General features: G+C 43.9%; 3 protein-coding genes and 2 long non-coding RNA genes across 6 annotated transcripts; 2 read left to right on the top strand and 3 right to left on the bottom strand.

The window, feature by feature from the left end:
* Nucleotides 1-255,154: 255,154 nt before the first annotated feature.
* Nucleotides 255,155-309,150, bottom strand: HAO1 (hydroxyacid oxidase 1). Its single transcript, XM_084825215.1, has 8 exons — nucleotides 309,009-309,150; nucleotides 291,688-291,839; nucleotides 276,398-276,653; nucleotides 270,826-271,001; nucleotides 262,372-262,463; nucleotides 258,021-258,179; nucleotides 256,566-256,635; nucleotides 255,155-255,446 (listed from the first exon to the last, which is right to left on the bottom strand). Exons 1-8 carry the CDS (start codon nucleotides 309,143-309,145, stop codon nucleotides 255,376-255,378), a joined length of 1,113 nt encoding a protein of 370 aa, XP_084681341.1. The 5' UTR covers nucleotides 309,146-309,150; the 3' UTR covers nucleotides 255,155-255,375.
* A 2,309-nt stretch (nucleotides 309,151-311,459) lies between these two features.
* Nucleotides 311,460-330,784, bottom strand: TMX4 (thioredoxin related transmembrane protein 4). The gene is made up of 8 exons (XM_084825227.1): nucleotides 330,523-330,784; nucleotides 325,894-326,009; nucleotides 324,933-324,978; nucleotides 323,665-323,793; nucleotides 322,650-322,695; nucleotides 319,036-319,137; nucleotides 316,066-316,123; nucleotides 311,460-314,699 (listed from the first exon to the last, which is right to left on the bottom strand). The coding sequence occupies exons 1-8, from the start codon at nucleotides 330,771-330,773 to the stop codon at nucleotides 314,446-314,448; spliced, it is 1,002 nt and encodes a 333-aa protein (XP_084681353.1). The 5' UTR covers nucleotides 330,774-330,784; the 3' UTR covers nucleotides 311,460-314,445.
* Nucleotides 330,785-375,862: 45,078 nt separating this feature from the next.
* PLCB1 (phospholipase C beta 1) lies at nucleotides 375,863-1,079,765 on the top strand. Of its 2 annotated transcripts, XM_084825194.1 has the most exons (33): nucleotides 375,863-376,285; nucleotides 411,648-411,725; nucleotides 561,018-561,092; nucleotides 768,408-768,548; nucleotides 791,145-791,224; nucleotides 799,554-799,607; nucleotides 801,083-801,158; nucleotides 831,869-831,969; nucleotides 835,643-835,809; nucleotides 865,501-865,647; nucleotides 888,397-888,554; nucleotides 903,232-903,314; nucleotides 905,224-905,308; nucleotides 916,183-916,360; nucleotides 921,915-921,985; nucleotides 926,489-926,585; nucleotides 933,392-933,476; nucleotides 936,232-936,356; nucleotides 938,385-938,539; nucleotides 944,359-944,523; nucleotides 946,316-946,415; nucleotides 948,942-949,046; nucleotides 950,118-950,227; nucleotides 956,859-956,991; nucleotides 959,604-959,657; nucleotides 965,708-965,927; nucleotides 973,790-973,970; nucleotides 983,682-983,758; nucleotides 984,926-985,015; nucleotides 985,513-985,570; nucleotides 987,260-987,346; nucleotides 1,033,362-1,033,427; nucleotides 1,076,988-1,079,765. In XM_084825194.1, the coding sequence occupies exons 1-32, from the start codon at nucleotides 376,187-376,189 to the stop codon at nucleotides 1,033,401-1,033,403; spliced, it is 3,477 nt and encodes a 1,158-aa protein (XP_084681320.1). In that variant the 5' UTR covers nucleotides 375,863-376,186; the 3' UTR covers nucleotides 1,033,404-1,033,427; nucleotides 1,076,988-1,079,765. The 2 variants fall into 2 exon arrangements, with proteins under 2 accessions (XP_084681320.1, XP_084681311.1); XM_084825185.1 differs by lacking the exon at nucleotides 1,033,362-1,033,427.
* On the bottom strand, nucleotides 585,241-589,324 carry LOC146358986 (uncharacterized). The gene is made up of 3 exons (XR_014786428.1): nucleotides 588,948-589,324; nucleotides 586,042-586,127; nucleotides 585,241-585,620 (listed from the first exon to the last, which is right to left on the bottom strand). It is a non-coding gene; the product is annotated as an uncharacterized LOC146358986 (long non-coding RNA).
* Nucleotides 1,079,766-1,084,236: 4,471 nt separating the features above from the next.
* On the top strand, nucleotides 1,084,237-1,141,672 carry LOC146358984 (uncharacterized). Its single transcript, XR_014786425.1, has 4 exons — nucleotides 1,084,237-1,084,286; nucleotides 1,131,410-1,131,522; nucleotides 1,134,946-1,135,069; nucleotides 1,138,625-1,141,672. It is a non-coding gene; the product is annotated as an uncharacterized LOC146358984 (long non-coding RNA).
* Nucleotides 1,141,673-1,151,876: the final 10,204 nt, after the last annotated feature.

Below are 1,151,876 nucleotides of genomic sequence, written 5' to 3'. Positions count from 1 at the left end.
CCATTTTGTCTGGAAAGATAGTCTTTGCTTAGTCTACCAGGACAAGGAACCAAAATCTCAGCATAGATTGACTGTCCTCCATTAAAATAGATCACAGAAGTGACTAACTCCATGCAAAGGGCGTGAGACCTCATGAAAATGCACAGGCCTTACTCCCTGCCAGGTTCCTAATGCAATCAAGCCATCCAAGGAACACCCATTGAACTGGCTGCCCAGAACCCTGACAAGGGAAAGCTCCATGCCTAAGGCACTGCCACCAATGGCACACCCCCAATATGCATAGAACCCTCCTCTTGCACACTTCACTTTTGCATCAAACCCCATTGCATTAAATGCTTGTTTGCTTTAGCAAGCTAGATTTGCTTTGGGATGGAATGAAAAAGAACTGTGAAGACAGGATCTTTTAGCTATCTCAGTGATTAACTATCCCCACAGGATTAAACAGCATAACATACACCAATTTCATATGGGTGGCCTGGGGTGACCTGGGGTGAGCTCTCTTACCTTCAGGTACTTTCGGCCACAATCCTGTATACACTTACCTTAGAATAAGCCCATATAGGCTCATTGCACTCATTAAACCAGCCTTTCCCAACCCAGTGCCCTCCAGATGTTTTGGACTACAACTCCCAACATTCCTGGCCATTGGCCATGCTGGCTGTTACTGATGGGAATTGCAGTCCAAAACACTTAGAGGGCACCCAGTTGGGGAAGACTGCACCAAACCTTGTTGTTCTTGACTAAATTCCATTTGGATATCCATAGAAGTTCCTCTTTTTCCTTGCATTTATTTAGAGTACAGGCAACGTGCTCTCTTGCATTTTTCTCAGTGCCCAGAGATCAGCGTGGTTCAAAAGAGATTATCGGGGGGTGGGAAAATCAAAGCTGGCCCTGTACACATTTTCATTACCCTTTGAGAAAATAAAATGCTTCTCCATGAAAGCATTTTCATCTCAATATTGAAAGGAACCTGCAAAAAAACAGGTGGCAGCATGCACTGACAGAAGCCAAATTGGATGTAAAAATAGAGCTGAATTACTTTAGAAAGCCCGGAAAAATATATTTTTCCCATCTCCAAAACAATCTTTGGTAGTGAGCAGATTTCCAGGCCTTCACTAGCAAGCACCACAAATTAAGCATGGGTAACAATTTACATGACAACAACAGGTTGGGATTTTCTTGTATCGTTCAGTCAAAAGCTGTCCATACTTTATATTTCATCTCTGCACAAAATGCCTTTTCACCCCACCACCCCATTGTTCAGTGTGATTTGCATTAATGAACAGTCACTCGGTGCTCAGTACCACTTACATGGATTGATCCCTCTAAGGCCGCACACGGCCTATATTGTGAAGACCCTCCTAGTATGGTGTGTACATTACTGACTCTCTGCTATGATTTACACATTAGAAAAAGAGGGAATGATCTGGATAATTTCAGAAGGCAAAGTGATGGCTCCAACATTCTGAAGAGATCCCTATTTGTCTGAAGGTCAAAGCTAATATGGCAGGAGTTCAAGGCATCTGGGAGCTGGTGTAGCATAGTAGTCAAGAAGTCACATCCCCATCCTCTGCCACCCCAGCTTCAACGTTTGTTTGTTTGTTTATTTATTTCATTTCTATACCACCCAATAGCCGAAGCTCTCTGGGCAGTTCACAAAAATTAAAACCAAGGAGCACACAATAAAATATAAAATATATAAAACCTTAAAACCACAGTATAATAATACAACCAGACTAAAACCAGAACCTAGCAGCAGTGCCATAATTTAAAATACAGATTTAAAACAGCAAAGCTAAAAGTCTAGAAAGCTAAAATGTTAAAATGCCTGGGAAAATAAAAAGGCCTTCACCTGGCGCCGGAGAAAATACAATTTAGGTGCCAGGCAAACCTCACTAGGGAGCTCATTCCACATTTCTGGAAATTTTACATCTCTAGTGTTAGTCTGCATGAAATTTGCCCCACGGGCAGAGCAAGGCTTATGGAGGTGTCGTGGAGTATTGCAAAAGAGTCTTCCCAAACCTGATGCTCTCCAGACATTTTGGGCTACAACGCCTACCATCTCTGACTATTGCCCATGCTGGCTGTGACTGATGGGAGATGTAGTCCAAAACATCTAGAAGGTACCACATTGGGTAAGGCTGCTGTTGAACATCAGCTGGAGTCATTCAGCCTAGCGAAGGTGGTGTGGTCCTTCTAAGCTCTGGCACGGTTTGGCCCCTGCTTACCTGGTCCTTCCTCCCCCTTCCCCAAAGTAAGGCTAATTTCCTCTTGAGCAGCTGAGAAAGTGGATGCTCACATATTTGTACCCACATGTGTCTATTTCATCATGCATCAGGAATCCCCTGATAGGTAGCGGGTTCCTGCCACATGTACACAAGCCAAAATAGATTGAGTTTTCTACACACCTGCTTCGGTACACAAAAGCCACTCTGAATAGTACCGTATCTACACATCTCTTTATCAAGGAGCAAACACTTTGGGATGACATATATTTTAAAATCAGAGCAGGAAATTGCCGCAGAAACACTTGAAGCAAATGCCCAGAGCCAACACAGATAGCATGAAATCCAGTTACATCCGTTCTTCCTACGAAGGGAGACATTAACAGTGCAATCCTAAGTATGTCTACTCAGAAGTAAATCTCACTGATTTCAATGGAACTTACTCCCAGGTAAGTGCATACAGGTTTGCAGCCTCAGCAGACTAGCTGCAGTCAAACAAATGCTTCGACATGCCCTTAGTTATATCTGCCACACGTCAGTGCATAAATATCAGCCTAGCTCTGCTTAGGTACTGATATACATCCTGTTTTTTCCTCCCCATGTACTTTAGACTTGCTTAAATTACAGAAGCTGCATAGCTAAACAGCTGTGGCCTGTCACAGGGCAAGCATCCAGTGAGGTCTTTATGAAGAACAGCAGGTAGAGGAATAGCTGGAAAAGTTTTTAAAGCTTCCATAAATAGCAAAGGGCAGGGAGATGTCTAACTTTTGCATCTATGTTTTGGAAATATACTCTGGTCATACAGCCACTGTCTTCTCCAGCATATGGATTATACATTATCTTAATGACACCTTTTTTCACTGCTGATTGACTGAAGTTGCCACACTTCCCCAAGAAATGCACGGATTTGCATGAAGAGGCTTCCGATATAATGGACACGCGTACACAAACACAGACACACGCATGTGTAAAGTGATTATTCCCTCAAAGTCAGAGATACATTTAATTAGCTCATTCTAAACAATCACATTCCATTGTTTAGAGATCAAGTGTGTATATAGTTCACTAGACGAAAAAGTAGCCAAAGTCCATTGGATATAATGCTGGACAAATCACACTTGTGGCATTGACAGATTCCATCCTGGAAAGTTTCCTTCAATGCAGGGGGGGGGGGGGAAGGAAAAAAATGATTAAGCAGCCTGAAGGAAAAATGGGGCAGGGGAGAGAAAAATGGGGAAAAAATGGTTAAGCAGCCTAATTTGGTTGAGAGAAGCTGTATCAACTGAGCAGCTCCTGTCTCACAGGGAAACAGGAACCTTGTCCAATATGAGGTTTGGCAGCACTTTGCAATTAAGGCTGCAGTGCACCCAGATGGCGGCTTCCCCTACTGCTGATTTAATGCTGAAGTGCTAAACTAGAAGTGGGAGGAAAATGTACTACAAGGAGGTAGTAAGCAGCACAAACATTTTGTCCTATAATTACTTTTTTGAACTGGGCCTCCCACATTAATCTTGCTAAGCCTCCCAGTTTGCAGATAGGCTAGCACAGTTCAGGCTTCAGCATGGGGCTCCATGCAACCCCCGGCCAGTACAGCATAACATCCAAAAATCCTGTCTGGAAGTGCCTTTACAACATTCAACAGGCATGGACTGCTGAGCTACAGTGAATTTCAGCAACACTGAATGTTTATTAGATTGGATCATAAAGGAAGAGCAAGGCTTACCTGAATGCTGCTCACATCTTTTTAAAAAAACAACAACAACCCATCATTCCCCTTGCTAAATATCTTATCAGATAGTTGTTAATTATATGTAAACATGTCATTCTACTGCTTTTGTGTTGTTCCACTTCTGCTAAGAGTGCGACAATTCTTTAGGGCTGCCACTGGTATTGCTAGGTATACTTGCTCTTTCCCCACCCCAGTGTGGCTCTTGCTCTACTTCCAGTCCCCTTCCTACTGAAAACGCTTACAAAGCCCGTTTCAATTAATCTTAGTAAAAATTGTTATGTTGCCTAAAACATATTGGTTAGTATTCTTACCTCACAGAAGACCTGTTGCTGGAAGAGCCTAGGAAGTTCAATATATTCCCACATAAAGGAACACGGAGAGATGAATTAATCTTATGAAATACAACTATAGTTTTAGAATTGAAGGGTTAATCACGTACCTTTCAACTTTAGCCTCCAAGCTCACTTTGAGGGGTTTACCTCAGTACAAGCAAAACCTAAGGGAACAAGAGAAGAGCAAGATGAGAAAAAAATGTTATGTAAAAATAACTTCTGCAGTAGCTGTGCAAGCAGTCATCCAAAATGCAAACATACCACAGTTGACACATTGGCAATTCACCTTCCTCTAGTCCCTCATGCTCAGAATTACACAAGAGCTGATGGGAAAAAACAGAATTAAGTTCAGAAACCATGACCATCTGTTGCAAAGAGAACAAATGAGCATGCACTTGTTAAAAAAACAATAACACCAAAACAACCCATGAAAGTGCAGTCAACAGTCTGAAAAGGCACAAAAATATTTTTTTAAGTATTTAACTCGCATTTTAAACACATTGTCCAAGATAGTAAGGTGTTCTTTCAAAATAAACTTTCATTACGTTCAGCGAGACTGATTTCCACATGTCTGCACATCAGTGTTGGAGCACATGGCTTACAAAAACAAAAACAAACCACTGGGTGAAGTTAACAAGACTCCCCCTAATTTACAACTCTTGTCAGTTTCACCAAGCTACTCTGGACTTGCTGCTGATGGGTGGGAGAAATTTGTCAGTTTTTCCATTACATTTTCTAATCACAATGGCCATGGCAGGGGACAGATATAAAGTAACATGCCTTCTGTTGTCCCCTGTTGTCCCCAGTGCTCTTCATTGCTTTTATTCACTGTCCATCAAACCAGAAATTTCAATGGTCAGAACAGAAAAAGGGGGGTTGAAGGGCAGTCCTTTTTCAGAATATCAGGTTATCCATAAGAACGAGAACTTACATTTAGCTTTTAAAAAGCAGACATTTAGAACACCAGTACTGCAGTACTTAGGACAGACATGATGGAACCTGTGGCTGTCCAGATGTTGATAGACTTCAATGGTGAGAGAGAGTTGTCAACCAACAACATGCAGAGAGCTACTGGCTCCCCCCCCCCCAATTTAGGGAATATTGTGAGTCCACTAATGCCCCTACTTACAAGCCATATGGCAATGCTATCACCACCCTCACCCTCAGAGTCGCTTCTGCCCCATACAGAAGGAAATACACTGTCTTCCAAAGTGTAATGGACTCTGCAGACTAATCCTAAGTATCTCTGCTCAGAAGTACAGTACTGTGCAAAAGTCTTAGGCCACCACCAGCTTTGTTGTTTTAGCAAAGTTTTAATGACCAAACATGATTATTTTTCGATCTCTGTATTAAGTTACAAACAGAAAATACAGGAAATATGTACAGGCAAAAGTCAGTATTCAGTGTGACCTCCCTTGGCTCTAAGCTAGGGATGTCAGAGAATTCCGCCATGGATCTTGGTGAGGCCGAATGCCAGTGCATTTGGCCCCCCGAAATCCGTGGCGGAATGAAGCCCCCTCCACAAAAGGTGTGCGAAACAGAGCACTTAGCTGCTGCAGTCCACGCTGACTTGCGAATGGTGGCCGTGTCTGCGGCCGCCATTCGCTTCCTCATTATAGCCGTGATAGGCTACGTAAATAATTACGTAGCCTATCACGGCTAATGCAGGGATGCCATTTGCGTCCCTGTGGAGGCCGTGATAGGCTATGTAAGTATTTACATAGCCTATCACGGAAAAAAGGAACAGCGGACGCAAATGGCGGCGGCTACGGCGGCCGCTATTTGCATTCCCTTTTTTTGGGCCGTTTTAGCCTACGTAAATATTTACGTAGGCTATTACGGCGGGAAAAAAAGGGAATGCAAATGGCGGCCGCCGTAGACACTGCCATTTGCGTCTGCTGTTTTTTGTGGGGGTTTTGCCGTGATAGGCTACATAAATATTTAAATAGCTTATCACGGCAAAATACAGGGACGCAAATGGTGGTGGCTACAGCAGCCGCCATTTGCATCTCTGCAGGCTGCCCAGCAGTCGGATGTCTGGCTGCGGGTGGCCCCAGCTGGTGGCTTCACGGAATCTCCGCAGAGCGGAGCCGGCTGGAGACAATTTGGGGGGGAGGGACGGAGTGCCTCCCCCCCACTGTGAATGTCACCCTTTGAAAAGGTAAGTGACTTTCGTACATTCCTACTCTAAGCGCATCTTGAACTCTTTTGGGGAGACTATCCTGAAGTTTTCTGAAGTAATCTTCTGGTATATTATACCAGGCTTCTTTCAGCACTTCGCAGAGTTCTTCTTTAGATGTAGGTTGTCTTTTATTTCTTTCTCTGTCCAGGTGATCCCATACTGCCTCTATAATATTCAGGTCTGGACTCTGTGGAGGCCAGTCCATGACTGTCAGCGTTTTATCAGCTGTTTTCCTCGCTAAATATGATTTCACTGCATTAGCAGTGTGCTTGGGATTGTTATCATGCTGAAAAATGAAACCATTCCCAATCTGGCGCTTTCCAGAAGGAATGGCATGATGAATTAAAACCTGTTTGTACTTTTCAGCATTCATGATCCCATCAATACGGACAAGATCGCCAACAGCACTGGCAGAAACGCAGCCCCAAACCAGGACAGACCCTCCACTATGTTTCACTGAAGGCTGCAAGCACTCATTCGTCCATCTCTCTCCAACTCTTCTTCTCACATATTGTCGACGATTGGACCCCAAAATTTCAAACTTGGATTCATCACTCGCTCCATAATACTCTTTTCCACTGATCCTCATTCCAATCTTTGTGAGCTTTAGCATATCTTAGCCTTTTCACCCTGTTCTCCTTCCGCAAAAGTGGTTTCTTGGCCGCTACCCTTCCACGAAGACCATTCCTGGCCAGACCCCTGCAGTTACTCTAGTGTAAGGGGAGGTCACACTAAATAGTTGCCACTTTAGCCTATGGAAGCTGTTTTTTCTGATTTTTTTTCTATTGTTGAACACTGCATACAAATTTCCTGTATTTTCTGGTTGTATTCTAATGAAGAGACTGAGAAATGATTATATATAGTCATTATACCATTGCTAAAACAACAAATCTAATGGTGGCCTAAGACTTTTGCACAGTACTGTATGTCACTTCCTCTATGTATGTTTAAGACCCTGGCTAAAGATTACATTTATCCCATCAAAAATAGATACACATAAGTAGGGATCTCAGAGAAATCCATAACAGAATCAAATGAGTTCAGATTTCTATGAATCTGACCCGCAGATGCTGCAGCGGTCTGGCTTTTCTGAATCACACAGATTCCACAGACTTGAGGACCAGATTTTTACTTTCCAAAATTTTATGCAAATCTATTCATAGAACAATATGTAAAATAAAAAAACACTGTCTGAGAATGCACATTTTCCCCATAGGCTAAAGCATGAAAATGCATGGGGGGGATTTGTGCATTTTTGCAAGTGCAAAGTTGCATAAATGTGAACTTGTGCAAATGCGAATTTGCGCAAATTCGGAAAAATGAAAAAAGTTGAATTCCGCCAATGAGCAGACAATGGAATGAAGGGTACCTGACAAACTGCAAAACACAGATGGAATGGATTTTACAAAATCCATACATCCCTACACATAAGCTAATGCTGGAGGGGATTGTGGAAGACTGGAGAGAATCATAGGCAAACAGAAAGGGAAACAGAAGCCACTGGTTACTTTTATCTCTGTCCTGCTGTGGCTTGTTCAGGCTCAGTGCTGAGATAGTCTATGGGGCAAATCCATCCCAAAGGTCAAAAGGCAGGCAGAGGTCAGACGCAGAGGCAAACAGATCAATCCAACTGCAATCCAAGATACAGAGTTTTATGAGGAATCCGGGGTCAGCAGCACAAAAGATCACTCCAAGGTGAAGGAGGGTCAAGGTTCTGGGAGCTGAAATAAGGTGCTGTTCCAACAAGTAGCAGAGCCCTACCCTTAGCAGCTGCTGGAAGAAGTCTTCCTCATGAGTAGGGCCCTCCTCACAAGTAGTCCTTTACTCATGAAGAGCCTTTCTTCTCCTTACAGGGGTTGTTCTGGCCTGCCTCTTGATACGCCAGTGCTCTTGGAGGCTATGAGGTTGCTCAGCCTCTGTCTCAGAGGCAGAGTTCCCACTTACTTACTTACTTAGTTACATTTGTATATTATCTAAACCAATTCCAGAGCAGTGAACAAGAGATAAAATAAACAAAAGATAAAAAGAATGAAACAAGATATTAAAATCATTCTTTAAAAAACAGTGCCAATAAAACCGAGGCTGGTTAACCAAGGAAGACTTCCTGGAAACAACCCACGGTTGGCACCTGCCTGACCTCCAGGGGCAGGGAGTTCCAAAGAAAGGGGCCCACCACACTGAAGGCTCTTCTCCGGGTGGGCTCCAGTCAGGCCACAGGTCCATGTGGAACTGCCAGGAGCATGTCCTCAGTGACCGGGCAGGTTGGTAAGGAAGAAGGCGCTCTCTTAGGTATCCTGGTCCCAAGTTGTTTAGGGCTTTGTACACTAGTACTAAAACCTTAAGCCTGGCCCAGTAGCAAATAGGCAGCCAGTGCAGCTCCCTCAGCAAAGGAGTTGCATGCTGAAAATGGGCAGCTCCTGACAACAGCTAAGCTGCTGCGTTCTGCACTAGCTCCAGCTTCGGGAGCAGCTTTAAGGGCAGCCCCACACAGAGTGCATTGCAGTAATCCAGTCTCTTGCAGGGAGGGACCTGTGGGCATCTCCCCAAAGACCCAGGCTTCTCTTGGTCTTCTGGCACGGGCTGCTGTTTGAGAGCTGATTGAGAGAGACAATCTCTGCTTGTATTGTCCCACTTTTACTGGTTAATTGAACCAAAGAGTTGTGTTAGTGGAGCAGGGCCATTCCTGTGTGTCGGCTACAATCCCTTCCAGCTTTCTTTTCCTGTCTCAGGACTCAGGAGGAGCTGCCGAATTCTTAGCAGTCAGAGCCTGGCTTGCACATGGCTCATGTTGATGTCAGGGATGTATTGTACAGCCAGACTTTAAAACTGCAGCTCATTATGAATGAGTAAGGATGACTCTATAGAGTGCATGAAGTGTATAAACAGCTGCTGTAGCTCAAATGTGTATTTCTGTTAGAGCAGAACAACAAAAAATGCATGGAATTGATCCAGGAATTGGAGGGGAAATGGTTTTGTGAAATGGCCCCTCCTTCAATTTCTCCTAATCATTCTGCTGATTCTTCACCATATTTACTTTGGTCTTAGTCCCACTGAACTCAGTAAGGCTTACATCTGATTATACATAGGATTACACTGTTGATCTGTGACTCCTGCCTCATCCCCCACCCCCACCCCCCATGGCTTGGGATACCTTTAAAACCTTTGGGTCTGCTTTTGAATAAAAGCATTGTTGGTTGTTGTTTAAGAAAAAGTTCTCATAAAAATAAATGCAAAAGTAAATCATATTTTCCCTAGAAACTTGGTTTGAAAGTAGCATTGCATAGAATAGCACACCATGACTTCATGTTTTTAACCAACTGCTTCAATCACTGCCTTTTCTTTGGAGGGGAATTTAATGCTACTGCACCTCTTGGGCAGTATCCAATGCTGTTCGTGCACTAGTGGGACCTACTGGTAGTGCAACAGGAACTTAGAGGTTTCTGAAGCAACTGGAAACGAGCTGAATACCTTTTTCTGGAATGGGGCAGGTCAGTGGAGCTCGCAGAAGGGAAACATTTGTTCCAGAAATGAGTGTTTTTTTTCTCATTTCCAGGGTTGCTTTAGGAAGTGTTAGTTCCTGTTGCACCAGCAGTAGGTCCTGCAGGTGCAACACAATAACCAGAAGCACAGCAGCGGTATTGGATACCGCCCATTGAATCACATCCGCTACCGGAGGAACTATCCCCTCACTTTGTAAAATGGTGTGTTTCTCTGTCAATATTGATCTGCTATCCACTGTAATGGCAGCCCTCCATGACAGTGAGTGGCAAAGGAGGCAGCCATTTTTTTAATGGCAGAAACCATTTTCAGTTTTCTGAAAGTCAAGTGCCACCCCAGAACAGGGCTTTCTGGGGAAAAACAAAATGGTGGCTGCTCTAATTCTCTTGTGCAGAAAATAATTTCTTCTCACTCCCAAAATACAACAAAACCATCAATTTTGGGCTGGGTGAAACAGCTGAGAAATGGTCTTTGTCAATCTGGCACATCCTTATGCAACTGTTTAAAGATATGGAAATCCTGTTCAATCTTGAATCTATCAGCCCAAGCAAAACCATCTTAAAATAAGTGTTCTCAATTATGTGTCATTTACTGATCTTTTACGATTGCAAAAATAATTTCTCTATCCAGAAATCATATGCATACTTCTCATTTCAGTAATACAGACATTTTTATATTTGGTTATTACAGGTTCCTGTTCATGCCTCCATATAAAATGTAGTCCATAATTTCATATTAACTGCATTTAGCAAACCTCAAGTATTTTCCTCCATTTGCAACCTGGCTAGGCTTCAGCCCTGAAGCAAAATTTCAGGTGGCTGTGGTCTAACCATTAACTCTGGCCTGGAATGACTTGAGTTACAAATCAAACAGACTGTAAATGAAATCTCTCTTTTAAAAAAGTGCAGTTAGTGTACAGCATGGGAATCTGGCTTTGTTCTCTGAACTGAGCCTCCAGACAAACTCTTGAACCATTCTTTGAGCATTCCAAAAACGAATCATTATTCACAGACAGGAAATGCAGGTGCTACATTAAAGAACAGTAAAAAGAGCCAATTAAACTGAACAATATAGATTTATCGTTTACATATTTTTAAAAAAAGTATTATGTTTTCTGATTTAAAATACTTCATACTTTCACTTCCTAACTGCCTCCTGCATGATGCTTCCAGAAATTTGACAGCTAGTTAATTATGAAGTTTGACCACATAGGGTTTTTCTGTACTTAACCTATGAAAAAGCCATCAATACAACCATATTTCAAAAAGCTGATATCTGGAGCTATGATGTGCACTTTAACCAGTACGCCTTGTTATAATGCTGAAATCTCATCTGTAAGCACCGAAACTATCAGTGCCTCACATCATGCTAAAAAAATCCATGGCAAATTTTAGCACTATGCGTGCATGTTCACCCATGTTAGAAAAACTACAAATGTATAATTTATGAAAGTATAATAGCCAAAGTTAATTTGTGCACAGAAAAGGTAACATTTTGGATCAGGATACCTGATGCAATTTTTCACCCTATATTTATGGTGGGGACCGTTGCTCTGTAGTAGAGCACATGTTTTGCATGCAGAAGTAGGGATGTATGGGAGCTTTGTTCCTGTTTGCAAATCATGCAAACATAAGCAAAAGCATAATTCTTGGAAATCTTTGCAATTTCCTGAGCTTGCATTTGTATTTGAAAGTGCACACTTCCAAAAATGTGCACCCCCCCCCCCACAAACACACAGCCTCATTTTCACACTTTAGCCTATGGGGGGAAATGTGCGTTTTGGATGTTTGCTTGGCAAAGCATGCATTTTTCATGTTTGAAAATGCACAGTTTTCCTCTTTAAAGAAACAATGCTCACATTTGAGAGTGAGAACAAGGCGAGAAGAGGATCGAGGTGGAAAATGGAGAGCCTCGTCACTCGTTCTCCCATCCAGAAGGTTCCAGGTTTGATCCTTGGCCTCTCCAGGTTGCAATGGCCAGGTTCTCTCCTTCAGGCAGACAGCATTAGCATGAAGTTACCGTGGCCAGTCTCTCCCTCTCTCTCTCTCTCTTTTAGGGATGGTGCAGGTGCCTGACTGGGCCCGGGGGTCTGTCAGACTCCCCCCTGCTCACCACCCCCGAATCCAGCTCGGTGAATTGCCACCCCTGCCTGCTGAGCCGTGCAAGTAGCCGGGACTTATTGGACCCTTCCACTCATGCCCAGCAGCCACCTGTCCTCCTTTCAAGCTGTGCACAACGGCAGCCATAAAGGGCCATTTCCACAACATTTGAGGTCTCTAATGTTGTGGAAATGGCCTGCTATGGGCACCATTGTGCGTAACAGTAAATATATGAAAATATGGAGCCCCCTCTTGTGTAAAAGATGACAGCTTGCATGGAGAAGCAGGCAGCTGTGGCGTGCTCCCAGACAGCTCTCCAAGCCCTCCAGCCTGGCTTGCATGGGTGAGTCGCAGCAGTGACTGCTCGAGAACTGCTGAGCACGTGCTCTGCTGAGTCCGTCCATCCTTACTCTCTCTCCTTCAGGCAGGCGGCATCAGCATGAGGTTACCATGGCCAGTCTCTCTCTCACTCTCCTTCAGGCAGGCAGCATCAGCATGAGGTCACAAACAAGTTAAATACGTTATGGATTATATTAGTCTGGGGATAGCTAGAATTCAGGGCTAAACATTTTCAGATTTTGCAAACAAGAAAAACCCATACTGTAACTGGCACAAATGATACATATTTATATCAGTTACCATGCTTTATTTAAAAACAAAACCCTGCAAGGAACAATAAAGAACAAATTGTATAAAGGTTAAAAAGTGAGGACCACATTAATGCATGAAATGTTACTCTAACACTGCAACCCCACACATGTCTACTCAGAAGTAAGTCCTACTGAGTTCAATGGAACTTACTCCCAGGTAAGTCTGCATAGGATTGCAGTCTAAGCGATTAAGGTTGCAATCCTGTGTGGATTGCCAGCAGCCTCCGAACTCAGAGGCTGCCCATATCCAGCACAGGGCGGGAAGGCAGTGCAGGCGATCTTCGCCTCTGCCACTGCGCTCCAGCTGCCCTGCATTTCTGCTAGACGGGCAATTTCCCATTGTATGGCTGCTGTCCCAGTCTCCTCCCCTCCCCACCCTGGGAATGCCCCCTTTCCCCCTTCTCTGCACTCCATTTTCCGAGTGCGGAGAAGTAGCTGGCATGGCTCTCTCCACGCCAGGTACAAGGGGGAAGGGAGCCAGGAAACCAAACTGTCCTACGCCCCCCCCCGATGCTTGCTGGGGGGCATAGGATTTCTCCCTAAAGTAACCTAACAATCCTCATTGAGTTTTTAGTCTTTAGCCGAACTAGGGTTTTTCTCTACAGTTTAGGCAACTAGAAATCTGGTCTTTTTTTGTTTTTAAATGGAAGCTCTGCCATTCAGTACTTTGCAGGAACTACCAGATTTCCCCGGAAGCTATGGTTTCCCACTTGCCACCTGTTTTGCTGCTATACCAGTTCTTATAGCCCCACATTATGGGCAAAATTATACATAATAGAGGTAGATTGGTGAGTTTCAACAAGGCTCTATTCTGATAACACAGAAAGAAAGGTTGGAGCAAAAAGGGCACGTGTCTGAGGGGAGCTGCCAGCTCTTATCACCCCCATCATCCCTTGTTCCAAACCTGAGACAACTGAATAGCCTGGGACCAGGTTACTTGGCAGATCACCTTCCCCAATACAGACCAGTGTGGTAATTACGAACATCGGAGGAGGCCTTGCTGGTTGTTCCATGACATGCAGATTGCCATCTTGCGGCAATCAGGAAGTGGGCTTTCTGTGTGGAGGCACCCACCTTGTGCCTGGGATCCGGGAGGCACCAAGTATAATTTGTTTCAGGCACCAGTTAAAGGCCCTCTTCTTTACTGAGACCTTCCCTGAGTGAGTGTGCTACCAAGTTTGTTTGTTTTGTAATTATGGTATTGTGTTGCTTTAAATTTTTAATTCATGTTTTATATAAATGTTTTGGCATTTATGTATTTTAATGCATATCATAATGTATTCAATGTATTTAATGTAAACTGCTTGGAGATATTGTTCAATATGGTCAGCGGTGTATAAATATTAATTAAATAAACAAACTGCAACCATCCCCTCTTACAGGTACCTGTGAAGAGGGTCCAAGTCTTGTGTAAAGTCTGGGGACAGCATTTTTGTCTTAGAAATTTATTTTAATTTACAGATCATTTATGAGTAACTTAAAAAGTACTGGTCTGAATAGAGAACCTTGGGGAACTCTACTTCTTACATCCCTCCATTGTCAGAACTCTCAATGTATTCCAACTTTTTGCTTTCTGTTCTTTAACCCTTATTGATCCATAAGAAGAATTCTCCTCTTATCCCATTACTATGTTTGCTCAGGAAGTCTTTGGTGAGGTACTTTGTTAAAGGCATTTTGAAAGTCCAAGTAAACAATTTCTACCAGATCACCCCAATCCATATGCATGTTAATATTCTCAAAGAACTCTAAAAAGTTAGTGAGACAGGAATTACCTTGATTCTTCTTCACAAGGACTTGTTCTTTTATAATATAGAATCTATATGATTGAAAGTTTTATCTTTAATAATGCTTCCTACCAGTTTACAGACTTAGGCTAACCAGCCTGCACTTTCCTGGATCCTCCCAGGAATGCTTTTTAAAAAATATATAATACATGGTATTATATTGGCTATGTTCCAGTCCTCTGGTACAGAAAGTGATCTTCTAACAAAAGTATGCTACGTATTTTTGTTAGAAGATCAGCAATTTCACATCTGAATTCTGTAAGAACTCTTAGATGGATACCATCTGGATCCAGTGATTTATCTGTTTTCAGTTTGTCCATAAGATCTAGAACTTCATCTCTTGTCACCACTATTTACCTCACTCCCTCAGATTCCCTTCCTGAAAGTCTCAGTTCAGGCACTGTTTTGTTTTTTTCCAGGCACTGGTATCTGTTCCACATCTTCTGCAGTGAAGACAGATACAAAGAATTCATTCAGCTTATCTGCAGTCTCTATATTCTAATTTAGTACTCCTTTAACTCCATTGCCATTTAACAGTCCAACTGCCTCCCTAGCTGGTTTCCTGCTTCTGATATATTTAAAGATTTTAAAAAATTTTGATCTCATGTTCCTCAAAATCCTGTTTTGCATGCCTTATTGTCTGCTTGTATTTCTTTCTTTTTTTGTTCTCCTTGTTTGGGTCATGTTTTCTGAAGAAAGCCTTCTTTTCTGTAATAGCTTCCTTGACACTGCTGGTGATCTCTTGGACTTTATGCTATCTTTCCTGATCTGTTGTGTACATTTTAGCTGGGCTTCTATTATTGTGATTTTGAGTAACCTCCAAGCATTCTGGGGATATTTGACCCTCTTTACCTTTCCTTTCAATTTCCTTCTTACCTATACCATCATTTTTTTTAGAAATTCAAATTTCCTCTTTTGAAGTCAAATGTGACTGTGTTACTTCCTTGACAAATTTCCACTTACATATAAATTCAATCTGATAGCATTGTGGTCATTGTTTCTAGTCAGTTCATCAACACTCACATCTTGCACTAAGTTCTGGCCATCATTTAGGATTAAGGCCAAGATTGCCTCCCTTCTGGTCAGTTCCATGTCTAGTGTCAAATGACAGAGTCATTTATGGATCTAGAAATTTTGATGTGACCAGCGCATGCATTTATCCAGTCTATGTGAGGGTAATTGAAGTCACCCATTACTAAAATCTTTTCTCCTTTGGATATGCCCCCAATTTCATTTTGGTCAGGGGGGTGCCCCCAATATTAAATTACTTTGGGGGCTTTGTATTGTCACCCATGGTGATTCTGCAGCAGGGTCTATCTCTCCACAGTGAAAGAGGGAAATAGAGGGGAAAGGGGTCTTTGAAAGAGGGGAAATAAGAAAAGATAGCAAGAACTCAAAATGTCTTTACACCAGACTACAGTGTCACTCAAAATGATGCTCTCTTCATAGAAAGGTCAAATAAGTGGATGAGGACAGGCTTACGCCATCATGGGTTTCATTCAACTGAAAGTCTAAATTAATTTCAGGTAACCCAAACCTCAGAGGCTGCGCATTTTATGTCAATTAGTTGATGTTCATTTTCATTAGTTGGTGTTTAAGATCCTTTCGGAAACATTATGGAAGGGAATGACTATTTGGCTAAAAATCCCATCCCGTCTCTCAGAAGCAGGGAGATAATACTGCTTGCCCAGATATGCTCTTGCAAGAAGGGTTAACATTATGGTGGTGAGCTTCCTATGCTCTGGTCATCCTGTTGATTAATTTTTATTTCACAAAAATTACATAAATACAAAATAATCCTCTAATACATAGTACAGCCAATTCAACAACAAGTGGTTGTTAGACAAGGGCCTGCAATTTATTCTTACTGTTTTGACATAAGGAAAAAATTACATTGCCCTACAATGGACATTGTGAAACATCCAGGATGGAAAAGGAACAAAAGTGGAGATTTATGGAATCTACCAGACACCACAAAATAGACACATTTACTGAGAATTTGGAGTGGCCAAGTGAAAACTTTTTCTCAACTATTGGATTAGACTTCTCAGGCTTCGACTGAGTTATTTGCCTTTCCACAGCAGAACACAACAGAACAGTTATCCCCAGCACCATCTTCCCTTTATCTTTATTATCGTGTTTACTTGTATCTGCATTGCATTGTCCTGCACTGTATTGCTGTATGATGTTTCAGAGTGTACTGCACCCCACAGACTCTGCCTTCCAAAGGAACTTAACAAGTTTTATTCAGCCAAAGCTTTTCCACTGAGCTCCCTCAAGCCATGGCCTCTCTCTCCTCAGGCCAGGAGCGATGGATGTTGCTCCTTAATTACTTCATGGTTCCTTCCAAGAAGCACAACCCACTCAGGTTGAATCCAGCAGTTCTTTCATATTTTTACATATGACGGACAGGATTTAAATGTGCTAAACGATATGGCTGGAGGGTGGTAGGCTTACCATCATCATGGGGATGTTGATTCATGTGGCCCGAACAATATCGTACACCATTAATTCATTCTCATATAACTGCTCCATCTCTTCCCCTGAAGTTCAAGATGGGAACAGGCTTAAGATAAAGGATATTTGTTTTTGCTAAGATGGCCATTTAAAACAAAGCCAACTGCACAACACTATTTCAGACACCATTGATGTGAGATTCAGTTTGGTCCCACAATACATTTGTGAACAAAAAACAGACGTCGTATGGAGTCTAGCAATGTGCGAACCCACCCCCATCCGGGTTCTCTGGGCACCTGCCCAGTTCCTGCCCCTGTTCGCCAATCCCTAGTCTGTGCTTGAGCCCCTGCCCCCACACTTGGCAAGCAGCCTGCACTCACCCCAGTGGTCCCGTCAAGCTCTGCAGTCACCATTTTTTGAAAAATAAAATGGCAATCCCCAAAATGTGCATAGTTGCATATGTGTGAAAATATGCATTTTGCGAATGCACCTATCTGTGTATGCGCAAAATGAGCATTTTTGCAAAATGCACATTTCGCACATATGCAAATACGTGCATTTGCAAAAATGTGCATTTTTGCATACACAAATATGTGCATTCACAAAAGCGTGCATTTTTGTGCATATGCAAATGTACGCATTTTTGCGGTGGCCATTTTATTTTCCAAAAAATGTCGACCACAGAGCTCAACTAGCCTGCTGGGGTGAGTGCAGGCTGCTTGCCAAGCATGGGCAGGGGGCGAGCGGGGCTTGGTGGTGTGGGCAGGGGGGGTTCTGCCAGATTCACAGATGGAAAAAGGCTCCTGCGCCATCCCTAATGGTGTTTCCGTGTAAAAGCTACTTGTGGATATGTTCTTCCACCAATGTTAAATTACCAGTTTGCTAAACATTGTCACAGCTCTACCTGCCCCCCAATAAAATTTATTCTATTGTTCGTTTCATTTATTGTATTTAGGACATTTATAACCCACTTTTCACATTATAAAAAAAATGCTAAAGTGGGTAACACTAAAAGCAACATAACAACAATATTTAAAACAAAATCATAAAAGTACGCAGCAGCAGCAGCAACAGAGTGAATACAACAGCAATCTAGAAAGAGACTGCATAAATAAAAACCAATATCAGGAAAAACCGTGGATTAAACCAAGCCTAACATCAATTGATGTCACTGTTCAATAAAAAAAAAAATCCTTACTAAAACACCTAGGCAAATAAAATGTCTGGCTCTGAAAACTTAGTAATGAAGGTGTCAGGTAGGTGAGCATTTCATACACAGGACACCACCAGTATAAAGGCCTTCTCTCCTGTTGCCATCCACATTGAGGCTGTTCACACAACATGCTAACTCACACTCGGAGGTCGAGTGTGGGTTGTTTGTTGAATGGTGGGTTAGCGTGTTGTCCCAACCCAGGACATTTTCCGCAGGGTGGCTTGTTAACCATGCATTGTGGCTTGTTAACCACCCTGAACAACCCAGCAACAAACCATGTGTTCTCAAGATGGCTTGTTTGAGAAAAATAAGCCATACTGCATGGTTAACAAGCCACCCTGCAGAAAATGTCCTGGGCTCAAACAACACGCTAACTCACGGTTGAACAAACAACCCATGGTTGTTGCCAGCACTGTTTTTGTGGGTTTTTTAGGGTTTTTTTTTTTTTTTTTAACTAGGCTTTTGAGATTGTTCCTGTTTGCTCATCACACAACAGTAGGGACCAATCTAGTACCAGCAGATGACCATTTTCCTTACAGTGTGGATCTGACTCACATTTCTATAAACTTTGGTGCAGATAAATGTAAAAGTCCTGTAAAGAAGAGGTCTGCTATCGCATACCCCATCTGAACCCCTTATGTGCTGACTTGGCAAGTTTTAGGATTGAAGCATATTTAATATTAAGCATATGGATGTTCCCATTGATTTTAGGCCCAGTAATGCCCACTTTAATTAATGAATCAGACTTTTGGCTGGTTAACAGGAATGCAATAGAAATTCTTGCTCTGTTATTGTTTCTTTTTATATCAGGCTACATTTTTCTGTCTTTTATCATCCAGGTGTGCAGGACTTTATAATAATATAACTCGTGTTTTCATCCCCCAGAGAATCTGTGTTATAATTAACCTAATTTTCAGTGATTAGGCAAGAAAACACTCTCCATGAACATTGGCAATATTCAGCAAGTATGTTGGTTTTTAGATGCTGATGCTTTTCTTGCTTTGATTTGAATCCAGGAGCTAAGAATAGGCTGCAACTCAGGCTGAACACCAAGGGGAGGCATATTTTCAAACCATGGAAAGAGTACATGGCAATAAGGATTTCATTCTATTTTGTTCCAGCTGTTAGATCTTGGCATCACAGCTAATCTCCCAACGCATGCTGGTTTTCAGGGAAACAAACAGAACATTTTATAACTGTTTCATTGTTTATGCTCCAGATGCAGTCATTTTTAGCTGTCGCTGTTTCTCTAATTAGGTTCTAGTCGTAGCTACAATTGGTTACAACCAAAAAAACCCCAAGGCTAGATGTTGGAGACACTGTTCAGGGCACATCTGGTTACAACCCCCTGCCACACACACAGGGGTGCGCGCACACGCGCGCACGCGTGCATGCACACACACACACACACGAGAACAGGTTCAAGGTGGCAGTTCCAGCCCTCAGCCTATGCACATACAAACTGAAAAGGTCAGTAAGGAGTTGAGCCTATATGACTAGGTGAGCTTTGTGAGCTCACCAAAATAAGTTGTGAAGAAAGATTAAGCTTTGCCCCCCAAAAGGGGGAGCTGGCTCAAACTCCTTTGAATATGTGAAGAAGGCCAGTGGATCAGGCACAATTAGGTAGGAGACACCACCAGATCAAGATCCAAGATCCAATGGGCTATGTTAATGTTCCATATATGGTACCAAAATCTGGCCTTATCCAAGTTTTTTAAAATATATTTTATAGTAACAATGGAGGAGTGTAACACGACTAGTACCCCATCCATTAACCGTATAGCAGACCACCAGTAGCTCAACAAAAACCTCCAGTTTCTGCTGCCTGCTTGGGGTTGCAAAAACACAGGTGTTGTCAAATATCTAGAAGGCTGCAATATGTGCTGCTTAGTGGGCTGCGTTTGGTTTGGCAGGTTATAAAATTGTGCAGACCAGGGCCAGATCCACACCTCATGTCATAGCGATACTATCCCATCGAGGTGATGTCATATCCCTCTTGCACATTTGTACCTAGCACACACAATGACATCCATTGCGGTATTTTTGGATAATACAGAATAAAAAGCAGGAAATAACCTTAGAAAAGCAGTACACGGAATACGTAATGTGCCCCAACAGTAATAGGGGCACTTCAGTACTGATAAAAGGTACTACTGTAGATCTAGCCCTGTTTTCATTAGCCCAGAAAAAGCTTATCTGTAGAATCTATGTTTTGTTTGCTTTGATATGATGTACACTTCCTATAGAAAAATCCACAGAACGACTGAAAAAAATACCTCTATGTGGCATATGCAAAGAAAACAAAGGCGAAGATGATTGATACTTATTATTATTACGTTTATATCCCACCTTTTTTTCCTCTTGCAAGGAACCCAAGGCAGCTCACATGGTCCTTGTCTTCTCCATTTTATCCTCACAACTAACCCCATGATGTAGGTTAAGTTGAGAGTAGGGATGTACGGATTGTGTAAAATTCATTCCACCTGTGTTTTGCAGATTGTCAAGTGCTGTTCGTTCCATCATCTGCCTATCGATGGAACTGGATTTTTTTTGTTTCCAAATTTGCAGAAATGTGCATTTGTGAAAATGCGCATTTGTGCAATCTTGCATGTGTGGAAATGCAGAAATTCCCCCCAAATGTGCATTTTTACACTTTAACCTATGGGGGAAATGCACATTTTTGGCCAGGGTATATTATTTTTATTTTGTGTGCATCTCTACAATGAAATTCATGCAAAATTTGGGACAGTTAGAAAAATGGTCCACAAGTCCACGGAATCCACCCAACTGGGGAAAAGCTGGTCCACTGCAGAAACCTCAGGTCGGATTCATGAAAATCCAAACTCCTTTGTTTCCATTGCGGATTTCTCAGACATCCGCAAGAGTCAGCGACTGGCCCATAGTGAGTTTCATGGCCAAGTGGGGATTAGAACCTGGGTCTTCCGTGTCCTGGTCCAATACCCTAACCACTACACTACCATGGCTCTCCAATGTGCTGAAGTGCATCCAATAGGCATCTTACACCTCTCCAGTGGTTTTGGACTACAACTCCTATCAGCCTCAGCCAGCATGGCCAATGTCAGGGAGGATGGGAATTGTAGACCAAAACATCTGCAGCCTGTTGTACAGGCTGAATTGTGAAAGTGAAAGCAATCAGCAGAAGCAGTGTGGCAAAGGAGAGAAAGATGAGATCTACAAACCTGCGACACTTACTTGGAAGCGAGTCCGAATTAATTTAGTCAGAGTTACCGGATTGGTCTGCATCAAAGAAACAAATATTCCATTTTAGGTTGTACCGTGCAAACCTGGACAGTTCCCCAAACACTAGAATTCAAGCCTTATTTAGACAACAATCACACACAGCCAATGTGTGGAGTGGAGAGTGGGATTACACTCACTATCCAGTTCCCAGTCTTTGTGTGTTCAGCTGAGGGTCTGAACAAAGCTCATGTGCATACAGCTGTACTCATACAGGCTCCGTAAGCACAAACAGCGGCCCTGTGTTCGCAGGGTTCCTGATCATGCCTAAATGAATCATGGCCTAAATATTCCTAAATGAAGGAATAGATCCTTCATTCATAGGATCTATTCGCACCTTGCACTGAACACATGGAGGTTGGAAATGGGGGCTGTGGGTGCAATCCCACTACCCCCCACCCCCAAACATGTTCCAGCTGAAAGTGTGGGAAAAAATTCAGGATCATCCAATGAAATTGATGAGCAGTAGATTCAGGATGACCAAAACAGACAATTATGTGCTCTTAATTCATTGCCATAGGATGTAGTGATACCTGATGACCACTAGTTTAGTTTAGATAGCGTTCAAAAAGCAACAAATTTATGGAGGTAGTGCTATTAAGTAGAAAGACTCTTGGTCTGATCCAGTGCACTAGTTTTAGTATTTCACAAATGTCAAGATGATTTTCAGTGTTCATTTTCTGTACCGCTGAACTGAATTCCTCTTGTTTTTAAGCAAGCTGATTGCTCGATAGTCATTTTGATAAATTGTGATGTGTGGACTGTTGAATAGGTAGGAGGAAGCACAAGAATTCCCCATCCCCTGTTGACTATCAAGACACATACAATGACCCAGTTCGCATGTAACAACCATCATCATGGTGATCACTCATGACCAAGTAAGATTGTCTTCCAAAGATAGAGTCTTTATAGATAACTCTTTAAAAGGATTAGACAGATTCATAGAAGATAGGTCAATCAACACATTAATGTCTAGCAGAGGGTCTGCAGGTGGCTGTAAAGGCCGATTGCCCAATTCTGGATCTACACAGCCTCCCACAGTGAGGACATAGGTTTCCAGGTGGAAGGAGGTCACGGTGAGGGTTTGCTTGATGTGCCTTCCGCTGAGCTCGTTTCTCCCTTTCGCTCTGTGCTTGTGCTTCTTCAAAGTCCATAGTGCCTTTAATATAGGCTGACCTCCAGTTGGAATGCTCATGAGTTAGAGCTTCCCAGTTCTCAATCCTTATGTTACATTTTTTTAGATTAACTTAAAGAACATCTTTAAATCTCTTTTGCTGTCCACCAATATTCTGTTTTCCATTCGTAAGTTGGGAATAGAGTAACCACTTTGGAAGACGATAATCAGGCATTTGAATAACATGGCCAATCCAGCGAAGTTGATGTTGGAGAATCATTGTTTCAATGCTGGTGGTCTTTGCTTCTTCCAGTACACTCACATTAGTCCATCTGTCTTCCCAAGTAATTTGCAGAATTTTTCGGAGGCAGCGTTGGTGGAATTTTTCGAGAAGTTGGGAGTGGCATTTATAGATGATCCATGTTTCACAGACGTACAGTAAGGTTGGTAGTACAATGGCTTTGTAAACAAGCATTTTGGTCTCCCTGCAAATGTCCCGATCCTTGAACACTCTACACTTCATTTGGGAGAATGCTACAGTCGCAGAGCTCAGGCGATGCCGAATTTCAGCATCGATGTCGGCTTTTGTGGAGAGATGGCTGCCAAGATAAGAAAAGTGATCGACATTTTCCAGTATCACACTGTTAAGCTGGATTGATGGCGCTACAGAGGGGTTGGTTTGTGCTTGCTGGTAAAGCACTTTGGTTTTTTTGATGTTAAGCTAGAGGCTGAGCTTTTCACATGCTTCTGCGAAGATGTGTATGATAGTTTGGAGATTTTTCTCTGAATGTACGCAGATTACGTTATCATCAGCATATTGAAGTTCTATGACAGAGGATGTAATTACCTTACTTTCTGCTTTCAGCCTACTGAGATTAAAAAGTTTTCCATCTGTTCGATATATGATTTCTACACCAGTGGGTAGTTTCCCTTCAACAAGGTATAGAATCATAGCAATAAAGATAGTGAATAAGGTTGAAGCAATGATGCATCCCTGTTTAATGCCTGATCCCACTTTGAATGGATCACTTTGAGAGCCATTGTTATCCAAGATTGTTGCCGTCATGTCATCATGGAGGAGCTGCAAGAGGTTCACAAATTTATTAGGGCATCCGGTTTTCAGAAGGATGGTCCAGAGAGCAGTATGATTTACAGTGTTGAAGGCCTTAGTCAGATCAATAAACGCCATGTACAGGGGTTGGTTTTGCTCCCTGCATTTTTCTTGGAGCTGTCATGTGGTGCAGATCATATCCACTGTCCCCCTGGAAGGGCGGAAGCCATTTTGGGATTCAGGGAGGATGTCTTCTGAGATAGGTAAAAGGCGGTTTGCGAGGATCCTTGTCAGGATTTTGCCTGCCGTAGCTAGAAGGGAGATGCCTCGATAGTTTCCACAATCTGTTCTATCACCCTTTTTAAGGAGAGTGATAATTATGGCATCCCTGAAGTCTGCTGGGATCTCCTCCCTCATCCAGATGTTTTCGATGAGCTTGTGAAGCTGTTGTGTAGCTTCAGGCCCACCTTCTTTAAAGACTTCAACAGGGATCCCATCGGGTCCACTAGCTTTATTATTTTTCATTTGGTTAATGGCTTTACTGACTTCCTCCAAACTAGGGGATACTGCAAGCTCATCTCTGGTTTGTTTTTGTGGGATTTGCAAGAAAACCTCATCAGCCACAATAGAGCAACGGTTAAGGAGGTTGTGGTAATGCTGTGTCCAACGCAGTGCAGTATACTCTTTGTCCTTTAGAAGTTCAGCACCATCTCTTAAGCGTAAGAGGTTTATACCATGGTTTGTTGGTCTGTAGATGGCCTTTGTGGCATTAAAAAAGCCCCGTGCATCATGGGCATCCGCAAAATGCTGGATTTCTTGAGCTTTCATTATCCATCAGGTGTTCTTAAGTTCTCTAGTTCTTCTTTGGACCTCAGCCTTTGCACTGGCGTAGATTTTTTTCTTAGCGGCACAGTTGATGTCTTTTTGCCATATTTGGAAAGCTTTCCTTTTCTTATCAGTAATATGACCAATCTCCCTATCATTCTCATCAAACCAGTCCTGATGTTTCTTAGTTTGGTATCCGATAGTTTGTTCACAGGCTGCAATAATGGAAGTTTTCAGTTTATTCCAGTGTTCCTCGACATTTTCAGGGGTTTCCGTAGGTAGATGTTCCTTGAGGGTTGTTTGAAAGCAGGCTTAATAGGGTCTTGAAGGGCTTGGGTGTTCATTTTACGCCTTGGTTTTCTTCCTTGGAGCCTATGTTGAGGGACAATCTTAATGGCCATTGTGGAACTAATTAATTGGTGGTCTGTCCAGCAGTCGTCAGCACTCGTCATGGCTCTAGTGAGGAGTACATCGCAGCGATCCCTGGCACGGACAATTACATAATCGAGAAGATGCCAGTGCTTCGACTGAGGGTGCTTCCATGATGTTTTAAATTTATTTTTCTAACGAAAAAGTGTGTTGGTAATGACAAGATTATGCTCTGCACATTTAGTCAGAAGTAGAATTCCATTCTGGTTGCTATTGCCAACTCTTTCTTTCCCAATGGTCCCTGGCCACAAATCAAAATCATGCGCAACTCTTGCATTGAAATTGCCCAGGAGGATGATTTTATCCTCCTTAGGTATCTCTGATAAGATGGTGTCCAGCTGGGAGTAAAAATTGTATTTGATGTCTTCATCAGCATCTAATGTTGGTGCATAGGCACTTAGAATAGTTGCCTGCTGGTTTTTGGCAAATTTTATTTGAAGGGTTGAGAGTCGTTCATTAATGCCAATAGGAACTTCTGACAAGAGCTTCATAAGATCATTTTTAATAGCAAAGCCTACTCCATGTATTCGTCGTTCTTGTTCAGGCAGTCCTTTCCAGAAGAAGGTGTAACCTCCTTTTTCTTCCTTCAGTTGTCCCTCTCCTGCTCTTCAAGTTTCTTGGAGCGCTGCTACGTCAATGTTAAAACGTTTCAGCTCCCTTGCAATGATGGCAGTCCTGCGTTCAGGGCATTCACTATCTGTATTGTCCAGCAGTGTCTGTATATTCCATGTTCCAAAGTTCATTTGTCTTTTGCGACCGCTAAATGGTAGGGATGTATGAAAATCACTTACCTTTCGGGGATTATGCTAATGGTTGGGGGGGAGGCGCTCCGTTCCTCCCCCCCCCCCCCGGAATCCTGGCTGGCTGGCTCCACAGGGATTCTGTGGAGCCGCCAGCCGGCTCCGCCAGCAGCTGCACATCCGTCGGCTGGCTAGCAGGGACGCAAATGGTGGTGGCCGTAGCTGCCGCCGTTTGCGTCCCTGCAGTCAGCCGTGATAGGCTACGTAAATGTTTACGTAGCCTATCACGGCTGATTTAAAAGAAAAAAAACGCGCGTACGCAAATGGCAGTGCCCATGGGCACTGCCATTTGCGTTCCTTATTTTGGCATGTCTTAGTCTACGTAAACATTTACATAGACTAAGATGGCGAAAATAAGGGGAACGCAAATAGCATAGCGTTTTTTTGTTTTTTGTTTAAATCAGCCGTGATAGGCTACATAAACATTTACGTAGCCTATCACGGTGTTTTTTAAAAATCTAGCCGTGATAGGCTACGTAAATCTTTATGCAGCCTATCATGAAATGGCGGTGGCGGCAGCTGCTCAGAAGACTGGCCGTCACAGCCGCCGCCGAACCGCCGCCGGAGCTGCCGCCGCCAGGAAGATCCGCCCAAGGTAAGTCCCGTCCCAGGGGTGTGTGGCAGACCGTTCTGCCACCGATTTCGGGGGGCCAAATGCGCTGGCATTCGGCCTCCTCGAGATCCGTGGCGGAATTCTCTGACATCCCTACTAAATGGTGACCCCACTGGATGCGGTAATTAGGGATGGTGGAGAATTCCACCACGGATTTCAGTGAGGCCGAATGCACTGGCATTCAGCCCCCTGAAACCCGTGGCGGAATGGCCTCCCACCCCCCGCCACCCCGTGGAATCCCCCCGGGATGAAGCTTACCTGGGGCAGATGCGGAGGTGGCTCTGGCGGCAGCGGCTGGTCTCTCGGCCGGCTGCTGCGTCTGCAAATGGCGGCCATCGTAGCAGCTGCCATTTGCATCCTTCCAGGCTGCCCTGATAGGCTACGTAAATATTTACGTAGCCTATCACGGCAAAGAGCAGGGGCGCAAATGGCGGCCGCTATGCCATTTGTGCCCCTGCTCTTTGCTGTGATAGGCTACATAAGTATTTACGTAGCCTATCATGGTAAAGGTAGCCACACAAATGGTGTAGTGGCTGCCGTTTGCGTAGCTGCCTTTACTGTGATAGGCTATGTAAATACTTACGTAGCCTACCATGGCAAAGAGCAGGGGTGCAAATGTCATAGCGACCGCCGTTTGCACCCCTGCTCTTTGCCGTGATAGGCTACATAAATACTTACATAGCCTATCACGGCAGCCTGGAAGGACGCAGATGGAGGCTGCTACGAAAGCTGCCATTTGCGGCCGCAGCAGCCCAGCCACGGCCGGAAGTCCAGCTGTGGCTGGCCCCAGCCAGCGGCTCTGCGGACCTGCCGCAGAGTGGAGCCAGCCTGGGAGGATTCTGGGGGGAGGGACGGAGTGCCTCTCCCCCACCGCAGATGTCCCAGCGTGGAACCAGGTAGGTGTTTCGTACATCCCTAGCGGTAATCCAGTCAGGGAGAAGATGAGGCAGACTATGTTTAGGGCACCTTTTCTAGCCCCATCCCCATACGGGGTGAGCAGAGTGGATCCTGAATAGGACTGCTCAGTCATGGATACAGCTGCTGAACTACTCAACTGCCTCGGTCGGTCGTTGAGTTAGGATGACTGAACCTGTATCCATCGCCCATGTGCCGGTCCATGACTAGGGGCTTCCAGATTTCACAGTCCTGCCCCTGTGCCATTCACCGATCGCCATGGGACTTTTGGTTGGTTGGGTTTAGATTGGAAGACGCCTGTGCGTGAATTTGTTTTATGTGTGGAGATCAGTGCACAGTGATCAACACACAGTCTTCACAGAAAACACTCTAATCCAATGGCATGAATATCATGACAATTGGTGGTCCTTAATCTGCTGCAGCCTTCGTCCACCTTCTCAGCCGTTGTAACATACACCTTGTTATCTTCCGCCTGTTCTGCCGTTGAGGACTTTCTTGGATCGTTCTTTGTCTGGTTCCTCCCCCTTGACCTTGCTGCCATGGGTGACCCTGTTGGGAGTACATAACTCCCAACAGCTTCACTCACAGGGTTCATTGGAACACACAAGCCCACTCACCACAGCAAGGTGACAATCCAGCGAGTGAGATGTAGCAACCAATCATGGGTTAATTAATTAACGACATGTGAGTGTGATGTCCCCCACCCCCTGCTCACCACTTCTGCTTTACATCCAGTTTAGAAAACAACCAAGGAATGTCCTTGTTCCTGAGTTGTTCAGCATGATGTGTGAACCCAGAACTCTGGGTTGTTGAGCGGGAAACAACCCAGAATTTTAATCCAACAACAAACCATGGGTTAAAACTCTGGGTTGTTTCCCCCTCAACAACCCAGAGTTCCGGGTTCCCATATCATGCTAAACAGCCCAGGAAAGGGGTGTTCCTGGGTTGTTTTCTAAAGGGGGATGTAAAGCAGAAGCAGCAAGCAGGTGGGAGGCAGTGTGCTTGGGCATGTGTGGCCCTGACAACCCATGAGTTGTCGCTGCATGTGAACCAGCTCAATGCTATAGACTATTAGCAGTAAACAAATCTGCTCAAACAGAAGGTGACTAATGCTTCTTGCTATTATAAATCTTCTATTTACTACTGCTATTAATATTTAAATCATTAGTTTAACAGAGAGTAGGAAACAAAACAAGAACACCTTCTAATTCACATATTGTTTGTAGGGAAAGGAATTCTAGCATGACACTAGTAGCACGCTCCATTCAATCAGGGGCAAATTTATCTAATATTGATGATTTAAAGAAACAACTGCTTGTATCAGAAAAGAGGACAGCAATAATTAAGCAGTAATTAAGATACGCTGAATTGTTTCTTTTTACTCCTGCTTTCTCTTCCAGTCATACCATCTGGCAATAAGTATTTTACAAATCCAGATGCTGAGTTAGACGCACACCCCAATCCAGCTATAGCCACAATTCCCAAGAAATTCAGATTTTCTTACTCAAAAATACTGGTTTCAGTCCTTACAAAAAAGAGGCGGTGGGCGGGGGGGGGGGACACAAGCAGAAGCACTCAAAAAAATACCTCACTTCCCACTTGCAGGGAAATACCATCCTACAGTTTACAACCAACTATCAAGTGAAAACACCTAGAACATTTAACAGAGTAGAAATAGGAGCAACAGAAACACATTTCTGAGGGGCCTTAGCTGTCTTGAGAAGAGTCTCCCAGACTATTTCTGTAAACATTTGCATGTAAATCCCTGGACTAAGGCTATCTTCTGCAAGCAGGCACACTTTTTGTGAGTGTTAGATTCTGAACTCTAAGGGCTCATTTTATGAAGTGCAACCATTTCCTAAGAAAAAATGCACTAGAATGCCACAGAACTAAGCCATAACTAATGTGTTAAGGGAATGTCTGAAATAGCATAGACACAAACAAAACACAAATTACTTTGGAGCTGGGGGGCGGGGGGCATTTTTAAGGTCTGTGACAAATTTATAAAACTTGCTTTATTATCTGTATTACCAAGGAAACACTGATTTATTTGGGTTCTTCCTTGTGACCTTTCAAAAAGATAACCTCGGCTATAAGAGACAATAAGACCTCTGTAAATAAGTAATTTGTGGTGCGGGGAGGGAAGAAGGGTTGCCATTGAGTGTGCACTTGTCTTTTAAAGAAGGCTAGAGGCAATCAAACAGTCTAATCCAGAGAAGGAATCTTAATCCATTCTATACTGGACACATAAAATAGAATGGAATGAGCACTGTGACCCATCAATGAAAAAAGCCATATGAGTCTAGGTGGAAGTTTATAGAATAAAATGTGAAAGCTACAACTCAAGAACTCATAAAATGGGTTTAAGAGGCCACCCTGCTCTTTCCCAAAATATCAAGGAGAACAAACAGTTTTAATATCCAGGTCAAGAAAAGGATTTGGGGAAACAAACCAAGTACCCCAAATAGCTAAATGCGAGCCAATTCACCCTTTGTTACTTGTGCAAGTCTCAACATTTCTCCTCTTCACCGAGATTTTCCTCTGTTTAAGGAAATAACATTACAAAGTGTGCTGCTACCACCATGACTGTGAAGTATCTGGATCACTACATGTTGTTGTTGTTGCTCAGTCGTTCACTCGTGTCCGACTCTTTGTGACCCCATGGACCATAGCACTCCAGGCCTTCCTGTCCTGCGCTCTCTCCCGGAGCGTGCTCAAGTCCATATTCATTGCATCAGTGATGCTATCTAGCCATCTCATCCTCTGCCGTCCCCGTCTCCTTTTGCCTTCAGTCTTTCCCAGCATCAGGGTCTTTTCCAGGGAGTTTTCTCTTTGCATTAGGTGGCCAAAATATTTGAGCTTCAGCTTCAGTATCTGTCCTTCCAATGAGCACTCAGGGTTGATTTCCTTTAGGATTGACTGATTTGACCTCCTTGCAGTCCAGGGGACTCGTAAGAGTCTTCTCCAGCACCACAGTTTGAAAGCATCAATTCCTCGGCGCTCAGCCTTCCTTATAGTCCAGCTCTCACAGCCATACGTTGCTACTGGGAAAACCTTAGCTTTGATTATATGGACCTTTGTCGGCAAGGTGATGTCTCTGCTTCTTACTATGCTGTCTAGGTTTGCCATAGCTTTCCTCCCAAGGAGCAAGCGTCTTTTAATTTCATGGCTACAGTCACCGTCTGCAGTGATCTTGGAGCCCAAGAAAGTAAAATCTGTCACTGCTTCCATTTCTTCCCCTTCTATATGCCAGGACGTGATGGGGCCAGATGCTTTGTTTTTGTAATGTTGAGTTTCAGACCAGCTTTTGCACTCTCCACTTTCACCCTCAATAACAGGCTCTTTAGATCTTCTTCGCTTTCTCTCATTAGGGTGGTATCGTCTGCGAATCTGAGGTTGTTGATAATTCTCCTGGCAATCTTAATTCATGATTCATCCAACCCGGCGTTCCTCATGATGTACTCTGCATATAAGTTAAATAAGCAGGGTGACAATATGCAGCCTTGTCGTACTCCTTTCCCAATTTTGAACTAATCGGTTGTTCCATGTCTGGTCCTTACTGTTGCTTCTTGTCCCTCGTACAGGTTTCTCAGCAGACAGGTAAGGTGGTCTGGTACTCCCATCTCTTTCAGAATTTGCCACAGTTTGTTGTGATCCACACAATCAAAGGCTTTAGCTTAGTCAATGAAGCAGAAATAGATGTTTTTCTGGAATTCTCTTGCTTTCTCCATGATCCAGCGAACGTTGGCGATTTGATCTCTAGTTCCTCTGCCTCTTCGAAACCCAGCTTGTACTTCCGGTAGTTCTTGGTTCGCATACTGCTGAAGCCTAGCTTGTAGGATTTTGAGCATAACCTTGCTGGCATGTGAAATGAGCGCAATTGTACGGTAGTTTGAACACTCTTTGGCGTTGCCCTTCTTTGGAACTGGAATGTAAACTGGCGTTTTCCAGTCCTGTGGCCACTGTTGAGTGTTCCAAATTTGTTGGCATATTGAGTGCACCACTTTAACAGCATCATCTTTTAGGATTTTAAATAGCTCAGCTGGAATACTGTCATCTCTGCTAGCTTTGTTGTTACTAATGCTTCCTACGGCCCACTTGACTTCACTTTCTAGGATGTCCGGCTCAAGTTCAGTGACTCCACTATCATGGCTGTTGGGGACATTAAGATCTTTCCTGTATAGTTCTTCTGTGTATTCTTTCCACCTCTTCTTAATCTCATCTGCTTCTGTTAGGTCCCTGCCTTCTTTGTGCTTTATCATGCCCGTCTTTGCACAAAATGTTCCCTTGAGAGCTCCAATTTTCTTGAAGAGATCTCTAGTCTTTCCCATTCTGTTGTTTTCCTCGATTTCTTTGCATTGTTCATTTAAGAAGACCTTCTTGTCTCTCCTTGCTATTCTCTGGAACTCTGCATTCAGTTGGATATATCTTCCCCTTTCTCCCTTATTTTTCACTTCCCTTCTTTCCTCAGCTACTTGTAAGGCCTCATCAGACAGCCACTTTGCTTTCTTGCATTTCTTTTTCTTTGGGATGGATTGAGTTGCTGCCTCCTGAACAACGTTACTGACCTCCGTCCATAGTTCCTCAGGCACTCTGTCTATCAGGTCTAATCCCTTAAATCTATTCCTCACCTCCACTGTATATTCATCAGGGATATGATTGAGGTCATACCTGAATGGTTTAGTGGTTTTCCCGACGTTCTTCAATTTAAGCCGAAATTTTGCAATAAGAAGCTCATGATCTGAGCCACAGTCAGCTCCAGGTCTTGTTTTTACTGACTGTATAGAGCTTCTCCATCTTTGGCTTCAAAGTACATAATCTGATTTCGATATTGACCATCTGGTGATTTCCATGTGTAGAGTTGCCTCTTGTGCTGTTGGAAAAGCATGTTTGCTATGATCAGCGTGATCTCTTGGCAAAACTCTATTAGCCTTTGTCCTGCTTCAATTTGTACACCAAGGCCATGCTTGCCTTTTATCCCAGTGATTTCTTGACTTCCTACTTTAGCATTCCAATCCCCTATGATGAAAAGGACATCTTGTTTTGGTGTTAGTTCTAGAAAGTGTTGTAGGTCTTCATAGAACCGATCAACCTCAGCTTCTTCGGCCTCAGTGGTTGGGGCATAGACTTGAATTACTGTGATGTTGAATGGTTTGCCTTGGATTCATACTGAGATCATTCTATCATTTTTGAGATTGTACCCCAGTACTGCTTTTCCCACCCTTTTATTGACTATGAGTGCTACTGCATTTCTTCTAAGGGATTCTTGCCCACAGTAGTAGATATCGTGGTCACCTGAATTAAATTCACCTATGCCTGTCCATTTTAGCTCACTGATTCCCAAGATGTCAATGTTCAATCTTGCCATCTCATGTTTGACCACCTCCAGCTTACCTTGATTCATTGACCTTACATTCCAGGTTCCTAAACAATGTTGTTCTTTACAGCATTGGATTTTCTTTTCACCACCAGACACATCCACAGCTGAGTGTCCTTTCGGCTTTGGCCCAGCCGCTTCACTCTTTCTGGCACTACTTGGAAATACCCTCTGCTCTTCCCCAGTAGTATATTGGACACCTTCTGACCTGAGGGGCTCATCTTCTGGCATCATCTCTTTTAGCCTTGTGATAAGTTCCATGGGGTTTTCTTGGCAAGAATACTGGAGTGGGTTGCCATTTCCTACTCCAGTGGACCACATTTTTGTCAGAACTCTCCGCCATGACGTGTCCGTCTTGGGTGGCCCTGCACGGCATAGCTTATGGATTCACTGAGTTATGCAAGCCCCTTCGCCACAACGAGGCAGTGATCCATGAAGGGGAGCACTACATTAGTGATAGCTAATTATGATCTTTCTCTACAACACTCCTAAAGCTGAATAATGTAAACACACACAGACACACAAGGACCGTACCGTTATCATTGATCTTATTTATTTATATTACAACACCCCTCACATTCTTCATGAAAGCAAAAGCCCTAATGGTTATACACACATGCATACGTGCATATCTATATCTATATATATCAGATAAGATCTTCTCTCAAATGAGTGCTCCTCTCTCCCCATGCTTTGAAATCTGATAGAGAGGAGTTCCATCTTTTAGTGATGCAATACTGGGGATCTACTGGGAATAGGGCCATCTCTTGCCCCCCAAATGTGGAATGCCCTTCCCCTGAAGGTTCGCTCAGCCCTGTCATTAGCTGCTTTTCCAAACTTTTGATGGATTTGGGCACAGAAGTAATTTGACTTAAGCTAATGGTGACTTGGCGTGCTCAACATCTCACTTATAGGGATGTTGTTTATCCACAGATAAATTTAACAATATATTTTCGTCAATTAAATGCTAGGCCACTATTATCTTCCCTCTGACACATGAGACATTGAGGTGGGCAGTAAATGTTCATAAAGCTGCTTCTACAGTGAGCTGACGGTCAGGATGGGCTTTGAGAATGCTTAGCTCACAGGATCAGTGTCTCATACCGTAACCCACTGGGCAACAAAAGAGATCTTTCAATCAGGGGAAACACATCTGCTTAAAAAGAAAGTGGAAACAGCAGCCAGAATGAAATAGAAACATCTTGTGGCAAAGTAAATAATCAAACCCATGCTATAAAATTTCTCTCCCAGGAGAAATTGAATATTCAAATGCTCCAACAATGTTTGCACTGCAGGACAGAGATGCTAGAACATTGAGCTCAAGGAATAAAATAAACACCACCTTGGCTTCTAGTGCCCACAAAGCTGACTCCGAACAGCCCTCATTATTATAAACAGACATGAGCCATAGTTCGGGGTATGTAATTTTAGTTCCTGTACCCATACATGAAACATTATGTGAACCTGTGGACACTATTTCTTTGAATCTCTATAAATAAAACATGCTGGCAAGAAGTTTGATTTAATCTTCGGCAGGCATTTTTCCCCCCCCCTTCAAGCTTTGATTGCAACTTTTAACCAGTTTCTTTTGAGCTGCTCTTATGCCTTATTTGTAGTTTGCTGTTTTGCTGTTGTTTTTAGCATGTTTTAATCTTGTAAGCTGCCCTGAAGATTCAGAGTAAGATGTGTGACAGGATATAACTGTTAAAAGTAAATACAAATAAATAATAATTCACTGGAAAGGTCTGATCCTCCTCTACCAAATCAACCCAATTTTCTTTGGACCACTGTTGAACTCTTGCTATCAGTTACATTAAACTGGAGCAAGTAAATTACAAGGAAAAGTGAAAGGGGATGGGGCTCTTCACTTCAGGGCCCCCCCCCCCCATGACTATAGGGATGCGTTCTGGAACACCCTGATCGAGCTCTTATTACACTTTAAAAAGGTGTTATATGCAAGGTGCACATTCAAATCCACATTCCATTGGAAGTAATACTGTGGAGACTGACAGCATGCACACTTGGATCTGATTTCCACCTGAGAGCCCCGATAAAGCAAGCAATGTGTGTGTGTATCCCCCTATGATGGATCAGTACAAACATGTGTTGAATTATGAGCAGAGACGGGAGAATGGATATCCACAGTGCTGGCTTCAGGTTCTTGAAGGCCCTTCGGCAAGGAACCCTCAATGGGTCTCCTCCCTCAGTGAGTCTACCTTCTTATCACCACTGTCATCAGCCCCTATTGCTCCTCTTCCTCTTTCCCATCACTGATACCACCTGCTTGCTTGACAGTCAGATGGCCAGTGAGCAAGTAGGCAGGGGCATCTCCTGCTCCTCCTTCCCACCATCACCAGTGCCTGGGCCAGAGCAAGAGGCAGGTGAACAAGCAGGTTACAACAGAGAAGAGGAGAAGCAATTCCTGGGGGGTCTTGTCACTGAGCCCCTACTGGGGCGTGGGCCTTTGGCAGGTGCCTATTCATGCCTACCCTTGATGCCAACCCTGGATATTCATCTCTCTCTCCCCAGCCCTCATAATACAAAACCAACCAGCAGGAAATTCAGGCAGAAAAGAAAGTACACTGCATAATGAACTTAGGGAATTCACTACCGCAGAGTAAGGGAACAGTGGGTTTAGCTATGCCAGCCACCATAGCTAAAAAAATCTCCTACATTCTGTGGCAGAATACCTCCGAGTACTTGGTCCTGGGGACTAACAGCAGGGATCGCGCATCCTAGTCCCATCCCTTCTTGTGAGTTTTAAGGCATCAAGCTGGCTGATGTTGAGGATACTGGACTATATGGTTCTTGGGCAGGATCCAGTAAAGTCATGATTCCCTCAAGTCTTCTGGTTTTTCCCTCTCAGTGCTAATACAGTCAAAATGGTGTGCCAAGAAAAAACAATTTCTATTACCAGTATTAATCATGCAAGTAAAGCAAATCCACAATAGAATTTGCCCCTTTGCATAATTCATTCTGAGTCTGCTAGTCACAAGGAGGGGCAAAGCCATGCGGAGCTTGGGACATACACATGCACACACCTCCAAGATTCTGATTTTTCACTTGGTAATATTGTCCGTGTGGCATATGGTAAGTATATCTGAATTCTCAGCACACTATCACAAGGGCAGCACACCGTGGCCTCTGCCAGTGATGTCATCCATCAGGGGACCAAGGACCACTGGAAGGCTGCACCCTCAGCCTCCCAGGAAAAGTGTCATGGCAAAAGGAAGACTAGGCTGGTCCCATCCATTGCCCAGAAGAGGAGTTGCATTTTTGCAGAGTGAGGAAATGCAGAGAAATAGCATGCAACTCCTGGTATTCAGGTAGCAGTGCTCCAACGAATCAGATAACATCACTCAGAGCAAACAAGGCTAGTTCAGATTGAGGGACAAGGCTACTTCAGAGTGAGGGCAATACATGTTCAGGAAGCACCATTCTATGAACTAGGTTTTTTGCCCTCAGTGACATTGTCACATAGCCAAATCTGATTGCCTGTATGAAGATGTCACTGTTACTAGGAAAAAGAAGGGCTAATTTCAAACCAAAAACCTCCAAAGGTATAGCTGATCAGAGCTGTGGACAGAAGCAAATCAGTACAAGAAAGGTACATTTTTTGATGTCTAGTGGGAAATATTTGGGGGGCTCTGAAAATCCCGTTCTAAAGTAAAAATATTTACTGGAGAGAACGTTCACCTCAGTCCTAGGTACTACTGGAGAGCAAGCTAAAAGGATGGATTTGGGAAACCTGTAATCTTTAATCAGAGAGAGCTCCCTTCCTGAGTTCTCCTTCTTCCTATGAACTGAACAGAGGAAAACCACTTCAAAGCCATCTTCAGTGCCTCTGTGACATCACCAGAAATTCTTGGTAAAATGTTAAATGTTCTTTATGGGAAGGCCTTGTTTCTTCTTCTTAAACCTTCTCTACTTCTGAAGGCCTTGTTGGATCTTTACTTTAGAATCCCTTTCAGTCAAATGAAGGATTTCAAGTGAGTTATTATTTACTTCTGTTTATTTTATTTTAATAATTTGTATCCTGCTTTCTCTTCAAGAACCATAACTCAAAACAGCTTACAAAGTGAAAAATTAAAACAAAGGTCACCATAAACACAATACAAACAATTAAGTGGCAGCAAGAACAATAAAAATCTTTCTCAGCAGGAAAAGAACAACAGGTGGCTGTATCCAATGGGACTTAAGTTAGACTAACATTGGATACAACCCCAAAGCCACAATTAACAGTAAACAACAGCACCAGCAGTGAGTATAGTCTAAATATAGTAGGCTTGGCTTATTATTTATTTATGTAGCGCTGTCAGTGTTCATGTACAGAAGGAAGGTCCTTGCTCTGACGAGCTTACAAGCTAAAATTCAACACAGGGGAAACAAACATGGATGGCAGAAAAGTGGAGCCAGGTGTAAACAGGAGAATTAATTCAGCTCCATGTACTTAAGCTTAGTTTCGATAGGGCATGGGAAGTAGGGAGTGGAGCCAAAGGCTTAGCAGAAAAGGTGGGTTTCGAGGAGGGATCTGAAGGAAGAGAAAAGCCAGGTTTTGGTCTGATGCCTGAAGGAGTAGAGTGTTGGGGCCTGGTAGACCACTCTGGTATTGGCATTTGACAAACTTGATACCAATGGTAAGAAGGCCCTGCTCCAAGTGAACATTCACAGAACTTCATTATCATCCACAATACATTGTGTGCACCTGTGTAGCACAAACACTCTTAACTTCAACCCTGCGCATACAGTCAGTATTCCAACATACAAAAATGGCAGACAGATTTGGAATGTCCAAACTGCCCCTGGTTCTGAACTGCTTGGTTTTTAAATCAGAGAGAGTTACCCAGAAGGAAAATACACTTCCCAATGAGTTCTGACTAATAGAGACAGACGTATTAAGCACCTCCAAACAATCGATTATCCAACAAACAAATCCAAATTGGTTCTCCGGCTCTTGGAATATGCAGTCAGGAAAACATTTCCAGTCACCTGCTGTGGTTTGGAGGACGGCTGTGCAACCAATTTTTCTGTTGGCAGCCACAGTGAAAGAGGAAGGGCAGGAAGAGCCAAACCAAAAAGACATCCTACTTTTGGTTTATGCCACAGATTTCCTGAAGGATATCCTCCGGCTTCAAGGATACGCATACCGCCTTCCGTGGGATGCTGCTACATATGTCTGGTGTAACACACCATCTGCAGTGGAGCAGGCAAGTATGGTTAGGAATCTTCTAGAACATTCTCACTTTCTGCTACATTTCAGATTACTCCAGCCAATAGTGGCTGCCGTTATTGAATGACTCTTATGAACCCTTGACACATTCACCTACCACTGCGGGGGACGGGGGAGAACCCCATATCTAAACAGTGCTTCAAAAACTACCTACGCTAACATTAAGAATGGTACTATTCAGGTCACAATAAATATCCTGGTAATTATTTCCTCTCCTGGCTGCTGAAAAAACTAACCAAGAGTCTAAAGCTCGGGGAGATATTTCTCCTTTTTTGAAGAATTAATTTGTGCAGGTTTTTTAAACTACAGTTGCTCTTTTCTCTCTTTCTTTTTTTAATAGCAACACAGCTAAAATGTAAACACTGGCTACCTGTAGCTGAAAATAGTCCATGAGCACAAAAACCCAATGTTTTAAACTTCTGCCCTAACCAGGAAAATTAGTATGTGCCGCTATTGCTGATTTTAGCAAGAAACCCAAGTGAAAGTTCTAAAAATACCTTTGCATTTTAATTCCAAAATAGGCTGTTTGTTGAATACATACAATTTAGGTCTTCCAGCCAGTATATTATAATAGTGGTCCACACACATCCAGCTGCATACTGTGGAGGGCGGGTGGGGGGAACCTGCCATGAAACACTTCAGAAACTGTGGGTGGTTCCCCAAACATGAGGCACATACATAAGTACACATAAGTGGGGAAATACTTGTCTACTCAAGCATGGGAACTTTTTTTCTTGAAGGGTAGGAAGGCCTTTGGTTTATTACTAGTTGAATTCTGTTCTTCCCTTATTTGTTAACAGATTGATTTTAAAAAGTAAAAAAAAAGCTTTCCTCAAACCAGAGAGTCTTAAAAACCAAAAGATTATATTTTATTTATTTCTACTATATAAAACAGTTTAAATTGTTTCTCACAACTTTGCCTGAATGATCATCCTTCTTGGAGGAAAGCCTGGTGCTCTCTTATACTGACATGCAAGTAATAAGTATCTCATGTTTAGTACAGAATCACAGACAGGACTAAATAGCTGGAAGGTACTTTGAAGGTTATTGAGTCCAGTTCTCCAGACTGAAACATGTTTCCTCCTGGGGAATGAAACAGGGCTGCCCCCTGTCACCTCTGCTCTTTACCCTCTCCCTGGAACCACTGGCTATTATCATACATCAACATCCAGGTGTTACTGGATACAGAGAGAGGGTGAAGAACATGTGATTAACATGTATGCATATGACATGATAATCATGCTGGGGGATCCATGCCAATCAGTCTCTAATCTAAAGAAAGAATTAGAAATTTTTAGGCAAGTGCCTTTTAATTATTAAAAAACTTTAAAAGTTGATTTTAAAGGTAATTATGAAAAATCCACTATCATGGCATACAATATTCACTCCAACCATCAACATGTTATTAGCCACACTTTGGGAATACCACTTTGCAGAACCCCCTTCAGATACCTGGGAATTCATATTCCCAGGAAGATTAGCAAATTATTTAAAATCAGTTATGGCTCTCTTATAAATACTATGACCAGGGATCTAAAGAAATGGAGCAAACGGAACCTGTCAACTTTAAGTCGAATTGCTGCAATACAAACGTCCTTGATGTTTTCATTTTTATTTCAGTTCCTCCCCATCCTCCTCCAGCCAAAGACTTTAACACCTTGGCAAAGTAAGCTTAATTCATTTGTTTCTCAGGCCAAAGCACATTAAAAATGTACTACACAAAAACAGGCAGAAGAGTTTGGGGACTCCCACACCTTATATCATACTACGAAGGTTTCCAGTTGTGGCAGCTCCACATTATCATTATGAAGGCAAACAAAACCTGGCTATGTCTGGAAGAAGAAAAGCTGAACAAGGGCCACTCATGGGCTTTGCCTTTTCAATCCTAAAAATGAAGGTGTTAAATAGTATTTAAAGCCCATCGATCAAAGCTATCTCCATGATCTGGAAAAAGTGGCAAGCTAGGTTGTCCCTGGTGTGGTCTCCCCTCACCCTATTTCAAACGTACCCAGGTAACTTGGACACAGCTGTCATAACTAGGATTCCTGCATGGGAAAAGAAGGGGCTTCCATTGTTGTTGTCTTTGGGGGGGGGGTTGTTCCCTTCTTTTTGTTTTCTAGATATATAATAAAAATATATTTTAAAATGTTTCCACCTCAGTCCCTGCGCTTGGTTGGCTGTTTTCTTTATTTGCTCTCCAATAGAAAAGCTCAGAGAGGCAGGCATTTATTTCCTGCTCCACCACAACACAGACAGCATAGACTTTCTGTAGCCGCCCTCCACATGCCCACACACACACTGAAAGGGCCCACCATACACATCTGTTAAATCTACCCCATCTTTGGATGGTAGACTGATACGATCAGCACCAGTGCGTAGGCATGGCTGGGCGCCTGCTGGGGGCCCACATCCAGCAGGGACCCACTGACAAGAGACTCCTGGACTCACCCCTGCTCTTACCCTTACAACCTGTGTGTTCACCTGCCTCTCGTTCTGGCCCAGGCACTAGTGGTGGTGGTAAGGAGGAGCAGGAGATGCTACTGTCTACTTTATCCGTGGCTCTCTGCCAGCCAAGGAAGCAAGTGGTAGCAATGACGGGGTAGAGGAGGAGGAGCGACAGCAGGCGGTGACAAGGATGGTGAAAAGGTAGACTCACTGAGAGAGGGGCCCGCTGAGGGTGTTTTGCCCAAGGGCCCTGAACAACCTGGAGAGGCACTGGAGATATGCTACCTTCACTATCAGAAGCAGTGTGGCTCTCTGGTGTGGCTCTCATGTCCTACTTGTGGACTTCCACAGCTGGGAGGCCACGGTGTGAACAGAACCCTGGGTAGATGGACCCTCAGTCTGATTCACCATGGATCTTCATATGTTCTGAAACGGAGTAAAGAAAAGAGGTCATGGACCATACAAAATGAGCCCAGGCTGGATGCAATTATAGGGGCAGAAAAGCTATCTTTTACCAATAATATTACTAATAGATAGACTAGGCGACCACCAAATATTGAATCAATCAGAGGTGGAGGAAAGGTTTCTAGATGATTACATAGGCTCAAAGTTGAACAAGCGCATGCATCTTGCACATGCGCACAAGTGCACAATAATTCCAGGGCATTACACTTCGCACTTGTATTTTTACCGTGTGTGTGTGTGTGTGTGTGTGTGTTTAAAAAGGCTTCCAGGAGGTTGGCAGGAGCATGATTGCACTGACTCTGGCAGCCTTCACAAAGCCTTCAATCAGCTGAGAGGCCCACAACTCTCCCACTAAAGCCCATGAGATGACGCGCACATTGCTGCAGGGCTGCGTTACCCAGCATCTGTATGAAATGTTTAGTGCAGCAGATCATTATCAATCTGAGACCTCTGCACAGGCCCTATGTATAAAAACATCCCCACTGCCAATTAACTATACTGATCAATAGGCAAATTCTCAGTTGAAAGTATAAGAAAAACCTCCTTCAGCCTATACGCAATGAGGTGTATAGGAACCAGATGAATCACTTGCATTTCCATATTTGGAAAGCATATACATGCCTCAGCTGAGCTCATACACAACTCTTTAGTGGAATACATATCTTGGCTTACGCTAGCAGTGCTTGCCATCTGTTGAACTATGGTTCATAAGGAATTCCACATTTAACTAGAGTCATTAAACTTAAGGTGACATTTGAGAATAATGTAATTGGTTGTGAAGGAATCACCATGCAGGGTGGAAATGCCAAAAGGTAGAATAATAAGTCCCTATGGGGTTGGCTTTGAGAATGGACTGAGTCAGCAATTCTCCAATACTACTGAAGACTTCCTCTCCATTCAGGCACTAATTTGTCTGAAGTCTATTTAAAGACCGTTGGTAAAGAGAGCGAGAGATCTTAGGAACATGTGACCTAGTAATGTATTCCATCTGTTTGCTCTGATTCAACACCTCAGTCTCATTCACGAGTCTTTTTTTTCCAGAATTACATACAGTTCTAGAACCATGACTATTCATATCTCCATTGAAGTCTTCTCTTCCAGGGTGCAGGGCTGTATTCAGTTAGCTTCTCCCACTGACAGAACAGCTTCAGTCAGCAAAATAGGGAGGGGGCGATTATCCCCTCCCTCCCTGTACCCCCTGTGTACCCTCAATATCTGCTCCAGTGGGTTGGGGGATTCTCTGGAGCAGATTTTGGGGGCTGCTTGTCGGGGAAGGAGAGGAAGGGAAAGTCCCATTGCACAAGGAGACATCTGCTCACATGACATTGGATTTCGCCCATAGTCAGTTACTTTCCACTGCCATTCATCTCATTCACTGTATTTTCAATACTAATTTAGGTAGGGAAACTACAGTCAGGGCCAGAAATATTGGAACAAGGATAACTGTTTTGGCAGTTGGCCTCTGTACATCACCACATTGAAGCTGAAAGCAAACACACCAGTCCCAGATGAGAGCGAAGTCAGGACTTTCAGCTGTAATTCAAGGGGTTTGACAAAAGTGGGGCACTAACCATTCAGGAAAGACAGCCAGTGGCATACACACACACCCATCGTTGGTGACTCATAAGTAATGGAACAAACCAACATAATTTCAAACTTAAGGATCACCTTTAATACCTGGATGAAAATCCTTTGCAGTCAATGACTGCCTGAAGTCTGGAACCCATGGACTTGACCAAATGCTGAGTTTCCTCCCTCAAGATGCTTTGCCAGGCCTTTAGTGCAGCTGCCTTCAGCTGCTGCTTGTTTGTGGGTCTTTCTGCCTTCAGTCTTGTCTTTGGTAAGTGAAAAGCATGCTCTATTGGGTGGAGATCAGGTGACTGACTTGGCCATTGAAGAACATCCCACTTCTTTGCCTGGAGAAACTCTTGGGTAGCTTTTGCTGTATGTTTTGGGTCATTATCCATCTGCAATATGAAGCGGCGTCCTATCAGTTTGGCAGCAGTCCGCTGAATCTGAGCAGAAAGTATAGCCCTATACACTTCAGAACTCATCCTGCTGCTTTTATCAGCAGTCAGGTCATCAATAAACACCAGAGACCCGGTTCCATTGGCAGCCATACATGCCCATGCCATAACACTGCCTCCACCATGTTTGACAGATGATGTGGTCTGCTTTGGATCATGAGCTCTTCCTTTCCTTCTCCTTACTTTTCTCTTCCCATCATTCTGGTACAAGTTAATCTTGGTTTCATCAGTCCAAAGAATCTTATTCCAGAACTGGGCGGGCTGTTTAGGTGTTTGCTGGCAAAGGCTAATCTGGCCTGTCTGTTCTTGAGCGTCACCAGTGGTTTGCACCTTGTTGTGAAGGCTCTGTATTTACATTCATAAAGCCGTCTCTTGACTGTAGATGTTGACAATGACATGCCTACCTCCTCAAGAGCGTTCTTGACCTGGCTAGATGTTGTGAAAGGGTTCCTCTTCACCATGAGCAGAATTCTGCAGTCATCCACTTTAGTTGTCTTCCGTGGTCTTCCAGGCCTTTTGCTGTTGCTGAGCTTGCCAGTTAATTCCTTCTTTTTCAGGATGTTCCAAACTGTTGTATTGGCCACTCACACTGTTTTTGCTATTTCTATGATGGGTTTATGTTGCTTCCTCTGCCTAACGATGGCCTACTTCACTCACATGGACAACTCTTTGGACCTCATGTTGGGAGTTCCAGTGAACAGCTACCAAATGCAAATGTAACACTCAGAACCACCTCCAGGCCTTTTATCTGCTTGATTGGTCATGGGGCACCCAGGAAACAGGCCACACCTGGTCATGCAGCTGCTTGTCAGCCGTTCATTTAATTACTTATGAGCCACCAATGATGGGTGTGTGTGTGTATGCCACTGGCTGTACTTCCTGAATGGTTAGTGCCCCACTTTTGTCAACCCCCTTGAATTACAGCTGAAAGTCCTGACTTCACTCCCATCTGGGTGTGTTTCCTTTCAACTTCAATGTGGTGGTGTACAGAGGCCAACTGTCAAAACAGTTATCCTTGTTCCAATATTTCTGGCCCTGACTGTAAACATCAATCGTGATAAATAGAACACTGTGAACAATTGCTGGGGCATAAACATTCTTTTCTCTCTCTCCATGCTTTTTTTTAGTAACACCCTAGCACTACAATTATTAATGGAAAGTATCATGGAAGTCAGGCATCTCTTATGTAGATATCATTTGTTTAGGACTGAGATATAAGATTGTATTAGGCATTCTGAGCAAGACCAGCCTTGTGGACATAAGCCAATTTGTGCAGAGATGTTGACATACATCTCTGCAGAATCCTGAACATTTCAACTTTCAGTAAAAGTTTCATTTTTAACATGTATGACTGAAACAGGAAGCTTAAAAAACAACAACACCTGGGGGCTGTATTTGTTGAATTGCACAACTAGAGGCAGATCTACACCTCGTGTCATATCAATATGATCCCCTCATGGTGACACTATATCCCCCTTGCAGAGTTATATCTCAGAGCACATATAATGATCTGTTGTGGTATTTTGGATAATGCAGAATCAAAAGCAGGAATTAATTAACACTAGAAAACTGGTATACGGAATACGTAATGTGCCCCAACAGTTATCAGTGCACTTCAATACCGATAAAAAGCTCTAGAGCATTTCTACACCAGCCTAAAATCGTGCAACTTTACTGGGGCTTTTTGCTTCCATTTGAAATGCAGGATCATGACAGGCTTCCTTTGCATGCGCTTCCCTCCCCCCTTTCCCCCCTTATCTGTGTGTTCTATATGTTTCATTATATAGCCACTAGATGGTGCCATGATCTAGCTCCTCTTATTGCAGGATTTCCTCTTTTCATGAGGGAACTCAACATGCTGTAATTTGATAGTTCGTTGTTTCTGATCTTTTTAAAATGGGATAAAGGTCATTTAGCACAGGAGATACCCTGGAACATAACGACGTCATGTAAAGGACCTGCAAACATCCTTGAGTAACCAGTCTCAATAGCAGGGTAAAAGCCCCACATGGAGAAGCCCTAAGTGTAGATCTAGCCTCAGCCTACATTTGTCTGACTTGCCTGATGACATACGCTACATCATGGGAAGTAGGACTAGCATAAACCAAAGGCCAAATGACATGACCTTGAAAAGTGGGATGAAATATGGATCGCATGAATGTGAGCTGAGACTGGATGCAGACCTCCTTGTTTTTTTCCATGTGGGCTGACACTTGCTGTGCCTTTTGAGAATTCATGTGCTATGTAAAGGCATCTGTTTGCACTGAAAAATTAGGACTTGGGTGTGAAGCAAAGCAACCACCTGCTTCATCACTCTCACAAATTCAGGACTCATTCACTCCAACCACATTTTAGAAGAGCCATCTGAATGATGCCTTGTTAAAAAAATAAAAAAATAAAAATCCGCATATGGCAATGACCTGTCAATGCTAAGCCTTCTTGTAACTGGCACATAAGGATAGGAGATATGCAGGTTTCTACAATCGCAATAAATTCCCCCAGGCTTGAAAAGCAGTTTGGGCATTTAGTGCAAGAGCTGCTGGAAAGGAAACTGTGCCACTCATGCACAGTATTTGTTGCAGTGAGTGAAGGAAGGGGCCATAAACTTAGTGCTCAGTGTGGCATTTCCAGGTTAAAAGATCACCGGTTTCAGGTCTGGCAGATATCTTTTCCTGAGACCTTATAGGAAGTCATCCCCCCCACACACACAAATTTGCTCACAGCGGTAGCAGTGGTGGGAAGCTGGGTATTTAAACCTCTCCCCCCCCATGCCTTTTGCCCAGTTAAAATCCACTACCTTCAGCTGCTGTTGGCCCTGTGGAAGGAGGGGAATGCACCATAGAGTGAGGGGAATAGGAAATACGAATTATTTGTACTTCCTATTCCACCTGCATCTCTGAACATCTAAAGCAAGCCTTACTTTATCTCGAGGTGATTAGTACTTACGGGGAGAGAGTTTTGGTACGCAGAAGTTGAACATGTTCTTGATTCTGCCGAGTGAGCAGGGAAAATGGGGTTGCACTAATTGCATTTGCTTTTGCTTTACCACCAGAAGCACAGGACAATTATGTAGACTACGGCGAAAATAAGGGCAACGCTATTTGCGTTGCCCTTATTTTCGCCGTAGTCTACGTAAAGATTTACGTAGACTACAGCGACCAAATAAGGAACGCGAATGGCGGCTCCCTATGGGGGCCGCCATTATCCGTACGCGTTTTTTTTTTTTTAAAGTCACCCGTGATAGGCTACGTGACGATTTACGTAGCCTATCACTGCTGACTTTGCAGATCTAGCCGTGATAGGCTACGTTAATCGTCACGTAGCCTATCATGGGGGCGTTTTTGTTTTTTTAAAAAAACTTTTTATTTCGCAGCCGGGCGAGGCGGGAAGCCTCCCCCCCGGCCTGAATTTCGGCCGGGTGAGGCGGGAAGCCTCCCCCCCGGCCTGAATTTTGGCCAGGCGAGGCAGGAAGCCTCCCCCCCCGGCCTGAATGTCGTGGGGGGAGCAGCGAAGCGCCTCCCCCCCACCGCGAAAAGCTGTGAGACCAGGTAAGTGACTTTCGTGCACCCCTACAAGGAACCCCAACCCAACCCATGAGAATTTCTCTGAAAGTTCTTCACCATTGAATTACTTTTAAAAAGCAATTTCTCTTCTATCAACTTGAATGAGAATGGTTGAAAAAAATGTGGGAGAAATTTTCAGCACAGCTCTATATTGAACTGCTCCAATGAGAGCTCAATTATAAAAAGAAGCCAAATATTATGAGCTTGACTGTCCTGATTAGTTTTCACTGAGCAACTAAAACACAGCTGGAGTCAACAGAATAACAATAATGTTCTTTGATGGCTGGCAGTGCTGGCATCATGGGTAGGCATAGTTGGGCACATGCTGAGGGCCCAGATCCCAGCAGGGGCCCACCAACAAGCGCTCCCTAGACCTGTTCTGCCTCCTCACCATTGCAACCTGCTTGTTCACCTGCCTCTTGCTCTGGTCCAGACAACAACAGTGGTGGTGAGAAAACAACAGTGGTGGTGGGGAAATCACAGAGCCACACAAAACCATTCCTCTGGACCCACATTCTCCTTTTCTAACAATAAATCCTATTCCAAAGAGAATCAAGTGACTCTTAAGATGATGAGTGGGAAGGGAGAATCCACACAGCCATAATATCACTGTTAATGATATTAAAATAATACATGATATTCTCAGAGCAACACAGAAAAGCAGCCTTTGGAACACAGAAACAAGTTCTGAAAGCATCCAAAAATCCATGCCTTTGTACATGGTTGATGTACAGAGTACTTTGTACTCTGATTGATTTACAAGCATCAACCAGAGCAGGCCTGCTCAGAAGGAGCACAGTACAAAAGTCCAGATTTTGCATATCTCGTAAGGAGGAGGACTGGATTACCCAGGAGAAAACATGGCAAGTTCTGTGTACATCAACAGTCTATCCCCTTGAATCTTCTTCTTCTTCTTCTTCTTCTTCTTCTTCTTCTTCTTCTTCTTCTTCTTCTTCTTCTTCTTCTTGTTTCCCTTGGGAAGCCAACAGGAACCCATTGCAAAACACATAAACAACCCTATTACATACACAGATACACTTACACACACACAGGCACCCCCCTCATTCACCCCCCCAAGCATACACACACACAAACCCCAAGGCATGCACATGCATACCCCAGACCACACACAAAGCCCAGACCACACACAGATAATCACCAAGCATGTGCCCATGCACACGCGCACCCCCTGCCAAAGCATGTACACACAGAGCAACACAGAAAAACAGTCTTTGGAACCTAGGAGCAATCTATTGCCAAAGGAAACACAAAGGTGACAACAACAACAACAACAACAGCAACAACAATGTCCAAAGAGCAACAGAGAATTCAAAATGCTGGTAATAATGGCACCAAGTTCTGAGCATCCAATATCTTTACATGAGCATCCACCCGCCCCACACCCAACTGCCTCTCCATGCCTCTCAGAAATCAAACTATACATGGAATAAGCAAGGTCTGAGCATCCAAAATCCACCCCTTTCCATATCTACAGAGCATCCCCCAAAGGGGAAAAAATGCTTGAGAAACCACAACTAAGAAATTGGGGGGAGGCAGAAAGGAGATCAAGGCTGCAGCTCCACACACACTTACCTGGGAGTAAGTCCCATCAAACTCAATGGGGCTTACTTCTGAGCAGACATGTATAGGCTTGCACTGTAAGGTGGACAAAAAGAAAACAAAAGGGAAAATAGCCCAAAGGCAGAGGGAACCATTATCTACCTTTTAGATCTAGAAAAATCCTAGAAGGTTATGGTGGCAGCAGTAGCAGCATGCACACACACACACACACACACACACACGTGACCTTTTTTTTTTTTTTTACTTTAAATCCACACACTACTCACTCACTCAGACCCTCCTGCTTTTTAGTCCACACAGACTCCGAAATAATAAAAAGAACCAGCTCTTGCTCACTTGCTTCTTCCTCCACCTCCTCCTCCAAAGAAAAAAATCAATGTTTGTTGCTATAAAAATGGGCTGTTCTCTACCACTCCTGCACTCCAGCTGTCCTGTGCAGCCACGTGTTTCATTGTTGGAAGAACGATTTGCTCAGCGGCAGTGCCCTTCCTTGCCAGATGCTTCTGCCAGTTGGGACCGCCTCCGCTTCCACCTGGCGTGGAGCCTGTGTATTACTCACACAGCGGCAACATGGCGCTGTGGGGAGGATCACTACCCAGGGCACCCTTCCAGCCTGAGCCTCTCTTCCCCATGATGCACCTAGGCTAGAGAGCTACAGGAAACTACTGAGCGTGCATTAGCCCTGAGGCCACGGAGCTTTCTGGGCAGGGAAATAAGGCAGGAGTCCTCACGAACAGGAAGAACAGGTTCACTGGGCTTGCCTTAAAAAAAAAAAAGTTGGTGAATCGTGGTCAACGGAGGGAGGAGGAAAGGAGAAGGGAAGAAAGGAAGGGTCTCGGATTTACTGCGGGGATCACCTCCCTGCTCGCCCTATATTAGGAGCCACCTCTGCTCTCCAACCATTAGGTAATACTACACAATGGGACTTCAATCCCCTTTTTTAACCTAGTGCACCAGCTAAAATTAATCTCTGTCTTTGCTCATATGAAAACTGTTGTGTTTCTCTTTATTTCTGCTCTCTTTCTGGTTGGGGACCTGTGTGTCTCGGCCAGGGCAAGAGATGGATCTGAACTGCAGCCAGCCTTTATGTTTTCAGAAATGGGTCTACCATTGCTTCTCTCTCCCAGAATGCTAGGTGTTACCTGATAGCTGCAACACCTACCAGTGAGTCATTCAGTCTGCAATTACCATTTTGAAACTGGCTCTATACTACAGACCTCATGGCCACAAGATCTGGCCTAAGTTCTGAATCTGTCTGCTTCTTCCTCCATCCCCTGCCTCTTATACCACCTAGCCCGATGAAGAGTTCTGGAGAACTTGAAAGCTTGCACAATTTTTGGTGGCATTTTGGTTGGTCCTAATAAAGGTATTGCCTAAGTGTAGATTTTGGAACCTTTTTGGAGTTTGGATTGTTTACTACAGACCAGCACAGCTATTATATATACATTTATGTATATATACATTTATATATACACACACACACACATTTTTTGTGTACACCTAAGATGTTTTAGGTGTAAACCTATCCATCATGAGTATACTAGTATAAAGCCCATGTTGCCACAGGCACTAGTAGCTAGGGATGTTGGAGAATTCCGCCACAGACCCCAATGAGGATGGATTCTAAAGAACCTGGTCCCCGGAGTCGGTGGTGGAACGGCACCACTCATCTCCGCCTCCCTGAGGGCCCATCCAGAGCTGGGTCCTCCTCGCAGCGATCCTGCAGAACCGCCGGCTGGCTCCAGAGCTCCAGTGATACGGCTGCCATTGCCTTATCACTGGTTGAGGGGGACAGTCTGTAGACGCAAATGACATCCAGTATGCCATTTGCAGCTGTAAAGGACTTAGTTTAAGCTAAATGCAGCCATTTATGGCTGCATTTACCTTAAACTAAGACCTTTAGTAGAGCTGCAAATGGCATACTGGATGCCATTTGCGTCCACAGTCAATCAGCCCAGCCAGCGATATGGCAATGGCTGCCGTATCTCTGGCACTTCGGAGCCGGCCGGCAGCTCTGTGGAATCGCCGCACAGCGGAGCCAGCCATCCAGGATTCGCGGGCGGGGGGACCCCCCCGCAGACCCCCCCCCCAGAACGGCAGGTAAGCCGTCCGCCCATTCCTACTAGTAGCCTTAGAATATGTGGATAAAAATATGTTTGGCTGATTCCCTTGCAAATGGAACAACTTTCAGGGAGAAGCATTTCCTTCTTTCCCTACCTCTTCCTCTCTCAACTTTCCAGTTATGTCCCACATTAGCTTCCCTTCAGTAAGCACCCCAATAATATGACCTCCTCCCACTACATTAAGGCAGGCCTCCCCCCACCATAGCAAACAGGGTCTTCCAACCCACCTCCCTTCCTCTCAGCCACCCACACAATTAGCCTCCCTCCTTCTAATAGGAACCCCCTCCCATTACATGAAACCATAGACAGACCCACCCCTCCTCTGTTGCAGGGAAAAGGGGTGTTCCAAGCCCCCACCAAAGAAGCCATTGCTTCTTTCTCCCAGAATGCTAGGTGTTACCCGATAGCTGCAACACCTTCAACTGGGCCTGGAAAAACAAAAGGTGAGATTGGGGGGCAGGGAGAGAAAGAAGAAAAAATGCCACCTTTCTCTCACCTGCCCTGAGCCAGAGCCATCCAATATGGCACTGGTCTTGCCCCCCCCCACTCCTGCTGCATTGCCCCACACACTACCCCCCTCTTTTTTACACACACATAGACACACAGAAATACACAAACCCCACCCGCACACAGAGCATCATCACAGAGCACACAGAGCACCTCCTCACTCTGTGATTCCTCCCATTCAAACAAATACAATCCCAGGGAGGGGGGGAGAGCCTGGCCATTGCCCCTAGCAATCTCCCTAAGGCCTAGCAGCACCCTGTGAAGCCTGCCTGTGAAGCAAAGCAAATAAAAACAACCCCAAAAAGAAACAGAAAAAGGAAAATGGGAGGATGCAGATAATGGAGGTTGAAAAGACATCATGTCAGATTAGGCAGTGTTTTGTGTTCTTTTTAAAAAGGTCATTTAACAATTCTTTAAGTTTCAGGTTGAAAACACATGATGCCAGATCAGGCGCTGTTTGGCGCAGAGCAAATAAACAGGCACCGAACACAGAGCAATAAGAGACTGTTTGGTGTGGAGCAAATAAACATTCTGTTTTGCTATTAAATGTCAGACTTTGAACTTTTTTAAAGTTTCAAAATTTTCTTCGTGTCTACACTGCTCAGGCTTCAGTTTTTTTTAAAAAATGAGCAAAATTGGTCTGGTAGATCTTTAGTAATAAGCGTTATACTAACATATTCTTATATAGATATGCAACCAATATCTGTATTGTACATAGAGATGCAAAATTCTAGGTGCCCAGTCAGCACTGAAGAGATGGAGCTCTACACGAGGCTGTTAATCGGATGTTAATTTGCTGCATCTACTTTTGGTTTCATTGCAGAAGCGAGATCCAAGCACTACACAAGCAGCATTTCCTTTTCTGCTACATAACCACTACATGGCACTGTGGCATAGTGGAATAGCACAAATACTTAAGAGGAAATCACATTTTCTTTTGCTTTTGCAATTAAATGCCACATTTTCCCTACTCTAAAAAAACTCTCCAAAAGTGCTGGTTAGACACAGAAGTGGAACTGGAGGGTCGCAGTGTCATCTAAAGAACCCATAAGCAACTGTGAGTAGGGAATGTTGAGCACACAGTAAATGACTCATGTTCGAAAGCTCATAAAAATTGGGCCTGGCACATGGGTTGCTAAAGAGGGAAGTAAGCAGATTTCTTCTCCCATCCATGGTGTGTAGGGTTGTCAGAGAATTTCTCCATGAACCTCTGGGAGGCCGAATGCCAACGCATTTGGCCCCCCGAAATTGGTGGAGAAACGGTCCGCCCCCCCCCCCGGGATGGGACTTACCTTCGGCGAATGTCCCTGGTGGCAGGGGCTCCCGGCGGCGGTTTGGTGGCGGTTCAGCGGCAGCGGCAGCGGCTGGTCTTCCGACCGGCTGCCACCACCGCCATTTCCAAGTAAAAAAAAACAACAACAAACGTGACAGGCTACGTAAAGATTTACGTAGCCTATCACGGCTAGATTTTCAAAAAACACCGTGATAGGCTACGTACATCTTTACGTAGCCTATCACGGCTGACTTGGAAAAAAAAAAAAGCGTATGCAAATGGCGGCGCCCATGGGCGCCGCCATTTGCGTTCCTTATTTTGGCACGGGTAGTCGACGTAAATATTTACGTAGACTACGGCGAAAATAAGGGCAACGCAAATAGCGTTGCCCTTATTTTTGCCGTAGTCTACGTAAATATTTACGTAGACTACCCGTGCCAAAATAAGGAACGCAAATGGCAGCGCCCATGGGCGCCACCATTTGCGTACGTGCTTTTTTTTTTTTTCTTCAAAGTCAGCTGTGATAGGCTATGTAAAGATTTACGTAGCCTATCATGGCTGACTGCAGGCCAGGGACGCAAACGGCGGCGGCTATGGCCGCCGCCATTTGCATCCCGGCAGAAGAACGTTCGTGGCTGGAGAGGCGGGGCGCTCCCCTCCGGCCAGAATTTTGGCGGGGAGGGATGGGGCACCTTCCCCCCGCCCAGAATTTTGGGGGGAGGGACGGAGCGCCTCCCCCCCACCACGAAGCAAGCTTCGGGATCAGGTAAGTGACTTTCATCCATCCCTAAATTGGTGTGATATGTATGACATGGCTGTCACCTCTTCTTATATCTTTCTTACACTGTTTTCTCCCTTGTCATCCTGACCTCTACCATTTTCCCATTTAATTTTCTCTACAGCCTTTTGAGTTCTTTTTACACATCCTCCTTCTGTCTTGCTTTGATTCCTTTTTTCCATGCTATATTTTCTTCCCAATTCTCCCATTCATTTTTTACCCATTCTACTTTGCTTTTCTCGCCTCTTTCCTCCCTTAAAAAAGCATCCTTTTCTCCAAAAGAAAAGAGTATCCTTGCTTGGAAGCAGGAATTAATCTGAGCCAGGGCATCTGTCTGTCTGTCTGTCTGTCTGTCTAAAACAGGGATATGAGTGTAAAATCTGTTCCTTCTGCATTTGGACTGTTGGGTGCCTTTTGTTCCATCATTCTCTCATTGACCAAATCAGGTGTGGGTGTGTTTTTAGTTTTTGAATTTACGCAAATTTGCCCTTATGCAATTTTGCCCTTGTGAAAATTTGTGTTTGCAAAAATGTGCAAATCCCCCCAAAATGCGCATTTTCATGCCTTAGCATATGGGGGAAATGTGCATTTTCAGCTGTTTTTTACATTCTGTATATTTTTCTATTACTAAATTTGCACAAAATTCTAGAAAGTTAGGAAAACAGTCCGCAAGTCTGCAGAATCCACCCAACTGTGGGAAAGCCAGTCCGCTTCAGAATCCACAGGTCAGATCCATAAAAATCTGAACTCATTTGATTCCATTGTGGATTTCTCTGACACCCCTAATCTAAAATTATTTCAAGACTGCCTAGGGTACCACTCCAAAACCTGTGTTAACGCTAGAGCTAAGCACTGGGATTAATAGCACTTGTAGCAATAAATAATTGGCTGTGAAGACTGCCTTTCCCTTGCCACTAAGCAATTGCAACTAGCAGCCATTCATTGAAGGCAGCCTCTGCCCTCCAAACGTGTTGGACTACAATTCCCATAATCAGCCAATGGCCATGCTGGAGGGAGATGACTGGAGTTTCTGTCCAAGACATTTGAAGAGCACCAAGTTCGGAAAGGCTGATTTAAGAAATGTCTTCCTGGTAAAAGGTCCTTCTCAATCTCTCAGTTAAGTGTTGCCTGGATGGAAGTGTGTGTGTGTGTGGGGGGGGGGGACTGAGAGAGAAAGAGAGGGAGAGAGATCAAAGTGTACCAGTAAGAACAGGGTCCTTCCACTCACAGACTCATTCCAGTCTCCATCTCCATCCCTCTAAGCTGGCTCAAAGAAAATCTGGCACCTAGGCTTTGTAAATAGCTTTGCACGCACCCACCCACCCCTTCAGGAAAGCTATGCTTGACTGCGGGTTCTTTTTGGAGTATATGCTCAGTGGCAAGCCGGAGAATGCATCTGCAATGTGTTAAATGAGGCTGTGAGAATTCACTGTCATTCAGGCATGGGGGGGGGGGTCGGCAGGTGACAGGGATATAACAGAGATGTGGTGGGCTTTGAGGCACACAAAGGATGGGCTGCCAGAGAAGGGAAGCGGGAAAGAAAAACAGGCCAATGCGCCACTGATCTACAACAACAATATCAAGCAACACCAACAACAGCCAATTCATATGTTGCTGTTCCAGTGTGGTTAACACTTCCATACCACACCATTAAAAGCTATACACAGGAACACTTGTGGATTGTGCAAACGATGCAGTCACCACCTACTGCAGCACCATCCCTCCCTGGGGGTCAGCTGTACTGGCTTGAGAAGCAATCACATCATCCACCAGTCTCAGGTGGTTCCTGTATACAGACTTCACCAATGCAGTGGGGGACTAGTGATGAGAAAAGGACTGCTTGCTCTGTTGAAAAGGCTTCACAGTGCGACAGTATCCCTTCCATGCTACATGGCCCCTGAGTATTATTTTTGTGACTGTATTCATAGGCTTAGGTTTTGTGATTCATTGTTTTATGGATTTTATGATTGTGAACGATGTTATAGGCTGTTAAGTGAAAAAAGTGGTACATAAATATTTAGATAAAATAAATAACTCCAGTCAATGTCAGACCACGCCAACCGATCTCAAGGGATGCCATAGAAGGTAGCATAATGCTTTTCAAATGCTTTGAGCTCCTAGGAACATAGGAAGCTGCCTTATACTGTGACAGACCATTGATCCATCTAGCCCAGTATTGCTGACACTGACTGGCAGCAATGGCCCTCAGTGTTTCAGGAAGGCTAGAATTTCAAAAGCTCTGTCTATAGGATCGGATACACAGGCATAAGGACCTTAGTCTAACATCTCTCTGAATTTCACGGGTCTGTCATGGCTGAAATATGCATCACCATTTTGCATATTACGTCTTCCCATATATGTAGACATGGGATCCACTCCTATATAGGCCAAAACCTGGCTGGGGAGTCAGCCCTAAGACAGCTACGTAAGTCACAGTCTATGTGGCTTATACAAGGTTGTCACTTGAGGAATTTCACCCATACAAAGCCTGACGCATCAAGATGTTTAACAATACTTGGTAACAGAACATATTTACAATACTGAATAAATATTAATATCAATAGTGTTTTATTGTTCTTTGTCCTCATTCATTTCATGGAGGAGGTCAGTAAACCTTTCCATTTTACAAGTGGGGAATTTGGCCCAAGGAATATCAATATACTCTCGATCAGCACGGTTCATTGCTCAGTTTCTTTGAACCTAGGACATTTCCAGGCCTAAGTCCAGCATGCAGTCTATTCAACCATGTTAGCTGACTGCTATTAAACACCACTTCTATGTACTTCTAAAAATTACTTTGCAACATCCCCAATCTATGGGAAGCAAAAGAAGGTCTGTGCAGAATCTCTTGTTTTTAGCATCCTGGAAATGTCTGGTGTCTTTACATATAAAACCCTGTTCATTAAAAAATTTACAGGGTGAGGAGAAGCAGTAAGGAAATGATAGCCAGAAAGGGCTAGACCAAGTCATTTTGCTGCCTGAGGCTAGCAGCAAATGGCACCTTCTTGAGGAACAAGGCCAGCCAAATTATTTTGACACCTGAGACAGAAAATCCCACAAATACCTCTCCCCTGGCCTGGCACGATGGAAAATATCCTATTCAACACTACCGCTATGGTAAATTACGTTGTGCTAACGAAAGCGACCTCTGCTGCAACCTCAGTATTGTTTGCTGGCACAACAGGTTTTCTGGGGAAATCTTACACTAGTACAACATGATTTATGTTAGCAGTCGTGTTGAGTAGGATACTGCTCAATAATAATAAATTATTCAACCTTTCATGACACCCAAAATCAGTTGCAGAGGCAGCCGCTTCACTCTGCCTGTTGCTAGGGCCAGCCAGCACAGGTTATAGCAACTCCAAGGCAGAATCAGGAGAGATCTACAGTCCAATAAATGCAAGCCTTTACTTCCACACTATCACAAAAGATGGTATTAACTTTCTTTTCATTTGGTACACAGCTACAGTTCCTCGGCTTGATTCACACGAACTCTTAAACATTCCATATGAGCTAGCAAGTCAATGAAGAATTCCTCACTTTGTTGAACTGGCAGGTTAACCTCCCGTTCATCAGTGGCTCCCACTTTGACTTGCCAGACCTACAGGTAAAGTTTGCTTTTTTCAAGAAAATGTATTGTGCTTCCACATACTTGCATGGAATTTGGGGGCCTGGCAGCCCCTATGGAGATGACGGAGCCTGCCAAAGTTCAGACAGGTATAGTGGTTTTTCTGCTAGCCACAGGTAAAATTTGCTTTTTCCAAGAAAATCTGTCAAAGTAAAGAGCTATATGGGGGGGGGGGACCCTTCCACATACGTGCATGGAATTTGGGGACCTGGCAGCCCCTAAAGAGATGACTGAGCCTGCCAAAGTTCAGACAGTTAGGCCTAGTGGCTTTTGTGCTAGCCACAGGTAAAATTTACTTTTTCCAAGAAAATCTGTCAAAGTAAAGAGCTGTAATTTTTTTGTGCTTCCACATAAATTTATGGAATTTGGAGACCTAGCAGGCCCTATGGAGCTGACTGAACCTGCCAAATTTCAGACAGTTAGGTCCAGTGGCTTTTGCACTAGCCATGCATAAATTTCCTTTTCTCAAAGTCTAAAACAAAAAGTAAAAACTGTCAAGTTACCCAGGGGATTAGAGTTCCTAATCAGAAGGTGTTTAAGGTGACCATTAGGAGGTCACTATCCCTAATCTCTCGTGTAGGATTTTTTTGAGGTGCAAAAAACCTCTCTCCCCCTACTTTTCTTTTTTGCTCTTACACACCCACTGTTGGGAGCATGCCTGCAAAGAAATTTTGAAGAGGGAGTAGGAAGGGAAGAAATAGCTCCATGTGAAATACTGGGATTTCAGACAGCATCTGATCTTACTGCCCCGAACTGGAACCTTTGGCTTCTGCAGAAATTTAGTAGCTTCAGTACAGCAAAGGATCCAATCAGCCTCCACAGACTTCTTTCTCCCCCTCCACTTTAATTTCTCCTAAATAGCTGTAGGACTCAAATAATCCCAAAGGGAGGGTTAGGACTATGTGATGTCATAATCAAGAAACTGCTGGGGCTTTTAAATAGGTTCTACAGTTTTAAAAAAACTAGAAAAAGCGCTCAGCCACCTCACCTCATAAAGTTAATTTAGGTACGTGCAATCCTTGCAAACCCTGCACAGCCTCCTAAATTCCTCTGAAGTACTACCTCTCTGAAAGGAGCCACTTGGCTTAGGGAATTCTCTTTGTCCCCCACCCACACACACATTTCCAATCACCATTCTTCTTTTCTTCTTCCCTCCCCTATCCTGTTCTTTCTTCCTTTCTCTTCTTTATTCCACCCACAGCATATCTTGGGGAATTCTTAACGAAAATTCTCTTCGGTGGGCAAGAGAAGTTCTGAACTGTATTTGACTTTACACAAACAGACAAGAGGGTTGGTTTTCTCCCTCTCACTCAAGTCTTTGAGAAAAGTGGGTTCACATGGGTGCAGAGAAACAAATCTGGGGCTGTTTTGTTTGTCGGTTGCCATTATCCAGCAATAGGAAGGGCTGTAGCTCAGTGGTAGAGCACACACTTGGCATGCAGAAGGTCCCGGGTTCAATCCCCGGCATCTCCAGGTAGGGCTCAGAAAGAATCCTGCCTGAAACCCTGGAGAGCCATTGCCTGTCAGTCAGTGTCAACAATTCTGGGCTAGATGGACCCAGGGCCTGACTCGGTACAAGGCAGCTTCCTATGTTCCTATGAACAGAAAGCTTTAATAAAAAGAATAGGAGTTTGGGGTTTGTTTTTTTAAGTGGAGGGGAGATAAATATTGCTAATTTATGCAACCCTATGTATGCCTACTCAGAAACCCCGTTATGTTTAATGAGGCTTACCTTCAGGAAAGTGTGCATAGGATTCCAGCACAAGTTACTTTTGCAGGGAGGTTTGCACCTTGATGGTCTGCATGTTTACTCAGAAATAAGTCCTGAGTTGTGAGCATGGCACTGCAGGCTTAATACAGTGCCCACCCAATTTCGTCTAATGAATTGACTACCTTTTCAGCTCAGTCCTATGCATGTTTTGTCATTTGTGTGTGTTTTTCATTTTGCATGAACTATAGCTTCAGTGGTGAGGGAAAGGCACTTAGTACATGCTCAGAGTTTCTCGATAACTTAGCCCTAGTTTTGAAAACAGATTCATTGGCTGAATCCTGGTGAAGTCTTGGCACAAATGAAGTTATGGGGAGGAAGGTACAGTGCAAGCTTGTGCATAACAAGGAGGAGGTAGAGAGGAGTTGACAAAACAAGACATCTGTTTTTATGAAGAGTTGCTGGAGGATGGTAGGATGAGGAGGGATGGTTGCATGGAGGGGAACAGAATTGGTAGCGGGAGAATGTAAGTGCTCAGTAGTGAAAGAAAAACATTCTGCACATGCTCAGAGGCACTCTGTATTTAAGAACATAGGAAGAGCTGTGCTGCATCAGACCAAGGTCCATCTAGTCCAGCATTCTGTTCACACAGTGGCCAACCAGATGCCCATAGGAAACCCACAAGTAGGACATGAGTGCAATAGCATCTTCCCACCTCCTGCTAACATTAGTGAAATGTAAATAAATTCTAGTAATTCTAAATTTGCATGCATGTATATCCTTCAGAAACTTTGCAGGTTTCTTGCCTGGGGAACACCTCTAATGACCTGTGCATTTTCATACAAATTTATCCAAAAACTATTGGTGAAGGGGTGAATGGAAAGGAAAGCAAATCCCTCCCCCAAATTGGAGAACTCCCCTTCCACATGAACTGCTGCACCTATCCTTCTGAAACTTTGCTGGTTTCTTACTTAGGGACAACTGTAGGCTGTCTGTAATTTTCAGAACAATGGTCCACAAGGAACATAGGGAGATAAGTATGTCCTCTTTTGGAGACCTCAAAATGTCAAGGCCAACCTTGCACAAAAACTCTTGTGCCTATCATTCTGAAATTTGGCAGACATGATCTTCTCTGATGGGGCAATGAATCCTGAAATTTTTATCCAATTCTTCCTAGGAATAAAAATGCTATTGGCAGCTCCCTTTAAAAGAAAATCAAAATATAAACCCTGCACCTATTATTCTGTCATTGGGCTGGTGTAATCCCCTTCTAGGGGGCTACTATGCCTGAAACTGTCATACAGTTCTGACCAAGAGAAAAAAGTTAAGAGGTGTTTTTTTTTCTAATTTCCCATGGTAGTCAACAGGAAGCATAAAGACTCATTTTTCCAAACATTGACTCAGGTTTTGTGCTGAGCTGAAGTGGTCCAACTACAAATTGGCCAGAGCAGAAGCGGGGTGTTTTCCAAAATGCTGAATCGGGGTCTGAGTTGAAGTGGGGTGGGGGGGGTCAGTGCACACCTCTTATGTAAGTATATATGTAATCTATACAACCCCCCTCACACACACACACACACACACACATATATATATATATTAGATGTGCATTTAGACGTGTGTGTGTGTGTGTGTGTGTGCGCGCGTGTGTGTATATATATATACAAATTTGTGTTATGGGCTTGTGCCCCGGATCTTTTAGGAACCTAGCAATGCCCCTGACGTACTGGAGCCAGGGCTCACAGAGATGCAATGCTGGCATTTATATATATATATATATATATATATATATATATATATATGTGTGTGTGTGTGTGTGTGTGTGTATATATATAGGGATGCTGACAACAAATGCCACACCCTTCACACCCCCAGAATTCCCTGTTCCCTCTGAGCTTAGCAGCAATCCTCACAGTAGCCTGGGAGGAAATGAATTTTCCCAACAATAATATATTGTTTTCTGTTGTAATGGAAAGTATTTGCGGTGCCCTCGTCTTGAATGGGCAATTCAGACCCATTAGTTTTACAAAAGATCTGCTCCTGGTAGAGACCAAAACTGCTAGAACTGAACTGTTGATATGGATCAATGCAGCTGCCTGAATATTTGGACTCTCCTGGGGAGGGCAGCATGGCTAAGGGGTACTCCTTCACTTCATGAGGTACTCCTTCACTTCGAAATTTACCACTACACCACTGTCTAAAAGAGAGGAAACTTGTCAGGAAGTAGTTGCAGAGGCACTCCTCAAGCATGTCTGACATCATGAAATGTGGTTCAAGTGAAATGTCTTTATAGACCCATGTAAGACACTGCACAGCACAATAAAGATCCTGGATCTGGAATGCAAATTTCAGTGTGCTGCCATTGCTCATGAAATTGGACTAACATGTATTTTTAAACCCGTAAACACTGTGGAGGACAGGCCTACCACCTACCGGCTCATCCACTAGGCATTAAAAAAATGACTGCAGCTATTTTTGGCACTCGTTAGGGTCCAGGTGGCCCATTTGGCCTGATTCACTTGGCCAGTTTTCCTTTGCATCTGGGAATTCTGACCCTCCTGCTTCTCAACTAATTGTATCACATTATCTTCTTTTTGTTTGCAATTTTCCTCTCTGGAAAAGGTTGCAAAAATCTCATGCGCTGTGTTAGAAAGTCTCAATTAACCTCTAACCTTGCTTTAATGCATGCAGCTTGGGTTATTTCTCACACCCAACCGTGGGCTCATTAACACGTTGTCATAAAACAAAAACTGTTTTGACGGACTGTAATTGCCGCTAAGCGATGCTGAACAATGGGGCTCTTGTACCACCACTGAAGGGGCGGTGTAAGCAGCGAGGCCCATTGTCACAGAACCGGCCAGGGTGAGAGGGTTCTGTTGGAGGCGACTTTCAGCCCATGGCTTGTATCTCTTTAAGCTTTTAAGCAACCCAGCTTTCTAGAGCTGAGAGCTGATGAAGGCACCACATTTTCAATGACACGATGCTCACCTGACAATGCTGCACAAAGCATGAGTGACAACTCCCAGGGAGAACTGCAGAAAGATTTCCCCTCCACGCTGCAAATATAATTAGTTTATGTTAGCTGGAAAAGGCCAGAGGTTAGAGGTGGCCAGGGCCCTTTTTGTTTTTAGGCAAGATAGTGAAATAATTGCTTGACGCTCAGATCTGCAGGTGCTTTATGAAACTCATTTGGACTTGGCAGCCTGCAGTGAAAGCTGATTTCCTCTCAAACATTGCTGGATTCCTTGTGACAGAGCCGATTTGCTCGGACAAGGGTGATGGCTCATTCATGCCATTCATAAGTAAAGTACCTGTTACAGTCAACACTTGCTTTGGTAACTTTGTTCAAATGGTCAGAAAGAGTGCTGTCCTTCTAACACTCACCTTTCAAATGGTGAGCCTTAAAACTGAGAGAGCAGGGACTGGAGAGCGGGAAACCCCATGCAGGTACCAACCCAGAATGTGGAGAAGAGAGGGCCAAATTGTCTTTTTCTCTAAAGATCTCTAAAGAAAACCAGCACATCAGCTCAGCCTATTTTTTTCCAAGACATATTACCTCACCTATTGAGACGTTCAAGGAATTATTGATTGGACAGACTTCCTTGTTGGTATTGACCACCTTCTCTGGGTATGCACCTGTACATATGATACCTTGAGTATGAACAGAAGGACAGCTTTAGAGAATGGATAACTTGAGTGGAGGGACAGCCCTCTATGAACTACAAGATTCATTGCCTTTCTCCCAGGAGATTTCTCCTTCTCATCTAACAGCAGCCTGCTATCCTGAGGGAAGAAAGGAATTTCCTAATTTGTTCATTGTCCCATAAGTCTCATTAAAAACTGTCCCTTAATCTTAAAAATACAGGGATCATCTAATTCTCTGGCTTTAATTCTCTCTCATCCTAAAAGCTCAAGGCAACCCTTCCAAAAGGCAATCCAAACTTTCATCCCAGGTATGTTAGAAAATGTCTCTTTCCACACAAACGCTAGATGCTTAGATAATCTGGGAGGGCCCTGCTCTTAGGATGGACAGTTATGAATTGCCATAAAAGAAGAAATGCTAATTTATATGTATAGATGCAAATGTAGAAGATTATTATAATTTAAATATAAATTCAGTACATCTCACCACAATATGGAAGACTGTGACCAGGTGACCTGTGTGCCTTGCTCAGCTTGCTGTCTAAGCGCTGTTGATGGGCAACTTCAAGGCCCCTGATCTCTCTTCCTGTGGTTATTTATAATGGATTTGGACCAGACAGCCCTTCAAATAGAGGACATCTTAAAACAGACAATGTCTTCAAATACAGGATGGTCCTCTGGCAGCCCTTAAAACAGATGACATGGCCACCCTACCTGCTCCAGATGCTCTCTCTACAAGGCTAGCATCCACAATGCACAGGGCCTTTTCAGTCATGGCATCCCTGTTACGGAAGGCTGGAGACCTCATTGCTGGCTTCCCTTTGGTCTTTAAAAAAAAGCAAATGATGAAGACCTTGCTGATTCAATATTTGGCAAATATATAGCCTGGCTTTCAGCATATGTACTGAAAGAGGACTGCAATTAAAGAAAATGTGCAGTCCCAATAAAATTACAGCAATAGCAATAAAACATTATTACAGGGCCGATCTACACTTATGGATTTTTCGCTTCCAATGAGGTTTCACCGCCCGTCTTTCACACTACGCAGTGCCTGCCTTGAATTGGAACCGGAATTTCCTGCTTCTGTGCTCTTGCTTTCAATACCCTGATATCCCGGTATTTCCCCTTAATGTGCTCTGATTTTCCACCTTTGCTACCATATCTGGTTGTAGTCCCCTCCCCTGCCTGTCCATATATGGCAGTGCTTGTATTTCCCTCCTGTCCAATCACAGCTCTCAAAGGCCCCATGTCATCTTCTGGCTACTGATCGCATAGCTTCCTCAGCACTCAATGTTTCCTCAGCAACAAGCAAAGGGCTGGATGTGCATGCGCTTGTCTGATCTCGGAAGCTAAGCAGGGCCGGCCCCAGTCAGTAGTTGGATGGGCGACCACCTAGGAATCAGGCTTCCTGCATTGAGCAGGGGGTTGTTCTATCCTGTAAATGAGACTAGGTTTTACCCCCTCCTATCCCGCGCTTCGGATTTTTTTTTAAAAAAGAAGGCGTTATCTTCGAAGAATCATGGCTTCTCCACAATTTTTTTTTTCTAATTCAGGCATGATCTTCGAAGATTCAAAAATTTGAAGATTTGAAGTTTCAAATCTTCAAATTTTCAAATCTTCGAAGATCATGTCTGAATTAGGAAAAAAAAATTGTGGAGAAGCCATGATTCTTCGAAGATAACGCCTTAATTATTTTTTTAAAAAATCTGAAGCAGGGGATAGGAGGGGGTAAAACTTAGTCTCATTTGAAGGGATAGAACAACCCCCTGCTCAATGCAGGAAGCCTGATTCCTAGGTGGTCGCCCATCACACTACTGACTGGGGCCGACCCTGCTTAGCTTCCGAGATCAGACAAGTGCATGCACATCCAGCCCTTTGCTTGTTGCTGAGAAAACACTGAGTGCTGAGGAAGCTATGCAATCAGTAGCCAGAAGACGACATGGGGCCATCGAGAGCTGTGAGTGTGGTGGGTATGGAATCAGCAGAAACAGGAAGAGTTTCTGAGCCTCCAACGAGAGCCTCCATCTTTAAGAGCAGGAAAACAGCACAGTGCTCGAGTGTGAAGCAGGCTCGCGCATTCAATGAAGCACCGCAATGGGGAAAATGGGTGAGTGTGGATAATCATGTTTTAATGCAAGAGCATTTAACCCGACAGGACACCGAATTCATTGCTATGGCAGGCGCAATGTAGATCAGCCCACAGTTGCAGATTAAAAACAGAGGTGGCATTAAACAGCACCTTAGTTGTAAAAGTCTTGCTGGAATAGAAAGATCTTGACAGCTGAGATTTTAAAAGAGCCAGTCTCCTAGATCTCCCACACTGAATTTGGCAACCGAACCCAGAGCCATCACCGAAAACAAGTGGTCACAAGTGTGATAGATGGTGGGACTGCCCAGCGGCTTTGGTCTCTAGATCTCAAAGAGCAGGAAGAAACATAAGGAAGATGGTGCTCCTTCAAATAACCTGAACCCAAACCATAAAGGGATTTAAAACTAAGAACCAACACCTTGAATTAGGCCCAGAATCAAATTGACAATTGTTGGAACTCATAGGGTAAAATCCAACGCAAGTCCTACTTAGAGTAGACTCACTGAAATGAATGGGACTTAAGTTGGTCATGACTAACTAAATCCCACTCATTTCAATGGGTCTACTCTAAGTAGGACTTATGTTGCATTTTACCCATTGTGAACAGGTGATGTTTTGATTTTCTGCTGTGTGGGGCTGGGTGTATGTATGTAGATTTTATAACGTCTTTTATTATGATACATATTTTGACTTAGTGTGACATTTTATGGCAGATGGCTTCTTTGTGGGCCCAGAAGTGGGTGGAAAATTGAGTTATAAATGCATTAAATAAGAGAAGTAAAGAAACTCTTCCCTCCCGCCCGCCCTCCCTCCCGCCCTCTCTCTTTCTGCTTTTCTTTGTTAACTTAGGGAATTTGCACCAGGCTAATGTTTGTGTGTGCTTTAATCCCCCCAAATACTACCAGGAGTAGACTGTGTAGTCTGCACCTCAACACAGCAGGTACCGAAGACGTGTTTACATCTGTGCTCCTTGTCACATTTCATGTTTGCCCCCCTACATAATTTTGGCACATTTTTCCACACATACCCAGTTCCTCCTGTTTCATTGTGGCCTCGGCTTTTACCATTTTTGTGTCTAAAATAATCATATTAATCACAGGACTTCTTTAATGAGGTACTAATTTTTGCAGGGGGAAAAACCACTAGAAAGCACAGTGTTAAAAGGTGACAATCAGTGACCAATCATGGGAGGAAGTGTGGACCATACTAATTTCTTACTTGTACTGGCACATCACATGGAATATGTTGGCATGATGTGTCACAGCATCTCTCATGCTTGTATGGAAAACTGTTCTGCAATTTACCTCATTATCGCCATGGTTCTTCCTGCCTCCCCCCCGCCCCATTTTGTTCATTTATTTTCCCTAGAATTGTTTCAGACCCTGCACAATCCCTGCATACCACACATTTCCCATAGTCATTGTTCCCCCCAACTTGCCTTCTCCTTCCTACAGTTTCATCATAAACCTTAGAAAAGGATGTGTGTATCTGCAGGAAATGAGGTAAGAACACTCCAGGGATCTCAAGGGTTGAAATGTGTAAAATAAAAGGGAACAAATAACCCAAATAGCAAAAAAAAAAAAAAAAAGTGTTGGAAGGAATGCTACTTTAATATGTGAACTCCTGGAAAGCCAAAAAACATACAGAAATTCCAGGCTGAAAATACATCAGAAATACTGGACCTGACACCTGCAAATACTGCCACCGCCACCACCTTCCCCTTCTCATGTTCCCCAAGGGCCCAGTGACTTACCTGGGGCAGGGAAGGTGGCAGTAGTACTAGTTGCTCCCCACCCCCCAAGGGAGTTTTTTTTTCCTTTTCTTGCAGGGGATGGGACTGGGACTACCAGTCCTAGAATCCCCGCTGGGAAACTAACAATATTCTGCCAAGGAGAAGGCCCTCTAAAGGCATCAAAGATATTTTAGGTCAGGGGTGAGCAACCTCTGGGAGTCAAACCCCCCACCATAAATCTACACGGGCTATACCCTGCCTCTGTACTACTGCCAAATTTGCTGCCAAAATTTGGTGGCATGACTGGGGAGAAAACAATCCCCTCCCCTCTTTAACACAAGGTGTACAGGGAGCCTTGTGTTTGAGGGAAAGTGTCCACGAAGTGTGACTTTGCTTTAAAACAAGGTGTGTGCTCCATCATGCCGCAGTGCCAAATTTTGTCGGTTAATTCCACAGTGGGGCAGTAGGGCCCACAAAATCAGCCAGGGTGGGGTGCATGCGGACAACAGGCCACGTGTTGCCCAACCTCTGCTTCAGGTATAGAATGTCATGCCTCAGGAGATTAGACCACATAAACTACATTATGCCCTGTATTATACATTCTAAAATGCAAAGCTGCCCCATGACCGCAACCATATGGAAGAAGGAATGCTTGAGCTGGGCTGTCCATGCTTACATCTAATCCCCAGGAGTCCCTGTTCCCCCATCCATTTATCCGTTCATTTATTTAGAGGAAGAAAATTAATGAGCAGGGCATTTGGAGAGTCAGCTGTTTGCGTGAATGCCCGGCCCACATTTTACTTCCTCCATGCAGCTATATTAATGGGGTATGAACTGGGGCTGTGATTCTATGAGCATGCTACTTTCTCAACAGGAAGCTGTGCGTGTGTGCGGGGGGGGGGGGAGGCAATCCCTGATTATTGTTGAATATTCTCCAAGAAAAGGGAGGCCTCCTTCTCTTTAGTGTATTGGCATAAAGCTGGACTCTCCTGGAGTGTGCAAATAACTCTGTACACACACTGGGCAGGCAATGAAATCCCAGCTCCATGCTAAACACTGCGAGGAGATTCTGTTTGTTTGCTTTCCTGGTCACAGCAATGGAGCGTGGCCTAGAAAAACATGGAACACCAATCTGCTCCATTGCAGTCTCAACAGAAAGGGAATCCCATCTCGAGGAGGCGATATCAGTGTCTAGTTGTAAACAGAAACCCGATTTAATTAACCCTGTATGCCACTTGTTTTCTGCTGCAACATAAATAATTACAAATCAAGCAGCAATTCAACCTTGGCCCTCTCTGCTGACCGCTTAGCAAAAATAGGATGAAAGCAATTGTTACAGCTGGAGGGCAAATCAGGGAGTGTGAGTTTAATGTTACTTTGCATTGTGACAACACAAAATAGTAAGATTAAACAAAGTCAGGTTTGTTCCCCTTGTCACCTATTATTCATGTTGCTGACGTTGGTTCTATCCACAGCCATCCACATCTTTTCACCAACACCGCAGCAGCACGGGTACTATCAACAGACTTAATGTTTGGTCACCATATCTGTACCTCTGGCCGTGTACACAAGAGTTCAGATTACACATTGCTCACTTTTGTTGTCAGTTAAAGTGGGCCACTCATAAGGCATGCTTAAGCTCCATCACCTTTTAAAGCTGTTATGTATCGGGCGGGGGTACTGTGGCCTGTGGCTTAGTTATTGTTTTGAACCTTGGCAGCTCCTGTAGAGCTGGTAGTAGCAACAGTGGGTGGAGCTTCTGCTAAGTGGCCCATTCTGTGTGTGCCAAATTAAAGAACAGTTGTATTTGAGGCCTGCTGGTTCTGCAGTCATTTCTTCTACCTGTACAACAAAAGCTAAGGTCTGAGAAGGTTCCAGTTTTAGATATATTTAAACCCCATGTCCTGAATTGCTAAAGGAGTATCATTGAATTCCTGAACTCCTTAACGAACTTCTTCATTATTTTCCACTATACCGCTGATAACAAAAGTAGTTCCCTTTTAATCTAAACTAACCAGTGCAACCAGTGCAGAACCATTTTGCCATGTTCTCCCTCCCCTCTCCACTCATTCCACTTGGCAGGGCAGGAGGGAAAAAGGACTAAGAGGGAATGAATTGTAGGCAAAAGTCCCATGCACACTGGGGTTTATGATTCAGAATCTGATGCATCCATTTGTCAGCCACTTCCAACTCCTACCTCTTCGTCACAGTGAGGCTCCCCCCCCCCCGCCTTTCCCTGCTCGTATCATTCCCTCCAATACGAAATTTGGATGATTTTTGCTTACGAGTTTGGAAGCAAAAACAGGACCATCCAAAAATAAGGAAGCAATGTCTGCATATGGGGCGGACTCCCTAGATATTGTACATTAACAGAAAAAGAAACTTGAAAAACGCACCCACAGACAACCAAAATGGCCCAACAAGAACCCGTGATCCTCCAGATGATTCCTACAGAATGTTCAGGGCAGCTGAGCTACAGAGTGTTGAGGGTGTCCATTGAAAAGGAACATGGACGGGGTGAAGGGATTCCTCACTGCACAATACATGGAGATTTCCGAAGAGGTGAAAGGAAAAAGGACACCTTTTTTCCCACTCCCCAAAACCTACTCACTGTCTAAATAGCAATAAAGTACTCCCAAAAGCAGCCAGCCCCAAGCCTGAGCCCTTCAGTGCTACATAGCACAGCAGGGGATGTTTATAGAAAATAAGTGAGGGGCAACAGGGAAGCTGTCCCTTCCTGAAAGCTTTCCCACACATACAGCATCTGTAAGCACTGAAAAGCAGTATAAGGCTTGCTGGAGCCCGGAACAGTAGTACTCATGCTGGGACCTGCAACAAAATGTTGCAGTGTATCAACAGCTCCTATTTTGAACCTATGTTAAAAGGCTTTTCACAGTGATGACTTCAAATTAGGATGATTTTCCTGTTGTCCTTAGAGTTTCTTCTTTCTCTTTAAGTGAAATCATCAATTCTTTAATTTCAAGGCCATTCCCTCTTGTCTTATTCAGTGGCATTAGAGAAGAATCTGTTGCCATCTTGTGGATTGCACTGATAACGGGTTTGAAATCTGCTATACTGTAATCTGCCCCCATTGATCTCTTCAAAGCTAAATGTCCTCTGTTCCTTCAACTTGTCATCACAAATCTATAGCAATTGCTTTCTGTTCCATTTGTACAACACCTACTTAAGCCACAAAGCATTTGCCATACATTTGAAGCAAGGGCTGGTGAACTTCACATCTGGACAGAATTTATGATAAACACAGAGCTTCTTAATGCTCAAATTTAACTGGTTTACTCTAGCAACACAATTTTCCTAAGCTACATATACTGGTCTCTCTGTGGACAATATTACCAGTCTTTTTTCTTCCTGCTTTTAAAAAAATCAATATTCTACTCAACACAACATAATGCCTGTGATTATAGTATTGGTTTCAAAAGAATTTTTTTTATTGATGAACAGATGCACTACACATCAAAGGGCTCCTCATTCTACTGAACAGCAGTATGTTCTAACTCAACTCCCCCTCATACTTTTGTGTCTGAAAAACTCAGATGTCAGTCTCAGATACGCCCCCATTGCTTACTTAAACAGACATCTGGAAACAGACAGTATCCCACTGTGAAATGGAACAAATATATTAACTATGAGAGCAACGAGATTTCACAGGAGCAATAAAGTTGTACAGAAGTGGCTCATAGACCTAAGGCATCAGTACTGGAGGCAGGAGGACTTCAGTGCGGAAAAGGATGTGGGGAGTTTAGGCTCACTAATAACTGTGGGAAGACGAAATAGAGATGCTTTAATTGTTTGACAATTAATTCTCCATTTTCCCCCTGCAGTCATGACTGCCAGTGACTTGGCATGAACACTAAAGGTTGATCATGACAGTGCAGCCACATGTATGAGTGGATTGTTTACTCAGCAAGAGCCACAACACAATAAACGTATACGTCGTCACTGAAAATGCAGACGTCTACGCAGCCAGAACCCTCTCCCAGGTACAACTTGCCAATATCCAGGAAAGAACTTGGAAAGAGATTCAGTTTATTCCATGTCCATTGTTCGCAGATGCTTTTCAGAAATCCCACACATTCATCATTAAAAAGTAGTTATTAAGTTAGGCTGTTTATAGGCTTGGGGGTGATACTGTAGAACAGAGATAGGCAACCTGGTGCACTCCAGATGTTTTGGACTACAACCCCCACAATCCCTGGCCATGTAGCTGGAGCACATGGGAACTATAGTCCAAAACTTCTAGAGAGCACCAGGTTGTTTCCCTTTCTGTAGAGCCTGCAATACATTTTTATGGTCTCTAGTCAAATTTGTTTTTAGTATGAAATACTGAAAATAGCTGCCAACAGCATAGTCCATATTGTTTCAACAGATGTGTATGGATGTTGTAGGCACCAATTAGACAGTACCTGTGATGTTACTGTTGAGAAATAACAGTTTCCCTTATCCCAATGCCTGGAGCACTTCTTAAAACCTTTTAGAATGCAATCCTATCGACTGCGACCTCAATGATTATAAGCCCCCAAACTCAGAGGCATATGATCATCCTATGCAGGGTGGGAGGAGCAACAGAGGTGATCTTCACCTCCCTGTCCTCCTACCCTGCATTTTTCGCTAGGCAGGGTTTTTTTGCCCAGCTAGTGATGGTGCTTCGGAGAGAGGGGGAAGGAGGCTGGAAGAGGCTCAGGATAGCTTATATCCCCACTCACTGAAAAGCCCCCTTTTCCCCCTCTCCAAGGTCGAGTTCCTGACCTCGGAAGACAGCTGGTGCAGTTCTTTCCGTGCCAGCTGCGATCTCCAGTTCCCCCTTTCGAGGTTGGAGTGCTGTCTCCGATATCAGAGAGGGGACTCTGAATAATCCTGTGGCCCCTCAGACACTCTCTAGGGACTATAGGATTGTTCCCTCCATTTATTTATTTTAGTATAGCACACTATATATATATATATATATATATATATATATATATATAAAATATAGTAAATAAATGAAATAATAAATAGAAATAAATAAATATATCGTATAAATAAATAGTATAGCACAGTGTGTAAATCCACTATCATGGCCTGATTTACACATAACAACAACCCATTGGTTTAAGAACCGATGGACTGTCATGCATGAGTGAGCGTTTAACGGCTAACCCTAGTAGTTAGCCCAAGGTTTGTTGTTTAACCCCTAAACAACCCAAGGGTCCAGGTTCACATGTCACGCTGCGCAACCTACAAAGGAGCCAATTGTGAGTTGTTTGGTAGATTGAAAGGAGGAGGTGTGCTGCAGGTGGTGTGCCCGTTCATGCACGGCAGTCTCCATCAGTTTTTAACCCAAAAGGTTGTTGTGATCAGGGCCATTGTGTCGCACCCTTTAAACAGAGAAGCACTTAAAGGAGTCAGCACAGGAGTGAAACTGACTAGAGCAGAAGGTACTTACAATCCAGTCTAGTCAATTACACAGTAACCTTGATTTGTGTAAAACAGGGGAAGTGGCTGCAATTAAGAGTTGAGGGGAAGGCTTTTCTCCTCTGTAGCAAGGCTTCTCTGCTGTACACTGTTTGTACACTTATTACACTACTCTTTCCTGGGTCAGACAGTACCACAACTAAGGAAGACCTTGTTGGTCTACAGAAATGATCTAATTTATTTTATTCTTATCCTGCCCTTCCTCCAAGAAGCTCAAGGTGGTGCACATGGTTTGCCTCTCCCCGTTTTTATCGTCACAACAACCCTGTGAGGCAGATTAGGCTGAGAGGTAATGACTGGCCCACTGAGCTTTATGGCTAAGTGAGGACTCAAACCCAGGACTCCCCAGCCCCAGTCTGATATTCTAATCACACTAGCTCTGCACATAGCCCTAGGAAGACTATGAACACTGAAAGTGGCTGTGTAAACAAATCGCTTTTCACGAAAGATACCAAGCGTAAGCATAGTTCCTTCAGATTTCCTTTCAACGTTGAGTTCCCACAAGATAAAAAAAAATACTTGAAGTCAAGTATGGCTAGATAGTGTTAGTATCTCGGTATATTAAAAAAAGAAATGAATGGCTCTACTAGCAATTTTGGCAGCAGGAGAGACTTGGCAGGTGCTGTATAATCCATATTCTCATGCTAAATTAACTCTGGAGAATCCAGTCTTGAACATAGAGAGGTGGCCTTTTATGTGGAGGAATTGGCCTGATGGCGGGATGTATTCTTACTATCAGTTAATAGGATTGGACAATGAGTTTTTATCATTTTCAGTATTGTAGTTAGCTATCACTTATCATCTAGTGCTAGTTGGCAGTATATTCAGCTACAGCATTTGTTGGAGTCTAGATATAGGCCATGAGCGATGAGTACTTCAGTTCTTCCTACACTGTTGGAGGAATTGATTGATTCTTTACAGGAAGCTAAGCCTACAATAGGTGCTTATAAATGTCCTTTGGAATGTAGTAATGTAGATGTTCAGAATGTCAGAGGGAAATGGGAGTTGGAATGCTCTATACAGCCTAATCAATGGACAGTTGTCCTGGTTTCCATAGGTATTATTTCTGTAGATTTAAAACTGAGGCTGATCTAATAATATTGATGTTTCGCATATACTGGATACAACAGAGGCTTGATAAGAAGCTGACTAGCTCTGCTAGAAGCTGGTGATGTAATGTGGACAATGCCTCATTGAGGCATATGATGTGGGCATGTCCTGTAGTGGCTTCTTTTTGGTTGGGAGTCATTGCTCATAGAAATTTTGTTCTTGAAAAGTTTGTGATAATTGCAGATGTTCATGTGCTTTTGGATTACATTCCTGTGATGTGGGGATTAACAGATGGTCAGGAAAAGTGGATACTGAGAGCCCTTACAGTTTGCAAAGAGATGTATACTTCAAGCGTGGAAAGATAAACACCCACCACCTATCATTCAAAGGTCTGAAGATCTTACTGCTCTTGCTACATTTAAATGTATCTTCTACAGCTGTCAATTTCATATAGATATATGGACTGCTTATAGTAATGTATATATTTGAAACAGAAGTGTTAAATACTCCCCCCACTTTCTTTCTTTCTCTTTCTTTCTTTCTTTCTTTCTTTCTTTCATTAAGGGTGGTGTATTGTGTAGGGATATGTTTTATGATATGTTCTTCCTTTGTTGTTGTAGTCTTCTTTTTTCTTTCTTTTGTGGCTCCCCACTTTCTTTTCTTTTGTTATTGTTTTATTTGCAGATATAGAGACAGAGACACAGGCTGAATCTACACATAGCAGTTTTACCATTATCATACTTCAGTGATAACTATTGGTGACCATTGTCATGTGCACCAACAGATATCATTGCAGTATGATAACGGTAAAACTGCTATGTGTAGATTCAGCCATAGACAGAGAGAGAGAGAGAGAGAGATTGATGTAAAGCGGCACAACAACAAAGCACCAAGAAGGCTCTGGATCCACTGTGGATGCAGTCAGGCTTAAGGTAAAATTTATAAGAAAGATGGGGATACCCATTTAACAGCACAGCTACTAATGAGGGTGGAAGTCGAAACGTTTAGCTTAAAATATATATTTCTAATACTCTGTTAGTCTTTCTATCTTTCTGTGTGTGTGTGTGTGTCTGTGTGTGTGTGTGTCTGTGTGTGTGTGTGTGTGTGTCTGTGCGCATGTGCGTGCGCTTTTTTGAACACAGTGCTGCAGGGCAGCTATACCAATCTGCACTAGGGACATAGGAGGCTGCTTTATACTAAGTCAGACTGCTGAGCCATCTGGCCCGGTACTGTCGACATTGACTGGCAGCAGCTCTCTAGAGTTTCAGGCAGGAATTTTTCCTTCCCTACCTGGAGATGCTGGGGATCAAACCCGGAACCTTATGCATGCAAAGGAGGTGCTCCACCACTGAGCCATGGCCCTTCCCTGTTAGATTCATGTTCAGGGGTGGGGGGATGGGAACTTTAGCTGAAATATCCCAACCCACATTTACATCAGTTACTGAATAAGGGCCTGCTTATTCTCAGTGGTACTCCTGATCAGGTTCCTTTTGAATCTTCCTGTCAATTCTATGGTATTCCTTAATATATTGAGTAGGCTGCTTGAGGATTTTGCTCAAGCCACATTTTTAAGCAAACTGACTTAGGGAGCAATCCGATGGCCGCTAGACAGCGGCTAGACAGCCATAGGATATCTGGTTTTCCGGGAACCGACCTCGGAGCCTGCGCTCTGAGGTCAGTTCCCAGAGAACCGACCTCCTCGCGCTTCTGCGCTGCCTCGGAAGCAGTGCGGAACAGCCCCATCCTCCGTGCTCGCAAGAGGAGCGCAGAACGGTTGAAAAGGGGCGTTCCGGGTGGGGTTCCAGGGTGGGGAGGGCGGAAATGCCTGTGCGACACATCCAATGTGTTGTACAGCAGCCTCCTCCCCTGCTCTGCCCTCCCGCAGCTAGGCAGCCACAATCGGCTGTCTAGCTGAAAATGCAGGGCAGGAGAAGTGCAGAGGGAACGATCCCATCTGTGCTTCTCCTGCCCTGCTTTGGATAGGCAGTCGCCTCCTAGTTCGGAGGCAGCCACCTATCTGAATAGGATTGCGCCCTTAATTTGCACTTCCTCGACTAGTACATGGATTGGAACATCTTTATCCTTCAGTTTTCACGTCTCTAATTTTTGTGACACAGTTCTCAGCTCAACGAATATACCCAAATGTGTACAAAATGCACGTTTTAGGTTAAAATTTATACAAAAATTAGTCCTTTGGGGTAAAATTCATACAAAAATGCATAGTTTGCACACACACACAATTTAAAAAAATGTGAATTTTCATGTGGCTGATGGTTGTCGGGTTTTTTTTTAAGGAAACATGCGGATTGATATGGAAATGGGATAGACCTGACTTATGAATTAATACATGCAAAACTGACACAGCCCAGGAACAGACTGATTCATCTAACCCTAATATTGAGTACTTGGTAGAAAATAGGTTGTCCTTTCTCATTACAGCTGTGGGAGGTAGGTCATTAACATTCAGATTTTACACATGGGGAACAGTGATCAAAATGACAACCTGGCCAATACCTCGTAAAAAGTACACGACTGAACAGGAATTGACTTTTGGTGACACACAGACATTGGGACAATTCAGACATTCAACAGCTAGCTGAGTCAGTGCTTTGAGTGAGCAATTGATCAGAAACAACCCAGCATAATGCACAATAACAACATGCTTCTGTTCATACACTGGGGTGCTGATTAGCAATAACCTTACCCATCTCAAGACAAAATATCTAGTCAGGTGTTAAACAGGGAACAATTAGGAGTAGAAAAAAATGTCCATAAAAACTGATGTCCATTTAAAAAAATGCACTGCTGGCATTGGAGAAGGCAGAAATGTTTCAAATCTCCCTAACATAATCTAACTTAAAAATAAATAAAAATTAATCTCTATTTGTCACAAAATGAAAGTGTGTTTGGTTAACACAATTCTTCAGATTCATTAGCTCTGGTACATTTTGTGCACCTTTGTTTTTTTAAAAGTTGTTTTACATATTCCCCACAGTATGCATGGCCTCAAATGGCAAAATAATAATAATAAATAATGTTTCAATGATCACAGATTTAATAGTAGCCTGTAAAGTGATTTGCCTTTAACTACATCCGTTACTTTTAAAAGTCTTTAGCCAAACATATCTGGCTTTGGTGGCCGCTGAATGAATTGGATTAGTTATCTAGGGTAATATGTACAGGCTAGCAAATTATGTCCCACCAGGGCCAATGTAGAAATGAATTGTGGGATTCTTGTCAAATTCACATTGTTTCCTGGCACTGTTGCAAGTCACTCAATTAGACACCTTCCAAGACCTTTCCTGGCCTAAATGTAGCTAATTGCTCCTGTTCTGTGGACCATGATTCATCGCACAGATGTCTAAGAACTTCCAACTACTACACAGTAATAAAATCAATACATGTGCTGCTCAGACAGAATATACTTTCCAACAGAATATCATTTACTCATTCCCCACCCCTACCCCTTTTATATGATTAATCCAAAGTAAGGAAGAGCTCCTTATTGACTCGTGACATGGCAGCCACTGTTACTTGGCTTCCCAAACAAGAGCAAGTTTGTATGAATGCAGCCTTTTATCCTTCATCTCTAGGTGGAGTCACGTTCACACTTGAACCCAATAGCAAAAGACCTTGCTGTTTAATTTTCCAGTCTTTGGAGTATTGTAATCTGTTCTCCAGCTTTTGATTTTGTCTATGTACTGGTGGCAAGCAAGACTAGAAATCAAAGATAGAGAAGCAGAAGCCAATTTCTATACGGAACGCCTGGGAATACTGTAAAATTTTTATACTGTATATGGGAATACAGTATAAAATGTTGCCTCTGTGCCCCTCCCCAAATGCAGGGAGAGGGAGCACAGTGTGCCTAAGGGTAAGATTGGTATTGATGAGAAATGGAGCATTAAGAATGTCGCTAGTAGTTGTCGATGCTTAGGTTAAAGCTCTATAGCAAGGGTGGGCAACTTGTGGCCCTCCAGATAATTTGGCCTACAACTCCAATCAGTTATGAGCCCTTGATTAAATGAACTGAATTTTATCGTTCTGGTAGTTACTTAACCTCAAAATGTGTAGATAAAACATCCTGCATCTGCATGCAGTTCTAACTAAGTGAATCCAGAAGAGCAAAATGAATAGGTGGCTACACATATTTTGTACAATTTTTACAGAATCACTGATACCTTGGTGTAAGGTAATCCATACAAGCATAGCTGCCTATATTAGCAAAATTGTCAAAGGGGCAGCGATTCCCTTCGTAGAATCACCTGGGAGAACATCCTCCTACTGTGTTGTGGATAGGAGTGAATATAAAAGGAGTATGAAAGAGGCTTACTGGATCAAGGACCAGGGGTCCATCTAGTCCAGCATTCTGTTCCCCACAATGAGCAACCACATGCTTCAAGGAAGCCCATTAGCAGGGCATGAAGGCAACTATCGCTCCCCATTGTTTGCTCCCCAGAGGTACTCTGCCCCTGAACATAGGTGTCCCATTTAATTACAATAGCTTCTGAGTAAACATGTGCAGGATCATGCTATATGGCTGTAATTCTGATTACACTCAGATGTCCCATTAATTTAAGTGGGAACTGCAAGTGCATAATCATGTGCAGAAGAGTTGCAGCCTTAGGAAATGTAGCCAAATTTCTTAATATGGCTCCCATTAGCAAAGCATCTAGCCAGAACAAAGAGTATGCAAACGTGATCCTACAGACTAATGCTTATTCCAACAGCAAAGATTTGGGGAACTTTTAACAGTAGCTTTGGCCTGGAAGTTACAGCTTTTCTAAGAGATTTCTCTTGTTTCAGTCAGGTAACTGATTGCCTTTCCCAAGTGAACTACTCTTCAAGTTACCACCAGCAGCATCTTCTAGATTTACTATACCTCTGTACTACAGGTGCAGGAGCAAAAAGAGAGAGACAAAAAAAGTGGGATTTAGTTATACGGCTAATACTTACATTCTCTTCATGTCTGCTATAACACTACTGGAGAATGGGATTGACAGAACTGAGAGAGAGAGATTAACCTGGTCCTCAATAAAACAGGCTATGGGTTGTGTGAGGGTTGTTTAACCCTTGCAAAACACACCCTTGTCAGGTTTGGGTGACACAACAAGCTGCGGTTGTGGCTTGAATATTCAAAATGGCCACACACACACACACACACACACACACACCTCAGCCCACTATGGCTTTTAAAAGCCACAGTGAACTGTTTGATCATGCAAACCGGCAACTTGTCTCAGTTTGTGTAGTACTGTGTTATGGAAAATTAACTCTGAATCCACATTGATTGCTGATCATGCTTAATAACTGAACAAGAGGACCTAATACATACAATCAAACAACTAATTAGTAAACTGCTGAAACCACTGTTATAGAGAAGTCTTATGTTAGAGACCCTAAATTAGGGCACAATCCTAGATTGATAGTTGGCAGTCTCCAAAGTCGGACGCTGCCAAGTATCCTAATGCAGGGCGGCCAATCCTCGCCTCCGTGCTCTAGCCACCCTGCATTTTTGCTAGATGGCAATTTCACCTGTCTAGCCACAGGGAAGGAGGCTGGGGTGAGCATAGGAAGCTCTGTATGGCAGCTTCCCCAATCTCCTCCCCTCCCTGTCCCCCAGGACCACCCCCTTTTCCCCATCTCCATGCTCAGGTTTCTGAATGTGGAGAGGTAGCCAGCACGGTTCTCTCCATACTGGCTATGAGGGGGAGGGGAGCACAGTTTACTGGCTCTGAGCTCGCAGCCCTGTCTCCGTCCTCAGAGCCAGTGAACCAAACAATCCTACGGTCCCCCAGACACTGCTAGGGGCCATAGGATTGCTCTCTTAGACTGGAGAAATCTAAGCATGAACTCTATATATTTGTAAACCACGCAGAGAGCTTTGGCTATTGGGTGGTATGGAAATGTAATAAATAATAATAATAATAATAATAATAATAATAATAAATGATTTCCTTAAAAACAAAAAAGCTTCTCCAATTTTAAAGGCATCTCAAAAGTCCCTTTTGAAATGTGTAAGAACTAAACCACAGGCTAAATAACTTTAAGGCACACTTAAGGCACACTTAAATAACTTTAAGGTTAACTTCAATAACTTCAATAACTTAAATAACTTTAAGGCACACTTTCCAGGTAGCTCTTCAAGTGTTCTATTACATTCACAATAACTTACCCATGAACTATGCGTTTACTTTTGTTGAATATGACATTTTCCATCCACATCTCAAAAACTGAGGCCCATGGGAAAACAATACAGCATCCTCTCAGGATTGTTCCATCTAGATTCACAAACTATCTAGGGATGGCGGAGAAATCCACCACAGACTCCAATGAGTCCGCCTGGAGTCCGTGGTGGAACGGACTACTCCCCCTGCCACCCCGTGAAATTCTCCCCGGACAGACCCTACCTGCCGCCGGCCAGTCCAGGTCCGTGCGCTGCCGTCCGCTGCCCCGGTCTGCGGATGGAAATGGTGTCCGGCGTAGTGGACGCGATTTGCGTCCCTGCTTTAGCCGTGATAGGCTATGTAAGTATTTACATAGCCTATCACGGCAAAGAGCAGGGACGCAAATCGCGTCTGCTACGCCATTTGCGTCGCTACTCTTTTCGTGATAGGCTACATAAATATTTACATAGCCTATCACGAAAAGAGCAGGGACACAAATGGCGCAGCAGATGCCATTTGCGTCCCTGCTCTTTGCCGTGATAGGCTACGTAAATACTTACACAGCCTATCATGGCTAAAGCAGGGATGCAAATGGCGTCCACTATGCTGGATGCCATTTGTATCCACAGCCCAGCAGTGGACAGAAGTCCGACTGCAGACAGGCCCGGCTGGCAGCTCCGTGGACTCATCGCAGAGCAGAGCTGGCCGGGGAGGATTCCAGGGGGAGGGATGGATCGCCTCCCCCCCCCAGCGGACACTCTGAACCGGACGGGTGAGTGGGGTTCATACACCCCTAAAACTATCATGACTTCAGCAGCAGCATGCCATGATTTTAACATCGTCATCATGACTTCAGCATGGGCAACGTTTTCCCCCTCTTATCCCCTGCCTGCTATTTTTTGTAACATCTTGCCGGATAAAGCAATCTCAAAAAGTTTGCGCATTTTTTGTAAACGTTGAGCTGACCTAATAAAGGTATTACGCTAATGGATGTTGGAATTTTGCTTATGGCCAACACAGATCCCTTTGCTTTTTGTGTGACTTGGAGAATACAGTATTTAGCTGTTAAAAAGTGAGACCCTAGACTGGAGGAGGAGGATTTTATACAACCTGAAGCTAGGACTATCTTTCTCTGAAGGTTCATCCCCTCCAACTGTTAGGTAAAGCTATGCAACATGACCTCTATTCACTTCTTTTTTTAACCTAGTAGAGCACCTAAAATAATCTCCAGCTGTGTTAATATAAAGACTGCCTAGTTTTTCTTGTCTTCTGTTTTCCATTTATCAAGAAACCAAAGTGGTATGCCCAGGATGGGAAACAGTTCTGGGTAAATTTTGATTTTATATTTCCAAAAATGAGGGATCAACCATTGCTTGCTTCTTTCTTGTTCCCAGCATTCCTAGGGCTGGATCTGGGTGAAATCTGAAAATATCACATCATTTGGTAGAGCCCAGACTGAATGTTGGCAAACACACCTGCTTTTTGTAACATCTTCTCTGATGAAGAAATCTAGAGTTCTCAACACCTTGCACGTTTTTTGTGACCGTTGAGTTGGCCTAATAAAGATATTACACTAAAATGGATTTTGGAATGAAACCATGCTCTCAGTGATTTAAAGACAATATTAACAATTCAATTAACAAAAAAACTTTCGGTTTAACGTGTTGTGTTAAAGGTTCCCATGTTCACTCAAGCTCCAAAATGCTGGGAAATGACAGCTGTTAAGGGTCAGCAGACGCATTATTAGGCAATATGGATGTGATATGGTATCCTATGCTATGGCTAGTTCCACTTTCACCACAACCATAGAGCTAGATGGCTGTCAGTGGCCAAGTGGTGGAGCTGAGACCCAGATGTGTCTGCTCACTGGAGTAGACACATGGGGTGTAGGCAGCCGAAGTTACCATTCCACATTACAAGTCCCCAGCTGAAAACCCTTACCATCCACATGGAATGATAGGAGTTGAAAGGGAGCAAACTGTTGTAACCATGTCAGATCATGCATATTACCAACGACCTATCATGGATCAAATTGATTTTTCATCTTCCAATATGATTCACAATCTTAGCCCCTCTACCTAGATGACCAATCTTGGAAGAATCTCAGTATGTTAATTCTCCAGTTAAATGAACATTTAGAGATATAACTGGGGCAAGGTTATTTCTGTCCAAGACTGACTAGATTATTTACCTAGATACAACAAGAGTAAGCCTTGCAATTTATACCAATATGGTAGACACAGAAACATAATATACCAAGTGAAGATGGGCTCATCTGAATACCACTCTCACTGGAGAGCAGAAAATGTTGTTCCCCTCACACTACTTCCCTGATACAGAATAGCTTTAATTTATATCCTAGGGCCAAAACAGACTTTTGAATAAGCACTGTGCCGAAACCCCACCTGTCCTTTCGCAACCTCGGTTTCCCTGCGAAAGAGGCAGTCGTTTTTCTGCCTCTTTCTTTGGAATGTTGAGAATTTATCCAAAATTTCTCAGGCTGCAGGGCTTGAGTGCTTACCTTAGTGGAAGGAGGTGGTAGAGGGGCTCCTGCATGCTCTACCTTTCCCCATTTCCTCCTGCTCTGTCCTTGCAGCTTCTCTAGCTGCTTGAGCTTCTTGGAAAGCCCCCTGGAGAACAGCTGGGCCTTCCTCCCATGGGGCTTTCTCATGCTGCTGAGTGCCTGAAAGCTAAGTGGGGCACTTTTTATTTTGCTTTATTGTTAGTAAAAGTCCTTTCAAGAGGAGGAAGAAGAAGAAGAAGAAGAAGAAGAAGAACAACAACAACAACAACAAATCCTCGCTGCAAAGCCCAATGGGAGGAAGTCTGGCTAAGTCCTCCAGGGGGCTTTCCGCGAAGCTCAGACAGCCAGAGAGGCACCTCTTTACAGTAAGGTAAGCACTCCAGCCCTGCACCCTGAGAAATTTCAGAGAAATTCTCACCCCTTCCCACAGTTTTCGGGTGCAGTTTCTTTTCGCCCCTCCCCGCAATGAATGGTCGAAAATAAGTAAGTTGAAAAACTCGGCGCCGTGCTACTTTGAATCCACATTTAGCAGCTACATCTATAGGAGGCAGAGTAGACCTAATCCAGATCACGACCATAGTGTGGGAGGTAGGGGAGCTTTTAAGATCCAGATCAGGGCCTTATACCTATTCAAGAATAAAAATGAAAAAAAAGACGTAACTGCTAGATACAGATTTAAAGTAAAGCCTGTTTTTGGAGAAAGCTATAATCACACCGTCAGACTGGCATGAGTGACAGAAGGAAGTCATCAGCGATGGTATTAAACCTGAGTAAATAGATTTAACTACATTCCAATTTGGCTCAGTCTACTATCCCCAAATCTGCTTTAAAAAGCAAGCAAAATAAAAATAAAATAAATGAGCCATATGAAGACCAAGATGTTGACATCACCAAATGCAGCAAGAGAGAAAAAAAAGATGTGAAGGCAAAGTTTCTTATATCTTAGCATGAAACACTTCTGAGATTTTAAGGTGGGGAGTGATGTTGGCTAATATTTTCATATTTAAATCACATTTTCTTCCTTATTTTAATTACTTTTCCACAAACGTCATGTCTGCAGAAAGACCTTGCCAGAACACTAATAGAGTATTTCATGTCTTCTCATGCCAGATGCAATAGGTAAAAAGTTTCTAAACATCTCTCCTGTCTCAGCCCAGTATCCCCCTGGCCTAAACAAAGGTAAATGCACTCAAACTCACACACAGCTCTGCTGCTGAACAGGATGGTTGGGAAAGACCCACCTTGATTGCTAGTCAACATTATGTATCTTTGTAATACTAAACATTTTTTCCAAAGCAGAACACAGTTGTACAGTAGGCTTCATAAAACCTAAGCTACCTAAATTGTATCCTATGGAATAAAGATTATTTCCAGCCCTGAATTCCTCTATAACGAATTTGGCAGTCTGCTTTAATTTTCATAGTGCCATGTTTGTACTGTCTTTAACCACCTGCTGTACCAAGCAAGCCAACAGAAGTCAAAGTGTTAGGGTGGTCTGTCATAAAGTAAATGTTATTCTTCAAAATGTTCTAAAAATTCATCGTTATAAATCAGAAATTGTGTCTGCTAATGAGCCTTGGAGTGTTCATTAGCCTAATAAAAGTTTTCCCCTCTTGTCAACTTGCGCAAATAAAAAAATCTAAATCATTTGTGCAACAGAGTGTAACACTGCACATTTCAGAGGCAACTGAAAGCTCATCTCATTACATTCAGTTAAATGTCAAGCAAACATTAATGTATCTAACCTTAAACCACCAATATTCACATATATACAATATGTTTAGCATGCACACACACACAAAAAAGTGTACTGCATTGCTTTCAAAAAAGTTTTTGCTCTTCTCAGGGTTGAACAGATACAGAAGATAGTCTTTGGTGTCCCAAAAATGACTGATACAAACTTTGTTCTCATGCTGATTTTTATACTTCTCATCAAACACTTCTGTGCTGGTGGACTGAAACCCAAACTATATCTTATGCGAATTGCGTAGTGTGTTGAGGAAGCTTATCCTATGCTTTACTCTCATGTAAGTATGCATGGCCCTAATTTGGATCAGGACCATGGTGCTCTGGGAAGGGAGGGTTAAACCTTCCCCCCGCACCTGTTTTTTCCCCTGAAATCTACCCCTTCATGTTATTTTTTGACCTGGGGGGGGGGGATTTAGTGTGTGCATGGGGGGAAGGTTTAGCCCTCCCCTTCTGGACTGCCATGGTCCTGATCCAAATTGGGGCCATTGCACATTTACATAAGAGTAAAAAGTAAGACAAGCCTCAGATCGCTGCTATGAGATTAATGTAATGTGTAGTTTGGCCCTGAAACACTGAACACATGAAGCTGCCTGTGCTGTGTGTTCTGGCAGGTGGCAGCTTTCTAGGATCTCAGGCAGGGATCTTTTCTAGATACTGCTTTGCCAATCATTTTAACTGGAAATGCTGGGGGGATTCAACCTGAGTTGAGTCTGCTCTGCATGCGGAGCATCTACCCTCCCACTGATCTATCCCCAACAGCCTAGAATGAAGACACTAGGAATGGAAACGAACACCTTATACACAACACACAGAACTATGGCCTTTCCCCATTTGCTTAGGATTTCATGGCAAACTACTGAAGTCATTGCTTAGTTTGCATATAGTATAGTATGCATTATCATATAGCATTGATATGTAGCTCTGTAAAAGACAGCATGCTTGCTTCAATATGCTTGTTCCTCAGAAAATAGCTTGGTACTTTGGAATGTCAAAAAGAGAAGTTTAAAAATCAGTTGAAGACAAATAATTAATACACAATCAAGATGTGGGCATGCACTTAACACACTCGAATCTGCCTGGCTTTACATATTTGTCAAAATTATGTACATGGTTGTTAACCTACTTTATGAGTGTCCCTTGCCCTTAAGGTACCGTGTACTAACTAATGGTTATCAAATGACCGACTTTTTATTTTAAAAGGGGAATGCCTCCTGTGGCAGTTACATTATTTAAAACAACACACACACACACACTATATGCATCCTCATTCACTTACTACAGCTTTTATTAAAGTATTCAAGCAGGGGTAAAATAGAAGAATATTGCAAATATCCATCAGCATCTAATCTCAAGTTGCCCACACCCTCTTGTTCAAATTTTACACTGCATGCCAAATATTAGGAAAAAATTGTCTGCCGGGAAAATTAAAATAAACCAAAACATTTACAGCAGGTTTTTTTTACAATACATGATAATATTTGAAGTACCATTTGTTGCAGCTCTCAAGTTCTTCCTGCTCTGCCTAAATAAAGTCCACTCAGTCTTGGTTCAGGATTAAAAGGCCTTGACATGTAGTGAAAACAAATGCCTGCCCTCTTACAGGCCCTGTTGTACGGACTTAGCACCCATTTACTGAGAAGCTTCATTGATGCTGTGAATTGTTCCATGAAATATCCCTTTGGAGCAGTGGAAGCCACCCTGAAAGATAACAACTACTGTGAAAGACACAGAACGTTCTTTGTGCTGCAAGAGCTGGGCTTCCTCATCAACCCTCCCTTTTAAATGGAGGTCTCTCAGCCCAGAACAAAGCATGACCAAAAGCTGCTGCCACGGCTTTTCTGTATAGAGTGTTAGCAGGCATTGTGATGATTCGCACAAATCTCTTGATTTGTGCTAGCAGAGAACATCAACACTTGCCAAGTAAGCCAGCTCCCTGCCACGCCACACCACCGCCACCACCAAATCAAACATAGCTTTCAGTACACCATGGGTTTCTAGTTCTCATACCTGGGGATGAGGCCACAGTGGCAGGCATCCACAAAGAAATCCTGAACTTTATTAGGGATGGGAAGACCAGAGAATCATCGTAATTCTCTGTCATCATTCCCTATGAGGAAAGGCAAAAGCTTCTTCAGTTTAGAGAACAGACACTAAGTGCGCCTGTTTAGAAAGAAAAAAAGGCCTACAACTCCCAGCCGCCCCACCAAGCCATGCTGGCTGAGGGATACTGGGAGTTGTAGCCTAGGGCCTTTTTCTATCTAAACATGCATAGGATTGTGCCCTAAGTGGGGACGTGGTAAAGATTTATAAAATCATTATTGTGATGCAGGGTTGGGGAACATGTGGCACTCCAGAAATGGTTGGACTGTAACTCCCATCATCCCTTACCACTGGCTATGCTGGCTAAGGCTGATGGGAGTTGCAGTCCAACAACATCTGGAGGGCCACCCCTGCTGTAATGTGTTATAACTAGAGTTGCCTTTGAAGATGGTTTGAAAACTGCCATTAAGTTCACAGCATAGCTGTGAGTCTGTTTACTAGGTATCATGATCACATTATGCTCTGCCAACTGCACTGGCTCTCAGTTCATTTCTAGGCACAACTCAAAATGCCATTTTGAGTTCTTCATGGCTTAGGACTGGAATACCTGAAGGCTGCTTGCCTCCACATGTGCTAGCCCATAAACTGACATCTTCAACCAAGACCCTTCTTTGGATACCCCTGCCATCTGAGGTATGGCAGGTTTTACCCAGGAAAAGGGCCTACTTAGTGGTGGCAACTCAACTGTGGAGTGCTCTCCCCCGGGAAGGCTCACCTGATGCCAGGAGGCACATGGGTTCTTCCCCCTCCTTGGTCTCTCTTCTGAGGTGAAAATCAAGAATAGCAGCAAATATCACCATGTGGGCTCTTGCTGGGTTTGAGCTTCTTTTACCTACAACCTTATTCCAGGACGTTTAGCAGATTCTGTTGCAATGTTTTTCAAAGAAATTGCTGAAAAATGAAGGTTACAAAGTTTTTTTTAAAGCGCCAGCTGGCTTGCTTTAGACCATAGGTTAAATGATCTGATATTGAGACTTATCTCACCAAAGGCTGCAAAGGCCATAGTCTTTGTAAAATGGCCATCAAAACATCAGAAATACTTATTCAGATATTGGCCATATGCTGAAGTCTAAAGTAAGAATTCTAGAGTGGGGGGGGGGGGCTTCAGTGGGAGCTTATCTAAGACCTCCTTTTACTGGCTCCAACATCAGAGGTTACTTGGATATAAAGAAAGCACGGTGTGGCGAAGCTTTTGAAAACAGAGAGTTATTCACCTTACCTTGAGCACAGCAATATTGCTGAACTTTCTAGTAAAAAGGTTTCACTATAAACTGCTGCTTCCAAAAAAAAAGTGTGGTCTCAAATGGAATTAAACTGGCAAAATAAAAGAGGTAATGTCAGAACTGCTTAAAACAGCTACTGGGCTTTACCCGCTAAGTTGCCCGTATGACATCATCAAGAGCCAATGAGAAGTCTCTGCTGGTCTCCTGCATTCCACAGCCATTTCATAATCCAAGCACACCACACAGTTCCCCAAAGCAAACATTGACCTTAGGTAGAGTTGCTTGAAAGTGTGTTAGAAAAACATTTGAAGTTCGTGACTGTCCATCAGGATCTGAACCTGGCATTTATGCCAGAAATTTTCATTTGGAAAAGCTTGACTTGGATTAACATGGCAATGCTTTGAGACATCTGAAATGACCCATCCAAATGCAATTTTGACCATTCATTATGGCTGCTAAAGGGGCGCAGATTCCTTTATGTTTCTGCTGCAGTGTGGAATACTGCCACAAAAAGAAAGCAAAGCAGGGTGCTCTGATTAGGAGATGAGAAAATAAAATGCTTCCTGTCTCCATATTAAAGAACAGAACAAGTGTCATTGGATAACCCTTCATACGTTGATGAGCAATTTGTATTCATTGCCAACAGTGTGTCCATGGAGTTGAAGATTTTTACAAGCCTCATTGCAAAATAGCATCGCTGTGTGTTTTCTCTTGCCATGAAAATGTTCCTTTTTGCTTGCTTCTCCCTTTGCATTGCCCCTTTGAGTTCTGTGCCAAAATGTTGTCTGGTCCATCCTGATTTATCAGGAATTGACAGCCAGTCAACTTCACAAGTTAGCAGGTTAATTAGGCAGTGAAATTAAGGCTTGTGTGAAGAGATCGTCATATATACGTGGACAACAGACATGACTGGACTGCCAGTCTCACCTACAGTAGAAAGAATATATATTCATGAAGGAACCTCTAAGCCAAGCCTTGCCCATTGTCTTGTTGGCCCTTGGACCATTTCATTGATCATGCTCGAGCAGTCTCTAACACACACATTTCAACTTATGCTCAAACAGACCATTTATAAGAAATATTACATTATAGAAAGGAAAGGGTATTACTCTTCAGTACTCTACATTAGTATATAATCTTATGCCAGCAGGGGGCTCTGCTTTAGTGCAAAACACTAAGAGGTTCCACAACACACTTACTATGCTGTATGTATATAGTATACTAAGAGTAACACACAACCTATTAACTAATAATGCTTAAACTCCAGCAGGGACAAAGTTTAGGGGCTATTCATATAGCCTGGGCATGCCCCTGCGGTCCACACTTATTCCCACTGCTTGGTGTTACGCCAGAGCGAACAACTATTGATGCAGCATGAGAAAACACCTTTGCATACATGCCCATGAGGACAATATAATAATTGGCACCATGATCAGCATCCAACAGTCCGGTCATAGCAACGTCTTTGGAAAGTAATATATGTGACATTTATATGGGTATATTTATATGTTTACTGTTTTCTATTTTCTGGGTAATATTTGTATTATTATAAAATCAGATAATATGATGCCTTGAACTAGTAGAAGAGCTTACTCAGCATGTACTCTGTAAAGGTCCTGGCACACTGATGGCTGTGCATGTGTGTTGTTGTTGTTTCTTTAAGGTTTATTCTTACAAAATAGCTGCTGTAGCAGAAAGCCCTTCGATGCCTACCATTAGAGACACAGAGGAAAGCCACCTATGGATCCAGAGTGCCAGTTCATGTGGACATGCAACATCTCTTTTGTGAGAGATAAAACAGAGTGCATACGATGAAAGATCAATGGTAAGTGGCACATAATGGACTGCTTCAATATTTGCATGCTCTCTCTCTCTCTCTCTCTCTCTCTCTCCCCCCCCCCTCACACACACACACATACACACACTCCAGACAAAATTAAACTTAAAAGTCCCAACAACTACATTTCTTTGGACTGGAGCTAGGGTGACCAGGTGACCTCTTGGTGAAGCCATCCTCACTTCGAAGGGCTGCCAGAGGACCGTCCTCTACTTAAAGCCATCCTCTCTTTGAAGGGCTGCCCTGTCCAAATCCAGTTTAAAGATAAAGAGCCAGAAGCGCTGTTGCCCATCCACAGTTAGCACCTGAACAGCAGACTGAACAGGCAGGCACACAGGTCACCTGGCTTCAGTGCAATGAGATTTACTGTATTTCTACTTACGCTAGAACCGCTATTTCTAAATTCGCATCTACACGTATAAATTAGCATGTGCAAATGTGACATAAATCAAGGTCCCCTTTGACCTCTTTTTGTGGTGATTCATACGTGGTCATCCCAACTCAAACAATTGTTTGTGTGTGTGTGTGTGTGTGTGTGTGTATAGGCAAGAGAATTCAGTATTCGAGGAGCTCAAAATACAAACCGTCAGTTCGAAAAGCCTCAGCTCATTTGGCAGGTGTTCCGATTGAGGACCAGCTTGAAATAAGTTTGCTTTTGGCCCCCACCCCTAGTTAGCTGTCCGTGCCTGTCCCTCCCACCCTCTTCACAAGAAAAAACATTGACCTTGGAGAAAAGGGAGGAGGTAGCCACTAGTGGTGGGGGGTTCCTTAGGGACAGGAGAGGCCTACAAGATCTTTTGCATCCACACGGGTGCACACACACAGCAGCCTCCAAGGCTAATGTAAGTCATGGCATGGCCTCAACAGTAAACACTGGGAGGAAGCTGCTGTGGCCTGAAGACAGAACAGACAATGCTGTCATCTCTGCAAACAGACCCTTCTTGACCCAGAACCTTCCAGGCAATATAAAAACGTTGCCAAAATTAACAGCAGCAGTTGTTTCACGCGAAGTCCTCTTCGCCTCACAGAGGACTGCCTCACAGAATGGATGCATGTGTATCAGCCTTTAGAAGCTAGAGACATCTGGTCACATTGTGATGGGCAGAAAGAAGACTTAGTGAGAGCGTGGTAAAATGATTAAGCTTAATGGACAGCCTCGTATCAAGAGAGAGTTGCCATGAGGGGAACTCTGGCACAATCGCAGCCTGGATCTAGGTCTAACAGAAGCTATTAAGACCGTTCTCCCAAATAGCTCTTCATCAGATCATGATAAAATACGGCCACGGTGTCAGAAAATCCACAGTATTCTTTAGCCAGCCAGCTCATCAATAAGGACACGATGTCAGAGTTTGAAGCCAGTGAGTGCATCATCTTTGGAGAATGGAAGGCCATTAGGAATCTGGAGCACAATGTCAGTTCCCAGTAGCAACAACGCTGCTTCAGTAACATATGAATTTTTCCTGAGAAGGCACAAGCTACATTTATTTATTTATTAAAATAAATTTATTTATTTATTCTAAATTTAGACATACTGAAAATGCATAGATGTTGACCCAGGTCTCAAAGGTGACTCTGTACCTTGACGCTACCGCTGGGAGGCCTTTCTGGCAGGTGGCTTTGATGTACATCAGCGTTCCACAAATGGGTGCCCTCCAGATCAGTTGCTGTTGCTAAACTTGCTGCCCTATTTTGGACAAGCTGGAGTTTCCAGACTGTTTTCAAAGGCAGCCCCACACATAAGGTATTGCAGTAATCCAGATGAGCGGTTACCAGAGCACACCTAACTGTAGCTAGGTTATTTCTCTCCAGATAAGGATATAGTTGATGTATCAGCCTAAGCTGATAAAATCTGCTCTGTGCCACCAAGACCACCTGTGTCTGCAGTGACAATGCTGTATCCAAGACCATGCCCAAAGTACAAACCTGATCCTTTAGGGGGAGTGCAACACCCTCTAGAATAGGTTGAACATCACTTAGCCAGGCACACAAACCACCTACTAATGTTACCTCCATCTTGTCTGGATTGAGTCTCAGTTTATTGGCCCTCATCCAGTCCATGACTGTGCCCAGCCACTGTTTCAGAACTGCCTCAGTTCACTGCCTCAGCTGCATTTGATGAAAAGGAGGGATAGAGCTGGGTCTCATCCACATATTGGTGACACTTCAGCCCACACCTCTGGATAACCTCCGCCAGGGGTTTCATGTCGATGTTAAAAAGCATGAGGGATATGATAGAGCTCTGAGGAACCCATAGCATAGCTGCCAAGGCAAGAAGCAATAATGCCCCAGCACCACCTTCTGGAATCCAAGTAGGAGCAGAACCACTACAATGCAGTACCTTCAACTCCCAGCCTAGACAGCCTATCCAGAAGGATTCCATGGCCAATGGTATCAAAAGCTACTGACAGGTCCAAGAGAATCAACAGGGTCACACTCCCCCTGGCTCTTTCTCAGCAAAGGTCATCCCACAGGGCAACCAAGCCAGTTTCTCTTCCAAAACCAGGCCTGGAGCCTGATCGAAATGGATGCAGATAATCAGTTTCATTCAAGGGTGTCTGAAACTGACCGGCAAGCACCTCTTTGAGCACTTTGTCCAGGAAGTAGGGATGTCAGAGAATTTCGCCACGAATCTCGGGGAGGCCGAATGCCAGCGCATTCGGCCCCCCGAAATTGGTGGCGAAACAGTCTGCCCCCCCCCCGAGACAGGACTTACCTTGGGCAAATCCTCCTGGTGGCGGCAGTTTCGGCAGCGGTTTGGCGACGGCGGCTGCGGCGGCCGGTCTTCCGACCAGCTGCCGCCACCGCCATTTCCAATTTTTTTTTAAAAAAAGTGATAGGCTACGTAAAGATTTACGTAGCCTATCACGGCTAAATTTTAAAAAACACCGTGATAGGCTACGTAAATGTTTACGTAGCCTATCACGGCTGAGTAAAAAAAAACCATGCGTACGCAAATGGCGGTGCCCGTAGGCGCCGCCATTTGCCTTCCTTATTTTGGCATGTCTTAGTCTACGTAAACATTTACGTAGACTATGGCAAAAATAAGGGGAACGCAAATAGCATAGACGCTATGCTATTTGCGTTCCCCTTATTTTCGCCGTCTTAGTCTACGTAAATGTTTACATAGACTAAGACGTGCCAAAATAAGGAACGCAAATGGCGGTGCCCATGGGCGCCGCCATTTGCGTACACGCTTTTGTTTTTTTTTTACTCAGCTGTGATAGGCTACGTAAACATTTATGTAGCCTATCACAGCTGACTGCAGGGACGCAAACGGCGGCGGCTACGGCCACCGCCATTTGCAGGCCCGGCCGGCCAGGATTCGGGGGGGGAGGGACGGAGCACCTCCCCCCCGGCCAGAATTTTTGGGGGGAGGGACGGAGCGCCTCCCCCCCGGCCAGAATTTGGGGGGGGATGGAGCACCTCCCCCCCGGCCAGAATTTCGGGGGGAGAGACGGAGCGCCTCCCCCCCACCGCGAATCAATTTCGTCAAAAGGTAAGTGACTTTCGTACATCCCTATCAGGAAGACTGCATTTTTAGTGGCAGTACGCCAGCCAACATCCAGAAAGTGCTTCAGAAAATGAATTACTGGCATCAGCATGATAAAAGTAGGCATCCATCTGTGATCAATTGTACGTAGGGTGACAAAGAAGGTGAAAGTGGATTACACCCTCCAAAATCACTCTAAGCATCATTTTTGACCCCTTCATGGATCACTGCCTTGTGGCGAAGGAGCTTGCGTAACTCAGTGAAGCGATAAGCTATGCTGTGCAGGGCCACCCAAGACGGACACGTCATGGCGGAGAGTGGTCCACTGGACAAAATGTGGTCCACTGGACCACATTTTGACACAATTCTGACAAAATGTGGTCCACTGGAGAAGGAAATGGCAACCCACTCCAGTATTGTTGCCAAGGAAACTCCTTGGAACGTATCACAAGGCTTAAAGATATGATGCCGGAAGATGAGCCCCTCAGGTCGGAAGGTGTCTAATATACTACTGGGGAAGAGCAGAGGGAATTTCCAAGTAGTGCCAGAAAGAGTGAAGCGGCTGGGCCAAAGCCGAAAGGACACTCAGCTGTGGATGTGTCTGGCGGTGAAAAGGAAGTCCAATGCTGTTAAGAACAATATTGTTTAGGAACCTGGAATGTAAGATCAATGAATCAAAGTAAGCTGGAGGTGGTCAAACATGAGATGGCAAGACTGAACATGGACATCTTGGGAATCAGCGAACTCAAATGAACAATTTAATTCAGGTGACCATTATATCTACTACTGTGGGCATGAATCCCTTAGAAGAACTGGAGTAGCACTCATAGTCAACAAAAGGGTGGGAAAAGCAGTACTGGGGTACAATCTCAAAAACGATAGAATGATCTCAGTACAATTCCAAAGCAAACCATTCAACATCACAGTAATTCAAGTCTATGCCCCAACCACTGAGGCCGAAGAAGCTGAGGTTGATCGGTTCTATGAAGACCTACAACACCTTCTAGAACTAACACCAAAAAAAGATGTCCTTTTCATCATAGGGGATTGGAAAGCTAAAGTGGGAAGTCAAGAAATAACCGGGATAACTGGCAAGCATGGCCTTGGTGTACAATATGAAACAGGACAAAGGCTAATACAGTTTTGCCAAGAGAACACACTGATCAATGCAAACACTCTTTTCCAACAGCACAAGAGGCGACTCTACACATGGACATCACCAGATGGTCAATATCGAAATCAGATTGATTATGTCCTTTGCAGCCAAAGATGGAGAAGCCCTATACAGTCAGTAAAAACAAGACCTGGAGCTGACTGTGGCTCAGATCATGAGCTTCTTGTTGCAAAATTTCATCTTAAATTGAAGAACGTAGGGAAAACCACTAAACCATTCAGGTATGACCTAAATCATATCCCTTATGAATATACAGTGGAGGTGATGAAAGGTCAGTTTAAACTCCAATTCCAAAGAAGGGCAATGCCAAAGGGTGTTCAAACTACCGTACAATTGCGCTCATTTCACATGCCAGCAAGGTTATGCTCAAAATCCTACAAGCTAGGCTTCAGCAGTATGAGAACCGAGAACTACCGAAAGTACAAGCTGGTTTCCGAAGAGGCAGAGGAACTAGAGATCAAATCGTCAACATTCGCTGGATCATGGAGAAAGCAAGAGAATTCCAGAAAAACATCTATTTCTGCTTCATTGACTACGCTAAAGCCTTTGATTGTGTGGATCAGAACAAACTGTGGCAAATTCTTAAAGAGATGGGAGTACCAGGCCACCTTACCTGTCTGCTGAGAAACCTGTACGAGGGTCAAGAAGCAACAGTAAGAACCGGACATGGAACAAATGATTGGTTCAAAATTGGGAAAGAAGTACAACAAGGCTGTATATTGTTGCCCTGCTTATTTAACTTATATGCACAATACATCATGAGAAACGTCGGGTTGGATGAATCACAGGTCGGAATTAAGATTGCCGGGAGAATTATCAACAACCTCAGATATGCAGATGATGCCACCTTAATGGCAGAAAGCGAAGAGGATCTAAAGAGCCTGTTGTTGAGGGTGAAAGTGGAGAGTGCAAAAGCTGGTTTGAAACTCAACATTAAAAAAACAAACATCATGGCATCTGGCCCCATCACTTCCTGGCATATAGAAGGGGAAGAAATGGCAGCAGTGACAGATTTTACTTTCTTGGGCTCCAAGATCACCACAGACAGTGACTATAGCCACAAAATTAAAAGATGCTTGCTCCTTGGGAGGAAAGCTATGGCAAACCTAGACAGCATAGTAAGAAGCAGAGACATCACCTTGCTGACAAAGGTCCGCATAATCGAAGCTATGGTTTTCCCAGTAGCAACGTATGGCTGTGAGAGCTGGACTATAAGGAAGGCTGAGCGCTGAAGAATCAATGCTTTCAAACTGTGGTGCTGGAGAAGACTCGTACGAGTCCCCTGGACTGCAAGAAGGTCAAATCAGTCAATCCTAAAGGAAATCAACCCTGAGTGCTCATTGGAAGGACAGATACTGAAGCTGAAGCTCAAATATTTTGGCCACCTAATACGAAGAGAAAACCCCCTGGAAAAGACCCTGATTCTGGGAAAGATTGAAGGCAAAAGGAGAAGGGGACAGCAGAGGATGAGATGGCTAGATAGCATCACCGATGCAATGAATATGAACTTGAGCACGCTCCGGGAGAGAGCAGAGGACAGGAAGGCCTAGCGTGCTATGGTCCATGGGGTCACGAAGAGTCGGACACGACTTAACAACTGAACAACAATAACAATCATTTTTGAGGTCACTTTTTGGCATTGCATGGCTTAGGTTACTTTCAGGACAATTGTTGCCGGTCTGAAAGTAACGAACTGATTTAGACATGGTATGCACCAAAATGAAAGTAAGGCGCTGCACTGCCAAACATATAATAGCAGCACTGGAAGTCTGTCACTGACAGGGCTTGAGCTATAAAAACACTGGACGTTATGGCAAAACATGGCTTTGGACTGCTGTACCATTTTAACCAATTAAACCACTTTATAAGCCCAGACACATCAAAAATGCTGCTTCAAAGACCTATGGACAAAATCGGGTGCACATGCATCGAACGATACGCACAATATGATGGAGGACAAAGCATGTTACTGTGCCATGGATGCACATGAAGCACTGTGGCTTAGGGATGGATGGACCACCCTACACTGCGCTCGCCAAACCCCCAGCACTTACCTGGCCCAGGTGAGCGGCATGGGGCAAGCTGCTGCGCGGTTCGTGGGGTGCTCAGCAGCAGCACACAGGCATCCGCTCCCTTGCTGAGCGCCATTTCCCACTCAAATGGCTGCTCGTTCTTTTCAGTAAGTGTCCTATATTCCCAAATGGGGGCCTTAAAGGGGCAATGCCCACAACATTACAGGCATCTATGCCCTTTTATTACCCTTTTAAGGCCTCCATTTGCATAGATAGGAATCTTATGGAAAAGAACGAGCAGCCATTTGAGTGGGAAATGGTGCTCGATGAGGGAGTGGACACATGTGCGCAGAGCTGGGCAAGTGCTGGGGCTCGTGGACTGGCACCTGGGGTGGGGTGGGCTGAGCTGGCAATTTCTTGCAGGTCTTCGAGCCCCAACCAGGCAACCGCACCATGCCTACCAGGTTGGGGTCATGGTTGGCAATCTATTATCATAGCTCAACATCTTGTTTATCACCCTATGTACAATTAGGGATGGCCATCGCGGGGAAATCTAGCCCTTTGAGGGCATAATGGAGATCCCCAAAGTCCCGGGCTTCGCTTGCATTTGTGAGCCGAACTGTGGGCTTCCCCCCAGAATCTGGGAAATTTCTCAGGTTGTTTCCCCCTCCCCTAAAATCACAATTTACTTAAATTGCAACCACAATTTGTGTAATTTGTACAAATTGTGGCCATAAATTTCTTAATTTGCACAAATTACAGGCCAGCTGACGGGTTAGCTCGCAGGAGGGATGGATTCTCTGACAACCCTGTGTACAATTGATCTGGCATGGGTGCCTCCTTTTGACACACCAGTACAAGTGAAAAACAACATTGTAACCTCCTATGGTGGCAGGGCATGAAACAGAGAGACTTCCAAGGCCATATATTTATTTATTTAAAATGATTTTAGTCTGCATGTAAGGGTAAAAAAATGTTAAGGGGTTTAAGGCTTAAATCATATTCTTGGTCACATAGTACACATTTAAAAGAGTAAACACACAGTCTCCTATTTACTTAGATAGCCCCTTTTTCATTCAAGTCTCGAGCCCACACAACCTCATCCCCACCAGATGTGTTGGACCAACACATCTGGAGGGTACCAGGGTGGGGGAGACTGCCATACATCCTATCTACATTTTATTTGTGAAGAAAACAATGAATGCCCAAACCTGCCTTGGGCACCTTGTCTTAAGACACAGATTTTCAAACCTCTACTTCCTATTCTCTGCCTTTCTCCCAGCTTTGGAACTGGGGAGGAGACAGGGATCACCGTGCAATTATTTGTCAAACAATCGTGCTTATCTCTGCAACTTCAATGCTGGGAGAGATACTGGCCACTCATCACAGTCCCCAGAAGACCGTGCCACACATGGTGAGTGTACTCGTTGAAGCCTACCTATGAGTAGGGATGTATGACAATTTTGTTTCAGTTTGCAAATCACTTGAAAGTGCCTTGTTTGCAACCCCAAACACAAATGGGAGCAGATGTTCTCTGAAAATGTTTACAAATTCCTGAACTTGCCTTAATGAGTACCTGAAAAATGCACCACTTTCTCAAAATACACCACTTTCTCAAAATGCAAAACTTTGTTAAAATACAAAACATTCTCAAAATACGCAAATCTCTCAAAATGCACAACTTCCTCAAAATGGACAAATTTCTTAAAACACGCACATTTTAAAACACCTACGCTTTAGTCTAGGCGGAAATTTGTGCAATACTGGAAATTTGTGGAAATTTGGGAATTGCTTGCACAACTTTCACAATAGCTGTTCGTTTTGTTTAATTTTCCTGTTCATGCAAAACGAACAGTGAGCGCAAATGCGAGCGCAAATCAAGGCGAGACGAGCTGCAAGCTGATGTCTGGAGAATCTTGCTGAGCTTGAACATCACTCGTTCTACCATCCTTACCTATGGACCAGGAGTCCAGAACTGAGGGCTGAATTCCATTTTGGAGAAGCTTTGGGGGACCACATTTCTGTGGTGAGTGGGGCCAAAGGCAAAAGGGGTAGGGCCAAAAATACAAAACAAATCGGCATATTTTAGCTTAAAGCTCTTACTGCCAGCAAGTAAGCCTTAGGAGAGGCATCTCAACCTTCAGAATGGGGTGGGGGTGGGGGTGGGACTAGGGATGGCGGAGAATTCCGCCGCAGACCCAAATGAGGCTGGATTCTTTAGAATCCGGCCTCTGGAATCCATGGTGAAATGGCTTACTTACTTCCGCCTCCCAAGGATTTCCAGTGGAATGGCATGCCAGCTCCCTATCACTGGTGATACAGTAATGGCAACTGCCATTACCGTATCGCTGGGAGGAATACAGCTGCAAATGGCATAGTGGATGCCACTTGCAGCTATAAAGCACTGTTATTACCTAAATGGAACCATAAATGGCAGCAATTAGGTTAAACTGAGGGCTTTGCGGCCGCAAGTGGCATCCACTACGCCTGTGTTTTTTGCGTCTGTGTTTTTTCCCCACGATACAGAGCCAGTGTGCGGCTCTGCGGAATCCTCCTGACATGGAGCCGCTCCGGAAGATTCTGGTGGGGAGCAACAGATCACCTCCCCCCAGCCGATTCCCCCATGGACTGGAAGGTAGGGAATCTGCCCATCCCTAGGTGGGACTGCATAAAAGCCAGGAAACAACCAAATGATTGGTGGTTTGGGGAAAGGGGACATGGCTGTCTAGGGACACCAGCAGTGGACGTGTGAAACCCTGGATAGCTCATTGAGAGTTCTGACTGAAACCCAGAATGGATTCACGGCCCCACTGTCACTGGAGCCACCAACCTCCAGTGGACCCCAGGAGTGCTGGTCATGGCCCACAGGCCTGAGGTTCCACACCCCTGGTACAGGGTTTTCTTGTGCATCCACCTGTGAGGATCTGAGCACAGTTGTGCCTAGGGATGTTGTGGGCGCCCGTTTTGGTCCGCAAATTTGATGGACCACTGGCACCTGCGCCCACCGAGCTGTGCCCACCAAGCTCCCCCCTGCTTGCTGGCCCTCTGGGCACATAGACTTATACGCAAAAAGCACTGTGAATCGCCTATAGACTCTAGTTTACAGAGCTATTTTGTGTATAGCTCTATGGGCAAGTGCTGCCGATCGCCTTTTTTTTAAAAAAAAAAAACATGGCGATCGGCATGGAGACGAACAGGCCCGGGCAAGTTGCAGGCTGCTCATCGAGCACAAGGGGGTGCTCGACTGCAGCCCGGAGGGCCAGCGAGTGGGGGGAAAGCTCAGGGACGTCCGGAGAACCCAAACTGGGATGTGTTCTCACATCCCTAGTTGTGCCAGCTAGCCTAATTCTGTGAGCAGCGTCTCCAAAGCTGTTCTCATCTTCCCTGTGGCCTCTCACAAGAAATGGTCTTCCATGACATTTTGACCCATAATGAGAATATGAGCATCTCAAGCCATGTCTGAAATGACACATTCCACACCCATGGTACCTTTGTAGTAAAAGTAGAAGAATAAACATCGCCACCTAAACAGCTATTTTAAAAAAAGAAAAATCCAGGGCACCATGCAGTATAACCTCCCCATCCCTGCAGACATAAACTCTGTGCACTAGATTGGCTTGCTTTTAAGCCTGCATATCTAAGAGGCATGTTCTCCCTTTAAAATCAGAATGCCGAGACACATCAAAAATAACAGTTCATCCATCAGGGAAGCATGGCTGACAAGAAAACATTTACTTTGCTCTGGTTTTCTGACCACTTATATCAAAAAGCCAAAGACAGCTTCTCTCATCTTGGTGCAGTACAGAAACATTTACTGGACAGATGGTCTAAATTTGAGAGTTTTATAAACTTAATGAGAATGGAAAAAAATGTGCATATGGGTGCAATATCTTCTGGGGTTCTTTCCACCAAGTGAAAAGTAGCTCTCTGAAAGAAAAGCAACATTCACCTTGGGAGATCTTTGGAGGAAGAGTGACAATTCAATTGGAAAGCTAAAGTAAAAGCTACAAATGTGTGTCCAAAAGAAGCGGGGGGAAGGCTTGCTTCACTTTCACAAGGATGATCTTATTAAGACAAATGTGCTAATACTTCTAACAAAGAATAGTTGTTTCAGTGGAGACAACTTTAGTATAACTGTCCCTCTTGCCAAGGAAGCTCTTCAGGAAGCCATAAAATGTTGCTCTTGTATTCAGAGAACGACCATGAAAACTAAGTTCAGACTTCTTTGGCTCTTTTGCTAAAAAATTATTGTCACTTACAATTACAACTAAAGCATTTCTACCCCATGAAGAAAACAGTATCTTCTGTAATATCATCCCACACCTCTGCAAATGACTTTGCCAACTTGCCTTCCCCTCTTGAACTGCTTTATAGCGCAGATGGAAGAGCCATCTTTGGAAAGCGGAGATGGAGGAGAAGGTAATATTTTGTGTACATGGACCTCTATCCTTTTAACTGGGAGAAGGTTGTCAAATGCATCTTGCCCTTGAGAACTGCACAAAGGAATTGATCTGTTTTCCTATGCTTTAAGGATCCAACAATGTCTGTGACCTCAGCATCACTTCTTCCATCTCCTCCTTCCTCAACTCAGATCTGCTCCTGTGCCTACCAACCAGTGCACCTCACAGTAAGGCAGGCAGCCTTCTCCAACTTGGTGCCTTACTGCTCCAGATGTGTTGAACTGCAATGTCAATCATTCCCAGCCAGGGGAGTTGCAGTCCAACACATCTGGAGGACACCCTGTTGGAGAAGGCCGCAGTAAGGAAAGGGGTAGAGGCACTTAACAAGCATGGAAGCAGAAGGTTAAGAATTAATGTGGGCATGCAGAGGTGAGAGACAGCCGGCACAGCTGCCGCCTAGATACAGAAGTGAATGACAGCGCAGGACTTGGGGAAGGAAAGACATAATATCCAAAGTTTAGGGGCAAACCAAAACCCCTCATCTCATGCAATGGCTTGTCAGCATCTAGGCCATGCATCTGTACAGATTCTCACCACTGGGTGAGCATCTTGCTAACACAACCACAAGAAAGCTTCAAAAAGCTAGTCCACTAAATGTCTGCATATTGTTCTAGGACAAGACTGTGTGCTGAACTACTCGGGAGGCGGTTATCCACATGGAGCTCCATCATAAGATGGCTGTGAAAATCACATTGTGGAACTGTGAATGCCACACTTAGTTAGACACAGGAGTATATACAATCCAGTATCATTGTTCGGCATGGAGAAAGTCAACATGTTGTACCTGGAAAAAGAGAAATACAACTGAGATAAGGCTACTTTTTAATGGGCCAGCTTCTGTTGGTCAGCATGATTGGATTAGAAAGCCTTTAGTTGTAGAAAAAGTGGGATCTGCAACAAAAAATTGCATTGTGGTCTGTGGTGTGCTCCTGTTCAGGATTCCAGCAACTCCCTTCCATTCCACACCCTCCCCCAACCATCAACCAGCATTTTATGGCCACTGAACACCCTCAGTCTTCACTGGGCCATTTTTGGGGTATCCCCCTCTTAGGGGCCAGGGTTCTAAAGATTTGAATACTTCTGAAAACCCTGGGGTTCTCCCAAGCCTGTGAATACTTCCCTCTTGTACTTTGGTCACGCCATTTTAGCTACGTAAGCAATGGCACTCACAACCTGAATATCAGAAAATAAAGGGGATGATATGATGGCTACTCTAATGACCCCAAAGAAAATTCTTGTATGACTAGGGCATGTAGCTTTAGTTAATACAATAACTAAATACAATAATAAAAATGCAGTTGGTCTATTTTGTTTTGGTTCTTGTCTTAACTAAAACAAAGATAGAAAGCAGACAGCATTTCTTTATAGTTGTAAAATTGCCTCAGAGCTGCTTGTCATGAGGCTTGTAAGCAGCCATTTACATCTGATAAGGAGATGGAACATGTAACTTGGAATGAGTATTTCTTCTCCTAACCCACATCTGTTCTCCAGTGGAGGCTGGTGGCTCTAATTTCAGTGGGGTTGTGAATCCATTCTGGCTTTCAGTCAGAACTGGCCAGAATGCTAAAGGAGCTATCCAAGGTGCTGAACCTATTTGGGGGGTAGGAGTCAGCACCTTGAATAGCTTCTTCAGAGTTCTGACTGGTTCTGGCTGAAACCCAGAATGAATGCACAGCCCCACCGAAATTGGAACCACCAGCCTCCGCTGATGTTCTCTCTCTGCTCTCAGCTCCTCCTGCACAAACGTTGGCTGAGCCCTGCCAGTTTCCCTCTCTTCCTTCTCCTCCTCACTCTTCTGCTCCTATGCCTACCAGCCACTATCTGAGCTCTCTTGCTCATGTACTGCAACCTAAAGCCCCAACTGTGTCTGGGGTGCAAGACAATCCCTGCCTATGCCCACTGCTGCCACTTCAGCCATTGCCTGCCACCATCGGGTCTCTCCCCCTTTCTCTTAATCTGCTCCCTCTGGGGCACATAACACAAGCTGAAGCCTTGCTGCATTTGGGTTTGGGGTCCCCAATGTGGTGTCCATGGGCACCTCCCTTGGACCAAGGTCACCAGATTTTCTCCTGATTTTAGGGATAATCTAGAGGAAGAAGTGTGTGTGGGTTGTGGGGGGGGGGGTCCTGAAAGAGAGTGTGTGTGGTTCTTGTATATTTCCAGTGTGGGCTGTATGCTTCTTGTATGTGATTTGGGGGGTGGTCTGCCTATTTATTTGGGAATAGGATGTATTTGGGGAGTGGTCTGCCTATTTATTTGGGAATAGGATGTATGAGAATTTCATTTCAGTTCACAAATCACTTGAAATGCTTCAATCGCAACCTCGAACACAAATGGGCACTCATGTACTCCAAATACGTTTACAAAATCCTGAACTTGCATTCGCAAAATGAGCAATTTAAAATTTAAAAAAATGCACAGTTTTTGAAAAATGCACAACTTTTGAAACACACACACTTTTCCAGTTTGAACAAACCAAAAAACAGATCACAAACGAGAACAGGAGTGTTCCAAACCGAGTTTTGACATGAAGTTCAGAGAATATCGACGAACTCGAGCATCCCTGGTCCTCCCATCCCTATGTGGGAAATTAATTTGGTGGAATAAATTAACTGAGGTGACTTGGAAAAATTAATCAGCTTGCCTTTCTGTGGAACAGAAAACTGTGGTTCAATGGCATGATTTTGTGTTCTGGGGCTCAGACCTAACCTCTGACTTATACTCAGGTTCTTGGGCAAGTTTCTTGTCATTTAGCCTCACCAGTTTGGCTTCCTGTGAAACTGATGTTTTATGACTTACTATGCCCACTACAGCAGCCATCTTGTAAACGGGCACCCTCCCCAGCAGCCATTTTGTAATCGTGTCCATGACACTTTCTTAAAATTCCAAATGTCCTCACCAGCCCAAAAAGGTTGGGGACCTCTGATTTAGGTTGTCATGCCAATGTGTGCTATTCTTTTGCCTGCCTGCAGCCTGCCGGTTTGTCTCTCAAACTGTGCCCGGCTCTGGTAGACTCTGGGACCTGGGAAACCTGCTGCCACTCAGAGTAGACCATACAGAGTAGGCTAAATGGAGAAATAGTCTGACCTGGTGTAAGGTGGCTCCCCATCCTTCTGTTCTGCATGCCATCACTGTGTTATTTCTGGGGTCCTGCTAACACTCCTCAGCCTGTCTCCCATTGTCTTTGCCTCTTTGGGTTCCAGGCCAATAAGGTATGTACCATAAGCAGAAGCAGTGTAATCGCTGGACAGCCTGCCTGCCAGCTCTCCTCCTGTTCTTACCCGCTGCTTCTCTGCCCACACAGTGATGCCCATTTCCATGAGATAGATATTGGTGATCATTGTGCCCATACCCTGCTGCTGCCCACCTCAATCAGAGATGAACTGTGCCCAACTGCTGCTGTTGTCTGCTTGAATGGGCTGGCCATTGTGATGTCATACCTATGTTGTCCACCTGAAGGCCCAATGAGATGTCCCAAAGTTGCTGACCACCTTAAGGAGAAAGAGAAAAACCGGTCCATGTTGTCAAGTACTTTAATGAGAAAGGTGCCCTTTGCACCCTGAGCCAGACAGGAGTTTCATATCTATCTTTCTTATAGTCCTATTCTCTCTCCTCTCCTCACACAGATCCCACTGTTCACTAACTGTAGCGCATGGGATGGCTGTCTTCTTACTTCTCTTGGTTGCCAGTGAGAGCTTCATTCGGTGTTGTGTCCACTACCTGTCAGTCATTTCTATAAGGAATGGGAGCTACTGAAAGAATTAGAAAGACAACTTGAGAAAGTTTGTAGTTATTCTTATAGAGAGTAATGGAAAAGTAAAACTACACCTAAATTATACAAAACTGAAACTAATAAACACCAAACCTAAAACTAAATTAAAACTAAAACATTACTTTAAATTAAAAGGAAAACATTCCTTTTGGACATCTGCTTCTGAAATTTTTAGGGCACAATCCTATGCAGATAGGTGGCTGCCTCCAAACTCAGGATTGTTCCCTCTATACCTCGCCTGCCCTGCATTTTCGGCTAGACAGCCGATTGCAGCTGTCTAGCCGCAGGGCAGAGTGGGGGAGGAGGCTGCTGTATGACGCATTGGATGTGTCATACAGGCATTTCTGCCCTTCCTGCCCCGGAATGCCCCCCCAGGAACACCCCATTTTGGCTGCTCTGCACTCCTCTTGTGAGTGTGGAGCATGGAGCTTTTCCGCAATGCCTGCGAGGCAGAGCGGAAGTGGGGGAAGGTCAGTTCTCCGGGAACCGACCTCAGATCAGGGGCTCTGAGGTCAGTTCATGGAAAACCAGATATCCAATGGCCATCTAGCCTCTGACTAGCAGCCATAGGGTTGCTCCCTCCAGCACTTCATTGCATAAAATAGTACAAGGAAATGGGGCAAATAGATGCTTGGTTTTCATGCAATCCACTGATTTGGGGGCAAGTTCTAACACAAGGATAGAGGAATTTCATTCATGCCAAGAGTTAGTCTGTTCCAAATAATTCTTATTCACCAGTTCTGTAATTTGTGTGCCAAATTCTTTTTCTCTGATCATTTAAAGCCTTTATCTTTGATAAAGGAACTTTAAAAGTTATTAAACTGCAGCTGAAATTCAGCTGAATGAATCGGATTCGCAATAAGAAACTCTGTTTCAATGGACTTAGGATTTCAGTGTACACACTACAAAGTATGAAGAATCTGTTACTGATCTGTAACTCAGGATACGCCATCTAATATGTGCTAAGTCATAAAGGATGTTTGGATTTTATCCTATGTTATCCCAATATATAAAGTTGGTTGACGATACAACATGCTCTGAATGTTCAGCCTAATGTTAGTCACAATTATTCACACTTGGGGTGGGCAACATCCCTAATACTGTCTCCAGCTTGCCAAGTCTGTAACCACCAACCAGTCTTTTCCTGCGCTGCCACTGTGTGTCATCATGACTCATGTCACGTTGGCCAGAGAAAGGTTGGGGAGCCTTGTTGAGGTTCATATAGCCCACAGATCTTATACTGCCTGCCCTGGTTTAAGCTGCTAAGCCAAAATGTAGAACAAAGTGGGCACTAAGAGCCAGATGGGCACAAAATAGTAGCATTTCATTATGTCTTCATACTACTGGCACTGAAGCTTTCCTTCCTTTGTGTTATGATAATAACTGCAAATAAGTGGTTCAGAAGAAGGTCTTCAACGGAAGATACCGGCAGTGCATTAGCTGTGCTCCACAAAAGTTTGACAACTGTTTATGCTAGCAGCAAATGACCCCAATCTAAAATGTCAAATGATTATAATTAGATCTTATGAGTATATTTCCTAAACCCTTTGTTAGTTGCCCTTGTTTTAAAAGGAAGGTAATAAAATCCACAGATGTGGACTATTGCAAACTTTGCGATGAGCCTCTTTCCCTTGATCTCAGATGGTAAACTCCACTAATAAATGTGTACAGATGGAAGGTCTATTTGTTGTCCTGTCAAGTCAGGCCATGTGGAACAAAAAAAAAAACAAAACAAAAAACCAAAAGCAACCAGGAAAGGAGCTAATGATGTGAGCTTGCCTCTGCCAAGATGCACTTACTGAAATTACTGTGACATTTAAGGAACATAATGATGCGACATTTCTTTTTAAGTTTATTGTTTTGTCCACATTGGATTTTACAAGTGAAGATCGAGTTCCCAAGATAGCACTTGATTTATGCAGATTTATGCACTTGCTGTGACACTTCTTCATGAAGCATCTCTGATTGCAAGAACTCACCATTCACATTTTCCCATAAAGATGGAGCTAGTATCAATATTTTCCACATGGAGCCAGTCTTTTTATGTTCTCTAAGCAAGAGCATTCTGTAATCTCTGCAACACAGTGGTAGGGATGTCAGAGAATTCCGTGACGGATCTCGGTGAGGCCAAATGCCAGTGCATTCGACCCCCCGAAATCCATTGCAGAATGAAGCCCCCGCCCCCCCAACCCACGAAAGGCGCACGGGACAAAGTCCCCGCCGCCCCCACCCCACGAAAGGCGCACGAAATGGAGCACTTACCTGCTCCCGTCCGCGCTGCTTTGCGAATGGTGGCCGTCCTGCGGCCACCATTCGCTTCCTCCTCTTCATAGCCATGATAGGCTATGTAAATACTTACGTAGCCTATAATGGCTAATGCAGGGACAACATTTGCGTCCCTGTGGAGGCCGTGATAGGCTACGTAAGTATTTACGTAGCCTATCACGGTGTGTAGGGGGGACCCAGCGTATGCAAATGGCGGCGGCTACCACCATTTGCGTACGCTGGGGTTTTTCCCCCTGCCGTGATAGGCTATGTAAATATTTACATAGCCTATCACGGCTCAATACAGGGACGCAAATGGCGGCGGCTACGACAGCTGCCATTTGTGTCCCTGCAGGGCTGCCCAGTGGCTGGATGTCTGGCTGTGGGCGGCCGGGCAGGATTCCGGGGGGAGGGACGGAGCGCCTCCCCCCCCCCACGGATTGCCCGGCGTGGAGCCAGGTAGGTGTTTCGTACTTCCCTACACAGTGGCATTATCTCTCTTAGGCTTATTGTTCCCCATCACTGCTGATTTTCAGCAGAATGGTTAATGAACTAGCAGAATGGCTAGTTTTGAAGCATTTGAAGGGGGGTGGGGGGACACAATTCCTTGTAATGAATAAACACCTTATTCTCATAGTAGAGAAATGAAACTTCAGTTACTGTTCTTGCACTTCTTTACTGGGATCTGGGATCAAGGTCTCAGTCTACAGCCAAACAAAGAGGCTACATACGTATTATGTAGAGAACACAATCTTGGTTGTAATCTGTACTCCATGTAATGTACTGTGTTCCATTGATTTCAATGATTTAAATACATTAAGCATCCCATACAGAATTGCAACTACAATCAGAGGAAAAGCAGAATCATGCTTATAAATTAGGCCTGTGATGGTAGTGTAGAAAAGAGTCTCCTGGGAGCCCAAATTCAGTGCTGGCCAAGTTAGTACATACACACTATCATTGACAATCATTTCATTGCAATGTAATTATTGCATGGATTTGTATAAAGTTAGGGAGGCATCTGTGGATTTTAAGATGAGAAATCTATGGCTTGGATCCTAAGGTAACTTTTAAGAAACTTTAACTTTAAGAAAGAAAAATGTAGGGGAAGTTTCCCATCATTTCCTCCTCCCTGCAGACCCCTGTGCCCCCCTGAAAAGTCTCTCCAGAGGGTTAGTGGCCCTCCTGAATGACACAGGGTGGGGCATTGGGAGCTGCAGGGGAACGAAGGCAATCGGAAACTTCCTTAAGTTCGTTTATCTCATTACTTTACAACTGTGTTGGTATTTCACAGTATCAAACATGAATGAGGATAATCTAGTTTACTTTGACTTCCAGAACGCTTTTGACAAAGCCTTCTCTGCTCAACATTTTATCTACTCAGCACAGTACATAATCATGGTCCCTGCAAAGGCATCTTACAAAATATTGACTCAGGATGTTATATTTGATACAGCCCTTAACAATGTTGTCCATTTTATGACTTATACAACTGCTGTGGTGGGGAAGAAAGGGCAGTGCACAATGCCACACAAGGCACTTCTCCACTCCAAGACACTGTTCACCAAATATGCACATCATTGCTTATCCTCCCTCAAGTGTCACCACCAGCAGCCATTCCAGCAGGCTGAGCTGATGGTGAAGAGAGGGAAGAGCAGGGCCACTCCACCAGCTGTGCCAAAGGAATTATTATTTTCCCCCTCTTCCCTCCCCATTCCTTTTTCCTTGTGTGTCATGTCTTTTTAGATTGTAAGCCTGCAGGCAGGGACTGTCTTGTTTAATTGATTATGTGTAAGCCATTCTGTGAGCCTTTTTGGCAGAGGAGCGGCATAAAAACACTTCAAATAAATGAATAAATTCTCTGTGGAATCCAGAGAGAGGCCCAAAACATATATGCAGAATACTCCCCCCCCCTTTACTTATTTTCTTGTTGTCTTGCTCCTAAGGATGCTTCCTTGTGCCTTTAATAACTGCAAGAGTGGCAGAAATAGAAGAGGTGCAGTTCCCCTCATCACTACATCCTGGGGGAAAGCTGCAGCTGTTACAGTTCTGCCAGCCATGCAGCACAGGTGTCCTACCAGGAAAAAAAGAAAGTTGGCAATCCTACTTTACCTTGCCCTTACGTGAAGGCTCAGCAGGGGTTAAACCCCAATAGATTGAAAGCTTTAAGCAACTTAGGCCTGAGTTAACAGCCCTCCCTTCTTCATCTGTAGGAAAATCACCTGCAAATGTTATCAGGCGCTTCAGATATTGCTGTAGTGGCCAGACTCCTGCCAGAAACACCACTGGATGGGAGGTCATTTGCATGAATTGGCTCCTTATGCAGTTCAGGGACTTTCAAAGATGTCAAGTTTGAGCTTTTCAGCCCAGTTCCTGCCACTCACCCTTCTCTCACTGCAGGGTTGGCACCTTTTGTAACTGTACCTGCTCCTGTACCTTTAATAGCAGCCCAACACCCAGACATTTAGCTGGTTACACTACACACACACACACACCCTGCCCCAACTTCCCTGCAAGGAAAAGCCACTACTAAAAGCAGGCTTTATATATTTTATTATTTATTATGATAGCCAGGCTATATTAAAGGCAACTGAGCAGGTCCAGTAAAAGAGGTAAAGACAATGACTCTGTGGATGCAATGACCAGTTTTATTACGTATTAGAGACTGAACCTGGCTTCGCATAGATGGGAGCAGCCCTCACACTGATACAGCAAAGGCTACAAGCAAACTTGCACAGCTCTCAGACTTGGACACACTGTGCCTACCCCATCTGAGTGAAGCCATGCCTGCTGGCACCCTTTGGCATGGCCCCTGGTGCATCCCTATAGTCCCCTGAGAAGGTTTGTAGTCTGCAGAATGGGTCTGTCCACTCCACTGAGGGCGGGGCTGCCCCACAGCAGGGGAGAGGGGCAGGCCTATAATTCTGCCCGTTGGCCTACTAATCTTCCCTGGCTTCAAACTGTATGGACTGTAAAACTACGTGCTGGTTAGGGAAGTCTGCCTCTAGTGGCTGAAGTTTTTACAGCAGGCTTCAAAAACACATGGACATATTAATATTAATTAAAATTAATGTGTTTTAAAAATAAAATAAATTGGAGGTTCACACCCCTACGGTCCCCTTAGTATGCATGATAAGTTTCAAGTATCTAGGTTTCACAGTCTTGATGCTATGGCTGTGATGACTGGATGGACAGAGACACAGCCTCCCTTATTATTATAGACAAGACAACTAAAGTAGCCCAAACACATTTCGAGTGCCAAGAGCTGTGTTAGAGTTAATTCAGAGAATCATAGAATAGTAGGGTTGGAAGGGGCCTACAAGGCCATCGAGTCCAACCCCCTGCTCAGTGCAGCAATACAAGTCAGAGCATCCCTGACAGATGGCTGTCCAGCCTCATCTGGAATGCCTCCAGTGTGCGAGAGCCCACCACCTCCCTGGGTAATTGGTTCCATTGTCGTATTGCTCTAACAGTCAGGAAGTTTCTCCTGATGTTCAGCCGGAATCTGGCTTCCTGTAACTTGAGCCCATTATTCCGTGTCCTGCACTCTGGGATGATCAAGAAGAGATCCTGGCCTTCTTCTCTGTGACAGCCTTTCAAGTACTTGAACAGTGCTATCATATCTCCCCTCAGTCTTCTCTTCTCAAGGTTAAACATGCCCAGTGCTTTCAGTCTCTCTTCATAGGGTTTTGTTTCCAGTCCCCTGATCATCTTTGTTGCCCTCCTCTGAACCCTCTCCAGCTTGTCTGCATCCTTCTTAAAGTGCGGTGCCCAGAACGGGACACAGCACTCCAGATGAGGCCTAACCAGTGCTGAGTAGAGGGGAACTAGTACTTCCCAGGACTTGGAAGCTATGCTTCTATTAATGCAGCCCAAAATAGCATTTGCCTTTTTTGCAGCCACATCACATTTCAGCTTGTGATCTACAACAATTCCAAGATTCTTAAAAGAATTACTGTTAAAATAACACTTTGCAAAGTTCATATTACAGTTCCCACCATAAAAGAAAACCTTACCTCTAATAGATAAACACACTACATGTATATGTGTACACTCACACACACAATCAACTACTAATTATCAGCCTATAAAATGTGGGCTAACTAGGCAACAATGTATTAAATGAATCTTTTGTAGTTTTATTTTTAAAAGATGTCAGACTTATTTATAGTACACAATCTTTTCTTAGCCCAGTGGCTCAAATATAGCAAATACTAAATAAATGATCTCTCTTTTAAATGATCTTTATTCATTTGGACTGTCTTCCACTTGGGTTATTCTCCTTTGGTACATATTAGTATATTTACTAGGTTTGAGTCACTGGGCTAAGAAAAAATTGTGTTTACTATAAATAAGTTTGGCATTTTAAAATAAAACTACAAAAGCCCAGTTTAATATATTGTTGCCCAGTAAGCTCACATTTGACAGGTTGGAATTTTCCCATCATAGTTCTGGAAAGATAGGAAAACACACATCTGGTACAATTTTCCTTTCTGCACAACAATTAAAGGGAACAAGGGCACCTCAAGGTGTGGACCCAGCAAACCCATGTCCACAATACTTCAGCTTCCCTTTGCTTGCCCTTTTCTGCCATCACCACATGGCCTCCTTTTCTAGATGGTGCCTCAGGCCTACGTTTTCCTCTGGCACTCCTTCCTTAGCTTCCAGGCCTTAACCACTTAACTGTTCTTTCAGGTTCTGGGTTGCATCCAATATTAGTCTAACTTAAGTCGCGTTCATTTCAGGGGGCCTACTCTAAATAGGACTCACATTGAATACAACCCTCTGCTTTTTGTGGGCAATCTACTTTCACTTCCTTCCTCTAGCTACCCCATTTCAACAAGCCCTCCCTGTTTGCTCAACACTACTATCTGTCCCCTTCATGTCACCACTATATACCCTCCTGTCCCAAGACCCCGTGAAGCTTTTCCACAGCCAGCCCTTTTCATTAGCCCCTCCCTCTTCTCAATTCATTATCTTTTTCCTTACGCCTCTGCCACATACACCTCCCTCAGAACATTGCTACTGTGACCCCCTTCATTTGGACTCTCTGCCCTTTCTCTTCCCCCCTTCCCTCCTGACCTTTTCCCACTGAGGTTTCAAGTTCTCAGTCTTCCTGCCTTGCCCATATGGCAGGGCTGGCCCTACCATTAGGCAGAGTGAGACAGCTGCCTCAGGTGGCAGATGCTGGTGGGTGGGGAGTAGTGGCAAACTGTTAGAGGACAGTTCTGCCCTATGCCCCCTAAGCTAGGCTGCTGCCCTCAGGAGGATGTTGTCCCACTGCTAGTGTTGAAACATGATCAAACTGCCTGTCAGATCAGCTTTGATACCTCAAAAGGTGATGCACCATGCCACCATCTTGTCTTTTACCTCAGGTGGAAAAATGTCTTGGGCCAGCCCTTCATGTCCCTATGGCTGTGTGAGGGCTTTTCTTCAGCAAATTACGGTTCACTTCAGCTCAAATAACTTGGAATGTCACCAAAATATTAAGAATGGCATCTGCCTTCAGCAGATTGAAAATTCATGACAATTCCCTGACATCAAATTGGCTCATCCACTTCAAGCCAGAGGGTTCATTGCCACTGGTGGGGACCACTACAAACAACTTACTGTCTAGTTAACTGTCTAAGCTGACTTGCATATCAATAGGGGTGAAAGGGTTTTTCCTGTTTCCATTCCAATATTATTCCACTGTTTTGTTCTGTTTAATATTCCAGTCTTCATGAATTCTGCTTTAATGAGAATTTCTAAAATTAATTCCAGAACTAGAGTATGTGTTGTGAGCTGCAGCAATCTTCCTTCAGCTCTTTTTCATCTCCCCCTTTCCCTCATGTTACCAGTGTGCATTGATAAAACGCTGCAAAAAAGCAAATCTTGCTGTGATCATACATTCAGTTACATGGAGACTCTTGTTGTGCAGTGTTTTACTGAAACTGTACATGCACTCCTTCACGCTGATAAACACCCTACAAAAAAGGATACTGGTACAACTGCATGTATAATCACCACATGTTTGCTTTTTTAATGTTGTTTGTCAACACACACAAGTTATGTGCATCAGTAAAATGCCACACAGAAATAATATTGATACAATCATGCATAGGATCACCTGAAGGCTGCTTTTCTTTTTGCAGCATTCTACCAGGATACCTTCTCATTTGTTGATTTCCATATAATTCATCAGTTTACTGAAGACTTGAGCAGGACAAATATTTACAGCTAAGGGGCCATTTTTCAAATTTTATACAGAGGGAAAAGAAAATCTGGAAAGATGTTGCCCTTTGTCCTGCTTCATCCATAATAAATAATAAAGTGGATAAGTGGAGCAAAGGACCATACTTCCCCCAACCCACCCTGATATTTTAAGCTGTGTCTGCCTCCTCTACAGCTTAATTAGTCCTTAATTAATGTTAGTTGAAGGAATCACTTTTCCCTCCTAATTAACCATTCCCCAAAAGGACACTTTAAACCTTAAAGTAGGACAGATCTCGTACCAGCCCAAAGCATCCTGGAGGGGGAAACTGGGGTCAGGATGCATAGCCCATAGCACTCATGGTGCTGTGTCCTTCTCTCCATTGGGCAGGTTTGGTACTTCTTTTTAGCCTCATGGTCATCTCATACATTAAGGACTAAATTTTCATGTATGGGTTGAGTTGTCACCTCATGCTGTGTTGTGTAACATATTCTATTCCCAGCCTGCACTCCCAACACAGAGGGTTTTTAAAGATGTTAACCTGTTCTTTACTGACATTACTGCATCCTTCATCAATAGTGGTAATGGAAGAGCATGGGTAGCCTTGTTGCTGTGGAAGCTAAGTCAATATTCTAGCCACATTTGTTTTTTTGTCCTTCTTAAAAGAGAGTGGCAACCTGCACACAAAATCTGGAGATGCAGAATGTACACTGTGTTTATTCTCTCTGTTTAAGCAGCCTTGGTGATGAGGGAGAGAGCCTTCTCCGTGGTAGCCCCCCTATGCTGTCCCCGGTGAAGTCCGCTTGGCACCAACATTATCATCTTTTCAGCTCCAGGATAAGACTTGCCTCTACTCCCTGGCATTTGACGGTTCCCTCAGCAAAGGAGTTGCATGCTGAAAACGGGCATGACCTGACAACAGCCGAGCTGCTGCATTCTGGAGCTAGTGCAGAATGCAGAAGCTCAGCTGTTATCAGGAGCTGCCCCTTTTCAGCATGCAACTCCTTTGCTGAAGCAACTGCACTGGCTGTCTATTCGCTAGCAGGCCAGGTTTAAGATTTTGGTACTAGTGTACAAAGCCCTAGGCAACTTGGGACCAAGATACCTGAGAGAGCGCCTTCTTCTTTACCAACCTGCCTGGTCCTGGAAGTAATCAGATGGCATGCTCCTGGTGGTTCCGCATGGACTTATGGCCTGACTGGAATCCACCCGGAGAAGAGCCTTCAGTGTGGTGGCCCCCTCTCTATGGAACTCCTTGCCTCTGGAGGTCAGGCAGGTGCCAACATGGTGTTGTTTTCAGCATCTTCTGAAAACATCTTTATTTCAGGAAGCTTTCCTTGACTGACCAGCTATGGTTTTTACTGTGTTTTTTTTATTTTTTAATAATGGTATTTTATTCTTTTTATCTTTTATTGTTCACGGATCCAGAATCTGTCTAGATGTGGAATGGTATAAACAAATAAATTTAAAAAAATATGATGGGGCTTTTTCATGTTAGTTTTTTATTGGGTCCTAGTAGTTTTATTGTTAATTTTTTTAACTGTTTCAAACTGTTTTAAATTTTTTTGTGTTAAAGAGTTTATATTATGTTTTATCATGTTGTGAACTGCTCACAGAACTTTGGCCATTGGGTGGTATAGAAATGTAATAGATGAATGAATCTATATAGTTGTAAAGAATACTAATTAAAGAACACACACCATGCCCAGTAAAGCCAATTTCACAATGGCTGTGGTTGTGGCAGATAGGCAAATTAGCCTATATTCAGTCTTGCCTTGTCAGTTTCCTTGCATGTTACCTACTCCACTTTGGTGCTCTGGTTGACATCTGAAACATAAAAGGAAGTTGACTAGGAAAGATTACACATATCATACAGCTGAATCTGCACTCTTGCACACTTGTGAAAGACCAGAGAAATTAAAACAACAACAACCCCATTTGCACAAATTTCAATATCCACAAAACAAATTCCAATTTGCACAAATTTCCGCCATTAAATGGAATCCATGTATTGGATCAATTCGCTACAGATCATGTTGACACCAGCGGAGGGAGAGGGGAATGGAATGAAATCTGCCAGGGCCAAACTGGAAAAATCTGTCAAGTTTTCACCTCTCAGATGGAATTTTCATATGTCCCTATACTATGATGCTGATTAGCAGAGAGGGCAGTCTATTCGAGCTCAGGGCCTTTTCAGAAGAACTGGGTTTGGACTAGGATTCAGTAGGGATTACTAAACAGTCGCACAAGATCCAGAAGCTTCTCCAACACGTGCATCTGATAGTGGAAAGATAGCTTATTTCACCAGCCCTCAAACTAGTAAGAAATTTTGCCCACTTATCCCCTACAAGGTCAACTATTGGAGTACTACTAACTGCGCAAATTTAGAAGCTGGGGAGTGAATGGAGGGGAAATTTGGACAAATGTAAAGGCTGTGTCTATCACAGCATGAACTGTACTTTTACCTTCCTACATGAACCAGAGATCAAGCAGTTGATCAAGTGACGCAGTGCCCTGAACCAGCTATTGAACCTTTATCGGCCTGTGCTGAAACCAAATTAGAACTTTCAATACAGCTGAACCAGAACCAGACCAAAATGTGTAACAGTTTGACTTCCTGTCTGTGCCAGATGTTCATAGAAAATATTTTAGTGAGTTTTCATACCCCTGCAATACTCATTCAGTATCCTCATGATATTACAGTTTTTTGAGAAAACCTTGCTCACGCCAAACCATTGCATCTAATTCTGTCTGCTTTGCTCATGATAGCACTACCTGTGCCAAGACCCTCTTGAATATCAATTGCTGGCCACCCACCATTTCCCCCATCAGAAGAGAAAGCACTCAAATAAAAGTCCATACTGCACTGGAGCCTACACCAATGTACGTACACAATGGTTCAGATTTATACTGTTAAAATACTACAAACCCCCTGTTGTCTGTACAGCATATAATATCCACCTCTGTATGCTACCTCTGATAACAAAGCCCTATGAAGAGAGACTGAAAGAACTGGGCACGTTTAGCCTTGAGAAGAGAAAACTGAGGGGAGATATGATAGCACTCTTCAAGTACTTGAAAGGTTGTCACAGAGAGGAAGGCCAGGATCTCTTCTCGATGATCCCAGAGTGCAGGACACGGAATAATGGGCTCAAGTGACAGGAAGCCAGATTCCGGCTGAACATCAGGAAAAACTTCCTGACCATTAGAGCAATACGACAATGAAACCAATTACCTGGGGAGGTGGTGGGCTCTCCCACACTGGAGGCGTTCAAGACGAGGCTGGACAGCCATCTGTCAGGGATGCTCTGACTTGGATTCCTGCATTGAGCAGGGGGTTGGACTCGATGGCCTTGTAGGCCCCTTCCAACCCTACTATTCTATGAGTCTATCATACTTGAGGTTATATATGGCCATAATGACTAGTAGCCACTGATGGTTTTGTACTCCCTGACAGATCTTCCCAGCATGTGAAGTATCCCTTGCTGTATTCTGGTGCATCCATTTCAGCAAGGTTGCCCACCATACTGGGAGTTCAGTTGCTTGTCATAAGATGTACAGGAGGGGATCTCTGCTTCATGTGCATAGCTGCATTCGTGGGTCTGCAGATCTTGGTGGCATACTCTCTTGGACTTGCAGGGCAACTGTGGCTCACAGTGGGATGACAGGGCTGTGGACTTTAAGCTCGGGGGTTTGCCTTCAAGTGGACAAGCTGGGAGCCTAGGGCACTGTGCTGAGATTTTCCAGGGTTTTGAGCCAGGCGCACTCAAACCTAGCTAACTTCTCTCCCTTACCTCTACTTCCTGGCTCTATTGTCTCTATCTGTGTTTGTTATTTTCATTGAGCACAGTCAGGGCCCCAAGAGAAGTTTTGCTTCACAGACCTCCATTCCAAATTCTATTTTTCAATTCATTTTGCACCATGTGCTCAGGGGGCTTTGATAATGGCTTAGCCTGCTTGTCGAACCCCCCGTCTTTGTTCATTTGGGAACAAAACCCAATGTGCACATGGCAGTTTTGAGACTGAGGTGATCAATCCATTGTAAATTTGTAACCGGAAGCTAATAGACCAGGGGCTGGTCTGTGCCTGCTGCGAGTTTCCAAGTAAACAGGAAGTGTGGCCAACCAGGAAGTGAAATTCTTTGCTTTCCCCTTCCTCTGAAACCAGTAAATAATATCCCCACTCTGATGCAGTGTGTCTGCTTCTATGCATGAAGGGTGTGGTATGAGAAAAGGAGGAAGAGTGAGTGTGTATTTCTATCCACTACCAGCCCCCGCCCCCACCTGTGCAGCCTTTCAAGGATTACCCAGGCACCAGTGTGGGCCTTCACTCAAAAAGATTTTGAAATCACCCCTGAAATAGTAGGTTATTACAAAAGACCCCTCTGCTTGAGACCTGGACAGCTGCTGCCAGTCAGAGTAGAGTAGACAATACTGGGCTTGGTGGAGAAATTGTTGGACCTAGAATAAGGCAGCCGTGTTCAAAAGGTTGTCTGTTGGTGATCTAGTTTCAGAAATTTACAGCAATCAACCATTTTTGCTGTAGAAGCCATAGAGCTCTTAGGAATGACATCCTGGATTTCAGCAGAAGTCTCTACCCTCTTCAGTTCAGCAAAAATAAGAGCATTCCACCTGCATTGCTGGCAGATGGCTTATAGCTGTCATACAACTTCAGACCAACCACTCGATCATTCAAGTAGTATAAAATAAAGGGCTGAACATCTGCTGGTAAACATGCAGCAAACAAAAATGCAACTCTGAGCCAAACATCTGCTGAATGGGGGCTACTTTGCTGCTCATAACCTAAGCAAAGTATTCTGTTAATCATTAGCAGAGTTATTGATATTAGATGTGTATCACAGCGCTATAATTTTGTCAGGGAGTAGACCACATAAGTTGTTCTTTTTCTGGTTGTTTCATTTTGTCTTATTCCAAAAGTCCGTAAATTGATGACCGGGACAAAAAGTATAATTGACATCATCTGTGGGAAATATTTCATAAAACAACAGGCCCAGATGTAGGATTAAAGCCATGTGGTAGTAAAATACCACACTGAAAAAAAAGTCCAGGTTCCATGGTTTTGTATTTTGGGGAGTGTGTGTGTGTGTGTGTTTTACAAAAACAGATGTGCTATTCCACCAGTCTGCTTGTTTTTCAGTACTCAAAAAAAAAAAAAATCAAAATAATGCCTTTTCCCCCACAATTGCACTGGAAGAGATCATAAATTGGTTGCAGGTGGTGACTTCTACTTCATGATTTTAACTTGCACAGTCTTTGAAATGAAAATAAATGAAAGATTTGGGGAAAGTATATGGAACTTTTAAAAAAAAGTAGTGAAGATTATACAAACATGTCTGCTTGTTATTTATATAGCACCTTCAGGCACATTACCACATCTATAGAGCGCTGCTTCCCCTTCCTGGGAAGCTTTTATTCTCTCTGAATGGGGGCTGGAATGGGTTACTAACCATGCTTCTTCACACACACACACACACACACACACACACACACACACGGCCGCCTCCCCTTCACTCCACGAGAGTGCTCAAGCCTTTGAATGTTCTAAGGCAGAAAATGATGCACAGAAGCACTTGGGTTTTGAGCTGATCTTCTCCCACACCAAGCTTACGATGACAGCAAGCCTGTCTTGTCATCATGTTGAATCCCTGTAGCTTACGCTTAGGAAATCAACAACAGGCAACTCCATCCTGGAAAGGTGCTTGGTCTGCCATGCCAGGAACAGCACCCAACGCAGCTGTAGCGGCACTCTCTATTCAAGCAAGCGGGGCAGATTAATCTGTCAAGGAAAAAAAATAGGCTGGAGAAGTTGCCCGAAATGCTTGATGTCATGACTCCAGGTTCTGACTTCCCCATCTTCGAGGGATGAGGCCAGATTCAGAAAGGGCAGAGAATGTGAGGGGCTGCCCTCAGACTGCCCCCCTTCCCTAGAAACTGCAACACAAAGAGGAGTGCTGTTGGCCTGCACCTCTCCTGCCTGAGGAGGCTGTGTTGCTGTCCTTTGAAGACTCCAGCCCGGAAGTCCCAGAGGAACCACACTCTCTTCTGCACCACTGGAATCAGTAATTGTTAAAGCAGGCTAAGCCCCTTTAAATGAAGGGGTTTTGCTCACTGGACCACTGCTCCTCTCATGCATCAGTGTTTTCTTCACACAGAGGATACTACCTGCTTTGCCTGACTTTGCCTCATTGGAACTTGACCTCTGCTTTGCCTGACCTTGCCTCATTGGAACTTGACCTCTGCTTTGCCTGGCTGACTTTGCCTCATTGGCACTTGACCTCTGCTTTGCCTGACTTTGCCTCATTGGAATCTGACCTCTGCCTTGCCTGATGCTACCTCATCGGAACCTGAACCTTACCTTGCTTGACATTGCCTTGCCAGAACCCAAACCCATGCCCAGCACCCCTCTGTCCAGCTGAGACTACCACCTGGGACAGAACACTTGGACAAGCAGATTCCCTTGTGGCTGGCTTCATGCTAAACTGAGGGTGAAGGAGAAATTAGTAAATGAAAGTACCACCAGCCACCAGAAGCTGTGCATAAAAACTGCTCTCTGTGTCACTACCACTGTTCCTGGTGCTCTCTGGTCCACAGTTTGGCCTAACTGAGATCAGATTAGCAGAGGTTCTTTGCATCCTGTGTATGCCAAGGACATTAAATTGGACTGTCTACCTGGAAATGCCTTTAGGGCACAATCCTATCAAGTTAGGCAGCCGCCTCTGAACCCGGAGGCAACCGCCTATCCAAAGCAAGGCAGGAGAAGCACAGGGGGGATCGTTCCCTCCATGCCTCTCCTGCCCTTCTATTTTCTGCTAGACAGTTGTTTTCGGCTGGCTAGCCGTGGGGGGGCTGACTGGGAGAGGAGGCTGCTGTATGACATATGGGATATGTTGTACATGCAGCTCTGCTCTCCCCACCCTGGAACACCCCGAGCCCTGCCCCTTTTCAGTCGCTTCGCGCTCCTCTTCCGAGAGCGGAGGATGGGAAAACTCCATGCTGCCTCTGAGGCAGAGCGGACGTAGGGGGAGGTCAGTTTCCCATGAACCAACCTCAGAGCACAGGCTCTGAGATCGGTTCCCGGAAAACAGCATATCCTATGGCCCTCTAGACCGTGTCTAGCGGCCACAGGGTTGCTCCCTTAATGCCTAATGCTACCAGCCAGCAGCTGCAGCACAGCTGTCCTGCAGCTCAGGACCTAACTACACATTATGATAATGACATGATTGGCAATCATATTATGGGCTTTTAAAAATTAAATACCAGGTATGGGGGGGGGAGTGATTGAGGTTGGCACCACAGCATTTGGGGAAGGAGCAATGATGTCCGTAAAGATCTCCGCACCACTGCCAGTGTGGCTATCAGCATTAAGAAAAAAAACACACACCTCCCATTGGCTCCATCTGCTGATGGCATGCATGCGGAGTAGATGGTGCAGCAAAGCAGTGGACACCCCTGGTTGCCAACTTTGAAGACATCTATGTGCACAAATTAAGCCTACTGCATTCAAAACAGGAAACAGCCACACACATTTTCAGTACAAATATTCAGGGAACATATACCAAGTAGTTAAATGGGCTCTGGTGGTGACACAAGAAGAATGGGTATATAGTACAGGCTTGAGTCCATTTTGCCCTTTGTCCTGTCTAACAGAGGCCAGCATAAAAACAACAACAGGGCAGCACTACCCAGCACCATAATTATCAAATGCTCATTTCAAGCCTTCTACATACAGCTTCCTGTAAAGTAGTCCTAAGATTAACTGACACACCAGATACGAGGATGCTCTGACTATATTGGTTCATAGCTCTTGATATCCTCATTTCTATGACATTGTATGAACAAACTACTGATGGGTTCATGAGATCAATACCCGCGAACAGGAATCCCCTGGATTTGCATCCAAGCAGGAATCATGTATAGAAAAGTTTTGTCCCCCTGAGTCATCATACCTTTTTGTTTTAATTGCCACAACAAAAGTGATCAGGACTTAAGACACATAATATATGGAAACTAAAATATTAAACCTATCTTTAAAAATGCCTTGCACTGTTCACAGATTATAGGGTTTAGGAATCTTGGGCCTTTGGGGGGCCAGAATTCCAAAGTTGGGAGGCAGGTTCTGACTAGGCCTGTCTATCTGCCCTCACCGCTTGAAAGTATGTGTGAAAGGCACCACCAACAGGAGAGTGGAGAGCAATGGGACCAAGGAAAGAAGGTGGCCTTGAAGAACTGGCAGGGACTACGCCACTGGGGATTCTATGACCTGAAACGAAACCAACTCTTCCAATATGTCCTGAGCATGGTTCAAACCAATGCATATGCTAGGACACTTTTCTTGTGTTATTGGTGACCCACAACTTCTCAAATGCATTATTAGGGGGCAGCGATCAGGGTACTAAGGCATTTGGCAAAATTAACAGAAATGGCCAGGTAGAATGAAGAGGCTCATTTCAAGCCATAACATTCACCAACAAATAAATTATACTGCAATTCTATCTAGACGTACCAGCAAATGAGCCCTACTGAATACAGTAGGACCTACTTCTGAATAAATATGCATAAGATTGAGCTTTAAGTTATTTAATGCCTTCAATTTCTCTCTCATTTTGGTTTCATTCACTGGAAATGTAAATGGTTTTTAGATAATGGCACAATAATTATAATATCCAAACCCCTACATATGCATGCTGTCCAATTAATCATTTTAAAATATTTGTAACCATGTGTAATTTTTTTAAGCCTTCATAAATGGTAATTTGCACTGCAGAAGTACAGAGTGGCTGCATCAGTGAAGAGTAAACATTTGCTGTGGTACAGTACAAATACTTCTGAGTGGCGCATATTCTAAATTTAGGAAGTACCACACTAAAGTCAATACCACAATATAGTGTCTGTTTGCTTTTTCATGGGGCCCACTATATTAAATGCCAAATGGGCAATGTGATACAACACAGGATGCATACATTTTTGTTGTACGCATGCTTTCAGAAGTCAAGCCCCCCCACCCACAATAGTTGAAAGTTACATTCATTTCAAAGAAGTTTCCACTCTCCAGGGCAGAAAACAACTTGGACTATCACAAAGCAAGCCCCTAATACTATAATAATAAATTTTAGAATGTAAGCCAGGTCTACACTATATATTACATGACCTATTTGTGTTTCCAAACCCCAGGCATTGGGGCTATGCTCCAAAATGGAGTTAAGAGGGGGTGATTTGCAGGGGGAAGGTGGCAACAAGGAAAGGGGTACTTAGCCTGAGCCTGACCTGCCATGGTTCCCCAGCAACTCCCCAGCTGGTGTTCCATATGCACATCAACAACCCTGCCTGGGGACAAAGTGGTGGTGGTAGGAGTGAAAAGCTGCAGATTAGGGAAGAGTTAAGAGCCTCTCCTTGCACCTGCCCCTTCATCATGGCAACCACAACCAGATGTGGACTACAACTTAAAGCTACAAGCCCATTCAGGAGAGCTACCATGGCAACTTGGAGATACAACAACTTATTGAGCTTCAAGCCATAAGGAGACCAGATCAGCTGTGTTATATGGTTATGCATCTGCAGGCCTATTTTGAAATATATGTCCTTTTGCACTATATTATAATATCAGCTTATCATTGTTAATTGATAGCTTTCTTTTTTATGCTACTTGCACTTTGCTCCAAGGAACTACCTTTTTATTTGGCACTGAGCAAATGGCTGATCTTCAGTAAACACCAGCATTTCACACAATCCACTTCATGGTGAGAATGGAGTGAATACAGACAACCAGCTTGCCAAGTGGTGATCTAAGGGAAGTTTGCCCACTTCATAAATGTGTGCTAACATACAGCAATACAAAGGACTTCCTGATATTCTGTGGTTCCTGTGGTTCCACCCCTAGTTATAGACTAGTTCTGTTACTGTGGAGTGAAGACCTATTCCTCCATGCATTGCTGTAGGCAGGGTTTTGTTACTACTTTTGATTCCTTTTTAGAGAAGTAGGTGGTTCATAGAATAGTAGAATCATAGAATAGTAGGGTTGGAAGGGGCCTATAAGACCATCGAGTCCAACCTCCTCATCATAATCTCATCATAGACTCAGTGTCTAGACTGATACACCAGAGCCTGTCTTCCAGTTCTTTCCCTACTCCCCCCAGAAGAAGCAAGACCTGTCAACAGAAATCAGTAGAAAAACTCAGCAGTTTAGCATAGCTGTGACTGGGCAACAGTGTATTCAACCAGGAGCAAAAGGTAGCAACAAAGACAGGAGTTCGTGTTCCAATGCAGACCTTGTTTTGTGTGCAAATGTTCCTCTCTTTTTAAAAAGTTTTTGAACATTTAAAAGCACAATGCATCAATGGAACACACGAGTTCACATGAAGTAAGGCACACAAAATAAACCTGAGTTAGAAGGTTCCCAATGTAAACCCAGAAATTCTATATTCAGGCAATGATAGGTTGTTCTACATTTTCTTATTTCTGTGGTTCTGAGTCTTTAAAGTTTGTTCATACTGGTGATGTTTGCTTCTTTTCTTTTATGAAGTGAATGAAACATTTCCCCCTGTCTTTGGAGTTGTTCTGTTTCTCTCAAACCAATGAATTCCACCAACACAGAACCAATACCCCATTAAAATGTTTTTTCACGGATGCTTTATATGCTGCTCTTAAGACTGAAAGTATCTTCTATATGTGTGGCAAAATCTTGTGCGGCAAAATCACCTTATGATTCGGCCAGGTGAATTTGTGTTTTGCTGATCTACTGAAGAAGAAGATTTAAAGGTTACAGAAAGACTACTGTTCATGGAAAACAAATTAGCACTAGACTTTTCTGGACTAAATCACTCTATTAGTTTTATCCTCATTCCTTGCACATTTCAATCTATCTACATGATGGCTCTTCTGGGATTAAGTGGTCATGTTTCATTTTTCACTGACCCTGAACAATTTATCATTTCCACACTTAAATGATGCTGTCATTTTTCCAAGCATATTCTCCTGCTAGACTACTTGAATATATTTGAAAACGTAAATGCTGAGTTGTATACAAACATCATCTTTTAAAGCCACTATTAGGCAGAAAAGTGTTGCCTCTTCTGGATTGTGTGATTTGCTTATTTATAGAGAAAAATGAGGATAATGTCAGCCACATTAACAGTTTTCAGAGGAGTAGGCATATTAGTGTGTTGCAGCAAAAACAACAAAGGCCATTCTGATTTGTGAATGGTCGCTCTAATTATTTTACATGTATTTAAGCTTTCACATAATTACCACTGTCTGTATTTCCTGTGTTTTATTTCCTTCTCTCTGACCTCACTGCTAACATTTTGTCTTTCTCCCAATACCTATGTGTACATGTAGCTGCCAACTCCGGATAACATTCTATGCATCAGATGAAGTGGACTCTTGTCCTCAAAAGCTTATGCCATCATAAATATGTTAATCTTAGAGGTGCCACCAGACATTTCATTGTATCTGCCAAAATTTCACAACATTTCCCCCTCCTTTCAATTCCCACATCGACTAGAGGTACACAGTGAGCTAGCCAGAACTATTTAGCCTTTGGCCATTTTAACCCCACCTATCACATAACAAGAATTTTAAAACGATGTTAAGTGCCTGACCTCTCTTCTTGTGGGTTAAAAAGTCTGACTGGGTTACTGCACTAAGACTAATTAATTGCATGTCGACTTGACAGAAGACAAGAAAAATCTGGCATGAACAATCACTGGTGCTTGTTAAAATAGGATGTAAATAAGATCACATTCTTCCCTGAAGCCATTTTCTTAGGGCACATTCAGGGGCATTATTAAGTAAACTCTTCTGAAGTATTTGCAGCCTCAGCATTATCCTCAGTAGAGGGTATTCTGCTAGGTTTGCTACCAAGTACCACAAAACTATGTCCATAGATACCCCTTAGAAAGTGTCTCCATAGATGCTTGACAGGACATTTGTTTTATCACAGAATCAGCAAAAGTTCATCTTTAAGCTGTGACAGAGCTTAAAGATTAGTTACTCTGCTCTAATTGCAAAACAAGGATGACAAATATAGGGATGTATGAGAAATCCAGTTCAGTTCCTTTTTTGATCAGGATTCACCCAGTTTTCACCTTCCAGACTCACCTTCCAGACTGAACATGGATTCAGATGCAGTCTGCAGTCAAACTTCATACATTTCCGAGCTTACAGTGTGATTTACAGACACCCCCCCAAAGGTTTTCGGCAGCATGTATTCATTTGAAAAATATGCATAAAAAAATGTGTACTTTTGAAAAATGTGCACAAAAATGTTTTAATCAATGAAAGAATGCATACATCTGGAATCTTCCCCCCCCAAAAAAAATCCATTTCACTTTCTCCCACATTCAGTTTTTTTTTTAAAAAAAATCACATTCTTACCCTCCCAAATATGAACAAAAATGTGAATTTTGATAAATTCTTATCAAAAACAAACTGAAATGAAATTATCATTCATCTGCACTGGCCAAATTCAATAGGTACAGCTATTCCCAGCACAGAGAGGCCATCCCTGTACCGGGCATGCTGGGAGAAAGTGGTGGACCGTCTGTGCCAGGCAGAGTCACAGATGGGGCACTTCACCTTTGATATTTGTCGGCCAGTCATATAGCTGTTAAAGATGAACAGCCTGCCAGGCAACTCTTAATTCAGCGCTAACATGGCTGAATACGCCAGCTTTCAAACCCAGATTTATAAGACCCTAAAGCCCTGGCCTGGATGCAACAAATCTGTCAGGTTCAGTTTCTCCCACATGCAGTTTTTAAAATCTCAAGTTCTTTCTGTCCTAAATATGAAGAAATTTACATATTTTGGTAAAAACTTATAAAAAATGAACCAAAATTTAATTCTCAACCATCCCAGTGCAGGATTCTAGTAAAAGGTAAAGTAGATCCTACAAGCCTGGAATCCATCCATCCCTGCCATAGACAATCAAGTAACATCACTGGTAAGAGAACTACAATATTTTCTCTTTTTTAAAGCCTAATAAATGCATCAAAATACTTCCTTCTTATTCTGTGGGTGTCAGTTACTCTGAAACAACATGTAGAGATGTCCTAGTGACTATTACACCCTTTGGTCATTTGGCTTGCCTATAGTGGTATGAAGGCGATGAGACTGAAAATATTCCCAGGTAGGGACACTTGAAGAATTCAATTTTTGCAAATGCCAGTATGAGCTGACCTGATCTGCACTCTTGCAAGGAGCCCAAGGCAGCTTACATAATCCTCCTCCTCTCCATTTTATCCTCGCAACAACCCTGTGAGGTAGGTTAGGCTGAGGGTCAGTGACTGGCCCAAAGTCACCCAGTGAGCTTCATGGTTAAATGAGGACCTGAATCCGGCTCTTCCAAGTCCCAGTCCAACACTCTAAGCCAGCAGTCCCCAACCTTTTTGGCACCAGGGACTGGTCTCATGGAAGACAATTTTTCCACAGATCGGGGGGGATGGTTTCGCTGGTGGACTTCCGGCCACTGGGATGCAAATGGGGTCCGCATAGCGGACGCCATTTGCGTCCCTGTTCTTTGCAGTAATAGGCTACATAAAGATTTACGTAGCCTATTACTTGAAGAACAGAGACGCAAATGGCGTCCCAGTGGCCGGAAGTCTGCCAGCGGCCGGAGCCAGCTGGCAGCTCCGCGGACCCGCCCAGGGCTGGTGAGGATTCCGGGGGGGGGGGGGACGGATTACTTCCCCCCCCCCACGGACCCAAGGTAAGGGGGTTTTGCACATCCCTACTGCAGCCTGGTTCCTAACAGGCCACGGACCGGTACCGGTCCGCAGGCCGAGGATTGGGGACCCCTGCTCTAAGCAATACACCACACTGGCTCTCAGTGTGCACTTCGCTGAATACTGCTCAAAATAGTATCAAATAGTTCTCAGCTCAAAATAGTATCAAAATGTGTTTTGAAATATCTATTTTGAGATCAAATATGTTTAGAAATGCATATCTTGAGAAAACATACTCTTAGAAATGCATATTTTCGTAGAAACATGTCCAATGGGAACTAAATGCGAATGTTTGCACTGATTTTTTTTTTTTAATTGACAGCTTAAAGAAGAATACAACAGAATGGATGGGTGAATGCCGCATGCAAAACTGACACCAACTGGAATAGACTTATTCATCCATGTTTACTCTTAGATGTTTCACAGCAGTTCTCATCACAGCTGTTAGCAATGCTCTTGTGTACTCTGTGGACAGGAATTAAGGTGGCCATTAATGTTGTGACTACTGTCACAATCACAAACTGAATTATATTTGATGGCCCACTATTTCTAACTTCTTCAGTTATACATACTCTAACCATGGTGCTGAACACTATGAAGGAAAGGAGGAAAGTAGATTTGCAATTAGCCAGTATATTTAAGGGCAGACCAGTTTGATAGGAAGAAGGAATACCCTTCCCACTTGGTCCATTCCTACATACTACTTCTCCCTTTACCCTAAACACTGAAATACCCAGTGACAACAACCCACAAACAATTTTCACCCAAACTTGCTTTGTTCCCAACTCTGCTTTGTTTCTCCCCTTGTGCTGGCAGAGGCCTGGGCCAACATTTCTTCTCTTGTAACATGCGTGGCACTTTCTTCTCTCTGTTAAATGTGTGCAGGAGTACCTCTAGGCCTATCATGTCTCTAATGTGTTGCCTCTCCTGATTTTAATTTTATTTCTTAAGATTTGTTTAATTTGTTTTTGTTTTCTTTTTAACTGGGAGGCTGGCATGCTGCAAAGCAAAGCACTGCCCTCCAGTGCCATCTTGATTTGGTTCAAAAGAGTGGTTTTGTGTTTTGGCACTCAGGCCCCAACTCTGCTGCCTTGTCCTTAGGTTCTTGAGCAGTGACTTGTCTTTTCGTCTTACCAGTTGTCTTCTGGGGAATGAGTGTATTGTGACTGGCCATGCCCACCATGGCAGCCATTTCATGAATGAGCATGCCCCCCCAATGACAGCCATTTTGTGAGAGCACTCATAGCATGCTCTCAAAATTCCAAATGACTCACATTCCACTGACCCAAAGATACTGGGGACTCCTGCTCTAAGATCTTGATCTGTTCAGACATGGTTAAAGAAACCCCATAAATTATCTCTAGCCCATTCTGAAATTTGGTCCCCGGTACACTCCTGATGCAGTCATGCACTCTCTCAAACATGTTGTAACAGCAATTAGCATCCAACAGAAGCCTTTCCACAAGCCCTCCCTGCTGCTGGGCAACCTTGGGTCAGGAAAGAAATGAGGGCAGAGCCCACTGACATAGGCTCATCAAACATTTCCAGTTACAATATGTTGGTATTTTGAGGAGCTCCCCCTTTCCCCTTCAGCCCCATCCACCACTGAAATGCGGCCCCTAAGAGCTTCTCTGAAATGGAATTTGGCCTTCAGGCTGAAAAGGTTCTGCACCGGGGGTGGGCGACCTTAGAGACTAGCAAATGTACGTGGCATAACCTTTCGTGGTCCAGGGCCCTGATGGCCAGATGCATGAATGTGTGGAAGGAGAAGAAAATGCATATTTTGGACTCATCTGTTACCATCAGCCTGATCTGTTACCCATCGCAAGAAGTCTGTTTCAAACATGAGCCACACATAATATAGAGCCACACCCACTTGGGTCAGGGGTTTTGACTGTCTTCTACTTGGGTTTGGCTTTCTTTACACTACAACTACCAAGCCCAGAAAAATGCATGTGCCTTGTTGCCATCTTGTCCAGATGAGATTAGTTTCATTGATCTTGCATTTCCATAGGATTTTGATCCACTTTCACAGCAATATTTAGCTATAAACCTTTACTGAAATGTGAATTCAAGTAACAACCCAGAACAAATTGTTGAGCGACTTGCAGCAGCACAACCCTATGTCCCAACCACTGCTGGCTCCAGGTTTTGGAGGAACCTTGGGCAAGAAACCCACAGTGGGACCGCTCCCTCAGTGGGTCTACCTTCTTATCACCATTGTCACCAGCTGCTATGGCTCCTCCTCCTCTTTCCCATCATGGCTACCACTCGCTTGCTTGACAGGCAGAGGGACAGTGTGCAAGTCGGCAGGGGCATCGCCTAGGTCAGAGTGAGAGGCAGGTGAGCAAGCAGGTTGCAATGGAGAAGAGGAGGAGAAACTCCAGGGGGCTCTCATCAGTGGGCATTGTTGGGATGTGGGGCCTTCGCAGGTGCCCAACCATGCCTACTCTTGATGCCTGCCCTACTGCTGACTACACTGGTTGGAGTACTATAGGATTTGGTCTAAGTCTCATGCTCCTTGGACACATGCCACCACCATGGTGTCAAGATATACCAGAGTATACCCACCACAGCAGCCTTCCCCAACCTAGTGCCCTTCAGATGCTTTGGACTATAATGCCTTTGAACCATAATTCCTGATGACTGGGCCATGCTGGCTAGGGCTGATGAGAGCTGAAGTCCAGATAATCTGGGAGGCACCACATTGGGGAAAGCTGCACCACAACACTGGGAGTCTGTCAGGGGAGGAGCCAGACTTGTTATCCAAAGTTTCCTCAGACACCACTTCTGCCCTTCACCAGCATAACATTATGCTGGTGGAAGAAGTGATGTAAAGTGAAGTGAAAACACTCCTACCGAAGTCAAGGAGAGCCAAAACATACTGCCCACACCACCACCTCTCACTCTGCCGACACAGCCACAATGGAGCACAGGATTCAACCTAACTCTGTAGCCAATCCCAGCATGGACCCTGAGAAATCATGTGGTATATGGTGCAGGAGGGGGATACAGATGGAGGGGAGAGCTGGCAGAAATCACACACAGACAGAGACCCCTCGTGTGAACTTCAGATCCAAGTCAATACCTTCATGTCACTACCTTTTCAGCAGAAAACCAACAGCCCAGAAGGATGCTTGCATCTAGGACTGACATAATACTGTAAGCCAGGGCTGGGCAACGTGCAGCCGTCCAGATGTTTCCTACAGCTCTCATGATCCATTACCATTGGCTTGCTGAGTGGCCTGATGGGAGCTGTAGGCCAAAATATCAAGTTGCCCACCCTTGCTATGCCATTCACCCCCACAAGTTGCCCACCCTTGCTAAGCCATTCACCCCCACCTCCTAACAGCTCCCCAGAGTACCCTCCTTGTTTTATACTTGAATGTCCAGCAGTACCCAAGCCCCCATGTTTCAGAGGACTTTTAATAAGACAGCAGGAGTTGAAAGGAACACTATTTTCTGCCCCTTTAGGAAAAGAGATTTATTTTACTACACTGGCAAAGAGCTTGATGAGAAAGTAACAGCCTGTGGCCCCAAATTAATACCTAATTGTTTATTTTCCATTCCCTTCAGTGCAGTCATGCTTCATTAGCAGGAAAATTTTGCTTTTATCACTCTCCCTCAAATTATACACTTAGCAAAGCACCAGTAAGGAATGCTTGCCACCCGCCTCTATATTAGGTAATGTGCTTGAAGTTTTCTACCTCTGAATATCACGATTGTCTAATCCACAAATTTAAATATCACGCCAGCTCCTTCAAATAATATTTGCTATGAGAAATAGTGACGGAAGGTAGGATAAAATAGATTTCAATTACCTTCATGCATTCAGCCTCGGAGGATGACATATAGACTTCAAGGAGGTAGCTGGCCTTCTTCCCTCCTTGGAAGGGTGACATTCATCGTTATTATGATTGATGGAGTCCCTGCATATGTATCCAATTTGCCAAGTGACATTAAAAAAAAAGGGGGGGGGGAAGCTGAAGCTGGAAAAAAATACCTGTCTGCCAAGAGGGTATGCTGACATTTATTCCACCGCCAGCAAACCTTTTCAGTTTTTGGTGGTGGCCAACATATTACAAGCAGAACCAGGGTCATCTATTCTCACTTAAGATCTTGGATGCCACACATTTTCTTCTGCCTCCTGTCCCATTCAGTTTGTTTTTCTACTACAATGATTATCCCAACTCAGCATTTCAGCAAGTATGACGTCCGGCAAAATGGGAACCATCAATTCCTTATGAGTTCAGGAAATGTTACGATGCAAAGCCTTGAATTTTTAAAAAAGTGGTGGTGGAGGGGAGGCATTTCATTTCCAGCCTAAAATGTGCACACCAGACAAGCAACATCTACATTTGAATGTGCAAGGATACAGAGGCCATAGTGCAGGAGGTCCCAGATTCAATCCCTGGTTTAAAAAATGAAAAAGATCTTGGAGAGCAGAGCTGGGAAAGATCCCTGCTTGAGACCTTGGAACCACTGCCAGTCAATCAGAACAGACAATCCCAGATGGACCAATAATCTGACTCAGTCCGTACAAGGCAGTGTCATACATTTAGATGGAGAATCCAGCCTAGTCAAGCATATTGGGTAAAATCCAACATAAATCCTACTTAGAGTGGACCCAGTGAAATGAATAAAAGTTAAGTTAGTCATGGCTAACTTAAGTCTCATTAATTTCAATGGGTCTACTGTAAGTGGAACTTACATTGAATTTTCCTCCATTGTTCTTAAATTATGTGCTAGCTGTTTTTGTATTCAAAACAAAAGCTCACTTACAGCTAGGGATGGGCAGATTCCCTACCTGCTGGTCTGGGTGGGAATCCACCCGTGGGGGGAGGTGATCCGTCCCTCCCCCCAGAATCTGTCTGAGCTGGCTCCAGTCCGTGGCGATCCCATGGAGCCAGCCGCTGGCTCCGCATCGCTAGCGATACGGCCGGCCGCCATTGTCATGCCGTATTGCTGGCTGAGTGAGGGCTAACTCTGGATGCAAATGGCGTAGTGGGCGCCATTTGCGGCCCTAAAGCTGCTAGATTAACCTAAATGCAGCCATGCGTTTAATGCGGAGGGAGGTGGAGATAAGTGCTCTGTTCCGCCATGGAGGCCGGATTCTTTGGAATCCGGCCTCATTGGGGTCCGTGGTGGAATTCTCCGCCATCCCTACTTACAATGCAGTCCTATGCAGGTCTACTTGGAAGTGGGTCCCATGGAATTGCATGGGACTTATTCCCAGGTAAGTGTGGCCAGATCTACGCTAGCACTTTTTATCAGTATTGAAGTGCATTGATAATTGCTGGGTCATATTACACATTCTGTATACTGCTTTTCTAGCATTATTTGCCACTTTTTATTCCATATTATCCAAAATGCCACAACAGATGTTATTGCATGTATTATGAGGTATAAACGCGCAAGAGGGATATAGCATCACCATGATGGGATTGTACTGATATGACATGAGGTGTAGATCTGGCCTGTGTATAGGATTGCAGCCTTACAGTGCAATCCTATGCATGTCTACTCAGAAGTAAGTCTCACTGAGTTCGATGGTAAGTGAGTATAGGATTGCAGCTTTAGGAACTCAAATCTGGACATAGAGAGTCAGTATTCACACACTGCATTTTTACTAGTGTGATGCCCCAAACAATGTATTGTATTTATTTGTTTTATTTCATAGAATCGTAGAATCATAGAATAGCAGGTTTGGAAAGGGCCTATAAGATCATCAAGTCCAATCCCCTGCTCAATGCAGGAATTCAAGTCAGAGCAGCCCTGACAGGTGGCTGTCCAGCTTCATCTTGAATGCCTCCAGTGTGGGAGAGCCCACTACCTCCCTAGGTAATTGGTTCCCTTGTTGTATTGCTTCAACAGTCAGGAAGTTTCTCCTGATGTTCAGCCGGAATCTGGCTTCCTGTAACTTGAGCCCATTCTTCCCTGTCCTGCACTCTGGGAGGATCAAGAAGAGACCCTGGCCTTCCTCTCTGTGACAACCTTTCAAGGACTTGAAGAGCGCTATCCTATCTCCCCTCAGTCTTCTCTTCTCAGGGCTAAACATGCCCAGTTCTTTCAGTCTATCCTCATAGGGCTTTGAGGGCTTTCTATCCCACCTTTTAATGCAGAAGGATCCCCAAAGAGGCTTAGATAAAATAATCAAATTCAATTGCACTGGGGCTGTTTCTGTCCCCTCCAACACATAGCATTACCCCATAGTAGCATATTTTCTCCCTTAAAGCCAGTTTTCATTATGCTGTTGTGGCTATTCTCATAGCCTGTCATCACATTTAACTCCCCTGACTGCCAGCAGTTGGATGTCCTGTTGCCTTGCTATACAATCCTTCCTCCGTTCCCCCCAGGCCTGCAAGTCTTTTCACTGTTTAAGGACAGGATGGACAAGCTGGGTGCAACAACTCTGATGGAGAAATGTGACCACAGAGATGACCCGTAGCCAAGTCAAGCATCATCGCCAACTTCTCTTCCAAGCTGGCTTTATTTCACCTTGCTTTCCCTTGACCCCTGCTTTTCCCCTCTCTCCATCTCTTGGAACCAAAGAAAATGAACTTTAAAGGCCCTCGTCACAATCACTGCTCATTGTAGGCCTGATTTTCCACGGTACCTTGTGATGTATCCAGTAGTGCCTCTCAACTGATGGAAGGCTCTTTAATCCAGCAGAGGCTTCCATCACCAGAATGGGGAGGGAGACGATTCTCACTGAGAGCCTTTCTACACAAAGCCTTTATTGTGTGCTCGTGATTCCTCACTCGTTTGCAGGTCCTTTACACAATGTTGTTATCCTCCCATGCTTTGCAACCATTTTAGCAAGGGGGTTTCTAAAGAGGAAAGTCTGGTATTATTTGTGAATGGTGGGGTAAAGCCTAGTGTAATTGCACAATTCCATTATTCCACAGCACCACCTTGTTTAATGGAACATAAGGAAAGGAAGAGAAAGAACATTTCAGAGGAAAAACATGGGTAAAGGAGCCAATCTTAATCCAGAAACAGAAGCCTTGGTACAGTGGTGGGTTAAAAGCCCCATGTAGGAAAGCCCTGATTTCCCCCTCTCCCCTGCAGCCCCTCATGCTATCTCCCGCACTGTACCAAAGGGTCCCCCAACTCCGCAGAAGGGAGGGAGAATCAGCAAAAATCACCCCCTCCCAATTCCACTGATGAAAGCCTCCATTGGGTCAAAGAACCTTCACTCAGCAGAGGAACACCATTTGATGCAACCCTGCCCCCTCCCCCTTTTAGTAATACATCAGTGCATTTTGACACCAGAATTTAATGATCCTACATATTTTGTCTTAAGTCTGAAGACATCTGCAGCCATCATTTAGCCACTCACAAACATCCTATCCACTTTAAGTTAAATAATGCCAAAGACAAATACTCTGAGCATCTGCAGTTTTGCATTTTAAGCTCACTTAAACCAGAGCGCCATCATGACGACAGGAATAAAATGCAGTTTGCTTCTGCTGCCCTGGGGCGAAATACATTGACTTGGGAATAAGCACCACTTTGCTGTACAAACAGATAATATATATTTTAAAGTAAAAATAATAAAATGAGCATCTGTAACCATGTACATGCCTGTCTGGCCATGGCCTGACTAGAATTAAAAAAGAAGAAAATAAGCAGGACGTGAGTGCCACAGCACCCTCCTGCCCATGTTCCCCAGCAACTGGGGTACATAAGCATACTGCCTCTGATACTGGAGGTAGCATATAGCCATCAGGAGTAGTAGCCGTTGATAGCCTCTTCCTCCAGGAATTTGAGAAACCTCCTTTTAAAACCATCCAAATTGGTGGCCATCACCACATCTTGTGGTAGTGAATTCCACAGTTTGACTACAGACTGTGTGAAGTATTGTTGATTAAACTGTATGTTATTTCACACCTCTTTCAATGTGCGTTTATATTGAGATTAGAGCAATATGTAATTTAAAGAAATCAGAATGACAGATTAATCCATTGTGCAGATGACTAAGCATTTGGTAGCCTTTATATTATTCACAGACAAAATTGACAATCAAGATAAGAAAAACCATGCAGAGGTCAGAAGCCACGAGATCAGACCTAATACTCACATCAGGTAGGAATTTTCACCCAAGTCCAGAACCAAACACATGAAAGAGCACACAAAATTATTCCGTGGCTTCTTCCAAGGATTGAGTTTTTCATATAGCTCCAGGCCATTGATGGCAAACCAAACTGTGCTAGACAATCAAGCCTAGGGGCGGGGGTGTAGCATAATTGTTGTGGACCCATGAGCTCATCACATCCATGCTTTTGGTCTGGAGCTACCTGTTAGTCTGTGGAATTTGGAATACACTAACCATTTCCCCCAAAATGTGTCCAGCTCTATCCCACTGGCCTTTCATGTCTGTTTACCCTCCATGCCCCACTTTTTAGAACTGTGCATCAGTGCTAACAAATGACTTTGCTCCCGTGGCCCTTAGACAACTCTACCTGGGCCCACTGCACCACACATTTCTACCTTAGAAAAACCTCTCATTGGTTCTCTTGTCCCATACAGTTACTTTCTCCCCCCCCCCCCGCCACCCCCAGACCAGTGCTGGAGTGACAGTGGGACTACAACTCCCTGCTGCTTCCCAGAGCAGGAGCATAGGGAAGGGAGGCCCATTGCTCTGAAAATGAGACCTCTGTGCCCGATCCTATGCTTTACTGCCACTGTGTGGCAAAAGAGGAGACTGGGCTCTTAATGTCATGATAGTTTCAATGATCATCTGATGCAGGACTATCTCAAGAATGAGGCCACAGTTAAATCGCGTGAAGCTGATGGTGCAAAAAGCATTTTGTGCTTTTCTACAGGGCCTCCTACGTTGTGTTCTGTATGGCCAATGTCCAGTTTGAATCAGCCACACTCCAGCCTCTACCTATGCAGTTTTTCCAAGCCAGTGCATCCATCCATCCATGCATCCATCCATCCATCCATCCATGCATCCATCCATCCAGGAAGCTGGCAGTATGGAATGCCACACTGGTATGTGCTTTTCATGCAACCAACTAAATGTTGAAATCAAATCTTATTAAACTGATTGTTTGATTGTACATGTCTGCATTTGAGGGATGGTAAACCAATTAGTAGACAGAAAATAATCATTTATCCTAAAGAAGATGGGCATTTTATAACTAGCTCTAGTGGTGTAGTGGAGCTGGGGCTTGCAGGGTTAAAGTGCCGGGACCTTTCGACTGGCATGGACAATGATGTCTTCTGCCAGTCTGGTTTCTCTTGAGATCGTATAAATCTTTCGCCACTCCTTCAGGCTTCCCTGTTCCCTCTGAGCATAGGAGCAATCCCCACGGTAGCTGGCAGAAGGGGGAGGGGGGAGGAATTGTCCCAGCAACAATATATTGTTCCTAGTTGTAATGTGAAGTATTTTTGGAATCTCCTTTGGGGTATGACAATGGGGGCCACCATGATGAGAGCCTGCACATCAAACTTTAGCACTGGCTAGCCCAAAAAGAGGAAGAGAGAATGCATTTAATTTTCTATCTGGCATCCTATTCTTAGTTTGGCATTTTCAATGAATGGTTGAAGCAGTAAACTAGCTTATGTATTCAAATCCTCTGCAGTGTCATGCCATGGAGCTACATCCAATGTCACATGAGTGGACTTCTGCTCATGCAACAGACCGTTCCCATCCTCTTCACTCCTCTGCAGCCCCCTGTGCCCCCACAATTGCTCTGGAGGGTCCCCCACTCTCCAGGGCAGATTTAGGGAGTGCAAGCAGTTGCAGGGGGAAGGGAAATTCTGTCTGGTGCCAGATGCCTTTCTGTCAGTGGAAGGACATTGGATTCCATCCATAGATAGCCATGTGCACTGTCACATTAAAAAATGACAGTGGCACTGGACACTTTGTGCCTCTCTGTGTGCCTGAAGCTTTTCAGGTTTCGGCGTTTCGCTAGCTGTGGACAAATACAGATACTAATTTTGAATCACTGATGTTGTCATCACAGACCTTGATTTCATGGATTAAATCAATTAACAGCTGCTAAGCAACAGTCCTTGAGGAAATAGGACATAATAATCACTATGCACCAAATCATGACCTAATTTTTAAAAAATGCATGTAAGATAATAGAAAGACTTCCATGATCATGGTCACAGAAGCTTTCAATTCCATTTGCCCAACAGCCTCTTCCCAGATGGTGTGGCTATTTTGGTTTCCCATGCTCTAGCATCTCTATTTTTGATCTTCTGCCTCAAATCTCTTGTGGTTCAACCACATTTTCCTTCTCACTTGGTTTTTTTTTTGGGGGGGGAATTAACTTCCTCTGATCAACACAACACATGAGCATCACTTGGCCCAAGGAATGGGACCTCTGCATGACACATCCCAACAACAAATGCACATGGAGAAGAAGATGTGGTTTAACTAGTCAGGAAGAAGCTTGGAGTTAGAATATTTAACAGATGGAAAGGATACAGCCCAACCCAGGAATGAACAAAGTTTACTCAGGCAACACAAACTGATGTAGGAGTCACAGGGAGCCTGGTTATTTTCATCATTAAAGTTAAAGTGATGGAATGTAACTGATGGAGTGTAATTTAATAAAGGATTGCTAATAATGCATTAATGAGATTTATGTTAATGCACCCACCATATCCCACTGAGCTTCCACTTGTTCACATACAGGCTGCCTTAGGATTCCATCATGTCCTTCCCTTATGGTGTTTAACATCTGTATCAGGGGTGTTGAACTTCTTTCAACCCAAGGGCCCAATTCAATTTCAGAGAAGCTCTTGGGGGCTGCATTCCAGTGGTGGGCTGGGCTATTTGAAGGACTGCCTAGCCCTGTATGAATGAACTTTCCCATGCCCTACAATCGGCATCAGAAGCCCTGCTCACACATCCACCACTGAGATCAGTGTGATTGGTGGGTACTAGAGACAAGGCCCTTTCAGAGGTGGCCCATGGCTCATAGAACTCACTTCCAAGACAGATGTGGCTGGCCCCATCAATTATGGCTTTTAAAGAGGTTCTTAAGGACCCATTTATCTTGTATTGCATTGGATTGAACTGTTTTATTAAAAAAGTCCCTGGCTTTTAGATTTCTAGCTCAGATTTTGAGGGTTATATATTATGCTAGGTCAACGTGTGTTGTAAAGGGAATTTAAGTGGGAATGATTGTTTGGCGGTACATTGTGCTGGGCTGAAGTGTTTTAAAGGGCACTCGATGGGAATGATTGCTTGCTGGTATTTTTATTCTTGTGATAGGTTTTTAATTTTTATGATATGTTTTAATTTCTACTATTCTATGGTCATTTGTGATTCACTGTATTGTGCTTCTGTAAGCAAACCATGCACAGATGCATTGAGGTCAGTTGCAGCAAAGGACCTGGACCAGCAGGCATAAACTTGATCTGCCCACCGCATATATTGATCTGCACACTTGCACATGCAAAGACCATTTGCACTTGTGTCTCCCCGTTGTGTATGAAGAATCTGCAAGTAACTCAATATTCCTATCAGTCTCAAGCCATCCCTGGCATGAGCAGCTTTGTACTGCATTTGAGATTTCTAACTGTTGCCCAGTGCTAAAAGCCCTGATCCAGAGATACCAAAATTTTTCACCATTGGGTACAACCCCAGAGAAGAAATTACGTGGTAATGCCACAGAAGCCTGAAACCTCTTTTGGAATTCAACCACAGAGATAAGTCTTTTAAAAATCCATGTGGTAAAGCAACCTTCCCCAACTGGGCACCCTCCAGATGTTTGGGACTACAACTCCCATCAGCCCCAGCCAGCATGGGCAAAGGTCTGGAATGCTGGGACTACAACTCCCAAACATCTGGTGGGCGCCAGGTTGGTGAAGGCTGTGCTGAAGTTGCTGCTATCAACCATTCTGTTTATACTGTTCAAGCCGATATCAAGAACTGACATGTTCCCTGTTATCCTGAATTGGACATGACCCATGAAGAGCAGTAGACCTGGGTTCAGCTACTGTTCCGCTCTGAAAGTGGGTAGCCGGCTATTCTCAGCATCATTTGGGCCCTGCTTGTAAAAACAAGTTGGACTCACCTTCACTAACCCAACCTGTGCCCCATCACAGATTCTGACTAACTCTTCCCCAGTTTGTCACAGCTGAGATCAGAAGCACACAGATGGATATTTGGGTTGTCTGGGAGGAAAGCGGAGTCAGCCGAAGGAGGTGGGGTTTGGGGGTGTCAGGCTCAGCAGACCCAGAGAGGCAAAAGGCCTGGTCCAAACAGGCCTGTAGTCAGGTTCTGAGGCAGGCAGATGGGGATCCAACAGGCCAGAGGCAGAAGATATGATCAGGCATGGGGCAGGAGGCCAGATACCAGGGGACAATGGCAGGGTACACAGTTGAGGATGGGCTGACAATCAGAGACCAGGCCAGACAGGAATCTGTTCAGCACCTTCTCCCATGGACAAGCTGCTCAGACTGAGGAGTCAAGACAAGGACAAGCCAAGAACATAGGTGGGAGGGTGTGTTGCACTCATGTCCTGCTTGTGGGTTCCTGGTCGACAGCTGGTAGGCTACTGTGTGAACAGAATGCTGGACTAGATGGACCCTTGGTTTGATACAGCATGGCTCTTCTTATATTCTTACATATGGCCAAGCAGGATCCGTACTGGCTCCACAGATCACCTGACTCTTCTTGGGCTGACTGACTGTGGAATAGCACAATTACACAAGAGGAAAAATAATTTTCTTTCACTTTCACAAATAATACCAGATTTTCCCTGATCCATGAAGAGCTTTTCTACATGAGGCATTCATTGTGCACTCATTATTCCCTACTCAGTGTTGTTATTTAGATGATGACATGACCCTCAAATTTCACTTCTGTTTTTAAACAGCAGTTTCAGCGAGCATTTTTAGAGCAGGGAAAATGTATTATTTGCAAAAGTGAAAGAAAATGTTTTTTCCACTTGTGTAATTGTGCTATTCCATTATACCACAGTACCACCTAGAGGATATGTAGCAGAAAAGCAGGAAAGGAAACACTCTTCATATAGCGCTCAGATCTCAGTTCTGCAATGAAACCAAAAGTAGACACGGAGGATTAACAGACTTATGCAGAAAAGCTCAAAAACTCACTGAAAATGCTGTTTAAATATGGAAGCAAAACTGGAGGGTCACGATGGGGGGATGACCAGCACACAATAAATGCCTCATGTAGAAAAGCTCTGTACGTGGGACAGAGAGAGAGACACAGAGAGAAACAGGCAGACATTTAAGTCAGGAATACAGAGTGGGGGCAAAACATTAACACACATATACACCATGATCTTGGTCCAGATTCCCCTCTGCCCAGGGCTTAGGGTAGCCATGTGTCTTACTTTATAGAGGACAGTCCTCCATTTGAAGGGCTGTTCAGTCCAAAGCCTGTTTAAAGATAAGGAACTATAAGAAGGGAGGTTGAGCAAGGGTCTTGAAGTTGACCACTAGCAGTTAGCACCTGGACAACAGCTGACTGAGTAGGCAACACAGCCCAACCGGTCACAGTCTCCCCCACTATGGCCAGATTACAGCCATGACTTCTAAATGTGCACCTATACATATACATTAGCACCTGAAACTGTTAGGCATCACCCCCCAAAAAAGAGGACAAAAGCAGTCACAGATTTGCAAGAGTGGCCACCTACTGTGGCTACCAATTGGAAATGAAAAAAAAAACCCTAGAGAGAGATGCATTATTCACTGTCTCCATATGAATATGTAGCCCAACCTGAAGAGTTACATGGGAGTCAGCCTTACTGAACTTAGTGGGGCCTTACTTCTCAGTAAACATGCGTAAGGCATTGGGCTTCAACAGCGCCTCTGTCTCTGCATACCTCTTGTGGCATGTGTGTGTGAGACAGAAAGATGTGGGGAGGGCAAAAAGAAAGAGAAGGAGCTCCATAAAGAGCTCCATAAAGAGCATGGGTGGGAATAGACACAAGATAGAGTCTCCCCCAAGTCTGCTGGTTGGGTAGTCTGAGCAAAAAGGGTGGGGGAGGGACACATTGGAATTTAGCAGACAAAACATTGGCAGCAGGCCTCTAGCATCATTTCAATGGCTTTTGTGAGCCTGAAAACCTCAGAGGACGAGTGAAAGCAAACATCTAATTGACATCATATGCCATAGGTAAACATGACACTTAGAAAACCTTGCCGCCACTTTACATTGTGGTATTCACAAATATCCCCCATGTCCTGGATGTGTTTGTCGTATCCCCTTTCCAATTCCACCATGAAACCTTGAAGAGAGCCTGCCAAACTGTGAGAGACATTTGCATTAGGCCTTGGAAACCCACGATCCTGGGCAACAGCAACGTCAGCACAAAAGTGATATTCAAGCCAGGAAGGCTGGCCAAGCACAAATCTGTTCCAGTTCCACAATGGACCACAGAAAGTGCTATTTACACAATGTGTACCATGCCAACAAGTACATTCAGAGATATCACATCCAGGAATCCTTTCTGTGGGCAGAGATGATCTAGCAGCAAGCCACTGGGAATCTTACAATCATGTCATCAGCTAACACAAATATATGGGTGGACACATCAAACACCAGCTTCCTTGCCACCATTGTCCATACTCTAAATGCAATATGTCAAAGAGAATTCTCCTGTTGCAACTGACTTCATTTGAAGGGTTACAGAAAATAGTTCCTGTCTGAGTAGCTGCTGATGTGATGGGGAATAGCCATAACAACTACATTTGCAAGTTAATCCAGGACAAAAACTGGGAATAAAAATGGTTGCACACTTAATACAAAATGCACGTACCAAAGCGTTTCAGTTGATTTATCATGCTGAAGATAGAATGCGATCATAGCCTCCTTCCTTCTTTAATAGGGTGGCCACTCACACTTCACCCAAAAAGAGCCAATACATCACCCCACTCCTGAGAGAGGACACTAATCTGCATGAAATTTGCACGAAATCTGCACTAGCTACTTTTTATGTATAAGATGCAAATTGAGAACTACTATAATTTAAATAGAAATACAATACATCTCACTATAGAGGGGAAGACTGCAACCAGGTGACCTGTTGTTAACACCTGGGCAACATCTTGGCAAAGTTAATGGGCAACTTTGAGGTCCCTGTTCACTCCCTTTTTATGATTTTTTTTCTTTAAACCAGACTTGGACTGGACAGCCCTTCAAATAAAGGGTGCCTTCAAATAGAGGACTGTCCTCTGTAAAGTAGGATACATGACCACCCTGGTTCTGAATTATTTAAAATGTTATTCTTTCATTTTCATATAATTTAATAGGGTTTTATCTTATGTCCAAAAGCTGTACTTATGTGATAGTAAAAGTCAAAATCAATGTGAAATATTTTATGAAGTTATCACTTCATAAAATGCTTCAAAGATGCTCTTATTCAAAAAGCCTGTGTACCTTAATATATACCCCTTGAATAGGAGCCACTTCTTACACAGTAATTTATTGCATGGACATATACATTCCTAGTCCTATTCAGTAGTGCATTAGCAGTATGTTATGCAGGTCTACTCAGAAGCACATCCCATTGAGTTCAGTGGACCTTACTCCCAGGTGATGTAAGCAGGAGCGTACAAATGAAGAACAGACCACTTCAGCACAGGAGGAGGAAAGCACAATTCCCAATTCTCTGTCACTTACAGGTATTACAACAACTGTAACTTGCCTCTCTCTTTTTTTTTTTAATGCCTAAAGCCATAAATCATTTTATCTGGAGTGGTAAGAACCATGCCTGAAACAAGATGCACACTGGAGTAAAAAGGAAGAAAGACAGAGTGTCCAACCAGAATGTATACCACGAGCCTATCCAGCCATAACAACCTGGGATACCAATGGTGAGCAGTGAAAGGAATTCAAGAAGTGCAAGTAAAATCCGCATGGTCCCAAAGCAGATAGCTATGCAGAGGTGACTGTGGGTTGTGGAAAACTGATGATGAACAAGTTAGTACCACCCCTTTCTCTTTTTTCTGGACCAGCCTTCCCCAATCTGGTGCTCTCCAAATGTGTTGGACTGCCATTCCCATCATTCCCACCAGCATGGTCATTGGTCATGCTGGCGAAGAATGATGGGAATAGCAGTCCAACACATGGAGAAGACATCAGGTTGGGGAAGGCTGTTCAAGAGCATCCTCTTTTCCAGAATTAGGACAGAACATATGTGATCCCCCTTCATGGATCACTGCCTTGTTGTGGCGAAGGGGCTTGCGTAACTCAGTGAAGCCATAAGCTATGCCGTGCAGGGCCACCCAAGACGGACAGGTCATGGCAGAGAGTTCTGACAAAATGTGGTCCACTGGAGAAGGAAATGGCAACCCACTCCAGTATTCTTACCAAGAAAACCCCATGGAACGTATCACAAGGCTAAAAGATATGACGCCGGAAGATGAGCCCCTCAGGTCGGAAGGTGTCCAATATGCTACTGGGGAAGAGCAGAGGGTATTTCCAAGTAGTGCCAGAAAGAGTGAAGCGGCTGGGCCAAACCCGAAAGGACACTCAGCTGTGGATGTGTCTGGTGGTGAAAAGAAACTCCGATGCTGTAAAGAACAATATTGTTTAGGAACCTGGAATGTCAGATCAATGAATCAAGGTAAGCTGGAGGTGGTCAAACATGAGATGGCAAGATTGAACATCGACATCTTGGGATTCAGCGAACTAAAATGGACAGGCATGGGTGAATTTAATTCAGGTGACCATCATATCTACTATTGTGGGCAAGAATCCCTTAGAAGAAATGGAGTAGCACTCATAGTCAACAAAAGGGTGGGAAAAGCAGTACTGGGGTACAATCTTAAAAATGATAGAATGATCTCAGTACGAATCCAAGGCAAACCATTCAACATCACAGTAATTCAAGTCTATGCCCCAACCACTGAGGCCGAAGAAGCTGAGGTTGATCGGTTCTAAGAAGACCTACAACACCTTCTAGAACTAACACCAAAAAAAGATGTCCTCTTCATCATAGGGGATTGGAATGCTAAAGTAGGAAATCAAGAAATCACCGGGATAACAGGCAGGCATGGCCTTGGTGTACAAAATGAAGCAGGACAAAAGCTAATAGAGTTTTGCCAAGAGAACATGCTGATCATAGCAAACACTCTTTTCCAACAGCACAAGAGGCGACTCTACACATGGACGTCACCAGATGGTCAATATCGAAATCAGATTGATTATGTCCTTTGCAGCCAAAGATGGAGAAGCTCCATACAGTCAGTAAAAACAAGACCTGGAGCTGACTGTGGCTCAGATCATGAGCTGCTTCTTGCAAAATTTCGGCTTAAATTGAAGAACGTCGGGAAAACCACTAAACCGTTCAGGTATGACCTAAATCATATCCCTGATGAATATACAGTGGAGGTGAGGAATAGATTTCAGGGATTAGACCTGATAGATAGAGTGCCTGAGGAACTATGGACGGAGGTCCGTAACATTGTTCAGGAGGCAGCAACGAAATCCATCCCAAAGAAAAAGAAATGCAAGAAAGCAAAGTGGCTGTCTGATGAGGCTTTACAAGTAGCTCACGAAAGAAGGGAAGCGAAAAGCAAGGGAGAAAGGGGAAGATATACCCAACTGAATGCAGAGTTCCAGAGAATAGCAAGGAGAGACAAGAAGGCCTTCTTAAATGAACAATGCAAAGAAATCGAGGAAAACAACAGAATGGGAAAGACTAGAGATCTCTTCAAGAAAATTGGAGATCTCAAGGGAACATTTTGTGTAAAGATGGGCATGATAAAGGACAAAGAAGGCAGGGACTTAACAGAAGCAGATGAGATTAAGAAGAGGTGGCAAGAATACACAGAAGAACTATACAGGAAAGATCTGAATGTCCCTGATAGCCATGATAGTGCGGTCACTGAACTTGAGCCAGACATCCTCGAGAGTGAAGTCAAGTGGGCCTTAGGAAGCATTAGTAACAACAAAGCTAGCGGAGATGACAGTATTCCAGCCGAGCTATTTAAAATCCTAAAAGATTATGCTGTTAAAGTGCTGCATTCAATATGCCAACAAATCTGGAACACTCAACAGTGGCCACAAGACTGGAAAAGGTCAGTTTACATTCCAATTCCAAAGAAGGGCAACGCCAAAGAGTGTTCAAACTACCGCACCATTGCGCTCATTTCACATGCCAGCAAGGTGATGCTCAAAATCCTACAAGCTAGGCTTCAGCAGTATGCGAACCGAGAACTACCGGAAGTACAAGCTGGGTTTAGAAGAGGCAGAGGAACTAGAGATCAAATCGCCAACATTCGCTGCATCATGGAGAAAGCAAGAGAATTCCAGAAAAATGTCTATTTCTGCTTCATTGACTACGCTAAAGCCTTTGATTGTGTGGATCACAACAAACTGTGGCAAATTCTGAAAGTGATGGGAGTACCAGACCACCTTACCTGTCTCCTGAGAAACCTGTACGAGGGTCAAGAAGCAACAGTAAAAACCAGAGATGGAACAACCGATTGGTTCAAAATTGGGAAAGGCGTACGACAAGGCTGCATATTGTCACCCTGCTTATTTAACTTATATGCAGAGTACATCATGAGAAATGCCGGGTTGGATGAATCAGAGGTCGGAATTAAGATTGCTGGGAGAATTATCAACAACCTCCGATATGCAGACGATACCACCCTAATGGCAGAAAGCGAAGAGGATCTAAAGAGCCTCTTGTTGAGGGTGAAAGAGGAGAGTGCAAAAGCTGGTTTGAAACTCAACATTAAAAAAACTAAGATCATGGCATCTGGCCCCATCACTTCCTGGCATATAGAAGGGGAAGAAATGGCAGCAGTGACAGATTTTACTTTCTTGGGCTCCAAGATCACCGCAGACGGTGACTGTAGCCATGAAATTAAAAGACGCTTGCTCCTGGGGAGGAAAGCTATGGCCAACCTAGACAGCATAGTAAGAAGCAGAGACATCACCTTGCCGACAAAGGTCCGTCTAATCAAAGCTATGGTTTTCCCAGTAGTAATGTATGGCTGTGAGAGCTGGACTATAAGGAAGGCTGAGTGCCGAAGAATTGATGCTTTCGAACTGTGGTGCTGGAGAAGACTCTTACGAGTCCCCTGGACTGCAAGGAGGTCAAATCAGTCCATCCTAAAGGAAATCAACCCTGAGTGCTCATTGGAAGGACAGATAATGAAGCTGAAGCTCCAATATTTTGGCCACCTAATGCGAAGAGAAAACTCCCTGGAAAAGACCCTGATGCTGGGAAAGACTGAAGGCAAAAGGAGAAGGGGACGGCAGAGGATGAGATGGCTAGATAGCATCACGGATGCAATGAATATGAACTTGAGCACGCTCCGGGAGAGAGCACAGGACAGGAAGGCCTGGCGTGCTATGGTCCATGGGGTCACGAAGAGTCGGACACGACTGAACGACTGAACAACAAATATGTGATCCACCAAGGAGCTTCCAAACAGGTGCAGCACTTTTAACAGACCATCTTACATCAAATGAGAAGACAACCCATGCAGCTTTAATACCTAGATGTCAATTACCTCCTCAGAGCACAGAGTAGGCAAAAACTCTTCCCCGTAACTCCCCCAGGCCCATCAGGAGGCTCAAGGAAAAACAACAACAACAATTATTCAGCCTGTTGGCAACCAGCAATGCTTCTACCGCAGCTACTCAAGGGAGGGCAGATGCCAACAAAATAGCTTCAGTGGATGGGGGTGAAACTGACTTATATAGCCTCCTAAGCCCCACCCGCACAGCATCAGCATGACGATGTGACATGGATCCATATGCTAATTGCATCCCTCGCATGCATGCCTCCTTCTGGGATGGCCACAAACATTGATTCCGCACACCCACACCCCACCACCACCACCGCAGATCACTCTATGCCTGGATGTGTGTGCGTGTGTGTGTGCATGTGTAAATATTGGACTCGCGCCTCGGTAGCACTCTGAAAAGAAAAGGAAATCTATTTGCTATTTACAGTTAAATTCAACCTGCTCAGATACTGAGGGGAATGTCCATTAACCAACTACAAACACTTTAGAAGCCAGCCACACAAGCACTCCAGGAAAATGACCCGTTTCAGAACTGATGTGGATGTGGCAGTTATGAAACAAAGCAGAGGCAAAGAACATCTTGTTTCCGCTTCTCTTCTTTTTATCTCCACCTTTTTTATATTGTCCGCATTAAATGACCTGAATCATCAGGAGATTCTTGTGGTTATGCAACAGCTGGAGCAACCACTGGATTTCCTTACAGGCATCTGGCTGGGGAAGTAGATTTCTGGAAAAAGACCTCCGGGTACAGGACCACCTAAATTTTGCAATACAAGAACTCCCACTGAAGGACATGGGCCACCTGTATTTTTCTTTGTGACCTAAAAAATAGAAGGATTCTACTCAAGAGATGTAAAGTTAGCACCCTTCTGTTTATCAGGAAGGATGAAAGATGGTCAGCTCAGTCAACAAGACACAAACAAAGCAGTGGCCTTCAGCCTTTGCAGATCCAGGATCCAACTTTAACCTCAAACTACATCAGGAGACGTGTACTTAATTTTAACTTTGTATATTGATCACTGGACAGCCGGTCTGGTGAAATAGAGAGCCAATGTGGTGTAGTGGTTAGAGTATTGGACTGGAGCTAGGGAGACCCAGGTTCAAGCCCCCACTTGGTCATGAAGCTCACTGGGTGACTTTGCCAGTCACTGAGTCTCAGTCTAACCTACCTCACAGGGTTGTTGTGAGGATAAAAGGGACAGGAGGAGGACCATGTATGCTACCTTAGGCTCCTTGGAAGAAAAGGTGAGATGTAAATGTAACAACTAAATAAATATTCTTCATCTAGATTTGTCCTCTTTCTCTGTCAGCACGCCTCTCTCCTTCTCACTTTCCGAAGGATGGCTGTGGCACTGCTGGTGCAGTTCAGTTTAAGTAAAGGTATAGCTCAGCAGTTAAAATCCAAGAACCCTAAGGTGGCACTTTTATTCAGCCAGGTCCTATCCTATGTTTATTTGGAAGTCAGTCCCACTAAGCTCAAATGGGAATTACTCCAAAGATACATTCAACTTGAACTAGGGTGGCCATATTACGCATCGCTGAGAAAGAGGACAGACTTGCATAAAATGTGTATGTGCTTATTTACAGGTCTAGATGCACATTTAGAAATAATTAAATAATAATTTAAATAGAAAATACGACACATCTCACCATAGTGTGGAAGACTGCGACCAGGTGCTCAGTCTCATTCTAGGTGCTAACTGTTGATGGGCAACTTCCAGATCCCTGCTGACTTGCTCTCCTTATGGTTGTTTATCTTTAACCAGAATTGGACTGGACAGTCCTTTAAACAGAGGACTGTTCTCTGTAAAACAGGACACCCTAGCTTGAATAGTAGCAAGATATCTATAAGACCAGTTCTCAAGGCAAAATACACCAGATGGGTTTATTTTACCATAGCTTCTCTTATACTTTTATGCTGGTTTATGCACCATGGGAAAGTTACAAGTGGAAGACAGTGTCATCTGGACACACACACAGGGCTTTTCTACACAAGGCTGTTAATCCGCTCCATCTACTCCTGCTTTTCCTCTACATAACCTCTAGGTGGCACTGTGTTATAATGGAATAGCAGAAAAACACAATGGAAAAAATATTTGCTTTTACTTTACTACTTTTTCCCTGCTCTAAAAAACCTCACCTTTTAGACACAGAAGATAAACTGGAGGGTCACGACGTAGTCTAAAGAACCCATAAAGAACCATGAGTAGGGATTGACAAGCACACAATAAATGCCTCAAGTCAGGTAGAAAAGCTTGCGCTGCGCATATCCCAGTAAGCTTCTGTGAATGAGGTGGGGCAATGGCATCATAAAAGCCATGTCTGGAAGCACCCTGAGTTTTCCTTTGGCTGAGAAAGCACCAAAGGCTGTGGCCGAAATATTTGTTTTATTTACAAGCAGAGCATAGCGGACCCAACGGTGCACTCCTTCCCCAGGCACCAAATCCCTATAAGAACATAGGAAGCTGCCTCACACTGCATCAGATCCCTAGGCCATCTAATTCGGTATTGTCTACGCTGACTGGCCACAATGGCTCTCCAAGGTTCCAGGCAGAGTTCTTTCCCAGCCCTACCTGGAGGTGCCGGGAGATTGAACCTGGCACCTTCTGCATCCAAAGCAGCTTGTGCAGTTTCACCCCTCCCCCAGAATGCAACCCCACTTTCAGTTCACTCCAACAAGACTTCATTCCACCCCACTGCAGAACACTGATCTGAGACCTCATCCCTGCAGGTGAATCGCCCATTCAGGGAACCATCCCACACTGTCATTAAGAAACGTTTGCATTATTTGTCAAAGCCCCAACTACTCATTTCTAGTAATCAAGCTACCAAAGCTCTCAAAACTATACAGAATAGCAAAGATAGTAATAGTATAAACATGTTAACTATTCTTATTGTATACAGTATTAGAAAACACAACATTGGGTTCTGTTCTATGTGGTTAATTACTAATCAAAGAAATAACAAGGGGTACTTCTTTCATTCTATCTAGATAAGTTAATTTAATCAGTTCCACATTTATTCAAGATCTGATAACCAGGTCTCAACTAAAGGAGGATATTTTCATATCCATCTGAAAGTGATTTCTAACTTAAGAAATGTTAACAAATTAGTAATAACATTCAAGTCTTTGATTTTTGGAATAATGTTTAACTGTCTTAGTAACACCTTTAATGGGTAATGCAAGATGTGACATGCTATAGTCTTCAATATTACATCTATCCTGTGTGATAATTAAATACTGATAATTAAGAGGGAAGCTGCTTGTGTTTAATGTACCTGATCACTTGTCTGCATAACTAAATGCAAACATTTAGTCATGAAACATTTAGTTTCATTTCACACAAATGAAAGGGATGGGTAGTGTGTACTGTTCATACATGTCAACCCAGTGTGTGGCTGCTGTAAAAAAGCCAAACTCCATGTTAGGCATAATTAGAAAAGGAACTGAGAATAAAACTGCCAATATCATAAAGCCCCTATACAAATCTATGGTGCAACCACACTTGGAGTACTGTGTACAGTTTTAGTCACCACATCTAAAAAAAGATATTGTAGAGCTGGAAAAGGTGCAGAAAAGGGCAACTAAAATGATCAAGGAGCTGGAGCATCTCCCCTATGAGAGAAGGTTACAACAGCTGGGATTGTTTAGCTTGGAAAAAAGGAGGGTAAGGGGAGACATGACAGTGGTCTACAAAATGATGCATGGTGTGGAGAATGTGGAATGGGAAGACATTTTTCTCCCTCTTTCAAAATACTAGAACCCGGGGTCATCCTATGAAGCTGATTGGTGAGAGATTCAGGACATATAAATGGAAGCACTTCTTCACACAGCGCATAGTTAAACTATGGAATTCGCTACCACAGGATGTAGTGATGGCCACCAGTTTGGATGGCTTTAAAAGGCTGGAGAAATTCCTGGAGGAAAAGGCTATTGATGGCTACTAGTCCTGATGGCTATGTGCTACGTCCAGTACCAGAGGCAGTGAGCCTATGTACACCAGTTGCTGGGGAACATGGGTGGGAGGGTGCTGTTGTGCTCGTGCCCTGCTTGTAGGTTCCTGGTCAACAGCTGGTTGGCCCCTGTGTGAACAGAATGCTGCACTAGATGGACCCTTGGTATGATCCAGCAGGGCTCTTCTCATGTTTTTACATCCATGGAAGTCTTAGAGGATGCAGCAGTCAGGGAGCTAGATAAGAATGTGATTGTCTGTTAAATTACAACATAGCAGCAACAGGAAAGTCCTGACTTTACCCAAATACAACTAAGTCTAAACTATAATGACACTATCATTATAGTGTCATTGGGCAGTTAAGAGGAAATACTTCTTCTTCACACAGTGCATGGTTAAATTATGGAATTCACTACTGCAAGATGTAGTGATGGTCACCAGCCTGGGTCCCATCTACATGAGCCATTTACTCCAGAGCTGCTGCGATCTGAGGACCTTCGGGACATATGACGCAGTCACCACTTCACAGCCTAACCGTGGTTTTCACAGGGAAAATGCAGATTTCCGCAGAGGCGTTTTGCTGTGATTTTTTTTAGCTTGCTGCAGGTTTACCGCGGTTGCTGAGCTGTCTGTCCCTTCCCTGAACTGACTTCACAGTTTGCGGTGGGCATGGGGTAGGCGTGCTTAGTGAACATATCACTCTGTGATACCTTTTCACTCCTCCCCATTCCTTCCTGTTCCTTTGCAGCTGCGCAGGAACAGAGAGGTATCCATTTTGGAATGATGGGTAGGCACATACCTCATGTGGGCACACCCCTTCACATGTACAAACCATCATGGAAGTTACCATGCCGAACAGCTGGAATGGTAACGCAGGAGCAAACCACCCACATCTTACCAAAGAGGAATGGACAAACACAAAAGAACCCCTAAAATACAAAACAGCCTCTAAAACCCAAAGTGTCGCACCCCCACCCTCACGTAGCTGCGCAGCTGCGCATTTAAATATAATGGTAAAAAAGAGCAGCATGACTGCCGCAGTTTGCTTCGCTTTAACAGCCGTGTGTCAGGGCACAGCGGATTTTTCCGTTCGAGAAGTCTGCAGTAAATCGTGCATGTACTGCAGCAGAAGCTAATTTGCAGCTACAATGCTGCGCAGTTACGATGGAGTGAATGTTGAAAGCGGTGCCATGTAGATGGCCCCCAGGATGGTTTTAAAAGGGGATTAGACAAATTCATGGAGGATAAGGCTGTCCATGGCTACTAGTCATGATAGCTATATATTACCTCCAATATTGGAGGCATCATACCTATGTATACCAGTTGCTGGGGAATATGGGTGGGAAGGTGCTATTCTACTCATGTCCTACTTGTGGGTTTCCCATGGTCATCTGGTTGGCCACTGTGTGAACAGAATGTTGGATTAGACAGGCCTTTGGTCTGATTCAGCATGGGTCTTCTTAAGTTCTTATCCACATATACACGATTTCCAATATTTATTATAGGAAAATAAGGAAGAGCTATGTTGGATCAGACCAAAGGCCTATGTAGTCTGGCATTCTGTTTACACAGTGGCTAGAAAATCTCCATGTAAATATCAGAAAACAAGCAGAGCACATTGTGAGGCACAGCCAATCACTGGAAGAATTATGAAACGGGACAGGAGAAATCCATTCATCCCTACTAAAACTTACTGGAAGAATGTCACTTCCTTTTTATTACATAATAAGTGAAGCCCTCTGCTTGAACATCTCCTGTCTCCAGTGCAGCTTTTGTGTTTACTCAAAGAGCACAGGCATTACTTCCTGTTTAAGGCCTGGACCTGTCCATGGTAAAGGAAGAAAGTCACCCTTCAGCACGTGGGAGAGATGACTAAACATAGCACATGATGAACATTAAGCAAGAAAACAAACTAACACATGGAAAAAATCTTGGGGTAATAAGCAATGATTCCACAGCTCTCTTAAGCCTGCAGGTACAACTATGATGGAAAACAGAACAATAGCCAACTGTGGGAGGTAGAACGATCTGGAAGCAAAGCAATGTGTCGCCTTGTTAATGCAGATTTCATAAGGATTACATAGGTTTATGATGCATCCAAGGGGTATCTATAACAACGGGACCATGTCAAAGCTGTTTCCATTTCAGTGACCTTTCCCCATGAAAGGAGTTGATCATCCCTTTTTGCACGTAAAACATCTTCCCCAAAGACAAACATCTTAATTTATCTGACCCATAACAATCTGACTTGAAGAAACCGCCTGTAGCAGAGAAGTGTTTACAAGTGACCTCTCATAACACATTACATTTGTACCAAGAGAAGCTACACCACTTGATATTGCCAAGACTCATCTTTGCACAATTGTCTTCAGTGGTGGCAACTGGCTGAACATATCCATGGAGAGAAAACCTCTTGCATTATAAACTTATTGAGAGGGACTCTGCCACAAATAGGAGAACATGGCTAAAGCTTCCAGTCTTAGAGGAAAGAGGCTGGCATCAGCAAACTATACTGCCCCAAAGATTTTAAGTCATATAGGATTACACAGGAAGCAGTCTCCTCTGAACAGCACATAACTTACTAGATCTGCTTGCTATTACCTCTTGCTATATTTTGCCCATTATTGTAACACCCATCTAAGGCCCTGTTCTGTGTACCCTGCCAACTGATGGGGCATCCAAACTGGGTGTCCACTAGGAGCAGAGCTTTTTCAGCTGTGGCACCACCAACTTGATAGAATGCCCTCACTAGTGACGACCACCGGGCCCCAACACATACATAGGTCTTCAGACAACAATTTAAAACCTGGCTGTTCAAGAAGGCCTTTCAGATTAGACTGCTCCTATTCTTTGTGCAATTTATTTTCTGTTCTGCTGACGTTGTTTTATGAGTTCCAGCTGCAATACAATACATTTGTCTTTATAGCGGTGCAAATGTTCTTGTTGATCTTGTTTGGATTTTGATATTTTACTGCTTCTTGTTCTTGACGTAAGCTGTTTTGGGATTTGTTTGTTTTTAAAGAAAAGCAGGGTATACATTTTTTTAAAAATAGATACATAAAAATCCAGTTTACTTTAGGTCCACAATTTTTTTCCCATTGATGATTCAATAACACCCCCTTCCCAATGCTGTATCAACACTTTCTTTCTCAGCAGCCCACATTTTCAAAACAGATTTGCCATGTGGTATACAGGGGGTTGCTGTTTGATAAAAACAAATGCTGGGTGAGAAACTACAATTCCCATGTAACCCTGCAGAAATGGATGTTCCTGAGCATATTCAAGAGGGTTGCAGGGGGCTTTTCACAGGGGAGGTGGACTGTGGCTTGGCGAGGGGAGGCATAAGCCATGCACAACAATCTCCCCTTCCAAAAATGCTCCCTTTAAGAAAAAGAAGAGACATAACTGTATGCTACCAAGTAAATGTAATGTGTAGCTTGATTGTGAGAGTTCTCCAGGAAAGCTCAGAAAAACAAAACTAATTTCAAGGTGAGCTTGCAGGAGCCAACATTAGTCATTTTTTCTTTTTTTGCTCTGGGGCAAAGTTAGAATAGGAGAAGCAGTCACTTATTCGCCAACATTTACACAAGCTTGCCAAGTAATCAATATTCAAATCATGTACTCAATAGTTTTGCCTGGGAAGGTTCTGGAAATATTTAGCTCCAGGTGATTTCACCACACAGAAGCATAAACTTGCTTGGACTGTACAAATAGTGATGTACCAACTCTGGTAACTAGTTGTGAACATCCAATCTAAACTTACACCGGGAAAATAGAAGTATTATGTGGCCTGTGGCATGCCATTCCCATGAACTTCAGAATGACTACTAATTATTCATTTTCATTTACCTTTCAAGTTGCACCACTGATGCCAAAAATTAGACTTAGATCACCACCACCTAGTTTTCAAACGTCACGATAATCTCTTCTTGCATAGCAGTGTTGGTCTTCTCACTATACACAGACATATGCTGCTGCTGGATGCATTGTTTTCTCAGCTGGCGTGAATTAACAGTTGCTTTTGATCGTTTCAGTGGATCAGCATGAAATACTAGTGGAGAATCTAGGCAGAGGCATTTAGCACTAGGTCAACATGAGCAGACCAAATTTAAACACACATAACTCTGATGACCCAAGACTACCCATAGTAAGCACACTAAAAGCAATAATATATAACCAATTGTTGTATTGGCAACCAGCATAGTTTGGGCTTATAAGTCACAACCATACAGAAATGCCTCATCATCCCCCTGCCCCTGCCCTTCAGCTCTGGTTTTCCTGGGAGTGGGGTGAGACCCACTGGAAAACATAAGTGTATCAGTTATCACTAATATGATGATTATAATTAGCTTGCCAGGAAGATGGAATACTTGGCATGGTGGGAGGAAGAGAGAATATGAATTTCCATTGCATCCACCCTCGATTAACCACAGTGACTCCACTCCATTTCTTCATCAACATACCACCCTCACACCCTTCTACTCCCACCTGGAAGAGGTTACACATTTTGAGAGTCACTCTGGAAAGTTCCAGGCCACAAACTGTCATACAACCTGCACAGTCTGGCTACTAAATGAAACCACAGCGGTAAGAGTGGGTGGGCTATCAGCTGACAAACAAAGGCCACTTAGACAATTTAATAGCAGGTACACCATGTCTGCTCTATTTTATTGTATCATGTCAATGTTATCTTAAAATGAAGATGCTAGGCAAGCCCACAACTGTCAACAAGTTGTAGGTATTTTGTGATGACGCTGTAGTATTTTTAAAAAACCAAATGTGCATTGTAGAAAATCAATCAACAACATCAAACATGATCAAAGCTTGCGCCAATTTCAAACACGATGGTTCCTGAACATCCTGCCCCTGCCAAAGGAAGTGAGGTGGGTGGCTACCAGGAGGAGGGTCTTTTCTGCTGTGGAACCCCAGCTGTGGAAGGAGCTCCCTAGAGAGGTTCACCTGGCACCTACATTGTATTCCTTCCAGCACCAGGTAAAGACCTTTTTATTCTCCCAGTATTTTAGCATTTTAGCTTCCTAGTCTTTTAGCTTTGGTGTTTTAATTCTGTATTGAAAATCTCTGCATTGCTGCTAGGTTTTATTCTGTTTGTATTATTATATTGTGGTTTTAATTATTTCATATTTTACATTGTTTTATCCTGCACTTTTTGGTTTTAATTTTTGTGAACTGCCCAGAGAGCTTCAGCTATTGGGAGGTACAGAAATGAAATAAAAATAAATAAATAAATCTGTTTATTATTAATATTTTTTAATGGCACTGTAACCATGAGAATGTATCCCGCCCTATATCATTAAGATCTCAGGGTGGCATACAGATAAAATCAATTTAAACAGTATAAAACAATAAATAATTTCAACAGCTAAAAGCAGATTAAACCATTAAACAAGCTAATACCAATTAAAATCCAAAACAATACAACGGTTAAAACAGCGTGCAACTTTAGGGAATGCATTTAGCCCTCAAAGACTTTGGTAAAAAGTAGGGAATTTCGCCACGAATCTCGGGGAGGCCGAATGCCAGCGCATTCAGCCCCCCGAAATTGGTGGTGAAACGGTCTGCCCCCCCGCCCCCCCGGGAGGGGACTTACCTTGGGCAAATCCTCCTGGTGGTGGCGGCTCCGGCAGCGGTTCGGCGGCGGTTCAGTGGCGGTGGCGGCTGGTCTTCCGACTGGCGGCTACCGCCGCCACCATTTCCAGTAAAAAAAACAACACCACCAAAAAAAGTTATAGGCTACGTAAAGATTTACGTAGCCTATCACGGCTAGATTTTAAAAAAATACCATGATAGGCTACGTAAATGTTTACGTAGCCTATCACGGCTGAGTAAAAAAAAACCCTGCGCGTACGCAAATGGTGGTGCCCATGGGCGCCGCCATTTGCGTTTCTTATTTTGGCACGTCTAGTCTACGTAAACATTTACGTAGACTATGGCGAAAATAAGGGGAACGCAAATAGCGTAGCGTCTACGCTATTTGCGTTCCCCTTATTTTCGCCGTAGTCTACGTAAATGTTTATTTAGCCTAGACGTGCCAAAATAAGGAACGCAAATGGCGGCGCCCATGGGCACCACCATTTGCGTACGCGCGGTTTTTTGTTGTTTTTTTTACTCAGCTGTGATAGGCTACATAAATATTTACATAGCCTATCACGGCTGACTGCAGGGACGCAAATGGCGGCAGCTACGGCCTCCGCCATTTGCGTCCCGGCTGGCCAGGATTCGCGGCGGGAGGGACGGGGCGCCTCCCCCCCAGCCAGAATTTCAGGGGGGAGGGACAGGGCACCTCCCCCCCCGGCCAGAATTTCGGGGGGGAGAGACGGGACGCCTCCCTCCCTGGCCAGAATTTTGGGGGGAGGGACGGAGCACCTCCCCCCCACTGCGAATCAAATTTCGTTACAGGTAAGTGACTTTCGTACATCCCTAGTAAAAAGCCATGCTTTAACTTGGCGCCAAAATGAAACCAATGTACATGCCAATTGGGCCTCCAAGTGGAGGGCATTCCACAACATTCTTAATACATGGGGAGGCAGCTCTTTAAGTACCAAGGTTCTAAACCACCAGGGCCTTTAAAAGTTGAACCCAGGGTAGTGTCTCCACAACGGAAGAAGAAGCCAATGGTGGCTTACCCAGATTTTTCAAGGAGCTGGCTTTGGTCCACACAGGGTTCCACAAAAAAGTGCACTGCACCATTCTAAGTCCCTTCACAGGAACATACTTCCTGGTGGTGGTGGGGGGATTGAAGTGAATGTCATCAGACTGGCAGGGGCTGATCAACCAATGAGAGAGGCTTCCCCTGTCCTTCATTACAGCTGACAAAGCTGTGACTGATGGAAGCTTTGCATTAATTACACCAAAGCAAACATTAAAGAAACACAGGTGCAGCCTTCTTTCTACCCCAAAGCTCCCAATGCTGCGAACGATGGAAGTTTTACATCAATTACTCCCTTACAGCTCAGAAAGCAGCTTTGACATAGTGCTTCACAGCCCTTAGGAAAGTTAACCCTCTGAATACTTGAAGCACCTTGGCTCCAACCAGCCCCCTTTCTAATCCCCTTTCTCTTTTCCGCTGAAGCTCCTGACGCTGAAAAGGACTGAAGCTGCAAATTAATTACTTACAAAATGCAAGGAAGCAAACATCAAAGGCACCCAGCTTTGACATTAAGGCTCCTAAATGCGTTATTTCGATGCATGGGAATCTTGGTAACTTCTGGAGTCCACATTTCCGGAACAAGCCTCATTGACCACAATGGGAATCACTTCTGAGTAGTCGCACATATGTTTGTGCTGGGAAAGACAGCACAAACGGGAAAGTGATGGGAAAGACAGGGACAGGAAATCAGCCTAACCCAATGCAGCACAGGGTGGAAGGTGCAAATTAGTTACTTCTGAACAGCAATAAACCAAACAATGGAGAATCACAGCTTTGAGATAGCATTTTACAGCCTTTAGGGAATTAGTGCTTTAAAATGTGCTATTTTGATTGAGGGGGATCTCTGTAAATTCTGAAGTGTGCATTCAGGGGACAAGCCTCATTGACCACAGTGGGAGTTACTTCTGAGCAGACACTAATTGGTTTGTGCTGGGAAACACATGGACAGGAAGCACTCCTTGACCAGGGTCACGGTGAAAGGCACACCCCTGGGCAGGGCTAGCATACCCGAGGTAAATGCGGGGGCTTGGGCACACAGCACCTATACCACAGAGAACCCGACTTAAGGAAAAGGATTGGACTTAAAGTAGTCTCAGGAAATCCATGTTTTCTGCAAAAAGCTCCAGGGTGGCTGTGGGATGGGCACGATGTTATGTTCCCTGAATGACCTCAAAACAGAGCCAGCTCGCAGCAAATCGACCATGTAGACACCCCCCAGCTTTTTGAACTGAGCCTAGAAATGGATAGGAAGACAGTGAAGCTGTTTTAAAATAGATGAGATGTATTCTAACTTAACAATTCCAGTCAGTATTTTACTCTTACATTTTGCACCAATTGTAGTTACCAAGTGTAACACGTTAGAAACACATATAACACATTAATCTAATCAGGGTATTTATTTATTTTATTAATTAAATTTATTAATTGCCCATCTGGCTGGTCACCCAGCCACTCTGGGCGATTTACGGAGTATATAATTGAACAGTTTAAAACAAAAAAATTCTACATTAAAAACATCACATTTCTAAAAATACCCTAACCCACCCCAAATGCCTGCCTGAACAACCATGTTTTCAGTGTGTGGCAGAAGCTCATTAAAGAGGGGGCATGGCGGAGTTCCCTGGGGAGGGAGTTCCACAGAGTGGGGGCCACCACGGAGAAGGCCTTGTCCCTCGTCCTTACCAGCCTAGTTGTCCTGGCTGATGGGACAGAGAGAAGGCCATCCGAGGCTGCTCTTGTTGAGCGACCTGTCTGGTGTTGCTGGAGGTGCTCCTTGAGGTAGGCTGGGCCAGAGCAGCATAGGGTTTTAAAGGTCAAAGCCAGCACCTTGAATTTGGCCCGGAAAACGACTGGTAGCCAGTGCACCTCCTTCAGCACTGGAGATACCCACTGATTGTCTTGGCCAGGGTATCTTGTTCTAGAAGGGGCCAGTACTGGTGCATCGTGCCACATGTGGCTACTGGCTAGCTGCCCATCAGCCATTCAATGAGTTTGGTCTCAACTGAATTTGGTGGCCTATCAGATCTATTTGGCTTTTTGGCAGGGAATTAAATGAACCAGGGGTTGTCGTTTGAACAATTTGTCACTGAAATGCAGTGGGGTTTCTAAATATATTTTTAAGCAAACCAGTGTATTAGGTCCTTGTACATTACAGAAAACTGGTGTTCTGATTTTGAATCTTCCTTAGGTTACTAATTTCATTGGTTGGGATCCAGAATCAGCCTTCACAGGCAGATGGGCTCCTTCTGTCCACAGCAGGCTTCTGATCCAGCAGAGTATTTCTGCTGGGAGGACTGGGGAGGAGAAAGCATTCTCCAGTTCCCTCCTTCCCCTGCAGCCCCCTATCCCCCTCCTGAAAATCTGCTGTGGGGGGTTGGGAGGCCCTCCAGAACAGTGTAAAAAGGTAGCACTGGGGATAGCAGGGGGGAGAGGGGAAGATCAGTTCTGCCCACTCCAGCTGGCCACAAAACTTTGCTCAGGGAGTGGTCCCTCTGTCATGAAGAAAGGCCGAATCCAAGTTTTGGGCTGATGTCTCTGGGGATTTTCACTTTCTGGGTTACAGCTTTAACAACCAGAAGATGGGTATTCACCTTATTTCGGCCTAAGGACCAAATTACATTTTGAAGAAGCTCTCAGGAGCTGCATCCCAGTGGTAGGTGGGGCTGAACACAAAGGGTTAAAATGGCATGTTTTAGCTGAAAGCTCTAACTGCCAGTAACTAAGCCTCAGGAGAAGCACTGCAACCTTTTAGAACAGTTACTAGACCATTCTTCTCCATACCAAAACTAATAAGACCCGGAACACGTGATAATTTTTTCTCCATAAGATGCCCAAACTACACCCTTAGTACGGTTTTCCTGACAGCCAAATCAACTTTGAATTAGCCCAGAGCATGGCCTTGGCAGTCAATTCCTTGCTCTGAGAATCTAAACAAGATAGCATTTGAGTGGTGGAGCAGTGCATGTAAAGTCTTCTGACGTTGCTGTGTTGCTGCGTGCACTAGCCTTGAAACGCTTGAAGATGCACCTGTAGTACAAAGAGTTAAAACCACAAAGGGACAGCTACTTTGCAAAGGTCCTGTTTTAATTATCGGTTCTATGGGAGACATATGTTTGAGAAGAAACTGTTGGGAATCTCCCAGAAACCCATCAGATGGTTATTTGGCTTTTTGGTTACAGTTAACCAATTCCAGATTAAGAAGAACCAAACAACAGACAAAGGCTACAGATCACATGACTTATCTCCAGAATGATTTTGGTAAAACACTGATTATATCATCCAGTTTGAGCTGAAATTTGCAACAAGACTAACCTCTAGAGTTTGGAGGCCGTAAACCAGATAGAAACTCGAATAGCTCCAGAGAAATAGCTCAAAGAACACATATGAAAAATGATGGTTTCCTCCTCTTCCTGCCTGGGTAAGGGCCATAGCTCAGCTGTGAGCCTGTGATTGAAGTGATTCTGGTTTGGTTCTACCTAGGCTGATCAATGTTGGCTAACCTGCTTAGCATGCTGTACTGATGGATTCAGATTGCTTCATGTGAGAAACGTACGTGGTTCATCACTTTGTGTTACGTGACAAGATATTCTTTGTGTATGTGATACGGTGGTTAATGATATTATATGAGTAAACATACTAATCAAAAGCCTACAGGAAACTGGAATGGATGGGGGTGGGTGGAGAGTAGGGGTGTACGAAACATACCAGTCTGCTGGGGCGGGGCCGCGGGGGGGAGGAGATCCGTCCCTCCCCCCGGAATCCTCCCCGGCTGGCTCCACTCCATGGCGAGTCCGCAGAGACACTGGCCGGGCCCCTCCGCAGCCGGACTTCCAGCCGCTGCCATGCAAATGGCATCCAGCGTAGCGGACACCATTTGCGTCCCTGCCTTTTGCTGTGATAGGCTACGTAAATCTTTATGTAGCCTATCATGGCAAAGAGCTGGGACGCAAATGGCGTAGCGGACGCTATTTGCATCCCTGCTCTTTGCCGTGATAGGCTACATAAAGATTTACGTAGTCTATCATGGCAAAAGGTAGGGACGCAAATGGCGTCCGCTGCACTGGACACCGTTTGCGTCTGAAGACAGGCAGCACTGGCCAGCAGTGGAGGGAAGCAGACAGACGGCGGAAGGTAGGATCCGGCTGGCGCAGATTCCCCTGGGTGGCGGAGGTGAGTCTTTCATTCCGCTGAGGACTCCGGGGGGGCGGATTCTTAGAATCTGGCCTCATTGGAGTCCGTGGCGGAATTCTCCGCCATCCCTAGTGGAGAGAAAGTAAGGCAAAGGGCATTTTGACTCTGGATCATTTCATGATATTGAAAGGTCATCTAACTCTGATGGAACATTTAAACTATTGCCAATTACAACTTTCAATTTGCCATTATTATACAGGTCTTAAGAATATAATCACTTTCATCAGGTAACCAGAACCTTGCTTCTAATTACTTGCTGGAAGTGATTATATTCTTAAGACCGGTATTAATAATAATAATAATAATAATAATACTTTATATTAATAATATATTATTAATATTAATAGAATAATATATTATATAACAACAACAATAATTTATCTACCACTGTATTTGCTCAAATGCCATCAGGGTGGTGCACAGCAATTTAAAACAATACAAACTTAAAACAATACAAAACAATAAGAACATTAGAACAGTAAAACATTAGAACACGAAAACAGCAACATAATTGAAAAGGCATCAGAGCTGGCTGGGTTCATCCCCTGGCCCTGCCAGGCTTTACTCTGGCTCTAGTATTTTTGAAAGCAAATGTCCGCAACATGAAGTGGGGGAGGTGGCAGGGGTGTGTGTGGCGTGGCGTGTGTGTGGCGGGGGGTGGGATTCCTTATCTTTTGGATGTTGACATCATCTAATTGCACATTACTAGAAGCCATCTCAAATCTCTTGGCAATCTTCTCAAAAGTCCAGAAGCCAACTGTATGGCCTGGGGCAAAGGAAGCCTAACCATCACACCTTCAGGCTGCAATGTTAAGTGCACTTACATGAGAGTAAGTCCCATTGAACTCAGTGGGGTGGACATCTGTGTAGACATGTGCTGGATTGTGCTATCGGCCCAGTCATCGGGCATGTAAGGCACTTTAGTATGTAGCTGTCTTTAGGATTAAAAATTATCAATAAATGTTCACAGTTACATAGATTACTTGAACAATACAATATGGGCAAAGCACTCTGTCATACATAGATGGTGCCTCAGAAGTCTGCTTAGGGCACAGTCCAGTTGGATCCACCCTCAATACTTGCAAGCCTTTGAATTTGGAGGCTTACAAGTATCCAAACCTCTGCAATTTAGCTAGATGGGCATCTAGCTGAGGTGTCAGGGAGAGGCGGGGAGGAGGCTGAGGAGGGCTGGGGATATGGTGTAAGCTTCACCCTCCCTTTGCCCCCTTCTCCTCCTCTCCAAGCTCGCGTTTGAGAGCTCATAGAGGCAGCCAGTGCAGTTCTCTCTGCATCAGCTGTGAGGGGGTGGGGGCAGGGCAGGGAGCTTGGACTCCTGGATCTAAGGTCAGAGCACTGTCTCTGGCCTCAGATCCAGGAATCTGAAAAATCCTATCCCCCCACACCCAAAGCTGTCTAGGGGCCATAGGATTGCCCTCTTACCCACCACCAAGCTGCTTTCTTCTACCTACTATGGGGCATAGCAGTATTAAAGTAATAATTATCAAGCCACCAACACTGAACAGCGCTTTGAGAGAGCAGAGTACACAAGTCAGAACAAACGTCAAATGTACAAAACACTCCCACATCTTGTTTTTTTAAATTAACTTGTGATTCATTCTGGTTGGGCCAATGAGCATACCACCAATGACTGTACCAACCACATCACTTTTAGCTGAACCCTTCACTCAACCCATAATCAAAGTTTCTTTTCTTCCAGGATCTGTTCAAGTTGAGGTCCAGAGACTTACCAGTCAAGATTCAGACTGTTCCTGCAAGGGGAAATTAAACTTGGTTTTCAGTTCAGGTGCAGTTCAACTCTTTTCTTCAAAGCAGATGGCTGTATTGAACCTTGTGATCTTACTGAAGATTTTAAATGTAAAAATAAGAAGAAGAGTGTGTCACTTCAGCATAACAATGGATCTTGAGTATGAAGCGTATATCTTGACACTTACTCTTGCCATACAGTATTTCACATTACAGCATTGTTGTGATCTGAAGCGTTTCAAGACAGCTACAGTATAATAAGTATTGCCATGGAAGTCAGTACTGAAATCATACTAACTTTCATCATGCAGTTATTCACATCTCTCTGTAAGAAAGCATTTCCTAAAGAAAGCTTTACAATGGCCTGTTCTACGATTCTAATATTAGGGATGTCGGAGAATTTCTCCACGAATCTCCGGGAGGCCGAATGCCAATGCATTTGGCCCCCCGAAATTGGTGGAGAAACGGTCCGCCACCCCCCCGCCACCCCCTGGGATGGGACTTACCTTTGTCGAATGTCCATGGTGCTGGCGGCTCCCGGCAGCAGTGCGGCGGCGGCGGCCGGTCTTCCGACCGGCTGCTGCCGCCGCCGCCAATTCCCAGTAAAAAAACAAACAAACAAACATTATAGGCTACGTAAAGATTTATGTAGCCTATCACGGCTAGATTTTCAAAAAACACCGTGATAGGCTACGTAAATCCTTACGTAGCCTATCACGGCTGACTTTGGGGGGGGGGGGAAGCGCGTACGCAAATGGCGGTGCCCATGGGCGCCACCATTTGCGTTCCTTATTTGGGCACGTGTAGTCTACGTAAACATTTACGTAGACTACAGCGAAAATAAGGGCAACGCATATAGGAAATAGCGGTGCCCTTATTTTCGTCGTAGTCTACGTAAATCTTTATGTAGACTACACGTGCCCAAATAAGGAACGCAAATGGCGGCGCCCATGGGCACCACCATTTGTGTACGCACTTCCCCCCCCCCCAAGTCAGCTGTGATAGGCTACGTAAGGATTTACGTAGCCTATCACAGCTGACTGCAGGGATGCAAACGGCGGTGGCGGCTACGGCCGCCGCCATTTGCATCCCAGCTGGAGACGAGATTTGCGGCCGGAGGGACGGGGCATCTCCCCCCGGCCAGAATTTCAGCGGGGAGGGATGGGGCGCCTCCCACCCCACCCAGAATTTTGGGGGGAGGGACGGAGCGCCTTCCCCCCCACCGCGAAGCAAGCTGCGGGATAAGGTAAGGGACTTGCGTCCATCCCTAGATTCTATGATTCTAGATGGCAGAAAGAGGAGAGGAGGTGAGTCAGCCTGTGTCTCCACTATTCCCAGTGCTTGAATTGCTCTGACAGAGGGCCACTGGGAGGCTGCACCCCCTGCTTGCCCAGAATAACATTAAGCCAAGGGAGAGACCAACTCGGGCCATCCATCGCCCATAGAAGGAGAAGTTGCAAGGAGCTCGCTTCCCCCACCCCCCACGCCAGAAAGAACACTTGGCCCCAATTGACAGTAGCCCTGGGACTGCAGAAGATAAGGGGAAAGAATGCTCTGGCCCCATCCATCGGCCAAAAGAACAAGAGCCACCAATTGCTATTCAAGCAAGAACACCAGCAAGGGAAGTCCAGCCTGGCCCAAAGAGCATTTAAATGCCCACTTACAGCTCACCACCTTGTTCTGGCCTTGAAAAACTGGTCTCCCTCGTCTTACTTTACCTTCTGCTCCCCTTACCTTCTCTGTGTTATTTTTTTTTAGTTTGTAAGTCTGATGGAAGGACCTGTCTCTCTTTTTTTTTTATTGATGTGAGCCACTTTGGAGACAATAATCGTCTGAAAAGCAGGATAAAAATACAGATAACAAAAACAACAATGGCGGGGTGCGTGTGTGTGTGTGTGGAATCTTCATGACAACAGAATGAGAAGTGTGTTGGAGTATTATCCAGATTTTCATGGAATTGGCTTTGGTCCGTCGGGGCAATGGAAGCAAGAAAAGCCAAGTGTAGCATACCCTAAAAATCTGCTTTTCACTGGTCACACAGTGCTTGAAAGCAACATACTTCCAGGTTGGGTGTGGGGAGTAGAACTGAACGTCATCAATCCAGCAGGTGCTGCTCAACCTATGAAAGAGGCTTGTTTCCTGCCCCTATCCAGGCTCCCCATAGCTACTACATCATTATCCCCAACAGCATCTGAAGGCTCCCCATGAAAGCACCCTACCAGCACAATTTCACCCGATTCCAGCCAACAGTCAGGGAGTTAGAGCTCCCACCCACCCCTTTTCCCTGTTTCAGGGAGTAAATACAGGGAACTAGCTGCCTCACCCATTCTCAGTCTGCAGCCTCTGTTAGGGATGTTGTGGGTGTCTGCAAAAACTTCCTTTTTGTGCTCACAACAAAGGTGGGGAAATGGTGGGCACTCACCAGACGGGATCGCGCTGAGTCCAGGAAACTCACCAAGCTCATGGGTGGCCTGAACACAAGTCCGGGGGGGGGGGGTGAGCGGGGTCTGCACTTCTGCGGGCGCCTGGAGAACCCGAGCTGGGATGGGTTCTCACATTCCTAGCCTCTGTTGCCTGCTTTCACCCCACTGAGAATCCGTAGCATCTTTTTCCCATTGAGAAAATCAGAGCTGCCCTGTTTCAAATACTAGCTAGAGGACATGGCCAGAGGAGCAGGAGCCTGCAGCCCTGGTTTTTGCTGTATTGATACAGTGAAAACTAAAGAATGCAGGAGAGGAGGAGGCCAGCAGAGGCAGCAGCGCTATTAGAGGGAGGCAACTCCAGCCAGCCCTTTCCCTCCAAGCAGAGAAGCAGCAAAGTAACAACAGCATCAGAGAAGTGCATAACCATGGCTCTCAATGAGGCTGGGCTAGGGAATGGAGGCTAGTTACTCCCACTGGCAAAAAGGAAGGCCAGCACAATTTTGAAGGTACAGAAGAGCACTCTAGAGCTTTGATGAGATGGAAAGGCAGGTGAATTACTGTAGGTTACTGAAGTCACAGCCAGGTGAAAGACACATCCCTAAGAACACCTGATCATACCAAATTTAAAGCAGAGGGTTAGGCACACCGCAGCTGAACCACAGGGGAGCCAAATTAAAGGGGGGAAATGGAGTAAAAGTACTCTGCAAAAATGCAGCTTCCCCACAGGAAAACTCCTGGGTGGCTGCAGATTGGCCACAATGTCATATGCCTCAAAGGAACTCCAAACAGTCCCAATCAACAGCAAATCACCAGTGAAGACAGGCCCCGGAGGTTAGAGGAGGTCCAGCCCAGTTGCCTTTTCTGTTGGTCCCCTTCATTATTGCTGGACAGGCATGAACTGGCTGAAGCTGGGAGGATTCAGGATGTGGGGCTTCTCAGTTTCGTTCAGGGCCCTCTACTGTTCCTCCTATAATTTAGCCACTGATTATGCCACATCAGACTTCAGGAGGGGGCTGACACACAGTGGACTTGTCCATATAAACATGCCTTATACATCAAAATGAGATATCAGGGAGAAGGATCCTAGCTAACGTGGCCACGGCTCCTACCTTACAGAGCACAGTCCTCTACTGGAAGGTCTGGCCAGTCAAAATCCATTGTAAAGATAAAGAACCATCAGCAGGGAGAGCAGGGAGGGGCATTGAAGTTGCCTGTCAGCAGTGAGCACCTGGACACCAGATTCAGCAGGCACACAGGGGACGTTTTTACACAAGGCGTTTATTGTGCGTTCATGATTGTTCACTTGAGGAAGTTCACGGGTCCTTTTCATGATGGCGTCAACCTCTGGTGCCCTCGTCGTTTTCTAGGTTTCTTCTGCTATTGTAAAAACTGCCGAAAATGCAGTAACAAAAACAAAACCTGCCCCCAAAAAACAACATCAAAGAGGTGGTGTACTTCAAGAATTGTGCAATATTTTAGACATCTTGCAGCACCATCTACTGGCTATATAAATGAAACATATAGAATGTGCTCACAAAGGGGCTGGGAAAAACAAGGGTGGGGGGAGGGGCATGTATTGCGCCCATTACAAACCTGCAAAGACTCTGGAAGATGAAGCCCCGTTAAGATTGCAGGATTTTTTCTTATTGTAGAGAGGCTCAGGAGGTCACCCACTCCCAGTCTTCCCCACTACGGTGAGATGTATCGTATTTCCACTTAAATCACAGCAATTGTTTTTTTAAATCTGCATCTATGCAGATTCATCGGCATATGTACCACACCTTTAGGTCACCACACCTAAAAAAAAGGATATTGTAGAGCTGGAAAAAGTGCAGAAAAGGGCAACTAAAATGATCAGGGGGCTGGAGCATCTCCCCTGTGAGGGAAGGTTACAACAGCTGGGATTGGTTAGCTTGGAAAAAAGGCGAGTAAGGGGTGACATGTTGGAGGCGTACAAAATTATGCATGGTGTGGAGAACGTGGAGAGGGAGACATTTTTCTCCCTCCCTCAAAATACTAGAACCAGGGTCATCCCATGAAGCTGATTGGTGGGAGATTCAGGACAGAAAGGAAGGACTTCTTCACACAGCGCATAAACTATGGAATTTGCTATCACAGCATGTGGTGATGGCCACTGATTTGGATGGCTTTAAAAGGGGGTTGGACAAATTCCCAGAGGAAAAGGCTATCAATGGCTACTAGGCTTGATGGCTGTGTACCAGAGGTGATATGCCTATGTACACCAGTTGCTGGGGAACATGGGCGGGAGGGTGCTGTTGCACTCACGTCCTGCTTGTGTTTTCCTGGTTGACAGCTGGTTGGCTGCTGTGCGAACAGAATGCTGGACTAGATGGACCCTTGGTCTGATCCAGCATGGCTCTCCTTATTTTCTTGTTATGTAAATTTTACATAACATCTGTGTCCCTTTTTCTGGTGATGCGTAAGTGGCCACCCAGATTTCAGCCTAGCCTTCACCCAAACACACGCATTTACCATATGTCTGGATATCTCCCCCCCCCCGCCGCCCCCCACCCTAGGTTCCAATATTGCATTAACTAAAACTAAATAGAAACTGAGAGCAAATGAAAGTTATTTTTCATTTTAGTATTTTCTTGCAGCTGCCTGTCAAGAGGATGAGATGTAAAACTAGGGAGCAATTTAAACCAGAGGGGAGGAGGAGGAGGAGGAGGGGAGGTGGGAGAACAAGAAGCATGATGATGAACATCCCTGCTGGCCAAATGGCATCGCAAACATATGAGGCAGTGCTGTAAAGAAGCACAGAGAAACTTTGCAAGAGGCCTTTCTTTGATTCCCTCGTCTTCAGAATTATCATTGCATTGTTTTGACTATGTTTTCTGTCTCTTAGTGCAGGCCTTGGAGCTGAAGCAGTCTGCTATGTTAATCTTCTCTTGTGTGTAGAATAATAAAGAGCGCTATTGCAAAAGGTTCCTGGGTCTGAAATGTGTTGCCTGGAGAGCAGACCCTAGGGGTGGATGGCAAGTTGAGCAGGTAAGCTCACTCCCACATTAACCACACCCAAGGGCCATTACACCCTTTGCATCTCAGAACAGACAGGGTTTTTCTTGACTTTCATATTCTTCCATCCTCTCAAATGCAAGGGTTCACCTCTCCTCAGGCAGGCAGGCTCCACTGTTCACCAGTGTCTTTTAGGACATAATGACTGCCCTCTGAGTCTTGCTGGCTGCCAGTGAGGATGTCTGTCTGTGCTATGTATGCCTGCTGTCTTCCAGTCACTTCTGTAATGAATGGGAGACACTGAAGAATTAGCATCCATCATTTGGAGCCGAGTGTTCTGTTCTGCCTATGCCATCATGAGGATTAAGCATCATTAGGTGCTGATGAGGCCTGGGTTAGGGGGGTTGGGGCAAGTTAAGTTTCCCAGGAAGGCGGGAATGGGAATAGGACAGGACCACGGAGATCTCCGAATGGGGCTGGAAGCCAGACAAGCTTGTCTGTATGTTGCTCCAACAAGAAGCAGATTGTGGCTGAGCCTTAAGAAGGGTGTTGGCTTACTTTAGGCTGGTTAGCCCTGCCTCCACACTGACTAAGAACTTTTCTTTAAGGGGGCCTGGGCTGTTGATGCAAGGCTGGCTGTGGCATGCTCGTGTCTTCAGGGCTGGAGTTCTCAGAGTGTGAAGACGGTAGCGCAACCTCCTCTGGACATGGGGGTGGAGGAAGGTCCATGGGGTCTTTCTGGAAAACTGGATCCTGAGGAGGTGGAAGCCTCATGACACCTTTCTGTGAGTCCTCTGCTTCAGAGGATGAGGGTCGATGACAACGACAAAGCATCACAGAGCCAACTAGGGAAGATATATGGTTATTCCCATAGACAGCAATGGAAAGCTGAAGCTAATTTTTTTAAAAAAAAACACTCCCCCCCCCAAAGTAAAACCATACAATAGCTCAACTAAAATTTTACCATCTGCATATGTAGTTCATGCAGATTGGCTTCTCTAGTTCAAAGGATCTCAGATAGCAAGGCTGAAAAAGCCCACTCTCTGCCTTGGATCTTGGACAGATGCTGCTAGTTAGACCAGACTTTAATGGGCTAGAAGGGCCAATCATCTGACTTCAAATATGGGGTTTGAATATGTTCCTAGCAAGGCATTTTTGGAGTGATGTTTCTAGTGTGACTACTGGACACTTGCCATTATTCATTATTTCAGGACCTAAATACTTAGGATCCATATCCATATCCATATTCTTTATCCATATGGATCCATATTCTTTATCCCTCTTAATGAACCAGACAGTAGTATGAGTACAAGACATTTTGAAAAGGTCAAAAAAAGAATATTACTTTCCACAAAGCTTCCTGTTTCTCTGCCCCACCCCACCCCACCCCAATTCATCTGAACTTGTATTGCTATCGGATCGTGACTCTGAAAGAAAGGACACTAAAAACTACCATCCAAGTGCACAAGGCCCAGTGCCAGCACAGCTCCAAGACATTCTATATGGGATATTTTGCTTCTACACATATATGCAGTGTCAGTGTGCAAGGTTATGCTGAGATATGCACAAGCACAGCATTTTACTGACAACCACTTGAATCGACAAAAGTAAGAATACCAAAAATATTTGAAACCACAGTAATTCCAGGAATTTAGAGAAGTTAGCATTACACAGACTATTAACTTCTTTGGCATCTGTAGACATAGTTTGAGTTGTCATCTTTGCTCGACCCTGAGACAACTTAAACAACTTTCTACATCACTGTTGCCAAAATGTCAGCATTTGAACAATGCCATGTCTGGCTTTTTCTTTCAGGGATGAGGGGCTGTCTTTCAGTATTGACTAGCAATCAGCAAGATGCAAAAGCTTAGAGAATTTTAGGAGAAGCAAGCCCTTGAAAAGAAATCATTCCTCACTATATATAGGTGTGTGTGTGTGTGTGTGTGTGTGTATATGTGTGTGTGTGTGTATATGTGTGTGTGTGTGTGTGTGTGTGTGTGTGTATATATATATATATATATATATATATATATATATATATTCTCCTTACTTCTACTTTTGCAAAGAGTGTTGTACCCAGATATTTTCAAGTAGCAGGCTGGTTAGTAATTGATTAGGGATGCTTTAGCCATACGGTACCTTACGACAGAGACATTGCTTTGATAGATGACTCATAGGGTACCTCCCAGCTTTAAAATATTCTTAGGGCTGTACCAAAACGACAAGGACCATTTCTCAGCCTTTTCAGTCCCCTCGAAATCAGATGTTTTGTTTTGATTCTATTTTGGATGTGAGTTGAAATTCGGGGCGGGGGGAGAGAATCAGAGTAGCTGCCATTTTGTTTTTCCAGAAATTCCTAGTCTGAGGTGCTTCTTGAGAAATCATAAGACCCCTAGACAGTGTGTGAGAGGCTATAGAACATTGCAGATTTCCTCCTGCACAGCTGGAGACAGAGCTCCAACCACAGTGAAGGAGATCTGATCACAGATCTTCCCTATCCACAATGGAAAGCTCAGCGGTGGCTTCCTCTTCCGAGGTTGGTGTTGTGACCTGAGAAGAGGAGAGGGAGGGAAGAGAGGGGGAAAGCCAGCGGGCAGGGTGGGGAAGGGAAAGAAGCGGCCATGGATCTGCCAGATCCACAAGCCTCTCGACTCCTGTCTGCGCCCTCCAGCAGGGTAGGTGAGCTCGATGGGCTCAGAGACCTGCCTACCTTGAAATGTTTATCAGAGCAAGAGGAGATGAAAACTCCTGCCATTTCTCCTGCCCTGCCTGGTTCTTGCTGTCAGGGCTTTGGATGAATGGAAGGCTCCATGGAATCCCCCCAGGACGGCACTTACCTGGGGCGGATGTGGCGGCGATTCCGGCGACAGCGGCAGCTCCGGCGGCTGGTCTCCTTGCTGGCCGCAGCGGGGCTGCCGCCACCGCCATTGCTATCCTTGCAGCCGTGATAGGCTACATAAGAATTTACGCAGCCTATCACGGCTAACCCCCCCAAAAAAACCCAGCGTACGCAAATGGCGGCGGCTACAGCAGCCGCCATTTGCGTTCCCTATTTTTCGCCGATTTATCTTACATAAATATTTATGTAAGATAAAAAGCAAAAAAAGGGGAATGCAAACAGTGTAGTGGGCGCTATTTGCATTCCTTTATTTTTCGCCGTTCTAGACTACATAAATATTTATGTAGGCTAGAACAGCGAAAAATAAAGGAATGCAAATAGCGCCCACTACGCTATTTGCGTTCCCCTTTTTTTCGCCGTTTTATCTTAACGTAAATATCTACGTAAGATAAATCGGCGAAAAATAGGGAACGCAAATGGCGGCTGCCGTAGCATTTGTGTACGCTGGGTTGTGGGTGGTTTTTTTTTGGAGGGGTTAGCTGTGATAGGCTACGTAAATTCTTACACAGCCTATCATGGCTGCCGGGCTGGATGCAAATGGCGGCCACTACGGCAGCTGCCATTTGCGTCCGCAGCAGCCCATCCGCAGCTGGAAATCCGGCTGTGGGCGGCCCGGAGCCAGCTGTCGAGGATTCCAGGGGGGAGGACCAGATCGCCTCCCCCATCGAGGATTCCAGGGGGAGGAACAGAGCGCCTCCCCCCCCACTGCGAAAGATTCCGCAAAAAGGTAAGTGACTTTCGTACATCCCTAATTCTGCTCACACAACCCTAGCAAGTATTTGATGTTCTCCAATGAAGCACAGCTTCATCAGGATTGGCATAGGTGAACACAGCTAGATCTACACTAGTGCTTTTTATCAGTATTGAAGTGCACTGATAATGGTTGGGACACATTATGCATTCCGTATACCACTACTCTAGCATTATTTCCCATTTTTTATTGCGTATTATCCAAAATAAAACAACAGATGTCATTGTGTGTGCTACAAGGTGTAAATGCACAAGAGCGGTATCGCATCACCATGATGGGATCAGATCGATATGACATGAGGAGCAGATCTGGCCCAGCTTATTAACTCTTCAGTCTCCGCAATATTGTGAGGAATAAGCTTTGCTGGATTTACACCGAGTCTGTTTCAGAAGGCCTGTATAGAAAAATTATTCTGCCCGAGCAAAGCAAGTTGTGAGCATCTGTTCTGAGGAGACTTTGCTGACTAGGCAGACTGTTTGGTGGGGATGTGGTTCACCGGAACCTTCCACAATGTTGCTCGTAAATTGCCATCAGCTGATAATTGTTATCCATGAAAATATACAACTAATTTTTGCTTTAGAAAAAAATGGGGAAGAAATGAGAAAAATGCTTTCAAGCTCAAACACTGAAATAACATACTCACGTATGTTTCTACAAAAGAAGAAATTCTTCAGCATGCTTCATTTACTCTTTGCAACCAGTTGCGAACCACAAAGCATTTTCATTGTGTTTTCAGATTTGAATAGCACATATGGCTTACTGCTGGCGTCTCTCAGTGGGAAGGTTTTCAAATGGTTTGTGAATTTTAAAGTCTGCATAACCACTTTGTGCGTATGATTTGTGTGTGTCCTACAAATACCTACACCATCCCAAGCACACCTCCTAACCTCCCCCCTCCCCACCCACACACAAAAGCTTTGAAAAATAACAGGAGAGCTCTCATTAGAAAGTCATACAAACTTTCAAGTAAGGCTCAACATACATTCATTCTGAGAAAATAGCATGAAGCGGCAGGCCTGTTTGGTATTTGTTAACCGCTTTGACCAAACCCATCAAAACCTTGTTTGTTCACGTCAAATAAAATAGCTCATTTCAGTGGTTAACCCAACTGCCTCATCCTCCACAATTCTTTGGGATGGGAGGGGGAAATGTCTGATGCATAAAGGTTTTAGGAATGTCTCAAATTTTGTCTATTATAGCTTTCTTTAACCATTTGCTGGTTGTCACAGAAACAGCGATTGGAGTTTGGGCTTTTGCTTGATCCTGTAGTAACGAGACACTCAAGCTACTGCTGTCCTAAAAGGGTGTATAAAAATCAACAATTAAAAAAATTAAAATAAACATGAATTTTTAAAATTTAAATCAATTGTTTTATTTTTTAAATAACATCATAAATAAAATACTAAATTTCTCCCTCACTTTAAAAAAAATGACAGACTTACAGTTAAATCTCATCATAAACATGCTAAACATACAGTCTCATAAAAATGAAGTTATCTGCCAATTAACTATAGGCATTAATTTCAGTTTTTCATCTCATGAAAATGGCATTAATTTCAGTTTTTCATCTCTGTCCAGCCTAACTACCAGCTTCTTGCTTCTTGAAAGTTCTGGGCTTTCAGTTTCACTGACAGGATTGTTGTTCTGTGCTTATGTGGTGGTAGAGTTGGGCCAAGCAAGGCAGAGAAGTTAAGACAGAAAGACAATATAATAGGGTGGATAAAAATTGATGCTTTAAAAAAATCCCAAAAAATCAGATTTAAATTTTTAAATAGGATTTTCTCCACCCAGTAACTATCAAACCTTGCTTTGATCTATCCGTCATAGACATTTTGGTTTTGGTTGGCATTTGGTTTTTTGTGAGGGCAAGGCTTGGCCAAGACAGAGTGAAGCAGAAAGGAGCAACACCAGAAAGAGAAACAATACGACAAAATTGTCCAGTGTGTATCTTCTTGCATTCCCATACTAAGGCTGCAATTCTATACCCAGTTACCTGGGAGTAAGCGCCATTGAACTCAATATAGGATTGTGCTGTTAACCTCAAACCGTCATAGGTGGTGGTCCTAGGAAATATCCAATATGGGAATATTTTAAAGACATTCCCTCTATAGGTAAAAAAGGAAAGCATGCAAACTATGTACAGCAAAACAAAGAGATGCAAAGGTTGCTTATAAGAATGAAACACTTTAAGTAATACTTGTAAATTAACATGGGTTAGTTGTTCGATTTGTACAATTGTTCAGGAAATACATGAAAACATTTCAATGGGAAACTTGATTTAAATCAGTGACTTAAATCAACCTTCTTTTCTTGCTGATTTAAATCAATCCACCCTGTGTCATAATAATGCATAACCCCCAGTAGCCTTCATTAAAGGAGGCTGCTGTTACCACCTCTCAGTAGCTTTGGAATAGCAACACCAGCAGACCTAGCAACACCTACTCCTAGCAATTGGGACACTTCAGGAATTTGATCTTTGAATTCCACTGTGAACTAACCTGATCATACATTAATGTGCAGCTCAGAAGTTAATTATCCTTTGTAATTCTCTGAATTTTGCAATGCAGTTCTTGGCTCAAAAGAGAGGCTGAAATGTATTTTAAAATGCATAGATCTTACAATAAAATAACTTTAGAATTAGGTACATTTTGATAAAATATGTATACAAATGTGTGTTTTGTGAGAAAATACATTCAAAGGCCCTTCTCCAGGAGCCCCTGCCAACTGAAGCGATGCAGGTGGCTACCAGGTACAGGGCCTTTTCTGCTGTGGCACCCCAGTTGTGGAATGAGCTCCCTAGAGAGGCTAGCCTGGCACCTACACTGTACTCCTTTCAGCGCCAGGTGAAGACTTTTTTATTTTCCCAGCATCTTAGCACTCTAGTCTTTTAGCTCTGCTGTTTTAAATCTGTATTTTAAATCACTGCATTGCTGCTAAGTTTTATTCTGGTTGTATTTTATATTGTAGTTTTAAGCTTTCATATTTTATATTGTTTTATGTTGTACTTTGTGTTTTAAATTTTTGTGAACCGCCCCAGAGAGCTTCGGCTATTGGGTGCAGTAGAAATAAATCAATCAATAAACATTTCAATAGTATTTATACATGAATTATCATGTAGATTTTTAAATGCACATTGTTGTGGAAACAAGAGGAAACAGACATATGAAACTGACATGGAGTGGAAATAGAAAGATCCACCCATCCTTAACTAACACTACAATAAGAGAATACTGGTCCTACTTCTCTCATACCAAATGAATTACAGACAACATCGCCAGCAACTTCAGTAGGGATGGCAGAGAATTCCGCCACAGAGCCCAATGAGGTCGGATTCTAAAGAATCTGGCCCCCCAGAGTCCGTGGCGGAATGGCACCACTCACCTCCACCTCCCCGAGGAGCCATCCGGAGCCGGATCCTCCTTGTGGCGATCCTGCAGAGCCGATGGCCGACTCTGGAGTATCAGCAATACGGCCGCCATTGCCATATCACTGGCTGAGGGGGCTGTCTCCAGACACAAATGGCATCCAGTACGCCATTTGCGGCCGTAAAGGTCTTAGATTAAGGTAAATGCAACCGTGAATGGCTGCATTTAGCTTAAACTAAGACCTTTATGGCTGCAAATGCATACTGGACACCATTTGCATCTGGAGACAGTCCCCCTCAGCCAGCAATATGGCAATGGCGGCCATATCACTGGTGCTCCAGAGCTGGCCGGCGAATCCGCGGAATTGCCGCTGAGCGGAGTCAGCCAAGTAGGATTCCGGGGGGAGGGACGGATCACCTCCCCCCCCTGCAGACCCCCCCCCCGGAACTGGAGGTAAGTATTTCATACATCCCTAAACTTCAGTACCTTCCCCAGCATGCTCTGAATGGGAAGATTGATTGCACCGAGTAAGCACAGCAAGAGGACCATTCCAAGCTCCCACCAAGCCTTACAGTTGCTTGGCCTGCACAGTTGTGTTGCAGTTCTACGTCTGCTCTGACTGACTACTTACTCCCAACTCCTGCAGAGAGTCAGTTTTCCTTACAATTCCATTCGTGTTGCAATGTGCTGAAAGCACTGAAATACTTATTCCCCCCACAACTTGAAATAAGCGATGACAACCCTCCCCGCCAGTCCTAAATGGTCAAGTAAGAAGTGGGGAAATGACTGCACCAGGACTGAATCTGCAGAAGAGTAAAGCAAAGACATGAAATCCAGATGTCCAATTCAAGCCACTTATTGACTATCAGCATTCACTGTTGCCCGTATTGATGGAGAGGTGGGGAAGAGCACCCCTCCTTCCAGATTCCTCCATGGCCACTAACTGTTACATGTTACTTGACCGTTTGAATGGAGGAAGCCACCTTATACAGAGCCAAACCAACAGCTCAGCATTACTGGCATGATCATTTTGTATAAATGTGATCCAAATTTTCTCACAGCACACACATTTAGAAATGTATTTTATCTCAAGGGACCCATTTCTAAATGTGTTCTCCACACGCGTAAGCTCCATGCCTGAAGGAGAGTGGGGATGATCACACTAGCTCCACCCCTCCGCCCACCATGGTTTTCATCTCCCTCTGCATGTGAAGAAGAACTGTCTGCAGAAGAGAGTCTCCTGTATCTGTGGGGCTCTCACTGAGAAGTTGAAAGCCTCCATTTCCAGGGTTCTAAAATCTCATGCTCCTCCATGCTCCCCTTCCTTGCATTTAGAGCCGGCATGGAAGGAGAACGCCTGACTAGGGCTTCTGCTAAACTGGGGATCCAAACAGAGTTCAAATGGGCACCTTTGCAATCCAGTGTGTCACGGGAAAAGCATAACCCAGGTCAAAGACCACAGGCTGAAAATGTTCACTGAAATGAATCAATTGGTATATTGATACACAGCACTTGACACAATACTGTAATTAATGAATGGATACCAACAGCAGTCATTCCAGCAGCCGGAAGCAGAGGGAGATGTGAAGGGAAGAAAGGGGCATTCCACCAACCCCGCTGGAAGATCACTTGCTTGCTTTCAACACCCCTCGCCTTCATTTTTTCCTTTAGTGTTGTGCCTTTTTAGATTGTAAGCCTGCAAGCAGGGACTGTCCTGTCTTTTATTAATGGTTTGGAAGCCACTCAGGGAGCCTTTTGGCTGAGGAACAGGATAAAAAGCTTTACATAAATGAATAAATAAATAAATATCCTCATACATAACATAGTAATAATAATACAGTATTATTATTATTATTATTATTATTTGTATATCCTGCCTTTTTTTCCCCTCTTGCAAGGAATCCAAGGCAGCTTACAAGCTTCTCTTCCTCTTCATTTTATCCTCACAACAACCCTGTGAGGGAGGTTAGGCTGAGAGTCAAGTGACTGACCCAAAATCACCCAATGAACTTCATGGATGAGCGGGGACTAGATCCCAGATCTCCTGAGTCCCAGTCTAGCACTGTAATCGCCACACTGGTTTCATGAACCTGAAGACAGACATAGCAACATTTGTAATTAGACAATATAAATGATTTAAGAATAGTATTAGAATTGCTTTGATAAAGCAATCAAAGCAATTTTAATAGGAATCCTAGGCTTATATTTTCCTCCTAAAACTTCCTCTAGGCTATATCATGTGTTTCCAGGCTATTTTTGAGAGAGAGAGAGAGAGAGAGAGAGAGAGAGAGAGAGAGAGACTTCTACCCACAAGTGACCCTTCTCATAGTGATCAGAGCATGATTTTGCTTCCAAACGTGATGCATGCTCCCTACATGCATTATTTTAAAGAAAAATAGCTGCTTTGGGGGGCAAACTGCTCTTTTTTTGCCGTCGCAACAAATTCGGCAGTGGTGGGAGAGCAGGGAGGGCCGCAAAAAAGGCCAGAGAGTCCTGGATGCATCCTGGGGGGCATGTGTTGCTCACTCATGGTCTAGGGGAAAACGGAGCTGGGGAGACACTGCTTTTTGGCAGATCTTTACACAGGTCACACTGACATGTTCCAGCATGTTCTTCAAAACAATCCGATAACGTTGTGATTCCAGATCTGCCATGTTGTCTGTAGTTGTTCTTTTAGCATGTTAGGTATAAGGTTTCATTTATCCTTATCATCAGGTGCTTACCATCAACCAAGACGCCACATTGATTCTCCCTAGGACGCAGCAAAGTCCAAGCGTCTTGCACAGATCTAAGTTTTCCCTTTGCTGTCACCCATTTTGGTCCATCACGGTTATTGACATTGGTGGTTCCTCGGGCTTAGGAGAGCTCAGACTCACAAGTCTCTGAGATAGTTAAGACATCTATGGCTTTCTATGTCAAAGCCGGTATTCTGAGCTGTGACCTGATCCAGGTTACTACAAATACCCCATGGAGAGTGGAGCAACAATAGACTCCTGGAACCCTCCCTCTCATGTGAAAACCTGCCTTCAGTTATGCATGACGTAGAAGCGGTGTTGCTTCTTGTCTAGTAAAGCCTTTTAAAGGGGAGTGAAGCCCATGGTATTTTACAGAGAGGGTGCAAACGCCTTTGGCATCCAGATGGGCCTTAACAGGCATAAACTGTGGGGAGGTGTGTCGGGGAGGGGGTGTCACTGTTTATTAAGCAGAGCTATTTATGGTTTTCAGAATTTGGCCTCTTCATACTTTCTTTTGGGGAGGGGGAAGGGGGAGGTGAAGGAAGCACATGGGACAGTGGGAGACTCTCCCAGTAGTTTATATCTACTACAATCAAGCTGTTCACCTGCTCTGGCAGCAGAAAGGAAGATTTAGGGCTAAGATGGAACTTAGAAGGGGGAAAAAACCCCACTCAGATGTGATCTACTACCCACCTGAGCATGGGGCTCCTCAGAAGAAGAGAGCAATGGGGGGGGGGCACCTGCCTTCCCTGCAGGACCTGCAGAAGGTCAGGCTAGAGTCCATTTCATTCTTAATCTGATCAGGATATTGAGAAACATCAGCCCACATCTTTGATGAACTTCCACCGGGCTTTAAAAAGCTGGCTGTTCAGGCAGACATTTGGGGTGGGTTAGGGTTTTTTAGAGCAGTGTTGTTTTGTTACGTTGTTTTGTTCAGTTGATAATGTAAATTTGTTATTAGTATTGTATGCCGCCTAGAGTGGCTAGTAGCCAGCCAGATGGGTGGCTAATAAATCTAATAAACAAACAAACAAACAAACAAATGCCTTCCTGGATGATAACCCTTGTGTTTTGCAACAGGTACACCCTCTTTGAAAAAGAAGTCAAGATTAGAGCATATTGCAGTTCTCAGATTTAAGCAATACAAGTATTCAGCTGTCTGGATGATGCCCTTATCTGAGCAGCAAAAAGGACACCCGGAAACACTTGGTAAGATTCCAGAAACCAAGCCATCCCAGAGAATTATATATGTATATCATCTCAGATCATGCTATTTTATGGGTTCCATTAAGCGCTCTGTGAAGGTCAGCATTGTTTTAATACCCACACCCAAGTCTCTCTCATTGTAATGAATATGGATAGCTCATGGAAACTCATAACACTGTGAAAACAGAAATGAGTACCCAATTTACAGAGAACATGGTTGGTTTGGAAAAACTAGGACTATTATATTTGTTTTACGCACAGGTTTGCAAAATGGAAATCTTAATAAGTTTCACAAAAGTAAACTTTGGTGAATTACCGCAAACCACAAAATCAGGGTTCAGGGAATTGCTTGTCTTTTGAGGCTTTGTTGAAGAATTTGGGCCAGACAATAAATCAGCCAAAATGGTTTAAACAAAATACCAATAGACTAGCTCTCCCCTACTGTCCTAGGCTAGCTCTGTGGGTACCACATTTGGAAGTGATCAACAAAAGCTCTAAAATATGTCCTAAATGTAAAATGTAAAAAGAGCAGTTTTCTTGCAAACCTGTCCTCAACATTTCAAATGTTCTGGGTGCCTAAAAATTCACCACATCCAGCGAGTTAACTGCTAAACCAACAGAAAGACCTGAGCCCTACCTCCATTATTAGATGACCATAATGAGCCGTACATGATGCGCTGCCTTTGAAAAATGTCTGAGAGCACAATCCTATGCACATTTAGACAGAAAAAAGTCCAACAACTTCCAGCATTCCCCAGCCAGCATCGCTGGTTGGGAAAAGTTGGGAGTTGTAGGGCTGTGTTCTGTCTAAACATGCATAGGATTGTGCCCTAAACATTTCAACTGGTTCCAGATGCAACTGTTAGGGGGTGCTGATTAGTACAGCTTACTTAGAACATACAGCAGCGAGAAAAGATTTGTGAACCCCTTAGGATTGTCACATATTTCCAACCTAAAATGTTATTAGATCTTAATCTAACCCCATAATCCTAAAGAACCTGATTAAACAAATGCCACACACACAATGCTTTTTCAACATTTATTTATCCACAACTGAGTCAACATTCAATATCCATGTGTGAAAAAGTATGTGAACCTTTAGATTCAGTACCTGGTAGACCCCCTTAAGCGGCAGTGACTTCAAGTAAGCATTTCCTGTAACTGTTGGTCAGTCTCTCATGTCGGTTTTGAGGAATTTTGGCCCATTCCTCCTTACAGAACTGCTTCAACTCAGAGACATTTGAGGGCTTCCTTGCATGAACAGCTCACTTCAGGTCCTGCCACAACATTTCAATAGGGTTTAGGTCCGGACTTTGACTAGGCTATTCTAAAACACAGAATTTCTTTGTCCGCAGCCATTCTTATGTAGAACATGCTTGTATGTTTAGGATCATTGTCATGTTGCATGACCCACTTTCAGTTCAGCTTAAGCTCATGGACAGATGGCCTGACATTCTCCTCTAGAATATTCTGATACACTGCAGAATTCATGGTTATGTCAATGATGGCAAGCCGCCCAGTCCTGAGACAGCAAAGCAGGCCCAAACCATCACATGCCCATCACCATGCTTGATGGTTGGGATGAGGTTCTTCTATTCAAACTCGGTGTTTGTTTTTTTGCCAAATGTAACATTTCTCATAGAGACCAACGATTCTACCTTTGACTTGTCTGTCCAGAGAACATTGTTCCAGAAGTCTTGGGGATCATCTGTGCAATCTTTAGCAAACTTCAGATGGGCAGCAATGTTATTTTTAGAGAACAGTGGTTTCCTCCTGGCTATCCTCCCATGAACACTATTCTTGTTCAGTCTTTTTTTTTTTATCATTGAGTCATGAACACTCACATTAGCCAAGGTGAAAGTGGCCTGCAGATCTCTGGACATTACTCTGGGGTTCTTTTTGACTTCCTGGATGATGCACCGCTTTGTTCTTGGAGAGATTTTTGTAGGACGATTGATCCTGGGTAGAGTGACAGAGATCTTGAACCTTCTCCATTTGTAGACTATCTGTCTGACAGTGGACTGGTAGAGCCCCAGTTCCTTAGAAAAGCAATAACTACTTTTCTGAGGTCCTCAGAGATGTCTTTTGATCATGGCATGACATGTTTCCACACAGCCATATGGTGAAGACCAAACTCACAAAGTTTCTGATCCTCTTAGGATCAGAAACTCACCCCTGAAACTCATCTCCCAAACTCACCCCTGAAGATCTACCTAATTACTTAAACACCTGTTTCTAATTATTCCCTTTAATTGAGTTGATGCAACCAGGGGTTCACTTACTTTTGCACAAAACCTGACTTTTAAGTACTCATTGTTTGCCTCATTTATACAACATTTTATTTCACAAGACACGGAACTGGTTAATATAAACCCTATTGGATATTTAGAAAAGGATTGGTTTTGATTCACGAAGGCTATCATGGTAAAATGATGGCATTTCCATAATCATCATTAGGGTTCATAAACTTTATCTCACCACTGTATTGTTACACCCCAACAAGTGAGAACTCCAGGGGTGCGAGAGTTACCCAAGGGTTTTGGTTTCCTTGGAATGAGGTACTGGAGGCTTATGACACTTTTGTGATATATGATAGATTTGCACATACATACAGGTTGAGTGTAGAGTGGGACCCACAGCATTAACATTCCATCAGACACTGCTCTTCCATGAGGTTTTGCAGGGTCTTGCACCCTAACAGTGCTTGTGGAGCTCCAACTAAGCTGTCACATCTCCAGCCTGATCTTGTCAGTTTTTCCCTGGCTGCAACTACAAAAACTGCAAGTCACTCAGTTACCACACTCCTTTGCAATGGGGAGATGGGAATCTAGCTACATTATCTTCCTGCTCCCCCCACCCATTCACAAAGGCAGCAGCTAACTGTCCAAAATATGGCCAGGCAAGACCTGGCTGAATGAACCTTGGATGGGGGCGGGGCAGGGGAGGCCTCTCATTCAAATATCTATTTCACTATAGAGGTGGGCCAGGCCAGACCTGTCCAGCAGGAGGTTTGACCCACTCTAATCAGTTCATGTTTTCCTTGTTATCATCGCAGAAACAGGGTGGGGAGGGAATTCCAGGAGATAACCCAGATCAGCCCCCAAATCCAATTACAATATAATGCCAATGTTACAATGCAATTTAAAGCACTGGTAAGGTGGCTACCTAGGCATTGCCAAAAAAGAGGAAATGCATCATGAAAAAAGGAGACAAAAGAGGACACTAATTTACATAATATTTGCATATGCTAATGTACGTGCACATTTTGAAATAATAACTATAATTTAAATAAAAGTACAATGCATCTCACTGACCTGATGACCTGTGTGTGCTTGCTCAACCTGCAGGCCAGGTGCTAACTCATAATGGGCAACTTCAAGGTCTCTCCTTTGCTCTCCCTTCTTATGGTTCTTCAGCTTGGACTGGGCAGCCCATCAAATAGACAACAGACATCTTCAAACAGAGGACTGTTCTTTATAAAGTAGAACACCTGGCCACCCTAAGTGCTGGTCTTGGTCTTTAAAGCCATAAATGATCAGGTTAAGGACTGTCTGCCCCCATATGAACTTACCCCAGCACCAGTGCACATGCCCTCGCTGCCTGAGGTAGAAGAGCACACATGTGCTATGGCCCACTATTGTCACCACATCTACCTCCCTCCACCCCTCCCAACCCTTTCTGCCATGTCTCCCTCCCTCTCTTCCCGTGATCTCCAGGGACCCCCCCAAGACCAAGGCATTTGGGCCTTGCTGGCTTTCTGAAGAGCCACGCTGGCCGCTTTTCTGGCTGAGGCAGCTTTTCAGAGAGAGAGACAGAAGGCTGGAGGCTACACTGGCGAGCCCCATTGGTGCTCTCCCACTGCAGCTGGCATTCGCCACAGCGGGGAAGTGGGACTGGTTGGGCTCTCTGGAGCACCCATTATATTGCTACCAGGTGGGTGGCAGCTCCCCAGAGAGCCCCTCCAGCTCTGCTCTCCCACTGTGGGAAATGCCACAGCAAGAAAGCAGCCAGCAGGGCTCTCTTGAGCACCCACTGTAGTGCCACTTTGCTGCAGTAAAGCAGCAGTAGGTTCTCCTGATGGGGCAGAGCACACAATTCACTGCTCCTCACACTCCACCACCTGAAGCAATGAATTAATCCCACCACATGTGAGGGCAGGGGCGGTCCTGCCCTAACCAGATGTTAAGATCTCCTTCAGAGGCCCTAGACCATGTGCCCCAATGTCTGATGTATGGTGGGAGATGACATGGAATAGGGTCTTATCCATGGTGGCACCAAAGTTATTGAACTCCCTCCATAGGGATATCCAAATCATTCCTTCCCTAAATGCCTTTAGACAGCAAACCAATGCAACCATTTGGGATATTCCAACTTCTCTTTTACAACAACTGAATGCTGCTTTTTATTGTTCTGGGATTTTATGGCTTTTATGTGCTATTTTAATTTTGCCTTGCTATTTATTTAACAGCTTTCTAAACCACCCTTCATCCAGTGGATTCCAGGGTGGTGTACAATAGACATTAAAAAAATTAAAGGAAAAAATACAATAAAACAATATCCCTCATAACAATTACAGACCAAAAGGCAGCAAAAGACTTTATACAACCAGGCTGAGATAACAGCCTTTAAAATGCAGGGCAAATAGAACATTCTTAAAATGGTGCTGGAAAGATTGTAATGTTGCTGCCAGTCATAAGTCGTGTGTGTGTGTGTGTGTATTCCAGAATTGGGGCACCACCACAGAAAAGGCCTTCTCCTTAGTGCATGTATAACATGCCTCTGCTAAGAAAGGGCTTTTCTACATGAGACTTTTAACACATACCTTTACCGAGGCTTCTGCTTCCAGATTCTTTGCGGGATTGAGATTTGCTCCTTTATATGTGTTTTTTCCTGGGGGGTTTCTTTCTATTTCTATATTTGATTACACAACCACTAGGTGGAGCTGTGGTATAGCAGAATTGTGCAAATAGACAAGAGTCTCATTCCACCATTTCTAAATAATAGCACACTTTCCTCGATCTAAAAAATGCCCAGGGAAATGGTTGCAAAGAACGGGAGAGGCCCTGGAGGAGGAGGATGTCATGCAAAGGACCCACAAATGACCATGAGTGAGCAATCACAAGTGCACAATAAAAGCCTCAAGTAGAAAGGCTCAAAGGCACTTGGAGAAGGGACTCAACTAAAGCAGGGGAGGTTGTCCTGCAGAGGTTCCCCATCTGGCCCATGGTGCATTCAGGGATTCCTCCAGGGGGCAACAGTTGGCCCCATGCCCTGGAGAAATCAATGCTCTGCTGTGGGGATTCTCTTGCAAACACTGCACAGAGAAATCCCCACTGGTATCTCCAATCACAGATCGGAGGTAGCAGCATGGGATGCAGGCAGTTGGGAACCTAGCCAGCATAGGGAGGAGCCGTTCCTGCCACTGCCGTGAGCAAAGCATCTCTAGCTGAGCCGGTGGTTGATGTGCTTCACTGCACACTGGCCTCCCCCAATAGGGGGAGCTGGCACACCCTGAAAGTGTTCCCCGGCAGACACGTCGGGTGGCACATCTTGTGATGCTCGGCTCATCCACTCGTATTTGCAGTTCCAAAGGCCAATAGCACCGCAGGGCCTGTTTCTTCATTCTCAGTGAGAACATGGCAGGAAGAAAGAGAAAAGGGTGCAGCCATCTTCAAGTTAAGGAAAGCAGAGAAATGACATGAAGGCAGGAGAGGACTGTCAGCCTCGGAAAGGGAGGATGTAACAGCTGGCCCTATTAATCACAATTTCTGTGATTATAGTTCAGAATGCAGCTGCTCATGTGTTTATTCATTAAGTCGTCATTAAAAGGCCACAATCGCATCTTGAGAAGAATGCGTGGAGGGGAGGAGGGGGATCGTGCTGGCTGACCCTGCCCCCCTAGACCCCGAAGTCAGGAACTGATGCCTGAGTGGTACAGCAAGATTTTTTTTTTAAGAGTTGGTCCTAGCATTTGGGCTCTGCTTTGGGCAGCCGAATGCCTGTGGCAGCAGTGCAGCAAATGCCCTCCCATTTACCTTCCCAGGGAGAACCGCCTGGCGTCTTCACTGTATATGTTTAGATGCCAAGTTAAGACCTTCCTCTTACAGAGGAACATAGGAAGCTGCCTTATGCTGAAACAGGCCATTGGTCCATCTAGCCCAGTATTGTCTACACATTGACTGGCAGCAGCTTTCCATGGTTTCAGCAGGCAGGCATTTTTCCTAGCCCTACTTGGAGATGCTGGGGATTGAACCTGGGACTTTCTGCATGTAAGGCAGGGGCTCTACCATGGAGCCACAGCCTCTCCCAGAAGGAACTCTTTAATCTGTTGCTCTGATTGTTAACATTACTGCTGGCTCTTTAATATTTTTAATGTTTTAATAGTCTAATATTTTGACATTGTAATTGTTATATTTATTGTTTGGGTTATTTTATTGTTGCTTGGGGGTTTATTTATGATTGTAAACCACCCTGAAGGTATCTGGCGGTTGGGCGTTACAGACATTTAATGAAAAAAATAACAAACAAACCAATTAATTTCAGGTATTGCCAAAATCACAATCCCTTATTCTACTTCAAAAAGAATATGCTATATTGGTGGCAATCCTGGCAGAAATGTGAAGAGCTGAACAGGAGGTGGTCAGAAAGCAAAAACCAAGGGGAAGGCAGAGGAATGCCTGGACATCTGTTTGAGGCTTCCATAACTAGCATTTAAGCCCAGTTAATATGAAACATTAGATTGTCATGAGCGTTTATACCACCTCAGATTGCTTTACTCTTTACACTGCTTGAGGATGTGAAAGGCACCATGAGATGATCCAGATGCCTGCTGTTTAACATGTTTATATGAACTTCATTTAAGGGAATTGTGTGCATGTGTGTGCGCGCGCGCATGCGTACACTTCTTTGTGCAGGCTGCTGCAGCTGGATCCTGGCAGCTCCAGAAACTGTAGGCAAGATGGCTCAACCAAAGAGGCTTCTAAGCTATTTTAGGCACCTATTCCACTTCCATATGCCAGAAGTGAATGGAATTTGCTCTGGTTATTTTGACAACCATTTTATAAATATTTAGCATTTGTACAGTGCTTTTGACTGTACTAAACCAAGGCTGGGCAGAAGGGAGATCTCCAGATGCTTTGGACTTCAACTCCCAGAAGCCCCTGCCAGTATGCCCATGTTCAGGAATGCTGAGAGTTGAAGTCCACAACAACTGGAGATCTCCTTTGTACCCACACCATTCTAAGTTACTCACATGTATTCCCTTGTTATAATACTTACACTGACCGTGTAAAGTAGGTTAGTATTATTATCAATATTGCAGATGGAAGGCTGAGGGCTACACTAGATGCTACGTTTAATACAGCTGGCACCAATGGAGGTTGCATAGGGTTTTTGGCCTCTATGGGAGGGGGGGGGGAATTTAAGGGGAAAGTGGCTGGGTGGAAAGGTTTAAATCTCCCTTACTTGAATGTGGTGGACCTGATCTGGATAAGGGCCTTACACGCTTACTTCAAGGTTAAAAAAAAATTGTGAGGATCAGCTGCACAGTATGTATTTAACCTAGCATCTAGTTTAGTCCTGAGGCTGAGAGGCCGGGGGGGTGGGGGAGAGGAACGGAGGGACGGAGGGAGAGCTGTTTTTTCATAACGGCACAAATACCTTCCTAAGCTGGTAGCCATCACATCTGGAATGTGTGGTTCCTCTAGTAAAGGGGTAGCTCAGGGAGACAGGTCATCCCAAACAGTCCTTCTATAAAAAGAATAGGCAGCTCCCCACTCTCCCCTGCTGCCCCTTGGAAGGCCCATGGAATATAAAACCTGGTTTTAAGAAGCACACATTTGTTGTCATAAGTACCATTAGGTTCATGTCACTATCAGACAGACTCCACTCTCTTTAAGTGAAGGAACATTTAACAGAAGACGATGCAGCAGCTTCTTGTGCCTAATCTTTTACTGCTGCCAACAAGTGCTAATCCTTTGCCAAAGGGCTTCCATAATACTTCACAAATGTTCTTGATCAGGACCACCCAACTGCTTTTAAGACTAAAGAAATTTGCATGTTCAGGCTTCAAGCAGGGTTTTTTTAAATTTCCCATTACGCCCTGAAAGCATAAACCCTGTACTATGTGTTTACATACTGATACCTTTCTTGAAGTTCGTTAGGTCTATTTGATCTTCCTAAAGGGGTCATCAACTTCCAAAAGGCATGATTAGAATGAAGATGGGAAGTGTGCTCTCTCTCCATATATATAGAAATAGATATATTCATTCTTCCAACAGTGTCTTAATTTATTTCATTTGTTAAAATATTTATATACTGCTTCAGGTGCCAACCCTCCTTCAAAGTGGCTAACAATTTTACAATGAGATGCAGCCATTAAGACCAGCAAATTAAAACAATCAATAGTCAAGAAAGCAATTTTTTTTAAACAACAACAACAACAAAAAGGAGAAGCTCAGCACAACATCTCAGGAAGATAAATTCCTTCTTCACTCAAGTGGCTTCAAAATGCCCATCAAAACAGGGCCGACCACTTACACATCACCAAAAAATGACAAAAGAGGACAATAGACTTGCATAAAATGTGCATAATGCTTATACAGATAAACATACACACACGTTTAGAAAATATTACATTAATTGAAATAGAAATACAGTACATCTCACCATAGTGGGGAAGATTTTGAACAGGCGACCTGTGTGCCTGCTCAGTCTGCTGTCCAGGTGCTTTCTGTGGATGAGCAACGTCAAGGCTCTGCTCTTCCTTCTAAGGGTTCTTTATCATTAAAATGGACTTAGAGGATAGTCCTTTATCCTTAGAGGATAGTCCTTAGAGGATAGTCCTTCTATCCATTCTAACAGCCCTTCAAATAGGGGACAGCCCTGTGTAAAATAGGACACACGGCCACCTTAACACTGCCTTTGCCTGTCAATAGAAGGCCAACAGCAATGGAGCTGAACGAACATCCTCTGGGAGGGAGAAAATGTGCCACCGATTTGTGATGGCCACCAATTTGGATGTCTTTAAAAGGGGATTGGTCAAATTCATGGAGGGTAAGGCTTTCAATGGCTGCTAGTCCTGATGGCTGTATGTTACCTCCAGTATCAGAGGTAGGATGCCTATGCACACCAGTTGCTGGGGAACATTGGTGGGAAGGCGCTGTTGCACTCATGTCCTCCTTGTGGGTTTCCCGTGGGCAGCTGGTTGGCCACTGTGTGAACAGAACGCTGGACTAGATGGACCCTTGGTCTGATCTAGCAGGGCTCTTCTTATGTTCTTAAAAGTTGCAATGCCAGGCGATTGAAGAAGCCAGAGGAGGGCCTCTGAAGACAGTGGTGATGCTGGACACCAGTTCTGGAATCAACATTCATGTTCTAGATTCAACATTATTAGAGCTGGAACTTAGAAACACCTCAAAAGCAATCCCTCTGACCTCATACATGACATATCCATTCTTAAACCAGTCCGACAAAATTAGAATGTCCCAAGAATTTTCATATTTTATGTTTGCTGAGAGAAGAGGGATGGTCCTCATAAACATTGCTTGGTAGTGTTCATGGTGGCCAGAGAGATGTCAACATGTGCAGGCAGCCTCAAAGTGTTTGTCTACCAGTTATGTGCTCTGTACAGCTCATGATCACTCTTTGACCACCCTCTCTCCATTCCTTATATCTTAAGCCACTGTTTCCCTACCTAAAATATTCTCCATTGTTGTATCGGAAATTTTACACAATCGATTCTGCTAAGCAATAGAGATTATTTACACTGTAAAGCAAAGCAAAGCATATGACTCATACAAGCCAAGGGATCATGTTATGGGTTCATCATGGCTTGATTTTAAAGTTCCTTCCAAGTATTCAGAAAAATGCTCCCAGAGTTTACCCTAAGTGCTAAATCTGCAGCAGCATTATTACAGTAACATGACATCACACCCTTAAATAATGAAGGAGATGGTGCATAACATTTCTAGAGAGAGAAAGAGGCTGTGTGTTCATATACCTGTCTGTTGCTTAAAACAAAAGGTAAGGAAAAGGTATATTCCAGTGCACATTCAGAGAACACATAGCCTCCAAATGACTGCACTGTTTTAAAAGCCAATTCAAATTTGAAGGGAGTTTCAGATTGTGGGCATGTAAACATGCTTTAAGGAGAAGGGGATGGCAAAGGATGAGATGGCTAGAAGATAGCATCACCAATGCAATGAATATGAACTTGAGCACACTCCAGGAGAGAGCGGAGGACAGGAAGGCCTGGCGTGCTATGGTCCATGGGGTCACGAAGAGTCGGACACAACTGAACAACAACAACAACAACAACAAACATGCTTTAACTGAAATTCCAGGAATAGGATCAAATGTCATTTAATTAGAAAGTTTTAAAATGCACGTACACTCCAACATCATTCCCATATATATTATATATCTTTGCTTTTTTTAGTTTGCAACCTGGAAAGATAACACTGGTTTGCACACAATACTAACCCACAGTTTGGCGGTACATATATGAGCCTCTGCAAGCCAGAGTGAAACCTCAGACTCATGTCCTATAGTCAACTGCTAAACAAGCCAACTACAAACCATGGATTGTTTTGCTGGTTTGTTGAACTAAGCATGGGCGGATAGTTGGGGGGGGGACACACCTCATATGTGTCCCTTGTGTCAGTTCCCAGCTGCCCAAATAAACTGGGTTTTTTACCAATGTGTTGCACCCATGCACACAATCTCTGGGCTGAGCCACAAGAAGGACTCTCTCCATGTTGTTGTCTGTTCTGGAGCAGAGCTGCGTTGCTCCTTCTACTCCCCTCCAAAGCATCAGGCATCCAGGCTGGTTGTTGGCAGGACCGCACTCTCTGGATGCCAAATATGGGTGTACCTGGTCCCCTGAGCCAATCAGGGGGCCACAGTATTGTGCGAGGAGATGGGTGTCAAGTAGGACAGCCACAACCAGAAAGATTTTTTTGAAACTAATTTTGGATGTTTGCTGCACATACACAGAGGGAAGAAACAGGTGGTTGTGGCTACTACTGCGTTGTTTGTTTTCTCACCCCTTGATCTCTTCTTTCATTATTGCTACCTACACAATTGCTTACAGCAGCAGCAGAGCAGAGACAGTGGGAATGTGTGAGATGGCGTGTGAGAGAATCATAACTTTAAGTTATTGACTCTGTGTGTGTGTGTGTGCGCGCGCGTGCACACGTGAGAGACAGACAGACAGACAGAGAGAAATTGATTGGGGGGGACAGAGAGATAGAGGGGCGCCAGCCCATTGAATCCACATGAGACACCAGAGGAAGGTAGGTTTCTGAATATTTTGGGGTGATATCTTCTGATTATTGTAATCTCTTTGTAAACTCCTTTTGGGTTTTTTTGTTTTGTTTTGCCTGTCTTAAAAAACCCCCACTCTTTTGGATTTTGCATTTTGTTAAACCCACCTCAAAGTCTTTATTATAATGCATGGGAAACTAACACTGGTGGTGATCAGTGATGTTTCAAAGTTGGTGGACTCCACTCCACAGACCCACACCAACTCTGCCTTCCAAACAAACCTAAGTTTTTATTTCAACAAAGCCTTTTCTGCAGAGCTCTCTCAGGCTGTGGTCTCTCTCTCTCTCCTCAAGCCAGAAGCAGTGGGTGTTGCCTTCAACCACTTCCTGGTTCCTCCCAGAAAGCACAACCCACTCAGGCCGAATCCAGCAGTTCTTTCACATTGTTACAAGTGGGTAGGAATCCCCTCCGTACCCACCAATTCACATCTGCAAACCACTCCCAGAAAGGACAATTCTTCCCCACCCATCAGCCAGGTTCACTTCTCCAAACCCTGGGTAGGGGGAAATATTTCAGAGCCTAGTGGAGGTGAATCAGGAGGAAAGGGGGAGGATTAAGTACCCCATCCTATCAGTTGATTCTTCCTCAGCCTCCACATGAACATTATAAGGGAAACATGGGGGCTGCATCTACCTCGTTTCCCCCTAAGTAGCCTGCCTTTCTCATCAAAGGAAGGACACTTTACAAAGCCAGATAATTCCAAAGCCCTGCCAGGCATGGGAAATAGCTGGGAAGTTCTTTAGATTGTGGCTTATGATTCATAATATCATGTTAGTTCTAGATGTATGTCTTCAGGGAGGGAAAACCCTGCACTTTTTTGGTTAACTTGTTTCCTTAATAAACATGTTAATGTGGGGCAGATGAGACCTTTATTTTTATTTTTTAACACAACCCCATTGTTTACTTTTTAAAAGAGATCTTTTTTAACAAGGACAGCTGTTCTGAGTACAATCTATCCCATAATTTGACTAAACTAATGGAAGTCCTGAAGGCCCTGCCAAAGCTCAAACCTTAATTGCTGGAGCTGCTTCCCGACACCCCCCCTCTTTTGCACTTAAACGAACAAGTAATTAAAGCCAATGCATCTGGACCGAAATCTCATTCCTTTGGCACAAGGCAAAAACTCCATAACTATTTCACCATTAATTGACTTCAGCTACAGACAGGAGTTGTTTGCACAGTTGTTAATCCTTGCTATTTTAACACTCACGCACGGAAAATTTTAAAGATTTCTGCAGGCTTTACAATACCACCATTTGCAATAGGTAACAGGCGACACTCCAGCCTGTAAATATAGTTTCATAAGAAACCATCAATGTGCATGTTACCTTGCAAACTCCCATAAATAAAAGAGATGGCTGCTGAAAGAAGCCCTACGAAAGCCTAGTAAAGGCTTGTTTGCATAATCAAAAAGACTAAAGCAAGAGAAATGTGAATAATCAGAGGTCATGTCCAGCCCCACGAATCGTCAAAAAAAGAGGAAATGCATCATCCAAAAAGAGGACAGCAGATTATACCAATTTGCATAAAATCTGCATATGATGATTTATATGTATAGATGCAAATTTAGAAGTAGTGGTTATAATTTAAGTAGATATAGTACATCTCATAGTGCAGAAGCCAGGTGACCTGTGTGTTCAGTCTGCTGTTCAGAACTCCCATTGCACAGAAAAAAGGCAAACTGAAGTGAGGAAAATGGGGTGGGGGGAGAAAAATGTGAAAATTTGAACACATAGACAGACACACTCAGTTTCTTTCTCTCTCTCTCTCTCTCTCTCTCTCTCCCTTGTTCATTCTCCTTCCTTCCAGCTCCAGGATTTTGAGGGCACTTGGGCAAGGGACTCCTAGTGGGGCCCCTTGCTCAGTGGGTCTACCTTCTTACCACCATTGTCACCTGCTGCTATTGCTCCTCCTCTCTCTCTCTCTCTCTCTTCTTTGCTCCCACTTGCTTGCTTGACAGTCAGAGAGCCAGTGAGCAACTAGGCAGGGGCATCTGCTTGCTCCCCTTCTCACCACCACCATTGCCTGGGCCAGAGCAAGAGGCAGGCTAGTTAACAAGCAGGTGCAATGATGACCAGGTGGAGCAACTACAGGGGGCTCTTGTCAGTGGCTCCCTGCTGAGATATGGGCCTTTGGCAGGAGCCCGACCATGCCTACCCTTGATGCCAACCCTGTCACTCTCTGCTGTATCTGCTGTTGCCCACTAAAGAAGGCCAAGGGTTCAGTCCACCCATCACACTGCTCAGTGCTCTCCCAGCCCTGCCCTCACCTCAGTGGGACAAGTAAGGGGAAAAGAGCTCCATTGCCCTGGCCTGCACAAGCGTGAGAAGAAATGTTCCCATGCACAAAGACTGCTATTGGCTTATGGGCATCCTCCACAGATGTCCATTTGCATATTAATTGTTGAGTCCTGATTGGTTCGAGAGAACTGGATCAGGACCATATTTGGTCCTAGCCTCCAGGATTCTCTGCTTGCCCTGTCCCCCAGCAGTAATGCCTGCCTCAGGTGACATTAGGAGCTCTTTCTTAATGTGTGTGCACAGAGGGCAAGCAGCCACAACCGCCCAGGAGGAGATGCACGCTCCAGAGCAGGAGGAGATGTCAGTGCAGCAGCAGCTGCTGCCAGCAAGCAGCTGCTGCCAGCAAGCAGCACACAATACACAGTGGAGACTCAGATATCAGCAATCACATTTGCAAGTGAATCACATGGAGGGAGCTGGGAGACAGGAGACAGAGTGTGGGCTGTAGCTGGCAGGCAGGAGGGAGGTGGGGAAGAGAGATTGCTGCCATGGCTGTGATCGATAATGACTGGCAGTGACTCCCCAGGGTTTCACACAGGAGTAGGGATGTCTATCGCAGGGAAATCTGGCTCTTTTGGGGCTCGGCGGAGTTCTGCAGCGTACCTGACTTGGCTTGCATTTGTCAGCTGAGCCACAGTTTCCCCTGAATTCCAGGGTCTTTTTGTATTTTATTTATCATCCATAATTTGTGCAAATTTGCACAATTTTCACAAATTACAGCCAATAGTGGCATGATTTGCACAAATTGCAGCCATCATTTGCACACATTATGCAGATTTGCACAAACTGCGCCTGTAATTTGCGCAAATTAAAGAACTCTGAAAATCCACTAGCTGGGCCCAGTCTCTACAGGTCAAATCAGGCCAGCTAGTAGAAGACAAACTGAAGACCAAGGGGTCAAGCTGATGAAAGCTCATCAAGCTCCATCCCCCAACTGGATTCCTCTGACATCCCTAGACTGGAGTCTTTCCCAGACCTAACTGGAGTGGAGATGTTCGGGATGTCAGGAACTGAATCTGGGACCTTTTGCATGCAAAAGCTTGTGCTCTACTCCTAAGGCCATTCCATAGAAGGGGACAGCCGGTATACCAACAAATACAATTAAATACCACTTCCTGCTCTACAACCTGCTGTTCAATGAGCTAAGGCTTCCCCAGCACAGGGCAAAAAGCTTACTGAGTGTGAAACGGAGTCTAAAAAATACATCAGTGCACAATAAAGAAGAAACATGGCTCATTTCACTTTCTCCATCAAAGCTGGAACATGTACACAAAAAAGGACATAGTCTTACTTGAAAAGCTGAATCGATACTCTGACACAGCTGAAAACGAACCATAGAGAACAGTAGCAATTTTCTGCTCATTTCACTGGTCTCTACTACCCAATAAGGCTCAAGCAAATTTAACAGAAACAACGATGAGGTTCTTCAGCCGGAATGTCAGCAGCATCAAATTCCAGTGACCGTCAGCAAACCTGATCAACTGTTTAGAAGATAGGCAGGAGTTTCTTCCTTGGACTGAGAATGTCAGCTTTGGTGTAAGAAGGTCATCTTCCCTACCAGAATGAGAAAGTATTTGGGTTTGTCTGTGTTGAGCGGCCAAGCCTCACTGAAAAGTCAAGGATGTCATTACACACAAGGGAGATTGTTCAGGCCATGGCAGAGGTCCCCTTTACCAGCTCGGGTAGCTCAAATACTGCACGACGTGGCACAATGATGTAAGTTTAACAATTTCTGAAACCTCAGCGAAGTTTTTCTTCCTCTCTCATAAGACTAGGACCTGGGGTTAGGGATGATGCGAGTGCCTGACTGGGTCCAGGAACCCACCAAATCCCTGCCCACACCCTTGAACCCAGCTCAGTGAAACCCCACACCCCACCCCATGTACGAGGCCAGGACTCACTGCAGCCACCCAGCGTCCATGCAAGTGTCCATTTTTGTACAAGATGAGGCTCTGCATATTCACAGTTCTACTGTTTGCACAGTAGATCTACAGAACAGTATCCATACAGGTGCAATGTTTCTGAGCACACTCCGGGAGAGAGCGGAGGACAGGAAGGCCTGGTGTGCTATGGTCCATGAGGTCACGAAGAGTCGGACATGACTTAACAATTGAACAACAACAATCCATATAGGTTCATTTCAGCCATAGAAATGAACCTTTATGACCACTGTTGTGTAGATCTACTGTGGAAACAGTGTATCTATGAAAATACAAAGCTCTATCTTGCACAAAAATGGTGGCTCATCAAAAAAACGAGCGCTGCCAAAAGCCCCCTGGATGGCCCAGCAGCTCACCCCACACTGGTCACCAGGTTGGATAAGTGTTCAGCGAACAGCATTCAGCATGGGTAGGGGAGGTTTGTCCATCCCTGCCTTGAGTCATCCAATGAAGCTGAATGGGGGAGATTCAGGACAGATCAAAGGAGGTATTTCTTCACCATTGTCCCTGTTAAGTTTCAGAATGGTCACCATCATTTGCTGGATGTCTTTTAAGCTAAAACAAACAATAACCTTAATATTTCAGTCTATTGAACTTGTGCAAACTTTGGTGTATCGGGGATCCACTGTTGCACAAAATGTGATTGCATTTCCTGCTTGAACAAGGAAAAGGAAGTACTTCTTCAACCAACACACTACTACAAGATGTAGTGATGGCCACCAACCTGGATGACTGTAAAAGAGGGTTAGACAAATTCATGGAGGACAGGGCTACCAATGGCTGCTAGTGATGGCTGTATGCTTCCTCCACTAATGTAGGCAGTATGCCTCTGTACGCCAGTTCCAGGATGTTGCCCTCATGGCCTGTTGTGGGTTTCCCATAGGCATTTGGTTGGCCACTGTGGGAAAGAGGATGCTGAACTAGATAGGCCTTTGGTCTGATCCAGCGGGGCTGTTATGATTTATGACATGAAGAACTCAGGAAGAAGTAAGTAGATGGGGAAGCAACACCACAGGTTTGGTTGAACTCAAGAGTTTTCTTTCCATGCCAGGATAAAGTCGTCATGATGGGACAATGTTACAGACACCAGTGTCTCACTTAGTCTCTCAAGCTGACTCATTGGTTAGATGCGCACACTTCATCCTCAGTAATTTGCCTGCACAGAAAGTGTTCCATAACATGCAAAGCTCCATCTTGTCCCAGTATTGTACATGAAAGCAACAGCTCTGAGAACTCCAACATCTGTGTCTCCCAGAAGTAAAGGGCTTGTGCTTCTGTCTGGCTGCCTCCTCCTAATCATTTTTGATTTAGTCTTCACTTTGAGCTTTGAGAGGTAGCTTGGAAAATGCCTGAGGAGGGGGACAAAGCATCAGGGAGGAAAAGAAAGATGTGGAAATCTTCCCATTTCCAATCTCAGGTTTAGGGCCAGGGAAACATTGGGAAGCAGATGTTTGGCCTGTTTTTCAGAGGGAGAACTGAACAAGGGATATATAAAGCTGTCATCTTAGAGATCGTTCCCAGCCTTGCTACCTGGGATCCTTTAACTGGAGGTGCTGGGAGCTGAAGCTGGGAGCTTCTGTGTAAAGTATATGCTCTACCACTAAGCTATGGCTCTTCTCCGAAAGAGGACTGGATGTTGTGAGACATTTAAGATTCTCTCCATCCTGCCCAATGTTACTTGGAGCAAACATGATTAGAATAGAGGAGGAGCACTTCAAACAGCAACCAAAAGCCAATATTACATGTATACATTGAAGTTCTATCTTGAACTTTTAAAAACAGTTTTCCAAATATGCTAGGGGCTTAGTATTCATTGTTATTCATTACTTGGCTCCCTGGCTGAGTGGGGATTTGAACCCTGGTTCCCTAATATCTTAACAAACTAGTAGCAGTTTGAACCAGTGAGCCACAGGAAACAGAATTAGGCCACAACGTCTTTTTAGTAAAGGCTTGTCAAATTCAGCTAATTGTTGGAGGTGTAATGCAACCAATGCTTCTTTTATTTATATGTTTTGGAAATGCCCAATGGCCACTTCCTTTTGGGAGGAAGTCATTGTGCAGATAAATTTCATACTGGACAGCTCTTTAATATTTACTGATGTAACTGTTCTCTTAAATTATTTACCTGCTTCTTGGAACGTAACGCATGATCAGCATAAATAGATTTTTCGCGTCCTTTTGGTTGCTAAAAGACTGATACTACGATATGGGAAAGATAAAGCTCACCGCCTATAATGCAATGGACTGAAGACCTAACAACACGAGCAACATTTGAAAAAGTGGTATATAGGCGTAACTTGCAAATGGACTTATATGCGGATATTTGGTCTGCTTTTACTGAGGTTTATGTGTAACCTTTTTTTCTTTTCTTCTTCCCTTCCCACCGCCCCCGAATATTGTAATGTTAGAAACTGAGGATGTTGAATATGTTGTTGGTATTTTTTATTTCACTTTTTTTTTTCTTTTCTCTTTTTAGGTTTTGTAATGTTTTCAGTAGGTTTTGTTTTGTAAAAAATTCTCAATAAAACTTATCACACATACCAAAACAAGGGAAACAGAATTAGACTCTAGAACTGGAAGGTTCACCTGGCACCAACAATATCATCTTTATGGCACCAGGTTAAGACTTTCCTCTACTCCCAGGCATTTGATGGTATACGATGAGGCTTTTTAATGTTTTTTTTTTTTTAAATCAGGTCCTGGTAGTTTTTATCTTTCATTGTTCTTAACTGTTTCAAACAGTTCTACATTTTTTGTATGTTAAAGGTTTTATATCATGTTTTAACATGTTTTTAGTAGGGATGTCAGTGAAATCCACAACGCACCCGGGTGAGTTTGGATTTTCATGAATCCGACCTGCAGATTCCACAGTGAACTGGCTTATCGCCTGTTGCAGACAGGGGAAATTCTGCGGACTGTTTTTCTAACTTTCCTGAATTTTGTGCAAATTTCATCATAGAAAAATATGCAAAATACAATAAACCCAGGCAAAAATGCTCATTTTCCCCATACCGTGAAAATGTGCATTTGGGGGGAAATTGTGCATTTTCGCATATGTGAATTTGCACAAATGCGAATTTGTGCCAACTCAGAAACAAACAAAAAATCAAATTCCCATGATGGGCAGATGACAGAACAAAAGGCACCTGACTATCCACAAACACGGATGGAGCAGGTTTTATACAATCCATACATCCCTACTTGTGAGCCGCCCAGAGTATTTTGGCTATTAGGTGGTAAAGAAATGTAAATGAATGAATGAATGAATGAATGAATGAAGGCATCTACAGGTTTCCATAAGGCCCCTCCACCTCTATGATTCTAGTAAATCTACAGAAGACAAAGAGAACAGGAGAAGATCTAATGAGCTTAAGTAACAGAGGGTAGGCTTTGATTGAACACTGGGAGAAACTGATGGTAAGAGCAGTCAGGGGTCCCCAATGTTTGTGGACCCGTGGGCACATTTGGGAATTGGGGAAACTGCTGTTGGCACCACACCAAATTTCTAATCAGTAGATCCCTACTTTGGCATCTAGTAGTTGCATCTATGGATCTTAGGCTGCAAAAAAATGTTTCATGTCTATTGGACACTGTAACGTCTAATTAATATGGGATTGGCTAATTGCTGGAGGTGCAATACAGCTAATGCTTCTTTTAAACATATGTTTTGGCAATGTCCAGTAGTTGCTTCTTTTGGGGAGGAGGTTATTACACAGATCAATTTTTGTACTGGTCTGGAACACTCTTTAATATTCACTGATGTACAAGCTCTTTTAAATGATTTACCTGCTTCATGGAAATTAACAAATGGTCAGCATAAATGGATTCTCTGCACCCTTCTGACAGCTAAAAGCCTGATATTACAACAATGGAAAGATAAACACTCACCTCCTGGACATGAGAACTTTACAAAGCTTTGAACGAATGCTGTTTAGATGCCACCTGCAAATGGATACTCTTTTGGATATTTGCTCTACTATTGTTGGAGCCTATGTATAATTGCTAGAAAGTTGTACGCATTTCATATGTATTTATTGTTAAGGATGTATACAAATCCATATAGGTATACTTAAAAAATGGTGAATTTTTTTAAAAAAAAGTTTTTCAGGTGCCCACGGGCGCCACGTTGGAGACCCTTGAATTAGAGTCTAACCCAGGGGTGGGCAACTTGTGGCCCTCCAGCCTTCACCACTGGCTATGCTGGTTATGGCTGATGGGAATTGTAGGCCAACACATCTGAAGGGCCACAAGTTGCACCATCCTCTGGTCCAACCAATTACCTATGGGGGTGATGGGATTTCCCTCACTGGAGGTCTTCCAGCCGAGGTTGGAGAGCCATGTGTTGAAGATGTTCCAGCTCTGGATTTCCTAGATAGCCTAAAAGTGCCCTTCTAATTCTGTGATTCTCAGAAGTGTATGAGTAGCAGCTCAAGCTATCACAACCATGAGGACACTGCTTATGTTCTGCCACCTGATTGGAACCCATTATGCCCCTTCTTCCAGTGCTTATGAAACAAGGAAGTGTTTTGTCTGCACCTACAGGCTCAAACATTTCTTCTACCAGCACTGCAGCTAAAACAAAACACTGTGAACTAGAGGTGCCCTATTTAAACTTGCTGTGAACTCAGTAGGTGGCCTCCTGCAACCTCCCCACTCTCAGCCCAAACCCACCATCTGGTGATGCTGCCATTGTCCTACCATACAAGGCTCTTGACAGGATATCTGTGAAGCTCTTTGGATGCTTCCCTACACTTCATCAAGGGTGGGGAACATGTGGCCCTCCAGATGTTGGTGGACTGCAATGGACCTCAGCCCTAGCCAACATAGCCAATGGTGAGGGATGATGGGAGTTGCAGTTCCCCACCCCCGCACTATGTAAATGCTGTCACCACCACCTTTTGTTCTTCCTTTTAAGAAAAGAGCAATGCCTTCATGCTCCTATCCTTTAAACTTAATACAACATGCTCCTACTGTACACAGACTTCATCCTACATTCCATAGTACATGCATCCCTGAACACTGGAGACATAAAATAACCCTACACAGCAGCTTCCATCTAAAACAAATCTCTCGGGTTGGAAATGGAATTAAGTGAACAGGAATCCTAATTCTGCAGATTTTGCTACCTTCCTGTACTGATCACCTTTCTTCCTATAGTGTTTCCCTTGCAAAATTCCAATCTCCTCTAGAAACAAGAAAGCAAACAATAAGGACACTTGAATGGAATTTTGGTCAGTTCATTTTCAATTTGGAGTAATGCATAGTTGAATTTGTTTGCACTGTAAACATTTGACTAGTAAAAAGAGCTTTGTTTTGCATACCCACTGGCCTCCTGACAGCCAAAAATCACAGTGGGCTTCACAAAGAGAACTCTTTGAGTGGGATACGCACTCTGCAGTATGTTTCAACAATTACGTGCCACTGTAAATTGAACTGTGAATGTTAATCCCACTCTCAAGTGAGCCTTGCTGCCCTGCTGATACATTGGATACCACATACTATGCTGACCAAGACCTGTTGCCTGTCGCGAGTTCTTAAAAGTTTTAAAACAAATGAAACCGTAGAAACACAGGAAGCTGCCTTCTACTGAGTCAGACCCTGGGTCCGTGTAGCCCACTGTGGTCAATACTAGCCAGCACCAATGGCTCTCGAGGCTTTCAGACAAGATTCTTTCCTTGCCCTACCTGGAGATGCTGGGGATTGAACCAGGGACCTTCTGCATGCAAAGCAGGGGCTCTACCCCTGAGCCATGGTCCTCCCTACAAGTTTTTATATTCCCTGCCAGCATTTCAAAGGGGAAAAGACGGGGCACAACAGAGCTCCTATGAACATAAAAAGCTACCTTCTCCTTCTACTAGGTCAGACTTTTGGTCCATCTGGCCCAGTAGACCAGCCTTCCCCAACCTGGTGTGGTCCAGATGTTTTGAACTACAGCTCCTCACATTCCTGATCACTGGCCATGCTGGCTGGGGCTGATGGGAGTTGAAGCCCAAAACATCTGGAGGGTACCAGGTTGGGGAAGGCTGCAGTAGAGTATCTATTCTAATTGGCTGAGGTGGCAGGTAGGGGTCTTTTGCAGGCCCAATAACTCCCATCCTTTGCTGTTGGAAATGCTGGCAATTGAACCCAGGGCCTTATGCGTGTTCTCTACCACTGAGCTATCACAGAATCATAAAGTGGGGGGCGGGGTGTCTTGTAGGCCATCCAGGCCAGAGTGCCTTCTTGATGCAGGAAAGCTGAAGCTAGAGTGTCCCCAACAGATAGCTGTCCAGCCTCTCCTTGAAGACCTCCAGGGTGGGTGAGCCCGCCACCCTTCTAGGTAATTGGTTCCATTGTGAAACTGCTCTTACTTCCAAGAGGTTTCTCCTAGTGTTCTTTCCTAGAAATCTACCCTCCTGTAACCTAAGCCTGTATCATCTAATCTTGCCCTTGCAGCAGCAGCAGCAGAGAATATAGCCCACTCTGTCTTTGTATACTGACACTGCCTTCACAAAAAAATCACCAATCATCTCACTGCCAAATCCAAAGGCTTCTTCTCGGGCCTCATTCTCCACAATCTTTCTGCTGCCTTTTGAGCACTTGCTTCCCTTTGGAACCACAGTGATTCTGTCCTCTCTTCCTACCTGGCTAATCGTTCTTACAACATCTCTATAGGGGGACACTCTTCCTCTGCTTTCCCCTCTCTGCATTGGGGCCGCTTGGGGCTCTGTACTTGGCTTTCTACTGTTCTCTCTATAGAATTGGCCCTGAGCAGCCTCATCACTTCCCATGGCTTTCAGTACCAACTATATGCTGATAACCACCCGCTCTCCTTCTGTAGCCCAGATCTCTCTACCTTCCAACAACCTTGCATCTCCAGCTGCTTCTCTGATGTTTCTGCTTGAATGCTTCATTGTAATCTCAAGCTCAATATCTCTGAGACCAAACTTTTCATTTTTCCTTCTTCTCAAGCCCTCTATTCCTTGTTCACTCTCCTTCTCCACTGACAACATCACTATCAACACTGCTGATCAGTCACAAAGCCTTGGTTTTCTCTTTGACTTTCCTCTCTCCTTTGCCCTCCAAATTTAGTCGCCAAATCATGTCACTTCTCCCTTTGCAACATTTTAAAAATGCCGCCCTTCCCGTCTGTCCTTATTATTTCTCCTCACCTTTCTAAATATTATGTTTTCAACTTTGGAAAACACATTTTGCTATGAATCATTTTGGAAATACTGAATGGCAGATGTTTTTATACAACTAGATACCAAACATATCAGTGCTGAATTGTAACTATGTTGTACTCCTTTATTTAAAAGCAAGTATCAGTTGTTAATCTCATCAGGCATGAACTGAGATAATTCAAAACTCCACCTTTCTCACCATGTTTAATGAAGGTGCTGAAGATTTGGTGGCTCACAGATACATTAGATCAGCCTGTAGCTTGTTACACTACAAGAAATTATATTTCCTTGATTTTATTTTACTTAATTTTCTTTGCCATTCTGCCTAGCAGCACATGGTCAAGTCAGGCATTGTTGTGCATGTTATTATGCTTTTGGAAGGGGGGGGGAAACCCCCTATGGCTTCTTTTGTGCAATATATTTTTTAAAAGGTAAGTTCAAATTGCACCTGGTGAAAAATGCTTTTTCCTGATTTAAAGGCTGCGCATCTCCAAACATAGCTGAAAAGGGACCAATAAGGGGAACTGTAGCTGATGCTGCTTTTCAAATCAAAAGGACAGTCAGAATGACCTTCACAGGATGTGGCTCTTAGCCAGGCATTTGTGATGCTTTTGAAGCAATGTTACATTGAATGTATGCAGCAGCTAAATTGGCCGATTATGGTGGTTACCTACTCAGCTTCACTTCACACCCCCCCATGATCTAGTTGTCTCCAGCACAAAGAAACCACCTTTATTCTAAGGCCCACATTATATTTGATGTTCTATTACATGTAATTCTCCCCCTTCTCTTTAAACCAAAAGAAGCTGGAGAGGCTGCAACCTTGAGTAGAGAACCAGATTTTTGCGGCGGGGGGATGGGACTACATAATGCTTTCACCTCCTGCCAGTTTTTGAATCAAACCAGCCTTCCCAGTATCATTTTCCCTGGAGGTAAAACACAGTTTCAGGATGGTGGTGATGTTGAATAGGGAAAAATGGTGGCAGGGGACAGGATTTAGCAGCCCATCATCCCACACACTGGCCCTCCACCCATGATTGTAGCTGTTGCCTTCATGCTCTACTTCCCAGAAGCATTTAGCTGACAACTGATGGAAACTGGATGCTGGGCTAGATGAACCCTTGGTCTGAACTAGCACTGCTCTCCTTTTGTTCTCCTCAGCTTCTTTTAGTATTTTTTTTTTATATAAGTTGGGGGTAGGAGGAACAAACATGTGGCAGAGGATTACATGTAGATTATGCCGAAAAGGTCCATAATGTGCCCTATATCCTCTGAAAGATAGAAGTAGAAACCAGCCTGGGTTACTAAAAGCCTGAGCGGAGAACCACATTTTGCTAAGTCTTAAGTAGATCGAGGCTTGAAGGCCAGGAGAAGCTGCTCATTTTCCTTAATTTTCCTTCTGCCAACACAGTTCTAAAGCTGTCATCATTAAATTATTTTGTGAGCTTACAAACTTATAAAGTTTCTTCAGACCACAACGTTTGGGGCACCAGACATCAATGGATGAGAAGACATCATGCCGCAAGGTAATCAAGGTGTCTCACTTATTTATAAATCTCCCAAAGCCATGGTAGAAACTGGGGCAATTCAGATGCTCACAAAATATGTGGTCTTACTGCTCTGGAAGTCTTAGCATGGCTTACCAGATCAGAATTCATGTAAGACTGATTTGTTAGAAATCAAAATGCCATCCTGTCCAGCCACTGACCACAAGCTAAGGTTATCCACCACTTTACCTCTGGGTGAGAACAGCAAGCAGAGAGCAGGTGCACCACATTAAAAATGCCTGTAGAACAGCAGTCAAAGCCATACCCTACAAAAGACAGACAGATAGATATCAAATGCCATGGTCATTAGCCAATTTGGGTACGTCCTTCCACAACTCAAATACTGTGAGATTGAACTGTAAGATCCATCCATAAACTCTTCCCAACCAAATGGGGGAAGAGGAGCTCCAGGCTTCCTTCCCAATATCCTTTTTCGAGTTGCTAGAGATGGGTGAACTCTCCCACGCCCACCTCACATGCCATTTGCCAGACACCCACCGCTTGCCCAACCCGTGCAGGCATGCAAGGTGAGCCACTGGACAACTCATGAGTGCCTGGTGCACAGCATGCAGTGTCCCGCTTTCCTGCAAGCTGCCATTTTACACAAAATTGCAGGTACGCCTTTTATAGAAATCACCATTTCGCATAAAGTGACGGCCATAAATAGTGCGATTTATGCAATTTTGCAGGCACAAATGGTCTAATTGGACTGTTTACTCCTGCAATATTGCATAAATCACACTATTTACGGCTGCCATTATGCACAAAATGGATTCAGCGTGCACCGAGTCAGGCAATCTTGGGCCTCCATGAGCTGATGTCCAGGGGGGCAAGCTGGCAACAACTCACCAAATTTGAGCCCCAAACTTGATTCCTCCAAAATCTCTACTCGTTGCTGCAGCAAGCAGCAGTCCTAATGCCTCACAGAGAGATATAGCTATATCCTATAAAAGACAACAATTCCCTAATAATGTTATCCAGACATTGCTGGAGTGTGCATGAGAAAAGTGTGTTACTCTTCTCCAGTGATGCTTCAGATACTATCTAACAGGTGCTTGTGACACCCATCTTGTACTAGTGATGGTTGTACTGCAAGGAGTTCATCTCCATTTTTTTCCTAGCTACCATAAAACATGATAGATAGATAGATAGATAGATAGATAGACAGACAGACAGACAGACAGACAGACAGACAGACAGACAGAAAAGAACAACTAGTTTAACCAACAAACATCACAAGACAGAAACGTTAGTGTGTCCACCATAGGCCCAAGGTAGGCAACCCAGTGCCACAAAGCAGCCTACCCCTGTAATAGGCAATGATGGCCCTGTAATACCTCTTCCATATTTTTACCTACTGTGTGAGATATGAAGGGTGTATGCTTGTATAAACCTTGGTTGTTCAAAATACCTTAAAGCAGCAGGCAGGAATTATCAGGCCCCCACTTTCCTGTGTTTTTCAAGGGCAAACCTGGAATTCGTCCACCCAGGAGTGCTTCATGGCTGGTGAGATACAGATATATATGTACCAAAACATGCCTAAGTACTAAACATCTTGTGAAAAGTTACCTTTAATCACCTCTAAAAATGCTTTCAACACAGTAGTCTTTTCATGAAAATTCCTGCATGACATTTGCTACAAGCACCATTTTTGTAAGGAAACAGTGGCAACCAAGAAGTAAACTGAGAAAACTGGGATGACAGGGAGCTGTAAAAAGTTATGTTTAAACATATGCTACTGGCTACAGAAGAATAGATGGCTCAAGAGACAGAGAACAGGATCCAGCGTGTCTGTCCAAAGCCTTGTTTTAACTCAGACAAACTTTGACCTGCTTGCTTGATGATCTGCCCATTCACATCATTGCTACAGTACTTGAGAGTCACATCTTTAACAATGGGGATTCTGTACAAAGGCCAGATCTGAAGTTAGGTCCCATTTACTTCTGGCAGAAAAATTACCTGAGCTCTGGAAATACCAATGCCCTTGAAAGAACTGGAGGATTCTTGCTCCTCTTAAGTGTTTGTTTCTTTCCTCTTGTGTCACTGAGAAATATAACTCCTGCCACAGAGGGGGAAAAATGACTGCATACATCATTTTGAAGATCTGCCGTTCGTTCCATTAATACTGAACGAGCCTATATTCCATTTTCTCATAGGGCATCACGGAAAATTAAAGGAAGCCCAGGACATGAAATAGAACTAGACTGAATATAGAACACTATTTGTTTTCCTCAAGACAACTGAAAACAATTTATGTCTTAAGCTAGGCCAGCATGCATACAATATGCCTAGCACAGACTTGAACTCCAAATTCAATTATCAGAACAGTAGCCTTCAGAAAGAGAAATGCTGGTGCAGCCCATAGGTAAGGTTCACTCCAATTCAGATTCATGTATTTATTCATCCATTTTACCCCCAGATAACCTTTATCTTATTGATGCACCAACTCACACAGGCTGCATTATCCACTCACTGTAAGCGTTCAGTCAAAAAGACAGGGCTTTTCTTGAGTGAACCAGGATGCTTTGATGGTAACATTTGTTCTCTGGCTGAGGCTGTAAGAAGCAGAGCAGAGAAGGAAAAGAATATGAAGAGAACTGGTATAGCCTTTAGACTCGTTTGGCCAGGGGTCTAGAATATCTAGCAGACAAGGGATCAAGTGAGCAAGGGAAAGATCCAACAGTATCTGTGCATTAGCACTATTGATGTTGCACTAGCATAAACCAATGCTTGTACAGCATCAATAATGCCAACTCTTCACTGGCTGCTTCTAACTCTTCACTGGCATCCCTTTCACTATAAAACACCTGGCAGGCAGCCGAAACGCTCTCACAAATAGGTGGAGCCAGCACAGAGAGGTGACCTCATCGAAAGGCAGTGTCAGAAGGTAGATATCCTCTGACCTAAAAAACCATTAGTTGACAGTGGGGCCTACTTAACTACCTGAGGTCCAGAGGGGATGAGAGAGTAAGAAAGAAAGTTCAAAAAGATATCTCATGGCAGTGGTTATCAACCTGTGGACATGGGGGCCAGTGTCTCACTTTCCTTTAGGCAAGTAACATCAGCATGAAGTCACAATGGCCAGTCTCTCTCCTTCAGGTAGGCAGCATCAGCATGAAGTCACAATGGCCAGTCTCTCTCCTTCAGGTAGGCAGCATCAGCACAAGGTCACAATGGCCAGTCTGTCTGTGCTTTGAGGCAAGCATCAATGTGAGGTCACAATGTCCAGTTGCTCTCATTCATTGAGGCAGGCAACAGCATATGGGCAGAAAGAAGCAGGAACTTGTGGGTACCAGGTCTCTCTCACTGCAGTAGGAAGGAGAGGAAGATGCCTTCTAAAATCTGTGCCAGAAAAGCACTAAATGGGCCACAATGCTCATCTTGAATTAAAAGGTAAGCATTATAAGTCACCAATATTCATATTCCAAACCAAGGAATTATGATGTTCAATGGCTATCCCTGTTCTCAATTAAAGGGGCTCGGGAGAAATGGAAGAAAATCACAGTAAGATAGTTTCATATTTAAATATGCCACTAGTGGCAAGAACTACCTTATCTACTAAAACTTATTTAATTGCTTTTTTTAAAAAAAAAGTGTTATACTGCATCTCCATTGACTGCCAGTTAGATTTCAGGCCCAATTCAAGTTCTGGGTTTGACCATTAAAGGCTTGCATACTTTAGACCACCTCTCTCTATATGTCTGTGCCCTGTTGCCATTCAGCCCTTCTTATCATCTTCATGGGAAAGTCAGACTGGTCATAACAAGAAGAGATTCTCATTGGTCTCCTTCCCCCCCCCCCCCCCGCAGCTCCCAGAAAGACTCCAACCCATTCTATTGTTTTAATCTGGGGGGTGGGGGGAGTGTGGATGTGATTATTGTTTTCTCACATTTATTTTATGTGAATACAATGGGTTGGATCCAGACCTGGTCATGCTTAGAGTAGGCCCATTGAAATCGAATTATTCATGACTAAATTAAATCACATAGATTTCAATGGTTCTACTCTAAGCCTGGATCCATCCCTTTCTATTCTATTTCCTATGCCACTGCAGGAGCTCATCGGGCTAGTTGGCAGGGAATTACATTTTAGAAATGAAATTAATATTGTTGAGAGCTGCCTTGAGCATAGGAAAAGTAGGGCATGAATATTTTAAAATAAAATAAAAACGAATCCATTCATGTTACTATTCTTGGTGATGCCTGGACTATCCGTTGTTGTGACTGGTAGATGGATCTTTGTTGCGGTCCAAAAAGGCAATTCACATAACAAGTGTCCATACAGTGCACTTGTGTACTTGTTCTGAAAGTAAGGGGAATTACGTTTCTCACCCCATTCCTTTGAAAAGGCCTAAGGAGGTACAATTCCTGGTTTGTGATGTCTCGGTGTATCTGTCTGTCCCAGGGATGGGGAACTTGTGGCCCTCGAGATCTTGTTGGACTGCCACTCCCATGATCCCTCACCTCTGGCTATGCCCAACAGTCCAACAACATCTGGAGAACTACAAATTTCCCACCCCTGCTCTATCCCATCCATCTGGACACTGGGTTGTACATAAATAACTATTGGTCAGGGGTGAGGAATCTTCTTCCACCCGAGGACCAAACTGCAAAATGCGAAAGGTCTCGGGGGCACATTCCATCTGTGGGCAGAGCCAAAGGCAGAGTGGGGCAGGGGCAAATGTGAATATTAGCATTTTAAGCCTACTCAGAAGTAAGCAGGTCCCATGCCTGCAAAATGCACAGCTCAAGATCTTTGCAATAGCTTGATTCTTTGCAGGATATTTAAAGGTTAATTGCCTTTAAATACCCTCTTGTCTCCAAATAGTGATGAGATAACAGCAAAAGAAGCTTGGGGCCACCACCAGGAGACACATCCAGCCTGCCGGTTGGAAGTTCCCCATCCCTGCTATAAGAAAAAGGAAAATACCCTCTAGTGTTGTTCATACAGTGCTCTCATAGGTGGGTTCTAGAGCAGTTCTGATGCTTCTGCTTGGACAAGAGGTTGTCCGAGCCCTTTCACAAGCAGAATCACAGTGTTTGGTTTAGTTTCACTTTTCTGGTGCAACACTGTAGCACAAGGTGTAAAACAGCCTTTCTGTGGGTACCTTTTGATCCAACTCACTGAATGGATTTTGAATGGCTGCTCAGGGCTACATAACAGTTTTTGCTTGCTGAGAATGGAAGGACTGGGCTCCGATTAGTAGGGATGTACGAAAATTCCGCCACGGATCTCGGGGAGGCTGAATGCCAGCGCTTTCGGCCCCCCGAAATCGGTGGCGGAACGGCCCGCCCCCCCCGGGACAAGACTTACCTTGGGCGGATCTTCCTGGCGGCAGCGGCTCCAGCGGCAGTACGGCAGCGGCGGCGGCCGGTCTTCCAACCAGCTGCCGCCGCCGCCGCCATTTCCAGTTTTAAAAAAGAACAAAACAAAAAAAGTGATAGGCTACGTAAAGATTTACGTAGCCTATCACAGCTAGGTTTTTTTAAAAAAAAAACATGATAGGCTACGTAAATCTTTACATAGCCTATCACGGCTGACTATTTTTTTTTTTTTAAAGCGCGTATGCAAATGGCGGTGGCCATGGCCGCTGCCATTTGTGTTCCTTATTTTGGCATGTCTTAGTCTACGTAAACATTTACGTAGACTAAGACGGCAAAAATAAGGGGAACGCAAATAGCGTAGCATCTACGTGTACGTGCGTTTTTTTGTTTGTTTTTTGTTTAAAGTCAGCTGTGATAGGCTACGTAAACATTTACGTAGCCTATCACGGCTGACTGCAGGGACACAAACGGTGGCGGCTACGGCCGCCACCATTTGCATCCCTGCTAGCCAGCGGCCGGATGTCCAGCTGCTGGCGGAGCCAGCCAGCGGCTCCGCAGAATCCCTGCGGAGCACAGCCGGCTGGCCAGGATTCCGGGGGGGGAGGAACGGAGCGCCTCCCCCCCAGCGAGGATTCCGGGGGGAGGGATGGAACACCTCCCCCCAACCATAAACATAATCTGCGAAAGGTAAGTGCCTTTTGTATGTTCCTACCGATTAGAAAGCTCAATTCATTTTCCATAATAGCCAACTGAATGCAAATAGTCTCAGCCAAATATTAATCTCAATTTATTGCATTTGGGCAGTCCATCTGTGTGATGGAAATGGCGGACCCAAAGGAGAAAGCAGCATATAGAAAAGTAGAAAGCTCATCTATGCCTTGAGAGAAAGCAAGTCATGATATTATACAAGGTGCATTTCTTTATCAGTGGGGCTTAAGGATGGAGTAACAGCCCTCAGTTATTTGTTTATACCTCTGTCAATGCACCTCTAATGGTCTGCATCTGGAAACTTAGTTTGAACAGACCAATACTCTCAGCTGAATAAGGCCAAATAATGTAGGAAAATGGTCAAGGTAGCCAGAAATAATACAAAAGAGCATTATTCAAAGCAGACAGAGAATTTCTCTGAAGGAGAGTGGTTTCAATAATGGGACTTCACAGACCTCCACTTTGTCAACTAAAAAGCAACTTAAGTTTTGGCAAACCAAAATATGTGTCCATTATTATGATTAGGGATAATTGTCAGGTAGACGAAATATTGTATACATATTTCTTGTCTTTTAAGGATCAGAATACTTTAGAATACAAATATATTTTAGACTAGAGAGAGATACATATTTGTCCACAAAAGCTTTTGGGGAAAGCATTTTTGCTCTTTGATAGATAAGCTGTGCAAACTCTGCTATCATTGAACATATCAGTTAAAACTTTTGCATCAAAAGATTTGAGTACTTTGGGAAAAGCTCAACAATCCTTGCAAAGAACTGCAAGAACAGTACTGAAGATGTCCCAAAAGACCATCTATGGTAAGCAAGCAAGCAAGCAAATGTACAGCTAATAATTGTATTCATACTTATCCTCACAAACCATATTTGAGGACTAATTTCTTTCAGGCATACTTAAGGGCTCATTTTTATGCATGTTTAGACATAAAAGGTTCTACAACTCCTCACAAATTGATTTTATAAGTCCTCTCCATTCCAAAAGTGGTTTACCATGCCGTGTAGTTTTTGTTACTGTTGCCTTATTATATTACAATGAGAAGAATAAACCATGGTTTAACTTTGGGTTGTTTAACCCACAAGTGTCTGGGTTCAGACATTGTGCTGACAACCTATGAATGGGGTATTCATAGGCTGTTGCTGCAAATTGGAAGCAGCTCGCATGCGATGGACAGTCCTGCAAATCACAGGGTAACTAGCTGCCATTGCATGCAAAGAGTTAATGTGTGTCTGTCCATCCATCAAAACCATAATGCCAAGACCATAAAACCTAAACACCTGAAACTTGGCATTCATACTGAGGGGACCCTAGAGGTATGCACCTCAGAATTATTTTGGTTTTAAAATGGGTTAATTTATTTTATTTAAATGTGTCCATGTGGTTGAAGCCTGCAGTAACATCATCAGCCACACTTCCTTAAATAGTACATAGGTTTGCAGGCCGGTTTGAAGACAGGAGAGAGTAAGTAGGCCAAGGGACAGAGGCTGTGGGGCTGCCTCCTTCAGGAGAATGGAGTGGACAGATCCTTCCCCCAGGGGGCTGTAGGGGTGCACCATAGCAGGGGCCATGCCTAGGGTTGCCAGTGGGCATGGCTTCACTCAGTCAGGGCAGTGAACCAATGTGTCCAGCTCTTAACAGCTGTGTAAGTTTGCTTGAAGGCTTCACTGTATCAAACCAAGGGTTATTCCAAGCCATGCAAAGCCAGGTCTGTTTGCACTATTTTTATGAAAAAACAACTAACCAGTTCTGGGAGCAACTCACCTGAGAATGAAATTCCCCCCCCCCATCTTCCTGGCACCCAGCAGTTTTGGTGCCAAGTAAAAATGTTTTTGCTTCCCCAGGCATGTTAAATTCAGTACATGTTGTGTTATTGCTTTTGCTTTTATTCTTGGAGTTTTTAGTAGGGTTTTTTTCTCTGTTCTTGCACTGCTATTTGTTTTTTTTGGGGGGGGTGTTTTTGATTTATTGTTTGTGTTATGGTTTTTATGGTTATGGGCCTTTATTGTTATAAGCTGTGTCACAAAAGGTTTTGGGTGGGATGGGGTGGGGGGACAGATGAGATAGAATTTTATTAAATAAAAAATTGAAAATATATATAGCCATGTACTAAAATCCCCTTCATGGATCACTGCCTTGTTGTGGCAAAGCGGCTTGCATAACTCAGTGAAGCCATAAGCTATGCCATGCAGGGCCGCCCAAGACAGACAGGTCATGGCAGAGAGTTCTGACAAAATGTGGTCCACTGGAGAAGGAAATGGCAACCCATTCCAGTATTCTTGCCAAGAAAACCCCATGGAACGTAACACAAGGCTAAAAGATATGATGCCAGAAGATGAGCCCCTCAGGTTGGAAGGTGTCCAATATACTACTGGGGAAGAGCAGAGGGAATTTCCAAGTAGCGCCAGAAAGAGTGAAGCAGCTGGGCCAAAGCCGAAAGGACACTCACCTGTGGATGTGTCTGGTGGTGAAAAAAAAACCTGATGCTGTAAAGAACAATATTGCTTAGGAACCTGGAATGTAAGAACAATGAATCAAGGTAAGCTGGAGGTGGTCAAACATGAGATTGCAAGATTGAACATCGACATCTTGGGAATCAGCGAACTAAAATGGACAAGCATGGGCGAATCTAATTCAGGAGACCATGATATCTACTACTGTGGGCAAGAATCCCTTAGAAGAAATGCAGTAGCACTCATAGTCAACAAAAGGGTGTGAAAAGCAGTACTGGGGTACGATCTCAAAAATGATAGAATGATCTCAGTACAGGGATGTACGAAACTCCCCTTACCTGGCTCCGCTGGGTTCCACTGGGGGGGGAGGTACTCCATCCCTCCCCCCAGAATCCTCACTGGGGGGGGGAGGCGCAGAGCACCTCCCCCCCAGAATCCTGGCCAGCCGGCTCCGCTCCGTGGGGATTCCGCAGAGCCGCCGGCCGGCTCCACCAGCAGCCGGACATCTGGCCGCTGGCTAGCAGGGACACAAATGGCGGCGGCCATAGCCACCACCGTTTGCGTCCCTGTATTCAGCCGTGATAGGCTACATAAAGACTTACGTAGCCTATCACGTCTGGGTTAAAAAAAAAAAAATGCGTATGCAAATGGCAGCGGCTACGGCCACCGCCATTTGCGTTCCCTATTTTTGGTTGTCTTAGTCTACGTAAATATTTACGTAGACTAAGATGGCTTAGTCTTCAATTTAAGCCAAAATTTTGCAACAAGAAGCTCATGATCTGAGCCACGGTCAGCTCCAGGTCTTGTTTTTACTGACTGTATAGAGCTTCTCCATCTTTGGCTGCAAAGTACCTAATCACCTTACGTAGACTAAGGGGGAACGCAAATAGCGTAGCGGATGCTATTTGCGTTCCCCTTTATTTTCACCGTCTTAGTCTATTTATTTATTTATTTATTTCATTTCTATACCGCCCAATAGCCGAAGCTCTCTTTATTTACGTATTTAAATATTTATGTAGACTAAGACAACCAAAAATAGGGAACTCAAATGGCGGCAGCCGTAGCTGCTGCCATTTGCGTACGTGTTTTGTTTTTGTTTTTTAACCCAGATGTGATAGGGTATGTAAGTCTTTACATAGCCTATCACAAATGGGAGGGGGGGGGAAGACTGCAAATGGCAGCGGCTGGAGCCCCTGCTGTCCGGAACATCCAACCCAGGTAAGTCTTGTCCCGGGGGGGATCCGCGGGGGGTGGGGGGGGTGGCAGGCCGTTCCACCACGGAGTTTGGGGGGTTGAATGCTCTGGCATTCGGCCTCACTGAGATCCGTGGCGGAATTCTCTGACATCCCTATCTCAGTACGAATCCAAGGCAAACCATTCAACATCACAGTAATTCAAGTCTATGGACCAACCACTGAGGCCGAAGAAGCTGAGGTTGATCGGTTCTATGAAGACCTACAACACCTTCTAGAACTAACACCAAAAAAAGATGTCCTTTTCATCATAGGGGATTGGAATGCTAAAGTAGGAAGTCAAGAAATCACCAGGATAACAGGCAAGCATGGCCTTGGTGTACAAAATGAAGCAGGACAAAGGCTAATAGAGTTTTGCCAGAGAACACGCTGATCATAGCGAACACTTTTCCAACAGCACAGGAGGCGTCTCTACACATGCACATCACCAGATGGTCCATATCGAAATCAGATTGATTAGGTACTTTGCAGCCAAAGATGGAGAAGCTCTATACAGTCAGTAAAAACAAGACCTGGAGCTGACCGTGGCTCAGATCATGAGCTTCTTGTTGCAAAATTTCAGGTTAAATTGAAGAATGTAGGGGAAACCACTAAACGATTCAGGTATGACCTAAATCCTATTCCTTATGAATATACAGTGGAGGTGAGGAATAGATTTCAGGGATTAGACCTGATAGACAGAGTGCCTGAGGAACTATGGACGGAGGTCTGTAACATTGTTCAGGAGGCAGCAACTCAATCCATCCCAAAGAAAAAGGAATGCAAGAAAGCAAAGCGGCGGGTGCGGCAGTGGCGAAGAATGCGGCGGCGGGGTGGCAGCGGCAGTGGGGGCGGCGGTGGGGGCGGCGGGGGCAGGTGTGGCGGCGTGGCGGCGGCAGCGGGTGTAACGGCGAGGCGGCGGCAGCGGGTGTAACGGCGACAGGTGCGGCAGGGTGGCGGTGGGGCGGCGGCAGCAGTGGGTGCGGCGGGGCGGGTGCGGCGGCTGGTCTCCTGCCTAGCTGCGGCCAGGCGCAGCGTACACAAATGGCGGTGGCTACAGCAGCCGCCATTTGCGTTCACTATTTTTCACCCTTCTAGCCTACGTAAATATTTACGTAGGCTAGAACGGCAAAAAATGGCGAATGCAAATGGCGGCCGCTGTAGCTGCCACCATTTGCGTATGCATTTTTTTTTACTTTGCCGTGATAGGCTACATAAATATTTACATAGCCTATCACAGTTAAGTACAGGGACGCAAAGGGGGGCAGCTATGGCAGCTGCCATTTGCGTCCCTGCTGCCCAGTGGCCGGATGTCTGGCTGCGGGCAGAGCTGGCCGGCAGTTCCACGGAATCCCCGCGGAGTGGAGCCAGCCGGGCAGGACTCCGGGGGGAGGGACGGAGCGCCCTCCCCACCGCGAAGCATATCCGCAAAGGGAAAGTGACATTCATACATCCCTAATCACAGGTCAGAATTAAGATTGCCGGGAGAATTATCAACAACCTCAGATACGCAGACGATACTACCCTAATGGCAGAAAGCAAAGAGGATCTAAAGATCCTCTTGTTGAGAGTGAAAGTGGAGAGTGCAAAAGCTGGTCTTAAATGCAACATTAAAAAAACTAAGATCATGGCATCTGGCCCCATCACTTCCTGGCATATAGGGGGAAGAAATGGAAGCAGTGACAGATTTTATTTTCTTGGCCTCCAAGATCACCACAGACAGTGACTGTAGCCATGAAATTAAAAGACGCTTGCTCCTTGGGAGGAAAGCTATGGCAAACCTAGACAGCATAGCAAGAAGCAGAGACATCACCTTGCCGACAAAGGTCTGTCTAATCAAAGCTATGGTTTTCCCAGTAGCAACGTATGACTGTGAGAGCTGGACTATAAGGAAGGCTGAGCGCCGAAGAATTGATGCTTTCAAACTGTGGTGCTGGAGAAGACTCTTACGAGTGCCCTGGACTGCAAGGAGGTCAAATCAGTCCATCCTAAAGGAAATCAACCCTGACTGCTCATTGGAAGGACAGATACTGAAGCTGAAGCTCAAATATTTTGGCCACCTAATGCGAAGAGAAAACTCACTGGAAAAGACCCTGATGCTGGGAAAGATTGAAGGCAAAAGGAGAAGGGGACGGCAGAAGATGAGGTGGCTAGATAGCATCACTGATGCAATGAATATGAACTTGAGCACACTCCGGGAGAGAGCGCAGGATAGGAAGGCCTGGCGTGCTATGGTCCATGTGGTCAGGAAGAGTCGGACACGACTGAACGACAACAACAACTAAAATTTTGGATCAGATAAACTAAAAAGACTAACAGGCTTCTCTAGCAAGAAATTTTGATGAAATTACAAGTTTAGAAAGGGCCCAACTTACCCATTACAAGTAGTCAGTCCAACTGCATTGCAGGTGCAATGCCTGCAAATGGGAAGAATCCCCATAACAAAGCCCTGTTTCACCCCTAGGCACGTGCATACGGACACTCAGCAAACCAGGCCATTAGGGGGAATGGGAAGCTTAGGGTTCCCCACCCCCACCCACCTACCCCCATCCAGCTCTCTCCCCTCTACCTAGTTAAGGAATGCAAGCCAGACCAAACCAAGGCTAGGGCTGGACAGTAATGTAGGAAACATTATGTGACAAACCCCCTACTCCTACTGTAGATCCACAGCGCCCCCTAGAGCTTCTGGTCAGTTGGCACCCTGCTGGGTAACCTTAATAGTTTTATCTACCCATATCTCACTTCTTTGTCCTCCAAAATGCAAATAAAACCTTTATCCCTTTTCTTGAATAGGCTGACTGGTTCCAACCATCTTGGGCTTTTGAGATACAAGTTACAGTCATGAAAAAGTTGGGTATAACTACTAGGCAATTTTCTAATTTGCTGGCTAAACCACTGACATCAGAAATGGAGGCTATCACATTATTGGACAGACCAGCCATCAGTCTCTGCTAAGGGGCTGGCATTTACAGAACTGAGATCCCCATTAATATATATATATATATATATATATATATATTTCCTCAGTCCTGATAGAGTTTTCCCATATACCATCGAACTGGAAGCCAGATGTGTTCTCTTCTCTCTCTCTCTTTCTCTCTCTCTCTCTCTCTCTCTTTCTCTCAGACCATCCTCTCTGCAATAAATTCAGCATAGGATTTGGCACCCAAAGGTGTACTCAAGTAGGTAATGTGGCTAGGTAAGTTAGCCTGACTTTTTGATTTTTATTTGGAATTCTGTGTATGTATGTGATTGTTGTCTTCCCTGTCCCCCCCCCCCGTTCTCTTTTTTCCCTAAATAAACTCCTTTTTTATATTTGGATATTTAACTGTGTTGTTCTAAAAGGGCTTTCTTACTGAACTTTTCCCCACATGAAAGACTGTATGGTTACAAATCTACTGCTTCTGTTTTAAGATTTTTAAGGGGTTTGGATTAAGTTCTCTGTTTCTGGGCTTTGGAAAGGAAAGTCCAAGCACTTTTCTTTTTCTTTTTTTCCTACATCTGGGCTGAAGGGAGGGGACCTTGGCATTAGGGCTCAGAAAGTCCCAAAGCAGCTGGGCAGACTACATGTGCCTGGAACTTCATCCTGACCACTGGCAGCCTATCAGAAATTCCTTTCCTGGGGAACCAGGAAGGGGTCTTCCAGGAGGAAAAGTTATCCCCTCTCCTGGCCCCATATACATGCGTAGGTCTAGATTTCTCTCTACTGGTTTATTGTGATGATTGGACACATTGGGGAATACATCTCTGGTATGCACTATGGGGATCCTATGCAGCCACTGCATGCACTACAGCAGGGATGGGAAACCTCTGTCCTGCAGGTCTAATTTAGCCTAAAGAGGTTCCCCATCTGGTCCATGGAGGCCCCCCTTCTTCAGGCCTGGGGTAGAGGAATCCCAGCTGTTAGCTCCGGTCAATGATAGGAAATAACAGTGGGGATTCCTCTTAGCTCCATGGGGAATCACTCATCAGAGATAAAAGCAGGGATTCAGCTTCACGAGCCACTTGCTGTCCCAAGTTCCTGCAAGTGCCAGCTGAGTCCATTCGCATGCCACTCGCTGTCCCAATTAGAATGACGAGTGGCATGCAGAGTCAATCACTCGTCTGGCACTTGGAGAAGCCGCTCTTCCAAGTTCCATCCATGCAGAGAGAAGCACAGAGAAAAGTAAAATGGGTGGCCAATCAGAGTAGGCTGGGGTGGGCAGGGAGCGAATTCAAATTTGGAGATCAAACCAAGTTCAACACCCCTGTAGTACAGGCTGGATCAAGCCTGAACTGAAGTCAATCACATCTGGATTGCCTTAATACATCCTCCATAAGGCTGCGTAGGAAGAGTGTTCTTGAACTACAATTCGTTCAAGCAGGAAGCAGCTATGCTGCTAACGGGAGCTGCGTTTAGGAAGCATGTGACTCCCCTCTTGAAACAAGTGCACTGGCTTTCAGTTTGTTTCTGGGTCCAGTTGAAAGTGCGGGTGATGGCCTTTAAGCCTTCCCTAACTTGGGACTAGGATACCTGAAGGGCAACCTTCTTCCATTTGAAACTGCCCCGCTGCGGAGATCTTCATGAGAAGCCCTCTTGGGTGCCCCAACATCCCCAGAAGTTTGCTTAGTTGGGACCAAAGAGGGTCTTCTCCATGGCTGTGACCTGGCTCTAGAACGCCCTCTGAGGTAGGCTCACCTTGAGAGCCAGTGTGGTGTAGTGGCTAGAGTGGTGGACCGGGAGCTGGGAGATCTGGGTCCTAGTCCCCACTCACCATGGAAGCTAACTGGGTGACTTTGGGCCCATCACAGACTCTCAGCCCAAACTACCTCACAGGGTGGTTGTTGTGAGGATAAAATGGATAGGAAGATAATGTAAGCTGCCTTGGGTTCCTTGCAAGAGGAAAAAAGCAGGCTATAAATGCAATACATAAATAAATAAATAAAATAATCTTGCCCCTTCTTTAATGGCCTTCCAGTGGACCAGCTAAAACTAGGGATTTTGTAAAATCCATTCTATCTGCATTTCACAGATTGTCATGTGCCTTTTGTTCTGTTATCCACTCACAGACAGAATCGGATTTTTTTCCAGTTCCCCAAATTTGCACAAATTCACACTTGTGCAAATCCCCCCAAATGCAGAAATCCCCCCACCAAAAGTGCATTTTTATGCTTTACTCTATGGGGAAATGCACATTTTTGTCTAGTGTTTTTTATTTTATGTATTTTTCTAGGACTAAATTTGTGTACAATTCTAGAAAGTTAAAAAAAATGGTCTGCAAATCTGCGAAAACCATGTGACTTGGGAAAATTGTGTAAATACGTTTGGTTGTGATCTGTTTGCTTTAATTTACAAGTAAACTGTGGTTACGCCCTGTGTCTAGAGTGTCAGTCACCCCATGCCTACAGCCTAAGTCCCTCATTATTGTGAAGGGGAAGTTTGAAAGAAGGTGGGACTCCTAAGGAGGCAAGATATCCTTAAGGAGTTGCTCAGGAGGACCAGGTTATAAGGGGAACCCTGACAATTGCAAAAAGCTCCCCTGCTACCCAAAATCCCAGACATATATTAAAAAATAAAATAATGTCAGTTCATAATATTTGGCCTACCTGAATAAGCCAATTACAGTGCAAGAGATTTCAGATGTTAAGATGAGCCATAGGCAATATGTAACCCAATGCAAATGGACAAAATTTATAATTCTATGAGGCCATTGCAGTTGAGTAGACCTATTTATTTAAATATTAAATGCTTTCAAATCATAGTGTCCTCAAAACCTGAATCAAAGCATAAGTCGTCCCCCCGCCCCAAAGAAAGGAAAAGGCCCATCTTTTAGGACCAAATTAAAAACCACACCCAAAGCAAAGTAATACTTTTCACATTAGTTTACCAAAAAGAGTGGTTCCCATGACCAACTCCTCTCCCTTGCTTACTTTTCCTACAACCCACTTCTGACCACATTCAGCTTTAAGTCTTATTTTCAGTGGGTTTTACTGCCAAATATGCATACTTACGATTGCAGCCTTAAGGCGCAATCCTATGCATGTTTGGACAGAAAAAAGTCCTACAATTCCCAGCATCCCCCAGCAAGCATGGCTGGCTGGGGAATGCTGGGAATTGTAGGATGTTTTTCTCTCTAAATATGCATAGGATTGTACCCTAAGTCAGTCAATGTATCCCCAGATGTCTTCTGATATACCTCAGTATGTGGCCAGAAGCTCTGACATAAGCGCATAGTCTGTGTGTCACATTACACAAAATCTCATATGTATTATCAAGGATTGCTTGAGTTTGTGGGAAGTAAATTGCTCATAACAGCAATACACTGGTAAATATATTACATGGTTTGATTTAGAATCTTGGAACATTCTGTAAAACATTTATGAATTCACCATACCAGAAATCTTATTCCTTACAAGTTAATCTGTTGTTGCTCAAACGCACATAGTTCATCTAGCAATACTGACATGCAGCAAAAGCACCCCTTTGATAGGATGATTTTATTGGACAATCAAATTTCATTCAGTGGCTGCCTTGACTTTTAAAAGGTTTGCCTGAGGGATGCCATGAGGCCTAGACAACCCCCACAGCATGCAAGTCAAGTGGAGGGGCCACTTACGAATCACCAAAAAAGAGGAAATGCATCACCCAAAAAGAGGATAAAAGAGGACATGAATTTGCATAATTTACATTTGCTAATTTATGCGTATAGATGCAAATGTAGAAATAATTATTGCAATTCAAATAGAAATACAGTACATCTCACCATAACTGAGAAGGACTGTGACCAGGTGACCAGTGTGCCTGCCTGCCCAGGTGCTAAATTTTCATAGGCAACTAGGGATGTACGAAAATTCCGCCACGGATCTCGGGGAGGCCGAATGCCAGCGCATTCAGCCCCCCGAAATTGGTGGCAGAACGGCCTGCCACCCCCCGCCCCCCTGCGGATCCCCCCGGGATGAGACTTACCTTGGGCAGATTTCCCTGGCAGCAGCGGCTCCAGCGGCGACTCTGGCAGCGGTTTGGTGGCTTATTTTCACCGTCTTAGTCTACGTAAATCTTGACATAGACTAAGACGTGCCAAAATAAGGAACGCAAATGGCGGCCGCCATGGCCGCCGCCATTTGTGTATGCACATTATTGTTGCTGTTGTTTTTAAGTCAGCTGTGATAGGCTACGTAAACATTTACGTAGCCTATCACGGCTGACTGCAGGGACGCAAACGGTGGTGGCTATGGCCGCCGCCATTTGTGTCCCTGCTAGCCAGCGGCCAGATGTCCGGCTGCTGGCGGAGCCGGCCGGCGGCTCTGCAGAATCCCTGCGGAGCACAGCCAGCTGGCCAGGATTCCGGGGGTAGGGAACGGAGTGCCTCCCCCCCCAGCGAGGATTCCGGGGGGAGGGACGGAACGCCTCCCCCCCAACCATAAGCATAATCCACAGAAGGTAAGTGATTTTCGTACATCCCTATAGGCAGCAATTCTGACAGCTTGTTAGCTTTAAACTGGAATTGGACTAGACAGACTTTCAAATAGAGGATATCTTCGAATAGAGGACAGTTCTCTGGCAGCCCTTCAAATGGACTGTACTCTGTCAAAGAGGACACCTAGCCACCCTAAAGTCAAGGCATAAACTACGCATGGCCCCAAGACAGCAATGGGATGTGCCTGTCCGGTTACAGAAGTTCCCTCTAGGAAAAATAGGGAGGCATCTCCTTTCTTACCCCTGTGTTCAATTGCTTATGACTACTCTGACCCATGTGTCTTCCTGCCTATGCATTTTGGGTACCACAGAGTTTTGTCCCCAGTTTACCTAGTGACCATCCCAAAGGCTGTATCTGATGCTATTACCTGGTGCTGGATTCCCTCCGCCCCAACTGGGTCATTTTAGAGCAGGAAACCAGCCTCTTGCTTCCTAGGCGTTTATTGGATAAGCTATCCCTCCCTTTTGGCCCTGATTTCCATGAACCAGCAGATTGAAAAAGCATGTTTCCTTGATCAATTTGTCTGCTGTTTTTCTCTACAAGGAATGTTGTCCCTCTGATATGTGACCCATCAGCTAGAAAGCCTGATTTGAATATGAGCAACCTTTTCCCAAACTCACTATCACCAGGAATTACTGTGTCCAACTCACACACAAATAGATGTTTTAAGCACCACAAAAAGTTAATGAAAGAATTATTAGATGCTCCTAAGCAGGGACGAATAGAAGTCCCTACAGTCAGACAGCTCAGAGTGGGATAAGAAAGGCCCTCTCTGGCCATTTCTACATGAGGAATTTATTGTGTGCTTGTGATTGACCACTCACGGAAGTTTGTGGGTCCTTTACATGACATCGTCAACCTCTAAGATGTCTCCCAGTGGGTTTCCCAGTTATCCTTAAAAAGACTGGAGATAAGCTGAAATATCAAAAAATCCTGCAATTTCCACAGTGTGTAGTGTCGGCGTACTGCCATAATTCTGCCACTAGATGGCCCTGTTTCATTAAAAAATAAAGCAAGCCCTAGGCTGCTGAGAAAGGGCATGTTCAGTTCCACATCAGGTTTGTCATCTAAAGGAGCCAATTTCAATTGCACCAGGGAAACGGAAGCAACATGCTCCAGTAGGGCTGCAGAATTTTCCGTTAATGTAGAGACACCCTCTGTCAGTGAGACTGATGGGTGTGGAGTCAAGATGCTAGGAGGGTTCTTTTCTGTTATCCCCAGCACATCTTACAGTTTCTGCACTCTCTCTCTCTCTCTCTCTCTCTCTCTCTCTCTCACACACACACAAACACACACAGACACTGAATGACACAATGCACATTCTGACATTCTCTCTGTGTGTACACATGCACACACATCTGTGGGAGTGTGTGTGCAACACTGAGTGCACATCAGTGTTTGTCTGCATGAGCATCAGGGAGAATGCACAAACACACAGAAAGAAAGATACATGAAAAACTCACACACACATGCACTGCCTCTTTGTGCCAATGAATGTGTGTGTAATGTCAGTGACTGAGTGTGCAGGCAGGCACCTAAGCAACATGCTAGAGAATGCATCCGTGTCAGTCTGTGTCCATCCCTGACTGTGGGGCCCCACATATGAGCATGTGCATCAGTGGGTTCATGTGTGTCAGTGAAGGTGTCTATGTGTGGGCAACTCTATGTATGTTTCAGTGTAAATGTGTTGGTCTGTGTGTATGTGAGTGTGTGGGGGAATTAACATGTTTTTTTTATTTTTTTTTATTTATAAATAAATACTTCACTCTGGGCGAAGTACAGTGGTACAATTCAAAACAGTAAAATGATACATTAAAACATTATTTAAAAATACCCTAACCCACCCCAAATGCCTGCCTGAATAACCAAGTTTTCAGTGTGTGGCGGAAGCTCATTAAAGAGGGGGCATGGCGGAGTTCTCTAGGGAGGGAGTTCCACAGAGTGGGGGCCACCACAGAGAAGGCCCTCTCCCTCGTCCTCACCAGCCTAGCTGTCCTGGCTGATGGGACAGAGAGAAGGCCAGCCGAGGCTGATCTTGTAGAGCGGCCTGTCTGGTGTTGCTGGAGGTGCTCCTTGAGATAGGCTGGGCTGGAACTGCATAGGGTTTTAAAGGTCAAAACCAATACCTTGAATTTGGCCCAGAAAACAGCTGGTAACCAGTGCAACTCCTTCAGCACTGGAGTGATGTGATCACACCGGCGGCTTCTTTTAATCAGGCAAGCTGCCGTGTTCTGCACCAGCTGCGACTTCTAAACCGTATTCAAGGGTAACCCCACGTACAGCGCATTGCAGTAGTCTAGACGAGAGGAGACCAGAGCATATACTACCGATGGGAGCAGATGGTCAGGAAGATAGGGGCACAGCTGCTGTATCAGATGGAGCTGGTACAACACTGTCCAGCTCATGGCTGACACCTGAGCCTCCATGGACAGCTGGGAGTCTAAGATGACCCCCAGGCTATGGACCTGGTCTTTCAAGGGTAGCCGTACCCCATTCAACACCAGGTCAACATCCCCCAACCTACTCTTGTCTCCCCCCAGAAGTACTTTGGTCTTGTCAGGGTTCAGCTTCAGCCTATTCCTCCCCATCCAGCCATTCACCATCTCCAGACATTTAGACAGGGATTCTATGGCCAACCCTGGTGAAGATTTGAATGACAGGTAGAGCTGTGTGTCATCCGCATATTGATGACACCGCACCCCAAACCTCCTGATGATAGCCCCCAGTGGATTCACATAGATGTTAAATAGCATCGGGGAGAGGATGGAACCCTGTGGCACCCCACACGTGAGCGGCCACAGGTCCGAAACCTCCTCTCCCAGTGCTACCCTCTGGTACCTGCTGGAGGGGAAGGACTGGAACCACCGCAATACGGTGTCTCCAATGCCCAACCCCTCCAGGCGGTCCAGGAGGATACCATGGTCAATGGTATCAAAAGCCGCTGAGAGGTCGAGGAGAACAAGGAAGGAGCATTCACCCCTATCCAGAGCCCTCCTCATATCATCCACCAAAGTGACCAAGGCCGTTTCTGTCCCATGCCCAAGCCTGAAGCCCGACTGAAATGGATCTAGATAGTGTCAGTCTGTCACTGAGTGTGTCTGTGAATATATTTGCAAATGCATACCTAGGGTGCTAAGTCAATGTGTCTGAGAGTCTGTATGTGAGTATGAGTATTGGTGGATGTGTCAGCAACTCTTGATGAGTGTATGTGTCCGTGAGTGCACACACAAAGAGAACACACACACACAAAGGATCTTTTGTTTGCTGATGCTGGTTGTATCTGACCCTTCCTGGGTGGCCTCATTGGCTCTGATACCAACATTTAAGCAAGTATAATGTCTTATCAGTGTGTGCGTGCCTGCCTGTCCAATTTCTCGTTATCCCTCATTAATTAAGTTCTGGGTTTTAAACCAGCCATGTTTTATGTAGTAGTCTTCCTTCCGTCTCCATCCACAAATATTGCACAGCACCCAAATCACATGCTCCAATATGGTCTGTGAGTGGGATGCATGCCTGTAGGTCAGAGGAATTTCATGACAATTCGGAAACAGGATGTACGCCTTTTCACAATTTGTCTGGAGAACAGCCACAAACTCTGATGCTACCTTTGATTCTGGTCACCATGTTCCTTTTCTAACGTTATCTGCCAAATTCATCCACTGGAGGCATTAAATCAGGGGAAAGAGGTAAAAAGGGGCTGCCTTGCTTCATGGCAGCAATGTACAATCCCTCAGCCTCTTTCACAACAGCAGGCAGGGTGAAATCCAGAATCATCAGAAATCTCTTAAAGCTATTTTGAACACCTTCCAGTGCCTTGGTGTAGACTTTGAGATCAAACCCGCATGCAGCTGATGTTGGACATTTTTTGATGCACCTTTTCATCCGGAGTGTCACTTTTCTTTGTGGAGCAGTCTTGGTCTCTTCATCTGGGACTATTGGAGTCAGCTGCTACAGTGACGTTGTGGGCTGTGTGTATATGTCTGTGTTGTGTAAAACTTAATCCTTCAACATCATGGTTCATTGCAACAAAATATCTGAAGGTCAACACAGACTAGAACTTGGAGGAGACATCTGTCATGGCCATCAGCTTGCATCACTGCAGGTTCAGATGTGCTTTTCTTAAGATGGAGGAGATCTCTTGCCACTGTTGGCATGGAGTTCATGAGGTCACCCTGGATGCTTTTGGAGCTGACCCTGAATATTGGCATGGACACTGATGCCGATACTGGAACAAGAATGCTGACATTAACATTGGTTTCAGAATCCAACAGTCCTGGACAACAGCAAAAAAAGAGACCACAGTGTTTGTTATTCTTGCTCTGCTCTCTAATTAGCAACAGCCGGCTAGAGCCATGGGTTGTGTACCTTCAGTGGAGAACCATTCAAGCTGTAACACTAGGAATATTTCAGAATGTGCATATATATATATATATATATATATATATATATATATATATATATATATGCAAGTTCCATTCTGCTGCCCTTACTAGTTGAGGAAGGAGAGCCTAATGATCCAGAATGGGTGGCCACCTCTAAGAAGTCCCATTCCAAGTGCTAGTAATGTAGCAACCCACCACTTCCAATGCCGAACTCATGCTGCTGTGATAGTACATCTGCTGCTGGCATTAAGGAGCTCAGCGCCATCCAAGTCCTGAAAAGCCAGGTATCCATAGAGCAGGGATGCTGAACCTCCTTCAACCTGAGGGCCAAATTCCACTTCAGAGATGCTCTTAGGATACATTCCAGTGGTCAGCAGGGCTGAAAGCAGAAGAGACGGGGGCAAAAATAACAGCAAATTCTATCTACTGCCAGTAACTGAGTCTTAGGAGAGGCATTTCAACCTTTTAGGATAAGGGAAAAAACGCACAAAATCCAGGAAACCACTAAATGATTGGTGGCTGCAGAAAGGGGGTGGAGCCAGGGGAAGGAGGCACGGCCCTCTGGGGAACCTTGGAGAGCTGGGTTGGGGCCACAGGTGGGGCAGATTTGCCCGCTGGGCCTTAGGTTCCAGACCCATAACACAGAGCACACCTACACGTCTAGAGGATTCTTGGTCATGCACATTTTTATATTAACCATGGAGGGCACAGCATAAAGAAATTACTAGCGGAGATGAAAACAGACCACTAACATGATAGTCAGTGATCACTTCAAAGGAAAAAAACACCCATTCCTCTAAGTTCTTTCCAATGTACGCTAATATCCTTTCACTGAAATGACCACAGCTGTTCCAGTATGTCCCTGGTTTCTGAAGTTAGCAATACTTCCATTTACCAGCTCACAATAGTGACTGTTTTGTGGCTAAAAGTCAGCATGTGGCAATTCATGTTTGTAATATTTACTTTTGGTCAACTCAGTTGTGCCTCCGGTGCACCCAAAGAGAAAGGGATGGAAGCAAAGGAACATTATGACCCCAGCCTCCTGTCTTAAGTAGCCTTCAGTACCAGACTGCTTATTCAGTGTAACCCAGAAGGATGCATCCCACCACTCACTGAATCATCCACACCACTTCCTGCACAACCTGGATTTCTCCTACTTCAGTAGCTATTCAGTTCCCAGTGTGGCCTTACAAAGGTTGGCAGCTGAAGGCCTACAAAATGAATGAATGAATGAATGAATGAATGAATAAATAAATAAATAAATGGAACCCAAAGCCTCATTGTCAGTCAATTCCAATTCCAGCCATTTTCACCAGTTTTCACCCCCACACAACTTTGGTGAAGTTCATGAACTTTTTGAGCATGTTTAGTTTTGAGAGGCTCAGGAGAATGTCAATTACAAAGCCAAGAGCAACTCAAATCCATTTCCGGCTCAGAGGGAAGAATGGAACTTGTTTGGACTTCTGTCTCAAAATAAAAATCCAAAATATGTGCACACCAACAGCTGTGTCACACAGGCTTAGTCATAAACTGACCTTGTTAGTTGTAGTGCTCTGCTACTAAACAGGCAAACATTTCAAAGTGTGTCATGTTTCAATAAAATCCTTCCGATTAAACGTTTCTTTGTTTAGTATGCTTCCTGTGGTCAAAATTCAAAGCAGCCGTTGCCACGGCGAGGCAACATGGTGTAACACATCTAAGAAGATGAGTTCCTTAAACAGGAACATGCTTTTGCTCATGGGGCCAACGGAGGCTGTAGTCCAGCAATATTTGTCAGACTGAGAAGTAAACTATTACACTTTGCATATGAGCCTTCCTTCCTGTGCCCAAGGGTAGCATAGAAATAGTCAGAAACCATAACAAATGGATACAGAGATAAACGAGGGTTCCTCCTAACCAAGAACATACAGATTCCATAGGGCACTCTGGTCTTGTCTAGACAGTGGACTGGAAATGAATGTTTCCGACAACTTACTTGTCCATGCCCCCAATGTGGTTGGCCCCTACAACCTATGGGGAAGGGGGCACTGTACATAATCCCCTTTCCCAAAGATGCAGTGTTACAGCATGGAATTTCAGGTCTGGCCAGGGAAACAGAACACGATGCCACCCAGGGCAAAGCTCTAGTCTGACCTGTATGTTCGTAGAAACCCCCAGTCTTACCAGTCAGATATCAGCCAGGTGAGTAGGTGCTCTATAATATATATTCTGCCTTTCCACAAAACAATGGCAGCTAACAATAAAATACAAATTAAAGACAACATCTTAATTAAAACATAAAAACAAATTAAAAACACAATGATAAAAAATACACAGTACTAACCAATTAAAGACCACTTCAGCAACAAACCAATGTATATGTCAAAGGCCTACCTGAATAAGACATCATTGCTTGCTTGCAGAAAGACAACAGAGAGGGGGCCAATCTAGCCTCCAGGTCCATAGCCTAGGGGCAGCCACCAATAAGGCCCTCTCTCACAGTTCCACCAGATGTGCCTCTGATGGCAGTGCTATCGAGAGAAGGGCCTGCCCCAAAGAAAGATCTCAAAACCCAGGCAGGTTCATATGGGAGAATGCAGTTCTTTAGGTAGTCTGGTCCCAGGTCATATGGCTTTTATATTGCAGCCTTCCCCAACCTGGTGTCCCCAAATGTTTTGGACTTCCAACTCCCATCAGCCCCAGCCAGCCAGCATGACCAACTGTCAGGCATGCTGGGAGCTGTAGTCCAAAACATTTGGAGGTCCCCAAGTTGGGGAAGGCTGTTACATTGTATTCTGGTTTAAAATTGTTATGACCCACTCTGAGTAGTGCAGGGTGCTAGAAGGGTGGGATATGCATTTCTATTGTAAATAAACAAACTGAACCCAACCCTATAGGCTGGAAATCAAGCACATAAAGCACTCTGAAGTATTACGTCTGTTTGTTTCACCAGTTTGCTTATTACATGAAAATGTGAAATGAATGCAATAATATGCAGCCAGACACAGTTACCTCCATTGCTGGCTCCCACGTTTGAGGGCCCTTGGACAAGGCACCCTCCATGGGCCCCCTCACTCAGTGGTTCTACCTTCTCACCGCCATTATCGCCAGCTGCGACTGCTCCTCATCTTCTTTTTCACCATCGCTACCACTCGCTGGCTTGACAGGCAGAGAGCCGGGCAGCAAGGCGGCAGGGCATCTGCTGCCCCTCCTGCTCACCACCACCATTGCCTGGGCTGGAGAGAGAGGCAAGTGAACAAGCAGTTTGCCATGGTGACGAGAGGGAGCAACTCCAGGGGGCTCTTGTCAGTGGGCCTCAGCAGGTGCCCAACTACCAGGCCAGAGGCCACCTCCCAGTATTAAGGAGATTTAGAGACAGAGGACAGCATGAAGCGCGCTCTCTCTCTCTGCCCCTCAACATGACCAATGCTGGAAAAAAAATGAACTGTCAGTCACTTTTGTACAGCAAGATGGCCACATCACCCTTCTTCCTCATATGCAAAGCTCCATAGTAAAGATCCATGGAAGTGGCTACTTTAAATGTAAGAATCTAATTGCCTTGCTGAACCATACTAAGGTCCACCTAATCCAGACTTCTAAACCCCAACATCAGCCAGACACCCCTGGGAAGCTCACAAAAAGGGCTGGAGGGCAACGCTCATCCTTTATTTGTCCCTAGCACCTGAACAGGGTGCTGTTATCAGAGTGGCTGGGTGACCAGCCAGATGGGCAATTAATAAATTTAATAATAAATAAAATAAATAAACAGGGAATTTCCATTTAGTGATCATGCCTAATAGCAGTTAATAAAACTATTCTCTATCAATCCATCTAATAAATGGAAGGAGAAGTAAAACCCAGTTTGTACATCCAGCTGAAATTCTGTACAGTTTCTGAATTTGAACTGCTGAAGTCCAAAAAAATATTTGTGAGCTGCACTGGACTTCAACTCTGAAAATGTTAACAAAGACTTCCTTGGTGCCAATGGAGCCTTCCTTCCTTTATCCCTGCACATGGGGGGGGGGGAGCAGGTGAGTGGGAAGGTTTAGCCCCACTACCCGTGCACAGTGGTCCTGATCCAGATCCAGGCTCTGCAGACTTACACTAAAATAAAACAATTTAGGATCAGCTACACACTACACATTTAACATAATGTTTAATGTAGCCCAAAGGATAAAGGGTAACTCACAAAATGAATTCAGACAATGTTCAGAGTAAACCCACCAAATTAATCTTTTTAATCCTTTTAGCACATATCCCTCATATAAACACACAGCAAAATGCATGTGTGTGCATCAAAATGTGTGTGCAGCCAAAATGGCTGGTATTCAGTTTGTATACCTTTCGTTACACTGAAATTCAGGGTAGCAAAAACAAACAGAAATTTGTAGCAGCATACTACACCATCAGGAAAGAACCCTAACTTCAAACCCTTTTGATTCTTTTTCCTTCTCCTGAGTTCATGCACTGCACATAAAAAGGAGTGAAGTGTATCCCGGCCACCCGGCCAGTGCCATGCTGAGAGCAGGACAGTTAGCTTCACTCATTACTCACATTTACAACTTTGCAATATAACAAAAACATCTGTGCAGCTGAGCTTTTACCTCTTGAGGATGACAGGAAATAAATGTAATCCTTTTGGATACCAAGGGTACTAGGCTTGTAGCCACACATCTCACAACTTCAGCAGATGTGTTACGATAGCTTCCTAGCACACTGCTTTTGATGAGTAGCAGCAGCACCTGTAATTTACTAAGTAGGCAAGCTGCCAAGTTATGCATTTTTCATTGTTTGAGTTAAAAGCTGGCAATCAAGTTGCATTTTGGACCCCCTCCCCCAAGCTTTTTTAGACAGGACTGTTAATCAGTGTATCTATTTTCAGTTTCGTCACAGAACTGAAATTTGAGCTTTACAAAAGGAGCTTTTCCTTTCCTGCTACACAGCCTCTAGGTGGCATTGTGCTATAGCAGAAAATCGCCATTACACAAGTAGGAAAACACCTTTTATTTCACTTTCAGAAATAATACCCCATCTTCCCCACTCTAAAAAAAACATGTGAAAAGTGCTCTGAAAAAACAGAAGCGAAACTGGAGGATCATGACAATGTCTAAAGAACGTGTAAATAGCAGTGAGTAAAGAATCATGAATGCACATTAAATGCCTCATGTAGAAAATCTCAAAGTCTCCAACAGAGGGCAAACCATTAGCCACCCCCTAAAACAGGAGTGGAGGACCTGTGGCCCTCCAGATGTTGTTGGGCTCTTATAATCCCTGACAACTGGCCATGCTGGCTGGGGTTGATGGGAGTTGTAGTCTGGCAACATCTGGAGGTCTACAGGCTTCCCACCCCTGCCCTTAAGGATGCAAAAACAAGGTTGAAAGACAGGCTTTTCAAAATTCACCTTAACAAAATTCCTCAGAAAGAGCACATGGATTCACACGTTTGAGATTCTGAAAGAAAAATGGGATGAAAATCAAGTGCCATTCTTTTCCGTGGCCAAAAACAGCAGCCTCATTCTCCTATCTCCTCTTCAGGAAATACCATTCTTCCTTGGTTCCATAAATTTGGATTAAAGCAGCTCAGAATTTTGCATGTGTATTTTCCTACAAAATGGTAGGAAACAGAGGGGCCCTGCACTTCAGAAGGGCAATGCTTAAACTACCATACTGTAGCCATTCTTCTTAGGATGATCCTGAAATTTGGTCACATTGTTTCCCTTACAAGGTGGATTCTCTGTACCAAATTCCATACTAATAGCCCCAATTGCATTGTTTTTTTATAATCCATAGAATTTTCCAGCTAGAATGCTGAAAAAGCTATCTAGCCACTCTTGCAGCTGTCTAATTCTTCAGTGTTATATATGTCAGACCAGTTGGATGCTCCAGGGAAGCTTCTCACGTACTGTAAACATGCATATGATTGCACTAAGTCGCACTGTGTTTATTGGGGCTTACAGCTAGGTAAGCGTGCATAGGATGATTGCAGATGTCAATTTTCTTTTGACTGAGCATGTACTGGAATGTTCAGTGGAAACTTGGAGGTTTCTCATAAGGCAAAAATATCTGACGAATTGCAAGAGAAGCCAAAATGGTTTGGTAAGGTTAGTTAATTTTTTCTGAGGGGAATTGTGTACATCCCTAATTTGAAGCTCATTGTGTTTATTAAGAAGGCTGATTTAGGGTAGATAGAAGCAAACAAAGCAGAAAGTATCAGAGCCACAGCATTATCACTCTGAAAACTGTTTTAATGTTTATGTATCTTAAAAGCTTTATATTATCATGCTGGATTTTAGGGTTTGATTTTTGTGAGCCACCCAGAGGGCTTTAGCTATTGAAATAAATGAAAATAAATACATAAATAAAAATAAATGAAAACAGCAGCAGTCCTGCAGCTTTTGCCATTAGAGCTGCTCTCTACTTCTGTGGCCAAATTTAAACTGCCTGTTTTGTGGGCCTCTTGCACTCCACCCCACACTCAGGATGGGCAATCCAAAGCTGCGCAAGGCTGTTAATCAGCTGTTAATCCACTGTATCTACTTCAGGTTTTGTCACAAAACTGAGATCTGAGCACTACACAAGAGTGTTTCCTTTCCTGCTCTTCCGCTACGTAACCTCTAGGTGGCCCTGTGGTATAGCAGAATAGCACAATTACACAAGAGGAAATCACGCTTTCTTGCCCCATCAGAAATAATATCCCATTTTCCCTTCTCTAAAAAAACTTGCAGAAAGTGCTGTTTACTAACAGAAGTGAAACTGGAGGGTCACAACATCATCTAAAGAACCCATAAAAAGTCATGAGTAGGGAATGACAGGCAAAGAACAAATGCCTCATGTAGAAAAGTTCAACAGCCTTAGGGCGGAACCACATATTCTTGCTGTGGTTTGAGCCTACAAGCACATACAAGAGTTGGGAAGCAAATACGTTAGTATGGTGTAGCAGTTAGAGTGTTGGACTGGGACTTGGGAGATCTAGATTCTAGGCCCTGTTTCAAAGTTGATAGACTGCATCCCATAGATTCAAACAGACTCAGCTTCACAGAATCATAGAACAGTAGAACAGTAGGGTTGGAAGGGGCCTATAAGACCCCTTCTAAACAAACTTCCAAGTTTTATTTAAACAAAGGCTCCTATACGGAGCTCTCTCAGGCAACTCACCCTCATCTGGCCAGAAGTAGTGGGTGTTGCCCTTAACTACCTCCTGGTTACTCCCAGCAAGCAAACCCATCCAGGCGGAATCCAGCAGTTCTTTCATATTGTTAGTTTCCACTCAGCCATGAAGCTCACTGGGTGACTTTGGGACAGTCACTGACTGTCAGCCCAACCTACCTCACAGAGTTATTGTGAGGATAAAATGGAGAGAAGGAGAAGAATCATGTAAGAGAGAAAGAGGAGGATTGCCTTGGGTAGCTTGGAGGAAAAAAGGCTGCAACTATATGGCTGCAACTCTTTGGGGACTGCCCTCTTTGGGAGAGCTGGACCTGGGCAGTGGTAGCTTGTCATCATGCCTTTGCTTTAATATGGGGAACAGAAATAAGGGGAACAGAAATGGAAGAATGGGGTGAGCCCTTATACCAGGCTCTTATCACACTGCCCTCCTCACTTACAGTGGCTTTCCCATGTTTTTTGGCCAGGTGGGGGAGGCATTATCCCGGAGTGCCTTCCTACCTACTCCCTGCTATCTTCCTCTAAATTAGGGTTGGGCAACTTTTGGCCCTCCAGCTGCTCTGGCCTACAACTCCCATCAGCCCTAGCCAGCATAGCCAATGGTGAGGGATGACAGGAGTTGTAGGCCAAAACATCTGGAGGGCCAAAAGTTGCCCAACCCTGCTCTAAATTCTGGGGATGTGTGCAGGCCTTGCTATGATGGGCTTTAGACTCAGTTTCTTCTCTTGCTACTTCCAACACCCTGCCAAGAAAGGGAAGGCTTCTTAGGTCACACTCACTTTGCCCCTGCTTTTGATTAACAAGAGGTGCACGGGTCTGTCTGTGGTGAGCCAAGTTGGCTTTTCTGCTTAGAGCTCAGGACGGGAACTGCGTGCGCACACACCCACACACACACAATCAATTACAGCTTTGGTGAGTGCAGAGGCCTTTGCAGACAGCATCCTGCAGAATGCGGACAGAGAGCTGGCAGGGATGCAGTCGGTGGCATGCCATTGCACACGTAACCCTTATCAAACAGGATTCCCAAACCTCTGGTTGCTGAGATAACATAAAGGCCACAGAGGCAGAGAGAGGAAATTTCTGCAGAAAAATCAATCGGGTGTGAGGATACCAAGCTGAAGCTACCCTGCAAATAGCCCCTTTCCTACATTAGCATTACAAAGCAAATGTGTTTGGGGATGGGGGGGGTTACCTTGCAACATGCAGCTCAGCCCTTAGAGAATGAAATTTTGAACCACACAGCCTTAGAGCTTAATCACATGGAAGCACATTACAAGGCTGTAGCTGTTCTTCTTTTTTTACATATCTTTTGAAGAGCCGCTTCTGTCTCTCCCTCCGCTCCCGTTTTTCCTTACTGGGTTAGTTTTTGCCAGAACTGTTTTTAAAAGCAATGTTGATGCACTTCACTAAAAGTTGCTTTTTGCGGCTGATTTATGGTCTCCAAGGCTATGAGGGAAGAGTTGCAATCCCAGCTCTCTTGTGGTTCTGCTCTAGGAGTGCCCTAGAGAGGTAAGGGGCCCTGAAGAGGGAGCAATTGAAGCAAACTGGGGAAATGAGTCAGAAACTCAGAAAGGAACATGATGGAGCCATCACAGCACACGCACACAAATACAGGACCTCCAGGGGTAATAAGTGTACTTTTAAGATGATGATGATGATATTCACAAGCCAGAAAAAGGAACAAGAATTTGATACCTTTTTCATACCTTTTCATTCGTTTTGTTATGCATTTCCTTGTCTCATCTCCTCCTTTCCTCTGCCCCAGTTATCCCAGTGGGCCACTTTTGTCTGAAATAGCCCATATAAGAAGAAAACGTCACTGTAATTTCTCATCTTTGAAAGTGGGAGCTGAGAAGCCGCCCGAACTCCCACCAAGTAAAAGGGGGAAAGCCAACGAGTTCACATTACAAGTACTGATGCATAGAAAGGAAATATATGTCCCCTGCTTTTAACTCTTGATGTCAGCACCTCCCATGGCAGTTTCAATGAATAGGCTAATTATATGATTAGGGAATATCCTGAATGAACACAAATTAAGGTGTGACAGAACTTCATAAGCCAGGGGTGTTCTCATGCACTGTCTTTTCCAAACCTCCTTAAACAAAAAGAAAAAGAATTTAGGAACAAAGAATACAAGCATTTTAACAAGCACGCTTGTCCTCGGTCAAAGTACCAACCGATCAAAGAAGCATTGGCTCACTTCAGACATTAGACCTTCCATCCCATTACAATTGAGGTACATGATCCTGAGCAACCAAGTAATAACCATTTCTGTAGGGCCTATAGGATGGCAGAGGATGAGATGGCTAGATAGCATCACCGATGCAATGAATATGAACTTGAGCACGCTTCGGGAGAGAGCGGAGGACAGGAAGGCCTGGCGTGCTATGGTCCATGGGGTCACAAAGAGTCGGACACGACTTAATGACTGAACAACAACAAGGGCATATTCTTTCATGCTCCCTTTGTGGGTGGCTTGTAAATGGGGAACATAAAAGGTACACAAAATGCACATTCCCCTCACAACATGTGCACACATATTCCTCCCTGCCTAGTTCTTCAAAATGGGCAATAATTTGTCTGTTTTATACCTAAGAAACATCTATAGAACAGAATGCTGGACTAGATGGACCCTTGGTCTGATCCAGCATGGCTCTTCTTACATTCTTATGTTATATGACATCCTTTCCCCCAGGGACCTAGGCTAGAGCAACATATCACTCTAGCCCCTACAAGACACAAAAATCTCAGGTGTGGATGGGGTCACCATCAGGTTTGCAGCTAGCCTGTACTCGTGTGGAGCTCCTTGTGAGAACCACATCCACTAATTTGGATTTGTCAGCCAAAGAGGACTACAGAAACACCCACGGATCCAAGGATAATTACTTCTTCCGACAGGATACCACTTAAATAATTCATCTTGATGGAAGCAAGTAATATATAGTAACTGATGTCATTAGTCCATGTTGGAGAAAGGCCTCTGCTTTTTATTTAACAGGGTGTTAGGCATGTGTAGCTGTGGTTCTCCAAAGCATACCGAAGACCTAAAATGGGACTCAGTCTTCAGGAATTCTGTGTCCAGTGTTTGGCCATAAAGCTGCATGTTGTTGGAAGGGTATCATGATGCGAAGCACTTCCCACCCTTTCTAGGTTTTAATGTGATTTGACGATGTATCTACCTTCAGGCTTATTTTTGAGAGGAGGGGTGGGAAGATCAGATTCCATTTGACAGGACATACAGCAGCCAATCAGAATTCCCATTTCAAGCCAGTGGGACAAGAACTAGTCCACAAGTGGAAGGATTCTCTAGAAGATGCTTGTCAAAGATGCCTGCAGTCCTTCTAGCCTAGCTCTGTTCAAGAACTTTTGATTCTGACTCCAGCATCTACTCCTCTTCGGGGAATTCAGGTGGTTGAGCATCTTGTCAGTTTTGAAGTGAAATGGAACCACCCAAAATGATGGCAATGATTTCTACATACCTGGGGAACTCCTTAGATATGCAGAAGTATACGTTTGTAAACTAACTAAAAAAAAAAGAGTTAAATATTAAAAATACCAAAAACAGTCCAACAAGGATCTTTGTGCTTCCAGGATGTATTGAATGTTCAGGTGTCAGATGGGAGAGAAGGAAACTGGAGCGGCGGGGCATTGGCATACTCAAGCTCCTAAGAGCTTATAGCACATATCCTGGAGGGGAACATTGGGGTTGGTGGGGAGGGGAGGGAATGTGTGCTGTGAAGTTTTAAAAAAAGGTCCTCTCCCTGCATTATACAGGGATGTTTGAGGAGGTACCAAAGTAGGAAATGGAGGAAAGGGAAACCTTTCCCCTTTACCACTCTCCAGATCACCTTCCCACTACCTGCCCTGCTACGTAGCAATAAAATGCTCTGAGGATGAGAAGGAAAAAAAGGTGCCCTTTTCCCTTCCCTCCTTGATTCTCCCCACCCGCCAAAGTCTTAAAACAGCTCTCTACACAGCTCCTGTTCCAGACTGGCTGGAGCCCTGAACAAGACCACTCCAGGCAGGGCCTGGGTGGGGATACACAGGGATGTTTTGTTGAGAATCTGCACTTGTTTTAGTTTATTTGAAGGTTCAAATTGGTAGGCTGAGTATAAAATGGTAGCTCTGGGCTCAGGCGGGTGTACTTGATCCACCAATGCTTGTATAAGCTGAATGCTTATACCAGACAGGAGAAAAGGCAAAGGCGCTGGCGGGATAAGAGTTTCCTCCATATTCTTGGCTATCAGTGTAGACGGTGAGTTTATGGGAGGCAGGGAAGCTGGGACATCAAACTGCTGTATTATTTTTCAAAAGTGTCTTACCAAGAGCCCAACAGCTTTGCTTTTTTCTTTTGTGCCTCTTCCTTATTAAGCTGTGGTTATTGTTGAGAATTTTCTGCCCTTACGAGGACTGTGATTGGGTTTATCACTGTAGTTTTGCTTAAAGCAGCCTTCCCCAACCTGGTGCCCTCCAGATGTTTAGGATGACAATTCCCACCATTCCTGACCATTGGCCACACTGGCTGGGGCTGGTGGGACCTGAAGTCCAAAATATCAGGAGGGAACGAGGTTGAAGAAGGCTGACCTAAAGTCACACCTGACAAGAATGAGGCCCATTTAGAAAACAACGTTGTTGTTCATTAATGACTGCGGATGTTTGCAAGCATGGACTCAGAGGGGCACCGGGCAGATTGAAAACACAGTTTTTGAGAGAGAGACAGCGAGCATAAGTGCAATGTGACTTGGTGAAGCCCTTACTCTCTCCCTGGAGGAAAGTGGCAATCTGTCCACTTTACAGAGGACCGTCCTCTATTTCAAGGTGTCCCCTATCTGAAGGGTTGTCCAGTCCAAAGCCTGTTTTAAGATACCATAAGAAGGGAGGGAGTACAGGGGTTTCGAAGCTGCCCATCAACAGTTAGCACCTGGACAACAGCTGAATGAGCAGGCACACAGGAGATCGCCTGGTCACAAGGCTGTTAATCCTCTGCATCTACTTTCAGTTTCATCACAGAATTGAGATCTGAGCACTACATGAGGAGAATTTCCTTTCCTGCTTTTCTGCTACATAAACTCTAGGTGGCACTGTGGTATAGCAGAATAGCGTAAATACACAACAGGAAATTGCATTTCCTTACAGCTTCAGAAATAATACCCCATTTTTCCTGCTATTAAAAAGACTCACAGAAAGTGCTGTTTACAAACAGAAGCAAAACTAGAAGTCCATGACATCATCTGAAAAACTGGCAAACAACCTGACAATGGCAAGCTCACAACAAATGCCTCATGCAGAAAAGCTCACAGTCTTCCCCACTATTTTCAGATGCATTGTATTCCTATTGAAATTATAGCAGTTATTTCTAAATTTGCATCTGTACATATAAATCAGCATATGCAAATATTATGCAAATCTGTGTCCTCTTTTTTTGGTGATGCCCAAGTGGCCATCCTACCAGGGGTGTGATAGCAGAAGAGCTCCTGCCTTGTCAGAGCCCCACCCCCACCCCTGCTAGTGCTCTGCTTGCCTCATGTATTTATACATAAAATAAATATTACAAAGGTCTCATAAGTCTCCATTCCTCTCTCTTTCAAAGGAAATTAAAGCCTGCAGCAATGCCCCAGGAACTTCTCACTGCTTGGGGAAGCAAGGAGCATGTAACAGTATGCCCTTCATCACATAATAAAACATTACCTTCATATACAGTGCACCTGATTGAGCGAGGTGGGGGGGTGCTTCCCTTTTGGAGCCCTCTAAGTGTTCAGGGTTCAAATGAAGTCCAAGGTGCTAATGATCAGAGCTGTGAAAAAGTTTGTTTTCCTGTGCAGGGGTCTCCACACAATGCCTCTGTTCAGCAGCTACTGTTCACGCTTGGCAAGGTTTGGTAAAGAAATCCCACAGAGTTCAAAACCCATAGCCCAACTTGAGCTGCCCCCCTCCCCTCGCTTGCCTTCCAGCCAGGCTTTTGCCAGAGATAACAAAATAGTCACCCGTTGATCTTTGCAGTAGCGGAGAAGCTATGAATGGAGGCCAGGCAGCCGTCCCTCATGCCCCGCCGGCAGAATGGCAGCTCCTGGAGTCTGCTCACAGCCAAATGGCACTTTTCAAAATCCCCTAAGTGCATTTGCAAGCTTTTCAAATTTAGTCAGGTTTTTAATGCACAAAGCAGAGGTGCTGTCTGCCTAACATTTGCCTTGGGATTAAGAGAGTGGGGAAAACACAGGACTTTTGACTAAGCTTTAAACTCTGTGATCCCTTGACGTAATAGGAAGAAATGTTGGCAGCTCAAAAGCTTGGTTTCTTACTGGGGATGTGAAAGCTTCAAGGCTTCCCCTCCTTGAATCAAAAACCAGACATTTACATGGTCTTATTATACAGAAGAGCAACTGCTTCGTGTCCCTTAATGCTGCTTTCTTAACCACCTGGTGCTGTCAGAAGGAACCGCATTGCATCGGGAAAACACATGAATCACACTTCCTTGAAGCTTGCCTTAAAGTCTTTGAAACATGAAATTTGTTTTTGTTTTTTAAGTACTCCATCTGAGACCATAAAATTCCAGGTGAAATTATGTTGATACACAAAAAACTACCAGCCCTGATTGGAATGAAGAATGAGATTAACCAATCCAATTGCCAGTTTGGCCTCTTCTGTCACAAGATAGAAGCACATACCTGAGCTACTCAGATCAAACCACACCTAAGTCCATCACAAATGGAAGGGCGGGTGCCTTGAAAAAAGGAAGTCATCACTTATGACTTAAACAGGGGAGTCAAGCTACATGCTAGGAAGGTCACTACCAACCAATTTTACCTGGCTGAAATCCCAAACCAAGCCTAAATATTATCTCTTGATTTATTAAATTCATAGCTCATCTTTTCACTACAAACTTGTAAATCAAAGATAAAAACAAATCAATTAGGAACACAGTAATAAAGCAGTAAATGGCACCCATTAGTTGAAACCTACATCAGCAAATACGTCAGCTTAAAAGCCCAAAGCCTGTCTAAATAAAAACGCCTTTTCCCACTGGCAGAAGGACAAAGATGGAGTTAGCCTGGCCTCTCTTGGCAGGAGGTCCAGAGCCTGGGAGGAGCCATGGAGAAGGCAGCCAGACTGAGCAAAGCTCATCCTCTCTGTCTTCTGAAAACCACACCATGGTGACCTTGTTGGTCATTGTGTCAGCCTCAGGGCAGAAAGGAAAACCCCTCCCGATCCAAGCAGGTAATAGCTGCAATGCCAGTTAAGAACCCCAGGCTGCTAAAAAAGCAAATGAGTATTCCAACTATTTTACGGCTTCATTATCTTCAAGGCAGCCGAAGGGAAACTGAGAACTGTGTTTGGCAACTATCTCCATTCAAAAGCAGAGGACAGTTTAAGACACCTTCTCGCTCACCTATGACGTCAAGCCAACGAACACTTCACAGATGACTAACACACGACACCACGGCTGGATCTACACTTACCACCTTTTTTCGCTTCCAATGAGGTTTCACCGCCTGCCTTTCACACTATGCAGTAGCTGCCTCGAAATGGAACCAGAATTTCCCACTTCCGTGCTCCCGCTTTCAATACCCTAATATCCCGGCATTTCCCCTTAACGTGCTCTGATTTTCCGCCTTTGCTACCATATCCAGTCATAGTCCCCTCCCCTGCCTGTCCATATGTGGCGGTGTTTGTATTTCCCTCCTGTCCAGTCACAGCTCTCGACAGCACCATGTCTTCTTCCAGTTACCGATCGCATAGCTTCCTCAGCAGCCCCTGTTTCCTTGGCAAAAAGCAAAGGGCTGGATGTGTGCATGCTTGTCTGATCTCAGAAGCTAAGGGGGGTTGGTCCCGGTCAGTGCTTGGATGGGAGACCACCTGGGAATCAGGCTTCCTACACTGAGCAGGGGGTTGTTGTATCCCTTCAAATGAGATTAAGTTTTGCCCCCTCCTATCCCCCGCTCTGGATGTTTTTTTTTTAAATTAAGGTGATGTTTTTTTTTAAATTAAGGTGACTTTTTTTTCTAATTCAGGCATGATCTTCGAAGCTTCAAAGTTGTGAAGCTTCACAACTTTGAAGCTTCAAATATCATGCCTGAATTAGAAAAAAAAAAAATTGCGGAGAAGCCCCGATTCTGCGAGGATAATGCCTCAATTTTAAAAAAAACCTCCGGGGCGGGGGATAGGAGGGGGTAAAACTTAGTCTCATTTGAAAGGATAGAACAACCCCCTGCTCAGTGCAGGAAGCCTGATTCCCAGGTGGTCGCCCATCCAACTACTGACCAGGGCCGACCCCTCTTAGCATCCGAGATCAGACAAGCACGCGCAGGAAAACAGCACAGCACTCGAGTGTGAGCTGAGCTCACGCATTCGATGAAGCACTGCAACGGAGAAAATGGGTGAGTGTGAATAATCACATTTTAATGTGAGAGCATTTAACCCGACAGGACACTTAATTCATTGCAATGGCGGGCGCAATGTAGATCGGCCCCACCTCAAAAGTGAACAACGTAGGGCAGTTGGCAACACAGTGCCAGGACCTCCTTGGGATTTCTTCTTCCTCTTCCCCCAATGTGCTTACTTCCTCCTTCCTGAAATTTCATCCTGCTCCCACTCCGCTGCCATGCATCATTTCCTCCTCTCCGCCATGACACTCACCTTCAACCAGTGAAATATGCCTGTCGTGCCAAGAAGGTTGCCTAGTCCTGATGCAGGGTATAGTCCCTTTCCCTCTCCTTGCCAAGAGAAGGAGGGATTGGGCTGCACATGACCTTTAAACTGGCAAGTGCCACTTTAAAGGAACTGAACATTTTCAGCCCTGTTAGCCAGAGGCACCATTAATACTGGACTGCGGGGCAAATGTCCAGGGGCCCACAGCCTGGAGGGCCCCCAGGCAACACTGAGAAGGCATGCAGCTGCAAGCAAAATTTCTGCACTGGCTGGGAAAATTTCTGAATACTTCACAAATTTTAACGTGAAGTATTCTCCCAGACTGGGAGAGTGGCAGTGAGCTGAGCCAATCCGACACTACCTTTTGAGGGGTGCAGCCAAAGAGGGCAGGTTTCCCCTGTTTTGTCTTCATGCTAGTGTAAATTAGTGATGAGTGAGGAAACCCAACCCATGATAGATTCATAATTAGGTGCAACCAGCTGAGCTATTTTTGAGCACTGCCTCCCCCAAAAGAGAAATCGCTCTGTTATTTCCAATTCAGACAGCACATTGCTTCTGATTTATCATTAAGAGTAACACAGGTTTGAATCCTGACCCCCCCACACTTACCTGTTGGCATTCACAACTGCTGCTTCAAACAGTGGCAGGAAGGAAGGTATCTTTCTCTGTCTCCTTCCTTCTCTCTGTCTCTGACTTTTCTACATGAGGATTTTCATCTGCAATGGCTACTTTTGGTTTCGTTGCAGAATTGAGATTTCAGCACTATATGATGAGTGTTTCCTTTCCTGCTTTTCTATTACATAACGTCTAGGTGGCACTGTGGTATAGCAGAATAGCACAAATGCACAAGAGGAAATCACATATCCTTTCACCATCAGAAGTAATACCCTATTTTCTCTGGTCTAAAAAAAATGCAAAAAGTGCTGTTTACAAACAGAAGTGAAACTGGAGGGTCACAATGTCATCTAAAAAACTTGTAAACGACTATGAGTAGGGAATGATGAGTGCACAATCAATGTCTTGTGTAGAAAAGCTCTGAATTGGAGCAGAATGTGGGGAGCACAATTCAGAATTCTGGTGCACTTCACGAATGTGCCAAATTCATATTCCAAAGCAGGTTATTTTGAAGGTTAGAAAACATCACTAGTGCTTATTTTATTTTATTATTTATTATATTTATATTGCATCTTTTTTCCTGCAAGGACGCCAAGGCAGCTTACATAATCCTGCCTCTCCATTTTATCTTCACAACAAGCCTGTGAGGTAGGTTAGTCTGAGAATTGGGCCAGATCTACACCTTGTGTCAAATCATTACGACCCCATCATTATAATGCCATATCCCTCTTGCACGTTTATACCTCGTACAACACACAATGACATTTGTTGTGGTATTTTGGATAATGTGGAATAAAAAGCAGGAAATAATACTATGAAAGTGGTATATCGAATGTGCAATGTGCCCCAACAGTTATCAGTGCACTTCAATATGGCTACAAAGCAGTAGTGTAGATCTAGCCTCAGTGACTGGCCCAAAGTCACTGAGTGAGCTTCACGGCCAAGTGGAGACTAGAACTTGGATCGTCTGAGTCCCAGTCCAACACTTTAACCACTATGCCACACTGGCTCTCCATTTTATCCTCACAACAACCCTAGTAGTGTTGATATATTCTACAAATTTATTAACTTTCAACAATCAGAACCTGTATTTTGTGTTGATAAGAGTTCCGTTAACACGGTATATAATTGCTTGGACCGGCATGAGACATGGAAGGCTATTTCTTAGCCACCTGCATTTGTGTATCTAGTAGTTCTTCTACTTTAAGAAGGATGTAGACAAACTGGTTCAGTTCAGAGGAGGACAACAAAGATGATCAGAGGACTGGAAACAAAGCCCTATGAAGAGAGACTGAAAGAACTGGGCATGTTTAGCCTTGAGAAGAGAAGACTGAGGGGAGACATGATAGCACTCTTCAAGTACTTGAAAGGTTGTCACAGAGAGGATGGCCAGGATCTTTTCTGGATCATCCCAGAGTGCAGGACACGGAATAACGGGCTCAAGTGACAGGAAGCCAGATTCCGGCTGAACATCAGGAAAAACATCCTGACTGTTAGAGCAATACGACAATGGAACCAATTGCCTGGGGAGGTGGTGGGCTCTCCCACACTGGAGGCGTTCAAGACGAGGCTGGACAGCCATCTGTCAGGGATGCTCTGACTTGGATTCCTGCACTGAGCAGGGGGTTGGACTCGATGGCCTTGTAGGCCCCTTCCAACCCTACTATTCTATGATTCTATGATTCTAGTGTCTGAGATGAAAAGCCAAGCTGCAACCTTGCATTTTAAGAACATTACATGCTGGAAAGCAACTATGCATCTGCAGCTTGCTTATCAGAGGACTATCAGTGTTGCATGTCAGGGTCATTGTTCTCCCTTTGTTTGCCAAGAAATAAGGGTGGGAGTACAGGCAATACACAGGCCTAAACAGTAAAAATGATCTTCTGACCATTCAGAACGTTGACAGCTAAGCTGAAATGGGGGACCCCTTCCATGAAAACATTAATCAGGACTGAAGTGGGACCCCTTTTCAAGACATTTTCATGATCTCATCTCACTACAAAAAGGGCTGAGAAACTGCTCTTAGAAACATTTCCAATTGGCTTGAATCACCCATGTAATCCTCACAGGAAGCATTGTCCTCTCTCTAATGGGCTTCATTTGCCCATAGTAATGTCAGCAAATAGATAAATCTGATTAGCTAGAATTTCTGATGTCATCTTGTTCAGTATGTGATCCCTGATTAACTGGAATCACTGAGCAGGAATGAAGTGGAGGGGGAACTGGCCACTGAAGCTGTAGCAGAAAGGGGAAATGGGAGGTGTGTGTTGGCAGAGTGCCTGAGAATAGTTGCAAGCAATCACAAAAAAGTGTGTGCATGTGTGTATGTGTGTTTAAATCACTTAACCCTCCCCCCAATCAAAACTAGAGAACATACGACTCTGAAGAGGAAACATTCACAACTGATGCATCAACATCAGGCTGTGTAAACTGGATGACACCATGAGGAAGTGCCCCAATACTGCTCAACTAACTTTCTAAGCGTACTCTAGGAAGCCAATTTCTGTGTGCCCAATGATGAAGAGAGTGTTTACAAATGGGCTTCCATGTTGCCCAAAGCCAAGTTTTCACATGAAAAGGATCTCTATGAAGAAGTGAGAGCCTTAGGACGAGGTTCAGAGCACAATCATGACTTCAGAAGCCAGCATTCCCCATGTGCCCGGTATTTGATTTCAGGCTGAAAGCCATTCAAGGAAGCCAAAACAAGCAGAGCCATTCCTGCCTACTTCCACAGGTCTGCTTCATCGTGGAGTATCTTGCATATCCAAAAGGACCAAAGGGGGGAGGGGGGAGAAAAGGGGGGGAAGCCACACTGCTTCATTTATCAAAAGGAAATTACTCAAGGCCCAGTTTATAAATGTTCAGAAGTTCTCAGTCAGACAAACAAGCTGCACACGTAAGTGGCATTTTTGTTTTTCGGACCCCCTCCCCCAACCCTTTTCTGATATTGTGGGAAAGGTAACATTAAAGAATACTTTGAAACACAGCTCTTATTTTTAGTTTGGCTTCACGTGACCCCCCCAAAAAAGAGCTCAGTGCCAAGGGGTAAGATTAAGGTCACTGTGGGACCAATGGATGGGTTCTTCATTGTGTGGAGACCGTGGCGCAGCTAGGACTGGACTTTGGGGCAGAGGCCCAGGGCCCCATAGCACAACCCCCCCCCCAAATGGCCATCTGGAAAGCAGCAGTGATGGGGCGGGGGGAAACAGGCTTGGCATCAGCCCTGAGCCAGCATGGGCAAGTCGGGGCCCACTGGGGCTGACACTATTCAAAACAGCAGCCTTTGTTTTTCTGTAGTCACATGATGGTGTTGTGATTTAAGTGAGCTTAAAATGTAAAACTGAACATGCTCAGAGTATTTCTCTCTTTTTCTCATCAGAGGTGGCAAAACATTTGTTGTTGTTTTTCTGTAACAGATCAGGAATGTAGGAGCCATTATAAAGCATCGAAGGATGGTGGGCCGGGGTTGGGGGGAGAAGAGAAGTGCTAGTTATGTACATGAAGTGGTTGTGTACATCAGTTAGTTGTGTATATCACAACACATGCCCACCCAAAGAGGGGCCCCAGAAGACCATGAAGTCCAGGATCTAACATTGCCTAGCTGTACCACTGTGTGGAGAAAAAAACCTTCATCTAAAGACTCCTGATGGTCTGTGTCCCATACCTCTCACTCACTCTCTCTCACATACATACACACACACACACACACACACACACACACACACAGGAAATGGCAGCAGAAGACTGAAGACCTTGCCCAGGAGTTTCCTGCAAAAGAGTAGGGATGGCAGAGAATTCCACCACGGATCTCGGGGAGGCCGAATGCCAGTGCATTTGGCCCCCCGAAATCTGTGGTGGAACGGCCTGCCACCCCCCCGCGGATCCCCCCGGGACAAGACTTACCTGGGGCCGATCTTCTGGGCAGCGGCAGCTCCGGTGGCGGCGGCTGCAGCGGCTGGTCTTCCGACCGGCTGTCCCCGCTGCCATTTGCAGGGGGGGTGTGTGTGTTTTTTTACACTGACGTGATAGGCTACGTAAGTACGCGGTTTTGTTTTGTTTTTTCCCCAGAGCCCCCCGCAGCCGGAAATCCGGCTGTGGACGGTTCTGGCCTGGCTGGGGCTGGCCGGCTGCTCCGCGGAGCCGCCACGGAGCACAGCTAGCCAAGGAGGAGGGGGGGAGGATTCCGGGAGGGGGGGAGGAACAGAGCGCCTCCCCCCCATCCAGGATTCCGGGGGGAGGGACGGAGCGCCTCTCACCCGTCCAGGATCCCGGGGGGAGGGACGGAGCGCCTCCCCCCACCACCATCAGCATAATCCGCGAACAGGTAAGTAATTTTCGTACATCCCTACAAAAAAGTCATGTGACTAAACAGGCAGAGCCCTCCCTTTCTCAGGGGATAGGTTAGCTCCAGAAGCTGCTGTCACTAGGTGAGAGTTACTTCCACCCAAGTGCTGCAATCAGTGTGCTAACCAAGCTTACCCTTCCCCACATGGTGCCTCCAGATGTGTGGGACTACAACTCCCACCATCCCCAGCTAGCATGCTTTTAAAGCTTGACTGTATTCTATCTTGTCTAGGCTGAAGTCCTCTCATTCTCCTCATTTGGCATCCAGAGCCTGTCATTATCCTGTCACTCTTATTTGTAGCATTTTCATTCCAAAAGCCAGTGTCCTGAGTGTGGTCATTACAGGCTGAGTAGAGAAGCACTAAGCCTTGGAACAATATGTCTCTGTTGGCCCTTTTCACTACAGCATAACACTGTAAGCTCAAAATTGACTTGGCATTCACAAGCGCTGCCACAAGCCCTTTTCAGTACTGCTGGTGCCACTTAACCAGCGATTCTCCCATCTTGTTCCTTTTCTTGGTCCTTATTATAAATGGGGAAAATGCATTTGGAGTCTGAGTTGGTGGTGACTGACCAGGAAAGGGATCTCAGAATTGTGGTGCATAGCTCAATGAAATAGTCAACCCAGCCCATGGTGGCTGTGAAAAAGGCAAATTCCATGTTGAGGATAGAAATTCTGTGTTGAACAGGAATCAGTAATAAAACTGCCAATATCATAATTGTTGTTGTTGTTGTTCAGTCGTTCAGTCGTGTCCGACTCTTCGTGACCCCATGGACCATAGCACGCCAGGCCTTCCTGTCCTGCGCTCTCTCCCGGAGCGTGCTCAAGTTCATATTCATTGCATCCGTGATGCTATCTAGCCATCTCATCCTCTGCCGTCCCCTTCTCCTTTTGCCTTCAGTCTTTCCCAGCATCAGGGACTTTTCCAGGGAGTTTTCTCTTCGCATTAGGTGGCCAAAATATTGGAGCTTCAGCTTCATTATCTGTCCTTCCAAAGAGCAGTCAGGGTTGATTTCCTTTAGGATGGACTGATTTGACCTCCTTGCAGTCCAGGGGACTCGTAAGAGTCTTCTCCAGCACCACAGTTCGAAAGCATCAATTCTTCGGCGCTCAGCCTTCCTTATAGTCCAGCTCTCACAGCCATACATTACTACTGGGAAAACCATAGCTTTGATTAGACGGACCTTTGTCGGCAAGGTGATGTCTCTGCTTCTTACTATGCTGTCTAGGTTGGCCATAGCTTTCCTCCCAAGGAGCAAGCGTCTTTTAATTTCATGGCTACAGTCACCGTCTGCGGTGATCTTGGAGCCCAAGAAAGTAAAATCTGTCACTGCTTCCATTTCTTCCCCTTCTATATGCCAGGAAGTGATAGGGCCAGATGCCATGATCTTCGTTTTTTTAATGTTGAGTTTCAAACCAGCTTTTGCACTCTCCTCTTTCACCCTCAACAAGAGGCTCTTGAGATCCTCTTCGCTTTCTGCCATTAGGGTGGTATCGTCTGCATATCGGAGGTTGTTGATAATTCTCCCAGCAATCTTAATTCCGATCTCTGATTCATCCAACCCGGCATTTCTCATGATGTACTCTGCATATAAGTTAAATAAGCAGGGTGACAATATGCAGCCTTGTCGTACTCCTTTCCCAATTTTGAACCAATCGGTTGTTCCATGTCTGGTTCTTACTGTTGCTTCTTGACCCTCGTACAGGTTTCTCAGGAGACAGGTAAGGTGGTCTGGTACTCCCATCACTTTAAGAATTTGCCACAGTTTGTTGTGATCCACACAATCAAAGGCTTTAGCGTAGTCAATGAAGCAGAAATAGACGTTTTTCTGGAATTCTCTTGCTTTCTCCATGATGCAGCGAATGTTGGCGATTTGATCTCTAGTTCCTCTGCCTCTTCTAAACCCAGCTTGTACTTCCGGTAGTTCTCGGTTCGCATACTGCTGAAGCCTAGCTTGTAGGATTTTGAGCATCACCTTGCTGGCATGTGAAATGAGCGCAATTGTACGGTAGTTTGAACACTCTTTGGCGTTGCCCTTCTTTGGAATTGGAATGTAAACTGACCTTTTCCAGTCTTGTGGCCACTGTTGAGTGTTCCAGATTTGTTGGCATATTGAATGCAGCACTTTAACAGCATCATCTTTTAGGATTTTAAATAGCTCGGCTGGAATACTGTCATCTCCGCTAGCTTTGTTGTTACTAATGCTTCCTAAGGCCCACTTGACTTCACTCTCTAGGATGTCCGGCTCAAGTTCAGTGACCGCACTATCATGGCTATCAGGGACATTCAAATCTTTCCTGTATAGTTCTTCTGTGTATTCTTGCCACCTCTTCTTAATCTCATCTGCTTCTGTTAGGTCCCTGCCTTCTTTGTCCTTTATCATGCCCGTCTTTGCACAAAACGTTCCCTTGAGATCTCCAATTTTCTTGAAGAGATCTCTAGTCTTTCCCATTCTGTTGTTTTCCTCGATTTCTTTGCATTGTTCATTTAAGAAGGCCTTCTTGTCTCTCCTTGCTATTCTCTGGAACTCTGCATTCAGTTGGGTATATCTTCCCCTTTCTCCCTTGCTTTTCACTTCCCTTCTTTCGTGAGCTACTTGTAAAGCCTCATCAGACAGCCACTTGGCTTTCTTGCATTTCTTTTTCTTTGGGACGGATTTCGTTGCTGCCTCCTGAACAATGTTACGGACCTCCGTCCATAGTTCCTCAGGCACTCTGTCTATCAGGTCTAATCCCTGAAATCTATTCCTCACCTCCACTGTATATTCATCAGGGATATGATTTAGGTCATACCTGAAAGTTTTAGTGGCTTTCCCTACGTTCTTCAATTTAAGCCGAAATTTTGCAAGAAGCAGCTCATGATCTGAGCCACAGTCAGCTCCAGGTCTTGTTTTTACTGACTGTATGGAGCTTCTCCATCTTTGGCTGCAAAGGACATAATCAATCTGATTTCGATATTGACCATCTGGTGACGTCCATGTGTAGAGTCGCCTCTTGTGCTGTTGGAAAAGAGTGTTTGCTATGATCAGCATGTTCTCTTGGCAAAACTCTATTAGCTTTTGTCCTGCTTCATTTTGTACACCAAGGCCATGCCTGCCTGTTATCCCGGTGATTTCTTGACTTCCTACTTTAGCATTCCAATCCCCTATGATGAAGAGGACATCTTTTTTTGGTGTTAGTTCTAGAAGGTGTTGTAGGTCTTCATAGAACCGATCAACCTCAGCTTCTTCGGCCTCAGTGGTTGGGGCATAGACTTGAATTACTGTGATGTTGAATGGTTTGCCTTGGATTCGTACTGAGATCATTCTATCATTTTTAAGATTGTACCCCAGTACTGCTTTTCCCACCCTTTTGTTGACTATGAGTGCTACTCCATTTCTTCTAAGGGATTCTTGCCCACAATAGTAGATATGATGGTCACCTGAATTAAATTCGCCCATGCCTGTCCATTTGAGTTCGCTGACTCCCAAGATGTCGATGTTCAATCTTGCCATCTCATGTTTGACCACCTCCAGCTTACCTTGATTCATTGATCTGACATTCCAGGTTCCTAAACAATATTGTTCTTTACAGCATCGGATTTTCTTTTCACCGCCAGACACATCCACAGCTGAGTGTCCTTTCGGGTTTGGCCCAGCCACTTCACTCTTTCTGGCGCTACTTGGAAATACCCTCTGCTCTTCCCCAGTAGCATATTGGACACCTTCCGACCTGAGGGGCTCATCTTCCGGCGTCATCTCTTTTAGCCTTGTGATACGTTCCATGGGGTTTTCTTGGCAAGAATACTGGAGTGGGTTGCCATTTCCTTCTCCAGTGGACCACATTTTGTCAGAACTCTCTGCCATGACCTGTCCGTCTTGGGTGGCCCTGCACGGCATAGCTTATGGCTTCACTGAGTTACGCAAGCCCCTTCGCCACAACAAGGCAGTGATCCATGAAGGGGAATATCATAATACCTTTAGATAAATCTATGGTGTGACCACAGGTGAAATATTGTGCACAGCCCTGGTCAAAAATGATATTGTAGAGCTGGAGAAGGTGGAGAAAAGAGCAACCAGTGGCTAGAACAACTTCCCTATGAGGAAAGGTTAGGACATTTGATGCTGTTAAGCTTAGAAAAAAGGGAAATAAGGAGAGACATGATAGAGGTGTATAAAATTATGCATGCAGAGTGAAAGTGGATAATTTCACTCATAATACTAGAACCAGCGTCATGCAATGAAGCTGAATGGGAGGAGATTCAGGGCACATTAAAAGAAACTACTTCACACAGCACATAGTAAAACTATGGAATTTGCTACCACAAGATGTAGTCATGGCCACCAACCTAGATGGCTTTAAAAGGGGATTAGACATATTCATGGAGGATAAAGCTATCAATGGCTACTAGTCATGAGGGCTAAATATTACCTCCAGGATTGGAGGCAATATGCCTCTGTATGCCATTTGCTAGGAACACAAGCAGGAAGGTGCTATTGCCCTTTTATCCTACTTATAGGCTTCCCATATGCAACTGGTTGGCCGCTGTGTGAACAGAATGATGGACCTTTCTTAATGGTTTCTTAAGCCCATAAAAATGAGACTCCTATGGTAGTTATGTGGGGACTTGGGGCTTAACCCCCCTTTGAAGAAACTCTGATCCCAAGCTCAGCTCACTAGGACAAAGCAATGGGAATGCCTCCTCAGAGCCCATATTCACTCCAAAACACAATCAGAGCCAAATCATTAGCCTGCTTGTCCTCCAGAGTAGAAGTCAGAGGAGCCCCAAACATCTGGGATTTTCCTCCTGACAATGATGCTCTATAAGCTGTTGCAAAACTTTGTAGTTTCCTCTTAATTATCAGAGTGTTGAACTGACTGAAGTTAGTAAACACATTTTATCTTCATTAACCTTCACCTTGATATCAATTGTAAAAGCCATTCTTCATACATATGGGCTCATCAGCATCATAGAAAGGCAATCAACCCTGGGTTTAAAAGAACATGGGACAACAAACCTATCAGCTCACTCTGGCAATAACCCTCAAATTGTTCATTAGACACAGGCCAACCCTCTCTGTCTGTGTTTACTACTCAGCCAGAACATAAGGGAACTTTCCCCAAGCTGAATTGGGCTAAGCAATGGAAATCCCTTTGGCTCAATTTTGGAATGAGACCCCAAGCACATGGACACATGATATTGCAATCCAATCTCTGAATTTATATTATCTAAAATAAACACTTTCTGATGTTTTCTGTAGTTGACATGCAACCAAGTCCACATTGCAACAAATCCTGATAAGTGCAGTAAACAATAGCAATGACACTTCATTACACACTGAGAAACATTTGCTTAGCCTTCATACACACAGCTTTCAGTTGCCATGCAACTCCCCACAAGTCACAGTAAATAAAGCGGAGAATTTTTACAAACCAAGACAAGCATTTGGTTGCATCCGCCTTTCCAGATCACGCCCCAGCTTGACTTCCTCCTACATTCCATCAATGTTTAGCATCAAGAGCTTCTCGAAATTGTCAGCAAAAGATATTGAACTACTGCAACACCCTCTGGTGGGAAGGAGATGTCAGGAATTAATCTCAAACAGTATTTTAATTGTGAGGACTAAACAATAATTAGGCAACTGCAGCAAAGGGATCACAAATGCCATTTCTCATGCGCTCAAACGTTAACTGATTCTATGGCTTCACCCCCACCCCCTGGAGAGGGGAAACCTGTGTCTAGGCTTTACCACTTCATATGAGATGGAAGCTGTCACATTCCCAGACTCTGAGCCTAGCAGTTGTAGGTTCCAAGGCCCAAGAGTTCCAAGGCACAAACAGGAATCAGGCAAAAGGCAAGGTCTCAGCAGTCCAGGCAACAGGCAGCAAGGTTCCAATGCAACACAGCAGACCAGAAGTAGGCAGAAAGAGAGTCAGAGTTCAGTTCAGAAGTTATCATGACAGGAAGCACTCTGGAATCAAGGTAAGCTGGATTCAGGAAGGTCTGGTCAACATTATATCCAGCAATTCTCTCAGCCTTACACTGCTGTTTTTATGCAGAGGCTGTCAAAGCCACAACCAAGCCTCAGCTGTGAGCTGTTAGTGACCACAGCTCAAAAGGTCCTCCTTGTGAGCAAGCCCCATACATGCAAGTAGACCTTTTCTCACCAGGAGACGTCTGGCTCAGTCTAACGCTACTTCTGAGTTCCTGAAAAGGCACTGTCTTTCCCAAGAGCTTGGGGGTTTCTTTGCTTCCACCTCTGAGGCAGAGTCCTTGTCCTCCACAGGGGATGCCCTCATGGTATTCACCCCTGAGGGTCTGGGGTCCTCCTGGTCTACTGGCAGATCCTGGGCATTGCTGGTGGCAGATGGTTCCAGGTCCTCCAGCTCTTCCTCCAAGGAGGAGTCTTCCAGTGGAGCATAACAGGAGCTCACACAACTGAAAGGTCCTCCATAGAAATTATTCTCACAACATTAAAAACAACAACAAAAACTACTACACCCAGAAGAGCTCTACTGTGCCTTCTCTCCAACATACCAGTATTCTATGTGCGGGGAATTATTTTTTGTATGGAGAACCATTCCATTATGTAAGCATCCACCTGCAATCTTAAGTAGTACAACTCAGTGACAGTTTTACCAGCCACCTGAGAATGGAAACCTCTTATCAGATGCCGAGTGTGTTACTGTAACCTTGTCCATTCATTCATTCCCTCCAAACAGTAATGTAAGGCAAATCAATGCTTGTTTGGTTTTCATTTTTTGCTGGTGGTGATATGATCCTCCTATTGAATACGGACAGGAGAGCTTTCCCAGTACGAACACTTTTGCCCGCATTCTAGCGTTCCCCAAAACTCAGCTCTCTGTTACTGTCCCTCTGTGCTGCATTCAGAAATTGCAGTCTGTCCCCTGTGTTGTGTTTCTTTTTACAGGAACCCAGCTTACATCATCCTTACCTGGAGGAGCCAGCGGAGAGCGGGAGGTCTGCTTTTGCTCCATTTGGTAGACTTAAGGAAGATCCAATGATCAAAAGGGGCTAGCTTGGCCATGGTGGTGCAGGGATGAGTAACCTCAAGACTGGATTACTGCAACATGCTTCATGGGGGGCTGCTGAGGCTAGTCTAGAAGCTACAGCTAGTGCAGAATGTGGCGCCTGGCTGTTGTCAGGCGCCACTCCATATCAGCATGTAACACCTCTGCTGAAGGCTCTGCACTGGCTGCCCAGCTGCTACTGGGCCAAGTTTAAGGTTTGAGTACTAGTCTATAAAGCCCTGAACAACCTGAGGCCAGAACATTTAAAGACATGCCTTCTCCCGTATCATCCTGCCTGTTCACTGAGGTATTCTGAAGAGGCACTCCTGGTGAACCCACATGGGTTAGAGATCTGCTTGGAAACCACCAGAGGTAAGGTCTTTAGTGTGGTGGCTCCTACCACCACACTAAAGTGGTGGAAAACAGGAAAACAGCAGGAAAACAGCACAGCGCTTGAGTGTGAACTGAGCTTGCGCATTCGATGAAGCACTGCAACGGGGAAAATGGGTGAGTGTGAATGGTCACATTTTAATGCAAGAGCATTTAACCCGACGGGACACCAAATTCATTGCGATGGTGGGCACAATGTAGATTGGCCCTCCTAAAAAGCATTGATGGCTGCTACAGTGAGGTTTGCTGAGGAATCCAAATCCTCCTTTTAAAGGTCATTCCTGACCTTGGGTTGGACAAGAGCCTGATATTCAGGCAGTGCCAGGGCTGAGTCATGGGCATTGGTCAGGAGAGAGTCAGGAGCTGGGAACTGGGAACCTGGAATGAAAGCAATCAAGATCAGAGGGCAAACCAGAAGGCAAACCTGAGAACAAATCAAGAGACCAAGTGCAAGACCAGAAATGCAAGACCCTCTAGAGCTCAGGTAGACCTTATTGCTCAAAGAAGGCTCAGTTGGAAAACAAAGTCCTTAATACTCTTTCCTGCCCAGGAGGAACCAATGACCAACCTGTCTGGGTAGAGCCAGGCCAGATCTGGAAGGTTCTTCCCCAGGAGGCTGCAGTTACATGGTTCACCAAATGGGGCAGTATTCAGCAGTTCCCAACAGGCAGGCAGCATCAGCACGAGGTCACAATGGCCATCTGGGCAGAGAAACGGCGGCAAGGTGAAAGGGACTGTTGGCAAACAAGCTTACAGGGCTTCTATTTACAGCTAGGGTGGTCCAATACCAAAATAAGTTGAGATCATGATGGTGGATACAGTAATATTGGCAGCTCCCCAGATATGAGGACAACAGCTTGCAGAATGTGCCATTGATGGGCACAGTTTGAGACACAAACAGGAGACTGGAGGGTGGAAGAACAGCAGGCACTTCATGACCCCCCCAGATACAGCAGGGCTTCAAATTTCAAGGATGTGCCCTGGGGTGGCAGAGTAGGAGAGAGAGATGCTAGGAGGCAGCTGATGGGCAAAGGAGCCATAGAATGTAAGTGAAAAGAAAGAAGGTGCCTGGCAGGGGGGGCAGAGAAAGAGTATATTGGAAGGAGTAGCAATGCTCAGCCTGGACTTCACCCCCAGGTCAGAGGGCAGCCCAGGGAACCCCAGCACTGGAAGGTTAACTTTCAGGAATACCAGCTAATAAGATAGTGAAAGGATTACTAAGAACAAAGCATAGGAGAATATATACATGACAAACAAATGAAACAGGGAGAAGATTAAAATGAAAACCAAAAACAAAACACCATCTCGGTCAAACTGAAGAAGATACAAAAGGTACCTTTACAAATCTTTACAATGGGCTTGAATGGGGTATAATTTGGGAAGCAAACAACAGAAAGAGAAAGTCTGCCAGGTCCTTGGCAAAGAGAAGCTGAAAGCCATCATCCCTGCAGTAACAGCTTTCATGGTGACCACAGTTTGGTGTAGCCAGGTTGTGGCAAGCAAAGCCCTATGGAAGGATTTCTCTGCGCATGTGTTTCCAGTCCCAAGCGGCCTGCATGTGCATGGATGCTAGTCATCATGATTCTTGCTCTCCTCATCTCTTCCCCTCTGCCTTAAATGGCTACCTTGCTATGCAACTTATTTGTGGCATGCCGTTGAGAAGTAATACTGAGACTAAAACCAAATTTAATTCACTTTCTATTCTAAGTTTAAGGTAATGAAACAAAAGAATAAGAAATGTTATTATTCTATTAGCTAAGACTAAACGCACATCCCTAATCCATTCTCTTCTTCTTTCCTACCTTCTCTTTCACTTTTTAGGGATCCTCATTTTGTTTTGTCTGCCATCAAATTTCAAACTTATATAGGACCACTCATATAGTTCTAGATCTGAATCTAAGCCCATGGGAACCTGGCCGGTATCTGACTGACATTACTCATTTTCTAATAATTTGGCCTTTTAAATTATATAATGATTTTAATAGCTTGTGTTTTACGGTTTTATTGTTTTAAAGTGTTGTTACACTGCCTTGATGCCTTCCTAGCAAAATAAAAGTGGTATATAAATAGTAATATTAATAACAACAAAAGCACGACACTGCTTAGAAGCCTTGTAGAGGAATGGCCGTGACTGGAGCCTCATAGAGGAATGGCAATGATTTCTGAAGACTTAATTCTGGACAATGTCTGTAATCGATGACAGAAAAAGGAAATATGGGTAATCACAATGGTTACGTTTCCCCAGTCCAAAAGCTTCCACTCTCTAAAGCTTCCATGGACATAGCACTAAAGATATTAAGACATCCTGTAGAATTTTTCTCTTTTCTTGTTACTATGCAAAGCAGTGATGGTTGTGCTGCTGTTGGTGTTTTATGTCTTCTCACCTACAGACAGTAATCATGTAAATAGGTTCACAATTGCCAAAATGTTTAAGGAGTTAAAGATGCTCCACATTCTTCCTGTCCCTCCAGTTTCTGTGCATCTTACGTATTGGCTATTGCTGTTGTTATTTTTAATCTACTTTTCAGGGTGCACTGCCCTTACACTACAAAAATATGGACATGCAATTACAATTAAACACACACACACACACACACACACACACCAGTAGCCACAGCTAATTATTTTTAAGCACCAAATGCAGACTGGAACAAATGAATCTTCAAGGTTTATTTTTATTTATTGTTTTTGTTGTATGATCACTGTTGTTGTTTAAATGTAAGGGCCTGGTCTAAAACAGGTAAGGGTTTGGAGGAGTCTGCGGCCTGTCTCAGAAAGCAGGCAAGAACAGAGGCTGTTCAGAATTCAAAGTGCAATGATGACTCCATCAGTTGTTATAACTGTGTTTCAGTGTAGCTCTGTGCACACACATTTAGGGCGCAATCCTATGCATGTTTAGACAGAGAAAAGCCGCTGGCTGGGGAATGCTGGGAGTTGTAGGTCTTTTCTCTGTCTAAACATGCATAGGATTGCACCCTTAAAGAGGCATTTTGCACACCTCCATTTCTCTACAGCCTCAGCTTCCCAACCGCTATAAACCTATTTTGCTTTCCCGCACTACAGTTGCCAAGGGGAGATGAGGCCAGGCTGCTAAATTCAGAAACCAGAGTTCAGGTATGATTGAATATTTAAAGCAATCACGAAGAGGCATCCTTTTGACTTCAGACTTCAGCAGTTCATTTAACATCTTGCCACCCACACATCTGCTTCACTGCTGTTTCAGCAGCTCAGCTACTCCGCTGAGCCAACAGCTTCAGAGCAGCATTGCTAATATTTGCACACTCACAGTTCAGTCAACCTCATTCCATCAGAAAACATGCAACTTTGGTAATTAATGACATATAATGCCCTCTCAAGGAGCAATACGGGCTCTTACTTGGGAAGCATTTTCCCTTAGCGCTCACACCTTATTTAGAACAGCCAAGTGGTGGAGCGGTAAGTTTTGAAGCGCAGGCGCTAATCAGGACAGTCCTCATAGCCACGCCCCCAAGGAGAGGCTGAGAATGCAGGCCGCTGTGTTGATACGTAGCAACAAATCACTTCTAGCAGTTCTCATCTCCTCCAGGAACGGATCTTTTGAAAAGCTAATGGGTCTTAATTGAGTATTCGAGACCAAGCCACCCCAAAATACTTTACGTTATAACAGGGAATATACAGACAGGGCCAGAAATATTGGAACAAGGATAACTGTTTTGGCAGTTGGCCTCCATACACCACCACATTGAAGTTGAAAGGAAACACACCCAGATGGGAGCGAAGTCAGGACTTTCAGCTGTAGTTCAAGGGGTTTGACAAAAGGGGGGCACTAACCATTCAGGAAGGACAGCCAGTGGCACACACGCACCCCCATCCTGTCCTGATTTCGCTCCCATCTGGGTGTGTTTCCTTTCAACTTCAATGTGGTGGTGTACAGAGGCCAACTGCCAAAACAGTTATCCTTGTTCCAATATTTCTGGCCCTGACTGCATTGTTGCTAAGAAAATTCATTTCCCACCAGCTACTGTGAGCATTACAACTAAGCTCAGAAGGAAGAGAAAATTCTGAAGGGGGTGGCAAATCCCTGCAAATCGAAAAGTACCTCCACGGCATTCCTGTGAGCCCTGGCTCAGCTACGCCACTGCTAAGCACTAACTAAAAATGGTCATGAATTCACCTGTCACGGTATTTCTAATTTTTTTCAATAATGTCTACTCTAGGCATTAAAATGATACCTTGACGTATCTGATACTTTTGCAAAAGAATCTTGCGTTCTGAAGCTTAGGCAAGAAGGACATTTCATTTTGATCCAACTGAAACCTGCATTGGAAGGTTAAATTCAATCAGCAATTCCTGTTTCTTCACAGGAAAAGATAAATAAATGGCAACCAGTTTGACAGTTTTAGTGCAGGCAGCGACACAGCTAGATCTTGGAGGCAGTCCGTTGGTCCCTCTGTACCAATGTTCTGTCTATTGCTTCCACGTTTTGACAGCCTGAAAATGACAAAAAATAAAAGCAACATAGTTCAAAATGATCATCTGTCCCAAATGGGCACTCCAATAATTTTATCTGAAGGACTGTTGTCTCTGTTTATTCAGGTCAGCATTAGACACACAGACTCTGCTGCAAGTGTCCCCACCTTCAGAGGTTACGTGGATATAACAACAACAGGGCCTTCTCAGAGGTGGTACCCAGTCTATGGAATGTCCTTCTCAAAGAGGTTAAGTTGGCGTCGCTTATTTATCTTTCAAGTGGCAATTAAAAATAATACTTTTTGTGCTTTTTCTCCAATGACATAAGCATCAGTGAGGGATTCCACCCTCCCTCCCCCCGCTGCAAACAAATATCACCTTCTGAGGAGGAATTTTCCTCAGGACCACAGCAGCAGAGGATGGGGTTAAATTTCCCTTCATACCTGCTCTGATCCCAATAATTATCAGCCCCCTCCCCCAGCTGATGCTACTTGTATTTTTAGAAAACTTGCACGTTAAATACAAAGACATGTTTCACATCATGTCTACTTTGACCCTTCATTTGTGATGTTCTGTGATTTTACTGAAGATTTTTTTTAAAATAACCTTATTGTAAATGCCTTGAAGACCTGTTATAATGGAAACAGTGAAGGCTGGTGGCTCCAATTCTGGTGGGGCCGTTAATCCATTCTGGGTTTTAGTCAGAACCAATCAGAACTCTAAAGCAGCTATCCAAGGTTCTGATCCTATTTGGGGGATATGGTTCAGCACCTTGGAGAGCTCCTTTAGAGTTCTGACTGGTTCTGATAAAACTCAGAATGGATTCACAGCCCCACTGAAATTGAAGCCACCAGCCTCCACTGAATGGAAAGGGAGTTATAAAGGGGGAGGACCATCAGTCAGTAGCAAAGTGTAGGCTTTCCTTGCAAAAGGTCCTGGGTTCAATCTCTGACATTTCCAGTCAAAAGGATCAGATGATGAGAAAGAATTTTGCATGAGACACAAATCACTAAATAGTGTGGCAGTTTATGTAACATTCCACAGTGTAAGACTCTTATTTCTATGTTATGGACTGTCTCTGCTTATCCGAAATGGCATACAAAAGAATAAATAACAATCCCAGTATATTCTGTAACTTACCAGAGAGTGCCATTGCTAACTGGAACTCTTCTTTCAATATCTGAAGGACTTCCTTCACACCTTCTTCACCCTAATTAAGTTAAAACGTTTTACATAAACATAGATTGTGTGGTTCCAATTTTAAGCCAAGCAACACCGCCAATATGGTAATGGATGTTCAAATACAGCTTACTGACAACTTCAGCTGCAACTATTGCTGGTTTTGAAGGAGCAGCCGGAACTGATCCTTCCTAGGTTCAATGTTCAATTCCACAGGGGGTTCCCCCTTGGGTCACTGGAGAATGTGTCAGGTTGCCCAGAAGTAAGTTAATGGACCTTGTTGTTCAAGGTATAATTACTTCTCCCAGGCATATACGAAGCATCAGTTACCCTACATTATTTTGATGCATACAGATTAAGATGGCTAGAATGGCACCATACCTATACAAAAGCATATGAATACTGTAAGACATATTGACCTGGTTCACACACAATGAACAACCCACAGTCTGTTGCCCATGGATTGTCCAAGAGCACATGAAAGTGAGCAAGCATACTGGCTCCCAACCACTGCTTTGCTAAGCAACCCAGGGATGCCCTATCCCTGGGTTGTTGTCCATGATTTATGAACCTGGTACTCTGGGGTGTTGATGGAGAAACAACCTAGAATTGTAACCCAAGAACAGAAGTCTGGCAAAACTGTTTTCCCCTGCCCACCCTGCAGTCCCCCGTGAGCCCCCTTGATCTGCTCTGGAAGGCTGAGGCACCCTCTACACATTTGGGAGATGTGAGGGGGGGCTGCAGGGAGGAAGGGAGCAAGGGAAGTCTGCTCGCATGATGTTGGATTTAAGCCATATAGATGTAACCTATATGATATACATGTCTCAAAAATCCAATCAATAAAATAGATAATAGGGATGATTCTAGAGTGATGAACGAGGTCATTTCTCACACTTCTTCAATTTATGTCTCAAACAGGAAGTCAAACATGAGTCAGAAGTTGGATGCAGCTTTGACTGAACGCTAGTGTAGAATGCTCACTGCCCCCACCATACCGCATGAGCACATAAGGAAAATATTGGGGGGGAGAGTATTTTTTATACGTTTGGGGCTCTGTCGAGATTTTGCTATTGTACCTACACTTGCTCAAGGTTTCAGTTGAAAGGACAGTGACAATTGCTACTTTAAAAGGTTGTGAACGTCTTTGCTTTTCTCCAGTAGCACTGTGAAGACCACCAAAATGGGGGGGGGGATTGCAAAGGGCAAACCGTTTAATAAAATAGTGACTTTTGTTTCACAAAATGGTGATGGCCTCTGTTTCCACTCAGCCTTAGTATAATATGATAAAATTGAATCAATATGCATAGTATGCAACAACAGATCTGTCACTGTAGCTTCAAGAAAGGCCCCTGGCTGAAAAATGAATGCACAGATCTGCTCTTCTTCCAGTAACCACTGCAGTACGTATTCAGTTACCTGATAAGCAAGTCCCCAGATTACAGGTCTTCCTACAAACACTGCTCTGGCTCCGAGGGCAAGGGCTTTGAGGACATCTGTGCCTTTTCTTATTCCACCATCTAGGAACACCTCCACCTTTCCTTCTACAGCTTCTATTATTTCAGGCAGGACCTCAATCTGTAAATGGGGGTGGGGGAGAGAATACCTTGAAAACATTTTCTAAACACTAGGCCCAAAGTTGAATGATTGAACAAGCTGGGAGTATAAGTGTCATTTTTTTTTCACATGCTGTATGCGAGCATTTAAGCCAGCCTTCACCAATACTCTGGTGTCTTCCAGATGTTTTGGATGACAACTCCCACCATTCCTAACCATTGGCCATGCTTGCTGGGGCTGATGGAAGTTGGTCCAAAACATCTGGAGGGCACCAGATTGAGGAACGCTGATTTAAGTTTAAAGTTAATTCAAAAGCTACACATCTTAAAGCTCCAGTTCCTAACAACTGGACAAACTCTGGGTGATCACCGATTTCCCTAGCTGCATTCTGACAGCATGTGACAGCAGCACTGACTCCCACTGTGGTCCCTTAATTCTCAACATCTCTGATTATTACAGTGCTCCTCCCGCCCTGTTGCTACCAGTCAGTTGCCGCACCCTGTTGGCTCTTCCCCCCTGTACATGCTAGCATCGACTAAGGACTGAGACTTGCAGTTCTTGAGAAAGAATATTGCATAGGGTACCCTCCAGATGTTTCCAATGACAAGTCCCATCAGCCTCAGCCAGCATGGCCAATGGTAAGAGATGATGGGAGTTGTAGTCTGAATCATATGGAGGGCATCAGGTTGAGAAAGGCTGAACTACGCTATAGCTCAAAGATTATGCATACAAAGCTATGCCATGTATCAACTGTACAAATGGAAAACACCTCTGATTCTAAACTCCTCAGATTAGACATTTCTACATTTCTTGGACAAGGCAAAATAATCACTTCTAGGAGAAAGGGCATTGTTGAATCATTCCAGTAGGCCAATGAAATCACCTTTTTTTGCACACTAAAATCTAACAATGCCAAACAATTCAGCTACTTGCTCAAGATCATAATTGGTCATGACACAAAACAATGACAGATGAGTTACAAGTCTTAAATCGGATGGCCACAATTTTTCCAAAGCCGAATGTGTTGATGCGTAAGACAGCAAACTTAGGAACATGCGTGTACACAAAGTGACGTTCTATACACAGAAAGTGATGTTGTAAGAGACAAGCAGGGGCATGACTCATTTCTTTGAAGGTAAAATCAAAACGTGCAAATTCAAGTCACTTGTATATTCCGACTGAGGTTTGCTAGTCATCTGGCACACAATAAAAGGGATTATTTTTCCTCTTTGGGTTTTGCTTGGCTGCCAGAAATACTTTGGTTCCACTTCCGCATATGTAAGCTCACTTTCCCATCCAGGCCTATTGTGCCAAGTGCCGTTACTTGAGTATAACAACAAGCCATAATTAAGGCACACATTTCATCAATCTGTAACTAGACACTAGGAAACAGTCACCAGTTTGGACTCAATTTGTTCTCAAAACCAAAATAAGCTAAGCCATTTAGCCAGGTTTCAAGAACTGAAGGGTTTCACTCAGAATCCAAATAGCTACTTTTATTATAAAACTTGGGGAAAGGCCTTAGCTCACTGATAGAGCACATGCCTAAGGTCCCAGGTTTAAAATCTATCTTTTAAAGGGCAACCTCAGTTAGCAGTTGATGAGAAAGACCCCTGCCCTGAAGCTCTGGAGAGCTGCTGTTAGCCAGGGCAGACAATTCTGGGCTAAGATGGACTCACTATAAGGAAGAGTCATTTAACAGCTTGCCATATGTAGGGATGTATGAGAAATTCATTTCAATTAGCTTATGACCAGAATTTACCCATTTAAAACCTCCTGGAAGTGAATACAGACACAAATGCAATCTGCACTCAAAGTCCATACACTTCTCAGCCTGTGATGTGATTCGCAGAACCAAAAAATAATGCGCTTGAAAAAGGCACATGAAAAAATGCACACCTTTGAAAAATGTGCACAAAAACACTTTAATCAATGGCAGAAGAATGGGGACATTTCAAAGGAGTGCAGAAATGAGGGGTACCTTTGGGGAAAGAGGCATGAAAACACACAAAAACATGCGTGAATTTTCGTGCAAAAGGGGAAAAAATGAATTTTGCAATCTGATATGAATCAGAATGGGCTTCCAGGTAGAATTTGGAGACTCTAAACAGCGTTGGGTTTTGCTGATTTGTACATCTCTAGCCACATGGAGAAGTTATGAGGCTTGACATTTATGGCGATGCCTTATTCTTGAAAAATTGTATTTATGGCCTATTGTATCCTTTTGGTTCAGAGCAGGTTTCAATAATTTTACCTGAAAATGTAGAGGGATAGTATCCAAAGGCCTCATGGTTTAAGTAACAAACATACTGGGCTTGAGGAACCTAAGGCTACAACCCTGTGCACCTTTACTCAGGAGTAAGTCCCCTTGAACATAGTGGGACTGACTATCCAAGTAAACATGCTGAAGATTGTGCTGCATGATTGGCAAACCTCAAACTGTCTACAGTGTTTTACTTTATGGCTTTTATAAAGCCATAAAAATATTTTCTATTTCATAACCTCAGTCTCAGGCATATCTGCACTTGCTTCTCATGTCAAGATTTTCCCTACAAAGGAGCCAGAAAGGGACCACTGACCTGCAGCAACACCTGTGAGGAAGAGGAGAAATGTCCTCCTCCTCCAGGGAGGAGAAAGTTACACTATTCAGTAGCCTCACCAAGGTCATGGCCCTCACAATCCTTGGGGGTTGGGAAATCTCAGGACAACTGGGATTTCCAGCATGTATTATGAGAGAAAATAAGTTTAGAAGTGTGTCATTTCGGGGCAGGGGGGAACCATTCAGAAATACGTATTTCAATACGATTTTTTGTGGAAATGTTTAAAAATGTAGATTAATGCAGAAACAGGATGGAGCGGACTTGTGGAAGAACACATGCAAAATTTACATGGATCAGAAATAAGACTGATCTCTACCCTCACGCAGGCCTACATAGTTGTATACAATCTATCAATTTGACACTCCAGACATGTAGTGTATCTCTCTCCATCCTTGCCTAAGATATTCAGAAAGAGACTAAATTTTCCTTCCCCATCCAGCCTCTCAGCAGGGCAATGCAGAAACTTCCCTTGCATGAGGAGCTTCCACCTCTCCCCGTCAAGCAGGATACAAAAGCTCCTCTTTAGGCACAACAGACACATGGGCAACAGAAAGACCATTGTCCATTGCGCTGTTTCCTCTTGTGGATTACATTAGAAATAGTTATGGATTACAGGATAAATTAAGACATACAAATATGCTCAAGCCAGCAGGTGGAGGTGGTGTGTGTGTGTGTGTGTTTTAAAAAGAACCATCTATTGGGTGTCCATTTTAATCATATATATTATAGTTTTTAAATTGCCTTTGTAATTCCATTTTTTAAAGGACTGTGCTTGAAAGCATTTTATAGGAACTAAAATAATCAGATCTCAATTTTTCTAAAACAAAGCAGTATAAATATTAAAGAATCATCTGGAAGCAGGTTAGAGATTGTGGACAGGTTTAGTGTGTTTATCTTTTACATTTGCATCTTTTCTACACAACCTACTTGAAATAGCCCTGCTATCTTTAGCCATCTTGAACCAAATCCAGCCACACTGGGACTTCCATGGTGCCTGCTTTATCCCTTGCGGCTGTCATATAGTAAGACAGACTTGATTAGTGTATCATTAAAAAAAGATAATTCAGACTAACCCTGCTAGAAAAAAATATCCAAATTCTAGTAGCATTTCCCTTTATTAGCTAGTAGCCTAATGCGAAGAGAAAACTCTCTGGAAAAGACCCTGATGCTGGGAAAGACTGAAGGCAAAAGGAGAAGGGGACGGCAGAGGATGAGATGGCTAGATAGCATCACCGATGCAATGAATATGGACTTGAGCATGCTCCGGGAGAGAGCACAGGACAGGAAGGCCTGGCGTGCTGTGGTCCATGGGGTCACGAAGAGTCGGACACGACTGAACGACTGAACAACAACAACAACAAATCAGGAAGCAATCCTTTTATGTATATAAAAAAGAAATGTCTGCAGCTACAAGTAAAATACCCTAAGATCAAATGTTTCTGCTTTCAATTGGTTTTCCAAAAACCATAGGCTACTTACACATCCCTATAATGTGAGCACTGAAGCACCCGTGAAATCTTAGAAGAATAAAAAAAAGCTTTAATTGCTGTAGCTGTATTTAAATAATTTGTTGGTCTCCAAGACCACATCTAAATCATTCCCCCAATACTTACAGTGGCTGGAACCCCATCCAACTGGCGTGCACCATGATTAGACACCAGGATCCCATTTACACCATGCTTCATGGCTTCTCTAGCATCATCAGCTGGAGGAGAAAAACAAGCATTGGGCCTTTACAAGTTGCAGCTGTCATAGTGGAAACTGCAACATCTGTAAAACTCTTCAACTGACACACAGAACCGAGACCAGCATTTCAGAAGGAGGTTGCCTAAGGAATGCAATTCAGCAACTATGTTAAATGCTGACACCTAGAACCAAGCTTAAGTTAACAGTTTGATTGTCTCCCAAGTCAAGGACATAATTTATTGCTATAAAAAGACCCTCGGTACCCTCTTCTGAAGAACTGATAACCAAGCATCAATCCCATGGTTCACATCTCCATCAAAACCAGCCCTTTTGCTGAGAGATTTATTGCAGGCAGAAATTAATGGTTACTATAATCATCCACACACTTAATATAATCACTTCATGATGTTTGAATGGCTTTTGATTAATTACGGCGAGCAGAGAATGAAAGAGGCTGCGCAATTCCACATATCATATGCAGTCCCAAAGAGAATGTGTGGGCCTGTACATACAGTGCATCAAGCGAGTTCAAACATACCCATTTTTCATCACACCTGCTCTGAAATTTAGTCACAAGCCAATGTCAGTTCTTACATCTGCTTAAAAGAGAACGAAATTTCATATATATTTATTATAGGGGTCTGGACCAAACCTTAAGTATTAAGTTAATCTTATATTTCATTTCAGTACTATAGCCTCAGACACACACACGCACGCACACACACACACGCACACACAGCCACCCCATTCTCAAAAACCAATCCAGCACCCTTTAGAAAAAGCAATATCATGCTATAAATGGGAGTGTCCCTTTCAGTGCATTAAAGCAGTCTTCCCCAACTTGGTGCCTTCCAGTTGTTTTGAACTTCAACTCCCATCAGCCACCATGGCCACTGGTCAGGAATTCTGGGAATTGTAGCCCAAAATGTCTGGAGGGCAGCAGGTTGGGGAAGGCTGCCTTAAAGCATTAAATTACTGAAGACAATGTTATTCAAGTTTGTTCATTTTTAGAAAGGGACAGCAGAGAACATCTTTGGCATGCGTGTGTATTGTTATTGTCTGAATACGCTCTATCTGTGTGTGTGTGTGTGTGTGTGTGTGTGTGTGTGTTTAATAATGCACACACCCAGCGGTGTAGTGGTCAATTCTGAAGGACAGGTGCTCATCGTGACAGCCCCCATCACCACTCCCCAAAGGAGAGTGCAAAGTTGCAGGCAGCTGCATTGATTCATATCAACAAACCAGTTCTAGCAGTTTTCATTTGCTAGGAGCAGGACTTTTGCAAGGACAATGGGTCTTAACTGCACATTCAAGACCAAGCCATCCCAGAATACTCTGCATTACTATTTATTCATTTTTTATTATTTTTTATTTCATTTCTATACCGCCCAATAGCCAAAGCTCTCTGGGCAGTTCACAAAATTGTACAACAAGGAAGACTATGTTGTTGCTGGGAAATCTATTTTCCCCAAGCTACTGTGAGGACTGCAGCTAAGGTCAGAGGGAACAGAGAAGCCTGAGCAGGGAGGTTAGGGGGGCAGGGGGGACCAGCTACTAAGAAAAGTGCAGGTGCTGCATCCCTGAAAGCCCCAGCTCTGCTACATCACTGCACACACCTGGAGTGGTTCCAGATGAGGCTTTTTATAATGCCATCACCCTGCCTCATTCACAGAATTTTACAGGGGGTCCAGGTGATGACATCTTCAACTTGTACCCCTGCCATGGTTTCCCACAGCTTCTGCCTTTTTCTTACCACAGAAAATCTGTTAGGGGGTCAAGAGAGAGCCCTAACTGCTGCCCAATGCTTCTGCCTATAAAGGCTGAACACTTCTTTCAACATACATATGCCAAACGTTCCTCTTCCGAGGGGCACTGAAACTTACTGAATAGACCTATATAAGCTTGACTGTTTTTTACACTATCCAACACTGAGAGGGACAGTGAGGCTGGTAAATGTTCATACGCTACTCAGTTCGTATCTTCAAAGCCAAGGAGGCCATTTACTGCCATTTATATCAATATTTTGCTCCCTCTCCAGCCTTTACCACCTCTTTAACAGATTGGCATTTCGCAGGTGGCTGCCTGCAAAAAGCACTGTCCTTTTGATGTTGTTTTGGGCTGGTTGTTTATGGTGTAGCCTGGGTGTTCAGGATTTTTTTTTTAAAGAATGTTTTATGTTTACAATGCCATTTTTATTCCATTTGGCCTCTTTTATCCACCAAACCATTTGATTTCATTACACTGCAAGCCCCTTAGGAATGTCTCTATCCATATGTGCAAACTACTCTCTGTGTTCAGGGCCACAAAGCGCTTCTGAATAGAAATGTCAGATCAATCCACAACAGAAATGAGTTCAGATTTCATGAATCTGACCTGCAGGTTCCTCAGCAGACTGGCTTTCTCAGAGTCACAGAGATTCCATGGATTTGTGGACTGCTTTTTCACTTTTAGAGGGGATTTGCGCTAATGCGCATTAGTGCTAATTCACATTAACTGATGCACATGTGTGCATTAGCACAAGTAGAACAAAATTCTGGTAAAAAAATCTGATTCCATCAATGGGCAGATGATGGAACAAAAGACACCTGACAAGCTGCAACCCTAAGACAGAACAGATTTAACAATATCTGTACATCCCTACTTCTGAGGCACAAATAACTGGGCACAATCTAGGTCATGTGCTAGGGGATCTCTTCCCGCTGTGGCCCTAGATCTATTCTGCCAGGGGAAAAGCTGCTGTCTGCTCAGTAGAACTGGCTCAGAAGCTAGCCCATTCCCCCAAACAGACAGGAGAACAGTGTGTGTAACTGTGGGACAGAATCCAGATAGCAGAGGGCCCTTGTAAGGCAGATGGGAGAGAGCAACATAGACACAATCACAGCTTTTCTGGGAAAGGGGCTTTATTAAGGAAGTCAAACAAATGGCAGTTTAATAGTTAACAGCGAAGGCTGTCCCAGAGACAGGCAGGGGAGTGAGAAGTGACCCAGCAGCAAGCCAGAGAGTCTGCAAAGTGAAGCTTCGGCATTTGGTAGGGATGGACGGAACACTTACCTTCCATTCCGTTCTGTTTCCGCTGGGAGGGGGGAGGTGCTCTGTCCCTCCCCCCAGAATCCTCGATGGGGGTGGAGGTGATCCGGTCCTCCCCCCTGGAATCCTGCCCGGCCGCCGACAGCCGGACATCCGGCCGCTGGGCAGCCCTGCAGGGACGCAAATGGCGGCTGTCATAGCCACCACCATTTGCGTCCTTGTATTTAGCTGTGATAGGCTACGTAAATATTTACGTAGCCTATCACGGTAGGGGGAAAAAAACCCAGGGTATGCAAATGGCAGTAGCTGCCGCCATTTGCATACGCTGGGCTTTTTTCCCCCCTGCCGTGATAGGCTACGTAAATACGTACGTAGCCTATCATGGCCTCCGCAGGGACGCAAATGGCGTCCCTGCGTTAGCCATGATAGGCTACATAAATACTTACGTAGCCTATGAAGAGGAAGCGAATGGCGGCCACCGGACAGCTGCCATTCACAAAGCAGCGCAGACAGGAGCAGGTAAGTGCTCCATTTCGTGTGCCTTTTGTGGGGTGGGGGGGCAGGGGCTTTGTTCCGCAACGGATTTCGGAGGGCCGAATGCACTGACATTCGGCCTCACCGAGATCCGTTGTGGAATTCTCTGACCTCCCTAGCATTTGGTGAAGAAACTGAGGTGGTTGAAGAAGTGACAATGAAAGGCCGGCAGGAGAGAGACTTATGCTGTTCCATCTTTATGCTTCATCCAAAACACCAGAAGGGGACTCCTTCACATAAATCCAAAAAGCACGGCAGCAAGTAAGGATTTTCCTTGGCCGTGGTAAGGCTTTACTGGGTGGAGTCCACTGGAAGTGGGGGGGTAGAAAAAGGACACTCAAGCCAAGATTCCCAACTCAGAGCATCTCTGGCCCAGCCTAAAATCCCACATTTGAAACAAGGCTTTCTGTTTCCATTTTAAATGCAGGATCACGACAGCCTGCTTTTACACACGCTTCTTTTCACCCTTCCCCCTTATCTGAGTCTTATGTTTCCTTATACAGTCGCTAGATAGCTCTGTGGTCTAACTCCTCTTATTCCATGTTTTCCTCTTTTCACAAGGGAACTCAAGCTGGGTAACTTGATAGCTCATTATCTCTGATCTTTTAAAAAATGGAATAAAGGAGATTTCGTGCAGGAGACACCTTGGAGATTAACAACGTCACCTAAAGGACCCGCAAACTTCTGTGAGTAACTAATTTCAATAGCAGGATAAAAGCTCCGTGTGAATAGGGATGTACGAAATGTACTTACCTTTCCTATCCAGGGCATCTGCGGTGGGGGGGAGTTGCTCCGTCCCTCCCCCTGGAATCCTCCCCAGTCGGCTCCGCTCTGTGGCGACTCTGCAGAGCTGCCGGCCAGGGCTGCCAGCAGCCGGACTTCTGTCCACTGCTGGGCTGCACCACCCACAAATGGCGGCCGCCATAGTGGCCGCCATTTGCATCCCTGCAGAGGCCGTGATAGGCTACGTATATATTTACATAGCCTATCACAGCAAAAGGCAGGGACGCAACTGGCGGCTGCTATGCCATTTGCGTCCCTGCCTTTTGCTGTGATAGGTTATGTAAATAGATACGTAGGCTTCCGTAGGGATGCAAATGGTGGCTGCTATGCCATTTGCATCCCTGCTAAGCCGTGATAGGCTACGTAAGTATCTAAGTAGCCTATCACGGCAAAAGGCAGGGACACAAATGGCGTAGCAGCCGCCATTTGCGGCTGCAGCCCGGCAGCGGCCGGAAGACGACCTGGAGCCGCTGCCGCCGCCAGAGCCACCACCGCCTCCAGGTAGGCTCCATCCCAGGGGGATTCTGCAGGGTGGCAGGGGGGGTTGCTCTGTTCCACCACGGAGTCTGGGGGGCCAGATTCTAAAGAATGTTTAGAATTCTCCAACATCCCTACGTGTGAAGAAGCACTCAGTCAGGCTATGTTTATTCCAGCAAGACCTCTTCTGGAATCACCTAGTATTCAGGGGTGTAGAGGTGCAAAAACAGACATCCAAGTGGGAACTCTGGAAGCTGAATCAGCCAGACCATCTGCTAGCAAACCATGGAGGACATATGGGAAAATTCTGGAAGACTCACTCAATCCAGGGACTCTAAAACAGTTACAGGGCAACCCCATACATGTCTACTCAGAAGGAGGTCCCATTGAGTTCCCAGGTATGTGGGTATACAATTGCAGCCTTAACATGTTATAATCAGTAGAGTAGTCTGGTTCTAGAATATTGATTTTCAGGCGAACAAAAGAATGACTATAATATTTTCCTGCTTAACAAAGGAGGTGGGTCTGGGCTTTCAGTCACGTTTGAAGTACTTCTTGTAGAGATCACTCAAAGTCTCAGGGCTCTGAGACATAGGTGATCAAATGTTGCTTTGATTAGACTAGGAATTGGAAGAAGATGGGGGCATTAATGATTCAGGAATTCCCAGACCAGCATATACAGTGTGGAGACACTCCCTTATCCATTTTAGTAGAGCAGTCTTCCCCAACCTGCTGCCCGCCAGGTGTTTTGGATTTCAACTGCTGAGAGATATTCTTAAATATGGTCAGCAGTACGTAAATCTACAAGTTGGTTCATGGAGAAACCAACACAGTTTGTGGAGAAAAATCAAATCTAACAAAAGGTGTAACTTCACTAACTGCATTTATTGAAACATTCGAAGTGTTGCATCTTTTACCTTTACCAAACTTCGTTAAATACAGTGTTCTTGGTGTAAACTCCAGGGTGGCCACTGTCATGTCCTTGTTCTGGTCCATCAATGACTTGAATCTTAAGGTTTGCCAATGAGTGCACACCACTCATGGCAATGTGGAGTTGTCCATGGAAGAAGACAGGTATAGGCAGATAGATGCAACTTGGTTTGCCTGGCTGCAAGATGCACCATGCCAGGACCCCATCCAGCCTCACCGTGAAAGTGCAGTAAAGGGTACACCAAAGAGTCACCATGACTCTCCATGAAGGAGATCTCATGGCACTGTCCTTCTTTAGGGCATACTATGAGACAACAGTCAGCTGGAGGAAAGCCGTCCAAGGTAACAAGCACAGCAGCAATTTCAGAGACACAGGGAATGTTATAGCATCCAGAGTGAGCCATAGTGTTCATCATTCTGTGGTGATGTTGGAAGCAGAGTGATACATCCATTGGTACACGTCCAGCAGCAAGTGTGGTGATGTTCTTGTGTTAAGGATTTCACTGACATATTGATACTCATTAGCGTATGGGTTAAAATTAAGTAGCAGGTTAGTGAGTGATTCCAGCTAGGTCCCAGGGCGTAGTCTGAAGGCACATGAAGCAGCCACCTTGTTGAAGCTAAGCAGGTTTGGGTCTGGTCAGTGCTTGGAGGGGAGACTACCTGGGAACTACATGTAGCTACCTTCAATTCCATGATGGAAGAAAGGTGGGATATAAATGTAATAAAATAATAATAATAATAATAATAATAATGTGCAGTCCAGTGTGCTGTACGCTACTCACTTGAGACAAGCCGCAGTGGCCTCATCGGTGTCAAGAATGTACAGCTGGCCGTAGCTTGGAGTCTCATCTGACTGCAGAGTGCCCATCAGATGGTAAACCGAGCCTTGCACCTTGAACACAAATGGATCAGGACCTTGCAACTGTGCCATCTTGAGTGGTGTGTAAAAGGAAGCAAAGCCTAGGGCACTGCTGTACTTGCGAATGTCCTTCAGGGCATTCGCCAAGGGCAGAACCATTGTTGACAAAGTTGCGGATGAAGCCCAGAACTGTGAGTGGTGGTAGTGAAACCTTTCCTCCATGGCAGCAAGGAGTTGACGATTCACCATTGAAAAGCAAGGTGTCACAGTATTGACATGGTGCCCGATAAAAAAAACCCATTGATATACTGGTTGCAGGACACATGCCGACAGGTACAGTCTGCCTCCTACACCTGGGCTGGTTTGAGATACTGTCTAATGCAAGGCTGGCCAGAGCTTCCCTGTTGTCAAAAGGCCGGTGGGTCGGCTGCATAAGGAGGTTTGCCAAGGCGGGCACAGTAGCATCTAGGTGGTGGCGCAAAGCTTCTTTTCTAGGGGCTGGAGGGGTAGAATTAGTGCAGTGACGTGTGGTGTGCTACACTCATGGTTTGCCTGCCAGTTACTACTACCAGTAAGCGTTTGACCTCTAGGCATGTTAGTAATGTGTAGAATATATAAATGTTATTTTATTAAATTTAACAGCTAGAGACTTCCTTTCTGAGCAACAACTCAACTTTGTCTGGGTTCCTTTTAGCTGTAGATGTCTCTTAATCACTTCATGGTTTGTTTACAGGCTGTATGTTACTGGCATATCATTGTATTTTGGCCTGCACCTGTGTTTACAAAGCTGTACAGAGACTTTTTGTGTGTTCACATTTCATTTTGCTCCAATTTGCAGTTGATTATGTTTAATTATACTTGACATATATTTTGATATAATAAAACTTTATAGTACATTGTTATAGGAAATAGCCTAATTATTTAAAAAACACTTTATGGACATGAATAAACTTTCAACTTTGAACAGTGAAAACTGCTGTTATTCGTGGACTCTGTGTGTCAAGAACTTTCCAATGAAATGTGTTTCATGAGAATCGGTCAGCAGGAAGGCTGTCAAAAAGGGATGAAACACTGAGGGATGGCTACAATAGAGGGTTTCAGCAGGAAACTTAAGTGCATTTTGTCCTGGCTTGCTCGATCTTTGCTAACTACTCTTTCCAGATAAAATGGAGACATTTTGAGCCAAGCATTGTGGGGATCGCAAGCTGGAGGTACATGATGCCCTTTGGCAACAGAGCCCATGGGAAAGATATATACCAAATAGATGGAAACAAATATTATGCAAATACACACCCGCTTCTGTTTGCCATTCAAAATCACCTCTGCATTCTGTTGTGACCTTCTGTAGCAGGAGTGTGGAACCTCTTTCAACCTGAGGGTCAAATTGCATTTTGGAGAAGCTCTTGGGGGCCACATTCCAATGGTGGGCAGTGCAAACAGCAAAAGGGGTGGGCCAAAATACAAAAAATACCAGCTTATTTTAGTTTTAAGGTCTTGCTGCCAGTAACTAAGCCTTGAGAGAGGCATTTTAACCTTTTAGAATAGGGGTGGGGGACTGCACAAAAGCTGGTAAATGGCAACATGATCAGTGGTCGGGGAAATGGGAATGGGTGGAGAAAGGGGTGTTACCTTCTGAGGAGCCCTAGAGGACCAGATTGGGACCCCAGGAGGGCCAGATTTGGTTCCCAGGCTTGAGGTTCTGCACCCCTGTTCTACAGCATAGGCCTTCTCCCTCAGCAGTTACATCTCTAACTCCAGTTGAACAAACCTCTGAGGATGCCTTTCGCAACAATAGGCAGTGATGTCAGTCCTCTGAGCCACTTCATATCCTCCCAGTTGATCGATGGATCGATTGCCTCCGCTACGTAAACAGATAGGCCACTGTTTTCACCATAGCCCTTCTCGGATGAAAATGCCAGATCATTTGTTTCAAAATTTTTCATTCTGAAGTTGGGGGGGGGGGAAACCTTTAAGACAACTCAGCTGGACAAGGCAATATCAATTTTAAACTCAATGTAGCTTCAATTCCCACCCCCACCCCCGCAAAAAACCCCACAACACTCATGAATGCCTAAAAAAGTCCGCTTTTATATATAATGTGTGACAAACTGCTGTGTGCAGCTCCAACCCTGCAAGGTAGTAGAGGATGCAAGACACCTTTTTGTGTATATTCCTCAGAGGTAGCACTGCATCTGTCAGGGCCTTGTAGGTTACAGCCAGAATTTCATTAGAAGTAGCCTGGCTTGGGCCTATTCAGCCTCTGGAATGACAGAATCTGTGTGAGATCTCTGTCAGTATTCTCGGAGCAGAGTCAGGGGGAGTCACCCAACTCCCTGGCCACCTGCTGGTTTGTCCTTGGCAGGCAGGGAGGCTGGAAGCTGTCTGTGAGAACGCGACAGAGGTGGGGTGGGGTTTGCAGAAGGGTCACCCAGGTTGAAGCATCAAGGCTGGGGGGCTGAGCAGTGATGCTCTGTTTAGACAGGGGCCTTGCTGAAAGGCTAACGGCCCCTGTCTGTCAAGTGATCTGGATAGGGTGTCTTACAGTCAGGCCTTCCCTTTTAAGCTGATGCAAAGGCTTCATTGCCTCAAGCCTTCTCTGGATCATTGCCTGGGCTTTGGGGGGCACTCTGCACTAGACTGTTATGGACTTGCCATGAAAAGTACTATGAGGCTTTTCATAGGCTTCAACTGTTGTTGCTGTGGATTGTGTGTGTCTGTTTGTCATCAGCTCAGCATACTGGCAGACTGGGTTTGATCTACAACTTTTGGACTTTTTGCTGCCTAGATGTAAGCAGTGCGGAGTTACCAATATGAAAGCGGTGGCACAGAACTCCCTGGGTGTCTGGGTTTACCCTTCCCTTGATAGGCCTTGACCATGTAGCCTGGAGTTATCAACAAAAGATTCAAAGTTGGACATGGTTTGTTTAGGCCCTTCACGTAGTTATCCCTTGATTGCGTGATGATTCCTTGATTCCAGAAACTCCATGTCTGGGGTTGGAACCCCGTGAAAGGATTGCCTGGGTTAGGTTCCCAGAAATCCAGAGTCCCTTCCCTTGTGTTCAGAACCATGGAGAACGACAACGGGGAAACCACGCTTATGAGGATCTCAGTCACAGTAGTAGTGTTTAGCTTTGGACTGTTCTGGAATTATGTAGAGCCTATAGCTACTGACCATCAGCTATATGATTTCTGAAGAGTGTAAACATTAAGCTTTTGCTGTGGGATTTCCTGCAATAAAGAAATCTCACTGATTTGGGTGTCCGGTGTCAGATTGCCTGAGCATGTGCGCTGGGGGAATCGGGAAACCTGACAGCATCATCAGCTTATTATTATTATTATTATTATTATTATTATTATTATTATTGAATATTAATATGCAATAGCTCATACCTTGGATACATGGGTGTCCAGGCTCATGGCTTTTATATATGGAGAAGAATAGGACCCTTTCTCAGAGCCTCCTTTAAACTCTTTAACAACCAGGAGGTCACGTTTGCCAAGCAGTCCAGCCCATGAGTAAGGCCACCCTTCAGACTAGGCAAGAGAATCACATCAGCTCCAGTTCTCAATTCAACATATTGAAGAACCAAGTAGGGAGAAGTTCAGAAAGAGTCGGTTGCTTTAAAATGGAATGAAACATCAAACTAGCTTACAAAACTTTCCTTATCTGGATCCAAGAGTAACTCATCAGAGCAGCTTTTAGGAGGTGGAAGGGATGAGGTCCACCTGGGCTCTGGGGCTGGCCTGGTCTTGCCTTCACTCTTTGCCAGCCAGCCAGACACAAGAGAAAAAGTTTCTTTTACAACCAAAGGTATTCCTGGGTTGGGTGGGGAAGGTCCAGGGGAGGGAATTCAAACTGACCAATCAATAGCCTGGGAGGACCTGATGATGCATCCTCCAGGTGATTTCTGCAGTACCTACTTAGCATAATGCTGAGTCAGCCTGGGATATACAGAGATACAAATGTTTGGGTCTATCACACTCTGGTCATGGACTTTGTTCAGAGACACTTCCAAAAAGAAAGCAGGGGGTGGGGGGAGGTTTGGTTCATCACATAATGTATAATTTAAAATAAAACAAGACACAGATATGGAGCCATTTTAGATTAACACTTACTGATTGCTCTACCGTGGTGGGGAGACATGTGCCCTACGTAGCTGAGGTTGTCTTGTGGTTGTCATCAACAGAGGCTACATACTCAGAAAAGGATCGTGCTCTTATCAGAGGAAAGTACTTCTTCACATAATGCATAACTAACTGATGGAAATATGGCCAGACAATGTGGTAACAGCCACTGGTTTAGATGGCTTTAAAGGATATAAGACAAATTCATGGAGGAGGACAGGACCATCACTGGCTATTAGCCATGAGAGCAAAATAGATCCTCCATGTTTAGAGGCAGTACCCTGTAAATACTAGATACTGAGGGTGGGAGCTTGAGATAAGGAAGGAGAGCTGCTGCATTCAAGCCCTCATTGGAAAGACAGTGTGGTGTAATGGTTACAGTGTTGCACTGGGACTCAGGAAACCTGGGTTCTAGTCCCCGTGTGGCCATGAAGCTCACTGGGTGACTTTGGGCCTGTCACTGACTCCCAGCCTAACCTCCCTCATAAAGTTGTTGTGAGGATAAAATGGAGAGGAGGAAGATCATGTATGCTGCCTTGGGCTCCTTGGAGGAAAAGGTGTTTTATATAAATGTAATGAATAAATAAATGGTGGGCTTTCTGGAGGATTTTGGCTGCTCACTGTTGAGGACAGGATGCTGGACTAGAGGAACTCTTGGTCCAATCCAGCAGAGTTTGTCTTGTGTTCAGGATTTAAGTGTATGCCCAGCATTGCACATTTAAACCCTGGCATATGCGATCTATTCTACTTGTCTCAAGTGAAGTAGGACGACTGTATGAACCAATGCTGGGAGGGAGAGAAACTGCTGTGTTCTGTAGGGCATGGTCTCTCACAAAAGACATTCAGGAAGGGGACAGGAGAAACATGGAAGTCTTTGCCAGAGAATATCAGCTTCCCCAGCACCACCAATAAATTCAGAAATATAATACAAAAACTTATCTAGGAGATGATGATTTCAACTAATGGCTTCATTCTCAGATCTGATGGATTATCCACACCCCTTAGAGAAGGTGTGCAGAACCTCAGGTCCAGGCTTCCCCAAATTGCCACACCCCCTTTCCCCCAAACACCAATCATTTGGTGGTTTCATAGCTTTTGCACATCCCCTCCCCCATTCTAAAAGGTTGAAATGCCTCTCCTAAGGCTTACTTCCTGGCAGTAAGAGGTTTAGGGCACAATCCTATGCATATTTGGACAGAAAATAGTCCTACAACTATCAGCACTCCCCAGAGAACATGGCTGCCTGGAGAATGCTGGGAGTTGTAGGACTTCTTTCTGTATAAACATCTATAGGATGGCACTCTTAAGCTCAAATGTACTGCATTTTTGTATTTTGTCCTGCCCCTTTTGCCTTTGACCGCTTGGGCTGAAAGCAGTTCAACACCTCAGCACTAGAGCCATCTCTCATGGTTATCTATTCAAACGTACATGACTGGGAGGCATAAATGTATGCAGGCACTCTTGGAGGATGCTGATTATCTAGACCCATTTCAATCTGGGTTTATCCTGGTTACAGGACTGAATCAGCCTTGGTCGCCCTGATGGAGGACCTTTATCAAGAGAGGGACGGGGTGTGTGTGTGCAACCCTGTTAATTCTGCTCAATCTCTCATTGGCTTTTGATAGCATCGGCCATGGTATCCTCCTGGATCGACTCCATGGGATGGGTATTGGAGGCCCTGTGTTATAGTGGTTCTGGTTCTACCTACGGGGCGATTTCAGAGAGTAACATTGGGTGACTATTGCTTGGCCCCTTAGCAATTGAGCTATGGGGTGCCGCAGGGTACCATCTTGTACCCAGTGTTGTTTAACATCTATATGAAGCTGCTGGGAGCAGTCATTAGGAGATTTGGAGCTAAATGCCATCAGTACGCTGATGACATGCAGTATTATCTCCCTGCGATATCTGAATCAGGAGAGGCTATGCAAATCCTGAATCAGTGCCTAAACTCAGTAATGGGCTGGATGAGGGCCAATAAACTGAAGCTGAATCCTGGCAAGACAGAAGCCCTGTGGGTGAGTTGTTCCCAGGTCCAGGAGATAGGCTCATTGCCTGTTCTGGATGGGGTTGCCCTGCCCCTGAAAGATCAGGTCCATAGTCCAGGGGTACTCCTAGGTCCATCATTGTCACTGGAGGCCCAAGTGGTCACGGCGGCTCAGAGTGCCTTTTACCAGCTTCGGCTGGTTCGCCAGCTACGGCCTCTCCTGGAAAGGGATAGTTTGACCATGGCATTAGTAACCTCAAGGCTGGATTACTGCAATGCACTCTATGTAGGGCTCCGTTAAGGCTGGTCCAGAAGCTGGAGCTAGAGCAGAATGCAACACCTCGGCTGTTGTCGGGAGCAGCCCTTTTCAGCGTGTAACTCCTCTGCTGAGGGAAATGGCGGCCTGTTTGCTACCAGGCCAGGTTTAAGGTATTACTACTAGTGTACAAAGTCCTAAACAACTTGGGACCAGGATACCTGAGAGAGTACCTCCTTCTTTACCAACCTGCCTGGTCACTGAGGTCATCAAAGGGCATGTTCCTGGTGGTTCCACATGGACCCATGGCCCGGTTGGAGTCCACCAGGAAAAGAGCCTTCAGTGTGATGGCCCCCTTCCTGTGGAATTCCCTGCCTTTAGAGGTCAGGCAGGCACCAACATTGTGATCCTTCCGGTGCCTCCTGAAGACATTATTTCAAGAGGCCTTCCTTGCATGACCAGCCGTGGTTTGTTAAATTCCACTTTGTTGGGGTGTGTCTTTTTAAAAAATGTTATAACTCTTTTAAGCTGCTGTTTTATTCTTTTACCATGTTGTTTACCACTCCGAAATCTTCTGATGTGGAGCGGTATATAAATATTGTAAAAAAAAGAGAGAAGAATAAATAATTTAGAAGGAGAGGGAAGCCAAGGTCCATCATTCTTATAGGAATCACCTCAAAGCCACAGTGGAGGCAGTTTTAAGGACTTTGGGAAAGTAAGGCTAGTTTGTAGGATTGCCATGACACTACCTATTGGACATGGTTTAATGTAAAATGATCCTTATCTGAATGATTTTTGTTGTCACCTACTTTTAGCAGAGTAGATTGGTTGCAGGGGGGCGGTTCTAAATCTGGAAGTAAATAAAACCATGCTGAGTGGCCTACTATTACTGCATCAGCATGGTGTTTAGGTGCGGGATTAGAGCAGAACTATAGAAAAATTCTGGAAATTGACCAATGCCCATAGATAAGGTACCTGAGATGCGAAGGGAGCTGAAACTTGTTGCGTACATCATCTAGGCGTTTCCCAAGAAATGGTGTGTCCACAGTCACAAAAATGCCTTTGTATCCAGTTTTCTCTGCACGCTGCACTAAGGACCTGGTGACCTCACGGTCCTTATAGATATACAGCTGCAACCAGCGAATTGCCTTTGGAGCTGCCTGAGCGACTTCTTCGATAGACGATGTGGACCATGAACTCAGCATCATCCCTGTCCCCATTGATCTGCAAGCTGAAGTGCAGGGAGTAAGTTAGCACCTGCCCACTAAACAGAGGACCCCAGGGACATAGAGACTGCTACATAGAGAATCAGCAGAGAACTTGGGGAAGGGCTGTAGTTCAATGGTAGAGCCCCTGCTTTGCAGGCAGAAGGTCCCAGGTTCAATCCCTGGCATCTCCAGGTAGGGCTGGAAAAACTCCTGCCTGAAACCCTGGAGAGTCTGGTTTGTTTAAGTCAACGTTAATCTTTTGTGCAAGGTTGACTAGCAATGGAGCTACAAACCGAACTCCTCCACTTCTTCATGGAATGTATGCCTAACAACGAGACCAGCGTTGCCAAGCCCTGATGCTATTCTAGGCCTGCCCTGGCCCAGTCTTTGCCTTGCCTGCAAATATGTATGAGCTGAAGACTGACAAGGATGGGTCCTATTGCACCCATGTTAAAACACATTCAAAGCCTTGGCAAATTCTAATTCTCCATTATACACAGAAGTAAGTTTGTCAACTCTGCCCATGTCACAAGAAATCTATTACCCAAACACAGAAAATCCCATGTCTAGGAGCAGACATGTTTCCTGAACTCATGATAGCAATGTTCTGTCATACTAACTAGCTTCCACCCACCCACCCCGCCGTCTTCCAGGAACAATTTAGGGCAAGGGTGGGCAGATTTCAGGCAGGTGCATGAGGGATCTACTTTGTTTTTGACTAGAACCTGGAGGCCACCAGCTGGAGCCAAGTACAAAACAGTGGCTCAGGTAGGCGGACATAATACAAAGAATTAAGGAACAGGGGTTTTTTAATCAGTACCAGAACCAAGCTCACAAGTCCTTTCACACAGAACTCCACTCTTGGTTTTTACCCAAGCATTCTTTTTCAGCAACCACATTGGTGGGGTGGGGTGGTGGAAGCTATTTAACCATTGTTATCGAGAAACCATTGGGAGTCAGAAACCCTTGCTGATCTACTGCAAATCACCCAGAGATCTACCAGTAGATCCCAATCTACCTTCTGCCCATCCCTGGTTTAGGAAAATGGGCACAATTTAGTGATATGCACAGGCCACACTGGTCAAGTTTTCCCTTATAAAGTCACCCCAAGAAAATCCAAAACTCTACTTCAAGTCCCTCAAGTTTAAGTGGGGAACTAATAGCAAAATGATCATTTGAGAAAGTATTTCTGATACATCCACCCTTTTTTTTTTTAAGGGATTCAACCTTGCAGGTAATGCCAAACCACTCTTAAAATTCAAGTGAGTTTAAAAGGCAGTTATGGGGAGATACATCCTTATAGAGTGTAGATGTAATTGTTGTGACATCCAGTCAACACATCCCTGTATGTGTGGCCACATTTAGCTTACTGCATAAAGTTCTAATCATTTCATCTCCAAAAGGATACCAGAGCTGGAGAAGGCATAGAGAGGGGCAATTAAAACTCAAGAGGAAGGTGCACCTTCCTTACAAGGAAAGGCCATAGCATGTCACCTGAATGGTGACACAATAAAGGTTTACAACAGTATGGAAAGAAGGATCTTTCTCTCTCATATGCTGTTAGCAAATGGACGTGGCTTCACATGGCTTGGAATAGCCCATAGTTTGATCCAACAAAGCCTTCAAGCAAATTTGCATGGCTGTCAGAGCTGGACACACTGTGCCTGCCCTTGGCCCCTGCCATGGTGTACTCCTAAAGCCCCTGGGCTTCCCCACAGGAGTGGGGAAGATGATGATGATGATGATGATTAAATTTATTAATCGCCCATCTAGCTGGTCACCCAGCCACTCTGGGCGATGTACAGCATACAATAGAACAATTCAAAACAATAAAATTATACAATAAAAACATTTTCTAAAATACCCTAACCCACCCCAAATGCCTGCCTGAACAACCACGTTTTTAATGCATGACAGAAGCTCATTAAAGAGGGGGCATGACGGAGTTCCCTAGGGAGGGAGTTCCACAGAGTGGGGGCCACCACAGAAAAGGCCCTCTCCCTCGTCCCCACCAGTCTAGCTGTCCTGGCTGATGGGACAGAGAGAAGGCCATCCGAGGCTGATCTTGTTAAGCGGCATGTCTGGTGCTGCTGGAGGCGCTCCTTAAGATAGGCTGGGCTGGAACCATATAGGGTTTTAAAGGTCAAAACCAACACCTTGAATTTGGCCCAGAAAACAACTTGTAACCAGTGCAACTCCTTCAGCACTGGAGTGATGTGATCTCGCTGGTGGCTGCCTTTAATTAGGCGAGCCACTGCGTTCTGTACCAGCTGCAGTTTCCGAACCGTCTTCAAGGGTAACCCCACATAGAGTGCATTACAGTAGTCTAAATGAGAGGAGACCAGGGCATGTACTACCGATGGGAGCAGATGGTCGGGAAGGAAGGGGTGCAGCCGCCGTATCAGATGGAGTTGATACAGCGCTGTCCGGCTCACAGCTGACACCTGAGCCTCCATGGACAGCTGAGAGTCCACAATGACTCCCAGGCTGAGGACCTGGTCTTTCAAGGGTAGCCGTACCCCATTCAACACCAGGTCAACATCCCCTAGCCTCCTCTTGTCTCCCACCAAAAGTACCTCGGTCTTGTCAGGGTTCAGCTTCAGCTTAATTCCCCATCCAGCCACTCACCGTCTCCAGACATTTGGACAGGGATTCTACGGCCAACCTTGGTGAAGATTTGAATGAGAGGTAGAGCTGTGTGTCATCCGCATATTGATGACACCGCACCCCAAACCTCCTGATGATAGCCCCCAGCGGCTTCACATAGATGTTAAATAGCATCGGGGAGAGGATGGAACCCTGTGGCACCCCACAAGTAAGTGGCCACGGGTCCGAAACCTCCTCTCCCAGTGCTACCCTCTGGAACCTGCCGGAGAGGAAGGGCTGGAACCACCGCAATACGGTGTCTCCAATGCCCAACCCCTCCAGGCGGTCCAGGAGGATACCGTGATCAACAGTATCAAAAACCGCTGAAAGGTCAAGGAGAACAAGGAAGGAGCATTCACCCCTATCCAGAGCCCTCCTCATATCATCTACCAAGGCGCCCAAGGCTGTTTCTGTCCCATGCCCAAGCCTAAAGCCCAACTGAAATGGGTCTAGATAATCAGTTTCTTCCAAGTGTGCCTTCAACTGCACCGCCACCACCCACTCAATCACCTTGCCCAAAAATGGCAGATTTGAGACTGGGCGAAAGTTGTTCAGAACTTGAGGATCCAAGGAGGGCTTCTTTAAGAGCGGTCTTATCACTGTCTCCTTGAGGGCTGATGGCATCACTCCCTTCTCAAGAGAGGCATTCACCACCGCCCTGATCCCCTCACCCGGTCTCTCTCTGCAGCCTATAATGAGCCAAGATGGGCAAGGATCAAGTAAGCAGGTGGTCGGTCTTACAGATGAAAACACCTTGTCCACTTCATCAGGAGGAAGAAGCTGGAACCGATCCCACAAAACCGGTTTGCCACAGGCCGCCTCTTGCTCACTAACTGTATCCACAGCATGCAGAGTAACACACCTAATCTGATCAATTTTATCTGCAAAGTGCCTTGCCAAGGCCTCACAGGAGGCCTTAGAATGCTCCAGTGGTTCTGGAGCCACAGGACCGACCAGGCTCTGGACCACTTGGAACAGCCTCCTGGGACAGCACTCTGCAGACGCGATGGAGGCAGCATAATATTCCTTTTTTGCTGCCTACACCGCCACATGATAGGCTGAAGATACAGCTCTAGCCCATGTCTGATCGTCTTTGAAGCGAGACTTCCGCCACCGGCACTCTAGCCGTCTCACCTCCTGTTTCAGAGCTTGTAACCATGGATTGAACCATGGTACAGTCCGAGCCCTGTTCAGGGGGAGAGAGCGTTTCGGAGCCACCTGATCTAATGCCCCAGTGATTGTGACATTCCTGCCACGTAGGGATGTACGAAAGTCACTAACCTTTAACGAAATTTGATTCGCGGTGGGGGGGAGGCGCTCCGTCCCTCCCCCCCGAAAGTCTGGCTGGGGGGAGGTGCTCCGTCCCTCCCCCCCAAAATTCTGGCAGGGGGGGAGGTGCTCCGTCCCTCCACCCCCGAATCCTGGCCGGCCGGGCCACAAATGGCGGCAGCCGTAGCTGCCGCCGTTTGCGTCCCTGCAGTCAGCCATGATAGGCTACGTAAATATTTACATAGCCTATCATGGCTGAGTAAAAAAAAAAAATGCATACGCAAATGGCGGCGCCCATGGGCGCCGCCATTTGCGTTCCTTATTTTGGCACATCTAGTCTACGTAAACATTTACATAGACTATGGCGAAAATAAGGGGAACGCAAATAGACGCTACGCTATTTGCGTTCCCCTTATTTTTGCCGTAGTCTACGTAGATGTTTACGTAGACTAGATGTGCCAAAATAAGGAATGCAAATGGCGGCGCCCATGGGCGCCGCCATTTCCGTACGCGCGGTTTTTTGTTGTTTTTTTTTACTCAGCTGTGATAGGCTATGTAAAGATTTATGTAGCCTATCATGGTATTTTTTAAAAATCTAGCCATGATGGACTACTTAAATCTTTACATAGCCTATCACGTTTTGTTTTGTTTTTTTACTGGAAATGGCGGTGGTGGCAGCCGGTCGGAAGACCGGCTGCCGCAGCCGCCACCGCCGAACCGGCGCCACAGCCGCTGCCGCCAGGAGGATTTGCCCAAGGTAAGTCCCATCCGGGGGGGGGGGCAGACCATTTTGCCACCAATTTCAGGGGGCTGAATGCACTGGCATTCGGCCTCGAGATTCGTGGCAAAATTCTCTGACATCCCTACCCACCAGGGTCTCGACCGAGTGGTCGTTGGCGTTCCCCAGAGAATCCCCAAGCATGTTCAGGAATCCATTTGGATCCATAAGATGCCTGGGGCGGACCATTTTAATGGGTCCTCCACCCCTAGGGAGGGGTTGTGGAACCGAGAAGTCCAACATCACCAGATAGTGATCTGACCATGACAAGGGGGTGGTGGATATACCCCCGACTTCCAGATCACTCCCTGCTTCTCCAGAAACAAACACAAGGTCTAGTGCATGACCAGCTACATGGGTGGGCCCAGTTAGAATATGGTGCAGCTCCCAGGAGGCCATGGTCCATGATTATAACTCTGTCTCTCAGCCTACTAATCTCCCCTGATTCAAAATGTTTTGACTGCAAAGTTATGTACTGGTTAGGGAAGTCTGGCCTTAGGACTAAAGATGTTACTGCAGGCTTCAACCACACTGAACACACTTAAATTTAATTTAATTAACACTTAAAAAAAAACAAAATCATCCCCAGGTGTACACCCTTAAGGTCCCCTTAGTTTGCTTGGCAAGTTTCAGGTGTGTAGGTTTTATGGTCTTGGTGCTATGGCAGACGAATAGACAGACACATACACTTATAAATTAGAATTTTTGGTCATCCCATGAAATTCATCAGCAGTAAGGCCAAGAACAGACTAAACATAATACTATTTCTTCCCACCATGCATAATTAACTTGAGAAAGTCATTGTCACAAGATGTGGCAATGCCCACTAGCTTAGATGGCTTTACAAGGCAATTAGAAAAAAAATCATATCATCGTCTTATCTCCCAATAGCAAACTTAATTCCCCTAGTGCCAAACCTTATGAAAAACCAGCACCCTCCATACACAAGACGATGATATCAGCAGGGTCAGGGGAACCCCAAGTTTTGCAGAAGTTCAAAAGCCCTTTAGGGGGGAAATCCTAAGGGGTGGAAGATGACCCAAACCAGCCCAATGAGGACTGTGTGAGCATGTTCGGTGGGTACTGAATGCTTCCTGACTATTGGAGGGGAGGGGAGGGGAGGGGAGGGGAGTAGAAAACCAGGGTGAGGGGGAATGGAGTATCCTGGAAAAGGCTATGGCAGGCTGATGGGAATCCTGAACAGAAGCATTTCACACTGCAACACCTTATTGCGGAGCTAACTTGTCAATGTCTACTCTACTGACTATGATAGCTAAATGGAATGTTTACAACACTATACCTCCAATGAACAGATACCAGAGACAAAGCCTTCCCATACTCTGTTGGTTGTGAATATCCCCAGAAACATCTGGGTGGTAGCTGTTGAAAACAAAATGCTGGACTAGATAGCCTTTTCAAATCAGACTGAGGTCCATTTGATGGGGTTATTCTTATTTCAACTCTGCCCTACTTATTTTCCTCTCAAGATCTGCCCCCTGCTCCACAAACAACATGTTTGCAATGCATAATAAGCAGCCCATAGAATGTCTATTCAAAATTCTACTCTATTCAATCGAATTTTTGAATTCTATGCAAAAATGTGAAAGATGCTCCAGTGTCCAGTCAAAACCTAATGTCTGATTTAGCTTATATTTACAGATAAAACAAAATAAGCCATGCTGGTCCATAACTTAAAAAATCCACAGTCAGGCAATACCTTTAATAGGACCAATTAAATATGCACAACACTGTGGGCAAACTTTGGGGATCTCCAGATGATCAGGCACGAGGTTAGAAAAAGCAGGGGTGGGGGAGGAAGAGGGATAGAAAATGTGGGGCTGACTTGATCTTGAAGTCATGAAGTCTGAATGGCCAAAGAGTCTTAAGATGGAATGGAGGAAGAGTCACAGTCTTAAATGGATTAGGCCCTACCAGGTGTTGTGTTGATTTTAGGTTATACCTAGGACAGTTGGAACAAACACATAATGGCCAATTCCCCCATTTTTAAAGTTATACAATCAAGTAGTGACTCCGATTTGTCTCCAGATCTTGAAAGCTTGCCCACCAAAGCAGCTAGGAGTTGCCAGGTAGCAAAGCAAAGTTTCACTGCAGAATTCTATAATCCCTGAGCCAGGATTAGTTGGGATCCCTGTTGGGTACAATGGACAATATGCTCAGACATCCATCCAGATCCTGTGGATGCCCATCATGCTGCTGATAGACAACTGCTTTACACTCTTGCTCCCAGAGCATCTTCTGTGTGGAGGGAGAAAGTTTGCACTTTCATTAACCAACATGATCCAAAGAGTACACACCTTCAAAGGAATCTGCCTCATCATTGCAACCATTCACACGGTAAGCACATTTCCAGCGTCGCAGTCCCTGCACAGACTGCCGAGCACAGTGGCCTCCATGTGGCAAAGTGACACTTGGGATTAGAACACTGAGGAAGGACTTCCCTACATTTATTCCCACCTCCTTGTTATCCCAGTCATTCATCTATCCCACTTACATACTCACAGTTCTTTATGCATCATTTATCTCCCTTCTGGGCAGAAATCATACAAATGTGCCACTTAACCAGGACTATGTATCCCAAGTGATTGTCATTATAATAACCCTTGAGTTGATGAGATTATTTATTACAGCTTTCTATTAAAGGTATTAGAGCTCCACCATGTGGAACATCTGCTTAATGATAGTAACTGTCTTATAGCTAATTCACTTTCTAAATAATCATGGGGTTCCCCAGACACACCACCACGACTTACTTTCCTTGGGGAGAAATTTATATACAACATACATTCCTATTCCAGTACTCCCATAGACAGCTTCTGGAAATACCTCTACATGGCAGTGGCTCCAAGGAGGGACCATAGCATTTGAAATCCTCTCACCACATGAAACAATCCTCACAACTGCAAGGAGGACAACCTCCCAAAACACATTCCTGAGGGCTGCCTGGGGCAAAGACTCTGAGCAATCAACCAGAGATATCCATATGGTGAGTGGAACCCCTGCCACAGGGTCATTTCTAACAGCTTCCTGTGTGTGAGGCATATGTGTGTGCATGCATGCACATGCACATCTGTGCAAACTACAAATGGCCTTCAGAACAAGAAAATAGGGCACCTGCCATAGGAAAGAAAAAAATGAACTGAGGCATTGCTGCACCGTGATCTAGGGTGCTTCCAGACAGAGGCCTCCTATTACTACCAATTAGAAGGCAAGAAAAACGTCTATTTCTGCTTCATTGACTACGCTAAAGCCTTTGATTGTGTGGATCACAACAAACTGGCAAATTCTTAAAGTGATGGGAGTACCAGACCACCTTACCTGTCTCCTGAGAAACCTGTACGAGGGTCAAGAAGCAACAGTAAGAACCAGACATGGAACAACCGATTGGTTCAAAATTGGGAAAGGAGTACGACAAGGCTGCATACTGTCACCCTGCTTATTTAACTTATATGCAGAGTACATCATGAGAAATGCCGGGTTGGATGAATCAGAGGTCGGAATTAAGATTGCCGGGAGAATTATCAACAACCTCCGATATGCAGACGATACCACCCTAATGGCAGAAAGCGAAGAGGATCTCAAGAGCCTCTTGTTGAGGGTGAAAGAGGAGAGTGCAAAAGCTGGTTTGAAACTCAACATTAAAAAAACTAAGATCATGTCATCTGGCCCTATCACTTCCTGGCATATAGAAGGGGAAGAAACGGAAGCAGTGACAGATTTTACTTTCTTGGGCTCCAAGATCACTATGGCAAACCTAGACAGCATAGTAAGAAGCAGAGACATCACCTTGCCGACAAAGGTCCGTCTAATCAAAGCTATGGTTTTCCCAGTAGTAATGTATGGCTGTGAGAGCTGGACTATAAGGAAGGCTGAGTGCCGAAGAATTGATGCTTTCGAACTGTGGTGCTGGAGAAGACTCTTACGAGTGCCCTGGACTGCAAGGAGGTCAAATCAGTCCATCCTAAAGGAAATCAACCCTGACTGCTCATTGGAAGGACAGATAATGAAGCTGAAGCTCCAATATTTTGGCCACCTAATGCGAAGAGAAAACTCCCTGGAAAAGACCTTGATGCTGGGAAAGACTGAAGGCAAAAGGAGAAGGGGACGGCAGAGGATGAGATGGCTAGATAGCATCACGGATGCAATGAATATGAACTTGAGCACGCTCCGGGAGAGAACGCAGGACAGGAAGGCCTGGCGTGCTATGGTCCATGGGGTCATGAAGAGTCGGACACGACTGAACGACTGAACAACAACAACAACAGAAGGCATTGTGCAGCTGTTTTTCTCAGCGGATTTTCTGTGGTAAGAACAATCAATCAACAAAGATGGAAGTAGTGGTGAGAAAACACTGGAGGGTTATGAGCAGAAGCTGGCATTGTCTAGACCTCCTGTAAAATTCCATGAATGAGGCAGGGCGATGTGCAATAAAAGTCTTGCTTGGAAGCACCTCTAGAATCTATTCTTAGTGTTACTTCCCTCAGAACGGAGGTCAGACATCCCCAGCTGGGATGGGAACAGTTTCATATTAGGTAAAGCTGGGCTGAACTCCCCTCACCCACTTTCAAGCAACCATTAGACCCCTGTGAAGGGGGGGGATATTCAGTTGCTTTCAGAGGGTTTACCTTACTTTAGATGAAATGGCTGAGGATTTGAGGTGTCCCCCCTCCCCATTTTCTAACTTTTAGAAAAGCCTCACCATCATTTGTAGTGGTGGCAAGGCTCTTCAATGCAGCCTGTTGGCTTCTGGCTACAGCGCGTCCTGGGCCAGAACACCAACGGAAATGATGTCAAGTAGCTTCGGCCCATGGATATTGCAGCCCAGCACAAGCCAGTAAGCTGCACAGAGTTCAAATGTTTTGGCCCAGCTCTAATGTTAGGAATGTCTCTGCCCCTGCCTATGACCACTGTGGCATTTCACCAGGCCTCAGATTAAATTGGCTCACAGAAGCACTTTTGTGTCTGCAGTAATAATTTCTAATGTGGGTTAAGCATTACTTGACCCTCAGTTGTTTGTCATAGATCATACATATCACTCCTTCCACACTAGCTAAGCAACTATTCAGAATGAGGGCAATCATATCACAAGTGCTTGAAAACATGTGTATGCACACACCATCTAAGGAGCTCATCAATGGAGAAAGGCTAAGTACCGTTGTAGACCCTATCTATTCTTGACTGAGACCCAAAGGGGTTAGATGGGGAGGAACACACACTACACTTTGCAAGAGTTCTCGTCTAGCCCACTGTACACTGTACACAGAAGTTGCAATTCACACACTGGCAGGCAGGCATGGAATTATGATGATTATCAGAAGGACTTGGATTTCATAAGCAGCCCCTGCCCTCACTTCCTTCCCAAATAATAGCCAGATTGGACCTGAAGTGCTGACTAGGAGTGTGCCGGTGGTAATATTTTAACAGTTATTTTTATTTGGGTTTTGTTTTTATTATTTAGTTTTAGTTTTCCACTTCTTTTTACAGGAATAACTAACTCCAAACCTTTTCAACTTGGCCCTCTTATGTTTTCTCATCTCCAGCGGGGGGCTGATGACACTTCAGTGGCTCCCGTTCAGTAGAGAAATGACTGGTAGATTGCAAACAGGCATAGCACATAAAGATGCTCACACTGGCGGCCAGCAGGAGTTGGAGGGCAATCATCCCACATCCTAAAAAATGCATTAGTGGACAATTATTTCTTTTTCCCTGAAGAGATGTGACACTTGCATTTGAGAGGATAGATAAGAAGAAAAGTTAAGAAAACCCCTGTCTGGTCCAGGTACCAAAGAGCACATTCTCATGAAAGTAACTGGCAACCTGTGGGTGTAGGGCTACACACACTCAAGAAGTCACAATGGCCAATTTCTCAGCGTCAGCATGAGGTCACAATGGCTAATCTCTGTCTCACTGAAGCAGGCAGCATGTACTGCAGATAGAGAAGTGCCCCTGAAGGGTCAAATTAGGAGAGAGACCAGATGATGGGTGGTGGACACAAGATGAGCAGGAGCAGTAGAAACTGAGAGTGTGTACAAGGAAGAAGAGGGGAAGATTGGAAGTTTCACCAGTTGGCAGCCTCAATGTACTGCACACTGGTCCTGGCTGGGATAGTTGGCTTGTTTGGTTGTCTTTTTAAATTTATGCCTTTACAAATTAGTATTATTTTTCATAACTAAGGATTCCCCTGAGTAAACAGAAAGGACTACCTTACTGTGGGGTGGTCCCGTTTTGCTTCCAAACTGATTGGCACAAGAATGTCCAAGTTCACTATTAGAGGGTAGGATGAAGATGAAGATGATGATGATGCCTGTATTGCTGCCCACCTCTCAGTTACTGTCAAAGGAAGATACTGAGACTGGAAGAATATCCTGGGGAAAGGGAGTTGTGTGAACTTTAGAATGACAGAGGAGGCTGGGTATGGACTGTACGGAGAATAGGCTGCTCATTCCTTCCACCCCTTTACCCTGAGATTTTACTCCTTCCCTTAGAGAAGGAGGCCAACACCTTGAAACGCAGCATTGCAGAGACCCTGACAATGCTATCAGCAGGGCCATGGAAGGCACATTCAACTGGCATTTATACAACAATGTGCACACACAAGAAAATGGTGTGGGGCAGATGAGTGCATGAGAGAGAAACAGCGCTTTGGAGTTTGAAATTTAAGAAAGATCATGTGGACTTGCTTGTTCGCCTGCCTCTTGCTCTGGCCCAGACAACAGTGGCAGTGAGAAGGATAAGCAGTACACGCCACTGCCTATCTGTTCACAAGCAATCTGCCTGGCAAGTGAACAGCAATGATGGGAAAGAGGATGAGGGGCGAGAAACAGCTGGTGATAATGATGGTGGGAAGGCAGACTTAATGAGGGAGGGGGCCCACTGAGGATGTCTTACCCAAGGGCCCTCAGAAACATGGAACCGGCACTGAACATAATGTTCATGCTGGCTTACTGAAAGATGTGTTCACCTCCTGCAAGTTTCAGCTTCTGCTAAAATATCAGTTATTACAATGGAAATTTTTTAAGCAAGATGTGAAATCATGGTACTACTGTGATTTCAGCTGACCACCAGAGGGAACTAGCTTGTTAGGCCTCAACTCCTGTCAATCCATCAAAGGGGTACAAAAAGGGTTGGAGGTTTTGAAATGGATTCCTGTGGTTGAAGTAGCCAAGGGAAGAGGGCAAGCTAAGTGAACATTACCTCCAAGTAACCTTGGAATTGTGTAAGGCCGGGGTTGGCAGCATCCTATTCAGAGTCATTTTGGCTTCTAGGTGGGTGGGAGTCAAAGAAATGGACAGGGGAAAGCTACTGATTTCCTCATTAGCAACACATTTCTATAACCCGGTCACCGATCCCAGAGCTCTGTCTGTTTTAACTGTTAGTGATAGCATCAGAATGAAACGTATGTTGAATGGGAACTGTTTTTATATTCAGAAGCTTTTGCCTGCTTAAAATAATCACTGTCCTGAAGTGAGAATTTCTCAGATTACCCCCTTTGAAGCACTCTGCCATGCTCACAGTGGGATCATTAGCTTGAAAAATCCATCCTGAGCCACAGGGAGTAAGCTGAGCTAGACAGTCCAGATGCAGAGATTTTAGAGCACTAGTGCTTTGGGGGAGCACCAGCTGTATGTGTGTGTGTGAGGGCGGGTGGGCGTGCACACGCACACATATATATACACACACACACATATACACACACACTCCTATTTTACAAACAAACCCCGATTCCTTTTCTAAATATTTATATAATTACAAAGAATCCAATACAAATACAATCAAAGCTATTATGGAAAATGAGCCAGAACTGACATTCTCTTCTAATTATGTCTAAAACAACATTCTATCCAGTCTTATATGATCACAATTATTATTCCAATGCAGAATTAAACTATTCCATTTATCTGCAATATTAATTATATGTGCAATCCCCACACTTCTATGTACAGACTCCACCAACTTATCAATTTGCGCTCTGCCCGAACACTTAATTGGCCATTCGTGTATTGAAGGAAGCCCAGCAATCTTCCTATAATCAATTATGCTAGTTCCCATAGCCCACCCCAATCTAGAGTCTTGAACAGCCTTTCCAAACTTTGGCTCTCCAGGTGATGATGGTCTACAGCACCTACCATCCCCACTCAACATGGCTAATGGTCAGGGATGGCGGGAGTGGTAGTCCAACAAGGTTGGGAAAGGCTCAGGCTGTTGTACTGCTTACAGGCGGCATTGAACAATGACATTCTGTGGGAGGTGGCTTCTTCTCCCTTTCCGACATGGCAACATGAAGGGAGCAATGAGGGCCCAAGAACAGGGGTGGAAGGAATGACTGAATTTCACATTGATTTGAACTAACCAGCATACAGGGCTAGGCATGGCTAAGCATGGCTGGATACCTGCTGAGCGCCCACACCCAGCAGATGCCCACTGACAAGAGCCCCCTGGAGTTGCTTCTCCCCTTAATCATTGCAACCTGCTCGTTCACCTGCCTCTTGCTCTGGCCCAGGCAATGGTGGTGGTGAGAAGGAGGAACAGCAGGTACTACTGCCTACCTGCTCCATGGCTCTATGTCAAGCAAACAAGTGGTAGCATCATCGAGAAAGAGGGTGAGGAGAAATAGCAGCTAGTGACAATGGCGGTCAGGAGGTAGACTCACTGAGGGAGAGGGCCGATTGAAGGTGCCTGGCCCAAGGGCCCTCCAAAACCTGGAGCCATCACTGCTTAATGGTCTTACTGGGGTGCTTTCTCTTACAGTGCAATCCTATGCGTGTTTACTCAGAAATATGCCTTTCTTCGTTCAATAGAGCTTACTCCCTTGTACCTGCATTTACCATTGCAGCCATACTTTTACTTACATAAATATTTGTGGTAATACAAAAAAGTGTATTCGTCACACTTAATCTTTGTCTGTGTTCTTGAGCTAATTTCCCCATTGCATTTAGCACAGTGTACGATCTACCCTGTACAATATACCTCTGCCCAAGTTCTTGGTATTTCTACATCTGTCAGGTACACGTGTAAGGATATGAGTTTTACACACAGGTCTGGCCAAAGATACATAGTAGCATGATTCTAGGTGATGATGTATAAATAAAGGCATGAACTTACTTCTCCTGTACTCAAAGCACAGTTGGCAAACACCTGGAAATGAGCTGAGATACCAGTGCTGAGTCTATCCAAGAAATACACACTTGCTTGGGAGTAAGTCCCCTTGAATGTCCAAGTAAAGCTGTATAGGATCGGGCTGCAGGTCCCCCCACTTTTAATGACTTCAATACAGATAGATATAAGACTTTTTCTTTGATATGAATCATTCTTGTATACATATGTATTATGTAGTTTAAGTCTACATGAGCATATGTTTAATAAGAATGAGAATACTAAGAAAAAATAAGAACTACCGTTTCAGAGAGAAAAACAGACTTGGTCCCAACATGTTACTTTTTCTTTACACAGGGTAATGTGAACCTCCAAGCCCCACAGTTTGAAGTAATACAATCCAAATTCTGGTGTAATATTTAGTGCTGCAGCTTTATAACATAATGTCACAGGAGACTGAAGTGTGGAACACTTGCCCCTCGGCATCGTACACAGTCATCTCAGAATGTCTGCTACTGCAGGTTACAATTCTCTGCTGGCATTTCCCAGGACTGCTTCCCACCATATACAGAAGCCCTACTCAAGCATTCTACATCTTGGTACAATAAAGGCATGAGAAGAGGGTGTGCATTAACTCCACCCCCTCCTTGAGTGTTTCCCTCACCCTCTATTCATGGAGGGCAACTTTCTGAAGATGTGAGCCTCCTGTATCTGTGGAGGCTCACCACACATTTCATAACACTGGAAAATCAGCATTCTGAATCATGTGGAGATTCGTGTTTACTGTACCGACATGTGAAATGCCTGAATAGGTCTTCTGCCACAGAATAATTCAATTCCTATTACTAGTACAGCAACTTCACTACCTTAGAAACAGTTAGGCCTTAGTTCTGGTCAAACATTGTTTAGCTAATTAATACCATTTGTTCCAAGGATACATTGCTAGCTTGTTCATGCACTTGGTCATCCGTAAGGCCTGAATTTAAAATTCCTGTATTTTTACTTGGCATGTTACATAGCACTTCACTTGGAAAGAAACTAAAGGATATTATTCAATAGCAATTAAGCTCCAGTGACTAATTTCCCCGTACCCTCTTCTACTCTTTGGTGTTTCATATGGATGATGAAGACAAGGTTTCCAGGCGAATAAATCTGCAGAAAATAAGATGTTCTTAACCAGGAAGAGCACATTTCTGAGTTCTTCACTGCACAGTCATTTTTTTCTGAGAAGGCTTTCTCTTGTCACGACTCACCTCTGGCAGTAGCAGTTTCTCCATCTGCATGAGCCATGCGCTGCATTGCAGTCGCTGCAACACATATTGGCATGCTGACTCTCTGCCCCAACACAGAGGTTGACAGGTCCAGGGCAGACACATTCCTCAGCATCCGGGGGTACAGTCTCAACCTGGCATGAACAGAAAGTGAGAGCTCAACGACTGGACCACCATCGTCACATTAAGAATTTTCTCAGCATGCAAACCGTGCAAAGCTGGTGGCCCCCATTTTGAGGTCAACCAATGTTCAGGTCATGTAAAGTTATCCAAAGCACATGACATTTAGAAAACCTGGATGGGAAGTGCATCAATCTGGAAATGTTAAGAAGCGTGGTCAATGCACGATTCCCAGCTTTTGCCAGGTGCTTCAGAAGGTCTAGAGGGAAAGCAAGTTATATTGTACAATGTGAAAAGCTGTTAGATGCCAGGGACCTTCAACAGGAATTTCCAGTGGCCAGGTTCTAGTGCAGGGGTGCAGAAACCCAGGTCCATGGGCCTAATACATCCCTCCAGGACCTGCCAAATAGCCCCACCCATCTTCCCCAGCCGCCAATCATTTGGCAGTTTCCTGACTTCTGCATGTTTTTTTCCCCCATTCTAAAAGGTTGGAATGCCTCTCCTAAGGCTGAGTTCCTGGCAGCAAAGGCTTTCAGTTAAAATATGCTGCTGTTTTTGGTCCCACTCCTTTTGCTTTTGGCCCCACCCCATTTTGCCTTCAGACCCACCCACCACTGGAATGTGACCCCTGAGAGCGTCTCTAAAATTGAATTTGGGCCTTGGGCTGAAAGGGGTTCAACACCCCTGTTCTAATGCTTCCCTTCCTGCACCATAGAGGCAGCACCTCTGCTGAAGGGCTCACAGACTGAATTGTGCTACCTCAAGGTGCTCTCTAGGCACCATGATGATCTCCAGCAGCGGACTTGGGGAACCAAAGGAGCTCCAACTTTCCAGCTCCAAACAACATATTGCACTGCTTGGAACTGGACAGTCATATTAGAAAGCATTTTGCTGAGACTGCTGGACTAGGCCCCAAGAAACCCTATTTCATATATGGCCTCATTCATACTTTTGGGCTACTCTGCCCAAGCTTCAAGGTGACATTCTAAGTAGTGGAACCATTAACAACCTATGTCAAAACATACAGAATGGCTAAGTAATTGAACCATGCTATGCTGCTGTTAATAAAGCATCCATCATCAACATCTCTTTGTTCCCCCAGAAGTATTCATTTTGGTTAACAGCTGAACCCAACCATGCCTTCTTGATGAAACCATTGTTCATAATATGCTTTTAGGAACTTTAACATTCTCCCCTCACCCCAAAAGCTGGGCAAGTCTAATTTCAATGTCCTTGTTGGCACCCAGCTGCAGGGAAGCAATGAAATGCTTTGCTTGATCAACTTTGGTAAACAAGCTGTCATTGGTCCTGCGTTGCGTCAGTGAAGGGCAGTTTATTTTCCAACATTTTTTGGAAAGTCTGGGATTCAATGTGTCAGAACTGGTTATCAGAGGTTTGATTATTTTCTCTCTCCAATTTAAAATGCTGAAAGAAGAGATTTTAAATTGATTTCCTGGAGCGTCGTCAGGCCACAGGCACCATGACCTCGTCATGAAATCTATTTTCTAATAAGGGATCTGGCTGAATGCAACTTTGGAAAAGAATTCTACCTGCCAAGAACAGAAATATTGGAGGGCAGTCTTTTTTTAGTTTCCTCCATACTAACTTGGAGACAATGCAGCAAACTGATAGTCTCTTGTTTTGGGGGTTTCAAAACCACATGTTAACTAATTGTTGCCCCTAAAATGGCACCATCTACACCTCTAGGATTCTTTTTCAGCAGCCAAGTGGGAAGTCATATCATTATATCCCACCATCCTAGATAATTATTGGCCACTCTCCACACACCACCACTCTCCACACACCACCACCACCACCACCACTCTCCACACACCACCACCACCACCACCACTCTCCACTCTCCTCCACCCTCCTCCACCACCACCACCACCACCTCCTCCTCCTCCTCCTCCTCCTCCTCCTCCTCCTCCTCCTCCTCCTCCTCCTTCTTCCTAAGGTCCTATAGTGGGTGGTTGCAAGTCAACCCTAAGTTTTCTTGAATGGAGTGGATTATTTTTATCCTTTCTAATTTGGGTTCAAGACCTTTCTTTGCTTTCTGGGGTACATTTTGTAGGCTATATTACACAGGCCTTATATCAATTGCACTGGCTTCCATTTTGTTTCTGGGCCCAACTCAAGGGGCTGATTCTTACTGATTAAGCCCTAAACCAGGGATGGGGGACCTTTTTTCCTTTTGGCTTGAAAGTAATATTCTCTTCTTGAGAACTTCCTGGGGGTCACATACCAGAGGTGGGCAGGGCCCAAACAAAAAGTAGGCAGGGCCATCCTACACATAAACACATTCACCAAAACGCCCCCCTCCAGGCAATTAGGTTGTTTAAAAGTCTTCATTTGTACCAATGGAAACTTTAAAAAGCCTAATAGAGCACCTTAAGGAGCGCCTCCAGCAGCACCAGACAGGCCGCTTAACAAGATCAGCCTCGGATGGCCTTCTCTCTGTCCCATCAGCCAGGACAGCTAGGCTGGTGGGGACGAGGGAGAGGGCCTTTTCTGTGGTGGCCCCCACTCTGTGGAACTCCCTCCCTAGGGAACTCAGTCATGCCCCCTCTTTAATGAGCTTCCATCGTGCATTAAAAACGTGGTTATTCAGGCAGGCATTTGGGGTGTGTTAGAGTATTTTAGAAAATGTTTTTATTGTAGAATTTTATTGTTTTGAATTGTTTTATTGTATGTTGTACATCGCACAGAGTGGCTGGGTGACCAGCAGATGGGCGATTAATAAATTTAATAATAATAAATAAATAAAATAATAGTTATGTTCAGGGGAGGGGAGCAGAGGAGAGGCTATGGGCTGGATTAGGAGGCATCACAGGTTCCCTACCCTAAATGGTTGGGGCCAGAATATCTAAAAGACTGCTTCCTCCCATATGAATCTGCCCATCATTTACATCTGCTTCAGAAGCCCTGCTGTACACTGCACCACCAAGAGACAACAGTTTGGTGGAGACATGGGACAGGGCCTTTTCTGGGGTAGCGCCCCAAATGCAGGAATTCTCCCCCCAGGGAGGTTATATGAACCTGATCTTTGTAATGTTTCAGATGGGCAATGAAAACATTTTTGTGCCTTTCAGTATTTAATGCTTTCTAAGATTTATTCTGCTCTGTGGGTGGGGTATTTTAAATTTAGCTCTGTTATAATCCGTTTTGAGGGATGAGTAGTTTAACCTGACTGTGATGTTAAGTATATGGAAACAACATAATATGCTTAATTTTACAGAGGTAATGACAGCAGAAAGATGGCTCACTGAGAAATGCTAGGAGTTGTAGGACTTCTTTCTAAATATGCGTAGGATTGTACCCTAAATAGCTCAGAAATAGGAGGTAAATTAGGAAATTATCTTCTTTCATGCTATCAGTATCTTCTGTTAAGTAGTTATATAGTTAGAAATAGGACTATGGGAAATGCAATTGCAGGGTTAACTGATTCTATATGAAGTAGGAAGATGGAAACGGTTATTATCCAAAAGGCTGCATACTGCTAAATATGAAATTGACCATAGATGATAAATTCAAAAGCAAATGGAAAGCTCTAGCAGGCTTCTCAAGTTCTGAACAATCACTGACATTTATCATCACAACAGGACTAGCCTTGTCTCCCTACTACAGTATTAAAAGTGAATCATTGTGAAGCAAGGGTAGGCAATCTGGTGCCCTCCATGTGTTTTGGACTACAATTCCCATAAGCCCGAGCCCAGGGACTCTGGGACTTGTAGTCCAAAACATCTGGTGGGCACTAGATTGTCTCTTATAAAGTAATGTGCCAGTATAATCCGACTGGATCCAGACTTATAAATTTTGTTCAAACAGGAACTACTCAGTGTCGACAATGTGCATAATCAGGGGCAGATTTTCAACATGTCTGGTGGCAATGTCCAAAAACAATTTTTGGGGGAGAAAAATGAACAAAGCAATTGGTATAATATGATGCCACTTTGTTGCTGTTGTTCAGTTGTTCAGTCGTGTCCGACTCTTCGTGACCCCATGGACCATAGCACGCCAGGCCTTCCTGTCCTCCGCTCTCTCCCGGAGCGTGCTCAAGTTCATATTCATTGCATTGGTGATTCTATCTAGCCATCTCATCCTCTGCCGTCCCCTTCTTCTTTTGCCTTCAGTCTTTCCCAGCATCAGGGTCTTTCCCAGTGACTTTTCTCTTCACATTTGGTGGCCAAAATATTGGAGCTTCAGCGTCAGTATCTGTCCTTCCAATGAGCAGCCAGGGTTGATTTCCTTTAGGAATGATTGATTTGACCTCCTTGCAGTCCAGGGGACTCGTAAGAATCTTCTCCAGCACCACAGTTCGAAAGCATCGATTCTTCGGTGCTCAGCCTTCCTTATAGTCCAGCTCTCACAGCCATACGTTGCTACTGGGAAAACCATAGCTTTGATTATATGAATCTTTGTCGGCAAGGTGATGTCTCTGCTTCTTACTATGCTGTCTAGGTTTGCCATAGCTTTCCTCCCAAGGAGTAAGCGTCTTTTAATTTCATGGCTACAGTCACCATCTGCGGTCATCTTGGAGCCCAAGAAAATAAAATCTGTCACTGCTTCCATTTCTTCCCCTTCTATATGCCAGGAAGTGATGGGGCCAGATGCCATGATCTTAGTTCTTTTTAATGTTGAGTTTCAAACCACCTTTTGCACTCTCCTCTTTCACCCTCAACAAGAGGCTCTTTAGATCCTCTTCACTTTCTGCCATTAGGGTGATATCATCTGCGTATCTGAGGTTGTTGATAATTCTCCCGGCAATCTTAATTCCAACCTGTGATTCATCCAACCCGGCGTTTCTCATGATGTACTCTGCATATAAGTTAAATGATGCCACTAGGATACATTAAAAAGTTTGTACATCAAAGACACCAGGATTTGGTATGGAATTTATTGATTGCTGTGGAAATACTTACAGCTACCAAATGGAGAGATGAAGAGGTCCCCTCATTTAGAATGTGAATAGCAAAAATTTGGCAGATTGCACAGATGGTGAAATTGACTGAATAATATATCAAACTAAGAGGTGGAGAAAATTATTTTTAATGAAAGTTGGGCCCCTTGTGTAAAGCAGATGATTAAGTACAACTTGAAAGTTAATCAGTTTAATTCATTTAACATTGTGTAATACTTGGCGGAGGTGGTAGATATCTTTCAGCAGTGGACAAACTTCAGGCGTGTGGGATCTACTTTATTTTTGTCTAGAACTCAGAAGCCACCACTCAGAGCCAGGTCCAAAACAGGGGCTCAAGCAGGCAGACATAACACTAAGAATTAAGGAAAAGGGGGGGGGTGATCAGTGCCAGAACCAAGCTCACGAGTCTGTTCACACAAAAATCCCCTCCTGATTTCCCCTCAAGCATTCTTTTTCTGCAACCTAATTTTTTTTTGGGGGGGGGGACTTTTTAACGATTGCTATAGTTAGGCAACTGGGAGTCAGAAACCATCAATCTACTGCAAATCACCCAGAGATCTACCAGTGGACCCCAACCTATCTTCTGCCTATCACTGTCTTACAGGAATTATGAATGCAAAATAGACGTATTTAATGTAGAATGTGTGGTACAGAGAGTGTGCATTTGATATTTTTAGTTGATTTATTTATTTTGCCTTTGTGTGTTATATTGATTTAAATAATGTTTTCTTTAGTGGGGGTTTAAATAATATTGTCTTTAGTGGGAATAGTGCATTCAAGATGAGGCTGGACAGCTATCTGTCAGGGATGCTCTGACTTAGATTCCTGCACTGAGCAGGGGGTTGGACTCGATGGTCTTGTAGGCCCCTTCCAACCCTACTATTCTATGAGTTGTAGGACTTTTTCCTGTCTAAACATGCATTGGCTTGTGCCCTTAGTTGTTTTGCTGGTATTTAGTATGTTATATAAAGATATACAGTGGCCCAAAAGTAGGTATACAGTTGTTTAGATTGTTGATGGGAGGGGGAGAGAATGTGTGAGTAGAAGATGTGTGGGTGGAGTCAGAATGACAGTTGGGAAGAGTGAGTGACAGGGAGTGACAGTTAAAACAATTAAGTGTAGAGAGTGAGGGGAGTGAGGCCCTTAAGTAGGTATACAGTTGTTTAGTTGTTTAATTTTTTTTTTACTGATATTGTGAATGATGGCAGTGAACTTGAGTTAAGAACAAAGAAAGCAGATTCTAAATCAGTACTGGAAGACTAAAAATTCTCTCCCCCTCCCATCAACATTCTAAACAACTGTATACCTACTTTTGGGCCATTCTGTATAGGTTTTTGTACCTATAGTGTAAGAACATAACAGCCCTGCTGGATCAGGCCAAAGGCCTATCTAGTTCAGCCTTTTGTTCAAATAGTGGCCAACCAGATGCCTATGAGACACCCACAAGAAGGACATGAACACAGCAGCAGCCTCCCACCTGTGGTTCCCAGCCACTGGTTTTCAGACGCAGTACTGCTGCCAATACTGGAGGTAATGTATATATAGCTATGTCGAGTAGCCACTGATATCACCTTGTCCTCCATGAATTTCTCCAGTCCCCTTTTAATGCCACCTAATTTGGTGGCCAACACAATCTCTGCTATTTATGTTGCATATAGTTCACATAAAAAGAAAAAGTATTATTAACAAAGAAAAGAAAAGAAAAGCTTAGAAAATGCTGCATCCAGCTCATTTCAGTCAAGGCAAATCATCAACAGTGCAAAGAAGTATTTCTTAATTGCATGCATAAACCAGAGACCTGACCCTCCCAATTCATATTAAATGTAATTGCCAATCAGTATGTGTGGGTGGGCTATGAAAGAGTACAGAAGCAACAGTAATCAATCATACCCCAAAACAGGTCATTTAGTACCTCTTTCATGCCATTTTGTGGGCTTGCCAATAATGAAATCCATGGTGGAAGAAATAGGCAGTGAACATTATGATTCATCATTAACTCAGCCCCATGCATCCTTTATCTTTGTAAATGTATTTGAAGCTTTTAACTGAAATAACAGACTGAGCTTTTTGGGAAATGCTACCACAGTACTGCCATGGCAAGTTATCTGACTCTGCCAGAGAGTGCTTAAAGGATGGGCAGTGAACTATCATCAGCTAAGCTGTTGAACATTTTTCTTGATCCAGCATTTTATAGCTCTCCCAGCTCAACCTGATCATTTAAATCAGGTGAGCGATGTTATCAGCCCCTGAAGGGCACACCTGTGGACACTTTCTTGGACCCCCCCCCACCTCAGTGTGGAGGGATGGGGAAGTTCAAATCACCCCTCCATGCCCACCAAGATCGCAGGAGGGATGGGGGCAGGATGAGCTGAACGTCTCTCCTATCCGACAGTGATGATCACCAAGATGTTCCTCTGCACCTAGCAGCAGAAAACAGCAATTGCAGAAGCCAGGGCTACAGGGAGAAGTGGGTGGGGTTCTGCCAGCTTTGACGGCCACATGTGGCCACAGAGCTGCAGGTTGTGCAGACCCAGTTTAAAGGCTAACAAAGAAAGAAGTAATGCTTTAATTTTGTGTTGGTTCTTCCTACCTCTTTTATAAACTGAGAAGGGACTATGGGCTTTGCTACACAAAGCTTTTAACTCACACCTTTATCGAGGTTTCTGCTTCCAGAGTCTTTGCAGGATTAAGATCGGTTCCTTTACACATTTTTTCCGTGTTTTTCTTTCTTTGCCTTTCTATATGTTCCATTATACAACCACTAAGTGGTGGTGTGATATAGTGGAATTTCACAAATACATGAGATTTCTATGGTGTTAAAGAGGCCATTCAGGAAAAATACTACTTTCCTCATTAGGAAAAAAAAACTGCGATAATAGTCACAAAGCACAGGAGCAGCCCTGGAGGATGACAACATTGTGTGAAGGAGCCACAAACTACTATGAATGAGCAAAAACGAGTGCACAATAAAAGCCTTGTGTAGACAGGATCTATGTCATAAAATATTTTGCTGCAAGGTTTTTCACCAGAAATTGAAACTGGTATATGTGTTGCATTTTCAAGAGCGTGACCTTTCTCTCTTGGTGAATGTGGACATGGGAAGTACAGCACCATAGTTAAAAAAATTAAAAATAATTCACAATCATGGCCTTTTGATTAATTAAACATTTCAGTTGAAACTAAAGTTATGTCTATTTACAGACTTCTTAGTTTTCTTGTTTGAGGGTTGGATCCAATTGGGGCCTTCCACACATGTGCACCCGGCTCCACTGGCCCTGGTCTGTGCATAGCCACAATGTAGCGCTTCTGTGGGGAAGCCCCAAAATGAATGCAAATGCTCATTTCTGGAAGGGGCACAACTTGTTTTCATTGGTGTTGGGGCTTGCACTCGGAAGCACTACATTGTGGCCGCGCATGGACTGGGGCCAGTGGGGCTGGCTGCATGCAGACTGGGGCCAGCCATGCATGCAAGGCCCCAATTGGATCTGATCCATAGCTTTGCACACCTCTGTTAATGGGCTTCTCACACACTTCCTGCGAGTCCAGTCCTTCAGTGGACAAAATTATTAATTTATTCACATGACCAGGCAGAAGAGGATTTGTTCCAGAACATAACATTTTATTGAGTGATGAAAAACAACAACAAGACTGAACTGTAATTGTTGTGACTTAAAGTAGCCAGGGATGAATCCTTGCTTCATTCATTCCGGGAAATATGGCACCAAGATAGGGTTAAAAATTATTTCTTTTTTTTCCAGCTAGAAAATGACAACACTGCCTCTGACAAATTGATCTCAGGGGGTGGGGACGGTGAGTTCAGAAAATTTTGAAGGGTGTAAAGCAACCCCTCTCCAACCGTGGCGCCCTCCAGATTTGTTTGGATACAATTCTCATCATCCCCAGCCAGCATGGGATGGCTATTTTAAAGGATTCCATGTTTGCTAGCAGAAGTCCTTTGGGGGTTTACAATAGGGAAGTCAGAGAAAATGGAGTCAGATGACTTCAGATTTCTACAAATCTGATTTACGGATTACAAGATGTGCAGATCCTGTGGATCTGTGGGCCATTTTTTAAACTTGCTGGAATTACACACAAATTTAGCTGCCTCAAAATATGAAAGTTTCTGGGAATTATGCTAATATATGTGCCATTTTCTTTAGCAAACTAACGAACACATTTTATATATCGCTGATCTCTCTTCAGCCTCCAGCGCGCTCTTCTGTGTGTGCACTCTGCTTACTGATTGTACGCTGACTTAAGAAAAATACACAAAATGCTACGTGCCAGCAAAAGTTACATAAATTGCAGCAGATTCTTTTGCCTACTTTTTAGAAGGGGGGGAATTCTGATTCCATCAATGAACAGATGACAGAACGAAAGGCATCTGACAATCCACAAAACACAAATGGAACACATCAAACAAAATCTATAGAACCCTAGTTCGCAATCACCTATGTGGCTGAGATTGGCCTGTTCAACTTCATATATTAGAAGAGAAATTGGGGTGGGGGGACAGAAGCATGTGATTTTCTCCTCACTTTTCATATTTGCAACATTCCAGCTCTTAAGGCAATTAACTTTGCCAGACACACAATAAGCAAACTGGGCCTTGATTGTAGGAGACACCCTTTCCATCATTTCTCACAGGAGGTGACAGAACTTAAGAGTACAAGCAGTTTGCTAGCAGAAGAACAAGGAATGCATCAGCAGCAGACATTGTAGCTTCCAGTCTCCTGTAATGCTGGGGCACTGGAGAAACCATGGAGCCTCAGGCAACATTAGTCCTCCATGTGGATTGGATACCATTATTACCAAGTACCCAAGTCCATGGCCTACTAAAACAAGCCATCTCAGGCAAGCAACAATTAATTATTGGTTGGCCTGAGCCCTCCAAAAATGTGCACTTAGTTGGGGTTAACACACCAAAGTGCAACAGTTTATATAAAGGTATTTGCAGAAATGCAAGACTGGACAGACATGGCATGTCAGGATTTCATCCTTGTATGTCCATCTGTGTTGGCTATGCACTTGTTAAAGTCAGCATCTTCTCACAATCTCCCTTGTAGTGGGCTACATGGAAGCAATACGAGAACCTACAGATCTGCATATCTATGGTTCTCTTTACCAGAATAAGGAAGGAGAAGAAGAGGGGAAAGGAGAATTGGGGAAAAGGTAATTGGAAGTAACAGAAACTGTAGCTACATTAAGGAGAAGAGGAGTGTTATGAGAAAAATATCTATCAGTGTTACACCTTCTGCTGCAAACCTTGTTGTTGTTCAGTTGTGTCCGACTCTTCATGACCCCATGGACCATAGCACGCCAGGTCTTCCTGTCCTCCGACCTCTGCTCTCTCCCGGAGTGTGCTCAAGTTCATATTCATTGCATCGGTGATGCTCTCTAGCCATCTCATCCTCTGCCGTCCTCTTCTCCTTTTGCCTTCAGTCTTTCCCAGCATCAGGGTCTTTTCCAGTGAGTTTTCTCTTCGCATTAGGTGGCCAAAATATTGGAGCTTCAGCTTCAGTATCTGTTCTTCCAATGAGCAGCCAGGGTTGATTTCCTTTAGGATTGATTGATTTGACCTCCTTGCAGTCCAGGGAACTCATAAGAGTCTTCTCCAGCACCACAGTTCAAAAGCATCAATTCTTCGGCACTGAGCCTTCCATATAGTCCAGCTCTCACAGCCATACGTTACTACTGGGAAAACCATAGCTTCGGTTTTACGGACCTTTGTCGGCAAGGTGATGTCTCTGCTTCTTACTATGCTGTCTAGGTTTGCCATAGCTTTCCTCCCCAGGAGCAAGCGTCTTTTAATTTCATGGCTACCGTCACCGTCTGTGGTGATCTTGGAGCCCAAGAAAATAAAATCTGTCACTGCTTCCATTTCTTCTCCTTCTATATGCCAGGAAGTGATGGGGCCAGATGCCATGACCATAGCTTTTGTAATGTTGAGTTTCAAACCAGTTTTTGCACTCTCCTCTTTCACCCTCAACAAGAGGCTCTTTAGATCCTCTTCGCTTTCTGCCATTAGGGTGGTATTGTCTGCGTATCTAAAGTTGTTGATAATTCTTCCAGCAATCTTAATTCTGACCTGTGATTCATCCAACCTGGCATTTCTCATGATGTACTCTGCATATAAGTTAAATAAGCAGGGCGACAATATACAGCCTTGTCGTACTCCTTTCCCAATTTTGCACCACTCAGTTGTTCCATGTCCAGTTCTTACTGTTGCTTCTTGATCCTTGTACAGGTTTCTCAGGAGACAGGTAAGGTGATCTGGTACTCCCAACTCTTTCAGAATTTGCCACAGTTTGTTGTGCTCCACACAATCAAAGGCTTTAGCATAGTCAATGAAGCAGAAATAGACACTTTTCTGGAATTCTCTTGCTTTCTCCATGATCCAGCGGATGTTGGCGATTTGATCCCTAGTTCCTCTGCCTCTTCGAAACCCAGCTTGTACTTCTGGTAGTTCTCGGTTCACATACTGCTGAAGCCTAGCTTGTAGGATTTTGAGCATAATCTTGCTGGCATGTGAAATGAGCACAATTGTACGGTAGTTTGAACACTCTTTGACATTGCCCTTCTTTGGAATTGGAATGTAAACTGACCTTTTCCAGTCTTGTGGCCACTATTGAGTGTTCCATTGTTGGCATATTGAGTGCAGCCCTTTAACAGCATCATCTTTTAGGATTTTAAATAGCTTAGTTGGAATAATGTCATCTCTGCTAGCTTTGTTGTTAGTAATGCTTCCTAAGGCCCACTTGACTTCACTCTCTAGGATGTCTGGCTCAAGTTCAGTGACCGCACTATCATGGCTACCACGGACGTTAAGATCTTTCCTGTATAGTTCTTCTGTGTATTCTTTCCACCTCTTCTTAATCTCATCTGCTTCTGTTAGGTCCCTGCCTTCTTTGACCTTTATCATGCCCGTCTTTGCACAAAATGTTCCCTTGAGATCTCTGATTTTCTTGAAAAGATCTCTAGTCTTTCCCATTCTATTGTTTTCCTCAATTTCTTTGCATTGTTCATTTAAGAAGGCCTTCTTGTCTCTCCTTGCTATTCTCTGGAAATCTGCATTCAGTTGGGTATATCTTTCGGTTTCTCCCTTGCTTTTCGCTTCCCTTCTTTCCTCAGCTACTTGTAAAGCCTCCTCAGACAGCCACTTGGCTTTCTTGCATTTCTTTTTCTTTGGGATGGATTGAGTTGCTGCCTCCTGAACAATGTTACGGACCTCCATCCATAGTTCCTCAGGCACTCTGTCTATCAGGTCTAATCCCTTAGATCTATTCCTCAACTCCACTGTATATTCATAAGGGATATGATTTAGGTCATACCTGAATGGTTTAGTGGTTTTCCCTACATTCTTCAATTTCAGCCAAAATTTTGCAATAAGCAGCTCATGATCTGAGCCACAGTCTTGTTTTTACTGACTGTATAGAGCTTCTCCATCTTTGGCTGCAAAGTACATAATCAATCTGATTTTGATATTGACCATCTGGTGATGTCCATGTGTAGAGTCGCCTCTTGTGCTGTTGGAAAGGAGTGTTTGCTATGATCAGCGTGTTCTCTTGGCAAAACTCTATTAGCCTTTGTCCTGCTTCATTTTGTACACCAAAGCCATGCTTGCCTGTTATCCCGGTGATTTCTTGACTTCCTACTTTAGCATTCCAATCCCCTATGATGAAAAGGACATTTTTTTTGGTGTTAGTTCTAGAAGGTGTTGTAGGTCTTCATATAACCGATCAACCTCAGCTTCTTCGGCCTCAGTGGTTGGGGTTCAAGTCTATGGACTTGAATTGCTGTGATGTTGAATGGTTTGCCTTGGATTCGTACTGAGATCATTCTATCGTTTTTGAGATTGTACCCCAGTACTGCTTTTCCCACCCTTTTATTGACTATGAGTGCTACTCCATTTCTTCTAAGGGATTCTTGCCCACAGTAGTAGATATGATGGTCACCTGAATTAAATTTGCCCATGCTTGTCCATTTTAGTTCGCTGATTCCCAAGATGTCCATGTTCAATCTTGCCATATCATGTTTGACCACCTCCAGCTTACCTTGATTCATTGTTCTTACATTCCCAGTTCCTAAACAATATTGGTCTTTACAGCATCGGATTTTCTTTTCACCACCAGTCACATCCACAGCTGAGTGTCCTTTTGGCTTTGGCCCAACTGCTTCACTCTTTCTGGCACTACTTGGAAATTCCCTCTGCTCTTCCCCAGTAGTATATTGGACACCTTCCGACCTGAGGGGCTCATCTTCTGGCGTCATATCTTTTAGCCTTGTGATACGTTCCATGGGGTTTTCTTGGCAAGAATACTGGAGTGGGTTGCCATTTCCTTCTCCAGTGGACCACATTTTGTCAGAATTCTCTGCCATAACCTGTCCGTCTTGGGTGGCCCTGCATGGCATAGCTTATGGCTTCACTGAGTTACGCAAGTCCCTTCACCACAACAAGGCAGTGATCCATGAAGGGGGCTGCAAACCTATCTGCATCCAAAAAATGCTAGCAGACAAAAATGGGTTAACTTAAAGGAGGGTTTATTCGGTGTTCCGGTTAATTTCAGTGGCCTGTTCCCTTCACATAAAGAAATGGACAGTGTCCTTTTAAGCCTTAAGGTAAGGACTGTCTTGAGCTATTAGAACCCTTTCACAGCAGGCTGGATGTATTGCAGGGCTCTGGTACAGGCTGGCAGGGCAACCTTGGGAAGGTGCTGTGGCTCAGTGGTAGAGCATGAGCATCTGCTTTGCATGCAGATGGTCCCAGGTTTGATCCTCAGCATCTCTAGATAGGGCTGGAAAAACTCCCTGCCAGTTACCCTGGAGAGCCACTGCCAGTCAGCATTGACAATACTGGGCTAGATGGACCAAGGGTCTAACTCATTATAAGGCAACTTCCTGTGTTCCTGCACACAGTCTGGAGCCTTCTCCACCCTTAGCACCTGAAGACCAAGAGCCAGCAACCCTTTCCTCCACTCAGCTTGTATGCTTGCCTTTAACTTTTCTTCCCTAACCAAACAATCACTTTTCACCACCTCCTCTCCACTCTCTTCCATGTCCTGCTCCAACTAGGTTCAGCTTCTTTGCTAAGCAGACACTAAGTTAATTGCAACAGAGGGATCGCAAGCCAAAAAGCCAAGCCCAGTTTTCCATGCAAACATGGGTTTTCTTGAGAGAGGTCAGAAGTGTAGCCAAGGTCAAACACACAGGAATCAGAGTCCAATAGGCAGCATTAGGCAGATGTCCAAAGGGCATCTAAATGTGAGTCAAGGTCAGGGTACAAGATAGTGGAGCTGAAGAAAAGCATTATTTTCAGCAAAGGCTAGACCAATAATGCAGGCTTATATTGCCAGAGATTCCTGATCCTCACCAATGGCTCAGCTGCAATACATTACAAGCCTTGCTTCTGAATAGTTCCCTCCTCTTGAGGAGTCTTTCTTTGGAACTGGGTACTTCTTCTTAAAGGGGTGCTACTGATCTGCTGTTTAAGGTGATGATGCTCTCTGAGACTGGGTGGGCACTCAGCCTCTAAATCAGAACTCCCCTCTTCTAGTAAGGACCCATGGTCCTCTCTCCCATGAGGGCCCAGACTCCCCCAAGTCTCCTGACAGAAGTGGCTCCATCTGTTTCAGGGAGTTCTAGCTCCCTGAAGGAGGAGGAGGAGCCCTCCAGTGGGGGTATGAGACTCCATTTGATCAGTACCAACTCCCTTTGTCCACAGGTTAACCTCCAAGGCTTTTCCCCAGACTTGATTTCTATTCCTTTCTCCTCCTTTCCAGACTCTCCTCCACCTAACTCGCTCTCAGCAGCTATGAGTGGGCGTTGCAAACGAGCTGCTCCACCACACTCCTCCAGTCCCTGCTGCAGCTGTAGCTCATTCTGAGGCTTTACCTGAGTGCCAGGCACCTGGTTTTGGCCATAGGAGTTGGCTACTGTGGCTGCTGGTGCCTTCATTTAGCTTGCTCTCAACTCTGCTGAAGAGGGTGGAGGAAGGCATGGTGCTGGATCTTGAAGATGGATGACTATCAAGTTAAGGGTTGGCCAGTCACCCCCACTGCACCCTCAAAGAAGGAAGAACCAATAGCAGATCAGGAAGCTATTTTATTTTTACATTTAAATGTAAAATGTTTGCGGGGTGTTTTTTTAACCATTTACTGATCCATAAAAGAACCTCTCCCCTTACCTCATGACTGTTAAGTTTGGTCAGGAGTTTTCACTGAGGGACTTCCATACATCTTTTGAAGTCCAGCGAAACAATATCTGCTGGATCACCCATGTCCACATGTTTATTGACACTCTCAAAGAACTCTAAAAGGTTAGCAAGACAGGATCTACTTTTTCAGAAGCCATGTTGATTCTTCAACAAGACTCATCCTTCCATATGCTTGATAATCTTCACTAATGCTTTCCACCAATTTACCCAGAACAGTTGTTAAGCTAAATGACCTGCAATTTCCTAGTTTCCCCCTGGATCCCTTTTTAAAAATTGCCATTACACTGCCCACTTTCGAGTCCTCTAGTATACTGATCTTTGAAAGATGTTACATATTTTTGTTAGAAGAACAGCAATTTCACATTTGCGTTAAGAACTCTCAAATGAATACCATCTGGGCTCAATAATTTGATCCCCCCAGCCCAAATTTGCTAAGTACAACGTATTTTTATTATTTGCTGTACAAGCCTTAAACCAGGCCTTCACTTGTTTTGTTAGATGGATGCAAGAGAAACAGGTGTGTCCAAAAAACAAATTGCTTTTTGGACACAGCACAGATGTCAGAACTTTGTGCTCCACAATCGCAGTCATGTGCAAGTGTAGTATGTTTAGTATGTTCAGTTTCACACAAACCTCTGAAGTTCCATGGCTGAGCATCACTCCTATAGGTCTCCAAACCTTTTTGATCGCACACCCCATTCATTAGTAAAAGATTTTTGAGCGCACACCCCAATATATGTATATTATGTATAAATGACATGTACCACTGTACTAATATATTATGTACATTATAAAACAATACACAAAAATAGAAATTAAAAAACGATGAGATAAAGATGAAATAAAGCAATGTTTTAAAAATAATTAATGGTACAAAACCCCTTTTTGCTCTCACAAAAAAAAATATTAATACTGTTTTTTAGTGAGAACAATGTGATTGAATATGCTTCGTTATTTTTGAAAATCTTGGTTTAACACTTTGTGGTACAGCAATTCAAAGATCTGGTTCTAAGTTCAGTTTATTTCGATACTTGGTTTATCATAGCTGAGAAAGACCCCTCACAAAGATATGTAGATCCAAATGGAAGAAGTGCATCATTGGTTGCACTTACTAAATCACGATACTCATTTTTCAATCCCATCCACCAATGATGCCAAGGTCTTTGCTGAAATTCAGCTAGTAAATTTCCATCTTCCCTGATGTCCATTAGATGTTCTTGAAAACTAATTGGAAGGTGTTGCATTTTTATATTTTTAACAAATGGGTTCAAAACCCACTGAAACTCTTTGGAAGATTTTTAAACAGGTTAGAAATTCCGTTTCCAAGTTTTTAAAGTGTGCAGATATGAGAGTTTTTATAGGTGACACCCTTACATCATTTCAGCAATAAAATCACATACCGATGGAACCATTTCCAAACACCCATTTTCAAAATGCGCTCTCCATGGCATGCATTTCTTTTGAAAAGCAATTCCTTTCCCACTCATTGTTAAAGCATCACCTTTACCTTGAAGGGACAAATTGTATTTTGTCAAAACTATCTCCTAGGTAGCATACTACTGACAGCCACGTCATCACAGAAAAGGTCAGCAAATGTGGAACAAATCTGCTCTCCTTCAGCAGGCTGGCAGCTACCCCAATGCCACAGCTGAGCGAGCAACTGCGCCTTCCTCTGCTGTGCCTGGCAGAGACTGGCAAAGTTGCTCTCGGTAGCCACAGCAGAGGCAGGACAGGACTGGAGCCGAGAGAGAAATGCCCTGGCGCTTCCCTCTCGGCTCTCGTCCCATCCTACTGCCTCTGCCGCAGTCATCATTGCACACAATGGCAGCTCGTCGGGGCTGCTCAATTATCAGGTGGCTCATGCACCCCAATGGATCATCTTGTGCACCCCACTTTGGAGACCACTGCTATAGACAGTCAAGTTCCCCACAGGCAATTTACTTTCACTGCAACATCACAGATGCACTTGAGTGCTTGATATTTCTTGTTTCCATTTTAATTAAATTGTAACACAGTTGTTAAATGGCTAACTTTTGTACCATTACATACCTTGAAAATGCAGCTACATTTTCAGCCAGTGTCTGCTGATCATCAGCCCCAGACCTGTAGTAATCATACACAGATTTTCGAAGAAGTTTCTTCGCATATTGTTCAAAGTCATCAATGCATATTGGTCTTTCAGACATGATGCAAGTTTTTCAGTTTTGTTTCACTTCTTCTATCATTTAGACTTGCTAGTTTTCTGCCAGTTAATCATTAAATAAAAGCAAAGTTCAGATGCCTCTTTTTCTTTTAACAAAAAGTAACCCAAGTAATATATAAGGCCCTTGTTGACATTTCAGGACGATTGTTTCAGACTTTGACATCTATTTCTCATTCTCCAAAATAGGACATGTGTCTAGTGCAGATCATCAACCAGAGAAACAAAGAGCAAAGTAAAACAAAAACAAAAAATTGGAGATCCCATATTTCCCAATAACCCCAACACATCTGAAATTTGGGTGACATGAGCCTAAGCAACCCACCAGGCAGCTGGACTGATCTGAGCATGGGTCTACACATGGAGCAGAATACAGAAGCAACAGAATGGATTGCACCATTTCAGTCTTGGGGGGACGGATACAGTTTTGATACTGCCCCGCCTGTTTTGTACTCCAGATCCCATCAGCCCCAGCCAGCATGGTCAATTATCAGGGATTATGCTAGTTGTAGACTAAAACATCTGGAGAGCACCAACCTGGTTGTACAGCTGTAGCCCAATCTTCTCTGTGTTGTACCACTTTATTCAGCAAGCCCCTACTTTGGGCAAGATCATGACAGAGAGCCTACCAACTTGGATTCAGTGCCTTAAGGCCCTGCCAACCTTTTCCAAGGGAAAACATTTCTTTAAAAAGCCGAGCTACTCTAGAAACGTGTTTAGACCCCTCACAAAGATATGTAGATCCAAATGGAAGAAGTGCATCATTTGGATCTACAAAGATATGTAGATCCAAACGGAAGAAGTGCATACTCTAGAAACGTGTTTAGACCCCTCACAAAGATGGCAGGGAAGGAAGGGGGCAAAGTTCAAGCTTTTTTGGTCAGCTGCCATCACTCTACCTCAAACCAGCGCCAAGTGGCTCCCTCGCCTTGCATGTTGAAAACATGCAAAGGTAAAAACACACTTGAAATTCTGCAGGGGGAGGGGAAAAGCTGGAGGGAGGGGAGGGATTTGGAACAGGGAAATTATTTAGTAACCACACCACTTCAATTCTAAAATGCCATCCTCTGGAAGAAGCTTTTCTGAAAAATAAAGTAAGAGGGATATCAGGCACTGCTATATGCTAGGGGCTATCTACACATTACAGAGAGACTTGAGTAAAATGGCAACATTGAGCTAAGGGGCATAGCCACATTAAGGCTACAATCTATCCAATACACACTTAACTGGGAGCAAGTCCCATTGAACTCAATGTGGCTTTTCTCTTTGAGTAGATATGGTTGCCCTGGTGGTATAAGCACCCGGAGTAGCATGCAGAGTGTGGGTTAATAGTACATGCCATCTGCTATCACAGGCCTGAACAACTGTAGGCCCTGCAGCAACTTTGACCAACGCTGGAAGTAAAACACTGTCACACACCTGCTTGTTTTAAGCACAAAGCTACCACATGGCCCCAAGTGACAAGAATCACAGCAAGGCATCAATACAGCCTAAAGGCATAACTCAAGAAACTAGCTAGTTGTGTAAGGCCAAGAACTCAGCAACAACAAAATCAAGTGTGACCCTTTTTGTTGCCTTATGTGCCATATCTTGAGGGAAACTGAACCCAGCTTATATTCAAACAATCCAGTACACATGGAACTTTAAATTCAAGATCCCCTACTTGGTGACAAAAAGCCATTTTCCGGCACAGGCAATCTCAGCCTTCTTGATACAGCCACCTTCATCAGGAGTTTTTGCTGAATATTCCTGACTTAGAATCTTTTGTGCCAAGCGTCACTGTATGTGCAGCAACTTGTTATGCAACCTTTGGATCTGAGGAACTACACCCTAAATGTCCTTCAAACCTTTTTGGTTTCACACAAAGGCTGAAACAGAACCCTTTCCATTTGCCTTCAAAGCTAAAGAGAAACTGGATAGTTTCTGTGTATTCAACAGTTGCATCCAATGTAAAAGTTTGTTGCTACATCTGTCTGCACTGTGGATGCACTGGGGTCTCCGTCTCCCATCTTGAACCTTCAGAGCACAAGCACACAAACTCATTACAAGAGCTGAGAGCGTGGTGGACTCTACTGGAGTCAAGGAGAGTTGCTATCCGTGAAAGAACAAAATATACTGCTATAATTGTGTTCATGTTATCAACAGTAGTCATAAATAGAACCAAAAGTTACCTACATTAAACATTTTTGTTCAAGATAAACAGGATTTGTTGAGGGACAGAATGTAAATCCCTCAACTAAATAAAATAAAGTGATATGAAGTATGCTTTTAACCTCATTAAATTAAATGGACACATGACGTAATAAATAATTTTTATAGTTAACAAGGAAATAGACAGAAGCATTTTTAGTATAAACTGTTTTGCATAAAAACCATGTAACAAACTAAACTGGTTCAACTAAACATTCAAAAGCACAACTGATAATATTGCATTTTTCCAGAATTTGTTTCAAAACAGAGTTTGAGCAAACAACTTTGATTGCCTGATGCCAACTCTTTTAAACCATTTCTAAATGAATTAGTCCCCTCTACTTGTTGAAAACTTGGCACCTTTAGAAGTTGGTCATTCATACAAGTTAAACCTGCGAAGCGACCTTGTGGACCACAGTGCGTTTCTGCATAGTGGTTAATACGACCATAATTTCAACAGCACTTCACCTTGTGTATGCATGTGCACACACATGCTGAACACTGCTACTTTAATAGCTTCCTTTGGGATACTCAAGTGTCATCTTTGTCCTAAACCAACTTAAGCAGTACTATAAATCCCCCTCTGTATCCTGACAGCAAACTTTCTAGCAAAAACCCCCAAAACACACACACACACACACCAGAGTTGAAGACCTGTTGAAGTGAGTCTTCTGTTGCTGTAATGGAAATAGTCCTGAGGATAGTGCTACAATTACAAGTCTAATACTGCATGTTGCAACAAACATGGGAATGCATTCATGAGGATGGCAGTAACAAATGTACAACATTAAGGATCACCATATTGAGATCATGGCAGTTTAATCCTGGACTGGTTCACTTGGAATTTAGCTTCACTGAATTCAATGGGACTTACAAAAATACCTGCTGAGGATTACAACCTTAGTGTACCTTTCTCTTGCAGCATCTAGCAAACAATTTTAGTATTGCCTTGTGCTTTTAGGTAACTTTTTCCCCAAGTGGTTTTAGTAATTATTTATACATTGTGACTGGTCTTGCAAGACATGAACATTCTGTCATTTTATTATTTATCAGATAAGACCGCAGTTAAGACAGACTCAGAGCAACAGCATTTGATTAGCTATGTTCTATCTTTCCTTCTTGGGAACATAGGAACTTCCAGTGCTCAAATCTTTCATCATGTACCTGGAAAATAAGCTTGGTCACACTACTAAGGCATTGTGTTAGGATGGTTGGAGGATCAACTCAAGAAGAGTAACCGTGTTATTTCACTGGCACGTTAAGTGCACTTTTCAATTATTAAATGTACAACAGAAGCATTCATAACACATGGAAGCTTCAGTGCATTCTTTAACTATGTTCTGTTTCGAAGAAACAACAGAAGTTATTAGTATATTTGCAGTAGGTTAAGCATGTACATAAACACATTGTAACAGTTTAAGAATGCATCTTCTGACAGTTATTTGAGCAATATTGTTAAAGATGCAGCTAGCATGTTTGCTTCAACTTATTTTAAAGCCACCTTCTACTGAGCTAAGTCTATACTGCAGATAAAGCACAAGGTTTATGAAGTTGCCATAGTTTAGTGCAATGAAGTTACAAAATACTTTAAATTAGGGTCCTCGACTGGCGAGAGCCACAAAAGGATCTTTATGACACTATGCAGAATACTGCAAGTATACTGTTTTACTATTACTATTTATTTTTAAGCCTATCATTTGTTTAGCTTTAAACAATCTCTTACCATGCAAGCTGACCATCAACAATGAGCTGCCATTCCATTTTAGGTCTGAATTCCTTACCCTCCTAGGTATTCAATTCTGCTACCACTGAATATTTGGGGATGTTAACATTGTTTTGAGATATTGTTTCACACTGTAAACTTAATTCACCCCAATGCATTGAAGACAGCATTTACATGGGGTGACAAGACACAATGCTACATTCAAAATGTACTTTCACAAAACTATACTACACTGATCAATATATGGGATGTATGAAGTTAGTAAACATTCTTAACCATTAACAAATAGCCATCTTTTAAATAAGTCAAACAAACAAACAAACAAACCTAAACATCATATTTAGGTAGTTGCAACAGCTTTTAAAGCCTTTGGGATCAATTGAGTAATTTGGTCATCAGGAATAAGTGATCTAGAAGTCACTTCAGGAATCAGCAATTCTTTTAATTAAGGAATATGTAACCAAATGTGGCGTTTCCTTTCTCTGCATACTGGTGATCCACCTTGCACTGGAATGCATGTTGAGCATCAGCATGATCAAGGCTGCCTTGACTAACCTGAACAGCCTCGTGCATGGTTAGCAAATGAGGGAATGAGAAACTCACCTTTCAGAGAAGTGTTTGGGCAATCCATTTGGAAGCCAATTATACACTAACACAGCAAGACACAGATATGCATATTTTAGAAATTCTTAAGTACAAATCAGCATACCAAAAGTGAAATCCAAAAGTGTCTTCTACTATTTGTCACACTATGAACTGGGCTGGAATACAGATTACAGATTATAAACCTACACTGCATGTGAACTAGGCAACTGCAGCTAAACACCTATGAGATGTACATGCAACTGATGCACCTAGCCATTTCAAATATGATGCTACACTGCATGTACATGCATGTACAATCAAGAGTGAAGCTTTAACTCTACTGAGGAACTACTATGGATTTTTAACAGAAAGCTTCCGCTTTCTATCTGATTAGCCTGTGCCAATAAAGAGTAATGTATGTATTAGATTAACTAAGATTTGTCAGCACTTAATACTGAAACACAGAAAATTTGCATTTGTGTAGAATGCACATTTTACCTTGCTTATGGCATTGCTTAAAGATAAAGCCTCTCATCAACCCCTAACCCATTATAAAATAAAAATGTGTGTTTGATTGTCATGTCTATAAATCTGACATTAAAATGTTATCTTCCAGAATGAACTTTAGAAAATACCAGCCTTAAAAACAAAGACAGTCGCCTTCTGGCACAAAGCATAGGTTTAGCTGTGTTTACAGTTTACAGGTCAAACATTTGGCTTCAGCTGAGATCAAGGAGGGTCCCCAAAGCTTCTTTGGTCCAGATAAAGTACATACATAGCTAATTGCACTATAGTCCATCAGGCTCCACCTGGTTTTTACGCTGCCTTAGAGAGCTCTTTTCTACTTCATCAGATTCTTGATGCTCCAAATCATCTTCTGTCTCAGTTCCTTCAACTGCAGAGTCATTTGAAGAGTTGTCTCGAGACTCATTTTCTTCATCTTCCTCCTCTTCTCCATCAGACAAACTCTTTTCTGTAGTAGGCTCTTCTGCTATATGTTCTAGTGTTCCCTGTTGCTCTTCTATCTTATCATCACTAGGGTCTAGTGGTAGAAGAATTGAGAATAATCAACACAGTAATACTGTATGTCAAATTAAAATTTTAGTAACCTACTGTATAACCTCTATCAGATTTTAAACCCAGCCTATTCCTTCAACAGCCTACATTGTACTGTAGCTGGTCGCTCTCTTGTTTTTCTAAGTCTTCTTTATTTTGCTGCACAGAAGCAAATTGTATGTTTTCTGTATTTGCTAATGGATTATAGGTTAACAGCATTACTTTGCAGCTTTCCTAACTTCCTAGAAGCCCCACACTGTCTCCCCTCTCATACATAACTTTTAAGTAGGAATTATCACACTAAAGAATCTAAAAAAGAATCATTTTTTTAGTGTGGAAATGTTTAGGTTCCTGAAATGTTGCTTGTTCCTCTTCAGACAACCACCGAGCTCTCTTAGTTAAAAATAAGGCCACGATTTTCAGCATACTTATTTGGCAATAAATTCCAGTGGTATCATATTAAGTTACTTATGGATCCAAGAGGACATTATTGTAATGCCCTGGTAGAGGAGTACCAATCTGCCACAAATTTTAAATATCCCAATTGTCTAAGCAAATTCTTTACCTTCAACTCATCTCAAACATAAGAAAACCCACACCGCTTCATACTTTGTAGGATGTTTTATACATTTCCAGTGATGTATTTGCCATCAGCTCCATGACTACTCCCATGATACTTAAGTTATCTTTAAAATATCTTCTGCCCATCCAGTTCCTCTATAGGCTTGGTTGCCATAGTGAAGTGATACTTCTCCAAGGGCCCGACATCACTTGTGTAGTATGATGAGCTGGTATCCAGCTTATCATGTCATATGACAGCATTTATTTTTTTAAAAAAAACTGTGCCTAACTTTACAGAATCAGCTGAATACATTATTATTTGGAGGGCGCAATCCTATCGGGACCAACGGCCACCTCTGAGCTCGGAGGCAACCACCTATTCAGTGCAGGGCGGGTGGAGCGTGGCAGGGATCTTCTCTGCTCCAGCCACCCGGCATTACCAGCTAGATGGCCAATTTCAGCTCTCTAGCAGGAGCAGTTCAGAGCAGTGGGGGAGCAGCCAGAGTTGTAATGTCTTACAAGAGCGGAGCCCAGACGATCCGCACCGCCTATGAGGCGGCAGGGGCGGGGGGTCTGGGAACCAACCTCAGAGTGCGGGCTCCGAGGTCAGTTCCTGAAAACCAAAAAATCCTATGGCCATAGGATTGCACCTTAGGCTGCCTGTCCTAATAAGGACAGGCAGCCTAAGCCTAATAATTATTATGAACAGGGTCATTAATAAATGACCCTGTTCATAATGACATACTTCCCAAAATTGTAAACTGAGCTTCAGCACTTGATCATACACTTACCAAAAGCTTCTTCATTGGACTTGGAAGGATAAATGCAGTCTGTAAGTAAAACTAGTATCTGAAAGAAAGAAAGAAAGAAAGAAAGAAAGAAAGAAAGAAAGAAAGAAAGAAAGAATTACAAAGGCAACCCACAAGCACCATAATTAGTCAAATCTCTTCAAGCCTTCATGCTATTCTTTAAAGTGTTATGGTTTTAACATTCTTCTGTACCTCAGTGCTACATATCCATAATTTTCACTAGAGTTAGGAAGGTCGTATCTTTGAGCACAGTTGTAGTTTAATCTTAAATAAGTCAAACCTACTCTGCGTGAAAGAAACTTATATAACAATAGCCAATTATGAACGTTATCCTGTACTGTTGCTAGCCCCTGTGAACACAAATGGTTCGAATCGTACACAGTGGTGTGCTCTGCTTGGCCAAGCTTTATTCAAACTTCCCTCAAGTTACCTATACTCATTTACTTGGGTCATAGGAAGTAGACATGCATAGGATTGCAATGTTAAGTTCCCAACAGAGCCCTGTGTGTGTGTACACACACGCGTGCACACACACACACTAATTCAGTTTAACAAGTTCAACTCTTACCCTGGCTCTTCAGATGAAAAGGTGAACTGCTACAAAAGGCACAAGGAGCTTCTTGTCTACGTTTATGGTCAATTTCAGCAGTAGTTATTAACCAATAACAGGCGTTACAAGCCCAAAGATTAACATGTTCTGCAGGTAATGATACTGACCTTCAAAGTTTAAGCTACCATGTAGCATTTTAACCTCTTTAACTCTTCAGTTATGTGCAGTTAGTTCCCTTGAACATTCACATTAGTTATGTCTCAATTATATCCAACCAATATATTAGATTTGCAGTAATCTTATGCTGAAACAAAAACTGCTATGTATTATTGCATCAATCCTTATTCTTTTGAGAAGTTTAACATAAGGAACTCTGATGGAATTGTTCTGAAGTCAAGCCCTTGGCATGTTCCAGTTCTGAATAATAAGACTTTGAATCCAACTTTTATTTGCCATCCATTAGCAAAGAAAAGCATTACGTGAACAAGAGCTGATGCAGCACAGTGGATAACGTATGAATTAGGATATCTAGTCTGCAGTTCAAATGTAGATTACGTCAGAAAATGAACTTACTAGGTGGCCTGAGGCAAGCAACTCTTTCTCTGCTTCAGCCCCCCACCTAAAATATAGGGAGAATACTCCTGGCCTATCTTACAGGGCTGTTGTATTACCTTGTTATAATCCTTACCAACTTTGAATATGCTAATGTACTAAATAAATACTGTGGCTGTATTCAGATGCAACACTAACCCATGGTTTAGTGTTACAAGAACATTACCATGTACCATGGAAAGCCCCAGGCTCACATACCCCTGCCCGTTGCATTCAAGGAAAGGTGATTTAAAATTTCTGGTCACTTCCCCTTCCCCAGAATTGTTCACTTTTTTGCTAGGCTTTCAGATCTCTACATGTTGCTACGTAACAGCAAAAATGAGATGCAAGTTGAGCTTACTCTCCTCCTAAATTAAGCACAAGTGACAGAAAAATCCAAATACAATTGAGCAACTAATTTTAGCCTTCAAGCAACTCACTGAATTAGACATCCCAACTTCTGCAGCAGTAATGAAACATTAACACTTGCAAAAAGCATTTTAGAGTATCTTAGACAGAAAAATGGGACAGATGAAGGAACTCAACATTAAATCTCGCATACATTCATATGGCACAGACCACAGGAAATAAAGTGATGACAAATTACTTACGGGAAAAGAAGTGCCGCAGGAAACCAATGAGATGTTTATTTGTAGTGCAAGAACTAGGTTTTAGTCAAACTAAACAAGGTTTTAATTGGATCAGACATTAGGATTTGAGATTAACCAAAGCAAGTTTAGTGTATATAGAATGAACTGAACCCACAAAAAGAGTCTGGGAATTGGAGAAGGGGGACAAAGCCAGTCAGCAGTTTCTCACAGCCCTAGTTAAATTGCTAGCACATGCCCAACCCCTCCGGGGGGGGGGGGGGGCTAAAGAGGAGAGGGTAGATTGTTCCTTTAAGAATTTATAAAGCTCCTGTGTAGCAGTGCATGACAGAGTACCAAGCAGTTTCCTGGATTCTTCTCTCTCTTTCTCTCTCTCTATATATATATCCCTTAAACTATCTCTTGAAGGACTACTTAAATGGGTTTGCAATCCACAAGTTAATTAGGCTGCAATATTATGTTTACTTGCAAGTAAGTCCAACTATACTCAGTGGGACTTCTGAGAACATGTATAGGATCAGACTGCTATGATGCTGAAAGGTATTCTAGCCTGGAATTGTCCATTCTGTTCTGATGACCGTGGATGGACAAATGCCTCACTCAGGCTGGTGCCCAGCCAGCATATACACTTGCTGTTATGGCATTTCCTGTGTCATAATGGGCTGGGTGCACAGAAAGAAGCCACATCCCCCAGCAGGCTTGAGGATCTTCTATTCCCACCGTCCCCAAGGGCTATTCTTCCTCTACCCCTTCTCCCTCCCCACTCAAATGTCAGCATTATACCTCTTATGCATCTTCCACACAACATATTTGCTGTGATGAATGACTGGATGAAAAGATAGCCTTAGGGCGCAATCCTTTGCATGTTTAGACAAAGAAAAGGCCTACAACTCCCAGCATTCCCCTGACTGGACTGCACCCTTAATGTTACAGTCATGAATGAATGAACTAGTTACAAACATCCAGACATTTACAGACTGACTACCCAATACCCCATTTAAGTACAAAACAAATACCAAAGGCCAACATCCATTTATTATAGCACTGCCTGTTTACATTGCCTGTTACTGTCATTGCACTAATGGGAGAAAACTAGAGCCAACAGTGGCACTGGAGTTTACATGAAAACTTTAGAGACGCTATATTATCTACAGTAAAAATTCTCTACACTTCTCTTTATTAGTATAAAAATTGCATTCTTACCAGGCCCAGGATCAGACCAATCAATATGGTGGCTAATAAGAAGACTGCATAAGAACCCCAAATGTGAATTCCAAGTGTGCCTGTTAAGTAGTTGTGGATTTGCTGTAAAGGAGACAAATGGAAAGCTTGAATTGAAACTGTAATTTGAATACTTCTAATGCCTACTGCACATGACATTCAGACAACTGATGCTCTTCATATACTTTAAGACAAATAGTCTTGTGCAGTCCACTTCATCAGATGGATGAAATGTTATCCTGAGTTACAGGTTTATATACAGATGTGGGGTGTAAATGGTGAGGTGAGAGGGAAATGAAATGCAGAAAGTACGGACAATCATGTTATTAACAATGTTCACAAAACAGTTGTTACTAATAACACAAACGTCCTGGCGTTAGGTAAGCCAACTAACATCAACATTTTCTCTAGTAAAAAAAAGTTGGAACCATGTTTTCCAGTCTAACTTTAACAGTACAGAGATGTCAAAATTTAGATTCCTGATTTTAAGGCTGCAAGTACATGTGGTAAACCACACATTCTGTGTGCAAGTATAGGTGGTAGGGTTGTCAAAATCGTGCAATCCTAGTCCACGGTGCTTAAAACACAGCAGATACAGTCAGGGCCAGAAATATCGGAACAAGGATAACTGTTTTGGTAGTTGGCCTCTGTACACCACCACATTGAAGCTGAAAGGAAACACACACAGATGGGAGCGAAGTCAGGACTTCCAGCTGTAATTCAAGGGGTTTGACAAAAGTGGGGCACTAACCATTCAGGTAGGACAGCCAGTGGCATACACACACACCCATCGTCGGTAGCTCATAAGTAATGGAACAAACCAACATCATTTCAAACTTAAGGATCGCCTTTAATAACTGAATGAAAATCCTTTGCAGTCAATGACTGCCTGAAGTCTGGAACTCATGGAAATGACCAAATGCTAAGTTTCCTCCCTCAAGATGCTTTGCCAGGCCTTTAGTGTAGCTGCCTTCAGCTGCTGCTTATTTGTGGGTCTTTCTGCCTTCAGTCTTGCCTTCCATAAGTGAAAAGCATGCTCTATTGGGTGGAGATCAGGTGACTGACTTGGCCATTGAAGAACATCCCACTTCTTTGCCTGGAGAAACTCTTGGGTAGCTTTTGCTGTATGTTTTGGGTCATTATCCATCTGCAGTATGAAGCGGCATCCTATCAGTTTGGCAGCATTCGGCTGAATCTGAGCAGAAAGTATAGCCCTATACACTTCAGAATTCATCCTGCTGCTTTTATCAGCAGTCAGGTCATCAATAAACACCAGTGACGCGGTTCCATTGGCAGCCATACATGCCCATGCCATAACACTGCCTCCACCATGTTTGACAGATGATGTGGTATGCTCTGGATCATGAGCTGTTCCTTTCCTTCTCCACACTTTTCTCTTCCCATCATTCTGGTACAAGATAATCTTGGTTTCATCAGTCCAAAGAATCTTATTCCAGAACTGGGCAGGCTTTTTTAGGTGTTTGCTGGCAAAGGCTAATCTGGCCTGTCTGTTCTTGAGCGTCACCAGTGATTTGCACCTTGTTGTGAAGCCTCTGTATTTACATTCATAAAGCTGTCTCTTGACTGTAGATATTGACAATGGCATGTCTACCTCCTCAAGAGCATTCTTGACGTGGCTAGATGTTGTGAAAGGTTTCCTCTTCACCATGAGCAGAATTCTGCGGTCATCCACTTTAGTGGTCTTCCATGGTCTCCCAGGCCTTTTGCTGTTGCTGAGCTTGCCAGTTCATTCCTTCTTTTTCAGGATGTTCCAAACTGTTGTGTTGGCCACTCCCACTGCTTTTGCTATCTCTCTGATGGGTTTATTTTGTTTCCTCAGCCTAATGATGGCCTCCTTCACTCACATGGACACCTCTTTGGACCTCATGTTGGGGGTTCCAGTGAACAACTACCAAATGCAAATGTAACACTCAGAACCACCTCCAGGCCTTTTATCTGCTTGATTGATCATGGGGTACCCAGGAAACAGGCCACACCTGGCCATGCAGCTGCTTGTCAGCCATTCGTTCCATTACTTATGAGCCACCAACGATGTGTGTGTGTGTATGCCACTGGCTGTCCTTCCTGAATGGTTAGTGCTCCATTTTTGTCAAACCTTGAATTACAGTTGAAAGGCCTGACTTCGCTCCCATCTGTGTGTGTTTCCTTTCAGCTTCAATGTGGTGGTGTACAGAGGCCAACTGCCAAAACAGTTACCCTTGTTCCACTTTTTCTGGCCCTGACTGTATACGCTTCGCTATTATTATTCTCATATAGGTGCCAGGCAAACACATTTCTATTTTCCCAGGCTTATAAGAATCATGAAGGTTAGAATTTATATCTTATCAGTTTTTATTTTACTGTGTTTATAAATGGACTGTGGCTGTTTTCATTTGTTCATATGCTTTATTTTATTATTTTCTATGTTTTATTGTATTTTTAATGTTTTTAATGTTTCTTACTACTTTGTTTTCCACTGTGGGAATGTATAGCGTGATGTTGAACGTACAGAATATAAATAATAAAATATATGCAGTTTTTTGCCACTACATTAGTGCCACCACACTGTCAAATCAGTATGGAAATCATACGCCCTGCTTATTAAGTCTATTGCGGTGTATCCTAGCTTCCAAAATACAAGAACTCAGAAGCTAAGCAAGGTCAGCCCTGGTTAGTACTTGAATGGGAGACTGCCTGGGAATCAGGCTTCCTGCACAAAGCAGGGGGTTGGACTGGATGGTCTCGTAGGCCCCTTCCAACCCTATGATTCTAAGATTAAGGGCACAATCCTATAGCCACTAGACAGCGGATTGGTCAGTTCCCGGGAACCACTTCCCCACCCCCTCTCCCGCCACCTCGTAGGCAGCACGGTTTGTCCCTGCACTCTGTACTCATAACAGAAGCATGGAGCAGGGCAAAAGGGAGCATTCCTGGGGGCAGGGAGTGCGGACGTGCTGGTACAACACTTCCTATGTATCATCCAGCCTCCCCATACCGCGCTCCAACGTCCCACAGCTAGACAGTCGAAATCAACCATCCAGATGCGAATGCAGGGCGGCTGGAGTACGGAGGAGACGATCCCCTCCTGCTCCTCCCACCACGCATTGGAGAGGCAGCTGCCTCTGAGTTCGGAGGCGGCCACCTATCCCCATAGGATTGCTCTCTAAATTAAGTTCACACATAATATGGCCAGGAGGATTCACTTTAAAATACCCACTTCTGTTCCAGAAGCATAAGTATCCTCCTGACTGCTCTGTTCCAACAGTCAGTGTAGTTCAATGGCTAGAGTATGGCGGCGTTGATATGATAACTCTATGATCAAATCCTGCCTCTATCAAGAAACTTAAAGTATCTATACTCCAGTAAAATTAGGTTAACTTTGTATGAATCAAGTTCTGGACAGTACAAAAATGTATCTATGGATTGACCTCACATTTCATCACCATTAAACACTGAACAATACCCTTAATGTCTGCACATGTACAAGCTTCTCATGCTTCAGGATTATTGGGGAACACACAGGACCTTTCAAAAGTGGTCTTGTACAAATTATGCATAAAGCTTTCGCATATCATTTCATCATTTTGTTTACTCACCCTGATCCATCCAGATAAATGGAAGAGTCCTGCCATTCCATGCATCCTAATAAGGAACAACCATCTAGTTTATATTAATGTTGAATACTGTTTAAAGCTCAACGAATTAAGTGTTCTTGCATGTTCCATGACAAATATTGCATCATTTCTCATGCTTGATATTGTGCAATCATCCTGCCTTATTCATGGGATTTTATGGAGGGTCCAGACATCATCTTCTATTTGTAACCCTCCCGTTTTCCCACTGCTTCTACTATCTTTTTTTCTTTCCACCAAAAAACGGTTAATGAAGCAAGGACAGAAAACTTGCACAATGTCTTTTAACTGGTGGCACTAAGAGGCTTCCGTCTGGAAGCACCAGTGCTCTAAATACCAGACAAAGTCATCTGATTATATGTTAGCACTTCATCAGCCTTTTACTGAAGTTTCTTGTCAATCTGTGAACAGTGTTTCATACAATATATTATAAATCTTCACAAAAAAGTAGTTCACAACCAGTTTCTCAGATCTTAAGAACTGCAACTTCATATGTCATTACTCATGCATATTCCATCATATTTTATCATCCAAAACTGGCACTCATTGGCTGAGATTAATAGATTTAGCTGCTACTGCGCAAAATGACAAGTGCATGTTTAAATACACCTCTCGCCCCATATTTTATAAGACCATTTACCTATTCCTAGTATCAGCAGCACTGCACATTCTCTACTAATGATGGCCAATATGTGAGGCATGAAAAATGCACAACTCCACAGTACATCAGGCTAGATCAAGCTTCCCCAACCTGGTGCCCTCCAGATGCTTTGGACTACAACTTCCAGCATTCCTGACTATTGGCCATGCTGGCTGGGACTGATGGAAATTAATGTCCAAAACATCTGGAGAGCACCAAGTTGGAGAAGGCTGTCTGAAATATTAAGGAAAATAAATGGACAGTTGCAGTTTTCAACTATGACGACAATGAACATAACATGTCATTCCAGCCTAAGACAAGATACTGCAATGTAATTACACTATAGATGATGGGGATTTCCATCCTGCCACAGGTTCTACAGCTTCCCACTTTCTCTCCAGGATGTAAGCCTCTAGATCCTCCAGTGTCCTTGAGCCACGGTATCTCCGAAATACTCCATCCTTTGCACTGAAAACAGGTAACAGTAGGATTATATTGCTGAGTCTAAAAGTGAAATTCCGAATTACCTTATACAGAAGGGACTGTCACATGCTGTTACATGTACACTGTTAACAGTTTTTCAGTATAATCTTGAGAGAGAAGGGCACAGAAACAAGCCGTCCTACTCATACTGCTCTTCTCCATACCTCCCTATGCATTCTAGCAGCATACAAGAGACCAACATGAGCCTGCAAAGCCTTCTTGCTATCCTACCACCGCCACATGTGAAGGGAAGGAACAGCTCCTTGTTTTCTTATGAAAATTCAATCATCTTTCCACCTAGCCCATGAGCCAACCTGAAATTCAGATACCAGGCACACCCAGTAGTGTGTAGGCCTAATTTATTATCTTGCCCATTTTTCTGACTAGTTAAGGATCTGATAAATAAATCCCATAGGGATCCAATTGCTACAGTTGTCACTCCCTGCATGGTGGAGAATCCTCTTGTGGTTCCAGTGGCAGGTTGCTACTTCCTTACTGTAGCACACTGCTTGAATTCATTGTGGCCTCATCTCCTCCCACTTACTTTATTCAAAAGGATTCTTTTGTTATTTGTCTCAAACAGCAGCGGGAATACTCCTCGATCTGCACACAAAAAATAGAGTCCTTCTCAATCTAAACAAAACTTGACCCAAAGCATTTGCTATAGTTCCATAAAGACAGTGACCACGGTCAGCTGACACACCATGGCTTGTTTTGAGTTCTTTAACCCCTGACAACCCATGGTGCCTGTGTTTGTTTAACTCTCACATAACCCACGCTTGCCAGGTTCACATGACCCAGCAACCCTCAAGTAGGGGTTGCATATTCAAAACGGCGGTCACATGGTCCTCACACACACCACAACCTCACTGTGGGTTAAATAAAATATAACAATGGTTTAAATAACCCATGGTGGACTGTCATGTCAGGCAACCGGCCCCATCATCTCAATTTGCTAAGTTCTCCAAGACACCAGCAGTTAGACTGATGTATGGCCCAAGTTGTTCCGTTACTTTGTTATCTGTTTTACCCTCACAATACCTCCCTCATAGCCACCGTACACAGAGTTTGTATTAAAGTAGCAAATAATTCTCACTTTCAGGAAAAAGAATTGAGATACTTACTGGTAAATAGTGGGAAGTGTAGTGACAAAGAATCGACCACTTACACCTAGAGAGTAAAGAATTTTTTTCAGTGGAATTTCTCTAAGTAAATTATTTTGCTTTTCTAGACATAATATGCAACAACCACTTAACAAACCACTTATAAACTGAATATATGGACTTTAAAATAAGACCACTTTATGTTATATTTGGAACTAGTTCCCAAACATGAAGGTCCATTTCGGTTTCTAGCCCACTGAGTATATTTTATATTAATCTACTGTGTAGAACACCAATACTGTAAGGGCACAATCCTATTGGGATAGCTGGCCACCTCCGACCTTGGAGGCGACCGCCTGTCCAATGCAGGGCAGGAGAAGTGCAGAGGGCATTGTCCCGTCCGTGCTTCAGCTGCCCTGCATTCGTGGTTAGACAGCCAATTTCGGCTGTCTAGCCACAGGAAGGCGGAGCAGGAGGGGAGCGGTGGACGCCATAGGAAGCACTGGAACAGAACTTCCGCCCTCCTCAGCCCAGCACGCCCCAGGAATGCCCCGTTTTCACCGCTCCATGCTCCTTGTCCAAGCACGGGGCCGTTCCACGCTGCCTACAAGGCAACACAGGAGGGGGTGGAGGTCAATTCTTGGGGAACTGACTTTGGAGCGTGGGCTCCGAGGTTGGTTCCCAGGATCCAACCTATCCTATAGCCATCTAGTTGCCAACTAGCAGCCATAGGATTGCACCCTAAGAACAACAACTAGGAATTAGTGAGAGTTATTGAGAATTCCTCTAGCAATATAGTAGTCACCCCTGCTCCCAGCTCAGCTTTTGATCTACAAAGGAGGATTTCACTATGATAATTTTAACAGTTGTCTATAGCTTAAAAAGCTAGGTAAATGTGGCAAGAATGCCTCACAGGAGCACGTTATACCCTTCTTCCTCCATTATGCACCAGTTATCCATTAAAATGCTAATTGTTACTTACCTGGTTCTTGAGTGACATCTACCTTGCCCACACTGAGTTCAAGGTCTTTGCTATTTCTTGCAAAAGCTTCCCACGCTGATTCCATCTGCTGACATGCAGGACACCAAGGGGCATAGCTAAAGAAAATGACAGTGTGACGTAAATATAACATTCACTTCCTTATCTGGTAAGTCTGTAATACTGCATTAATTCATTCAAGTTGACCTATAGCCAAAGCTCTCTAGGCTTCATACATAATAAAGCAAGTACAATAAAATCAATTGTGAAATACATTAAAAGAGGTGCTTTAAAAATAGCAACAATAATTTAGAATAATTTAAATGAGAAGCTCTATATCAAGAATATGTAGTTTCCTGAACAATTTCACTATCATTTCTGCTACGTTACTTCCAGACTGGATTATTATAATGCTGTCTATATGGGACTACCTTTAAAACCAGCCCCAGAACTTCAACTGGTGTAAAATACTGCCTCCAGGTTGCTACCTGACCTTAGAATCATGTAACTCAGATCTTATACTATTTGCACTGATTACCCATTTGTTTCCAGGCTCAATTTTAAGTGCTGGTGCTAACCTTTAAAGGGTTTAGGACCAGGTTACCTCAGAAATGCCCTACTCCCATATGAACCTGCCTGGCCTTTAAGATCAGCCTTCAGAGTCCCTGCTTTCTGTCCCATCCATATACGAGATCAGGTAGGTGGGTACAAACTGGTGCTTCTTGAGGGTGGTGCCAAGACCAGGGCACTCCCTCCTGGTCGATATCCACTGGGACCCCTCTTTACCCATCTTTAGTAAAGCTCTTCTTAACCAGTTAGTTTTTAATATGTGATCTACTATCTATTGTAATTTTAAGCACTGCTGTCTTCTAAATGTGTCAATTGCTCCTGATTCTATTGCATATAATGCAAGTATCGTTTTTAACCTTTTAAACCTCTAACAAATTTAATTTTTTTAAATGCAAGCTGCTTTGATTATCTTGACAGAAATTAGGCATATATTAAATTAAGTCAGCTAAAAAAACCAAGTAGCAGCACATCCTAGTCTGTCTCCCTACCCCCACCACACACACAGCCCCCACATCATGACAAGCACTTTTAACATCGGAAATGAAGAATGGGAAATATATTTCCATCTCACAAACGAGCACCAAGGGCAATTAAATGTTTCTGGTCCCTGGCACCAAGATGACCCAGCACCTATTCTTTGCTCCAGCTCCAAAATGTGCCAAAATAATAATAATAAATGCAGGCATTCTTTCACCACCCCACTTCAGAGAGTTTACATTCTCTCAACTACACATCACTAGAGAGATGTAGGTCAATGGCCACAGATGGCCATGCTGTGGTCTATCACTAGGGGCTTCTACTTTGGAATTTTGAGGGTGTGTCTGTGCATCTGAAGAGGAGCTGAAATAGTCCAGTCTTGACTAAATTGACCTTCACCCATAGTTAACCATTTTGTATCAACAGTACAAAGAGTGGCTGGGTGAGCAGCCAAATGGGCGATTAATAAGTTTAATAAATTTAATAAATAAATAAAGCCTCATTAGGTAGGCGTATCACTGTGGCTGGCAGTTTTTAAAGAGCATGCACTACCTAATTTACCACTACATATCTACAGAGGGAATACAAGCCTACTCAGAAGTAAGCCACAGTGCACTTAATGGGACTTATTCCCAACGAAGTGTGTATAGGATTGCAGCATCAGTAATGACACTCACACGGCCGTAATGAGTTAAGAGCATTTCCAGGTTTACGTTAATCATGTGAGAAATTCACATTTGCTAGTTGTTCCGAGGAAACTTTTGTTACTTGTAAAGTAAGTCTTTAGAGTACATGCCCTATTTTAACATTTCAGCTCCAGGGTACTGATGTGGCCCTTAAAAATGACTTAGGGCGCAATCCTATGGCCACTAGCCAGTGGTTAGATGGCCGTAGGATAGGTTGGTTCCCACAGAACTGACCCCAACCCCCTCTGGCACTGCCTCATAGGCAGCATGGATCAACCCTGTGCTCCGCACTCATAAGAGCAGCAAAAACTGGGCGTTCCCGGGGGCAGGCCGGGGAGGTCAGAAATGCCAGTATGACACGTCCTATGTGTCATCTGGCTGCTGCTTCCCACGCTCCGAGGTCCTGAAGTTAGACAGCCAAAATCAGCTGTCTAGCCATGAAAGCAGGGTGAGGGGAGCTAGAAGGGGATCCACTCCTCCTGCCCTGCACTGGACAGGCGGTCACCCCCGGGCTTGGAGGTGACCGTCGATCCAGATAGAATTGTTCCCTTAAAGTAACAAGGCTAGCCTCCTCTTCCACCAATGCCCTGCCATTTCAAGACTCTCTTTAATTGTCTTGAATTATGTTCTTCATCCACAGTGTATGGTTTCTGACAAAATTATTAACATGTGCAGCTACCTACCCACATTAGCAAGGCTACCTTCTATTCATTAAGCAGGGACAAGAAATTATGCTGCTGGATAGAGGCCAAGGTTAACAAAACACAATTTATTAGGAAGCTGCGCTGGACTCCCAAAGGTCAATTATTCTGTTTTGACATAATAAAATTAAAACTAATTAAGGAAATACTACACCTTACAACTATGAATACACCTGTCAACACTCTTACTCTCTTTATGTGCAAAGTAAACTAACAGGAGGTCAAGTTTACCAAAGGACTTACTGACATTTAATACCAGCTTTTGTGTTGCACCAACTTTCTAGGAACTATCCAGGAATAAATACAATATAAAAAAAAAACCATCTGCAGCAGCCTTTGCAAAAGCCTAGGATTCTAATTTGCAGCCAGTTCCAACACTTTAAGATACTGCTCTGTGAAAACCCAAATCTGGCCATTCTAACTAGATGTGGTTCATAGTCCCTGATCCAAGGAAACAAGAACACAGCAGAAGTTGCATACCTTCTACACTCACAGACCATTATTCCTGTGTGAGAAGAGCATCTGCCTCAAGGGTAGAAAACAATTATTAAATGCACGCAAGGCTTTTGCTCATCAAAAAAGACTTTTTTGCATTTATACTGCAGCAGATCTGTCGCTGAACATTTGTTTGGTTGAAACCAACAGTTTTTCTAAAATACAACAGAAAGCAGATTAAAACAGCCTTCCAATTTTGACAGTTGGTTTTACAATACTTCGGTGGAGCTTCCATACAAATTCAGTTCCCTCTTATGAGAGACTAAATCATACAACCCTGCCATCCTGGCAGCAGCCATTCCATCAGGCTGCAGCAAGGGAGAGAAGGGAAGCAGGGCCATCACCAGGTCTGAGGGAAACCAGCTCTATCAGGCGCCTTCCTTCAATTAACTGTCATCTGGCAGTGGCAACAGCCATTCCATCAGGCTGCAGCAGAGAAAGATAAAGGAAATAGAGCCACTCTGTCAACTGTGCTGCAAGACAAGGTACTTTTGACTCATCCTCTGTTTCCACTCCAGCTGGTTGTTTTAACTTTAAAACTAAGATCTAGTGCGTGGGTTTGCTTTTTTTCCTCCTTCCTCACTATCCCTTTCCGTTTTGTGTTGTACTTTTAAACTTTAAACCTGAAAGCAGAGACTGTCTAAATACTGATCTCTGTAAGCTACACAGAGGTAAGATCGCCAGCTACTATGTAACAAGCTTCCTATTGAAAATTTGTTATCATTCAAAGGCTGTTCGTTGCTCTATTTTCAACAACTTATCTGCACCTCCACTGCTTGCACTAATGGAGACTTCTCACAATACGGTCACTCATGGGCCCACATCTATTTTGTCAGATGCAGAAAGGGATCATTTACATGGGAAGTTGCACAGATCAGCTGATATAGCACAGCAGCAGAGACTGAACTATAAATCAGGAAGCCCCTGGTTTGAATCTAATCTCTGTCATTCAGTGGCCTTTTGCAAGCCACTTTCCTCAACTGCCCCTGATGTGCAACTTAGGAATAATAATACTGATCTATACTGCAGGATTGTCATAAGGATCACAAAAAGAGAACATATCTAAAGTGCTTTTGAAAACTCTTAAAGGGCTATCAAAGCTCTAAATATCATCACACCCCAAGTACAAGCAGAAGGAAAAACACTGTTTTCTTTTACAAACCGAGGCCAAAGGGCTTAAGAAAGCATGAGCTAACAGCTGTGTCACAATACTAGGCAGAGCACAAATTCACACACGATCAAGTCAAATGAATCAAGTATCTAATCAGCAGCCACTAGTGACTAATAGTCACAATCATTAGCACAGATATACCCCAAAGGGCTGCAGCCACTCCCAAGATGTGTGGAGAGAGTTCAGAGTTCCTCCACAACGCAGAATTCGCTATTTATCTGTATCTAGGCTCCCGCACTTCTGCATCGATTAATGCACACCGCGCACCCTCTCGTGCACTTTCTCATATTTTCAGGAATGTTGGAAGGGGCTGCAAGACCATCGAGTCCAGCCCCCTGCTCAGTGCAGGAAGCCTGATCCCCAGGCGGTCTCCCATCCAAGCACGAACCAGGGCTGGCCCTGCTTTGCTTCCGAGCTCAGTGTCTGTATGCGTCTTCGAAATGGGAGATTGCATCTCCTGCGCGCTTTTAACGCCGGCGGCGGCGGCGGCGGCGGCGGCAGCAGCGTTACGGTTCGGGCCTGGCTTACTCACAATTCCACCATCCACTGGCCCTGCAGCAGGAGGCTCCAGTTGGTGCCGCGCAGCTCCCGCACTCGGCTGCCCGCCACCCCAGGCTCCAGGGACGCCGCAGCCGCAGCCAGGGACGCCCAGGCGGCCGCAGCGGCCCCCCACAGCACCAGCAGCGGAGCTGCCACCCGCCTCCGTCGCTTCCTGTCCCCACAGGCGCGGAGAGACGGAGGCGAGTTCCCGCCCGCCTCCCTTCGAAGGAGACCCGCCGCCATCTTGGGAGACCAGGAAAAGAAATGTAGAAAAAAAGTGGGGGGGGGGGAGGGCGGAAAGTTCCGCTATCGCCACGCAGCACCCCTCCCTTCCGGTTCCCGTGAGATGGCTTCCGCCATGTGCGGGGAAGCGGGGAGTGGCTGAAGTACCTAGGAATGCGCTCCAAAACCTTTATCACGGCTGGGCAGTACCTGCATTAGGCCAACCAACGCCTCATCAAATAGGGCACCAGCTTCCGAGTTCCCCAGAACTGAGGGCTACCGCTGGTTGGTGTAGGGATTAATGCAAAGCGCTGGAATAAAAAAGCAGGGCCCCAGCCTTAAAACCAACACACGCAATAACTTTATTAGGACCAATTCATAAAAGTAAAAAAAAAAAAAAGCAAAAGCAAAGGCTACTTCACGCGTGGGATGGTTATGCCTGTTGGATTTCTGCCTGGAACAAGCCTTTAAAAGTGTAGGATTGAAACCTCCCCGCAATGTTTTGCTTAACCCCTTTGTACTATATGCTCTTGCACAAAGGACACGGTTCAAAGAGGACAGGGAAGAGAGAGAGAGAAACAGTTTTGCAAAGCACGCGCGATATCCCAATCTTCCTGGTGCCCTCCACATCTGATGGACTGCAGTTCCCAGCATCCCCCAGCAAAGACTGCTCCAACACCACCGACTTTGACTTTTTGCATATATTCTTATCTATCGCTACTGATTTGCCCCGCACATGGAGGATTTGTCTCCACTGCACTCGAGTACCGGACATCCCACCAAGGAACCATTAAGACTCTTGACAGAGAGTTGGGAGGGGGGGAGTTGTGCCGCTCAGAAAATACAATCGCGGATTCAAGAGGCAGTTACCGTATTCTTTCTACCTAAGCGTCAACAAAACTCTGTGCCCTGAAGAATTCCGAGATGTTCCTTATGGAGCCCAAGTTCTGCTCAAATCAACCCAAGATGTCGGGGTTCAGTCGTTGCTCGCTCTTGCGATTTCACGGCGCCATTGCACACCTTCCATACGGCTTTAGTACCTGAAACGAGCAGATGAAATAAATGACCACGGCGTAAGGGAGGGGGGAGGCCACAACCCCCTGCCCTCTTTCCTGGTGGTTTGAGCCATTTAACACAGTGGGGCTTGCTTCCAAGTAATACCTATTTAGAATTGCTTCCTTCCACCGTCAACGCAGGTTCCAGCAAAGAAGGTGCGAACTTTTAGCAGAGTTGTCCCAGTGCTTTTAAAATGCGTGGTTCACTTTGAGCATAATCATGATAATCACAAACAGCAAGATGCTGTACAGATCTACTCAGAAGTAAGCCCCAATTTATTTATTTTTATTTATTTATTTATTAAATTTATTAATCATTGGGTTCATTGGGACTTACTCTCGGGTAAATCTGCATAAGATTGCGATTTATCTGCATAAATTGTTTTGCATCAGCTAAGCCAGCCTTACCAAGTTTGGCGCCCTTCAGCTGGGTTGGACTACAACTCCCAGCATCTGGCTGGGGGTTGTATTCCAACACATCCGGAGGGCACCAGGCTGCGGATGGCTGAAGTAAGTTGTACAGCTCGAGAACAGTCTCTAGATACCTATGCATACAAGAATCTGGGAAACACCTCTGTCTTCATCCTTTTTCATGATTGCAAAGCGTTGGTAGGGACAGCTGCAGTCATTTTGATGGCAAAGCTTTTCGAAAGCTGAATACATAAAGGCTATGAAGGAAGACAACCCAGCTGGTCAATAATTTATTCCCTTTCATTGGCCCCTCACTGTCCTCACATTCATTTTTGTTTGATGAAGGTGCAAAGCTTTGCACAAACACCTGGAGGGAGGAAGATCTTTGAGAACTATGCCCCTTCTTTAGATGTATGGTATGCACAATCCAAGAAGAAACAAAAACACAAGTCCAGAATGCTCCATATTATGTCCATAGGTTCATCTGGTGTTGCCACAGACTAGCTCCCAATTGGCCTCTTAGCTTTCCCTAATGGCTGGTTCCCTTTGCCCCTCAGATTCAGTCACACAGGCAACAGTTATATTGATTCTATCCACATTGTGGTTATGTATGGATATGAGCAATGCTGATAATACCTTCTCTGCTCCAGGAAAGGGTGACAACAGCAATTATCTCCTGCACTGAATATTAGAGCACCTCTGCTGGCAAACCCCCCCCCCCAACCCCCTTAGTGTAGAGTTTTTCGCATCTTAGGCAAACTAAAATTGAAATATTTGCTTTCTGCCCTGCAAGAGGAACTGTTGTTTAATTGCCTCTGAGTATTTGTTAAATGCCCTTCCTCTGATGCAAGTTTTTCTTTAAAAATGTTTATTACCAGTCACATTTTTTGTAGGCACACTGAAGCATGTTAAATTACCTCCGGATAAGAACAGTTCTCCTCTTGGTTCCATTAAAATACACAGGTGGATGCTCTCAGCCTTAACTGCCCCCATAGGATTTGACACAAGGGCACTCATCCCCAGAAATATTCCTTACTCACTTCTCCATCCTTCCTTATCCACATCTCCCTGGTTCTAACTGAGGACTCATGTGCATGTTCAGCAAATGAATATGGCACAGCCGTCCTGTGAGTGTACCATTACATTACCCAGACGTGGGGAAGTACTCAAACATATAACCAAGCACTTACATTCTTCCAGTACCACCTGCATTCTGTATGTATCTATAAACTCTCTTATTCTTTGTTAGACCATTGGGCCATTTTGCTCAGTATTGACTACTCTATGCTGATGGCAATTGTGAAGGATTTCCATTTTTGTATTTAGTTTGTTTTTATATTATGGGGTTAAATCTTTTATTGGGAGCATTCTGGTCAGTTTCTGCCAAATGTTTAGTTAGATTATGGGAGCCAGGACATTTGCTCAAGAAGTCAAAGGTTTGCAGAAGGCTCAAGTCAAAAGTTTAGTTAGATTATAGGAGCCAGGATGTCTGCAAAGGAAGAAGAAAAAAGAGTTTACAGGAGGTTCAACAGAAGGTCAAAGGAAGAACTTAGGAAAATAAATTTAAGGCAAAAATGAACAAGAAACTACCTTGCTGATCGGTTTGAGTTGGGGAGAAAAAAAATAGTTAATTTTAAGATCTCAACGCCTAAGGCAAAAACACAAAGAAGAGGGAAGGAAGGAAAGAAGGCCAGAAATAGTCAGTGCTGCTGGAACTGGAGAAGTGGTTGAGAGTGTGCTGGATTTATGACAATAAAATATTGCTTGGATAAGGGACCTGGATAAAACAGGGACATAGTCTATTGGGTTAGCTGGGTGCATTTGTTCCTGGCAGTTTTATTACCATATTGCTCATATGTTTTTCATGTATGTTGTGTGTGTATCCATTCAGATTTTTAAACTTTTTCCGATTTACATTTTTTCCTCAGTAAAATTGGAAACTTTGTTCTTTGAAACCCTGTGGTCTTTTTTCTTTTGGGCCATGCACATCTAATAGCCAACCCCAACACTCCCTAAAGTAGATACCTGAGACCCAGAGAGTTTTAAGGATGGTTTGGTGGAGGCAGCCAGAAAGAAAAAAGATTTCTGCCTCATGGCAGTGTAAAAGGCCACAGGAAGGGAAGCAGGAAATGGAGTGGCAGGGGCAGCCCAAGATATTTTATTGCTGTGAGCCACCTTGGGAGGCTTCTTCTGCCCTGAAAGGCAGCCAAGAATTTTTTAAAATAAATAAGATATTTTGCTGTCTGAGGCAACAAGAAGGCACCATTTTCCATTCCATGTATGGAAGTCAACTGGACTGGCAGCTGAATCTTACTTTGGCACTGGCAACAGATAAAAGGAAGTACTTCCTCACACAGCACATAGTCAAACTATGGAATTCGCTACCGCAAGATGTAGTGATGGCAACCAATTTAGATGGCTTTAAAAGGGGATTAGATAAATACCTGGAAGAAAAGGCTATCAATGGCTACTAGGCTTGATGGCTATGTGCTACCTCCAGTACCAGAGGTGGTATGCCTATGTACATCAGTTGCTGGAGAACATGGGCGGGAGGGTGTTGCACTCATGTCCTGCTTGTGGTTTCCTGTTTGACAGCTGGTTGGCCACTGTGTGAACGCAATGCTGGTCTAGATGGACCCTTGGTCTGATCCAGCATGGCTCCTCTTATGTTCTTATTAATAGCATCATCCACCACACCTAAGGGCAGCAGGCTAGGCTGGAGGGTGCAGAACAGGCATTGTGGCACATACAGATCTGACCTCCAAGAGAGAGGGGTGGGTCAGGAGAAATGCTGGAGGTGGGGGCATGCTTAGGAGGAATGGCTTGGGGAGCTGCCACTGCTGTCCCCTGGCATCTGCTGCCTGAGGCCATTGTTTCACTCTTCCTAATGGTGGGATCAGCCTTGAGAAGTGGGGCACCCTGTTTTTCCTGTTTTCTCTTCCACCCATGGAACAGGGCATTGCTGATCTGTGACAGCAATGGATGTCTCCCACAGCCACTTTAGAGCCCTTTCTAGAGATGCCAGGATTTGAACTCCTGGGTCCTACTCTGTACATAAATACAGTATACACAGCTACAGCTGCAGTATTTTATTGATCACATTTATACTCTGCTGCTTTTCTCCAAAGAGTTCAGGGTGGCCTTACTTGGGATTTTCATTTGATGCTCATAAAAACCCTTTAGTAAGGCACTTTAGGCTTAAGATCAACTTAAGGTAAGCTTTGTGGCAGAGCAGCAGTTTGAACACAGGTTTCCTCAGTCCGCACGCACGCACACGATTTGCCAGAATTCATCCTGTAATTGATCCAACTTCTTCTAATACTCCTATGCATGTGTTTGCTGCATTATTATATTTTCCCCACATGTTTGCTGGTAAATTATACCCATCTCATTTACCCATTTTTCCCTGCCATGGGAATCTATGGCTCGACTCCTCTCACTCAGTAGATTAAACACCGGTGCTGAGCGAGAATATGAAGTCCTCCCTTTTTTTCCCAGCCCGGTGCCAGAAGTCTAGTAAGCCTGCCAAAATTTGGCAGGAAGCTTCTGGGATCTAATCATTTTATTGCAATTTAACCTAATTATGAAGATACACTCCAAGACAAAAGAAACAAAGCACAGATGTTTTATATATTCGCCTTGAGGCTTCTATCCATATGCTACAGGAGATAAAAAGTTTAGTACTGGTGGGTTTTAAGTCTCCTACTATGCAGCCCAGAGTTGCCCAGGGGTAAGGCAACTAGAGCAATTTGCCCTCCCCACCACCTCACAAAGCAAGGGGATGTCTCAGCTCCTGTGTGTACCACTAGCCCCTGCCCCAGTCCAGCAAAATTGCTCATCACAGCCCAGTGGAGGTTGGTGGCTCTGATTTTGGTGGGGCTGTAAATCCATTCTGAGGTTCAACCAGAACCAGCCGGAGCAATAAAGTTGCTATTCGAGGTGCTGAACCTATTTGGGGGATATGGCTCAGCACCTTGGATAGCTCATTTAGAGTTCTGGCAGGTTCTGACTGAAACCCAGAATGTCTTCACACCCCCATTGAAATCGGAGCCACCAGCCTCCACTGCCAGAGCCCCACACAGACATGGACCTTGTAGAACACAGCGGCCAGGGCTGGCCTAAGATGTTTTCCTGCCTGAGGCAAATAACAAGATGGCGCCCCCCCCCCCAACTATGGAATGCGCTCCCTCAAGTACTACAATTGGCCCCCATTCTCTTTACACCATTCCAGGGTGTAAAGAGGCATCTTCTCAAGCTAGGCTTTTAAAATGTGTAGTTTTTAATTTTTTTAACTTTTTAAAATCTTGGTTTTGTTGCTGTAAGGTTTCATTGTTTTAAAATGTTGTACACCTCCTTGATGGCTTTTTAGCCCATAACACAGTATATCAATGTTGTTGTTAATATCCCGCCTTTTTCCCAGTACTAGGACACAAGGCGGCTTTACAACATTAAAACTTGTACAATTAAAACCTATAAATAGAAGTATATAGAGAAGTATACAAAAGTTAAAAATATAATTAAATCACCAATAATATTAAAATTGTATAAAATATCAAAACGTTAAAAGACAACAAGAAATATTGCATCCATCCGTCCTATTCTCACAGGTCCAGACTAGGGCTGTATGGATTACTTACCCTGTTCCGCTGGGGCCATCCGCTGGGGGGGAGGCGATCCATCCCCCCCCCCGGAATCCTCCCTGGCCAGCTCCGCTCTGTGGGGAGTCTGCAGAGCCGCCAGCCGGGGCCGCCCTCAGCCGGACTTCTGTCCACTGCTGGACTGCAGCCTCCATTTGCGTCCCTGAGGTAGCTGTGATAGGTATGTATAAATTTACATAGCCTATCACGGCAAAAGGCAGGAATTCAAATGGCGGCCGCTACGCCATTTGCGTCTCTGCCTTTTGCCGTGATAGGCTACGTATATATGTACATAGCCTATCACGGCTAAAGTAGAATGGAAATAGCGGCTGCAGACCGGGGCAGCCATTCGCGGGGCAGTGGACGGCCGACAAAGGTAGGCTCCATCCCGGGGGGATTCTGCGGGGTGGCAGGGGGGATTGCTCCGTTCCGCCATGGACTCTGGGGGGCTGGAGTCTGAAGAATCCGGCCTCACTGGAGTCCGTGGTGGAATTCTCTAACATCCCTAGTCCAGACTAGCTATCCCCAAAGGCCTGATGGAACAAAAAAGTTTTTACATGCCTGCGAAAGCATACCAAGGAGGGTGCCACTCTTGCCTCCCTGGGAAGAGAGTTCCAGAGCCTTGGGGCAGCCACCTAGAAGGCCCTCTCCCGTGTTCCCACCAGACAAGCCTGTGATGGTGGCAGGATGGCGAGAAGAGCCTCCCCTGAAGATCTCAGGGCACGAGTAGGCTCATAGGGGAGAATATGGTCTTTCAGGTAACCTGGACCCAAGCTGTACAGGGCTTTATAGGATATGACCAGCACTTTGAATTGTGCCCGGAAACAGACTGGGAGCCAGTGAAGCTGTTTTAGCAGGGGAGTTGTGTGATCCCTGTAGCCAGCCTGATGAGAGCCAACCTACATTACAACATTAAACTGGTTTCAAACCGGTTTATCTAAAGGGATCCTGCAGTTTCATGATGGTACTGAGAATTCTTTGCTAGAGACCCCTGTCCCCTGCCCAAACAGCCCCTCTTCCAAGAGCTACAATTCCCAGAATTCCTGTATTTGGTAGCCATAATCACTAAAAACATGTTTGAAACCAGTTTAAAGTTGTAATGTAGATTGCCCCCCAGTCAGCAGCCTGGCAGCAGCTCTTTGAACCAGCTGAAGTTTCCGAACACTCTTCAGGGGCAGCCCCATGTAGAGTCCGTTACAGTAATCCAAACAGGATGTAACTAAGGCATGTGTCACTGTGGCCAGTTATAATTAATAATAATAAATGTACAGAAGCCAACCAGACTGGCAGTTGAATTTTGCTTCAACGGCTGCCTGTACTGCATCTGAGGGCTTCAGCATCGGTTAAAGGGCACAGGACAAGCTGTGTGGTACACATGCAGCTCTGCCCCCCAATACCTTGGCAGCCCTCCCCACTCTCCCAGAAACTGCCATATAATGTTTTCATGTTTTAATATGATTTTGATTGTATTGTTGTTTAATTTATATTTTAACCTTTGTGTATTTTCATACGTTTTAATTGTATATGTTTTAATTTTTGTAAGCTGCCTTGTGTCCCACTACTGGGAAAAAGGCAGGGTATAAATACATATAATAATAATTAATAATAATAATGAGGCAGCTGCCTCACTCTACATAACAGTAGGGCCAGCCCTCGCAGCAGCTTCCATCACCACATGGGGCCTTATGGGACCTTCCATTCAGGTCTCATAAACCCTCTGGGCAGCACTGACACTAGGTATGTATGAGAAATTCATTTTTAATTTTCAGTCACAATTTACCCAGTTTGCACCTTTCGGACTGACCACAGACTCGGACACAATCTAGAGTTTTTGTGAACCACCCAGAGTGCTTTGGCTATTAGGCAGTATAGAACATAAATACATACATACACTTCCTGAGCTTGCAATGTGATTTATGGGGCAAAAAAAATTGTGTTCAACAGCATGCGTACATTTGAAAAACATACATAATAAAATGCATACCTTTGAAAAATGCATGCAAATGCACTTTAATCAACGGAAGAAGGATGCATACATTTCACACGTATTTCCCCAAATGTACGCATCAACTGTGTGCGATGCGTACATTTGGGAAAATACGTTTGAAAATACCCATGGATTTTCATGCAGAAAGGAAAGGAAAAAGCTCTCAATCTTATATGGACTTGAGTCACAATAAGCTTTGAAATGTAATTCAGAGGACTTCGGCAAGCTCAAGTCTTGACCTTGACACAACCATGCATTTCCAGGGAAATAAAAGACGAAGCTTGGCTTGCTCTCACAACAGCAGTTATGTCTACACCCAACTTTCACATCCCTTCAGTACTCTCCAGCAGGAGCTCAGCCTGACAACAACCATCACTGGAGTGGAGCTTCTTGGAAGCCTCTTGATAGCGATGGCATAGATAGGACCAGCGGAGGCGGGTGGCTCCAATTTGGTGGATCCATTGTGGGTTTCCGTTTCATTTGGGCGGTTGGGTTCAGCACCTTGGATGGCTCCTTTAGAATTCCTGGCTGGTTCTGACTAGAACCCAGAGTGGACCCACAGCCCCACCGAAATTGGAGCCACCAGCCTTCACTAAACAACAAAACATTCCAAGCAGCCTTACCATGCAGCTTCAATCTGAATGGGTGAACCAACTCAGAGAGAAATGGCCTACAAAAATCATCATTATCATCATTCATTCATTTGTATCCCATTTTTCCCCTCCAAAAGGAAGACCAACACAGCTAACAACATCATCATACAGAACAAATACAACAGTATCAAACAAAAACATCAAAAGACAACAATATGAAAAATTATCTAGCAATAAAAATTCCACAGTGGACATATAAACAAGCTTTCAGTTCAAAACTTAAAACACCAAGCTGTAGGTATCCCCTTCCTACTCCCTCTTAGCACACAGACTGGATGGATCTAAGAACAGGGGGAAGAGAAGAGCTAAAACAAGGGATGCTCCCCCTCCTTTATTGTCATGGCCCTGGTGGAATTGTCTTCAGGGGAGCAGCTAGAGCTCCCAGCGACAAACAGCACTGAGCAGCAGTCCATGCCAGGTGACTGGAGGCAGACCAGGAGGAGCCTGGGACCTCGGGGGAGTTGGCAGCAGGAGGCTGAGCAACCATCACGTCCCCCAGAGTGGTGGCATCTCAAGAGGCAAGCCAGAAAACCTCTGTGACACAGAGTGCCTGTTTGCAAAGGAAGTTTCTGCTTGAGTAAAGAACTCCTCATTAATAGGGGCCTCATCACAAGAAGGACGTCTTCCAGAAGTGTACAGCACCTGAGTCCTAGGTGGGGCTCTGGAAGCTCCACCTTTTAAGCTCTCAGTTGAAACCTGCAGGTTGCTGAAATACCACCTTTATTTCAGCTCCCAGGACCCTGAAACCTTGTTTCTTCTTGAACTGATCTTTTCTGCTTCTGATCTCTGGACTCCTGACAAACCTCTGCTTTTGGCCTGCTCTTTTGTTCTGGACTGGTAATACTGTGCTTTTGACCTTTGCTAAACAGATTTGCCCCTAGTTAGTCACAGGGTTGAGCTTGACCTAGCCATAGCAGGGCACTTATTTATGACATGCGTATTTCACCTTTCTTCCATGAGAGGACTTAAGGCAGCATACATGTGGTTCCCAGGGAGTCTTCCATCTGAGCATCAACAAGAGCCAACCCTGGAGCTTATGCAAGGCTATCATATCCTGTACCTTCAGGCCATGCCCTAGAAAGCGAGCATTCTGGAATGTTTGTGAAAGATGACATACCGTACTTCCTAGATGTCTTTGCACCTTCCATTGATCAAAGCGGTGCTGTTTTCAGGTCGAAAGACCAACTTTTCTGGTCCCCAGCATTTACAAGACAGGGAAGCACTGTACATTGTCGACATAATGCTTACAGCAGCCTTCCCCAACCTGGTGCCCCCCAGATGTGTCTCATCACAACTCCTATCATCCCCACCCAGCATGGCCACTGGCATCTGGAGGACACCAGGTTGGGGAAGGCGGGCGTGCAACGTAACTAGGGACATCTGGCCCCTTGGTTACAACAGCTTGATTTAAAAACCAAGCAAAAAGGTCTTGATTCTTTGAACATGAGCATGGAACTTGCATGTGAGTAGTGAAGACTATCGGGCTGAGAGCAGCCAACAGAGTTTCAGCGCTGCTCATCTACTTCTACCTTTCCAGCTAATTTCCAAACAGAGCAGCCAGCCAAGTGGGCATGACAGGTTTTGCCTTCACACTTGACTGATTGTATTCTATCGTTCTCAATTGCCTTTTGTGGTGGGGAGGTGGGGAAATGCCTACTTCTGGTAAAGGGCTTTACAAGGAGGGCACTGAGTGCCAGTGCCCCCGCCCCCGGGGACAGCGGTATTCAAAGGTCCACGGCATCTCTACACCAGCCTAAAACCCTGCATTTAAAACGGGGCTTTCTGCTTCCATTTTAAATGCAGGATCACATGACTCCTTTATCACCTGCTTCCTTTCCCCCCTCCCCTTCCTCCTCCTTCTCCCCATATCTGGGGAAAGATAATTCCATTATCTTTCATGGATCTCGCTTCTCTTCTTGCCGCTTTCCCTCTTTTCATGGAGGGAACTCAAGCGGAACACAACGGGGTAATTTGATAGCTCATTACCTGCGATCTATTTAAAAACGGAACAAAGGGCATTTAGTGCAGGAGATGCCCTGGAGGGTCATGGCGTCATGTAAAGAGCCCGCAAACTTCTGTGAAGGAGCAATCTCAATTGCAGGATGAAAGCTCAGTGTGAAGGAGCCCCCAATCACCTTCCCTCCATCAAGAAACACCTCCAAGCCAAACCAGAATAAACCCCCAGAGTTATCAAAGAAATAGCATGGTTTTTACTATGCCTTCCTTTTTTTCCTGTTCAAAGCTCCAACTCTCCCAGGCTCAGCTGTATGCTCCATCCACCCACTTAAACGCCTCCCGCCGGCACTATGCAGCTCTCAACTGCTCTCCAGCGCAGCTTTCACACGTCGTTCTCTTTGCAGCAACCCCCGTCTTATTGTTAAGGAATCCTTCCCCAATCCAGCCTTCTCACTCCAGATGTGTTGGACAGCAACTCCCATCAGCCCCAGCTGGCATGGCCAAATTGTCATGTGTGATGGAAGTTGTATTCCAACTCAGCCAGAGGGCACCAGTTTGGAGAGGTTATGTTAAAGAAACATCTTTGATTGCTTTTTAGAGAAAGAGTCCCAAAGTCACACCCAGTCTTTAAGTCTAGACCACCCTAACTGCACATCACATTCCTTGGCACTGCAAATGGGACAGCCTGCAATTTAACCAAGATCACACTACGGGGCCCATTGCTGAAGTCCTTGGCATGCACTCCTTTCAGCATCTGCTGCACTACACAAAGACAGCAACGTACCTCCAGACTTTTGCATAACACGCAGCTCAATCCTTGGCAAGCTTACTCAAAATTAAGCCCAACTATCTTTAGTAAGACTCTCTTGGGAGCAAGGGTGCACAGGCTGGAGAGGCACATAGGACTGCAGCCTTTGTCAGGGATCAGACTTTATTACACTTTGGGGAATCCAAAATCTTTAGGTTAGGGAAGAGATGGGGAACACATGGTCTTCCATATCTTGTTAGATTACAGTTTCCTTCATCCCTGACCATGGTAATATTGGCTTAGCCTGGGGCTGATGGGAATTGGAGCACAACAACATTCTGAAAACCGCCCAGAGAGCTTCAGCAATGGGGTAGTATAGAGATGTATACTACTACTACTACTAGTATCTGTACGACTACAGGTTCCCCACCCCTAGCTTACAAAGTTTGAAGGCAAAATCCCGACTAAGTTTTTGGTAGTCTTTGGATCAGTGGGCCTAGACTATTTGTTCAGCTTCGGAGACTATTTCAATTCTGAACCACAGCATAAGGCGCCACAATTCAGCAGTGACTTGTATACGTGACCGAATCACTCACACTCACTGAAAAACGTCCAAGCAGTTCTCTTACCTTGTGCTGTTCGTTTGGTACATGAACAATGCCTCCAGTCTCTTTCATGCTGTCAAGACATTGATGGAACTCTGGAATTCTCCTAAACAGCATCTTTAAAACGAAATTAATCAGATGCATTACCAACATGTTCTGACAGGTTCTGATGTCCCTCAGAAGAAATAACCTGAGCTTATCTCTATTGTCGTTATTGGTGTGTTCGTGCTGTTCCTTCTCAAAAAAGAAAAAAAGAAAAAGCATCTTGCAGAAAAGTGTTTCATTTGTGAAGAGTTTCTGAACTAATTAGAAGATAAGAGCTCATCAGAGGCTTGTGGAAGAAATCATCCTTGTGAGTAAAGCCCTACTCAGTGGGAGTTCTTTACTCACCAGGAGCCTTCCTTTGCAAACAGGCACTTCTTCTCATAGGAGTTATTCTGGCCTGCCTCCTGAGATGACAATGCTCTCGGGGGCTAAGGGGTTGCTCAGCCTCCATCTCAGAGGCAGAGTTCCTCTCCTTGTGCAGGGATGGACCTGCGGTCATCTCCCCCAAGGACCCAGGCTCCTCCTGGTCTTCTGGTATGGGCTGCTCTTTGATGTTGTTTGGGAGCTCTAGCTCCTCTGCTGAATAGGATTTCTCCAGTGGGGCCATGACACCAAAGGCCTGTCTAGTCCAACATACTGTTCCCATTGAAGCCAACCAGATGCCCATGGGAAGCCCACAAGCAGGACATGGGTGCAATAACACCTTCCCGTTCATGTTAATCAGCAACTGGTATACATTGAATGAGCATAGAGCAGTGGTGTTGTTGTGGTTTCCAGAGAAGCAGGCTTAGCCAGAGTAGACCTAGGGAAGAGGCAGCTTCTCATGTTTATATGCTATTGGGCTGGACCTTACTACTCAGGAGAGCTCTAGCAACTTTTGATGCCATCCATCACCAAGAGGAAACGAAATGAATCTGCCTCGCCTTCTGCTGTCCCATGATGTGGTGGGTTCTCTCGCTGAACCCTTGCATGCTCCAAATTTGCTCCTTGTCAATGAATGCATAGTATCGCCAATGTATTCCATCATTCCTTGCTCAGGGGTTTTCTATACATTCAAATTAAACTAATTAAACAGTATTGGATAGAAAGAGCCTCATCTGCTGTATAGACACTGTACATGTGTGATGGTTAGGTAAAGCAGCTTCAGTGTTCATCCAAGTTTCTTGGATGTTGCTCTGAGCAGAGCCTCCAATTGTACCATTCCTCCACTAGCAGTGTGCTCCAAGGGTCCTTATATCATATAATTGCCTAGTACGGTTCGGCATGGAATACATCAGGGGTGAAGAGCATCAGGCCTGAGGGCCAAATCTGACAATCCTGGGGTCCCAATCAGGCATTCCCCCGCTGGCCGTGCCCCCTTTCCCTAGCCCCACCCTCTTCCCCTGACCACTGATCCTTTGGCCATTTCCCAGCTTTTGTGCATCCCCCCTCAATTATAAAAGATTGAAATACACCTCATAGGGCTTAATTACTAGCAGTAAGAGCTTTAGGCCAAAATATACTGGTGTTTTTGGTATTTTGGCCCTGTCCCTTTTGTCATTGACCCCCCCCCCCCCACACACACACACTAGAACGTGGTCCCGAGAGCTTCTCAGAAATAGAATCCAATCCTCTGGCTGAAAGAGGTTCGGTACACTTACACTTACCACTCTCACCCTAGATACATGATCAGAAAACATTTTGCAGTTGTGCCAAGAACATATTGTGGGCAGCTCTGTGAAGTTGCGCTGGAAACTTAATGCTAAAGAAAAGGGTTCTTTGTTGCTTACCACTATTTGCCTCCCCTCTTAGGATGCACATTCTAGGATAGCCTCCCCCCCCACACACACACACACCCTGGTTGGGGATTGCTGGAAGTTGTTGTCAAACATCTGGAGGGTACCAGGTTGAGGAAGGCTGTCTAAGCCTGGACTGCGAATGGGAGGCAAAAAGAAATAAGAAAACAAATGCACCATGTCTGCAAAGCTAAGTACCTTCTGGAACCCCCAGAAATGCCTTGTATGTCGGATAAACAAAGTCTGTGGTTTCCCCTGAACCAGGGCTGTAATATGCATCCCTTTTCTGATAGTAATATAGGCCTACATGGTGAGTGATCTCCTAGAAGTAATTTAGAAGGAACTAGATTGTCTGGTGCATGGAAAATATATCTAGATTTCTTCATCCTTCTGAAACTGCATTTATCGCTTCTAGTAGCCTCTAGCAACATTAAGCCATACAGCTGTAACAGAGCTTCTTACTTCATGGGCCCCCTTTTCTGCAGGTGTTCAAATGCATATCAAGCATCTAGGATACGTGGATGCTAGCTTTATTACATCAAAGCCAACATTAAAGGAAAGTACCCAGGAATCAGAGTGCAAGGACTAGAGATGTTAAGACACAGTGACTAACAGGAATTACTTGCCTCCTGCTGCCTGGGCTCAGGGGTTCCTGCCGTTTTACCATGTTTATTGATTTTGTCCTGTCTATCCTGCTCAAGTTGCCAATAAGTGCTCCTTATCGCAAAATAATGGAAGTGAATTTAGAGGGAAATCATTTGAGGAAAGCGAAGATTACAGTAAGAAGTGAAATTTCTCGGGAGGATTCCCCCACATCCTTCCCACCTGAGGACTTTTATTCAAAGCCACACACTTATATATATATTTTTTTAAAAAACTGCACATTAAAATACTGGTGGTGTGGAAGAGGCTCCCTCTCCCTCTCTCTGTTGGCACAGGAAAAGGTAGCCAGCCGTGCCGGCTCCAGGATTTTGAGGGCCTTTGGGCAAGGCACCTTCATTGGGCCCCCTCCCTCAGTAAATCTGCCTTCTCAACACTATTGTCACCAGCTGCTATTGTGCCCCCCCCCATTGCTACCACTTGCTTGCTTGACAGCAGAGAGCCAGCGAGCAAGTAGGCAGGGGCATCTGCTGCGTCTCCTTCTCACCACCACCACCACCGTCTGAGCCAGAGTGAGAGACAGGTGAACCAGCAGGTTGCAGTGGTGAAGAGGAGAAACAACTCCAGGGGACTCTTGTCAGAGGGCCCCGCCAAGGTGTGGGCCCTCGGCAGGTGCCTGACCATGCCTACCCTTGACGCTGGCCCAGGTAACAAGGGGGAGGGGGGAGGAAGAGGCTCATCTGTTCCTCATCTGGAGTGTCTCACACATGTGAGGACCAGACTTCATCACTCACCGGTAGAGGAAGCCGGAGGAGGCCCAGTGTCTCACTCTGAAGTGGCGATGGAGGAAACTGTACCATTTCCTCCTTTCCCAGAAGCCGTGCACAAACTGAAAGGGGTTGGGAGAATTGCATCCAACCCTAGTATGCTGCTCCCAGTATCTGCCACCTGAGGCCTGCCTTCCTCATTATGGCATTCCAGTCTTCAAAAAGCATCTTCCCTTTGTATAGCCACTCTATTCTGTTATCTTTATTTTTAGCCTCTACTCCATATATATTCATCCTGTTAGTTTCATGAATGTTTTCATTTTAATAAAATAAAAATGTTGACTGATGCAATTACCCTGTTGGAGCAGAATACTCATTTCTGATTTGAGTCCAGGCAAGTTGGGCTTGGAATATCTTCTCTGTTGTTCAATTTTGCTGTTTATTAAATTGCTGTCTACCACAGCCTCCACCTCAAGTAATGGCATTCATGATTTTTCTATAGCTTCTTTCACTCTGCCCCATATGACTCATTTCTTTTGCTCTAGGCAACGTACAATTCTAATTTTCCCAAAATATATCCAGTTCTACCAACTGTTCTATACAGCTATTTCTACCTCTCCCCCTGCAAGCTCTGAAGCAATCCCATCCTATCCCTTTTGATAGTTACTGGTACACATTCACTTAGCACTTAATGTACAGGTGCAATAATCATGAACCTTTTCAGACCTAGGACCTACCTTTGGCCCAAATATACATTTGGGACACTGTTTTTACCATATATTTGTATGGTAGTAGTGCTGCTGTTGCCACCCTCCTTAGGTCACATCATGAGATGATTGGAGTTGTAGTCCCAACACATCTGGAGGCCACCAGTTGGTTAACTGGTTGGAAGATTGGTTTTCAGCACTGAAGTGACCAAAAGGTTTAGTATCTGGAGTAGAAGGTACTGATGGCAAGGTGATGGTGGGAATAGTGGGTAGGGAGGAACCTTGGGAATGGACAAGCAGGCAAGGTCTAGGTTGACTCAGAACACAGAGGTTTTGGGTTATTTTTGACAACCAGAGAGCCAGGGTGGTAAATTGTTTGAGTGTTGGATTGGGACTCCTGAGATCCAGGTTCTAGTCTCCACTCGGCCATGAAGCTCACAGTGTGACTTTGGCCAGTTGCTGACTCTCTATCTAACCTACCTCACAGGGTTGTTGTGAAGATAAAAATAGAGAGGAGGTGGACCATGGAAGCCACCTTGGGTTCTTTGCAGAAGGAAAATAGTGGGATATAAACCTAAGAATAAATACATGAAAATAAACTGCATATTAGATAAAATTCAGATGGCAGCAGTAGCATCACTAATAGGGCCAATTGACAGTCACAAAGTAGTAAAAGCACTTGCGTTTCACAGAACTCTTCAGGCTGGATGTTAAACAAAAGGAGTGGGGAAGACAGAGAAGAAAGATGTTGCTGTTAAGAGGTATGTGGAAGCCCTATTTGGAATATACGTGTGGGTGGGTGGCAGCAGTCTTCTGGTGGTGACTTGGGAAGCTCTGTGCAGACTAATCAAATTTAGTCTGCTCAGACTAAAGCATACTGGTATAAAGAAGCTACAAGACACTCTCCCTTTTGATGCCAACAATTATTCATATCTGTCTCTAGCAGCAATCAGAACACATGGGTCCCTAAGGCAAAGCAGAAATGAGGAAAAAAACATGGTAGCTCTTATCTGAGCAGCGCTGGAAATTAATTGTAGATAATACACTGGGCCAGTGTTTTTCACTGCAAAGCCCGAGGGCCGCTGATGGCTTGCAAGCTCAGCTGCTCATCTCTCCACCTCTCTCCCCCCGCCTGCCCTTGTAGCTGCTTACTCTCAGCAGGGGCCCTCTAGCTTTGCCTTGATGTTTGCTTTAGTGGTGGGCCTGCTGCTGTGATATGGACTACCAGGTGGAGGGGTGGAGTAAGGAGACAGGAGACCTTTTGCCTGTCAGCTATAAGGTGGAGGGGGGGGGATGCAGGAGCAATCAGCCAATTAGCTGTGGTGGGGGAGGAGCCCAAGAGGCAACGAGAAACATGATTGGGTGGCTGCTGTGGTGCACTGTTCAGGTGCTGGAGGGGAAATGGAATGCCTGAGCAAGAGAGAGCAATGTGGGCCTGCGTTACACCGCTGTGTAGGGCAGAGCTTTCTCTTAGTGATGAGAAAAAGATCCATCCTAATCCAAGAACCATTTGAGCTAGTTGGAATTTGCCAGCTGACTGACTGACTGAGGACTTGCTTGGATAGGGAGCAGAGGCCTCCAGTCAAACCTGGTGCACAGTGTCATCCTTTGACTGGGGATGGAGGAAGAAAGCCCTCCCTCCGCCCACCCCTCCAGCCTAGGAAAGGCCCCCGAGTGGCCTTAGTGGCAGTGCCTGGAGCTGAAGTATCTCCTGCTTGAAAAATAATGAAGACCACTGCACTAGGCCTAGAGTCAATAGAAGAAAGATGTGCCCGTCAGATATTTGGGACTACAATTCCCATCAGCCCCAGCATAGTAAACAGTCGGGGCTGTTGGGAGTTGTAGTCTAAAACATCTGGAGGGCACCACATTGGGGAAGGCTGACTGCAAAACATATTGTTTTCCCCTTCGAAAAAGACCCATCGTTAGGTGGTAGATCTACTTCCTTCGGTCCTAGGATTCCTGTGTAGATTTGATATTCTGATATTTGATATTGGCTTGATTTGATATTCTCCAAAGCAGACAAACAGACATAGCTGCACACACGCACGCACACACAGACACACACAGAGGGAGTGCATTAGAATTTACTGTTCCTCCCCTCCCCAGCAATTGCCACCATTAACTGGCTAGTACTGCTGTAGAGCAAAGCATTTACTTCCCCACTGAGTCCTGGTATTTTTGTTGCATCCACCTGAGTCACTGTTGCCCGGATCTACATGCAATTACAGGATTAGCTTTGCCAAGCTCTTGGCAAGGTCGTGAAATTCAGCAACTCACTGGATTGTTCAGTTGCCTTAGCAGGTTTCCCTAGCTAGACATATCACAGCAACAAGACAAATGAATCAAGTATTGAATAGGCACAGCAGGCTTGTGCAGCTAATGAGAGCAAGCTTTAGCCTGCTTGGCCTTGTGCAGCAAGTCCTACTTAAAGCATAAGTCCCCTTTCAATGGCTAAAGGGCCAATGCTAAGAGAAACGAGGTGGCTGTAGTCAGGTATGCCCAACCTCCACGCCTCCGTACATGAAGTTCTGATGCCTAGGCATAAAATAGGGGTTGTTAGCTGATAAAAATTCCAGATCAGCCCCTATCATTACCCCTAATGGAGCCACATAAAACTATTCCCATGATGAAATGTTGGTGTTTGGGGTGTTTTTGTTTCATACGCCCAAGAAATGTCACTATAATAATATGATTAAACTGCTTGCTTTTCCTTCTGATTTTCTTCTGCCCAAGGCAGATATTTTGAAATTGTTTTATACCTTGTTGTTCAAACACATTCCAGGATGTGTTTTGCTTAATGCATTCTAGAATTGCTTCTGTATAATAACAGTGCACCATAGCGCAATTGTGTGATAGAGCAGATGCGTGATACAGGCATAGCCCATCCAGAAAAGAACACGTTAAAAAAGTTACACCTACAAAGGGGTTTTCAGTGTCACTAGGTCACTATCACACATTTGTCCAGCAATAGCTATGCCCCCAAACAGTGGCATAGTGAGGTAGTGAGATAGGGGATATAGGTATTGCTGGATAAATGTGACATAGTGACATACTGAGATAGTGAGATGGGGGTGGGGTGGGGAGGTCTAGGTACTGCTGGCAAAAGCACTATTTTAGTTTAACACTTTAATTTTTTTAAAGATGTTAGAGGCTGCTGGGAGCATACCTATACTTTGCAGGAATGGCCACCAGAGTTTAGTGCCATGTAAGTAAATCCCATGAGGTAGCACAGAACTCTGACAGCCAGCCCTGAAATGGTGGAAACAGAGAGGAAACACAGCCAGAGAAAACATTGGGGAAACACCCCTTGACTGGGGTCAGTGAGGGTAAAGACATACCCCTGGGCAGGGCTATCATGCCGGAGTAAATGCAGAGGGTGCTGCACACCACGACAGATGCTCAGACAAGCCGAATTAAGGAAGACCATCTGACTAAAAGCAGGCTCAGAAGAACCAGTTTTTCAGTGCAAAACTCTGGAGTGGCTGTGAGATGGCCACAACGTTGTGTATCCCTAACAATGTCCAAACGCAGCCAGCTTGGAGTAAGTCGCTTGTGGAGACACCCCCAGGGACACATATAGCCAGAAAAGCAGAGTATACAGTACCTTAAAATACACTTTCACAGGTCACACACTGCATGTCAATCCTTCTTACTTTGGGGTTGTGAGGGCGGAGCCCCACCACTTGCACTGAACAAAAGCAAACACATAGATGCTGCTGAGGAAATGATGGCTTGTTTGTTTGTTTGTTTGTTTATTTACAATATTTATATACAGCTCCACATCAGAAGATTTTGGAGCAGTGAACAACACGGTAAAAAAAATAAAACAGCGGGTTAAGGGTGAAAACACTTTTTAAAAAGACAAACCCCAACAAAGTGGAATTTCAAACCACGGCTGGTCATGCAAGGAACACCTCTTGAAATAACAACGTCTTCAGGAGGAGCCGGAAGGAGCATGATGTTGGCGCCTGCCTGACCTCTAAAGGCAGGGAATTCCACAGGGAGGGGGCCACCACACTGAAGGCTCTTTTCCTGGTGGACTCCAACCGGGCAATGAGTCCATGTGGAACTACCAGGAACATGCCCTCTGATTAGGAATGGGCGGATTCCCTGCCTTCCGGTCCGTGGGGAATCCGCCCGTGGGGGGGGCGATGCTGTCAGGGTGCCCCTGTTGCCTACCGAATCCTCCAATAGCCAGAATCAACACTCAGACAAAAGGGCCGCTTTCCAAGGCTTTAATTCCATTCAACCTAATGAAGCATACAGATGCTAATTGCCTGAGACTCAGAGGAACTACAAAGGAACAGCCATCTAGAGGTTTCTAAGGATTAGGATGTCAGTTGATCTCCGTTTGGGAAAAACGTGGCCACTCTCTGAACTGAAGAGGTGGGAGGGGAAGATCTCCCCTTCTCCCGTGGGGCCTCAGGGTGCAGCTGTTGACGTCGAGCCAATCGGGCTAGGCGCCTAAGCTCGGCTTCTGCAGTCTCTCGTTTGTACCTGTGCCTCATGTCTAAAAGCTCAAGTTGTCCCTCCCTTTCCATGCCTGGGTCACTGTCGCTCCCAGGAATGTGAGCAGGGTGGGGCTCCCCCTCCAGCTGCGCCTCTGAAGACTGAGAGTTCCTCTCCCATGAATGGTATCTCCTCCTCAGAATCAGAGCTGCCTTGGGACTCTATGGGCTGAGATACAACCCTAACAGATCCGTTCCTCCCCCCAGAATCCTCTTCAGCCAGCTCCGCTCCATGGTGATTCCGCAGAGCTGCTGGCCAGCTCTGAAGTGCCAGCGATATGGCCGCCATGCCATGTTGCTGGCTGAAGGGGACTTGACTGACTGTGGACGCAAATGGCACCCAGGAGCCAGGATGCCATTTGTGGCCGTAAAGGTCTTATTTTAAGCTAAATGCAGCCCTTTACGGCTGCATTTACCTTAAACTAAGGCCTTTATGGCTGCAAATGGTATCCTGGATGCCATTTGCATCCGCAGTCAGTCCCCTTCAGCCAGCGATACGGCATGGTGGCCATATCACTGGCAATCCGGAGCCAGAGGATCTGGCCAAAGAGGATTCTGAGGGGAGGTGGAGGTAAGTGCTCCATTCTGCCATGGACTCTGGGGGATTCCGTGGCGGAATTCTCTGCCATCCCTACCTCTGTGATGACCTCAGTGACCGGGCAGGTTGGTAAGGAAGGAGGCTCTCTCAGGTATCCTGGTCCCAAGTTGTTTCAGGCTTTGTACACTAGTACTAAAACCTTAGACCTGGTGCAGTAGTGAATAGGCAGCCAGTGCAGTTCCCTCAGCAGAGGAGTTACACGCTGAAAAGGGGCAGCTCCCGACAACAGCTTGTTCCCCACCCCTGTCCACCCTGCCCTGCTCAGGGAAGTTTGGAAGAGCTGAATGAAGCCCTCATCGTTCAAACCCACCCCTCTCCCCTATCATCCACCATTGGGATATTGTGAAAGATTAAAGATTAAAACTGCGCTTTTATGAATAGAGAAAACAGGCTGCATTCTATGAATGGGTCAAGCCACTATCCTGACACATCAGAATTGTGAGATTGTGCTTTTAAGAAGGGAGAAAACATGCTGCATTCTATGAATGAGTCAAGCCTCTAATGGGAAAGCAGTCCTACGGGGGTCGGGGTGTGTGTGTGTGTGTGTGAATTTTTCTCAATGGGAGAAGGATGCTCTAGAGGCAGTGGGGAGAGCAGGCTGCTCAAGGAGGCGGTGGGTAGGGCAGATGGCTGCAGAATGGCAGCTCCTTATGGCACCCCTCCACCACGCCTTTGGCTCACTTTCTTGCCTCTGCTCCTTACATCTGAGTAGACCTAGTGGGCTGTTCTCCCAATCCCTCTTTCCCAACCAGGCACAGTCACACCCCTAGGCACACCCAGTGTGCAGGATTTAATTCACACACTGCAGCTGGAGCATGCAGAAGCTGCATGTAAGGTATAATACACACAAAAACGAGTTTCAGAAAATGCGCGTTCTAGAGGGGGAAGCAGTGGGGTGGCCGCGGGGTGGCCATGATGTCTTGTGTCCCGAACGACCCTGAAGTGCTTTCCCTCTACAGTAAATCACACCTGTAGATTGGCTCAGTGCTGATTATCTTAAACACAGTACTGCTAATTTTAATGAGATCCAGCGTGGTCTAGTAGTTAAGAGCTCTGCGCTAGGCCCAGGAAACCAGGGTTTAACTCCCTGCTCAGCCACTAAGCTCACAGCGTGATCCTAGGCCAGTCACTCTGGGTACTTGCAGATGAGGCTGTTTGTGTGCAATCGCCCTCCCTCATTTGCTGAATTGTACGTGAAGTCCAGACGTCCTTGTCTACGATTGGTAACCCTGCTATGTTTTCCTGCCGCTTCGTCTTTTTTCTTGCCACAGAACATCCATTAAGGAGGGAAATGGCTGCACAATGACTTCTGATTGGCAGTGCCAGGAGCCCTCCATATGGAAGCATAGGAACTTCAGAAGGGCCCTGCTGGATCAGACCAAGGGTCCATCTAGTCCAGCATTCTGTTCACACAGTGGCCAACCAGCTGCCACGGGAAACCCACAAGCAGGACACGAGTGTAACAGCACCTTCCCACCCATGTTCCCCAGCAACTGGTGCACGTAGGCATACTGCCTCTGATACTGGAGGTAGCATAGGGACATGAGGAAGCATCCTAAGTCTCAACCTAATTTACCTCCTTAGGAAGGGCAGAATAATCTACGATGGGGATGGCTGAAATGCTAAAAGACTCAAAAGGTTTCTGCTCACTTAACTACTGAATTTTCCTTTTGGGAACTGGATTCCTTAAAATAAGAGCTCGGCTAACCTCTACATGAACTAACTCAAGCTTGTTAGGGCACTGAGTGCTTCACGCTTTTACACTAACAGATAATGCCCGCCCCCCCCCCCAAAAAAAACCTTAAAATAGTTAAGTTTGAGCCCTGGAGTATATGTGACTGATATGAAAAAGAACACTAAACGTTTGTTTCCTTTGTGCTGACTGGAGGCTACTTCCATGGAAAAACAAACTGTTATTAGGGCAGGGATCCCTATGAAATTAGGGGTGTAGAATACTCTGCACTACTGTATATCAGAGTTGAAAAATGGAAGGATAATATAATGTGGGCCTGTTGCTACCAGAAGCATGAAACTCAATGGAGCTGAAGTGCCAAACACACGATGCAGCAGAATATCAGGGTCCACATGCAAAATTTCCCCCCGAAGTCACTAAGGGTGAAAGGGAGGAAGTGGCAGGACCAGTAGTTTGCTTGTAAGCAGGGGGAGATGAGATGGAGGGTAGCGCCTTTCCACCACCCCTGCTGGAAGGCTACTTGCTTCCCCCTTCCCTTCCCTCCCCTTCCCCTTCCCTCTCCCCTTTTCCTTTTCTGTTGTCATTTTTTAGATTGTAAGCCTCAGAGCAGAGACTGTCTTGTTTTATTTATTGTTTTGTAAGCCACTCAGGGAGACTTGTTGGCGAGATCAGAACATGCTTGAAAAAGTCCCAAAATGCCCCCCTTCCATTTCTTGCCTCCCACAATTCCTTTACCAAAATTCTACTGCTGCCCCTTATCACCTGCTCCCTTTGCTGGTGCAAGCACCCACCCCAAAGCCCCCAGTTCCCTTTCATCCAAGTCCCCTTTCGACTTGCCCCTCCAAAGTTTGGCAAACTCAAAATTCCACTCTTCCCTGCTCCAAAAGTCAGCACACTGCTCCCTAAGGTCACCTTGACATCTGTGCTGCAGATCTAAAGGGATTGGTAGGAGAGGCTGAAGCATGCTGGATCAGTCTCTTTGTCCTATCATCAGCTTCCTAGCTCTGAAGAGGCTTTAACAATTTTTGTGTGGCGTGGAATGGGCAATATATATTGTAGATTGCAAAGGGTCTGAGGATTGACAGTCTTGCATTAAGGCTTTCTTGGCCTTCATTAGACACTGAGACTAATTTGGAGGTAACACATCTGTTGAAATGCCTGCGGTATTTGAATGCGGCTCACCAATTTAGCAAGTGTTAAAAGCTGATAGAATGCCTCAAGCAGTCTTGATAGAGTCAGCTCCCCTGACTCTTATAACAACGTGAAAATATTTCTGGCCTCTTGAAATCCCAGATGAACTTAAAATATCAGACTTCAAGCTCTCTTTGACAGCCTACCAACAGGTAAACATACGGTAGCTGCACTCACGGGGCATGAGCTGGGCCTTTATGATTGACACCGTGCGTGTTTGAGACCCCACCTTTCATTTAGGCTCTCAAGAAAAAGTGGTAAGAATTCAGCCTTCACAAGATTTCTCAGGAGGATAAACATTTTTAGGACAGAGGAACGCCCCCGCAACACTTTAAAGCAAATGTAAGCCAGTGAAGACCTCTCAGAACAACAACAACAAAATCTCTGATCTGTGTGCAGCAAAACACTGGATGAATGCTGGGTGGTTTGTGAATTATCCAATGGAACTGTCCAACCGTGGAGGTCCCTTGCGAGGCAAAAGAAGGGCAGTTTCAAGAGATGGCATCAGTATCAACCTGTCAGTCTGGAGGATAAGGCCAGTTGTAGGCATCCTCAGGGTTGTCTGGCTATACCCAGAGGGGGCACAACTTGCTCCCCCCTACCGCAAGAGGAAAGTCATCTCAGCCTGTCAACTGTCTCCAAACAGGGTGGAGCTCAGAGACAACCCTGAGTTGCAGACAAGCTCAGTGAATTTCCCCACAGGTGGATGCTGAGTCTTCCTGGAGACCCTGAGATAGCAGAGAAGCCAGAGGCCTCAGAGATACCTGGAGGATGCACCACCACCACCTATAGGAGAAGCCCAGGACATGCCCACTCCCCAGGCTTTGAGTCTGTACCAAGGGAATGCTTCCTTACCTGCCAACACATAAACCCAGAAAAGGACTTACGTATAGGATGCCTCCGGTCCATTTTCACTGTTTCTCGCTCCCTGTGTAACCTTGTGCTTCAGGAACTGTGATATATATATGCATGTGGACAAAAGTCAGTGTGGTGTAGTGGCCAGAGTGTCGGACTGGGAACTAGGAGATCCGGGTTCTAGACCCCACTTGGCCATGGAAGCTCATTGGGTGACTTTGGGCCAGTCACAGCCTCTCAGCCCAACTTACCTCACAGGGTTGTTGTGAGGATAAAATGGAGAGGAGGAGGATTATGTACACTGCCTTGGGTCCCTTAAAGAGGAAAACAGGCAGGATATAAATGAAATAAATACCATTCTTGCATTCTGGCCACACACAAGGCAAGAACGGGCTTGCCCCACTCCATGTATTTGGACACTCACTGCTCTGACTGACTTGAATCACTAGGTCTGCCACTCCACAACCCCAAAAAGGCCTTGCATATCATACTTTATACTAGTTGTTACTGTTGCCCACCAAAATATCTTATGCGTGCATCTGTGTTTCCTGGGAATGATGTACACTGCTTCCCTGTCTATATCTTAGCTTGTCACTTCAAACATTCTCTAATAAAAAGATTATTCCCAGTGCAGGTTGGTGGCTTCTATTTCAGTGGGGCTCTGAATTCGCTCTGGTTTTCAGTCAGAACGAGTCAGACCTCTAAAGGAGCTATCCAAGGTGCTGAACCCTATCCTCCAAATGGGTTCAGCATAGGATAGCTCCTTTAGAGTTCTGCTGGTTCTGCCTGAAACCTGGAGCGAATTCATAGCCCCACTGAACTAGGAACCACCAGCCTCCACCGAGTATTGCATTGGATAAGAGGCAATATACTTGTTACTGACAGGCAGGGATGTACAAGATTACTGTTTCCCGGCCGAATCTGTGCAGGAGGACTTTTTTTCAAGAAATATCCACAATTTCCCCCAAATTTGCAATCACATTTAAACAAGTCATATATTTTTTAAAAATGCACACCTTGAAATGCACTTAAAAAAAACAAAACATTTTCATGCTTTAGTTGATGGGGGGAAAGTGCACACTTTTGAAAAATATGCAGAGGCATTTGCACTTAAAACAAACTTCGAAGTGTATTGAGGAGAATTTTGGCGAGCTTGAAAAGGGCTGGTTCTCTCATCCCTACTAAGAGTGTGATATTGTTATGATCAAGGGTACACCGGCTTGATCATTGTGAAAGAATGGTCTGGATATTAACAAAATAATGTTAATGTTTAATAACCATACATGTTTTCTGAATGGGGAATTCACCTACAGAGGTCAGGGTCTCAGACCAGTGCTTTACAGGGGGAGGGAGAAACTTCAGTTTGGCAATAATTAAACATAGAGGAGAAGAGAACCAAGAGTTTAGTTGGAGTTAGTTGAAATTGGGGTGCAAATGTTGAAACTTCAAAAAACTTCAAAGCTTCACCTTTGGGCAGCTCGGGAAGGGAGAGGGATGAGGCAAAGGGGAGGATAATGAACACTCCGGCTAATGCATATGTGCCACACTGTGCGTGCAGTGTAACATGTGACACAGTGCATGTATGGATGTGTAATAATGCTTACTCCTGTGAGGTCTTAAGGTGCTGGGCCAATGAAAGGACAGGCACAGAATGTTGGGAAAGGGGCTGAAGAAAAGTCAGTTATTTCCCTGTTTCCCTGTTTTGCTGTTTCCCTTGTGATTGTCTATCTGTTTTCATCTCCTGTTTCTCTCTCTCTTCTCCCTCTGGTGTCCTTTCAAGCTCTTGCTCCTCAGCTTCTCTTCCTCCTCTATCACCAGCTGACTTTTCTTCAGCTCCTTTCCCAACATTCTGTGCCTGTCCGCTCATTGGCCCAGCACCTTAAGACCTCACAGGAGTAAGCATTATTACACATGCATACACACACTGGGTCACATGTTACACTGCACGCACAGTGTGGCACATATGCATTAGCCGGAATGTTCATTATCCTCCCCTTTGCCTCATCCCTCTCCCTTCCCGAGCTGCCCAAAGGTGGAGCTTTGAACTTTTTTGAAGTTTCAACATTTTCTGCATGTCTCGACTTAATTTAAAACAAAAATGAGCAAAATTGGTCTGGTAGATCTCTAGTAATAAGCCTTACACTACCGTATCCTTATGTAAGATAATATGTATTAAAATATTTCTCTCTCTCTCTGTCTCTCTCTCTCGATATAGATATAGATATAATGTTACATATTATAACATTATGTTAAAATATAGTACATATGAAAATGCCCCAAGTCTCCAATGTGCAAGAGAAAACTAAACCCCACAGTGCAGCATTTTCCAAACTGTGCTGTGTGATCCAAAAGCAGTTAATCATGGCACTCAATAGGAGCCAGTTTTTGCTACGCTAATTTTTATTTTTTAAGATTGGCTTTCTTACAGCTACTAAACTGCTACCGTATCTAACAATTCAGTCTAAGAAAACAAAGGGTTCTGCTTTGCAAAATATCAGGGGTCAAGCCACTGGGTGATGAAGACTTAGCATCCTACCCTTCCACCACTCTGCCAGGACAGATATATCCAAGGGAAAAGTGTATGGAAACATGGCCTGAGGATGGGGTCAGTCCTTGAATAATGAATGAGTGGGCTTCTTTTTTTTGTTTGTTTTCTTCACTTCCCCCCATTGTTTAGTGCAACCCCTGGGGAAATTAGCCCTGCTTTTCCAAACCCTCAGTCACTTTGTTGCATGTCCAAGCAGCGGTTGTGCTGGCTTTTGCCCACATGCATGCATGATCCTTCTTTGCTCTGTCTGATAGGCATGGCAGTCTTTTGCCCCTGTCAAGGACACTGCAAGCATGGTTATTTGTGATCTCTGTTTGCGTCTTTGTCATCTGTCATTAATTTCGTAATTTGATTTCTTAATTCACATTGTTTTCTTACAGTGTGTGCTACTTGCTTAGTTCACAAAAGTGTGCTTGCATCAGGGCAGTGGGGTGAGGAGGCACCAGGAAGCCTAGAGGGAGGAAATGTTCCCTCACAGGTTTCCGTCCTCCAAGAGATTCTATAGCAAACCTTAATTCTACCATACCCCGACAAAAACATTTCCAAGAAGGACTGTGGCATAGAGCCACCAGTTAGGAATTCATTCCAATATTGGACACTGTGGAATCTGGCCCCAACAAATCCCAAGAGTGTTTCTAGCTCCTTCCAGAAAGTAGTTGCCCCTCTTTAGATGTTTATTTACACTAGCCTCTCCCAACCTTGCAGCCTCCAGATGTGTTGGACTACAACTCATAGGAACATAGGAAGCTGCATAAAAGCAGTTAGGCCATTGGTCCATCTAGCCCAGGTGGAAGACTGATGCCCAGATATCCAAATTGGTGTCCTAATGTTTTCTGGATTGGGGCTTAACCCAGAACTAAATATAAAAGAAAATAACCCCTAAATGCTGAACATGGCCCTAGGTGCTTACCCAGTGGGTACATACCAGTGTGTAGCCAAGTGCTACTAGATTCATAAATGCTAGAATGGGGTAGGCAACCTGTTTGGGTCATGGGCACATTTGGCAATCTGAGAAACAGTCCTGGGCACCACCACAAAATGGCTGCCAGGGGAGGCATGGCAAAGGACCTGCCCCAAAGCCTGAGTACAAGGCAGAGGTGGGGTCTGAACCCCAACACACTGAACAACTCCTTTGAGCTCACAGTTTTCAACACCAACAGAAACCTATTTCACAGCAATCCCAGCTGCTGGTAAGAAAAAGTGTTAATTTTTTTTTTTTTAATGGGAGGGGTAGGTAGGATGTCAGAGAAATCTGCAGTAGTTTCAAATGAGTTCAGATTTCTATTTATCTGACCTGTGGATTTCACAGTGGGCTGGCTTTTTCTGAGTAGCATGGATTCCACAGACTTGCAAGCTAGTTTAAAAAAAAAAAAACTGGGGGGGGCATTTGCCCAAGTGTGCATTATGTGCACACTTGGGCAAATGCACATTAGTGCTAATATGCGATTGCGAACAAACACAATTCTTGTTCAAAAACTCTGATTCATCAATGAGCAGATGATGGAAGTTGCCTCACAATCTGCAAACACAGATGGATCAGATTTAATAAAACCCATTCATCCCTGGGGGTAGGGCACCTTGGCGGGTGCCCAGAAATGTGTCCTGGGGCTCACTGGTACCCATGGGCACCATGTTGCCTACCCCTGCCCTAGAACATATGTGAGTAAGGGCTGATGTGTAATTTGGCCCTAAATGATTTCGGCCTCTGGTCTCCATGAGATGAGTAACTTCTTCTTGCTCCATTTGGCTAGTAGTCTGTTTCCCAAACTTGAATGGGTATATCTGAGATTCGATGTCAGGATTGATTCTGAGTGTATGGAGACAGTTAGCAGTTCAGATTCAGAAGGGGAACAGCCAGAACCAGGGGAGGCATCTTTCTGAGCGAGTTCAGATATGGATAGGAGTGCTTCTCAGGATGCTAACACCCAGATGGCTGGGCCTGAAGCCTCCCCCCCCCCCGTGAGAACCCAGGAGGAGGGGGAGGAGGAGAGTGCAGGGTGAGACCTGAGGGATGCTAGACTGCAGAGCAGAGTGAAGTGGGAAAAGTTAGAGGCGGAGCTCAGACGGTTGACCTGGATGGCGATGTGTGAGGTTGACATAGGGGAGCATAACTGGAAGGGAGGGGCATCCCTCCCTGAGTTATTCTAGCCAGCAAGTTCTTCTTTCAAACTGCTGGCAACATCATAGATAGCTCCCATTTGGATCCCCTGTTGTCATTCATAAATGAAGCTTCTGTATTCCTTTGTAGCCTGAGAGTCTTCAAAGATTTGCATCTGTAATGAACTTGTTGATAGTGAATAAAAGGCATGAGACTGAAGCCTCTCTTCTTGTGTGTGTGCATGAGGAAGGAGGGGGCCAAGGGAACGTGACATTCACCAGATCAAGAGAGAATACAATGGCTTCAAGGACAGACCCCGCTCAGTGACAGATGTGCAAATCTATACCAAGTGTTTAGGAATTCAAGAATTAATGTATGGGTAGTGGTCCCTGAAACCTCTCTCAAGCCAGACAATTAAGGAATATATATTTATTGCTCAAACCGTCAAAGAGAATAACAACCCTTAGCTAAAATGAGGCAGATTACAAACATCCCTAAATACACACAAGTTATAATCAGTAACAGTATAATGAAAATAATAGGATGCATAGTTTCAGCATTGTAAAACCTCAATCTAACAGTCAATATCAAAGGTTCATAGTTACCTAAATGGAAAGCATGATGGGCAAAGCCAGCCTAAGCACACACGGCAGCTTTCTCATTCTCCCAGGATCTCTCTCCCAAACAAATTGAATCCTGGTCTTTTATAACCCCCATGAAGTCGATGACCTCATCCTGAGTTTCAGGCCTGGTCTTACCACTATTCCCATTGTTTTCAATGTAACCTGGCCTGCCAACAACATCAGTAACACCAAGGCAAAGGTATCCCTGCTAAACTAAGCTGCGTATTGCTTCCAGTAATTGACCGACCCACTTGTGGCAGCCTTCCTTCCGTTCCAAGAATACATCCCATTACTCATAGTTATCTCATAATACATACGCATGGAACTCGTCATGTCTACAAAATACAATAAACCCTTATCAATTCCACAGAGTACAAAGCATATTCCACTACATCTAGACCACATAAAAGAACTGATGCTAGGAAGTTTTTCTCCTCCTCTCATAATACTAGAGCCTGGGGTCATCTCATAAAGCTGAATGGTGGGAGATTCAGGACAGACAAAAGGACGAACATCTTCACAGAGTGCAGAGTCAAACTATGGAATATGCTACCACAAGATGTAGTCATGGCCACCAACCTGGATGGCTTTAAAAAGCCATTAGACAAATTAATGGAGGAGAAGGCTGTTAATGGCTACTAGTCATGATGGCTATATAGGCTCCAGTATTAGAGGCAGTATGTCTCTGTACACCCGTTGCTGGGCAACAGGAGCAGGAAGGTGCTATTGCCCTCATGTCCCACTTGTGGGCTTCCCGTGGTTGGTCACTGTGTGAACGGAATTCTTGATAGGCCTTTGGTCTGATCTAGCTGCTAGCTTAGCTCTTCTTACGTTCTTATGGACAAGGAGAAGGAGAGGGGCCTAAGGGCATCTGTCACTTGTGCATCATTAATAATAGGTTTTCATACCAGACTGCCATTTCTGACTATAAATGGAAATTTGTTTGTTTATTTATTTAAAACATTTCTTGGCTGCATTTCAGGGCAGAAGCCCTCCCAAGGTGGCTCACAATAATAAAACACATAATAAAAACTGATACAGTCTTTAAAAGCAATAAAAACAATAAAAACAGCAAAAACACAATAAAAACAGCGGTACGAACAATGATAAAAACAGCAATAAAAACAGCAACAGCAGCAAACATATCAGGAGAAGGCTGAAGTAAAATAGTATGTTTTCAGGGCCTTCTTAAAAGCCTGCTGTGATGAGGCCTGGTGGACCTGCAATGGCAACCTATTCCAGAGGTGTGGGGCCACTGCGGAAAAGGCCCTGTCTTTTGATGGCACCCCACCTCATTGCTCTCACAGGTGGACAAATGAGAAGGGCCTCTCTTGCTGATCTTGAAGTGCGGCAGGCTGAAACCAGATGGCAAGAAACATAAGGAACTTAAACACAAGGTGCAAAAAAGAAGCTAAAGAACACAGGTTAGTCCTTTAATTGTTCAAATCAGACAAGTGGTGGTGAAACAGGAAAGTCCCTTAGTTACAACTGTATACTGGACCCAGAAAATGTACACCAGTCTTGTACACTAAATGTACACTAATAGTCCTGAAGGGGCACAGACCTGTGGGGTTTGTTCTAAAGAGGTAGGCCACAGGGGCCAGTCTTGTCTCTCTGGGGTTTCTCATGGTACCTCTTCTGCTTGGACTGGCAAAGTGATTCAGGATGAAATGTCAGCCAGTTGTGCTCACAGGCTTGTGATAAAGAGGGAATGGGCTCTAGGCAGGGAGAACTCCTACCTATGCTTGGTTACAGTGGGCTAGTTCTATGAGTGGAGGTGATTTTGTGTGATGGTAAACACCATGCCCAGTCTGTGTGTGTTTGTGTGTGCGTGCGCGCACACGCATGCGCACACACACAGCGATACTGTTACATATTGCTGTCATTGGGCTTAATGGAGAGCTGTTGAAGCTCAATGTAGGTAGAGTCTGTATGCATATTTGGACATCGTTGGTGTATGCTGGCAAAATGTACTAAACACATTTATGAATCCAAGGTTTGTAAATAGGTCAAGGATTTTGCGCATGTGCATACATCCGTACCTTGTTTGGAAGCTATAAGACACTGCCTGAAGCTACTTTTAATTAGGTTTTTTTTTTTGCTTCATGTCCTATTCGGAGAAGTTTCACATGTACATTTCCTTAACAAATTGTGATATGGTAATATAGAGAAGGCGTCATTAAACCTGAAGGAGGCATCAAACCTAGAAAATGCAGTTGCACTTGAATATTGGACCATTACAGAAAATCTAAGAGTAAGTACAAAAAAACCCCCAGGGGATGTAACGTGTAGAAGGGGGACATGGCTGAGTGAATGGTTCTTAAGAAATAAGAGAGCCACTGCAAAGCAGCAGAACATTGCTATTGGGAGGGGGGGGGGTAAACAGTTCTCTGTTTTCGTTTTAAAAGTCTGTGTGGTCTGAAAGTGCTCTGGAGATGGGGGAGGAGGAAGTGTCATTTTGAGCTCATGTGCACTAGCCAATAGGTGCTACAAAAGCCATAAAATATTTGGCCTTTGTTCTCTTTGTGGGACGAAGAATAGGGCTTTTCTCAGGTCCATCATGAAGCATGGATCATGGAATCCCTGTGGGCAAGTATATATGAAATGCGTTGCAGGTAGTGATGGGTCTACCACACTGACCTACAGCTCTGAAAATATACCCAGGGTTAAAGTGTGTTTGACTTTCAAGAAATATCTGAAATGGCTTCAAAAAATAACAATTGCAGCCAGTCATATGGCTTAACCAATGGTGCTTAAGCACATTGTGCTAAAGATTGCAAAAAAAACCCATTCCAGCCAAATCTGACTTTATAGATCTGAAACCCAGATGCATTAAGACCTTGCACAATGAAAGCATACAGGCTTTTTACACTTGGTGTAAACTGTGAAGGATAGAACATGAGCCTTTGCCATGTATTTGGGCAGATCTCATGTTCAGGTTTACAGCAAACCAGGCTTCAAATGTAGTTTTGAATCACCATAGGGTTGTATCCAATGTTAGTCCTACTTAGAGTAGACACATTGTAATGCATGGGTCTTGGGTTAGGCTAGCACTGGATACATACAGCACCACAGAACCTACATAGCACTATGAAATTGCCACATTACGGACAATTTTCCAAGTATTTTCTCCAACTGCAGAAGTAAGGGTAGAATGCAGAGCTAGAGATAAAATGGGTCAGAGCTGTAACTTAGCATTCTTTTCTCATTTTCCTGTTCTTTCCCACAATTCCTCAGTTGCTTTGGAAAGGGAGGAACATGAGAAGCAAGGGGAATAGCAACTGAATGGGCCAAATCCCTGGATGAAGCCAAGTTTTGTCTTGGAGGGTAGCAATTGTTGACCTATAAATGAAGCTATCTCCCCCCAGCCCTTGCCTTAACTCAACTGAAGTGATTTTTTTTTTTAAATTCAATATAGTGGAATACATATTATGTAAGGTTTGAGTTGGGTTTAATATGAACACAAGTTAATGACAAGATGCTTCCCTCCATTGTAATGTAACAAAGCATTTGACTTGGAGCTGATAACTCAAAATCTCAAATTTCCAATGAAGAAAACTAGGTGATTTAATTACAATTTAAAAACCAACACCTCTATAATAAGCCTGATAACTTTAGATAAATGGATGCTTTTGCCCTTATTCTTCGGTGGAAGAGGAAGGTTGGGAAAACATCCCATTATTAACAGACACATGGAAGTAGTGTAAAATTTAAAACTGAAAGAGGTAAAGAAAGAATTCAACACAGCATGAACTGAATTCTACCCGACTAATCTAAGATCTGAATGCAAGTGAAATCCAGAGCAAGGATATGTATTTTTTTATAGGATTTGCTGATTAATGGCCCCCCTTCTTAATAGCTGAAGCATAATGCTTGCTCAGTAAAGAGTGCTGCTTCTGGCTAGGATATTTTAATGCTCACTTCAGAAACTCATTGGGTAGATGGAAATAACATCAATTCATGTGCCACACTATAAAGCTAAAGCTGCACATCTCAACATGGTGACTGGAATGGCATTTTATTATGTCTTGCCTATTAACTCCATCTGTACTTGCTGACCACAGCTAAGTTTTCTTAATATTGATTGCAGTTAGAATGTTTAAATAGAAGGCTACTGGGACCCCACTGCTACTTCACAGAGTGTTCACTGATGTTTCCAAGATGAAAGAAATAATCTAGAACATGGGAAGCCCTTTCCTGATAAGTTATATGAAGTTGTCTTAAAGGTGATGATGCCAGAAAATATGACATTCTTAAGACTGCTGTACTGTGTTTGTGCATCTGGTGTTTTTTTCTGTGTGTTCTTAGTTGTGTGTTTTTTAAACATCCTTTACTCCAAATAAAGTTTTGTTGGACTTTACATTGCCTTTTGTATGAAGTTTGAGTATAACACTCTTCTGTATTAGTGCTGTCAAATTCCCAGGATATTCTGCCACTCTGAATAGGCTTCTAAATGTGATTCTAAGTAACAAAGCATACACATACACAGGTACCAGTACATTGTAGCTGGTATGCTATGCAGATGAATTGCAGTCAAATCCCACCATGCCTTTAAAAGAGCAGTTATGTATGCATATACTTTGTATGTATATACTTTGCCTCCTCCCTGGAAAAGCGGTGAATAGCAAGGGGGTAATAATACTGGAGCAATGGAATGAAATGACTGTAACTACTTTTTTAATGTTTATCAATGAGGTGCCCATACTGAAGTATGCAAAGTAACCTATGGTGCTTATACCACTGTCCATTGGTTACTCTGTAATACTAATGGTCGTGCTGGTGGCCAAAAGTTGACTTAAAACAAATGTCCAGGGCAACTTGCAAGCCAAAGCAAAATTAGCCTATCAGAGGGATTGTCAGATGACATTGCATGTAGTGCCGGAAGTCATCAGGAAGCATACCCAGCTTGTTGTCAATAATCTTAACCTTTCATTGCTGTTAGGGTTATTCTACACTGTGTTTTGTCACTAATCTTATAAGCAACATAAAGGATGACTTCAAACTGAATGTATGCCTGGTTTTATCCCAAGAAGACATCTTGAGGATAGCAAGGTCTTTCAAAAATATTTTAGCTTGGACATGGGGAGGGTAGGAAAGGCCACGTGACCACAAAAACGGTAACACTAAGTTGCTGTCACTTTGGCTTGTATCTGCACTACTTTTTAAAACATCACTATTTTCCGACCCAGAACGCTCAGTTCTAAAATTATACACATCTACATTTTTTGCAAAACCGTAAGATGAGTTTGCAATGCATTCATGTTAAGTAGACATTATTGTTGCTGTTATTGATTATATAAAAGAAGTAATGGGAGTACCTCGAATGCACCTTTCCCCCTCCTTACATGGATATAAAATGGATTGTGGTATGTTGCTGAGGTCAGGCAACCATTTCCCCCCTTAATGAGCTTGAAGAGAATGAACGAGACTGTGCCTAGAATGGAAGGCATGGATTTTCATTTTGGTTATAGCATATGTATAGCATACTTTGCAAACAATCTGCAGCATTGATCTGTGTTTGGCAATAACTGGTATTGCATGATGTATCATTTGAAGGCAGTGAGAGGAGTTGTAATATACCCTGATGAAGTTTTGCTGATGTGCTGTCTTGACTGTTTTTTTAAGAGGGCACAGAAGCTCTACAGGAGAAAAGGGGGAAGGTGTTTATTTTCAGTGCACTCATCTGTGGAGTGCCATCCTTAGCACAGACACATGGCATCACTGTAGAATTGAGAGTAGAAAAATTCAACCTCAAGGAACCACTCCTGGATACAAATTGGGGGTCTGGGGGTATTTTTTAAAAATGCTTTTGTTTGTTTAATAGCTCATAATAATGACCATAGTCATTATGGCAACTGAAATAAACCCAGGGCAAACAATTTCTCATGTGGGAGAAAGGGATCTGTGCCTTTGGCATTCATAGCTAGTAGTACATAGGGCCATTTCATTGTTCATAACAGCCTTCCCCAACCTGGCCATGCCCTTTCCCCCCAATTGTTTGGTTTCCCCACTTTTGTGCACCCCCCATTCTTAAAAGTTGAAATGCCTCTCCTAAGGCTGTATGATTGGCTGGGGATTTCTGGGAATTATAGGACTTTTTCTGTCTAAACACACATAGGACTGTGCCCTTACTGTGGCATCAGCTTTTTGTGGACTTCCTGTACTTGGGATATATGGACTGACAGTGATTCATTTATTCATTGCATTTCTGTACTGCCCAACAGACAAAGCTCTCTGGGTGGTCCACAAAAATTACAAAATCCATAGAAACATAATATCTAATCTTTAATATACATATATAAATATATGTTATGTTATAAATGTTTATTTATAAATGTTTATAAAGTATGTTATAAATGTTTAAAATGGCTAAAAAGCAGTTACAATAAAATACCAAGACGCAATAAAACACAGACATTAAAAGCCTCATCATATGCCATCAAATGTCTGGGAGTAGAGGAACATCTTAACCTGGCACCAAAAAGACGATAATGTTGGCACCAGGCAGACCTCAGCAGGGAGAGCATTCCACAATCAGGGGGCCACCACCAAAAAGGCCCTCTCCTTGACAGTGCTATAGTATACACATACACTGGGATGTAAGTCCCATGGAATTCAATAGGATTTATTCCCAGGTAAATGTTTTGTGTGTGTGTGTTTTATTGTGAATTTTTTACAAAACAAAACACACTGAAAACATTACAAAACCTAAAAAGAAAAAAGTGAAATAAAAAAATACCAACAACATATTCAAAATCCTCAGTTTCTAACATTACAATATTCGAGAAAAAAACGGAAGAAAAAAAGAAAAACGTTTACACATAAACTAAAGTAAAAGCAGACCAAATATCCGCATATAAGTCCATTTGCAAGTTACGCCTATATACCACTCCTTCAAATGTTGCTAGTGTTGTTAAATCTTCAGTACATTGCGTTATAGGCGGTGAGCTTTTATCTTTCCAATATCATAGTATCAGTCTTTTAGCAAACCAAAGGGTGCAAAAAATCCATTTATGCTATGTGTTATATTCCAAGAAGCAGGTAAGTAATTTAAGAGAACATTTGCATAGGGATGTCAGAGAATTCCGCGACGGATCTCGGTGAGGCCAAATGCCAGTGCATTTGGCCCCCCGAAATCCATCGCGGAATGAAGCCCCCGCCCCCCAACCCACGAAAGGCGTGCGGGACGAAGTCCTTCATAGCCGTGATAGGCTACATAAATACTTACGTAGCCTATCACGGCTAATGCAGGGATACCATTTGCGTCCCTGCAGAGGCTGTGATAAGCTATGTAAGTATTTACGTAGCCTATCATGGCAGGGTGAAAAAAACCCAGCGTACTCAAATGGCGGCGGCTACCGCCATTTACGTACTCTGGGTTTTTTCCCCCCTGCCATGATAGGCTACATAAATATTTACATAGCCTATCACGGCTAAATACAGGGACGCAAATGGCAGCGGCTATGACAGCCGCCATTTCTGTCCCTGCAGGGCTGCCCAGAGGCCGGATGTCTGGCTACGGGCGGGGCTTGGCCATGGAGCGGAGCTGGCCGAGCAGGATTCTGGGGGGAGGACTGGATCGCATCCCTCCCCATCGAGGATTCCGGGGGGAGGACCGGATCGCCTCCCTCCCCGTCGAGGATTCCGGGGGAGGGATGGAGTGCCTCCCCCCCCCAGCAGAAACAGAACAGAATGGAAGGTAAGTGTTCCGTCCATCCCTACATTTGCATCAGTAAATATTAAAGAATTTTCCAATACAAAATTTATCTGTACAATCACTTCCTCCCAAAAGCAGGTGGCCATTATGCATTTCCAAAACATATGAATTTGTTTATATGTTTATATAATAAACATATAAACATTGGGCTTTTCCAAAACATAGCAGAATTTGACAAGCCTTTACTAAAAACACATTGTGGCGTCCAATATACCCGAAACAAAAGCTTTTGCTGAATAAGACGTAACCAAAGAGCCACTGAAATGTCCGACACAGACCCCAATACAGCAGTCCATTGATTAAGCAAAATAGGATGTTCCAATTCCCTGTTCCATTCCTGCTGTAAACCACTCATGTCTAGGGATGTTGGAGAATTCCGCCACAGACTCCAGTGAGGCTGGATTCCCCCCAGAATCCATGGCGGAATGGCCTTCCCCCTCACCACCCCCCAAAATCTCCCCCGGAATGGACCTACCTGGTGGCGGATGCGGTGGCGGCGGATGTGGCAGTGGATGTGGCAGCTCTAGCTCGTCTTCCGGCTGCTGCCAGGCTGCTGCGGACGCAAATGGCGGCTGTCGTAGCGGCTGCCATTTGCGTCCCTGCCTTTTGCCGTGATAGGCTACGTAAATACTTACGTAGCCTATGATGGCCTAGTGCAAGGATGCAAATGGCGGCTGCTACGATGGCTGCTATTTGTGGCCGTAGCAGCCTGGCAGCGGCTGGAAGTCCGGCTGCGGCAGGCCCTGGCCGGCAGCTCCGCGGCCTTGCCGTGGAGCGGAGCAGGCTGGGGAGGATTCCGGGGGGAGGGATGAATCACCTCCCCCCCACTGCGGATGCCTCGGACTGGAAGAAGGTAAGGGATTTGTATATTCCTACTCGTGTCATATTTATTCATTGATAATATATGTTTATACGCATGAATTGTAGGTCGATACATCTGATCAGCTTCAATAAGTATTTCCAGTAGCAAAGGAGACTCTGAGTAGGGATGGACGGAACACTTACCTTCCGTTCCATTCTGTTTCTGCGGTGGGGGGGAGGCGCTCCGTCCCTCCCCCCAGAATCCTCGGGGGGGGGGAGGCGATACGGTCCTCCCCCCAGGAATCCTGCCTGGCCAGTTCCTGCAGGGATGCAAATGGTGTCGTAGCCGCCGCCATTTGCATTCCTGTACTTAGCCGTGATAGGCTACGTAAATATTTACATAGCCTATCACGACAGGGGGAAAAAACCCCAGTGTACGCAAATGGTGGAAAAAACCCCACCGCCATTTGCGTACGCTGGGTTTTTTTCCCCCCCTGCCGTGATAGGCTACGTAAATACTTACGTAGCCTATCACGGCCTCCGCAGGGACGCAAATGGCATCCCTGCATTAGCCGTGATAGGCTATGTAAGTATTTACGTAGCCTATCACGGCTATGAAGAGGAGGAAGCGAATGGCGGCCGCAGGACGGCTGCCATTTGCAAAGCAGCACGGACGGGAGCAGGTAAGTGCTCTGTTTCGTGTGCCTTTTGTGGGTTGGGGGTGGCGGGGACTTCATCCCACACGCCTTTTGTGGGTTGGGGGGGCGGGGGCTTTGTTCTGCGACAGATTTTGGGAGGCCGAATGCACTGGCATTCAGCCTCACCGAGATCTGTCGCGGAATTCTCTGACATCCCTAACTCTGAGGCAGTAAAAGCAGCAGGACTGAATCTAGATACCAACAAATGTTTCAGTTGCAAATACTGCCATTCTGCTGAAGCCAGCAGTTCAAATTGGTCTTGTAAAATTGAAAATACCAAAAACTCATCATCAACCCCCACTAATTGATCTAAAGTAAAGATCATCTTATCTGTCCAGGTCCACCATAAAAACATTTTCTTGCCAATTCTTAATTCTGGATTTCCCCATAAAGTCAATTTGGCATGGGAAAATGGAACAAACTGTAATTGATGTGACATTATACGCCAGACTTCCCGAACTGCCAAAATTGTGGGAGGAGCTCTGTCTGCCTTATGCCATCCATTTAAAGAGAGGCTCCAGACAAGAAGATTCCAATACTGACCACAGAAGAAAATCTAATTTGAGTGGGAAAGACCAAAGTTTAGTAGAGGTCAGCAAATAAGCCCAATGGCACATAGCTAGATCCGGAAAACCGAACCCGCCTTCATTAATTGGAAGTTGCATCCTTTTAAAATATATTCTTGATGTAGAGGAACCCCAAAAGAATTTACAAAACGAAGCATTGAGTTTTTGGAAATATTTGCCAGGTATAAGTATAGGGATCCCTCGTATAACATAAATAATTCGAGGTATGGTATTCATCTTAAGTGTATTCACTTTACCCCATAAACTCAACTTTATAGATGCCCATCTATCTATATCTCATGAAATATCATTAATCAACTTGTTTAAATTTAAACTAATCATTTGAGATATATCTCTAAGAACAATTATTCCCAAATAAGTAATTAACTCTGGGCAATGTCAAAATTGCCAGTTGGCTAATACACTACAGTATATCCTATGTCCAATTGGCATTATTTCTGACTTTGACCAATTAATTGAATATCTGGACAATTCACCGAAGGTATTAATCAATTTCATCAAAGCTGGAACCAACGACTGGAATCGCGAGATAAACAACAAAAGATCATCACCTTAAAGACTAATGTTAAATTCTAATCCAAAATGGACGAATCCATGAATACTGTTATTTTGTCTAATAGCACACGCCAGGGGTTCCAAACATAAATTAAATATCAATGGGGAAAGTGGGGAACCTTGTCTAGTGCCCCACCCTAGTAGAAAAAAAGCTGAAAATAAACCATTGGTCAATACTCTCACTGTAGGAGCTGAGTATAAAATTTTAACCCATTTCAGAAATTCTATAGGAAAACCAAAATTAGTTAATGTAGTAAAAATAAATTTCCAATGAATTTTGTCGAAGGCCTTTTCTGCATCCAAGGAAATGATGGCTGCCTGATCAGTTATTTCAGAGTTTAAAGCAACCAGATCTACAACTAATCTAAGATTATCAGCCCCCTGTCTATTTTTAATAAATCCCACCTGGTCTGGTCTAACTAATACAGCCATGGCCTGCTGTATAATCTATCGGCCAAGATTGCTGTTAATATTTTGATATCTACATTAATTAATGATATAGGTCGATAGTTTGCACGATAGGTATGGTCTTTGCCTGGCTTAGGAATCACAGTAATATAAGCATCATTTAATGATGAAGAAAGTAGCCTACTTCAAAAATATGGTTATAGAGGCGATACAACTTTGGTGCTAAAAAGCTAAGAAATGTTTTATACCATTCAGCTGGGAATCCATCTGGTCCGGGTGATTTCCCAGTATTCATTTTCATTATTGCATGCATTCATGATTTCCTATAAACACAGAGGAGCTAAAAGTAGCTGTTGTTGTGAAGAATCTAAATGTTGAGGATGAATCTGAGAAAAAAAAGCGTCCATATCTTGCACTGATATCTTATTGCCAGTACTATACAGATCAACATAAAACTTTAAAAATTGTGAGTTTATGTCTGCAGGAGAAGTATATACTTTACCACTCTCGTCTTTAATAGCTGAAATTTTGATGTTGGTGCTGTTTAAGACGATGTGCAAGGATCTTACTAGGACGTTCACCATTTTCCGAATATTTCTGTCGTAGACATGTCAGAGCAAATTCCGCTTGTTGTAGGGATGGTGGGGAATTTCTCCACGAATCTCAGGGAGGCCAAATGCCAACGCATTCGGCCCCCCGAAATTGGCAGTGAAATTCTCCGCCCCCCCCGGGATGGGACTTACCTCCCTCGAATGTCCCTCTCGGCGGCAGGTCCCAGCGGCGGGTCCCAGCGGCGGTTCGGCGGTGGCGGTGGCCGGTCTTCTGACCGGCTGCCGCCGCTGCCATTACAAAATAAAGTAACCCCCCCAAAAAACACGTGATAGGCTATGTAACGATTTACATAGCCTATCACGGCTAGATTTCCAAAGTCAGCCGTGATAGGCTACGTAAATCGTTACGTAGCCGATCACGGGTGACTTTGGGGGGAAAAAAAAGCACGTATGCAAATGGCGGCGCCCATGGGCGCCGCCATTTGTGTTCCTTATTTGGTCCCGGGTAGTCTACGTAAAGATTTACGTAGACTATGGAGAAAATAAGGGCAACGCTATTTGCGTTGCCCTTATTTTCGCTGTAGTCTACGTAAATCTTTACGTAGACTACCTGGGACCAAATAAGGAACGCAAATGGCGGCGCCCATGGGCGCCGCCATTTGCGTACGTGCTTTTTTTTTTCCCCCCCCAAAGTCACCCATGATAGGCTACGTAACGATTTACGTAGCCTATCACAGCTGACTTTGGAAATCTAGCCGTGATAGGCTACGTAAATCATTACGTAGCCTATCACGGGTGTTTCCCCCCCCCACTTTTGTATTTCCTGGCCGGGGAGACGGGGCACTTCTCCCCGACCTGAATTTCGGCCCGGCGAGGCGGGGCGCCCCCCCCGGCCTGAATTTCGGCCGGGCGAGGCGGGGCGCCTCCCCCCCGGCCTGAACTTCGGGGGGAGAACCGAAGCGCCTCCCCCCCACCGCGAAGCAAGCTGCGGGACCAGGTAAGTGCCTTTCGTACATCCCTAGCTTGTTGTGCAAGGATATTATTCGACTCACAGTATTCTGTAGCTCTTGATAAAGTTGTGCTGTAGGGGAAGTGGCAAACTGAGTTATGAGAGATTTCAGCTTCTTATTTAAGTGTGTCTGTTGAGTTTTTTAAAGCCTTTTTTTAATAGGAAGCATACAAGATAATTCAGCCCCTCATAAAAGCTTTACTAGCCTCCCATTCAATGGCGCACGAACCTGCTGTACCCTCATTACTATTGAAATACTCTGTTAGTTCAGCTAACATATGGGTTTTAAACTTCTCATCCTTAAGAAGTGAAACGTTAAAATGCCAAAGACCGGGGGCCCTAGGAGTATCAGAAAATTGCAATTCCTCAGCAGGGAGAGCATTCCACAATCAGGGGGCCACCACCAAAAAGGCCCTCTCCCTGACAGTGCTATTTGTTGTTTATTCGGTCAGTCGCTTCCGACTCTTTGTGACTTCATGGACCAGCTCACGCCAGAGCTTCCTGTCAGCCGTCACCACCCCCACCTCCCCCAAGGTTGAGTCTAGCATGCACATATACTGGGATGTAAGTCCCATGGAATTCAATAGGATATATTTCCAGGTAAATGTGTATAGGATTGCAGCCATAGGGCCAAACTGAATGTTACACAGAGATCTTTGATTAGGATGGTAAATGTAGCTGCAGGGCCGCCTGAACTGGATCAGGAGCCCCCCATTATGGATTTTTTTAACCCTTTCCTCCTGCCATTTTATTAGGCCTAGGCAAGGGTAGGAAGTGTGTGTTTGGTCCAAAACAGGCAAGGCTTGAGTTCCGGAGTCGCAAACAAGGATAATGTCCTGTCTTGGGTTGCTTCAAGGTGCCCAGAGGTGCTGAAACCAGCAAGGCACATACAAGAAAGGAGGGTCAACACAAGATCCCCATCAGGGCAAGTCTGATCACATCCATTCAGGTCAGGTCAAGTCCCATTGCATCAGGTCAGGTCAAGTGGGGTCAAGCCCTGTGGTGTCAGGTCAGGTCAAGTTAGGTTTGGTGTGCTGAATAGCAAGGCAAGGTTAGACCAAGCAGGGTCTTTCAAGACCTTGGCCAGCTCCAAATTAACTAAGACTCTGTCCAGTTAAGCTGTTGACTCAGCAACAGTCAAAGGCTCTCTGAAGCCTTATAAAAGGCGAGCAGCTCAAGACCTGCAGTTAGCTCTATTCCCTTGGGAAAGCAGTGCGTTTCTTAAAGGGCTGCTGCCTGATTTGTAGCTCCTGAATCCTACAGGGTGAGGGTCGTGAAGGCTGTAATGGGGAAGTGGTATAGAAATGAAATAAATTGGGCGGTATAGAAATGAAATAAATAAATAAAAATAAAAAAAGTGTCCTCTGCATCTGAGGAGTCAGGTAGAGGCACATCCTCTAGCCTGGGATGCCTGGCATAGTAGGAGTTGGGTTAATTGAGAGGCCTCCTCTGCCTTTGAGTCCTCTTTGGAGCCAGAGGATGGGTCAAGGCTGGGGAACATGACAGATAAGAGGCAAGCAGGTGTGTAGTCAAAGTCAAGAAGAGGTCAAGATCGAAGGCAATGGGTGGATCAGTTGACTGGAGGCTTAGGCAGGCTGGTACTGCAGCCTAGGTGGCACCCAGGCCCCTGGACTTGCCATAGAAACAAAGCAGGTTTGGTGCAAGAGGTAAGGCACCAAGCGCATGGCAGCTAGGAGCCCCAGTTTGAGACGCAGACCCTGGCACCTTAGTTTCCCTGATCCAAATTTGTCCCCACCCCTGCCTGGGAATCTGCAATTTGCTCTGCAGATTAAAATGTATAAGTAACCCAAAAGATACAGGGCAGAAAAACATACACCAGAGAAAACGACCAATGAATTGAATTGTTCAGTGTTTGTACCTGACTGAAATAATCCAATCTGGTAATGTGCCCTCCTTGTTCACAGGACCGTTAAAGACAATAGCAAAAACTTGATGACCAAGCCACAGACAATGGCTGTATGCGAATCCTTGGCCCATTTGATTTGCTGCCAAAGAAACCGATGTGCAAGCCGGCAAAAGTCAATGAGAACTGAAGCCCAGGCTTACGCCACACATCGTATCTATTGTTCATCTTTGGGTTGTCACGGAGCTCTTTATATTTCCCATTTATCTGTACGCCGCCCTGAGATCTTAATGATGTTGGGCGGGATATAAATATGTTAAATAAATAAATTTAGAGGCTGTGTCTTCTGTGATGCAGTGTGCGTGTGTGTGTAGAGTGAGGCTGCAGCTCAGTATGGTACGGTGCATACTATATGATAGGGTATATGACATATAATTTATTGTATTATTTATTTGTGATATTTATACGCCGCTAAATACAACAAAGCCCCTCAGAGGTTCACATAACAGAATCGATGCAATATCTTTACAGCTGGAAGGGCATCGCTGGCTACCCATCCGTCCGGCCCGGCCCGGCCCGGCCCAGCGACTCTTCCGTCCTTTCAGGAAACGCTGGTTCTCTCGGAGGAAGCCAGTCTCAAGGGAGGAGGGCGCTGCCGCGGCGCGCCTTGCAGAGGCGGCGGCTTCGGCCGGCAGGGGGCGCTGCTCCCTTGACTCCCTCGCGGGCGCCGCCGCGCACGCAGGGAAAAGTTGGGACGACTCAGCCCGCCGGGGAAGGAAGGAGAGGGCGGCGGCGGCGGTGGCGGCATTTGCATGAGCAGCGGGACGCGTCAGTCGAGTGCGTGTCTCTGTGTGTGTGAGAGAGCGAGCGAGAGAGACAGAGCGCGCGCGTGTGTGCGCGCGCGCGCCTGTGTGTCCCCCTCTCTCTATATAGGATGTGCCTCGGAATGGTTGGCTCCTTGCTGTAGGCACGCGTGCGGCTCGCCCTGCCTCGCGAGCGGCGCTTTGCAGTGGCAGCCGCCGCCGCCGCCGCGCCGCCGCCGCTCTTCCGCTTCTCCTCCTCGCCGGCACAAGCGAGCTGGGCAGCTACCCCGGCAGGCTCCTGCCCTTCCCGGCTGCCGCCGCCCGCCCCCTCCGCGCCCCCTTCGCTCTCCGGTGGGAAGCCTCCATGCGCGGCTGCCAATGGCTGGGGCACAGCCGGGGGTCCACGCTCTGCAGCTCCTGCCGGTCCGCGTCTCTGACAGCCTCAAGAAGGGCACCACCTTCGTCAAGTGGGACGACGTAAGTTCACGGAGCGCTGCTCGCCCGCCCTTCGCGGACCGCCTCGCTTTCCCCCTTCTCCGCCTCACCTTTCTTGGGAGCGGGGGTGGGGAGCCAAGGCAAGGCAGAAGGACGCAAGGGGCAGCACTCATCGACTGGGGGCAGCCTCCCCCCTCCGGAGGTCTTGGGCCACAACTCCCATCATCCCCAGCCGCCGTGGCCTGGGGTGGAGGGGAGCTGTAGCTCGACACATCCGGAGAGTGCCGGGGCAGGAAGGCTGGGTTTAGGGGCTTGCAACGTGTGCGGGATGGCGCCTTGCGCGTGCCGCCAATCTGTGCGGCGGGGTGGGCATCCGTGTTCCGGGGGGGGGGGGCGGGAGGGCGCACTGCTGATCGAGATCCAGAGATCACTTGGATCCGGCCGAGTTTCAGCTGCTTGTGGGCAGGCAGAGATTCCAGAGTGGCCCAGGCTCAGTGGCAGCACACATGCTCAGCATGCAGAAGATCCCGGGTTTGCATCCTGGACATCTCCAGTTAAGAAATGCTCTGGTTGCGAGGCTGGAAATTAGACCTCTCCCGGAGAGAACTGGGATCGATGCTGCCGGTTGGGATAACATGCAGCACTGGGCGAGATGGACCGATGGTCTGCTTGGTATAGGACAAGCTTCCCATGGCCATAAATTGCACCTGCTTGTGGGAAGGCAGAGGTTCTGAAGCGGCTCCCGGCGTGGTGGAGGCCGGGTGGGGATTAGGCGATGCCCATTTTTCTGGAAGGATGGATGGATGATGTGGAGGCGAAGGAGTAAGGCTCCACGGGTGACACATGGGTTTAATCCTGGCCAGTCGAGGGTCCAGGGAGTGGGTGGGACGGGGAATGTGGGTGCTGCCAGCCTTAAAGTTGGGAGTGGAGCAGGAAGGTGGAGCTCGCTGGTTTTCTGTAGTGAAACATTGGATGGGCGAGGGCATTGGCTCCCGTCAAGTCACCCTTGGCAACAAGAGACTCAATGCATTTACATGGATTTAGAGGAGCGGTGGAGGGCTGTGTTGAAGGAAGCCACGCACCATACCTGAGTGTGCACGCGTGTGTGCGCATTTCAGGGGGAATGAATGTGTCTAAGTGAAAAATTGTGAAAAACTCAAAAAATGGGAAATGTCTGTCCAGGACGGACAACTGTCATACCAACACTGCTTGATCTCCATAAAATAGCTTTTGTGCTCCTCAGCGCGCCATTTAGATCAGCCTTGCCCAACCAGGTGCCCTCCAGATGTGTACACCAGTAGCTCGGTGGACCTTAGCTCAGTGGTAGGGCTCCTGCTTTGCATGTAGAAGGTCCCAGGTTCGATTCCCAGCATCTCCAGGGAGGGCTGCAAACATTTCTGCCTGAAATCCTAAAGAGCCCCTGCCAGTCAGTGTCAGTACTGACAACACCGGGCTGGATGGACCAATTGTCAGGCTCAGCATAAGGCAGCTTCCTGTGTTCCTAGATCTGGAGGGTGCTGAGTTAGTGAAAGCTGATTTTACGCAGAACCCTCCCCGTAAGGTAGCCTTTGCTGTATTTTCTCAGGCTCACATACTTTTTATATAATTTAATTTCCAATTTGTTTTATTTGTGGATGCATGCTGTGCCAGTGGTGTATATCGACTGTTATAGATTTCCATAGGCAAAACTAGACAGATCCCTGCTCCCAAGGAGCATACAATCTAAGATAGACAATGGAGAAAACGACAGGCACGGTGGGGGTGGAGAAGAAGGGTGGTGTGGGGAATATTTGACAGTACAGTTATGCATACTTAAAATCTGGTTTATTCTTACTTCTTTATTGCCATTGCCTTCCATATTTTGCCTCAGCAAGGTAAAGATTGCAAGGTGAAATTATTTCACGAAGACGTGTGTGTCTTTGCATCTTGCTTTCAGGTCTTGCTAGAGTTAAGGATAGAAAATACTGCTTACAGTGAGAGCATCTGTGATCCAAGTATCTAGCAGATAATTTCCCCCCTCACTCCTCACCCCACGCACTGTACATGATCCTGGTTTAATAGACATAGGAACAGACAGGGATACACTGCAGCCTTGTTCTCACTGAGAAGGTCAGCCTGTGCCTGTGCTGTATCATTCAGACTGCAAGTGGGGGCTCACATGACTGAGTGTCCCTCTATATCACCCCCCCTCCCAAATCCTCCACCTAGAAAACTAGCATGGTAGGAAGAAGGGTTCTAGCCTAATCTGCCTGACATACTAGATTTCTGTGTGCATAGCTTTATAGAGAGGCTGGCTCTGATGGATACTATTGATTGCTCAATTATTCCTTGCTGTGAAGAGAGCTTGCTCTCAAACTTGGATTTCCCCCCTATACTATATCTCCAGAATTTGGATTTGTCAGTGGAGATCCACAGGCAAAAAAGAGAACAGACACTCTTTCCACTTGTAGCTGAAATTCCTAAGGCAACAGGTGTGTTAGTTTCATTCCTCATTACCTGTTTCAGAGGGCGCTGACTGGAGTGGGTTTTCTGGGTTCAGTAGTACTGCAAATATTCTCCCGCATATATAGGAGGAAGGAAGCAAAGTACGCAGCTCAATTTAATCTTAGAGTGGCTGTTCCCAGTAACACTCTGATTCCATATCTTTGGTCATGCTGGCTTGATATGATAATGCAGAGCGGTCAGGCACAGGCAGCGGTTAAAACGCTTACGATAAAAAGGATTTCTCTTGGGGCTTTAGCCCTGATAGGCCCTTTTTAAAGGAGAAGATATTGGACTAGTCTCGTGTTTCCAGCTGGTATTTATGTAGAGCAAATTGAACTGAGAGAGAACGTGCAGTTTTAATAAGGTTTAAAAATTAAGTGTTCTCTTAAGGTGTGCAAACATGTAACTGTTTGGGAAGAACATCGTATCAGAACCACTGCAAGATGTGCATTCTGAACGGAATCACTAGTGACCAGTGAAACAGTGCATTTCTAATCTACTATAGGTGTCAGGGACAGATATGTTTCCTTGAGGAAGGTGTTAAAAACACCCTGCCTTCAGCCTGGTCAAGGAGTGATGCACACCATTTTCCCTCTACCATGTAATTGGGTTAGAGTACAGTTAACTCCACTACTACTCAGTGGATAAGATCATTGGTCTAAGTTTGTCTTGATGGATTTAATCATAATAATTTCTGTACTAGACTAGAAGAAGGGAAGAAATGATATGTCAACCGTTCAGCAGTATTCAACACATTTTGTCCCTTCAGCGTATAGCAGAGGTGGGCAAAAGGTAGATGAGGATCTACTGGTAGATCTCTGGCTGATTTTCAATAGATTGGGAAGGGTTTCTGACTTCCAGCTGTTCAACAGCGGCAACAAAAATTTGACTTTTGCCACCTAAATTGGGCTGCTGAAATTAAGAAAGCTTGGGGTAATCATGGGTGCACTTCTGTGTGCGAGGACCGTGAGCTTGGTACAGTTCTGTTATTGAAAAGACATTCCTATGCTCAGAATGTGCTCACTGACACTTACAATTAAAGGACAGGGTGCATGTCTTTTCTACCTGGCTCTGGTTGGTGGATCGTGGAGTTCTACTAAAAACCAAAGTAGACCCAACGAGCCTGAAGTCTACCCACCCCTGGTGTATGGCATAAGAGGAGCAAATCTAGCATGTTGATTACTTCAAGAATTGGCAAGGTGGAGAACAGAACGCATGTTTTGGTAGAGGTGAGGGCTGTTTTGAGAGCTTTTGAACATTTCCCTCACCAAGTAATAACCAGTACCCATACATTGGATACTATAGGCTGGAGCCTTCTGGACCAAAAACATGATTCTAGGTGCAAGCCATTGCAATTAAGAAATCACACATAAAAAACACAGCAGAACAAATAAAATGGTCAGACTACAAATTATAAAATTTATTTACACCAACTACAAAAACACTATTAAGCAAACAGAATTGCCAAACTAATGTTTATAAAAACAAAACAATAAAACTCAATGGCACCATAACAGACCTTTTTTTAGTGGTGGTGGCCAAAAATTTTGCAGACTTTGCTATCACCAATTTATCTCAGATCACAAGGAGGAATGATACATACCAATCAGGTGAGCATCCTGAGAAAAATACTAATAATGGGGTAATTAACTCCATAAGTCTCTATACAGGGAGCAAAACATGAGTACACGAGCGGGTGTTTCAATGCCATCTCCATGTGGACATACACAATTTTCTAGTGGAATTCTCTTGAAACAACCCTCACATAATGCTAAGAACAGTACATTCAGTTATAAACTTGAAAAAACTCTTCTGCATGTGGGAATTGTTAGTTCTTGCAAATAGGTTGCTGATATATTTGGAGGGCTAGGGGGAAAGCAGTCATACCAAGGACATAATTTTCTTGTCTCAGACAAATTATTCTGTTGTTCAATGTCATGAAGACACTGCCTCAATAAGTCTCTCACTTTGCAGGCAGGTATCTTTTATTAAAGTGTGGTTGCCCTCAATTATAGCAATGCATAAACTTGAGAATATATAGATGTACCAACTCCTTCTATATGCACAATAGTGTCTAAGCAATTACTCTTACTTCAAGGAGTTACAGCAGACTGTCATGGGACTTGGGTAAAGTTAGATCAAAATCTTCTGTGGATGAATCTTCTAACATCTGTGGACAGCTACACCAGCTTCAAACATTGCAGGCAGGTCACAGGCTAGTTGTTTGAAAAGAGGGTTAGAAACACCATGCCTAAATGGCCTTGCCTTGTTCTGTATATGCTCTTGGCATAGCATCAAGCAGTGGAAAAGCTGTGTTGATGTTAAACCCTAGAAGTGTTGTCTCACTTCGTACAGTTAAAGAATAAAACCCAGCCCCTCTCAAAACATAAAGAGCTTTGGACAGAAGTGGCCCTGGGAACTAGAACAACAGTTTCAAGATCACAAGTAAATAAAAGTAATTGATGTATGTAACAGTTCTCACATTCTCATCTTAGATATGCAGATCTATGAAAGGATCTCCTGACATCTGTTTCTTTGGTTAAAAGCAACCATGAGGACAACTTAACTCCTTCCTCCTGTGCTTTCACCTGCAGTTTAACACCCTCCAGTGGCTATTAACCCTGGAACGGGGGGGGGGGGGGAGGAACACTGGTACAGGATCCTACCTTTCTATTTTTTGCCCTTTATATCTAATAGCATTTAGAGGGGTGTGTGGTAAACCGGGGAAGCACTTGTGAGTGTTATCTGCCCCACTGTGTTCTGCATCCCCAACCAAATATCCCCCCCCCCGGTAAGTTTCAATCACAGTTCTCTCTCTGTCATGCCTAGTAGTTTGGCTCTTAGTGCTAAGAAACAACATACAGGTGCATATGAAGAGGATACATCCCGCAGTTTGGCAAATCTGAACTGGTGGAAGCTGCATTAAATTGGCACTAGATCTATTTCAAGCCAATTGTAAGCGGCCCTGTTGAGCAGGATGCTGTTTTTATTCTGTTGCTATGTTTTTAATTGTGTTTTAATGTATTTGCTTATTGTTGTTTTTATCAGTGATCGTAAGCACCTTGAGTGCCATTTTTGGTAGAAAGGTGGGGTACCAATCAATCAATCAATCAATCACTGCCAGACATGGTTGGATTCTGATATGTCTCTTTACACTCAAGTTGTGCTAGAGTCAAGTGAAGATAAACTCTGTATAGGAGGCTTCTTCTCAATCCAGTGTGAGTATAAGTGTGAGTTCAGTGTGAGAGCCAGTGTGGTGTAGCGGCAAGAGTGTTGGACTAGGAGCCGGGAGATCCGGGTTCTAGGCCCCACTCGGCCATGGAAGCTCACTGGGTGACTTTGGGCCAGTCACAGACTCTCAGCCCAACCCACCTCACAGGGTTGTTGTTGTGAGGATAAAATGGAGAGGAGGAGGATAATGTAAGCCGCCTTGGGCTCCTTGCAAGAGGAAAAAAGGCGGGGTATAAATGCAATAAATAAAATAAAAATCTTCTCCTCTTAGTGCAGGGGTGGGGAAGCTGGTGCCCTCCAGATATTGTTGGACTCCAACTATCATCAGCCCGAGTCAGCATGACTAGTGGTCAGGGATTATGGGTGTTGTAGTCCAACATCTGGAGTGTTGCAGATTTCCCACCCCTATGTTAGTGCTTGCCTACTCTTCTCTCCTTCCCCCTCACCCCCCTCTATATCTGGTTGTCAATCCAGCCATGATCCTTAATGTTTATTATTTATTCATTCATTGTATTTATAATACTGCCTTTTTTCCTCTTGCAAGGAACCCAAGGTGGCTTACATTCTCCTCCTCCTCCTCTCCATTTTAACCTCACAACAACAACCCTGTGGGGTAGGTTGGGCTGAGAGTCTGTGACTGGCCCAAAGTCACCCAGTGAGCTTCCATGGCCGAGTGGGGACTAGAACCCCGATCTCCCAGCTCCCAGTCCAGCACTCTCACCACTACACCACACATTAATGTTGATGAACAGCAGAAGCAGACATCCCAAAACAGGGTGGAAAGTATCTTTGGCATGCTGCTACAGCCTTAGAGGTGCCAAGGCAAAACAGAGACTTAGACGAGATAAACACATCTGATAATGAGCAGGTTTTGGAAAAGTAGCAAAACCAGAGGTGGCAGCAGCAAGAAAAATGTAACCAAGTAATTTTAACTACTCTTGACTGCTCAGGTCAATGCAAGTTAGGAGATGACACTTCAGGATACAATCCTCTTATCAGGGGGTTGGAGCACCTTCCCTAGGAGGAAAGGCTAAAACATTTGAGCTTTTTAGTTTAGAAAAAGACAACGAAATGGGGACAGGATGGAGGTTTTATAACAGGTGTGCAGAAAGTGGATAGGGGAGGTTTTCCTCCCTCCCTCATAATACTAGCACTCAGATCATCCTTTGAAAATAGATTGATTAGAGGTAGATTAAAGACTGACTTGAAGTAATTTTCCAGTTTATGAAATTTGTTGCCACTATATGTGGTGATGAACAGTCACTTAGGAAACTTTAAAAAGGTATTAGACGAATTTATGGAAGGTAGGGCTATCAATGGATAGTAATGGCATTTTATGCAAAAGGTTTTTTTGTGGGGAGGGGGGAAATGGTTGCCATCACGCAAGAGACGAAAATCTATGCAGAAAGGTAGCGCAAGTAAACGCCATCTGCTCAAAAGTATAGCAAAGCTGACCTTACAACACAGAAATGAGAAATGAAAGATGCCCTAGGTGTGGGAGAAAACACCTAATCAGGTAAAAAGGAGTAGACAATGCAAAAGCCCTCTTGATAATATTCACTGAATGTGTAGAGGGGAATGGGGATTGCTGGCCTTGCTCCCCAATGTTCAGTGAACACACGGAGGAATGTTTGAAGACATCTAGAGAGCAACTTGAATATAAAATAGTATCTTCAACATATAGTACAAGTTACAAAGTGCCTGGAGGAAGTTGCTTTTGAGGTTTATGATAACCCAAGGCCTCACAAACCTAGTCACCGTGGTGATGGTCCCTCCTGTCTGGTGATGGGCCTCTTCCCTTATCTCCGAGTTCAAGTTGTATTTTGGAGATATTCTAAATACCTCACAGTGTGATCTGGTCAGATCCAGGGCCCAAACAAGGGTGAGTGATTGGGATGGGGGGACAAGTAAATTTTACAGAGTCAGTGGGGGACCAGCCCAGGTTGCAAGCCCATGACTGTGAGGGAAAAAAGTGGCTAAACTGTAGATCATGTCTGAGGATGTGTGACTTATTTATTTAGTACATTTAGGGCACAATCCCATGTGTGTTTAGACAGAAAAAAGTCCTACAACTCCCAACATTCTTCAGCCAGCATACATAGGATTGCACCTTTATTTTTTATATTTTAAAACAAGTTTATTAATGCATCTTTAGAAAGAAAATATTTACAAAACAGTCTCTTTCTCTCTCTCCTTTAAATGATTACACTTTGTAAAATAACGCATACAGAAATGGCAGTAAAACAGCTGTTATAAATACATGCATTCCTGTAAATGCACTGCATTGGTGCTGGTCACTCCACTGAAACTTTATTTAAAACAAAACAAAGGAACTATAAAGGACATTGATTCCTTTTACTAATGGAAACAATGAGTATGGATGTACATCATCTTCAAATGTATTATTCTAGAAACTAATAAATGTTGGCCACTTCCTTACAAATGGATTTTCATACATTTGATTTTCACAAGCCCAAACATAATATATATAAGGTTATGCATTGCAGCTATATCCCAAATCCTGTAGAACCAATCTGAGAGAGGTGGTGCCACTTTCTTTTTCCAATACTTAACAATTGACAATTTAGCTGCTGTTAATAAATTCGTAAACGTCTCAGCATTAGCTATATCAATGCATCCTTCCAAATAATTTGATAATACTCCTAATGGTTCCTTTGGAATTTTGTAGCCTGTAATCTGTTCAATATAAGACAGTACTAACTGCCAAAAGCATTTAATTTTATCACAGCTTCAAAATACATGCAGATAATATTCATGAGCTTTCCTACATATTCAGCAATTATCTTGGGATAAATTGTAAATCATCTCCAATTTATGTGGTGTGAAATACAATTGAAGCACTGTCTTTTAGAAGTTCTCTTTCAAATTTGTTGCAATCAATACTTGACCTATGAATTCTCCTAGCCAATGCCACACTTTTTCTGTGATGGAAATGTCTAGATCCTTTCCCAATTTCTTTTGATATTCATAGGTCCTTTACTTTTTACTATACATTTATATCCTGCCTTCCATTTTGGCAGCAAATATGGGGTTTCCAAGTAGTCTCCCATCTAGCCACTGACCAGACCTAAGCCAAGCCTGCATAGATTCAGCAAGATGGCTGCATCATTTGCCCTCAGATCATGCCCTTATTTTCTTGTATCTATTTGTAGTGTCCAGATCTTGAAATATTTGCTGGAGGTAGTCATGAACAGTGTCTGAACAGAGCAACAGTCACCTACTGTTCCAAACCCTCTCTGATAGAGACAGCCCTGTAGGATTTCTAGTAGTTCTGAGAGAGAGAGAGAGAGAGAGAGAGAGATGTATGCCATCCCGTATGACGAGCACTCTCAGAGAACTATAATTCTTAGAGTTCCTTATTTCCTGTTGGCATTTCCTTTCACAGGCAGGGAGAGCAAACAGTATGGCAGCAGGAGGGAGGGACAAGAATAATTACTATCAGGGGCAATGAGTCCAAGGGACACCAGTAGGGACTGATGCTGCTGAAAGGATTTAAAGGCGTCTGAACATATGTGAATAGGCCTCTGGTCTCTAGGTTGTATAGAAGAACTGACACTAGATTGCTAGGATCCAGGTCTAAAGTATTTGTCACTTGTGTATATTAATATACGTGTCTGGAGAGAAATAGAATTCAGGCAGCCAGAAGTGTAAGGAACTTAAACAAAAGGAACTAAAAGAAGATAAAGAGCATCAGTCAATCCTCCACTTTTTCAAACAAGACAAGGCCCTTTATGGAAGCATGTTACAAGATTGTACCAGGCCCAGAGCAATGAAGCTTAGGCATTGGACAGAGGTGAGACTTGCCCCTCTCCTCCAATCTTCTCTGTGTGAGAGAGGGGTGAGGCAGGATTGGTGGTGATCAATAACAACAACAACAACAACGCACTATATGAAACACTCTGGGCCAGTTCACATGCGTGTGGGAACTTAATAAGCCATAGTGGCTTATTAACCACCCAGCAACCCTAGAACAGGCTATGGGTTCTTGGTAGTTTGTCGACCTCCTAAGCCACCCACCCTCGCCAGGTCCACATGTAACAACAAGCTGTGCCCACCAAGGGTAATTGGGGAAATGGGGCAGCACACACAGGGGTGGTTAATAAGCCACTGTGGTTTATTAACCACCCATGTGTGTGAACCCGTTCTATGATGTACTAAGTTTTTGGTCAGAGCAAACATTTTCCAGCTAAATTCCAACCTTTGTTAACTGTTTAATGGGAGCGTTTCATGAGCTTGAAGCTGGCTAATATTTTGTTTTACTACCATGACCTGTTAACTTTATTCTTAACGGCCTATACATCAGTTGAATAAATGTAATTTGACGAATCACTGTGCTTGAATAAGCCATTGCTGATGCACTGAATATCCAATTTGGCATTCCTTCTAGTTTTTTATTGAGCGATGAGCAGTGTTTCATCTGATGCTTTACAGAACAATTCTATGCAGGTTTTTTCAGTCAGAAGCAAGTTCCACTGAGATTAGTTTCAGGTAAGTAAGAATGGTATTGCAGCCTTAAACATGCATCCTTAGGGACTGCTCTGGTATGGAGGCCAACACAGGATTTAGCCTTTTTGTGTTCTGTTTTGTCTTCAGTTCAGTTCTGAAGGGGAGTCCGAGTTTGGTACCATGGTCTTTAAGACATGTTGAGACTGGAGGGCCAATGTAAAATCATCTGATCTACTAAATCTAAGCATCAGAGCGTACTTGGTCTCATATTAGGATTTCTGTGATATACCTGAGATTCTTAACTGTTAGAGGAGTGAGTAAAATTAAACCTCCTATGACATAAGAGAGCCCTTGTACCTTCACAGGAACTGGGCACAGAAGCTAGGCAACCAGTCCTGAGATGTTTATGCCCCCAGTTGTCCAAACTTTGTTAGACTCCTCTTCTGTCCGGTAGGCTGCTATTGTCTCCACTACTTAAAGATACTCCTCTACCTTACCATCATAATTGTCTGTCTTCACTCATTTTGCTCTTGTGTTCCCCGCCTTATGCAGTTGTGGGAACTTAGGTTCCAGTGGGGAAATGTACTGAACTGATGTCTGTAATATAAGCACTAGCTAGCTGCTCACTCCATCTGTTAACAAGAGGGCACAACCTCCCACATGTTACAGTATCATTCTGGTGGGATGAAGAGCAGAAGACTTCATGAGAAATCATTATGCTACATGAGAAGTGTTCCTTGCTGCGTTCCAAAGACACTGCATAAAATATGCTATATTGTTTAAATGCGAACTCACCTCTTCACAGCTAAATAGCCCTAAGATCACTAGTGCACCACAGAAATAATACCTGTGAACAATTTCAGTTTTGAAACAGTACATCTGAGCACTATGGCTGTGGATCAGTTTTCATATGAACCTATAGAGCTGCTTTATACTGAGTCACACCATTGCTTCATCTAACCCAGTGTTGCCTGCACTGGCTGGCAGCAGCTGTCTGTGGTCTTGGGCAGAGGTCTTTCTGAGCACCTGTTACCTAACATTCTTTCATAGGAGGTGCCGGGGGATTGGACTTGGGGCATCCCGTATAAGCTTTACCACCAGGTTATAGCTCCTCCCAATAAATTAAATTATTATTTTATGTCATCCCGTTCTGTCTTCACTGACAGTGGCTCTGTTCGCAACCCTGCCAACTGCAGCCTTTTTAACTGGTGATGCTGGGATTGAACTGAGGATGTTTTGCCTGCAAAACATGTCTTCAGCCACAGGCTCTTCCTGTCATTATGCATATCCACACTTGGTTGGAAACAAGTGGTTGTCTTCCAAGTGGGATTGTATGCATTGCCTTACCTCCCCCTCCTTCAATTGATTTCTCCTGACATGTAACCGCTAGTATAGTACGTTAATCTCACTGTATAGATTTTGCAGAGTGAGTACTATGGTGGTTCTTCTACAAGTGCACATGCTTAAAAATCTGCAACGTGTGTGATAGGGGAGGATCAGTCTTTCAGCACTAACATACAAGTGTGCTAGAAGCTATTATGCATCCTTGCCACCCCAAAGAGGCAGAACATACATTGGCAGACTAGCGAGCAGAGATACTGAGCATGCCATTGGGTAGCTGGATTTGTGTATTGGCGAAGCTAAATCAAAATGACCAATGGAGAACCCATGTTGGGAGGTAAATAAGCTTTCAGTTGGCCTTGTTTAGAAGGAGGACACTGTAGGGAGAAGTCAGAAAACAATGCAAGTCAGAACTGTAGCATATGCAACAGCAACTGGGCCATATAAAGTGGTACTATTCTCTTTGCACAGTCTGGCTACAAGTTACATCAGAAGTAGTAAGAAGTAGTCAGATGTAAGGCAGGCTCTGATCGTTAAGAATTCGGATGTTCCCCCAGAAATTGGGAGGGAATCAGAACTGCTCGCCATGTTTTTCTGTCTTTCTACTTGTTGTGCCTTTCCTTTAGTACGTAATTATCCTTCTCCCACTCTCAACCCTAAGGACAATTTAACTACTAAAGGACAGAAGAGATAAGATGGCCAGGGGGGACTCTACATGGAAATGAAATGAGAAGCACTTCAGGTATTATCTGGATTTTCATGAAATTGCTTTTGGTCTGTTCCAGGTTCACAAAGCAAAAAATGTGGCGTGAACACTACCTTAAAACCTGCTTTTCACAGGTCAGATTGCACTTCAATCTTCCTTACTTTGTGGTTGGATGGGCAGAGTCCCGTTAGTAGACGTGAATGTCATCAACCCCATAGATGGTGCTCAGCCAATGAGAGAGGCTTGCTCCTGCACCTCTCCACGTTCCACTGCTCAGGGAAGTTTAATGGAAGAGATGTAGTGTCAGATAGTTTACCCTACAGCACTCCCTGTCATGTGTACCAGCTGTGAACTAGCAATATTGAAGCCCGGGGACAGACTGATGGGCAGGCAGACAGGAGGTGCCTAGGTCCTGCATGGAGGGAAAGGGCTGGAATTGCCTCCCTCTGCTGCTGGCACTCTGGAGTCAGCAGTGGCAACCTGAACTAAGCCTCTCCCTCCTCACCACAGACACACAGAAAAATCACACACACACAGAGGGGGTTATTCTGAAGGGTAGACATGAATGAATCAGCAGCTGATATCTGTGAATGGAAAAAGCAAACTGCTGTGTTACTCTGAAGGGGCAACCCAGCACGATTCTGTGATTAGGGAGGCTTATTCCCAGCCCGGTCCATGCTCCTGTACTGGCTGCCCTTTCTCCTTCCCTTCTGGGTATCCCTTAGTGTATATCGCGCCACTGCGAAGTTGTAGGCGTATCACAGAAATGCTTCTGGGAAATATCACGGCTGCATGCTTCTGTTACAGGCTGCCCTTTCTCCTTCAGCTCTGTGTCTTCTTTATTGTGCACTACATATAAATGGGCTACTCCGCTATTCTGAATGAAACAGGGCTACTGCTATTATGAATGGGAAAAGGAGGCTACTTACTGTGAAAGCAGACCTACTGCAAATGGGGAAAAAGAGGGAATCGGGGGGGAAGGGGCAGCCTCACCCCTTGACCATGTCATTTTCAGGTCACGGCCATGTCACAGAGGCACACCCAGGATTTAAAGGCGACGGAGCATGCTGCTGCGGAACTGCTCCAAAACAACAGAGTAAAAGGACTTTCTGAGAATGCGCATTTTCGGAATGGATGCTGTGGGGTGGTGGCAGATTGACAACAAAGTCATCTGTCACAAATGACTCCGGTATGCTCTACTACTGCATTAAATGGGCTGGGTAGATTGGCCCCAGCAGCTCTACAGTCAATTGCAGCTTTCTTTGCCTGTCTCAGGAGGAGCGTCAAAGTTCTCAACTGTCAGAGCCTGAGTCACCCATGGCTAATTTTAATGTGATGAATGTAACATGTAGCCAGGCTCTGAAGGCCAAACTAGACATGACTCCAAACACATCATGTCTCCCTCACATTTTCCTCTTCTAAAGTAGCAGCCATGCCCACCCACCCCCATCTAGCTTGGGACTATGGTGTGTGAGGAGGAGGATGTAATTCTTTCACTCACATTGGTTTTCTGCCCCAAATTGTCTTCCTCTGAAGCTGCTTTTGCCCTTGAAGGTGCCATTGCTGTACACGGCACCTTTGGGGGAGTTTTTTGGTGAGGAAATAGTTTGGGGAGGAGGGATAACTCCTCCCTGTAGTTGCTATTTGAGAAGGGGAAAAGGGGGGACAGACTTGTTTAAGATCATGTCTAGTTTGGTGCTCACAGAGGCAAAAACAAGTAGTGACTGCACCCATATGTTGTGTGGAATGGGTGTCATGTGCAGCCTTCCCAAACCTGGTCCCTCCAGAATATTGGACTACAAGTCCCATCATTCCCTGTTAGCATGGCTATGATGGGAGCTGTAGTCTAACACATTTGGAGGGCATCTGTTGGGGATGGCTGGTGTAGTGCAAATCCTATAAGAGCAACAAAGTGCCCTTCATCCAAGACAAACCCTGTTTGAAGATGATCAGGGGACTGGAAACAAAGCCCTATGAGGAGAGACTGAAAGAACTGGGAATGTTTAGCCTTGAGAAGAGAAGACTGAGGGGAGATACAATAGTGCTCTTCAAGTACTTAAAAGGTTGTCACAGAGAGGAAGGCCAGGATCTCTTCTCGATCATCCCAGAATGCAGGACACGAAATAATGGGCTCAAGTTACAGGAAGTCAGATTCTGGCTGAACATCAGGAAAAACTTTCTGACTGTTAGAGCAATACGACAATGGAAGCAATTCCCTAGGGAGGTGGTGGGCTCTCCCACACTGGAGGCATTCAAGCTGAGGCTGGACAGCCATCTGTCAGGGATGCTTTGACTTGGATTCCTGCATTGAGCTGGGGGTTGGACTTGATGGTCTTGTAGGCCCCTTCCAACCCTACTATTCTGTGATTCTGTGACGTGTTCCTTTTAAGAAATATGCTGGGCACAGTGCACAAAATGCAGATGGGAAGAGATGGTTGCTGGAGCATTTCGTGTTTTGTGCTTTGGTGGAGATGGAGGAGTGGTCAATAAGGCAAAGTTAATAGGAGGTTAAACAGTAATGGAAGGAAGAGAAGGTTTGTCCCTGGTAGTTCTGCAAAGCCTTTTCTGAAGCCTGCGGCAGAAGCAAAAAGGGATATAGTTTATTTTAAATTTCCATTTAGATCAGTACATAAAATGAAATGTCAATGCATTTCCTACATATTGGGCACAGAATAAGGATACCTCGTTTTGGGATATTTAAAAGCATGCTGCAAGATCTGAACAGCACAGTGTTTGTTATTAGAAGGAGTGGACCTTGTGCAGGTCAAAAGTAGCAGAACGGCCAATATGATTTATGCCAGGGCTCTGCCTCAGAATCTATTTTCAATGCCAGAACTTAATGCTGGAACAAATGAAGTAAGAATAGATGTCCCTGAGTACCTCTAGAGCACATTCCAGTCACTACTGAGTAACTACAGAGAATCACCACATTGCATCATGGGGAAATGCTTCCTGAGAATATTGAGTGATTCCATCTTTTGTTTTCTCTTTTTAAAGTAAATAAGCATGGCAGAAAATGGTTCTTATATTCAAGGGCCTCGCCTCAAATAGACTTGACTCTTCTCAAAACTCCTACAACAAAAAACCTAGCTATGCAGTACATAGAACAACTGGACATGTTTTCAACTGCAATACAGACTACTCAAGACTTGTAATGTGGTTTTTCATCCTCTCTTGCTAGTGGGGCTTATAATAATCTTATCATATACACTAGTAGCAAATGCGTTATGAGTGTGAATGTTTAGGTTGCCAAAATGGCTCCATCCACACACAAGATGAAGGTTTCAATAGGCTTTGGAAGGCCCCAAACTTTGCAGAAGAACAAAAACATCTTTAGGAAATACTCTAAGGGTGGTGGTGGTGATGAGACACAAAAACAGCTTGAGGAGGACCTAAAATGCTCAGTGGCCATGAAATGGTGTGTGAATGTGGGGTGGCATGGGACAGAAAACTGGAGGGAAGAGGAATAGAATCAAGTCTCATGGAAGAGGGTCTAACTGGTTGGCTGGAAACCTGAACAGGAACATGTCACATTATAACATTTTATTGTAAGTCTCACTTGTTTTCTGTTTCATATACATCCTGTGTGCATTTTTGTCTGTGTTGCAAAGTGCAGTCATAGTGGCTGCCTACAGCAGGAGAACATAATTGTAGGATATATGTGGTGGAACAGGACAAACTGCCTTGATTTTTTATTTTTTTTTTGTGAGGTAGAAGTATTAGGATGGGGCAAATGAAAAAAGTATATACGCACCAGTCTCCATTTTGCAGACTGATGCAGGACTGTCCAACCACTATAGATCAGCTCATGCAAAACTAGATCAAACATATCCCAAACAGTATACGAGGTATTTAGGGCACATAACATCAGATGACATAAGCAGGCACATCAAGCCACATTTATTTATATTTTATTTATTACATTTTTAATCTGCCCAATAACCAATGATCTCTGGGCGGATTACAAACAGTTAAAAGACTAAAATGCCATACAAAATTAAATATAATATTAATAATAATAAAAATACAAATATTTAAAGGAATACAGTGCAATACAAAAACAGTGAGCAGCAGAGGAATTGATAAAACATCCATAAGAATCTAGAACGAAGTCTCTAAAATGCCTGGGAGAAAAGAAAGGCCTTTGCCTGGCACTGAAATGATAATGCAGGTGTTAGGTGAACCTCTTTGAGGAGGGTATTCCATGAGTAGGGTGCCACAACTGAGAAGGCGCTCTCTCTTGTAGCCACCCATCTAGCTTCCTTTGGCAGGGGCACCTGGAGGAGGGCCTCTGAAGATGACCTAAGGGTCTGAACAGGTACATATAGGAAGAAACATTCCATTAGATGCTCTGGTCCCTGGCTGTTTAAGTCTTTAAAGGTAAACACCAACACTTTGAAGTGGGCTTGGAAATTGATTGGAAGCCAATGCAGCTGACAAAGCATTGGCATTACATGATCATATTGGCCAGTCCCAGTTGGTAACCTAGCAGCTCTGTTTTGAACTAACTGAAGTTTCTGAACTGTATTCAAAAGTAGCCCCATGTACAACACATTGCAGTAGTCCAACTGGGAGGTTACTAGAGCGTAGACAACAGTCACAGGCTATCTTTGGTTTTAATTTTTGTAAACTGCCCAGAGAGCTTCGACTATTGGGCAGTATATAAATAAACAAACAAACAAACACAAATGAACAAACAAACACCTCTGTCTTAGATAGGGTCACAACTGGTATATCAACTTATGCTAATAAAATGTGCTCCTGGCCATTGAGGCCACCTGGGCTTCAAGTGATAACAATGGATCCAGGATCACCCGCAAGCTAAACACCTGGTCTTTCAGGGGGTGTGCAACTCCTCCAGGACAGGTTGAACATCACTCAGCCAGGCAGAAGAACCACCTGCAAATAATACCTCAGTCTTGCCTGGATTGAGCTTCAGTTTGTTGGCCCTCATCCAGTCCATTAGTGTGCTCAGACACCAATTCAGACAACCACTGCCTGACCTGGGTTTGATGAAAAGGAGAGGTAGAGCTGAGTGTCATCAGCATATTGATGGCACCTCACTCCACATCCTTGGATAACCAGTTTCATGTAGATGTTAAATAGCATAGGGGATAAAATTGAGCCCTGTGGAACACCGTGACATAATTGCCATGGAACAGAGCAATCCCCCAGCACCAAGTTCTGAGAGGTCTAAGAGAACTAACAGGGTTGCCCCCCTCTCTTTCTCACCAAAGGTCATCCCAGAGGGTGATAGATGTAGCAGGGAGAGGCAGCAAAGTAAGTGCAGGCGAATAGTTAATTTGATCTGGGGAAAATTCCTTCTCGACCCAATGTATATACAATTTGTAAAAGCCATAGTTTTATATCAGGTGCTGGGTGACTAAATGGCTTGACTTGGTGTGCTGCTCACCTGTAGTAGAGAGGGTGTTGAGCGTATTGAATGCCCTCTGTGTTACAAGCTTGGAATTCCAAAAACTCAGGGAAGTTAATGCTATAATCCTTGAATTGCATTTTGTTATGACAGTTGATTATCTTTGATGGAAAGGTCAGTGTGCAAGATGCAAGGTATGTAGGGAGCAAATGAGCAAAACATTTACTCCTGCATCCTGCTCAAGTTGAACTGCATCCTATGCTGCTCCCTTCCATTATGTCTATCATAGGTTCCCAATTATTATTAAGCCATGTTGAGGATGCCCATAGTTAGCCTTTTAAACCGTGCACCTCAAATGTAATGTATAGGTGAGTTTACTCAGATGAGGCCACTGATCCTTAATCTGAAAAAGACTTTGTTCTCCTGGGCAGATGTTTGCTTTTGCTTGCTAAACCGTATGTACACAAAATGTTTTCCCAGTATATGCCTTTCTCAATATGGAGTCAGCTGGTGGAAGCCAACATATGGTACTGGGTGGTGTCCCTGATTTAAGGTCTAGCTGGAGATTTTCCGAGAGGGAAGTGCATTCCCTGTGAAAGCATTGTGTACTGGCTGCAGTGTTCCTCGCTATGTCAGGACAAACATAACAAGGAAACATATTCCACATGCAACTTAAAATGGGCCATTCTCTGATAATGGATCTGTTTATGAGAAGCATCCCAGCCTTCCATGTCTTATTCCAGGGATCTCCAACCTGTCTGGGGCTTTTCGGCATAGTTATGATAAAAAAGTGTCTTAGGCACCATCACATAATGGCTGCTGTGTATATGTCTGTGTGTTGGGTGGCTGGGTGTGTGAGTCATTTTCTGCTCCAACTGAGAAAAAAAGACTATTTCACAGAGAGGCAAGGCAATTTCCCTACATCACCTCTAAATAATTTCTTGGGGAATGAATTCCCCCAAAATTATTTTTCTAAAATAGGAATATCATCCCCAAATCATTTCCCCCAAACACCCCCCCACTACCCTCAAACACACAAAAAACCACACTCCACGCTGCCACACACACACAGCTGTTGCACCCTTTTCCTTTCCTCTGAAGACTGCTCTGGGTGGATATGGGGTTGAGAGGTATATTGGGCAAGGGGAAGGAGTAGGGCAGCTTGCCTGGAGGGTTTCCAGCCACCCAAGTTAACTTTTTTTTTTTTTTAACCATCATTGGCTCTATTAACAATCTGGGAAGAACAAAATGCTGAAGTGACATCTAAGGAATTAATAGCTTATGCTGATGGCAGTTTATAGCAAAAGAGCTAAACACTGGAAAACTGCAGAACCGTCACCACTGAGCTCCTGGTACATAGAGCTGCAGCAAATACCTGTGGCAGAAAAATTGATGAATCAACTAAAATTAGCTAAAGGCAAAGTTAAAACATCTGATTTTTATACAAAAAGGCATGATTTTATTTCATATACAAATGCGGGACATAAAATGCACCAACATCTATCAAAGCCTTTCCTCAGATCAGGGAAAAAAGATTAAGGATGCAATGCTATCCATGTTCCGACAAAAAACCAAAACAAAAAACCGCTTACAGCTCCCAGCATTCCCCAGAATTCTGGAAGCATTTTTCTGTCTAGCCATGCATAGAATTGTGCCTTAAGGCTGCAGTCCTGTACACACTTACTTAGGAGTAAGTCCAGTTGAACTAAGTGGTTCTTACTTCTGAATCGGTATGTATAGGATCACACTCTAAATATAATTTGCTATTATGAAGAACCATTTAAAAAATCTCCAAGCATCTGATGGATTCCATCCATATTTTGCCTATAAAATAAAAATAAAATAAAAATAAAAATGGGGGGGAGTAAAGTAGGGGGAGAATGTTAAATGTACGTTAAATGTACAAATCAACAACTAGACGGAGGGAGAAATCCTGTGGCTGCTAGACAGCCATAGGATATGTTGTTTTCCGGGAACCAACCTCAAAGCCTGCGCTCTGAGGTCGGTTCCCAGAGAACTGACCTCCCCCTACTTCTGGGCTGCCCCAGAGGCAGAACAGCTCCATCCTCCACGCTTGCAAGAGGAGTGCAGAGTGGCCAAAAAGGGGCGTTCCGGGGCGGGGTGATCGTAACTGCCCATACAACACATCCAATGTGTCGTACAGCAGCCTTCTTCCCCGCTCCATCCTTCTGCGGCTAGACAGCCACAATCGGCTGTCTAGCTGGAAAAGCAAGGCAGGAGAAGCGCAGAGGAAATGATCCCCTCCGTGCTTCTCCTGCCCTGCTTTGGATAGGCGGTCGCCTCTGAGTTTGAAGGTGGCCGCCTATCTAGATAGGATTGCTCCCTTAATCTTGATGTAATTTTCTTTTCTTTGTATTTGGAAAAATAAGAAAATCTTACTAAAGGGGGGAATTAAAAAAAAAGTAGGAGGGGCTTGGGTAGCTACCAAGGGCGGGGGTCCTGGGGGACTGTAGTGCCTGCAGGAAATGTTGCCAGCCCCAGCCTTATTGCACATGGGTGAAGAGCAGCACATGCTCAACAAGGGAGAAATGTCCTCACAACAATGGACAGTTTTGTGCATGTGGTGTTATACTGTTATGGGTTGACTTGCTACCATTGGGAACAAACCAAGTTCTTTGTATTCCAAGGTATCTGGAGTGCTCTAGTTTCCCTATTAGGATTTACTCTCTTCCATCCACCCCCCCACCCCCCGCACCCCAAGGTAGCAGCAGTATTTACTGCTTGGATCTGAAGCTTTGAGGTCTGAGCAATGTTTTTTTTTCAAGCAGAGAAAAAAGTTGCATGAGGAGGAATAAAACACAATATTAGTAAATAATATGTACCAAGGTCATCATCATCCAAGAGAGAGCTGGAGTCTAGGTCAAATGCTTGCCTGGGTGAGGGGTTGCGATATATTTTGATGATGTTGATCAAAGTATATATACTTTAAATCTTGGTATTTTCTTAGGTGAGCAGATGCTTATTGCAAAATATGTCAAACATCACAGTGCTACTGAGCATCTCTTTAGTTTAGGCCTAGGGGCTACAAGGGACAGACACATTGACTCTTAGCTATCCTTGTTGTCCCTTATCAGTGAACTTTGGGAACACAGGTTTCAAATTGCTGCTTGCTCAATACTCTAAGGCTGCAGTTCTAAACACACTTAGTAGGAAGTAAGCCCTGCTGAACAAAATGGGACTTATCTCTGAGTAAACTTGTATAGAATTGCAATGTATGTCTCCAAGTCTATGTATTTCAGGTGTTCAGTGATAATTTCAGTAGGTATCAGCTAAAATTTGAGAAGAGTATGTGTTTGCTTTTTAATTTTATGAAACTGTAGCTGGTCAAATGACAGCTGATCTGATCTAAATGCACTCATAGCAGGTGAAACCATGATCTGCTTGTTAATTGAGAAAAGGTTGGAATTTCGATAGATGAGAAGACTCATCTTCTTATGTTATTTGTATCTAATATGCAGTTGCCACTGTGGTTCCTTCCTTCCTTCCTTCCTTCCTTCCTTCCTTCCTTCCATGTTAGGAGAGAAGTCGAGTGTTCTCTCTCTAACCATGATTGCAATGTACCCACTTGAATTTTTTTTAAAAAAAATTACCATATTTTTACCTTAACTTTTAAAAGATTAATCAGTCAACTCACATAATATCAAAGAATAAAAGTCATAGCCACCATTAAAAAACACAATAAAAGAGCAAAGAGCAGCAAAAGATAAAATAGAAATAGTTTGTTTATATTGTGTCTTTTGCATTCCAGGTAATGGCATGCAAAATAGGAGAAAGCACCATGTGGAGGCTGTTTCAAACAGCTTCCACATTACTGAGGTAATTTGCAGCTTGTCTCTCAATATGTGTATTTCTTTAGGAGGCTTCCTTTGATAGATGTAGGAAGATAGCATGGTTTAGAGTGACTGAAAATGTGGCAATGAAGATAAAGGAATTGGATTTGTGTCTGGAAGATATTTTAAATAAACTGATTTCATGTTTAAAATAAAACAAGGAGCTGAATATTTTGGCTGTGGTTGAAATAAGGGTAAGATTTTTCTCCAACTTGTTCAGTAATAGGCCCGTCGACTCCTTTGTGCATACACCACAACATTGACTAAGGCTATAATATTTCCTGGATCATTAACAAATATCAGTTAATGGACACTAAGGATTAGATATTTCTTAAAAGAGGTATCTGGATAGTTGAATCATACAGTTTGAGAGCTGTAGCAGCACAGCTGCAGCCAAATAGAATTTAGCCATAAGCTATTGGGTTGAGATGTTTCACAATATAGCAGGTAAATCTGGAAGTAACTTCCTATGCCTTACTGTTGCTACTCACATCTCCATCTCCATGTAGTGTGTGTATATGAAAGTGTGTTTATATAAGGATATTGGGGGGCATGTATGTATGTGTGTGTGTGTGTGTATATATATATATATATATATATATATATATATATATATATATACATACATGCATCTGTCCTTCTATGGCCAGGTCAAAACTCAGCCCTTGGACAGAGGGTGCAGCAGCAGGCTGCAGCCAGAAACACAACGGTACCATTCAGAAACAAGGGTACTCTTAAGAGCAAGGTCTTGAGTGAAGCCAGGGTCAAGCACAGTGAAGTAGTCCTGATTCCTGAAACAACAAGCGTAGTTAGATAAGCAGGGGTCCAGGAGTCAGCAGCATGCTGGATCAGTCAACAAGTAGAGCAGTCAGGCAAGCCGGTTTGCATGGGTCTGGAAGCTACGTTGTCTCAGAAGCTACCAGACCTCAACCTAAAGCTTATATAATCTGGTCTTCTAGTCCCCCCAAGGTCCAACTACAAGCATGTGGTGCTGATCTCAAGGAGCCCTTTCCTCACAAGTAGCTCTGTTGCTTTGGGCTTTCAGGCACACACTCCTTTGCTAGGTGGCTGGCTGAGCCTGTACTTTCTGGCATCTATGCTCTCTGGGGCTGGGAGGTGGTTTGCTCTCCCCCTCTGACTTGGAAGTGGGTTCTTCTGCCATAGGTGAGCCAGGGATCTGCCCTTAGGGTTCTGCCAGGGCATCTTGTGGAGACAGGCCTGGTGAGTCCCTCCCTGGATTCTGGGGTCTTTCTGGTCAGTGCCTGAGTTGAGGGGCTCAGTCTGCCTCCCAGGTTCTCCTTGCTGTGGGAGGTCTAGGCCCACTTCTGGGGAGGAGTCATTCTGGGCCATGCTGGGGCCAGGCATGACACCATCCTAATCTGTTGTGTACTATAATGTATTGCTTAAACTCACTAAAGTAAATGATGGCCACCTTAAAACAAGCGCTGCTACAGCCAAGCTCTCCCTGAGGCAGTGTGTGGGTGGCACCACTTTAGACAGCAGGTGAAGGTGGGAGCGAGGCTTACATGATGGAATGCTGCTCCATGCAAAAGGAACTCATTCCGTGTAGAAAACTAGCACATTGGGGGGAAGGCTAGGCTAGAAACTTTCTTCCAAAAATGCTTGCTTTCTAAGTGGAGGGAGTACGTTGTGCATGGAGCAGCATGCCCATCCTGTGAACCCTGCTGTCACCTATATGATGAAGTGGTACAGTTCAGACACAGGTTTTCCACTTTAGTGAGAACTAGGCATCTTTCTCGTATAGGCAACAGACTAGAATGTTTGTGACGGGGGTTCATGCTTTGTAGCCTTTCTGTACACCACCCCCATTTGCTGTCTGCCAGAAATACTTCAACCATGTTTCAAACTTACGACTGTGGAATCGTTCCTTTAATAGGGACCTCCAGGGAATCAAAAGCACAGTGTTATTGTACTGTAATTTTGTTGTGTTAGCACCTTGTTCACAAAGCACCATTGATTAACGCATGGAACATCCCTGAGGATATGTTACAACTCCCAGTGTTCACTCATGGGGCCAATGCAATTAATGCTCTACAAGTGAAATCTATGGGAATACTTCATGGGATTAATGCTATTTGCCCAAATTTCTCCTGCTCTCTTAGATATTGATAACACCCAATTCTGAGGGTAGAACCACATAAAAAACGTGGAGCTGTTCTTAAAAAAATAAATAAATAAATCTTAGACATATTTTGTCCAGTCAGATGACTTGATGATCTTGCTTAAAGTCTGCTATATGCATAATGGGATTTTTTTCCCCTTGGCAGGAAAGGTAAGGAAAAATGGCAAAAGTAAGAGCTAAATAGTGTGTGTATGTACTTTGAAATGTCCTGACTTCAGGGACATTCTTCCAGCTTTGCCTCTTGACCTTGCTACCCTACAGGTAGTTGATGTGCTCAGCAAAATGGCCCTCAGTGATCCATATATTCTGGAACTATTGAGAGTCTTTGACTAAAAGGTGGTATAGGAATACTTTTAATAAAAAAATTTAATAAATAAATATTGATAAGGCTGAACTAGATGTTATTTATATAACATTTATATCTCACCCTTTTTTCTCCTTAAGGAACCCAAGGCGGTGTACATAAACTTCCTCCTCTCCTCTCCATTTTATCCTCACAACAACCCTGTGAGGTAGGTTGGGCTGAGAGTCTGTGACTGGCCCAAAGTCACCCAGTGAACTTCCATGACCACGTGGGGACTACACCTGGATCTCCCGACTCCCAGTCCAATACTCTAACCACTACTGGCTCTCAATTATGAGGGGAAACATGGGGTTCCAACCCTGTGGCGCTGTCATAATACTAGTGCGTGTGTATGTGGGGGGCATTTGCAGGGGAGAATTGAGGCAGTAGTTAACGCTTCCCCTTCCTGCTAATGATCTGTTACAGATGACACCACCACCACCATCACCCTAAGGCCATTTTTAATATGATACTTTTCCTTAGAAGGGCTCTGAAACCAGAAGTAAGCCAGGCTAAGGAGAAAACAGCCAACCTGGAGTGAGGAACAGTTGGCAGATGTGGGAGGATTGAAACACACCTCCCATTTACCCTCCCCTATAAGCATCACCCCTGCATTCTTGTTAATTTAGCAAATCTGGGGTTGGGAACATGTATTTGCTGAGATAATGTCCGCTTCAGCCTAGAGCTCAAGTCCAAGTGGTCAGCTTGCAGCCTCTCACTATTTAAAGGAACATGTCTGTTCTATCCTGTAAGCATAATTTATGAGCGGTATCATTGATACCGTGAAGCAAAGGAAGATGGTGTCTATAGCGTCTTTCCTGACAGATAGTGCAGGGCAACAAACAGTGGTGGGCAAAATGAAGCATCTTTCAGATGACTAATTTCAGTTGATTGCAAAACAGCTGTTAAAGGGAAATGCTGGCAGCAGCTCCAGCAGAAGGCAAAGGATGTGTATTTATTAACTAACAAAGCGGAGAACAGGACAGCAGGAGGAGAGACTGTAGGACAACGAATGAGGCAGCTTGCATGTCAAGCAGACATTTAATATGAATATGAATGTTAACAGTAGGGCTGTTTCATGCATAATGTCTCCAATCCAGGCAAATCGTTGTGCACTTGGATAGCGTGGAAGGGTGCAGGGCACTTTAGGCCTTTTGTACACAGATTGGGAAAGTCCTTGGATATGTTGGGACATGTTCTGCTTGGAAAACGTTTGAAGCAGCCCTTGGGAGGAGCTGGTTGTCCAAAACTGTGGAGTAAGAGGGATTGGAAAATCCACACAGGACGCATGCTGTTTCCCACTGCTTAGATTGTCAGGTTGTACTCGGAGTGCTTGCATGAAGCAAACCATGTACAAACATTACTCTGCAAGACCTGGCAAACCTAATTGCCACCTGCCTTCATTCTGTGTCTTTTGCAATACAAATGTTCAGGCTGCAGCTTGTTTGAAACTGGAGGGTTGAAAATGGGTGCTGGGCAACTTAACTAAACATGTCAATGCCAGTTATCAATTATTACTGTGAGGGATGTGGGGTAAACCCCTTCTTTTGGCATTATCAACCACTTTCTTTGGCTTGCCGCTTGTACGTTCCTATAGATCAAACACCACACAAAGGGGTTATCCCACTGTAAAAGCAGGTAATAACCTCTGCAAACACCCACTAAATGAACCCTCTTGCAACTAACCAGGCAGCTATGTACAGCTCCAAATCTCTCCAAGGTCTTACGTTTAGAGTTTTACTAACTCAGGAGGTCCATACAGCAATGTTAATTGTGGAAAAGCATTACTGTTAGGATTTTAATGCTATGTTTTCTTTTTAACCCATTCTGCTAACTCCCTTTTCTCTCTGCACCCCAAAGCATGGTTCCTGTTCTTTCTCTGTGGCACCACAGATATCTGAGCAGCTCTTTCTGTCTCTGTTAAAACACCCCTCCTTTTTCTCTCTTGAATCAATGATGTGTATTGTCTCTCTGCATCACCACAAGTGCACACCCCATCTGAGGGTTAAAACAGACATTACTTTAAATGTGTGTTTAGCCGTTATGTCCATTCCCCCCACCCTCCATTTTTACTTTAGAATAGGTACAGAGCCTCTGATCTGGACTGGAATCCTAGCATTGGGGGTGGGGGTGTATGGGGCTTTTAAGACCTGGATTGGGTCCCCTGCATCTACTATAGAGTAAAGATGAAAATTAGGCATAGCTGCTAGATACCCATTTCAAGTAATGTCTGTTTTGGCGCTAACTCCCATTCTGTTCTGTTTACTCAGCTACACATTTTCCTCAGTACTCCCATTTCTCTCTCTCTCTCCACCTTATCATTTTTTCCCCACCCCTAAATCAGTTTTTCAACTTTCTTCCATCAGTCTTTCTCTTTTGGGGAGGCACTATGTAGGCAATTTTAAGGTTAATGGTCGTTTCAGGAATATCAAAAGGCACAGCTAAAATGGCTGTCTGAACCAAAGTTTGTTTTTAAGAAGAGCCGTGCTGGATCAGACCAGGGTCCATCTAGTCCAGCATTCTGTTCACACGGTGGCCAACCAGATGCCCACGAGAAACCCATAAGCAGGACGTGAGCACAACAGCACCGTCCCACCCATGTTCCCCAGCAACTCGTGTACATAGGCTCACTGCCTCTGGTACTGGAGGTAGCACATAGCCATCAAGACTAGTAGCCATTGATAGCCTTTTCCTCCAAGAATTTGTCTAACTCCCTTTTAAAGCCATCCAAATTTGTGGCCATCACTACATCCTGTGGTAGTGAATTCAACTATGTGCTGTGTTTTTGACTTATTACTGGCAGGAAGCCTGACCTGGGGAAAAGAGAACCTTATGAGAAACATTCTTGCTCAATAAGGTTCATGTCCCAGACAGGTCAAAACCACAAAAGATAAGTTGGGAAATTTCTATAGAACTGTGTAAGTAAAAACAAAATGTCAACAAATGTGAAAAAATATGAAGAGGTGGGATTAAAAGGTTCAGTAGCCATTCACATCACATATCATGTTCAAGTGTAAAACTATAAAAGTAAAGGGAAGATACTAGGTGGGGTTGTTCCTGGCAGGGAGTAATCTCTGCTGGCAGAAATCTGTATTGGTAAAGTATGCACTGTGTTTTGTTTTGTTTTCCTGTTGTAACCTTTGTCAACAAATACCATAATATCAATTTCTTTCTATATTTGTCTTAAATGCATTTGATTGGTGTTAATAAATTTTTAAAATATAATCCGTGAGCATCTATTTATAAAGTACCTGGGTTCAGTGTAAAATGATGAGTCCTTCTCAGTATCAGAAAAAAACACATCACTGTGGACCTAGATATAGACAGGTAGTAGGAGCCTGTCAAGATAACAAGAGGTCTGCTTAATTAGATTTATTATCCATACATTATTTCTCAAAAAGCGGTTTTCACTGTTTCTGCCCCTTCCATTTCTGCCCTCCTCCTTCTTTAACTTATTTCTTGCATGGTTGGCAATGAGACCTGAGGCCTAACTTTTCTAGCAGTTCACACCAGTGAAGGAGTGTCTGAGCCTTGCAGCATGGCTAGCTGGCTACAACAGAATTTTTTAAAACTGGCAGCTATGAATACCACAAGAGCACTGGGAAGAACCTGACTTCAACTGACTGACCTGACTTTTATTGGCTATGATTGCCAGGGCTGGGCAGATGTTGTTATGCAGGCATTCTCCCATCTCGATTCTCAGTCTTCGTGGGCTTGGCAGACCTTCAATGGCCCACAAAGGGGTGGGAAAGGGACACTAACAGCGAATATTTGCAGTTATCCAAAGGAGAAAGTCTCAGTCAGTTTGCAGACCTTAGGTTGTGCTGGCTTTCTATAGCAACGCCTTTGACATGGTAATGTAGATGAATAGGTTGATATGTGCAAAACAGTGCGTTTAAATGCAGCCAGAAACAGTTACACTGTATATTTAGACATCTGCTTTATTTATCCGCAGAATGAGGGCATATTTCTTAAAGACAAGAAAATATAGCACACACACTTGATAGCTAACTTCTGAGTGGCAAAATGTCACCTAAGTATATGGTAGATAAGCTGCAAAAGCATTCTTGGGTTAAAAAGCCGATGTTCTTTTTCTCTGGATCATATAGTTGATGGAAAAGAAGAAACAAACCTAGAAATCAATGTATTAGTTACAGACCTAATATACTATGTTGGGCAGTTGGCCATTTTTTTTTTCTATTTTAAATAGGAAAAGGAACAAAAATCCAACAGGTGCAGGGGACAGTTTTATTAGAATGAGTGCCTAAACCTGAATATTTTGGGCTGCCTGTTTGAGGTGTTATATTTTAAACAGCAATAACAGGAGATTTATCTAGAAAACTGACCGGCCGATACCACTGATCTCATGCAATCAATTGGAAAGCAACCTAGGTATTGTATGGAATACTTGGACTTCAGCTTCAGAGTTAGCCTGTTCATGTCTTGGTTAGGATTGATGGGAAAAGCCCCATGGGGGTGGACTTGTCTATAACTTTCTAGAAAGCAAAAGAGTGGGATTCTGAGTCCAGTGTTCACCAAGCTTGAGGATCTTTGAAGTTTTAAGCTAAGAATATGTAATTTATACATGGAAGTTTCCCATGAAGCTTAGCCACTTAGCAGATTCTCAGTGCATTTTACAGCTCAGTGTAATGAGACCTGACTGTGTCATGGGACTCTTAGAGCACACAAGATATAAAACCACAGGAAAGTGAATATAGCTTAATTTTAAGTGCACATTCAGTACACTTACACAAGTGGTATAATCTCCATGCTCAAAAACAATGAAAATGAAAAAGCAGTTGGCCTGACAGACGCGGTATGTTATATCAGTTGTTTGCCCTGTTTCAAAATGCTTTCCTCTGGAGACCTGGATCACATTGGTTTTCTAAAGGTGGGATTCAATTGTAGCTGTAGTGGTGGAGCCTCCCTGTCTAGTTCTTAGGGATGTCGAAGAATTTCTCCACAAATCTCTGGAAGGCCGAATGCCAACGCATTCGGCCCCCCGAAATTGGTGGGGAAATTCTCCGCCGCCACCCCCCTGGGATGGGACTTACCTCTGTCGAATGTCTCTCTTGGCGGCGGATCCCAGCGGCGTTTCGGCAACATTTCGGCCGCGGCGGGGGGGCGGCCGGTCTTCTGACCGGCTGCCGCCGCTGCCATTTCCCAGTGAAGTAAAAAAAAAAAAAAGAAGTGATAGGCTACGTAACGATTTACATAGCCTATCACGGCTAGATTTTGGGGGGAAAAAAAAGTGTGTACGCAAATGGCGCCACCCATGGGCGCCACCAATTGCGTTCCTTATTTGGGCACAGGTAGTCTACGTAAAGATTTACGTAGACTATGGCAAAAATAAGGGCAACGCAAATAGCGTTGCCCTTATTTTCGCCGTAGTCTACGTAAATCTTTACGTAGACTACCTGTGCCCAAATAAGGAGCGCAAATGGTGGCACCCATGGGCGCCGCCATTTGTGTACGCAGTTTTTTTTTCCTTCCAAAGTCAGCCATGATAGGCTACGTAAAGATTTACGTAGCCTATCACAGCTGACTTTGAAAATCTAGCCATGATAGGCTACGTAAATCGTTACGTAGCCTATCACGTTTTGTTTTTTTTACAATTTACTTTTTTATTTCACGGCCAGGGAGACGGGTCGCTCCCCCCCGGCCAGAATTTCGGCGGGGAGGGACGGGGCGCCTCCCCCCCAGCCTGAATTTCGGCCAGGAGGGGCGGGGCGCCTCCCCCCCCACGAAGAATTTCGGGGGGAGAAACGGAGCGCCTCTCCCCCCCACCGAGAACAGCTGCGGGACCAGGTAAAGAACTTTCGTCCATCCTTAGTTCAGATAGAACAATGCCAGATTGGTCACCAAACACCACCCACTTGTGCATCCTTGGGAATGGGAGGGCAGATGTAAGGAGAAGAAGAAGAGAGTAGCATGGGCTTTCAGCTTTCTGAAAACATTTGAAGAGGCATTTGAGGGTAGCACAAATAATTCAAGATGGACGCAGGGGTGAGTGGGAGGAAGTGACATCTCTGTAATTGGATGGAGGGCTGAATCCACAGCTTTGTTCCAGTGTGTTTTAAATTGCCCCATAAAACAGCACCAAGTCCTGCAAATATGCCCCCAAATGTACTGGCATGACCTCTAGAACAGCATCTGCTGGAAAGGCCAATATTCTGAGGCTCTTGGAGGGGCCAAAGCAAAAATGGTACCCAGAGGCACTGAACAGAGAAAGGAGAGACCAAAAGGAGGCTTTGTGGCCCTCTCCAGGTCAGAACTGGAATTGCTTTTTGACACTCATATGGTTGGACTAAAACCTGAAATGAATGCTTTTATTTCAACTCTGTTAACTCCAATTAAGCTGGCAGTGGAGGACTTAAATGAAAGGGTGACAGTCTTGGAAATATGTGCAGAATATAATTTAGACACTGAAATAGAAAAAAACACTTCCAAAAGCTCTGTAGAACAAATCAATACCTCAAGGACAAACAGGATTATGCTGAAAACCCCTCTAAGATGTTGCAGCCTGCTTTTTCACAGATTTAAAGAAGTCTCAGAGCAAGATATGCCAGTAGAGGCTTTCATAGCAGAATGGCATTTGATCTGGAGTTACCCTCAGGAGCCACCTGGATTGAGTGTGCTCTCAGAGTCAATTTTTACTTGAGAGTAGCACCTGGCACTCGATGGGATATAATTGCAAAATTTATGAACCATAAGGACAAGGGGCTCATACTAAAGCAAGTAGAATTAAAGCAGTAATCATGTTTGATGAGCAACCTAGGGCTATTTTCCATTATCTGTCCCTGGAAACACTTCAGTAGCAGCAAGACCTGAAACCACATTCTTCCTTACAGGAAGTAGGAAAACTGTATAAGTGGGGATTCCTTTTTTAAGCTGCTTCTTTCTCAGGAAGACCAACTCCTGTTTGCTGGAGAGCTTAATAAAGGATGAGCACTTCTCTCAAAGCTTGGGATTTCTCTTAAGGGGTATATAGCCAATCAGAAGTCACCAGACACATCTCATGGCAGTGGCACAGTGAAAATCTAGATGGTTCAAAGGCAAAAGAGCCGGAAAGCCAGTTGGAAGCAGTAGCAGAACAAACACACACACACACTCCTTTTTGTGGCAGATTCACATGATTCATTACCACTGATCCTGCAGGAGTTTGATTTCTTTGGCTCCGCCTCAGGATTTAAAATAAACTTTGACAAATCAGGAGTTCTCAAGATGTATATCTCTCAAGAAAATGTGAAGTATTTGAAACAAAGTGTTGCCTTTTAAATGGGTTACCATCTCACTGAAATATTTAGGAGTAAATATTACCTGCTCAGTTGTATTAAATCGACTTTGCACCTCTCTTGAAAATGATACTAAGGGAGCAATCCTATGTCCCCTATAGAGTGTTTGGGGTACATAAGATTTTTCTGCTTCCTGGCTCCAAGCTCAGAGCCAGAAAACTGCGCTCCCCTCCCCCTTGTAGCTGTCACAGAGACAGCTGCACCAGCTGCCTTTCCGTGCTCGTAAAACAGAGCGTGGAGATGGGGAGAAGGGGGCATTCCCGGAGAAGGGGAGGAGAGCAGGATGCCAATCCTTTGTTCTTTCCTTTTGTCACCCCAGCCTCCTTCCCTCCCCCTCCTCTAGACGGACAAAATTGCCTGTCTAGCTAAAATGCAGAGCAGGAGGTGCAAGGCGCCCCCCCCCCCCCGCTTAGGATATTCCTAAGCCTCCGATTTCAGGGGCTTACGAGTACCCAGGGCACAACCCATAGGATTGCACCCTAAATGTTTTGGCATAATGGACAAAGAGGAATATTTCCTGGTTTGAGAGGATAGCATTACTTTAGATAACATTAAGATGATGGTTGTATGATGTTTTCTCTATTTATTTCAAACACTCCCAGTATATATTGCAAAACACTAAACAAAAACAAAACAATTGGAGATATGGCAGAATTATTTTCTAAACTTTATCTGGAATGGAAGAGTGGATTAGGTACAATGGCAAACATTTATACTGAAAAACAAAACATGGCGGAGCAGCACAGCCAAATTTCCATTACTATTATATAGCCTCATAGCTGGAACATATGATAAAATGGGAAAGGATATCCTCTCTCCCAACTTGGATTCAAATTGAGCAACATCTGGACTTTCGTATCCATTGGAAGCCATTTTATGGATTGCAAAGCAGACCTGTGGATCTGAATAAACACCCAGTTCTAGCCATTACATTTAAGATGCAGGATGCATGCCGTAAGCACCTCTCTCCAGGAACATCATCACTAGCCTGGTTCTTCTTGGACTGAAACTTTCAGCACAAGCTTTCATTTAACCAACCTTCATCCTAGATTAAGGTGGATCTTAAAACTTTCTATAAACCTATACCATAACCATAATTTTCTACCACTTAACAGGCGACAACAGTCCTCATAAAATACCCCTCTATCTTGGCTAAAATACTTGAAAGATACAAAGCCTCCCAAAGAAAAATAATTTATTTTCCAAGCTACTACGCCAGTATTCTCGTTTGAATGTTCTTTGCAAGTGGCTAATTCAGGGAATAGCAAACTGGTTTTGCAGATATACCAGATTCTACTCCAGGAACAGCAAGATAATAAAACAACGTGTATCACCAAATGGGAAAAAATGCTAGGAACAGAAATTACAGAAGACCATTGGATAATAATATGGTACTGCACTGTAAGCAGCTTGCTTTGTGTAAATGCAAAGGAATGTGTGTGTTTTTTTACAAAGAGTTAACCCGAACACTTTTTTGATCTCAGTTAAGGTTAAGCGTGAAATCCAATGTTGTGTGAACAGATTTCTTCTCATGAAATGGGACTTTCCCGCCTCTCACTCCTCTGGCCTCCCCCCACAATCTGCTTCAGAGGGTTCCCCAACCCTTCAGGGCAGGTCTTGAGGGCATGGCGGGCTGCAGGGAGGAGGAAGAATCATCCCCACTCCTGTTCTGCTGATGGAAGCCGTTCCTTTGGCAGGAGGGGTTAATTGGATACCACCGTGTGTATGTAATCTGTGTACATAATCTCAGGAACTAGGTTTTGGAGGTGATGGTGGGGTGTTCCCTGAAAACATGCCCAGTGGATCTGGAGAATTCTGAATCTTCTGTCCCTTGAAACCAACCAGGCATACAGGGCGGGGGATAGGGGGATTAACTACACCAGCTCCAGGCTGCTGTGGCTACCAAGCCCAGTCCTGGGGCTTGGGGGGTGGGCTTTGGATCCAACAGATCCAAGGCCAGTCCTGGAATTTTATTATTTATTATTTATTTTATTTGTACCCTGCCTTTCTAACAAAAAATGGCACTCGACAGCTTACAAAACCAATTAAAATCGATTAAAACAATACATAAAAATACAACAAAAACATAAAATTACAGAAAAATATTATTAAAAACAGCACCCTACCCATCAGACCTACATACAGGCGAAAGGCCTTCTTAAATAAAGTGGTCTTTGCCTTCTCGCAGAAGGACAGCACAGATGGAGCAAACATAGCTTTTTCTGGGAGGGAGTTCCACAGCCTGGGAGCAGCCACTGAAAAGGCCCTCTCTCAGGTCACCACCAAACATGCCTCTGGTTGTCTCAAAAGAAAGGCCTCTCCAGAAGATCTTGGGAACCAGGCAGGTTCGTATGGGAGAAGGCAGCCGTTCAGGTAGCCTGGTCCCAAGCCGTATAAGGCTTTATAGGTCATAACCAGCACTTTGAATTCTGACCAGAAACAGACCGGGAGCCAGTAAAGCTGTTATAACAAGGGAGTCACGTGCTCCTTCTCACCAGCTCTGGTTAACAGTCTGGCCACAGCATTCTGGACCAGCCGAAGTTTCTGAATAGTTTTCGAGGGCAGCCCCACATAGAGCGCATTACAGTAGTCCTAATGGGTTGTAACCAAGGCATGTGTGACAGTGGCCAGATCAGACATCTCTAGGAACAAGTGCAGTTGGCGCACTAGCCTCAGCTGTGCAAATGCACGCCTGGCCACCGCTGAGACCTGGGCATCCAGGTTCAGGGCTAACTCCAAGTGAACACCCAGACTGCAAGCTTGAGTCTTCGGCGGGAGCGTAACCCCATCCAGCACAGGTTGAAGTGCTATTCCCTGATCTGCCTTTTGACTGACCAGGAACACCTCTGCCTTGTCTGGATTAAGCTTCAATTTGTTTGCCCTCATCCAGTCCATTACTGACATCAGGCACCGATTTAGAAGATGCCTTGGATTTCGATGGAAAGGAGAGGCAGAGTCAGGTGCTGTGAGCATACTGGTGGCACCGAACCCCCAAACTCTGGACACTCTCTCCCAGCGGTTTCGTGTATATGTTAAATAGCACATATGGTATTTAACACGTGCGTGTAAAATATAAAAGTCAAATGGGAATGCCCCCACTTGGCTCTTCCTGCCATTGGAAAGACCTGCAGCAGTCCTATGGCTGTGTGGCTCTCTATGGCTGTACTGGGGGCCACCAGGGAGCCCTTCTCTGCTGGGGGAGGGGTTCCTCCACCCCATATTACCCCTCTTAGCCAGCCTTTGGTGGGGGATTAGGGTTTTGTTGTAAGTTCCCCTCCCTGCTCCTGCCAAAGACAGAAATTAGAAACAGGGATATACTTGAGCCTCTCCTGGCCCTTCAGGAGGCCACATTCTAGCTGGGGAATCATGGTTCCAAGATCTGGCTGTTGTGAAATGGTGTAGCTTAAAAGCTGTATATAACTGGCAGCAGCCTGTAGGCATAATAACGAGATAAAATATAGAATGAAGATGCATATGAAGGAAGCATCTGCAAACACTTAAGTAACACGCTGTATGCTTCAAAGAGATTAGAGCTGGGAGATAATGACAAAAATGCTGCTGTGTAGAAAGCAGCTCTGAAAGAAATGGAACCAGGAGGGTTTCACCAAATGTTTACAGATTTGAGTCTGCATCCCCAAGAGGGAAGCGAACCTAAAAGCTTGGCTTTGAAATGTGCTTGGCTTCTGAGGTGTTGGGTTACAGAGCAGTTGTCAGCTGATCTTGTCCAGCAATTGTGAAGAGCTAGAAGGTTTTAAAGTACACAGTAAATACTTTCATATTGCAAGATACATCTGGAGGGCAGAATGAGGGGGGACAAAAGTAATTTAGCAATCCTGTATTCAGTTTGTCATTGGGTGCATCTAAAGTAAAACTTAAAATAAATACTGACAAAGGTTTTCTCTTCAGAAATGCAAGTGGGGAGAAGGGGGGGGGGACAAAGCTAGTAAAGTGTATTGCTACATATTTGAATGGCACCTTTTTATTTACCTAGCTTTGTCAAATGAGTTACACAAACTCCTATAAAACGAGAATGGCTTGAACACAAAATGTGCAGCAATTTATGAACACTTCCTCTCAGGACACAGTTTCTAGACATGAGTTGGTTTATGCTAGGTATCATGTACCATCCTTGTCATGCATTAATCCTTTGTCCTTTCTTTCTGTGCCAGGACTCCACTAGTGTGACAGCAGTTTTTCTCCGGACAGACCCACATGGATTTTTCTTGTACTGGACAGACCAAAATAAGGTAAATACATTGTAAAGTACTTGAGGTTGCTCTTTGCAGCAGCTCCTCTTTCTGACCAAATATGTTTGCTGGCATAATTGAGAACCCTGAGGTTTTTCTTTTTAGGGTTAAGAACTCCAGTCAGGGAGGTCTGACAATTTTCACAGTGCATAAGGATGTTTCCAGAGTACCACTCAGTTTCAGTTGACAGCTAACTGGATAAAAAGACCTCTTGGCTATTGATACCCTAGTGCACCCTTCCCCAACCTGGTGTTGTGTTGGACTACAGCTCCCATCATGGGCATTGGCTGTGCTGGTGGGATGATGGGAGTTGTAGTCCAACACATCTGGAGGACACCAGGTTGGGGAAGGCTGCAATAGAACAAGCCAGATTCAAAACACAGACAGTAGTTAATAAGTTACAAGGATCTCACATTACCCGAACTGCAGAAGTTGGCTTTTGGAAGGTAGCATGCGGTGATTAAGGTTGGGCACTGACTGATGATGAACACTGTGAAAGTCTTCAGGTATTTACATAGTCTGGGACTAGGGCATTCCTTTGTATTTCCTTGTGTCTGTAAAAAAGAAGTATAAACAATGCTATAAAATGTGTGTATTTATAGTACTGTTGTCATACTCCTGACTAATGCTTAAATACCTAAATGTGTGTGCGTGTGTGTGTGTGTGTGTGTGTGTGTTCAGGGCTTTGGTACATATGAATCTCAGCTGGATCATCACTGCGCAAAACAGCCCAATCTATAAGCGTCAAGGAAGGTTTTTTCTCTTTAGCTGATAATGATGGCTTTAGAAATATTTGCTGAAATGTATCCTAAAAGGCTTTGTTTAGAAAAACAAGAATAGATCAGCTGCCTGAAAGCTTTGCTTAGAAACTGAATGTTTATTTACAATCAATGGTGACAGCTATTGAAAGATTAGTTGCAAAAAAGGCTTGCAGGAAGAATTTGTACTATTGCCAGCACTTGCTTATAATGTTACTTATTGGAGGGTGGGGGGTGGGGTGGGGGTGGGAAGATGAGGCATAAAAGGCATCTTGACATAAATATTAATCTGTGTTGGTTCTTACCTGTCATACCTGGAGGAGGTAGGCAAACTTGGGTTAAGGAACATGCCTTTCTTTCGTCTCCTCACCAAAAAGAAAGCAGTTTCACAGCTGGGTATACAAAGTCCAAGGCTTTATTGAAAGGGAAAGAAACGTTACTGAGCTATGGATTTACATGTTAAGCTTAAGCTTGGTCTCTCCTGAAAGCTAAGTTAAATAAGTGTGACAAGAGGATGGCACAGCATTGCAGGCTGAAGCTCTAGGTGTGTGTTGATGAACAAACATTGGCTATCATCTGGATTTACAATTCTAGTATTCAAAACTCATATAGATAGAATAGGATTTGGTCTCCAAGTTGCATGTTCCTGCATGGCTGAAAGCAGTAGCTTTCTCAGCACCTTTAATTCCCCTATCTCCTATTTCTCAATTGCCTTTGTGTTCAATATAAGCGCTAAACTACACAAGACGAGGGAGATCTGGTGGCACAAGGAACACAGGAAGCTGCCTTATACCAATTCAGACCATTGGTGCAGCTAGCCCAGTATTGCCAACACTAACTGGCAGCAGCTCGCCAGGGTTTTAGGAAGGATGTTTTTCCTCAGCTGTACCTGGAAATGCCAGAGATCAAACCTTCTGTTTACAAAGTAGGTGCTCTGCCACTGAGCTACAGGAGGAAAGTGGGATATAAGTAACCAGAAAAATCTGTAACTGGCCCTTCCAATGTGTCTATTTTTAATTAAAAGCAGCCATTAGAGGTGTGGAGGGTGATTTTGCTTGGAGCAGTGGCACTGATGGAGGGTGGGTGACTGACTCTTTCGCCTCTACAATGTTCTTGGCCTAAATTGGTCTCCGAAGTTCCTATTGTAAGGATCTTGTATTATTTTTCTTGTGTGGGGCTACTGGCGGCTTCTGGGGGTCACTTACATAAAGAATATGGTTCAGGGAGAAAGGGTTAAACTCTCCTCCTTGAATGCCATTGCTCTGATCAAAAGCAAAACCCCCTGCAGCTGCAAATATAGAAACATCAGAAGATCTGATCATGGATCACACACCTCGTACAGTTCAGCCCTAAGCCTTGATAAACAAAGGGAAATGTTCTGCATAACCGGGGGCACAAGGTCTAAACTAGTATCCCAATGGGGCCTTGATGGTGTGCCAAAAGAGCCATTAAGAGGATGCTTGGGAATGGGATATTTAGATTGTCTTAAGGGTAGCATCACCACAGTATCATTCATCTATCGATCGATCTATCGATCGATCTATCATACACACACACGCACACACACACACACACACACACACGTAACTACTTCCTTAACTTAATGACGATCAAGTTGTCGTTTGGCTCCAGGCTTCACTAAGGTTCTTGATGCTCTCCCCCACGTGTGGTGCATACCAGGAAGCTGGGCATCAAGCAAACTACAGCTCCCATGACACCTCCCAGACACTTCCAGCTCAGGCTCAATATTAGCGGACAATGTATTCATGGACACGTATTCTTGTATAGGTGAGAGAACCTGTTGACAAGTTCATTTAATTAATTAACTTTACCCGGGGGGTGGGGTGGGCATATTTAGCAAAGTAAGGGCATTGGACGAGGACAAACAAATCCAGACAAGACAGTGGTGCTTTCGGTCAGCTGAAAGGCAGGGAATATAGATTTAACCTGTGCTGGATGGGGTTATGCTCCCCCCGAAGACTCAGGCTCTCAGTTTGGGTGTACTCTTAGACTTGGCTCTGAACCTGGTATTGGCAGTGGCCAGGAGTGTGTTTGCACAGCTGAGGCTAGTGTACCAACTGCGCCCGTTCCTAGAGATGTCTGATCCGGCCACGGTCATGCATGCCTTAGTTACATCCTGTTTGGACTACTGCAACACACTCTAGGTGGGGTGCCTTTGAAAACTGTTCATAAACTTCAGCTCATCCAGAATGCTGTGGCCAGACTGTTGACTGGGGCCAGTTACAGGGAGCTATAGCTTGCTATAGCAGCTTCACTGGCTACTGGTCTGTTTCCGGGCAGTCTCCCTCATCCAGTCCATTACTGGCACCAGACACCAATTTAGAATTAGAACAGTTTCTAGTGACTTTACTCGGATATTCAAAAAATTGTTGAAGATGGCCTTTCCTTCTGATAGGCCACTGGGTGAGCTGGAAAAATGTGCTTAGAAAGTGATTTGTATTCCACAGGGGAATTAGTTTTTCCTCTGTGGGTTTCTGTAGTCAGTAACCTGACTGACCTTGGGCTAGAAGTTCTATGCAACATTTATAATAGTTTTAGGGCGCAATCCTGTGCAGATAGGCGGCTGCCTCCGAACTCGGAGGCGACCGCCTATCCAATGCAGGGCAGGAGAAGCATGGAGGTGATCATTCCCTCCGCACTCCTCCTGCCCTGCATTTTTGGCTAGATAGACGATTGTGGCTGTCTAGCCGTGGGAGGATGGAGTGGGGGAGGAGGCTGCTGTACGACACATTGGATGTGTCGTACAGGCATCCCACCCTCCCCGCCCCAGAACGCCCCTAGACACGCCCCTTTTCAGCCACTCCGCGCTCCTCTTGCGAGCGCAGAGGACAGGGCTGTTCCACGCTGCCTCTGAGGCAGCGCAGAAATGGGGAGAGCGCGGGCTCTGAGGTCGGTTCCCGGAAAACCAGATATCCTATGGCCGTCTAGCGACTATGACTAGTGGCTGTAGGATTGCTCCCTCCATGTGTTTCTCAGAGTCCTGTATTTTGCACCCTGATTGGGGCTATAATGTACACACTTTTGACTCATTTGGGGCCACAAACTTTCAAAATGACTGGAAGGGATCCACAGTGCGTTGAAATAATGAGTGGAGGAAACATCAACCAAACACACAGAGCAGACAGTGCAAAATGTATATAACATGCATAACAATATCCTTTGTTTCTGATTTCACTTATGGGTAAAGCCATTTATGGAGCTGTGGCCCATTCTGCTGCATGTTCCATGTCAATTTTTCCTCATCTGGCTTTTAGTAATGAGTCATATCTTTTGGGGGATGGGCCAAAATCTCTCCCACTCCACTTTTCCAGGCTGCAGAAGTAGAGGTGTTGCTGACTCTTTCAAAGGGATGGGGTGAAAGGGAGAGGGGTTGCAAAACTTATTGATGGTGGTGACAACAATGCTCCTCCCAATGGCTGCCATTTTTTATTACCTAGAATCCCCTTGGAACGATGGTATGTTAACATAGTGTGCTGCTGCTGCTCAGAGAAGATTTGGGGTAATAAAAATGGCAGCTGCCAGGAGAAGTGCTGCCACAACTGCTGCATAATTGGCAGCAGTGTCAACCTCGTTCCCCCCTCCAAACAGTGAGTTGAGATGGTTTCACCCTCCCTGCCTAACTAAAGCCAAAAATCCTCAAGTCAAGACTTTCAGGTCAGTTTTAATCCTTTTATTGTGGCAACTTTTGAAGGACAAAACATTCCATGTTCCCCTTAGCCTCTTAGTGCTTGGACTCGCAGTGTCTTACACCTATAGGTGCACTCAGATTTAACTCCATACAAAGCAGATGGGACACAAATATAGGGGGATTTAATGCACTTTAAAATACGGATGTCTGCCTATGTCTCTTGTGAAAATAGCATATCTAGGTTATTTTATTTACTTTCTTTATTTATCTGTGGCATTTATATACTGCTGAATATAATAAAATCTCTCAACGGTTCACAATATTAAAATACAATATTAAAACATGCCGTTAAAACAGCATTGGTGGCATCTAGGGATGTCTGAGGAATTTGATCTTTGCGAATTCCAGTGTGAACTGATCAGATCTGCATCTCCCGAAATCATATGTGGATTGGAACTTCAGTTATCTATTGGGTTTTGCAGTTCCTGAATATTCTGATGCGGTTCTTGGATTAAACTAGGTATCAAAATGCATTTTAAAATGTTTGTTTAGAAAGAATGCATTTAGAAATACATATTTAAATACATATATAAATGTGAGTTTTTGTACAGAGTTTAAAAATTGCAGGTGGAACAGAACAGCATGGATTTATGAGTGAACACATGTGAAAGTGAGTTAAATGACACAGACAGGAAATGGGCAAACTTGTCCATTTCTGGTGGCAATATTATGGCTTAGCAGCGTACACCATACATAAGAGTTAGAGGTTATTTTTAATGTCTCCATGGAAGCTTGTTTTTAATTCCCAACAACAAAATGAACTGGCAGATTAAAATGGATAGAAAAATAATTGCTCATACACCATGACAGCCATATTTAATATTTAGAGGAGCATGTCAATGTCATTGTAACTCTCAGGGTTATTCAATGATAAATACAATTTGGGGGACAGGAGTAGCACTGAATTGGCATATATTTTTATGAAAGTTGTCAGTGAAAGCTTATGCACACTTCCTGGATGAACAGATTTTCATACCGTTCTTCAGAGCAACTGTATTTTTCCAAAGCTTGATATCCATTACCTTCCAGCAACTGAGTCATGGCCCCATTTCACAATACAAAGCGGATCAGTTGGAACAAGCCTTCCTGATATTTGGCCAAACAATAATTTGCTAAAACTCAACAAATCCATTGAAAATACCTTTTCAATACAAGACATTTGACAGTCTACCTTGGAGCAAGCCTGCCCAACACAAGGCCTGTAGGACTTTTATTGTGGACCTCTCCCTGTCTATTTGCAGACCCTTGAGAGAATCACAAATATCCATTGTTCTCTGAGGTCCTTTTTCACATCATCATGGGAACACTGAGGGTCTGATAAGCTTGTCAGAAGTGAAATAGGAGGATGCCCACATTTAGAGGAACCCTGAATTCGGGGTCTCTTGGTTCAGAGGAGCATGATAGAATCAGCACCAGGTTTTCCATTCTGTTGTAGTCAGCCACCCAGCAACACCCAGCATTGATATGAATTGCTATGGAAGTACTTTTCCTGCCAAACCCATTACTCAGCAACAGGGAATAGTGATAAGAACAAAACTAGGACTGAATGAAGCAAATGGGGAGAGGGGTTAACTGAAAAAAGGGGGCTCAAGCCTGTGGTGGTACAGAGAGAGAGAGAGAGAGAGAGAGAGAGAGAGAGAGAGAGAGCTGCTATGGGGTACAGAGATTGGGTAAAGAGTGCTATGGAGTGGGGAAAGAAAAGGCAGGAGGCTAACAGAGGCTCAGAGAGAGAGATCTGTATTGCTGTAGAGAGTGTGTGCATGCATGTATGCATGCGCTGTTGGTTGCAGAAGAAAAAGAGAGGTTAAGAGAGAATGGGTAGTCCAGTCCTATCTATTTTTACTAGGAAGAAAGCTCCAGGTAACTGTGCATAGGATTGCAGCCTGAGCTACAATTTTAACAAAATTGTTTGGTCCATAGTTAATGCAGCAATGCATCCCTCTTGAATTAATAAAAATATAAAAGTGGACTTGTGATTTTACTTCCACACCTTTGCGTTGGAGTGTTTTCTTACATGAGGTTCCTCTTTTTAGCCTCTGTGATGCTATTCATGTGAAGGTGTGATCACTGTTAATGTGAAGAGATTATTCAGACCTTGTGGTGTCCAATAGACACAAAACAAAAGTTTTTTGCTGAATAACATGCAGCCTAAGATCCATGGATGTGACAGGTGGACACCAAAGTGGTGATCCACTGATTAGGCATTTCGTGGTGGTGCCCGCAGCAGTTTCTCAAATTCCCAAATGTGCCCATGGGTCCAAAAAGTTCAGGGACCCTTAGTTACAGCATGTCTGCTATCTCCCATCACATTGACTGGAAGTAGTAAACCTGCTGTTGTCCTACCCAGAATGCTACAAAGAGCCTGATGGTATTGATGTGACCAAGCAAACTTTGCAGTGAAGATTTAAAACCAAAAGGTGGCTTGACAGGAGTAAACATTCTGCAGCTAAAGGTGGATCTCCTCAGAGCAAAAGAGAACCTCTATAAGAACATGACATGGGGCAATGACAGGGATGACTCTATGCAGAACAGAAGATCTTGCAAGCAGAAGAAGAGACCATAATGCAATCCTTTCTGTAAACCTCAAGATGGCTCAGTGTGTTTATGTTAATCTATACCCTCTGTTTGAACAGAGAGGTAAATTTGCAACAATTGGGTTTTTTTTTTTTTAAATACTCAGGAAATGTTTTTCTTTCATCAAAATGCATAACCTGAAAAGATCCAGTGATCAAACAGAAGCAAAAACATTTTCTGCATATATGTCGTTTTGCTTTATGTTAAATAATCTTTGTAAGATTTTTAGTAGAAAACAGAAATAGGAGAACTGATCAGAGTGAAATCTTATCCAACTTTTTGCAAGGAGTTTGCATATTCTGTTAATAATGTCCGGTGATATTCTGGCAAATCCCAACCAATAAGATCATTTTGATTTTCTGCTGTCCAGAAGTGAAGATTGTGTTGTTGATGGTTTTCCAGAAAATGGTGGCATGGCTGTTTATCATAGAATTGCATGATCCTTCAACATTTGGTTAGCTTGTGAACACACTTTGACTGAACAAGGAGAAGTTTGCTGCAAAGTATAACTATACCTGTTCAGATTTTGTCACAGATTGCTATCCTGCTGTCAGTGTAAAGATTGTGGAAGAGTTCCACCAAGCTGACCACTTCTAATCTATCAAAATATTCATAAAAGGATAGAAAAAAAGAAGAGAACCACAATTTAAAGTGGCAGTAGCTTCTTTCTGATGGCAAAGTTTAAAGAAGCTGTCAGAAATTCTTCTACATTATGGAAGGATAAAAGTTTGCAAGCTGTGAGCAAGGACTTCACTCTTGTTGTGCATGGAATGTCACTTCCTTATTGTGCAAAGCTTCAGAGATAATTAGAACTAAGGGAAGTACAAGGGGGACCTGCAACAAAATGTTGCAATGTGGAGTGTTCTGTTTCAGGGTGCCTGCCAGTCTGCCTTCCCATCTTTTGGGTTATTCCATTCCACTCCCCTGACCTTCAGTATTATGTAGACACTGAGCATGCTCTGTTCTCTATGGGCTGGTTTGGATATTTTTGCCCCCTTAGATTTCCCCCCTAAATATGTTCCTATTTTTTCAAACCTTGGGGTTCACCCTGAGCACGACGATACCTCCCTGCTGTTTCGCAGTAGCTGTCATGCCACCATGGCAAGACTCCTCTGAGGAGGAAGAGTTAGAGGCTCCCGTGGAAGTCGATGCCTAGGCGCTGCCAAGACCCATGCTGTGACAGGGGCCTGTGCCCATGGAGGAGCCTGCTGAGGTACCAGCCCCTCAGGCAGAGGGAGATTCTGCTGAGCACCCCCCCCCCCAGCCCTAGGGAGCGCCAGAGGAGGCAGGCACAACTCCAAGAAGGTCAGTGAAATGCCAGGCTGCAGCAGAGGTCTACTTGGGAGGAAAGGGGCTTCTCGCGAGTAGAGGGCCCTCCTCTTGAGGAGGACTCTCTGCAATTGAAATGAATGATGGCAACTTGGGCTTGGGTGGGGCTCTGTAAGCTCCAGGAGAAAAAGCCCAGTAGAAGCTTACAGAAGCTGTTGGAAACAGCATCTGTGTTTGACTGTGGTGCCAGCCTGTGGATTCTGCTTGGATCCCACTCTGTAAGTGACTTTGGCCTGGATTTGACTACTCTGTCTGTATAACCCCCTTCGTCTACACTGCCTGGCTTTGCGGTTTGTTACTTTGGATCTGACTGGGACTGTTTGTGGACTCTGCTTTGGCTTGCTTCTCTGTTGTACCTTCAGCTACTGACTCAGCAGACCGCAGCCCAGCCTCAACACCCAGCAAGGAAATAGGACAATAGCCCTGTTTTGGCTATTCAGCCATCATAACTTAGCACCTACATTTGCAATTACAATAAATGATGATGATGTGACATAAGGATGTTTCTTCATGTTCATGATGGTGCCAGGAGCTGCCAGAAAATTATATTCTGGAGCTCAGAGACAGATACTGCAGTCACGGTTATCATCTTTCTGTTACTGGCTGCGGCCAGCACTTCGAACATGCTTACGGTTACTAAATCTGAAGTGGACTGACTTCAGTCTGTTTCCCTCTTCTCTGCTAGAGAATCCTTGTGGTCCACCAATGTGTTTTAAATTTACAAAGAGGTCTGGATCTCTTTAACAGTTGAAGCATGGCTAATCTGTATCAAGTGATCCTGAGTAATCACTCTGCACGGAAATGTACCACTGGAAATTTGTTGGTGGTCTGTCTTCTGCCCATGCCTGACCTAGATGACTAGAAGTCTCACACCTGAAGGCAGTGTGCTGTATCCGCAAGCACATGAACCATCAGGCAGGGAGGCATTCAAGGTGTATTGTCAGGCTATCCTGCGCAGATCTGCTAGATGTGGGATCGCTGACAAAGAAGCAGCTATTAGACATGTATGATTTTGAGTAGGATGCTTTGATTGTTTGGACAAGTAAATTGAAAGGTTTTTTTTTTTTAAGCCTAATCGTTAACCAGTGCTTATGTATGGTGATATGATGACATGTGGATCACTTTGGTAATGTTTTTGCTTATTTTTATTTCATGGGAAATTTAAAACAAACTTCAGCAGAGACATTGAAGTATAACCTGTACATCTGCTGTGTATGATGTTCCTGTATGTATGGTGCTTTAGTGTAATGTTTCCACTAACCAAAGTACACTATTTTCAGATGAAAACACATGTAGGTACTCTCATTTTAAAATGTATTATTGTAAACTTGCATATATTTGCTCTCCTAGCTACGCTACATGGAGTTAAACTGGATTACACAAACCTGTAAGAAACTGATAGACCAACAGGAGAATGTGTAGGGCTGTATCCAATGGTGTCCGGAACGGCATCTCTCAGCAGAATAGACCCCCCACCCCCAATCTGCTCCAGAGGGTTGAACAACTCTCTTAAGCAGTTTTCAGGTGTGTTTGTGTGTTTGTTGCAGGGTGGAAGAGCGTAAGGAAAAGTTTTGTTGCACAAACAGAAGTCTGCTCCCACCAGGCTGGATGGCACTCATAATATTTTATGCCAGAACTGCTACCACAATAAAATTCATTTTGTCTGAAATAGAATGATCTGTATGTATATTACACACATTTTGAGCTATTTTTGCTGCATTTTTGCTTGATGTTTCCTTCTACAATGTCATTTGTCACTTTGAGAGCTTTTGGCCCGAAATAAGATAGATCTCTGGAAGTATAGCCCCAAGCACCTAAACCATCAGACCATACAATTTTTGTTTTGTACTTTTAAATGCACTCTAATTGGCAGGGTGGGGGAAACTGCAGGAAACCCTGTGAATAATTTTTAGCTCAAGGACAGTGAGGTTATCCACAGAGGAAAAAGGAGGCTGTGGCACAAAATAACACAATAGCAGGTTTCACTCAGTGGCCTAAAAGACAGAGTAGTCACGTTTTACTTACTACATTTATATGTTTTCATATGTGCCATTCAATATTTTGATAATATTTTTTTTAAAAAATAATGAATCAATTAAACAAGCAGCTGAATCAACTAAAATTATTTATTTGGTTGAGAGACCTATTGTTGACACATTTCTCACTAGCCTCTCTGTAACACATCCCCAACGCCAACACCAGGTTGCAGTCGGTAAGCAAAGTTTGCTGGCTCAGGTTTATTGTGAAATATATTTGAAACACTGTGTTAGAGTCCATTTGTGGTTAAAATAACAGAGCCTTGAGGCCTCTTAAAGTTAAACAAATATATGTTAGAGGTGCCACAAGACTTTGTTGTTTTTGCTGCAGCAGACTAACATGGCTGCCCCTCTGGAAATCATTACATTTGGACTTAGGGGTTGGCGATGCTGCTTTTTGCATTCCTGAACTCCAACTGAAGCAGTTGACTATGAACAAACTGCTTGTCCCAAGACAAACTACATTGTTGTCAGTAACTCCAGTGCATCTGTTAACTTATTTTCAGGGTGACGTATTTCAGTAATTAACTGCTAGAAGAAGAGTTTGCTTGTGGCTCTACACTGATTCAAAAACTGTCCTGCTGCAGTACTGACTACGGGAACATGATAGTATAGGTTACATTTTATTTATAACCTGTCACCCAGGAACATCCATATGAGTCAATTTCGAAAAATGTGCCCTAATGAGGCTGTGTTCACAATACGCAGCTGTAGGCTCCACAGTAAGAACTCATGATGGAAAAACTTGATGGGACATTGTCGCAATGAGGGTTTTATTACCTATAGCACAGCCATATTGGGCTGATGGCACAGCCACCCATGGTGACCAAAAGAAATGTGGTGCTGTATATTCAAGCCACTATGTATAAGAAACTGCCAGCCATGGTCCCCAGTCAAGTAAAGCTTTCCTTCTGTCTACGAATAAACTATTGTAAGTTGTAGAGCACAAAATATAAAATTCATTCCAAAAGCACATCCAGTGAAACTCTGTGTTACCTATATCCAGAATAATCTCCTTTGTGTAACATAATAATACTTGGGAATGTTCACAGTGCTTCACACATTATTTCAGTGATCCTTAACTCACCCTGTAAGGTAGTCTGGTATTACCTCCATATTGCTAAGAAAGAGTTGCTTGCCAAAGGGTACCTCCTGACCCAGATGGAACATCTAGGGAATTCCCAACTCTCAGTTGTTCTGCTGGCCAAAGAATACCACCTGAGTTCATGGTCAAGGATAGAATTTAAACTGGGGGATTCCCAGCCCACATGCATAGCCACTTATACTACATAAAGGGCACAATCCTATGCATGTTTAGACAGAAGAAAGTCCTACAACATCCATAGGATTGTGCCCTTTGATATCTTTTAGTACTTGGTACTGGCAGCTAGGGATGGACAGATCACTTTCAGGTGTATGTCAGTCTTACATGCGTTCATTCGTAAGGCCTTTCCATCTTGTTTCTGCAACAGTCTGTGAATTTTAAAAAAACATGCAGATGTGTATTTTCTAATGTATTCTAAGATATGTATTTTTATACACATTTTAACCTAAATTATACATTTTAATAGGTATTTTGGTATGGCTTTTGAGCAGAGAACTGTATCACAAAAGTTAGAAGTGCAAAAAAATGGAAGGATAACTGTGTTCTGATCCACATTTTAGTCTGCGAAATACGAATCATGTCAGCTGGCTTAAAAATGCAGACCAAATGAAATCCTTGAACATCCCTACTGGCAACAGGATTTACCTCTAGAATGTCGGAGCAGTTTGGTGGCTTATGAACTAAACTGTCATTGACTGAAATAGCTGCTTATTATTCGTGGGCAAGTAGTTAACTTTTCAGAGACCCAGGGGTTGTGCTGCCTGCCTGGGGCTCTAGTAAAAATATTTTTTGTGGGTTTCTGTACCACTTTAAACACTACCTGGGTGAGATGGTGAGGCAAAAAATATCTTGCAGCAATGTTGTAATAGACATTGCATACAAGCATCTTGAGGATTTACTGGACAGTGATTGTTACATCACTGGTGATGACCAAGAGGTCCTCCCACCTCTCAGTGCCTGGAGCTGCGCTAAATGTTTCTTGTAGATAAACTAGTAGCCTGGCCCAGCAGGTCAGGTTAGGGATTAGGGCTTCCACAAAATCATGCTGGCAGCTTGGCATGGCCTCTGGCAGCCTTGAGTTCCCGCTGCATCTGTCTAGGAAGTAAGCATTGCCTCATTTTATAATCCTAGCAATAAAAATGTTGGCAAATAGTGCAATTTCTAGGAGAATGCGAAATGGGGGGAAAAGCTAAATAGGTGTTGTTCTAGAAATGGGGTAGAGGCGAAGATGTGGCTGCCAAGAAGGGAGTCCACAAGCAAATCAACTTTGTAGGCAGGGGAACTAGCGTAGGGAGTCCATAGGAGCAAAAGGTTTAGAAAGACATTGACAGAGCCATGGAAGTGGGATCTTAGTTTCACAAACAGAATTGGGCTACTCTGCCAAATCTTGGGCTACAAGCCTCTAGTTCAGGGTGGGGAACCCGTGACCTCTGGATGTTGCTTGACTCCAACTCCCATCAGCCTCAGGTAGCATGGCCAATGGTCAGGGATTATGGGATTTGGCATCCAAAAACATCTGTAGGGTGACAGCTTCCCCCATACCTGCTCTAAATCTATGACAATTTCTACTGACCACCTTGCTCGAATAACCTATCTAGTTTCTCCCCTGCGTTTAACTGATCTCCCAAACAGGTGGATTTTTCCCAAGGCCCCCTCACTGCTAGCTAGACTGACCATCCCAGGACCTGTAGAAATGTTGGATGCTTTCCCAACATTTGCCATGATGAAGATATATGCTGGACTGGGCTCCACTTCTACCAGCTCCAGTGGTAGCAGTTAACTTGTCTGTCTGTCTGTCCGCCCGCCCGCCTGCCCTCCCTCCCTCAGATATCCATGTGCCTCTTGCCACCTCTTTCATTATGAAGTGGAGGTGACCAAGGTTCCCTATATCCCCTGTGAAACCCCCATTTCACAGGATCCTGCCACTGCACTACCAGTTTGCATTTCTGACATGGTGATTTGCCTGGTCTCTGGGTGTCTTTCTGGGGGTGGGGTGGGGTGGGGGAGGGTAGCACCTACACTGCTCCTGGAGATGGTGATTCCCTCAGCACTCAAACTGTAATGCTTTGTTGATGAGCTGACAATGCAATTTCTCCTGGAGCTGGTGCTTCAGTTGGACTAAATAGAATGCACCTCATGGTTGCCATAAGCATCTTTTGGCACAGGCAGGCACAGAGTGCACATGTCATCATGATGAGCAAGTTTGGTCTCCCACCATGTCATGTCATATAATCATACAGGGTGACCTTTTTTCAATAAAATGAAGCCGAGTAATCCTGACGATGCTGCAATCCAGCAAGGCCACCCTTTCCATTTCATTGTGCCTCTCCCCGCTGTCCTTTTTGTTGGTTGGTTGGTTGGTTGGTTGGTTGGTTGGTTGACTGAATTCTGAATGCTCCTCCTATTGCATCTGAAGAGATTATCTTTCTCCTGTTTTAAAAGCACTAAACATGGCCCCCTCCCACAAGCGACTGGTCCTCACTCACCTCAATCCCTTGAAGGACTAGATGTTGGGGTATAGCAGCCTTCCCCAACCTGGTGCCCTCCAAATGTGTTGGACTTTGGCTCCCATCAGCCCCAGCCAACATGGCCAGTGGTTGGGAATGCTGGGAGTTGTAGTCCAAAACATCTGGAGGGCACCAGGTTGGGGAATGCTGGGTGATAGGTTTTCCATAATTCCCCATAAGATTTGTCAGAGCTCGCCCCAACTGCGTTTTACCTTGTCTGTGAACCTGTGAAGCATGGAGTAAGCACACTGAGAAGTTATTGACATCAACAGCTTCTATGGTGAGTGGCTCAAGAGCTCTACTGCAATAATTACTAATAGTAGCTTGAAATTATAGTATGGTCCTCTTTGGCTAGGCATGAAGAACTGCCCTGCAGAGGTACATGGAAATTGCCGTGTTGCACGTGTACCCCCCCCCCCCGAAACATGCATGTCACTACTAGTGATGCCTGGCAATATTTAAAGAGAACATATTATGCTCACCAGCTGGCCTGATAGTCAGTGGTCTCTATACAGAGACAGGAACCAAAGCAGAGGAGGGCATGTGGTGCCCATGTAGTAAGCGCAACATGCAGGCAGCCTCTTTGTCTTATCCCAGAGTAACAACAAAATGATACTTAGCTTCTTCGAAACTTAGTTGACATGTGTCAAATGGGATGATTGCAAAGATCTGCCTGGTTGATGTGGCTGTTGATGTGGCTTCTGAAAATATCTACATATGTCTGTAAAAGAACTCTCCAGCTTCAGGTAAGTGGCATGTTAGCATAAGAACATTGTTCATCAGTGAAAATGCATTGTGTTCTGCCTGTTCTGAAACAGGACTTGGTCCATTTCAGCAAATTATACTCTGCATAGATGGCTTTTGATAACAAACATTGGGTCAGGCTCATAAGTGACCTACCCAGTAGAATAAAGGGAGGAGGTGGGGAAGGAAACACCCTCAGAAAAGTTAAGATTGTTATAGGAGAAAAAGCTCTGAGCATTTGGACTAGTGTAATTAAATGGTAGGGCAAAAGAATGAAATCCACTGTATCTAGGCTACATGGTGTGTTAAATACATAGGGGGGTGGTGGTGGTGGTGGTAGGGAAGCTTTTAGAGAATAAAATGAACACTTACAAGAAAATTGCACTTGGACAAGTTGATACTAGAAAGGTTTTCCATTATTATGCAGAAGTGAAGAACAAGATGCAGATTAAGTGTGGAGTTCTATTCTACTTTGAGCACTAATTTTTTTTATTAACAATGAGTTCTGTTGAAATGCATGAGTTGTTCAGCAAATTCTTTACTAAACTCTGTGCATTTAAGGAACAGCTTTAATATAAAAAGCAAAGAACCTTGTAATTTGTTGCATCATAAGAAGAATATAATAATTGCCCCAAATTTCCATGTGGGGAAAGACTGATTTCTGTGTAATGGGTTGTGTGCTTTTCTTAAGAGTATAAAAGAAACAAATTACCATAAAATTAGAGTTGTACTGGGTCGACCCTCCTCTGTAACAAAATAGAATTCAAGGTGCACCGTTGGAGAACAAATCAATATTGCAAAACATCATGGAGTTAGTTAGCATGGTCGTACTAGAGAAAGATTCACCAAGGGTAGCCTTTGTTTCTGAAGTAAAGCCTTCCCCAGCTTGATGCCTTCCAGATGTTTTGGACTTGAACTCCCAGCATCCCCAGCCAGCTTGGCTGATGGTCTGGAATACTGGGAGTTGTAATCCAAAACATCTGGAGGGCACAAGATTGGGGATGACTGCCCTAGTACAACCCAGTTAGTCTCTAGGTAAGGCAGTAAGGTGTCTTTCTGCTGTAAAAACTGCTTTGGAGTTACTCGGGTTACTTGAAGGCAGTAAATACAGCTGAAAGGGAAATTGAATAGGTAATGCACATCATGAAATAGAATACTGGATTAGGTGCCAGAGGAGGCTTCAGTTTAGTATCTTAACATTCTCAAAGTGGAGCACAGCAAACTGCGAATTTGCAAATTCGCCAGTAATGCACAATAAAAGCTGGTCAAGATCCATCTAGTGCTCAACCTGTTCTGGATGGATGGAGCACCCCCTTGAAGGAGCAGGTTTGTAGCTTGTAACCGTCACTGTCACTGGCTCAGGTGGCCTCAGTGCAGAACGCCTTTTACCAGCTTTGGCTGGTGTCCCAGCTATGCCCCTACAGCATCCGGACAGGGATAATCTGGTTTTAGTAATCTATGCTCTGGTAACCTCCAAGTTAGATTACTGCAATGCACTCTATGTCAGGCTGCCCTTGAAGCCTATTCAGAAGTTGCAGCTTGTGCAAAATGCAGCAGCCAGATTAATAACTCGGATCAGAAGGACTGAGCATATAACACCAATTCTTCCATGCTTGCACTGGCTGCCTGTATGTTTGTAAGCCCGATTCAAGGTGCTGGTCTTAACCTATAAAGCCTTACATGGCTCAGGCCTGCAGTCCTTGACAGAGCGTCTCTCCCGACCTGAAGCTTCTTGGATGCTACAATCAACATCTGAGACCTTCCTCCGAGTGCCACCTCCAAGGAAGGCTCGGAAGGTGACAACAAAGGAAAGAGCCTTTATGGTGGTGGCCCCCCAATTATGGAATGCTCTCCCCACTGAGGCCTGCCTGGTGTCAACACTGTCATCTTTTCAGCACCACATTAAGACTGTCCTCTGTTCCCAAGCTTTTAATGGCATATGATGGGGCATGTATGCCAGCTGTCTGAACAAGTCTAGTATTTTATTGAAATTGGGTAGGTTTTTAGCTGTTTAAATTGTTTTTAAATTTTTGTGTTTAAATTTTTATGCTATATTTTATCTTGTGAATTGTTGTGAACCACCCAGAGAGCTTCGGCTATTGGGTGGTATAGAAATGTAATTAACAACAACAACAACAACAATAATAAATAGTCCAGCATTCATTCTGTTTCCAAGGGCGGCTAATCAGACATTCCTGGCAGCTCCCAAGCAGGGCATGAAGACAACAGCCCATCCCTGTTTTCTCATGGAGAGATGCTGCCTCTTCAGGAAACCTGGAACTCCAGGGACTGGCATCACATGCTTATGCAGTCTTTCATTTTGTGGTATTGTATATAGTCAGGCCAGACAGATTAGATTTCAAACACAGTTATGAGCTTGAAATAGGGAAAGCTGCCTTCCAAGTCTATTGGACTGCACACAGTATTTTGCCCAGCTATACTGAGGCAACATACAGACAAATGCAACCTGTTCAGAAATGTGCAGGTGGTACTTGTGAAGATATTGCTGCTCATGGTACACACACTGATACTGTGTCCCACCACGGTCCCAAATGAGATGGTTTTATCAATTTCTGTAGTACTTTAAGCTGTACTCCAGAAAAGCCAAGCCCCCAGAAACTTTAGCAGTGCTGCTGCAGTAGATGTGGGCACATCTTGGTTTGATGAAAGCTGGCATCTGGCTTTTATAAGGTAGGGTCCATGAGGAGCAACAAATTGCTGTTTCGTGAAAGGCTGGTTAAAAACAGGGTGAATAAATATGTAATAGGTCTTGTCCGGCCTTCTTTGTGAGGTAACACCTTGGAGCAGCCTTCCCCAACTTGGTGCTCTCCAGAGGTTTTTGAGTAACATGCTCTCCTAGCATTCCTGACCATTGGCCATGTTGGCTGGGGCTGATGGGCATTGAAGTCCAAAACTTCTGGAGGGCACCAGGTTGGGGAAGGCTGCTTTGGGGCATTGAAGTTTTTGGATTGTCAGCATACTCTTGTGGCAAACTGAGGTCAATTTGCAATTCTATATAGCTATGTTGTGCGACCGAATAGGGTGTCTCCATCACACCCAGAGAGTCCCTTTTTTTTTTTTACTATGTTTGTGACCTATTTCCTTGAATAATGAATTGTTTATTTGCTGTGTCTATATGTGCCCAAAGAAGAACCAATATGTATGTAGCTTTAAAAAAAGTTGCTGCAGGAAATATAATGATAATGTTATGGTCCTCTTAGAATAGCAATGGTGCAATGAGAACAGGATTGATAGTTAATTGTGTAGGGTATCCTCAGTGTATCTTCCAACAGGTTTATGTCTTGGTTGGTAGACCTTCTAACTCGAATGTGTATTCCCCCCTGCTCCATTTATGGTAATCATCCGAGGGAACTACACTTGAGATTCTTAAGATTGGAGCATCACCAGAGAGAAAAGTTGCTCATTCGGAAGTTGAATGTATTTCAGTGTCAGCACAACTAAAATGGCTTAATACCATTTTACTTTGGCATTAATACCATTACTTTGGCTGTGCGCTTAACTACCTGGCCAAAGTCATGCATTGCTAGAACTGGCCAGTACTGGGAGCAGCACCCTTCTCTAATGTATCACCATTGCTTCCATCCTATGGAAGTTAAGACAAGGTCCTCCCCAACCTCCTGTTTTCAAATGATAATTGGCCTCCTAAAATGGATGGTGCTTCCCATGTATCGGACGGAGTCATTGTGCACAAAAGTGGTCTGCATGCAGCAGATGCTGCTGCTGCCCTGCAGTGACAGCTTGTATAGCTGAGAGCTGGCGCAGATCCATGTAAGCAGGTGTTGGCTGTGATAGTGAATGTTATGGGGTTTGTGCTGTATCGTTTAATTTTATTACTTCAATACATCAACCAGGCATGACTAATTATTAGCTGTATCACCAGTGCTTCCCGTCTATAAAGCATCTACTACTTCTGGTTTCTGGAGGTGAATAGAGAAGCGTAATTCAGCTGTGGGTAATATTTGACAGCTTGAGTGTGCATACATATGTGGCGGCTAGTTTAAACATTAACTCGGCCTTCCAGTGCTGATAGAGTAACTGGAAACTAATGTCAGCTCAGCACAAGATGGAACAATTGCTGGATTTCGCACTTTGTGAACATGTATAGTAAACAAAGCCTTTCTCTCTGGATATAGGAATACATCCTTCCGGAATTTTTTCAGATCACTTAGTGTGTTGATTTAAGCTTTGCAGTTCAATAAATGTGAACTGAAGAGGAATAATGTATTTGGCAGAAAGTTCATTTAGCAACTGTGTCCTTGGCAAGTTGCAAATTAAAAATGAGATTCCCTGGTGGAGACTTGACAGTGATGCAGTGGGTGAAAATTCTAGGTTCCAAGCTGCGTCATCTTTTCTTAATCCTCTGGCAATACAGTGAAACACACTGGCTTGAAACAATTTGATAAGGCAGACATCTTTGACAACAGTCCTCTCCCCCACATCTCTGAGGCCAGCCTGGGATGTTTCATATCGATGGACATAAAACAATGGATGCAATGGACCAGGTGGCTAGCCTAAAAAGAAGGGCTTATATTCTGCTGAAGTAAATAAATGAGGCATAGGCATTGGGTCTCTTTTTATAATTATCTTTATTGAGTTTTAATCACATGTTTTCAGTGTAATTAATGAGTATATAAAATATTATAATTTTTTGACTAGCAAAACACAAACATTACATTGGAAATCCAGTCACCATTAACAGTAATCACAGGAGTTGGGTCTTCTCTGTGGCCTTGCCCAGGGTCTGGAACTCCCTGTTTAGGTTGGCCTGTTCTTTATTGTTCTTCTGCCAGGAGGCAGAGACTTTTTCTTCAGGCAAACCTTTGGTATTTAAGTTGATTTGTGTCTGAAGGGATTTTTAATGGGTTGGCGCTGCTTAATTCTTTCACAGTTGTTTTTTTTAATTGTGTTTTTAATCTATTTGTTTTTTATGTTATGTTTTATAAGATTTTGTTTTTAATCTGGATTTTGTTACCAGCCTTGAGTGCAATTTTTGGGTAGAAAGCAGGATATAAAATAAATAAATAAATAAGTCGGATAGATGGGAACTTCTATTGGACCATGCCCTGACATGTTGCAAGCTTCACAGAACTCAAGAAGCAGGAATGTATATCTGGAGGGTGAAATAAACACCCAATTTGGCCAGTGACTTGTAGATCTTCTACAGAAGGTACCTTATTTAGCCAGCCAGATGAAAAATTTTCAGCAAGAAGAATAAAGCTAGCAAAAATGGCAACATCCAAGCCCATACATCCAAGAGGATAGTACTTGAATTGAAAGCCCCAAACCATGACCCTTCATCTACCAGCTAAAGATTGTACTGTATTTATTTAGAATTATTTAATGTGCTATTTTATTTAAAATTTAACCTTTCTGTAATTTTTTAGCAATTCCTTCTCTTAGATTTCTATAGTTGTGAAGTTGGTGTGTCAACTAAAAGGATTAGATAGTTGTATAAGGACTTTAATACATATGCCATAATTGTATTTGAGTACTTCCTAAATTTGTAATCTCCTAACCTTCTCTGTCTAAGAAGAAATCTTAATTATCAACCAAGCTTACCTTTCTTTTTGCCTAAGTTCTCAAAAGTTCTCAAAAGTCTGCAACATTTTCCAGCATCTTCAGGATACTTGTTGGCCTGATACGCAGTTTCACTGTCAACCAACTCAACAGTTGCCTGAACTTAGATCTGAAGACAAGCAAGGACAGGTTGCATACATTGTGTTTGTTTTGTTTCTGAATGGGGAACTGGAATAGTGGTTTGGATTGCAGAAGCTGATTATTTTATTTTAATTTCTTTAAATTTTAATTTATTGTGTTTTAAAAGTAATTGTATTTATCTTTCTCTTGAGCCCAAAGGTAGCTCCCAGAGCAGAACCTAGCAAATAAAAGATAAGTGTATAGATTATACTGTTGGATGGACTGGATGGCTCTTTCCAACTCCAATTCAGTAAAGCTGGCATTTACACCAGAGTTTGAGGTGGAAATGTAATTAGAACTTAAAGGGCTTATCTAAAAGCTTTGGTTTATAATAGTGGCTGGTTGATGTCAGTCTAGAGTCAGGATGGCCTGGTTGACTGTTTATATTTGGTTTTAGTTCCTTTGTTGAGATTCAGCCTCGAAGCTGCAGATAGCCTTTGTGTATTTCTACACTTTATCTACTTTGTTGCTCATATCACCATCTGGGCTCTTCTCATTTCTATATCGGGGACATGCTGAAATCGTTCATGGTTTCATTTGATGCGGGATTCAAGTTGATGCTTGGATTTTGTTAACTGTCCAAGCTGTCTTCAGTACTGTATATTATGAGTATGAGTAACGTTGCCAGCATGAAATTCAATGTCTGGTTCTGATTGTAAAGCCCCGAGAATCTTAGTTGTTGTTTTGTAAGAAAAACCTATTTTCCAGCATCATGATTGTAGAGAGAAACTTGGTAGTGTGCCAGTTACCTTGCCTAAGACTAAAATGAAAAGTGGTCTTGCATCCAGCAATCAATACGCGTTTCAGAGTACACAGCACAGATCCTTTCTCTTGTCTGCTGTCCTGCCCCCTGTGTTACTGTCCTCTATATCCAATGCTTGTTCACGTGCACTCCACCATCAGCGGTATAGTTTTGCTTCCTTGATGATGTTTTGCTGGACTGCTGCTAGATCCTACTTGGAGATGAGATCATGGGGTTGGATGTATATGCAATGCAAAGGGCAGAAGAGGCAGGGTGTTGTAACCTCTCTGCTTGTCACCAGTTTGCACCAACCATAGGATGACTTTGTCTGACGAGTTGGTTTTAAGTCCTTTGTTATGGGGCATGAAGCCAGAGCATAAACATGGTGCTTGCTAAACTATAGCTCTTCGATATGTTGAGGTAAAGATTGCCTGTCCCTTCAGGTAGCCAAGTACAGAATCCCACTATGGCCGAGACTGCTATACTTGACTATGTATGCTAAGTAGTTTGCTCTCAAACTCATTTCAGGATGGTATGATGATATCATCTATAAGAGAACAGAAGGCATTCATATTATATGAGCCCTTTTTGGCAACACAGGACAGTTTGGATAGGAGAGCTGAACAAGTACTTATGTTTTATTAGTAGTTCTTTAAGGAATCAAGTGCTGTTTTTCATGATGAAACCTTCAGTCTAGTAGTTTGTTAAAATACCACAGAGCGACTATACATTTATGGCAACTAAATATTACATAGTGAATTTGAGAGTTGTGGGATTTCATCAAACAGGAAGTGAACCTTACTGTGGTGCCTTGTAAACTTCACATATAAATGGCTATTGTGGGATTTCTCATAGAATGGCATTGAGCCTGGTATTGTTGATATTGATTCCATTATTGGAATTTCATTGTCAGTATTATGTCCTTTTGTAACCACCTTACCTTAAGCCTGTACTTAGCAAAGTACAACCAAGTGTGCACAACCTGTTGGGCTTCAAAACTATTAATTTTCTTTGCCTTGTTTGCTCTTCTCTCATCTTTGGCCCCTGCTTGGTCTCCCTGTTTCATACAACCAATTAATTTCACTTTTTTCTCCCTCTTGTTGTGCCTACCTGAGTTCCTCTGGAAGTGTAGAGCAGCTTCCCACCTCCCTCCAAGTTCTTCTCTAAGATTCATTATTTCACCAGTGTGTCTGGAAGCATCCTGTATTACCTAGTTCTTTACTGCTGTTTAATTTTCACTCTGTTGTCTAAATTCTTATGCAAATAGGAGAATTAGTAAGGTAAGGATATGTGTGTAGCTGTTTGCATTTTGATAAGATTTTCAAAAGTTTATTGTGATAAATGAGAGTGAATTATACTGTACTCCTTCGGAGAACAGGGGCTCATCCTAAGCGACCAAAGTTGTAAAGTCCCAAAGCTAGACAATTAGGCTAGGCTGCTAACTTGTAAAAGCCTGCAAAATTGGTTTGCTTTACTAACAATTGCAATAGGAGAGAAGGGGAATAATCATTCACTTATGAAACCAGTATCAATATTCAAGGACCCATTGAACCAAGATTGCTGTAAAAGGCTCTGCAGCTGTATTTCATTAGTTTCCCAAAACATCCTGGAGGAAAAAGGATGCTCCATTAAAACACAGATGCTAAACCTACATTAATAAATCTAACATGTCATAAGTAGCCAGCATGGTATTTCTGTCACATAACAGATGATATGAATTTCCATATTCACTCTTAAGCAATTTTTTTTTACAAAGTTAGAGATTACTAGTTGTTTTATGGTTTAAGAGGTGCAGTGACAAGTCAGCCATTCAAGTTGGAGAAGGCAGTCTTTCAAGTACCTTGGTCCTAAGCCATGTAGGACTTTATAGGTCATAACCAGCACTTTGAAGTGTGCCCAGAAACAGACCGGAAGCCAGTGGAGCTGATGGTTTAGAATTCTTTGGCAATACTTTGTAATGGGAACATAAAGGAAGTAACAACCTAGGCCTGCCAGCATTTTGTAAGACTAGTCGCACCAAAATTAGAATAATGGCAAAGCTGGTAGAATTCCGGGGAAGAGATAGATTCTGTTGCAAAACAAAAGTCCCATTATTCAAATTAAAATTACATTTTGAGACTCTTTTCAGAACTGAACAGACTGGAATAATTCCTTTAGGTCTTAAAAAAGTGCCAAAAATTAAAATGTCGAACATTGCATTTTTTTATGAAGTAGTATTATGCTTGGATATGCGGACTATTAACGTGAAGGTTATACACCTCAAAAAAAGCCACGGCATGGATGCATTTGAGTGTTTGTGGTATGCTCATTTTTTCCTTTGCACTGGAGTATAACCCAATAAAATTGATGGTCAGTAAATTCAGGGCAGACGAAAGAGAACATTTTCACTGTACATATTCTTAAGAGGGAGAGCAGTCCATGGGAGGTGGAGGATGGAGAATAGCCATGGCAGAAGTGCTGACAAATTCAATGCCCTCCTGAGCTCATGCTGGCCAAAGCAGAGGGTGTGTGGGGTTGGGGGCTTTTTTTTTTTCTTTTTACCTTTCTTTCAGCCATGGCTGACTTTTTTAAAATGGCCCCCCTCCCATTGGTGGTGTAATTTCCTCCCCTTGTGGAGCAGATTCATGGCTCCCCTGATCCACCCCTTTTCAGCCATCAGAACCCAATAGCGGAAGAGAAATCGTGGTGGAGCTTTCTGACACCCAAATGCGGAGGCTTCTGATGGCAAATCTCATCTGCCCACAGAGGGAGAGAGGTCTAGCAATATCCTATGGTCCCTGGGATGCTCTCCAATGGACCATAGGATTGCACCCTGATGGAATTAATTGCAGCCACACAATATGATGGCTGTTGGCTTAAGTGAGTTTAGCAAGGGTATTGTATGAATTCAAGGAAAATGACTACTAGGCATGATAGAAAAATGGAACCTCCAGGTTTAGAGGCAGTATACCTCTGCATACCTATGGTGAGGGGTAAAGGTGGGGGGCATTATTTTTATTTTCCGGTCCTGCGTGTAGGTTTTCTGGGGGCAACTGGTTGGCTACTGTAGGTAGGATGCCGAATTAGGTAGACCTGTGGTCTGATCCATCAGGGGCTCTTTATGCAGTTTCATTCTGCCCCAAGGAAACATAACCTCTACACCAATCAATTGGAACCCAAATGGTGTTTTTAGAATGGACTTCAGAAATAATATGAAATGTGCATGTTTGGCATACACTGCAAATAATATGCATGCATTCTGAACTTGCCATATGGGACTTTATACAGTTGAGGATTTTTTTAAAGTGGTTTGATGGCTCAGAATGATATTCATCTAACTCATTATGCTATTCTGAACATCAGTTAGTCAAATGCCTCTGGGAAATTGCAAGCAAGCCACGGAGGTGATGGCCTCCCCTATTGATCCCTAGCATCTGCTACACAGAGAAGAGCAGTGTGTGGTGTCAGGTGGAATGGTATGACTTACTAAGAGGAGGTAGGAAGGAACAGGGATGGGTGAACAAGCAGTGTTCAAGATTGCTAGGATTCTCTGAACATTGTGTTGCCATTTGTCTCGTGCCTAGTTCCCATTCCCATTTGCATTGCTGCTTGCTTTGTGTGAATAGGAAACTTCTGCAAATTGGGCAGCGATCGAATGGGGGATTTTATGTATTCGTTTCATTTCATTTCATTTCATTTCGTTTCTATACTGCCCAATAGCCAAGGCTGTCTGGGCAGTTCACAAAAAGTAAAACCACATGGTGCACAGCATAAAACAATATAAAATAAGAAAGCTTAAAACCACAATATAACGGTACGACCAGAATAAAACCTAGCAGCAATGCAGAGATTTAAAATACAGATTTAAAACAGCAGAGCTGAAAGACTAGGAAGTGAAAATGCTAAAATACTGGGAAAATTTAAAAAAAAGTCTTCACCTGGCGCTGAAAGGAGATGCCAGGCGACCCTTTCTAGGGAGCTCATTCCACAGCTGGGGTGCCACAGCAGAAAAGGCCCTCTTCCTGGTGGCCACCCGCCTCACTTCTTTTGGCAGGGGCTTCCAGAGAAGGACCCCTGAAGATGATCTCAGGGTCTAGGCAGGCACATATGTGAGGAGGCGATCCTTCAGATAACCTGGCTCCAAGCCATTTAGGGCTCTGAATGTTAATGCCAGCACTTCGAATGGACTGGCAGCCAGTGCAGCTGGAGAAGTACTGGCATAATGTGATCTCATTCGACAATCCCCATTAACAATCTCGCTGCCTTGTTTTGGATCAGCTGAAGTTTCCGGACCATTTTCAAAGGCAGTCCCACATATAATGCATTGCAGTAATCCAGATGAGAGGTTATCAGAGCATGGATAACTGAAGCTAGATGATCTCTGTCCAGATAAGGGTGTAGTTGGTATATCAGGCTAGATTTGTGCAAATCTCCCGATATTTGTGCAAATTTCCTCCATAGAATAAAGAGGGGCTGATTCAGCCTACTGAGGAAATTTGTGCAAATGAAACTGGGAGTTGGGAACGAGACTAACATGATCATGTGTTTGACAATTGCAAATATTTTCGGAGGACACATGCTCATATTTGCATTCAGAGCTTCGAATGGGGCATGCTGGCATGTTTTGTGAGCAAAACTGAAATTCTCCTACATCCCTAGGAAGGAACACATGGGTAGGATGATTCGGAGTTGCATTTTGGAGGGAAATGTGTTGTTTCCTAAGGCACAAAAGACTCCGTGCCTGATAGAGAAGCCTAGATAGATCAGCCAATACATAATTAAGATAAAGCAAGAGGAAATCTTTGGGGATTTCATATGGTTGGGATGGCTTGTTCTTCACTGGTTATACATTCACTTGCACATTCCAGTCTGTTCTCATCTATGTTTGAAGCAACCTCATCCTAGCTTAAAATGTTCCTTGAATGTTTTTGCCTAAACTGGAATTTCAGGCTAGCGATATTGACATTTGGTACATTGTCCTAATGCTTTGAAGCAATCTGCTCTTCATAGTATTTGACAAACAGTACTGAATCAATGAGGTTAAGGTTTGTATTCTGATCACTAAGAGACTGATGCAGTGTGTGCTTTCATTTAGAAGAGGGCAAGTCTGTCTCTCAGACTGCAAATGTAGCCTTGTACTTGACACCAGTCTTCTTACCAGTGAACCAGTGCATTAATGAATGGCACCTCTTCTTCACCATTGACCAATGAAAATACTGAAACTCGTCCTCCCGTGTCATGATCTTTCAGACTGTTCTACAGCAGAGTAAATGTCAGCAGTGAGGTGGCTTTTGCAGTGACGCTTATAATATTTAAAACAAAGTGCATTTTAAATGTCAGCTTTTTTATATATATATACGAATGATAGCTATTCATTTTTCTTCATACAAGCTGCAAAGCTTAGAAGCAACAAGTATGTATTAGGATCTGTGCAGTCGTGGGCAATTCAGATACAGTAATCAGTGCACTGCAAATCCAAACGCCCATTGCTTAAGTGATTGTCCATTTCTACATAGAAGTAAGCTGTGCACAATATCTAAGCTGTAGACATTTCATTTTTTTCTTCGATAAGCTGGAGACAGGAGGGACATTTATGTCCTCTCCTTAACTGGAAAGATGCGCCTTAAGCAAGCAGTGGAACAGGGGTGGGGTGCCTGTGGTCTCCAGATGTTGTTGAACTACAACTACCATCATGTCAGGCTATCGGGCACGGTGGGAGAAGTGGTGGGGTAGGTAGTCAGCTGGCACTGTGTGTGCGTGTGTGTGTGTGCTGTGTCCTATTTGAACAAAGCCTACAGTGGAGCCCCTGCCCAGTGGCCAGGCTGTGGAGTAGCTGCAGTCCTGGCTGTGAATGATTTGCAGAGCTTGGCAGGCAGGAGCATGCAGGAGTAACCCAGTTTCAGGACCTGGGGCAGCACTCTGGGAGCCAAGACTACTCCGCAGGGTCTAGGTCAGAGAGAAGGGAACCTGGAGCATTGGTCCACCTGTGGGCTTAAATACTCCTGCATGGAGGAGTGTGTTCAAAGACCCTCCTCCCTATAGGAGATTCATCCTCAGTTAAAGGGGCAATGCTTCTGCTTCTGAGGTGAGCACTGTGGTGAGGCTGGTATATCTTCTGATGCCTCTGGCACTGGTGTGATGGTGAAAGGTGGATGCCCAGAGCTGAGGGAGTTTCTGGGGAGTGAAGAGTCATTGGTATCTGAGGATGTTGGCAAAGAAACATTCTCAGGAGCAGTGGACAGAGGAAGCACGATCCGTTGAGGTTCATCTTTCTCTTCATCCACTGACATCTGCACAAGAGAGGTTGCTTTAGGGGTGGGAGAACCAGGGTACTCAAGATTGCTGAAATTCTCCAAACTTTACTTCAGAGCTCAGTTCGGCTCTCTCTCCCATTCTTGTTTGCAGCCTGTTTTTATGGTTCGTTCTACTGGGAAAAATGTGCACTCCCCACCCCATGGACTACAGAGTGAAAATACACAACTTGGTACATCCTTTTTAAAACGCACAACTTTAAACATGCCCAGTTTAAAGTGTGTGTTATTAAAACTGTACATTTTAAAAAATGTGCAGGTCAAAGTTGCACATTTTTAAAGTTGCGCAATTTGTAGGGTCGCACATTTTTAAGGTTGCGCATTTTTAAAAGTGTGCATCTTGCGAATGCGATTTTGGGAATTTGTGAACATTTTCAGAAAACATGCATTCCCGTTCACATTTGGATTTGCAAATGGGGTTTTCTGAATGATTTGCAAAGTGAAACAAAATTCTTGTGCATCCCTGGGTTGCTTCACTGGGACTTGATGTATCGGGTCTCATTTTCTGATGCAGAAGTGTACATCTGGGTCCTAGGCCACAAAACAGCGGCCTTGTGAACGTGTTCAGCCTGCTGATGTGAGGACTAAAAGTGGGGGAGGAAGTGCATGCAAACTCCACCCTCAACATCCCAGTCCCCATCCTTACTGTGTTGAGCTGGAGGGTCTGCAGGGGGTTTCCACACATGTTTGTTTGAATGCAAGTAGAAGTCTCCATGCGATTGGGAACCTCGGTGAAGGAAACATGAGTAGAAGCCCCTTTAGATCTTCCTACTCAGTTTGGGAAAGTTGGGGACTGAGGGGACAGGGGTGTTGGGGGTGGTGCCTGTGGGTGAGCCCATGGCCCTTCCCCACTTTTAGCACTCAGGTAAGCAGGCTGAATGCCTGCATAAGGCTAGTGTGTGTCACTTGTGTTGGTTTGCTGAGCATGGGCGTTGAGGAGAGGAGAAGCAGCATGTATATTATATAGTCCAGCCCCTACATGCCTACTTTAAACAGTAAATTATAAAAGAAATTGAAAATTGTGAAGGGGCTGACAAGTTCAAATGGTTATTTAGAATGAGGGCATCTTTCTGATAAATGAGGTTTGATCAGTTTTTCTGCCACAACCATGGGTCGTGCTGTACCTTTAGGAGTGTGCAGTACTGATGTCTTAGTACATTTATACACACTTCAGCCAATGCTGTTAAAATTTAGCAGTCTCCAATTAAAGTAAAAGGCCTTTAACATAAACAATATTATACAAATGTTCTTTCAAAGGTTAGTGCTTGGACTCTGATCAGCTTCTTTGTGTAATCCAATCCATTGGGAGGGCTCCTACCCTGAAAGGCAGCCAAAAAATATTTTAAACAAACAAACAAACAAACAGTCCTCTATCCTTGATGCTGTTAAAAAGTTAATTGGATCTTCAGGAGGAGGGTTATAGTGAAACCGTTTTCAAAAGCCACATGCTTTCACCGCACTCCTTAAACACCTTATGGCTGCCAGAGTGATATAAGCAAGGGAACCGTGAAGGCTAGTGAGTCAGAGGCAGGGCTGGAGGGTGGAGCCAGGGTTCACAGCAGGCAGAGCCAACGGCAGGCAGATTAACGCCAGAGGCAAGTAGCTTCAAAATCATAAGTGCAAAGCAGAGGATTGAGAAGGTGGCCTGACTAAAAAGCACTCCTTTGAACCCACATTTTTCTACTCCGGCAGCAATCCATTGCAGAGAAAAGGCAAATTTAAGCTCGGTAAAAATAAGAATTAGAGACTTAATTTAAAATGAATTCATTAATGAGGGGTAGAGGGCTCCTAGGACACCCCTACCCCCTGTGATTGCTCCCACACCCCCAGCCTGCCAGGTTAAAAAAGTTATAGAAATAGAAGGGAAATTAAAAATGAGAAAAAATAGAAAAACGTGGGAGGAAATAGCAAGAGGGTGGGGCTCCCAGGACACCACCCATACCCCATGATTGGTCCCACGTCCCCCGGCATGTAAGGGTAAAAAATGCTTAAAATATGGGGGGAATGAAAAGGATTGGGTATAACAGCAGGGATTCCTTCATGGGGCAGAGCTTGGAGGAATCCCTGTGCTCTGGAGGAATCAAAGGAGGCTCCTCAGGCCAGGTAGGGAACCTCTACAGGCTGGATTAGGCCCCTGGGCTGGAGGTTCCTCATTGCTGAAGGAGACAAAGCCATTAGGACTTCTGACTTGGTAGGTGTTGTGCCAACAAAGTTCTCAGGGGCATCTCAGTCCCCTATCTTGAGCTGAGAGCCTGGTTACTTCTTACATTCTTCATGTCCAAAGTAGCCACATGTAAGCTGGGGAGAGGGATTATGGAGCCGTAGGCAGCATTTCTCCGTCCGTCCGCCCGTCCGTCCATCCATCCATCCATCCATCCATTATTACTGCTTCTCTTATCTCTCTTTTAGTGGTTTCCTCTCCTTCCTTCTCCCCCTTTTAACCTTTAGGGCCAAACAGCCACTAAAGGAGAATGAAGATGTAGCAGAGCTAAACAAAAGATGGGCAGAGAAAGGAGCCAAAAGCTCCTACTTCCTTGTGCGGTTATGTTTATGATCCCCTCCGGCCTCCTCTGCTTGTCTCTTGAGGGAGCTTCAGAATTCTCAGCAGTCAGAGCCAGGTTTCTATGTTTCCACATTCCATTGATGAGTGTTAACACGAAACAGTCTCATGCTTCTAGCTACAGACATCCCTGCATATGGGGTTTGGTGCAGGAGTAATGGCCTTGACATTCATCAACAGATTCAACTTTCCTGTGGTTTGGATAAGAACAAAGTTTTTGGTTTTTTGGTTTTGTTTTTACGCTGCAGATGTTAATCATCACACCAATGCAGTGATTGCTGTGTTTTCACTCAACAGTCTTTTGTGAATTGCAACTGTTAAGGTGATCATCACTCTCTGTACTTTTTACATTTCGGTTCCATCTGACAACACAGTTTATCTCTTGCCTGCACCCCACAACATGCATATAGAAACCTGCCAATTGGAGGTTAACACACTCCGTGCCTCTGATGAAGTGGACTGTGTCCGTGAAAGCATATACCATCATAAGTGTGTTAGTCTTTAATCTTTGCCACAAGATACTTTGTTGTTTTTGCTGCAACAGACTAACGCAGCTAATCCTTTGGAAATGGCCTTGGAGTATGCGTACAGTACTTCACTGGGGATTGTGTATGACTTCTGCACTCAAAAGCCCTACTCAGGCATTCTGGTTAAGTGTGCCATGAACATATACTAGCTTGCTAGTTCCCCCCTCCCCTCCATCACCATTGTTGTCTCCCTCCAGGTGTTTAGGGTGAAGGCCTGCAGCTGAGAGGCTTTTGTGTTCATGTAAGCTCCTCACATCATGTAGAACCAGTGCAGGCTGGTGGCTCCAGTTCCAGAGGGGTGGTGATTTCATTCTGGGTTTTAATTAGAACCAGCCAGAACTCCAAAGGTTCTCTCCAAGATGCTGCACCCTAGCCCCAAAATGGGTTCAGCACCTTGGATAGCACCTTTAGAGGTTTGGCTGGTTCTGAATGAAACTCCAAATGGAATCACTGCCCCTCTGAAACTGGAGCCTCCAGCCTCCACTGTGTAGATCCCCAATTTTCCAGGGTTCTGAATTATGCAGGAGCAGAAAAGAAGTTCACTCTCAACACATGGAAGGCGATAAGGACGGCGACAGAGAGGGTTGACCTTGTCCTCTTTTTCTCGCTCTCTTTGTGTGTGCTCATTGTATGCTTAAGCAGGACATCTGAATAGGGCTGAAGTTGGCTGCTTCTTTGTCAATGTAAAACACAAAGTTTATTAAAGGCTCTGGGAAACATTCAGTGCTGACAATCCACCAGCTCTAAACATGTTTCACTAGTGGGAATGACCGCTGGCGTAATAGGAAAGTAGCACTTGCTAGCGCAGTCCAAGAAACTATCTGAAGTTACCACTTCTGGAATGGGACATCTCAGTAGAGTTCCCTTCTGCTACTTCTGCTCGCTTGTCCCATTCTGGAAGCAGTAGTTTCAGGTAGTTTCTTGGGTTGTACTTACAAGCGCTACTTTCCTGTTGCAGTCGTGGTCATTCCTGCAAGCCCAGTGGCAGAATTAGACACCGCCCTCTGTAGTTAAAGGAACTGTAGAATAGTTATTCACCTCCCTTATTTCCCATGATCGCAATCAGCTGTGCAGCCATCCAATGAATGATTGCTTTATGGCCTGTCAAAACAGATGGCTAAAAAGTAAATATTTATAATCAAGGTCTGGAGGCTTCAGAATAAATTGGAGGTGTGGGGAGGATTGAGAATTAACTGTGCTCTGTAATAATGAGTTTTTGGAAAGCCTGGAGAACAGCTGGCTCCAACTATGTCTTGGTTTTGAACATCTTGCACTTGCCTGAGAGTTTTGGCTAGAAATTTTACTTCAGACACATGAAAGGGGCAAATCCTTTGTTTGTGAACTTGTAAATAAAAATTGTGTTACTAAATAATAAACATGTATCTTATTAACCAATAATCCCTACAATGTTTTAATAATAAATCCTGAGGCAATAAACAACTGAACAGTTTCTCCCCCACCCCCATATTCTTTCTTGTCCTACTCTAACTTCTCTTCCCTAACTCTCTGTAACTGACTCTGATGGCATCTAACTGCTGTGGAATGCCCGTGCGTTACAAGCAGTTCCAGCATTATAAAAGGGCTAGGGTGTTACTCAGTATGGAAGAGTTGGATAGTAAATGGGACAACAATATGTTCCAGTGTGGAGTGCTTCTCTTCATTTTTCCAGTCAGTCAGCCATGCCTTCTTCCAGGATACTCTATTCCATTCCATAGCCACTGAGCATGCTCAGTTCGCATGGGACTGTTTTGGGGTTCCCTGCGCCTTAGAGTTATAGGTGGGAACTTTCCAGAAGCCCTCCATCTCCACTTTTTTTGCTGCTGTGTGTTTTGCAGCTGTTCTGTTCTTGGATGGCAGTCTTCCCCATGGCTACAGGCAGCTGCCATTTTTTACCCTTCCCATAATGCTACATGATAATATAGCAGCATAGTGAGAGGGTAGCCAAGTTTCACTTATCTTTTGCTCCTCTGCCCCCTCATATGCTTCAAATGATTCCCAAATTAGCTGGCTGCAAAAGGGAGGGGGGCTTTGGGGGTCAGCCTTAAATTTTAATCAAGGTCTGGTGAACTTTGTACAGTTCAGCTTGCAAGGAAAGCAAGTGAAAAACTAGTTTTGCACCAACTAAGGAATAGCAGTTTATCCATAGAAAAATATTGCCTTGCTTGTTTCAGTCCCTGACAACTTGTATTATGGGAAAGCAGGAAGAGCAAGTCTCCTTACCTTGCGTGACACTGCAAGCTGGATGAGATCCCCCCATTATAACACCATGGGCTAGCTGTGCATCAATGTAACAAGGCTATCACCTCCATGACACATTTAATTTTCCTCTAGAGAATGCAGATGTTAATTAGCAGTGTTACTGACTGAAGCAGTGAGTCATTTCAGGTGGGGGATGGCATTTCCCCTCCCCCTGGTGGAAGGGATGCAACATGTAATTCTAATACCTTTTTTAAAAATGCATTAACAATTCATCGTTGGACAGCTGTCTCTGCTGTCTGGAACTGAAATGTGCTGATACTGGTAAGATGCCTTCTAGCTTCTTGTTCCTCCGAGTTGGCCTAAGAAAACTGCCTGCGGATGGGTTGTTCCGCTCTGAAGAGAGGAATGCAAGGTGACCTGTGATTGTGGTTGTGAACACTCGTTCTACAGCTTCTGCAGCAGGGGTAGGGAAATCTCTTTCAGCTCAAGGGCCAAACTCAATTTAAGAGACACTCTTGGGGACCACATTCCAGTGGCGGGCAGAGCTGAAGGCAAAGTTGGTGGAGTCAGTTTTTTTTTAATATCAGCATATTGTAGCTTAAAGCTCTTATTGCCAGAAACTAAGCCTTAGGAGAGGCATTTCAATCTTTTAGAAAGCGGGGGGGAACTGTGCATAAACTGAGAAACCACCAAACAATCAATGGTTGGGGGAAAGGGGGTGGGGCCAGGGAAGGGGGTGGGGTTATCCAGGGAACCCCGCGGAGCCAGACTTGAGTCCCAGGCCTGAGGTTCCCTACCCCTGCTACGGAGTGTTACAGGAAAAAAAAGTGCTTGCTTGGTGGGGGTTTTGTTTGTTTCTTGGAAGTGCTTGCTGTAGCATGGTGTAGTCTGAGAAACGTTTGGCGGGTGTATGTGTTAAATGGTGATAGAGGAGAGCTGGCTCGGTAATGAAGTATTGGAAGAGAATACAATGTGCTTAACATGGCCCATATTGTGATAAATAATAGGATCCAGGGCATTTTTCCGTGCTGACTGAAGACACTCATGAGCTCTGACAAAAGCCAGATTGCCACACGCATCCCCACCCTACTGGAGCTGCTTAAGTGCTGAGAGCATTTCATGGTGTGTCACTGGGGCTGTGTGGGAGGCAGTGCAAAAGACTGGTTAGGTCTTTCCTTGGTCTGGTAGAGCTCACTCAGCAGTTGCAGAAAGATACTGCTGAGAGGGGTGGCCACCGAGACCTCGTGTCTGATCCAGTATCATGGCCGGCTGCTGTGAAGGAACTGGGTGTGGGCTCACTTAAGCACTTGTAGGAGGGAAAGATGTGAAATGATTTCAGCCCATTTCATCCCAAGCTGGATGTTCTGATTTGCGGATTAATTTAACGTGTTTCTTGTAATAGGCGTTCTTTGCCCGGACTAGGCCTCTTGATCCTTTTGGTGAGTTGCAACTTATTTAGCTGTTCTCAGGCAAACTCTGCCTTCGTCAACAGGTATTTAGATTTAGTATTAACCAAGGACCATTATTCTCATCACGCAGCTCTTGGCTGTTGTATTTTTTCTGCCATATTCTGTACATAGATGCTAGTGGCTCCAGTATTGAGGACTTAACTGAAGTGTAAGCACTTAAAGACAGATTGACCTGGTTCACATGTAAACAACCCAGGAACACATTGTTCCTGGGTTGTTTGATGCGACATGTAAACTCAGAACTCTGGGTTGTTGAGAAACAAACTACCCAGGGTTTTAAGCCCACAAGAAACCATGGGTTGTTCATGAAAGCTGATGCAAAGCAGAAGTGATGAGCGGATGGGAGGCAGCATGCTCACTCAGTGCTGCGCAGCCCCCACTAACTATAGGTTGTTTAACCCATAGTTAGTCGTTATGTGTGAACTGGATTAGTGTATAAGACCTCTTCCTACTTTTAGGGCAGAAAGACGTTGTGTTGTCACAATGACTTGCAATCCCCTTCAACTTTGAATGGTCCTTTTTATAGAAGCCTCCTTCTGATGGAACTGAACGACAACATGATGTCAAGTTAAATGGTGTCACTGGTTCACTTTGCTTTAAAATCCATAGGCAGGCCCTCTAGTATAAGCTAACAATGCATAATTGCTAACAGTCAACTTCAGGGAACTTGCTATATAAGTGGAAATAATTGTATGAATATAAATAAAAGAGCAAATCTAGACATGCACTTGAGAATGGCTGCTATTTTTAACTCTCTTTGGCTTAAAAGTCTAACTCAGATTACATGCTGCCATGAAAGGTATTTAAGTGTATAAGAATGCGGGCTAACATGTTTTATATATAGTATCATAAAGGCCATTACTCCATATAGTATTGTCGTTAAAAAACTCTAATAATGGCAGCTGAAAACATCACTTGCTTGCAGTAGTTGCATGAGTTTGAAAAAGCCAATACTAAAACCTCATGTTCTATGAGCAGCACTTGAGCTCCATGAAGTAGTCATCTGTGCATCTTGGACTACTCTACTGCTGAGCCCCAAACAGTGTTTTTAGTCTTATGTTAGCCTTTGTTGTCAAAGTACTGCTGTTTCACTGCTCTCTTGAAATTTTTGTCCATTTTTCATCTAAGTCCTGGACATAAGAAGGAAGTGTGCAAGCTAATTTTTGTGACTGTGCAGTCCCTGGGTTAGCCCATAGAGCACAGTTCAAGGAATCTCTTGAGCCTTGAGAACAAATGAACTTTGCAATCCCTGAGTTTATCTAACCAAATTTGGAGATGCTCCCAGAGCCTAAGCTAAAAGCTAAGGTAACACTTTGAGGGGTGAAGCTAGGCAGGGCTGTTATCACTTGCAAGAAGACCAACAACTAACTTCGGGCTGTTTTACAGCCATGCAGCATTACATCTGGATTACAGCAGGCTTGTATAATTGGTGCCTGGGTATTCTTGTTTTCCCTTTCCCTCCATATCCCTTTTTCCTTTTGTGTTGTGTCTTTTAGACAGTATGCCTGAGGGCAGGGACTGTTTTATTATTTGTTTTATTTGCAAGCAGTTCTGGGAGCCTTTGAGGCTGAAGAGTGGGGTATAAATGCTTTAAATAAATAATACATGTGTATTTAGTTGAGTCAGTGAGCTTTCCTGAGCTTAGTCAGACAAGGTCAGGGATTGTACAGCACGTTTTCCTCCCAAAGCTTAGTAGCTTTCCTGAGTTGTGTCCTGTCCACCAATATTTCATGGACTGTACAGATCCTGGTGATAACAAAATCAACCTTTGGGAGCTTGAGCAGTTTTGCTTGGGCTGTTCTTCATGCCGTTGGCTTAGCTGCCTAGTGAAAGGTTTCCTGTGAGCATGCTGACTTTAGCATGAAAATCAAAACTCCTGGAAATTTGGCTCAGCTGTAGACCAGTCCTATGCTACTGCCAAACAGCAAGAGAAGAAAGCCAGGAGTTTAAATGCCCAACTGGCTCTGCAGAAGTACGTGCTAGAAAAAGCAATGCAGGGTTCCTGAAGGTTTTTGAGAATGCTACACAAAGGAAGATGTGGCTTTCTGAGATGGTCTGTAATCCTTCTCTGTAAAATAAAGGACAGGGCAAGTTGGGAGGGGAAAAAATAAACACAAAAACATGACACTTTGCCATTTCAGGGAGGTATCTCAGGCTGCCAATTGCTTTGCTGAAGATACTGATGGCTGTATATAGCTGAAGACCTAACCTAACAGCAATTGGTTTAATATGTTAATCGGACAAAAATATAGAGTACTTCAGTCATCTGAGTTCAACACAAGATTAAGCTCAAAGTAGATGGATAACATGTTTGTATACATTTTGAGGAATCTAGCTTAGCCACAATAGGCTAGAGCTGATGCTGAATTTTGCCTAAAGCAACATTTGCTGCCTAAAGCAAAATTCAAGTCATTTTGGAGGTTCCTGTTCGCAAATGGCTGTGGGAGTTTTGCGAGAAATAGACAAATAGGGTAAGATTAGTAAATCTCTGGGATCATAACATAATAAACTCTATGCAACAGCCACTTTAAACAGTACTTCCATGCTGGCTGCTGCAGTCAGCTACTGTAACAGTGGGATTCAGTGTGTAGATTGCACAGGTTATCTCTATGCCACTCACTGTGTGGTAGCATGGAAACGTAACACAAATGGGTGGCAATTAGGGGCCAAGCTGCTCTACATTTTAAGTGCACTGCCTGGAGCAGCAATCACGTGGAAATGATTTCAAGTGGTTTGGAAAATAAAGAATCAACAGCAGTGAGGAATCTTGGCTGTGGAACATACGGTTATGGTCAACAAAACCTTCTCTCTTTATTCTATTTGGCATTGTGAACCCTTGGAACGAACATCAAATCTAATCAAATATCCTAAACCATACATGCATTAAAATATTTGTAATGTCATTGCTAACGAGACTTATTAGATAAAAAGTTTCTGTTATTGGCAACTTGGAACTTAAGGTTTGATCCAGTCTAGGAGGAATTAGCAGCAGGAGGATAGAGATATGTGATTTATATAAGAATAAACCTGAAGGAACTGGTTCAGAATGCTGTGTTTTTTATTTTATTTTACAAACTTCCTATATTAAACTTGGCATCAGAATAAATAAGGTGTGGTATTCATTTCATTTTAGTAGTATATAAGAACCGTTATGTTGGAGAAAGATATTGTATGCAGCATGGGCGCATTTATATTTGGGAATGTGAAACAGCTTTTGGAGAAAATTCTATTGCCTGAAATTTTTATATGGGACCCTTTACCACCATTTGGTATTTGTCAGTCTGCGACATAGTTATTTCTTTATCCCCACTACAGCTCTTCAGCGAAGCTTGCAATAAACATTTGCTCAGCTGCTGTTGGGTGTAAGGAATATGTTAGAAATGAATAATATTTGATTGTGTTAGTGTGATTAATTTCTCATCAAAAATAAAAGATTTCAGCCAAGCACTACTAAAACAACTGAGAGTTACTTTAGACATTACTGCTGCATGCTGCATGTTTGAAGGGACTAGTTTGTTCTGCTGCGTGCACATGGTGAAATAGTTTCAGTTGCTTTAAACACTATTCCTAATTCATGATATATAAAGTGGACTTCTATGGGAAAAGTGGCCTTCATGTTAGGCATTCGTTTGTAGAAAAGGAGATAGCCGAGAGATAATGTTACTAGATGAGTTTTAAATGTATAATAGAACATATTCCAGAATTTAGATCAATAGTATAAATAGTTTGGTTATGGGTTTGGATGGCTCAGGGGAGAATGGGCAACAGCAGAGGCCTCCAACAGATGGAAGCATTTTCTGTTGTGGTTTTAAGCTTTTAGCAGTGTGAAGGAAATTGGCTGGACTTGTATAAAGTTTGTCAACTGAACTGGACCAGCTCCATATTTCTGAGGTCTAAAAAAACCCTATTTTTTTCAGCAGTCTGCTTTGATTGTATGTGAGTGTATTTAATTTCCTTTGTGCATCAACATCTGTCACTTGACAGCAGAACCCTCCGATCCCTCCAGCATCCTCTTATTTACATGCTACTAATTCAGCTTAGAGAATTTCCAGAATGCAGAGAGTCATGTAAGTATTTTCAGCAGAACTTAATACATCCTGGCAAGCTATGCTGTAGGCCAGGGTATGTGAAGTACCCTTTGTCATCCAGACCAGATCTAGTATTAGGGTTAAGTGCACCCACAGAAGCCAGGAGATGTAACCAAACAACAGACCTTGGTTTAAAACTGTCTTATGATCCTGGTTTGTCTGGGCACACATAACCAAAATCCCAGGTTCAGACATCACACAAAGCTATCCCTTCCCTTTTTGTTTACCTGCTCTCTCGAAGGGAGGAATGAACTGACTACATGCTTAGCGCAGTGCTCATTTGCCTTGTGTGATTTTAAGCCACAATTCCTGGGTTAAAGTCACTTGCAGAAGCAGGCTTTGTCTAAAGAAGCTGTGGTTGGTGTCTGATAATCATGGGATGAGCTTCCTGCATCTTTGTTTTGAGACGATGTGTCCTTGACTCCATTTTTGAGAATAAGATAAAAAAAGGAATATTTTCTGCCGCCAAGCCGGGGCCGTCCTGGCCAAAAAAGATGTTGGATCAGGTAGTGCAGAAAGTGAGGATTTTGCCATTTTAGAAGAAAATTTTTAGTGCTATGCAACCTCTGGTTTCTTTTAAATACATTTTTTAACTTTATAATTATAATCAGGTGCCTTTAAGCCCCATTCACACTCCGCCCACCTATGCCCACTCTGGTTAATACGCAGCTGGAATTTTGCAGTTCTTTTTGGTTCTTGTTTAAGAATTTGAATGGAAAAGGCATCTTGGGGCCTGGAAATACTCAAAGGGGTGACAGATAAGAGGTTCTTTATAGGTTTTGGACTCCGTGAAAGCTCAGAAAAACAGGATTAGATCAGGAGATTAAGAATAACTCAGCATCCACAGTTAATCACAAGCAGTTTAACTTGAAAGACATCCAAGCTTGTGTATGCATTGCCATGTTCATCCTAGCGTGCAATCCTATGCATGTTTAGACAGAGCTGACTGGGGAATGCTGGGAACTGCAGGACTTTTTTTCTGTCTAAACATGCATAGGGTTGCACCCTTAGGCAGTAATTGTAAGCACTATAACTGGGAACAAAGTTTCATTGAAATCAATAGAGCTTTTATTCCAAAAATCTGTTCAGGTTTGGGGGTACCCTGTTGATATTCTTAATTTTTTGACCCATCAAGTTCTTGATGACATCCTAAAATCAAACTTTGATTAATCCTAGCCCAGGCTTCCTCAGGCGGGGGCATGCTGGGAGTTGTAGGCCCTTTTTCTGTCTAAACATGCATAGGCTTATTCCCTAAGTCTGTTTAAGATACTAGGTTTTGAAAATACTGTAGTGAGGAATCTCTGCATTTTTTGTGATGCATTTGGAACATTTTTGAAAACAGGGAATGAGCAGCATGGATTATCAACATATTAACCCTTCAAGGCAATGAGCAGTAAGGGTGAAGTCATGCATAATAAAAAAAAGGGACTATTCACACTTTTTTTCATTTGTACTGCAAGCTCAATTTTTCCACTGAAAGTTCAGGCATCTGGATGCCTGAGACGAAAGCAGTGCAGCCTCCTGTCTTTGGCACCCTGCTTGAGGTAGATAGTTAGCTTTCCCTAGCCTGTGGTAGAGGAGGAATATATTGTGGGCAGAGAGAGGTGAGATTGATGGGCTGTTACATTTTGTGTGACTGTATTCCATTGTGCAGGCAGGCTCAGAGTACAGTATGTGCTATGAGTCCTTTTAAAAAAATATTACAGCTTCTTTCAGCCTAAGGGTAAGGAACCTTGATTTGATGCAAACCAGAAACACCAGTGGTGTAATTTAAAACAAATTAAAATTTTCAGTTAGGGTGCTACTATTTCAGCATTGGCGGCAGAATTAGTAGCATCTTATTTGAAAATGCCATTCAGATTAGGCGAGGTACTCCGTTTTAACTGGCAGGAGGAAGTAAACTCATGAGATGTGGGCAGGTGGGGGAGGGATGCAGGCTCTGTCTGATCCTGTTGCCTTAAAGATCCTGTTTCTCCCTGTCTTCTCTGGGACTTTAGCAGATGTTGTATTGGCAACATGGGATAGTAGAAGTGGAAGCTAGGTTGTTTTTCTCAGAGCCTAAGGGTATGTATCCACCAGTTGGCCTTTTCCAGATTGATTTTAGCAGGTTGTGACATCTGCACAAATTGCTGTGATGAGTCTGAAACTGTGGGTTTGATTTTCCTTTTTTTTGGGGGGGGGGTGTTAATAAAAGTGCTTCTTACTGTGCTAGCAGAAGCTACATGGATACTAATCTCCTTTAACCCTTACTGCTGTGAAGTCTTTCATCCACTACTTTTATCAGGAAGTTCCATTTGCTTTTTATAACACACACGCACACACACACACACACACAGCACCATGTTTTTGCCTTGCATCATGCCTAGTCTAGTATTCCTTTTCTCTAACATACTTAATGCATACTTTGGATACTTTGGATGCATTAAGGATCTATGTATATAAGAATGGACCACAATACCGGCAAAGCCCAGATACCTTCATTGATGGCATGGGCTTAAAGGTGGTCTTCTGAGGGGCAAACCAAGAAACTTAAAACTCAAGGTAGGCTTAGCATCCAGTAACCATATGGGAACCACCTTTGGACTGTTAAAAGTTTTAGCTAAGGCTACAGCTCCAAAATAAAAAATAAAATATATGCTGTTTAAGATGAAGAATAATCCCTTTTCAGGTAGGGATGGGCAAACATGCACTGTTTGAGCTCATTGAGGCTCTCTGAATTCTTCCTCAAAGCTTGTTTCACTTCATTTGCATTTCTGAATGTGAATGCCTTTTTCTTTTTCTTTCAATCAGGAAAAATGCACATTTTTCAATTTGGGAAAAAAAATGCTCAATTTTAAAAGTGTGTAATTTTTCCCAGTTGAAAAAATACATGTTTTTAAACTGAGAATTTTTCCCAACTGAAAATGTGCATCCCCCCCATAGGCTAAAGCAGGAAAATGTGGATTGGGTGGGGATTTGTGGAAGTATGTGCTTTTACAAGTGTGCAAATGCACATTTGCACAAATGTCCACTTTTGAACATGGACTCAAGTTTGCAAAATTACAAAAAAATTCCCAGAATTGCATGTCTGCTCACATTCGCATTTGAGGTTGTGAACGGGACATATTCACATTATTTGTGAACAGGAACGGAAACCTCATACATGCCTATTGCAGTCGAATGATATCTGTTATGAAATGCTCATATGAAGCTGGCTTATATTGAATCAGAACACTGGTCCATCGAACCCAGTTCTGTCTGCTTTGACTAGTAGTAGTTCTCCATGGTTTCAGGCTAGTTGTATTTTCCCCGCAGCCCTTAATCTGAGATACTTTTAATGAAGAATGCTGGGGCAGGAACCTGGGGCCCTCCGCATGCAAAACATACTCTACCAGTGAGCTATTGGATCTTCCAAAATGTGTTATGAACAGGGCCAGCCCAAGCCATTCTGCTACCTGAGGCAGAGGCATAGCCTGCCACCACTCCTGTGAAGCTCCACCAAAAGCTCACGAGACTTTGCCAAGTTTCTGGCCAAGTGCCATGAGTTTTGGTGAAGTCTTGAGAGGTTTTTGCTATGTCTCATGAGGCTTGGTCAAGCAAGACTTGGGGGAGGCTTATATAAGGCCTCTCCCCATGTGGCCCAGTCTCAGTCTGGGCAGCTGTTGCTCAGTCTGGTGCTCCAGCTGACCTAGCCAGATGTTAGCCATGGAGTGCCTGGCTGGGCACAAGTTGCTGCTCGCACCACTGTTACACCACAGCCAGACCAGCAGGGTGCTGTCCTGGCAATGGGGTGCCCAACGAGGCAGCTGCTGGTGGCAGCAGGGGCTCCAGCAATGTAGTAGTGGTCATCCATGACCTGGCAAGCTGTGCCCAGCTAAGTGACTGCTGGCGGCAGGCGCTCAAGCAGCGGTGGATGGTGGCAGGATGGCAGCGGAGTGGGTGGGAAGGAGGGGTGTGTGTGCTTATTCTGCAAGCATGGCAAAAAGGTCTTGGGCAGATGGTGGTGATGGGTGCGTGCTTGATTTGCCACCCCTCCCAATCTGCTGTCTGAGAGAAGTGGCTCAATGTCTTTCATACTAAGGCCAGCCCTGATGAAGATCAACATTGTATTTTAATGAACACATATAGAGTTTTCTATTTAACTGCTTATAAGGAGGGGTGCACAGAATGCCAAATGTGAGCTAATAGTGGGAAATTTGGTAGGTGCTGGATTGTCTTTCTTTCTTACGATCCCATTCTTATGTGGATATTTAAACTTGCAGGCAGAGATCCTGTGCAAGGTGTGTAAATGTCACAACTAGGTTAGGTTCATTGTTTTGGTATCTTGAAGCTGAAGCACTGATTAGTACACCCACCTGGGAGACAGGGCAAATTAATGTCTGGGCAGGCTAATTGATTTCAGTTCACGACAGACAAAAGGCTTTATCAGTTCTTAGCAGCAGATTTTAGAAAATGCATTATGTACACAATGGAGAGAAATATATTTTTCTCACCTGGTCCCTAAAAATCCAACAGTAGCTATTAACTGCAATATCCTGTTAGGGTCATTAGCGGTTATGGAAAGCCATCATGCTGAGTTGTCTTTGCCAGATGGATCACCGAAAAAGTTCTTTTTAGTTTGACTGAATAGAGCAAACAAATATACTTCTGGGTGGGAGAGGGGACTTTAATCTGAAAGCAAACAACTTAATATTATTTTTTAGTGCACCAATATTGTGCTGCTGATCAAAACTCACATGGTGTATGCGTTATGTTTATGTACCTGAATCAAGTGTGCACTGTCTCAAAGTACATCCTAGCTCCCTGTCTCTCCCCGCCCCTCGCCTGAAGAGCGACAGCTCTGCAGAGACAGCCTGCAGAGCTGGTGTAGCATAGTGTTCAAGAGACAGAGCTATGTATCGGGAAGTCTCTGGTATGACTAGCCCTAAAGTGGCCCCTGGCAAGCTACTCTTTCTCTGTGCCTCAGCCCCCCCTGCAATAATAATACTGACTTGCCTTATAAAGTTGTTTATAAGGATAACAAGATAACTTGCATCACCTTCGAACACTCAGATGCACTATATAAATATTAAGTATTTATCATTATTTACTAGTAAACAGACCCGGCTTCGCCTGGGTGAGAATAGCTCTCACGTTGATATAGCAATGGCTGCAAGCAAATGTACACAGTGATAAGAGTTGGACACACTGTAGTGCCCTGTCTGAGTGAAGCCGTGCCTAGTGGCACCTCTAACACAGCACCTGCCAGGGTGTACTCCTATAGGCCCCTGAGGGAGGAGTCTTCCCACTTCATTCCCCTGAGGGAGAGGCTCCCCCCCAGCAGGGGGCGGGGGCAGATTGGGCAGGCCTATAATTCTGTCCCGTGGCCTACTAATCTTCCCTGGCTTCAAACTGTATGGACTGTAAAACTATGTGCTGGTTAGGGAAGTTTGCCCCTAGTGGCTGAAGATGTACTGCAGGCTTCAACCACATAGACATATTGGAGATAATTAAATTAATTAAAATTAATTGTATTTTTTTTTAAAAGACCAAACAAATAAACCCTGAGGTGCACATCCCTAGAGTTCCCTTAGTTTGCATGCCAAGTTTCAGATGTCTAGGTTTCACAGTCTTGGAGCTATGGCAGTGATGGAAGGATGGATGGACAAGCACACATCCTCTTTTATTATTATAGATTATTCAGGCAGTTTGGCCCAATCAAACCTTGTTCATATCAGTTCAGTTTAATCTGCTTATGTGTGAAGGCTTAGCTGTTCAATAGTTTGCGGAGAGCATAGCTCCTGCCCTGTGGGTTTAGAGGGAGAAACAACCCAGAGTTTTAATCCAACAACAAACCATGAGTTAAACTCTGAGTTGTTTCTCCCTCAGCAACCCAGAGTTCTGTGTTCGGATGTCATGACAGACTACCTAGGAAAGGGGGTGTTCCTGGGTTTTATAGCAAAGCAGTAGCAGGCAAGTGGGTTAAATGCATTTAGCGTAACTGGCTTTAATTGTTTAGAAATACCAGCTTTGACTTCATATATGGAAGTTCTCCTCACTGTTCAGGAGTAAATTGGGATTGTGATGTTTTGTCAATTAATCATTTTATATTTTTATTTAACCAGCATGCTCGCTTGCTCCCACACATTCACTCCCGCACCCTCACAAATAACCTGTGATTTGTTAACTGTGGGTTGTTTGTTCATGTAAACCAGGTCAGCGGTTTGTTGTTACGAATGAACTGGGCTAGTATCTTCTTCATAGCATCCTTTTACATGACCATCCTTGCTCCGCTTTCTTTTCCTTTGTCTGAAAGCACACCGTTCATTCTGTGTTTTTTCATTGGTCATGTTGGATTAGCTTTTCTCTTGAGCAATCTTTCATATGTCAGCCTCTGACAAACATGAAAGGGGTTAATATGAGGGTGCTTTTGTGAATCCCTTTGAACAGCTTAACTATTTTTGGAAATAGAAATAGAAAAGCAGCCAGGCAGTTAAGGCCAATACACTGGCCTTCCAAATCAGCCCAAAGAGAGAGAACCTCTCCTGTCACTCGAATGGGTATGTTACAAGAATAATACACTGTAACTCCTGTGAGCATACCACCATCAGTCAATAATAGTTAGCTCCTAAAATAAACGGAGTTAACAACAGAGCAGCCTTATGAAAAGAGCTTTAAAAGGCAATGCATAAAAGCCATGCCATAGGAAGCTCTGCTTCCATCCTTGTGATGAGTTGTGAATTGACTTTGCTCCCATCCCTTTCACTTGCTGCTCTTGAGATTCATGCATGGTTATGAAGAGGGCAGCAAGGCTGAATTAATCAAAGACTGAAAATCCCCTTACTTTAATTGAGAGAAGGCAAAACAAGAAAATACTCTGTTTGGAACCCTTCAGGGGCCCAGTGTCCTGCCAGCCACACAGATGTGCCTTCCCAGCAACACATCTAATGGTTTAAAAATGTAAATGAGTTTTATTTTGTTAGTAGTCAAAGTAAGCACAGAGCTAGCTTTTCAGAATGAACCTACCATGGTTTTCCTTCTGGCTAAGAACCATAGGCAGCTGAAGCCTGGTGATGCTCAGTTGTAACAAATGTTGACATAGCATTTAAACCTAAGACCTTCCACAGTACCAACGGGGCTTACATTTTAAAGCCTTTTCGAATGCAGTATGTTTTGATCGGAAATAATCCATATTAAAGGGGTATGTAGGGAAAGAGAATAAGTTCTTTCCTTCTTAAAAAAGTGGTAGCTTTTCTCAAATTAAGTTCATTAAGGTTTTAAAGTATGTATATCAAATTGCATCAAATTATCTGTAAAAAGTTAATTGATATTTAAAATGTTATTGGCTGTCCCAAGCAATGCATGTATCAGGGGTGGGGAACCTTGGCCCTCCTCATGTTGTTGGACTACAACTCACATCATCCCTGATAAGGCTAATGGGGGTTGGAGTCCAATAGCACATGGAGGGCCAGTTTTCCCCAGCCTGTACTATATGATGCTTTGAAGATGAGTTCTGTTGGTTGATTCCGTTAGTTACTGTTAAAATGAGACAATCTCTTCTTGCTTTGGACAAAATGGTCTGATAGTTTGGATTGTGATATCAGATGATTCACATAATTTGCAGCTGCAGGCACTTATCTACCTAGAAAAAAGACAGCTAGCCATCTGCAGCCTGAAATAGTAATTCTGAGGCCATCTGTATAACCTTAGGATAGAAAGAAACTTATATTCTATTGAAATTCCTTAAGATTGGAATGCAGAAGGAGGCAAGAAACTCCACATTCTAAACTTGAAGTTGAGTGGGAAGTGAATCAGTTAAATAAAGTTTAAAAATACATGTAAGTACCGAAGATGGCTTTTCTCTCTCTCTTCATCTTTAAAACTAAATGATGAGGTAGATATTGGTGGTCAGTGCTTTGTAATGCATTTAGCTTAACTGCTTTAATTGTTTAGAAATACCAGCTTTGACTTCATATATGGAAGTTCTCCTCACTGTTCATGAGTAAATTGGGATTGTGATGTTTTGTTAATTAATCATTTTATATTTTAATTTAATCAGGCAACATATTTAATTTTAAATGGAGTTATTTTAATGTAAGTACTAACAAATATTGTGGATGTCAGGTGTTATCTCAGAAGAGGCATTCCCCCTTCTCTCTCATGCAGGACAGAAGGCCTCTTCAAAATAAATAGCACCTGCTACAAGATGTTGTGGGCATTATCTAAAAACAAAGTTTTTTTGCTTCAGAATTGTTGTCTTTTCACAGTTCACATGCAGATGTTAAGCAGATTTAACCAGCTAATTGATCATATGATGTCTCTAATCATGTAAAAGCCCTAGAATAAACTGCCAAGAAGAAAGGAGCCTTCCAGTGCTTCCTAGTACAACAAATCACTTTAGCAGTCACTACACTACTGTTTTTGAATCATCATCTCTCAGCTTAATAAGACAAGATATGAACAAGCCTTTTGCCATGCATGCAGTCCTTTGGTCTTCCCTTGGTGCTGTGGGCAAATAAAGCTGGAAGCCTTCAATTAATGTTTCCCATTTTGTCTGATCTAATGAACTGTGATTACCAGCTTTGGAACAAGCCAGGATATAAAACCATGGTTTTAAGTTGGTTTAATATCGAGGCTTGTTTTGAAGCTGGTAACCATAGTTTCCCGGTTCAGGCAAAATGGGAAACTACAGTTAATTAGGTTTAATCATGGTTTGTGTGAAAGGTGGAGCGAAGGAGTTGCATGAGTAGAGAAAAGTCTTGTTCATACCTTGTGTTATTAGAGGAGAGCCCATGGTTTGTTGTTGGGTTGTGAGCTGTGGGTTGTTTGTGGTTAACAAACCATGGTTTGTTAGCATGGCTGGGTTCACACATCACAACAAACCACGATACAGCAACAACCCATGGTTCAATGAAAACCCATGCTCAACCATACTCTGACTTGTCATGTTGTACGAACCAGGTTAGTGGCTAGGGTGCCTGTCCTATGTTTATTACAGTCAATTCATACAGTTTGTGATCTTAAACATAGTTTCTAATGAGTAAATCCCATCGAATACAGGAAGATATCTGAGTAAACATGCTTAGTATTCTGCTGTATTACAAGAACACTACATATACAGAGCCCATTATGTCTGGTGCCTTTTTATGTTGGACCATATATATATATTCTCACTCTCTTTCTCTCTCATTTTTGCTAGTTAATATTTTCAAGCCGCACAACCAAGTGTAGTGATTGCAAAAACAACTATATTGTGAGACAAAGTCATTACTGCAACTCAGCCCAATAATTTTTTTTACAAGTTAATGAGTTGTGCGAAGTGCTTGGTCTTCTGCCCTTGTTTATGATTTATTGGCAGAAACTATTCTGAAAAGGTTTCACTTAATAGGCATGTGGATAACTTCCTCTTCAAGCTCATTTTGATCCTTTCAGGATTTGCACAACTGTCTCATCTCATAAATTAGCTATTTTAATTAAATGAATTATTTTTAATGGCTGCAATAATGTTTCAGTGGATATTCTCCTGGAGATCAAGGTCATCAGATAGCCCCCAAAATGTTACTAGGTGATTAAAATGCAGAATGATTTATTCATTGGAACCCTGTGGATACGTTTGACAAGTTGCATTTCCTATCCAAAAGTGCTGAGTTAATGACTCTTTGGAAAATAAACATTCAAACAGGAGCTTCAACTTGCTCCATGCTAATTATTACAAATGTTGTATTTTAAGGTTGCCTGCAGTATTTAAAATGCATTGACTTTTCAGCTGTCATAATAGGCTATGAAGCCTTCTGAGCAAGGGTGCTTGGAACAAAATGTTTTCTGCATTGAAACATATAGGGTAGTTGACTTGATTTATGATAATAGCTTTGTGCATTTTGAAGTCTTTATCAATATGTTCATGCTGTGGCTGCTTGGCTGAAATCACAGGGTTTCAAGCTACATTTTTCACATTTAGGGTTGCTTGACACATTTCAATTCTACGGAAACACACCATGCAGCTGGCTCACACATGTTTTCCACCACATGCAGCAAACAAGTGCACATGCCAAAGAGCTGGGATTGGCTGTAAGTCTTGATGCATAGCATGTACGTGATGTGTCAAAAATACATTTGCTGCTGACTCATGTAGCAAGCAGCCTTGGTGCTCTGAGCTGTCAAGAAGAGGGAAGGCAGGCCAGAGTACAAGAGTTGGGGGGATTTTAGAGGAACAAAACTGAGTAACTGGGTTAACGAATTAGTTATCCCCAGGCAGAATTTTCCTATGTATGTCACACAAAGCATAATAATAGAGCGAAGCTTAAAGGTAGTTAAAATAGGACAGGTGTTAGGTTGCCAGCACCATGTGACTTATTTTCTGGCTCACGCATTGCCATCCTGTTGGGCCAAAAAAACAACATCCCTACATCTTGGAACAGTTTCAGATGTTTGCTTGGAATGGAGTAATTCCTTCATAGTGAACATAATGGACCTATTGTCACATAGTGTTCCTTATGTATGAGCCAAAGTTTGCCCTTGGGGGACACTTGCTTAAAGCTGAGATTGTCCATGTTCTCTTACATCCATAGGACTTGCACGTATTGAGCAAATGGGAGAGGGGTATGGTCAACACTGTAATGATTCAAAGTTTATTTTGTAGTATGGACTGGAGTGAAATGGAAATGTTCTGGATGATGATTGTGATTTGGTTGCTTTTAGCAAATATGGAAGAAAACAAGAAAAGAAGAAAACAAAAACGTTTTGAGCCATGGCCAATTGACATCCTTTGGCAGTGCTGACCGAAAGCTGTGGCTGCTGACATAGATCCTGGTCCAAAGCTTATTCATCTCAATAACAAGGTCTACTTGTTATTTACTTAATAACAACTTAATTCAGGAATATTGTGTTTTTAAAAAGCCTATTGTGAGGTTAAACTGAAAGGATGGGGAAAGACAAATGTACTTAATTGCAGCAAAATGAAGAGAATAAACATTGCTTTGTTGTAAAAAATTTACAGCAAGCGGGAGCTGGGATGTGCTCCTTCACCTATGCATTGATATGATATTCTCGAGCTTTAGGCCGCAATCCTATATATACTTACAGGGAGTAGGTCTCATTGTCTGGGAGTATGTCCCATAATGCGGCTTATTTCTGAGTAGATATTTATAGGGTTGCACTGTTAATATATTAGCATATTGCTATAGCAAGGAGGGTGTTCTTTTAAAAAAAAACACTTTTTTTTTTAGTTGAAACCAGTCTTGAGACAATTTCAGTGCTCTAGAGTTAGTAGAAAAAAGGATTGCCAAGCAAACAGAAAACAGGATCATTTTAATAAAGAATACTGTAGGATACGCTCTGGAGAAGGATGAGAGGATTTCCCCCATTCCATTCATTTATTGTTGCTCTGGTTCATTATGCTGTAGCTCCATGGTAGAGCACATGCTTTGCAGGCAGATTGTCCCAGGGTCAATCCCTGACATAGAACCATAGAATCATAGAATAGTAGGGTTGGAAGGGGCCTATAAGACCATCGAGTTCAACACCCTGCTCAGTGCAGGAATCCAAGTCAGAGCATCCCTGACAGATGGCTGTCCAGCTTCATCTCGAATGCCTCCAGTGTGGGAGAGCCCACCACCTCCCTAGGTAATTGGCTCCATTGTTGAATTGCTCTAACAATCAGGAAGTGTTTCCTGATGTTCAGCCGGAATCTGGCTTCCTGTAACTTCAGCCCATTATTCCATGTCCTGCACTCTGGGATGATCGAGAAGAGATCCTAGCCTTCCTCTCTGTGGCAACCTTTCAAGTACTTGAAGAGCGCTATCATATCTCCCCTCAGTCTTCTCTTCTCAAGGCTAAACATGCCCAGTTCTTTCAGTCTCTCCTCATAGGGCTTTGTTTCCAGTCCCCTGATCATCTTTGTTGCCCTCCTCTGAACCCTCTCCAGTTTGTCTGCATACTTCTTAAAGTGTGGTGGCCAGAAAATTTTTGAATTTGCATTGGGTAATTTGTATTGAAAAAATTTCAGTTTGCTTTGAAAAACTTTCTGATGCCCTAACAGAGCTGGGCATCTTGTGGTCTTCCAGATGGTTTGGCCTGCAACTCCCATCAGCCCTAGCCAGCATAACTGATGGTGAGGAATCCAAGAAATTGTAGGCTAAAACATCTGGAAGGACACAAGTTATCCATCCTGCCCTAGAGAGTGATCTAATTTAGCATGTTCATTTATTCCTTGTATTAAGTAAACAACACTGCTAAAACAACAACAACCCCGTGTTATTTTTTATTATTATTTCAATACATCACATGTATATGTCCTGAACTATATGAGACTCCACCAAAGGGTGCTGTTGAAAAACAAGGCTGTTTGTTCCATATGTACCTGCCCGAGCCCTAAGATTATCTTCAGGGGTCCTTCTCCAGGAGCCCTGCCAAAGGAAATGAGGCCAGTGGCTACCAGGAAGAGGGCCTTTTCTGTTGTGGCACCCAAGCCAGCTCCCTAGAGAGGTTCACCTGGTGCCTAGATTGTACTCTTTCAGGCACCAGGTGAAGACATTTTTATTTTCCCAACATTTTAGCATTATAATCTTTTAACTGTGTTGTTTTAAATCTGTTATGTTATTTTAAATCTCTGCTTTGCTGCTAGGTTTTATTCTGGTTGTATTTTTATATTGTAGTTTTAAGCTTTTATATTTTATACTGTTTTTATTCTGTACTTTGTGGTTTTAGGTTTTGTGAACCACCCAGAGATGTCTATTGGGTGGTATAGAAATGTAATAAAGAAAAGAATGAATAAATAAAATAGTGTATTACTAATTGGCTTTATTCAGTTGCATTAAAAATTGCCTTCAAGAACACCTGTCCCAGTCTGTAGCCTCTGTTGCCAGAAACAGAAAATACTGTCACATAGGTCAACAGAACTCGCTGTACTTCTGGCTGTGATAATGTTGAAACTCTGAAAAGAATTATTCGGAAATCCAATACTGAGGCTCCATTTATGGGTCAAGCAAGCAAAAAAGAAATGCCCAAGCTTCTAAGTCACCTTGAAAGTAAGCCATATTGGGATATTTGGAGACTGGGCTGAGGCACACACTTTTGGCAAGCTCTTCTGTCTTCTTCTTTTAATGAGGATTTACTGTTGGTATATATGCCATTCATCTATACTCTAGTTATCTCACTTCTGTTTTGACAAACAGGTCAGTCTCTATGCAAATAATAAATGGACACAAATCTGGTATCAGAAATGGCAATATTAAAAAACACACTTCAGCCTCCCAGGATGCTCTGTCATTGACTGTAAGGTGGCCATTCTTGAACGAAGGCAGATTTCTATACAGAAGCAAAGCTACAATTCATCAACGGGTTCAATTCCATCTCCTGTGGCTTGAATTGGGATAAAGGTTTTTGTTTGTTCTTTTTTACCACACAACATGTGCTAATCAGCTCACCAGTACCACGATTCTGTGTTTCCACCCAACAACTATTTTGTGAATGGCCACTGTAAATGAAAGAATTATCACTATCTGTACTTTCTGTATTTCAATTCCTTTGACCTCACTATTTACAATTCTTCCTTCCCCAAACAATGTGTGTGTATATATACACATGAAACACAGGATGGGCTGTAGTAATCCACCAAAGTTTATGCTATAACAAATTTGTTAGTCTTTAAGGTGCCACAAGATGCTTTGTTGTTTTTGCTGCAACAGACTAACAACACTTCCTCTCTGAAATTGTTACATGTTTTATAGGTTTACTGTAAGGATTACAAGCATGATAATTTGTAATTTACCCAGGCATTTTAACATATTTTAACTAATACTAGTTGTACTGCTGTGAAAAATTTTGCAACCATGTGTGTATATCTTATGATTTAGTAACTTCGTTAATCAGCTGTTTTACCCAATCTTGAGATTTCACAGTTTCATATTAAATTTGTATTAAAACTGTTAGAGATAGACTGGTACAGTAAGCAAAAAAGTTGTTCAGTTTTGAAAGCTTTTTCAAAATAAAATTAACAAAGCATAAATTGCTATGACCCACAGTTTGGGAGTTATACATAACAGAATTTTTTTCCCCCAACTTTTTTGATGAAATTAGCTCAAAAAGTGATTTTCGGTATTTGTCACTGAATCTGTGTGGTAAATGCTTTAATTAATTTTTTTTAAATCAGCTGATTGGTTTCATAATGGAGGTGTATTGAAAGTGCTAATTCAAGTAGTAAATGTCATTTTTTCCATTATTTATTTATTTGTTTATTTACCTCTAAACATTTTTGCCATTCTGCATCTTCAGTTAGTAAATGATATGCTTGAGCTGCTTCTTTAAAAGTATCATATACTGCCCCATTATATGTTCTGATATCTTCGTAACTGGTGGCTGGCACCAACAACATGTAGTAATAGTAATCTCAGAAAATATCTTTCTGTATCTGAAGGAGATACACCATACATTCCTTCCAGACAGTGACCGCCCAAGGCACTGGGGATTGCATACATCAGGGATGCAGAATCTCAGACTTGGGAGCCAAATCCAGCCCACTTGGGATCCCAAACTGGCCCTTCAAGGTCCTGCAGATGGCCACATACCCTTTCTCCTAACCATCAATTGTTTGGTGGTTTCCCATTTTTTGTGCAGTTTTCTCCCCATTATAAAAGGTCAAAATGCTTCTCCTAAGGCTTAGTGACTGGCTGTTAAGTGCTTGAAGCTGCAATAGGCCGGTATTTTTGGTTTTTGGGGCCCTTCCCTTTGCCTTTGGCTCTGCCCTCTGCTGGAATGCGGCCCTCGAGAGCGTCTCTGGAATGGAATTCAGCCCTTGGGCTGAAAGAGGTTCAACACCCCTGGCATATATCCTGTAGCATGCAGCAGAGTTAGAGATGTGGAACCTCTGGTCCATGGGCCAAATGTGGACCTCAAAGCCTCCCAATCCAGACCTCATGGCTCCTCCAAGGTCACATCCCTTCATTGGCCCCACTCCAGGTTACCATTAATATTTACTCCAACTACAATTATTGATTCCTTCCAACTACAAAGAGGGGATCACACACATTGCGGAAGGAGAATGCCTGGATGCAAATGTCTTCCCCCCCTGTTGTGAGCTGGACAAAATTAAGAGTCACTTATGTAGCTCCACCCATTTTTGCTATGCCCCCACCCACTTTTGGCTCTGTCTCCACCCCTTTTGTATCTGGCCCCACCCACTGCTGGAATGTGGTGGGGGAAAACCCCCGGACAGGTTTTGACTGAGGTAATGTGAGGAGCATTACGTAGATCAGCATCACAGGGTAATCGCATCGCAATACAGTGAAAAGTGAGACCATGTCTAAATTAAAAGCTTTAACATTTAATTATTGACATTTCAACGAATTTTTAAAAATGGAATTATTTTTCTGCAATTGTAGACATCAATAGCGAATGCATGCGATCGCATATTGCATACCCTTTCAGCTCCACAATACAAATTAGTATAAACTTTAACATTTAATTGCGAATGTGTCAATTTATTTTCAGGGTGTGATTATTCTTCTGCAAATTTAGGCATCAGCAGCTTTAATTTGAGACCATTCTGAATATCAGATTATATTTAGGGGTCAAAACAGAGTGGACAAAACTTCGTGCTCCATATTAATATATAGATCATCAATCAAGGAGCTGTTAATCTGTTTTAACGTTTTATCTGCTGCTTTTATTGTTTTCTTTCTTGTATTGCTTTGATGTTGTATTTGATTCTTCAGGAAGTAATTGTGATACGCCTTCTAAACAACCCACTGCTTGACACAGTTGACTTTTAAAAAAAACCTATTGCACTGTTCCAGTTTTACCACAGGAGTGGGGGACCAAATTTGATGGTCTGCCCCTGGAGGCTGATGGAACCAGATGGATCCCTGAGATCTCTTGCAGTTTATCTTGCAGGCTTAGTTGGCAGTCCTGCTGAGGGGGTCCTGGTCACCCCTTGGAATGAGGGAATGGCCCAGGTTATCAATATGATCATGCCCAAATGTCCTCAACCTAGTCACAGAACCATGTCATCTCCTTCCGAGGAGCTGAAGGCAATGAAACAACTGTGTTGACACTTAGAGCACAAATGACAGAAGACTTGTAATGAATACGATTGAACACAGGGAAGAATCCATTTGTGATCTTATTCTTTGGCAGTGATGGTGGCAAAAAAATTTTTTTACTTCTCCACCACCATTGCATCTGTTCAGCTGTTGTCCAGCAAAACTATTTTGGGTGGTGAAAAGCCTCAGGGGCAGACCCTAAAATACAATAGCTTGAACCCTCAAAGGCCCACTGTGACCAATTGTTAGACATCTTGCAGATAAAGTTGCTCATATTCATGCTGATTTGGATGCCATTGTTCTGACAGAGTCTGAGATGGATGGGGCCAGTGCATCATCTAGTCCTGATATGGGTACATTTCGGCTTGTGCAACCTGAGGATGTGGACAAACTGCTTGGAGAATTGAGGCCTTCTTTTTAATTAGATCGTTGTCCATCCTGGCTTGTGAAATCTGCTAGAGCTGGACTGGGTACTTGGATCTCTGCGCTGGTCAATGCCTCCTTGAGGGATGGTGAGCTTCCCACAGCTTTGAAAGAAGCAGTAGTGAGGCCCTTGCTGAAGAAGCCAAATTTAGATCCTGTGATTTTGGATAACTGCCAAAAGTTTTATTGCCGAGTGTCTTAAATTGCTTTTGTAAATGGTACAATTATATTGTTTTGTATTGTATTTTTAAGGCTTTAATCTTTTGTAAACTGCCCAGAGAGCTTTGACTACTGGACAGTATAGAAATGTAAAATAATAACAATACCACCTTGCGTCAAATTTGCCATTCTTGGGCAAGGTGCTGGAGCATGTGTTGGCCTCACAACTCCAAGCAGTACTGGATGATTATTTAGATCCATTCCAATAAGGTTTCAGACCTGGTTATGGGACTTATGCCGGGGAATGGATGGGGGAGTGCAGCCCTCTTGGACTCTCAACACTTTCAATACCATTGACCATGGTATCCTTCTGGATTGTTTATCTGGGTTGGGCTTAGCAGGCACAGTGTTAAAGTGGTTTTGGTCCTTCCTGGAGGAGTAGTCTCAGAAGGTGATGCTGGGGGATTTCTGTTCCACTCCATAACCTTTAGCCTGTGGGGTGCCAGAAGGTCCCATCCTGTCCCCACTACTTTTTAATATCTACATGAAACCACCGGGGGAAGTCATCCAGAAGTTTGGGTTGAAGTTTGGGTGTCATCACTAGGGGTGGACGAAAGTCCCTTACCTGTCGTCGAAGGACATTCGCAGTGGGGGGGAGGCGCTTCGCTGCTCCCCCCGCGAAGTTCAGGCCGGGGGGGAGGCTTCCCGCCTTGCCCCGGCCGAAATTCAGGCCGGGGGGGAGGCTTCCCGCCTCGCCCCGGCCGAAATTCAGGCCGGGGAGGAGGCTTCCCGCCTCGCTCGGCCGCGAACGCGAAAGTTTTTTTTTTTTAAAAAAAAACGCCCCCTGATAGGCTACGTGACGATTCACGTAGCCTATCACGGCTAGATCTGCAAAGTCAGCCGTGATAGGCTACGTCAATCATCACGTAGCCTATCACGGGTGACTTTTAAAAAAAAAAGCGCGTACGCTAATGGCGGCCCCCATAGGGAGCCGCCATTCGCGTTCCTTATTTAGTCGCTGTAGTCTACGTAAATGTTTACGTAGACTACGGCGACCAAATAAGGAACGGGAATGGCGGCTCCCTATGGGGTCCGCCATTATCCGTACGCGCTTTTTTTTTTTTTTTAAAGTCACCCGTGATAGGCTACGTGACGATTGACGTAGCCTATCACGGCTGACTTTGCAAATCTAGCCATGATAGGCTACGTGAATCGTCACGTAGCCTATCAGGGGGTGTTTTTTTTTTCTTTCATTGGAATGGCGGCGGCGGCAGCCGGTCGAAAGACCGGCTGCCGCTCCCACCCCGCTCGAACACCCGCCGAACCGCCGGCCGGACCCGCCGCCGGGACCCGCCGCCGGGAGGGACATTCGGCGAAGGTAAGTCCCGTCCCGGGGGGTGTGTGGGGGGCGGGGGGGGGGTTTGGAGGATTTCGCCCCGAAACTTGTTCGGGGGGCCGAACACGTTGGCGCTCGGCCCCCCGAAGTTTCGGGGAGAAATTCTCCGCCATCCCTAGTCATCACTATGTGGATGATATTCAGCTCTACCCTTCATTTCCATCTACACATCCCAGGGAGGCTGTCAAATTCTTGAACCACTGTCTGGAAGCTGTTTTAAGGTGGATGAGGGTGAACAAGTTGAGACTTAATCCAGACAAGACCGAGGTATTGTGGGTTGGGAAACCAACGACTCTGGATGGAGGTTTACAGCTGGCCTCAGATGGGGTTGCACTCCCCCTAAAAGACCAAGTGAGTAGTCTGGGACTCCTCATGGATCCTGCACTAACTGTGGAATCCCATGTGGCTGTGGTGTCCAGGAGTGCTTTTTACCATCTCAGGCTCATATGCCACTTGCAATCCTATCTGAAGAGGACGGAATTTGCCTCCGCTGTCCATGTACTAGTGCCATCCAGGCTGGACTATTGTAATACCTGGTGAGGTTGAGGCAATCAGGTTACATCATGCCTATTCTGCACCAGCAGCCCTGCCTACCAGTGTGTTTCCAAGCCCAGTTTAAAGTGCTGGTTTGACCTTTAAAGCCTTAAATGGTTTGGGACCAAATTATTGGAAGGACCACTTTCACACATATCAGTCTGCCTGCACTAGTCCACCTTTGAGGGCAGTTAGGTAGGTGAGTACATGAGAGACGGCCTTTTCTGCAGTGGCCCCACACCTCTGGAATGTGTTGCCATCAGGGCCCCACCAGACCCCATCATTGCAGGCTTTTTGGAAGGCCCTGAAAACCTTCTACTTTACTCTGGCCTTCTCCTGACTATGTTTTATGAGATTGGGTTGCAGCTGCAGTTCTCTTGTATGCTTTTCTTATGCCAGTGTTTGTTGTTTTATGGAATGTTGGCTGTTACTACTGCATTGCTTTTTTATTACATTTTATTGTTGTACAGCACCTTGGAAGGGCTCCTGCGCTGAAAGGTGGCCTAGGAATATTTAATATTTAAATAAATAAATAATACCACATCTTGGCAAGGTCTTTGCTCACATGGTTGCAATTCATATCCAGTATTCTTGAATGAAAATGAGGATTTACAACTGAAATGTGAGGATTTCTCATGCTGCTTGGAACAGCTGATAGTTCAATTACATATTAGTTGGATAATTGGTGCTAAAGGGTATCTAGACACAGAGTATACTATTTCACCCTAACACAAAAAATGTTCATTGTAAAGTCTTTGTTAATTAGTGGAACACACTTAGATGGACTTGTAGGTACAGTGCACAGTATATTATCTGGAACTTGTGAATATTTTTGTATTAGGGAATGAATTGGCAACTACCACAGCCAATTCAATTAAATGGCACTGTAGGAATTTAGAGTGTAGGACTTCCATTTTAAAAAAATGCACAATAATCCTCCAGCAGCTGGGCAGAGTGCTTACAAACATGTGCCCTTAAGGGAACCAGCTGACTCACCATTTGTATTTCAACCTGATACTTCTGTTCTGGAAACAGACCAGGGAGATGGAATCCTGGCTGGTTGGTCACCCAACAGAAGAATGGTAGAAGACAAGGGACGCCACTGAATATCCCAGAAGGGCTGAACAACATGTTAAATGGGGATACTGGGTTTACCTGAAACAGAATTATTTTCTTTATTATTTATTTACAAATATTTATAGGCTGCCTTTAAGGGCAAAAGCCCTCTCAAACAAAATTAACCATTAATAAGTACCAGCAATTAAAAAAAAATCAGCGCAATAGTCATCATCATCCAATTAATATTTAAATAGTTATGGCCAATTACTTTTGTTTGGCTGAATTAGTGTAGCCCATTTTATCGTGTAGGCTCAGAGTGGCCACAGCACCAAATACATAAAAAAGTAACATCCTGGAAACGTCAACATTGTCTTGCTAAAAGGCGTAGTTACTACTTAATGCAGAGGGAAACTTGTAAGCTTGTGAGCCATATCTTGGGTAGGGTGAACCAGAGGAAGGCAAGGACTTGTAGTGGTCTTGAAAGCAAGAATTAGAGGATGCCAGTGTAAGTGGTGCAAATGCTTGAAAATTTGGCTTTCTTGGTACAAAACATTACCAATATTGCTCAGGCATGTACCTCCTATAGGGATGAAATTAGCTAACCTGATTGACTGGTGCTTCTGGCTTCAACTTGTGTGGCTTCAACTACTAGGAAGAGGCTTTGTGGCTTAGGCAATTTATGGTAACCGAATAGCTAGCTTCTAATTGGGCATAGTGGCAATTTGGCAATTAGATGGGCTAAGTTTTAGCTGTCACAGTGACCAATTCCCTATATTTGGCTGCCATTAATTACGCAGACCAATACTGTAGAGATAATACTTGGTCTTTCACTTAGTGGTCTTTGAGTTGATTCTGTGTAGGTGAGGTGGGCAAAATGCATAGCAGTAACCTTCCCTGAAACCTTAGGATATATAACAGTTGAGCAGTAGCATTAACATTATAACTCATTTCCTTTGGGAATGTCAGCTGGTGGCAAATCAGAATTAATGTTTCAAAACCCTTCTCTTGCACTTAAAGAAGGCTCTCTCCTAAAACACACACACACACACACAACCTCATCTTCTGTCTTCAGGAAATAGACTGCAGCAGAAATAAGATTAGTGTCCCAATTTAATATTTATGTAGGTGTCCTAGTAATGCACATCCTGCAGCCCAATTGCATAACAAAGAAATGTGTCAGCACTGACATAAGCTTACAAATGCATGGAGGATGAGAAACATGTCTGTATAATTAGACTGAAAACTACATCTCTTGAAAACCCACAGAACTCTGATTAAGTTGCGATCCTTTAAAAGGATTCTCCAACACATGTCTGAGAAAGACATTTTGTTGAGTTCTTTGGGGATGGGGTGGGGGAGTTATAGAAGATACTGCTGGAAAACACTGTGTATTCTGGGCCTCTACAAGCAAATCACTGATTGTATGCTTGGAGATGCCCACTTCCCATTTTATATTAGATCTGATCTTTGGTATATACCTTGGAAGAATATGGAGAGTATAAGTCCAGAAGGTAACAAGCAAGGAAGTACTCAGTGGTACTTTTCGGTAAGGTGGAGATATCCAAGATATAGGGACAGTTTTGCACATCCACTGAGTTTATACAACTGTCCGCTTAGGTCAGGCACCAAATAACTTACACATTAATTTCCTGTTCATGTAATAAGATTGCAAGGGTAGGATGTTCCCTGGTTCTCCTAATTGACACCATCTCAATGAATGCTAAGCCAAACTGTTGGGTCAAGTTTGATGAACATTTTCTTGCCTTTTAATATGGGACCCCCACTTTCAGTGGTGGGGGATATTCAAAAAGCTGTGAATTCCAAGGACATTATTGTTGTTGTTGTTGATTTTTTAAAATCAAAATCCAGGTATTATGCACATCAGCATGCAGCTTTTAAAAAAATGTATGGACATTAGTGTAGAGAAAAGAGGCTGGAAAAAAAGTGCTAGCAACATAGCTTTGTTTGCCCTCACTGACATCAATCTGATTGGTTATATGTGTCAGGAGCACCCTAGCTAGCTGCCTCTTACAGTCCCCTCCAATAGCCAACTCAAGACACAGACGAAAAGGATTCTTTTCAAGGCTTTATTCCATTTACAACTTAATGACTCTTTCAGATGCTAATCACCAGCGACTAAGCAAGGAACAGCACTGGGGAAAGTTAGCAGAGTAGCCTAAGCTCCAGGTAAGGCAGTTGGTCCCCGTTTGAAGGAGAATCACGGGAAGACCCTGAACATATGGGCTAGGGAGAGATCCTCCCTCTTTCCCTTGGGTCCTTGGGATGCGACCGTTGCTTGCGCGCCAAACGAGCACTACGCCTCCTTTCCGCACCCTCCATCTGTCGCTGCTCCCTGCGTCTGCACCGAGTGTCCAGCAAGCCCCCCTCCAGCGCTCTCTCACTGCCAGGGTCACTATCTATCCCAGGAACGCTGGCAGGAGGAATCTCTGCCAGCTGCTGTGCCTGTGAGGGATGAGCGCGCTCCTCTCTCACGGATTGCTGTTCCTCCTCAGAATCAGAACTGCTCTGGGGTCCTATTGGCTCAGTTTCCACCCTGACAATATGAATCCATTATGTTAACATGTTCACTATGTGATTCTGGATCCATTTGGCTCTCACATCATGTAAATTTATTGGACAAATTTAAGGAACAAATATTCTAGAATGCAAAGATCAGGTGAACCAATGGAATAATTTCTTGCTTTCCATGTTGTGTCTTGGCAAACTGTCCGTTAATTACACTTTTCAAAAAACTTAGCAAATGCCTAAAGCAACCAATGATGCTATTTGGCCTCAAGTCATAATTCGTGGGGAAAACAGTATTCATAGAAAAATAACCTAGCAATTTTTTAAATAGTGTATGATTTGGGGTACTGCAGCAAAAAGAATACCTCTTGATCTGGTATATTATAGTGGCTAAGAGACTGAGCTACAGAACAGAAGTACCTGTTCAACTCTCACCTCTACCATCAACTCACTAGGTCATTTTCCTTTCCCAAACTTGGGTCCCCAGTGGTCATTGGACTATAACTCGCATAATCTCCAGCTCAGCAGAACCAATGGGAGCTGTAGTCCAACAACATCTGGGGCCCTAACTTTGGGAAAGGCTGTGAGCAATCTGTTCACTCTTTCAGTCTCCGCCCACCATATCTGCAACATACAGATAATAATCATGACCTAACTTGCAGGATTACAGCAAGGTGATGGACATGAAGCACTTTGAACAGTCAGCATTGCTATAAAAATGCTAAGTTTTATTATCATTCCTTACATTCATAGCACCCTGTAAGTAACCCTACCATGAATGGGTTTTCTTTCCCCCCAGTTTATAAACTGGACTGATTGTACTCTTCATTGTAAAAGAAAGTGGCCACTGAAATTAAACCCACATTTGTTAATTGGAATTGAATACAAAAAATGTTGTGCAATGTGAGTATTTCGACCCAGTATTTTGAGTGATCTGGTCTCAAAGGTGGAATTTTGCTGACCAAATAGCCTGCCCTGCTTTGACATGATATGCAGCTGGGTTTTGCTTGGTTAAACTGATATTTCAAAATTTCTTGCAGAGTTCTGACTAAATGTGCTGAAGCTAAAGAAAGCTTCAACACTTAATTTGAGTAAGAGCCTCGTAAAGAAATATGGTGAACCTTGTTCAAGTGAGAACACAGCAAACTCTTTTTGGATAAAGTGTACATGGAGCAATCAAATTTTATCCTCCTCACAATCTGCTTAGGTAAAGGGGCTAATCACACAACATGCTAACCCACACTCGGTGGTTGAGTGTGGGTTGTTTTGAACCGTGGGTTGTTTGTTGAACCGTGGGTTAGTGTGTTGTCTGAACGCAGCACATTTTCTGCGGGATGGGTTATTGTTTTGTCTGAATGCAGCCAGGGCGGCTTGTTAACCACCCTGAACAACCCAACAGCAAACCATGGGTTCTCAAGGTGGCTTGTTCGAGAAAAATAAGCCATGCTGCATGGTTAACAAGCCAGCCTGGCTGCATTCAGACAACACGATAACCCACAGTTCAACAAACTAACAACGGTTCAAAACACCCCCTACTCAACCACTGAGTGTGGTTTAATGTGTTGTGTGAACAGCTATGGCACTATGCCAACCAGTAAGCTTCATGGTGATCCAGGGATCACCTTGGTCTAAAACTCACACTACAACCACTACATTGCACGGGCTCTTAGGGCAATCTGTAGATGTAAAGGGGCAGCCACATTTGTTCAGTGTCTCCCCTACATGTTCTTGTATAACATAGGGATGGTAGATCTGCAAGGGGCATGTAAGTGAGGGGAACTGAACCTGCCCCTAACTTGCCTCGCTGTTATGCATTGTGTCAAGGACTTTTCTCCCCCACCTAGCTCACTTCAGGTGTTGGAGCTGGGCTAGGAGAAAAGTGCCTGCAAGGATGGAGCACAGGGAGGTAAGGATTGGTAAGAAATCCTCTCCCCTCACCTGCATGTGCCTTTCATAAAAATTAGACTCCCCCCACTTTATATGCGAATAAGCAAATATTGGACACCTAATGAGATAGCAAGTTTTTCGAAAGTGAGCTCATTTTTGTTTTGCAACACATATTTTAAGTATAGAAAGAGCTAAGCTGGCATCACTCTACATAAAATGAATCTCAATGGATTTTATGGGAGTTTTAACTTAGACTCTTAGTTGGGGAGCAGGGAGTCATTGCTTATATTGCAAATACAGCCGATGAAGTCCTTTCGTTCTGTGCAAGTTGGAGGTGGCTGTCATAATCTTGTGTTTCACTTGCCATCTCTCCAAAAAGCAAGCCATTAAAAATAATGGAGTCATTTGCATGCAGACTCCCTTGTCATAATAAAATGACTGAAGAAGGCCAAAAGGAGGTGAGGGTGGAGAGGAAAGGTAGCAAAGCTGGTGTGTGTACATGTTTTCTAGCACTAAGGTCATACTTTTGTGCAACCCCAGCCTATTTCAAGCAGTAACTTTTGGAGCTGTGTCCCAGGGAGATGAACTTAACAGGAACCAGTTGCCATAGTTATTATTAGGACCATCTAGTGTTCAAACTGCTTAATAAGAGCTTCTGTGTTGCACAGATGCCTTAGGTTGAAGCTTGAAGGACGGCGGCGGGGGGATTAAATACTATGTATAAAATAAAAACTTAAATTTAATGTTTTTGAATGTGGGCATAAGCCCAGCTTGTCCTTTGTAAACTTCATGAATCCGTTCTAGAGATGTCACTGAATGTTGCCAAACCATAGTCAGGAACCAGTTTCAAAACTGAGGCACATTTTTACAAGCCACCAAAATCTACCTCAGCTTGGATTTTGATCTGAGCCAGGGGAGAATGCTCCTTCCTCTGTCTCCACTGTTAGGTCCTATGGGGGAGGGTAAAGAAGCTACAGGAATCAATTCTGAGGGTGGAGGTGGGATGCCCAGTCTCCAGTCATCACTTTATGTGGCTGGGTACCTCACCCCCCCCCTCAGAATTTGCCCCTAAACCTCCTTTCTATTCTCCCTCATAGAATCTAATAGAGCACCTGGCTTCATTAGGTCCTAAGGGGCAGGGTATAAAGAGGCTGCAGGAATAGTTTTGGAGGGTGCTGTGGGTAGTGGAGCTCCCTGGGGGGAGCAATGGGGTGGGTACCCTACCTCCATCTGTTCTGGTCTGTCCAGAGCAGGAATTCATGAAGCAAGGCAGGCTTATGGTTCATATCCCAAGAAATTATGAAGTTTGGCAACATTACTACTTACATGGGTGCTCAAATTCTTATTTGCAGTTCAGCTCCCGAGAATGCACACTTCAAAAGCAGGAGCTCGGCAGGCATTTGAAGGCTGCAACTGAATTTTGGGTGGTATCCAGTGATAGTCTAACAAGTCTATTTTAATAGGTCAACTCTATGTAGGAATAACATTGGATGTGGCCCTTTGTTTCTCACAGGCTTATCCAGATCTTTTTTGAAACTTGAATTTAAACTTGGATATTTTTGGTTTGTTAGATATTCCTGCTAATTTTAACTTGTTGTTTTCATATCTTTGGATTGGAAGCTGCTCTGGGAACTTGTGTTGAAGAGTGAGATATTAAATGTCCAAATGAAGTAAATAAATATGTTTGGAGAAGGTAGAGAGGTTCAGGTGTGGATAGGAAGTGGGCTGTGGCAATCTGTCTACAGGCACACATGTATTAACAGCATGCGGCTGTTACATGGGACTACAAGGGGGCTAACACCATATTATATGTGCTGTTAGCCCCATGTAGTCAGCCACTAATCTCTCTGCATGTGATGACTCACCCCTAATGTTCTTTGTCTAGTTTAAAATGTAACCTAATGCTTTAATTGGTTTGCAAAAGCCACATGGCTGTATGAGGCCATCTGGATACATTCCAAAAGAAGGGTACTGCTTTCCTTACAGAAAGCAGCAATTTGGCCATCACCTTTACAGAATGCAGCATCATGCTTGTCCTCTGACAGAGGTTAGTTTGCTCTCTGGCTGAGAGATCGAAGATTTGTCTGAAATGGACCAAGTTTCTCTTGGGAGTGGTAATGAGCTACAGTGAGGACTTTCAGCATCTTAGATAGGAGACTGTGGCTTAACAAGTTGTCATGTGTTTCTTAGGCCTTGCCCTTGGGCAGTATCCAGCTGCGACATTCTGCAAACTCAAATAGCACCAGCGGAGCACCGCTGAACCTTTCTGTTGTGCAAGCAGGTGCCCATTATTCTTGCGCAACTGGCTGTGCAAGCAGTTGCTCAAACGGTTGCACAACAGTTTGCACATCGGGTACAAAGCAGTTGCACTACTGCCTGTGCAACACATTGCACAACATGGGGGTTGCAAAATAGATGCAAGCAGTTGTGTAACTGGTTACACAAGCAAGAATGCACAACAGGTAGCACAAGCATAATGCAAAACTGCTTGCACAACCATGCTTGTGAAAATGTAACTTTAGTTGGATCCCTCTCCTGCACATAGTTCAGTACCTATTTTTCGCCAGCGCAACATCATTTATGCTAATGTAATGACACAGTTGGATACTGCCCATAAGCAGCAAGTGTGCTGCTTGTGTGGCGAATGTCTTTCCATCGAGGGGCTCTAACATCTTTCAGCAAAACTCAGGCTGAAGTACTTTATTTAGTCATTTAATTTCTATACTGCCCAACAGCCAAATCTCTCTGGGCGGTTCACAACAATTAAAACCACAAGGTACAACATAAAACAATATAAAATATGAAAGCTTAAAACTACAATATAAAAGTACAACCAGAATAAAACCTAGCAGCAATGCAGAAATTTAAAATACAGATTTAAAACAGCAGAGCTAAAAGACTAAATAATCAAATTTAGCTCTCCCAGTTACCCTCAGCACGAAGCTGTGTGGCCAGGCTCTCTGTAACAGCAGAGCAGCTCCATGAACTGAAGTCAGAGGGGCTTCCAGTAGGAGCACATACATTTTTTTAGCCTTTAGGGGTGGCGGAAGGAAAGCAGTTTAGCTGCAGCGTGCAATTTTGGAGTGGAGAAATAGCAAGCAAGGAAAGGGTTAAATTGCTCCTCTCCCTCCCCCCTCTCTTCTGTGCTCTAAATTACCTCCTCCTGAAGAGTCTTTTCACATTTTTAAATGGCTCCAGGACTCAGGCACATGGGTTTTGCATGTAACGTAATTAACCCCTAAGCCCACATAACTCTAAAGCTGAGTAGGAAGTATAGAAAGTAGGGATGTACGAAAGTCACTTACCTTTTCGCAGGGGTGCTTCGCGGTGGGGGGGAGGCGCTTCGCTTCTCCCCCCGAAGTTCAGGCGAGGGGGGGAGCTGTCCCGCCTCGCCCGGCCGAAATTCAGGCCGGGGAGAAGCACCCCATCTCCCCGGCCGCGAAACAAAGTGTAAAAAAACAACAGAAAACCCAACCCCGTGATAGGCTACGTAACGATTAACGTAGCCTATCACGGCTAGCTTTCCAAAGTCAGCCGTGATAGGCTACGTTAATCATTACGTAGCCTATCACGGGTGACTTTGGGGGAAAAAAAAAAGCGCGTATGCAAATGGTGGCGGCATATGGGTGCCGCCATTTGCATTCCTTATTTGGTCCCGGTAGTCTACGTAAACCTTTATGTAGACTACCAGGACCAAATAAGGAATGCAAATGGCGGCACCCATAGGCCGCCGCCATTTGCGTACACGCTTTTTTTTTTCAAAGTCACCCATGATAGGCTACATAACGATTTACGTAGCCTATCACGGCTGACTTTGGAAATCTAGCCGTGATAGGCTACGTTAATTGTTACGTAGCCTATCACGTTTTTTTTTTTTTTTTTACACTTTGTAATGGCGGCGGTGGCAGCCGGTCAGAAGACTGGCTGCCGCCCCCGCCCCTGACGAAAGGCTGACGAACCGCTGCCGGGACCCGCCGCCGGGAGGGACATTCGCCAAAAGTAAGTCCCATCCCCGGGGGTGGCGGAGAATTTCACCGCCGATTTTGGGGGGCCGAATGCGTTGGTGCTCGGTCCCCCGAAGATTTGGGGAGAAATTCTCCGCCATCCCTAATAGAAAGCTGGTTTTATATCAAGCCAAACCTTTGGTCCATCTAGCACAGTATTGTCTATTGGCCGTAGCTCTTTAGGGCTTCAGACAGGAGACTTTCCCTGCCTTAGCTGGAAATGCCCTTTATGCTACCCATGCAAGTAGCTTTATGCTACTGAAGTTCAGTGTAATCATTCCACTCAGCATGTGGAATTGGCTAGTACAAGTATTCCTAGGGTGTCTTCTCCACACTGCTCTTGTCTTGTAACATGTCTCGTTGTGCAGCTCTTCAAGTTGTCATGCAGGGTTTCCACACCAGTGCCTCACAGACACTTCATTCAAAAAGATTTCACTGCTCGACTGAGACCTGCCATGCCCTGATGCCATCCCCTTCTAAGCTTGAGGTTCTGGATGTCATTCTCTGTGGGCCCTACTGTTTGGGGGAACTGGGCAGAATCCAATGCTGCCTATCTGCTAGCAGAGCTGGCTGCAGGTTCTGGTCCACATGTCGCCAGCCCCACCAATTCCGGTCTGCAAGCGGCCCCAATCACTTGCGGAATGACAATTTAGCACTTCTGGAGGCAAGCCCCCAAACAAGCAGAAACACTCATTTCTGGAAGGGGGCACATCAGCGGAGCTCCCTTTTGCAAGCTCCGCCAACTTGCTCCCTTCCAGAAACAAGCATTCCTGCTCATTTTGGCTTGCCTCCAGAAGTGGTAAATTGCCGTTCCGGAAGTGGTAGGAGCTGCTTGCAGACTGGAATTGGCAGGGCTGGCCATGTGCACAAACAAGGGTGGCAATGGATTCTGCCCACTGATTCTGTAGTGTCCTCTTTGAGTAGACCTCAGTCTTCCATACCTGGTTGTTGCTTACTAGTGTGACTTGATAAATCCATTTTGGAAAAATGTGTGCCCGCAGGTAAGGAAAGCATCTGTTTCCTAATGTATATTCTAAAACGCTTAAACAATCATGTGAAGGCAGAAAGAGGAGTTGTTGTACCACTTTACTTATTGTTACCCATGGTTGGTTTCTATCCCTTCAGGCTGCTCTTCCATAAGCATGCACACACAGTTATTATCTTGAGCTTGAGCACCTCAACCATAGGGAAACAATAAACTAAAATTAGTTGCTTCATGGTAAGTTGCCAGAAGGACTTTAGACTTAGATGAGTAAACAACTTCTTAAATGATGGAAGGGAACTGAATACTGACGGCAGAAATGCTCCATAATAGTTGTTCAAGCACAAAACAAGCAATATCTCAGGGTGAAGATTTAATTTCAGACTATTTCCCTTCAACTGCCTGTGTCTGCTGTTTGGAAGTTTCTCCATGCGGGAGACAAGCTCAGCCTGGTATTGTCCACACAGATGTGGTAGCTTCCTTCTCACTCCACCAAGTCTTGTATCTTAGGCCTCCTCTACTCATGCAACATAATGCTGAGGTAGAATCCTGAGATGGGAGAATAGACTGGCCCACTCCAGATTACAACAGGCCTATGCCATTTTTGAATGCCCCTATATAAGAAAAGCTCCCTATAGAACCAAAAGCAACAAACATGTGTGGGAACATTTTACTACCCCAAGCCATTTTCCAGTGTATCCTGGGGTGGTAAAATGCCCCACAAACAGTTATGTTATCTGTGGTGTCAAAAGAAGTATGTTTTAAACTCAATGTTAGAAAAGTGTTATAAACTGTCACAGTAAAATTTTAGATAAAACTTTATTACTAAGAACTAGGGATGGACGGACTCACCTCCGTCTGCCTGCAGTGGCCATTTGCTGAGCCATCCCCCGCCCCTGCTCACCATGCTGTGCAAGCTGCTGAACAGCCCAGTGGCTGCCCGTCCCCTTAGTGAGCCACCACTTTGCGTGAAAATGGTGGCTTGGGTTTTTCCATAAAAGTAATGTTGCGTAAATAGCTGCTGCCCTATGGAACATTGTTGTTGTTCAGTCGTTAAGTCGTGTCTGACTCTTCGTGACCCCATGGACCATAGCACGCCAGGCCTTCCTGTCCTCCACTCTCTCCTGGAGTATGCTCAAGTTCATGAAGGAAAGGTTCCTCTTGTGCAAGCACCATTACTGACCTCTAGAGGGACGCTGTTTTTCCTCGGGGTTTTCCTGGCAGACTGTATAGTGGGGTGGTTTGCCATTGCCTTCCCCAGTCCTAACTACCTTTCCTCCAGCAATCTGGGTACTCATTTTACCGACCTCGGAAGGATGGAGGGCTGAGTCAACCTGAGCCAGCTACCTGAGACCTGGCTTCCGCTGGGATCGAACTCAGGTCGTGGGGAGAGTTTCAGTTGCATCACTACCGCCTACCACTCTGTGTTACATGAGGCTTTGGAACATTACTTTTATGTAATATTACTTTTATGGAAAACCCAAGCTGCCATTTTTTAATTTTGTTTTGCATAATGGAGGCTTGGCGAGAGGATGGGTGGCCGCCAGGTGCTCACAGACCATGTGGTGCTTGGCGAATGGCCTGGTAAGCGTGTGTCAGCTTGGCGAACAGGGTCTGGGAGGCCAAGCCGGGGGGGGGGAGTACTCCAAACTCCATCCCCCTCTTGGACTCCCATGACATCCCTACTAAGAATTAATATTTTTTTTTGGTCTTGTGGGGTATTTTACTAGCCCCGTGACAAATCTGCCTCTGGTGAAGTAAATGTTCTCCAATAAAATCCCATGGTGTTTGCCAATCTGCTGACACCCAGAGTACTTAAGCCTGCTTCCCTAGACCAGTTTTCTTTGGAAAAACCATGGGGACATTTTATCCCCCCCCCAATGTTGCATGGTTTGGGGGATATAAGGACACCCCAACAGCAGAATCAGTAGATTCTGGGGACATTTTATGCCCCAGGTGTGTTTTTGTTTCCAGAAAGAAAATGATAAGTGGTAAGAGGCTGAGATTTGGTGATGTTATGCAGGTGACTGTAGACAATAATGTCGTGGGAGGACTACCTTGTAGGTCTGTGTGTAAATTCTGCAATGAAGTGCATTTGGGGTACCTCTGTACCCCTGTCTTATTGGAACTGGTTTCTGCTGTGTTAGGCTTCTCCTTGCAGACAATGGTACAGTATTTTCAGCTACCTCATTTGCCTCACGTGTATGCCAGGCCTGAGGGGAGACTACTTTTACTTATAGTCCAAGAGCATCCTGCTTTTTATCCTTCCTTTAATAAGCAGAGCAGATACAATCTTATTATATTGGCTTGCTGCATCTCTTTAGTCTTTGTGCATACATAGTACATTATGCATACCTTAGCCATTATGCCTTCAGTATGACAGGATTCCTGAGCACCTTACTCTTTCTGAAGTAGTTTCAGATGGCACAGTAGTACAGCTGGGTTACCACCAAGACCTGCAAACAGATGCAACTTGAACTCTTGTTACCCTGTCTCAATTTGAAACGGGAACTCCTAATTTTACCTTTTTTTGGTCAGTTTCAAATTTAACTGAGGTTTCCTAAAATGAAGTTAGGCTGTCTAAGTGCTGGATTTCTTGATGGAAAGAAAAATGGTGTAATGTATACCAAATCTTTTTTCTTTCATAAGCAAAGATTGCAGCATTTTGAACCACTTAGTTCAGGTCATTTGTAAGTAGTGCATGTTGTATATCTAATGACTTTAATAAGTTATGGTAGGTATTCATGTTTTAGGTTACCTGCTTATTTATTTTCCCTTTACAGTAGATGCAGCTGGCATTTAGCACTTGGAGCATTCACTGTTTAATTTCTTCCTTCTAGTGGAAACAAATGAAATTTGAAATTTTGTAGTTGATGTGGCTAGAGAGCTGTTCAGTGCTGAGGTTGATGTACTTAGTAGTCGATTTTGCACCATGCCAGTCCATTTAGTTCAGACAATTAAGTCTGAGATTCAACATTAAAGCTAGAATTATATATTGATCACATGATAGTCACTTAGCTAATACGATTGCACCAATTACTCAAATGTCTGAAATGCTCTTGGAAGTTCTGTAAAGGCAGAGGTTCACAAGGGAATGCCTGTGTTACCCTCTAAGTCAGGTTGCCTTGTTGTAATATAGTTCCATGTAATTTAGGCTTAGTTCTTACTGAGGTGGTAAATGTCTGCAAAAACGAGAAAATTAAAATGATCATACATCTACAGAAATAATGTTTGGCTATTAAATAAGCCATCTGTGCCTCTTCTAGGTGTGTGGCATTTATTCCTTACCTGCTTTTGCCACAGATGACAGTTTACTTACACACTTTGTCACAAATTTGCATCTGACATGTGGTAAACGTATGCTTCCTCCAAGATAGATTGAGCAGTAAATTGGCTCAACCTAGCCCCCTTCTCATGTTATCCTCCTGAATGAAGGCTTGGCATGTAGTAGGGGCAGCAGGAGGGCTTCACTGGCCCCACTGCTGATGTCATGCGGCTTCCCCTGCTCAACCACCACTGACATCCACACATTGTGTTTGGATGTCTGAATAGGGGAAGCCTATGTGAAGAGGAACCCCAGTAGTTCAGGATTTCAGATTGTGCGGAAGCCTATGCGCGGGCAGAGTGTACACATGTAAGCGTCCTCTATTCACATGTCCATGGGCCAGAGAAGCACAAGATGTTGGCCAAGCTAGTGGTGCAGCTCCGTCACATGAATAATGTGTGAAGGGGGCTCAAGTGGTTACATAAACACCAGGCTAAGTTTTTCATTTGGTAAACACTCATCTCTATCCTCTCACCCTCTCTAATTTTAAGAGTATACAAGCAGTTGAATTAAATAACATCTCTTAATTGGTGTGTATAATATGCCTAAACCTTTGGTTTGTATAGTGACCCTTATGCATAAACCATCTCTTATTTATACCATAAATTAGATTGCTATTTCATGTTCTGGGATGGGCAAAAAACCATCTGTGACCCAAGAGTATTCAGCTATATGAACATTTTAAATCTCTGCAGTGTGTAATATGTGCCAGCAATTTGACATTGTTAAGTCCAAAGTAATTACTCATTACTGTGATAAGTTTGTTATTCGTTGTCCCCGCCCCCAATACCTTTGTATCCCTCTAAAAGGAAAAAAAAGTAGTTTTGGATCATTAGAATCCAAAATTAGAATTTGCCTTGTTTAAAGATGGGCTTTTAAACTGTGTGTTTCTAGCACTGCTGAAAATCAGATATGATATAAGGCATCAGCTGTAATGGATTTGACTATGAAGTCTATACAAATCTTGCAATTGTGATGAAACCGCTTTTATAGTTGCATGATGCTACACCCACCTACCCCTGGCTCAACAGATAATGGATTTTTTTCCTCCTTTGAAATATACTCAGAATGAGATTGCTCTAAAAGCAAATTAACTGCACTTTCATGGCCACAAATGATGTTCATTTGTAACAGGAAACACCTGCTGTGCCAACTATTTCTACACTGAAACATCTTCAGATGTCATGGGTGGACTTTGCAATCTCAAAAATGTAGTTCAAGCTGTGCTTCTCCCCTATCACTCCCCGAATGGACAAAAATTTGGGAGGAATGCTGAACTGTAAACCTAGAGGGTCTAACGGAGAGCGGCTTGGCATGTTTTGAGGAAGCAACAATGGACAATGAGCAAGGACTTGCACACTCTCTCCTCCCTTTCCCCCAAGTTCACGGCTGCAAATGTGTTGAGAAGTGCTCTGAGAAGTGCAATTCAGTTAACTCTTCCTTTGTCAGTGCTGCTTTGAAATGCCTGAAGCCACTCCAAGGGATGCGGTTAGGAAGGGTATCATAGAATCACAGGGCTGGAAGGGGCTATAAGACCATCGAGTCCAACCCCCTGCTCAGTGCAGGAAGCCTGATTCCCAGGTGGTCTTCCATCCAAATTCTAACCAGGGCTGACCCTGCTTAGCTTTCGAGATCAGACGAGATCGGGCACATCCAGCCCTTAGCTAAATAAAATTGTTTTTGATAGGGATACGCTTAGAAATAGCATGGATAAAGCAGAGGCCTGTGGTTGGGCAAGAAAAAGCTAGAAGAGATGCAGAATCCAGGGATTTAGAGATGAATAAAAGATGTGGATTGGGGGACTCATGCTGGGTACAGGTTGCACACTGTTGCTGAGCAGAAGGAACAGGCAAGGTAGCTAAGGAAGCAGAGGGGATGGGGGCACATTGGACAGTGCCAACCATTAATATAGTAGTACATGAAACAACCAGTGCATGAGCATGTTTAAATATTATAGCTTATAATATTTATATCTTATAATATATTATAGCACAATAAAAAAAATCATGTAGGCAATCTGTTGACAGCTGTCGTCTTCAGCCTTTGATTCACTGCTCATCTGGTGTTTGCTGATTGTACTTAACTCCGCTCCGGCATGTCTGTTTCCATGGTGCTGATTAGCAGACGGAACTAGCATCTAAGGTTGCATCTAAGGCCGATTTGCAAGAGCTGGAAAGGCAGGAATGACTCCACTGAACAAATGGTCAGCTGAAGACACTAGTGTGGAGTTGGACCAGGGAGCTCAGTTTCGAAAGCATTTTTACAACCCTTGAAATCAAATTCCCAGTGATTTGATCAAGGGCTATTGTTAAACACGTGCTTTATTTAACCTATGAACAGGTATGGGGGAAAAAAAGTGAGATAGAATGGAAGGCAGGCAGATTTTTTGCAAGCCCTTCTTTGCTTTTCAAAACAGCAAGTTTCACATTGGAAACTGAACACCACAAAAACTTGGTGCAGCGTTAGAAGACACCTTTTGACACTTTGAATACAGAGCACATTTCTTCGGGTAGGCTCTGAATTTAATTTGCTCACTTTCTTTGAGTGTTACCATCAAGGGGGGAACAACACACGTGCGTGCGTGTGTGTGTGTGTGTGTGTGTAAGAAGTAGGTAAGTAAGGAAAACATTGAGTGGGCTTCTGGTTTTGCATTGCTTATTGTGACAGACTGGACACATACATATACTTAGTGGGAAAGTAAAATTCTATCTGCCATGTCCACTACCAATTTAAAGTCAAAAGCAATATATGGCCATCTGAAGAATTAAAAAGTTCTGCTCTTTCCACTTTTCCTGTGACAGTTAATTGGTTCTGTTTGGCTCTCTAAGTAGGGATTGCATTAACTGTGGAAGAAGGCAAGTGATAGATGTTACATCTCCTTTGTACAAGAAATTGGAGCCACTGTATGGCTGAAGCGCAAAAATACTATTGCTGTGCAAACCAAGAGATCATCATACTATTTATTGGGAGAGGGGGAACTACCTCATGCTTAAAGACATGCGATTGTAATGCATTTCTCTTGTCTTAGTTAGCAACTTAACTGGCATTAACATGCAAGACTGGAGTTATAAGCTTTTAACCACTGTACTCATAGGCAATTATTGCTTCTGATCAGGGGTGGGCAACTTGTGGCCCTCCAGATGTTTTGGCATACACCTCCCATCATCCCTCTCCATTGGCAAGGCTGGCTAGGGCTGATGGGAGTTGTAGGCCAAAGCATCTGGACAGCCACAAGTTGCCCACCCCTGCTTTTGAGAATCAGGCTGAGGTTGTCAGAATTAAATCTCTCATTGATTCTTCTCTATGGTAGATGGTGGCAATGTAGATTGAATGCCATTAGCATCAGAGGCAAAATATACTGTTAAAAAAGTTGCCTGGGGTGGGAACTCAGGCTGAGCTCTAATGTTTCCTCATTGCTTTTCCAGAAAAAATGGAAATTTTGGGAAAACTGGGAATACATACAATATTTACTTATCAAATCTAAACTTATTTTATCACTTTAACAACATAAAATGCATAATTTATAATTTAACATATACAACTATACAGCATATTTATGAAATGTGCAATGTTATTTATTTGGTTATTTAAATATTTTTCTAGGCCCAAGCTGGCTTACATAAAATTACATTATGTATATATACTCAGAAGTAACACGCACTCTATTCAGTGGAGCTTACTCCTGGGTACGTCATTAGCTAAACCGTGAAGGGACACCCAAGACGGGAAGGTCATGGCAGAGAGGTCAGACTAAATACGATCCCTGGGGAAGGAAATGGCGACCCACCCCAGTATTCTTGCCATGAAAACTAAATGGATCAGTACAACCAGAGATATGTCGGTATACCATCAGAAGATGGGACTCCCAGGTCGGAAGATGGTCAAAAGGCTACTGGGGAGGAACAGAGGATAAGTTCAACTAGCCCCAGATGTGATGACGCAGCTAGCTCAAAGCCGAAAGGACGGCTAGCAGCCGATGGTGCTGGTGGTGAACGACGAATCCGATGTTCTAAAGATCAACACACCATAGGAACCTGGAATGTAAGATCTATGAGCCAGGGCAAATTGGATGTGGTTATTGGGGAGATGTCAAGATTAAATATAGACATTTTGGGTGTCAGTGAACTGAAATGGACTGGAATGGGCCACTTCACATCAGATGACCACCAGATCTACTACGGTGGACAAGAGGACCACAGAAGAAATGGAGTAGCCTTCATAATTAATAATAAAGTGGCTAAAGCAGTGCTTGGATACAATCCAAAAAATGACAGAATGATCTCAATTCGAATTCAGGGTAAGCCATTTAACATCACAGTGATCCAAATATACGCCCCAACCACAGATGCTGGAAAAGCAGAAGTAGATTGGTTCTATGAGGATCTGCAGCACCTACTGGATAGTACGCCAAAAAAAGATGTTACTTTCATTACAGGGGACTGGAATGCTAAGGTGGGTAGTCAAACGACACCTGGAATTACAGGCAAGCATGGTCTGGGAGAACAAAATGAAGCAGGACATAGGCTGATGGAATTTTGCCAAGACAACTCACTGTGCATAACAAACACTCTCTTCCAACAACCTAAGAGACGACTTTATACATGGACTTCACCAGACGGTCGACACCGAAATCAGATTGACTACATCCTTTGTAGGCAAAGGTGGCGGACATCTATGCAGTCGGTAAAAACAAGACCTGGAGCTGATTGTAGTTCAGATCATGAACTTCTTATTGCACAATTTAGAATTAGACTAAAGAGAATAGGGAAGACCCACAGATCAGTTAGATATGAGCTCACGAATATTCCTAATGAATATGCAGTGGAGGTGAAGAATAGATTTAAGGGACTAGATTTAGTAGATAGGGTCCCAGAAGAACTATGGACAGAAGTTCGCAACATTGTTCAGGAGGTGGCAACAAAAAAGTCCCAAAGAAAAAGAAAACCAAGAAGGCAAGATGGCTGTCTGCTGAGACACTGGAAGAAGCCCAAGAAAGAAGGAAAGCAAAAGGCAACAGTGATAGGGGGAGATATGCCCAATTCAGTGCAAAATTCCAGAGGTTAGCCAGAAGAGATCAGGAATTATTTTTAAACAAGCAATGCGCGGAAGCGGAAGAAGGTAATAGAGTAGGAAGGACAAGAGACCTTTTCCAGAAAATTAGAAACATTGGAGGTAAATTCCAGGCAAAAATGGGTATGATCAAAAACAAAGATGGCAAGGACCTAACAGAAGCAGAAGAGAGCAAGAAAAGGTGGCAAGAATATATGGAAGATCTGTATAGGAAGGATAATAATATCGGGGATAGATTTGATGGTGTGGTCAATGAGCTAGAGCCAGACATCCTGAAGAGTGAGGTTGAATGGGCCTTCAGAAGCATTGCTAATAACAAGGCAGCAGGAGATGACGGTATCCCAGCTGAACTGTTTAAAATCTTGCAAGATGATGCTGTTGAGGGCATGCCATATGCCAGCAAATTTGGAAAACACAAGAATGGCCAAAAGATTGGAAAAAACCAACTTATATCCCCATACCAAAAAAGGGAAGCACCAAAGAATGTTCAAACTATCGAACAGTGGCACTTATTTCACATGCCAGTAAGGTAATGCTCAAGATCTTGCAAGGTAGACTCCAGCAATTCATGGAACAAGAATTGCCAGATGTATAAGCTGGGTTTACAAAAGGCAGAGGAACTAGAGACCAAATTGCCAATATCTGCTGGATAATGGAGAAAGCCAGGGAGTTTCAGAAAAACATCTGTTTCTGTTTTATTGACTATTCTAAAGCCTTTGACTGTGTGGATCATAACAAATTGTGGCAAGTTCTTGGTGGTATGGGGATACCAAGTCATCTTGTCTGCCTCCTGAAGAATCTGTATAACGACCAAGTAGCAACGGTAAGAACAGACCACGGATCAACGGACTGGTTTAAGATTGGGAAAGGAGTATGGCAGGGTTGTATACTCTCACCCTACCTATTCAACCTGTATGCAGAACACATCATGCGACGTGCTGGGCTTGATGAAGCCAAGGCTGGAGTTAAAATCGCTGGAAGAAACATTAACAATCTCCGATATGCAGATGATACCACTTTGATGGCTGAAAGCGAGGAGGAGCTGAGGAACTTTATGACGAAGGTGAAAGAAGAAAAGTGCAAAAGCTGGGTTGCAGTTAAACCTCAAAAAAACCAAGATTATGGCAACCAGCTTGACTGATAACTGGCAAATCAAGGGAGAAAACGTGGAGGCAGTGACAGACTTTGTCTTTCTAGGCGCAAAGATTACTGCAGACGCTGACTGCAGCCAGGAAATCAGAAGACGTTTACTTCTTGGGAGGAGAGCAATGACAAATCTTGATAAAATAGTGAAGAGCAGAGACATCACACTGACAACAAAGGTCCGCATAGATAAAGCAATGGTATTCCCCGTAGTAACCTATGGCTGTGAGAGCTGGACCATAAGGAAGGCTGAGCGAAGGAAGATAGATGCTTTTGAATTGTGGTGCTGGAGGAAAATTCTGAGAGTGCCTTGGACTGCAAGAAGATCAAACCAGTCCATGCTCTAGGAAATAAAGCCAGACTGCTCACTTGAGGGAATGATATTAAAGGCAAAACTGAAGTACTTTGGCCACATCATGAGAAGACAGGATACCCTGGAGAAGATGCTGATGCTAGGGAAAGTGGAAGGCCAAAGGAAGAGGGGGCCGACCAAGGGCAAGATGGATGGATGATATTCTGGAGGTGACGGACTCGACCTTGGGGGAGCTGGGGGTGGCGACGGCCAACAGGAAGCTCTGGCGTGGGCTGGTCCATGAAGTCACGAAGAGTTGGAAGCGACTGAACGAATAAACAACAAACAAAGCATGCATAGGACTGCAGCCTCAAATATATAAATGCCTTGCAGTGCAATCCTAAACTTGTCTACTCAGAAGTAAGTCCCTTGGAGTAGAATCATAGAATAGTAGGGTTGGAAGGGGCCTACAAGGCCATCGAGTCCAAATGTATGTATGATAGTATGATAGGGCTTACCCTCAGCTAAGTGGGTGTAGGATTGCAGCCTTAGTTATTGCTGTCTGAGAAGCAGGAAAGGATACAAATTTAAAATAAAAGCCAATTTTTAGTAAGACAGAAACAGTCTTGTACAATATTAAGGACTAGCAACATATTTGGATATCAAGTTACTCTTTATAACAACATGGAGAGCACTGAAATCTATAGTACATGTAGGAATTATCATTCTTTAATGTAGATTGGCTTACATAAAAAATCATCCTACACATTTTGGTTGAGTAAAACCTTGTCTTATAAAGTATTTTACTTATTCCAAAAGATACAATATTTCATTGGAGTATTTTCTCCAGTGTTCCCCCAGATTTCCATTTTTTCTGTTGGAAAAATTGAAAAAAACCACTGTGTGTGTGTGTGTGTGTGTGTGTGAGAGAGAGAGAGAGAGAGAGAGAGAAACCCAGAGTTTTTCTGAATTCTTCCATTTTGCTACCCCTCCCCCCACATGGGTCTTCTCATCTCTAGTTCTCATTGAGGTGGTCAACCTGTGTTCTGGTTGTGCCATTTTAGAGTGTCTGTTTGTGTGTTGTGGCGGGGTTGGGGTTGGGTGGGGAGTTCTCATGATAGAACTTCGCTTCATACAAATCTACTTCTACATATAAAGCTAGATGCTGGGAAGACTGGTTCTAGCCTGGCTGTTCTTCTGGCACACTCATTTATTTTGTGCAGGAGGAATTTGTTGGAAGCATTTCATCACGTTTGTCCCCACTTGCTATCTGAAGTGGTAATGCCTGGCCACAAGAGGTAGGCTAACAGTGTAATCCTATACATGTTTATTCAGAGGTAAATCCCAGAGCGTTCAATGGGGCTTATTCCCTGGTGAGTGGGTATAGGATTGCAGCCTAAGTGTTGTTGATATCTGCAAAGCAATGTCAATTTTTAGGCTATTTGGATAGAAGCCTGTTGGACAGAACTGTTTTTTCAACAGTTGATTCACAGCCTGGTATTGCTACTTGAATTGGGAGTGCTTCAAATGTTAAATGGTGGCATTGTATTAAGGCTCATTACCCACCCACATAAACATTTTCACAGAAATAAAAAACAGGAAAAAAAACAGGCGTTTAACATTTTCTTGTGTAATTTTATTGGTTTTAAAAGGGCACATTCTGTGCTTCAGCTGGGTGCAGCTGTGTCAGTGGGAATATCCCTTCAGGAAATGAATACAAAGTATGTCCCTAATTTAATACTACTAAGCTACAAACACTTAGGAGATTTTAGAATGCTCATAGGCTTGCTAGTTGATTGAGAACCAAGAATGTATTTTCCACCAGCACTTGTTGTTGTTCAGTTGTTTAGTCGTGTCCGACTCTTCGTGACCCCATGCACCATAGCACGCCAGGCCTTCCTGTCCTGCACTCTCTCCCAGAGCGTGCTCAAGTTCATATTCATTGCATCGGTGATGCTACCTAGCCATGTCATCCTCTGCCGTCCCCTTCTCCTTTTGCCTTCAGTCTTTCCCAGCATCAGGGTCTTTTCCAGAGAGTTTTCTCTTCGCATTAGGTGGCCAAAATATTTGAGCTTCAGCTTCAGTATCTGCCCTTCCAATGAGCAGTCGGGGTTGATTTCCTTTAGGATTGATTGATTTGACCTCCTTGCAGTCCAGGGGACTCGTAAGAGTCTTCTCCAGCACCACAGCTCGAAAGCATCAATTCTTCGGCGCTCAGCCTTCCTTATAGTCCAGCTCTCACAGCCATACATTACTACTGGGAAAACCATAGCTTTGATTAGACGGACCTTTGTTGGCAAGGTGATGTCTCGGCTTCTGACTATGCTGTCTAGGTTTGCCATAGCTTTCCTCCCAAGGAGCAAGCGTCTTTTAATTTCATGGCTACAGTCACCGTCTGCGGTGATCTTGGAGCCCAAGAAAGTAAAATCTGTCACTGCTTCCATTTCTTCCCCTTCTATATGCCAGGAAGTGATGGGGCCAGATGCCATGATCTTTGTTTTTTTAATGTTGAGTTTCAAACCAGCTTTTGCACTCTCCACTTTCACCCTCAACAAGAGGCTCTTGAGATCCTCTTCGCTTTCTGCCATTAGGGTGGTATCGTCTTCATATCGGAGGTTGTTGATAATTCTCCCAGCAATCTTAATTCCGACCTCTGATTCATCCAACCCGGCATTTCTCATGATGTACTCTGCATATAAGTTAAATAAGCAGGGTGACAATATGCAGCCTTGTCGTACTCCTTTCCCAATTTTGAACCACTCGGTTGTTCCGTGTCTGGTTCTTACTGTTGCTTCTTGACCCTCGTACAGGTTTATCAGGAGATGGGTAAGGTGGTCTGGTACTCCCATCACTTTAAGAATTTGCCACAGTTTGTTGTGATCCACACAATCAAAGGCTTTAGCGTAGTCAGTGAAGCAGAAATAGACGTTTTTCTAGAATTCTCTTGCTTTCTCTATGATGCCACGAAAGTTGGTGATTTGATCTCTAGTTCCTCTGCCTCTTCGAAACCCAGCTTGTACTTCCGGTAGTTCTTGGTTTGCATACTGCTGAAGCCTAGCTTGTAGGATTTTGAGCATCACCTTGCTGGCATGTGAAATGAGCGCAATTGTGCGGTAGTTTGAACACTCTTTGGCGTTGCCCTTCTTTGGAATTGGAATGTAAAATGATCTTTTCCAGTCTTGCGGCCATTGTTGAGTGTTCCAAATTTGTTGGCATATTGAATGCAGCACTTTAACAGCATCATCTTTTAGGATTTTAAATAGCTCAGCTGGAATACTGTCATCTCCGCTAGCTTTGTTGTTAGTAATGCTTCCTAAGGCCCACTTGACTTCACTCTCTAGGATGTCCGGCTCAAGTTCAGTGACCACACTATCATGGCTATCAGGGACATTCAGATCTTTCCTGTATAGTTCTTCTGTGTATTCTTTCCACCTCTTCTTAATCTCATCTGTTTCTGTTAGGCCCTTCCTTCTTTGTCCTTTATCATGCCCGTCTTTGCACAAAACGTTCCCTTGAGATCTCCAATTTTCTTGAAGAGATCTCTAGTCTTTCCCATTCTGTTGTTTTCCTCGATTTCTTTGCATTGTTCATTTAAGAAGGCCTTCTTGTCTCTCCTTGCTATTCTCTGGAACTCTGCATTCAGTTGGATATATCTTCCCCTTTCTCCCTTGCTTTTCGCTTCCCTTCTTTCTTCAGCTACTTGTAAAGCCTCATCAGACAGCCACTTGGCTTTCTTGCATTTCTTTTTCTTTGGGATGGATTGAGTTGCTGCCTCCTGAACAATGTTACGGACCTCCGTCCATAGTTCCTCAGGCACTCTGTCTATCAGGTCTAATCCCTGAAATCTATTCCTCACCTCCACTGTATATTCATCAGGGATATGATTTAGGTCATACCTGAATGGTTTAGTGGTTTTCCCTACGTTCTTCAATTTAAGCCGAAATTTTGCAACAAGAAGCTCATGATCTGAGCCACAGTCAGCTCCAGGTCTTGTTTTTACTGACTGTATAGAGCTTCTCCATCTTTGGCTGCAAAGGATATAATCAATCTGATTTCGATATTGACCATCTGGTGATGTCCATGTGTAGAGTTGTCTCTTGTGCTGTTGGAAAAGAGTGTTTGCTATGATCAGCGTGTTCTCTTGGCAAAACTCTATTAGCTTTTGTCCTGCTTCATTTTGTACACCAAGGCCATGCCTGCCTGTTATCCCAGTTATTTCTTGACTTCCTGCTATAGCATTCCAATCCCCTATGATGAAGAGGACATCTTTGTTTGGTGTTAGTTCTAGAAGGTGTTGTAGGTCTTCATAGAACCGATCAACCTCAGCTTCTTCGGCCTCAGTGGTTGGGGCACAGACTTGAATTACTGTGATGTTGAATGGTTTGCCTTGGATTCGCACTGAGATCATTCTATCATTTTTAAGATTGTACCCCAGTACTGCTTTTCCCACCCTTTTGTTGACTATGAGTGCTACTCCATTTCTTCTAAGGGATTCTTGCCCACAATAGTAGATATGATGGTCACCTGAATTAAATTCGCCCATGCCTGCCCATTTTAGTTCACTGATTCCCAAGATGTCGATGTTCAGTCTTGCCATCTCATGTTTGACCACCTCCAGCTTACCTTGATTCATTGATCTGACATTCCCGGTTCCTAAACAATATTGTTTTTTACAGCATCGGATTTTCTTTTCACCACCAGACACATCCACAGCTGAGTGTCCTTTCGGCTTTGGCCCAGCCGCTTCACTCTTTCTGACGCTACTTGGAAATTCCCTCTGCTCTTCCCCAGTAGTATATTGGACACCTTCCGACCTGAGGGGCTCATCTTCCGGCGTCATATCTTTTAGCCTTGTGATACGTTCCATGGGGTTTTCTTGGCAAGAATACTGGAGTGGGTTGCCATTTCCTTCTCCAGTGGACCACATTTTGTCAGAACTCTCCGCCATGACCTGTCCGTCTTGGGTGGCCCTGCACGGCATAGCTTATGGCTTCACTGAGTTATGCAAGCCCCTTCGCTACAACAAGGCAGTGATCCACGAAGGGGATCCACCAGCACTAGCCCAAAATAAGTGTTTGGTTTGTGCAGTCCATGCAGCTCTGAGGCGACTCCACATGAGTTTGTATGTTACTTGCTTGCTTTCCAACAAACTGAAATCAGGGATTTCATCATTAACAGCATCCAATGAAAATGTCATTTTTGTACTACTAGAACGATTTTTTAAAACCTGTTATTGCAGATGATACAAACAATTGTTGTTCAGTTGTTAAGTCATGTCCGACTCTTCGTGACCCCATGGACCATAGCACACCAGGCCTTCCTGTCCTTCGCTCTCTCCTGGAGCGTGCTCAAGTTCATATTCATTGCATCGGTGATGCTATCTAGCCATCTCATTTTCTGCCGTCCCCTTCTCTTTTTGCTTTCCATCTTTCCCAGCATCAGGGTCTTTTCCAGTGAGTTTTCTCTTCGCATTAGGTGGCCAAAATATTTGAGCTTCTTGGTTTGCCATAGCTTTCTTCCCAAGGAGCAAGCGTCTTTTAATTTCATGGCTACAGTCACCGTCTGCGGTGATCTTGGAGCCCAAGAAAGTAAAATCTGTCACTGCTTCCATTTCTTCCCCTTCTATATGCCAGGAAGTGATGGGGCCAGATGCTATGATCTGAGTTTTTTTAATGTTGAGTTTCAAACCAGCTTTTGCACTCTCCTCTTTCACCCTCAACAAGAGGCTCTGAAGAATCCTCTTCGCTTTCTGCCTTTAGGGTGGTATCATCTGCGTATCTGAGGTTGTTGATAATTCTCCTGGCAATCTTAATTCTGACCTGTGATTCATCCAACCCGGTGTTTCTCATGATGTACTCTGCATATAAGTTAAATAAGCAGGGCGACAATGTGCAGCCTTGTCGTACTCCTTTCCCAATTTTGAACCACTCGGTTGTTCCATGTCTGGTTCTTACTGTTGCTTCTTCGCCCTCATACAGGTTTCTCAGGAGACAGTTTCCTCTACCTGCTGTCCATACCGCCCTTGATTTTTTAAAAATGTACTGAATGTTCCCCTTCTCTGAATTGGCATAATGTGATCGTGGCATATTATGCTTTTAGCAGTTTGTGTGATTCTTGTGCTGTGAATAAAATACTGCTAAGAGCCCTGCTTGATAGTGTTGATAAGCCTTAAGGGAAAGGCAGTATGTTTCTTGTGTTAGCCATGAAACACTGGGTCATGAATTTGGCTGGAGGGACTTCATTTTCTTACTGGCTTATTACATTCTTAGTTAGTTTTTTTTCATAGCCTAAGGTGTGTGGGGGTGGGTAGCTTTCTCTGTAAGTGCAATGCTCTCCTAAAAAGACACTGCTTTTGCTATGAAATCCTGATCCTTTCCCCTTTTGATAAAGTGTTTGCCAAGAGAGAGGGAGGAATTCGCAGTGTGAATCATTTCCTTTAAAACTTTAAAGGAGGATAAGGTTTTCACTAGGTCTGTGCACAGATCCCCCCTGCTCCGCTTCGGATGTTGCTTTGGATACTCCTTAGTGACCCCTATTTGTCTCAGACTGATTCGGACCCGCTCTGCTTCTACTCGGATCCGAATCCAAAGCGAGATTCGGATAGCCAGATGGCCTGTTTTTGGTGTTTTCCCATTGACTTTCATTGGAAAACAGAAATGGTCGTAACTTCTTCAGTTTTTATGATACAGACATAACATTTGGGGACCTCTCACCTCCCCCCCCCCCCCGGAAGGAACTCCATCTACCAAATTTCAGACAGTTTGGCCCAGTGGTTTTTGTGCCAGATGCAGGTGAAATTTGATATTTTCCACAAAGACTCTCAAAACAAAGAGCTATAACTTTTCCCTGTGTCCACAGATGTGTGTGAAACCTTGGCCCCTCCCAGCCCCCCTCTGGGGCATCCCACTTGCCAGAGTCCAGGCAGTTTGGCCCACTGGCTTGTGTGCTTGGTGCAGGTGAAATTTGATGTTCCCAGAAACTCAGTTCAAACTCAGAAGGGATAGTTCATTGAAGCAGAGGCCACTATCCCTAATCTCTGATGCAGGTTTCTTTGAAGTGCAAAACAACCTTTATTCAGAAGAATCACTGGCTCAGCCTCTCTATGGCTGAATACACACATTACCTGGCATGGAGGCTGGAAGAGGTGCTTTTTTAATCTGCTTTTGTTTATTTCTAGCATGCACTAAATGAGTATTTTGAATGTACGTTATATTTTAATATTTGGGGGGAGAGTTGGCCACACCACTCCTGCCAAAGTTCAAACAAGTTTTAATTAAAAACCTGATTCTAGGGAACTGAAGGAACTGATAGTGTAGCAAGTGCACATAATTATCCAGTTTATGCAGTTGGTGATCTCCGATGACCTCAGGCTCTCAGTGGTCTTCTGACAGAGGCAGGAAGACAGAGCAACTCCGCCAGGCAGGACCTACAGCTACTACATGCCAACGAGCGCCTCTATAGGGACGAGCTGCCTGGGGAACAGCAGTGGACCTTGGGACTAGTTACACTGGTTTTCTAAATGTAAAGGTAAAGGTGTCCCCAACCAGTCGTGTCCGACTCTAGGGTATGGTGCTCATCTCCATTTCTAAGCCGAAGTGCCAGCGCTGTCTGAAGACACTTCTGTGGTCATGTGGCTGGCATGGCTGAACACCAAGGTGCACGGAACGCTGTTACCTTTCCCGCCAAAGCGGTACCTATTTATCTACTTGCAATTTCTTGCTTTCGAACTGCTAGGTTGGCAGGAAAAGGAAAGGTTCCTCCTGTGCGAGCACCGGGTCATTACTGACCCCTAGAGGGATGCCGCTTGCGCTAGCATTTTTGTGGCAGACTATAGCGGGGTGGTTTGCCATTGCCTTCCCCAGTCGTGACTACCTTTCCCCCCAGCAAGCTGGGTACTCATTTTACCGACTTTGGAAGGATGGAAGGCTGAGTCAACCTGAGCCGGCTACCTGGGACCCAGCTTCCGCTGGGATCAAACTCAGGTCGTGGGGAGAACTTTAGTTGCTATACAGCCGCCTACCACTCTGCGCCACACCGCCCACACAAGGCTCTTTTCTAAATGAAGGATCTACAAAAGAAAGAAAGAAAGAAAGAAAGAAAGAAAGAAAGAGGAGTGAATGGACCAAAGTGCAATGCTTTGCTCACAAGGGCATATTGTGTCGGGAAGAGTGGCCTGGGGCCACAAACCAGACAACACCAGGGCATATTCTCCAGGGAAGAGCGGCCTGTGACCAGAAAGGCGGATACAAGCTGAGTCAAGCCTGCTAAGAGGGCATATTCCTTTCTAGGGGATGACCATGAAGGGTGACTGCAGCTCTTCCGCTCTGGGGCTAACAGCAACAGCAAATGAAAGACACATCCAGAAAGAAAAGTCCAACAGGCCAGGGGACAGGGGGAAGGGAGTAACTGTCAGGAGCACCCTAGCAGCCTCTTTCAGTACACTCCAATAGCCAACTCAAGACACAGACGAAAGGATTCTTTTCAAGACTTTAATCCTTTTACAACTTAATGACTCTTTCAGATGCTAATCACCAGCGACTAAGCAAGGAACAGCAGAGTGGCCTATGCTCCAAGTAGGCAGTTGATCCCCGTTTGAAGGAGAATCACTTGAAGACCCTGAACTTATGGGCTAGGGAGAGATCCTCCCTCTTTCCCTTGGATCCACAGGAGGCGGCCGTTGCTTGCGCACCAAACGGGCGCTACGCCTCCTTTCCGCATCCTCCATCGCTTGTCACTCCCTGCATCTGCGTCAAGCGTCTAGCAAGCCTAGAGATCTGTAATTCTTTGCTTAGGTTCATTATTGGTGCAATTTCCTTGCTAGTGGGTCTCTGAGCAGGTGAGATGAGTCAAAGGTCGATAGCGCAGCCTCAGCACATTCCATGCTAACGAAGGCTAGTATCTTATCAGGGCCTAGGATGTGGCTGAGAAGTGAGGCTATGTTTATGCCAAGTTACAGGTGGCTGTGCTGGGAAAGTTCTGATTGTTTTCTGTCTGAACAAGCACCGTTAACCTATGCTGGGAAAGTTGGAGATGAACGCTAATTAACGCTTGCTGCTGTCATGCTGCATCGCTGCTGACATGTATGGTATAAATCCCATTTTACCCCATGGCTCTGGGTTCAGAGAAGCTGTCTGATCTAACCATTGGGTATGCCTGTGTGCTGTAAGTACTCAATAAAGTCTCCTTGTAAGCAAACCTGGGTCTGGCTTATCATCTTGGCACCTCCAAACCTTAGCAGCCCACGGCCAGGGCATACACCCTGCCAATACCCCAAAGATGCCTCATATTGGGCTGGCTTGTTTTGCCACACAGTGGACTGTTATTGGAATAAGAAGTGAATTAATATAAATTCCATGTCTGTAGAGCTTTCGCCACTTTCTTGCGGTGTGGATGCATTACTTTTGTGGAACAAAGCAGTTTTGTATTTAATGTTCTTTTAGGGAAGGCAGGTAAAGATCAAGAAATACAGGAGAATGGTGGAGGCAATAAGATAACAGCCAAGAGCAAGCAAAGAATAAAAAGAAATCCTTCTTTATTTTATGTTTTGGGAGGATCAAGACAGAAAAGGAACAGACAGCTCACTTCAGAATGGGGGGGGGGAGCCAAACACTAAATGCTTAGGCTGCTGTAATATGCCTTTATTTAAGAATTTAGAAAGAAACAACTAAATGGGTGAATATTAATTAAAAAGTGCGGGGATGAGGGGAGGATGGAGAAATATGTCCAGAAGTCAATGTTTGTTTTTAAAAATCTTAAAAATCAAGACAAGACAGAGTTGAATGAAAAAATGACAAGGACTCCAGCGAGCAGCAGTGAGGGTCAAACTTAAAAAAACAAACACAGCCTTTTCCGGAGTCCCCAGATGAGCAACTTGACCAATGAGCAATGAAAACGGGGGGAGGGAGCACAGCAACAAGTGGAGAAAAGCTATGTTGGTTTGAAAAAAATCTTGAAAAGACAGAGCAAGAGCTTCAAAAGCATCACTCCTGCTTGCGCAAGGGGTGAAGGAGTGATCCCACGACAAACTAGCTGTTTGCTTTTAAAAATCTAGGAGTGCCAGATAGCAATGGAGAACTAACAAAGGAGTCTAAGAAAGAACTGCAGTGACTGCACGCACGCACACACACTTCTAACCATACACCAGCCCTCTCCCAAAGAAACAGCTTGTACAAGCCCCCCCCCCCAGCCACTCACCGAACTACCCCCCTTCTCCGCCACTCTCTCTGATTGGAGACTGCTGGTGTAGGTACAGCCCGAGAGTCCCCACTTGCCAAAGCACACTCCCTCCTCCTCCTCCTTCCCCTCCGCTTGAGCTTACAGAAGTTGATAAATTTTGGAGACAGCCTGTCTGGACTGCTCAGAAGAGCTCCGAATATACAAGGCGGAGGAGGCGCTTTGCCTTGGGGCGCCTTGGTTCTGCTCTGATCCATTTTGTATCACGAGGAGGCTATTCCGAATCAGCCTGCTTCGCCTTGTTATTTGGGCTTTGTAACAAGGCAGTGCACAGCCTTAGGTTTCACCCTTGTTTGTGTGGCCCCAGAAAGATTGCTGAAATGGGCCTCCTTTTTATAGGGTTTAGTTTAAAATAAAAAAAAATGTTTCATGACACTCCCCACCCCACCCCTTTTTGGCTCAGTGCTAATGTTCTTATTACTCAGTTCTTATTACTTATAAGAATTTATGTAGAATTGTTTTGGCATGCTTTGACAAAGGAAAGTGTAGGTTGGGGTATCTACATGTATATATGACTGGGGAAACCAAGACTGTTCTTTGACACACATAGGAAAGGTTGTCTAATTGAATACTTCACATAAGAATGAAGTATTAATGGGAAAACTGGAAAGTGAATTAGCCCACTGCAACAGTGCTGTGCTTTGTTACTCACAATACCTTAAGCGTGCAATCCTATACATGTTTAGACAGAAAAAAGTCCAACTCCTAGTATGCCCCTGCCAGCATGGCTGGCAGGGACATGTTGGGAATTGTAGGACTTTGTTCTGTCTAAACATGCATAGGATTGTGCTCTAAGTGTAGTCCGTGCTAATACAGTTGAGTCTCTCTCAGGCCTTGGAGGAAGTGTCTAATTGTCAGATAAAAATTCTAATGTTTGCAGCTTGAAGAAATAATATCCATGTGACAGAGCTGCTGATTTGAGGAAGACGATGTACACGCACTATGGGAAAAACTGTTTTTGGGGCTGCCCCCAAATTTAAAACACTTGAAGGGGGAGGACTCTTCTTTTTCTGTAGCATACTGGTTTAAGATAGTGGGTATTGCTCCATCATGTGGTGCTGACATCCTATTTCAAATTAAGCCTGTTTGTGTTGTGGGATTGCCAGTAATGGAAGGCATCCATACTGACAGCTTGGCTTCACATTACATTATTAATATCAAAAGTAGCCACATACATGCCAGACTCTGACTGCTTGGAATTCCGAAGCTTCTGCAAAAAGATGAGGGGATTGTAGGCAAACATACAGGGAACAGAGCCTCTGGCCTCTTTTTCCCCTGATTTATCTCTGCTTGTGGTATATTATCTCTCCTTTAGCATCTAATTGTCCCTAGGTGTGTGTGTGTGTGTGTGTGTGTGTGTGTGTGTGTAGAGGGGGTGGGTGGGTGGAAAGACAATTAGTCACTAAAGAGATATAAGTAAACAATGGATGGAGAAAGGTGGAGATTAGGGCTACAGTCTCTTCTTGCTTTCTGAATTCTCAGCAGTCAAGAGACTGGGTGTTGTTACTTTGGACATGATGGCATGGATAAAACATGTAACCATGCTTTAACTTTGAAGATGCTTTTGAATGTACAGTGCTACAACCAGCATCCCAGACTAAAATGCAGGAGCACTGGCTTTCCCTTCCTGCAACTTGCCATCCTCCCCTGTCGTCTTGGAAACAGAGGGTACATATTTGCCTTCAGCGGAGATGGATAAATGCAAGCAATAGTAGCTGAGTTAATATTGCTCTGTGATCAGAGGCAAGGGCTGTCTTGGGGGCTTGGACGAGTTCATAACGCTGTGACTAGGTCAGTCTGTGGAGTCATTTTGCACAGGCATTTTCCATGATGGGCAGTTGAGCTGAAATACAATGTAATGTAGAGTGTGCCTTCCAGTGACGTGGTCTCCACAGACACTCTGGGAACTAGTCTTTTACAGAAAGCCTTCAGTGTTTACTCTGGCATAGGGGAGAGGGGCCCATTGCTAGTGACATTGCTAATGTTCAGAATTACCTGTTTTGGTATATGAATCTGTCCAGCCCATAATGTACAGCGGTATTACAAATGAAGCATCCCAGAAGTTCTTCAGCTAGAATAGTGGAATGAAGTTATGTGCACACATGGTCAGCAGGGAGTCAGCTGGTTCGTAGGTGCATGCACAATCATATTTTATTGTTGAGCTCTTAATATTAGTTAAACTCTTCTCGATTTTGTGGGAGCTGCATGACCAGACCACCTGACTGAACAGCCTTTCCTTATAGTGTATTTTCTCTAGGTAGATCCTGGTTCCCCTTCATGGATCACTGCCTTGTTGTGGCGAAGGGGCTTGCGTAACTCAGTGAAGCCATAAGCTATGCCGTGCAGGGCCACCCAAGATGGACAGGTCATAGCAGACAGTTCTGACAAAATGTGGTCCACTGGAGAAGGAAATGGCAACCCACTCCAGTATTCTTGCCAAGAAAACCCCATGGAACGTATCACAAGGCTAAAAGAGATGATGCCGCAAGATGAGCCCCTCAGGTCGGAAGGTGTCCAATATACTACTGGGGAAGAGCAGAGGGTATTTCCAAGTAGCGCCAGAAAGAGTGAAGCGGCTGGGCCAAAGCCGAAAGGACACTCAGCTGTGGATGTGTCTGGTGGTGAAAAGAAAATCCGATGCTGTAAAGAACAATATTGTTTAGGAACCAGGAATGTCAGATCAATGAATCAAGGTAAGCTGGAGGTGGTCAAACATGAGATGGCAAGACTGAACATCGACATCTTGGGAATCAGTGAACTAAAATGGGCAGGCATGGGCGAATTTAATTCAGGTGACCATCATATCTACTATTGTGGGCAAGAATCCCTTAGAAGAAATGGAGTAGCACTCATAGTCAACAAAAGGGTGGGAAAAGCAGTACTGGGGTACAATCTCAAAAACGACAGAATGATCTCAGTACGAATCCAAGGCAAACCATTCAGCATCACAGTAATTCAAGTCTATGCCCCAACCACTGATGCCGAAGAAGCTGAGGTTGATCGGTTCTATGAAGACCTACAACACCTTCTAGAACTAACACCAAACAAAGATGTCCTCTTCATCATAGGGGATTGGAATGCTAAAGTAGGAAGTCAAGAAATAACTGGGATAACAGGCAGGCATGGCCTTGGTGTACAAAATGAAGCAGGACAAAAGCTAATAGAGTTTTGCCAAGAGAACACGCTGATCATAGCAAACACTCTTTTCCAACAGCACAAGAGACGACTCTACACATGGACATCACCAGATGGTCAATATCGAAATCAGATTGATTATATCCTTTGCAGCCAAAGATGGAGAAGCTCTATACAGTCAGTAAAAACAAGACCTGGAGCTGACTGTGGCTCAGATCATGAGCTTCTTGTTGCAAAATTTCGGCTTAAATTGAAGAACATAGGGAAAACCACTAAACCATTCAGGTATGACCTAAATCATATCCCTGATGAATATACAGTGGAGGTGAGGAATAGATTTCAGGGATTAGACCTGATAGACAGAGTGCCTGAGGAACTATGGACGGAGGTCCGTAACATTGTTCAGGAGGCAGCAACTCAATCCATCCCAAAGAAAAAGAAATGCAAGAAAGCCAAGTGGCTGTCTGATGAGGCTTTACAAGTAGCTGAAGAAAGAAGGGAAGCGAAAAGCAAGGGAGAAAGGGGAAGATATATCCAACTGAATGCAGAGTTCCAGAGAATAGCAAGGAGAGACAAGAAGGCCTTCTTAAATGAACAATGCAAAGAAATCAAAGAAAACAACTGAATGGGAAAGACTAGAGATCTCTTCAAGAAAATTGGAGACCTCAAGGGAACGTTTTGTGCAAAGATGGGCATGATAAAGGACAAAGAAGGCAGGGACCTAACAGATGCAGATGAGATTAAGAAGAGGTGGAAAGCATACACAGAAGAACTATACAGGAAAGATCTTAATGTCCCTGATAGCCATGATAGTGCGGTCACTGAACTTGAGCCGGACATCCTAGAGAGTGAAGTCAAGTGGGCCTTAGGAAGCATTACTAACAACAAAGCTAGCGGAGATGACAGTATTCCAGCTGAGCTATTTAAAATCCTAAAAGATGATGCTGTTAAAGTGCTGCATTCAATATGCCAACAAATTTGGAACACTCAACAGTGGCCGCAAGACTGGAAAAGGGCAGTTTACATTCCAATTCCAAAGAAGGGCAACGCCAAAGAGTGTTCAAACTACCGCACAATTGCGCTCATTTCACATGCCAGCAAGGTGATGCTCAAAATCCTACAAGCTAGGCTTCAGCAGTATGCAAACCGAGAACTACCGGAAGTACAAGCTGGGTTTCGAAGAGGCAGAGGATCTAGAGATCAAATCGCCAACATTCGCTGCATCATGGAGAAAGCAAGAGAATTCCAGAAAAAACGTCTATTTCTGCTTCATTGACTACGCTAAAGCCTTTGATTGTGTGGATCACAACAAACTGTGGCAAATTCTTAAAGTGATGGGAGTACCAGACCATCTTACCTGTCTCCTGAGAAACCTGTACGAGGGTCAAGAAGCAACAGTAAGAACCAGAGATGGAACAACTGAGTGGTTCAAAATTGGGAAAGGAGTACGACAAGGCTGCATATTGTCACCCTGCTTATTTAACTTATATGCAGAGTACATCATGAGAAATGCCGGGTTGGATGAATCAGAGGTCGGAATTAAGGTTGCCGGGAGAATTATCAACAACCTCCGATATTCAGACGATACCACCCTAATGGCAGAAGGTGAAGAGGATCTAAAGGGCCTCTTGTTGAGGGTGAAAGAGGAGAGTGCAAAAGCTGGTTTGAAACTCAACATTAAAAAAACTAAGATCATGGCATCTGGCCCTATCACTTCCTGGCATATAGAAGGGGAAGAAATGGAAGCAGTGACAGATTTTACTTTCTTGGGCTCCAAGATCACCGCAGACGGTGACCGTAGCCATGAAATTAAAAGACGCTTGCTCCTTGGGAGGAAAGCTATGGCAAACCTAGACATCATAGTAAGAAGCAGAGACATCACCTTGCCGACAAAGGTCCGTCTAATCAAAGCTATGGTTTCCCCAGTAGTAATGTATGGCTGTGAGAGCTGGACTATAAGGAAGGCTGAGCGCCAAAGAATTTATGCTTTCGAACTGTGGTGCTGGAGAAGACTCTTACGAGTCCCCAGGACTGCAAGGAGGTCCAATCAGTCAATCCTAAAGGAAATCAACCCTGAGTGCTCATTGGAAGGACAGATACTGAAGCTGAAGCTCAAATATTTTGGCCACCTAATGCGAAGAGAAAACTCTCTGGAAAAGACCCTGATGCTGGGAAAGACTGAAGGCAAAAGGAGAAGGGGACGGCAGAGGATGAGGTGGCTAGATAGCATCACCGATGCAATGAATATGAACTTGAGCACGCTTCGGGAGAGAGCGCAGGACAGGAAGGCCTGGCGTGCTGTGGTGCATGGGGTCACGAAGAGTCAGACACGACTGAACGACTGAACAACAACAACAAGATCCTGGTTCTTGCAAATGTGTTCATTTATTTGTTTGTTTGATTTGATTTGTACCTTGCCTTTCTACCAGGAAAAATGGTGCTCAAGGTAGCTTACAATCACAAATGAAACTTGATTGGAACAATCATAAAACAAATTCACTAAAACACAATTAAAAACAAAACGATAATAGAGTACAAACAACTTCCAACCCAACAGACCTGCTTACACCCCAAAGGCCCAACCAAATAAAAAAGAATTTGCCTGCTAGCAGAAAGACAGCAGAAAGGGAACAAACCTAGTATCTCTCAGCAGGGAGTTCCACAGCCTGGGAGTGGCCACCAAGAAGGCCCTCTGTTGCGCCACCATCAAATGTGCCTTTGAAAGCAGCAGTCTTGAAAGAAGGGCCGCCTGGGAACCTTAAGACCCAGGCAGGCTCGTACGGGAGAAGGTAGTCTTTCAAGTAGCCTGGTCCCAGGCCATATAGGGCTTTATAGGTCATAACCAGCACTTTGAATTCTGCCCAGAAACAGACCGGGAGCCAGTGAAGCTTTTGTAACAAGGGAGTTGCATGCTCCCTGTAACTGGCCCCAGTCAATGGTCTGGCCCTAGCATTCTGGACCAGTTTTTGAAGTTTCTGAACCGTTTTTGAAGGCAGCCCACAAAGAGTGTGTTATAGTAATCCAAATGGGATGTAACTAAAGCATGTGTGACCGTGACATCAGAACAGGTGCAGTTGGCAGTGTTACATAGTTGTCTACAATTTCCAGGGGGCAATACAACAAGACACACATACACAGCACCATCTGCTTGCATGGGTCAATATAACAAGCCAGGAGAAAAGTTTTGGAAAACAGCCCCCCTCCTCAAAAGCTCACAAAGGGGAGTTATTCCATCGGTAGTCTCTTTAATCTGAAAGTAAAATGTGTGATAATCTGCAGTAATTGGGAATTATGCCCATTACCTTAGTGTCACATGATTCCTTTAATTGGAACATCCTTTAATTAGGATGTGCTTAACCAAGAAAGCCTCTTAGGTGCAGAGCACATCCATAAGAATGACTGTAGCCTAATGAAAATAAATGTCAGTGAGTCACGCTTCAGCTTTATGAAATGCTCTTACAGGGGAACGTATGTGCCTTTTCCTGTATTACACTGCACTGCATTTTAACAGAGTAAAAGAGAGTCAGAGTGTGTATCACATTCCTTTTTTCTAATGCAAGGTATGCAAAGTTCTAAGGTTTCAAATGCTGCAGGGGAGACACCAGCACTGTGTTGAAAATTAAGACAAACAAACAAACAGCATTGCATGATTACATGGCAGTTGGGGTTCAGGATGAATGCTTTAATAAACTGGAAAGTCACCGGATACAAGGAATTAAGCTGCTCCACGTTGGCTGCAGCAGAACCTGAGAGAAAGGACTGACCAAAATGAAAGGTAACAAAACAGATAAATGATCAAGTATTTAGGTTGCATTCCAGAGGGGTTCAGGCTAAGGCAGGAGCAGTCAAGACAGCAGGCAGAGGTCAAAGCACAGGCAAGCAGTCAGATATGTGGGAGCAGGCTAAGGATTCTCTCTCTGTCCAGCAGCAGGCAAGACCTGGGGGGCGGAGAGGTGGAGTGGCAGTTGTCTATCAGGATTTGATCTCCCTGACCAGGTGCTCTGTTCCAGTCTGCTGGGTTCGAGTGTGCATATTTGAAGGCGGGTGCCTGGGACAGAATAGGGATTCTGTTGGTGTACCGTCCGCCCCGCTGCTCAACAGTCTCCCTTCCTGAGCTAGCCGGGGTAGTCTCGGGGTTGGGGTTGGAGAATCCTCGGCTTGTTGTGCTGGAGGATTTCAACATCCATGCTGAGGCTGCCCTGTCGGGAGCGGCTCAGGACTTCATGTCCGCCATGACAACCATGGGTCTGTCCCAGAAGGTATCTGGCCCCACCCATGCTGCTGGGCACACTCTGGAACTCGTTTTCTGTGCTGGATGGGGTGATAGTGATCTGAGAGTGGAGGAACTCTTTACAATTCCATTGTCAAGGACAGATCACTACCTGGTGGGGTTTAGACTTGCTGGCACTCGGAACCTCTGCAAGGGTGGAGGGCCGATTAAGATGGTCCGCCCCAGGAGGCTGATGGACCTGAATGGTTTCCTGACGGCTCTTGGGGATTTTCCTGTTGCCTTGGCAGGCGATTCTGTTGAAGCCCCCTGGCCGATCTCTGGAATGGAGAAATGACCAGGGCCATGGACACAATCGCTCCTGAGTGTCTTCTCTCACGAAGTGGAGCCACACCAGCACCCTGGTTTTCTAGGGAGCTGGCGGCAATGAAACGAGTGAGAAGACTAGAGCGACGTTGGCAGAAAACTCGGAGTGAATCCGATCAAACATGGGCCTATTTGAAGGCCTTCTCTGTGGCAATACGGGCAGCAAAGAAAATATTTTTTTCTGCCACTATTGCATCTGCAAAGAGCTGTCCAGCGGAGCTGTTTCGAGTGGTCAGGGGTCTTTTATACACAAGCCCACAAGAGGAGAATTGAAACCACTCAACAGCCCGCTGTGAACAATTTGCTCAGCACTGCAGACAAAATTGCTTGGATCTGCTCTGACTTGGATGCTATAGTTGATACAGCCCCAGTGCATGTAACTGTGGCCCCTGCTTGTCCAGTGTTGTTGGATACTTTTCAATTTGTACAGCCTGAGGATGTGGACAGGATCCTTGGAGAGGTGAGAGCCACCATGTTTGTTCTAGATCCTTGCCCTTCCTGGCTCATAAAAGCAGCCAGAGGTGGACTGGCCGAGTGGGTAAGGGGAGTGATTAATGCCTCCCTTAGTCAAGGCAGAGTTCCAGCTTGCCTGAAGGAGGCGGTGGTGAAACCTTTGTTAAAAAAGCCTTCCCTGAATCCCACCATATTGGATAATTATCGGCCAGTCTCCAGTATTCCATTTCTGGGCAAGATATTGGAGCACGTGGTGGCCTCCCAACTCCAGGGATTCCTGGATGAGACAGATTATCTAGATCCATTTCAGTCTGGCTTTAGACCCGGTTATGGGACAGAAACAGCTTTGGTCGCTTTGGTGGATGACCTATGCTGGGAACTAGACAGGGAGGAGTGTGACCCTGTTGGTTCTGCTGGACCTTTCAGCAGCTTTCAATACCGTCAACCATGGTATCCTTCTGGGCTGCCTCACTGGGATGGGACTTGGAGGCACTGTTTTACAGTGGCTCCATTCCTTCTTGGAGGGGCGGACCCAGAAGGTGGTGCTGGGGGACTCCTGTTCGACTCCCTGGCCATTGGCCTGTGGAGTTCCTCAGGGTTCTGTTTTGTCCCCCATGCTGTTTAACACATACATGAAACCACCGGGAGAGGTTGTCCAGAGTTTTGGGGTTTGGTGTCACCAGTACGCTGATGACACCCAACTCTACTTTTCCTTTCCATCTAATTCCAAGGAAGCTGTTGGGGTGCTAAACTGGTGTCTGTTGGCAGTAATGGACTAGATGAGGGCAAACAAATTGAAGCTTAATGAAAATAAACAAACAAATAAAATTAATTCAGACAAGACAGAGGTACTCCTGGTCAGTCGAAAGGTAGATCAGGGGATAGGGATTCAGCTTGTGCTGGATGGGGTTACACTCCCCCTGAAGACACAGGTTTGCAGCTTGGGTATACTTCTGGATTCAGCCCTGAGCCTGGATGCCCAGGTTTCAGTGGTGGCCAGGAGTGCATTTGCACAGTTAAAACTAGTGCAGCAGCTATGCCCATTCCTTGAGATGTCTGACTTGGCCACAGTAACACATGCCTTAGTTACATCCCATTTGGATTACCGTAACACGCTGTACGTGGGGCTGCCTCTGAAGAGTGCTTGGAAACTTCAGTTGGTTCGAATAGCGGCTGCCAGACTGTTGATTGGCTACAGGGAGCATACAACTCCCCTGTTAAAACAGTTTCAGGGGCTCCCAGTCTGTTTCCAGGCACAATTCTAAGAGCTGGTCATATCCTATAAAGCCCTATATGGCTCGGGTCCAGGTTATCTGAAATACCGTATTCTCCCCTATGAGGCTACTTGTGCCCTGAGATCTTCAGGAGAGGCCCTTCTCATGGTCCCACCACCATCACAGGCTTGTCTGGTGGGAACACAGGAGAGGGCCTTCTCGGTGGCTGCCCCAAGGCTCTGGAACTCCCTTCCCAGGGAGGCAAGAGTGTCACCCTCCTTGGTATGCTTTCGCAGGCAGGTAAAAAACTTTTTTGTTCCAGCAGGCCTTTGGGGATAGCTAGTCTGGACCTGTGAGAATATGATGGTGGTACTATTGTTTATATTTCTTGTTGTCTTTTAAAATTTTGATATTTTATATAATTTTAATATTATTGATGATTTAATTATATTTTTAATTTTTGTATATTTTTATTTATAGTTTTTAACTGTATAAGTTTTTAATGTTGTGAAGCTGCCTTGAGTCCCAGTATTGGGGAAAAGGTGGGAGATGATGATGATGGTGGCAGGAGTGGTCAAGATAGCAGGCAGATGTCAAAACACAGTGAGGCAGTCAGATACATTACACAGTCTAGAAGCAGAGTCAAGAAGAAGTCCAAGGGTCAGTATCACGGAGCATCAATCACAGGGCAAGGTCGCAAACACAAGAACTGAAAGAACAGCATTGCTTCCAGCACTGGTTAGGCCGCCACTTTTATTACCAGAGCCTGCTGAGCCCCATCCAGGGCTCAGCTGCAGTACATTAGAGCTCTCTGGCCAGAGCCCTACTCATGAGGCGTCCTTCTTTGCAAGCAGGCTCTCCTTCTCATAGGAGCCCTACTAGCCTGCCACTTGAGGCGACAACGCTCCTGGGACACAAGGGATTGCTCAGCCTCTGCCTCAAAGGCAAAATCCCCTCTCCCAGCAGGGATGGACCTACAGCCATCTCCCCCGAGGGCCCAGGCTCCTCCTGGTCTGGTGACAGTGACTGATCTGGGGTGCTCTCAGTTTCTGAGAGCTCCAGCTGTTCCTCTGAGGAGGATTCCTCCAGTGGGGGCATGACATAAGCAAGTCTTAAAATGGATGCTAGTGTCTTAGGGTGCTTCCAGATGAGGCTTTTATAATGCCATGACCCTGCCTCATTCACAGAATTTTACAGGGGGTCCAGATGACATCAGCATCCAATCGCTATCCTCCCATGCTTCCCCACTGCTTCCTCTGTCTTTTTATTATTACTGTGGAAAATCTGTTTAGTAAGAAAAGATGTAAGAAAAGTTGCATAGTGCTTCCCAGTTGTTAGCACCTGTCTGTCTGGAATCCCCCTCAAGCTTTGTTCAGCTACTCTCCAGCAAAGGGCAACTCCTCATACTAGGCAGGGTATCAGCTAATATTTGGTTGAGACATCTTTGCATGTTGGTGCCACCAAAATAGGTAACAAAAGCTGATGCAGAATAGTGGCTTAAGTAGTGGGCTACAAGTCAAGAAGGCCCTGATTCAAAATATTACCTGTGCTGTGAACTCAGGCAAGGCATTCTCTAGCTCAGTCTCCACTCTGTAGTGTAGGGACAACAGCCTGGTACTATTGATGGACAGGTTGGTGGCAGGGTGGGGGAGCCCCAGTACAGTTATTGGTCTGGTTTGCACATAATGCTAACCCAGGGTTTGGTTTGTTGAGCTCTGGACTGTTGTAACGTGCGAACGCAGCCGCACTAACAAGCCATTGTTTATAACCACAGACAACTCAGAAAGAGAACTCATGGTTTATTGTTGGTAGGGATGTACGAAAGTCACTTACCTGTTCACGGATTATGTTGATGGTGGGGGGGGCATTCCATCCCTCCCCCTGGAATCCTCGCCGGGGGGGAGGCGCTCCGTTCCTCCCCTCTGGAATTCTCTGAGGCTGGCTTTGCTCTGCGGCAGCTCCGCGGAGCAGCTGGCCAAGCCCAGCCAGGCTAGGGTTGGCGGAGAATTTCTCCCCGAAACTTTGGGGGGCCGAGCGCCAACATGTTCAGCCCCCCAAACAAGTTTCGGGGAGAAATTCTCCGAACCCCCCCGCCCCCCCCCGGGACAGGACTTACCTTCACCGAATGTCCCTCCCGGTGGCTGGTCCGGCCGGCGGTTCGGCGGGTGTTCGAGCGAGGCGGGAGCGGCAGCCGGTCTTTCGACCGGCTGCCGCCGCCGCCATTGCAATGAAAGAAAAAAAAAAACGCCCCCTGATAGGCTACGTGACGATTCACGTAGCCTATCACGGCTAGATTTGCAAAGTCAGCCGTGATAGGCTACGTCAATCGTCACGTAGCCTATCACGGGTGACTTTAAAAAAAAAAAAAAGTGTGTACGGATAATGGCGGCCCCCATAGGGAGCCGCCATTCCCCTTCCTTATTTGGTCGCTGTAGTCTACGTAAAGATTTACGTAGACTACAGCGACTAAATAAGGAACGCGAATGGCGGCTAGATTTGCAGATCTAGCCGTGATAGGCTACGTGAATCGTCACGTAGCCTATCAGGGGGCGTTTTTTTGTTTTTTGTTTAACTTTCGCGTTCGCGGCCGGGCGAGGCGGGAAGCCTCCTCCCCGGCCTGAATTTCGGCCGGGGCGAGGCGGGAAGCCTCCCCCCCGGCCTGAATTTTGGCCGGGGCGAGGCGGGAAGCCTCCCCCCCCAGCCTGAACTTCGCGGGGAGACCAGCGAAGCGCCTCCCCCCCACCGCGAACGTCCTTCGAGGACAGGTAAGTGACTTTCGTCCACCCCTAAGCCAGGCCAGAGCCGTCCGCAGCCGGATTTCCGGCCTCGGAGGGCTCTGGGTAAAAAAACAACAACAAAAACCGCGGACGCAAATGGCGGCGGCTACGGCCGCCGCCATTTGCGTTCCTTATTTTTGCCCTCTTAATCTACGTAAATATTTATGTAGAATATGATGGCGAAAATCAAGGGGAACGCAAATAGCATAGCGGGCGCTATTTGCGTCCCTTTTTGATTCCCCGTTTTAGCCTACGTAAACATTTACGTAGGCTAAAACGGGGAATCAAAAAGGGACGCAAATAGTGCCCGCTACGCTATTTGTGTTCCCCTTGATTTTCGCCGTCATAGTCTACGTAAATATTTACGTAAATTAAGAGGGCAAAAATAAGGAACGCAAATGGCGGCAGCCATAGCTGCCGCCATTTGCGTATGCAGTTTTGTTTTGTTTTTTAACCCACTCAGCCATGATAGGCTACGTAAAGATTTACGTACCCTATCACGTCGTGTTTTTTTTTTTTAAACCTAGTCAAGATAGGCTACGTAAATCTTTACGTAGCCTATCACGTCTTTCTTTTTCCTTTTCTTTTACAAGAGTGGAAATGGCGGCGGCGGTAGCCCCCGGAAGATCCACCCCAGATGAGTCTCGTCCCGGGGGGGATCCGCAGGGGGGAAGGGGGGTGGCAGGCCGTTCCACCACGGAGTTCGGGGGGCCAAATGCACTGGCATTCGGCCTCACCGTGATCCGTGGTGGAATTCGCTGCCATCCCTAATTGTTGGGTTGTAAACTCTGGGTTGTTTAAACCATGGGTTGTCGTTATGTGAAAAACAAGACCCATGGGTTGTTCATGGGTTGTTTCACCAGGCTACAGAGGTGACAGGCAAGAATGGTAAAGACTAGCCCAGCTGCTCTATATGCCAGTACAACAGTGCTGCAAAGGCATTTGTGATACAGGGAGGGAAGGAGCAGGCAAAGGAGGAGGGAAACAAACAATCGAGGGACTGAGAAAGCAAACCAAGGTTTGTTTGACTGTCTGCTAGACAAACCATGGGTAGGGCAACACACTCTGGGTTAAATAAATCATGGTTTACTGTTATGTGCAAAGCAGGCCAATGCTTTTAAAATGCATTGACTCCTCCAAGTGTAGAATATATGGCAGGTATACCTAGTGTATGTACAATGTAAATATTAACACCCACCCACCACCACCACACATGCACAAAGCCGAAGCTGTAGACCTGCGGTCTGTTAAACATGTCCCAGTGAAAACAGTGGCTAACACTTCAGTGTATAAGAAGAAGCCAATAACAAGTGTATATGTCATGGGAAGGTACACTGAATCTGAGCACCGTATGCTATCTGACTGTGCTAAATATTTGTCCTAATGATTTTATCAGGAGCTGAAAGAAGTGTGTGTGTTAAATATTTCACTTCATAGCCACAGCTGCTGTGGTTTAGAAACCAAACACTTGACATGAAACCTCAACTGGCAAGGTTAGATTAGCTTGAGACTTGTCACCTTGCTTGGAAAACAAAACTGTGGTGACGGGGCCCAGAGCCAAATGCTTTAAATTTTGCCCTATACTTTGTTTTGTAACCCTTGCCATTTTGTAGAAGAGCTGGAAAACTATTTGAGTGCATGTGGGCCATTTAATCCGATTTTGTTTGGTTACCTGAGTAAACGGTGCCCTGTAGATCCATTCAAAGTATGCCAGCCTGTTGCCTCTTCCATAGGTAGGTGGCTTTGATGTAGTCCAGGAACTCATCCTGTTTAGGAGGGTCCTTAGGTGGTCTTCAGCAGGCTTAGCCTCAGTTGAAGAGCTGCAGAGAAGTGACGTTGTGACACTTCCTTCTTGCTTCCTTAAAAAAAATGTACGGTGTACCTCACCAATCTTGAAGATTTTCTGAATTAACATAGAATCCTTTTTCTCACATACAGAGGACCAAGAGCATCACTATAAAGAACCCACCTGGGCATGAGCCGCGGATCTTTTTTGAGCTATGCCCCGGATCTCTTGAGCTGTCCTAATTGCCATTTTTAAAAACATTTTCCCATTGACTTGCATTGGAAAACAGAAAGGGACATAACTTTTTTAGTTTGTATGATAAATATATGAAATCTGGAGACCTGGTAGCCCCCATAGAGCTGATTGAACCTGCCCAATGTCAGGCAGTTAGGTACAGTGGCTTTTGTGCTAGTCACAGATAAAATTTGCTGTTTTCAAGAAAATCTGTCAAAGCAAAGAGCTATCATATTTTGTGCGTCCACATAAATTCATGGAATTTGGGGACTGGCATTCCCTATGGAGCTGACTGAACCTGCCAAATTTCAGACAGTTAGGTCCAGTGGCTTTTGTGCTTGTCACAGGTAAAATTTGCTATTTTCAAGAAAATCTGTCAAAGCAAAGAGCTATCATATTTTGTGCGTCCACAGAAATTCATGGAATTTGGGAACCTGGCAGCCCCTATGGAGCTGACTGAACCTGCCAAACTTCAGACAGTTAGGTCCAGTGGCATTTGTTCTAGCCATGCATAAAGTTTCCTTTTCCTCAAAGGCTAAAGTTTTCTTTTCTCAAAGGATAATTTTTGTAAACTGCCCAGAGAGCTTCAGCTATTGGGAGGTATAGAAATGAAATAAAAAAATAAAAAAAACAAAAAGTAAAACCTGTCAAGCCACAGAGGGGATTAGAGATCTTGATCAGAAAGTGTTTAAGGTGACCATTAGGAGGTCACTATCTCTAATCTCTGATGTAGGTATTTTTTGAGGTGCAAAAAACCTCTCTCCCCCTACTTTTCTGCTCTTATCTGACCAGTGTTGGGAGCTTGCTTGCAATGAAATTTTGAAGAGGGAGAAGGAAGGGAAGAAAGAGCTCCATGTGAAATACTGGTATTTCACACAGTATCTGATTTTATTGCCCCAAACTAGAATCTTTGGATTCTGCAGAAGTAGCTTTAGTACAGCAAAGGATGCAATCAGCCTTTACAAACATCTCCCTTCCCCCTGCACTTTAATTTCTCCTAAATAGCTATAGGACTCAAATTATTCCAAAGGAAGGGTTAGGACTATGTGGCGTCATGATCAAGGAACTGATGAGGCTTTTGAATAGGTTCTACAGTTTTAAAAAAGCTAGAAAAAGCCCTCAGCCACCTCACCTCATAAAGTTAATTTAAGTATGTGCAATCCTTACAAACCCTCCATAGCCTCCTAAATTCCTCTGATGGAATTGGCTTAGGGAATTCTCTCTACCCACCCACCCCACACACAGTTCCAATCACCATTCTTCTTTTCTTCTTCCCTCCCCTCCCCTCCCCTCCCCTATCCTGTTCTTTCTTTCTCTTCTTTATTCCACCCAGAACATATCTTGGGGAATTCTTGAAGAAAATTATCTTCAGTGGGCAATAGAAGTTCTGAACTGTATTTGACTTTATACAAACAGACAAGAGGGTTGGTTTTTCTCCTTCTCACTCAAGTCTTTGAGAAGAGTGGGTTCACTGGTTGCAGAGAAACAAATTTACAAAAAAAATTTGTAAATGCAATTTACAATAAAAAGTGTGCATAGGATTTCAGCACAAGTTACTTTTGCAGGGAGGTTTGCACCTTGATGTTCTGCATGTTTACTCAGAAATAAGTCCTGAGTTGTGAGCATGGCACTGCAGGCTTAATACAGTGCCTACCCAATTTCGTCTAATGAATTGACTACCTTTTCAGCTCAGTCCTATGCATGTTTTGTCATTTGTGTGTGTTTTTCATTTTGCATGAACTCTAGCTTCAGTGGTGAGGGAAAGGCACTTAGTACATGCTCAGAATTTCTCCATAACTGAACCCTAGTTTTGAAAACAGACTCATAGGCTGAATTCTGGTGAAGTCTTGGCACAAGTGAAGTTATGGGGAGGAAGATATATTGAGAGCTTGTGCATAACAAGGAGGAGGTAGAGGAGAGCTGCACAAAACAAGGCATCTGTTTTGATGAAGAGTTGCTGGAGGATGGTAGGATGAGGAGGGATGGTTGCATAGAGGGGAACAGAATTGGTAGCGGGAGAATGTAAGTGCTCAGTGGGGAAAGAAAAGCATTCTGCATATATTCAGAGGCACTGTATAGTTAAGAACATAAGAAGAGCCATATTGCATCAGACCAAGGTCGTTCTAGTCCAGCATTCTGTTCACACAGTGGCCAACCAGATGCCCATGGGAAACCCACAAGCAGGACATGAGTGCAATGGCACTTTCCCACTCATGTTCCCCTGCTGCTAAGATTGGTGAAATGTAAATAAATTCTAGTAATTCTAAATTTGCATGCATGTATATCCTTCAGGAACTTTGCAGGTTTCTTGCCTGGGGGACACCTCTAACGACCTGTGCATTTTCATACAAATTTACCCAAAAACTATTGGGGAAGGGGTGAAGGGAAGGGAAAGCAAATTCCTCCTCCCCAAATTGGAGAACTCCCCTTCCACATGAACAGCTGCATCTATCCCTCTGAAACTTTGCTGGTTTCTTACAACTCCAGGCTGTCTGTAATTTTCAGAACAATGGTCCACAAGGAAAATAGAGAGAAAGTCCTCTTTCAGAGACCTCAAAATGTCAAGCCCACCCTTGCAAAAAAAAAAAAACAAAACCCCTTGAGGCTATCATTCTGAAATTTGGCAGACACAATCTCCTCTGATGGGGCAATGCATCTTGAAATTTTTATCCAATTCTTCCAAGTAATAAAAATTTTATTGGCAGTTCCCTTTAAAATAAAATCAAAATATAAAACCTGCCCCTATTTTTCTGATATTGGGCAGATGTAATCCCCTTCTAGTGGGCTACTATGCCTGAAATTATCATCCAATGCTGACCAAGAGAAAAAAAGTTACAGTTTTTTTTTCTATTTTCCCATGGTAGTCAACAGGAACCATAAAGACTAATTTTTCCAAACATTGACTCAGGTTTGGTGCTGTCAGGAGTGCCCTAGCTGCCTCTTACAGTCCCCTCCAGTAGCCAACTCAGGACACAGACGAAAGGGATTCTTTCCAAGGCTTTATTCCTTTATTACTTTATGACTCTTACAGATACTAATCACTAGCGACTCAGCAAGGAACTGCACTGGGGATAGCAGAGTAGCCTAAGCTCCAGGTAAGGCAGTTGGTCCCCGTTTGAAGGAGAACTGTGGGAAGACTCTGAACTTATGGGCTATGGAGAGATCCTCCCTCTTTCCCCTGGGTCCTCGGGACGTGACTGTTGTTTGAGTGCCAGACAAGCGGAGCACCTCCTTTCGGCGCCCTCCATCTGTCGCTGCTCCCTGCGTCTGCACCGAGTGTCCAGCAAGCCCCCCTCCAGCGCTTTCTCACTGCCAGGGTCACTCTCTCTCTCAGGAATGCTGGCAGCAGGAATCTCTGCCAGCTGCTGTGCCTGTGAGAGATGAGCGAGCTCCTCTCCCATGGATTGCTGTTCCTCCTCAGAATCAGAACTGCTCTGGGGCTCTATGGGCTCAGTTTCCACCCTGACAGGTGCTGACCTGAAGTGGTCCGACTACAAATTGGCCAGAGCAGAAGCGGGATGTTTTCCAAAATGCTAGAGATGTACGAAACTCATACCTGGCTCTGTGCCGGGCAATCCGTGGGGGGGGGGCACTCCGTCCCTCCCCCCGGAATCCTCCCCAGCCGGCTCCGCTCTGTGGTGACTCCGCAGAGCTGCCAGCCGGGGCCACCCGCAGCCGGACATCCGGCCACTGGGCTGCAAAGGGACGCAAATGGCGGCCGCTGTAGCCGCCACCATTTGCGTCCGTGTCTTTAGCTGTGATAGGCTACATAAATATATACGTAGCCTATCACGGCTAAAGACATGGATGAAAATGGCGGCGGCGATGCCATTTGCATCTCTGCCCTGAGCCGTGATAGGCTACGTGCTGGGTAAGACCATTACCCAGTAAGACCATTACTTACCCTTGTGCTGGGTAAGACCATTAGTCCATCCAGCCCAATATTTTCTACTGTGACTGGCAGCAGTTACCTGAGATCTTTTAAGCTAGAGAATGCACTTAGGGCCTTGTGCTTGCAAAGCTTGTGTTCTGTCACTGAGCCCTCTTATCACTGAGCTCATTTAGAATTTACTTCAAATTCTAATTGTAGGTTGCTTTATGAATGGAGGTTAATAAAAAACGGTTATAAAAAGTGGTTTTGAAAATAGGGGAAAAGGTGTATCTAACTGGTGTCTCTCCACTGATGGAAGGCTTTGATCTAGTAGAGGCTTCCCTTAGAGGAACAAGAAGGGAGGTGATTTTTTGCCATTCCCACTCTTCCCTGCACCATCTCCCACACTGTTCCAAAGGTTCTCCCAATCCTCAGCAGCATATATGGGGATGGGGTGGGGGAGAGTGCAGGGGAAAGAGGGAAGAACTGGAAGCCACCTTTCTCTGGATTTTGCTGACAGTAGTCTCTGCTCAATCCAATAGCCTTCCATCAGCAGAGATGGACCAATTGGTTACAACCCAGTGGTACTACAGAAGGATATACTTACCAGCTTCAAATGGCATGGCCAATGGCTATATTTTTTGTTTACTTCAATGCAGTGCCTAGAGGAGGACTGATGGATAAACCTTTTAAATATAAATCAATATCAGTATGGATAGTGTGAGGACAAGTAATTGTTGGTGGATAATGTGTAGGAAGGTTACTTGGATCCATAATTAATCTGAAATGATTTAAGTGACTTTAATAATGTGAATGGAACTGATGTTAATATATGTATTTTAATATATAATGCATTGTAAATGTTTCATCACTTTGTACATTTCATTATATTTATGTGTATGGCATTTTAATATTAAAGTGAAATAAAGCTTGACTTTTTAAAGGTTAGACATGTCCCAGTTAAATATCTTGATAGCAAATAAATATATTCCAATAATTAAGTGCCAATCCACACTTCATAGGGAATAAATGTAGTAAGCCCTCCTGCATTCTTGGAACAGACATCTGGTTAGATGGGTTAAGTACTTGGGGATTCATTTAAGATGTATTACATTCCTAATGACAAATTGGTAACTGGTCTAAGCCTCTGGGATAGTTGAGGAATTTAAATGTCAAATATACAAAATAGAAGTATGAGGCAAATCCAGAGCTGAGATACTGTAGGTGAACGTACTACTGTAGGTAAGAGCTCATATGATGGAGTGTTCCTCCATACAAAGAAATAAATCCCTGCCCCTAGAAAACTAGCATATCATGGTAAAGACTAGGCCCCAGAACCCTTCTCCCTAACATCCATTGTGTGTGCGTGTGTGTGTGTGTGTGTTTTGTTTTGTATAGAGGAGCATCCCATCCTGTCAGCCAGCACCTGCATTTGAACCTGTGTAGCTCAGGCACTGGTTTACCACTTTAATAAGAACTAGGCCTCAGTTTGTGATCTCTGAGGTTCAAGGAAATATTTAGGAAGGGGAACCACCAAGCTGTCCATTGACAGCTGATCCAGATGTGCTTGGAGGATATACAATTTCAGAATGCAGTTGGGGGATGACATGGTGGAATTCCCCCAACCCCCAGTGTCAAAAGAACCCTGCAGGTAAGAAACAAGCTGAAACTGTAAAACAAATGTTTGTGTACATTTTCTTTCCATAATGTCCATGTTATCTTTACTGTACAGCTACTGATGTGCTGAATAGTTTCAGTCATCTTAGAATGTCTAGTTTTGGTTGTCTGGAAACTGGGGGCGGTGAGGCTGCATTGGTAACATGCAGGCTCGATTTGCTGCACACAGAACATCTAAAAAAATTATCCACAAATCATGGTTTAATGAGCTAGACTTCAAGACAAATATGGTTAATGATGCCTGGATCTGGTCTTGGTTGAGGAGAAATTTCCATATCGATCTGAACAAGGGATAAAGACATCCGTTCTTTGGGATAGTCAACTTGACATCCAAGCGCAAGTCAGTTGCTGCAGTGAAGATTCAGGACAGATGAAAGGGAGTGCTTCTTCACAGTCCATACTAGATCTGTGGAATTTATTACCACACATGTAGTGTTGGCCACCAACTTGGATGGCTTTAAAAGGGGATTAGACAAATTCATGGAGGATAAGCCAATGAATGGCTACCAGTCCTGATGGCTATATGTGACATCCAGTATCAGAGGCAGGATGCCTATGTATACCAGTTGCTGGGGAACATGGATGGAAGGGTGCTGTTCCACTGATGTCTTGCTTGTGGGTCTCCCATTGACAACTGGTTGGCCACTGTGTGAACGGAATGCTGGACTAGATGGACCCTTAGTTTGATCCAGCACGGCACTTCTTATGTCCTTGCCTCAAAGTACTTGCCTCCTTATGTATAGAAAGGACACCTGTCTTGTACTGCTAATGTACTGTTAATGTGTTAGGGCAGGAAGCCTCTATCTGTAATAGACCTTTTTCCCCTCAAACCTAGAAAGTTACCTCCTTAACTTGATTTAGCATTTTAAAAGCTTTTCTTGTTCCAGATCCCACCCCCCTTCAGTCCCTAGTGATGTTTATAAATACACCAGCCATCAGCACAACTTCACTCCCACCCAGCACACACATTGGATGGATCGTTACATATTTAAAATAGAAACAGCTCTGTATTCTATTACATGGAGAGTGTAGGGTTGGAGGATATTTTGGAACTCACCGGAAGCCAGCATGGCACTCAAGCAAATGTTTTCTTGGTTTTTCTTTTTTTTTTTTTTGGTTGTTTTGGAATTGCTGCAGGGCACAGCTACCAGTTTCAGAGGGATAGGTTGTGATGAATATTTAAGAGTCTTACCTAAAATATTGCAGGACCAAACCTGTAGGGGATCAAGGCTAAACTGCACATGATTCTGCTGTGTAAGGGTATAAAGTGTCTCCACAGCCAGTGTATATTTGTGCATGTGTTTGCACTCTATGCATCTCGTTCACATAAAAAATCTACTTGGAATGGATTATTGTTTTACAGAACTGGCTACCGTAGGCTTAGATTGGAACTCAAGTGTGCATCTGATGAGATGCCTCAGCTGCTTTAATGATAATTGGCTATCCCTGCAGATGTGATGGGAAAATGCAGGACAGGCAAAAAGTACTTTGTCAAATAAGGCAGTATGGAATTTGTCAGGATGGGGCATGTATAGGCCAGGCTCTGACTGCTGAGAATTTCCCCACATTCCAGAGATGGGGAGAGGAGGCCGGAGGGAATCGTAGGTAATCGCACAAGGAAGCAGAACCTGCTGGCTACCTTTCTCCAACGGTTGTGCATCTCTTCATTTTGTGGCTAACTTTTCCTGCTCTTCCCCTCCCCACCCTAGGGAAGGTTATCTGCCAAAGGAGAAATGGTCTTCATGTTTGTTAATCTCGTTTTGTATTTTACTTTGTATTTTACTGTTACTAGACAGCTTGAGCACCATTTGGCAGAAAGGCGGGACACACGTTTAAAGCTGTGCCCAAAGCACCTTCTACCTACGCAGCCTGCGACTTCTTCATTTCTGAACAAATGCCCAGTAGGAATGGCATAACATTGTCCCCACTGGGCATTTGTTTGGAAATGAAGGCAGATGCCACTGTTGCTGCCTGAGCAGGCCTGCCACAGCTCAAACCATTGGCCAGCAGGGTGGGGTGGGTGGGCTGGACTTAAAGAAAGAAAGAGAACATATTCTCTGCCGCTTCGTCTGAAAGGTAACACACACCCCCCCGAAAAAAAATGGGAAAATTTCACTCCCACCCACAATACCTTTGGGGGACATTTTTGGCTGTGTAATCACTGAAAAAGCCTGGGCTGAAAACTTTGGCACAGGCTGATGAAAAGTTGACAGTTGTTTGCCTTTTTTACTGAATTACACAATAAGCAAAGATAAATCAGATTGGGATGGAGAGGGGCTGTCAGTGTCTCTTGCTTCCCTCTGTGTTTGCCAGTTTGAACCTCCAGGCTTCTCTCCCAGGGCAGCTTCAGTATGCTTAGCAGTCAGAGCTTGGTTTTCATGTGGCTACTGGTGTAGTGGTTAAGGGAGCAATCCTATGGCCACTAGACGCTGTCTAGGGGGCCATAGAATATGCTCATTTCCAGGAACTGACCTCGGAGCCCATGCTCCGAGGTTGGTTCCTGGAAAACCAACCTCCACCCTTGTCCGCACTGCCTTGGAGGCAGTGTGGAGAAGCCCTGTCCTCCATGCTTGGAAGAGGAGCGCGGAGCGACTGAAAAGGGGCGTTCCGAGGCAGGGAGAGCAGAGCTGCGCGTACAACACATCCAGTGTGTCGTACAGCAGCTTCCTCTCCCGGTAGGCCCCCCCACGGCTAGACAGCCGAAAATGGCTGTCTAGCAAAAAATAGCAGGGCAGGAGAAGCGCGGAGGGAAAGATTCCCCCACCCCCGCCTCTCCTGCCTTGCTTTGGATAGGCGGTTGCCTCTGAGTTCGGAAGCAGCTGCCTATCTTGATAGGATTGTGCTCGAAGAGTATTAGACTGGGACTCAGGAGATCTGGGTTCTAGTCCCCACTTGGCCATGAAGTTCACTGGGTGACTTTGGACCAGTCACTGACAGCCTAACCTGCTTCACAGGGTTGTTCTCAGGATAAAATGGAGAAGAGGGGGATCTTGGGCTCCTTGGAGGAAAGACAGGATAGAAATGTAACAAACAAACAAAACATAAAGTGTGACTAGGCTCTATGAGTCTTTTTTTACTTCACAACCTTGGGCAGTCCTACTTAGGAATCAGAGTACAGTTGTCTTGATACTTTCTGGATTCAGACCAGTGTATCTTGTGCACAGTTTCAGACTTGGGTACAAGCAAATTGATACAGAAATACAACTGAGAGTCTGCTGCAGTGCATATAGCATCATGCGGTTTGTCACAAATTACACCCCTCCCTTTGGTTTGGTTTTGCTTTTTGTCATCTTGGTGATGCTTCCCCTTCCATGTTTGTTATTACCAACATCTTTGAACCAAACTCTGTGTCTATCCTTGCTCCTAGCTACGTTTCAGTCTCTTGTCGAAGGTTCCTCTCCCGCCCCATCTTCTAGCACACTCTGTATGGGTTCAGTCAAGCAAATCAGGATGTATTTGAGCAGGAGTCTCGGCCAAATTTTGGCTGGGCTTGGTAGCAAACTGTAGAATCTAGTAGTCAGAGATGGTTGGCAGTCTTGCTTACATTTTGTTGTTGTTCTGTACCAGTCGCCACGAAAGGGATTTTACACAGCAGGACCAGTGGTGTGTGTGTGTGTGTGTGTGTGTGTGTGTGTGGTAGCCCCTCCCCTCCAACTAATGCTGTGTCCCACTGCAAGATGTAGACTAGCACCTTTATGAAATCTCCGTGTGTTGCCAGCAGCTTAAAAAAAGGAGAAGCAATGCCTGTGATGGCATTGTTGTTTATTTGGTCAGTCGCTTCCAACTCTTCATGACTTCATGGACCAGCCCACGCCAGAGCTTCCTGTTGGCCGTCGCCACCCCCAGCTCCCCCAAGGTCGAGTCCGTCACCTCCAGCATATCATCCATCCATCTTGCCCTTGGTCAACCCCTCTTCTTTTTGCCTTCCACTTTCCCTAGCATCAGCATCTGGGGTGTCCTGTCTTCTCATGATGTGGCCAAAGTACTTCAGTTTTGCCTTTAATATCATTCCCTCAAGTGAGCAGTCTGGCTTTATTTCCTGGAGTATGGACTGGTTTGACCTTCTTGCAGTCCAAGGCACTCTCAGAATTTTCCTCCAGCACCACAGTTCAAAAGCATCTATCTTCCTTCGCTCAGCCTTCCTTAGGTCAAGCTCTCGCAGCCATAGGTTACTACAGGGAATACCATTGCTTTAACTATGCGGACCTTTGTTGTCAATGTGATGTCTCTGCTCTTCACTATTTTATCAAGATTTGTCATTGCTCTCCTCCCAAGAAGTAAACGTCTTCTGATTTCCTGGCTGCAGTCAGCGTCTGCAGTAATCTTTGCGCCTAGAAAGACAAAGTCTGTCACTGCCTCCACGTTTTCTCCCTCTATTTGCCAGTTATCAATCAAGCTGGTTGCCATAATCTTGGTTTTTTTGAGGTTTAACTGCAACCCAGCTTTTGCACTTTCTTCTTTCACCTTTGTCATGAGGTTACTCAGCTCCTCCTCACTTTCAGCCATCAAAGTGGTATCATCTGCATATCGGAGATTGTTAATGTTTCTTCCAGCGATTTTAACTCCAGCTTTGGCTTCATCAAGCCCAGCACGTCGCTTGATGTGTTCTGCGTACAGGTTGAATAGGTAGGGTGAGAGTATACAGCCCTGCCGTACTCCTTTCCCAATCTTATACCAGTCCGTTGTTCCGTGGTCTGTTCTTACCTTTGCTACTTGGTTGTTATACAGATCCCTCAGATTCCATGTTGGATGTTTTCCTTTCTGTTAGCAGTGGCAAACATATTTGTGGACCGAGTCACTGAGAGAAGTTTTAAAACATGGGCCTGCAATGGAGGTAGGAAGAAACATTATGTAAATGAGATATACAGAGTAGCAGCAAGTCAGCGAGGAACAAAAGTAAATGAAATACAATTAGACATCTGTCCTGGAGTCACCCTTAATTAACTATTCTCATGATAGCTCGATAGACCTAGATACTTCTATAGCATTGTTCAAGGATCTCTAGGCAACTGGCTAGGACTTTGTTTTAAAAGTGGATGTCCCATGGCAATTACATGCACAATAGTGCTTTTTAGTTGTCCAGAAGATGGTAAGGTTGTTTGAAATGAAAAAGGCTGTGAGAATGGCCTTACTAGATTGCAACCTGAATTCCATACCTGAAGATAAGGTAAGATTCCACTTCTTTTGTTAGCTTGCAATAATGGTGCACAATAAGGCAGAACTATACTGTTAGATTACCAAGCTGTAAGCGCGGCAGCATTTTTCTTTGTGTCAAGAAGACACAGCATAAGAATGTTAGTGCTAGCTGTCCACAGAATGAAGAGTGTAGCATCAATTAAGGAAGAGTCTTTGGGTGGTGATAGCCTTGTGCAATGGCCGTGCATTACTGGTAAACATACTACAGGCACAACATGAGAAAATATGGAGACATTGCAGGTTTGATGTTCAGTGCAGGGAGGCGCCACTAAGAACTTAAAATGAGAATCAGAATATTTGAAAGTACCATTGCAGTTTAGGTGAAGGGCACAGTGGAAATAAAAGACAGAGGAAGGTGAGAGAATGGGCGTGTTCGCATGAAAAGAAGCCGTGAAAGGTGGGTGGTTTGTCCTTTACTCCCAACAGAACATCACCTGCTCTGTGGCTTCCCATGGCTTGTTTCTACCCCATTCCCTCTTGGTCCTCCAGGCTGATGCCAGCACATATCCCAGGGAAATCTTAATCTCGTTCCCTACATCAGCACCCTTTTTTGTAATTGGTCCACTGTAGTTGCCAGCTGATGAGGGAAACTCCCCCCCCCCATCAGTTCACAAAAAGGAAATAATTGCCTGAGTTCTTATGAACATGGGATCACGTTTGCAAGCTTTAAAAAGCCCCCCCCCCCCTGCTCTTGTGTTATGGCACAAGAGTGAAAGACTGCCTGTCCGCTATTTACCCAAGTGTACCCATATCCCTCTCTTGTCAATGTCCTCTACTTTAGCACTTCCCTTACACTGAAGTAAGAACACCCACCCCTAAAGCGCCTTCTCTTCTGCAGCCGCCAGCCGCTTTTGTCCCGCCCCATTTGTGCTTGTCGTTTCCGCTCTAGTGGTCTCCACTGGTAGCTGTCAGATGTACATGAGGGTTACATCAGATCACAAAAAGAAATAATTTCCCGAGCTCTTATGAACGCGGGTTCATAAGCTTTAAAAAAAGGGGGGCTCTTGCACAAGAGCAAAAGACCATCTGTCTGCTATTTAGCTAAGCATCCTCCTATCCCCATCTTGGCAATGTCCTTGTCAAGTTCATCTTCCATTTTGGTCCTTCCCTTGCTAGCAAACACCTTTTTTTAAAAAAAGGCTGCTTCCCTTACACTGAAGTAAGAACTCCCACTCCTAAAGTGCCTTCTCTCCTGCAGCCACCAGTCCTTGTCAATTTCATTCTCCGCTTCATCGTTTCCCTTCCTAGCAAACATCTTTTATTTATAAAGGCTGCTTTTATTTCCTTTTTGCGCTGATGCAGAGTGGGGAGTTCCTCATCAGCTGGCAACTGTAGCAGACCAATTGCAAAAAGGGTACTTCCCTTCTGAGTGAAGACCTTTGGTGGCACTAGTGAGATTGTGAGGAGTGGCAGGGGTTTTCACCGCTCTTGCTGGATGGCTCTTTAGCCGTTCCAGACAACCCACAAAAAAATTGCCCTGTTGGCTTTCAACGTAACAGAAAGCTACCCTGAGAACAAGCCAACCCAAACAACCCTACTACAAGCCATGGGTTCTCAAGGTGGCGTCTTCGTGCAAAACTGCCCATGATGGGAAGCCTGCTCTGGGTTCAGATGTCACGCTAAGCCACTCTGAAGCCACCCATGGCTTAGCATTACGTGCAAACCCATTCAATGTGTGGAAAGAACTAAGTGGATTCTAAAAGATTCCACAAAACTCCAGTAACTGTTCTGCTGTTGAGTAAGGGACGATGAGGAGGGCCTCAAAAATTGACTGCAGGTTCAGGTTCAGATGGGAAGAAATGATCACTGAGACACCTTGGTCCCAGGCCATTTAGAGATTAAGGGCTAAAGCCAGTACCTTGAGTTGATTCAGGAAACAAATAGGTACCCAGTGGTGCTAGCATAACATCAGCTTAATATGATGCATCCTGCTGCCCTGAGATACAGTATTCTGAATCAGTTGAAGTTTCTGAGTTGTCTTAGAGGGTAGCTGCATCAGAGCACATTATAGTAACTCATCCCAGAAGTGACTAAAGACATGAATGACTGAGGCTAGATCGGAATTCTTCAGAAAAGTGTGCAGCTGGTGAACTAGATATGGTTGGTAAAAAGCACCCCAGCCCAAGTTGTGCATCTCTTGCTTTAGGGGGAGTAAAGGAAAGGCTCCTCCTGTGCAAGCACCGGGTCATTACTCACCCCTAGAGGGATGCCGCTTGCGCCAGCGTTTTCATGGCGGACTATAGTGGGGTGGTTTGCCATTGCCTTCCCCAGTCGTGACTACCTTTCCCCCAGCAAGCTGGGTACTCATTTTACCGACCTCGGAAGGATGGAGGGCTGAGTCGACCTGAGCCGGCTACCCGAGACCCGGCTTCTGCTGGGATCGAACTCAGGTCGTGGGGAGAGTTTCGGTTGCGGTACTGCCGCCTACCACTCTGCACTACAGGCTGAATACCTGTCCCAAGTTTCATCAAAAGGTTAACATTAAAATCTTTTGTGTGTGCACCTACAAAGCAGCTGGCTGGTCTGCTCTATGCTGACTGTGCATGCATAGATTGTCATTCACCATTCCAAGTGGGAGGAGCAGGATGGATGGGTAGATGGCACTTGATTTGTAATACAGTCAAGCAGTTATGAACTGCTTAAATTTTTATATCAAACCGGGTAAGTGCATGCTTTGGCACCATCACGGCTTGTAGGGCAAACAAAAGGGAGCAATGACAGCTGGTCTTGACATTTTTCAAAGTTTCTAAATATTGTGTCATGGTCCTTTCAAAGAGAGGTGACATTGGTATAACAGGCATATGGGTATTAGCAAAAGGTATTGAAGCCGATAGAGCAAATGAAAGCTATATGAACAATTTAAGTTTGAATGTGGACAGCTTTTAAGGATATTTGCTTAAAACTGTTTTTATACTATGGATACAATCAAAGGAAGCCCCGTATTGCATTTGGATACCCTTCTACTGCACTCCCCGCAAAAGTAATGGCTTGGATCCAGGGTAATCATTCTGTTCATGGAAGTGATTGAGATCCAGCTCAAGCTTCCACTGCATGAGTGTGTGATGTGATTTTTTCCAATTCCCCCCTGCCATATCAAACACTCTTCCAGAGAGTCCCCCAATCCTCCAAGCAACTTTTCGGAGGGCTGCAGGGGGAAAGAAGAATTGGTGAAAATAATCTCCCCACTTCCTCCAGTGAAGTGTTGGATGAATGGAGTTCTGTCCATGGGACCTCTGGATTGAACCCAACATTTGGATGGATTAGATATGCTGAGACTTGTAGAATGTCCTGCTAACATTTGAACACCACACTTTCAGAGTATAAGTTCATAGCAACTGGAAATAACTCCTGAAATACCCATGATTAGAAGCAGTGTCAGTGGGCTGAACTACTTGGCATCCATCCCGTGATCTTGGAGAAGTCCTATGCCCAGAGAGAACGTATCTACATTCTTCACTGCCAGTTTGTGGAAACCTGAGCTTTTAAAAAGTGAAAACATTGATGTGACACCCATGAAAGCTAGCAAATATGGCCTCCTCCTGCAATACCAATTTTACAGAGCACAAACACACTTCAAAAATTCATTTGCTGTCATTGAAAATGGGAGAGTAAGCACACATCAGAGTTCTGCTTTTCTGAGTCTCTACATCTTTTGAAAAAGGTTCGGGGTAGCTGAGTTGTCTTGATTAATGGACATATCTTCCCTAGCACCCAATCACCATTTTTTTGTTCTCTACAGGGAGTGGATAGGGCTAGGTTTTTTATGTTGCTATTTATCATGTTAGACTGGCTTCCAGACATTCTCTTCTGTGGCAATGTATTTTATGGAATTCTCTTTGTCTATTTATAACAAATTGCTTATTGTTGTTGTTTTTTGCCAGAATGAGAACATTTCCTTCTATTCTCCCTGTGGGTATACAGTGTGCCACAAAAATGGCTATCCTATGGTACAATTACCAGCATCTTCGTGGTTAATGAATTTAAATATAGCAAAACCCCTTGGAGACTTGTTTTAGTAGAAAATCAGCATACCACCCACAGTTTGTAAAACATTTTGAATAAACTTGGGGGGATGCCTGGTTACCTAGTGAGGAAAAATAGCCAAAGTTCTCTGGGTGGTTCTCAACAATTGAAACCATAAAATACAACACAATAAAATGTAATATAAACATTTAAAGGTTTAAAACTACGGCATAAAATAAAAATAAAGGCCAAAATGAGACCGTTCTGAACAATGAAGGGTTGAGACCCGGCGTTAAGTAGAAATGTAGAATTGTTCCTGAGAACAGTGCCTTGTGAATCAAGGTGCTGTGCATTGTGGGTTGACTTACTTCTATGGCCAGGCTGTGGTTTAGTCTTACACACATCACATGACACACTGATGTCACAATGCAGTGTGGGTTAGTCTACAGTGGAACAGTGCCATTTCCAAAAAGGAGTACTCCACCTGCCTCTTTGTGGTGGTTTAGTGGAGAATGAAGTCTGCAGGTAAAGAAACCCAAGCAGCAGAATTGGGAAATAGGTTTTTACTGGCAGCAGTTCAGCATTTTGGTACTTCAGGACATGATGGACTTTTTTTAACACGTCAGGAAAGCTACCAACACTAGCCAATAGCAGTATGCCATGCAGGAGAAATAAATCAGTAGCCTTAAGCTAATTTTGCCAGGCCATAATTTCACAATTCAGACCCTATTCTTCCATTTAGATATGCAGGTGTACGTATATCCAGGAAGTGCACCATCCCATAAAATCCTGTTTCTGAGGTTGTGCAGATACACATGTCGTCCTTGTGTGTGAGAGACTCTACACTTCTGTCTAGTCTTATGCCCTGCCATCTCTGCTTTCCTCCTTGTTATTCCTAGGTTATCAGACAATGTGCCTGTTGCATGTCAATTCACACTGACTTGCTAAATGAGCCTCTAACAACTTCATTATGGTTAGTTATTTGTTTTTTTGTTTTGTTTTTTAAACTTAAAAGGCTAGTAGATGGAGAAAACAGCCACTTACATGAGGCTGACAAGTGAAACGCCTTGTTTTAAGATAGTTTTGACTCAAATACGACGTGGTGGTGAATGAGTTTCCAAAGCCACAATATCCGGAGACGGAACATGTGTGATTGAAACCCGCTGGTAGAAATCCTAATGATGTTTATGTACTGTTTCCCAGGAATAAACTGGCAGCCCTCCGTGGAATGAAAAAATGAAAATGAAAAAATGACAGTGGCGGAACACTGCATTGTTGAGATGGCTGTTCCCCCTGCCCCCTGTCCCCCACATACATCAGGCAAGCAGCAATGAGCTGAGCGCATAATGGTGAACACAGGAACATAAGAGCCCTGCTGGATCAGATTAATGGCCATCCATGATATCTAGAATGCTGCCTCCAGCAGTAGTCAGCTGGATGTTTCTGGGAATTTCACCTTTTCCAGTTGTTTCTTTCCTGGCATGTGGTATACTGCCTCTAAAGCTGGATGCTCCATTTAGTTATCAAAGTCAATAGCCATGGCGGAACCTATTCTCCATTAATTTGTTTGATCCCCTTTAACAGCCTTCTAAGCTAGTAGCTACCATCACATCTTGTGGCACTGAATTCCATAAGGGTGGAATCCTGTGCACATTTAGACAGAAAAAAGCCCCATAACTCCCAGTATTCCTCAGCCAGCTATGCTGTAGCATGTTTTTCTGTATAAACATGCGCAGGATTATGCCCTAAATTAATTATGTGTAGTATGAAGTAAATTTTTTTGTCCTTAATCTATTGCTCATCAGTTTCATTGGGTGACACACACACCCGCCCCAAGTCCCACTATTATGTGACAGAGAAGGATTTCTCTCACCCCACTTGCTCCACACCATGCTAATGCATGATATATTTCATAATGTTTGGGAATTACTGTTTCTGTAAGGTTTAGAAGAATGCTTAAAAATGTGTGCAGAAAGCAAAGCTTGGATCTTCAAAGTCTGCAGTGCCCGCTCCAGCTAACATGATTTAAGTCACTGACACACGTACTCTGCAGTATTTATAATTGAAGCCAGTGTTACTTAGGAAGATGTGCTCAGCTCCTATCATGGCTCTCGGAGAGAGCTTAATATATGTGTATTTTGTCTGCATGTCCTTTCTAAAAACTTGGTGCAGGCCTGAAACACGCACATTTTTCTGGTGAAAATCAGTTGTAACGTTCATTAAGTATGTCAATACATCCATTGTGTGCTGTTCAAAAGTTTAAAAAGGCAGGTCCCCTGCCCAAAGATTTACAGTCTAGATACTGGTAGTAGAGTTATAATTCCTGTAGCACTCATGTCGTACAATTTGCTTCATAAAAGAGGCTTCTAATCCACAAAGCCCCCCGCCCCCCCACCCCACAAAAGGCATGCGAAACGGAGCACTTACCTGCTGCTGTCTGCACTGACTTGTGAATGGCGTCTGCGTCTGCCATTCGCTTCTTCATTATAGCCGTGATAGGCTATGTGAATAATTACGTAGCCTATCACGGCAAAAAACAACAACAAAACAGCGAACTCAAATGGTGGCAGTTACAGTGGCCACCATTTGCGTTCCCTTTTTTTTGCCGTTTTAGCCTACGTAAATATTTACATAGGCTATTACAGTGGAAAAAAAGGGAATGCAAATGGCGTAGTGGCCGCCATTTGCGTCTGCTTTTTTTTTTTGCCGTGGTAGGCTACGTAAATAGTTACATAGCCTATCACGGCAAAATACAGGGACGCAAATGGCGGTGGCTACGGCAGCCGCCATTTGCGTCCCTGCAGGCTGCCCAGGGGCCGGATGTCCGGCTGCAGGCGGCCCTGGCCGGCGGCTCTGTGGAATCTCCGTGGAGCGGAGCCAGCCGGAGAGAATTTCGGGGGGAGGGACAGAGCGCCTCCCCCCCCACCCGCAAATGTCACCCTTCGAAAAGGTAAGTGACTTTTGTACATCCCTAGCTATGATGAGAATCTGATCCATCAAGACTAGCAGTTGGTTAAGTTCCTGGTGACATAACTCATCAGGTACTCTTGTGTGTGTCTGTGAGAGAGAGAGAGAGAGAGAGAGAGAGAGAGAGAAAGAGAGACTTAAAAATACAATTTATTAGTAGGTGAAAAATTAAGTCTCCAAAGTGTTAAGATCTGGCCTTAGAGCTCAGTTAAACTAGGCCCTAGATTAAGGTAACTATAATGGGTAACTATGCTGTTGGTATACTCTGATGGAAATGGAGAGCAGAATTAGCTCAGTTATGGATTAATGATGGCTACCAGAATGTACTTTTTAAGGGCTGGATGTAACAGTCTAGGATTAATATGTCTGTTCAGTTTATAGTGATTCTTACTTGGCATGTTTTGGCTTTTTTCTAGGGATGTCAGAGAATTCCGCCACGGATCTCGGTGAGGCCGAATGCCAGTGCATTTGGCCTCCCAAAATCTGTGGCGGAACGGCCTGCCACCCCCCCATGGATCCTCCCCGGGATGAGACTTACCTGGGGCGGATGTTCTGGGCGGCGGCGGCTCCCGCGACGGCTTCAGCGGCAGTGGCTGCGGCGGCTGGTCTTCCGACTGGCTGCCACCACTGCCATACCGCAGTCTTGTCTCTGTAAAAAAACAAAACAAAAACAACGTGATAGGCTACGTAAAGACTTATGTAGCCTATCACAACTTGGTAAGAAAAATCAACCACTGTGTACGCAAATGGCGGCGGCTACGGCCGCCGCCATTTGCGTTCCTTATTTTTAGTCGTCTTAGTCTACGTAAATATTTACGTAGACTATGACAGCGAAAATAAAGGGGAATGCAAATAGTGTAGCAGGCACTATTTGAGTCCCTTTTTGATTCGCCACTTTAGCCTATGTAAATATTTACATAGGCTAAAACGGCGAATCAAAAAGGGATGCAAATAGCGCCCGCTACGCTATTTACGTTCCCCTTTATTTTCGCTGTCATAGTCTACGTAAATATTTATGTAGACTAAGACGGCGAAAAATAAGGAACGCAAATGGCGGCGGCCGTAGCCACCGCCATTTGCGTACGCGGTTTTTTGTGTTTTTTTACCCAGAGCCCTCTGCGGCCAGAAATCTGGCTGCGGGTGGCTCTGGCCTGGGCCTGGCCGGCTGCTCCGCAGAGCCACCACAGAGCACAGCCGGCCATCGAGGATTACAGGGGGGAGGAACGGATCGCCTCCCCCCCTGTTGAGGATTCTGGGGGGAGGGACGGAATGCCTCCCCCCCACCATGAACATAATCTGCAGAAAGGTAAGTGACTTTTGTATATCCCTACTTTTCTCTGTTATGTTGTACTAATCACCCACAATGTTGCTTAAAACAACAACACCCTGCTGGTTTAGCTTCAGGTATCAGTTAAGACCAAAAAGAAACAGTCTATTCATAGTTTTATCTAATCACGTGCAGGCTCTTAAAAGTATAGAAAGAGATCCCAGCAAAGGTATGTTAAGAAACTCCAAATCCTGTCAGAAACTAAGCTTGGGAACATGTAACAGTATGTCTTCCCTGACCTAAGGAGATAATGCTCTGGATGGATGAATCTTATCGTTTTGCTTATGTTGCTCTCTGTCCTGATCAGCATTGTTAAATTGCCCTTGTTAGGCAGTTGCACATTGATGCTGAATTTTGGGATGGTGGAAACTCAATTTCCTTTAGATTGAGGAACTGGACCTTACCTTATGAAATATTTCTCAATATAATTTGGGACCTTGCATTAATGGAGAAACTCACTTAACATCTTCAGGTACAAAGAGTCCAAGTAGAAATCAACACTTTTTATGGAATATGGTATTCATTTATAGAATTTGCTAATACTGAGAAGAATACACGACAACCTCCTAAGACACATGGATGGAACTAACTCTATGGTGTGATCTATTAGGATGGTGAACGATAATTTTATCAGATAATCTTGCTTGTACCAAATAGAGATCCTGAGTGATTAGAAAGACTGTAAAGAAATTGGCTCCCATGTGGTGTACTTAAATTTGTTATTGTTCATTGTTACTTCGAAAAATTCAATATACATACGTACATATATATCAATGCCCAAGTAAAATGTACCAGTGAACACTTGTTGAATTATTCTTGTCTTCCACATATGTTAACTCTGAGAGCTGTGTAGTATAGGAGCTAAAAGGATGAGCTGCGAAGAGCTAGTACAAATCTCACCTGGCCCCAAACCCACTGGTGGCCTTGAGCTACTTTGGGATAATACTTTCCTTCACAGATCTGTTTGTAAGAATTACTGAGGGCTTTGAGCACTCAGCAGTCAGAAGAACTAGTGCTTTGCCGAATCCTGCCCCCTATTTTCAGGATTTTTTTTTCCCTCTTCCTGCAAAAGAGGCATTGTTTTTTCTGCCTCTTTCACAGGGAGGGGGAGCATTTTGAATAATTTTCTCCTTGGAGAGTGGGACAGGGTTTCCACATACCGTTTTAAGTTTGGGAGGTGGCTGAAGGATCTTCTGTCTAATTTTTGTTTTTACTTGAAAAATGCCCCCAGCACGACACTGTTTACAGACAGACTTTCCCAGCGTGGCAGGACTTCTTGAACTCCTATGGGGCCACGTGGCCTTGACCTGTCCTATAGGCTCTCAGGAAGAATTCCCAGGTTGCAGAAGCTTTTTTGGAAAGAGTTTCGGGCTGCTGCAAACAAGAACAAATGGGACTTTTGGAGCTTTAGGAAAACTCTTGCCTTGCTTGCTCTGTGTTGCTGCAAGAAAGAACATAACTTTTCTAAAGCTCTAAAAGCCCCATTTGCTCTTGCTTCACAAAGACGCTTCTGCTGCCTGGGAATGCTTCCTGAATGCCTACAGGAGAGGACCAAGTCATGTGGTCTCATGGGAGTTCAGAGAGAGCTGCCAGGCTGGACAAGCTTCTCTGTAAAGAACTCTGGGCTGATCAAAGTGCAGGGGGTTAAGAAAATGGGAAGAAGACTCTTCAGCTATCACCTGCACTTCAAAAGATAAGCCGAAATCCTGTCCTCCTCCCCAAGGAGAAAGTTATTCGAAATTCTCACCTCCCAGCCTTTTTCGCCAGAATCTTTGTTTCTCCCCCGCCCCACCACGAAATGCTGAAAATGGAAGAAGCAAAAAAGTTTGCACAGCACTACTCAAAACACTATTATTATTACACTACATTACATTTATTGCCTGCCTTTTTCCTTTTGTAACCCAAGGCAGCTTAGTTGTTACATTTATATCCCACCTTTTCTTCCAAGGACCCTTAGGTGGCATACATGACCCTCGTCCTCTCCATTTTATCCTCACAACAACCGTGTGAGGTAGGTTAGGATGAGAGTCAGTGAGTTGTCCAAAGGCTCCCAGTGACCTTCACGGCTGAATGGGGACTAGAACCCGGATTTCCCGAGTCTCAGTCCAGCACTCTAACCACTGTACCACACTAGCATAAACGTCTCTGTGCAAATTGCTGTTAAATGTTGACCTGGAAAAGATGTGTTTGACCCTTTAAAATACACAATCCTGTTTTAAAGTGCTTAATAGTGTTCTGTTTACCTGTTGGCTAGTATGCAGACCGCAACTGCAAAAGCTGGGGTGGGTGAATCTTGTGTTTTGCATGTTAAATGCAGTGGCAGCCATAAAAGTGATTTCTGGGGGAAGTACAAAGATGTCATCCCTCTCTGCCTTATAGGGAAATAGTTGAAGTTAAGTAAGAACTTAATAGATGAATAAATCCCATTTCTCTTCTCAGGCAAGCTTGTCAACAAAGGCTCACACAACAGGTTAGGTGGCATCCTGTGATTTTTTCCCCCTTTTGTAAGTTTGTTTTCGTTTTAAACCCAAGACAGCCTTGGCAGACCCCATCTGACTGGAAGAAGGCAGGTATGGAGAAGTTCCTGTCAAGTCCTTTTTTCAGCTTGAGGGAGTCAGAGCAGTATAGTGACTATAGTGTTGGATTTAGACTGGGGAAACCTGGGTTCAGATCCCTACTCAGTCATGAAGCTCAGCGGGTGACCATACACCAGTCATTCTCTGTCAGCCTAACTTGCTTCACAGAGTTGTTGTGAGGAAGCAGCTGTATGTGTGTGCATGGGGAGTGTGGGGTGTGTGTGTGTGTGTGTGGGGTAGCACCTGTATGCTATCCTAAGCTCCTTGGGGAAATGGTGGGCTAAAAATGTAAATTGATAAAATAAGTAAAAATCACCCTCTCTAAGTTGCGTTTTCAGCTGCAGAGGGAGAGCTGTTGGACCCCCTGTCATCCCCCCATGGGTGGAAGAACAAACTGAGGCAGGTGCCAACTTTACAGGGGCAACTGCTTCAGTTATGTAAATGTCTTGGAGAGCATGTCACTGCACACATCTTTAGAGGTGGTACACTGAGGCAATTTCAGAAGCCTGGCAGTTAAGTGATATACACTGGATTCCAGGGGGCAAGATCCCAAAGTCTTCCGATCTCCATCAGCTGCTCAGGGCATAGACACAGTTGTCAATGGGAGGAAGTAAAGTACGACTGAGCAACCTGTGGGCCTCCAGATGTTTTGGCCTACAGTTCCCATGATCCCTCACCATTGGCTGGCTGTCACGTTCCCTTGGCCTCCTCCTTCCTCATGCACACACACACACACACACACAAAGAGAGGCTTCAGTCTCACACCTTTAATTCTCTACCAATCAAGTTTGTTACAGATGCAAATCCTCGAAGACTGTCAGGCTACATGCTTCATACATTTACGAATGGCTACGGAGGATCCAAATGGGAGCTGCGACATTGTCAGCAATTTGAAACAAGAACTTGCTGGCTAGAATAACTTAGGGAGGGATGCCCCTCCTTTCCAGTGATGCTCCCCTACGTCGACCCTCACGCATAGCCAACTGGGTCGAACGTCTGAGCTCCGCTTCTAACTTTTCACTCTTTGCTCTGCGCCACAGTCTAGCATCCCTCAGGTCACACCCCGCACTCTCCTCCTCCTCCTCCTCCTGGGTTCTTATGGAGGAGGGAAAGGGGGGGGGGGCTTCAGGCCCAGCCATCTGGGTGTTAGCATCCTGAGAAGCACGCCTATCCATATCTGAACTCTCTCGGAAAGATGCCTCCCCCAGTTCTGGCCATTCACATTCTGAGTCTGAACTGCTAACTATCTCCATATGCTCAGAATCAATCCTGACACTGGCTAGGGCTGATGAAAGTTGTAGGCCAAAACATCTGGAGGGCCACACATTGCCCACCCTGAAGCAAAAAACAAAATAAGCAACAGACCAACAGTAAAATGAGAATGAGAGACTAGTATCCCAATCAGCTCTTGATCATTTGATGTACTATTGCGATGCTGCTGCTCAACATACAATAAGATATGGGGCAGGCAACAACAAGAATTAATTCACATAGGGGAGCTTAAAACCTTGGGCCATCTCTGATTCCATCTATGACATCACCGCTCATCCCTTTTCCTGCTCCGGGCGCTGAAGAACATTCCCAGGGCTGACTGAGAAGATGTCAAACAGGCCCTTTACATCAGAGGACGGCAACCTGGTGACCTCCAGAAGTGCCCTCCCATAGTCCCTGACCATTGGCCATACTGCCTAGGGCTTATGAGAGTTGTCATCCAGAACATCTGGAGGACACCAGGTTGCCTACCCCTGCTTTACATGCATACAGAGGCCTTTGGGGCATCCTCTCATTTGGCACTGGGAGGGGAGGCTGAGGGCAACACTGCCTTTGATCTGAGCTCAGCAGCTCTCCTGTGTAAAGAACAGCATAAAGTTGGGGTCTCTCAGTACTTTTGACTGCCAGTACCTCAGATGCAGCAATGACATCTTCTTTGGCATGCTATGTATATAAAGAGCTCTCACGCTTGACAAGCTACAAATAGATTTCACGCTCCTTTTGAAAGGAAGTTAGTTCTGGCTGAAGGTGCCAGTTAGATAGTTCTCAAGAGGCGATGCCTCTGGTGCTTGAATGTTACCAGGCAGCACTTCCTCTTACAGCAGACTTCCCGAACGGGGTGCCCCCCAGATGTGTTGGACTACAACTCCCAGCATCTCCCAGCTGTCTTGGCTGTCCCTGAAAGTGAATGTGTTGCAGTTCTTGTAAGCTTGAACCCAGAGTCCCATTCAGTGTAAATGTCACATGCGCACTTTTTCTCATGGTGGAAGGTCGTGAGAGTTGTGGTTTGTGTATTTGGAAGAGATGTTTGTGATGGGGAGACCACAGTTATACACACAAGTGCATAATTGCAACTTGTGTTGATGCTGGAAAATAGTGGGTGGCAAAGCTGCTGCTACGGAATAAGGATGAGTGACAACCTCAAATTAGATGACCATTTTTAGCATGAACTGATAGAATACCATATGAAGAGCGCTGCTGGATCAGACCAAAAGTCATGATTGATACCTTCTGTTTTTCCAGGGAATACCTTTCCATTTTTCCTACATGCCTCTTCGTATACACATGTATGCTCTGAGCACATGTTCTGCCAAATGCGTGGAGGTTGGTGGCAAGGCCTGTGGATGCATCAGCAATATATCCTCATCCAAATGCTTATTCCTCCTAGAATGGATGCCAGAACAGGGAATTAGGATTTCATAAAATGACTTGGTGTGTTCAGTCTTCTTCAGCTGGGCCAGTTAGCTAAAATATGTGATAACGCTTCATAAAGAGGGAAGATCTGCAGTTTGCATTTAAATGAGTGTCATGCAATGCCCTATGGATTTGGTCCTCTAGCATGGATGTGAGCATCTGGAAAGATATTTGATCAAGTTTGCTTTCTCAACTGAAGATAAAAGGGTAGCTTTAAAAATTAGTCTGCATCAAATTCATAGTGTATAAGGTCTTTGGTAAGATGGTTTGAGGAGTGTAATACTTAAATCAATTTGATGTTTGTATTGTAAAGCACCATTTTCCTGTACTTAGAAGCTCTCACAGTGAACTCCTCAAACATTTTAATTCAGACATGTTTATGCCTCTACTCTTTATGCAGCTAACATAACCCCTGTAAATGCAGGGACCCAAGAGATAGAAGTGATGTACGCGAGGAAGATGCTTTTAAAGGCAGCTTTTTGAATACGTGGCTTTCCAGATGATTATTCTTCAGAACAAATGTGCAGTTACTGATGAGAGGTGGATTCAGATTTCATCAAGGTAGTGCTTCTCTTGCAGAAACATTTTACTGCATGAAATGTTGAGGAAGTATCAGAGGCATCTATTGGTTAGTACCTGTGATATTATGAGTGGTGAGCAACTCAACTGTTGCACATCACCTCTCTCATATTTAATTCATGTTTGCTTGTCATATCCTACAGTATCTGTCTGTGTCTCTCCTTTTCAGACCACCTTTTAGGGTGAATACATGGGGTGGGAGGGTAGGGAAGGAGGATCATGGCATCAGATGATATCCCCAATTTGCATGTGTTAAATTTATGAAATTTGAACTGAGCCTATGCAGGTATGGTGCTCTCCACATAATCCTGATCATGTGTGTACACATACACAGACAAACATAGAGCACCATGTGTGGATAGACTCTATTCTGGCCTTGAAATAAATGTGTGTAAATGGGGTGCGGGACCCGCCAGCAAAATCTCATCACTGTCCCCCCCGCAACCGCTGCATTTGCTCACCCTAAATGTAGAGGGCTGGAGCTAAGCCAATATTCTGTCAGTATAGCACAGCCTTCCCCAACCTGATGCCCTCCAGATGTTTTGGACTACAACTCCCATCATTCCTGGACATTGGCCATGCTGGCTGGGGCTGATGGGAGCTGAACTCCAAAACATCTGGAAGGCAACAGGATAGAGAAGGCTGCTCTAGCATAATCAAGAATCTCCATCTGAGACACAGTTGAGAGGAAGATAGACCTGCTCCACATCCTAGGCCTTGGGGTCACCAGTGCCAGGCATTAGGTTTGGTCCCATCCCAGTTGTGTTATCAGATGCACCCCTTTTATTTATTTTAGGTCAATCATTGACCTCCACTTCAACAGGGACAAGCAAAGTGCTGCAGTGGGGGACATTGCTGTGATGTGGGCAAAAAGTGCCCTCTGCTTCTGGCACTGAGGAACTCCGCCCTTGTTGACAGGTTTCCTCTCTCTCTCTCTCTCCCCCTCTCCCTCTCTCTCTCTCACACACACACACACACAGAAATGCATTTTGTTAGTATACAATGCAGTTATATAAGGAAACAGAAGAGAAAAAAGAAATTAATTGGGCATCACCAAACACCGTGAACATGGCAGTCTCCCTTCCCAGATTGCATTTTCAAAGCCTATTGAACCCAAATAAAAATGCTCCTTTGTACAATGTCTTATTGTCTTCCCCCCTAATTAAATATTACTTCACTGAAGTATTTTCATCCTCTAGTTTTCTATAACATTGCCAGCACTCTAGAGGGGCTTTAGCTCTGTGGGAGAGCAAATTTTTTCCTGCAGAAAGCCCTAGGTTTAGTACTGGGCATCACCAATACCAAAGGATCCCTATTCAGGTAGCAGAGCTGGGAGGGACGTCTGCCTGAAACCATAGAAATCCACTGCCAGTCACAGTACACAGTAGACAGTACTAGCTTAGATGGACCAATGGCGGCTTCATATGTTCATATATTGCCTGACATTGTCCTGTGGCCTGATTTTGTTCCAGTATTGGATAAACAGCTGTCACTTTTCCATGTGGAGCCTGTGAGATAGGATATATATTCTGCAAATATTTACAGCGAATGAGCTGATTACTCAACAATCATCAATACGTACTGTATACCCCCTTCTCCAAACTCCTATGCTGGGTACTTCATTATTTTTCTTCCAGTTTTTGTGAGAGTCCTGCTGCAGTTATCAAATCCCCTCCAAGGTCTCTGTGCTCATTCTTTGTACTTGACAAATCCTAACAGGAATGGTTGTGAGTTTATTGGGAATTTGGAAGTTATAATTCCTTGAGTGGGATTTTTTTGGCAACTTCTTATTAATATTTTTAATACAGCTGCACTGCTGCCAAGACTGTGTGTGTGTGTGTGTGTGTGTGTGTGTGTGTGAGAGAGAGAGAGAGAGGTCATCCTGTTCACATCTCCAGAATTTTTTGGAAGATGTCACCATTTCTTTTATTATATAACACCACTTAACACAAACTCTTAGAGTCGTTTTCTTTCATTGCTGTACTGATTGTTTCTCTCCTCCCACCCCCTCATATAATTCTGATAAGATTTTGAAATCTTTTGTAAATCGTTTTGGTGTTGCATTCTTTTCCTTTTCCTCCATATCTGTCAAATATTATGCATCTTTGTGCAGTTACCTGTGTTTATGAACTTCTTTTGTTTTAAGTGAAGAGTTCATACCCTGTACAATGGTAAGAAAGAAACCAAACAGAAATTAATGATCTGCTTGCATTTGAATATATTGCAGTAAGCAATATAGCCCTTTATTAATATGAAGCATGATTGGTACTTTATATCTTTATATCAGGAATACTGCATTCTCAGGCATATATTTCTAATGAGGATGAAAAGCTAGTGTGAAATTCTATGTAGGGCTAATGAAGCAGAAGCCACATCTGTTAGTTCACAAAGCATAGCTGAGAGAGAACACAGTTTGCAAACTCCAAATTGCTATTTCTAGTGAAGTTTTCATTAATTAGTGAACTACTGGCCCTCAGAAGGAATAAGTGTTGTCTGAGTTTTACAGTAATTACGAACCTGAAAGGATCCCCAATGATGATGAGTTATTTTGTTGTTGTAAAATAGAAATGAAAAATCACCTTGACCAAAACACAAGATTGTGAGCCTGATTTATCATAATTTCTGCCTTTTGCCATCCTGCTCACTGTCTCGAGTTTCACAAATGACGCATTTGTTATTACAACTGCATGGCTCCCACTGCAGCACAAGCAGCCCATTAAAAGCCAGCTCTAGTCTTCCTCAACAGTCAACACACATACAACAGGTAATGCCCTGCTATGTTCTGGAGCTTGTGGTTTTAATTACAAAAAGATAGCATTGCCACTTGAATGCATGGGGCTCCTGTCCCTTCCCCGGCAACACATCTCCCTTGTGCCAAGCAATATTTCTGTATTTCTGTACAGTGCCTAGCATATTACTGATCTATACTTGTGGAGTTCCAAGACCTGGGATTGGGTGGGAGCTTTAGCGATAACCTGTCAAGAGACCCCCCCACTACAACAGACATCCCCAACCTAGTGCCCAGCAGATGTTTTGGACTTCACCTCGCAGCAGCCCCAGCAACATGGCCAATGGTCAGGAATGCTGGGAGTTGTAGTCCAAAACATCTGGAGGGCCCCAGAACAACTGGAGGGCCCTGCACCCTCACATGCCGCTTAGTCCAAGCTACTCAACCACCCAGCTTAGTTCATAGTCTCTCCTAACCAGCCGGTGTTGCTTGAGTGCTGTATTCTCATTTCGCATGAAGCAGGAGGTAGAACAAGAGTTGCAAGCTCCTTCTGGTGCTCTGATATATTTTTGGATTAACTGGGAGCGCAACAAGAGCATCCATGAGAACTTGATATACATTGATTGCTGTTGCGATGTACATATGATAACAGAAATATTTATGTTAACTTTCAATAACTTTAGTGATGGTTGCTAACTTTGGTTCACAGCTTCAAAGTGCAGCAAGACGGTCAGTTAATACTGCCTTTTTACAATGGGTTCTATAATTCTCTATTGCCCATATGCAGGTATAACTAGTGTTATGGGTACAGTTTATGGCTCTTCTGAAAAACAGGCTACTGTTGCAACACACGCGCGCGCGTGCGCGCACACACACACACACACACACACACCTTTTCTCTGTAAAATACCCTACATAAGGGGAGTGTTGGGTGACTCCTTTGCTGGAAATTCTTTGTGATTGTTTCCATTACAGTTCCATTTGGAGGTAGGCAAGTTCCAATTTGTCTAGCCCAGTCTGTGTCCCCTTCATCTTCCCAGTGGTGCAGATGGGGTGCTGTTTGTTCTCTAGAATTTAAAAATGGTTTTGGACTAGGAAGTTTCTTCCAGAAGAGTGTTGATGATCTGTTTTTGAAGATTTCCTACCACATATCTGGCGAACCCTGAAGCGTAACTTTTTTCAGCAATTACCTCCTGGAAGCAAAACTGCCAAAACCATTTTTCTTCTGCTTTGCTCTTGCATGTCAACACATTTGGCTTGTTTTGAAAGCACTGCAGTGTCTGACGACAACACAGTGCTTAAAACAAAGCAAGTGGAACAACGGATGCAAAGCCTGCAATGGATAAAAGCAAGGTTCAAAATCCCTTTAGAAATCTCAAATAGAACTTGGCAAACTTACTGTAGCTTCTTATTGTAGCTAGACAGGAAGTGTCATACCCTATGAGTGTTGGTGGTGGTAGTGCTTTGAAGCAGAAGTTTAGGCTTTGGGGAGATATTTTCCTTATTGAGACAAAACAACCCTCTGGCAGCAAAAGTTTGTTGAGTATGCATCAGACTTGCTAAGCAACATATTGTGAAAACTCCTCAGAATTAAAGACACTGGCAGTTGTCTGGTACAATGCTAGGCATGTTTACTCAGACATATATCCTGCTGTGTTTAATGCGGCTTACTTCCTAGTTAGTGTATTTAGGATTGCAGCCCTAAGTCTAGAAACAAAAACAAAAAACCAGTCACTATACATAATTCTTCAATATATTCACTTGATCAAGTAGCATCTTAAAGAAAAACATAGTCTCACAACCCCATGTTGCCAATGCATCATGCAAGATAAGGAAATACAGATCTAACAAGGGAATGGATGGTAGCTGACCTATCCTGGTGTCAGGGGCTACTATAACTAGAAAGATAAGGCTGCTTGCACTAGCAAAGTGAAATGCCTAGGATGTGATATAGGAGTATCTCTTAAAGATGGGATCAGAAAATGAGATTCAATCATGTCAACGCAGACGTAGATATCGATGCTAGAGAGAAATGAGGATCCAGATTTGATTCTAGAAGAAAGTTGGATATTGGCTACTCAAGAAGTTATCGCCACATGTACATTTTGATAGATGCAACCCCAGCTCATGGTGGAATGTGGAAAATTTTCTATGGCTGGGCTTTACATATCGCCTACTTAATGGCAGATGTAGCTACATCCCCACTCCCTTGGGAATTAACTCAAAAGATCTCTAATCTTAGTAGGTGTTGGGATATTATTCAGTAGAGCAAATACAATATGAGTCATGCCTTTGCCTTTGCTTGCAAGTGTTCATTGTAAAATAGAAAATGGAATTGCAATAAAAAACAGTTCCCAAAGGTCATTGCTATTGGTAGTTGGAATTCAGACTACTGTAGCTAAATACAATTCTTATTTAGAATGTTTTAAAACAGGTGAACTTTGATCAGCAGGTGGAGGCAAGGGAGAGAAAAGGAGGAGGGTTGCAATTTATGATAAATTGTGTTTTCAAAGGCATTTGTGTATAGTTCAGTTTGGAAAAAATCTGAATTATGAGAGTGCTTAACTGTCCTGGAAAGGATATTATAATGGTTTAGAGTATGGCTCTAAGGGTCTGCATTTGTGAAGCTAAAGTGATGAAGGATTTACTTTATGATCTAAGGGGCAGTGCAAAAAGATTGAGAAAAGATCTGCTGACTCCAATGTTCAGACAGGATTTTTCTGATGGAATTAAAACAAACAAACAACTTATTAAATTAGAAGGGCTAAAGAGTTGTTTATAGGAAACTTTTCCTGCATTAGCTGCAGCTAGAACCCAAACAATTATCATTATTCAGAATGATAATCTATAGCTACAATATCTTGTAGAACTCTTTTGTTTTAATTAGATTTTCCTTTTGGCAGAGGAAAACAGATTTCTACAAGTGGTTCGCTGTTAAATGACTATGACATATGTTTATAAATTTAGTTTGTGTGAATGTTGTCTTAATTATGTATTTTTGGGGTAATTTTTACTTTTTGTAATGGTCCAGTGCTAACAGCAATAAAACTGAACAGCATGTGCTTAATGGTATATGAATTTGATTATCAAATGAGGTGAGGAAAAATCTGATCTGAATTGAAGAAATATGTACTGTTTCACCTGAAAAGGCAGAAATGTCGTAAAGGCTTCATAATGCTGCTCATATTGCACTCAAATGTGGTCCTTCGCTGCTGACTTTAGTTTATCCCCTTGCTTCAGTGTGTTTTATCAGCTCCCCCAACTGATGAGATGGGCTTAAAAAATCATAACTCTATCAAATTTAAATGCAATTTGAAACACTGGAATCAGTCCCTGATTTATTCTGGATTACCCCTTAAGTGAAATGTTGAGCCCCAGGGTTCTTGTGGGGCTTGTGAAGTTAGCATCTCTGCTGTGTCGACTTTTGACATTCTGCGCTGGGGCATGCCCGAGGTTGCTGGGATGAGGTTGTTGTAAGGGAAATGGCCCTGCTAGGCTGGACTGATGGGTAACCCTCATGTTGCCATGTGGCTAACCCTAATGTTGCCATGGCCCCTCTGCATTTGAAAGTGGCTCTGTCTGCGGTTTTAACAGTGCAAGTAGGTGATCATAGGTGACAGACTACCACCTAGGGCTGTCACTTTGGTGCAACTACCTTATAGTTCCTGTTGATCATTTCACCACTTGAGAGAGATGTTCCATAAATGACACGAAGGCATGAGTATCGTTCCCTGTGATAGCAAAGACAGGGGACCTGTCTGGATCAGTCTGGAAGCAAAATGGGACTACCAACAAAGAGGAGTTTGCTATATACCCAGGGGAGCCCCAAAATACGCAGAAGTACATATTTTACAAAATCACCCCCCCAATGGTGCAAATGTACCCAAATAAGGGTACATGTATGCATGCCTCATTCTGCTTCAGAACAGTTTCTTTTTGCTCTGATGTGGGCGTATGGAAGACCTGCTTTTAATGTGCTAGCCCCCGCCCTTTATTCTTTAAATCTTAGGCTAAGGAAGAAGGGAAATGCAGGAATGAGTACAGGAGTAAATGAAGTGAAGGCAGCTGTGGGCTCAGTGGTGACAGATGAAGTTGAATGTCCCCCTACATCTCACTTGTTTTATTTATTTATTTATTTATTTATTTATTACATTTCTATCCCACCCTTTTTTCCCTCCTTAAGGAGCCCATGGCGGTGTACGTAATCCTCCTTCTCCATTTTATCCTCACAGCAACAACCCTGTGGGGTAGGTTGGGCTGAGAATCTGTGATTCGTCCAAAGTCACCCAGGGAGCTTCCATGGCTGAGTGGGGACTAGAATAGGAGCCATGGCAACATTAGGGTTACCCATACAGTTCAGCACAGCAGGGCCATTCCCCTAACAACATCCTCATCCCAGCAAACCTAGTGCAGAATATCAGAAGCGAACACAGCAGAGAGCCAATGTGGTGTAGTGGCTAGGGTGTTGGACTGAGAGTCAGGAGATCCGGGTTCTAGTGTGTGTGTGTGTGTATAGACACGTCCATGCACGCACACGGAGGAACAACAAGGATAGGGGCCATCAAGGTTGTTTGCTCATTCATCGTCTTTTCAGCCTCATGATGTGGTTGTGCAGGAAAAGCCAAAAGTCAGCAGAGTGGCAGCATCTGAGCTGGGCAGTGGATGAGCATCATTTGACTGCCCTTCTTGCTTGCCTGACCCCTCACGAGTGTAGCCATGGGATGTGGGACCGGGGAGACCTGCCTGCCAGACAGCTGAGATGCCTGGCTATGCCTGCCTTTCTCTTTTCCATTCTGCAAGCCAGAAGGAGATCCAGGTTGTCAGAAGGCGATGAGCACATTTGTCAAGAAGCTGCTGTTGAGTGGACGTCCCATGCTGATGCTCCACTCAAATATCCAGCCCCATCGTAGGCATTCTTACTTGGAAGTAAGTCCCTTGGAGAGTGTTACTTCCAAGACAGGTTACCCAGGAGGATGGCCTTGGCTGCACAACTTACTCACCACACAGTCATACATGAGCTCAGTTGCACCCTTTAACTCTGGAGGCTTCATTGCCTCTGATAAAGCGCACGCGCGCACATGTGCACACCGGAGGCACTGCGCAACATTTTGTTGCAGGTCCCACTTGTATCCTCTATTAGTCTTGGAACGGTTTACTCATGTTGACCAAACATTTCAGTCATCATCTCTACACTCCATTTTCTCAAATCTCATGGTGCTGCTTGAGATTTGATTCAAATAATTCTTTGCAAGCCCCACCATGAAGAGAAGCTTGGAAAGCATGGACCCATAAGAAATGAGAAGCAGTCTTTCTTTCACAGCGACAGTTGAGAAATTAATTGTTGCAATTGGTGTAAGAACCTGGCTCATGACTTGTCAACACAAAGCTCTGCATTATTGTATGGTGGACTAAAGCTCTTTTGAATGGCATCTTGCATGGTTTTAGGATGGAATTTTAACTTCTAACCATATAATTCTATCAAAGCAGCCAAGGAGCGGCATTGTGCTACATATGGAGGAGGGAGTGCTGAATGGTAGGCATAGAATGGAGAGTGGGAATTAAAAAAAAATTGTAGGCTGAAGATTGGAAGCCTGCAACAAAAGCTGGGATCTGAAATATGGAAACTATGGAAATCGGTGCTGTTAATAGGGGTCACCTTGTGTTTGATGGTTTGTATTAGAACTCTAAGCTGTGGTCTTTCTTCTACCTCTTCTTTAGTTGACACAAAGTAAGGGGAATATATGATGTGGGGGAACAGGGTGTTCAAGTCTCCAAGTGCAGAACGTTGTTCAGATTAGTGTATAAAATAGGAAACAGAATATCTCTCTAAATTCAGCTAGTGCACCTTCACAGCAGCTGCCAGTCCAATTTTGGTGAGAACTTCATTTTAAAGCTAACTCTGAGACATACACATATTCAAGGAGGTGCAGTCTTGGAGGGGACAGTCACAGCTTGAGTGATGATGGGCACCTTTGCTTTTATATACGTGTGTGTGTGTGTGTGTATACTCTGGAATAATTCTTAAAGAGGAAAGTCTCCATCTTTCCCCAGCAAAGAACTGCACTGAGTCATATGAAACCTTGAAACTAATTTAGATTTGTTTTTTTTTAAATGATCTGAAGTTGAATATGATCCAAAATTATCTCAGTTAATTTGGATCTGAACAAGAACCAGACCTCCCAAAACAAAAGCAAGTGACCAGTTCAAATGAGTGTATTCAATAACCCAGTGCCACGATGGTCTCTTTTGGGGATTGTGAGGAAGGCCTAAAGCATTCTTGAAGTCAATTGCCCATAGGCGTGCCAATTTAAAGGAAAAACATGGCAGCTAAGGCTCAAGATTGTATGGTGAGTTCAGCATATGGTCTAGTGGGCCATGCGACAGGATGGTGCTTGGGAGGATGAGACATAAGGAATTAGTTATGAACAGTTGCCATATGTACTGTATGTATAAAAAGGAAATGCAGGAAAAGAGGCATTCAAGTGAATCTCTGTGTCATTTTCACCAGCAGTGTTTTCCGTGTGAACTTCCAGACCCATGCCTACAATTTCATGGGGAAAGTACCATGTAAAGGAGCAGTACACACATTTTTGCAGAAATGTCTACAGCCACAGTGGTGAGGTGCAAAATGTTTTACAGACCTTCAAATCCATCAGATTTTGTTTGAGCCACTTTGGAGGTGGGGGCAGATGGGAGGCTATCGTACGTATGTGAGAGGAGGGCCCCTGATCTGAGCAGCATTTTCTGGTCACTCTCGAACCCCTCCAACTGGCCCTGTGTTCTCCCTCAATGCTTAATTGAATGGTGTCAGCGTATAAGTTTACTTGGGCATTATAGTGTCTGACTTGGCAACCTTTCCTCCAGTGGGTGGCTGTGATTATTCAGTCAGTGAAGAGGAAAACCTAAAAGTACTCTCCATATGTACCCAGCCAGAGCTGGCCCGAGACATTTTGCTGCCTGAGGTGAAACAGTAAATGGTGCTCCCACACACTCAAGTTAATTTGCATAGTACCCCAAACCAGCCAAGATAGTAAAAATACAACAGCAACAAATTAAATACCTGACGAATTGCTGCCCTTCCATGACACCCAAAATCTGCTGCCCAATGTCACTGCCTCACTCTTCCTAAAGGGGTATAGTAGTTAAAGTGTTAGAGTGGAACTCTGAAGATCCAGTTTCTAGTCTCCCCTTAGCCATGAACTCACTGGGTGATTTTGGGCCAGTTACTGATTCATAGCCTATTGTACCTCACAGGATTGTTGTGAGGATATAATGGAGAGAAGTGAATCATGTAAGCTGCCTTGCATTCCTTCCAAGAGTTAAAAAGGCAGGATATAAATGTGATGGTGGTGGTGTGGTGCCTGGTCTTGCATGCAGCTCCTTACTAATTAATGTATCTTCCAGAATGGAGCTCCAACATAGAAAGAAGTTCTGGAGCTGGGCTCTTGGAACAGCTGACTTTGATTAAGCCCTGCTTCCAGAAGAAATGAATAAACAGATGAAGAGTGAAGTGGAAAAGGCTAAAAATGGGTGGTGGTGGGTGATGAGGAACAGGGGTGAAAATATTTCATGCAAACAAGCAATAAAGAGGAAAGAGGAACTTGGGTCTAAGAAGATTGAGTGAAAGAGGCAACAAAAAAGTGTCAAGGAACATGATGTCAGGGTTGTATCTGAGCCCATAGAGTCCCAAAGCAGCTCTGATTCTGAGGAGGAGAGACAATTCATGGGGGAGGAACTTTCCCAGACTTCAGAGGCGCAGCTGGAGGGGGAGCCCCCCCCACTCACATCCCTGGGAGCGACAGTAAACCAGGTGTGGAAAGGGAGGGACAACCTGAGCTTCTAGACGCGAGGCGCAGACGCAGGCACAAGCGAGAGATTGCCAGGGCCGAGCTTTGGCGCTCAGCCCGATTGGCTTGGTGTCAACAGCTGTGCCCAGAAGCACCACGGGAGAGGGGGAGATCTTCCCCTCCACCCCTTAAGTTCAGAGAATTGCTGTGTTTTTCACAAACGGAGATCAACTGACATCCTAACCCTTAGAAACCCCTAGATGGCTGTTCCTTTGTAGTTTCTCTGAGTCTCAAGCAATTAGCATCTGTATGCCTCATTAGGATAAATGGAATTAAAGCCATGGAAAGCAGCCCTTTTGTCTGAGTGTTGATTTTGGCTATTGGAGTATTCAGTAGGCAACAGGGGAACCCTGACACATAATGGGTTGTAAACAGTGTGTGGCGGGAAAGAGGATGGAAGGGGGGGGGGATTATGTGAGGGAAGGAGGATGCTCAGAGTAGAAAGGAATATAAATGCTAAAAGGAAAGGATGATGGGTAAAATGTGAAGGGATAGGAATGGAAGGAGTAGGGGAACAGCAGAAAGAATGAAGAGGCCTAGAGTGAGTTTTGTAGAACATGCCAGGATCCATTTTCAGGTTCCATTGTTGATTGGGTATCTGGACTTTTGGACCCCTGCATGGCATCCCCCTTCTTACTTTTGTGCCACTTTAGTCATGGAAATAGCTGTAAAAGTGTGTACCAATCAATGAACCACCAGCTCCCATGGGATGTCTGTCATGCAATTGTCTACATAGCATGGAGAAGACGTCTGAAAATTACTATGTGAAAAGGCCCTCAGAAGGTTTTGCTTAGTGATTCAGAATGATCATTGGCTTCCTTTTTTTTCTTTTTTTAAAGATGCTTGACATTCCTTTCTTTTTCAGAATGAGGACCCTTAACACTAAACAGCATGTTGAGTTAAATAACATTAGACTTTAAAGCTTCTATTGATTTTTTGGAATGTAACAGCAAATGCCAGGATCAGTAGCCTCCTTTCTTAAAGCCAAGAGCAATCTGCCAAAGAGGTACCAAGGGGAGAAGCAAAGGTCAGGAGAGCCACTTTATGTTCAATGAAGACGGATGCTGCTCATCAGAAATTGACCTGTTCTAGCTCTTTCTAGATTGTATGTCTTCCATAGGAAGGAAAATGGAGGCAACTTTCTGCTAGGCTAGTAACATAAGGAAACAAATTTCAGCAAAGGCCAAAATTAAGGATGAATAAGTTTTTGTTTTACCTTGAAGCTTGCACTGGGTATTGTGGATGATTGTGGAAAAGTGTTCTTTTAGTATTTGTCAAATAATAATGCCTCTTCATCCCTCTTAGAGTTAACCTAGGTGGAGAAAATTGCTGATTAAGACAGCAATCCTTATGGTATGTAGACAGCATCCCAGGAGTCATAGGTTATGGTGGATCTCCCTCTCTGAGGCTGGAGACAGAGCTCCAACCTTGGGAGCAGAGATCCTCCAACTGTGGATCGCCACCTCTCCAAGCCCCTCCCAGCCACCATGGAAACCTCTGTGGTGGCTCCCTTTTCCCACATTGGGAAGGGGGAAAAACAGCCTCTCAGCCTCCAACCACGTCCCCAGGAAACATTTAGCCATGCTCAAAACCATGGCTAAATGTTTCCCATTGGCAACAATGGGAGGGACTGATTTTTTTCTCCATCTGTGGTCAGAGAAAAAATACAGGAAGCCCCACCTCCCATCACACTGTCAGCTTGTCGGCAAGCAGACAGGAGCATAGGATGGAGTGAAATCCCCAATATTGAAGACTCTGCTCAGAGAGCATAGGATTACTCTCTACACCAGGTTGTGTCCTCTGTAAGGGTAGCTTGATGGTATATGACTGTGGGATGGGAGACAGTCCAGCTGGACCAGGAGCAGGCCTCTGGTGTTCTCTACAGATACAGATGTATTTAGGGCTCTCCTGGGGGCAACACATGATTCCATTCCACCAAGGAGTCAGGGTATAGCTTCATACATCACACTTAAGAAGATGTTCACAGTATTATGTGATGATCACATCTATCTATTTATCCATGTGCACTCATGCTGGAAATTCTGGAATGGAACCTTTGCATAAAGCAAAACCATCTGGCAGACACACAAAAACCTGAACCTAGTTTAGATGGTGGCTCAGTGAATATTAGCGTTCATATCATGTCCAACTTTCCAGGCTTTCCAGAGAGGTTACTGTTCTCCTCGAGGGTTAGAGAATGTTGACCTCCATCAGGGACTGTTTCAGGAGTTTGAGGCTGGCAAGTCGATCACAGTTGTGAGAATGGCAGTGATTGTGATTCTAGCCTTCAGCAATGGGAATTGAACTTCAGTGCAGAGTCCTGCTAATCCCACAAAAACATGTAGCCCGGTTCGGATGTAGTGACTTGGATTTGAAGATAAGTGAGCAGAAAGGAGTTAATGGAAGGGAAGTTTCCCATCCCCTCCTGCTGTGCAAGCCCCCTGAAAAGTCTGTCTGGAGAGTCAAGGGTCTGTAGCAGCAGTGGCTCGAACTAGGAGCCTTTGGGTGTGTGTGTGGCTGCCCTGTGTGATAAGCCACTGTTGCAGCATCTGCTTAGGCCCTGCACTGACTCTGCCCATCCAGGCTAGCTGTTAGATCCTTTTGGACAGGAAGGGCCATAAGAGGGCTTCCAGTTAAGCCTTACTTGAACAACAAGGTCTTGCTGAGCTCTGGCATGTTCCTGTATCCTTTAGTTGTCCTTTTGTCTTGACGTCTGGCTTGCGTTTTGATCCTGCCTCCCTGTTTGCCTTTCAGTCCAGACTACTGGCTTATCTAGACTATGGCTCCTGCTGCCTAGAGCCCATCCCTGACAGCCCTCCTGAACAATGTAGGATGGGGCATGGGGGATGTTGGGGGAGAGGGGAAATTGCCCCAAATCGGGGGGATGTCCACATGATTTTAGGCAACTCCTAGCTCCCCCAACAGCCTTCTGTGCCCTATCACCCCATTGTTCAGGACAGGAAATTCCCCTCCCTGACCCTCTGGAGAGGCTTTTCAGGGGGGCACAGCCAGGTGTGTGTGTGTGTGTGTGTGTGTAAAGGTGGGGGGAGATGAGATTTGAAACAACTACGAATTTCACTTCATTGATTTACCTCAGGATCAAAGCCAATGCCTTTTAAAGCAAATGGGATTATATTTAATTAACAAAAGAAACTGAACACAGGAGCAAACACCTTTCCTCTTTTCTATTTTATAAGGATAATCAGTCCAGTCTGCTGGTTCCTGTCCTTCCTTCCATGGACTTGGGATTATGTGAACTGCAACTGTACATATAAGATGTTTGCAATAAGCACAGTTGGTCAAGGGTGGGAAGACAAACAAGGATGATAACAATTATGCTATGGCACTGAACTGGTTCAGCCCTAGCAGTGGAACAGTATTACATTGACCAAAAATGGCATAGCAGTTTTAATCAGAGATATTAGGGCTGCTTAGATAAGTGGCGTAGAGTGATGTGGTTCTGGAATATCTGTGTCACTGAAGATGCTCATTTCAGCTATTATGAAAGAAACTGCTGCTGTTTGCACTCCCACAGAATATTATTTGTACTACTGTAGGATGTGTCATGAACCCCCCCCCCCATCATAATCAAGGTAAGAATTATATTGGTCAGCTATTCCAACATGTAGACACAGAGGTGAATGTAATTAACGGCCTTCATTTATGCATACATTGTCTAAGCAAGGGTAAGTGGGACTCCTAATGAGCTTTACTTAGCAACCTTGGGACATGACACAATCTTAGTTGTCCCACTCAGCCCAAACTAGATTGCTTTTAGCATGACAAACTCCATGTGTACAAAATAAGCGATGGTGGTCTTCATGGAAGAAAAAGGAAGCATAATTTGATATGCAGCTGCTTCTTTCTTCCTGAAGTTCTGTATGTAGCAAATCCCTCTCTTCTTGGCAAGTGGTAGTAGAAGGAAGATTTTGAGTAGCTTTTGTGAGGATCCTTGGTGAAAGAGAAAAGAGTTGGCAGCACACAGAACTGTGGTATGTGTGTTTGGTATGTCAGCCTCAAAAAGAAAAGCCAGGATTGGGAAGGGAGATGGCTAGACTGTACAATGCTCTTGTAGGAAAAGTACAGTGTTCTTGTAGGAAAAGCTGAATATTTTGCTAGAGTTCACAAGAAAACATTTTATTGAAGAATAGTTTATTGAAAAAAGTGATGAGGATACCTTCTGCTGTATGCAGGGATGTAGGTATGTATGTAGGGCAGGGTTTGCAATCTTTTCGCCCCGAGGGCTGCATCCAATGATAGGTGGTGACATGGGGGCTGGATGTACACACTCATGCACGCACACATGCTCATTCATGCACACACACATACTTGCTCATGCACACATGTGTGTTCACACACACTCATGCCTGCTTGGTGGCTTCAGAACTTATATTTATACATTGTTTGGTGGTTGTTCTGGTTTGGCGTTATGTAAATGTCCTTTGTTATTTTAATAATATTTTTATTGGATTGCATTTCTGTTTATTTAAGGAGTGCATATCACAGCAGCTCAAAGTGTTCACAAAATGCAAAAAGCATAAAAACAACAAGTCATCAAAACACATTCACAACAAGCTAAAAGCAAAATTTTATGATGAATGCTCTTGAGGAGCTGGCTTTAGAACGTTGTTGTTGTTCAGTCATTCAGTCGTGTCCGACTCTTCGTGACCCCATGGACCATAGCACGCCAGGCCTTCCTGTCCTGCGCTCTCTCCCAGAGCGTGCTCAAGTTCATATTCATTGCATCCGTGATGCTATCTAGCCATCTCATCCTCTGCCGTCCCCTTCTCCTTTTGCCTTCAGTCTTTCCCAGCATCAGGGTCTTTTCCAGGGAGTTTTCTCTTCGCATTAGGTGGCCAAAATATTTGAGCTTCAGCTTCATTATCTGTCCTTCCAATGAGCACTCAGGGTTGATTTCCTTTAGGATTGACTGATTTGACCTCCTTGCAGTCCAGGGGACTCGTAAGAGTCTTCTCCAGCACCACAGTTCGAAAGCATCAATTCTTCGGCGCTCAGCCTTCCTTATAGTCCAGCTCTCACAGCCATACATTACTACTGGGAAAACCATAGCTTTGATTAGACGGACCTTTGTCGGCAAGGTGATGTCTCTGCTTCTTACTATGCTGTCTAGGTTGGCCATAGCTTTCCTCCCAAGGAGCAAGCGTCTTTTAATTTCATGGCTACAGTCACCGTCTGTGGTGATCTTGGAGCCCAAGAAAGTAAAATCTGTCACTGCTTCCATTTCTTCCCCTTCTATATGCCAGGAAGTGATGGGGCCAGATGCCATGATCTTAGTTTTTTTAATGTTGAGTTTCAAACCAGCTTTTCCACTCTCCTCTTTCACCCTCAACAAGAGGCTCTTGAGATCCTCTTCGCTTTCTGCCATTAGGGTGGTATCGTCTGCATATCGGAGGTTGTTGATAATTCTCCCAGCAATCTTAATTCCGACCTCTGATTCATCCAACCCGGCATTTCTCATGATGTACTCCGCATATAAGTTAAATAAGCAGGGTGACAATATGCAGCCTTGTCGTACTCCTTTCCCAATTTTGAACCAATCGGTTGTTCCATCTCTGGTTCTTACTGTTGCTTCTTGACCCTCGTACAGGTTTCTCAGGAGACAGGTAAGGTGGTCTGGTACTCCCATCACTTTAAGAATTTCCCACAGTTTGTTGTGATCCACACAATCAAAGGCTTTAGCGTAGTCAATGAAGCAGAAATAGACGTTTTTCTGGAATTCTCTTGCTTTCTCCATGATGCAGCGAATGTTGGCGATTTGATCTCTAGTTCCTCTGCCTCTTCGAAACCCAGCTTGTACTTCCGGTAGTTCTCGGTTCGCATACTGCTGAAGCCTAGCTTGTAGGATTTTGAGCATCACCTTGCTGGCATGTGAAATGAGCGCAATTGTGCAGTAGTTTGAACACTCTTTGGCATTGCCCTTCTTTGGAATTGGAATGTAAACTGACCTTTTCCAGTCTTGTGGCCACTGTTGAGTGTTCCAGATTTGTTGGCATATTGAATGCAGCACTTTAACAGCATCATCTTTTAGGATTTTAAATAGCTCGGCTGGAATACTGTCATCTCCGGTAGCTTTGTTGTTACTAATGCTTCCTAAGGCCCACTTGACTTCACTCTCTAGGATGTCCGGCTCAAGTTCAGTGACCGCACTATTATGGCTATCAGGGACATTCAGATCTTTCCTGTATAGTTCTTCTGTGTATTCTTGCCACCTCTTCTTAATCTCATCTGCTTCTGTTAGGTCCCTGCCTTCTTTGTCCTTTATCATGCCCGTCTTTGCACAAAACGTTCCCTTGAGATCTCCAATTTTCTTGAAGAGATCTCTAGTCTTTCCCATTCTGTTGTTTTCCTCTATTTCTTTGCATTGTTCATTTAAGAAGGCCTTCTTGTCTCTCCTTGCTATTCTCTGGAACTCTGCATTCAGTTGGATATATCTTCCCCTTTCTCCCTTGCTTTTCGCTTCCCTTCTTTCGTGAGCTACTTGTAAAGCCTCATCAGACAGCCACTTGGCTTTCTTGCATTTCTTTTTCTTTGGGATGGATTTCATTGCTGCCTCCTGAACAATGTTACAGACCTCCGTCCATAGTTCCTCAGGCACTCTGTCTATCAGGTCTAATCCCTGAAATCTATTCCTCACCTCCACTGAATATTCATCAGGGATATGATTTAGGTCATACCTGAACGGTTTAGTGGTTTTCCTGATGTTCTTCAATTTAAGCCGAAATTTTGCAAGAAGCAGCTCATGATCTGAGCCACAGTCAGCTCCAGGTCTTGTTTTTACTGACTGTATGGAGCTTCTCCATCTTTGGCTGCAAAGGACATAATCAATCTGATTTCGATATTGACCATCTGGTGACGTCCATGTGTAGAGTCGCCTCTTGTGCTGTTGGAAAAGAGTGTTTGCTATGATCAGCATGTTCTCTTGGCAAAACTCTATTAGCTTTTGTCCTGCTTCATTTTGTACACCAAGGCCATGCCTGCCTGTTATCCCGGTGATTTCTTGACTTCCTACTTTAGCATTCCAATCCCCTATGATGAAGAGGACATCTTTTTTTGGTGTTAGTTCTAGAAGGTGTTGTAGGTCTTCATAGAACCGATCAACCTCAGCTTCTTCGGCCTCAGTGGTTGGGGCATAGACTTGAATTACTGTGATGTTGAATGGTTTGCCTTGGATTCGTACTGAGATCATTCTATCGTTTTTAAGATTGTACCCCAGTACTGCTTTTCCCACCCTTTTGTTGACTATGAGTGCTACTCCATTTCTTCTAAGGGATTCTTGCCCACAATAGTAGATATGATGGTCACCTGAATTAAATTCGCCCATGCCTGTCCATTTGAGTTCGCTGATTCCCAAGATGTCGATGTTCAATCTTGCCATCTCATGTTTGACCACCTCCACCTTACCTTGATTCATTGATCAGACATTCCAGGTTCCTAAACAATATTGTTCTTTACAGCATCGGATTTTCTTTTCACCACCAGACACATCCACAGCTGAGTGTCCTTTCGGGTTTGGCCCAGCCGCTTCACTCTTTCTGGCGCTACTTGGAAATACCCTCTGCTCTTCCCCAGTAGCATATTGGACACCTTCCGACCTGAGGGGCTCATCTTCCGGCGTCATCTCTTTTAGCCTTGTGATACGTTCCATGGGGTTTTCTTGGCAAGAATACTGGAGTGGGTTGCCATTTCCTTCTCCAGTGGACCACATTTTGTCAGAACTCCCTGCCATGACCTGTCCGTCTTGGGTGGCCCTGCACGGCATAGCTTATGGCTTCACTGAGTTACGCAAGCCCCTTCGCCACAACAAGGCAGTGATCCATGAAGGGGTTTAGAACGTACTTCATTGCATTTCTGGAATATCTATATAGGATATTACCCCTAATGCTCCAGCCACAAGGGCTAACATAAGCATCTTCCAGGCAACTGAAGCCTCAGAGGAAGCAGTGACAGTTCCTCTCTTGCTTTTTGTTTGCTCTGTAGTGCACAGTGGAGGCTTTTATTTTTAAACCAGCATTTGGAATTCAGTGTCTCATCACCTCTTCCTTTATATAACAGGATGTGTGCTGCAGTACAAATATTTGGGCCTTTTTTGAAAGGGTGATGTACGATCTGCTTTACCTTTTTTAACATTAATCAGACTTCTCATCTCTGCTGCCAGTTACAAGAAAAGGAACCTCCTGGTGTACCAGCAATTTTGAGCAATGTTGCTGCTCTTCTTTATAGTGTTATGTAGCCAAGACCAGTACGAGTTCATAGAGCTGAAGGGGGTTATGTGCTAACGTGTCATAAACTGTAATAGTTTCATTGACTTTTTTTGTTGTTGTTTGGATTTTTTTTACAAATGTACACCACATAGACAGTAAAACAACACTCATTCAGCCAACTTTCCCCAAGAATTAACAAAAAAACATACAGCAAAGAAAGGGAAAGAAATAAGGAAGTCGTCAAATCAGTATAAAAAGGAAGAGGAAGAAAATAGAGACAAGAGGGGAAAAAAGAGAGGGGAATTCTGTTGCATATATAAGTGTGTGGGCAACAAACTTTCAGTTTAGAATGAGACATTTCTACATCTCAGCTCTTTTATGTTGTTGTTGTTGTTGTTGAATTTTAATGTTCATATTGTGCTTATTCAATCTAGATGTGATCAGAGCATGGGTAGCTCCCAGTTATAGTGGATAGTATTGATGTTGATGTTTAGCTCATCATTGCCACCCCAGATTCCTTGGGGCTGTCTTCATGAGTAATTTAGTGCACAGTTAGAGCAGTCTGAATTCCTTTGCGACAGATGACATCGTCACCAATCCGCTGCGAACCAGTTTCTTCCCTCTTGAAAAGCTGCATTTTCTGAAACTCCCTTCAACTTTTTTTTACTGAAAGTGGCCCCCTGGCAGTTCTACCACAGTGTGCCATGTGTCCCCCCCCCCACATTAAATCCTGGGCATACCTCTGTGACCTGGCAGTGATGTGGTAAAGAGGGTGGGATGCCCCATTCCCTGTTGTTTCCCCAATGGAAGTAGTTTTTCCCATTGAAAAAATCCCCAGGAGCACAGCAGCGACCCCTCACATTACTGCAGTAGTGGGGACACTCACTCACCTTAGGTAGCCTGCTTTTAATCTTTAATATATCCTCCCTTCTGTGCATGTTTCCTCAGAAGTAAGAAATAAATCTCGCTACCCTGAAGTGAACGGGTTAAAGGGCTAACTAACCCTAAAGCACTCTTTCGCTTCTTGATGCTCTCTGAAAGTGTTATTGTGATGTTGCACTTCTTTGATGTTCTGTAGTTTCTCTGATGTAAAGTCATTTCTCTGTTGTTATGTAAAGTCCCTTCTCTGCTTTATCACAGTAGTTTACAAGAGCTGGGTTTCATTGCGAGCAGAGAAAAGGAGTAAGGGAGAAGGGGATGGTGGAAGCAATACCGTAACTCCATGGCAGAGTGCTGGAATGGGGTGAAATTGGGGTGGGGGAAGCTCTCGGAGGAGGCATCAGATGCTGCACTGGAGAACTGTGGATTTTGGCTTCTTCAGGGAAATCTGCACACTTGTATTGTATTGTATTGTATTGTATTGCATTTTATATCCCGCCTTTTTTCCTTTTGCAAGGAACCCAAGGCGGCTGACATTATCCTCCTCCTCTCCATTTTATCCTCACAACAACAACCCTGTGAGGTAGGTTGGGCTGAGAGTCTGTGACTGGCCCAAAGTCACCCAGTGAGCTTCCATGGTTGAGTGGAGACTAGAACCCAGATCTCCCAGCCCAACACTCTTGCCACTATGCCACACTGGCTCTCACATGGGGAAAATTAGTTGCTCTCCATAAATAATGTAGTAGCAGGGAAAGCCTGGACCTGGGCGGGAAACAAGCTTCTCTCATTGGTTGAGCAGTCCCTGCCAGGTTGATGACGTTCAGTTCTACTCCCCCCATCCCACCTGGAAGCATGTTCCTGTGAACTGATGATTCACAGAAGTAAGCTGGGACAATTAATTTCAGTTGGACTTGCCCTGAATAAATCCATAATTGATGATTTAAGGTTCCGTTTGTGTTTTAACTCCATGATGCCTAGTTTGTTCTCTGCTGTGTATGTATTAAGACTCAGGGGAGTAACTAAAAGATGACAAGAGCAGCTCAATTCAGAATGCAGGAATGATTTAACAGGGATTGTTATGATATAGGCAATGTCTGGAAATTGGAGGGAAAGGACCTCCTCTTTGTGTTCTATTAGAAAGGACATTATAAAGCAAGATGACTAAATGTCAAAATAGATATGCTGGTATTGAAATAATTGGGACAACAAACCAGACACTGATTCTGCAGAATCTCACTTGATTTCCAAAACGGCTTGCAGGGGAACCCCAGTGAAATTAAAAGTTTTGTTGAACCTCCATATGAAACTTTCCTGCATTGTGTGAATCTTGTCTCACTCTTTACTGTAAAATCTGCAAAAAGCTAAATTATGAGTCTAATGCCAAGTTAGTTTTGGTTTTCTTGCTTTTGATATATATTCAAAAGGGTTTTTTTTCTTGAATGATCATTGAAAGTTCTTCTCAGACCAAATTTTTGGGGTTCCTCCTCAAGCAAATTTACCAAAGATTTTCAAAGGAAGCTTCTTTTTAAATCTATATCTCTATATCTCTATCTCTGTCTCTATCTCTATCTCTATATCTATGGCTAGTTACATTCCAGGATGTGGGGAAGACTTTGGATATTCCTGAGTTGTATGCATTTTCTCTGAAATCAGTTTGAGGGACCATGTAACATGTTCTGATTTTAAAAGATGGTCAAGAATGTTTCTCCAGCAACTTTCAAGATGACCACACATGACTCAAGATGCCATGGGGGAATCACATATTTTGAGCCATGTCTGTAGTTATCCTGAAAATTGCACATATTGGACTATAGAGAGTCTAGAGCAGCGTCTACTGATGCATATTCCCTTCCAGGCAACCTGGTGCCCTCCAGATATTTTGGACCGCCATTTCCACAAGGTTTAGCTAGCTAGTATGGCCCCTAGACATGGATTATGCAAGCTATAGTCCAAAACATCTGGAGGGCACCAGGTTGCCTGGAAGGGGATATACATCAGTAAATGCAAATCCTTTCAGATCATCAATGGGTTTCTCAACCAGCACTGTTTCATGAGATGTAGGCAAGCAAATTGGGTGAGATTTGGCACTGAGTACTGTGTTTCTCCTGTGTATCTGATTTGGATTTAGAGCAAATAAGCTGCACTAATTGTCAGTATTAGCATAAGGAAATGCTCAGTTCCATAAACATTGCCAGCACTGGATTGTTACAGTATACCAGAACACATTAGATTTAAACATCTCTGATCTTTGGAGAGTTACTGAACTAATGAGAAAATCTATGTAGCTGCATAAGACCCCCAAATAAGTGTAATTTCCCATCACAGAGTGCTGTTACATTTTTTAAAAATGCAATTGATATGCCATGTTTGAAAGCTGGGTTTAAAATTAAATTAATCTACAGGTAATTTATATTTTCAGTGGGGCTATAAGACCTCGGGAGCGCTGGCCTAGAGAAGAGCAAATCTCCAATCTTAAAGGAGTGGTGCTTGATGGGTTCTTTTGGGGCTTCTATTATTATGGTGTCATCATCACCACAAGCTGGCGTAGAAGCTTGTCAACTCATCCTAGTGGAGGATATTGGGTCTTTGGAATGCTGAGGAGTACTTGGTGCTGCTGTGGGATGGGAACGACAGGGCTAACAGGAAAACTCGTAGTCATGGTTCTCAGTGGGAACTGATGGTACCTGGGGGCTCTCGCTGAGCTCCCTTGTTTGAGGATTCTGAGCCCAAAGTTACTATTTCTGGGTCTCAACTCAGACAGGAAGCAGTGGAACCACAGTGTTATGGGAAGACAAGACTGGGGTGGGTGGGTGGGCGACTTAGATTCATGCGGGCTCATTATCCTGCCATCCCTACAGATCCATAGTAATTGTAACTCATAATTATTAAAGCAAGTATATCTATTTGTTTTTAATCTAGAGCAGTCATCCCCAACCTTGTGCCCTCCAGATGTTTTGGTCCACAGCTCCCGGCATTCCTGACCACTGGCCATGTTAGTTGGGGCTGATGGGAGTTGATGTCCAGAACATCTGGAGGGCACCAGGTGGGGGGAGGCTGATCTAGAGTCTGCTTAAAACAATTAAGAATCTGAAGAAGAGCAGGGTTGTAAGTAATTTTGTATACCAAAATGCTGTGTAACTGATTTAATTATATGATTTATCCAGTGCAGTAAAACATGTGTTTTCCCCTACTCTGTCAGGTGCAGGAGTCAGAGCTTTTAGATGTCAGCCTTGTCAAAGATGCCCGATGCGGGAAACATGCCCGAGCTCCCAAGGTAGGAAATAATTCTATGTACATTCCAGATGTTGCAGTGATACTGTACAGTATTGCAATAAAGAAACCAAAGTATCTTGCCCTAGGCATGCAAACACTCCTCGAGCATCCATTTTTTAAAAAATCTGTTATTGCCAGAATGAAATACTACCTTTTTATGCAACTTTGAAATTGTAGAGCAGAAAGCAGAAAACTTACTAAGCTACTTATTGTTCATGCAGCTGTATGATAAGCTTGACTCAGTGGCTGTAAATGCTCCTGACTTACTACAAATTGCTTTGTCCTGTGTTCTAGTAGCCCTGGTGTGTCACCAGCTTGGTTCAAAGGTTTGGTTCTCACTAAGGCTGTGCTACTTCTAGGGATGGAGAGATCAGTCTATTTTTGGTCCATGTTAATTTCACATGTGTTCATTCATAAGTCTGATCTATCCTGTTTCTGCATCAATCTCTGATTTTTTAAAAAAGCTGCACAAAAATTTACATTATTTTTGTATACATTTTATCCTAAAATATGCATTCGTTTTACACATTTTACACACTTTTACACACTTTTTTTTTGAGCGGAGAACTAACTATATATTAACATTTGGAGTATGGAAACTGAGGGATAACCACATTCCAATCCGGATATTAGTCCAGGAAGTATTAATTGCATCAGTTTGCTTAAACATTTGCACCAAATGACATTTTCGAGCATCCCCAACTCCTTCAGTACCACATGATTGATTGCTCCTTCATACAAAAAATATTTATTAGAACTTAGCAGGTTCTAATCTAGCCTTCTGCTATCTTTCTATTCAAAGGCCATCTTTTCTTATGGAAGAGCATTCCATTGTGTAATCCCCTCCTGTAGTCTGACGTGGTTGAACAGATTCAGGTTTGACCACCTAAGTGAGAACCAGGCCAGAGACAATGTGGACTGGTAGCTGATGTGATGGACAGGACTTGACCCTGGAAAATCTTGAAAAACTTGAGCAATGCCTCAAAACATTTTGGCTGAGCATAACTTGCCAGCACGTTTCCTTAGGACTGCAGGTTAAGAGTTAAATAAATAAATAAATAAACAAACGAACCAACCAACCAACCAACCAACCCATATCTCTCTTACTACTCTTGGTTGGTAGAGAAGCTTCACCTGGGGGAAAATACCTTAAATAATGGTATCCTGACCAAAAATTCAAGGTATGCCAGACAAGATTGCAGTTTTTCTAGGACTCTGGAATAATCACAGAGCTTCTCTTTGGTGCTTCGGGACTCCATGAGTACAGCTACTTCCCAGAGGGATAACAGTAGGTATATATCCACTGGAGATTTCCCTCAAACACCACCTGGGCTTGATTTCCTCCTTTTCCAGTCTGTGCTACAGAGAAGTCCCGCTTGGGTCTGATTTTTGTTCATACATATTCAGGCCTTTATTCTCACCAACTGTTTGTGTATCTTGACATAACCTAATGCTCATCTACCACTTATAATTATATCCCTAAGAGCTATCTGGGACAGAGAACCATACAGTTTAAACTTCATCTTGCAGGTAGTTGGAAAGCATATTATGTTGAACCTTTTGCGTGTCATGATGGAAGCAACTACAAAACAATACAAGTACATACATTCCAATTAGCTAGGGTGTCTAAACCAGGGGTCCCCACCCTTTCTGGGTCAAATGTTGAGTTTGTGGGTGCTTTTACAAAATGGCTGACATGCGGCAGCTTGCCCATTCATAAAACGGCTGCCATGGTGGGCATGATCAGCCACAAAGCACCCATTTCCCAGAAGGCAAATGGGTGAGACTAAAATAAAAGTAACTGCCCAGAAACCTAAGTAAAAGGCAGAGGTGGTGTCTGAGTGCTAAAACACAGAATCACCTTTTTAAAACCCAAATAAAGATGGCATTGGAGGATAGCACTTCCCTTTGCAGCATGCTAGCCTCTCAGTTAAGAAGTTTTTTTAAAAGCATCTTAAGAAACACAATAAAAATCGGAGGGTGGGGGCAGGGAGTCTGTCTGTCACCAATGGGCGCCATGTCGGAGACCCCAAATTTACACCCATCAGTAACTGAATCAGAATGTAAAATTAATTACATTTTTTAGAAAGTAGTTAGAGATCGCATGAGTAACTGATTATTTTCATGAGTGATGTCTAAATTCATTTTTGTATTTTCTGCATCTGTAAATTGAATGAAAAGCTACATTGTTGAATAGAATGTACCGTAGACATTGGTTCTTTTACATTTTCAGCTTTTCATTAACGTTCACAAGTATGCATTCCAGATTAAAAGATATGCATAGTGGTACTTTGGAAAATCCCCAAGTCTCACCAACTGTGTTTTATGTAAAGTAAACAAGTTGCCATCCTTGGCCATTTTCAATTAAAAATGGGAGCTGCCTTGTGCAGGTACCCATGTGCCTGAATATATCATTTGGCTAAGTAATTGCTTTTTCTGAAACTTTTTAAGTCTCTTTCTGATGGCCCAGGTGAGTGCCAGAAGCTTTCTAAAAGGCTAGAATTTTAATTGAAAACTCACAGTAGCAGTGTATGGCACTCACATAAATATCAAATTAGTTCTTCCTGATTATTGGCTTCATGATAAATCACATGAGAACATTAGCAATGGATAGAATATTATTTTTAAAAGCTGCTCATATGTATAAATTTTAGGGGAGGAGAAAGAAGTGTTTATGTATTAAAATGTGCTTTGCTAAGATGCATATATAGCTATTTTCTCAGTGGGTTTTGTTTGTATTAAGCTGCAGGCAGCATTAATTGCGAGAGGTTTTATTTGCATGATAGCCACCTTTGTATATTAGCTTGTTGCTTGTATCTGGCAGCATTGGGGAGAAAGGGAAAGTGCCCTTGGCTGTCTTATTGACAGGATCATGCATTTCACCATCATCCAAATCCGTTGCTCATGGTATGATTACTAATGTTGCGATCTCTCTAGCTCTGAGAGGGATGATACCTTCATTCAGCAATTGGGAACCTGTGCCCCCCTCCTATATTGTTGGACTCCCAACTCCCATCAGCCCCAGCCAGCATGGCTAATTGTCAGGGATGTTTGGAGTTGTAGTTCAACAACATCAGGAGGGCCACAACTTTTCCTGCCATAAATTATTCTGCCATTCCTCTAATACCCGGAATTCCCTCTTAGAACACAGAATTCCCTGTTAGAACCCTTCCTTCCTTCCTTCCTTCAAATCCTTCCTCCAAACCCATATTTTGAGTGAAGCCTTTGGCACAACCCTTTAGTATAAGTACACGTATGCATATTATTCTTATTAACCCTCCCTCTTCCTCCCCCTGCCCTTCTGTATCCTCCTGCTCTTGTCAAACTTTAGATTGCAAGCTTTTGGGGCAGGTACCTGTCTTTTGTTACTCTTTAAAGCACCATGCACATATGGAAAAATAAGCTAGGAAATAAATGTCATTAAGTGTGCTGTCCCTTACAATGGGTGCAGTATATTCTTCTTACAGCTTGGACAGGGATCCTTCCAGCCACCATACAGGGATACTGCAGAGGAGATATTTTTCCAAACCTGTTTCATCATGGTGAAATTAAAACTCTGCACCCTTTATTGTTCAGCTTCAGATGCGTGTGTAATTTAAAAAAAATTATTATTGGTTAACAGAACACACATGACATCAGACGCATTTGTTTGTTTGTTTGTTTGTTTTATTTACTGTGTTTTTAAACGGCCCAATAGCCCTGGTTCTCTGGGTGGAGTACAATGCATTAAAAACCATCTACAAACAGTAAAACAAAATAAAAAATCAGTGTAGAATGAAGTCAAGAGAAAACTGGTGGCAAAGAATCAAACCATTACAGCATCATAAAACCAGCAATTAAAACCACCAGCAGAATAAAGGCAATACAAACAGTTCTTAAACTGCCTGGGAAAATAGAAAGGTCTTCACCTTTGAAAGGCCACCTTTTTGGGTGTGGCTCAGGAATTCATGGCCTCCATGGCAACCATAGGTCTGTCCCAATAAGTATCAGGCCTCACTCATTCAGCAGGGTATGCTTTGGATCTGGTTTTCTGGGTAGGGTGAGATGATGGTGATCTGGGAGTTGAGGAACTTTCTATAGTTCAGTTGTCATGGTCAGATCACTACCTTGTGGTGTTTAAACTTGCTGGGACTCAGAGGCTATGCAGGGGTGGGAGCCTATTCAAGATGGTCCGCCCCAGGAGATTGATGGATCTGAATAGTTTTCTGACAGCTCTTGCGGATTTTCCCATCACCCGACCCCAGCAGGCAATTCTGTTGAAACCCTGGTTGATCTCTGGAACGGGGAAATGGCCTAGGTGGTTGACACAATCGTTCCTGAGTGCCCTCTCCTACAGATATGTCCTGTTTCAGTTTGAGCCAAATGAGCCCCCTGGTTCTCCAGTGCTCTGCAGGTGATGAAATGAGTGGGACATTGACAAGAGAGACATTGGCGGAAAACTTGGAATGAGTCTGACCGAATACAGACTAGAATTCATTTGAAAGTGTACTCTGTGGCAGTGAGGGTAGTAAAGAAATTATACTTCTCTGCCACCAATCTGTTCAGAGCTGCCTGGTGAATTTTTTTCAGATGTTCAGAAGCCTGTTATGCTCTGACCAACAAGAAGACGAGGTGGAGAACTCAATAGCTCATTGTGACCAATTCTGAGTGGACTCTGATGCCATAGTTGATACAGGTCTGTTGGATGTAACTTTAGCACCTGCTTTTCTGGTTATAATAGATACTTCTCAATTTGTACAGCCCCAAGATTTGGACAGGATCCTTGGAGAGGATTGGAAAAATTGAACAAATTGAACAGCTTTTGGATTATGAAATGTCTTCTTTTAGAATTTAAGACAAGGTGTTCATATATTGCTACCCAGCCTTTACTCCCCACAAATGATTTCTAAAAGCTATGCAATAAGACTTTTCTAGAAAGACTAGAGATGCAAAATGTCTGAAAATAATGAAGGAATGGGGAAAAACATTTTAAATCCTCTCTGTAAGATTCTCAGCATAGTTACTTCTTCCATATCTTATTAAAATTATTGATCCAATGTATCTTTTACTGATAGACATTTTGGGATGCTTCAAGTCATGCTCAGTTTCCTAACATGTGAATAGAGCCACCATATCATAATATGGAAGAACATTGAGCATTCTTGACAGCTTGGGTTTTGTTTTAGAGGGAGCCCTGTGTTTCTAGACTTGTCTTCCTCTCCCTCTAGTTCTTCCAGCTTCTTCTGGCTTCTAGGATGTTTCAAGGACTACTTGTTGAAGTTCCCTCTGGTCAGACATAAACTAGGAACCTAAAATATGTTACGTACTTGGTTTGTTCATAAAATTATTATGTTTGGTATATTACACTTCAAAAGTATAGTTTATTCAGACATCAATTACAAATTTACTAAGTTAACTTTTTAATGTTTTCAAATGAATGCAACGGATTATCTAGATCCATTTCAATCAGGCTTCAGGCCCGGTTTTGGAACGGAAACTGCCTTGGTCACCCTGTGGGATGACCTTTGCTGGGAGAGGGACAGGGAGAGTGTGACCCTGTTGATTCTCTTGGACCTCTCAGTGGCTTTCAATACCATCAACCATGGTATCCTTCTGGATAGGTTGTCTGGGTTGGGAGTTGGAGGCACTGCATTGCAATGGTTCTCCTCCTACTTGGATGGCCAACTCCAGAAGGTGGTGCTGGGCAATTACTGCTCTGTACCATGGCAATTGTGCCATGGGGTTCCACAGGGATCTGTTTTATCCCCCTTGCTGTTTAACATCTACATGAAACCGCTGGGGGAGCTTATCTGGAGGTGTGGGCTGAGGTGCCATCAATATGCTGATGACACCCAGCTGTACCTCTCTTCCTCATCAAACCCAGGTGAGGCAGTGGCTGTTCTGAGTCAGGGCCTGGGCATGGTAATGGACTGGATGAGGGCCAATAAACTGAAACTCAGTCCAGACAAGATGGAGGTACTGTTAGTGGGTGGTTTGTCTGCCCGGCTAGGTGATATTCAACCTGTTCTGGAGGGGGTTGCACTCCCCCTAAAGGATCAGGTTCGTAGTTTGGGGGTGCTCCTGGATCCAGAACTGTCACTTGAGGCACAGGTGAACTCAGTGGCATGGAGCACTTTTTATTAGGGATGTACGAAACTCACTTACCTTTGCTCCGTCCCTCCCTGCGGAATCCTCGACGGGGGGAGAGGTGATCCGGTCCTCCCCCCCGGAATCCTCGACGGCCGGCTCCGCTTTGCGGAGCAGCCGGCCAGGGCCATCCGCAGCTGGATTTCTGGCCGCGGACGGCCTGGTGCAGATGCAAATGGTGGCCGCCATAGCGGCCGCCATTTGCATCCATCCAGACAACCGTGATAGGCTACGTAAGAATTTACATAGCCTATCACGGCTAACCTCAAAAACAAAACCGCAGAGTACGCAAATGGCGGCGGCTACGGCGGCCGCCATTTGCATTCCCTATTTTTCGCCGATTTATCTTACGTCAATATTTACGTAAGATAAAAAGACGAAGAAAAAGGGGAACGCAAATAGCGTAGTGGACGCTATTTGCGTTCCCCTTTTTTTCGCCGTTTTATCTTACGTAAATATTGACGTAAGATAAATCGGCGAAAAATAGGGAACGCAAATGGCGGCCGCCGTAGCCGCCACCATTTGCATATGCTGCGTTTTGTTTTTGTTTTTTTGAGGTTAGCCGTGATAGGCTACGTAAATTCTTACATAGCCTATCACGGTCCAAGGATGGCAGTAGCGGCGGCAGCAGCCCTGCCACGGCCGGCTGGCCAGGAGACCAGCCGCCGCTGTTGGAGCTGCTGCCGCTGCCGCCAAATCTGCCCCAGGTAAGTGCCGTCCCGGGTGGATTCCGCGGGGGGGGGGGGCAGGAGGCCATTCCGCCACGGATTCCGGGGGGGCGGATTCTAAAGAATCTGGCCTCACTGGAATCCGTGGTGGAATTCTCCATCATCCCTACTTTTTATCAGCTTAGGCTGGTATACCAATTACGCCCTTATCTGGACAGAGATAGCCTAACTACAGTTATTCATGCTCTGATAACTTCTCCTCTGGATTACTGCAACGCATTATACATGGGGCTGCCTTTGAAAACAGTCCGGAAACTTCAGCTGGTCCAAAATAGGGCAACAAGATTATTAACAGGGACTGGCCAGTGAGCTCATGTTATGCCAGTACTTTTCCAGCTGAACTGGCTGCCAGTCCATTTCCTGGCCTGATTCAAAGTGCTGGTATTAACATTCAAAGCCATAAATGGCTTGGGGCCAGGTTATCTGAAGGATTGCCTCCCCGCATATGTGCCTGTCCGGACCTTAAGATCATCTTCAGAGGCCCTTCTCCGTGAGCCCCTGCCAAAGGCAGTGAGGCAGGTGGCTACTAGGAGGAGGGCTTTCTCTGCTGTGGCACCCCAGCTGTGGAATGAGCTCCCTAGTGAGGTTTGCCTGGCACCTACATTGTATTCTTTCTGGTGCCAGGTGAAGATCTTTTTATTTTCCCATGCATTTTATCATTTTAGCTCTTTAGACTTTTAGCTTTGCTGTTTTAAATCTGTATTTTAAATCCTTGCACTGCTGCTAGGTTTTATTCTGGTTGTATTGTTTACTGTGGTTTTAATGTTTTATATATTTTGTAGTGTTTTATTGTGTGCTCTTTGGTTTTAATTTTTGTGAACTGCCCAGAGAGCTCCGGCTATTGTGTGGTATAGAAATGAAATAAATACAGACAGACAGACAGACAATTTTATGACCAAACCAAGTTATACATAATATAACTTTAGGAACATAAAGGCTGCTTTATGTTCCTAAAGCAGCCTTCCTCAACCTGGTGCCCTATGAATGTTTTGGACTACAATGGCCAGCATTCCTGACCATTGGCTATCCTGCCTGAGGCTGGTGGGAGCTGAAGTCCAAAATATATGGAGGGCACCAGGTTGGGGAAGGCTGTCCTAAAGTAACAAAGTGACTTTAGATTGCTTATTTTTAATTTCCCCCCAAGATTTCCATTTCCCCCACTAAAAAAAAAAATCCTAGGAAAAACCCAGATCCCCGCCCCCCGCCCCATGACTTCAAAATTTCCAGAAATTTTACATCTCTAATAAATACTGGAAAGGGAAATGGTATGGATGTTCCCATAGGAGCAGAAGGTAGTACCCAATATTTTGTGCTTCAGTTGCTTCCCCGCAGTGTTAGCACCTTATCTCAGGCCCTAGGGTCTTCCACCATGGTTACTAATGGTGAATAAAAGAGGAGTTAAGTTGCTTAGTGGTTGTTCCGTACCAGCTGAGTTGATACCAACATAATCTGGCGGGCTCAAGAATCTTGATCTCTTTCTTGAAAAGCAAAGATCATTTCAGTATGCTTACAATTAAGTTAATGATTGATGCGTAATGAAGAACTTTGCCAGTTTCTTCTTGGTTATTCACTGCTTTGCCATCTGCTCCCCTTCTTCCTAGTTTCTCTCCTTTCTATCCTCCTCCTTTCAATTTCCAAGTTGTTCTCCTGGGTTTCACCATCCCTCTTTTTCTTTTTCTTTTTCCATTCCCCTTCCCTTCCTCCCTTTGTTTTCCTCATGCCTCCTTTCCTTTTCCCACTAGCTTTACATGATCTGCCTGCCTTGGCTTAGCCACAGGAGCCAGGAGATGCTAAAGGAGCCAGAAAAGAGCATCTTGGAATGAGCAATCTCTTTGGACACAGAAAGGTCCAGCATGGCTAACAGCAAAAGGGAGGGAGTTACCCAGCGAGGGAGAGAATGCAAGGGTGTGCGTGCATGTGTGTGTGTATACACACACGTGCAAATGAAAAGGAGATAAGAGAATGCAGATGCCATTCTTTCCTACTCTCATCTGAACAGTGCTAGTGTTCACTGCTGCCCTTACTTACCAAGCTGCCAGGCTTAATTTTAAAGATGCCAGTTATTACTGGGTTTTTGCTGCCCTGCCCCAGGGGTTATTCAAGGCCCCGGGGGTTATTTGAGTACATATTAATTATCTGCGCTCTCTCGTACAGCTGAAAATCTGTCACACATTCTCTGTGGAGCCAGTCCAGAGCCAATAATAGCCTTTCCACTGGTTCCAGTTGCCTTCTGAATAAACAACTTGGGGGTAAATGTCCTAGTTTGGGCACTGATGTGGAACCTCTGCCAGAAGCAATAGGAGGGCAGCCAAGAAGAGAAGGGACTTCAGGGTGTTTTAAGAAGAGAAAAGGATTAGGAGGTAGCTGCAGAAAAAACAGAAAGTCAGGGCACAGAGGCCTAGTTCTTATGGAGATGGTCAGTTTGTGGCTGGGTGGTGTTGCTTCGGACTGTAGGTGGGACTCCTCAGTACAAAACAAATTCTCTCCACATAATAAACAGGTATAACAGGGAGAGTGGTTCTACCCCTGACATGCTACTGCTGTTGTTTTATGGTGGAGCACATTTAGTTATGTGAGACTTCACATGCATTCTGAAGAGGCACAGTTTGATGACCCCAGAGAGAACTAGGCCATAGTTTTAGTCTAGGGTAGTATCCAATGGGGCGCTGCACTCCTGTTGCACAAGTGGGACACTTCGATTTGGCGCTTCAAAAAGAAAGTCCAGAAATAAGCAGAAATACTCATTTCGGGATCAAGACAGGTAGGTGGAGCTCCGTTATGTGACCTGCCCTGTTCCAGAAATGAGAATTTCTGCCAGTTTCTGGTTCCTATCTGAAGCACTAAATCCCTCTTGCACAAGTGGTGGGTTCTGCTGGGGCTTTGGCAGTGTTGGATACTGCCCTCTGCCCTCTTTGGGTTTGTGTGTGCGTTTCATGTTTTGAGAGATTGCCATGGGTGCGCTCACAAAAGAGCTACCACGGGTGGGTGGGGTTGTCCATTCAAAACAGGGTTGCCATGATGGGCATGGCCAGTGAGAAAACACTCATTTCCCAGAAGGCAGATGGTGACCCTAAAAGAAAAGTAAGTTGCTCAAGAACTTATGTACAAGCAGAGGTGGGGTTTGAGCTCCAAAATACAAAACTACTACTTTGTGCCCAAATAAAGAAGGTGTTGGAGGTCAGTGCTTTGTTTTGCAACATGCCAGCCTCCCAGTTAATTAAAAAAAAAAAGATTAAAAAATAAAATTAAAAGAGAAGTATCCACAGGCACATTGGTGCTCACAAGCACTACATTGGAGACCCCAGGTCTTGGCTGAGTTAGGAGCAGGCAGGTATATAAAGATTGCTAATATTAACATTTTAGTCAAGGGAACAAATCCTAGGAGCACATTCACAATCTGAAAACCTTAATCCAGGATATTGGCCTCAGTAGTGCTATTTGAGGGGGAGGGTGTCACATACTCATACTAGTGAAGGATCATAATGGCTAAATACTCTTCTTAAATATACTAGCAAGCAAGAGAACGTAGTTTTCCTATAATTTTTTTTGTCTCCATGTTAATTTCACCCCTCTAAAAGCAATGATACTTTTTACCTGTAAAATATAGGGTAGAGGTTTGTTTCCGCATTATTGCGCATAGTTGATCAAACCGTGAACCATATTTCTAGAGAGAGAGTTATGAACATCTGATCATAACCCTTTTCTTAAAATGCCATTCATGGCTGCATTTTCAAATTGGTTTTCACTAGTCCTATAAGAATATTTGCTGGCCAAATGTCAGGTTACTGTGAATGTCATAACATTTTATTTTCTAAAAGGTTTTGCTCCTGCAATTATGCGATAAGTGGAAATCTCAGCTGCTTTCAAAAATGAAATTAGATTTCTGCTTCTCATGTTCCTAAAGCAAAGCACAGAAGGATGAACCATAAATTAAATCTAGGAAACAGTAGCCTGTGATTATTTATTTATTTTAAAGAACACCTGGTTTAGGGTTGATTTTGAAAACACACATATAAAAAACTTTGCCCTTACACTAAAATTGGTTCACCATCGATTGTGTTTGCACTAAGCCAGCCTGACTGTTTTGCTGCTTCTTTTTATCTTTAGAAAAGTCCACTGCTGCAGTCAACTTCACAGCGCCTCCCCCCACCCCAGACTGCATTTCCCTAAATAAAGTTAACAAAAAAGCCACCAAGAGATTTGATAAGAACACAAGAACACACAGCAGGTTGTCGTACAGTACTCTCTATCAGCCTCCCCACTTACTGGCCGGTATGTGTATGACAACACTGGACTACTTTGCAGGGCTGATGTAAGCCATGCATCCTCAGCTACAACCCCCTCCCCATCAGCCTCTGGAGGATGGTGTATCCTGGCTCCCACGTATATCTGGGGTTAGCCAGTGCATGGTGCTTGGGGGTGGCATGGGGGGGGGCTGAGTGCAACAAAAAGCTGTAGATCAGCCTTTTATATTGCAAAACTGGAAATGATCATGTATATGCAGTTAGCAAATGGAAATTCAAATTAGCATGGATGCTTAACATCCTGAAGTTTCACACAACAGTTTCTATGGAAACTAGAATCTTTATATAGCTCTGTGGATTTTGCTAACAAGCTGAAATAGTGGTGTTAGTCGGGTGTAGGGCACATTCCCCATCGTGAACATTCATTTTTAAATGTGCTATGCATTTTATTATTTCTGCACAGTAGTCATACATTTTTCAATAGGAAGGGCTTTAAAAAATAATAACAACACTACTCATGGACTTCTCAAGCCATATGCAAAGCAGAAGGCATGTTCTGATATTAAAAACATTTAATTTCTACAAATACTCTGAAATGATTATTATACATTGCCCCCCCCCCCAATACTTGTATAGAATCTAAAGCAAAAAAAGGTTATTGTTTGGGAAGTGGGATAGTCCCAGAAGTGAAATTTGGGGGAGCCCTCTACTCCCAAATATGAATCAACACTGGAAGAAGAGGTCAAGCAGAGGACAATCTTGGCAGCTTAATGTCTCCATTATGTATACTAACAGTAACAGGCCATTTTGGGCATGGAGTCCCACACATTGTTTTTGGGTGTGATTCAAGAGCCTCTGCCTTCAGATATCCTTGCCTTCCATCCTCCCCACCACCCGCGTCATGTTGGGGTACCTGCATATTTGGTGGATGTGGCAAATAGATACAGGCCTGCTTATTAAAGTAATACATGTACAGTAGGACTGACAACAAAATGTCACTGGTTACTCTTCCAGTCAGTCAGTAAAGCAGCTACGCCTTAATCCATGATACTCCATTCCATTCCTCTTCCCACCAAGCTTTCTGTCCCCGCCCCATCAGTCTGTCAGCATTTTCATGGTGGCTGGGAAGGATGGGAATTGCAGTCCAACACATCTGGAAGGCACCAGGTGGGGGAACTGGTGCACTACTAAAACCAAGGGCCAAACCCAACTAAGCGACATTCACACAACTAGCAATGGCATGAATGTTTTCTTTAAAACGTTTGATCCCCAGACCAAAAGTGGTTGCCCTCCCGTGCTTTAAAATAAATAGCAGCAGGAAGGGGCTTTAACCATCTTCCTCTGCTGTGGTCCCAATCCAGATCAACCCCTGTAGCTGCTATTTGCATTGGGAGGATGGCTTCCCTTTTTTTTTACTCTGTAAAGTGCCATAGATATTGTTAGCATGAGTTCAATGGCATAAGATGCAAATATGAGAGAGAAAGTGTCTGTGGTTTCTATGTTTGACTGTGGTTCAGTTAGAGCTTCCAGGTATTTTCATCCAGATATTCCAAGCATACATTAGCTTTGTATGTAACCTAGGGATGTCTGTCGCTGGAAAATCCAATTCTCTTTTAACTTGGTGGATTTCTGCAGTGAGTAAACTCACTTTGCATCTGTAAGCTGAGCTGCAGGCTGTTCCCCGAACTCCAGGGACGTTTTTGTGCATTTTGGGGGGAGAAGATTCTGTAATTTGCACACATTTCTGGGCAATTTGCACAATTATAGCTGAATTTGTGCAAATTATGGAGATTCTGCTGTAATTGGTGCAAATTGTTCAGACATTTGCACAAATTGCAGAACCTTCCCAAAAGAAAAGAAAAAAATGTACAAAATTCCCAGAAAATCTGCCAACAGGCCTGACTCCCTACAGATCAGCTGAGCACTGTAGGGGATTGGACTCGATGGTCTTGCAGGCCCCTTCCAGCCCCATGATTCTGTGATTCTAAATTAGGAACTGAAATCGAGTATGGTTGGCCAAGCTTAGGAAAATTCATCAAACGCCACCCCACAAATGGATTTCTCCAACATCCCTAATGTAACCTGGAAAAAGAAACCAGCTTTGAATTACAGAAGAGGGAGACACTCCATCTTAGCAATATAGCAGCAGGTCTTTCACAAGTCCCAATTATGAGTTTTCATTTGTTGTCAGCTTTGCTAATTAAGGGAGCAAATTTTTAATCACAGACTAAAGCTTTTGATTGTATTGTTCCACTTATTGATGGCTAAAAGGCTATAGCCCAGGTTTCTTTTTATTTATGTAGTTATTTATTTCTTGTCATATTGGAACAGAAATTTAGCAGTGAGGGCGTTCAAGCATTTCCTCGTTCTTTAGCTCATTGGAGTTGTGCATATGCATGATTCTATGTATTTAACTTTTAATTAGAAGGGCTCATGCCATCATGACCTACTAAAAGTACCAGCCCTTAGAGAGCGCAGCCTTCTGGCATTACAATAAAGAATACCCAGCTTTGCCTTACAGTGAGATTTGGCTTGAGCTCTTTCTTTCCTTATCATAGTAACTATTTTTATCCTTTGATACATTCAAGTCATTTTTTATTTTTATTTTGCTTTGGCTTCCTTAGCTAGATTAGAAACACTTAAGTGATTTATCCCAAAGTTAACTTGTTGCAGCAAAGAATCAATAAAGGGTAGAATGTATGCAAAGCAGAGCAGTTTAAAACCTTACTTGAAATGGCTATTTGAATGGTGGCATCTTTTGAAAGGCATTGTTCTGTCGAGGAGCATTTTGTATTGATAAATAGCAAGCAAAAAAGAAAAGAAAAGACATACTCTAATATCAGTATTTCCTAAAAGACAGAGCATTTCCCCTTGCATAGAGCATAAACATGAATTTCATTGTTTCCAGATGCTTTTCACAGGCTCCTGTTGTCCTAAAGATTTCTTACTTGTATACAAGTGAACTGATGCTTTGCCCAGAATGGCTTTGCCAGATGTCAAAACACTGCAGTTACTCCCATCTCTGCTGGATGTAACACTGAACAATTTTGACAGTGTGGGAGTTTGGGGCTTCATCCAATGTCACATGAGTGGACTTCCCCTTGCTCTCCTCCCACAGTGTATCCCCTGCATCCCCCAGATCTGCTTTGGAGGTCCCCTGATCAGATTTGGAGGTATGCAGTGCACTGAAGGGGAGAGGAGGAATCTGTAATGTCAGTGATTTCCATTCTGCTCGCTGATGGACAGCATAGCATAGCAGAAATCTGGCCTGATTTCTTACCAAATATGTAGTCTCCAAGACCTCCGTTGTATTCTGCATATCTGGTAGCTATTAACAGGAACCCCTTTGCTATTTCACAAACACCCCCCACCCTCCAAATACAAATAAAAGGAAAAAATAGGTTAATTGCATATGTTCAGCCACCAGCTAGATTTAACTTGTTTTGGTTGTCCAAACCCAATGTCCTTGCTCTTTTTAAAAGACTTCTTATTTGCAATAATACTAGGTGCAAAAGCCACAAGAAAATATTCAGGAAAATGCAAGCAACTGATCCATCCTTTAATAAATGACTGGAAAAGCTCAGTCTGTTCTGAACTACACACATTCATGCCCAGGAATGTAAATAAAAGAATTCTTAAATTCATCCCAGAAGCCAGCATAGGATAGGACTTTGTGAATGGGAATGGAGTGAGGTTGTGCATCTTAATATTGTCTGCTCTACAGAATGAATAATGGCTGTTGTGGGAAAAACAAGGACACCAAGTAACTGCCAAACCGTTTCCTGCCAAACCGCGAACAAAATGTAGTGAACTACTTTAGAAATGGCCAAGAGTTAGCTAAATGCTTGTAATGTCGTCAGACCTGCAATACAGCTGAACTGCTAATGGCTCACGTTCAACAATATACACAAAACACTATGGTATCAAAAGAAAAGGGACTTTTCCTTAACACGCACTTGAACCAAAGTATGGCTGCAGAGTAAGCTGATCAGGAAATCAGAGCTATGCAGTTAGATTGAAAGTTACATACATTTCCCCACCACATAGTAATGTCCCTTCCATTTATTTATTCATTTATTATTACAGAGGAAACTCCCAGTAGATAAATAAATGAAAACATTTCTTCTTACATTGATTCATAAATACAAATGATAACAAGGAAGAGTTATAAACACAATCAAATTCATAACAGTTAACTTGCCCCTAACAGTAAATAAGGTTGTACTGAATCCTGAAGTTTATCATCCCGATATAAAATAGACTCCATTTTTCTATAAAGAAATTATTTACTGATCGTCCCTCTCTGACTCTAATCATATTAATTTCATCATCGAGGCCATATCCCAAACCCTCATCCACCAATCATCAGTTGCTGCAGGATTAACTCTCTTCCACCTATAGCTTATTGTCATATAGGCAGCTGTCAGTAAGCGGATAGTCAATTCAGCATCATCAATTGGAACTATATCTTTAACATATCCAAATAAAAATATCAGTGGGTACAAAGAGAGCACAGCACTTACAATTTTCATAATTGCATCCTTTACCATCCTCCAAAAGTGTACTATAGAGGGTGGGACCAAAAAGAAATTTATATACATTTATGGCCTGAACATCAACAAAAAGATAATATCTTTTCCGACTAAAACTGTTCAGCCCCTTTAATGGAAAAAAGAGGCAAGTCATCACCATACTACACTTGGAAACACTCGGCATTCATTCTCAGCAGTGGGTCTCGAGGTATTGAAAGCCCATAGTACCATATCAACTGTTTTGACATATGTCTGGCAAAACCATCTTGGTGTTGTTGTATTCTAAACACCTTTGGCTACAACCTGTACTTGGTTGCCTAATAAAATGAAATGAAAATGTATTCTAAACACACTGAGCTGTGATTCAGAGGGAAGCTAACACTGTTGTTGTTGTCCAGTATTTTCCCCCAACATTTGGTTCTTAGCTCAATTTGAACTTGAATTAATTGAGTTAAACTCAAATTGACAGATCGGACAGATCTTACTGAGCTCTGATGCTGCCTAGGTTGCTTTTTTGAAATCTTTATAATCCTTTTTTTTTTTTTTAATTTAAAGGATATGTATGCTTACTGTGGGAAGCATCCTAGTAGCCCTAACAAGTGGAAAGCATCACAGCAGCAGAGTCTCTATTTGATTTATCTTGCAAGATGTAAATGTTAAAATGTACATCACTTTCATGAATACTGAGAGACTTCTCTTGAGGATTTATTTCATTCAGAAGCAAACTGAATAAAACTCAAGGGCAGAGAGCAGGCATAATTCATTTTGCAATCTGGTTCCACATTTCTTGATAAAATAAGAACTCTGATTGGGGTTCCTTGGAAGTGTACTTGTTTTGGATGATGTCCCCCACTCTCCCCCCCCACCCCCAAGAACGTATGCCTATGGGGAATTCACATTTGCTAATGATGCAAGGGATCTTGATGCTGTAACATTGGGGAAAATGGGCTTGTACTGATGGAGTGCTTTGATTACAGCATGAAAACTGAAAGGGGCAAACTTAATCTATTTTCTTCATCAGCTACTATCAAACTATAAGGCAATGACAAAATTGAGCTGCAGTCTTGTTGAGATGAATGTCAGGGGTTAGATTGAATGATACAGACAGGCCTGTGTTTGAAAATGAATATACAACTTTAGGATATTGGCATCACAATGACATTGCTTGTACATCAATAGGACTAACTTTCTTGCCTGGCTGGTGCTTTGTGGGACTATTTCCAGTCCTCCCCACCCAGGTAGCTCCAAAAAGAGATCCACACTAGTGGTCTCAAGTTAAGTTAGATGCTTCTCCTTGCTGTTTATTACTACTTAGGCTTTCAGGACTCTGTCAAGTGAGACCATGCCTTTCCCTCTCTGCTCATAAGCATAGCTTAGTTACCTCCAGACCCTTTCTGAGGCAACACCTGTGCTTTTCAGTACCTAGGTTCAGGCCTCTTCTGTGACCCTGTGGTGGACGGCCTCTGCTCTTGTGTTATTGCTTAGAATCAATTACCTGGAAGGCTCCTTGTGGCAGCTTTGGTGATGCACATAACCATTGGGGGTTGGACTCGATGGCCTTGTAGGCCCCTTCCAACCGTACTATTCTATGATTCTACTATTCTATGATTAATGCAAGTGGTGTCAGGCAAATGTGGTCCAATCCTCCTTTTTTTACTAGGGGGCTTGGCCCTTGGAACCAGACTCAGACATACTTAGAGTAGATCCATTGAGACTACTGGGTCAAATCATTCATGACTAACTTAAGCCCAATTGATTTCAATGGGGCTGCTCTAAGCTTGACTAAATCTAGATCCAATGCATAGTTTCAGATGTAAGGCAACATGCTGGTATTCATTCTCATTGAACACTGGTTCAGGTTTTTTTTTTTTTTAAAGTCTCCTTTCAAAGACATTGGGATCACTTGAATTCTATAGTCCTTCACCCTGCCCACCTTTCTCTCCAATAGCTAGAGTGCCCATCACCATGGTTACCCTGGGAACGTCACTCCTTGCTGCTGCTGGGGGGATTTCACCCCCACATACACCTCTTTCTTCAGATAACTTGCCTTTCTTACTTACTTACTTACTTACTTTCCCATTATAATCCCACTGTTCCTCCAAGGCAGTGTACATGGTTCTCCCAGCCTAATTTATAGCAATGGGATAGGTTAGACTGAAAGGTAGTGGCTGTTCCAAGACTACCTGGTGAGCTTCATGGTAGTCCGACATGTTGACCACTGTTACTAGTGGTGGTGGGAGTGAGAATTTCCTGGGGCTTGCTTGTGTGTTTTGTTTCAAAATGTGTGTGCACACCAGTGCTAGAGTTAGGCAGCCGCAGCACGCAGTACATATTTTTCAAGTGATGCAATTATCAAGGCATTCTTTCTCCGTTGGCTCTTGCTCCAATTTCAAGGTAAACCCACTTGCCAATTTTATTCACTTGGCTTGAAGCTGTGACGGTAGGACTCACTACATTCCCACGCCCTGTCCAGGAACTCCATAGCAAAGAAATAGCATTGCAGAACAGATAATTGTGAAAGGAAAGGCAGGCAGTGGAGAGAAGCAGGATTGCAACCATGTTGCAAACCACACATCAAAAGTAGATGTGCCAACAGCATGTAACCATTATAGGCCTCAAATTATTATGCTACACTGGAAAGTCTAAAATCACTAACAATTAGGATTTGAGAGGTGGAAGGGAAGGGAATGTTGTTTCTCCTGTAGCCTCAAAATTTCTGGAAATGTTACATCCCTAGTACTGGGCAAGCCAAACTAATGGTCTCTGGCCCAGTATGAAGCAGCTTCATATGTTCATATATTCACCTGGGAATATTATTTATTATTTTATTTATTTGTTGCATTTATATCCTGCCTTTTTCCCTCTTGCAAGGAACCCAAGGTTGCTTACATTATCCTCTTCCTCTCCATTTTATCCTCACAACAACAACCTTGTGAGGTAGGCTGGGTTGAGAGTCTGTGATGGGCCCAAAGTCACCCAGTGAGCTTCCATGGCCGAGTGGGGACTAGAACCCGGATCTCCCAGCTCCCAGTCCAACACTTTCATCACTACACCACACTGGCTCTGAATACCAGGGATACAGCTGCTTACAGGATAAGAAAACAGGTACCAAACCGCAGTACTGTACTAGTGTACTGAGAGTGATTCAGAGAAGGTCAAAATATACATTAAAATATACAGAAAGAGTTCCTTTAAAACAGGAGAATGTACTTAACATTGTGCAGATGTAGTTTGTTGGATTTGTGCATTTAGCCCCCTGCGGATTACACATCTATGGAAACGTAAGCATTGCAATCATCCTGGGGCTTTCTGCTGCTATAAGAGTGGATCTTGAGAAGCTTCAGGGGCGTTAAATGGGCATCCATTGATGTGCTGCATTTTAGCACACAGCAGCTAGGGAAAGGAACCTGCCAACTGTTTGAACTATAGTCTTTCTGTTCTGTCTCGCTGTGAATGGGCAGTTGGTGAGGGGATAAAATTCTCAGTGGCATATTTTCTCATAGTGATTGAAGCACTACAAGGAGTTGCTTCTCTGACAGAAAAAGAAGGGGAGGGGAGGTGGGAGGGAACACTAGTGAAGGAACAGCAGAAGCATATAATATCAACAAAAGTGATTTGTCTGATCTTGGGGAGCCCAGAAATGAAGTAGCATAGTATCAGAGACCATCCAGTCATTAATTTCATGAAATTGCAAAGGCATGGGCAGTGGGTGGGTGGGGGGAATCTTTCAGGGCTTTCAGCCCTCCCCCATGCATGTCTCTCAACCTGTCCTTTCCACCTCAGTTTGCTTGCCTTGACTCATATCCCCACCACCACACTGCAGCTTCTCCCATCCTCTCAGCTTGCCAATGTCTGCCCCCACCATACTCGCATTCACAGCTTCTCCATTCAGGTGGGCATGCATCTGGAGCACCAGGTCTGGCCTTACCCCTTGCTCCACCCTGATTATTGGGTTCAGTGGTGGATGAGAAAATTGTGCTGGTGGGGGAATCCTGGTGTCTCTTCTTTGAGCCATCGCATGGCAGTGGCACATCAAGGGCCTGGTGTGGCCTGGCCCTGTGCCAAGCTTAGTAAAGTGACCACCACAGCATACCTGAGATACAGGTAAAGGATGCTTTGCTTGCTTCCTCCTAGGCCCAGTTCCTTGGTTAGGGGTGGGGGCAGAGAGGCACAAGAACTGACTCAATCTCATCCATGCAACTAAAACGGGGAGAGGATACTTATCTGGTATGTTGCTCTTCCTTTCTGGAAGCAAGCTTGCCCGCCTTCCAAAGCAAAGCTGTGGGGGGCACACTGCCTCCTCTGCCAAACTGATTGCTTTTCATCCATCAACATATGCATTATGATGGCTCGGAGCATGACAGAGGATGCTGCAAAGTCACAGTCTTATAGCTATAGCCTTATCAAAGGGAACAGGGTGAGCTGAATTCAGTTAATGTTGTTGAATCCTGAAGGGCATGCTGCTGATTACTGGTGGATACATCTCAGCTCAGTGTAAAATGTCAAATGCAGATGTGACCAATCTTGTGAAGTCCTGGGTCCTCATTGCAAGTAATTAAACATACTTGCATCTTGCAGGTTTTAAACCAGAGGGTAAATGGAGAAATTGTTTCATTATAGTAAGTGTGCAGTGAAAGTGCTAGGGACCATTTCAAAGAACACCTAAGTAAAAATGTACTGAAGGACATAATTTGCTCAGGCTCCAATGTACTAACAAGACAAATGCTTTGAGCAACATTTCAGTATGAGCTGCTGCTTTTGAGGTAGGTATGGTAATAGGGGTGCTTATTTTGTATCAGAAATGGCTAGAGAAGCCTTTCTCTTTAAGAATAGTCCCAGGTTTGTGTTTGATGCCTTGCTAAACCCTTCAGGACAGGGTTGCCATTCTTTATCCAGGGAAGGGCTTCTGTCCCTTTGAGTGCTGAGGGACAGTGACATTTTTATCAAGTCCAGGATATGTGAAGCTGCATCTGCTGAATGTCTGCTATACTCAGTTTTCAAAAGCAGCCTTCTCCAGGATACAACACAGCAGCTCCATTTTGTGGGGAAAAGCTTGGCTTTCCAGTTGAAACTCTGCTTAATAAGATCGTTATTTGCTTGAGGTGGGAAAGGGGAAGCCTGCAGCCAAGGAAATCACCTTCCCAAAGCCACCTTTGTGAATCTTAAGAACCAATTGTAAACTACTTATGGTGTTCCAGTGTTCTTTCCTGTTCTAAGAGCTGAGGAATGGATGTGGCTTCCCCACCCCCCTTCCCTATAGTGACAGCTTCTGGGCATTCACCTGCAATATTCAAGAGTCCCTCTGTGATGTTTGATGTCCTTGAGCCAAAAATACTACCTGTGCTATCAGGACTGTCTTCCTGGGTTAATATCAAGATGATGTTTAATATTTATTTATTTACTTATTTTTCAATTTCACTTAAAGGAAAAAGAGTGTACACACTATAAACATCATTGCTCAGCTGTGGCTATGTACTTGTACCCTGTTCTGCTCAACCCTAAAATGAAGGCTAGTTCGTACCTTGCAGTAGCCCCCTATGCAGTCCCCCTAGCAGTAGGCAGAGTTCCTGTCAGACCTACAAACAGGATGTATTCATGTGGAGTGTGAACAAAAATCTTCAGGCATTGTCAGCTGTTGATTAAGGAAATTAGGTGCCCAATGCGTTTTGAGCTGGTGCTCTTTTTCTGGGGGCAGAATCAAATCCAGAAAAAGGCTTCATGTAAACTGCTGTAATAAACAGAGGAATGTTGTAGAAAATCTATGTTGTCTTCCCTATGGCTGTCTTTACCAGGACAGAGAAGCTTCTTACTGAGTTTGGGATGGAAACTTTTCCAAGAGTTTATTCTGACTTTAAGGAAGAGCACCAGTTTGAAACAAGTTGGTCACGAAATTCCCAATTAAATAGTTGACAACAATACCTGTAGCTTTTCTCCCTGCCACAACTTCCTGATTCTACAGGGTGAAACCTTCTATTCTGTCCCCACACCCCCCAATGTTGTACATTTAGCTATCACCATTTCAGCAATGCTGGTGGTTCCATGACCATCATCTACTATTACAGAAACTTCAGTTGATTCTATTACCGAAACTTCAAGGATATAATGGGAAACATGGCCAAAGGATACCATGGGCAAGGCACCGAGGACTTTAAAGATAAGGATTAGGCATTTGTGCTGGATGTTCCAACCTGCCTGGACCTTAAGATTATCCTCAGAGGCTCTCCTCCAGGTGCCCCTGCCAAATGAAGTGCGATGGGTGGCTACTAAGGAGAAGGCCTTTTCAGTAGTGGCACCATGGTTGTTGAATGCCCTCCTTAGAGATGCTCGCCTGGTGCCTACATTGTGGTCTTTTTGGTGCCAGGTGAAGATCTTTTTATTCTCCCAGGGATTTCAGTCCTCCATTTTTTGTTTTTAAATATGTTGTTGTATTTTTAGATCATTACATTGCTGCTAGCTTTTACTTGGTTTTTATTGTAGTTTTAAACTTTTAAAAGTTTTATACCAGATGGCCCAAAAGTAGGTATACAGTTGTTTAGAATGTTGATGGGAGGGGGAGAGAATGTGTGAGTAGAAGATGTGTGGGTGGAGTCAGAATGACAGTTGGGAAGAGTGAGTGACAGGGAGTGACAGTTACATCAGTTAAGTGTAGAGAGTGAGGGGAGTGAAGCCCTTAAGTAGGTATACAGTTGTTTAGTTGTTTAGTTATTTTTTTTACTGATATTGTGAATGATGGCAGCCAACTTGAGTCAAGAACAAAGAAAGTGGATTCTAAAGCAGTACTGGAAGACTGAAAATGCTGAGTGGGTGTGCATAGCATGGCCAGAAGCATCTGACACTCCTCCACCAACACGTCTGACCATTTATCATCTTAGAGATAAATCTGAAGCAACAGGTGCAGTGGCTAATGCACTGAAATCTGGATGTCCTAGGATGTCTATGACAGAAGAAAATGAGATGAGAGTCGCTCTGACATTTGTGAACAGTCCAAAAAAGTCCACACGACATGTGTCTAAGCAGCTATCCATACCTTGAACATCCTTGCAACACTTAATGCGTAAATTGAAATTGAAGCCGTACCATCCAAGACGGTTACATGGTCTTCTGGAGGACGACCCAGACCGTCGGTTGCAGTTCTGTGACATGATGCGTAACCTAACCAAATCTCTAACGAACAAGACCTTCTTGATAAGATCATCTGGTCAGATGAGGCTTCTTTCAAGTTGTCAGGCCACGTGAACAGGCATAACTGTGTGTATTGGGCAGATGAAAATCCTCATTTGACTATCACATCTCAGCTGAACCAGCCAGGCGTCACAATGTGGGGTGCACTGTCCAGAGAAGGTGTTGTAGGACCGGTTTTCTTTGATACAATTGTGGATAGTAACAATTACCTAAACATGTTACGCAATGTGGTAGTGCCACAACTCAGAACCAGTGCTAACTTCACCGAACTGCTCTTCCAACAAGATGGGGCACCTCCTCATTATGCTTTTGCAGTAAGGGACTATCTTGACAACACCTTCCCACAGCATTGGATCAGATGACGTGGCAGCATTGAATGGCCACCACATTCACCCGACTTAACACCAATGGACTTCTTTTTGGGGGGCATCATAAAGAATAAGGTTTTTGAGAGGAATCCCCAGACAGTGGATGAATTAAAAGAGTTCATCTTGGAAGCATTTATGGACATCGATGTTGACCAGAATTTGTGTCGTACTGTGTGTGACAATGTTCTGGACAGGTTTGAGGAATGTTGCATTGTTGATGGAATACATTTCGAGCATTTATGAGATTAAACAGTGATAAACAAATGTAAACGTAATAAACAATATAATAAAATGCAAATAAACTATACTGTATACCTACTTTTGGGCCACTCTGTATTATATTTTATCATGTTGTTGTGCTTTATAGTTTTAACTTCTGTGAACCGGCCACAGAGTTTTGGCTATTGGACAGTATAGAAATGTAATAAATCATCATTATCACCACCACCACCACCACCACCACCACCACCACCACCACCACCAGAGAATGGATGTGAAGTCAGTGTAGGGATTTAATGCATAGTCCAAGAGATGAGAGAAGTGTGTTTTGGTGGCAAGACTTTGGGATAGAGGTGAGTAGGCTGAATTGTGGCAAGGGAAGGCCAGTGAGGAGAAGGTTGCAGTAGCCAAGGTGAGAGATGACCAAAGTACCTAAAGGGGGCAGAGAGGAAGCACTGCATTTTTGAGTGTTGTTCATAAAGAAGTGGCACGATGTTGCAGTGGACTCAGTACAGGGAAAAAAGCAGATGAAGGAATCCTAGTTGAAGTCAAGGCTTCATGCCTGATCAACAGGGTGGATGGTGGTGATGACAATGGATTCAGACAGGCGAGAGTAAAGCTTTGGAGGAAAGATGAGGAGTTCAGTCTTAGACATACTGAGTTGAGACAGTGATGAAACATCCAAGCAGTTAGGAGATGCAGGATTGGATGGAGATTGGAAGGTCTGTGATACAAACGTAGATGCCAGGTGTCATCAGTTAATATTTTTAATATACCATATGTAGATCACTCTTCAATTATATGACCAAAGTGATTTTCAAGTAAGCACCAACTAGTGAAAAACAAAATCCCCAAACTAGAGATAAACAGTGGTGCCTAACAAATTAACTATCAAAGGCAGAATGAAAAAAAGAATTTTTGACCTGGTTTAACAAATAAAGTATAGGTGGCGCCATAGGAATCTTTTGTGAAGTAGAGCAGCTCCAAATTCTGGGACTGTAGCAGAGAAGGCCTTGTTTCTTGTGGCGGTGAACATAGCTTCCACATGTGATAGCATCTTTAGCGGGGCTTCATTGATAGATCTCAGGGGTTGAGAAGGGGCATTCCCTCAGATATTGGTGTAGGGGGTACTGAAAGAAATAGATTTGATGAGACCACACAGAAACGGTATATACAGGGAGAATAGTAAGGACCACATGAGTTTTGAATGAACTCTAGGGAAGTGTAAGAAGGGAATAGTGTTAAGTGGTTCATAGAGCAGCTAGGGATGGGTCTGTGGAGAAAGGAAGGAAAGTATGGAACCATTACATCTTATCTGCCCATTATGGCCTTGTTCATACTTATGATAAGCCAATGAAGTTGGCCATGTTGTGTGCCTGGAATGGTATTCAAATAGATTAAAATATAGAAGAAGTGGGACAAAACTCAAGGGAGACCTGATAGGGCTTTAGTAAACTGTACTAGTAATGTTAGGCAATTTAGGGAAAGGTGGAAACCCATATTTGCAAACAATTGATGAGGAGGTGCCATAGTTCGTGGTAGAGCGCATACTTCACAATGCAGATGATCCAAGTTCAGTTCTTGGCATTCCCAGTTCATCTCTGGTAGCAGGGCGGGAAATGTTTTCTGTCTGAGACCTTGGAAGAGTGATCACCAGTTAGAGCAGACAGTACTGAGTTTGAATGGTCTGTTTTAGTATATAATAGCTTTGTATGTTCAAAATTGGAGCATATAAAGGTCCAAGATTTACCTTCTTATTGATTTCTCACCTCTTGTGGAAAACACTGAAATTTATGTTACGAAAATTGTTCTTATGTATTTATATAAGCTCAGCAAAAAGCATGGATATTCTTAGTACTCAAATTAAATTTATTTCCTCTGATTCCTTGCACCTCTATAAAACTGGGCATGATTTGGCCAAAGTTAACACATTTAAGTTATGCCTTTGCTTAGAGAAAGTATTGGGTCATAAATTGTAATGTGGGGTTTTCAGAAAAAAAATGAATTGGAAAATTTCCCTGTACAGACTAGGGTGATTGCTGGGATTCATAAGACTTTTTTCTGTCTAAAGATGCATAAGATTGTGCTCTAAATTGATTAATGGGTGAAAATAGGCAGCTTTTTCTCTGTTATCATAGTGGTGGGATCCCTATCCCTGACAGCAATACACTGTGATACAATATACTCCCCAACCTCAGTGACTTCTTTGCCTTTTTTTAATTAACTCAAAGTAGGTAACACAGAAGTCCATTATTCAATATAAAGGAAGGAAATGAATGGTGAAGAGATTTAAGTTATTTTAAGCATCATAAATGACACAGCACATGTTTATAAGAAATTGTCCATGTGTTTTTTCTGTTAAGAAAAGAATATTTTAAAGCTCGTAATAATATTACTTAAAAGGCAAAAGAAGAAAGCTGACTCTTGCTTTAAATCTGAACAGTAAATGACAAGTGTACAGACAGTGAAAGAGGCATTTGAGGAGGGAACAGGTTCATCTTGTTTATTTTCCACACAGGAACTTATTAAGGGCACAATCCAGCCTAAATGAAGTATGCTTAAAACCAGTGATGTGGGGCAGAACATTTCCAAAATGAAAATTTTCTGGAAAAAAGTTCAGTGCTTAATTTTTCCATGGAAAATCTTCCATTTCATATGTTCATTAGAAATTATGAATGGATGGATACCAACTGCAAATACACTATTAGTCAAGCATGGCAGTTTCAAAATTGTAATTAGTATTTTTCAGGAGATTATTCCTAGCAAGTATGTGAGAGAATACATTTATGTCATTGTAATACATATATGACTCAGTGTGAAATAGTGACAATGAAATGTGTAGTGACAACGAAACTGGAGGTACGCTAACTAGGGTGTTGGAGAAATTCGGGACAGACTAAAATGAGTTTAGATTTCTAAGAATCTGACCTGCAGAATCCACTGCGGAGTGACCCCCTCAGGCCACACGGAGTCTATGAACTTTCCCATTTTTTTTCTTTCCCAAATGTTCGCTTATTTATTCGTAAGGAAAATATACAAGTTTCTGTTGAGGAAAAGTTTAATCGAATGGGAGACAATATACTAAATGTTTACTAAATTTACTAAAGTAAATTATGTAAATTGTTATGAAATCTCTTATGTAATTATTTGCTTATTTTTCCACATGACCAAAAAAAAAAAAGCATTTGTCTGTGAGTGGACAATGGAACAAAAGTGCCTGACAATCTGCAAAATACAGATGGATTTTACACAGTCGGTGCATCCCTAGTGCCAACACCCTGAGTGGAAGAGTGTTGAACTCTGTTGAAATAGATGTGTGGTTGTCAGCATATCTTGCACCCTTCTTTGGGTTGCTAAAATTTATTAGTGTATCAACAGTTTTCAGTACCTTTGCTGTTGTTTTCTGACATGTAAATAATGTAAGGGAAGTACATGCTATTGTCTTAAATTTTTTACTCCTATTCCAATAAAAATATCTACGTAATACAACATTTAAATCACATTAGATGTGCTTTGATGTTTTTCCTCAAGTATTTTAGGTCAAATACTTGTGGTGAACTGGGACAAAATTTAACATGGAGGTTTTATTTTAGTTTTGCTTACTAAATACAAGTAAATCAAACACATTAAATTTGATCACACTCCAGGGCATCAGAAAATATTCCGATGGAAACATTTTTTCCAATTTGTAGGACTTTTTTCTGCATGGCCCATGATTGCCATATAGCTTTGGCTATTGGGCAGTATAGAAATGTAATGTAATGTAATTAATTAATTAATTAATTTGAAACCTGAACTCCTATCTGGTTGAGAGGGAAACTGTAGAGTCCATGTAATGACAATATGAATTACAGTACTTCAAAAGATAAACATCTGGTAATACCAGATATTCCATAATTATTAATATTATTACACAGCATTCAATATAACTTCAAAGTTTTCATCCAGCACTTCTCACATCAATTGAAATAAAATGGTACTGCTCTACTTGCTTGATTTGAGAATCCATTACTGTTGAAACATGGCAGTTTGAATCAAAACCATACCGCTTTAAACCTTTGTAAGCTTTATATTGAACTAGCACAGGGTCCTTTGTTTTGATCCCCCACCCCCCATTAATGGAAATGGCAAGAAAAATAATTTGTCTTGGGCACATCCAGCAACCCCTGTTGTGGTAATTTTAACAGTACAACAGTGACAACTTGGTAAAGTGATTGAATTGCAGCCGTATGCAATAACGGGGAATAAACACTGTGAAAGTGTACAAAAAGTCACTGAGGCACTTGAATCACTAAAACAAATTACTGAAATGTAACTCCATTCTTACTGTGTCAATTTAGGGGGGGAAAACACCTATAAAATTGTGTCATTGGAAGGCCTGGGTGAAAATCTTTCCATTGAGCTACTGCAGTTCAGCAGCTGAGAAACCAAATAGGCAGATTCTGAATGTGCATTACCTGTCAGGCGACATATGGTGCTTTTGCTTGATCCATTCAGGCAGAAGCCAATTTTCTCAGTAAGCAAATAAACAAGGAAATAGACCATGTTCACGCAAATAGCTACTGCACCATGATCCAGTTTTCAGTCTGTGGTCATGGTGTGGACCATTAGACCAGCCTGTACTAATGCAGAGGAAATTGTGCTAGTTGCTCACATTAGGGCAACCACCTGATTTATGATGCTTGCATAAGTCACAGCAGATTCCATCTTAGAAGAGGCATCCCCTCCTGTGTGTGAGAGAAGAAAGAACACCTCTTCTAAGATGGCGCCTTCCACCTAGGCATTCTGTAAGTATTTGCTTTAAAAATAATTAATGTTGTTGTTTTTAAAATCTGCTGACTGATTAATTGGAGGCACCTTTTAACCAATTGAAAGGTTTTCAATCCATTCATCTAACATCAATCAATAAATGTCACCATCTGAGTTGTTCTAGGCTTCTGATTCTGTCTGTCATATACACTAGTACTGATTCATTGTTTGTAATGGCTCTTTCAGTGACGTGAACACTCAAGTTGTTTAATATTTGATAGTTTGCTTAGAAACAAGAGAATGCTTGACTTGATTATTTCCCCATGGCTCCTGGCCCGATCTACCATTACAGCTGTACTCACAGCGGAGAGAAAAGACAATTTCCTGTATACACTGGACTTAATTCCATTGCAGTTGTGATGTGAAGATGTTCTCTAAAGTCTGAGGAAGATTGGGATCCCATCTGCAGTTCAATGACTGCACTGTGAAATGACAATAGAAAGGCTAAAAATGGAAATAGTTGCTGTTCTATGTGGATGGTTGAAAGTCACTGACAGTCTGCTCAACACTGGGCATCTTCCCTATAGCTGAGAATTAGTCATGCCTGTGAGAGACTAATTTGGCCTGTAGAAAAAGTGGGGAAATTATCCTGATAATCTTTCTGATATCAAGCTGCCCTATAAAGTCAGTCAGGGCCAGAAATATTGGAACAAGGATAACTGTTTTGGTAGTTAGCCTCTGTACACCATCACATTGAAGTTGAAAGGAAACACACCCAGATGGGAGCAAAGTCAGGACTTTCAGGTGTAATTCAAGGGGTTTGACAAAAGTGGGGTACTAACCATTCAGGAAGGACAGCCAGTGGCACACACACACACACCCATCGTTATGGGTCATAAGTAATGGAACAAACCAACATCATTTCAAATTTAGGGATTGCCTTTAATACCTAGATGAAAATCCTTTGCAGTCAATGACTGCCTGAAGTCTGGAACCCATGGACATGACCAAATGCTGAGTTTCCTCCCTCAAGATGCTTTGCCGGGCCCTCACTGCAGCTGCCTTCAGCTGCTGCTTGTTTGTGGGTGTTTCTGCCTTTAGTCTTGTCTTCCATAAGTGAAAAGCATGCTCTATTGGGTGGAGATCTGACTTGGCCATTGAAGAACATCCCACTTCTTTGCCTGGAGAAACTCTTGGGTAGCTTTTGCTGTATGTTTTGGGTCATTATCCATCTGCAATATGAAGCGGCGTCCTATCAGTTTGGCAGCATTCAGCTGAATCTGAGCAGAAAGTACAGGCCTATACACTTCAGAATTCATCCTGCTGCTTTTATCAGCAGTCAGGTCAACAATAAACACCAGTGACCTGGTTCCATTGGCAGCCATACATGCCCATGCCATAACACTGCCTCCACCATGTTTGACAGATGATGTGGTCTGCTTTGGATCATGAGCTGTTCCTTTCCTTCTCCATACTTTTCTCTTCCCATCATTCTGGTGCAAGTTAATCTTGGTTTCATCAGTCCAAAGAATCTTATTCTAGAACTGGGCAGGCTTTTTTAGGTGTTTGCTGGCAAAGGCTAATCTGGCTTGTCTGTTCTTGAGCGTTACCAGTGGTTTGCACCTTGTTGTGAAGCCTCTGTATTTACATTCATAAAGCTGTCTCTTGACTGTAGATGTTGACAATGACATGCCTACCTCCGCAAGAGCATTCTTGACCTGGCTAGATGTTGTGAAAGGGTTCCTCTTCACCATGAGCAGAATTCTGTGGTCATCCACTTTAGTTGTCTTCCGTGGTCTTCCAGGCCTTTTGCTGTTGCTGAACTTGCCAGTTAATTCTTTCTTTTTCAGGATGTTCCAAACTTGTTGTATTGGCCACTCCCACTGTTTTTGCTGTCTCTCTGATGGGTTTATGGTGTTTCCTCAGCCTAATGACGGCCTCCTTCGCTCGCATGGACACTTCTTTGGACCTCATGTTGGGGGTTCCAGTGAACAGCTACCAAATGCAAATGTAACACTCAGAAGCACCTCCAGGCCTTTTATCTGCTTGATTGGTCATGGGGTACCCAGGAAACAATCCACACCTGGCCATGCAGCTGCTTGTCAGCCATTTGTTCCATTACTTATGAGCCACCAACGATGGGGGTATGTGTATGCCAGTGGCTGTCCTTCCTGAATGGTTAGTGCCCCACTTTTGTTAAACCCCTTGGATTACAGCTGAAAGTCCTGACTTCGCTCCCATCTGGGTGTGTTTCCTTCAACTTCAGTGTGGTGGTGTACAGAGGCCAACTGCCAAAACAGTTATCCTTGTTCCAATATTTCTGGCCCTGACTATATGTAAAGTGATGTACTTTTAAAGATGAGCAAATAAGGAATGATGGGTGATGAATAAATACTGAGATGCTGTGCACAAGTATAATTGGATATGCTGTTGCTTATGTTGAAGGCATTTTGGCAGCTGTTGGCGGGAAGTTCTTGACATGATACTTGAGTCCAATTTTTTGTGTGGCAATGTTTACAGTCCCCTATTTCCAGTGAAGAGTTTGTTGAAAGTGGCTGTTTCATAACAACACACAAATACGGTAAATGCTGGAGACACACACTACTTTGAACAATTGCCCATTGTAGTCAAATTTCCTGTTTGCAGCGAGAATCAGGGAAACTGACAGATGGCTACATTCTATTGACTAGCCTCAGGCACATCAGTGCCGCTTGCAGTTAGACTGCCATTTCAAGGCCAAGGATCATGTTATGGTAACTAAGAAAGCTCCTTTAAATCCTTGATAGGAGTTTGTAGAGGAGCCAAAGTCGTGAGTTCAATGTAATGCCTGGAACAATATCATTTCCTGCAGCAGTTCTAACATTTTTAGTTGATTGCGTCTGAGCAGGAGAAAATAAACAACATGAATGAAGGTACATCTGATGCGTTGTGCCAAGCTGTAGCAAGGAATGACCCAGAAATCTTTGCTCCCTGAACCTAAATAGTCTATCAGTGTCTAGGTCTGAGGATCGGCAATTTTACAGTTGGAGCATCAGATTTATAAGATTAGAGATCAAGAATAGTTTCTGGGATCACTTTATTGTGAAGATTGCTAGTAGAAGTGATTTGCCCAGCAGAGCCCATGGTGGGACTTTTTGCTGATGATATGACCATGTTAGATAATTTCCAATCTCATGTCTGCTCTTTTGAAAATTAGAATCTTGCCTGTTAGAACTGGCAAAACCTTTGGGTATCAGACCAGCAACCTGCCTGTTGAAACCCTGACCTTGAAGGAACCTACACTTTTGTCTACCTACTAAACCATGACTACATCTAGGGATACTGATCTTTATTTCCTTGGTTGAGTTATTCACATTTAACAACTAGCCACTTTATGACCAGAACAACAAACATATTCAGACATGGTCTTCTGATCATCGTTTTGGTCTCTGATATCCTTTTTGTAGGGATGTACGAAACCCTGCTTACCTGGCTTGGCCGGGTTCCGCTGGGGGGGGAAGGTGCTCCGTCCCTCCCCCCGGAATCCTCGCCGGCCAGCTCTGCTCCACGGGGATTCCGCGGAGCCGCCAGCCGGCTCTGCCAGCAGCTGGACATCTGGCCGCTGGCTAGCAGGGACGCAAATGGCGGCGGCCGTAGCCACTGCCATTTGCGTCCCTGAATTCAGCCGTGATAGGCTACGTAAAGACTTACATAGCCTATCACGTCTGGGTTAAAAAAAAAAAAAAACGCATACGCAAGTGGCGGTGGCTACAGCTGCCGCCATTTGCGTTCCTTATTTTTGGCCGTCTTAGTCTATGTAAATATTTATGTAGACGAAGACGAAGACAAGAAAAGGGAACGCAAATAGCATAGCGGACAATATTTGTGTTCCCCTTTATTCTCACCGTCTTACTCTACGTAAATATTTACGTCCGCTACGCTATTTGCATTCCCCCTTATTTTCACCGTCTTAGTCTGTGTAAATATTTACATAGACTAAGACGGCCAAAAATAAGGAACGCAAATGATGGCGGCCATTAACCCAGACGTGATAGGCTACGTAAGTCTTTATATAGCCTATCACGAATGGGGAAAAGAAAAAGAAAAAACAGACTGCAAATGGCGGCAGCGGCAGCAGCTGGTCGGAAGACCAGCCACTGCCACCGCTGGAGCCGCCATCGTCCAGAACATCCGCCCCAGGTAAGTCTCATCCCGGGAGGGATCCGCGGGGTGGCGGGGTGGGGGTGGCAGGCCGTTCCGCCATGGAGTTCGGGGGGCCGAATGCACTGGCATTCGGCCTCACCGAGATCCGTGGTGGAATTGTCTGACATCCCTACCTTTTTGATGCCTACTAACATGGAGCTCCACTCCTTTCCCATATGCAGCTTTCTGCATGCACCTTTGTTTTCATGCCTATTCTTGGTCTCTCACATGCAATTGCCCACACATACACATACTAATGTGTTCAAAACATTTCATCACCCTTCCCTCGTCTTCATCTGTGTCCCCACTGCTCAGGACTGAAGTATCTAAAATGTTTTAAAATTCTGGGGTCACGAAGAGTCGGACACGACTGAACGACTGAACAACAACAAATGTTTTTAGTTTACCTTTGTTTTTATGTACTTCATTCCTCTACCTGTATACTGCCCGATGCTTTCTCATAGTAAGTTTTTAAGGAGGGGAGAAGCTTTCAAGTTTGTCATGCATGTTAAAATGCTACATCATCGACTGAGTGGTGTTACATAGGTATTGATGGATAGGTACGTATAAATGGCTTCGAGCAAGAGGTTTTGACATATCAAACAGTGCAGGCAAATAGAGTTTACAGCTTTTAATGTGAAGAAACATCTTCAGGGGTAGGCAACATGGTGCACCCCAGATGTTTTGGACTACAGTTCCATAAGTCCAAGTCAGCATGGCCAATGGTTAGGGATTATGGAAGCTGTAGGTCAAAACATCTGGAAGGACCAAAGTTGCCTACCCCTGATGTAGAAGGATATAACATAACAGTCTCATGCATGTACCCTCACTCACATGTTGGTTTAGTATTAGATGAGCACCAATATTTGAAAATTGTGCTTTGTTCCAAATCTTCCATAACCTTTCTCTTGCATGGAAGAACGTCTATGGAAAACGGAAACCATAGGTCGGAATATCCACATTTATTTTCTAGAAAAGAAACTAGATTCCTTCTTGCACTTGCTGATAGCATGAGTTTTACCCCATAATGGAACAATGTTGTTAAATCTTGATGTACCTTTTTCTGCTGGAAGGTAGGACTAATTTTGAAGTACCTCACAAAATAGTTAAGCCATCTCCTTTGGCCCATTTTAAACAGTAAAGTACCCATTTTGCTATGATGGACCTAGCAGTGTTTGTCCCAATCAGATGATACACGGTCAACTTTCTGCACCGTTTGCGTCAATGACCTGGCACTTGATGCCTCAAGCCCACTTTTTCTTTTTTAAAAAATTGAACTGATTAATCATGTAGTAACGTCTATCCTTAGGATGCTTCTAGATGGAGAACTCCTAGTGCTACCTAGCCATTGCTATTCTGCTGTAAGTGGAATTGCAGTAGACTTTCCACACTATTTCGGACGTTGCACATATTCTTTGTGAATATGCTGCTATGTTCCGTCCACACTAGGAGGTTGGCATAGTATGTGGGCAGGATAAGTAAAGGTCCAATTTACTAGAGAGGTGACTTCATCAACATTTCCCACTCAATTTCTTTTTTAAAAAAACAGTTAATTATGGTGTAGCATTTGTTTATTTTAGAAATATTAAGTGTGTGTGTGTGTGTTTGAAGGAGGAGCTCAGCTCTGTATAAGTCAGGTATGGGGAACATCTAGCCTGCAGAACCTCCCCATCCAGCTCACCGGCATCTTCCCCAGGCCCCCTCCCACCAGCCAAAAAAGTTTCCCAGCTCCTGCTATAAGCCCATTTTACCTTTAAGCAACAACACCCTTGCCTGCTTTCGTCTGTGAAGCAGAACTGCTTACGAAGGAGAGCTGAACTGTGGGCGGGTTAAACAGTTTTGTGCAACTGTTTAAAAAAAAACAAAAACCAGGAGAAGAGCCAGGGGTGAAGAGCTCCTCACTCCCCCCTCTTCCTGCTGCTCTGTTGCTGCCTTCTCATTTGCTTGTGGCAAGTCAAAAGAGCAAAAACCGGAGCAAATAGCAAAGCCAGTCTGGAGAGGAGGAGGCACAGGTAAAGGCAGCCTCTCCATTTGCATCATGGTTATTACAGTTTTTTGTGGGTTTTTTAAAGCCAAAATGCCTCGAGGGGCAGAGTGCAGAAGAGTCAGGGATCTGACTGAGCTGTACTCTCTCAAAGCGGCTCCTCATTTCCCCTTCCTCCCTCTGTTCCCTTGTCATCAGACCACAGAAAAGCCAGTGGCTTGGGAAGTTGTGTGTCAATTTCCCAGTCTTCTCTTTTGAAGCAGGAGCTTTAATTGACAGGCATTAATAAGTGGCATCCCCTTCTCTTGTTCTGCTCACATTACCCCTTAATTATTCTCCTTAAAAAACTTGTTAAAATGGCATTGTGGAATGGAAATGCAATGGTGATGATGAAGGTGTACCCGGGGGGAGTGAAGAGGCATGGCAATACGGCTCAGCCTGCGAAACATCACTGCCCACGTCAGAACCAAAGCTCTTTAAAAAGACTGAAGACTGGTGCTAAGGGCATCTACTGTTTAAGATTGTGCTCCTCTTCTGTCTTTCTCAAAGAATTCAGACACTCTGCAATCTGAAAAAAAGGGGGAAGAACAAAAGGGAAAGCAAGGGAGGCTCTTGATTCAATAATGACCTTGTGTAGTTGCCCCACAAACTGTGAGCAAACAACAGTGTCCCGAGACATGGTCTGAAGGCACATGAGGCAGCCACCTTGCTGAAGCTAAGCAGGTCTGGGTCTGGTCAGTGGTTGGAGGGGAGACCACCGGGGAACCACATGTAGTCACCTTGAGTTCCACAATGGAAGAAAGGTGGGATATAAATGTAATAAATAAAATAAAACAGTGTGGCAATTCCACATCAAACCACCTTCTGGAAGCATGCCTGGTTAATTACTTACAAGCAAGAGTGTAGACTGGAATCCCCATTTCACTGACAAGCATGCAACCACTCTCAAACCACCATGCTTGTGAGTATCCAAGAATGGCTGAAGTGTATTAAAGGGTAAATAGCAAAACTGGTATGTGCACCATTACCAAAGGACTAATGTCCCCCTACCCCCATTCAGCACACATGTTAAGCCATAATCAGTAAGCAGTAGGAAAGAAACAAAAGTGCAATACAATCCTTGATCAGCCACATTTAGTAAAAGCACAGTGTGTGGAAATTCATGTGTATATATGCTTACTGTTACAACTATTTACATTATCTGAATTCCCAATGCACAAGCATAGAAGATGTAAATTCTCTAACCAGCTAGATACCAGTTCTTTCTGAATTTAGCAAGAGAATACTCAACCAAAACAATCAGTGCTCATTAAATATTATTAAGAGCATCTTATTATGGTCATTGAACTACATGTTCTTCCTAAAGGAGCTACCCATAAATGAACCAAAATTAGCCCTGCTTCCATGCCTGCTGAGTGGAACGTGCCTCATCACAATTAATGAACAGAAACAAGAACTTAACTAAAAGGAAAAGATTTACAATTGCGGAAAAGCCAAATTATTCTCGGCAGATGCTATAGAACTGCATGCGTACGTGATGTTCACATTTTCAGGTTTTTCTTAAAAAGAAAAGCTTAAAGCAGTATCTTGTACTTTTTAAGGAAAACCAGTTAATAAAGATTTCTCTGCATGGAGACAGCTGCAATAAGTACATTTTAAAAAATTGAATTACTTTGGTCATGCAGACCACATTGTCTGGATAAACTAAAACAGACAGGCCTTAAGCAGATTATTAAGATGACATAAAGGGAAAAGAAATTTGTCTTTAAAAGTTGACTCAGCTATTCAAATAGCACAACCCTTTGCATGTTTACTCCGAAGTATGTCTTGCTGTGGACAGTGAAACTTTTATGCTTTAGTAAATTCCTTTAAGACAGTACACAGTTTTCCATCTCCAATAACATCAGGCCAACAGAACCTTTGACTGGAAGAGAACAGATCATGCAATGGTCGTGGGTTGTGTTATGTGTAGTCATGTTAGCAGAGCTGGGGAAAACTTTGGGAGACATGGTAAACGAAGTGTTGATGTAGGCTCAAATCCAAGTGTTGCTAGCACTCAAATAATTTTTGGGGTCAGGCCTTTTCAGGAACAGAATCCCATCTCACGGCTAAAATGAAGTAAAATGGAGAGGAGGAAGCAGATTATGTAAGCCACCTTGGGTTCCTTGGAAAGCAAAGGAAAGACAGGATATAAATTCCATAATAAAATAAAGTATGGGAGCCTCAATAAATAAGAGATGGTATAATGCAGTAGCTATGAGACTGAGCTACACCTCCGCAGGTGCAGCTTGGGGTTTCAGGGCCTCCATGACAACCATGGGCCTAACTCAGATTATATCTGGTCCAACACTTTTGGGAGGAGGTACACTTGACATGTTTTTTTGTTTTTGTTTTGTACTAGACAGGAGGAAGGTGATTTGTGGTTGGGGAAGTCTGTACAGATTCCCTTGTCATAGAGAGATCTGATATGCTGATATGTGATATTGTGATCCTTCTGATCCTGTGGCAGTTCCACTCAGGCCCTGGTCTGTGTCTGCAATAAAAAGATGTCTCAGGCACTCAATCCAATAGCTCCTAGATACCCTTACTCTAACTGTAGAGCCTATACCATTCCTTGAGTTAAAGAGGAGTTGAGGCAATGAAATTGTTGGGCTGACAGCTAGGGCACAAGGGGTAGAAGGCCGCAATGAATTCAATCAAACACAGTCTAAGAGCTTGTGTCAAGGTCTGCTCTGTGAGACTAAAGCAGCCTTCCCCAAACTGGTGCACTCTAGATGTTTTGGACTTCAATTTCCATCAGCCTTAGCCAGCATGCCCATTGGTCAGGAATGCTGGGAGTCATCTGGAAGCCACCAGGTTGGGGAAGGCTGGTCTGCAGAACAGGGACGTATTGTCTTTTAAGTACAGTGTAGGATGGTACACCTGCCAATATTTGATGAGGGTGAATGTTCAGAACCCTGCCATAATGACTTGTCCCAAGTTCAGGCTTGAATGTGTGATATGGAAATTTGTTGTATGACCCCAAAGCAATTGTATGACGTTTGTCAATTTTATGGATACAGTAATGTGACCCAGATTTGCTTTCCAAATTCTATGCGTACAGATAGTGCAGTGTGAGTAATTACTGCTACCGTTGTCAGTCAACCTAAAAAACCTGTATTTTCAACAAAAAAAAAGAACATTTTTGAAAGTCATTTATATTGGAGTTCTTTTTGTCTGAGCTGCTTTCAGATACTCATTAAGCTAACCACGTTTCATCCTTGGGAGTTCATGTGGAATCCTTCGCTAGTTTTGCTTGTTCTGCAAGAAAAAGAACAATTGGCAGCTAAAGCACAGGCACAGTTCACACATCACAACAGCCCAGTTGTTTTTTAATCCCTGGATTTTTGTGACTATTGTGTAGCATGCTGGCACACACTGCCTAATCGCTCACTCTGCAAGTGGGAGTGACTAAACAACCTAGGGACGCTTCTAGTTAAACCCTGGGTTCCACCTTTGATTTGTCTCTCCCCCAACAAGCCAGAGTTCCTGGATCACACGTCATGGTAAAAACCTAGGGACGTTTCTAGCTTGTTTAGCCACTCCTGCTTACAGAGGGAGTGATTGGGTGTTGTGCATCAGCATGCTGCTGCTTTCACAACAACCAAGGATGTAAAAAACAACACTTGGGTGTCGGAGATGTGCAACCAGGTGACAGTTAACGAAGAAGGAAGGAAGGAACCTGCCTGATTTGACCAAAACTTCAAAATGTAGCCTGAAAAAAATTAGATTCCAAAATAAATTATACTAGGGCCCTATGTAGTCTCTGTGTGATGGAGTTCCATGTACATTGATCATAGTACAAAAAAGAATAGTGATATGATTGTGTGATCCTATCAGGATCCCCCCTCATTTTTTGCAATATGGTTTAACCAATGGGTATCACTAATCTTAAACAATGAAAGAACAAAGGATGCAAACTGAAAACTGCATCGAAGTCCAGAAATCAGAACTGAAGAATGGAGATTGCTAACACGTTGGGGCTATCCTGGAAACCAGATCAGGCAATTCAACCCCCCAAATCTGGAGAGGAATTTGGATGGAGAGAATTTCATAAGCACCCCGAGAGAGAAGCTATTTCCCTTGTTTGTTTTCTCTGTAGGTTTGGCTTAATGTTGCACAGCCTAGGCTTTTGCAGGAATGAAACATTACTTCTTGTTTGATGCAGTTTAATGGCATGCCAGCAAAGTATTGCATCAGTAAATTGCTTACACTAAACATTGCATAATTCAAGGCCTAAGTATTTAACAGTGTGCATGATAAATGGTACATCACAGCTCAAAGGCAGCAGAGATAGAAAAGCCCTGCCAGTAATGTGTCAAATACCACCAAGCGTTCTAAGCTCCTCATTCTTGAAGTATCTATCAGGCCTTCCTAAGGAAGCATGGGCAGTTTCTGAGGTCAGAGAACCCTCTCTGGTGTGCAACTTGATTGGATCAGGAAAAGGAAGTCTAGATGTGATTTCCAGTTTGACAGTCACAATTAGGGAGTTCAGGTCCCTATTACTTCAGTAGCATGAGCTGCGGTTGTGCTTGCAGAAAATATGTAAAGGAGCTCTGTTGTGGAGCTTCCCTGAGCTTGGGGAGGGATTGCACAGCTTCCGTCTTCCCAAGACCAAGGAGCTTCCCCGAACTGTGCCTTGTGGGCTAGATCAGAGTCTTCACGACTCCTATCCCCGTTGTCTTCGGGAGCTCTTGCTCCACTCTGCCTGAGCTGTGATTATCATTTAGGATTTGGATGGAAAGCAGAGAAGCCTACTTGGTTTTTGTCTGATTTGCTTAACTGTTTTCAGTAGATTCTCTTTCATCACATGTGCAACCTTGGACACAAAAGTCAAAGTTCATGAACTCTTGGCTGAGCTCTTCTTGTGTTCTATTTAGCTCTCGCTTCTTGAAGTGAAAGCCCCCCCCCCCCTGTCTTGAAAAGCCACTATAAGAAAACTCTTATAAATAGCTCCCTATTGCGGTTTGCTGTTCTACTCACACAATGAATGAACCCTACAGTAGAATCATTTTCGGCATCTAGCAAGTTGATCCACTGGCTCAATGAGGATGTACTAACAATAAGCCAGGGTTCTGAGGAAACCCTGGTTCATTGTGCTAAAGTGGTGTGCTGGTGCATGCTGTTCGATTGCTCCTGCTTGGCTGCTCCTGCAAGCAAGAGCAACTAAGCAAACCACAGACCTCCCATCTGTGGTTTATTGTTACATGCAAACCAGGAACTCTGGCTTGTCTCTGCCCAGACAAGCCAGAGTGATAAGCTTGCATGATGTTCCTCAGGGTTCCTGGAGCCTCACAAGCAAGCTTTGCAAGGCTGTGAAGGATAACAGTAGAAGGGGTGGGATGGGAAAGCCCCATTGTGTTCCAGTTTTGGAAGACTGTGCTAGGCACTGTACAAATTAAATCTGGGAGGTGCAGAGGAAGTCTTTGACATCGTTTGCTTTGCTTTTGATATAGTCTTAGCAAAAACAAGATACACATGGGATAGGAAAGGGAAAGAGATGATTAAAAAATGTAAAAGTAATTAAAATGAGGCCTAAACAAAGACATTCTTTCTGATTGCCAAACGTCAAGGTGTTTGCTGAAGATGCCTTTGATTTCTGTCACCAGTTTCCCCCCCTGTAATCCAGTGTGATGAGCTTGGTTTTTATAGAGATGTTGATGCGAAATGTATTACTAACAAGAAAAGTGAAGTGGATGATACCAGTAAATAACTTGCTGGAAAGTCTTGTCTTAGCAGCTGGCTTTCTTTCAGACCCTGAAAGCTCTTGTTACCTTTTCTTGAAGCCCAAAGATGTTCCTAAGTGAATGTAAGCCATTTCCCATGGTAAAATCTTTACCTCTGTGCTGTATCTGAGGTGTTGGTTTTGTCCTGGTTTTTGGTATAATTTCCATAATAATATTTGGATGTTGAGCTTTAGAAAATCCATCTTGCATATGTTTTTGGCATATTTTGAAATCAATGGCTGATGGATGTTTTTGCACTGACCAACATTGCACTTTCTATACTTTAGAATACACTTTTTCCCTTGTTGCTTTGCTTATTGATAGGAAGTATGCATTGATTAGCCATCAATTAGCCATTTCTCTTTTATAGCCTGAATTTCCAATAAACAAGGTACTAGAAAAAAAAAGAACCTTGTACTTTTAACTTAGTGGTGGTATGGCAGGCTTGTTGCTGATTATCTATGTCAGAAATACTGCTACATCAGGGAGTTGTGGAATACAAGTAAATATGTATTTGTCCTGTCTGGGATTTAAAATGTGCATGTTCAGAGTGGGCTGGTTCAGTGTGCAGGAGCTGTGTGTGTCCGGCAGTGTTTTGTTCTGAGCATATTAGGTCAGAATGTGGAGAGCTTTTTGGACAGATTTTTCATAGATCCAGCAGTGCCTCATAGGTGTTCTGTTCCTGCCAACATAGGAGCTGATGGGCTTGCAGGCAGGAGCGAGGCACTGTCCGGTTAGGAGGGAATAGTTGCATCAGAGCCAAGCCCAGGACATGACTGCTGAATCAGTGGTGGAACAGTCCACAAGGTGGCTGGGCAAGATAGGTGTTGCAACAACCAGGCAGCAGTCTAACAGCCCCACCCTTTTAGGTCCATCTTAGTGGAGGCCCTTATCCTGGAAGCACTTAAGTCAGGTTGCCTTATGGAACAAAGCTTGATGAAGGGTGTGAGGTATGTGGCTGTCAGGTGAAGGCTCCTGGTTCTAGGGGTGGTTTATGTCTGGTTTTGCCACTGACTTTGTTCTTGGGGTTTAGGAGGTGATTGTGGGGGCTCTGAGACATAAGAGGGGGACCAGGCCAGTGGCAAGAGCTGTGTGTCACGAGTCCCTAGATTCAGTTGGGTCCAAAGAGGGATTCTCCTTTAGAGCGGTGTTTTGGAGTCCCCATTAGGGGGAGCCCACTGCTTCTAGCCCCAGCATGTTGTAGCAGGTGGATGAGGGGGTGAAATGTCTTCTTCTGTAACCAGGATTCCATCCTACTTAGTCTCCAGGAGCTGGCAAGTCCTAACAGTAGGTTTGGGCGCTCCCAGACAATTCATTGGGCTGAAGTTGGGAGATGATATTTCAAAATGTCTGGGAAACGGCCCTGCAAAACTTTGATGTCTCCTACTTCAAGTGGCAAAGTCAGCAGAACTGTACATGTGTTGGGAGGTCAGCACGAAGAGTACTACATACCTGGCTGGCTCAGATGCTGCTTTCTCAGGGTGTTGAGTGCATCTGTTACTTGGCATGCAGTGAGGGCTGAACTATGCGTTCTGTATGGCTCTATGGTTGTTTGTCCCCAGAGGTTTTTTTTTTTTTTTTAATGCAAAGCATGCATGAACAACTTCAGGTTCAAGGGGCTTGTGAAGGTTTGAGGCCTACAGAGGGAAGGAAAACACCGTATTGGAGACACCGTGTTACGGTGGTTCTGGTCCTTCCTCTCCAGCAGGTACCAGAGGGTAGCACTGGGAGAGGAGGCTTCGGACCCGTGGCCACTCACTTGTGGGGTGCCACAGGGTTCCATCCTCTCCCCGATGCTATTTAACATCTATGTGAAGCCGCTGGGGGCTATCATCAGGAGGTTTGGGGTGCGGTGTCATCAATATGCGGATGACACGCAGCTCTACCTCTCGTTCAAATCTTCACCAAGGTTGGCCGTAGAATCCCTGTCCAAATGTCTGGAGACGGTGAGTGGTTGGATGGGGAGGATTAAGCTGAAGCTGAACCCTGACAAGACCGAGGTACTTTTGGTGGGAGACAAGAGGAGGCTGGGAGATGTTGACCTGGTGTTGAATGGGGTATGGCTCCCCTTGAAAGACCAGGTCCGCAGCCTGGGGGTCATTTTAGACTCCCAGCTGTCCATGGAGGCTCAGGTGTCAGCTGTGAGCCGGACAGTGCTTTATCAACTCCATCTGATACGGTGACTGCGCCCCTTCCTACCCGACCATCTGCTCCCATCGGTAGTACATGCCCTGGTCTCCTCTCATTTAGACTACTTTAATGCACTCTACATGGGGTTACCCTTGAAGACGGTTCGGAAGGTGCAGCTGGTACAGAACGCGGCGGCTCGCCTGATTAAAGGCAGCCGCCGGCGAGATCCCATCACCCCAGTGCTGAAGGACTTGCACTGGTTACCAGTTGTTTTCCGGGCCAAATTCAAGGTGTTGGTTTTAACCTTTAAAACCCTATGCTGTTCCAGCCCAGCCTATCTTAAGGAGCGCCTCCAGCAACACCAGACAGGCCACTTAACAAGATCAGCCACGGATGGCCTTCTCTCTGTCCCATCAGCCAGGACAGCTAGACTGGTGGGGATGAGGGAGAGGGCCTTTTCTGTGGTGGCCCCCACTCTGTGGAACTCCCTCCCTAGGGAACTCTGCCATGTCCCCTCTTTAATGAGCTTCCGTCGCGCATTAAAAACGTGGTTGTTCAGGCAGGCATTTGGGGTGGGTTGGGGTATTTTAGAAAACGTTTTTATTGTAGAATTTTATTGTTTTAAACTGTTTTATTATATGGTGTACATCGCCCAGAGTGGCTGGGTGACCAGCCAGGTGGGTGATTAATAAATTTAATAATAAATAATAAAATATAATAAAAAGGTCAGGCCTGGGGTTTATTGTTGGGAGGGGGTATCCCTGAGAGGAGTAGTTTCATTTCCTGAGAGGAGTAGTTTCATTTCTGGTTAATTTTACTTTAATTTCTTCAGGTTTCAAGCAGTACTTTCAGTTTTGAGAGAGGAGGCGTGTACATAAAGAGGGCAAGAGAGCCAGTAAGAGATGGGGATACCAGAGCCTGAAGAGGGAGCAGGAAGCAGCAGCCTAGAGGAGTCTAAGTACAGCTAGGGTAAAGGAACTTGCATTTTGCAACTTTTATTTTCTTTTAAGGTTTTTTGTATCACTCAGCTCTATTGTGTAAATACCTTTAGTTGTGATTGTTTGTTTTAAATTTACCAGTAAACTGTTATGGTTAAACCCCAAGTGTTTGGTGTGTCAATCACCCCACATCTACAGCCTAAACCCCATGTTATTGGGAAGGGAAAGTTTAAAAGAAGGAGGAGGCAAGAAATCCTCAAGGAGTTGCTCAGGGGGTCCAGATCATAGGTGGAACCCTGACAGGGTTAAACTGACAGTTGTTTGTCCACTTAAAATTGCCCCCCTTGCTTTCCCATCTGTCAGTGTAAAGATGCAGGTGCCTCATAGGGAAGATAAAGACCTGGTAGGGCTGAGCAGTCAAACAGTGGGCAGAGAAAGGGTCAAACAACCCCCCCTTACCCATACTACCACTTCTTTCAACCTGTGTTTGGGTGGACAAAGAGCTGGCCAGGAAATGCAGTCAAACTCAAACCACGTGTTTTGTGTAGTTCCATGATTACCTTTTGACAGCTCACCCCCCCTCCCCATGTAAAGGCATCCTGGTTTCTGAACAGTGCCTGAAAATGGTGGAAGCTGAAAAAACTGAGTCAAGAAAAAAAAAAAGGGTGTAATTTCTAACTCTAATTTGAGGTGGGTTGTATATTTCCTAATGGCTGAGTCAATTATTTCCATGTATTTCGAAATAAAAACATTTTAGAGGAAGCAGATGGTAGAAGAAGTCCAGCATGTTTATCCAGGGTAGGTGGGCATATGGGAAAAAAAATGCATGAAAGGATAAGATCTGCGGTAGCCGTCTATTTCAGATCTGTGTTTGATGAGGCCCTTGTTGCTGAAAAATAGCTTGTGGGGGGAATGCTAGCTGATGAGAAAAATAAAATAAAAAGTTAGTAATCAAGGAAATGCTACTTGAATCATCACAAAACAGATAATCAGGGTGTGTGTTCCAGATGACAGCAGCGATAATATCTCCTTTTCATCTGTGATCAAGGATGGTTTTTCTCACCAGAATGGTCTGAACTTATTTTCTTAACACTGACTTAAATAAGCCAGGGTGGGCTGTGGTGATTGTACAAGCATGGTCATTGACTTTTGTTTCCCTAGACTCTTATTTGGCATTACTGAAGGGGAGGGGGAGAGAGAGAAACCCAAAATAGGTTTAGATTTCTTCCTTCCTCCTGAATTGCACTGCCAACATGGTATTCAGTGAAATACAATGGTACACTGTGCAGGGAGGGTTGAATGCTACTGTTTGGAGGTAAAAAGCAAGGGGTGTATTTAATGGTTGAACTCATAGAAAAGCTTTTTTTCCTCCCCTGGCTGCATTTAGAAATCTATTACCATGCTGTGGCGTGTGGGGGGTGTGTGTGTGTGTGTCCTTCTTCACAGCTGCCAGATATTTTTTACCAAAACTGGGGGAAAGACTTTGGGAAACCCTTCATGAGCATCAGTCTTAACCTTTTTCTTCTGCTAATGGCTGATAATTATACTTTTCAAACAGTCAGCTGATCTGACTTCTTTCCCTTTGGGGAAAGGAAAATACCTATTGTGTAGCTTAAGTGGCTGATGTGCTTGGGAGCAATTCAGTAGATGGCATTGTTTGGAAAGCTGGGAAAAAGCTAAAGGTGGCAGGCTAATTGCTACATTGGGGTAAGGCGCTGGAGACAATGAGATCAGATCCTCAGAACTTTTTCAGCTCCGTGTTAGTTTTGTTACAGGGCCCTTGACCAAGAAACAGAGAGGTTTTAGACTGGCAAGCTGGAGGAGAATCAATTGTGTTTCAAGGACATTAGTGTTGAACAGAAATGTCAAAACTTTCTGTACCTTTGCTCCTTAAAAAAAAAAAAAGCAAAGCAGCAGCTTTTCTCAGTTTTAGGAAAGGGGTTTTTTTTGTCTCTGGTTTGCAAGTCATAGCTTGATTCTAGTGGATGAAAAGCAAGGGAAGCTGATGGCCCCGTTAAGATGAAACCTGTATTGGTGTTTCTATTGAGGACGTTTGTGCTGTATTGTTGTTCAGTCGTGTCCGACTCTTCGTGACCCCATGGACCATAGCACGCCAGGCCTTCCTGTCCTGCGCTCTCTCCCGGAGCGTGCTCAAGTTCATATTCATTGCATCCGTGATGCTATCTAGCCATCTCATCCTCTGCCGTCCCCTTCTCCTTTTGCCTTCAGTCTTTCCCAGCATCAGGGTCTTTTCCAGGGAGTTTTCTCTTCGCATTAGTGGCCAAAATATTGGCGCTTCAGCTTCATTATCTGTCCTTCCAATGAGCACTCAGGGCTGATTTCCTTTAGGATGGACTGATTTGACCTCCTTGCAGTCCAGGGGACTCGTAAGAGTCTTCTCCAGCACCACAGTTCGAAAGCATCAATTCTTCGGCGCTCAGCCTTCCTTATAGTCCAGCTCTCACAGCCATACATTACTACTGGGAAAACCATAGCTTTGATTAGACGGACCTTTGTCGGCAAGGTGATGTCTCTGCTTCTTACTATACTGTCTAGGTTTGCCATAGCTTTCCTCCCAAGGAGCAAGCGTCTTTTAATTTCATGGCTACAGTCACCGTCTGCGGTGATCTTGGAGCCCAAGAAAGTAAAATCTGTCACTGCTTCCATTTCTTCCCCTTCTATATGCCAGGAAGTGATAGGGCCAGATGCCATGATCTTAGTTTTTTTAATGTTGAGTTTCAAACCAGCTTTTGCACTCTCCTCTTTCACCCTCAACAAGAGGCTCTTGAGATCCTCTTCGCTTTCTGCCATTAGGGAGGTATCGTCTGCATATCGGAGGTTGTTGATAATTCTCCCGGCAATCTTAATTCCGACCTCTGATTCATCCAACCCGGCATTTCTCATGATGTACTCTGCATATAAGTTAAATAAGCAGGGTGACAATATGCAGCCTTGTCGTACTCCTTTCCCAATTTGGAACCAATCGGTTGTTCCATCTCTGGTTCTTACTGTTGCTTCTTGACCCTCGTACAGGTTTCTCAGGAGACAGGTAAGGTGGTCTGGTACTCCCATCACTTTAAGAATTTGCCACAGTTTGTTGTGATCCACACAATCAAAGGCTTTAGCGTAGTCAATGAAGCAGAAATAGACGTTTTTCTGGAATTCTCTTGCTTTCTCCATGATGCAGCGAATGTTGGCGATTTGATCTCTAGTTCCTCTGCCTCTTCTAAACCCAGCTTGTACTTCCGATAGTTCTCGGTTCGCATACTGCTGAAGCCTAGCTTGTAGGATTTTGAGCATCACCTTGCTGGCATGTGAAATGAGCGCAATGGTGCGGTAGTTTGAACACTCTTTGGCGTTGCCCTTCTTTGGAATTGGAATGTAAACTGACCTTTTCCAGTCTTGTGGCCACTGTTGAGTGTTCCAGATTTGTTGGCATATTGAATGCAGCACTTTAACAGCATCATCTTTTAGGATTTTAAATAGCTCGGCTGGAATACTGTCATCTCCGCTAGCTTTGTTGTTACTAATGCTTCCTAAGGCCCACTTGACTTCACTCTCTAGGATGTCCGGCTCAAGTTCAGTGAGCGCACTATCATGGCTATCAGGGACATTCAGATCTTTCCTGTATAGTTCTTCTGTGTATTCTTGCCACCTCTTCTTAATCTCATCTGCTTCTGTTAGGTCCCTGCCTTCTTTGTCCTTTATCATGCCCGTCTTTACACAAAACGTTCCCTTGAGATCTCCAATTTTCTTGAAGAGATCTCTAGTCTTTCCCATTATGTTGTTTTCCTCGATTTCTTTGCATTCTTCATTTAAGAAGGCCTTCTTGTCTCTCCTTGCTATTCTCTGGAACTCTGCATTCAGTTGGGTATATCTTCCCCTTTCTCCTTTGCTTTTTGCTTCCCTTCTTTCGTGAGCTACTTGTAAAGCCTCATCAGACAGCCACTTGGCTTTCTTGCATTTCTTTTTCTTTGGGACGGATTTCGTTGCTGCCTCCTGAACAATGTTACGGACCTCCGTCCATAGTTCCTCAGGCACTCTGTCTATCAGGTCTAATCCCTGAAATCTATTCCTCACCTCCACTGTATATTGATCAGGGATATGATTTAGGTCATACCTGAAAGGTTTAGTGGCTTTCCCGACGTTCTTCAATTTAAGCCGAAATTTTGCAAGAAGCAGCTCATGATCTGAGCCACAGTCAGCTCCAGGTCTTGTTTTTACTGACTGTATGGAGCTTCTCCATCTTTGGCTGCAAAGGACATAATCAATCTGATTTCGATATTGACCATCTGGTGACGTCCATGTGTAGAGTCGCCTCTTGTGCTGTTGGAAAAGAGTGTTTGCTATGATCAGCGTGTTCTCTTGGCAAAACTCTATTAGCTTTTGTCCTGCTTCATTTTGTACACCAAGGCCATGCCTGCCTGTTATCCCGGTGATTTCTTGACTTCCTACTTTAGCATTCCAATCCCCTATGATGAAGAGGACATCTTTTTTTGGTGTTAGTTCTAGAAGGTGTTGTAGTTCTTCATAGAACCGATCAACCTCAGCTTCTTCGGCCTCAGTGGTTGGGGCATAGACTTGAATTACTGTGATGTTGAATGGTTTGCCTTGGATTCGTACTGATTGTGCTGTATTACAGAATCCTAATGAATGTTTAAGTTAAATATCTCGAGTTCACTAGCCTTCAAACTTTGTCATAAAACACAGTTCGAGACCCGAGTGCTGTGTGACGGAGTGAGCTCCAGTCTTCAGTCCCAGCTCCTGCCAACCTAGCAGTTCGAAAGCAAGAAATTGCAAGTAGATAAATAGGTACTGCTTCAGCGGGAAAGGTAACAGCGTTCTGTGCACCTTGGTGTTCAGTCGTGCCAGCCACATGACCACGGAAGCGTCTTCGGACAGCGCTGGCTCTTGGGCTTAGAAATGGAGATGAGCACCACACCCTAGAGTCGGACACGACTGGTTGGGGACACCTTTACCTTTAAGTAAAAATAAGAGCATGTCTGCACATTGTCAATTTTGAGGATCGGATGCTCTAATGCATCCAGTGTTTGCAGTCCACACATATGGGGCTTTGGACAATGCTAGACCTCTATACAGAGTATCAGGATAAGCTTGGCACTACCCACAGCACTGCCTTGTTGTGGTGAAGGGGCTTGCGTAACTCAGTGAAGCCATAAGCAATGCCGTGCAGGGCCACCCAAGACGGACAGGTCATGGCAGAGAGTTCTGACAAAATGTGGTCCACTGGAGAAGGAAATGGCAACCCACTCCAGTATTCCTGCCAAGAAAACCCCATGGAATGTATCACAAGGCAAAAAGATATGACACCAGAAGACGAGCCCCTCAGGTCGGAAGGTGTCCAATATACTACTGGGGAAGAGCAGAGGGAATTTCCAAGTAGCACCAGAAAGAGTGAAGCAGCTGGGCCAAAGCCGAAAGGACACTCAGCTGTGGATGTGTCTGGTAGTGAAAAGAAAATCCGATTCTGTAAAGAACAATATTGTTTAGGAACCTGGAATGTAAGATCAATGAATCAAGGTAAGCTGGAGGTGATCAAACATGAGATGGCAAGATTGAACATCGACATCTTGGGAATCAGCGAACTCAAATGGACAGGCATGGGCGAATTTAATTCAGGTGACCATTATATCTACTACTGTGGGCAAGAATCCCTTAGAAGGAATGGAGTAGCACTCATAGTCAACAAAAGGGTGGAAAAAGCAGTACTGGGGTACAATCTCAAAAACGATAGAATGATCTCAGTGCGAATCCAAGGCAAACCATTCAACATCACAGTAATTCAAGTCTGTGCCCCAACCACTGAGGCCGAAGAAGCTGAGGTTGATCGGTTCTATGAAGACCTACAACACCTTCTAGAACTAACACACAAAAAAAGATGTCCTTTTCATCATAGGGGATTGGAATGCTAAAGTAGGAAGTCAAGAAATCACCAGGATAACAGGCAAGCATGGCCTTGGTGTACAAAATGAAGCAGGACAAAAGCTAATAGAGTTTTGCCAAGAGAACATGCTGATCATAGCAAACACTCTTTTCCAACAGCACAAGAGGCGACTCTACACATGGACATCACCAGACGGTCAATATCAAAATCAGATTGATTATGTCCTTTGCAGCCAAAGATGGAGAAGCTCTATACAGTCACTAAAAACAAGACCTGGAGCTGACTGTGGCTCAAATCATGAGCTTCTTGTTGCAAAATTTTGGCTTAAATTGAAGAACATAGGGAAAACCACTAAACCATTCAGGTATGACCTCAATCCCTTATGAATATACAGTGGAGGTGAAGAATAGATTTCAGGGATTAGACCTCATAGACAGAGTGCCTGAGGAACTATGGATGGAGGTCTGTAACATTGTTCAGGAGGCAGCAACGAAATCCATCCCAAAGAAAAAGAAATGCAAGAAAGCGAAGTGGCTGTCTGATGAGGCTTTACAAGTAGCTGAGGAAAGAAGGGAAGCGAAAAGCAAGGGAGAAAGGGGAAGGTATATGCAACTGAATGCAGAGTTCCAGAGAATAGCAAGGAGAGACAAGAAGGCCTTCTTAAATGAGCAATGCAAAGAAATCGAGGAAAACAACAGAATGGGAAAGACTAGAGATCTCTTCAAGAAAATCGGAGATCTCAAGGGAACATTTTGTGCAAAGACGGGCATGATAAAGGACAAAGAAGGCAGGGACCTAACAGAAGCAGATGAGATTAAGAAGAGGTGGCAAGAATACACAGAAGAACTATACAGGAAAGATCTGGATGTCCCTGATAGCCATGATAGTGCAGTCACTGAACTTGAGCCGGACATCCTAGAGAGTGAAGTCAAGTGGGCCTTAGGAAGCATTACTAACAACAAAGCTAGCGGAGATGACAGTATTCCAGCTGAGCTGTTTAAGATCCTAAAAGACGATGCTGTTAAAGTGCTGCACTCAATATGCCAACAAATTTGGAACACTCAACAGTGGCCACAAGACTGGAGAAGGTCAGTTTACATTCCAATTCCAAAGAAGGGCAATGCCAAAGAGTGTTCAAACTACCGTACAATTGCGTTCATTTCACATGCCAGCAAGGTTACACTCAAAATCCTACAAGCTAGGCTTCAGCAGTATGCGAACCGAGAACTACCGGAAGTACAAGCTGGGTTTCGAAGAGGCAGAGGAACTAGAGATCAAATCGCCAACATTCGCTGCATCATGGAGAAAGCAAGAGAATTCCAGAAAAACGTCTATTTCTGCTTCATTGACTACGCTAAAGCCTTTGATTGTGTGGATCACAACAAACTGTGGCAAATTCTTAAAGAGATGGGAATACCAGACCACCTTACCTGTCTCCTGAGAAACCTGTACGAGGATCAAGAAGCAACAGTAAGAACCGGACATGGAACAACGGATTGGTTCCAAATTGGGAAAGGAGTACGACAAGGCTGTATATTGTTGCCCTGCTGATTTAATTTATATGCAGAGTGCACCATGAGAAACGCCGAGCTGGATGAATCACAGGTCGGAATTAAGATTGCTGGGAGAATTATCAACATCCTCAGATACGCAGATGACACCACCCTAATGGCAGAAAGCGAAGAGGATCTAAAGAGCCTCTTGTTGAGGGTGAAAGTGGAGAGTGCAGAAGCTGGTTTGAAACTCAACATTAAAAAAACTAAGATCATGGCATCTGGCCCCATCACTTCCTGGCAGACAGAAGGGGAAGAAATGGCAGCAGTGACAGATTTTATTTTCTTGGGCTCCAAGATAACCGCAGATGGTGACTGTAGCCATGAAATTAAAAGACGCTTGCTCCTTGGGAGGAAAGCTATGGCAAACCTAGACAGCATAGTAAGAAGCAGAGACATCACCTTGCCGACCAAGGTTCGTATAATCAAAGCTATGGTTTTCCCAGTAGCAACGTATGGCTGTGAGAGCTGGACTATAAGGAAGGCCGAGCACTGAAGAATTGATGCTTTCGAACTGTGGTTCTGGAGAAGACTCTTACGAGTCCCCTGGACTGCAAGGAGGTCAAATCAGTCCATCCTAAAGGAAATCAGCCCTGAGTGCTCATTGGAAGGACAGATACTGAAGCTGAAGCTCAAATATTTTGGCCACCTAATGCGAAGAGAAAACTCTCTGGAAAAGACCCTGATGCTGGGAAAGATCGAAGGCAAAAGGAGAAGCGGACAGCAGAGGATGAGACGGCTGATGCAATGAATATGAACTTAAGCACACTCCGGGAGAGAGTGGAAGGCAGGAAGGCCTGGCGTGCTATGGTCCATGGGGTCACGAAGAGTTGGACACGACTTAACAACTGAACAACAACAAAATCCACAGCTGGATTATTCTGCTTGTTACTGGTATGTTAAGAAAGAGCAGCAGTTTTTCCATGATAGGCCAGCCTTCCTCAATGTAGTGCCCTCCAGTTGTTTTGGACATCAACTCCCATCAGCCCCAACCAGCATGGCCAATGGCCAAGAATGCTGGGGGCTGTACTCCAAAACATCTTAAGGGCACCAGGTTGGGGAAAGCTGTCATAGGCTTTGCTCTACCATGCCAGACTGGTCAACTTTCATGCTGATGTGCTTATCCAAGGCATACCATTGACTGACCAAGCTGCTGGAGGTGAGCAGCTCAAATGGTAAGAGTGGTATGTCAAAGTTTCACAAGCATACATCTTCACAGTGAAAAGGGGCTTTCAGGGGGCCTGAATCGTTCCCCGAAAGTTCTCCCACATGCTCATTTTCATGCTTTTTTCAGACCGTTGCTCTTTGGGAAGCTGTTTTGGTATCATCTATGCCAATTCTCTCTCCCATTCCCCACCCCCAAATACCTAACATTGTCTTTACTTCCTACTGGCTGTGAGATCCCAGACATCAGGAATTCTGTAACCAGAATGATGAAGTCACAATGGTACCGAAACCAGATTTGGCTATGTGATAATGTTGCAAAACCTATTTAGAGTGAGGGTGGGAACTACACTCCTCACCTTGAATGGATGAACATTTTCACCCCTGTTTGCAGCTCCCTCCACAAATCATCAATAGGGGATTAGCCCTGTGCCAAAAAAGTTGATTCTTCCATTTTTGGCATTTTGTGGGTGGGGTGGGGTGGGGGATGAAAACCCTCGTGAATGAGGCTGGGAGAGGTGAGAATTTCAGAGAATTTTCTCCTTGTGGAGGGGGACAGGGTCTCCACATACCTTTTTAAGTGTGGGCAATTCTTGAGAGGTCTTCTTTTTAAAAAAACAAAACAAAAAACACAGCATGCCTGCACTTACAGGAGCAGGCATTTGCTCCCTCAGTGAGCACCATTTGCCACTCAAGTGGTTGTTCGTTCTTTTCTGTAAGCATCCTATGCAAATGGGAGCCTTAAAAACGCAATGTCTGCAACATTACAGGCATAAAATAATAAATAAATGTAATGTTGAGGAAGTGTTGCCTGCCTCTTGCAAGTGTGGGGGGTGTCTTTTTGTTTTGTTTTTTGTTTTAAAGAAAACCTCTCAAGAATCTCCTGAACTTAAAAAAGGTATGTGGAATATCCCTATCCCCCTTCCCAAAGAGAAAATTATCCAAAATTCTCCCCCTCCCTGCAAAAGAGGCAGAAAAACAATGCCTCTTTTGCAGGGAGAGAAACAATTCCCAAAAATAGGGTGCAGGATTCGGCACAGCACTATAGGATAAGTTTTTTTGCAGTTTTGAATTGTTTTTGAATAGCACCCCTAGCTTAGCTTTAGTTAAGGGGGCAAGAAACAGATACATGGGCCTACATTCTGGAAGGTCTCTTAAGGATGATCTCAAGAGATGCCAATGTAGGGGGTTGTTTTTTAGGGTGGGAAGGGTGGACAAGGGAATGTCCTCCCTTTTTGAGTTTCAGACCACATGTTTGTTCTTCAGGAACATCTAATTTTCCAGTTCAGTGATTCTATACCAGGGTGGGCAACTTGTGGCCCTCCAGATGGTTTGGCCTACAACTCCCATCAGCCATCACTGTTGGCTATGCTGGCTAGGGCTGATAGGAGTTGTAGGCCAAATCATCTGGAGGGACACAATTTTTCTGCTGCCCTTCTAGACAATGCATGCTGTTGTTGTCACAAATAATTTTGCTTAAAGAACTGAATTGGGCTGTGTTACTAGTGTTGCAGTGTTAAATCAAATTAATTAGTCAACTAAGATTATGGTGCTCAATTAAAAATATAGCCCCAATTTGTTAGAAACTGCCCCCAAGCCAACATTTTATCTCCACTCCGGCTCTGACAGTTTTGTTTCTGAGGCCAGCCACAACGATGTCTCTCTCGAAGCTCCTCCTGACCTTGGCCACATACTCCTCCTATCAGGAAATAGGAGATTTCTGGGGCAGCCACCCATTTCCTAATGAGAGGGTCAGGGGTGCCTGGAAAGGGAGTGGAAAGCAAGTCCAGCTTTGTTTGATGGCATTCTAACTTGGCACATTCAGGGGCACTTGAGAGAGGGCACTGTGGAAGCTATTGCTACAGGGGATTTTTCCTTTGAACTCCTCCTGCCTGCTGCTTGCTAATTATGTGAGTGCCTGGCAGATACCCCCCGCTGCCCTATTTGCATCCCAAATCATATCCCATTCCAAACACACTCCTTTTTAAATAACATTTTCTCTCTGTGCTTCATCCCGCCTTAGTTTTACCTAGGTGTTGTTTTGTTTTTATTGCAGTTTTTTATTTTCATTTAACCTTCTCCAAGTCTATCTGCTTCTCTGTGTGTTATTTTATCCCCTTCCTAATCTTTTTCTGGTCAGGGTCCTGTCTGACCCAGATCTGGAGAAACCAGGGACTCCATGGAGAACCCCTCTCTAAGTGAAGTTGCTATGTTAAGTGGTTTTTTTTTTTTTTCTCCTTTGCCCCACTCCAGGCTCTTGAGGGCTTGAGATACTGCAGGCCTGCAAAAGATAGGGAGGGACACAGCTGGCTGATTCATGGGCCTCTTCTGAGTGAATTAATCCTGGAACACTTGCCAAGATGCCCAGCCGTTCTTGTCTGTGGTATAACCACCACTCAAGTCAAGTGGAACTCTGTGGAACTCCCTCCCTAGGGAACTCCGCCATGCCCCCTCTTTAATGAGCTTCCGCCGTGCATTAAAAATGTGGTTGTTCAGACAGGCATTCAGGGTGGGTTAGGGTATTTTAGAAAATGTTTTTATTGTAGAATTTTATTGTTTTAAACTGTTTTATTATATGTTGTACATCGCCCAGAGTGGCTGGGTGACCAGCCAGATGGGCAATTAATAAATTTAATAAATAAAATAAAATAAGTTCAGATGTATGCCTCAGCTAATGGCCATTTCTGGACATAGTAACTGCATCAGAAATGGCCAGAGATGCCCATACATTCCCAACATAATTGTTGATGTTGTTGGGAGGGCCATTGCCTTGGTGTCCTGCTTGCAGACTTGCAGGAAGCGTCTGTCTGGCTACCGTTGGGAATGAAATGGTGAACTAGATGGAGTTTTACTCTCATCCAGAAGAGCTTTCCTGATATCCTTATAGTTCTAAATAGAATTGAAATGAAACAGTGCAATTAAACTGCAATTATTGACATGTAAAATCAGAAATTACACTGCCATCAAAACCATCCATATACAAGTGTTGGGTAGAAATGAACACATTGATGGGGCTGTTAAGGTCATACATGCTTGCCCGACCACACAGTCAGGGGTGACAATTGGACAGGTTTATGCATCCTCTGTACTCTAGATTGTACATACATAAGTGTAGGCACATTGGGGTCTGTGTGTGTTGGCGCCTTGCAGGATCACCCCCAATTAATGGAGATCTGGGACAGGGCCAGCATATGTGACTCCTATTAGCTGCCTGCATGTTTTCATTTCTACCCAAATAAATGCATGGACAGCTCTAACATTATACATGTATAATCATGATTCAAGTAAGTAGTTGCTTCAAGTCAATGCAGCATTCCCATCTTGATGGTCTTCACAACATACTTGGGTTTTCCGGACTATCTGAATCAGTGAGATGGGTTTGAATCAGTGAGATGGGTAGATGGACTATTTGAATCAGGGAAATTCTTAACTTTCTCTTGACATAGCTAAATGTCTTTAATTGCTTCAGCTCAGCTTCTGCTGATTGTTTTCCCCCCCCAACAACATGGTATTAGGACATGCCTATTTAAGTATAGCCCCTCAAACATGAGTCAACATGGTTGAGAATGTTTGTGCTGACCTCATTCTGCCAAAGGTTACAGAAGTTGGGTTACATTCAGTAGTCTCCATTCAATGAACACAGCTTGCCGTTACCCCGCCCCTGTAGTGAATGAATGAATGTTGGCTTGCTAACATTGCCCTTTATGAACCATCCACGTAAATATTCGCTGTTTCCAAATCTTCTTCCTTCCCAATAAAATTTGACAGAGCCAAACCAGTAGGAAATAATGGGGAGGTGGGGGGGAGGGGATACATGTGGTGACACCATTGTGTCAGAGCACCACTTTGAAACTGATTTATTTACCTTCTGCTAAGTTCTCGCTGGCGATTCTTCTAAATTATCTTTTCATAAACGTGACTTTGTTGATTGCAGAGTGCCAGATGCCTTGTGTTTTTCTGTGACATAATACACAGTGCAATCCATTCGGATGGTGAACTGGTATTTGGTTCCCATGGAATTAGACTCTACTTGAGCCAGTATCTGAAAAATGGGGCCAGCGTTGAGCAATCCATAAACAAAGCATTGCTGTGTTGTCTCTTGAATTGGAAACAGTTTATCTGTAGTGGGTGTCTGCCATAACAGCATCATCAGGACACATCAGACTGATGCTGGAACTTCAAGTGTCTGTATTTTTTTATGGTGTATGAGAGCGCAAATAATCCAGCTGTTGGTTTGGCTGATATGGCATGCCTTCATCAGCATACGTCCATTGAGATGTTCACCTCTTCCCCCTGCCCCCCCACCTCTTAGTTTTCCTTGTGTATTTGTGTTAATTTGGAGAGAAGCAACTGTGTATGTATTCTCTCAGTCAGCTGTTCTTTAAACTTCTGGAGCAGGCTTCGTTTTCCAGTAATGCCAAATGTCCACACAGATACAAAATAACTGTGTGTGTGTGTGTGTGTGTGTCTACGTGTAGCTGATACAGGTACGTAGAAGGTGTTTGTGAATAACTGGACAGGTACAAGACAAAAGGAGGAAAACATAACGATGGTAGGGGATATTAGGATCTTAAAGAAGTCAGGTTGAAAGAAACTGTGAAACATATTTCCGAAGGTGCAGGTATAGTATTTTGAGACATTAGCTTGAGCGTAGAAGAAAAATAGAAGTGAAGCACAGCAATGACCAGGAGAGGATGCTGGTTTAGGCAACTTACAGTCAGGGCCAGAAATATTGGAACAAGGATAACTGTTTTGGCAGTTGGCCTCTGCACATCACCACATTGAAGTTGAAAGGAAACACACCCAGATGAGAGTGAAGTCAGGACTTTCAGCTGTAATTCAAGGGGTTTGACAAAAGTGGGGCACTAACCATTCAGGAAGTACAGCCAGTGGCATACCCCCCCCCCCATCATTGGAGGCTCATATGTAATGGAACAAACCAACATCATTTCAGACTTAAGGATCGCCTTTAATACCTGGATGAAAATCCTTTGCAGTCAATGACTGCCTGAAGTCTGGAACCCATTGTTGTTGTTGTTGTTCAGTCGTTCAGTCATGTCCGACTCTTCGTGACCCCATGGACCATAGCACGCCAGGCCTTCCTGTCCTGCGCTCTCTCCCGGAGCGTGCTCAAGTTCGTATTCATTGCATTGGTGATGCTGTCAGTTTAGCAGCATTGGGCTGAATCTCAGCACAACGTATAGCCCTATACACTCCAGAATTCATCCTACTGCTTTTATCAGCAGTCAGGTCATCAATAAATACCACTGACCCGGTTCCATTGGCAGCCATACATGCCCATGCCATAACACTGCCTCCACCATGTTTGACAGATGATGTGGTCTGCTTTGGATCATGAGCTGTTCCTTTCCTTCTCCCTGCTTTTCTCTTCCCATCATTCTGGTGCAAGTTAATCTTGGTTTCATCAGTCCAAAGAATCTTATTCCAGAACTGGGCAGGCTTTTTTAGGTGTTTGCTGGCAAAGGCTAATCTGGCCTGTCTATTCTTGAGCGTTACCAGTGGTTTGCACCTTGTTGTGAAGCCTCTGTATTTACATTCATAAAGCTGTCTCTTGACTGTAGACGTTGACAGTGACATGCCTACCTCCGCAAGAGCGTTCTTGACCTGGCTAGGTGTTGTGAAATGGTTGCTCTTCACCATGAGCAGAATTCTGCAGTCATCCACTTTAGTTGTCTTCTGTGGTCTTCCAGGCCCTTCGCTGTTGGTGAGCTTGCCAGTTAATTCCTTCTTTTTCAGGATGTTCCAAACTGTTGTGTTGGCCACTCCCACTGTTTTTGCGATCTCTCTGATGGGTTTATGTTGTTTCCTCAGCCTAATGATGGACTCCTTCACTCGCATGGGCACCTCTTTGGACCTTATGTTGGGAGTTCCAGTGAACAGCTATGAAATGCAAATGTAACACTCAGAACCACCTCCAGGCCTTTTATCTGCTTGATTGGTCATGGGGTACCCAGGAAACAGGCCACACCTAGGGATGTACGAAAGTCACCTTTTTGCAGCTTGGCTTCGCGGTGGGGGGGAGGCGCTTCGCTTTCCCCCCCGAAGTTCAGGCGAAGGGGGGGAGGCTTCCTGCCTCGCCCGGCTGAAATTCAGGCCGGGGAGAAGTGCCCCGTCTCCCTGGCCACGAAACAAAAAGTAAAAAAAAAAAGACCCCGTGATGTGATGATTTATGTAGCCTATCACAGCTAGATTTCCAAAGTCAGCCGTGATAGGCTGCGTAAATCGTCACGTAGCCTATCATGGGTGACTTTGAAAAAAAAAAAGCGCGTACGCAAATGGCGGTGGCCCATGGGCACCGCCATTTGCATTCCTTAGTTTGGCACGTCTAGTCTATGTAAAGATTTACGTACACTACAGCGAAAATAAGGGCAACGCAAATAGCGTGCCCTTATTTTCGCCGTAGTCTACATAAATCTTTACGTAGACTAGACGTGCCAAAATAAGGAACGCAAATGGCAGTGCCCATGGGCCGCCACCATTTGCATACGCGCTTTTTTTTTTTCAAAGTCACCCGTGATAGGCTACATGATGATTTACGTAGCCTATCACGGCTGACTTTGGAAATCTAGCCATGATAGGCTACGTAAATCGTTATGTAGCCTATCACGAGGTTTGTTTGTTTTTCACTTTAGTTTTTTTTTTTTGCAATGGGCGGTGGCGGCAGCCGGTCACGGGACCGGCCGCCGCCCCCGCCCCCGCCGAAACGCCGCCGAAACGCCGCCGGGACTCGCCGCCGGAAGGGACATTCGCCAAAGGTAAGTCCCATCCCGAGGGGGGGCGGGGGGGCGGAGAATTTCACCGCCGATTTCGGGGGGCCGAATACGTTAGCACTCGGCCCCCCAAAGATTCGGGGAGAAATTCTCTGCCATCCCTAGCCACACCTGGCCAAATGGCTGCTTGTCAGCTATTAGTTCCATTACTTATGAGCCACCAACGATGGGGGTGTGTGTATGCCACTGGCTGTCCTTCCTGAATGGTTGGTGCTCAACTCTTGTCAAACCCCTTGAATTACAGCTGAAAGTCCTGACTTCGCTCCCATCTGGGCATGTTTCCTTTCAGCTTCAATGTGGTGGTGTACAGAGTCCAAATGCCAACACAGTTATCCTTGTTCCAATATTTCTGGCCCTGGCTGTACGTACAATTGCAGAGGTGCAAAAGCTCTGATGAACTTTCAGAAGGAGGGTTGGTAACGTACGAACTAGAATTGGTAACTCCTTTTGGAGTTGCAACGGGTCCCTACTTTCTCTGCGTATAGGAAGGGGATCAAAACATATCTTTTTAATTTCACTTTTAAAATTGTTGTTATAATTTTAAAGGTTGCTTGTAGTGTTTAACTATGTTTTTTTTTCTGAACATTTTGTAAACTGTCTTGGTTGGTCTCAGAAAGGCAGTATAGAAATACTATCAATTAATCAGTCAGTCAGTCAGTCAATCACCCTTCTGCCTTTGGTTCTGCTTCTGCTTAAAAGGGAGCTTTTAAAATCTCCATGATGTGTTTTGGTCCAAAGTTTTATTTTAAAGAGTGAACAAGATGGTGAGCAAGTAAGCAAAGCCTGTCTGAAGACTGTAGTGCTAATGCAGTCCTTGTATCAATCAAGCACTGATAACTCCAAAAGATTTATTCCCCCTGCCCCTAAAATTATTCACAGAATGATAGGAGTCAAAGCTGGTACTGTGTCATTGACAGTCTAGTTCAAATTGCCAGTGAATAACTTAATCAACTAAAATAAGCAAACCCTTATTGTTTTCTTACCTGGCTTTGTTCTATAAAGTTTTATTCTGGCTTTCTCACAGCTCCTTTAAGGGCATTGAATAGTGTTCCTTTTGAAGCAAGACTACTGGTGAAAACATGGCGGATTAGATGTGCAAAATGCCCTAAGAAATGTCACTTGAGATTTTGCCTATTAGCTAGCCACAGATTTACTCAAATTCTGGTGGCTTCGGTGATCTTTGCGCATTTGGCTTAGAATCTAAACCAAATGAGCCAAAATTCAAGTACAACTGCTCCTCCTTTCCCTTTACATCATTGTCTTAATTGCTTCTTTTTTCCTCTCTTTCCCATTTCCTCCCCTCTGACTGATATAGTCACTGCTCATGTGACTATAGCAGGTGCTTTAAAGTAGGGGTGACAATCAAATCATATGCTATGCAGTTCTGAGCTAAAAAAAGGCTTCTGAATGTTTCGTCCCTTACAGCTGCAGAGGGAGAGAGAGCTTGAAGCTGTCATGAAAGTGCACACCACAAAAAAGTAGAAAAGGGAAGAAGAAGAAGAAGAAGAAGAAGAAGAAGAAGAAGAAGAAGAAGAAGAAGAAATACACCCCTCACATTTTCAGCATGCTTAGTTTTCAGACTTCTGTGATCTTGATCAAGTTCAGTTATAAAGTTTGCAGAACGTTTCTAGCTGGAAAACATAGCAATGGCGTTTCAGTAATTGCCAGGGATGCTGCTTGCTGCTACTCAACCACACTTCAGCAAAGAACTGTAATATAAAATAAACCTCACCAAAACATGGATGTAGATTTGTCTTCTCCAGAACTGTTTCACTAATGCTGCTGGGTGAAGATAGTTGAGCATGCAGATGGGCTTTGTGGAACTGATGACCTTTCAACTGGGACAAAATCTCCACCCCAAAAATTTAAACAGAGGTGGGGAACGCAGGAAAGTGATGACTGTGCAGGCTTCAATGCCTCTGAAACTGGAAGCTATTAGATCAATCCCTTCACCTTGCTAATAACTATTTGCATGTTTGAAATCCCCATAACTCTGACATGCGAAGGGTTGGCTAGTCTCATGCTGGTAATTCTAAAAGGTTTCCAAACAGATAAGGATGTCCCAAGACATATTTGGAAGGAGAGCAGGCAAGACTTGAGACTGCATTTAGATTACAAGCAAAATATTTAGGGAAGAATAAAAGACCTTGATATATTTTAGTGAAACTTTATGGTAATAGGGTAATGTACTAAAATAGGCTTTATGGGAGATAGCTGAAATTCTATGGGTTGGCAAAGATTCAACTCTTCTAAGACCTTTCAGCAGGAATATTAACGAATCATAGAGTTTGCAACATGTTATTGCAATCTTCTCAGAAAAGGTTATGAATGGGGTTTTCCATTTAAATTAATTATATCTCATTCAGGTCAAATAACCTATGTCCACACCTGAAAAGATGATAAACTCTTGCTGGAACAGATTAAGAAATCTGACAATACTGCAAGCCAAATTGACACTTCTATTGTATCATTGGTCAGGCCAGGGGTAGCCAACCTGGTTCCCTCCAGATATTTTGAACTACACCTCCCATAATCTCTGGCCATTGGCCATGCTGGCAGGGGGTTATGGGAGTTATAGTCCAAAATATCTGGATGTTGCCTACCCCCGGTCTAGGCAATGAGAAAAACTGATGCTAGTTGTGTTTTTGTGTATCTTGTGATAGTGTACTTATTAAAAAAAACCTTCACTGGCCATGGGTGGATTAGTACATTGTTTTCTTTTTAATTTCTGATCTGCCTGATTTGGAGATGGCAGTGGCTGATCCCCATGCCTTAACACCCATTAGGGAAAGAACCCTTTTAAAACTTTGCATAAGTAAAGAATACAAAAGTAGATAAGAAAAGCTTAAGTCCCTATATATTGCATACTTTCATTAAGCAGTTGCCAGCCTATTAGTTTTTGTCCATGTTTCTTAGTAGTAATTCTGTTTATGATGTAGTTATGATTTATGGCAAAACAAGAAAACATGTTTGAGATTCCTGGTTTGTTAAACAGACTGCAAAGCTAATATGAATACAGGCTAAAGTATCTTGGACCGGTTCTGTAGGTTAACACACTTTGGGCAGTAAGGATGGCAGAAAAGTCAGTAACATGAGAGGGGTGGGCCTGTTACTTTCCGTGCTACTACTCTGTGGATTGGTGATTTGTTAGAAGAAGAGAGAGCTCTGTGCCTTAACTTCAAAAGGCAGCAGAGCTTTCATAAAGACTTTGTGCATCTTCTCTGTTTCTTTGCATCCAAATGAATAATTTTAAAACTTGATTAGTTTGGATGCTAATACCATTTTCAACAGAAATTAGGTTGCAGTCCTAACCACACTAACTAGGAAGTCCCTTTAGTTCAGTGGGTCTTATTTGTGAATAAGGTTATTAAGGACTGTGCAGTTAGTAGCATTTTGTTTTTACATGACTGTTGATTGACATTTATAGCTAGCTATAATCCTGGCTGTATTTCTAAAAAAGAGATCTGGTTCTATTGAAGTATCTAAATTATGGGTGAGAGTGCTATAGATTTTAAGAGCTTAGTTTTGGCAAGCACCTTTTAGAGACAGTGCAAATCTCATAATTTCACTAAAGCTACACTGGCAGTGTGGATAACAGGCACTCAGCTGCAGTGTGATCTCATCTTCCTGACTGGTTGGCTTCTAACAGAACCCATTTGTTTTGGTTCCCTTCTGGTTCGCCTCTGCCCAGGCAGCATGGCCAATCGTCAAGGCTGATGGGAGCTATAGTCCAAAACATCTGGAGGGCACCACATTGAGGAACGCCTGATTAGGGTATCTACGCTAAGATATTGGATGCTATTGCTCTCCTCCAAATTGTTGTTGTTGTTCAGTCGTTAAGTCGTGTCCGACTCTTCGTGACCCCATGCACCATAGCACGCCAGGCCTTCCTGTCCTGCGCTCTCTCCCGGAGCGTGCTCAAATTCATATTCATTGCATCGGTGATGCTATCTAGCCATCTCATGCTCTGCCATCCCCTTCTCCTTTTGCCTTCCATCTTTCCCAGCATCAGGGTCTTTTCCAGGGAGTTTTCTCTTCGCATTAGGTGGCCAAAATATTTGAGCTTCAGCTTCAGGATCTGTCCTTCCAATGAGCACTCAGGGTTGATTTCCTTTAGGATGGACTGATTTGACCTCCTTGCAGTCCAGGGGACTCATAAGAGTCTTCTCCAGCACCACAGTTCGAAGGCATCAATTCTTCGGCGCTCAGCCTTCCTTATAGTCCAGCTCTCACAGCCATATGTTGCCACGGGGAAAACCATAGCTTTGATTATACGAAAATTTGTCGGCAAGGTGATGTCTCTGCTTCTTACTATGCTGTCTAGGTTTGCCATAGCTTTCCTCCAAAGGAGCAAGCGTCTTTTAATTTCATGGCTACAGTCACCGTCTGCGGTGATCTTGGAGCCCAAGAAAATAAAATCTGTCACAGCTTCCATTTCTTCCCCTTCTATATGCCAGGAAGTGATGGGGCCAGATGCCATGATCTTAGTTTTTTGAATGTTGAGTTTCAAACCAGCTTTTGCACTCTCCACTTTCACCCTCAACAAGAGGCTCTTTAGATCCTCTTCGCTTTCTGCCATTAGGGTGGTATCGTCTGCATATCTAAAGTTGTTGATCATTCTCCTGGCAATCTTAATTCCAACCTGTGATTCATCCAACCCGGTGTTTCTCATGGTGTACTCTGCATATAAGTTAAATAAGCAGGGCGACAATATACAGCCTTGTTGTACTCCTTTCCCAATTTTGAACCAATCGGTTGTTCCATGTCCGGTTCTTACTGTTGCTTCTCCTCCAAATTGTAGTGATTGGCAATATTCCCAGTCACTAAAATCACTGTTTGTATACTAAAGTAATAAATAATGAATTCATTTCATTTGTGTATAAAGAAAGCTGCAGTAGCAGACTGGTGAACCAATCATGAAGTCCCTAGTTTGAAAGAGTCTCACCTTAGCCATGAACTCACAAAATGCCCTTCATTAGGACAAGGTCTGTAAGTTAGTGGTAGTGCCCATGATGCTTTGTATGTGGAAGGTCCTGGGTTCAATCTCTGGCATCTCTAATAGACCTGGAAAAGTCGTGTATCTGGTACCCTAGAGAGCTGATGCCAGTCAGTGTAGACAGTACTGAGAAGGACCAATTGGCTGACTTGATATAAGGCAGCTTGTTACGGGGAAGAAAAAGAAGTGAGGGCCTTCAGCAAGTGCATGCCCCGGCTGTGGGCTTCGAAGATTTAGAGGTGCCAAGAAAGTGATAAGTCAGATCCAGGTTTGCTTACAAAGAGACTTTATTGAGTACTTACAGCACACAGGCGCACCCAGTGTTTGGCTCAGACAAAAGCTCTGAACAAAGAATTCTGCGACAAGAAGGCTTTTATATCATACATGTTATTCAGGCATAGCAGTGAGGTAGTATGACAGGTGCAAGCATTAATCAGAGTTCATCTACAACTTCCCCAGCATAGCCTAACATTGCTTAGTAACATATTTGGCAGAAGCAAAACTATCGTAATTTTCTCAGCATGGACACCTGTGGCTTAAGATAAACAGAGCTTCACTTCTCAGGCACATCCTAGGCCCTGATAAGATAAATGGTGCCAGGCTCTTTAGCATGGAATGTGCTGAGGGGGACGATATCGGCCTTTGACTCATCTTACAAGCCAAGAGGCCAAACTGCAAGGGACTGCAACTGATAATGAACCAAAGCAGAGAGCATTATGGATCTCTAAGCATCTGTAAAACTACTGTTAGCTTGCTTACAGGCCTGGGGCCCTACAGCAAGTTGCTCTATCTCAGCCTCAATTCTACCTTACAGGGTCTCTTTAAGGAGTTGTAAGGATTATATGATAATGTATGTGCATCACTTATAAACACGGATAAGTTCTGTATAAATGCCAAGTATTCTTACATATATTTTAAAGAGATTGCCATGGGAATCTGCCAGGTTCAATTTACAAAGCATGTATTGTCATTCAAATGGTGTGGAGAATTATCCCAAACCCAACTTCTGTTTAATTATATTTTATTTACCTTCTGTCACAAGCGAGAAAAAATATCAGCGTCTGGATACAGAAACTTCTGCATTCAGATGCACATTCCATTGAAAGCACTGGAACACTTCTGAACTTGCTCATTCTGACACACATCCAGTTTATGTCGTAGAGCCATAACAGCAATGATAGCCTAGACACTCTGTTGAATTTCCATGGATATCTGATCCCCTCGAGGAAGGGCAGGATAAAGATCTAATGGAAGGAGCAATCCTATGGACACTAGACACTAGGCCATATAGGATTTTTCTCTTTATGGGAACCATGGTCAGAGTCCTGGCTCCAAGCTTGGTTCCCAAAAACCATGCTCCTCCCCCTCTCCCCCCTCGTAGCTGGCATCATTCTTCCCCATCTCTGTGCTTGGAAACAGAGTGCAGAGAGGGTGAAAAGGGGGGTCCCAGGGGCGGGGGGAGGAGGAGACCATGGAAGCTGCTTTATGAGGCTTCCTATGCGCCCTCCCACTCTGACATCCCCAGCTAGATGTATGAAATCGTGGGTTTAGCCAAAATTTCCCCTTGGTGCTCCAGCCTCCCTGCACTGAATAGCCAGCAGCCTCTGAGTTCAGAGGTTGGCGACTATCTTCATAGGATTGCACTCTAAAAAATATAATCTCATCGTATCCGTACAGTGAATTTCATCTCTAAGAGCTGTTACTGAAGCTTTAGTAGTGGTCCAAACTTCTCAGTGTGAGATGTGATCCATAGTCATTACGACACATCTGTGGTTGACTTGGGTGCTCAGAGGATTTACTGTTTAGGCCTACTGCAGTTTCTAGTCCTGTTTGAATTTAACGCAACAGGCTCCGAATGATGCATGTGCTAGCCCAGCCTTCCCCAGCCTGGTGCCCTCCAGATATTTTGTGCTACAACTCCCAAGATTTCTGACCATTGGCCAAGATGACTGGGGGCTCTGGGGCTAATGGAAGCTGAAGTTCAAAACATCTGGAGGACACCAGGTGGGGAAGGCTGTGGTAGTCCCACTTTCTTTTTCTAAGACCTAATGCTGTACCTCGGGGCAACTCAGCCCTGCAATCTCCATGCTTGACTACTTCAGCTGGTATGGAATCCTGATGTTCTCCTCCTCCTCCACATCTTTCTCCCAGTTTGGCCAGGACTGGATACTCAGTTGAGCATGACATGGACTGGGCTTTATGATGACTGGTTGGGTTGCACTGATGTATAGGTCAAATTAAAATGCCTCTTCAACAGCAGTCTTGAGGCTGCGATCCTATTGGCATGCTGTACTTGGAAGAAAGCTTCACTGAACTTACTTCCAAGTAAATATGCATAGGATTGGGCTGCATATTTCCTTGTGCTGTATACTCTTGTGGTAAAGTAGGACTTGTTCTAAAGTATCAGTTTAGAGTGGATTGATTTAAATTGGTGATTTAAATCACAATGGGAAAAAGACCGATTTAAATTATTGATTTAAATCTTGTTTCCCATTCATACTTCACAGAATCATAGAACAGGAAGGGGCCATTTAGGTCATCAAGCCCAACTCCCCGCTCAGTGCAGGAATCCAGTTTAAAGTATCTCTGGCAGCTGTCCAGCCTCTGCTTTAATACCTCCAGTGACGGAGATATTCATACATTTCATAAACAATGATGCATACTAAGTGGTTAGTCTGACATCTAAAACACATGAATTCAAAACTAAATAGAGCGTTTATACCATCTAGGGGGATACCCTGACTGTAAAATTATATTAAAAACATGCAGTTTCACACTAGGAAGATATGGGTTTTTACATTTTTAAAAAATATTTTAGCTACACAATTACCTAATAGTTCAAAATGTTTGTTCGTTGCAGCCTATGTGTCTTTGCACATAGGTATTTATCTGTTTAGAGACTACTAAGTTCCCAGAGCATTCCAAAACCTTGATAGTTGATTTTCATAAAATGAAAATGAAATCTCCTTTGTTTGTTTACTTATAAATATAAATTCATTACATTTATATAGCACCTTTCCCTCGAGGAATTCAAGGCCGCATTCATGGATCTCGCCACCCCCGTCCAATTCATCCTCATTACAACCCTGTGATGTAGGTTAGACTGAGAGAGTGAGCGACCAGGCAGAGGTCATCCAGTGATTTTCATGGCTGATTGCAGATTTGCACTGGGGTCTCCCCGGCCCTAGTCCTGCACTCTAACCAATATACCACATTGGTTTCTCAGTGCAACTCCTATATTCCTATTATTTGTATATTTGATAATGCCAAGTCCTAGATTTTTTGTTCCCTGGACACTTCCACCACACATGGAAAAATGTTCCTGTTTGCTCACGCTATTAATTTTTTTGTTTTAAAGTAACAATTTAATTTAAATGTTCAAAAATCAGATTTTAATTTACAAAATCAATTTTAGCCTGGTTTCAAGCACTCAGGTTGGCAGAAGAAAGCATGACCTAAGTGAACCGGGTCAGCAAGATAAGTAGCAAAGGAAGGTGGTCAGCAGTTATGTTGGTTTTAACTAGTGATGGAAAAGCTCTCCCCAGCTTGTCTTGTTTGCTCAGAAATAAGTTGAGCCACTTCCCCAAAAGTAAGGAACTTGCTCATTTTATTTCTGAACCTATACATATCTGATCTACTCCACCCCCTTGAACCCCCAATCCCCTGTCCTACCTACCAATTCCCTGCATGGAGTAATATTGTTGTAGTCCTTGGCAAAATGATATTTCCTAGGGACAACTTGCAACCAGGGGTAGAAGTTTTCCCCCTTCGCTCTCCAAGCTTGCCACAGTTTGCTGCCAGAGTACCAGTCCAATAAGTGGAGTGGGAAGAGGGGTAGGTGGGGATTTCTTCTCTGGCTCAGATTAAGATTGCGGATTGAGGTTGTAATGCTCTCTGACAACAAATTGTTGGGCCATTTAAGCCCTGTTGAGATGTTCAAGACATCGTGTGAGGGCTCAAAGTGTGTACTGTGATGGGGCTTTGCACACTGTCCCTGTCCCTCTCAGTTTAGACTGTGACATGTTGAACTGGCAAGGTCTGAAGAGGAGTTCTACTCATGTTCGCTTGTACCTGAGTAGAACTCTTAAGTGCAATCACGTCTCTATCGGGATTCCCAATTGTGCTGAGAAGTCTACTTGCATTCAAGCAAACACAAATAAAACTCCAGACCTTTCCAGTTCAACATGGCAAGGTCTGAACTGAGAAGAGCGGGGCCAGCGTGCACAGCCCATCACAGTACCCACTTCGAGCCCTCATGCATTCCCTTGAATGCCTGAACAGGGATTTTGTTGTCTCTTGAACAGAGACACATTACAGAGAAAGAGTTTACTTCAGTGAAGTATACGCTAAGGATCACTGCCTCAGATTTATTACGTATTTATTTAAGTTACGATTCACTTCCCCACAAAAAAAGTGCCTGAGGCGATGTGCTATAAAAACAGTAGGGGTACGTATATTTTGAACTGGGATTCTAAAACTTTGTTTTCAGTAGCTGCCTTCCATGCTTGTCAAGCAACAGTTCCTCCAGATGTCAGGTCATTACTGGTAGAGGGGAGGGGGAAGCAGCCAGATGAGAGTGAAAAATGAAATGGACATCTGGATTCCAAATGGTTTTTTAAATTATGGATGTGTTAATCCTTCCCTTGACATTAGTTGATCTTAAAGTGCTTACCTCCGGGTGGATTGCACCTAGTTTCAGTTATTTTGTTTAGACAGACTATTCTGAGAGCTCCTCTCTCTGTTCATGCATATTTTAGTACATTACATGCAAATAGTTTCTCAAACATTAGGTGAATCCGATCTGTCTTAATGGTGTTTTAATTTTATACCCAACTCTTCCCAAGTGTGCCAACGTGTAGATTAATTTGGCTCTTGTTGATGTGTTCTATAGCTTCTAACCAGTGTGCAATTAAAACAGCAGTTTTCTTACTTGTATATAAAATATAGAACACTTCCCAGGATTTCTCAAAAGCCCAGCATGAGAAGCCCTTCTCATTTTCCCACCTTTGACAGCTTTTAGGCAAGTGACTACATGAGAAAAGGCCACACAGTGGCCCCACACTTTTGTCATCAGGCGTCCACCAGACCCCATCATTGCAGGCTTTTAGGAAGGCCCTGAAAACTTACTTGTTTACTTTGGCCTTTCCCTGATTATGTTTTATTGGACTGGGTTGTAGTTGCAATTGTATGTTGTAGGTTTTGTCCTATGCTGGTGTCTGTTGTTCTTTTTTCTTCTTTAAAAATGTTTGCTGTGTTTATTAATGCATCAATTTTTATTATGTCCATTTTATTGTTGTACACCACCTTGGGAGAGCTCTTGCCCTGAAAGGTGGCCAAGAAATATTTTAAATAATAATAATAATAATAATAATAATAATAATAATAATAATAATAAAATAAATATGTACTGCGTGTGACGACAGTATTTGATCTTTTCATCACTTTCTGGGCAAGTGATGAAAATCAGTGCATTTTAGCTGAAGGCGCCATGAACAGTTAGTGTTTCAGGATGATTAATTCCCATTAATGGGGGAGGGGAGGGGCAGAGAGAGGATTGAACCTGCAAGTGACAGCTGTCTCCAGTTGGGGAGAATAAGCTGGCTGCTATCACTGAAAGTTAAGGTAGCCGGGCACTTCACAACAGTCCAGAATGTATTATCCAGATGTAATTCTTGGAGAAATACTGCTTAAACCTGACATACTGTTTTGATGACAAACAGATGGTATGTTTGTATTTCAGACCTTGGTGGTTTTTCTCCCCTACTCAAGGATGTTGTCCTGGAACTCATGTGTGTGCTCTCCTGGAATGCCAAAATGGTGTGTCCAGCTAAGACTAAAAATCAATGTGTTACAGCTTCAGAAGAGATCAGTTCCACAGTCAGATGTACCTTCTGTGTGAGCAGAATGTTCTCTTGTAGGGCAGTTTTTCATGTAGGTACAAACTGAGATCACTGATTATTCCTTTCTACTTAAATGGCAGGCAGGTAAATAGGAAGAGTATTTTGCCAGTCTGCAACAATGGTTAGTACACATTTACTGGATATATGGAACGACCGCTGTGAACATACGCTTTTCCTTTTCACTGCAAACGTGGAAGCATCTTAAAAATGAAGAAACTAATTAAAAGGAAGTTGAAAGAGAGAGTCAAGGGTCAAATCTCTCCAAAACACTTGGAGGTGATTTAAAACCACAATAATAGAAGATCACATAGAATGTATGCCATATGAGAAAAGGTACCATCAAGTCTCAGAAGATGCCAGCATGGTTAGCCAAGCTATAAAAGGCAAGAGATTCGTTTAAGAAAAAAAGCATAACAGGGGAGCTTACAGAAAACAGAAAGTATATGTTGATGTATTGGCCCCAGGAGCGTAACCAAGTCACCTGTAGTGTTAGAGGGGCCTAGAGATCCATAATGCTTGCTTAAGTTCATTATTGGTGCAATTCCCTTGCTAGTGAGCCTCTGAGCATGTGAAGATGAGTCAAAGGGCTGATAGTGCAGCCTAGCACATTCCATACTAATGAGTAGAGTATCTAATCAAGATGTGACTGGGAAGTGAAGTTTGTTTACCTTAAAGCTACAAGTGGCTGTGCTGAGGACCAAGCCCTGCTAGTCTATGCTGGGAATGAACACTAGGGGGTGCTTGCTGCTGTTATGCTGCCTTATTGCTAACATGTATGGTATAAAACCCATTGTACCCCTTGGCTCTGGGTTCAGAGAAGCTGTCTGATACAACCACTAGGTACGCCTGTGTGCTGTAAGTTACTCAGTAAAGTACTCCTTGTAAGTAACCCTGGGTCTGATTTATCACTATCTTGGCACCTCTAAATTAAGAGGTCAAAGCCCACGGCCGGGGCAACACAGTTGGGAATAGAGCAAGTGACACATGTTTTGAGCATATTGCTCAAAACATTAAGACCAACTCTAATCATTTCTTTAACTGCATCAGAAGCAGATAACTAGCTGGGGAGGCAGTTGGATCATTAGATGACAAGGGAATGAAAAGCTTGGTAAATGAGGCTAGTGAGACTGCAGAGAAGCTGCATCTGTCTAGAGTGCAGAAGATATGGGACAGATACCCATGCCTGAACTGACTTTTTCGGAGGGGGGGAGGAAGTGAAGACTCAGAAGAACTGAGTCAAATAGAGGTGATGAGATGAACCTTCATTAGTCATTTATTAGAGTATTTTTACCCTGCCCTTCAGCCGTCAAGGCTCCTAGAGTGGCTTACATAAGATCAATACAGACAATGGCAAACAATGCAAAGTGCATGTGGTCTTTCAATAGCCTATTTAAAGTGGTAATGATGATAGTTGGCATTGCTGGCAGTGGCAGCTGCTTTTCTTCTTCACAGGGCAGTTGGTTCCAATGGCATCTCTGAGCGAGCAGAAGGGTCCCAGGCCAGGTAGTGAAGCAGCAGCAGGGGGGATGGTGAGACGATAGCAGTTCTCCTTGCTACTAGCTGCTGCTGCTTCTCTTCCTATGTTCTAGGGCTTATCAACAAATAATAATACAGAGTAACAGATCACCAGGTCTGGAAAGGATCCACCCAAGAATTCTTAAATAACTAAAATGTGAAATTGTCCAACAAAAACATGTAACTTGTCCATAAAATCACCATCTTTACCAGAGGACTTACAAGTAGTCAATGTAACACTGAAAGTGATCCAGGGAGTGTCCAGGAAATTAAAGGCTAGTTTGCTTATAATTTGTTCCCTGCAAATTGGTGGAAAGCATTTTTAAAGATAAAATTATCAAGCACATAGAAGAACAAGTCTTGCTGAAGAAGAATCAACATGGTTTTGGTAAAGGAAAGTCTTGCCTCACTAACCATTTAGATTTCTCTGAGAGTATTAACAAACACATGCATGTGGTAGTCTAGTAGACAGTGCATACTGTAGACTTTCAGAAGGCTCTTGAGAAAGTCCTTCATCAAATGTTCCTGAGCAAACTTAGCAGTCATGGGATGAGACGATGGGTCCTCTTATTGATCAGTAGTTTGTTGAATATCAGGAAGAAGAGAGAAGGAATAAATGCATAGGTCTCACAGTGGAGGGATGTAAGAAGTGAGGTCCCTTTTGTATCTGTATTGGGACCAGTGCTTTTTAACTTGTCCATAAATGATCTGGAGTTAGGGTTGAGCAGTGAGATGGCCAAGATTACTGAGGACCCCAACTACCCAGGGTGGTAAAATCCAAGGAGCATCGAAAAGTGCTCAAATAGGATCAAACTAGGGATGGACAGATTCACCTCCATCCATGCTTGTCATTCACTTGCCAAGCCGCCTCCGTCGACCGCCCCTGCTCATGGCACTGCGCGAGCTGTTGGAGAGCTTGGCCAGTGGCTGATGAGTGCTGCAGGGGCACCTCCATAGCAAATTGAGCTGTGTTTATGCACAAAATGGTGGGGAATAGGGGAAAATGGGGGAATAGGAAAAGAGCTGCACCCTGTTGAATGAAGAAGCTAAAATCAGCAATTATCCAGTACAGCATCTGAAGGCTCCCTACGAGAGCACCCTACCACTGTAATTTCACCACATTCCAGCAACAGGCAGGGTGTCAGGGTGGAAACTGAGCCAATAGAGCCCCAGAGCAGTTCTGATTGTGAGGAGGAACAGCAATCCATGGGAGAGGAGCTCTCTCATCTCTCACAAGCACAGCAGCTGGCAGATATTCCTCCTGCCAGCATTCCTGGGATAGATAGCGACCCCGTCAGTGAGAGAGCGCTGGAGGGGGGCTTGCTGGATGCTCGGCACAGACTCAGAGAGCGACAACAGATGGAGGGCGCGGAATGGAGGCGTAGCGCTCGTTTGGCGCGCAAACAACGGTTGCGTCCCGAGGACCCAAGGGAAAGAGGGAAGATCTCTCCCTAGCCCATAAGTTCAGGGTCTTCCTGTAATTCTCCTTCAAACGGGGACCAACTGCCTTACCTGGAGCTTAGGCTACTCAGCTATCTTTCCCCAGTGCTGCTCCTTGCTTTGGCGCTAGCAACTAGTATTCTGAAAGAGACATAAAGGAATAAAGGCTTGGAAAGAATTCCTCATCGTCTGTGGCCTGAGTTGGCTATTGGTGGGGATTGCAAGGGGCAGCTAGGGTGCTCCTGACACAGGGAGTAAAACTCCCATCCCTTTTTTCTTTCTCTGCACACTTTTCATTGAAGAAGCAACAATCTGTAATTATCCTGTACAGCACTTGAAGGCTCCCTATGAGGGCATCCCACTAGTGCAACTTTGCCCCATTCCAGCAAACAGTTAGGGAGTAATAGCTTCCACCTGCTTTTTCCTTTTCTGCATACTTTTTCATGAAGAAGAAAAATTGCACAATTATCCACTCGATCTGAAGGCTCCCCATGAGGGCACCCCACCTGTGCAGTTTTGCCCCATTCCAGCAAACTGTCAGGGAGCTATAGCTCCCACCCCCTTTTTCTTCTCTGGTCATTGTTCCAAAAAGAAGGAAAATGGCCGGGGGGGGCATGAAAGCAAAATTCCACTTTTGCACAGTTCTGCTTTTGCACACATTCATTTTTGCACAAATTTGCTGCTGCGTTAAAGCACTATAGTGAACAGAAGTGTCTTTGCCAGTATTATCTGGGAAGGGGTGAAATGTGCAGCTTCACTGAATTGCTATAGCGCTATAGGACTTTAATGATTTTGAGAGAATAAAGGCTTTATGCCAGCAATGGCTATGGGGGGAAATGCGCAGTTGTGGGTTTTGTCCCGATCCTGCAAACCCCAAAGGGTTTGTTTGTACCACCACCTTTTTGTTGCACCTGGGATTCTACCACCTCTGGGGTAAGCATGCAGGGTTTTGATGGTTGATCAGGTGCTCCTGACTAGGAGAGGCTATGTGTGAAGTCTGGTCCCGATTCTGCAAACATCTAAGCTTTTATAGCTGCCACCTCCTTTTTGATGCACACAGGATTTCTGCTCCTTTGGGAGTTATTGCTCCCAGCCCCTTTTCAAGCTGCAAAGTAACACAAGCATCAGAGAAGCAGTGAAGTTACACATGCATCAGAGAAGCTCCGAAGTAGTATGTGCATCAGAAAAGGATTGTGATTCTCTGATTGTATGGCCCCAATACAGCGAAGTTACAGCATCAGAGAAGCAGGGAGATCAAGAGGTCTTATGTAGAATGGGGAACAGCAACCATTTTGCACATAATCGTGGCTCTCTATGGGGACAGATGGCCCTTCAACGCTCACCGAGGCCTCCAGCAGCTTGCATGGCACAGCGAGAAGGGGCAGGCAGAGGAGCCGGTTCAGTGAGCAGGGTCCAGAGGGGGAAGTGGGGGGGGGTCTGTTGGACTCCAACCCCTTCCTGGATGCCCGCACCATCCCTACATCAAACTATAGTTTCCAATTTTCTGGTTTGCTTATTTCTTGTAAACCATGGGTTTGTCAATTCAGACATCACACTAAAACCACAGTTACACATAGGGGTGGTGGCCTATCACGGCTAAAGCGGGGACACAAATGGCATAGGGGATGCCATTTGCGTCCCTGCTTTAGCCATGCTAGGCTACGTAAATATATACATAGCCTATCACGGGCAAGCATAGGGAAGCAAATGGCAGCCACTACAACGGCCGCCATTTGTGGCCGTAGCAGCCTGGCAGCGGCTGGAGCTGCCGCTGCTTCATCCGCCACCGCTGGAGCCGCTGTCACTGCCACATCCACCACCAGGTAGGTGCATCCCGGGGGGATTCTGCGGGGTGGCGGGAGGGGATGCCATTCCGCCACGGACTCCACGTGGCTGGATTCTAAAGAATCTGGCCTCACTGGAGTCCGTGGCAGAATTCTCTGACATCCCTATTCTTAACCATGATTTGGTGTCAGGGTTGCTGACATATAGAGCATATAGAGTGTCAGAGTAGCTCAGATTCTGCGGAAGAGCTGCAACATGTGGGGGAGGAACTTTCCTAGGCTTCAGAGGCACAGTTGCATGGAGAGCCCCCCCCCCCTTCACACATCCCGGGAGTGATAGTGGACAGGGGGAGGTGAGGGAAGAACAACCTGAACTTTTAGACACAAGACGCAGACACAGGCACAAGTGGGAAGTTGCACGGGCAGAACTTCAGCGCTCTGCCCGATTAGCTCAGCATCAACAGCTGTGCCCGGACGTGTCACGGGAGAGGGGGAGATCTTCCCCTCCCACCGCTTAAGTTAAGAGAGCTTGCCACCTTTTTTCCCAAACGGAGCTCTACTTTCATAGTTTCCCTTTGAACTCCCTGAAGGCTGTTTTCTTTTGTAGTCTGTGTGTCTCTAGCAATTTGCACCTGTATGCCTCATTAGGGTAAATGGAATTAAAGCCTTGGAAATGCAGCCTCTGGTCTGAGTGTTGATTTGGCTCTTGGAGTTCTCAGCCCAGGAGAAAGGGATTCCTGACATTTGGTGTGATGTCCAAACTGAGCCAGTATTCTTCCTTCAATAAACAGCAACTTGAGATTTACTTGGATTACTCTGTCCTATGAAGTTACAGCTTCTGAGAGCATAAGACCTAGGCTAGATCAGTCATCCACAAAGGTACAGAGGCTTTTTCAGTAGATACTGTTATAGAATATTTGCCTAAATTATCTGTACTCTTGAGAAATCTGTGCACCAACTCACTTTTAGGTTCTTTCTGTTCTGGCTAGGATTTCTCTGTCTAAGGGTACTTCCAGCCAGAGGGCTCCTAACACTAACAATCAAAAGACATTGTGCATCTATTCTGTCTTTTCATCCTTAACAGATCATTACACCTTGTCACATCAGTTTAACTATGTGCTATGTGAAGAAGTCCTTCCTTTTATCTGTCCTGAATCTCCCACCATCCAGCTTCACTGGACAGCTCCAGGTTCTAGTATTATGAGAGAGGAAGAAAACTTCTCCATACATATCTGTCGTGTGTCCCCCTTACTTGTCTTTTTTCTGTGGTAAAAAGCCCCAAGCATTGTGACCTTTCCTCATAGGGCAGTTGATCCAGCCCCCTTATCATTTTGCTTCCTCTCTTTTGCACCTTTTCCAGCTCCCTGCCCCAACCTCTGCAGATTTGCCTCTGCAGTGCCTTTTACCTGTCCCTAGGCCTGGCGTGCTATGGTCCATGGGGTCACGAAGAGTCGGACATGACTTAATGACTGAACAACAACAATGGAGCCATTAGTTTGCATGGGGCTGGGTTAAAAACCTTGTATGGTCAAAATCAGAGGGTAGGGGCAGTATGAAGATACTGATGGGCCCCCACACCTTTGGGTACTCTGTGGGGAACGCCCCCCTTCTTGGTTTTTGCCCCTCTAGGGTGCGTTTGTCATTCCCTACTCATGGTTGTTTACAGATTCTTTAGACAACGTGACCCTCCAGTATAGCATCTGTTTGTAAGCATCACTTTCCACAAGTTTTCTTTAGAGCAGAGAAAATGCAGTAGTATTTCTGCTGGTGAAAGAAAATGGTTTTTCACTTATTATTTGCACTATTCCGCTATACCACAGTGCCACCTAGAAGCTATGTAGTAGAAAAGCAGGGAAGGAAATGCTCTTTGTGCAGTGCTTGGATCTGAGATGAAACCGACAATAGATGCAGCAGATTAACAGCGTCATGTAGAAAACCCCCTAATTTCTCCCTATTCATTGTACTAGAATGACATGGCTCCGTTACATTCACTAGGACAAAACTGAATCAGCAGTTTTTCTCCTGTTTGGATTTTAATCCAAGGGAGAAGATGAATTCTGTGCCTTCTGAAACTTGTCTTGTCTATTTCTTGAGGTAAAGCTCCTGAAGTTCTTTACTGAGACTGGCTAGGTAGAATGTTTCTGACATCTCTACTACAGAGATTTTCCCAGACCTTTTAGCAGCTCTGCTGGCCATCAACATCCTAGGGAATCTGAAACAACATTTTGGTTCAGTATTGCCAACTTGTACATTGTTCCTCTGGTGAAGTGGTTAGTACTTCTATAGACTTTGTTTTTAATTTGGCTACTTTGCCTTGGTTTTTAATTTGTCTGTGGTTAATGACTTAATTAGTTCACAACATATGTAAAGCTATAGAAGATTTTTATATCTCCGCTCCATGTTAGTCCTTTGGGATTAATATAACCAGCTCTTTCTGCTTCTGACTCACATCCCTGGATTTCAAAGGCTTTTGGATTCAAATACTTTAACTACCCTCAAATCTTGCTTATTAACACAAAAAGCCAAACCCCAAACTGGCTGAAATACTCCAGCAGTGGCATAATCAGCTGTATTAGGTGAACAAAAGCTTATTTTGAAGCTTTGTTAGGTAACCATGGCTTTGGCCATTATGTAGCTACTGCACCAAAGGAAATGAATCTGATATCTCAGTGTCATTTGAATATAGATCTTTTGGTTCATATAATTCTTGAGGAAGTTAAAGAACACTGATGAATACCCAGAGATCCATCTAGATAGCACACTGGCAGCTTCTGAAAGGAAGACATAACATATGGGCTTTTTTCTTTTGATGATGAATAGCATAAAAAAGTATAATTGAGGCTATGCAGGGCATGGAGTATTCTTCCCCAGTGATCAGGTTTAGGTACTGTATCTCGAGTCTTGTGTATTCTACACACGCTCCCCTTTAAGTATTATACCAACCACTTCCAGAACCTTAGCATCCTGCTAGAATGGAAACTTATGTTTTGATATAATAATTTCATTTATTTTAAAAAAGAAAAAAACAACAACAGCATAAACACACAATACACATACACTAAAATATCGCTTAAGATTATAAGATATCTACCTTTGGCTCCCCTTCCACAAGAAATGCTTATTATTATTCTCTACTTCTTATCTTAGTTGTATTTCATACATTGAGTTCACAGACGTTATCTTATTTCTCTCCTAATTTTAACAACAACAGAGAATTAACCATCTCAAAGTTCAAAATCCACATGCACAGATATCATTTTTCTCTATTTCTTGTACAAATTCTATAAAAGGTTTCCAATCTAACATAAATTTAGTTGTTGATCCTTCTTTAATTACAATAGTAAGTTTTGCCATCTCTGCCAGCTCCATCATTTTCATGATCCACTCGCTCACAGTTGGTATTGTTTCATTCTTCCACTATTGCACATACAATAACCTTGCAGCTGTTGTCATGTAGAGAAAGAGGGTTCCCCCCTTCTCTTTTACATGTTTATCTGTTAGACCCAATAAAAAGTTTCTGGCTTTAATTCTATAGTAGTTTTTAATATTCTTTGAGCTGAAGACTGTATTCATTTCCAAAATATTTTAGCTTTTTTACAAGTCCACCATAAATGATAAAACATTCCATCCTGATCTTCACATTTCCAACATTTTCCAGAAACACCCTTATACATTTTAGACAGTTTGAACAGTGACATATACCATCTATAAATAATCTTATAAAAATTAGAATGGAAATTATGTGAGGGAGCTGCTTGAGCATCAGAATCGGCGGGGCCAGGATACTGCCCCCAGGAAGGCAATCTTAGGGTCATTGCCAATACTTGAGTAGTGCAAAATGAAAAAAGAAGAAGAGAGGAAGCGTTGAGAGGACTTAATAACTTAGAAAGGCAGACAGCATAGGTTTGTATCCAGTGCTAGTACTACTTAGATTAGACTGATTGAAATAAATGGGGCTTGAGTTAAACTAACATCAGATTTTTATTTTTTATTTTATTTATACCCCGTCTTTCTGTCAAGAAAAATGGTACTCGAGGTGGCTTACAATCACAATAAATTATTATGACACAATCAATTATTTGATTAAAATAATAAAACAAATGCATTAAAACACAACAATAGAATAAAAATAGCATCCAACCCAATAGCCCCATTTATACACCAAAGGCCTGCTTGAATAATAACCCATAGAGTTGTATTAGATAAGAAGTAATGGGGAGATGGTGAAACAGGGAAAACATATTCACTCTGAAAAGTAAGTGATGGGGTCAGCCCTGAAAGGTGACAGATTTAAGATAAACAAAATGAACTTCTCCTTCTGCACACAAACCATAATCCATGTAGTTTCAAGAAGGAAAATTAACAAGTGGTGTGTATGATTTTAAATGATTTAACGAAGTCAAGGCAAATAGCTACTAGCCATAACACAAGCATTACAAGGAACATTCCATAATCACTGACTGAATATTTTAGGGCCGCTTTTGACATTACAAAGAGCCAGTGTGGTGTAGTGGCAAGAGTGCTGGACTGGGAGCCGGGAGATCCGAGTTCTAGTCCCCACTCGGCCACGGAAGCTCACTGGGTGACTTTGGGCCAGTCACACACTCTCAGCCCAACCACAACAACTCACAGGGTTGTTGTTGTGAGGATAAAATGGAGAGGAGGAGGATAATATAAGCCACCTTGGGTTCCTTGCAAGAGGAAAAAAGGTGGGATATAAATGCAATAATAAATAAATAAATAAATAAATACAAAGAGCAGCAGGAGGCATGATGAGTAACACCTAGTTATCACAGAGGTAGATTGAGTGGGTTCATACATAAACCCTCTGAGACCCAGTGCGGTGTAGTGGCCAGAGTGTTGGACTGGGAATCTGGAGATCTGGGTTCTAGTCCCCGCTCAGCCATGAAGCTCACTGGGTGGCTCAGTCACAGACTCACAGCCCAACCTACCTGACAGGGTTGTGGTTGTGAGGACAAAATGGAGAAGAGGATTATTATGGGCACCACCTTGGGTTCCTTATGGAGGAAAAAAAGGCGGGATATAAATAAGAATAAATGAATAATAAACCATGGTTTAACACTTCAAGGACAAGCCTGAACGAATGCGAGCAAAGTGTCAGGCTTGTGTGCTCCACTTCCCCTCACCTTCTCCCATGTAGCCAGGAGGAGAACTTCGGCAGTATTAGTTTCACTTTTAAATAATCCCAGCTTAGTGTTGCATTTGAACCAGGTATCATGGTTTAAAGCACACTCTTAAGATTTTAAACAAGCTAAATTCAAACAATGGGTTGTGAGCTGGCTTGTTAAATTAACCATTTGTTAGAGCTATCTGCAAACCAGCCCTTCATCTGAGCTGTACCACTTCAGGCTATACGCAGGGACTCATGTGACTCAGTACTTCTCCATTTAAAAACAAAATTCCTGCATATAGGAAATGAATATTTCAAGGAACTAGAACCTGACCCTGACATACTAATTTCTTCTTTATACCGAGATTTGTGAGCTCCATATACAATTTGAACATAAGAACGTAAGAATATAAGAAGGCCCTGCTGGATCAGACCAAAGGTCCATCTAGACCAGCATTCTGTTCACAGAGTGGCCAACCAGCTGTCGACCAGGAACCCACAAGCCGGACATGAGCGCAACAGCACCCTCCCACCCATGTTCCCCAGCAACTGGTGTACATAGGCTCATTGCCTCTGGTACTGGAGGTAGCACATAGCCATCAAGACGAGTAGCCATTGATAGCCTTCTCCTCCAGGAATTTGTCCAATTCCCTTTTAAAGCCATCCAAATTGGTGGCCATCACGACATCCTGTGGTAGCGAATTCCATAGTTTAACTATGTGCTGTGAGAAGAAGTACTTCCTTTTATTTGCCCTGAATCTCTGACCAATCAGCTTCATGGGATGACCCCGGGTTCTAGTATTTTGAGAGAGGGAGAAAAATGCCTCCCTATCCACATTCTCCGCACCATGCATAATTTTGTACACCTCTGTCATGTCTCCTGTTACTCTCCTTTTTTCCAAGCTAAACGATGCCAGCTGTTGTAACTTTCTCTCATAGGAGAGATGCTCCAGCCCCTTGATCATTTTAGTTGCCCTTTTCTGCATTTAGTTGCCCTTGAACTTGTGTGCCCCACCGCAGGGGGAAGGGGGAAAAGGTAAAGTGAGTCAAAATGTGCACATTATACAGGAAATGTGTATGACAAAAACTGAACACTCATACTTTACTGCTTATAAAGAATTTTAATTCTTTTAATACTTTTTCTTTCTTCCATTTTTAACATAAATTTAAGTGTAACTGCTTGCACATTTATTATTTGTATTAATTGTTTGTGTGTCTACAATCTGCAAAATAAAAAAATGAAATGTGACAAGGGTACTCATATTTTTGCTGTCAGCTGCTGTTTATAGTGTACAGTTGCCCACAGGGAACAATATGCTGGGAAAGTGAAGAAGAATATTGCTGTTGTAACCTGGTTGTGACATTTTCCTTGTCTACCTAGTGTCTAAAATATTGTGCTGAGCTCAGTGGGTCATGGGTCAGATCCAGGACAACCATTCCCCTTGCTTGTGTGTGTGGTGTGGATGTAGCAGAGGAATAATTTGGGGGAAAGGCAAATATATTCCTCACTGTGAGCTGCTCTATTTACCAAGGTAGGGTGCATAAGGAATAATAAACATTTAATAAAAATGAATCAATCAACATTGTGTGAAGTACTGCTGCACTTCTTAGTCTCCTGAGGGAAATGTTCAGTCCATCACATTTCATGTTCCACTTTCTTGGTGAGCTTATTTCAATCTATTTGATAGCTATCAAATAAAACTTGTAGCAGATATTGGGGAAAATATGTTTTTGTCTTGTTTTCTCCCCCTTCTCTCTCTCCAGCTCTTCTTCCCCTGTATGCTGGATTGGAAGAGGAATTTGCATTACAATCCAACATCAGTTCTTGCAGATGGAAGCAAAAGAAAAAGTTAATTTCATCTTCTGCAATCATTGAAGCCTACACTTAACACTTGAATATACATTTCTTTTTTATTGGGAATCTGCTGGGTCTGAGGTAAATTAAGACCTGCAACAGCTGCAGTTGTTTCAGAATTATGTCTTGCAATCTGTGCATGATTAGTGAATTGATTAATCAGAAACCACTGGCGGTAGTATAGAAGTGTCCTGAGAATGCCAGTGGAGGAGGGGCACTACTTGTTTAATTACCAGGCTGCTTTCATCTCCTTGCAGAAAATCTTCTTATGTTAATACCTGCCAGTTGGTTGTAAATGACACACTGGGCTAATGTGACCCAGAGAGATCAAAGGGGGGTGGGAGAGACAGAGTCACTGCAACATCAATGAAAAGGAGGGCCCACATCACACAGTAGCAAAGGCAAAGTAGTGTTGCAATAAAGATGTATTAACAATCCGCTTTCCAAACTTCATGAAGTGTTTTGAACCGGATGATTACAATGAACGAAACGTAGACATTAAAGTGGAGGGTATCTTTCCACTATCATGCCTCAAAAGCTGTAGCAAAATATTTCTAACATATTTACAGTGTCAAAAAGAAATGAAAAAACCCCCACACTCATGTGGGTCTCAAACAGGCCTTTTCCACCCTTGTGAACAGGCCTTTCTGAGCATGAAACCCAAGGTTCTAATAGACGTAAACCACAGAGGGCCAGTAATATGATTAAGCCATGGCCAGCTTTCATATGCTAACTTTGACACTCTTGGTCTGAGCTTTCTCAACCATAGTTACATCTGAAATGGGGAACTGTGCTGTACTGTTGGATTACTAACCAGAGTCTGAAACCATGGGTCCAAAACCATAGTAAACCAACATCAAACCATAGTTTTCTATTTCAGACATTAATGGGGAACTATGAGTCAAGAAGATAGGACTGAAGTGACAAAGCTGGCATAGGAGGGGAGGGGCGAGTATGTGAGCCTGACACAAGTTCTTGTTATGGTTCATTAAGCCAGGAGTGATATGTCCAAATTTCCATAGAACCCCTTCTCATCTCATATTTTACAAATGAAGCTATCTCTTCCTGGTATTTATCATCAATAAGTCAATAATTTGAGTGTGAATGTTCACTGATACATGGTACAGAATGTACCATTAGTTCTGTCTGTTGTTGTTCAGTCATTAAGTCATGTCCGACTCTTTGTGACTCCCATGGACCATAGCACGTCAGGCCTTCCTGTCCTCTGCTCTCTCCCGGAGTGTGCTCAAGTGTAGTTCTGTCTAATTTAAATTCAATTAATATCCAGAAAGTCAAGCTGAAATATTCTTAGGCGCCAAGCTAATCATACTCTGCTAATGAAAACCAACTGCATTGTGATCGAAGATTAACAGAAGTGAATGTTCAAATTCACACATCAGAAGTTCTTCATTTTTGAATCAGAAATATAGAAGCCGTGGTGAATGTAAAAAAATGTATAATCGATATGACAACTCAGACCAAAAGTCAGCCCAGCAAGGGCCCCTGAAGATGGCTCACAATAAACAAAAATAACAATATAAGGAAGTCTAAAACCAGCAACATTAAAAACCCATCAACATTAACAAAAATACAAGCCAAGCATCAAACAATGTACAATCAGCAGCCGCAAAACCTTTCATCAGTCATCTTCTTCAAAGGACCTTAGGAACAAAACAATATTGGCTAATTTTCAAAAGGTAAAGAGGAAACTGGCCCGTTTGGCTTTGTACGGTCAGGAATTCCATAAGAAGAGCACCAATACTGAAAAGAGACGGCTGCTTGTAACCATCAGTGTAACTTTAGGAGGCTGAAATACTCATAGTAGGGAATAATCTGAAGATGTGTGCTGGAAGATTTGAAAGGGAGCAGCTTTCCCTTAAGTACATGACATTTCTGGCCATATGGCTGGTAGATCTATCCTCCAGCTATCTTCAATCCAACATTTGCTTAGCTAAATGATACCCCTCAACTATGCCAGATTCTTATATTTATTCTTGACTTTCTGTACTGGCTTGAAGGCTGTCATTAAAGTTCTGTGAAGCAGAAATATTCTTAAGATACAAGACTGTGTAAATGCCTGTGTGTGGTATGGGAATATTTGGAATGAATGAAAGAGGCTGTTTGAATAGATTGCTTATATCGATGGTACCGTGTACCTCATCTAACCAAGATGTTATGAGCTTTAGCAGTCATGATCAGTAAGTGCAAGTTGTGCAACTTGGGCTGAAGATCAGATCCTGAGTTCTGTATGAAGATAGATGCTACATGTAAAAAAAATATTTTCGCCTTTAAATTTTCGAATTTAATTGGCATAAAATAATGAACTGAGTACACCGTCAGCTCAGATTTAGGGTAATACATATATTAATTTGTTTCTTTTTCTCCATGCATTTATGTTCACTCCATGCCTCTGCCATAGAACCAAAGTAAATGGATTTTGCCCCATTTTATCCTCAAAACAGTTGATTAGGATGAGAGCTTGTGATTGTCTCACAGTTACCCAGTGAGCTTCACAATGAGTGGGGAATTGAACTCAGGATTCCCTGGTCTAAATCCAACACACTAACCACTGACCTGGTTTGCACATAATGGCAAGCCTCCATGGATGGATTTCCTCTTAGGCCTTGCTGTTTTGGATTTTAAAAATTCAAGCCATGGTGAGGGTACACCACAGCTTGTCGTTACATGCAAACCCAGCTAGGGTGTGTGTTGGGGTGGCTAACAAATCACCCAGAACCCATGGCCTGCCACAGCTTGAATTTTCTAAATTTTCAAAGTGGTCCACCTCTTGTTTTCCATAGGCCAGGGCTAAATAACTATGGGGTTTAGAGAAGAAGCCAGTGGTGTGTCTGAGTCCTTAGACTCTATGGAAGAGCCTGATGGAGCTTGGAGGGGGGAGGGCTTGGAAGTTGCTCCAGGATGAGGTTCTCAGTGTAATTAAAAGCAAGCAAATCCTGATATTTACAAAAATAGCAGATCTGACCAACAGGGCCTAAACCTGGGGGCAGCGCAATATACTATGTTCATTCTTGTAGATAGACGTTACTTTGCTAACAGATAATAAGAATGTTTTAATTATTATCCCCTGTTCTGGGCAGTTTCTAGGCAGATGATCCTAAAGGATATGAAACTGGCCATGCTGTTAACTACTGAAATAAGTAAACTTCTTGAAATACTGATTTCTGTTTGGCTGTTTTATTCATCATCCCAGTTCTGCAGTTCATGGTCTGTTGGCCTTTGCTGATATTTCACTAGTACCAGATAAGTAGAAAGCTCATTGTATGCCCTGGAATAGCTTGTGGCTGTTAATTACTGGGTAAAAAATATTCACTGCAGTGTTTCATTCTTCAGTTATTTGGTGCTGCCACCCAAATGCAAGTCTTGCAAAATCTACCAGATTGAACTTTGTCTTGCCCACTTGGAATATCGGATAAAAAGGGAATGAACTATGGTTTATTTTGTCAGTGGATTAAAAACAGTTGCCACTCCATGCTTGCTTAACTTGCTGAAGTGCAGGAATATGAAGGCTGACTGAATATTAATTCTGAAGTAAGATATGTGTACTTTCTCTTTTAATTACTTGTTGCACTGACTCCTTAACATCCACTCGAGAATCAACTTTACAGCTGGTGAAACTATGAGGCCTACAACTTGAGTGCTCTTATTGTTGAAACGTAGTTATATATGAGCAGCTTGAATGGCGTAATTGATTTGCACTGTATGATGGGATGCTATCCGTTATTATTTGTGGAGACAGCTTTCACCTGGTAGCTTTTTGTTATTTACACTTACTTTGGATTAGTGAATGTGGGTAAAGGGGAGTTTGTACAAGATGAAGCCTCAAAATATGGTTTTCTTCCCACCCCTACCCCCTTTCATTCGCGATCTATGTGGTTCCTCATAGGACTCATCTAGAATAACACACCATGTGCCACCTTCTGCAAGACACCTATGCAAATCTCAAATTAGAGGGGGTTGTACCTGAGGTTAATCCGACTTAGCGTAGACCCGGGCAAAATCCACATTTTCACAGAATTGAATTAGCCCTTTCCACAGTACATGCAATGCTGTATTCCTCCACTTTTGCGATGTATATGAGAACTGAAGCCGCATTAGTTGGGGTGGGGTGGGCGAGTCCCACCACAAGTAGAAATAAACGTCAGCAATTGTGTAGGTGTGGGGCAGCCCATGAGCGGAGGCTTGCTCCTGCTCCCTTGCATGTTCAATGAAGTGCAGTGGAGGACTTGCTTACGAGTAGACGTTCATGACAAACCCCACGTGCCCCACATACACACCCACATTTATGAGGCGGGCAGGCAAGCAGGCAGCTGCCTCCGCCCGGAGACTGAGCAGAATGAGCGGGAGCGCAAGAGGTGCTGAGAGCAGAGAGCGCAGAGCTGGCGAGGAGGGAGAGTGACTAGCATGTTGACTTTGATGGATATTAACTGCCCAACAGGCTCCCACCACCACCACAAACGCAGGCTCAATGAAGTGCTTCTGAGTACATGTTCATGAAAATCATCTGGCCTGGCATTCAGCCTTTCTTAACTGTGCAGCTTTGAATCAACAGGCATCCACTGGTTCTCAGCTGTGCTCCTTCGTAGCTGCACAGTTTCAACAGCAGGGCTGGCTCCTGGCTCCACTCCCAAGCTCAACGACTATTTAAAGTGAGAGGCAGTGACTGAGCCAGCGTTTCTCGGCTGTGCTCCTTTGTAGCTGCACAGTTTCAAAACAGCAGGGCTGGTCCCCCCCCCCCTTCCAAGCTCAATGATTACTTAAAGTGAGAGGCAGCGACTGAGCCCATGTTCGCAACAGTGCACTTTCAAAGTAGGAGGGCTGCTCCTGCACTTAGCAAAGTGGAACTGAAGGCAATGAGTTACTTCTGGGTAGACAGGTTTACCCCACTGCTCTCCCCCCACCCCTGCCCCATGCTACTTTCCCTTCTGCCAATCAGCACTGCTTCCACCAGCCCATGCCGAAGCCAGCTGAGGTCATACGGACTCCCAAACAGCACTGAAGCTGCTGTGACAGGAAAATCCAACACAAAATGATGAGTTTGAAAAAAAAAACTGGATTTAGGGCAAGAAATGCTGGTCTAGCTACAGAGAGCAGCATGCATCATCTGACACTATTGATTTGGGGGTGGAGTAGAACTGGAGTAAAAGCCCCATGTAGATGGGGCCTCATTGAAATGAATGGGACTTAAGTCATTAGATACAACCCACTTTTGTTTATTTTAAATAACACTCTGAAAGACACATAACAGGATACATTTTGGATGGGGCCTCCATTATTTAGGTTAGCAATACTATTGAGAGAAACAGTTGTAGATTAAATAGACAAAGCATGGGTAGATAACCTGAGATTGTGTGTCCTTATTGGAAGCAGTTAGGTTGGGGTGTGATGCATGCCAGCCTCCCCATGTGTTTCTCTGTGTCTCTGGTGAGAAATCAAATTTTGGTGTGGAAGTGACAATGGAAATAGTCAAGGAAGAGGCAAAGGGGCAGATCTTGTGGCCATACCTAGGAAAAAGGGGATTCTGAAGTTTGGGCAAAAACACAAACCCTAGGGCCTGGAGATAAATTCTGGTTCTTTTTGTTGTGAAAAGGAAGCTTAGCACCTCATGGGCTGGCAAATCAGAGAGTTGCTATTGTATCTGTAGGAATCAAATATAGGCTACAAGCTATGTTTATTTGACTCAGTTTCTCCATTACTGCATTCAGCTCTCTTGCCTATTGTTTTTTTTAAAAATTGTTTTGATTTGACAGTATTAGTTATCGTTATCATTAACATTTCGAAATCCAGAAATAAAATGTTCAAAATCTCCCTGAGAAATTGCCCAAATCTTTTTTTAAAGATCAAATCATTGAGCTTCCCTCAAAATTTCTGCAGATTTCACCATAGCAAGGACCACCCAAATTCAGTATGGGCAAAATCAGTGAGTACTATGGAATAAACTAACCTATTAAGAAGGATCTATAATAATGCTAGGAACCAAAATGCCAATGTTGTTGGTAACATACATAGAACTATAGCATTCTATAGAACTATAGCAGCCAAATCATGTAGAAATGAGGATTCTGAATAAAATTACCCCTCTGCAAAAGCTCCTCACACATAACTACTGGTGTTAATTGCTCATTTATGATGTTTACCTGTTCTGTGATGATGCTGATTTAGGAACAGATATAATGATGAAATCCAGGAAATGTAATTAAATACTTCTGGCTTCCTCTGTTTTGCAAGCAAGTAGGCTATACTCATTTCTGAGCACAGATAGCATAGGTTGAGTAAAAACATACATTTGCATACTGTCTATAACAATCACTGTACACTCATTTTCAATCAGAAAGGAGGCAATGTAATCTGTATCTGTTGTAGTATAGGAAGTTCAGATAAGGCATTAGCTATTTTAGCTTTTTCTACATACCTCCATATAATGGCTATTTTGAGTTTTCGATGTTCCATTACCAGCTTGCGATGGGAATGCTTGGGGGGTTTGTCATGCATCTTTTAGATGTCAGCAGAAGTGCAATCTTTAGTAATTGGTTTACTGTAGACTTCCATGAGTAATAAATGCCTGTTAATGCAGTTTCCCCATTCACTTCAATAAAATTACTTCTGATGCAATTTTAAATAATCTTGTCTAAAATTGGAAAGTATATCAATCCTCCTGCCTGGGAATAGTATTAACCTCTGTAGAGCAGAGGGTAAGAGGTTTGAGGCTTAGACTGTGGATAACACATTTAGTTTCTATGAATGGATCTAGTACTTTAGAGCTGGAATTTCTTTGAAGGTCATTTAGTCCATCCCTCTGCAGTGAGGCAGGGATATCCATAATCAAACATTATTCCCACAGATTAACCCCTTTCGTCGAGCTCATGTTTTATTCCAATGTATGGAGGATAGTCTGCATGACTTGGTCTTTAAATTCAATTCAGTTCAATTCATTTCAATTTTAAAGTGAGACTTTGTGGAGCATAGTGGCTAAGGGACTGAGTTGTGAATCAGGAAGTCTCCAGTTGGATCTCGCCTCTGTCATGAACTCACTAGGTCAGGGGTTCTCAGTGCAGCACCCACAGGGACCTCCGCTCCCTGCACCCTTCAAAAAATTGTTTTTAACAGCAACTTGAAAAACGTTAGAGCACCAAGTTCTCCTTCCTGTTCCTGAACCTGCTGCTGATCAGGAAGAGGAGGAAAAAGTTGTTTCCTGGTCCTCCCCAATCTTCTTCCATCCATGTAGAACTTTCCCCTTTGCACTCTCTCTCTCTCTCTCTCTCTCCACTCCCATCCTCTAGCCTCACTACTTCTCTCTCCCTTGCTGTTTCTCCCTGTTCTTGGCCTGGCTCTTTCTCTCCCCTCTCCCCTTTTACCTTATTATTTCCCCCCTCCCATCCTCTAGCCTCACTATTTCTCCTCCTCCTCTTTTCACTAGCCAGGCCCCCATGGCAGCCATTATGTGATTAGCCACATCCTCCATGACAGCCATGTTGTGGTGGTGCCCACAGCAGTTTCTCAAATGTGCCCATAAGTCCAAAAACGTTGGGGACCCCTGTACTAGGTGGCCTGAGGCAAGCCACCCTCTCTCATCCTCAGTCCCCTCCACCATCTGCAAAATGGGTGTGGGGGGGAATTAATACTGACTTACCTTTCAAGGTTCTCATAAGGATTCCAACTTGACAATGCATGTGAAGCACTTAGAACTCTTCAAAGTGCTATACAAATGTTAAGTTATTTTCAGTAAGAGAAGAGGGTCAAGAGTAGACCTCTACAGGGAGGGAAGGGAGAGAGCCAGCAAAAAAGCAGAAGGAATGGTCAGAATAATAGATGGTAATAATAGGATAAAATTAAAGTCAGGACCAACATAATCCAGTGTGGTGCTGTGGTTCAAGTGTTGGACTGAGACTTGGGAGACCCGGGTTCTAGTCCCCACTCAGCCATAAAGCTCACTCAGTGACTTTGGGCCAGTCACTTATGCTCAGCCTAACCTACTTCACAGGGTTACTGTGAGGATAAAATGGAGAGGAGGGCCATGTAAGCTGCTTTGGGTTCCTTGCAAGAGAGAAAAGGCAGGATATAAGTGCAATAAATAAATCAATAAATCCAGGCTACAACTATTTTACATGCAGAAACTAACTAGGTTCGAGCAGAACAGATGACAAGAAAGTGGGCCGAGCCGTATACTACAGATATTTCATGAGAATAGTAAAATAAATGGCAATATTTTTTCATTATGAACATAGGAATAGCATATGTCAGTCTATGATGAGAGCTGTAAGACTTAGGGAGCAATCCTATGGCCGCTAGACGCTGTCTAGAAGGCCATAGGATATGCTCATTTCTGGGAACCGACCTCAGAGTCCGCGCTCCAAGGTTGGTTCCTGGAAAACTGACCTCCCCCCTTGTGTGCGCTGCCTTGGAGGCAGTGCAGAGAAGCCCCATCCTCTGCACTTGGAAGAGGAGTGCAGAGCAACTGAAAAGGGGCATTCCGGGGGGACGTTCTGGGGCAGGGAGAGCGGAGCTGCACGTATGACACATCCAATGTGTCGTACGGCAGCTTCCTCTTCCAGTTGGTCCCCTGTGGCTAGACAGCCGGAAATGGCTGTCTAGCAAAAAATAGCAGGGCAGGAGAGGCGCGGAGGGAAAGATTCCCCCCCCCATGCCTCTCCTGCCTTGCTTTGGATAGGCGGTGACCTCCGAATTCATAGGCGGCCGCCTATCTTGATAGGATTGCACCCTAAATCACCAATGGCACTCTAAGGTACTGTGGCAACAGTACTCTGGGCAGGAAGCCATAGGAAGAATTCACTTTGGGGCATGGTGTTAAAGGAAAGGAACCACAAATAGGAAAAAAACAACATATCCACACATGTTGTTCCACAAATGCTTGTGCAAGAGTCTTCACAGTCCTACAATAGGCAGGTTCTCATACTTCTGCTTGCACAAGAGATTGTAAAAACTGGAAACCATATTTGGACTTTTTTTGCACAGCACTGTAGCACAGCCTTCCCCAACCTGATGCCCTTCAGATGTTTTGGACTGCAACTCCCAGAATTCCTGACCATTAGCCCTGCTGGCCAGGGGTGATGGGAGATGAAGTACAAAACAACTGGAGGGCACCAGGTTGGGGAAGGCTGTATGTGTAAAACATTCCTCGGTTTAACAGAAGGACACTTTGGATTTAACCCGAAGAGTTTTAAGCCTCCCAAGGAGCAGTGTTGGTTTGTTAGATTTCTCTACATCTTACTTCTTGTGTTTTGCAGAGGCTGTATATGGAGAATTGTTCCAGCATATTAAGAGCTAGATAGATGTAAAATCAAAGGGATTTCTGTACCCTCAGAGTTTGGAATGAAATAACTCTGACCCACAGAGATGAGAGATTAATACAAGAAAGTAAAACTGTGGCTCAGTTGCCAGACTGCGTGATTACTATGCTGGCTTGCTTTCTCAGGAAAAGGTAGTAATGTTCATTGAGTAGTCATGGGATACATATGTCTCTTTTTAGCCCTATAGGCCACAATAGGGAACCCAGTGTGCATAGAACTCTGCACATATTGTTTTTTAAAAATATTTTTTAAAAGAAAAACAAAACAGAACAGCATAAACACACACATACACTAAAACGTATCTTAAGATTTAAGATATCTACCTTTGGCTCCCCTTACACAACAAATGCTTATTATTATTCTCTGCTTCTTATCTTATTTGTATTTCATACATTGAGTTCACAGACATTATCTCATTTCTCTCCTAATTTTAACAACAACAACAACAGAGAATTAGCCATCTCAAAGTTCAAAATCCACATGCACATATATCATTTTTCTCTATTTCTTGTACAAATTATATAAAAGGTTTCCAATCTAACATAAATTTAGTTGTTGATCCTTCTTTAATTATAATAGTAAGTTTTGCCATCTCTGCCAGCTCCATCATTTTCACGATCCACTCGCTCACGGTTGGTATTGTTTCATTCTTCCACTATTGTGCATAAAATAACCTTGCAGCCGTTGTCATGTAGAGAAAGAGGGTTCCCCCCTTCTCTTTCACGGGTTTATCTGTTAGTCCCAATAAAAAAGTTTCTGGCTTTAATTCTATAGTAGTCTTTAATATTCTTTGAGCTGAAGACTGTATTCGTTTCCAAAATGTTTTAGCTTTTTTACAAGTCCACCATAAGTGATGAAATGTTCCCTCTTGATCTTAACTTTGCACATATTGTTGTGCAAGTGGATGTGCAATACATTGTGCTTCAAATTGGTACTATATGGGAAAGCCTCTGCATAGTTTCTGGGGAGAGGCTATTGCTCACTGGTAGAGCTCCTGATTTATATCTAGAAGGTCTCTGGTTCATACCTGGCATCTCCATTTAAAAAACCAGTTGGTTACCCACTAACACAGTTCATGGAGAAAAATTGAATCTAACGAAAGGTTTAACTTAATTGTGTTTACTGAAACATTCAATGTGTTACACCTTTTATCTTTACAAATCCTCTTTCAATACAATATTCTTGGTGTAAACTCCAGGGCAGCCACTGTAACGTCCTTGTTGTGGGCCATCAAGAACTTGAATCTTGAGGTTTGCCAATGAGCGCACACCACTCATGGCAACATAGATTGCTTCAAGATTTGTTTACAGGCCATATGTTACTGGCATATCATTGTACTTTGGCCTGCAGTTGTGTTTATGAAAGTATACAGAGACTTTTAAATGTTATTTTGTTAAATTTAACAGCTAGAGACTTCCTTTCTGAGCAATAACTAAACTTTGACTGAGTTACACTTACTGTAGGTTATAACTGTAGGTTAGTAATCCCTTCATGATTTGTTTACAGACGGTATGTTCCTGTTATATCATTGCACTTTGTCCTGCACCTCTGTTTATAAAGGTGTACAGAGACTTTTTTTGTGTTCATATTTCATTTTGCTCCAATTTGCAATTGTTTGTTTAATTACACTTGAAATTTTTTGATATTAAAAATAAAACTTTATAGAAAGATACCCTAATTCTTTTTTTAAAAACATGCTTTATGGACATAAAAAAAACTCCCAACTTCGAATTATAATGAAAACTGTTGTTGTTCCTGGAATCTGTGTGTCAAGAGCTTTCCAATGAAGTGTGTTTCATGAGAATCGGTCAATGGGAAGGCTGTCAAAAAGGGATGACCAACTAACTCCTGACTTTGAAATATATATATATATATATATATATATATATATGATCACAGGTAGCAGGGCTGGAGAAGATCCTTGCCTGATTCTTTGGAGGGCAGCCAAAAATCAGGATAGACAATGTGAGGCTAGATGGACCAATGATCCAAGTCAGCACAATTTATTACTATTACTAATTTTACTAATAAAATAATCAAACAATTTATTATTATGTTCTTGTAAAAACTTATCTCCCACATTTTTTTCAAAAAGAACTCAAAGCAGCTTACAACAGTAAAATATAACAATAGAGAAGCAATACCACTGTAACACATTAAACAAAGCCATCATCATAGAACAACAATTTATAAAAGAGCTAAAAATTCCATCAGCAGCAAAAACAAAGCATAAGACTATAATCATAGTTAGAAATCAAAAGCACTGACATAAAGAAAAAAAGAGATACTCAGCTTAAAGCAGGGGTAGGCAATGTGGTGCCCCCAGGCACCACTGTGCCCCAGACTCTTGGTGCTTGCCAAAGTGCCCTTACCCCTCTCACTTAACCCCCCCCCCCAGCACTCCATTTTCTTATCGGTAGCTGGGTCTGCTGTGAAATAGGTTTCTGGTGGTGCTGAAAACTGTAGGTTCAAAGGAGTTGTTTAGGTTGTGGGGCTCAGACTCCACCTCTTTTGGGGAGGTTACTTGTCCTTTGCCACACTTCCCATGGCTACCATTTTGTGGTGGTGCCCAAGACATTTTCTCAAATTGTCCAACATGCCCATGGGCCAAAAAAGATTGCCTAGCACAGGCTCAAAGCCATCTTAAACAGCTAGGTTTTAACCAGGTACCTAAAGACATACCGTGTTGGGGGCTTGATGGATCTCTGCCGGAAGGGCATTCCACAAGGTGGGTGCAACCACTGAAAAGGCCCTACCTCTTGTTATCTGATGGCTGAGGAATCTGAAGCAGGAAGGAACATATGGAAAGCGCTGGTCTTTATGCTACCCAAGCTGTTTAAGCCTTTATAAAGTTTAAAATCACCACCTTGAATGAAGTATGGAAACAAACAGGCAACCAGTGCAAATAAAAAAGAAAGAAGGAAAGGTGGGAACTGAATTGGCCCTAATGGAGTTTTTTTCATTCTTTATTTTCTGAGTAAATAATGAACTCACTCAGAGTAAGTTCACCCATCGCTATCAAAAAGCAAAAATTATAGCTGTTTGTTGATTTCCCTATAAGAGTCAATAGGGACATACAGAGCTTTGGATCACATTGCTTCTGCATAGAATTAATCATTTGATGTGTAGATTATTTTTACATTTTAATTAATACCTTGGCAAGCAGCAAGCTACAATCTCATGCTGTCCACTTGTCCACTTGATATTCCCACAGGTTATAGAAAATTCTTCATTCGGTATTTCATTTTATGAAATCTTTGTCACCGTTGGGCTGAGCAGATGTAATGCTGACAAATATTCTCTCTGCTGAGGAACTTATCAGCAATAGAATGTTATTATCCTGGGGTGCAAAAATCCAAGTAATCAGTTGCCTTTGGCTCCTAAAAAAATTGGTGTCTGGGCTGCTGAAGAGGGCAAAAAAGCTGGTTTCTCCTCCTCCCATGTGCTGCATTGAGGGACTGGACTACTCTCCCCTTATTTCCTTACACCCAACTGCAGCCACTCATGAGTTAGAGGCTATGATTTCCAGGGAGACTTGAGGTCTTGCCTCTCTCAGTTAAGCACTGCCTGGGAGAAAATGTGGAAAGAGAGCAGAACACACCTAAATGTATCTCAGTGGTATACTCAGGTCTCTGCCTCTCCAACTTTGTAGAAGATCTGACCGGCTCTATAAGTTTCACAAAAGATAAACAACACATCTGTATATATCAAGTGGGCTGTGAAAGTTGAAATAAAAGGACAGTTTCTCTAAGCTATAAGATAAACCTTCATGTAAGTCATAGGAACAGGATGTTTCGGCAAGGTACAGAGAGGCTGAGAATTGGAAATCTCTGATGGAAGAGACCCTTGGGGTAGAAAAGCTATGGAGCAAGAAGCGGAAAGGTAGAGTGGCTGAAGGAAGTTGGCAGATCAGTCTGTGGACTGAATAACAAGTACCTAAAGGCAAGATAGATAGATAGATAGATAGATAGATAGATAGATAGATAGATAGATGCCTGAAAGGGAAGAGGAGATTGTGGAAGAGGCTGGTGTCAGGAGCGGGTGGGAAATTGCATAGGTCCTAAGGAGTGTGCATACTTGGAGAGTGGTGGAGCAACAAGAGTGCTGAGCAAGTAAGCAGTACAGCTTGAGAACAAGAGTGGCTAAAGGAAGCGAGACAGAAGAGGCAAAGGCCTTGAAAACAGAGATCTGTAAGTGTGGGCTTGAAGGACTGAGCAACCAGGGACAAAACCCTCATATAGGCCTTAGGTTCTAACCTACGTTCTGGAGGTTTGCCCATGACTGGCTTAGAGTCTGAGCTGACTTAGAGGCTTGGAGTGTCATGAGTTGATGGTCAGAAAGAAGTGGACACATGACACCTGTGGAGCCAGGAAGCCAAGGGAGCTTAGGGTTGCCAGGCCCACACTATTAACGCTCCAATTGTTCAGGTGTAGAAAAATGGGACATTTCTGCCACCTGTGGCTTTCTGTGTCATTGTAGCACCAAAATGGGGGACACCCACAATGGTTTCCCTTATATGCAGCTGTTAGTATTGCAGGGACCTTCTTAGAGTCTGGTGCAGGAAACTCTAAAGGGGAAACAAGCTCTGAGAGGCTGTGTGTGTGCGCGTGTGCGCGTTTGGGGAAGCTGTTATATTTCACCTACTAATATGAAGGTTTGGAACAGGGATAATCCCTCGGCTGAGTTGTTCCGGCAAGCAGACTCCCTCGCTGGAGTGTGAAAGACTGGAAAAGAGGGCAGCACTATTATCACCAAGGTTTCTCTTTGATTCTCTCCAGGCATGTCAGTGGCAGCTTTTACTCTGGAGAAGTACAGTGGTTATCATAGGTAAAAGTGAGAACAATAACCTCTCTTCTAGACTTGTAAACTGTAGATGGGTTTCAGTAGTGGCCTTAGGGCTCCAGTGGTTTAAGTTTCTAAGGCTGAAGCCTTTGAAGTAATGCAAGTAATGGACACATTCCATTTACATTAGAAGATATTTACATCTGAGTGCACTTACAATTCTCATAGGAGCCATTTTTAGTGGTCTGACTGATCTCTCACATGCCTTTCCCATGGTCAGCCCAGTAGCCTTAAAATACATGCAAGACAGTTCTTCAGAACTGTATTATAAGAAGTTATGAAGTTGCACAAGATTAGACTTTCAATTTAACTTTCTGACGTGGCTGTTTTTCAGATTCTGTTCATGCCTCTACCAATTCCAGGCCTCTGTAATTGAAAGAATAGTCAAGCATGACCTTGGCCTATTTGCCTTCTTTAAAGTGGGCTCTGACATACATTCTGGTTTGTAATATTTGAGGTGGATGATCCATTAAATGCGGCGGGGGGGGGGATTATTACCTGATTTTAAAAAAAGGAAAAATTGGCTCAATATTTTGCTCTCATGCCTGTCATTGTGGCTGGATCTGGACGATCATCGGAAGAAAAGAAGCCACTGTGGGTTCTTTTCTCTGCCCCCCATGTGCCACTCACATGCCTGCCATAATCACATGCCTGCTATGTGCCACTCACATGCCTGCCTACCCATAATTACCCCATAACCTCTACAACAAGCCATGGGTTGCAGGGTGGTTTGGAAACCAGCCCTGCCACACACCTCACTGGCTTTGGATGACATGACAATCTGTGCTGCAGCATGGGTAATTATGGGAATGGTGGGCATGTGAGCAGCAGGTGTGGGTGAGAAAAATATGCTATGGTGGCTCTTTTTCCCAGCTGATCATCCAAACCCAGCCATAGTTATTACAAAGACAGGCAAATAAAGTTTTTATGCTGCATAGTTCGGCATGAACATTTCTGAATTCTGAGTACCTCTGAAAAGTTTTCTTTGGAAGACAAAACAAAACAAAACAAAACATCACCCACAGTTAATTTTGATGAATGTGAATTGTTTTCTTATTGTACTTTGACTAACTAGCTTATGGTTTTTGATTTCTTCTACCTTAATGTAACTGTTTATAATAAACTTCATGCCACTGTCACAATTTGAAAAGTGTTTGACCTGTCCAACCATGAATTAGTAATTAGCCTGAAGCAGTGTCTTTGTGGATGCCATAGGATATGCAGCTATTTAATTAAAAATGGAGTTATTACTATGGAAGAATATGAAGAGTAAGACAAGTTATAATAATGATAGTATTTTCCCCCTTCTTAAGAAAAACGATGCTAGTATAATTCTACCAATATAGTTTGTTCTCTTCCAGGTGGGGGTGAAATCCCATTCTCAACATCTGCCCTTCTTTGGTCAATGGTGATCCAAGTATGGCCTCTATTATCACTTCTTCCGCACACACCCGAGATAGTGAAATGTATGGTGTGTGTTCATGGTTTCCTTGGTCGCTAGTTGACCTGCTCTGGTTATGGCATATTTTGCACTCCTAGGTTCCTAGCTGACACATTTTTATAGAATTGGCTAATGTATGAATTCTCAAATGTTTAGGCCTTGTGATAGAAACCCAGATATAGGATAGTATCCAATTGTATCATTTCGTTAGTGCAAATGACATTTTACTAGTGGAAACTAGGTTCTGAACTATGTTGAAGAGGAGAATCAAACTAAAGTTATGTTTGCACAAGTGTGGTTGCACAAACGGTTGTACGTTCCACTTGCATGTAACTCTTGTGCAACTGGTTGTGCATTCCACTTGTGTAACCATTGTCCAACCAGTTGCATAACTGCTTGCATAACCAGTTGCGCAGTTGCTTGCACAACCATTTGCACAACCGGTTGTGCAAGTGTAATGGGCAATTGCTTGCACAACAGAAAGATTTGGGGGCGCTCCATTAACGCTATTTGATTTTTCAGAATGATGCTGTCAGATACGGCCCATAGCATCTAGCTAACATTCAGTGGGAAGCAACAATGAGAGCGGATCTACCTGTCTTGCACAAAGCATATATGTAGCAATTCTTAAAGAAAATAGCTTGTCGATACATTTGTACTTATAGATACATTTCCATAACTGTCAGAAATGCATGGGATTAATTTATTAGTTTGATGCGAACTGGAATCCTAGACAGTTTTTGAATTATACATTTAACCTGTCTTGTATTTATATTATTAACTTTCCAATTAAAGGTTTTCATTCTAATGACAGCCAAATAACTAAGTATCCAGCAGAGCAGGTTTGGGACATAATAATTTTAATTCTTTTTTCTGACAAGAATGAGGAATGAAGTTAAAGTAAGAATACTTTCTCAATGAAAAAAACCTCATGAAATCATGGTCTAAAATAGCCTTGTTGCTATAGACTCTTGAAGAACAATATCAAATCAGATAGGCTTACTTATTTCAAGTCAGTCTGGTTTGTCTTCAGACCTTAAGAGTAAGTTCTGCTTCACGATCCTTTGTACCTTTTTTTAAATTATTCTGTATGTATCTTGTATCATCTAACTTAAGGCAAATCAAATTTCTCAGTATGAGTCTTAAATATTGGCCCAGACCAATGAGAATGATTAACTAAGGCTGTAGTCCTATGCAGACTTTACTGAAAATAAGCCACACTGAATTTACTGGGGTTTACTTCTGAGTAGATATGCACAAGATTGCACTGTATAATGTGGAATATTATGTGCATGAATAAATTGACATATATCCGAATGAGATGAAGTAGAATAGTGAGAGAGTCTTGATAATACGTTTGCCAACATTTGTGTATTTTCTGTTAAAACTTGACATATAAATGCAATGAAACCCTGTCTTCTGTAGATTTTGTAATGTCTTCCTCTTTCTGAGATGAATGTATTATAAACATGCTTTAATTTAAGAAATGGCCTAGCAGTATCAATAGGTTGTTAAGAAGCCTCATTTTGCCTATAAGACTCTGGTATAACAGAATGAAAAGAGGACAATAAAATCAAATTTATTCATCAACCGTACAGAACTAAACGGATGGAACCTGTATGTCTTATTCTATCCATGGTTGATTCTGGAGTCCACGAAGGATTGTAATAGTTAATTTGGATTGCCCCCCTGCATTCATTGAAGTTAAGCTGTAGAGGTCTGGCATGTGCTCACACCTACCTCTTCTTGAGGGGAAACAGGCTGGGAAGCAGCATTAATTTACTTCTGAGCACATTGCCATCACCTCCATTTTTTTTTTCCTGGCTTCCTTATGAAGGTTCCTAGGGCTTGTGGGTGGAAACAGCCAAGCCCTGGTAGCAATGCGAAGCATGTGAATATGACAGATTCTGGGTCTATAAAGCCTTTCCCAAGTAGCAATCCAAACATCCCTTACTAAAAGTCAAAATAAAGAAAAGTAGAGGAATGATGGTTGCTTTCAAACACAAAAAGAACAATACTATCTGACTAGTCATTTACCCTTAGAGATCTTGGATCCAGCAACTTCCATGGAAGGTGAAGTCCCCTTCTGCACACCAAGGCATGGGTCTCTTCACCAGGGGGTCTGCAGAGTTTCCCCAAGCGAGAACCAAGGGAAAAAGACAAAGTAGGCTCAACAAACCTTATTTTTATGGCATTAGCCTCGTTAGGTGGGCAGGGGAGATGCTTGACAGCAAAAATGTCACTGCCAATGAGGTAAGTAGCAGTAGGCCAAGGATGTTGAGGAAAGTAGCAATTAAAGCTAACCATTACTTCTTCAATGTGAGAAGTAGGGAGAGATGGCATGACTTTTCCTGCAAGATGCTCCTTGTGGATTTAAGTGGATGTGGGTGTGGGTGGGTGTCAGTGTCTGTATGACTGCGTGTTTTGGGGGTTATGGCTAAAGAGGATCTTTTGAGTTCACAAGGGTGATGCTGAAGGGGGACACGGAGGGGAGGGGTTGATTACATATGTTATTGCTTATTTTTATGCATAAGTGATCTTTGGGCCAGTTACTTTGTAGATAGATCATCAGTGAAGTAAGCAGAATTGGTGACACTTTGCCAAGGACATATCTGTTCTGAGACCTTTCATTAGAGATCTTGGCCTAATGGTTGCTTTATTCCTCCACATTCATGATCCCAAGATATGCCAGGTTCTGAAACCAGTATTTATTTTATTTAAATATACAAAACCTTTTAGGATAATTTCTCACAAAATATTTTACAAAATATAAAACAATGACACATGTAATAAATAAAAAAGCAATAAAGCACAATATAACAAAGTAACATAAAACAGTATATCTATTTACCTACTTATCCATTGCCTGCAGAATTTATGTTATATGGTGGTAGTTCTGTCCTTTATGTATGTATTTATTTATTACATTTCTGTGTAATAGCCAAAGCTCTCTGGGCAGTTCACAACAATTATAACCACAAAATACAGCATAAAATACAATATAAATTTAAAAGCTTAAAACTGCAGCATAAAAGTAAAAAAACAGAATAAAATTTAGCAGCAATACGGAGATGTAAAATACAATAACAGATTTAAAACAACAGATAAAAGACTAAAATGCCTGGGAAAATAAAAAGGTCTTCACCTGGTGCTGGAAAAAGCACAATGTAGGTGCCAGGTGAGCCTTTCTGAAAAGCTCATTCCACAGCTGGGGTGCCACAGCAGAAAAGGCCCTCTTCCTGGTAGCCACCCACCTCACTTCCTTTGGCAGGGGCTCCCGAAGAAGGACTGCTGATAATGATCTTAGGGTCTGGGCAGGTATGGGAGGAAGTGCTCATGAAGTGTCCCAGATTTGGTGGGTTGTCCTTGCAAATCTGCATGGTTAACTATTGAGAGAGAAGGTTATTCACAAGTGGGGAAAACATGGAAAATATGGTCCAAACTGAGTCCTCTTTTCCCATTGCTGTCTGTCTCCACTGAACATTAGAATGGTGCTTCCATTTGCATTTTATTCAGGTTAATTAAATGTTAGACTGTGAATGATAAAATGCAAAGTTATCCACAGTGGCTTTTTAAAAACTGCAATCTTGGTATGATAATGTAGCAACAAGTTGGAGTTTATTTTGTCAAATTACATTCATTCGACCTCACTTGAGAATGCAGTTCAGCAGCAGATGCTGAAGTAATAATTAATGGATATTAATTAGTCCCAGTCCTATAATGTTAGTCCCATTGTTTCTAAACTTCATAAAATATAATGTTTGGATCACGTTTCCACCTTGATTTTTATGCACACATATTGCCAGTGTTATATTTTTTCCTGTAAGCAATTACATCATGCACATGCGTAGCGATTACGATGGATAGCAGTTGTATTTCTGTTTTCCACAGTCTGCTTTGGTGACTCTCCTATACAAATTAGAGGAACAGGATTGCACTTTGCCTCCACCCAAGGTGCCTATCCTACCTATAAGACCACCAGATATCCCTTCATGGGTGTAACATGGCAATAGGGTATGTGTGTGAAAAATCCAATGTGTAGGCATAGATTGTGTGGCCAATTTTATCTGGGATATCATGGGATAAAGTCCAGTGTAAGTCCTACTTAGAGTAGACCCATTAAAATGAATAGGGCATAGTCATATCTACTTTAAGTCCCATTCATTTTAATGGGTTCACCTCTAAGTAGGACTTCTGTTGGATTTTTAGCCATGACGTATGTGCATTTGATTTTACATCGGTAGGCCCTATTCAAAAGTTTCATCCATGGGGCAGGTGTGTCGGGTGGATGGGGAAGGAAGTCAGTCTTACTCCCCTGCTATGTGGAGTGAGATCACAGAAGGCTTCATCCAAACCAGATTGGTATTTACTATCTCTCAATTATATGTTAATATTTTCAGTGTAAGCTCTAACATTGTGGCCCTCACCCTCTGGAATGCTCTCCCATGTGTGGACCGGGAGAAAGAAACTATGATGAACTTTAGATACCTCTTGAAGACATTCCTATTTACTCAGGCTTTCCCTGACGTGTCATTGCACTGTTCTGTTTTATCATTCCTGTAATGTTTTTAACGTATTTATTGTTTTATATTATTTTTATAATGTATTTTGTGTATTTCTGATGTAAACAACTTAGAGAACTTACGATATGAAGCGGTATATAAGTAGTTTAAATAATACATAAATAAATTGTTCTAAAGGGTATTTCCAATATAGAGTATGGACCATATTTTCCTCCTGTTGCCAGCCAGATAAAACATAGGTCACCTCATTTGAATAATGGTTCCTTGAGGCAAATTCATTGCATTGCCAACGCTGGGAATAGTGACTTACTTTGGGTCTCTTTGCACTTAACCCACACCTTAGCAGAAGTGTCATATTATTTTGAGATGCAGGATATTTTGTGAATCTCTAAAGATGTTCTGCCTTTAGTATTCACATAGAAAAGCTATGTACAATTGAATTCAGCAGACAATAAGGCCAGGTGTGTGTCAAAATAGCTACTGTTCTCTGCTTTTATTACGTTTATAAATGCATGTGAATTTGCAGAGGTTTGAACTTTTCTTTTTGTTGTTCCTATAGTTCCCATGTACTTTAAATTTTCCCATCCCACTCACAGTTCTTTTGTACAAAAGTGGTGCGGGGGAGGCTGATAGGTATAAAGAACAAGTTCACTTGAGTGACTTTTTGTTGAGCATGACACTCGGCTCAAAAGCCACATGCCTAATTAGCAATGGGCTCACAACTGTTCTTATTTTTATTGTGCAAGGCGCAGCAGTCATTGTTAGAGCCTAAAAGCATGCACACACCATAAATAAGCATTCTCAAATCACTTCACATGTGCATAGTTTCATGCATGCAAATCAGCACAGGAGTTTCATTTTGCTTCATAATTTTCTCAGACACATGTGGGCCTAATAAGGTAAGAATACTCCCACTGCACTGGATCAGAGGTCCATCTAGTCCTCCCTCTGGTTTCCAACTGGGCTCAGCCAGAGGATTCCAAGATGCCCATAAGGTGGGCATGGATGCAGTAGTCCACCACAATTGTTATTTAGTGGCATGCAGCCTCTGAACTTGGAGGCTCAATTTAGCTGCCATAGCTAATAGCCACTGAGAAATCTATTCTCAATTCATATGCTATTCCGGCATTCATTTAGGTTGCAGCAGTTCACTGTAGAGAAATCTAGAGATCTGCATGTATGAGGCTGTTCTCACAACCCACTGACCCACACTCAGTGGTTTTAAACTGTGTGGTGTTTGTTGAACCATGGGTTAGCATGTTGTCTGAATGCAGCATGTTTTCCACAGGGTGCGTTAGTGTGTTGCCTGAACACAGTCAGGGTGGCTTGTTAACTATGCAGTGTGGGTTGTCAACCACCCTGAACAACGAAACAACAAACCATAGATTTTCAAGATGGTTTCTTTGAGAAAAATAATCCACACTGCATGGTTAACATGCCAACTTGGCTGCGTTCAGACACCATGATAACCTGTTGTTCATCATACAATGCACAGTTCAAAACAACCAACACTCAGCCACTGAGTGTGGTTTAGTGTGCTGTGTGAATAGACCCTATGTGTCAAACCAGGCCTGTGCGATTATGTATTAATGTGGAGCAACTTGAAATTCATACTTGTGAAAAGGGGGCAATTTGACAGATGCTTCATTTTACGTGATGATGCTTGACAAGGATAGATCTAATAATAAAAAAGACTAGAATTTTAAAACGTAGACTGAAGATGTGGTTCTGAAGTCTTAGGTGTGGTATATGTTAGTAATTGAGATAGATGTGTGCTCCCATCTGCTATTAATAACACAAATTATTTATAGCATTTGACGTAAATGTAGTCAGTCTAACTAAGTTTTGACCATCAGTCAGAAGATAATTGCAGCTGGCATACAAATTTTAAGTGCCTTTTGTGCAAAGAACGGGATCCAAATTACACATTTCAGTGAGGCTTTATTAGAAGAAAGCAAAAAAGATAGTTCAGTTATTAAAATATAGCTAAACAACAATTACAGGATAATTGATTGAAATTCTTCTAATCTTCAACTCTCTATATAGCCATTACATGGATTGGTTATGGTTTGCTGACTGCTAAGGAGGAAAACAAATAAAAGAGAGAGAAATCATGTAGTATAGTTCTCATGATGTTGTATCACTTTAGAATGTGGGCGCTCCAAGCTCATATTCCGTGATTAAGCAAGAGGAGTAGACTGCATGGGGATATGGGAATTTTGGGAAGCCTCCCATTTTTCACAGTGCAGTGCCTGTATGCACACCAAGGAGAGAGGGAGGAAAACAGGGCTAAATATCGGCGGGGTTCAGGTTGAGTATGGGTTGTTGTTGAACCATGGGTTGTTTGTTGAAATGTAGATTCGTGTGTTTGCTGAACCCAGGACATTTTCTGCAAGGTGGCTTATTTACCATGCAGTGTGGTTTATTTTTCTCAACAAGCCCATGGCTTGTTGTTGGGTTGTTCAGGGTGTCTAACAAGCCACACTGCATGGTTAACAAGCCATCCTGTGGAAAATGTCCTGGGTTTAGACAACATGCTTAAATCATGGTTCAGCAAACAACCCGCAGTTCAACAACAACCCACACTCAACCACTGAATGTGGGTTGCCATGTTGTGTGAAGCCAGCCATTATGTGCATGTGGATGGTGTGCCTGCACAGGGAGTACAGTGGCCACTTATGAATCACCAAAAAAAGGGGACAAAAGAGGACACTGATGAAATAATTATTGCAATTTGAATAGAAATACAGTAAATCTCACAATTGTGGAGAAGATGTTGACAAGGTGATCTGTTCAGCCTGATGGCCAGGTGCTAACTGTAGATGGGCAACAGCTCTTATGGCTGCTTATCTTTAAACTGGACTTTGGCCATTCAGCCCTTCAAATAGAGAAGGACAGTCCTCTGAGAGCCCTTCTGATACAGGACTACCCTCTTAAAAAGAGGACACCAGGTCACCCTCACAGAGAAGCATTGTGCACCCAATTATTTTCCTTAAACAACCAATTGCTGAATTAAGCACAGGACATATTAATGCAATGTTTTCAGGTTTGGCTGGTAGGCAAGTAAACCCTTGGATAGTGAAAGAATTCTAGAGAAATGTAAGTTTATGTACACTGTTTTTCTGTGATATAGCGAAAACTGGAACCGTTAGATAAAATGAAGCTTCTGACACGAAGGAAGGTTTTCTTTATAGATTATGTCAGTCAGCAGACAGAGGGCAAATGCTGGCAATAAAAGAAAGAAAGAAAGAAAGAAAGAAAAAGAAAGAAGATACATAGCCAAGGTCAGTGATCCCCTTCAACATATGTGAAGATAGCAACTGGCCTCGGTTAACAGACCTGTCTGAGCAGCTACAGTGTGAGGAAACATTTAACTCATGTGCCTTGTCAAAGAAAGGCTCTTCAGAAGTGTTAGGCAGAACAAAACTTTGACTATGCTTATGTTTATATCAAGGTACATGTTGAATATCATGTGTGCAAGTACACATACAATCATACAAAAAGTAGAGATAAATCCATCTTTCATTTGGGAGGGATGGGTGTGTCACTCACTGTTGTTGAATTCTAGTCTGCCACGAGACTAGTTTAGGTAAACTTGAAACAGGACAACTAGTAAGAATACTTAGGGAGGATAAAACAAATTATACTTCGTATGTGTATATTTAATTCAGTGGCATACTGCTTCTGAACTTGGAGGCTTTATTTAGCTATAGCCAATGGGAGATGTGTCCTCAGTTCACACCCTAATCTGGCACTCATTTAGCAAATCAGTGTAGAGAAATCTAGCGATGTGTATGTATGTGTGACCCAGGCCTGTGTGATTATGTATTAATGTGGAGCAACTTGAAATTCATCATCCTTGTGAAAAGATTCCTGCCATAGAATCTTTGTCTGACCAGCGACAGAGCAAGCTGGAAGCAGAGGACAAATGAATTTAAAATTAAAAGGCGAATTAAAAAAGTGAAGGGCGGTAGGAGAGAGAGAGCTGGAGAAGAAACTGATGAAAGAAGGCGAAGGAAGAGATAGAAGAAGATAAGAGAAAAGGTGCAGTTCTCACCCTGACCAGGAGCTGGCTGCTTTATCAGGAGGGCTCATTGCCTTCTGCATATGTTTGCATGCAGACGGTTCTAGTTTGAATCCTCAGAAACTGTCACTTTTGAGATGAGGAAGAATGTGAACCTTCTTAGATTGGTGAAAGGACTGTGGATATATGTTCGCCTCTCCTGTGTTTTAGGCCTTGGCTTATTTGGGAGAGTCTGGATCAGGGGTCTCCAACCTTTTTGGGTTGGTGGGCACATTTGGAATTTTGAGAGAGTGTTGTGGGCACTGTCACAAAGTGGCTGTCATGTTGGGGGGAGGCTTGCTCATTCATAAATGGCTAGCATGGTTGACATTACCAGTCACAAAGAACTCATTTCCCAGAAGGCAATCTAATATAAAAGTGAGACTGTGAAAGAAAGAACTTGCTGAAGAAGCTACGTACAAGGCAGAGGGGGGGTCTGAACTAGTGCTGTGCTGAAAAGTTCAGTTCTTCCCTTTTTGGCATTTTTGGGGGTGGGGTGAAACGAAAACCCTGTTGAAAGAGGCTGGGAGAGGTGAGAATTTTGAATAACTTTCTCTTTGAGGCTCAATCCTATGCATGTTTAAATAGAAAAAAGTCCTATGTGATGCTAGCTGGGGCCTGGGGTGCTGTGAGTTGTAGGACTTCTTTCTGTCTAAATGTCCATAGGATTGTGCCATAGTTGAGTTATTTGTCTCTAAACGTGTTATTAAAATGGTTTCCACTAGTCATACATGGATATTTGTCTACAATTATACTGCTATGTCTTCAGCAGTAATAGAAAGGGTTTGGTGGTGGGTTAACTCAACAAGGAACCTTTTGGAACTTCAAGAATGTGTATGTGGCTCCACAGAATATTTTGGGAAACAAGAGGCATAAAAGCCTCTGTTCCTTCTTGAACTTTGGATGTTGAACCAGGTGAGGTGAGGGAGGTAGAACATTTCATTCACTCCCCTTTTGAAGCTGAAACATGCTGCTCTCGTACTGTAGGATGCAAGCAGAGAAGCATATTCTTTTGTAGCCCTCAAAAGAACAGAAGAGAGATTCTTATATTTAACAAGATGGTTTCCAGATTGTGTGTGCATGTCTCTCCCCCCCCCCAAATAGTTTTCTTCTTTTTCTGACTTGCAGGCTTCTAAAAAAGAAAATAAAACAAGATCAGCACTAACAAGGTTTTTGTACGGAGAGGTACTGTAGGAAAGCAGTCCTAGGAAAGTGTCATTTTGAAGAGAAGAAGTATCTGTTGAGGTTATGGCCATTGCTCGGTGGGCAAACCATTAGCAACAAATATTATTTAAAATACCTGATAGTTTTGTGCAAAGTTGTATCATGTCTGTTCATTGGCATTACAACTACAGCTACATTTCATGAAATGGCTGTAAAATTTTAATTACTTGTGGAATTGGGGCTTGCTCAGCAAGTGGTATTTGCCATTTCCACTTTGAAAACCCTCTTTCTGCACTTCTTTGGCCTGTAGTTGGGAGAATTGCAAAAGTTCTTTGTTTCATGTTCCTAGTTAGTTGGTGTCAAGCCATCTGTATTCCCTTTTGGTTTGCTCTAGCTGTTGATAATCTAACTTTGGGGATGACAGGTCCACTCATTTGTTCTAACAGGAGCTATGTACATGATACATGGTGGCCCTTGATCCGAACTGCGCAACTTGTGACCCTCTAAGCTGAATGCCGCCAACCACCCATATATTGTAACCTGCCCAATGCTTCACAGTCCACCTGTTTCTGTAATTCCATCCTGGCTGCAATAATTGCTCAAAGTTGATTGAGCCTGTAGACTCCAGAGGATTGTCGTGCATGGCTCATGGGCAGGTTTTGCTTTGGTGGGTCATAAGTTGTGCAGGCCTGTCCTGGATAATTGAAGGTGCTTAAACACACTACACATGGGAAGTGCTTAAACACCCTTCACATGGGGATAAAAAGGAAGACAAAGAGAACTTGTCAGATGTTTCTTACTAGTAAGTTGTTTACATTAGGAAAACAGTCTGTGAACCTGCAGTTTGGCTTTCTCTATATCTGTTGCACGTTTTTCTCAATATATGGTCACTTTTGGTTATAAATCAATCCAAAAATAATTATTATTATGTCAAATTGGGATGGTCAGTTTTGTAAGCCAAGCCATTGTTCAGCTGGCTGAGTACTCTGTATGCTTCATCTATATTAGTCATTTAGAAGGCATGCCGGTTCTCAGAACAGGCCACCATCTGCCTTCTTTCCTATAAACCGAGACGTGCTTTGCTTTGAGACACAAAAGATCCATTGCTGAATAGTGGCTGTTCTTCATTGCTGTTTGAGTATCGTGCTAAAGAATGTGCCATGCAACAGAACAGTAAAACACTGAGGATCATGTTAAAGCCGTTGTCTATTTTCTCTTTACTAACAGATGACAAATAGTGATGCCTTTTTCTGCTGTGTCATTCAAAAGAATTTACTAAAACAGCAACAAAACCTCCAAGAGTTTTGAATGTACAAATAGAGAGCGCAGGACAGGAAGGCCTGGCGTGCTATGGTCCATGGGGTCACGAAGAGTCGGACACGACTGAACGACTGAACAACAACAACAACAACTGATTTGATCCTTCTCAAGCAGACAAGCATGTTTTTTAATGCTTGGTTGTTGTTTTCCCACCCGATCTGCTGAAGTGTGCAACAGATTTGTTCTAGATTTGCAACCAGCTAATATTAGGGAGCAAAGGAAGTAGCCATGAAATCCTCCAAAGGAATCCAGCTCAATTTTTATTCTGGGATAGGACAGCAATCTCTACAAAAGGTCACAGATGCTGCATCAGGTGGAATCTGATTTTAGCTCTTGCTGGAAAAAAACAAGAATTATTTTGAAAATAATGGGGAACAAACGTTAACATATCAGTATGGTTAATTCAATTAACTGTTTTTCCTCATCCTGAAGATTTGATTTAAAACTTTAACAGTTAGTTATCCCATTATTGTTATTATTATTTACCTTACTGCAGTATTGACTGCTGTGGTAACTTTCTATGCCAAATTGCAATCCTTGGCATGCATTAGTAAGGCTTTCTTTCTCTTCTAAATATGATGAGTAGATCCATGAAAAAATGTGGTTGGGGCAGGATTGGGCCTCCTGTTCCCTGCCTCATTTAATGAGAAGTATTGATGGGTAGCAAGGGAGCAAATTACGTGAAGGGGCATCTTTTCTGCTTTTAGACTTTTTCTACCTATACCCTCTTATGTCCATTGTTGTTGTTTTTTAAATTTGAGAAGCTCCTCAAACTTATGCATATTATCAACATAAGAAGAGCCCTGCTGGTTCAGACCAAAGGCCTTTCTAGTCCAGCATCCTGTTTCCCATAGGGGTCAACCAGATGCCTCTGGGATAGGGATGTGTGACACTGGTAATTCCCTTCTGTTTAAGCCTGATGGGATTCTGCAGCATTTCTGTTCCTGTAAGTGGCAGCAGACTGCAGCAAATTCCAGAAAGATTTTGCGCATTTCTTTGGGTTCCACCATTTGTGCAAATTGTGAAATTCGGGGGATCTTGAAATTTGCACAAATGGTGTCAAGATATATATCTTTCTTTCTTTCTTTCTTTCTTTCTTTCTTTCTATCTTTCTTTCTTGGCGATCTTGCACAAGTGCGCATGATTGCAAGTCCGCCTGTCTGCTGTGTAACCCTGCAGAGGCAAATCCCCCTCTTGTCAATATCCTTGTCAGTTTCATCCTCAGGGCACACTACTTCATTTAGTCCCGCAGAGCCATATTCTGTACTTGTCAAACAACTTGTCAATTTCATCCTCCACTTTGGCACCTCTGAAGTAATGTCCCATTACTAGGTTGATAGCGTAAGTCCTATACACCTGACATCACACTTATGAAGGAGACTGACTCCCCCCGCCCCTGCCACTCCAACTATGTGTAAAATCAGGCAGCTTACCTTGTCTTGCAAGGTGGTTGCATTAGGGACCAGGTGCGGAGCATCCTTGGTGTCTCCCTTAAGTCCTTCTCCAAGGATCTTAAAGCATGACTTTAATGAATCAGAGCCATATGGATCTCTTTCTCTTGATCTGCTTGCTCACACACTGAGGTGCAGTGAATATAGCCTGGAAAACAAACTTGTTTAGTCATGGAGAGACTTGAAGAATTGTTTCCTTGCCTTAGGATGACAATTTGAGAGTCTCTCTCCTAGACTGCTCTGGACAAGAAAAAATTGGTGGAAGTGTGCCTAGGAATTCACATTTGTTTGACTGAATTAGTATAATGAACAAATTACATGTATGTCTTAATGACAATGTCATGGTTATAATACAAGTCAAAACAATTAAAGCAGAATAATAGTGAAAAGAATCGACGTATGAAAAAATTGATAATCTCAAATGTGCTAGAAAGTGATCTTTAATATGAAACATATGGTAGAAACAAGTGTGGAATTGTGACCATATAATACCTTTAACACCTTATCTTTAGTAGCCTGTTTGCTAAATAAATAAATAAAATTAAAGATCTCTCTCTTCTCTCTCTCTCTCTCTCTCTCTCTGTTTCTCCCCCCCCCCCCACACACACACATACTATATTCTTTTTTTGGTGGTCCCTTTTGCTTTTAGTAGCATGTCAAACTATCAAACTATCAAAGAATCAAACATTTTGAATCTTGTGTTTTTATTTCTTTATTTTATTTCTTTAAAGCATTTTAATACCACTCTTCATGAAAACTGATTTGGGGCAGTTTACAAATGTATTATTTGTACATTTTTTGCCCAGGAAAGGGGTGTTGGTGGATTATTTTAGTGTCTAATACTGGGGACACCAATATGTCTGCAATATCTTCCATGATACCCAGAAGATTCCCTGCCCCTCACAATTTTTTGTTCAAGGTTTTAATTTTGATTCAGTTTTGTTAACTGGGAGGCTGGTGAATTGCAGAGTGACATGCTGGCCTTGAGCACCACCTTGATTTCCAAGAATGCATCTGGGCCCCATACAGCTTCCCCATATGGAACAGGTGTGTGTATATCATCATTGCCTCAACCAGCAAAATGTCTTCGACCAGTTCTGATTATGAGCCATAGACTGTTCTATTTTTCAGGGTAGAACCAATGCTTTTCTTTCCATTTTGTATGGCTGTTAAGTATATCTCATTCTTAATTTTACTGCACTTAAGAGACCTGTCCATCTCTTTAGTGCAGTAGTTATTCCTACTTTAAAATGGTCATACTGAAAAAAGAGAAGAAATGGTGATTGACTTGTAGCCAAAGAACACCTCAGAAGTCATGAGCTAAAATGTCCATTTGTTCATTCATTACATTTCTATACTGCCCAATAGCTGAAGCTCTCTGGGCAGTTTACAAAGATTAAAATCATTAAAATACATTATACAAAGTTTAAAATCATTTAAATATATAAATGCCACACACACAGAGGCAACATATAACTAAAACAATTTCAAAGAATCAACAATAAGACAAACCATGATGTGATTAACCTCATCATATGCTGCCAAATGCCTGAGAGAAGAGAAAGGTCTTAACCTGGTGCTGGAAACGTAATAGTATTGGTGTCAGGCAGGCCTCATCAGATCTCATTAATGTTCATTAATATAACTTTTACACACAATACAAGTTTCATATTATATTACCTATAAATTGACAATAGGACCTTAATATATTCCTTTTGTAACTGTATTAATATGAGAACAATATTTAAGTGATAATTTCTGTGTCTTTATGTAAAATTACATTGATGAAAATTACATTTAAATTGTAGCACCAAGGAAATTCTCATTGATATTGAATAAAACATTTGGTATTAGATGCTGAAGTCCCACTTGGCTGCCTGGACAGGCATAATGAGCAGACAGAACTGCTAGTGAAAATACCAAATCAGCATCAAGTGTTCATGGGTATCTATATCAGACAATGTAAAATAATGTCAGACTTAGCAAAACTGAGACATATTATTATTAGTTGCTGCTAACACAATGCTTGAGAAGTGTTCTACACTTGAAGATGAATCTGTAGCTTTTGGCTGTGCTCTATCGTTTCATGTTGCTTTGATTACTTGACTTGAATGATATATGCACACACATTTATACTGGCAATAGTCTTGCCAGTACACTCGGCGAATCAAGTAAGGAAAGAAGGAAGCTACCCAGGCACGTATCAAATGCATTACTCAGTAAAGTTTGTCCTAAAGGCTGATTCTAGCCAAATCAAGAGAAAACTGTTAACGCCTGAACCTACTGATGATGATGGTGATGATGGTTCTGCTGGAACTGTTGAACTTTTACAGTAAATAATATTGACTCTAAGCAAGCAAGCCAAGCTTTCTTTTTCTTTCCGTTTTCTATGTTCTGCTAGGGCATGAAATAGCAGGATATCATCTAGAACTCTGGGCCAGAGCTAATGCTGGAAAACTTGTTGGGAAACAAATAAAAGAATCAGAGTCCACTAAAAACACATAAAAGAATCAGAGTCCATGAAACACTGAGCTGCTTATTGCAGGATCGGATCCGCCGTAACAGATTCTAGCCAGGATACAGGTCATAGAATCATAGATCACAGAATCATGGAATAGTAGGGTTGGAAGGGGCCTATAAGACCACCGAGTCCAACCCCTTGCTCATGCAGACCTAGAGCTCAGGTTTCAAGAAGGAAGAGATAACAGTCAGTGTGGTGGTGTGTGTGGAAGAGCCACAACTAAATAAATAACATAGCTTGCAGAAATCATATGAGAGTCCTTCTGTGTTGCTAAAGCTCTGCAATGCTGCTGAAATTGAGAGGTTTTTTGTATTTTTCTAACAAATGTACAATAAATTTTATTTCACTTGTCAATTATGCTGAGACCAAAACAGTACTCCTCTAGAAGGAGTAGCAAGCCACAAACATATAACTCCCCAAAGCTAGTTGAAAGGGAAGGCTAATGTAATCATGTATTGTCAGCAATAGTACTTTGTTATTAAAATGCAAATGTTCCTACTGAGACAAGAACAAGTCCACAACTTCCTATGAAGTGGTTGGAATGCAGAAAGCCATATTATGTAACATGTCCTGACCTCTTGTCACTAGGTTTTGTTCAACTAAGCAGCAGGTCTCCATTACTGTAATCCTGTCTGACATCCAAGAGGACATTGTGATATAGAAAAGTTTAAAGCAGTACTAGGACCTCCTTTGCAAATCTTGTTAAACCATCTGTTCGTTGCCTGCTGCAGCTGTGCTGTGATAGCAGATCTGACAGCTCCCATGTTTCGGATTAGAGTATAAAATTTAGCTCTCAGATTGGGTCATTATTACAACTATCATCATTTAGATTAGTATATCTGTGCTCACCAGCCTGTTGCTTTTGTGATAATTTAATCTACTGTATCTGTGACATTACATCTCCCTCTTCAAAGAAGGCTCCATTTATAAGATGGCTGGAGAGGAGGTAGCGGGGAGAGTATCTGTATGCCATTCTTGAGAGCAATTGAGTGATCTTAATACATATTTGTGCTCAGGTTAAACCTGTAATGCTTCTGAATGCCAAGTGTGGTGTTTGGGGGATTGCTCCTCATACTGTAATTCAAAGGCATTCCCTTCCATGTAGGATTCAGGTCTTCAAAAAGCACAACACAGTATTCTGTGCAGCTGTCGGTTTGCATATCATAGCCTACATTTGTTTGCTCATGTTTCCCCAGGAAATAGTAATTTTTTTGCTATTTCCTGGGTTTTAGATAATTAGTAGATGGGAAATCTGACAACCACTGTTGAAAAGTTTAAATTCTTCCAAATTGCTTATTCAGTGAAAATGGCAGCACAAGTCATACAAAAACTAAACAAAGGAATCTTCTTTTATAAAAACTTACAATAAATGTATCCCTGATTATTCCAGTATCCGTGGGCAGCATCTTCAATCTGTAGGCATTCAGCCTATGGAGCTGAATTGTTTTACTCTGGATTTCTGTGTTTTAAACTGTATTCTAATGTAACAATGTTTTAACTGACCTCTATTTTTATATGCTCTTCTCTGAGTTTTAGCTTTTATATTGCATATTTGTTAGGTTATTTTTTAAATGATTTACTATGTATTTTATTGTTGATAGGTGCCCTGGACATTTTTAATGGAAAGGCAGGGTATTAATTAATAAGTAATAAATCAAGTATTGGATTTTTATACTGATGATGTGATGTGGGTTTTCCAGGAAATTTTGAATTTTCTGATGCAAATTAGGTTAATTTGCATAGGAAAAATTCAGTTTCTATTGGAAAAATTTCCAATGCAAATAAACCTAATTGTGACTTGCATAGGAAAAAATTCAGTTTGCATCAGAAAATGTTCTGATGCCCTAGAGCAGGGAGTCAGCAACTTGTGGCCCTCCAGGTGTTTTGGCCTACAACTATCAACAACTCTCACCATTGGCTATGCTGGCTAGAGCTGATGGGAATTGTAGGCCAAAACATCTGGAGGGTCACAAGTTGCCCACCCCTGCCCTAGAGGGATTTAACTTAACATATTATTTTACTTGTACTTAGTAAACAACAAAACTAAAAAAAAGTAACCCCTGTTAATTTTTTTGTCCCAGTACACCACCCAGTATTTGACCTGAAATATTTGAGTAAAAAAATTAAAGCATGCAGTGTGATTTACATGTTATATTAAGTAGAATTTTTAATTTGAATACTTGTAAAGCTTAAAGACAATATGATGTACTTCCCTTATTTAAATTTAAGACAAAAAACAGAGCTACTGAAAACAATTGACACAGTAATTTTAGCAACCCAAAGAAATGTGCATTATATGCTGACAACTACTAATCTATTTCAGAAGAGTTCAACTCTCTTCCACTGAAGTTGTTGGGGCACCTTCATTTTGCTGTCCCTAATTACTTGTTCCATTTCACTCTGAAAGATATATGTATTTTGGTATGTATTCTTGCACATACCTGCTAGGGATGATCACCTGAAAGGCATTAATGACATCACTGACAGATGATGGGCATTTGTTCACCTCAGGAATATGAGTGATTCTGGGACAAACTGGCTCTTAAAATTCCCATGTTTTCCTAAGTGGTGTTAGCATTCCACACAAGTCAGTGGGGTGAATTTCTAAAGTGTTTTGTGTTACCAGCATTATCATATTTTTGCCATTAAAAGGTCAGTGGAATACCTCTAAAAACAGAGGCTGCTTTAATGAATGGTTCATCATTTTTATTGTGTATATATTTGGGGTCTATAGAAATGTGACCAGTCTACTGCTATTTTTGCATTTCATGGCCATTTAGCACCACTTGTTGACATATCTTTTTTCTCTGAATTCCTGGATGTGTAAATTGTAGTCCTGCCTCAAGTTACTGTATTATAGAAAACGTGTGTTTTCTATATGTGCTTGCATTATGATCTGCAAACCGAGGCTAAGACTTCATGCATCTGACAAAAGCTTATGCCATAAATAAATCTGTTCGTTTTTATAGGGCCCTTTCTTAAACAAAAGACTAAACAAACACATTTATAATCAGTTCATACATGGAGCCTGAAATGATAAGGACAATCTTGCCATAAGGCTTTCATTCTGAGATGTGCAGGCATATTTTATGGAAGGTTAAAGAAACATGGCTTTGTCTGGTGTTTAGTCTGTGGAAAGAAGGAAGGCGTAAGTTAGGATATGAGTTTATGCCTAGTAAAACTATTGCTCTGTCTGCTTGCCTAGATCAGGGGTAGGCGACTTGAAACCCCACAGATGTTTTTGGCTACAACTCCCATAATCCCCAACCATTGTCCATGTTGGCTGGGGCTGATGGGAGTTGTAGTCCAAAACATATAGTGGGCACCAGGTTACTTAGCTCTAGCCTAGGTTTAGACTTCCTGCCCCTTGGTCTTAAAGGGAGATGACAGGGGTGGATGGAACTGGGAGAAAGAATGGTCACTAAAACTGCCTTGTGGGAAGATATATCACTAAAGTGGTTGCTCTTACTTGAAAATAGCAGACACAGTTTGGACTACAAGAGAGAAATAGAGCACCATGCACAGCTTGCCATTTATTAAACACCAGCAGTGCTATAGCGGATGGTTTCTGGGTTCTCATCATCTCCCCTCTAACCCATGTGAGCCAGTAGCTTTCTAACAACAGCTACAACTACAACGACTGAGAGAACTATGCAAGCTACCATCATACTACAGCACTATGGCTACTAAGGGGGCCTTCTGCCCCCCGTGCCAGTAGGGACTTGGCTGGAGATGACTTTTGTCAGGTGAAGTATAGGGCTACATGCAAATTACACTTTTCATATGTAATTGCACATTTGGGAGATAAAAATTTAAATCTCAAGATATTCTCAATGCATTCTCTGGGGAGATATATTTTATTTTATGTACAGTGATTTGGTAGTCATGGAATGGTCATGATTGTTTTAAAGCTGTGTTTTACTTTGCAATGCCGAATTTTCTGTATAAGCTTAAATTTCTTTATTAACGATGATCAAATAAGAGAGCAATCCTGTGCCCCCTAGTCAGCATCTGGAGTGGGTAGGAGATAGGATTGTTCAGTTTCTAGGATCCAAGGTCAGAATCAAGGCTTGTATCACCCCTGCAGTGGGCGTTGAACTCTTAGGTTAGAAGTGCCAAGATAGTGATAAATCAGATTCAATGGTTTGCTTTGGAGACTTTATTGAGTAACTTACAGTACACAGGCGTACCCAATGGTTGGATCAGACAGCTTCTCTGAACCATGAGCCACTGGGTACAATGGGTCTTATACATGTCAGCTATGAGGCAGCAGAACACTAGCAAGCCCCCCTTGCGATCATTCCCAGCATAGGCTAGAAGTGTTTGGTTCTCAAGCACAGCCACCTGTAAACAAACTTCGCTTCCCAGGCAGAGTGCTTGATAAGGCTTTCTACTCGTTAGCAAGGAATGCACCAAGAAGGCTGTTATCGGCCTTTTGGCTCATCTGCACATACTCAGAGGCCTACTAGCATGGGAATTGCACCAGTAATGAACTTAAGCAAGCAATATAGATCTCTAGGCCCCTCTAACACAATAAATGACTTGGTTACGCTCCTGGGGCCAATACAGGGCTCCAACCTCAGAGCCCCCAAACCGTGGTCCCTACCCCCTCCCCTGCTCCCGTGCAGCCGGCGTGGTTCTCTCCACACTGGCTATGTCTCCACTCTTGGAAATGGGGAGCATGGTCCCAGGAGTGGGGAAGAGTGGAGACAGTGAAAGCTGCTTTACACAGCTTCCTATTGGCTCTCCAGGCTCCTTCCCTCCCCGTCCCTGAAGCTGTGGCTAGAAGGGCGAAATTGCCCATATAGCCAAAATGCAGGGTGGCTGGAGTACGGAGGAGAGGATCCCCTCCATGCCCAACTGCCCTGCATAGGATAGTCAGCAGCTTCTCATTTCGAAGGCTGGTGACTATGCAGATAGGATTGCAGTTTGTGCCCTAAATGAGTTTTGTATGCTCATGTCTGTTTCTGGGAGAGAAGCAACCATCTAGTGAAAGGCAATTTGGAAACAGGCAATAGGTTTAATTTCAACCAGACCTCAGCAGGACTCAGCCTGGTGATAAAAGAAAATGCATCTGAGCAGGAGCAAAGTGCTTGTTCCACACTACTCAGTAACCACACCCAGACTTTACACAACTATAGGTGGCTTACTGGCTAGGGGACATCGCCTCCATTGATGCTTGAGTGCTGAAATATGTATCGTGGAAAGACGTATTCAGCTGTTCCGTACCCATCACATAGGGCAGCCTTCTGCAGCGTAGTTCCCTCCAGATGTTTTGGAGTACACATCCCAGCATTCCTGACAATTGGCCTTGCTGGCTGGGGCTGATGGGCATTGAGGTCCAAAACATCTGGAGGGCACTAGGTTGGGGAAGGCTGACATAGGATTTTATTGGAAATGACAAGCCTTCAAACTTTGCTGTAAGGGGAGCTGTCATGCAATATGGGTCTTTTTCACTCATTGCCCTTCAAATACTTCCCAGCTACCCAGCGCCTTGAGGCTATTTCTTCTTTATTAAAAACAGTTGTTTGTGCTGTATAGCTGTGTTGCTAGGCACCTTGGCCAAATGCTTGGTTTGTATGCACACATTTACACAGACTATAAACCCCCAACATTGCTCGCAAAAATGTCTCTGCCTCTGCAATTCTCCATTATTTCTTATTAGCATGCATCAGAGTTTAATGAGAATTTGATTTCAAACTACAGTTTTTATTAAGAACATATTTTGTGTGTGCTAAATATAGAGGGTCTGCATTAGGCAGACTCTCAGAGCCGAAATAGCATCTGATAGGCACATTACATAGCAACCATTCTTCAGTTGTGGGTAGAAGTGAAAAATAGCCAGAACACAGAGAACCTCTCTCCTATTTTTGTCGTGTGTGATGTCATGTATACTAAAAATGTGATCTTAGCATTCATATAGAGTTTTCTCATTATATTGTTATAATGCATACAACAACCCTGTAAAGTAGGCTGGATTATTATTCTTATGTTGTAGGCGGGGGTTACCTACTGGATTCATGGCATAGCTGAAATTTGAATCAGGAACCTCTTGATTCATAATTCAGCGTCCAATCCTGACAAAGTGGAGCCCATAGGTGGGCCAGTAGAGTGCTAGTCAGGCAACTAACAAGTAGCCTGGAATGGAGGGAAAGGTCCGGTAGGAAATGAACAGTCACAGTTCAGTTAGGGCCTGAAAACAAGGGCAGTCCAAGACAGGTCTTTCAGGACCCCAGACAGAGCTCAGGGAGCAAACGTCTCTTTCTGAGAAGAACTCAGTCTGAACTAAGCTTATTAATGTCCCCTGGGGCAGACTACATCTCTTATCCCCTGCCCCCTTCCTGAAGTGTGCAGAGCATCTCCATGATGTTTTGATGGGTGTACCGCCTGCGTTGGCGAGCCAGGTGTGAGGCTGTCAGCCCCTTGATGGAACCGTTTTCGGGAGCTGCAGTCTCTGGGCATCCATCTCAGTCAGGCTTGGGGTGCTGGTGGTTGGGCTCAGGCTCATTGGTGGTTCTCAGGCCCAGTGTGTCCTCAGTCAGCACCACTGGTCCCACATCCTCTGTGTCCATTTCCAGGGAACTGTTGGACTAGCCACAATACCACACTAGCTCATAATACTATCTTAGTAAATTCTGATAGACAGACAGACAGACAGATTACTAGTAAAGCACAATATCTGAGAAGCTTTACTTCATCAGACATCAAATTACATTCTATTGCATTTTCCATTCCTTTCTTTGAGAATAGTTGTATGGGTTGAGTTGGAATTCAAGCACCAAACTAAGAATGAAGTCATAAACATATACACTAATTTTCATTTGATGTTAGTGTGTTAACATTGTCCTGGCCCCTTGAAAGTGGGTGCAAGAGACCAAGGTGATATTCAAGCTTCAAACAAGTAACTACGTCCTGAATCTGTATACCAAATTTCATTATCCTGTCTCAGTTTTTGGCAGTGATACCTTGTCCTCAAACAAACTTTATTTAAAAAAGTAAAATGCTTAACAGGCAAGTTAAACCTAAGCCTTCTCTTTGCTCAGAAGTGTAGCATCAGATTTCTGGTGCCAGAAGAAGAAGAAGAAGAAGAAGAAGAAGAGCAGCAGCAAAACAGCTATAGTAAATGGTGTGAACTTTCTAGAATGCAATATTGAACACTGTAGTGCCAAGGTATGTGCATGTAAAGCTGTGTGTGTGCTTGGCAACACCCATGGAGATCTAGATTAAATCTAATAGTGCAATGTTATGCATGTCTACTCAGAAGTAAGTCCCATTGGGTTAAATGGGGCATTCAGATAAACGGGTATAGGATCGCAGCCTAAGCAGAGGTAGGATATTGAACTAAATTGTTGGTTTTGTCTGAATAAATGACATATTGCTGCAGATAACTCTAATCTTGGCTGGGTTTATATTACTTATTTTCAGATTAGTTATTTCAATTTTACAGAGCCTGTTGGGATTTTACACTAGATGAGACAGAATAAGGACTGTTTCATGCCATCAAATATTTTCAAATCAGATTAATAGTTTAACATCACCTTCCCCAGCTTGCTGCCCTCCAGATGTTTTGAACTACAGCATGCATCAACTCTGACCATTGGCCTTGCTGGCTGAGGCTGATGAGAGTTTAAGTCCAAAACACCTGGAGGGCACCAGGCTGGGGAAGGCTGGTTTAAAACATATGGTGACAGCAGTGTAGAAATAATTTATTTGAGGAAAACTTTAGATGTAAAGAAATCATATGTAGATGTTAAAAATTTATGCAAGTGCATATTCTAGCAATTAATACCATTTGTTTCAACCTATTTCCTCCTCATTTCTTTGCAGCTACTGCACATTTAGGCACTTAGCGTGTAACCTCTTTGTTGTCGTTGTTGTCACTGTTGTTGTTACATTGGAGATCAGTCATCGCAGTCAGGATGCCTGCAGGTGGAGCTGCCATGACTTGTTGCATCCCTTCAAGTGCAATGGAGTCAGTTCACACATTCAGCTGCCAGTAACCAAGTGTGCAGTAATCCAATGAAGAATAATCAAATGATGTGCATGCATGTGTGAACCGAAGCCTCTGTGATTAAAAAACTGACTTCTTCTATAGAGTTTTTATAATGTCGGTATGTCAATTCATGGCAAGTTTTTAGCCAGTATTGGTTTCTAATACCGCTGGAGCTTGTAGGTTGTCTGGAAACAAGGTTTGGAACTTCAGTTTCAGAATAATAACACACAATTCATCAAAGGTGTTTCTAGACATACTAATGGGAAATGTGCCCCTTTCCCTTTTGTATGACTCATGGCTTTTCAATGGAATGGTGAAGATGAAACATCAGAATTTCTTCAAAGAGCTTTGAGTGGAACCTGAAAGCTTTAAAGAACTCCCATTTTGTGGGTGGACTCCTGGGTGCTGTCTGGGAGCTGTATTAAGTACATATCTAAGAAATTATCAAGGAGATGCTTGTCTTTTATTTCTTTAGACACTTAGAGATATGCTTGTGGGGGGGAGGGAATAATTTATTTCATGTTATAGCCTTTATGAAATACTTTCCTAGGAAATAGTAACTGCTACTACAGTTTCCATTGTCAAATGAGGGGAAGGTATGACAGAGGTTTGCAAGATTACATATGGTGCAGAGAAAGTGGATATGGTGTTTTTCCCCCTCACCTATAACATGAGAAATCAGTGTCACACAGTGAGTTTGATGGGCTCTAGATTTCAGAAAGGCAAAAGAATGTACTTCTTTTTTTTTAACCCAATGCAAACAAAAGTATGGAATTCACTGCCACAAGATGTAGTGATGGCCCCTGGCTTAGGTGTTTCTGAAAATGGCTTAGAGGTGTTCATGGAGGATGGGTCTAACAATGGATATTAACAATGATAGCTAAATGGAACCTCTAAGATGCTGGATTAATAGTACAATCCTATACAGTACATGCCTCCTGAGAAGTAAACCCCTTTAAATTCAGCAGGGCTTACTCCCAGGTAAGTGAGTACAGGATTGCAATCATAGGCAAGCAAGTGCTATTTTAACTCAGAGACTTGTGCATGAGTCTGTGTTCAAGATAGTCAGGTTTATGTATTGGTACTGTATCTGAGATGCAGAGCATCACTGGCATGAATGCACAACACATCCAGGCTAATTAAAGAGATTAACTGTGTAATTGGCATGATTGATCAGGATGATATACTACCAACACAGTTTTAAATGGCTGTTCATCAATTACCTTTTGAGGTTCCTTATCTTTGGGTGCAATTTCTTTTAAGCAAGGTGCACAAGCATGGGTCCAAGCTGAAGAGCTACTTTGGGAGGGGCATTTTTCAGAGCATTTTATTCTGTGATGCTTTAACCAGTCTGCATGGGTCTATAATTAGTACACCCTTTATTTGCAAAGTGGGATACCAGTATATAGAAATCCCAGATACCTAAATGGGGGAAGAGCAGGGTATGTGAGGGCCTCCACCAATGGTGGGGATCATCTATTCTTTCCGAAAAATAGGACACCTAATCTCCCAACCTAGCAAATCAATCATTTGAGGGATAGAGCTCACTGAAGGCTGTCTTTGAACACAGTCTCACCTTCCAATTTGCAATTTACTCTGAAGGAAAGGAAGAAAGCTAAGATGCAGAGACCTCACACACACACACACACACACACACACACACTTCCTTGCAGTTTCCCACTTTTGCAAATGTAAAATTTAGATTTACTAAAATAAATATTTGATTTTTAATAGGTAATGCTATTCTGCATTAACAGCCTTCACTTGTGGCACAGTTATCACAAGGGGCGGGGGAATCAAATGTGCTGTTAGGCAGATTTTATCTGGGGGCTCTCACATACTTGTTCATAGCCTGCTGGTGCTCTTCCTATGGTGGAGAAAGAGGGATATGTGCTTTCAGAAGCTCCAGCACAGGCATAACATCGAATTGTAGCATTGGAGTTTAGGTCCTCAAGTTTAACCACCTGCTCAGTGCAGGAATCAAGTATAAAGCATCCCTTACAGATGGCTGTCCAGTCTTTGCTTGAATACCTCCAGTGACAGAGAGTCCACCACCTCCCTAGGAAGTTGGTTCCATTGTCTGTCTCCTCTGACCATTAGGATGTTCTTCCTGATGTTCAACCAAAATCTGCCATCCTGTAACTTAAGCCCGTTATTTCGTGTCCTACAGTCTTGGATAATAGACAATAGCTTTCAGCCCTCTTCTGTGTGACAACCCTTTAGGTACTTGAAAAGTGCTATCATATTCCCCCCTAAGTCTTCTCTTTTCAAGGCTAAGCATACCAAGTTCCTTCAACCTTTCCTCATAGGACTTAGTTTCCAGTCCCCTGATCATCTTTGTTGCCCTTCTCTGAACTCATTCAAATTTATCTGAATCTTCCTTAAAGTGTGGTGTCCAGAACTGGATACAATATTTGAGTTGTGATCTGACCAGCACAGAGTAGAGTGGGACTATTACTTCCTGTGATTTAGAAACTGTACTTCTGTTGATACAATCTAAAACTGCATTTGCCTTTTTTTGCAGCCACATCGCACTGCTGACTTATATTCAATTTGTGATCAACTTCAGCTCCAAGATCTTTTTCACATCTACTACTGTCAAGTCAGCTATCATCTGGCATTTGATTTCTCTTTCCTAAATGCAGAACGTTGCACTTGTCTCTGTTCAATTTCATTCTGTTATTTTCTGCCCAGTTTTCAAACCTATTAAGATCATTTTGAGCTTTGTTCTTGTCTTCTACGGTATTAGCTATCCCACACAGTTTTGTGTCACGTGCAAATCTGATGACCTCTTCCCCCAAGTCATTAATTAAAATGTTGAGTACAGGGCCTAGGACCAAACTCTGCAGCACCCACTCGATACCTCCCTCCAGCTTGATGAAGGACAAGCACTCTTTGAGTGTGGTTCTCCAGCCAGCTGTAGATCCACCTAGTGTTATACCATTTAGTCCACACTTAACTAGCTTGCCAATCAGAATATCATGAGGCACTTTGAAAGATGCCTTGCTGAAGTCAAGATATATTATGTCCACGGCATTTCCACAATCTACTAACAAGGTTACCCAGTTGAAAAATGAAATAAGATTAGTCTGGCAGGACTTCTTGACAAATCCATGTTGGCTTGCAGCGATTAGTGTCAAGGTGCCTACACAGAGAGCTTTATAATCTGCTCTGGAATGTTCCCAGGTATTGATGTCGGACTGACTGGCCTATCTTCCTTTTGCCCTTTTTAAAGGTAGGGACAATGTTTGCCCTCCACCAGTCCTCCTGCCATTCATCTGTTCTCCAGGATTTCTGAAGGATAATAGATAGCAGTTCTGAGAGTCCATCTGCTAGCCCCTTCAACATCTTAGGATGTATCATGTAGTAGATTCTCCTCAAGAAAGCAGGGCAGAAAGAAGATTGTGTGTCACCACATTATCACTTTAGCAAGAAACATGGAGGATAAGACTATCAATGGTTACTAGTCAAGATAGCTATACATTACCTCCAGTATCACAGAGAGTATGCCTCTGTATGCCAGTTTCTGGGGAACAAGAGTGGGAGGATGCTGTTGCATTTATGTCCTGTTGTGGGCTTCCCATGCGCATCTGGTTGGCCACTATGTGAACAGAATATTCTTCTTGTGTTAACAGAGGAATAGCACAACACTGTCTTCATATCCCTATTCATCCCCCCAACCCAGACATACATCAATACTGGTAAGTGATCCCTGGGGCCCAAGGCTAGCATTCCTACTTCATTTCTCATTGCCTGATTCATCAAAAATGATCAGCAACTTTCTAGATGCTGCATGTTTTTAGTAGTGTTCTCTTCAGTCTGTCTAACCAATGTGTGAAATCTGAAACCTGGCATACTAGAAAAATACCTCTTCTTGTTTTAAGAAATCCCTCTCATTTTGTCCATGAGCCTTTCAGAATAATGAGCTACTGCTGTGCCCATTTTTAGTCATTCAACATTGCTTATTTTTCATTTCTCTGCAACATAGAAAACATTTATCAATTTGATCAATTACATTTGTGTAGCACAATCCTCTTTATTTGACAGTGGCTGTATGTTTGAGATATCCATGAACTGATGATTGATTCAATGCTCTCTCGTGATCTGCTTGTGGTGTTTGTTTGCTTCCTATATGCTCTGCTTTCATATTTGTAAATCAAGCAAATATTACAAAGATGCCATATGCCTCCAGGGTGTTCTCACTCTTTTTGGTGTCAAAGTGGTGTGGTGGGTTTTGATTTTTTTTATATACTGTCAAATATAATAGCAGAAGACAGTGAGTCTTGTTTAAGAATTCTTTGACTCAGACCATGTTTTAAAAATAACACTTTTGTCTGTGTTACCTTGCTGCAGATTCTTTGAGATCATGGTTCTTTGTTATCATGCAGTCACAGAGTTATTCCAGAAGCAAAAGAGCAGCTGCTTACGTGCTTCATCCATGAAACTTCATTGCTCCCAGGCTCTTATAACCCTGAAATTGGCACCTGTAGAGCAGTATAACTAAGCTCTATGGGAATGCCAGTAAAAGATAAAGGATATGTCTGCTATTAGCTTCCTATGTAGGGTGCAGCCACTCATTTCTAGGGAGCGTGCAACTGCTTAATTGAAAATTACTGCCATAAAATGACCCTTAAAAACAGTGAAATTAGATATTAGTTTCAAACAGAAACCATATTAACTTAATCAGAAAAGCTTCTTTCGACTCTTGCGATTTCATTTTATTTTATACATTTGATTGGAATATTATTGCATGGCTAGTCAATACAAAAGCTCATCTTGTCTCTTTAACAAGCACCGTTCGCATTGTGGTTTTGCTTTTGTTGTTGCCCTGAATGCCTGCCCTTCTGGCAGCCATGTTGTGGAAACATTGGCAGCAAGTGGTAGAATGTTGTACAAGTTGCTCCTTCAATGTGGCAGTTTTTCTCAACTTTAGAGGCATGTGGTGGTACTGGTTAGAGATATACGGACTGTATAAAATCCGCTCTGTCTGTGTTTCGCGGATTGTCAAGTGCCTTTTGTTCCGTCATCTGCCCACAGATGGAGGTGAATATCTTTTTTTTTTGTCATGCGGAAATATACGGAAATAATTACGTAACTATTTACGTAAGTATTTATGTAAGTATTTACAAAATTTACTTCAGTACGAAACATTAGCGTGTTGTGCCCGATTCCGTTCAACATTTCAGGAGAAACTTAAGTATTTTTCTATGGATTTATATGTGCAAATTTCAGGAAAGTAAAAAATCATCTGAAAGTCCATGGACTCCGCATGGCCTGAGGGGGGTGCTCTGCAGCAGATTTTGCGGGTTGGATTCATAGAAATCCACGCTCATTTTAATCCGTCTCGAATTTCTCCAGCATCCCTAGTAGTGGTGTTTCTGTTAAAATAGAGCATAGGAAAGAACCCTCTATACATGATGAAACAGGGCTGGCCCTACCATTGGGGAAATTGCACTGAAACACCCTTTGATTCAGGCGGCCAATTGGGATGGGTGGCAGAGCTCATGTGCTGCTGTCATTGGCAGCCTGCCTACCACTGCCTCAGGCTGCCCACTTGCCACTAGAATTGCTCCCTGCACAAAGAAGCCAGGTACACCTGCTAACGGTGGAGGAACCACCAGCTTTATCTTGGATTGAAGCATGCTGTGCAGCAGCCAGCACTCCAGAAACGAGATAGTCTGGGTCCATTATGGGTCTCGTTCCACAATGCATCATTTTGAGGAGGGATATAGGTGTGAGGCATTTGGGGGCAAGGCCCAAGATAGCCCCAGACTCAGCCACTGCTGCTGTGCTTCTGTAGCAAAAACAATGACACTTTACACAGTTTTTGCTGCTGCAGCTCAGCAGTGATGGCTGAGTCTGGGGCCACTTCGCCTGATCATGCCTCATGACGCCCTCCTTCAAACCAAAGCACTGTTTTGTTTTGTTTTGTTTTTCTTTTCCCCGCTTTTCTGATAGAGGCATTGTGGGACGAGATAGCTAGAGGAGGAGAAGTGAGCAGCAGGCCAGTCCAGTCTGGTTCTCCTAATGGCAGGGCCAACCCCGATTCATCGTCTATAATAGAAATCTATCACAACTACCATAGCTCAAAAGTTGGGAGGAAACTGTCTCATTTGAAGGAGCAGTTGAATTTTCTAATGAAGTATTAATAGTCCCTATTTGGAACAAGTATCTAGTTTTGGTCTTTTTGCAGCAGTAATCTTCAATTAAGCAGTTACAGGCTCTATAGAAATGAGTGACTGCACCCTGGATGGAAAGTTAATAGCATCCATATTCTTCATATTTTACTGCCATTCTCATTCTGTTACTCTCCATAATGCCCAGTTTGCTGCTGATTTTAACACAAAATCATCAGTCCACAGCGTGGCACCCTCAGTTCAGAGAGAAGAGGCTTTCAGTGGAAGTGAGCCTAAGCCAGGGGTGTAAAAGGTATGGGCCATGGGCTGCATGTGGCTTGCTAAACCATTTCTGGTGGCCTGCCAGACCCCCCCGCCACGCATTTGTTCTCAGAGATGAGAGATAAGCAAGGGATTGCCTTCCCTTATTTCTGATCTCTGATAAGCTGGGGAGGAGGGAGCTAGGACAGGGAGGAATCTGCAGCCTTCCTCCTTCCTCAGTGACCCAGAAGCAGCTCGAATCATGGTTTTAGCACCACAGCAGCCTTCTTATAATGGCTTTAGTTCAGTGGTTTCAAACTGGACTAAAGGAACTGAGGGGCTCTTTCTCAACATTTGTCAAGTGTTCCTGAATGAAAAGATCCAGAGGACTGGGAAAACTTTCCCAAAAGACATCTTGCTGACTATCACCAATCTCCTTCAACAATGTTGGGTGCGTTTTCAGTTGACCTGGCCAGACCTAATGGGCCTGGCCTTTGTTCCTTGAGAACTGAATGTGCACACTAAAACACTCCCTGGAATCCTCTATAAAATGCTGGGCTTCCTCAGCAGGGAAGTTCATGCAGAAGGGGTTTCCTGAAGGCAGAACATTTGAAAATGCTCTTTTAGTTAACACCTAGGGCAGTTTCCAGTTGGACATTACTGCTAATCTACATTATGTTGCACAAGCGTAAGGCTTGTCCAGCACAACACCAATAGCTGGCCCGACGGGATTTCCCAGAACACCCATTGTGCCAGCTAACACTATTGGCGTCACACTAGAGGTCCCTTACACTTTGTTCAGTTGTTCAGTCGTGTCCGACTCTTCGTGACCCCATGGACCATAGCACGCCAGGCCTTCCTGTCCTGCGCTCTCTCCCGGAGCGTGCTCAAGTTCATATTCATTGCATCGGTGATGCTATCTAGCCATCTCATCCTCTGCCGTCCCCTTCTCCTTTTGCCTTCAGTCTTTCCCAGCATCAGGGTCTTTTCCAGGGAGTTTTCTCTTCGCATTAGGTGGCCAAAATATTGGAGCTTCAGCTTCAGTATCTGTCCTTCCAATGAGCAGTCAGGGTTGATTTCCTTTAGGATGGACTGATTTGACCTCCTTGCAGTCCAGGGGACTCGTAAGAGTCTTCTCCAGCACCACAGTTCGAAAGCATCAATTCTTCGGCGCTCAGCCTTCCTTATAGTCCAGCTCTCACAGCCATACATTACTACTGGGAAAACCATAGCTTTGATTAGACGGACCTTTGTCGGCAAGGTGATGTCTCTGCTTCTTACTATGCTGTCTAGGTTGGCCATAGCTTTCCTCCCAAGGAGCAAGCGTCTTTTAATTTCATGGCTACAGTCACCGTCTGCGGTGATCTTGGAGCCCAGGAAAGTAAAATCTGTCACTGCTTCCATTTCTTCCCCTTCTATATGCCAGGAAGTGATGGGGCCAGATGCCATGATCTTAGTTTTTTTAATGTTGAGTTTCAAACCAGCTTTTGCACTCTCCTCTTTCACCCTCAACAAGAGGCTCTTGAGATCCTCTTCGCTTTCTGCCATTAGGGTGGTATCGTCTGCATATCGGAGGTTGTTGATAATTCTCCCGGCAATCTTAATTCCGACCTGTGATTCATCCAACCCGACGTTTCTCATGATGTATTGTGCATATAAGTTAAATAAGCAGGGCAACAATATACAGCCTTGTTGTACTTCTTTCCCAATTTTGAGCCAATCGTTTGTTCCATGTCCGGTTCTTACTGTTGCTTCTTGACCCTCGTACAGGTTTCTCAGGAGACAGGTAAGATGGTCTGGTACTCCCATCACTTTAAGAATTTGCCACAGTTTGTTGTGATCCACACAATCAAAGGCTTTCGCATAGTCAATGAAGCAGAAATAGACGTTTTTCTGGAATTCTCTTGCTTTCTCCATGATCCAGCGAATGTTGGCGATTTGATCTCTAGTTCCTCTGCCTCTTCTAAACCCAGCTTGTACTTCCGGTAGTTCTCGGTTCACATGCTGCTGAAGCCTAGCTTGTAGGATTTTGAGCATCACCTTGCTGGCATGTGAAATGAGCGCAATTGTGCGGTAGTTTGAACACTCTTTGGCGTTGCCCTTCTTTGGAATTGGAATGTAAACTGACCTTTTCCAGTCTTGTGGCCACTGTTGAGTGTTCCAGATTTGTTGGCATATTGAATGCAGCACTTTAACAGCATCATCTTTTAGGATTTTAAATAGCTCGGCTGGAATACTGTCATCTCCGCTAGCTTTGTTGTTACTAATGCTTCCTAAGGCCCACTTGACTTCACTCTCGAGCATGTCCGGCTCAAGTTCAGTGAGCGCACTATCATGGCAATCAGGGACATTCAGATCTTTCCTGTATAGTTCTTCTGTGTATTCTTGCCACCTCTTCTTAATCTCATCTGCTTCTGTTAGGTCCCTGCCTTCTTTGTCCTTGATCATGCCCGTCTTTGCACAAAACGTTCCCTTGAGATCTCCAATTTTCTTGAAGAGATCTCTAGTCTTTCCCATTCTGTTGTTTTCCTCAATTTCTTTGCATTGTTCATTTAAGAAGGCCTTCTTGTCTCTCCTTGCTATTCTCTGGAACTCTGCATTCAGTTGGGTATATCTTCCCCTTTCTCCCTTGCTTTTCGCTTCCCTTCTTTCATGAGCTACTTGTAAAGCCTCATCAGACAGCCACTTTGCTTTCTTGCATTTCTTTTTCTTTGGGATGGATTTCATTGCTGCCTCCTGAACAATGTTACGGACCTCCGTCCATAGTTCCTCAGGCACTCTGTCTATCAGGTCTAATCCCTGAAATCTATTCCTCACCTCCACTGTATATTCATCAGGGATATGATTTACCCTTACACTAGTGCAACATAATTTATGTTAGTGCTTGTGCCTGATTGGATGCTTCCCGTAAGTTACTTTTAACTTCTAAACCTGCCAGTCACATTTCCACATTTATGCTGTGGCTGACATCTTGCTGTTATAGGAAAACCATTTAATCCCAACAGGTGTGTTCATGCAAGATGGCAGCAGTTGATTTTATTAAAAGAGAGAGATCCACTGGAATGCTTCTTGCACAGAAATTGCATGCTTCTCTCATACAACACATTTTTGTGGCATATGCTCACCCATAATTTGTTTTGGCTCCAGAGAGACAACCTAAATACCTTAGGCTGAAGCAGGGCATGGCACAGATCATGGTTTTGTCATTAAAAAGTAAATGTGTGTTGAGTTTCTCCTCTCCTCCATAATATGTGTTAAAGAAACCGATGACATGATATTGTACCTTTTGCTGCCTCTGCTCCGCAGTTTTGGCTGCCTGGGGTCAGGGGCAGGGATGGAGAATGCACAACACGATGATCATAGGATCACCTATTTGCTTATTTATATATTATAAGAAGAGGAACTTGAAACAGGGCCGTTCAACCCAGTGGAGGCTGGTGGCTCTGATTTCGGTGGGGCTGTGAATCCATTCTGGGTTTCAGTCAGAACCAGACAGAACTTTAAAGAAGCTATCCAAGGTGCTGAACCCCAACCCCAAAATAGGTTAATCACCTTGGATACCTCCTTTAGAGCTCTGGCTGGTTCTGACTAAAACCCAGAATGGATTCACAGCCCCAATGAAATCAGAGCTACCAGCCTCCACTGGTTCAAGCCTTAGAACCTGGTTTTAGAGGGAGCGTCTCTGTTGACTACTTCAGGCTTTCATCTGCCAAGATTTGACGTTCAAGTCCTGACTTCGTGTTTTTAATGCTAAGTTGATTCCTGAAACTCTCCTAAGAAGATAGCAGCCTCTGGGCATTAAGCATCCTTTTCTTGGTGTGCCTTTATTGTGTTCATGTCTAGCCATTCTCTCTTACAACATTGAATTTGTAGTCTCATTCCGTCCCTCTGTGTGTAACCAAAGGTTGCAATCCTGACACACTTATAGGTAAGCCTTCTTGACCAGTGAGACTTGGGTCTGAATAAGCATGTGTTCTATTGTACTACCTGTGTATGGAGCAGTAGCGTTAGCATTTTCAGGATTCCACACTTTGCAGACACTGTGTCCTAGCCATATTGCATAATAATTTGGGGTGGTGCATAGCTGAATAGATCATTTTGCTGGTGTCTGTCTCCCTCCGAATGTGTGCAGGAAATGTGTGCAGGAAATACAAGACTTTAAATAAAAAAATTGCTCTTGAGTTTTGAATTACAGTTCAGCCTAGAGCTATGTTGCTAAGAACTGTTGAATTGCTGGAGTGAAAAATTAACTAGCTTTTTATGTACATATGAACTGCATAGCCATTGTAGAGTATTCAGAGAATTACCTTCGAGAAGTCATCAGAATCTTTCCAGAAAGTCAGTGGGATTATTTCCTATACATGGCCTGAAACTGGCATATTCTTTGATGGGCTGTTACCCAGTCTGCAACAGCTATTTGCCTGGGAGACGGGAAACCGTTACAAAACACAATGACTCAAATTGCTATCAGGAAACTTGTAAAGCAGCAGCTTTAATCGAGATTACAGGAGGATGTTCTTTTAAATGTTCATCCACTTTTTATTGTCGATGCTTCATTTTTCCTCCTAACTGAACTGATGGATACATTTATATTTTACCAATTCTGCAAGCCCCTTTATTCATATGTTCAGTGGTGCATACCCATGGTATCCCAGTGGAAAGCCTTTAGTGGCATACATAAAATTAGATGATACAGGAGGGAACTGAAAACCATTTTGTCAGCTTTCTATGATGATGTTATTAATGCAATATAACATTTTGCTAGTTTTCCTTAGATTCTATTATCTTTCCTCTTGGTTCAATACCTCACCAGATAAAACTAATATAATAATTGCAGTAATGTATTAGTTGTATGCTGATTTAAACTTGAAATCTTTTAGTGACAGAAAGTGTGTGTGTTTCTAAATATTGCATATTGTTAGTGTCTCATCTCTCTGGCCTTTACAAGCAAGTTCACATGACACGTATTATTAAAAAAAGCAGTTGTGGCAAAGAGCAGTAAGGCAGCTAAGACAGCTAAGAGATGTCCCCTATTCTGGTTGTCAGATGTTTAACTGTGCAGCCAGGTGGACACAAACTACACCAATTCTGAAGGAGATGTACTGGTTGCCTGTTCTACTTCCTAGCCCAACTCAAAGCGCAGTGTTCAGAGCTGTGTACAAATGCTCTTGAGATTCTCTAGAGAAATTGCGGGGGGGGGGGGACAATTTCACCAAATTTCTCCAGGGCTAGGAGAAATTTTCCAACAGTTTCTCACAGGTAGGGCTCACCATTGTCAAGTGCTGTAACACAGTTTCTTTCTTTTTTCCTAATGCCCACTGGATTTTTCTATGGCCTTGGCAAGTGCTTCGCCCCTATTTGGCATCCTCCACAATGCCCCATACCTAGCATCGTTCGTTCCCAAGCATTCTGGGGAGGGGAGGGAAAGTGGCCACCACAAAACAAAATGGTGAAGAAAAGTTGGAGAAAATTCTTCAAAGTGGTATTTTATTTTTAGGGGACAAGAAAAGAAAAATCTCAGAGCGTTTCTGAGAAAAAATATATTTTGAAAAGGAGTTAGACAATTTATTGTGAATGTGTGTTGGTGGTGGTTTTGAGCTTACCAAATCACTGCAAGATGGCCTAGGGTGCTCTGTGTGTGTTGTCCTTTCTATTACACATCTTTCCATTGCTCTGCAGCCTCCCAGGCTGCCTGCATTTTGTGATCTGAAAATGCCTTACGGGAGGAATCACCTCATGATGGCTTTTCCTAGGACCTGGGTTTTAATTGAAGTGCAGGAAGCCAAGGAGGCTAAAGGCTGCCAGAGAGGTGATTATACAGTAAAAGACAGGACACTCGTGCACACTCCTTGGCCACCTCATAAGTAAGGCAAGCACAAGAACCCGGAACCCAACCCATGACAATTTCAGAGAAATGTTCTTCTCCTTTGAATTTCTTTTCTTTCCTATCAAATTGAACGAGAATGGCAAAAAAAAAACAATGTGGAAGCAATTTTCAGCACAGCAGTAGTGTTAACCTTTCAAGCCATAAATTGCTTGGATCCCAAATATCTGATGCATTACCTCTCCTCATGTCAGTCTGACTGGGTCAAGATCTGCTGGGGAGGCTCTCCTCCAAGTACCTTTAGCATGTTCCATGGCAACAAGGGAGAGAGCCTTCTCTGCTGTGGCATCCTGATTGTGGAGTGCCCTCCCTTTAGATGAGCTTCTGGTGCTGATGCAGCAGTCCTTTTGGTACCAAGTTAAGGGTGCAATCCTATGCACATTTAGACAGTAAAAAGTCCTACAACTCCCAGCATTCCCCGACCAGCATGCTGGGAGTTGTAGGGCTTTTCTTCTGTCTAAACATGCATAGGATTGCACCCTAAACCAGTTTTGTTTGTCCAAGCGTTTTAAGTTGGGTTAGTCTGTCTTACTGTATTTGCTATTTCTCAATTGTTGACCACTGTACTTTGTTGTTATTGTATTTTGTATTTATATGACTATTTACATACATTGTATATCAAAAAGGATAAAGGATGGGTTTAGGTTTTTTTTTTTTTAGTAAATAGTAAATAATGGGTAGATCTTTGTACCAGGGTGCCGTATGAGTATGTACCATTGGTGTTACTGAAAATGCAAGGGGTATTGCTCTATGAGATCTGCCCTTGATTATGGGTGCAGTCATAATTGGGTTAGCCAAATGCTTCATCCGTATGGAGTATGATGACTGGGCTCAGATGGAGTGGCCTGTTTGCTTACAAGAGTTGGATACTGTAAGAAAGAAACTCTTTCCAAGAGAAAGCTGGCAAAAGGATGCCTTCCTATTAATGGGATGATGTTGACTCAGGTGCAAGGAGACAGCAGCTCTGGCATATGGTCCAAAGTATTACCCTTGGGAAGCTTCATTTGGAAGAGGCATCTACATCCCTTCCCACCACCATGCTATTTCTAAGTAGGTCACATCTTGATCTTAGGGATCCTTCACACGGAGCTTTTATCCTGCGATGGGGATTGCTTCTTCATGGAAGTTTGCGGACTCTTTACATGATGCCGTGACCCTGCCATGACCCCCCAGGGTGTCTCCTGTACTAAATGCCCTCATCTTTAAATAGATCGCAGATAATGAGCTAACAAATTACCCTGTTGTGTTCCTCTTCAATTTCCTCAGTGAAAAGAGTTAAAGCGGCAAGAAGAGGAGCAAGATACATGAAAGATAATGGAAGACTCAGATACAGGGAAAAGGAGGGGAGGGGAGGGGAGGGGGGAAGGAAGCACTTGTAAAGGGAGTCAGTTGTGATCCTGCATTTAAAATGGAAACAGAAAGGCCCATTTAAATGCAGGATTTTAGGCTGGTGTAGAGAGGCCCTTATGGACTTGAGCACACTCCGGGAGAGAGCGGAGGACAGGAAGGCCTGGCGTGCTATGGTCCATGGGGTCACGAAGAGTCGGACACGGCTGAACGACTGAACAACAACAGAGAGGCGCTTAGAGAAAGAGCGGGAAATCCCCAGCCTGCAGCTGATTTCATCCGGATTGTGGTGTCAGCCTGCTCTGGCAACTCCAGAAAGTGGCAGAAGGAACAAGGCTGCTGCTGCTTCTGAGAAAAGAGCACTGGCAAGTAATTTGCCCCTATAGTCCGGTGAATACAGGGCTGGCCCTACTAGTAGACAGAGTGAGGTGGCTGCTTCAGGCACCTGTTTTCAGGTGTCATGAAGGGGCAGGAAATTGTTAGTTATTTAACATATTACTAGTGTAATTTTGCTCTCAGGGAGGGGGAGAGGTGCTTGTGGGATTTTCTGCCTCAGTTGCCAAAACAACTTGACCAGCCATGAGTATTCTGCACTTTCACTTGGGAGTGGAACATCATTTGCTGAGCTGCCTTAAGCAGGGCTGGCTCAGAATATCTTGGGCCAGCCCTGGGTGAGAAGCTTCTCTACTATGGGAGAAGCTGAGCCTGGAGCTCAGGCAAGGGCCCAGTTGTACCTTGAGGGGATGTAATGATAAAGATGGGACATGCATGTGTTTCACTTTGAAACCTGGAGTCACCCTTTTCACCTCTCCACTTCTGCCATCAGCTCCTTTTAGTTGGTTGATCTCCCCTGACCCCTCCACGTGTGCACGCGTGCACACACACACACGCACTAGTGCATACACAGTGGTCCGCCAAAGAATGAGGACAGATCTCACAAGATCCTTTGAGACCTAGACAGATCTATGAGCAGGGGCAGGGGAGGTAGCAGGTTCCTGCCACTGAAGTGGCTCTGTTGACACAGAGAGGCACCAATATAGGCCATTCTCTCTGGAAAAGAGGGATCCTTCCATCCACTTTGCATCTGCCTACAGTATGAGGAGACTGAAAGCTATTCTGAAAGAAGAGTTTAGAAAGTATCACTCAGCTGTACCTCCTTTTTCTGTTGATCTGAAATGATGCATCACACAAATTTCACCTTGCACACGGATTAGAAAGTGTTGCCAGTTCATTTAATCCTCTTGGCCAGAGCAAGTGGTTGGGCTCAGGTGTGGGTGAATTATTTGCTTTGGTTAACTTCTGGCAAGTGCGACCATGAAAAAGCAGCACCTGAGTTAAACCTCAGAGGCACAACTGAGCCCAACAAGGACAGGAATGGATGCCAAATAAATCTGAAGGAGGAGTATACATCTTGACAAAGTGGTTAAATCACACAGTGACAGCAATCAGGGGCTTCAGCTCAAGGACTCGAGGCAATTTGCTGCCTTTGTTGATTTGCACACCCTCAAGTAGCATCCTGTCTCCACTTGAAACCAAGTCCCTGCAGCGTCTGTCATATTTACCCCCATTTTAATAAGTTATGCTTTCCCAGGGCTTCTCCTTTTGAGAGGGGTCAGTAAAGGAGTTACAAAAACAGCTTGTTTCTCTGGCTCTAATAGGAGACCTCAGATGCACTTCTTCCCTGTTACAGCTTCACAACATGGCAGCCGACATGCGCTTTGTCTCCTTAGTGATTTCATGGACAACTTCCTGGTTCCCCCCCCTTCCTGTTCTCATACCCCTAAATAATGTGCATGCGAAGACTAAGTACAACTTGCTGGGATAGTGCTGTGAGAAGGCAGAAATGCAGGCTGCCTCCCTGCTTCAGTAAAAACAATTTAGTAAAAACAAAAAACAAAACAAAAAAACCCTAATCCAAATATGAAAGAAAATCTCAAAATTGTGATCAAGCAAAAACTATGAGTTCAGCAAGTCAGCATTTCCCCCCTCTACCTCCCCCACCCCGCTTTTTCTAATGTCTTGCCTGATGAAGAGATCTGGAGAACTGAAAAGCTTGCACGTGGTTTTGGTGATCTTTTGGTTGGCTTAATTAATATGGATTTTGGAACATGTTCTGAATGTTTTAATAACTCCCTGAACAGCTTAAGTAACATTAAAGTTGGTAGCGGTGGCTACTTTAGCCACTGCTTCTCCTCAGTTGGCCATGATAATTTTTGGGCTGTGAAATCCATGGTTGCTCATCTCCTCTCTGCCTGGAGCTTTGCTATGTGGCTAATGCAGGATTAACTCCAGAGAAGCTGTTACCATTTTAAGAGCTTATTTGGGGTGCATCATGTGAACCACTTCTGGGATGTCTAAACTGGATAACCACCTCAGCTTAAATACTGTATGCCTATGTTTATGAGGTGAAAGGATGGTGAGAAATGAATTGTTTGTGTGAATGGAGAGTAGGTGAATTCTGATTAAATAAATCACAGGTGAAGAACAGGAAAAGGAATACATATATTGATACTACTGACAAAATGGTTTTTGTGAATACGTGAAAACCACAGTGGGGGCACCAGTCAGAAGAGGGGAGTATGGTCAAGAGCAGACCACTCCAGACGTCTCTCCTTAGTAGATCTCCAGTACCTGGAGTGGGGTGCCCCAATTGCTGCAAACTGCAGAGGTATCCCCTTACGTAACAAGATGCAGAAGGTTGAGAATTTGAGGTGTACCCTGGATTTGGGAAAAGTTGCTGAAGACCATGATCCTATCCTTCCTCCCATGCACCTCCCCTACAAGTCTGTGTAGGTCACAGTGGGTTAACTTCCGAGGTGGCATGACGATGGGTTTAGACACTGCAGCACTAGCTACCACTGCGTGTACTTGGAACCATGGTGGCTGCATCTGAGAGGTCAGGCTTAGGATGTTGCTCAGTTTGTTTGGAGCTTCAATAGCCTGTGGTGGCTCTGGACTGGAGAATGAATTCAAAGCATCCTAGGCTGGATCATGTCATGTCCTGGACAGGCATTTTGGTGCTTGACCTGATGCAGATAAAGCCCAAATAAGAGTCTTTTTTAAAAAAATGCCAGCCCATTGCATAAATAACTTTGGTCCCACAGACACGTGTGGCACTATGGCTTGAAACATTTATTATATATTGCTGGAGTGCCTGTATAGTTAAGAGAGATGTGTCAAGAGAGTTCTATCGTTCATGGCTAACACAAAGTTGAACTTGAATCTGCCATGTCTGAATCTGAAATTGTTTCAGTGCATTGTTAGATTGACTGAATAAGTATTATAGAGTCATGGTCCAGTTAAAATTTCCTATTGAGGAGAAGAGTCAGTGTGCTTACAAATTCATTTGTGCACCTAAAGCAAATGATAAGGTAAGCGTCAGGGTGGAAACTGAGCCGATAGAACCCCAGAGCAGTTCTGATTCTGAGGAGAATCAGCAATCCGTGGGAGAGGAGCCAGCTCATCCCTCACAGGCACAGCAGAGGCACTCCTCCTGCAGGCATTCCTGAGATAGATAGTGATCCTGGCAGTGACAGAGTGTGGGAGGAGGGCTTGCTAGATGCTCGATGCAGACGCAGGGAGTGACGAGTGATGGAGGGCGCAGAAATGAGGCGTAGTGCCCGTTTGGCGCGCAAGCAACAGCCAGCTTCCGTGGACCCAAGGGAAAGAGGGAGGATCTCTCCCTAGTCCATAAGTTCAGGGTCTTCAAGTGACTCTCCTTCAAATGGGGATCAACTGCCTACTCGGCGCATAGGGCACTCTGCTGTTCCTTGCTTAGTCGCTGGTGATTAGCATCTGAAAGAGTCATTAAGTTGTAAAAGAATTAAAGCCTTGAAAACAATCCTTTCGTCTGGTCTTGAGTTGGCTATTGGAGTCTACTGAAAGAGGCCGCTAGGGCACTCCTGACAGTAAGGCATACACCTTTAGTGCTCACACGGCACCCAAGTTAATGTATTCTCCAATCTCACATATTTTGTGTAGTTACAATTTAGCCTCCATATACTTCTGTTAGTCTATGTCTCATCTGTTTCCTCTGCAGGTTGGAGTACTGAACCTTTGGATATTTTGGGGTAGTGACTACCTAGCCGTACATTCACCAACTTCTTTTTCTATATGGGGCTGAAAGATCAAGGGAAAAATGTGGGTGCATTGGTGGCTAGCTAGGTTGTAAGCAAGCACAACATGTAAACCTGTAGAACATGTTTACTGCTTATGTGGTTTATACGTTAAGACAGTGCCTTAACTTATAGTTTCCATGTTTTTTGATCCATGACTGATTTTGTAAGTGCCTCAACTCTTTTCTCAAGCCAAAGGGTTGTGTTTTTGTTACCCTAGAATTATGTGTAATAATTGTGACCATGGAAATATATCCCATGCATGGTTTCTCTATGTTGTCTTCTTGAATGTACAACTTTAGCTTGGCTGATGCTAATTAACTCATACTGGCTGTTTAGGTGTTTCAGATGCAAGTAGGCACACATATGATCTCAGATACGGCAGTACTTTCCTGTGCTTGTTAGGTTTCTCTTGCTGTCAACTGTGTCTCCTAATAATAGGGGGCAGGTAGAGTTTGTAGGGTTTTAAAATAAGAAGAGTAAATACTCTTTGGGGAAGAGAAAGATGTGTGATTGCCACATTAAGCTAAGGATAGCTGAGAGGTGGTGTCAAAATCTGACCCCATTAACTTTGATTCCAAGAAAGTAGTTATGCCTTCACTCTGCCTTCTTCATATGGACAAAATGGATTGTCCAGGCAACATATCAATATGCATTAAAGATTTAATACTTCAAAATGGTGCATGTTGGATGCTCATCCTTATAATCAAATCACTTTAAACTTGATGTTTTTATATTTCAGAAATAAGATTCTTTGTTAGATTTGTGCATAATCATCTGGAGTATAAATCTTTGAGATTTTTCTGGAACAAATTGCTAACTCCATTTTATCAAAATTGATAAAAACACTACCTATGAATGCTTAGGCTTGCTATTAACACATTGCGATTATATATCCCAGATAGTAACAAACTCAGCTGCAGAGAGAAGATCCCCATTGTATTTATGAACACAAAATTCTGATTTGGTGGGGTTTGGTTTTAAATTATTTGGGTATCATGATGGATTGTATGATTTAAGAATACTGAAAGTGTCCTCATTTCATCCAGATTTCCCCTAGTAATAGTTTTAAACTAGCACAATGTGAACACTAGGGATGGACAAAAGGGACTTACCTTGTCGCGCAGCTTGCTTTGCGGTGGGGGGGAGGCACTTCGCTTCTCCCCCCGAAGTTCAGGCGAGGGGGGGGAGGCACCCCGCCTCGCCCGGCCGAAATTCAGGCCGGGGAGAAGCGCCCCGTCTCCCCGGCTGCGAAAGAAAAAGTGGGGGAAAAAAACCAACCCGTGATAGGCTACGTAACGATTAACATAGCCTATCACGGCTAGATTTCCAAAGTCAGCCATGATAGGCTACGTAAATCGTCACGTAGCCTATCACGGGTGACTTTGGGGGGGAAAAAAGCGCGTACGCAAATGGCGGCACCCATGGGGCGCTGCCATTTGTGTTCCTTAGTTTGGCACGTCTAGTCTACGTAAAGATTTATGTAGACTACAGCGAAAATAAGGGCAACGCAAATAGCGTTCCCTTATTTTCGCCGTAGTCTACGTAAATCTTTATGTAGACTAGACGTGCCAAACTAAGGAACACAAATGGCGGCGCCCCATGGGCGCTGCCATTTGCGTACGCGCTTTTTTTTTTCAAAGTCACCCGTGATAGGCTACGTGATGATTTACGTAGCCTATCACGGCTGACTTGATAGGCTACGTAAATCATTACGTAGCCTATCACAGGTGGGTTTTGTTTTTTTTTTTACTTTACTTTTTTATTTTGCAATGGCAGCGGAGGCAGCCGGTCAGGAGACCGGCCGCCGCCCCCGCCAAACTGCCGCCGAACTACCGCCGGGACCCGCTGCCGAGAGGGACATTCACCGAAGGTAAGTCCCATCCCGGGGGGGGGGGGGGCGGGGGGCCGGCAGAGAATTTCCCCAACACTTTCGGGGGGCCGAATGCGTCAGCACTTAGCCTCCCGAAGATTCGTGGAGAAATTCTCCGCCATCCCTAGTGAACACTAGTGTGTGACGACTATGATTTACTCCTCTTTCCCCATTTGTAGTAAGGATTAAGAGGAATGTTTTGGGCTGAAAGATGTGTTCGTATCTTAGTTCCTTCCTGGTTTTTGGTTATGGTGAGGGTAAAAGTAATTGCCTAGATGCTTGCAGCCAATATATTGGCTAAGCACTGGTTGGTTCATTCAGATCAATATGTGAATCTCAGCACCTTCCTCTCCTTTTCTTATTACATCCTTCTTGTTTCTGTTCCATCTCTTCTAGGGATGTACGAAAGTCACTTACCTTTTAATGAAATGTGATTTGAGGTGGGGGGGAGGCGCTCCGTCCCTCCACCCGAAATTCTGGCTGGGGGGGGGAGGCGCTCCATCCCTCCCCCCTGAAATTCTGGCCAGGGGGGAGGCGCTCCATCCCTCCCCTCTGAAATTCTGGCCGGGGGGGAGGCGCTCCGTGATAGGCGCTCCGGCGCTCCCTACAGTCAGCCGTGATAGGCTACGTAAACATTTACATAGCCTATCACGGTATTTTTAAAAAATCTAGCCGTGATAGGCTACGTAAATCTTTACGTAGCCTATCACGTTTTTCTGTTGTTTTTTTAACTGGAAATGGCGGTGGCGGCAGCACCGCTGCCACACCACCGCCGGAGCCACTGCCACCAGGAAGATTCGCCCAAGGTAAGTCCCGTCCCGGGGGGGGGCAGACCATTTCGCCACCAATTTTGGGGGGCCGAATGTGCTGGCATTCAGCCTCCCCGAGATTCGTGGCGAAATTCTCTGACATTCCTAATCTCTTCTGCCCATTTCCTCAAGTCTCCTATTCCTTCTCCTTCTCCTATCCTTCCCTTACTTTCCTATTGTTAACTATTTGCATGCCAGGCACCCCAATCTTGTGCCTTACTTCAAAGAAGGGAGGGAGGGGTGGAGTGCCTGGAATTACTCAGTAGGCTGGGCCACCTGCCTTTAAACCTACTGAGGTTCACTGCACCCCTTTAGCCCTGTTCTGTCACAAAAAGAAAATCACAGTTTAAATCAAAAGGAAGAATTCTCCCTGCCTAACTGGCTCTGTGCACCTGACACATCTCCCTCCCTGAGCCTTCTATCCACCTCACCAGTCTTCACTGGGCTTGGGCTGGTTGGGGTCCACCAAGTCCAGAGTGGGAACTGGGAATGTTGGTTGGGGCCATTCATCTGACCTATTTGGCTTGCCTTCTGGGCATCGGGCTTTCCTCCTGCTGCCCTTGCTGCCCTTGCTGCCCTTGCTTCTACTGACTCAGTCCATTCTGCCATGTCTTCCTTGATCTGTGGAAGGGAAAAGGCTTTATCAGGATTGGCCCTTTCCTTAACCAAGGGAGCAACATCAGTGTCTCTGTGACACAAGCATAGGTCTTTTTTTTCTGATGAGCATGAGCTGCCCCCCTGATTCATTTCTCCTTTCAACATGGGTGGCTAAAAACTTTTTATAAGTCTAACACTAGCTCGATTGAACCTACTATTCAGTTTGTTGCCTTCCTTTAGCAACCTTGCCTCTTGACTCCATGTTCCTTAGCTTCCCTACTTCTTGAGATCTCTCAAGAGATCAACAAACCCATAGTTTGTTATGGTGTGAACTATGGGTTGTTTGTGGTTAATGACCCATAGTTAAACCATAGTGCAGGGTTCACACATAATGACAACCCACAGTTCAACAACAACCCACAATTCAACAACAACCCATACTCAACCCGTACTCTGGGTTGTTGTTAAATGTGAACCAGGTCATAGTTATAACTTTCCTTGAACCTGCTGAAACAGTAATAAGAAACATGTATAATAATACATGATAATACTACAATTTAAGAGTTGATCTGTTGTTTATTCGGTCAGTCGCTTCAGATTCTTCGTGACTTCATGGAAGTCATTTGCGTCCCTGCAGGCTGCCCAGTGGCCAGAAGTTCGGCTGTGGGTGGCCTCGGCTAGCGGCTTCGCAGAATCTCCGTGGAGCGGAGCCAGCTGGAGAGAATTTTGGGGGGAGGGACGTAGGGATGTACGAATCACTTAACTGTTCTGGTCGGGGCATCCGCTGGGGGGGGAGGCAGTCCATCCCTCTCCCCTGGAATCCTCGACGGGGGGAGGCGCTCCGTCCCTCCCCCCAGGAATACTCGACGGCTGGCTCCGCTCCGCGGGGATTCCACGGAGCCGCCGGCCGGCTTCGCCAGCAGCCGGACATCCGGCCGCTGGCTAGGAGGGACGCAAATGGCGGCTGCTGTAGCTGCCGCCGTTTGTGTCCTTGTATTCAGCCGTGACAGGCTACGTAAAGACTTGCGTAGCCTATCATGGCTGGGTAAAAAAAAAAAACGTGTATGCAAATGGTGGCGGCTACGGCCGCCGCCATTTGTGTTCCTTATTTTTGGCCGTCTTAGTCTATGTAAATATTTGCATAGACTAAGACGGCGAAAATAAGGGGGATCACAAATAACGTAGCGGGCGCTATTTGTGTTCCCCTTTATTTTCACCGTCTTACTCTACATAAATATTTACGTAGACTAAGATGGCCAAAAATAAGGAACGCAAATGGCGGCGGCCATAGCCGCCATTTGCGTACGCGTTTGTTTTTTTTTAACCCAGCCGTGATAGGCTACGTAAGTCTTTACGTAGCCTATCACATCTGTGTAAAAAAAAAGAAAAAGACGAGACTGCAAATGGCAGCAGCAGCAGCTGGTCGGAAGACCAGCCGCCGCCACTGCTGGAGCCGCCGCCATCTGGATCATCCTCCCCAGGTAAGTCTTGTCCCGGGGGGGATCCGCGGGGGGTGGGGGGGTGGCAGGCCATTCCGCCATGGATTTCGGGGGGCCGAATGCACTGGCATTCGGCCTCACCGAGATCCGTGGCGGAATTCTCTGACATCCCTAGAAGGACAGAGCGCCTCCCCCCCACCGCGAATGTCACCCTTCGAAAAGGTAAGTGACTTTTGTACATCCCGAGTTATACAGATTCCTCAGGAGGCAGACAAGATGACGTGGTATCCCCATACCACCAAGAACTTGCCACAATTTGTTATGTTCCACACAGTCAAAGGCTTTAAAATAGTCAATAAAACAGAAATAGATGTTTTTCTGAAACTCCCTGGCTTTCTCCATTATCCAGCAGATATTGGCAATTTGGTCTCTAGTTCCTCTGCCTTTTGTAAACCCAGCTTGTACATCTGGCAATTCTCGTTCCATGAATTGCTGGAGTCTACCTTGCAAGATTTTGAGCATTGCCTTACTGGCATGTGAAATAAGTGCCACTGTTCGATAGTTTGAACATTCTTTGGTGCTTCCCTTTTTTGGTATGGGGATATAAGTTGATTTTTTCCAATCTGTTGGCCATTCTTGTGTTTTCCACATTGCTGCTTTGAGCTAGCTTTTCAAATTTCGGCTTTGAGCTAGCTGCATCATCACATCTGGGGCTAGTTGAACTTATCCTCTGTTCCTCCCCGGTAGCATTTTGACCGTCTTCCGACCTGGGAGTCCCATCTTCTGATGGTATACTGACATATCCCTGGTTGTACTGATCCATTTAGTTTTCATGGCAAGAATACTGGGGTGGGTTGCCGTTTCCTTCCCCAGGGATCGTATTTAGTCTGACCTCTCTGCCATGACCTTCCTGTCTTGGGTGGCCCTTCACTGTTTAGCTCATGGTGTCATTGAGGTGCTCAAGCTCCAGCACCACGACAAGGTAATGATCTCCTTTGCTGGAGTAAGTGTTGATGCACATCTAGAAATAACTTTTGGGGGGGGGGAGAGAGAGAGAGAGAGAGTTTTATAGGGAAGTTAGTCTGGATTATGAGTAATGTTATCACTTCTCAGGGTGAGTGTTCCTTCAAGGAAATTGCTTTTTCAGACATTTCTTTTCCTTGTAGTAATCATTTAGTCAGAAATAACCAATTACATGTCAGATAAACTAATAGGTTTCAATTGCTTTTCTCTTGAGCTGAGTTAAGAAATGGTGCCATGAATCTGATGGATTGTGCTGTCGCTTACTTGGTCTCTTGTTACTCTTTGTATGATTAATAATTATGTCAATCTGTAATTTAAGCTATCATAAATATTACATTTAACTGTAAGAAAAGACCTCAATAGTTTAGGAGACGGGTAGAAGAAAGAGTTTAACATATGCACAAGAAAATGATGATTGATATGACTAGCAGACTATGCAGAGTTGTCAATTCTAAAGATTGAAAAAAAATAATCCAGTACTTGTACACTGCCATGCTTAGCCTGGATTACAAAAAAGCTATCCATTCATGGCCCGATCCTGCAAAGTTCTTACCCAGGTAGGAAGATCTGTGGTTGTAAGAATGCTGTCTTTGCTTAGAATATGGTATTGGGCGTTGATCAATTTTTATGATTGTACTTAAGAGTTTAATTCAGGAGCTTTGATGTAATCATGAGATCTTCCCAAAATAGTTTGAATAGACCAATTGTTTTAAATCATTCTACTTATGGCTTAACATCTAGAGAGAACACGTTCATGGTATTTGGGGGAGCTGATCTGGAGTGGAGGTTTTGTAAAACTGCATCCCAGTTTCAAGTTGGCCCCTGGTGGGCCATGATGGCCACAAGTGTGTGTGTATATGTGTGTGACCTATAATTCCTTCATTTCAAACACTGGTTTAACAAGGAAGAGTGGCCTTTGGTATACTGAGTAGTTTTGGGGCCATGCTCACCTCTGTCTGCGTGATTTAAAGGATGGCATATTCGTCCGATCTGTCAGCTTACCTGAGAGTGCTTGAGATGGATTTGAGCAAGAAGGCACATCATCAACAACCTAAACTCTGCTGCCCCTCTATAGGGCTGACTGGGGATTAGAGGCGCAATGCTCAAGCGCCTGCCAGGTGATTGATCAGGAGTGGGCAATCTGCACCACGTAAACTGCAACTAAGCGTTATCTCTGTTGTTTTGCTGCTGCTGACCCTATTGTTGCACAATATGGGTTGGTATTGGAGGGGTTTGTTTTCAAATTTGAATCTTTAGTGTAACCAAACTGAACAAATTTGGAAATAGTTAACTTTTAAAAACTTGAGAAATACTTAAACTAGGATTAAATCTATTTAATAATTAACAAAGAAATAATACCAGAACAAAACCTAAAACTATCCACTTTAGGCCTGCACATCAAAAGCCCAAAGTAGGGATGGGTGCACATGTGATGTTCGAGCTCGTTGCGGTTCTCTGGTTTCTTCGTCGAGGCTTCTTTGCATTGCCAAACGTGAGGCGGTGTTTTTCCGATTGGGAAAAATGTGCGTTTTTAGAAGTGTACATTTTTCCCCATTGGAAAAAAAAAATGCATTTTAAAATGTGCATGTCTCCCCCATAGGCTAAAGGGTGAAGTGCAGATCCGGGGTGGGGGAGGCATTTTCAAAATGTGTGTAGTTTTGGAAGAGCATGCTTTCGCAAGTGCACAGTTTTGAATGCAAATGCATATTCAGGCAATTGCAGAAAAAATTCTGAGAAGTGCATTCGTGCTCACATTCATGTTCGGGGTTGCAAACAGCACATGTTTGCATGATCTACAAACAGGAATGCAATTCTCATCCATCCCTAGCCCAAAGGCCTTCTCATGCTTATAATGAAAGAGATTCTAGCTTTGACTAGCTGCTCTTAGAGATGGGCAACCAAATCATTTGGGCCTACAGCTTTATCTGCTTCAACATTGTTTATGCTCTTTTCTAATTAGCATCCTTCTGTAGTTATACAAAATGCTGTTAAGTCCACAATAGTCATGCTTTTTCGCATACTTTTTATCAAAGTGTCTTTCATCCAACCAAAAATGGGATTGGGGGGCTGTGTTGGCAGAATAAGAAACCAACAAAGGCCCTATCAAGAGTATGCAGATCTAATATTGATGTGGCTCTCTGAAGCTTAACAAAGGTTACATTCAGAGACATGAAAAGAGCTTGTTTCTTTCAGAGCATGAATATATGTTGTGTGTATGTGTGTGTGTGTGTGTGTGTGTGTGTGTGTGTAATAAGCACTGCATAAGCATGATTTTGTTGTTGTTCCAAGTTCGTTATGGTTATGAAAGCATATGTTAACACTTCATATTGATTAAGAACTATCTGATCAGAGTGTTGAACTATGTAATTAATGTTAATGCATCTCTATTGAATGTTTTCTTGATAGAATGTCAAGATTTGTAGCTGTCCTTCAAAGCATTCCATGGCAACTACCTGCATTTCCTCCTTTGAGCAGTATGGCATTGGATTTCATGGTTTTAAGGAACATGCAAGAGGAAACATTCAGCCTGCTAGGTAGAGAGTGCACAGCTGAAAGTGATGGCTCCCTGTTTCCCATGTTGGCTAAATCAACCAAATAAATTTTGAAGGCTTCAGGGAACTGGTGTGCCATCCCTTAGTTGACAGGTAGAAAAACGATTTCAATTGTGCAGCTGGCCCAGCCATTCAACAAAAGGTTCTCCCTCATTGCACATATAGATTTGAACACAAAAATCGAAACTCATGAAAATTGGGCTCAGCGTTTTAGTTGTAAAAAAAAAAAAAAGCATGGATAATAATTGCTAGAATTGAGGGTAGACAAATTAAGGAGATTCACTATATATAGGTGGGATTACTACCTCTCCAAGGAAGTTGAACTAGCACCAATACTATAATCTTTTCAGCACTAGGTCAAGACATTTTTATTTGCCCAGGCATTTTATTTTATTTGCCCAGGCACTTGCCCCCTTTCTACTTTAGAGTTGTGTTGCTTCTCTGTTTTATTGTTTGTATGAAAGATATTGTGATTTTTTCAATTGTGTTGTGTTTTTGTATTATTGTGCTCTTCCCTGTAATTCATTTGGATAAGGATGGCTTACAAATGCTTGTTGTTGTTGTTGTTTATTCGGTCAGTCGCTTCCGACTCTTCGTGACTTCATGGACCAGCCCATGCCAGAGCCTCCTGTCAGCTGTCGCCACCCCCAGCTCCCCCAAGGTCAAGTCTGTCACCTCCAGAATATCATCCATCCATCTTGCCCTTGGTCGGCCCCTCTTCCTTTTGCCTTCCACTTTCCCTAGCATCAGCATCTTCTCCAGGGTATCCTGTCTTCTCATGATGTGGCCAAAGTACTTCAGTTTTGCCTTTCATATCATTCCCTCAAGTGAGCAGTCTGGCTTTATTTCCTAGAGTATGGACTGGTTTGATCTTCTTGCAGTCCAAGGCACTCTCAGAATTTTCCTCCAGCACCACAGTTCAAAAGCATCTATCTTCCTTCAGTCAGTCTTCCTTATGGTCCAGCTCTCGCAGCCATAGGTTACTACGGGGAATACCGTTGCTTTAACTATGCGGACCTTTGTTGTCAGTGTGTTGTCTCTGCTCTTCACTATTTTATCAAGATTTGTCATTGCTCTCCTCCCAAGTAGTAAACGTCTTCTGATTTCCTTGCTGCAGTCAGCGTCTACAGTAATCTTTGCACCTAGAAAGACAAAGTCTGTCACTGCCTCCACGTTTTCTCCCTCTATTTGCCAGTTATCAATCAAGCTGGTTGCCATAATCTTGGTTTTTTTGAGGTTTATCCGCAACCCAGCTTTTGCACTTTCTTCTTTCACCTTCGTCATGAGGTTCCTCAGCTCCTCCTTGCTTTCAGCCATCAAAGTGGTATCATCTGCATATCGGAGATTGTTAATGTTTCTTCCAGCGATTTTAACTCCAGCCTTGGCTTCATCAAGCCCAGCACGTTGCATGATGTGTTCTGCATACAGGTTGAATAGGTAGGGTGTGAGTATACAACCCTGCCGTACTCCTTTTCCAATCTTAAACCAGTCCGTTGTTCCGTGGTCTGTTCTTACCGTTGCTACTTGGTCGTTATACAGATTCCTCAGGAGGCAGACAAGATGACTTGGTATCCCCATACCACCAAGAACTTGCCACAATTTGTTATGATCCACACAGTCAAAGGCTTTAGAATAGTTAATAAAACAGAAATAGATGTTTTTCTGAAACTCCCTGGCTTTCTCCATTATCCAGCGGATATTGGCAATTTGGTCTCTAGCTCCTCTGCCTTTTGTAAACCCAGCTTGTACATCTGGCAATTCTCATTCCATGAATTGCTGGAGTCTACCTTGCAAGATCTTGAGCATTACCTTACTGGCATGTGAAATAAGTGCCACTGTTTGATAGTTTGAACATTCTTTGGTGCTTCCCTTTTTTGGTATGGGGATATAAGTTGATTTTTTCCAATCTGTTGGCCATTCTTGTGTTTTCCAAATTTGCTGGCATATGGCATGCATCACCTTGACAGCATCATCTTGCAAGATTTTAAACAGTTCAGCTGGAATACCGTCATCTCCTGCTGCCTTGTTATTAGAACTGTTTCTTAAGGCCCATTCAACCTCATTCTTCAGGATGTCTGGCTCTAGCTCACTGACCACACCGTCAAATCTATCCCCGATATTATTATCCTTCCTATACAGATCTTCCATATATTCTTGCCACCTTTTCTTGATCTCTTCTGCTTCTGTTAGGTCCTTGCCATCTTTGTTTTTGATCATACCCATTTTTGCCTGGAATTTACCTCCAATGTTTCTAATTTTCTGGAAGAGGTCTCTTGTCCTTCCTATTCTATTATCTTCTTCCACTTCCACGCATTGCTTGTTTAAAAATAATTCCTGATCTCTTCTGGCTAACCTCTGTAATTTTGCATTTAATTGGGCATATCTCCCCCTATCACTGTTGCCTTTTGCTTTCCTTCTTTCTTGGGCTGCTTTCAGTGTCTCAGCAGACAGCCATCTTGCCTTCTTGGTTTTCTTTTTCTTTGGGACGTTTTTTGTTGCCACCTCCTGAACAATGTTGCGAACTTCTGCCCATAGTTCTTCCGGGACCCTATCTACTAAATCTAGTCCCTTAAATCTATTCTTCACCTTCACTGCATATTCATTAAGAATATTAGTGAGCTAATATAAATGCTTATTAGTGAGCTAATACAAATGCTTACAACAAATAAGGAGAACAAGGTGGAGGATCTGATGTCAGACTGATGCAAACAGGGAAACGAAGTTTGGAAGCGATCTATCTGGCTTGAGCAGACAGCTAGTGTTACTTTTTGCTCTCTAGTCCCAAGCCTGGGAAAAGGTAACTGGTTTACAGATTGAATTAAAACTTTTTCTGAAATTCTAAAAGAGTTAGAAAGGCATAGCCAGCAATAATGACAATCCACAGGAACAACATGGGTATAAGGACTAAAGCTTTAACAAGGGCTTGTGTGCATGCTCATGGCTTTTATTAATTCGTCAAAAGCTTATATTTTCCTGTCACTAAATTGTTATTGCTAAAATGGGAAAAGTACTGTCATGCTGACACTACATTCTGCCTTTGATTTATTACTGATACCTCTTCCAAAGTGCTTTCAGTGAGAAATTACATCTGGAATGCTTCTCTGAAAAATTAGAGATATTCTCTCGGTGCTTGAGGGGTGTTTGATTGTCCATTACACTCGAGTGAATAGAGGAAATTGCAGAGGACTAAAGAAATTAATGCTAAAACAGGATCACAGATGCATGAACAGCTTCAGCTGAAATTTTTTGCACCCTTACTAGAAAGTAGGCTCCAGTGACCCTTACTAGAAAGTAAGTTCCAGTGACATGTGTGGGACTTTGTTCTGAGTAAACACGCATAGTATAGGGCAGTTTGAGTAGGATTAGAGTACTGTCACAGACAGATATCATAGGTGGAGATGAGTTTGGAATTCATGAGATCTGAACAATGTCAGCCAGTAGTTTGTTGTCATGGAAAGGTTGTAAAGGTTTTGGAAATCTAGTGTTTGTATATTTTTTCTGCATTTATAATAACTTTTCACTGTGGCTGATATACTAGGAGTGATATACTAGGGATTGTTACAGGAAACATCAATGATAAACTAGTCTTGGTGAGCAATGGATATGGGGTGTGTGTGTGTGTGTGTGTGTGTGTGTGTGTGTTTGAAATAGATTGAGAACAATACATTCTAACATCACATTGAAATGCTGCTCCAAAAAGCATTACTTGTGTGTAGGATCTATTGAATAAGTGTCCTTTAGGATAGAAAAAGGAGCAATAGTATTACAGATGAGAGGACTTCCATAGTCTTGAGTAAGCGTGCTTAACCGCAACAAAACTATTGGAGATAGAAAGGTATAAATAATGTAAATCCCTGCAGCGTCATTACAGTATTAAAGATATAAACAACAAGGAATTGGAACCTTATTTGTGGGAAACTCACCTCCAAACAAGTTTTTTATTTTTTCAACCTCCTGGCCTTACACTATTAGATGTCTCCCTGTTAAAATTCAAAAATCACAGAACTCTAGTGTTGGCTTGCCACCACTCCAAATAGGCCATAATAATTTCATTTTTGTTGCCCTGTTGGAAACTGGAACTGCCTCAGTGTCTCCTATAGAATCAAAATACCTGTTTCCAGTAATGCATAACAAAATGGGGAATTTAAGTGTGTAGTAAGCTGACACCATCAATAGTCAGTGGTTCAATTAAGGAATCACACAATGCCACACCATGTTTAAAGAATGTTAACTTTGAATTGACAAACCCTGGTCATGATACCATGGATACAGGGATTAACCTAAAGGTACATGCTGAGAGTACAGAAAAGATAAGCAGCTCTATCCAGTGGTGGCTGCTGCCCATTGGAGTTGTTGGGGCAGAGCACAGGGCAGCTAATGGTAGGCAGAACCAAGGGGTCACCATAGAGAGAACGAAGGGGTCTGCTCCACAGTAGCAACCCATTACATAGAAAGGACAAACTGAGGCATGCAAGTTAACTTCAAGACCATGAATTCAAAGCAAAGGGTTGGGAGGGCATTCTTTGACCCATACAGCAACATAAAAGCACTCCTTTGAATCCACATTTGTCTGCTCCAGTAGTAACCCACCATAAACAAAAAAGCAAACTGCAGCACGTAATTTCAAGATCACAAGTACAAAGCAGAATGGAGGGAGGCTCAACACAGTAAAGCACCCACGTTTTTTCTGCTGTACCAACAACCCATTGCATAGAAAGGCAAATTTAGGCAAGTAACTTCAAGATCATGAGTGCAAAGCAGACTGAAAAATAGGGGAAAGTGGGAGAGGGGAGAAAACGTGGGGGGAGGAAAAAGGAAAAATAGCGAAGTGTTGGGGGCTGTTATCACCCCCCCACACACACACACCAAATGTTCCAGTACCCTCCGGTCCCATTTTTAAAAGACACAAAAAAATATATATAGAGAAAAAAAAAGAAAAATTGAAAAGGAAAAAAAAGGGCAAGGTGTTGGAAACTCCAGGAACATCTGCCCCCCACAAACACATACATACCATGATCAATTACATGCTCCTAGGTCTCCAGTTCAAAAAGATATTTTACAAATTTAATTAAAAAATAGCTATGGGATCCCAGCCGCTCACCCCAGTACACACACACACACACTCATACACACACACACCCATCTGCAGCTACTGGTGCTTTCATACCTCCAAACTCCCTCTCAATGGCCATGCAAACACTGGAATAATTCCAGCCCCCCACCACAAGTACGCTGTTGGAGTCTGAAGGGCCAACCATTTCGGATACAAATACCTGAGTCACAATTGGTTCTGAGGGAACTGATCAGTGCCAAATATAGAAATCCATCAGAGCAGTCCTATTGGACACTCTGCCTGCTTGCTGCTTAGAGAAATTGCATTTGGAGTGAACAGAGGAGGAGACAGAAAGCTGGCAGGCATGTTCACGTGTGCCAGCCAGCCAGTTAAACCCTGCCCAGCCACTGTCAGCACTAGTGAAGGTAGGGAGAAGAGGTGAGGACAGTATAAAGTGCTACACAATCAGAGTAAGTGACTTGCTGTTCTCAAGGAAGGGAGAGTGAATGGGCTTCATTTGCAGTTCGCTGCCCCCCTGCCCTTATATAAGATATCACCTCTGGCTCTAGTCTTACCTGACCTTTCTCATTGTGCCACCATGACTCTAGAAGAACCGAGAGAGAGAGAGAGAGAGAGAGAGAGAGAGAGAGAGATCTAACTTCCTTATTGCTTGCTTTTAAGCATGCATTAAGGATAGTTAAATTTTTGTTGGCATTTTATTTTTAAAGGATCTGTTGTTTCTGCTTCTGCTTTTACTAGGGCAAGGGGAGATTGGTAATTTTATTCTATTTTCAATTGTATAGTTACATTTTTCATTAAATTATTGTGAGCTATCATGAGATGACATTTGCTTGAAAGGGCAGGATATAAATTTTGGTATAAATAAATAAACAACCCATGCTTGGAAGCTCAAACTATGATCTGGGTTCTATCCTGCAGTTTGCATAAAAGATTGTATGGTGTGATGGCTGAACTCAGCCTGTGTAGGTAGAGAAGCACAATTGTAAATAGTTGTTTGTGCCTAATGTTGTCAATGCAGCAGCACCCAGGACCAGTGGTGGCTGGTGACCCCAGTTCTGGAGGGGCTGTGATTTCATTCAGAGTTTCTTAATGGTGCTATCCAAGATTCTGAAAGGTTCTATCCAAGGTGCCAAACCCTAGTGCCCAAATGGGTTCAGCCCCTTGGATAGCACCTTCCAGCACCTTGGATAGCAGAGTTTTGGCTAGGGTAACTAAAACCCTGAATGGAATCACAGCCCCTCCAGTACTGGAGTCACCGGCCACCACCGTTCAGTACTAGATAAATAAGGCTTGTTGCACAGATTAACTGTGTTGTTTCCAGTTTCGATAGCCCCTTGATACAGAGATAACAGTTAACTTGTGTATCTGCAATTTGAGAAGAGGTACAATCTGCCCCGGTTCTTTTGCAGCATGCCTTTGGCTTGACAGCTTTGCTTCTGTTTAAGAACACTGAGTATTTCCTCCATTTATATTGATGGATGTTATGTGTACTTTGCTTGACTAGGACCCAGCAGAGGTTATAATGCACACATCAAACCTGCACTTGCCAAAAATGTTGCTTGCATCTAATGAATGGACAGCATCCATATTGCCCTTCCTCTGTTTGAATATGTGTTTTTAAACACAATGATTTTCGAAATACCATATATAAAAAATCACATTAATATTTAAGATAGGTGTTGTATTGTTTTTATATCTATATTTGCATATAATAAAATTAATGCAATAGATCACAAATTGTACATGTGAATATATCCCAGAAACATTAGACTGCAGTCATTACTTTAAAGAGGATTTTTTTTCCCCTCTAAAAGTTGATGGCTGATACGGTTTCATACTCTTTCAATTCAAAATGAAACCAATCTAAAATTATAAGAAATCATCAAAGGCTTAAAGATCTTTAAATTTTCAAAGCAAATTAATTTTTAAATATTCAGATGTGTCTCAGTGGAAAGCTTGCAAATTAGTTTTCATCTTTTAAAAGTCCACAGCGTTAAGAATCAATCCTATAAGTGGTTTATTCTTGAAGTTTCTACTGAAGTCAACAGGAGATAGTGGGAATATTCAAGTAAACAACATTCATAATGCAGGATTAAGCACTTTAGCTGATGGCTATCTGGGAATCTCTTGGCTGCTTATACAGTGTAAAATGCAGAACTGAAACTGTTCATTAAGCTATTTGAGTTTTTCTCAGCAAAATGGAAATATCCAGCATTATGTTTAGGATTTAAAATTAAGTCTTTTTTTAATTCACAAGTATAGATAGATAAGCATTGCATAATTTCATCTTTTTTCCATATGGTGAGCATCAGATTGTCAAAACTGATATTAGATATAAAATAGTAGCCAAACAAACACAATATTCTGCAGATGTGATTTAGAACTTCCAAGGACACAATCCTATGCATGCTTATACATAAAAAAAGTCCTACAACTCCCAGCATTGCCCAGACAGCAAGGCTGGCTGGGGAATGCTGGGAGTTGTAGCACTTTTTTCTGTATAAACATGCATAGGACTGCTCCCCAAGTGACACTCTGGCCCTGTTCAAACATCACAGTAAGCCATGATGGTTAGCATTTTTGAGCTAACCATGATGGCTTTGCATGATGTCCGAATGGCGATTTTCCCAACCACAGGTTTATTAACCTGGACTAACCACAGTCACTAATCACTTCCTGCAACATAGTTAATGGCCCTAACCATGGTGTAGAGTGATGTCTGAACAGGCCCCCATGGTTAACTGAATAGCTACCACAGAGCTCCATGGCAAGAGAGGCTGAAATTGGCCCAGCCCCTCCTGCCAGTGCTCCAGATCTTCATGGTCAAAATCTGCCTAGAAACACATGATGCAGCAGCCAAGAGCCAGCCTCCTCACTCTCTATCCCTGCCCACAGTACGAAAATTGGAGAAGCACATGGGGAGAAAAGATGCTTTCAGTCCCACACACCACTGTTATTGGCACAGCAACTTTTACCACTTGCACTCCCAAATACAAGCACCTGTGTCTGTCATCATGATAAGGGAAAACATCCCTACCCATCTGGCAGCTGGCCAAGCAGTGTCATCCCTGCCTCAAATGGCACTCCTGCTCCCAAACTGGCACCCCACAGCCCCCATGAAATGGCTGCCCGTGGCTGCTGTGGCACTGAGCCCCAAGATGGCTGCCGGCTGCCGGCTGCTGCTGCAGCACTGAGCACCAAAATGGCCACCCACAGCAGCTTCCTCCACTGAGGCCCCAAAATGGCCACCCACAGCAGCTTCCTCCACTGAGGCCCCAAAATGGCCACCCACAGCAGCTTCCTCCACTGACGCTGCTGGGATGCATGGCCACCTGTCTGGAGTACTGCAGAGTTTAGTGGTAATCATGGTGGTTAGTGAGTGGTTAAGCTAACCACACTGCAGGCTGTGGTTACCTGCACGTGTGGCAGGGATTCTTGCAGTGGTTAGCACTGACCACCCTGCACCATGGTTAGCCTAACCACCCTTCCCCAATGTGCATCTGAACAGGGCCTCTTTCACTTTATATTTGTCCTAGTTTATATTAAGCCAGACAAACAGAAAATGTTGAACTCATAGGGTTGTGCTGTCAGAAATCAAAGGCCCTCTCCATCACTCATCCATACTTCCAAGCCTTAGGGAGGTGCAGTTCTATACCAAATTGGAAGACTGGCACTGACAACAGATTATTTCAGGTATTTATTTCCTATGCAATGTAGTGATTCAGTGAGTTCTTGTTTTAACATCATGATGTATTGAGTCTCCCCCCTCTTTCTTTTTCTTTTACTTGCCACTGAGGTATCATTTTGTTAATGCCATCCTTCTGCTGTAGGGGTACTACTTAGTGCTTCCTTAGGAATGTATTAATGTATATGCATCTTTGATCCATTGCAACTGAGCTCGTGAGTTACAAACAGGACTATTGAAACAATAACACAGCATTTAAGTCTTCAGAATGACAAATGCTGCCAAGTTTCTGACAGTGTTTCCTTCAACCTACATACACTCTAAGCTTCAAGTCAAATATCTGTAGTGTCTGTAACAATCCACATGGAACCACGTTACTTTTTGTTTGTTTTTCTGTAAACAGCATATGTCTTACAATATTGTTGATCTTACTATGAAAAAGAGTCATCTCAAGATTCTTAGGGTTTTATTTTATAAAGCTGAATTCTTTCCAGCAGTTTATGGGGAATAGTAGAGTGGGTTTTTGAGTGTTTGTTCACTTTTTGGATGTTCAGCCATTCATTGCTAACTGGGCACCTATCTGCTAACATTTTGCAGACATTGCTTCCTCAAGAGCAATAAAGGTTTGTGCAATTCCCATCTACAGTTCTGGCTTTTAAAGAACAGTTAAGTGGTAGAAGATGCTATAGATGGAGCCCTATATTTCAGAGTTTTAGTAGCCCTTTGATGGTTGATGTCAGAGTTACAACTGAGCAGTATTGAACTGGATTAAGTCTCTCTCTCTCTCTCCACCGCTGGCTTTTTTTTCTGTTGGTGGAAATAATCGCAATCAGGAATAGTTAATGCTGTGCTTTACCTAGCATGGCTGTGTAAACAGCACCCAATGATGCTCTGTAGAATGTGGCTATGCATATGAGCATTTGGTTATGCCAAAACTTTCTCATGAGCTACAGCTGCTACAACCACTGCTTGCAATTATTGTGAATCTTTGTTACATAAACTTTCCTGATTGAGTTAATATGAATGGTGGGAAGAAGATCACCTACATATATTTCTGAAAAACTGAGCTGCACTCCTGTTCCAGTGTATTTATTTTAAACTACGAACATGCTTGGCCAAGACAGATGGCATCCATTGCCAAATGCATATCTTTCCTGCAGGTTCCAAATCCACAAAACAAGAAGCCTTTTGATATTTGAAGCCTGCCAGAGATAGCCAGAACCATCTCCTTTTTAATTAATACCTTCCTAACCATTCTCCTAGGCCCAAAAAGTGAGAAGTGTGCCTGTTTGGCTATGTGCTGCTCATTGGACTGGTTAAAATGTATTTACATGGGATGCCTAGATTCCTGGCTCACAGCCATTAAAATAAACTAAGATCCCTGTATTCTTTGTCATCTTGTCACCTCACCTCCAACCGTCCAAAGAAGCTGCATGTGTTGAATGACACCAACGTTGTGAGTGTTTTTCCTCCAAGAGGTTAGCATGGCTTAGGGTGCAATCCTACTGAGAGAGACGGTCACCTCGACCTCCTCTGTAGTCGGAGGCAACCGTCTATCCAATGCAGGGCGGCTGAAGCATGGAGGATTCCCTCCATGCTCCAGCTGCCCTGCAGTTTGCCTTAGACACCTGATTTTGGGCATCTAAGTGAGGCTTCGGGGAGGGGGTGGGAACAGGGCTGGAGACTGCATAGGAAGCTGTGTAAAAAAGCTTCCGCAGTCTCCTCCCTTCCCCGCACCCGGGAATGCCCCCTTTTTGCCCTGTTCATGCTCCGTGATACAAGCACCGACAGGCACAGAGGGGCAGCCCCTGCGGTTCTCTCCAGCCCAGCTATGAGGGGGAGGGGGCAGGGAGCACAGTTTCCCAGCTCCCAACTCATAGCACTGTGTATGAGCTCGGAGCTGGGAAACTGAAAAATCCTATCTCCTCCAGGCTCTGTCTAGGGGACACAGGATTGCTCTCTTAGCCAGCTTTTAAACATTTTTTTTTCAAGTATGTATCTGCCTTCTTCCTTTTGTCTCTTCATTATCTTGCTTTAAATAAACGGCTATTTATTTATTTATTTATTTATTACATTTCTATACTGCCCAGTAGCTGACGTTCTCTGGGTGGTTCACTACAATTAAAAACACAAAATACAGCATATAATACATTATAAAAATTTAGAAGTTTAAAACTACAGTATAAAATAAAAATAAAAACCAAAATAAAACCTAGCAGCAATACAGAGATTTAAAATACAATAACAGATTTAAAACAACTGAACTAAAAGACTAAAATGGATGGCAAAATATATAGATCTTCACCTGGTATGGGAAAGAGGACAGTGTAAGCACCAGATGAGCCTCTCTGGGAAGCTCATTACTAGGGCTGTGCAAGGACCCCCCTATCTGACTCAGAAGCTGCTTTGCGGCTTTGGACGTGGGCCTGTTTCAGCTCAGGCTGATTTGGGAGGCCCCTGACCTGACACAGCTCCAAACCCGAAGTGGGATTCGGATGCCAAACCCCGCTTCGGGTCCCCCCCTGACACCCCTGCGCAACCCCCCAGCTCCTTTCTTGGGCCTCCTCCTCCTCAACTGTCGCCTTCTCCATCACCACGCCGCCGCACTGCCACCTTCTCTGCCATCTCTGCTGCTGCTGCTGTGTTCTCACTGCCACTGCCACCTTCTCCATTGCCACCACCGCCTTCTCCACCGCCACCCGCCACCACAGCCACCGCAGCCACCATCTCCTGAGGCCTGGATGCGCGGCGACTCTTCTTTCAGGGAGTCTTCATTTTTAAAATGGCAACCTCCTGGAGTTTTAAATTTTACATTTTAAAAATGGCAACTCCCTGCAAGAAGAGTTGCCGCGTGTCCAGGACTTGGGAGATGGCAGCAGCGATGGAGAAGGTGGCGGCGGAGAAGGCAGCAGCGGTGAAAGCAGAAGTGACCTCCCCGCCGCTGCCTTCTCCGCTGCCTTCTCCACCACCACCATGCCACCGCCATGCCACCGCTGCCTTCACTGCCATTGCTGCCTTCTCTGTTGCTGTCACTGCTGCTGCCTTCTCCGCCACCGTGCGCCGCCACCGCCATCTCCTGAGGCCGACTCCCTGCAAGAAGACGAGTCGCCGTGCATCCAGGCCTCAGGAGATGGCAGCGGTGGCAGTAATCTGGCCCCAAGCTGTTTAGGGCTTTGAAAGTTAATACCTGCACTTTGAATTGGGCCCAGAAATAGACTGGCAGCCAGTGTAGTTGGAAGGACTGGCATAATATGATCACATTGGCTAGTCTCCATTCACAGTTCTTTCAATCTAGACCTGAGGTTTGGGACGCCAGGTCTTTTCACCACCCAAGTCGCTTGGAGTTAATGGTACCTACAATTTCATTTTACTTATTATATTTCTATACCATCCCATAGCTGAAGCTCTCTGAGCAGTTCACAAAGATTAAAAACCAGTAAAAATGCATTATACAAAGTGCAAAACCATTTCCCCAAACCATATAAGCAGACAGCAAACACAGAGACAACATAGATTTAAAAACAATTTTTGAACAATCAACCACAGACTATGCAGGACCTGATGAAAAACCCATTATATGCTGCCAAATGCCTGAGAGAAAAGGGCAATTTTAAATTAGTGCTGAAAGGATAACAATGTTGGCGCCAGAAGGGCTTATTGGGGAGATCCTTCCACAATTGGGGGGCCACCACCGAGAAGGCCCTCTCCCTTGTTGCCACCCTCCAAGCCTCCCTCGGAAGAGACACCTGGAGGAGGGCCTTGGATGCTGAACATAGTGTATGGATCGGTTCATGTTGGGAGAGTCATTCCAATTGCCTAAGGGGAGCCAACCCTAGCCTGGTGCCCTCCCTCCAGATCTGTGGGGACTACAACATCCATAATCCCCCAGTCAGCTATGGGGGAGATGAGGAAAGCAAGCCACCCTTGCCTGTGGTGGTGAGAGGGTTCTAGCTGATCACTACCACTCCCAGGCAGATAATTATCTTGGAGTTGTAGATTTTGTCCCTGGCCAGAGTTAGAGTGAAAGGGGAGGTACTGCCAGAAACCTAGGGATGGACGAAAGTCCCTTACCTGGTCCCGCAGCTGCTTTTGGTGGGGGGGGCGCTCCGTTTCTCCCCCCAAAATTCTTGGCAGGTAGGGAGGGGCGCCCCGCCCCTCCCCGCCGAAATTCTGGCCAGGGGGGAGGCGCCCCATCCCTCCCTGCCAAAATTCTGGCCGGGGGGGAGCGCCCCCCTGCCTCTCCGGCCGCGAAAGAAAAAAGTTATGTAAAAAAAAAAAGTGATAGGCTACGTAACGATTTACGTAGCCTATCACGGCTAGATTTTCAAAGTCAGCCATGATAGGCTACGTAAATCTTTACGTAGCCTATCACGGCTGACTTTGGAAACAAAAAAAAAGCACGTGCACAAATGGGGCCGCCTATGGGCGCCGCCATTTGCGTTCCTTATTTGGGCACGGGTAGTCTACGTAAAGATTTACGTAGACTACAGCGAAAATAAGGGCAATGCAAATAGCGTTGCCCTTATTTTCGCCATAGTCTACGTAAATCTTTACGTAGACTACCCGTGCCCAAATAAGGAACGCAGATGGCGGCGCCCATGGGTGCCGCCATTTGCGTACGCATTTTTTTTTTCAAAGTCAGCCGTGGTAGGCTACGTAAAGATTTACATAGCCTATCATGGCTGACTTTGAAAATCTAGCCGTGATAGGCTACGTAAATCGTTACGTAGCCTATCATGTGTTTTTTTTTTTTTTTTTTTACTTCACTGGGAAATGGCGGCGGCGGCAGCCGGTCAGAAGACGGCTGCCGCTGCCGCCGCCGAACCACCACCGAACCGCTGCTGGGACCCACCGCCGAGAGGGACATTCGCACGAGGTAAGTCCCATCCCGGGGTGGGGCGGGGGGGTGTCAGAGAATTTCCCCACCAATTTCGGGGGGCTGAATGCGTTGGCATTCGGCCTCCCGGAGATTCGTGGAGAAATTCTCCGACATCCCTACAGAAACCTACTAATCTCATAAAAGTGTGGACCATTCACCTAGTTACAGTATCATTCAAGCAATCCTCATGGTGAGGAGCAAAATCTGGCAACTGAACAGGATGCGCGAGTTCAGTGTTTTTTGGTGGGGGCAGGTTGCATGCTGATAACGGTGGATGTTTTGGTGGTTGGGGCAGCTTCCTCATTTCTTTTAACTTTAAACAATCTTGCTTCTGCCTGTGGCCAGCAAGTGTTTGTGGAGGCCACCATGTCTCCCCCCCCCCCATAATGCACCAGAATACTGGTGTCCAGGACATTTGGGCATGGGAGGTCACTTCATATGTGTGGCTTTCTTCAGACACCTGCTAAATTAGACACACACACACACCCCAGTAATCTCTGGGTATCGCTCACTGAATCTGCAGCTGTTTTTAAAACTGTGCAAGGCTGTTGGTACAGGTCCTACCACTGTCATTGGTGCCACTGCTGATATTGGGTTCTCCACCCCCAGCACCATTGAAACAATGTACTGCTGTGTAGGTTGGTTGTAATAACAAGAACTCTAGGGAAATGGGACACGTCCACAGTTGTTTGAAGCAAAAAAGTATATGAAGTATACTTTATAAAATACTTTATAAAAAAAGTATATGAAGCGTAAGCAAAGCAGAACTGTACAGCATTTTGTATAAGCCACATATACGTTAAAAAGATCATAGATGTGAGTTTCAGGAAAGAAGAAGAAAACAAATCTGTAATCTGTGCATGGGTTAGATAAAAGGAGGGTTACTTGGTGTTTAGGAAATAGTGGTTTTGAAAAGAAATTAAATTTGATTACTGTTGTGATGACATTTCATGCAGGGCACGTTAAAACATTTCAGCATTCTCTGAATTACTGGATACTCCTTGAGTTTGGATGTCACTCTTGTTCTTCAGTACCACATAAATATTTGCTTTTATGGGCTCAGATTTTGGCATCTCTGCACTATATTCTGAAAAATGGACTGAGCTGAGTTAAAGTATTTGTAAGAATCAACCCTATGTATTTCTTATATTTTGTATTTCTTATATTTTGAATTTTATATTGGAGGCTTTTGTATACTACATGATGTTTTATGGTTTTTATTATGTAAGCTCCCTTGAGTTTCTATATTTATAAAGAAAGGCAGGGTACAAGTTACAAAAAAAAGTGTGTGCGGGTGGGTGGAGAGAGAGAGAGAGAGAGAGAGAGAGAGAGAGATGGTGTAGCATGGTGACTAGCTACAAATCAGGAAGTCCCTGGTTCAGATCTCACCTCTGACATGAACTCACTAGGTAGACTTAGGCAAACCACTCTCTTTCAGCCCATCATCTGCAATATGAGAATAATAATAGCAACCTACCTTACAAGATTGCTGTAAGGTTTACAACAAAATGTTACATTATGCACTTTGAACATTTCAAAATACTAATCAAATGCTAAGTATCATCATCATCACCAACAGGTCAAAGGTTTATTACATTACCTTAGGAGTAATTTCCTTATTCACAATTGACAGATGCACTCGAAGGCTGCTTTCTTCAAGCCAGTTTGAATCTTATGTATTAGAAGGTATTGGAAATGCAATAATGTTTTGTTCAAGACCATCATTAGCCTTATATCCTTGCTAATGATGTCTTTTCCAAATGTCTGACATGTGGATGTCTCCTCTATGGTCAAATTGCTTTCCTCCAGAGTTAATTTCAGGGTATGGATCTGACTGTTAAAGCATTCCCTCATCCACAGGGACATAGAGGCATGCTCAAATGTAACATCTTAATTAGCCCTATGATACTGAGCCTTTGTGCATTTCTGGTGATATATCTGGGATGGGAGACAGCGAGTCTTCTCAGCTAGGCACATTAGAAGAAAATCTGGCCATTTTTACAGATTAAGAAAGAGTGAGTTGTGTTTCTAACTCTTAATGGTCTACAAAGCACTGTGACTGAAATTAAATGACCCTGTTTTTTAGCTGAAGTGCCACACAACTTTTGCCCCGTTATCCTACACTATTTTCTTGTACACTATTGTACACTATTTTCATTTCTTCATACAATATGCTTGCCTCTGTTGCAATAGAGCTTGAACATTACCTGCGCCCCACCATTTTATATTCATACTTTCTGTTTTCTTCTTGCCAGGGTTTAGTGCTTTACATTTGTCTTGGTTCTAACTTGAATTCAGTTGCCTTTTATTCTTTGCAGAGCAGTACTCCAGTTCATCAGTTATCTTGAATTTCAGTGCTGTCTTCTACTATTTCTAACATATTTTTAATTATAACATTGCAACAAAAGAAAAGAAAAAAATGTAGCTACATAGATTTGAATATATCAGCATGAAATATCTATCTATCATCTATCTATCTATCTATCTATCTATCTCAATATGAATATATGAAAAGTGTGTGTGAGAGAGAAAAAATACAGGTTTCTAACAACTATGCATAAACTTAGCAGACCAAATATCCAAATAAGTATCCATTTGCAGGTGATGTCTATACACAACCTGTTCAAATGTTGAAAACGTTATAAGGTCTTCAATCCATTGCATTGTAGGAGGTGAGTGTTTATCCTTCCAGTGTTGTAATATCAGTCTTTTCACGGTCAGAGGGGTGCAAAGAATCCATTTGTGCTGACCATGCATTAATTTCCAGGAAGCATTGCCTAAACATATGCTTAGAAGAAGCATTAGCTGTGTTACATGTCCAGCAATTAGCCGACTTAGACAAACCCTTATTAAAGAGACGCTGTAGTGTCCAGTAGACACAAAATAAAAGTTTTTGCTGAATATGATGCAACCTGAGATCCATAGATGCATCATATACAAATGCCAAGGCGGCGATCCATTGATTAGCCAAAATGGCACAATCCAGTTCCCTATTCCATTACTGCTTAAGACCCTGTATATCATATTTATTCACCAATAATAAGTATGTATAGACATGTATTGTAGGTTGATTTGCCTGATTGGTCCCAAGAAGTGCTTCCAATAGCGAGGGAGATGCTGAAGCTGTAAAAGCAGCAGAGCGAAACCTAGATACTGACAATTGTTGCCATTACTAGTATTGCCATTCAGCCATAGCTGGTAAACCATATTTAGCCCACAAAATAGAGAATGACAAAAACTCATCATCAAAACCTACCAATTGATCCAAGGAAAAAATGGCCTTATCCTTGTCTTCCACAAAAACATTTTCTTACCATTTTTTAAATCTGGATTTCACAGCATCAATTTAGCATGAGAAAATGGATCAAAATGTAATTGATGTAACATTATACGCCACACATCTCTAACTACTGTAACTGTGGGAGGAGCCCTATGCATTCTAATATGCCTAGAACCTAATGTCATCCATTGAGAGAGAGGGTCCAAACAAGAAGATTCCAAAACTGACCAAAGTGGAAAATCTGAGCTACACGGAAAAGGCCAAAAGTTAGTACAAGTCAACAAATACGCCTGATGATATGAAGCAAGATCCAGAAAACCAAACTCTTTAATGGGAAGCTGCATCCTTTTCAAAGATAATGGTGGTGGAGAAGAACTGTCCCCAAAAGAAATTGTTTTTTTACTTTTTTGAAAATATTTTCCAGGTATAGATAGAGGAATCCCACATATAGCCTAAACAATCCAAGGTATAAGATTCATCTTGCCCCACAAACTCAACTTGGAGGCTTACGGTCATCCTATGCAGGGCAGGAGGAGCAATGAAGGTGACCTTCGCCTCCCGTGCTGAATTTTCGCTAGATGGGCTTTTTTGCCCATCTAGCTAAAACATCTTGAAGGGGGAGGGAAGGAGGCTGGGGAGGCCTCAGGCTAGCTTATATCCTGGCCTCTCCAGTCTACTCCCCTCTCTGCCCACTGAAATGCCTCCTTTCCTCACTCTCCGAGGTTGCATTCCCAACCTTGGAGAGCAGCTGGCACAGCTCTTTCCATACTGACTGCAAGAGGGAGGGGTGCCAGAGCTCCAATTCCCAGCTCTGACATCAGAGCACCATCTCCGATCTTGGATCTGAGAATCTGAACTATTCTTTGGCCCCTTCAGATGCTGTCTAGGGGCCATCGGTTCATTTCCTTAGAGAGTATAATTAATGGATTTTTTTGCCATCTTACTTACTGTGTTTTTTATTATTAAAAAGCTGATAAAACCATAAATAGAAAGAGAAAACTGTGGCAAAACATAGTGATTTGAGGGGGGAATCCATTCACTTCCTCTACCGTGCCAGATCCCTCAGTGTTTATATATGAACTACTTAGAAGGGTCTAAAAAAGCACAGTTCTGAGAGCTGCAGTTCCACATCTTGCAATCTCAGTGCTGATTAAAGTTGAGATGAAGCAGGGGAGGTCATATAAGGAAACGAGTACTTAGTTTGATTACGGGTGTTGAAAACTCATACTTGTCATTCCATGTTGCAAAATGTATCAATCTATTAGATGTCATTAAAATGCTGATTTTAAAGGAACTGACATTGAGCTAATGCATTGTCTCCACTGTCACTTAATTGAATTGAGAAAATTAGGCAATAATTAAAAGCCTGCTGTACTCAGATAACAGGCAAGATATTGTGGCCTAGTGACAACATAAAGGAGATGGTTAACAGAAGACATCAAGGCGTAATACTCTGTTCAACTAAACAGAACAAAGAATTGTCATCTGTTCCAGTTCACAGGAAAGGCACTGATTGGACGCAAACAATGGTGCAAAAGATATTAGCAATTCCGCTTGCTTGAGCTCTGGAACAAAAACATCAAGGGGCATCTGGAGCGCCATGAGATTACGAGCATAGTCACCGCTTTTAGTTATACTTCCCCAGAGGTGACTACAAAGATAAACATTAACAGAACAATCCTATTATGGGTGGGTGGGGGGAGAACTGGAGGATTCACCATATCCAAAGCCCTACTAGGCTCACACCAACATGGTGGAAGGGAGAGAAGAGCAGTGGTGTCCCTCCCTTTTGGTCATTTCCCCCTCTTCTGACTTGGAGGAAATTAATCTATGCTCCAACAGTGGCATAGATTTGCTTCTGGTTTGGGGGTGTTGTTGTTGTTGTTATTGTTATTACTGTTATATCAATGCATAGACCACTTGACTATATCTTAAAAGACATCTCAAAGGTGTTTACAACATAAAATTTAAAATACAAAATATCTTTGTTAAGAAATATTTTAAAAATAAAATAAACATCCTCAATTAAAAAATCAGAACTGAAGAACTAACTGTTCTGGGGGAATGGGAAGACTTTGGATCCTGTGGATTGAAGGGTTCTCCTGAATGTCCCCTTAACTCACTCATGGAATGCCCCCTTTTTGCCTCTACTGACGTCTGAGCTCAAAAATTGGAGAAGCAAGCGCTTTGGCGCTTTCCACAGTGTGTGTGTATGGGTGTGTGTGTTCAAGGTTGGATCTCCCCTCTGAAGGTGGACCTCTCTATCTGGCCTTAGAGAGTGAGATCCAAAACAAGGCCAGAAGTGAGCAGGGCCAGAGCCAACCCCTCCCTCCCACACAGTCCCTCCCTCCCTCTCTCTTTCACACACACACACACACACACACACACACACCTTCCAGCCATTCAGTTATCTCTCTCTTTGCTTGTGTGTTTGTTTCTCTCCCCCCCCCTCCATTGCAATTAAGCTGTTAAAAGCCTCCATTTCTATCAGCGCAGGGGATTCTTGTGCAGGGGCAGGGTTGGGGGCTGGGCCAAGAGAGGAGGCTGCAGGCTGAATGGGGAGCTACCTGAAGGCTCTACATGCCTGGTATTGTGCTTTCATTTGTTCAAAATGCTTGTGTACATTTTCTGACTGTAACCTTTGCAACAACCCCATAAGGTAGGTCATTATTATTATCCCCATCTTGCAATTGTGAAAGTGCGGGTGAATGAGAGAGAAGTTTGCTTAAGGCTACCTACTGAGTTCATCACAGAGGTGAAAATCAAACCAGGGACTTCCTGATTCAATCTCTTAGCACTCAGTTCTAATGAACAAATATGGAAGAATTGTGGATTTTTTTTGTTTTGTTTTTTAAGGCCACTTCTAGTTAAGGTGTCAGTGGAGTCAGAAAATGACTCTTGGGTGATCAGAAAGCACAAGAAAAATAGTAGATGTTTTAACTTCTCCCAGTTTCCCTACCAGCAGTGATCACTGAAGGGATTGACTCATGATGTCTGAAACACTTAAAGTTCTCAGTACTAAGCAAATCTTTTGCTGATTGTTTTGCAGGTACATGCTGAAGTACCTGACAGCCACTGTCAGAGTTTTTCAGTCCCCTTGCTTGACTCCATAATTAAGCTTTGCTTGTTCATTAAAGATGAAAGTACAAGTGACGTGCAAAGCAGTTCCTGGATGTACTGAATTAGAAAAATATATATTTAACATCCCTTTTTAAAACCTCTGTTATGGTGCCAAGCTGATACAGAGTTCTGTCAGGGTTTCCAGTGAGTCGGACCCCGGTATGCCACTGTGCGACTCGACAAAGGATGCAGCTCTTGAAACCAGGATGCAGTTGTAAAGGCAGCCTCGTCACATCCCATCCATTCCCTCTATGCTCTTATGGTCCATTCCTCCCCCACCCCAGCTGCTCTGGTGAGCAGGACTCTGGGCCTGTTGCAGAGCAAATGTGCAAGGGAGATGGATGATGAGCCATGAAAAGTTTATTTTTCAACTGGATATTTAGTGGACATATTGGTTGCATCCAGACCGAGTGGGAAGGAGCACACTGCCTCTGGTGTGCTCTTCACTTCCTCTTTCAGTGACGGATCTACAGTTGCCAGTTCATAGTTCGTTAGTGTGACATCCAAGCCCAGACACTCTGGATTGTTTAGGGGTTAAATAACCCAGAGTTAACCTACAATTTGTTGTGGGGTTAACCCTGGGATGTTTAACCCCTAAACCCAGAGTGTCCAGGTTTAGACATCATGCTAATAACCTACAAATCGTAAGTTGTTAACTGAAAGAAGAAGTGAGGAGCATGCCATGTGCTCACTCACTCCCACTTCTGCCTGGCAGTTCATTGGTTAATTAGCCCATGATTGCGCATTATGCGCAAAATAAGCCTATGTCTAGATTGTAAGAAGGCAATCCTGGCCTCACCAGCTTGTAGTTCTGCATGGGAGGTAGGGACTTGGCAGAAAGTTATCCGCATCTTCATAAAACTACAGTTTTGGTGAGGAAGGCACAACAGAGCAGAGGCTACTCTGATTGAAGAATCTCTCCTACCTTATGAGATTTGTTCTTACCAATCTCTGACCCATGAGACCCTTGTGGTTCTCATCTGTTTTGTCTTCTGTCCCAAATATTTCCATTGGACTACTGCAACCTATATGAAAATTCAGAATGAGCTGGGGATTTTTAGGAGCTCTATACGCGGGACCCCAGAATTTTAGAACACTGGTTTCATCACAACAGTTGGACGGGACGAGACAATCCTGGGGACAACAGTCTTGAGATGCAGCGTGTTCTTGTCCTGTACATTGTGCATGGTCATGCGTACATCTCCTCCCTATTGCTGGCAAAAGTGTGTGTGCGTGCGTGCATGTGCACATGCATGTTCGTAGATAAGGGGAGCTGAACTGTTTAGATCAGCCACCCTCAACCTGGTGCCACCATATGTTTTGAACTACAACTCCCAAGATTCCTGACTATGTTGCATGGAGCTGATGGGAGTTGAAGTCAAAACATCTCAAGGGCCTCTGGTTGGGGAAGGCTGCCTAAGATCAATGTATGGTTTGAGAATGTAGCAATTGTGGAGGTGGCTGATGGAGATTTTCTGGAAAGTGCCTATCAAGGAATTTGCAAGAGACGAAGGGTGCAATCCTATGCATGTTCAGACAGGAAAAAGGCCTACAGTTCCCAGCATACCCCAGCCAGCATGGCTGGCTGGGGCATACTGGGAGTTATAGGCCTTTTTTTCTGTCTAAATGTGCAAAGGATTGCACCTAAAATCACCTACAAGATTCAGAAACCACTGTTACAAAGGTATGCTGCATTTAGAAGACTTAAATACCAATTGCACAGTAAGTATGTCAGGGTTTAAAAAATATTGTTGTATACAGTAGATGTATTTTTAGTATAGTAATGCTTATTATACACAGCTGTTTTAAAAAACTGCAGGAAACAAGTAAGCTTAGGGCTACAATGCTAGGCACAGTTGCAGTGCAATCCTACTTAGAACTAGAGATGTAAAATTTCCAGAAATTTTGAAGCCATAGAAAAAAACCATTTTTTCCTTTTTTTTTTTGCAGGGAGGGAACGGAAATTTTGGGGAAAATTGAAAAATAAACAAGACTTATTTTTTTAGCACTCCTTTCAGATCTAAAGTCACTTTGTTACTTTAGGACAGCCTTTCCAACCTGGTGCCCTCCCGATGTTTTGAACTTCAGCTCCTATCAGCCTCAAGCAGGATGGCCAATAGTCAGGAATCCTGGCCATTTGTAGTCCAAAACATCTGTAGGGCACTAGGCTGAGGAAGGCTGTTTTAGGAACATAAAGCAGGCTTTACATTCCTGAAGTTATATTATGTATAACTTGGTTTGGTCATAAAATTATCATTATATTTGAAAACTTTAAAAACTGAATTCAGTTAGGAAATTTGTAATTAGTGTCTGAATAAACTATACTTTAAAAAAGTAATATACCAAACATGGTTCATTTTATGAGCAAACCAAGTTATACATAGCATATTTTAGGTTACTAGTCTTTGTCTGACCAGAGGGAACTTCGGCAGGTAGTCCCTGAAACATCTGAAACATCCTAGAAGACAGAAGAAGCAGGAAGAGCTGGAGGCAGAGGAAGACAAGTCCAGAAACACAGGACTACATAGAATAAAACCCAAACTGTCAAGAATGAATATTTTCTTCCATATTGTGATATGGTGACTCTACTTACATGTTGGGAAACTGAGCATAACTTGGAGCATCCCAAAATGTTTATCAATAATAGATAATAGATTTATCAGTAATAGATACATTAGATCAATAATTTTAATAAAAAAAATAGAAGAAATAACTATGCTGAGAATCTTACAGAGAGGATTAAAAAAGATTTTTCCCCCATGGCTTCATTATTTCCAGACATTTTACATTTCTAATTTTTCTATAAAAGTTTACATAGTTTTTAGAAATCATGGGGGTGGTAACAATATATAAGCACTTTGTCTTAAATTCTTAAAGAAAATATTTCATAATTCAAAGCTGTTCAATTTTTTGCCCCCCCCCCCCCCCCCGCCCCCAAATGGTCCTTGGAAAAAAATGGAAAAAAACTGGGTTTTTTTCTCCAAATTGTTCCATTTTTTTTTCTGGGCCTTCACATCTCTACTAAGAAGGAAACCTCATTGAGTTCCCAGGATTGCAGCCTTAATTAGAAGGAAGCCGCATTGAACACAGTATTTCTAAGTAAATATGCATAGGGTCAGACTGTAGAACATATGGTCTAAACTTGTAGTTTACAAGATCTCCATTGTGCCTAATGGCAAAGGGTGAGTATACCTTCCTTGGTATTACTGTGCAACAAACATGCTATAATGTCAAAATCTGTGAGAGAGCTAGTATTGCGTAAAGGATTAAGCGAAAGATTTTGTCAATAAAGTGATGCAGTATTATCACCGAATCGATGAAACAGAAGCTGTGTGGTTGCACCTCTCCTACATCCTGGAATACACATTGAAATTCTTTCTCATGACATACCACATAGTTGCAATAATACATTTTTTTCACTTACAAAAGAAATTACTGCCTGCAACTTTTCCTAAGCCAGTGTATTCCCCTGCCTCCTGAAAGAGCACTGCAGAGAATTTCCTCATATGTGTCTGGCTCAAGGTTTGTTTTATTTTTGTTTAAGGTCAAAATAGAAGTTATCTGGCGGCTGATCTGAAAGTAAGCCATGGTCAGTTTATTTTCTTTAGTGCGGCTGACACTTTAATCTGAAGAGGACAAACACGTTTCTATGCCCCTGAGCTTTGGCAATGTATAAATGAGCAAACATACAGACTGTCTGTGGCAGTGTACACATGGGTGAGACGCACACAAATGGAGCTCTGCAAATGTGCACAATAATGTGCTACTAATAGTTGATTTTGCTCTTGCCTGATTGAATAGCCGTCTGTTGAGAGTGCCATTCCTATGTCTTTGTGAACAAAAAAGCTCTTTCTGTGTGCAATAAACCTCTTTCTATGCATACAACTCTTGCTTGGATTGTGGAACATCGTCTGTGGGAATGCTGTGGACATAATATACCTCGACTTCGGCAAAGCTTTCAACAAAGCGCCCCATGGTATCCTGATTAGCAAACTAGCTAAAAGTGGGCTGGATAAAACAACTGTCAGGTGGATCCACAGTTGGCTATGGAATCAGACTCAAAGAGTACTTATCAATGGGATCTTCTCAAACTGGGGAGAGGTAACAAGTGGGGTACTGCAGGGCTCAGTCCTGGGCCTGGTGCTCTTCAACATTTTTATTAATGACTTGGAGGAGGAGGTACAGGGAATTCTGATCAAATTTGCAGATGACACAAAATTGGGTGGGATAGATAATACCATGGAAGACAGAAACAAAATTCAAAGTTATCTTGATAGGCTGGAGCACTGGACTGAAAACAACAGAATGAAATTTAATAGGGATGAATGCCAAGTTCTACACCTAGGAAAAAGAAACCAAATGCAGAGTTACAAGATGGGCGATACTTGGTTCAACGATACTACGAGCGAGAAGGATCTTGGAATTGTTGTCGTTCCCAAGCTGAATATGAGCCAACAATGTGATGTGGCTGCAAAAAAGGCAAATACTATTTTGGGCTGCATTAATAGAAGCATAGCTTCCAAATCCTGGGAAGTACTAGTTCCCCTCTACTCAGCACTGGTTAGGCCTCATCTGGAGTACTGTCTCCAGTTCTGGGCACCGCACTTTAAGAAGGATGCAGACAAACTGGAGAGGGTTCAGAGGAGGGCAACAAAGACGATCAGGGGGCTGGAAACAAAGCCCTATGAGGACAGACTGAAAGAACTGGACCTGTTTAGCCTTGAGAAGAGAAGTCTGAGAGGAGATATGATAGTGCTCTTCAAGTACCTGAAAGGTTGCCACAGAGAGGAAGGCCAGGATCTTTTCTCGATCATCCCAGAGTGCAGGACACAAAATAATGGGCTCAAGTTACAGGAAGCCAGATTCCGGCTGATCATCAGGAAAAACTTTCAGAGCAATACAACAATGGAACCAATTACCTAAGGAAGTAGTGGACTCTCTCACACTAGAGGCATTCAGCATGAAGCTGGACAGCCATCTGTCAGGGATGCTCTGACTTGGATTCCTGCTTTGAGCAGGGGGTTGGACTTGATGGTCTTATACACTCCTTCTAACTCTACTATTCTATGATTCTATGCTTCTATCCTTCTATGGTGCATGGTTGTTTCTGCAGTGGATAGAAAATTGAAATCAGATACTTGTGTAATCCTGGGTGCCCTGAATATCCAAGTCTGCCTTCTCCCAACCACATTCAAACTGTTTTTCAGCCCCTGTTGCATGCACCTGGGCAACCCCCCCCCCCACCATCATCACTACGGCATGTTATCGTCCTTGATGGTGCAGCTTAATGTGCAACTATGTGACAATATATACCCAGGGTGATTTCAAAGGCTGAGGTCATTTGCTGCACTGATTGCCCATTCATTGTCCACTCTCAAGGATCATGACATTGCCAAGCCTACGGTAAAAGCTGCTTTGTATAGTAGCAGAACAGCATGATTCTCAACTGAATAGTGTGAAGTGGGATTCATCCCTTAGTTGCAATGAGATGAGATCTATTAACAAAAGAAACAGAAATATATATAGCGGCAGTACAACACGGCAGTGGGATGAAGTGTTCGTCTTGACTTGTTGATGATACCTTTCAAAGCACTTAGTTTAGAGTAGTCTTACTGAAGATGCACCACTATGTTTATGGCAGCACTTTTACTTGAGCACAATAGCCTACTCCATCTTCTAAATAAGGCCAGTCTTAAAGTGCCCATTTTAGCAGCCTTGTAGAAAAATACAAGTTGGTCAGCCCAGACCATTGGTACTTCTATCCCAGTATTGTAGACCTTGACTGGCAATGGCTCTCCATGGTCTCAGGCAGAGGTCTTTAAACAAATCCATAAGAATTTGAACACCTGATTTCCTCATTAAGCTATACATCATCATGCATCACTTCCCCCTCCAGAAGTACAGAAAATAATGTTACAAGTTCACACAAAAAGTTACTTGAAGCTTAATAAATCCTAGATGCATTTAAATCTTACCAAAGAAGAAAGAGTGCAGATGTATGTCCTCCAAAACGGGTTTGTGCTATACAACTTTGACATTTTGAGCTTTAAAAATTTAATTGACAATAATTTATTTATTTCTTGGCAGAGTTGGATGAAATTTTCAGGCATAGTTGCCTCTTCAGAGGGAATCAAGGATGCCAAGTTTCAGATGAATAGGTGCAGGGACATTTGTGCAAGAACATCATTTAGATTTTGATGATATCCAAAAAATGACGTGCTTATCCCTTTGTGTTTTTTGAGAATTGTTCTGAAAATGACAGACTGCATAGCCTTAAGTAAGAAACCTGCAAAGTTTCAGAAGGATAGGGGTATCAGTTTATGTAGAAGGGGGTGGGGGAGGTCCTCATTTCTGGGGGTGGGGTGAGTGATTCATTTCCCACATTTTTTGGGGGGTGCAATTTATATGAAAATGGCACACATCATAAAGGTGTCTCCAGGCAAGAAACCTGCAAATTTTCAGAAGGATAGGTGCAGGGGCAATGGAGTTGTGATGACTGAAAGCCAAGTTGTGGCTTTTTTTTTAATAGTGAAGTATGGTGGTGTTGGAAAGAAAGATTTTCCCTGCAGGATAAACTGTGAGAGAAGGATTGATTTAATAATTGAGAAGGGGAAATATTTTTTAAAAAAATAATGAACAAATAGAAGTTGAAGCCTACTCCACAAGCAGCATAGAAACTCAGACTTTCTTCCAAGTTACTTGCTACAGAACTTAGCAACTGAGAAAAGGAAGCTGGAAGGAACAGATTTATCTTACCTAACCCCTCCCTCAAAGCACAATGATTGGAAGGTCCCTTGTAAAATGCTCCATATGCCCCCCACTTCTCTCCAACCCTCTGCATTTTCAGAGAAAGGAAACCCTGAAGAACAGAGAGAGAAATTGGTGTAAAGTGGCACAACAGCAAAACAAGGAGGCTCTGGATCCACTGTGGATGCAGTCAGGCTTAATGTAAAATATATAAGATACAAAGGCTAACAACAGAGTATTCAAAAAAATATTTAAGCTAAATGTTTTGGCTTCCGCCCTCATCAGTAGCTGCACTGTTAAGATAAACCTGATTATAATTTATATAGATTATAGGAGATGGTAGTTGTTTTGAATCATTATGCTTTGAAATCACATATTGGGGAATAGCACCTCCTGCTGTAATTAGAAATATATGTACACATATTTTAATACAGGCCCAATTCAGACACCTTCCTCAGGCAACAACCCAGTTACATGGTGGAAGAAAAGTCAGATGTGCTTTCCCTCCACCACACACCTAAAATAACATCATGTGAGCACTTCCCCCCTTTTAAACTGAAGAGTTATGAGAATTGGCCAATCCCTTCTTCTGAGGGGAAGAGTAATGAGAATTGAGCTGTCCCTCCTTCTGAGGGGAAGAGTCATGAGAATTGAGCTGCCCCTCCTTCTGAGGGGAAGAGTCATGAGAACTGAGCTGCCCCTCCTTCTGAGGGGAAGACATGAGAACTGAGCTGACCCCTCCTTCTGAGGGGAAGACATGAGAACTGAGCTGTCCCCTCCTTCTGAGGGGAAGACATGAGAACTGAGCTGTCCCCTCCTTCTGAGGGGAAGACATGAGAACTGAGCTGTCCCCTCCTTCTGAGGGGAAGACATGAGAACTGAGCTGTCCCTCCTTCTGAGGGGAAGAGTCATGAGAATTGGCTGCCCCCTCCTTCTGAGGGGAAGAGAGTCATGAGAACTGAGCTGTCCCCTCCTTCTGAGGGGAAGAGAGTCATGAGAACTGAGCTGACCCCTCCTTCTGAGGGGAAGAGTCATGAGAATTGAGCTGCCCCCTCCTTTTGAGGGGAAGAGTCATGAGAATTGAGCTGTCCCTCCTTCTGAGGGGAAGAGTCATGAGAATTGAGCTGTCCCTCCTTCTGAGGGGAAGAGTCATGAGAATTGAGCTGTCCCTCCTTCTCAGGGGAAGAGTCATGAGAATTGAGCTTTCCATCCTTCTGAGGGGAAGAGTCCTGAGAACTGAGCTGCCCCCTCCTTCTGGGGGGAAGACATGAGAACTGAGCTGTCCCTCCTTCTGAGGGGAAGAGAACTGAGCTGTCCCCTCCTTCTGAGGGGAAGAGTCATGAGAACTGAGCTGTCCCCTCCTTCTGAGGGGAAGAGTCTTGATAATTGAGCTGTCCCTCCTTCTGAGGGGAAGAGTCATGAGAATTGAGCTGTCCCTCCTTCTGAGGGGAAGAGTCATGAGAATTGAGCTGCCCCCTCCTTCTGAGGGGAAGAATCATGAGAATTGAGCTTTCCATCCTTCTGAGGGGAAGAGTCATGAGAACTGAGCTGTCCCTCCTTCTGAGGGGAAGAGTCATGAGAACTGAGCTGCCCCCTCCTTCTGAGGGGAAGAGTCATGAGAATTGAGCTGCCCCCTCAATTAGCACGGCTAGAACGCCGGTGGCGGAAGTCTCGCTCCAAAGACGATCAGACACGGGCTAGAGCTGTATCTTCAGCCTATCACGTGGCGGTGAAGGCAGCAAAAAAGGAATATTATGCTGCCTCCATTGCGTCTGCAGAGTGCTGTCCCAGGAGGCTGTTCCAAGTGGTCTGGAGCCTGGTCGGCCCTGTGGCTCCGGAACCACTGGAGCATTCTAAGGCCTCCTGTGAGGCTTTGGCAAGGCACTTTGCAGATAAAATTGGTCAGATTAGGTGTGTTACTCTGCATGCTGTGGATACAGTTAGTGAGCAAGAGGCGGCCTGTGGCAAACCGGTTTTGTGGGATTGGTTCCAGCTTCTTCCTCCTGATGAAGTGGACAAGGTGCTTTCATCTGTAAGGCCGACCACCTGCTTACTTGATCCTTGCCCATCTTGGCTCATTACGAGCTGCAGAGAGAGACTGAGTGAGGGGATCAAGGCGGTGGTGAACGCCCCCCTTGAGGAGGGAGTGATGCCATCAGCCCTCAAGGAGGCAGTGATAAGACCGCTCTTAAAGAAGCCCTCCTTGGATCCTCAAGTTCTGAACAACTTTCGCCCAGTCTCAAATCTGCCATTTTTGGGCAAGGTGATTGAGCGGGTGGTGGCGATGCAGTTGAAGGCACACTTGGAAGAAACTGATTATCTAGACCCATTTCAGTCGGGCTTCAGGCCTGGGCATGGGACAGAAACGGCCTTGGTCGCCTTGGTGGATGATATGAGGAGGGCTCTGGATAGGGGTGAATGCTCCTTCCTTGTTCTCCTCGACCTCTCAGCATCTTTTGATACCGTTGACCACGGTATCCTCCTGGACCGCCTGGAGGGGTTGGGCATCGGAGACACTGTATTGCGGTGGTTCCGGTCCTTCCTCTCCGGCAGGTACCAGAGGGTAGCACTGGGAGAGGAGGTTTCGGACCCGTGGCCACTTACTTGTGGGGTGCCACAGGGTTCCATCCTCTCCCCGATGCTATTTAACATCTATGTGAAGCCGCTGGGGGCTATCATCAGGAGGTTTGGGGTGCAGTGTCATCAATATGCGGATGACACGCAGCTCTACCTCTCATTCAAATCTTCACCAAGGTTGGCCATAGAATCCCTGTCCAAATTTCTGGAGACGGTGAGTGGCTGGATGGGGAGGAATAAGCTGAAGCTGAACCCTGACAAGACCAAGGTACTTTTGGTGGGAGACAAGAGGAGGCTAGGGGATGTTGACCTGGTGTTGAATGGGGTACGGCTACCCTTGAAAGACCAGGTCTGCAGCCTGGGGGTCATTTTGAACTCCCAGCTGTCCATGGAGGCTCAGGTGTCAGCTGTGAGCCAGACAGCGCTGTATCAACTCCATCTGATACGGCGGCTGTGCCCCTTCCTTCCCGACCATCTGCTCCCATCGGTAGTACATGCCCTGGTCTCCTCTCGTTTAGACTACTGTAATGCGCTCTACGTGGGGTTACCCCTGAAGACGGTTCGGAAGCTGCAGCTGGTACAGAACACGGCGGCTCGCCTGATTAAAGGCAGCCGCCGGCGAGATCACATCACTCCAGTGCTGAAGGAGTTGCACTGGTTACCAGTTGTTTTCCGGGCCAAATTCAAGGTGTTGGTTTTGACCTTTAAAACCCTATATGGTTCCGGCCCAGCCTATCTTAAGGAGTGCCTCCAGCAACACCAGACAGGCCGCTTAACAAGATCAGCCTCGGATGGCCTTCTCTCTGTCCCATCAGCCAGGACAGCTAGACTGGTGGGGACGAGGGAGAGGGCCTTTTCTGTGGTGGCCCCCACTCTGTGGAACTCCCTCCCTAGGGAACTCCGTCATGCCCCCTCTTTAATGAGCTTCCGTCGTGCATTAAAAACGTGGTTTTTCAGGCAGGCATTTGGGGTGGGTTAGGGTATTTTAAAAAAAAAATTATGGTAGAATTTTATTGTTTTAAATTGTTTTATGGTGTGTTGTACATCGCCCAGAGTGTCTGGGTGACCAGCCAGATGGGCGATTAATAAATTTAATAAATGATAATAAATGAATGAGAACTGAGCTGCCCCCTCCTTCTGAGGGGAAGAGTCATGAGAACTGAGCTGCCCCCTCCTTCTGAGGGGAAGAGTCATGAGAATTGAGCTGTCCCTCCTTCTGAGGGGAAGTCATGAGAACTGAGCTGTCCCTCCTTCTGAGGGGAAGAGTCATGAGATTTGATTCACTGCACACACCAGCCTCTACATGGAGCCCCTGATTAAATGATACTTCAGGTCATGGTGGAGGGGAGGACCCTGCACCTGCTGCTTTCCCACATGAATGCATCACTGCCTAGGTAAGCCTCTGAACCAGACCATAGTTACTTGGCTGATGCGAATGCTTCTATGATCTTCTTTTATGTTCCAAGGAGATTGCTGTAGTAGATGAATAAAGAATCACATCCTTAGTGCTTATATGCTGCAGGCCCTGTGTGCTGCTGTATGTTAACCCAGTGCTAATTGCTGAGAGATGGCTGACTCACTATAACTCAAGGAGGCAGTTTTCCACAATAATAAAAAAGCTGCCACATTGCTGGAAGCATCTAAAACATAATCTGGCTTGAGAGCAGAGGAGGCCATTAGAAATGAAAGATGGTCTCACAGGCCCACAATAGCTTTCAGGCTATGTTACCTTGAAGCAGGCCAATCAGAAGGGATGTGGTTAGAAAACACAGAGCAAACTGTATGGGGTGGTGTCAGGAGCAGCTCTCCTCAGAAACCGTGTATTTATGGTGGCAATGTCAGCTGCTGAAAAGCTAAAATAAAAGAGTGTGGTAGACGTCCTTATGTGTGCTGTAAAGCAAAGTCAGGTGGAGGCTTTTACTTACCAAGGATTAGGGTTAGGTTGCTTCTGGCACTTATCTACGAATACATTTTCATGAAATGGACTGAAGAGATTATGAAAAATGAAGTACTGGTGTGCATTGGCCAGGAAGTCTATTGTCAGGATCATTTCTTTTCTTGAGAACGCACCGTTTAACAAGGGTAGCTCAATATTGGGAGAAAGTCCCATCCCGTTGAGCTTCCTCAATTCGCAAAGCTGAACAAAGGTGACCGTAGGGCAAGACCATTTTGGTTTCCAAATCTGGAAGAAAAGAGGTATCACAGAATAGAATAGTTTGTACTGAGTGAAAGCTTAAATGAATAAAAAAATAAAGCCCCATTAAAATTCTTCTAGAGACTTCAGGTCAATGACGTGATAAAGCAAAATGATTGCTTGAATGAATCTGTTGTGCAGAGGATAGGGTTTATTGAAGCCATCTTCTATTGATCTTACTGAGCAGCAGAGAGAACATTTGGTATTTGCCAAAATGTGTGCTTGAACTATTTGCATTAGATGCCCCCTCATGCTTCATTGCCACAGAGAAGCCCAGTGTAGAGAATGTATGAGGTGACTGAATGGAGGAGGGTAGCTTTAGCAAACATGGGGTGCTTGACATGCACCAATATCTACAGTCAGGGCCAGAAATATTGGAACAAGGATAACTGTTTTGGCAGTTATCCCATAGAAAAAGCTGGGTTAACCTAGGTGGTGCTGTTAAAATTGCCATTCCTAATATTCAGTGGTAAACTATATTCTGCTTTCTTGGTTGGCCAGGCAAAGCAGCTTCATTGGTGCCAGACAGATGCATGGAAATGGTACACCCATATTCTCTCCAGGGCTATATTCCACTGGCTGGTCGTAGCCATGTCTTCCACCATTCACACAGCTGCCCCGTCAGCTTAGCCGTTCAATATGTTTGGAATCCATAGGGTGGTATCCAATACTGCCACTGCACTTCCACTCATTCCCTTCTGCCAGTGGGACCCACCACTAGCACAATGGGGAGTTAGCACTTCCTAAAGTAACCTCGGAAACAATTAGAGACATTCATTTCCAGAATGGGACAGGTCAGAAGAGCTCCCTTCTGTGAGCTCCCCTTACCTGGCCCATTTTGGAAACTGTTTGTTTCTAGTTTCTTTATGAACAGCTAGCTCCACATTGCGCTAGCAGTGGATCCCACTGACACATGGTCAGCATAGGAACGTAGGAAGCCTGAAACCAAGTCAGACTGTTGGTCCATTTAGCTCAGTATTGTCAACACTGACTGGCAGCAGCTCTCCAGAGTTCCAGGCAGGAATTTTTCCAGGCTTACCTGGAATTTCTAGGGAATGAACCTGGGACCTTCTGCATACAAAGCATGTGCTGCAGCCATTGAGCTGCAGCGCGTCTTCTGCCCATAATCTGTAATAAAGACCACAGGAGTAGTCAACAGTCCATTAATTTCAGGAAAATAAACAAAAGGTCTTGTGGCCCCTTAAAGGATAAACCAATTTATGCCAGAATGAATTACTTAACTAAGGTGCCACAAGACAAATTGTTGTTGTTTTATGTGTGACAGTAGCTTATCATTCCATGGATTTTACTCAGTCCTTCAGGCGAAGTGTTTCAGCCTAACTATAAAATGGGAGGCAGGATTATAATCTGTTTGCCCCAGTGCAAAGTACTGCAATTGCGTGTCCACTGCCAGGCACGTAGGGTCGCTTATTACAAATTTAGTGGGTATACAGCGTGCACCCTTGGTATATGCTGGTGTACTGTGTCTGTGCCCTTCATGCTGCCAGCCGTGTATACCCTGCAGGGACCTAGGACCAGTGTACACATGCCCCCCCCCCCCGCCATGGCATACAGGTATACAGGCATATATTTGGCATTTCTTTAACACCTGAAACTGACCATAAGTGTTTATCTGAACATGTGCAGAAGTGAGGATGAACAGAATGTGTGCAGTTACAAACCAATACGGAGCCTTAAATGGTACATCAAATACCCTTTGCAATGTCCAATATGTTTGGAAATTTTAAAAGTTATGGTTCTGTGGATGCTTGAGGAACTTGGTCTTTGTGAATTCTTAAATGAAATTACCTGATCGATACCTCTCAGACTGATGTACAGACTGGAACTTACCTATCCACCAGATTCACTTCCCTGAATGTTGCAGCATTCTCGACAGTTTCAACCTATCAAAATACTAATTTAAAATAGGTATTTTGAGAGAAATGTGTTAAAATGCAAATTTTCAAGGCTTTTTTTTTAATTGCAGGCTTAAAATTGGGTAAAAACATGCAAAAGTGATGCAATCCAGAAACAGATGATTTGCCCACCCCTAAGTAACTCTGCATCATGGGTCACAGGCAGAGTGTCATAATGCACTTTCAAATGCAGCAGAGGCTGTGCAACAGTCAGGGCCAGAAATATTGGAGAAAGGATAACTGTTTTGGCAGTTGGCCTCTGCACACCACCACATTGAAGTTGAAAGGAAACACACCCAGATGGGAGCGAAGTCAGGACTTTCAGCTGTAATTCAAGGGGTTTGACAAAAGTGGGGCACTAACCATTCAGGAAGGACAGCCAGTGGCATACACACACACCCATCGTTGGTGGCTCATAAGTAATGGAACAAACCAACATCATTTCAAAGTTAAGGATCGCCTTTAATACCTGGATGAAAATCCTTTGCAGTCGATGACTGCCTGAAGTCTGGAACCCATGGACATGGCCAAATGCCGAGTTTCCTCCCTTGTAGGGATATATGAAATTGCCCTTACCTGTCTCCGCCAGGTTCCGCTGGGGGGGGAGGCACTCCGTCCCTCCCCCCGGAATCCTGGCCGGCCGGCTCCGCTTCGCTGGGATTCCGCAGAGCCGCCAGCCGGCTCCGCCAGCAGCCGGACATCCAGCCGCTGGCTAGCAGGGATGCAAATGGTGGTGGCCATAGCCACCGCCGTTTGCGTCCCTGTAGTCAGCCGTGATAGGCTACGTAAATCTTTACGTAGCCTATCACGTCTGACTTTAAAAAAAACAAAAAAAGTGCATATGCAAATGGCGGCGGCTATGGCCACCGCCATTTGCATTCCTTATTTTAGCCCATCTCAGTCTACGTAAATATTTACGTAGACTAAGACGGGCCAAAATAAGGAATGCAAATGGCGGCGGCCATAGCCGCCGTCATTTGCATACGCACTTTTTTTGTTTTTTTTAAAGTCAGACGTGATAGGCTACGTAAAGATTTACGTAGCCTATCACGTCTTTTTTTTTTTTTAAACCTAGCCATGATAGGCTACGTAAACCTTGAGATGCTTTGCCAGGCCTTTACTGCAGCTGCCTTCAGCTGCTGCTTGTTTGTGGGTCTTTCTGCCTTCAGTCTTGTCTTCCGTAAGTGAAAAGCATGCTCTGTTGGGTGGAGATCAGGTGACTGACTTGGCCATTGAAGAACATCCCACTTCTTTGCCTGGAGAAACTCTTGGGTATCTTTTGCTGTATGTTTTGGGTCATTATCCATCTGCAATATAAAGCGGCGTCCTATCAGTTTGGCAGCATTCGGCTGAATCTGAGCAGGAAGTATAGCCCTATACACTTCAGAATTCATCCTGCTGCTTTTATCAGCAGTCAGGTCATCAATAAACACCAGTGACCTGGTTCCATTGGCAGCCATACATGCCCATGCCATAACACTGCCTCCACCATGTTTGAAAGATGATGTGGTCTGCTTTGGATCATGAGCTGTTCCTTTCCTTCTCCACACTTTTCTCTTCCCATCATTCTGGTACAAGTTAATCTTGGTTTCATCAGTCTAAAGAATCTTATTCCAGAACTGGGCAGGCTGTTTAGGTGTTTGCTGGCAAAGGCTAATCTGGCCTGTCAGTTCTTGAGTGTTACCAGTGGTTTGCACCTTGTTGTGAAGCCTCTGTATTTACATTCATAAAGCTGTCTCTTGACTGTAGATGTTGACAATGACATGTCTGCCTCCTCAAGAGTGTTCTTGACGTGGCTAGATGTTGTGAAAGGGTTCCTCTTCACCATGAGCAGAATTCTGCGGTCATCCACTTTAGTTGTCTTTCATCATCTTCCAGGCCTTTTGCTGTTGCTGTGCTTGCCAGTTAATTCCTTCTTTTTCAGGATGTTCCAAACTGTTGTGTTGGCCACTCCCATTGTTTTTGCGATCTCTCTGATGGGTTTATTTTGTTTCCTCAGCCTAATGATGGCCTCCTCAACTCGCATGGACACCTCTTTGGACCTCATGTGTACGAAACCCCACTTACCTGGCTCCTCCGGGTTCCGCAGGTGGGGGGAGGCAATCCATTCCTCTCCCTGGAATCCTCGACGGGGGGGGAAGCGATCTGTTCTCCCCCCCCCCGGAATCCTGCCCAGCCGGCTCCACTCTGTGGCCAGGCCATGGAGCCACCGGCCAGGCCAACCCACATCAGGGCCTCCAGCCACTGCCGGGCTGGTGCGGACGCAAATGGCATCCTGAGTAGGGGACGCCATTTGCGTCCCTATGGTAGCCCGTGATAGGCTATGTAAATATTTACGTAGCCTATCACGGCTAAAGCAGGGATGCAAATGGCATCCTGTACACCATTTGCATTCCCGTTCCCGTAGGGGACGCCATTTGCATCCCTGCTTTAGCTGTGATAGGCTATGTAAATATTTACATAGCCTATCACGGGCTACCATAGGGATGCAAATGGCGTCCCCTACTCAGGACGCCATTTGTATCCGCAGCAGCCCGGCAGCAGCCGGAGCCAGAGCCGCAGCCAGGTAGGCTCCGTTTTGTGGGGCTTTCACGGGGTGGAGGGGCGGAGGGCTCCATTCCGCCATTTATTTATTTATTTATTTATTTCTATACCGCCCAATAGCCGAGGCTCTCTGGGCGGTTCACAAAAATTAAAATCAAACAACACACAATAAAACAATTTAAAATATATAGAACATTAAAACCACAATATAACAATACAACCACAATAAAACCTAGCAGCAGTGCAGGAGTTTAAAATACAGATTTAAAACAGCAAAGATAAAAATTTAGAAAGCTAAAATGCTAAAATGCCTGGGAAAATAAAAAGGTCTTCACCTGGCACCGAAAGGAATACAATGTAGGCGCCAGGCGAACCTCACTAGGGAGCTCATTCCAGAGCCGGGGTGCCACAACAGAAAAAGCCCTCCTCCTAGTAGCCACCCGCCTCACTTCCTTTGGCAGGGGCTCACGGAGAAGGGCCGCTGATGATGATCTTAAGGTCCGGGCAGGCACATATGGGAGGAGGCGATCCTTCAGGTAACCTGGCCCCAAGCCGTTAAGGGCTTTGAATGTTAACACCCGAATTCACTGGAATTCGGCCCCCCGGGATCCGTGGCAGAATTCTCTAACATCCCTACATGTTGGGAGTTCCAGTGAACAGGTAACTAATGCAACTGTAACACTCAAAACCACCTCCAGGCCTTTCATCTGCTTGATTGGTCATATGGGGTACCCAGGAAACAGGCCACACCTGGCCATGCAGCTGCCTGTCAGCCATTTGTTCCATTACTTACGAGCCACCAACAATGTGTGTGTGTGTATGCCACTGGCTGCCCTTCCTGAATGGTTAGTGCCCCACTTTTGTCAAACCCCTTGAATTACAGCTGAAAGTCCTGACTTCACTCCCATCTGGGTGTGTTTCCTTTCAACTTCAACATGGTGGTGTACAGAGGCCAACTGCCAAAACAGTTAACTTGTTCCAATATTTCTGGCCCTGACTGTATATTTTCCTGTCTGTTGCACTTGTCCACTGGAACATGCCACCTGAAACTACCGAGTGTCACAATGGGTCACTGATTGAACTTCACGAAGCTGTTATTAAGTTGTTTCCATCAATGTGGGCAAATGTTCCCCAAGCAGGGCACACCGTTGTTTCTGTATTGCTGCATGTGAGTCAATGATAGCTCCATTCTCCTCTTTCTATTACTTAACTGTGTTGACCATTCAAATGAAAATGTAATTTATACAATTGGGGAAATGAGAAACTTCCATGAAAGCACACTTGGGACTTTGGCATCTCAATAATCTGCTTTTGCAGTGTAGTGTTTGCTAAAAATGTGTTGCAGGGATTAGAAAGAGGTGAGACACCATAAACTCCAACAAATTCAATGAAACCATAAACCTCTCCATATTTACTAGCGGTATATTTAATAAACAATTGAAGCCTGTCTGGGATTTAATTTTTATATTAGCTTGAGGAAAAGATGTGAACATTAGAATCAGTGCTACCATTGTGCCAATATTTATAAATGGAACTGACCTAATTGTATGCAAGAAGTGTTATTCAAATGAGTAGCTGTGTTGCCAGACTTCATTAAATGGAAGCATGGTAACAAATGATAATTAGAATGCATCTAAAACTAGTTGTTTGTGTCCATGTATACTGAATTGGTCCCCAATATCCAATTTTATTTCTCAGGCACATCCCTTTTTCAGTTTTCGAGTGGTTGGCATTCCATTTCTGTTACCCTGCACATATCTCTAATAGCACAATCCATTTCCAGTGAAACAATTTCTATCATTACTTTCACATACAGATTTTCTATCATCTTTTCCTGTTTTCTTCTTCCATTTACCATGCTGCATTACTGCCTGCAGGCTTTTGCTGCTTATTTCCATTATAACTCTTTTTTGTCATGTGCAGATTAATGTGTTGTATTCTTGCCCATCTCTGTCTTGTACCTGTTCAGGAGTGCCATACCCTCATTGATTCACTTCCATAATCACACCGTTCACATGATGACATTGACAATTCAGTATTATCTTGTACTTTGAGTGTTTGCCCAGAAAAACTGACACTAGAACGCTGCTTAGGGCATTCCCATAATTGTTTCTGACTTCAAGCCATTTAAAGGCAACCTTTCCTTAATCAAGTTCATCTACTTTGCCCCATTCCCTAATGCTGGTTCTATATCATTCTGTTGTTGTTGTTTTTCAGTATATGATTCTCAGTACTACATCTGTAGATTTTTATCTTAACTTGAATGATGTTTTCACTTGTTTACTTCATTTTATATGACCATGTTTAAAGTACTTGTTTGTTGAAGGGTTCATCCTCCCACTGAAACACTGAAGCCAATATAGCTCTCTTCTGTGTAAGACTCTGCCGATAAATATGTCTTGATGACAGCCATCACAGGGATATAAATAATTTGTGCCACTGGCTTGAAATGACATGTAGCAAATTGAATGACACTCACCCAGGATGGAATGACAGCATTAAAGAATACACTACCAATGAGCTCATGATCACTATTAGCTATTATAGATGGGCATTGTGTAAGTGCAACATTCCTTAGCTGTTACCAAATACTGGGTGAAGTCATTTGGAATTGTGGGTATTTACATGGCAGAACTCTTTGATACAGGGTTTCTGAGAAATAATTAAAATGTGTCCTTCTAAATGGCTAGCGAAGCTGATTATTATTATTATTATTATTATTATTATTATTATTGTAATTCTATATGTTATTCTTAAATGTTTGTCTTCTTCAGTCCTAATTCTGTCATGATTTATAATGGACCATGACCCCAAATGATAGCAGGATGGGCCCACAAGTTCAGGAGGGAGCAAGCTGACAGCCAGGTATGGGCCAGAAGTGGTTTAAGACAAGTAAAGGTCAGTTTCTACTAGAAGTGGCAGATAACAGACCAATGGGCCAGAGACAAGCAGCATAGTCCAGTCAAGCAAATAGTTAGGTTCCACTGGCAGCAGCTACTGTGGGAGAGGTTTGCAGGAAGATAATCAGTCTGGCAGGATTTTCTGATAGGAGACAAGTTGCTCAGACAGAAGAGCAGGTCCCTAAGGTGTGGTCTGATAGAACCAGGAGGAGCTGCATTGATCACCTTGGTCACCTGACTGGGTCATAACTCAGCTTCACAGATGCCACTTGTAATGCTCCCTAGGGTGTGACTCTGAGTAGCATAGTTTAGTCTGCAGACATACTGCCTCAACAAGGCACTGGAGTCTGGCTAGCAGTTGTCCCTGTTCATGAACAGTTCCCTGGTACCGTGTATACTCTCAGCTCTCTAGAAATGTCAACAATTGCAAACACAGGACTTATTCATACATTAACCTAGAGGAATCACATACTGTTTAATCACCTAAGGGTAGCTGCTCCTTCTGCTTGTTTTTGGCTTAATATTTATTTATTTTAAAACATTTTCATCCTGCTCTTGGGTACCCTGGGGTCTCTCAGAGAGTCTTTTCCCTTTCTGTATCCTGGCACCCACAGGGGTCACAAGGAAAGCCATTTTAACTGGGCAATAGAAGAGCTCTAATGGATTGTTAGCTGCCACCACCTACTAAATATAGAGCAGTAGGACTCTTCAGTAGCTTGGCCAGGGCATGGACGTGAGGTGAGTTACTATAGGCTGTTCAGAATCCCCATGGATCAGACCACACCAGCTGTATTTTAACCAAACAATTTATTAACAAAACATACAGAACATGATATTATAGTCAATTAAGATAAATAAGGAAGGCTGTTGTAACTTCTGAACTTGCCCTAACTACTAACCTAGGCAGGTAGCTTCTGTTACATGCCACATCAATAGATAAGCCTGGAATCAGCTTTCTCATTTTCAACCCTCCTGGCTGATGAACCAACCGTATGGAGTTCATGGACCCTTCCCAGATAAGTGCAGCTGAAGACCCCTTGCCCAGGGCTTGGTTAAGTCTTTATGATCTTTGCCTGTGAAACTGATGCAGTGGCCCAATCTACACCAGGGTGTTGGCAAGGGTCAGTCAAAACCAACTTACACATTGTACGCATGCCCTTTAATTTGACTCCAGACTTCCCAAAACTCTATGACATCTGCCTCTCCTCGATGCGTAGGCTTGATATGTCTGAACCAGCCCACTATCATATGCTACAACCAACATTGTAGTCAGTTTAGGATTTTAAAAAACGAACAAAACAGTGATCTCTTTTTTTCCAGTGCTCTTCAGTGATGCTCATAATTGCTGATCCAATTTTAAATTGAGCTGAGCTGAATTTTAATCTTAGATCGGCATCTTGACAAATTCTTAGAAGATGCTACAATGTCTGCCCAGTGAACTGGATACTATATGGTATATGCACTTAAACTTGATTGCATCTGATAATAAAATTTGCAAGGTAGATCTTAGCAGAGGAGACTTCCCTGGGAAATAATTTTATGTATTTGTGTCAGACTCCAGCAAAGGAGATCATTACCTTGTCGTATGGAGCTTGAGCACCTCAATGACACCATGAGCTAAACCGTGAAGGGACACCCAAGACGGGAAGGTCATGGCAGAGAGGTCAGACTAAATACGATCCCTGGGGAAGGAAACGGCAACCCACCCCAGTATTCTTGCCATGAAAACTAAATGGATCAGTACAAACAGAGATATGTCGGTATGCCATCGGAAGATGGGACTCCCAGGTCGGAAGATGGACAAAAGGCTACTGGGGAGGAACAGAGGATAAGTTCAACTAGCCCCAGATGTGATGACGCAGCTAGCTCAAAGCCGAAAGGACGGCTAGCAGCCGATGGTGCTGGTGGTGAACGACGAATCCGATGTTCTAAAGATCAACACACCATAGGAACCTGGAATGTAAGATCCATGAGCCAGGGCAAATTGGATGTGTTATTGGGGAGATGTCAAGATTAAATATAAACATTTTGGGTGTCAGTGAACTGAAATGGACTGGAATGGGCCACTTCACATCAGATGACCACCAGATCTACTACGGTGGACAAGAGGACCACAGAAGAAATGGAGTAGCCTTCATAATTAATAATAAAGTGGCTAAAGCAGTGCTTGGATACAATCCAAAACATGATAGAATGATCTCAATTTGAATTCAGGGTAAGCCATTTAACATCACAGTGATCCAAATATACGCCCCAACCACAGATGCTGAAGGAGCAGAAGTAGATCAGTTCTATGAGGATCTGCAGCACCTACTGGATAATATGCCAAAAAGAGATGTTACTTTCATTACAGGGGACTGGAATGCTAAGGTGGGTAGTCAAACGACACCTGGAATTACAGGCAAGCATGGTCTGGGAGAACAAAATGAAGTGGGCCGTAGGCTGATAGAATTTTGTCAAGACAACTCACTGTGCATAACAAACACTCTCTTCCAACAACCTAAGAGACGACTTTATACATGGACTTCACCAGATGGTTGACACCGAAATCAGATTGACTACATCCTTTGTAGCCAAAGGTGGCAGACATCTATACAGTCAGTAAAAACAAGACCTGGAACTGACTGTAGTTCAGATCACGAACTTCTTATTGCACAATTTAGAATCAGACTAAAGAGAATAGGGAAGACCCACAGATCAGTTAGATGTGAGCTCACGAATATTCCTAATGAATATGCAGTGGAGGTGAAGAATAGATTTAAGGGACTAGATTTAGTAGATAGGGTCCCAGAAGAACTATGGACAGAAGTTCGCAACATTGTTCAGGAAGCGGCAACAAAAAACGTCCCAAAGAAAAAGAAAACCAAGAAGGCAAGATGACTGTCTGCTGAGACACTGGAAGTAGCCCAAGAAAGAAGGAAAACAAAAGGCAACAGTGGCAGGGGGAGATATGCCCAATTAAATGCAAAATTCCAGAGGTTAGCCAGAAGAGATCAGGAATTATTTTTAAACAAGCAATGTGCGGAAGTGGAAGAAGATAATAGAATAGGAAGGATAAGAGACCTCTTCCAGAAAATTAGAAACATTGGAGGTAAATTCCCGGCAAAAATGGGTATGATCAAAAACAAAGATGGCAAGGACCTAACAGAAGCAGAAGAGATCAAGAAAAGGTGGCAAGAATATACGGAAGATCTGTATAGGAAGGATAATAATATCGGGGATAGATTTGACGGTGTGGTTAGTGAGTTTAGGGATGTACGAATCCTACTCACCCATCCATTCCGGGGCATTGGCGATGGGGGGGAGGCGCTCCATCCCTCCCCCGGAATCCTCCCCAGACCAGCTCCGCTCTGCAGCAGCTTCATGAAGCCGCTGGCCGGGGCCAGCCTCAGCGTAGCAGCCACCATTTGCGTCTCTGCTCTTTGCTGTGATAGGCTACGTAAATACTTACATAGCCTATCACAGCTGACTGCAAGAATGCAAATGGCGGCCGCTACGATGGCCTCCATTTGTGGCCGCAGCAGCCCAGCAGTGGCCAGCTGGGAGACCAGCCGGAGCTGCCTCTGGAGCCACCACCAGAGCCGCCGCCGCCAGGTAAGCTCCATCCCGGGGGGGAGTTGGCGGGGTGGCGGGGGGGAGGCCGTTCCTCCACGGATTCCATTCTGTGGAGGAATTCTCTGACATCCCTAAGTGAGTTAGAGCCAGACATCCTGAAGAGTGAGGTTGAATGGGCCTTAAGAAGCAGTGCTAATAACAAGGCAGCAGGAGATGACGGTATCCCAGCTGAACTGGGATTTAAAATCTTGCAAGATGATGCTGTCAAGGTGATGCATGCCATATGCCAGAAAATTTGGAAAACAGAAGAATGGCCAACAAATTGAAAAAAATCAACTTATATCTAGGGATGTCAGAGAATTCTGCCACGGATCTCGGTGAAGCCGAATGCCAGTGCATTCGGCCCCCCAAAATCTGTGGTGGAACGGCCTGCCACCCTTCTGTCCCCCCTCGGATCCCCCCTGGGATGAGACTTACCTGGGGCGGATCTTCTGGGCGGCGGCGGCAGCGGCTTCGGCGGCAGTGGCAGCTGGTCTTCCGACCGGCTGCCGCCACCGCCATTTGATTTGTCTTGTCAAAAAACAAAAAACAACGTGATAGGCTACGTAAATCTTTATGTAGCCTATCATGGCTGGGTTAAAAAAAAACAAAACCCGCATACGCAAATGGCGGTGGCTACGGCCACCGCCATTTGCGTTCCTTATTTTTGGCCATCTGAATCTATGTAAATATTTATGTAGACTATGATGGCGAAAGTAAAGGGGAACGCAAATAGTGTAGCGGGCGCTATTTGCATGCCTTTTTGATTCGCCGTTTTAGCCTACGTAAAGATTTACGTAGGCTAAAATGGTGACTCAAAAAGGGACGCAAATAGCGCCCGCTACGTTATTTGCGTTCCCCTTTATTTTCGCTGTCATAGTCTACGTAAATATTTATGTAGATTAAGATGGCCAAAAAGAAGGAACGCAAATGGCGGCGGCTGTAGCCTCCGCCATTTGCATATGCGGTTGTTGTTTTTTTTCCCCAGAGCCCTCCGTGGCTGGAAATCCAGCTGCGGATGGCTCTGTGCTGGGCTGGGCCTGGCCGGCTGCTCCACGGAGCTGCTGCGGACCACAGCCGGCCGTCGAGGATTCCGGGGGGGGGGAGGAACGGATCGCCTCCCCCCCGTCGAGGATTCACCATCAACATAATCTGCGGAAAGGTAAGTGACTTTCGTACATCCCTACTTATATCCCCATACCAAAAAAGGGAAACACTAAAGAATGTTCAAACTATTGAACAGTGGCACTTATTTCACATGCCAGTAAGGTAATGCTCAAGATCTTGCAAGGTAGTCTCTAGCAATTCATGGAATGAGAATTGCAAGATGTACAAGCTGGGTTTACAAAAGGCAGAGGAACTAGAGACCAAATTGCCAATATCCGCTGAATAATGGAGAAAGCCAGGGAGTTTCAGAAAAACATCTATTTCTGTTTTATTGACTATTCTAAAGCCTTTGACTGTGTGGATCATAACAAATTGTGGCAAGTTCTTGGTGGTATGGGGATACCAAATCATCTTGTCTGCCTCCTGAGGAATCTGTATAACGACCAAGTAGCAACGGTAAGAACAGACCATGGAACAACGGACTGGTTTAAGATTGGGAAAGGAGTACGTCAGGGTTGTATACTCTCACCCTGCCTATAACCTGTATGCAGAACACATGCAATGTGCTGGGCTTGATGAATCCAAGGCTGGAGTTAAAATCGCTGGAAGAAACATTAACAATCTCCGATATGCAGATGATACCACTTTGATGTCTGAAAGTGAGGAGGAGCTGAGGAACCTTATGACGAAGGTGGAAGAAGAAAGTGCAAAAGCTGGGTTGCGGATAAACCTCAAAAAAACCAAGATTATGGCAACCAGCTTGATTGATAACTGGCAAATAGAGGGAGAAAACGTGGAGGCAGTGACAGACTTTGTCTTTCTAGGTGCAAAGATTACTGCAGGTAATCAGAAGACGTTTACTTCTTGGGAGGACAGCAATGACAAATCTTGATAAAATAGTAAAGAGCAGAGACATCACACTGACAACAAAGGTCTGCATAGTTTAAAGCAGTGGTATTCCCCGTAGTAACCTATGGCTGTGAGAGCTAGACCATAAGAAAGGCTGAGTGAAGGAAGATAAATGCTTTTGATTGTGGTGCTGGAGGAAAATTCTGAGAATGCCTTGGACTGCAAGAAGATCAAACCAGTCCATACTCCCGGAAATAAAGCCAGACTGCTCACTTGAGGGAATGATATTAAAGGCAAAACTGAAGTACTTTGGCCACATCATGAGAAGACAGGATACCCTGGAGAAGATGCTGATGCTAGGGAAAGTGGAAGGCAAAAGGAAGAGGGGCCGACCAAGGGCAAGATGGATGCATGATATGGTGGAGGTGATGGACTTGACCTTGGGGGAGCTGGGGGTGGTGCCGGCCAACAGGAAGCTCTTGCGTGGGCTGGTCCATGAAATCATGAAGAGTCGGAAGCGACTGAACGAATAAACAATAACAATTTGTATCAGAAATTTTAATCTGGCACTTTATCATGAGGGTGTTGTATTCAAAGTGCGTGTTGTACATACCTGCCACGCAGACTGCTGATATATTATCTCCCATGTTATGAGGTACATTTTTAGAAAACCCTTCTATTTATGTTAGGAAGTACTGGAAGTGATGGAATTATATTTACAGTAGAAGCAATAAGTGTTTTTAAAAGTGTTGTGCAATTTAGTCTTATACATGTATTCAGTGGGGCCTACTCCTTTGTAAACATATTTAGGATTGTTGCCTAAGGCCCCATCTATATGGCACTGCTTTGACCCCCCACCCCGTTGCAGCTGCGCTTCGAGTCAGCATGCCCTGCAATACACTCACGATGTACTGCGCGCCTCCCTAACAGACTCACCGTGCCCTTCCCCCCCGCCGCCATTTTACTGAAATGTGCAGCTGTGCAGTCCCATGAGTGTGGGTGTGTGGCTGTTTTGTATTTGTGGGGCTCTGCTGTGTCCCTTTTTAGGTAAAAAGTGGGTGTTTTGTTGCTCCTTCATTTCTGCACCATCAGTTTGACAGTTCCCTAGCCCAAGACTCTCACAATGGTTCGCACTCACGAGCGTGAGCACTACATGCCTAGGCATCACTCCAAAATGGTGGCCGGAGCGATGTTGGTCCTTCCCCAAGACCCTCCCCCCTGGTACTGAGTCCACAACCACTGCAAACATACAAAGCTGCAAAACTGTGCAAAAGTGTGATCAAATAGATGAAAATGCCTCTCTGTGCCTCTGTAACTGCGCAGCTGCGAAGGGATGGGGGGAGGAAAGGGGTGTCACAGAGTGACACAGGCACTACGCATGCCCACTGCAAAATGTGAAGTCCATTCTGGGAAGGAACAGATGGCCTGCAACCATGAGGAAACCCACAGCAAACCCCCCCAAATCGCATTAAAACGACTCCTTGGAACTCTGCATTTTCTGGGCAAAAACCATGGATGGCTGCGAAGTCACGACTGTCATCTGTCATGAGGGACCTCAACTTGGACCCGCCCTGGAGTAAAAGCCCAGTGTAGATGGGGCCTAAGACTGCAATCCTGTACTCACTTTCTTGGAAGGAAGTACCATTGAGCACAGTGGGGCTTACTTCTGAGTGGACCCATATAAGATTGCACTGTAAAGCTGCATTCCTCTGAATACTTTCCTGGAAGTAAGCCCCATTGAACACAGTGGGATTTACCTTTGAACAAACATGCATAGGATTGTGCTGTTCGTGATTTATACTAGTGCTGTGCTGAAAATTTCTCCCTCATTTTTTCGACCATTCTCATGCTATTTGATAGAAAAGGAATTGTTTTAGATAAATTCAATGGTGAAGAAAATTTCAGAGAAATTCTCATGGGTTGGGTTCAGGTTGCTTGAACTTACCTTACTTAGGAGATGACTAGGAACGTGTGTGCACAAGTGTCCTGTCTTTCATTGTACAGTCGTCTCTCTGGCAGCCTGTAGCCTCCTTGGCTTCCCACACTCCACTTAAAGCTCAGGGATGATGTCATAAGATAATTCCTCAGATAGAACTTTTTCAGATCAAGAAGTGCAGGCAGTCTGGGAGGCTGCAAAGCAATGGAGAGATGTGTAATAGAAAGAAAACACACATAGCACCCTCAATTGCCTTGCAGTGATTAGGTAAGTTCAAAAACCTCACAAAAATAAATTATAAGACATCCTGAGAATGAGGCAGAACAATGGAAGCTTCTTTCATGTGGGAAGAAAACTTTCAGGACACTGGAGGACAGATTTGGACACAGCAGTAGCTCCACCTTTTCCTTGGAGGTGGAAACAACTTACAACTGGCCCCCTCATACCTGCATTGTGGTAGATGCAAAATGGGGGCCAGCCTGCCAACACAGTTGATGCTGTTGCCATTTGCAGTGGCAGCACAAGAAAGCCAAAAATTTGTATGAAAAATAAAAAGAAGCTGTGCTACAACCTCTGCCAATGATGAGCCCTGCCTGTGAGAGACTGTAGAGAATTTCTCCTCCCACTGGAAAAATTTGGTGAAATTGTCCTCCCAGTTTCTCTGCCCACAAAGAGGGTAGAGAATGTTGAGAGGCTATTTATGCACATCTCTAATTTATACTGAGTAGAAGCAATTAAGTGAAAATACACTGATAAACATTTCATAGTGGGGTTTTTTTTAATCTATCAAGGTACATTTATTTAAAAAATGTTATGGGGCATTATTTTCATATCTTTGCAGTCAATAAAGGATACTCACCTGATATTTATTTCTGAAAAGACATTTATTTGTTTAATCTAGGATTGTCTGTCTCAGTTAAGTCCTCTGCACAAAAGTGTTTTTTAATCAGTAAAAGGAATTGGTAGCAAATGAAAATATCATAATTGAACCTTTGGGCTCCGGTCACAAAGACGATAAGAAGAAATACGATTTGTGGGGAAGGTCATCTTTTGACAGATTGCCCTCATCTCTTTGTTGTATCTGTCTGGTGTCTAGCAGAAGGGAACTTTGAAGTGGCTTTGAAATTGGCTTTTCAACTAAAAATATGTCTAATATCGGATGCCTAATGCTTGTGTGTGAATAAATTTTCAAAGAACTATCACAAAAAAGCCATGTAGTTATGGGCTAGTTCTGTATCCCCAGGTCTCACTCCAGTCTCATTTGCAAAAATTTTGTAGGGGCATTTTATTAGCCCATAGAGAGGATGGTACCCATTTCAAAGGATGTCTAGAGAGACATTCTTTCCCACTCAGAAAACTGACTGAACAAAACAGGAAGTCTTCAATTAACTATAGTTTCCTATTTTACCCAAACTGGGAAAGTACACTTAAGTACTTCGGAAGAAACCAGGATGTTAAATTATGGTTTAAACTTGGTTTAATTTTCTGGGATGTGCTGAAGCTGTTCAGAGAATATGGGAAACTATATTAATTGAAAACTTCCTGGTTTGTTTGCTCCCACTGCAAACAGAGGAACAAAGGGGCTGTATGCCTTGGTTTAACAGTTTAATGTTTAAAACTAAATGAGTCCAATATATTTACCCCATATTGCAGATATGGGGCTGAGGCTGAGAAGATAGTGGATTGCCTAAAACCACCTAGTGAGGTAATGGCTGTTCTGTTCCGCTTTGGTTGTGGTGAGAGTTTAGTGTTATTGGGCTTTGGTAAGGCCTGGGTTTCACCAAGGCCCTGGACAAGTCAGTTTTCCCAGGGAGGCAGGAAGAGGACAACACCATGGAGAGCTCCAAGCGGGGCTAGAAGCCAAACAAGATTGTCTGTATGTTTCTCCAGTAAGCAGCAGATCCTGACCGAGTCTTAAAAGGGGGTGGTGGTGGCTTCCTTTGGGTTGGTTAGACCTACCTCCACATTGAGTAAGGTCTTTTCTCTTAGAGACTTGGTCTGTCTTAGCAGCCCCAAGCTGCAGTAACATGGGGGAGGCTGCAGTGTGCTGGTGTTTTCATGGCTGCAGTCCTCAAAGTCCAAGAATGACAATACGATCTCCTTTGGACACATGGGGAAGGTCCCTGGGGTCTTCCTAGGGAACTGAGTTCTAAGGAGGTGGGAGCCTCATGATGCCTTTCTGTAAGCAAGTCCTTTCCCTGAACCATCAACTCAGGAGCCTCTTCTTTGGAGGATGAGAGGAGCTGGCACCTTCTGAGAATGAGGGTTTGTAGTTCTGAACCATAACAATGGCGGAGGCAACATTTGAACCAGGGACTTCCTGATATGTGTTTCAGTTACCTGGCCACTATGTTACACCAGTTATCAAATTAAAAATGGATAAACTACAAATGAATTACAATTTAAAACTATGAATCAAAGATGATACCTTTTAAAAAGAAATAAGTGTGTAATAGGTATAGTCAGCCCTATCGCTTTGGAGTTGTTTTCATTTTTTGTATCCTGACCGATTTTGTGTTCATGGTAGGGATGGCAGAGAATTCCGCCATGGATTTCATTGAGGCCGAATGCACTGGCATTTGCCCCCCCAAAATCCGTGGTGGAATGGCCTGCCGCCCCCACCCCCCTGCAGATTCCCCCCGGGACGCAGCTTACCTGGGGTGGATGTTCCGGACGGCGGCGGCTCCGCCGGCTGGTCTTTCGACCGGCTGCCATTTGCATCCTAGTCTTTGCCGTGATAGGCTACATAAGTATTTACATAGCCTATCACGGCAAGCCAAGCAAAAAAAAAAAAGTGTATGCAAATGGGCGGCTATGGCGGCCGCCATTTGCGTTCCCTATTTTTCCCTGTTTTAGCCTACATAAATATTTACGTAGGCTATTACGGTGAAAAAAGGGGAACGCAAATAGCATAATGAGTGCTATTTGCGTTCCTTTTTCCCCCTCCGTTTTAGCCTACGTAAATATTTACGTAAGCTATTACGGTGGGAAAAAAAGGAACGCAAATAGCGCCCACTACGCTATTTGCGTTCCCCTTTTTTTTGCCGTAATAGCCTACGTAAATATTTACGTAAGATAAAACAGTGAAAAATAGGGAATGCAAATGGCAGCTGCCATAGCCGCTGTTGTTGTTGTTTTTGCCCAGCCATGATAGGCTACGTAAATACTTACGTAGCCTATCACGGCAGCCTGGCTGGACGCAAATGGTGGCTGCAGCAGCCTGTCCACGGCCGGAAAATCAGCTGTGGATGGCCCTGGCTGGCTGCTTCATGCGGCCGCTGCGTAGCGGAGCCGGCCGGGCAGGATTCCGGAGGGGAGGACCGGATCGCCTCCCCTCCATCGAGGATTCCAAGGGGAGGGACAGAGCCCCCCCCCCGCAAATCAATTCTGCGAAAAGGTAAGTAAGTGACTTTCGTAAATCCCTAGTTCATGGTCCCAGGTAAATTGAAGATCTACCTCATTACCTTTTGGACTACCTAGGTGTGTCCCTTTTAATTACATACACTTAAATTACAACATTTTTAGAGGGAAAAGATTCAAATATTACTAGTTGTAATATACTTATTTTGCTCTTTTTATTGCAAAACTGAGGCTTCATATAAACTAAATGTACCAATGTGTGTTTATTATTTTAATTTTCATAAGTGGAATAAACTTGCTATGTCCATATATATTCTTGATTTTTTGTCATGGCTTATGCAGTAAAATTTTTGACTATCAAATCAAAAATCTGCTTCTGCAGTGGCTGCACAGAAAATGAGATCAGAGTTTCTCTTTGAATATGAGAGATGGTGCTGAAGACTCCTGAGCTCCCCTGCTTAAGATAATGTATTGATTGATGCCTGTGTAAATGTTTTCTAATGTGTTGTTAGCTTTTCTTGATGTAGTAGCTTATGGGGCTAGAAAAATTTAGTGTCTGGTAGTCGCTAACAGACATCTGAGTCAACTGTCCCCTCCTATAATGTGTGTGTGTGTGTCTATATATACATACATATACATACACACACGCTCACAAACACACACACACACACACACACACGCAGACAGTGTCAGGGTGGACACTGAGCCCATAGAATCCCAGAGTAGTTCTGATGCTGAGGAAGAGCAGTCGCTCCTTCGGGAGAGGAGCACGCTCCTTTTTTCCCAGGACCAACAGCTGACGGAGATTCCTCCCAGCCACATTCCTAGTTTAGAAAGCAGTCCAGGGAGTGACTCAGCACAGATAGCAGACTGGGAGGGATGCGCGGCGCAGACTAGGGTTGGCGGAGAATTTCTCCCCGAAACTTCGGGGGGCCGAGCGCCAACGTGTTCGGCCCCCCGAAGTATTTTCAGGGAGAAATTCTCCGCACCCCCCCCCGCCCCCTGCACCCCCCCCCGGGACGGGACTTACCTTTCCCGAATGTCCCTCCCGGCGGCGGGTCCCGGCGGTGGTTCATCGGGTCTTCGTCAGGGGCGGGGGCGGCAGCCGATCTTTCGACCGGCTGCCGCCGCCGCCATTCCAATAAAACTAAAAAAAAAAGCCCCCGTGATAGGCTACATGACGATTAACGTAGCCTATCACTGCTAGATTTGCAAACTCAGCCGTGATAGGCTACGTAAATCGTCACGTAGCCTATCACGGGTGACTTTAAAAAAAAAAGCGCGTACGGCTAATGGCGGCCCCCATAGGGAGCTGCCATTCACATTCCTTATTTGGTCGCTGTAGTCTACATAAAGATTACATAGACTATGGCGAAAATAAGGGCAACGCTATTTGCGTTGCCCTTATTTTCGCCGTAGTCTACGTAAAGATTTACGTAGACTACAGCGACCAAATAAGGAACGCGAATGGCGGCTCCCTATGGGGGCCGCCATTTGCGTACGCGCTTTTTTTTTTTTTAAAGTCACCCGTGATAGGCTACGTGATGATTAACGTAGCCTATCACGGCTGACTTTGCAGATCTAGCCGTGATAGGCTACGTTAATCGTCACGTAGCCTATCACGGGGGCGTTTTTTATTTTAACTTTTTATTTCGTGGCCGGGCGAGGCGAAGCGCCTCTTCCCCGGCCTGAATTTCGGCCAGGCAAGGCGGGAAGCCTCCCCCCCGGCCTGAACTTCGCGGGGAGAGCAGCGAAGCGCCTCCCCCCCACCGCAAAAAGCTGCGAGACCAGGTAAGTGACTTTCATGCACCCCTAGCGCAGACGCAGAGAGCGGCGCCAAATGGTTCGCGCTCAAAGAACGGTTGCGCCCGGAGGATCCAAGGGAAAAGGGGAGGGATTCTCCCTAGTCCTTATATTCAGGGGTCTGCCAGTAATTGCCCCTCAAACGGGGACCAACTGTTCTAACTTAGGGCATAGGGATGCTGCTGCTCAGATCTAGTTGCTACCTGTAGAGCTGTTAAGTTGTAAAAGAAGAATAAAGCTTACAAAAGAATCCCTTTTTCTGTGTCTGGACTTGGCTACTGGATTAGACTGAGAGCCCTCCAAGGAGCCCTTGACAGACAGTAGGAAACATTACCATTTTTAAAAAATTAAGCTATATCTTTGATTAATACCAAGATCAATTCTTAAATACTGAGCAAAGTATAATTAGAAACCATACTCAAAAGCATCAGTACTAGGGCTTTCAGGGACAACTATATCAGTAATATTCATTACTATTGTTATCACCACTGAATACAAAGGCCTGTTTGCAGAGCACTCTCCCAAATGAAAGAAGATTCTAGGCTGCACAGTTTTCTATCACTGCTCTTTCCTATACCTTCTTGGGGCAAGGTATCATCTACTGCAAATTTTAATAGCAATCTCTTTTAAAATAACTTTGAAATTTGTGGACTACCCCATGTGGCTCCAGCATCATTCATCCAGTTGTCATTTATTTCTTCCAGGCCTTCAAGTAACTTGGCAACTCTTTAGTGTTAACTTCCAACAATAATTAATCTTCAAGTTTAAACCTTTAGAAATATTAATTATGGAATGGAAATGCTCAAGCATTGTCATGGACTTCAAGCTAATTTAATTAGTTGGATTGTATGCAAGAAATGTTGGCTGGTGTAAATAAGTACTGTAAATATTTATGCCTCTTACACTTAAATATTTATTATATTATGTGAAACCAGTCAGTATAATACATCTGTATGCCTATGAATCATTCCATTTTCCATAATATATAATTTGTGTACACATTTGTCCCTTCTTATGACCAAGTAGTATTTTCAAACTCTGCACCAATTTTTGTAAGATCAATTAGTTTTAACTTTAAGTAAAGTAATGGAATATAGTTAAAGCAAGCATAAGCCTGGCTTTCAAATACACACAGCCCCACCAGTGTTTTACATTAAAGGATCCTTACATTAGTAGATTACGTAAAGAGGTATGAGTGTATAAAGAAGCCCTATTCAGGCATTCACATTGTCCCCTCCCCCTCCGTTGTGTTTTTTCCTGGCCCTCAACTTCATCCTCTAGACACTGGAGGGGTAACTTCTACAGCAGGTGTTCTGCTCTACTTGTGTAGCCTCCCTACTTGGGGAGCCTAAATATAATAAAGAAATAAATAGCAACGTGAATGCAGTGGAGGGGCGGAGCCAATGAGCACAGTCCTGTTCTCCCCCTCATGTGATTGTAGTTGGGTGGTGTATAAATGCAACAGCACTAGAGAGAAAGGGACCTGATAGTCTTTTTAAAAAAATAAACAAATATTTATTTCTGTTTAAACAATACAAAACTAAAAATAACATACTGTAACAAATACACAACATGTTCTACAATACATTGCATGACTTACACATTGTTCAGCATATAAACATTTCAACTCTCTTTTCAAGTAATGGCATCTCTCCAAAATGAAAGGTGATGAAGCAGCAGTCTCAGTAAAGAAGGGTCTTTATTTACATAGCATATGAACAGGAACCAAGTTTCCATAAAGTAATCTTGATAAGTCTTCATTGATGATTGGGATGTTAATCTAAGAGTGAACACACACACATATACATATACATTTATATACACACAAAAAAAAAATACAGATATATTCTAAATATGGTAAAAGTGGTGTGAATTGATTTATAGGTCATGAACAGCTACAATTGAGAGCGTGATGAAGAAAACAATACTACCAAGACTATCTATATGATTAGCTTGTTGGCTACTATAATTTGATGTATTTGCTTATTTGCCATGTCATTGAGGAAGTAAAATGGCCCCCAGTCTGCCCTTCAGATTCACTCAATCCCAAAGGTAGACCAAATGGGCAATTATGCAAAATATATTTCTAATGTTATGCTCAGTACTGATAAGATAAACAAAACATGTCTAATGAACTGACCAGTATAAGCAACATTTTGATAAGTATTGAGGTGCATTTCAGATCTTCAATGAATGTGGGTTCAAGCCACTTCAACCACATTTTAGAACATTCACCCCTTTAATGCTTCTTAAATTCTGTCAGAAATACTTAGGGGGATGCTTATATGACGGTATCAGCAGAGATGGAAAGGGGATTTGGAAAAGGTAGACCTTTTGCATATATTATAGTTTTGCAGTCAGTGAGTCGTGATCCAAAATTGGGTTATTAGGACGGGTGCAAGTCACATGGTGATTTTTGCATTACATCTAACAGTCACATTTGTACATTGGAATTTGCTGCAGTGGTCTGAAAAAGAACTACTTGTACGACATGTTTGCACAAGATTATAACAACTGGTAACGTTTCCCCAGGCTCAATTATAAACTCAGGCATTTTAAAAGATAACGTTTTTACTACAGCATGTACCATCCATGTCTGTGCGACCTTGCTTAAGTGTTTGACTATTAGACCAATTGTACAGGAGAAAGCTGACTCATAGCTTATACTTTTATACTTGTGTAGGTTTCTCACACCCCAAATTTGGGTTTGGCTGTTTTGACTCAATGGCCTATTCACCTGCAATGCTAACCTGATTTTTTTTTTTTTTTAACCCAGGGTTTGTTCTTGGGTTACAACTCTGGCTTGCTGGAGGGAGAGAAGTCAGAGTTCCAGGTTCGGACATAATGCTAACCAAGCCAGGGACAAAGTGTCTCTGGCTTGTTTTGCCATTTCTGCTGGCAGGAAGAGCCAAACGGGAGCAGTCAAGTTGCATGAACTAGCATGGCGGCTCACTCATGGTAACCTAGAGTTTTTTTTAAACCCATGGTAACCTAGGGTTCCATGTGAACTAGGCCATTATTTCAAAATTTCAGACTAGAACCCATTAGTTGTGTTAATTGCAGACTTTTTGTTTGACATTCAATGATTGGTGGCCTAGTATTTAAGTGAGAAAAGTCCTTATTAAACTTAGGGGGAGCAAGCCACATTCTTTACTTTCAAACATGCTGGGCCTCTCTTTGCATATTGTCTTTCCGATTTCATAGAGGAGCTACCAGATGTTATACCTTTGCCATGGTTGGCTTGACACCTCTCCCCTGATTATAGCTGTGTATGTTGGGCTTGGACTATGGAGCGCTGGCTTAAAATCTTTCCTCACCATGAAGCTCATGGGGTGACCTTGGGTCAGTCGTGCTTTCCTAACCTAACCTTCCTCAAAAGGTAGTTAAGAGAATAAAATGGGGGTAACCACCATGTCTCACACCCTGAATCCCTGTAGAGAGGTACCCAAATGTTTGCTTTGAATTTTTCTTTATGGAAAATGTTAGTGGCAGCTCTTAGAAGGTTATAAAAATCAATGAATTTTCTGAATATATAGCATTAGTAAACTGAGATCCTGCAGCGGCACTAAAAATCCTAATGAAGCCTGTGTTGAACTGCAGTGAAAACAGTTAGGAGATAGAAAGCGCTATTTTGTGTAGTTTTGGAACAAACAAAGAAACAAACAAACAAATACATAATATTTGTCCAACTTTAGGTTTCCTTCTGTGTTAATGTGTATGCTGCTTGCAATCTGAAGTTTAGCTGTTGGTCTTTGGAAAGATCTTGTATGTATCTTCAGTTATTGTAACATTTTGACAGAAGCAGTTGATCGAAATGTTCATTGCCATGTATGGAAACAGCAAGAACATATTACAAAGACACTTAGATTTGACAGGCCATCTTTGAGCTATATGGAGAATTTAAAGCCCTAATAAGCTTGGGACCTGGGAACCTGAAGATATCTTCTGCCACCACATGAGCCTGCCTTGAACATTAAATAAGAACAGCCTTGTTGGATCAGACCAAAGTCCTTTCAAGTACAGCATCCTGTTTCCAACAGGGATCAGCAGATGCCTATGGGAAGCTCCCAAGCAGGACATGAGGGCTATAGCTCTCTCCTGCTGTTGTTCCCCAGCAACTGGTATTCAGAGTCATATTGCCTCTGGTCCATATTGCCTCTGATTGCCATCATGACTAGTAGCCACTACATTGATAATCAGAGGCCCTCCTCCTTCATCTGCTTGCTTTCTGAAGTTAGGAGTATGGTGACCCGGGGAGAGACCTTCCTTGGTTGCCATGCCCCACATATATAGGGAGGCATTTACTTATTATTATTATTATTATTATTATTATTATTATTATTATATTTTTATCCCACATTTTTTCCTCAAAGGAACACAAGGAAGTTTACATGATCCTCCTCCTCTCCATTTTATCCTCACAACAACCCTGTGAGGTAGGTTAGGCTGAGAGTCAGTGACTGGTGCAAAGTCACCCAGTGAGTTTTATGGCTAAGTGGGGACTAGAACCCAGATCTCCTGAGTCCCAGTCCAATACTCTGACACTAGACCACACTGGCTCCACGTATAACTGACAAATACAGATTTCATCAGCAGAAAACTGATTTTAGAACCTAAGACATCTAGATTCTTCTGTATTGCTGTGGGTGCCAGTTTTGAATAAGCAGTGTTCACTGTGCACTCTGTTCCATAAACATTTACCTCTGCCCCAAAAAAATACTACCAACCTTATTCCCAATGGCTGGCTGGATGAAAATGACAATTTAGTTCAAAACACCTGCAGCTCCTGCCTTGGTTTGTCTCCACAAGTGTGTCTTTTTGTGCTGAGACTCCAGTAGAGAAGAAATAGCAGTACAGTTTTGCCAGCTGGGGTGATAATGAATTCAGTGAGTCAGTCATCCACTTAAAAAAGGCAGATGCATGCTACATAAAAATGGGACTACCAAAGTAATAGTCTTTGAACACTGCTTGGTGCCAGCACCCGGTGGTCTTCGTGGCAAAGTCTGAGGAGGTAGTTCAGCAGCACTGCAGATCAGTCAGAACAATCATGAGAGACATAAACTAGCAGGATGCCTTGAAGCCCACTGAGACAACCAAGTGGTTCAGTATATTAAGGGCACACTGGCAGATTTGTTTCTGTTGTCTTCTCTTTCATGTTTTGCACTGCCAGGTAAATCTCTGTTATGAGAGTTGCAACTTCTAGTTGTCCCACATGTTTGCACAAACTCCTAGTTTTGTTAATGGATAGATTGAACTATTTTCTCTTGAGATCTTTGCATGGGTGATTATCCCATTGGACAAATAGAAGGTATTGCTCCATACGAAACTAGCCACCATTTCCAGAATTGCTAAAAAAAAGTACCGTTCTATACCAGCCCAGTAGGTCTGGGACTCCCATTTTTAAATACGGTGATGACAGCAACAGAGCCTCCCCTGATTTCCTGAACACAGCTGAGAGTGCTCAGTGGACACAAAGCTGTTGGAGATAACCATGCATACAAAAATTGCACAGTACAGCTACTGATGCATGCTCAATTCATTCAAGATTGCAACTTCTATCCTTTGCAGCTATTTTATGTTGATTTTTCATTGTGAAAACAGAAGGTATCAGTAGTGATGGGGCAGATCCAGGCTTTCTCCAGATCCAGCTATCAGACTTGGTGGCAAGGAGAGAAACTGCTCTTTTCATCCTCATTTCAGCAAGGCCACACACACCATATTGAATCTGTCATATCGGTGGACACACCAGATTCAGGCAGTTAAAACAGCAACCATCTTTATTAACGAACAGAACAGAATGGGGCAGCTTGTGGTGGTTTTACTGGTTTCAGCAGCCTAAACTCTACGGAACGGCCAGAGAGACAAACTGCTGATAATAACAGAAACCCCCCAGTAGTTGTTCTTGTACTTTGCATCATGGCACATTGCAACAGAATCCAAAAAGCCCACTAGGCACTATCACCTTCCCAAGATGTTGGCCTAAAGTCCCCATCCTCCCTGAAGCTTGTGGTCTGGTCTTCCTGGACAGGATCAGACCCTTCCTTTTATGTTGCTGGTCCAAGGTGAAAAGTTGAAGTAGAAAGTCCCCAGCTTTGGTTAGGATTTGAGCACCACTGCATTTCCTTAATGCATCTAGATAGCCATATTACCCATGATCCCCAGATGCCTTCTTGAATCTTAAAGAGTTGCAACTATTGAGAGTGCAACAGGATCTATGAGCCTCAGAAATCTGTAACTGATCTGTTTGTGTGTGTTTTTAAAGGATTAATTTTGGACAGCTGGTGGGCATCCCTGTAATAAATTCTAAATAGATCAGTCATGAACTGGATGCAGAGAGAGGGATGTAGATGTATCTATCACCAAGGATAAATATTAAGTTTAGTTATTTAAGTAGTGGAGAACATTCAGGAAAGTCAGCCAGGAGATGACAGCTATGTAGAAGCTGGGTAGAAGTGTTGGGAGTAAAGGGTGAGGAAGAGGACTTGATATGTGCAGTTCACCAAGCAGATAGCGGTTGTGTGAGACAAGGGTGAATAAAACATTGCGCACTGTGGCTGTGTTTTCGGCATGGACATCCCCAATATAACTTAGTTCAACTTCTGAAGTGGAGCAACAAAAGACAATAATTGTACATGTCACAAATCATATTGGGCAGATGGGAAAGGAGAAGCTATTTTGGTGTATTATGGTTCTCCCTTGCAGTGGAAGGGAGACTCAAGATGAACAAGGTGTGCAGTTTCAAAAAATGAATGTGTTACAGATCAGATAGACTGTCTCAAAGTGTGTTGATTCTGTCCAAAGTGCTGAATGACACTTAATCTTGACTTTTAGAGCAGTGCCAGATGTTCTCCAATTCATCTTTTATTGTGTTTTGTTTGGGGGATATAAACTGATGATATTGGGAGGATATCCCCTCCCCCCTGAAAACCACTAAGATGGTGTGAATATTAACTGTTGCAGGCCCTATAAAGAACCACTGTGAATAGTCTGGCACTTCTGATAGATTCATTTCTAAATCAGGTCAAGTTTGCACTGAGGTCATAAACCTCTGTCTTGGCTATACCTCTTCAGAACTCAAGTGTTCTCACATGACTGAGTGTGCCTCCTTAAAAAATAAGCTAAAATTCCTCCACCCAGGAAATCAGCATGTTAGGGAGAACTACAACCCTTCACCCTGACATGTTTGTTTCTTATTATTTTTGCATAATCACACTGTTGTTGTTGTTGTATGGCGGACAATTCATTCTTTGCAGTTGTACAGTCCAGACAGAGCTTCACTACATTAATGACAAGTTGGTTTAGTCTTGGGGATGTTTCATGTGTTACTTTTTCCATTGTGGAAAAGTATTGGAATTTTTGTTCAGCCATTCATGTATTGTTTTCAAACATCTGTGTTGCCCATGATGTATCTCTCAAGAAGCAAGTGCATGTGCAAATGCATGATTTGAAAATGCATGTTTACAACTGTACATGAATTTTGTTGTAAACTCATTTTCCTGACATGAGTGCTATTAATATATCTGTAAGGTAACAGTCAAGGGTGTTCGTTCTCTTTTCATTGACTGACTTTGGATTTCTGACCAGAAAGTACTAAAACAATCAAATAATGGCCAAATAAAGCAAGGATCATAAGACCCAGGGAACTGGTTTATTCTCAGGTTATTGAGAAACAGGGAAATAATGTAGGAGATGTGTGTGCTTACTCTTCTCTTCCTATCTTCCCATTGCAAAGCTATTACAGATGTTTTGGCAAATTTAATAGAAAATGGTATTGCATCGCATGTAAGATAACTCTTTGCCCGGCTTGTTGACAACAAATGTATGTAAAAATAAATCATTGCTGGAGCTTTTAATAAACTCCCCCATTTGTTTTGTTTTCTGTTCTGTAGAAACAAGGCAATTTGGTTATTAATCATCATGGCTGACACAGAACAAGGCCAACTTGGCCAACGGTCAGGACATTACAGAGCTTCAGAAGGTCATGTGGGGATGTGTTGAGGGCAGCTCAGTGTCACGCAAACCACTTTTGTAAATCATGATTAGATTGTTGGTTCCCCCTAGGAATTGTGGTTCACAGAGCTGGTGGAGATTCAGTGCTGCTGTTTTCCCACTGTTGGAGGAGAGGTTGTTTCAGATGAACATCTGAACTGGAGGGATTGAAGATCTCACCTGTCAGGGAAAATAGGGATTTATTGGTTATTTATCTTACATATTTTTATACAGCCTGCCTAAGGCGGTTCACATGCTAAAGCCATTATGAAACAACAAATAAAGGTGCAATCCTATGCAAGTTGGCTGGGGAATTCTAGGAGTTAGTCTAGGAGGGACTTTTTTTGGGGGGGTCTACACATGCATAGGATTACACCCTAAAATACAACACTAATAACAATCCATGTGCAGCATAAAATGGTGACCTTCTGCAAGCCACCAGCCCTACCAATTCCATTGTGTAATCAGGGCCCACTGCTTGTACAGCAGAGATTTAGTGCTTCTGGGGACAACCATGCTAGTTTCTGGAATGTGGCAAGTCAGCGGACCTCACAGAAGGGACCTACCCCATTTCTATTCATTTCAGGGCTTGCCCCAGAAGTGCTAAATCTCTGTTGCACAAGCAATGTGTCATGCTCGTGCAATAGAATTGTCACGGCTGCCTGCTTATGGAATGGGAGTGGCGGTGGGCCCTGATGCAGATGATCGCCATTGGATACTGCCCCCTGTCTAAAACAAGAAAAATAAAAGTAGCAATAGTTATATGTATTTAATTGAAAAGCTTGGGGAACGCAAATTAATCAGGTAAAAGCAGATGTGAACAGCCAGGTTTTAAAAACCTGCTTAAAAGCATACAGTGAGGGGAATAAACCAATTCCACATGGGAAGGTGTTGCACAGTGATGGAGTCACCACAGAAAAGGCCTGATCTTTTGTGCCCACCATCTTGATGGACCTCACTGGTCCCTGTGAGCAGGGCCTCAGAGTCTGATCTTCATGGCTGGGCAAGCTCATAAGGATGTAGCAGTTGTTTAAATATCTTGGTCCCAAGCTATTTAAGGCTTTAAAGGTAACAGCCAGCACTGGCCCTGCCCTCCACCCTCCAGTTCAGACCTTGCCGAGTTGAACCAGAAAGGTCTGAAATAGAGTTCTATATGCTTTAAGCCATCACATGGCTATAGTTGCCACATCTTGAAACCTGGGGGGTATTTTTTAGTTTTCCTAAGACATTTCTGAAAGAGGGAATGTAATTTTAGAGGAAAATACTGAGTTGTATAAACAGAAGTTATATATGGAGTAAATCAAAAAGGTTACTGTTATATGCTAGCATTAGTTCAGTGCAATGTTCTATTTTTTTTAAAAAAAAATGCGAAATATCAAAGGATAGAGGATGGAATGATATTGTGAACATGTGAGCGGGTGTGATACTGTAAAATTAATCTTGGATATGGCCTTTGAAAGGAGAAGAAAAGTATCTTCAAAAACCTCTGCCAAATTTTTGGCAATTCCCCCAGACTCAAGCAGCCTCACATTGTCCAGGAGGACTCCTCCATCCAGAGAAACCTGGAGGTGGGGGAATGGGAAATGTTCCTTCTGTGATCTTCCTTAATTTTTTTAGGATCCAAGCCTATAAGAACATTTGAACTGATTTCATCAGGGGTTCCTTAAACTCAAAAGTATTTCACTTCAGAAGGTTTTGTGTGTGAGAACATCAAGGCATTTACAACTGTGTGGAAGCAGAATGAGGGCACAGTCTAGGATTTGACTATTTTGAGCAATTCATAATGAATCTGACCAGAAAACCATTCTGGAGAAATGCTTAACATGCAGGTTAAAATGCTTAGCATGCTTCCCAGGCACTAAATGGTTTTTCAGAAAGTACAGGCAGACACTTTGATGGCTTGTAATATTTTTCCTTACAGGATCCAAAGCTACGTGAACATCTGGATGGAGGCAATGTAGGAGGACGACTGGAAAACCGTATGCTTACAATCGTGTATGGCCCTGACCTGGTTAACATATCATACTTGAACTTAGTAGCAGCTCAGGAAGACATTGCAAAGGTATGAGAGCCCAAAGATATAATGTTTAAACTGAGTAAGGATCATTAAATTCTGTTTTCAAGTGAAATGGGACTGCTGCTGCTAGGGACTGCATAGGTGCAAGGACAAGACTGATGAGTCAGGTAGTGTTTTCAGGGACATGGCACCAGGTACAATGTAAATCCAGATGTTGGCAGTTTCCTTTCTGAATGTGTGTTGTACTTGTATAAAACATTATGTTGTGCTTTCCAAAACATTTTCAAAGGATTCATAAGGCATCCAGTAAAAAGTCAATGTTCATCCACTGTATTACAAGATGGAGATTTCTGGTTCTAATTCTAAGGAAATGATCATTGCCAGGCATGCTGTAGCCTGAGCTTTGGAAATCGTGGAACACATTTCCAAAACTGCATTAATCTGTATATGACCATTTGTGCATTTGGTTTTGATCTCTGAAAAGGAATATTAAGCAATACGAATATGATAGCATCCGGACATGTCCCATGGTTCTAAATTTTCCTCTTTATTTCCAGTAATTAGCAGTGTGTGTTTTTACACAAACCATTTCTTGGTTAATCTGTGTAAAATAATTCTTATAAACAATGGTGAACAGTTATGAGGTTTCATGTACTTCTTCTTGCCCCCTATTTTGAGGAAGGAAAGAACTATTTAATTTCTTGGTTTTTCTAGTCATCCAGATCTTGGGCTCTGAGTGTATCTTATTTCAGGTTTCTACCTCATCAGGAATTACCATAACAATTTTGGACCTCCTGTGAGTGAAGGAGCGAGCATGTGTGTATATCCAGTTTCCAGTGTTTTATTTCATTGCCACAGAAAGCGGTGACAGAAAGAGAGAGGGAAGAGTGTCCTGGCCACTGCCGACACGTAGCTCCCAAGAAATTACCCCTGAGGGAAAGTAGCTCTCAACAGAAAAAAAAGTTTCCCCCGCCCCTGCCCTAAATTGTGTAAAGCTCCTAGGTAAAGCATGGTGAACCATAGTACAGTACATAGTACTGTAGTCTAACATTCAGGGACTTGTTTAGTGGAAGGCACTCAAGAAAGCCCAGGTTACAATGCCACCACTCACTTTCCTTAAAAAAACTGGCCAATGATTATTAAGGGTTGTTGTTGTTCAGTCGTTAAGTAGTGTCTGACTCTTCATGACCCCATGGACCATAGCACACCAGGCCTTCCTGTCCTCCACTCTCTCCCGGAGCGTGCTCAAGTTCATATTCATTGCATCGGTGATGCTATCTAGCCATCTCATCCTCTGCCATCCCCTTCTCCTTTTGCCTTCCATCTTTCCCAGCATCAGGGTCTTTTCCAGGGAGTTTTCTCTTCGCATTAGGTGGCCAAAATATTTGAGCTTCAGCTTCAGGATCTGTCCTTCCAATGAGCAGTCAGGGTTGATTTCCTTTAGGATGGACTGATTTGACCTCCTTGCAGTCCAGGGGACTCGTAAGAGTCTTCTCCAGCACCACAGTTCGAAAGCATCAATTCTTCGGCGCTCAGCCTTTTTTATAGTCCAGCTCTCACAGCCATATGTTTCTACTGGGAAAACCATAGCTCTGATTATACGAATCTTTGTCGGCAAGGTGATGTCTCTGCTTCTTACTATGCTGTCTAGGTTTGCCATAGCTTTCCTCCCAAGGAGCAAGCGTCTTTTAATTTCATGGCTACAGTCACCGTCTGCAGTGATCTTGGAGCCCAGGAAAGTAAATTCTGTCACTGCTTCCATTTCTTCCCCTTCTATATGCCAGGAAGTGATGGGACCAGATGCCATGATCTTAGTTTTTTTAATGTTGAGTTTCAAACCAGCTTTTGCACTCTCACCCTCAACAAGAGGCCCTTTAGATCCTCTTCGCTTTCTACCATTAGGGTGATATCGTCTGCGTATCTGAGGTTGTTGGTAATTCTCCCAGCACTCTAAATTCCGACCTGTGACTCATGCAACCCGGCGTTTCTCGTGATGTACTCTGCATATAAATTAAATAAGCAGGGCGACAATATACAGCCTTGTTGTACTCCTTTCCCACTTTTGAACCAATCGGTTGTTCCATGCCCGGTTCTTACTGTTGCTTCTTGACCCTTGTACAGGTTTCTCAGGAGACAGGTAAGGTGGCCTGGTACTCCCATCTCTTTAAGAATTTGCCAGAGTTTGTTGTGATCCACACAATCAAAGGCTTTAGTGTAGTCAATGAAGCAGAGATAGAAATTTTTCTGGAATTCTCTTGCTTTCTCCATGATCCAGCGAATGTTGGCGATTTGATCTCTAGTTCCTCTGCCTCTTCAAGACCCAGCTTGTACTTATGGTAGTTCTCTGTTCACATACTGCCGAAGCCTAGCTTGTAGGATTTTGAACATAACCTTGCTGGCATGTGAAATGAGCACAATTGTGCGGTAGTTTGAACACTCTTTGGCATTGCCCTTCTTTGGAATTGGAATGTAAACTGATCTTTTCCAGTCTTGTGGCCACTGTTGAGTGTTCCAAATTTGTTGGCATATTGAGTGCAGCACTTTAACAGCATCAACTTTTAGGATCTTAAATAGCTCAGCTGGAATACTGTCATCTCCGCTAGCTTTGTTGTTAATAATGCTTCCTATGGCCCACTTGACTTCACTCTCTAGGATGTCCGGCTCAAGTTCAGTGACCGCACTATCATGGCTATCAGGGACATTAAGATCTTTCCTGTATAGTTCTTCTGTTTATTCTTTCCACCTCTTCTTAATCTCATCTGCTTCTGTTAGGTCCCTGCCTTCTTTGTCCTTTATCATGCCTGTCTTTGCACAAAACGTTCCCTTGATATCTCCGATTTTCTTGAAAAGATCTCTAGTGTTTCCCATTCTATTGTTTTCCTCGATTTCTTTGCATTGTTCATTTAAGGCCTTCTTGTCTCCTTGCTATTCTCTGGAACTCTGCATTCAGTTGGATATACCTAAGGATGGACGAAAGTCCCTTACCTGGTCCCGCTGCTGTTTTCGGTGGGGGGGAAGGCGCTCCATTTCTCCCCCCGAAATTCTTGGGGAGAGAGGTGCCCCGCCCCTCCCGGACGAAATTCAGGATGGGGGGGAGGCGCCCCATCCCTCCCCGCCGAAATTCTGGCCGGGGGTGAGCGCCCCGTCTCCCCAGCCGCGAAATAAAAAAGTAAATTGTAAAAAAAAAAAAAAGTGATAGGCTACGTAACAATTTACGTAGCCTATCACGGCTAGATTTTCAAAGTCAGCCGTGATAGGCTATGTAAATCTTTACGTAGCCTATCTTGGCTGACTTTGGAAAAAAAAAAAAGCGCGTACGCAAATAGCGGCGCCCATGGGCGCCGCCATTTGCGTTCCTTATTTGGGCACGGGTAGTCTACGTAAAGATTTACGTAGACTACGGCGAAAATAAGGGCAACGCTATTTGTGTTGCCCTTATTTTCGTCATAGTCTACGTAAATGTTTACGTAGACTACCCGTGCCCAAATAAGGAACGCAAATGGCGGCACCCATGGGTGCCGCCATTTGCGTACGTGCTTTTTTTTTTTCAAAGTCAGCCGTGATAGGCTATGTAAAGATTTACGTAGCCTATGACGACTGACTTTGAAAATCTAGCCGTGATAGGCTACGTAAATCGTTACGTAGCCTTTCATGTTTTTGTTTTATTTTTTTACTTTACTGGGAAATGGTGGTGGCGGCAGCCGGTCGGAAGACTGGCCACCGCCGAAACGCCGCCGGGACCCGCTGCCGAGAGGGACATTCGCACGAGGTAAGTCCCATCCCGGGGGGGGGGAGGGTGTTGGAGAATTTCCCCACCAATTTCGGGGGGCCAAATGCGTTGGCATTCAGCCTCCCGGAGATTCATGGAGAAATTCTCCGACATCCCTAGGTACCTTCCCCTTTCACCCTTGCTTTTCCCTTCCCTTCTTTCCTCAGCTACTTGTAAAGCCTCATCAGACAGCCACTTGGCTTTCTTGCATTTCTTTTTCTTTGGGATGGATTTAGTTGCTGCCTCCTGAACAATGTTATGGACCTCCGTCCATAGTTCCTCAGGCACTCTGTCTATCAGGTCTAATCCCTGAAATCTATTCCTCACCTCCACTGTATATCCATAAGGGTTATGATTTAGGTCATACCTGAATGGTTTTGTGGTTTTCCCTACGTTCTTCAATTTCAGCCGAAATTTTGCAATAAGAAGCTCATGATCTGAGACACAGCCAGCTCCAGGTCTTGTTTTTACTGACTGTATAGAGCTTCTCCATCTTTGGCTGCAAAGTACATAATCAATCTGATTTTGATATTGACCATCTGGTGATGTCCATGTGTAGAGTCACTTCTTGTGCTGTTGGAAAAGAATGTTTGCTATGATCAGCGCGTTCTCTTGGCAAAACTCTATTAGCCTTGTCCTGCTTCATTTTGTACACCAAGGCCATGCTTGCTTGTTATCCCGGTGACTTCTTGACTTCCTACTTTAGCATTCCAATCCCCTATGATGAAGAAGACATCTTTTTTTGGTGTTAGTTTTAGAAGGTGTTGTAGGTCTTCATAGAGCCGATCAACCTCAGCTTCTTCGGCCTCAGTGGTTGGGGCATAGACTTGAATTACTGTGATGTTGAATGGTTTGCCTTGGATTCGTACTGAGATCATTCTGTTGTTTTTGAGATTGTACCCCAGTACTGCTTTTCCCACCCTTTTGTTGACTATGAGTGCTACTCCATTTCTTCTGAGGGATTCTTGCCCACAATAGTGGATATAATGTTCACCTGAATTAAATTCGCCCATGCTTGTCCATTTTAGTTCACTGATTCCCAAGATGTCGATGTTCAATCTTGCAATCTCATGTTTGACCACCTCCAGCTTACCTTGATTCACTGATCTTACATTCCAGGTTCCTAAACAATATTGTTCTTTGCAGCATCGGACTTTCTTTTCACCACCAGGCACATCCACAGCTGAGTGTCCTTTTGGCTTTGGCCCAGCCGCTTCACTCTTTCTGGCGCTACTTGGAAATTCCCTCTGCTCTTCCCCAGTAGTATATTGGACACCTTCTGACCTGAGGGGCTCATCTTTTGGCGTCGTATCTTTTAGCCTTGTGATACGTTCCATGGGGTTTTCTTGGCAAGAATACTGGAGTGGGTTTCCTTCTCCAGTGGACCACATTTTGTCAGAACTCTCCACCATGACCTGTCTGTCTTGGGTGGCTCTGCACGGCATAGCTTATGGCTTCACTGAGTTACGCAAGCCCCTTCGCCACAACAAGGCAGTGATCCATGAAGGGGTTATTAAGGGTAGTAGGAGCCAATGAAGCCTTCTTGAATAAAGGTCTTAGCATTATAGTAATAGTAGTAGCCAGATGTCTTGGACTACAACTCCCATCATGCCCAGCCAGCAAGGCAAATGCCCATCTGGAGGAAAGCATGTTGAGGAATACTGACACAGAAGAATGATGAAGTAACTACCAAGAACCGGGATGGAAATCAAGTAGTATACAATTATTGTTATAATTCAAGACTCCACATGCAGACATTCACCTGTTGTGTTAGAACACAATCCATGATGTATCCTTTTTATTTTGGCAATGAAGAGCAATTTAAAAATTTTGATGCCCTTAGGATACATAATGAATACTTTCCCCCTCATGGAATAATATATATTAACTTCGGTGTACCTTCACTTAAATAATAAAACAATCCCTCTTCTGAACGCTGGGTGAGTCAGAAGCATCCTTTGGGTGCTGAGCACCATCCCAGTTCAAGGAGCCAACAGCATGCAAAAGCAAGGGACTGAGCTGCCATTTGGGAGAACAGAGTCCAGTTCTCTGTGCAACGAGAGGCATGGAGCTCCAAGCCTCTGCCCGCATGGAGAAATGCCAAATGGCGGGGATTATGTCAGAGGAGTGTGAGGGACATGAGAGAGGGGTGGGGCCCATGGAGGCAGGATTGGAAACCTCCTTGGCTGAATTTAGCCTGCAGGCCAGTGGCTCCTCACTTCTGGTCAAAACGGTCATGATGTGATGAATATTGTCTGTTTCTCAGCCCTGTTTTTACAACTTACTTAACAGGTAAATAATAAAGTTATAAGCTATCACATTCAATATTGTTGAAGTTAGTTGATCAGAATCATACATACACTTGAATAATAAAGCACAAATTTAAAAACTTACAATTGATCAAAGTAAAAATTATAGAACACACAACATCACTCAGCCTTGGCTACAACAGCTGTCTTTTTTGCCTGATAATCCCTGGGGGGTTCACCCCTTGGCCTAGCTTGGAGAAGGCTCTAGCCCCCTTTGTGCCACCTTCCCCCCCTCTGCTTTCCAGGGTCCATGACCAGAATCAGAGATAAAGGCTTACATGTCAGAGGAAATTAGAGCACAATATAATTTGTGTCAGAATCACTCAAGAATCTCTCGAGTGATTCTGATGAGGCTGGACAGCCATCTCTCAGGGATGCTATGGTCTTATTATAGACCCCTTCCAACCCTACTATTCTATGATTCTATGATTCTTCAAGTTTGCCGTGACTATGTGAAATAATAAAAAGAAGGTCTGGGAGCACGTGGAGAATGCCTTTACATCAACAGTTTTCACAATCTGGTTCTGTAATGGATTTATATGCCCCCCTTCAACATTACTGTTTCTAGGGCGGCTCACAACATTACAGTATAAAGAAAATCGTAACACATTTAGGTAGAAAATCTAAAACAGAAAATAAAAGAGGGAGCAGTAAAACAGCAGTTGTAGCCTCTCCACGAGACACCAGCAGCGGAATTTTAATGGGAAGCAATTTGCTGACTAAATTACACACTTACCTTGCACTAGCCATCCTGTGATGCTCATTCCAATTTGCCAGGTTTCTGCAGTGTGGTGCTGGTGCATTGAATATAGGGATGTATGAGAATTTTGTTTCAGTTCACAAATCACAAAAAAATGCCCCATTTGCAATCGCAAATGCGAATGGGAGCACATGTTCTCCAAAAATGTTTGCAAATTCGTGAACTTGCTTTCAAATCTGCAAAAAGCACACTTGAAGAATGTGCCGCTTTCTCAGAATGCACACTTTTTAAATCACCCATGCTTTAGTCTATGGGGGATATTTATGCAATTTTGGAAATTTGTGGAAATTTGCTTGCACAACTTCTACATTTAATAGCTGTTCATTTTGTGCAGTTTTCCTGTTCACACAAAATGAACAGCGATTGCAAATGAGAGCGCAAATCGAGGAGAGATGAGCACTGAGCTGATGTCTGGAGAATCTTGGTGAGCAAGAGCATCACTTGTTTGCCCACCCCTAACTTGGACCTTAGAGGCAGAACTTCACTTGCTGGGTGAAGACATATTTCAAAAGCTGGTTGGATTCTACTGTACAGGTGTGAATGGAAAGGAAGGCTGATACTTACACCATAATAAATGTGTTACTCTTTAAGGGCACACAAGGCTCTTTGTTGTTTCTGATATCCATGGTTTTATTGAGACAGCTAATTACTAGCATGGCCATATGTCCCCTTTTATGGAGGATAGTATTCTATTTGAAGGGCTGTCAGAGGACCATCCTCTATTGAAGGCATCCTCTGTTTCAAGAGCTGCCCAGTCCAAGTCCAGTTTAAAGATAAACAACCATTAGCAGTGGTGGCTGGTGGTTGCCATTTCAGAGGGGCTGTGAATCCATTCTGGGTTTCTGTCAGAACCAGCCAGAACTCTAAAGGAGCTATCCAAGTTGCTGAACCGTATCCCTCAAATGTTCAGCACTTTGGATAGCTCCTTTAGAGTAGTGGCTGGTTTTGACTGGATGAATGCACAGCCCCCCCAAAACCAGAGTCACCAGCCTCCACTGACCATTAGAAGGGAGAGCAAGGGCCTTGAACAGATAGCACCTGGACAACAGACTGAGCAGACACACAGGTCACCTGATCTTCCCCACTATGGTGAGATGTAGGGATGTGCGAACTCGCCCCTATCCGGGTTCTCTGGATGCCCACCCAGCCCCTGCCCCTGCCCCTGGTCGCCACTACCCGGACCACACTCGAGCTCCTCCCACACTTGGCGAGCAGCCTGCACTCACCCCAGTGGCCTCGTCGAGCTCTGCAGTCACCATTTTTTGAGAAATAAAATGGTGATCTCAAAAATGCGCATGTCTATGTATGCGTGAAAATGTGCATTTTATGAATGCGGATATTCTCATGTGTGAAATGCGCATTTTGTGAAGGTGCATATTTGTGTGTGTGCAAAAATGTGTATTTCTTTAAAAATGCTCATTTTCACGCATACGTGAATATGCGCATTCGCAAAAATGCGCATTTCGCATGTGTGCAAATATGCAAATTTTTGAGTTCGCCATTTTGTTTCTCAAAAAATGGTGACCACAAAGTTCTAAGAGGCCACTGACGTGTGTGCAAGCCATTCACCAAGTGCGGGCAAGGGGAGAGCAGGGACAGGGGCTCGGCGAGCAGGGCTCAGGCAGGGGCAGTTCCGCCAGATTCCTGGACTGAATCAGGCACCCGTGCCATCCCTAATGAGATGTGTTGGATTCCTCCATAATAGTAATTATTTCCGCACTTGCATCTATACATGCAAATTAGCATATGTGCGTTTTCTGCAAATCTGCACCCTCTTTTGTCTTCTTGTTTGGCAGTGTTCAAGTGGCCACCTGACTATTTACTCAGGGTTCTCAGGTGATAGCTATGGCAATCCCAAATGATTTTGAGTCGGTTGGATGGTGTACTGTGATGAACTGTGAAAAGAGCAGGGTTTTGCTGTCTTAGCTGTTACAGCTTTTTCTGTTTGAATTGTTTGATTTCTAGCTGTAGATTAAAACCTGCTTTTAAATTAGCTTGGTAGTAAATCGAGACATCCCCCACACACACATACACACACAAACCTGTGGTGAGCAAGCAGTTGCCCTTGCCTGCATTAATGAAGCCATTTATCTTATCCTCCCTTCGCCTTGGAAACTGTTAAATGTGTGAGCCCTGATAAGTGAGATTTGCTTCTTAGAGTGGCTTAACTGGCAGCTAGGTGCCCTGCAACTGGCCTATTCACTTGGCTGTTTGACTTTACTCATAAATTAGGGTTTTAAAAAACTATGTTACTCATCTTAATAATAGTTGGGGTTTTGAAAATAATGAGGTTTGCCTAGTTTGAAGATCACTTTGAAGAAAAGTTGTGAAAGCCATTATTTCCTTGTGGTTTGCTTCCAAAGTTCAGGCTGTAAATAATTCAGAACATACTCAGTTCCTGAGCCTTTCACTGGCCATTCTGTTGAGACTCTTCCCTTTGCTTTCTAGACTTGAGGTAAAATTAATGAGGTGGTGAGCCTTGAAGCTATGACCTTTTATAGCAGAAAACAAGCAAAGAAATTTGAGAATTGAGATAGAATACACTCTTGCACTGGTGATAAAATAATTTTAACGTAGCATTTTGGTGAATTGAAATGCACAGTTTTGCTGTTTGCAAAGGTTTCCCATTTGCAACTTTAAGATTGCCCTAGGAAATTGATCAGCATACTCTTAAATTGATAATTAGAGAATAGTGGGCAGTGGCTTTGCAGACAGAAGTATTTCGTGTAATGTCTTAGACCAGGTTTGGGGAAAAAGGAGAAATCCAGTCACTAGTTCCCACTTTGCAAATTTTGCTTTAGATTGTGTTTTTACAGGAAACCTTGAAGGGTGGGTACAGTTCTACAACATAGATTATTGTAAACTACATAGAACAGCCTTCCATGTAACTCAGAAAATTATCAGCACCTACCATGTAAATCAAGATAGGTGTTAAAATATTCACTCAACTCTCTCTCTCTCTCTCTCTCTCTCTCTCACACACACACACACACTTAATATAAACATTATTCCCTAAGAAGAGGGGTATTCATTATGTACCTTAAGGGCTTTATATCTTTTAAAGAGCTCTTCATTCATGAAGATAATCAGTTTCTGTCCAAGGGAAAGATCTGTCAGTCAGTCAGTTGGTGGTGAATTGCCAAAATAAAAAGGATGCAGTGTGGATTGCACTCTGAACACAATAGGTGAATGTCTGCATGCAGGCATCTGGAATTACAGTAATCATAGTATACCTACTTGGTTTCCTTCCATGTTCTTGCTAGCCCACTTCATCATTCTTCTATGTCAGTTTTCCCCAACTTGGTGCCCTCCAGGTGGCCATTGGTCATATTGGCTGGAGATGATGTAGTCTAAACATCTAAACATCTACTACTGTTACCCTAATGCTAAGGCTTTATTAAAGAAGGCTTCTTTGCCACTAACTACCCTTGATAATTATTGATTCCTAATCTCCCCTTTTAAGTAAGGTCTTGGAGTGGGGGTTGCAGGGTTGCAACTCTAAGCTTTCTTGGATGCTACTGATTATTTGGGTCATTTTCAGTCTCGGTTCAGCCAGGCCTGGTTTTGGGATGGAAACAGCCATGGCCACTTGGTGGATGACCTACACCAGGAACTGGAACTTTCAGTGGCATTTGATACTATTGACCATGTTATCTTTCTGGGGCACTTGGCTGTTATGGGACTTCAAGGCTGTTTTGCAGTGCTTCTGGTCCTGTTTGGCTGCACACTCCCAGAAGGTAGTGCTGGGGTACTATTGCTCAGCTGTATGGCCTATGAAGTTGGTCAGGGTGCTGTTTTGTCCTCCATGATTTTAACACCAATAGGAAGCCACTGAAGGCTTCTTCATTTAGAATTTTGGTGTTAGATCTCACCATTATGCTGATGACACCCAGCTCTATCTCTCTTTTCAGCAGATGCCAAGGAAGCTGTGGAAGTCTTGAACTGTTGTCTGGATACAGTTAGGAACTGGATGTGGGTGAACAAACTGAGGCTCAGTCCAGACAAGATGGAGTTCCTGTTGGTCAATAGACAGGCCAACTCAGAATTGGGAGTCTGACCTGTTCTGGATGGGGTAGTACTCCTTCTGAAGGACCAGGGACATAATTTGGGGGGTGCTCTTGAATCCAGCACTGCTTCTGGAGGGTCACGTGGCAGCAATGGCCATGATTGTGTTTGCCCACTTCAGCTTCTGCACCAGCTACATCCCTTCCCAGAGAAGGCAGATCTGGCCAGACTGATCCATGGCTTAATCACCTCAAGTGTAGATTACTGTAATGAGGCTCTATGTGGGGCTACCCTTAAAAAGTGCCCAGAAGCTACTGTTAGTGTAAAATGCTGTGGTCAGATTGTTATCCAGCATGCATTTTTTAGATCATACAGTCTCAAGACAGTTGTATTGGCTTCCAGTTTGTTTCTGAGCCCAGTTCAAGGTGCTGGTTCTTAACATATGAAGTCTTGAAAGGCCTGCTCCCCAGAACTTTCTCCCTAGAGAGGCTAGGCTGGCTCTTGGTGAAGATGATATTGTTTCCCTAAGTTTTTAATGGTTAACGTCCCACTTTAATTTTATTGTTGCTGCCTAGTTTTATTCTCATGAAGGTGGGGTAGGGGTGCTTCTTTCTTTTTATTGTAGTTTGATGAATTTTTAAATTATTTGAATTATTTTTGTTTTACTTGTACATTGCCTTGAGCAGAGGGGAAATCAATAGTTTCGCTAAATAAATAATAATGTTGTTTGAACAGCATGGAAGGAAGTCACGAAGTGGCAAATGTACCATTGATTCAGAACCTTCTTTTTATGTGATCACAAAGGTTTTTGCCCTAACTTGAATTTCTAAATGAAATGTCGGAAAGAATGCAGAGTTAAAGAAGAGCTCACACCTGGCATTAAAATGTACTTTTTAGTAGCCTCCCCAAAACGGGCCTAGACTTCCCAGACGTCATCACAGCTTACATGTATAAATTCTTTGAGCTTTCAGCAAGCTTGATGTAATGGCATAGGGCCCAGGAGATTCCAGTAGATGGCAGTGACTGAAATTGACACATGAAGGAGCACGCTGGCTAATCTGAACACACCCTTAGAAAACCCTTTATGTGTGGGGAGGGGGAATTCTGTATAGTGCCTACCATGGACAATACAGTGTACTACCACTACAGAAGGTGGTCTGAATTTTCCCAAAGATGGGAAGAGAACAAGAGGGGGGAGGTAGAAGAAATGGGCAAGGTTTGATGAGCATTACTCAGCATGCAGAACTGAGTTGGTTAATGAACAAATGGATGGCTTTTGGTAACATACTGGGATGCTTTGCTAGTGCTAGGGAGTGGGGCTGTTAGTTGGAGAAGAACTGTGAAAGCTTCAAAATGGTTTCCATGTGTATTTTGGGTATTTCTTAAAATCTTACCTAGTAATTGAGATGGTAACTTTAAATAGAGACTACTCATCTCCTCTGTCAGAGAGTTTGGGGGATATATATGATTAAACTGTTCCTCTGTACCATATAAGGGGTCAGAACATTGATCTGTCTAGCTCAGTACTACCTAGTCTGCCTGGCAGGAGTCATCCAGGGTTTTAAGGCAGAGCCTTTCTCAGCCTTGCAGCTTGAGATTCTTTTCAATGGAGTTGTTGGGTGTTGAGCATGAGGCCTTCTAGATACAGAGCATGCGCTCTACCACTGAGCTACAGCCCCTCCCTTTCTCTCCAGCTGAAAACAATACAGGGGAAAAAATGTCTTCACACAGTCAGTTTCAATTTGAGTGAAGTGCCTTGGAAATTGTGGACCGTTTAGGTGCTGTCTTTTCCCATGAAAAGAAGCTCTCATCTCTTGTATTGAGACAAATGTCTTCAGGGATGTAGTGTGATACACATTGTAGATGAGAGAAATGTGTTCATTAAGCAGCAGATCTCAAAATCTGGTACTTCACACAGGCATTGAGCGGCTACATAATTTGCTGCTAATGTTGGAATGGCACCACATGAATTAGGGTATAAGAACATGACCCAAAAATGGGAGGGGGGGCAGTGAACATACAGCTTCCTTGACCAAGGTTGAAGTTTGTTGTGTGGAAACCAAACTGGTTCATTTCAGGTCAAACTGCTTATTGTTTATATGCATGTGTATGAGTATATATAATCAATGCTCAAGAAACCTGGCGGTTTAAGGCCAAGTCTATCTCATGTTGGCTCAAGCTCCACAAAGCCAGGAAATCAGAAGCTAAGGCTGGTGCCTTAACTGCTGTGTCCTCCTGTCATCAATAGTGATGTGCAATGTCACAAATTGCGCTTGCTTACAACTTGCCCTCCAGGCACCCACACTTTTCCTTGGTCTTTCGTGCCCAAATCCAGAAGGGAAGGATGGAGTGTGTGGGACCAGCGAAGATACCCCACATTGTCCGGGTCCTGTATTGCCTTACGAAGCATCTGAGCCTTACTGTATTGCTAGAGGAATACGCCTGTGAGTTGACCCATGCTTGTTTGTTGCTTATAAGCAAGGGCAATAGTCACTAGACAGAAATGTAAATCCTACATGGATTAGATAGAGGGGGAGATCAGAATATAAACAGCACAGAATGGCTATCTGAGAGAGACAGAGAGAATGGAGGCAGAGTAGAGAAAGAGGAACTGCAGATAATAGATAATACTTCTCTGAAAGTGGAGGAGAAGTGGTTCTTCTTCTGGGGGATTCTGTGAATAATGAGATTGTCCTTGTCCACTGGGGTAGCTTCTGTGGTGAGGGTGTGGAAGCATCCAGAGCCCTCTCAAGTTCTTTTACTATCCTTTTCTCTGGCAAAGGCTTAAAGAGGGAACAGATACACTCCCAAGCTGTGGGTTCCCTGTGAATCCCTAACTTTGCTAAACCTTTGTGTGTGTGTTTTTTCTGCCATGGGTGATGAGTGTAAGGCATGGGTAGTGTGCAACGTGAGGTTCCATATACTCATTTTTTGGTCGATATCTCTAATTTTAATGGGTAGTGATGTTTTTACCATTAATGGCATTGCTTCAGGCATGGTGTTTCCTCACACCAAGCCTCTGGATTGACCAATTCAGGATGTGCCCTGGATTTAGAGATGTATGGATTCCCCACTATCCCGGTGGGGAATCCGCCCGGGGCGAGGGGAAGCGATCCATGCTTGCCCTGGCCCCCAGAATCCTCCAGAGTGGCTCTGCTCTGTGAGGATTCCATGGGGCCACCCAGCTTGAGGGCCGCTTACCTGCTGGACCTGTCCTGTTCTCCTCTGTGCCGAACACCATTAAAAAAAAAAAAATTGGTGATCAGCAGGATGTGCTCATAGACCTATACGCAAATTAGAGCTGTGAATCCTGTGTATAAGTCTATGGACACATAGACTTATACGCAAGATTCACAGCTCTAGTTTGCGTATAAGTCTATGGGCACATCCTCCTGATCACCTTTTTTTTTTTTAAGGCGATTGGCACGGAGGCGAACGGGACAGGTCCAGGAGCAAGCAGCCGGAGTCATTCCGCACAGAATCCTCCTGGAGCGGAGCTAAGTGGGGCCGATCTGCTGCGGATTCCGGAGGCCGGATTCCAAAGAATCTGGCTTCATTTGAATCCGTGGTGGATTTCTCTAACCGTCCTACCTGGATGGCTTCCTTAGGACTAGATAACGAGAAAGCCATCTGCATGTTCCCTAGGTCTCATACTGCTATGCATATCTAGTGAGAGTCCTGCCTACTGATTAATGTAGTTTGGGGGTGGGCAGCGTGCAGGCTACATGTGGCCCCTGCTGCAGCCTCTGCTACCACCCTGCAGCCTCCAAAATTGTAAAAAAAAAAAAAAAAGGGGGGGGGGAAGGTAATAACCTCTTAGTGCTCTGCAGCTTCTATGGAGCACCAAAAGGGTCAAGCCAATTTTGACCCTTTAGGCACTTAGTAGCTGCTCAGAAAGACATTTTTTTAACAAAGTATTTTTGTGTGTGTGTGCCACAGAGGTGTGGCTCACTGGGGGGCGGGGCAAAAATGGCCCCTGGACTACCCAGAGTTGGCCACCTCTGATATAATTAGAGGTCAGCAAGTACAAGCAGCGACTTTCTTGTCATGGCTGTAGTTAGCCTCCCCAGGCAAAATGGAGATCTGGAGTCAAGGTGCTAGGGTGTGAAACAAGACTGAGCTCTTCAGTAACAGCCGTTTGTGATTGACTGAGCTGCCCATGTGACTTGGGATAAGTATCACACTTCCGAATTCAGGTCGAGTGTTTCTGCTCCTGCCCACAGGGATGTATGAGAATTTCATTTCAGATCGCAAAATACTCAGAAATGCCCTGTTCACAACCCTGAATGTGAAGGAGCACATGTTCTCTGAAAATGTACACAGATTCCTGAACTTGTGCTTGTGTTCACAAAATATGCATTCTTTAAAAAAAGCACACTTTAAAAATGTGCAATTTTCAAAATGCGCACATATAAAATCTTGCCTTTTCATACTTTAGCCAATGGGGGGGGGGATGCACACACCTTTGAAAAATGTACACTTTCCCAGAATAAAAAGGAGAAAAAAAAACACATTGCAAATGAGAACGGGAGCAAGCTGAACTGAGCTTTAAACTGAAGTTCAGAGAATTTTGGCAAGCTTGAGTATGCCTGGTTCTCTCATCCCTGACCACATACCCTTTATCTCTGCTTGCAATTCTTCCTGCCTAGATACTGCCTGCCCTGACAGACTCCCTCTCTTCTTTCTCCTCCTCCTCCTATTCTATTGCTGCTATGCCCACCCCACCACCTGCCACAATGAAGCACATACTGCAAGTTGGAAACCCACTGTGCCAGTGCCAAGCAATGCTTTCCTCTGTCCACATCCACCTGATGCCATCTGATCTCCTGATCTTCCCCCTGTGGGACACATGCTGAAAGCTGAAGCCCAACTCAATCTGTGGTGTCATGTCATTCAATGCCTACTATTCCTCTGTCCTCCTGTAGCCTGTCACAGCATGTCTCCCAACCTGTGTAGATGGCCTCCCTGTCATATCTAGGTAGCTGCCAGCATTCCTGTGCCTTCCTCTATTTGATCTTTTTGGTGTCAGTCCATCGTGAGGTACTTGCGGAAAGTAAGTAAGTAAGCCCTGTAATAGCTCACCTGCCAACTCTCCTCCTCTCCTGGCCTGCTTCTTCTCCTCTGCCCACACATGACTGTCCATTTCAGTAGGAGAGACACTAGTGGCCACTGTGCCCACACACTGCTGCTGCTCACCTGAATAAGAGAGAGACCTACGCCCACATACTCTTGCATATTGCTACATCAGAGAGAGAGAGAGACTGCTTCTGTCTGCCTGTGTGTGAGAGAGACATTGTGACCTCGTGCTGATGCTGTCTTCAAAGAGAGAGGCATTGTGACCTCATGCTGGCTAGTGTGTCTTCCCACCTTTGCTGTCCACCTGAAGGAGAAAACCTGGCCCCTGTGTGCGTATCTTGCCCACCAACTTCATGAGAGAGGTGCCCTTTGCATCCCGCACCAGACAGAGGTTTCTTAACTCTCTGACCCTCTCAACTCCAAGTTTCCCTGTGCTCAGGCAGACCCTACTGTCCCCCAGTGCTTTTTAGGACACAGATGGCTGCCCTCTGACTCCTGCTGACTTTCTTCCAGTGGGAAAGTATCTCTGTGCTATGTCTCCCTGCTGCCTATCAGGCATTCTGCTAATGAAAGGGAGACACTGAAAAGTGGCCATTTTCGGGAGATTGAGAAAGCATCTGAGAGCCAACTTGAGAAGGTTTGTTGTTATTCCCAAAGACAACAATGGGATAAGTAAAACAAAAATGAAAAAGTAAATTTCAAAATCCATAAAATCAAAATTAAAGCTTAACTCAAACTCACATACTGACTCCTGCACATCCCTAAAATGCACTGAGGGTGGAACAACCTTCCAATCAGCTTTTGGGCACATAAATAATGGGAATGAGAATGTGTTTCTGATAAATGTATATCAGTTATTTTTACTACTTTCCTTTGTGTTCAGTCTCTTTCTCCCCCCCCCACCCCCACCTAATACCCCTCACCACTTACACAAACCCGAACACACAAAACCAGTACTATAGATGCCTATACGCTGTGATGTCATTTTGGAGCATTTTGGTTTCTGTTCTAGTACTTTTTCATTCCCTGATAGCATAGGATTTTTTTCCTTTGGTTTGGTTGTGAATGAGCACAGAGCTTTCCCATAAATGAAATCTAAGAGTAGCTTCCCCTTGGGGCATAAATGCTTTGTGAGAACCATGCCCTAAGCACGTGTCACCTTCCCACAGTCATTCACTATGTTTTCATTGACTTGACTTAATTGCTGCATATCTTTCAGAGTATTCGCAGGTGGCTTGACATGTTGCCCTGTATGCAATTAGTTATCATTAGACAGGAGCTGTTTCTGTTTTTCTGACACATCTCTTAAGCTTGCCTTTTTGATGGCTTGAGGTTGACAAATTCAACTAACCCTTGAAAGCAAGGGGAAATTGCACAAGGATCAGCTCTGAAGCTTGACACAGGACAGTGCTAAGTGAGCCAGTTGGGCTAAAGGATGCTTGAGAAATTTGATCTTTGTGAATTCCTGCATGAAATGCCCCCATCAGCACCTCTCAGACTAATGTGCAGATTGGAACTTACCTATCCAATGGATTTTGCAGTTCCACCTTGGTAGGAAGACTGTTACCATGAAGGGGAAAATTGTGGCTGAACTGTAAAGAAATGCTTGAGGATGTTTATACAGATGTATTTCCTGGTGTTTGTTTGGGGTGTCCAGATCTTGGAGGCTCTTGTGAGATTTGCTGGAGCTGATCAAAAGTAGTGTTAGAACAGAACAAACATAGTTTTGAGCAGAAAGTGACTGACCCAGGCCCATCTCTAGGATGGGAGGGAGCACTTGTACAGGAATCTCTAAGACTTGTAGTTTTGTAAGTAGTCTGTAGTTTGAGAGACAGAAAGACATGTGACATGCTCTCTCCCAGAGTTCCTTGGTTCCTGCTGGCATTCCCTATGGACAAGAGCCAGTGGGGTAACAGCTGGCTTGCAGTAGGAGGGAGAGAAAAGAACCATAATAGGGACACAATAGTCAGGGACACCTATGATGATTATAGAGGATAATCCTCTGTAAAGGGCCGTTAGAGGACAGTCCTCTATTCTGAAGGCATCTTCTGTTTTAAGGCATGTCCAGTCCCAGTCAAGTTTAAAGTTAAAGAATTGTCAAAAAGAAGAGCAAGGAAGGCCCTAGAAGCAGATTGAACAGGCACATAGGAGGTCACCTGGCCACAGTCTTCCCCACTATGGTGAGATGTATTGTATTTCTATTTAAATTATAGTAATTCTTTCTAAATGTGCATCTATACATATAAATCAGCATATGCAAATTTTATGCCAATCAGTCTCCTCTTTTGTTCATTTTTTTGCTGATGCATTTCCTCCTTTTTAGTGATGTGTAAGTGGCCACCCTAGAGTCACCAGTGGGAGGTGGCAGCACTGATAGGATTTAGAGTTCCGGGGGCATATATGAGCATGGCCTCTGTTCTCCAGACTGCATCGATGAGTAGTAACTAAAGGTCTTTTCTTGCTTGTGTGTAATTAGTGTTCATCTGTGGCAATGCTGCCTTGTCTGGCTATATAGGCAGCCAGCAAGCTTAATCAAAGAGAACTTTTAACAAATCCTCCCATTTTTCAAAATGGACAAGGGATCATCAAGGGGGACAGAGGCCACATTACAAATGAAGTGATGCTTGGGCTCATGAAACACATGCAATTACTGTCATTAGGATATGTTTTTTTTAAAATATGTGGCTGGGGAATGCTGGGAGTTGTAGGATGGTTTTCTGTCTAAACATGTATAGGATTGCACCCTAAAAGTGAGCTATCTTCTGCCATGATTAATCTTTGTAGCACTTAGTGTCACAAGAAGGGTTAGAACATATTATTAGTTCTTGAACACAGCATTGTTAATGAAATGGTTGGTTAGTTTTGGGAAGCTGGGAAAACTAGATAGGATGGACTAAAATGCTGGATGAGCCGCAGCATTTTGATAAGAATCTGACTCACAAGGGATCACCTCATTCGTTTTTCATGGTGCATCCCTGTCCCTTTGCTTTGAAATAAAACAACACAAGACCAAGGTGATACAACACTTTGCCAGTTATGTATCATTGTTGTAATGGGGAGAAAAAAGGTATATGTGTCTTCTCCACAGCAGTGCCCAAGCTTTGGAACTCTTTCCCTCTTGTGGCACATTTAGATCCACATTTAGATCCTTCTATCATTCTGAAGAATGGTGAGGATCAACCTTTTACGTTGGGCATTTTATAATGAAGTGAGTCTTTTATGTCTTCCCCCGATTCTGTGTGTTTCTATGTGATTGCTGATATCTTGATGTAGGTAGTAGTAAGTTTATTTTTTTATTTTTTTATTTTATTTTTTTATTGTTTTTCTTTATGATTATTTTGTAATCTATCTTTGGGTTTGAAAAGTAGCATAAAAATAAAGTCTACTTTACCTTTTCTTTTATCTAAGTGGATGGTTACTTCTCACGTTCTTTTTCTACAAATAGCTTGCTTCCTGCTATATGTGAAAAGTGGCAGATCTCCCTCCCACACCCCACAACTTTGCCCTTGGTATATGTGTAACAAATGGGACCTCCAACAAATCATTGTAGTGAACCCTCCCTACAGTGTTCCTGTTCAATGTTCTCACCAATGGCAATTAACCGTGCTGTCCTCCAGGATATTCTAAGATGTAAGCAGCTCTGCTGGGCATGCCCCCTCTGCTCAGCTCCAGTTTTCCAAGTCTTGTATTTCTGCATACTTCAGAGTTCCCTCAAGTGTGCAAACCTGGTTCTCACATAATGACAACCCAGAGTGTGGGTTGTTGCCTTACTCAGAGTTTATCCATGATTTATCTGCCAGACGATTGTGCAAAATGCAGGTTGTTTTTTCAGTTCCTGGGTTGTTTGATTTCCCTACATCCCAAATGCCTTTAGGGTGCTATAGTAATGGCAAGTAGAGCAGCTGGGTTTTCCCCCACTCTTACCCACTGCCTTTGTAGCCTAGCAAAACAACCCATTGTTCCTGGTTTGTATGGAACAACAACCCATGTTTTAAACAACTCAGAGTTCACAACCCAACAACCAACCATGGGTTCTTAACATGGGTCCTCAACAAACCATGGGCTCAAACCATGGCTTCCTGGTTGTTCATGGTTAACAACCCATAGTTAACCATAGTTCTGGGTTCATATGTAACAACAATCAGGATCCAACAATCTATACGTAATGCATACTCTGGTTTGCTGTTTGCTGTTAGGAGTGATGCCCTGGTCCTTAGAATCTTATGAGAGGAGCTGCTTTAAAACAACCATAAAAACTCCATTATGTTCACACAAGAGAGATAGATGAATGAACTGAGGGAGTTAGTTGGAGTGAGGGCGAGGACTGAGTGAAGAGAATAGTCTGTGAGGTTGAAGATTAGTCAAAGCAGGGAGGAATGAGTGATTAATAAGATAACATCTGTTTCTCATGTAATATGTTTCAATAATAGCAATTCACAAGGTTTTGGGTAACTGCTGTCTCTGTGTGACATGCACCAGGAAGCTGCTATGCATATCAGCTTTCCTATGCTTTTTAGTGGAGATGAACAACAGGCTCCCTCTGATTTTTATTACACAGAGGATGCTTTTTCCCCAAACAGAAATCCATTTCTGTATCTGAAAACAATATGCAAAATTATCCTGAAATTCTAACAGTTCTCCAGAGGTCCCATCGGGTGTGCATGAAGGTGTAAATGAAGATGGCTAAGATGAAAATATTTACTGTATCCAAGTGAGATAGACACTGAAAAATGAAGCATCTGTAGCAAAAGAGGACTTGGCTCTCTTGAATTGTCACTGCAATGAGATTTGAGTCACCTGAAGCATCTTTAAACTAAAGTTAGAAAGGGACTGAGGATTGATGAGAGGGAAATGTTTGAAGGTTAGTTAAGCAGTATGGGGCTTGAAGAATGAAACTGGCATTCAAGTGCAGTGAAGGCATGTGGGAGGGTTGTGAATTAAGACTAAGGACTTCTGGCAATATTGGAGTTGCCAAATGTACAGTTGACTGGGCAAAGGGGCTTCTTTGTCAAGGATCATACTTGTGTTTAGAGTTATGGCATAAATTAAGCTTTGGTGTGGGTTTCAGGGAGGGGAAGGAGTCAAATGACAGCTTGGCAAGATGATGATGATGATTGTAAAACTGTCTGATGCTGGGAACGGGGGAGACATGAAATGTAGCTCCAAGATTTCAAGGTTGGATGACAGGGAGGTTCTCCAAGCTGTCAGCAGAGATGTGGGAATAGGGGTGAGAGGCAAAAGAAGTGCATGCTACATGCAGAACAGTGATGGGTTCAGCACAACTGCAGTATCTCCCAGAGCGTGGGAACCTTTAATTAAAATGTTTGATTGCTACTACTTCAAAGGGACTTTACATGTGACTATTAGACCATAGTGTCCAAATGGATATAGTCATTTCTTGATTATCCAGAACAGAACCCTCTCCCTTACCTTCTTTTAATTAGTGGTGTGTGTGTTTTTTTCCAAATCCTGATTAACTGAACTAATCAGTGGGGTTTATTTTTCTTCCGCAAGCATTCAAATCATCAGGTCACTTGCTGTGCTTCCTGAACACTTTGATTTCTCATGTATGCTGCCTTGGGGTCAAACATAATGAATGCTTTCAGCATAAAATTAGGGGAAAGATTAATCTTTAAATATATTTCTGTTGGGTAGAGGGAGTAGCAATTTGCCTGGGGAACTAATCCCACTACCTCCACTTTCAGTTTAGGGTAGGTATATGCTTTCTTAAAGTACATGTAGAATCCGAACTGAAATATGTTGTGTGCCTTTCAATTTATGTTTGAGTAGAAATCAGTGTGTTATTATGTTACTTGCATAAAAGTCAGCAACTTCAATAACCTGTTGGAGGAAAGTTTGAACCTGATCATTTTCTTTTACTAGTATTACTAAAAGATAGCTGGTGAGCATAGTAGCTAAGAGACCAGGCTATTTATTTATTTCTATGGCGCCCAACAGCTGAAGCTGTCTGGGCAGTTCACAAAAATTGTGAAGTCCCTGATTCAAATGTCACCTCTCCCATGGCCTCACTAAGTACTCTTAGGCTAGCCACTCTTACCTCCCCATCTTCAAAGTGGGGATGATAATACTGCCCTACATTACAGGGTTGTTGTAAAGACTACAAGATAATGCATCTGAAGCACTTTGAACATGCAAAAACACTATATAAATGTTTATTTACTGTTATCATTTCATTGCTTTTCTGTTCCACCTTCATGTACACTGGCATTTCCTCCCTGCTTACTGTAAGTGCAGGTCATGCCTTCCATCTTTTCCTCTCCACTCTTCCACATGTACCTGTCAGCTGGGTGGATCACCCTTTTTCTGCCATCCCCTTTTTTTTTTCTCTCTTTCCCTGTTTCTTCCTGCCCAGCAGCCTCCTGGCAAAGGACAGATCACACTCTTGCTAGTCGCTAGAGGTCTGAAGTGACTGCATGCAGAATACTTTTGCAATTAGGCTGAGGGCCACATGAAATTAGGCTGAGGGTTGCACACTGCCCTAGGGCCACAGGGTGGCCACCCCTGCTGTAAGTAAACCTGCCTTTGTTATGCCTTTTGGGGGTGGGGGACACCTTCCTACTCTTATCAGTAGTTTTCATATAAAAAGGTTTAGCCCAGGGCCTGCACCACTCTCTGTATTCTTGGAATGGAAGTCATGAAGGATTGTGCCTCTGGCCTGTGCTTGCTTGAACATAAACGGCAGCTCCTTTCTCTCTGTTTAGGAATGGTCAGAGGAAATCTTCAGTCTGGCAACGAACCTGCTGGCACAGAACATGTCAAGGGATGCTTTTCTGGAAAAAGCGTAAGTGACAAAGCACTTTTTGCTAAGACGGTTACTTCTCTTTGTTGTGTGTCAGCTTCCTTTTTCTTTATTGGAATGATTGCTACCAATTGTTTATATGATGATGGACTGCCGCTTTTATAAACATGCTTTTTCCTCTTTCCCACTGGCCTACTTCTCACTGAGAGGTGGTAAACGTGCGTCTGTGTGCTATTGCCGAGAAGCTCAGCTGTGATAGCTCGTACATGTGCAGTTTGCATTTTTTAGTTTTTCTGACATCGCCCTAGCACAGTCTTCCCCAACCTGGTGCCCTCCAGATGTGTTGGACTGCAAGTCCCATCATTCCCTGACAACATGCTGGAGGGCACCAGGTTGGGGAAGACTGCCCAAGCACCTTGACTATTACATCCAACATGTGTCTTTTGTTCTGGGAAAGGCTGTATGAACAAGGGACCCATGGCAGCCAGGAGCAAAAGGAACCATCCTCCCCGTCACTTGACCCACCTTGCGCTACTGCAACTTGAGGTCTTCCTGTTGTGCTCAGGTCTTCCAAAGACCACCTGCCATATCTATAGGGCCCTTCTTTGGTGAACCATAACTCCCTGCCTCTGTCTCTTCTTTCTCTGTCTCTGCTATTGGGAATAGTCTGCCGGTCCAGTGCTAGGAGGTGGTGCACTAATCATTCATTTTCTTTCTGTAAATATTTGGGATAAGAAAAAACAACGCCTGTCCTTCAGTAGTTGGCATTCTTGAGTAAATGTTCCCACTTTTGTCAAAATACAGCATACAGTCTACCATGTGTGCACCACACCTGTGAAAAAGATCCCAACGTTTTTGGATTTGTTGGGTACACATGTACATATGTGAATTCATGTGCATGTGTGAATAGGGACGTTTGGCAATGGTCCCACTTCAGACTGCAAATGGAGACTCACATGATGGAGTATCATAATCATAATAAATCCTTCCACCTAGAAAGCTTGTCATATTAGGGAAAAGGATTGCTAGTGTAGCATTTTCCCTGACATGCTAGGTTTCTGTTTGCAAATAACTTTTTTTTATGGCGGCCGATTCAGTCATAGGAGCTCCTAGATAGACTGGTACAGCCCAACACAAGTTTGCTGGCTCAGTGAGAAATAGGCCACTGGGAGTTTTAAGAAGAACAAAGAATCATAATTAAACTCTTTCTAAATATCACTAAATAAGCAAACATTTTGTATGAACTGGGCCTTTATTCCTGTCACTGAGTACGATACTGGAGGTCATTAGCAGGGCCAGCACTGCTATGAAGCAGAATGATATGGCTGATTCAATCAATAGATCTGGGGCCTTATTACAAGGTGGGAAATTGGGCAGTGTGTGTGTTGGGGGGGGTGCTACAGAAAGTGCTGTGTGTGTGTTTAACTATTTATATCCTGCCTTTCTTCCCCTAAGGCTTACAAAAATTAAATTAAAAAGCAGCAGCAGCAACCACGATTTTCTGCTTCAGGTTCCAACATGTCTTTGGCCATCCCTTTTCATTAGAAAATGAATTTCATTTATTTTTTAAGTTATTGGTGATCATCTGCTATCAGATAGGTAGGAGTCAGTGCTTTATAGGAGATTTCATTAGCCCATTTAGCAACCATTTTGTGGAGAACTGCAAACTAACAGTCAGTGTATTTGCATTTAAGCAGATCTTTAAAAATTCTAACCATGAGTAATTGAGCTTTGCATTTCATGCCGGCATTAACATAATTTCATTAAAGGAAATTACTTTATTTTCAGCATGTATTAGTAAATACATTGGCAAGGGATTGAGGGGAGAAAAGAAAGCCTTGTGACTCCTTTATAGGTGCCCTTCAGTTCAAACGTGTCAGCACAAAATGCATTTTGGCTTTTCCTTCAGCACAGTGGCTGCGTTGGCACTTGATGTGGAACCATAGTTTAATCTTCCATGTACAAGCAGCAGTACACCTTGGGGTCATGAGCCCCCCCACTTAAGTGCAGGCCCAAGGAGATCAGGAGCTTTTGTTTCCGTTTTCAAATAACTGCAGTTACTCATTATGAATGGACAACCAGACAAACTATGGTTACTGTTTAACTATGGTTCAGGGCAGGAATGGGGAACCTTTTTCACCCCAAGGGCTGTATTCCATCATGGCTAAGCTTCCAGATGTCAGGAATGATTCTGAGCATGTGGAGATAGTTAGCAGCTCAGACTCAGAATGGGAACAGCCAGCACTGGGGGAGGCTTCCTCCCTGATGAGCTCAGACATGGATAGGCATTCTTCTCAGGACCTTGGCACACAGATGGCTCAACCAGAAGCCCCCCTCCTCCATGAGAACTCAAGTCTTGGAGGAGGAGGAGGAGGTGAGTGCAGAGTGTGACCTGAAGGATGCTAGAGTCCGGCACAGAGTGAAGTGAGAAAGTTAGAGGCGGAGCTCAGACGTTCCACCCGTTTGGCTATGCTTGATAGCCTACGTAGGAGGGCACAAATGTAAGGGAGGGGCATCCCCCCCCCCAAGTTATTCTGGCCAGCAAGTTCTTGTTTCAAACTGCCAGCAACATCTATGATTCCCACTTGGCTCCTCTTTTGATATTCATAATTGTGTGGAGTAGCTGTTTTCCTTTATAGCCTGAGAGTCTCCGAGGACATGCATTTGTAAAGAACCTGGTCATTAACTGATAAAGTAGTGAGCCTGAAGCCTAGTATCCTGGAGTGTGTGATTGCAAAGAGAGAGGATCAAGGGACCTGACACCAGAGGCCACATGCTGGTGGTGGTTCAGATGGAAGCCAAACCTCCATCCACATACTCCACCCATTCACACACACATGTACATCAATAACCCCTCTTCCATTCATAGTAATCACTACCCCACTACCTCATACTCTCCCCCTCTTTCTCTCTGCACTCCCACCACTCTCCATCCATCCATCCACCCACACTGAGTAATAATGCACAGGATCAAGATGTAGCAGGAGGGAAAAAGGAATGAGAGGGACAACATTAACCCAGAAATGAGGACAACAAAGGGAAGCAAGTGTATGTCTGACAGAGAGGAAATGCAAGGAGGGATAAAAGAGGGAAGGCATTCAAAGAAATGTGAGACATGCAAAGTTAAGACTGCAACCCTCTGCACATTTGTGAATACACTGAGATTTACTTCTGTGTAAACATACAGTGGCTTGGACTGCAGCTATTCAAGAGGAAAGGGAAGTGCCTGGGAAACAAAGAAACGAAATTAAGAGAGCAGTCCTATGGCCCCTACACAGCATCCAGGGTACCATAGGATAGTTCAGATTCCTGGATCCGAAGTTAGAGACAGTGCTCTGACCTTGAACCCCGGGGTCTGCGCTCCCTGCCCCCTCCCCTCACAGCCAGCATGGAGAGAACCTCACTGGCTGCCTCTCTGAGCTTGCAAAAGCGACCTCCAAGAGGAGGGAAGGGGCAGTTCTGTGAATGGGGAGGGGGCTGGAGAAGCAGGGATACTAGCTATCCCTAGCCTTCCCCAGCTTCCTTCCCTCCCCCTCTGCAGGGCCCTTGCTAGATGGGCAAAAACACCCAGCGAGCAAAAATTCAGAGCAGGAGAAGCACAGAGGCAACAATCACCTCCACACTTCTCCTGCTCTGCATGGGATGCCTGTCAGCCTCCAAGGTCAGAGACTGATGGGCATCTGGATAGGACACACCCTAAGAGAGAAAAGGGGGTGTTTGGGGGGGTGTTACATCCATTTACTGGTGGATGGCCCAGTTTGCCTCTAGAGTAGCAAGGCACGTGGCTGTGCTGTGGATCAGCATGTGGTGCAGCTGATTTGGGAAGGGGTGAGTAGGTGGACTGGCAGGCAGGGATGAAAGGCTGCTTCTCCTTCATTAGTCTCTCTCAGCAGACACACACATCTTGGGGAAAGGAAGGAAAGCAGGACTGCCCCTTCCACTCCTCCTTTGCGACTGCTTTATTGGCTTTGCAGAGCTGATCCTCTATGGGCTACATACCTTCATACCACTGCCCAAACCACTGCTTCCTTTCTTCTTTCCCTTCGCCTCCTGGGAGACACCAAGCTCCTAATCTCCCTTGTTGGGAAGGGGACTCCATGCAACGCCTATGCTGGTGTTTCTGAGATCTGTGTGCGGCTGGCAGCTGAAACTGCAGAAGCTCAGGACAGGAGTTACAAGCAGTAGCTGCCCCAAACAAAACCTTGCGCAGCTGTGCAAAGGAAAAGCAGCGGCGTTTCTGCTCTCAGCTGTGGGAGAGAAGCAGTTACTTCAGGCAATGAGTGAACCCTCCCTTGCCACTGCTTATTGGGAAGTTTCTGAAAGTAACCCTGACCTATGTTGCAGCATTGGGGAGCCTTCCTGGCCACTCATCTGGGATGGATTTTTCCCCTCAAGGTCGGGTAGTAATGGTGCCACTGAGCAACAGTAAACAGCGGGGTCAGTGGAGTGGGGATGGGATGAGGCCAAGGATAGGGTGTGGGCTGAAGAGAGGTTCGTGAGCCAGACTGAAGTGCTCTCTAGCTGCTTCCATCCAACCGGCCACCAGTTCCCCACCTCATCATGGTGTAGGGAAACAAGCCAATTTGAAACTCTGGCTAATGATCCTGGCTTGTTTTCCTAAACTGCGTCAACACTTACCGCAGTTCTTGGTTGTACATAATGACTAACCCTGGTTAGTAGAAAATGGAAGTGATCTCCCCCTTGCGGCTCCACCGGCAAAGAACAGGGGAGCGGGAAGACATGAGCCCAAGGCTAATGCACAAAGCATTATGGTTTAGCATTACATTCCAACTGAGGAAGGAGAATCCATGGTAGAAGAACTGCCAGATCCAAAGCCCTCTTGGGCCTGTGCCAACCAGAGTAGGAGGAGGGGAGGAGCAACTTTATCCCCCCCACCTTTCTTTGTTATGTTGTTTTGGGTGTAGAATTTCCCTCCCTTTGCCTCCAAGGGGACAGAAATTCAATATTCATTAGTTCCAAGGCAAATGCAGTTTTCCCTGTTTCAGGGGCATGTCCCAGGAAAAGAGGGGGCTTGGATCAGATCCATCAGATCTGAGTCTTCCCTTGGTCTACCCTGACATGCCCTTTTTGCCCTTACAGCAAGCAGAGCAGTTGCAGTGGCAGAAAGTTCTGTTTTCATCCAAGGAGGATGGAGTAGGAAGCCTGCAGTATCCTATGGCCCCTGGTTTGTCCTCCAAGAGACCATATGACTGCACCGTTAAAGGATAAACCCAGCAATTTCAGTCAGGCCCAGAGACAGGTGAAGTATGAGAAAATCAGCTTATGGCCATCAACATTCAAGCCACTGCACTTTGTACCTGCTGATGCTTCTGAACAGTCTTCAAGGGCTATCCCATTTAGAGTGCATTACAGTATCAGATCTGGAGATCACCACAGCATGAATGACAGTGGCTAGATCTCTATGCAAATGCATTTTCATGGGAATAAGCTAGCTGGAGTCATAAATGTGGTAGACTTTGGGAGCCTTTCCTGCTGCTGTAGAGGGCATGACCTCAGATCTTGGCACTGCTGTTTAAGGTTATAAGCAATGGGTTTCAAACTTATCTCCTTTGGTGTTTTCAGTGTGCTATCTATTATTAGTCAAACAATGAAGTGATACAACATTTCCACTTCCTTAGTCACTTGTGCTTTTGCACTCAGTGGAGAAAAACTGTAAATCTATTTATGTAAACTTTGTAGGCACAATGTGTTGATTCAGAGAGCTTTAGAACAAAAGTACAAAGGGCGTTGATGAGAATATCCTAGAACAAAAATAGTAGGTGTTTCCCTCTCCCCTCAAATTTAAGAGGAAATACCTAAATATATCCAAGTTTATCCAAAGCCACACAGGTGATTGATGCTCAGGGATGTGCTGAATTAGATTGACAATGAGGAGTAAGATGCATGTTACATGCACATTTCAGAGAGGGAATTTGGCACACTGGTGTGTGTGTTTGCTTAACCTTTCTCTGCCTACTGTTTCTCTATACCAAATCCTCCCAAGCAAGCACCAGCCCTGCCACCCCACAGGGCTCCAAATGTATCTTTCCCATAGTCTTGGTAAATCCATTCTGAAAAACCTACTGGGCTAAGATAATGGGTTACAAACTACCCTGGCCAAACAATGAGCAATAGAGCTGACATTCAGGTTGATTGTCCACCGGGAAAATATAGGTGTTTGTGTGTTGCCAGTATTTGTCAAGCTGCCTGGTGATTTGACTGGATTAGTCACAGTATTCTCTGCCAAGAAAATAAAATTGCAAATGTAATTCTTCCATGTAATTAAGTGGCTGTTGTTTTACTTGGTCACTGACCCATTATCTCTGGTATATGCCATGTAGGGGAGTAGTAAGGGGGGATTGACTCCATCTGATGGTTTAGGTCAGTGGAGAGTATTGGACTTGAAATTTGTTGAGTATTCTCATCACAAGTTCTAATCCTGCTTGCATCTATGACTCATTGCCTCCCTCTCTATACTTCTAAACCAGCTTCTGGATTTGGGGGAGTGTTGGAAACACATTGTCCTCTTTCCCTCCCCCAAAGTTTCTCCAAACCATGATAGCTTAGTACATGGCATAAGGTGTTAGGAACTGTCTATTAAATAGCTTATATGTGTAATGTCCAGCTACCTAATATTTCTCCCCTTTTTACCCTGCTGGCTTGGGACTTAGAGGGGTGCATTCATACCACCATATTATGCATAGTCTTAACTAGATTGTTTGAAACTTCCACTGCAGGTCAAATATATATCCCTTTGATTTTGTATAAGCCATTAATGGGGATCACTTGTGTGTGTGAATGAAGGACTTATAGCCACCGTGGCTGGTTATATGGATTAATTGTGATAATGAAATGTAGTCTCTTGCATTCCAGGAAACATGTGTTTTATTTAGTGATTACCTAAAGTTCTCCATCTCTGTCCAATCAGCAGTGCCCTTTAGATGTTCTCTAGAACAGTGCCCTTTAGATGTTCTAAAGCAGTGCCCTTTAGATGTGGGAACTGCTTATCACTGATGACCAAAACATGAGGGTGGGAGCTTATTGTGCAGGTCTGTCCAAAAGAATCTGCATATATACATATACATATATACATACATACATACATATATATACACACACAGAGACACACAGTACCAATTCTGTGAGAAAGGCCTGTGTGATTGGTATCCGCCAATATGTTTGGCTCATTAAAATGTTCTCCCAGCTGCATAGGAGCTGCTCACAGATAAGTGGCTCCCATGTGGCTGAGATAATGTCTAAAAGGGACTGCTGATACTGGTGGCTCACTTCAGCAAAACTTTACTACGGCTAGTGCTGTGCCAAAAATTTCTCCCACATTTTTTTCGACCATTCTCATTCAATTTGATAGAAAAGAAATTCAAAGGAGAAGAAATTGTGGAGAAATTCTCATGGGTTGGGTTTGGGGGTTCTTGTGTTTACTTTACTTATGAGGTGGCCAAGGAGCTTAATTTACTTACAGGGTGGCCATGGAGTGTACAGAGATTCATTGTACAATAATCTCTATGGCAGCTTGTAGCCTCCTCAGCTTCCTGATTAAAGCCATCATGAGGAAGACATCATGTGTTAATTCCTCCCATGGGGCTTTTTCTGTTCAGGAATGGCAAGTGGCCTGGGAGGCTGCAGAGCAATGGAAAGATGTGTAATAGAGAGAGAACACACAGCACCCTCGGCCACCTCGCAGGGATTAGGTAAGCTCAAAAACCAAAAGAAATTCAAAATTCTGCCTCAGAAAAGTGGAAGCCTCAACATAGTTGATGCTGTTGCCACTTGCAAGAGCAGTGCAATAAACCAAAACCCCTTAGGAAAAAGAAAGAACCTGTGCTACAACACTGAGCCCTATCTGTGAGAAACTGTGGGAGAATTTCTCCTCCCCTAGGAGAAATTCAGTGAAATTGTTCCCCCAGTTTCTCTGCTCACAAATAGGCTGGAGAATTTTGAGAGGCCATTTGTGCACAACTGTACTACAAGCAATGAGAATAGAACCTCATAGCATCCCAACTCATGCCCCCAATTCAAACCATGGTCTTCAGTGTGCACTATACATAGCTTGAAGAATATCACAAAACAAACCTGTTTGGGCAAAATTACATCTTTGATTTACCCCCCTGAGGGGACTTGAGATCTCTCTCAAAATCTGCACTTGGAGATGTCATTATAAGTAAAGATAATTTGCTTGAGGTTTCAAGACATTAAGCTTTTCTTGGAAATGGTGAAGCTTGAGAGATTATAATTTTTTTCTTCAGAAGAACAAAGTTCAGGGTTATTTTATGGTCAGTATTATGGAAAACAAAACACGTTCTAATATTATGGTTGCAATGTTTGTTGATAAGCACATTTTCGTTTTCTCTAGATACACAAAACTTAAATTGCAAGTCACGACAGATGGGCGCATCCCTTTGAAAAAGTAAGTTGTATTCATTATAGTGTGTTGGCATGAAAAGCTTCCAGAAAAGTCATTGTACTTTTCTGGGCCAGTATGATATAATTTCTCCATGTAAACAGATAAGCAGTCTAGGAAATTTCATTCTACACAGTGCCATCACTCTGGCATAGTCCTTCTTACTGCAGTGGTCAAACTATGTCTGGGCTGTATCACTTCAGGTTGCAGGTGGGGGCTCACTCCATACAAAAGAAATCCCCACACACACACACAGGGGCCTAGTTCACATACCACCACCACCAGGGTTTTTAAAACCTTAGGTTGTTATGAACAAGCCAGTGTACTAATTCACATGGCTCAATTGCTCCCACTTAGCTCCTCCTGCCAGCAGGAATAGCTAAACAACTCAGGGAAGCTCTGTCCCTGGACGCTCTAGCATGACGTCCAAACCCAGGACTCTGGCTTGTCTCTCCCCTGACAAGCCAGAGTTGAACTAGCATGCAAGGGAGAAGGCTAAGCTAGAACCCTTCAGCCTCTGGAGGAAATGTTTTGTACAGAGAAGCTCCCAACTACAGTCTGAAGTGATATGGTGCAAGTGCACAGCTCAGCCCCTTCAGACAGAACAAAACCTCTGTTTCAGGAGTTCAGAATCTGTAATGCTTCAAGGGTGGAAAGCTGTTCAGTGGGAACTGTGTGCTGAAACAAAATTCACTCGATACCATGAGTATATGGGCTTCTTTTTCACAGACTGGGTGGGTGTGGTCATTCAGATTTGCTTCCAATATTAGCCTAACTGAAGTCCCATTCATTTCAGTGGGTCTCCTCTAAGTAGGGCTAACATTGGATATAATGATCATTTCCAACCCAGTAGTTCCCTGGGTCTGCATTCATGTGGCAGAGAGACACAGTCTGGGAGCAGCACAGTATGCACTCCCAGCAGCGCTTCAGCTGTGATTTGAGAACATTTTCTAGGACATCGTATCTACTTGTTTGGGAAGGAGACTGCAAGTATTTGTCTGCAAGTGTTGAACTGAGAGTGTGGGAAATTCTTCTGCCAAACACTCCTTCTTCCCCTATTAGGTGTTAGATGTACAAAACTGATGTCTGTCTGTCCATCTAAAAATGTAAGGTGTGAAGGTGACAAAAAGGTGTTTGACAACATATAAATTGTACAGATTCACAGCAGAGAGCTATGGTTGGCTGTGGCTCCCTCTCAGACATATACTTGATGGTAAACTTGGCTTTGTTGCTTTGCAATGCGTCAATTGCTCCTAAAATTACTTGCCAAGAAAGAAGTTTGAGGAATTAGACATAATATTTAATCCTAAACCCATATGCCACTGAGGAAGGCCTCAGCAACTGGGCAGATTTGTAAGGAAGAAAGCAGTCCTGTGGATATCCTGATCCCAAACCATTTAGAGCTTTGTAGGTCAATACCAACAGTTTGAATTGCACCCAGTGCAGGTCTTTATTCCTTTTGTATCTTTTCCACTTTGCAGCATTTATCGCCTGTTCTCCTCAGACAGAAAGCGTGTTGAGACTGCACTGGAAGCCTGTAGTCTTCCATCTGCCAGGGTAAGCAATGAAACCTTTTCCCTCTGTGATCCTGATATGCAATGTGGGCTTCACTGTAGTACCATGCCACCAATCAGTTGTCAGTTCTTGTGCGTGTGTGTTTTCAAATGCTGAAGGACTTGTATTTGGGTCCCTTGGTACATAATGGTCACTCAGACATTCTGATGTGACTCAGACTTGGCAGATCTTGCTGTGCATCTGTGTAACTGGTCCATATGTGATTGCTAGATTTTGGCTGCCATTGCAATGAGCAGCCCTGGGGTCAAAAAGAGAAAATATGTCAAAACATCAGCAGGACTGTAGATATTCCAGGGGAATGTATTCAGTGACTGAATATCATGTCAAGTCACTACAAGACAGAAAACCCTCCTTATTAAGCTCCCCCTAAGCAGCTGAAAATACTTCTATCAGAATTTAGGACAGAGCCACTTTATGCAATCCTAAACACACTTACTCAGAAGGCCCTATATTTTCAGTGGGACTTCCCTCCATGTAAGTATATTTTGGATTGCAGCCTAGAGAAAGGAATCTTTCCCAAAAAGTGCTGTAAGGTTTTCTTTTTCTTTTTAAAATCCCCTTTGGAGGGGGGGGGGCAGGGGAAGGATGCAAAAGGGATAAACCACATGGAAGTATTTGGCAGTTTGCAATCAGATTTTGGAAAAAGAAAATCCTGACTTCAAGCGTTTTGGAAGGATGGATAAGCAAGATCAACAGACCAAAAAGAATGTTTGCGGGTGGGGGTAGTTTCCACACATGTAACATTCTGTCCATGGTTGTTAAGCTTATTTAGGAAAAAATTAAAACTAAAATGCATACAGAGAAACAAATTATGTCTAAATCAGGGAAGAAAGTAGAAATGAAAATAATGATTCATATCAGTAACTATGACCAAGAAAGACTTTTGTTTCACCCATTTGACTTACCTTCTGCAAGCAAACGTAAGAACATAACATGAGCTGTACGGATCACAAAGAGTCCATCTAGTTCAGCATCCTGTTCACACGGTAGCCAACCAGCTGCCCATAGGAAACCCGCAATCAGGTTATGAGTGTAACAGCACCCTCCCACCCATGTTCCTCAGCGACTGATGTATGTAGGCATATTGCCTCTGATGCTGGAGGTAGCATATACCCATCAGGGGTAGCCACTGATAGCCTTTTCCTCCAGAAATTTGTTTAACCCCCTTTTAAAGCCAACCAAAATGGTGGGCATCACTACCTCTTGTAGTACCAAATTCCATAGTTTAACTATGAGCTGTGTGAAGAAGTACTTCCTTTTATCTGTCCAGACTCTCCCACCAATCAGCTTTATGGGATGACCCCATGTTCTAGTATTATGAGAGAGGAAGAAAAATGTCTTCCTATCCATATTCCCCACACCATGCATAATTTTATACACCTTTATCATGTCTCTCTTTACTCGCCTTTTTCCCAAGTGAAACATAGATTAATGTAAAATGAGAAGTACGAATATGTCTTTCTGAGCGTCCTCATTTTCATTTACTTCACAGTTACCATTTAAGATGGAGAAGAGAAAATATGCTTTTTAGCTCAGTATAAAGCACTGTCTGCTTACTGACAGTACAAAAGTGGTTTTATAACTTTGACTTTTACATTATAAACATAACTGGAGTTCATGAGGAAAGTCTCTTGTACTTTTTGTTTAAATCAGCTGTATATTTGTTGGTGCAGAACCATTATAAAAGCTGCTTCCCACAAAGCTGTATTCTACTCAGGAAAGAAAAATATACATATCATGCAACAAGTATCACACTCTTGAATATTAGCAAATCTCCAGAATGATGTGCAGTCAAAACATTTTGAAATATATCCAAGTAAGTGATTCTAAATTGACAAGAATCCCATCGGCCATCAAAACCTCATTGGATCGGTTGGTGAGTAAGTGGTCAAGCATATGAAAATCAGTGTTGTGAGCACTGCAGTCAAAGGGCTGATGTGTATCAATTTGTGGTGTCAGGCTTGGAACTGACAAATGGATTCAAAACAGATGCAAAAGTACATTGTCAGCCCCTGTCAAAAGTTTGGAACCACTGATCTAAATGGGCCAACATAAGGGTGCTTCCAGAGAGATGGCTCTTAGCTCTACCAATCAAAAGACCTTGTCTTTTGCTCCTTAACAGAATTTTTGTGGAAAGAAAAAAAAAAAAGAAAAAGTGGTGGGAAAACACAAAGGGTTGTAAAGGGAGGAAGACATTGTCTGGACCCCTCATATAATTCTGTGAATGAGGCAAAGCAGTCGCACAATACAAGCCTTGTCTACAAATGCCCAAAGTAATTAGGTGGCAAAAATACTGTTTTGATAACTGCTCTTCCTTTACATTTAGATTTTTATGAGATGTACATAAACGAAATATCATACAACCACACATCTCCATGTAGCATCATAGATATCTCCACCTCTCAAAATGCTTTGCCTATTAATATGAACAAAGTATAGGGCTGGATCCTTTAAAAATGTATAATTTTGAAGTTCAGCTGTATTGCAAAGGGCCAGAAACAATAGAAATTAATCACTTCCTCTGCTCCCAATTTGAAGGCCCCCCTTCCACAAAAATTGCTTCACCTTTCCTTCCAAAATGTTGCAGGTTCTTCTTTGTGGTCTCTGTGTATCACACATATGGGTTCTGTGCCTACGCGGAGCCCCATTTCAGGGAACTTCTATAGCTGAGGAACTTTTTGGTGGGAACCCTCCCCCACTGTCCCAGTGTGCATGCCCCTAACAGGTTCCCACCTATTCCCTCAGTTCTTCTTCAGTCGCCATTGTAACCTCATTGGGAACTTCTGTCATAGTTTAGACTGTTTTTCACACCCACTGAGGCTTTTTTATTCTACCTTTCTTCTCTTCTGTTGTCGTTCTTTCTCTCTATTGTAGCTTATTTTATTTTGTTATTATTTTTGCAATATCTGTGAATGCTTGATCACCTTAGGGTGTTGGGCCTTGAAGGCGCTGTTCCGAAAATGCATCCACTGCAGTAGCAAACTCCCACTGACAGACAGACATTCCCTTTGCCTTTTTTGTTTAGGACAGGGACATATAGTTGAGACTTGTTTGCATTGCCAGTCCTTTACAAAACAAGCCTGTCAAAATCATTCTGACAGAATTCGGGCAGTTTTGTTGGAAAAGAGCACTAGAGGGGTGGAGACCCCAAGTGTCTGGCTCAGCTTCCCCTGTTATGGCTCTAACTATGGGCCATACTGACCTGCCTATGTCTGGGCAGCCAGTGATTCTCTCGGTGGCTAAAAAGCTGTCAAAAAAAGGCAAGGACTCCAAGATCTTCAGATCAAGAAAGAAAGAAAGAAAGAAAGAAAGAAAGAAAGAAAGAAAGAAAGAAAGAAAGAAAGAAAGAGAAATCTAGAAGACCAAAGGATCTTGCTCCAAAAGTGTCCCAGCACATTCTGATCCTGCTGCCGATGATGGATTCACCGATACTGATGAGGCCTGTCATGTCAGTACTGACACAGGACTGGATCCAGATTGCATCTACTTTGGAGGGTGAAATAAGAGACCTTACTCTGACTAAAGATCAGGGGCTGCAAGATTATGGATCCATTCTCCAATCCAAAGCACTCCTCATCAAGAGGTTCTCCAGTCTCTCTGGCCTTAGAGAGATTATCCATTGGATCAGAGGGAAGAACCGCTTCAGCCTTCCAAGCATGGTGGCTGATCACTATCTCCCATCTCAGATTGGGATTGGCAATCTGAATGGTCTCTGCCACCATGACAAAATTAGTATTGGGAGGACTGGCATCATAGATGTGATAGAGAAGCCCATTACGATCTTCTCAGGTACCTCAGAACCGCCTCCTCGGTACCGGCCCGTGCCATTGGCCTCTTTACGTAGCCAGTCTACAGATGGTATGTTTTTGCCTCCACCACCATGCCTGCACCTAGATTGGTTTCAGGGCTAACGCAACACATTTTGCTGTTGATCCCTGCTGTGCCACGCTATCTAGTCACAGAGCCCCTACTCTGGTTCCGCTGGTTCAAGGAGCCACTCTACTACCTCCTCTTGGGGGACAGCAAGATATGGAGCAGTCTACCTGGCCTGATGCATCACCTCATTCCATCATGGAAGATCATCAATCCGATTCGGCCTCTTAGTTTTTGGTGGCTCCATAGATCTCTTCACCAGATGGGGCTGTGGGCTCTCAAGACCCAGCCTCCCATCAGAGGATATGGGCCACTTTTCAGACCAGATTCTCCAGATGGCCAAGTCATTGTGTCTCAAGGTGCAGCAACTGATCCAGAGGGTCAAGGATCCAGTCTTTGATGCAGTTCCTGCCCAATCAGAAATGAAAAGAAAGCACAGCCTCCATCAACTGTTGTGAAGAGTTTGGTAGCAACTGAAGGCAAAATTAATAAAACACATAAAGAAAAGGAATGCCGAAAAACTGGGGGGCCTAGAGTAATAAATAAGTAACACATTTGTTGTTGTTCAGTCGTTCAGTCGTGTCCAACTCTGGTGCTGGAGAAGACTCTTACTAGTCCCCTGGACTGCAAGGAGGTCAAATCAGTCAATCCTAAAGGAAATCAACCCTGAGTGCTCCTTGGAAGTAACACATAATTGATGCTTAAACTGTGTTCTCACTAAAGGACCCTTTTTAACTACTACTTGCGGTCTAATAGTTTGAAAGAACTCTGGATGCTAAAGAAGAAAATTAGGGCATTCAAATCTTTCCTTTATAAAAAGGAAAATGGATTTAAAAATTAAGCTATAACTTGTTAGCTACATAATATCCCTCCTGATACTGAAATTTTACAGCAGAATAAATGAGCAGAGAGCAACTAGTTAGAAGCAATAGGCAAAATCAGAAATTGTGTTGTGTTGTATTTATTGAAAATATTTCTACTCTGCCTTTTTAGGCAATGTCTTCAAGGTGGATTATTATCTCTCTCTATCGCTACCTCTCTATATCTATATCTCTCAGAATATAAACAATCAGATACTAAAATGCAATAGAACACAACCAGAACAGATTAAAAACAGCAGCAAAATTAAATGGATCGATCTGTTGCACAAAGCGGTGTTAAATGCCTGTGTCAGGAGCGCCCTAGCTGCCTCTTACAGTCCCCTCCAATAGCCAACTCAAAACACAGATGAAAAGGATTCTTTCCAAGGCTTTATTCCATTTACAACTTAATGACTCTTTCAGATGCTAATCACCAATGACTAAGCAAGGAACTGCACTGGGGTAGTTAGCAGAGTAGCCTAAGCTCCAGGTAAGGCAGTTGGTCCCCGTTTGAAGGAGAAGGGTGGAAAGATTCTGAACTTTTGGGCTATGGATAGGTCCTCCCTCTTACCCTTGGGTCCTCGGGACGCAACCGTTGTTTTAGTGCCAAGCGAGCAAAGTGCCTCCTCTCGGCGCCCTCCATCTGGCGCTGCTCCCTGCGTCTGCGCCGAGCATCCAGCAAGGCCCCATCCCCCGCTCTCTCGCTGCCAGGGTCACTATCTCTCCCAGGAATGCAGGCAGGAGGAATCTCTCCCTGCCGCTGTGCCTGTGAGAGATGAGCGAGCTCCTCTCCCACGGGTTGCTGCTCTTCCTCAGAATCAGAACTGCTCTGGGGCTCTATGGGCTCAATTTCAACCCTGACAGCCTGGTTATACAAAACAATGTTTACCTTGCATCTAAAAGCCATCCAAGTAGTCACCAAACGAATGGCAGTTGGGAGGGTGGGAGTTGTGCAAATGAAGCACAACCAATGAGAAAACATTGCAGCTCTGGAAGCCATCCCTATCACATTTGAAAATGGGGGCACTACGGGCTAGGCCTCCAACTAAGATTTTAACCACTGGGCATGTTTATATAGGAGAGAGGCAGTCTTTCAGATACTCCAGTCCCAGATGGTTTGAGGCCTTGCAGATAAAAATCAGCATTTTGGATTGTTCTCAGAAACAAATTGGTAGCCAATGAAGTTCTTTAAGTACTAGTGATATCTGCTCACTCCTCCTTCTCCCAGATCAAAGCTTCACAGTGGTGTTCTCAGCCAAGTGAAGTTTAAGGATGTCCATTGCTGGGAAATCTGGTTCTTTTTTGGCTCAAAGGAGTTATGCAGCATGTACAACTCACTTTGCATCTGTGAGCCAAGCTGTGGGCAGTTCCATGGACTCTGGGAACTTTTTAGCACACTGGGGGGGGGGGGGTCCTGCAGTTTGTGCAAATTTCTGAGTAATTTGCACAAATTACTCAGACATTTGCGGAAATTGCAGAACTTTCCCTCCCCATGTGCAAAATTCCTGGAACATCCAGTAGCTGGCCCGACTCACTGCAGATCGAGTCGGGTACCGCAGCAGGAACTGAAAGACAATCCGGGGAGCCGAGCCTAGGAAAACTCATCAAACTCCACCCCCCGCAAACAGATTTCTCCAAGATCCCTAGTGAAGTTTCAAAAAGCGCTTTTCATAGGCAGCCCCACAGATAGAACATCGCAACAATCTAATGTAGGTATGGAGACAGATGGAGCAAATGGACTTCTTATGGCTTTGGGGGATGTTTGTGCCACCATTCCAAAAACTGGGAAACTGGGGAAAAAAGAGTCCTTCTGTTGAAAGAAAGAGAAGAAAGCTGACAACAAAACCCTGGAAAAGGCACTTCCAGTTTCCTTGGCAACTGTACAAAACAGAATAAATAAAGGCAATGATTTCTTTTATCAATGTCTTTATTATGGTTTGTATAGACTTGGCAGTATTTAAACAATATAGACTTTTATCTGATTTACAAACCTGTTTTCTACATTCGATTAGCACCATATTTATTTATTTATTACATTTCTGTACCACCCAATAGCCAAAGCTCTCTGGGTGGTTCACAACAACATTTACCATGGCATTCTGGTTATGTAGCTTCCCATGAGCAAAATGCACATTGTGTTCTGTTGTGAACTACTCACCATCCAGCTCTCTGTATTTTTGTATAGAACTTTTAATCTTGTTCTGGTTTCTCATTGTGCTTCCTATATAACTTGGTATTTTGTTCATATTTCAGAGAAGCTGTGCAATATATTTCAGCAAAAGTTCTTTATCTTCATTGCCAAATGAATACTTCATTCACAATGGTCTGTAGACACTGTCAATTCTCATATCTCAGAAGGGGGGGGGGTCCTGCAGGTTTTTAATTTGTTTTCTTGTATTTTGAAATTATGTTAGCTGCCCTGGAAATTTAATTTAAGGGAGGAATGCAAACCCCAATAATACATTAATTAAATTAGCAGCTGATACCTTCCATTCCAGATATTGGGGCAGGCATCTAAAAATGGAATTGGAAGGAATAGGGCATCTGTATATAAAACAGCTATGGCACGTTCTGTTGGCTCTCAACACACCCAGTCCAACCAATTAGGGAGCATTACGACATCATCTTCTACCACAGGGAAGACACTGTCACTGGTAGCCACCTGCCTGACTTGTAAAGTCAGCAGTACCTGGAGCAGTGCCACAGACTATGATCTGAGGTGACAGGTGGGTTCATATGGAGGAAGGCTGTTGTTGTTCAGTCGTTTAGTCGTGTCCGACTCTTCGTGACCCCTTGAACCATAGCACACCAGGCCTTCCTGTCCTGCGCTCTCTCCCGGAGCGTGCTGAAATCCATATTCATTGCAATGGAAAAAGGCAGTTCATCTCTAAACTAGAATGATATGTAGGGATGTTGGAGAATTCCACCATGGACTCCAGTGAGGCTGGATTCTTTAGAATCCAGCCAGAGTCCATGGCAGAACGGCCTCCCCCTCCCCGAAATCCCCCCCCGGAGTGGACCTACCGGGCGGTGCATGCAGCGGCAGTAGCAGATGCGGCGGCAGCTCCAGCTCCAGCTCATCTTCCGGCCACTGCTAGGCTGCTGCGGCCGCAAATGGCTGCCGTCATAGCAGCTGCCATTTGCATGCCTTCATTAGGCCATGATAGGCTACGTAAATACTTACATAGCCTATCATGGCAAAGAGCAGGGGCACAAATGGCGGCCGCTATGCCATTTGCACCCCTGCCTTTTGCTGTGATAGGCTACGTAAAAACTTACATAGCCTATCACAGCCTAATGCAAGGACGCAAATGGCGGCCGCTACGACGGCTGCCATTTGCGGCCACAGCAGCCCAGCAGCGGCCAGAAGTCCGGCTGCAGCTGGCCCCACCCGGCAGCTCCGTGGCCTTGCCGCGGAGCGGAGCCAGCTGGGGAGGATTCTGGGAGGAGGGACGGATCACCTCCCCACCACTACAGATGCCCCGGACCGGAACAAGGTAAGGGATTCATACATCCCTAATGATATGCAGCTGGCACAGCAACAAAAGTAGGTATTCCACTTGGATGCCAATAAATAAAACTGGATCTAATGTGAAGCCCTTCAGTGTTGCAAGGCAGGTGGGATCCAGTGCTCCTGTTGCTGCTGCCTTGATGGAGCTCTGCCTCCACCTGGGAGACTTCTACGCTGCCTCCTTGCAGACCCAGGGCCAGCCAAGCACCACACCACTCCCAGCTGCAACACCTGTGGGAGCTGGGGCATAAAACCCAAGCCCAGGTGGGGGCGGGACCGCCGCTGGTGGGTGTCGCCGCCAAAGGGAGCGACACCAAAGGGGGTCACCCCTTTTGGGGAGCCACTTCGGGGGAGCACGAGGTTGAGGGCCCATCCCCCTCCTTGAAAGGAGGGAAGGGGACTGTTTGCCTCAGTGTGGACTGCCTGCATTAGATACGTGTTTTTTAATGGAGGGGGAAGGTGTTGGGAGCCAGGGAATGACCATTACAGTTCTACAGGGCAGAGGGTGGTACGGAGGGATGGCGGAGAATTTCTCCCCGAGTCTTCGGGAGGCCGAGCGCCGAGGCATTCGGCCCCCCGAAAGTGTTGGGGAAATTCTCCGCCGCCCCCCCACCCCAGGATGGGACTTACCTTCAGCGAATGTCCCTCTCAGCGGTGGGTCCCGGTGGCGGTTCGGCGACGTTTCATTGGGGGCGGGGGCGGCGGCCGGTCTCCTGACCGGCTGCCGCCGCCACCATTACAAAATAAAAAAGTAAGTAAAAAAACAACAACACACACCCGTGATTGGCTACATGACGATTTACGTAGCCTATCACGGCTAGATTTCCAAAGTCAGCCGTGATAGGCTACGTAAATCGTCACGTAGCCTATCACGGGTGACTTTGGAAAAAAAAAAGCGCGTACGCAAATGGCGGCGGCCCATGGGCGCCGCCATTTGCATACGCACTTTCCCCCCCCCCCCCAAATTCACCCGTGATAGGCTACCTGACAATTTACGTAGCCTATCACGGCTGACTTTGGAAATCTAGCCGTGATAGGCTACGTTAATCGTTACGTAGCCTATCATGGGGCTTTTGTTTTGTTTTGTTTTTTTACTTTTGTATTTCGCGGCCGGGGAGACGGGGCGCTTCTCCCTGGCCTGAATTTCGGCCGGGCGAGGCGGGACGCCTCCCCCCCCTCGCCTGAACTTCAGGGAGAGAAGCGACGCGCCTCCCCCCCACCGCGAATCACCCCTGCGAAAAGGTAAGTGACTTTCGTACATCCCTAGTGATACGGAGCGGGGAGACAGTCACACTCTAAAGGCAGGGTGTGTAACAATAGGGTGCTGACTGTCCCTAAACTGTCCCCCAATTCAAATAACCTGGATAGCCCTAGCAACAGACCCCCTTGGTTGAAACTGCTGCTGCTGAATGCCAGGTTGGTTAATGGTAAAACAACTGCTATCCAGGACTTGATCCTGGGTGAGCACACTGAGCTGGCTGGTATTACAGAGACCTGGTTGGATGAAGCTGGGGGGGGGGGTTAATCTCCCTCAGCTCTGCCCTCCAGGGTTCTTTGTCTAGCAGCAGGCAAGACCTGGGGAACAGGGAGATGGAGTGGCAGTGGTCTATCGGGATTCGATCGTCCTCACCTGGCGATGGCAGTGGTCTATCGGGATTCGATCGCCCTCACCTCGCCCTCACCTCGCCCTCACCGCAGTCTTCTGGGTTCAAGTGTGTGTATTTGAGGGTGGGTTCCCCGAACAGAATAGGGATTCTGTTGGTGCACCATCCACCCCGCTGCTCAACAGTTTCCCTTCCTGAGCTAGCCAGGGTAGTCTCGGGGTTGGTGTTGGATACCCCTCAGCTTGTTGTGCTGCGGGATTTCAACATCCATGCTGAGGCTGCCCTGTCGGGAGCGGCTCAGGACTTCATGTCCGCCATGACAACCATGGGTCTGTCCCAGAAGATATCTGGCCCCACCCATGCTGCTGGGCACACTTTGGACCTCATTTTCTGTCCTGGATGGGGTGATAGTGATCTGAGTGGAGGAACTCTCTACAATTCCATTGTCATGGACACATCACTACCTGTTGGGGTTTAGACTTGCTGGAACTCAGAACATCTGCAGGGGTGGAGGGCCGATTAAGATGGTCCGCCCCAGGAGGCTGATGGATCCGAATGGTTTCCTGACGGCTCTTGGGGATTTTCCTGTTCCCCCGCAGGAGATTCTGTCGAAGCCCTGGTCAATCTCTGGAATGGAGAAATGACCAGGGCCATGGACACAAAAGCTCCTGAGTGTCCTCTCTCACAAAGTGGAGCCGCACCAGCACCCTGGTTTTCTAGGGAGCTGGCAATGATGAAACGAGTGAGAAGACGACTAGAGCGATGTTGGCAGAAAACTTAGAGTGAATCTGATCGAACATGGACTAGAGCCTATTTGAAGGCCTACTCTGTGGCAATACGGGCAGCAAAGAAAATATTTTTTTCTGTCACTGTTGCATCTGCAAAGAGCTGTCCAGTGGAGCTGTTTCAAGTGGTTAGGGGTCTTTTACACACTAGCCCGCAAGAGGATAATTTAAACCACTCAACAGCCCACTATGAACAATTTGCTCAGCACTTTGCAGACAAAATCGCTCGGATCCGCTCTGCCTTGGATGCTATAGTTGATACAGACCCAGTGCATGTAACTGTGGCCCCTGCTTGTCCATTGTTGTTGGATACTTTTCAATTTGTACAGCCTGAGAATGTGGACAGGATCCTGGAAGAGGTGAGAGCCACCATGTGTGTTCTAGATCCTTGCCCTTCCTGGCTCATAAAAGCAGCCAGAGGTGGACTGGCCGAGTGGGTAAGGGGAGTGGTTAATGCCTCCCTTAGTCAAGGCAGAGTTCCAGGTTGCCTGAAGGAGGCGGTGGTGAAACCTTTGTTAAAAAAGCCTTCCCTGAATCCCACCATATTGGATAATTATCGGCCAGTCTCCAATATTCCATTTCTGGGCAAGATATTGGGGTGCGTGGTGGCCTTCCAACTCCAGGGATTCCTGGATGAGACAGATTATCTAGATCCATTGCAATCTGACTTCACACCCGGTTATGGGACAGAAACAGCTTTGGTTGCCTTGATGGATGACCTATGCCAGGAACTAGGCAGGGGGAGTGTGTCCCTGCTGGTCCTGCTGGACCTCTCAGTGGCTTTCGATACCATCGACCATGGTATCCTTCTGGGCTGCCTCACTGGGATGGGACTTGGAGGCACTGTTTTACAGTGGCTCCATTCCTTCTTGGAGGGGCAGACCCAGAAGGTGGTGCTGGGGGACTCCTATTTGACTCCCTGGCCATTGGCTTGTGGAGTTCTTCAGGGTTCTGTTTTGTTTCCCATGCTATTTAACATATACATGAAACCACCAGGAGAGGTTGTCCGGAGTTTGGGGGTTTGGTGTCACCAGTACGCTGATGACACCCAACTCTACTTTTCCTTTCCATCTAATTCCAAGGAAGCTGTTGGGGTGCTGAACCGGTGTCTGTTGGCAGTAATGGACTGGATGAGGGCAAACAAATTGAAGCTTAATCCAGACAAGACATCTGGATTAAGATAGAAGGCTCCTGGTCAGTCGAAAGGTACATCAGGGAATAGGGATTCAGCTTGTGCTGGATGGGGTTACACTCCCCCTGAAGACACAGGTTTGCAGCTTGGATGTACTTCTGGATTCAGCCCTGAGCCTGGATGCCCAGGTTTCAGTGATGGCCAGGAGTGCATTTGCACAGTTAAAGCTAGTGCGCCAGCTGCACCCGTTCCTTGAGATGTCTGACTTGGCCACAGTTATGTGTGCCTTAGTTACATCCCGTTTGGATTACTGTAACACACTCTATGTGGGGCTGCCTCAGAAGAGTGTTCGGAAACTTCAGCTGGTTCAAAGAGCTGCTGCCAGACTGCTGACTGGGGCTGGTTACAGGGGGCATACAACTCCCCTGTTAAAACACTTTCAGGGGCTCCCAGTCTGTTTCCAGGCACAATTCAAAGTTCTGATCATGTCCTATAAAGCCCTATACAGCTCGGGTCCAGGTTATCTGAAAGACCATATTCTCCTCTATGAGCCTACTCTTTCCCTGAGATCTTCGGGGAAGCCCTTCTCGCCGTCCCGCCATCATCACAGGCACGCCTGGTTGGAACGCGGGAGAGGGCCTTCTCGGTGGCTGCCCCAAGGCTCTGGAACGCCCTTCCCAGGGAGGTGAGAGTGGCATCCTCCTTGATATGCTTTCGTAGGCATGTAAAAACTTTTTTGTTCCAGCAGGCCTTTGGGGATAACTAGTCTGGACCTGTGAAAATATGACGTATGGATACTATTTTTGTTGTTGCGGTTGTCTTTTAATGTTTTGATATTTTTACAATTTTAATATTGATGATTTAATTATATTTTGAACTTTTGTGCACTTGTATTTATATTTATAGGTTTTAATTGTATAAGTTTTAACGTTGTAAAGCCTCCTTGAGTCCCAGTATTGGGAAAAAGTGGGATATCAATAAATATAATAATAATAATAATAATAATAATAATATAATAAGACCAAGCTATTGACTTGATCTTTAAAGGGGAGTAGAGTTCCATCCAAAACGGGCCAAATACCATGCTTGTGGTGAACCAGGCCATCTGCCTATAGCAGCTCCATCTTCCCTGCATTGAGCTTCAGCTTATTAGCCCCCATCCAGCCCATTACTGACTCCAAGCAGGCCTCTTCAATCACCCTTTATCAAATGAAATGGAAAAGGGGGAAAAACTGCACTGAATGTTCACAGGTAAGCATTTCTGTTGCAAAAGGGGGCTTTCAGGGACTGTAGTGTTATCTGATAGACCCCCAAAGCATAACTGTTTCATGCCTCTTCCCTGCCTCTCTGGGCAGTTGCTTTGGTGCAGTCTTTGTCTCCTCCTGGGGTTGCTTCTTCCTCACATAGAAACCCAGCTCATCAGGTTTCACATTGTGAATGTGACATAAAAACATAAAATAGTCCATCAGAGTTGGCATTATCATATCATCAAGGACAAACTTAGCCAATTCAGAGTGAGGGCCATACTTACTGTACTGCATTGCTCTCATTCATATGGGTTGGTGGAAAGAAGGTATGTTGGGTGGAGAAGACAAAGGTGCTATTGGAGCTCCTACTAACTTTTCTGCCTCCAAGGTAAGATGGGCACAACTTTGCAGCCCTGATCACAGCCTCTTCCCCCAAATTTGCAAAAGTAAGGACTCTTTTTGTTACTTGCAAACCGGGCTACAGAGTCTGGGGGTCTGTTTTGACTTGGCCCACACCAACCACACAGAGGTCCAGGAGAATCAGTAGGGTCACAATTCACCTATACCAGTGGCATAGCTAATCAGCCAGGACAACCAAGGTTGTTTCACTGCCATAGTTGAGCTTGAAGCCAAGTCATAATAGGTCTAGATCAGGAGTAGCCAACCATTTTAGGCCTGTGAGCAACACTGGGCAGTTTGATAAACTGTCCTGAGAACCCCCACAAAATGGGCACACTACAAATGAAAAGACCAGCCTGCAGCCACCTGCCATCTTCCTTTCCTGTTAATGGCCGAGCCCCATAAGTGGTATGTGCCAGAGGCATTCATGGGAAAAGAAGATGGGAGCAGCTCGAGGCCCTCACTTTGCTTTGAAGCAATCCCAGTCGCCATTAGAAATCTGGTGCAGGCCCTTGGTGGGTCTCCAAGGGCACACTCGTGCCCATGGGCACCATGTTGCCTATCACTGGTCTAGATAATCTGTATCATCCAGGACTGCCTGCAGTGGGACTGTCAAAAGTAAAGCACTTTGCTCAAAAAGATTTGTGATGCAAAGAAGTTTTCTCTAGGAGTAGTATCAAGACTCCTTGCCTCCTTTAAAGTGGCTGGGACCACCTCTTCTCCCAATGGGTCATTCACCACTTCCCAGATGCAACGTTATTGTTCTGGTTTTACTCTTTTGCATGCTAGGTGATTATAGCTTGGTTATATAATAACTTGATAGCTTGGTTTTTATATTTTGTTCAATAATTGGTGGAACTGCTGAGTACTACTGTGATGCTTTCATGGTTGCATGTCTTTATTATGCCTTTATTGTATTTGTACTTTATCCCCCCCCCCCAGTCTAAATTTAGATGCTGAGGTCCTCAGGTCAGGGACTTGTTTGTACAAGTTAACTGAAGCAAAAGAAGTAGTGATCTTATTTCATGCCATGTAACGATCTCAGCTATGCAGTTCAGTTCACAAGTTGCAAGTATTTATAATTCTACATATCAGCCAAACAACATGAATGTGTACTTCCCATCTCATAGGAAAAACAAGCCTGGGAACCTTTCCTGCAGGTAAAAGGCCATGCTCAGTATCCTTGCATGGGTGTAGAAAATACATGCAGCAGAAATGAGTGTTTTGGAACAGAAACTCAGCTTCTGTGCTGTGTGTTGAATGTCTAGTTAGCACTCCAGTGCAGCTTAGAACAAATTGTGAAGGCTCACAACATGATTCCAAGCATGTTTTGCTTAGAAAGCAGTCCCTTTGTGCTCCGTTGGTCTGATTCTTTAGTAATTGGGCATAAGATTGCAGCCTAGGGGTGCAATCCTATTTGATTCTCCCTGGGTACTTGTAAGCCTCCAAACCCAGAGGCTTATGAGTATCCAATGCAGAGTGGGAGGCATTTTACCTAGACAGGTGGTTTTTGCCCATCTAGCAGAGGCTTCAGGGAGGGGGGAGGGAAGGAAGGAACCTGGTCCTGGGGACAGCTGGGGATAGCTCGTAGCCCCATGTCCCCAGTCTCCTCCCCACCCACCAGGATGCCCCCTTTCACCCCTCTGTGAGCTCGTGTTTGCGAGCTTGTACAGGCACCCAGCACAGTTCTCTCTGCACTGGCTACAAGGGGGCGGGGAGCTCAGACTCCTGGGTCTGAGATTGGACTGCTGTCTGTGGCCTCGGATCTAGGAATCCGAAATATCCGATGTCCCCCAGACACTGTCTAGCAGCCATAGGATTGCTCCCTCTGTGAACTGTTAAATAAGCTGTATATCATGTACTATTTTCTAAAAATTGTGAGGATATTATTAAATATTTAAGAAATTATATATAGTGTATACTACATAGAATGATACATCTTAAAGCTTTGTCCAGTTGCAAATCAATGGTGGGTATAATCAATCAATCAATCAATCAATCACACTTTTATTTCGGGAGTACTTTAAATACAAATCAAAAAGGTAATTTAAATAAATCGTTTACATTGGTCTTTTCTCTTGGTGATTTAAACCAGTCTACCTTGGAGGCATGCTTTTTGTACTTGGGAGTCCATTCCCAAGTAAGTATATATTGTATGAGTCTAGTTTTGGCTGTGTGATTATGTGTATGGAAGCTATTGCACCTAGCAGCTTGAAATGAAATACGCATGAAATAAAACGGACACTGTGGAGCTTCTCGCACATGATACTGTTTAACTGCCTTCACTGTTTTTGCCCCTGCACCTATAATATATACAACTGTGCAGATAAAATATAATATATGAAAAGACTCTTACAGCACAATTCTATGCAAGCTTACTCTAAAGTAAATCCCACTAAATTCAGCAAGACTTATTCCCAAGTAGGGTGTGCTGTGGATGGATGGATGGATGGATGGATGGATGGATAGATAGATAGATAGATAGATAGATATCACAGAATGTGGAAATGAAATGGAACAGAATTATGAACACATGTAATCCTGTCATTGACTGAAAATACTTAATTGTCCATCACTACATAGGATTGAAGCCTTAGGCTTTGTTCCCTCTTAATTTCGGGAGGCTGTTTCTGGATTTAACAAACCCTGAGTCACTTCATTTAATTTTAGGCTGTACTGAGCAGTATTGCCTTCTTTGTATTCTGTAGCTCATACTTCCTTCTTTCTGTTCGTCCTTAACGTAGGTATGTGGAGCCACAAGAGATGAGACTCTGATAGCAACACATACAAGAGAGGGAGGGAGGGAGGGAGGGAGGGAGGGAGGGAGCAGGAGATAGTACCAGAGATTTGTCACTTAAAATGCTTGAGATGGCAAACAATCAACCATTTAAAATTAATTTCTGTTTCTCATGCAAATATGTCCTGTTCACAACCCCCAAACACGAACATGAGCAGAAGTGCTTTTTAAAAGAAATGTTTGCAAATTTTCAAATGCATTGTTGTTGTTTTTTTAAAAATGTGCACTTTAAATACTTAAAAATAAATAAATACACATTTTCATGTTTTAGTCAATGGGGGAAAAGTTCACAGTTTTTAAAAATGTACACAGAAATGCGCACTTTCCTCATTTGCACGAGCTGAAAAAAAGGTTGAAAACAGGAGAAAGCTGAAACGAGCTTCAAAGTGAATTTCTGCAAATTTTGGTGAGCTCAAAAATCACTGATTTCCCACATGCCCTTTCCCCACTAGTATTTCCTTACACTCAGTAAATCCCACCCCACCCTGATACATATTCCTTAGTTCCATTTTGTTATACCTGTCTCTTGTTCCAGTCTCCTGCTACACTCTGCATCTGGCACTCATTGTTGCATGGCTGGCCTGTTTTTGTCACACGAGATAATGCTTGGTTATAGGTAACTGACAAAGACTGAGCAGAGATGTCTTCAGCTAAATAAACTGCCTGCTGTAGACTTTGGAGGAGGGTAGCTTTGTACTTTGACAATGCATCTCCCCATTCCCAACCAGGCCACAGTGAGAACACATCACTGCTTTTCTTCTGTTTCTGATGGAATGTTACTTTGGTTTATTCACTTTTAAAAAATTTAAATGTTATATTATGTTTTATATTAATGTTGTATTTTATGGTTTTATGTTTTGTGAGCTGCCCAGAGAGCTTTGGCTACTGGGCAGTAAAGAAATGTAATAAAAGAAAAGAAAATACTAGAAACTATATGTGTAAGCTACTCTGGTTAAAGACATGTATTTTAGTGAATTAAAATGTATCTTATTGAACTTGGCTACTATATAGGGATGCTTGAGGAATTCGGCCTTTGTGAATTCTGGTATGAACCGACCCGATCTGTACCTCCCAGATGAATGTGCAGTTCGGGATGCACTTAGTCTTCAGATTTGTAATTTTTCTGAATGTTGCAGTGCAGTCCTTAGCTCAAAAAACATGCCAAAATGCATGCGAAAGGATAACATATGTCTAGAAATATGTACCTGGATAGTATTGCATTTATGCAAATTTCTTAAGCATACATTGTAAGAAAATAAGTATTGGAATATGAATTTAATTACACATTTTTGTGAGGACTGGGGTTTTTTAATTGCAGTTTAATATGAAAATGGGATGGAATGGATTTATGAAAGAACAAATGCAAATCTGGTACAGACCAGAGTTAGACTGATCTCAGATCTGTCCATCCCTACTTCTATAAATTATCAGGGTTATGCAACACTCTGATTTGTTATCACACAACTTACCTTTATCACCATCTTGGATACCAGTCAGGGTGAGATTATGTAGGCTAATGAGTTGGGGGTTAGGGTGGTGGTTAGGGTTAGGCTAGGAGTCCTCGTGCACTAATGCTGACTAATTATCAGTAACAAGTCAGGGTGAGAGGAAAGGAATCTGGTGCATACAAGCAGGAGTAAAGTTGGGGAGTAGCTGAAGATACAATTGTATTTCTCCCTGCCTCAGGCCATTTCAGGATTGGGCACAGGCTCCCTGATTTGGTTTCCAACTCTGATTCACATTTGGAGACGGAGCTAGAAGAAGCCCAGCCGAGACACAGAGCAGGGGAGGAAATTCCCCAAGACTCTGCAGGAGTCAGCAAAGAACCTTCTCAGGGGCTTATTGACCAGGAGAGCCAGGCTGTTGGAGGGGAAGGAAGCACCAGAATTGACAAATGCCAGAGTCCAGCTCCAAATTAAGTGAATGGAGCTGAGAGGAAGAGGGAGCTGTCCCACCAGATTGGCTGCCCATCAGAAGTTCTAGGGATGTACGAAAGTCACTTACCTTCTCACGAAATTGATTCGAAGTGGGGGGGAGGCGCTCCGTCCCTCCCCCCGAAATTCTGGCCGGGGGGGAGGCACTCTGTCCCTCCCCCCCGAAATTCTGGCTGGGGGGCGAGGCACTCCGTCCCTCCCCCCCTGAAATTCTGGCTGGGGGGGAGGCACTCCGTCCCTCCCCCCCCGAAATTCTGGCTGGGGGGGAGGCACTCCGTCCCTCCCCCCCCCAAATCCTGGCCGGCCGGGTGCGCAAATGGCGGCGGCTGTAGCCGCCGCCATTTGCGTCCCTGCAGTCAGCCGTGATAGGCTACGTAAATGTTTATGTAGCCTATCATGGCTGAGTAAAAAAAAAAACCGCTCGTACGCAAATGGCGGCGCCCATGGGCGCCACCATTTGCGTTCCTTATTTTGGCACGTGTAGTCTATGTAAACATTTACGTAGACTACGGCTAAAATAAGGGGAATGCAAATAGCGTAGACGCATTTGCGTACGCACGTTTTTTTGTTTTTGTTTACTCAGCCGTGATAGGCTACGTAAACATTTACGTAGCCTATCACGGTATTTTTTAAAAATCTAGCCGTGATAGGCTACATAAATCTTTACGTAGCCTATCACGTTTTTTTTTTTTACTGGAAATGGTGGCGGCAGCAGCCGGTCGGAAGACCGGCCACCGCCGCTGCACCACCACCGGAGCCGCCGCCGCTGGGAGGATTCACCCAAGGTAAATCCCATCCCGGGGGGGCAGGGGGGCAGACCGTTTCGCCACCAATTTCGGGGGGCTGAATGCGCTGGCATTCGGCCTCCCCAAGATTTGTGGTGAAATTCTCTGACATCCCTACAGGAGCCCAGAAAAAGCCTGCCAAGCACGGTGGGAAACCTATCCATTAGTTGAAGGGCAACTTCCCTGCTTTCAGTAGCTCTCTTAACAAAAGCTCTGTTTAGCCAATTAGGCCCAGAGGACAGCTCCCAGCCTTGTAGTCGCTTCACGTGTGAAGAGGTGGTATTAACTGAATAAAAGAGTTTGTGGATTCCATAGTAAGTCTTTGTTGCCTCACTACAAAGAGGGAGGGCTTAGAGTCCCTGACAGTCTATTTGTCATGTGTATTCCTCTGTCTCTTGTTCTTCATAATCCTTTCCCTTCCCTAGCAGCTAGTGTTCCATAAATGTTCCGGTGGGTTGACTGGCACACTGCCAAATCAAAGCAGAGCATTTCTCCTCCTCCCCAAATGAGGGCTAGCTCATTTCTTCATTTTATTTATTTATTACATTTTTATACTGCACATTAGCCGAAAAGCATTCATTTTCTGCTGCTTCTGCGTCCATCAGCTGACATCTGGTTTCTATTAGTCTGCTTGACCCCCTGAGACAAGTGTTGCAAGCTGAAGGATTGCTGTGTCTAGGTTGCTAGACAATTACAACCTTTACCCACTGATGCTGCTCTACCACCCACCTGCTACCATCTGGTTTCTCTGTCTCCACTGAGAAGCTCATACTGAAAGCTGAAGCTTTGCTGTATCTGGGGTGCCATGCCAGTGCCTGCTATCTTTCTGCCTGCCTTCAGCCTGCCACTTTTCTCTCAAATGATGACCATCTCTGGCAGACTCTTCAGGCTGTCATTGTGTTGTATCTGGAGGGCTCCTCTCCTTGCTTGCTGCTTCTCTGCTGGCATCCTGCTGCCCTTTCAGTGTGAGACATACTGGTGACCACTAAGCCCATACACTGTTGCTGCCCACTTCAGTAAGAGCAAGAGAGACTGTGTCCTCAAGCATCTACTTCTGTTTGCCTCAGAGAGATTGGCCATTGTTCCTGTATGATTCAGTGAGAAAAAGACTGACCATTGTACCACCATGCTTATGCTGCCTGCCTGAGGAAACTGGCCAATGTGACATTAAGCTGATGCTGCCTGCCTGTAGGGGAGAGGCTGGCCATTTGTGACCTTATTTATTTATTTATTGTATTTTTAATCTGCCCAATAACCAACATTTTCTGGGTGGATTAGAAACAGTTACAAGACTAAAATGCCATTCAAACAGCGAAAAATATAATTTACAATACAAATATTTAAAATAATAAACTACAATGCAATACAAACCAACAAAACAGCACAGGAATAGATAAAACAGTCATAAAAATCTAGAACTAGAACCTCATGCTGATGTTGTCCACCTGAAGGCAAGGGGAACACTGGCAATGTAGACTAGATTTAGTTTCTGAACTTTCTTACCCTTACAGCTTCTCTGACACATGGCTCACCTCTCCTCAGGCAGGCAAGCCCCACTGTCTAGCAGTGCCTTTGAGGACATGGGGTGACTGCACTCTTAATTTTGTGCAACTTTCAATTGTAATTTGTGCAAATTAAAAAACAGGAAAACCACAAATTGGCCCGAATTGCCACAGACTGAGCTGGGCTCCTCAGCAGAAAACAGACTGAAGTCTAAGGGGCCGAACCAGTGGAAGCTCATTGAGCTCCACCCCTCAAATGAATTCCTCCTTTATCCCTAATTAATTGTGATCTCTTCTTAATAGTTGCAAAATATTTGACTGTTTGTTCTTGTTTCACCCTTCTTTATGCCAGCCATATGAAACATAAAATCCAACTGTTCTTTCAGACAGTGAACTAAGTAGTGGAGTTATAAAATGGTCCCTAATATAACTGTAAAAACTACATTCTAATAAAACTTGTTCCACTGTTTCAACCTGTCCTGACTGACAAGAACACAGTCTCAGCTCAAGTGGAACTTTTTAAAAATGCCCTCCATGATTGTTTACTAGCCTCCTACACTTGCCTCACAGCTGGTTCCCTTAAAACATTCAAGAAAACACTCAAAACCATGTAGTAATCTGCCACCACTGAAAATAATGCTTAAAATGTATAATTCAAGTCTATGCCCCAACCACTGAGTCCAAAGAAGCTGAGGTTGATTGGTTCTATGAAGACCTACAACACCTTCTAGAACTAACACCAAAAAAAGATGTCCTTTTCATCATAGGGGATTGGAATGCTAAAGTAGGAAGTCAAGAAATAACTGGGATAACAGGCAAGCATGGCCTTGGTGTACAAAATGAAGCAGGACAAAGGCTAATAGAGTTTTACCAAGAGAACACGCTGATCATAGCAAACACTATTTTCCAACAGCACAAGAGGTGACTCTACACATGGACATCACCAGATGGTCAATATCGAAATCAGATTGATTATGTCCTTTGCAGCCAAAGATGGAGAAGCTCTATACACTCAGTAAAAACAAGACCTGGAGCTGGCTGTGTCTCAGATCATGACCTTCTTATTGCAAAATTTCAGCTTAAATTTAAGAACATAGGGAAAACCACTAAACCATTCAGGTATGACCTAAACATATCCCTTATGAATATACAGTGGAGGTGAGGAATAGATTTCAGGGATTAGACCTGATAGACAGAGTGCCTGAGGAACTATGGACAGAGGTCCGTAACATTGTTCAGGAGGCAGCAACTCAATCCATCCCAAAGAAAAAGAAATGCAATTATTATTATTATTATTATTATTATATTTATATCCCGCCTTTTCCCCAAAACTGGGACTCAAGGCGGCCCTGCAAGAAAGCCAAGTGGCTGTCTGATGAGGCTTTACAAGTAGATGAGGAAAGAAGGGAAGCGAAAAGCAAGGGAGAAAGGGGAAGATATACGCAACTGAATGCAGATTTCCAGAGAATAGCAAGGAGAGACAAGAAGGCCTTCTTAAATAAACAATGCAAAGAAATCGAGGAAAACAACAGAATGGGAAAGACTAGAGATCTCTTCAAGAAAATTGGAGATCTCAAGGGAACGTTTTGTGCAAAGACAGGCATGATAAAGGACAAAGAAGGCAGGGACCTAACAGAAGCAGATGAGATTAAGAAGAGGTGGAAAGAATACATGGAAGACCTATACAGGAAAGATCTTAATGTCCCTGATAGCCATGATATCAAAAGCTGGTTTGAAACTCAACATTAAAAAAACTAAGATCATGGCATCTGGCCCCATCACTTCCTGGCATATGTCACTGAACTTGAGCTGGACATCCTACAGAGTGAAGTCAAATGGGCCTTAGAAAGCATTACTAACAACAAAGCTAGCAGAAATGACAGTATTCCAGCTGAGCTATTTAAAATCCTAAAAGATGATGCTGTTAAAGTGCTGCACTCAATATGCCAACAAATTTGGAACACTCAACAGTGGCCACAAGACTGGAAAAGGTCAGTTTATATTCCAGTTCCACAGAAGGGCAATGCCAAAGAGTGTTCAAACTACCATACAATTGCACTCATTTCACATTAGGGATGTCAGAAAATTCTGCCACGGATCTCAGGGAGGCCGAATGCCAGCACATTCGGCCCCCTGAAATCGGTGGCAGAATGGTCTGCCCCCCCGCCCCCCCCGGGATGAGACTTACCTGGGGCGGATCTTCCTGGCGGCGGTAGTAGATGCTACGCTATTTGTGTTCCCCTTATTTTCACCGTCTTAGTCTACGTAAATGTTTACGTAGACTAAGACGTGCCAAAATAGAGAACGCAAATGGCCATGGCCGCCGCCATTTGCATACTCACTTTTTTTCTTTTTTTAAAATCAGCCGTGATAGGCTACGTAAACATTTACATAGCGTATCACGGCTGACTGCAGGGATGCAAACGGCGGCGGCTACAGCCACCGCCATTTGCGTCCCTGCTAGCCAGCGGCCGGATGTCCGGCTGCTGGCGGAGCCGGCCGGCGGCTCCGCAGAATCGCTGCGGAGCACAGCCAGCCGGCCAGGATTCCGGGGGAGAGGAACGGAGTGCCTCCCCCCCCAGCCAGGATTCCGGGGGGAGGGACGGAACGCCCCCCCCCACCATCAACATAATCTGGAGAAAGGTAAGTCACTTTCGTACATCCCTATTTCACATGCTAGCAAGGTTATGCTCAAAATCCTACAAGCTAGGCTTCAGCAGTTTGTGAACCAAGAGCTACCAGAAGTACAAGCTGGGTTTCGAAGAGGCAGAGGAACTATAGATCAAATCGAAATCGCCAACATTCGCTGGATCATGGAGAAAGCAAGAGAATTCCAGAAAAATGTCTATTTCTGCTTCATTGTCTACGCTAAAGCCTTTGATTGTATGGATCACAACAAACTCTGGCAAATTCTTAAAGAGATGGGAGTACCAGACCACCTTTCCTGTCTCCTGAGAAACCTGTATGAGGGTCAAGAAGCAACACTAAGAACCAGACATGGAACAACGGATTGGTTCAAAAGTGGGAAAGGAGTACGACAAGGCTGTATATTGTCGCCCTGCTTATTTAACCTATATGCAGAGTACATCATGAGAAACGCCGGGTTGGATGAATCACAGGTCGGAATCAAGATTGCCGGGAGAATTATCAACAACCTCAGATATGCAGATGATACCACCCTAATGGCAGAAAGCGAAGAGGATCTAAAGAGCCTCTTGTTGAGGGTGAAAGAGGAGAGTGGAAAAGCTGGTTTGAAGCTCAACATTAAAAAAATGAAGATCATGGCATCTGGCCCCATCACTTCCTGGCATATAGAAGGGGAAGTAATGGAAGCTGTGACAGATTTTACTTTCTTGGGCTCCAAGATCACCGCAGACGGTGACTGTAGCCATGAAATTAAAAGACGCTTGCTCCTTGGGAGGAAAGCTATGGCAAACCTAGACAGCATAGTAAGAAGCAGAGACATCACCTTGCCGACAAAGGTACGTCTAATCAAAGCTATGATTTTCCCAGTAGCAATGTATGGCTGTGAGAGCTGGACTATTAGGAAGGCTGAGCGCCGAAGAATTGATGCTTTTGAACTGTGGTGCTGGAGAAGACACGAATCCCCTGGACTGCAAGGAGGTCAAATCAGTCCTCCTTGCAGGACTTAAAGGAAATCAACCCTGAGTGCTCATTGGAAGGACAGATCCTGAAGCTGAAGCTCAAATATTTTGGCCAACTAATGCAAAGAGAAAACTCCCTGGAAAAGACCCTGATGCTGGGAAAGATGGAAGGCAAAAGGAGAAGGGGACAGCAGAGGAGGAGATGGCTAGATAGCATCACCGATGCAAAGAATATGAACTTGAGCACACTCCGGGAGAGAGCAGAGGACAGGAAGGCCTGGCGTGCTATGGTCCATGGGGTCATGAAGAGTCAGACATGACTTAATGACTGAACAACAACAAATTGCAGTTAAAAAGAAAACATTTATTTTAAGGAATTCTGAATCACAGGGAAAACAGTCACAATTGGGCCACACTAAGGAGTCTAGGGCCTGGAACAAATCAATATCACAAAGGCAAGTCATGTGAAAGCCAATCAGAGTTGCTTATTCTAATTCTCAGGTCTCTTGCCTCATTCAGATTAATATAATGGTTGTAGGAGGAATACTAGTTACCATTTCTGCAGGCTAGTCTGACAGAAAACAGGGAAATTCCTGTAGAGTAATTCCAGATTGTGAAAGGAAATGGAGCAACAACAATTATTTAGCAGGAAGCAAAAGGGTGGGGACAGAAAGCCGGTTTACTGTCTAGTGAGAGTAAAAGATCCACAAAGGAAATAAAACATTCATTAATATATGCTGGTTTGAACGTAGCATGTTGCTGATGTGGCTAGCACCTGTAACAGAATTTGGGCCCTATAGAAATGGAAGCTGGTCAGACTTTAACAATCACGATGACTCTGTGCCTGGTTTGTGGCAGTTCTTAATTTTGGTATCCTGTGTTTATATTGCCTTCAATAACACAAGCTCAACAATCTTTTGCTTTCGAAACTTTAATATGGCAGCCATAGTATTAAGTTATATATCATTATAATACATGGATAGAAAAAAATGTCAAGCTGCAGTCTTTCAGAGTGCTAATTAGCAAGGATAGTGCAATACACTTTTTTTTGTTGACTGCAGAAAAGATAGATGTTGGAATAACTCCAGCACACATCACCTCCATCTAGAAGCCAGCTGTACTGTTTACAGTATTGTTTGGAGAATGCAGTGGTTGTACATATGTTTTGCATGTACAATCAGGGCCAGAAATATTGGAGCAAGGATAACTGTTTTGGCAGTTGGCCTCTGTACACCACCACATTGAAGTTGAAAGGAAACACACCCAGATGGGAAGCAAAATCAGGACTTCCAGCTGTAATTCAAGGGGTTTGACAAAAGTGGGGCACTAACCGTTCAGGAAGGACAGCCAGTGGCATACACACACACCCATCGTTGGTGGCTCATAAGTAATGGAACAAACCAACATCATTTCAAACTTAAGGGTCGCCTTTGATACTGGGATGAAAATCCTTTGCAGTCAATGACTGCCTGAAGTCTGGAACCCATGGACATGACCAAATGCTGAGTTTCCTCCCTCGAGATGCTTTGCCAGGCCTTCACTGCAGCTGCCTTCAGCTGCTGCTTGTTTGTGGGTCTTTCTGCCTTCAGCCTAGTCTTCAGTAAGTGAAAAGCATGCTCTATTGGGTTGAGATCAGGTGACTGACTTGGCCATTGAAGAACATCCCATTTCTTTGCCTTGTAAACTCTTGGGTAGCTTTTGCTGTATGTTTTGGGTCATTATCCATCTGCAATATGAAGCGGCGTCCTATCAGTCTGGCAGCATTCGGCTGAATCTGAGCAGAAAGTATAGCCCTCTACACTTCAGAATTCATCCTGCTGCTTTTATCAGCAGTCAGGTCATCAATAAACACCAGTGACCCGGTTCCATTTGCAGCCATACATGCCCATGCCATAACACTGCCTCCACCATGTTTGACAGATGATGTGGTCTGCTTTGGATCATGAGCTGTTCCTTTCCTTCTCCACACTTTTCTCTTCCCATCATTCTGGTACAAGTTAATCTTGGTTTCATCAGTCCAAAGAATCTTATTCCAGAACTGGACAGGCTTTTTTAGGTGTTTGCTGGCAAAGGCTAATCTGGCCTGTCTGTTCTTGAGCGTTACCGGTGGTTTGCACCTTGTTGTGAAGCCTCTGTATTTACATTCATAAAGCCATCTCTTGACTGTAGATGTTGACAATGACATGCCTACCTCCTCAAGAGCATTCTTGACCTGGCTAGATGTTGTGAAAGGGTTCCTCTTCACCATGAGCAGAATTCTGCGGTCATCCACTTTAGTTGTCTTCCGTGGTCTTCCAGGCCTTTTGCTGTTGCTGTGCTTGCCAGTTAATTCCTTCTTTTTCAGGATGTTCCAAACTGTTGTGTTGGCCCAATGTTTTTGCTATCTCTCTGATGGGTTAAACTTGCTTCCTTAGTCTAATGATGGCCTCCTTCACTCGCATGGACACCTCTTTGGACCTCATGTTGGGGGTTCCAGTGAACAGCTACCAAATGCAAATGTAACACTCAGAACCACCTCCAGGCCTTTTATCTGCTTGATTGGTCATGGGGTACCCAGGAAACAGGCCACACCTGGCCATGCAGCTGCTTGTCAGCCATTCGTTCCATTACTTATGAGCCACCAACGATGGGTGTGTGTGCATGCCACTGGCTGTAGTTCCGGAATGGTTAGTGCCCCACTTTTGTCAAACCCCTTGAATTACAGCTGAAAGTCCTGACTTCACTCCCATCTGGCTGTATTTCCTTTCAACTTCAATGTGGTGGTGTACAGAGGCCAACTGCCAAAACAGTTATCCTTGTTCCAATATTTCTGGCCTGACTGTATTTTTGACTGTACGCCTATGAACTCAAGGTTTCCAAGTGTAGCTTGACATGCCTCTGCAATCAAATGAAAGGGAAGGATGTGGTCCCATGCCTGTGATTGCTACAGGCACTGGTAACTTAGTAGGCTGGATGACCATGGTGGGGGAGTTGGGAGGGAATGGGTATGGGGGTGAGGAGTTGTAGAAGCAGGGTGTGGTGTTAGCCCTTCAGACATATATCTGAAGGCCAATCAGTGTAGTGACAGGTAGAGGGAGATATGGCATTGGGAGGAGGACTAGCCAGGTAAGGGGAATGAAACCCAGACAGTTAGTGGCTGTACCATGTTACAGTCCTCCCTGCACCCACAGGTTTGGTGGTTGCCCTATCAGCCTGCCCTCAGGTCTCCGGATGCTGCTTCTAAATGCCAGATCAGTCCATAATAAAACCTCCCTTATCCATGATTTAATAGTAGATGAGGTGGCTGATCTGGCATGTATAACTGAGACCTTGGTGGGCGAACAGGAGGAGTTAGTCTCTCACAGTTGTGTCCACTGGGGTACTTTGTTCAGCATCAGGGTAGATTTGAGGTTTGGGGCGGGGGGTTGCTGTGGCCTATAAGAATCTGATCTCTCTCTCCAGGCTCCCTGCCTGTCTGACTACTGGTCAGAAGTGTTTGCACCTTGTGTTGGGCCAGAGGGACAGATTGCAGATTTTGCTGGTGTACTGCCCACCCCATTACCCATCAGTCTCCCTACCTGAGTGGAGAGAAGTGATCTCAGATGTAATACTGGGTCCCCCAGGTTGTTGGTTTGGGGGGACGTCACCATTCATGCCAAGGTCATGTTGTCTGGGGAGGCTCAGGGTTTCATGGCCTCCATGAGAACCATGGGACTGTCCCAACATGTCATTAGCCCAACACATGTAGGAGGGCACACTTTAGACTTGTTTTTTCAGCTGGTCATGGGGATGGTGCTCTGAAGGTGGGAGACTTTCAGTCAGTCCCTTTGTCATGGTCAAATCACCTGCTGAGATTTAGACTGATCTAGACTTTCCCCTCTGCAAGGGTGATGGACCTATTAACAGCTTGGCTGCTGTCAGGAGCTGCCCCTTTTCAGCATGTAACTCCTTTGCTGAGGGAGCTGCACTGGCTGCCTATCTGCTACCTAAGCAACTTTAGGCCAGTGGCAAATGTTCCTTTCCTGGTCAAAGTCCTTGAGCTCCAAGCACTGTTGGATGAGACCGGTTATCTAGATCCATTTCAGTTGGTATTCAGGCCAGGTTTTGGCATGGAAACAGCCTCGGTCGCCCTGTATGATGGCCTATGTCAGGAGAGAGACAGGGTGTGTGTGACCCTGTTGATACTCCTCCATCTCTCAGCTGCTTTCGATACATCAACCATGGTATCCTTCTGGGGCAACTGTCTGAGCTGGGAGTTGGGGGTACTGCATTGCAGTGGCTCCACTCCTACTCGAATGGTCAGCTCCAGAAGTTGGTGCTTGGGGGATATTGCTTGGCCCCATAGATTCTCCAACATGGGGTTCTTCAGGGGTCAGTTTTGTCCCCCTTGCTATTTAACATCTACATGAAACTGCTGAGTGGGGTCATCTGGAGTTTTGGAGTGTGTTGTCATCAGTATGCTGATGACATGCAGCTCTATTTCTCCTTCTCATCCTTACCAGGTGAGGCTGTGGATGTGGTAAAACAGTGCCTGACTGAGACAATGGACTGGATGAGGGCTAACAAACTGAAGTTCAATCCAGACAAGACTAAGATGCTGTTAATGGATGGTTCTTCTGACTGGATGGAGTGTGTTCAACCTGTTCTGGATGGGGTTGCAGTTAGGGATGTACAAAAGTCACTTACCTTTTCGCAGGGGTGCTTCGCGGTGGGGGGGAGGCGCTTTGTTTCTCCCCCCGAAGTTCAGGCGAGGGGGGGGAGGCATCCCGCCTTGCCCGGCCGAAATTCAGGCTGGGGGGGGAGGCGCCCCACCTCGCCCGGCTGAAATTCAGGCCGGGGAGAAGCGCCCCGTCTGCCCGGCCGCGAAACAAAAAGTAAAAAAAAAACAAAACATGATAGGCTACGTAACGTTTAACGTAGCCTATCACGGCTAGATTTCCAAAGTCAGCCGTGATAGGCTACGTAAATCATTATATAGCCTATAACAGGTGACTTTGAAAAAAAAAAAAGCGCGTACGCAAATGGCAGGGCCCTATGGGCGCCGCCATTTGCGTTCCTTATTTGGTCCCGGTAGTCTACGTAAAGATTTACGGGGTTTTGTTTTTTCACGGGGTTTGGGGTTTTTTTTACACTTTACTTTGTAATGGCAGTGGTGGCAGCCGGTCGGAAGACCGGCTGCCGCCCCCACCCCCGACAAAAGGCCAACGAACCGCCGCCGGGACCCGCCGCCAGGAGGGACATTCGCCAAAGGTAAGTCCCATCCCGGGGGGGGGGCAGAGAATTTCACCGCCGATTTCGGGGGGCCGAATGCGTTGGCGCTCGGCCCCCCAAAGATTCGGGGAGAAATTCTCCGCCATCCCTAGTTGCATTCCCCTTGAAGGAGCAGATTCGTAGCTTCAGGGTTCTCCCAAAGCCCATCTCTGTCACTTGAGGCTCAGGTGGCCTCAGTGGCACAGACTGCCTTTTGCTAACTCTGGCTGGTGGCCCAGCTACATTCCTATCTGGACAGGGATAACCTGGTTTCAGTAGTCTATGCTCTGGTAATCTCCAAGTTAGACTACTGCTATACAGTCTACGTGGGGCTGCCCTTGAAGACTGTTCAGAAAATGCAGCTTGTGCAAAATGCAGCAGCCAGATTAATAACTGGAATCATAAGATCTGAGCATATAACACAAATTCTGGCCTGCTTGCATTGGCTGCCTGTATGTTTCTGAGCTTGATTCAAAGTGCTGGTTTTAACCTATAAAGCCTTACACGGCTTGGGACCACAATACTTGACGGAACTCCCCTCCCGACCTGAACATACCCGGACACCACAATCAACATCTGAGGCCTTCCTCCAAGTGCCACCTCCAATGGAGGCTTGGAAAGTGGCCACAAGGGAAAGGGTCTACTCAATGGTGGCCCCCCGACTCCCCACTGAGGCCCGCCTGGCGCTGACACTGTCATCTCGGCGCCAGGTAAAGACCACCCTCTACTCCCATGCATTTAATGGCATATGATGGGGCATCTATGTCTGTTGTTTTGAACATTAGGGAAATATTTTCTACTTAAATTGTAGAAATATTTTCTACTTACATTGTTTTTAGCAGTTTATTTCATTTTAATTTTTTTTGTGTTAAATTTTTTTAGACTGTTTTTATCATGTTGTATTTTTTGTAATGCTGGTGTATTCCTTTATGAATTGTTGTAAACCACCCAGAGAGCTTCGGAATGGGGTGGCATAAAAATGAAAATGATGATGATCATGATGATGATGATATATGGACTGTCAGTGAAGTACCAAAAGATGTAGGACCCAAGTGGGTTGGAGAGAAGTAGGCAAAATTGTAGGTACACCTACTACTTTTGGAGTCAGTGTGGCGTAGTGGCGAGAGTGTTCGACTGGGAGCCAGGAGATCCAGGTTCTAGACCCCACTCGGCCATGGAAGCTGACTGGGTGACTTTCGGCCCGTCACAGACTCTCAGCCCAACCCACCTCAGGTTGTTGTGAGGCTAAAATGGAGAGGAGGAGGATTACGTACACCACCTTGGGTTTATTAAAGAGGAAAAAATGTGGGATATAAATGCAATACATACATACATACATAATATGGAGTACCTAGTTTAGACAGGGTTGTGGTGCCATAGAGGCTAAGAAACACTGCTTTATATGTTTTATTTTAATTACCCTCCACAGAACGATTCAATTCCTCAAGATGACTTCACTCCAGAAGTATACAGAGACTTTTTGAGCAACCTGTGTCCTCGGCCTGAAATTGACCACATCTTCCTAGAGCTGTAAGAAATTACGGAAACTGGCATTTTTGTTTACTTCTTCATTTATTGTTTATCTATGCTCACAGTGGCGAAGTGCATTATTCAAGTTCCAGCATCACACTGTGATAGCCCAGAACAGATTTCTCAATCTTGAAGTTCTATTATTGAACCTATCCGTTGTGTTGGGGACGAAGAGGGCCTTTTCTCTAAGGTTCAGCTTCTATTTTTTTACATGGCTTGAACTTTAACAGGAAATTATTCCTAGAGGAATATAACTGCTAGGACTTGCCCTTCTTTCTGGCATATGCTAGTTTAAACTCCAGTTAAAGTAATTTAGCAGCACAGCAAGAGCAACTGGTGGGGGAGAGGATGCCACAAGCAAATAGCAATATGTATTAATGATAACAGCCTCTCCAACCACCAAAAGGCTCAAGAAGTCAGGAAAACAAATACAGTGTAGTGCAGTACTCACAGAAGATGTTATCAGTGCTTTCATTCAGCTCAAATTAAATTAGCAAACAACTGGGCACATGTTATTTCATACTCTAATGCCTTGGAACACCTGGAGCAATGTAATTGCAAATTTAATATTTAATGTATCCTTCTCCCTCTGGCTTTAATACTCATGTCCCTGTTATTGAACTCTTCCAAATTTAGAGGCTAATAACACATTAACTGCAAACACATGTGACAGATCATTGATGTCCTCACAAACATGTGTTTGAAATACTGTGGAGAGGAAAGACATTTTGAGGAGGGTGATTTGGAGTAGAGAAGCTGTGGGTGGGGAAAGATTTCACTCACACACACCCAGCTTCCATGTTCATTTGAAATCCACCCTCCAGAAGTTGCTTTTATTGTTAAAAACTGGTGCCACAGCTTTCTTGCACACATCTCCTTCACATGTGTAGTTAACCACTTAGAATTCCAGAGTTTTTCCTGGCATTTTAACAGTTCCTGTGTTTACTGCAATAGTCTCCTCTTCCTCCTCCTTTCCTCAAAAGGAAGTTGGTTGTTACTGCTTCTATAGCACTGTTCCTTCTCACCATAAAGTGGGATAAAATGGGATAAAGAACAGGCCTCTGTGCTAATGGGATGTTCAATTGTCTTAATGCAAATTTGAGTTTAGCCTGCAGGCACAAAGTTGTGGTAATGACTGCTGTATGTGATTCACTGAGTGTCTTGATCTTCAAGAAAGCATATTCAAGCACATTAATGTTTTCTGCTATGAATATGAATGAACGGGAGGGGAGGGGAGGCTGGGTCAAATAGAGGAAATGGGTTCAATATAGGAACACTTCAGTCCTCTGGCAAACTGCTGCTGTTGGCCAAGCAACCATTTTGCTGCTTTTTTTTTTTTAATGAAAAAGGGAGCTTTAAAAAAGTGCATATTTAATATGCAGTTTGGCCTGGGAAAGCTTAATATGTGAAATATTAAGCTTTCCCAGCCCAAAACTGTGCTAAATATGTGCATTTTTACATTCCCTTTTTTCGTTAAAAAAAAAAAAAGACGACAAAATGGTGGGGGCTCACCAGACAGGCCCGAGGTGAGTGTGGGCGACTTGCTGAGCTTATGAAGGCTCCAGTGCAGGTCCATGGGGGGGCAAGGGGGGCGCTTCAGCAGGCACCCAGAGAACTTGGGGTGGGGTGGGGATGCACATCCCTAGCTGTAATTGGCATCACTTTCTAGCGTTCATTATTATATGAAGGGAGCCACCTACTGTGAAGGTTTGAGGCCTACAGAGGCAAGGAAAAAGGTCAGGACTAAAGGCCTGGAGTTTTTTGTTGGGAGGGGGTATCCCTGAGAGGAGTAGTTTCATTTCCCCGGTTATGTTTTAGTTTCATTTCCTCAAGTAAGTTTTGTTTCTTCAGGTTTGAAGCAGTTTTGTGGGAGGAGGGTATAAAAAGGGAGAGTTAGAAAGACCAGAGCAGTAAGAGGAGATTCAGGGAGACCAGAGCCTGAAGAGAGTGCAGAAAGAAGCAGCCTGGAGAAATCTAAACACAGCTAGGGTAAAGGAACTTGTGTTTTGCAACTTTTATTTTCTCTTAATGCCTTTTGTATCACTCAGCTCTATTGTGTAAATACCTTTAGTTGTGATTTCCTTGCTTTAATTTACCAGTAAGCTTTTGTGGTTAAACTCTGTGTCTAGTGTGTCAATCACCCCATGCCTATAGCCTAAACCCCACATTATTGGAAGGGGGAAGGTAAAAGAGGGAAGGTGGGACTATTAAGGAGGCAAGAGATCCTTAAGGAGTTGCTCAGGGGGTCCAGGTCATAGGTGGAACCCTGACACCTGCCATATTACATATTTAGCTGAGCAAGCTTACCTAAACCTGGGCTAAGTAGTATGGAGCTGACTGGCAAACTGTGCTACATCAAGCTTTTCATAAAGCTATCGAGTGCTGCTGTCAGCTCACAAGAGAACCTGCTGCCCTGCTTGGGTGAGCACATGGTTTTCTTGTTTCTCTTTTACTTTAAGAGCCGGACCCTTTAAGATGGAAAGAAATTGGAAAGCTTCAAGCATGGCCAATCCGTCCCAGCTCTTCCCAATGCCATTTCATTTGGGTTGGTAGGCCCAAGAGAAGTGACAGCATGGAATCAGTCTCTGTGCTTGTTTTCCTGCTGAAATAGGAGGCCACAAGCAGAGATGTAGCTTTTGTGTCTTCTGTGGGCCAGGGGGGTGATGACAAAGAATCAGTCATGGGACCAGTTGCCTTGGCACTGGTGAGGCTAATGACAGCTGCTCATTCCACCTAGGAACATACAGTGGTGCCTCTTGGGCTGGGCCTCGGGGCCAAAGTCCAGGAACCCGCAGCCCAGGGCCCCCCAAAATGACCACCCAGAGACCAGCAGGTGCAGAAGCAAACTCCTTTTTATCTCTGGAGTCATGATGGTGCTATGATTTATGTGAGTTTAAAATGGAAAACTGCACATGCTTAGATTGCTATTTTTAAACAGGGTTGGGAAACAGCTTTGTCGCTCATATCAGGAATGTAGAAGCAGTTTTAAAGCAGAGAATGGCAGTTGAGGGGTGGGGTGGGGGGTTAAGAGAAATGTCAGTTGTGTGCTTCACAGCTGAAATAATACACATGGCCATGTACAGCCTCTCCCACCCCCCACCCCCCACCATTACTTCCAGGGTATAAAATTACCTAGTTGCACCACTGGGAACCTAGGAAGCTGCTTTATTCTGTGTCAGACCATGGCTCCCTCTGGCCCAATATTGTTGACAGACACTGACTGGCAGCAGTGGCTCTTCAGAGTTTTAGGCAGGAGATTTTTCCAGCCCTACCTGGAGATGGTGATTAAACCTGGGACCTTCCTCATGCGAAGCAGGGGCTCTGTCACTGAGCTACAGCCCCTTCCTTCCTGTCTTTAAGCTTTAAGGCCTAGAGACAGAAAAGAAGCCATGAGAGCAGTGTCCTTCGCCAGTGTTCTACTTTTTTTCTGGTCTTAATGAGAAGGAGAAGGGGGGTTGACTGGATCTCAGGTGAATGCAACATAGGTAGATATCTATTTCCTAATCTATTAATGCAAACCTGTTAGTGAAATAATTTGTTTCATGCATGATAGCGCATACCGGCTCATTTATAGAGAATGCTAAGAAAACAGTACTGGTAGGTGTGTGGGAAAAAACCTAATGGATTTGAAAATCTTGCTTTTCTCCTCCCCATTTATTTCAATTTTTTGCAGTGGTGCTAAGAGCAGACCGTATCTTACTGTTGACCAGATGATGGAATTTATAAACTTGAAGCAACGAGACCCACGGTTAAATGAAATTCTTTATCCACCTTTGAAGCAGGAACAGGTTCAGCAGCTGATTGAAAAATATGAACCCAATAATAGTTTGGCTAAGAAAGGTCAGTAATTTTCATTATCTTTAGTATGCTGTTTCTGATTTCAAACAATGAACAAATTACAGTGGAGAAAGAGACCTGTAGCACACACTGGTTCAAACTGAAGCACATTTCCAGTTCACTGGCTTAAGATTTGACAGCCTTGCAGTAGTTAAAATTTGAATAGATTCTGTGTAACTTGTGTGAAGAGGGCTGGGTTAGTTTTCCTGTTGCTTTTCACTTCTTCAGACAGATAATTCAGAGCATGTAAATATAATCACCAGGACAATAATTATTTTACTTGAATTGGAAATCTGTGGAAAAAAAAATTTTTTAAGTGCCCCCTGAAAACAGTCTCACATCATCAAGCTGGAGCAAGATCATTAGGCTGCTTGATAATGCCAGGGGGTGGTCATGGCACAGCCTTCAGTATGCTGATAAGGTTTTAATGCTAAGTGACTTCAGACTGGATGGAGGTGCATTCTGTCATAATCGAGAAAGATTGTTTTGGGGAATTTTTTTAGTAATGTTACTAGCAAAGCTGGGCTTCCTGCCAAAATGTACTCTTCAATTGTGTTCAGATAAGCATTGCAGTAGCCCGGACTCCAAGCCGAATATTGTATTAATGTGTTTCCTCGTGTTTCATTCTCATTTAAGTATTCTATGGGCTTCCCTGATTTTTAAAGTGGTCAGACCATTGCAATATTCTAGAGGGATGGGGGACAAAAGAGCTGATTTGTTGTGGAAAAAAATATATATTTGATGTGGAGTTAGTGGCATAAGGCTGATTCTTCAACTTCATGCCCTTAGCTCTTGAGACTGACTGAGATGGAATGGCTTAATCTTAGAGCTGAACTAAACCTTCATTTGTAGCTTTGTTTTCTTTCTTGAACACTTCTGCATTCCAGTGATTTTCCAGACTGCCTCAAAAAAAATTACCAAGTCCTGTACACAGCTTTGTAAGTCGCATAGCAGTTATGTGCCTTTGTAAAAACCTGCAGAAGCCCGCAGCCAAGTAGAACAATCCAATTAAAAATTGCAGAATGCCCCCAAAGGGTTCCCCCCCACTCTTTTTACGAATCTTTCTTGTTTTTCTGCAACAGAGTAATGTGGCTACCTCTTTGGAAGCTGTTCTCCCCCCGCCCCCAAGGCTGGAAGATGGGGCAATTATCTATCTCTAGGACTGTGGTGGGGAGGGCTTACAAGAGCTCTGCTGTAGGCCCTATTCAGAGTTAGAGGAGGAGGATTTAGAACCCAGTCTAGTCATCAGAAGTTTGGGGCCTGGGAGCTCAGCTTTGCCTAGCTTCCCATCTGATTGCAGGCTGAAGGAAGATGATACTCCCTATCAGCCACAGTGGTAAGATTCGGCCTTCAGTGAGGCCTCTGATTTACAGCCTGGGATTATGAGAACTGAGTAGGAAGAATATGCCCAGGAGGGGTGGCGGAGAATTTCTCCCCGAATCTTCGGGAGGCTGAGCACCGAGGCATTCGGCCCCCCGAAAGTGTTGGGGAAATTCTCCGCCAGCCCCCCGCCCCCCCCCGGGATGGGACTTACCGTGGCCGAATGTCCCTCTCGGCGGCGGGTCCCGGCGGCGGTTCGGCGGCGGTTCGTGGGGGGTGGGGGTGGCGGCCGGTCTCCTGACCGGCCGCTGCCACCGCCGCCATTGCAAAAAAAAAAAAAAGTGCGGTAAAAAACAACAACACACACCCGTGATAGGCTACGTAACGATTCACGTAGCCTATCACGGCTAGATTTCCAAAGTCAGCCATGATAGGCTACGTAAATCGTCACGTAGCCTATTACGGCTGACTTTGGAAGAAAAAAAAAAGCGCGTACGCAAATGGCGGCGGCCCATGGGTGCCGCCATTTGCATTCCTTATTTTGGCATGTCTAGTCTACGTAAACATTTACGTAGACTACAGCGAAAATAAGGGAACGCTATTTGCGTTGCCCTTATTTTCACCGTAGTCTATGTAAATCTTTATGTAGACTAGACGTGCCAAAATAAGGAACGCAAATGGCGGTCCCAATGGGAGCCGCCATTTGCGTACGCACTTTTTTTTTTTCAAAGTCAGCCGTGATAGGCTACGTGACGATTTATGTAGCCTATCACGGCTGACTTTGGAAATCTAGCCGTGATAGGCTACGTAAATCGTTACGTAGCCTATCACGAGTGTGTGGGGGGTTTGTTTTTTTTTTACTTTTTTTTTCATGGCCGGGTAGACAGGGAGCTTCTACCCGGCCTGAATTTCGGCGGCGAGGGATGGGGCGCCTCCCCCCTGGCCTGAATTTCGGCCGGGCGAGGCGGGGCGCCTCCCCCCCTCGCCTGAACTTCGGGGGGAGAACCGAAGCGCCTCCCCCCCACCGCGAAGCAAGCTTCGAGGACAGGTAAGGGACTTTCACCCATCCCTAATGCCCAGGGATGGAGCTTGCCGAACTTTCATTACCTCAGCCCCCCAGACTTCAGCTCGTTTCCCCATGAGCTGGCCCGCCTTGATCTGCATCGAGTCAGGCAGCTTGTGGATTTTTCTGGTTTTAAAAATTTACGTAAATAGAAATGTTCACAAATTGCGGGATGCAATTTGCATAATTTGCACAAATTTTGACCGTAATTTGCACCTCAAGTTTTGCCACATTTCTATTTCCGTTAATTTAAAAAAACAGACACAGAAAAAGTCCTGGATTTTGGGGAAAGCCCTGCAGCTCAGCCCACAAATGCCAGCCATGTCAGGGCTCACCAGAAGTCCGTCAAGCCCCCAGAGGGCTGGATTCCACACTGATGGACATCCTTAGAACCGATCAGGAGGAAGATTCTCCAGGAGAGGAAAAATCGGAGGTGTCTCCCAGCTTAAGGCCTCAACTAAAGAAGGCAGAACAGAGACACCCTCTTAGATGTAGTGCTTGCTTACAGGTCAGATTGCCCTGTCAGGATAGATCATCAGGAGGGGAGCTCTAGCAGCCGCTCCCCTGTATTTAAGCCAGTGCAGAGATGAAAAGCCTTTGCTGGGAACAATGTCTTAATTGCCCAAAATACTTCCTTGCCTGGATTTTTTTGTGAATCCTGCACTCTTTTCTGCTTTGAATCCTGTACTGTTGAGATCCTGACCTGAAAATCTGTTTTTGGAATTAACTGTGTGTGGATACTTGTCTTGGAACTTTCTGTTGAACAAAGCAACATGCCGATAGCCTCTGCCTAGGGTATATGATTTATTGGAGTCTATAGATGCTGTAAGCTTTGCAGTGAGCTCTGGAAAGCTGATCTGTGTAACATGATCTAGGGCAATAAAGAGTTTCACTGTTATTTGTGTCAGGTTGTCAAGCCTGATAGTGGGCAACACCCAGCCTTCTAGCTGCATGCAGCCTCCTCAGCCAGTTTTGTGGCCCCCACTGCGTATGTGCCATGGAAAGCAAATAGCCTTCAGGGAGCATGGTTTTGTGTTAAAATAAGGCACATGCTCTCCATGCATCTTGTTCTATAAGAAAGTCAGGGGTTTTTTCCCCACCACCATGCCACTGAATTTTGAAGTATAGGTCCAGGTGCTGGAAGTGTCAAAAAAAGTTTTGTGTGTGTTTTTTAATTAAAATACCCCAAAACCATATTTGGTGGGATTATCCTTTAGGGAGGGGGAATCAAAATTCTGTTATAAAAAGATTCTAGAATGCATAATACAGTTAGGCCCTTTATTATTCCTTTTTATGTATAGTAATGACACAAAACATTGTAACAATAGAGAAGTATTTTCTTACATGATCACTAATTCTTTTACAGAATTAGTTCCTCACATAGGATCTTTCATGTGATATATTGGAGACAACAATAAGGTAGGGAGGGGGTTTGAAAAAATGTGAGAATTTGCTCTGAGGGCAAAATTAACAAACTTGTTAAAGAAAAACCAAGTTGGAACATATTCACTAGAAACTGAACACCCTTTGTTAAGTTTTGCATGATCAGTCAAGTCCATGTAAATATACACTTCTAGTCTAAAATATTGCAAGCTGATTAAATAGCATGTTAAGAAAAAGAGAAAATAATAATAATTGAACTGTTTAATAAGAATGTGTAATTCTACAATGTATTAAACTTGTTGATGTAAATGCATACCTTTGGCTGGTGAACCAGGTAGAGCCTTTTCTAGAGAAATTGGCCTGCCCTCAGTCATTCGTGCCCTAATCCCTCCAGGGTAGTTTCCTGTAATGCACCCTACATGGAATTGCCTTTGCAGAGGGTTCGGAACTTGCGTTTGTCAAAAATGCAACTTCCGGGATTTTGACTGGAGTTAGCAGATCATAACATCCTACTAGTTTTTGTCTAAACTAAGACTGAGGAGGCATGGGCTCAAATCCTCACTTAACCAGGAAGCTCACTGGGTGAGAGTGACCTTGGCCAACTTGCTGCCTTTCAGCCTAACTGCAACCTCATAGGGTTGTTGTGGGGACAATAGGGGAGGGGGAGAGAATCAGGCATGCCACCCTCATTAAAGTAAGTGTGGGATAAAAACATTATATATATATATAAAACAAATAATTGCCCTTGGACTGCCTAATCTCAAAAATCAGTGCAGATGTATGGCTACTGCTTCTTCTCTCCCCTCTTTCCATGCAGTACCATTGTAGGTATTCCAGATCTTTCTCTAAGTCAAACATTTTCTTAGATGAATGGACATTTTCCTCCTTTGTTTGAGGTTTTATTTAAGTACATTGAATTTTCTTGAAATGATCCAAGTGGTTTGTGGGGTTCTGTTTTTTGAGGAAAGCACAGATGAAAGTCAATAAGACAAATGCAAACTGTCAGTGATACATCTAATAAGAAAAAGCAATTACGGTCCTGTCACCTCTCATTCTGCAACTGGAGAGAGATCCTACTAACGTCTCAATTCAGGAGTAGACTGCATAACCTGTTTGAAGTAAATATGTTTAGTATAATGCAAGGGAGGCAACTTCTGGCCCACTGGCCTCATCCAACCAGCCCACTTTCTTCCCCTACTTGTTGGTTACTGTTACAAATGTAATCCACAATTTAAGACTTAGAGTCAACAAGGATGTATAAGAGACAGCAACTGCACACTCATACTGCTCACACTGAGCACGCCTGACTTCCGAGCCTTTGTAATAACGCTTTCAGTTGTTTTTATTGCATATAGCCTTGGGTTCTAACAGTTTTCCTACAACAACAAAAAACACACAGTCATGGAAAGAAAAAGGTTGAACAAGCCACCCGAATCATCATGTTCATCATGTGCACAGTCTACAGCTACAGTTTTTAGGAACTTTGCTCTGCACATTTGAGCAGCCACTGCTAATAAGGCTACTTGATCTTTGACTAGGCTACTTGATCCTATTACATAAGGATCCATTTCTACAAGTAGTTTACACATTTGCTCAGCCATTGTGATAATACCAGCCAGTACATCAATCCTTTTTCTTCTCACATCTGTCTGCATGGTTCCCATCCACAGTACTGACAATGCCCTGAACTCCATATTCCTGGTACTTCACTTCACAACTGCTCAGGTTAGCCTTTCTTTATGCAATATGTCCATATTCATTTGTATATGGGCAGAGGCTGAAGTCTGAAGTGAGGACAAAGTGGATGGAGACAAGGTGGATGAAGGAAGGACAGATGGGAGAAGGTGTAGGGCCCTAAAGGTGGTGATGTGCAGCAAGCAGAGACCAAGAGAATATGCTATGGGACAGAAGATGTAGCAGATGAACCCCCTTTTAAAGCCATGCAAATTAGTGGTCATCGCTACATGCTGTGGTAGCGAATTCCATAGTTTAACTATGCGCTGAGTGAAGAAGTACTTCTTTTTATCTGTCCTGAATCTCCCACCAATGATCTTCATGGGATGACCCTGGGTTCTTGCATGAGAGATGGAGAAAAATGTCTCCCTATCCACATCCCCCACACCATGCATAATTTTATACACAACACCTCTATCATGTCCCCCCTTACCCGCCTTTTTTTCCAAGCTAATCACTCCCAGCTGTTCTAACTTTCTTTCATAGGGGATATGTTCCAGCCCCTTGATCATTTTAGTTGCTCTTTTCTGCACTTCTTTTTTCCAGCTCTACAATAATATCCTTTCTTAGGTGTGGTGATCAGAACTGCACACAGTATTCCAAAAGTGGTTGCACCATAGATTTGTATCAAGGCAGTATGATATTGGCAGTTTTATTCTTAATTCCTTTTCTACTTATGTCTACCATAGGGTCTGCCTTTTTTCACAACGGACTGGACACACACTGGGTTGGCATTTTAATCGAGCTGTCCACCACAACCCCAAGCTGTCTTCCTTGGTTGGTCACCACTGCCCCAGATCCCATCAGGTTATACTTGAAGTTGGGATTTTTTTGTCCGAACATGCATCACTTTACATTTGTTTACATTGAACCTCACTTGCCATTTGGGTGCCCATTCTCCCAGCTCGGAGAGATCCTTTTTGGAGCTCCTCACAATCCCTTTTTGTTTTAGCCACCCTAAATAATTTGGTGTCATCAGCAAACTTCACTGCTCACTCCTAATTCCAGTTCATTTATGAACAGGTTGAAGAGCATTGGTGCCAATACAGATGCCTGTGGGACCCCACTGTTTACATCCCTCCATTGGGAGAATTCACCACTGATTCCTACTCTCTGCTTTCTGTTCTTTATCCAGTTACTGATCCATAAGAGGACCTGTCCTCTTATTCCATGACTGCTACGTTTGCTCAGGAGTCTTTGGTGGGGGACTTTGTCAAAAGCCTTTTGAAGTCCAAGTAGACAATGTAGATCACTCCTGTCTACATGTCTATTGACACTACAATCAAGGGAAAGGGAAAGGCAGCTGAAGGAAAGCCACTGTGGAAGCAACTGAGGCTGGCTCTCTCTTCCCTTGCATAGTCAGCTTTATGGATAGATTTCTACATATATCCCCATCATTTGGTGGCTGTTCTGCTATACTTATAATAATAGCTGTCATATTTTAAAAAAGGTCCCAAAACTTGAAAACAGGCAAATACAATCACATTGATAAAATGATGATATATCAAGTGGGTTAATAAGTGATTGCAATATATTGGCTTGGATCCTAAGTTAATAAGTATTTGCCAGTTGTGGATTTTGGAGTTTTTCTTATGGACCAATGCAGCTGCCTTTGCTTTTTATATCCATTAGTCTTTTCCCTGCCTTTGGATTTTCATGAAACACAACTTTGGACAAATTCTTCTTTGGTTAATACAAATCTGGGAGCGTGTCCTGGCTTTCCCTCCCAAAAATATGTACATTGCACACAAATTTGAGGAGACATTTTGTTACAAAATGCAGTTGAATGCATACCTTTAGGAAGGTTTTGAATTGGTGTGGGGGGAATACTTTCCCTTCAAAATTGCCAAGCATTTTTTTCTACCCCCCACCCCCATCTGTAAAGTAGAGGACCGGAGCTATTAACACATACAAATTGAGATGTGATACATCTTGGTCTTCATTTAACAATCATCTTCCCCCATGATAAACACTGACAATTTTAATATAATTTGGTCTCACTGTTTTAAATCTATGTTTGCTAAAGCGCAATAAAACACTTGTCAAGGGTCACTATGTACAATTTGATGGGCCGGTCTCCTAGGCAACAGACCTTACTGGCAGTAGAAGTACAAAGCAAGGGAGGCCCTGCTTTTTCACTTTGAAGACACCTTAATAAAGCAGTGCTATTTTAAATATAGCATGTGACATAAACCACTTCCCTCATAAGTCATGCTTCACACTAACCAGGGCACAGATGGCGTGCATTTTGCAAAGAGACAGAGCCCACTGCAAAGGGAACTTGGTGTCTTCTCAGAGAAGTGCACTTGATTATTATCAGCAGAGCCAGAGGAGCCATGAGCCTAAAAAGGATAAAAAGCTAGGTAGAAGGGAGGGCTTGGTATTTGCAATAGCTAGCTTATGTGATCAGGCATTAGGCTGCAGCCCCTCCCTATAAAAACAAGTCCACGATTATGGTGACATGCTTGATCGCTCTTGAGCCATATAAAGGCTACAGTCTAGGGATGAAAACTGTATTCACATGATCACATACCATGGGCTGAAAGGATGAAAGTGATGTGAAGCAGAAGACCTTCATATTATCTTGTGTCTGCCCCTGCCCTCCAGCTTTCGTTCATTCTTCAACATGTGTTGCTTCTTCACTAGTCCTTTTCTCTGGAATTGTCATCATTTGATCACTCACTTTTTATGGAACATACAGATTACACTGTTGTCGAATCTTTCATTCATGCGTTGTTCTCCCATGTTTGTTTGTTTGTTTAGATCTGATTTGTGATTATTATTTTGTAATAAAATGCCATTGCAGCAGTAGCCTGTCCAGTGTGGACAGGCAAAGTACTGCTGAGTTGTTGTTGTTTTCAGGGCTTCTGTGCCATTAAATTAAACATTTCCTGTTGACAGGTTCAGCTTATTGTATTGCTTCCTGATGAGTGCAGATGCTGAATCTGTGATGAATTGCCTCTCAGTTGTCCCAGTGTCAGTGTATGTCCCTGTGTGCGTGGTTTTAATTATTTCCTTTTGTTGTTATTATTTTCTCTTTTTTTATATTGACCTCAGCGCCAGCACAATAGTAAGTTGATCACAAGCGGTGCTTTAAATGGGGTACCATGCACAACTGAGACACTTTCCCTGAAAGTCTTTCTTTTAAAGAAGCAGAAGAATATGTGCCTATGTACTTCCATAAAACAAAGAACAAAATGTAAACAGAAAAAAACACCTTCGTGCCTTTGAATGGGCAACAGTGTGCTATAATGCTAGGATCTGGACTACCCTGAATTACATTATCCTGAATGGACAATGTATTTGGTCAGATTTAACATCTTTGTGGTAGGGGGCAAGGGAAATGGGAAGTATTTGCACAAACCTAGACCATATCCTAACAGAAAGCTTTTATATAACGTATTTTTTTTAACTTCTTCAGCCACAAGTATTGCTACTGCTCCTACTTCCACATAGCCAAAAATTAAGGCTTGATTTAAGGCCCACTTGGCTTGAGTGGGCCCTTGACATATTGCCATTGGTAGGACCTCTACCCTCACTGGGCCTTGCAGCAGCCACCCCCTCGCTTTGCCTTTGCTGCTAGTCAACATCACTTAGGGCACCTGGTGGCACTGCAGCTGCGAGTCACTCCCTCCAGGATGCCTTCGCCCACTACCCACAGCTGCCAGTGCTTCTGAATGGGAGCTGAGTGCTCATTCAGTTCCCATCCAGAAGCTCCATTGCTGCCGGTTAGAGTGTCCTGAAGGAGTGACTGGCAGCTGCAGTGCTCCCTGAGGGGCCAAGTGGTGGTGCCAAGAGGCGATGGCAATTTATGCATATTATTTGATGTATACCTTGCTTTTCCACCAAGAAAATGGCACCCAAGGCAGCAACGGCGGCTGATGGCAATTGCTGGTGGTGGTGGTGAGAGCACTGCCCCCACTGGTAGCTATCCACGTATGTGAGGTGCTGACTGGAGGCCTGCCCACCAGTAATCTTCCTAATTGTCTCAGGAAAGAAAATCAAGCACATTGCGTTTTAGGGTGATACTTTTCTTACCTAGGCACAAAGAGAGGCCCCACACAGACCTCTGGTGGGTGAGAAAAGCAGGAGCTCCTTTCTCAGGGAGGGGGTTTGCTTGCCCTGTTAGCTCTTTCCCAATGTATTGAGGTCTATATCTATTTCATGCTGAGCCTCCTATTGCAAAATAATTTTGTGTAGATGCAATAAATTAGGGGATCATTCATATGAAGGTCACACCAAACAAGAAGTCAATATGATTGTTTATTGCCAACAGATCTACGTAGGAATAGTTTCTGTTGGAGGCCCTTTCTCAGTCTGCTCCTGGCTCTGCCCCCTTCCTCCAGGGATCATCTCCAAACTCCCCTGCCTATGTTTCCTGTAAAGATACATATTTAAATTAAAATAATCACTACAGTAGAGATCTATGTTCTGTGTAGTAATACAGAAAAGGAGGGAATGGGTGCCCTGTAGTAACTTTGGGCATTAATATTCCTTTGAAAGGTCCTCAAAACTTTATTTAGTTTACTATGAGGGGAATCCAGTCTCTCAAAATCCACTGCAATATCCAGACGTGCTTAACATCACAAAAATTAATCTATAAACATGTTATAATATGTCAGTATAAAAAAAATGAAAGTAAATTAAAATGTGTATTTGATCCAGTTTTATAAATTTGGTCCCTTTTTGCAAACATTCATTTATTTGCAGTAGGTGTCCCTGTTAATGAGGTTTAGTTATGAGTTTAAACAAAGATTTTGTTGTAATGTGAAATCCTCCCCACTGTTTATGTAGGCATTCTTTTCCAACAAAGAATTAGAAGTTGAAGGAAGCTTGTTATGTTTGTTAATTAAATGGATCAGGAAGATAAATACAACATATAAAATGAAGCAGCAGTGATACAGGTTAAGAACAGCAATAGTTTAGGGGCCTGTGAAGATAATGGTATAAACGTAGGCAAGTATAGCGTCCCTTGCTTGATGGTGAAATTTGTTCATTTTTATTGCTAGTTGTGTTTTGAAAGCACACAGATTAAGGCTGGATTTTGTAACTCTGACACTTAGTGACATGGATGTATACTGAGAGATTTTGCCCATTTCTCCCAGATGCATAGTTGCCTCTCTCTAGAAAGTAGATGGGTCACAGGGTAAAACAAAATACTACTGCTTTAGCGCTTATTGAATGCAGTATGGAAGTCTAGGCCTGTTTTACTTGGATGCATGGTCCATTTCATTTACATTATATTTCATTTACATAAAGACCCTGAAATGAAATCATCACCCCTTCTCTTCTCCCTCGATTCCTGTACAGCAGCCTTCCCCAATATGGTGCCCTTCAGATGTTTTGGACATCAACTCCCATCAGCCCCAGTCAGCATGGCCCATGGTCAGGAATCCTGGGGAAGGCTTGTATAGAACCTGAATACGATGGTCTGGTGTGTTTGTCAGAGGTAACCTTTTAGTTGTGTTTTTAGTTTTAGTTTTGACTTTTGTTCACTTTTTGAACATGTCATCTTCGGGTTGTATTTAGCTACAGTGGCTTCCATTCTCTAGAGGAATGACTGGCAGGCAGCAGGCAGACATTGCACGGAGAGAAGCTCTCACGGGCAGGCAGCAGGAGATGGAAGGCAGTTATCCCCTGTCCTAAAAGTCATTGGTGAACATAGGGGAGAAGTGAAACGTGCATCTGTGAAGATAGAATGATAAGAAAATAAGTTCAGAAAATACTGTCTGATCCTGAGTGCATGAAAATGCACCTTTCTCATGGAAGTGATCTCAAAAAAGCCTCTCTCCTTCAGGCAGGCAGTATCAGCATGAGGTCACAGTGGTCAGTCTCAAAACATTCAGGTGGGTGTTTAAGCATGAAGTAACAATGGCTGGTCTCTTGAAGCACATAGCATCAGCATGAGGGCCCAACAGGGAGTCTTTCTTTGGTTGAAGCAGGCAGTAGGTGTGTGTGCGTGCGTGTGCGCATGCAGTGTGTATTTCTCCATCACAGGGGTGAAGGAGGAATATGGCAGAGGCTCTTTTTGAGGTGGGCAGCAGGAATGTGTGGGTCTCAGTGGCCACTGATGTCTGTCTCATTGAAATGGCCAGCAGCATGTTGGCAGAGGTCCAGCAGGCAAGGAGAGGATGCGAGTTGGCAAGCAGGGACCCTCATGTAGTACAAGGCCTCTTCTTTACACCAAATACCTCATGTGTGCCTGGTATCAGAAGAGGGAGAGATAATGGAGGAGGGCACAAGAATGTTGACAGCCTTCCAGATGTAATAGAATAACAGCTTATAGGCTCTGCCAGAGCCGGAGACACATATTCTGAAAGGCAAACTGACAGGCTGAAGGCTTCAAGTTCAGTACGTGCCCCACAGTGATCAGATCAGGATAAACAGTGGGCACAGGAATAGTGGAGGAGGAGAAAGAAGAGGGGGAGACTGGTACAGGACAGTCAGCCTTCAGACAGGAATAGAAATGCTTAACTAACCTTGGCAATGTGTCACTCTCCCCAAATTACAGGGCAGCTTGGGCAATCCTAGCAGTGGAAGGTTAACCTTCAGGAATGATCGCTGATAGGGAAGGGAAAAGATTGGGAAGGACAGGGGACAGAGTAATACACAGACACAAACAGAGTGAGACACAGAAAAGATTAAAGTGAAAATCAAATATTGCAATAAGAGCAAACACTGACTAGGTCAGGGGTGGGCAATTTGTGGCCCTCCAGTTGTTTTGGTCTACAGCTCCCATCATCCCCTTACTATTGGCTATGCTTGCTAGGGCTGTCAGGAGTTGTAGGCCAAAACATCTGGAGGGCCACAAGTTGCCCAACCCTGATCTAAATAAAACTAAGCAGGAAGTACAGAGACAGAATGTAAAAGGTTGTTGTTGTTGTTGTTCAGTCGTTCAGACGTGTCCGACTCTTCGTAAACCCATGGACCATAGCACGCCAGGCCTTCCTGTCCTGCGCTCTCTCCCGGAGCGTGCTCAACTCCATATTCATTGCATCGGTGATGCTATCTAGCCATCTCATCCTCTGCCGTCCCCTTCTCCTTTTGCCTTCAGTCTTTCCCAGCATCAGGGTCTTTTCCAGGGAGTTTTCTCTTCGCATTAGGTGGCCAAAATATTGGAGCTTCAGCTTCAGTATCTGTCCTTCCAATGAGCACTCAGGGTTGATTTCCTTTAGGATTGACTGATTGGACCTCCTTGCAGTCCAGGGGACTCGTAAGAGTCTTCTCCAGCACCACAGTTCGAAAGCATCAATTCTTCAGCGCTCAGCCTTCCTTATAGTCCAGCTCTCACAGCCGTACATTACTACTGGGAAAACCATAGCTTTGATTAGACAGACCTTTGTCGGCAAGGTGATGTCTCTGCTTCTTACTATGCTGTCTAGGTTTGCCATAGCTTTCCTCCCAAGGAGCAAGCATCTTTTAATTTCATGGCTACAGTCACCATCACCGGTGATCTTGGAGCCTAAGAAAATAAAATCTGTCACTGCTTCCATTTCTTCTCCTTCTATATGCCAGGAAGTGATGGGGCCAGATGCCATGATCTTAGTTTTTTTAATGTTGAGTTTCAAACCAGCTTTTGCACTCTCCTCTTTCACCCTCAACAAGAGGCTCTTTAGATCCTCTTTGCTTTCTGCCATTAGGGTGGTATCGTCTGCATATCTGAGGTTGCTGATAATTCTCCCGGCAATCTTAATTCCGACCTGTGATTCATCCAACCCGACGTTTCTCATGATGTACTCTGCATATAAGTTAAATAAGCAGGGCAACAATATGCAGCCTTGTCGTACTCCTTTCCCACTTTTGAACCAATCCATTGTTCCATGTCCAGTTCTCACTGTTGCTTCTTGACCTTCGTACAGGTTTCTCAGGAGACAGGTAAGGTGGTCTGGTACTCCCATGTCTTTCAGAATTTGCCAGAGTTTGTTGTGATCCACACAATCAAAGGCTTTAGCGTAGTCAATGAAGCAGAAATAGACGTTTTTCTGGAATTCTCTTGCTTTCTCCATGATCCAGCGAATGTTGGCGATTTGATCTCTAGTTCCTCTGCCTCTTCGAAACCCAGCTTGTACTTCCGGTAGTTCTCGGTTCGCATACTGCTGAAGCCTAGCTTGTAGGATTTTGAGCATCACCTTGCTGGCATGTGAAATGAGCGCAATTGTATGGTAGTTTGAACACTCTTTGGCATTGCCCTTCTTTGGAACTGGAATATAAACTGACCTTTTCCAGTCTTGTGGCCACTGTTGAGTGTTCCAAATTTGTTGGCATATTGAGTGCAGCACTTTAACAGCATCGTCTTTTAGGATTTTAAATAGCTCAGCTGGGATACTGTCATCTCTGCTAGCTTTGTTGTTACTAATGCTTCCTAAGGCCCACTTGACTTCACTCTCTAGGATGTCTGGCTCAAGTTCAGTGACCGCACTATCATGGCTATCAGGGACATTCAGACCTTTCCTGTATAGTTCTTCTGTGTATTCTTTCCACCTCTTCTTAATCTCATCTGCTTCTGTGAGGTCCCTGCCTTCTTTGTCCTTTATTATTCCCGTCTTTGCACAAAACATTCCCTTGATATCTCTGATTTTTTTGAAAAGATCTCTAGTCTTTCCCATTCTGTTGTTTTCCTCCATTTCTTTGCATTGTTCATTTAAGAAGGCCTTCTTGTCTCTCCTTGCTGTTCTCTGGAACTCTGCATTCAGTTGGATATACCTTCCCCTTTCTCCCTAGCTTTTCGCTTCCCTTCTTTCCTCAGCTACTTGTAAAGCCTCATCAGACACTTTGCTTTCTTGCATTTCTTTTTCTTTGGGACGGATTGAGTTGCTGCCTCCTGAACAATTTTACGGACCTCCATCCATAGTTCCTCAGGCACTCTGTCTATCAGGTCTAATCCCTGAAATCTATTCCTCACCTCCACTGTATATTCATAAGGGATATGGTTTAGGTCATACCTGAATGGATTAGTGTTTTTCCCTATGTTCTTCAATTTCAGCCAAAATTTTGCAAGAAACAGCTCATGATCTGAGCCACAGTCAGCTCCAGGTCTTGTTTTTACTGACTGTATAGAGCTTCTCCATCTTTGACTGCAAAGGACATAATCCATCTGATTTCGATATCGACTATCTGGCGATGTCCATGTGTAGAGTCGCCTCTTGTGCTGTTGGAAAAGAGTGTTTGCTATGATCAGCATGTTCTCTTGGCAAAACTCTATTAGCCTTTGTCCTGCTTCATTTTGTACACCAAGGCCATGCTTGCCTGTTATCCCAGTTATTTCTTGACTTCCTACTTTAGCATTCCAATCCCCTATGATGAAGAGAACATCTTTTTTTGGTGTGAGTTCTAGAAGGTGTTGTAGGTCTTCATAGAACCGATCAACCTCAGCTTCTTCAGCATCAGTGGTTGGGGCATAGACTTGAATTACTGTGATGTTGAATGGTTTGCCTTGGATTCGTACTGAGATCATTCTGTCGTTTTTGAGATTGTACCCCAGTACCGCTTTTCCCACCCTTTTGTTGACTATGAGTGCTACTCCATTTCTTCCAAGGGATTCTTGCCCACAATAGTAGATATGATGGTCACCTGAATTAAATTCGCCCATGCTTGTCCATTTTAGTTCGCTGATTCCCAAGATGTCGATGTTCAATCTTGCCATCTCATGTTTGACCACCTCCAGCTTACCTTGATTCATTGATCTTACATTCTAGGTTCCTAAACAATATTGTTCTTTACAGCATCGGATTTTCTTTTCACCACCAGACACATCCACAGCTGAGTGTGCTTTCGGCTTTGGCCCAGCCGCTTCACTCTTTCTGGCGCTACTTGGAAATTCCCTCTGCTTTTCCCCAGTAGTATATTGGACACCTTCCGACCTGAGGGGCTCATCTTCCAGCATCATATCTTTTAGCCTTGTGATACGTTCCATGGGGTTTTCTTGGCAAGAATACTGGAGTGGGTTGCCATTTCCTTCTCCAGTGGACCACATTTTGTCAGAACTCTCTGCCACGACTTGTCCGTCTTGGGTGGCCCTGCACAGCATAGCTTATGGCTTCACTGAGTTACGCAAGCCCCTTCCCCACAGCAAGGCAGTGATCCATGAAGGGGAATGTAAAAGGAGTGCGTATGAAATGAGGATATGTATTTTCTGTTGTACTTTTGTGGTTTTAATTTTGTGAACTGCCCAGAGAGCTTCGGCTATTGGGCAGTATAAAAATGAAACAAACAAACAAACAAATAAATAAATAGCAAATCACTGGTTAGTGTTATGCGCGAACTAGGTTTGTTCCCCTTGTGCCTTTGATTGGGTATTGCCAAGGAAAACCGCCATTAAATAAAGCCTATGGCAGGGTTTCTCCCCCCTGCCCCGGTGTCACAGCGCTGAATGATGTATTTGCAGTATTAGTTGGCCAGCAGGGATGCACATCATCAAGATTTTTGCTCCCCGCCCCGAGCTTAAATTGCTACATAGTTTTGCATCCTAGGCTCAGATCAGGCAGGTATGGGCAATGTTAAAACTCATTTTCATTTGCTTTCAGTTTAGTTGTAGTTAATGCAATAACAAATAGTAGATTGACTAATTTAATATTACTCCAGTTCTCTGGGCAGCAAGGAGTTCCAGAGGCACAGCATTTACGCAGTTTTAATTTTCTTTGGAAGGAGGTCATTAGAGGTGTGGCATTTTGTAATATTTGAGTTTATTTGCAAACATACAAGTTGAGCTTGGGACAGATGAACCTGTCAGTTTTGCTTTCTCTCCCACACATAAGGTTCTTCTTCTATCTCCATTTCTTTCCATCTGTTTATGATGAAATTTGTGAATTTAGATAAGTTTTTATTTTTAAAAAATTCTCACCCATCTGGACTGGCTAAATAGGTACAGCTGCTCCCAGCGTGGAGAGGACTAAGTTGTACCTGCCTGCCATGAGATGAGAAGCATGTTGGAAAATAAGATGTGCAAGCCTCATTCAGCATCACAAACGTGGCTGAATACACAGGGATTCAAACTCAGACCTTTAAGAACTAAGCACTCCACCTTGATGGACAGCTGTCAGTTTTGCTTTTGTCCACATTCAAGTTTTTTTTAAAAAAAATCTCAGGTTTTTTTCTACCCTCTTTATGAAGAAATTTGTTAATTTTGGTAATTTCATATCCAGAAATAAACAGAATGAAATTCTCACCCATCCCTACATGGAGCATCGGTGGAGGCACAACTTAACCACCCTGACAGCCAAAGTCCACTGTTGCCACATCAGCATTCTAGAGACTGCTAACTTATGGAGCCCAAACTCAGATCTGTCCCTGGCCCTGTTCACACAATCATGGAGGGGGAAATAAGCCACGGTGGCTTATTTTCCCTGCTGCGTTTGCCAGTTGCATGCCGGGGTGGGGTGGGGGATTTGCATATTTACCCTTGCTGGCACAGCTTTCCATGTTGTGTGAACCCAGCCAGGGTGGTTTGTTGCTATGGTTAACAAGCCACCACAGAACCCTAAAATAACCCATGGGTTCTGGGTGACATGTTAAGCAGAGCAACAAGTCACCCTCACCGCATTCACACGACATGGCAAGATGCACCGGCGAGGGTAATTGCAGAAATCCCCCTGGCATGCACAGTGGGGGAAATCAGCCACCATGGCGTATTTTCCCCACTGTGACTATATGAAGCCCATCTCTGTGTCTTTCTCAACTTGCAGCCTCTCTTCCTAGAGACACCTGGATTACCTCATCCTTAACTGGGAGTGGGGGTAGAAGTCTTCCCCCTTCTCTGATTGGTTTTTCCTTTTCAGAACATTCCAGAATTGTTCTGTATTAAGAAGCAATTATCTAGCCATTAAGTTCCCATAGAAACACATCATTGGAGTATCCCAGTGATTAACCTGTAGTTTCCCTAACAACAGATGTGCCACAAAAGGAAGCCTCCAGCAATATTTCTGGTTCTATTAACCCTGTCTTGTCTACATTCCCAGTTTCCTAACAGCATTAACTAAAACTTTAGGCTTTGCACTGGATGTAGGAAAGCATCTATTTCCAGTTAGGGATAAACAAAGCAGACCACCTGATCAGCATCAGAAAGAGGACAGATTGTAATTTGTGACAATGATACAGGGTTCTGTAATCCAAGGAGAATGGATCTTTTTTGGCGGAGGGAACAGGGGCCTGTATCAAAGAGCATATGTGAGTTCTAAAGGAACATAGGTAAGGCTAAGGCAGTGATTATGAGACTGAGCTACAAATCAAGAAGCCCCCCATTTGAATCTTACTGCTGCCTTGAACTCAGTAGGTCATCTTAGGCAAGCTATTCTCTCTCGGCCTTAGGTCTCCGTCTGCAATATGGGGGCAATATTATATTGTGCGATCTTACAGGATTCTTGTAAGGACTATAACAAGATAATGTATGTGATTGCTCAAACACTATAAAGTGCAACTGAAATGCTAAGCATGCTCACTAAGTCTCATGGCTGGCACTAGTTTTTGAGAGAAGTGAAGGTATTATGCTGGAGTCATCTTTTCCCATGAAGTACAGATTTCTATTATGCAACCATTGTTCCTGGTCAAACAGGTTTTGCATGTGTTAGTGAGTTTGAACTACTCCAAAACTGTTTTCTAGATATGATAGGATAGGGTGTATACTATAGGCAAGGATGCTTCTGTCATATTATCTTTAACATTTGATTGCCATCCCTAAAGGAAGCATCCTGACTGAGTGTGTGGAGTCTTGTGGGATTTGACCAGCAAATATAGTTTGCACAGAGCAGGGAACAAAGAACACCACCCCTTTGATTTATTAGCTCACTGGTGACGCTTGAGGAAAAATAATCATTTTCTGTTTCTCATGATAAAGCACTTACGGCACTATGCAAATGAATTTGAATAGCCAAAGAAGGTTTCTATCAGTTGAATAACAGAGTGAAAACTCTTGTAACAAAAATGGAGTTTTTCTGTTCCTATTGTATCCCTGGATCCTCATATCCAGCAGAACATTCACACTGTTTTTTGGTATAATGAAATATACAGTGCCAGTGATATTTGCTTCTTGCTTCAGCGGTAATGAAAATCCCAGTTTGTTTAGTTTGCAAAGTCCATTGGTATTCTGCCGGTGGACACTTTTAACAAAAAGAAAACAGTTACAGTGTTTCAGAATGACACTTTTCTGGTTCTAATTTCGTAGCATCAGCAAGTTGGACATTGGCTAAGATTAACAGGGGAAGCTAGTCCTTTAAAATATTCTTTTTAACATTCTGATCAGAATGTTGGGAATAATTGTTCCTACTTCACAGCCAGGGAAATTAGACATGGGAGCCAATGGCCAAGCTGCTTGGAGATGATGGGAGTTGTATTCCAATATATTTGAAGAACATCAGGTTTGGGAAGGCTGTTTAAGGTCTATCTTCCACTATTATCCAATTGCGCAGTCTATCAAGGTGATATTTTAAAAACTAAATGTTGTTTGGAATTTGGTAGTGTGCTATTTTGGGATTGATGTACTGTGCTATTTTGGGGATTGTCATACAATTAATAAATGCCACCAATCTTCATATTTTAAGAAAGCCATGCTTGCTGTCCATCATTAGAGAAGGTTCTATGGCCCACGTTGCTCAGAATGTAGAAATACTTATTCTTAAAATATATATTCTCAGAGTAAATATTCATAAAATAAGCTACATTTCTGTTAATTATAAGAATTCATATCAGTTGAGCAGGTCAGAGGGGTAACTCACCAGCCATGTTGTGCAACACAGCAAACCATTCATTCTTCTGCATTCCAGGTGATATAGAAGTAAGCCAAAAATAAATAACTTTGATGGAGAGCCTAATTCTAGAACTGTGTACATAAGTGTTTGCAAAGTAATAATAAGAATAGAAAGTGTTGGGACTGGCCCATGACATTTGCTGCCTGAAGTGGAGAACCAAATAGTGTGTATACATACCCTTCAAGGAGCATAGAACTCAAAGCCAGCAAAGTTATTTTGGAACCTAAGGCAAAAAATCCCACCAGTCTTCTCCCCCCCCCCCCCCCCGGCAGCAAAAATTCAACAAAAATAAGTAACAATTTGCTACCTTTTCATGACACCCTAAATCAGCTGCCTGTGCCTTCTGTCTGATCCAGCATGGCTCTTCTTATGTTCTTATGCCTAATGGTAGGGCTGGTCATGTATAGATATATAATCAGATATATAACAGAAAGGTCCCACAGTGTACACATTTGCTTTTTTCCCCTAATACTTTTTATTCTACTTTTATCTTTATAAATGAACCAAAGAACACCAACAACATAATAATCTTCTATAGTTTCCAACATTATAGTATTCTTAAGAGGACCCATCAATAATGAAATAAAGAAAAAAAGAGAGGAAGAGAGGACATAATATAAAAAGGAGAGAGAAGGGCAAAGGGGAAGGAAACAGAAAAAAAGAAAAAAATGCAAAAACAGAGGAAAACAAAGCAAAATATAAACAGAAGTTTACATAACAAACTTAAATTTAAACTACATTACACATAAATTTCAAATATCACTCTACTTAAAGATTATACCAATCTTACAGGTCAATACAGCATAAGTAATCAATTTCAATATTGTATCTCTAGGCTTATAACAAAGAAGCAAGCTTAGAATTCATTTCCATTGGCCATATCATGCCTTTTAGCTACTATAGTATATAATGATAAAGCTTAAGAACAACCAGCCAAAAATATTTACTAATCCTAGTATCATAATATTGATAATATTGATAATAATAATTAAAAAGAAAAGAAAGATTATAAAGGATAAAAAAGAACAAAAAAGAACAATCACTAATATATTTTATACTATCTATATTTTAGATAGTATTATTTCTAAATATATAAATGAGTGTGTACATTTCTGTACACCCTCACACAGAAGATTTAAATACAGTCTATCATATCCATTTTAGAAGAGGAGGAGGAGGAGGAGGAGGAGGAGGAGGAAAAGGATAAAAGAAAAAGAACAGATATACATAATCAGCTATCTCTGGCCTAGCCTGAATCTTGCAGATTAAACATAGCCAATTGACAAAACATGTTTGTGAATTCCAGTTCATGGAGCTGGAGCAGAAGTCTCGCATGTTTTTCCGATTAGCCATGCCTCCACCATTTGGTGATTTAGAAACTTCTTCATCTGACCTTCAGAGAAAATGCAAAACGTAGCAGGATATTTTAAATGATATTGTAGATTCATTTGTTTTGCCAGATTTCTCGCCTTGGTAAATAGCCTTCTTTTATCAACAACGTCTTTGGTGTAATCCGGAAATAACCTAACTCTAGCTCATTTTGATCCCCAAAAAAGATTTCTCCCCTGTCTTGCCAAGCATAGAATATGACTTTTTTTGGAGATCCTTGCAAATTGAACTATAATTGTATAATCACTCCCTTTAGCATTTGGCACACGGAATTAGGGATGGTGGAGAATTTCTCCACGAATCTTCGGGAGGCCAAGTGCCGACGCATTCGGCCCCCTGAAAGTGTTGGGGAAATTCTCCGCCAGCCCCCCGCCCTCCCCCGGGATGGGACTTACCTTTGGCGAATGTCCCTCTCAGCGGTGGGTCCCGGCGGCGGTTCGGCGGCGGTTCAGCGGGGGCAGGGGCGGCGGCCGGTCTCCCGACCGGCTGCCGCCGCCGCCATTACAAAATAAAAAAGTACAGTAAAAATACACACGCACACACCCGTGATAGGCTACATGATGATTTATGTAGCCTATCACGGCTAGATTTCCAAAGTCAGCCGTGATAGGCTACGTAAATCGTCACGTAGCCTATCACGGGTGACTTTGGAGGAAAAAAAAAGCGTGTACGCAAATGGCGGCTCCCATGGGGACCGCCATTTGCGTTCCTTATTTGGACAGGGGTAGTCTACGTAAATCTTTACACAGACTACGGCGAAAATAAGGGAACACTATTTGCGTTGCCCTTATTTTCGCCGTAGTCTACATAAATCTTTATGTAGACTAGACGTGCCAAAATAAGGAACGCAAATGGTGCAAATCATTACGTAGCCTATCACGGGTGTGTGTTTTTTGTTTTTTGTTTACTTTTTTTTTCACGGCCGGGGAGATGGGGCGCTCCTCCCCAGCCTGAATTTCGCTGGCGAGGGATGGGGCGCCTCCCCCCCGGCCTGAATTTCGGCCGGGCGAGGCGGGGCGCCTCCCCCCCTCGCCTGAACTTCGGGGGGAGAAGCGAAGCGCCTCCTCCCACCACGAAGCAAGCTGCGGGACAAGGTAAGTCCCTTTTGTCCATCTCTACACGGAATGTATACTCAATGTCAAGTACATAATCAGATGACAAAGAAAGTATCTCATGCAGGAGCTTATCTACAAAAGGAAACAAATTTATATCCGTAGATAGATCTTTGATACCAATAATACGCACGTTTGCTCTACGTGTGAAAGCCTCTGGTTGTGAGATTCTAGGGATGTACGAAAGTCACTTACCTTTTCGCAGGGGTGATTCACGGTGGGGGGAGGTGATCCGCATCTCCCCCCGAAATCCTAACCCGGCCGGCTCCGCTCCTCAGCAACTCCGCAGAGCCACTGGCCAGGTGTGTTCTCAGGCGTCTGGAGCCTGCAGACACAAATGGCGGCAGCTACAGTGGCTGACATTTGCGTTCATGTTTTTGGCCGTGATAGGCTATGTAAATATTTATGTAGCCTATCACAGCAAAAAAAAAACAGGGGCGCAAATGGTGTAGAGGCCGCCATTTGCGCCCCTGTTCTTTTGCCGTGATAGGCTACGTAAATATTTACTTAGCCTGTCATGGCCTCCGCAGGGATGCAAATGGCGTCCCTGCATTAGCCATGATAGGCTACGTAAGTATTTACATAGCCTATCACAGCCTAAATGGAGAAGCGAATGGCGGCCGCAAGCTGCGCAAATGGCACCAGGTAAGTGCTCTGTTTCGCACGCCTTTTGCGGGGTGGTGAGGCGGGGGGCTTCGTTCTGCCACAGATTTCAGGCACTGAGATCCGTGGCAGAATTCTCTGACATCCCTTTGAGATTCTTGCAGAAAAATTATTATGAAGATCTTTCGAGACTGTTACCTGCGCTGCCACTTGATCTTGCAGCTCATTAACCTTTGCCTCCATTTTTTGCCAAGAGTTGTTAATTAAATCCACAGCCCCTTGCAGGGTGGGGATGGAATTTTGGATTGTATCCAGTTTCTTAGCCTGTTCAGCAAATTGCAAAGACAAAGTTTTTATCAAAGCAAGTAACTCCTCTGTATTTTCATCACTTCTTGAAGCCTTTGCCAAGGGAGGTGTGGGAGGGGTCAACGGCACTTTTCTCCTCCTTGGCATTGCCATCCTTCTTTTTAAACAAATCTTGTAGGTCCTCGAATATTGCTGTTATTCCTTAGTCCATAAACACTAAAAACTACATTGGAGCACATCAGCCCTGATTCCTCCTAATTAGATAGGAGTTTTCAAAACAACTTTCAGCGGTGATTAAGCTCTGGCAGATTTGCCTCGGAGGCGAGACCCTCTGCTGAGTCGCAGAAAGAGCTACCCTTCCAGCGCTGCCACTTGATCTTGCAGCTCATTAACCTTTGCCTCCATTTTTTGCCAAAAGTTGTTAATTAAATCCACAGCCCCTTGCAGGGTGGTGATGGAATTTTGGATTGTATCCAGTCTGTTCCAGGGCTTCATCCAGATGCTGCTCTTGCTTCCCCCTTTCATTCCAGGGGAAGATGAAAAGGTTTTTCAACCTTTTAAAAGCTGTTTGGGATAGTGTCCCACCACGGAAACGCCGCAGAATGCCACCAGGGCGACATTGGCTCCGACTGGAAGTCCAATGATCCTAAGTGTACACATTTGCATAAATATTCTTTAAGACAGTGTAGGTAGTCTCAGTTAACTGTTAATTTTAATATTTGTTATCTAATACTTCATTAGGTTATATTCAGAGAAGCAACAGATACCAACAATTTTTTTAAAAACTTGCAAAACCATGGAAGTTAATAATCATATAAACATATAATTAAATGTCCATGATGTTTTTGATGATGTTTGTGTGAATGTCTCATTCAGAAGAAGGAACAGCTTCTACATTCTCTATAAATAAGGATGGCAAATTTGTAATTGCATTTTCGTCACTTTTAATACAAAATATTTTATACATTCCCTATTGAAAAAAATACTGCAACTTCCAGTGCTTACAAGAGAAGAGGAAGAAAGTTAATCTACTCAACACTCGGGCTTGGAAGCAGCCTAATCAAATTTGTGAATTAGACTGATCTAAAGAAATAAAGATCAACTGGTTAGTTTGCCTTTAATTGTGCCAGAAACCATTATCTAAAATTGTGTTACATATCTTCTCTGAAAGATGGTAAAGCCTCCAACACTTGCTTGAAGCAATTTTTAATTCCATTCTCCACTTAAGTAGGTGGATGGGTTTTTGTTTTGTTTTTGTTTAAACACTTAGATCTTGTAGATGGTAGCTAGCCTATATTAGAGTGATTTTGTAGAGATTGCTTTCTTTGTAAGGAAGTAAACAAAGCTCAACATTTTCATGTTCCACCATACTGAAAATTCTGTTTTCTAAAAGCCATATGCAACAAGTCAAGTTTATTTCTTAGGGATGTATGTGCACTCTTTGCACCATGGCACCAGGATCATGAAACCTAGACACCTGATGTCTGATGCATACTAAGGGGACGATAGAGGTGTACACCTCATGGTTATTTGGTTTTTTAAAACTTAACCATTTAAATCAATTTAAATGTGTCTGTATGTTTGAAGCCCACAGTACATCCTTAGTCACTAGATGGCAGACTTCCCTAACACAGAATTTTGCAGTCAGTGTGGTTAGGGATGGTGCAGGCACCCGATTCTGTCCGGGAATGCGGCGGAACCGCCCCTGACTGCACCCCCAACCCTGTTCACTGAGCCCCTGCCCTGCTTGCCTCCTGCTTGGCAAATGGCCTGTACTCACCCTGGCAGCCTCATCGAGCTTCACAGTTGCCGTTTTTTGAGAAATAAAATGGCAATCACAAAAATGCTCATATTTGTGCATGTGTGAAAATGTGCATTTTTATAAATGCACATCTTTGCATAGGTGAAATGCACGCGAATGCACGTATCTGCATGCGCCGAAATGTGAATTTTTGCAAAATGCACATTTTCACGCATGTGCAAATACGCACACTTTGCGATCGTCGTTTTATTTTTTTTTTTAATTGTGACGGCGGAGCTCAATGAGGCCACTGAGGTGAGTGCAGGCTGCTTGCTGAGTGTGAAAGGGGCTCAAGCCTGGCCTGGGGAGCAGTGAGCGCAGGGGCAGGGGCTGGGCGGTTGCCCGGATAACCCAGATGGGGGTGGGTTCACACATCCCTAAATACAGTTTGAAGCCAGGGGGGATTCATCCATTATATGCCTACCTGTTGCTGTGGGGCAGCCCTCCCTCAGCAGAATGGAGTGGGCAGACTCCTCCCTCAGGTTGTTATTGGGGTACACCACAGCAGGGGCCATGACTAGGGTTGCCATTAAGCATGGCTTCATTCTAACAGGCTGGGCACAATGCCTCCAGCTCTGACATCAGTGTAACTTTGCTTGAAGGCTTCCCTCTATCAAACTAATGACTATTCCAACCCATGCAAAGCCAGATCCATTTGCTAGCTTATAATATCAGATTTAATAAAAGATAAGACCTGTGGAGAATTACCTTAAAATTTTCTCCCTGACCCCGCATAATTCAGTTAATTTTTTTTTTAGTACTGTTGACTGAATGCCTGGAAAGAAGCCAATTGGAGTTGTCAGAAATTCTATTAATAATATGAGCATATGGTGGTCATTAGGATTTCAGTATTGTCACTGAGAACGTCGTAATCTGCAGATGTTACTGGAATCATAATAGTGCATTAGATCTGCACTACAATTGACAGTGGTTCATCATGTATTTCGAGGAATGTTTCTTTTCCTTTTAAAGGGGAGTGTAAAAAGCTATCTGAGAACTTCCCCAGTAGGTTGATTATCTTCTGTTGGCAGCTGAAATATAATATTTATTACATGAAAGCTAATCGGGGACTTCAGAAGCAACCAGACATCCCATGTGAGTTGGTAATATGATGGTAATGCTTGGGAAGAAGTCGCCCCAACATACTTAATCACTAAAACTTCAGTATGAGAATTTGTTAGGATTATTCATCACTATACATGATCATTAGTGTTCCTTTTATATCACACACATGCGTGGGAAGTTCCTCCATTTTATTCCACCATCCTGAGTGGTATTTATCAAAGGACCTTGATGAAGACATCAGGTGTTCCCGTTCTGCAATCAAACCCTCATCTTTTGTGACATTTGCAGCACTGAGAAATCAGCTGCTTAATTGCAACTGAGGAAAACACAGCAGAGTAAAGAGTGGTGGACTTAGATAAAAATGACAGTTATCCTCTGAATACCCTAAAAGGTACCACAGTGTAAGTGTATAACACAGCAGTGTTCAGCTCTTGTGGTTCACACTCTTCTCCTCTTCAGCATTGGGAGAATTAAGCTGAGTTTATAGATGACACAGTGTGATGGTAGAAGTGAACACCAAGCCTGTAGAATTGACTGTACCTTTTCAGAGACCACAAGTGTCAGGGGGAGTATCATGTTTAATGCTTGCCCATGTAAAAGCTCCCAGCCAATAGAAATCTAGCACGCCCATGAGGAAAGTTCTAGCACACCGCTTTGCCAGCTTTGTTAGGTTTCTATTTACATGGAATGTATAAACATAGGGAAAAAATCAGTAATGTGACCCTTACCAACAGCCTGTAGTGGTGCAGGTTCTACTACCAGGTTCTTCATCATGTGTAGATCAACTCTCTGTTGAAGTCCCATTACAAAATGGGGGATTGTAATTATGGCCTACTGAGGGCAGCCACAATTTTGTGAAGGGGTATAGGCATTTCTTCCAAAGATGACTTGACATACTGTAGGTCCTGAGTACGTTTCTCTTACACATTCCCTTCCTTCCTGCCTTCCCAGTTCTCCCTTCCATGCACATATTTGTTCGTACACATGCATTCTTCTAGGAACTCCACGGTTCATCCTCAGGCTCTCATACACTGGCACGATCCCTATTGTCTTTTACTCAGTCCTCCACTCAGCCCCACACACCCCACCCCTCCCCACCCTCATGCACACTCTCTTGCCTTCTCCCTCTTTAGTCATCTCCAGTGCTTCTCTAATAGCACTTGTAAAACCTGGACTGATCACACTCTTTGCTCTGCTCATACTAATTTGCCCACTTGCCATTCTTGCCTGTGCACAGCCAGGTTGAATTTTGCATAGGGGTGCACGAAAGTCACTTACCTGGTCTCGCAGCTTGCTTCGCGGTGGGGGGGAGGCGCTTTGCTGCTCCCCCTGAAGTTCAGGCCGGGGGGGGAGGCTTCCCTCCTCGCCCGGCCGAAATTCAGGCCGGGGGGGAGGCTTCCCGCCTCGCCCGGCCACGAAATAAAAAGTTAAAAAAAAAATGCCCCCGTGATAGGCTACGTGACGATTTACGTAAGCTATCACGGCTAGATCTGCAAAGTCAGCCGTGATAGGCTACGTAAATCGTCACGTAGCCTATCACGGGTGACTTAAAAAAAAAAAAAAAGCGCGTACGCAAATGGCGGCCCCCATAGGGAGCCGCCATTCACGTTCCTTATTTGGTCGCTGTAGTCTACGTAAATCTTTATGTAGACTATGGCGAAAATAAGGGCAACGCAAATAGCGTTGCCCTTATTTTCGCCGTAGTCTACGTAATCTTTACGTAGACTACAGCGACCAAATAAGGAACGTGAATGGTGGCTCCCTATGGGGGCCGCCATTTGCGTACGCGCTTTTTTTTTTTTTTTAAGTCACCCGTGATAGGCTACGTGACGATTTACGTAGCCTATCACGGCTGACTTTGCAGATCTAGCCGTGATAGCTTACGTAAATCGTCACGTAGCCTATCACGGGGGTGTTGGGTTTTTTTTTACTTTTCTTGGAATGGCGGCAGCGGCAGGCGGTCAAAAAACCAGCTGCCGCCCCCGCCCCTGACTAAGACCTGCCGAACCGCCACCGGGACCCGCCGCCGGGAGGGACATTCGTGAAAGGTAAGTCCCATCCCGGGGGGGGGCGGGGGGGTGGAGAATTTCTCCCCGAAACTACTTCGGGGGGCTGAATACGTTGGCACTCGGCCCCCCAAAGTTTCGGGGAGAAATTCTCCCCCATCCCTAAAAATACATGTAAAATAAATAAAGCTAAAAAAACTACCCCATGTTAATTTTGTGTCCCAATGCAACATAGGTATTTGATCTGAAATACTTGGGGGAGAAAATTAAAGCACACTTAATGTGATTGAAATGTTATATTATGTAGACATTTTTGTTGGAATAGTTGTAAAAATATTAAGGACAATAGCATGCACTTCCCTTACATTGTTTAAATGTAAGAAACAAACAAAGGTGCTGAAAACCATTGACACTACTTCAGCCTTCCCCAACCTGGTGCTCTCCAGATATTTTGGATTACAGCTCCCAGTATCCTTCAGTCAGCATGGCTGACTGGGGATGCTGGGAGTTGTAGTCCAACACATCTGGAGCATGCCAGGTTGCAGAAGGATGCACTAATTAATTTTAGCAACCCAAAGAAGTGTGTATGATATGCTGACAACTACTCATCTGTTTCAACAGAATCTGACTCTGTTCTACTGACATTATTGGGGAACCTTCAGTTTCATTGTCACAGCTTATTATTTCCATTTCACTCTGAGACACATGTATTTCACTGATGTATATGTATTCTCTCGCATACTTGCGAGGCATAATCGCCTGAAAAAACACACATTAATTACAACTTTAATGGCGCAAGCCTATGGCCGCTAGTCAGCGGCTAGACGGCCATAGGATTGGTTGGTTTTGGGGAACTGACCATGGAGCCCACGCTCCTAGGTCAGTTCCCGGAGAACCCTCTCCCCCGCTGCCTCGTAGGCAGTGTAGATCATCCCCAGGCTCTGTGCTCATAAGAGCAGTGTGGAGCAGGGCAAAAGGGGGTGGTCCAGGGGGTGAGGACTGCATAAGTGCCAGTACAATGCTTCCTATGTGTCATTTAGCCTACCCTCCCAAGGAGACAATCCCCTCTGCGCTCCTCCCACCATGCATTGTATAGGCGGTCACCTCTGAGTTCACCTCCATGTAGGATTGCTCCCTCCAACTGCCAAGCTTGTCTAGTATTGTGTTTGCAATTGGCAGCCATTCATTGTTACTAATGAGCTTATAAAATGGAAAATCTTCCACAAAAAAATAAAACACTGGAAATTTTTCCAGAAAGTGTTTGTTCTGGAAAGTTTTCTGCCCCACATCACTAGTCTTACCAGGGAGCGTGGAGGCGGGGGGGGGGCTTTTAATGGCCAAGGGTGTTACTTCAGTTGTGAAGCACACAGCTAACATTGATCTTCTCTTTCCCCTGCTATTCCATGCTTTACAGCTGCTTCTACATTCCTCATATGTTGGAGCAAAATGGCAATAAAACCCTTTGCCAACCCTGATGAAAAAGGAAATACTCTGAGCATATGCACTCAAGTCATCATGGCACCATCTCAACTACAGGAATAAAAACAAGTTTGCCAGTCAACCCATTTGCTACTGCCCCATCACCTGCTGCTCTCTGGGTAGTCACTTCAGAGCCCCAGGACTGTCAGGCTCTGCATTTTGGTCCCAAGGTCCAAACTAATTGCACCTAGGGATGTGTGAACCCACCCTGGTCCAGGTTCTCTGGGCGCCTGCCCAGCCTCTGTCCCCACTCGATAGTTCCTGGACTATGCTTGAGTTCCACACGTGATGAGCAGCCCACACTCACCCCGGCGGCCTTGTTGAGCTCCGTGGTCACTATTTTTTGAAAAATAAAATGGTGTCCACAAAATGCACATATTTGTGTATACAGAAATGCGTACTTTGCGCATGAGCATCTTTGCACATGCACAAAAATGCACATTTTGCAAAATGTGCCATTTTCACGCACATGCAAATATGCACATATGCATATGCACATATGCACCTCAGTTAAGGTTTTAGATCACCGAATGGGTAAATTTTTTTACAATCATAGAATCAAGGCTGCTGCTAATACGATAAATAATTTACTGTGTTGCACTCCAGGAATGAGCTTCAATCCAAATGAACCCATACACTGCAAGCAGAGTGCTTGGAGCTAAATAATGTGTGTCTTGAATTTCTTTTCTTCCAGGGCAGATTTCAGTGGATGGATTTATGAGATACTTGAGTGGAGAGGAAAATGGAGTGGTTCCACCTGAAAAACTGGATTTGAATGAAGATATGAGCCAGCCTCTGTCTCACTATCTTATCAATTCCTCACACAACACCTACCTCACAGGTGAAGTATGAAAAAAAAGAGTTGTTTAGACTGGTTAAACAACATTGAGTTCCTGTAATAATATGAAATGTGTTTATACTCACAAAAAGCTGGGTGGGTAAGGAGAATAGGTCCCTTGAAAGGTGGACATCTCGTGATACCCATGTCTTTGTTGTTGTCAGCTTCCTCACTCTTTGCGCAGTGTTAGTGGTGAGCAAGCTCCCTCGGGACTCTATTGAGAATGAGCCCAGTTCAAGCTAGTTAACATTGGCCTGATTTAGGGCTGTATGAAAATCTCATTCCCGTTCACAAATCGTGCACACATGCCTTGTTCATGACCTTGAACATGAATGCAACTCACAGGATTTGTTTTGCAATTTTCCAAACTTGTGTTCACATTTGAAGTGCACACTTGCTAGGGATGGTGGAGAATTTCTCCACGAATCTTCGGGAGGCTGAGTGCCGAGGCATTCGGCCCCCCGAAAGTGTTGGAGAAATTCTCCGCCGGCCCCCCACCCCCTCCCGGGATGGGACTTACCATGGACGAATGTCCCTCTTGGTGGCGGGTCCCGGCGGCGGTTCGGCGGCGGTTCATCGGGGGCGGGGGCGGCGGCCGGTCTCCCGGCCGGCTGCCGCCGCCGCCATTACAAAATAAAAAAGTAAACAAAAAACACACAAACCCGTGATACGTTATGTGACGATTTACGTAGCCTATCACGGCTAGATTTCCAAAGTCAGCCATGATAGGCTACGTAAATCGTCACGTAGCCTATCATGGGTGACTTTGGGGGAAAAAAAAAGCGCGTACGCAAATGGCGGCGGCCCATGGGCGCCGCCATTTGCATTCCTTATTTTGGCACGTCTAGTCTACCTAAAGATTTATGTAGACTACGGCAAAAATAAGGGCAACGCAAATAGTGTTCCCTTATTTTCGCCGTAGTCTACGTAAATCTTTACGTAGACTAGACGTGCCAAAATAAGGAACGCAAATGGTGGCGCCCATGGGCCGCCGCCATTTGTGTACGCGCTTTTTTTTCCCCCCAAAGTCACCCGTGATAGGCTACGTGACGATTAACGTAGCCTATCACGGCTGACTTTGGAAATCTAGCCGTGATAGGCTACGTTAATCGTTACGTAGCCTATCACGGGGGTTTTGGGTTTTTTTTCACTTTTTCTTTCGCTGCCGGGGAGACGGGGCGCTTCTCCCCGGCCTGAATTTTGGCCGGGCAAGGTGGGGCGCCTCCCCCCCAGGCCTGAATTTCAGCCGGGCGAGGCGGGGCGCCTCCCCCCCCTCGCCTGAACTTCGGAGGGAAAAGCAAAGCGCCTCCCCCCCACCGCGAATCACCCCTGCGAAAAGGTAAGTGACTTTCGTACATCCCTAACACTTGCACAAGCATGAACTTCTGAAAATGAGCACATGCACATATGTGCACTTGTACAAGTACACATATGCACATTTTTGGAAGTGCACGTTCGCACAAATCCCCCCCCCCCATCCGTATTTTCACACATAGGCCTATGAGGGGAAATGTGCATTTTTGGTCGGGGAAAAGTTGTACATTTTAAAATGCATATTTTTCCATTGAGGAAAAATGTGTGCTTTTTAAAATGCACATTTTTTTCAGTTGAAAAAATGCACTCATGTTCAGGAATGCAAACAAAGTGAAACGAGCTTCAAGGAAGAATTCATTCAGCACAACTCAATGAACTTGAACATTGCATGTTTGCCCACCCCTAGCTTGAATCAACCTCGGCCTGAATTAACTCACTGAGACTTGGCCCTGTTTCACATAGAGCCTGGGGCAATTCCTACTACCTGTCTTTCCTTTTCCAAGCTTATCCTTGGAGGAGGTGATGGTGTCAGGGAGGTCTCAATTCCTTTGCTGGAATATAGTTCCCAGTGCTTCCTAGTTCAGTTGGGAGGCATTAGGTCTATATTTCCTGCGATTCCTCACTAAGTTGAACTTGTTATGAATTAAGCCTGACGTTTAGAGGAGTTAGTAGGTAAGGGGCTCATTGAGTATCCTTGGGATTCCAATTCCAACCGTCCCCCCATTACACGAACCTTACCATCCTTATTCAGAATGCAGCAGCAGTCTGAGCAAGTAGAAATGTGGATGAACCCATTTTCCACTAAGCCAGTAGTGGTGTGACTGGGTTTTCTCAGCTTGGACAGGTAGAGAGAGAAGTCTCACTTAGCACAAGCTTGTCCAAGCTATCTTTATTGTTGCTTTACAGTAAATGAAAAGGCAGTCCTGAAGAGTGAGTGTTTGAATTCTCCTTTTGTTCCAATTTGCATAGATCAGCTTTGTCTTTTAGTCTGGTGAGAATATGACCAATAGATTCTTGGCTTGCATTTATATATTTTATTTATTTATTACATTTCCAATCCACCCCATAACTAATGCTCTCTGAGCAGATTACAAGCCGTTAAAAGACTAAAGTGCCATTGAACAGTTAAAAATATAAAATGCAATATTTACAATAGCCTTTACAATTGTAAATATTTTACTAAAATTTAAAAGAATCAAATACAATGCAATGCACAACAAATAGCACAGGACTCAGTAAAACAGTCATAAAGTGTAGGACCACATATAAGGTATTGTTGCAGTATGGTTCAAGATAGATCCTTTTTTGTCAGGTTAAACAAGGGTAGAAAACGTGTAGGCCCAAACATGTGGTGGGCCAGAACTCCCATCATCCCTAGTCATCATAGCCAATAGTGAGGGATGATGGGAGTTGTAGGCTAAAACATCCAGAAGGCTAGAAGTTGCCCATTCCTGGATGAAAGGTTAGGCTATGGGTTTTGATGTATATTCAAGAAAGTAATGCTTGGGTATTTCTGATTATTATATTTTTTGCTTACTAATCTTTTCGTGCCCGTTATAAAATCGATAGACTGAAATGGTCAAGTTTTTTCCTGGGTGTATCATTTCAGGCTGTATGTGGGGAGTTTCATATTTGAATGCCCCCCCCCCCCAGTGCACACAGCAAAAGAGCATGTCAGGAAGCCTCTATTTTCTGGATTGTGACATTTATTCCTATCATTGGGGGGGCGGGGACACCAAATGACTTCCATCTCTGTGTGGAGGGATGTGTTTGTCAGTCATTTTGACCTTTTTTGTCTGATGTGAAAATATATAGGTGAGCACTGGATTCAAGCAGGCAGTGTTAAATTGTAATTACAAAAACTACATTATTGAAGGGCTTTTTAAAAAATTCAAATGGTTGGTCTTGAAAGCAATAACTATTGCTGCTAAATTCAAGCTCCATATGGAAGATGGCAATAGTATGATTTGCTGTTGCATTCAGGATAATACCAATAATTAGGGAGCAAGGTTGTTATTTTCTATGTAACTCAAACATAGTAGTTAGAAAGACATTTCTCAGATCATCCCTTTCGTATATAATGACAGACATTTTTCATGTATTACATGGTACAAGCCAGTTTATAATGTCATACGTCTAGATGTTCACATTAAACCAAAGTGAACAGCAGCAGGAAATGTCAGAAAAGGTATTGGCTATGACTGCATATTTCATAAATAAAATAGTCTGGGTGGACTATTTCAATGTTGATTGTGTCATGGTGGGCACTAGGTCTGATAATAAAAGACAACAATGGTTTAGGTGGGTTTTTTGCAAGTTACAACTTGTTTTGCAAGTTCAGCTGCAATACCCACTTACTTGAGGGTAAGGCCATAAAAATTGCCTAGCTCAATCAGGCCAGAGGTCCACCTAGCCCAGCATTCTGTTTCCAGTAGAAGCCCGAAGAATTCCCTTGTAATCAGGGAATGTTAGAGACAAAATATCCTCTCCTCTGCATCTACTCCTCAGAGGTATACTGCTGCTGAACACAAAGATTCTATTTAGTTAATATGACTAGTGATTGTTGATGCATCCAGCCTTCACAAATATGTAATCCCTTTTCATTCTATCCAGACCAGTGGCCAGTGTCATATCTTTTGGTAATTATGTCAAGAAAGCCTTTTGTCTAAACTGAATCTACTGCCAACTAGTTTCATTCTTATATTGTGAGAGGGACAAATAAATGTGGCTCTGTCTACCCCATTTCATAAATGCGTAGACCTCTATTATATTCACCCACTTAGAAAGTTGACAGCTACACTTAAAAAGGCCAAACACTTAAAAAGGCCAAAGCACACATTGTAATCAACACACTTTAAAAAAAACCCATGCTTCAGTTGGCCAATTTTATTTTGAAGAAAAAGCAGTTATGAGTCCCCTATCTGGAATCTGCTCCCAATCTGGATCAGGGCCGACGCTGGCTTCCTGCCAAAATTACTCTCCCCTGGGCTGTTACTTATCTCCAAAGCATTGTTTATTGCAAGCTGCATGAAAGAGCAGCCAGGGGAGGAGCAATTTTTGGCAGGTAACTGTGGGGCCCCCTGATCCAGATCAGGAGCATATTCTGTATCGGGAACACACTCTGGCTTTGTCTTCAAAATAAAAATGGCTGGTTGAAGCAGGAATGGTCAGGACAGAAGGCAAAGGTCAAAGCACAGGCAGGCCGTCAGACAAGTGGGGTCAGGCTAAGGCAAAAGTGGCCAAGACAGCAGGCAGAGGTCAATACACAGTGAGGGAGTCAGATACATTACATGGTCCAGAAGTAGAGTCAAGAAGGAGTCCAAGGATCAGTAGCACAGGGCATCAATCACAGGGCAAGATCCAGGAAGCAAGATAGACCACACAGGAGGTGAAAGAACACTAATTTTTCCAACACTGGCTAGGCTGAGACTTTTAAGCCCGGAGACTTTTAAGACCAAAGCCTGCTGCCCCACCCAGGACTCAGCTCCAGTACATTAGAGCTCTGTGGTCAGAGCCCTACTCATGAGGAGTCACTTCATCCTGAGGAATCCTTCCTTGCAAGTGAGCACAGCTTCTCCCAGGAAGTCTACTGGCCTGTCACTTGAGGCGATGACACTCCTTGGGGCCAGGGGGTTGCTCAGTCTCTCCCTCAGAGGCAGAGGTCCCTTCCACCTGCAGTCATCTCCCCTGAGGGACCGGGCCTCAGTGTGAGCCAACTTACTATATTCACATGGGAAAAATCTGCTTTGTATGTAATTAACGTATCTTAAATGGGAATATAACCCTTACGTGAGAGGGAGACAAAAGCCTACACACATTTTCAGAAAGGCTGAAGTTGTGAAACCGAAAATGACAGTAGATTTTTTAAAGGATGCTGATCACTTACCTGTAATGTGGCAAAGTGCTTAGGAATACAAGATGCTTAAATAATTAGACAACTCCAGCTGTCTGTAAAGTCAGAAGCGTGTAAGTATAGAGGGGCTGCTTTGCCAAACTAATGCACTCAGTCAGTAGGATTCAAGGTTACAGGAAAGGAAAGGAAAGGAAAGGAAAGGAAAGGAAAGGAAAGGAAAGGAAAGGAAAGGAAAGGAAAGGAAAGGAAAGGAAAGGAAAGGTTCCTCTTGTGCAAGCACCAAGTCATTACTGACCCCTAGAGGGACGCCATTTTTCCTTGGCGTTTTCCTGGCAGACTGTAGAGCGGCGTGGTTTGCCATTGCCTTCCCCAGTCCTAACTACCTTTCCCCCAGCAAGCTAGGTACTCATTTTACCGACCTTGGAAGGATGGAGGGCTGAGTCGACCTGAGCCGGCTACCTGAAAACTAGCTTCCGCTGGCATCGAACTCAGGTCATGGGGAGAGTTTCGGTTGCATCAAGCTTAAAAGTGTTTACTTGAATATTTCACTAGATCACCTAAAACAAACAGACACTTTCACAGCACTGTGCAAGAGCCTGCTGTTAAGAATGTTAGTTCACCAAAATTCTTAACAAAATTATTATTGACCTATCAAGGAATCCTTGATAAAACCTTGTGGCTTTTTATCTTCCATCTTCCCCCAGTTTGTTTTTAAGATATGTGCTTAGCTTTATGTGTTTAGAAGGTATATTTTGAAACATGCAGTGTCTCCCTTGCAACCCATTCCTGACCATATTTATGTGGAAGTCAGTCAGTGAGACCTGCTTCCACTTAAGTATGCTTGGGATGGCAGTTCAAAAACTAGAAGGCAAATAACGTTATTCAAAATATGATTATAATTATAGCCAGATTTCATGCTTAAGTCATTATATTTAAGTCCAGTATCTATCTGGGCTAAGATGTTTTGAAATATCCACTGAATAGTAATTAAGTCTCTTGGCTCAAAACCAATTTTCTGTTACACAGAGAACTACTGTGTGAACACAGGCAAACCTTTCAGTTTAGCAGTGTCATAATTTTTTTGTTGATGTTAGTTCTGAATATTTTTTGTATGGCGGGTGGAGTTGAAGATTATGTATCCAGTTGTTGTCAACTGGCTTCAGCCAAACTTTCAGAGAACCCCACCCAGATTCGCAACTGCCATTTCCTTGTCATGTGGAGCCTGAATGTATAATTTTAGAAGTTGGCTCTAGAACAGATGGCCCTAAATATTGTTTTGTATAAGATTTGTGGCTTGGTGAAATGATAGAGTGTTTACCATGGAGATGATTAACCAGAAGAATATCATTTTGAGGAAAAGAGAATACATTGACTTGGTGGTAAAAAAAATGCATGCCCCACCTTTTACTGCGTGCCTGTGTGTGTGTGTGTGTGTCTGCGTCTGCGTCTGCACACACCACATAACACTGAAACATCTGGCATGGAATGGGATTTAATCATTACATTTTATGGATGCATTACTATGGCTGGCAGCATTTTATTTTCAAGTGGCAGCAGCTACAGTTGTATTGTCAGATAGATGCATTTGACAAGTACTCAGTTTGGCTAAATGTATAAACAGATACTGCTGAATTGTTATCTTACCTGGTTAGATTGCCCAGCAAAATGTTGAATGGAAGTGGATGATGGCTTGGGAGTGGAGTGGAAGCTTTGATAACATTAGTGCTCAATTATAGCTTAAAAATAGGAATAGGAGTCAGCCATTTGAAAGGAAGACCAATTTCAGATGATTTATGGATGCTACGTGGCTCTGCAGAAATTAAATCAGATTTATAGCAAGGGGGAAACTGAGGCCCTTCAGACGTTGGACTCCATCAGCCCCAGCCAGCATGGCCGGTGTTCAAGAATGGTGGGAGATGTAGTCCAAGAACATTGGGAGGGCCACAGGTTCCCCATCCATCCCTAATTTATAAAGTAGTGCCTTGAGTGCCATTTTTCTTGGCAGAAGACAGGATACAAATCAAATGAATGAATATCTTTGGCTATTGGAAGTGTACTGTGGTTGATGCTGATATTTATTAATTTAGGTGTGCATGCATTTATATCTCATTGTATATCTGTCAGGGCAGTGACATATTTGGTGTTCTGCTAGTGTAATAGGGATTCTACCAACCTATGACCCTTTAGGTGGCAGATCTCTAGTACAGGATTGTGCCCTTAGTTAGTTTTTAAGTAAAGAACATGGCATCCCCAAATAAACAGGATTATTCTACAAAGTGAAGCATATACATGGCATGAATTTATTCATAATTACAGTGACCACTTTCCTGGCCTTTAGGAAAACACATTTGGCAGTACATCAAGTGCTATTTATTTAGACATTATAGTTCTTTTTTCCCCATTATGGAAATGTAACACTTATAATCCAAGGTTGATAGCCATCAAAGGGAAGAAGAAAAGTAATTTCAAGAGATTCCATGCTAAACTTGAAGAAGGGACAGGTTGCACCTCACAAAGGCTGGGAAGAATGTGTTTGGCCACAGCATGAAGAACTTTATCAGGAGGGCTTTAAACTGAATGCTATGGGGAAGGGAGACGTAAAGTTAGGGGTAACAATGGATAAAGGCTCATGCACCGCAGTGGAGAGAACAGCTTTAATAGTGCCCAATAGTCTTCACGAACATGTAGGAAGAAAGCCAGACCATGAAGCACATGGTCTTCAGTGTCTATATACTAATGCCCAGAGTATGGGAAGCAAGCAGAACGAACTTGAATTCTTAATACAGGAGGGAAATAATGACTTGATAGGTGTAACTGAGACTTGGTGGGATGACTCTCATGACTGGAATACAGCAATTGAAGGATATAACTTGTTCAAAAAGAACAGGAAGAACAGAAAGGGAGGTGGGGTTGCACTATACATGAAAAATACATATCTCTGCACAGAAATACAGAAGGATGAGCTTGGTAACCCATCGAGAGCATCTGGGTTAAAATAAATGGAGCAAAGAATAAAAGGAACCTGGTGGTCAGAGTCTACTACCAGCCACCCAATCAAGAAGAAGAAGAAGATGAAACTTTTGAAAAGCAAATAGCCACTGTTTCAAGAAGGCATGATGTAGTAGTAATGGGGGACTTCAATTTCCCCAATATTTGTTGGGGGACAAATTCTGCAAAACATGGCCCCTCCAGGAAATTCCTGACTTGTGTGGTGGATAACTTCCTCCTACAGAAAGTAGAGGAAGGAACTAGAGGATCAGCTATCCTTGACTTGATCCTAACCAACAGAGATGACTTAGTGGATAAAGTAGCAGTTACAGGAACTCTGGGGGAAAGCGACCATGTTGTACTTGAGTTCTTGGTTCTAAGGGAAGCAAAAGCCGAGTGCAGCCAAACACGTACCTTGGATTTTAGGAAAGCTGATTTTAATAAACTCAGAACAATGATCAGTAAGGTCCCATGGCAAGCGACTCTAACGAGAAAACGAGTCCAAGATGGGTGGGAGCTTTTAAAAAAGGAGATTCTCAAGGCACAATCACAAGCAATTCCAACAAGAAGAAAAGGTGGAAGACAACAGAAGAAGCCAATGTGGCTTCACAAAAAGCTTAGAGATGACCTGAAAACAAAAAAAAGTACCCATATAGGAAGTGGAGAGAAGGCCAAGCAACAAAGGAAGAGTACAGGTAGGTAGCACAGAATTGCAGGGATGGCGTCAGGAAGGCTAAAGCTGAGAACGAGCTGAGGTTAGCGAGGGATGCTCAAAGCAACAAAAAAGCTTTCTTCAACTATGTGCATAGTAAAAGACAGAGGAAAGAAATGGTGGTTCAGCTATTAAATAAAGATGGCAAAATGAGACAAGGCAGAAGTGCTCAATTCCTACTTTGGCTCAGTCTTCTCCCAAAAGAGGGTCTATGACCCCCCTGGCAAAGGCGAAGTACAGGCTGAAGGGGCAGGATTGCAGTTTGAGATCGATAGACATATGGTCAAGCAACACCTAATTACTTTGAATGAGTTCACATCTCCAGGGCCAGATGAACCGCACCCTTGAGTAATAAAAGAACTGGCAGAAAAACTCTCAGAACCACTGTCTATTCTCTTTGAGAAATCATGGAGAACGGGTGAAGTGCCAGATGACTGGAGGAGGGCTAATGTTGTCCCTATCTTCAAAAAGGGTAAAAAGGAGGAACCTGGGAACTACAGACCAGTCAGTCTGACATCAACTCCTGGGAAAAATCTGGAGCAGATGATAAAGCAATCCATCTGTAAGCACCTTGAAAACAATGCCGTGATTACTCGAAGCCAACATGGATTTGTCAAGAACTAGGGATGTGCAAAACTCCCTTACCTTCAGTCCACGGGGGGGGGGGCGATCCGTCCCTCCCCCCCAGAATCCGTGCAGGCCGGCTCTGCTGTGTGGCAATCCTGCAGAGCCGGCCGCCAGCTCTGCTCCTCTGGTGATACGGCCGGCCGCCACTGTCGTGCCGTATTGCTGCGGTAGGGTAGGTGAGTCTCCGGATGCAAATGGTATAGTGGGTGCCATTTGCGGCCATAAAGCTGGTAGATTTGCCTAAATGCAGCCGTAAATGGCTGCATTTAGGCTAATCTACCAGCTTTACGGCCGCAAATGGCCGTAATGGCGGCCGGCCGTATTGCCAGTGGGGCGGAGCCGGCGGCCGGCTCCACGGGATCAACACACAGAGGGAGCCGACCCTCACACATTCCGGAGGGGCATGGAGGTGAGTGTTCCATTCCGCCACAGACCCAAATGGGGCCAGATTCTTGGAATCCGGCCTCATTGGGGTCTGTGGCGGAATTCTCCCCCATCCCTGTCAAGAATAAATCCTGCCAGACAAATCTGATCTCATTTTTTGATCAAGTAACCTCTCTTGTGGACTGTGGGAATGCTGTGGACATAATATACCTTGACTTCAGCAAAGCTTTCGACAAAGTGCCCCATGATATCCTGATGAGCAAACTAGCTCAAAGTGGGCTAGAGGAAACAACAATCCGGTGGATCCACAGTTGGCTAAAGAATCGGACTCAAAGAGTGCTTATCAATGGGATCTTCTCAAACTGGGGAGAGGTAATGAGCGGGGTACCCCTGGGCTCAGTCCTGGGCCCAGTGCTCTTCAACATTGTTATGAATGACTTGGAGGAGGAGGTGCACGGAATTCTGATCAGATTTGCAGATGACACAAAATTCGGCAGGATAGCTAATACTTTGGAAGACAGAAACAAAATTCAAAGTGATCTTGATAGACTAGAGTGCTGGGCAGAAAACAACAGAATGAAATTGAATAGGGATAAATGCCAAGTTCCGCACCTAGGAAAAAGAAACCAAATGCACAGTTACAAGATGGGGGATACGTGGCTCAACCACACTACAAGCGAGAAGGATCTTGGAATTGTTGTCGATCACAAGCTGAATATGAGCCAACAGTGTGATGTGGCTGCAAAAAAGGCCAGTGCTCTTTTGGGCTGCATTAATAGAAGCATCGCTTCCAAATCCCGAGAAGTACTAGTTCCCCTCTACTCAGCACTGGTTAGGCCTCATCTGGAGTACTGTCTCCAGTTCTGGGCACCACACTTTAAGAAGGATGCAGACAAACTGGAGAGCGTTCAGAGGAGGGCAACAAAGATGATCAGGGGACTGGAAACAAAGCCCTATGAAGAGAGACTGAAAGAACTGGGCATGTTTAGCCTTGAGAAGAGAAGACTGAGGGGAGATATGATAGCACTCTTCAAGTACTTGAAAGGTTGTCACAGAGAAGAAGGCCAGGATCTCTTTTTGATCATGCCAGAGTGCAGGACACGGAATAATGGGCTCAAGTGACAGGAAGCCAGATTCCGGCTGAACATCAGGAAAAAGTTCCTGACTGTTAGAGCAATATGACAATGGAACCAATTCCCTAGGGAGGTAGTGGGCTCTCCCACACTGGAGGCAGGATGGTCTGACTTGGATTGCTGCATTGAGCAGGGGGTTGGACTCAATGGTCTTGTAGGCCCCTTCCAACCCTACTATTCTATGATTCTAATCCTGGTGGCACAAAAATAATATTTTTCTCAGTCTTTTTTTTTTTTTTGCCCATATAGCCTCAAGCCTTTCATTTGGAGCTCAGCAATATACTTACTTTATTACTGCTGTCAGGGTGAAGGACTGACTCTGCAGCACCTCATTGTACAGTGCCAAAAGCTAAGGAACAATGATCATTTATCTGTTGTGATTAACAAGGCATACTTTATAAGCTTTCATAGGCATTTGGGGTGGGTTAGGGTATTTTTAGAAAATTATGTTTTTACTGTAGAATTTTATTATTTTAAACTGTTCTATTATATACTTGTACATCACCCAGAGTGGCTGGGTGACCAGCCAGATGGGCGATTAATAAATTAAATGAATAAATAAATAAATACGCACATAGCCCGCAGCCATTCCTTTAAAAGCAAAATATGGTTGCTGCGTAATAGAGCACACCCTTCGTCATGTAGAAAGTTCCTTCACATTTCTCACACAACGGACTCTGGGTGCTCCCAGACAAAGGGTATTGTGCAGCTTTTCCATCTTTCTCTCCTTAACAGATTTCCAGTGGTAACAAAAAAGACTGAAGAAGTGGTGGGAAAAAATGGGAGGGTCATGAGTGGAAAATGACGCTGTCTGGAATCCCCATAAAATTATCTGAATGAGGCAGGATGATTGATAGCACAATAAAAGTCTTGCCTAGTGGCAGCCTTGGATTGTTCTAATAAGGCTTGCCATGAGAGCGTTTATGCCAACTTCGTAGCATGTCACATCCAAGTCCCCTTCAGCCCTTTGTTGATTCCTCCTATATAACATGGAATTGGTCCTGAGGGCTGTTGTGTTGCGCCATCGTGCTATTACTTGTATGATTCTTTTTCTTCTTCTTTTTTCATTTTCCTTTGTCCAACTGTTCCTGAACACTGATGGAAAATATCCCGTATTTCTCAGTATTCTTCAGATTTACTCTCTGCCAAACACCCCTAAATCAGAGTTTTAGGCTACATTTATCTTTTACTTTGAAAATATAAGATTTTGGCATGCTAGGAATTGCCCATATGTAAGAAGGGGGCCCCCATCTAATTCGTGGTCACTCCTGCTCCATCCTTTTAATATATACAACCCGGCAAGAACAACTTATCTTACCTTGAGACATTTTGTTTTGCTTCTGTTACACAACCTTGTGGCAATGGATGCTTATATTTCCCCAGGACATTGATGGGCATCTCTTTCTCAGTGTAGCTGGTAGGTGGAACTCCTACCAGCTTCTGGAACTTCTCCAGGCAGGGGGGCCTTTGGCTCTTTGGCTCTCATAAGAACATAAGAAGAGCCATGCTGGATCAGACCAAGGGTCCATCTAGTCCAGCATTCTGTTCACACAAGGGCCAACCAGCTGTCGACCAGGAACCCACAAGCAGGGCATGAGTGCAACAGCACCCACCCACCCATGTTCCCCAGCAACTGGTGTACATAGGCTCACTGCCTCTGGTACTGGAGGTAGCACATAGCCATCAAGACTAGTAGCCACTGATAGCCTTTTCCTCCAAGAATTTGTCCAACCCCCTTTTAAAGCCATCCAAATTGGTGGCCATCACTACATCCTATGGTAACGAATTCCATAGTTTAACCATGTGCTGTGTGAAGAAGTCCTTCCTTTTATCTGTCCTGAATCTCCCACCAATCAGCTTCATAGGATGACCCCAGGTTCTAGTATTTTGAGAGAGGAAGAAAAATGTCTCCCTATCCACATTCTCCACACCATGCATAATTTTGTAGACCACTGTCATGTCTCCCCTTACCCTCCTTTTTTCCAAGCTATCAATTCCAGCTGTTGTAAACTTCTCTCATACGGGAAATGCTCCAGCCCCTTGATCATTTTAGTTGCCCTTTTCTGCACTTTTCCCATAGATTTGTATAGGGGCAGTATGATATTGGCAGTTTTATTCTCAATTCCGTTTCTAATTATGCCTGATACGGAGTTTGCCTTTTTTTCAGCGGCTGCACACTGGGTCGACATCTTCATTGAGCTGTCCACCACAACCCCAAGATCTCTTTCCTTGTCGGATACCGCCAGCTCAGATCCCATCAGGCTATACTTGAAGTTGGGATTTTTTGCCCCAACGTACATCACTTTACACTTGCTTACATTGAACCACATTTGCCATTTAGATGCCCATTCTCCCAGTTTGGAGAGATCCTTTTGGAGCTCTTCACAATCCTTTTTTGTTTTAACCACCCTAAATAATTTGGTGTCATCCACAAACTTGGCCACTTCACTGCTCACTCCTAATTCCAATTCATTTATGAACAGGTTGTAGAGCATTGGTCCTAATACAGATCCTTGTGGGACCCCACTATTTACTTTCCTCCATTGGGAAAATTTACCATTTATTCCTTGTCTTTGCTTTCTGTTCTTTAACCAGTTACTGATCCATAAGAGGACCCGTTCTCTTATTCCATGACTGCTAAGTTTGCTCAGGAGTCTTTGGTGGGGGACTTTGTCAAAAGCCTCTTGGAAGTCCAAGTAAAAAATGTCGAATGGATCACTATGTGTTTATTGACACTCTCAAAGAACTCTAAAAGCTTAGTGAGTCAGGATGTACCTTTGCAGAAGCCATGTTGAATCTTTTTTAGCAGGGCTTGTCCTTCTATATGTTTACTAATTTATCTTTAATAATGCCTTCCCAGCTGCTTCCCTAGCTGGTTTTCTGCTTCTGATATATTTAAAGAATTCTTTATTGTTGGCCTTGATGTTGTTAGTGATATGCTTTTCAGAATGCTTTTTTGCATCGCTTATTGTCTGCTTGCATCACCTTTGTGCAAGCTTGTGCTGCCTTTTGTTTTTTTCACTGGAGCAAGACTTCCATTTTCTGAAGGAAGCTCTCTTTTCTCTAATAGCTTCCTTGACCCTGCTCATTAACCATGCCAGCAACCTTTTGGACTTGGTGCTACCTTTCCTAACCTGTGGTATACATTTTAGCTGGGCTTCTGTTATTGTGGTTCTGAGTAATCTCCAAGCATTTTGAAGGGATTTAATCCTCTTGACTCCCCCTTCTAACTTCCTTTTCACCAGTTCCCTAATTTTAGAGCAGTTTCCTCTTTTGAAGTAAAATGTGATTGTGTTGGACTTCCTGGGCAATTTTCAACTTAAATATATATTAAATCTGATTTCACTTAGAATTAAATCCAAGATTGCATCCCGTCTGGTCGGTTGCATGACCAACTGTTCTAGGGCACAATCATTTAGGGCATCAAGAAATTTAACCTCTTTTTCATGGCTGGAACATGCATTTATCCAGTCAATGTGGGGGTAATTGATCTCTCCCATTACTAAAACACTTCCTTGTTTGGAGGCCTCCCTGATTTCGTTTTCCATCTCAAGAACACTCTGAGCATTGTGGTCTGGGGGATGATAGCATGTTCCTAGCACTACATTAGTTTTGGAGCCTGGTATTGTCACCTACAGTGGAAGAGCCTATCCCTTTTAGGTGTTCTAGTTCGCCAACACTATGCCCTCCTTGACGTACAGGGCAACACCTCCCCCAATATTCCCTTCCCTGCCCTTCCTATAGAGTTTATATCCAGAGATGACCATATCGGATCCCACTGGTTCTTTCCATTCCACCAGGTTTCTGTAATGCCCACTATATCCAGGTTTTCCTTTCAAACCAAGCACTCCAACTCTCCCATTTTGGCTCAGAGGCTTCTAGCATTTGCATAAAAACACCCATACTCAGTGTCCCTCCCCAGATGCCTCTGGCATATGCATCTTTTGCTATGGGACATTGGCCCCTTTGATTGGCTATTATGTTCTACCATGTACTCCTGGCCCATTTCCTCCCCTTCTACATTTGGGCAATCAAAAACATTTTCCTCTTCATCCCTTTAGGATGATTTAGCCTGAACCAGGTGGTTCCCATCTCCTGTCGGCTTTCCCCCAGGGTTTAGTTTAAAAGCTGCTCTACCACCCTTTTTATATTATTTAGCGCCAGCAGTTCCATTTTGGTTCAAGTGGAGTCCATCCCTCTTGTACAGGCCTGGCTTGTTCCAAAACATTCCCCAGTGCCTAACAAGTCTGAACCCCCCCCCCCTTGCACCATCATCTCATCCACACATTGAGACTCCTCATCTTCGCCTGTCTAGCTGGCCCTACATGTGGAACAGGTAGCATTTCCGAGAAAGCCACCTTGGTGGTCCTGGATTTCAGTCTCCTACCTAGCAACCTAAATTTGGCTTCCAAATTTGGCTTCCTGGCAAACTAAGAAACTCAGGCCTAGATCTCACTGAGGTGGGCAACCCATGTCTGGGCTTTACTACTTCAGGCTAGGCATGACACTTGGGCCAAGATGATCTTCAGGAGAAGATTGATTTTTGCCCCACATAAGCCATTTTTAGAGCAGCAGCATCTGTAGCTTTGCCTGTATACAATGTCTCAGTTGATTTATTAGGCAGATTTATGATGATGCAGCTCAGGAAACAGCTGGTGCAGGGCAAACATCAGGGCTTGGCAAGGATTTTTTCGACTACTTACAAAAGCCCTCAAGCTTTTGTGAGTATTTGAAGGAATTGCCTAACACAGGGTATTTATGTATCCCTCTTCAAGCTTCAGATAGAGGGGCTCACATAACTGAATATATCCCCCCTCCAAATTCTATCCATGCACAAGAGTAGCAGGTCAGAGAGCAGGGTTCAATTTTATCTTCTCCTTGATTCCTTAGTTTTCTATGTGCAGGGAATGTTTTCATATGGAGTGGTACTCCATCATAAGAACCCATCTCCTCCATGTGAAGTGATGTATCCTATCCCACACTGTGGAAGTAAATATGAATCTTATCTAACCTTGAGTTGCCAGGTGTTGTTGAAGTATAACTCCCATCATCCCTGGCCATTGACCATATTGGGTGGGGCAGATGGGAATTGTAGGTAACACCATCTGTGGACCCAAGGTTGGGAAAGGCTCTACCTTGGCCCTTTCCTGCTACCTTCCAATGTCCAGTCATTAGATGCCTGCTTTCCCCATTCCTGTTGCAATGTCGGGGTAAAGACAGAATACCTCACCTAACACAGCACAGGTGGTCTTTGTTGCAATTTCTGTTGATGTTGAATACAGTTTCTGACCTCCACTGTAATAAATTGCATACCTTTTGTCATTTGCTGAAATGATGTATTTGGTTAACATTTAATTTTCAAAATTCCATATGTACAAAACTTAGTGATCTGTGAATTAGCATTTTGATATGGGATATACTAAGGTACATAACCAAGTGCTATCATCCCAGTAATGTTAATTAGGTGTGTATCAAGACCACTCTGTGACATCATGCATACATGTCACAAGTCCTCCACAGTGCAGTTAGTTGGTTGGTTCCTTCTGTGTTTGGGCTTTGTACTTCAAGGAGACCAGAATGCCTAGGAGACAGTGCAAGGGCACTGCTCCATGAAAAAATTATATAGTACATGAAATATTTTCATGGATTCCTTGTTTTCATTATTTTATGAGCTGTCTTGAATGCCATTTTTTGCTTAGAAAGATAGCATAGTGTCAGGTTTGCCGATTCCCCCAGCGCATACGCTCAGGCAATCGGACACCGGACACCCAAATCAGTGAGATTTCTTTATTGCTGGAAATTCCACAGCAAAAGCTTAATGGTTACACTCTTCAGAAATGACATAGCTGATGGTCAGTAGCTATAGGCTGTACATAATTCCAGAACAGTCCAAAACTAAACACTACTACCGTGACTGAGATCCTCATCAACGTGGTTTCCCTGTTGACATGTCCACAGTTCTGAATACAAGGGAAGGAACTCGGGATTCCTGGCGTACCTAACCCAGGCAATCCATGCATGGGGTTCCAACCCTGGACAAGGAATGGGAATGATTCCTGGAAAGACCCCATCTGGCAATTGGGATAAATTCTTTAAAAGCCTCAACAAAACTACACCCATAGAGAGTCCAATTTTGAATCTTTTGTTGATAACTCCAGGCTACATGGTCGAGGCCTATCAAGATCAAGGAAAGGGTAAACCCAGACATGCAGGGAGTTCCATGCCACCACTTTCGCATTGGTAACTCCACACTGCATGCATCCAGGCAGAGGAAAGTCCAAAAGTTGTAAATCAAACCCAGCTTGCCAGTACACTGAGCTGATGACAAACAAGGACACACAATCTACAACAAACAAGATTTGAAGTCTATGAAAAGCCTCAAAGTACTTTTCATGGCAAGTCTTTAGCAGTCTAAAGTTCCAGTTTAGGGAGAATCCATGTGCAGAGTGCCTCCAAAAGCCCAGACGATGATGGATCCAAACAGAGAAGGCTTTGGCAACAATGATATGTTCCTAGCAAAGGCTCTTCACCTTTGCATCAGCTTAAAAGGGAAGGCATGACTGTAAGACACCCTCTCCGGATCGCGTGACAGACAGGGGCCTTTAGCCTTTCAGCAAGGCCCCTGTCTAAACAGGGTATCACTGCTCAGCCTCCCAACCTTGACGCTTCAACCTGGGTAACCCTTCTGCAAACCCCACCCCACCTCTGTCGGGTTCTCACGGACAGCTTCCAGCCTCCCTGCCTGCCAAGGACAAACCAGCAGGTGGACAGGGAGTTGGGTGACTTCCCCTGGCTCTGCTCTGAGAATACTGACAAGAGATAAGCTCACACAGATTCTGACATTCCGGAGGCTGAATAGGCCCAAGCCCTTCCAGGCTACTTCTAATCAAATACTGGCTGTAACCTACGAGGCCCACTGCCGTGCTGAAGCCGGGCCCTGACACAAAGAAATATTTTGAGAAATGAAGTATTCAGAGAGTACTCCCTAAGGTTTTACTTTGACACCTGAAATACTCTTGGCTTGTTTCAATAAACTGTTTCCTAGCAAATGTTGATATCTCCGCTTCTCTGAGTTGTTGTTTTTCCTTCCAGCACTTCACAATTAATCTCTGACAGGGTTTGTTTAGAAACAGAACCTGTTTTGAATTCTGTCAGTGTCATATAATATGTTAGATACATCTGACTGAGCATCTCCTCTGTTATATTTCTTGGGAAAGAATCAGTCATCAAAACCCACTCCAACTTGCTGCACTATTTTGCATCCAGACTGAGTGCCCTCAGCTGAGAGGCAGGGGATTAAATACAGATAGAAACAGATGACTTCCTCGCCCTTTCTGGCAATCCTTCCGAAGAGGGTCGAGGCAGTTCACCACAAAATAAAACTGAGTCTGTCTCTTGCTATAAATAGTGCATGCAGTGATTTGTGAAAGGGCTGTGGAGGTCAGGTATTTCAGAAGTCCAGAATATCTTCAGTGACAGATTATAGTTTTCCAATTAATGTGACCATATGTGACATTTAATGAAAAAAATAACATCTGAGGGAGGTGTGTAGGAAAGGCCTAAGTCTTAACTAGCCCTGGCTATGGAATCTTCATCCAGAACTCATTGAGGCCAGAGTGTTTTCCTTCCATTAGAGTAGCCATCTGTGCCTGCTGGTGGCCTCTTTGTGGCTGTGCAGCTGGATGCTTGCGTGGCCGTGCCATATGTGCCCTGGCGCCATTGCACAGGCATCCCTGTGTGTGCTGGAAAGGATTTAAAGATTCCCCTCATGGAGGTGGGGAAGGTGCTAGCAAGAGGCCAGGAAGAAAAAGGGAGCAGGAGGCAGCCTCTGAAAGCAGCAGACCAGGATGGAAGAGACCAAGAAGGAGCCAGCTGGGTAGCGGCCCTCCTTCCCTCGAGGAACCCCCATGTAAAGGGTGACTAGGTAGTCCCTGAGGCTTTAGCAATTAGCACTAGGCCCCAAGGATATTAGTCTGATTTCCCCCTTTACATCCAAGGACAAGCAGACTCATCTTCAGAGTCTGGCCCTCCTCCTGAAGGAGATTCACGTATTCTCCAACATGTATGTGAGGGCCCCACACACATGAGAAAGTGAAGCAACCTTGGCCTTAGGTGCTTGCCTACCAAGCTTGGATGACCCCGGTGGGCAAGGGGGGGGGGGTTATCTCATCATTAGCATGTATTCTCAGAGTTTCCACTGTTGAGTCCAAAGAGGGGAGGAGGAGATCCGGATTATGTCCTGGTGTTCCAGTGCTGAAGCTCAGGTAACTAGAGCATGTGGAGGTTCCTTCAGATAATGAGGGCAGTTGCCTCTCTGCCTCCTTCTCTGTCTGCTCCCTCCCATTGACCTTCTGTGTAACAGCAAAACAGGCTGAAGTCACATGGTGGTGTGCGGAAATCCCAAAGATGCTCCACCAAAAAGACAAAGAACAAGGAAAGGCTAACACCTTTCATTTCAAAGCAAGCATTATTAAGCAAGCATTATTCTCCTCTCATCAGTGGCTTTCTAGAACTTGATGGATATATTTGTACCAACCCTTCCCTCCTGTAAATGGCACATAACAATAGTCAACAGCATTCTGTGTACTATTTTCAAAAAGCTTAAACGCTTTAGCAGGTTTTTTGGCTCTCTTATCCACAGCTGTATTATTTTAACCACAGAGAGTGTGAAGGAAATGCATATCAATGAAAACTTAACACATAATAATAAAGTGTCTTCTTTCCTCATGAAATGTGCTATTGTGCAGAATCCTCCTTGATTTTCCACATTACAGATAGATAGGCCAGGGCACCTGGGCCCACTGGGAGTCTGCAGTGCACCCCCTGCTTGGCAGGACTGACACCAAGCCAAGGGGGAGACCAACCTGCCCCATCCATTGGCCAGAAAAGGAGCAGTTGCAGGGAGCTCGCTTCCCCTTCCCTGCCAGAAAAAATACTTGGATCCAACTGCAAGTTGCCCTGGGACTTCAGAAGTTAAAGGGGAAGAATACTCTGGCCCCATCCATCAGCCAAAGGAAAAGAGCCAGCAATTGTTATTCAAGAAATAACACCAGCAAAGGAAGATCAGCTTGGCCTGCAATGCATTTAAATGCCCACTTATAGCTCACTACCTTGTTCTGGCCTTGAAAAACTGATCTTTCTTTTCCCACTCCCCTTCCCTTGTGTGTCTCGACTTTTTAGTTTGTAAGCCTGATGGCAGGGCCTGTCTCTCTCCTTGATTGATATGAGCTGCATTGGGAGACAATAATTGTCTGAAAAAGGGATAAAAATGCAGTAGATAAATGAATAATATAGAGATAAAGATGTATAGGACTGCTTATATTTCCCTAAAACAATACAAGCAAAATAAACTACCAGTATTACAAATTTAAGAAATATAACAGATAAGTTACTTTATCATTTTATATCAGTGTTATATCTGTATCTATCTAGGAATGTAAGATAATTTTGTTTCTGCTCGCAAAGCATGTGAACATGCCCTGTTTGCAAGCCTAAATGTGAGCACTAGCAAGAGAAGATGTTAGCCAATATGTCTGCAAATTCTCAAACAGGTGGTCACATTTGAAAAATATGAAAATTTTGATGAGAAAAACATTCGCAATTGCACAACTTTAAAAATGCACCCTTTCACACATTAATCTATGGGGAAATATGTGCAACTTTGGAAATTTGCCCAAATTTGAGATTTTTGCTCAACTTTCACATTCAGTCATGTGTGTTTTGTGCAATTTTCCCATTTGCGCAAAACAAACAACAGTTGTAACTGCAAGCCCAAATTGAGGAGAGACAAGCATTGAGCTGATGTTCAGAGAATCGCGGTGAACTCAAAACATAGCTTGTTCCCCAATCCCTATATCTATCGTGTTTCTGTCTATCTATTGAACAATCGATCGATAGATCAATCTGTCTGTCTGAGATATGTATAAGAGAAAGGGGAGAAGCAACAATTAATCATTTAGCTAACCTCAGTCAACTAACCTTCATCTGGTAGTTGGTTGCGTTGTTATCCTAGAATTGGATTGACTGAAAAATGAAGGACAAGATTAAGGACAGCCAAAAATAGGTTTGGGTTTGTTTCAGTCCTTGTACTTCCTCAGATATGTTGGCATTTATTTCTAAGCTCTTCTTCTTCATCATCATATTCAATCCAGCTAAAGGTAAGCACTTTAGGGCACAATCCTATCAAGAAAGGCAGCTGCCTCTGAACTCAGAGGCGACTGCCTATCCTAAGCAGAGCAGAAGAAGCATGGAGGGGATCATTCCCTCCACGCTTCTCCTGCTCTGCTTTTTTGGCTAGACAGCCTACTGCGGCTGTGTAGCTGCAGGAGCACAGAGCGGGGAAGGAGGCTGCTGTACGACACATTGGATGTGTCGTTCATGCAGCTACACCCTCCCTGCCCCAGAACGCCCCCAGCCATGCTTCTTTTTGGCTGCTCCACACAGGCTCCGAGGTCGGTTCCCGGAAAATGGCATATCCTATGGCTGTCTAGCCGCTGTCTAGCCACTGTCTAGCGGCCATAGGAATGCTCTCTTAATGCTGCAATCATATACCCACTTACCTAGAGGTAAGCCCCATTGAAATCACCGGGACTTAATTTTGCATAGACATGTATAGGATTGTGTTGTTTAGCCACACTGACTCTTTAAAAGAGTTGGGTGCATGGTTAAGTCTCTCCCATTGAAATCAATGAGACTTAAAAGTGGTTCACTGGTTGGATTGGGCTCATTGGGTTTGTAATCTATCATTATGCAATAGTTAAGCAGAAGTAAAGTGTGTCATGTAAAATTCCTGTGAAAACATGAGTGAATTGTCAAGGCTGATCACTGAAGTCGAAGGTCCTGTCAGGAGTACAAGAGACTGCAGGCTTTTTCTTCTTCTCTGTACTAAACTGTAATATGTTTTTTGACAGATGAGGTTTTTCTGTTACCACTACCTTCCATGGTCTTTAAATGACATGAGTCTGACCACCTTTTTCAGAAGTTAGACTCTTTCAAGACAATTCATAGTTAATTCTTCACCTAATGTGTATAGTTCTCTCAGCCTGTTTATTAATACGTTGACGTTATCGCAAGAAATATAACAGAGGTCATATGTATTCTTTAGCATTTTAAAAATACAGGAACATCCAACACCATCTAGAATATGAATTGTTTTTATTTGATATTCCCTCTCGCATTACATCCCCCCCCCCCGTATCAATGTAATTTTCTAGGCTCAGATTAGAAAGTATTTACAGTATGGAATCTGGAGGCAAAATCAGAACTGTATAGTATCCATTGACTAGTTGGGCATGATTTTAATTAGGGTTTATGCATTTTAAAGGAATTTGTCTTCTTGTTTCTTACCACTGGGATAATGGATGGTGTAAGCCTGGGGTTCCCAACACAATGTGCCTGTGGACACTTCCCTTGGTGCCCGCCAGACTCTGTGCCTCTCCTGTTTTTTTAAAACATTTTTTGGCAAGTTACTTTTCTCTTAGCCTCATCAGTTTGCTTTCTAGGAATATGTGTCTTGTCAATGGGCATGCCCGCCGTGGCAGCCATTTTGTGAAACAGGAAGCCCTCCAATGGCAGTCATTTTGTGAGAGCTCTCACAACACTAACTCAAAATTCCAATGTGCCCATTGTCCCAAAAAGGCTGAGGACCCCAGATGTAAGCTTTCATTATTCTTAGGTTGTATATAATTGGTCCATAAGCTCATAACAGTTTCCCTTGTTTCATGCTCCTCATTATGTTGCAGCTGGACAGCTGGCTGGTAACTCTTCCGTAGAGATGTATCGCCAAGTGCTATTGTCTGGCTGCCGCTGTGTTGAGCTGGACTGCTGGAAAGGCCGAACAGCTGAAGAAGAGCCAGTCATTACGCATGGATTCACCATGACAACTGAAATATCCTTTAAGGTACATTTTTAGGGTGTCCTTAACATTATTATGTGCAAACAGATTTACAACATGAAATACCTGTACTGATTACTGTCTTGGCTGAACTATGCACTTCGGTTGTGATGTGTGTGTGTTGATGGTGGTGGGGAGAGCGCATAAGGTAGAGGGGAAAATATGGGAATGTCTCCAAGTGCATTGTAGTGTATGTGTTGGAAACACAAGGTGTAAGGCTTCGCTGAACCTTTCAGTTCAATACACAGTCCTGGAGAACTTCAGTAATTGAATTACCTTGCCATGCACAGGGTGTGTGTGTGTGTGTGCGCGTGTGTGTGTGCGCGTGTGCATGCATTCATATATCCTTTCTTTAGGAATCATAGGAAGGAGGGTGTTCAGTTCAATACACACTTTTCAAATAAAGAAAAAACTGTAAATGTAGTGACACATCCATAGGGATGTGGAAATTGACATAGTACGGTTACAAATGGATCCATGAAATAAATACAGAATATATTCTCTTCTAAGAGCACCCCATTATATTTAATGCCAAGGAGTGACTGTGGTGAATATGGTACTGATGTCGTCCTTGACTAGTCTAAGGAAGGCCATGTGACTCAGTCTCTCTGCTTTGCATCCCTGCAGACAGAAGTCCCGCTTCTTGTGGAATTGCAAGGAATTTGGGCAGCTGTGCAACAGCAGTGGTGTAGTGGTACATTTAAAGGGCAGGGGCTCATCATGAGTGTGTGTGTGTGTGTGTATAAGCTCCTCGGAGTAAGCTCCATTGAACTAAACTCCATTGAACTAAGCTCCATTGAACTAAGCTCCATTGAACTTAGCAGTAGGGATGTACGAAAATCACTTACCTGTTCGTGGATTATGTTTATGGTGGGGGGGAGGCGTTCCATCCCTCCCCCCGGAATCCTGAACGGGGGGAGAGGCGCTCCGTTCCTCCCCCCTGGAATCCTCCTTGGCCGGCTGTGCTCTGCGGCAGCACCGCGGAGCAGCTGGCCAGGCCCAGCCAGGCCAGAGCCGTCCGCAGCCGGATTTCCGGCCGCGGAGGGCTCTGGGTGGAAAAAACAAACCGCATACGCAAATGGCAGCAGCTACGGCCGCCGCCATTTACGTTCCTTATTTTTGACGTCTTAATCTACATAAATATTTATGTAGACGAAGACGGAGAAAATAAGGGGAACGCAAATAGCGTAGCGGACGCTATTTGCATTCCCCTTATTTTCGCCGTCTTAGTCTACGTAATTATTTACATAGACTAAGATGGCCCAAAATAAGGGACGCAAATGGCGGCGGCTGTAGCCGCCGCCATTTGCATACGCCTTTTTTTTTTTTTTTTACTCAGACGTTTTAGGCTACGTAAAAACTTACGTAGCCTATCACGTGTGTGTAAAAAAAAAAAAAACTCCAAATGGCGGCGGCAGCTGGTCGGAAGACCAGCCGCCAAAGATGCCGCTGGAGCCACTGCCGCCCGGAAGATCCACCCCCGGTAAGTCTCGTCCCGGGGGCATCCGCGGGGGGCAGGCCGTTCCGCCACAGATTTCGGAGGGCCGAATGCACTGGCATTCGGCCTCCCCGAGATCCGTGGCGGAATTCTCTGCCATCCCTACTTAGCAGTGCTTTCATCTGACTCCATAGGTTCAAATTCTAAACACATTGAGCTCTAACAAAAGATCCTCAGCCAGTTGAAATGCAGCCTTTTAGCTTTTAATTAGAAATGCAAACAATCTTGTCAATAAGCGACACCATTTAAAGTGCTAGCATGAAGTAAGAACCTCTATCAAAGAAAAGGAAAGAAGTACCCAGCCCCTATTTGATTATTTTCCTCATTCTCTGACTTCCTCTACGCTGACCTGTCACAAACAATCGTAAAACCTGAAAGCCCCATTATCACCTCATTCTCCTCTCAGAGCAAGGAGGGTCTGCCAATTACCTTAGTGTTCTGACAGATGACATCACAACTTCTGATCTGAGAAAAGTCCTGGAGCTGCACTCCCCTGCCTTCACCCTGGGAGAGGCCTGAGATGAGTGTTACCACTCTATCCCATGATGGGATGGGGATCCATGATGATTGGGACCCCCAATTTGTAAACATGCAAGGGTCTTGCTTCATAAACATGCCTGATAACTAACAGCAGCACACAGCCCTGTAGGACAAATTTTGCAGCAGCATAGTTGACCAGTTGTGCCCTTTTTCAGAAAAGGACCAAATCCCCCAAGAATTTGTATATCTGATATCAAATTCAAGTATGCCTCCCATGGCCTGAAGCCAGATAAGGTATGTGAACAGTTTGTCTTACAGCCCAACCCTGTGCTCCAGCTAAAATGGCTGCCACCACACTTCTGCTCACATCTGTAAAAGTTAGTTGGTATTCTGTCCTCAGAAACCTAGTTGTCTTCCTCTTCTTCATTCTGTGTGGTTCCTTGAAGCAGTGCTGGGCTAGTGATTTGGTCTTTCATATATGGCTTCTATGCTTTCCCCAAAGAGACGTGTTTGCTTCTTTATTTGAGGGATCCTGCATTATGGAATAGGGAGAATTCATGGGGTGCAGATCTGGGGATACCTTGTACTGTTAAGTTCTGTTTAGGGAGGTTGTATGTGAGGACATACGGAGGAAAGTCTTGTGTATGTGTTGCTTTCCTGCCACTTGAATGTATATTTCAAATGGAGTATCTGTGGTGTTCTAGTGCATTGGTGTATCTCCATTTTTCACAACAACTTCACAATTTTTCAGTAAAGCACCACATTTACACTAGTTGTGGACTCATACATAGTAATCATTTTCAGATATGGAGGCATGTGCTGTTGCACATGTATGTGCATGCGCAGACAATTGTGCATGGTATAAAACACAGTGACTAGTAGAACTATCATGCATTTTTCATAAAGCCACCATATACACCATTTGTAAGCTAATACGTAGAGATAATGTTCTTATATGGAGGCACGTCTTACAGCACTTGTCAATTTGAGCATGGTACAACACACAGTGACTCATAACAAGTGTGGACTTTTTCATAAAGTCATCCAATTGGGTTGGGTGGTAAGTTAAACTTTTCCCATAGCTGTGGTTTTAGACCATGGCAAACATGCCTGAACTTGATTCTGGATATATAGCTTCTTGGGAAACTGGTGCTATGGGCATGTCTAACCAAAGGAAAGAAGGAGCAGTTCATTCTACTCATGCTAGTTTAAGAGAAGGGGTGTTAAAGGGAGTTCGGTTTTTAGTTTCTAATCCCCACCCTAGTTTTATCTGATTTTCTCTGCATGGGATAGCAGTGTGACTATTTAAACAAAGTGTGGTTAATGGGGACATGAAATACCTTGATGTTGATCAAGTCACAGATACCTTGCTTTCTGCTTTGCCACTATCAGCAAAATTTGCCCAAGGTCATTGATATCATTACTTCCCCTTTGTTTGGCTATTTTAAGGGGCATATTTATTCTCTGTAATATCTGTAGGATAAAACAGGTATACATTAGTTTAGAATATAGCCCCTGATTATGGATAAATCCAGAAGTGGAGATCTGGTAAAATGAGCTTGTACCTTATTTTGACATAAACTAACAGCAAAATAGCCAACTTTCTATCTGGGGATGCTACTGTAGAGAATTGAAAATTACCACTAATTTTAAATAACAAATATTTGATGGACATATTTAAGGCATTCCTGTTTTATTACTGGTAAATCATGATTTGGGTATGGTGCTAGCTGCAGAATTAAAATTAATGCCCCCACCATGTTTCTGTAGGTTAATTGCAGATAGATAGATGATTCCTTAAAGAACATACTATACAAAGGAATATGTGTTTACTTGTATACTGTTTCAGTCCTTTTTTTCATTTTTCATAAAATTATCCAAAGCATGGTGACTGAGACAATGTGGCAGAGACAGTTGCAGGAAAGTGTATGGCTCCCTACTCCTTAATTCATATTATCACTACCCTTCAGGTTTCCCTTGTAGTATTTCAGCTGATTTTCCTGAAAGTTATCTATAGACTGTTCCAGAAGCAATGCCCGTTGGGTTTTTAAATAACAGTCTTCTCACATAGCTAGGTTGTTGATGTTGTATATAATTCACTCCACGGTTTAATTTCCAGATTTATACAAATCCACTTTGTGGAATTTTGAACAGATCCGAAGGAAGTAGGATGAAGACAGACAAACACTCTAAGTGTGGTGAAAGTGTTTTCAGTACATATTCTCTGCCTGCAAAAGAAACACATCCAAATGCAATAAATGGGCTGAAGCCACTTCTGCACATTTAGAATATCTATCATCCTCCAGTGCTTCATTCGTCAGCAATCCCCATCAGTCCCTGTGGAAATGAGCCCCTGTACCCAGGCCCTTTCCTACTACCTGCCAATGGCTTCATGTCATCTTCCCCCATTCTATCACAGAGCTGGGATAATGACTGTATTACTGCATGGGGTGGACTTCTGCTGAATAGAACTATGACCCCCAGTGTAATAATCAAATCCATTCTATTATTTGATCAAATAATCAAGTTATATATTTGGCTAACAAGTTATTTTCATAATTCCACACATACAGAACTTAGTCATCTACAAATGTGGCATTTTAGTTTGGAACTAAGTGTCATAGCCCTTTGGTGTTTTTACAATAATGTTAAATGGGCTGGTGCAAAGATAAGTCTGTGCAAACATGGATGAATGTCTCAAGTCCTCTATATTGCTCTTGGTAGATTTCTTCTGTTTGGGGGCTTGTTATGTCTGGCAACCTTGGCAGATAGAATTGAATAGACAGTGAACATGGTGTCAGGCTGAAAAGCATGGAACCAAAAGCTGTTCTTGACTAAATAGTAGACTATTGATGTATTTGTTTCAAGTCCCTGTAATGGACAACAAACATATTATTTTTATTTTATTTATTTATTATACTTTTAAGCTGCCCAATAACCCAAGTTCTGTGAGCAGTGTGAAATACATTAAAAACATAAAATATAAGCAATAAAACAGTGAATAAAAACAGCATACAATGAAACCAAGATAACTTGCATTTCTTCAGCATGAAGGATGGGTTCCAAGGAACCATGAAACTTAATTCCCTGTGCCCAAGGGAGCTTTACGCCACTGTGTATTGAACAGCCATTCTGCACGCTATATGACACACCCTTTTTGAATCTGAGGGGAGTTTCAAAAGCTGTTTCTGATATTCCATGGGATGTGGGCCTGCTGTTTAAAGGAGGGGACTCATAAAACCCACTAGGCATGGGCAAGCCTTTGGGCATGCCTAATGTAGCTGTTGAATCTGGCCAACCAATAAATACTGTTAATTGAAGGTGTCTGCTAATTGGTTCCATTGTCAAACTGCTTTTACCATTGAAGACATTTCTCCTAAACTCATTGGTTGAACATTAGGAGGAACTTCCTGATGGTAAGAAGAACAGTTTGACAATAGAATCAATTTACCTGGGGGGATGGACTCTTCCTAGCTAGAGGTTTTCAAGCAGGGGCTAGACAGCCATCAGTTGAGCATGCATTAGGTCTGGATTTCATGCATCGAGTAGGGAGTCAGACTATATGGCCTCCTAGGCCCCTCCAGTGCTATTATTTACACCAACCTGATTTCACATCCTGGAATACCCCTGTTTTGTTAGTTGTGTGAATCACTGCCCTGGAAATCTCTAGTCAATAGGAGGGCATCCATTCCTTCTACCATAAAAATGGATGCCAACCTTACATGTTCCCCCCTCCCCTCCTACCCCCATGCCCAGGAAAATGAATAAACCAAGATTCAGTTTCTGCTTTGCAGATTCCTGGTTTGTCGTTGCATGAGAACCAGGAATCATAATTTAAAATGAACCCTACTCAGTTGCTAAACAAGCCAACAATGAACCCTGGATTGTTTTGCAGGCTTGTTTAATGAACTAGAGTTTACTGTAAAAAATTCCTGGTGTTCAGGCAATGACACTCCAGGGATCTGCTAAAGCAAAACTGAATTCTTGTTTATTCTGTGGAGGAGGAGAAGGGGGAGTGTTGAGCTTGGCTGTTAGCACAGGCTCCTTTCTGCTCGTGCAGGTTGCACTTAAACCATGGTTTAGCACTATGTGCAAATGCAGCCAGTGTTACATTCACAACATCAAATATGTCTCCACAGTTTCAAAAGCATTTATGGAGTACAATAATAAAAACAATTATAACAAAATAAATATCATCTACTGTTACCCTCATTATTTGGAACAATGAGATCAAAAACTTTAAAATCCCCTTAATGCAAAAGATTAACAACCAGAGCAAATTAAAACAAACCCCCTCAAACATATCAAAAGAACTGTGTTATATAAAATGCCTGATGAAACAGGCTGGTATCAATTAAAATCTATGTGCAAGGCAGTGGAGAAGAATATTTAACTATTTATTGGAGCATAGGTCACAAAATCATCAAATAGATCTGTTTCCTTGGACTTTACAATATGTATAATATAAAGTCTTGTAAAAATTTAAAACTGAGCTGTGAAGCAATAGTAAAGGACACATATTACCTATGCGCCAGCAATATGTTCATTACTATGGCTTTCAAGACATATTTTAATTTGTACCAGCCTGTCTTAATAGACCAGTTACATAATAGAAGTGGTTTGTTTAACTCTCCCATGTGGATTCCTTAGCCCATTACATCAGTCCAACATCCAGGCCACTGTCCTATACACAGACTCATCTGGGGAATATGTCAATGGGCCTTCCAGTAGAACTGCTTAGGATTGCACTGTTAGTGTCCTGTATTTGATCTAAATTTTGTATTAAGTTGTTTTGACGTGCCTTCTGAGATGTATTCTTTTCCCTTCCATTACATGCTGGTTGTTAGTCTTCTGCATTTTCATTAAAATTTGTTTTAAAGTTTCAACCTTATTATTACAAACATACAGGGCAACAGTACTCTGTGTGTGTGTGTGTGCGCGCGCACACACACACTTCTTTGTGGAGCAAAGGCTAACACTTTGAAAAATAATCTCATTCCATTTGTTGTGGACTACCATCCTGCTGGGGCTGTGGTGGCTTAGTGGGTAAGACGCTGAACTGCAGGCCGGAAGGTTGGCAGGACAGCAGTTCGAGACCCAAGTGCTGCGTGACAGAGTGAGCTCCCGTCTTCAGTCCCAGCTCCTACCAACCTAGCAGGTCGAAAGCAAGAAATTGCAAGTAGATAAATAGGTACCGCTTTGGCGGGAAAGGTAACAGCATGCCAGCCACATGACCACGGAAGCATCTTTGGACAGCGCTGGCTCTTTGGCTTAGAAATGGAAATGAGCACCACCCCCTAGAGTCGGACACGACAGGTTGGGGACCCCTTTACCTTTACCATTAGCTACCCCTAATTACCACAAGATAATTAAAGATAGTTACCCTATTATATCTTATTGTGCTCATTTAACGGAAGCCATTGCTTCTCCACCATGCATCGCATTCAGAAAACAACCCAATCTGTGTAAATTGTTGGTTAAAGCTGTACTTGCACAAGATATTTGCAACCCAGGATCATACCACTGTAAATCAACATGTTGCATTACCTGAAGCTACCTCCAAGACACTACTTCTATCAGGGGCACAATTACTAACAAAACATAGTGCATTAGACAATTGTTAACATGCACTTCTACTTATGTGGTTTATTTAATTGAATGTTAAAAAATGGATGTCATATGCAATATGTAGGAAAACTACAACCAATGCAAGAACAAGAATCTGTAACCGCAAATCTGTGATTCTTACCAAAAAAAACTGGAGCAGCCTGTTGCAAGACATTTCAACTGTCTTGTGCATCGTCTCTCAGATTTACAGTTGGTTCCAATAGCACAAACTAAAGACCCTGATATGCTTGACAAAAGGGAAAATTTCTGGATCTATAGACTCAGAACTATATGACCAAATGGCCTTAATCTGGAGGACAATTCATAGGCATTACACCAATCATACCTCTGGGTTTTTTCCTAAGGAGTTTTCATCTCCAGGCATTCCAAACTGCCACTCCTGATACCCATTTAACAGCGCAGCTACTGATGAGGGCAGAAGCCAAAATATTTACCTGAAAATATATTGTTAATACTCTGTTGTTAATCTTTCTGTCTTTCATATATACGTATATATACATGCAGACACACATATTGTTCTCTGTAACTGCTTTTGAAGTAGTGGATGCTAAAAGCACACTGTGTGTATAAGTGATATATATTATCAGAAGGCAGTGTCCCTGCTTTCTAAATTAAACTGAGCGGTAACTGGGGAGAAGGGCTTCTCGCTAGTGGCACCCCACCTTTAGAACACTCTTCCCAGGAAGTCTTGCCATGTTTGGTCTGTTCAGCACCAGGCAAATACCTTTTTATTCACCCAGGGTTTTAAAACCTTTTAAGCCACTGTGGAAGCTCTTATTTGCTCTGATTGATTGATTGATTGATTGATCATGTTTTATCTGCTATTTATCTAGTTGTTTAAGTGACATTATCTTTCCTTGTTAACCCTGAACAAGGTGTTGAATGGTTGTGAGATGTAAATTTAAATGAATAAATAAAATCTTGTGATGAGGTGTTTATCACTAGGTTCTTGTTTACTGATTAGTTTAGCCTTTTAATTTAGCATAGTAGTACTTCCAAATGTTTTAATGTCATTGTTTCATAGTGATCCTCAAAGAATAACACCAAAAAGCCTCAGACACTTTATATGTGATCATATATTTTAGATTTTTAAGCACAAGCTTGTGGCCTTGCCCCTTTCTGATTTTTTTTACCCATTTCTTTTGGATCTGTAGAGAATCTCAGGATATTTTGACTAAGCCCATTACAATTCTGATGTCACTGGCATGAATATCACTTTGAAAATGTTATTGCCGCTTTGCTCTTCAGCTTGACAACATACAATGATATATAAAGAGCAAAATGGCAGAGAACTAACATATCACAGGGTGTGTGAATCAATCAGTGGCTGATGAGTGCAGGGTCATTCATCAGCATGTTCTTGGACCATGGCTACCCATGTAATAGGCATTCACTTAGGGTATTATTTTTTCTGACAAATAGACTTGACATGTGCAGAGATACGAATCTAATGCGACCTTGCTGTAATGCACTTCGACTCTCCTGATTCTTTCCTTATTTCATAACTGAGATAATATGGGAGGCTGAGATCTGAAGAGCCATGAATTTATTTCCAACCCCCTGACATTTTCCTTGTAAAATACAAGGCGAGTTCTGTATTTCTTCTAGTCAATTCAAGAATTTTTTCAGTCACAATCTGGATTTTTTTTTAATCTTTTCCTTCCCTTCCTTGATTAAGGTACATTCGTAGCAATGGTCAGTGTCTAATGCTGTCCCCATGCTAGCGGGCTCACCAGTAGTGCAATGAGAAACTAACAAATCCTACAGCAATCAGAAATGAGGTGAAACACTCTTTTCTGGGACGGGGCAGGTCAGCAGAGTTTACAGGAGGGATCTCTGCTGACTTGTCCCATTCTGGAAATGAGCATTTCTGCTCATTTCCAGGCTTCCTATTGGAAGCACTGGTTCCTGTTGCACTTGCAGTGGCAGTGGGTCCCACTAGTGCAACAGAAACAGTGGGAGCACAGCAGCAGTATTGGATATTCCCCAATATATTCGCAGGCACTAGAAGCCTCAAACGTAATACAAGCCTACCTCACACCACTTGTCAATTGCTGAGCCATCTCAAATATGTCTCCTATGGATTTGTTCTTGTACCATAACATACCCTTCCGTAGTTCCCTCCCACTGTTTAGTACAGTTATGAGTGCTGGCCTGGCAAAAGGATGTTAATGCTCAGTTTGATGGGTTCCTTAATGGAGTGAAGGACTAGAAAAAAAAGTTGGAGATTTCTCTGAAATGGTGATGCATCCAAAGGAAGTGATGCATCCTCGGTCCCCACCCCACCTGGGGTGGGGGAGGTCTTCATTAAATTATGAGAGAACAATAAAAGTGGGCAGGGTTTGGGACACAGAACAGGAACAGAGACTTTTAGACCAGTGAGGCAGAAGCTATAGTTGAGACACAGACAGAGAGAAGCAATGAGAGTAAGCTGAAAGCTGAAGCCAGCTTTTGGGGGTGCGAGTAGCTCTCTGCTGAGGGTGCAATGGATCTGCTGGCCTGCAAAGCTGTTCTCAAGCCATTTACCTCCACCCATGTTCAGTTTGTAAATAAATCCTAAGATTACAAAAGGCACAAATTGCCAGTGATCTTTCCTTCAGAAGGAAGCCAAACCCCAGTTAGCACTGTCCATGGAACGTCTCACTGGTCAAAGAGGTAGTGAATACGTAGTTAACCTTTTCAGGGACTCCCAGTTGTTCCATTCGTGAAACAGAATTTTATTCTGTAGAATGTGCACAAACATCACTCCTCTTACTTAAATGTCTATAGAGAGGTGGATTAACAATCATGCCAATATTAATAAAGGGAGTTCTCCCCCACCCCAATAAATTATGTATTTAATTCTTTGCCCTCCCCCTTAGGCTGTAAGCAAATGCTAACCATTTTGAGATGGGAAATAATTATTTGGATACGTTTAACACAGAAGCAAAATTATACAAATAATATCTTATAAACTTATAAATTTGAGGCTCTTATAACCATTTTGGAATTGTATGATACCATTTCTGGTGTTTTTTTAATACAGATTTTTATTGAATTTAAGTAATATTAACAAAGCAAAATAAAACAAAACCAAAATAGAAACTAAAATAAAACAAATTCCATCAGGATTATATCTTCTTACCATACAGTTATATCTTCATGTGTGTACAGAGGTCACAGGTAATTCTTGTCAATGCTACTAGATATTTTATCAGACGGACTCAAGATTATTCTTCATTGTATGATATCATTTTTTGGTTTTATTACTTATTTGTTATATTTCTGTCCTATCTTTTAGTCAATAGGTCTCCAAGGTAGATATAGATATAGATATAGATATAGATATCACATTTTAAAAGCTTCCAAAAGATAGATGTGAGGAATATGCATACCCTCCTACCTATGTTGAGCTGTTGAAAATTGCCCACACTTAATACAGTTGCTGTTTCTTCATCGCGCCATACTGGGAAATTGCCATGTTCCCAGATGTGAATAAATTAATGGTATCAATATCCCATCATCCTGAAGAATAGAATGGCTGCCTTCTGTACTACAACAGAGGTTAAGCCACACCTTGGGAAGGAAGAAGCTGCCTTCTATATTAGAACAGTTAAGTGCTCCCCACTTCCTTGGGGTTGAAAAAATTCCAGGAGCAATGCAATAGAGTCTTTGGGTTACAGAGTGCTGGAGAGTTATGGTGTCTTTTGTACAATTTGCTTTATTTACAGATGTAAAAGCAGAACAGAGTGGAGGCAAGTGGACTCCTTTAAATGGACAACACAGCCACTAACCCTGCATCAGATTCTTTTGCAGCAGCATCTCTAGTTTCAGCTAATGCCAACCAGAAACTATGCTTTTTGTCCCTCTCCCTTCTTCTCTGCACATTTGAACTGGCTGTTTTCACACCCACCCTCTCCTGCAAAGCTAGGCCTAGACCCTCCCCCCTCCCCCCCTGCCAAATTGATCTGTGGAATGGAGAGATTATACAATTGCTCCAAAGTGTCCTATCCCAGGGACACAAGAGTCCAAGCTTCTTGATCTTTTGGGGAGCTTAAGGCAATGAATTGTATGGGTAGACAATTAGAGTGACAGAGAAAAATGCATGCTAAATCAGATCAAACATGGGTTAGAACCCATCTTATGACCTATTCCATGGCTGTGAAGAAGTCTTTCTTTTCTTCCTCTGTTATAGCAGCACAATGTTGCCCAGCAGAGTTATTTTTTGTGGTTAAAGGGCTACTATATTCTGCTTCCCAAGTTAGAGAAAGGAAACCATCTAAAGTCTGCTGTGACATGTTTGCAAAATACTTTGCTGATAAAATTGCTCAGTCTCTGAGATGATTGAGGCAGCTGCTTGTTCAGTTCATGGAAGAGGTGGTTTATTCACCCTGAGGAGGTTGTCAAGTTACTTGGAGGGAGACAAGCCAATAACATGCTCCTTAGACCCATGTCTGTCCTGGCTTAGATAAGCTGCCAGAGTGGTGGTGGCTGATTGAGTGATGGAGATTATTAATGCCTCCTTGAAAGAGGACCATGTTCTGGCTTCTCTAAAGGAGGCTTCAACCTTTATTGAAGAAGCCACCACTGGCTCCCACCAACCTTGATAACTATAGGTCTGGGAGTGGGCGGTAGCCTCACAACTCCACGTTCTCTTGGATGCAGATAATCCAAATTCTCTTGGATTATCTAGATCCTTTTCAATCTGGATTCAGACCTGGTTTGGGGATGGAAACAGCCTTAGTCACTTTGGCTGATGATCTACACCAGGAGCTAGATGGGGACTTTGTCCCTGTTGGTTCTGCTGGACCTCTCAGCTGCATTTGATATAACTCACGATATCCTTTTGGGATGCTTGGCTGATATGGAACTTGGAGGCATTGTGCTGTGGTTCTTCCAGTCCTGTTTGGCTGAGCATTCCCAGGAGTTGGGGCTGAGGGTTGCTTGTCCCCTTCAGCACTAGCTTATGGGGTTCCTCAGGGTTCTATTCTGTTCCCCATACTGTTTAACATATACATGAAGTCCCTGGGAAAGGTCATCTAAAGTTTTGCAGCTGGGTCTCATCCCTATGTTGATGATACCCAACTCTGTCTCCTTTTCAACAGATGCCAAGGAGGCTGTAGACATCCTGTCTGGGTGCACTGAGGATGTGAGCAAACAAATGTAAAAGCAAAGGTGCCGTTTGTCAGTACACAGACCAACCTGGGATTGGGTGTACAGCCTCTTCTGGATGGGGTAGCACTCCCTCTGAAGGTTCATGTACACACCATGAGAATGATCTTGGATCCAGCACTGCTCCTGGATGGTCAGGTGGCAGTGATGGCCAGGAATGCCCTTGCCCAGCTTTGGTTGGTGCACCAATTGCATCCTTTCCTGGGGAAGGTGGATCTGGGCACAGTTATCCATGCCTCAGTCACCTCACATTTAGATGACTATAATGCTATGTAGAGCTGAAGAGTGTCCGGAAACTTCAGCTAGTGGAAAACATGGCAGTTAGTCCTTTGTCTGGTATGTGTTTTACAGACCATGTAACATGGTCTTGAAAGACCTGCACTGACTTCTTTGTTTCCAAACTCAATTCAAGGTGCTGGTTCTTCCCTATAAAGCCCTAAATGGCTTGGGGCCAGGGTATCTGAAAGACTACCTCCTCCCCTATGAGCCTGCCCAAAATGTGCATTCATCATCTGAGGCCTTGTTGCATGTCCCAACTCCTGGAGCGGTGAGGTCGATGGGCACTTATAACAGGCTATTTTCTGTATCAGCACCCCAGCTGTGGAACACGGTCCCCCAGGGAGGATAAGCTAACCTCCTCCTTAGGGTCCTTTAAATGGCTGATGAAGACAATATTGTTCCATCAAGCTTTTAATGACTAATGCCATTCTCCATTTTTACAGTTAAACTCCAGTTTAAAATATGTTGTAGACTTTTGTATTTCTATTATTTTAATCTTTGTACTTTTATTGTACATTATCTCAAGCACTCATTGAGTGGAGGGGTAACCCAAAAAGTTTCTAGAGAAATAAATAAGTTGTCCATTGAGGAAAATCATCCAAAGCTATTCATATTCTTTTGTCAAGTCCTCAGTTACCCATCAGGTGGTGCTTTAGGGAAAGTCATACTGATAGACCAGTTCAGAGTAACCAAGACAGCCTGAACTCATAACATCCCAAATCATGTGGGCTGGCTGGAGGGCGGGAGTGTTAGTGTTGGATGACTCTGTTAGATAAACAAATGCCAACCCTAGTCAAAGGTAGAGGTAGCCTTTAGGAAAAGTTCTAAACACTGACCTTTGGTAGACTCTGGTTTGCATGAGCAAAATAAGCTACGGCACATGCCAGGTGCCATTTGCCCAATTACCCACCTGGGCGTGGCTTGTCATGTTATCTAAACCCTGGCAGCATGGCTTGTTTGAGGGGGAAACAACTCTCAAATAACCCAGCAGCCCATGGGTTATTTGACAGTTCTTTCCCTCTTGAATGAAGCCCTGCTGCCTGGTTTCAGACAACACGACAAGTCGCACCTAGGCAGTGATTATGGAAATCACATTCTGCATGCATCTGGTACATGCCGTGATTTAAAGAAGCCGAAATAAGCATATTTTGTTTGGGTGAACTGACCCAATGTGTAAACATTCCTTTTCGTCATTTACCTACGCCAGTCACAAGCCTGAAATGTGTTAACTGAAGTAACAGAATCATATTGAAAGGAAACCTTTTGAGATGCAAAAAATGCCATCACGCAATACATGACTATTGTAATTATGCAAAATAATTCATAAAGGGCATAGCTTTAGGCATACGGTTGTGCCCTATAAAGACAGAATTCTAAGTGTGAGCTGCAGTTTGTTCTCTCACAGGCAGAATTGAAAGAACATCATAGCATGTTTGAAGAAATCAAGCTGAGACTAACTTATTGCTAGTGGAGCCTCCTTAGTCCTTTCAAACTTATTTAGAACACAAAAATGTGGGTGTATTTCTGGGAAGTCATCAAAATGCTTTTGTTTGTGTGTTAAATCATTTTTATCAGAAAGAGAAATGTGTTTTTGCCCCCACTTCAAATCCCCAATCTCTCTTATTACTGCTTCCCTTCCCCGACCAGGAAGTCATAGAAGCGATTGCTGAATGTGCATTTAAGACATCTCCTTTCCCTATCCTCCTCTCTTTTGAAAATCACGTGGATTCGTAAGTAATTGAAATATTTTCATAAAGAATACATTTTAATAAATATTGCAAGAGATGTGGAATATTGAGACTATTTAGTTATCATAGTTTGCAGCAAAGGGTAAAGACAGACATTCTAAAGTGTGGCAGAAGTGGTTTGGACATACATTCGCTGCATAGCGAGACATCTGTTTGCGTGGCAGAAAATGGGTTGTGTCTAATGTTAATCCTACTTAGAGTAAACTAGGGATGTGTGAATCAGCAAAACTCAAGCTCGCTGAAATTTTCCAAATTCCATCTTGACGCTCATTGGAACTCCATATCAGATTGCAAGCTTTGTTTTTTTCTCTTTTCACATGAAAATTCATCCATATTTCTGTGCAAATTCTTCCAAATGGACACATCAATTGTGTGCATCTTTGAAACATATGCATTCTTCTCCCATTGATTAAAGTGTATTTGTGTGCATTTTTCAAAAGTACGCATATTTTTCATGCACATTTTTCAAATGGACATATGCTGTCAAACACATTCGGGAGGCCTACGAATCTCACTGCAAGCTCAGAAATGTACAGACTGTGACCGCGCTTTGTGTCTCAGTCAGTGTTTGACTGAAAGCTGCAAACTGGGTAAATCTTGATCAAAAATGAACTGAAACGAATTTCTCATACATCCCTAGAGTAGACTGATCAAAGTAAGTGGGACTTGCATACAGCCCAATGTGTGTTCAAACAACTTTCAAGCACACTTCAGAATGTATGAATGTGTTTCCCCTAAATAGCAGGCGTGTTTGTAAAATAATTGTCACTGAAATGCCTTAATCAAGACACATACAAACATGTAACAATGCTATTGGTGCTGAATATCCAGCCTTTGAGATGTGTGTATTTTATTGTTTGGGGGAAGTTTTGGATTAAAAGTTTGGGGGTTCAGCTGCTATAAAATGGCCTGGATGCAAAACACTAACCAAAACTTTTTATTGGGGGTTCTAGTAATCGTTCTAGGGTTAAGAAATAACAGCTGATCTGCTTAAATTAAATTGAGTGTTCAGAGTGTCTAATAAAACCGTATGTCACCCATAAGCCAGAAACCATCATCGAAGCCCCTTCCTCCAGGAGCTTTTCTGATAGTACAGATGTTCATGGTGTTGTTTGGTCTGCAAATGAACAAAATAATGCAATTTTATCATTTAGCCTCAACAGCCCAAAATTAGAATTAATATGTAACCCCCAACACACAATATTGCCTTGCAAATTTGTGTCATATACATGCATATGCATTTATATTATATTTTCTTTTTGTACGAATGCCTGGTCTGCTAACTATGATTTTTCGTTAAATATTGCTCGTAGTCCAACATGTGTTGTAAAGGTAGTGTCAAAGTTCAAAAAAACAAAACAAAACAAGACATGTTTTGGGAATTTGGAAGAAAACAAAATCTCAGCATTGTTTAACCTATATTTTCTTTCTAGTCTTGACCTTGAGTAGAAATGTATAACAGAGAGAACTGTGAAACTGTGGCAGGAATTGCAAAACTTCATGTAAACTAAACCAACAGCAGTGGAACAGTGAACGAAGTTCTTTTTCATTAGTGTGCAGCTATTGCGTTTATTTTGTCTTCTCTTAAGCACATATTATTCTATTCCTTGTATGTATGCAGGGCAGGTTCACTTCACTTTTTCTGTTTACTGCTGCAAATGACTGGAAGCCTTTGTTGTGCTATTTAATGTAAAAAAAAAAGTGTGATAAGAACCTTTGTAGAAGTCAGAATAATGGCATAATGACTCTAGATCACCAAGAACAATTTAGGATGATAGGATCAGAAAATTATACCTCTTCATCTAGTTAAAGGATATTACATTTTCCATTACTGGCACTTTGAGTGTTATGAATAAGCCTCATTTAATTCTATACTTTCTTCCCTTTTCAGCCCTAAACAGCAGGCAAAAATGGCAGAATATTGCAGATTAATATTTGGTGATGCTTTGCTGATGGAGCCGCTGGAAAAATACCCGGTAACGTGATTTTGTTATTTGGTCAAATGTTAAAAGACAATGAATTGATTGACAATTCTTTGATATCCATTCTTTTTTCCTATACTATCCCCTTCAATTTGTCTCCTTGTTTTGCTTTTAGAGTGAGTATTTTATGGGTATGGTTTCTTTAGTGGCAATTGTAGTGATGCTACGAAGGGTGTTTAAAACAAGTATTTAAAATAAATGGACTTTCACAGAAGAAAGAGATTTGGAGATAGACCATCTTTACAATTATGTTGCTTTGCTGCCTATTTTATTCTTTCTCAATAAGAAAACTCATTTGTTATCATCTAGGAAGAGAGACTCCTCCAAAAGCTGTGGCTGGATTGATTCAAGTGCATTTAAGATCTGAATGAAAATCCTGACAAAATTAGTTTTGCAGTAACCTCTTGTCCAGGCTTGTAGTGCTGCTGGGGCTAACTGGGATGAGATGAGACCCTGGTGATTGCCCAACAGCTGGTGTTCTGACATCACCAACTGGGGCAGACCCTTTCCCTACTTGTTTTGTGAGCTGTGAACTACAAGACAAGCCACTGAGCAAGAGAGACAAGAGCGCCCACCACTTCTGCTAGCTGGGAGAGCTCTAAGCCAATCCCACCCCACCTTTATGCACCACTTCCTCCTCCTCCTCTTCCTTAACCTCCACCCTCCTAATGATGAGTCTGCAGAGTGTAAAAAAGGTGGTCGTGCTGGGATTGGCTGCCACCACTCCACCAGCAGCACTGGCTGTGGCTGGATTCTCCAGTGGGGCTTAGAATTTGGGACTGCCTGGTAAACAAAAAATACTGTGTCCAGAAGTGAGTAAGATTTCTTCCAAGAAGCTGGCTTCATTGTTCTTTGTTCATTTGTTTTTTCTTGTGGTTTACTCAGACTTCAATGGGACTTACTCCCAGGTAAATGTGTAAAGGATAGCAGCCTGAGAAAAGCTCATCCCATCCACACACACACACACACACACAGCGGAAGGGGAGAGGGGAACCTGGTTTGGTAGTTTCTTTAAAAATAATAATAATCTGGATTACGGGCAACTAATTTGGTGTGTTTTTGTTTTTAAAAGCTGGCTGAGGTGGATTTGGGGGAACGTTGTGCTTAATTTTTAATGGATGAAAATGGATTGAGATTTCCTCCCCATTTGGGCTATGGAACTGCAGATAGGCCTGTCTCAGCATATTGGGCCAAATTCTCCAAACAGAACTTTTCAACAGTGCAATACTATGCATGTCTACCAGAAGTAAATTCCATGATGGAACTTACTCCCAGGTAAATGTGTATAGGGTTGCAGCCTGAGCAAAACTGAAACCCTGAACTGGGGTGGTGGAGAAGCTGGCTTGATTCCTGTTTCATGCAACAGCTTCTCCTCTGCTGCTTTAAGCAGTTAGGACTCCATCTGGGACATATCCAACTCTGGCATTCACAGAACTCTGAACAAGGCAAGATATCCAAAGTTCATTCTTATTCTATAGTTGTAGGAGAGGTGTGGCTTTGGGGGTGTCATGAAGAGTACCTGCACTTCAGAATTTACCACTGCACCATTGCTCTTATCCCTACTCCAACCCAACCCAATCAGCAAAAGCCCAGCACATAACGTAGTGTAGAATATTCTAGTGAGGATGCCTAAAAAGTTTGAAGGCTTTTTAAAAGCAGGGTAGCTTTGTGTCACAAGTGGAATAAAACCAAGAGGAGACTACTGTCAGCAAGTGTGTTCCTTACTACCGTTGTGCTAACAAAATTAATCACCTACCCACTAAGTATACTCCGAGTACATGGGCTGATATAAATCCCCTTCACTACTAGAACATCTTGTCACAGAAACAATGTGCACTCTTTCCAAGTGAGACATTAGTGGTTTCAAACATGCACAAGCTATCTCCTGTCTGTCCATCACATATTTTGGTGAGGGGGATCAAAATTTGCTATTCAAGTATCCTTAGTACGGGTAATTCTGAGAATTCTGATAATATTCTGTCCTGCATAAATATAGCCTGTTTCTACAGTTCTTCTTGTATGGGAAAAAATCCCGAAATAGGGGTTTCTTCTTACTTGGGACAAAAGCAGCCTCCTGAAGTCAAGAAACAAAACACATGAGCCTTCCCAGCTGTAACCATAAGGCAACACAGGAACACAGCCAGTGCAGGCTGGTGTCTCCAGTGTCAGTGGGGCAGTGAATCTACTCTGGCTTTCAGCCAGAACTAACCAGAACTCTACAAGAGCCATCCAAGGTGCTGTACCTACTTTGGGGATAGGGTTCAGCACCTTGGATAGCCCCTTTGGAGTTCTGGCTGATTCTCTGAAAGCGGGTTTGCAGCCCCATGGCATCAGAGCCACTAGCCTCCAGTGAACACAGCTCTTTCTTGCCCCAGCAGATGAGTGGAATGGGAGTGGGCGAGAGGAGGAAGCAAGGCACTGTGGTAGCAGTGGGCAGCCTTTTTCAGTCCAAGGGCCAAATTCCAGCCTGGGAAAGTTCTTGAGGGCCGCATTCCATCTGTGGGTGGGGCCAAAATGTGATTCTTACCAGTTTTAAGCCTAGTTAGAAGCAAGCTGGATAAGCCTCTGCATGTCTACTCCGAAATAAGCAGGACTGATTCACTCAGCTGCATTTTCAAATATCATCCCAAACACCAAGCCTCTGCATGTCTGCTCAGACGTAAGCAGAAGCAGCAGGTCTGCTCACAAGGAAGCAGAGCTATCCTCTGCATGTCTCTGCAGAAGTCTGCAGCCCAAGCCTCAGACGTATGCAGGGCTGAATCATTTAGCAGCTTCCTTCGCTCTCCCTAGCAGAGAAAAGCTCTTATCTCCGATCAGCAGTTGACTGGAGATAAGAGCTTTTCTCTGCTGAACACTGACAAAGGAAACCTTTGTCAGTGCTTAGCAGGGAAAAGCTCTTATAGCTGATCAGCTGCTGATTGGAGATAAGAGCTTTTTTCTGCTGGGGAGAGAGGCAAGGCAGGGGATCAAGTCAGCAGGCTAGATGGAGAACCCTCATGGTCTGGATTCAGCTCATGTGCCACAGATTCCCCATCTTTCCATGATGTACATGATTGAAAAAAGGGATCCAAGTGAATGCAGGTAAGGATTTATTGTAGATGCACCATGGTTTGTTAAATCACATTTTACAGAGGAGCCACACAAGTCATGCATGTCATGTATCTTCCTTTGTTTTCCCAGTGCTGCTTCCATTCTTTTTCTTCCAGGAGAAAATACATCTTTTTTGAGAAGGATGGAAAAGTAATATAATCACAGGCATAGATGTACCTTAGCTCTACTTTTTTTTGTCTTTTTAATAGGGATGTACGAAAGTCACTTACCTTTCTGCAGATTATGTTCATGGGGGGGGAGGCGTTCCATCCCTCCCTCCGGAATCCTCGACGGGGGGGGAGGTGATCTGGTCCTCCTCCCCGGAATCCTCGATGGCTGGCTGTGCTCCGCGGTGGCTCCACGGAGCAGCTGGCCAGGCCCAGGCCAGGGCTGTCCACAGCCGGATTTCCGGCCGCAGAGGGCTCTGGGTAAAAAAAAAAAAAATGCGTACGCAAATGGCGGCGGCTATGGCCGCCGCCATTTGCGTTCCTTATTTTTCGCCATCTTAGTCTACGTAAATATTTATGTAGACTGTTACAGCGAAAATAAAGGGGAACGCAAATAGTGTAGTGGGCGCTATTTGCGTCCGTTTTTGATTCGCCGTCTTAGTCTATGTAGATATTTACGTAGGCTAAAACAGCGAATCAAAAAGGGACGCAAATAGCGCCCACTACACTATTTGTGTTCCCCTTTATTTTCGCCGTAATAGTCTACATAAATATTTACATAGACTAAGACGGCAAAAAATAAGGAACGCAAATGGCGGCAGTAGGGATGGCGGAGAATTTCTCCACGAATCTCTGGGAGGCCAAATGCCAACGCATTCGGCCCCCCGAAATTAGTGGTGAAATTCTCCGCTGGCCCCCCACTCCCCCCCCCCGGGATGGGACTTACCTCGTGCGAATGTCCCTCTCGGCGGCAGGTCCCCGCGGCAGTTCGGCGGCGTTTCGGCGGGGGCGGCGGCAGCCAGTCTTGTGACCGGCCGCCGCTGCCACCATTGCAAAATAAAAAAGAAAAGTAAAAAAAAAACCACACACCCATGATAGGCTACGTAACGATTTACGTAGCCTATCACGGCTGACTTTGGAAATCTAGCCATGATAGACTACGTAAATCGTTACGTAGCCTATCACGGGTGTGTGTTGTTGTTTTTTTTACTTTACTTTTTTTTTCGTGGCCGGGTAGACGGGGCGCTCCTCCCCAGCCTGAATTTCGGTGGCGAGGGATGGGGTGCCTTCCCCCCGGCCTGAATTTCGGCCGGGCGAGGCGGGGTGCCTCCCCTCCCTCGCCTGAACTTCGGGGGGAGAACTGAAGCGCCCCCCCACCGCGAAGCAAGCTGCGGGACCAGGTAAGTCCCTTTCGTCCATCCCTAGGCGGCAGCTGTAGCCGCCGCCATTCGCATACGCCGTTTTGGGGGTTTTTTTTAACCGGGATGTGATAGGCTATGTAAGTCTTTACGTAGCCTATCACGTCTCTGTAAAAAAAAAAAAAAGAACCCAGGCGACCAGACTGCAATTGGCGGCGGCAGCAGCCGGTCAGAAGACCAGCCGCCGCCGCCGCCCGGAAGATCCGCCCCAGGTAAGTCTCGTCCCGGGGGGGATCCACGGGGGGGGGTGGCAGGCCGTTCTGCCACAGATTTCGGGGGGCCGAATGCACTGGCATTCGGCCTGAGATCCGTGGCGGAATTCTCTGACATCCCTACTTTTTAACAGGTGTGGTTTTGAAGTAGGTAATGATCTATCGTGCCGTGAACCTATCATAGCACAGCACACATTCAGTATAACCTTTGTGCACCATTTTTATCACCCATGTATTTTTTAAAAGATCAATCTTTTAAGTAGCGTGGCTATATATATATTTAAATGGTAAAGTAAAATATTAGTGAAAATCCACTCAAATGAAATAGACACTTATAATGCCATAATGTACTATATAATTGTTTTTTACATGATGTTGAGGAAAACCCTTTCCAGTCATTGCCATATAGCAAGGTGGTCAATGGTGGTGATCAGAAAGGTTTTTTTTTAATCATCTTTTAAAATTAGCATTATAGAGCTGTAGCACTATACCACTATAATGCTGCTTTAAAGAAAAAGCATTATAACATTGTAAGGCTACAGTGCTGCACCCTTATAATGTCAATTTTAAATATTATCAGTATTATTTTCTTTTATTTCTATACCGCCTACTAGCAAAGGCTCTCTGGGCAGTTCACAATATTTCATAAAAATACATACAAAAACTACAACATTATAAACATTAGAATACAACATTAGAATAAAACGTGGTCTAATTTTTTTAAGATACAACACTTAAAACAAATAAATAACTGAAAACAATTTAAATGCACAATTTCAATTAATGACCTGTTCAAGACAGCCAACATAAGTGCCCCATCATATGCTATTAAATGCCATTAAATGCCTGGATGTAGAGGGGAGTCTTAACCTCATGCCAAAAAGATGTCAACCCTTTCTGATCAGCACCATTAACCATCTTTTTAAAACTGCTGTGATTGGAAAGGGTTTTTTCGTGTATATATATATATATATATATATATAATGGGGGTGCAACACTACAGAAGTCTTTCATTTATGTTATATTTCACTCTTTTAATACTACAAGAAATTTAGCTGGAAAAGTGTTTTATTGATACTTAAAAGATGGTGATAAAAATGGTGCCCACTGCAAAGGGTATAGTGAATGTGTACTGAGCAGTGATAGGTTTCAGCAGCCCAGTACATCACTACCCACTTCAAAACCATGCACCTTCAAAAAGACAAAAAAGGACACTGGTGTGGACAGAACATTGTAGGATGTACACACTGAAAATGCACAATATCCTCCGAAAATGTGGAAAATCTATTGCAGTTCCACTTGTGGCTTACAGTGGAAGAGCAAGGATTTATTAACACTAGGAGAATTGTAGCAGCCATGTCAAAAATCAGACTAAGTGGACTCATGTTCTTGCTGAGCTGGCATGAGATAGCTAAAACAGCAATGTGGAAATTCCCCAAATTATTAGCAGGACTAGGTCTCTCTGACACTGGCATATCATGTTCCAGTCCTCTGCTTGGCTTGCATATTGCTTGGCTACATATCAAGGTCTCGTTCTTTGCTAATCATGCCCTATTACCCATTTTCATAGACCTCGCAGTTAGAAACAGTAAGAGAAGGGGAGGGGGAAACTGCCTGCTGTCATATCTATAAAAGTCATGTATTACTGTGATTTGGGGCTTCTGGCTCTTTGGAAACGATTCCAGCCTCAAGCCCGTGCGTTAAATAAAGAAGAATCTCTTTTTCCTTCACTCTGTGGTCTCTCTGACTCTGATTTCTGCTACATAAATGGTGCCGTGATTCGGATGTGGCAGGCTCTGAGCCAGACAGGTGGCAGTTGCCTGCTCTTAATCGCCGCACCGGGAAGATGGGCTCGGCACATGCCTCCCTTTCTTGGCGCCACCGACCTTTTTGTTGGGTGAACGGGAGACAGTCTGAGCTGGGACCGCCCGAACGGTAGCGAGCGGCAAGAGAATCTTGGGAAGCGGAGGAAGGAACTTGAGCCCTGCCTGTATTGCAGCTGCAGTTGAGTTGAAACCCACATTGGAAGCCTTCAGGAGAAAGGCAAGTATATGGGAAAAAGAGGGCCCTGCCTTTAGGGAGAAAGGCCACTGGGCAGAAAAAAAGAGGGCCCCGCCTTATGAAGAAGGTCAGTGTTGGTGGTATACGTATACAAAAGAACCTACTCCTTGCGGGTAGAAGGGGGGCCTGATCACACCCCCGAGTGGGCACCAGTACCTAGCACGCCAGTACTCAGTAGGAAGCTGGGGAAGCCGTTTTCCGCTCTGGTAAAAAGTGGGAAAAGTGGGTGGCAGGGACATATGGATGCAGTGGAGAGAATGATGATTGTGTGAGTGGCTACTGCGGTTTCTGAAGCATACCGTTGACCGTCCGGGTGCCCAGGCCAGTAGCAAAGTGCATGGTGTGAAAAATCCTCTTGTGTCGGCCAGTGAGATCCCTTACTCACTGACCAATCCCCATTGGATTTTCATTCCGAACCCGGGAAAAGAGTTTTGTTGCAGTATGTAGATGATTTGCTCCTGGCAGCATCATCAAGACTCGAATGCTGGCAAAGCACCCAGGAAGTGTTACAACTCCTGTGGGAACGGGGATATAAAGTATCTCGGAAAAAGGCACAACTTTGTAAAACCCAGGTACGATATCTAGGGTTCATAGTATCTCAACATCAGCGAGAATTGGGTCCTGAACGGAAAGAGACTGTGTGTGCCCTGCCTGAGCCAACTACTAGGAAGCAGGTGCGGGAGTTCCTTGGGGCTGCTGGGTTTTGTAGAATTTGGATTCCCAACTTTGCTGTAATGAGTAAGCCTCTGTATGAAGCTACCAAAGGTTCAGAGGCAGCTCCGTTTCAGTGGGGAGAGCCACAAAAACAAGCTTTCATAGATATCAAGAAAGCATTACTCCAAGCACCAGCTCTAGGACTTCCTGATGTGGCTAAGCCTTTCCTGTTGTATGTACATGAGCGAGACAATGTAGCTGTAGGGGTGCTGACACAGCAACTAGGATCATGGCAGAGACCTGTTGCATATTTATCCAAGCAGTTAGATGTAGTTGCCAGAGGCTGGCCAGCCTGCCTGAGAGCCATTGCCGCAACAGCCCTCCTGGTTAAAGAGGCAGATAAGTTGTCGATGGGACAAGAACTAACCGTCCGGGTTCCACATGCAGTACTCACGCTAATGGAGTATAAAGGAAATTATTGGATCACCAACGAGAGCATGACCAAGTACCAAGCTATGCTCTGTGAAAACCTGCGTATCAAGTTAGAAGTGTCATCCAACTTAAATCCGGCCACGCTGCTGCCAATAGAACCAGGAGGTCAGCCTGAGCACGATTGCATCAAAACTATGGATGAAGTTTATTCCAGCTGTCCAGACTTGCGTGATAGCCCATGGCCTCACCCAGACGTCACCTACTTTACTGATGGAAGCAGTTTTGTCCGAGATGGGAAAAGATATGCCGGCTATGCAGTAGTAACTAAAGACAAGGTTATCGAGGCCAATCCTCTGTCTGTGGGAACTTCAGCCCAAAAGGCAGAGTTAATTGCCCTCATTCGAGCCTTGACGTTGGCTGCTGGACTCACGGTCAATATTTATACGGACTCTAAGTATGCCTTCACCACCCTCCATGCCCATGGAGCATTGTACCATGAGAAAGGATTAATAAACTCCACCGGACAAGGTATCAAAAATATAACAGAAATATCAGCTCTATTAGATGTCGTGTGGCACCCCAAATGTGTGGCAGTAATACATTGCCGAGGGCATCAAAAGGGAACAAGTGATGTGGCAGAAGGCAATCGATGGGCAGATCAAGTAGCCAAGCAAGTTGCCCTCAGAGGTGAGCAAGATAGAGAAAAAATTGAGATGACAATCTCGGAAGCCCCGTTGTTCCAGGTTAACTTGACAGATGTGCGTCCAACCTACACTCCGGAAGAAGATCAAATGGCTGTTGAGACCCTGCAAGCTAAGAAAATAGCCCAGAAGTGGTGGGAACTGCCAGATGGACGAATCTATGTGCCACAACGTCTAGCTTGGAATATTGTACAGACCGCACATAAAGCTACCCATCTGGGAAAAAGTGCCCTGGCAGCACTACTACAAAAGCAGCTCTACATCAATGAACTACACAGTTATGCCAATTTAGCATCTATGCGATGCATAGAATGTTCCAGAAATAACCCCAGACAAGGAAAGAGACCCCCTCCCGGAATTCAGCAACCTGGCACTCTTCTTTTTGAGGCCCTAGTTGTTGACTTTACCGAAATGCCTAGGGTAGGACATTATCGCTATCTATTAGTTTTTGTGTGCTCTTATACAAGATGGGTAGAGGCCTATCCCACCTAAACTGAGAAAGCACGTGAAGTTATAAAAGCCTTAATGAAGGACATAATTCCGAGACATGGATTACCCCTATTTATTGGATCCAATAACGGCCCTGCATTTGTTGACAAAGTGTTGCAAGGAGTTAACCATTTATTAGGCATTCAGTGGAAGCTCCATTGTGCGTACCGCCCACAAAGTTCTGGACAAGTGGAGAGGATGAATCGGACCCTCAAGACCCACTTAGCCAAGCTGTGTCAAGAAACCCAGCGAAAATGGATAGAGATGCTGCCCTTAGCTCTGTTCAGAGTTCGATGCACTCCACACAAAACTACTGGTTTGTCTCCCTTTGAATTAATGTATGGCAGGCCTCCCCAAATTTTAGTGGGATTGAGGGGAGACCTGCAAGAATTGGCCAATGTTAGTTTAACCCAAGAGGTTCAGGCACTGGGCAAAATTCTTCAAGCCCAGCGCCGGTATATTTTGGAAAATAGACCCCCAATTCCTATTACAGAAATCCATCCTTTCCAGCCGGGAGACGAAGTGTGGGTCAAAGATTGGAAAAATGACCCTTTAACTCCCAGATGGAAAGGACCAAACACTGTTATACTTTCCACCCCTACAGCTGTAAAAGTAGCTGGAGTTAAACCTTGGACACATTGGACGCGAGTCAAGAGAGCAAAAGGGGGGGAGTGGATTGCAAACAGGAATCCTGACAATCCTTTAAAAGTTGTAGTAAAAAAGAAAAAGCAGTAAAAGAAGACTCAGGCTAGACCTTACTGGGGACATACCAGGAAATTGTTCCCCCTGCGTACGGTCAGACCTGCAGCTGGAGAGTTGAAGAGAGGGACTAGACCCTACTGCAGCTTGCCGGGTAAATGGCTGCCCAGCGTACGGTCAGATCCCAAAGAAGATTAAACATGTATGTTGCGATGTTAGTAGTGTTAAGTTGCACCTCCTCAGTATTGTGCACTAAAGGGGGGCCTGCTTTGGGAGAGGGAAGTATGCCCCTACGGTTCGCCGATAATTATTGGCTTCACTTAGCTAATATCACTGGAGTAAAGCATTTTTGTTTGCCAGAAGATATACCGGCCAATAGGCTTAACGTCAATTTACTGCCTCAGCCACTAAAACAGCTGCCCGCTACGCTTTAATAGCTCAGCAAGATATAAAATAAAAATGCTATAGTAATCCTGTGTTATGTTTTGCCAACTTCTTGTGTAATAAAATGCTATAATTGTAATAAAATTCTGCATTTAAGGGGGGAATGTAGCAGCCATGTCAAAAATCAGACTAAGTGGACTCATGTTCTTGCTGAGCTGGCATGAGATAGCTAAAACAGCAATGTGGAAATTCCCCAAATTATTAGCAGGACTAGGTCTCTCTGACACTGGCATATCATGTTCCAGTCCTCTGCTTGGCTTGCATATTGCTTGGCTACATATCAAGGTCTCGTTCTTTGCTAATCATGCCCTATTACCCATTTTCATAGACCTCGCAGTTAGAAACAGTAAGAGAAGGGGAGGGGGAAACTGCCTGCTGTCATATCTATAAAAGTCATGTATTACTGTGATTCGGGGCTTCTGGCTCTTTGGAAACGATTCCAGCCTCAAGCCCGCGCGTTAAATAAAGAAGAATCTCTTTTTCCTTCACTCCGTGGTCTCTCTGACTCTGATTTCTGCTACAGAATCTGCACCCTAAGGTATCTGCAGAAAGAGCAACATGTTATATTTCTGCATTTCAGGTAGATGCCATCAATATGTGGGCATGGACTTAATTATACTAATTCCACTATTCGAAGATGGGAAGGGGCAAGTGAGGGAAAATGGAGGTAAATGTTGTTTAAAGGGACATCCTTAGTACCCATGTCTTTTTCTTTATCAGCTTGAACGTGGTGTTCCTCTTCCAAGCCCAGCAGACCTGATGTACAAAATTCTGGTGAAGAATAAAAAGAAGTCCCACAAGTCTGCAGATGGGAGTGCAAAGAAGAAACTGTCTGAACAAGCGTCAAATGCATGCAGTGATGCATCCAGCGGGTTTGAGCCTTCCTCTCCTGGAGCAGGTAAAAATGTGTGAAAACACAAAAATCTTTCCTATAACATGAGATGGCAAAAAAGGGGATGCATGTTATAAATTACAATTGCTTTTAAATACATAGTAAGTATATAGGACAAAAGACTATGCATGGTGCCAACACAAGTTGATATCCCTGATATACTCAAAGTATATTGCATTGGTATCGTGCTGGGCAGGAAAACACTCTGTACTCCAGATAGTAGTCTGCAACCAGAAGTATATCTAGTCATCCTTCGTGAATGCCTCTCATGTAGCCTTCTTAATAAAAACAAAGGATGCCATGTATTGCTGAAGTATGAAGAATCACATATGTTTAGGCATAGCATTATATACAAAATTCTGTGTTTACACACAGGTTACGTACAAAAGAGAAGAGGGATGTAATATTATCTTTCTTATAACTTGAAAACCATTTTTGTTCTTACAAGAGAAACTCTGGACAAACTTTGAATATGCCCTGGTTAGCATTTGAGGGGCAAGAAAATTTGCTTTTGAGGCTAGAGCCAGTCCACAGGTTGCCGCCTGTCCACCTATCTGCTGTAGGGAAATAATATAGAGCAAACCCTCACTGTTGCCACTTCAATATTGCCCAGCTTAAGACTGAACTTCCATCTCTTTTGAGACAGCAAGGCAAGCCTCGTGATTCCTGTCTGCCTTACACCAATGTGTCTAACTCCTTGCAGTCTGTTTCCATGACAGCAGCATCCTTCTTTTTATGTCATAGATGCCAGTATTTTTCTTGGGTTCTCGTTAGTTAGCATCCATTCAAAAGCTTGTCAAGAAATCCTGCCTTTTAACATCAACACTTGGAGACACTCCTCACACCACAAGATCAATGTCCATTTCCATGTCTGAAGTCTGTTGTGGCCAGATCCCCCCTCCCCCGCATCTGCACATCAGCTCTTCAGAAGGGTAGTCTCATTATTTCCAGGCACACAGGACTTGGAAGGGTCCCTTCCCATTGCTTTCCTTTGATCAAAGACTTCCTGTGAAAACTTGGGCTACTAGCTTGGTTTCTTTATGCCCCACAGCATGCCCCTTCAAAATGAGAAGGAAAACAGGGCTTTTCTGTATTTCAGCTGTTTTGCTAAAAAATATAAATGTATCTTAAGAGAACAGGAGTAAAGTGTGGTGGTCAAGAAAAAGGACACAATCAGAATTGGCGTCTAATGTCATAAATATTCAATGGTATTAATTTGTTCTGGCCACCACTTCATCCCAGTTGAGAAATAGGTCCTATGTTCCTCAGAAGAAACACTCAACGACATTGCATGAGTAACCAACTTTGAGAAGTGGCATTCATCTTTTTGTTTTCTAGAAGAATTTAAACTAATCCCTTTGAAATTTCTTACTGGTTTATGGTAAGTTAGTTCACTTGGTGTGAATTAGAGTACTCATTTTGAAGCGAACTTTTGTTTTTAGGCCTGAGAGGACTTGATCCTGGCCACTTGAGCTTTGCAATTCAGTTGCAGAGCACATGCTTTGTATGTCAAAGTTTTCTTGTTCAATCCCCAGCATCCCCACTTGGAAGGTAGCAGGGATTACAGTACTGCTGCCAGTCAGAGTAGGCAATACTGGACTAGGCAGTATCAATCTAAGGTGATGGCTTCACATGCTCTTTCTTCTTTCAACCAGCACCTGTTTCATAGAGTCCTTATCCTCCCTGTCCAGATGGCGATGATGATTTGTAAAATCACTAGCTGCTGTACAAAAATGGAAATAAAATGGGCCTTGTGCACAAGCTTACAATCAAATGTTAAAAAAACAAGACAGACTAAGGTGGAAAGGAAAGCAACAGTAAATGACTGTTCGTGTTTCTCTAGGCACAGTGCTGCAGGCTATTAATGACGTCAGATTTATAAGCATCCCCCTGGGCCTGTCCATCAGTCATGTTTTCCTTTGTTGAGTTTTCAGTCAGAGACTTATTTCTGAATAAAATCATAGCCTTTTGATACCACCCATCAGGAAAGCACGTTTGTGTTGGGTAGTGATTATTAGGATTATTGTTACTCCATTCTGAAAGCCAGGATCCGTTTGAACTAGGGATGGGTGGAACCACTGAGTTCTACTCCACCAGGTTTTGGCAGATAACAGAATTAATTTATTCCTCTCTGCCTGGCTTCTGTAATTCACTCCACAACTCACTCACTTTCACCTCCCTGCCTGCCTCTCAGACTTTTAGATGGCAGAAGACAGTCTGGAACAGGGGTGAGTGGAGTTCAGGCTTATGGATCTGCTTTTCTTTCTTTTCTTTTCTTTTCTTTTACTGGAATCCCAAGATTTACCAACCAGAGCCTGGTGCAAAAGACATACACTTAGAATACAAGAATGTTGAACCCAGGAACCCTCCATCCTGCATATGAACCTGATTGTCAGAGATTGGGGAGGGAAAGAAGGGGAGTGTCCAGGTCCAGCACAGACTGTGTTGGGCACCCCTACACACTGATACAACACACACCTCCAGCAGATAGAGATACAGGTAGAAAGTAATTGTTTTTAATTTTTAACCATCCCCTCATAGGATCAGTTTCTGGTACTGCGATTCAATGAGGCAGGGGAAATAAATGAATGAAACAGCCCTTGCATATATCTATCTCTGTCAGGCTGTCAGATGTGGAGAGAGGTCTAAATCAGCCCCCTGATTGTGCTAGAACCACTCTGTCTGACCATCCCAGATGTAGGAAGGGCAGAGTTTCTATTTCAAATCTTCTTCTTAGGGCACTGTTTGTCTGCAGAATCAATTCCATGAAGAGAAAAAAAATGTTGTTTTTTACAAGTGGGTAAAATCTAAGATATGTCCTACTTAGAGTAGACCCAGATAAATGAATGAGACTTCGGTTAGTCATGACTAACAAGCCCCAGTCATTTCAGTGAGTCTACTCTAAGTAAGACTTGCCTGAATGTCTGCGTGAAATGCAAGCACGGGTGTGTTTTCTAAAATGTCCTTTGTTGGTGCAGAGGTTTGTATCAAATGGTGACGGAAAGCTCATTGATCCTGTGGATGCTTCCATGAACTGCGGGGGGGGGGGGAGTTTAGAAAGTTCTCCCTTCTTCTGCAAAACATTAAGCCACCTTCCACACTATTCCAAAGGGTCTCCCAAACCCCTGGAAAAAATGGCAGGGGGAGGCACGGGGACTGCAGCAGGAAGGGGAAAGAAGTGAAAACCACTTGCCCCCACGCCTTTCTGCTTACAGAAGCCTTTTGTTAGTGGAGGAGCACCCCCGCGCCATTTCTGTAACACTCTCCAGATCCTCCCCAATTCATTATACAAAAAGAGACTGAGTTAGAAAAATATATATAGTGGGACATCCTCCTAATCATATGACTTTCATTGCCTAACATAAATTACTGTTATTTTAATTGCTACTTATTGGTAGCATTTTAATTCATAAGCAGCAGGAGCACAGAATGGAAACTACCAGGAACCTTCAGAAATCTTCAGACATCACAGTCTTGTCTCATAGCCCTCTAAATATGAACTATATTAGAATTAAATGCTCAGAATGATTTACAATTTTTTATTCACTCAGCCCTGTTTCTTCATCTGGTTGTTGTAAACCACACTCTCTCTAACTCAGACTCACCTCTAACCTACACTATTAACAGTGGACAACATTTCAGGGTTGTCATGTTGTGCTTTACAGTATATAACACAAACACTTTGCCTACGCTTCAGTGGCATTTTGCTATTACTAGCAGATAGAAACCACACTGTGTGATTCACTGAGTTTTACAGGGGGTCCAGATGACAACATCTTCCATTTGTAACTCTCCCATGCTTTACTACAGCTTATTTCATCTTTTTCTTACCAGAAAAAAATCTGTTAAGGAAGAAAAGACAGAATAGCTGCCGAATGTTGTTTTTTTTTAAATTATTATTATTATTGTTAGTCCTAGGAACCCTGTATCTGGAAGCATCTGATTTTTTTTTTCAAAGAGAAAGTGTATCTATCCAAGGAGAAAGTGTGTTTACTGCTGGCTTGCAACAACACTGCAACTGGCCATTGTCTTGAGTAGATCATGTGAGGTCAGGGGAAGCAGACTGCAACAGCAGTCACTGTCTGTTTTTGGGTCACATTCAGGACCTTGGATAGCACACTGCAGGAGAGTGGCTGCCTGGATATTCTCCCATAAGGAGCTGTTGTCACAGCAAAGAACTGCAGTCAACTAATGCTTTAAGGAAGCTAGCAGAGCCTCGTCTTCCAGAGGCTCCACTTCTGCTGGATGCTGACTGCGATTGTTAAAGGGCCAATGTCTCTTTCTGCATTCTCATGCTCCTGCATGGCTGAGGGACAGGAGAAGCTTTAGAGGAGGTACCCTCAGAATCAGATGATGGGGAAGCTATGTGTGCCATCAAGGTGGGACAGTATAAAAGGGGGTGCTGAGGGTTCCCCTGGACATGGGGTGAGCTGTGACCTATCTGAAACCAAACCCTGTGAATCAGGCGACATAACACTGTGTAACTTCAAAGGGATCACTGATACAGCTTTTGGGGTGTTACCAGTGGCTTTGTTACAGCCAAAAGTGTATAATTTGACATAGGTTTTATGGATGGAGATGTCATGGTCTTTAGGCTGAGAAAGTATGGAAGAGCTGAGGGCTCCCCCTGAAATGTAACCCATCTGAATCCAAGTCTATCTTCAGAGAATGCCCTGCCTCAGAAGCAGGGGACATGACAGCTGGTGGGCAGGCACGTATGCACATCCTTCAAGTCTGGCCAGCAGTGTTTCCAACCTCCACATGAAGCTGGAGCCTTACTGGTGCTTGGCTTTCTTCTCTCCACTCCCACAGCCACCGCTGATTTGATTGGCAGCAGCAATGTGCTTGGTTCTCCACCCCACAGCCACCAGCCACACAACTGTTGGCAGTGGCATGAGGCACCCAGCCTCTCAGACCCGGGGCACAGCACAAAATATTCCGGGCACAGGGCAAGGCCTTGCAGTGACCCTCAGCACAGTATTGCATAAACTGACTGACACTGGTGCTCCGGAGTTTCAGACTACTACGGTTTCTGTATTTTGTGTCCAAAAATGCATTGATCGTGCTCACTAGTTACGGTTGTATATGCACTGCATACAGAGGCAAGATACATACCTTTGCATCAAGTGAACATTAACCTCAGAGATCTGGGGAAAAGAGAGAGGCAACTGTGAGAAAGAAGCAGTGGCATTTTGCACCCATCTTTAAAGGAAAAGAACATTTTAAGTTTTCCAGCTATAAATCATATTCTGTATCAGTTCTGCATGTTTATTTTAAACACCCTATAACTTAATGCCTTTTGTGGGGAAGCCTGAGCATGGCTTAAATAATGTCATAGTGTTAATGTGTGGAAGGGATTATTTTTCCTGTTTGGCTCATAGATAAATGCTTGAAAAAATAGTTCACAAAGTGCAATAGTGAATAGTACAGTAAGATACCATCTTGAGCCTATGATACTATTGCATTTGAAGTGAAGCTATTCTGGTAATAGTACTAGTTAAATGTGCTTCAGGAGGTATAATCTACACTGATCTTTCTTTTTCCAATTAAAATGATTCAGGGGAAGCAGAGATTGAGAGTGACGATGATGACGATGATGACGATGACTGCAAAAAATCATCAATGGATGAAGTAAGAAATGAATCATTTTGAAGTACAAATTGCCCTGGCATGACTTTGAAAGCATCAAGCATCATCATGTTGGCATATGACTCAGTATTGTACTGCCATCTTCTGGATAGTGAGGACACTGCCACAAACTTCAGATATTCGCCACTGTCTTGTCAAGCTTTACTGAAGAGATCCACTGTTTGAGGAGGCCTTATTGGAGGCATATGGGGTCGTCCATTGCTCTATTGCTCTACACTTTGAATTATACATCTACATTCAACATTCTGCCTCCTACTCAGTTTTTATGTGATAGGCAACACTTTGGGGGCTTTGGGCTAAAATTATGTGGTTGCAGATGTCAGTATTGCACTGAAACTACAGTCGGGAAGGTGTGAATGCTCATGCAACAGCAGGGTTGCAGTGTGGATGCAGGAATGATATCAAGCAAATTTCATGGGAAATGTAAACTAGTCTTCTGAGGTTTATGTACGTGATTAAAAGTAGTGGTCTGGAAATATTCATCCACTTTGTTTTTCAAGGTGAAAATAGTGTTGGGGAATGAAATGTTCCCTGCAGACCTCTTAACTATAACTTTTTCTCTGAAAGTAATTGTGTCCATGATTTCCCCTCTTCGCTGCTGCTTTCTCCCTTGCTGTCTCCTTCCTTGAGTGATCCTAGGTAATCAAGGATCATATAGTAAACATTATAATTAGTGCTCTGCCGAAAATTTCTCCCACATTTTTTAACCATTCCCATTCAATTTGATAGAAAAGAAATTGCTTTCAAAAAGAAATTCAAAGGAGGAGAAATTTCAGAGAAATTCTCATGGGTTAGGTTTGGGGTTCTTGGGCTTACCTTACTTAAGAGGTGGCTGCCCAGTGTGCATGAGTGTCCTGTCTGTCATTGTACAACAACCTCTGTGGCAGCCTGTTGCTGCCTTGGCTTCCTACACTTTAATTAAAGCCATCATGAGGAAGACATCATGCAGTAATTCCTAGGGATGTACGAAACTCACCTTTTTGTGGATTGATTCGCGGCGGGGGGGGAAGGCGCTCCGTCCCTCCCCCTGGAATCCTCGACGGGGGGGAGGAGGCGATCCGGTCCTCACCCCCAGAATCCTGCCCGGCTGGCTCCGGTCCACGGCAGCTCTGCAGAGCAGCCGGCCAGGGCTGTCCGCAGCCGGATTTCTGGCTGCAGATGGGCTGGTGCGGACACAAATGGCGGCCGCCATAGCGGCTGCCATTTGCATCCAGCCAGGCTGTCATGATAGGCTACGTAAGTATTTACGTAGCCTATCACGGCTAACCCCCCCCAAAAAAAAACCAGCGTATGCAAATGGCGGCAGCTATGGCGGCTGCCATTTGCGTTCCCTATTTTTCTCCATTCTAGCCTACGTAAATATTTACATAGGCTATTACGGCAAAAAAAACGGGAACGCAAATAGCGTAGTGGGCACTATTTGCATTCCTTTATTTTTCATCGTTTTAGCCTATGTAAATATTTATGTACGCTAGAACGGCAAAAAATGGGGAACGCAAATGGTGGCCGCCGTAGCTGCTGCCATTTGTGTACGCCATTTTTGTTTTGTTTTTTGATTGGCTTGCCATGATAGGCTATGTAAATACTTACGTAGCCTGTCACAGCAAAGACCAGGATGACAGTGGCGGCCGTGGCAGCCGGTCGAAAGACCAGCCGCCGCCGGACCTGCCACCGGAGCCACCGCCGTCAGGAACATCCGCCCCAGGTAAGCCTTGTCCCGGGGGGAATCTGTGGGGGGGGGCAGGCCGTTCCACCACGGATTTCGGGGGGCTGAATGCCAGTGCATTCAGCCTCACTGAAATCCATGGCGGAATTCTCCGCCATCCCTAGTAATTCCTCCCATGGGGCTTCTTCTGTTCAGGAATGGCAAGTGGCCTGGGAGGCTGCAGAGCAATGGAAAGATGTGTAATAGAGAGAGAAAACACATACAGCACCCTTGGCCACCTTGCAGGGATTAGGTAAGATCAAAAATACTACCAAAAGAAATTCAAAATTCTGCCTCAAAAAAGGTGTTGCCACCTACAGAAGCAGTGCAATAAACTAAAAACTCTTAGGAAAAAAGAAAGAAGCTGTGCTACAACCCCTGCCAATAGTGAGCCCTATCTGTGACAAACTGTTGGAGAATTTCTCCTCCCCTAGGAGAAATTCAGTGAAATTATTCCCCCAGGTTCTCTGCCCACAAATAGGCTGGAGAATTTTGAGAAGCCATTTGTGCACAGCTCTAATTATAATGTCATGACACCATATAGCCAGATTTGGATATTTAATTACGCCAGTCAGGGCAAATTACAGCAATGGAGAATGGAGGCAACGTTTTTTGCATTGCATTGTCTTTATTCTGGTTGAGGAAACATTTTAATACACACCTTTCAGTACAATCCTGGGAAATCATTGAAAGGGATGGGGTGGGGATGCTTTCCACCGCTATTAGTTGTTTGTGGAAAGTGCATCCTACCCTCTTTCCAGCTCATCCATCGTTATTAACCAGAAAGATTCTCGGTCATCCATTTCTTAAAGTTATGTTTCTATTAAAACAATTTAAAATTTAAATCAGTAGAACAATGTTTCACTGGAAATGTTTGATTAAAAAGTATACATTGAGAGCAATGGAGACCTCCTGCTCCAATTCTTTTCTCTTTCTATCATGTTGTACATCTAGCCGTTCACTGGCAGTTTTCCTCTGTCACTTATCGGAGGACTACAGCTCACTTGGAGATTGCACCCCATTCCCCTCCCAGGAGGAAAATGAGCTTGAAAATAAGAAGCTCATAAAGCTTGCTTCCCCACTCCCTCCCAGAAAGGATTCTGCCTTTTTTTCATTTGCCCAAGATAAGAAAAGTAATTTACAGTTCATTTAATTAAAACTGTCAGTTGCTGTATGACTGCAGTAACGAGAATCACTTTGGCCTCAGTGACTGACTAGAGGACCATAGTTGTACCTTTTCCATACCAGCAGGCACAACAGCAACAGAAGAGAAGTCTGGCCCTAATTGGATGCAAATGCCTGTTAGCAATTCACTTCTTTGTCCTGTCCTTCTCAAAGTGACCTCTACCTTTTCCCTCCACTCCCCTTCTGTTGTATGTCTTGTCTTTTCCGTTTGTAAGAGCATCTGCCTCTTATTTCCATTTATGTGCAATATCCATCACAGCATTATATATTGAATTTTAATTGCTGTGAGTCCCTCAGAGAGACACATTATGTGTCAGGAGCGCCCCAGCTGCCTCTTTCAGTCTACTCCAATAGCTAACTCAAGACACAGACAAAAAGATTCTTTTTAAGGCTTTAATCCTTTTACAACTTAATGACTCTTTCAGATGCTAATCACCAGCGACTAAGCAAGGAACAGCACTGGGGAAAAGATAGCAGAGTAGCCTATGCGCCAGGTTAGGCAGTTGGTCCCCATTTGAAGGAGAATCACGGGAAGACCCTGAACTTATGGGCTAGGAAGAGATCCTCCCTCTTTCCCTTGGGTCCTCGGGACACGACCGTTGCTTGTGCGCCAAACGAGCGCTATGCCTCCTTTCTGCGCCCACCAACTGTCATCGCTCCCAGCGTCGCATCGAGCATCCAGCAAGCCCCCCTCCAGCACTCTCTCGCTGCCAGGGTCACAGGTCACTATCTATCTCAGGAATTCTGGCAGGAGGAATCTCTGCCAGCTGCTGTGCCTGTGAGAGATGAGCTGGCTCCTCTCCCATGAATTGCTGATCCTCCTCAGAATCAGAACTGCTCTGGGGTTCTATCGGCTCAGTTTCCACCCTGACATTATGTCAGATAAGCAGGATAAAAAAGGAGTTGGTTTCTACATATTTCCACATCATTCATTCATTCATTTACAGTATTTGTGTATCGCTCCACATCCAAAGGCCTTGGAGTGGTGAACAGCAGACAGTATAAAGAATAAAAATGCTATGTTGATATAGATATAGACACACACAGAGAGAGAGAGAGAGAGAGAGAGAGAGAGAGAGAGAGAGATTTGATAAAACCAGGTTTGATAAACTCTGGCTGGTTACTCAAGGAAGGCTTCCTAAAATAACAGTGTTTTCAGGAGGCACCAAAAGCAACACAACTTCCAAAGGCACGGAATTCCATAGGAAGGAGGCCACCACACTGAAGGCTCTTTTCCTGGTGGACTCCAGTCGGGCCATGGGTCCATGTGGAACCACCAGGAACATCGCCATAGCTTTAGAAATGTTACAGGACTTTGGAAGTGTTGCCATGCCATTGGATATTGTGGAATGGGAATAAGTAGTAGGGATGGGCAGAACCACCCCATTCTGCTCTTGTAAAGGTTCAGTAGAACTGGATTTTGAGTGAAAAACACATTCTATTGTTGGAAAATTTAGGAAGCCCTTGAAAAGATTCCCCATTTTTTGCATCCAGTTGCTGTCATTATGCAGTTAACTTCATTCTGTAGATATTTTGATAGAGCTGTTGACATTATTGGCAAAACTACTATTCATGTTAGTCTTCTTCTGTTCTAGGGGACAGCTGGAAGTGAGGCCATGGCTACTGAGGAAATGTCAAACTTGGTGAATTACATACAGCCTGTGAAGTTTGAGTCATTTGAGACATCTAAAAGTGAGTATGAAAAGTATTGACAACAACTTACGTTTTCCATTTAGTGTTGGTTGTCCGTGCTAGCTTAAGAAATCAGTAGCATCAGCCCTTTGTGCATTTCCAGTACACAACAGCAAGCTGAGATCTTAAAGTTAAACAGGGCCACTACCTATTAGTGTAAGAGTATGGAAGTTACACACTCCTCCAAATTACATAGAGGCTTTCAAGGAAGAAGAAGATATTTTGGCAATACATGTTCCCTCCTTTCCCTGAAAAGTGGACATTTAAGTTTCTTTGGAGGAGATGGCAATGGAGTCTTATGGGATCTTCTTAAGAATCTGTTTACTTACAAATATACAGGCTGAGCAGGAATATATAGGATGCAGAAATAAGCACATGGACAGTAGCAGATTGACAGCAATCTTAGTTCAGGTCCTCAAAATCTGAGTCAGGATTTAGCAAAGCAAAATTTTGCTTCTGTTCTCGGAACTTTTTATGATCAGCCAAAAGTGGTTTCAGCCTCCACTTTGGCAAGTGTATCAGTGTGTCTTCTTTTTTGTGAAGGATCAAGATAATGGGGCGTTTCTCTGTTTATAATGATGTCTACATTCATACCAATATACAAAGGCACACTACAAGTTGTGAAACTGTGGTAATGTTACAATGTTTGTTATGACCCACGAATTCTTTCTCATAAATGATTTTCATAAATCCAGCCCCTTAAAAACAGATTAGCATTTTGCTCCATAGCAATCAGAATGGTGAGTGATAGAACAGGGGGAGGAGAAGCCATGGGGCGTGAGAAGCCATGACTGCCTTTGCTCTTTGGGGGCTGCTAAAGAAAGTGCTTCCACTTCTGATTGTGAGCACAACATACATTTACTTGATTTGATGCTGTCTATGGGGAGGAGCAGAATTTGGTCTCTTGATAGAGAATTAGGTTGACTTTAAAATTCATATCAGCAATACTCATCAGCAGTGATGTTGGAGCCAAAAATGGCTCATACCAATGTGCCCTTAAGTTAAAAGCAATGAGAATGTAAAAGGTTAATGGCACAATCAGTCAAAGACAAGCACTTACAAGTCCCATTGATTTCAGTTGGAAAGATTTAAGAATGTGCTCAACTCTTCCTCTCAAACCAATGGAAAATACGGTGGGTGACTGTCTTGGGCTTGTGCTCCAAGTTTTTAAGAGTAGCATGGTGCTAGAAACAGGTTTGGGGTTGTTTTCTTTGTTATTGTTTTTTGCAAAATGCCTTCATTTAAATTCATAACATAGAACAGGAATGCAAAACTCATCTTCTTGCGTACATTTCATTGTTTTTCCTCTGTTGTAAATTGGTTTATTAGAAATTAATGGTCCATACTCATGATTGCCTGCTGGTTTGCTGAAGGGGCCTTGCTGGGAATGCACTTTCCAACATCTGGAGCAAACAAACCGACACCTTTTCCTTACTTAGAGCAGAACCCCCTTTGAGAGAGCCTGTCCTGTTTCATTTTGTTGTGACAGGGTAGACAAATCCCTGTGTTGCTGCCTTTTAAAGGAAGCCTATAGCATTTGAAGTACAATGCTGAATCTTAAATATGTTTCATAGGTACTGTAGATATAGGGATCATGAATTCCAAATCTACATTCAAGTATTCTGTTTAGCCGTCTTGCACTTTGATGTCTACAGTATGCTCTAGTTGCATTCTCAAGAGATGTTTATACCAGACAAAAAACCCTGTTAATCGTTGGCCATAGATGGTAATGATTAAAGAAAGCTCTTCATACTCTGGACCTGTTGCGTTATTTGTTTACATGGATCATAGTGTAAGTCCGTGCCTTCAATGGTTTTATTTGGGGTTCTTCTGCATTAAGTTCAGTAAGCTCACCACAAACTACCTATGTGCAATTCATGCTGATCCCTTTCCTATAATCTAGGTTGGGTGAACTCCTGAGTTGGCACAAGTGCTAGTCGACATGTAGGAGCAATGCACAAAATCTCCCACAATGTAATTCCAGAGGGAGGGGGGCTGTACTACTGCCTACACTTCAAAATGTGCTCTAACTCGCCAAAACCAGTGTGGATAATATTCTAATAAAAGTTTACTGCAATATCATGTGGCATACTCCAACTGCTGTAGTACAATGTACTTGGTTCTCTTCTTGAGCAATCTTGGTCATTATTTGCAAAAGGCTGCATGTTTGAGGATGGGTGTTTACTGTCCAGCTTAGGGTGCAATCCTATGTATGTTTAGACAGAAAAAGGTCCTACAACTCCCAGGATGTTGGGAGTTGTATGACTTTCGTCTGTCTAAACAGGCATAGGATTGCGCCCTGAATGACAAAGCTATGCGCCCTGAATGACAAAGAAGTTTCCAACTTCTTCTTGCTCAGGTTACCTGTCTCTGTTACCAAGTATGCCCAAAGCTAGCAAAAATTGAAAATTCTAATATGTTTTCCTACCCCCATATCTCACAATGGAAGTTGGAAACAGCCTTTGGTAATGGGTTTTTCCTTGCCTTCAACGTAACATGTAGTGTTGGTTAAAATTAATCTCCACATTTGCTGCTATAATATACCAAGTTTTTCTTAACTTCTGCTCTCTGCCTCACAAGGGCCCCCATGTGTTCCAATGAGTGCTAGAGACAGAACTAAATAACTTCTGGTATTTATGTTTTCAAAGGGAGAGCAACCTTTTTTCTCTGTCCTTACAGCCTTTGGTGCTCTTTTTGCTCCAGGCGCAGCCTAACCTAATTAGATCTATGTAAATCTAATTAGATCTGTGTAACCCTCCCTCATTCCATCTTTCATACTCTTACCATCTGTTCATTTAAAATCTTGCCTGGCAACCTCCTTTTCTCCATCCCCTCTCCTTTTGTCCATTCATGTGAGGGTTGCCTAACATCTAGCTTGATTAAGCATTTTGATGAACTCAAAAGCTTGCTTATTTCTTTGACCTCATAGTTGGTCCTGATAAAGGCATTACCCTACCATGACTGATGGCCATCTTATGACTGTTCTACCTGGCATGGAGATTTTGAATGCCGGCACTGCTTATTCCTGTAGGTCAGGGGTGGGTAACATGCAGCCGGCTGTTTTTGCAGCATTTATGGCCATGGCCCCTGAAATTGCAGCAATTGTGCATTAAAACAAGGTGCCCAGGGTGCACGCACTTGTTTAGCAAGCAGAACCATATTTCCAGATTACAGCAAAACTGCTGCTATTTGGGCCACACTGCAGCAAATTTGGTGAGGGCAGCAGGGTATGGCTCCCCGACCTGTGGATGTTGTTCACCCCTGCTGTAGGCAGTGGGTGTCAGCTGGGATGGCATCAGGCGATGGCATCATCCAACCCCTGCGGGGCCCACTGCCAACCCCTAGAGACTCGAGATCCAACAGCGGCTGCTTTGCTGTCTGTTCACCTGCCCTCTCTGAGCAAGTGAGCAGTGACAGCAGCGAGGAGAAGGAAGAACAGCCTCCGCTCATCTTGCCTTCACCATCTAGGCCGTGGGAGGACAACAACTGAGGGTCAGGGGCTGCGCTGCCTCCCTCCCAGAACCTCCCAGAACCTACTTGTCAAAAGAACTTGTCAATTTCCTCTTCCACTTCCCCACTTCCTGAGTGCTGTGTGTGCATTGGGAGGGGAGGGAATCAACAAGTTCTTTGACAAGTAGGAAATATGGCTCTTCTGGGCTAAATGAAGTTGTGTATGAAGAGGATGAAACTGACAAGGATATTGACAACAGGGAAATATGCCTTTGTGGGACTACATGGTGGACTTGCAATCATGTGCCCTTGCGCAAGATAACCAATACAATGTTTAAAAACAATTATGACACCATTTGAGAAAATTTCAAGATCCCACCCAAATTGTGCAAATCATAATTTCCACAAATGGCAGAACCCCCCCAAAATTGTGCAAATACATTTTGGATTTTTTATATATATATAAAAAAAATCTGCTATAGTCCACTGCTGCTTACCGGAATGGAAATGCTGCAGGATCCTATCAGGCTTAATTGGAATGCAGTTCCCAGTGTTGAATAGCCCTAGGCACAACTGAGAAGGCCCTCTCTCTTGTGGCCACTAACTGAAGTTTCTGAACTGTATTCAAAGGTAGGCCCATGTACCAATGCATTGTAGTAATCCAACCAGTAGGTTAACAGAGCACGGATAACTGTCGCCAGGCTATCTCTGTCCAGATAGGGGCGGGCTACAGCTGGTATATCTATATGATAAAGTATAACATAAACACACAGAACATGTCTTTTATCAAGAAGGAGTATGACTGCCATTAATCTAGAACCAAATGTCTAATCACATATCTAGTATTCTTTAAGGTGTTAAGGGGAGTCAGCAATGAAGCTATCCAGTTTCAAAGGTTCTGCAATCTTCTGACAAAACTTGGTGGTACTACGAATGAGCTTACTGTCTCTGCTAAAAAAAAAATATCTGATTGGTGACTGGCTGATTCTATGACATTTCATTTCTTTTTAAACATATTATTTTATGTTTTTGATTCCTTGGTAACATAGTACACAAGTTAAGACAAGGTCAAGAACCTGTGAATAGCTGCGCTGCAGTGAAAGATTTACTTAGAATCATAGAATAGTAGGGTTGGAAGGGGCCTACAAAGCCATTGAGTCCAACCCCCTGCGTAATGCAGGAATCCAAGTCACACAAAAAAAGAGCATCCCTGACAAATGGCTGTCCAGCCTCATCTTGAAGGCCTCCAGTGTGGGAGAGCCCACCACCTCCCCAGGTGATTGGTTCCATTGTCATATTGCTCTTACAGTCAGGATGTTTTTCCTGATGTTCAGCCAGAATCTGGCTTTCTGTAACTTGAGCCCATTATTCCGTGTCCTGCACTCTGGCATGATCAAGAAGAGATCCTGGCCTTCTTCTCTGTGACAACCTTTCAAGTACTTGAAGAGTGCTATCATATCTCCCCTCAGTCTTCTCTTCTCAAGGCTAAACATGCCCAGTTCTTTCAGTCTCTCTTCATAGGGCTTTGTTTCCAGTCCCCTGATCATCTTTGTTGCCCTCCTCTGAACGCTCTCCAGTTTGTCTGCATCCTTCTTAAAGTGTGGTGCCCAGAACTGGAGACAGTACTCCAGATGAGGCCTAACCAGTGCTGAATAGAGGGGAACTAGTACTTCCCGGGATTTGGAAGCGATGCTTCTATTAATGCAGCCCAAAAGTTAACATGTGCCTTTTTTGCAGCCACATCACATTGTTGGCTCATATTCAGCTTGTGATCGACAACAATTCCAAGATCCTTCTCGCTTGTAGTGTTGTTGAGCCACGTATCCCCCATCTTGTAACTGTGCATTTGGTTTCTTTTTCCTAGGTGCAGAACTTGGCATTTATCCCTATTAAATGCCATTCTGTTGTTTTCTGCCCAGCGCTGCAGTCTATCCAGATCACTTTGAATTTTGTTTCTGTCTTCCAAAGTATTAGCTATCCTGCCGAATTTTGTGTCATCTACAAATTTGATCAGCATTCCGTGCACCTCCTCCTCCAAGTCATTCATAACAATGTTGAAGAGCACTGGGCCCAGGACTGAGCCCTGTGGTACCCCACTCGTTACCTCTCCCCAGTTTGAGAAGGTCCCATTGATAAGCACTCTTTGAGTCCGATTCTGTAGCCAACTGTGGATCCACCGGATCGTTGTTTCATCTAGCCCACTTTGAGCTAGTTTGCTCATCAGGATATCATGGGGCACTTTGTCGAAAGCTTTGCTGAAGTCGAGGTATATGATGTCTACAGCATTCCCACGGTCTACAAGGGAGGTGACTTGATCAAAAAATGAGATCAGATTTGTCTGGCAGGACTTGTTTTTGACAAATCCATGTTGGCTTTGAGTAATCACGGCATTGTTGTCAAGGTGCTTCCAGATGGATTGCTTTATCATCTGCTCCAGAATTTTCCCAGGGATTGATGTCAGACTGACTGGTCTGTAGTTCCCAGGTTCCTCCTTTTTACCCTTTTTGAAGATAGGGACAACGTTAGCCCTCCTCCAGTCATCTGGCACTTCCCCCATCCTCCATGATTTCTCAAAGAGAATAGACAGTGGCTCTGAGAGCTCTTCTGCCAGTTCCTTTATTACTTTAGGATGCAGTTCATCTGGCCCTGGAGATTTGAACTCATTCAAAGTAATTAGGTGTTCCTTGACCATATGCCTATTGATCTCAAGCTGCAATCCTGCCCCTTCAGCCTGTACTTAGAGGAAGACACACTAAGCCATGGCTTGGCATGAACTTGTTCTATTTGGTTTGCCTTGTATTTTTCAATTAATGAAAAACATAATAAAATAATACATCAAGGACCCTGGCCAAGTTCCAGAACTGTGAACACAAGGCTGCGCCATAGCTGACAATGCGGAATGCTCCTTTGCAGTCACACTAATTTCTGAGCCCTCTGTCCTATTAATATAGAAAATTAAGGGTGGCAAAGTGACTGTGACAATTATTGCTGTTGGAATAGACTTAATTAATATTAGGGTGCTTAAAAGATCTCCCTATCAATTTATATTGAGAATACTCTGAGTTAAAGTGGAAGGCAGGAAGAAAGGAACATGAGGCAGGGTAAACCCATGTAACCAATAATGCAGCAGAACTGGGGAGAGCCACTCCCCTCTCTCTCTCTCTCTCTCTCTTTCTCTTTCTCTTTCTCTCTCTCTGTGTGTGTGTGTGTGTGTGTGTGTGTGTGAGAGAGAGAGAGAGGGAGGGGGGAGGGGGGAGGGAGGGAGGGAGAGAGAGAGAGAGAGATTCTCAATAAACATTGCTGTTCTGAGTTCACATTTATTTACTTTTGGTTTTTTGTTTTCTTTTTAATTACAGAACGGAACAAGAGTTTTGAAATGTCTTCCTTTGTGGAAACCAAAGCACTCGAGCAGCTCACGAAATCTCCCGTTGAGTTTGTGGAGTATCTTTGAAATTGAGAAAATATCTTGTAAGAACTTGGTTATGACTGAGGAGATTGCTGAAGGTTGTCACTGACGGTTGATTTGGGTTGAAGGAACATGGTAAAACAGCACCAGTTTAGGCACTCAGTCCATGTAAATGTTGTGTTAATAAATATATAAACTGTATTGTACCCAAAAGTCATTTCCCTTTCTTTTCAACTTTAGAAAGTTGACCCTATAAGACAAGGGGACCACAGAAATAAATAGGATTTAGGTTTCCAATTAAATGCTTGCCACCTTGATGTCATGGCCACATCTGATGTTCTCCATATTGTGCTCTGTGTTGGACACACAGCAGTGCTGATCACTTTTTATGTCTTCAGCTATGCTTTTATGTGTTCTAGCTACATACTAGTTATTTTCCTACGGGCCTACAATGCAGTTGAACTTGTACAGGTATAAATCCCTATGTGTCTTCAGAATTTTGGATTCTTTAATACTGCCTTTTGTATTCTCCCTTCTCCAAAATAGTAGTGTTTCACTTTCAAGAGAGAGACCATAACTCAGTGGCTCAGTGTGGGGAATATCCTCTCCCCAGCACTGCCCCCATCTGTGGGGAACTGTTGCTCCTTCATTGGGCAATCCCACCCACAGGCTTTCTTATATATAGCAAATGCTTATTTTTCAGGGCCTAAGGAGCTCTCTGCCACTATAACTCTGAGTTCTGCAAGCTGACCATTTTCAACTGCCACCAATTCTATTAGAATACTTTACAACCTCCTAGTAGCTGGTATAAGAGGCTTAGGCATGAGATTGTCAGGAGTGCTTCTGAGCGCAGGGAGTTGGAGAGCAGTTCAGATTCTGAAGAACAACTGCTAGACATGGGGGAGTTATGTTCCCAGGCAGTTCTAGACATGGCTAGGCAGGCTCCTCAGGTTTCAAAGGTGCTGTCAGGGTTCCCCTGTCGCCTACTGAATTTTCCAATAGCCAAATCAACACTCAGATAAAAAGGGCTGTTTTCCAAGGCTTTAATTCCAGTTAACCTAATGAGGCGTACAGATGCTAATTGCTAGAGACTCAGAGAAACTACAAAGGAACAGCCATCTAGGGATTTCTAAGGGTTAGGATGTCAGTTGATCTCCGTTTGTGAAAAACACGGCAATTCTCTGAACTTAAGGGGTGGGAGGGGAAGATCTCCCCCTCTCCCGTGCTGCTTCTGGGCATAGCTGTTGACGCCGAGCCAATCGGGCTGAGCGCCGAAGCTCGGCCCTGGCGATCCCTTGCATGTGCCTGCGTCTGCGCCTCGCGTCTAAAAGTTCAGGTTGTCCCTCCCTTTCCATGCCTGGTTCACTGTCGCTCCCAGGGATGTGAGTGTGGGGGGGGCTCCCCCTCCAGCTGCACCTCTGAAGTCTGAGAGAGTTCCTCCCTCACGAGTTGCCTCTCTTCCTCAGAATCAGAGCTGCTTTGGGACTCTATGGGCTCAGATACAACCCTGACAGGTACAGCTGGAGGAGGAAGGTCCCTCTTCACACATACCCCCCCCCCCCCATGAGAGACAGCGAACAGGGAGAGGCAGGGTTTGGGGAATCTGAATTAATAGATGCAAGGTGCAGACGCAGAGCTAGGAGGGAGATGGCCAGGGCAGAACTTAGAAGGTCTACCTGATTGGCCCTGCGTGAACAGCGGCACTTAGAAGCCGAGAGAGAGAGAGAGACCTCCTCCCACCCCTTAAGTTAGGCTAGTGAGACCAACTTTCTTTCAAACGGCGGGCAACTTTTGTGGCTATCTTTTGAACCCCTTGAAGGCATTTCCTTGTAGACTGAGAGTCACTGAGAATTTGCAGCTGTATGTCCCTTTTAGGTAATGGATTAAAAGCCATAGATTGAAGCCTCTTGTCTGTGTTGGATTTGGTGTTTGAAGTTCAGTAGGGGCAAAAGGAATCCTGACAGTGATGGGCTAGAGACAAGATTAACTATTAAACCAGTAATTTATTAAAGGGATATTATTTCATATTATATGTAGGAAGGTTCAAAATGTCTTACCCCTGGCAAAATACCAAAGCCTGAATCAGATGCTTGGCAGCTCCACCTGGTTTCTTGCAGTGCAACCTACTAATTGTGTGAACTGGTATTCCATTTGTGTTTGTACCTGTGGCTGCTGGCATTGTGCATTTAGCGTACCCCTTTTCCAAGCTGGTGCAATTATTATTTTTTTATTATTATTTATTACATTTCTATACCGCCCAATAGCCAAAGCTCTCTGGATGGTTTAACAAAGATTAAAAACATTAAAAATCCAGCATACAGAGATTAAAAGCCATAAAAAACACATGAACAGACAATATACACAAGAGATCATATATCTCTTGCACAGATTGCAGCAGCTGTGTATGTATCACCTCTTTGTGGAAGCACCAGTTCATACACTTGGTGCCTCTTAGCGATCACCATTGCGTCATGAGTCAGCCAATGATTCTGTGCACTGATTGTGTGGGGTCTGGTGATCCATCGACAGCAAAGCAACAAAAAAATCCTTTCCTTCCTCCCTTCCCACACAAACATTTCTACTGTGCATAGATCTGGACAAAACAGAATCTGTTCAGATAATGCATCTGAAGTACTCATTGGCTTCCTACCTACCAGGCGATAGTAACATCTGTTGAGAGTGGCCCATGTGCCATTTAAGTTGGTAACATGTACCAACAATATTTGTGTTTAAAGCTTCAAACCAGGTAGCTTTTCCAGTTGTATTTTTTCTTAACCATTCACAATTTAGGTATAATAAAATGCAGCTGAGCCGAATTTATCCAAAAGGGACACGTGTTGATTCCTCAAATTACATGCCTCAGCTCTTCTGGAATGCAGGCTGTCAAATGGTTGCTCTTAACTTCCAAACTGTAGGTAAGCATCCACCCTACTACTTGCTTAAGCTTTTGTGTGTGTTTTCTGGAGAAATTTGTTAAGAGAACAGAGTGTATGAAATGAAAATTAGGCAGTTGCATGCATACTTCTGCTGATGCCAGTAGCCTCTTAAAATTATTAGCTTAAATATGCTACATCCATGGGGTTGCATATGTTAGTCTACCTTAGGCCCCATTCATGTCAATGGGTCTACTCTAACATTGGGTACAACCAATATGAAATGTTGTGTTTCTTAAGCAAATTACCACTATCATTTGTTTTAACTAAGTGCTGAAAATGTAGTCCTGTTCAGATAGGGTGCTTCATTAAGTATTTACTCCTTAGATTTTGGTTGTTGTTTAGCAAACTTGTTTAATTGGATCTGCTCTTTTAAGAAGCATATCACTAGATTACAGTAGTTGTAATCTGAGCTCTGTGGTGATATTAATTATGGGGAAAGCTAGTAATAATAACACAGTATTTGATTAGAAAAATAAAATTGGTATTATGGATACACACAGTAGGAAATTAATTTGGGATCGTGATAGTTCATTTGGTTTTGTTCCTTGAACCGTACTAATGCTAAAATCGCAAATATTATGATGTAGAGAGCCCCCTGCAATTCAGCAATATATTCAAAGCCTTTGTCAAGATCCCATGATGTTCAGACTGAACATGGAGTTGGATGCAGATTTTAAAGAAGTCCACAGTGTGTGAAATCAGGCATCAGAACGAAAGCACTTGGCACACTATAAAAATGGCAGTGGATTTTGATGACCTTTGGCAGCATGATGGGCAATTATAAATTACCTGTGAAGTCCTGCAACTGCATGGAACATCATGGGGCAGCTGACCACATAACTTTTGCTTAACTGTAGCAGCCAACCATGTAGTGAAGCAGGTGTTACTGTGCCCTCACAATGAAATTAAAATTTGTCCAGAAGTGAAAAATAACCAGCATTCCCCTGCTGTGGTAAAGCAGCAACCACAAAGCAAATAGAACTCCTACCCTTGAAATTATACAGGCATAGTGGTGATTTCAGTAGGTATGACTAATGTTTTGGAAGTGGTTCGGAGCATTATTTTAATAAAATGAAAGGTCACTGATTTTAGAATGCCCTCTTTGTGCCTTGTGATATTCTTTTCAGCTTCAGTCCAAAGCAGAGAGTAATGATGACTTTAAAAATGATTCCCCCCCCGCCCCTGGCATTTAGCTTTTAATGTAGACAGGCAATGAATGGGCAAAGAGCTCACTTCACCCAACCCAATTTTGTATAGCCAAGCTGCTTTGGTTGTTGTCAAGCACCCCCACCCCCTGCCACAATGGGCAATATAATGAGTGAACTGGGAGATCCATGATATAGTCACAGTAATTCCTACAGTGGCAATGTCATTTCAGATGCTTCCATCATTAGAACTGCTGCTCTCTATGTCCAGTAGTACCATGCCCATGTGAGATAGATAGATAGATAGATAGATAGACAGACCCATCCATACGCATATTCATATATGCTTAAATCTAACATTCCACGAGCAGAAGAAATGGGACTTTCTTCCTCTCTCCTCCCCACTGTAGTCCCCTGGCTACCCAAACATCTGCTCTGGAGAGTTTACCAGCCCTCCAGAGCAAATTCTGAGAATGTGTAGGTGGCTGCGGGAGGGGGGGGGGAGGGGTAATCATCCCCCTCCCTGTCCCACTGATGGAACTGCTTCCATCAGCAGAATACCACAAATAGTTCCAACCCACAGAGCCATTATTTATTCATAATTTTAGGAGTACTGTATGAACTGGCCTTAACATATGCTCAAAATACTGCATATGGGAAGAAGAATGTACCTTCATTTTTATAGCGAGAATTCAACGTGTTAAACATGAGCATATAAAGATGGCAGGAGACCTCTAGTGGAATTTCAGTGTTCTTATTTTGTCGGTGTGCTAGAAAACTGTTAATGGAACTGTAGAGAAACTTCTGTATGAGTTCTGTCCCATAACACATAACACTGAAATATTTTATTTTTGTCACTTAGATTTGTCTATGCAAATAAATATGGGGATGTATGAATATAATGGCAAAAGTGGGTACAGACTAAAGCCAGAATTTATGAGAAGACCCGACAAGCACTTTGATCCTTTTACTGAAAGTATTGTAGATGGAATAGTAGCAAATACTTTGTCAGTGAAGGTATGTATATTCAGTTGCTAACTTAATATTTTTTGTCATATACGCGCACTTAACATTAACCCTCAGGATGGCTTCTCATGCTACGTTTTGCACTTTGATGCTGATTCCTAAGTAAGAAGTACACATCTTCTGCATCAGTTATGAAGGCCACGTGTATGCAGGTCACTGCTTTTTCCTTTAAAATGTATGGTTTGTAGAGTGGTGGCCCTTCAGCTAGACTCCCCCCTGCTGGAGGACTCTGCCGGTGTTTGGCAGCCTTCAGGCCTCCCTTTTTTATTCCCCTTGGATCTCCAAGTCTTACAAATGCAGGCACAAGAGCCAGGGCCTGCAGGAGAGGCTACCACCACCCCCGGGGAAGAGGCGGGCCTGCTGCTGCTGCCGCCGCCGCCGCCGCCACTACCACCACCACCACCAGGCCTTCCCTATAGACTTCTGCCTGGCAGACGGCCAGTCCCTGCAGGACCAGGCCCCCAGGTACCCAGCCAGCTGTGCTGCTCCACCTGCCCCTCCCGGGAGGGGCTACATAAGCTGGCTGGCTGAGGTGGCCTGGGAGAGCCAGGGCCTGCAGGAGAGGCCACCACCGGGGAAGAGGAGTGCCTGCTGCTGCTGCTGCCGCCGCCACTGCCACCACCGCCGCCACCGCCACCACCACCACCACCACCACCAGGCCTTCCCTGTGGACTCCGGCCTGGCATTATTTTTAAGGGGATTTTTAATTTTTGTTTGTTTTTCTGGGGGATTTTATTGCGTTTTTAGGGGTGGGTAGCCTGCCTGATAGGCGGGAGCGAGGGGGCATGTGTCCGCCAGATGGAGGCAGTGGGGGGAGTGTTGGGGGCCAGAACATACCAAGGCTGGGCGGAAGGCGCTGGCGGAGCGCTAGGGGCAGGCCATGCCAGGTAAGGGGAACAAGGGAGAGATGTGTAGTATCTGTCCCCTGCTCCGGGCCTGTCCAGAGCCAAAGGATGGCTGGGGGAGGCGTGACCCCATCTTCTGGCCTTCGTTTGCTGCTCTGCAATGCCAGGTCTGTTACCCAGAAAACCTCCCTCATCCATGACATGATTCTGGATGAGGGTGCAGACCTGGCATGTATTACGGAGGCCTGGCTGGCCGAGGCTGCTGCTCCAACCCTTGCAGCCATGTGTCCAGCCGGATTTTCATATGCACAGCAGCCGAGGGCTGGGGATCGGGGAGGGGGAGTGACTGTTATCTACCGAGAGTCCTTGGTCTTCACCAGGCCCCCTCTCCAGGAGACCAAGGTTGCTGAGTGCATGTACTGGAGGTTGGGCCCGAAGGGCAGTCTGGGGATTCTGCTTGTGTACCGTCCACCCCGCTGCACGACTGACGCCCTGGCCGAGGTGCTGGAGGTGGTCTCTGATGTGCGTGTACAGTCCCCTAACTTATTGGTGTTGGGGGACTTCAACGTACATTCGGAGGCCATCCTCACAGGAGCACCTCGGGACTTCATGGAGACCATGGCCTCCTGGGGGCTGCACCATATTCTAACTGGGCCCACCCATGTAGCCGGTCATGCACTAGACCTTGTGTTTGTTTCTGGAGAAGCGGGGAGTGATCTGGAAGTCGGGGGTATATCCACCACACCCTTGTCATGGTCAGATCACTATCTGGTGACGTTGGACTTCTCGGTTCCACAACCCCTCCTCAGGGGTGGAGGACCCATTAAAGTGGTCCGCCCCAGGCGTCTTATGGATCCAAATGGATTCCTGAACGTGCTTGGGGATTCTCTGGGGCACGCCAACAGCCACTCGGTCGAGACCCTGGTGGGTGGCTGGAATGCCGCAATCACTGGGGCATTAGATCAGGTGGCTCCGAAACGCCCTCTCCCCCTGAACAGGGCTCGGACTGCACCATGGTTCAATCCGCAGTTACGAGCTCTGAAACAGGAGGTGAGACGGCTAGAGCGCCGGTGGCGGAAGTCTCGCTCCGAAGACGATCAGACACAGGCTAGAGCTGTAGCTTCAGCCTATCACATGGCGGTGAAGGCAGCAAAAAAGGAATATTATGCTGCCTCCATCGCGTCTGCAGAGTGCTGTCCCAGGAGGCTGTTCCAAGTGGTCCGGAGCCTGGTCGGTCCTGTGGCTCCGGAACCACTGGAGCATTCTAAGCATTGAATGGAGCATTGGAGCAAGGCACTTTGCAGATAAAATTGATCAGATTATGTGTGTTACTCTGCATGCTGTGGATACAGTTAGTGAGCAAGAGGCGGCCTGTGGCAAACCGGTTTTGTGGGATCGGTTCCAGCTTCTTCCTCCTGATGAAGTGGACAAGGTGCTTTCATCTGTAAGGCCGACCACCTGCTTACTTGATCCTTGCCCATCTTGGCTCATTATGGGCTGCAGAGAGAGACTGGGTGAGGGGATCAGGGCGGTGGTGAACGCCTCCCTTGAGGAGGGAGTGATGCCATCAGCCCTCAAGGAGGCAGTGATAAGACCACTCTTAAAGAAGCCCTCCTTGGATCCTCAAGTTCTGAACAACTTTCGCCCAGTCTCAAATCTGCCATTTTGGGGCAAGGTGATTGAGCGGGTGGTGGCGGTGCAGTTGAAGGCACACTTGGAAGAAACTGATTATCTAGACCCATTTCAGTCGGGCTTCAGGCTTGGGCATGGGACAGAAACGGCCTTGGTCGCCTTGGTAGATGATATGAGGAGGGCTCTGGATAGGGGTGAATGCTCCTTCCTTGTTCTCCTCGACCTCTCAGCAGCTTTTGATACCGTTGACCACGGTATCCTCCTGGACCGCCTGGAGGGGTTGGGCATTGGAGACACCGTATTGCGGTGGTTCCAGTCCTTCCTCTCCGGCAGGTACCAGAGGGTAGCGCTGGGAGAGGAGGTTTTGGACCCGTGGCCACTCACTTGTGGGGTGCCACAGGGTTCCATCCTCTCCCCGATGCTATTTAACATCTATGTGAAGCCGCTGGGGGCTATCATCAGGAGGTTTGCGGTGCAGTGTCATCAATATGCGGATGACACGCAGCTCTACCTCTCATTCAAATCTTCACCAAGGTTGGCCGTAGAATCCCTGTGCAAATGTCTGGAGACGGTGAGTGGCTGGATGGGGAGGAATAGGCTGAAGCTGAACCCTGACAAGACCGAGGTACTTTTGGTGGGAGACAAGAGGAGGCTAGGGGATGTTGACCTGGTGTTGAATGGGGTACGGCTACCCTTGAAAGACCAGGTCCGCAGCCTGGGAGTCATTTTGGACTCCCAGCTGTCCATGGAGACTCAGGTGTCAGCTGTGAGCCGGACAGCGCTGTATCAACTCCATCTGATACGGCGGCTGCGCCCCTTCCTTCCCGACCATCTGCTCCCATCAGTAGTACATGCCTTGGTCTCCTCTCGTTTAGACGACTGTAATGCGCTCTACGTGGGGTTACCCTTGAAGACGGTTCGGAAGCTGCAGCTGGTACAGAATGCGGCGGCTCGCCTGATTAAAGGCAGCCACCGGCGATATCACATCACTCCAGTGCTGAAGGAGTTGCACTGGTTACCAGTTGTTTTCCGGGCCAAATTCAAGGTGTTGGTTTTGACCTTTAAAACCCTATATGGTTCTGGCCCAGCCTATCTTAAGGAGCGCCTCCAGCAGCACCAGACAGGCCGCTTAACAAGATCAGCCTCAGATGGCCTTCTCTCTGTCCCATCAGCCAGGACAGCTAGACTGGTGGGGACGAGGGAGAGGGGCTTTTCTGTGGTGGCCCCCACTCTGTGGAACTCCCTCCATAGGGAACTCCGTCATGCCCCCTCTTTAATGAGCTTCCGTCGTGCATTAAAAATGTGGCTGTTCAGGCAGGCATTTGGGGTGGGTTGGGGTATTTTAGAAAATGTTTTTATTGTAGAATTTTATTGTTTTATTGTATGTTGTACATCGCCCAGAGTGGCTGGGTGACCAGCCAGATGGGCGATTAATAAATTAAATAATAAATAAATAAATAAAATGGAACCAGTGACCAAGAAAGGACTGGGGATGCACATCTGTTTATATTAAATGGAACAGCAGCAGTTGTGCCCACAGTGGGGAAAAGAGAGCTGACACACAGGTTGTGAGAGAAAACAACTATAGCTTGATTAACTTACCTGGTATTTGATATGTGAGGGTAATGGCATTAACCTACAGCTCACCTGGTGGGATAGCATGAGTTGGAGGAATGGAGCAGGTAGAATCTCTACACAGGTAGGTCCTGCTGTCATTACCCATTGCCCTTGGGTGCAGCAGAACCCTATTTTAGTTGCTGGCCAGGCAATGGGTACTAAAACCCCTAGAGCTTCCTAAGAAGATCCCCCAAGAAGTCATTGTGGAGTGCCTAAACCTGCTTTCTTCCCGAAGACTGAGTTACTGCCCAAAACATAGGTGCCAGTTGTGACTGCAAATCAAAGCATAACACTACAAACATGACAAAAGAAGGAATTGCTGGGGAAGGCAAAACAACAAGAATAACAATGGGCCATCCTGGGCAATCTGGTACACCAGCAAAAAGAATATTTGCCAGCCCTAGAACCAATGACCAACATAAGTGACCATTATGTTGGCCCCCCATCTCCCACTACATGAACACACATCAACAACGCACATGGTACCCTTTTAAGCATTAGTAGTCATGAGAGCATTGTCAGGAACATCTCCTTCACTGTGTTGCGTTATCCATTGAAGCTTATATTGTGATAATCATAGATGGTATGTGTAGAGGTCATGCTGCTGGGAAAATAGTATAAATCAAGCAAATTGGCTACAGTTCAGTTTACTTTCGCACATACATGTGTTGGCATTGCAAGCACAGAAAAGGAAGACACATAATTTTCAGTGAGATACAGCTACATCTATTCACATTTTTGGCCATTATCCAGAGCTAGATCTGCGCACATTTTGGGCATTATCCAGAGAACTGATATTTCCGCATTAGTTTTATGCTATTTTTTTATCAACTGCCTTCACAGAAAGTTCTAGCTGTATTTTAAATACTTCTAAATTCGGAGTGGGGGGCATTCTGGGTTCTGGCATAAAAGCTGTTTAAAGAGTGTCAATTGAAAATAGTGAATGTGTGTGCGCTCGCTCGCTCGCTGTCTCTCTCTCTCCCTCTCTCTCTGTCCCTCACATACACACACATGGCCTTTTTAAGCAGGCTGTGTTCCAAATGCCAAATTACATTTTGGCGCTTCTGTTTGAACACTGATAGAACCCTTTACAAAAAACATATGCACGTATGTCTCTGGATAGCAGCCATTGCAATCAACAGCACAATATGTATGTATGTACGTATTTCTCATCCATCTAGGCTGGTTTTTAAAATACATTTTTTTCCAAAGCAGCTTACAAAGCAGAGCAAAAATTAGAATACATCCTAAAATTAAAAACAGCAACAACAATAACCATCAACATTTAAAACATTAAGATACACATTCAAGCCAGCCAGATCAACAATGAAGAAAGAAAACCTCAGCATGAAAGACTAAAACCCGTCCTTAGCCAAAGGCAACTCAATAAAAAGTCTTAAGGAGTTGCCTGGAAATAAACAGGGAAGGGGTCAACTGTATATCTTTGGGATGGGAGTTCCAAGAATGAGGGGCCACCACAGAAAAGGCACTGTACTTCATGCTCACCAATCTAAACATTGCCATTGGCACGCATATAAAAGAAAACTGGTATTTATTTATGTTTGTATATTGTAGATGCTACTTTTGCCTGATGGAGGGTTCTTTATAGCCTGAAAATTTAGACAGATAGATAGGGTGGGGGACTTTTTTTGTTTCGAAGGCTATCTAGTGATCCATCTACTGATCTCCTTGAATGCTTAAATCTTGCATTTCTAGATTATTTCTGGACAGTTACTTTCTGACAAAAAGGTTGGCACTTATGTAGAAGTGGATATGTTTGGCCTGCCTGTGGACACAAGGCGGAAAGCTCTCAAGACCAAGACATCTCAAGGCAATGCTGTGAATCCTGTATGGGATGATGAAACCATAGTATTTAAGAAGGTAGGTTTTTTTATCTTGTTTTCTCATTTCCCACATGAAGGATGTTAGACATTATTAGTTGCTATAGTAATTTAAGTTTAAAAAAAAAGCATTTTTTTCAACTCATTGTCCTAATTCTGGTTCATCTGAGTCAGAATAGTGAAGGTGTTTTTTACATTTCATTAATGCTGGATTGGGCCTTAGGATGCAGACTTTAATCTGTTTGATTTACCCTCATTACTCATTTGCCTGAGGAATTTGGCACTGAAAAACAAGACTCTCCATATTTAGTTGTTTATTTTTAATTATATTCCATAATATTAACCCCAATTTTGATTAATTTGACCCACATGTAGCCTCTGTGTTACTTAGGCGGCAATGCTATACCCATGTACTTGGGAGTAAGTCTCATTGAACCTACTTCTGATTGGACATGTATAGGATTGTATTGTTGAACATGTGTTTATTTCCATATGTGGATCATACCATATCATATTTAAAGTAATAGTAATAATGATGATGATGATGATAATAATAATAATACATAGCGTATATATATATAAGGGATATATATATCGCTTTCAAGTGTTTGAAGCCATTTTTGCATACATTATTAATTTTCAACAGCCTTGAAAAGTTGGCTGGTGTTAATTTCCCCATATTGCAGATGGGAGGTTAAGGCTGAGAGAGTGGCTTGCCTAAGGCCACTTGGTGAATTTCTGGCTAAGAAGGGATGAACCAGCAATGTCTTGGATCACAGCTCATTCTTCTAACCACTCTAATACACCCGCTCATCAGATAATAGAGATGTGAAAAGTGCACTCTGAGATAGCAAATGTGCTTCTCCACACCACACCACACACACACACACACACACACACACACACAGACAAACAAAAGAGTATTATGGGGAGACGATATCAAATTATTTAATTTTTTAGGTGCCAAATGTGAAAATAAAAAGATGTCACACTTTGTTTATAATAATAAAGGGGATTATGGAGGAAGAATAAAAATTCACAACAAATGACATCTTTGATGTAATTGCATAAATCCATGTTAGAATATTTGTCCAAGCAAACAAGTACTGAGTTTTGACTTGCAAATGTGAAAAGTGAGACTCTGAAGTCACTGAGAACCATCCTGTCTTATAAACATTGCCTATCTGATCCTCAGAAGACTTTGAAATGTCTCAACTGATTTTTGCACCAAAGTGTCATCTGAAAGCTTTGTGGCATGTAGGCAATATTTCTATCATGTGCTTGTGTGAGCTGCTCATGGACACCACAATTCAAAATCAATGGATTCTTCCACCACCATCCCAGTTCTTCATTGTCTGTAAGCAGTCAGCTCTAAGGCTAAAGGATTAAAAGATTGTATGTGACATCAACTGAGGCTGAGACTCAGAAATAAGAGCTTCTGAGCAGAAAGACCACTGTGATATCAGAACAGATCCACCCCCAAAAGACAAGTAGGGAAAGAGAAAGAGAGAGAGATCTAGAGGAATTGCACACGTGCATATCAGGTAGAAATTACAAGATGTTTAAAGTTCTCACATATAGCTCATTCTGATATTTAAGAAGTGGGGCAAGATCTTCTGTTCATCTTATTTGTTCTGATGTACTGTATGGAATAAGCCAAATAAAGTCTGTCACTGCATATCCACTGGAGAACTAGTGTTACAACACTGTAAACAATCTACATGATGATCATCAGTATTAGCTTGTTGAACAGTGTGTCTCATTACTCCTGCTTTCTGCATAAACTATATCACAAGACACCCGGGTTTAAACAAATATATATATTTCTTTAGGTTGTTCTGCCATCACTGGCATGTCTGAGGATAGCAGTCTATGAAGAAGGAGGAAAATTCATTGGTCATCGGATATTGCCAGTATCAGCAATTCGACCAGGTAGCGTAAACTGCCATTCATACTAGTGCCAATAATGCCATTCATACTGATGAATGGCATTAAGAACCTTTGGATTATGGAATGAGACAACTGAGCTAAGTTAGCAGGTTCTCTGCATGTCTCGAACACCAACGTGTATGATCGTTATGGGGAATCTAATATCCTGGTACTTACCAAGCTACTGCATCGTAAGAACCCAGTTTCTCCTGAATCAGTCTCCACTTCCCACCCTTCTCATTGCCCCACCTGCTGCTACTCCTTCTGATGGATAGTGTTCTCACTAGAGATGCCAGCAAATTTCACCAGGCTCAGCCCCAGAAATTTACACTGAGGACTTCTTAAACTCCACCTCAAATGAAAGTCTTAACAAGCCCCAAACAAGCCCTCAGCTTAGGGATGTTGCAGGTGCCTGACACAGGAATGGAGACCAACAGATGCCAGCCCACTTGGCCTTCTGGACTGGGGTCCACAGAACCTGCCATCCCCCCGCCCCAGCCCGATGAGCGCCCGGTGACCACCTGGTCCCTTAGCGAGCTGCCGTTTTGCATAAAAATGGCAGCTTGTTATTCTGTGTAAAAGGCTTTTTATGACAGTGGCAGCTGCAAAGCTGCCTTTTACACAAGATTAGAGTTGAGAATAGACCATTCACGCCTCTAACCTTGTGTAAAAGGCAGCTTTATGGCCACCATTTCTGTAAAACACATTTTATGCTAAACAAGAAGCTGCCATTTTTACCCCAAATAGTTGCTCACTAAGGGACCGGGCAGTTGCCGGGTCCTTGTCGGGCCATTCAGCGACTCATACAGCATGACTCGCAGGAGTGGATGGCATCGAGGGTTCGGCGAGCACCCAGCAAGCACGGACTCAAGTAAGTACATCCATCCCTACCTCAGCACAGGTAAAACCTGAGCTGGAGGAGAATCCCTGGCTTTGACCTGACCATTCCCAGCAGACCCATGCCCACCCCCAGCCTTGCCCCCATGGCATTTCCCCCTTCAATTATTTTCTAATATGGTGGCGGAGGGACCAGCAGCAGGAGCATGTAGAGCAGATGTGGGGAGCCTCAGGCCCAGAGGCCAAATCTGGCCTCCAGGGTTCCCCAGATGGTCACTCCCCCTTTCCCCCCAGCCATCAATTGTGTGGTGGTTTCCTGACTTTTCCTCATTCTAAAAGGTTAAAATGGCTCTCCTAAGGCTTAGTTACTGGCAGTAAGGGGCAAATAGGCTGGGATTTGTTATATTCTGTTATTTTATGGGCCCACGCCTTTTGCCTTTGGTCCCACCGCTTTGGTCCCAGGCCCCACCCACCACTAGAATGCAGCCCCCAAGAGCTTCTCTAAAATGGAATTTGGCCCTCGAGCTGAAGGAGGTTCCTCACCCTGATGTAGGCAGCTTTTAAAGTCTGCCCTCCCTGACATAATGGATGCCCTAGGGCAGGGTTCCCCAACCCTTTTGGGCCCATGGGGACATTTGGGAATCTGAAACAATGCCTAATCAGTGGATCACTGCTTTGGTGTCTACCTGTTGCATCTCTGGATCATAGGCTGCATCTTATTCAACTATTGTTTTGTGTCTGTTGGACACCACAATGTCCTTTTTAATTTAATAAGGGATTGTCTCATTCTCATTGCTAAAGCTTCTTTTAAACATGTGTTTTGGCAATGTCCAGGAGTTCCTTCTTTGGGGGAGGAGGTTATTACACAGATCAATTTTGTACTGGAACAATCTTTAATACTCACTGATGTGCACACTCCTTTAAATTGTTGACCTGCTTCATGGAAATTAACAAGTAGTCAGGGTAAATGGATTATCCGTGCTTTTGACTGCTAAAAGACTGATATTACAACACTGGAAGGATAATGGATTGAGGAGCTTACAACACTCAGTATTTAAATGGGTGACATATAGACAGTGCCTTCAAATGGATACTTATTTGAATATTTGGTCTACTTTTGTTGAAGCTTATGTATAGTTGTAGAAGCCTGCATGCATTTCATATGTATTCATTGCTATGGTATATATTAATCCATGTACATACATATATTAAAAAATAATAACAATTCTAAAAAGTTTTTGCAGGTGCCCACGGACACCACATTGGGGACCCCTCAATGGGCACCACTGGAGGTCCCCATGGGTGCCATGTTGGGTGTCCCTGCTCTAGGGCATTGTGGAAAATTTAACATGGTGGCTGGCTTCCCCGACCCAGCTGCTGCTGCCGGATCAACCCAGAGCTGGGAGAAGGGGTAAGTGGGAGGACCAAATAGGCTTTTGTGCCAATGGGCTCTGCTGGGGCATTTGGGCCCCAGCATCTGCCCAAGGATACTAGAGGGATGCCAGCTCTGGAAAGTAGGGTCTGCTCAAAGCTCTGAGTCTAGGGGGATGTTGACAACATATTAGTTTCCATGGCCTTGAGTTCAATTCCTCTGCCCATATTAACCACTTGTCAATATTTCATGATTTGTACCTACTGCACTGTTGTTGTCAATAGTAAAAAATAACATAGGTGTCCTGCTTTCCTCACCAGGTTATCACTATATTTGCCTGAGGAATGAAAGGAATCAGCCCTTGATGCTGCCAGCCTTATTTATATACATAGAGGTGAAAGACTATGTGCCTGATACTTATGCAGGTAAGTATAAAATCTGTAAGGGTGAACTTCAATTTAACTTCAGAAAAATATTTTTTCTAGTGGTTTGAATCTGAATAAAGCTCATACATTGAACAGAAACAACAAAGAGCATTTATCTCCTATAGCCATCAAGTAACTGGGAGTAAGAAGTGTTATAAGAAGTTGCTGTCAGTCCTCCAATGTGATGTTCAGTCACTACTACATTTGTCAAGGACTCCACACAATGTTCCTTGATTCCATGGTCTGCTATTTCTTCTAAAACGATTGATACAGCTTCTCTGTCCTCTTTTGTATGTCTGTGTTTTCAATCATGATTTGATCTTGATTTGATCACATTCATTAATAATAATACTTAAGGCTATCTTGAGTGTCTCAAGCCAGCAAGTCAGGTTATACATGTAAAAAAACCCACAACCCTCATGGGTGATAATTGGATTGGGAAGATCTCAGTCCAAATCCCTGAGTAGCCAGAGAACCTGGAGGTGTTCTTTTCAAGTAGTGTTCGCTTGTCTTTAACCCTATCTTTAAAATGACATCATAATATTAATAACCATCTGGCTCCCATAAGTAGTGCTATGAAAACCTTTTTGTCTGCAGCAGGGGTAGGCAGATGGTAGATCACCAAATGTTTTTGGACTTCATCTCCTAGCATTCCTGACCATTGGCTGTGCTGGCAGGGGCTTCCAGGAGTTGAAGTCCAAAACATCTGAAGAGCTACTTTCTGCCCCTCCACCCCGGTCTACATTGTGTCACTTGTCAATTTAGACTGCAAACCTATATGTACTTGGGAGAAAGTTTCATTGAAGTCAGTGGGATTTACCAGGTAAACCTGAATAGGAATGCACTGTTAAACAGTGGGGGTGGATAAGAGCATACAGCAGGGTTGTTGTTTTTTCAAATAAAACTTTAACAATTGTAGCCACCATGGGTTTCTTATTAAAAAATACAGGCTAGGGAAATGCTAAAACAACCTTTGAATTGTGAAGATGATCATTCAGTTTCTGTAAAACATGTATACTACTTAGAGACAGCAAATCAAGGTTTGGTCCTAAATTCCTGTCTCATTTCCAGATGTCATTGAAGCATTATCCAATCCAATCCGATATGTGAACTTGATGGAGCAGAGAGCAAAACAGCTGGCAGCACTGACTCTGGAGGATGAAGAAGAAATAAAGAAAGAGGTGAGAATCTGGGCTTGATAAGATCTGTTGTGGTAATTAAGGAATATGTTTGATGCACTGCAGATAGCATGATGCCCTCAGACAATGTAAAAAAGAAGAAGCATACACTGGTCAATTTTCACATTTTGTTGTGGTTATATGCTGTGCATTGAGAGGAGCTCCTTTTCAGGGGTGGTGGGGTGAACAAAAGCACTTTTGGGATATGTGGAGTTACTCATGTAGTTACTCTATTCTAGATGGGACAGGCTCTGTCATCCCTAGTGCTGACATTTTAAAGAGATGAGGAGAGTCTATATTCCCTTACCCTTTGGTGATGCTCTTTAACAGATGGGCATTCAGAACCTGGGGAATAGCCATGTTTTGAGCAGCTGCTGAGGGAAGAGGCACTATGACAGGAGTGGACAAATTGTGGCCCTCTGGATGTTTTGGCTTATAACTCCCATCAGCCCTAGCCAGCATAGCTGATGGTGAGGGACCATGGGAGTTGTAGGCCAAAACAAATTGTAGGGCCACAAGTTACCACCACTGAATTATGACAACACAAGGTCTAGTTGGCTGCACAATATTGTTGTTGTTGTTGTTGTTGTTATTATTTCTTCAGCATGTTACAGATAAAAATTAACTGCACAATGTTTTGAATGAGAAATCCATTCACTATAGTTTGCTCTTATCAGAAAGGATGCAGTACATTCACTTGTGGTCTAAGTTCCAAGGCTTTCTAACTCACAGCACAAAGGTTTTGTCCTTACGATAGCAGGCAGGCATACACAGCCAGAGATTTTAGATGCTACACGTGAAGTTTGGTTGTCTTTCTTCAGAGGGAATACATGGCCAAGGAATAATGCACACACTTTCATGGTTCTGGCACCAGTTTATAACCTCTAGACAGAGCTTTGAGCAATAGTCCATAATATAGCCATGAGCTTTCAGGAAACCATCAGCTCAAAGAACAATATGTAGCAAATACCCCTGAGCAAGAATGTGCATATTCCTTGTTGACGGAATAAATATAAATTATAAATATTCCATTTATAAATAAAAGTACAGTTCAGGAGTTGAGAGAAGCACCCTTCCAAACAGTCCAGCACTCTTACTAGCAGTCCTCATTGTGCCTATTTTAAGTAGCATATTTTAAGTTCAGTTGTTGTTGTTGTTGTTGTTGTTGTTGTTGTTCAGTCGTTCAGTCGTGTCCGACTCTTCGTGACCCCATGGACCATAGCATGCCAGGCCTTCCTGTCCTGCGCTCTCTCCCGGAGTGTGCTCAAGTTCATATTCATTGCATCGGTGTTGCTATCTAGCCATCTCATCCTCTGTCGTCCCCTTCTCCTTTTGCCTTCAATCTTTCCCAGCATCAGGGTCTTTTCCAGGGAGTTTTCTCTTTGCATTAGGTGGCCAAAATATTTCAGCTTCAGTATCTGTCCTTCCAATGAGCACTCAGGGTTGATTTCCTTTAGGATTGACTGATTTGACCTCCTTGAAGTCCAGGGGACTCGTAAGAGTCTTCTCCAGCACCACAGTTCGAAAGCATCAATTCTACGGCGCTCAGCCTTCCTTATAGTCCAGCTCTCACAGCCATACATTCCTACTGGGAAAACCATAGCTTTGATTAGACGGACCTTTGTCAGCAAGGTGATGTCTCTGCTTCTTACTATGCCGTCTAGGTTTGCCATAGCTTTCCTCCCAAGGAGCAAGCGTCTTTGAATTTCATGGCTACAGTCACTGTCTGCGGTGATCTTGGAGCCCAAGAAAGTAAAATCTGTCACTGCTTCCATTTCTTCCCCTTCTATATGCCCGGAAGTGATGGGGCCAGATGCCATGATCTTCGTTTTTTTAATGTTGAGTTTCAAACCAGCTTTTGCACTCTCCTCTTTCACCCTCAACAAGAGGCTCTTGAGATCCTCTTCGCTTTCTGCCATTAGGGTGGTATCGTCTGCATATCGGAGGTTGTTGATAATTCTCCCGGCAATCTTAATTCCGACCTGTGATTCATCCAACCCGGCGTTTCTCATGATGTACTCTGCATATAAGTTAAATAAGCAGGGTGACAATATGCAGCCTTGTCGTACTCCTTTCCCAATTTTGAACCACTCGTTGTTCCATGTCTGGTTCTTACTGTTGCTTCTTGACCCTCGTACAGGTTTCTCAGGAGACAGGTAAGGTGTTATGTTTAAGTTCAGTAGCCTCCCAGAAAATATTTCAGTTTCTTCTCCAGTAGTTTTACCACCTTGTAGTCAGGACAAAAGTGTTCCTGGATGTGATAGGATAACCTCTTTAAGCAAACTGTGTCTCCAACTTAAAGTACACTCTGATTTTAACAAACAGTAGACTCTCTGTATTTGACAAAATCTTCCAGCATCTTGCAAGCCCAGGGGTAGGCAAAATAACCCTCCAGATGTTTTGGACTACAGCTCCCATAATCCTTCACAATTGGCTATGCTGGCTGGGACTTGTGGGAGTTATTGTCCAAAACATCTGGAGAACACAAGATTGCCTACCCTTTTTGTAAGCCTTTCAGCAAGTAAGACTAGAAAGATCAAGGTCAGACGTCAAGAGAATACAGACATTAATATCAAATTTAATTTGCATACGTGGCAAAGAGAATTAAATCCAGATCCCCACTGCACAGCCTGTCCTATGTGATATCACTGTTGATAACTAAAACAATTCAGACTCATAAAAACCTCTAACTGCAAAATAACAGATGTTTTCCTGGCTTCAATTTATAATGGTTTTCTTGCCTAATATTTGTCATTTCACATCTGTTTTTGCAAATGCCACAAACAGACATACCAAACTGAGAGTGGAGTGGAAAATAACAACCTATCAGATTGCAGAATGTGTTACTCAGCCTGGTCACTTTGAAATTGGCTCAGATACATTTGAATTATGATTATATATTTGTAGCTATACATATCTGAAAGCCTGATGCACGCAGAGGTGTTATTTCCCAAACAAAGCTAACTTCTGCTGTTACGTAAGTCACTATCATACTGCTTTATGAGCACTAGAATGCATGATAGATCTGCTGCACAGGCCAAGATGCAGTTGTATTTCAGTGCCAGGTGAGGGATCCCTCTGCAAACAATTGGTCTGGCTCTGAGAAACGGCACAGCTACATCTCGGCACTAGATGAGAAATACTTCTGTAAGCAGCTTCTCCATCCCCAAAGAAGCTGCATTTTAGTTCCAGGCAAAACTATCTTTGTGATAGCCAGAGAGATGGCTACATCTCTCCATCAGCAAAGTAATTTACCCAGGAAAACTACCCTAGTTTTTATTTTATTTTTATCCCACCTTATGATTCAGTAAATTCCCCAAGGCAGCTTACATTAAATATAGGTACTTGCTTCTGCCCCAACTGACATGTGGCATTGCTCTGGGGTAGCATATCCCCCCATCATGCCCCCCCCCGAGGACTCCTCTTTGGAGGATGATCAGGAGCCCACCAAGCCAAGCATCACAGAGGACCTGCCTGTGTCTGGGGACTTCGAGGGGGATCAGGGGGATCCTGGGCCTGTGAGAGAGACAGCTGTCAACTCTGTCCCTGACAACATAGTTAGCCCCCTGTCAGAGGCAGACCCAGCCCCAGGGAGCATGCAGGCATGAAAATGTTAAGGCTCCCCCAATTGCCATACCCAGAAGTGCCCACCAGAGGAATAGGTATTCCTCATGAGTAAAGGTATATTTATTTGATAATTGTTACATTTTTAATCTGCCCAATAACAAATATTCTCTGGGCAGATTACAAACAGCCAAAAGACTAAAATGCAATATAAACGGTTAAAATATAAAACACAATGCAGATATTTAAAAGAATAAGATACAATACAAACAACAATGGCACAGGAAAAACTGCCATAAAAACCTAGAACTAGATCTCTAAAGTGCCTGAAAGAAAAGAAAAGTCTTTGCCTGAGGCCGAAAAGATAGCAATGTAGATGCCAAGGCAGCCTCTTTGGGGAGGGCATTCCATAAGTGGGGTGCCTCAACTGAGAATGCCCTCTCTCTTGTGACCAAGGCCCTGCTCTTGAGTAGACCCTTCCTCTGGTGGCACTAATAGCGTGCAGCTGTGCTTCAGGTGGGTCTCTGAAGGCCCAGACTTAAAAGCCTTCAGTTCCAGACACTAGGTGCAGGATTAATGTTTGAGTATCAGCTCCCTGAATTATGTTTCCTTTCTTGGTATTGTCCTGTGTTTGACTTTGGACTGTATACTGGCCTTGCTTTTGGACTTGATCCTGGCTGGATCTTTGGAACTCTCTTCCTGCACCACTGTAAGCAGAACACCTCCTCCCAGAAAAGCCCAGTCCCTATTACATTATTGGGACAGGTATCATGGCCTTTCATCCCTTCACTGTTCTGCAACTGCTAGTGATTGGGTGGTCCGTTGCTGGGCTGCAAGTTCCTTCCTCCCTTCCTGCAGGTCTTTTCACTGTCCAAGGGCAGAGAGCCAGGTGCAGCAGCAGCCATGCCTCAGGTGAGCTGATGAGCAACAGCAGTTGAATGCGCCATCGCCTGGCTGTGCACTCCTTACCATTTCCCCCCCACTCCCCTGCCTAGAACTGCAGATCTTTTTACTGTCCGATAGAGAAAGCCAGGCACAGTGGCCTTGTTTTTTGTGAGCTGCTAAGCGAGATGGCAGTGGTATGTTCCATTGCCTGGTTGCATGCGCCTTCCTTTCCAGGCCCACAGGACCTTTTGCTTCCCAATCCAAGAGTAGAGAGGGAGGCATTGGGTGCAGCAGCAACTTAGAGGTGCTTCCATCTGATCTCATTGTCTTGTCAGGAATATCTGCATAAACTTCCCTCTTGCCTTAGAAATAGGTCACTGTCACATGAGGGATCCTCATTTGTTGCACAGCGTTTCAGTAAGATGAATGGAAGGAAGAAAAAAACTCTGCTTCTTTACTCTTACCCCAGCAATATCAATTTTATTCTTTACTTCCCTATTGAGATGTAACACCAGTGTCCCTGCGTGATTGGAAAGAAATCCAATTATATGGAAGCTGGCAGTTTGCAAACAAAAGCAAGTATAGATTTATCTATCCATTTAGCTTCATTAGATGCCTTATAAAACAGATTCTCTAGAGAACAAGCATAAACAAATGATCACTTTCTTTCCACTGACTGCATACAAGAGATGGGGTGTTTTGTAAGGGATATAATGTTCAGAATCTAATTGCATTCTGTTGCTTTTGAAGAGTTAAATTGGTGCAGTGGGAATCCATTTGTATCCTGTAATGTTCATGGGTGTGAATGCTGAGCCAGTTTTCAGCATAATTTATTCATGCCGTAATCTTTTAAGCTCTCTCCTCACCCCATTGCTGCACCTATAAACTCATATGAAAGGTTGCCATGTTTAGAGAACTGTTTTTCTCCCCCCTCTCCCCATCACTTATTACCAACGAAGAGTGAAAATGAAAGCTGCCCAAGAAACTAATCCAGCAAGGTACCATGGCAACAGGTCCTTCTTATATAAATTTTCAGATCTCAAGGAGACAACCTAGCAGTGCTCCGAGACTGTATGCCTCCCTCCCTGTTCCATTAGTGTAGCGGGAATCTTCAATGTATGTTGAGAAATATGACCACTAATCAAGCAACTAAGGTGATGAGTGTGAAGTAAAAAAGAATGAGCTCTAAACATGGGCACTGATTCCTGGCAAGGAAGGAAAGGTTGTGGGGAATGCTTAAACAGGTTGAGCATTACAGACATATTCACCCAAGCATGCGGCAAGGATGGAGGTACTGTTTACGTAAGCTTATCTTGTTGAATATAATTATGGGCAAGCCGTCCTGGGAACGATTCATGTGCCTTGGGGGTGAATTAGTAATCAGACTGCTGGGAAAAAAAGAGAGAAAGAAGTCATTCTATATCATGTTCTGTTCATTGGTGACTACTGTATTCTGCTGTTAGATTATATGTGTATCTGCATAGTTTTTATGTTGTAACACAATAGTGGATTGAGATCTATATGCAGAAATGGTATTATGTGGACTTGCTGGATGGCATAAACTTTGTTTCCATGGTGGGATATAAAATAGGGGTATAAAGACATTGAAGATTTAGATGCAAGAGATCCCAATAAATGTTTTACTATAGTATCCTGCTGACAGGTCTAATCAATAGTGTGATTATGGATGGATAAAATTAGGTGTTTTATGTTACAAACGTGATCTATATTTACATAACTTTTTAAAATGGATCTGTGTTTATGCAGATGTATATAACAATACCGCAGACTGGGCTGTTCCTTAAAAGCTGATATACTAGTGCAGTGTATTATTTACTGCAGTGGCAGATTTCCGTTATTAATTCCAGTTTTTCATTTTTGCAAAAGGCTTTCTCCACCGTAAGTAATCAGAGCTGAAAACCAATCATGGCAGCAAGAGATACTTTATTTTTTATTTATTCTGAAGCTGAAACAAAGTTTCCTTTTGTGCCAGGTACTTCAACAAATACCATTCTCCCCATACCAGATTACAATGTGAATAAATCATAGTATGTGAATGGAACTGGCGGGGGGTGGGGGGGTGGAGAGCTGTTCATAGAATCCATGTTCAAGTTGTTGGTCAAGTGCCCTAATGACAAGAGTACAGCTTTCTTGCATATTTATGGGAGGTGTTTTCTACTGTTAGGCGGATCAGGGAGATGTACCTTCAGAAGCTCACAATGAACCTAAGCCTGCACCAGCTGAAAATGGAGTAAACCACACCACTTCCCTCACCCCTAAACCATCCACTCAGGTTGTTCCCAGCCAACCAGCACCGGGTAAGAACTGGACTATATCGTATCATTTCTATAATGCCTTTCTAAGGAAAAAATGCAGCTGAATAAACTTCTTTGTGGTCTGTTGTTAGTGCACAAAAATTATTAGAACAAATAGAAATTAAGACCAGCGTGCTCTCTCTTTTTTTAGATATATGGAACACATGAATATATGTGTTCATGTTTGTTTGAAAGGCTATGCCTGTAACAAACTCTCTCTTCTTTGCTACTTTCCCATATGCAAAAAAGTGCTGTCAGGCAGAGCTGTTGCAAGTGGTGAATGGCCTGGTGGATGCGTGCTATTTGCACCTTGAGGTTATTGTGCTCTATATGACCATAAGAAGCTGGACTGCATTGGGTTTGGGTATGGTAACCCAGGTTCATATCCCTGCCAGCCACAAAGCTCATTGTGTGGTCTTAAGCAAGTCACAACCTCTCAGCCTAACTTACGTCTCAGGGCTGTCGTGAGGACCTTGGAGGAAGGATAGAATGCACATGTGATGAGTGAATAAAACTTGTGTTTGTGTTGGGGGTGGGGCGGGGGCAGGTATATGTCTATGCCAGTTTTATTCCAGACTCAGTTTTTGCTGTGGTCCTGTTCTGCTATTGTACTATTTCAGTGCATCATCAGTCAGTAGATTTTGTTCTTGTAGGTTTGCAGGCAACCATTTGTGAGCTGGATGTCTGCCCACATTGGCTGATAAGAAAGTCAGCTGGCAGAAGCTTGGTTCTTTGCTAGCTGGAATTAATAAATGCCTCAAGGAGGGCAAAGCACCAGATATGTGAAGCCTTCTGGCTCCTGCTTGAGGTAGCAGCTCCTGTTGTTGATAATCCAGCCAGCTGTTGCAAAGGCTAGCCAGGACGAAGGGTGCGTGGAACAGCCAGGTTCTACTCTTTTGAGTTTTGGCAGAGAGAGGAATGTGGAAGTCAGAATGGTTTGCACAAATCATCATTTATGGGTGCCAATAGGTTGAAGCTGAATAAAGACATTTCTGACATAAACACGGTTGGCAGTCCTTATGCCTCCTGTGGGTAGTTGGGGACACTTACTGGTGTTGAATCCTGCTTCTGATATGTTTTGAGTCCTCTTGGAACTCTTTCTTGCACCTGGAACACCTAGTTGTGGCATGGACCAGGAGCTCTTTCCCCCATCCCAGTCTTAGGAGAATGATGGGAGGCAGGCAGCATCAGCATGAGCTCGCTCACAATGGCCATTCCCTTTCCTTCAGGCGTGAGCACCAACGTGAGGTCACAATGGCCAATCTCTCTCCTTCAAGCAAGCAGCATCAGCATGTGGTCACAACAGCCAGCCTTCTCTGTTTTTCACTGAAACAGGCGGCAGCAAGAGATGTGGCAACAATCTTTGTCTCTTTCATTTGTCTCTTTCCCCTTTTAGGCCGTGACACCATTTGCCCATTTAGGGACACCATTTGCATCCCTGTGGAGGCCGTGATAGGCTACATAAAGATTTACGTAGCCTATCACGGCAAAGAAGGGGAATGCAAATGGTGGCTGCTGTGGCCGCTGCCATTTGCGTCCGCAGGCTCCACATGCCTGCGAATGCACCCGGCTGGCGGCTCCGCGGAGTTGCCGCGGAGCGGAGCCGGCCAGGTTAGGATTTCGGGGGGAGGTGCGGAGCTCCTACCCCCCACCGCGAATCACCCCTGCGAAAAGGTAAGTGACTTTCGTAGTTTTGACACAGGAAGCAAACAGGGAGGGAGGGAGGGGGAATATGACAGGTACTCTGCACACAGAATAAGCAGCAGACAGGATCTCGAAGCAAATGTTCCCTATCTGAACAGCTTTCACAGTGTCCTTATTGGGTATTGCCAAGTTGGGGCACTGTCAAAAACCCTGTGGCAGGGTTTTTCTGTGTATGTCACTCTGCTGCCTTTGCAATGCCAATTGGCCAGCTAGGGTGCCCATCATTATCCCTTCATCCTTCCCCTCCTCTCCAGTTTAAATTGCTCTGTGGTTTTGAAACTCAGCCTAATGAGAAGTAGCTGCGAGGCAATACTGAAATGAAAACAAACTTTCCTTTGTGTTCTGTTTGATTTCAGTTACTGCAATTTAGTTTTAGTGATTCCATTGACTAAAACCTTGGGGCCAGGGGCAAAATGGAGGGGGGAGTGATATGTGGAAGAGGCAATGGTAACCCCAAATAAAAAGGGTAAGAAATAATGGTGGTCGGTAGCCACAAGGAGGACTGCCACCATTGCTACTATTAGGAAGCACTCCTGAACAATTCCCCCCCACCCCCACTCCTATTGTACCTTATTTAACCAACTTGGAAAATTGCTGAAATAACTGCTGAGCTTTACTGTCTGTAAGAGGGGGACTGAAGTAGTAGGGGGCATTCTGACAGCCTTTGTCAATACATCAACTATAGCATTTGGAACAAAATGAGATGCCCTGCTGCGGTATGCTCTAACTAATCAAATGGGTTATGGTGCCTTTTTATGCAAGAGCAGGATTGACGGCCTGCATTTATCAGGAGGATCTGATGAGAAAATCTAAGGATGCTTCCTCACCTTAAAAAGACAACCAGCATACCTACAGTTTGAGGCCTTGCGTTTGTCCTTTCATCTCAAAGTATTGATGTTGTTTACATCTAGGTTCTGTGAAAGTGCCAGCAAAAACAGAAGATCTCATTCAGAGCGTCCTGACAGGTAAGAGACATGTAGATCTTAAACTGCAGCATCTCTTGGATGAGTCAGTGTTTTGGTGGTCGAGAAAGTGCAACTTGTATAAATAACAATATGGTTTTCCTTCTTATCTAGTTCTTCTTGTTCAAAATATTAACACAAAATATCCCTCATGTGTTAATTGCAAGCAGAGTTAGTGACCATATGATGGACATTTCAAGCATGAATGTATGGTTACTAAACATATCCTGTTACAGCACTAAGACCTCATTTTCAAGATTAGGACGCATAAGAATGGTATTACCACCCTGAAATTGCCTGATATAAATGGATCTTGAAAAAAGAACTGCTTAGCCTGAAGCTGTTGTGTTTTTTTTTTAAGGCTGAACTGAGGTACCCTGTATAATTAGGAACTTTTACATCTGCTTGAAATCAGGATAAGCCAAAATATATGTAGCAGTTACACTGTTAGGTAACAGATTTATAAATTTAAGAATTCCCAGCAAGCATCATAATGCTCTAGGCTAGCAATGAGGAATGTGTGGCCCATGAGATGTCATTGGACTACAACTCCCATCATCCATCATCATTGGGTTTGCTGGCTAGGGCTGATGGGAGTTGCATTCCATCAACATCTTGAGGGCCACCCATTCCCTAACCCTTCTTTAGGTTATGTGGCTAAATAACCCTAGAATTTGCTTGTTTTATAAACAAGGGCATTCGATTTCAGGCAAAGGCAACATCTTGGATACTCTTAGCAGAAAGAGCATACACAAGTTGGCCACTTTCTTATCGACACAAAGATATGCTCCCTTAGTTCTCAAGCACACATCTTTCCTCAGATTAAAAGCAGGAAAGACCAATATTAGTTCACATATGCAAATCTGCCTTCACAAAAATAGGAGCAAACTGCATCCATAATCAGTTTTCTACTGATTATGGACAGAACTCTTGAAATATAAACAATCCATTGAAATTATGAATTAACACCTACCTAACTCACTAGACCCCCAAAATGTATTACAAGTTCTAGATGCCACAACTGGTCCAGCTCTGTAGAATCAGTGGTAGAAGCACTTAGATAAAGCTTTTATCGTTAGTCTTACAGCTCCAGCTGCTACTTTCACAAAATAGAAGATAACAAGCAATACCCTCAGCAATGTGGTATATTAGCCACCAAAAACAGAGAATTTATATCAGCTTGTATTTGGAAGCTATTGAGCAATGTGATACCCAGAATTCATAATTACCTGGTTCATGATACAATTTGTCTATCTTATAATGCTTGGATACAAATTGCATGCTATCTCTCTGAAAAGTTATTTTGTTGCTCAGAATGTAAAATGCAATGCTACCCATGCACACAGAATTCTTTTTAACTTAAGCCTAAAGTTCTGAATTGAACTGAGGGGAGTTTTCCTAGGGGAATATGAATGGTTGTGCAAACTGTGCCATGGAAACCATATATATCTATGTATCCCACTTTTCAGACAAATATGGGCCAGTTCACTTGTAACAACAACCCATGGCTTGTTTAAACGATGTGTTGTTGGACCCTGTGGGAGCAAGTGAACGAACGCTCTGCTTCCCAACTGCTCACTGCTTCCACTTTGCATCCGGTTTCTTTGTATCTGGTTTGATGTACTGTCCAAACCTAGAACTACAGGTTATTGAGGGACAAACAACCAAGAGTTTTGACCCATGGTTTATTGTTGGCATAAAACTCTGGGTTGTGTGTCCCAGAACAACCAAGAGTTCCTGGTTCGGATATCACATCGAACAACCCAGGAACAGAGCATTCTTGGGTTGTTTATGAACGGTGATGCAAAGCAGAAGTGACCATCGCATGGGAGGCAACATGGGCACACTTGCTCCATTGCAGCCCCACCAGTTCATGGGTTAAACAACACATGAATTGGCACTACATGTGAGTCAGGTCATTGTCTCCCAACGCAGCACGCTCATGATATGAGACATGAACCCTCTCCCCAGGTTAACAAACTAAGAGGACAAGAGACACAAGGCAAGGGAAGTGGATGGAAAAGAGAATGGAGAGAGATCCCAGAACAAAGTGATGAGGCATCTATATCCATTTGGGGCCAGTCTGATCTTCTTGCTGGTATTTCTGAGTGGAGCAACTGCATGGTGGCCCTTAGTCCTCTGGCTGATGGCAGCATCTGCTTCCTCTCATTTCCATACTCCCAGCATGCAGTTGGAGGTGAGGCTTTTTTCTGGCAGACAGAAGGGAGAAGCCGGCTCCCTGCAGCTGCTTCTTCACTGGCCGATGGAAATCTTGCCCCTCCCATGATCGTCTTGGAAAGGATGCAACCTCCCAGTAGCCCTTCTTTTTCTGGCCAGTGGAAAATAGAACTTAGCATCTTCTGGTAACCTTCCAATTAGTATGCCACATAAGCTTGAGTGGACCAGTGTAGCAGGCTAATATCAACTCTCAGGCAGATGCTGAAGGTTCCATAATAACCTATACAGGATGGGCACAGCAGGGGAGAGCCGTAACCTTTTTATGCCCTGCTCGTGGGCTCCCAGAAATATCGGGCAAGCCACTGTGAGGAGCAGGATGCTGGACTGGATGCATCTTTGGTCTGACCCAGCAGGGCTCTTCTTACCTTGTTATTGTGCACATTCCCCACACCTGTTGCAAGCACCAATATGACTAGGGCATGCATGTGGCCAGGATTGCCTTATTTCTGCAATCCTTCTGCCTCTAAAAAGAGGTATATGTAAAGTGAGCAAATCACATGTATATGTGTCTGTCCCTATGCACTATTCATATTGATTTATACTAGGGGTGGTGCTAAAACTTTCAAGTGTGTGGGGTGGGGGTGGGGGGAGGAGCAACCTCAAAAAATGGTTTTCAGCAATTTGAACCTCCTGAGCCCCTGTTGAATGGGGTACAGACCCCTCTGGAGTAGATAGCTCAATTCTGTGCCACCAGTCGTGTGTGTGTCTGTGTCTGTGTGTGCTGTGCCAAAAATTTCTCCCACATTTTTTTCGACCATTCTCATTCAATTTGATAGAAAAGAAATTGCTTTCGAAAAGAAATTCAAAGGAGGAGAAATTTTAAAGAAATTATCATGGGTTGGGTTTGGGGTTCTTGGGCTTACCTCACTTATGAGGTGGCCAAGGAGCATGCGTGAGTGTCCTGTCTGTCATCATGCAATAATCTCTGTGGCAGCCTGTAGCCTCCTTGGCTTCCCACACATCAGTTAAAGCCATCATGACGAAGTCATCATGAGGCAATTCCTCTCATGAGGCTTTTTCAGTTCAGAAAATGCAGATGGCCTGGGAGGCTGCAGAGCAATGGCAAAATATGTAACAGAGAAAGAAAATATACACTGCACCCTTGGCCACCTTGCAGTGATTAGGTAATCTCAAAAATACTACCAAAATAAATTCAAAATTCTGCCCCAGTGGAAGCCTCAACCCATTTGATGCTGTTGCCACCTACAGAAGCAGTGCGATGAACCAAAACCCCTTAGGAAAAAAGAAAAGAACCTGTGCTACAACCCCTGCCAGTAGTGAGCCCTATCTATGAGAAAGTTTTGGAGAATGTATGCTCCCCTAGAAGAAATTCGATGAAATTATCCCCCCAGTTTCTCTGCCCATAAATAGGGTGGAGAATTTTGAGAAGCCGTTTGTGCACAGCTCTAATATAGACAGAGAGAGAGAGGGAGAGAGAATGAGATTCCATGATTGCCACTAGGAAGCCTAGGCTGTGTACTTCCCAATGCCTCCTCCTGGCTTGGTGGAATTATATATGAAGCTGCACAGAGACAGTGGTGGAGCATCCAGGCTTTAAGCCTGAGTCCTCTATCGCCAAAAGGTCTCCCCCCTGCCACAGCCACTATCACCACCAGGGCTGGTGTCAGTACCTGACATCCACTGCTGATGTCCGCCTGCCCTGAACCATTGTTTAATGTTTTCTTCCTGACCCAGGCAGCTGGGTCTAGCTGCCATTTTAATGTCCCACAATGCTCTCAAGTGCTGCTACATTGGGGGCTTTCTGCGAAATTAAAATAGTGACTATACCCAGCCACCTAGCGCTTCTCTGAGCATGTCTGTGCTACCCATGGCTACTCAGTAAGTCCACCAGGACCCACTGAGAGAGGAGAAGCCCACTAGAGGACACATTGCCCATGTCCCCTCTAGTGCTGGAGCCAGCCCTGGTATCCCCAACATAGTAAGAAATGTTGGAAAAAGGAGCAGTGGGAGACTTGTGGGGGAGCTGGTTTTCTTTGGGCCCCTTTAAGCTTTGTTGGTATCACTGGAAGTGTGCTTAGGCTACTTAGTTCAGAAAAAAATGCCAACATGTTTGGTTTGGGTAAAGTTTAGTTATTGCTCTTGTTTAAACTTTGGTACATGCATTGGTTGTGGCTGACATGTATTTAGTTGTATTATGCTGCTCTTTTAGCTATTAGACTTTATGGAGTTTTTAATGTGACTTTAATGTCAGATGTTTTGTGGTATTACATTGGTTGTAATTTTTTGTTGCTTTTAAGCCACTTTGGGAGAACTTTATCATTCTGAACAGTGGCGTAGCAATCTTTGAAATAAATAAATAATCCTCTGAACCAGTTCTTCAACTCGCACATCCCAAGACAAAGAAGCTCCTGCTCTGATCTGACTGGAATGACTGAGATTAAAGTCCAAGTACCACAATCCCGTGCAGCTACTACACAAGCCTCCTGGATTTTTAGTGCAATGCCAGGATCAAAATACTGACAATAAAGAAAGGAAGCATAGGTTCTACTGGCTGTGCAGGGCAATCGGTTGTGCCCATGGCTGCTGCCAGCGCAGCAACCCACTGCCTGCTTCTTTGAGCAACTGTGTTTTAGCTCATAAGATCAGTCTGTAAGTGGGGAGCAGTACCTACAGATTGCATCTTGGATAGGGATGGGCAGGTGCCCCCCCTCCGGGTTCTGGGGCTACCACCCAGCCCCTGCCCCCACTCACACACGCCAGGATCCGCACTTGAGCTCCCCGCCGCTCACCAAGCTGCCCACACACATCCAGGTGCCCTCATCGAGCTCCACAATCTAGCGTATATGGGCAGTTCACAGCCCCATTTTGCATATATGTGAATATGCACAATTTCGCAAATGCACACATTTGCATATCTGTAAAATGGGGCTGTGAATGGCCCATATACGCAAGATTGCAGGCAAGCAAACGCCTGTAATCTTGCGTATATGGGTTATTCACAGGCCCATTTTGCATATACTCAAATATGCACATTTTCACAATTGCCTTTTTGCCCCCCCCCCCCATGGCGATTGCGGAGCTGGACGAGGCCACTCGAGTGAGTGCGGGTAGCTCGGCGAGTGCAGGCAGAGGGCAAGCGGGGGCAGGTGCTCAGTGAGCATGGCTCGGGGGCACAGCTGGAGGGGTTCTGCCGGATTCCTGGATAGAATTGGGTGCCCAGGTACTCCCTAGTCTTGGATGCCAGCACCCGTTCATACGAGTTGAAATCAGTGGAGGCTGGTGGCTCTGATTTTGGTGGGGCACTGAATCCATTCTGGGGTTCTGACTGAAACCCAGAATGGATTCACAGGCCCACCAAAATCAGAGCCACCAGCCTCCACTGGCTGGAATCTCCCATTCCAAGTAGTACCATTGCTACAGCCACAAGGGGAAGTAATGTGAGAGCAGGGGCTCCCATGCCTCCAGAAGCCCTACTCATGCAGCTTCTCTCCCTCAAAAGCAGTGTGTGTGTGTGTGTGTGTGTGTAAGTGTAAGCAGAGCCTTCCTGGGATTGTGGACCGTATGTTACTTCCTCCACATGACTCCTTCACACGGGGATTTCTAAACGTACAAGGCACAGCTCAGTTGCCTATATTTGTCTTGAACCATGGATGGATGCTTTGATGCCAATTTTCTGTGAATGTTGCTTTGTGTACACAGAACATGGGCCAAGATGCAAACCAAAGTTCTGCTTAGGCCTCTCAGTTCCCTGCTCCGGTGAGGTTTTTCAGGCCTATTGATAAAGCTTGGTATGTCCTATGAATATATACTGCCATACAGCGACAACAATTAAGTGTTTCGTCTCATTATTGCAGAAGTTGAAGCACAAACTATTGAGGAGCTGAAGCAACAAAAAGCATTTGTGAAACTTCAGAAGAAGCACTACAAAGAAATGAAGGATCTTGTGAAGAGACACCACAAGAAAACCACTGATCTTATAAAAGAACATACTGCGAAGTATAATGAAATCCAGAACGACTACCTGCGGCGGAGGGCAGTCTTGGAGAAAACAGCGAAAAGAGACAGTAAGAAAAAGTATGTTGTGTAGCGTTTGCTCCTCTCCTTATCAACAGACCCACAATAGCTCATGTTGTGGGGCAGTGACTCACACACAGCCATGTAGAGCAGAGGCGCACAACCTTTTTGGCTCTGAGGGCTGCACATGACGCGGGGTTGGGGGCTGTGTGCATGCACATATGCACATGCACGCTCACACATCCCAGTGATACTGATACAGATGGCTCTTTCCTTGCTGGTAACAGTGCTGGGAAAAGGGTGGACTGAATGAGGATCTTTGGAGGACGGTGTGAAGAGTGGCACATTCAGCAGGGGTGGGGATTCAGTGGTGGCAGGGGGTCGAGGCATCTGTCTGAACGCAGAATATGTCCTGAGACAGTTCTGTCGACTGGACTCTTCCTGCCTCCTGAAAACAGATCGAGAGAGGTATTTAATCATCCTGTAATGGCAGCAATTTTGAATTTGAGTGATTGTGCCAATAAAGTTTAAAATACAGTGGAAGCATCATTCTTAAACTAAGTGCCTGGAATAACATTACACTGGGTTTTAAGCTTCAGTTCTGAAAACTTTTACCTGTGAGTGAGTTGATTGTAACTGATGGCATGATGCCGAATAGCCGAATTTGCTGTTACTGATTTGCAATTATAGATTTCATCCCATCATATACTGTCGAGTCCCACTACGGGCATCTCTACACCAGCCTAAAACCCTGCATTTAAAGTGGAGCTTGCTGCTTCCGTTTCAAATGCAGGATCACCACTGACTCCCTTTACACGTGCTTCCTTTCCCCCCTCCCCTTCCCCCCTCCTTCTTCCCATATCTGAGTCTTCCATTACCTTTCATTGATCTCTCTCCTCTTCTTGCCGTTTTTCCTCTTTTCACAGCGGGAACTCAAGCAGAACATAGTGGGGTAATTTGATAGCTCGTTATCTGCGATCTATTTAAAAACGGAACAAAGGGCATTTACTGCAGGAGGCGCCTTGGAGGTTAACAGCATCAAGCAAAGAGCCTGCAAACTTCCTTGAAGGAGCAATCTCAATCACAGGATAAAAGCTCAGTGTGAAGGAGCCCTACATGTGCTTTTTCATCTTGCTCTTGCTTTTGCTTCTGCAAATCACTGCATTTCAAATACATAGCAGTACCAAAAGTGCAAAATGTTTGCCTGGTGAGATCAACATGGCTGATTTCTCAGAACAATAGTCTTCAATCTTTTCAGACATGAAAACTGCCTTTAACCCTAACCTGCAACACAAGATCCTTTCATGTCCTCCTTTAGCTAGGTAGCAAGTTAGTTAAAGCATTTTTATATACCGCTTTTCAAATATTGCAACCTCCCAAAGTGGTTTACAAAATATTGAAATAATTCATTAACAATACAGATTTCTAGGAACTTCCGGTTGGGACCGATGTCGCTCTGGTCTCCGTGGGAGCTTTCTCAAACAGCTTTTTAAAAGGTTGAAAAACCTTTTCATCTCCCCCCTGGAATGGAAAGGGGGGGCAAGGCAACAGCAGCTCTGGACAACATCTTGGAGAAAGGTAACTCCCACATGATAGTGGGGGGGGGGGCTGGATTCCAGGATTATCTCCCCAGAGCTTTACCAACTCAAAAAGCTGTACTGAGACTCCTATTTTATAGGAGAAAACAGGGCTGACATGTTCCATAATAATATATGCTTTAAGAAATATCAGCAACCTCTGAGGGATGATTTAAGAAACGTTAACAATATTTGAGAACATCTGAGGACCTGTAAGATCTGTTTGAGAGAAAGATGTCTGTGCTGAGGAGAAGAAAGGAGCGGGCGTCTACTCCCCCCACATCCTCTGTGTCAAAAGTGTCGAAGACAGTGTCATGGGCTCCTTGGAGGCCTCTCTCAGTCTAATCCAGTAGCCAAGTCCAGACACAGACAAATGGATTCCTTTCAAAGCTTTATTCCTCTTTTACAACTTAACAGCTCTACCGTTAGCAACTAGTTATGAGCAGCAGAGTACCTATGCCCTAAGTTGGAACAGTTGGTCCCCGTTTGAAAGGGAATTACTGGCAGACCCCTGAACTTAAGGACTAGGGAGAGTCCCTCCCCTTTTCCCTTGGATCCTTTGGGCGCAGCCATTGTTTGCGCGCCAACCGGGCACTACGCCTCCTTTCTGCGCCCTCCATTTGGCGCCGCTCTCTGCGTCGGCATCGCATGTCCATCACGTCTGCTTCCCGCACTCTGTCACTCCCTGGACTGCTATCTAAGCTAGGAATACTGGTGGGAGGAATCTCCGTCAGCTGTTGGCCCTGGGAAAGAGGAGCGCGCTCCTCTCCCAGGAGCGACTGCTCTTCCTCAGAATCAGAACTACTCTGGGATTCTATGGGCTCAGTGTCCACCCTGACAGACAGAAGATATAGGGGAATAAAATTATTTATGCTGATAAAGACTTTATCTTTGCAATTTATGGAGCAAGTCAAAAGGCTGGATTTAATCCAAAATTCTATCACTGCCCTGCAAGGAGCTGTAGATTTAATTAATGCATCACGGCAAAAAATGGAGACCAAAATTAATGAGCTTGAAAACCGAGTGGCAGGAAATGAAACTACGTCACAAATTTGTTTTAAAAATATCTCTGATAGAATCAACTGGAGGCCTTCACGAAAAGATCCAATGTACAGATTATTGGGATTAAAAATCTGCCTAATGATGTAAAATTGCCTATTTTTGTGGATCAACTTTTGCATGAGATACTCCCTATTTCATCTGATTATTTACTTGATATTGAGCAGGCATTTCGTGTGCCAAATGCTAAAAGGACTGATTACACCATCATAGTTCAATTTGCAAAAGTCTCCACAAAGAATTATATCCTGCGCTTGGCAAGGGAGGCTGGAAGCCTTTCCTGGAAACAAGATAATGTTATTCCCAGACTACATCAAAGAGGTGGCGAATAAAAGAAGGCAATTTATCAGTGCAAAGAACATGGCAAAACAAATGAACTTACAATATTATTTAAAATATCCTGCTACACTTTGTATTGGGTCTGAAGGTCAGATGAAGAAGTTTTTAAATCATGAAATGGCGGAGGCTTGGCTTAACGTAAAAATGCGTGAGAATTCTGTTACAACCCCATTAACTGGAATCTTTAAACAAGCTTTGTTAACTGTTTGTGCTTAGTCTATATGATTCAGGCTAATTCAGAAGATAAATGATTATATTTATATTGGTTTATCCTCTTTTATCTTTTATTTTTCTTGCTTTTCTTTATATTTTTTATTTTAAAATAGATAATATATCTAGTATAAAATTTATTACTGATGGTTGAAGGTTTATATTAAGTTTTATTATATAATACTATATATATATATATATATATATATATATTATTACTAATAATATAGGCTTTTAGGAATGAATTGTAGACCTGTTTCCTTGATATAAGATTGATGATATGATATAGATATGTAAAGTTGTTTATTAAACTGTAAATTGTTAATGTTATAGATATAGTTTTTAAAATAGAATGGCATCGGAGGCCTGGGGGTGTTAGAGTTTAAACTTAATTTTTTGAGGGGGAGGGGGAGGGAAGGGGAGGGAATTTTTTTCCTTTTTTTCTTCACTTCCTTTCCTCCTCCCTTTTCCCCTTTTTCTCTTTTTTTCTTTTTCTCTTTTTTCTTCTCCCTTTGTTATTGTGGTGTCCTCATCAGAATATTGTACTGTTGGGAAATTGAAGTATTGATTAGGTTGTTGGTAATTTTGGTATGGTTTATTTCATTTATAAAAATAAAATAAATAAAAATATATTCAAAAAAAAAAGAGGGGGAAAAACAATACAGATTTCTACAATACAATAGAAGATTGTGACATAAGAGCAGTTAAAAACCAGATAAATCCATCAGTCAAATTAAACATATTTCAAGGACTCCTGTCCATTCATAGCAATGGCAAAATCGGCACTGGGGGTGGGGGCACTAGAATCATAGAATAGTAGAGTTGGAAGGGTCCTATAAGACCGTCGAGTCCAACCCCCTGCTCAATGCAGGAATTTAAGTCAAAGCGTCCCTGACAGATGGCTGTGTTTTGCCTATGTTGTGTTGTTTGTTTGTTTTTCGCCTAGTGTGTGTTTTGCTGGGCTTTTGTGTGTTTGGTGTGTGTTTTGCGGCCTGGTTTTTGTGTGCATGTGTGCGTGATGTGGTATTTCTGAGCATCACCAGTTTGCCTTCTATGAAATGTGTGTTTTATTGTACTTTGTGGAGGCACACTTCTGTATTCCCTTCAGAACTACTAGAGCAGAAATTGAAGTGCTTGGTATGTCATAAACCTCTCATTGTGGAAAGAAAGATGGTTGGTCACCCTAATTGTCCATCTAAGAACATTCACCAGCCACTGGCTCTTGATAACTGGAATGTGATGGAAGAAGCTTCCAAGTGGTCAATCCCCACCCTCCCCTGCCCCACCCAGACTTCTCTGTGAAGTTGCCTCACTGCCACTGTCCTCAGGCACTGAGCTGGAGCCAGCTTCTAGTTCCCTCCCTGTGAGCTTTGAAGCCCAATTCCAGCATTGCAGAATGGGGGCGGACCTCTTTCAACCTCATGGGGGTCACAGGATTGTGCCCTTCTGGAGCACCTATTCTCTCCTGAACGTTAAGGCACCTGAGTTTTTGAAGTAGTTTTCCCTCTTCACCCCTTCCCAGAGCTATACCTTTGAGGATTCTCAGTTGCTCTTTTCTCTAGAGGTATTCCCTCCTTTCAAAACTGGGGAGGGAGGGACACCCACCCCCCTCCATCAGGTGAGAGAAGAATATAACAGGTGGGAGAAAACAGGATTATTTTTCATCCTTGCAAAGTTGGGGTGTATGGTACAGTTTTCCCTATGTTTCAGATGGTCTTCTGAGTAGGATTCAATTTCCGTTTTTCTCTATAGCTCAAGTGATTACTTAATTTAAAGGAGTATTTGCTTTCCCCACCGTGCTCCTCCCATTGTCCGCCCAGACATCATCCAAAGAAGATTTGTCACCAACATTGGTTTATCACTTGAAATGACACACTAGGGTGCTTTCTTAGAAGTAGATCCAATTACAGGCAAGTGTCCCAGCCTGCCAATGCATTACCAGATCTGCTCAAGTAGGAGTCTCCCACTTGCCATTCCAAAGCTCCAGCCATTCCAACAAGGAGCTTCTGGTCTAGTCACTTTCACTCCTAAGGGGAAAACACTTAATGCTAAAATCAACTACACCAGAATATTGTTGTTTGAGTGATGATTCCAGACTGCTCTTTCAAGCAACACCTTGGAACACACACACACACCGGGTTAATAAATTTACATATGGGTAGGCATCCCAGGCAATGGGTTGAGATAACAGGCTGGGGCACTTGCAAGTAATTTTTGGGCTCCTCTTCACAATCATGGTCTGTAAATGCACTATATGCAGTGCAGGTATCTACCAGGACGAAGAGAGGGAAGTCTACCCTGCTTTGTCCCATCCACAGTTTACAGAAGGAGACGTGATTTGGACCTCACCTTAGGAGTCAAACCAAATGGTCAAGATCTGGTTCACACAACACGACAAGCCAGAGTATGGATAATGTATGGTTTGAGTGTTGGTTGTTGTTGAATCATGAGTTGTTGTTGAATTGTAGGTTGTTGTGCTGTGTGAACCCAGCCACACTAACAAATGATGGTTCACAACCCCTCTTCATGGGTTGTTCATGGTTAGGAAACTATGGCTTTTAATATGGCTGAGTTCACCCAACACAACAACCCTCAATTCAGCAACAACCCACAATTCAACGACAACCAACCCATACTCTGACTTGCTGTGTGAACCCAGCCAATATGTCAGTATAGATCTTTGTGGAGTCATTGGCTTCAATAAACCGAAGCCATTTTCCACCTGTGTTTTCCACCTCCTGTGTTTTCCATTTTCCACCTCTATCCCCGTTTCCACACTGTCCCTCTCAAGACATCAGAATGGTGTATGGGTGGCAATTGGTCTTCTAGGTTTGAATTTCTGCCTGGCATTCTTATTTTTGCCCAGGTATCACACCATCTTCCATGCTTGGTGATGATGATCTTTCTCAAGCAATAGCTCTGGCCTTAAGTAAACCCTCCCTTTTAGCCTCTATTTCTGTGGTTTCCTAGGCAACTAGCTTAACACCTGGGTAGAGCTGTAAACACCTCTGATTATTTGTCAGGGCGCCAACTGATGTTTTTCATTTGTGTTGGCCTGCTTTTTAATTTTTTGAAATACTGTTACTGTTTAGCTTGCTGTTGCTCTGTTTATTTCACATGCCCCCATTCATCGCTCCCCCTTCCCACCTCACCCTTTATAGTCACAGTTCTTTCCCAAGACCAAAAATATCACACTGTTCCTTGGGGAGTTTGTTGTTCAGATTCCATTTTGTGAAAATTATTTTTCCCTTTGCTTTTGTATGTTGTTCCACTCGGCTTGTTTTCCTTTGACAGACCTCTGGTTTTTGTGAACTTTGGAGGCCGCTAAATAGTTTCACATCAGGATGCATTCAACTGGGGTGTGCAAGTTCTAAAAGGGATTGAGCTGAGTTGGCTAATAAAGAGACTTTTATGGATCTTGAAATAATGGCAGCCACAATTTCTGAAACATGAGTGTACAAAAGCATTATTGGGGGAGGGCAACTAAATTGAGTGCTGTGAAACATGGAGTGTGTTTGCAACACACCTTCCACATTTGCCTTATTTCTTCCAATATCCATGAAGGTGTCTCCCACCCCCACCCCACATAAATATCCATCCACACCAGTCTTCATTCAGTTCTGTCCTACCATTTTGTGTCCTACCATTGCTTATGGGCATGTTTGTGCCTACCTCAAAGTGTGATTTCTATTCACATTCACATCTCTTCAGAACAAGAACACCTTGATGTTAATGCAAAGAAACCTTTTTGGATAAAGTACCCAGGTGAACATATGTGAATGCTATTCACGTGCTCTGATACAACACCAGAAAATTAAGGTGTGGGGGAGGGGGTGCACGCACATGAACATGATATTTCTTGGACCCAAGTGAAAGTTTTCATGTAAGACTAGGTTAGATAGATGTTAACCTATGAATGTGAATGATTCAACACGTGTAGATGGTGAGCCAACTTTGGTATGGAAGTCTTCTATAGGTAGGACTTAATATTTAGTTAGTTAGTTATTACATTTATATCCCCCCTTTTTTTCCTCCTTAAGGAACCCAAGGCAGCGTACTTAATCCTCCTCCTCTCCATTTTATCCTTACAAAAACAACCCTGTGAGGTAGGTTGGACTGAGAGTCTGTGACTGGCCCAGAGTCACCCAATGAGCTTCCATAGCCGAGTGGGGACTAGAACCTGGATCTCCCGACTCTCAGTCCAACACTCTGGCCACACTGACTTTCAGATGTGCATTGTATTGTGATGTAGATAATTCGATATGAGTCAATGTGAAGGGACAGCCTGACATCTAAACATGGGGCAGTATCCAATAGTGCTGCTGCACCTCTGCTAGTTCTGTTGCAGCAGCAGGACCCACCACTAGTGCAACAGGAATTGGGATTTCTAAAGCAACCCCAGAAATGAGTGGAAATTCTCATTCCTGGAACAGGACTGGTCAACAGAGCTCCATTTTGTGAGCTGCGCTGACCTGCCCCTTGGTTCGGGAACCACTAGCTTCCCATCGCACTACCAGTACGTCCTGCTAGCGTGTGAGCAGCATAGGATACTGCCCATGGTTTGGTTGAATCCTGGACTCATGTCAACTAAGTCACAAGATCCAAAATATTTATGCACATCCACCCTGAGCTGAATCATAGTCAAGATGTATTGGGACAACAACAACCAAAAGGATTTGTGTTCTGTACCATCACAACTTGTGTGAATCACATTTGTTATTCCATATTGTTCTGCAGAAGTGAAACTGGCAGTCCGGATCATAGCTCTTCAGCTGTTGAACAAGACTTGGCCGCCCTTGATTCAGAAATGACCCAAAAGTTAATAGAACTTAAGGAAAAGCAACAGCAGCAGCTGCTTAATCTTCGACAAGAGCAATATTACAGTGAAAAGTACCAGAAACAAGCACATATTAAATTGGTATGTATAAGAATTCTTGCCTCTTTGCTTTCTTTGAAGGTCTCCAATGCTAACAATACCTGGAGACCTAGCTGTATTTTTGGCCACTTGAAACGCATCTGTGTGGAGGCTTCTTTATGTGCATTGAGGAGACAATCTTGCAAAGCTTTCACATTTGCTCCAACTAACTACAAATGCTGGGCCATAATTGATTGTTTTGACATTAGTGCTGCTCTTTGGGGATCTTGTGCTCCTGTGGCTTTGAAGCTGAAACCAACGTATTTTGCCTAATATAATAATATCATTTAAATGGTCAGAAACCATTCCAGAATAAGCAGCTAGATTAGCGTAGCCTACAAAGTTGGAAATGAGAGCTCTGATATCACTAAAAATGGCTTTGAACGACTTCTTGTTTGTGCCAGACAACCTTCTGTGAAACTATGTGTGCTCTAAATGGATACCAGAGCACAAGCTATAAACAGCAAAGTGATATTATGCATGTATTGTCCCAAAGCAGCTTATTTTTACAGCTGCAACTCTGCTGTTGGCTGAGTCAGGCACCCTGTGTGGGGCAGCCCTCTGGGCTAAAACAGCTATCCAATCAGATTGTTAATAGATATTTTAGAATGCTAAGAGGAAAGAGAAGAAGGCAGTTGAATGCTACTTATTATAGAATTCCAATCTGGCCTCAGCATGTGGACGCTGTCAGAGGTACTTACAATGCTCTAACACACTTGGAGACTTTATTGTACAAAAGATCAAAGTCACCAAAGTATTCCATCTGTGTACTACAGTAAAGCAGATTAGTCTCTTCTCACTACTGTATGGGATTTTATGAGCTAGGACTGGGAGCTGGCATGCTTGTTCATAAGATTGGGCTCAAGCGTGTTGAAACAACTGGTTGCCTTCTCCGGGGCACCAGATCCCAGTCATAACATTGCTAAAGCAGTGCTGGTGTTTCCTCCCACCCTCCCCTGAGGTTGTGCTGCTACTGGGAGTAGTACTCTGGTGCTGGGAGGAGGTGTGTTCTCAGGGCCTACTTGGAATCAATGGTACAGCCTTTATTGGCCCTCAGATTTCTCTGGGAGGGGGCAGTGCTGACCACTGCTAACTAGTTTCCCTGGGAATGCATGCCATTAAGTGATGGGGGACATCTAGACAGAGTTGGGATTGGGCCACCCGATTTGGGAGCATCATTTGGTTTAGCCCTGTTTTGGAGCCCCAGAAGATAGTTCCTGTGATAAGCAAGTACCTTTGATGCACCAGGCATGATTGGCAGCCTCCAAGGCCTCATTTGGCCCACTGCCCTTCCAGGCATAGATTTGGGGGTCCAAAATGGGGCTACAAAAGGGTGGCCCCATGTCCTACTTAAAGAAGACTCTCCACTGTTTGAAGGTGTTTTCTGTTTGAAGGGCTGTTCAGTCCAATTCAGGTTTATAGGTAAAGAAGCAATCATAGGTCGGGTTTATCGGTAAAGTCAGGTTTATAGGTAAAGAAGGAATCATCAGAAGGGTGAGAGAGCTTAGGGGTTTTGAAGTCACCCATCAACAATGAGTCCCTGGACAGCAGACTGAACAGGTCACCAAGATGAGGTGCACATAGGTGCACAAGATGTCCAATGTGTAGTCTTCTCACAATACAGAAACTTAAAAGATTTGGTCAGGGCAAATTCACACTTCACTTCTTGTACTCAAACATGGGTACTCTAGTTCAAAGTAAATGCACGTGGCACATGCACATTTCAACAGTTGCTTTTATCCTGCAGTATACGAGGAACTGGCAATTTGGGGGGAAACTGGGCCCCTGCTATATTGTAGAGAAAAGTAGCCATTTAAACGTGTGGGGACCTTACAAATATATTTTTTTTACCTAGGTGTCCATTTCTTAGTGTGAACCATGTTCATAGCCAACAGATAAGATGCATTTCATGCAAAAGGCCTTTGGTAGTTTTCGTGATTTAGCATTGATGTCAGCATTGATGACATTTCCCACTTGCCTTCTAAAATGTTACAAATTGCCACAAAATGATTACATTTCCAAATGTTGCATGCAAGCATTAATACAATATAAGCATATATACCCCCTACATCCATAGAGGCAAGGTGACCTTGTTATCTCATCTTGTTATACCCCTGCCCCAAAGCTCTCCAGTGCAAGCTTTCAGGCTGTTCTTGGGATTCCAGGCATCCCAGCATTCGTATTTTTTCAACGTACATTTCTGGCCACCTTTTGATGCAGAAGAACCTTGTACATTAATGGCAAAACAATTCCACCATGCTCTTTATGGCTCAAAATGTTTGTGCAGCTATGTCATGGCTAGTCCCCTATTTGTTTTATTTATTTATAATATTTCTTGGCTGCCTTTCAGGGCAGAAGCCCCATCAGCCTGAACTAGCATGGACAGTTTTTAAGGATGATGGGGATTGTGGTCCAACAACATCTGAGAGGCTACAGGTTCCCTGCCCCTGTTCAAAAGGGATGCCTCTGAACTGTAATGGTGTTGGAACAATGCTTCCTTACTTTCTTTTAGTACCTTTGCATCCCACCTTTGTTCCATCATGGAGCTCAAGGCAGTGTAGATGTACATAGGTTTCCCGGGCAGTATCCTATCCAGGCACTGACCAGATCTAGGCGTGGTAAGCTTCAGCAAGGTTGCTGCATCATGTGCCTTCAGATCATGCCCTGGGGGCTGGTAGTGCTGTTGTAGTATCGTTTCTACCCTACCCGAGGACAATGTATTTCTGGCCTCTCCCTTAGTGTAGCAATTTCTCACTTTTGATGAGACTTCCATGGGTTAAGGCTGAACTTCAGTCTGGAAATACGACCTCTCATTTCCCATTAAGCAAACAAAAATGCCTTTAGCTTAGAACTGGCAGAATGGAGGAATAGCCTCTTAACTAGACAATTCAGTGTTCATTTTGTATGGAAATTAAAAATAAACCCAACCAAATTCGTGCAACTGCAAATTTCCTATTTCCTTAGAACTTACTGCTGACTCAGTTGTTTACAGTTTGCGCACTGTAGCACACTTACATATCCATCAGTAACACATTTGTTCTGTACAAGTTTGGCAAGGAGTATATTTTCTGGGCAATCTGTTGGGCATGTCTGTTTCCAGGACTTATGTTCTGTAGACAGCGATTTGATTTGTTGCGCATCTGATCGGCAGATGGCCATTTATATAGATCATATGGGCGTCAGTTGCTCTTTCGCTGTGATTTGCTGGATCATCTTGAAAAAGGTTGTTTTAACTTTTGTGAGAATTAAACTTGATACTATATTTGTAATGCATGGAAATGTGTTCAGCAGGACAAAACAAAATTCTGGTTCAGTGTCCTGTCTTGTTAATAGTATACATTTTGTTGAAACGTGGGCAGGGGGGGGGCAGTCATCAGAAACGGGCCATCAAGAGGAAAAAAGGCAGGATATAAATGCAATAAATAAGTAAGGTAGCTTACAAGGTTGCTGTCAAGGGAAGCCTTGAAAGCACCACAGAAGGCATATGGGGGAGGGTGTGTTGCTTCAGACCAAGGAACCCTGAGATAACAGATCCCAAGGACAGCCAAACTGGCATTAGTGGGTTGCCTTAGTTAGGGCATCCCTGCCCTTTGGAGGGACCGGTAGCTCTGTGGTAGAGTACATGCTTTGCATGTAGAAGATCCCAGGTTGAAGCCTCAGTATATCCAGTTAAAAGGATCTCTGACAGCAAGGCAACGAAGTCCTCTGCCTGTGGCCCCAGGGAATCACTGGCAGTCAAAGGGAGCTTCCAGACAGAGGGCTTCTAGCACTACCAACCAGAAGGCATTGGGCAGCTATTCGATCTTTTCCTCGTTAACGGATTTTCTGCTGGAAGCAAAAAGATGGAAGAAGTGGCAAGGAAACGCAGGAGAGTTCCAAATGGAAGATGATGATGTTCCCCCCCCCCATAAAATTCCATGAACAAGGCAAGGTGATAGCCCAATAAAAGACTCATCTGGGAACACCCAGCGTCAACAGTACTGGCCTAGAGAGACCAGCGATATATGGCAGCTTCATCTGTTCATGTGGAATCTCTGCTTCTGTGGTGCAAGTTCTTTCTGCCTCTTATACATGCAGGGCCGGCCATACTGTCAGATATGGTGAAGTGGCTGCTTCAGGCAGCAGATGGTGCAGGTGGCGGGGGGAAGAGTAGCCGCCCTTTGACCATTCTTCCTGCGACTTCCATCCATTTGTGTGCTCCTGAGCCAATCCTCCACCAGCAGTGATGCTTGCTTGTTGCTGGCCTGGCCTGGCCTGGCCTGGAGTCACCAATGCATCACAGACCGCACCACTGGGAAAGGCCCCTGACTAAGTGAGCAGGCCGAGAGGCAGGCCACCCAGGCCCCGTACTCCAGCAGGCACCCTGTGTTGCTCTGCTCATGTGACGCACCCTGGCACTGCTGCACTACAGCATCTGTTTGAGCAGGCTGCAAACAGGCAGCAGGCAGAGCAGTGTGTGAGCCACAGCACAGGTGTTGGAAGACAGACCTCTGTGTGCCACACAACCTGTCCTGCTGCTTGGGGTTGCCGTCATGGGGAAATCTGGCTCATTTGGGGCCCGTTGGATCCCACAATGGACTCAGCTCTGCCTGTATCAGCAAAACTTGGGAACTTTACTTGGGGGGGGCAGTGTTGCGCAAAATGGCAAGGGGCAGCAGCAGCAGGACTCAGGAGTCCCTGTCTTTACCCACCACCGTTTTTCACAAAAAACTCTGCTGCCATGCACAACTGCCTCCTTCTCCCCCTCCCGGGATCAGGGAGGGGGAGAAGAGCCAGTTGTACACAGTGGTGGGGTAACTGTGCACAAGTCTGTTCTCCCTCCCAACCTTGGCAGGGAGAATGAAAGCCTTGCGCACATAGTGACCCCGCTGTGTGCAAAATGGAAGAGGAGAGGGGAGCACTGCTTCCCTCTCCTCCTCCATTTTGCATACACCGTGGGCTTGCACACAGCTACCCCGCTACTGTGCACAAAATGGAGGAGAGGGCAGTGGTTCTCCCTTCTCCTTCTCCCATCTCTGTTACCGTGGTGGCAGCAAGGGCAAGAGGATGCCGGAGAGGGGCTTCCCTCTCACTCCAGCCCTTGCTGTCATGCCACCGGAAAATCCTCCAGCTGGCCCGACTCAGTGAGGGCCGAGTTGAACCAGCTGGCAGATGTCAGACCAGAGTCTGGGGGGGGGTCAAGATGGCAAAACTTGCCGAGCTTCACCCCCCAAATGGATTCCTCTGACATCCCTACCTGCTTCCCTAAGGATGTAGCAGAGGATGCTGTCCCATTGGCAGTGTTGAAGTGAGATTCAACTGCCAGTCTAGTCTGCTTCTGTATGTGGAACTGGGCAGGTACGGGAGTTTTTTGTCTTTTGTCTCAGGCAGCAAAATGTCTTGGGCCAAGCCAGGGTTGTGACAGGGAATGTGACACCTGCACCTGCCTTCCATGTCTCCAACCAGCCCTCCCTCTCCGTGTTGTGTAACTTGCTTGAGAGCCAGTGTGGTGTAGTGGTTAGAGTGTTGGACTGGGACTCAGGAGATCTGGGTTCTAGTCCCCACTCGGCCATGAAGCTCACTGGATGACTTTGGGCCAGTCACTGACTCTCAGCCTAACCTACCTCACAGGTTGGTTGTAAGGATGAAATGGAGAGGAGGGGAAACATGTAAGCCGCCTTAGGTTCCTTCCAAGAGGAAAAAAAAGACAGGATATAAATGTTGTAGTAGTAATATAACATAACATAATATAATGGCACAGAGAGGGAGGGCCGAACAACAATCCAGGAGACATACGCAGACTCCATTCCCTGTAGTGTTAGTGTGTGCTGCTTGGCCATGCAAAAGGGCTGAGGGAAGAAAAAGGTTCTTTTCGATGCTGGGGGGATGATTCCATATGTGGGCATTACACCCACGCTAGGAAGAATTGCCCTCAGAGCATTTTATTTTAAAATGGAGTCCTAGACAGCTGCCTTATGTCCATCTAACTCAGTACCGTCTACACGAATCGGCAGTGGCTGGACAGGGTTTCAGGCAGGAGTTTTCCCCAGGGCTAACTGGAGACGCTATAGATCAAACCTGGAACCATTTATTTATTTATTTATTTCATTTCTATACCGCCCAATAGCCGAAGCTCTCTGGGCGGTTCACAAAAACTAAAACCAAACAACACACAATAAAACAATTTAAAATATATAGAACATTAAAACCACAATATAACAATACAACCACAATAGAACCTACCAGCAGTACATGAGTTTAAAATACAGATTTAAAACAGCAAAGATAAAAATTTAGAAAGCTAAAATGCCTGGGAAAATAAAAAGGTCTTCACCTGGCGCCGAAAGGAGTACAATGTAGGCGCCAGGCGAACCTCACTAGGGAGCTCATTCCAGAGCCGGGGTGCCACAACAGAAAAAGCCCTCCTCCTAGTAGCCACCCGCCTCACTTCCTTTGGCAGGGGCTCACGGAGAAGGGCCGCTGATGATGATCTTAAGGTCCGGGCAGGCACATATGGGAGGAGGCGATCCTTCAGGTAACCTGGCCCCAAGCCGTTAAGGGCTTTGAATGTTAACACCAGCACTTTGAATCGGGCCCGGAAATGGACTGGCAGCCAGTGCAGCTGGAAAAGTACTGGCGTAATATGAGCTCGCAAGCCAGTCCCTGTTAACAATCTTGCTGCCCTATTTTGGACCAGCTGAAGTTTCCGGACCGTTTTCAAAGGCAGCCCCACGTATAACGCATTGCAGTAATCCAGACGAGAAGTTATCAGAGCATGGATAACTGTAGCTAGGCTATCTCTGTCCAGATAAGGGCATAGTTGGTATACCAGCCTAAGCTGATAAAAAGTGCTCCGTGCCACTGAGTTCACCTGTGCCTCAAGTGACAGTTCTGGATCCAAGAGCACCCCCAAACTATGAACCTGATCCTTTAGGGGGAGTGCAACCCCCTCCAGAACAGGTTGAATATCACCTAGCCGGGCAGACGAACCACCCACTAACAGTACCTCCATCTTGTCTGGATTGAGTTTCAGTTTATTAGCCCTCATCCAGTCCATTACCGTGCCCAGGCACTGGTTCAGAACAGCCACTGCCTCACCTGGTTTTGATGAGAAAGTGAGGTAGAGCTGGGTGTCATCCGCATATTGATGGCACCTCAGCCCACACCTCCGGATAACCTCCCCCAGCGGTTTCATGTAGATGTTAAACAGCATGGGGGATAAAATAGAGCCCTGTGGAACCCCATGGCACAATTGCCATGGCACAGAGCAATAATCCCCCAGCACCACCTTCTGGAATCGGCCATCCAAGTAGGAGCGGAACCACTGTAGTGCAGTGCCTCCAACTCCCAACCCAGACAACCTATCCAGAAGGATACCATGGTCGATGGTATCGAAAGCCGCTGAGAGGTCCAGGAGAATCAACAGGGTCGCACTCCCCCTGTCCCTCTCCTGGCAGAGGTCATCCCACAGGGCGACCAAGGCCGTTTCCGTTCCAAAACCAGGCCTGAAGCCCGATTGAAATGGATCTAGATAATCCGTTTCATTCAAGAGTGCCTGGAGCTGTCCTACAACCACCTGCTCAAGCACCTTGCCCAGGAAGGGGATGTTGGCCACTGGCCTATAATTGTTAACATCCTCTGGGTCCAGGTTAGGCTTTTTCAGGAGTGGTCTAATTACTGCCTCTTTTAAAGCAGCAGGCACCACTCCCTCTCTCAAGGAGGAATTTACAACCTCCTGGACCCAGCCGGACAACCCCTCCTTGTTTGATTTAATAAGCCATGAAGGGCAAGGGTCAAGCACACAAGTGGTCGATCGGACTTGGCCAAGCACCTTGTCCGCATCCTCAGGCCTCAGTAACTGAAACTCATCCAATAAAACTGGACCAGACGGTGCTCTGAACGCCTCTACCAATGGAACTGCATTAATGGTGGTGTCCAATTCATGACAAATCTGAGCGACTTTATCCTCAAAGTGCCGCGCAAACTCGTCACAGCGTGCTACCGAGGGTTCCACCGTCTCTCTCCCTGGCCCAGAATGTAACAGGTCGTGAACTACTCGGAAAAGCTCCGCCGGACGACACTGAGAAGATGCAATGCTGGTGGAAAGGAACTGCCTCTTTGCCACCCTCACCGCCACAGAGTAGGCTCGATAATGGGCTCTTACCTGTGTTCGGTCAGACTCAGCACAAGTTTTCCTCCACCTGCGTTCTAGCCGTCTCCCCTCTTGCTTCATTGCCCTCAGCTCAGGTGTATACCAAGGAGCTGGCCGGGCTCTGCTCAGAGGGAGAGGGCGCTTGGGCGTGATCGTGTCAACCGCCCGAGTCATCTCTGCATTCCACAGAGCGACCTGGGCTTCAACAGGAGCACCAGCCATACCAGCAGGAAAATCCCCCAGAGCCCTCTGGAATCCATCGGAATCCATTAATCTCCGGGGGCGGACCATTTTAATAGGTCCCCCACCCTTGCAGAGGGGAAAGGCCGCCAGAAGTCTAAACCTCAGCAGGAAGTGATCTGACCATGACAAAGGGACAGATGTTAATTCCTCCACTTTCAGATCACCATCCACCTGCCCAGTCGAGAAAACCAGATCAAGCGTGTGTCCTTTTATATGCTTTGGGCCGATGACATGTTGGGACAGCCCCATGGTTGTCATGGCGGCCATGAAGTCCTGAGCCGCCCCGGATACAGCGGCCTCGGCATGGAAGTTGAGATCCCCCAGGACCATCATCCTGGGGGTCCTCAACACCAAGTCCGAGACCACCTCCGTCAGCTCAGGCAGGGAGTCCGATGGGCAGCGGGGTGGGCGGTACACCAACAGAATCCCTAATCTGTCCCGGGTACCCAACACAAGGTACAGACACTCAAGATCTGCACTCGAATGAGCAGGAAGCCTGGAGAGGGAGATTGAATTCCTATAGACCACGGCAACCCCCGCTCCCCGACCCTCAAGTCGGTGTTGGTGCTGCACTGAGTACCCAGGAGGGCACAGCTGGGAGAGAGTGACCCCTCCCAGTTCCCCCACCCAGGTCTCAGTAATACATGCCAGGTCAGCCCCCTCATCCACAATCAAATCATGGATGAGGGAGGTCTTATTTTGGGCCGACCTGGCATTCAGCAGCAGCACCACCAGACCCGAGGACAGACTGGTAAGGCTGCCAGGAACCATCAGGTTGGGGGAAGAACCAGAAGAGGGGACAGCTGTAAGGTGTCTAGCCCCTCTTCTCCTCAGCTGGCCTGTTAATCCCCCAACGCCATACCTCCCCCTGCCCGTGACCACAGTTATGGTGGCACCTCCCCCACCCCCTGAGTTGCCCAATAGTCCTCCCAGGCACATATTAAAATGTTAAGATATAAAATACACAACAGTTTAAAAGAATATAAAAAAGATAAAAGAGAACAGCAGCTAAGAAGGAGCAGATAGTCCACGTTTGCCCCTTCCCCTGGTCTTTAAAGCTGCTGCCCTCTGCTGCTGCTGCTATTTGCTGCTGGTGTTGTGGCTGCTGGTGTCTCTGGAGAGGCAGGTGGGTAGATCTTCAGGTCCTACGCGACTCCAAGTGCGATGCTAAGTGTCGCTAACCTTTTGAATGGAAAGCAGGTGCTCTACTGCGGAGCTGTGGCCCTTCCCATCCTGAGGGTGTGGGGCTAGAGCAGGTTAACATCTTAAGCTCTGTCAAAAATTCAGCAAAGAAATGTGGCTCATACATTTTAATAACATGCCTGTTTTTCTCCCTTAAGCTTATTCAAAAGCTGACAGATGTAGCAGAGGAATGCCAGAGCAACCAGTTAAAGAAATTGAAAGAAACTTGTGAAAGGTAAGTGTTATGGGACTGGAAGGGGGAATATCTTTTCCTCCTGGTGAACCCCTTTTTTAGAGGGGTTCCCCAGGAAAAAGAATTACTGACAGGCTGCCACCAGTCAGGATGAACCCCCAGAGACACCTTAGTCTATCCAGCTGCTTGGAGAGTTTCTGAGCCCTGCTGCCAAGGACCCCTCCCTTCAGCCCAGCCCTAGGAAAAGGTAACAAGAAAGGTGCTTTGGATTTTCTTGCCCAAAGCCTAGAACTTACCCAGCCCTGAGAACACAAGCAGTACTATTGCAACCATGTAGCCCTTTGCATAGGGAAAAGTTTTTAATGAGAATTCCCTTTTAAAACAATGTAGCCAAATCCCAAATATATACAAAAGAGCTTATTTGGGGGGAAAGGAAAAAAACAACAACGGGGGGGGGACACCTAGGAAAGGCAACAGTCACACTCACACACAATCACAGAATTCCAAATACAATCAATAAAGTCAATCTAACTAATCTTGTTACGTGTTATCTACTTGAGTAGAGTCTTGGGTTCCAGAACATATGCAGAGTTCATTGCAGAGAGGATGGTCTGAGAGAGAGCATCTTGGCCTCCAATTAGATGGTATATGGACAGGTCCAAAAGGAGTAAGCTAACACTTACTTTTATGGGGATCGGAGTTCAGTAAAAGCCAGCCCCTTAGAGACTGATCGTTATTTTGTCTAATATTGTGATAGACTCCATTTCTGATGTCAGTGGTCCAACCACCAAAACAGAAAATTACTTAGTGGCTGGACCCACCTTCTTAATGACTCTTACAACTCACACAGCTCAGCTAGTTTGAACCAGTTAACCTAGTCAAAAAAGAGCTTAATGTTATGGTTGCATTTTTCAGGACAAAAAAGTGAGATAAGCCTATTCAGGTTGCGTGGAAGGGTGCTAACTTATCAGATGCTCTAGGGGGCATTGGTGAGCTATATGAGAAGTAGAGGTTTATCACAATAAGGCACATTGTATATAAACAAACTGTTGTCTTTAAGACTGCAATCCTAAACACACTTACTGGGGAGTAAATCCCACTGAAAATGATGGGATGTACTTCCAAGTAAACATGCACAGGCTTTCACTGTCAGTTTTAGTTTTGTTCTGTTTTTCTGTTTTTATTTTAAAAGTTTTCTATTTGGTGCAGAGAAAAGAAAGAGCTGAAGAAAAAGATGGACAAAAAGAGGCAGGAGAAAATCACAGAAGCTAAATCAAAGGATCGAGGTCAAGTGGATGAGTAAGTACAGTCTTCATCTCTTAATTTAAATTTTTGCCCAGATGGTACTGAAAAATCAATAAAAATACTGAAGTCCTTTTTTATGTGGTTTTGGTTACTCCTCTTCCTACATCACATCAAGAGGTAGGCTTTAGTATGCAGACCAAAATGAATATGCATTAGAACACTTATTTGTTTAGAAGATTTATATCCCATCCTTTGATTAAATGGTCTTTAAAGTGGATTACAATAGATTATAACCACACACACCCCACAGCAACCCTTAGTTTGTGTGGTCCATCAGTGGTTTCTGGTTAAACTATTTTGAAATCTCTAATGCAGAACACACTAGGCAGTTTCTGTGCTATCTCCTTACCCCCTATCCTTACTTAACTAGACTAATGTACAAATAGTTTGTAAGCAGAATATCTGTGGCAGAATCAGCATTATTATTCATTGATAACCTGAGGTAAAAAAAATAATTGAATAGAATCAGTCATTTTTAATCTTGCTCCCAGGGAGAAGACAGAAATGATTCGGTCATATATTCAGGAGGTGGTGCAGTACATTAAAAGGGTGAGTCCACTGCATACAAGTTCAATAAAACTTTCTGTATTTGCATATGGCATGGAGCTAACAAGGCAAATTTTAGCGCTTCTGCTGACTTGCATAGAGTAACAATGTTAGAGCAATAGAAAACCTATATTATAGTAATGTTTATCTTTTTGTACCAAGAATACTCTTGTATTCAGTATTTCCTTGCAAGGCTAATTTTATTTTGTTTATTTAAAATGATATTTTAGACGGTCTTTTAAGGGTAGAGTCCTCTCAAGTTTTTGTAAACTTGGTTTGCCATCTTCTATTGATTATCAAGAGCCACTTTGGATGTTACCTTGCTGTGCAAGAGTCTCAGGTGTTCCTCCACAACAATATCACATCTGGAATGTGAAGGAATGTGGGAGGCATGAACAGACTGTGTTTCAGATCTGACATTTGCAGAGGAACTAAAGGTATTGGGACACATCAAAATCGAGTTCCTGTTTCTGCAAGGTAAGGTGATGTCTCAAAGCTGCTCTAAGAGATATGAGAAGAGTCCCCTCACAGGCACCGAGCGTACATCACAACAGCTGGGATTGCTTAGCTTGGAAAAAAGGAGGGTAAGGGGAGACATGATAGAGATCTACAAAAAAATTTTTTTATTATTATGCATGGTGTGGGGAATGTGGATAAGGAGACATTTTTCTCCCTCTATCATAACAATAGAAACCTGGGGTCATCCCATGAAGATGATTAGTGGGAGATTCAGGAGAGATAAAAGGAAGGACTTCTTAACACAGCGCATAGTTAAGCTATGGAATTCAATACCACAAGACATAGTGATGGCCATTAATTTGGATGGCTGTAAAGGAGAGGTAGAAAAATTCCTGAAGGAGAAGGCTATCACTGGCTACTAGTCTTGACAGCTGTGTGCTACCTCCAGTACCAGAGGCAGTGAGCCTATGTACACCAGTTGCTGGGGAATGTGGGTGGGAGGGTACTGTTATGCTCATGCCCTGCTTGTGGGTTCCTGGCTGACAGCTGGTTGGCCACTGTGTGAACAGAATGCTGGACTAGATGTACCCTTGGTCTGATCCAGCATGGCTCTTCTTATGTTCTTACGCACTTACATCGCAATAAGCTGTCACGAGAAATCAAAGAGGGGTGCTCGTAAAAGCAAGCACCCTGGTATGACTCCTCATGAGTAGGCACGGGTCAAGCAGGGCCCTGCTCATAGCCTGGTATGATCTTGATGTCAAAGTCAAGTGTCTGCTTCTGCCCCACTTCCCTTCCTTCCCCTGTCCCCGAAGGGCCCAGGTCCTTACCTGCAGCAGTGAGGAAGGCAGCACAGGTAGCAGCAAAGCAGCAACAGGTGCTACAGCTCTTCAGCAGAGTGTCCATTCTTGTTGGAGACCGGGACTGCATGTGACACTCTTTCTGGCCTGGAACCAAATCCAGCCTGCCCCTGCCCCGGTCCCAAGTTGGCCCTGTAGTGTTCCCCACACAGCCATGTGCCCTTTCCCCTGAGCCTGCTGAGTTTCCTCAAGTCTCGTATTAAGTATACTAATTACTTTAATAATCAATAAATTATTTTTTTTATGTCAGAACATTCTACTAAGCTTAATCACATTATACTATACTATGCCAAATAGAATTACTTCAGTATGGAACTGAGGAACTAATACGTATATGCTGAGTGCAATACACTGTTTCGTTGTTTTATTACAGCTAGAAGATGCTCAAAGTAAAAGGCAGGAAAGACTTGTGGAGAAACACAAGGAGATTCGTCAGCAAATACTGGATGAAAAGCCCAAGGTAAGGAGACTTGAACTCTAGCATGCTTTTTCATTAGTGAAAATTAACCTGGTGTTAGGCTGATCTTTGAGCAGGCTGTTGATTAAGAACGTAACAAAAGGAATAGCAAATAAAGATATATATTGTTGTTAAGCCATGTCAGACAGTGTAAAGAGTGTGTTTGACCAGCAGAGGTTGCACTACACTGACCGATTTTTAGCAATGCAAAATATAAACTGTTTTATCTGGGAATGAGGAAAGATATTTGTAGCATGCAAAAAATCAAGTATTTTATTATCTAAGCAAATTAACGAAATACTAAGAAATTTGGCATGCTACGCAAAGCTCTCACAGTGGAGTGGAACTATCTCTCATAACACTGATGACGACGACGACGACGCATTTTGTACGCTGCATCTATTCTGTATCTCAGCTGAACAGATGGCATATGTATAGACATTGTGATATAATTACATTTTCGCTTTTTTTGTTTTCTCATTCTCCTATAGAAAGGGCTGATGTTTAGTTCCCAGTATTTCAGATAGCTAATTCTGGCAGCCATTCACATATATAAAATTAATTCATGGTTTTCTGTTATGATTTTTGCTGGGTCAATCAACAAAAGCAGCAGAACATCTAAACAGAGTTTTACACCATTTATTTTCTTGGTAGACTTCTGATGATTATCCAAACTTTTTAAGATATTGGACATGTTTATCTCCTATGAAAATAGATAGTACCTTCTTTTGCATGTTTTCAGCATGGTGGTTTATCATATCTACCAGTCAATTTATAGAGCTTATGGTGGTAGCAGGGGAGGAGAGAGTAGTAATATCATTGTTAAATCATAGACTCAAGTTTTCTCTTCTGATTTCTTATGGATTAGGAGTGCTGCAGCAATTGAGTAGATTGAATTTCCAATGCAGATACTGTAGTTTTGCAGATGGAGATAATTACCCTAAACCCACCTTCTATCCAAATAACTTTCCACTGAGAGAGAAAAAAAAAAAAAAGCCCTGACCAGCAGCTGCTATAAACACAAACTCTTGTACAAGCTCGCTGGTGTTTTAAAAATTGAGATGCAGATCCTGCTGAAAGCAGTGGACAGCATCTGAGTTTGGATGCACATTCTGGTGTATATCATTATATGCTAAGAGCAATCACAATTCTCTGAGTGCTGGTCCTTATGTAGCCAAAACAGCACCATCCATAGACAAGGCAGTCTTGGCAGCCTTGGGGAAATGACAAAGTTTGCCCAAGTACATTTTTTTCTTTTTCAGAAAGAGAACCCTAAGGTGTAGGGAACCCCACCAACAGCCCTCATTATTTGTTGTAAGCTGCCATGTTTTGAATGGTACTTATTTAGCAGATCTGAGTTTCACAAACATTATCGCCGCTAATGGATGAACTTCATCAACATCTTTAGGCAAATATCGGTCTCTTTTAAGCACCTACTGTGTACATGTTTCAGCATAGGGCTTCTCCACACTATGGGAAAATCCCTCAGCCTTACTGGACTTTCTCTGTCTGTTTCCATGGTGTGATTAGGGCGGGCTCCTTTAGACAATGAACATGTGACATGGAATTGAAAGCCCCCTTTCTCAGCAGCCTTACTGGCCTTTCTATGTTTTCACTGAAACAGTGCCATCTAGTGGCTGAATTATAGCACTATGTCAGCATTTCGTGCTGCTGGTATCTGTGTTTTTTTAAAAAAATTCCAGCATATCTCTGATCTTATTGAAAGTGGAATAAGCAGGAAATGGTGCGGGAGATGTCCTGGTCGTTGATGACATTATGTAAAGCAGTAAAGCTCCAAAGTGGGGTGCACAAGTGCGCAAGACAATCCATGGGAGTTCATGAGCTGCCTGATAATTGAGCAGCCTCCTGCTGCCCCGATGAACTGCCATTGTGTGCAATGATGGCTGCGGCAGAGGCAGCAGGATGGGACAGGAGCTGAGAGGGAAGCGCCAGGGCATTTCTCTCTCGGCTCCAGTCCTATCCTGCCTCTGCCACGGCCACCGAAAGCAACTGTGCCTGTCTCTGCCAGGCACGGCAAAAGAAGGTGCAGTTGCTCACTCGGCTGTGGCATTGGGGTAGCTGCCAGCCTGCTGAAGGAGATCAGTTTTGTTCCACATTTGCTGATCTTTTCTGTGATGATATGCGGCTGTCAGTAGTATGCTACCTAGGAGATAGTTTTGACAAAATAAACACACTTAATCAGTCCCTTCAAGGTAAAGGTGATGCTTTAACAATAAATGGGAAAGGAACTGTTTTTCAAAAGAAATGCATGCTACGGAGAGAGCATTTTGAAAATGGATGTTTGGAAATGGTTCCATCAGTATGTGATTTTGTTGCCGAAATGAAGTAAGGGCATCACCTATAAAAACTCTCATATCTGCACGCTGTCATGTTTCCCTTTGCCCCTGCTGTAAAACTTCAAAAGCCAAATCAAAACACAGACAAGAGACTCAGTTCCAAGGCTTTTAATCCACTTAATTCAGTGGGTCATTCAGATGCTAATTGTCAGTGACCCACAGTTTACAAAGGAAATACCTTCAGGGAGTTCAAAGGAAAACTACGAAAGTTGCCCACTGTTTGAGGAACAGGCAAGCTTACTGTCCTAACTTAAGGGGGGGGTCTGCCTCCATCTCGTGAGGACCCTAAGTGCAGCTGTTCCTGCCAGGCCAACCGGGCAGATTGCCTAAGCTCTGCCCCTGCCATTTCTCTTTTGTCTCTGCGTCTAAGAATTCAGGCTCTACCAGCCCCCCTTCTCCCTGCTTGCTATCTCTCACAGGGATGGGTGAAGAGGGGCCCTCTCCATCCAGCTGTGCCTTTGAAGCTGGAGGAGTAGGCCTATCCATCTCTGTCCAGGCCTGGGAAACTTCCTCCCCCATGTTTTGTGGTTCCTCTTCAGACTCTGAGCTACTCTGCCAATCGCTGCACCCAGGGGCAACCCTGACACACACTTTAAAAACTTGGAAATGAAATTTTCTAACCTGTTTAAAAATCTTCCAAACGAAGAGTTTCAGTGGGTTTTACACCAGTTCGTTTAAAATATAAAAATGCAACACCTTCCAATTAGTTTGCAAGTACAACTGATTGACATCAGGGAAGATGGAAGTTTACTAGCTGAATTTCAACAAAAACCTTTGCATAATTGGTGAGTAGGATTGAAAAATGATTTAGTAAGCACAGCCAGCAGTGCACGTCTTCCATTTGGATCTACATATTTTTGTGAGATGTCTTTTTCAGCTGACAGCCATTACAACCAAGTATCAAAATAAACTGAACTTATAACCAGACTTTTGAATCGCTGTATCACAAAGTGTTGAACCAAGATTTTCAAAAATAATGAAGCATATTCAATCACATTGCTCCCACTAAAAATATTATTAATAACAATATTTTTTAATGAGAGCAAAAAGGTTTTTTATACTGTTAATAAAATAAATTATTTTTAAAATACTGTTTATTTCATCTTTATCTCATCCTTTTAAAAATTTTATTTTTTGTGTATATTTTATAATGTACATAATATATTAATACAATACTATATGTATATCATTTATAAATAAATATACATATATTGGGGGTGCATGCTCAAAAACCTTTTACTGATAGGGGTGCATGATCAAAAATTTTTGGAGGCCACTGATGTAAAGGACCTGCAGACGTCCGTGAGTGGCCAATCACAAGCGTGCAACAAATAGCCAAAACTACGCCAAAGTAGTTACAGAGACATGAATTCCTGCAGCTTAGCATCTCAGCATCATGCCACAAAATTATCCAGCGCTCATTCCATATACGTTGCACGGGTTTGTTTGTTTTTAAAGCATAAGGATATGGTACAACTTTAGGAAGCCTTCCCACCTGGGCTGATTTATGCAGGTAATCTTCAGGTCAAATGCTTCCTCCGAGAGCCTATTCCAGATCCCTGCACAGATCTGCATACACAGTATGATGAGAACAAACTTGAGAAGCGGCTAGATGATGGGTAGGCAGTAACGAATATTATTTATTTGGCTCTTGTTTGTGCCAGTCTCAGATGGCATGCATTTTGGGGGCGGGGGTTGTAATAGTAGAACCATAGTTAATTCAGTAATATAGTATATAATGTGAACACCCAGTTATAAATTTCATACGTGGCTAAGACTTTTTAAGGTGCAGCATTCTGCCAAACTGATCCATGTAGCATGTGTGCATCCTCACCTCCACTATTAAAATCACCCTTTCTTTGGAATGTGTATCCTCTTTCCAGCTGCTCATCCCAGCCATATATGTGTATACATCCTTCAAGCAGTCTGTTGTTTCTTTTCTAGTGTATTGGTTAGACTTAGGACAACTGGACAGATAACAGCAGGAGATCTGTGGTCAGATCTCCCACGGTTGTTGTACTTTTTAAGGCTCAGTGCAGCTTCAGATTTGGACTGAGGCTCTGTCAGTAAGGAAGAGCAGTTAAACATTTCCCCTTTATCCCTAACGGCTTCCCCCCACTCCGCAGACAAAAGATATAGCTCCCTATGACAGTAGAAGAAAAGCAGCTTGCTTGATGGGATGATTTTCAGAAGCTGGTAGAGAAAGGACAAAGCACTCCCTCCCAACTGACCCATCCTTCACTCCTGATTACTCCCTCCAGTGATTGGAGGCTGAACCCAAAACATCCAGGAAAAGACATGTGGTTCACCGTGGAACACAGTTTGGCCCTTACTTTAGCTGTATTGTGAGCCTCGTGTGGCTCAGAGTGGTAGGTGGCAGTATTGCAACCGAAACTCTCCCCACGACCTGAGTTCGATCCCAGCGGAAGCCGGGTCTCGGGTAGCCAGCTTAGGTCGACTCAGCCCTCCATCCTTCCGAGGTCGGTAAAATGAGTACCCAGCTTGCTGGGGGAAAGGTAGTCAAGACTGGGGAAGGCAATGGCAAACCACCTCGCTATCGTCTGCCATGAAAACACCGGCGCAAGCAGCGTCCCTCTAGGGGTCAGTAATGACCCGGTTAGGGATGGCGGAGAATTTCTCCACGAATCTCCAGGAGGCTGAATGCCAACGCATTCGGCCCCCTGAAATTGGTGGTGAAATTCTCCGCGGGCCCCCTGCCCCCACCCTGGGATGGGACTTAACTCGTGCGAATGTCCCTCTCGGCAGCGGTTCGGCGGCGTTTTGGCGGGGGCGGCAGCGGCGGCCGTTCTTCTGACCAGCTGCCGCCGCCACCATTGCAAAATAAAAAAGTAAAGTTAAAAAAAAACACACACCCGTGATAGGCTACGTAACGATTTATGTAGCCTATCACGGCTAGATTTCCAAAGTCAGCCGTGATAGGCTATGTAAATCATCACGTAGCCTATTACGGGTGACTTTGAAATAAACAAAAAAAAAGGGCGTACGCAAATGGTGGCGCCCATGGGGCGCCGCCATTTGCGTTCCTTAGTTTGCAACGTCTAGTCTACGTAAAGATTTACATAGACTATGGCGAAAATAAGGGCAACGCAAATAGCATGTCCTTATTTTCGCCGTAGTCTACGTAAATCTTTACGTAGACATGCCAAACTAAGGAACGCAAATGGCGGCGCCCCATGGGCGCCGCCATTTGCGTACGCGCTTTTTTTTTTCAAAGTCACCCGTGATAGGCTACGTGACGATTTACGTAGCCTATCACGGCTGACTTTGGAAATCTAGCCGTGATAGGCTACGTAAATCATTGCGTAGCCTATCACGGGTGTGTGTTGTTGTTTTTTTACTTTCCTTTTTTTTTCGCCGCCGGGTAGACGGGGCGCTCCTCCCCGGCCTGAATTTTGGCGGCAAGGGATGGGGCGCCCCCCCCCGGCCTGAATTTCGGCCGGGCGAGGCGGGGCGCCTCCCCCCCCCTCGCCTGAACTTCGGGGGGAGAACCGAAGCGCCTCCCCCCCACCATGAAGCAAGCTGCAGAACCAGGTAAGTCCCTTTCATCCATCCCTAGACCCGGTGCTTGCACAGGAGGAACCTTTCCTTAGCTGTATTGTATTAGGGGATGTGTGGCAACAGCTCAAGATATCTCTGAAATTCTTGTTCCAATTATGATTTGGTCTACTCTGAAAAAATGTACTCACTAAACACAGTTTAGGCATATTTAGGCATACCAAAGTTATACCTTACATGTCTTTCACCTGTCACTGCTTGATGTCAGGACAGCTGCTATCAATGGGGAGAGATTTCAAATGTCCTATTTTTAGCATACTTGTCCTGCAGTCTAAAGGTGTCCTCTAACTGTAATTGCTTCCCTGCTTGTGCAGATATTAGACATTCACTAATCCAGGAGACAGTTTCCTGTTATAGATGCCTGAAGGGGTAGGAAGACATGCTCTTCTTCATCCCCATGACAAAGTGAATATATTTTGAAAATATATATGTTGGTCTAGTGCTATTTAATATATTCATTAATGTCTTTAAAAGGGGAATATAAAGTACACAACTCAAATGTCCGGCTAATATCAAATTGGGAGAGATTGCAAGTATTTTGCAGGCCAGGATCATAAATAAAATTTATTTCATGAGATTGGAAAAAAGGACAGAAATAAAAAGATTAAATCTAATAAGCATTAAATACTAAGTTCTGCAGCTGGGTCAGGACAAAGACATTACTACCTGGGAGCTCTTTTCTGCACTGCTCTTTGCGAGGAAGAAAACCTGTGGGTCCTAGCTAATAAGCTGATTACTGATCAGCAATATAATGCAATGCAAATGTCACATAGGAAGAAGCATTATGAGTAAGACAGAGAAGATACTTTCCCCGCTGGCATTGGTGAGGCATTTGTTGGAGTAGTATGTCATTGCCATAACTTCAAAAAAGACACGTGGAAGCTGGAAATAATCCAGAGGAGAGAAATGAAATTGCTCAGAGGTCTGGAGAGTTTAATATATAACAAGACTGAAGGAGTTGTGCTTGTTTAATTTGGATAAGAAAAGACGGGTGACTTCACATACACAAATGCAGTCTGTGGAGTGCTGCCCAGGAACACACTTATCACCTTGTCTACTGTTTGTGAGAGCAAGGCCTTAATTTCTTTTTCTACTTGGATGTACCTTGGACTTTCTCTTCCTAGCCTGTTTCCCCATCTCTATGATGGAACTCGCTATCATTGTTGAGTCTAAGTGCTCATGGATTGTTTTACATTTGTTATAATTCACTTTGGCTACTGTTCAGTTGAAACATGCTGTAGAAATGGAATTAATAAATTAAAATATATAAATACACGGTTGACATAAGTAGGATAGGAACCAGTCATTATTCTTGTATGCTGTGAAAAAGAAGAAACAACGGGTTCAGACGGTGCCCCCCAAAGGTTCAGCCTATAGCTGTTAGGAACAGCTTTATGTTGTAAGAGTGGTAGAGCACTGGAGCAGGCTGTCTAAAGATGTGGTGGGACTCCATTCCTCGGGTTCATACAGAACAAATTAAAGAAGCATCCAGCTTGTTAATTTGTTTTAGAATATTTAGATACCATTTTTCAACAAAATATTCTCAAAATGATAATATTACACAATGTGGGTTACAAACAAGTTTGAATAAAGTTGTTTTCATTATCAGCAGGAGTGAGTTCTGGCATGTAGATCTTCCACCCTAGAACAAAGTCTGGGGTACTCCGAGATCCATCACTGTCACTGGAGGCCCAAGTGGCTGCGGCAGCTCAGAGTGCCTTTTACCAGCTTCGGCTGGTTCGCCAGCTACGGCCTCCCCTGGACATGGATAGCTTGGCTGCAGTGGTACAGGCACTAGCAACCTCAAAACTAGATTGCTGCAGTGCGTTCTACGTGGGACTGCCCTTTACGCTGCTCTGGAACCTGGAGCTAACGCAGAATGCAGCAGCTTGGCTGTTCTCAGGAGCTGCCCCTCCTCAGCATGCAACTCCTTTGCTGAGGGAACTACACTGGCTGCGTATTTGCTACTGGGCCAGGTTTAAGGTTTTGGCACTAGTGTACAAAGCCCTAAATAACTTGGGAGCAGGCTATCTGAGAGAGTGCCTTCTGCCTTAACAACCTCCCCAGTCACTGAGGCCATCAGAGGGCATGCTCCTGGTGGTTCCACATGGACTTATGGCCCATCTGGAATCCACCTGGAGAAGAGCCTCCAGGGCGGTGGCTCCCTTCCTATATGGAACTCCCTGCCTCTGGAGGTCAGGCAGATGCTAACACTGGGTTGTTTGGGGTGCCTGCTGAGAACAGCTCTTTTCCAGGAAGCCTTCCTTGGTTAGCCAACCCCAATTTTATTGGCACTCTGGTTTTTTAAAGAATAATTTTAGTATCATGTTTCATTCTTCTTATCTTTTGTTCATTTTATCTCTTGTTGTTCACCACTCTGGAATCTGTTTAGATGTGGAGCGGTATATAAATGTTGTAAAGAAATAAATAGCCCTATTCAGGCCTTATCAGGGTTCCTGATCATGCTGGGTCTGAGAAGCATGTTCATGCCCATACATTGGGGCAGGGCTTGAATGCATGCCCCTTCCTCTTACAGACCTTTACCCTACACTCAGTCAGGCAAACACCTGAACAGGGCTTAATTTCTATTCAGGTTCTGGCAAAGCACAACCCTTCCCTACAAGGGAAGCCCCTACCCACTTGACCAGATCCAGGAGTGAAGCAGATAACAATGTCTGGGTCAGGAGGACAGGGGGCTGCTTCTGTCTCCCAGGTCTTTGTATAGGCAGCTGGCTTAATGGCAGTTAAAATCATCATAAGGGAGGCTTGATGGAGTTGCCCTCTGAGACCTGTTCCTATAATAGATCTCTGCAGGAAAGTCATTACTAATAGCAATTTCCACTTGGATGCCATAGAAGACATGGTCCTCCTGCAGAACCTACCTGATGAAACTTATGTCAAGTTATACACTTCTGGCTGTAACAAAGCAAATGGTAATACCCCCAAAACCTGTATCAGTGATCCTTTTGAAGTTACACAGTGTTATGTACCCTAGTTCTTAGGCTTTGGTTTCAGATAGATCACAGCTCAGCACACTTCTGGGGGAGCTCTCAGCACCCCGTTAGATACTGTCCAGGTCTCAAAGCACGCATAGCTTTCCCATCTGATTCTGAGGATGACTCACTGCAGTTTGTCCTGTCCTTCAGCCATGAAGGAGCATAAGACTGCAGAAACAGACACTGGTCCTTCAAGAACTGCAGTCAGTATCTAGGAGGGGTGCAGTCACTGAAAGACCAGGCTGTGCCAGCCTTCTCAAGGCCTCAGTTGACTGCAGTCCTTTGCTGGGACAACAGCTGCTTATGGGAGAATACTTCTTGCATTGTGCTATCCAAGGTCCTGATGTGACCCAGAACAGACAGTGAGTGCCGTGTTACCGCCCGTGTCCTCTAGGCCTCACACCTAGTCAGGACTGACAGGAAGGTATCAAAATATCTTTCGTATCATTCCAAGTTGGGGAAAAACTATAATTGGAAATTGTATATTAACGGGGAAAAAGTGTGCAGAGTGTATTGTTAGCAGGTAATCATGTAGCTGAAAGGTTTCATCCAGCAAATTTGTGCACTTGTCATAACACAAATGAGCAAAGCTTTAAGATTCTTTATGAGTGCAATGTTGGTGGTAACTCACTGAGGGGTGACTTTCTGTTTTGTGCATCAAAACAATCAAGAGTTCATCAGATGTCTCATGTTGTATATTTGGTAGCAGTATTGTATGAGGTATTCCTGTTCAAGTCCACATCTGAAGTATTCACACCTTCCTCAAATTGCCAAAGACATGTTTCTAGCTTAGCCTTCATTGCTAGGGAAAAAATGGAACTGGGGGGCAGGGGGAGGGCAGCACCAAACAAAAGACAGAAACAGAAGAAGCATAATCTCAAAGGGGAGCTAAAAATATTTGTTCAATCCTTTATGAATAAGTGCTTAAAAGTGCTTTAAAAATACTGAACAGTCCAATATGTTTAAGTTCTAACCTTGCCCAAACTGTGAGATTCCTCTCAAAGCATCATCTCTACAAAATATCTGAAGCTTCGGTAGTCACTAATTCTACAGACTTGCTTTGCCTTTTCCATTCTTTGATGGAGTTTTCAATGTAGCTATCAAAGATTAAATTAATCTGCAGCATATCACAATTACTGCCACTAGAGATGAACATATCTGTCAATTTCCGTTTTTCTCGATTTCTCATTTTTCCAGCTTTAAGTTTTTGTCCTGTTTCCATATCAGTTCGCAATTTTGTTTAAAAGTCTGCATGAAAATTCATATACATTTTTGTGTGCATTTCTCCTAAGACATGTTTTTGTATACACTTTTCCCTAATATATACATTTTTGCAAGTGGTGTTCCATAATATAATGCATTTTTGTATGTTATTTTCACTAAAATATGCATTTTTGTATGCATTTTTTATTGGAGAACTGCATTGTAAAATTTGGGTAAGTGTCAATATATCCAAGTATAACTGTGTTTCAGTTCGTGTATTGGTTTGGGAAATGTAAATTAGGTATGTTTGTATTAGAATGCAAACTGAACACATTTCTTCCCCACCCCTAACTGCCACACACTTTCAAAACATGTATTCAAACACATCTGCATATCTGCTTAATTGTGGACATAAAATCAACAACAATTCATGTTCAAAGTGGAGAAATGTATGTCAGTGAGTAGTCCAGGGTCTTCAATGGTTTCTCCAGTTCTAATAACAGAATGTGTTTAGTTGGTTTTGTTGCGAAGGCATCACAGTCAAATAACATGTCGGTTGGGAACAGATCAAACTTTAGATTGTCCTCAAGCGACTCTGCTCTTGCAGTTGCAGTGTCAATTATTTTCTGAGCAGAGGTGTTTTTCATATCTGTTTTGCTTGAAGTTTTCTTAGCAGGCTCAACTTTGGACTAGGTCAGTACTGTTCTTGACTGGGTCAGTGCATTTCTGTTGTTTATTTGACTAGCCTGTCATTTCGGAATTCAGTGTAACCTGCAATGCCATTTTCTGTGAAATTCAGGAGTCTCAAAGCTGAATGGACTTCTTGCTTAGTGTGCAGTTTAGCTACACTGCATGCAGTGTAAAGATTCCCTGTTTGTACCATGTATTGATGAACCTTGACTATGCTTTATGCAACTCTTGGTTTATATTCCAGCAATCTCATGGGGTACTACTAGGGATGTTAGGATTGTATTAAATCCAGTCCACATGAGGTCTGCAGATTGGGTTAAATTTTCCAGTCTGCCGTTCACAAACCTGCGGACTTGGATTATTTTTTTCCCACCCCAAAAAATATGGAAATAAATTTGAAGCAAGTTACAGAAGAAGTGACTTCTTAAATAGTTTTTGTTGTGTGGGGGGGGGGGCAGTATTCTGCTTACCGGCAGTAACATAGTGATCTGTGTGTGTGTGTTTAGAATGAAGTCTCTGTATCGGTGCAGTTCCTATATCTATAAAAGGACTTGAGGTCCTTTTATGGGCATTCCCCTATGTTTGCTGGCTGGGAGATTGTCTGAGCATCTTTCAAAGATGGAGGGGAAAGCCTCTCTCCGTGAAAGATGCAGGCAATCTCCAGTCAGCAAACTTAGGAGAATGCCCATAAAAGGACTCCTTCTATGGATATAAGAAGTGCACCAACATGGGAGACTTCATTCTAAAGAAGAAGGAAAAAAAACTCCACACACACACACAACGCTCTACTGCCAGTAAGCAGAATACTCCCCCGCTCCGCACCACAACTAAATTTTGGAAATGGGAAATGAGGGGGGGAGTCACATGTACGTCCATTTGAAGGATGCCAGTCCGTTGTGGAGTTCCCAGACCGAACTGCAAGAAATCTGGACTCATTTGAGTCTGTTGTGGACTTCTCTGGCATTCCTAGGTACTACTGAAATTTTCAGCATATGTAACTTGTTCAGAGGTGTTCCTGATAGCCAAAACCTCATGATAGACCTGTTCCCATTGAGAAACATACTTCACCTGTCTTGTCTTTTCCAATTCACAAATGTTTCCTTGGATCTCTGTATCACTTGCTAAAACTTCATGTCAGCAGCAACGGCACTGAAAAGTCTGCTTCAGAACAAAAAGGCCTGTTTCATACCTTTCATAAACATCTGGATGACCAGTTTTAAATTGCCATGTGTTTTCAGTGTACTACCACAGTATGTACCATAGATAATTAATGCTGTCACATTCATAGGAAGACTGGAAGAATACTTTGCATTATCGAAAGTAGGGATGGAAGAATCTGTTTGTTTTGGCTTTCTGTAATGTTTGCATTTTGTCAAGCACAAACTTGTTCTTTCCTGTTTTGTGAATTTGTGTCTTAAAAAGTCCACATGAAAATTTATATGTGTTTTTGTGTGCATAAAAATTTGTACACATTTTTGTACTCAATTTCTCCTAATACATGCATTATTGCAAACACATTTCCCTATTATATGCATTTTTGTATGCTACCTTCCCGAATGTACACATTTTTGTACATAGTATTTGCTAATGTACATATTTTTCATCATAGAACTGCATTTCAAAATTCGTGGAAGTGTGAAAACTGAATGATAATTGTGTTCCAGTTGGCATATTAGTTTGGGAAATGTGAATTATGTCAGTTCATATTAAAATGTGAACTGAACAAATCCCCCCCCCCCATCCCTGGTCTGAAGTTGTCCTTTCCAGTCACCTTCCCTGTCTGAAGCAATGAGGTTCTTCATGCATCCAACAAAATATGATTCCAGTAAGCACACATTTGTGACTTCATCTGACAAGCCTTCAGGAACTCTTGGAAATCATGTCTTAGTTCACTGATTATGGAAAAGACCCACATCAAACTGCCTGGCATTTGCAGAAATGCTTTCCTTGAATCATGTTCTCAAATGCCTAATTTCATGAATAACATCCAAATATTTATTACTGTCGCCATCCAAAATTCATTCTATTTGATACAATGTATGGCTTTGGCTAGGATTAGCATTTCATGGAGAGACCTCATGTAATATGTACCATTCAATACTGACTCCCTATTTATGCCAAAGATTCCTGTTTCCACAAAATCATCAGTACCTCCATTTCCATGGAGGTACTTCTATACAGTGCTGTAAAACCTCTTCTGTATGAAAAAATACCTTTCATAGGAATCTGTCCATCAAACTCATTTGTATGACTTAATACAATAGCAGCAACCATGTGGTGGTGGTGGTGAGATCATCACAGAAAAAAGGAAATGCGGACTGTCTAGGGATGTCACGAGCACCTGATTGGGTCTGGGAGTCCGATGAACTCCCCACACCCAGACCCTGCTCGCCAAGTCACAGAGCACTCAAGTGCATGCTCGTTGGGTGCTGCATGGCCCGGGAGCATCCCGCAGCCGTTCACTGCGAGCAATCATTTTTACACAAGATGGAGGCTCCGTAATTTCTGTATATTAATGTTGCTTACAGTGGTGGCCATACAGGGCTATCTCTGCAACATAGAGGTGTAAAGGGGCCCTTTAAGCCTCTAAAGTTGCAGAAATGGGCCTGTACAGCCACCACTGTAGGCAACATTTGATATATGGGAAATATGGAGCCACCATCTTGCATAAAAATGGTGGCTCGCAGCGAGGAGCAGGCAGCTGTGAGACGTTCCCAGACCACTTGTTGAGCCCTCCAGGGCTCGCGTGGCCTGGCGAATGGGGCAGGCAGCAGCAGCGACTCAGCAAGCACCTGCACTCAGCAGGCGGAGGTGGGTCCATCCATCCCTAGGACTGTCTGAGCTGTGACAAAACACTGAGCAACTTAGGCAGAACAGTATACACTTCAGTTAGTTGTAATACAGGGTGAGGAATATATGGTAGGAATTGAAAATGCATGACTGCTACTTTGGCATGTGAGTTTAGTGTCTGACATCCAGCCCAGTAGGATACAAGGAGGCCATCATCCTCTTGAGTTGAAGCCTGCCTTCACATATACCATTTATCATTCTGTGACTATATCATATATTTGAGACAAGGCCCTCTGCCTTGAACTCTGGTGGCAAATGTTCACGTGCTGTAGACATGACAAATGGCCTGATCCTTTGGCATGGTCATTCTGATACCGGCCTACAGAGCCTGCTTTAAACAGTAGTACATGATACACGTGGATACACCTACAAGATCACATCATGGAAAGCCAAAGGCAGTATGTATCACCTAATTTCAAATCTGATAGTATTTTTAGGGGTATGTATATTGGTCATTTCATATACTATGCTGCAACGCCACTTGGGAAGATGCTGGGAAATCAGAAGGAAAAACCTTTATTAAACATTTATTACGATACCTTGCTGTATTACTCAGAATGTTCACTGATACAGCTTTGAGGGTGTTACCGTTACACCCCAAAACATATAGTCTGACACACATTTTATGGATGTAAGTGCCATGATTCATGAGATAAGGTGCTGCAGGTGGCCATTTTGGAAAATGGCTTCCACAGATTTATACCAACCTACTCAAGGTGTCTACCCAATTTTGTTTTCTTCCAAACTATATCTTCCATGTCATTCAAGTGGAAATTGCCACCAGTAATTACATTCCTATGGAAATCTATTACGGAAATGGTATTACCCTCCCTCGCTGATGTCAGTAGTGGTTGTGTGTATTTTGGCTTCAGCAGTAGGGCAGATAACTGCCTCCACCCCCTGGAAGCACTGTCTCCCAGACCTATGGAGCAGACCAGATAATGCAGTACAAGTCAGAAGGACTGTTCCTGGGACACAGTTCTTCCCATAGACAGCTGGCTTGATGGTTGGATTGATTTGCATTGTTTATCCTCCTGAGGCACGAAGTTTAACTGAATGGGTTTATTATTTACTATAGGTATAATATTCCCAGGGCTATTTACAATTAAAATATAAATAGAAAGGCCATATTAAGCTGAAATCCACAAAACTGGCAAAAGCAGCATGTCCAAGATGCCACTTCCAGCCATATTTCCAATGATGTTCCTTAGTGGGGTGAGGGGGCATAATAGCTTTGGGTAGCATAGGCTGGACTTGTTGGCTTGCAACATAGGAAACTTCCAGAACATGAAATCTGTATATTCCATTGCGCGCGCACGCGCACACACACACACAGAGAAAGACAATTGCATTTCACCCTTTCTAGCTCCATCCCATTTTAGACTTTCCTTTGGCTATAGTGATACTTGAGTTTTATTTGAACTTTGCAGAAGAACTTGCTTATTTCAGTGGGTGGTATTTCTCAAGAAGGCACGGGAGGCAAACAGATGGTAAAGCACTTTCCAGAGTGCATAACTGTGATGAGGCTGCAAGAAAAACCCAACTCTTCCGGCCTTACACTTCCTTTGGGAAAATATGAATGATTCCTTGTAAATTGTATAAACCTTTTGGGTGGGAAAGCTTTTGGGGGCAGGGGGCCAGATGATGTCAGGAGGCAGGGGCCTGTTCATGATGTTCGGGGTGTGGCCCTGCCCCCTGGTATCACTGGGTCCCCAGCCAAAACTGTAGGAGAATAACAGGGAGCCTGCTTTGTTCTGTGTGGGCCTTTCCCCGCTGGCTCCTAGACTGAGGTGTTGGCTGGAGAAGTGCCCAGCACCTCAGTCATGACTTCACTTCAGCCAGGCTTTCCCTGTGTGGGGAGCACAGCAGAAGAGCAGAGCAGACTCAGCTGGCCTTTTCCATTGCCTTCCCCACTCAGGCAAGGGAAGGTGACAGAGGAGTGAAGCAGACTTGGCCAACTTCTCACTTCCATTGCCTTCCCCCTACAGGGAGGGTGAGGGAGGAGCAAAGTGACTGATCTGTGGCTCCATCACTCTCCTGGCCCCTCTCCCATCTAAAGCTGTGGCTTTGGGGAGGGGCCTCACCTGAGGCTCCGTGGGCCACATGGGCTGGGCTGGGAGGCCACATTTGGCTCAAAGGCTGGAGGTTCCCCATCCCTGGTGTAATACAGTACAAAGCACACAACCGAATGAAGCCACTGTATTGTTGTGTAAAACGGGGGGGGGGGGACATGCTCCAGTATTCACAGCATAAGAATAGAAGCAGCTGCAGCTTTGCACTAGCTCTCAATCAGCAGCAGTAACAAACAAAACAGAAACAACACAGAAAAAAAATAATTAAAGCAAAACCAAATGCGTTAAATCATATCATAGAATACAGAGCTAAAGAAAGAGATTATACACCTGCGTGATTTGGGAGTTTCTTACCTTGCAGTTCAACATGTTTTATACATGGTATTCATGATGTATACATAAACTGCAGTAGCTATCAATAATTTATGCTAGTTTTGTGTCTGAAAAGGTCATGGACATTTTGGATGACATGCACACAAGACTCGGAACAAATTAATGAACCCTACCTGCTCCAAAGAATTTAATACCCCTTTGGTTTCAGGGGAAAGGTATGATTTTTGATAGGAACCTTCATTAACTTTCATAATTGGCAAGTGCAGTGAACAGAGAATGATCCAGAAGGGAGGGAAAATCTGAAAAATATATTGATCTCTTTCTAGACCTCAGGGCTGTTGGCATAATTCTTCTTCTTCTCTGTGCCAAACCCAATACCTTGCCTGTTTTACTCATTTGCATAATCTCATCCTTTTAAAATGAAGTGATTGTGCAAGTAGCTAACAGGATTATCAGTATAAAGCTTGGAAAGAATCTACTTTTCGTTGTACATAATTCTTGGAAATTAATTTTAATGCATGTTTAATGGTGGCTAAAGTATGGATGCATGTAGCTGTTAGGGAATCGGTATAATTTAGCAGGTAGTATTAGGACTTAGGAGAACTGGATTTGTATCCAAACTCAACCACTGACACTTGGTCCAGGGTACAGCGTAGTGTGCAAGTACGTCTGGGACATGTGTAAGAGACTATTTGGGGCTTGTATTTCTTGAACAGCAGCCCGAAATGCTGCTTGGAAAGTTGCTTGTTAAACTTCCAGAAATGTCAATATGGCATGAGGTTCTGCTGTCCCCCTGCACCCCACCACGTTAAAACACACACAGGTTAAAAAAAAAAAAATCCCACTGGGAATGGTCAGGTGTTTGGGCAAACCTAAAGTAGTTCTATGGATCCTGGCCTCTGGCACTGTCTGTTGTATTCAGTTCCCCATGATCAAAGAAGGAATATGTAATAGTACATACTAGGGATATTGTAGAGTTGACTTGCATAAGAACCTTACTGGACAAATACAGCTGTCCAAGTGGAGTGCTTGCATCAGATGGTAACCTTTGTGTGTGTCACTGAAGGGTGTATGATATGTTGCTCCTCCATCACTCAGAGGATCCTTGACTGGATGGATGGATGGATGGATGGATGGATGGATGGATGTGGAAGCCAGCCCCATGACCCAATGTTTTTACGTTTTGCCAATGGCTAATGAAGGTAGAACGAAATGCAACACATGTGATTCTAGGGATATATTTTTTAAAAATCATTTAAGGGCTATTGCATCCCCCCCAACCACCCCCCAATCATAGTTAAAGGCTGTGAAATAGCAACACATCAGACAACTGCTGACTGAGCCAACTGTATTACATTCACTTCGTATGCTTGTATCAAAATGTAGAACTGCATTTTCTTTTCTGCCATAACTTGCATTTTGGAATATGCCACCCTGAGCACCTGGGAGAAAGGTGGGGGGGGGACAAATGTTAAAAAGAAAAGATATATAGAACTGCTTAAGCAGTAAACTGGATGTAAATAAATGAAATAGTGCATTGAAGCCTTATAGCAGAGAATATTTTCTTCTTGTTTCTGTTTCTGATTCCAAAAGCAGCTATACAGAAAATAAAATTGCTCACATTACAAAAAAAAAATACTTCTCAGACCTTAAATACCCACAATGCATATTCTATTAGTTTATGAAATAAATCCATTTTTGAGCAACACTAACTATTTGTTGTCAGTTCCTCCTATGTATTGCATCAGTCAACTGATTGCTGTACAAGTTGAAGACATTCCAATAGGCAGTCCTGAATTGGGGGTGTGAGGTTGCAGTTTCTTTTCCATTTTCAATCCCACACAGTCTTTGCAGAAATTAATAAATTAATCATTAAAGGTTATTAATTAATAACTATTAAAGGTGGCATCTCTTCTGTTAAATTAAGTAACATTAATAATTAACTTAACCCCAGATCATACCCTGTCATTTCATTTATTCATTCATTTCCATATTGCCCAATAGCCAAAGCTCTTTGTACAGTTTATAAATATTCATTCTTTTATTACATTTCTGATACAATACTTATAACTTGCCTCCAATAAGTATAAACTATCTGGGAACCTCACCATGTAGATAAAAGGTTCACATGGGAGGCTTCCGTTAGTTAGTTAGTTAGTTAGTTAGTTATTTGTATTTGATTTGTACCCTGTCTTTCTTCCAAAAAATGGAACTCAAGGCAGCTGTTACACATTACTCTTCCAAAAGTTAAAATCATATTGTTGAATACATCTCATTGATTTTAACAAATATTATCTACCAGCGGAATAAGAATTTTTACTGTACCTCTCATACCAATAAATGTAATGATATCATCCTTACCAAATGGCAAATTATGTTCCATTTTTGTTCTGGGATTATAATTCTGAGATCTCTTCTCCTTTGTATCTCATCCCAGAGTGCAGGACACGGAATAATGGGCTCAAGTTACAGGAAGCCAGATTCCAGCTGAACATCAGGAAAAACTTCCTGACTCTTGGAGCAATATGACAATGGAACCAATTACCTAGGGAGGTGGTGGGCTCTCCCACACTGGAGGCATTCAAGATGAGGCTGGACAGCCATCTGTCAGGGATGCTTTGACTTGGATTCCTGCACTGAGCAGTGGGTTGGACTTGATGGTCTTGTAGGCCCCTTCCAACCCTATTATTCTATAATTCTATATATCTTAAATATTGATTCTTCACTTTACATTAAAATTCTCAGGGTGATATAGATATATAAGATAAGATAAATATGTAGAGTCCAACTCTTCTAAAAGAAATTCTGTCTTTAAAAACACTGAAAGCATCCTGCTTCCAGCAGTCAGATGCTTCTAGGAGGCCCACAAGCAGAGTGTCATAACAACAACCCTCCCTATTGGTTTGGGAGCTGCTTTATACAGTCAGAATATTGGTTCATCTAGCCCAGTACTCTTGACACTGACTGGCAGTGGTGTTCCAGAGTTTCAGGCAAGAGTCTTTCCCAGCCCTGTCTGGATATGCTGAGCCTGAAACTTTCTTCATGCAAAGCAGGCACTCTATGAATAACTAAGCTATGGCCCTTCGAAGGTGTACTGCCTCTAAACATGGAAGTTAAACAGACATTGATGGGGCCATCTTTCATGCATTTATCTGATCTCATTTTAAGTCCTCTAAAACAATGGCCATTGTTACATCTTATGGCAGTGAATTCCACAAGTTAGAGCACAGTCCTTTCAGAGAGACACTCGTAGTACACGGGGCTCAGAGCCTTCAGTCCATCTTAGGACCTGCTGGCAAGAGCTGGGAAGAACAGCAGAAGCTTTGTCGCCTCCCATTCCTCCAAAAATGCATTTAACATTAGAGAGGCCTCTGATCCTGTCTAACTCGGTTACTTTACTGGGGATGGGAACTGAGAGGTCTTTGGATCTGGCAGATTCACAGCCTCTCTTCTCCCCTCACTAGCATATCCCTCATTCCTCCCTCTCCTTCCTCATCCCAAGGATGGAGCTCAGACCTCAGGGGAGGAAGCCACTGTGGAGCTTTCTGCAAGGGGGGGGGGGCAGGGAGAATCCCTGCTCAGATTTCCCTCCCCGAGGTTGTAGCTCTTTCTGCCTACAGCCCCAGAGGGGGACATCCTCAGAATGTTATGACCCCTTAGATACTGGCTAGGGGGCACAGGCTCGCTCTCTGAATTAGGCATTTTTTGAAGAAGTACTCCTTTCTTTTCTTTTTGTCTGTCCTGAATGAACTATCACAATTTCATTGAGTAGCAGTGATTTCTGATGTTAAAAGAGAGGGAGAAAAAATGATTCCCTCTCTTTTTCTGCACAAACCTCTATTTCTCCCTCCCCAGGTAAACCTTTCTCTAAACACCCCCCCCCCAACTCAGTTATTTTAGACTTCCCTCATAGGAAAGGTGCCCTAATGTGGAAAACTGTAAGCACTTCTGTAGGCTAAAGCCTGTATATTAAATTGATGTTTTCATGCTTATATGTATTCTAATTCCTTTTTTAAAAAAAGTTTTATTTTAAAATGATGAGTAACAAAATAACAAATGGGAATATTTTGTATATCCTTTTCATATATTAACAGGATTACATTAGAGCAACTGAACTGCACACATTTTTATTAAGCTCACATGTATTTGTATGTGTTTTAGTACACCATTTCAGGGTAAGAATCTTTCCTTCTTTCTCATTGTGTGTGTATGTACAGATATTCTCAGAAACTGAATGATGAGTCAATATATTCAGTACTGAGTGGGTGAAAGGAAAGTGGACGCTCCTATGGCTATGAGTGTGTGTTTTTATACCAGCAGAAGGAAGAACTAATTTCATTTAGATGGCCTTATTCCAGATAGCTACAAGTTCAAGCTTGGAATTGTGTCCTTCCTGTCTTGAAAAAGGAAAGAGGCTTTCACAAGTTGTAAATGAGTGTGATTCTTGCTTGGTTTATATTTGCCTTGCTGTATCCTTTTTAATTTATCCTTGCTTCAACATTGCATGCATTCTTACCCCAATGACAAAGAGGTCACAAAAGATACATGTAACAATCTGAAGTGATATTCAGCATGATAATTAGATTCCTCTTCTCACTTGATACTTATTCATACATGAGTACCTGGGGGATTTGTGCATTCAATTTATGCCCGGGCCATGACATGGAGTTTACTTTGGATGCTTGCAAACTACTGGTTTTATCAGTTATGTAAAGATTCTAGACTTAACTGACCTTAAAAAAACAGACATATTCCTAAAGAAAAAATGCACTAATTAAAAAAAACCCAGTAACACTGTCTTCAGGTGCAACACTGAGTAATCATCAAGTAACTTGAATGTAAGAGGAGGAAAAACTGCAAGATTCAGATACTAGTCATAATAGTTCACGAAGGTAAAGATATCATCATAGGAATGCCATAAAATCATTCAGTTGGAAGGAACATCAACAACCATTTAGTGACTAGTCCAACCCCCTGCCAATGAAGGACTTCTGCTATTCAACATCCCTGATAGGCCGGCATCCAGGCTGTGCTTAAAAACATTAACAAAAGAGAGCCCACCACTTTCTGAGAAAGTCTGTTCCCCATTGAACAGCTCATACTGTCAGGGAATTTCTTCCTAAGGTTTAGTTGAAATCCCCTTTGTGATTTGAACCCATTGGTTCAGGTCTTATCTTCTAGGGCAGGGGTGGGCAACTGGTGGACTTCCAGATGTTCTGGCCTACAACTCCCATCAGCCCTAATCAGCATAGCCAGTGGTGAGGGATGATGGGAGTTGTAGGCCAAAACATCTGGAAGACCACCAGTTCCTTACCCCTGTTCTAGGAGCTTTAGGCACTGTTCTACAGGATTTAAACTGATTAATCCAAACCTTAATTTTGTTTTGAAAAACAATAATTGAGGCATTAATTATAAGAAGCCTTGACTGTGCTGTGGGGTAGTATTGTTATTTAAGCTTTGGCTGGTATTTGCTTCTTAAGACTTAGGTTTTATGGGCAAACGTGCTCCAAGTAACAGTGGTTGATGACCTGTTGTGGTCTAGAGCTAAGCTGCTAAGCTCCTGTAGTAATTAATGAAGAAAACACAGTAGGGCTTCTATAAGGGGAAAGACTCACTTGAATGTTTGACAACTGCAGGCAGAAGATGATCACGTACAACAGTGGGAGTTGCAACAGGAGGCTTGGAAACTTTCTGCACAGCAGGCTACAAAGCTCAAGCTATTAGAGGAAATTACTAATTATGGTTTAAATAATCCTATATTTTAAGTCATTATGATCTGGGGCCACATGGCCATTAATTCCTTCACCAAGTTCTCCTCATGTCTGAGAATGCCAGCTGTTGTCTGATTGAAAATGCTGTGAAAGGGAGGTTGCCCTGGGGTGCTGCCTTGTTAGGTACTTAGGGCATAATTCTATGCATGTTTAGACAGAAAAAAAGTCCTACCGCTCCCAGCTTTCCCCATTCTGGCTGGGGCATGCTGGGAGTTGTAGGAGCTTTTTCCGTCTAAACATGCTTCGGATTGCACCCTTTGTCAGTGTTACAGTATTTTTGCCGATCATGTCTTGGGCCACCAGTGAAAATGACTGCATGTATTTATATTGATATGCTTGTTACATATGTGCTATCTCTGATACTGCCTTATTTATCTGCTTGGTTATTTTTTCATGTGGTAATCTATTACATTATGGAGAGAGGTATGCGAAACCTTTCTCCCTGATGTCCTGGATTTCAACATGAAGGATGTTTTTGTAAGAGAACATCCTGAAGTGCAATCCTTCACCTGCCATTGAAGTGTTACAATTCAGGATTCTGCCGACCTATTCTATGCAACGTGTAGAACAGATTTCAGAAAGAGGACTTGACTGTTGAACGTATAGGTTTGAGTTCCCCCAGAGGTAAGGTGAGGACAGCTACGTGCATAATTCCATGATGTCATTTGAAACAGAGTTTCAAGATGTTAACTTCAAGAGTTAACTTCAGAACACAAACTGAGCTTTGTGAAAGCAGAGCAGAAAGGTCAAAGCACACTCCCATGATTTTATGGAAGAGGAGCAAACATGGCACATTTCCATACCACCACCACCCCATAAGGCAGGCTAATGGGCAAAGCTCGGGGAGAATAGGGAGTGGGACTAAGTTTAAAACCATTCTATGCACCTCTGCTTTGGTTTATTTGAATTAATTTTGTGTAATCTAAGGGAGTGTTCATGACTGTCAAGGGAGAGGTATAAGCTTATGTCCCAGTGATTACACAAAAACCCAGAAAGGATCACAATAAAGATGAAGTCAGTTTTTGCTGTGCTACTGAAGATGTGTCATATTGAATATTTGATCTGATCATGAATGAACGATCATGTACATAATATAAAGAGAGAGAGAGAGCACTGACACCCTCGCAGAGAGCCTATTCTTAACAGGTATATGGAGAGTATAATGTTATGGTAAGGCCTTCAGATGATCAGGTTTGATTCACGTGTGGTAACACATGAATCAGTCAGCACTTCTCACCATGGTGCTACCTCAGCTCTGGGCTGCAGTCCTTCAGTGTGCTGAAGATGAATCCACTTACCATGTTTTACGGTGGTGCTTTTCTTTCCATAATGGAAAGTCCTGTGTACATTGTTACAGTACAGAATGCTCCCAATACATTTCCTATCACTTGGAGGCTCTGTTGTGAAGAAAGCAACGAGCTCCTTGGCCTCTGTAGCCTTGGCAAAAATCAAATCTTTGTGAACTGATACTTTAGCAGTTGGCATATGGGGGATTTCAGCAAAAGATCTCCTTGCTGTTCATGGCATATGTTTTAGTGATGAAAGTTTAGTCCATTACTGTAACACAGCAACTGCTTTCACTGTGTCTCTCCTAAAGATTAATAGCTGAAGCTTTGGCAGTGAGTCATACAGTTATCTGTAATCTCAGTAACCTTCTCTCTGTTTAGCTAGTATAAGTCTTGACTGAAAGGGATTTATGAAACAAAATACATTTCTGTAGGCTCTCTGCAAGTGTGTGGGTGTTCCCTGTTTATATGACATAAACCAAGAGCGAATTACACAAAGTGTAAATACAAGCTAGAGGCTTGGAAGGAACTGGGTTGAAGGCAGGACTATCCAGCTACTGGTTCCCAAGTCCAGAGCACAGGGTAGCAAAATATGAGAGTAGGTATTATATATTCAGTAGTTAGAATGAATATCCCTAGATGAGGAAGCTGCCAGGGAGATAAATTAGCATGTTTTGTTTATTGATGCTTCATTGACTCCATCCATCCATTCATTTTGAAATGTATACCATCAGAATAGTGCCTTCAGGGCCACAGACAACAAGGCTAAAAGAATAACAAAACTACACACATACAGAGGTATAAATAAATAGTGTCACAGACTTAAAGCATTAAAACTATTGTCAGAGCAACATAACACAGAAGTGAATGGCAGCAATTAAAACTTTGACTTGAGTTCCCAAATTCCTACCCAAATGGAAATGGAAGTTTGTCTTTATTTTTCTTAAGACAAGGAGCAAGCTCGACTGTTGAACATCTCTAGCTAGGGAATCCCATCAATGTCATGACCAGCAGTGACCTGGATCTAGATTCAGAGGCTAAAGAACCAGTAATACCAACAGAGGGGGCTCTGGGCCCAAACATCACTGCAGAGCCAGAGACTCTGGAGCTCAAGATGCCAGAAATCAACACTCGCAGCACCCGAGCCTACCTCCTGCACTAGGCCAGCAACCCTCTTCTCCAAGAGCTCCACATTCCATGGAGCTGATGTGCCAATGCCAGCATGAGCTGTTGGGGAGACAGAGTGGTGCGGTGCTAGGCTCCAAGCCTGAGACCTGTACCTTTAAGGCTTCCATTTTGTGGGAAGCCTCTGGGCTGAACCATACAAGGCTTCAGTCACGGCTCAGCCCTTGTTGGAGCAAGTTGCTCTCTGGGAGCTCATCTGGGTGCTGCAACATCCAGCTTGCCAAGCCCTATGGGCTCCTACTGAGACCAGAGCATGACAATCAAGGAGGAGCCACTTCTCAGAAAGTCTTGATTCTCTTGATCTAATTTCATCAAGGGATGGGAGTAATAGCTGAGTCTCCTCCAAAGATCTTACTGAAAAAGGCACTCAAGGAGGAGAAAGCATTCCTTAAGCTACATTGGGCCAAGTCCATTTAGGGCTTTAACGGTTAGCACCAGCATTCATTTTGAATTATACCTGGAAATGAAGCAGGATAGGCAACCTGGTGACCTCCAGATGGTTTTGGACTACAACTTCCATCAGCCCCAGTCAGCATGGCCAATGGTTAGTGTTTATGGGAGTTGTAGTCCAAAACATCTGGAGGCACCAAGCTGGCTTACAGCATTTTGGGATTACTCTCTTAGACTTGGGAAGGATGTTTGTTAATGGAAACAGGGAATCTTCTATTCTTTCCTCATCTTGGTAGTTCCCAAATGACTCCATTATGAGGAATGTGCAATACTGCTAAATTCTAATGGATCTAAACAAGGAGCTATTGGCATACTGCTAATTTTTTTTAATTTATTACATTTCTATACAGCCCGATAGCCAAACCTCTCCATTCGCTCTGGTGACTCCTAGGGTAAAGCACATAGGACAGGAGTGGGCAATTTGTGGCCCTCCCGATGTGTTGGGCTACAACTCTCATCAGCCATAGCCAATGGTGAAGGATGATGGGAATTGTAGGCCAGAACATCTGAAAGGCCACAAGTTGCCTACCCCTGCCCTAACTCTAATATTGACACAGAGAAAAATGCAAATCCAGTAGCCTAGAACTTCTCTAGTGAAAAGATAAATTATTGCCTCCTAAATTAACATTATTTACACCTCTTTAATCAGCCCTTGGACAAGAAGCTGAAAAAGGAAAAAGACCATTCTGTATAACGAAGGTTGGTAGATTTAACTAATAACATGTGGCCAATATGTTTTTTTTAATTAAAAACAATTTTAGGCCTTTGTCAGTATTACCTACTCTGTGGTACACATCATAACAAAAATTACATGACTTGCTATTAAAATGGTATGCACTTGGAATGGCTTGTTTCATTTGTCTTTAATTTTTTGATAAAATCTTAAAGCCTTCCGCAAAATGAAACATTTTATGAAGGAAAGTGTTTCCATTACTAAATGGAATGGAATTTGCAGTGACAACTACCTTTGTCTAGGTTTGATAATATACTGTACACAAAAGATACATTGTTCCTTCCTACTTGATTAACTCTGCTGTCCTCTCTAACCTCTTGGGACCATTTCAAATGGATTTCTTACTCTGGAGACTTGCTAATTACTCTCTTGACAGTACAAGGCTTTATGTAGCTTTCTCAAAGGGGGGAAAACCATTTTCCCTGTTAATAAGGTTTCTGAGAAGGCACATTGTGTCTCCCCCACAGAGACGCCATGCAAACTGACTGCCTTCTACATATTTGCTTAGGGGACGTAGATGAAGACTTCCAATCCTGAGAGGGCTTCAAATACCATATGAAATGATCACTAACAAGCCACTCAGGCTTTAAATGGGTCGCCATGCTGTGGCATATGATTCAGAGATTCTCTCAAACTATATTGTCAGTACATTGGCAACTACTGACCACCTGTCTACCTTGTATACAGTCAGATTTCTCTTATAACCAGATACCATCTAGAGCCAGTTCAGTACTTCGCTCTGATATGGGTAATACAGAATTCTATTTCTTAAGAAGCACTCTCTCAGACAAGATTTGTCTTTTTACTACAAAGTATAACAGTACTAAATACAAGAGTTTATGCATGCATAAATTCAAACACATGAAACAGCTGACATTGTTAAACACGGCTTCTAAGCAGAGTAAAGTACAGTTGCTAGTTCTCAGTGATAATCAATATCAAGGTACCAGGTTGATTCTACAGGCAACACGTTGGGGGTAGCTGATCCAAAAGGATAGCGTAGGGATGGACGTATCCCCACACCCTTGTCTGGGTTCTCTGGGCACCCACCAAGCCCCTGCCCTGCTCATGCACCCCCGGACCCATGCTTGAGCTGCCCCTGCTCACTGAGCCACCCGTACTCACCCTGGGCCTGTCCAACACACTCTGTGATCACCATTTTGTGGGGGGAAAGGAAATCGCAAAAGCACGCACATTCAATCTTACAGAAAACATTGGTGAATGGCCGAGATATGCACGATTACAGTCTCCTTTATATGCTTTTTGGATGCTATAAAATATTCCAAACTATTTTTACTACAATTTATATTTCTTATCCATGAATTCCAAAGATAACCTTTCTACTTTAAATCTTCATATATCTAAATAAGATTATCAAATTTTGAAGTTTCTTATCGAGATTAATGTGCATACCAACATACTTATCCAAACATTTTAGCTTTCATTGACATGTTACATATATGTTTTTGACACAAACGTATTTCCTTGACATCATCCTGTCCTGTGAGCTTGTTTTTCTTACATATTTATGGTCTGGAATGAGGCCTTTTGGTCACTTATGCGATGGTCCATGTGGCCTAATAGTTTTATGATACCCTATTAAGTAAAAATTTAAGCCTAAATTTAACATTGACACTTCCTTATCTGGATTCCTTTCTAATCAGTAAAAGTGTACTAATGATCTGTTTCTAATAGCCTGGTTCAATTGTCTCTCCTCTACCAAACCTCAGAGATGTGCCCTCACCCCACGCCCGGCTTGCCTGGCTGCGGTGGGGGGCTGTTGCGGGTGTGAGGGGGAAGACGGGACAAGGACAAAGGCCATTGGCATTTGCTCCTTGTGTCAGCGGTGGGTGGGGTTGAGCTGGCCACTGTTTAGTGCCTCCAGTCTCCTCTTCATTCCTGCTGCGCGAGCTCCCTCCTGCCCCATGTTGCAGTGCGGGTCATACTTGTTGCCCTATTGAGGGCCAAGTAGGAATTTTGGCTCTTAGCCATATTGGCCGGGCTTCGGGTCTTTTGCCTACTTTGCACTGCAGTTTGGATATGGAGCTATGTACATTAATTTGTATCACCCAAGTGTTCTGGCTTCCGGTCACATAACTGTATTGGTGGCTCCGGGCAGGCACTCCGCTGGGGGAGAGGACAGGTGGGCATTCATAGGCACTGTTTCAGGTGACTGGTAAGGCCCGAGGCTTCCGGCTCTGGGTTTTGTGGCCCGAGTCGGGAGATACGGCTTACCTCTGAGGCCAGCCCTCCTCACCCACTCGGGTTCTGTGGTTCGAGGGGGGGTGACAGGGGAAGGTCTCCCAGCCCAAAATTGGGTATGTCTGATTGGGGGGGCGATGGTGGACACCTCGCCCCAGACGACAAATGCCTGACTCAACACCTATCATGCTAGTCTCGTTTGCTGCGTGCCCACCGGTGCTTCCTTCGCAGATTGTAACCTATCAATAAATGTGGCCCTATTTTATCCCAAATCTATTTGTGTCGTCTCATCATTTCTCCCCCCTGTCCACCTGCAAAAGACTTTTTACTACTCTTGGGTGAGAAGACTATACTGGGTGGTATTAGGCATTGGAATCTCATTTTTAATTTCAGAATTCTCTAGGAAGCATTTGATTATAGTATTTCCTAATTCAGCAGCAGAGGTAAGATGATGAAAATATGAAAGATTGGCTTGATCTGCTGCAATGCAGAAGGGATTCTACCCTAACCCCCAAAACAGAGTTGGATTTATTTTTAAAGGGGAAGGATGTGCACGTATGTATTTCTGTTACAAAAAATAAATTCTCGAAGCTCTCTGTGCCTATGCATGGAGAACAAACCTTACTAGAATCCACATCATGAATGGGTCTGTCACTATGGTTTTGCCATGAAGTGTCACCTGATGGGGGAGTTGAAGATTTTTAACTGCCCCTGGTATGGCACATGCTACAAATTGAAGCCCTGGTGTATTTGGGGTGACAGATATGCCCGCCTTTGCCCATTACTGCTGCTCCACTCATTCCCTGCTGCCATGTGGTCTCTCTCATAATCTGTTTCCTGTGAGGCAGTTTCCTAAAACTGAAGACCTGCTATACCTGGAGTGTCATGCCAGTTCTGTTGTTCTTCTGCCTGCCTAGCAGTCCATCAGTTTGTGTCTCAAACAGTGTCCAGCTCCGGCAGACTGCGCAACCACATGTTCCATTATATCTGGGTTGCCACCATCATGCCTGCACTTGCCTCTGTTATCTCTACCTCTTTTCATGCCAGCCCACCCTGAGGTACTCCATGTAAATAGAGCCCTGCAGTTCCTGGGGTGCTTCCCTTCCAGCTCTCCTTTGCCTCCTCCTTCTCTGCCCTCCTACGACTTCTCAATTAAGTGAGAGAGACATTGGTGAGCACTGTGGGCACACATGGCTACTGCCCACCTCACTAAGAGAGTGAGAGAGACTGTGCCCACATACTCTTGCATATGCCCTCCTCAGCAAGAAGGAGAGCCTTACCATTAAGCCCCTTCTTCAGTCTGCCTCAGTGACAGAGGAAGAGACATTGTGATTACATAATGCTGCCTGCTTCTTTGAGACAGAGACTGGCTATTAGGCCCTCATGCTGATGTTACTTCCCTGAAAGGGAGAGAGTGACCGTAGGAATATCTCACCTGCCTGAAAGACAGAGACTGGCCATTAGGCCCTCATGCTGATGCTGTATGCCTAAAGGAGTGAGAGTGACTCTCATGCTAATGCCTGACGGAGAGAGAAACTGGCTTATATATCCTTCCACAGCTGTTGTCCAGCTAAAGGAGAGTGAAAAAGACACTGGCCCCAATGCCCATGTATTGCTGTGTGTCCACACATTGCAACCCAGACCAGATAGGGTTTTACTAACTCTCTTTCTTGCTCTCCCATTCTCTCAAATTCAAGTTCTACCTCTCCTCAGCCAGTCAGGCAAACCCCACTGTCCACCAATGTATTTTAGGATGTGGGATGAGTGTCTGCTGACTTCTCTCTGCTGGTTGCCAGTCATTTCTCTAATGAACAGGAGCCACTGAAAGAGTAGCAGCCACCCTAGCAGATGAGAAAGCATCAGAGAGCCAGCTTGAGCCATAGGGAAACATAGAAAGCTGAAAGTAAAATTAAAAAACTCAAACTTAACTGTTGCCTCCTGCACAACCCTAGCCTAGCCTGGAATTGTAGTCTGCATTTATGTAGAAATGTCTGTAATTTATGTAGAAAGTTACGTAGGCTGCATTTATATAGAAATGTAGTCTATATTGGAGGAAAATTCTGAGAGTGCCTTGGACTGCAAGAAGATCAAACCAGTCCATACTCCAGGAAATAAAGCCAGACTGCTCACTTGAGGGAAGGATATTAAAGGCAAAACTGAAGTACTTTGGCCACATCATGAGAAGACAGGACACCCTGGAGAAGATGCTGATGCTAGGGGAAGTGGGAGGCGAAAGGAAGAGGGGCCGACCAAGGGCAAGATGGATGGATGATATTCTGGAGGTGACGGACTCGACCTTGGGGGAGCTGGGGGTGTCGACGGCCAACAGGAAGCTCTGGCATGGGCTGGTCCATGAAGTCACAAAGAGTCGGAAGCGACTGACTGAATAAACAACAAAACAAAAGTAGTCTGTATTGATGTATCACTGACTGAGTTGCTGTATCCCATTTTGAACAAATCTAACAAGGCTGTTGGGCTGTGTGTTAATGTACCTCACTGAGGCAGATAGAAACAGGAGTGTGTAAGCACCATTGCTTTTTCACTGCATCTCACACTCTGATTACCTCCAAGATATATTACAGTATATGGGGGTGGGGGGTACTTTTAGAGATAGTCTGAAAGCATCAGTTGGTCCCAAATGTGACAATCAGTCCTTTGTCTGGTGTCTGCAGGTTAGAATATATGACTCTGACCCTTTGCCAGGTCCTTTGGCTAGGTATTTGCTTCTAGGCCCAATTCAAAGTGCTGGTTTTGGCCTTTAACGGCCCAATTGTATTCAGATAGGTGGCCGCCTCCGAACTCAGAGGCGACCGTCTGTCCAGTGCAGGGCAGGAGAAGCACAGAGGGGATTGTTCCCTCTGCGCTTCCCCTGCCCTGCATTTTCAGCTAGACAGCTGATTGCAGCTGTCTAGCCACAGGAGGGAGGAATGGGGGAGGAGGCTGCTGTACAACACATTGGATGTGCCGTACAGGCATTTCTGCCCTCCTCTCCCCGGAAAGCCCCCAGCCATGCCGCTTTCAGCTGCTCTGCACTCCTCTTGCAAGTGCGGAGGAGAGGGCTGTTTCGCGCTGCCTCTGAGGCAGTGCAGAAGTGGGGGGGGGGTCGGTTCTTCAGGAACCAACCTCGGAGTGTGGGCTCCGAGGTCAGTTCCCGGAAAACCAGATATCCTATGGCCATCTAGCCGCTGTCTAGTGGCCATAGGATTGCTCCCTAAAGCTCTAAATGGGCTAAGCCCAGATTGCCTTAAATTGCCTATTCCCATAGAAGCCTGACCAAGATCAGTCCCTGAATCCCTGCTGTTGGTGCCATCACAAGATATTTGTTGGATGAGCGTGACAGGGCCTTTTAAGTAGGTGGTGGTATGGCTCTGGAATACTCTCCCAATTGAGATCCATCAGTTTCCCCCTTCAAGCTTCTTCCATGAGAAAGTGAAGACATTTTTTTGACAGGCATTAGGGCATGCTTTTAGTTCTTAAACTAAAAAGTTTAAGCAATAGTTCTTATTGCTGCTGCCTGATTTTACTGTGATTCCTAATGGGTTAATGTATCATCTGTTTTATATTGTTGTTTGTTGCTTATTAGTATTTTATTTTCCAGTTACTTTTATAAAAAAAAAAAAATACATGCAGTTAGCCATTCTAAGTAGATGAGTGCAAGAGATAAATATTTATTTATAATATAAATAAATATTATTGAAATGTCAGCTACTCTGGAGGAGAAATAGAGAGACCTAATGTTCAAGGCTGCAATCCAATATTCATTTAGTTAAGAGTAAGCCCCAATGATCAAAGTCCCAACAATATGTTTGCTTGCTCTGCTGTTTCATTTGTGATTGGCAAATCATTTCATTTCTAAGGGCACGTGCTGGCTACGAGGGGGAAGGGGCAGGGGCAGGGAGTGCGGTTTTGTACCTCTCACCACGGAGCCCTGTCTACGAGCTCAGAGCTAGAAAACCAAACAATCCTATGTCCCTCCAGATGCTGTCTAGGGGACATAGGATTGCTCCCTAAATAAATATTAAAAATAAAATTCAAGCAGTATAAGTGAAAATAAATTCAATAAATGGCACACGTTTTATAATATTAGGAATAGGTGCTGTCTTAACCAAGGTGCTGACTATCACATAGATATGATCAGCTTATATCGCAAAGACAAAACTTGAATGTTTATTACAAGGAGATTTAACTCCTGCAAAAGAGAATTAAAACACACACAAGGCTAATTTTGTAAATAATTGGCAAGTAGCTGCCATGTTGGTCCCAAGGCTGCTTGCAACTATCTATAATGTGCTTTCTTTTTTAAAAGGGAAAGTAATATTATTAGTATATAAGTCCAAGTATCATATTAACCTACTTTGTAATTTTAACACAGTGAATGAGCGGAATGGCTCCACCTTCTTATTCTTGACCTTAGCTGATACTATCTATGAATAATGCATTCCTTTGCCCTCTTGGTTAATACAGTCTGATAAATCTATCATACATTAACTTACCTGACCCCTTTTTTGAACCAATTAATTTTATTGCCCTTCACAAAATCCAGGGGGAGCAAGTTGTGCTTCTTATCAGATGTCCCCCAGGCCTTGAGCATGTTCTTTTTGCCCATCTTCTTTCTACTTTGCTGACTCCTGTTATTTGCAACATCTGTCTCTATATGAAAATTATTTAGCATTAGATTTCCTCTTAAGGTGAAAAAAGAAATGGCAAAAAGGCTAATTAGTGGGGTTGAACACAGCCTTCATGAGGCTAGTTAGCACCTCACTGATTTTATAGCAGCTTTAGGAGAGGAAAAAAGAGAATACCACAATAATTGCTTTTCCTGCTTATCTGCTGGAGTGGAATGTGCCAATACTTTACATTGAGCCTAATTGCAAAGTATGTGTGAAAAGCCCTCCCCCTCCATTTCAGTGATGTTTGAGGGGGAAATAGAACAGGGTGAAAATATTCACATCCTCTGTAGTATGATGTATAGCAGAATTATTCTCCAGATTGGGCTCTGCATATTGCGGCAGGTAAGCTGCATCCATTTTAAGGGAGGCTATTCCATAGAGATATCTGAACTCTTGCCTCAAAGAGGGGACGGATTGCACCACACACCTCCTTGAAAGAAAGAATGAACAAATCAAATTATTTCCTGTGTTCAGTCATATGTTATTCCATCCCGTTTTTATATTTCATATGCATGAAAATGTGCATTTAAATGCATATTTAAATATGTCCCTTTAAAACATAATTTTTCTCAAGATTCATGTTTCTAAAAAATTTTCCTCAAACTAAAAATTTTTAAACACATATACAATTTTGAGCGGTCAGAACAACTGGGAAATGTGAAAGCTGGTGAACAACTTACAGAGCAATTGTATACATGTCTAAGTCTAATGTCTAAGTCTAAGTGGACCTGGTAATGGTGGTGCACACGCTGGTAACCTCTAGGCTTGTTTTCCGTAATGCGCTGTACTTGGGGCTGCCTTTATATTTAGTTTGGAAACTTCAACTGGTACAAAATATGGCAGCCAGGTTGGTCTCTGGGACACCCCGTGGAGACCATATTACATGTTTACACTGGCTGCCAATTTGTTTCCAAGCAAAATATATAGTTCTGGTTCTTACCTTTAAAGCCTTACGTGGTCTAAGTCCAAGGTACCTCAGGGAGCGCCTTCTCCCCTATGCCCCAGTCCGCCAACTAAGGGCCCCTGAGGGCTCTCTGCTGCGGCTGCCTAATGTGAGACTGGCAGCCACATGCAAGAGGACCTTTTCCTTTGCCGCCCCTCAGTTGTGGAACCACCCGCCGGTTGAAATGCGCCTGCTGACCTCGTTGAAGGTTTTTAAGCAGGCATTAAAGACAGTATTATTCCGGCAGGCCTTTCCTTTTTAGAACTCTTGTTTCTTTTGCTGACTTTTGTATACTGTTTTTAAGCAGTGTTGTTTTAAGCTGTGTTTTATTGTTGGATTTTTTAAAAATTGTTTTTAATTCAAAGCTGGTTTTAGTTATATCTTGTTTGTATATATTGTCCAGTATGTTTTTAGGTAAATGGTTTTTAAACTTTGTATATTGTATTTTAATGTTTTAGCTTTTGTAAACTGTCTAGAGAGCTCCGGCTATGGCATGGCATAGAAATGTAATCGAATACATACATACATACATACATACATACTTACATACATCCCATTGAATTCAATGGAGCTTACTCCTAGGTAAGTGGGTGCAGGATTGCAGCCTAAATTCTAATCTGCACATTAATCTGTATGAGGTCAGTCACAACGATGTAATTCCTCAAGCATCCGTACTTCAAGTCACCATCCACATGGTGATGTCCCATGGGATCCTTCCCCCTTTCTTGGCAAGTACTTTGCCAAGAGAGGAGGGGGGATGTCTATGGGAGCACTGCTCTTTCAGAGTAAATTTCACATCTCCTGAAGTGTTACCTTCTTGTTGCAAAAACAACCCTCACAAAAAATTGGGCTTAGCCTTTTTCCTCCTATCCATATTTTTGTGGAGTAATTTGCTTCATGCAATTGTCTTCTTTGAAAACAGTTTTCCTGAAGTTGATGTGAGCTTTTTTTGACAATGGTAATTAGTTGCTATGTTGAATGGAGGAGAAAATTAGTGGCTTTATCACATACATACAAAACATTTTGATTGGTTTGTCATTCTCTTCCTCAACAAGTTACTCTTCAAACCCGTTTTCCTTTTCTCCCTTGACATTTTATCTGAAGTTGTACTGAGAATTGCATTCCTCCCTCCACCACTTTCTCTTTAGCAAGTCAAACACACTTTTTTCCATTAGGGAGTACTGAAAAACATTGAAAAGCAAAATCCATCAAAAGAGGAGGACACCGTGAAGCAAAATGATGGATATTTTCACAAGTTGCAAAATTGGCATAAAATCACCTCCGTGCAAGAGCTGTTTAGATCCAGTTTTATGATTTGTGGAAGCAATTTCCCTCATCTAAACATAAGGCTATTTATCTCCTTTGTACCATGATGGAAGAAAATGTATATTTGTTTGGGCTAATACGAAACACCTGAACACAATCCATGAGCTCTGCATTATGGTCTGGGAGGTGCATAACAATGCAGAGCCAGGCAGGCATCAAAAACTGTAAGTTTGTCAAGACTCTTGTGGGCTGCCATACATGGATGGTGTTTTGCCTGGTCAGTCAAAGTTATCTAAACAAATGTAGCTGCCTTATGCTGCGTCAAACCCATCTTGCTCCCTGTTCTCTATACTGATAGACAACACTCCAAGGCCTCAGACAGAGGTCCCATTCCCAGCCCCACTCTTGAGACCTGAAAATGCTGAGGATTGAATCTAGGAGCCTCACCGTGCAAAGCATCTACTGTACTGCTGAGCTATGGCCCTTCGCTATAAGTTTGCTGGCTTGCTGTTAGGGCTTTGCAGTGTCTTGATGCCAAATATTCATTTTGGGGGGCATGCTTTAATCCTTTTGAAATGGCACTGTTATCAGTAGCAGCCCCTCAGCTACTTTTGGAGCTCAGAGCTAAATTTGCTAAATCAAGAATGTGACATTTGGAGGACCCTGTTTAGCCACGAAAAACTGGGTAGTGAACTCATTAAAATACTAGCTTTGTTGTTGTTGTTGCTGTTCAGTCGTTCAGTCGTGTCCGACGCTTCGTGACCCCATGGACCGTAGCACGCCAGGCCTTCCTGTCCTCCGCTCTCTCCCGGAGTGTACTAGCTCTGTACATGGATAGTAAATAAATCCTAGAAAACCTGTTCTGTATTGGCCAACAGGCTTGCTTCATTTGTACCCACCTGTTTCCCCATACAGAAAAGATTCTCTTTCCTTTTTTAGTCTTACAAAAGCATGGCAGTCTTGGGTTATAGCTGGAGATTTTCAGACTTTTTCTTCTATATGTTTAGAACAAGGGTGCAGAATCTCCTTCAGCCTGAAGGCCGAATTCCATTTTGGAGAAGCTTTCAGGGGTCACATTCCAGTGGTGGGTGGGTGGAGGACGGGGTCAAAGGAAAAAGGGGCAAGGCCAAGAACACTAGCATATTTTAGCTCAATGCTCTTCCTGCCAGTAAATGAGCCTTTAGGAGAGGCATTTCAATCTTTTAGAATGGGGGAAAAACTGCCCAAAAACCAGGAAAATACCAAATGATCAGTGATCAGGGGAAAGAGGCTGGGGCCTGAGGAAGGGGATTTGGTCCCCCAGCCTAAGGTTCTGCATCTCTGGTTTAGAAAAACGAAATCCCAACAGGTGTATTCTAAGAACGTCATGGATCTGTGAACAGCTGACTTGTAATTCCTTTTGAGAGTACCGTCCTTGGGCTAATAAGGAAGTGTCCCTTACCATGCATTCTTATGCACCTGTGTTAAAAAATAAAACTGTTGGAGTCCTCATATTTACACTGCTAGGACGTATTCATTCAGAATGCAAACTGTACCTACGATGTCTAAGCTAACTAAGAAAACAAGTTAAATGTTTAATCAAAAGCAATATGCTTTTACCAGGTATTAAGCAGCGGATTGTGAGGTGTGTAAGTAGGTCAGACATTGTGTTGAGTGATTGTGCTTCATCTTTAGCCATCTGGCAGCATGAATCAATGTCAGCTGGATGCAAATAGAATGCTGCAAAGGTGACCTTGGTGATAGGACTGGGCCATGGAGAGCAATCTGTAAGAGGTTACCTGCATTTATAAGTACATACTAAGAACGAGATTAAAAATCCCACTGTTTTGATATCCAGAAATTCTACTGACCAGCGATACACATGTCCAGTCAACCTGGTAGCTAGGATATTCAGTCAAATTCAGAGAATCTGTTTTCTTTCTGCTTAAAAGTGGTTGCGCAGCCCTCAAGATTGCAGAGAAAAACCTGGCAGTTACTTTGCTCTAAGCAAATGGTGCATCTGGGGCATGGATATCTTTAATAGCTCAGAAAGCAGGGGCTATTAAAGGGCAGATTATGGCCAGTAACCAAGTCAACACTAGCACTAACATAAATTACATTGCACTAGCATAAGCCACCTCTAGTGCCACGCAAATAGCATATACTGGTGTGACACGTTTTTTGGAGAAACTAGTCACATCAGCATACGCTATTGCCATTGCACTAGAGGTTACTTATGCCAGCACAAAATAATTTATGTTAGCACTAGTGTTGACCTGGATACTTATGAAAAGACCACAGCCTCTTCTACAGACTTCCAAACCTAAAGATAACTTTTTAGGTATAGATCTTCCTTTAATTATCTCTCCCCCTTCACCATCATAGGGATGTATGAGATCTTTTTTTCAGTTTGCAAATCACTCGAAAATGCCCCAGTCACAACCCCGAACATGAACAAGAACTCATGTTCTCTGAAAATGTTCACAAATCCCTGAATTTGTGTTCTTGTTCACAAAATGTACACTTGAAAAATGCACAACTTTCTCAAACTGCACAGCTTCCTCAAAATCTGCACGTTTTAAAAAATGCGCAGGTTTTGCCATTTGAATGAACTGAAAAACAGTCTGCAAATGAGAACGGGACTGAGCCAAGCTGAGCGTGAAGTAAAGTTTGCAGTATTTCAGCGAGCACAAGCATCCCTGGTTCTCCTATCCCTGTCATCATGCTCATTAATGCAGTGAATTTTGCCTGCAGTCTGCATCCTAGCAGGACAGAAATCCACTCACTCAGGCACATGTTCATGCACAAATGTACACACACGTATCCAGAAACTGGATTTTCTGGCCCTATCACACCACTAACCATTTTCAACAAGTTCCTCAGCACAGACACCACAATACTGTGTCTGTGTCCACATTCAGTGCTGTGTGAGTACTGCCATTTTAGCTCACAACTAGATGTAATGGCAGCCAGACCCAACTCAGGTTCTGCTTAGTCCTTATTAAACAGGGTGGGGTTGATTTAAACTGCATCATGGGCAGGCTCAAGAGTGGAGCTAAACACTGCCCCTCCTCATGCTTTTCCACTTGTAACTGGTTTTTAGTTTTTCTGTTTTAGCCATTTTTCTTCCAGCACCAGTTGCTTTTGGTCCTGAAGCCCTGGCATCAGAAAACAGCTTTTTAAAAGTTTGTATACTGCAGGGGAGCATGGACAACAAAAGGATCCAGCTTGTGTTGCACTTTAAATCCCCTCCCACCCCTCCATTCTGAATAGTGATTTGGCCAAAGACCCAATTCTGCATACAGGTTTGCCACTGCCACATCTAGCTTTGGCTTCAGAGTCAGTTCAATCACTGCAGCTCTCATGTGGAGGATGTTGGAAAATGTCTTCCATAGGACAGTGCTCCACTGTGGTGGTCATTTTGAAAGTGGCTTACCACATGGATACTCCATTTGTATGAAGAGCCTAATGTTTATTCCTCAGTTAGGGATGCCTCTGTGCAGTGACACCTGTTGGCAACACTGCTAGGAAAGGTGGCTGCTTTCATGTTAAACACGGCCATGCCAGCCCAGAATGACCACTGTGGCTGGACAGCAAAAGACCTAATGGCGCCCATGCTTCCTCTGCGTCTTGCTTTCATTAGAAATGTTTCGTATTAAATGGTGGGTGAGATCTTAGGGATTTGGGACAAGTGAGAGTAGCAGGACTCATGTTTAGACTCAAAAGTTGCAAGAATTTAATCCAGCCTTTTTACCATTTTGACAAGGCAAAATTCTAAGGCTCCCTTCACTTTGAAGTATTTCTTAAACCTATTGTACCCAACTTTCTCCTTTCACATTATAGGCCAAACTGTACAAGATGGAGGCAGCCATGTTTGTTGTTCATATGTGTGCCCTGTTTGTGTCTAAAATGGGAAATCTACTTCTAACATCAGAAGAAGCACATGGGTGAGGAGAGCTGAATGCTCCCCTGCTTTACTTCCCCACATTTTGTCACTGCAAGCACTTTTCTCTGTGACTGTCAAAAAGTGAGCTGGGCTGGGAAGAAATATCTCTAAAGAGATGGAGGGCCTCTCACCGTACCTCTTTTGATGTAAAACGTTAGACGCAGACACACCCATTTATATGCGAGCAGGGCAAACACACATGAATAACAAGCAAGGCTGTGACCATTATGTATAGTTTGACTCATAAACATTAGAAAAATGCACATGTACCTCTGAACATTTGAGCATCCTTTGAGATGCTCAAAATTATGGTACTCAAGCTTCACTGCTGAGACACATCAGATTATCTTCATAACAATTCTAAAGCAGGAATGAACGGTTTGACGTGTGTGTGTGTGTTTTAAGAAACTCGCTAGGGAAAGGAACAGGCAGCCCAGCTTTTAACTAGATGTTATCTTTTGTGATGGCCACCAACAAATACAGTAATATATTAAATATTGGACTGGCAATTTCCCATGTAAATGCAAAAGGATATTTAATCAAGGTAGGATGTAATTTAAAAAAAGGGAGGGGCCATGGCTCAGAGGTTGGGCACTTGCTTTGCATGAAGAAGGTCCCTGGTTTGATCCCTGGCATCTCCAGGTAGGGCTGGGAAAGCATCCTGCCTGAAACCCTGGATTGCTGCTACCAGTCGGTGTTGACAATTCTGGTCTATGGACCAAGGGTCTGACTCAGTATACGGCAGCTTTCTCTTTTCTTCCTTATGTTTGGAAATGGGTTCGAAATTAGGTGTTCTATTTATTTATTTTTTGCTTATTCAGTAATAGAATTCCAACTAAATAATATTGACCTATTTTGCTTTATTTTGTATATATCTTTTAATAATAGGATTTAGAGGTGTGTACAACATGCAACCCCACTGGTAGTTTTACTGTCCCATTGATACTTTCCATACTGAACACAATAGATGAGTGATATCTGTGGTGCAATAATATAATAATATGAGTATTGTGGAAATTGTTGCATCTATGCATAGTAAAACCACTAAAATATGGTCATTTAAATTACCCTCTGGGACTGCGGTGGCTTAGTGGTTAAGACGCTGAACTGCAGACCGGAAGGTCAGCAGGACAGCAGTTCGAGACCCGAGTGCTGCGTGACGGAGTGAGCTCCCGTCTTCAGTCCCAGCTCCTGCCAACCTAGCAGTTCGAAAGCAAGAAATTGCAAGCAGATAAATAGGTACCGCCTCGGCGGGAAAGGTAACAGCGTTCCGTGCACCTCGGTGTTCAGTCATGCCGGCCAAAGCGTCTTCGGACAGCGCTGGCTCTTCGGCTTAGAAACGGGGATGAGCACCGCACCCTAGAGTCGGACTTGACTGGTTGGGGACACCTTTACCTTTTTAAATTACCCTCTAATTCATCTCTAAGGAAAAGAACCAAGAGTGACTCATAGAACTTTTTTATTTAATGTGAAACAGATATTACTTGTTTTACTTAGTGTATATTTTATCTTGCCTCAGATGCACTTGGCTTTATTTTAGGATTTCGGGATTTACCTTGTAATCTGAGCAAGTGTCGAAGTGCAAAGTATCATTTTTAATAATTTGCCTATTTATTAATTAACAATGTTATTGTTAATTAACAATGTGGATGTAGAATTCAACTACAACAGTTGTGAAGGCCCTACTGATGCTCAGCCTGAAAAATAAATAGCATAATTTATGTTTGCATGATATTATGGCACTTTCCTTATTAATAACTACACTTCCCCCGCCCCCAGTAGTCACAGTGACTCATTTGAAATAATTCTTGGTGTCATTTTTATCAGCTTTTCTTTTCATTACCTTCTATATGAACCTGCCTGTAACAGTCATCATAAGAGGCCTTGTTATATGTCCCACCACCTAGAGAGGCTAGGTTGGCAGGCATTTGAGACAGGGCCTTTTTGGTAGCAGCACCTCAGTAATGGAACTTCCTCCCAATGGAGGTGAGATTGGGTCTTTCCTTGTTTTGTTTTAGTCAGGCAGTAAAGACTGAATGTATTGCTGCTGTTTGATTTAAAGCCACTCATACATTTTGTGGTATAGTTTTGTTCCTTTGTCCCTTGTTTTTATCCAGTGTTTTAATGGTTTTATTGTACATCACCCTGAACCCCTGCTGGGTGAAGGGTAAAATCTTATAAATCAAATAAATAAATAAATGTTCAGTGACCTCAATGAAGTTTAGACATTAAAAGCAAAATAGAACAATGGCCAGTTACTAACATATCAGTGCTGCTCAGGAAATAAAATCAGAAAGCCCTGGAACCCACATTCCATGAAAAATCTAGTCAGGATTTTGTGAGGATCCCTAGCCTTAAATAAAACTCATTTCCATCAGGCCTTGATGGATTTATATCCCAGTTTTCTACTGCTGGCCTGATTGCTGATTTTTGGATGATGTTGTTTGGTTGGCTAATCTTTTATTGCACTGTTCGGTTTGATCTAATTGTAAACAGCGTTGGGTATGCTGTCATGAAAAAGCATTATAGTTACATATTATTTTTTGAAAGAGCAAAAATAATTACAAGGACAGCACTCAGTTTTGGGCTTCCTTATATACACAATCATACACCATGTTTTCCATTATCCGATTGTTTCTGAAATGTCAAGGTCAGACCTTTTAAAGTCAAGAAGCTAAAGATGGATGTACAATATTGTTTGTGCTTCTAAATTGGTCATAATTCCTTCAGCTCTAACTGACATAGTATCAATTTCAAGAAACAGGCACTTTGGAGTAGCCTTTATTCATTTATTTTTCTTTTTAAGGGATACATGATTGGGTACGCAGATATGCACAATAATTTTCCATACAATTTTAAAAGAGAAATAAAGTTTTGAGTATAAGGGGAGGTGAGGGAGTTTGTTACATTACTAGAGAAGTCTTGAGCACTGTCCAATAAGTGCCTGTGAAATTCATGCACGCATCTATTGATTTGGCTATTTCCAGGTACTGCTTGAGGCAGTGTTACAAACACTTACCAAACTGGTATGACCAGAGATCATACCAAAACCGACACACATGCACATGAATACCATGCACAAAAACAGCTCCATAGTATCCTCTCCAAACTTCTGAATGGTTATGGACACAGTCTGAATAGGCAGAGGGATTCTTAGTTGTTGAATTGATTCTGCAGTACAAATGCAACCTTCTCTCATAATTGTGTAATTACGAGTCTTTAAATGGTGTTATGTGTTACTTCCCCCTTAATCTTCTCTGGCAACTGACTTGTGGAATGCAATTGTACTTATTCACATGCCACCTTAGGTTACCATAGTTTAGCATTATGAGAATGAGCTGAGGCCCTGGTGTGGCTGTGAGGAGTTCGGAAGCTTTTGCTCCCACTTTTTGTTAACTGCAGCTTTCCATGTAATCCTAGTTAATCTTAGCTAGGGATGTTTGAGGAATTCAGTCTTCATGAATTCTGACTCAAAGTGCCCTGATCCATACCTCCTGAACTAATGTAAGGATCAGAATGTAATATGCTTCAGTTTTCACACTTCTCCAGACTTTGCAATGTCGGTCTGGGCTCAAATAAAATACCAAAATGTATTTTAAAATGCATATTTAGGATAAAATAGATTTAGAAATGTGTATTTTATTTAGATAAAATCATTTAGAAATGTGTATTTTGTGAGAAAATACATAAAACGTGTTTGTATACATATTTATATGAATTTTACTGCAGATTTTTTTTAAAAAAATCCACACATTAATGCAGAAATGAAACATGGGGAAAGACAGTGGAGGGAAAGCATGGGAGGATTACTGGGTGATGACGACAATGTGTGAACCCCCTGTAAAATCCTATGAATAATGCAAGCCAGGAGCACTTTAAAAGGCTTGTCTAGAAGCACCATAGATGTTCCTTTTTCCTATGATTATTCATCCTCTCCTTATCTGAGTAACTTTCTTGAGTTTATGTCAAGCATCTCCCTCTTCATGCACTACATTACTCATGACTGCATTTAGTTATAAGGTGCAATTTTCCACAGATACACATTTTTGTACATCTGAAATGCTACTTCATACAATTTGTGTTCTTCCCCTTACCATTTTCCTAATGCTGGTATTGGTGGGATGCCTATATGCACAATCGCAAGCACTTTGTCATTTGGATGAAGGCTTTTTTGTGCACTAAGTAGAGCCACACAGGAAAACCATGTATCTCCCTTTTTCCTGTTGACGTTTGGAAAACATTAAGAATCTCATTCTGTCTGGAGCTTTTGTCCAGTCGTCTAAGATGCTCTTAACTCCTGCTGATCAGAGGTGGAATTGTGGAAGAGCCATAGCTCAGTGGTCTTACGTTCAATTTATAGCATCTCCATGTAGAGTTAGGAAAGACTCAGTTTAAGATAGCTTCCTATGTTCTTAAGGTAACTCAAAGCAGGCTGGTGGTACTTCTTCCTTTGAGAAGAATAACCCATCTGCCCAAGCTTAGAACAACTGAACTGGGAAACATGGATTTACCTTGAGTTTCCCGTACAACATCCCCACCCCACCCCCAGTATAGAATGAAAAATCCTGGAAAAATCCCTGACCAGTTGTTCACTGTATACATCTTCAGCATAAAAGCTGAAAGTAAAGAGAACCATATGACATGTGAATACCAAGTCTAACAAATGTCAGCCAAAAAGATATTTGATAGACAGTGGCCTGGTTCACGCATAATGCTAAACTATGTTGTGGTTTGTTGAAATCAGGCTTGGTGTTGTGTCTGAACCCATCCCCACGAATAAACCATGGTTTGTTAACCAGCTACAGACCACAACAATGGTTTGTTGTTGGTTTGTGAAGTTTGGTTTGTTTAAACCATGGCTTTTCATGATGTCTGAAAGCAGAACTGTGGCTTATCTCTGGGGTTGTTTGTGTACTGTCTGCCCTCAAACAGAGGCAGCCCACAAACGCCCTCTGAAAACAAAACCACTCTAAAGGCTGGCAAAATGGGTGGGAGAGAAACAAACCAGAAATTGGGAAAACGAACCATGGTTTGTTTGCTTGCCTGCAAGACAATTCATGGCTAAAGCAGCAGACCATACTTAATATAAACCATGGCTTAGTGTTACATGGGAACTGAGCCTTTTTTTTTTTTTTTTTGGTCAGTTGCCATATGGCTCTCTGTACCTTTGGCTTGTATGAAATAACAATAACAAAGCAAAAATCTCCTCAATGAATTGTGGACCTTTTCCAGCCTGATATTATGGTGATTTTATTTGTGATGCTAATAAGTGGCAATACTGTAATTTTCATGTATGGTTCCCACCAAAATGTTCTGCAAAATAGGCTGTACTTCAAAAAATTATGCAGCAGCACCTGCTAAAATGAAATCTGGCAGATTTAATTTCTGACACAGATAATTCCACTGGCATGGACAATTATCCTGAATTTACTTTTTGTCCAGTTCTATCTGTTATAATTTAAAGGGAATATTGCTGACAGCTGGATGTGCAAATTTTTACATGAGCTTGCTGGGAACTTTAACATGTGGCTGTGCATCTGAATGTAGATCCCATTGATAGCAAAGGACAGCATCTAAATTTGCATCTAATTGTGCCTCCCTCGTAAAGCCTTCACATTGGAATGCACATCTCATTGGAAAAAATGGGCAAGTATCTACATTTGATTTGAACACACATCCCATTGAAAGCAATGGGCAACATCCACATATGGATGTGTTTGCAGTTCCAAAAAGCAAAGCTAAGGCACTCTGCAGAGTTTCTGTTGATATGCAAGACCAGGGGGCAGAAGAGCAGAACAGTCCATGGGGATAAAACAGCAGGTGTCAAACATCCTGAGCGGAAACTATTCTCATAGCCTGCTCCAATTCTTTTGAAGTAAGTAGTGTGTAGGGCAGGAAGATCTGTACTTTTGATTCCCATTAAACAAACTATTAATTGTGAATGGATCTGAAACAGCCCACTGAATTTGTCCAATATAAAGAATTATTTTATTTATTTATGTTTACATTTATATCTTGCTTTTCTCCAATGTAAACAAATACGCAAAACAAGCGTTAGGCTTTTTTTTTTTCATTTGGGAAAAGGATACTTCATAGTGCAATCCTATACACATCTACTCAGGGATGGGGGATAAATTTGTCTGGTTTGAATTTTTATATAAATGGAGCCAGTCAGCACCTCCCTACACATGAACTGGAACACAATAGCATTCTGAAATCTGCATTTTTCAGAATTTTGTGATGAAGTTCACAGCTCAAAAATGTGCACATAAATGCTAAACTATGCATATATTAAGGAAAAGTGAACACCAATACCTTTATTAGGGGAAAATACATGCAAAGATGCATTATATTAGGGGAAAACCACTTGCAGTAAGTGCATACTAGGAAAAGTGCATACAGCAATCTGTATATTAGGGGAAATGTGCACAAAAATGTGTATGAATTTTCATGCTGACCTTTTTTTTCTTTTTTTCTTTTTTTGCCAAATTTGCAAACTGTTGTGGAAACAGGCTGAAACACACTTACAGCCAGGAAAAGGAGAACTGAAGTGAAATTGACAGTTTTGTCCATCCCTGTTCAGAAGTACACCCCACTTAGTTCAGTGGAACTTGGTCCCAGGCAAGTGTGTGTAGGGTTGTCACCACAATCTCCTCATTTCAGGTCATTTCACCTTGAAAAAGTAAGACTGCTAAGTTATGGTATGCTAGGGCAATGAAGCAGAGGAACCCTCACCAGTTAGGGAAAAAATAAATTATCACTGTCTGTAATATAGCAACAACAACAACAAAGTTCTTACAGTAGTATATCGTTTCCTCTTTTGTTACCAAATCGCAATTTAAAAACAGCAAGAGACAAGTTATTATTTATGCTTATGGAGCCAGTTTGCTTCCATTCTGATACTTTTTTTTTTTTTTTACCACTGTGAGATCCATATCTAAGTAGCCAAAAGTAGTTGTTAAAATGTAGTCTTCCGCTGACTTTCTAGCATATTGTCACTCAAATAAGTACTGATATGTGAAGAGGCGTGGCATTCCCATTTAGTGACTCCAGTTTTCTGGAGATGTTTTGTTTACTTTGAAGGTTTTCTATCTAAGAACTTCCCAGCCTTTGTTGTCCTTGACTTTAGAGCACAGTCTCTGACTTTATAATCCAAATGATGGATGGATATATCTTCTGCTGTGAAGATGGCCATTATTCCTGAAGGGACATTTTCTTTCCAGTTGAAACTATTCTATCTGCGCTCAAATATAGATTTGTAACTTGGAGAAAACATTTTCATATTTTGACAGGTTAGAAGGGACAGAGTGGTTTCATTGCCTGAAGTATGCCAACCAGAGAAATGACGAAGAATTGGCATTAAGTTGCATTCAATGAGCTTCTTGTTGTTCATTAAGTGGAATGATGAAAAAAGAAAACATACTGGCTGTTATGTGTAAAAATGTCATATTCTAGTTTAGAGTAATTTCTATTCACTTAAATTGAAACGATCCTTGGTTTTGTTTTAAAGAGCATAGAAGAACCAGAAGTAGAGGAGGAAAAACAGAAGTAGAAATGGAGTATGAGACTAGTGAAAGTGAGTGAAACATTTGCCTTTCTTCTCTAGTAAAACTAACAACTCTCATTTTGTACATATTGTTAGGAACTCTAACATAATAGTCATTAATTCATCCAATCCCCCCCACCCCACCACACCTTTGCATGATTTAATGCTTAATTTTATCTGTTGGTTACTCAGTACATACTACCACTAGCTATTCCATTATTTTTCGATTAAAAAGTCCCACTGCCTGCTAATTTCAACCCTTCCATTAATCCCACATTTGAAACAATGAGCTGTATAAATAAATGATATTAATAAGCATAAAGAGAGCTGTGGGGTACATGTAGCACTTATTTCAAAAATATTACTCTATTTTATACTGTATCATGTCAACTGCTGAAATAACTATCAGGATCAGCTCATCTGTAATAGGATAATTGCAGCTGTCTCTTCATTACTATGAAACTGCAGCCATTGACTGCACCATTATGATTCTCTTCCCACCTCATACAGTCACCTGAATTGCTGAAAAGCAAACTGGGAGTTTATTTCAAGTGTGTATTGGCATATTTAAAGTGATTGTGTGGAGTCGTCATTAGGAAACCTTGTTGAATTTGCAAGCAGAGGTTTACAGCACGACCCTAGGCATCTTTACTCTGAAGTAAAACCACTGAGTTCAGTGTGGCTTACTCATGGGTAAATGGGTGTGGGATTGCAGCCTCCAAAGTGTTATGTGGGATGAAAGGAAAGGGACTGCAAAAAAGGTAAGCATACAACTTGAGCAAAGGTAGAGTTTCAAGGTCAGTTTAGGGCGCAATCCTATCTAGATAGTCAGCCGCCTCCAAACTTGGAGGCGACCGCCTATCCAAAGCACGGCAGGAGAAGCACAGAGGGGATCATTCCCTCCACGCTTCTCCTGCCCTGCTTTTTTGGCTAGACAGCCTACTGCAGCTGTGTAGTCGCAGGAGCACAGAGCACAGAGCGGGGAAGGAGGCTGCTTTACGACACATTGGATGTGCCATACAGGCAGCTACGATCCCCCTGCCCTGGAACGCTCCCAGCCATGCCCCTTTCTGGCCCCTCCGTGCTCCTCTTGCGGGCATGGAGGACGGGGCTGTTTGAACTGGGGGGAGATCACTTCTCCGGGAACTGACCTCTGAGTGCGGTCTCTGGGATCAGTTCCTGGAAAACAGCATATCCTATGGCCGTCTAGCGGCCATAGAATTGCTCCCTCCAGCATTCAAACTTTGCTAAGCATGGGATACATACTAGTAATGATAGTAGGAAGTAAAATTCAAGTCGATGAATTATTAACAAATACTCAGCTGGGACTGTATTACAAAAATGTATTTACAAAATATTTCTATCCCACCATTTGATTAAAAGAAATCCCTAGTTACTTGTGAGTAACATTAACAGGTAGGTTTGGAGTAAGAGATTCACTTATGGTTAAAGCTGGAAAATCTGTCAATTTCTGTTTTGCCAAGTTTCTAATTTTTCCATACTTAAGTTCATTTTGCCAAAGTAGTTTGCGGAGGATGGTTTTTATCTTGTACGCACTTTTCCATAATAGACACTTTATGGTATACATTTTTTGATTGGCAAACTGCAGTGCAAAATTCGTAAAAGTACACCTATCAAAATATAGCTGCATTTCAGCTCACATAAGAGTTTGGAAGGTGCAAATTAAGTAAGTTTGCATTTAAATGTGAACCAAACAAAATTTTCCTGCATCCCTACTTACGTTGCAGTCATATTCGTGCTTAGAAGTAAGTCCCTCTATGCTCAATGGGACTTACCCCCAGGTAAGTGTATATTGCAGCTTTCTCCAACCTGTGCTCTCCAGATATTCTGGACTACAACTCCCAGGATGCCTGACCATTGGCTATGCTGTCTGGGGCTAATGGGAGTTGAAGTCCACATCATCTGGAGGGCACCAGGTTGGGCAAAGCTGGTATATAGGATTGCAGCCTTAATAAAATATTTTGAACCACACAAATAAAGGACATTCTGCATGTCCTTTATTTGTAGGGAATTCTGCATGTATGCAATCAGTGTTCTGGTGTCCAAAGGTAAGTACTTTTGTAGGAGCATGCACAGGAGCTCTTTAATGGTCACTCCTTGCTCTCAATGAAACTCTCCTTGATTGCGGTGAAACAATGCACTCTTTTTACATGGGCATGACATTTACAGAATAATACAGTGCTGCACGAACTAATGAACTGGGGTAATATCTGAGCCATGCATGTTGTACCAAGCCCAACTACAGTTCCCAGAAGGCAATGCAATAATGTGCATGTGCACTTGCACAATCAGCATGCCTGCACCAGTTTTACAAGCTGAGAGGGAACTCCCAGGAAAAAAGATTTGTTTACACACACGCGCACACACACACACACACGCTCACTGAAAAAGCTCACAAGTACCAAGCCACTGCTGAACCATGGAAAAGCATTTTATAAATATGTAAAATAAAATTCAACCATGTGGAGCTTGCTCTGGATTGGGATAGGTGTGCCAGTGATCTGACTCTGTAAAAGGACATTCCTTATATCATTATTGGTAAATGCAGGTTGTGTTCTGCAAGTCCAAATATTTTCTTGATTGTCATTGGAAATCCCCCACGCCCTAAAGCAGGGGTGGGCAACTTGTGGCCTTCCAGATGTTTTGACCTATAACTCCCACAATCCTTCATTATTAGCTATGTTGGAGCTGTAGGCCAAAACATCTGGAGAGCCACAAGATACCCACCCCATCCTAGCAAGAATAGGTCAAGTTTTATGAAGTTAGAGCTCTCAGGCTCCTGTATTTCGTTGCATAAGTGGTTTACACCATGGACACCTCAGGTTGGCACTAGCAATACTTTCCCCCATCTGATGAGGGAATTCTGGCACACCTCACATAATTAGCATGGCAATTAAATGGGATGTTAATGATGTGTGTGTATAGGATAAATGATTTGTCAGTAAGAAAACTTACAAATATCCTAATGTAGCTACTATTTGTTGAATGACATAAGCATTAAATGAAAGCAAATTTTGGCTGAAACTCTTGAAACATGTCAGTATAAGGGGCCAAATGGCAAAGAGTTTGACAACTGCAAATCTGTGAAATTTCAGAAGCAGAACATCCTGAGCAGTGTCAGAATAGGCCTAATTAGAGCTAGGGAGAAATAGTAATTTGACCAAAAATGTGTGCAAGTTACCCTATTTTTCCTTGAATTACAATTTAGTGAAATGGACCCTCCCCCAATGTTCTTTTCCTAATCATTTAATGGTTCTTCAGCACATTTACTTGGGAGTAAATCCTATTGAACGCAGTGGGGCTTATTTCTGATTAGATATAGTATTGCATTGTTAATCTCTGATTCCCTTTGCCCGACCTCCAGCATGGGACTTTGGGTCTGCACTGTGACTTTATATTTTTAACAAGCCTACTTCAATCACTGCCCTTTCTTTGGAGGATAAAATAAAATGAGCTACTGGAGGAACAATCCACCACCCATTGTGTAAAAAAAAAAAAATCCCTTGTAGATATTCAACTGTTGTCCACTAGAATAGAGCCCTCCAATGACTGGCAAAGGCATTTCAGCCATTTTGAATTTCCCAACATTCAAAAAGAACGTCAGAATGGTGCTTCCTGGGGAAAAACAAAATGATAGTCACTGTGATTCTCTCCTTTCCAAAAGAATTTCACCTCACCACCAAAATATAGCTGAAACAATACAGCTGATTTCATGGTTGATGAAATGGCTGAGAAGCAGTCCTTGTCAATTCAGTACAGCCCTGGTCCTGATTTAGAGATGTAATGGGAAGGGAGCTAATCTGAGGGAAAAGGATGTGAAAGTATTACTAAAATATGCGTTTTAATGCAAAGTACAGTAATTTTCTTTCACACTTAATGCCAACATGTGTAGCACATGATCCAGGCAAAGTCAATCACTTTTAAGTCCCTTTGGTTTCAGTGGGAAAGTAAAGAATGTGATTAAATCTCTTCCACTGAATTCAGCATGAGTGAGCGAGATTTGCTTATACAATTCCCTTCCCCATCCTCCAGAGCAGATTTGGGGGGGGTGGAGGGCTGCAGAGGGGAGGAAAAATCCATTCCACTAATGGAAGCCGTTCAGTTGGTGGACAGACAATGTCCAGTACAGTTCAGTAACTTTGTTCAGTATCTTTTATTATTTAATCCTAAATAATAAACATACAGAACTTGGCAGAATGTACAGAAAGGACGAATTGTCTGGTGTAATAATTTTATTCTGGAAAGAATTGTGGTTTGTTTTTTTAGTGGATATACTGGTTTTCTTGAAATGGCAATGTTTTTCATTTCAGACAGAATAGGCTATTTTACATATCTTTAGATTTAACAGGGTGCAGTAGGCATTCAGAGTAGGAAATGACTTTTTAAAAAATCCGGATTCTACCTGACTCCTAGCTAGAGACTTTGGTTGATTTATATCCTATTAGCAACTCAAAGGAGTTGAGCTGTTAGAGCATTTACTGGCATCCTAAGGACCTGCTGGATGCCTCAAAGGAGAGCCAAGCCATTTGTAGGAAATACTTTAGCAACCAGGTCGTCATAAACATACCAGATGGGAAAATCAGCCATTCCTTTCCACTGTGATTTCTACTGCTTCCTTTATTGTCTAACCTGTTGCCAGGCAAAATGTAATAACATCCTACCTATGTGACATTTGCTGCTGGCCAGGGAGGGCAACAGGAGGAGGACAAAGCAACAGAAATAAGAACATATCACTCAGAACTCAGTCACTTGGAACGATAGATGCTTATGTGGGGAAGAAGCCAAGCCCTATCTCCATCATGACAGGCTGACCACATTCTTCACAGTCAAAACAAAAGCTTGGGGAACCCCAAAGTTTGCAGAAGTATCTTTAGGAGGGGGAATCCTAAGGGGAAACAGATGCAGAACAGCTCAGTAAGGACTAAGCATGCTCAGTGGGCACAGCATGCTGACTGATTGTGGGACAGAAAACCAGAGTAGAATATGGAATGGATTATCTTGGAAGATGGCTAGCTGGAATTCTGAACAGGAGCATTCCACCCTGCCACATTTTGTTGTAGGTCCCTCTTGTCCTTCCTTAATGGTGGCAGGAACCAGAGACATTGTAGATTGTATGAGAAGTTTACTGTCTTTTGCCGTACTTCCTTTAGTTCTGTTGAATTTGGTAAGTGTATTAGTCAACCTAAATATATGTATGCAGATCTTACGATCGTGGTCAGTAGTGCCAGTACGTTCACTTCTAGAATCCATGCTTCTGAGAATCAAAATACATTTTGTAATCAAGATTCTCTCTTTGGCTATGCTTGATCAACAGCACTGCTTTGAAAATTATATGGCTCATTGGTCTTCAGCTGGTGCGTTGGGGCTCACTACTGGGTTGCAGCCTAACCTAAGATGGGTTGCGACAACAGGACTGCCATGATACAGATATATTAAGTTTGCAGTCCTATGCATGTATGGACAGAAAAAAGTCCTACAACTCACAGTATTCCCCAGCCAGCATGAATTTTATATTTAAATACATTTTTAAAAAAGAAGTGAGTTTCCAAAATACATGTTTGGACTGAACATGGTTCAGTGCAAACCATGTATTTTTTGTATACATGGTCCCAGTGCTGAAAAGATTGAAGACTACTGAATTCTAGCTAACATCTGCAAAATTGAAGACAGGAAAGTCTTTACAGCCATGCAAACAAATGTTCACAGTGATCAGAAGGACTTTCTAGAAAATATTTTCTATCAATGGTTGTATAGCAGTCGAGGAATGGATTTAACTTGCTGTCTTCTGTCATATCCTTTATATGATTTCCTCAGAGAGAAATATTTGTCACCTCTTAAAAACACTTGGTATAGCAATTTTATTGTTATTGGGGGGGTTTAAGTCTTTAGTAAAGTTGACTTGGCTGGAATAGTAAAACAAAACTATACTAGATTTTTTTAAAAACAACTACAACAACAACAACAACACTATTTGCATAAGTTCAGCAATTAAGAAGTACCGCAGACTAACAATCTAGGAGGATTTTTATTATTTTTTTTTGCTTTTTGGATTTTAGTAAAGAAGAAACAGACTTGAACATTCTGTTGGAGAGGACATGGAGACATGCCTGTTTTGTATGTGGGCTTTATTCTGCTTTTCTTAAGGCCAAACCACATATGATTATTAGCCCCATGCAGTTTGCCCCCAGAGCTTTTTTAGCTTATAAAAATGCACCCATGGAGCCTGTACACTAGTGTAGAAGACTGGCACCAGATGTATTTATTTATTTACAGCATTTATATACTGCTCCACATCTAAACTGATTCGGGAGCGGTGAACAATTCAAGATAAAATGATTTAGAGATAAAAGAAGTAAACCACCATATTAAAATGGTTATTTTTCAAAACAAAGTACCAGTAAAAACCGTGGCTGTCAGTCAAGGAAGGCTTCCTGGAATAAAGAAGTTTTCAAGAGGCACCAGAAAGAACAGTGTTAGCACCTGCCTGACCTTCAGAGGCAGGGAGCTCCATAGAAAGAGGGCCACCACACTGAAGGCTCTTCTCCAGGTGGACTCCAGTCGGGCCATGCATCCATGGGGAACCACCAGGAGCATACCTTCTGATGACCTCAGTGATCAGGCAGGTTGATAGGGGAGAAGGCGATCTGTCGAGTATCCTGGTCAGATAATCTTAAAAGGGATCCTTAATGGTTTCCCCCTTTTCTTGTTATCTGCTTACGTGTGTGCCCCCCCCCCAACTGTTTTGACTGACAAGTAGCAATAAGGAGAGGATTTTTACTTTAAAAATGACACAAAGGGAAATCATTATGGACCCCACCTGCACACTGGCCTTCCAGTTCAATTTGCAGCCTCTGCAAATGTATTTTGTAACCAAAAGGAAAATCGAGGTACACCCTCCACGCAAAAGAGCAGTGCATGTAGTTTGGCCCTTATTGGGTCACAATGTCTTCTGAGCTTTGCCTGTGTTAGGAGACCTAAAGAACAGCCATAGTAAATGCCATGTTCCAGTACTAGAAAGTATGCCATAATTTAGTCCAGGAGCACACTGTCACGTTTGACAACCTATGCTCTGTGGAGCTGGAATTCTGCCTAGCGTGCTGTCATCTTTTGTATCTAATTGTAGCACAGTTTATAAGAGGGAATAGTATTTTGCTTGGCAGATTGCATTTTAACATCTTTATTTTCATACAACGACTGTTAAAATGGAAGAAGTAAAACACATGGCATGCAATATGGCAGACTGGCTTATCTTGCGAACAGGCACCTTCTGAATGTCTCATTTTTTAAAGAAAAGTAAAGTAAATGCCACATGGAAGATAAAGTACATTATTCTGGCACCTTCTGAATTGTCCTCCCTCACTCACACGCACACACACACACACACCTCCTTAGCATTTGGGTCCTACTGCTCACGGCACTATGCAAATATATCTGAAACCATAGCAAATAGTTTGTAGGTTAGCAGCTGTCCTTCACACCCAAGCCCCAGTCATTTCTGTGATTGCCATACCTACTTCTTAAGACCTCATCAACTATACAGCTTTTCCATCCAAATTTCATCCAAAATTTTGAAGTCCCACTCCCTGTTTTGAAAAATTGCCACATCCTTAGCAAGGGCAGCTTTCCCAAAATTTTCATTTGTTTATCTCTAAGCATTTAAAGGCACAAGAGCCCTGCTGAGGGAAAAGTTGCCAACCCGAGGCAGAGAGTGAGGATTATCTGCATTGCTAGTTGTAAGAAAATTTGAGAAGGGATTCCCTCACCTCCAGCTAGGGTGGCCACTTGTGAATCACCAACAAAAGAGGACACTGATTTGCATTAAATGCATGTGCTAATTTATATGTACAGATGCACATTTAGAAATAATTGTAATAATTTAAATAGAAATACAGTACATCTCACCATAATGCAGAAGGCTGTGCCCAGATGTCCTGTGTGCCTTGCTGAGTCTTCTCTTGATAAGCAAGTTCATGGCCCAGCTCTTCCTTCTAATGGTGCTTTATCTTCATACTGAACATGGACAGGGCAACCTTTCAAATAGAGGATGCCTTAAAAATAGAGGACAGTCCTCTGGCAGCCCTTCGAATAGAACACTGACCTCTATAAAAGGGAACACATGGCCATCCTACCAGCACTGGCTGCCTTCTCCAACTGCAGGCTCCCCACTGTTGAAGTTAGGCAGTGGCAACTGCTGTCACTCTACTTGCTTCCTCTGCTATACTAGCCCTTCTCCATCCAGCTGCTAGCCCTTCTTCATCAGTCACTGCTGCTTGCTTGCCTGCTTGGCTGTCTGCCTGGAATGGAGCCTGCTGAGATGAGGTGGGGCAGCGGCTATTGTTTTCCCACACTTATAAGAACATAAGAAGAGCCATGCTGGATCAGACCAAGGATCCATCTAGTCCAGCATCCTGTTCACACAGTGGCCAACGAGCTGCTGACCAGGAATCCACAAGCAGGACATGAACACAACCACACCCTCCCACCCATGTTCCCCAGCAACTGGTGTACATAGGCTCACTGCCTCTGGTACTAGAGGTGGCACACAGCTATTGAGATTAGTAGCCATGGATAACTTTTACCTCCAGGAATTTGTCCAACCCCCTTTTAAAGCCATCCAGATTGGTGGCCATCACTTCGTCCTGTGGTAGCGAATTCCATAGTTTAACTATGCGCTGTGTGAAGAAGTACTTCCTTTCCTCAGACCATGCACTTGCAAGTGTAAGCCGGGGGGGGGGAGCACACCTACACACATGCTGCACATCTTCCCCTTGTCCCCTTCCCTGATTGTCGAGGGGGAGGGTATCTTTGAATACCAGATAAATCAATTATATGGAGGACTTTCCCTGTGAAAGGACCCCAGGTAAATCTGAGCCTTCAAACCAGCACATTCTCAGAGCATTGATTCACTTGGATCAGGTGACAGAAAACTGTGACTGTCCTGGGCTAGTACAAGGACAAATGGAGGGCTAGCTTGGCCAGGAAGGCTGGGCTGAGCCATTCTAGGGATGTGAACTGTGACATGAGAGGGATGAGAGACATGCAACCAGCAGGAACTGGCCGAAATATGCGTGTCGATGTCGAAGCAAGATATGGCAGAAACTCAGATGCTTGGCTTTGTCAGCCAAGTTAGGATCACACTGGTAGGGAGGAGCAAATCTGTCAGGATTGATTTTGTTCTGGTTCTCATTATTTCAGTGCGATGTTTGTTCCATTCTGATCCCACGTTGGACTGCAAATTATTATTATTTTTAGTCTGCATAAAAATTTGTACAAATTTCCGTGCACATTTTTGTATGCATTTTCTTATGCATCCCACCCCAACTGAGTAAGTTGTTCTTGTGTGTGTGTGCGTGTTGCAAATATGCACTTTTGTGCTCATTTCATTTATGATCTGCATCTCAGACTTCAGAAGTTTTCGGTGACAAACTGTATTTCAGTTGGTGTTCAGATTCAGGAAGTGCAAACTGGGTAAGTCCGCATTGAAATGCAAACTAAATTAATTTCTCACCCATCCATTGCCTTGGGCAGCATCAAGGATCAGCCACTGTCTGAGACAGGTGGGAACTGTGAGGCAGAGCACATCAGAATGGTGCAACCAAGAATGTAGATCCTAGTCAGCCTGAGGGTCAAGCCAAGCCAAATTCAATGCACAAACATGCACGTGGTCAAAGAACAAGTCAAGGTCAGAGAGGGAGAGCCAATCTGCATGCCAGGAGTAACAGAAGAGAACTGTCATTGACCTGATGTCCACGACCCACACCTGGTATGGAAGCTGGACTTGTAGAGGAGCTGTTAACCGAGCAAAGGGCCAAAGAAGACTGATGGCTTTATGTACACCCTCCCAGCTCCTCCTCTTCCTGGTTCTCTTCCTGTTCATCATTGACAGCTAAGTCTGTGTCCTTCTCCTGAGAAGTAGCCATCTGGCGACCAGATGGACCCTCCTCTGGCAGTTCTGGATTTGCCACGTTTGCTCTGGGGACAAGGCAGGTGAGTCAGGGATGGAGTCAGGGTTTGGGATAGGGTCAAAGGGGTTATTGAGGGGCCCCTTCAAGGCATCCTCAGACTGTCTTTGGTCTGCTGCTGGTTCCTCCACGTCTTCCTTGGTTTTCAGTGGATTCCAAACCTATTTCCTTTTTTTTTACTTATTTTTTATTCTACTTTTTATCTTTATAAATGAAATAAAGAATACCAGCAACATAATCACCATCTACAGTTTCCAACATAACAGTATTCTTGAGGATACAGCAACAACCAGAAAAGCAAAAAAGAAAATATAAAAAGGAAAGAGAAGGAAAAAGATGAAAACAGGAAAACAAAGGGAACAAGAAAAGGTATTAAGAAAAAAAAAGTTACATATTACACATAAACTTCAAGTATCACTCTACTTAAAAGATTATACCATTGCCAATATTACAATTCAGTACAGCCTAGGTAATCCATCTTATTTCAGTAACATATCCTCAGATTTATAGCAAAGAAACAGGCTATAAATTTTCCCCTAGCCATAAAATGCTTTTCAGCTGACATATAATGATAAAGCTAAAATCAACCAACCAGGATATTACTAATCACAGTCTCAAAATAATAATAATAACACTCATAATAATTAAATGAAAAGAAGAAAATTATTAAGGATAACAGAAAAAAAATCAACAACTATCACTAGTATATTTTATACTATCTATATTTTAGATAGTATCATTTCTAAATATATATATGTGAGTGTGTACATTTCTATACACCCACAAACCAGAATTTTATATACAGTATATCATGTCTCTCATATATATATATATATATATATATATGAGTTAAAAGAAAATGGAAGGGGAAAAAATGGATATATGTAAACAATCATCTCTGGCATACTGCCCGGATCTTATAACCCAAACAGACCGACAAGCGATAATTGTTTATATATTCCCAGCTCATGGGACTGAAGAAGATGTCTCCCATGCTTTACCAACAAGCCAAGCTTCCTCCATTTCATGATTTAAAAAGTTTTTAATCTGGCCTTCAACGCGAATGCAAAATGTGGCAGGGTTTTTTATGTGATATTATAAATGTATTTGTCTTGCCTGGTTTCTCACCTTAGTGAATTGCCTTCTTTTATCAGCAATTTCTTTAGCATAATCCAGAAATAGCATAACTTTATCTTATTTTGGCCCCCAAAGAAGATCTCCCCCCTCTCTTGCCAAACACAGGATGTAATTGTTTGAAGCTCTTGCAAACTGAACTATAACAGTTGCAGCAGTCCCTTTAATGCTACGGACCAGACTTGGAACACAGAATGAATGCTCAATGTCAAGTAAATAATCAGATGGCAAAGCAAGTAGTTCATGCAGGAATTTATCCAAGAATTTAGACAGGCTTACATCAGTGGATAATTCTTTGATGCCAATAATGCTTAGGTTCTCTCTTCATGTAAATGCTTCCAGTTGTGAGATTCTAGAGAACCTATTTCCATTAACATTGGAAAGTCATAGTCTGGGTTGCAGGGGATCCTGACATACAACAAGATTTCCCGGTGTCTTTGGGCTTCATATATTGTTTCCTGGAAGAGCTAGCCAATGGAATCAAACTCTGGAGCTGATCTGTATAGTACTATGTTTCAGGTCTTTGCTGTGGCTCTCCACCAGAGAGTTGAAGTGCCAGAGGCCAGCATTTCAGGAAACCACTATAACATGACAGTGAGGGTGCCCCCCACTCCTTCCTTAGGTAGTGGGCGTGAGCTCTCAGAGCAACTGGGCTTCAGTTTAGAACAGAGTGCCGTAAGGGAGAGTCATCCAACATGTTGTCTCTCCATATGGCACACTAACATATCACACAGAATTTTCTGTGCTGATCTGGGACCTATGGGCCTGCCATCTTCTGCTTCCGAAATGCGCTTCTGTGGGGCACTGATAAGGGCCATTGCTTGATAAACAGAGCAGTGAGGTCCTGGGCTGTCTGCCAGGCAGACCAGATGTTTTCCCTTTTCTCTAACTTCAGAAAAACTTTGTGGTCAAAGCTTCAAATGCTTGACATGCTTTAGCAAGAGAGGGGTTTGGAATGGAAACTGCCTTGGTCGCTCTGTGGGACGACCTTTGCTGAAAGAGGGACTCTGTTGATTCTCTTGGACCTTTCAGTGGCTTTGAATACCATCAACCATGGTATCCTTCTGGATTGACTGTCTGGGCTGGGCGTTGCAGTGGTTCTGCTCCTACTTGGATGGCCGATTCCAGAAGCTAGTGCTGGGGGATTATTGCTCTTCCCCTTGGTAGTTATGCTATGGGGTTCCTCAGGGCTCTATCTTATCCTCTGTGCTTTTCAACATCTACATGAAACCACTGGGGGAGGTTGTCCAGAGGTGTGGGCTGAGGTGTCACCAATATGTGGATGAAACCCAGCTCTCTATCTCTCCTTTTCATCAAATCCTGTTGAGACAGCGGCTGTTCTGAATCAGTGCCTGGGCATGGTAATGGACTGGATGAGGGCCAATAAACTGAGACTCAATCCAGATGAGATGGAGGTACTGATGGTGGGTGATTCATCTGTCCAGCTAAGTGATGTTTGACCTGTTCTGGAGGGGTTGCACTCCCCCTAAAAGATCAGGTCCATAGGTTTGGGTGCTCTTGGATCCAGCATTGTCACTGGAGACTTGGTGGCATGGAGCACCTGTTATCAACTTAGGCTGATATACCAACTATATCTTTATCTGGACAGAAATAGCCTAGCTACAGTTATCTGTGCTCTGGTAACCACTCATCTGGATTACTGTAATATATGGGGCTGCCTTTGAAAATGGTCTGGAAACTTCAGCTGGTCCAAAATAGGGTAGTGAAATTTTTATCAAGGACTGGTCAGTATGAATGTATTACACCAGTGCTTTGTGATCTACAGTGGCTACCAGACCATTTCTGGCCCCGATTCAAAGTGCTGGTATTAACTTTCAAAGCCCTAAATGGCTTAGGGCCAACTTACCTGACAGATCCTTCCATCTCATACATACCTGCCTGGACTCTAAGATTGTCTTCAGAAGCCCCCCCCCCCCCGGTACCCTTGCCAAATGAAGTGAGGCAGGTGGCTACTAGGAGAGGATCCTTTCAGCTGTGGCATTGTGGTTGTGGAATGTTCCCCCCAGAGAGGATTGCCTGACACCTATTGTAGTCTTTTTGGTGCCAGGTGAAGACCTTTTTTTTCTCCCAGGCATTTTAGTTCTTCAGTTTTTGTTGTTTTAAATCAGTTGCTGTATTTTAGATCTTTACACTGGTTCTGGGGATTTTTTACTGTAGTTTTAAACTTTTTAAAGTTTTATACTGTGTTTTGCCCATAAATTTTATGGTTTTAACTGTTGCGAACTTCCCAGAAACATTTGGCTATTGGGTGATATACAAATGCAATAAATACAATAAATACAAATGAATAAAATATTCCCCCTGGAACATGCCCTGTGCCCAGACTCATGCTCCCTGTTCCTGTACCCATTGTTGCAACAAAGAAGACCTTTTAGCATATCTCCACAATAAGGGTGTTTCTCACTCTCCTGGCCTGACCCAAAATACTTGGTACCTATATTCCACTAGATTGCATTCCTTACCGGTGGGTGTGTGTGTGTGTGTGTGTGTGTGTGTGAGAGAGAGAGAGAGAGAGAGAGAGAGACTGAGACTAGAGAACAGGCACGAGCCAGCAGCTTTTCAGCTTATGCACCACCTGGTGCCAACTCCTTTTGGCTATGTTGTCTCAAAACAGAATTGCCTCTGCAGCTACTGCCTTTTCCTAAATAAGTGGGCATATCCATTTCCCCTATACTTATGGGACGCCTATCAACTCTGCAGCCCCACACACCAGGCATTGATTCATTCACACCGAGTTAAAATAGTTTCCAAGGTTGTCTGAGCCTAAGACAACCATTGCCACGTATCTCCACCAAATCTGTTAGTTCCTTTGGAACTGTCCCAACAGGTAGTGCTCAGCTCCACCTGTTAGGACTGACTACCAAGAGATCTTTTATTAATGGTGTAGACACTTAGACAAGCTGGGTGTAAAGCAACAAACAGTCTTTATTCTAATCTCACGCAACAAGCTTGGCGTGTGGTTACGTCACTTCAACCACACGTCATACGCAAATAGAAAAAGGAAACAAAACAGCAATATGTTTATCTACATGCCCCAGACCTATTTTTAGTTATTCTATATCCCTATCCCAGCATTCTGCTCCTGTGTTAAGTCAGCACTCGGAGATGAGCACTCTAATTCCATCCCTTGTCAGAATCCTCATCACCCATCACTCAAGTCTGCTTCCCACATGCTATAGAACCCTGATTTTCCAGGGAGTAGAGTAGAGAAGGCTCTCCACTTTAGAAATTACCCCTCCAATTCAAGGGTGTGTGTGACAGTGACAAGGGGTGGGGGGGCAATGCAACCATGCTTGTCATCTTTGTTCTCTGCCTTCTTGTGTTTATTTAACACAGATATGGAATGCCTGAATAGGGTTTGTTTGTTGCACATACTCAGAACAGAAATACAAAAGGCCTACATCCATCAAATGAACAGATGGACCATTATTATTTGCTACTTGTTCAGGTCACCTCATGTTCCAGATAGCATCAGCTGTTCCCTAGGTCCGTTTTTGAACTTCCGTCCAAGCAGCCTCACAAGCATTTGAGCTAATTGCATTTTCTTCAAATCCAGTGGGGAAAATAGCATGGTTTGGGAAGTATTACATTTCCCTATAGTTTCCTGTGGTTGAATCTCTTGCTATATTAGGACATGTTTCTTACTTTCTGGAATAACCTACTTATTAATTTATGAATCTTATCAGTAGGCACGAAACTCTAGAGGCAGAGTTTAAAACTACCCTACTTAATGCAAAGCTGTGAAATGCAAACAGTTTGTGCCCTTCGTACATTGCATGGCTCCATTTCGTTGCTGGGCACTCATCAAGAATTGCGTGCCTTTTAGTACACAGACTCATGTCAGTAGCAAAACAATCACTGCTTAAAATATTGTTTATAATTCTATTTGCCTGAGCTAACAAATCACATTTTTGAAGACACTACGGCAAGGGTGGGAAAACTCTTTCAGCTCAAGGGCCATAGTCCATTTCGGAGAAGCTCTGAGAGATGCAATATACATGTGGATGGGGTCCAAGGCAGAAGGGGTGGGCCCAAAAAGTAAAAGGCCCAGCCTATTGTAGCTTAAAGCTCTTACTGCCCGTAACTAAGCCTTAGGAGAAACAGTTCAATCTTTTAGAATGGGGGGAAAGTTGCACAAAAGCCAGAAAACTACCGAACAGTTGGTAGTTGGTGGAAAGGGGGTGGGGCCAGGGGGAGGGGGCATGGTCATCTGGGGAACCTCAGAGGGCCAGATGTGGCCCCTTTGCCTGAAGTTCCCCACCCCTGCATTAAGTAATTTTAATCTGAATTTAATGTGCCTTTAATTCAGTTTGGTTAAAATGTGTTTCTCTCACATCCCAATGAGTCAAGAAATGTTCTTAAAGACCATTCACCATCATTTAATGGATTTATAGTACAGCTGAAAATAACCAAAAATGATAGGTACTGAATAGGTATTAGTTTTCAGGGTGTGGACGTATAATCTTAGAAGTAATGGAGCAATTTCTCTAGATGACTGAGGAATTAAACAGGGCTGTACTGCTACATGGTGAAAGGTTTCCTTTTAAATACAATTTAACACAGGAGTGCTCCCATAATTCACTTCCCTGACTGAAAACCCGATGTAGCCCTGATAAACACATGTAACTATCAGGTAGGAGAAACAAGTTTACTGTCAATTTCCAATAAAGCGAGAGGATGAAGCAATTTAAAGTGCAGGATAAGTGGGCAAGGAAGCGGGCCCAAACCCATCACCAACCCATGCTTTCTACCACAAAGCTGCTTCTTCCAGGCATATTTCACTGGGTGGAAGTTGCTTCTAGTCTCAGAGCCCCATTGGTGTAAAACTGTTCAGTATAAGCCATTTGAAGAGGAGGAAGCTGTGGATTGGTGAGGTGTTCTGCACTCCCCTCTCACCCACCCATGCTGCACTTTAAATTGCTCTTTTAGCAAATTGGCACAGCCTGCATTCTGATACGTGGGTTGTGTCATCATGATACCTAGTTTTGCCCCATTCATCATCCTTTGATGATATACATTAATCATCCTTTCTACAGTACATTGGCAGACAAAGGAGTGGCTTGCAGCAGCAATTCTATACTCTTAATTCATAAAAAGGTAAGCAGCTCTTGAGTGAGCAAATTTCCATAAGCAACATGAGCAGATTCCTCTCTTCAAAACTGCCCATGCAATTGGATCCTCATGTACTTCTTTAGATGATGTGCATTGCTGATGTTATGAGTAAACCACATAACAGCAATTAGTTTATATGTGGTCTGCCATAAGGAGAAGATGGGGGTGAAAGACCAGTCTTCTCCCCTGTTCCATGAAGTGGGCTGGCAGAAAGCTTCCATCTGTACGCTGGACCTTCTGACAACTCCCCCCACCCCTGCCACATACACACTATGGATATATGAACCCCCCAGTGTCCGGTCCAGAGGGTCTCCATTGAGGGGAAACCCAGCCCTCTTGGGGCTCAGCAAATTTCTCTGGAGCCCCTGGCACATCCTCCAGATTTTGTGCAGTTTCTTTTTCTCTTTAAACAGGGCAAGATACATCAATTGTGGCCACAATAAGTACATCTTGGGCAAAGTAGGACTGTAATTAGAGTATTTTATGCCATTTGCAACCACAATGTGCTTTTTTATACATAAATTGTGGCCGCAGTTGGCTTATTTTGCCCTGTTTAAAGAGAAAAAAATGCGCAAAATCCGGAGGACATACCAGCAGGGAGAGCTGGTCCACTGTGGACTCCACAGGTCAGATTCTCATGAATCAACCTCATTCAGGTCCATGGCAGATTTCTCCAGCATCCCTAATGCGCGCATGCACGCACGCGCGCACACACACACACACACAACTTTACCCTTTCGTAACTCCCCCTTCCTGAAAAGCTACTTCTAAAAGTTGGAGGACTCTCTAGATCAGCTTCCAGTGAAGTAAATTGAAGCAATTGGGGGCATGTATGGGTATTCTTGGATTCTCTCCTCTAGCTGTCACAGCCAGAGTAGCTCGTTGATGTAAGATGCCTCTATGTACTCTCAGTCAAAGGTATATGAATGTATAATAATGGTCTAATATTTTAACATCTGGAGCTGTTCAATGTTAACATACTGGCCAGCTCTAGAATAAAATAAAAAGAAATATAAAATGCTGAGCATTTAGATTGATTAGAAATACTGGGACTATTACATTACTATTCAGTACTTTTCATAATGGCAAATCAGGATAAAAATTCCAGGAGGGATTAAGGAGATTTCATTTCATTAGTTTATATTCTAATGTTGTATATATTTTATATTGTTTTATTGTGTGCTCTTTGGTTTTAATTTTTGTGAAGTAGAGAGCTTCGGCTATTGGGCAGTATAGAAATGAAATAAATAAATAAATATTCTACAGGTATAATATTTCTTTTTGAAAGAGAAACAAATGTTTTGTTTTGTTTTTCATTTTGTAATTATTGGGTTTGTCAAAAATTTCCCTTGATCATTTATTATGGAACTATTATCATGGCTAGATAATATTTCCTGACAACATAGGGGAGAGGCCATTGCTCAGTGGGATGGCATATGGCTTGTATGTAGAAGATCCCAGCAGGGCTGGCCTTAGGAGTAAGTGAGTTGGGCAGTTGCCTGGGGTGCCAAGCTGAAGGGGCCACCAAGATAAGCTGAGGGGGCACCAAGCTGAGCTCAGTGGCTGTGTTTTTGGAATATACTGTCTGCAGGGAGCTAGGGTCTTCAAGAGTTTCATCTCTTAAAGGAGCCTGGCTTGGTTTAGCAGCCTCAAGCTGTGATCATGTGGGAGTGGCTGTAGTATGCTGGAGTCCTCAGCGTCCAAGCATGGCAGTGTGACCTCCCCAGGATACTAGCCCCTGTGATCTTTCTGGATAATTGCGTTCTGGGGTGATGGACACCTTGTGATGCCTTTCTGCGACCAGGTCCTCTCCTGGCACCACTAACTCTGGAGCCTCTTCTTCTGAGGATGAGGGGTTGGGATGCCCTGAGGATGAGGGGTTGGAGTCCTGGTCCAGGGCAGCCTGGCCCTATCATATTTTGCTTCCGTTGTGGAACAAAGCATAAGATTGAGCTCAGTCAATTTTCTGCCAACGCACTGACCTATCCAAGATGCATACAAGATCTATGGCAGTCAGGAATACAATCCAAACTGTTAGTGAGTTCACAGAACTGAACAATTATAACACTGCATAAGAAGTGGGGCAGCACTGCAGGCCTGTGTGTATGCCCCCACCATGTGCCCATGGCATAATGTGTGATGCGTAGTGGGCACACCGCCATCACCAACAATGCCCCAGACTTTCAGGAATCGAGCATATACATGCCCAGATACATGTACATCCATTTGTATCTCACATTATGTTGTGTGCATGGTTGCAAGATGCACTCACAAGCCTAGCGTCCCATTATGAATACAGTAAGTCCTAATTTTAACCATATAAACTAGATGTATCTGAATCCGCCTTGCTTTTGGCGGGGGGGGGGGGATTCCAGTTTCTCTCTAGTCCTGCACCCACTTGTAACCATCAGAAATATAGTGAAAACAGCACCTGAAATTAAAGTGTTCACCAAGAACTGTAGGGCTTATATTACTTAACTAGCTTGTACAAAAAAAAAAGAAAAAAGATATAACCTATGATTAAGTGAAATTAATGATTTAACATTTTCTATGGCTGTTACTTAAACTTCCTTGACAGTATCTACTTTGAAATAATACATCTTTAGGCTATCTGTTAATTGCTGCACTGTAGAAATAATCTGTACTTAAATTTATATGCAGTGAAAATTGTTATGAAGCAAAATGAGTAAAGGAGATTTATTCAGCCCTTGGAAAAGAAGCAGATGATAAGTAAGTGTGCGTGAGTGTGTGTGTGTGTGTGTGTGGAGAGAGAGACAGAGAGAGCAACAGACACAAACACTGGCAGCCATGCTATTAGGTAGTGTGGGACGGCCAACTCAGGAAGGTGATTTTTGATGCCATGTAAGGGCAGCAATTTTTTTTAGTTATTTATCATTATTTTATTTACTGCCAGGGAAGGGGAGAGGTGCCTGTGGGATGGTTGGTTGGTTGGTTTGTTTGTTTGTTTGTTTGTTTATTTGCTTCAGGTGCTTGAGTGGGTTGGACATTTGCTGCTCAATCCCTGGCATCAAAATGCCCTGTATTCACACATTTCTACACTGCAAACATGTGGGTGTGCATGCAGATGCATGCATGTAACATGCTGTGAAGATGTCACCAGCAATAACTTCTCTTTATGCAGTTATAGCGGCTTTATGTAAAATATATTTGGTAGAAAATATAGTTCAAGCTAGCCAATGTGATCCTGAGGCTCTTTGTGCCTGTGAGAGCTCTGACATGCCCATGTGCCTTCCCCACATTCCACACTACCCCCATTCACTTAAGGAGGAATCCTATGGGCTCCTAGACAGTGTCTAAGGGGCCCATAGGATATTTTGGGGAAAAAACCATCTAGCAGAAAATGCAGGGCAGGAGAACGGGGAGGTGAACATGGCCTCCATCACTCCTCCTGCCCCGCATTGGGTGCTCGTAAGCCTCTGGGTTTGAGTGCTTACAGTCATAGGATTGCACCCTTAATAGAGAGAACAGCAGTGTGTTTGTGGGAATCCTCCCATGCCCTTTACATCAGGGATGGGGAACCTCCCAGCAGACAACCTTGTTTTGCTGTTGTCTCTGAGTGATAGGAGATGGGGGCATTTAAAAGCAATTAACCTTTAAATACCCTGCAAAGTACTGAGCTGTGCTTTGCACCAGGCATGAGAGCTGTTGCATAGAACTGAGGTGTCCATTTTGTAGGCATGACAGCAGTTGTGTAGGATTGAGCTGTGTGTCTTGCAGGCATGGGGGCTGTTGCACTGGGGCGTATTCCTGAGTAGACTTGCTAAGGACTGAGCTGTGTTTTGTAAGCTTGGTGGGCAAATGTCCAAATTGGTAAGTATTACATCAACACCGCCACCACCACCACCCGCTCCAGGTTGCTTTCTCTGCCCTTGGCCCCACCTCATGGCCTTAGCCCTACCCATTGCTGGAATGCAGCCCTCCAAATCATTCCCAAATTGGAATTCAGCCCCCAGTCCAAAAAAAGGTTTGATATCCCTGCCTTAAATGGATGGGGAAGTCTGAACACACAGCAAGTTTGGTTGGAGTGAATGTGACTATTGAACCAAAGCCGTAGTATTTCAGTTTTAAAGTTCTTTGTCCAAAGAATCAGTGCTGGAGGAGGAGGTGTTTATTACTGTTAACAGTATTCGTTTGCAAAGGTCTATGGCACCTCGAGTTTTTCAAAAACTCAGTGACACTTAGACAGGTATTAAAGTTTTAAAACATCAATCTTATCCTTCACATTATAATTTAATGAGCTATTAGATGTCTCTATTCTTTCACCAGTTAGTCAGCTATCATATTAAAATCTTAGAAGCATTTTAAGTAGTGCTGAGCCGAAGTGGTGCAGGGATGTTCCCTTCCCCATGAAAATGCCCCTATTTTTCACTATTTTTCCTACCCCTTTTGCAAATGAGAAACTGTTTGGTTTGCAAGGGGTAGGTGTTGAGGAAAAGAGGGAACCAAGGCAACCAACAGTCCAGCATTCACTCCCCCAAATCAATCACGTACAACTTACTTTTGAGGTCAGAACGTGGATGGGGATGTGTATGCACATCTTTATTCTGCCAGCTAGCAATGTATAACTGTGCTCGACTAGAGCCGGTCAATCTTGCTGCACAATGTTGGGCAATGAAACCACCAGCACAATATGGCACAATAAGAAACATAGCTTGGGCAAGGGGGATGTGTGTTCCCTCTTTCCCCTTCTCATTAGGAGGTCTTTGCTTACCTTCAGTGATGCTTTCACTTAACCAAATCTGATTGGCTATGTTGGTGCTGTGGAGGGAAGTATTTTGTATGGAGGAACACTCAATCATGTGAACCTCACCAGCAGCCTAAAGTGGTACAGCCCAGATGCAGGTCAACCACCTCAGTGAAAACTAAGCCTGAAAGGCTAGTTTGTATGATGTAAAATATCTGTAGCATTTTTTGTTGTCTAGAACGAGTTGTTACTGCATACAAGATGCACAATCCCCAGCGATTCTTAACACAACAAGCTATGTAACACCACCTGAAGATTCATCTGCCCTTGCACAAAAGAGAATCTGATGCTCAGGAGTACAATTATACTTTTGAGATTTCCTCACTATGTTGCAGGCAAGAGGCTTAGCACTATTTCACTGGCTGTGCCATATTGATCTTCACTTTAGGAAAAGAAAAGGATTCCCTGGGGAGTACTATCAGTTTGCATCTGGTTGTTGACATAATACTCTTCAAAAGGGGAGGGCATGTTCTTGTGAGTGTGTGATAGTCAAATGCCTCCTTCCAGGGACAATAAGGCTATTTAAATTCTGTGCATGCATCACAGATGCTGGCACAATGCTCAGAATCCTATGAGTTTCAGCATCCAATTTCTACTTTTCAAAAGTAGGTTTGTCAAAAAAAAAGTTTGCAAATGTGCAGGCAATGTCAGCAGAAAACTCAGCAGCCAACGTTTTTTAGATAAACTAACTATATCCATCCAAGTCTACACCAGTTCCTTTACACCATCCCTTTGGCTAATTCATTTTTTCCTCTAGCCCTGCCTGAAAACAAACGTTAATCCTTACCTCACTGCCTCACCTTTTTCATGTCTTTTGCCACCCGCATTTTGATTTTTAAAAAAATAGTCCTGAACTGTACAACGCACCCCAAATTGCTGTCATTTGGGACATTCGTGTTTATGCAAAAGGTTATGGCTGGCATAATTCTGTGCCAAGTGGAGAATTTGTGGGTTTTAACACAGAACACTACCATCAACAAGAATGAGAAGGAGGATGATATGTACACACATATTGTAGTGAGCTGCCCTTGACCAGAAGAGCTTGTGTGTGAGCTTTTTCAACGGACTCCCTTCTCAGCATTTGTTCCAGGAAAAGCTAGAGTATGAGGGCAGAACTAAGGGCCAAACGAAATATGACATGGGTGATGCCTGTCTTACCGCCACTCCCCCCCCCCCGCCAAATGGGGCTAATAGCATCTTCAAGGGAGGAGTTAGGTTGGCCAAGTGGGACAGGAGGGAAGAGTTGAACACCCTTTCCCCTTCCCTGATAAATGAGCAACACCACATGGCTGCTTAGACATAAAAACAAAAGCCAACCTGGACATGCTGATCCTGGATTTCCTGTGTCATCCTCCTGGCTAGCTTAGTCTGTAATGTTAAAGGAAACATAGGACTGATGTCAAAAGAACTGTGCTGGCCCACTCTCCTCCTTCAACATTTATTGCAATTTCCCCCGTGCTCTGGTGTCACTTCACTGTTCGTTTCCCCACACCTGCTGACAGCAGCCAATAATCCAAAGTTGGGTTAGGGGGAAATTCACAGTGTAATGACAAGGCATGGGTCAAATTTCACTAGACATTATGAAAAGGGAGGGGGGAATTTGCCATCAGTCTGCCGTGTTTGGCCAAAGCTCCCTGTTTCTTGTAACATTTAGTTCTGCCCAAAGATAGGAGCAGCATTTTATTTAGAGAGCAAAATCTTGATCTAGGGAGCAATCCATGAGAGGATATTTAATTTTAATGCTTTGTGTGGGATTTCCTCCCCCGCCCCCTGCCACTTCCGTCTGGAACTTGCTGCTTTGATGGAGTGTGAGGTGCTCCTCCCCTGCTTTTAATGAAGACATCAAGTACTCATGACAGCTAGGAGGGTATCGAAAAGCATAAATGATTCAAGTATTTTTTTCTTGTTGCAATCGGAAAAGTTGTTTTTAACATTGCTGCTCTTCGATACTCTGCTGCTAGCTGTTTCATTGTTTTCTGTTTCCTATAAAATGAGCAAAAACATTAACAGAAACAAATATCTTTTACTTCATCAGTAGTCAGTAAATAAGTGCGAGATCATAGTTTCCACTCATGACATGAGAACTGCAACAATCACTTTATAAACCCGACTATTGCAATACCCACTTACCTGGGAGTAAGCCCTGTTGAATTCATTGGGGGTTACTTCTGAGTAGACATGCACTGAAAATAAAACAGCTGCTACATCAGCTCTGTGGCTGTGTGTCACCAGCTTAGCTTTCCCCCCACAGTCGTCTTTGGCAGGCAGGCAGCCAGACATGTTCCCTCTTCATACTGCTTCCGTTATGCTATATTGTCCCTCTGACACTTAAAACCTGCAATATTTTGTGCCGGGGAAGCATGTGATCTTAGCAACCATTGTTATTGCAAACATGCCATGGTTTGGCACCAATGGAGGCTTTTTAAAAGCCTAATTGCAGTGTGGAAGGAGTGGGGGGGTGCGCGCATATGTGTATATGAGGGTATGCGTGAGTGAATGGGGTCTGGGCAATCACGTTGTGGCCGTGTGACAGCAGCGGCTGGCCCATGACATGCTTGCCCAGACCGATTCACCCCTTGAGTCAAAAAGTGCCCCCCCCATGCTTCACAGCTTGGTTATTCAGGTACTCAGTGTATTGCTTGTTGACCAGTCAGGCTGTACGCATACAGAAACATAATAAAACACCCCTCTTAAACAAAAAGTGACACCAAAATAAGAAATATTAAGGAGGGAGATTATAACAAAGCTAATTAAAACATTTCATAGAGTCTAGACAATATTTATTGATATATTATAATATATTAGCAAGCTTAGTCTTCTATACCAATCAATAGCTTTCATTTCTCCAAAGTCCGCTGGACAAACTTGGCAGTCCCATAGGATGTATAGTGATCTGTGCCAGCCAGTAGTAGTAGAGTTATGCATAAAGAGAATTTGTTACTGGACCCAACTATCTATTAAGGGCTCAAGATATTGCTTCCTCAACTCTGCATACAGGGGACATTCCGTTAGAAAGTGTACCACGTCATCTACCTTGGGACAGCCAACTGAGCAGTATCCTTTCGCACCATGGTAAACCCTATAACATGCCTAGGGATGTACAAAACGACTTACCTGTTTCGTTTCGTACATCCGCGTTGGGGCAGGGAGGTTCTCCGTCCCTCCCCCTGAAATCCTCGACGGCTGGCTCCACTCTGCAGCAACTCCACGGAGCCGCCAGCCAGGGCAGCCCACAGTGACATCCGACCGCTGCTGGGCTGCGCAGGGACACAAATGGCGGCTGCTGTAGCCGCCGCCATTTGCATCCCTTTTTTTTGCCGTGATAGGCTACGTATGTATTTACATAGCCTATCACGGCAAAAAAAAAAGGGGGAACACAAATGGCAGCAGCTCCGGCGGCCGCCATTTGCATTCCCTTTTTTAGCTGTGATAGGCTACGTAAATATTTACGTAGCCTATCATGGCAAAAAAAAAGGGAACGCAAATGGCGGCAGCTACAGCGGCCGCCATTTGCGTTCCCTTTTTTAGCTGGCATCCCAGGGGCGCAAATGGCGTTCCTGCATTAGCCATGATAGGCTATGTAAGTAATTACGTAGCCTATCACACGGCTAAAATGGTGAAACGAAGAAACTGCTGCCATTCACAGAGCAGCACACATGGCAGCAGGTGAGTGCTCTGTTTCGCGCGCCTTTCGCGGGGGGGGGCGGGGAGCTTTGTTCCGCCACAGGTTTCAGGGGGCCAAATGCACTGGCATTCAGCCTAAGGATGGACGAAAGTCCCTTACCTGGTCCCGCAGCTTGCTTCGTGGTGGGGGGGAGGCGCTTCGGTTCTCCCCCTGAAGTTCTTGGCAGGGGGGAGGCGCCCCGCCCCTCCCGGCCAAAATTCAGCCCGGGGGGGAGGCGCCCCATCCCTCGCCGCTGAAATTCAGGCCGGGGGGGAGCGCCCCGTCTCCCCAGCTGCGAAATAAAAAAAGTAAATTAAAAAAAAAACAAAAATGTGATAGGCTACGTAACGATTTACATAGCCTATCACGGCTAGATTTTCAAAGTCAGCCATGATAGGCTATGTAAATCTTTACGTAGCCTATCACGGGTGACTTTGAAAAAAAAAAAGTGTGTACACAAATGGCGGCGCCCATGGACGCCGCCATTTGCGTTCCTTGTTTGGGCAGGGGTAGTCTACGTAAAGATTTACGTAGACTACGGCGAAAATAAGGGCAACGCAAATAGCTTTGCCCTTATTTTCGCCGTAGTCTATGTAAATCTTTACGTAGACTACCCCTGCCCAAACAAGGAACGCAAATGGCGGTGTCCATGGGCGCCGCCATTTGCGTACGCGCTTTTTTTTTTTCAAAGTCACCCGTGATAGGCTCCGTAAAGATTTACGTAGCCTATCACGGCTGACTTTGAAAATCTAGCCGTGATTGGCTACGTAAATCGTTACATAGCCTATCACGTGTGTGTGTGTGTTTTTACTTTACTTTGTAATGGCGGCGGCGGCAGCCGGTCGGAAGACCCGGCCGCCGCCCCGCCGAAACACCGCCGAAACCCGCCGCCAAGAGGGACATTCAAAGGAGGTAAGTCCCATACTGGGGGGGGCGGGGGGGCAGAGAATTTCACCACCAGTTTCGGGGGGCCGAATGCGTTGGCATTCGGCCTCCCGGAGATTCGTGGAGAAATTCTCCGCCATCCCTAATTCAGCCTCACCGAGATCCATGGCGGAATTCTCCACCATCCCTAAAATGCCTTCACCTTCATCAACTGCAGAGAGTTCAGTCTGCATTTATTCAGAAGCCATCTCAACTCATATGAGCTGATAGAGGACAAATGGGGGGTCACCTTTCCTGGGGAAATAATACTTTTATAGAGCATATTGGAATGGCTCCCAGCAGCAATAGCCATTGCAGTCTGAGTATCAACATCATATAGTCTTCTAGAAATCTCCTCCCAGGCACCGTCATACCGCCTCACAAGCAAATAAGTTTAAGAAAAGCCCAACTTGGAAATAAGTACACTTGTCTTTAGGGATGTATGAAACACTTACCTTGCTCCATTCCGGGGCATCCACGGTGGGGGGGAGGCACTCCGTCCCTCCCCCCGGAATCCTCCCCGACCGGCTCTGCTCCGCAGCAACTCCACAGAGCCGCCGGCCGGCATTTGTGTGGTTGCCAAGCCCTGATAGGCTATGTAACTACTTACGTAGCCTATCACAACAAAAGACAGCCACGCAAATGGGAGCCGCTACAACAGCCACCATTTGCAGCCGCAGCAGCCCAGCAGCGGCCAGAAGACGACCCGCCGCTGCCACATCCGCCGCCACCAGGTAGGTCCATTCCACGGGGGACTTGGCGGGGTAGTGGTGGGAATTTCTCTGTTCTGCCACGGACTTCTTTAGAATCCGGCCTCACTGGAGTCCGTGGCGGAATTCTCCAACATCCCTACATTTAGTTAGGGATGTACGAAAGTCACTTACCTTTCCGCGGATTATATTGATGGTGGGGGGGGAGGTGTTCCATCCCTCCCGCCAGAATCCTCGACGGGGGGGGAGGCGATCTGTTCCTCCCCCCGGAATCCTCCACGGCCGGCTGATGTCAGGGTGGACACTGAGCCCATAGAATCCCAGAGTAGTTCTGATTCTGAGGAACAGCAGTCGCTCCTGGGAGAGGAGCGCACTCCGCTTTCCCAGGGCCCACAGCTGGCGGAGATTCCTCCCACCAGCATTCCTAGACTTGAAAGCAGTCCAGGGAGTGACCGAGCAGAGATAGCAGACTTAGTGGATGCACGGCGCAGACGCAGAGAGCGGCGCCAAATGGAGAGCGCGGAAAGGAGGCGTAGCGCCCGGTTGGCGCTCAAAGAACGGTTGCGCCCAGAGGAACCAAGGGAAAAGGGGAGGGATTCTCCCTAGTCCTTATATTCAGGGGTCTGCCAGTAATTGCCTTTCAAACGGGGACCAACTGTTCCAACTTAGGGCATAGGTACTCTGCTGCTCAGATCTAGTTGCTACCTGTAGAGCTGTTAAGTTGTAAAAGAAGAATAAAGCTTTGAAAATAATCCCTTTGTCTGTGTCTGGACTTGGCTACTGGATTAGACTGAGGGAGCCCTCCAAGGAGCCCTTGACATGGCCATCAGTTGTAGGGCTTGGGAAAGGAAAGGGGGAGATGGGTTGGATAATGGGGAACTTAGTGGGCCAGAGGGAAGAGGTTTGGAAGCAGGTTGAGTGGGAGGTGTGCAAGCCAGGAATTCTTATCTGATTTGGATTTGAGCTTGAGAAGAGTTCAGGGGATCCTAATGCTGTACTTTTCTTTGAAGCAGGCATCTCTAAACTCAGGAGATTACATACAGTATTTTCAACACAACCTAGTCCTAATAATAAGATGTGATGTTTCATTCACTCTGTTTTATGTTATGTGGCATGAACACAGCTTCCACACCCTTCATATATTTTATATGCTGGCTTTACATAAAGGCAAGTGTAGTGTCAGGGGGGAAAAGCCTTTGAGATGATGCTACCTTGGTACTCCACTAGTTATGAAGATGGCTGTTTATTCCCTCGCACTGAGGTAAAAACATACCTATTTCTGATTAGAATTGCCAAGTCAATCCTGGCTTCTGCTCCCGCTTTTGGTTTCAGTGAGAGTCAGTGTAATTTGTACAGTGTATATGCATTAGAAAATGGTGTCTTTCATATGTCAAGCTAAGTAAAGGATTCAAGGCTCTGAAAACGAAAAGCTGTAGGGACAAATGTTTGGTTGTTCCCTGTCTCTGTTAGCTGGCATGTTAAGCAAAGTTCATGGAAACCATGTACGTTTTGTTGGTTACAACAATAAAGTCTTCAAGTCACGTGCTGTGGAGGAGCTTTGAGTGCATGCGTGCATCTTATGTTGGGGGTATATTTTTTAATGGTTCAGGACAGTGTAGAAGGACAGCTTTAACAAACCTTTAAAAAAAAGAAAAAAAAGAAATTGTGTTCTGGTCATCTATATCTGATCCAGAAATTAACCTAATCAGTAACTTGTTGGTTTTGAATATGTAACTTAAATTTGTCTTGTTATACCTGGGGTACTTACGTCCAGGCAGACGGCTCCAAGTCAGTGCTGCCAAAAAGGCATTGTGCAGCTATTCCACCTTTCCCTCCTGAAGGAAAAAAAAAAGACAGAAGAAGTGGGAGAATTAGAAAGGGAAGGCAGCAATGTCTGGAACCCCTTAAGATTTCGTGAATGAGGCAGGGCGATTGTGCATGCAAGCCTCATCTGGAAGGACTCATGGTGTCTAATAACATTCATACTTTTATTATTAGATGAGCTGTAGTGGGTGTGGTGAAGGGAAACACTGATGCATGATGGTCTCATTTCACTCTGTGAACACGAGCACAGGTTATGTATAGCTGGAAAGCAGTCCTGAGGTATTTCACCTGAGGTATGCACGTTAGGGATGAGTGAACAAGTGATGGTTGCATTCGCCCAGATTCTCCAGGCATCAACTTGATGCTCGTCTCTCCCTTTGATTTCTGTGAGTGCTTGTGATCGCTATTCAAGTTACGCAGATGGGAAAACTGCACAAATCAAATGCAATTGAACAGGAAAATTGCACAAATATTTGAGTATTTTTTTCAAAGTTGCGCAACTTTCCCCATAGACTAAACTGTGAAATTTCACATTTTTTTTACATTGCACAATTTCAAACTGCTTTTTCTCTGAAATGTGCACAATTTCCAAACATGAGTGCATCTTCAAGAATTCATGAGTGTTTTCAGAGAACACGTTCTCCTGATCGCACTTATGTTAGGGTTGCAAACAGGACATGCGTGACTCTTTTGAGAGCACAAACAAAATTCTCAGACATCCCTAACACACAGCAACACTTGCCTCACTGAAGTGGACACCTGTTACCTGGGCTATGGAGGCTTACATGATTGGATGCTCTTGCATATAACAATGTGTGAGTTTCAGATCCTGTAGCTGAAGGAATTTTAGTATCAAATCCATTTTGGAATGGGTAGAAGTGGTGGACAATGGCATATTTGAGACTCCCTCTATTTTTTAAAATCTGAACAGATTATTTTATTTTCCTTGCCCACCTAGCAGGAAAACCTTTGCTATCATACATCTCTGCAATTAGTACTAGAAAGTTAAGGTATGATTCTACCAATGTTAAATGCTTTAATAAAGTCCCTTCAAATTCAGCGGGAGATATTTTCAGGTTTTAACTCTTCCACTGAAATCAGTAGGACTTAAAGCAGCTTAACATAGGCTAGATCAGGGGTCCCCAAAGAGTGTTGTGGGTGCTTTCACAAAATGACTGCCATGGGGGGGTTGTCCATTTTGGGCATGGCTAGTCACAAAACACTCATTTCCCAGAAAGCAAAGTGGTGAGACTAAAAGACTAGTAACTTGCCCAAGAACCTAAGTCCAAGGCAGACGTGGGGTGCAAACTTTAAAACACAAAACCACTCTTTTGAACACAAATAAAGATGGCGCTGGAGGGAAGCACTTAACTTTGCAGCATGCCAGCTTCTCAGGTACTTTTTAAATTGAAAATAAAGGCTTAAGAAATCAAATTAAAATCAGGAGAGGCAGGGAGGCTGGCAGGTGCCAAGAGAGGTATCTGCAGGCACATGGGTGCCTGTAGGCACCATATTGGAGACCCCAGGGTTAGAGTGTGCCCTTACTTATTTGTTCTTAAAGGTGAGTTTTCCAGGGACCACCCAAAAGAGCAGAAGTTTGTAGCAAGGGCTACATCTCATTTACTCCTGCAATAAAAGAGCTCTATACTTGTGTCCTGAGCTTTTCACCTACCTCTAGTGCATTAGATCCATCTATTTCTTAAAGGCAGGGCTTACAGCTACTTAAATATACAGAAGCTCTCTTTGCACAACAGGTAACAGTTAAACAGGATATACACAGAAGGCCTTAGTAGATCATGTGTTAGGATTGTTTCACTGCCCACCTGTAATTTCTAGACCAGATGAAGATGAAAATACATCTAAGTCATACAGGTTGATACCAAACAAAGGGCTTCTGTTATCACCCATGTTTGTTCAGACTCAGCTACCCTTGTTGCTATTTAACTTTGGCTGGTGTATTTGCAAAGTGTCACAAACAGGGTCCTGATCATGTCAACTTTATAGTGTCTGTCATGTAACTGTTTATTTGGAAATCACCCTGAGAACTTTGTCAGAAGTCGAAGCAAGATTCAGCGCAAGCCCCAAGACAGCTTGGTGAGCAACTGGCAAGCACTGCGGGCTGCCCACTCCTTCCCCAAGCCTCCATTGTTATGGAAAAAGGCATCTTGGGTCTTTCCGGAAAATGAACGTTGCTAAGATCGCAGCCATAAAGCGGCCATCTATGCAACATTACAGGCCTATAATGTTGTGTAGATGCCTCCTTTACAGCCACAATCTATGCAACGTTAGTTTTCCAGATAGACCTAAGATGCCATTTTGCATAGCAATGGCAGCTCGGGGAAAGAGTGGGTGACCAACCCACGTTTGTGGACTGTGTGGCACTCAGTGAACGGGTCTGGTAAGTGTCACACAGTCTGCAAATGGGAGTACGGTGTCTGTGAAGTTTAAATTGCATCTGCTGTAAAGTGAACATCTCAGTGATGCACAAAAGAAATAAATTGCTTTGCAATTATGAACAGAAAATCTTGGCAGTTCTGATATTAAATCATCATTATAGCAGGGTTTCCAGTTATGCAAATCTTGTAAGCTACCCCTTGGGGACACTACAGTAATGTTACAATGGGGAGCTTGATTCATCGCCCCTCTTGCTTTTCAATGTTATCTGCCCACCTCCTGTTTCGTTTTTCCCCATTTCAGATTGGTAAAGTGCTGGAAAGCATTTTAATTGTATTTGTGCAAAACGTAGCCTCACTAAATAATGTTATTTGATGAAAGCAGAGCTCACAAGTTTCCTCTGAAGACCTTCCCCTATGAGGGAAGGTTGCAACAGCTGGGATTGCTTAGCTGGGGGGGGGGAGGAGGCTAAGAGGAGACACTATAGAGGTATACAAAATTACGCATGGTGTGGGGAATGTGTATAGGGATACATTTTTCTCCCTCTCTCATAATCCTAGAACTTGGGGTCATCCCATGAAGCTGATTGGTGGGGGATTCAGGAGAGATAAAAGGAAGTACTTCTTACACAGCACATAGTGAAAACAGGGAATTTGTTACCACAAGATGCAGTGATGGCCACCAGTTTGGATGGCTTTCAAAGGGTGTTAAGACACATTCCTGGAGGAGAAGGCTATCATGGGCTACTAGTCTTGAAGTCTATGTATATGTACTACTACCAGTATCAGAGGTGGTATACCTATGTACACCAGGTGCTGGGGAACATGGTTGGGAGGGTGCTGTTGCACTCATGCCCTGCTTGTGGGTCCTGGCTGACAGCTGGTTGGCCACTGTGTGAACAGAATGCTGGACTAGATGTACCTTTGGTACATGGCTCTTCTTATGTTCTTAATTATGTCATGTACTGTGTATATTTACAAGGTGACCAACCCACTGTTCAGCTTTAGAATATGAAATGTCATAACAGCATTTGGAAGAACCAATTACTCAGAGATTAGAACTAGACACCTTTCCTCCCCACACCCTCAGTGTTGATGTACTGGCTCTGACCTGGAGACAGACATCCTTGTGTATCTATGAGACACTTCACATTTTTTGCCTATTCTGACATGGAGATGTATATCTGGGGATGTATTTTGGACCCTCATTCAAATGCTCAACCTTTCTGATGAGTCTAATATTGGAATGGCCACACAGCATCCCAGGCCATGTATGACACAGATTAATCTCTGTGTCAGAAAAAGTAACTTTTGACATAGCCCTCAAGGTGCATTTTTATCACACTCAAGGTACAGTACCTTTTATGTACTTGAAGGTACATCAAGCTTGTGACTAATGTGTAGGCCCATCCCCTGAAGAATGCCTGATGTAATAACGGCCTGTACCAACCCACGCACAAGAGGTTTAATAGGTGCCACTGCAATAACCCGCTTTGCCCCTTGAGAATGCCACTATATTGGAGGAAAGCCTTCAGGTTTGGGCCTGTTTCTTGAACAGCCACACACAGCCAGAGTCGCTTTCACTGCTATCTCCCTGAGCATTGACTCATTAGTTATCTTGATGAAAACTGTGTTGCTTGCTTCAGTGGTTACAGCTCCTGGGATCCAGCATTGTCATATCAAATAAAAAGACAGGGCCAGCTGATGTGCAGGCCTGGAGCCTGTTTCAGATGTCAGCACTAAATGGATGAGGAGGTGGTGATGATGGAGAGAGGGGATTCACATGTCCTTGCTTTTAATTAGGTCTCTTCATTTATCACATGAAGTCAGCAGCAGTCAGTGGACCAGTCAGTTTTAAGGGCCTTTCTCGGTGTGGCATCTATGGGGGAGTTTAATCTATTTGTCACTCCTGAAACGAACCCTAAGGTAGCCCAGATAATGCTCTCGTGGGCTTCATTTCTGTGACAATGATGCTAGACACATGTTGAACTTGCCTAAACTGTGTGTGTGGGGGGGACACATACTTTGTTTGAGGAGGCATGTCCAGGTTCAGTCCCCTGGTGCCCTCCAGGTGTGTCAGACTACCATCATCAACTGGCCATGGTGGCTGGGGACAATGGGCATTTGTAGTCCAACATGTCTGGAGGGCACCACATTGGGGAAAGTTGCCCTAGCATCTCCAGGACTGGGAAAGACTCTTGCCTAAGACCCTGGAGAGCTACTCCAGTCAGGTTAGACAATGTGGGGCTAGGTAGATCAGTAGTCTGAATATATGTATATCTTCAGCTTTGTATCTTTTCATAGCTGCACTTTGCAGTGTTTGAGGGGTCCCTACCCCGCCCCACTAAAATAAGATAATCTTCATTCATTTGTTGCTGCACCTTAATCTTCATTAAAGACCAACAACAAATTAAGGGGGCAGGGAATGAGGACAGGGACATGGTTTCTGCTGCATGCAAAAGAAGTGTGTTCAGCATTTAGAAGAGGGGAGGCCATGGCCCCCCTCGCTTTTTAAATCAAATAATAAATGTATATGAACTACATTCAATTTGTGACTGCTGCAGACAGAATGCTATTTTTTCATCTGGTTCTTTTTGTTGAAGCACAGCACCTGTTGGGCAGTCAGCTATGCACAGATGATGGTGGGAAACAGCAAGTTAAAGAGCAGAATTTATGCATCTATGCCTTGTAGTTGTTCTTTGAGTGATGCTGGATATATAAATTTTTTAAAGGCCCTCCAAGCAATTTTTCAGCCATCCCCTTTCTCCCAAAATGAAGTACACACTACCACTGATCATGCCTATTCATCACTGCAAAATACTTGCTATACTGAAAGTTAGCTGTAACATGTAGGCTTGAAATAGCCTTCCTAAATTCTGTCTTTCTTATATCTTCTCTCCTGGCCCTTTTCCTGACTTGTATGAGATTAGTCTGGTAGTCGCTACACTTAATCAGACTACATATGTTTTGTATGTGTAATACGAGGGTGGGTAACTTGTGGCTGTCCAGATGTTTTGGCCTACAGCTCCCATGATCTCTCATCATTAGCTATGCTGGTTAGGGCTAATGGGAGTTGTAGGCCAAAAATCTGGAGATACACAAGTTGCCCACCCCTGGTGTAATACCTGATGGGTTGTATCCAGCACTGTCATTCTCCTGATGGAAGCAGTTCTGTCAGCAAAACCAGGAGGGGATGTTTCCCCTTCCCTCACAGCCCACCCCACAGCCTTCAAAATTTGCTTTAGAGGGCTGGGAAACCCTCTAGAGCAGATTTTCAGGCACTTCAGGGTCAAGGAGAGAGGGAGAACGCCCCATAACACTAAAGTCCCATTTCCACTAGCACAAAGTTAAATTTAACCCTAAGTGCCCATTTACCACTTTACTGTCACGCATTGTCCCCCCCATTCACATGTACAACCCCCCCTCTCTCACACACACACACACATACCATTTACAAGCAATATGTATATATAACATATGCACACTACTCATGCATGCAATTCATACTGTCAGGAGCACTCTGGCGGCTTCTCCCAGTAGATTCCAATAGCCAACTCAAGACACAGAGGAAAGGATTTCTTTTCAAAGCTTTAATCCTTTTACAACTTAATGACTCTTTCAGTTGCTAATCACCAGCGACTAAGCAAGGAACAGTAGGGTAGCCTAAGTTTCAAGTAGTCAGTTGATCCCCGTTTGAAAGAGAGTCACTTGGAAGGCCCAGAACTTATGGGCTAGGGAGAGATCCTCCCTCTTTCCCTTGGGTCCATGGGAGGCGGCTGTTGCTTGCGCGCCAAACGGGCGCTACGCCTCCTTTCCGCGCCCTCCATCGCTCGTCGCTCTTTGCGTCTGCGTCGAGCGTCTAAGAAGCCCCCCTCCCACATTCCCTCACTACCCGGGTCACTCTCTATCTCTGGAATGCCGGCAGGAGGAATCTCTGCCAGGTGCTGAGCCTGTGAGGGATGAGCTGGCCCCTCTCCCACAGACAGCTGTTCTGCTCAGAATCCGAACTGCTCTGAGGCTCTCTGGGCTCAGTTTCCACCCTGACACATACTGACTTATGAGTGTATTTGTGTGTGTGTGTGTGCATACACGTGCATGTGTGTGTTGATATGAGAGTGGTAAGTGAGCAGCATATGTTCTCCACCAATTTGAGAACTGCCATTTACTCCCTTCTCTTCTCGAAGCAACAGCATACTATGCTACCTGTCACTAAGCCTTGCATTCTGAGAGGTGGAATGTTCACAAACATTCCATAACACATCAGCAGCTGAGCTAGGTATGATGGTTAGGGTTAAAGATGGAGACAAGGACCCAAAAACCTTATAAAGCAAATGTTAAAAAGCTGCCAACACATCTGATATAGGTCTCAAATTAAAATGTAATTGAAAACCTCTGATAAGAGCCCCCCAATAGCTACAGGGTGAACAAAATTCTTATAAATGTATTTAATATTTATTTTTATTTAATTAATGTATATCCCACCCTTTCACCCAAAAATGATAATCAAGGCAGCTAACAAAATGCTGGTTAATAACAAAATCTTAATATCAAAAAACAAATAAATTAAAAACACAATTAAAACACAAAAACAAAAGAAATAAGCAGCACCAACTAATTAAACTCCCTTTCAGCAATAGACCAGCTTATATGCTAAAGGCCTACCCAATAAAAACATCTCTGCCTCCAGTGGAAGGACAACAAAGAAGGGTCCAGCCTAGCCTCCCTCAGCAGGGAGTTCCAGAGCTTGGGAACAGCCACTGAGAAGACCCTGCTGGTGATAAAAAAACCTCCCTATTTAGATGAAATTGTTAGTAGCATCAGCCAAGCAGTGATGTTTAGTTTAAATGAATCCAAGGCACAGCTTTATAATGCTAAAATATTTATTTAAAGAAATAAGAATTTACTTGGCCTTGAAAGGTTAAAAAAGGAAGGAAAAATTCAAGAAGGATAACAAAGCAAGTTTCCTACACATCTAACTCATTATGGTTCTGGCTAGGCAAGGCTTAAGTTTTGGTTGAAGGAAAACAGTCTGTTTATCTAACCCAGGGGTGGCCAACCTTTTTTCTGTTGAGGGTCACATTCCCTCAAGGGCTGTCTGTTGGGGGCCACATATTGACACTGGGCAGGACAGAAGCCAGAGCTGGCCAAGGCCAGAGCCAAAGAAAGTGGTTCACCCCGTTTTCTCTTTCTACTGCTTTCTCTTTCTCACCACGCAGCAAGCTGCCAGGGAATGGATAGGTCACCCTTGCCAGAGGTCTGACCTGATCACATGCAGAAGGCTTTTGACATGAGGCCGAGGACCGCATAATATTAGGCCAAGGTCCCACACCTGATCGAACACATCCTATTCCCTCTTAAAGAAGGGTGGTACCCATGCCTCACTGAGGACAAAGGAGACATGACATGAAGGAGGAGGAAGTCAGGCATGCTAGCCCAAAGAAGGAAATTGTATCTTTGGCACTGGTGGAGTGGTTAAGCCTAAAATCATGCAGTTTGGGTTGGAAGTATAAAACCAGACACACTTACACACTGAGCCATACCAACCATTTTTTAAAAAATCTGGATCTCAAGTAAGCATTGCTTCCAAGGTTGGGGGGCACGAAACTGACAAATGTGTTATTCTGTCTTCTGGTCCACGAGGCAGGACAGATGTTCTTAGCATACGTGATGAATAATGAGGAATGTTTAGCAAGGTCCACGCTCCAGGAGAAAGGAAATAGGTGGTAGTCCTGCAACTATCATGTGTTTTTGTGTGTAAATCATTATTTATAGAAGTCTCGCCCAGGGCTGGCCCTGCCTTGCAACAAGCAGGAAAGAATGCAAGACCCAGAGTGCTTTGTGATGTGACCCACACCTCCAGTAGAGCGTCGTCTAAGAGTTGCCACAGCATTGCTTCTGACCTAACACTTTGGTCACCAAACACTACTACGCATACTGCCATCATGCTGATAATCACTGAAACACATATAAATGAATAAAGCGTGCGGGGGGCACCCCAAACTTAAGATCTGAGCCACACCAAATCATATACCTAAACCTCAGAGGAAGCAGCACTTCATTGGAGCGCAAGACTCTGCTAAGCATGACCTTCTGGTGTCAATAATACCCAGCGTGCTCAAAAATGAATGTGGAACTGGGATGCGTACCACTCCCAAACTAGGTTTGGGGCCAGATGAATCACAAGAAGAGAGGTGTCTGTGAGAAACAGTAGCTTTGTGTCAGGCTCAGGCCCAATACTTGGTTGAAGCACAAGACACTGGCAAGCATGGCACCCCAATGCAATATCAAACTAGTGGTGACTACCCCAGACTATGCTTTGGCCACCCCAAATCATATACCCCAGCCTCCAAGGGAGTGTCTTCTACATGATGACATACGGTTGTGTCCAGTCCAATGCTTCATTTGGGTGCAAGATACCATCAAGCACAGCAACCCCATGGCAATAAAACCAATGTATGTAGAAATTAATATGGGACTGGAGGTATGCACCCCACAATAAGTTTTGGGTGACCCTAAACCATGCACCCAAATGTCAGGGGAGTGTCCTCTACAAGTTGGGATACCATTGCTTCCAGCCCAGTGCTTCATTTGGGCACCAGATACCATTAAGTGTACTGCCACTATGCCAGTTTGTTTGTTTGTTTAATTAAAATATTTATTGGCCATCTTTCAGGGCAGAAACCCTCCCAAGGCAGTTCACAGCAATAAAATACATAAAAACAGTTAAAATATTAAAAGTGATAAAAACAAATGCAGTAAAATAGCAATAAAAACAACAATAAAAGCCAACAATAAAATCAGCAACAACAGCAATAATGGCAACAACAGCAGTCATATCAAGTGAAGGCCAAGGTAAAATAATAAGTTTTCAAGGCCTTCTTAAAAGCCTGCAATGATGGAGCATGACGGACCTCCGATGGCAACTTGTTCCAAAGGTGTGGGGCACTGCAGAGAAGGCCCTGTCATATGTGGTCACACACCTAACTGCTGTCATGGATGGGCAAATGAGAAGGGCCTCCCTTTCTGATCTTAAAGTGTGGGCTGGCTGATATGGGTGAAGGCGGTCCTTCAAGTAAATTGGCCCCAAACTGTTTAAGGCTTTAAAGGTCAAAAACAGCACTTTAAATTGGGCTCAGGAACACATCTGTAACTGGTGCAGTTGGCACAGTATAGGCATTATGTGATCGAATCACCTTGCCCCTGCCAATACTCACGCAGCCGCATTGCATTCTGCACCAGCTGAAATTTCTGAACCATGTTCAAAGGCAGCCCCATGTACAGCGCATTACAGTAGTCCAGCCTGGATGTCACAAGTGTGTGGATAGGCAAAGGTCTGTCCTCTCCAGATAGGGCCACAGCTGGCATACCGGCCTAAGCTGGTAAAATGCACTCCTGGACCCTGCAGCCATCTGGGCTTCCCCAGTTAGCTTAGAGGAGTAGGACTCCCACACTACACACTTGGACTTGGAGTGCAACTCTGTGTAAGGCCAGTTGTAAACCTCCATTCAGAGTAGTTGGTTTCCCAGCCCACAGTACCTCCATCTTGTCTGGATTAAGTCTCAGCTTGTTCACCCTCATCCATCCCAAAACAGCCTCCAGACACCGGTTCAAGAGTTCCACAGCCTCCCTGAGAAGTGCAGATGGAAACAAGAGGTAAAGCTGAGTATCATCTGCATGCTGATGACATTTCAGCCCAAACCTCCTGATGACTATCCCGATAAGTTTCATGTAGATGTTACAAAGCATAAGGGACAAGATAGAACCTTGCAGCACCCCACAGGCTAATGGCCATGGGCATTGATCACCTCGGAGGTCCAGATATCCAACCCAGCTCTGGCAGATTTCACAAGCCAGGATAGACAAGGATCTAAAGGGCAAGTAGTAGGCTTCGGTCCTCCAAGCAGTTTGTCCATGTCCTCAGGTTGAACAAGCTGAAAAGTATCCATAACATGACTGGATGGTGCACCAGGCCCGTCCATGTCAGATGTTGTCAAAACAATGGCATCCAAGCTGGCACAAATGTGAGCGATTTTATCTGCAAAGTGTCTGTCAAATTGTTCACAGCGGGCCTTTGAAGGTTTGGTTGTTGTGTTTCAAGGCCTATACCCAAGAGGCCCTTAACCACATGAAAGAGCTCCACTGGATGACACTGAGCAGAGGCAAAGGTTGCAGAGAAGTAGGATATCTTCACCACCATCACTGCCACAGAATATGATTGCAAATGGATTCTTACCTGTGTTCGATTGTATTCGTTCTGAGTCTTCCACCATTTAATCTAATTAAATCTAATGATTTAATCTAATTAAATCATGTAATCTAATCTAATGTACTCTAATCATTGATACAGTCATTTCATCACCCTCAGCTCCTCTGAATACCAAAGAGCTGACATGGTTCTACAACTAGGTTGAGGATATTCGGGAGCGATCATATCGATAGCCCGGGTCATCTCCTCATTCCAAGCGGTGGCCAGGACCTCAGCAGGACCACTGGCTAAGCCTGCAGGAAAATCCCCGAAAGACCTCAAAAATCCATCTGGATTCATCAGCCTCTAGGGGCAGACCATCAAATTTGGTCCCCCACTCTTGCAGACATTATAGGTGGTCTGAAGCTCAAAACTGAACCTTGCTGTCCACACCAAAGGAGTCACTACTGGTTCCCTCATCTGCAGATCACTTTCTCCTAACCCAGCACAGAAAATGAGGTCCGAAGTGTGTCCTGCCACATGTGTTGGGCAAGATACTATTTGAGACAGGCCCATGGTATGTATAAACGAATAAGTCATGGAGGATGTGCACCCTAAACTAAGCTTTGGGCCACCCCAAATCATATACCCAAGTCTTGGTGAGGGTGGCCTCTGTGAGACACCACATCATTGGGGTATAAAGACACTGTCAAGTGCACGGTTCCACACCCACTGGGTGTCATAGGACCTCATTCTTTGCTGAGAAAGGTAAAAGGTTAGCATGGGACACATGGAACATATTTCCAGAAATCACAACTGCATTTCTGACACTGGAAGAAGCCTCAGAATATATCCCTGACAATACCATGGTGCTACTTGAAGGGTTTGTAATACTTAAATATGATAGTACTAGTGGATTGTGCAAAATCAATGAGGTAAAACGGCATCTATTTTTACGAAGGTCACAATCCCTGGAGAATATTCCACCAACACAAACAGATCTCAAATAGCACACAACATGGGCAAACTGTCAGGGAGGATATGTATTGGGAAAGAAAAGTGCTGTGAACTGATATACTGTAATTGTAAGAAGGCATGCAGATGCCTATGCAAGTGCCACAGTACCACCCCTAAGGCACAGTGCTTAGACAGAAAAAAAGACAGAAAAAAATTCCTACAACTCCCACACTGGCTGACCGGGGCATGCTGGGAGTTGTAGGAACTTTTCTGTCTAAATGCGCATAGGATTTCACCCTTAATTGCACTTCTTTTAGTCACCATGAAGGTAATTGTTTTCAGGAATTAAATAACAATTGTGACATTAAATGCTTCCTATTCCTTTATTTATTTTTTATTGCATTATATTCTGCCTTTTTTCCTCTTGCAAGGAACTTAAGGCAGCTTACATTATCCTCCTCCTCTCCATTTTATCCTCACAGTAACAGCCCTGTGACGCTGTGAGGTAGGCTGGGCTGAGAGTCTGTGACAGGCCCAAAGCCAACCAGTGAGCTTCCTTGGCCAAGTGGGGACTAGAACCCAGATCTTGTGGCTCCCAGTCCAACATTCTCACCACTACACCACACTCGCTTCCCATGAACGTATGCCATAAACATAACAAATCCCTAGGTTTCCAGCTAACATTTATCCATAAAATAGGAACATGACCATGATGTTTATTTCCCATAAATCATTTTATGTCCTATACAGCACTGATGAGCAGAACATCCAGATGTTTTGGATGACAACTCACAGCATTCCTGACCATTGGTCATGCTGGGAGGAGCTTATGGGAGTTGAAATCCAAAACATCTGGAGATCTGCCTTCTGTCAACCTACCATACAGTATCGATTTCCACATACAACCAAGTAGTACTTGGTTATGTGGGGTTAATAATGTTTGGTGTTAATGTTATTTAATTAATTCATATCCCACCTTTCCATCAAAAACGGCACTCAAGGCGGCTAACAATAATAAAACTTAGGTTAAAAACAAAATCTTTATGAGTACGTGATATTACAAAAATCTATAAAACACAATTAAAAGCACAGCAATAGTGATGGATATAAAATATTAGGCCAGTGATGGATATAAAATATTTTTTCATAGGCAGTATCTCATGGTGTCTCACTGGGAGCCATATCAGGAAAATATCTGGGCATTAATCACTGCATTTCCATGGCAAGTTCCATGCTTTTAACCGAGAGTGCACAGTTTGCTCAAAAATCCTGGCTTAACTGTCCTGCTACTCACAAAGAAGCTTTGTTGAATCTCCTTGCTCTGCCTTTTAATAGACAAAGCCAGTGTAACTGGAAGAGTGAGAAGTAGCCTATTCTTGGACATCAGCCTGTCAGCCACAACAACAAGGGGGAAAGACAGGTATTAGCTAGAGCTGATATGTTATTTTAAGCTCAGCTATATGGCAAACTGAAATTAAGCAACTCACACCACAGCCTGTTGGGATACTGACTGTTCTTTTACCTTTTTACAACTCACAGGAAAGAGGCAATGCTTCTCAAAGATTTCCAAACTCAGTTAGCATCACTTAGCTAAAAGGATAAAGGGGCACAGTGGTGAGGGAAGGAGAGAAGTACCATAGGATTGACAGGTGTCACATAAGCATACTTCACACAAACACAAAAATACAGAATTAGTGGACCAAACCTTTAAATTTCAGCTATATTTCCTTTACACTACTGGAGGGCAAATTTTGATCAGCTGAAGCCAGAACCTTTACAGCTATTGCAACAGAAAAGATTTCCCAGCTGACCACTGCTTTGAACCTGGGAAAACTGCTTCTGGAGAATAAAGAGGGAGATCCACAGGATGATCTTCCTGGATGTCATCCACATCCACAGGATGAACTTAATGTCGTCTTCATGATCATCTTCATTTGTTCACACAGGGGTTGCCTTCTGAGGCTGTGCCCACAAAAACTAATGCTCAGGTGGAAGAGCCCATTTTTAAAAAAAGCTTGTCAGCAGTTCCTCAATAAAATTTTGTAATGTCAGACAAGTTTCTCCAAAGGACAGTGTGGCCCAACTACTGGTCATCCCCTACAATGAGCAGTCAGTGGGGAATGTTGGCTGCATTCTAGGACCCACTCTGAGTTCACAATTGCCTCTCACTAATTTGCCCCAGGATCCTCTGCAGCACTCAGTGGTTCCTCGTCCCACAAAACAGCATGGAAAGTGTTCCCGTCCCTTGAAGTAGGAAGCTTGAAAACTACAGCAGCATGTATAATGCCAGAGCAGCAACGGATTCTTTCAAATAATTGCAACTGGAATACTTTCAAATAAGTGGAACTGAAATACGTTCAGATAATTGAAATATGTTCAAATGATTGAAATACTTCCAAATAAATGAAATTGGAAAATACTTCTAATTGTTTACTGTCAAATATTGAAATTGTATCTTGGGTGTCAGATACAGATATCAAATACTCATAGAATATGCAAGCTGTCAGGGTTCCCCTTATGACCTGGACCCCCTGAGCAACTCCTTGAGGATCTCTTGCCTCCTTAACAGTCCCACCTTCCTTCTTTTAAACAAAATAAAAAATAACATGGGGTTTAGGCTGTAAACGTGGGGTGACTGACACTCTGGACACAGGGTTTAACCACAACAGTTTACTGGTAAATCAAAGCAAGCAAATCACAACTAAAGGTATTTACACAATAGAGCTGAGTGATACAAAAAGGCCTTAAGAGAAAATAAAAGTTGCAAAACACAAGTTCCTTTACCCTAGCTGTACTTAGTCTCTCCATGCTGTTTCTTCCTGCTCCCTCTTCAGGCTCTGGTCTCCCTGACTCCCCTCTTACTGGCTATCTCAGTCTCTTTATATACCTTCCTCCCTCGGAACCGAAAGTACTGTTTCAATCCTGAAGAAATAAAACTTAACTGGTGAAATGAAAATGAAACTTATCTGGGGAAATGAAACTACTCCTCTCAGGGATACCCCCTCCCAACAAAAAACCCCAGGCCTCTAAGCCTGACCTTTTTCCCCCTTTGCCTCTGTAGGCCTCAAACCTTCACACAAGCATTCTGAAACTATCTAGTTAATAATTGAATAAAATTTTGCCAAATAAATTTTTGAGGGGAATGTTAAGACCATATACATTTGGGTTGTATCTAACCATTGTAACAGCACTTTTCTAACATTTTGTGTTATACTGATAGCCTCAGTAGTGCTTTCAGCCACCAGATTCACATCCTTGAGTGTATCAAACTTGATTGCACATGGAACTCATCAGTGTTGAATTAACCCAACTTGCTGTGTAAACAGTTCTTTGCTTTTGACTTAGCAACATGCTCCTCATTATTAAAGGCCTCCATAATGGCATTAAACATCAAGAGTTTATAGGTAAACCTGGTCTGAAAGTTTTGAAGATTTGTCTAAATGCTGGGGTACTTGGGATGGGGCTAAATCCACGTACCCCTTTTGCCTTCCACTGCCACCACCACCTGTTTCACAGTGGCGCCGGGGACAGCAGGGCTTCTGCTGGCCCATGTAGCACTCTCCCAGCTGCTGCCAGCATTATGTTTTCCCTGTAATACCCCTCTGAGTGACACTGTGTCTTCACATATTGTCATTCAGAGGGGTGTGGTCTGTGGGGGAAACTGTAGCTGTCAGCAGAGGCTGCCATTCCCCCTGTGAATGCTCCTGTGAAAGGTGTGCTGTAATGCTGCTGCAGCCAATGAAATTGGGGTAAGTTTGCCCAACACCTGAAATTCACTCCTGGAAAAATCAACAAAATGCCCCCCCTTTCACCACCCTCGAATGGAGCTCAGTTGTCCTTTCCCCCATTGCTTGAAGAACACAGGTGGTCAGTCATTGTCTGTGGTGTTATTTACGACAGTATTGGTGTTATTTCCAGTTACAGGCTGAACTTGATCAAGAATATCAAGACAAATTCAAAAGACTCCCATTGGAAATTCTGGAATTTGTTCAAGAAGCAATGAAAGGCAAAATCAGCGAAGATGGAGACCGCAGCTCTACCACTTCTTCCCTAGCATCTGATGGTGGAAAACTGAACCATAAACCACTACAAAATGAAGAGCCGGAAGATAATCGGGGAAAAGTGTTTGATACTCCCCTCTAGCAACTCCTGCAAGGCCACATACCTAAATTACTGTGGCACGGCAAGTCACCACCTTGTTCCCCAGATAGTCTTCTCTTTGTGAATGACCATTGGGCAGCTTCAGAAATGGAAGGCATCCGAAAGGACAGTATGCGTTTCTGAAAGGAGCAGTCGGTGAGGAAATTCTGTGTTGTTTGTAGGCCTTCTATGTTTTACCAGCTTAATGGAGTAGATTAATAGGCCAGCGCTGCCCTTTCTCTGGCCAGTTTAATATGAGTAGTTTTCCAATCTGGAGCTTTCTGTGGGGACCAGCGTGTTTTGTGCAGGTAAATGTGCATAGACCTCCATGTGAAGCAGCAGTGAAAAAATATTCCAAACACAATTTTCATGACATCCTTAACCCTTTGTTTCCTCCTTTGTAACTGCACCTTGAAAGCTTGTATCATCTTGATAATTGCACTGATTTTTAAAGAAACGTCCTTTCTTTATTTTTATTTCTTTTTTCGCTTTGCAAGCACCAGTAGCTTGCTTTGTTGACAATATATCGGAGAACCATCTGCTTTAAGGTTGTCTGTTAAAACTGTGGTCACTAGCATAAGTTCCCAAGTTGAAATCTCTTCAGATCTCTCTTCAGTGGACCTGTGTTTGTGAATGCGTCATCTGATGTGAGTTCACATAGATGTGTATAGACATGCACATGTATAGACCCCTATGCACAAGCAGAGCATGCAAGTTCTTGCTGAGCCTTCCCTTGTGGCAAAATGAAAAATTCCAGGGTTAAGGACTAATATTTCTGGATCAGCGATAACAACTGGTATCACTACAAAGCAGTCGTTAAATCACAAGAATCTAACTTCATATTATATCTTATTTTCAAATACACATTTGTGGGTTCAAGAGTACCACTTTCAATCATTATTTTTGGGTTGCAATGTGTGATCTAATTATTAAAATGTTATAAACTATAGTATCTGACATGCAGATGTCTCTTCCATAGTTTTAAAAAATGTATAGTCTGCACATGGGAAATGCCATCTCCAAAATGTATATAAAACACAGACATTTTGGAGCTGAAACATTTGTGAAAAGGAAAAAAAAATACTCAGACAGAAGGACACAAAAAATGAACACTTGAGTTCTGGTCCTGCAGTTTATTTATACACTTAACCTTAGGGAGGTTACAGTCCCTCTTGAGTTCAATAGAATTACTTCCCGGATAATATTGAAACCCTAAATTTTGTTCTGATAATCGTAATGACTTTTAATACATAACAGCATATATGTAGTTTGCTTTCCCTCAGGAGTTCAGTAGAAATAACTTATTTTATTTAAACGTAAGCAATAAATAGAGATCAAACTTAAGTTTCAAGTTAAATGCTAAGTGTACATAGGGAGATTAAAACTTTGGCTTTACAGTATTTTCCCCCCTTAATTTACAGTATGCACAAAGAAGTGTTGCACACTGTTTGAAGAGCATCTAAAAGATAAAATGTACTCTGCTTACAATATATGGAGTAATTTAGAGGGCGTAACTCTAAACTGATACTTTCATTTTGATTTTAAGAATATGACTCCTGTCATTTGTTCTACTTTTGCACTTTGAAGATCAATATTATTAATCATTAAATACAAAAACCTGGAAGGGTCAAAGTTTAATGCTGCATTTTATAAGATAAAGGTTAAATAAACTTGTTTTAAGTTAGATAGGATACAATAATAGCAGTATTCAGAAAAATTATAGGACTATTTCTTCGACATGCTTGTATAGTGCAGCTTCAAATAGACTAGGAGAAATACTGATGAACTTTTTAATTTATGAAATAAAAGTTAATGGTTTGACAGAGTATATTAGCTGTAGTTGGTTTTCAGTACATTTGTATTTGACCATTGACTGTACTTACTTTTTTTTAAATATCTGTACAGTGCCCTTTTTTGCAGTTGTAGTTTAGTGTGTAATATTGTATATCTTGCATTGTTCAAACTTACAGTGATATATCATTTACCATTAATATTACTTGAAATAAAGTAAGGTAATGAAAAAAGGAGTCAATGATGTGAGAGTCTTGTGCCTTTTATGTATTTGCCTTGTTATGTGTTGAACATGTGGAAATAAATATACTGTGGACATTTCTGCTTTAGAGAATAGAGCTACATTATATTACACTGAATTCCATTGTACACTTCAGATATTTTCACACTACTGAGAACCATTTTCTTTTATTAGCTTAAGACAAATTTTAGCTCATGAACACCGAACATTTTGAATCTAACATGGTTGTAAGAGATTTCTTTAAGAGACCTAAAGGGACGTGGCTTGCCTTCCTTTGAAACTAATGTTGCTCTTGTACATTGGTATAAACACTGTATGTGATTGGCTGATTGGAAATAGTGATTTGCTTTAAATTAGGGGAAACCTCTCATTTAACATGTATATAATTTAGTTTCTCAGCCTTTTAGATGCATAACTCACATTTTTGTAAGAATCCTATGCAATTTTGTGGCATGATGTTTCTTCCACTTGTAATTTATGTGCTTTCATCACAGATCCAAATAAAATTTCTTAATGCTATCTGTATTTTCTCTCTTAATTGACCAACTTCCAAGCATCTTGCTATTTGGAAAGCTCCCCATACAATGCACAGCCATCGGGGAAGGTTTTGGCGTATTCCAAAACTGTTCATGTGGGGGTTCGCGATATGACACAACGGGCCTTGGCACTGCACCTCACAAATGTAAAGATACATCATGCAGCATGGCCCAGAGTCTTCTACAAGACAAATGAGTACCATGACAATCCTTCAGGGGGTTCTCAACAGGCAAAGCTGATGTGGAAAGGGTTCTCTGGAAGTAGAGGGCAATAGCCAATGCTGCCTGTGCGCCGGCAAGAGCCACCAGTAGCACGATGGGGAGCTAGCGGTTCTTAAAGCAACTGAAAACAAACAGAAATGCTTGTTTCTGAAATGGGGCAGTTTAGCAGAGCTCACAGAAGGGAGCTCTACTAACCTGTCCCAATCTGAAACAAGTGTTTCCGCTACTTTCTGGGGTTGTTTTAAGAAGCACTAACTTCCCATTGTGCCAGCAGTGGGTCACACAGGCACAGCAAAATGAATGGCACCACAGTGGCAGTACCGGCTACTGCTTAGAAGGTTTAAAAGCCACACAGACGTAAAATGGACAGTCAATCAAAAGTTTCCCCATAGCTCCACTTTCACTCCAAGCACTAATCATGTCCTGAGGAACTGACTGAGGTATGTGTTTTTTAGGAATATTGCAAAATTAGGCTGAGGAACATTCCCAGTCTAAGCTTTATTTATTTATTTGTTTGTTTGTTTTGTTTTATTTAAAACATTTGTATCCTGCCCTTATCATTAACATCTCAGGGCAGTGTACAGATAAAATCATTGTACACAGTACAAAACAATAAATTATTTAAACAGCTAAAAACATATTAAACCATGGACAAGCTAATACCAATTAAAATCTAAAACAATAAAACAGTTAAAACAGTGTGCTACTGTTAGGGAATGCATTTAGCCTTCAAAGGCTTTAGTAAAAAGCCATGTTTTTACTTGGCACTGAAATGAGACCAATGTCTGTGCCATTCGGGCCTCCAAGGGGAGGGCATTCCACAACCAGGGTGCCACAGCAGAGAAGGTCCTCTCCCATGTCTCACCATAGTGCATGTCTTGCACTGGGGGGGGGGGGCCCTCCAACAGATCTCAGTCCTCAGGCAGGCATATACAGTATAGGGAGAGGCACTCCCTCAAATAGCGAGGTCTCAAGCTGTTTAGGGCTTTAAATGTCATCACCAAAACCTTGAATTCTGACTGGAAGCGTATTGGCAGCCAGTGCAATCCCTTTAAAACTGGTGTTATGTGATTTTTATAAGATGTTCCAGTCAGCAGTCTAGCTGCTGCATTTTGCACTGGCTGCAATGTCCAAGTCATCTTCAAAGGCAGCCCCACATAAAGTGCATTGCAATAATCTAATCGGGAAGTTACCAGTGCTGTACTACTGTGGCTAGGTTACGCCTGTCTTGGAAAGGCTGTAGCTGGCAGATCAGCCGAAGCTGGCCCCAAGTACTCCAGGCCACGGAGTCCACCTGGAGCTCCAATGAAAGGAATGGATCTAGGAGCACTCCCAAGCTATGCACCTGCTCCTTCAGGGGGAGTGCAACCCCAACCAGGACAGGTCACTTACCCAATTCCCGACCTCGGGAACCACCAATCCACAGAACTTCTCTCTTGCCAGGATTTAGCTTCAGTTTATTGGCCCTCATCCAGCCCATCACAGCCTCCAGGCACTGGTCCAGCACCTTCACTATCCCAGCCGACCCCAACATCAAGGAGAAATAGAGCTGAGCATCATCAATGTACTAGTGAGACCACCCCAAAGCTCCTAATGACCTCTCCCAACAGCTTCATATAGATGTTGAACAGCATGGGGGATAGAATAGAACCCTGTGACACCCCACAGCTTAATAGCCATGGGGTAGAACAGGAATCCCCCAATACCACTCTCTGGAATCGGCTTTAGCTCACTTCAAAGGGAAAGACATAAAAATGACCAACATTTTAATTCTGGCCATAATTTAGCACCAACTATATAATAGCTAGCATTAAATGTTTATTTTGCAGATATGTGTTTACATCTAATTGTCACAGGGAGTAATTGTTTAAGAAGAGTCCTGCTGGAACAGATTGAGGGCCCATCTAGTCCAGTCTCCTGTTTCTAGCAGTGGCAAACCAGATGTCTCTGCTGTTTGTCTGCCAGCAATTGGTATTCAGCGGTATATTGCATCTGCACCTGGAGGTTCTATTTAGCCATCACAGCTGTTGATAGCCCTGTCCTCTATGAATGTGACTAACTCCCTTTCAGAGCCATCTGTGCCAATGCCCATCACTACAATATATGTCAAAGAATGGCTTATTCTTTTGAACTAGCCTGGATATTTATACCCTATGACAGGATTAACCACTGGTGTAAGTGGGCTGCACCATTGATCTCACTAGATACGACCCTGTGCCAGCTATGCATTAATGCCCTAGGATAGGACTTATGGCTGGATAATGGAGCAAACGTTTTCATTCACGCATCTTGTTCCTCTTCATCTTTTAATCTGATGTACTGTCTGGACACAGAAGACAAATATCCAAGCACTTTCTGATATAATTGGATTACCTCTGGAGAAAACATAGTAATACTAAAGCCTACTCCATTATATGCAATACATTTTCTTTAAAACAGCACTCACTAACCAAAGCATAACAATGTCGTAATGCATCATGTTGGTGGCAAATCTAAGCATTAGAGTGGCTCTTCATGCCACAATAATTGATAGAATGAATGCAATTGTACTGTTCGGTCATTGCAGCAATAAAGGACTAGCAAGATACCTGCACAATTTCATAGGCAGAACTGAGAGTACAAGCAGGAGCATATAAAGTTTATGCCCTTGTGCTGGCACAAAACAGACATTATCTCTCTTCTCTTCCACAGCGTAAAGAGATCCTCGTTTCATTTTCATTATTAGCAACTGCCATGGTGAATAACTGAATCCATTCTTTATCTTACTTTTTTATCTGATATGCATGCCTTGATACCATAGTGTGGATTTATACCACAGGACAGGTGATCTCCTACTACAGAACTCCTGTAGATCATCAAAGTTTGCAGAATATTCCCAGCTGAACCAGTAGATCATATAATCATAGGGTTGGAAGGGGTCTACAGGACCATCAAGTCCAACCCCCTGCTCAATGCAATGCAGGAAGCCTGATTCCCAGGTGGTTTCCCATCCAAGTACTAGCCAGGACTGACCCTGTTTAGCTTCTGAGATCAGACAAGATCAGGCGCATCCAGCCCTTTGCTGAGGCTGTTATCCCATATGGTTGAAAAGGTTAATTTCTACTGAATATACTGGTTGTCACTCAAACTCCGATACAGTAAGGTGAGTTAGTGTTAATTATTACAGCCCTTCTCTCCAAATTGGTTTAGTTGTCTTTGTGGGGCCCAGCAACTCTTCAAGCTACCTTGTAATCCTCGCCTACTGAGTTGGCAGTCCAATCCTAGGCATGTTTATTAAGCCCCATTGAGTTCAATGAGACTTACTCCCAGGTAAATTGTGCATAACATTTCAGCCTTAGAGTACTTTTATTTTCGCCTTCGTGTCTTTGCTATTAGTAACAAGCCAAACCATGCCTATTTTGCCAGGCATTAAAATTATTTAGTGGAACCTATTATTCCACAGATGTGGTACTTGATTTTAATTTATGCTGGTGTTTAATAAGTTGTGCTTTTTATTTTGTGTGTGTGTTTTGTTCAGGTGTTTTCATCTCACATGCATAAACTGCCTTAAACTCAACTGCAGCCAGGAAGGTGAGGTAGAAATTAAATAAGCATGAATATGAGTCAGATGAGTTCTTGGTTGAGTGTGTGCATCTAATGAATAATCTTTTCAACTCGGTTCCAGGCTGCTCAACTACAAGTCAATTTACAATTGTTCCCTTGGGGATGTATTTGGTGTGTGCATGCAGTTTGCCATTGCTGACCATCAGCAGGCTTGCAGAACAACGAAAATGGGTATTTCTATTACAGCGTGCCAAAGTTGTCAAGCCTCTTCTGCAGGCTTCAGTGTTCCTCTCTTTGCTTGAGGGAGGAGAGGAGCAGAGCTCTGTATGAAGTATTTTGAATAAATAGTGTGTCTGGTCTTCAGCTTTTTCTCAGACACATGTCTCTGTTGCACCTGACAAGCCCTCCTGTCAAGTTATCTGCATGACCTGTAAATTACATTTGAAAATGGTAACTGCTCTCTTTTCCAGGGTTATTTAGGCCTTGCGTTTTTAAAAAATAAAAAATAAAGCAGCCCCCAAGTTATTTGCATTGCAGTTCTTTCCCAGAAATATATTGTTTCTTGCAGAACAGGAAGAAACCTGTATTTCTGTGGTTTAAAGTGTACATATTTACAACTCACTTGCTTCAGGAAGTAGCAGGAGGCCTTTTTTTACTATGTTTACAATAAAAGCACACCTACAAAGCAATGCCTGAGTCATGGATTATTAGCACAGGCAAGATTACACATACCCCAGATTAGAGGTGAGTCCATGCAATTTCAAGTCATAAATTAAGAGGGGGGGGGGAGCGAGAGAGAGAGAGAGAGAGAGAGAGAGAGAGAGAGAGAGGGATATTTCAAAGTTTTAATCACAGCTAAGCTGAATTTTAGTTCTTATTTTTAAGCTCTGCAATAGGATAAAAATGATACAGTCCTTTCCTCAGCACTACTTGAATTTCCTATCATGTTTGTATTAAGAGGATGTAAAATTGTAACATCTATTCACCGTCTTAAAGTATCAAGCTACTTAAATTTTCCACAGTTCCACCAAAAGAGAGCCTCACTTTTGTTATCTAGCGGTAATATTACTCTGTATGTGGAACGTAATACCCATCTTCTAAGGGTAAAGGTTCTTAATTTCTTCTGCATCCTAGAAAAGTGCAGCTATTGTCTCACTAGCAGCCTGAAGCATTAAGGGCGCTATCCTATGCTTGTTCAGACAGGAAAAAAAAGTCCTACAACTCCCAGCATTCCCCAGCCACCATGGCTGGCTGGGAGTTGTAGGACTTTGTTCAGTCTGAACATGCATAGCACTGCCCCATAAATGTCTCAAGTACACATTCCCGCCACATTTTCTTATTAACACTGACTCTGAAGCTACAGAATAGTTATGCACTTTAGGTAAGAATATGACCCAACTATCCTAAAAACATGTTTGATTTTTGTTTTAAATTGTGTGTGCGTGTTTAAAATTTAGTTTCAGTGTTCTATTTTCCCCGACCGGAATAACTACAAACCTTCTCAAGTGGTTCACTGGTGTTTTCTCATTCCCTAATGATGGCTGCTGTTACCTCTTCACTGGCTCCCATTCATTAGAGAACTGACTAGCAGGCAGAAGCCAGTTAGTCTTCCACCTACACACACGCACACACACACACACACACACAACTGCTGTCAGTAGATAACATAGGGAAGTACCCACTGCTTGTGGGACCCACCACTAGTACAATGGGAAGACTGCAGATCCTTCAGTAAATGCACAGAGGAGAGGAGAGAGATGCTTCTTTCTGGAACGGGGCGGGCCAGCAGAGCTTGCGGAAGGAATTGCCTTAGGATGCGCAACTTCCTGTAGCACAGGTGGGTCCTGCTGGTGCAACAGAAACAGCGGAGGTACAGCCGCAATATAGGGTACTGCCCATAGTGTATTTTCGTACATGGAATATCAATGCGATAAAAGTATCACATAGTTTCATGTGTCATCTTTCATTATGATCAAGTGGTTGATAACTATGAATGCCAATTCACTAGACAAGCATTCCCCTTGTAATGGAATTCAAAAGTAATATGTTATCGTCTCAGGAAATTGCAAATCATCATTGTATCCATAACCATTATTTATGATTACTAAAATTAAGACCAGAAATTATCAAACATCCCGCATAATTCAAATGCAGAGTCCATTATTATAATAATTAATACATCATCTAATACTTAAACAGGTAGCCTAGTTGAATGACTTCTTCCTTGCGTTCTTTTTTGTGAACATGGTACATTGTCAAAAGACGAACTGGGGATCCTTTATCTGTTGCGATTTACTGAAGGCATGCTCACTGAAGCAACCAATGTGGGGATTCAATGGGGCGCTCTTAGGGGAATGCATATTTGCAGAAATAGTTTTTCCAGACCTTTGGCCTAAATGTAGTATAAGGCAATCGATATGCTCTTCTTCTTTTTTGCGCCACGGTTGTCACACAGCCTTGTGTCTTGTCAAGCAAGTTCAAACAGGGATGAGCCGCAGAAGAGTAGTTCTTGCAAGGGTGATGGGGCCTGGCCTTCCATCTCAGGCCTACAGCTCCTCATTGTTGTCCCTCACAATTTATAATCTTCAGCCAAGGATCCCACTCCAGCTCATGTGCAAGGAATAGGCTGCAGGGTGGTAACACTGGTAGCCGGAGTTGGGCCTAGTCCTCCTCCCTTACACTTATGGCTGCTGTTTGTCTCTAATTCATGGTCCTCTGCCAAGAAAGCATTGCAGCACTCTAGTTCACCCACAGGGAATTCTGGGAATAGGCTTCCTATTTAATTCTGTAAATCACTATCCTGAAACTGAAAGGCACAACCTTGTTTCTCTGCTACCTTTCGGCAATATGAACTAATACACTGCGGGCACCCATTCTTGTGGGGCCCCAGGGCACTTTACCCCCTTTGCCCACCCACCCTCAACAAACCCTTGAAGGTGAATATAACACAGAGAGAAATGCTCCAGCTGGAAGCCAGCAGGAGTCGGTCTTTCCACATCCTTAATAGCACCAATGGGCGGTGGGTCCTATCTAAGCTAGGAAAACTTGCATTTGAGAGGATGGGAAATTAGGAAAGGAAGTTAAGAAATCTCTGTCTGCTCTGGGATGCAAAGAGCACCTTTCCCATGAACATGGCTGGGAGCAGGTAGGCATAGGACGGAGCCTGTGTGTCCTTCTCATTCAGGTGGCCAGGTGCTGTGTTGGCCGGTTTCTCTCCTTCAGGCAGGCAGCATCAGCAGGAGGTCACAATGCCATTCTGTCTGCTACAGACAGACTGTCAGGAGGTGCCCTGGCGGCCTCTTTCAGTAGACTCCAATAGCCAACTCAAAACACAGACGAAAGGATTCTTTTCAAGGCTTTAATCCTTTTACATCTTAATGACCCTTTCAGATGCTAATCACCAGCGACTAAGCAAGGAACAGCAGGGTGGCCTATGCGCCGAGTAGGCAGTTGGTCCCCGTTTGAAGGAGAGTCACTTAAAGGCCCTGAACTTATGGGCTAGGGAGAGATCCTCCCTCTTTCCCTTGGGTCCACGGGAGGCGGCCATTTCTTGCGTGCCAAACGGGCGCTACGCCTCCTTTCCATGCCCGCCATCGCTCGTCGCTCCCTGCATCTGCGTCGAGCATCTAGCAAGCCCCCCTCCCGCACTTCCTCACTGCTAGGATCACTATCTATCTCAGGAATGCCGGCAGGAGGAATCTCTGCCAGCTGCTGTGCCTGTGAGGGATGAGCTGGCTCCTCTCCCACGGATTGCTGATCCTCCTCCGAATCAGAACTTCTCTGGGGTTCTATCGGCTCAGTTTCCACCCTGACACAGACTCTTTTCTCCTTCCCTTCAGGTGGACAATATTTGAAGGAGAGAGAGAGCATTGGCCACTTTCTCTCTCCTTCAGAGAAGCAGCAGCAGCAGCAAGAGGGCATCTGGGTCAGTCAGACTTACAGCAGGCAGCATCAGCATGAGGTTGCAACAACGGCCAGCCTCCCTCTGCTTCAGGCAGGCAGCATCAGGGCACAAAGGCTAGTCTTCCTCCTCTAGGCAGGCAGCATCAGTGTGAGGTCACTGTGGTCAGCCTCTCTGGAGGCAGGCAGCATCAGCATGAGGTGACAAAACGGCCACTCTCTCTCTCTTTCTCTCTCTGAAGAAGGCGGCAGCAATTTCCGAAGATGACCTCTCTCTTAGGGATGTACGAGAATTTTGTTTATGTCCGTAAATCATGCAAACATGTCTCATTCGCCGTCTTGAGCATGAACATGTGCAAGAGCGTATATGCTCAAAAAACGTTTGCAAGTTCCTGAACATGCATTCACACTGAAAAATGCACATTTTCAGACTTTATTCTGTGGGAAGGAAGTGCGCATTTGGGTAGGATCTTTTTTTAAATGCACATTTGTCCTGCTCAAAATGTGCACTTTTCCTGTTCAAATGAAATTTAAAAAGAGCACCATCGAACACTAGAAACGAGGTGAGCCAATCTTCCAGATAGTGTTTGGAGAACCTCAGCCACTGGAAAATCACTTGTTTACCCCCTGTCAGGAGCACCCTTGCTGCCTTCTGAAATCCTCAAGTAGCCAGAATCAACATGCAGACAACAGGGCTCTTTTCCAAGGCTTTATTTCCATTCAACCTAACGACGCTTACAGATGCTAATTGCATGAGCCTAATGAGGGAAACTTAAGAGAGCTGCCTACTAGGGGTTTCTAGCCTTAGTGAATCAGTTGGTCTCCATTTGGAGGGAAAAGGCGGGAAGCCTCTGAACCTAAGGGCTAGGAGGCGAAAGTCCACCCCTTTCCCATAGGGCATCGGGGCACAGCTGTTGACGTCGCGTCAAGCGGGCTGAGTGCCTCCTCTCGGCACCCTCCATCTCCCGCTTGTCCCTGCGCCAGCGCCTAGCGTCCCAAAGCTCCAGTTGTCCCTCCCGCTGCCTGCCAGGGTCACTACCACTCTCAGGAATGTGAGCAGGGAGGGGCTCTCCCCCTGGACGCGCCTCTGACCAGTGCGCGGGTTCCTCTCCCACGGTTTCTGTCTCTTCCTCAGAATTAGGGATGTACGAAAGTCACTTACCTTTTCGCGGATTCTGTTCATGGGGGGGGGTTCCATCCCTCTTCCCGGAATCCTTGACGGGGGGGAGGCAATCCAGTCCTCCCCCCCAGAATCCTTGATGGCCGGCTGTGCTCCGCAGTGGCTCCATGGAGCAGCCAGCCAGGCCCAGGCCAGGGCTGTCCACAGCCGGATTTCCCGCCGCAGAGGGCTCTGGGTAAAAAAAACCACACACACACATACGCAAATGGCAGTGGCTATGGCCACCGCCATTTGCATTCCTTATTTTTCACTGTCTTAGTTTACGTAAATATTTACGTAGACTAAGACGAAGAGAAAGGGGAACGCAAATAGCGTACTGGGCGCTATTTGCGTTCCCCTTTCTTGTCTTCGTCTTAGTCTACGTAAATATTTACATAGACTAAGATGGCGAAAAATAAGCAACGCAAATGGCGGCGGCCATAGCCACCGCCATTTGCATACACTTCTTTTTTCTTTTTAACCCAGCTGTGATAGGCTATGCAAGTCTTTACGTAGCCTATCACTGATGTAAAAAAAAAAAGATGAGACTGCAAATGGCAGCGGCAGCAGCCGATCAGAAGACCAGCTGCCGCCTCTGCCGAAGCCGCCGCTGGAGCCGCCGCCATCCGGAACATCCACCCCAGGTAAGTCTCATCCTGGGGGGGATCTGTGGGGGGTGGGAGGGTGGCAGGCTGTTCCGTCACGGAGTTTGGGGGGCCGAATGCACTGGCATTCGGCCTCACCGAGATCCGTGGCGGAATTCTCTGACATCCCTACTCAGAATCAGAACTGCTTTGGGGCTCTATGGCCTCTGATCCAACCCTGACACCCACCCGTTCTCTCTCTCTTCCCCTCTCTCCCCGCTCTGTCTCCTGGCACATGTGGGCACAGGGTCCAGTGTGTCTTTTTCAGGTGGACAGCAACTGCCTGAGGGTATGTTGGCCAGTTTCGTTCAGGTGAGAACATCAGCATCAGAGTCCATAGCTCAAAGTCAGCCTTCCGGCAGGCAGCTCCAACATGAAGTCACAATGGCTAGTCTTTCTCTTTCAGGTGGACAGTAGTCGGCCGGGGGTTGCATTGGTCAGTCGCATACTCACTGAACCAGATTGCAGGAGGTACTTGTGGGCACAATTTCACCAAGACAGGCAGAACCAAGAGTCTGCAGTTAAGCAGGGCCTCACCTCTTAGGTTTGTGGCCTTCAAGGAGGTGGCAGCAGACAATGGGTAAAGACAGGAATTGTCCAGCACCCCAAGTTATGAATGCTTGAGGAATTTTACCGTTGTGAAGTCTGGTGTGAACTGACCTGATCCACACCTCCTGGACTAACACAATTTCACACTTCTCCACGTTTTCCGAGGCACTTCGGGGCTCAAAAAAAGTAATGGCATGCAGTTACAGATCTGTATTTTGCAATACAGTACATTTAGAAATGTGCCTTTTGTGAGTAAATATGTTTTTACGTGCATATTTAAATACGTAATACACATTTTCAAGCAGATTTTAAAACCCTGCATTAATGGGGAAATGGGATGGAAAGAATTTATGAATGAGTACATGCAAAATGGTCACGGACCAGAAATAAACTGATCTGTCCATCCCTATGCCAGATACAGCAAAGTTTCAACTTGAAGCATGGGTGGTTAGGCTAGTGAGTACAATGGAGAGGGCCTTTTCTGTGCCAGCCCCGCAGCTCTGGAATCACCTTCCATCAGGGGTTAGTCAGGCCCCTTCTTTGCAGGTCTTCAGGAAAGCTCTGAAACCCCATCTGTTTTGGCTGGCCTTCCCTTAAGTCTGGGCCATTGGTTTTTACTAGTAGGCTTTGTTTTCATTTATTTTAATTGGCAATCTCGTTTTTCATGGATTTTATTGAAATATATTTGTATGACAATTTATTTTTATTGTATCCACTTTGTGTTGTTTTTATCTTTTATGCCTCCTTGGGAGAGTTCCATCCTTAAAGGTGGCCTAGAAATAATTTTAGATAGATAGAGATAGATGTACCTTCAGGAGGGGGGAAGGGGGGGACAGATTAGAGAGAAAAGGGGGAGGGGGAGAGAGAGAGAGAGAACAGATGACAGCTATTGGACATAGGAGCAGTAAAAAGAAAGGAGGAGAAAGAAGAGAGGGAGACTGGCAATGGGGCAGCCAGTATTTGGACAGGAATAGTGGGGATCCGGGGGGGGGGGTTATGCAGGTAGGAACAGACATGGTCAATCAGGACCTGACAGTGCACCACTGACCCCAAGTCACAGGGGAGGCTCAGGGAACCCAGCAATGGAAGGTTAACATTCAAGAGCAGCAGCTGCTAGGGAAGGGAAAGGATTAGGAAGAACAGGACAGGAGAACGCATAAGACAAACAGACTGAGACAGAGAAGATGAAAATGAAAAGCAAACATTGCAGTCAAAACAGAACAACACCTGGGTAAACCAAAGAAGAAAGAATGAAGTACAGAGATAACATGTAAACAACAACAACAACAATACAGCAACCACAAGTGGGTTAAGAAGGGGGTTATGATCTGAGGTACAATACTGGAAGAAGAAAAATTCAGTCAGACACTGAACACAAAATTACCAGCCAACAGCATCTCAAAGCAACAGTCCCTTGTAGTAATAGCCTTCATTTTGTCTTCCCGCAAGTACCCCTAGGTGGGAATTGCCAACTCCTGGCACTATTCTGGCAGGATTTCTCTGGGTGTATCATAGTGTTGACTAATGTGCTTGTAGGAATGTGTGCCAGGAAAGCCGGCTCTTTGGGGGCTTGCCGGACTTCTGTGGCACACCCGACTTGGCTTGCTTTTGCGAGCTGCACCGCACCGCGTGGTTTCCCTGAATTCTGGGGACTTTTTAACACACTTTTTTTTGTCTTGGTGGTAATTTGTGCAAGTAGAGATTTGCACAAATTACAACTGTAAATTGCACAAATCTGCACAATTTGCATAAATTATGGCTGTAATTTGTGCAAATTATGCAAATTCCTGCAATTTACAGCCAAAATGTGTCCAAATGATTTTTTATGCAAAAAATAAGAATTTACGGAAATTCCACCAGCTGGTCCACCTTGTTGCGCAACAAGTTGGACCAGCTGGCAAAAGGCAGAATGGAGTCAGGGGGGCCCAGCTGACAAAAGGCCCTCGAGCTCCACACACACACACACACACCGCCAGATTCCTCTGACATCCCTATGTGTTTGTGATGCTAACAGGCCAGCATGAGTGTGAATCATCATGACCCTCACCTCTCTCTTAAATGACTACATTGTTTTTGCATCCCCACCAGTAGGCAATGCTAAAACAAAGACTAAATTTCATTTAATTAATGCAACAGCTTAAACAACATTTACTGATTTAGTTTGAATTATTGTATTAATTAAAAGCAAATGCCTGTCTCTATAGTACTATTTGGGTGTTCTAATCCCTATTAGAACACCCAGCTAGCTCCGCCCCTTTGCTAACTCCACCCCTCTGTCATAATTCATTGTCTCCGCCCCTGCTGTGCTCCATTAGTTAAAGCAGCCTTCTGCAACCTGGTGCTTCCAGGTGTGTTGAACTGCAACTCCCAGAATTCCCAGTGAGCATGGCCAATTCAACTTCTGGAGGGCAACAGGGATGGAGTCAGACGGAAGAGAGCTAGCACTTTCCTCCCTGTTCTCCCTCATGTGATTCTAATCATGTGGGAGGATTAGAATGCCTGAATAGGGTTTACCATTCACCAGCAAGGTCTCCAATTCTGCTGCTTAAAATCTTGTTTTACGATTTGGGGGTGAGCTGGATAACCTTTTGGGTTCTCTTCCAGCCCTGTAATTCTGTGATTGTAAAAAGGGACTGTGAAGGTAGTCAAAGCCAGTTGAATAGGTCTGGTCAAGTGCATTTGATTGAAAGACAAACTAAGGCAATTGGTTGCCATAGGGACTCATTGTTAGTCCGAACTTCTTCCTGTGGATGATAAAATAGCAAGGGAGTGTTTGGGGAGGAGGGCTTACCTTCCCCCATCCCTGATGATATCCTCAAAGGGTGTGTGGGTGTGTGTAGAAGCCTAAACTGGCAGTTTTGGAGGAAGGCAAATGGAGAGGATGGGAGCACAGAACTGGCTCTGGAAGCATCTTTGGATGTTGGCTGCTCCCTTAGCAAAGTTGATGCAAGAGTGGCAGATTTTGGCTATCTGTTGGAGTGTTAAGCTGGGCCCCTCCATCTCTCCTCAACATGCATATACAGTCAGGGCCAGAAATATTGGAACACAGATAACTGTTTTGGCAGTTGGCCTCTGTACACCACCACATTGAAGTTGAAAGGAAACACACCCAGATGGGAGTGAAGGCAGGACTTTCAGCTGTAATTCAAGGGGGCTGACAAAAGTGGGGCACTAACCATTCAGGAAGAACAGCCAGTGGCATACACACACACACACACATCGTTGATGGCTCATAAGTAATGGAACAAATGGCTGACAAGCAGCTGCATGGCCAGATGTGGTCTGTTTCCTGGGTGCTCCATGACCAATCAAGAAGATAAAAGGCTTGGAGGTGGTTCTGAGTGTTACATTGGCATTTGGTAGCTGTTCACTGGAACTCTGAACATGAAGTCCAAAGTGGTGTCCATGCGAGTGAAGGAGGGCATCATTAGGCTGAGGAAACAAAATAAACCCATCAGAGAGATAGCAAAAGCAGTGGGAGTGGCCAACACAACAGTTTGGAACATCCTGAAAAAGAAGGAATTAACTGGCAAGCTCAGCAACAGCAAAAGGCCTGGAAGACCACGGAAGACAACTAAAGTGGATGACCGCAGAATTCTGCTCATGGTGAAGAGGAACCTTTTCACAACATCTAGCCAGGTCAAGAATGCTCTTGCAGAGGTAGGCATGTCATTGTCAACATCTACAGTCAAGCGACGGCTTTATGAATGTAAATACAGAGGCTTCACAACAAGGTGGAAACCACTGGGAACGCTCAAGAATAGACAGGCCAGGTTAGCTGAAAGTCCTGCCTTCACTCCCATCTGGGTGTGTTTCCTTTCAACTTCAATGTGGTGGTGTACAGAGGCCAACTGCCAAAACAGTTATCCTTGTTCCAATATTTCTGGCCCTGACTGTACATATATCAATGACCACAGATACTATAAAACACCATAAGCATCCAGTGACCTTATTCCAAAGGAAACGAAAGCTGGGTAAGTGTCGTGCCCCCGAAACTTCTCACTGCTCAGAGAGCCTGTGTGGTGTAGTGGTGAGAGTGTTGGACTGGGAGTCGGGAGATGAGGGTTCTAATCCCAACTCGGCCATGAAGCTCACTGGGTGGCTTTGGGCCAGTCACTGACTCCCAGCCTAACCTACTGCTCAGGGTTGTTGTAAGAATAAAATGGAGAGGAAGTGAATCACGTCAGCTGCCTTGGGCTCCTTCCAAGAGGAAAACAAACAGGCTAGAAATGTTGCTGTTGTTAGAGGTGCATGCACCAGTGTTATTTTTCTGTTCCCAGTGGTGTAAGTGGCCAGTTCCTGTGTAAATCTTTTCTTGCCTCTGCTAGCAGAACAACCATCGTCTCCAATGTGTGCTCAGCTTGGAGGGAAGGGAAGGGAAGTGGCAGGGAAAACATACAACGACAAAAGGCCCAAACAGCCCCACTCATGGTCAGTGCAGAATGGGGTGTGAGATAGATCACTGAGGTAGAGAGGGCTATAGACAGCAAAGGAAAACAGGAGAGAGGGACAATGAGCAACAGTTAGCATCTGGATCACACAGGCCTTGGACCTGGATGTCCACTAATTGTATATGAGGGAATGAATGAGAGAGAAGAATGAGTGAGTAGTGACTGGAGGCTCAGTCAGTGCTCATGTCCCAGCCTCCTCCCCACACGGGATGGAGAGGGAGGCTGCGTTGTCTGTGAATATACTTCCCAGTTCCCCTTGGGGGTTGTAGTGGAACACAGAGGGTCTAGTGGGTGTTTGGCCTGCTCCATGCATCCGGGAGGCAATCCTGAAGGCAAAAGTGCTCCTGTCCTGAGTGTTTGGCCGGCAGTGGCAGTGGTAGGAGTGCAGTGCACCACAGCCAACAGCCGCACCACAGACGTCTACAGCCAGAACTGTTCTGGATCTATATTCTCACTACTAAATCTCCAGTTGGCTTAAATGAAGAGATGGACTGGATAGTTATGCAGTAAGATTACCACTAACGATAGAGCTCTGTAGATTTTCTTTTTTGGCCATTATGTGTGATTTAGTGTTGAAAACCTGGTGTTCTTTCTAAATAATCTTCTGCTAATAGTTTCTTTTGGATGGGTGCCCTTTAAGGCACTAACTGTGACTCCATTAGGCTCCATCCCTTACTCCTGTGTTTTGATGTTTTAGCATTAAGTAGCAGGTTCCAAGTTTCTTCAGCTTGTGAGGATAGTTTGAAGGTCCTTGCTAGGGTAGCCTCTGGAGTGACCTCATAAGCTTCTAGAGTAATTTTTTGAATGAGTATGCTGTTTTTATATTTGAGAACTTGTGTGTTTAAATGTATGTATAAATCGCTATACTTCTAAAAGACGTTTTCAGGATTACCGCAGTTCCTTGCCTTCCTCAGCACTAGTCACCTATAGTGGAGCCTCAGGCCCCTTCTCTGCTTTGCTATTGCGATTAGGGACGGGTGACCTCCCCCGCGTTCTCTTCGTGCACCGCTCGCCAGACCCCCGCTGCTTGCCCGGCCCTGCCGGGCATGCGAGGTGAGGCACCAGACAGTCTGCGAGTGCCTGGTGAGCGGTGCCCCACTTTCTTGCGAGCTGCTGTTTTACGCAAAATGGTGGCCGTCATGATTTATGCAAAATTGTGGGTGCAAATGGTCTAATTAGGCCACTGTTGCGCTGTTGATGGGGGCATGACCAGGTACTGAAGTGGTATACTGTACTATACAGCATAAATGTGTTCCTCCCCTCCTGTGCCACTCACAACTCCACTCTGTTTCAGCTGTGCCACTGGTGTATCCTGTACAGTGGCAGTGTATCTGGTATTTCATCGTTATGGCAGTATTTATTTATTTATTTATTTACAACATTTGTATACTGCTCCACATCTAAACAGTTTCCACAGCAGTGAACAAGATAAAAAGTACAAAAGATAAAAAGAAGAAACATATTAAGATTATTCTTCAAAAAACAGAGTGCCAATAAAATTGAGGCTGATCACCCAAGGAAGGCTTCCTGGAAAAGAGCTGTTTTCGGCAGGCACTGAAAAAAAACCCAGTGTTGGTGCCTGCCTGACCTCCAGAGGCAGGGAGTTCCATAGGAAGGGAGCAACCACCCTGAAGGCTCTTCGGGTGGACTCCAGTCGGGCCATAGGTCCATGTGGAACCACCAAGAGCATGCCCTCTGATGACCTCAGTGACCGGGCAGATTGATAAGGAAGAAGGCACTCTCTCAGGTATCTTGGTCCCAAGTTGTTTAGGGCTTTGTATGCTAGCAGCAAAACCTTAAAACTGGCCCGGTAGTGCATAGGCAGCCAGTGCAGTTCTCTCAGCAAAGGAGTTCCATGCTGAAAAGGGACAGCTCCTGAGAACAGCCGAGCTGCTGCGTTCTGCACTAACTCCAGCTTCCAGAGCAGCCTTAAGGGCAGCCCCACATAGAGCACATTGCAGTATTCCAGTCTTGAGGTTACTAATGCCTGTATCACTGTAGCCAAGCTATCCCTGTCCAGGAGAGGCCATAGTTGGCAAGCCAGCTGAAGCTGGTAAAAGGTACTCTGAGCCACCATGGCCACTTGGGCTTCCAGCAACAGTGATGGATCTAAGAGTACCCCCAGACTATGAACCTGATCTTTCAGAGGGAGTGCAACCCTGTCTGGAACAGGCAATGAGCCTACCTCCTGGACCCAGGAACCACTCACCCACAGGTAGGGATGTACGAAACACCTACCTGGCTCCATGCCGGGCAATCTGCGGTGGGGAGGAGGCGCTCCATCCCTCCCCCCCGGAACCCTGCCCTGCCAGCTCCACTCCACGGCCAAGCTGCAGAGCCGCCGGCCAGGTCCGGCCGCCTGCAGCCAGACATCCGGCCACTGGGCAGCCCTGCAGGGACACAAATGGGCTGTCGTAGCCACCGCCATTTGCATCCCTGTATTGAGCTGTGATAGGCTACGTAAATACTTACGTAGCCTATCACGACCTCTGCAGGGACGCAAATGGCGTCCCTGCTTTAGCCATGATAAGCTATGTAAGTAGCCTATCGTAGCCGCCGCCATTTGCGTCCCTGTATTGAGCTGCGATAGGCTATGTAAATATTTACGTAGCCTATCACGGCAGGGGGGAAAAACCCAGTGTACACAAATGGCGGTAGCCACCACCATTTGCGTACGCTGGGGTTCCCCCCCCCGCGCCGTGATAGGCTACGTAAATACTTAAGTAGGGATGTATGAAAGTGACTTACCTTTCTGTGGATTATGTTGATGCTGGGGGGGAGGCGTTCCGTCCCTCCCCCCGGAATCCTGGCTGGGGGGGAGGTGCTCCGTTCCTCCCCCCCAGAATCCTGGCCGGCTGGCTCCGCTCCGCAGGGATTCTGCGGAGCCGCTGGCCGGCTCCACCAGCAGCCGGACGTTCGGCCGCTGGCTAGCAGGGACGCAAATGGCGGCAGCCGTAGCCACCGCCATTTGCGTCCCTGCAGTCAGCCGTGATAGGCTACGTAAATGTTTATGTAGCCTATCAGGGCTGATTTAAAAAAAAAACAAAAAGCACATGTACGCAAATGGCGGCGGCCATGGCCGCCGCCATTTGCATTCTTTATTTTGGCACGTCTTAGTCTACGTTAACATTTACGTAGACTAAGACGGCGAAAATAAGGGGAACACAAATAGCGTAGCATCTACGCTATTTGCGTTCCCCTTATTTTCGCCATCTTAGTCTACGTAAACGTTTACGTAGACTAAAACGTGCCAAAATAAGGAATGCAAGTGGTGGCACCCATGGGCGCCGCCATTTGCGTACGCGTGTTTTTTTTTCCTTTTTAATCAGCCGTGATAGGCTATGTAAACATTTACATAGCCTATCACGGCTGACTGCAGGGACGCAAACGGCGGCGGCTATGGCCGCCGCCATTTGCGTCCCTGCTAGCCAGTGGCCAGATGTCCGGCCGCTGGCGGAGCCGGCCGGCGGCTCCACAGAATCCCTGTGGAGCGGAGCTGGCCAGCCAGAATTTCGGGGGGGAGGGACGGAGCGCCTCCTCCCCCCCACCATGAATGTCACCCTTCGAAAAGGTAAGTGACTTTCGTACATCCCTAATTCACACCGCGCATTTTGCCCATCATGGTGCTGTAGTGATGTACAAAGTGCACATTTCTAACTTGCTGTGGAATTCTTCATTCTGTTGAACCATCAAAACTGTAGGACCTCTGTGTTGTATGGAAGCCAGAAAGTCTACTCCCAGGCAGACCTGTACATTCCAGGGCTGTTGCAGTTTAATGAGGTCAAGGATACCTAAGTAATGTATGACTCCTGTTGTGCCAGCAGGGATCAGGTTGAATGGAATTTGTTTAAAACTGTTACTGATTTTACACAGCATCAAATACTTAACAGTATGGAACAACTGAACTTTCTAGTATAATAGCAAAAGTAGACCTGCTATAAAGCCTATGCAAAAATGATTGACTCCAGAGAAGGGATGAGTGAGAAATTTGTTATGTCAGTTTTTAAATGTCAGTTTAGCAAATTCACACCTTCCGAGCCAATATGCGAGCCTAGACAGTTGTATCCCCAAATCCACACTTTTCCAAGCTTGGTGATGCAGTTTGCCAGGGGGAAAAAAAGTGCACAAAAAATTGCGTATTAGTAAAAAGTTTGCACAAAATGTGTATATTGGGGGGGGGGGAAATGTGCACAAAACTGCAGTACATCAGTGAAAAGTACTTGGCGTGTGTGTGAAATGCATACATTAGAAAATACACACATTTTGAAAAATGCTCACCCCCAAAATAGGAATTTCTGTGTAGAGTTTTTAAACAACACAAACACACTTGCACACATATGTGGACACAGGACAAATCATGCTTAATTCTGAACATCTTGGTTAAATCCAAGCATCACTTTTTTACTGCTTTATTCCTTGTCTGCTCAGAAATCAAAGTGCACTGACCAAACAATTGGGGGGGGGGGTACAGTATGTAGCATTTCCAGTAAAAAACTCATTACAAATTTCTCTCCCTGCCACTTTCCAGTGCTGAGAAACTGCAGTTCCTTCCAACATTGTCAGTTGCAATGTATTGTGTTTCTGCTTTCAATAAATGTGATGACAGATTTCACAAATCTTTCATTGTGCCTTAATACAAATCTTCTGGAGAACCTCAAATATATTTCCATTCTGACGCCTGTGACAGACTGTTTCCCATGAGAAAGAAGGAAAAGTGGCAGTGTACATTAATGGAGTTTACTGATCTTTCTCAGGGGAGGTTTAACCAAGGAAGTTTGAAAGGTTTTCTAGCTCCACTGTGACAGGTGTTGCTAATTGATTTCAGTGTCTATCTAATGGGAAGCTTTATTGATTAAAGTAAAATTTTAGCTTTTCTAAAAACAACAAGCCTATCTTCATGCAGCAGCCTAGCTCAACTTTTCACAGCAAGTGTGCACTTTTCAAAAACGCCAGATGTGTGTTCTTTTCTGTGCAATACCACATACTCCAATATCGGAAAGTGATCACTCTATATTTGTCTACAAATGGTGTAAATTTAGTATTTTTATGAAAAAGTGCCCAATTTTTGTATGAGTCACTGTCTTATACTATGCTCAAATTGAAACTTTTCAATTGGGTGTGCATGCACACACATGTGCAATACCACATGCCTCCATAGCTAAAAATGATCACCATGTATTAGCCTATAAATGGTGTAAAAGTGGTGCGTTTAAGAAAAGGTGCGTGATTGTTATATGAGTCACTGTGTTTCATGTCATGCTCAATTGGCTGTGCATGTACATAAGTGTGCAATATCATGTCTGCATATTAATCCACAACTGATGCAAATGTAGTGCTTTTCTGGAGAAGTGTTCTTAGAATTCAGTGGAGTATGATAATTTCTATTAGAAGATTAACAGTGCGATCTATACACATCTCCTCAGAAGCCAGTCCCGTTGAGTTAAATGGGACTTACTCCCAGGTAACTGTGTTTAGGATTGCAACCTCAGGCTGAAATCCTAAGAACACTTAATTGGGATTAAAGCTCATCAAGCTCTTTGGGATTACCCACAGATTTACTTTTGAGGAGATGTACATGCGACTGCATCATATTCCGGTAAAGGTGTCCCCAACCAGTCGTGTCTGACTCTAGGGTGCGGTGCTCATCCCCGTTTCTAAGCCGAAGAGCCAGCGCTGTCCGAAGACGCTTCCGTGGTCATGTGGCCGGCATGACTGAACACCGAGGTGCACGGAAGTTTACCTTTACCTTTACATACGATTGCATCATATTCCGTGAGGCAGCACAGAAGTGCGGGGAGGTCGGTTCTGGAAAACAGGATATCCTATGGCCGTCTAGCCGCTGTCTAGCGGCCATAGGATTGCTCCCTCGGTGAGCTTAAGATCACTTTTTCATTCAGCATGCCTGAAGGATTAGATGTCTAATTTTTTGAGGGCATCCCTTCAAATTAACAGGAGTGCCCTGCGTCAGAAGTTTAATGGCACAGCAAATAGATTGGCAGAGGTCTGACTCTTACACCCAAACAATTGAAAACCATTAAAATAAACCTTTACTGTTATTGTAATAAGTTCTCTTTTTGTCTTCTCAGGCATATCATGGATGTTTTATCATGATTTCCCAGGTGAAGGGCATTGTGGTGTAGTGGTTAGAGTGTTGGACTGGGACTCAGGAGATCCAGGCTGAAGTCCCCACTCGGCCATGGAAGCTCACTGGGTGACCATGGGCCAGTCATTGACTCTCTGGTAACCTACCTCACAGGGTTGTTGCAAGGATAAAGTGGAGAGGAGGGAGGACTATGTAAGCCACCTTCGGTTCCTTGCAGAGGAAAAAAGGCAGGATATAAATGTAGCAACAACAAAGATATCTGCCTCCACCGAAAGCAGTCTTAGTATTTCACCTTGTGGCATCAGCGCTGTTGCCCTTGAGGGTGGTGGAGCACCCTTGCATAGCTGCATGGCAGCCAAAGATGCAGCAGGGCCAGCAACTTTTCTTGTCACTGAATCTCTTTGACAGCTGGGGGGTGGGGGTGGGGGACAGAATCCTACCTGCCTAAATTCTCCCTATAGTGCAGCTATTAAAGCCTCCAGAGCCCTATAAGCCAGGAGCTGAAAAACATAAGCAAGGCAATGAAGAGCTCCTGTTCATAAAATAGATGTACAGCAGCCTTCCCCAACCTGATGCCCTCCCAATATTTGGGAATACAGGTGGTGGTTGGGACAAAACAGAACTGAAGTCCAAAACATTTGGAGGGCACCACGGTAGGGCAAGCTGATGTAAAACCTGAGCCTATGCATGTTTACTGAGAAGTAGGGATGTGCAATGGATTCAGATGAACTCCGAACGAAAGCGGGCAGCTTAAGTCCAGTTCTGTTGGGTCCCGAGTTGAAGTGGGGCTCCTACAAAGCCAACAGAACTGAACCCTGTGCTACAACAAGGCTTGGTCATCCATTTGTGTTTTGGAGACAAACAATACACCTGCCTGCACACACTTCATGTCTCCTGAAATAACTACAGAGTAACATCTTAGTTTGCTTCAATGTTCCAAATGTTGCAAGGGGAGGAGGGAGTTCAGCTGGGTGACTGATATGCCCATCTTCTAATCCTAGGGCATGTTTTACCAGTGGCACCAATCAATGTGGTATGGGGGAGGAACTGATTCTATTGTCTAGCGGCAGGGTGGTTTACTGGAAGGAACTTGGATCGTTCGTTTGTGAATAGTGTGGGCAGGGTGGGATGACTTGCTTCTGGCTTGAGGCTTGGCTTCAACTTTGGTTAGGATTTCATTCACAAACCCTTTCCTACTCAAATGTTTTCCCATACTTTTTCCTGCGACCACTTTCATTTCTCTGTGGTGTGTGTGTCTGTGTGCCTGTTTGAGCATCTTTTTACAATTAGGCAGTGAATCCATTTCCCCCTCCCCTAGTTAAGAAAACCACAGGGATCATTTCCCCCCTGCCCCTCCCCAAGTTGGAGAGCTCCCCTTCCACATGAACTGCTGCTCCTATCCTTCTGAAACTTGGTAAGATTATTATTTTGGGATACCTCTAGGCTGCCTGTAATTCAATTGTCAGAGTAAAGGTCCACAAGGGACATAGGGGGAATAAGCATCCCTCTCCCCCCCCCCAAAAAAAACTGTCAAGGCTGCTGTTATACAACCGCACCTATTGGTCTGAAATTTGGCAGTCTTGATCCCCTCATAGCACAATGACCCTACACATATTTTTCTGACATCAGCAGGTGTAACCCCCTCCTGAGGGGCTGCTCTACGTGCAAGTATCATCTGATTCTGACCAACAGGAAAAACATTACAGCCATTTTTAGATTTCCCTTGCTAGTCAGTGGGAAGCACAAAGATTCAGTTTTCCGAACCCTGGCACTTTCTGGTACTGCCATGGTACATGCTTTAACTTCTCTTCAGAAATCTCTGCTTCACTCCACTTGGTTTTCAACTATGGTAGTGCTGTGATTATTTCATGTAACTTTGTGAAATACTCCTTTTACCTCTCTGGTCTTATTGGTTTCACCATCCCTAACATAGGTCTTCTCAGCTTTCCAGTAGTTCCGTAACCACTTGAATAACAGCATACACTATCCCCAAACTGTGTCTTCTATGGGGCCTTGTATCCTGCTTTACAGAGGATAGTCCTCTATTTGAAAGGGTCTCCAGCTCAAGTCCAATTTGAACATAAAGAACCATAGAAAGGGAGAACAAGCAGTGGCTTGAAATTGCCCATCAACAGTGAGCTCCTAGACAGCAGGGCTGAGTAGGCACACATGTCACCTGCTCACGATCTTCCCTACTGTGATGAGATGTATTGTATTTATATTTAAATTATAGTAATTATTTCCAAATTTGCATCTATATACATGGTTACAAATCCAATCCTCCCCCCACTCCCCTTTTGTCAAGATTTGAGCCCAGTAAGATCAAAGCCCAACCATAAGCTCTCCCTCTGTGGGGACACAGCAACTCATGGGCAGGGGGAGAGGAAGTGGGCATGACAGATGCAAAGATCAGACATCAGGTCAAGAGGGAGGAGCAGAAAGTAAGGCATTCTACCAGGCTGGCCCATCACAAGAAGTCTCTAGGGTAAGGCCCTCCCTGAGGATGTAACTGGGAAAGCCTTTCAAGTTCTGTACTGCAGGGTGGTGCCAGATTTGCAGCAACTGCTCTCCTAACCATAGTGCATCTCTCAGAGGAATCTTTAGGTAGTGTCTGTGGTATTCGGCCAGTTTAATCAGAGTTGTTAGTGCTAAGTTGCCATAAGATGGTGAAGTCTGTAACCTGAGCCACTGTAAAACTGACTGATTTGCATAATAAAGCCTATTTACTTAGAGATCAATTTCTTTATTTGACTACCAACATGCCAGGAGGGCTCAACACTTGACACTTTCTACAACTATCTTTGAACAAAGAACATCCCAGGCATGGGCAGGCTGTGATAGACCCCCACATTTGCATCTCTATACATCCCAGGCTGACTCAGCGTTATGCTAAGTAGGTACTCTAGAAATCACCTGGAGGATGCATCATTAGGTCCTCTCAGGTCAGTTTGAATTTTCCTCCCCTGGACCTTCCCCACCTAACCCAGGAATTCCTTTGGTTGTAAAATAATTTTTTTCCCTTGTGTCCAACTGGCTGGCAAATAGTTAAGGCAAGACCAGGCCAGCCTCAGACCCCAGGTGGGCCTCATCCCTTCCACCTCCTAAAAGCTGCTTTGATGAGTTACTCTTAGGATCAGAATAAGGAAGGTTTAGTGAGCTAGTTGGAAGTTTCATTTCATTTTAAAAGCAACTGATGATCTCTAAACTTCTCTCTGCTTGGTTCTTTAATGTATTGAATTGGAAACTGGGGCTGATGCTATTGCCTAGTCTGAAGTGTGGCCATGTGCTGGATTGCTTGGCAAACACACTCCTACTTTCCTATGCCTTGATATCAGGAGGTGTAGGGTGCAAGGTGTTTTTTTTTTTTAAAAAATGTGTGTGTCTACTCAGAAGTAAGTCCCACTGAGCTCAATCGGAATTACTCCTAGGTAAGTGTGGATAGGACTGCAATCTAAGTAAAATAAATATTGAAATAGGGACTTTATTCCATGTCTTCTAAATCCTTAGTCTAGGAATCCAGTATAGCCAAAGATGAGTTTTATATTTGTTATGTAACTGACCCACTTTTTCCTTGAGGGTTTTAGAATCTCATCTGTTCTCCCTGGCTTTTAATTGAAAACATTCATGTTATTTGATGCTGATGGATATTTTGACATTGCATTTTATTGAAACTGGTTGTTCGTATTTAATATAATATGTATTTTTTTTATGTAGTACGTTGCCTTGGCAAGACTTTGGTCTTGAGGGGCAGCTAAGAGATGGATTACATTCTTACTCTCAAACTCATTTTTAGGTTACTGCAATAAACAGAATGTTGAGATTATAGGATGGGACAGTGAAGTGTGCTGGTCTGAGTTGTGGAGTTTTGTCTCTTTGGAGGCAGTAATCCAATCCGCCCTTTTTATGTGCATCTCAAGGGGCTCTAGGGCACTGTTTGGGTTCCCCAGAAAGTGACTGCCAGTCCAGTGGAGGGCTAAGAGCCTGCCTGCTTATCAGAAGGCTCCGGTTGAGAGTACTGATGGTCAAAGGAGTGCAAGAAGAAGAGCATATATTTTGATCCCCCCCCCCCCCGCCCCAGCAGCGGTGTAGTGGAGCCAGGGCTCACAGGGATGCAGCACCAGTGCCTTTTTATTAGCAGAGATTCTGAGATCATCTGCCACCCACCTTCAAATTTCCTGTTCCCTCTGGGCTTAGCTGCAGTCCTCAGAGTAGCTCCAGGGGGATGAATATTCCCAGCTACGATATATTGTTCCCTGTTGTAATGCAAAATATTTTGTGGTGGCTTGGTCTTGAATGGGCAATGAAGACCTATTATGGGGGGTTGGACTTGATGGTCTTATAGGCCCCTTCCAACCCTACTATTCTATGTTTCTATTAGCTTTGTTCTGCGTGGATCTGTTCCTAGTGGAGATCTGGAGAGATCTGTTCCTAGTGAAGATAAACCTGCTAGAACTGGTTTATTGGTATGGGACAACACAGCAGCCTGAATTTTTGGACTCTCCTTGGGGGCATGGCTATGGGGACAGTCATGATGAGCGCCTGCACTCCAAAATTCACCACTACACCACTGTTCTCCAGCAGCAGGGGAAGCTCTGACTTAGGTAGTGGAGAGATGCATAGCATTCATCTAGATATACACAAATACTGTTCTAGAAACTCCTGTATCTAGATATACACAAGCATTTCCACACATGTACTGAGGCTCTTTCAGTTGTTTTTTCCTTCCTGACTGTAGCTCCAAAGATATGAAGGAGGCCAGCTGGAGAGTGGTGACTCCGATGTCCATGGGATGGTGAATCCACTCCGGGTTTCAGTCAAAATCAGTCAGAACTCTAAAGCACCTTAGATAGCTCCTTTAGAGTTCTGGCTGGTTCTAACTGAAACTCAGAGCAGATTCACTGCCCCATGGGCATTGGAACCACCGGCCTCCACTGAAGAAGGCTGATCTCGGAAGTTCCCCTGATTTTATGGAGTGGCTCCTCAGGCCACGTCAGGGGGCTGCCCCAGAGCTTCTTTGTTTAATTATTCTGCCTACTACTTTCTGGTTCCCTCACAGCACTTCTCAAAGGCAATTCCTCCTCCCCAGTCAGACATCAAAAGCCTGCCTTAAAGAAGTAGATAGGAATAAGTTCTCTTTCAAAAAAAGAGCACACACTTTATTTATGTCTTTAAAAGCACCATCGACTTAAATAGCTTCTCTTTTTTAACCGTCGCAGATGGGACTGCTGCAGCAACATAAACACTGTGTTTCTGAGTGAGCCAGATGAAGGCCTGGTTGCCAACTTTGTGGGCTGCCAGAATTTTCACACTTCTCCCTCTCCAGTGCTGATACTCAGCATGAGTCCAAACACTTCTCGAATGATCCGACAATAATGGGCATGTAGGTGGGAGAAAGGTATTAAACATGTCAGCTTGTCATCCTTCTGCAGAAACCCATCCTGGGATTCCACCCCAAATCAAAGGAGTTTTCCTTTTAATTGCAACATTGCTGTCAAAAGGCCGATTCTTGAGTGTTGAGGTTACAGCAACATCCTCAGAACTCCCACTTCGACACTCATTAAGATTGCCATGCAACAGCAATGGCGCAGGCTGACTTATTCCATGTGTAAACTAGAGAGAGGGAGAGAACACACCAGATGGATAATCAGCATTAATGAGGTACAAGGTCTCTGAAGCTGTTTGAGTTAGCTGGTGTCAGGCAAATCTATACAGGGCATCACTTAACTTAGGAATGTAGGAAACTGCCTTGTACTGAGTCAGACCCTGGGTCCATCTAGCCCAGTATTGTCGACACTGACTGGCAGCAGCAGATCTCCAAAGTTTCAGGCAGGAGTTTTTTCAGCCCTACCTGGAGATGCTGGGGATTGAACCTGGGACCTTCTGCATGCCAAGCAGAGGCTCTGCCACTGAGTTATGGCCCCTCCTGTCACACTGCATGTGGCATCCCCCGCCAGCCGAACCCACTGGATGTTTGCCAACTTCATTCATTCATACATGTTTGTGCTCTCCCTTTGTATATTATTGGGCCCCACTTTATCTCTTACATCAAGGGTGAGGAACCTGTGCCCTCCCCCTAAATGATGCCAGACTACAACTTCCATCATCCCTGACCATGCTGACTGGGGCTGGTGGGAGTTGGAGTCCAACAATATCTTGCAGGGGGGAAGCACAGGTTCCCCACCCTAGTTTTGCTTCACACATTGACCATTTTTATCAACAACCCTCTTCTTGCTGCGTTAGCCGTCTGCGCGCCCTGCACAACCAGAGCAGGCTGCAGCAGTTGTGCACAGGAGATGGAACCTGTCCCTGAAGTGTTCACTGTAAGTTATACATAACATGTGGGAAGAATAAAAGAGAAGGGGGGATAGAGGGAAATAACAGTCTGTTCCTAGTCACTCCCTTCCTATATTTAGCCTACATGCGTATGCCATTCCGCTCACACCTTGAAAACCAAAGCTGTCTTCCCCCCTCTGTTTCCTTTTATCTCACCCCATCTTCACTCACCGTGCTGATCTTATACTCCCAGTCTCAGCTGCTCTTTGGTTCTCTCCCTCCTTCCTTTCCTGCCTGGGCCTTTAGTGGGAAATAATAGCAATAAAAACACTTCTAGACACTGAGACTGTTGAAAGTGTTCATTGAACTTACCCCTGAGGAAATAATGGGGGGGGGGAGAACCGTTCAACCCTTTTTTTTCTTCCTTCCAAGTCCACTTGATCAAATGTTCTGGTAGTTGGTATCCCCACAAGAAATCAGTCATGAAACCTGCAATCCTAGACTGACTACCCTGGGTGAAAATTTCTTTCAGCTCACATTTTTGTGTGATCATGTCTAATTTGCATTCCCCGAACCAAAGCACAAGTCAGAAAGCAGTTGCATGCTGAAATCGACATTATTCCAGATAGTGAGCTCATGTTTGGCCAATGTGGAAAAAACGGTGAGATCAAGAAAAATGTCCATATTAGGGGAAAATGTGCACAAAATTGCTTTAGTCTGTTGGGATTGGGGGGTGGGATCTGTAGCTTTTTAGCTTTTAAAATGTACATTCAATGCACACATTAGGAAAATTGCATTAAAATGTGCACATTTGGGGGAAAAAGATGCACAAAAGCCTGCAAGAATTTTCATGTGCCTTTTCTCCACGTTGAACAGTTTGCAAATTGATGCAGAAATGGGATGGAATGAATTTAGCTGAGGAAAACTAATGGGCTTGCCAAAAACAAACTTGACAGTTTTGCCCATTCTTACCTGGCTGTAAGCCCCACTGACCTGAAGGTGATTTACTTCTAAGGAGGCATGGACAGGATTGCATTGTAAATGGATTTTGCTGTGAGCCACTGCTGTCATTTATCATTCTCCAGTGTATCTTACAACATTACTGGAAACCCACAAACTGGTTCTACCTGTGTGTTTTCTAAAGAGAGCCCAATTCACTGCTTGCTTGTCTGTCGTTGGGAAAATGGATTTCAAACTACTCCAAGACTTTCTGAGCAAAGGAGCAAACACCTTTTTGTGTTCATCACTGAAGCAGCTCCTTTACAAATCCAAGCTTGATGGAACTGCTTTGTTTCAATTTTGCCAGTACCTATCCCATCCGACTGGAACAATCTCGGTCCACCTCTTCCTCTTCTTTTTGCTATGCAGAAGCCAAAGTCCTATAATGACCTGCTTCAAAGACAATGCTCATGTTAAGCAAACAGGGCACAGGCTTTTTTTTCTCCTGGTGGTCCTTGGCTGTATTATTAGTTTACCTCCTAGAGGCACAACAGAAGCAGCGATCAATAGATGTGAAGTTGAAAATGTAACGCTGTCTGATACAGCCAGCTCATAATTCTCACTTGTAGCGATGCTCAGTTTTCCACTGACCTTTGAGACACCAACTTCAATTACTTCGCTGGGACCATATTGAAGATCCTCAGGGGCCTCCAGCCATGAATTATATATACTGCACCCCACAGCTAGGCACGGCCATATTAATTGCAGCAGTCAGTAGGCAGGACTCATAAACCCCCAAGCAGGCTGCATAACACGCAGGGTCTTCTTGACATATTGCAATGATCTTATTGCCAGTATTTACTGGCAGTGCCAAAGGGGTTTATTCTGTATTCCTGCAAAAAATTACTTGTGCCAGAAGCCATTCGTATACGTCCGTTTGAGCCTTTCCAAATGCACTCCTCCTTTCTCCATGATTTATGTTTCCAGAGGTGCATAATTCCAGGCTCCCTCATACACAGAGTGGAGAAGAGAGGTTTACAAGCCAAGTCAAGGAATTGGCACTTTGGTAACAGAACTAGCACGTTCTGGTGCCAGCTAGGGATGGGTGAGAATTTTCTTTCAGTTTGGTTTTGATAAGAATTTACCAGAATTCCCAAAATTCTCCATATTCAGGATGAAAAGAACTTGAGATTTTTTTTTAAAAAAAATTAAATGTAGGTGGAACTGAAGATTTGTCCATCCAGGCAGACAGCTTTGAATGCTTAGCTCTTAAAATCTGCCCTTGAATTCCTGTGTATTCAGCCATATTTGCAGTGCTAAATTAGTGTTGCGACCCCCTTTTTTCCTGACAAGTTCATCATCTTTAATAGATGCATGGCAGGTGGGTACAACTTAGTCTTCTCCATCCTGGAAACAGTTGTACCTATTGAATTTGGATGATGCAGATGGAGGAGATTTTTGTTTCATTTTGTTTTTGAAAAGAATTTACCCAAATGTGTAAAGTTCTTCATATCTGGAAGGGAAAGAACATGAGATCTTAAAAAACAGAATGTGGAAGGAAGTGAAACTGAGAGATCCATCCATCCCTAGTGCTAGCCAATGGGCATGTCCTGGGGTCTACCATTTTTGGCTAGCCTGGCCTCTCCCAGAAAGCTGAGCTAGGGATGGACGAAAGTCCCTTACCTGGTCCCGCAGCTGTTTTTGGTGAGGGGGGAGGCACTCCATTTCTCCCCCCGAAATTCTTGGCGGGTGGGGAGGCGCCCCGCCCCCACACCGAATTTCTGGCCAGGGGGGAGGCGCCCCATCCCTCCCCGCCGAAATTCTGGCCGGGGGGGGGAGTGCCCCGCCTCTCCAGCCACGAAAGAAAAAGTTATGTGGGAAAAAAAAACGTGATAGGCTACACAACGATTTACGTAGCCTATCACGGCTAGATTTTCAAAGTCAGCCGTGATAGGCTACGTAAATCTTTACGTAGCCTATCACGGCTGATTTTGAAAAAAAAAAAAAAAGCACGTACACAAATGGTGGCACCCATGGGCGCCGCCATTTGCGTTCCTTATTTGGGCACGGGTAGTCTACGTAAAGATTTACGTAGACTACGGCAAAAATAAGGGCAATGCAAATAGCGTTGCCCTTATTTTCGCCGTAGTCTACGTAAATCTTTACATAGACTACCCATGCCCAAATAAGGAACGCAAATGGCGGCGCCCATGGGTGCTGCCATTTGTGTACGTGCTTTTTTTTTTTTTTTCAAAGTCAGCCGTGATAGGCTACGTAAAGATTTACGTAGCCTATCACGGCTGACTTTGAAAATCTAGCCGTGATAGGCTATGTAAATCGTTATGTAGCCTATCACGTGTGTTTGGGGTTTTTTTACTTTACTTTACTGGGAAATGGCGGCGGCGGCAGCTGGTCGGAAGACAGCCGCCGCTGCCGCCGCCGAACCACCACCAAACCGCTGCCAGGACCCACCGCTGAGAGGGACATTCACACGAGATAAGTCCCATCCCGGGGGGGTGCAGGGGGTGTCAAAGAATTTCCCCACCAAATGAATCTCATGGAGATTCATGGAGACATTCTCCGACATCCCTAGAAAGCTCCCCCTGCCTCAACATCCTTTCCAGTGGAAGAGGGGCATGGACTGATGCTGTAAAAAGCTATTGAGTAGAAAGGCTCAGAGTGCCTCCACCCAGCAATGGCTGAGGAAGCCTCCTACCAGCATCTCCTGTGGGAAAGATAGGTGGGTAGCTTGCCAGTTTGGATGCTCTGCTTTCTGGCTTGCCTCCAAGCAGCCAAACAACCCCCAGCTCTCCACCCAACATTGTAGATGAGGAGGAGCCAAGGATCCTCACTCATGTGTCAGGTTGATCCCCACCCACCTCCGCAGCTTCGCAGTTGGGAAGAAGGATGGTTACTTGTCTCACTCACCAGAGGACAGTGGCACAGTCAACACGGTCCATGTGGAGACCAAAACTGTGGAATCCTGGTCAACTTGCAGGGAAAGAACCTTCAGTCCTACGCCTGTGCCACATGTTTTAGGTCATGACATGTCCCTACAGGGCTGAGGGCCCATCCCAGCAGGGCCCCACTGGCAAGAGCCCCCTGGAGTTGCTCCTCTTCACCCTTGAAACCTGCTTATTCACCTGCCTCTTGCTCTGACCCAAACAATGGTGGTGGTGAGAAGGAGGAGCAGTGGATGCCCCTGCCGACTTGCTCACTAGCTCTCTGCCAAGGAAGCCAATGGTGGGGCAGAGGAGCGGGAGCAATCGCTGCTGGTGACTGATGGGGAGAAGGCAGATTATCTGACAGAGGAGGCCCATGGAGGGTGCCTTGCCCAAGGGCCCTCCAAAACCTGGAGACAGCACTGTTTTCCTGGGATGAAATAGTTGCAAGAGTCGCATAACCCAACCCTAAGGAGATCTGAGAAGAGAATCCATGCAAAAAACCAGTCAGCCCTAACAGGTTCCCAGCTTAAATTCATGGTGAATACAGATAGCCCTTTGCTGCATCGTAACATCCACTGGTGAGCATAGAAGCCAGTGAGGATCCTATTTTCTGCAGCAGCAATTTCCATGAGGTGAGAATTTCGCCACAGATCTACACCTGTACAGAAATCTGTGGGAGCAGAGAAGTGGTAAAATGCTTGTGACGTAGGAGGATACTACAAGCTTGTAGGGATCCTCACATGCGTGGATGGCTGCTGCATTGTGTTGCCACCAACTGAGCAAATGGTTGTCTGTCAGTGGTGCAGCTAGGTAATGTTAGAGCCTTTCCTTTGGTGCAGGGGGATGTGGCAGTGAGGGCATTCCCCTTGGCCTGGATGATGTGCATACCATCAGTTTACCACTGGGGATGCTAAACTGGTCACTGTCCCAGTGGCCATTTCCAGTGGGGACACATGTTTTGCCAGAGCCCAAGGAGTGTCCGCCCTTGCCTCCTGATGCCCCACAAATAAGTTTCAGGGCTTTGGGGCAGGTGAAGGAGGAGGTGGCAGAGGCAGCTTGCAGGCTTGGGGTGAGCACAGCCCTGCTCACCTCAATCTTGCTCACCAGCATTCCTGTTTGAATGCTCAAAACACCAGAGATTTCAGTGTTATGTTGTTCTTTATGGGAGTAGCTACAACCCTCCTCCTGTTGCCTTTCTGATCCCTTCTCATTTCCAAACAGCAGCTGCTGCTAAGTCCAGGGACTCCCATGCATCACAGAAAGCAGCAGGTGTAATAACACAGAGAGGTGCTCCTACTGGCAGCCAGCAGAAGTCAACGGGCAGCCCTGAAACCCATCAATGGACAGTGGGGACCCTCTGGCTAACCCAATGGGAGGTGAAACTTGCATTTGAGAGGGTGGAAGAATGAAAAAAGTGAATCAGGAAACCCCTGCTTGGTGTAGGGCCCAAAGAGCACCTTCCTAATGAAAGTGCTAGGCAACATGGACGCAGAGCCAATTTTCCCTCTCTCCTTTAGGCAGGTGGCATCAGCATGAGGTCACAGTGGCTAGTCTCTCCTTTGGGTAGATGAGATAGCCATAAGGTTGCAATGCCAGTCTCTGTCTTTCAGGGAGTGGCATCAGCATGAGGTCACAGTGGTTAGTCTCTCCTTTGGGTAGATGAGCTGTCCATAAGGTTGCAATGGCCAGTCTCTGTCTTTCAGGGAGCGGCATCAGCATGAGGTCACAGTGGCTAGTCTCTCCTTTGGGTAGATGAGCTATCCATAAGGCTGCAATGGCCAGTCTCTCTCAGGGAGTGGCATCAGCATGAGGTCACAGTGGTTAGTCTCTCCTTTGGGTAGATGAGATAACCATAAGGTTTCAATGGCCAGTCTCTGTCTTCCAGGGAGCAGCATCAGCATGATGTCACAGTTTTCTCAGGTTTGGGTAGATGAGCTATCCATAAGGTTGCAATGGCCAGTCTCTCTTTCAGGGAGTGGCATCAGCATGAGGTCACAGTGGCCAGCTGTGCTCCGCAGTGGCTCTGCGGAGCAGCCAGCCAGACCCAGGCCAGAGCCGTCCTCAGCTGGATTTCCGGCCGCGGAGGGCTCTGGGTAAAAAACAAAACAAAAAACACTGCGTACGCAAATGTCGGCAGCTACGGCCACCGCCATTTGTGTTCCTTCTTTTTGGCCATCTTAGTCTATGTAAATAGTTACGTAGACTATGACAGTGAAAATAAAGGGGAACGCAAATAGCGTAGCGGGCGCTATTTGCGTCCCTTTTTGATTCGCCGTTTTAGCCTACGTAAATATTTACGTAGGCTAAAACGGCGAATCAAAAAGGGACGCAAATAGTGCCCGCTATGCTATTTGCATTCTCCTTATTTTCGCCGTCTTAGTCTACGTAAATATTTATGTAGACTAAGACACCAAAAATAAGGAACACAAATTCCTTATTTTTGTGTACGTGGTTTTTTGTGTTTTTTTACCGAGCCATGATAGGCTACGTAAATCTTTATGTAGCCTATCACATCTTGAAAAAAAACAAAACCACAACTCTGCAAATGGCGGTGGCGGCAGCCTGTCGGAATACCAGCCGCTGCCGGAGCCGCTGCCGGAGCCGCCGCCGCCACCAGGAAGATCCGCCCCAGGTAAGTCTCGTCCTGGGGAGGGATCCATGGGGGGGGGCGGGGGGCAGGCCGTTCCGCCACAGATTTCGGGGGGCCGAATGCACTGGCATTTGGCCTCACCGAGATCCATGGCGGAATTCTCTGCCATCCCTACACAGTGGCTAGTGTCTCCTTTGGATAGATGAGCTATCCATAAGGTTGCAATGGCCAGTCTCTTTCTTTCTTTCAGGGACTGGCATCAGCATGAGGTCACAGTGGCTAGTCTCTCCTTTGGATAGATGAGCTATCCATAAGGTTGCAATGGCCAGTCTCTCTCTTTCAGGCAGGAGACATCAGCATGAGGATACAATGGCCATTCGCTGTCCTTCCAGTGAGCAGCATCAGTGTGGGGTCTCAATGGTCAGTCTCTGTCCTTACAGGAGGTGTCATTAGCATACTAATTCTACGTGGTTGTTGTTTTAAATGATTCTAATCATGGGTGCAATTTTGAGGGGGATTGCTGTGAAACATCCCCTCCCTGTGCATTGCGGTCCCAATGAAAATCAGGGCCCCACATACTTAGTATTCTTTTTTTAAAACATAACAGTTTTTTTAAAACATTTAACATAACCTGTCATTTGATCCTCAGCTTTTGTACTTGCTTCAACACCGAAATTACTAGCACAGTAAGTAAAGATGCAGCATTGTCCAAAAGTAGCATGGTATCCGAATATAAATTAAGGACACTGTTTTTGGTTACCAAGGGAGGAGTTCTTGTTATGCAGCATCATTAGTGACATCCAGGTATACTGGAGAGCAGCCAAGGTGATATCGCAGTGCAAAGATTTCTTATTAAAAGGAAAGGTGAGAGAAACTGGGTCTATATTTTTAGAAGGTGAAAAAAATGCTAATGGTACAAGACATCTGAAAAAAAAGTTTAAAGACCTTGTACAGCAAATCTATGCTGCAGGACTATTTCAGGCAATATCACCTTTGTGTGGCAGGAAATGGAAACTTTGAGCTAAGGGTGTATTAGTCACCAAAGGACTCCAGGTAGAATTGCTTTGACTAGAGATCAGGCAGTGCAGGGTCCCATTATCTAAACCCAATAATAACCACTATAAATTGATTCAGAAAGGAGGCAGCCCGGTTTTTGCCCTAAAAGTTTTGCTATGCATAATGTGACTTGAATAAGCATGACATGTGGCATTTGCCTAATTCTAATTGTTACCTCTGGGAAAGAAATGCTGCTTTTGATACCCCCTCGCCAAGATGGAAGGCTTTTCTAACAGCTTTGCATTGATACTGATTTCCAAGTCACAGTTTAAAATATGAAAGGTTCCTTTCACACCTTCTGTTCATTTAAGAATGCAAAGAATGTCTTGGGTATATATAGAATGTGAAGCAATTAAGGCGGCAGTCCTATGCATGCCCAGGAGTACCTCCCATTTTGCTTAGAGGGACTTCCACTGGAACATACATGCACAGAATTGCCCTGCTGCAGTCTTAACTCTGAACTGGAGAGCCTCTGTAATGTAGTGGGTAGCATGTTGGACTAGGAATGGGGAGATCGTGGTTCAAACTCTCATTGAGCCATAAAGCTCATCTTGGGCCAGTCACCTTCTATCAGGCTAACCTACTTCATGGAGTTGTTGTGATGATAACATGGAGGGGGGAGCGCATGTATTCTTCCTTGAAATGAGATATATGTGGAAAAGTGAGATATACATGTAGTAATAACTACCAGTGGAAGCTGGTGGATCCGATTTTGGTGGGGCTGTGAATCCATTCTGGGTTTTAGCCAGGACCAGCCAGACCTCTAAAAGAGCAATCCAAGGTGCTGAACCCTAGCCACAAAATAGGTTCAGCACCTTGGACAGCTCCTTTAGAGTTTTGGCTGGTTCTGACTAAAACCCAGAATGGATTTACAACCCCACCTAAACTGGACCCAGCAGCTTCCAGATAACTATATCTGAGAAGCATCAGCTATAAAAAAAAAAATAAGTACATTCATAAAACAGAACTTCTAATACGTTCAGGCGAAGTTTAGTTGGGATGTACTATAGGAATGGCCACTTAAGCATTATGGAGAAAAAAAGGAAATGCATCACACCCACACACCCCAAAGGGCAAGAGAGGACACAGAGGTGCATATGTTTATTTATGTATATATTAGAGCTGTGCACAAATGGCCTCCCAAAATTCTCCAGCCTATTTGAGGACAGAGGAATTGGGGGAACAGTTTCACCGAATTTCTCCTAGGGGAGGAGAAATTCTCCAACAGTTTCTCCTAGGCAGGGCTCACTACTGGCAGGGGTTGTAGCACAGATTATTTCCTTTTTTCCTAAGGGGTTTTGGTTCATTGCACTGCTTCTGTAGGTGGCAACAGCATCACATGAGTTGAGGCTTCCACTCTTCTGGGGCAGAATTTTGAATTCTTTTGGTAGTATTTTTGAGATTACCTCATCACTGTGAGGTAGGGATGTAGGAAAGTTCCGCCACGGATCTCGGGGAGGCCGAATGCCAGCGCATTCAGCCCCCTGAAATCGGTGGCGGAACGGCCCGCCACCCCCCGGGACGGAACTTACCTTGGGCGGATCTTCCTGGCGGCGGCGGCTCCGGTGGCAGTGGCGGCCGGTCTTCCAACCGGCTGCCGCCGCCACCATTTCCAGGTTAAAAAACAACAACAAAAAAAACCTGATAGGCTACGTAAAGATTTTCGTAACCTATCATGGCTAGATTTTAAAAAAACACTGTGATAGGCTACATAAATGTTTACGTAGCCTATCACGTCTGACTTAAAAAAACAACAACACGCGTGTATGCAAATGGCGGCGGCCGTGGCCTCCGCCATTTGGGTTCCTTATTTTGGCACGTCTTAGTCTACGTAAACATTTACATAGACTAAGACGGCAAAAATAAGGGGAACGCAAATAGCGGAGGCCATGGCCGCGTCTACGCGTAGCATCTACGCTATTTGCGTTCCCCTTATTTTTGCCGTCTTAGTCTATGTAAATGTTTACGTAGACTAAGACGTGCCAAAATAAGGAACGCAAATGGCGGAGGCCATGGCCGCCGCCATTTGCATACACGCGTGTTTTTTTTTTTTAAGTCAGACGTGATAGGCTACGTAAACATTTATGTAGCCTATCACAGTGTTTTTTTAAAATCTAGCCATGATAGGCTACGAAAATCTTTACGTAGCCTATCAGGTTTTTTTTGTTGTTGTTTTTTAACCTGGAAATGGTGGCGGCGGCAGCCGGTCGGAAGACGGAACGCCTCTCCCCCCATCAACATAATCCGCGGAAAGGTAAGTCACTTTCGTACATCCCTACTGTGAGGTGGCCAAGGGTGCAGTGTATGTTTTCTTTCTCTGTTACACATCTTTCTATTGCTGTGCAGCCTCCCAGGCCACCTGCACTTTCTGAACTGAGAAAGCCCCATGGCAGGAATTGCCTCATGATGTCTTCCTCTTGATGGCTTTAACTGAAGTGTGGGAAGCCAAGGAGGCTACTGGCTGCCACAGAAGTTATTGTACAATAACAGACAGGACACTCACTCATGCTCCTCGGCCACCTCATAAGTAAAGTAAGCACAAGAACCCCAAACCCAACCCATGAGAATTTCTCTAATATTCCTCCACCTTTTCTTTTTGAAAGCAATTTCTTTTCTATCAAATTGAATGAGAATGCTCAAAAAAATGTGGGACAAATTTTTGGCACAGCACTAATACATATGCAAATTTAGAAATAATTACTAGAATTTAAATAGAAATACAATAGATGACACCATAATGAGAAAGACTGTAGCTAAGTGACCTGTGTATGTGTGTAGTTTGATGTCCAGGGGGGTTTCTCCCCAACAATAGAAGGAGAAATGAATGGAGGATTACCCGGATTTTTTCAAGGGATCAGCTTTGGTGCGCTTGTGTCCGCACAGGGCTCCACAAGCTAGTGCACCACACCAGTATAAGTCACTTCACAGAACATACTTCGGGGGGGGGGGGGTTGGAGTGAACATCATTTGACTGGCAGGGGCTCCTCAATCAATAAGAGAGGCTTCCTGCCCAGCTCTCCCCCCTTTGTCCTTCAATAAAATCCTGAGGTTTCCTCCTGTGTCTTCACAAAATTCACTTCCCTTCTCTCCCCTCCCCGGACATTGCTTACTTCCTTAAAGCAACAATCTTTGCAGGAACACAGTGTTCCTCCTGCTTTGGAGCTGCTGAAGCTGTGAATAATCTTCTTCTCCCCCCCCACATTAATTACTTCCTTAAATAAACAATCATTACAAGAATGCAGTGTTCTCACTGCCCTGCTGTAGTCGATTGAAGCTTCAACATTAAGGCTGTCTAAATGTGTTATTTCAATTCATGGGAATCTCAGTAACTTCGGGAGTGCGAATTCAGGGGACAAGCCTTGTTGACCACAATGGGAGTTACTTCTGAGTAGACACACATAGGTTTGTGCTGGGAAAGACAGAGGGGGGAAACAAAGGGATGGGGAACCAGCCCCCTTTCTAACCTGATGCTGCGCAGGAACGAAGATGTGAATTAATTACTTCCAAAGGTGATAAACCACACAATGGAGAATTGCAGCTTCAGGAAAGCGCTTTACAGCCTTTAGGGAATTCGTGCTTTAAAATGTGCTATTTCAGTTGAGGGGGACCTCTGTAAATGCTGGTGTGCACATTCAGGGGACAAGCCTCATTGACCACAATGGGAGTTACTTCGGAGTAGACACTAATTGGTTTGTGCTCAGGAAACACAAGGGCAGGAAACACAGGGACAGGAAACACCCCTGGCCTGGGGTCCCTATGAAAGGCATACCCCTGGGCAGGGCTAGCATACCTGAGGTAAATGCGGGGCTGGGGCACACAGCACCTATACCACGGAGAACTCGACTTAAGGAAAAGAATCAGACTATAAGCAGTCTCAGGAAATCCAGTTTTTCTGCTATAAGCTCCGGGGTGGCTGCTGGATGGCCACGATGTCATGTATCCCTAACGTCCTCCAAATGCAGCCAGCTCAGAGTAAATCACTGGCGAAGACACCTCCCAGGTGCTAGCTGTTGATGGGCAATTTCTGGTTGGCCATTGTGTGAACAGAATGGTGGATTACGTAGGCCTTTTGTCTGATCCAGCACAGCTTGTCTTATAGTCTGATGTTAAATAAAAGATGGCTTTAAATAGAGGACTGACAGCCATTCAAGTAGAGGACTGTCTTCTGTAAAGTAGGATACATGTAGGGATATACAAAAGTCACTTACCTTTTCGAAGGGTGACATTCGCAGTGGGGGGGAGGCGCTCCGTCCCTCCCCCTGAAATTCTCTCCGGCCGGCTCCACTCTGCGGCAATTCCGTGGAGCCGCTGGCCGGGGCTGCCCACAGCCGGACATCCGGCCCCTGGGCAGCCTGCACGGGGACGCAAATGGCGTCTGCCATAGCCGCCGCCATTTGCGTCCCTGTATTTTGCCGTGATAGGCTACGTAAATATCTACCTAGCCTATCACGGCAAAAAACCAAACAGCAAACGCAAATGGCGGCGGCTACAGCGGCCACCATTTGCATTCCCCTTTTTTGGGGGGTCATGATAGGCTACATAAATATTTATGTAGCCTATCATGGCAAAAGAGATGGGCGCAAATGGTGGCCACTATGCCATTTGTGCCCCTCTCTTTTGCTGTAATAGACTACGTAAATATTTACATAGTCTATCACAGCCAAAAAAAAGAGGGAACACAAATGGCGGCCGCTGTAGCTGCCGCCATTTGCGTTCCCTTTTTTTTGGCCATGATAGGCTACGTAAATACTTACACAGCCTATCACGGCTTCTGCAGGGACGCAAATGGCGTCCCTGCGTTAGCCATGATAGGCTATGTAAGTATTTACATAGCCTATCACGGCTATAATGAAGAAGCGAATGGCAGCCGCAGCCACAGCTGCGGCCACCATTCACAAAGCAGCGTGAACTGCAGCAGGTAGGTGTCCCGTTCCGCATGCCTTTCGCGGGGTGGGGGGCGGGGGGCTTCGTTCCGCCACGGATTTCGGGGGACCGAATGCACTGGCATTCGGCCTCACCGAGATCCGTGGCGGAATTCTCTGACATCCCTAGATACATGGCCACTCTAACAGACTACTAATTCTTGCTGGGCCACCACCCTCAGTTTTTGGCCCAATCAGATTGGGAGCATGTTCTGAATCAGGGTCCTGCATGGCTGCTTTTCCTTCAAAATGAAAGTGACCAGTTAAAACACACTTTTAAAAAATGACAAAATGTAATGCATAGTTTGGCCGTTCGACGTATTAACTTTTAAATAAAAAATCTTTGGATTCCCAGACAGTCTCCCCTCTAAGTACTAACCAGGGCTGACCCTGCTTAGCTTCTGAGATCAGATAAGATCAGGGGCATCCAGCCCTTTGCTCATCTGCATGCTCTGTGCTAGGCTCTGTGATGAGGTAATCACCCTTGTGCTGAATTCAAAATTGTTTGAAGGGTATTAAGGGGGTTCTTCCTCTACTGCCACACTAATCTTTCCTCCACAAGACTTGCTTAAGTCAGTCATTCATTGCTAAGCAAATGGTGCCTTAGGCTAGTATTATGAAGTCTCAACTGTCTACCTAGTGCGAAAACCATGTAACCATTTTGGGGAGCGCTCCATGTCTCCTAATTCAGAGGAGGGGTATACACATCTCCTGTCTGGGGGCCAGGTGTGTGGTTCTAGTAAGCAGCAGTCACATTGTAAGCCAAGTTAAGAACTTACCATTGATTGCAACAGCAGTTTTAACCACTGGATTAAACATCTCCCTTTGAAGTCAATGGCATTTAAAAAGTGCTAACTTTGATTGGATCATGCATGCACCCAATTTCAGGTTTCTGTGTTGTGGCTAAGTGTCTTCCCTGCTATGCCTCAGTGATAGGGATGTCCATCACAGGGAAATCTGTCCCTTTCTGGATTTGCCAGATTTCCCTGGCGCCCCTGGCTCGGCTTGCAGTTGCGAGCCAAGCTACAGGGGGTTTCCTGAAATCCAGGAACTGTTCTCAGGGTTTCCCCCCCTGTAAATAGGAACTTGAGCAAATTTTAGCCACAATTTGCATAATTTGCACAAATTTCAGACATATTTTTTGTAATTTGCAGCCGCTATTTGCTCAAGTTGCTATTTACGGGGTGTGTGTGGAAAATGTGCAATCTGGCATGATTCGATGCAATCGACTCGCTGCCAGCTCATGAACTAAAGGCTGGGGGTCCGAGCTGCTAAAAGCTTGGCAAACTCCACCCCTTGGATGGATTCCTCTGAAATCCCTACTCAGTGAATCCCAAGTGTGTGTTTATATATCAGTCCTCCACTTTTCATCCCCACTGGACCAAGTTGGTCAGCTGGATGATGGCAAGGGGTGGGGCTTCCCCTCTGAAGCCCCTCCCCTCCTGTGACATCATCTTCCCTTGCCCACTTAACAAACTTTTTCCATGCAGAGAGAAGCATGGAACTCCACACCTCTCTCTCCACAAAGAAAGGGACTCGAGAGGGATTTGCAGGAACCGACTTCTGCAAGTCCCAGGTAAGTCAGGCTGCTCCTTCCCACGTCATGCGCATCCCAAACTATATAAATTGAAAGGTATGTGTGTGTCCAAGTATATGCGTGCATGTGTAAGATATATAGGAAGACAATGCCCATCTTCATATGAAATCCTACCTCCAGTTAAGGAGTTTGCCCTTGCTCAGACAAGATCCTTTAAAAGAGCATGCATGTATATGTATAATTAATGGTCTACTGCTCCAAGAAATAATCAGGACTATACAGGTGCTTCCTATATCCATGACATCCTACACCATTTCCCCATTCTATTTGACACTAAGTACAGCTTGGCGCCCCCTTCATGGATCACTGCCTTGTTGTGGCGAAGGGGCTTGCGTAACTCAGTGAAGCCATAAGCTATGCCGTGCAGGGCCACCCAAGACGGACAGGTCACGGCAGAGGGTTCTGACAAAATGTGGTCCACTGGAGAAGGAAATGGCAACCCATTCCAGTATTCTTGCCAAGAAAACCCCATGGAACGTATCACAAGGCTAAAAGATATGACGCCGGAAGATGAGCCCCTCAGGTCCGAAGGTGTCCAATATACTACTGGGGAAGAGCAGAGGGAATTTCCAAGTAGTGCCAGAAAGAGTGAAGCAGCTGGGCCAAAGCCGAAAGGACACTCAGCTGTGGATGTGTCTGGTGGTGAAAAGAAAGTCTGATGCTGTAAAGAACAATATTGTTTAGGAACCTGGAATGTAAGATCAATGAATCAAGGTAAGCTGGAGGTTGTCAAGCATGAGATGGAAAGACTGAACATCGACATCTTGGGAATCAGTGAACTAAAATGGACAAGCATGGGCAAATTTAATTCAGGTGACCATCCTATCTACTACTGTGGGCAAGAATCCCTTAGGAGAAATGGAGTAGCACTCATAGTCAACAAAAGGGTGGGAAAAGCAGTACTGGGATACAATCTCAAAAATGATAGAATGATCTCAGTATGAATCCAAGGCAAACCATTCAACATCACAGTAATTCAAGTCTATGCCCCAACCACTGAGGCCGAAGAAGCTGAGGTTGATCGGTTCTCTGAAGACCTACAACACCTTCTAGAACTAATACCAAAAAAAGATGTCCTCTTCATCATAGGGGATTGGAATGCTAAAGTAGGAAGTCAAGAAATCACCGGGATAACAGGCAAGCATGGCCTTGGTGTACAAAATGAAGCAGGAGAAAGGCAAATAGAGTTTTGCCAAGAGAACACGCTGATCATAGCAAAAGCAAACACGCTTTTCCAACAGCACAAGAGGCGACTCTACACATGGACATCACCAGATGGTCAATATCGAAATCAGATTGATTATGAACTTTGCAGCCAAAGATGGAGAAGCTCCATACAGTCAGTAAAAACAAGACCTGGAGCTGACTGTGTCTCAGATCATGAGCTGCTTCTTGCAAAATTTTGGCTGAAATTGAAGAACGTAGGGAAAACCACTAAACCATTCAGGTATGACCTCAATCATATCCCTTATGAATAAACAGTGGAAGTGAGGAATAGATTTCAGGGATTAGACCTGATAGACAGAGTGCCTGAGGAACTATGGACGGAGGTCCGTAACATTGTTCAGGAGGCAGCAACTCAATCCATCCCAAAGAAAAAGAAATGCAAGAAAGCAAAGTGGCTGTCTGATGAGGCTTTACAAGTAGCTGAGGAAAGAAGGGAAGCAAAAAGCAAGGGAGAAAGGGGAAGATATATCCAACTGAATGCAGAGTTCCAGAGAATAGCAAGGAGAGACAAGAAGGCCTTCTTAAATGAACAATGCAAATAAATCAAGGAAAACAATAGAATGGGAAAGACTAGAGATCTTTTCAAGAAAATCGGAGATCTCAAGGGAACATTTTGTGCAAAGACGGGCATGATAAAGGACAAAGAAGGCAGGGACCTAACAGAAGCAGATGAGATTAAGAAGAGGTGGCAAGAATACACAGAAGAACTATACAGGAAAGATCTGAATGTCCCTGATAGCCATGATAGTGCGCTCACTGAACTTGAGCCGGACATCCTAGAGAGTGAAGTCAAGTGGGCCTTAGGAAGCATTACTAACAACAAAGCTAGCGGAGATGACAGTATTCCAGCTGAGCTACTTAAAATCCTAAAAGATGATGCTGTTAAAGTGCTGCACTCAATATGCCTCAACACTCAACACTCAACAGTGGCCACAAGGCTGGAAAAGGTCAGTTTACATTCCAATTCCAAAGAAGGGCAACGCCAAAGAGTGTTCAGACTACCGTACAATTGCGCTCATTTCACATGCCAGCAAGGTTATGCTCAAAATCCTACAAGCTAGGCTTCAGCAGCATGTGAACCGAGAACTACCGGAAGTACAAGCTGGGTTTCGAAGAGGCAGAGGAACTAGAGATCAAATCGCCAACATTCGCTGGATCATGGAGAAAGCAAGAGAATTCCAGAAAAACGTCTATTTCTGCTTCATTGACTACACTAAAGTCTTTGATTGTGTGGTTCACAACAAACTGTGGCAAATTCTGAAAGTGATGGGAGTACCAGACCACCTTACCTGTTTTCTGAGAAACCTGTATGAGGGACAAGAAGCAACAGTAAGAACCAGACATGGAACAACCGAGTGGTTCAAAATTGGGAAGGAGTATGACAAGGCTGTATATTGTCACCCTGCTTATTTAATTTATATGCAGAGTATATCATGAGAAATGCCAGGTTGGATGAATCACAGGTCGGAATTAAGATTGCTGGGAGAATTATCAACAACCTCAGATATGCAGACGATACCACCCTAAAGGCAGAATGTGAAGAGGATCTAAAGAGCCTCTTGTCGAGGGTGAAAGTGGAGAGTGCAAAAGCTGGTTTGAAACTCAACATTAAAAAAACTAAGATCATGGCATCTGGCCCCATCACTTCCTGGCATATAGAAGGGGAAAACATGGAAGCAGTGACAGATTTTACTTTCTTGGGCTCCAAGATGACCGCAGATGGTGACTGTAGCCATGAAATTAAAACACGCTTGCTCCTTAGGAGGAAAGCTATGGCAAACCTAGACAGCATAGTAAGAAGCAGAGACATCACCTTGCCGAAAAAGATTCGTATAATCAAAGCTATGGTTTTCCCAGTAGCAACGTGTGGTGGTGAGAGCTGGACTATAAGGAAGGCTGAGTGCCGAAGAATTGATGCCTTCGAACTGTGGTGCTGGAGAAGACTCTTACGAGTCCCCTGGACTGCAAGGAGGTCAAATCAGTCAATCCTAAAGGAAATCAACCCTGAGTGCTCATTGGAAGAACAGATACTGAAGCTGAAGCTCAAATATTTTGGCCACCTAATGTGAAGAGAAAACTCCCTGGAAAAGACCCTGATGCTGGGAAAGATGGAAGGCAAAAGGAGAAGGGGACGGCAGAGGATGAGATGGCTAGATAGCATCACCGATGCAATGAATATGTACTTGAGCATGCTCCAGGAGAAAGCAGAGGACAGGAAGGCCTGGTGTGCTATGGTCTGTGGGGTCACGAAGAGTTGGACACGACTTAACGACTAAACAACAACAACAACAACAACAACAACAAAGAGCTTGGCTACCGAGGCTCACAGCCAGGATTTTTGATTTAGGGCACAATCCTATGCAAGTTTCGACAGAGAAAAGGCCTACAACTCCCAGCATTCCCCAGCCTTGCTGGCTGGGGAATGCTGGGAGTTGTAGGCCTTTTCTCTGTCGAAACATGCATAGGATTGCGCCCTTAAAGTGCTAAAGCAGAAGGAGCCGAGACTTCTAAGCCTCCACTGTCTTTCGACTCACACTGAACACCTGCACACTGTGCAAGCTTAAATGGAAAGTGTAACTGAGCCCTGTGTGTAAAGTCTTTAGCTTGCCTACTCCAGACAGATGTCTTTATGAACGCATGACGATAACAGGAGCCATGTAAAAGAATATATGTGACTTAGATTGGAAGCGCTGAGCTTGAAGGGTCATTCATTCTGGATTTGCTTGTGGATTGTTCAGTGGCAGCGAGCCAACAGCTAGTGTCTTGGTCCATACAATAGTTCACAGATTGAATAATGGTCATATTCAATTATTCCCTGCCCAGCAGTGAAAGCTTAATGCAGGAAAATAAGCTCTTCAAGTCACTATGTTTCATATGCTCTGCTTTGGTCCTACCTATATTTGTTGCAGATCTGGGAACTTAGGAAGCTGCTTTAAACTGAGTCAGACCCTGGGTCCATCTAGCCCAGTACTGTCAACACTGACTGGCAGCAGCTGCTGTCCAAGGTTTCAGGCAGGATTCTTTCCTAGCCCTACCTGGAGATGCCGGGGATCGAACCTGGGACCTTCTGCATGCAAGGCAGGGGCTCTGCCACTGAGCTCCAAACCCTCCCTATAGTGCAATGTCAATAGGTGGTCGTTCAAGTAGTCTGAAGAAAGTGCAGGGTATTGATACTGGATGTCCTGGGCAGAACGTGGCTGCCCTCAAAGCCTGTGGCTGGAAAGGAGGTTCAGAGAATGCCTTCATTGCTGTTGTCATTCACCTGTTTCTCTCCTTCCTCAATTCCGGGAGACTGCCACTGCACCACAGTAGCGATTACTAGACAGATGGCAATAGAAATGTTGCAGAGAAGACTGACAGAGAAATTGGATAAAGATGATAACAATCTTTTCATGGAATGTTGACAAATAAAGGGGCCTGGAGTGAGGGCCTAACACATGCATTGATTTTCCCCTCAGAGATGCGGCCCCATCTTCCTTGTTGAGCATCAATGGCAATTAACAAGTATGTGTAGCTTTTGTGTATATTTTAGGGCCTTGAAAATCTGCAGAGCATTAATGATTTAGATGTGAACCTTCCTTTCTTTTTTAAGATTCTTAAATCTTCCCCCACCCCCATTAATATCATCCCTTTTTTCTGCTTTTGTCCCATACTGTGTGAATAGCACCATGATAGTTTAGTCTCTGGGTGGCACTGGACTGAGTTGTATATGGGTGGAGTCAGGCATTTCCCATTGCTGTTTTGTTCTTGTTCAAGAGAGACAATAAAGTTCTTGTATAGCTTCCTGACTGGTGTGTCCTCTAAGCCTTTCATGACATGCCTTCATAAGAAGAGCCATGCAAAGATCCATCTACTCCAGCATTTTGTTCACACAGTGGACAAACAGCCACCTGTAGGAAACCCACAAGTAGGGCATGGGCGCAACAGCACCCTCCCGCCCATGTTCCCCAGCAACTGGTGTACATAGGCTCACTGCCTCTGATACTGGAGGTAGCATATAGCCAGCAGGACTAGTAGCCATTGATAGCCTTCTCCTCCAGGAATTTGTCTAACCCCCTTTTAAAGCCATCCAAATTGGTGGCCATCACTACATCTTGTGGTAGCAAATTCCATAGTTTATGTCCTTTTCAAAATTCTACCTTTACATATACTTTTTAACTATTCAAAAGTATGCATTAAAGATGAAATGCTTCGAGTCTTCTTTTGCTGCCATCCCTAAGAGAATTGTGATGTGCTGTCAAAAGAGGGACATAAGTGTCCTATGCTTATGCAGTGTAGATGTCTTTTGACCACTTTACTCCACCCAAATTCTCTTGACTGATACTTAAAAAGATGGTCTTTATTCTGTAGTCCAGGGGTAGGTACACTGGTGCCCTCCAGATGTTTTGGATTACACCTTCCATAAACCCCAGCCAGCAGGGCAGCAGCTTGCCTAGCCCTGCTAGCCAAACTTCTCCATATATACCTGGCAAGGAAACTGATAGACCCTTTTTACTTACAAGGAGGAGGAATAGTGGGGGGAAAACCACTGGAGGTGGAAGAGGTAGCTCAGAGATCTAGCACTCAGCAATGGACCTCCCTGCCATAAACTTAAACATTATCAAGACCTATTGGGGAAATGTTTCGGTTTGGGTAAGGTTTTGATATGGTAGGCCTCCACACTTTTCTGCAGAATGGCTAAATTGTGGGCATTGTATTGCTACTTCATATACCATCAGTAATCAATGGCTACAAATGCTGCAGACCCAGGAATATGTACGCCTTGGGCAACTGCATCCCATATCATAAAGCATGGAAAAGGCCTCCAGTTCCTCCCATACTATCATCTTCTAATATTAAATCTTACAGAAAGACATGCTGACTTTTCTTCCTTTTTCTGGTATGTGCAAGCTTTTCCTCATGCACGTCAGCTCCAGATGTCACACATGCGAGAAGCAAGGGGGATGATGGATGGAAAATCGCAATGGCTCCACCACTTTCTCTCACTTCAGTACCACCTTCCAGCTCCCAGTTTGCTTTCTGTTACTTCCTACACACAAAGGGCAAAAAGCAAGCATCTCTCCGGATGGACTGATGAGATTCGTGAGAATGTGTTTCTCCAGCTGGCTCCCAGGAGAAGGGGGAAATCCCCTAGAAAACAAATAGCCCAAATGCACTTCTAGATGTGTTTTCCCCCTCCTGTTGAAATCCGTCAAGTGCAGTTGATTGGAAAGTAGAAAGAAGCCCACTATTATTTCTAAGAGATGGGGACATCCTTTATTTACCCCATTGGCCTGGGATGCTGTTTTCCTGTGTTGTTAGTGGTACAATTAGATAAATTTAGACTCTAGATGTACCAATCTTGTGTGTGTGTCCCCACATAGAAGGTCATGCATATTACTTCACTGACGTCAAAATGTGGTAAACCAGCTCTGCTGTGTTTGCATGGCCCCCCTGCTGATTCTGCTTAGCAGGGCCTTGGATATCTGCCCCAGAGTCCTGCCCAAATGGGACCACTAATTGTAGATGAAGGGGAGGGAAATAAAGGGTCATCTTCCTCTGTTCACTGTCCATACCCTCCTATCTCAGCTTGCCTACTAATCTCTGTTTTACTTATCTCTTCTGATAATTTATAGCGACAATAAAATCATACCTTCATTACTACCAACCAAAGTTGATACTGCAATGATGGGAGATTTCAAGTGACACACAATTAGTGGGGCTGCCAAATTTCATAATTAGTCAGCACTTTGGTCAAATCCCATCTGTTCGTAATGCCCACCTTTGTAGCCTGGATCAATGTATTACAAATTTGCTGCTAAGTTCGGAATTGATTGCAAGCTTCGGAGCATGTGCAATAAAGTAATACACAGATTCCCACCCTCCGTGAAATTTTTAATTGTCCTCCTACCTTGACCACCCCCAAAACTTACATGAAGCAGTCTCATTAGCTGCTGCTGCCACAGCTCTGGCTCCAGAGAGGAAGTGGGTCCACCTTCATATTGGTGATCGGTAATGTTAAGTAAATATCACATGACATTATCATGCAAGCAGGCCACATGAAAACAACCAATCAGAAAGGGGCCACATATTGTGGTGACACATGACATCATGCTGCATTATGAAGTTACAAACTACAGCTCCCAAGATGCACCTTGATATTGCACATGCACAAAAGCCCATGGACATGGGATGCGATTTTGTGTTGAAGGAGAACTCTCGTCCAAGTGCATATGGATGAATTTGTTACTTTCCAAGTAAATAATGAATTCACTCAGGGTGAGTTCGCCCGCCGCAACACAAACTCTTTCTCAGCTTATTATAAAAATTACCAGCTGAGTGTGGGAGGAAAAAGAAAAAGCTCTTGAGAGTGGGCATAATGTTTAGCCTGTTTCAGATCTTAACATGGTAAACAGGGAAGCTCTTGCAGATTTATTAGATAAGAATTGTACCTCGTGCAAAAAACAAAACAAAAGCAGCAACTCAGATTACACAGAAGCAGGCTGGGGCAGAGAAGCAAACGGAGGATCTATCTTCAGAAATACAAACCCCCACAATTCCCAGCACTAATCAGAAGTCCCCATTAAGGCAGGGAACAGAAGGAGAAGGAAATGTGGTAGTCCTTATATTAGCCAAGGTGGGGGATTCATTTGAGAAGGCATGCTAGGTACAAAATTAATAGAAGTAGGATTAGGTAATATTAACATATTCAACCTGCCTAACAGGTTGGATATTTTCCTCCTTAAAGTCCAATTTCTGTACATCTTGGAAGGTATGGGTGCCACACTCTTGACCAATTTCCCCCCGCCAAGTCCAGCTCCCACCACTCAGATGGCTGTTCAGCATTCTCCAGACAGCTGTGTTGGTGCACATGGGCAAAACTAAAGGGACAGTAAAACAATATGTTAGGATGAGGACTAAGCAAAGTTTGCAGGGCAGTATGCAAGCTTGCAGATTACACAGAGGGGAGATCTTGCTCTGAGTGGGTGTGTTGCCAGGCCCTGTCTATTTCCGTTTTTCAGTCCGAAGAATGCCAACATGGAAGAAGCTCTTGCAAAGGAATTTAGTTAGACCTGTGCCTTATGCAAAACATCTATAATTTATGTTGCCTTGAGCACATACACAACTCTGAAATAGCGATTAGACCGTTGTGTTTCACCTGCCAGAATGTGAGAGCTGCTCCAACCATTCTGTAAGAGCATTTTCACATGTGAGGCTTCAATAGGTTTTAAATAATCTTGTAATGCAAATATAAACCCGGCTTCAAAATTGGCTGGAATGTCATTTCTGCAATTTTATAACAGTGGGATTGTTGTTTTATTTTTTTGCTTTCTATCCCATGTGAACATTCAAAAGCAATCAGGGCAGGACCATACTTTTAGTATCACGTGTAAAAATCATCTCAGAAGCTCTCCTGTTTGCCTGGTTGTTGTTTTTTTTTATAAGATATGATAGAATTTCATGTTGTTGTTTTTCTTAAGAGGATTTGGGCAAGCAAAACAAAGCCACAAATACCCTACCACTGCAAGGTTGGGAACTGATCTTTCACTTCACTCTGCTCCTCTTTCCCTTCCACTTTTGCAAGGGAAATTATTTAAAATAAGCCAGTATGAGTCATTCATTATACATTCTCCAATAAATCAACTATTAGAGCTGCTCTTTAACATACATTCTTAGGCCGATTTTCTTTTTCTCTACAAGTAGACTAATCGCTATAACCAAGTCGGTTTAACTTGCAATCAGCTACAGCATAAATAATCTTTGCCTCAGCATTGAACTGTTTACCATCTTAACATGTCTATTAGGTATTTAAATCTCCCTTTGAGTAAATAACTAGTTTGAAATATGTTCTCACTTGGTATAGATAAGACTGGATAATGTTCAGAAGATTTTGTGAAGATAACAGTTTCTTTTGACTAGGGCCATGAGATGCAAGTATACTTAATTGTACAGGGTATTTAAGTTCTAAGTAAATATGGAGTGTGTACCATTTAAATATCATTGATACACACAAACTGTCAGCAGAAGTGGTTGCATAAAGCAGATTGGATCCAGAAAGTGAAGGGCCTGGCAAACTTCACTGAGTCATAAACAGATGGTCCTCTGGCTAAGCAGCTGGAAGTATAAAACAGCAGCACAAATCAGGCCAGGCTTCTAACAGAATGAAACCACTACTACTACAGAACATAGTGAACCCGCTAGTCTTTTTATACACAACAAAACAGTCTAAAAGAGAAATTATTTGGCTCCACCTGGCTACCAGGCGACATTCCCTCCCCCTTTGTGATGCCCGTGTGCATTCAAGGCTCTGTGGTGCATCCAGAGCTGTAAATTAACTCTGCACCCTGAGTGACCCTTGCCACTACACCTAACTGCTTTAGGAAGCAATCCTATGGCCCATAGACAGAGTATGGGGGGGCCATAGGATATTTTGGATTCCTGGATCTGAGGTTGGAGACACTGCTCCAACCTCAGAGCCAGGAATCCAAACTCCCTCCCTCCCCCTCCCCCTCCCCCATCGCAGCTGGCATGGAGAGAACCATGCCAGCTGCTTCTCCAAAGTCACAAAAGCAACCTTGGAGGGAAGGTAAAAGGGGCATTCCCTTGGGTGGGGAGGAGAGAAGCTTATGCTGCATCCAGAGGCCTCTCCAGCCTCCTTCCTTCCCCCTCTATGATACCTTGGCTAGATGGGCAAAAAAGCCTGTCTAGCTGAAATGCAGACTGGGAGGGATGGCTGAGGTGACAGTCACCTCCTCTGTACCTCCTGCACTGGATACTTGTAAGCGTCTTGAGTTTGGAAGCTTACAAGTATCAAGGGCAGATTCCATAGGGCTGTTCCCTTAAAAGCTCAAAGGATAACTTAACCTTTAGCTTGCACTCTTTTTCTCTTTTGGGTGTGTGTGTGTGTGATTCCCTGCCATAGCTATTGCAACACAAAGCAGGTTAAAAAACAACAAGCCTGTGTGACTAGTTTCCCACTTCCAAGGGGGCTTGGATGTTTCTCCAACAACCTCCCACACCCAAGAGCATTCTGCTTTTGAAACTGAGCTAGTGATCTACTCTTTATGGGGTCAAATGTTTTGAAATCCAACTGGCTGCATGCAACAGCAGGATGCATCTCAGCAGGGGCGGGCAACTTGTGGCCCTCCAGATGTTTTGGCCCACAATTCTAGTCATCCCTCACCCTTGGCTATGCTGGCTAGAGCCGATAGGAGTCATGGGCCAAAACAACTGAGGGCCACAACTCGCTCACCCTGATCTAAAGCAACCATTTGGAATCCTGGACAGAGTGTTTGCAAAGATGGTGCTCGTGCTGCATTGCTCATTTCCAGGTGACAACTCTGCTTAGAGTCAGCTTCAGTGTCTACCCTTGTAATCTGCAGGTTTCAAATGAAGTTATTAATTGTACCAAATCAACTGAAACTTTAAGCACTGTTTAGCACTTTACAGAAAGAAATCTTTTATGTATTTATTGTAATATATATATATATATATATATATATGTATGTGTGTGTATCTCTCTTTTCCAACAGAAATGCCACCCCCCAAGTGATGCTGCACATAAATGAAAATAAGACATGGCCTTTCTGTCAGGCTTGCAGACCTAAAGACAAGACTCACAGGGAAAGGGGAATGGAAGGAAAAGGTAGGTGAGGGAGGTCAATTTGACAATGGAAGAATAAAATGATGAGCTGAAGACAGCATTTGCAGCCAGCTGGGGCCAGCGAAGGCTAATCTGCCGTTGCTCAGCCCTTCATGTATAGAAGAACTCAGCACCACTCCATACAGACCAAGCCGTGCTGGTATGTAGAGACAAATAATGGCATGTTCTGACACTAACCATCTAGATCAGGGGTAAGAAACATTTTTGGGCCCATGGGCAAATTACCAGTTTGACAAACTGTCCTGGGCACCACCAGAAAATGACTGCCATGGGCTGTTAGATGCACTGCCTCGGCCTGCAGCCACCTGCCATCTTCATTTGCAAGAATGTCTCTGCGTCCCATGTGTGGCCCAGAGGCATTCATGGGAAATGACGATAGCAGCAGTGAGCCCTCACTTTGCTTTGAAGTGATCTCCGTTGCTGGTAAGAAAAGGTGTTAATTTTTTAAAAATGGGAGGGGATAAGCAAAGTTGGTAGGCGCAAAGAGAGGTGCACAAGGGTGCGCTGGTGCCCATGGGAACCACAATGCTTATCCCCAATCTAGACTACTACTACTACTCCTTTTTTAAACCATTTCTTCAATAAAATTGATCAAGAGTGTCTCTTTTTAAATATTCATCCTCATTTGTGTTAACGAGGACTACCAGCTTGCCTGCTTGCAAACTTAATGGTGGGGTATATGTGTGTGCGGGGGAAGTCAGAGAAAATTACAAACGACTCCAAGACCAACAGAACTCTTTAGTGTGTATCAAAATGCATGGATGTTGTGGAGTTCATTTTATTTTGTACGATTTACTTGGAAGAAGCCATCCCATGAACAGACAAAAACCTTCTGGCTGAGACAGAACCAGCCAGTCAGAATCATCTAGAACTCTAAACGAGCCATCCAAGGTGCTGAACCCATTTTGGGGATAGTGTTCAGCACCTTGGATAGCTCCCGTAGCAGTCTGGTTGATTCTGACTGAAACCCAGAATAGATCCAGAGCCCCACTGAAACTGGACCCACCAGCCTCCACTGTATTCACATCTCTCTCCCCAGTCCCTTTCTCACCTGAGAAACGGGCACTCTGAGTGTCCAGGCCGCCACCTCCCCTGCTGCTGCAGGATTCTTCTCCTGCTCCAGGGAAGGTGTGTGGCTCTGGGGGTAGGGAGGGAAAGGAGAGGGGATGGTAGTGCATCTGACAGTGGGTGCTCCTGTGAGAGTTTTGCATGCATTTGCTTGCAAATGCCCTTTCTGAGCCCTTTCTGTGATGAACGGAGTGATGCTTCCGCACCTCTAGTCCGAATCCTGCAAAGAGCTCAACACCATTGGCAAAAGCTGAACAGACTGCGCAACAGACAAGTCCAGCATCAGAGACAGTATGCTTATGTGTACCAGCTGCTGGGGAACATGGGTGTGAGGGTGCACAAATATCCTTCTTGTGGGTTTCTCACAGGCAACTGGCTCCTGGCTGGCCATGGTGTGAACAGAATGCTGGACTAGATGGACCCTTGTCCTGATCCAGCATGGCAGTTCTTAAGTTCTTAACTTCTTAACACCCCATTTACAGTACAGTCCTTCATGCTTATGCAGAAATAAATCCCACAGGGTTCAATGGGGCTTAATAGGAAGTGCTTTTAGAATTGCAGCTTTTGTTGGTTAGCATGCTTCTCTAAGCTGCCAAAAAATTAGTGTTGTTGTTGTTGTTGTTTTTAAGGCAAACATCTAATAATCTTCACAGGTACGACTGCTTTAGCTTGTGCATGCAAAGGGGTGAGGCTCAGGACCAAGAACCATGCACAGACTGAAGTGGGTTAAAACTGGCCACAGCTTTTATTGATCACAGCAAAGAGAATGTGGCGTGGCATAGGGCAAGGATCAAGTCTTCAGACAGCCCACTGCTGGCTGATACCACCCCCCAGGCCACATACTGGGAGAACGTTGGTGAGGATGGTAGGAATCTCAGACCCACAACAGCATGAACGGATATTGTGGGCCATTCCTGAGACCCGGCTGTGTGGCAGGCATGCCAGCCCCTGAGCTGATCTGGGGGCTTGAAGCAACAACCCAGGAGCCCTTAAGGCAGCCTCCCCCAGCCTGGTGCCCCCTGGATGTTCTGAGGACTTCAACCCCCCATTATCCCCAGCCAGCATGGCCAATGTCTGGGGATAATGGGAGTTGCAGTCCAGCAAATCCGGAGGGGACCCTGTTGGGGGAGACTGCTTTAACGGGATCCCTACTATGGATCTGACTCAATGCCTCCAGCAGCTACAATGCAAAGAGTTCTGAAGGAAATCTAGAACACTGCAATTAAATGATAAACCACAAATATTGCTGTGAAGAAGGCAAAAGCCCTGTGTTGCTGAGACCAATCATGCATCCAGCCCCCAATCAAATGGTAGCTAAACATTGTCCAAAGCATGATAGCTGTCAGCTATGGAAAAACTTCATCCCTGGATAAGTCCCCTATTTATGGCCTAGGAGTGGACTAGAGGGTCCCCTTTAGGTCTCCTCCCTGGCCCCACCGACTAAAGCCACCTGGTGCAGCAGATTGACCCCTGGGCAGAGCTTGGGCCACAGTGTGGCCAGAGGGCAAGTGAGATCAGCACACTACCAGCCGTGCAGAGGAGGTAGATGCTCACTCCCCAGAGACCTATTCGATGGGCCCCAAAAGGGACCCCAGTAATTGGGGACCCAGGGCTTGGTGGTAACTCAATGTTCAGATGAAATATTAACTGCAAAGATCAACAGTGCAATATTAAATCGCAGCCTAGATGACAGAGAGAGAATTTGGCATACCACAATGTAACAGCTCCAGCTAATGGCTCTTTAACACATTTCCTAATCAGCAGGCAGTAACCAGGAGCAGAGATTACAGGACTGATCACTATGGGGCTCTTTCTGATTGCTATATATAAAGTCCTAGCCTGCATGTAGTTTGGCATTTTGATGGACCTTCTTTATTTGTTCCTAATCTATACTGAAAGCATCCAAATTCCTTTCCAAGGAAATGCAAATTAGTGCTCTCTGTTTTATATGTTTTAAGGGAGCTTCCACCAATTGTACTGAATACTGTTGTTGTTAGGCATTTGGTTTTCTTTAAAACAGATAATTTTGGTAAGGATTGTGGGTAGCTAAGGACCAGAGAAGAGGGAAACCAGGACTGAAATAAATAAATAGTAAGATTTAGGGTCTGTCAAAAATAATCCAATTTTGGCTGCATGTTAACGACTCCCTTTTTTGCAAGCGCAAATACTTATTTAAAATTAATGCTTATTTAAAATTAAAGCTGGGGGTTTTAGGCACACTTCACGTGACTTTGAGATAAAGTGTTTTGCACTGTGACCCTGGTGTATGCTGCAGCATTCGTAGTGTAGCTATATCCTGAGCTATATCCCTGGCTTCTCTCTCTTTCTCTCCAACAGCAATTCCCTCCTCTTCCCAGAGAATTGACAACACTATTTAAGATGCAAATGGAAAACAAATTCAAAATGCCTGATGACTGCAGTATTAATCAAGAACTTGGGACCACACTAGATACGACGCTAAGTACATCACTGCAAAGCACCACAGGGTTTTTAAAAATAATAATAGCAGGGGGGGTGGGGGGGCAATGTTCATTGGGACTGCAGCACATGTGTGTATGTTAACCTTTTCCTCCCCAAATGAAATCCCAACAAAAATGCCCCTCCCATGTTGTGCTAAGAACTGACAGCATATTGCAAAGTGATTGTGCTTTTCACAGAAGTTAATTTTCCATATGGATTTTCCAATTTTTTCCATATGGATTTTCCAATTTTTTCCATATGGATTTTCTAAATTTTTCCATATAGATTTTCCAAAGTCTACACTGGCCTTGTTCGGATATAATGCTAAGCTACGGTCTAGCATTACATGAACAGGCCTTGGGCTTGTGAGCTCCCCCTCCCCACATTCTGTTTTACCTAACTGCTTTTGTTTCCATTTTTAAATAATGGTGGTTAACTTATGTCCCTAAACTTAGAACAAGCCAACTTCAGACTCTGGTTTATAATCCTGGCTTATTCCCCTAAACAATAGTTAAGGGGTTTGGCTATAATGATCAACTTTGTTTAAGTGAAAGCAGAAGCGAGAGGTTTCAGGGTCCTGGTGGCCATGCCAAAGGAGGGGAGGGGAGGGGAGGAGGGAGGAGGTAGTGCATGAGAAAGATCACATCTGAACCAGATAATTGTTAAGGACCATGTTTACATGCTTGTCTCTTTTTTCCCCTGGTAGCTGCTTGTGTGAAATGTCTTTCAATTTCTGGATATGACATTCTGTGTTCTTTTACATTCAGTGCATGAAAATTTTCTGATCTGCACAAATATAATGGATAGGAATGAACAGCTAGGGTTTACGCTTTGCAAGTTATCTCTTTATTTCATTTTAGTGTACACCTTTAATATTTTTCTTTCAATATTATTCCTGCTTATGTTCCTCTCAATATTTCTGGAAAACAGCATCCCTGTGACCCAGGCCACCTATTGTGTGTGGTATGCTTATTAACACTGAGGTCATTAGTGATTTCAGATAGCTTCCCTTCATACTGCAATCAATAACCCTTCATTAAAATAAATAAATAAATAAATAAACAAACAAATAAACAAATAAATACTTTTTAAAAACATCAAACTAGACTCATTGTCAAATACATCTGATAATTTAAATAAGAAAACAAAAACTTGTGACATAATTGGGGTCTATTTAACCCCCAATTATTGAGCCAAGTGTCTTTTCTAAAAGTAGAAGGGCTAAACATTACATGCTAAAGAACACTCCCTAATGTTGGTCACAAAGCTTGCCTGTTTTAAAAAGTCTTAACAATGCAATCCCATACATGTCTACTCAGAAGTAAGTCCTGTTAAGTTTAATAGGGCTTACTCCCAGGAAAGTGGATATGGGATGGCAGCCTGAGGGGTTTCCGGTAAGTCCCATTGAAAAAGGCAGTATCTAGGTTTGAATAAACAGGATGAGAGGGGGGAGGGAGAAGTGAGAAGTGAGAGTTCCTAGGTGGAGTTAGCTGGGAGTGGGGTGTCGTCTTGGGGATGTACAAACAGTTGTTCTCTGGGGATATGCTGTTTGCTGTTGGAGTGTCTGTGTACTTCCACTGTGCTCCGCTTTAGGTTTGTAAATAAAGCAACTATCGTAAAGCAGGCCCAGCATCAGCACCCAGTATGGTGGGACAAATACTGGGGACCACCCCTTTGGTTTTTTCCCTGAAACTTTTTTTAATACTTTAGGACAGGGGTCCCCAACCCCCGGGCCACGGACCAGTACCGGTCCGTGGCCTGTTAGGAACCAGGCCATACAGCAGGAGGTGAGTGTAGGGGTATGCGAAACCTCCTTACCTTGGGTCCATGGGGGGGGGGAGGCAATCCGTCCCTCCCCCCTGGAATCTTCGCTGGCCCTGGCCAGCTCTGGCTGCTGGCGGAATTCTGGCCGCTGGGACGCAAATGGCGTCCGCATAGCGGATGCCATTTGCGTCCCTGTTCTTCAAGTAATAGGCTACGTAAATCTTTACGTAGCCTATTACTACAAAGTAATAAATGTAATGTGCTTGAATCATCCCGAAACCTTCCCCCCGGTCCGTGGAAAAATTGTCTTCCACGAAACCGGTTTCTGGTGCCAAAAAGTTTGGTGACCGCTGCTTTAGGAGTATCAAGTCAGGTGGCTGCAGCTGCCACCATCTTCATTTCCCCAGAATGCCTCTGGGCCCAGAGGCATTCAGGGGGAATTACAATAGCGGTGATTGCTGCAGATGCTTTAACTGTCAGTATACCCTGCTGCTGCCTGCTGCTGTTCCTGCTGCTGCCTCCCATGACTCAGGGCTCCGATCCCCCACCCCTTCTCAGGAGAAGAGGCCTGCAGTATAAATGATCTCTCAAACCAGGAAGAGGAATTGGCTTCGGAGGTGAGTCTTCAGGTCCCTGTTGTGCCCTGATTGGACTCCTCCTCCTCCTCCTCCGAGGAAGCATTACAGGTCCCAGTAGAGGATTATGCCCAGTTCCTGCCAAGGCTTGCACTGCAACAGGGGCCTGACTCTCTGGAGGAGTCTGCTGAAGTCCCAAGCACTCAGGAAAAGGGGGACTCTGCCTCAGAGGAGAAGGTTGAGCATCCCCCAAGTCCCAGGGAGCAACGGTGCCAGAGGAGGCAGGCCCAACTCAGGGAACCGCAGTGAAGTGCCAGGCTGCAGCAGAGGTTTACTCAAGAGGAAAGGGGTTCCTCATGAGTAGGGCTTTGACCAGAGATCTCTAATGTACCCTGAGTGGGGAGCAGGCTTTGGTCTTAAAAGCCTTCAGTGTCTGGCAAGCCAGTTTTGGAAACAGCACAGTTCTAGCAGCTCTAGTCTAGTGCCTTGTCCCTTGCCTCCTGGACCTTTCCCTGTGATTGAAGCTCTCTGATACGGACCCTTGGATTCCTTCTTGACTCTGCTTCTGGACTGTGTAATGTGTCTGACTGCCTCACTGTGTTTCGACCTCTGTCTGTTACCTTGGCCACTCTTGCCTTAGCCTGTCCCCACGTATCTGACTGCTTGCCTGCGCTTGACCATTTGCCTGCTTAATTGATCACTCTCTTGTTTACGTCCCTGTATTGGCTAGCAAAGAGCAAGGAGTCAGTTTAGAGTGGGACAGCCCCTGCCTCTCAGAACCCTCTTCCTCAGAAAAACCCACGGAGCCAGCCCATTTCCTGAGAACAACTCTTTGTCCTGAGGAGGTTGCATTACTTACCATCCTTGGACTCTGAGAACTCCAGCTCCAAAGTCACCACCTCATCACAGTTGCCTCCATGTCAAAGGCTTCTAAAGCAAGAGTGAAGGGCTCCCTCAGTGTGGGAATGTAGCTAACAGCTTAATGCAAGGGGTAGGTAACCTGGTGCCCTCCATTTTTTTTTTTTTTTACTACAACTCTCATCAGCCCCAGCCAGCATGGCTATTGGTCAGGGGTTTTGGGGGGTTGCAGATCTAAACATCTGGAGGGCATTGGGTTGCCAACCCTACCCTAAAGCAAACCAATATCCTACTTAATGTTCAGTCCCATTCTTCTAGTTGTTGGAACATCATACAAATTAAGGTTGTTTGGCTTCCAGTTCCAGCCTCGCTTGGAGCTCTCCGTGATGCTCTCTGGTCCTTTGTTGCTGCTTATCTGAGACCTCACCTCCTGACACATCTAACCACACTTTCGGAATCTACTCCACCACTGGCCCTCCTGGAACCTGTCTTTTGCTGCATCTGACCATGCACATCGGACCCTGACACCTGTTCCCATGCCTGCCTTTCTGGAACTTGACCTTGGCTTGACCTGACTGCTCACAGAACCTGCATGTGGACTGCATCAGTAGCTGCCCCCTGGGATCTTGGCTTCATGGTGCCCCAACTGGGCCGTACCCTTTCCTCTACATTGCTGGAAGCAGAAAACTACCTGCCATGGTGCTGCTGGCCGCCCTCAATCTCCTGGTAAGCTCCCTGGTGCCCAGTTCTCCTGGCACAATAAGTTTCTAGTGCTCTCGTCCAAAGGAAACTAAGCCATGTAGCATTGACCCCAGGAATGCTTATTGCTCAGAACTGAGCAGTGTATAACAATGGTTTCTTGAATGTTTGCATGTTGCAAGATAAGGAGGCAACTGAAATGCTTGCTTGTGTGGAACTAAAATAAAACAATGCTTGCGTTACTTAAGAGCACCTTCTGTAAAAATGCCTGTGAGATCCCACCGATTCCAGCAGAGACTATGTATGGTTGCAATGCTCATTATGCAAGAAAGATATTGCAGTAGTCAAAACAAAGAGATTACTGTGGCATGAACATTAGTCTGCTGTTCAGGAGTGGAAGTAACGTCCCACTGTAACCATGGATCTCTGTGCCGTTTTTTGGATTGAAACAAAGGTTGCAAAAAATAGAAAAATTCCAAAATCCATTCGGGCAATACTTTTATTAGGGTGCCCACCTACCTCAGCTGCCTTTTGTAACATCATGCCTCATGAAGAGATTCTGAGAACTCAAACGCTTGCTCATAATTTTGTGCATATTTGGTTGATTCTAATGAAGTTATTGCCTGACTCTGGATTTTGGTATTTTTTCTTATGGGCCAAAGCAACTTACTTTGTTTTATGATTTGTTTTCTGTTTTATTATGTGTTCTCTGATGAAGTGGGGTATAGTCCATGACAGCTAAGGCCAGAATAAATCTCATAGTCTTTAAAGTGCCTCAAGAGTCTCTGTTGATTTGCTGCAATTGACTAACATAGCTATGCCTTTAGGTGTATCTTGAAAAACAAAGAAGTATTACAGTGAAAGCCAAACCCAGCAATGTCACCTGACTAAACAAGCCCAGCTATAATCCATTGTACACAAATCTCTAAATTCTGTTGTGGATCCAGGAGACTCATCCCAATGATTTGGGGCATGGGGGGTCAGTACTTGGCAGTTCAGTACTAGGTCTTCGGCCCATTTTAAGCAGCCAAAATCCTATGACCATCTGGCTTGTATTACGTTTGCTTACATTAAGAGAGCTCATAATCACAACATGCTAAGAACACCTGCTCTTTTTTTTTAAAGCTAAATTTGCATCCCCCAAGCTACAGGAGGGGTGGGCGACTTGGGCCCCTGCCAGATGTTTTGGCCTACAGCTCCCATCATCCTTCCCATTGGCTATGCTGGCTAGGGCTGGTGGGAGTTATAGGCCACAGCATCTGGAGGGCCACAAGTTGCCCACCCCTCCTGCAGTTTGGGGAATTTGAACTTAGGGTTATTGTGGTTGTTTTTTTTAAAAAAACCAGGGATGTGAGAACTCTCCTCAGCTCGGCTTGTCTGGGGGCCCACTGAAGTGGCGCCCCCACTCGCACCCCTCCCGGACCAGTGTTCGGGCCACCCGCGAGCTTGGTGAGTTGCCCAGACTCACCGCGATCCTGTCTGGTGAGAGCCCGCCATTTTCCTGCCTTTGATTTCTACGTAAAAAAGGAAGTTAAAAGAATGGGCATATTTAAATATGCACATTTAAATTAGAGGGATTATACCTCTAATATTGCACTTATTAAGCCTTCCCAGCCCCAAACTGTGCATATTTAAATATGCACATTTTTTAACTTCTTTTTTTACGTAGAAATCAAAGGTGGGAAAATGGCAGGTGCACACCGGATGGAATTGTGGTGAGTCCGGGGGTCGGGGGTACGAGCAGGGGGTGAGTGAGGACAGTGTCTCAGTGGGCATAGTCCGGGGATTGCAGGCGGAGGGGGCCCAATGGATTCCCAGACCCAGTCAGGTGCCGTGGCATCCCTAACCAGGTGTTTTTACTGTGCTGTGATTATGAGCTGCCTTAATACAAGCAAATATGGGGCATTTGGGGGTCTGGTCAAGTCACAATAGAGAGAGTGCTTAGGCAGCACTAGCCTCCAATATAGTAAGCCCTGGAGTGATTCTGTTAGCCTTAGGGTGCTTCCACACTAGATGTTTACTTTGGAATTGCCACACTTGGTTCACTCCTCTTTTATGGAGTGACCTACCACAACATTGTCATCAAATTGTCATTTTCCTATGTTTCTCTCCCAGTTCTTCCATAGTTCTTTCATACAGCAGAAAATCTGACTTTTCTGGAAAGAATGGACAGAAGGCCCATCCACATCTGCAGAGATTGCACTAGGCACAACTCTTCTGTCTTTTGCAGTAGGGATGGTTTTGATGTGTGCAGTGACGTGTCAGGTGGATGGGCCTAATGCCACCCATCTACACTTTACTAGACCCTTGCTGTTAACTTTCCAGCTGACACCTGTGAAGGTTTGAGGCCTACAGAGACACGATAAAGAGGTCCGGTCTAGAGTCCTGGGCTTTTTTGTTGGGAGGGGTTATCCCTGAGAGGAGTTTCATTTCCCCAGCTACGTTTCAATTTCATTTCCCCAGTTAAGTTTCATTTCTTCAGGTTTGAAACAGTACTTTCAGTTTTGGGGGAGGAGGGTATAAAAAGAGAGCATCAGAAAGACCAGAGCGGTAAGAGCAGAATCAGGGAGACCAGGGCCTGGAGCAGAAAGAAGCAGCATGGAGAAGTCTAAGTACAGCTAGGGTAAAGGAACTTGTATTTTGCAACTTGTATTTTCTCTTAATGCCTTTTGTATCGCTCAGCTCTAACTACTAGTAAACAGTTGTAGTTAAACCCTGTGTCTAGAGTGTCAGTCACTCCATGTCTACAGCCTAAACCCATGTTACTGGGAAGAGGAAAGTAAAAGAAGGAAGGTGGGACTCTTAAGGAGGCAAGAGATCCTTAAGGAGTTGCTCAGGGGGACCAAGTCATAAGGGGAACCCTGAGAGCACCATTTTATCAGTGTGTATCAGCCAGCCAGCTCCTGACACCACTGCAAGTGTGGAACAAACACACATGACTTGCCTGTCCCACAGAGCAGGGAATGATCCGAAAGGGCAGGCTCCCTATTGCCACTTCAGACACTCATCAACGCCAATGCAGAGCAGCAAACACTGATGGAAATGAGAGCTGGTAAAGGGGGCAGGGCAGCACAATGAGGCTTCTGGGTCATCTCGCATAAAGGGCGCTTCCATTTGGAGAGTGGGGTGGAGAAAGAGGAGTACTAAGGATGGCAGCTAAGAACAGCAGAAGGGGACACCACCACCAGGCACGCCTAAGAAGGCGTTTCCTACCATCCCCTCGGCCAGGAGCTTCCTGGAGATCCCTCCGTGGTGGTTCTCAATCCACACCAGGGGTGTGGAACCTTGGGCCCAGGGGCCAAATCTGGCTCTCTAGGGTTCCACAGAGGGCCACGCCCCTTCCCCTGGCTTCACCCCTTTCCCCCAATCACCAATCATTTGGTGGCTTCCCGGCTTTTGTGCAGTGCCCCCCCCCATTCTACAATGCCTCTCCTATGGCCTAGTTCCTGGCAATAAGAACTTTAAGTAAAAATATGCTGGTGCTTCGGCCCCTCCCCTGTTGCCTCTGGCCCCGCCCACCACTGGAATGAGCCCCCCAAGAGCTTTTCTGAAATGGGATTTGGCCTTTGGGCTGGAAGAGGTTCAACAGCCCTGATCTATAGGTAAGGCAGGTGCAGCCCCAGCCTCCTTATTGGAGTGCACAGTGGTCTAATGCATCCGTGTAAACCAGCCCACAAAAGTTACTAGCTGGGGAAAGATTTTACTAGCCTGGTTGGGCCAGACAGAGGAGGGATGGTGAGCTGCATTTCTGTGCTGGGCACGGAGGAGGAGGTGGCTTCCCTCCTCCAGCAGCCTACTTGGTTTCTATGCTGGGCACAGATGATGGAGGGAGCACTCCCTTGCTCCTCCATCAGCCTGCTCACCCACCTGCATGGAATTTCTGATTGTGTCTGGCTACCAGGCCAGTGCTTAAATACAAGGCTGGTCTAATGTGCCCCAGTGCATGAAGAAGTGGCAAAGAAGCCTTCAACCCTACGCCCTTTTGGTTATGTCCTCCCACCCAGGCAAGTGGAGGAAATGTTGCTGGTCTCCCTTCTCCTCGTCTTCCCCCCTAAAACCAGCAGAAGCTTGATTCTGCCAAGGCTCTCACTTGGCCAGCACCACCTTGAAGAGGGTCCAGGAGCACGCTTGAGGCTGCCCACTAGACACCCACCTCTGCCCGTCAGGTGGGTGCGTGAGGGCCTGGCACCGATGCTTTAAGACTGGATTTGTTTTTCAAAAAATCTATATTTTGATTTGTGCTAAAATGCTTTTTCACCTACTTAGCATTCATGAAACGGTGTTTTAGCACAAATTGATTTTTTTGTAAAAATGCTGCTTTTCTGGTTGGTGCCATTTTAGCACTCTGTTTACTCTCCCCACACACTCCTTTAATTAATGCTGAAATATCTTTTCACCTGCCTTAAAAAAAAGTTCTTAAGAAGATACTGACCTTTTCCCACCCACATCAGTATGTCATGCCCACCGCTGTACATGTGAGTGCACGCGCGTGTGCACAGGAAGTGTTACACCCCCTGAAGTGTGGAAAGTTAATGGCAATGCTGCATTTGGTTTACAGCACAATGCCTCACAGAGCTAGTCTGGGAGCACCCCCTAAACAACAGTACAGTGGGTCAGCCAGTGGAGGCTGGTGGCTCTGTCTTCAGTGGGGCTGTGAATCCATTCTGGGTTTCAGCCGGAACCAGCCAGAACTGTAAAGAAGCTATCCAAGGTGCTGAACCTATTTTGGGGATAAGGCTCAGCATGTTGGATAGCTCCTTTGGAGTTCTGGCTGATTCTGACTGAAACCCAGAATGGATTGATGGCCCCACCGAAATCGGAGCCACCAGCCTCCACTGTGGTCAGCTGATGTCTTTCTGCTGGGCCATTCTTTGCTAAAATAGGGCTTATAGGCCAACATTAGTGACAGTGTTTTTATGCAAGAGGAGATGCACATGTAAGCTGCTCATCAGCATGATGTTGCCATTTGGTTTGATTTTGCACTTGGAAAGAACTCATAAATGGATGCTCAATGCCTTATCCCAGGGGTGCAGAAACTCAGGCTCAGGGGCTAAATCCAGGCCTCTGTGGTTCCCCAGAGGGCCAAGCCCCCTTCCCCTGGTCCCATCTCCTTTCCCCCAGTCACTGATCATTTGGTGGTTTCTTGAGATTTGTGCAGTCTTTTCCCATTCTAAAAGGCTGAAATGCCTCTTCTGAGGCTTAGTGAGCGGCAGTGAGTAAGAGCTTTAAGCTAAAATAAGCTAGTACTTGGGGGATTTTTGGCCCCATCTCCTTTTGCCTTTACCTCCACCCACCACTGAAAGGTATTCCCTGAGAACTTCTTTGAAACAGAATTTGGCTTGGAAGAGGTTCAACAGCCCTGCCTTATCCTACAGCCTAATAGCAAACTCATTCTCTGAGAGTTGATCCTTATGTAGCCAAAATGGTGCTATCTGCACACAAGTGGGAGGCATTAGTAGGCTGAGGGGAACGCCAAGGTCTGCGTAAGTACAAAACAATTTAGGAAGGAAAATCCCAACATGGCCCAGCTAGGTCTGAGTATGCTCAGTGGCCATGGAATGCTGCCTGACTGTTGAGGGAGGGAAATGGAATGGAGTATCCTGGAAAAGGACATGGCTAGATGGGTGACTGAAACCCTGAACAAGAGCAGTCCACACTGCATTTTTGTTTTTGTAGGTCCCAATTATTTTAGTATATTAGCTATAGCATGAATCCAGGGTACTCTTCACTGCAACAGGATTGCTCTGGTCTTTTGAGAGCATAACTGGAAGAAAAGCAGCTAGAGTGTAAACTTAATTACCTGACAGTTTGCCTATCACCCAGTTTAAAAGAGTTCTCTCTCTCTCTCTGAATGTAAAAGCAGATGATTACACAGCCACATGCTTTAAAAAAGGAGAAAGCGCGGGGATTTAAAAAAGCCCATGTGCATGAAACTGCCTCATACAGAGTTGATCCCTTGCTCTGTCTAGCTCAGTATTGTCTACACAGACTGGCAGCAGCTCTCCAGGGTTTCAGGAAGAAGGCTTCCCCAGTCCTACTTGGAGATTGTTGTTGTTGTTCAGTCGTTAAGTCGTGTCTGACTCTTCGTGACCCCATGGACCATAGCACGCCAGGCCTTCCTGTCCTCCGCTGTCTCCCGGAGTGTGCTCAAGTTCATATTCATTGCATCGGTGATGCTATCTAGCCATCTCATCCTCTGCCGTCCCCTTCTCCTTTTGCCTTCGATCTTTCCCAGCAGCAGGGTATTTTCCAGGGAGTTTTCTCTTCGCATTAGGTGGCCAAAATATTTCAGCTTCAGCTTCAGTATCTGTCCTTCCAATGAGCACTCAGGGTTGATTTCCTTTAGGATGGACTGATTTGACCTCCTTGCAGTCCAGGGGACTCGTAAGAATCTTCTCCAGCACCACAGTTCAAAGGCATCAATTCTTCGGTGCTCAGCCTTCCTTATAGTCCAGCTCTCACAGCCATACGTTGCTACTGGGAAAACCATAGCTTTGATTATATGAATCTTTGTTGCCAAGGTGATGCCTCTGCTTCTTACTATGCTGTCTAGGTTTGCCATAGCTTTCCTCCCAAGGAGCAAGCGTCTTTTAATTTCATGGCTACAGTCACCGTCTGCGGTGATCTTGGAGCCCAAGAAAATAAAATCTGTCACTGCTTCCATTTCTTCCCCTTCTATATGCCAGGAAGTGATGGGGTTAGATGCCATGATCTTAGTGTTTTTTTAATGTTGAGTTTCAAACCAGCTTTTGCACTCTCCACTTTCACCCTCAACAAGAGCTACTTGGAGATGCCGGGGCTCAAACTTGGGATTTGCACCATCCATTTTTGCAGGAACTTACATGCACTGGGGTGAATGCTCACACATTGTCCCTTGTGCAGATGGGACTTGGGCACACACAGATCTTCTTGTATGGTGAGAGGATGTGGCAAGTGGATGCAATCCAGACCTCTTACCACAACACAATATTGTATCTGTTGAGAACATCAGCACAGGGCTTTTTTCCCTTTAGTCTCCCTATGTATGTTTGGTCCAACAGTTTCAGACAGCTTGATTATGAGAGGGAAAATGGTTCGCAACTGAAACAAACCCCAAACCAAATAAATAAATGTCAAAAAAGGAACTTCTGGGTAAACATATTTTGGTTTGGGCTGTTAGCATGCTCAACTCCTCTGTGGTCTACTTGAACTGCAAAACTCATCAAGGAAGAAAAGACTGGACAGCTGTGCAATGCCTTTTGATTAGTTGTGTTAGGAGCCCTCTGTCTTGAAACACCCTCCGAAAACTCAGTGGTAGAGCCCCTGCCTTGCATGCCGACGGTCCCAGGTTTGATCGCCGGCATCGCCAGGTAGGGCTGAAAAACTCCTGTATGAAACCCTGGAGAGCTGCTGCTGCCAGTCAGTGTTGACAACACTGGGCTACGTGGACCGAGTATCTGACTCGGTATAAGGCAGTGTCCTGTGCTCCTAGCCTTTTCTCACTTTGCACAGTTTAAACAACCTTGTGAAGTTAGCTTGTGTTTAAGCTTTCAGTACCAGTATTTGTTCTCCACTGCTACCCAGAATTTATCTTTTGGTGACTGCTTCTCCTGGCAGTGAAGGAGAGAAGCCAGGCCATGGGGTTGCTGGGGATGCTTAAGGAATGTAGAACTACAAAGGCAATGCTCAGCTGTACTTCTGGCTTTGCTATGCGTGGCCATTTAACCTTCTGCAAAAGCCGTTGTTTTTTTGCTGAGCCTCTCTTTTAGGTCCTCCATAAAACAGAAGAGGAGCAGAGAGGAATGAGCTGAAGTATGCAAGACACAGGGCAGTCAGGGGATAGTGCACTTTGGCTGGAACTCTTATCATAGGACAGAAGTGCCGGTCCTTACTGCATTCTCTAGACTAGCACATTGCATGGGGGGCGGGGGGAGGTTGGAAAGTTATCAGCTTACTGGAATTGTTTAAACCATTATTTAAGTTGCATTTTTATGCACTTCTTTCAGCAGGAATCACGTTCACATAAAAAAGGATTACATCAGCATGGCTCTCTGAAAATTGAAGTTAGGTTTGATTGTTAAGTGAGCAGTGCAGATTTCTACCTCCACCCCCAAGAAAACAAGTGGAGGAGTGATACAGAAGGGAAAATGAGTGAGAATACAGTATTGAAGTGCTCAGTTAATCGGTTGTGCAGCAGCTAGGTTACTTGGCAGAAGGTGGCTCCCTGCCAGAGAACATACCAGGTTAGTTTTCTGCTGCAAGGTACCTTCCAGTGTAAATGAAAGGTAGGGCCGTAATCTTCATAACTCTGTGGAGTGGGGCCTGTTTGGATCAATATCTCTTTTATGTAGTGAGGCTTGTTACTGTAGTATCCAAGATCGTATTTCAGAAACTATAGACTGGAATGTAGATGGCAACTGGACGGCAAACAATGTAAGAAGTAAGTGGGGAATTTTTTTCCCATCGTTGGCAGGTTCAAGCTAGAGCTGATCATGGGTAAGTAAGTTCTACTTGCAGAATAATTAATCAGGCTGTCCCTATCCTATCTGCCGCTTGTCGTAAAGATCACCTAAAGGAAGCAGGGAACTGATATAGAGGATAGCAGGGCATCAGCACCCAACATCTTTGGACAGCTAACAGGGCCTCAGTAGGCCCAGCACTGATGACTGCCCTCAAGCCTTCTTTATTCATGCTTTCCCAGCCCGACATTTTATTTTCCCACAGTGCTCTGGGGTGATCCTAGGTCAAGGGCATTATGGGAAACTAGAATGCAGCTAGACCCAGCTATCTGCCACCACATAAGCCCACCAAGAGCCACAGATTTAGGAGGGGCCCCACAAGAGGGCACATTACTCAAGGCCCCCTCAAACAAAACAGAACAGCTTATAGATAGCAACTCAGTTTGTTTGTTCTAACCAGTGGTGTAGTGGAAGCGGGGCTCGCAGGGATGCAGTCCTGGCACTTTTTCATTAGCAGGGACTCTGATGGCATCTGCCACCCCCCTCAGAATTCCCTGTTCCCCCTGAGCTTAGCTGTGATCTTTACTGTAGCTGTGAGGGGAATGAATTTTCCAAGCAACAGTATATTGTTTCATGTTGGAATGCAAAGTATTTGGGATGACTTGGTCTGGAATGGGCAAGTAAGACCTATTCGCTTTACCAAAGACGTGCTCCTGGTGGAGATGAAAAAATTCCTAGAACTGGTTTGTTGATATGGATCAACACAGCTGCCTGAAATTTTTGGACTTCCCTTGGAGACTGTCACAATGAGCTCCTGCATTTCCAAATTTACCACTACACCACTGCGTGTGTGTGCACGTGTGTGTGTGTGTGTGTAGTTCAATCCAGCTGGTTGTGTGGATATTTCTGTTGGATGGGGAGGGGGTAGATATAATGAAGGAGCTTAGGGAAGACTAACGGGTAATGTTGGGGTGCTAAGGGAGGGTGCAAGGTGGCTGTTTAAATGAGAAGGGATCTGTCCATGAGGACTGAGTGGAGAGGGTCAAGCTATCATATTTTGAAAACCTAAACTATTTGTGTTTGAGTGAGTGGGTGAAAAAGATTTTAACACCCCTGCATTTTTTCTCAGACGTCCGATTGAAATACCACTGCCTTACTCTCAGCTGCACTGTTTTTGGATCCCAGTTGAAGGCTGTATTTCTTAGGAGGTTGTACAGTCTTAGAAGGGGGGGGGTGGCTGTGGCTGTCAAGAAGGGACCTTGAACTTCTGATTTTGCCACTACACTGCTGGTTCTATCCTCAAAATTAAATTACAGGGCGTTAAGGTGTGCTGCCTTAGCAACTGGTGAGCTCATTTAGCACATCAGATGATCCCACATACACACTGTGGCCTTCAGCATCTTCAGCTGACAAGGACTGAAGGCCATTCATTCGGCATGGCTTCCTCCATTCTGACATGGAGAGTGTCATACGCTTTCCACACTTTAAACTGCATTAACGTAACATTGCATCGCTAGAAATGAATGATCATGAGTGCAAAGGACCATAAACTAAGGCTGCAACCTTATTCATGCTTACTGGCAGTAAGTCTCATCAAGCCTGTAGCCAGCCTAAAAGTACTTGGGGTGGGGTGGGAAGTAGGGGCAGTTCATCTGGTCTTCAGGCCTTTTAAAGACAAAATTGTAAACTCTTCTTTAATTATTTGTTTGTAAAAAAAAAAAATTAGGGGGGCAGAGAAAATTTAGCAGGGGCTCAGGCCCCCCTTAGCCCCCATGGCTATGGGCCGAAGTCTCATTGAAATCAGTGGGCCTTACTTCCAAGTAAATCTGTATAGAATCAGGGTATGAACTGCAAACCTAGTGAATTACGACTGTAGTGGCTGAAGTAAAGCAAGGGTACAGGAACTTGTGACTAACAAGATGCTATATAAAATGAACCTCAATTAAAAAAAATGTTGCCAAGAGCATCCTAACAAAACCAGCCATGCATCATGTTCAGACAGCATGAATGTATAGAGAGGCATTCTCAGGCATCACACCCGCCCCAAGGCTAGGAAAGCTAAGCATTTCAGAGCTTTACATTTGGGCTGGAGGTTGGATGTTCACCCCAGAATTCAGACAGGCAGCTGCCTTGCCTCTGGGGCTCAGATTGACAGTCTGACAGACCTTGACAGAGTGCCTGTGAACCAGGTCCTCTCTGAGGCCAGTCTTAAGGCCTGGGCAGTTCCATATGAGTGCAGGTGGTCCTTCAAAGAACCTGGTCTCATAACCATTTAGGGCTTTAAAGGTCAGCGCCAGGCTTTAAACGGAGTCCAGAAATGAATAGGTAGGCAGAGGGTCATCTCACCTCGTTTGTTGAAGCCATAGATGTCTTCCCCATTAACTATAATGAGAACACACACACAGTCTGAGAGATAAGATGGCAAATGTCCTTCCTTGTGGTTTTGTGGGCAATTGGGGGGCATTTTGCCACCTGCCATCAACAGCGCCCATTCACTTGGAATGCTTGTTGGTGAGCAAGACTCTATGTCTGTCTGTGTTTGTTGCTATGTGTATTGTGGGACTGTGTTGTGCATGTGTGTCCACAGTGTACACACACACACACACACACAGCGTTGTAGTGTGGACCAAGCACTGCTGTAAGATGTTTATTTCTAAAGCTCTCAGAGCCTGCACACAACTCTTTCAGGTGGAGAGAGAGGGTTCTGGACCTTCTCATTTCAGGGGAAGGGCTGTAGCTCAGTGGTAGCACACATACTTTGCATGCAGAAGGTCCCAGGTTGAGTCCTTAGTATATCCAGGTCGGGCAGGGGAAACTCCTGCCTGAAACCCTGGAGAGCTGCTGCCACTCAGGGTCAACATTACGGGGCTAGATGGACCCAGGGCCTGTCTCAGTATAAGGCAGCTTCCTTCGTTCCCACAGCTGAGACAGGGATGGGTGAACATGTGATGTTCGACCTTGTTGAGGTTCCCTGAATTCCTCCTCAAAGCTCAGTTGGCCTCATTCACATTCCTAAATGCAAACATTTTTTTTCCCCATTGGGAAAAATGTGTATTTTGATTGGAAAAAACGCACATTTTAAAATAGCTCCCAGAGGTCTCCCATCAAGAGGCAGCAGCTGAGGGTGGTGCAGGATGGACTGTTTGTGAGCATGTCCATGGATTGGGGGACAGTGCTAATCCCAGCTACAGCGGCACCATCCACGAACTGATAGAGGCACACAGGAAGATCACACAGGGTTATTTCCACAGGAACATTCAAGGGTGGCAAGCTGCTGCAAGACAAGCAGGTAGATGTGGGTGTCCTGTGGCACAGTTCAATTCAGGATGTGAGGATTTGCAGGAACACCGCTTCCTGCCTTCAGAAGCTGGCCAAGCAACAGAGGGGCAGTTGCGAGGTGGCCAGGGTCAGGGCGAACATAAGAAGAGCCTCCTGGATCAGACCAAAGGTCCATCTAATCCAGCATGCTGTTCACACAGTGGCCAACCAGCTGCTTGTGAGAAACCCAGAAGCAGGACATGAGTGCAACAGCACCCTCCCACCCACGTTCCGCAGCAATTGGTGTACATAGCCATACTCCCTCTAATACTGGAGGCAGCATACAGCCACTAGGACTAGTAGCCAGCGATAGCCTTCTCCTCCAGGAATGTTTCCGCCTCCCCTTTAAAGCCATCCAAAGTGGTGGCCATCACTACATCTTGTGGTAGTGAATTCCATAGCTTAACGATGCACTGTGTGAAGAAGCCCTTGCTTTTATCTCTCCTGAATCTCCCACTAATCAGCTTCACAGGATGACCCCAGGTTTCTAGTATTATGACAGAGGGAGAAAAAGTCTCCCTCTCCACACCATGCATAATTGTGTAGACCTCCATCATGTCTCCCCTTACCCTCCTTTTTTCCACACTAAACAATCCCAGCTGTTGCAGCCTTCCCTCAAAGGGGAGATGCTCCACCCCCTTGATCATTTGAGCTGCCCTTTTCTGATCAGTATCAGCCACCCACTGCAGCAGTGAGACACCATCGCCCAGTTATGATTCTCAAGCCATTCAGGAAGCTCCAAGTACGGGCACTGCCAGCACCAGCAGGGCGCATGGAAAGCGGAGATGTTATAGGTGGTGGGCCCTCTTCAAATGCTGCCACTGCCAGGCAGACATAGTCAAACAAAGAGCAGAGAAAACCACCAAACCAGCTTTGGCTATATTCCTTCTATGTCTTTCCCCAAAGCACTTGGATTGGAAGTAAAAGCAGAGCTCTGGTAATGTCTTTCCCTGAGTGGAAGCAAGCCAATTTTGCCTTGGACCATCTTGAGTCCCAGTCTCCTTGGATTTGGAGGTGTTCCGAACATGTTCAAGGTAGATATATTTGTATCTGTATATTGGTCAAGGTGAACGAAAGGGTTGGGGCCTGGGTATACCTGGTTGTTCACACACTGGGTAAATCAGCCCTCCCCAGCACGGGCCCTGCCGGATGTGTT

This window comes from Heloderma suspectum, chromosome 1 (genome assembly GCF_057233095.1).
Source record: "Heloderma suspectum isolate Gila_16-S chromosome 1, 16-S_ref, whole genome shotgun sequence".
In the NCBI taxonomy this organism is placed as follows: Eukaryota; Metazoa; Chordata; class Lepidosauria; order Squamata; family Helodermatidae; genus Heloderma; species Heloderma suspectum.
This window is presented reverse-complemented; position numbering and strand designations above follow the sequence as displayed.

What these genes read in the sequence shown, in the direction of transcription:
- HAO1 (XM_084825215.1), bottom strand. Translation starts at nt 309,145, where the DNA reads ATGTCTGAAAGACCAATATGCATTGATGACTTTGAACAATATGCGAAG. An exon ending in AATGTAGCTGCATTTTCAAG is followed by an intron (nt 291,840 to 309,008) that starts GTATGTAATGGT and finishes TGTTCATGCCAG; the next exon opens with GTTGAGACTGTACCCCCGGA. An exon ending in CAGCTCCCTTCGCATCTCAG is followed by an intron (nt 271,002 to 276,397) that starts GTACCTTATCTA and finishes CCCCAACTTCAG; the next exon opens with AATGAAAAATTTTGAAACAA.
- TMX4 (XM_084825227.1), bottom strand. Translation starts at nt 330,773, where the DNA reads ATGGCGGCGGGTCTCCTTCGAAGGGAGGCGGGCGGGAACTCGCCTCCG. An exon ending in GGCCAGTGGATGGTGGAATT is followed by an intron (nt 326,010 to 330,522) that starts GTGAGTAAGCCA and finishes CATTTTCTTTAG; the next exon opens with CTATGCCCCTTGGTGTCCTG. An exon ending in ACACTTCCCACTATTTACCA is followed by an intron (nt 323,794 to 324,932) that starts GTAAGTATCTCA and finishes ACCTGTTTTCAG; the next exon opens with TGCAAAGGATGGAGTATTTC.
- PLCB1 (XM_084825185.1), top strand. Translation starts at nt 376,187, where the DNA reads ATGGCTGGGGCACAGCCGGGGGTCCACGCTCTGCAGCTCCTGCCGGTC. An exon ending in ACACAACACCTACCTCACAG is followed by an intron (nt 865,648 to 888,396) that starts GTGAAGTATGAA and finishes ATTATGTTGCAG; the next exon opens with CTGGACAGCTGGCTGGTAAC. An exon ending in GTCATTTGAGACATCTAAAA is followed by an intron (nt 926,586 to 933,391) that starts GTGAGTATGAAA and finishes TTTTAATTACAG; the next exon opens with AACGGAACAAGAGTTTTGAA.